Source organism: Microcaecilia unicolor, chromosome 3 (genome assembly GCF_901765095.1).
Source record: "Microcaecilia unicolor chromosome 3, aMicUni1.1, whole genome shotgun sequence".
Lineage (NCBI taxonomy): Eukaryota > Metazoa > Chordata > Amphibia > Gymnophiona > Siphonopidae > Microcaecilia > Microcaecilia unicolor.
This window is the reverse complement of record NC_044033.1, coordinates 280184890-281255616: the sequence shown is the minus strand read 5'-3', so window position 1 is coordinate 281255616 and position 1070727 is coordinate 280184890. Positions and strand designations below refer to the sequence as shown.

At 45.5% G+C, this 1070727-nt stretch overlaps 1 protein-coding gene across 1 annotated transcript; it reads right to left on the bottom strand.

The window, feature by feature from the left end:
- Positions 1-133279: 133279 nt before the first annotated feature.
- On the bottom strand, positions 133280-1053245 carry TARBP1 (TAR (HIV-1) RNA binding protein 1). Its single transcript, XM_030198123.1, has 30 exons — positions 1051948-1053245; positions 1034285-1034382; positions 1003634-1003703; positions 925960-926108; positions 890279-890331; positions 846286-846383; positions 794243-794378; positions 771699-771795; positions 742823-742912; positions 707875-708016; positions 678830-678923; positions 653925-654100; positions 628924-629018; positions 624571-624732; positions 608440-608633; positions 595947-596208; positions 564556-564744; positions 522308-522507; positions 470841-470912; positions 457696-457816; positions 456411-456521; positions 441244-441393; positions 400704-400790; positions 378987-379183; positions 366922-367003; positions 312892-313063; positions 262470-262661; positions 217974-218098; positions 148599-148735; positions 133280-133629 (listed from the first exon to the last, which is right to left on the bottom strand). Exons 1-30 carry the CDS (start codon positions 1052897-1052899, stop codon positions 133464-133466), a joined length of 4869 nt encoding a protein of 1622 aa, XP_030053983.1. The 5' UTR covers positions 1052900-1053245; the 3' UTR covers positions 133280-133463.
- Between the last annotated feature and the right edge of the window lie 17482 nt (positions 1053246-1070727).

The window sequence follows — 1070727 nt, the reverse complement described above, 5'->3', positions numbered from 1 at the left end:
CCTTATTTGGAATTTAAACAGCTGGAATTGTGCTCATTAAAAAAAAGGTATTGAAGATTAAATGTTATCAATATGTACTGTATTGCCTTAAGAAAAAGAAAAAAGAATCCCTTATGATCACATGACTCTAAAGCGTACTGTATTGCCTTGCAAATACAGGCTAGTCTTCAATTTTCCAAGAACTAAGTAAAGCAAATACCATTCTTATTTGTATTATTTTCAAGGGGAAGAAGTAGGTTTGGAAGGCACTTTGAAAGTGAGTACAACATTGCTCCAGAGCTGAGAATGCATTAAAAAAATAGCACTATGATAGGTAGAAAGATGCCTGAAAGCACTTCTGCCTCTGAATTGTTCCCAACTAAATGTTTAAGAGCATGCATGAAGAAACAGTGCCTTCCGCAGTGTATATTTTTTTCCATGTAAGACACAGCTAGGTACCTAGGTAGTCCTAAACTCTGTGAGATCACTTTTTAAAAGCATAGGCAGTCAGCAGTGCATGCCAATTACCTAAATGCATCCAACTAAAAACACCAGCCCAAGAAATAACTAACTTTTGTCTAAGTAAGTAAATAGCCATATATTTCACTGGAAGAGGGATAAGGGACATACTAAGGCTGGGCAAAAAGTTATCTGCCTAAGCAGAGATATTCAGCCCCTAGAAAGATAACTTATCCACTTAACTTTATTTATAGATATTTTTTTAGCAATGCCACTTAAAATCTGCATAAAGTTAAATAGTTAAGATATCCATGCTGCAAAATATTGACATACATAACTTCTAGTCAGCAAAATTCCTGAGCTGCTTATGGAGCTAAGGGCCCCTTTTACCAAGCTGTGGCAAAAGGGGTCTGCGCTGGCATTGGTGTGTGTTTTTGATGTGCACCGAGGCCCCCTTTTACCGCAGCAGGTAAAAGGATAGGTCTTTCGTTTCTGCAGGAAATGGCCGTGCAGCAAGTAAAGCACTTGCCGTACAGCCATTTCGGGGGGGGGGGGGGGGGGGGGTGGTAACCCAGTGGTAACTGGGCAGCGAGTAGCATCGCCACACTGGCGCTATTAAAATAAATAGCCTGGTGGTACTTCCTTTTTAGTGAGCGGTAAGCCTGCGTTGGGTTTACCACCACTTTGTAAAAGGGGCCCTAAGTATCTAGAGAGATTCCTGTGGCATTTGTTTCTCATCCTGCAAAAAAAATAAAGATTAATAAATAAAAAGTAAATTACTGTTAAATGGAAATCTTATCTATTTAACTTTATTTAGATTTTCAGCAGTGCAATCCTTTTATATGGCATTGCCTAAAATCCATGGATAAAGTTAAATGGGCAAGATATCTGTTTACATTCATATCTGGTATGTGTGTGGAAATGGATACATTATCTGCCTAGGGGCTGAAAATCACAGCTTAGATGGATAAGTTTATACCCAACCCCAGAAAATCTGTAACCTCTCCTACTTAAGAGAGATAACATTTGGCCATATAGGGCCAGATTCTATACATGGCGCTTGAAAAATCTGTGCAGTGAAAAAATACATCTAGGTATACTCTCTAAAGTACGCCTAATTTTATAGAATGTGCTTAAATTTCCACGCGGTATACAGAATAGGCCGAGTGCCTCTCCACACGACCAAACATTTTACTTGGCATAAATACCAGCGTGTACATTTAGGCGCAGAGGGCCATATTCTATAACAATGCGTGTAAATTTTGGAATGCCCACAAAATGCCCATTTCTCCACCCATAATCAGGCCCCTTTTTGGTTGCGCGCATTAGAATTTAGGTGCTCTGAATTACAGAATACACTTAGAGGGGCATAATCGAACAGAAACGCCTATCTCCATGGGCGTTTATCTCCGAGAACGGGTCCGTGAAGGGTCGGACCGAACCGTATTTTGGGAAAAAATAGACGTCCATGTTTTATTCGACAATTTGTGAGCTGGGCGTTTTTGGTTTTCAGCGATAATGGAAAATGAAAGCGCCCAGCTTAAAAACGAATAAATCCAAGGCATTTGTTCGTGGGAGGGGCCAGGATTCGTAGTGCACTGGTCCCCCTCACATGCCAGGACACCAACCGGGCACCCTAGGGGGCACTTTTACAAAAACAAAAAAAATGGTAAAAGAGCTCCCAGGTGCTTAGCACCCTTCCCTTGTGTGTTGAGCCCCCCAAATCCCCCTCAAAACTCACTGCCCACAAGTCTACACCATTACTATAGCCCTAAGGGGTGAAGGGGGGCACCTACATGTGGGTACAGTGGGTTTGGGGGGGGTTGGACGACTAATAAGCATTAAGCAGCACAATTGTAACAGGTAGGGGGGATGGGCCTGGGTCCACCTGCCTAAAGTCCACTGCACCCCCTAACAACTGCTCCAGGGACCTGGGTATGACATTTGAGGGTGAAAATAAAAAGTTGTGAAACATCATTTTTTGTGGTGGGAGGGGGTTAGTGACCACTGGGGGAGTCAGAGGAGGTCATCCCCGATTCCCTCCAGTGGTCATCTGGTCATTTAGGGCACTTTTTGGGGCCTTATTCGTGAAAAAACAGGGTCCAGGAAAAGTGTCCTAAATTCTAGCTAAAAACGCATACTTTTTTCCCATTATCGGTGAAATGCGCCCATCTTTGTTCGGCAGATAACCACGCCCCAGTTCCGCCTTCGCCACACCTCTGACACGCCCCCATCAACTTTGTCCGCATCCGCGACGGAGTGCAGTTGAAAACGTCCAAAAATCGGCTTTCGATTATACCGCTTTATTCATTTTTGTGAGATAAACGTCCATCTCCCGATTTAGGTCGGAACTAGGGCGTTTTTCTCGTTCGATTATAAGCAGGTTAGTGAGTTGTGCGTGTAAATTCTAATTATTGCCAATTAGTGCCCATTATTGCTTGTTAAGTTCTGTTATCAATGCTGATTAGCTTAAGCCAATTAAGTTATACGCATTGTTATAGAATACGCTTGGATTTCGACACGGAACACTAGGCACAATATATAGAATCTGAGGGTTAAAGAGTAGTTCTATTAGGTGGCACCCAGTTCTAGACACCAACATGTATAAATGTACATCGATTACATAGGGGGCAATTCTATAATTTGGTGCCAAAATATAGGCATTAAAATAGGGTGCGCTTAGTACAAAATCTGTAAAGGCGCAAATTACTGGTGCTCTGACGCACATAAGTGTTACCATTCTATAAACTGAGCACATACTTAGTGCCGAATAGTACACAACAAGCTATAGAATGAGGGGGATAGTATGTACTGTTGTCCACCCTCTGTATTCATCATCTCACCATCTCTTTTTTCCTCTTCCTTTTTCTCAGCTCTCAACCTTCAACATTTCCTTCCTTCCCTTCATTTATTTATTTGCGGTTCATTTGTATCCCACATTTTCCCACACATGAAGGCACAATGTGGCGTACAAAAAATTAGGAAAATTTACAGTTTAGAAAACAGTGTAAAGCTAACAAAGAATAAACAAGGGGAGCAGTTGCTAACAGTAGAAAACTAAGCAGGGTGGGGGTCACATTGTCGCTGTCGTCATACCTCTCCTACTCTTCTCCATACTCTCTTGCTCCTTCTCCTGTTCTCCACTGGGGACATTAATCCCAATCCTGGTCCTCCACATCAGCTCTCATCCTATTTGTGTAGGTCACACCGTGTTATCTGCAATCTAATTTCTGTTCTTCTCCTCCCCCCTTCTTCCCTGCCTTTGTCTTGCGCTCTGTGGAATGCCCGCTCTGTCTGTAACAAACTTTCCTACATCCATGACCTCTTTATCTCTCGTACTCTCCATCTGCTTGCCCTAACTGAAACTTGGCTTTACCCTGAAGACTCTGCTTCAGTCGCAGCCCTATGCCATGGAGGTTATCTTTTCTCCCATACTCCTCACCCGATTGGCTGCGGAGGTGGTGTCGGGCTACTACTTTCACCCTCTTGTAGATTTCAACCTCTTCTTCCACCTCAGTCTCACTGTTTTTCTTCCTTCCAAGTCCACTCCATCCGTCTATTTGCTCCTCTGCCTCTCCAAGTAGCAGTCATTTATCAACCCCCTGATAAGTCCCTTTCTTCCTTTCTCACTGACGTTGATGCCTGGCTTTCCTTCTTTCTTGAACCTTCATCTCCTTCCCTCATTCTTGGGGATTTTAACATTCATGCTAATGATCCCTCTGACTCTTATGCTTCTCAGTTTCTTGCTTTAACATCCTCTTTCAATCTTCAACTGTGCTCCACTGCCCCCACTCACCAGAATGGCCACTGACTTGATCTTATCCTCTTCTCAAACTGCTCACTCTCCAGTTTCTGTGCCTCAACTCTTCCCCTCTCTGACCATCATCTGATAACTTTCACACTTAAATACCCTCCTCCCAAGTCCCGTCCAATCTTAATCAATACATTTAGGAATCTTCAGGCTATTGATCCTTCTACTCTGTCCTCCAATGTTTCAAATCTCTTCTCTACCACTATGTTATCCAAGTCTGTCAATGAGGCTGTCTCTTCCTATAATACTATTCTCTCCTCTGCTCTGGATACTCTCGCTCCTCCGTTCTGTAAAACTTACCAAACCCCAGCCTTGGCTGACCTCTAGAATCCGCTACCTACGTTCCTGTGCCCGCTCTGCCAAACACTTTTGGCTGAAATCCCGTGCCCATGCTGACTTCATACATTTCAAATTCTTGCTGACCTCCTTCCAGTCTGCTCTTTTACTTACCAAACAGGACTATTACATCCAGTTGACAAATTCTCTTGGCTCAAACCCTCAATGTCTCTTTGCCACAGTGAACTCTCTCTTCAAAGTGCCTTCACCTCCAACCTCCCCTTCACTTTCCCCCCAGACTCTGGCTGAGTTCTTTCATGATAAGGTTCACAAGATTAAACTTGAATTCTCAACCAGGTCAGCTCCACCTCTCCTTCCCTTAGTCCAGTCTCTGAACCCTCCAACCCCTGCCTCCTTTTCTTCCTTTTCTGAAATCACTGAAGAGGAAACTACACATCTTCTTTCCTCCTCGAAACTAACTACCTGTTCCTCTGATCCTATTCCCACCCATCTACTTAACACTATCTCTCCTACTGTCATCCCTTTTATCTGTCATATCCTCTATCTTTCACTGTCCACTACGACTGTTTCTGATGCCTTCAAACATGCCCTAGTCACACCACTCCTTAAAAAACCTTCATTGGACCCTACCTGTCCTTCCAACTATCGCCCCATCTCCCTCCTCCCTTTTCTATCCAAGATATTTGAACGTGTGCTGTTCACCGCCTTTGCCTTGACTTTCTTTCATCTCAAGCTATTCTTGATCCACTTCAATCTGGCTTTTGCCCCCTTCATTCAACTGAAACAGCGCTTCCTAAAGTCTCCAATGATCTGTTCCTGGCCAGATCCAAAGGTCTCTATTCTATCCACATCCTTCTCAATCTATCTGCTGCATTTGACACTGTTGTTCACAGCCTACTCCTTGATACGCTGTCCTCACTTGGATTTCAGGGCTCTGTTCTTTCCTGGTTTTCTTCTTATCTCTCCCAGTGTACCTTTAGTGTATGCTCTAGTGGATCCTCCTCTACTTCTATCCCACTGTCAGTTGGTGTACCTCAGGGATCTGTCCTAGGACCACGTCTTTTCTCCATCTATACTTCTTCCCTTGGTACTCTGATCTCATCCCATGGTTTTCAGTATCATCTTTACACTGATGACTCCCACATCTACCTCTCCACACCAGAAATCTCAGCCGAAATCCAGGCCAAAGTATCAGCCTTGCCTGTCTGACGTTCCTGCCTGGATGTCTCAGTGCCATCTGAAACTAAACATGACCAAGACTGAGCTTCTTATCTTTCCCCCTAAACCAACCTCTCCTCCTCCCCCATTCTCTATTTCTGTGGATAACACTCTCATCCTTCCTGTCTCATCAGCTCGTAACCTTGGGGTCATCTTTGACTCCTCCCTCTCCTTCTCTGCACATATTCAGCAGACTGCTAAAACCTGTTGTTTCTTTCTCTATAATATCACCAAAATCCGCCCTTTCCTTTCTGAGCACACTACCAGAACCCTCATCCACACTCTTATCACCTCTCACTTAGACTATTGCAACTTGCTTCTCACAGGTCTCCCACTTAGCCATCTCTCTCCTCTTCAATCTGTTCAAAATTTTGCTGCACGACTAATATTCCGCCAGTGTCATTATGCTCATATTAGCCCTCTCCTCAAGTCACTTCATTGGCTTCCTATCCGTTTCCACATACAGTTCAAACTCCTCTTATTGACCAATAAGTGCATTCACTCTGCAGCTCCTCAGTACCTCTCCACTCTCATCTCTCCCTACATTCCTCCCCGGGAACTCCATTCACTGGGTAAATCTCTCTTATCTGCACCCTTCTCCTCCACTGCTAATTCCAGACTTCGTTCCTCTTATCTTGCTGCACCATATGCCTGGAATAGACTTCCTGAGCCGGTACGTCTCTGGCCGTCTTCAAATCTAAGCTAAAAGCCCACCTTTTTGATGCTGCTTTTAACTCCTAACCCTTATTCACTTGTTCAGAACCCTTATTTTATCATCCTCACTTTAATATTCCCTTATCTCTTGTTTGTCCTGTTTGTCTGTCCTAATTAGATTGTAAGCTCTGTCGAGCAGGGACTGTCTCTTCATGTTCAAGTGTACAGTGCTGTGTACGTCTAGTAGCGCTTTAGAAATGATAAGTAGTAGTAGTAGTAGTACTTTCACTGTGGCAAAAAAGTGAGATCAGATCAGATGTAGGATTAAAAAAAACCCAAACTTTATTATTGACATGCAAACCAACAAAGCCCAACACTGGCTATGTTTCGTCCCACTGAGGGCTGCATCAGGGGCTAAGTGGTGTTCACAGTGCACTTCAGCACCTTGGTGCAACAAGAAAATCCTGAAGATGGCAGCCTTGGTCTAAGAATCCAGCTGGCTTGTTGGACTAAGGCTGCCATCTTCAGGGTTTTATTTTTGCACCAAGGTGGTGAAGTGCACTGTGATCAGCGCTTGAGTGAACACTGCTGGATTCTTGGACTAAGGATGCCCTCTTCAGGATTTTATTGTTGCAACAAGTTGGTGAAGAGCACGGTGAACACCACTTAACCCCTGATGAAGCCCTCAGTGGGGCAAAACACGGCCAGTTTCCAGCTTTCTTGGTTTGCATGTCAATAATAAAGTTTTTTTCATTCTACAGATGATCTTATTTTTTTGCCATGGAGTTTGCGGATCGATTGCCCTGTTGCTTTCTTGTACTTTCACTGTGGGCATGCACATGAGCCAAGTTTGGGTGGAGTGTGTGCAGTGTTAATAATTGTGTGGATTATAAAATGGTATAATTTATGTGCATTCTTGCTAAATGTCTGCACAGTCTTTTACACCAGCTATAAGGCTGGTATAAGTGATCGCACCTTAAGTGAAGGTGCATTTTCGGCCTCTTATGCTACAATTTTATAAAGAAAAGAAGGTGCCTACTTTTCTTTATAAAATATTGTTGAAATAGGTGCCCGGACACAAAATTACCCTCTCAAGGGGTAATTACATCAATAAGGCACTAAAATTTACACAACAAATACACACATACATGTCCAAAATACCAGCATACATATATGAACACATATATGTGTAAATCCAAAGAATCCAGGTATGTCCTATTCTGTAAGGGCTCCTTTTACTAAGGTGTGCTAACAGATTTAGGGCCCTGTTTACTAAATGTTATGGGCATGTTAGCGTTTTTAACGCGCGTTAACCGTGTACACGCCTACAATATCCCTATAGGTGCCTACACACATTAAAAATGCTAACGCCTTAGTAAACAGGGCCCTAAGTGCGCTTTTGAATTAGCATGTTTTAAGTGCCATGTAGCCCATTTTATTCCTATGGGCTTCTTAGCATTTAGCATGCTAATTGCTAGCGTGTGCTAAATCCATTAGCACACCTTAGTAAAAGGAGCCCTAAACATGCACATATCTTCAATAGTGCATATTTTACAGGTGGGTCCTCACATGGGTATAGTCAGTGCAGGAATTACTCACGTGTAATTCCTGAATCTAGGTGCAAGGACTTACATGTGTATATACCCAGTTATGCTTAATATTCTATAAAGGAATGTAGGTGCCAACTTTCCTTTATAGAACAGGCTTCTAGGCACCACTTTATAGAATTGAATTCTCAAGCTTTTTACACCTCCTATTTTTTGGAACATAAAATTTTACTGGAAATAAATGAAGCTGCAGGAAAATAGTTTAGCACTAGTGGCATAAATACAGTAGGAAATGGATTAATAAAATTATCTGTTGATTTTACATCTCATTATTTTGCAGTTTTGAGCTAAGGATGTATAAAGTATTTGCAAAAAAAATCTGCAACACTTTTTATGGAATTTATAAACTGCAGGATACAGTATTTACTGCCCAATTAAGGTCAGTTGTTATTTCTATCTGTGATAGATCTCATGCTGTGTAAAATGGAGGAAAAAAGATATAGTTTACTATTTTAAAAGTTTACTTTGCTACAAATAAAAAACACTATTACTTTGGAATTTTCTCATTCAGTTCAGTGGTAAATATTTCACCCATGCTTATCATTTTAGATGTAACAAAGTGTGGGCAGAATACACTACTTAAGCTTTTTAACAAATCAGTATTCTTGACGTCCTTTAATTGTTCAGCAACATGAATTAATAAAATGTTAACTGATGCCTGAGTCAACAGCCTCATCTTGTTTCATACAGATTTTGATAACATTTTATCTTTCAAGTAGAGATCTTAAATGTATTTAGCCCTCTGTGATGTGTAACATAGTAAATGATGGCAGATAAAGACTTGGTACATCTAGTCAGCCCATTAAGGTTGCGAGAGTTGTACCTGTTGCCAGGGGCATAGCCAGACCTTGACGGGAGGGGGGCAGTCCAAAGTGGAGGGGGGGGCACATTCTGGCCTGCCTCCCCGTCGCCACCCCCCTGCTATCACATGATGGTATCTTGGCTGGCGGGGATCCCCAACCCCCGCCAGCTGAAGTGTTTGTCTCGTGCTGGTCTCGCATTGACTGCCCTGTTCTCAGCCATGCATGCATCGTTTTCATGAAACTGAGCATTCGCAAAGTGTTTTACTAAAACAAGCTTGCACAGTGCGACTGAGAAAAGCAGGGTAGGCAATTCTGCAAGACCAGCGTGAAACAAATGCTTCAGCTGGTGGGGGTTGGGGACCTCCACCAGCCAAACCAGGGGCCCCTGAGCCAATTTGGTTGGGCCTAGGTTCCTGTGGCCCCCTGTAGCCATGCCACTGCCTATCACTCCATGCCTTTATTAAGGGTTGTCCCTGTCACTCTGTGCCGGTTACACTCCTCTATGCCTTGTTTAAAGTGTGAAGGTCATTTAAAGTTGTTCTTTGATTCCAATCTCTTTCTGTTTACTATGTTACTATACAGGGATCCTCTGTGTTTATCCAACAAGTTTTTGTATTCTGTCACTGTTTTTGTCTGCATCACCTCCAGCAGGAGAGTATTCCAGGCATCCACATCCTCTCTGAGAAAACTCTATTCATGGCTTCTAGTTCCACCACTTTCCCATCTCTGGAAAATATTTTTTTGTATATTAGTGCCTTTCAAGTAGTTAAACATAAGTATCTTATCTCCCCTGCCCCTCCTTTCTTCTAGAGTATGCATATACAGGTCTTCAAGTCTCTTCTCATACGTCTTTTGCTGCAAACTCCATAACATTTTTGTCACCTTCCTCCGAACAGCTTCAAGTGGTTGAAATACCAGTCAGTTAACACATGACAACTATATCAACAATGAGCTGGGAATTAGTGTTACATTATCAGGGTGCTTATATAGCTCTGTGTTAAGGGGAACCAGCTGAGCCCGTCATGACACAGAGAGGTGTAATCATGTTTTACCTAGTTCACTCAATTGGGAAATTAAAGCTCTGTCCCTGCAAGCACTTTTACAATCAAGACTGCCTCAGCTTTATCCCCTTTGACATGGAGGTTGTACATGTTTCACATTATGTTGTTTAAAAAAATACAATTTAAAATGCATTAAAATAGGAGTTTGTTTTATTGATCTACCCAACACTCCCTACACTTTAGTGTTAAAGAACAATGATAGAAATATTCAAAAAGTGGGCACTAGAGAACACATCTAAAATGGATGCCTGAATTCTGAGTTCCTCCAACTCTAAGGATATTAGACTTCAATCTGCCCTACCCACAGCACTGGCAATCTGAACTTCCTAGGTGTCTACTACAAAGCTAAGATGGATTCTATTACAAAAAATATTTTAAATTATGATTACAGTTTATTAATTAGAGATGTTAATTTGCATTTGGATAATGCTTTGGACCCAAAATCTTGATTTTTGAGGGTTCCTAGAGTCACTAGGATTTAAATGGCCCATAATACAAAAATCCCATGAAAAAGTTGACCACCTAGCTATATTACCATTTTCCAGTCAATTATCTCAGAATCTACTGTTTCAACTAAATTTGTGTCAACAGGTTCTTTGGTCAGATCATTATTTATTTGAATCTGTGATTAAATGGAAGGATAGGTGAAAGAGAAACTGAGCTCTAAAGGTTTACAGTATTCTAGGGGAAATGTAGACGCCATTTAGTTTTGGAATAAGGTTGATAACCTACTGGTTTCAGATACAATCCAGACAAAAGGGATAAAACACGATTGGAATCAGTTAGTAGGATTAAACTGAATGAAATTACTCCTTCAACAAAGAAAGTTAAAATTTGTAAAAATCTGAAAAATGGTTGAACAAAGAGTTGCTGTTGTTAAAACGAAAATTGGGAGAGATCATGTGACGCCATGCAGGAGAGAGGACGCGGGTAGTTGACTCTCCTGCTGCCCTCCTTCCCAAACCTTGCAATTTTGCCAGCTTTTGATCCCCCCTACCTTGATCTCCCGATTTCCTGTCCCCTGAGGTCTTAGCAAAGCAGCGGTGACTTTGTTTGGGCTGATGTCAGCGAGACCGTTCGTAAGGACCGGGAGCAGAATTGTTTTGATACCAAGATGGCGGCTCCCGCGAGACTGACAGACTCCTCTGAGGTGGCTGCTGAAGTTGTGGTGTTGATGGAGACATTGTTGTATAAATGCTTGCAGCTACTAGAAGATAAGCTTAGCAAGGTCCAGTCCAGCAAACAGTGGAGGATTTGGGGGCACAAATTCTTAAACCAACAGCAGCTTACCGGGGAGCTGGAGCCCCAAGTCCAGCTGGCGGAGGAATCGCTCTCACAGACACGGAAGGCCCTCGAGGTCTGCCGGGAGCACCTGGAAGATTTGGAAAATCACTCCAGGAGGAGCAATTTGTGCTTAGTTGGGCTCCCAGAGTCTATTTTGGAACCTGAACTCCTTGGATTTTTGGAGGCCTGGTTTATGAGAGAGCTCAACTTATCTGACCACTTGGGTCCTTTACGTATTGAGAGAGCCCACAGGTTGGAAACCCGACAGCCTTCTGATGTGTGCCCCAGAGTGATTATACTGAAAGTCCTGAACTATGCACATAAAGTGGCCATCTTGCTTGCTATTCGTGGTGAGAAAACGCTTTCTTATGAGAACAGAAAGATCCTTTGTTTTCAGGATTACTCTGTTGGGGTTGCTGCTAGAAGTCGTGCATTTTCATCTGTGTGTTCCCAGCTGTTCGAGAGGATAATCCCCTTCACCCTGCTGTATCCAGCCCAACTAAAAATCACGCATCGGGGCACGCACACTTTATGGATACATCAGATGCGGCACAGATATTTCTGGGATCTCTGAGTGCACCATTAATACTGCCAGGGAAGCATCTGTCTGACGGAGTAAGGACCTTTGGACTTTGTGCTGCCAGCTGGAGAGACAAGGATTTTTAGTAGTACTGGAAGTCTTTTTGTCCTGTGTGACACTAGACGGGTCCTCCGTGGACAAAGATATGTCTGCAATATGTTTTGTGTGTGTGTGAGTGACTTTTGAATGCTTGCTTTAGATGGAGTCCGTATGGGTTTGAATGTCTGTTGCAAATACATGTTGGTTTGGGTCCACTCTGATATCTTTGATCTGAACAATATGGCATGATATTTTTGCTGCTCCAGATAAGCTGGCAGCCCCTGTTGGTCTCATGCATGGTGGGGCATTTGTAGGGCCGTTTGAAGGTCTTGGTGTGTATGGGGCTGTGCATAGGCGGTCGGTGGCCCAACTGTTTGGGGAGGCTAAAGGGGGCGGGGTTAGGGGTGGGGCCAGGGGTGGAGCTTAAATCCATAATTGTCTGATAACACACAGAAAAAAATAAATAAATAAAAATAAAAGTCACAATTAATACCTTTTATTAAATTTAGATATTAGCTATGTATCATATGTCAAAGAATAAAGTGGTTGCTCAAAGCATATACTAACCACAATCGCTCAACTGCAAAACACTATGCACAACTTTGTGCAAAAACACACTCAGAACCTTACTGTACCACAGTGCTTTTTTTGTAGAAAAAAAGGTGCCGGTACTCATTGTGGGCGGGGTCACCACACATGGCACTGCCCATATTATAGCCACACCCACATTAGTCACACCCCTTATACCAGCCATGGCGCATATAAACAGACATCATTGAAAATATTATACTAGTATAGGAGAAAAAATAATGTGATTTTTTTTCATTATAAATAATTTCTGTAAGCTGTTACAGCTCCAGTATACCCAGTGCAAAATAAGACAAATTCCAAACACTAAAATGAAAATAAAATGATTTTTTTCTACCTTTGTTGTCTGGTGACTTTGTTTTTCTATCCATGTTGGTCCCAGTCTCTGATTCTGCTGCTATCTGTTCTCTTAACTCCATTTCCAGGGCTTCCTTTCCATTTATTTCTTTACATTCTTCCTTTCTTCTTCTTTTGTTGCCCTGCATCCATAAGTAAAAGCTGGGTCCTCCTCCATGGAATTGACTGGAGGAGGTATAACATGGATCCAGCTTTTGCCTATTTTCTCCATCCATGTGCAGTTTTTCTCCTCTTCCCTTTCCCTCATCTCCATCCATGTGCATCTTCTTTTTTCTTTCCTCCCCTCCATTCATGTCCAGCACTTCTCCTCTCTCCTCCCCTCCATCCATGTCCAGCATTTCTCATCTCTCTTCCCTCCTCTGTATCCATATAAAGCAATAATTCTCTCTCCCTTCTCCTCCATCCAAGTCAGCATTTCTCCTCTCTCCTAGCCAACTCCTCCATCCATCCATGTCCAGCTCTCCTCTCCATCCATTTCTAGCATTTCTCCTCTCTCCCCTCTCATCCATGTCCAGCAATTCTCTCTTCCCTGTCCTCCCCTCCCTGTCCAGCGATTCTCCTCTCTCCTCTTCATGTCCAGCAATTCTCTCTTCCCTGTCCTCCCCTCCCCATCCAGCGATTCTCCTCTCTCCCCTCCATGTCCAGCAATTCTCTCTTCCCTGCCCTCCCCTCCATGTCCAGCAATTCTCTCTCCCTTGCCCTTCCCTCCCATCCCATGTCCAGCAATTCTCTCTCCCCTGCCCTTCCCTCCCATCCCATGTCCAGCAATTCTCTCTCTCTTGCCCTTCCCTCCCATCCCATGTCCAGCAATTCTCTCTCCCCTGCCCTTCCCTCCCATCCCATGTCCAGCAATTCTCTCTCCCCTGCCCTTCCCATGTCCAGCAATTCTCTCTCCCTTGCCCTTCCCTCCCATCCCATGTCCAGCAATTCTCTCTCCCCTGCCCTTCCCTCCCATTATTTCCAGCGATTCTCCGCCTCTCCCCTGCCCTCCCATCGACGTGCAGCGATTTTTCCATCCCTCCCCTGCCCTCACCTCTCCCATATCCAGCGATTCTTCATCCCCCAGCGTCCTCCTTCACTGCCTGCCAGCCAGCGTTGGACGCAGAAGCGAACGGTGCAGGCAGCGATTGGCTGGCAGCGTCGTAGCTTCCCTCTGCAAGTCCCGCCTACAACTTCCTGTTTACACATAGGCGGGACTTGCAGAGGGAAGCTACGACGCTGCCAGCCAATCGCTGCCTGCACCGTTCGCTTCTGACTCCGACGCTGGCTGGCAGGTGAAGGAGGACGCTGGGGGACGAAGAATCGCTGGATATGGGAGAGGTGAGGGCAGGGGAGGGACGGAAAAATCGCTGCACGTCGATGGGAGGGCAGGAGAGAGGCGGAGAATCGCTGGAAATAATGGAAGGGGAGGAGGAGAAAAAGGTGCCGGTACGCCGTACCGTTGCGTACCGGCACAAAAAAAGCACTGCTGTACCATAAATATTACACTGGGCAGAACCTAATACACCAATATACCACCCACACGGAAAATGCAGACCGTCAACAATATGAAACAAGGGATCATAATATCACAATTCTCATGTAGCGCCACAAAACACCCTAATTCATGTTTAATGTGAGATAAAATACCATAAATAAGTAAATAAATTTAAACTTTTAATGTTGAGCACCTGATTCTCAAAGTGGACATATTCCAAACACTGCCCTCCCCTCCATCCACCCATGTCCAGCAACCCTCCTCTCCCCCCTGCCCTCCCCTCCATCCACCTATGTCCAGCAACCTTCCTCTCCCTTCCCCTCCATCCACCCATGTCCAGCAACCCTCCTCTCCCCCCTGCCCTCCCTTCCCCTCCATCCACCTATGTCCAGCAACCTTCCTCTCCCTTCCCCTCCATCCACCCATGTCCAGCAACCCTCCTCTCTCCCCTGCCATCCCCTCTATCCACCCATTCCAGCAACCCTCCTCTCTCCCCTGCCATCCCCTCTATCCACCCATTCCAGCAACCCTCCTCTCTCCCCTGCCCTCCCCTCCATCCACCTATGTCCAGCAACCTTCCTCTCCCTTCCCCTCCATCCACCCATGTCCAGCAACCCTCCTCTCTCCCCTGCCATCCCCTCTATCCACCCATTCCAGCAACCCTCCTCTCTCCCCTGCCATCCCCTCTATCCACCCATGTCCAGCAACCTTCCTCTCCCTTCCCCTCCATCCACCCATGTCCAGCAACCCTCCTCTCTCCCCTGCCATTCCCTCTATCCACCCATTCCAGCAACCCTCCTCTCTCCCCTGCCATCCCCTCCCCTCCATCCACCTATGTCCAGCAACCTTCCTCTCCCTTCCCCTCCATCCACCCATGTCCAGCAACCCTCCTCTCTCCCCTGCCATCCCCTCTATCCACCCATTCCAGCAACCCTCCTCTCTCCCCTGCCATCCCCTCTATCCACCCATGTCCAGCAACCCTCCTCTCCCCCCTGCCCTCCCCTCCATCCACCTATGTCCAGCAACCTTCCTCTCCCTTCCCCTCCATCCACCCATGTCCAGCAACCCTCCTCTCTCCCCTGCCATCCCCTCCATCCACCCATGTCCAGCAACCCTCCTCTCTCCCCTGCCATCCCCTCTATCCACCCATTCCAGCAACCCTCCTCTCCCCCCTGCCCTCCCCTCCATCCACCTATGTCCAGCAACCTTCCTCTCCCTTCCCCTCCATCCACCCATGTCCAGCAACCCTCCTCTCTCCCCTGCCATCCCCTCCATCCACCCATGTCCAGCAACCCTCCTCTCTCCCCTGCCATCCCCTCCATCCACCCATGTCCAGCAACCCTCCTCTCTCCCCTGCCATCCCCTCTATCCACCCATTCCAGCAACCCTCCTCTCCCCTGCCCTCCATGCATATCCAGCGCCAGCGCCAGCGCGATTCTCCTCTCCCCTTCCCATCCCCTCGTTTACTATCTGCCCCGCGCCATCTCTAATTTACCTGCGTCCCAGCGTCGGCCCGCCGCATCATTTCAAAGCCCGCCCTGCTGCTGCCTGTCTCTATTTTTCCCTCCGTTCGCGATGTGATTTGTTCGGCAGAGTCCCGCCTTCTGACATCATTTCCTCGAGGGCGGGACTCTGCCAAACGAACCCATCGCGAAGGGAGGGAAGAATAGAGACAGGCAGCAGGGCGGGCTTTGAAATAACGCGGCGGGCCGACGCTGGGACGCAGGTAAATTAAAGATGGCACGGGGCAATTAGTAAACAAGGGGAGGGAACAGGGAGACTCACGGCGCCGCCTAACTCTTTCCTGCAGTGCAAGCCTCCCCAAGCCTCTTATACCGGGCGCCTATGGGGCTGTGGTTGAGAGGATTTGTTATGTAGGTAAGCACTTATAGGACTGTGGCTCTGGGTTATGGATATGCGTGTATGCAATATCGGACAATATGGTGCTGTGCGAATGTTTGTGTGTAGGGGTTGTTATGTATGTGTGAACTATGTGTGTATGTATTGGATAACTGACGATGTGGTGGGATCTACAATTCGTCAGAGTTTATGGGGTTGAAGGAGGGCTGGTGTTTGATGTGAGGGCCCTGTAGATTGGGCCTGGCTCTAAAAGGGAACAGGAGTATTAAGGGGGCAGGGGGGGTGTTTATTTTTTGTGGGTGGATTTCTTTCTCTGATGTTGAAATAGATTCTTTTTTGCTAAATGTTCTGCTGTGCCTTTTCCATGCCCTAGGAACTGGGGAGACTGGAGGCTGGGACGGTCTCCCTTACTGAGAGGTTCTTTGGTCTTGTTCTGGTTGGTCCAGTTACTGGCTATTTTTTAACTGAAGGTTATTACTTGGAATGCTGGATGAATTAATTCTCTGGTAAAGTACACAAAACTTTTACAACATTTACAGAGAGTCCAGGCAGATGTAGTCTTTCTATAGGAAATGTATCTTAATGCAGAAGAACATGCTAAGTTACAGAGATGGTGGGTGGGGTCTGTGTCTTGGAGGCTGCCCAAGGGAAGAAGGGGGTGTGGTGATTTTATTTCGAAAGGGGACAGTGGGACACATTAAAGTGTTGTGACTGAACCCGAGGTGGGGGGGTCAGTTTGTTGTGTGTCAGGTCTCTATTGCACATCAGATAGCTTATTTTATGGTCAATATATGCTCCCAACCATTGATAGAACCTTTTGTAAAACAGTAACAACCATGTTGTTGTCCTTACAACCACTCCTGCTTATAGTGGGGGGAGATTTCAATATGGTGTGGGACCAGATGTTGGATAAGTTTTCCCCGGGGGGGGGGGGGGTGTCAGGAGAGAAGTAGAGACTCTATAGGCCTTCCCAACATTTGTCAGGTGTTAGATATGGTGGATGTTTGGCGGGTGTTACACCCCTCAGATAGGGATTACACCCATATGTCCTGGGCACACTCTACACAATCGAGGATAGATTATTTGTTGATTTCCAAGACTCTTCTCTGCAGTTATTTCTGCAGAGATTGGGCCATATGCTATTTCTGATCATGCCTGGGTTTGGATGGACTGGAAATCAGTGGGTAATTTGTCCAGGTACCGCTCTTGGACCTTTCCAACGGCATTGTATATGGATTATAAAATGTTAATATGTGTCCCAGCGTGAGACCCATCCACTAGAATAGTGGTAGGCCAAGTTACATATCTTAAACAGCTGAAAAGCACTGACTAGGCCTGATAATCAGCTGATGGCCTTATAGCAGAGAGCCTGCAAGAGCAGGACTGCTTGGTGAGTCTTATTGAAACCTGGTACAACTTTCAAATTGAGTGTAACACTTAAGATGTAGAAATTAATGACAAAAATGGTACAAAGTTTGGTTCATAAGATGGAGTCTGTCTTTATAAGATGGCTCCCAGAGTCACAAGATACAAAGAAACATATTTCTGAATATTAGGAAAGAGGTTTTGTAAGTGTGGAAATTGACATTATGAAGAAATCTTAGAAAGGAGGGGCAGGTGGGCACCTGACCTGCGGTTAAGTATGATTCATAGATGAAGAAAGATTAGAAAAAAAGTCCCTCTCCAATTGAGTTGTATGGACTGTAAATGCTATATAAGAGGTGTGCATCAGAGCTATAGTCGGAGTCCCTCCCCAACTTGACTCGGACAACGGCGAAGCTCTGGCCGGTTGAACCAAGAATCTGACTGATGTATGTACCAACTTGAAGTCCTGATTGGGTGAGAATAAAAGACTATTTCTTTTACTAAACTTTTCCAGTCTCAGTTTCAATCTCTTCTTTCTCTTTAAACTGTTTCACAGACACACAAGTAAAATTCTCTCTCACTCATATAGATTTCATGTGGCAACATAAATGGCCAAAGATTCACCTAGATCCAAGAAGGCAGAAAGCTGTGGTCATGGGAATTAAATTTGAACTGCGCCTTCTGTCACCCCCCCTACACCTCCATGACCGGAGGTACTCCTTAGAACCCCGATTCATAACACCATGGACGGGAGTTTCACGGAGGTTTAGGGAGGGGTGGATCAACAAGATCCTCGAAAAACAAAATTTAGAGAGGCACTGCTGTCCTGGTGGCAGGATTACAAACTACATAACAGGCAATATGAACAGGAGGCTCCAAAAGCAGTTTTGAGGAGCTGCATTATTAGTTATGCGAGTCATTGTAAAAGGGCCAGAGATCGTGAGATTTTGCATTTAGAATGCTCTTTGTGTTGGTTGTGTAGACAATTTGGTCGCACTCATGACCCGGTTGATCGCCAACGCTTGTGGAAGTGCAGACAGCCCTGAATGAACTTTTTCACCAACGGGCGGAGAAATCTTTGAATTATTATAAATTTGGCTAAGTTACTGTCTTGTAGTTGGGGCACCCACAGGTTATTGACACTTAAAGATGAGACTGGCTGGCAGGTCACAAGGGACTCATCTATTAGTAAAATCTTTGCTGCTTACTACACATGTGTATATTCCAGCCATGTGGATGAGGGTCTTCCAGCTCATCTATCTCTCTTGGGTTTGTTCCTTCCTACCTTGCGGCCATCAGAGCTGTCCCGCCTGAATGAACCCTTTCAGGACACAGAAGTGCAGGAGTCTATTCAGCATAGCCCCTTGATGAAAGCCCTTGGGTCAGATGGGTTTTGGACCAAATTTTATAAATTACTGGGGGAGGAAGTGGTGAAACCATAAGTACTTAAGTATTACCATACTGGGAAAGTCCATCGAGCCCAGCATCCTGTTTCCAACAGTGGCCAATCCAGGTCACAGATACCCGGCAAGATCCCAAAAATGTACAAAACATTTTATACTGCTTATCCCAGAAATAGTGGATTTTCCTCAGTCCATTTAATAACGGTCTATGGACTTTTCCTTTAGGAAACCGTCCAAACCTTTTTTAAACTCCGCTAAGCTAACCGCCTTTACCACATTCTCTGGCAACGAATTCCAGAGTTTAATTACACGTTGAGTGAAGAAAAATTTTCTCAGATTCGTTTTAAATTTACTACACTGTAGCTTCATCGCATGTCCCCTAGTCCTAGTATTTTTGGAAAGCGTGAACAGACTCTTCCCATCTACCTGTTCAACTCCACTCTTATTTTATAGACCTCTATCATATCTCCCCTCAGTCGCCTTTTCTCCCCTTACCAATATGTTATGGTTGATGCAGAAGCATCTCCCCCTCGCTTAATAGGGCAAAATTATAGTGCTTTCTAAACTGGGGAGAGATTTGTTATTACCTGAATCATACCAACCTATTTCACTGCTCAATTTTGACACTAAATTGCAAGCCAAAATCATGGTGAATGGGTTGGCCAAGGTGTTCCTGTTACATGAGTCAAGTTGGTTTTGTTTGTTCAAAGACATTCTATCAATAAATTCCTTTCATTGGGACAGAGAGCATGGGATCAGAGTGCATCTTTGTTAATCAGTTTCGATGCCGAAAAAGCATTTGACAAGGTCAGATGGAACTTTTTGTATACCGGTTTGGAGGCATATGGTTTCCAGGGTCGCTTTGTCTCAGCGATACAGTTTCTGTACTCTGATCCAAGAGCATATGTTTCAATTAATGACTGCCCCTTGGATTGTTTTCCTATTTTACGTGGTATCCATCAGGGCTGTCCGTTATCTCCCCTTCTTTTTATGTTGACTATGGACCCTTTATTGAGAGATCGCCATGACCATCTGGACATCTGCAGCGTTCAGATTGGTGCTGTTTGTTTTAAAGTGGCGGCTTTCGCTGATGATATATTGGTCCACCTTACCCAGACTAAGGAATTTCTGGTGGCTTTATTAGAACTTTTCTGGGACTATGGTGATTACGCTGGTTTTAGTTTAAATCTACATAAATCTGAAGCATTGGTGTCGTCGGAGCAGGTTCACAACGTATCGGGGTCCCAGTTTCCCCTGAGATGGGCTGATGGTTCATTTAAATATCTGGGCATTCAACTTCCCATTGACCTATCTACTTTATATTTGCTTAACATCTCGAGGGTGTTGGAGGCGAAACATTCACATTTGAAGAGCTGGAGGGATTTACACCATTGTCTCTGTTGGGCAGAGTTCACCTAATTCTATGATAATGTTCCCCCTATGGCTTTATCTTCTACAGACTCTTCCCCTCAGTCTGAAATGTAAAGACAGATCATCTGTATCTGCTTATAAATCGCTTTTCTTGGGCGAGTAGGAAGGTGAGGATATGGCTAGTGCATTTGTTGGGCAACTGGTCTAGGGGTGGTGTTGGTCTTCTGGATTTCATATGGTATAACAGGGCTTGCCTTCTGTGCCGTTTGAGAGATTGGATATGCTTGGAGTGAAGGCTCACCTTGATGGAATGGGAATAAGATTTTTTGTCTTTACTTGCTCCACGCTCCATCAGCTAGACTCTCAGTGTGGCTGCGGCACAATGTTCACCTTAAACCTTTGAGATGTGTGGAATGTACTTATTAGACTGCTGGGGGGGGGGGGGAAGCCAAGGGTCACAGACTAACTTCCGCTTAGAGGGAATGGAGATTTTGCACCTGGCGTGGATAATTAAATTTTTCTGGATTGGGAATGTCAGGGGATAGTTTGGTTAGAACATGTTTAATGGCAGAGGGTGGGATTCTATTTGAGGATTTTCAGCAGCAGATGGAGGACCATTGGGGTTACAGGTTTGCACATTGTCAATTTAAACATTATGTTGCTTCATTGGTGGGAGGAACTCTGCAGAAGGGTTTGGGAGCCAAATTGTGGGATTTTTTTTCACAGTATCACAGCTAAAGGCGTTTCCATTTCCAGCTTATATAAGGCACTTCAATGGGTGCTACCAAAGTTATCTTTTAGAGACTTGAAAGATAAGTGGGCAAAAGATTTGGGACATGCTTTAGCTGACTGGGATATACAAACTGCCGTTAGTGGGATTCCTAGGATTATTTCCGGTGCATGACTTCAGGACTGTTACTTTCAAACAATTCACAGGGCATACTTTTCACAGCTCTAGCTATCAAAGATGGGGAGAGGGCATTCACCATTGTGTCTTAAATGTGGGAATGCAATTGGTGCTTTATTACATGCTTTTTGGAGTTGTAGGATGATTCAAGCTTTTTGGACCCCTGTATTGCGCTTTTTGGAATTTATTTTTGGTTTTTCTATTCAAGGCTCAGTGGGATTGCTGGTATTGGATCAGCTGGGTATTTTCCAAGGAATCTCAAAGAAACACACTTTTGTTGTTCCGTAAATTTACCTCGGTAGCTTGGAAATGTATATTGCAATCTTGGGTTTCTCCTCTACCCCTGATCTGCTGGCATTGGCGAAATCAAGTCCATCTGCTTGGGAGGCAAAGGGATTTTTCAAGAGGAAGACTCACTTTCTCAAAGTGTGGAAGGCTTATTTTGATATATTGTTGCCTAGGAGACAGGGTCTTTTTTTTTTTTTAGTCTTTTGTAACACCGTTAATTCCAGCTCGGAGTGTTGTGTTGTGGAGTAATGGGGGGGGGGGGGGGGGGTTATTTTTAGTGTAGGTTCTTTAGTCTCTGTCCACCATAAGAAACCAGGCAGTTGGTGCCACCGGTTGTTCAAGTGAGGGGGGTGTTTCTTAATTAAATTGTATTTGTCCTTTAGATTGTAAGCTCCTTGAGCAGGGACTGTCCTTCTATGTTAAATTGTACAGCGCTGCGTAACCCTAGTAGCGCTTTAGAAATGTCAAGTAGTAGTATTTGTAACTTTATGGAGTGGGCTAGTTTGTTATTTTACAAGTTCAACTCTGCTCATCTAGTGAGGCGGGGTGGATGTTTGGCAGAGGTAGGGGAGGGGGAGTGGGGGGACGACTGTTAAAAGTTGATGATGCTCTTTATCAGCTGTTGTTCTTGTGGGATACTTTTTCTTGGCCTTATGGAGATGTTTATAATGTTGGCAATGTTTTTTTTTTCTGTCATCAATAAAAATGTTGAAACATAAAACGAAAACTGGAAAGGAAATCAAGGAAATCTTCAACAGAGGAAAATAAAAACAATTGTAGAAATGCAATTAAAATCTATAAACGTAAAAAGCTTGTAGTAAGAAAGATAATTATTCTAAGTTAATAGGGACCAATAAACTGGATCCTAAGAGAATTTTCAGTCTAGTGCAGTGGTTCCCAAACCTGGTCCTGGAGGCACCCCAGCCAGTCAGGTTTTCAGTATATCCACAATGAATATTCATGAGAGAAATTTGAATGCACTGCCTCCACTGCATGCTAATCTATCTCATGAATATTCATTGTGGGTATCCTGAAAACCTGACTGGCTGGGGTGCCTCCAGGACCAGGTTTGGGAACCATTGGTGTAGTAAACTCCATAACCAACATAGATGATTTAATTTCAATGAATAGGTCCATTGCTCCTAGCACTTTGGATTTAACATCCTATTTTTGAAACAAGATTGAATGGATTAGGAAATAACTTTAAATAATAGCTCTTGCAAAATTTGAGGAATAGTGAATACAGAGATTCCAGTGTATAGAATATGGGAAAACTCTGATGCAATTACAGTGGAAGCTGTTGGAGAGCTGTTGGGAAAATATACAAAATCACCTTGTATTTTGGACAATTGCCTCATTATCAAAGTAGCCTTCCTTATATACAGTCACTGACTGGTTAAGTAGACAATTGGGACTTGGTAATTTCCCTATATTAAGTGGTGATATAGTTTTAACACCCGTTCTTAAGAACAGTACGGGAGATGTCCAGGAAGTAACTAATTACAAGCCAGTGGCTTCTATTCTGCTCCTTACTAAGATCATGGAGAGCTGGATCACCAAATAATTGGAAACTTATATAGTCAGATTTGAGATTTTACATTCTTCACGATCAGGATTCTGTAAATGGTTTAATAGGCAAACAGTGGTGGGTTCTTGATTGCTCATTGGAAACATCTGTTAAGTCAGGCCAAATGTTCTGTAATTATTCAATTTGATTTGTCAAGTGCTTTTGATCTTGTGGACCAGGAGATTCTGTTGCAAACTCTGAATGGATTTGGAGTTCATGGCAAGGCAAGAGTTGGTTTCAGGGTTTTTATATCTGGAAGATCATATAGAGTGAAAATGCAGGGCACTTTATCTTTTATTTATTTGTTACATTTGTATCCCACATTTTCCCACCTATTTGCAGGCTCAATGTGGCTTACATAATACTGTACAGGCATTCACCATCTCCAGTAGAGAAACCAGTACAAATAGTTATAGTGGTCGAAGAAGGTTCACGTGTTATAGACACGTTGGGGATTTGTAGAGAGGAAGAGTTATGCAATGTCTGTTTCAGGCTTTGGTTTCGTTATGTTGCAAGGTTTAGGCATCTAGGCAGTGGTGTGCTGGAGCCGGCTCACACCGGCTCGCAAGAGCCGGTTGTTAAATTTATTGGCATCTTGTGAGCCGGTTGTTGCGAGCCGGCTTGCCTCTCCTCCCCCCACCCCGCGAGCTGCAGGCTTCCCCGCTCCACAGGTCATCCATCATCTCCTGTCTGCCCTCAGCTCCCCGATAGCCCTCGTTTCCTTCCTGCCGCCACCCTGCCTTTAAATATTGTATTTTTCCTCAAGTCGCAGCACCGGCATTGAAAGCAGCAGGCTTGGCTCCAGCCTTCCCTCGCATGGTTCCGCCCTCATGGAAACAGGAAATACATCAGAAGAGGGCGGAACCATGCGAGGGAAGGCTGGAGCCGAGCCAAGTCTGCTGCTTTCAATGCTGGCACTGCGACTCAAGGAAAAATACAATATTTAAAGGCAGGGCGGCGGCAGGAAGGAAACTAGGGCTATCTGGAAGCTTAGGGCAGACAGGAGATGATGGACGACCGGGGGAGCGGAAATCGAGGGGGCTGGAAGAAGGCAGGAAATGTCTGTGTTGAGTAGGGGAGGGGCTAGAAGGGAGATGGTTGACATGGGCTGCTGGGGGGGAGAGGCTGGAAGGAGATGGTTAACATGTGTGGATGGAGGGGAGGGCAGGGGGAGAAGACGGTTGCTGGATATGGGTGGATGGAGGGGATGGCAGGGAGGAGATGAGGGTTGCTGGACATGGGTAGATGGAGGAGAGGGCAGGGGAGAGGAGAGTTGCTGGACATGGGTGAATGGAGGGGAGGGCAGGGGGGAAGAGGAGGGTTGTTGACATGGGTGGATGGAAGGGAGGGCAGGGGAAAGAGGAGGGTTGCTGGACATGGGTGGGTGGATGGAGGGGAGGGCAGGGGGGGAGAGGAGGGTTGCTGGACATGGGGGGATGGAGGGGAGGGCAGGGGAGAGGAGGGTTGCTGGACATGGATGGAGGAGAGGGAAGGGAGGGAGAAGAAATGCTGGACATGGATGGAGGGGAGGGAAGAGTGAGGAAGGAGATGAGATGAGGGAAAAGGAAGAGAGGAGAAAAACTGCACATGGATGAAGAAAATAGGCAGAAGCTGGATCCACTTTACAGTCAAGTCAAGAAATGAAGAAGAAAGGCGGAAAGTAAAGAAATAAATGGAAAGGAAGCCCTGGAAACGGAGTTAAGAGGACAGATAGCAGCATGATCAGAAAAACAAAGTCACCAGACAACAAAGGTAGAAAAAAAATCATTTTATTTTCATTATAGTGTTTGGAATATGTCCACTTTAAGAATCAGGTGCTCAACATTAAAAGTTTATATTTATTTACTTATTTATGGCATTTTATCTCACTTTAAACATGAATTAGATTGGAACCTGGGATCATTTAAAATTTTTTTTTTCCTGGAGTAATGCGTTGGCCCCCCCCCCCCCCAGGCTCACTCCCCGTCTATAACCAGCTCTGCAATTTGGGGGGGGCGCAGAGATGGATGGGGGGTGCAGAGGTGAACAAGGGGGGCACAGAGGTGGACCGGGGAGAGAGCCTGTTGTTAAACCTTTACCAGCACACCACTGCATCTAGGTTGGGTCAACGGGGTATACCTTTTTGAACAGGTTAGTTTTTAGTGATTTCTGGAAGTTTAGGTGGTAGTACGTTGTTTTCACGGCTTTTGGTATGCGTTCCACAGTTGTGTGCTGATGTAGGAGAAGCTGGATGCATATGTTAGTTTGTATTTGAGTCCTTTGCAGCTTGGGTAGTGGAGATTTAGGTATCTTCGTGCTGATCTTATTGTGTTTCTTGTTGGTAGGTCTATGAGGTCTGTCATGTAGCCCGGGGCTTCACTGTAGATGATTTTATGGATCAGGGTGCATATTTTGAAAGCAATACATTCTTTTATTGATAGCCAGTGTAGTTTTTCTCGTAGGGGTTTGATGCTTTCGAATCACATTTTCCCAAATATTAGCCTGGCTGCTGTGTTTTGAGCGGTTTGAAGTTTCTTTGAGTTGTTCTTTGCATCCCACATATAGTCCATTGCAGTAGTCTGCATGGCTTAGTACCATTGTTTGTATCAAATTGCGGAATGTTTCCCTCAGGAAGAATGGTCTCACATGTTTAAGTTTCCACATTGAGTGGAACATTTTCTTTGTTGCAGAGTTAACTTGGCCCTCAAGTGTGAGGTTGCGGTCGATAGTAACACCAAGTATTTTCAGGCTGTTTGAGATAGGGAGAGTGTGGTCTGGGGTGCTTATGTTTGTGGGTTTGTACGTATTGTGTTGGGATGAGAGGATGAGACAGTGAGGCATATTTTCAAAGCACTTAGCCTCCCAAAGTTCCATAGAAACCTATGGAACTTAGCCTCCCAAAGTGCTTTGAAAATATGCCTCAGTGTGTTTTATCTGTATTGAGTTTTAGTTGAAATGCATTCTGATGCCCAGAAGTCTTGTTGTGGTGTCCCTCAAGGCTCAAGAAAAGTGGAGGAACAAGCAAACCAATACAGTTGCCACACCAAGAGGGGCACTTACGATATGACGTTTAAGTCTGACTTTGGACATTTTGCTCAAAACGTCCAGAATCTGAATAGCAAATATAACCATTTTTGAAACAGCAGAACGTCTATCTTTTTTTTTTTTTTTTTTTAATGACAACTTGCTGGATGTTATTGTGCTCAGTTCATTTATCTTTTTGGTCCATTAAAAATAAAAAAAAAACATCTAAGTGAAAAGCACACAGCATCAACATAGTGGGATATAGGAGGAGCCAGCATTCTTAATAGACTGGCCACACAGACATCCCAGTAGGGCAGTGAGGCATCCTGGGGTGCACAGCAGGTACACATCTCACCCACCAAAAGCCTAATGTACCCAACGGTACACCACTACAATAGCCCTTATGCCTGCAGGTATCACCTATATGTGAGTACAGGAGGTTTTTGCTAGGTTTTGGAGAGCTTACACTTTCCACCACAAGTGTAACAGTTAGAGTGGATTATGAGCCTGGGTTCCCTTCTCCATAGTGCACTGCACCACCACTAGGACCTGCTTGCTGCTGTAGAAAAGGATGCCGCCACTTTTGTAGAGAAGGCCAGACAAATTTCATATTTAATATAAAAAGTTTATTCTTGGTTCAGAATTGACTGCATAGCTCAATGGGCTATTGCAGGAAGCATTTCTTGATAAGCAATATACAAGCCAGAATGAATGATTAAACAAAGCAATGTAAAGCAAAGAAATCAGAATGCTATATACAGAGAGAGAAATCAGAGTGCTTAAAGCAAATCAAAAATGCTATATACAGACAAAGAAAAATTCAAAATGCTTACTTATTTCTTTGTTCCACTCTCCTTATAATCTTCTCCTGATATCACGTGCTTGCAGGCTGTACCATACCATAAATCCTACAGCAGAACATATGCTGCATCTGGTTCCCATTATCCCACAGACTTTCTGGAGCCTGCCTTTGGCTAATGTGTTACTGCCACATTCTTTTCTCATGTCCCAGGAGGTTTAGTTTAGTGTTGAAACAGCTTGTTCTGCATGATCTTTGAAGCTTTCCACTTCTATTCTTTTATGCTTTTATTCAACATTTTTATGCTTTTATTCAACATCCTCCCTTTGAGGACTGATATTCCAGGCCTCAACACATCTGTTTCAGCTCCAGTCTGTTTCCTTACCTCCCTTCTAAATCTCCTCCCCCTTGTTATTTATGATATGCTGTGCCTGCAAGCTCTGCCTTCTCATCATCTTTATACATCTTTCAATATTTCTGCTGACATATTAAAGTTCTATTCATTCTTGATTTCAGTTACCATTATCATTTTAAAAGCATCCTGGCACATCTTTGCAAACATGCTAATACATGTTGCATTAAACAGATTCAATTGTACTAGGGTACAAAATTTATATCTCTTGAGGTATATAATTTATAGGACAGTGAGCTTCATCACAGGGGAATACACTGTCATTCATTCTTACTTTTCATTAGCTGATGTGGCATTAAAAATTACACAAATTAAAAGCATAACATTCATTGAATCAGTTGTTACAACATTCTGCGTGTAAGTGCACTTTATCGGGGGAACGTGTTCAGTTGTCATACTATTAATCAGACACCAAAATGATGTCTGTGGGTACTTGTCCATAAGCAAGGCTTGCTTATAAATAGTCTCATTTGTCCAATGAAGGTTTCCACCATCCCTTACACAAGTATTATTGGGATAACAGACATGATTTTATCATTGTAGTCCCATATATCATAGGCCGCTGTAACAAGTCTATATGTGTTCATTGTCCATTAACAAACAACAACATCCCAATACCATCATGTTTAGGGACATGATGTTTGTTTATTCTTTGTCCATTTCAATATTATTAGTTCGTCGAATATCTGATAAATGTATCCAAGAAGTATGACCTTCCAGACGGGCAGAGGTCTGAGTAAGGGCCGTGATAGCAAAAGGCCCTACATACACAGGATCCTTCCATGTTTTATGTGTAAAGTTCTTTCGTAGTACTAAATCACCTACTTTAAAAGCACAAACATCATTAGTAGTCCCTGCCTGTGATGCTACATTTGCTCGGATCATATCACTTGTCAGGTTCAACATCGGTTGTAGCTTTTGCCAGTACTGAGTTGTATTATCAGTACTTGCTGTCTGCATCGGGAAGAAATGACGTCCTGTCTGAATTTGGAATGGGGTCAATTTAGTACGCCCATTAGGTTGGGCCCGTATTGTCATTAATGCTAATGGCAATACATCAAGCCATGTATATAATTTTCCCACCATTTCTTTATTGAGAGATTTTAGTAAGACTCTCAATTTTGTTTTTAAAATGCCATTGTAGCGCTCCACCAAACCATTGGAGGTGGGGCGATACACTGATACTTTCCTGTGTGTTAAACCCATAATCATTTCCATTTCTTTCAAAACACTGTTATTAAAATGTGTCCCGTTATCAGAAATTATTCTAGACGGACACCCATGGCTTGGCATAATATGAGTTATCAGGCATTGTACCACCTCATGTGCTGTCTCCCTTTTACATGGAAATGCTTCTATCCACCTTGAGAAAGCATCCACCCAAACTAACAAATATCTTTTTCCCTGCACTGGAACAATCATATCGGTAAAATCAATATACCATTCTTTTGCTGGGCCTTCTGGTATTGGAAGTGTCCCAGGTGATATTTTAGGACCTCGTTTAGGTATGTTAATATTGCATACCATGCAATTTTGCACAACCTGTTGAATCAGGTTATCAATTTTTAAAGTCCAAAATCTTTGCTCAAATTGTTGCCTCATTGCCTCCCCACTCCAATGCATGGCTGCATGCCACCCAGTCAATACCTTAATCGCCTGGCTCATTGGCATACAAGGTAATCCTTCTTCCTCATTAAACCATTCACTTCCCAATTTCATACATCCTCTCTTCAACCATTTTTCACTTTCCTGTCCCTCTGGCTGCCACATTTCAATCTTATCTACATTCGTAAGTGGCCCTTCCTGTGTCTGTCTAGTATTATACAAAATCTTTTCACTTTGCTTAACCACCTCCGTTGCTGCTGCATCAGCCATTGCATTACCTAGTGCTTCAAAGGTTGGCCTTTCAGTGTGGGCCGGGGTGCACACAACTGCAGTTTTTCTACCTTCACGTTCCCTGTTTGCCAAAATTTCAAACAGCAATTTCCAATATGTGTAATGTTGTAAATTTTTACCTGCACTGGTTATCATCCCCCTACGCTGCCATTTTAATATATGATACTGTAGTGAACTTGCAACGTAACCACTATCAGTATATATAGTGACATTTTGAGTCATATCAGTGTGTTGTAAGGCCGTAATAACGGCTAAAAGTTCAGCATGCTGTGCAGTCTGGTCAGGAGGGGTTTTATATTGTACTTGCATTATCTTTCTTAGATTCTCATCTACCTGCACGCAGGCAAAGCCTGCAACAGTCCTTTCACAAGCTCCATCTGTAAACCATATTAACCCATCAGATAAGGGTTCAAAAGTAAGACAATGAAATGTAGGGATTTCTATAGTATCGATCTCACCCTCTTGATTGACAGGAAAAAGCAGATCTACCTTATTTCTCTGTTCTTTAGTTAATGGTATTATTCTTATATCTTGTCCTAAAAGTACTGCTTGATATTTTCCAAATCTAGTGGCTGTCAATGCCGTCTGGCTAGGGCTCAACAGCGTTTTAATCGTGTGGTTAGTATGTATTACAATAGGAACAAAAGGCATTTGTGCTCTCCATTTGCCTACTGCAGCCACTATAGCTGTCAGTAACTTTGGTATTTCTTTCATTCCTTTTTCCACATGATTAAAAGAGCCTGACAAAAAAGCTACTGGTGCATTTACTTCATTATTTTGATTAATCATAGCTGCCCAACTTTGAGAAATACTGATACCTGATGCTGCACATAAAGCTTTAAAATCCCCAATAGTCAATTGAGTCCCTGCAGTTGCCTGTTCTATCCCATCTAACCACATACGAGCTCCTTTCACTATACTGGGAATTTTTGCAACTAAAGTTGTAACATCTACGGGGGTGTATGGTTTGTAATGGCGTACTCGATTGCCAGCTGCGTCTAAGCGCGTCATAACTGGCATGTGTAAAGCACTACTATCTAAAGCACTGCAAATCTCCTGTTTACCTTCCTCTTCCACCTCTTCTTCAGCCTGTTTCATTTTGTAAAACCAATCGTCCCAGTACTCCAGCCCTGCTTTAATAAAGTCCAGGCTTCCCGCCTTGGGGCAATATTTATTTATTACTTTTGTCAAATTCTGTACATCCTCATGTGAGGTAGGTCCTCCCTTATCACAGGGGAAAAGGAGGTTTTTTAACTTCCAACAGGTTTTTAGTAACTCCCCACCATTCTGCCCCATATTTAGTTTTATCCAATCTCACAAGTTCTGCAGCTACATAGGTTTCCTTAAAAATTGCCTTTGACGGTCTGGGTGTCAATTTGGGCGGTGTTTCCCTGATTTTAGACGTGGGTGTCTGAGGATCCACTCTAAGGGAAGGTTCAGGGGGTGACTCGGTACATAGCCGAAGCCGTCCCTCAATTTCAAATTGAGTTGCCAGGTCATATTGTTCTGATGTAATTAAAGTTTTCAAATCAGGGTAAGTGCCTGATTCTGCACTAGATTTTCCTTTTTCTTTCTGTCTCACCCGTTTTTCCTCCTTTTTCTGTTCCCTAGTCCCCACATCACTGTCCTCATTATCCCCTCCCTTTTCACTTTCTGAATCACTGGGGGGGTCATCAAGAGCCGAATACCCAGCGCATGGCACAGAGCACTTTGACTTTAATTCCTTCATTTTATCAGTCGCCCTTATGGGGCACAACGTGTCCCTGCTAGATTCATATGACGGGGGATTATTTCTTTCTGCCTCTTTTTGTATCCTATCTACATCAGCATGAAAAAGATCTGCTGCTAAAGAAAATAAATTCCAAATTGTAAGATGCTTCTCTAAGCTTTTCTTCTTCTTTTTTATTTTGTTGTAAGTATTCCAGGAGAGATAATAATTTTGGACGATCAAATGATCCATACTGAGACCAGTTTGCATCATATTTGATCCATTTCTCATGTATTTTTTCAATCTGTTTTTTTTCTAACGGGAATAATTCTATGACATGCTGCAAAGGGGTGCATTTTTTTTGAACTATCTAAATCTAAATACAAAGAAAATACAGGGGGCTGGTCTTTCTTATCTGCCCCTTTTCCTTCCATTTTATTCTGACTATTACAATTTCTCCTATAGAGCCACAACCTACAAAAATATACTAATGCACTTAAACAAAGAAAATATACAAAAAAGAAAACTACAAAGCTAAACAAATATACCACTAATAAGTCCACAATGTAAGCTTACTCACGCGTCTTCTTATTTCTCTTTAGCAAGCTCAGGAGTCGTCACCTGTATGTCCACGTCAGTAGGTTGATCACGTCCACTTACGTGGTGCACAGAAATCAGGTTTAAACAACGCTTGCTTTGCTTTCAATCCTGTAAAAAACTTCATTAACAACACACACTTAATTTGTCATTCGTCTCGCCTTCTCTTTTCCGTGTGCGGCATAAATCTGCTCCTGGCTGGCTCGCCACTTTTGTAGAAAAGGATGCCGCCACTTTTGTAGAGAAGGCCAGACAAATTTCATATTTAATATAAAAAGTTTATTCTTGGTTCAGAATTGACTGCATAGCTCAATGGGCTATTGCAGGAAGCATTTCTTGATAAGCAATATACAAGCCAGAATGAATGATTAAACAAAGCAATGTAAAGCAAAGAAATCAGAATGCTATATACAGAGAGAGAAATCAGAGTGCTTAAAGCAAATCAAAAATGCTATATACAGACAAAGAAAAATTCAAAATGCTTACTTATTTCTTTGTTCCACTCTCCTTATAATCTTCTCCTGATATCACGTGCTTGCAGGCTGTACCATACCATAAATCCTACAGCAGAACATATGCTGCATCTGGTTCCCATTATCCCACAGACTTTCTGGAGCCTGCCTTTGGCTAATGTGTTACTGCCACATTCTTTTCTCATGTCCCAGGAGGTTTAGTTTAGTGTTGAAACAGCTTGTTCTGCATGATCTTTGAAGCTTTCCACTTCTATTCTTTTATGCTTTTATTCAACATTTTTATGCTTTTATTCAACACTGCCATAATAGGACTGGCTATAACATCTGAGGCTGTTGTAGAGGCTATTACGTACTGTTTCTTTTACATCTTTGGGGGGGAGTGGGGGAGAGTGTCAGTGATCACTGGGGGAGTAAAGGGGTATCATTCCTCTATTCCTCTAGTGGTCATTTAGGGCACTTTATGGCTTAGTCATTATTAAAACAGGTGCAGCTCAAAACAACTTAGTTTTACTCCTGGACGTTTTCATTTAAACGTCCAGGTCTTAGGAACGCCCAAATTCTGTCCTTGGCACACCCCTGGCACATCCCCTTGAGATTTGGATGCACTGCAGATGAACTGCATAGAAAAATATTTGGAAATTGGGTTTTGAAAATACCAATTTGGACGTTTTGGTGAAAAAAAATCCAAATGCTACTTTATGCTTCTTTTTAGATATTTTTTTCTTTCAAAATGAGCCCCCTAGAATAGAAAAAAATAGGGTTGTGAATTGGTCTTCCAACAAGAACACTCGAATATAGATAATGTCACAAAAAAATTATTGAAACAACAGCTGAGACCTGACATGGGACTGTTTCAGCATGATTGCTTGTTTCAGGGGTCTAAAAGACAAGAAATGTTGATAAAAAAAAGAAAGACCATAATACAATCACATTTGCAACATTTATATACTTAATATTATGCATGAACACTTAAAATAAAACAATATAATATAGGACAAGACTACAAATATAAGAATGGAATGAAAGAAAAGCATTGCTTTAATCATTTCTCCTTTTAAAGAATGCATAACAGCTACAATCAGTTTATATCATTTGCAAGGTTCTTGCATCATCTTATGGTTTATTTGTGTTTTGCCATAAGATACCAGGTCGGAATGCAGGATTACCTTTGTACTGCTCTTAATGGTTTCTGTTTATAGCTTGTATAAGTATTCTCTTTTATCTCATTCTCTCTCCTGTTCTATGTTTTCCGCAAAGCAGTACTACGGTATGCAAGAAAGATTTTTACTTGATGTACACTCAAGACAGTGGTGTGCTGGTAAATGTTTAACAACAGGCTCTCTCCCCGGTCCCCCTCTGTGCCCCCCGTCCCCCTCTGCACCCCCCCCCCCAAATTGCAGAGCTGGCTATAGCTGGGGGGGGGGGGGGGGTGGCAATGCATTACTCCAGGAAAACAAAATTAAATGATCCCAGGTTCCAATCTAATTCATGATTAATGTGCGATAAATGCCATAAATAAGTAAATAAATAAATATAAACTTTTAATGTTGAGCACCTGATTCTCAAAGTGAACATATTCCAAACACTATAATGAAAATAAAATGATTTTTTTCTACCTTTGTTGTCTGGTGACTGTTTTCCTGATCATGCTGGCCCAGTATCTGATTCTGCTGCTATCTGTCCTCTTAACTCAGTTCCAGGGCTTCCTTTCCATTTCTTTCCTTTCCTCCTTTCTTCTTCATTTCTGGTCCTCAGCTTCTGCCTATTTTCTTCATCCATGTGCAGTTTTTCTCCTCTCTTCCTTTTCCCTCATCTCATCTCCTTCCTCACTCTTCCCTCCCCTCCACCCATGTCCAGCAACCCTTCTCTCCCCCTGCCCTCCATCCACCCATGTCCAGCGACCCTTCTCTCCCCCTGCCCTGCATGCACCCATACACAGTGACCCTCCTCTCCCCTGCCCTGCATGCATCCGTACTCAGCGACCCTTCTCTCCCCTCAATCCACCCCTCCCGAGTTGTTAGCAACCATGGTGCGATATATAGAATCCAGGAGCATTTGTGGTGGAATCTCACAGCAACCTATAACAAGTGATTACCACATTCTGCTGGCAATCTCTCTCCTTATGTGCTCAAACAAATTGTTAGTTTTCCATGCTGCTGCATTACTCTAACTAGAAACTTTCAGACTGTCTGAGGCAATTACTTCTTAGCCTCTTTTCTGTTTAACAGTTGCCAGGTCGTGTTCTCATAATTATAAAGCAGCTAATGGATTTTTGCACTTCAGATGTATGATTTTATGCTATTTTTCACTGAAGCATATCTTCCAAATCCTTGATCAGTCTTTCTTGTCCTTTCATTATGTTCCCTCTCTCCTGATACATAAACCTAATACAGATTTTTGTCTCATCTGAAAATTACAATATTTTTACCTCAAATCCCTCTGCGGTCTCACTAAGGAAAAAAAGAAGGAAGTTCCAGACAAACAATGCCTTGTCCTTCTAATTCTTCGGGGCAGCAGGCAGTCTTGTCTGCCCGCTGCCAGCGCTGACTCTCCCATCGGTTCGCGCTTCAAAATGGCCGCCGAGACTTACAAGGGCGGCATCCAAGACTTCAGCAGAAGTCTCACGAGGCCACCTCTGGAAGTCTCGGCGGCCATTTTTACAGTGCAAACCGGCATCGGGGGAGAGTTAGCACTGGAAGCGGGCAGGCAAGACTGCCTGCCCCGAAGAATTCAAAGGACAGGTCAGTGAGGGATGGATCCAGAGGGAGGGAGGAGAGCCGGCTCGCGGGTTTTAACAACCGGCTCGCAAGCCGGAAGAAATGTTAACAACCGGCTCCAGCACACCACTGACTCAAGAACACTAACGTGTATTAAGAGTTTTCTTAAATATCTTTTTTAACACAATAGACTTTCTAATATAATACATTTCTTAGTACAGTATTTACAATACCATCTTGTATGAGTTAGGTATAATTGTAGTGTCTTTTCAAATTATATACCAGCAGGTCAGTACATATTTTTAGATTTTTATTATTTGTTTTTTGTGTAGTCCATTTAATTTTTATATATTGCCCTTTTTAATATTTTCTCAGCTGTATGACTAATTTTTATATATTGCACGTCTTGCCGTGCCTGAGTAAGTAGAACCAACGTTTCAGCGATCATGCTGTGGCTTTCTTCAGGGAATGATATGAGGTCTGCAGTTGGTCTTTATATATAGTAGGTTCCCAAACCTGATTGGCTGAGGTTTGAGGTGGGTAGTTTCCTCAGGAAGGAAGGAAGTTGAGACAGGAAAATCCGTTGGTCACACATTTGAATTTTGATGGGAAAGTCCATTGGTCACAAATTTGAATTTTGGCGCCAGAATTTAAAATTGTGACCAATGAACTTTCCCTCCAAAATTCAAATTTGTGAACCAATGAATATTCCCATCAGAATTCAAATTTGGGATCAACGGACTTTTCCATCTCAATCTCCTTCCTTTCTGAGGCAACTACCCACCTCAAACCCCAGCCATTCAGGTTTTGGAATTGACTATTTATAAAGGCCAACTGCAGACCTCACAGCTTACCCTGAAGAAAGCCATAGTATGGTAGCTGAAATGTTGGTTCTGCTTACTCAGATGTAGCAAGACCCAGATGACTGCAACAATCATAACGCCAGCTGCGGAAGCCTAAGAGAACATTTTGAACTTTCTAATATGGTAGAACTCTCATAAAGTGATATGGATGTGAATAGAGACTGTTTAGTTAATGCAGGATGAGCAGGTGATCGTGGGCTTGATATTCAGCCAGTGGCGGGCAGCGTGTTTGCTGTCTGCCATCAGCGTTAAACCCAGATATCCAATGCCAGGCCATATCCGGCGACCGGCATTGAATATCTGGGTTTATTTTGGCCTCTAGAAAGTTAACCTTATACTCAGCACTAACCAGTTAACTTTTTAGCAGTCAAAGATAGGCCCTGCTATTTAAGCAGTCTATTTTGACTGCGCAACGTAGCCAGTTAGGCACTGAATAGCAACCAGGATATTCAGCAGGAGATAACCGGTTATTTCCCATTGAATATCCATGGTTAGATGCTTAAGCCCTATTTAACCATCCAGAAGCTGGTTAGTTTTGAATATTGGGAAGCATGTGTTTTGAATGTTCTGTAGAAAGTGTGGCATGGGTCTATGTTGTTTCTGTTGGGATACATTTGATGGCTATAGGTGTACATGCTTGTGATGTGTGGTATCCGGGTTGGGGAGGGGAGAAGAAAGTTTGGAGGGGGATGGGTATGAGTTGTTCTAGTTGTAATGTTAATGGCAGGGGGAGGGATTTTGGGTACTCCAAGAGCATGCTTTTTCAGGAATGGGAAGGGTTCAAGGTTTGTTGGCAGCTTGCTGCTGCCCTTTCTGTTTCGTTATTGAGCATTGTGAGAAGCTTAGTGGCTATTTTCATGACAAGTGTATATGTATCCACCGCTGTGATCACACTAATACTTGTCATCCAGGGACTTGCTCTACCTCAGCTTGTCCATTCCTGCGGTAAGCCCTCCCTGAGCTCTAGTGATCCTGCTGCCATTACTGCTGACATCTGTTTAAATTTGAACTGAGTGGGCAGTGATTGGATAACATCAGACCACCACTGGGGCATCACGCCTCAGGCATCGTGCTGAAGGAGCATGTTGAAGGGCACGTCATTGGCGTGGTCTCAGGTACTGTTAACCTTACATAATGTTTATAATCTAGCTAACTGTCTGTCTATACTGCTTCTAATTCTTTGGTTCTTTAGCTACCAGACTGTCTCTTTAAAAGACAATTACAACATACCATTAATTATACCTTACAAGCAACAGTTAAAAGTTAATGCTTTAAAGACAAAAAATGTAAATCATCAATTTAATAGTATTGACTACCTTCTTTTTTTTTTTTTTCACATTTGTACCCCGCGCTTTTCCCACTCATGGCAGGCTCTATGCGGTGGGCAATGGAGGGTTAAGTGACTTGCCCAGAGTCACAAGGAGCTGCCTGTGCCGGGAATCGAACTCAGTTCCCCAGGACCAAAGTCCACCACCCTAACCACTAGGCCACTCCTCCACTCCACTCCACTCATGCATACCAATCCTCTCAACACGGACTTAAAGATCCACATCCTAAAAGTCATCTAATTAAAATAGAATGTTGTAGTCTGCAACAAGCCAACTCATTTATTCCAATACCTATAGGTTATGTAAATTCTAGATCCATTGTGAACAAACCTGAACTCATAAGGGGATGGATCGAAGATGAACAATTTGGTGTAGTCATAATTACCGAAACTTGGTTACATTCAGATAATGATCCTGCCATTAAAGTCATGTGTCCACCAGGTTATAAGATCCTCAATATCTGTAGACCCAAAAAGAGAGGTGGCGGCTTATCAATAATATACATATCGTTCCTCAACATAGAGTTACTCTCTAGTAACACCTCCTCAAATCTTGAAATACTTGCTTGCAATGTTACTGACACCCAAAAAACAACAAGGCGAACGATCTGCAAAATCCAATATGGGAAAGAAAGCCAGCAGATCAATATCAATATCCTGTAGTCTCTAGCATACACAAATGGACACACCATTATTGAAGCTTCAATAATGGTGTGTCCATTTGTGTATGCCAGAGACTACAGGATTCCCGTTTGAGCTGGTTTTTTCTTGACTTTTATGCACCATATTTGCCCCTTTACAAAGATTTCAAATTAGCCCCTGACGCAGCCCTAGGTGGGCGAAACACGGCCTGTGTTGGGCGATTTGTTCATATACGGTATCTTCAATAAAATGTTACTGCCACTACTTTATCAGAACAACTTTGTATTTGCCTATTGTATCGTCCACCTGGAAATTCACATCTGGCACCGGATGACCTCTTTGACTTTATTTAAAATATCTGTGTCAATCACCCTAATATCATTCTAGTAGGAGATATTAACCTACACATAGCTAACCTAGCTAACCCCAACACAAAGGACTTTTTGAATTTCTTTTCTTGGAATTTCTTACACCCACACACCCGTCTCTTATTCGAAAGGTCACCTTCTTGATCTTTTTGCTTATAGATTTACCAACTCATCCATATCAGAAGCAAACCTGTCACGTTCTGTCAGCTTAAAATCCCGTTTCAACTCTGTGAAGGGTCGTGTTTTACCTTCCTCGGAAACCAGCTGATAGATGTAATGTACTCCATTTCTCCTCCAGCGGGAAAAGGCCGCCGAGGAGCCTCTGGAAAGTCTGGGTTATGAAGCAGTGGCAAAAAAGGGGTTGCCCTCCAATCAAAGTGATGTCTCTTGCAAAGCCACTTCCAGGCTGCTCTGGCTGTCATGACTGAAGGGTGTGTTCCTAATCCCTTTCCCAACTGTTGTCCTGGTGCGTGTAAGCCCCAACCCAGGTGTGCAGTGGAAGCCAAACCCATCTCCAGGGAGGTAAGCGAAAAATCCTGATGGCCCGTTAACCAGTCCCGAATGTGCCGCATGGCACACGCTATCGTGAGATATCTCACACTGAGAAGACCCATCCCCCCGTGTGATTTAAGTTTCTGTAATATGTGTATTGGGAGCCTGGGCCTTCTCCCACCCCAGAGAAACCACTGTGTGAGACCGTTAAGGGCCTGTTCCTCCCTCTGTCTCAGGTAGAAGGGCAACATCTGAAAGGTGTATAACCACTTTGGGACAATCATCATATTGAATAGGCCTACCCTGCCCGAGAGAGAGAGGGGGCATTTGACCCACAACTGTAACCATTTTCTGGTGACCGACAAGAGCGGACTAACATTTACCTCATAGAGCGTGTTCATATCAACCGGTATAGTGACTCCTAAGTATTTTATTCGACGTTGAGCCCACAACAGCGGAAATGGACTCCTCCAGGCTAGCCTCACTTCTGCACTCAGCGGTAAAGCCTGTGATTTTGTTCGATTGAGTTTGTACCCAGAGAGTCTCCCGTATTTGTCTATAACCGTGAGCAGGGCCGGCAAAGAAGCCTGTGGGTCGCTCATCAACATTAATACATCATCAGCGTATGCGAGCACTTTTATTTCTTTCCCCAATACCTGGATGCCTTTTATACCGCCGTGCTTTCGAATTTCAACCAGTAGGGGCTCCAATGTTAACAAAAAGAGCAACGGGGACAAGGGGCAACCCTGCCTTGTACCCCTTTCGATGTCAAAGCTCTCAGTAAGAACCCCGTTCACTCTTATCCTAGCCTGTGGGTCCGCATACAGAGTTTCTACTACCTGAAGGAACCACCCCGTCACTCCTATATCCTTCAGGACTGCGAACAGGAATGACCACTCAACCTGGTCAAAAGCTCGTTCCGCGTCCAGACTAACAAGCAACCGTTGAGCTTCTGGATGTGCATTCGAGAGCATGGCTAAGAGTAACTTCCTCACATTGAGCACCGACTGGCGTCCCCGAACGAAGCCCGCTTGGTCCTCATGTACCAATTGTGTCATCAGGGGCGCCAATCTATCTGCCAATACGCGAGACAACAGTTTGATCTCTACGTTGATGAGCGATATCGGTCTATAGGAGCTAGGTTCTAATGGATCTCTATCTTTTTTAGGGATTAGACTAATGGATGCCGTGTTTTCATGCAATGGAAAATGGCCCATCTCAACCACTGTTAAAGGGCCTAATATCTGTGGTTTCAGCAATTTGTAAAACTCTCCCGACATCCCATCGGGTCCTGGGGCCGAGTGTAATTTCAATGCTCCTATACCTTTTTGTATTTCTTTTGCTGTAATCGGATGGTTAAGGGAGTCTGAGTAGGCCGCTAATGTGTTGCCCAGACCCCGCTCCTTCAGGTAATCCTGAAGGTGTATGCCTAAATCCACTGCATCGTGACTCCCCCCCCATATAGAGCCGTGAAATGCCTTTGAAAGGTCTTGGCGATCTCCTCTAAATTATTTGTCACTCCCCCCTGTGGCCTCTTCAGAGCTGCAATAAAATGTGGCTTACGAGTCCCCTTCACCAACCTAGCCATCATTCCACCCATTCTGTCTCCAAACTTATGGAGCTGATACTTTCTAAATAACAGAGACTTCATGGTCCTCTCATGCAGCAGGCTATTCAATGCTGCTTTGGTAATTTCATTTTTTATGCACGTCCACTTGATACGCCAGAAAAATTCTGGCATGCGGCGCTAACTAGGTGATAAACGGCATTGTATGTGCATAGACCATTACCGCCTGGTTAATGTGTGAGACTTTACCGCTAGGTCAATGGGTGGCAATAAGATCTCAGGCCCAAAATGGATGCGTGCTAATTTTTATTTTGCCACACATCCTTTTTCGGCCAAAAAAGGAGGCCTTTTTTGCAGGTGCACTGAAAAATGGATCTGCGCACGACCAATACATGCATCTACACCAGCGCAGGCCATTTTTTGGAGCACCTTAGTAAAATGACCCCTTAATCTCATTGCTTCTCAGGCAGCCTTCCTCATCCCTCATTATGCACCCACACAGGTCTCTATATCTGGTACCAGCTGGTGTTCCCTGTGGGCTTGGTATTTACTGGCCTTAATTCTTCACTGTTTGTGTTAATAACATGTTTTTCAATATTCATAATGCTTTTTTTGCACACTAAATTTCTCATCATGCACTAGTACTATCTGTATCATATGAAAAAATAGTGAGTTACCTCCCTGAATGCAAATAGTTTCACTAAATATTAAGGGGCTAAATAACCCCGTTAAGAGGAGAAAACTTTTGATATATCTAAAATGTTTAAATACAGGTATAGCAGTTATCCAGGAAACTAATTTGTTATCGCAAGTTAACTACAGATTAAAAGACCACCTATAGCTTTCTCAGCTTTTTCCCAAAAAAGAAATGGAGTGTCTGTTTTAATTCACAAATCACTACAGTGCAGTTTACTCAAATAAGTCTCTGGTAACTATGGAAGGTGGGTTGGAGTTTCCCCTCCTTATAGATACTAATCTTGTAAACATATTTAACATCTATGCACCAAACACAGATAACCCTCAGTTTTTTTCAGGATGTAACTGCTGGGATCTTATCCTTGGGACCAGCTCCCATAATTTTAGGAGGCAATTTCAATCAAGTATTAAATCCTATGTTAGACAGGAAATCTAACTCCCCATATCAACAAACTAAAGCAGCCTCTAACACTCACTCTCTCATTGGCTTGCTAGGTCTTACAGATCCCTGGTGCTTACTTCATCCAACTCAGTGTGACTTCACTTTTTTTTAGCACCACATATAAACTACTCTAGAATAGACTATTTCTTAATCTCTAAAAAGTTAATGCCTCAGTTAACCCACATAGAAATATATAGCCAAATGATACTTGACTATTCTGCAATTTTCATTTCCTTTTCTAACATGGCCACTCCTACTACAAGAGGCCTTGGAGATTTAATGCGGCCCTATTCCAAGAGGAAAATTATGTTGACTATATCAAATCCGTAAGTCAGGAATATTTTACAAATAACCGAATGTCAGATTACCCCACTCATATTTGGTGGGATGCATACAACAAGGCCACAGTCAGGGGATCTGAAATTAATTACTCAGCAGGTATCCCTAAACAACAGTGAAAAGAGCTCCAAGTGGCACTGTTTCTGGACACGGAAAAAGTGCTCAACAGAATCAAGTGGGATAACCTATACCAGTGATGGCAAACCTTTCAGAGACCGAGTGCCCATACAGCAACCCAAAATCTAATTATTTATCGCAAAGTGCCAACAGGGCAATTTAACCTCCCTCCCAGTTCCAGGATCCTCCCCTCCCTCCCACTTCCAGGCTCCCTCCCTCCAAATTTTAAAAGTCATCTACGGGGTTAGGGCGGCAGCAGCGGTAAAAAGCATGCAGGCTCGGCTCGGTGCTTAGTTCAGTTTTCAGTTTTCCCTTCTCTCTCTCAGCTCTGGCCCCGCCCTCATTTCCTGTTTCCGCAAGGGCGGGACCAGAGCTGAGAGAGAAGGGAAAACTGAACTAAGCACCGAGCCGAGCCTGCATGCTGCTGCCCTAACCCCAACGAGGTAAAATAGATGACTTTTAAAATTCGGAGGGAGGGGGCCTGGAACTCGAATGGAGGAGGGAACGAACTTCCAGTGGGTCTCTCCTCCGCTCCGACTCAACTTTGAGCTGCTAGCGCGATCACGCCAGCAGTTCATAGCGGCAGTACGACTCTGGCTGAGGCAACGGCGCGCGTGCCAACAGAGAGGGCTCTGCGTGCCCTCTCTGGCACGCATGCCATAGGTTCGCCATCACTGACCTATACTGTACCCTTAGGTGGTGTGGAGGGGCATAATCGAACAGGGATGACCATTTCTAAGGGCATCCATCTTTAAGGACGTTCCGGCGAAGGGGCGGGGAAACCCGTATTATCGAAACAAGATGGACGTCCATCTTTCATTTCGATAATACAGTCGTGGACATCCGAATCTCAACATTTAGGTCAACCTTAGAGATGGTCGATCTAAATGCTGAGATGGTCGTCCCTGGTTTTCGGCCATAATGGAAACCGAGGATGCCCATCTCAAGAACGACCAAATCCAAGCCCTTTGGTCGTGGGAGGAGCCAGCATTCATAGTGCACTGGTCCTCACATGCGAGGACACCAACTGGGCACCCTAGGGGGCTCTGCAGTGGACTTCACAAATTGCTCCCAGGTGCATAGCTCCCTTATCTTGGGTGCTGAGCCCCCCAAACCCCCCCTAAAACCCACACCCCACAACTGTACACCACTACCATAGCCCTTAGGGATGAAGGGGGCCACCTACATGTGGGTACAGTGGGTTTCGGGTGGGTTTTGGAGGGCTCACATTTACCACCACAAGTGTAACAGGTGGGGGGTGGGGTGGGCCTGGGTCCGCCTGCCTGAGGTGCACTGCACCCATTAAAAACTGCTCCAAGGACCTGCATACTGCTGTGATGGAGCTGGGTATAATATTTGAGGCTGGCATAGAGGCTGGAAAAATGTTTTTTAATTTTATTTTTAGGGTGGGAGGGGGGTGGTGACCACTGGGGGAATAAGGGGAGGTCATCCCCGATTCCCTCCAGTGGTCATCTGGTCAGTTCGGGCACTTTTTCAAGGCTTGGTCGTGAAAAAAAGGGACCAAGTAAAGTCGACCAAATGCTTGTGAGGGACGCCTTTCTTTTTTACATTATTGGCCGAGGACGCCCATCTCTTAACCCCGCCCCCGTCCTACCTTCAGTACACTGCTGACATGCCCCCGTGAACTTTGGTCATCCCCACGACGGAAAGCAGTTGAGGATGCAAAAAAATCGGCTTTCGATTATGCCGATTTGGGCGACCTTGGGAGAAGGACGCCCATCTCCCGATTTGTGTTGGAAGATGGGCGTCCTTCCCTTTCAAAAATAAGCTAGATGGATTTAGTGATTCATTTATTCATATGATTCAGCTGTTTTATGACCACCCAATCCTCTCTATCATTTTCAATGGTACTAATTCTAAACAATTCCCAATGAATTGTGGTACCAAGACTGCCTGTTATCTCCGTTACTATTTAACTTAGCACTCGAGCCTCTGGCCCTTGCAAATACAACCCATCCATACAACGTATTCAAATAAACAAATAAACAATAACACATTCAAACTATCGATATACATGGATGACATCCTCCTGTATACCAAAGTAAACTCACTCCCCTCTATTCTTCAGTGTATTGAACCATTTTCTCATTTATTAGGGTATAAAATTAACTGGTCCAAGTCTACTATCATGCCTCAATCTTGCTACACTATGAAACACCATACTGATCAGTTTCCTTTTAAAAAGGAACATGAAAAGATTAAATATGTAGGTGTATGGTATGGTAGATCCCCAGAACAGACTATGCAATTTAATACTAACTACATTATTAAATTAGTTAATAACAAAAATCAAAAAATGGTCACCCCTATGTCTTAATTGATGGGGGAGAACGGAAGCTATACAAATGGTTCTTGCTCCAAAAATAAATTATATACTTCTTTTTTCTGAGGAAATTTTATAAAAAGTTTGACAGCCTTCTGGGTAAATTTAATTTGAAAATCTAAGACCCCTCATATAGCTTTGACCAAATTAAAACTTCCAAAAAATAAGGTGGTATAAATTTTCCTGATTTTAGGTCAAATCACTTGGAATTTCAGGCTTCATGGGCAATTAAATGGTTTGATATATCAAATTCACAAGCCCAACCTAGAGGCTCATTTTTGAGAAAAGACTGGCTGATCCTGCTCCTTTACACCTACTATCTCCTATAAATAAGCTCTCCTACCCATCTGATTCTTTTATAGTCAAATCAACAACAAAACTCCCAAAAGAATTACTAACAAATCTAGATTTTCAAGAAGAAAAACCTATAGATATATCTTTATGTCTTAATACCTTGATTCACAAAAAGACTCCTCTTAACTCAGTATATATGGAAGAAAGCTGGAATATGGTCTGTCTCTCAGTTGCTGAATAGTGGAAAATTTCTCCCCTTTGATTTACTCTCCCAACAATATAACTTACCTTCCTCTGAACACTCCAAGTGGTTATATTTAACAGATTATATTACACATTTGGTAAATATCTCTTTTAAGCCATCTACATTTGATTATTACATATGGTGTCACATTGTCAGCATCCTCAAAGACAGCCTCAAAAATGTACAAATCCATACAGATTTCGGACACTAGAACTTGTAAATCCCTGGAATCAGATTGGGGAAAAGAACTGGGATACGCTAACGATGCTATTGATTGGCAAATCTTATGGTCAAAATCAATATGTCCAACAATATCTGATGGTATTAGTCTTCCTATTTCCTTATCCATAAAGCAAACTGGACTCTTTGCAAAACTGGGAAAACTATCCTCAGAATCTGCTTCATCCAAATGCTGGTCCTATTATCAATTCCCCAGTGATTTATCACCTATGTTATTCTACTGCTCCAATGTTCATTTATTTTGGGACACAACCTGGAACAAAATCCTGAAAATCATTCCTATAGAAAACCCCATCAACATTGTTGTCCTTAGATCTTCATGTCCCGACATCATCATTCCTGATAAGTTGGACATGCTATTCAATATTTATGAGTGGAAGAGTAGCCTAGTGGTTAGGGTGGTGGACTTTGGTTCTGGGGAACTGAGGAACTGAGTTCAATTCCCAATTCAGGCACAGGCAGCTCCTTGTGACTCTGGACAAGTCACTTAACCCTCCATTGCCCCATGTAAGCTGCATTGAGCCTGCCATGAGTGGGAAAGCGCAGGGTACAAATGTAACAAAAAAAAAATCATGCTTGCTTTAGCCTCACATTTGATAGTTCTTCACTGGAAACACAATACTAAATTAAATATCTTTGAATGGTGGTCACACCTATGTGCAATTTGAAAATACAAAGCTGCTAATGCTATTTGCATTTGAAATGTATTTCACTCTCAGAAGTCTGGTCACTACTAGATAGTTATTGCAATAAGTTGTATGTCAATGATAATTAACTTATTATCTAATCAGCATTATAATAGATTTACTACTTCATATGGTTCCTTTTTATATTGCTTACATTTTATAAATGTATCTATTTATTCAAAGTTCTGTATACTTTTACATAACTGGAAATCAATAAAAATATCTTTAAAAAATATAGTTCTTATTTGCACACTAGCAAATAAGCTTTTAGTTCTGTATAACACTTTTTCACTTCTGTATTATATATGGAATTGTGGAATTTTAAGCTGCCTAGGCTATTGGCAGCATATAATTTTTAAAATAAATTTTCAGTCAGCAAAGCTGGTCATTTATAATAAGGCAACTTCCACATATCTGGGGCGTAGCTATGGGTGGGCCTGGGTGGGCCCAGGCCCACCCAATCTCGGCTCAGGCCCATCCAGACAGCCGGCAGCTCTCCAGTCCTCCTCCTCCCGAGTCCTGATACGGAAGTTGTAGGCAGGTCCGTCATTGTAGCAGTTGCGCTGCAGCCTGCACGTCATAGTTCAGTGCCTTCCTCGCTCCCCGTCCGGTTCTGTGCTGCTTTGCCTTGCTCTTTGTTCCCTGCCCCCAGTGCGTGCGCATCACAGCGCCGCAGTTGAGCTGAACGGGAAATGTTCTGTGCCGGCTCAGGCTGCCGTCAGTGTCACTGTTGCCCGCCCCCCCCCCCCCCCCCCCCCCGGCCTATTCAGCACTCCCCTGCAGCCCCACACCATGGAGTGGAGCACACAGCACAGCGAGTGCTGAGCTCTCTGCACCACCTGCCCACCACTGGAGCCCAGCTGCAAAGGTAAAGAAAGAGTAAAAAAAAAACAAAAAACTTTTAAGGTGTACTGAAGTCAGTGTAATGTTGGCTGGTGGTGCTGGTGAGCTTTTGGGTGGGGGTGGAATCCAGGAAAATAATGTGGAAGGGCAGGAAGAAAAAAATGGAGAATAGAGGAGGAATATGGAAAGGCAGGCAGAAAGAAGAGACAAGTAGAAAAAGGAAAGAAGCAGGAGAAGTGAGCAGAGAGAAGGAAAAAGAAGAGAAAGTATTAAAGTAGCCACTCTCAAGGAAAGAGAGAGAGAGAGAGAGAGAGAGAACTAAAACAGAAAAGAAGACACTAGAAAGATAAAAGCAATACTAGAGAATGAGGAACAAAAGACCCAGAGCCAGAAACCAAGCCAGGGACAACAAAGAACTTAAACTATTTTATATCTGGTAGCTATGAAGCCCAATTTTACACAGGGCAGTAAGCTGGAAAAGAATAGTCACTGTGATCAGCATTTCTTTATAAACTGGTCATGATGGGTAAACAAAACTGCACGCCCAAGAAGAGCCAAGCAAGAAACCAAGCTCCAAAATGTTTTGGGGGCTTTTTAGGTAGTTTTTAACACAGAATAATTCCTCCCTCTATCACACCTTCATACCAAAGGGTGACTCAGAGGAGGTGTAAATGCAGACAGGGAAATATTTTGAACTATATGGTTAGTTCCATTGCAAAATAGGAAACACGTGTAGTTTTAACTTTTGCCCAAACCATGCCTAGAGCATGCTTCTTCAAATCTGTTCAGGAAGGGCTGATGGCAGTCTACAGGGATGGGGGGGGGGGGGGGGGGGAGGGAAAAGCCGATGTTGGGCTACGGTTGGGGGGGGGGGGGGGTTAGGGAAAGGAAAAGCTGATGACGGGCTATAGGGATGGATAGGAGGGGGTTTAGGGAAGGGCTGATGTCAGGTTAGAGGACAATTTCTAATTTTTGGTCCTTTATTCTGTAATTGATGAGGGTTGGTCTGTGTTCTTCATTTGACTGAGTATGCTGGTATGTGGTTTGTGTGGGGATCTATGAGTGACTTGTCTGACTTTTCCAATGGGATGCATAGTGCTGTTGTGTATATTCACTGCTGCCTTTGTAAAGGTATTGTTATTGGAACTGGTGTTAAAGTTTGCAAAGTTTGAAGTATATATTGCTGTAATTATATTGCAGAAGCCTTCATGTGCGTTGAGATGTTTGCCATTATAGTAGACTTAATGTAGCTATATTTAAAAATATTTATTTTTCCATTAAGTATGTATATGGTTTATATTGATGCAGGGCAGCTGTTGGGCAGATTACTTAGAAATTCATCGTCAAGTGTATTCTAAGGCATTATTTTGTAGTATCCCAAGAAACACTACTCATACCTATATACACAGTGCCCACACATATTAGCCCTGGGCCCACCCAAAATGTCAGGTCTGGCTTCGCCACTGCTGTGAAAACATACATTCCACGTAAAAAAGTAAAGTTGCATACCTACAGGACATAAGAACATAAGAATAGCCATAATGGGTCAGACCAATGATCCATCTAGCCCAGTATCCTGTTTCCAACAGTGGCCAAGCCAGGTCACAAGTACCCAGCAGAAACCCAGATAGTAGCAACATTCAATACACAAGAAGGTATCCCCAAAAGCACCCATCAAGGTGGGAGAATGAAAACTCTACGAATGTGAGGAGAGGGCAAAGGAGTAGTGTACGCAACAGGACACTTCTGCACTCATTGAAGAATGACGATGCAGTCAAGGTGTACATTAAAAGGTGATCTTTATGGGGGTCACGTGATGCGCTAGGGGGCTCAGGACGTGTTTTCTGTGCTCTCTGAGGCTCCTCCGTTAATCTTCACCAACTAACTGATTAAAACTTGGAATTTCGGTCTTAAATTGACAGCGAATCAACAAGAACTCCTAATGGATAAATTTGTGGAACCGCAAATTAAAAGCCTACCCGCGAGAGGCGCGAAGAAGGAAAAAGAAAAAACCAAAGCGCTGAGCGGCGACGAAGAACATGCCAAGTGCGATAATGCTACCTTTAGCCCGAAGCAATTAAAGCAACTTACGGAGGCGGTGGGGCTAGCACTGGCTCCAAAATTCGAACAGCTGGCATCCCAAATCGCTACGTTGACGGCCTCACAGGCGGATACCACGGGCCGCACAGGAGAACTCGAGCGACGTGTCTCGGAGCTGGAGGACACGTGTATATCTAATGCGGCGCAGGTGAAGAAACAAAATGGCACGATCGAGCAACTACTAGCGAAAATTGATGATCTAGAGAATAGATCGCGCCGAGCAAACCTACGAATTGTAGGGCTCCCAGAATCGATTGGAGACAGATTCCTAGCCACGGAGTTAGAGCAGTGGCTGAAGAGAGAGTTCGCGCTCTCGGACAGCATGGGGCCCATTATGCCTCGAACGGGCTCATCGTGTGGGGCGCCTTCAAGATGGCCGCCAGGTCCCACGAGTAGTCCTTGTTAAAATTCATAACTACCTACACAAGGAGGAAATCTTGCGTGGATATCGGCAGAAGAGGGAATCAACTAAATATGAGGGAAGGCTGATCCGCATATTTCAAGATTACTCCGCGGCATTGCAGGAACGAAGGAAACTATTTAACCCTATATGCCAGAAGCTACATGGACAGAAAATTAAATTTATGCTTCTTTATCCCGCGGTGTTGAAAGTCAAGCAAGGCAATGGGTGGAAAGCATTTAACAATGCGGAAGAAGCGCACAACTTTGTCCAACACCTAGACACTGCACCAGATAGTGGCCTGGAGGCCGCGACTGAGACCTGAAAGCCAACTCATGTGCGCAACTGGAGTAAAGTGAAGGTATTGGTAGAGGGCGAGAACTGAGACTTTATAAAGACTGAGACATTGTGATTGTTGGTGTGGAGGGACGGGGGGGCCTCTAGCATGGAAGTGACCTTTATTCAACTGCTAGACAGGAGAATATGGTTCTTGGATGGGTAAAAGAGAAGGGGGGGAAGGGAGGAAAGAGGGAGGGGGAGGGGAACGAGGGAGGGAGGGAGGGAGGGGTGGGATTCTCGTCAGGAAGTACACAAAGGATAATAGAAGGGCAAGCTGTAGTCAACATTTATAGCTATTGGAGTACAACATTCCCCGGGGGGAGGGGCTGGGCCTCCTGGGGTTTCCTTACAGTGAAGCGTCAACAAACTTCACAGATTAACTTAACCCCATAGGGTCCCAGTGAGGCTGATGTCTTGGAATGTATCTGGGATTTCTTCCCCGATTAAACGGACCAAGATATTAGCCCAGTTGAAGCGTCACAAGGTCTCAATTGCATGTCTCCAAGAGACGAAGTTGAGTGATAAAGAACATGAGAAGCTAAAACAGCAATGGGTGGGAGAGTGCTTTTACTCATCATCTGGGGTAAAAAGAAGTGGTGTAGCGATTTTGATTAGGAGGGGAGTCTTGTGCCAGCCCAAACTGATATATAAAGATCGGGAGGGTAGAGTGGTCCTGATCCGCCTGACAATGTTTGGACAGCAGTTGTATTTGTGTGCGGTGTATGGACCAAATGTATATTCACCCCTGTTTTTTCAATCTTTGATTTCCCTGGGCCTGCGATACTCTGATGCACCCTGGGTGTGGGCGGGAGATTTCAATCAGGTATTGGACCCAGAGGTGGATAGCTCCAGGGGAACCTTGCGACGTGAGAGAAGGGGAGAGAGGGGGCTGTCGGCTCTGTGCCAGTCCCTAAATTTAGTAGATCCATGGAGATTGTTTCATCCATCCACAATAGACTTCACTCACCAGTCTAGGGTTCACCAATCGTGGTCTAGGCTGGACTATATTCTGGTGCAACGCTCCTTGTTCTCTCAAATTACTCAGGCTGAGATAGGCCCTATGGAAATCACCGACCATTCCTTGATCTGGGCAGAAATACAGTTTAATGCTCCCGGGGAACAAACATACTATTGGAGATACCCCGCCTATTTACATAAAGACAAAAAATTTAATGAATATATAAGGACTCAGTGGGAACAATACATCCTAAACAATCAAGACTCCTGTGATTCCCCAATAATTCTGTGGGAAGCCTCGAAAGCAGTTTTGCGGGGGGCCATCATTGCATACATGAGTGCTAGAGTAAAGAGACTAGCTGCGGGAATAATTAGACTAGAACGCACCCTACGGTCAGTAAAAGCACAATATTTGCAGAACCCCTCTTCGGAAGCGAGTGATTTACTGTCCTCCACTAGAGTTGCTCTGAATTCCTTAATACACGAGCAAACTCAAAGGAGACTAACAGTAAGGGGATTTAATTACCGTAGATATGGGAATAAACCCGGAAAACTGTTAGCACAAATGGCGAGAGTACGTAGTCAGAGAAAATTGGTCGCATCAATATTGACTTCCCAGGGGGACAGGATCCATTCTACAGAGGGGATTGCTCAGGTGTTCCATGACTATTTTTCTAGATTATACTCAGGTGAGGGAGAATTCACAGATATGGCGATGGAAGACTATCTGGTAGATGCGGGATTTCCCCGCCTTTCCCCCCTAGCCCAGAGAGTCCTCACGGGACAGTTGCGAGCACAGGAGGTCCAGAAAGTGCTGAAGTCTCTCCCCTTGGGCTCTGCCCCGGGTCCAGATGGGTTTTCAGCTGAATACTACAAAACTCTGCCCCCCCCAGTTTATAAGCACTTTTATTGACTATTTAGAAGAAGTGATAGAACGGGGAGAGCTACCATTGGGGAGCAATGAAGCTTTAATTACCTTAATCCCAAAGCCAGGCAAACCGAGTGATAGAGTGGAATCATACAGACCTATCTCTCTTATTAATGTGGACCTTAAAATCTTGGCCCGGGTCTTAGCAGATCGGTTAGCCCCCTGTATGAACACACTGATTGGGGAACACCAAGTGGGATTTATGAGGGATAGAAACTCAGTGCTCAATGTACGTAAAGTTCTTTTGACAATTGCGCATTGCCATGCCAAAGATATTGACCTGCTGCTAGTCAGCTTGGATGCCGAGAAGGCGTTCGACAAAGTGAGGTGGGAATATTTGTTCCAAGTACTATCATACGTGGGAATAGGAGGCTGGTTTCTAGAAGCAATTAAAGTATTGTATAGGGAGCCTGTAGCCAGACTTCTAATTAATGAAACAAGGTCCCCTCCACTGCGGATCAAAGCTGGTACCAGACAAGGATGCCCCCTCTCCCCTTTATTATTTTTATTATATGTAGAGCCATTGCTACGTACTTTAGAGAGAGACCCGGATATATGTGGGGTGTCTCTACCGGGTCAACGGGTAAAGGTCCTATCTTTTGCGGACGATATCCTATTGACTTTGACCCATCCCCAGCGGTCTCTCCCCAGGGTCCTGGCCGCCATCGACGAGTTTGGATTGTATTCAGGTCTTAGTTTGAATCTGCAGAAATCCACAGCACTCCCATCTAAAACAGAGATTCAGTTGAATTGGGAGGGCCCTTTCCCCTTGCAGTGGGCACAAGAGGAGGTGACTTACTTGGGGGTAAGGATTCCTATGGATTTGCACTCATTATACTCACGAAATATGGTACACCTGAAGAGGCGGGTGGCCCGGACCCTTCAAGGCTGGCAGGACCTTCCAGTCTCATTGATGGGTAGAGTAGCACTCTATAACATGGTCCTATTCCCTGTGTGGCTGTATGCTTTCCAAACCCTGCCTATGTTTCTGACCACTGGGGATGAAAAATGGTTGAAGGTAAAGTTAAACGGGCGCGCATGACCATAAACAGAGCCGTCCTCCCAAGAGTTAAGGGGGGACTGGGATTGTTGGATCTTCGCTTGTTCTCTGTGGCAAGTAACATGCGCCACTTATCGGACTGGTTTAGATCCACTGACCACTTCTCCCTCGTAGCGGCGGAGACTAGCTGGTTGGGTTCCCTACATTTTTCAAATTGGTTACATCAGGGGCAGAGACCACCCTCGAGTTTGGGAATGGCGGGCCCTGTGCTTTGTCCGTTACGCCAGGCTTGGAGGTGGTTATGTAAGTTTTTTAGTCTTAACAAATCGACCTCTCCTTTGATATCATTACGGGGTAACCCGGAGTTCCCAGTGGGAGACACCTCTAGAACATTCCGTGAATGGGAGGCCAAGGGAATTTCCTTTCTGCATCAGGTGGTAACAGATAAGGGCGAGATTAAAACGCTTCCTGAAATTAGCAGAGAGTTTCATTTACACAGGAAAGATACATTTGCATTTCTACAACTCCAACACTATGTACACTCTTTGCCCAAGAAAGATTTATCCAGGGAAGTATATGAATGTTTTAATTTAATGTTTGGACTTGACGCACGTCTACGGATCCCCTTGAAGTACTTTCATGCGCACTTGAGAGACCATCTGCACTCTTCGGACTTCGACCGGGTGGCACAGCAGTGGACAGTGGAATTGTCTACGCAAATAACCCCGGAGATCATTAAGACTATCTTGGCTGGAACTTATAAATTGACTGAAAATGTAAGCTGGTGGGAAATTCAGTACAAGTTTATTTTTCGCTTACACATCTCTCCCAGGAGAGCATTCCGGGCCACTTTGTGTGAATCAGATCGCTGTCGCAAATGTGGGAAGGAAAATGCCCATTTGAGTCATATGTTCTGGTCTTGCCCTGTTATTCAACAATTCTGGATAGCCCTGGCGTCACACATCTCGTCTGTGTGGCAGGTGAGATGGCGGCATACTCCCACTCAATTATTTGGAGACTATAATATACAAGGACAATCTAAGCCAGGCTTACGTGCCTTCCTACATAGATCTTTATTGATGGGGAAAAAAACAATCTTACAGCACTGGATGACAGCGGACACCCCCACTATAGCCCAATGGCGTTCATTCATGATTTATATGTGCTCATTCGAACGCAGTGGGATTGCAGACTTGGCAGGGACTAAGGGAGACCTCTTTTGTACAGCCTGGGCACCCTTTTGGGACACTTTGACTTCAGTAGCCCGCAGCAGAATCTTAAATTCCTGAAGGTGGGGAGGGGGGAGGATGGGAGGGGGGGGGAGGGGAGAAAATGTTGAAATCTTGGTACTTGTATATGAAAAGACGGGCCATTCTCGTACTTATTTTTCTTTTTCCACGATTTGTGTCCTGTTGTTGAACTTTATGTTAATAAAGATGAGTTAAAAAAAAAAAAGGTGATCTTTATTCTGTAAGTGAAAGACTCGACATGGCACCATGTTTGGTGAAGTGTCTGCCTCATAAATCTGGGATAAAATGAATATATATCTAAAAATGTATCTAATCCATCCCTTTTGGTAATACAAACATATATAGTATAAAAACATTAGTCTTTCCCATTCGCTAAGGCCATTTTTAGTGCAGCCAGAAAATTACTGATTTTCTCTTTTCTGAATTTATAGTCATGCTTAATCTTACCATTAGCATACAGCCATTAACAAAAATTAATGTGTGAGCACTTACTGACACCTATTTTGTAGGCGGTAAGGACTCGTGTGTTAATCCTACGCTAACCAGTTAGCATGTGGTAATGTAGCTGTTGCCCTTGGAGAACAATCGTTACAGTTTATGTAGATATTTTTTTGTTGAGCCCTGTCTTATAGCAGTTTGAGGATACATTCATTTCTTTAATAGATGATTGAACAAGTAAAAATTGTTTAAAATTAAATAAGGGGAAAAAAACGGATACATTGATTCGATGATTATGCACGTGTCCCAAAGAATACGTTTGTTAGCCTCTGGTGAGACTTTAAATATTGAGACTAGCTCAGAAGTAGAACTAGAGGACATGAATTGAGGTTGAAGGCGGGCAGGCTCAGGACTAATGTCAGGAAGTATTTTTTCACGGAGAGGGTGGTGGATATGTGGAATGCCCTTCCGCAGGAGGTGGTGGAGATGAAAACGTTAATGGAATTCAAACATCACAAAGTAATCCGGTTTAGAGGGAATGGTTCCACAGAATCTTAGCGGAGATTGGGTGGCAACACCGGTAATTGGGGAAACAAAACGGAAGTTGGGCAGACTTCTACGGTCTACGTCCCGATCATGACTGAATAGATAGGGATGGGCTGGAGTGTAAACTTTGAGGCTTCGACGTTAGCTTCAGAACTTAGTACAAGAACAGTACTAGGCAGACTTCTATGGTCTGTGCCCTGAGAATGGCAAGGACAAATCAAACTCTGGTATACATATAAAGTAACACATACCATGTAAAATGAGTTTATTTTGTTGGGCAGACTGGATGGACTGTTCAGGTCTTTATCTGCCGTCATTTACTATGTTACTATGTTAAAAGTAATAAACACATAGAAACATGGATGGACTAATGGTGTGTTTAAAATATAAAAAAAACATGCAAAGATATGTACACAAATCTGTGAATATAAATGAATATGAATAAAAATACTGATCAATAAAATAAATACATGCAATTTGCTTCATTTCTTTGAAGGTGTGAATAAACAGAGCCTGTTGATGTAGTGTATCTAGATTTTCAGAAAGCTTTTGATAAAATTCCTCATGAGAAAATTTAAGAGTCATGGGATAGGAGGCAAGGTTCTGGTGTGGATTAGGAATTGGCTATTGTACAGAAAACAGAGGGTAGGGTTAAATTGTCATTTCTCTCAATGGAGGAGAGTGGAATCGCAGGGATCTATACTGGGAATGATACTATTTAACATATTTATAAATGCTATGGAAATTGGAATGACGAGTGAGGTGATCAAATTTGCAGAGGACACAAAACTATTCAAGGTTGTTGAAACACATGCAGACTGTAAAATATTGCAGGAAGACCTTAGGAAATTGTTAGACTGGGCATCCAAATGGCATATGAAATTTCATGTGGACAAATGTAAGGTGATGCACATTGGAAAGAATAATCCGAATCATAATTACCTGATGCTAGGGTCCACCTTGGAGGTCAGCAATCAAGAAAAATATCTGAGTGTCGTTGTAGATAATGTGCTCAGTGTGTGGCATCAGCCAAAAAAAGCAAACAGTATGCTAAGGATTATTAGGAAACAGATGATGAATAAGACTGAAAACACTATAATGCCTTTGTATCACTCCATGGTGCATTCACACCTTGAGTATTGCATTCAGTTCTGGTCGCCGTATCTCAAAAAAGATATAGCAGAATTAGAAAAGCTTCAAAGAAGAGCAACTAAAATGATAAAGGTGATGGAACTCCTCTCGTATAAGGAAAGGCTAAAGAGGTTAGGGCTCTTCAGCTTGGAAAAGAGATGGATGAAGGGAGATATGATTGAGATCTACAAAATCCTGAGTAGTGTAGAACAAGTAGAAGTAAATCAATTTTTTACTCGTTCCAAAAGTACAAAGACTAGGGGACACTTGAGGAAGTTACATGGAAATACTTTTAAAACAAATAGGAAGAAATATTTTTTCACTCAATGAATAGTTAAGCTCTGGAACTCTTTGCTGGAGGATGTGGTAACAGCGGTTAGCGTATCTGGGTTTAAAAAAGGTATGGACAAATTCCTGGAGTAAAAGTCCATAGTCTGCTATTGAGAGAGACAAGGGAAGTAACTGGTTGCCCTGGGATTTGTAGTATGGAATGTTGCCACGATTTGGGTTTCTGCCAGGTACTGGTGGCTTGTCCATTGTTTGGAAAACAGGATACTGGGCTAGATGGACCTTTGGTCTGACCCAGTATGGTTACTCTTATGTTCTTATTTGTGTGTGCACACTAGTAAGAAAGCATTACATATGATGGTATTACTACCAACCTTGGAGCCCTTTTACTAAGACACGTAGGGGCCTATGTGCACACGTCAAATTAGAACTGCCGCCCGGCTACCGCGTGCCCCGGGTGGTAATTCTAATTTTGACGCATGTCCAAAATGCGCAGCAGAAATAATTTCTATTTTCTACTGCGTGGCGCTAACCGTGTGGTAATCGGCAGTGTACACGTGCTGACGATTACCATCCAGTTAACGCATGAGACTTTACCACTAAGTCATAAGTATTGCCACACTGGGACAGACCAAAGGTCCATCAAGCCCAGCACCCTGGTTCCAACAGTGGCCAATCCAGGTCACAAATACCTGGCAAGATCCCAAAAAAGCTCAATACATTTTATGCTACTTATACCAGAAATAAGCAGTGGATTTTCCCCAAGTCAATTTAATAATGCATTGTATGCCTGGAATAGACTTCTCCCTACACTCCTCCCCGGGAACTCTGTTCACTGGGTAAATCTTTCTTATCTGCACCCTTCTCCTCCACCGCTAACTCCAGACTCCGTTCCTTTTATCTTGCTGCACCATATGCCTGGAATAGACTACCTGAGCTGGTACGTCAAACTCCATCTCTGGCCGTCTTCAAATCTAAGCTAAAAGCCCACCTTTTTGATGCTGCTTTTAACTCATAACCCTTATTCACTTGTGCAGAACCCTTATTTTATCATCCTCACTTTAATATTCCCTTATCTCTTGTTTGTCCTGTTTGTCTGTCCTAATTAGATTGTAAGCTCTGTCGAGCAGGGACTGTCTCTTCATGTTCAAGTGTACAGCGCTGCGTACGTCTAGTAGTGCTATAGAAATGACAAGTAGTAGTAGTAGTAGTAGTAATGATCTATGGACTTTTCCTTTAGGAAGTGGTCCAGACCCCTTTTAAACCCTGCTAAACTAACCGCCTTTACCACATTCTCTGGCAACGAATTCCAGAGTTTAATTGCACATTGAGTGAAGAAACATTTTCTCCAATTAGTATTAAATGTGCTACTTTGTAGCTTCATCGCATGCCCCCTAGTCCTAGTAATTTTGGAAAGAGTAAACAGACGATTCATGTCTACCTGTTCCACTCCACTCATTATTTTATAGACCTCTATCATATCTCCCCTCAGCCGTCTCTTCTCCAAGCTGAAGAGCCCTAGATGCTTTAGCCTTTCCTCATAGGGAAGTCGTCCCATTCCCTCTATCATTTTCGTCGCCCTTCTCTGTACCTTTTCTAATTCCACTATATCTTTTTTGAGATGTGGTGAACACAATATTCGAGGCACGGTCGCACCATGGAGTGATACAAAGGCATTATAATAATGTCCTCACTTTTGTTTTCCATTCCTTTCCTAATAATACCTAATATTCTATTTGCTTTCTTAGCCGCCACCGCACACTAAGCAGAGGATTTCAATGTATCATCAACAACGACGCCGAGATCCCTTTCTTGTCGGTGACTCCTAACGTGGAACCTTGAATTACGTAGCTGCAGTTTGGGTTCCTCTTCCCCACGTGTATCACTTTGCATTTGCTCACAATGGGTGGCGTTAAGGTCTCGGGCCCAAAATGGACACACTGATTTTTATTTTGCCGCACATCCATTTTCAGCCAAAAAAAAGGCCTTTTTTGCAGGCACGCTTACAAATGGAACTGTGCGTGCCCAATACATGCGCCTACACCAGCATAGGCCATTTTTCAGCGTGCCTTAGTAAAAGGGCCCCTCAGTAACTTATCACTAACAATATGTAGACCAATATAGAGTATGCTGACAATGCAGTAGTCTGTAAGAGAGCAAGATATCATGAATAAGCATGGATAAAAAGAGAGCAGTGCTCAGATAATGTAAACCCCCCCCCCCCGTTATATGAGGTTACTAAAAGGATAGAGCCCTGGTAGGTCACCTGGGGGGGGGGGGGGTATTTTGGAGGTCCCTGAGGAAGGAGTAAGCCCAGCCCAAGGGGTCGGGTTAGGCAATAACATGCAGCAAGATGGTGCAGAAAGATGATGAGTGACGTGTTGGGGGGGAGTTAGAGGGAGATAACAGTGTTATCATGTGCTTGCACATGGTCTTTTTGGCGGGCCAAGATTCCCCTACCAGGAGACCTGTGAAGAGGAAAGGGGAGTCCCTGTTTAAGAACTGGCAATCCAGGGCTGGAGGGAGAGAGAAGTCAAAGTCCACACAGACAGAGACTGTCAGTGAGCTCTGAAGAGTAGATCGAGGGGGTCTTTTCTAGGAGATGGAGATGAGGATCTTGGAACCCGGGACTCGCATGAAAAAGGAGTCTAGCCTGTTCTGGGTTGATTGCCATTTTAAAGGGATGGACAAGGAGAGGCGCTGTATAGAATGTACATATTTTGGATTTACAGTCCTGTAAATATTTCACCAAAAAACAAGTCAAGCTTGTGTTGGACTGTTTATCAATTTCTTTGGTTTGAACAACCTGAACTGCTGGTTGCAGAGGTTAATAAAAATTCCACTTATTTTTCATATAAACTATTGGACTGTGGAGTGATGTAATCCTGGGAAGTGCTTTTGGAACCAATGGCTCTCAGGGGCCGTTCTAACTAATTGCCAGCTTGAATCCCACAGGGGGTTTGAACCCAAGACTGAGTTCCTGGGAGGAGAAGAGGGTCTCTGAACCCACTAACCACATGGAGGCACCGCAGATCAACTGTGAAATCAAAAATGGTGGTGCTGAATATATGGTTAAACAAAAAAGTGAAAACAAACTGAGGCTCTAAAACTCAAGATAAACAAAGTAAGAAGAGTCCAGTAATAGAAAACCATATGGTGCAGAAATCCTTATTTTTCAAAAAGTGAAAAGACCTCAAAACACCCAAATGCTTACTATGATTTTGGCGTCTTTTGCTGGGGTTGTGGTATTGATCATGGGTCTAAAAAAACTCATAACATTTTATTTATTATTTTACTTTTTAATTTGTTAGTCCTTTGTCAAAATATCTATTTACTTTTTTAATCTTGACAAAAAGGTCATACTATTTTGACCATACATTAACGACTGTATTATTGTCTTGCACAATAATCTTAAAGACAATTATAAAACAAGAAAGGCTGAGCACTTAACTGACACCCGACGGCGGCTAGACCCGGTTTCACTCAACACCTTCTTCAGGGGTGGTGCATCGACATTTAGAACAACAAAGGATAGTGTCATTCCTTAAATGATCACCTAAAAAACATGTATCATTTGTCAATAATTTAAAGGGAAGCAAAGAAATTGACTATTCTTGGGGGTTCTAAACATGGCTGCTTCCAGTATGGACGCTTAGAGCGCTGTCTCCTGCCAGCTATCTGAGTTATCGTTATAACAGCTGAGCAATTCTATTCTGGCGTCGAGGCACCATGTCATCTAAATCCACTAGGATGAGGGCTCTGCTTTGCACTCAGCATCTAAAAGAAACAAAATTGACCTCTCTGTGCCTGAGAAGGCCCTGCAGTCACCATTGCCTGGCGAAAAAGCGGATCTCCTCGCAGATGATATCAAAACATTGCACGTTTTAATGAAACAAATCTCGATGCCACCTGTGAGATCAAATCAGAATTAGCATCAATCGTTACTCAGTTAGTCCAATTTAATGCCAGAATTGAATTTTTGGAGGATCGTATGTCTACTCATGACACACTTCATCAGGAAATGGATTGCAAAATAAATAAAATTGATCTTATATAACAGGAGCTGGAAATTCTGTCTAATCAAATGAGGAGAAATAATATATGTATACTAGGATTGCCCGACCAAACGGAGGATAAAGACATTGTTCAGTTTCTACATTTATTTCTTTCTTTTTTTTATATTCATATTTATTGCAATCCAAACTTAGTCAATTTACAATCAAGATGAAACAATGCAACACAAAAGAAAGACAGTGTCTGGCTTGCATGCTTTTAAAGTTTTATCCCAGCTTATCTCCCCCTCCCCTATCCTCCCCCCTCCCAACCCCTCCCTTACCTTCCCCCCCTACCTATTCCTTATCAACCAGAATCCTATCTATGTTAACAATTCAATATCTTGCTTCGTGCTACCGGAGTGAGAGTGTCCCAAAAGGGAGACCAAATATTACAGAACTGTTCGCCTCTTTTAGAGGCCAAGTCCGGGATTCTTGTCTTCTCAAGCGCACAGGCTTGAATCATAGCTGATCTCCAGTGGGATATGGTCGGGTGGTCCGCCGCCAACCATAATTGCAAAATGACTCACTTTGCCATCACCATTGTACGCTTCAAAAAACTTTTAAATCGAAGCTGATCAAGATGGCGGCGCTAACGGTCGTGTGAACGCTGAGCTCCTGAGTCTAAAGAAAGTTGCGGTGCCAACAGAAGCTCTTACTCCGTCTCTTTTCAATTGAGATGGGGAAGAGAAAGGGGAAAACTCAGGTTCCTACCTCCAAGGCCTTGATGTCAACCCCAGTCTCGCGGCAGGCACCTCTTGAGAGCTTCGGAATCAGCACTCTGGGTGCTCGGATTCCTACTTCGACAGGCTCGACCCCGCAGGGGCCTGAGCGCAGCGCTGAGGGAGCGACGTTGAGTCATCCTGATTTCACCCCTCCTCCACAGCCCGGAAGTAAGCTGGCGCTGGCGATTCCGCAGCAGCTCGAGTGCGTGTCTCCTGGGGATGGAGGATCTTTCAGCGCTAATATCCTGGTGAACGGAGCAACTATGCAGGGTCAGTTTCAGGCCGCTGCACCTATTCCCCGAGGACTACCTCCTGGAGAGAGTGGAGATTTGACAAGACCAATCCGGGTGACAATGGAAGTACTATGGGACGCAATCCTGCAGGTGAACAAAACGTTACTACAGATGAATGTTTCTATGACTGGCGAAATTAAGGAATTAAAACAGACTTCCCAAAATTTGTCTATAGAAGTTCAGGAACATAAGCAAAAACTTGGGGGTATTGAGGAAGAAGTTAAACAATTGAAGGACTTAACAGTGTCTATGATAAAAGATAAAGAAATTCAAGAGAGAAAGATAGAATACTTGGAGAATAACGGAAGGAGGAATAATCTCAGGTTTTTGAGGTTTCCTAAATCTCCCTTGATTTCAGCTACTGATATTCTTAAGAAATACTTTAATGAGATATTGGGGATACCTATGGAGGCTTGTCCTCCTATTACGAGGACTCAATATATTTCAGGAACTGAAAAAGGGGAAAATCAACCACAGAATCCTCCTGATTTAAATCTTACTGAGTTTCTGGAAACCTCTCTGGAGATAGTCACAGAGAGAACTACGCTGATTGTCTCCTTCGCTCTTGAACTGGATAGAAATAACATTTTAAGACTTTACTTTCGTCATTTAAATGATATATTTTTGGGGGGGAAAATTCAAATTTTTCCAGATTTGGCAAGAAGCACTCAAAAAAGGAGGAAGGAATTTCTATCCTACAAAACTAGAGTGACTAATTTGGGTGCAACTTTCCTATTAAAATTTCCATGTAAATGCTTCATAACGTATGAAGCTAATAATTATATATTCTTTTCCCCTTTAAAATTATTACAATTCATATCATCTAAGGAAACAGTTAGATCACCTGTAGCCTTGCCTCCCTAATTTAAGTGCTGTTAAAGTTGGCTGTAGATATTCGAGCTGCCCCTTCCGTTAATTATTAATTTTTTCTTTGTTGATATTTCCTAGTATCTTGATCCTATTATTGGGGACAAATGTAAATCAGTGTGTTATACTTTAACCATTTGGTTGTAAGTATTGGTTTTTCTTTTCTGCCTTAAAGTCATTCTGTTATTTCTAAGTCTATGTATATGGATGTACACTTTATTATTAATAATAAAAAAAAACAAAACAAAACTTTTAAATCCTGTTGGAGCCGGGCTTTGTATTCCAAATAAATCAAACAGCTGCCTCGGAGAAGATTTCCACGTCGTGCTCCAGAGCTGAGACACATGGCTGTTTAATTCAGTCCAAAACATTTTGACTCTGGGACAGCTCCAGTACATGTGTCCCAGATGTGCATTGGCCCCTCCGCACTTTGGGCAAGAGTCTGACTTCCGGAGCGTTGCTCTATACGCTCTGTTAGGTGAAATGTGTAAGCGAAGCAAAAACTTATATTGTAGTTCCCACCAGGCCGCATTGTCTGTGATTGTATACAGCGTTTTAAGGCATGCTCCTATATGTTCTGGCTGGAGGTGCAGCTGTAGTTCCTGGGTTACCACTCGATGATCCAGAGGCTCAAGTGCCTCTCTCAAATGGCGATGGAAATAGCTCAACGGCACTCTTAATTGCGCATCTAATTCCAATAGTTCATTGAGTCTTTCCAAAGAGTCAGCAGTCAGGGAAGCTGAGGGCAATGAACTTACATAATGTTTCAACTGTACATATGCAAACCAGTCATTCCCACTCAGTCCATACTCCTCTTTCAAAACTTCAAATGGTTTCAAATTCCCTTGTTCAGTAACCACATGGAACAAATATTTGATTCCCGCCACGGCCCACCTCCGGAAGTTGAGCAATGAACTCCCCACCGGGAATGCTAGATTTCCCTGGAGCGGCAAAAGCACCGAAACAGAGGAGTCCAGCAATTTTAATCGACCAAGCCGCTTCCAGGTAGTATGTAATGGGCCCAATATGCATTTGAGTGGCCCCAGTTGTGTCATGTCTATTGAGGGCGCATGTAGCCAATATGAAAAGTGAATTCAATATGAAAAGTGAATTTCCCCCAAAAGCTTGGTTTCTGCAGTGGTGCAAGAAAAGTAGTGGGTATTACGAAACCAATCTGATAAATGTCTCATACTGCTAGCCATGGAAAAAAGTCTGAGGTCCAATAGCCCCAGCCCCCCCTTCGCTCGGGGCATCATCACTTTGGAGAGTGGTAAGTGGGCCCTCTTCCCCTGCCATATGAAGTGACTCAATTTTTTCCGCAGCCACCCTCCCTCCTTAGGTCGTAATAAAAGGGGGAGCATCTGCAACACATAGGTCCATTTGGGAAACAAAACCATATTATAAAGAGCTATGCGGCCCAACATAGTAATTGGGAGCGCCTACCATCTCTGCAGCAGTTTCATGGTCTGCTGTTTTAACGGTACAATATTTTGTGTATACATCTCTGACAGGTTTATGGGGATATAAACCCCCAAATACTTAATCTGAGATTGCTCCCACTGAAAGGGGAACTGGCCTGCCCACCCCGCCCGGATCTCAGCTTGTAGTGGAAGAGCAACAGATTTTTGAAAGTTGAGGGAAAAGCCTGTGAGAAAACTGAATTCATCTAAAATCGCCAATAAGTGCTGCACCGATTTCTCAGGTCGTGTCAAAGTCAAGAGGATATCGTCCGCAAATGCTAGTACTTTAACCTCCTGTGTCGGCATGGTGATCCCCGCAACATCTGGGTCTTTCATAAGTGTGCGGAGCAAAGGCTCTAGGTACAGCAAAAACAACAGCGGGGAGAGTGGGCAACCCTGTCTTGTCCCTCTCTGCAACCGGAATGTTGCAGATACAGTTCTGTTCATCACTATGTGTGCCGAGGGGCTGGCATACAAGGCCGCAATCGCTTCCATAAACCAGCCCTCCAGCCCTATCCATTGTAGCACTTTAAAAAGGTAGTTCCACTGCACTTTATCAAACGCTTTTTCAGCATCCAAACTCAACAATAATAGCTGCATCTTAGTGTTGTGACCGTGTGCTATGGATAAAAGGACTTTGCGCACATTGACCGTCGCCTGGCGCCCTCGGACAAAACCCACTTGGTGTTCACCAATTAAGGACGGCAAATGCTGCGCCAATCTCTCAGCCAATACTCTTGCTAAAAGCTTAATATCAACATTGAGCAATGAGATTGGCCTGTAAGATTCTACTTGGTCCTGAGGCTTGCCAGGCTTCGGGATGAGGGTGATTAAAGCCTCGTTCTCCCCCGGGGAAAAGAAACCACGGTCTATCACTGCCTCACAGTACGACACAAGGGGCCCCACCACTTCCGAGCCCAATATTTTATAATACTCGCCCGAAAACCCATCCGGGCCAGGGGCCGACCGAAGCGGAAGAGATTTTATGGCTTTTTGAAGCTCCTGTGCTCTTATAGGTAATGACAGCTGTTCTTTTACTCTTTGTTCCAAGCGCGGCATACCCGCATCTTCTAAGTAATCATCTATAAAAGGTAACTGGGGTTCTCCGCTCTGGGAATAAATTCCCTGGAAATAGTCTTTAAAAACCTTTGCTATCTCTGCTGACTGCGAGATGCAGGTTCCAGCATCTGGAGTAATATGAGAAATGTAATTCCGCAAGGTTTTTGCTCTTGCTACCTGTGCCAGCAATCTTCCCGCCTTATTGCCAAATCTCTGAAAGTTTAGCTGCCTAGCAAACAATAGTCCCTTATATTTTTCATGGATCATAGAATTTAACGCCGCCAGGGCAGTTGCTACTCTTTCCTGGTGTTCTCTAGATGGATTAACTATATGTTGCCTCTTTGCAGTCTTATAAGCTAACTCTAATCGCATAATGCCTGCTGCTAGTCGTTTGGCTCGTGCACTCATGAATGCGATAACCTCACCGCGGAGTACCGGCTTGGAGGCTTCCCAAAACAAGGTTGATGATGTGCAAGAGGACTCATTAGTCTCTACATAAAACTGCCATCGAGTTCTAATGTGCTCTATGAATTGTCGGTCTTGATATAAGTGCGAAGGGAATTGCCAGGAACTCGCCACGGGCTCTCCCGTGCCAAAGGTCAACTCTATCCCAATCAGAGAATGGTCGGAAATCTCCGTGGGACCAATGAATACCTTGCGCGTCCTAAAAAACCAAAAGCTTGCCAATAATATGTAATCAATGCGGGACCATGATTGATGGACCCTGGATTGGTGAGTATAATCCCGCGTCGCAGGGTGCAACAATCTCCAAGGGTCAATCAACCATAGGCAGTTACACATAGCTGGCAGGCCTCTCCCTCCCCCAACCGCTGCTACCGCTCGGGGTGAAGATCTATCCAATGCAGGGTCCATTAAGTACATAAGTACATAAGTAATGCCATACTGGGAAAAGACCAAGGGTCCATCGAGCCCAGCATCCTGTCCACGACAGCGGCCAATCCAGGCCAAGGGCACCTGGCAAGCTTCCCAAACGTACAAACATTCTATACATGTTATTCCTGGAATTTTGGAGTTTTCCAAGTCCGTTTAGTAGCGGTTTATGGACTTGTCCTTTAGGAAACCGTCCAACCCCTTTTTAAACTCTGCTAAGCTAACCGCCTTCACCACTTTCTCCGGCAACGAATTCCAGAGTTTAATTACACGTTGGGTGAAGAAAACCTTTCTCCAATTTGTTTTAAATTTACTACACTGTAGTTTCATCGCATGCCCCCCCTAGTCCTAGTATTTTTGGAAAGCGTGAACAGACGCTTCACATCCACCTGTTCCACTCCACTCATTATTTTATATACCTCTATCATGTCTCCCCTCAGCCGTCTCTTCTCCAAGCTGTATAGCCCTAGCCTCCTTAGTCTTTCTTCATAGGGAAGTCATCCCATCCCCGCTATCATTTTAGTCGCCCTTCGCTGCACCTTTTCCAATTCTACTATATCTTTCTTGAGATGCGGCGACCAGAATTGAACACAATACTCAAGGTGCGGTCGCACCATGGAGCGATACAACGGCATTATAATATCCTCACACCTGTTTTCCATACCTTTCCTAATAATACCCAACATTCTATTCGCTTTCTTAGCCGCAGCAGCACACTGAGCAGAAGGTTTCAGTGTGTTATCGACGACGACACCCAGATCCCTTTCTTGGTCCGTAACTCCTAACGTGGAACCTTGCATAACGTAGCTATAATTCAGGTTCTTTTTTCCCACATGCATCACCTTGCACTTGCTCACATTAAACATCATCTGCCATTTAGCCGCCCAGTCTCCCAGTCTCGTAAGGTCTTGATTAAAATCCCCAGCCCACACCCACGGGGCGTCTGTGTGTTGCAAGCCCAATGCCACCAATTGTGGAAAAAAGGAGGGAGAGAATGTATTGGGCCCATATACTGTGCATAGGTAAAATTTTGTTCCCTGGTAATTTACATGAAGCAACACCACTCGCCCATCAGAGTCCTTATACACAAGTTTGGTCTGGCAGGACACTCCCTTTTTTTATGAGGACAGCCACCCCATTCCTGCGTTTCCCGGAAGAAGAATAATGACATTCCCCCACCCACCTTTGGCACAATTTCGCATGCTCACTATCCGAGAGCTTCGTCTCTTGAAGACAAGCGATGGTAGCTCCATGCGCCCACAACTGTGACAAGATCTTATAGCGCCTGATTGGCGACGTTATCCCCGCCACATTCCAAGATAATATTTTAAGAGTTGATTTCCCAATCCTCTTTTGTTGCCACAAGTTCCCATATCCACTTCATTCGTTCATTATGTAGCTCCGGGGGCCCAGCCTCTCCCCGAAGCATCCTCACCCATACGTTGTTCCTCTGAGCCTCCCTTTTTGCACTTTTCAATCTCCCATAAATTCTTCTCCCACTTCCATACTTCCCTTCACTATTACCTCCCACTTGACCCTCCCCCCCCCCCCAACCTCCCTCCCTCCCCCTTTTCTCCCCCTTTAACCACTCAGTCTCCCAACACAGCTTCTGCTGCATGGAGAGTACAGGTCACAAGTGATAAGGGGCCCCCACCCTCCACGCCTACTCATTCTTGCCCCATACATACATGGTCAATCAAGCCGTACTTACATTCAACAGTGTGCATTCCGCCCTCCACAGAAAATGTCACATAGCCTTAACAAAGCTCAACTTCTAATTGTTGGCGTGTTATCATCACTCCTCAGTCCGGTTGCCCAGGGCTTGATACTGGAGTATCCTGCAACATCTTTTTTGCTTCTTCAGGAGATTGGAATGTTTTCCATCCACCCTCCATTAAGACCTTCAACTGTGCCGGATAAAGTAGCATGAATCTCTGGTTTTTCTCAACCAAGTTTCGACACAATGGTCCATAAGCCTTCCTGCGCGCTTGTAGGGCAACAGAGTAATCCTGAAAGATTTTAACTCCCACTCCATCAAATGTTAGAGTGTCCCATTTCTCCCTCGCTCCTCTCAGTATTTCTTCCTTGTGGAGAAAGTTGTGGACCTTTATGATCACAGCTCGAGGCCTGTTGCCAGTGACCCTGCGTCCCAATCTATGCGCTCTTTCCAAGGACAAGGGTCCAGTGCTATCAGATAAAGCGAACTCCTGCTTTAGCCAGCGCTCCAATTGTGCAGGCAGTTGCCGGTCCTGCACCGACTCTGGGATGCTGATCAGGCGCAGATTGGACCGCCTTGATCTGTTCTCCAAGTCATCCAGGTGCTGCGCTTGTTGCTTTAGCTGGTTTTGGAGCTCCGTGAGTAAGCCCTCTCTGCCCTGGGCCGTGTCTTCCAATTCGGACACCTGTACCTCCAGCTCCCCCGTGCGACGCGTTGTCTCTCCCAACAGCATTTCGACTCCCTTGAGTCGTTCAGAGATTTTGGTAAGTTGCGGCTCAAGTGCAGACTTGACCGCTTCTGTGATTTGTTGTAGCTGCATCGGGTGGAACTGCGGAGGTGGGTCCGTCGCCGCGCTCGATGCCATCTTGGAATCTCCCGAGCCTCGCTGTTTGTCTGCTCCTTTTTTCGCCGTTTTTGCTGGGGTTGCTCTTGTTTCTCAGGTCACAAATGTATCCATAGGCTACTCCTGGTTAGCACACCGATTTTGGGGCGGTTTCGCTGCTGCAATTAGCCGTTAGCGGCGCAAATGCAGAGGAGGAACCCTGGAGAGATTAAATCTGCGACTTCCTCCCTCAGCTCATCACGTGACCCTCCTCTACATTTATTTCTTATTAATATCGTTGCTCTCTCAACCGACACAAATTTTGAAATAGAATGGGCTTACCACGTCGCGTTCAGGCCCGGTCCTGGGAAAAATTATCCAAGACCAATAGTCGCCTCATTTCGCAGGCATGATCAGCTGTTGCTTTTAATGAAAGTTTCCCGGTCTAAATCTCCTCTGATGTATGCTGGAGCGAAGATATTCTTGGTGCTTGATTTTTCAAACCAACAGCTAAAAAAATGTCAGCAATTTCTAACATGCGCCCCAGGCTTAAAGCTATTGGTGCTCAGTACGGTCTCCTATATCCTGCAATTATGAGAGTAACTTTTCAGAATAACACCAAGCACAACAGCAACCCTGCTGAGCTGCAAAAGGTTCTGGATGAGAGTGTCATGAGATAATGTAGTTTGCATCAGGTGTTGCCACTGTATTTTCATTCCTTTTGTGTTTCCTTTAAATTTAGGAATGTCATTATACAGGCTTGTTCTGTATTAATGGTATCTGTTATCGTTCTCATTTTCTTGTTAAGACTTAAGGGAAAATTTCCTTTGGCAAATGTTTTTCAGTATATCATTTGCAAAGGCTTTTTGATGGTTCTTCATAACTTATTTTGCTGTTATGTGTGCCAATATATTGTTTTTCTTGGCTGGCTCAGACTCTACTCTGGTTGCATGTACCCCACTGTGCAAAGAGTCTGTTTATTTTATTTCTCCTTTTTTCTCTTTTTTTTTTTTAAGATTAGTTCCCTTTTTTTTTTTTTTTTTTACTCATTTTGAGGATCTCAAGCTCTTTTTGCAGTCTTCTCTTCATGCAATTATACACTGGCCCATCCAATTAAATACAGAAATTTGCAATATCAATGCTGAAGATACGAGTCTTATCCCTTAATGCTAAAGGGATCTCTAATCCCATCAAGCGAAAGAAACTTCTCTACTTGAAAAAGAAAAACTCTGATGTTTGTTTTCTGCAAGAAACTCATTTAGTTGCACAAGAGGGTTCAAAACTTTTAAGTAAATGGTTTGACTAATGTTTCATTAGTCCAGCAAAAGGCTGGAAAATGGTGTAATCACACTTATAAGGAAATCCCTACCCTTGCAATTAACTTCTCATGTCACTGACAGTGATGGTAGGTGGTCTCGGCTCGACAAACCCATAATATTAATTAATGTTTATGCTCCTAATACTGATGACCCTAATTTTTTCTACAAAATTAATACAACTGGAACAAATGCTCTTGCTTGTCATACCATAATTGGCGGTGACTTTAATTTTCCTATTGATCCTTATATGGACAGATCTTCAAACTGTAGACCTGCTAAACTCAAGTTATAAGCTCGCTCAACACTCTTATGAAATCCAATGGATGGTCTGATTTATGGAGACTAGTTTACCAACTTTCAGAAAATACTCCTTTTTCTATGCTCCACACCACACTTATTCAAGAATTGATTATCTTCTGGGTACCAAAGACTTGGTTCCTATGCTAATTGCTGCTCAGTTACATGAAATATCTATTTCTGACCATGCAGCAGTATCCTACGATTTCAATTGGTCTCGTGCGAAAACAAAATCTACTTTCTGGAGACTTAACACTTCAATGCTCTCAGACTCAGCATTTCTGCAGCACATCTCTCAGAAATCATCTGAATTTTTTTGCTAACAACAAGGGCTCTGTATCTTTGTATATAACATTATGGGAAGCCTTCAAGACTTGGCTGAGAGGTGAAATAATTAGTTATGCAGCTCATCTTCGTAAAACCAATCTTGAAGAGGAAATTCGTCATCTTGAAATGTCTTTATACACATCTTCATCTAGAGCTTTATTTCAAAAGCTCAGGCACCTCAAAATGCAGTATAACTCCATTTTATCATGTATTACCAATGTCATTATATTTAGGCAAAACGCTATATACTATACAGAATCAAATAAGGCTGGCAAATTACTTGCATTTTTCCTTAAAGGCAAGAAAACTAAGCAACGTATAACTTCAATTCTGTCACCCACAGGAGTTTCCCAGACCTACTACTACTACTACTTATCACTTCTATAGTGCTACAAGGCATACGCAGCGCTGTACACCATACACAAAAAAGACAGCCCCTGCTCAAAGAGCTCACAATCAAAATAGGATAGGCAAACAGACAGAACAACAAGAGGTAAGGGAATTAAAGAGGTGGGGATAAAAGGGTACAGGGCAAGTGAGTAGTGGTTAGGAGTCAAAAGCAGCGCCAAAGAGGTGGGCCTTTAGCCTGGATTTGAAAACAACCAAAGATGGGGCTAGACGTACAGGCTCAGGAAGTCTATTCCAGGTGTGAGGTGCAGTGAGATAAAAGGAATGGAGTCTGGAGTTAGCAGTAGAGGAGAAGGGGACAGACAACAGAGATTTATCCACAGAACGGAGTACCCGAGGGGGGGCGTAGGGAGAGACAAGAGTGGAGAGGTACCGGGAAGCAGTAGAGCGAATGCACTTATAGGTCAGTAAGAGAAGTTTGAATTGAATGCAGAAATGGATAGGGAGCCAGTGAAGTGACTCGAGGAGAGGGCTAATGTGAGCATAGCGACTCTGGCGGAAAATGAGTCACGCAGCAGAGTTTTGGACTGATTGAAGAGGAGAGAAATGGCTAAGTGTGAGGCCGGTGAGAAGCAGGTTGCAATAATCTAGGCGAGAGGTGATAAGAGTGTGGATAAGGGTTCTGATAAAGTGCTCAGAGAGGAAGGGACGGATTTTGCTGATGTTATAGAGAAAGAAATGACAGGTTTTGGCAATCTGCTGAATGTGAGCAGAGAAGGAGAGAGAGGAGTCAAAGATGACCCCAAGGCTACGAGCTGATGAGACAGGGAGAATGAGAGTGCCATCCACAGAAATAGAGAAAGGGGGAAGAGGTGCTTCTCATTCCCCCCCCCCCCCCCAAAACCCACCTCCCCGCTCCCCCCGTTTTCTATTTCTGTTGATGGCTCTCTCATTCTCCCTGTTTCCTCAGCTCGAAACCTTGGGGTCATCTTTGACTCTTCTCTCTCCTTCTCTGCTCATATCCAGCAGATTGCCAAGACCTGTCGTTTCTTTCTTTACAACATCCGTAAAATCCGCCCCTTTCTTTCCGAGCACTCTACCAAAACCCTCATCCACACCCTTGTCACCTCTCTAGACTACTGCAATCTGCTTCTTGCTGGCCTCCCACTTAGTCACCTCTCCCCTCTCCAGTCGGTTCAAAACTCTGCTGCCCATCTCGTCTTCCGCCAGGGTCGCTTTACTCATACTACCCCTCTCCTCAAGACCCTTCGCTGGCTCCCTATCTGTTTTCGCATCCTGTTCAAACTTCTTCTACTAACCTATAAATGTACTCACTCTGCTGCTCCCCAGTATCTCTCCACACTCGTCCTTCCCTACACCCCTTCCCGTGCACTCCGCTCCATGGATAAATCCTTCTTATCTGTTCCCTTCTCCACTACTGCCAACTCCAGACTTTGCGCCTTCTGTCTCGCTGCACCCTACACCTGGAATAAACTTCCTGAGCCCCTACGTCTTGCCCCATCCTTGGCCACCTTTAAATCTAGACTGAAAGCCCACCTCTTTAACATTGCTTTTGACTCGTAACCACTCGCCTCCACCTACCCTCCTCTCTTCCTTCCCATTCACATTAATTGATTTGATTTGCTTACTTTATTTTTTTTTTTTTGTCTATTAGATTGTAAGCTCTTTGAGCAGGGATTGTCTTTCTTCTGTGTTTGTGCAGCGCTGCGTACGCCTTGTAGCGCTATAGAAATGCTAAATAGTAGTAGTAGGAGAGGTGGGTTTAGGGGGAAAGATGAGAAGCTCGGTTTTGGCCATGTTAAGTTTCAGATGACGTTGAGACATCCAGGCAGCAATATCAGATAGGCAGGCTGATACATTGGTCTGGATGCTGGTTGAGATTTCGGGGGTAGAGAGGTAGACCTGGGAGTCATCAGCATAGAGATGGTATTGAAAGCCATGGGAAGATATCAGAGAGCCAAGGGAAGAAGTGTAGATGGAGAACAGGAGATTGGTAGTGGGATAGAAGTGGAAGAGGATCCACCAGAGTGTACACTAAAGGTGCGAAGCGAGAGGTAGGAGGAGAACCAGGAAAGAACAGAGCCCTGGAATCCAAGTAAAGACAACGTATCAAGGAGTAAGCTGTGATCAACAGTGTCAAAAGCGGCGGATAGATCAAGAAGGATGAGGACAGACTAGAGACCTTTGGATTTGGCCAGTAACAGGTCGTTGGAATTATTATTATTATTTATTGCATTTGTATCCCACATTTTCCTACCTATTTGCGGGCTCAGTGTGGCTTACAATACATTGTGAATGATGGAAGTACAATTTGTTACAATACGATTATGGGTTACATTGTGATGAGTTAAGGGAAGACAAAGTCAAGTCAGAATATCATTTGGGGGATAAAACAATGGAATGTAACAATGGGGAAATGATAGGACGATAGAACAATAGCAAGAGAACATTAGGGTGTAACAATTTTATCTGAGGCTGGAGTTTTAAGTGTGGTGAAAGTATGGGGAAGAGAATTCAGAAGAGAGTGTATTGATGCATTTCTATTAGTGTATATGGACTTCATGTGTTTTGATCCTTGCAATAAACTTTCTCAAAGAGATGAGTCTTCAATAGTTTGCAGAAGTCGGTTAATTCGTAGATCGTTTTCAGGTTGCGTGGTAGTGTATTCCAGAATTGCGTGCTCATATAAGAGAAGGTTGATGCATACAGTACTTTGTATTTTATGCCTTTGCACTTAGGGAAGTGGAGATTGAGGAAAGTTCGGGATGATCTTTTAGCGTTTCTGGGTGGCAGGTCTATTAAGTCAGACATGTATGCAGGGGCTTCGCCGTGAATGATTTTGTGAACTAAGGTGCATACTTTAAAGGTGATACGTTCCTTGAGTGGGAGCCAGTGTAGTTTCTCACGTAAGGGTTTTGCACTTTCGTATTTTGGTTTTCTGAAGATGAGTCTGGCTGCTGTATTCTGGGCTGTTTGAAGTTTCCTCAATATTTGCTCTTTGCAGCCTGCATATAGTGAGTTGCAGTAGTCCAGATGACTGAGTACGAGTGATTGCACTAGGCTGCGGAAGACAGATCTCGGAAAGAATGGTTTTATTCATTTCAGTTTCCACATGGAGTAGAACATCTTTCTGGTTGTGTTGTTCGCGTGAGTCTCAAGTGTTAGGTGGCGGTCAATAGTGACTCCAAGGATTTTTAAAGTTTCCAAGATTGGCAGATTTAGTTTAGGTGTGTTAATAGTGGTAAATTTATTCGTGTTGTATTGGGAGGTAAGTATGAGGCATTGAGTTTTTTCTGCATTCAGTTTCAATCTGAATGCATCTGCCCAGATGTTCATGATGTGTAGACTTTGGTTGATTTCGTTTGAGATTTCCTTAATGTCTTGTTTGAAAGGAATATACATTGTTACATCATCGGCATATATGTATGGGTTAAGGTTATGGTTTGATAGAAGTTTTGCCAAGGGGATCATCATTAGGTTGAAAATAGTTGGCGAGAGGGGGGATCCCTGTGGTACTCCACACTCAGGTGTCCATGCAGCAGACGTAGTTGAATTTGATGTGACCTGGTATGAGCGTAAGGTTAAGAACCCCTTGAACCAGTTTAGGACATTGCCTCCGATGCCAAAATATTCAAGTATGTGTATTAGGATTCCATGGTCAACCATATCAAAGGCACTTGACATGTCAAATTGTAAGAGGAGTATATTGGTGCCGGTTGCAATCATTTGTTTAAATTTGGTCATTAGGGTAATTAATACTGTTTCTGTGCTGTGATTTGACCGGAATCCTGACTGGGCATCATGCAGTATTGAGAACTTGTTGAGATAGTTTGTGAGTTGTGTGGTTACCATCCCTTCAGTTATTTTGGTTATTAGTGGTATAGATACTACTGGTCTATAGTTAGTTATTTCGCTTGCGTGTTTCTTTGTGTCTTTGGGTATTGGGGTGAGTAATATTTTTCCTTTTTCCTTTGGGAAAAGTCTGTTTTGTAGCATGAAGTTCACGTGGTTCATTAGGTCTATTATGAATTGTTGAGGAGCTGATTTCATGAGGTTGTTTGGGCAGATATCTAGTTTGCATTGGGATTTGGTGAATCTTTTAAGTGTCTTGGAGATGAGGTCCTCTGACAGTAATTCGAATTCGGTCCAGATCCTGTCTGCTGGATATATTCCGTCTTCTGGGTCTAGACAGTTTAGGAGTGTGGAGTATTCAATAGGGCTGGTGGGTATTTTAAGTCGTAATTGTATAATTTTCTCCTTGAAGTATTTCGCGAGGTCATCGACCCCTGGTGTATCTTTGCTGTTGTTTGTAACTGATGTGGTGTCTAGTAGTTTATTTACGAGGTTGAAGAGTTTGTGCGTGTCTTTATAGTTTGGTCCAATCATTTTTTTGTAGTGTAGTCTTTTAGTCTGTTTTATGGTATATTTGTATTTCCTCCGAAGTGATTTCCAGGCATTCAGTGTGTGTTCATCTTTCTTTTTGTTCCATGCGCGTTCTAGTTTTCTGACTTGTGTTTTGAGTTCTTTCAGCTCTTCGGTGAACCATGGATTTGATTTTTTCCTATGTGATGTTCTGGTTTGGATTGGGGCAATTGTGTCTAATGTTGTCATACATATGTCATCCCATTCTCGGAGGAATTGAATGGTGTCTGTGTTTATTGACCATTTGTTTTGGTAGACCTGTTGCCAGAATGTTGTGGGGTCTATTTTTCCTCTCGTGGTGTAAGTTGTTCGTTGCTGTTTGTTGACTGTGTTTCTGTGTGTTTTTCGCCAGTGGAGGGAGACGTGTGCTTTGTGGTGGTCTGTCCATGGTGCGGGTGTCCATCTTGTATCTGTAAGTAGGAGAGTTGAGTCTGGGTCGAATTTGTGTGTAATGATGTCTAGTGTGTGTCCTTTTACGTGTATTGGTTGAGTATTAGGTGCGTGTAAGTCCCAGAGTTTTAAGAATTCTTTGCATTCTTGTGTGCCTGTTGAGGCGTCATCTTCGAGGTGTAGGCTGATGTCTCCTATTATGAGGATGTTTGAGGCAGAGACACATGTGTTCGAGATGAAGTCCATGAGTTGCGTTTGGGAGTCTTTCCATTTTCCTGGTGGTCTGTAGAATAGAATTGCATTGAGGTGTCCTTGTAGGTTCGGATGAGTGATTCTTGTCGAGGCGATTTCGAGTTGCACTTTTGTAAGTGCAGTTTCAGTTAAATGAAGACGGCGAAAGCCAGATTGGAGTGGGTCAAGAATAGCTTGAGATTAAAGAAAGTCAAGACAGCGGCGGTGAATGGCACGTTCAAGTATCTTGGAGAGGAAGGGGAGGAGGGAGATGGATCGATAATTGGAAGGACAGGTAGGGTCAAGTGAAGGCTTCTTAAGGAGTGCTGTGACCACAGCATGTTTGAAGGTATCAGGAACAGTCGCAGTGGAAAGTTAAAGATTGAGGATATGACAGATAAAAGGGGTGAGAGTAGGAAAGATGGTGTTAAGAAGGTGGGTAGGAATGGGATCAGTGGAACAGGTAGTTTGTTTTGAGGAGGAGAGAAGATGTGTTGTTTCCTCATCAGTGATTTTAGGAAAGGAGGAAAAGGACGGAGGGGTAGGGGAGTTAGGGGAACGGACAAGGGGAGGGAGAGGTGGGGTGGCTTGGTTGAAAATTTGAGGTTTATTTCCTCAAATATTCTCTTGAAATTCTCAAAGCTTTTGAATCATCTTATTCAACATTGTATTCCTCAGAATGTGTGGTTCTTGCTCTCAAATATTCTCTTGAAATTCTCAAAGCTTTTGAATCATCTTATTCAACATTGTATTCCTCAGAATGTGTGGTTCTTGCCTCTGAAATCTCTAATTTCCTCTCTTCGCTGAGTCTTCCTCATCTCTCTGAGCAACAAATAAGTCAACTTAGTCAACCCATCACTCAAGATGAGATAATATCTGTAGTTAAAGTATTGTCTTCATCTAAAGCACCAGGTTCTGATGGGCTGCCAGTGGAATTCTACAATTCATTCTTGGTTTCTATCTCATCGTGCTTGCTATCCTACTATCAAGAGCTACTGGCTTTGTCATCAACAGATCATTTTTTAGACGCTAGCATTGTAGTGTTTCCAAAGCCTAACAGAGACTGTACCCTTGTACAGAACTACAGACCTATATGTCTGCTAAATGCAGACTATAAGATCTATGCGAAGATTTTAAGCTGTAGAATGGAGGTTATTCTTCAATCACTCATACATAGAGATTAAGCTGGTTTTGTAAAACATAGGTATGGTGCTGATAACACCAGATTACTGTGTCATCTCATTCACTCCGCTCGGTCTATGAATTTCCCTGTTTTATCTGTTTCCTTGGATGCTGAAAAAGCCTTTGACCGGAGAGTGGAAGTATCTGTTTGGTGTGCTTGAGCATATTGGGTTTCCTGAATCCTTTCTGAGCATGATACACCTTTTATACTCCCTAACGACTGCACGAATAGTAGCCAATGGTGCGATTTCTGCCCCATTTGAATTGCATAGAGGTACCAGACAAGGCTGCCCTATTTCTCCCTTACTGTTTAACTTAGCGCTTGAGCCCCTTTTGGTAGCTATTCGAAATTCTGATGATATTGCTGGTGTATCTGTGGGTAGGGAGGAGTTCAAGCTCTCTGTGTATGCTGATGATATAATGTTATATCTTACCAACCCAAAGGCGTCTTTGAATGCACTTATTCAGTTAATTTCTCATTTTTCAAAACTGTCCGGTTATAAAATTAACTGGGACAAAACTGAGCTAATGCCTTTAAAGGATGCCTGTACCTCTTTCACAATACCCTGCTATTCCCTTAAATGGGTAGTCTCCTCTATCAAGTACTTGGGAATTCTTTTTGATAGAGATATTCACACTACCATTAAAATTAACTCTGATAGAATTTTTGCCAAGGTGGAAAATTCCCTTTCGTCCTGGTCCCCACTCAACTTAACTTGGTGGGGTAGACTTGGTTCTATTAAAATGATGGTAGTTCCCAAAATTACATATGCTTTAAGTATGATTCCTCTCCTATTTCCTGCTGCTTTTTACAGAAAGATGGAAAAGTTACTCTGTTTTTTTATGGAATTCAAAATCACCCAGAATTTCCTTAGAAAAGCTGAAACTATCTAAATTGCAGGGTGGAGTAAGATTCCCTGATCTCCTATCCTATCATAAAACGTACTACCCATAGATTATTGTCCTCTCTTGATAAGCTTTTTATGTACGCCCATATGGAACAACCCCAAGTTTCCAATTGGGAGAAAGCAAGTCTCCTGATCTCATTGGCAACGCTTAGGTATATGGGATCTTAGCCATTTTGTTGATCTGAATAGTCATACCTGGAAACCATTTTCAGTTATGAAGGCTGAATTTTCCTTATTAGATACTCAGTTCTATCAATGGCTACAACTTAGTTCCATGCTGAAAAAGGGCAAATTGATAAGATGCATCATTCCCCTGAGCTTATTGATTTAGTTAAAAGTCTTCAGTCTGCAAGACATGTTGCATCACATGTTTATACTTTCTTTTTAAGTAAATCACCCATTACATGTATGGCTTTGCATAGGTGCTGGGAAGAGGATATACAGCAATCTATTTCAGATAAAAGTTGGGAGCAGATATGGAGATCGCTGTTTAAATGTTCCAAGTCTGCTGCCATAACACAGTCCCTCTATTTCTTTACACATAGATCCTTATGGATGCCCCTCAGGTTGCATACTATTAACCCTGGCATTTCCAACTTATGCTGGTCCTGTCATGCCCAACAAGGAACTATCAAACATCTCATCTTTGAGTGTGTGTGTATTAAAGCATTCTGGAATGACATATGGTTCACTCTGTCAGAAGTGTTTCATTTTACTGGTCCCATATTGTAGAAATATGTATTGCTTACAGACCAATGTTTTAGATCTAAGTTAAAATCTAATGAATGCATGCTTGTTAATACCACGCTTACTTTAGCCTTGAAGGTAGTTTTTACGTACTGGAAAACTTTAAACCAAGCCATGCATCAAGATTGGTGGAATCTAGTATTTCAAACTTATAAATATGAAACATTCCTTGCTAAAAAAAAATCACCTCGTTTTATCTTGTATAAGGAGAAGTGGTCTTTGTTGCTGACTTACTTTAAAGATGCATGTTGAGAGGTGTTTTTTTCCTTCTCCCCCCTTCTTTTACGTTTTTTAAAGTATGTACATTATTACACTGGTTTGTATTATGTTGATCTTCTGTAATTAAATCAATAAAAATACTAAGACTTAAAAAAACTATTCTTATGTATTTGAATCATGTAGAACATGTTATTCTTAACAAATTGTCTATAATGTTTTTAGAAAAATATTGGTTTTACTCACATTTTATTCTGCTGGCAGTTTGCTTGACAAAATGTCAGAGACTGAACATGAAAAAAAGCTCACCATTTAAATCATATGAATAGCCAATCATCACATGACACTCTTAAATTTCAAAATCATTGGCTGTTGTTTTGTGCACAATGTAAAAACAATTATTAAATAATTATAGAAAACAGGCTATTACTTATAGCTATCAACAATGTTTATTATTATATATAGCATCAAGCATTAGATTTAAAAAGTCAGTCATTCTAATCATGTAAACACTTTAGATCTTAACCAATTACTGAACAGCATTAGTTGAGTTGTGCAGTTACTAACAATCAATTATGTCATAAAAGATACATCATGAATTGAACCATCCTTGATTCACTAATTGAAAAATGTGTGCCACTCAATGTTACTGTTTAGACCTATAGGTTCTATGGTATTTAAATGATGTATCCATCTTTGTTCACGCTGCAGGAGCAATTTGGCTCGATCACCTCCTCTGACATTAGGTTTAACCAAATCAATGATAAAACATTTAAGTTGTTCCAACCTGTGGTTAAATTCTACAAGAATTCCATACACTTAATAAAGTGATCGTACGTGCCAAGCGATCACTTTATTAAGTGTATGGAATTCTTTTTATTTCATAAGGAGAAAGGTTTGTTACTGATTACGGCATTTATTTTGTATCAGAACTCATTTGACCCCTGATGCAGGCGCTGTGTGATGAAACAACCTATTGGAAGATTGATTATTAAAGGAACCGTGTCCCATTTTTGAAGGCAGTTGGTGCTTTTTGTTCTATCTTGGCATTAGCAGTATTAGCCAATACTCCCCCTAAAGATTTCAGTATACATACCTTATCAACACCTGTTGTGATTGCAACCAGAAGAGCTCTTCAATGCTTACCCAAATCAGCTAATACTAAGGAAGATGAAGTTATATAGAATAATAAAACAATTATAGTTCTAAAAAAAAAAAAAAAACGATTAATTGGGTCATTTGGCAAAACTGCAGTATTTGGTAAATTAGTCATCAAATAACTAGTGGGAAATTTAAGACATTTGCCAAACTCCAAACTGATTATAACCTTCCAGGAAAACAGGATACTGGGCTATCTCAATTTTTACAATGGCTACAGCTACAACATGCCTTCAAAACTAGATCATTAAGCTTTGTTAATACAGTTTGTACACAATGCCTAGATAATTGTTCATGGTCAGTATGCTATTTCCCACTGGGTCACTATTTTTAACTTTCCAGGAGTCATGCACTCATTCTTCTCTCAGTACTCAACATGTTTGGGAGAAGTATGTGAACCCCATATCAGATTCACAATGGTCTGCATTTTGATTGCATGGTCCTAGAGCTTCCTCCTTAACTCAACCAATGTATTTCTTATATCATAGAATAATGTGAACCCCTAGAAAATGTAAATTATCTGGTTCTAATAAGTCAGATTTATGGTGGTCATGTAATAATCATGTGGGCACTTTAATTCATCTCATCTCTGAATGCCCCTAACCTACACATTTTCTGGTCTGACATATGACCCAAGAGTCAGGACATTCTTCATTTTCAAACACGTCGTCTCCCAAAACGTATCCTATGGAAATCCTTAGCCATTTCCTCTAATCTTTCTGAAGATGCTAAATCACTACTGGATTTATTCCTTACTGCGGCACTAAAACTGATCTTATTCCATTGGAAAGATAACTCTGATCTCAATGTATACACGTGGTGGAACTGGACTTTATTATTTAAAAAATATGAGCACTCCATAGCCTGTCATTCCTCAGGTTTATCATCTCAAGTATGCAAATGGAAACTGTTAGATGAATATTTAGCACTTACACCCACATTGTTTTGATTAGTAATGAATATGCTTGTACTTGCCTGGAAACATCTTTGCTACGTAGTTTTGTCTTCATGTTCTTTTGTATTTTTTTTTTTTTTTTTTGGTATAAGTTAAAGCAGTGTGACACGCTTTTTTCAAGTGTGATTGCTTGTAGTCACTTTTCTGCATACATCCTGGTTAAATCAAAGTGTAGCTTCTGTTTTTTTTCACTAGCAAAGCACCATCGCACTGTGTTCTGAATACTTAACCCCCTTTTTTCCGTTTAGACTTGTCATATTTGTCCACTCACAGACTTACTCCATCTAACAAAGCGTTTCTCTTCACCGGTGTTTGAGCATCACTTCTTTTTTGTTTTTAGCACACTTTCCTTCTGTTTTCCATATGGATGTGCTTTTTTGACTCGATGCATTAACTGTTTTACACTCTCCATTTATGACATGGTTTAAATATGTAGTATACATGTTCTGTTTGCCTCCTGCATTTTTCCATTTATAGTTAGAATCACATTCTAGCTTCACTTCCTCTTTTTAGAAATTTACTGTTCTTCTTGTAAATATATTTTTTATTTCACAGTTGTAGGTTGTTCAGTATACTCTGTGCACCATTTACATTGAACATCCTTCAGCCATTGCATGGCTATTAGCACACCACATGTGTATATATTCTGTATAGAAAAAGAATGGAAAACTACAGGAGGCTTGTAAAAAGCTGAGACCTTGCAAAGGAATGTGCACATGATCAGTGGAATACTGAGCAGTGCAGAAACAGGAGAAAAACAAACCTTGCCTTAAGAACAGATAATGTCTGGGGTCTGCTGATTTGTGGTTAGAGCAAAGGGCAAGGGAAAGATAAGGGAAAATAGTTGAATGAATAGCTTAAGTTAGAGACATGCTGTGTATATAAGAAAGATAGAAAACACTGTTAGCAAGCAACTTCATCTCTGTATAACTTGCTTCCTATGTAAAGTTATTACATAGCTCTGTCATGGTATTGACAGTTGAATAAAAGAAAGATTGTTTCTATACTATTGGGAGTCTTGTACATAATTATTCACAATATAGAAATAGAAGGGAATTTAACAATTGGCGACCTGCGCGGCAGGACAGCCGAACGGACAGTAGAGTTACTGGTCCGCAGGACTGCGGAGTGGACAACAATCTGGACGTGATCTTTTGATACTGGCCAGCTCAGAAGTAGCGTTTAGAGTCCACGGCTGACAGTCCTATATACGAAAACGCGAGATTGGTAAGTTTTACTTTTGTTGAAAATCTGCTTTCTAATTTGTTCTTCTTTTTATATTTATTCTGTTTCTTGTTTATATTTTTTCTATTTTTTCTTCTACCTTTCTGTTTTTTCTATCATCAGAATACAATGGCGGATGATAATGAAAATATTAATACTTTAGAGATATCTGATGTTCAATATACCTCGTAAATGTGTACACCTTTGCAACATGTATATGAAGCTTTTCCGTTTGATAAAAAGCAGCTTTTGCAGATACATGCTAAATGGATTAAATATGCACAAAAGGACTCTTTTCTGGGCTGGCCCCAGAATGGGTCCTTCGAGAGGCATTGTTTGTTCCAATTGCTAAAATATATTAGAGATCATAAGAAAGGTAAATCGCTTGTTAAACATTTACATTATTGGAACCTGTTTTCAGTCACAGCTGATATGTGGCACTATGATAAGAAAGAATGTACAGAAAAAGCTATAAAACAACAACAAGACCAGGAAAGGGCACGAGTGGTGGTGGAACCGGTAACTCCAATAGCTCCGCCACCTTATGACTCAGTAACAAAAAGAGCGAAGTTGTTAGTTCATTATATCCCTTACAATCATTAAAAGAATTAGAAGCAGCAGCAGAAGAGGAAGGTGATGAAGTAGCTGTAGGATATAAGGGGTGGAAGACAGGAGTAAAAAAGTCAGAATCTAAACCAAGTAAAGATAAGGGAGAACTACCAGAATCTGAAGTGCCCGTAACATTGAAACCTGACAAAGCGGTCTTTACAGGGACAGGCATTGAAATGCATGGCACTTTCACGATGGAAGGAAAAGTTAAAATCATAAATAAAAACAATGAGACAAAAACATCTGATAAATCAGATGAGGATACTGAGGATGAGTCAGCACAGGCAGGAACATCTGGTAGCACTAAACAAACTAAAGGAGGGAAAAGTAAGAGTAAGACACGTCTTACATCTGATAAAGGTATGTTTTTAGATGGTCTGTTTAGTATGATGACAACAAAAAGGATTGAGGGATATGGATACTCATTTTGGAACAAGCTGGTTGAGACTTTTAAGGAACAGAAGGTTGAATTACCCTGTAACATAAAGGGACCAGGAAGTATGAAAGATTTGAAAGAACTAGAATACGCCATAAAAAATGAGGGAAAAGAGTGGGACATGTTGAACGAATTATTAGCAGGAGTACGAACTTGGATTGAAGCTATACAACAGCAATTAGATGAAGGGACAGAAACATGTCATGCGACTTATCCGATCTTTACCAGGACTGACGCAGTAGGGCACGCCACCCGTGTTTATAAACCATATAGCCCGATAGATGTTAGTACAATGACTAATAAGCTCCCTAATATACAGAAGGGTGCACGTATTTGGTTGGATCAAATAGATACACTTACGGCAGGAACACAACTAGCAGTAGGTGATTTTAAAGCATTCTGTACAGCAGCAGGAGTAAGCCTGGCACAATTGGCACTACAGAGTCAAAATCCAGCATTACTTATGCATACGCAAGATGGGGTTATGTTTTCAGGACAGGCACGTAGGGAATTAAGTGCAGCATTACAGGTTATGTTTCCAACTGAAGTAGATTTCTCCGCAATAACAACATCTAAATGGGATGGTAAGAGTGATTTCACAGGACATTTGACCAAATGTATGCAGATATATAAGGCACAGACAGGGGAAGATGCGGACGTGGCTCCGGCATCCGCTATATTTTTGCATTTGTTTTTTGCTACTTTACCTATGAATATGAGAAAAAACCTTGACAATGTAGTAGCATTAGCTACAAAACCATGGCCAGAAATACGAGCTACTTTAATTCATTTTAGTAATATTCATATGAAAGTGCTCGAGACAACAGTAAAAGATCATCATAAGTTGTCAGAAAAATTAATGACAATGCAAATAAAGGAGATTGAGGATAAAAAAGAAAAAGCATTTGCGAAAGCACAAAAGGCAGTTTATTATATGACTCCTCAATACCCCAACATGCCGCAACAGATGCCGTATCAGCCATACCAATCACAATATCAGCAGGGATACATGCCTAGAGGCAGAGGAATGAATAGGGGACGAGGAAGAGGACGAGGTTTAAGTCAGCCCTCACCAAATAGGCGTGCAAATGTACAATGCTGGGCTTGTCAAAACATGGGACACTACTCAAACGAGTGTCCTATGAGAGTAGGGCAAATGATGCCTATATATAATCCAGGACCCCAAAATCAAGGGCTAGTCCCTCAGATGCATACGATAGGACAAGTAGTGGGACCTGTGGGGGGTAACAATAACCCATCAGTACCAGTAGCCCAGAACCAACAGGTACAAATACCAGCACAACCACAAATACAACAACAATTCCCGGTGTGGGACAATGAACAAGATGAAACAGATAATTGTTACTGACTAACTGCAGGGGGGAATGACGATTTTTCTTTCTCCTTAAATAATGATGAACCCTTTTTAATATTGAATGTAGGTCCTGAAAAGATACCAGTTTCCTTTTTGATTGACACAAGGGCAACAAAATCGGTGCTCTCAAAGAAAGTAAAAGGGATAATAATGAGTAAAGAAGTAAATACCCTGATAGGATTTGAAGGAAAGAGACAGGATAAAAAGGTTACAATGCCTACAGAAGTAACATTGAATATTCAAAATGACCAGTGTAGGAATGTTAGTCGTTCAGCGACAGTTCAATTTGTGCTATCTGAAAATTGCCCAGTAAATTTATGTGGTAGGGATTTGCTTACACAATTAGGCCTCGCGCTCAAATTCCCAATTGAAAAACAGAGTTTGTTGATTTCGCTGGTACAAGGAGGAAACAGATGATGAAGAACAAATGTTAAAAGAATTGCCAGAAGAAATATGGAGTACAGATGCTGATCCCTATGGAAAAGCAAAAATGACTCCACATGTTATTAAATTATTGAAGGAGGGAGAAGGACCAAAGTTAGATCCATATCCAATTAGGCCAGCACTTTTAGAAAAAACAATGCAACACATTAATAAATTGTTACAATATGGTATAATTGAGCCATCTGTTTCTCCATATAATACTCCACTATTTCCTGTGCCCAAGCCTAACTGAGATGTAAGAATAGTCCATGATTTACGTGGACTAAATGAATTAGTTAAAGCCCAGTATTCCATATGTCCAAATCCACTGACCTTACTTCAAAGTCAGCCTATTCATAATTTTAATTCTGTAATTGATCTATCTAATGCTTTTTTCACTATTCCCCTCGCTGAAGAGTCAAGAGATTTAACATCATTCATAGTTGAGAATAAACCATATAGATGGACACGAATGCCACAAGGGTATACGGAAAGCCCATCTGTATTTTTTAAGCAAATAATGAAAGATCTGATTGATTTTCGAAACTATTTACCTGACAATATTTCTCTTTTTGTTTATGTTGATGATATTTTACTATCAGCACCGACTAAAGAGGAGTGTCTGCACTGGACTGAGAAATTGTTTCAACAGTTGCTTCAGGCAGGATACAAATGTAATAAAAGCAAATGTGTTATTGCACGGACACAAGTAACATTTTTGGGGCAGACAGTGTCAGGAGCCTCCAAGATAGTGACAAGGGAGGTGTTACAAGAAATCCTAAAATCCCCATTACCACAGACATTAACACAACTTAGAGGATTGTTGGGATCCTTCAATTATTGCAGACAGTGGATTCCAAATTACTCACAGATTATAGCACCATTATATCGACACTTGAGAGTACCAGCCGGTACTGCTTTAAAAGCTGCTATACGATTGACAGAATCTGACATCAGTATTATTAAAATAATAGTACATCACTTATCACAGTATAATCCTCTAAGTACGGTAGACCCACACAAGAAGGTTCACATTTGGGTCAAAGATATGGGAACCTCATGGGCAGCAATGGTGAACCAAGAACCAGAATTGATAAAACCTGTTTCTTACCTTTCAGGCACTTTCAGTGCTGTGGAAAAGGGTCTACCTGAAATACCAAGACAGTTAGTAGCATTGGTAGCAGCAATAGAAAAATGGAGGGCTGTGATGCCATATAGTCCCATTATTTTACATACCAATCATACCATACATCATATGTTGTCACAAAGTAAGGTAGCTCTTACTAGTACACGATTTGGAAAATACCAGGCAGTTTTGATAGGTCAAGATATAGACACTAGACCTATGACTAAAAAGCAGACTAAACAGATGGATTTGGTATTTCAGATGGAAATAGAAGTAGAGAAACAGATAGAAAAGTTAATTGATATACCGTCTTTACAACTACTTACATTCTTTCCACTATCAAAACAAGAGGGAGATCATTGGTTTACCGATGCCGCTCAGATGGGTACTAGAACATCATTTGCAGCATTGAAGACTATTCTGTATGCGACAGATGTAAAAATTGAGGAAAAGTTTCAATATCAAGCGTCTGAAGGCACCTCTGCCCAGGAAGCAGAGCTACTAGGAGTATATACGGCTCTAAAAGAAACAGAAAAGACAAGGTCTTGCACTATTTACACGGATAGCGCATATGTAGTGAGCTCATTGCAATACCATTTATTAAAATGGAAGAGAAGGGGATTTTTAACGGCAAATGGAAAACCCCTACAGCATAGTAGAACATGGCAACTAGTTTTACAAATACTAAGTGAGCGAGAAGGTCAGGGCACAAGAACTGCAATAGTGTGGGTTGCTGCACACACAGGCCAAGATACCTTAGAAGCTAAAGGAAATGATTTAGCAGACAAAGCAGCAAAAGAAGTGTTGCAGACTAAAATAATGGTACATACGCGATCCCATACAGGGGACATTGGTGAGACACCATTCCCACCAGATCCCACACAAGGAAGGGTAGCACCTACTGAACAAGAAAAATTCAAATGGCAAAATCTAGATTGTAAGATGGATGTGGAAAAAACAAAATGGATACACCCTAGTGGAAAAATTTGTATTTCCACTTCAGAACTGATAAATAATTTTTATAATTGGCATATAACATTGCATTTACCAGCGTCTGACATGAGCAAAGCTATGGAAGTTTCTTTTTGGCATCCAAATATATTTGCTTATGCCACACGAATTGTACTAAATTGTATGGTTTGTTCTAAAAATAGAGTACATCGAGGACCAGTGATTTCTCCCGGATCCATTCCAATTCCTTCAGGACCAGGAGTAGAACGGCATTTGGACTTCACAGATATGGTAATACCGGTAAAAGGTATCTGTTAGTATGGGTGGATGCCTTTACAAAATGGGTGGAAGCCTTTCCTTGTTCAAAGGAAACGGCACAGGTAGTAATTGATTCATTTTTACATCATATTCTACCAGCACATGGTTGTCCAAAGAAATTAGTTTCAGATAATGGAAGTCATTTTGTTAATGCTTTGGTAAAAGATATGACTCAACTTTGTGGTATACTGCATAGACAAGTGGCAGTATATAGGCCTACTTCAAATGGCCTAGTGGAACGCTACAATGGTCTGATCAAAACAAAACTTAGAGTTCTTTTGAAGGCTCTAAATAAAAATAATGAAAAACAATACACCTGGTTAGATGTATTGCCAATTGCGCTGTTACAATTAAGAAGTCATCCAAGTTCAAAATTGCAAATTTCACCTTTTCAGTTACATACAGGACGCGATCCCAGAGGGATACCTGTATCAAATATAGATCAATCAACTGAAGGTGTGACAAGTTACTGGAATCAAATTAATCCAATAATAAATTTGACCAGAGACATGGCAATAAGAGATTCAAAACGACTGCCTAACATGACTTTTTGTTCTCATTTCTCAATAGGTCAGAAAGTCTTGAGGAAAAACTTCACACACAAGACTTGGAAAGATCCAATCTACGTCGGACCATTTGAAATAAAAGAACTCACCCATACTGCTGCACGATTAAGTGGTCATACTACCTGGGTGCATTTATCCGATATAAGACGTGACAACGATACTGGTACTGAGTGATTGAAATGGCACTCATCTGGAGTATCGTTGTGGTACATTTTATGGTTAATGATGTTTGGACCTACACACCAGCCACATCACTGACACGGGTTACAACCAATGAGGTAGTGGGAAGTTGAACAATAAAAACCCCACCGTACAACTAGATAACAAGATAAACCACCCGTGGAAAAGCATGTCTAAGAGGGAGTACCATTAGAGAACAGTGTTTAATAATAAGTAAAGAAGATACTTATTGTACATTTACTATGTTCCGCTCAGGATTTGAAAGTTTTTCAGAAATAGCCCCACAAACAATTTGTTTAATAATAAGAAATAAGGAGACTATTGAAAGTAATGAGTTCCTGAAAAGGCGAAATGAGAGCTTAATAAATGACTGTTTTTTAATGTGAGCAAATGGACATGGCAAAATCAAAGTTATCGGCTGTATCCAGAACAATATCAAGAAATGGAAGTACAATATAACTTCACAATACTACAGGTACTTCCATTGAATGTGAATATTAGTAAGCTGTATGATATATTACAAAATGCAACTAGCATCGTGAAAGCAGCAGCTGTTCTTAATGAAAAGGAGCTGATTATTATAAGTGAAATGGTAGAAAGTAAACTAGCTCACCACTGGTGGGATCCACTGACTGGACATTCACCTTCAGCTAATAAATTTCTGAATTGGATAGCACATCCATTGTTAGTAGTGTTATTAGTTAGTATAGCACTAGTAATATGGAATTGTTTTCTAACTTGTAGAATATGGAAAAGGAAAGAAGTAAAAATTAATAATGTGCACAACATGACAAACGTAATGTACAGTAGAGTACAACAAAGGGAAGTGTAGAAAAGGAAAGGTAATATGCTTAAAACTTCTAACCACAAATGCAGTAAAGGAAGGACGAGGAAGGATAAAAACACTTGAAAGAAAATGTTCTTTAGCTATGACGGCCTAGGGAAATAGAGTGAAGAGACATACCACATCTAAACCTAGCTCAAACACGCTAATAGAACTATAGTGTTGTGAACACTGTAAAACAGTGTTCAAGGGAGGTTTGTATAGAAAAAGAATGGAAAACTACAGGAGGCTTGTAAAAAGCTGAGACCTTGCAAAGGAATGTGCACATGATCAGTGGAATACTGAGCAGTGCAGAAACAGGAGAAAAACAAACCTTGCCTTAAGAACAGATAATGTCTGGGGTCTGCTGATTTGTGGTTAGAGCAAAGGGCAAGGGAAAGATAAGGGAAAATAGTTGAATGAATAGCTTAAGTTAGAGACATGCTGTGTATATAAGAAAGATAGAAAACACTGTTAGCAAGCAACTTCATCTCTGTATAACTTGCTTCCTATGTAAAGTTATTACATAGCTCTGTCATGGTATTGACAGTTGAATAAAAGAAAGATTGTTACTATACTATTGGGAGTCTTGTACATAATTATTCACAATATAGAAATAGAAGGGAATTTAACAATTCACCACCATTTTTTATTTCTTCTATATATTATCTGAGCACTGCCATCTATATGCTTTTTATCCATGGTTGTTCATTATATCTTTGCTCCTTTAAAGACTACTGCATTCTCAGCATACCCTATATTGGTCTACATATTGTTAGTGATAAGTCACCAAGGTTGGTAGTAATATCATCATATGTTATGCTTTCTTACTAGCATGCACATATGGTGCTTATTAATTCATGTATAAAATGCATATATTAATTTTATTCATCAGTATTTTTATTCATATTCATTTATATTCAGTGATTTGTGTACATACCTTGTATGTTTTTTATTATAATTTTTCTATTTACCATTGTTTTTTACTTTATTTTTATACCTATTGTTTTTAATTAGAAGGCTGCTCTATCCCTTCCCAATTAGCATGAACCAGCCATTCTCAACTGGGAGGGGTAACAGAAACCAATGCTAAGTAAACAGGATATGAAAAAGTATATTATTTATTTGATTACCAATTACAAATACGTTTCTCATGAGAGAATTATACAGTAACATAACTGGATGTTATTCTGGCTGCATCTCCGAAATATTCTTCTGAGAGGACAGTTTATATACTTTGTTTCAAACAATAATTCCTTTTCTGCAAGACTGGCTTTCTCAGAGCTTATCTGATTTCCAAGGTCTGGCAAGTTTTACTGTTTACACTAGTATCCTTTCCCAGACCTGTTTGTAGGGGTATCATAAATTCCTGAGATCATAAATTCCAGAGTCATGCAAGCTCTGTCAATTTGATAAATTCCAGAGTTGTACAGACTTTATCAATCTCTAACCTTTTAATCCATTCCATAACACATAACGTGCTCATAATTTCTTCATCTCCCCTCTTGAAGATCTTATAAAGAGCTTCACTTATATTAAGTTTGTGACCTTGGTGTTACAGAAAACATAAATCACATCCTAGTCCTGCACCTAGGACGTGTCTCACCTTTATTTTGTTAATTTAGTCTACATATTCTGTGTTAGTGCTCCAGCCGCAGGCTGGCTTGGGTTATAGGCCATTCAGATTCCCTGTTCAAAAATACCATCCTGGAGGCCCAGGCCAAACATATTCCGCGAATTAGAAAAGAAAGATGGAAATCCAAAAGACAGCCGGCGTGGTTGAAAAGTGAGGTAAAGGAAGCTATTAGGGCTAAAAGAAATGCCTTCAGAAAATGGAAGAAGGAACCGTCTGAAAATAACAAGAAGCAGCATAAGGAGTGTCAAAGCAAATGCAAGGCGCAGATAAAGAAGGCCAAGAGGGATTACAAAAAAAGATAGCATTAGAGGCAAAAAAACAAAGCAAAATTTTTTTCGGTATATTAAATGCAGGACGCCGGCAAAAGAATCGGTTGGGCCGCTGGATGACCGAGGGGTAAAAGGGGCGATCAAGGAAGATAAAGACATAGCAGAGAGATTGAATGAATTCTTTGCTTCGGTCTTCACTGAGGAAGATTTGGGTGGGATACCAGTGTCAGAAATGGTATTTCAAGCGGATGAGTCAGAGAAACTTACTGACTTCACGGTAAACCTGGACGACGTAATGGGGCAGTTCAGCAAACTGAAGAGTAGCAAATCTCCTGGACTGGATGGTATTCATCCTAGAGTACTGACAGAACTGAAAAATGAGCTTGCGGAGCTACTGTTAGTGATATGCAATTTATCCTTAAAATCAAGCGTGGTACCGGAAGATTGGAGGGTGGCCAATGTAACGCCGATTTTTAAAAAAAGTTTCCAGGGGAGATCCGGGAAATTATAGACCGGTGAGTCTGACATCGGTGCCGGGGAAAATGGTAGAGGCTATTATCAAAAACAAAATTACAGAGCGCATCTGAGGACATGGATTACTGAGACCAAGAGGGGCATAATCGAACATCGCCGGCGATCTATTTTGACGGCGGCGCAACAGCTGGCCAGAACCGTATTATCAAAAAAGATGGCCGGCCATCTTTTTTTATAATACGGTTTAGCCCGGCCAAATGCCAGAGTTCACCGGGTTTCAGATCGCCGGTTTTGTTTTTCAGCGATAATGGAAAAAAATGCCGGCCATCTCAAAATCGTCGAAATCCAAGGCATTTGGTCATGGGAGGAGCCAGCATTTGTAATGCAGTGGTTCCCCTGGCATGCCAGAACACCAACCGGGCAACCTAGGGGGCACTTCTAAACATTTTTTAAAAATACACAAATAGCTCCCAGGTGCATAGCTCCCTTACCTTGGGTGCTGAGCCCCCCAAATCTCCCCCCCCCCCAAATCCACTCCCCACAACTCTACACCATTACCATAGCCCTTATGGGTGAAGGGGGGTACCTACATGTGGGTACAGTGGGTTTTGGGGGGATTTGGAGGGCTTAACATTTACCACCACAAGTGTAACAGGTAGGGGGGGATGGACGTGGGTCTGCCTGCCTGAGGTGCACTGCACCCATTAAAAACTGCTCCAGGGACTTGCATACTGCTGTCAGGGAAATGGGTATGACATTTGAGGCTGGCATACAGGCTGGTAAAAAAAGGTTTTGATTTGTATTTTTTTAGTGTGGGAGGGGGTTGGTGTCCATTGGGGGAATACGGGGAGGTCATCCCCCATTCCCTCCGGTGGTCATCTGGTCAGTTGGGGCACCTTTTTGAGGCTTGGTCGTGAAAATAAAAGGACCAGTAAACCTGGCGAAATACTGATGAACGCCGCTTTTTCCCATTATCCGCGAAAGCCGGCCATCTGGTAGCCACGCCCATGTCCCGCCTTCGCTACGCCACCAACACGCCCCCTTGAACTTTCGCTGGCGAGGTGACGGGAAAGCGGCGATGCTATCAAAAAAGCCGCTTTCGATTATACCGCTTTTGCCGCTTTTGAGAGATCGGTGGCCATCTCCCGATTTATGTCGGGAAATGGCCGGCAATCACTTTCGAAAATAAGCCTGCAAGTCAGCACGGCTTTTGTGTGGGGAAATCTTGCCTGACCAATTTACCTCAATTCTTTCAAGGAGTAAACAAACATGTGGACAAAGGGGAGCCGGTTGATATCATGCATCTGGATTTTCAAAAGGCGTTTGACAAGGTACCTCATGAAAGGCTACAGAGGAAATTGGAGGGTCATGGGATAGGAGGAAATGTCATATTGTGGATTAAAAACTGGTTGAAGGATAGGAAACAGAGAGTGGGGTTAAATGGGCAGTATTTACAATGGAGAAGGGTAGTTAGTGGGGTTCCTCAGAGGTCTGTGCTAGGACCGCTGCTTTTTAATATATTTATAAATGATTTAGAGATGGGAGTAACTAGCGAGGTAATTAAATTTGCTGATGACACAAAGTTATTCAAAGTTGTTAACTCGCGACAGGATTGTGAAAAATTACAGAAGGACCTTACCAAGACTGGGAAACTGGGCGGCTAAATGGCAGATGACGTTTAATGTGAGCAAGTGCAAGGTGATGCATGTGGGGAAAAAAGAACCCGAATTATAGGCAAGGCTCCACGTTAGGAGTTACGGACCAAGAAAGGGATCTGGGTGTCGTCGTCGATAATACACTGAAACCTTCTGCTCAGTGTGCTGCTGCAGTTTGGAAAGCGAATAGAATGTTGAGTATTATTAGGAAAGGTATGGAAAACAGGTGGGAGGATGTCATAATGCCATTGTATCGCTCCATGGTGCGACCGCACCTTGAGTATTGTGTTCAATTCTGGTTGCCGCATCTCAAGAAAGATGTGGAGGGGCATAATCGAACGGAAACGCCTATCTCCATGGGCGTTTATCTCCGAGAATGGGTCCATGAAGGGGTGGGCCGAACCGTATTTTTGATAAAAAATGGACGTTTTTGAGCTGGGCGTTTGTTTTTTAGCGATAATGGAAACTAAAAACACCCAGCTCAAAAACGTCCTAATCCAAGCCATTTGGTCGTGGGAGGGGCCACGATTCGTAGTACACTGGCCCCCCTGATATGCCAGGACACCAACTGGGCACCCTAGATGTCAGTGCGGTGGACTTCAGAAAAAGCTCCCACATGCATAGCTCCCTTACCATGGGTGCTGAGCTCCCAACCCCCTTCCCCCAAAACCCACTACCCACAAATGTACAACACTACCATAGCTTTAGGGGTGAAGGGGGCACCTACATGTGGGTACAGTGGGTTTTGGAGGCCTCACATTTACCAGCACAAGTGTTACAGGTTGGGGGGGGGATGGGCCTGGGGCCACCTGGCTGAAGTGCACTGCGGTACCCACTAAAAGTACTCCAGGGACCTGCATACACACAGGCCTCTAGGACTTGTTGCTGCTGTATAACATTGGCACACCAAGACTAATCTCTCCGAAAACGTCCTTTATTGGAATAATCGCGTTTACTCACAGTTAACTGCAGATCAGAGGTTGTGCCCCACTGGCAACGAGTCTCCCTGGTACTGAGATTAGCAGTAGGTCAGAGCTGGCAGAATGCTGTACAGTGCCCTCTTTCAGCCACATTCAAGGTAAGAACTAAGTTGTCTAACGTGGCTAACACAGGAAAGGGAACTAAAACTGGCTTACAAAAATGGTCACTACCGCATGGACTACAACAGGAAAGACAACAGGGCACACTCTGACCCAGTAGGCAGGGGGAAGAGCACCATGGGAGAAGAGCCTACCAACCACCAACATCGTGAGACTGTAACACAAGCTAATGAACTCATGGAGCCCAATACCCTACACCCACCACAATGCAATGCTGATGTGACCCTGTAGTGCACCCGAGAGCCACATCTGACCCAGGGAAAGGCTGTGACAGGATCGAACACATTCTGCTGTCATGGAGGTGGGTACGGCATTTGAGGCTGGCATACAGGCTGGAAAAAAAGTTTTAAAAGTGGGGGTTTTTTGGTGGGAGGGGGGTTAGTGAACACTGGGGGAGTCCGGGGAGGTCATCCCCGATTCCCTCCAGTGGTCATCTGGTCAGTTGGGTCACTTTTTTGGGACTTGTTCGTAAAAAAAAAAAGGGTCCAAAAAAAGTGACCCAAAATCGCGTTAAAAACGCCTTTTTTTTCGATTATCAGCTAAAGACGCTCATCTCTCCTCGGCTGATAACCATGCCCCAGTTCCGCCTCCACCACACCTCCGACACTCCCCCGTCAACTTTATTTGTTTCCGCGACGGAGTGCAGTTGGAAACGCCCAAAATCGGCTTTCGATTATACCGATTTGGGCGCCTTTGCGAGATAAACTTCTATCTCCCGATTTAGGTCGCACTATAGGCGTTTTTCTCTTTCGAAAATAAGCAGGATAGTAGAATTGGAAAAGGTGCAGCGAAGGGCAACTAAAATGATAGCGGGGATGACTTGAAGAAAGACTAAGGAGGCTAGGGCTTTTCAGCTTGGAGAAGAGATGGCTGAGGGGAGACGTGATAGAGGTATTTAAAATAATGAGTGGAGTGGAACAGGTGGATGAGAAGCGTCTGTTCACGCTTTCCAAAAATACTAGGGCTAGGGGGCATGCGATGAAACTACAGTGTAGTAAATTTAAAACAAATCGGAGAAAATCTTTCTTCACCCAACGCATAATTAAACTCTGGAATTCGTTGCCGGAGAACGTGGTGAAGGCAGTTAGCTTAGCAGAGTTTAAAAAGGAGTTAGTTTCCTAAAGAACAAGTCCATAAACTACTACTAAATGGACCTGGGAAAAATCCACAATTCCAGGAATAACATGTATAGAATGTTTGTACGTTTGGGAAGCTCGCCAGGTGCCCTTGGCCTGGATTGGCCGCTGTCGTGGACAGGATGCTGGGCTTGATGGACCCTTGGTCTTTTCCCATTGAGGCATTACTGTTGTACTTAGCAGGAGGAAAATCCGGTTCCTGTCTTTATCCGTCATGGCATATGACCTGATGAGCACTAAAGGGCGATTTTAGTTTCCTGCATAAGTGTCTAAATCTTAGTCACATTATTATGGTTAGGGAGTAGGTATGAGTCACAATTCATGCCAACTGTATAGTATTGGGTTTTATATATTATATATATATATATATATATATATATATATATATATATATATATAACAAGACAAGGTGGTTATAGTGGAAGATTTGGGTGGGATACCGGTGTCGGAAATGGTATTTCAAGCGGACGAGTCGGAGAAACTTACTGACTTCACGGTAAACCTGGAGGACGTAATGGGGCAGTTCGGCAAACTGAAGAGTAGCAAATCTCCTGGACCGGATGGTATTCATCCTAGAGTACTGATAGAACTGAAAAATGAGCTTGCGGAGCTACTGCTAGTGATATGCAACTTATCCTTAAAATCGAGCGTGGTACCGGAAGATTGGAGGGTGGCCAATGTAATGCCCATTTTTAAAAAAGGCTCCAGGGGAGATCCGGGAAATTATAGACCGGTGAGTCTGACGTCAGTGCCGGGGAAAATGGTAGAGGCTATTATTAAAAACAAAATTACAGAGCACATCCGAGGACATGGATTACTGAGACCGAGTCAGCACGGCTTTTGTGTGGGGAAATCTTGCCTGACCAATTTACTTCAATTCTTTGAAAGAGTAAACTAACATGTGGACAAAGGGGAGCCGGTTGATATTGTGTATCTGGATTTTCAAAAGGCGTTTGACAAGGTACGTCATGAAAGGCTACAGAGGAAATTGGAGGGTCATGGGATAGGAGGAAATGTCCTATTGTGGATTAAAAACTGGTTGAAGGATAGGAAACAGAGAGTGGGGTTAAATGGGCAGTATTCACAATGGAGAAGGGTAGTTAGTGGGGTTCCTCAGGGGTCTGTGCTAGGACCGCTGCTTTTTAATATATTTATAAATGATTTAGAGATGGGAGTAACTAGCGAGGTAATTAAATTTGCTGATGACACAAAGTTATTCAAAGTCGTTAACTCGCGACAGGATTGTGAAAAATTACAAGAGGACCTTACGAGACTGGGAGACTGGGCGGCTAAATGGCAGATGACGTTTAATGTGAGCAAGTGCAAGGTGATGCATGTGGGGAAAAAAGAACCCGAATTATAGCTACGTCATGCAAGGTTCCACGTTAGGAGTTACGGACCAAGAAAGAGATCTGGGTGTCGTCGTCGATAACACACTGAAACCTTCTGCTCAGTGTGCTGCTGCGGCTAGGAAAGTGAATAGAATGTTGGGTATTATTAGGAAAGGTATGGAAAACAGGTGTGAGGATGTTATAATGCTGTTGTATCGCTCCAAGAAAGATATAGTAGAATTGGAAAAGGTGCAGCGAAGGGCGACTAAAATGATAGCGGGGATGGGACGACTTCCCTATGAAGAAAGACTAAGGAGGCTAAGGCTATTCAGCTTAGAGAAGAGACAGCTGAGGGGAGACATGATAGAGGTATACAAAATAATGAGTGGAGTGGAACAGGTGGATGTGAAGCGTCTGTTCATGCTTTCCAAAAATACTAGGACTAGGGGGCATGCGATTAAACTACAGTGTAGTAAATTTAAAACAAATCTGAGAAAATGTTTCTTCACCCAACGTGTAATTAAACTCTGGAATTCATTGCCGGAAAATGTGGTGAAGGCGGTTAGCTTAGCAGAGTTTAAAAAGGGGTTGGACGGTTTCCTAAAGGACAAGTCCATAAACCGCTACTAAACGGACTTGGAAAAATCCAAAATCCCAGGAATAACATGTATAGAATGTTTGTACGTTTGGGAAGCTTGCCAGGTGCCCTTGGCCTGGATTGGCCGCTGTCATGGACAAGATGCTGGGCTCGATGGACCCTTGGTCTTTTCCAAGTATGGCATTACTTATGTACTTATATGTACTTATATATACATTGCCCTTTTTTATCCTTCCCCGGGCCTTATGTTACTTACAATGCCTTCCCATCTGAATAATCCTAGAGAAGGACAATGGTGCAGAGTAAAAGAAATCACAAGAAATGTAAACATTATCTTCAGCATTTTAAATCTCTGAATCAATATGTAGTAGAACATATTCATGGACCATAGGTTCTTTCTTACTTAAAGCAGTTTCAATTAATTGTTGCACTAAACTCCTAATACAAGGTATTACACAACAACCAAGAAGTACAAATCCTATATAATAATTTGCACCTCCGTCTGGCTGCCTGGGTTCGTAACACAGTTCCCATTGGTCTGCCCTGGGGATGACGTCACAGGGTGGACCAATGGGAAGTGAGAGGAAAGGGAACCCAGCAGCAGCCACTGGAGGTGAGTAAACAAACGCCCCCCCCCCCCCCCCGAGTTCCATGAACCCCTACCTCCCTCCCTCCTTCCACTCCCGTCCGTCGGAGTTCCACTGGCCCACTCCAGTCTGACGGCCCCACTCCCATCCGAGTTCTACGCCCCCCCCCCTCTCCTATTTCCGCCGCCCAGTGCCTCTCTCCCTCTGTCTCTGCCTTAACTTTCGCTTCTGTTTCAGCTGTTCCTCTGGTCCCGCCCTTCCGCAAACAAGAAATGAGGGTGGGACCAGAGGAACAGCTGAAAGAGAAGCGAAAGCTAAGGCAGTCTGAAGCGGCGTCCGTGCGTTCTGGATTTCACTGTTGCCGGCGGAGCAGGAGGTAAAACGTTTTAAACAACAGCTGCCACTTACAAAGGGCTGGGGCACCCGCACTCGGAGGCTACAGAGACAGAGGGAGGGAGGTGCTGGGCGGCAGAAATCTGAGAAAGGGGGTGTGGAAATCTGAGGGGGGGACGTGGAACTTGGATGGGTTTGGGGCCATCGGACTGGAGTGGGGAGGGGGTCCTGAGAAAACAGAGAGGGGGAGGAGGGGGCCCTGAGATGAGAAGGTCCTGAGACGAGAGGGAGGAGGGGGTTCTGAGACGAGAGAGGGAGAGGGGGTCCTGAGATGAGAGAGGGTAGAGGGGGTCTTGAGACAAGAGAGAGGGTGGAGGGGGTCCTGAGAGGGGAGGGGGAGGGAGGAGGAGGGGGAGGAGGGGGGAGAAGGAGGGGAGGGTGAATGAGGGGCGAGTCCTGGAACTTGGAGGAGATGGAGGGATGTCTGGAACTGGGAGGAGAGGGAGGGAGGCAGGTAGGGGGCCATGGAACTCGGAGGGAGGGAGGCATGTAGGGGCCATGGAACTCAGAGGGGAAGGGGCCTGGATATCGGAGGACAGAGGGAGGTAGGTAGGGAGAGGGCTCTGGAACCTTGCTAGCTGAGATGAGAGGGGGGAGGGGGGTCCTGAGACGAGAGAGGGAAGAGGAGGAGGGGGAGGAGGGGGAAGGGGCGGGTCTTGGAACTTGGAGGAGAGGGAGGGGTATCTGGAACTGGGAGGAGAGGGAGGGAGGCAGGTAGGGGGCATGGAACTCGGAGGGGAGGGGGCCTGGACATCAGAGGACAGAGGGAGGGAGGTAAGGAGGGGGCCCTGGAACCTTGCTAGCGCCCGTTTGCTTTCTGTTGGAAACAGGCCTCTTTTACTAGTACAGCAATAACTATTAACACTGGTTAAACTAGATACTATAAAAGTTTTCCATTTCCCAAAAATATTATCCATCCACCCAGTCCAGGTGGTGTCTATACCAGAATTCTCAGCAAGCTCATCAGCTAAGGTAGTAAGTCCTTGCAAGGCCTTAGTTATAGTTCCATCAGGTGCAGTATTATTAGGAATAAATGTACAACATTGACTTTGTAGCGCTCTAGAAATGTTAAATAGTAGTAGTAGTAGTAGTTATAACATAATACAAACTCCACCTTCTTTCGCCAATATCATATCAAGGACCATGCAGTTCTTCCAAGCCATCCGGCTTGTGGCATCTAGTTGGGCAGCGATACTTTTAACTGCATCTCTGGTGTAATTAATAAAATGCTGTTGGTTATAATAAATGTACTTAATCCAATCAACATTTTTGTTAATAGCGGACCACCAAAACAAAGAGGATTCAAAACCAGCAGCAATTTGGTTGCGGGCCTTGAATTCATCTAGCACCCCCCTTGGTACACCTATAGAGTCAATATAAATTCTATCATCAAAGGAACCAGGGATTTCTCACTTTTTTCTAGAAAGAACGGGATTATCAATTGATTGAGTTACTATGGTAAGTGGAATTACTAATTGGACTAGACCATATTTGCCCTGCCAATTGGTGGGGAGCATCGAATATAAAGTTTTGGTTCCACAATACCACCATATGTCTGCCCGAGGACAGGAAAAGTCAGAAAAGTCAAGGTCATTGGTAGAGGTTAAGTTAGAATTACATAGTGAAAGGTTACCAACTAAGTAAGGATTCAAAACTTTTTCTCGGGTTAGACAGGTCTCAAAAATTGTTCTAGGGACTGGTGGTCTAAATACCGGGGGTGTTTTTGCTCCCTTAGGTAAATCAGGGAACAGTAGGCTGAGGGAAAGGCAGTGTGATTCAATAGGTTTACTGGAACCCTGAAGCAATTTTAACATGCACACGGATCCATTGTAATTATTTACAAAATTTAAGGCAAAAGGGACTGCCTGAGGCTCAGGGCGTGAAGCAGAACAAACATAACAATCAGATATGTTTAAACTCCGGATGGTATACCAAATCCAGTCTAGCCACACATTAGCTTCACCAAAACCAGTCTCAAGAATAAAAGTTTCCCTAAGGCTGGTTACGTTGAGGAGCTTAATAGGAATCTTTGCTTCTGAAATTTGAGGTAGTAAGGGATTAAATGAACCAGCATTGGATATATTTGAGGGTAAGTGACCATCACACAAAAGCGACCAACAGGATCCGTGTTGGTGGCTTCTATTCCAATACCAAAGGTGCGGTTAATCCCTTCATATGCCCCTTTAAAGGTAATAAGTACGGGGTTACATTGCCCCTCTTCACAATTTGTACAGTCTACAGATTGTTGGACAAGGGTTATATTATGATGTAAGGGATTATTCCAAGCCAGTTGGTGTTTTTCTGTGGGAAAGTTGGGTCCAGTTAGCCCAATTAAAACAAGGGGATGCATGATAAACATGATATTGACAATACCATCGTTGCCAATCTGAAGATCCACAATTGGCTATGTTACAAATATCCAATTGTAATGTGACTATCTCATCAGTTAAATTTAACTTTATTGTGGTCCTGATATCTTCCCAGAGCGTAATACCTATCCACGTCTTAGGAATCTAAGTTATGATTGCCAAAAAAGTCCTGGGGATTAAAGACGTGTGCTGATAGAAGTAAGACTAAGAATAATGGAAAGCCAATAAATGGTATACATATTAATGGTTATACTAAACAAAAATAATACAGTTTCTTTCTAATAACAGTAATATTCTGGCTAATAGGAAAGCGAAGGTTAATAATAAGCCAAATAATACAATGTGAAACCTATCAAAAATAATACAATGTATTTCTAACAGTATTAATACCAACATGAGCACAGCTATGCTCACAAACAGTAGTCCACAAATAGTAAACTTAAGAGTCTGTGGCTCTAGGCACTGTTGTTTTAGGGTTGGGGGCTGCATAAGGCAAAGATGTCTGTGCAGGAGGCTGGTTGTCAGCTGAGTCAGAACTGTGGAACACTCGAATGTCTTTCAAATGGACCCAAAAAGGTCCAACATAAACAGGGTCTTTCCAAGTTTTGTGGGTGTAGTGTTTGCGGTGTACTAGATCTCCTATTTTCAAGGCCTTGGGATTTGCTATACCATCCCCCCTTCTGTCTGACAGTTTCTATGAAATGGAAGACAGAGATGTTATTACAGATTGGAGCAGTTCCCAGTACACAGAGTAAGGGTCAGGCAAATGATGGTTAGGATTACCAGCAACAAGACGGATTCTGCGTCCGGTACACAGTTGAAAAGGTGACAAATTTTAATGCCTGAGAAGGAGTAGCACGCAAAGTAAGCAGTGCTAAGGGCAAGGCATCTAGCCAATTTTTAATGCCATTTGCCATGAGCTGCTGTAATTTTGTTTTTAACAAGCCATTGTATCGTTCAACCAGGCCATTGCTGGCAGGCTTGTAAATGCTCACCATCCAGTGAGTAATTTGTAATTTAGCTGTTAATGTATGAATCAATTCATTAACAAAATGTGAGCCAGTATCAGTTGTAATTTTGCAAGGTATGCCAAATCTGGGAATGATATCAATGCACAACACCTGTGCCATCACCTCAGTTTCTCGGGTACAGGGAATTGCCTCAACCCATTTAGAAAAAGCATCAACACAAACCAATAAAAATCTTTTACCTTTCACTGGGATTATCATATCTGTAAAATCACAATACCAGTGCAATCCTGGGCCTTGTACAGTGGGTAACTTACCAGGTAGAATCATGTTTCCATACTTGGGGGTATTAAAAAAGCATTTATAACACTGGCAAACAATAGTATGACAAATTGACAACATTTGTGGTGCCCAAACTTTGGAAGAAAGGTTATCATACATAATGGCAGCGCTCAAATGTAAGGGATAGTGCAATGTGTGCAGTAATAAAGATAAGTTGTGCTGCGCTACACAAATTTGCCCTTCTTCTTTCCTCCTCTAAATCTACTACCTGTTCCTCTGATCCGAACCCCACTTACCTACTTACCACTATCTCTCCTACTATCATCCCCGTCATCTGCCACATCCTTAATCTTTCACTTTCCACTGCAACTTTTCCTACAGCCTTCAAACATGCTATTGTCACTCCACTCCTTAAAAAACCCCTCACTTGACCCTACATGTCCCTTCAACTGTTGCCCCATCTCCCTTTCCTCTCCAAATAACTTGAGCGTGTCGTTCACCGCCGTTGTCTTGACTTTCTCTCTTCTCAACCTATTCTTGACCCACTTCAATCTGGTTTTCACCCTTTTCAATCTATTGAAACTGCATTTACCAAAGTCTCTAATGATCTGCTTCTGGCTAAATCCAGAGGTCTCTATTCCATCCTCATCCTTCTTGACCTATCTGCTGCTTTCGACACTGTTGACCACACTTTACTCCTTGATACGTTATCCTCGCTTGGATTCCAGGGCCCTGTTCTTTCCTGGTTCTCTTCTTACCTCTCACTCCGTACTTTCAGCGTTCACTATGGTGGATCCTCTTCAACTTCCCTCCCACTTTCTGTAGGTGTGCCTCAAGGCTCTGTCCTTGGACCACTCCTTTTCTCCATCTATACCTCTTCTCTTGGTGCCCTGATCTCTTCCCATGGCTTTCACTACCACCTTTATGCTGATGACTCTCAGATCTACATCTCCACCCCTGAAATCTCAACTTTAATCCAGGACAAAATCTCTGCCTGCTTGTCTGAAATTGCTGCCTGGATGTCTCAACGCCATCTTAAATTAAACGTCTAAAACCAAACTTCTCATTTTTCCCCCTAAACCCTCCTCCCCTATTCCCCCATTCTCTATCTCCATCAATGACTCTCATATCCTCCCTGTCTCCTCGGCTCATAACCTTGGAGTCATCTTCAATTCCTCTCTCTCCTTCTCTGCCCATATTCAACAAATCGCCAAAACCTGTCGCTTCTTTATCTACAACATTAGCAGAATTCGCCCCTTCCTTTCTGAACATGCCACCAGAGCCCTTATCCACACCTTTGTTACTTCTCGCTTAGACTATTGCAATTTACTTCTCACTGGTCTTCCGCTCAGCCATCTCTCTCCTCTCCAATCTGTCCAGAATTCTGCAGCACGACTTAGTTTCCGCCAGAATCGTTATGCCCACACTAGCCCACTCCTCAAGTCACTTCACTGGCTCCCTGTCCGCTTCCGTATTCAGTTCAAACTCCTCTTACTGACCTTTAAATGCATCCACTCTATGACCCCTCACTACCTCTCATCTCTCCCTACATTCCTCCCTGTGAACTCTGTTCTCTGAATAAATCTCTCTTATTGTCCCCCTTCTCCTCCACCGCTAACTCCAGACTTCATTCCTTTTGTCTTGCGGCACCTTATGCCTGGAACCGACTTCATGAGCCCATACGTCTAGCTCCATCTCTACCTGTTTTTAAACCTATGCTGAAAACCCACCTTTTCACTACTGCCTTTGGCTCTTAACCCTACTCATTTGCCCTCCCTCTCTCCTGTTCCTCTTTACCAGTAATTCCCTTGCCCGTAAATGTTTTGTCTGTCTGTTTTTACCTAGATTGTTAGCTCTTTGAGCAGGGACTGTCTCTGTGTGTCTCATGTTCAGCGCTGCGTACGCCTGGTAGTGCTATACAAATGTTATTAGTAGTAGCAGTAGTAGTAGAGTGCATCCACAAGTGTCTCGTATGCAAGGACGGTGAGCCCTTAGGTCCCGTAAGGCCCCAAGGGACCTTAAGGAACAGCCGTGCAACCCCAAGTCTTCACCCGCGGCGACCGCCGTTCACCAAGGGTTGAGCCCCCAGCTGCAGGTGGTCAACGGGACTTCAGGAACCGCGGGGTGCCGAGCTGACCCGGACAGGGACCAGGAGAGCAGCGGGCAGATGGAGAAAGAGAACATCCGATAACAGGCAAAGTTCAGGGCAGGCAGCAGACAACGAAGTCAAGATCCGGCAAGAGGTCGAGGCAGGCAGCGAGCAGGGAAAACCAGGAACAGTCCAAAGGTCAAGAACCAGCGGAACAAGGAACGCAGAGAAACACAGGAACCACAGGAAACAGGCCTCGGGAACAGAACCTGAAGCAAAGTTCTGACTCTGTCTCATCCTTAAGTATACACAGCATCAGCCGCCCCGCCCCCGCAGGTATAGCCAACCAACCCGGGCCTGGCTATTGACAGAGCCCTTCAGATTGGCTCTGTTTGCCCAATCCAGCACCTCAGAGGAGCTCCAACCCCCCGCGCCCGGGGGAGACGAGAACGCCGGCCAACGTGCCTGGGCACCACCTCCCCCTCCAGCGCGAACACTTCCTCCCCCGCCGGCGACCGAGAGGCCGGCGGCCGCAATCGCCGGCCTCAGGCCCCGGCACTGGACCGAGCGGCCATCACCACGGCGGGCCTCAGCTCCCCGCCGTGGCCCCTCGTCGCGGAGGACGCCGGTTCCCGCCCCCCGCGGCGGAGGCGCCGGAGGGAGCAGCGGACGCGACAACAAGCTTTTGGAATTCAGTGCACACCCAGCTTGCTTCCAGGCTCTCAATTCAGCTTGAGTTGCGGAAGCCTGGAGAGCTTCATAGAGCTCAGACCTGTCCAAAATATGGGGTTTGGGAGTGTCAACAGACATAATCACTTCTTCAGTACTAGTAGGGGACGTGATTTCCCCGTCCCCTACTATTCATGTACAGCGTGTGGGGGACATGGTGTGGGCCATTATCAAATTCAGAACAAAATGGATAATTCCAGCAATCTGGATCACCATGTGGATCGGTATGTAAAGGTGAATTGGGTTTAGATTTTTGGTCTTCAATTTGCTTTATTTGCAGGGACATTGAGTGAGTCTGCAACTTCTGCATTTCCTTATGTTGTTTTTTGGTATTTGTCAAAAAGGTTCTACAATGGTGTAAAATGTGTTCTTTCATTTCTGGGAAATTCCTACAGTATTATCAAGTCCCTCCTTGATCTTAGAAGGTAAAGTTTCCTTAAACAAATGGTAAATACTGGGAGACTATTTGGAGTATGAAAACCCTCTTCTGTCTCTTCTCTGTATAGCTGTTGTAATTTAAGCATGCATTTTTCAATAGGTTCCGAGCATTGGGAAGTAAGGACAGAGAAGTCCTTATGGGTGGGAAAGCTAGTACGTATGGCATTAAACAGGGATCTCTTAATAAGAGAAAATTCAGAGCCATCGTAAGTATCTTCAGTAGCCGCATTACCGTAACTGGAATGTTTTTACGTTTGGGGAGCGTGCCAGGTGCCCTTGACCTGGATTGGCCACTGTCGGTGACAGGATGCTGGGCTAGATGGACCTTTGGTCTTTCCCAGTATGGCACTACTTATGTACTTATGGCAGCTGTAAAAAGATCAAGAACGTTAGCTTGGGGTATGCGTGCTAACAACGCCTTTAATATCGCCTACTGCGAGTGTTTTTCCCATAGTTAGCTCTTCAAATCTATGTATCCATTTATTTCCCCCATCAAACAAATCAGGTAATTGCTGAGCTAAACTACTAAGGTCACCATCAGAGTATGGAATGTACTCTGTATATGGGACACCTCCAGAAGATTTATTAAACAGAGGTAAAACTTTAGTTGGTGGAGCAGAGGGTTTTATACAAGGAAATTTGTTCTCATATTTTTCCCAAATAGTAAGACCCTCAGTCATATAAGTTTGAACCCTCGGACCCCAGCTGGGATCTGGGTGAGAACAAATTAGGTCTCGAGCAACCTTAAGTTTGTCAGTTTGTACTGAACCCTCACGAGGATATCTATCTGATTGTGGCCAAAGAGATTCAGACCAAACTGCAAGGTTGTCAGCTCAGGGCTGAACAAAATACCAAGAATTTTCTTGTTGGGCTACATATTCATTTGGTGTGGTAGGGGCAGAAGCGCAAAACATGGCAGAGGAAGCTGGGTGGTTCGGACAGAACTACCACCTATGATATCCTTGTTTTTAAGCTCATTACAGAGGCGTGAGGTTTCGCCTTGCACGATCTGATTATCTGTGATAGCATCATGTTTAAAACAGCATGACCTAGTTTGGCTATGGGGCTCGGCTATGGGGCTCTCATCTGCCTCCCTGGACGGAGGACAGGCATTATTTGGAGTTTGAGACATTTTAAGATTGTGCTCTATATCAGCTAGTGTTCTCTCCATACGTTCAAGGTCCTCCAAAAAAATATCAGTAGGGCCGTGTAATGAGGAAGGTTTTAATTAATCTCCTACTGAACCTGCCGCTTTAAAACTGGCTTTAGTAACAGAATCATCTGGTACTGGGGTGAGATCGACGATTCCTTTAATTTGGACTGTGGCAGGTGTAGAGTCACGAAATATAGTATGAGATGAGATGGGATCCCTGAACCTTATAAGTTCATGCGGGGAACCATCGCCATTTAAAATATCAGTATCAGGCATGTTAAGGTCAGTTTTTAGTTCAGCTAATGTATTAGACATACACTCGAGGTTTTGGTGAGAATATTCTTAGGGGTTAAGCATTGAGAATCATGAATTTGGGGAACCTCTAGGTCTTGTGAAGAATAAGGGGCAGTGCTATCCTGGGTAGGCCACTAGGTGGCGCTGTTCCCATAGAAATGGGGGGGAAATGCCCAGGATGAGTCACTAGAGGCAGCCAGTAGGGGAATGTCCAGGTGGAGGTTGCAAGGACCAAGGAGAGTCCTGGGCTGGAAACAGGTGTAGGTGGTTATGGGCTGGGTCTTGCCTGGAATTAGGGGGAAGAGCCTAAAGGGGAGGAGAAGCTAATTAACCACCTTATACCTGCCTGAGTGGTGAAAGAGAAGGGGGAAGCTGGAGACCTGGCAGCTGGCGGAAGATGATCCCCTTGAAGGTACTGGCTGAACTCTGTGGACTTTGGAAGTTCTCTGCTGCAAAGTTGAAGAAGAAATGTTTGAGTTAAAGAAGAAATAAGCCATGAAGATGATGTTAAATGGCAACTAATAAAACCTTTGGTTATAAGAAGCCTGGTGTTGGTGAACATTTGTGAAGGAAGCTAAGCAGGGTCAGCCCTGGCCAGGTCCTGGAAGGGTGACCAGTTCACAGTCTGCAGCATTAGCTGAGAGTGGTGTAATATTGACTGTGCCTTTAATTTGGACAGTAGTGGGACAGGGTAAAAACTCTGCAGAAGGTTGTAAATCTTGAGTCAAATCAGAATTTTTCAATTCCTGTGGTACATCAGGATATAATTTTTTATAACCTATAGCCATGCCACAAGGTAATAATTTAGCAGCTCCTGTGGTTTCTAAACCTGTGGGTGCACCGTAAGGTGGGGGTTCCACAGAGGCTGTGGGTGGAGGCAGAAATTTGGTAGAGTCAGGCAGGGATTTAAACTCTGTGTATCCCCAACTAGAATCCATTTATGTATAGCTTGTAAATATTTAGTGTGATTTTTACCCTTTTTGTAAGTGTCATTATATTTAATTAGTGTGCGCAAAATATTTGGGTCAAAAGATCCTTGTGGGGGCCAACAAAGATCAGTCTGTTTCTTACTCAACTTATCCAAGAAGACAGGAGGAGCCTCCACGGAAAGTCAAAGCAAAACAGCAAAAGTAGAGGCTGACAAATGCGCAAACTTATGCCATTTATTACAAAATTTAGTAAGATTCTTTTTCTCTAAGGGAAAGTACTTAACAACTACATCCAAAGGTGTAAGCATTCTTATATAAACAAGTTTCTTTATATTATTAAAAGAAAGTTAATACTTACCACTGTGCATGCAAACCTGCACTGGCAATGCACCTCAGGAGCTTAGCCGAGATTGGGTGGCAGAGCCAGTGGTGGGAGGCGGGGATAGTGCTGGGCAGACTTATACGGTCTGTGCCAGAGCTGGTGGTGGAAGGCGGGGCTGGTGGTTGGGAGGCGGGGATAGTGCTGGGCAGACTTATATGGTCTGTGCTGGGGCTGGTGGTTGGGAGGTGGAATAATACTGGGCAGACTTATACAGTCTGTGCCAGAGCTGGTGGTGGGAGGCAGGGCTGGTGATTGGGAGGCGGGGATAGTGCTGGGCAGACTTATACGGTCTGTGCCCTGATGAGGACAGGTACAAATCAAGGTAGGGTATACACAAAAAGTAGCACATATGAGTTTATCTTTTTGGGCAGACTCGATGGACTGTGCAGGTCTTTTTCTGCCGTCATCTACTACGTATGTTACTATGTTACTTTGATGTCCCCGAGATCCTGCGACTGAATCTGGCAATGATCACCAATTGGAAGATTTTCTTATCCAGAAATCCCGCAGCTGAATTCGTATAAACTTCTTTCTAAACTAAACATGTGTCAGAGAATCCTGCAGCTTGAATCTAGACACAATCTCCTGCTTGTGGAGTCCTGCTGTCTGGCGTTCTGGGCAACTCGACTCCGCCTTTTTACAGTCGGAGGGCACCAAATGTTTTTAATTAGAAGGCTGCTCTATCCCTTCCCAATTAGCATGAACCAGCCATTCTCATCTGGGAGGGGTAACAGAAACCAATGCTAAGTAAACAAGATATGAGAAAGTATATTCTTTATTTGCCTACCAAATACAAATACGTTTCTCATGAAGAGAATTATACAGTAACATAACTGGATGTTATTCTGGCTGCATCTCTGAAATATTCCTTCTCTGCAAGACTATCTTATCTCAGAGCTTATCTGATTTCGGTCTGGCAACATTTTTGTACTGTTTACACTAGTCTCCTTTCCCAGGCCTTTTTGTAGGGGTATCATAAATTCCAGAGATCATAAATCCCAGAGTCATGCAAGCTCTGTCAATTTGATAAATTTTATTAATCTCTAACCTTTTAACCCATTCCATAATGCATAACTTGTGGTAATACTTTCTTCACTATATATGTTTGTATTACAAAATGAGATGGATAAGATATGTTTTTAGATGGTATTTATAAGTCATGTATATTTGTTTTATCTTAAGACTCCTGAGGCAGGCATCTCTCTGAAACATGGTGCTGTGTCGAGTCTTTCACTTAAAGAATAAAAGCCACCTTTTTATGTACATCTTGATTGCACTGTCGTTCTTCATTGAGTGCAGAAGTGGCCTGTTGCATACTATACCACAAGAGGGTGGACCAGGGTGAGGCTATCCTGTCAGGGGTCGAGAAAAATTTGCTATCAGGTTAAATGCCTTAGAAAAGAAATATGCCTCAATTATTGACTTGAATTTTACAAAAGAAAGTTCCAATTGTATTATAAACACTAGGGGAGGTGGAAGTAATTGTGAGGCTCATTTTCAAAGCACACAGACTTACAAAGCTACATACTACTACTTAGCATTTCTATAGCGCTACTAGGGTTACACAGCGCTGTACAAGTTAAAACATGGGGAAGGACAGTCCCTGCTCAAGAGAGCTTACAGTCTAAAGGTAACAAACTGTGTAGTCAGTGTATCGTGAATGGGGAAGGTGGTTAGGCGCCAAAAGCAAGGGAGAAGAGATGGGTTTTGAGTAAGGACTTAAAGATGGGTAGGGAGGGCGCATGGCGTATGGGCTCGGGGAGTCTGTTCCAGGCATAAGGTGATGCGAGGCAGAAGGGACGGAGTCTGGAGTTAGTGGTGGTGGAGAAGGGTACAGATAGGAGTGATTTGTCCTGAGAGCGGAGGTTACGGGTGGGGACATAGGGGGAGAGGAGGGTAGAGAGGTAATGGGGGGCTGCAGATTGAGTGCATTTGAAGGTCATTAGGAGAAGCTTGAACTGAATACGGTAGTGAATCGGGAGCCAGTGAAGCGAGGAGAGGGGTGATATGAGAGTATCGGTTCACGCAGTAGATAAGACGTGCAGCGGAATTTTGGACAGATTGAAGGGGGGATAGGTGGCTAAGCGGGAGACCAGCAAGGAGAAGGTTGCAATATTCAAGACGAGAGGTAACGAGTGATTGGACGAGGGTTCGGGTGGTCTGTTCAGAGAGGAATGGGCGGATTTTGCTAATATTATAGAGGAAGAAGCGACAGGTCTTAGCTGTCTGCTGGATATGGGCAGAGAAGGAGAGGGAGGAGTCGAAAATGACTCAGAGATTGCGGGCTGACGAGACGGGGAGGATGAGGGCGTTGTCAACAGAGACAGAAAGTGGGGGAAGAGGAGAGGAGGGTTTGGGTGGGAAGACAAGGAGCTCAGTCTTTGCCATGTTCAGTTTCAGGTGACGGTTGGACATCCAGGCGGCGATATCTGAGAGGCAGGCAGAGACTTTGGCCTGGGTTTCGACTGTGATGTCGGGAGTGGAGAGGTAGAGCTGGGTGTCATCGGCATAGAGATGGTACTGGAAACCATGTGATGAGATCAGTGAGCCCAGGGAAGAGGTGTATATTGAGAAAAGAAGCGGTCCAAGGACAGATCCTTGGGGAACTCCAACAGAGAGCGGGACGGGGGTGGAAGAAGAGCCATTAGAAAATACTCTGAAGGTGCGTTGGGAAAGATACGAGGAGAACCAGGAGAGGACGGGGCCCTGGAATCCAAATGAGGACAGTGTGTCAAGAAGTAAATTATGATTGACGGTGTCGAAGGCGGCAGATAAGTCGAGGAGGATAAGGATGGAGTAGTGACCTTTGGATTTGGCAAGGAACAGGTCATTGCAGACTTTGGAGAGAGCTGTTTCTGTTGAGTGTAGTGGGCGAAAGCCAGATTGAAGCGGATCAAGGATGGCCTGAGAGGAGAGGAAATCAAGGCAGCGGCTGTGGACAGCTCGTTCAAGTAATTTGGAGAGGAAGGGTAGAAGGGAGATGGGGCGGTAATTGGAGGGACAGGTGGGGTCAAGTGATGGTTTTTTAAGAAGTGGAGTGACTACAGCGTGCTTGAAGGTGTCAGGGACAGTAGCAGTGGAGAGAGAGAGGTTGAGGATGAGACAGATTGAGGGGTTAACTGTAGGAGAGATGTTGGTAAGCAGATTGGTGGGAATGGGGTCAGAGGAACAGGTGGTGCACTTAGAGGAAGAAAGAAGGCGAGCAGTTTCCTCTCCGGTGATCTCAGGGAAGGAGGAAAAGGAGGACAGGTTAAGTTGGTTGAGGGAGTGGGTTAAGAAGTCACAGGGAGGAGAAGGCTTGGAGGTGAATTCAAGGTTTATCTTCTGCACTTTATCGCGGAAGTAGTCAGCTAATGTTTGAGGAGAGAGTGAGGGGGGGGGGGGTGGGAGCGGAGGGCACTTTAAGTAGAGAGTTGAGGGTTGCGAAGAGGCGACGAGGGTTGGAGCCAAGAGAATTGGTTAATTGAGAATAATATTCCTGTTTGGCAAGGAATAGGGAGGACTGGAAGGAGGATAGCATGAATTTGTAATGGGTGAATTCTGACAGGGTGCGAGATTTCCTCCAGAGTCGTTCAGCAGATCGGGTGCAGGAGCGAAGGTAACGGATGCATGGGGTTAACCAGGGCTGATGATTAATGCGCTTAGTGGGGCGAGAGACAGATGGTGCTAGGGTATCCAGAGCAGTGGAGAGAATTTCATTGTAGGTAGAGACAGCCGTGTCGACAGATTCAGAAGACGAGATGGACGGGAAGAGATTGGAGATGTGAGAGGATAGGGTAGGGGGGTCGACAGCTTGGAGATTCCTGAAGGTAGTGGTTATAGTTGGGCGAGGTTGAGGGGGAGGGTGATGAAGTGTGAGGGTGATTAGGTGATGATCTGAGATAGGAAGGACTGAGGTGCAGAAATTAGAAGGCGAGCAGGAAGAGAAGAGAACGAGGTCGAGACAATGGCCATCACGGTGAGTAGGGGCGGTAGAGGATAGTCGGAGGTTAAAGGAGGATATCAGAGTGAGGAATTTAGAAGCGTAGGAGTTGGATGGGTTGTCAACATGAATGTTAAAATCACCAAGAATGAGGGATGGAGATGTGGGATCAAGAAAGACGGTGAGCCAGGTGTCGAAGTCAGTAAGGAATGAAGAGAGGGGCTTATCAGGGGGGCGGTAGATGACGGCAACTCTGAGTGGTAATGGGTGGAATAGTCGGATGGGGTGAGCTTTAAAGGACGAGAAGCAGTGAGACTGCGGCAGGAGGTGGGGTTGGAGACTACAGGAGGGCGAGAGAAGTAGCCCGACGCCTCCGCCGCGGCCATCTGGGCGGGGAGTGTGGGAGAAGAGATAACCTCCATGACAAAGGGCAGCGACTGAGGCAGAGTTGTCAGGGGAGAGCCAGGTTTCGGTTAGGGCGAGTAGTTGAAGGGAGCGAGAGATGAAGAGATCGTGGATGAAGGGCAGTTTGTTGCAGACTGAGTGGGCATTCCACAAGGCACATGAGAAGGGGAGGGAAGAGGGGGGGAGGAGGGGAATAGAGACGAGATTGGAGGCGTCACGGAATCGTTTGTGTGGATAGGAGGAGGACAGGTCAGGGGGGCCTGGATTAGGATTAATGTCTCCCGCGGATAGCAGGAGGAGGAGCAGGAGAGTGCGGAGGAGGGTGGGGGAGGTCGGGCGACGAAGGCGACGAAGACGTGGTGCACTTAGGAGGAATGGTTACTATGTAACTTTCTAAGTCTGTGTGCTTTGAAACTGAGTTCTCCCAAACTGAGGAGGTATGGTAGGGCATGTTAAAATCATTATGGAATAGACTTTGTAAAGAATACTTTCATCAGGTGGATGATATTGCTATGTTATTTTTGGAAAACTCAGATTGCATGAGCTTTCTAGGTGAGTGAATGACATTACTTAAAAGGATTCTTTTACACAGTTGGTTCTACTGTTGTGTCTCTCCTGATCTGAAATTATGCAAGGGAAACTAATTGGCAACATTGTAGATTTCTTCTGTAGGAACAGCATTTAAATAAACTACAAAGATACATGGCTTTGATTTGCTGTACTTTGACTTTGTCTGGGATAGACAAGCCAGCCTGACGATAACGAAAATAATGCAGTTCACTAGACAGATAGTTCTTTTGGCAACATCAAAACCTAGGATGTTTGGGAGGTAGGAAATAAAATTTTTTAAAAACCTTCTGTCTAAGATAAAAAGAAAGCTCTTTTGAAATCCAGAGTGTGCAGTGCCTTCATAAGAACACAAGCATTGCCATATTGGGAAAGACCGAAGTCCATCAAGCCCAGTATCCTGTTTCCAACAGTGGCCAATCCAGGTCATAAGAACCTGGCAAGATCTCAAAAAAAGTAAAACAGATTTTATGCTGCTTATCCTAGAAATAAGTAGTGAATTTTCCCAAGTCCATCTTAATATTGGCTTATGTACTTTTCTTTTAGGAAATTATCCAAACCTTCTTTAAACCCTGCTAACCTGTTTTTTTTCCAGGGTGGCATGTGGTATGGAATAAAAAATGTAGTCAATATATGGATTAGTTAAGATGACAAGTTAATACCACTTTTACTACTCCTAATTCTTAAAATTTCTAAAGTGCTACCAAGTGTATGTGGCATTGTACAGAAACATATCCCACATTTAATAGGTCTACCTCTTGTTTGGTTGTTGCTGCTCAATGGTTGGCAGTAGTGTAGCTCCAGTGTGCTCTGTCAATAGGAGGGTCCAGCAGGACTCTTACTACACAAAGTCAAGGCGACAAACCTAATATAGCAATAGCTTATCCAGAGACCACAATGGTGATGTCAATCTTTGTCCAAAGCAATGATAATCAAGAACAAATCTTAAGGTAGGAAAATGGTCATGGCACCTGGTTCAAATCCTACTGCTGCTCCTTGTGATCTTGGGCAAGTCATTTACCTCTTCACTGCCTCAGGTACAAAATTAGATTGTGAACCCTCCAGGGACAGAGAAATACCTAGTGTACCTGCATGTAACTCACCTTGAGCTACTAAAGTGTGAGCAAAATCCAAATAAATAAATATTGAAAGAACCAAATCCAGTTCAGGACTCTCTACCTGGCTTACAACTGCAGGGGAGTTTGTAATATAGCAACTAGCAGTAATAAGAGTATGGATAGTATCCAATGTCTTGAGTCTTTTGAAAAACAATACCTTTGGGTAATTTCAAAGCACAGTTCCCTTTAAGTGATGTTTCATAAAAAGTCCTGCACCATAAGTTGTGATCAAAGGCCAAAGCACAATCAGTTCTGCATAACCAGACTTCACAGGGTAAAAAGTCAAGTCCTGGCCCTGAATGGGCTACACCACCTCCCGCAGGCCTTATATTATTTTCTTTTCCTGTTGTGTCTTTCACGTGAAGGGGCATTTTCGATATGACGTTCAAATGGTGAAATAAACATTTATCAGAAAATGTCTAAAAACCAAGTCCATAGTAGAAACGTTTTCCAATATTCAAAAATACAGAAAAAAATGTTTAGAAAGAGGATGTACTGCAAATGTCATAGACCTTTGGAGATACACATTTCCACCAATTAAAAATACACTATGCAAAACGTGCAATGATGGTGGTGGTTCCCGTGTCCAGAAAAAGTCCACAGCAATGGCAGAATGTTCCCTTCATGTGCAAAATGTGCACATGGAGCGTTCCTCAGTATGCACAGCATGTCTCTGTGCAGGGAGCCAAATTTCAGTGTGCCACAGATTGACAGAGAGTTCCTGGTCCTCCTGTGCCTCAGGAACAGGAGAGAAATTTTGAAGCACCACCACCACCTGCCCCTTCACGACACTTCCATGAGGGCATGGAGATCCATCAGAAGCACCCTGGCAAGGTGAGTGTGACCCATTACTCTGCAGGATAATAGCACCACTTATGTGCAAGCACCATACATAGGCAGGGTCACATACAGCGAGGTACCTTTGATGTTGCAGTACATGTTATTGATTTTTTTCATAATAAAGAATAATAAAATATCGCTGAAATCAGAATGCACAGAATATCCAGTGACAAGCAATTATGGGGTTCCCTCTACTACCCATTTAATGGTATCCTGCTTTATGCTTACATACTAATGGGAACATTGGCAGCAGTACATTGAGCCACCCAAAGGCACACCTGCTTTACCCTGCTGCCCATCCCCATCTCCAAGCAACAGGGCACATGCTCCACAGAAAGGCCAACATGCCATCCTCTGTCCTCATGGCCACCTCAGCTCACACAGCACCATAGGAGCTGACTCTGTGGGTGCTTGAGCATCCCCAATATTGAGAAAATTCCATGTATGTGTCTAGGGAGGGGTTATTTCCACTGGGCTCAGCACCCCGAATAATTTTGAAAAGTTGGCTCATATGCATAGCACTTGCACCTGTGTAATGCATACCCACCCCTTCAGCCCCCCCACCCCTCCAATGTGGCTGTTGTCATCTGTCACAGGCTATGTGAGGAGCAAGGTGGGGAGCAAGCACAGATCTGGTACCTATAAACTATAAAGAGGCCTGTCATAGCATCAGTTATCCCTCAAATCCACACTATTTGGATATACCATTGTTAGTTTCAAAGTTCAGTATGCTACTCTGTGAGACATCCCTCAAGGCCCAAGCTAGGGACCCCTGAAATCTCTATATTATAGTGGGCCCCCAACCCCCCTTATAGATACAATTTGCATGTATGAATGCAATGTGTAGCGCATAAAAATAGTTCCAGTTCTTCTGGAATGGCCGCAGAAGGGTTAAGAGCACCAGGAAAACATCATCACTTCTGTTCTCCAGTAGGATGTAAATGAAATTCAGATGTTGAGGCAACAGTCATCAAGAAGTCAACCCAGAATTTAACGGTGGGGAAAAACCCTGCAAATTATCTGGGGCAAAAATCAGAGCAGCACAACTCCCTTTTTCTCTTCTGGATTGCCTGTAAAATTCACTACCTACATTTCTTCAGCTTGTACCTTGTCTTTTTTTTTTTACATTATTTTGGAATACGGGCAGTGTGTCTTGTATGTTTGACAAAGAGAAGGATTGCAATCATTTCTGTGTAGTCAGGGAGACCTTCGCTTACCAACCTTTTATCTGCACAACCTGATAACACTGAAGCCTACAGTATAGAATAATATAAAGGGCTCTTTCCAATAACTTTTTGGACTGAAGAGGATGAAAGACATTGAAGAACAGCTATGACAGCTCCTGACCTCCCGCAAAAATTTCCACATTAAAGGTAGAGATTGCATTTTGTCAAGGATATAGTTTGGTCATTTCATTTGGGGGGCAAAGGGTGTGGCTTGGCTTATTAGTATATTCATTTGTATACATACATATTCATTATGGTTCTTCAAGAAACACACATCCCAGACTAAAACACTGAATATAAAGCCAGTATATCAAAGCAATGAAGTTTTTTGTTTTGTTTTTTTTTAACTGAAATGAGCCAGCACCAAGGGAAATTTCTCTCATGCCCTTCACATTCATACATATTAGCAAGGGGAAAGTGCACTTTCCATAGGCCCGACACAGCACCATCTCTGTTCGCTTTCTCCAAATCCCAGCTTTCTCTTTCCTTATCAGCAACTCTCCATATCATGCCACATAGATAGAAAAGAATACCCCCCCCCCCCCCCAAACACAAATATACCTGCTACTGGGAAACTGGAACAATCTGGATGGTTACACATTCCTATACAGACACTACATGCTAGCAGAATCCTTCACCTAAGTCGCACATGCAGAACATGGACAGACCTCTCACATGATACAAAATATGGAAAGAGGGAGAGTAGTGGAAGGATCTTCCAACATAGCATATTATCATGCATGTAATTGCCAATAAAGCCTCTTGAACAATTGCCTATGTGTTAGTGTCCTATATTGGAAGACCCTTCCACTACTCTCCCTCTTTTCCCTTCTAGACTATTCATAGTGGTCATTTGTTCCCCCCACCTCAGTGGTTTTTATCACTATACAAAACAGGGAACCACAGGAAAAATGAAATAGAGATCGCCCTCAAGCAAGCCAGATTCTGTAAGCAGTGTAATTACTGGTAAAAGAGAAACAGAAATGTATTTTCTCTTGCACTCTGCAAAATACAAAAATAGAAAAGCTGTACATTTCACAAAGCAGGCACATCTCAGTCCTTAAAAAGTATTAAATAAAAATATTTCTTTTCTACCTTTGTTGTCCGAGCACTTTATTTTTCTAATTGGGCTGGTCCCAGTCCCTTTTCCACTTTGCATGTGTCAGTCTTCTCTAACTTTTCCATGTTGGCGTTTCCATTTCTTCTCTCTCCTCTTGGCTTCTTCCTTTCCTTCTCTACATCTGTCTGGCAGTGACCTTTCATGTCATGTCCCCTTTCTCTCACCTTAATCTCTGTTTCACTTCTCATCTACCTACTAATTTTTACCATTGCTCCCTCTGTCTCTTATTTATTTATTTATTTGTAGAATTTGTATCCCACATTTTCCCTATTTGCAGGCTCAATGTGGCTTACATTATTCCGTAATGGCGATCACCAATTCCGAAATGAGAAATACATAGTTATAATGCAGGTGACAGAATGGATTAGGCAATCAAGTAAAGAGAATTCATTTTTGTAATCAGAAATAAAAGGTATTGGATTAAAGTTCAAACATGATAAGTGAGCTTAAACAGTCAGGGATAGAGAGTTCTGTTTTGTGTAGTTTTTTTTTTTTGTTTTTGTTACACTTGTACCCCACGCTTTCCCACTCATGGCAGGCTCAATATGGCTTACATGGGGCAATGGAGGGTTAAGTGACTTGCCCAGAGTCACAAGGAGCTGCCTGTGCCTGAAGTGGGAATTGAACTCAGTTCTTCAGTTCCCCAGGACCAAAGTCCACCACCCTAACCACTAGGCCACTCCTCCACTCTGGTGTGAATATTGTTCTCTGGTGTTTAGGATGGATCTTTGTAGTAAGCCCTTATTAAATAGGTTGGTTTTTAGTAATTTTTGGAAATTTGTTTTATCATGTGTTGTTTTTGCGGATTTTGGTGGTGCATTGCATAGTTGTGTGCTTATGTAGGAGAAACTGGATGCATATGTTAGTTTATATTTTAGTCCTTTGCAGCTGGGGTAATGGAGGTAATAGAGATTCAGGAATGTGCGCGATGATCTAGTGGAATTCCTGGTTGGTAAGTCTATGAGGCTTGACACGTACACATGAGCTTCACCGTGTATGATTTTATGAACCAAAGTGCAGAATTGCTTGGAAGATACGCCAAGTCGCAATGCAAATTGAGTGGAGGAGTGGCCTAGTGGTTAGGGTGGTGGACTTTGGTCCTGGGGAACTGAGTTCGATTCCCACTTCAGGCACAGGCAGCTCCTTGTGACCTGGGCAAGTCACTTAACCCTCCATTGCCCCAGGTACAAATAAGTACCTGTATACAATATGTAAGCCGCATTGAGCCTGCCATGAGTGGGAAAGCGCGGGGTACAAATGTAACAACAACAAAAAAAAGATCTGCCCCGCAACAACTCAAAACAGACCTCACGAGGCACCTGAACTACATGCTGCAAAATGGTCTCTTCCCAAAGGATAAAGGAACTATCCTACTCACTCCTTTACCTAAAGACGCAAAGAAAAGTACAAATAACTTAACCAACTATCGCCCAGTAGCATCTATCCCGCTGATAACCAAACTTATGGAAGGCGTGGTGACGAAACAACTCACCAACTACCTAAATAAATTCTCAATTCTTCATGAGTCTCAATCAGGATTTCGGTCGAACCACAGCACTGAAACAGTACTAGTGACTTTAATGAATAAATTTAAACAAACAATTGCAACCAGCAACAACGTACTTCTCTTACAATTTGACATGTCCAGCGCCTTCGACATGGTCAACAATGGAATACTACTTCATATCCTTGAATACTTTGGAGTTGGAGGTAACGTTCTTAACTGGTTTAGAGGATTCCTAACAGGATCATACCAAGTAACAGCCAATGCGGCTATATCTGCCCCATGGACACCTGAATGTGGAGTGCCCCAAGGATCCCCCCCTCACCAACCCTCTTCAACCTGATGATACCCTTAGCCAAGCTACTAGCCAATCAAAACCTCAATCCATACATATATGCAGACGATGTCACGATCTACATCCCGTTCAAACATGATCTAAAGGAAATCACCAATGATATCAACCAAAGCTTCCAAATCATGCACTCCTGGGCAGATGCATTTCAGCTAAAACTTAACGCAGAAAAAACACAATGTCTTATACTCACCTCACAACATAATACAAGTAAATTCACCACCATAAATATACCAAACTTTTCCCTCCCCGTCTCAAACATGCTGAAAATTCTTGGAGTTACTATTGATCGAAATCTCAAACTCAAAAGCCACGTGACGATTACAACTAAGAAGATGTTCTACTCCATGTGGAAACTCAAAAGAGTAAAACCTTTCTTCCCAAGAACCATTTTTCGCAACCTGGTACAGTCAATGGTACTAAGTCACCTGGACTATTGCAACGCACTTTACATGGGCTGTAAAGAACAGGATATCAAAAAACTTCAAACAGCCCAGAATACCGCAGCCAGACTCATATTTGGAAAAACAAAATATGAAAGTGCAAAACCCCTAAGAGAGAAACTGCACTGGCTCCCACTTAAAGAATGTATCGCGTTCAAGATCTACACGACTGTTCATAAAATTATTTACGGTGATGCCCCGACCTACATGCTAGACCTTGTGGACCTGCCTCCCAGAAATGCTATAAGATCTGCCCGCACATTTCTTAATCTACACTTCCTTAGCTGTAAAGGATTAAAATACAAACTAACACATGCATCCAGCTTTTCCTACATGAGCACGCAGCTGTGGAATGCACTACCAACCAACCAACTTAAAAACAATTAACGAAATAACTAACTTTTGCAAATCTCTGAAAACCTCTCTCTTCAACAAGGCCTACCACGAGAATCCGTAGCTTAATTATAACACTTCACTACTCTTCCCTCACTCTGAATGTCTTCTTTCTATTACGGTCTGCTTAACTCTTTTTTTGTCATCCTTGATCTATTTGTAACACCAATTGTATCTTTCACCCTGTAATGGCGATGCCATAACAGATCTTTGTAAGCCACATTGAGCCTGCAAATAGGTGGGATAATGTGGGATACAAGTGCAATAAATAAAAATAATAAATTTGTTCTTTGCATTCAGGATAGATTGCATTGCAATAGTCTAGTTGGCTTAGTACCATTGATTGTACTAGTCTGCGGAATGTTTTCCTTGGGAAGAAAGGTTTTATTCTTTTGAGTTTCCACATTGAGTGAAACATTTTCTTTTTTGTGTTTTTCGCAAGGCTTTCTAGTGTAAGATGTCGGTCGATTGTGACTCCTAGAATTTTTCTTACTTATCCAGTCTCCTAAACCCCTATCCTTCCCCATCTTTCACCCACTTCCTTAGCCCCCATTCCCATCCTCTTAGCCCTCATCTACCCTCCACTGAATTTCATCACCCTATCAGTCCCCAGCTCCATCCCTGTCTCTTTCATTCCCTTGCTTCCAAGGCCATTCTTATATCTCTTACCCTATACCCCATGCCCTTCCTTACTCTCCTTCCCTTGCAAGGTCCAGTGTAGCTCCCCCTCCCTCCAAGGTATGGGCTCACTCCCGCTCCCTGCCTCCAAGGTACAGGCTTGCTCGCTCGCTCCTCCGCCCTCACTTCCTCCCTCTCTCCAAGGTACGGGCTCACTCCCCCTCCTTCCCTCAAGGTACGGGCTCACTCCCCCTTCCTTCCCTCCAAAATCCGGTGTCACTTTCCCTCCCTCTCCCCTCCACAAAGTCTAGTGTTACTTTCCCTCCCTATCCCTCCACCCCCTCACAAGGTCCAGTGTTGCATTCCCTCCCTATCCCTCTGCCCCCTCACAAGGTCTGGTGTTGCTTTCCCTCCCTCCCTCCCCACGAGGTCCTGTGTCACTTTCCCTCTCTCCCCTCCCAAGTGCTATTTCGCTCTCCCAATCTTCCTTCCTCCCCCCCACAGGGTCGGTGTCACTCTCCCTCCCTCTTCCACAAGGTTCGGTGTCACCTGCCCTTCCTCCTTCCCTCCAAGTCCGGTGTCGCTTGATCTCCCCCCCCCCCCCCCCCGCCGGGTCCTGTGTAATACTCTCCTTCCCCCCTGCAAGCTCCGGTGTCACTCTTCCACTTCTCCATTCAGCTACCCATTCAACCTACCCATTTTTTGGGATGCCGGCAGTGTTAGCAATGTAAGCACACTGCCTTTGCGCAGCCCAGAAACCTTCTTCCTGCAGCGTGCGACCTGCCTATGAGGAAACAGGAAGTCGCAATAGAAAGAAGGCTTCTGGGCCGCGCAAAGGCAGCATGCTAACATTGGTAACGCTGCCAGCAGCCCGGAAGATGAAAAGGCTGAAGCAGGAGAGGAGCAGAGAGGAGGATTGACACCAGAGCCTACAGGAAGGAGTTGGAAGAAGAGAGATGCCACCATGTAAGCTGTTTGGGGGGGCAGTGCCCCCCTCGCCCCCAAGCTACGCCCATGCATTTTGTGCGTCACTTGGAATGCACATTTGAATGCCAAACAGCTCATTTAAATATATTAGCATAGGATGCCCTTTGCTGCCCTGCATGGTAAAAAGCCTGCCGAGCCCCTTTATGCATCTCCCACTGAATAATGTGCTTGCTAAACTGGCTGAGACTGGTCAAAAAAGCAAATTGCTCGTCCGGTAGGATCTGTACATCGGGCCCTCAGACAGATTCCTGGACCATCTCTTCACCAACTGAGAGGGCCAGCTTGTCCCCAGGACCATGCAGGGGTTGACTCAGCTCGGAAAGGGCTCCAATTCCAGATGTCCTATAGCTATGAGCTCAGCCAGTGTCCCTTCGGGGATTAAGGGAAGGGTTTGAAGGTGAAATGAGAAAAGGAGATTATCCTGTAATGTAGCTACAGTTACCTGGACATGAGAATATAAAGTACATAAGTAATGCCATACTGGGAAAAGACCAAGTAGGTCCAGAAACAGCATTGTGGGTCACAATATGGAGCAGACTGCCCACCTACATCACCACTGCACTCTGTAGCCATCTGTTCCCTGAGGGTTAACAATCTGGCCATTACCCTACACCAATACTGTCACCAGATTATCTGGTCTGAGGGAAAGCTGGGGTTGATGGGTCTGCATGGTCCGTGACATAAGAATTGGTGGAAACATGACATACTGGTCCACCAGTCCAGCTCTATGCTGGAGGCTAAAGGCTAAAACCAAGTTCCCAATACAGGTGTCCCTTGTCAAGAATCCTAGGTATACATTTGTACTCACCCCCACAGACATCAGAATTCCAGCATCCTTTAATCTTATCCCTGTCCACCTCAGGGCCTACTGAACATGAGGGGCATGTCAGGGATAAGGTTAAAAGATGCTGGAGTTCTGATGATTGTGGGTGTGAGTTAGGTTTTTATGAAATAAAAATACATAAATGAAATGGTCACCTTAGGACCCGCAGGTAGCCCAGCACATTGAGGTTCTTCTTTGGAAATATCTGTCCTTCATTGATTGAGAGGGGATCTTTCCCGAGACTGTCTGGGAGGAGTTGAAGGTTACTATGCAGGGTCATTTAATTGTGAAAGCTGCACAGAAAAAAAGCAGTGAAGGGTGGAGTAGGCAGCTTATTAACACTTTGGATATCCAGCATAAACTGGGACCTCACGAGCAGGGTCTTTTGACTAGGCTAGGGGAAGCTAGGTGGCAGCTTAGGGCTTTGGAGATGGATGATTTGAACTACTGCCTCCAGCTTGTTCAATGTTATTTTGAATTTAATAAGGTGAGTAGGCTCCTTGCCCACCACCTGCAAGTGTGGCATACTATGAATAATGTTCTCTGTGTAAAGGGTAGAGTTGGGATGGAAATCAGGGGAGACTAGCAGATACAGGCTCATTTTGTCAAGTTTTTCCAGGAGTTATATGCCCCCAATGTGGAAGCTGCCAATGATGAAATTGATCACTGTCTTACTGATGTACATTAGGAGAGCATTCATGTCTAGATGGCTTCACAGTGACATTTTATAAACACTACCAGCAGTTCATAGTGGAGTCCCTCTTACCCTTGTTTAATTCTTTGGGTGAGGATACTCAGCTTCTCTACTTTATGCACTTAGGAGGAGTGACCCTGATTCCAAAGGAGAGTAAGGACCCGGATGCAGTGTAGTTCCTATTGGCTTATCTCGCTCTTATGAGTGGATACTAAAATATTGATAAGGGTCTTGGTGGATAGGCTGGTGGGCATTGTCCCCCGGCTTGTGTATCCTGATCAGTCAGGCTTTGTTAGTGGGAGACAGACAGGTGACAATATTAGGAGAGTGCTTAATGTGATGGATAGGGCTCAGAGTCCAGTCAGGCCTTGTTGTTGCTTTCCATTGATGCGGAAAAGGCTTTTGACCAGGTCTCTTGCCCATTCCTGTTCCTTGTTTTGCGGAAGGTGGGGGTCTGGGATCTCGATTCTATAACCATCCCTTGGCCTACTTGAAGGCTAATGAGGGTTATTCTGAGCCTTTTGAGCTCCCGCGGGGGACTTGGCAGGGTTTCCCCCTCTTGCCACTCCTTTTTGCCTTGGTCACTGAGCCTTTGTCATTGAGCTTATTCAGGGGATTTGGGCGAATGGTAAGCAGCATAATATAAACTTATTCACTGATGATGTATTGCTCATGCTGATGAACCCTGGTATTTCCCTTCAGGGTAACATGGGAGAGCTGAAGGCATATGAGGTGGCCTTGGGATTTTGAGTGAATAAGGGGAAATCTGAAATCCATAATCTTAACTTGCCCTTGGAACAGGTAGCTTTATTGCAAAACCAGTTCCTCTTCTGATGAGTATTTTGGTCTCTTCGGTATTCGATAATACAGTCGGGGCTGGCCAAATCTCAACATTTGGGCCGCCCTTAGAGATGGCCACCATTGGTTTTCACTGATAATGGAAACTAATGGCGGCCATCTCAAAACCGGCCAAGTCCAAGCCATTTGGTCGTGGGAGGAGCCAGCATTTATAGTGCAGTGGTCCCCCTCATATACCAGGACACCCTAGGGGGCACTGCAGTGGACTTCACAAATTGATCCCAGGTGCATAGCTCCCTTACCTTGTGTGCTGAGTCCCCCAAAACCCACTACCCACAATTGTACAACACTACCATAGCCCTTAAAGGGTAAAGGGGAGCACCTATATGTGGGTACAGTGGATTTCGGGTAGGTTTTGGAGGGCTCCCATTGACCACCACAAGTGTAACGGGGGTGGGGGGGGGGGGGTGGGCCTGTGTCCACCTGCCTGAAGTGCACTGCAGTACCCACTAAAAACTGCTCCAGGGACCTGCATAGTTTTGTGATGGAGCTGGGTATGACATTTGAGGCTGGTATAGAGGCTGGCACAAAAATGTTTATATATATATATATATATATATATATATATATATATATGTTTTTTTTTTTTTTTTTTTTTTGGGTGGGAGGGGGTTGGTGACCACTGGGGGAGTAAGGGGAGGTGATCCCCGATTCCCTCTGGTGGTCATCTGGTCAGTTCGGGCACCCTTTCAAGGCTTGGTCATGAACGAAAAAAGACCAAGTAAAGTCGGCCAAATGCTCGTCAGAGCCAGCCTTCTTTTTTCCATTATCGGCCGAGGCCGGCTATTTCTTAACCATGCCCCTGTCCCGCCTTCGGTACACTGCCGACACGCCCTCTTGAACTTTGGCCAGCCCTGTGACGGAAAGCAGTTGAAGCTGGCCAAAATCGGCTTTCGATTATGCCGATTTGGCCGCCATTAGGAGAAGGCCGGCCATCTCCCAATTTGTATCGGAAGATGACCACCCCTTCTCCTTCGAAATAAGCAGGATAGTAACATGGTAGATGACGGCAGAAAAAGATCTGCATGGTCCATCCAGTCTGCCCAACAAGATAAACTCATATGTGCTACTTTTTGTGTATACCTTACCTTGATTTGTATCTGCCATTTTCAGGGCATAGACCGTAGAAATCTGCCCAGCAGTAGCCCCGCCTCCCACCACCGGCTCTGCCACCCAATCTCGGCTAAGCTCCTGAGGATTCATTCCTTCTGAACAGGATTCCTTTATGTTTATCCCATGCATGTTTGAATTCCGTTACCGTTTTCATCTCCATGACCTCCCGCAGGAGGGCATTCCAAGTATCCACCACTCTCTCTGTGAAAAAATACTTCCTGACATTTTTCTTGAGTCTGCCCCCCTTCAATCTCATTTCATGTCCTCTAGTTCTACCGCCTTCCCATCTCCAGAAAAGGTTCATTTGTGGATTAATACCTTTCAAATATTTGAACGTCTGTATCATATCATCCCTGTTTCTCCTTTCCTCCAGGGTATACATGTTCAGGTCAGCAAGTCTCTCCTCATACGTCTTGTAACGCAAATCCCACACCATTCTCATAGCTTTTCTTTGCACCGCTTCAATTCTCTCTGGAGCCATATGGGAACCCTAGCTACAGTGTTACACAAATCCTGGCCTGACTCCAGACAAGCCTCAAGAAACTGGATTCTCACAAGATTCAAGATAAAGCTTGGCACATCTTAGCCAGGTTTCTGATAGCTTACACGTGTGTAGTGATTAAGATATAGGCTGTAGGGCTGGTTCTCTCTCTCTCCCCCCTGGGCCTCTCTGGCTTGACTGTGCTCAGGAGTTTTATTCTACCTGCCTGAACCATACCTTCCCTGCACTAACCCAGACAGTCACACCCATAGGAGTCAGCTCTGTGGGTGCTTGAGCACCCCCAATATTGAGAACATTTCTTGTATATGTCCAGGAAGGGGTTATTTCCACTGGGCTTAGCACCCCCAATAATTTTGAAAAGTTGGTTCCCATGGTCACACCCTCATACCCTTCCTGCTTTGTACTGCAGAACCTGGCTTTTTAAAATGACCCTGTTGTCAAAGGGAACTGGCAACTTCCTATACACAGCAAATTTGGACACAGAAGGGATAGAAATCATCAAAAATAGAAAAACCCAATCTGTAACGTCAAAGAATATAAATATTTACATTTGCACTGAATGCCCTAAAGTAAAGAGCAGATAGTGGGCCCCTTTTGTGCTCTTACTATGTAAGTCTGGAAGGGGGTGCGGGAGAGCTTTATTGAAGGATCATGTTTATTCCTGGTACACGCCTCTGTAATTTAATACTGAATTCTCCCTGTTTCGTAGGTGGGAGGAGAGGGGTTTGGTGTGCCTTGGTCAATATTTTGATTTTGTGAGGGGGAGGTGCGGGCGTTTTTAGCATGTTAGCTAGGGATATCTTCCTGTATTTACAGGCTAAGCATTATTTGAGCAATGCCCATGTACTTGGGGATCTGAGATGGGGCCAGAGTCCCTTTGAGAAGTTGTTGGGGCCTGTGGTTCAGAAGAGGGCCACCTCAAATTTATTACTGTTTGAATTGCAGAGGGCCAAGGAAACTTAAGCATATGACCTATTGGGAGGCTAGGAGTGGAGGCGTAGCCTAGTGATTAGTGCAGTGGACTTTGATCCTGGTAAACCGGGTTCAATTCCCACTGCAGCTCCTTGTGACTGTGGGCAAGTCACTTAACCCTCCATTGCCCCAGGTACAAAATAAGTACCTGTAAACCACTTTGAATGTAGTTGCAAAATACCACAGAAAGGCAGTATATCAAGTCCCATTTCCCTTTCCTTGATTTGGGGAAAGAGTTGAGCCTAGTGGAGCGGGAGGAAATTTGGCAGTGTATTCATACTTTGGGATTATCCACCTTAGTTGAAAACAGTGGCGTAGCCAGACTGCCAATTTTGGATGGGCCTGAACCTAAAGTGGGTGGGCACAAAATTTTCTCTCTATCCCCCTTCCCCAGGGGTAAAGTGCTGCTTTTCAGTGCATCAGGTTTCAGAAAATTTATTTAAAAGCCTAACACCCTTTTCAATGAGCTTTCAGAGGCCAAAACCTCCTGCCTCAGGTCAGCATAACGCTGTTATGGTATCCTCTCCTGACCTAAGGAAGGAAGTATTGGTCTCTGAAACTTTATTAACACAGGTACCATATTACTTTATCCTAAATTAAAATAAAATTATTTTCTTTACCTTTGTTGTATGGCCATTTACTTTTTCTCATTGTGTTGCTCCCAGTCTCTAGATTCTGCTTTCCTTCGTCTTTCTCGTGCCAGGGTTTCCTGTCCATTCACCACCTATGGCTTGTCATCTTTTCCTCACCCTTGTTCTCCACATGCCCCTTCCTCTTATTCTCCAGTCTTAACCTACTCTGTCCTCTCCCTCTTTCCATCCAGCAGCTCCCCTCTTTCTTTTGCATCCAGCGTCTCCTTTTTCTCCCTACCCTTCCATCCAGTGTCTTCCCTCTTTCTCTCCTCATCCTTCCACCCATCTACCCTCTCTCCTGTCCTTCCATCTAGTGTCTCTATCTCTCTACCCTTTTCTGTTCAGTCTCCCCTCTCTCTCTCTCTCCACATCCTTCCAGTCTCTCCCCTTTCTCTCTGCATCCTTCCATCTATCTCCCCTCTTTCTCTCCCTATCCTCCCTTCTTCCTCTCCCTCCCATGTCCCAGCGGCTCTCTCCCTTCCCTCCAGTCCCTTCTTCCTCTCCCTCCCATATCCAGTAGCTCTCTCCCTTCCCTCCAGTCCCTTCTTCCTCTCCCTCCCATATCCAATAGCTCTCTCCCTTCCCTCCAGTCCCTTCTTCCTCTCCCTCCCATGTCCCAGCGGCTCTCTCCCTTCCCTCCAGTCCCTTCTTCCTCTCCCTCCCATGTCCAGTAGCTCTCCCCCTTCCCTCCAGTCCCTTCAGCCCCTTCCTCCTCTCCCTCCCATGTCCCAGCAACTCTCTCCCTTCCCTCCAGTCCCTTCTTCCTCTCCCTCCCATATCCAGTAGCTCTCTCCCTTCCCTCCAGTCCCTTCTTCCTCTCCCTCCCATGTCCCAGCGGCTCTCTCCCTTCCCTCCAGTCCCTTCTTCCTCTCCCTCCCATGTCCCAGCAGCTCAGCCATTTTCCTTCCAGGCCCGCCCATCCGCATCTATCCCTTTTGTCCCACGGAGGCAGCGCTTCCTTCCTGCCCTGTCTTCTCCCCAAGCTCCGCTGGATCGGTCCGCTGCAAGTGGAATCCTCCTTCGCCAGTCGCGCTGCGCTGCTGCCATGCACACGCAGCTTCACTCCTCCCCCTGCCGCGTTCATCCGGCCCTAAACAGGAAGTGCATCACAGAGGGCCAGATAGACGCGGCAGGGGGAGAAGCGTAGCTGCGTGTGCATGGCAGCATAGCGCGACCGGCAAAGGAGGATTCCACTTGCAGCGGACCTTCGGGAGAAGACAGGGCAGGAAGGAAGCGCTGCCTCCGTGGGACAAAAGGGATAGAGACAGCAATGCGGATGGGCGGGCCTGGAGGGAAAATGGGTGGGCCTGGGCCCGTCCAGGCCCACCCGTGGCTACGCCCCTGTAACACAGGTACCATATTACTTTATCCTAAATTAAAAATAAAATTATTTTCTTTACCTTTGTTGTATGACCATTTACTTTTTCTCATTGTGTTGCTCCCAGTCTCTAGATTCTGCTTTCCTTCGTTTCCGCTTGTCATTTTTCTCTCCTTTTTCTTTGCTTTCTTCAGTATTTTTCTGCCTCTCTGTCCAGATTTAATTCATTCTTAATTTCCTTCATCTACTTATGGCTTTTCATTTTTTCTCACTCTTGTTCTTCCCATGCCCCTTCCTCTTATTCTCCAGTCTTTCACTACTCCCCTTTTCCATCCAGCAGCTCTCCTCTTTCTCTCCCCATCCTTCCAGTAGTCTCCCCTCTTTCTTTCTGCATCCTTCCATCCAGTGTCACCTCTTTCTCCCTACCCTTCCATCCAGCGTCTTCCCTCTTTCTCTCCGCATCCTTCCACCCATCTACCCTCTCTCCTGATCCTTCCATCTAGTGTCTCTCTATCTCTCTACCCTTTTCTGTTCAGTGTCCCTTCTCTCTCCACATCCTTCCAGTCTCTCCCCTTTCTCTCTGCATCCTTTCATCCATCTCCCCATCCTTCCATCCAGTGTCTCTCCCATCCTTCCATCTGTTTTCCCTCTTTCTCCGCCATCCTTCCATTTTCCCTCTTTCTCTCCCCATCCTTCCATCTGTTTTCCCTCTTTCTCTCCCTATCCTTCCATCTGTTTTCCCTCTTTCTCTGCCATCCTTCCATCTGTTTTCCCTCTTTCTCTGCCATCCTTCCATCTGTTTTCCCTCGTTCTCTCCCCATCCTTCCATCTGTTTTTCCTCGTTCTCTCCCCATCCTTCCATCTGTTTTCCCTCGTTCTCCCCATCCTTCCATCCGTTTTCCCTCGTTCTCCCCATCCTTCCATCTATTTTCCCTCTCCTGATTCAGGCCCGCCAGCGCCAGCCCCCATTGCCGGCCACTGCTGCTTTTCCTGTTGAGCAGAAGGGCCGGCGCTACAAAAAGAAGAAGCGCTCAGCAGAGCCAGCAGCCAATGCCTCAAGGCTGCCTGCGGTGCCGTGCTTTTTAAAAAAAAACATTTTTTGTCGTTAGCACTCAGCTCAGTCAGCTGAGCGCTTCTTTTTGTAGCACCGGCCCTGCTGCTCAACAGGAAGAGCAGCAGTGGCCGGCAATGGGAGCTGGGGCTGGTGCGGGCCTGGAGGAAAAGTGGGTGGGCAGTGTTTGTGTACTTGGGTGGGTGGGTGGGCCAGAGCTGGGGAGTGAAAATGGTTATGTCACTGATACCTCAGTAGGAGTACTGTGTTCAATTTTGGAGAGAGCAGGTGCAATCCAGAAAATGGCTATCAAATTGCTGCTAGGTCTGCACCTAAAGCCTTGTTAAATGAGATTCAAGTACCTAAATATTCAAACACAGCAAAACAGGAAGTGTTTAAATATCTCAAAAGAACAAATAATATATAAAAAGCAATACATAAGTTAAAGTATACCTAAGTATATGGACAAACAGGTCTAATAGAAAGACCTGTTTGGCCACTGTATAGGTGACCGCAGGAGCACTCAGCTCCGATGACCCACAGCGGGCCAGTCCGAAACCGGCCACGGATCGGCCCTATTTCGAAGGAGATTGCAGTGTGTGAAACCGCAGAGCTGAATCCGGTTTGCAATTGCCTGGTTCCCCGGTCGGGACCACTGGGGAGAACCCGGTGAGACTGCAACGGGACCACGTTGCATCTCGGCCCTGACCCCAGCATCGGCCCGACCGCACCTACCTCCAACGCCGTCAGCCACCCATCGGAGGCAGCCACCCCCCCCCCCGGCACCGCGCACCAACAGCGCCTTCCTCCCGACTAGCTGCTCGCCCGTTGTCCCGTCTCCGGTGCTGCCGACCAGGCGATCACAGAGGTGGAACCCAGCTCGGGGAGAGAGAGTGGAGCAAGGAACAGAGTGAGGCGAGAGTGTGACGGAGAGAGGGGACGGGGAAGACGGGCGAGCGGAGGATTGCAGTGGACGGAGAGCGAGTGGGACTGACCTGCAACTGACGGTGCTGCCTGCATGTCGCGCGGAGGACGGTGAGACCTGAGGCTGTCCGTGGCCGATCGAGCAGGGACCGGTGGACGGAGGCGATTGGCCCGTAGCTGAGGAAGACTGGAGCTGGCTAGGAGGCGGCAGATAGCGGACCGCCGAGGTGACGCCGGTGGTTGCCGGATGACCTCTTGTTGCCAGCCAACCCCCACTGCGTCTAGCCGAGCCATCAGAGCCACTGAAAAGGCAACGCACCCATCCAGTGGAAACAAGCATTCCTCAGAGTAACCCTGCCCTGAGTAGCGTGCAGACTAATGACGGCAGATCGAAGGAGTGAAACAGAGACCAACCAACAGGTCACAGTGGAATGACGGCTACGCAGGAGAGTGGAAACAGAGACTAACTAACAAACCCATAGTGGACTCCCGAACTTAAGGTGAGTAACTCACTTACCCCAAACTGACAACAAAATGAACACAATCAACATACTACTGGCAATCTATTCCCTCTCACTGATCCACCTAGCGTCATCCATCCTACTCACAGACCATTACCTCATACCTACACTACAAAATCACCAAAAGCTGATTAACCACTCCACTCTCCACCAAACTGACACTCAACACAACAAAGGAAGATCATTCACACACAGAAAACGACAACAAAACGGAAGAAATGACCATAACAAACAAACACAACCCAAGGAAAGACAATTAGAAAAAATCAACTTAAATCCACACCAACTAAACCTATACCAAAACATCCAGGTGGGCTACATCAACGCAAGATCTGTAATCAACAAAACAACAACAATTTCAGACTGGATTACCTCAGAAAACCTCAATCATCTTTATCACAGAAACATGGACCCCATAATTCTTGAACTTTGCTCTCCGGGCTACAAAATCGCTCATCGGACCAGACTGGAAAAGAGAGGTGGAGGCATACAATAATCTACTGAGAGCAATTCAACATCGAAACCATCACAGACTCCATCACACCCCATCTAGAAATTGCCTCATACAGAATCCATAGTAATTCCCTAACCGATCAGCTGAACTGTGTCCTGTTTTATAGACCACCCGGCAACTGGAACGAAACCCAGCCGATTTTCACAGACTTCATATCAAACAACTGTGTACCCAACTCCAATATACTAATACTACTTTACTTAGAGGACCCCAACTCCACCAATGTACGGGAATGTAAAGAATTCCTACAATCATGGGATCTCAAGTGGCCTCACATGCAACCGACCCATATCAAGGGTCATACACTAGACCTCCTATCACACAAATTGTCCACAGACCAAAACCTACGAATATCAGACATCAAATGGACAGCAACACCTTGGACCGACCATTACAAATTAAACCTAACTTTAAACTGGTGAAAGAAGGGTTCAATCCGCAAACCAGAACCTACAACCTATATTACAAGAGGACAAATAAATCCACAAGCATTCTGGCAACAAATCTACGACAACGATTGGACAATAACAACTGACTCCAAACTCTATCTTAACTGCTGGGAAGACAGATGTAGTAACGTACTAAACGAAATAGCACCCTTAAAAACAAGATCATCAAAAAGGCAGAACACAATACCATGGTTCAATGACGAACTAAAAAAACTCAAAACACAATCCAGGAAACTTGAACGATCATGGAGAAAAATAAAAGACGAACAGACACGTAACGCATGGAAAAACATACATAGAAAATACAAATATGCAATAAAACAAACAAAAAGATCCTATTACAAAACCAAACTAGGACCGGATTATAAAGATATGAAAGAAACTATTCCAACTCATAAATAAGCTACTGGACACCACCCCTGCCACCACAACCAATACAGACATCCCACCCGCAGACAAACTTGCTAATTACTTCAGTGAAAAAAATAATAAAATTACACATCACAATACCAACATCGAAAACTTCTTCAATGAATTAGACTCAACCTCCGACGGATACCCAGCTGACCGTATTTGGACAACATTTAACCTCATCAACACTGAATCAATTAGACAATCAACTCACAGATTCGCCAAGACCCACTGCAAAGTGGACACATGTCCCAGCTACTTACTAACATCCGCCCCCGATCGCTTCATACTAGAACTCACATCCTACCTAAACTTCATGCCACATCAAGGTTTCTTCCCTGAAGAATATGGCAATATTCTACTCACCCCAATACCAAAAGACAAACGATCTCACCAATTACCGCCCAGTTGCATCTATCCCACTAGTAGTAAAAATGATGGATAGTCTGGTGACCAAACAGCTCACAGAATACCTGGACAAATTTTCAATACTACATAATTCACAATCAGGATTCCGCTCAGTGGAGGAGTGGCCTAGTGGTTAGGGTGGTGGACTTTGGTCCTGAGGAACTGAGTTCAATTCCCACTTCAGGCACAGGCAGCTCCTTGTGACTCTGGGCAAGTCACTTAACCCTCCATTGCCCCATGTAAGCTGCATTGAGCCTGCCATGAGTGGGAAAGCGCGGGGTACAAATGTAACAAAAAAAATAGTACTTAAATGGTACTAGTTACCCTCCTGGCCAAATTCAAGCAGGAGATAGCCATTGGTAAAAGTATTCTCCTCCAGTTCGACATGTCGAGTGCATTCGACATGGTACCACAACATACTTCTAAGACTACTTAACTACTTTGGGATTGAAGGAAATGTACTTAATTGGATTAAAGGTTTTCTAACTACCAGAACTTATCAAGTAAAATCAAACTCAAACATATCATCACTGTGGAAAGTAGAGTGGAGTACCTCAAGGATCACCACTATCACCAATACTCTTCAACATGATGATTATTCCATTGGCACAGTCCCTATCCAATCAAGGACTTAACCCGTTCATTTACGCAGATGATGATACTATCTACATTCCCTTCAGACATGACATGAAAGAAATAGCCAACAAAATTAACGACGGCCTGAACATCATGGACTCCTGGGCAAACTCATTCCAACTGAAGCTGAACACTGAAAAAACACACTGCCTCATCCTTACCTCTCAACATAATAAATACAAACCCACAACATTAACTACCCCAGGCCATACCCTCCTTATTTCAGACAGTTTGAAAATACTCGGTGTCACACTCGATCACAACCTAACTCTCGAGAGCCAAGTAAACTCTGTAATAATGAAAATGTTCCACGCAATGTGGAAGCTCAAACGATTAAAACCCTTCTTCCCAAGGGAAACCTTTCGTTACTTAATACAATCAATGGTCCTAAGTCATGCAGATTACTGCAATGGAATCTACGTGGGATGCATGGAACAACAAAAAAAAAATCCAGACCGCCCAAATTACAGCAGCCAGATTAATATTCAGCAAAACACGCTTCGACAGTGCCAAACCTCTCCGAGAAAAATTGCATTGGCTCCCAATCAAAGAACGGATCATCTTCAAAATTTGCACTCTGGTCCACAAAATCATATACGGTGTAGTTCCAGGATACATGATAGACCTCATAGATCTACCAACAAGAAACAGAGTCAGTTCTGCTAGATCATACCTAAACCTACATTACCCAAATTGCAAAGGCTTGAAATACAAAACAACTTACGCATCCGGCTTCTCCTATATAAGTGCACAACTATGGAATCCATGACCACCTTAACTTCAGTAAATCACTAAAGACCATTTTATTCAAAAAGGCTTACCCCACTGACCCAACTTAAGTGCCTGAATCCAGCAACACAACAAAACCAAATCCTGTAACGAACACTATATAACTCTTCTTTTCAATGACTCTCCTACTGTATCTGTAACACATAAACAAACCTCTTTGATAATAACATAATGTTGTATATATTTTCCATTGAAGGCAACTAACGCCTCACGGTATTATGTAAGCCACATTGAGCCTGCAAATAGGTGGAAAAATGTGGGGCACAAATGCAATAAATAAATAAATAATGATTTCCCATATTAAAATCTCAGTTCAAGTTACCATTGCTGATGTTATCCTCCATGTAGCAATATCTCTAGTCAAATTTAGTCACAAGAAAATATTTCTCAAAATTGAGATAATTCAGGTATTTATAGTTAAGAAAGCACTACTCAGAATTATTACACAACTGAAAACTTGCACTAAAAAAACCCCTTTATTAAAAATTGGTGATAGCTGCATTTTAAAAATGTTGGTAAATAGGGTATGGTGAACACAAACTTTTTTTAGGTCCATTATTAAAAAATATTCTTTAAAAATGAATTGTCCAGCACCATAATGTGCAAGCCAGCTGCAGATTAAAGATGTACACAAGCTGCAATTATTTTAGTCCTTTGTTTTTCATGATTTGTTGCCTTGTGTATTCCCAGATCAGCAGAGCTCCGCTTACATGAACATTGAGGGATCGAATTATACCTTGCTGAGGAATTTCAACACAAACATCCAGATGATGAATCAGTTTAGCTGGGATTCCTTCACGCTCATTTCTAAGAGGAAAAAACAGGTTTAAGGATTGTTAGCTTTAATGAAAAGAGGTAGGAATGGTTGAGTGGAGGAGTAGCCTAATGATTAGTGCCGCAGGCTTTGATCCTGGCAACCTGGGTTTGATTCCCACTGCAGCTCCTTGTGCCCTTGGACAAGTCACTTAACCCTCCATTGCCCCAGGATTGTGAGCCCTCTAGGGACAGAGGAAGTATCTGCATATAATATGTACAGTGCTGCATACATCTAGTAGCACTATAGAAATGATTAGTAGTAGTAACTGATGCTGAGAAAGAACAAGCTTGCCAAATATATGGTTATAAAAAAATCATAGATAATTTTATAAGGCACAACCAGTAGAAGCTAAATTTTCTTTCTAGGTCTGTGAAGATCCCAGAATTCTTGCACACTTGGCAACACTGCTCCCACTTGGGCAGCTTGCAGCTTTTTACTTCAAACTAAGAGATCTATTAACGTTAATGTGAGTTAATGTATATTAATTCATGTTCATTCTAGCATCAGTTCTCAAAGATATTCAGATGAAAAATTAGAACAACAGACAATGATTCCAACTTTGTGATGATTATATAGTTAATACATTGGGCCATGAAACAAGGCCAACCCACAATTCTTGTGCCAGTCAGCAACACTAAAGGGGAGACAGTGCAGCTGGCTTGAGACCTTGAGCACAGAAAGTTTGGAGGGGGCAGAATATGGCAACCCTTAAGTGTATGTCATGTGCTGAAAGCCCTGCACTAGCCATGCTGAGTCTCCTTGAGTGCCAAAGAACTAGGCGGAGAGTGGCAGCAACAGCAACAATGAGTTGGTAGGGGTAGGCCTGGCAGGTAGGTCCCAGGTTGGACACCTGGGAGGTAGAAGGCAAGGATGAGGAAATCAAATGATTAAGCAGCCAAGTCCAACTGAAATCTATATTTTTAGAGCCTACAGTGAAAAAAAAGACACGGGGGGGGGGGGGGGGGGAGGAGACAGCTAGGGAGGGATAGCAGGAAAGAATCGGAAGGGGAGATGTTAGACATAGAGCAGGGGAAAGGTAAAAAGGGGAAATGCTGGATGTGGGGCATGAGGTGGGGAGATGTAGAGAGAGGGGGTGCTAATGACGGGGTACGAAAGGACAGCAATAAGTGGAGGAATGGGAGGTTGGGTGAGAAAGATGGAACTCCTGGAGACTGAATGGTGAGAAGATGAAATGAATGGATAGAGAAGCAGAAAAAAAATAGAAGGCAGAAAATAATGGAACAAAGCAGGAACAACCAGTTCCACACAAAATAATAGATGTAGAAAATAAGTAGTGAAAAGAACCAAAGAGACTTGGTTCTCATTATTTATTTATTTGGATTTTGCTCACACCTTTTTTAGTAGTAGCTCAAGGTGAGTTACATTGAAATACACTGGATGTTTCCCTGTCCCTGTTACTTGAAGCAATGGACAGTTAAGTGACTTGCCCAAGATCTCAAGCAGCAGGAGTGGGATTTGAAACAGGCACCCCTGAATAGTAAGACTGGTGCTCTAACCACTAGGCTACTCCTCCACTCCACAATAGAAGTCTTTATTCTATATTTATAAACAAAATAATTCAGGGACCCAACACAGATCATGTTTTGGCAACAATGCTTGCATCAGGAATCCAGAAATCTAAAACATTATAAACATAAATACAGTATTGTATAGTAACTAAGTAAATGCAATTATCATCTCATCTTAGATGTTGTTCAGAGAATACAGCCTATGAGAAGAGTGGATTTGTTGAACTTGTTACTGGTCTCCAGTCAAACTGAGTGATGAGTTGGTCTCTTTGAAGCAGATGAAGCTGGTTGCAGTTCTTGGTGAGCAGACATATGTCTCTACCACAACAGACTGCTGATCAACCCATGGAAAATTTTACTTTGGGGTGACTGTCCACTGGATTCATAGTCTTTAGAGAGGAAGTCTGCTTGTCTGGTCTTAAAACTGAAAGGTTCCCACACAATTAACATTCTAGCATCAGTTCTTGAAGATATTCAGATAGTGTACCATCAGATGAAAAATTAGAATAAGACAATGATTCTAACTTTGTGAAAGCTTTCTTTGTAAGTGGACAGCATGACGATGATAACCAAGATGAAGATGCAGTTGATGATTATACAGATAATGATGATAAAGTATTGTTCGCTATATGGAAGTCAAGTGCTTTAGACAGAGATTCTCTTAATCAACATCTGCAGACCATGCCAGAAGACATCAGTAATTTTTCAGCCTGGTCTGATTTGAAGGAATGTTTTATCAGACTGAATCCTCCACCTCCTGGCAGTGCAGTTGTTCAACACCTTTTTAGTTGTGCTAGATTAATGAGTCACATGCAAATTTAGGGTCCTGTTTACTAAGCCGTGTTGTAGGCACGCCTTTTAGTGCACGCTAACGCTAGAGACACCCATAGGAATGTAATGGGTGTCTCTATCATTAGCACATGTTAAGTTTTATCGCGCGCTAAAACGTTAGCGAGCCTACAGCGCGGCCTAGTAAACAGGGCCCTTAGTTTTATTACAAGCAAAGTGGATTGAATTATATAGAGCAGTAAAAAAAGTATTATATTAGAAAGTAACTTTTTTTTTACTTTCACTTAGGTAGAAATTTTAATGTGTTTTTCACTGTATTTTTTACTTAAGTATTAAAATATACATTAATTTTACTATTTGTCTATTATGGTTGCTATTCTTCATATTTTTACAGTCTTGATCAAAGTACTAGATCAATAGTACTTTGAACAGCAACCAAAAATAAAAAAGCTATACAGACAACATATGAAAAATCATATATGAAACAACCAACCGTATTTTTTGGAGTTTGAAAAATTGTTAGCAAATAAAACAAACAAGATATGAAACCTCTAATAGAGACATGCAGTCTAATGAATAAAAAAATAACATAAATATAGCATTGCTAATGAAAACATATATAATAACCCATCATCAGTAAACAATAAATAATTGAATAAAAGTGAATGACAAGTTGTAATAATGTTGTACATATTAAAACTGCATGTCTCAATCAGAGGTTTCATGTCATCTGTATTTTATTTGCTAAAATTTTTTTATTCAGACAGTATAGTTTTTAGACCCTCAGGTGTCCTGCAGTAAGATTCCAATCTGCGCATGCAAACTGTGCGCTAAAATTTTTTTCTTTTTTCATAGATGGGGCTTCTGAGGGCTGAGTGTGTGCTTCTGCACTATTCAGCTCATCTACATTATAGTGTGCACTGATTAGCATAAGGTTAATGCATGAGCCCTTACTGACTACAAAATAGGTGTTAGAAAGTGCTCATATGCTACTTTTATTTAACGGCCACACGCTAATAGTAACATTAGCGCAAGGCCATTAATTCAAATAATGGAAAATCAACCATTTTACTGCTGTAGTAAAATGGCCTTGACGTGTGGGAAAGATCTGCTAAGACCACTTTTTACTGCAGCTTAAATTCTTTTAATCACTGTGCACTCAACTGGAGAAAAATAGATAAGAAATATGGAAAAAATAAAATAAAATCCCAACTAATCTTCAAAAATCATGGCAGAGCTCATGGAGAATTAATGAAAGAATGATATTGTTAACCTTTTGTAAATCCAAACACCTTTTCAAATGTAACCAATTTCTGTTCTTCATTTTTTTACAATGTGCAGTTACAATCTCCATAAGTTTGCTTTAGAAGTGTTAGCCATTTTTTGTTCATTGAGAATGCACTTACAGTGGTTTGTCAAAGTCTATAACTGGCTGCTTACAATGTTTCTGTAATGTTGCTCATTTATCCACTGCTGGAAAGTATGAAGTCCAGGATAATTGGTCTCCTAAGCCCAAAGAAGACGACCTTCCTATCTGTTCTGGGATAGAGCATTTAGGAAGAATTCCTCCAGGAAGGTTAGTTAATACACCTATGCCCAACTGGGTGTCAGGTCACTCTTTTCCTATGCTCTTACAATCAGGGTGAGGAAGAAAAAGACATGTCTACTAAAATTCAAATCAGTCCCTCAAAGCTTCCTTTAAGTCAACAACTCCCCCCCCCCCCCACACATTTCATAGTCTCTTTGTAAATAATTGGTACTTCATTAAGCAGAGTAATTCAATTAGAAAGGAAGGTTTATGCAAATAAGGCCCATTCTTCATCATATGCAAATTATAACAATCTCTCTCTCTCTCTCAACAGTCCAAAAACCTCCTTAGCTTAAAAAAATCCTCAAAATACGACAACAAAAAAGTATCTGCCCAACCTCTTATAATAACTGTTTATTTCCACTTCAGTAACTTCTTCTTAGAAAGCAGCTTCTCTTTGTTTCCCAAAGGGTTGATATCTTTAAAAGTACCCCCCCCCCCCCGCCAAAACAAACCATTCATGGTTTCCTATAGTCCATTTGTCAACAACAACAACAACAACAACAACAACAACAAAAACAAAACAAAACCCACCAACACCTTTTTTCTGCCTAGGTAGTATGTGTTAAGGAAAAAAAAGGAAGGCTACCACCAACTTTGCTTTCACAGCCTGTTGCCTCCCCAATTGGCCTTCCTACAAAAAATGTCAGCAAATAATGAGAAACTTCTGGAGGCTGCCTCCTTCCTTCTTTCAACCTGGGTAAAGGAACCTTAAAAGCTCTACTATGCTGCTAGAGAAACACTTGAATGAGGGGCAGTACTCAGTTACTACTGGGTTGTGCGGATGGGTTGTGTGTTTGTATGTATGTTTGCTTGAGAGGCTCTAGAGTAGGGGATAATGTGTTGCTATTATTGGGATGTGGAGATGGAGTGTATGTGGGTATGTCTGTGTGCTTGGGGAGATGGCTTTACAAAGGGTGGATTTACTTGGGGCTTGGTTGGTTTGTGACTGGGTGTAGTTTTGGTGGGATTTATCTGGGATGTAGTTAAGTTGTTTCTCATGGGTTTCTTATCTATTGGACACTGTGGGGTTGGAAATAGGGAAGGCGTTGAAGAGTGATCTGTTTCAACTCGGAACTTTCTTTTGGGGAACAGGGGATGGTTTTGAGAAGATGGGCATAGGGGGTGGTACGGGTGTGGGTTTTGAGACAGATGGGGATTAAGGGCTATAGTTGTCAAGACAGAGACTGTTATCATGTATTACACATTACTGGGCTATTCGTTTTCTGGCCCTATGGGGGTGGAGGTCGAAGGCTGGTGTCCTGTGGTGGTTGTTGGTGAGCCCTTAGGTTCCCGGAGGCCTGGTAAGACCTCCGAGGACCGCCGCGCACCCCGAATCTTCACCCACGGCGACCGCCGTTCACCGAGGGTTGAGCCCTCAGCTGCAGGCGGTCAGCAGGACTGCTGGAACCGCGGGGTGACGGTCGGCTTGGCTGGTAGTCAGCAACTCAGTCTCTAGAGGGCAGCTAGCAAGGACGGCTAGCGCAGGAAAGGACACAGTCTCTGCAAGGGGCTAGCAGGGAGGGCTAGCTGGAAGAGGAACGCAGTCTCTGGAGGTGGCTAGCAAGGGCGGCTAGCTTGAAGAGGACGCGGACTCCGAAGGTGGCTAGCAAGGGCGGCTAGCTTGAAGAGGACACAGACTTCGAAGGTGGCTAGCAAGGACGGCTAGCTGAAAAAGACACGGACTCCGAAGGTGGCTGGCAAGGACGGCTAGCTGAAGAAGACACGGACTCCGAAGGTGGCTGGCAAGGACGGCTAGCTGAAGAAGACACAGTCTCCGAAGGTGGCTAGCAAGGACGGCTAGCTGAAGAAGACACAGTCTCCGAAGGTGGCTAGCAAGGATGGCTAGCTGAAGAAGACACAGTCTCCGAAGGTGGCTAGCAAGGACGGCTAGCTGAAGAAGACACAGTCTCTGAAGGTGGCTAGCAAGGACGGCTAGCTGAAGAGGACACAGTCTCCGATCCACTGTGTGGGCTTCTGACGAACGAAACGGAAGCACTGGACTCCTTCCGTTTCGTGGTTTAAATCCCCCGCCCGTCCTTCCCCTTCCAGCAGCTGGAGCCAATCCCCCTGGCCCAGGCAGGCAAAGGAGGCCTGGATTGGCCAGCCTGCCCGGCGGGCGGGGTCTCCTTGTCGATGCGCCAATCCGGCGCGAGTAGGCGGGGCTGGCTCGCTGGTCCGCTCCAGCAAGGAGGACGACGACGCCGGCGCCGCCATCTTGGCCGGCGTATCTCCTTCTCCGAGGCCGGCGCTTGCTCCAGCGGATCGCCGGCCTCGGAGCAGCCCGCGGCAGCGCCGGCCCCGTCGGCAGCTCGTCCTCGCCGCCCCGGATCCCGCGGCCTCCGTTGGTCCTCGCCCCCTACTGCGGGCCGCCAGGTAAGAGCCCGGGACGGGACAGTATCCTCCCCGGATGCCCCCTTTTCCCTGGGCCCGGGTTTGGAAGGATACCGGGCGTGGAAGGCTTTGACCAATTCTGGAGCATGTACATTCGCAGCGGGTTCCCAGGAGTTGTCTTCGGGGCCAAAATTTTTCCAGGACAATAAGTAATATAGCTTTCCTCGCTGTCTTTTTGCATCCAGGACCTCATCCACTTCAAACTCTGGATCGGGATCTGCGTCTAGATCTTCGGTTTCCTGCCGTTGAGGATGCCATCGAGACCCTCGAAAACTCTTCAATAAGGAAATATGGAAAGCGTTATGCACCCGCAGAGTACTCGGTAGCCGCAATCGATATGTCACAGCTCCAATTCGGGATTGGATTGCAAAGGGTCCAATGTACCGAGGTCCCAATCTACGGGAGGGCACCCGAAGTCGGAGGTATTTCGTGCTTAACCATACCTTCTGCCCTGGTTGCAAGACGGGAGCGGTTTTCCGATGCCGATCTGCAAAGGTCTTGCATTTGGTGGCTGCCTTCTGCAGTTGTTCTCGGGCCGTTTCCCAGACTCTTTGCAGATCTGCCAGAGTTTCATTAACCCTGGGGGTCGGAGATCCAGACGGGAAAGGTGCTGGAAGTCGAGGATGTCGTCCATACACCAAGAAGAATGGAGAGTCTCCCGAGGCTGAGTGGACACTGTGATTATATGCAAACTCGGCCCAAGGGAGTAGGGAGACACAGTTATCTTGGCGTTTGTTGACGAATGCTCGTAGGAACCCTTTTAACGTTTGGTTTGTCCTCTCGACCATGCCATTGGTTTGGGGATGGTATGCTGATGAGAAATGGGTCTTCACCCCCAATGCAGTACACAAGGCCCTCCAGAAACGCGAAGTGAATTGGGGGCCTCGGTCACTAATAATCTGAAGAGGCAGCCCATGAAGTCGAAAAATGTGTTGAATGAAGAGTTGGGCTAATGCGACCGCCGAAGGAAGTCCTGGCAAGGGAACGAAATGGGCCATTCGGGAAAAACGGTCAATTACAACCCAAATCACCGTATGTCCCCGGGAACTGGGGAGGTCGGTGATAAAATCCATGGAAAGCTCCGTCCAGGGCCCCGTCGGTACGGGCAGTGGTTGTAGCTTCCCCATGGGGGTCCCGATCACCGGTTTGGTCCGGGCGCACACAGGGCAGGTGGTGACAAATTGAAGAATGTCCCGCCTCATCTGAGGCCATTGATACTGCCTGGTAATGAGACGCAGAGTCTTCTGATACCCAAAATGTCCCGCCCATCTGGACGAATGCCCCCATTGCATTACCTTCGCTCGTTCAGCGGCCGGCACTAGTTCTCTAGTAGGAGCCACCTCCCCCACGGCTGCGCTGAGGCATGCCGGATCCAACATGGCATGGGTCTCCTTAGTCTCCTCTGGAACCTCAAATGTTCTGGAGAGGGAGTCCGCAGGGGTATTTTGAGCAGCCGCCCGAAAAACTAATTGAAAATGAAATCTGGCACAAAACAATGACCACCGGGCTTGTCGGGGATTGAGCCGTTGAGCCTCTTGTAGATACAGTAGATTCTTGTGGTCAGTGATTACTGTGAATCGATGTTCCGCTCCCTCCAGCAGATGTCTCCATTCCTGCAGGGCTAATTTCAAAGCTAAGAGCTCTCTGTCCCCTACTGTGTAATTACATTCCGCCGGGGAGAATCTACGAGAGAAGAAAGAGCACGGCTGGCGTCGGCCCTTAGAATTCACCTGCGAGAGGACCGCCCCGGCTCCCAACGCAGACGCATCCACTTCCACTATAAAGGGTTTGTCTGGATCCGGGGCTAGTAAAATGGACGCTGAGTTGAATGCCTCCTTTACCTGGCGAAAAGCCACCTGCGCCTCGAGCGGCCAGTCCCGGACCTTCGCGTTCTTTCTAGTGAGCGCTGTCAACGGCGCCGTCAGTTGTGAATACTGGGGAATAAACTGACGATAGTAGTTCGCGAATCCTAAAAAACGTTGCAGTGCTTTCAATCCCAGTGGTTGTGGCCATTCTCGAATTGCCCGGAGTTTGTCCGGTTCCATCTGTAGCCCCCCGGGTAACAGAATGTGTCCCAAAAATGGTAACGACTTCTGATGAAAAGCGCACTTGCGGAGTTTAGCAAACAGGCGGTATTGTCGTAACCGCTGCAGCACTGCGCGAACATGACCCACATGTTCCGCGGGGTTTTGGGAAAACACCAAGATGTCGTCCAGATACACAATTACCGTGGAGTTCAGCAAATCCTCGAGCACATAATTAATAAGTCGCTGAAACACCGCAGGGGCATTACATAGGCCAAATGGCATCACCCGATACTCGAAATGTCCCTCGTGGGTGTTAAAGGCCGTCTTCCATTCGTCCCCTCGCCGGATCCGCACTAAGTTGTAGGCCCCCCGTAAGTCCAACTTGGTAAACATCTGGGCTCCTTGCAGCCTGTCAAAGAGTTCGGGAATGAGCGGTAGAGGAAAGCGATCCTTTACCGTGATGGCATTTAACCCCCGATAATCGATACAGGGCCTCAAGGAGCCATCCTTCTTAGTAACAAAAAAGAACCCGGCCCCGGCCGGGGACGTAGAGGGCCGGATGAAGCCTCTTTGCAGATTCTCCCGGATATACTCCTGCATAGCCTTGGACTCCCCTCGGGACAGGGTATACAGTCGGCCCCGCGGTGGCATGGTATCTGCCATCAAGTTAATGGCGCAGTCAAACGACCGATGAGGCGGTAGAACTTCCGCCTCCACTGGACAAAACACATCTGCAAAGTCCCTATAGTCCATGGGCAGGGAGCCCAACTCCATCCGCGCCCCCCCGGGCATACTAGTAAATGCGGGGCAGCTGTCGGTCCGGCCCTTACAACAGTTCTCCCGACAGGAACTACCCCAAGCTTGGATACCTCCCTTGGTCCAGTCAATAACAGGGCTATGACTCCGTAGCCAGGGCAATCCCAGAACTACTGGATGAATGGTCCGGGATAGTACTAGGAATTGGATTTCCTCCCGGTGATCCTCCCCCACCTGCAAGGTCAAAAAGGAGGTGATCTCCGTGACCGGCTGCGGTAATGTAGTTCCCTGGATGGAGGTGATTTGCAGCGCCGGACGCCGCGGGAGCGTGGGCCAGCCCATCTGTTGTAGCAGTTCATACCCGATGAAGTTGCCCCCCGATCCAGAGTCCACCAGGGCCCGGGTCTGGATAGCGGTCTCGTGCCACCGTAGAATTACTGGCAGTGTGATCAAGGAATCTGGTAGGGGAGCGGCATGCCCCAAGACCCCTCCCCTCAAGGTGCCTTGGGGGAGACGTTTCCCGCCCGGGAGGGGCAGGCTCGAATAAAATGTCCGGCCTCACCACAATAGAGGCACAGTCCGTCCCACAAGCGTTTTTTCCTGTCGGACGAGGCCAGTCGTTGACGGCCCATCACCATCGGCTCCTCCCCATTCTCCTTGGAGTCCCGGTTCCCACGGCGAGGAGATGGCCCCTTAGTAGTCCGGGACGTTCCCCGTGCCCACTTCTGCCGTTCCACCCGGGCTCTTGCTCGCTCCTGGAACCGGGTATCTACGCGGATACAGAGCGAAATCAGAGCGTCCAGTTGGCCTGGGACCTCTCGCCCGGCCAACTCGTCCTTGATTCGTTCTTGTAAGCCTTCCGTAAAGATAGCCATTAAGGACTCCGGGTTCCAACGGAGCTCCGTGGCTAAAGTCCGGAAACGAAAGGCATAATCGGCCACCGTTCCCTCACCCTGATGAATTCGCAGCAGTTCCGATGCCACGGAAGATGGTCTCCCAGGAAGGTCGAACACCATACGGAACTGGCGCTGAAATTCACTAAAGTCATCCAAGATGGGGTCCTGTTGCTCGTTAAGTGGGGCCACCCAGGCCAGGGCCTTCCCTTCACAAAGGCCCATGATATATCCCACTTTACTTTGATCCGAAGCAAAGGTCTCCGGTTGCATCCGGAAGGCCAAGTTGCACTGATTGAGGAACCCCCGGCAACCTCCGAGGGCCCCATTATATCGTGCCGGCTCAGGGAACCGAGGTCCCGTGCGGAACCCTCCCGAACGGGGAGCCGCTGCGGCCCCCTGGACCGCAGCGGCCTGGTTCTGTACCTGAAGCGTAGAAAGTTGAGAGCATACGTTTTGGAGCGCCCCGACAGGGCGTTCAGCTGCTCCTGCTGCTGCTGAAGTACCTTAGCCAGGTCCCGTAGATCGGGCTGCGTAGGCGAGCTCATGGCTTCCGTTTCCTGTCCTGTGGTGGTTGTTGATGAGCCCTTAGGTTCCCGGAGGCCTGGTAAGACCTCCGAGGACCGCCGCGCACCCCGAATCTTCACCCGCGGCGACCGCCGTTCACCGAGGGTTGAGCCCTCAGCTGCAGGCGGTCAGCAGGACTGCTGGAACCGCGGGGTGACGGTCGGCTTGGCTGGTAGTCAGCAACTCAGTCTCTAGAGGGCAGCTAGCAAGGACGGCTAGCGCAGGAAAGGACACAGTCTCTGCAAGGGGCTAGCAGGGAGGGCTAGCTGGAAGAGGAACGCAGTCTCTGGAGGTGGCTAGCAAGGGCGGCTAGCTTGAAGAGGACGCGGACTCCGAAGGTGGCTAGCAAGGGCGGCTAGCTTGAAGAGGACACAGACTTCGAAGGTGGCTAGCAAGGACGGCTAGCTGAAGAAGACACGGACTCCGAAGGTGGCTGGCAAGGACGGCTAGCTGAAGAAGACACAGTCTCTGAAGGTGGCTAGCAAGGATGGCTAGCTGAAGAAGACACAGTCTCCGAAGGTAGCTAGCAAGGACGGCTAGCTGAAGAAGACACAGTCTCCGAAGGTGGCTAGCAAGGACAGCTAGCTGAAGAAGACACAGTCTCCGAAGGTGGCTAGCAAGGACGGCTAGCTGAAGAAGACACAGTCTCCGAAGGTGGCTAGCAAGGACGGCTAGCTGAAGAAGACACAGTCTCTGAAGGTGGCTAGCAAGGATGGCTAGCTGAAGAGGACACAGTCTCTGAAGGTGGCTAGCAAGGACGGCTAGCTGAAGAGGACACAGTCTCCGATCCACTGTGTGGGCTTCTGACGAACGAAACGGAAGCACTGGACTCCTTCCGTTTCGTGGTTTAAATCCCCCGCCCGTCCTTCCCCTTCCAGCAGCTGGAGCCAATCCCCCTGGCCCAGGCAGGCAAAGGAGGCCTGGATTGGCCAGCCTGCCCGGCGGGCGGGGTCTCCTTGTCGATGCGCCAATCCGGCGCGAGTAGGCGGGGCTGGCTCGCTGGTCCGCTCCAGCGAGGAGGACGACGACGCCGGCGCCGCCATCTTGGCCGGCGTATCTCCTTCTCCGAGGCCGGCGCTTGCTCCAGCGGATCGCCGGCCTCGGAGCGGCCCGCGGCAGCGCCGGCCCCGTCGGCGGCTCGTCCTCGCAGCCCCGGATCCCGCGGCCTCCGTTGGTCCTCGCCCCCTACTGCGGGCCGCCAGGTAAGAGCCCGGGACGGGACAGCTGGGAAGGCCTCCCCCCCTTTTCATTAAGAAGAATATTGTGGGATATAAACGGTAAGATTTTTTTGTTATGGTTAAAATTATTACTTGGAATGCAGGGAGTATCCACTCCCCCATCAAGCGCTCTAAGGTCCTGCAAAAAAGTGGCTTTAAGTGGACATTGCTCTCTTGCAGAAGACACACCTTAATAACCTGGAGCACTCCAACTTGATGAGATGGTGGGTAGGAGACTGTGTAGCCACCCCAGCAGTAGTAAAGAAAGTTAGGGTGGCCATATTATTTCAAAAAGGACTAGCTACTCAGATACATAATGTAATCAAAGATACAGAGGGCCGATTTATTTTTTGCAAAACTAAAATAGCTCGACAAAATATGTTGGTGGGTAGTATTTATGCCCCTAACTAGTGAGACATTTCATTGTATAAACATATGTTGGCAATTCTATCTGGTGAAAGTTATGTTCCCTTACTCCCTGGGGGGAGGGAAGGCAACTTTAATACGGTTAGGGATCCGGAGCTGGATAAGCCCCATCCCTCGGCCTACTTAAAAACTTGGGCTACATGAGAGCTGCCAAACTTCTCCAGGCTGCTTGATCTCCTAGATGTGTGGTGCGTGCTGCACCCTTTAGACAAAGACTACATACACTTATCCCATACACACACAACGCAGTCTCAAATAGATTATCTCCTGGTTTCACGTTCTTTGCTGTCAGATATTGTTGATGCTCAAATAGGCCCATACGTAATCTCTGACCATGCAGCTGTCTGGTTGGATTGGCAGCCCGTTGGGGCAATGCACTTTTCTAGAGCTTGGACTTTTCCGTGCCATTTATATTGAAATGTGCAATTTCAAGAAAAATTACTAGCGTGTTGGAATGAGTACCAGCACTTTAACCAAGCTTCTGCCTCTAATGCAGTTCTTTACTGGAGGTGGCTAAGGCAGTCTTGTGAGGAAGCATCATAAGTTATTCTAGTCACCTTAAAAAAGCCAAAGATCGAGAGCTACTTAGGCTGGAAAGCCGTTTAATCGGCTTGTGCAAGAGTCTTGTGACCCGCACAGCATGGCCACTCAGCAGGAATTGTTATCAGTGCAAATAGCATTAACACATTAATCCATGAATGTGCAGTCAAATCACAGACTTTTTACAAATATCAGTTGTATAAGTATGGAAATAAGAATGGCAAATTGTTGGCCAAAATGATAGCTAGAAAACAGGCAACCAGCTCGGTTACTACTCTTAAAGACACTTCTGTGAATTTGGCGCATACTGACGCAGCAATTCGTGATATTTTAAAAACTTATTATCAAACTCTATATATTGCCCCCGAGTTTGACTGGCTCCCTGGTCATCTTTAGATGGATAGTTTAGATCTACCTCGCCTGTCTACTACGGATCATGACTTTTTAAATGCACCAATTCATTCAGATGAAGTACATTGGGCGATTAGTTGTAGTCCATTGGGCAAAGTGCTGGGCCCCGATGGCTTTAGGGCCGAGTTTTATAAAATTCTGGGTGATTCCATCGTTACCCCTTTGACTAATATGTTTAACGACTGGGTGGAGGCGGAATCTCTGCTGGACCATCTGAACTTAGCACAAATTATTGTTCTACCTAAACTGAACCGGGATCTTTCCCTCCCGGCATCTTATAGACCAATTTCGCTGTTGGATTACGAGGTAAAATTGTTTGCCAAAATCTTGGTCAACCGACTGGGGCGGGTACTGCCTTCTCTTATTCATGAATCTCAGGTAGGGTTTTTGTACAAGGCCGCTCGAAGGCTAAGAATCTCAGACGCATTCTGGTATTATCAAAAAAGGTGACCACTTGTGTTCAGCCGTCCTTATTAATAAGCTTTGACGATGTGAAAGCTTTTGACCGGGTTCGCTGGGATTTTTTGTTTGCCGAGTTAGAGGCTTATGGATTTGCAGGCTGGTTTGTGTCAGCGGTTAAGCCACTTTACCATTCTCCTCGGGCCTGACTGATGGTTAACGGACAGGTCTTTGAGGATTTTTGATTGGGCTACGGACTCTGCAAGGATGCCCCTTGTTGCCTCTTCTCTTTGTTTTAACGCTAGATCCTCTTCTTTGTGATATCCATTCTAATCCCGAAATTCACAGAGTTGCCATAGGAGAGAAGGTTTTCAAAGTGGCGGCCTTTGCAGATGATTTGATGGTTCTGTTAACGGAGCCCCGTGGGTCCTTCAGTTTCTTTTGGAGACTTTTGTTGAATTCAGAGACTTTGCGGGGTTCTGTTTGAATCTAGATAAGTCAGAAGCACTGGAATCTACTCCAGACTTCTCTGGCTGGACAGCTTTCCTTTACAGTGTGCGGATAGCTTTTTTTAAATACTTAGGCATTCTCCTAACACCGAATGTAGCTGAACTATATTCTCTCAGTGTGAATTGGATGATGGGGACAACAGAGTGGCAGTTGGAGAGTTGGTACCTTTGCCTTTAGTAGGGCGGATTGATCTTATTAGGATGGTGATCTTGCCTAGATGGCTATACATGCTTCAAGCATTACCATTATGTTTACTACAGAAAGACTTCTGGAAGCGCTATCAAATGGTTCAATGCTTCTGTTGGGTGAAAAAGAAGCCAAAATTCAGTTACCAATACCTGTTGGGGAATTGGACTCATGGAGGGATAGGTTTGCCTAATTTGAAGTTATATAATACTGCCTGTTTGTTACGACATGTCTGGGATTGGCTTTCTTCCCCAAAGCAGTTTTACTCCTTTGGAGATTGAGACGGCATACTTTGCCCCTTACAACTTGCTCTCTCTTTTGCAGGTTGATTGGTCTGTAATCCCTAGGAATTTGAGAAAGAGTGTGCTCTTAAGCCCTTTGAGAGAGGTGCAGCGTATATTACTGAAGGGATTAGGAGGCGACCCGCAGGATACTGATCTGCTCTCCCTGCAAGGCAATCCCACTTTTCAACCTGGTTTGGATTAACCTTTAGTACTGATGTAAGACGAATAAGTTACTGATAAGAAACTGAAGTCTTTTCCTCCTCATTTTCTTATGATTATACCGATATAGATAAAAGCAGTAAGGTGAAAAGTTTCAGTCGGAGTACTATATATTTAGCCTGCAAATTTGGTTGTAATTGATAATTGTGGCAAGCTAGTCTCCTACAAAGATTTGAAATTGTTAAATTATAAAATTATTCCAAATATTTATGATTCTAACTTACCCCAATAACAACAATGATTTCACTGGGAAACTATATTCTGTTAGGTTGGAACTTTTGGCTGTTTGTTCCACTCCTATAACAGTGTATCCTTCTGTTTTCTTCTGATGCAAGAAGTTCAAAAGCTGAGGTGGTTTCACCTGCATATTCAAGAGAAACATATTTTATGAATTTATTTCAATTCTTGCATTTAAGACCTTCCAATATTATAAACACTAAGTTGGACATTTGGCAAGTCATTATATTGACCTATGTGACACATACTAACATTGTTCTATATCTTTCCCTGTAGGTCAGTGGCTCTCAACCCAGGCCTCAGAGCACACCTAGCCAGCCATGTTTTCAGGATATTCTCAATGAATATGCATGAGAGAGATATGCACGCACTGTTTCCTGTGTATGCAAATCTATCTCATGCATATTCATTGTCAACATCCTGAAAAGCCAGCTGGCTGGGTGTGCCACAAAGACTGGGTTGAGCAATACTGCTGTAGTTCAACAAGCAAACCATGTAAGGGAATTGCATTGCCAGTCACATCCTCCTTAAAAGTGGCTGTACATATTCATGAAGTATCACACAGGTCGGTTTTCAAAGGGACTTATGTATTAAGTAGCTGCTGTTAAAAATATAAGTTCCTTATCCATAGATTTTTAGTGACCTTATATAAGCAAAATCCCACTAAATGCCACTGCATTATCTGGTTAGTACTGGGGTGGAGAAAAGGTATTCCACTTTACTAACAGCAGCTATATTCAGCCATTATCCATATAACTAAGCAGTTTAATTAAGAACAGCCATACTAGGTCAGACCAATGGTCCATTTAGCCCAGTATCCTGTTCCAACAGTGGCCAAGCCAGGTCACAAGTACCTGGCAAAAACCCAAATAGTGGCAACATTCCATGCTACCAATCCCAGGGCAAGTCAATAGCAGACTATGGCCTTTTCCTCCAGGAACTTGCCCAAAACTTTTTTAAACCCAGATACACTAACGGCTGATATGACATCCTTTATGGCTGTTATTACATCCTCTATGGCTGCACAAATATATCTGATTCACCTGGAAAAGATATATAACAATAATATCTGAACTGTAAAAACACTGATAAACACCGAAAATTAAGTTACTTACCTATAGCAAGCATTCTCCGAGGACAGCAGGCATATATTCTCACATGTGGATAATGTCATCCACGGAGTCCAGAGCAGACACTGCAAAATGCACTGTCACTTGAAATCTTTCAGGCAGTGCCCTCACATGCGTGGTTGCCTTCCCACCCAACGCTTGAGCGCAGGACCAGCAGAGCAGTACTGAAACTAAGAAGACAACTCCTAAGGGAAGGCAAAAAGGATATAAGAATATATGCCTGCTACAGGTAAGTAACTTGGCTTTCTTCAAGGACAAGCAGGCATAATATTCTTACATGTGTGACTCGCTAGCTACCAGGCGCATAATATAAATCGGTTTCTGCAACTAAGGAGATAGTGAACCTGGTGGAAAAAAAAGGGCCAGAGGGCAGAGTTGACCTTTAATTAATAAAAAGATTCTGTAGGACTGCTATACCACCTAAAATGCTGCACCAGAGAGTAGTGAGCAGTGAAGGTATGGACAGAATACCTTGTAGCTGCTGTTTTGCAAATGTCTTCAATGGAGGCAGAGATGAAATAGGTTACTGAGGTTGCCATGGCTCTTACATTGTGAGCGGTGACTCGACCACGAAGGGTAAGTCCAGCCTGAGTATACGTGTAGGTGATGTGGAGGGGCACAATCGAACGGCGCCGCCCATCACGTGCCCGGCTCAAGCTGGAACTGGAACTCTCTCATCTCTCTCTGCCCGTCCCGCGTGGTCCGCCCTTGAAGAAGGAAGTTGTCGCAGGGGTGGGCCGCATCATCAGTGGCAGACCAGGACTGTCTGTCACTCAGGAGGACCGAGCAGGACGGATCTACTGCTCTGCTGCAGTCTGCGGCGCTCACGCAAGCGTCGCGACCATCACGCCACGCGGCCTGGGGGGGTCAGAGGTGTGGACTCACTCAGGAGGACAGGTATGGTTCAGAGCGGCGACTGGGCGAGCAGGGCAAGGGAGCGCTGCAGCAAGTCTCTGGCTGGCAGGCAGCCAGCTCACGCGCAGCAGAACAGTCTGGCTGGGTCTGGGATGTGGGTGGTTGGCAGCGGACTGTGAGCGCCGGTGCAGGATGGAGCGGAGGAGGCAGAGTTGAGGTGCGCCGCGCGGGGCCCCCTTAAGCGCAAGGCCCTATGTGGCCGCCTCGGTCTAAGACCGGCCTTGGATAGATCTAGGCAGTGTACAATTTAAAAAACAATAACAGGAACTACAATATGTTGATAGGAAAGTATCACATTCATTTGTCCAAACTAGGCTAAGGGGAATGGGAGCAAGAGGGAGGGGGACAGGAAACAGTTTGAGCAAAATACAAGAAGAGAACTGAACCTACAGCGGCGAACATCCTATGAGGTATTAAAGGCATGATGGAATAGCCAAGTTTTTATGGCTGCCTTAAATTTTTTAAAATGAGGATTCTGCTCTAATATTGTGTGGGAATTCCAATGGAAAGGCGCAGTGAAATAAAATGCACAATGCCTGGTAGTTTCAAGAATGTCTTGTTTCAGGTTGGGAAGGAACAGACAAAAATCATTTAGGGACCTAAGTAAATGTATGGGAGGTAAGGGATGGTAAGATTAGATAAGTATTGTGGCAAACCTATTTGGAACGCTTTGAATTTAAGGTTTAGTACCTTGTGGAAGATTCTTTGGCTGATGGGAAGCCAGTGGTATTTTTCGAATAAAGGGGAAACATGATCTGAATTCCTAGTATAGCAAAGTAGCCTGATAGCAGAATTGTGGAGTCGCTTGAGTACATAACATGGAGATCCAGGGTAAATAACATTGCAATAAAATATTCTAGAAATTAGTACGGACAAGATGAGTGAAAGAAATGTATTGTAATCAAAGTATTTCCTAACTGAACGCAGCTGCCTAAGGATGAATTACAAACATTAGATATCTGGGGTGTAAATGTCAGAAGAGAATCTAGAATAACACGTAATAGCCCTTGGTGGAGGAAGAAAGGCCCTGCTTTATCGCGGACTGACTGGAGGTGCTTGCTGATTCTCAGGAGGTAGTCTTGATTAATCAGTCGTCCAGGTAGTGGAAGACATGTATGCCCCACTGGTAGTGTTGCCGCTACTACTATTAGAGACTTTATGAAGACTCGAGGATCCAAAGCCAAGCCAAATGGTAAGACCTTGTATTGATAGTGTAGACTTTCACAGCAAAAAGCAGAGAAACTTTCTGTGTGCCAGAAGAATTGGTACGTGTGTATATGCCTCATTGAAATATTGTGGGCAAAGCCAATTGTTGTTGTATCATGGAAAATAGTGACCTCAAGGATACCATGCAAAATTTTTCTTTGAGTAGAAACTTGTTTGTTTCGAAGAACAAGAATTGAACATACTCCCCGCCCCCCATCTTTTCTGGTATGACAAAATATCTGTAATAGGAACCTTAGACTCCTGTCCAGTGGAGGAACTGGTTCTATTGCATTCTGGCTTCTCTTCCTGGAGCAGCAGAAGCAGGAGATCTTACACTATGAGTTTGTTTTAAAGCAGATTCCACAACTAGGGAATGATGGGGTAATTGTGTTTTCTCAAATACAGTGATTTTTTTCTATCTAATGGAGTCTCCCCGTTTTTAAGTACAGTGTTCTTCATTTATGATTTAAAACTTTTAAGTTCTGAACAAGATTCTCTGTTTCCAATCTGATATGGCTTGTGTCATCTCTTGGACAAAGCCAGCAAAAGATATACTTTATGGAGGAAATCTATGTCTCTCATGTGGCGGAAATGGATCAGATGAAATTCCACAGGACTCCTCAGCTGAGAGGTCCTGTTGGCCTTGATCTGTTTCGTTTCCCAGGAGAGGTTCAAAGTACTGTTCATGTGAAGTAATGGAAGAAAGTGACAACTAGAGTATCAGCTCTGTGTCTAGTTGTGTCGAGGCAGATGAGTCTGCACAGTTGGAGAAACTTTTTCTGCTGAACCGTAAGTTAACCCACCACTGTCCTTAGGTTCCACCTACTAGAGTAGTCGTTGGAGCCCGCTTCAGCCTATCCCAATTCATCTACATAAGTACATAAGTAATGCCATACTGGGAAAAGACCAAAGGCCCATCAAGCCCAGCATCCTGTCCCCGACAGTGGCCAATCCAGGTCAAGGGCACCTGGCAGCTTCCCAATCGGACAAACATTCTATACATGTTATTCCCGAAATTGTGGATTTTTCCAAGTCTATTTAGTAGCGGTCTATGGACTTGTCCTTCAGGAAACTGTCCAAACCCTTTTTAAACTCTGCCAAGCCAACCACCTTCACCACGTTCTCCGGCAACGAATTCCACAGCTTAATTACGCATTGGGTGAAGAAAAATGTTCTCCTATTTGTTTTAAATGTACTACACTGTAGTTTCATCGCATGCCCCCTAGTCCTACTATTTTTGGAAAGCGTGAACAGACGCTTCACATCCACCTGCTCCACTCATTATTTTATATACCTCCATCATGTCTCCCCTCAGCCGTCTCTTCTCCGAGCTGAAAAGCCCTAGCCTTCTTAGTCTTTCTTCATAGGGAAGTCGTCCCATCCCCGCTATCAATTTCGTCGCCCTTCGCTGCACCTTTTCCAATTCCACTATATCTTTCTTGAGATGCGGTGACCAGAATTGGAACCATGGAATGGCATTATAACATCCTCACACACCTGTTTTCTATACCTTTCCTAATAATACCCAACATTCTATTCGCTTTCCTAGCGGCAGCAGCACACTGAGCAGAAGGTTTCAGTGTATTATCAATGACGACACCCAGATTCCTTTCTTGGTCCATAACTCCTAACGTGGAACCTTGCATGACGTAGCTATAATTCGGGTTCTTTTTTCCCACATGCATCACCTTACACTTGCTCACATTAAACGTCATCTGCCATTTAGCCGCCCAGTCTCCCAGTCTCGTAAGGTCCTTCTGTAATTTTTCACAATCCTCTCGCGAATTAACGACTTTGAATAACTTCATGTCATCAGCAAATTTAATTACCTCGCTAGTTACTCCCATCTCTCAATCATCTCTATATATAAAAGGTACCACCAACGTTCTAAATGAAGCCTCCAGCCGGAAGTGTGAAGGGGGAAAGATATCTGGTTTCCCCATGAGTGTCTGCCCCGCCCTCGCTCTCTCTGTAACACAAACAGTGAAGGAAAACACAGCAAAGCACGAAATCAAATCGCAGAGGGGGGAGGGGAGAGAGGGCAGAAGCCCTCACTATCTCTGTAACACAAACACAGCAGGAAACTTAACACTGAAGGACTGGACTCCGAGGGGGGAGGGGACAGAGAGCAGAGGGGAAGGGAGAGAGGGCAGAGGGCAGGGACACACACACTCCCACATGCACACAGAAGAAAACCTTGCTAGCCCCCGTTTCATTTGCATCAGAAACGGGGCTTTTTTACTAGTTTATAAATGTATTAAAGAGCAGCGGTCCTAGCACTGACACCCGAGGAACCCCACTAACTACTCTTCTCCATTGTGAATACTGCCCATTTAACCCCACTCTGTTTCCTATCCTTCAACCAGTTTTTAATCCACAATAGGACATTAACTCCTATCCCATGACCCTCCAATTTCCTCTGTAGCCTTTCATGAGGCACCTTGTCAAATGCCTTTTGAAAATCCAGATACACAATATCAACCGGCTCCCCTTTGTCTACATGTTTGTTTAATCCTTCAAAGAATTGAAGTAAATTGGTCAGGCAAGATTTCCCCACACTAAAGCTGTGCTGACTTGGTCTCAGTAATCCGTGTCCTCAGATGTGCTCTGTAATTTTTTTTTAATAGCCTCTACCATTTTCCCCGGCACCGATGTCAGACTCACTGGTCTATAATTTCCCAGATCTCCCCTGGAACCTTTTAAAAAAATTGGCGTCACATTGGCCACCCTCCAATTTTCTGGTACCACGCTCGCTTTTAAGGATAAATTGCATATCACTAACAGTATCTCCGCAAGTTCATTTTTCAGTTCTATCAGTACTCTAGGATGAATACCATCCAGTTCAGGTGATTTGCTACTCTTCAGTTTGCCGAACTGCCCCATTACACCCTCCAGGTTTACCGTGAATTCAGTAAGTTTCTCCGACTCGTCCGCTTGAAATACCCTTGCCGACACCGGTATCCCACCCAAATCTTCCTCGGTGAAGACCGAAGCAAAGAATTCATTCAATCTCTCTGCTACGTCTTTGTCTTCCTTGATCGCCCCTTTTACCCCTCGGTCATCCAGTGGCCCAACCGATTCTTTTGCTGGCTTCCTGCTTTTAATATACCGAAAAAAAATTGTTACTATGTTTTTTTGCCTCTACTGCTATCTTTTTTTCATAATCCCTCTTGGCCTTCTTTATCTGCTCCTTGCATTTGCTTTGACACTCCTTATGTTGCTTCTTGTTATTTTCAGACGGTTCCTTCTTCCATTTTCCGAAGGCGTTTCTTTTAGCCCTAATAGCTTCCTTCACCTCATTTTTTAAGCACGCCGGCTGTCTTTTGGACTTCCGTCTTTCTTTTCTAATTCGCGGAATATGTTTGGCCTGGGCCTCCAGGATGGTATTTTTGAATAGCATCCATGCCTGTTGTACAGTTTTTACCCTCTCAGTTGCCCCTCTAAGTTTGTTCTTAACCGTTCTTCTCATTTTATCATAGTCTCCTTTTTTAAAGTTAAATGCCAACGTATTTGACTTCCTATGTATAGTTACTTCAAGGTTGATATCAAAACTGATCATATTATGATCACTGTTTTCAAACAGCCCCAGTACCATAACGTTCCCCACCAGATCATGTGCTCTACTAAGGACCAAGTCTAGAATTTTTCCTTCTCTCGTCAGCTCCTGCACCAGCTGCTCCATAAAGCTGTCCTTGATTTCATCAAGGAATTGTACCCCTCTAGCGTGTCCCGATGTCACATTTGCCCAGTCTATATTTGGGTAATTGAAGTCACCCATTATTATTGCATTGCCCATTTTGTTTGCGTCTCTGATTCCTTTTATCATTTCTGCATCCTCCTCATCATGGTGAGGCGGACGGTAGTACACTCCTATCACAGTCCTTTTCCCTTTTCTACACGGAATTGGAACCCACAATGATTCAAAGGTGTGATTTGTGTCCTGCTGAATTTGTATTCTATCTGAGTCAAGGCTCTCATTAATATACAGTGGGGGAAATAAGTATTTGATCCCTTGCTGATTTTGTAAGTTTGCCCACTGACAAAGACATGAGCAGCCCATAATTGAAGGGCAGGTTATTGGTAACAGTGAGAGATAGCACATCACAAATTAAATCCGGAAAATCACATTGTGGAAAGTATATGAATTTATTTGCATTCTGCAGAGGGAAATAAGTATTTGATCCCCCACCAACCAGTAAGAGATCTGGCCCCTACAGACCAGGTAGATGCTCCAAATCAACTCGTTACCTGCATGACAGACAGCTGTCGGCAATGGTCACCTGTATGAAAGACACCTGTCCACAGACTCAGTGAATCAGTCAGACTCTAACCTCTACAAAATGGCCAAGAGCAAGGAGCTGTCTAAGGATGTCAGGGACAAGATCATACACCTGCACAAGGCTGGAATGGGCTACAAAACCATCAGTAAGACGCTGGGCGAGAAGGAGACAACTGTTGGTGCCATAGTAAGAAAATGGAAGAAGTACAAAATGACTGTCAATCGACAAAGATCTGGGGCTCCACGCAAAATCTCACCTCGTGGGGTATCCTTGATCATGAGGAAGGTTAGAAATCAGCCTACAACTACAAGGGGGGAACTTGTCAATGATCTCAAGGCAGCTGGGACCACTGTCACCACGAAAACCATTGGTAACACATTACGACATAACGGATTGCAATCCTGCAGTGCCCGCAAGGTCCCCCTGCTCCGGAAGGCACATGTGACGGCCCGTCTGAAGTTTGCCAGTGAACACCTGGATGATGCCGAGAGTGATTGGGAGAAGGTGCTGTGGTCAGATGAGACAAAAATTGAGCTCTTTGGCATGAACTCAACTCGCCGTGTTTGGAGGAAGAGAAATGCTGCCTATGACCCAAAGAACACCGTCCCCACTGTCAAGCATGGAGGTGGAAATGTTATGTTTTGGGGGTGTTTCTCTGCTAAGGGCACAGGACTACTTCACCGCATCAATGGGAGAATGGATGGGGCCATGTACCGTACAATTCTGAGTGACAACCTCCTTCCCTCCGCCAGGGCCTTAAAAATGGGTCGTGGCTGGGTCTTCCAGCATGACAATGACCCAAAACATACAGCCAAGGCAACAAAGGAGTGGCTCAGGAAGAAGCACATTAGGGTCATGGAGTGGCCTAGCCAGTCACCAGACCTTAATCCCATTGAAAACTTATGGAGGGAGCTGAAGATGCGAGTTGCCAAGCGACAGCCCAGAACTCTTAATGATTTAGAGATGATCTGCAAAGAGGAGTGGACCAAAATTCCTCCTGACATGTGTGCAAACCTCATCATCAACTACAGAAGACGTCTGACCGCTGTGCTTGCCAACAAGGGTTTTGCCACCAAGTATTAGGTCTTGTTTGCCAGAGGGATTAAATACTTATTTCCCTCTGCAGAATGCAAATAAATTCATATACTTTCCACAATGTGATTTTCCGGATTTAATTTGTGATGTGCTATCTCTCACTGTTACCAATAACCTACCCTTCAATTATGGGCTGCTCATGTCTTTGTCAGTGGGCAAACTTACAAAATCAGCAAGGGATCAAATACTTATTTCCCCCACTGTACAATGTGACCCCTCCACCAGTCCGGTCCACCCTATCACTACGATATACTTTGTACCCCAGTATAACAGTGTCCCACTGGTTATCCTCCTTCCACCAGGTCTCAGTAATGCCTATTATATCCAATTTTTCATTTAGTGCACTATATTCCAACTCTCCCATTTTATTTCTTAGACTCTTAGCATTTGCATATAGACATTTCAGAGTATGTTTGTTGTTCCTATTTGCATGATGCTTAGTGCTTGACACTATTGATTTCCCATCTTTTGTCTGATCTTTAGTTATATATAAAGGCACCTGGCCTACTACTACTACTACTACTACTTAACATTTCTAGAGCGCTACTAGGGTTACGCAGCGCTGTACAATTTAACAAAGAGAGACAGTCCCTGCTCAAAGAGCTTACAATCTAATAGACAAGTGAACGGTCGGTCCGATCGGGGCAGTCAAATTGGGGCAGTCTGGATTCACTGAACGGTAAGGGTTAGGTGCCGAACGCAGCATTGAAGAGGTGGGCTTTAAGCAAAGACTTGAAGATGGGCAGGGAGGGGGCTTGGCGTAAGGGTTCAGGAAGGTTGTTCCAAGCATAGGGTGAGGCGAGGCAGAATGAGCGGAGCCTGGAGTTGGCGGTGGTGGAGAAGGGTACTGAGAGGAGGGATTTATCCTGTGAACGGAGGTTACGGGCAGGAACGTAAGGGGAGATGAGGGTAGAGAGGTAGTGAGGGGCAGCAGACTGAGTGCATTTGTAGGTAAGAAGGAGAAGCTTGAATTGAATGCGGTATCTGATCGGAAGCCAGTGAAGTGACCTGAGGAGAGGGGTGATATGAGTATATCGGTTCTGGCGGAATATGAGACGTGCAGCAGAGTTCTGAACAGACTGAAGGGGGGATAGATGGCTAAGTGGGAGGCCGGTGAGGAGTAAGTTGCAGTAGTCCAGGCGAGAGGTAATGAGAGCGTGGACGAGAGTTCGGGTGGTGTGTTCAGAGAGGAAAGGGCGAATTTTGCTGATGTTAAAGAGGAAGAAGCGACAGGTCTTGGCTATCTGCTGGATATGCGCAGAGAAGGAAAGAGAGGAGTCAAAGATGACTCCGAGGTTGCGGGCAGATGAGACGGGGAGGATGAGGGTGTTATCAACTGAGATAGAAAGTGGAGGAAGAGGAGAAGTGGGTTTTGGTGGAAAGACGATAAGCTCGGTCTTGGACATGTTCAGTTTCAGGTGGCGGTTGGACATCCAGGCAGCAATGTCGGATAAGCAGGCCGATACCTTTGCCTGGGTCTCCGCGGTGATGTCTGGTGTGGAGAGATACAGTTGGGTGTCATCAGCATAGAGATGATACTGGAAACCATGAGATGAGATCAGGGAGCCCAGGGAAGAGGTGTAGATTGAGAAGAGAAGGGGTCCAAGGACCGATCCCTGGGGAACACCAACAGATAAGGGGATGGGGGTGGAGGAAGATCCATGAGAGTGAACTTTGAAGGTGCGGTGGGAGAGACAGGAGGAGAACCAGGAGAGGACAGAGCCCTGGAACCCAAATGAGGACAGTGTGGCAAGAAGTAAGTCATGATTGACAGTGTCAAAAGCAGCGGATAGATCCAGGAGGATGAGGATGGAGTAGTGGCCTCTGGATTTGGCAAGGAACAGGTCATTACAGACTTTAGAAAGTGCTGTTTCTGTCGAGTGAAGAGGGCGAAAACCGGATTGAAGCGGATCAAGGATGGCATGAGAGGAGAGAAAATCAAGGCAGCGGCTGTGGACTGCGCGCTCAAGTGTCTTGGAGAGGAAGGGTAGGAGGGAGATGGGGCGGTAGTTGGAGGGACAGGTAGGGTCTAGTGATGGTTTTTTGAGGAGTGGCGTGACTACAGCATGCTTGAAGGTGTCGGGGACAGTTGCAGTGGAGAGAGAGAGGTTGAGGATATGACAGATGGAGGGGGTGATAGTAGGAGAGATGGTGTTAAGTAAGTTGGTGGGGATGGGATCAGAGGAACAAGTGGTGCATTTTGAGGAGGAAAGAAGGCGGGCGGTTTCCTCCTCGGAGATATCAGGAAAGGAGGAGAAAGAGGTCTGGGTTGGTTGGTTGAGGGAGAGGGTTGAAGGGTGAAGAGGAGGAGGTGGCTTGGTAGTGAACTCAAGGTTGATCTTTTGCACCTTGTCGCGGAAGTAGTCAGCCAGTGATTGAGGAGAGAGTGACGGGGGGGTGGGAGCGGAGGGCACTTTGAGGAGGGAGTTAAGGGTGGCGAAGAGACGACGAGGGTTAGAGCTGAGAGAATTAGTCAATTGGGTGTAATAGTCCTGTTTGGCAAGGAATAGTGAGGACTGGAAGGAGGATAGCATGAATTTGTAGTGAAGGAAATCTGAATGGGTGCGAGATTTCCTCCAGAGGCGTTCAGCAGATCGGGCGCAGGAGCGAAGGTAACGGATGCAAGGGGTCAGCCAGGGCTGGGGATTAGTACGCCTTGTGGGACGGGAGGTGGATGGTGCAAGGGTGTCCAGAGCAGAGGAGAGAGTGGCATTGTAAGCGGAGACAGCCTCGTCAACAGACTCGGAGGACATGATGGAGGGGAGGAGATTAGAAATACTAGATGATAAGGTGGGAGGGTCAATAATCTGGAGATTCCTGGAAGTAGTGGTTAATGTTGGGCGGGGCTGAGGGGGAGGGTGAAGAAGTGTGAAGGTGATCAGGTGATGATCAGAGACAGGAAGAGCTGAGGTGTGGAAATTGGAGGGTGAGCCGGAAGAGGAGAGGACGAGGTCAAGGCAATGGCCATCACGGTGAGTAGGGGTGGTGGAACAAAGCTGGAGGTTGAAGGATGATGTTAGAGTGAGGAACTGAGAAGCGTGAGAGTTGGACAGGTCATCAACGTGTATGTTGAAGTCTCCGAGAATGAGGGATGGAGATGAGGGTTCAAGAAAAACAGAAAGCCAGGCATCGAAGTCGGTGAGGAAGGAAGGGAGGGATTTATCAGGGGGGCGGTAAATGACTGCCACTCTGAGTGGCAACGGGTAGAATAGACGGATGGAGTGGACTTCAAAGGATGAGAAGCAGTGAGACTGTGGTAGGAGGAGGGGTTGGAAGCTACAGGAGGGCGAGAGTAGTAACCCGACGCCTCCTCCACGGCCAACTAGGCGGGGAGTATGGGAGAAGAGATAGCCTCCATGGCATAGAGCCGCAACTGAGGCAGAGTCGTCAGGGGAGAGCCAGGTTTCAGTTAGGGCAAGCAGGTGAAGGGAATGAGAGATGAAGAGATCGTGGGTGAAGGGAAGTTTGTTGCAGACCGAGTGGGCATTCCACAGTGCACATGAGAAGGGGAGGGAAGAGGGGGGGAGGAGGGGAATAGATATGAGATTGGAGACATCCCGGAAACGTTTGCATGGATAGGACGAAGACAGGTGTGGGGGACCTGGATTGGGATTGATGTCTCCTGCGGATAGCAGGAGGAGGAGCAAGAGAGTGCGGAGGAGGGTGGGGGAGGTAGGGCGACGAAGGCGACGAAGACGGGATGCGCTTAGGAGGAATGGGGATGGGTTAATGGCAGGAAGGAAGTGTTGAAGGTTGAGAGCTAGGAAGGAGGAGGGGGACAGGAGAGATGGTGAGGTGGTGAGGGACGGGGGTGAGTAGGGTATTGCAGTAGTGAGCAAGATGGGAGAGGACATGGGTGGGCAGTGAGTTCCAGTGGTAGACAGCGGTAGGGGGAGGGGAAAAAGATTAGGAAGGGACAGGGCAAGGAAGAGAATGTGTAAAGGGGCCATAAGTAGTAACTGAGGTGTTATGGGTATATATGTAGTGACTGAGGTGTTAAGCGATAGATAGAACGGCAGAGCTGGATTAGAGGCTTAAAACTGGAATGGTAGGCAGCAGGCAGGTAGGCACTGCCCAGTAAGAACAAGTCACACCCACTATGTTTGAAAAATGTGGGAGGAAAGGAGGTGAAGAGCCTGAACACAGAGACAGAGCAGTTATCTGCAGGCAGATTAGGTTGCTTGGGAGGGTATATAAGAACTATCACCCTACCACAGTCTCTTGTGCAACCTCACTATCCGGAAACCCTACATTCCCTGTTTGTGAGGTATCCTTGCAAGATACCTTATCCCAAACCATGCGCTGTTGTGCGACTGTCGGCCTTTCCCCCATATCTAGTTTAAAAGCTGCTCTATCTCTTTTTTGAATGCTGACGCCAGCAGCCTGGTCCCACTCTGGTTAAGATGGAGCCCATTGTTTCGGAATAGGCTCCCCCTTCCCCAGAATGTTGCCCAGCTCCCAACAAATCTAAAACCCTCCTCCCTGCACCATCATCTCATCCACGCATTGAGACTCTGGAGCTCTGCCTGCCTTTGGGCCCTGCGCGTGGAACGGGTAGTATTTCAGAAAATGCCACCCTAGAGGATCTGGATTTGAGCTTTCTTCCTAAAAGCCTAAATTTGGCTTCCAGAACCTCTCTCCCACATTTTTCTACGTCATTGGTACCCACATGTACCAAGACAGCCGGCTCCTCCCCAGCACTATCTAAAATCCTATCTAGGTGCCGCGTGAGGTCCACCACTTTCGCACCAGGCAGGCAAGTCACCAGGCGATCCTCCCGTCCACCAGCCACCCAGCTATATACATTTGCAGGACACAGACCATAAAAATTTACCCAGCACCGTCCTCACGTTTGGGCTACTGAAGTTGCTGTTGAAGCCCTCTCCAGTCCATCCTAAACCGGATTGCCATACATGGGACACAGACCGTACAAGTCTGACTGACAGCAGCCTTAGTTTGTCACAGCTGGAGTCGCCATGTAAGTGCCACTTGACACATCCACACACATGTAGCCATTTAATTTTTGTCTTTTTTTATACCATCCATTTTCTAATTAGAGATTCTCTGTATTCATCCCACTCATTTTTGAATTCCGTCACCATTTGTGTTTACCATCTCCCTTGGGACAGCATCCAGGCATTGACCACCATCTCCAAGAAAAAGAATTAACTGACATTACTGCTAAGTCTACCACCTCACAATCTCAGTTCATGTCTTCTTGTTTTATTGTTTCCCCTTATCTGGAAAAGATTTGTTTCTATATTAATACCTTTCAAGTATTGAAATGTCTGTATCATATCTTCCCTGTCCATTAGACGACTATTCTAACTTTTGCAGATCTTTTTTCATGTTTTCCACTCCCTTTGATGTGTTCACTGTTACAAATCTTGGTATCATCCACAAAAAGGCAAACCTTACTTTTTAACCATTTACAATGTCACTCACACAAATATATTGAATAGATTCGGCCTCAGCCCTGATTCTTGAGGCACCTTTCCTTCCTCCGAGTGAATTCCATTAACCCGTAAACCAGTTTCTAATCCAGTTCATCACTTTGGGTCCTAACTTCACCCTGTCAAGTTTATTCAAGACCCTCCTATGAGGAACCATATCAAAGGTTTTGTTGAGATCCAAGTAGATTACATCTAACACATGTCCTCGATCCAATTCTCTAGTCTCCCAGCCAAATAATTCAATCAGATTTGTTTGGCTCTATTTACCTTTGGTAAAACCATGCTGCCTAGGATCTTGTAAACCCATTAGATTCCAGGAAATTCACTGTCTTTCACCTCAGCAATGTTTCTGTTACTTTTTCAATAACCGAAGTGAGGCTTACTGGCCTGGAGTTTCCTGCTTCTTCTTTGTCAACACTTTTGTGAAGAGGGACCACATCCACTCTTCTTCAAACCCACGTAACCTCTTCCTTCTCCATGGATTTATTAAGCAAACCTTTAAGAGGACCCACCTTGAAAGCAGTTTTGTCTATTGAAAGCATGTAAACTGGTTGTTGTTAAAGCTCTGCAAGACATAAGTAATTTGAACATATTCATAAGATTTTCTATCTTTTTAGATCATGGTGGACAAAAACAGCACAAGTTCCTGAGGAAGCCACAAGATGGGTGAAGCGGTGGCCCCGTTGAACAATAAGATAAGTGCTGTACTATCAATATAAGTGGTTTGAGCGCTTATCACCGTTAAAGTTACCAAAGACTTTTAAAATTTTCACTAAATAATTTTGTTTGATGCACGATAAATGGCACAGAAACATATTATAAAAAAGAGGAGTTTTGAGCCCAATGATAGAAATAGAATATCGGCTTATTCATTAGCCGGTTGTAACCAAGGATAGTCCATCCGATTGGTTTCTGAGGTCTCTTTCTCCTTTAAATAAATAACTCATTGCCTTGCAATAAGCTTGGTATTAACTAGTGTACTTATTGTTAGTATTAAATTACCAAAATTTTACACTAGTATCACTGAATTTTTGACAATTTTTATGGATCCCATCTGGTCCCATGGCTTTGTCCACCTTCAATTTTTCAAATTATTCATAAACATTTTCTTCTGTGAACAGCGTAATATCCATTCCATTCTTTTTTTTTTTTTTATTATTTATAATTTCAAACAATAATATATAAGATATCCTTGTGTAGGTAATACAGGGAAAAGAAATAAATCATATAACATCTGATAGATGATAACTAAAAAGATAAGTTATCCCTTTCTTAGACCACCACTTTAAGAAAAGGAGGGTCAAATATAATTGAGGAGATATTTAAATCATTCATATATAAGGAAAATTAGGCATGGGGCAGCCACGGTTACATTAAACTTTTATATTTAAACCCTTTTCTTGGAAAGTCATTTTGCTAATTTCTTTAGTTCAACAAAACTAGTCAATTGTTCCGGTTCGAAAAAGGTATACTTATTATCCTGATATTTTATAAGGCATTTACAAGGATAAGCTAGTAAAAAACTAGCTCCCAATTTTTTAACTTCCTCTCTCAATAGCAAAAACTTTCGTCTCTTTTCTTGAGTAGATTTTATGACATCCGGAAAAATCCATATTCGAGCACCATAGAATAATTTTTGAGAATTCTTAAAGAATAATTTCATGATAGAGTTAACATCGGGTTCAAAAATGAATGACACCAATAGGGTGGCACGAGATCGAATCTCAGTCAATGAATTTTCAAGAAATGCAGTCAAGTCCTGTAACCCTAAAGGTTGTAAATCCTGTTGAGCATTTGTTCTTCTTTGTTCCTCCTTTTTCCGTGGAATTGGGAGGTAATAAATTTTATTTATCGGAGGAATACAGTCAGAAGAGTAACCGAGGACTTCACTTAGGTATTTTTTAAATAGTTCCATTGGGCCCAACTCTGTCATGATTGGAAAATTTAAGATCCTTAAATTGAGACGTCTGTTAAAATTTTCAATTTGATCTAACTTATTATGTATATTAAGTTTATCCTTAATCAAACTTTCTGTTGTATTCTTTAATGTGGTAATTTCCTGTTGAAACAAGGTCTTTTGGTTATCAGAGTCTATTTTAAATTTTTCAAAAGATTCATATAAAGCATCTACCTTAGTCACTAAAGAGGCTGTGTCCAAGGCAGCTTTCAAAGTTGTTTTTTGTAGACTCTGCAGCGTTGCCCAAATGCCTTCCAAGGTAACCTCCACGCGGGCTCCTGGCTCCAGTAAAATTTCACCTGCTTTTCCGGGGGTGGCTCCGACCGCAAAACCTTGCCCGACGCCAACTTCGGACGCCTCCAAAGGTTCCGCCTCCCGACGGAGTTCAGCAGGGCATGGAGGCAGGTTTAGTTCGGGCGAGGAGAGCGTTGTATCTGGCCCCAGGGAAGCCGCCGCTCCTCCGACGTCCTCCACAGCAGGGCTCCTCGCCCCATTACTCCGTGGTGTGTTCGTCGTAAACCCGTTAAGGGTCCGCTGGACCATAGGGGAGGCTCTCGGTGCAGTCGGTAAGCCCCTGACCAACCCCTTCCTTTTTGTATGAGGCATAGCTGGGTTTTTGAAGATAATTCAGAAGTATAGGAACCTAGGTCTGCAGAGCCTCAGCGAGCGTCAACGAGCTGCATCCGCCCATCCATTCCATTCTAATACGTACCTTTGCCAGCTGATCATGGTCCTTCTCCAGGCTTTTCTTCCATGAACACAGAAGTATTTGTTTAGCACGTTCACTTTTTCCTCATCACTCTCCACATATTGGTACACAGCATTTCAGTGTCACATCTCCATTTTTTGCCTTCCTCTTTTAATTAATATATCTGAAAAAGTTCTTGTTTCTCTTCCTCACATTTCTAGCTATTTGTTCTTTTGCTTGTGCTTTTGATAGATGTATATCTCTATTGGCTTCTTTCAGTTTCATCCGGTATTCTTTTCTGTGTTCCTCTTCTTGAGTTTTTCTGTTGCCTTTATTTTCTTAGCCGCTTGTTTGGAGAACCCTATCGGTTTCCTTTTTCTCTTGCTTTTATTTTCTCTCCTCACATAAAAGTCAATAGCCATTTTTATAGCTCTGTTCAGCCTGGACCAACATCTTTCCAGTTCTCATATGTCCTCCCATCCCATCAGCTCTTTCTTCAGGTCCCTCATTTTACTAAGTCAGCGTGTTTGAAACCCAGGACTTTGAGTGGCTGCCCTCCACTTTAGCTGTTATATAAAACCAATCTGTTTGATGATCACTACTGCCCAGGTGGGCACCCACTCAGACATTAGACACACTTTCTCAATTTGTGAGTACCAGATCCACTGTTGCTTCTTCTCTTGTGGGTTCTGTCACCATCTGTCTGAGCAGAGCACTTTGAAAAGCATCCGAGATCTATTTCTTTCGATACCGCAGATGGAACTTTCCAATCAGCATCCAGCAGGGTGAAATCTCCCAACAATACCTCCCCCTTTGTTTCCCAACTTTTGGATACCTACAACCAGATTGTTATCAAGCAGCTCTGATTGTGTCGGAGGTCTGTAAGACAATACCCGTGTGGATAGAGGCTCCATCTTCCTTTATTTTATTTTAAATTTTCAACAAATACAATATACAACCATCCATTTGTTAAAGAAAAATGGATAGAAACAAAATTAAGATACTAAGGGGCTCATTTTCAAAGCACTTAGACTTACAAAGTTACATATGTTATTGTGGAACTTTGTAAGTCTAAGTGTTTTGAAAATATGCCTCTAAGACTCCCTGAAGAATATAATTAAGCCCAAATTCTACAAGGAGAAACAAAATATAAGAGAGTCTTCACTAGGTAAAAATAAGGAAAAACAAAGATATTACTCCTTCTTAAACTCCAAATAGACCACATATACTGGAGGAGTGGAAAAGAAAACATAAGGAGTATCCACTCTAAGTTAGAACAAAAAGTAAAGGCTTAACATGAACTAATATACCCCAACAACATATTAATTGTCCAACTTAAACCTGAATCTTCCGTCCTGGGGCTTGCTTCTCACCCAGAAAGGACTGCAGCTGTTCTGGACTAAAAAAAAAAAAAAGACATATCTAGTCCCATCATATTTAACTAGGTACTTGCATGGATAAGACAACAGAAATGATGCCCCAGTATCGTCAGTCTGTTGTCTAATAGCAAGGAATGTGTTTCTTCTATCTTGAGTTGACTTGGTGACATCCAGATCTTAGTGAGAAGTCCAGATCTTCTGACCATAAAACAAGACCTTCACATTCCGAAAATAAAGTCAAATCATATGATTAAGGTCTGTTCAAATACAAAGGATTTACCAAAGTGGCTCCTTCTGCAACATCTGATATTGATTCCTCAACACTGCTGACAGATGATTCAAGTCCAACCCGCCTTCTTTAGATAGTACACCCTTCTGGATCATTTTTCCCTAGAACCTTAGAAGCACTAGGAATGAAATAAATTTTATTCCAAGGAGGTATAGCTTCAGAAAAAAAATGTCAAACTTCATAAGTACTGCCACACTAGTACGGACCAAAGATCCATCAAGCCCAGTATCCTGTTTCCAACAGTGGTCAATCCAGGTCACAAATACCTGGCAAAATCCCAAAAAAGTACAAAACATTTTATGCTGCTTATCCCAGAAATAAGCAGTGGATTTCCCACAAGTCAATTTAATAATGGTCTATGGAGAAGTAGCCTAGTGGTTAGTGCAATGGTCTTTGATCCTGGGGAACTGAGTTCGATTCCCACTGCAGCTCCTTGTGACCCTGGGCAAGTCACTTAACCCTCCATTGCCCCTGGTACAAAATAAGTACCTGAATATATGTAAACCGCTTTGAATGTAGTTGCAAAAACCTCAGAAAGGCGATGTGTCAAGCCCATTTCCCTTCCCTTTAGAAAGCCATCCAAACCTTTTTTAAACCCCACTAACCGCCTTTACCACATTCTATGGCAATGAATTCCAGAGTTTAATTACACGCTGAGTGAAGAAAATGTTTCTCCGATTTGTTTTAAATTTACTACTTACCCCCTTACTGCATGCCCCCTAGTCCTAATATTTTTGGAAAGTGTAAACAAACGATTCACGTCTACCCGTTCCACTCCACTCATTATTTTATAGACCTCTATCATATCTCCCCTCAGCCGTCTTTTCTCCATGCTGAAGAGACCTAGCTGCTTAAGCCTTTCCTCATAGGAAAGTTGTCCCATATCCTTTATCATTTTCGCCGCCCTTCTCTGTACCTTTTCTAATTCCACGACATGTTTTTTGAGATGCGGCGACCAGAATTGAACACAATATTCGAGATGCAGTCGCACCATGGACCGATACAAAGGCATTATAATGTCCTCATTTTTGTTTTCCATTCCTTTCCTAATAATACCTAACATTCTATTTGCATTCTTAGCCGCCACAGCACACTGAGTAGAGGGTTTCAATGTATCATCAACGATGATGCCTAGATCCCTTTCTAGGTCTGTGACTCCTAACGTGGAACCTTGCATTATGTAGATATAATTTGGGTTCCTCTTTCCCACATGCATGACTTTGCACTTGCTCACATTAAATGTCATCTGCCATTTAGATGCCCAGTCTCCTAGTCTCGTAAGGTCCTCTTGTAATTTTTCACAATCCTATTGCGATTTAACAACTTTGAATAACTGTGTTGTCAGCAAATTTAATTACCTCACTAGTTACTCCCATGTCTAGATCATTTATAAATATGTTAAAAAGCAGTGGTCCCAGCACAGACCCCTGGTGAACCCCACTACCTACCCTTCTCTAATGAGAATACTGATCATTTAACCCTACTCTCTGTTTTCTTTTAACCAGTTTTTAATCCACAATAGGACAGTATCTCCTATCCCATGACTCTCCAATTTCCACTGGAGTCTTTCATGAGGTACTTTGTCAAACGACTTTTGAAAATCCATGTTGCCTTTGTCCCATTAATCCATGCTTTTGAATATGCTCTGTAATTTTGTTCTTTATAACAGTCTCTACCATTTTGCCTGGCACCGACGTCAGGCTCACCGGTCTATAATTTCCTGAATCTCCTCTGGAATCTTTTTTTAAAAATCAGCGTTACATTGGCCACCCTCCAATCTTCTGGTACCATGCTCGATTTTAAAGAAATTCCATATTGCTAACAGTAGTTCCGCAAGTTCATTTTTCAATTCTATTAGTACTCTGGGTTGAATACTATCCGGTCCAGAAGATTTGCTACTCTTCAATTTGTCAAAGTGCCCATTACATTCTCCAGGTTTATAGAGATTTCTTTCAGTTTCGCCGACTCGTCAGCTTTTAAAACCATTTCTGGCACCAGTATCTCTCCCAAATCTTCCTTGGTGAAGACTGAAGCAAAGCATTAATTTAATCTCTCCGCTATGGCTTTGTCTTCCCTGATTGGCCCTTTTACCCCTTGGTCATCTAGTATGTCCAACTGATTCTTTTGCAGGCTTCTTGCTTTTAATATATCAAAAAAAAAGTTTTGCTATGTGTTTTTGCCTCCAACGCAATCTTTTTTTCCAAGTCCCACTTTGCCTTCCTTATCAGCGCTTTGCATTTGACTTGACATTCCTTATGCTGTTTCTTATTATTTTCAGTCGGTTCCTTCTTCCATTTTCTGAAGGATTTTCTTTTAGCTCTAAATAGCTTCCTTCACCTCACTTTTTAACCATGCTGGCTGTCCTTTGGTCTTCCTCCCTCCTTTTTTAATATACATAATATATTTGGCCTAGGCTTCCAGGATGGTATTTCTGAACAGCATCCAAGCCGGATGTAAATTTTTGGCCCTCGCAGCTGCTTCTCTAAGTTTTTTTTTCAACATTCTTCCCACTTTGTCATAGTCTCCTTTTTGGCAGTTAAACGCTAACGTATTGCATTTCCTGTGTATAGCTAATATTGCATTTCCTGTGTATAGCTAATATCAAATCTGATCATATTATGATCACTGTTATCAAGCGGCCCCATCACCATTACCTCCTGCCCAGATCATGCGCTCCATTAAGGACTAGGTCTAGAATTTTTCCGTCTCTTGTCGGCTCCTATACCAGCTGCTCCATAAAGCAGTCCTTGATTTTGTCAAGGAATTTTAACTCCCTAGTATGCCTCAGGGAGCCTTCCAGAAGGTTTAGGAAAATTCAGAGGGTGAAGATTTAGTCTCTTATTATAATTTTCAAATTGTTCTATGTGGGCACTTCCGTGTTCAAGAGGTTCTGCAAGTTGGCATGGCCCGGGTTAGCGTCCCGGACGGCTTGTTCCATATTCTGTTGTAAGAGACGGCGTTCTTCAGAGGTCAGAATGTGGGCGCTCAACTGCCTGAGGTCACCCCATGTGGGATTATAACTGTATATGATGCCTTCCACCAGCTCTATCAGCTGTTCGGGTTTCTGGTCATACGAAGGCCCATGCAGTTTCCAGTTATACAGGTCGGCGCTGGAGAAGGGAACGTGGCTGTAGACGGTCGACTGGATGGGCTGGGCTCCTGCCGCCGGGTTAGGAGTATAGGTCGTGGACTGCCGGACCGGGTATAGGTCGGTCACTTCCGCTCTCCAGTTGGAGGGGAGGGTGCTTATCGGACTCGATTGGGGGAATCGAGTAATTCTCTTTACTACCCTTTGGCTCTTCCTGGAGGTTGCCGGACCTGCACCTGTTATCTCGGGTGTGTTTGGCCGGGAAGTGTCTTCAGCGTCCGATTCGGACTCCGAGGCCTCGGCGTTATCCTGGCCCTCTGCCAAGTCCGCGAGGTCGGGATATATGGGGGTGTAGGGAGGGGGCGCAACATCATCTTCATAGGCCTCCGTCGTAGCAAGTATTGGGGCCTTCGGAGGTATCTTTTCGGCCGAGCCCTGAACTTTCCCTCGGGTTCCCTTTAGGGGTTTCGTTCTGGGATGTGTACTGGTAGCACGGGGCGTGGCCTTGGTCTTAGGGATGGTAGCGCGGGGCGTGGTTTCTGGGGCTTCAATGCTGGGGGCGGTCGGCCTTATGGGGGCGGTCCCTGCGGCCTTCTGGACGGCAACGGTTGCCGGGCTTTGGAGAGCGAAGGCAGGGGCTTTCAGGGCTTTGAGTTTAGTTTTTCGCCCTTTCCTCTGGTTTACCACCATGAGGGCGGCCTTTTCCACCTTACGTTGGGCCCAATCCGGCGGGTCCCGGACTACATCTAGCCACGCTTCTATATACGGAATGTCCCCGGGACAGCCTGGGTTGCCCTCAACTATAACAATATTCATGACCGCCGCCACCTTCTCATACTCAAATGACCCTTCCGGGGGCCATTCAGCAATCCCTAGTCCGGGCCACATAAATTGACATCGCTGTATCATCCCGGCCCTACTACATTTATCTTGGTCGAACACTTCGCTAAAGTGTTCCGTCATTAAGTCTAACGGTGTGGATCCACCCCCGCCCATCCTAACCTGAGTGCCAAAGGATAGGAGACAGACAAAGGGGGAAAAGGATGGTGGAGGAGTAAGGGGTCTCGTTCCACCGGACACAAAAGGGTCAACACTCGGCCTGACCGGGACGTGGTCGCCCAGCCCGGAAATGCAAGCCCACACAAACAACTTTCATACGCCACAAGAAACCCTCCCGTTCGGTTTCTTCGCCCAAGAGCCTAGTGAGTTTCGGGACCTAGTCCGTATTAGTCACTGGCTAAGAGGGTGATCAAGCCTCTTCTTCGGTCCTTTACTGGGCCGGTCACTACGTTGAGTATACTCGCCTGTCCGCCGGGGTCGCAGGCCGCGCCGTCGGTGCGCTTCTCTCCGGAGTCAGAAAAGGTGCCTTGCCGGAACCACACAGCCCCACTTTCAGTCGGCCGGAATCGATCGGCCCTCCGCCGGGAGATGGACGCTGAAATCAGCGGTGGCCACTCACCACCTTCTCGGGAGGGGGGTCGAGGACCCAATCCGGCTGCAGTGGGGAGGGGAAAGAATATAATCCGATTTCCCTTTTGTACTCCTGGCTGGCTCGCCACTGAAACAGACTGAAACAGGCTAACTAAATCAGGAGACGAAAGGCAAAATTGGTTCCAAAACAATGCAGCTTTTATTGCTAGCAATGAACAGCACTGAGTTTTCTCTCAGGATACTGTGTGTCAGAAATCTTCCGACACTTACATTTATACTTCCCTGCTGGGCCTGCGCATTAGGCCCCCTATACATCACATTTGACATGCGCAGTATACATTTGTAGTTCTCACATTACACATTTGTAGTTCACAGTACCTACACACGTCATAATACTGAAATGATACTGGCTAGGGAAACGAAACTTAACATTCCACTCTACACACACACATAATACAATGCTCCTTTCTGGCTGAGGAGATAAGGTTCGTTAGGCACAGAGATGCAGGGTGGGGGGTTGGCAACACCCTCCAAGGCCATCTATTCACATAGTAACTACGGGCAGGCTGGTTTCTGTGTGCAAGCCTTGCTGACTAAAATTACAAGCTGTGTATCTAAAGCATCTGCATTCTGTCTCCCTCAGATAGGCATTAAGGCAGCAGGAGCTGGTTAAGGCACAGTACAAGAGAACTTAAATGCCCAATACATTCAAGTATGGAGTATGCCCCAAAAGGGCAGAAACAGAGGTAGTATGTACAAGGTAAAAGTCCATCAGTAGTATGCACAGAGCTTGAGGTTGTCTTGTTGGTATCCAGTGTCAGTGGTCCACTCCTACAGAACAATTTATCTTTAGCTACTATTGATTTAGTCCTGAAATGCTTTAACTTCTTTCCTTAACTGGTAGAACTGATTCGCACAATCCACCTTAATACTGTCCACAGCAGATACCAGCTCTTGAATTCTGAGGTACAGTTTTCATCTCAGTAGTGGACTCAGCCAAGGTGATGTTCAAAGACTAAAGACCTCTTCAAATGTGCTCCAGGGTCACTCCTGTGGAGGGGCACCAGTATTCCCCTGGTCCTTGCCAGCCCCCTCGTTAACAGGGCTCAGTATCGTGCCTTCTGCTTCCTGAGCTTCCACAGACTGAGCTTCCACAGGATCAGACGACCCTCAGGGGGAGGAATGCTGGCTTCGGCCTAACCCCTGGTAAGCCTTTCCTCAGCTGAGAGGTGTCCAGCTCTACCACCGGCTGCCTTTCAGGTGTTGTGGAGGACTTGCAGCTCATCTGCATATCCTTTACAGCCTTCTCCTGGGTGACTCCCACGTCCACTCCGATCCACTCAGGGCCTCGGGGCATTTTTCTCTTTACATTTATTTTTCTCCCAGTTACTACTGATGGGTCCAGTAAACTTTTTCTTCTTGGTCCTGTCCCTACCTAATCTGTTTCTCCATCTGAAACCACTGTACACTGCAGGAACACATTGTCCACCCTCTGTATTCATCACCTCACCATCTCTTTTTCCCTCTTCCTTTTTCTCAGCTCTCAACCTTCAACATTCCCTTCCTTCCATTCATCCATCTCCTTTCTATCTGAGTACATCTCGCCTTCGTCGCTGTTGTCATACGTCTCCTACTCTTCTCCGTATTCTCTTGCTCCTTCTCCTGCTCTCCATTGTGGACATTAATCCCAATCCTGGTCCTCCACATCAGCTCTCATCCTATTTGTGCAGGTCACAAAGTGGAGTGGAGGAGTGGCCTAGTGGTTAGGGTGGTGGACTTTGGTCCTGGGGAACTGAGTTCAATTCCCACTTCAGGCACAGGCGGCTCCCTTGTGACTCTGAGCAAGTCACTTAACCCTCCATTGCCCCATGTAAGCCGCATTGAGCCTGCCATGAGTGGGAAAGCACGGGGTACAAATGTAACAAAAAAAAATATCTCCAATCTAATTTCTGTTCCTCTCCTCCCCCCTTCTTCCCTGCCTTTCTCGTGCGCTGTGTGGAATGCCCGCTCTGTCTGTAACAAACTTTCCTACATCCATGACCTCTTTATCTCTCGTACTCTCCATCTGCATGCCCTAACTGAAACTTGGCTTTACCCTGAAGACTCTGCTTCAGTTCATGGAGGTTATCTTTTCTCCCATACTCCTTGCCCAGTTGGCCGCGGAAGTGGTGTCGGGCTACTACTTCCACCCTCTTGTAGATTTCAGCCTCTTCTTCCACCTCAGTCTCACTGTTCTTCTTCCTTCCAAGTCCACTCCATCCGTCTATTTGCTCCTCTGCCTCTCCGAGTAGCAGTCATTTAAGTCCCTTTCTTCCTTTTTCACTGACTTTGATGCCTGGCTTTCCTTCTTTCTTGAAACCTTCATCTCCTTCCCTCATTCTTGGGGATTTTAACATTCATGCTAATGATCCCTATAACTCTTATGCTTCTCAGTTTCTTGCTTTAACATCCTCTTTCAATCTTCAACTGTGCTCCACTGCCCCCACTCACCAGAATGGCCACTGTCTTGATCTTATCCTCTTCTCAAACTGCTCACTCTCCAGTTTCTGTGCCTCAACTCTTCCCCTCTCTGACCATCATCTGATAACTTTCACACTTAAACACACTCCTCCCCAGTCCCGTCCAATCTTAACCAATACATTTAGGAATCTTCAGGCTATTGACCCTTCTACTCTGTCCTCCAGTATTTCAAATCTGTCAATGAGGCTGTCTCTTCTTATAATACTATTCTCTCCTCTGCTCTGGATACTCTCGCTCCTCCCATTCCCCGTTCTGTAAAATGTATCAAACCCCAGCCTTGGCTGACCTCTAGAATCTGCTACCTACGTTCTTGTGCCCGCTCTGCCGAACGCCTTTGGCTGAAATCCCGTGCCCATGCTGACTTCATACATTTCAAATTCTTGCTGACCTCCTTCCAGTCTGCTCTTTTACTTGCCAAACAGGACTATTACATCCAGTTGACAAATTCTCTTGGCTCAAACCCTCGACGTCTCTTTGCCACACTGAACTCTCTCCTCAAAATGCCTTCACCTCCAACCCCTCCTTCACTTCCCCCCCCCAGACTCTGGTTGAGTTCTTTCATGAGATAAGGTTCACAAGATTAAACTTGAATTCTCAACCAGGTCACCTCCACCTCTCCTTCCCTTAGTCCATTCTCTCAACCCTCCAACGCATGCCTCCTTTTCTTCCTTTTCTGAAATCACTGAAGAGGAAACTACACATCTTATTTCCTCCTCGAAACTAACTACCTGCTCCTCTGATCCTATTCCCACCCATCTACTTAACACTATCTGTCCTACTGTCATCCCTTTTATCTGTCATATCCTCAATCTTTCACTGTCTACTGCGACTGTTCCTGATGCCTTCAAAAATGCCATAGTCACACCACTCCTTTAAAAAACCTTCATTGGACCCTACCTGTCCTTCCAACTATCACCCCATCTCCCTCATCCCTTTCCTATCCAAGATACTTGAACGTGCTGTTCACTGCCATTGCCTTGACTTTCTTTCATCCTCAAGCTATTCTTTTGATCCACTTCAATCTGGCTTTCGCCCCCTTCATTCAACTGAAACAGTGCTTGCTAAATTAGTCTCCAATGATCTGTTTCTGGCCACATCCAAAGGTCTCTATTCTATCCTCATCTTTCTTGATGTATCTGTTGCTTTTGACACTGTTGATCACAGCCTACTCCTTGATAAGCTGTCCTCACTTGGATTTCATGGCTCTGTTCTTTCCTGGTTTTCTTCTTATCTCTCCCAGCGTACCTTTAGTGTATACTCTAGTGGATCCTCCTCTACTTCTATCCCACTGTCAGTTGGTGTACCTCAGGGATCTGTCCTGGGACCTCTTCTTTTCTCCATCTATACTTCTTCCCTTGGTACTCTGATCTTATCCCATGGTTTTCAGTATCGTCTTTACGCTGATGACTTCCAGATCTACCTCTCCACACCAGAAATCTCTGCCGAAATCTAGGCCAGCCTGTCTGTCTGACGTTGCTGCCTGGATGTCTCAGCACCATCTGAAACTAAACATGACCAAGACTGAGTTTATCTTTCCTCCTAAACCAACCTCTTCTCCTCCCCCATTCTCTATTTCTGTGGATAACACTCTCCTCCTTCCTGTCTCATCAGCTCGTAACCTTGGGGTCATCTTCGACTCCTCCCTCTCCTTCTCTGCACATATTCAGCAGACTGCTAAAACCTGTCATTTCTTTCTCTATAATATCACCAAAATTTGCCCTTTCCTTTCTGAGCACACTACCAGAACCCTCATCCACACTCTTATCACCTCTCGCTTAGACTATTGCAACTTGCTTCTCACAGGTCTCCCACGTAGCCATCTCTCTCCTCTTCAATCTGTTCAAAATTCTGCTGCACGACTAATATTCCGCCAGTGTCGTTATGCTCATATTAGCCCTCTCCTCAAGTCACTTCACTGGCGCCCTATCCGTTTTCACATACAGTTCAAACTCCTCTTATTGACCTATAAGTGCATTCACTCTGCAGCTCCTCAGTACCTCTCCACTCTCATCTCTCCCTACATTCTTCCCCGGGAACTCCATTCACTGGGTAAATCTCTCTTATCTGCACCCTTCTCCTCCACTGCTGACTCCGGACTCTGTTCCTTTTATCTAGCTGCACCATATGCCTGGAATAGACTTCCTGAGCCGGTACGTCAAGTTTCATCTCTGGCCGTCTTCAAATCTAAGCTAAAAGCCCACCTTTTTGATGCTGCTTTTAACTCCTAACCCTTATTTTATCATCCTCACTTTAATACTCCTTTATCTCTTGTTTGTCCTGTTTGTCTGTACTAATTAGATTGTAAGCTCTGTCGAGCAGGGACTATCTCTTCATGTGCAAGTGTACAGCGCTGCGTACGTCTAGTAGAGCTTTAGAAATGATAAGTAGTAGTAGACTAGCAAGTGAAGCCTCCAGACATGGAGGAGGGTTGGGCATCTGGAGGAGATAATGAAACTTCCAACCTCATCCATCTTTTCTTTTCAAGGCGATCCGTATCACTTCTTCCTTTCCCCTGGCCCCCTTCATTTAAGTTGCATTGATATTGTTTCTCACATATAGAGCAACTCTTTCACCTTTTCAACCATCTCTGTTCTTCCTAAATAGCCTATAGCCCAGTATGTTTGTGTTTCATTCATAGGAGTCATTGAACCATATCTCCATGATAGTAACAATATCTAAATCTGCCTCTAACATCAGGGCTTGCAGATCATGAACTTTGTAGTTTAGACTGTGAGCGTTTGTGGTCATTACTTTCCAGCTACATTTCAGTGGCAGTCTAATCTGTATAGTTTTTTGTTAGACTCACCTTCTACTGTGTTGCTAAGAAGTGAATTGCTAAGATTCTTGTTTGCATTACTTTCCTTACTACTGTCACATCTTGTCTTTTTCTGGGGGTGACTACATGACTTGACCTGCTTCCATATGCCACCCCCAACTTCTAAGTTAAATGCCTAGAAACATATTGTCTGAATTTCTCACCAAGAATTCTTTTTCCTGCCACAGTGAAGTGCAGCCCATTGTCACAATATAGTCTTTTGTTTTTCCATGTATTGCCCCATCTTCCTATGTACTTAAAACCTTAATGGTCACACCAGGTTTTGAGCTACCTATTGAAGGTGTCGGTATTTTGTAAACATTCCTCCCCCTTTCCATTAGAAAAAGCTACAGTTTGTACCAAAGGTTTTAAGGCCTCCCTCAGCTCCCTGAAAGCTCTCTGCAATACAAGTGTGGTACTATTGGCTAGGTCATTTGTTCCCAGGTGGAAAACATCATCAGTGTTAGAATCTTTAGTCTCTTCTCTGATTATATTCAGTATTTGCCTGGTAGTCCTGGTAGCTGAGGATCCTGGAAGGCATTTCACTTTGTTGGGTCCCTTCAACTGTGTTCTAAAGTTAATACTTTTGATAATGGAATCCCCTAGCAGCAGCCATTTTCTGGTTTGAGCTTCTTTATCAGTGCTTCAGGGGAGTCTTTTTATCTTGAGCTACCTTCATTGGTTCTGGTTCCACCTCAGTTATTTTTTTTCTTGAGCATCACAATGCTTTAATGCAGTGAAATAATTATGTAGGGTCAACAACTGTGAGGGTGGATGCTTCTGTGCCACACGTCATAATCTGCCTGAGCCTACTGTGCCCCATTTATTCCTGGGTTGTTTAATTCTTTGAGGCACTGTTTGTAAATTAGCATGATTCTATCTAGTGATGGAAGCTACTTTAATTACATCCAATTTCTGCTTAAGTTTGCTGACCTTCTCTTTTGCTGAAGACAGATGAGGTAAAACCTAAGCTTCCACATGGTGTGCCTTGGAACTAAAGCACCATAATTATTACACTGAATAAAAGTAATCTTGATTGGTTGGAATGGATATGAACAGGCATACTATGATAGGTTTAATAATCTGCAAGATTATCTGTATGTGAGTGAGGAATACTGTTAATGATTTTTGGGCTGTCTATATATGAGTAGCAGGTGGGGCTATAAGTCTCTCTGTGATTCAGCCAAGTGCTATCTAGGAGGGGCAAGCAATGAAACAATTTGAAACAAAATCAGGGGAAAGCAATGAAACAATTTGAAACAAAATCAAGTTCTGAAATAATCTATCTTTTCTCCCTTAAAATCAAATATTCTCAATAAATATTGCAGTTTCTTTAATGATTAATCTCTAACTGCAAATTAAACCAGTTGTAAGACTAAAGCAACATTTTTACCTAGGACTGGCAGTGGAAAATAAACCTTGCATAACTTGTATGCAGTTCAGTAGCCCAAGTTAGGAAACTTCAGTAAGAGACAGTTTGAAATACCTACTCTGTCTACTATCAGAGCTAGGCAGAGAAGGTGAGAAAGGTGGCTTTTTATTTTTGGTATAGGTTAGAAGACAGAGCAGTATACCATTATATAGATACAGTGAGCACATTTTAACTAAGCAATTCAAGTCTAAAGAATAGATAGATAGCTAAACCTATAGCCAGACTGTTGAGATATTAGGAACAAAAATCAGAAAGCACTTAGAAGTATTGTGGTTCAGGTCCTTGAAGGAAAGCACATGCACAAGCACCACTAACCTTCTGCACAAAGAACTGGAAGGGCAGGCAAATCAGAAGACTACTAGAACATAGGCATTTTCCCCTGTGAGTCCTGGATTAGTCTAGTAGGAATCTAGAAAAGGAAATTTATCAGGTAAGACCAAATTTCACTTTCCTTTTCATTCTGTCAGACCAGTCCAGATTTACGGGATGTACAAAAGTTTTATCCCTCAGGGTAGGAGGAAGACAAGGCCTCTCAATACCCCCCCCCCCCCCCCAAAAGGCACTATTGCCTCTCACCTGAATATCAACCTTGTAGTGCTTTAAGAATCAGATATCCACAAGACTGATTGAGTATCCTCCCCGAAGTCACCTAAACTCTGGTAGAATGGGCTTACAACCCCACTGGGATTTTACTCTAGCTGAGAATATAAACTGCTTCAATTGCTGGTATAATCAAACAGGCAAGCAAAGACTTTGTGGCCACTTGAACTTTACGAGGCCTCTGCGATAAAACAAAGTATCTGTCTGACTTCTGAAAGAAATTTGTTGGACATCCAGCTTATGAAGAATAGGTGAAACCCAATTTTGCTCTCTCTGTAAACACCAGGAGCAGATCCTTCCTAAGGGATCAATAGAAATCAAACAAAATAAAACATGGAAAAGAAAATAAGATGATACCTTTTTTATTGGACATAACTTAATACATTTCTTGATTAGCTTTCGAAGGTTGCCCTTCTTCTACCACACTCCTCTACTTCCTAAGGGAGAAACCACCTTTCGAAGGAAGAAAGAATGTTAAATTCAAACAGACAGCTGAAAAAAGACAAGATAAGGATCTTCAAAGAAGGGGCCTGCTGCTTGAAAATCCTTCTGGACGAGCATATAGTAACCAAAAAGACCATCTTCAGGGACAGGTCATTCAGTGTGGCATGCTTCAAAGCCTCAAAGTTAAAAAAAAAGTTTCTGAGAGGAGGAATACAGTAATTATACCAAAATCAGTACACGTTTCACATGTCAATGGAAAACCAATGATGATTTGAAGTTAAAAGGATGCTGATGCACTCAGCAAGGGTGCTATTGCATGTGGGATCTGTTTGAGGAATTGCGGGATGGAGGTGAATATGTATGAGTGTATGTGAGAGGATGGAGGGGTCCTTTGGCTAACTGTAAGAGGGAGATGGTATGAATTTAAGTGCCAAATAAATGGGAGGGAGGTAATGTGTTGGGGTAGTGAATATGCACAGGTGTTTGGATATGTGTTGGAGTACATGGGATGCGGTTCCTATTCTCTTCCATCCTCCCCCTTCCTTTCATCAAAACCACAACCCTAATCCCCTCCTGTAGCATCACTTCCTTCGTTCCATTGTCTCCCCCTCTCCCAGAGCCCCTTACTCCCTTCCATTTCCTTCTAGCTTTCCCGCTCCCTCCACACTTTTCCACTATCACACACTTTTAATCTGGCCATGCTGCCTTCTCTCTGGGTGGCAGTATGAGGACTCTGCCACCCTTAGACCTAGTTTGCATCAGGCCACACCCAAGGAGTTGCCCTTTCTTGGCTAGCTCCTATTTATATGGCTGGTGCAGGCCACCTCCTCTTCTGCTGCTAAAGGCAGTTGGTCCCTGCTGTCTAGGGTTACCATACGTCCGGTTTTACCTGGACATGTCCTCTGTTCGAAGACAAGGCTGGGTAACTGGGCGGGTTTTGCTAGCCTGCCTTTTTGTCCGGAGTTGAGGATAAACGGGCAGGCTGGTATCCTAGCCTCCCCTCCTTCCTTTACCTTAGTGTGGTGCCCTGGTGGTCTAGTGACATCTGCAGAAGTCTTGCAATGTCACTGCTTGAACTCTCGGCAGCCATTCTGAATCGGCGCCGGGAGAAAAACAGTCTGCAGACTCGCTGGGCAGGAAAGAGGGGGCTCTTTCCTGCCCCAAAGAGGTTGCAAGACCACCAGAGCACCACACTAAGGTAAAGGAGGGGAGGGGTAGTGAATGGAGTCATGTGGGTGGAGGAAGGTTGGAAAATTGTGGAAGGGATCTACGGGGGGGGGGGGGAGGGGGAGAATTTGGCTTTCTTTGGGGGGGGGGGGCAAAGTGACAGGGGGCAGGGTGGGATGTGATAGGGGGCATGGCAGGGTGTGGCAGAGTTGTGACAAGGGTGAAGGGTATGTGTCCTCTTTTTTCTTAGGGCAAATGTGGTAACCCTACAGTTGTCACATGGTTGACTGTTATGCCTCAGCTCTTGTCTTCTTCCGATGTAAGTTGGGACCTGTCAGTACACATCAAACCACTGCTGCAATATTTTCTGAATGTTACTGAAAAGGTAGTGAAATGAAAGCGATTTTGAAAGCTATTTACATAGCTAAATATTGATTTACACATGTAAACTGCCTGCCTGACAACTATCCTCCCTCAAAACAGCAGAAAGTTCACGTGGAGGAGCATAATCGAATGGGGTGCCCAAATTTTCCTGAGGGTGTCCTCGCAGGACATCCCCACAAAGGGGTAGGGAAACCTGTATTATCGAAACAAGACAAGATGGGTGGCCATCTTTCGTTTCAATAATATGGTCGGGGACACCCAAATCTCAACATTTAGGTCAACCTTAGAGATGGCTGTCCCCGGTTTTCGGCGATAATGGAAACCGAGGATGCCCATCTCAGAAATGACCAAATCCAAGCCATTTGATCATAGGAGGAGCCAGCATTCGTAGTGCACTTGTCCCCCTCACATGCCAGGACACCAACCGGGCACCCTAGGGGGAACTGCAGTGCACTTCATAAATTGCTCCCAGGTGCATAGCTCCCTTACCTTGTGTGCTGAGCCCCCCAAAACCCTCTCCCCACAACTGTACAACACTACCATAGCCCTAAGGGGTGAAGTGGGGGGGCACCTACATGTGGGTATAGTGGGTTTGTGGTTGGTTTTGAAGGCAGGGCTCACATTTACCACAAGTGTAACAGGTAGGGTGGGATGGGCATGGGTCCGCCTGCCTAAGGTGCACTGCAGTACTCACTAAAACTGCTCCAGGGACCTGCATACTGCTGTCATGGAGCTGGGTATGACATTTGAGGCTGGCAAAATATATTTTTAAAGTTTTTTTTTGATGGTGGGAGGGGGTTAGTGACCACTGGGGGGAGTAAGGGGAGGTCATCCCCGATTCCCTCCGGTGGTCACCTGGTCAGTTCGGGCACCTTTTTGAGGCTTGGTCGTAAGAAAAAATGGACCAAGTAAAGTCGGCCAAGTGTTTGTCAGGGATGCCCTTCTTTTTTTCCATTATCGGCTGAGAATGCTCATGTGTTAAGCACGCCCCAGTCCCGCCTTCGCTACGCTTCCGACATGCCCCCGTGAATTTGGTCGTCCCCGCGATGGAAAGCAGTTGGGGAAGCCCAAAATCGGCTTTCGATTATGCCGATTTGGACGATCCTTAGAGAAGGACGCTCATCTTCCGATTTGTGTTGAAAGATGGGCGTCCTTCTCTTTCGAAAATAAGCCTGATAGAGTTTCATAAGATTTCTACTTTTACCTGCAATTAGAGGAAGTCATTGGGGGACAAGTTAAACTGGGAAAGGAAAATAATTCAGGCAAATCAGTTTTAAATGTGTGTATTTTCCATCAAAAACATCTTTGCAAAAAAGGCAGGTCCAAATGTACACTGGCACTTTGTACTGGTGTCAGATTTCTAAGTGAAAATAAGCATATCTTTTTGGTTTTGAAAATTTGAGCAAAATCCATGAATAAAACATACCCATGAATTTTCCCTCAATATGAACAGATGGAAAGCTGCTCCCTTTGAGAGTAATTTTATAACAGGCTGCATAGCTATTTTATAATGGCAATATAGGTGCATAAGTGGAACTATTAAATTACTCCCACCCCAGAATAACCCTGTAGTAAAGCTGCTTACCTGTAATAGATGTTCTCTGTAGACAGCAGGTTTAATCAGACACACAAGTGGGTGACATCATCTGATGGTGCTGAGACGGAACAGCACTTCCACAGCTCAGAACTAATGTAAAGTTCTAAACATATGCAATCCTTCCTAAACAAAGCAGTCCCTTCAGTTATCGCCAGGGCTTTTTTTGAGGGAGGTACTGAGTACCGGCACCTTTTCCATTGTCTGCTAAAATTGACTCATGGTCACGTTTTAATGAAAGAGCTCAGGATCTACACGCCAATTTTGCCTTGTCTGACTGGTTGCATGGGACCTGGCTATTGTAGGGTGGGTCCCTCAGTGATCACCCCACCCCAGAAAGGTGACCTGGCATTTGAGTACCGTCACCTCTTTCACTAGAAAAAATGCACTGGTTATCTCAAAGCTTAGAATCAACACTAAGTTGGGACTGTATGCCTGCTTAACCTGCTGTCCATAGAGAACACTTATTCCAGGGAAGCAACTTTGGTTTCTCTGTTAAGCAGGACTGAATCAGCCACACAAGCAGTTGGATCTTAAGTCCAGTGTTTCTTCAACATCTGCAAGCACTGTCCAGGGCCGGTCTTAGCAAGTGCGGGGCCCTATGCAGACCAATTTGGTGGGGCCCCATCCTAGCCCCACCCCACCATAGCCCCGCCCCACCCTAGCTCCACCCCATTGATAAAATTATTCCATTTTTAGAACATTTTTTTATTTATGAAATTTCAAATAAAGCCAAATGAAGCTAAACTTGTACAAAAAACTGATTGAAATAATAAGCACAATGCTATCATGAAACCTCCCCTCCCCAGAAATTATTCAGTTCAAGTCCACTACAATTAGTAGTTCCAATTCTCATAACAAAGGAGAATAAAGGAAAAATATTAAGAAAAGATTCAGTACTTTCAAATTCCCCTATTACTCTGTAACCCATATATGCAATAAAATAAAAATGAAATGAAAAGATATACAATAAAATTAAGTGATATGTAAAATATAATGTACAATATAAAAACATATAGACCACCAAGGTATTAAAATTGTTTTAAAATATATACCACAACTCTCTGACTCAAGAAGACTCCGACTCTGTCATCCATAATTGTCTGACAACTTACAGAAAAAAAATAAGTAAAAAAAAAAAAAGTCACAATTAATACCTTATACACCAATATACCAGCCATACGGAAAATGCAGATTATCAACAATATGAAGCTAGCAAGGGATCATAATATCACAATTCTCATGTAGAGCCACAAAACACCCTTTTAGAGATAGCGTGTCATGATTTAGGCTCTACACCCTTTCCGATGTTTGGTGCCACCTTAGTAAGGCCAACACACAATCTCTCCACTGCAAAACACTATACACAAACGTGTGCAAAAACACACTCATAACCTTAACAAACCATAAACAGCACTAATTCCAAGGACAGGACGAGCTACAACCTTATGCGTGGCGTGGAAAGGCAACTGTAATTACACCGGGCTCTAAAACACCAGTGCACAACCTAGTGAAAAAAAACAAACAAAAAGGGCTGCAAACTATACGCTAGCAGAATACTGCACCTTCCTTGATCACACCTGAAAAACACATGAATGCAAAATACTGAACTGGAAAGTTACCTCAAGAAGTCAGACTCAGTATGTAGCAATACTACAAAAATTAAAACTTACATGAAAAATATCACAGATGCACATTTCCAAAAACTAACATATTCCAATTAATAAATCCTGAATAAAATAGTTTTTTCTACCTTTGTTGTCTGGTGACTTTGTTTTTCTGATCATGCTGGCTCAGTATCCGATTGTGCTGCTATCTGTCCTCTTAACTCCGTTTCCAGGGCTCCCTTTCCATTTATTTCTTTACTTTCCGCCTTTCTTCTTCATTTCTTGCCCTACATCCGTAAGTAAAAGCTGGGTCCTCCGCAGACTTGACTGTCCAGTGGATCCAGCTTCTGCCTATTTTCTATATCCATGTGCACTTTATCTCCTCTCTTCCTTTTCCCTCACCTCATCTCCTTCCTCACTCTTCCCTCGCCTCCATCCATGTCCAGCATTTCTTCTCTCTCCTCCATCCACCCATGTCCAGCGACCCTCCTGTCCCCCCTGCCATCCATGTCCAGCAACCCTCCCTGTCCCCTATGCTCTCCACTGCCATCCACCCATGTCCAGCGACCCTCCTGTCCCCCCTGCCATCCATGTCCAGCAACCCCCCCTGTCCCCTATGCTCTCCCCTGCCATCCACCCATGTCCAGCGACCCTCCTGTGCCCCCTGCACTCCCCTGCCATCCACCTATGTCCAGAAACCCCCTCCCCTGCCATCCACCCATGTCCAGCGACCCTCCTGTCCCCCCTGCCATCCATGTCCAGCAACCCCCCTGTCCCCTATGCCCTCCCCTGCCATCCACCCATGTCCAGTGACCCTCCTGTGCCCCCTGCCCTCCCCTGCCATCCCCCTATGTCCAGAAGCCCTCCTCCCCTCCATCCACCCCATGTCCAGCGACCCTCCTGCCCCCCTTGCCAACTGCCATCCACCTATGTCCAGTAACCCCCCATCCCCCCTGCCCTCCACCCACGTCCCGCGACGCGAGTCTCCTCGTTCCCCTGCTGCTCTCCCTCCCTCCAGCCACCTGAGACATCTCCCGTCTGACCCCCCCCCCCGGCCAAACGACCCTCTTCTTTCGCCCGCACCTCACCTGACCCGACCCAGCATTAAAAAAAAAAAAAACCTTCAAGCGGCGGTGCCGGTGCCTCGCGTCTGAGGGCAGAAAACTCGCTTCCTCGTTGGCCGGCCTTCCCTCAAGTCCCGCCCATGCGGAAGTTACATCAGAGGGCGGGACTTGAGGGAAGGCCGGCCAACGACGAAGCGAGTTTTCTGCCCTCAGACGCGAGGCACTGGCACCGCCGCTTGAAGGTTTTTTTTAAAAATGCTGGGTCGGGTCAGGTGAGGTGCGGGCGAAAGAAGAGGGTCGTTTGGCGGGTCAGACGGGAGATGTCTCAGGTGGCTGGAGGGAGGGGGAGCAGGAGGATACTCGCGTCGCGGGACATGGGTGGAGGGCAGACGAGCGTGGTCGGCGAGGCAGAGGCGAGGCACGTCGCGCGGGGCCCCCTTAGGCGCGGGGCCCTATGCGGCCGCCTCGGTCGCCTCTGCCTAAGACCGGCCCTGGCACTGTCAAATGGCTGAGAAGCAACCTGCCAATACATTTTAGTGAAAGTTGAACAGTTCATATTGAGATTGTTTAGCACTACTTAAAGCACTGTCCCTGACTGAAGACTGGTCCAGGCAGCAAGGTGAAGTAAATATATGAAACGAAGACCAGGTAGCTGCTTTATAGATGTTCTCAAGTGAAGCAGGCGTCAAGAGAGCTACCATGGAAGCAGAGACTCTGATTTGATTAGCTTTAACGCTTGTTAGAGAAATAATAGTTTGATTTCACAGTGTTGAATACATGAAGAAGACCACACATGAATTTGGAGACAATTAACTACCAGCACAAAATAGGCAGATGAAGCACGAAGGTGTACTCTGCCAGAGGATATCTTTACTTTACTTTGACAGGTGCTTAAATTCCATTCACACCTCAAGAGGTTCAGAGTGGATTACAGAGTAAAGAGATCAACAATATTGCATTGGGATGTTGTTACATAGTTGATTACTATGTTGATAGCTGTACATAGTTGATTAAAGGAAAATCCTGCCAAACGAATCTTATTGACATTTTTGACTGGGTGACCAAAGAACTGGATGAGGGATGTAATCTACTTGGACTTCAGCAAAGCCTTTGATACGGTCCCCCACAGAAGACCGAAAGTGGTGAACTGGATAAGATACTGGTTGAAAGACAGGTGGCAGAGGGTGGTGGTAAATGGAATCCGCTCGGAGGAAAGGAAGGTGAGCAGTGGAGTTCCTCAGGGGTTGGTGCTGGGGCCTATTCTGTTTAATATATTTGTGGGAGATATTGCTGAAGGGTTGGAAGGAAAGGTGTGCCTTTCTGCGCATGACACGAAAATAGCCAATAGAGTGGATACCCTGGAGGGAGTAGAAACGATGAGAAGGGATCTCTGAACGTTAGAAGAATGGTCGCAGGTCTGGCAGTTAAAATTTAATACTATATTAACTCTGGGGTAACAAATAGTCCTGGTTTCAATTATATATTTTCATATATTCCTATCGGAAACCATTGTTTGTACGTTATCTTATTTTTTATTCTTTTTTTAATATGCTATAGTGTAAATAACTCAAAAACTATTGTTGCTAAATGTTTAAAGTGCTCAGTAAAAGAAATATCACTCTGGCTGGTGAACTCATAATTAATATGTGATGATCAACATCATTGCTTTTGACTTGCAACCACTCGCCTCCACCTACCCTCCACAAATTAATTGATTTGCTTGCTTTATTTTTGTCTATTAGATTGTAAGCTCTTTGAGCAGGGACTGTCTTTCTTCTATGTTTGTGCAGCGCTGCGTACGCTTTGTAGCGCTATAAAAATGCTAAATAGTAGTAATAGTAGTAGTATGTTACTATATTACATAGCAGATTGACAGGCAGATAAGACAGTAGCATTTCACTGGAGTGTCAGTTACATATGGGCTCATTTTCAAAGCACTTAGACTTGTTCTATAGGTTACTATCAGGCTTATTTTCGAAAGTGATCGCCGGCCATTTTCCGACTTAAATCGGGAGATGGCCGGCGATCTCTCAAAAGCGGCGAAATCGGTATAATCGAAAGCGGCTTTTTTGACAGCATCGCTGCTTTCCCGTCGCTGCGCCGGCGAAAGTTCAAGGGGGCGTGTCAGTGGCGTAGCGAAGGTGGGACATGGGCGTGGCTACCAGATGGCCGGCTTTCGCGGATAAAGGAAAAAAAAAAAAGCGGCATTAATCAGTATTTCGCCGGGTTTACTTGGTCCTTTTATTTTCATGACCAAGCCTCAAAAAGTTGTCCCAACTCACCAGATGACCACCGGAGGGAATGGGGGATGACCTCCCCGTAGTCCCCCAGTGGTCACCAACCCCCTTCCCACACTAAAAACATAAAAATAAAAACCTTTTTTTACCAGCCTCTATGCCAGCCTCAAATGTCATACTCAGCTCCCTGACAGTAGTATGCAAGTCCCTGGAGCAGTTTTTAATGGGTGCAGTGCACTTCAGGCAGGCAGACCCAGGTCCATCTCCCCTACCTGTTACACTTGTGGTGCTAAGTGTCGAGCCCTCCAAACCCCCACCAAACCCACTGTACCCACATGTAGGTGCCCCCCCCTTCACCCATAAGGGCTATGGTAATGGTGTAGAGTTGTGGGGAGTGGGTTTGGGGGGCTCAGCACCCAAGGTAAGGGAGCTATGCACCTGGGAGCTATTTGTGTATTTTTTAAACATTTTTAGAAGTGCCCCCTAGGGTGCCCGGTTGGTGTCCTGGCATGTGAGGGGGACCAGTGCACTACAAATGCTGGCTCTTCCCATGACCAAATGCCTTGGATTGCGCTGGGTTTGAGATGGCCGGCATTTTTTTCCATTATCGCTGAAAAACAATACCGGCGATCTGAAACCCGGCGAACTCTGGCATTTGGCCGGGCTAAACCGTATTATCAAAAAAAAAAAAAGATGGCCAGCCATCCTTTTCGATAATACGGTTCCGGACAGCTGTTGCGCCGGCACCAAAATAGATCGCCGGCAACGTTCGATTATGCCCCTCTATGTAACTTTGTAAGTCTAAGTGCTTTGAAAATAAGCATCATAGTAGAGCCGAGGGACGTTATCTTGTGGGGAATGCGTTAACAATTGTTCTAGTACAAAAGGCACAGGGAACAGATTTTTAAGGTTGCGTGTAGACTGGTCGTGTCTGAAGAACAGTTATAGAGAAAGGAACTTCAGTTTGGCGTTAAACATATTTAAAATGGCATGTGGGGAAAACAGTTTTACAGAGATTTCAGCAGTACATATTTCTTGAATAAAATGGACTTTGAGGCTTTACAGAATTGGGTGTAGCAGTTGATGTTGAGTATAGGTGTTGGTAGGGAGTTCTAGAATTTGGCAGCTTGGTAAAATAATAGGCTAGAGAAAAGTCTCTTGAAGCAAAATTCCTTGTAGTTTAAGAGAGTTTCTTGTTCCATAGTTTGTTTGAGTGCAGAGTTGAAATAGAGAAAACATGTATTGGGGGGCATAACCTTGAAAGATTTTGAAGACAAAACAGAGTTTGAAGTCAATTCTGGCCTCTACAGGCAGCCAGTGTAACTGGGCATATAGATGAGAGACCCCATCAAATTTGTTCAGTCCGAAGATAAATCTTATGCCTTTGTTTTGCATTGTCTGTAGCTTATGTATCACGTTTTTAGGGTAGCTTAAGTAGATTATATTGCAGTAGTCTAGCTTGGTTAGAATAAAGCCTGAAGTGTTATTGTGTGAAGTATTTCCAAATTTGTCTGAGGTTGTGCATTTGGAAGAAGCAAGTCTTGATTTTTCTATTCATCTGTGTTTCCCAGGATATGTTTTGGTCTATTACAATGCCTAGGATTTTTAGCGAGGGTTCTAGTTTGTAGGGTAGGTCATTCACTACAAAAGAGCTGTTTTATTCTGTAGTTGTGTTGTGGCTGAGAGGAATTTAGGTTTTTTTTCCACGGTTTAGTTTTAAGTGTTTTTTGGCCATCCAAACGGTAATTAGAGTGATGCAATCCTCTATGCGTTGTTTTACTGAGTGAATGTCATCATTGGTTGGAATTAGTATTGTGATGTCATCTGTGTATATGTATACTTGGAAACCTGCTGCTTCAAGGGCATATCTCAAGGAGGCCATAAGAACGTTGAATTGGATGGGAGAGAGTGGCGAGCCCTGATGGACTCCAATACCTGCAGACCATCTTTCAGAGTATGTTCCATTCATTCTAACCAGATAAGATCTGTTTGTGAGGAAGCTTCAGAATTAATTTAGTACATAACCTGTTATGCCAGTATTGTTTAGGATTGCTAGAGTAATTTGTGGTCTTCCACATCGAAAGTGCTTCAAAGGTTGAACTGTATGATGAATGCTTTCTTCCCCTTGACCTGAAGAGTAATTATGACATGTATCAGAACACATAAGGTGGTCTTGGTGCTAAAAATGGCTCAGAATTCCGATTGTGAACTGTGTAGTATTTCAAATCTCTCCAGATAGTCAGTTAGTTGTATGGTGACTATGCCTTCCGTTAGCTTTATTAGGAATGGTATAGATGCTAAAGGTTGATAATTGTTCATATTGACCCAGGATTCTTGTTTGCTTGTCAACATGGAGGTAAGGATAATATTTCCTAGTAATGGTGGGAAGGAACCGCTGGACAGGGAGTTGGTCAGCCAGTAATAGATTATAAATTTGAATTTTGGAGCGGTACACAGCTCATGAGGGCTTGTTGGACAATGTCTAGTCAGGAGTGGGATTTTGAGAATTTCCCAATTAATCGATCTAATTCAGACCAATTCATAGCGTGGAAGTTATCCCACGTCATGTCAGCATGTATTGAGGTATCGGAATGTTTGGTTGTTGTATGTTCCTTGTGGATGTTGTTGCTAAATTGTGCTTTAATTCTGGTGATTGTCTCTCTGAAATAGAAGGCTAGTTGTTCTGCTGCTGGGGCGGATTCATGAGTTAGGATAGTGATTCCATCAATGTTTGTTAAATTATTGAAAAGAGACATTTGGAGGGGCATAATTGAAAGGGACGCCCAAGTTTTCCTGGGGATGTCCTCACAAGACGGCCCCATGAAGGGACAGGGAAACCTGTATTATCGAAACAAGATGGGCGTCCATCTTTCGTTTCGATAATATGGTCAGGGATGCCCAAATCCTGAAATTTAGGTCGACCATAGAGATGGTCGTCCTTAGACTTGGTCATTTCTGACTTTGAGATAATGGAAACCGAGGACACTCATCTCAGAAACGACCAATTCCAAGCCATTTGGTTGTGGGAGGAGCCAGCATTTGTAGTGCACTGGTCTCCCTGACATGCCAGGACATCAACCTGGCACTCTAGGGGGCACTGCAATGGACTTCACAAATTGCTCCCAAGTGCATAGCTCCCTTACCTTGTGTGCTGAGCCCCCTCAACCCCCCCCCCCCAAAAAAAAAAAAAACCCACTACCCACAACTGTACATACTACCTTAGCCCTAAGGGGTGAAGGGGGTCATCTAGATGTGGGTACAGTGGGTTTCTGGTGGGTTTTGAAGGGCTCACATTTACCACCACAAGTGTAACAGGTTGGGGGAGGGGTGGGCCTGGGTCTGCCTGCCTGAAGTGCACTGCACCCACTAAAACTGCTCCAGGGACCTGCATACTGCTGTCAGGGACATAAGTATGACATTTGAGGCTGGCATAGAGGCTGGCACAAAATATTTTTAAAGTTGTTTTTTACGGGTGGGAGGGAGTTAGTGACCATTGGGGAGTAAGGGGAGGTCATCCCCGATTCCCTCCGGTGGTCATCTGGTGAGTTCGGGCACCTTTTTGAGGCTTGGTCGTAAGAAAAAATGGATCAAGTAAAGTCGGCCAAGTGCTCGTCAGGGATACCCTTCTTTTTCCCATTATGGGTTGAGGACGCCCATGTGTTAGGCACGCCCAAGTTCAGCTTTCGTTACGCCTCCGACATGCCCCCGGGAACTTTGATGGTCCCTGCGACAGAAATCAGTTGGGGACGCCCAAAATCGGCTTTCGATTATGCCGATTTGGGCGACCCTGGCAGGACGCCCATCTCCTGATTTGTGTCGAAAGATGGGTGCCCTTCTCGTTCGAAAATAAGCCTGTTGGTGTTGGTAATGTCGTTAATCAGTATGGAGTAATAACGTTTTAGGCATCAGCTAATTTGATTTTCTATCTGGATGTTGCTTTTCTCCAGTTTAATCTGTTTATCTCAATTTTGTCTTTCTTCCAGATTTTCTCTAGGCACCTACATGTTTTCTTTAGTAGCCGTAGATCCGAGTTGAACCATTTGCTCTTACTAATCTTATCTAAAACCCCAATTGATAATTGATAGAGGTGGTAGGGGTATTTAAGTGTATTTGGTGTCCATGAAAAGAACACTAGATGAAAAAAAATCTTCCATTTAAAGGCATATAATCTTGTGGAAGGTCCCTGCCGAGAGAATGTCTTGAATTGGAGATCGCAATCCCAAGGAAGCAACTAGGCACTGCTCAACTCCAATGCCATCAAAACCAGTGATTTGAGATTGGGATGCAAAAGTACACACTGATTTTGTATTATTAAAGATGGAAATACCTGCATTCTCAATGGAAGCTGAACACCTCGAAAAGGACAGAAATCATTTTTATTGAGGCCAGCATGGCACTATGAAAATCACTGTGCCTGGTTTTGTAAGAAATTTCTGTAGTTTTAGATATTAGAGGTATCGGATATGCATTGAGAAGGGACCAAATCCAGTCTATAGTAAGTGCATCCTGCACAAGTTGACTTAGAAATGTTAGTCTTGAGCAGCAGCGAGGTAGCTTGGTGTTTTTATTGCTAGCAAACAAATATATATATGTGGAGTTCCTCAGCTGCTAGAAGATAGATTACTATTATTGAGCTCTCCTGGCAAAGAGCCAAGGGCCACCTTATGGAAGGCAGCCTGCAGTTGTGAGCTGGAGTACAGAGATGATGTCAGTATGGTAAACAGTGTACTCATCTCTAACAATGTTGATGTACCACATCCTCGATCTCAAATATCTCACCCACAAAAGCCATTCACTCCACACACCCCTACTATTCCAGATGCCTCCTCATGCTCCTGCCTTATACATCCATCCACATACCACTCCTGCCCCTGATAATCACCCCTGACCACACCTTGCCCTAAAAATTCCTCAAACTTCACATCACAACAAAATATGAAAATGCCAAGCCCCTACGAGAAAAACTACACTGGCTCCCACTCAAAGAACGCATCAGGTTCAAAATATGCTCCCTAGTTCACAAAATCATTCACGGAGATGCCCCAGCCTACATGTCAGACCTGATAGACTTACCACCCAGGAATGCAAAAAAAATCATCCCACACATTCCTTAACCTTCACTTCCCCAACTGTAAAGGTCTAAAATACAAACTAACGCATGCGTCAACCTTTTCATACCTGAGCACACAATTCTGGAACGCGCTGCCACGCAACTTAAAAACGATTAATGAACTAATTAACTTCCGCAAACTACTGAAGACCCATCTCTTTAACAAGGTATACCACAAAGATCAACAAATGTGAACTCCTCCACATACATCCAGAATTGTATCATAATATCTGCTTGTTATACTACTATCATGTTTTTTCTTATAATGTTTACCCAAGATCCTTTTGTAATACTAAATGTCTATTTTCTTATATATTTCCACTATTCATGATGTATTGTAAGCCACATTGAGCCTGCAACAAATGCAATAAATAAATTAAATAAATCCATACCCACAGTCCTGGCCCCCTCCTAGACTAGAGCACTGGGAAAGACCTCTCCCAGCCTTCAGTGCTCACAACTCAAAATCCAATAAAAAAATAATGATGAAACCACTGGATCCTAAAAATTGTAATCCTCTTCTCACTGGAGTAATCTTGGGAGATTGAGACACATGGGGGTGCACTTGGAATAGTTCTTAAATGGCTGCATTGTGTGGCTGTGTTGAGTGACACTTAGATGGTGACTCCGACTATGATGAACTAGGGCAGATGCTGGGCAGACTTGTACAGTCTGTGTCCTGTATATGGTAATCTGGTTTAGGATGGGCTGGAAAAGGCTTCGACAGCAACTTCAATGGCTAGAACATGAGGGAAGTGCTGGGCAGACTTTTACAGTCTGTGTTCCGCAAATGTCAAGATAAAATAGGCTGGGGTGCTCTTCCGGCAGCAACTCCAGTAGTTGGAACGTAAGGACAGGGCTGGGCAGACTTCTATAATCAACGTCCCAGAAATGTCAAAGAAAAATCATGATCAAGTATTTTACATCACATTCATTGTTCATTTAATAATGTACTAACTGACAATAAGTGTGACAGTTAGGCAGACTGGATGGACCACTCGGGTCTTTTTCTGCTGTCACTTACTATGTTACTATTAGGCTCATTTTCAAAAGAGAAAAACGTCCAAAAAGTGACATAAGTCTGCATTTGGATGTTTATCTCACAAAAACGTCCAAATCAGTATTTTCGAAACCTCTTTTTAGACGTTTTTCTCTGAAGTCTGTCAGAAGGACGTCTAAATCTCAAGAGGGTGTGCCAGGGGCATGTTCAAGGCGAGACTTGGGCGTTCCTAAGACTTAGACGTGTTTCAGCCATAATGGAACAAAACAAAAACATCCAAAACTAAAACTTAGACGTTTTGAGCTACACCTGTTTTTATAACGAATAGCTGCAGTGGGAATTGAACCCACTTCCCCTGGATCAAAGTCTGCTGCACTAACCACTAGGTTATTCCTCTACTCCACACAAGAGATGCCCCAGATGACCACTGGAGGGAATCGGGGATCACCTCGTCTCACACAAGAGATGCCCCAGATGACCACTGGAGGGAATCGGGGATCACCTCACCTTACTCCCACAGTGGTCACTATCCCACTCCCAAAAATAAGATTAAAAATATTACTTGCCAGCCTCAGATGTTATACTCAGGTCCATTAGAATAGGAGTAGTCTAGTAGTGGTGCAGTACACTGCAGACAGGTGAACTCAGGCTTCTACCTCCCCCTACTTGTTACATTTGTGGAGGAAACTGTGAGCCCTCCAAAACCCACCAGAAACCCACTGTACCCACATATTGGTGCTCCCTTCACCTGTAGGGGATAGCTATGGTAGTGGTGCATAGTTGGGGGGTAGTGGGTTTTGGGGGGCTCAGCAGACAAGGTAAGGGAGCAATGGTGAGATGTGTACCTGGGAGCATTTTATGAAGTCCACTGCATTGCCCCATGGATGCCCTATGGCTTTCCTGGGAAGTCACTTTTCCACTAATCTACCTGATGCCAAGCTTTCTATTTTTTTTTATAACATCTGAGCCTTGTGTCTATTGTTTATCATTAGATTTGAGCTTTGAATTCAGATCTATAGATGAAAAGGAGGTCTCGTTACATATATCTAAATACCAGAGTGCTATTTTTCCATACTTCATAGAAAGAATGTACATTCCCTAATTATCTGTCCCAATGCAACTGAAGCTTTTACCTCCTCAGTGCATGTAAATGGTTTCATCCCTGTGTGGATTCTGTGATGCCATGAGAGGCTTTCTTTCCAATCAAAGCTTTTACCACACTCAGGACATGTAAATGGTTTTAACTCCTGTGTGTATTCTCTGGTGCATTGTGAGGTTTACCTTCTGACCAAACCTTTTACCAGACTCTATACATGCAAATGGTTTCTCTCCCGTGTGGACTTTCTGATGCACTTTGAGATTTACATTACAACCAAAGCTTCTTCCACACTTAGAACATGTGAATGGTTTCATTTTATTGTGGATTTTCTTGTGTATTTTGTACGTTTTCCATTTGGATGTATTTGTTTGAAAATGGACCAAAAAATAAAACATCCAAATCACAAAACATTTTTCCAAACAGCATTTTCAAAAAGAAAGGATAGACTTTTTTTTTTTTTTTTTGTAGAAAATGACCTTTCCTGTTCTGATTTTGAACATTTTACAAAAAACATCCAAATTCAGACTTATGTCATATTCAGAAATGCCCCTTGTGCCTTTGACTTGCCCAAAGTCACAAGGAGCAGCAGTGGGGATTGAACCCATGTTGCCAGGGTCAAAGCTTGAAAATTATTTTTTATACAGATCAAGGTCAGGTAAAGTAGCACATATGAGTTTATCTTGTTGGGCAGACTGGATGGACCGTACAGGTCTTTTTCAGCCGTCACCTACTATGTTACTATGTATGTTACTAACCATTAAACCACTCCCTCCTCTGTTTTGGATGTTTTGCATTTGGACGTTTTTTGTTTGAAAATGGACCAAAATAAAAAGGACGTCCAAATCACAAGATGTCCCTAGCATTTTCGAACACAAAAGATAGACGTCTGCCTTTTTCGTTTTTGTAAAACGTCCAAATTCTGATTTAGACGTTCTTTCGAAAATGCCCCTCTATGACTCCTGAAATATCTTTTCAGTAGCTTTTTGCAAAGTCACTGAACGGTCTTTGTAGAATGGAATTAGACTGTTCAGGTAGCAGTAATACAATTTAAAGAGGAGCACTCATTCATCACTGTAACCCGGATTGGAGTAGAGATTACTGGGTTTTATTATAAAAACTGTACATATAGGATCCCTTGTGTAGAGGCGCTTCAACAAGGTAATAGAGTTAGGCATTGGCAACAGCGAGGAATAGAACATCTGTGCTTGTTCTATGCTACAGGAGTCACTGCATTCAGCTGCTGGCAGCACAGATGCATGGACTGTATCAACATAAATATCACAGTACCATAAATGCACAGGAGGCAAGTCTTTTTCAACTGCAAGCAAGCTTTGGAACGAGGGGTATAGGATGAAGGAAAAAGGGGACAGACTCAACAGTATAATAATGGGTGATTTCGATTACCTCAATATTTACTGGATAAATGTTACATTAAGAAGCGCCAGAGAGATAACATTTCAAGTTTGAGCAACTATTTATTTATTTAGTTATCTAGAATAAAGCCACAATACTCTATCCTCTGCCTTAGACACTCTTGCACCTTTGATGACCCGCCCTGTAAGGCGTACAAAACCCCAACCTTGGCTGACTTCTAATATCCGCTACCTACGTTCCTGTACCCACTCCGCCGAACGCCTATGGCGGAAATCTCGGGCCCTTGCTGATTTCTTACACTTTAAGTTCATGCTGACCTCCTTCCAATCTGCTCTTTTACGTGCCAAACAGGATTATTATATCCAACTGACCAACTCTCTTGGCTCTAATCCTCGACTTCTCTTCACCACATTGAACTCTCTCCTCAAGGTGCCCCCTCCCCCAACTCTCCCTTCATTATCTCCTCAGACCCTTGCTGAATTCTTTCACAACAAGGTTCAAAAGATAAACCTTGCTTTCTCTACCTCACCAGCTCTCCCTCCACTAGTCCGTTCCCCTCTCTCTCCTTCCCCTCATTCCCTTTCCTCCTTTCCTGAAGTTACTATTGAGGAAACTACACTTCTCCTTTCTTCCTCAAAATGTACCACCTGTTCCTCTGATCCCATTCCCACCCACCTTCTTAATGCCATCTCTCCTACTCTTTTTCCTTTTATCTGTCACATTCTCAACCTCTCACTTTCCACTGCGACTGTCCCTGCTGCCTTTAAACATGCTGTGGTCACACCTCTCCTTAAGAAGCCTTCACTTGACCCTACTTGTCCCTCTAATTACCGACCCATCTCCCTCCTTCCTTTTCTCTCCAAATTACTTGAGCGTGCTGTTCACCGCCGCTGCCTTGATTTTCTCTCCTCACATGCTATTCTTGACCCATTACAATCTGGTTTTCGCCCTCTCCACTCAACCGAAACTGCGCTTACTAAAGTCTCCAATGACCTATTACTGGCTAAATCCAGAGGTCAATATTCCATCCTCATTCTTCTTGATCTTTCCGCTGCTTTTGACACTGTCGATCACAGCATACTTCTCGATACCCTGTCCTCACTTGGTTTCCAGGGCTCTGTCCTTTCCTGGTTTCTCTTCCTACCTCTCCCTCCACACCTTTAGTGTTCACTCTGGTGGATCCTCTTCTACTTCTATCCCTCTGCCTGTCGGCGTACCTCAGGGTTCTGTTCTTGGTCCCCTCCTCTTTTCTATCTACACTTCTTCCCTTGGTTCATTAATCTCATCCCATGGCTTTTCCTACCATCTCTATGCTGATGACTCCCAAAGCTACCTTTCTACCCCTGATATCTCACCTTGCATCCAAACCAAAGTTTCAGCGTGCTTGTCTGACATTGCTGCCTGGATGTCTCAACGCCACCTGAAATTAAATATGACCAAAACCGAGCTTCTCATTTTCCCCCCCAAACCCACCTCCCCGCTCCCCCCATTTTCTATTTCTGTTGCTGGCTCTCTCATTTTCCCTGTCTCCTCAGCTCGAAACCTTGGGGTCATCTTTGACTCTTCTCTCTCCTTCTCTGCTCATATCCAGCAGACCGCCAAGACCTGTCGCTTCTTTCTTTACAACATCCGTAAAATCCGCCCCTTTCTTTCCGAGCACTCTACCAAAACCCTCATCCACACCCTTGTCACCTCTCGTTTAGACTACTGCAATCTGCTTCTTGCTGGCCTCCCACTTAGTCACCTCTCCCCTCTCCAGTCGGTTCAAAACTCTGCTGCCCGTCTCATCTTCCACCAGGGTCGCTTTACTCATACTACCCCTCTCCTCAAGACCCTTCACTGGCTCCCTATCCGTTTTCGCATCCTGTTCAAACTTCTTCTACTAACCTATAAATGTATTCACTCTGCTGCTCCCCAGTATCTCTGCACACTCGTCCTTCCCTACACCCCTTCCCGTGCACTCCGCTCCATGGATAAATCCTTCTTATCTGTTCCCTTCTCCACTACTGCCAACTCCAGACTTCGCGCCTTCTGTCTCGCTGCACCCTACGCCTGAAATAAACTTCCTGAGCCCCTATGTCTTGCCCCATCCTTGGCCACCTTTAAATCTAGACTGAAAGCCCACCTCTTTAACATTGCTTTTGACTCGTAACCACTTGTAACCACTCGCCTCCACCTACCCTCCTCTCTTCCTTCCTGTTCACATTAATTGATTTGATTTGCTTACTTTATTTATTTTTTGTCTATTAGATTGTAAGCTCTTTGAGCAGGGACTGTCTTTCTTCTATGTTTGTGCAGCGCTGCGTATGCCTTGTAGCGCTATAGAAATGCTAAATAGTAGTAGTAGTAGTATTTATTTATTTAGTTATCTAGAATAAAGCCACAAAGAAAATCTACTGAAGCTGCATTTAATTTTCGAAAGGGCGACTATAATAAATTAGGAAAATGGTTAAAAAAGAAGCTAGAAGAATTGGCTGCAAAGATCAGGACACTAAATCAGCAGGGATGTGGTTCAAAAATGCTATCTTGGAAGTCCAGACCAAATGCATTCTACATATTTACAAAGTTGGAAAAAAGAGAAAACGGCAGCCAGCATGGTTTAACGCTGCTTTTGACTCCTAACCACTACTCACTTGCCCTGTACCCTTTTATCCCCACCTCTTTAATTCCCTTACCTCTTAGTTGTTCTGTCTGTTTGCCTGTCCTATTTAGATTGTGAGCTCTTTTCATGTATGGTGTACAGCGCTGCGTATGCCTTGTAGCGCTATAGAAGTGATAAGTAGTAGTAGTAGTAAGTGAAAGAGGCTATTATAGCCAAAAGAATGTCCTTCAAATAATGGAAAAAGAACCCAAATGAAGAAAATAAGAAGCAACATAAGCACTGGCAAGTCAGATGCAAAGCATTGATAAAGAAGGCTAAAAGAGAATTTGAAAAGAAACTTGCCACAGAGGCTAAAACTTATAGTAACAACTTTTTCAGGTACATCAGAAGCAGAAAGTCTGCAAGGGAATCCCTGGGACCGTTAGATCACAAAGGAGCAAAACAGGAACTCAGGGAGGACAAGGCCAAAGCGGAAAAACTGAAAGAATTCTTTGCTTCGGTCTTTATGGAAGAAGATGTAAGAGATCTACCATCTACCTGAAAAAGAAATGGTTTTCAAGAGTGATGATGCGGAGGAACTGCCACACTGGAGAAATAAAAATAGAAATGCAGATCATTTTCTACTCAACAAGAGGAGAGGATTTAGACCCCCCCCCCCCCCAAATTAACATCTCCCTTGCTGTGGCTGGTGAGGCTCCTCAAGCCTCACCAGCTGAAGACCACCTCCTTCCCCTCCTCAGGTCCTGTGACCAGAACTCTCCAAGCTCTGTAGCTAGCAGCAGTATTTTAGATAGGCTGCTGCTGCCCACCCAACACTTGCTCGTCGTTCACACATTCATGAAATCTGAACATGCGTGGTGGTGGTGGTGGTGGGGCAGTGGTAATTTGGGGATACTGCCACCAACTGCAAGCTTGGAGATTTCTAGCTGCCAGACTGGAGGAGATGGTTTCAGTTGGCAGGGGTTGGGGGATCCCCGTCACCACAAGCATTTATATTTTGCATTTGGGTGGGAAGAAAATTTGGTGCCCACCCATTTTGGGCTCAAGCCCCCTCCCTTCCCCCCACCAAATCAGCCATCTGACTATGCCATAGGATATAATACAGAAACCATCTGTGTTGCACATATCCGAAAGCTAACATATTCCAGTTAATAAATTCAAAACAAAACACTTTCTACCTCTGTTGTCTGGACATTTTGTTTTTCCATCATCTTGGTCCCAGTTTCTCTTTTTCTGCTTTCTTGTCTGTCTTATGCTAATTCTCTTTCCAGTGTCTGCTGTCCATTTTTATTTTCTCCTCTCTTCTCTCTCGTTCCATTCCCTCACTGCACCTGTCTCTAACATATCAATTTTTCCCTTTCAGCTATTTCCTCCCTTTTTTTTTTTTTTTACCTTTTCTGCCTCTGTCCACTCAAATTTCACTCTCTCTCACACTGTTCTTCTTTTCAATTTTCAGCTACCTATCAATTTTCCATCTCCTCTCAGTCCCTAGCTCTCCCCTTTCCCATCTCAATTCTTTCCCATACTCCTATTTCTTTCCATCTACACCCCATTATCACATTTCTACCTCTGTACTCACTATTCTCCTCTCACTCATCTTTATTGCCACTCCATTTTCACTTCTCCCATAGGGTCGTTTTATGACTTTTTACCATTAAAACCCAGACAGCTTGACATCCTCTTCGAGTCTGCTTCACTTTCTTGTCTTATTGCTCATGTTTGCATGAGGTATTTTTTATTTTATTTATTTATTGCATTTGTTGCAGGCTCAATGTGGCTTACAACCACCAGCCCCGCCTCCCACCACCGGCCCTGCCACCCAATCTCGACTAAGCTCTTGATACCGCTTTTCTACAGTTTTTGCAACCACATCCAAAGCAGTTTATCTGGGGCAACGGAGGGTTAAGTGACTTTACCCAGAGTCACAAGGAGCTGCAGCGGGAATCGATCCCGGTTCCCCAGGACCGAAGTCCGTTGCACTAACCACTAGGCTACACCTCCACTCCAAGTCTGATCCGTTCTTTTTTTTTTTTTTTTTTTTTTCCAATTCTTTTTTTATTGGTATAGATTTATCTTACATTACGCAAAGCTAGATAATAAAACAACATTACACATCATGTCTGGTTTACTTGTCTAACATCTGAAACTATCCCTATACCTTCCCGTCCCACCCTCCCCCTCCCCCCTCCCCCCCTCCCGTATCATGGTGGTGCTGCTTGCTGTTCCTTAAATTGTTCATAGGACTGCCATAATTTGCCAAAGGGTCCCATTCTTCCTCTTCTGATAGCTGTCAGTTTAGCCATTTGATACAGAAAGTCTACTCTCTGCAACACTTTTTGCATATCCGGCGTTTGTTGTTTTTTCCAATTTCTTGCTATAGCAATTTTTGCCGCGACCAGATATTGTGTCGCCAGTCTATGCTGCACCCCCGTCGTTGAGCTCGGCTTGATATGGAGCAAACAATTTTCGGGCTTGCATGGGTAGGGTTGCTGGATCACTTTAGAAATTATTGTGATAATTGCCTTCCAATAATCCAGTATTCTGGGGCATTCCCACCAGATGTGCATAAATGTTCCCTTCTCTCCACAGTTTCGCCAACAGTCTGCTGATACCTCTGGATATATACGATGCAATCTCTCTGGCGTATAATACCACCAGTAATATATCTTATATCCATTCTCGATTGCACTCTGAGCCAAAGATGGTTTAAAGAGATACCTATATCCTCTCTTCCAACAGTCTTTAGTTATTGTGGTTTGCAATGCTGTTTCCCATCTATTCACATACATTGTTTGGGGGTCAGTATAACTTAACAGAGCTAGATATAGACGCGATATGCTCCCTCTACCCCCGCCCTTCTCTAATGCATTTTCTAGAGATGTTTTCCCCAGTTCCAACTCTTCTCGTGCCTTGCTAAGGATATAATTACGGATACAACAGTAATATACTTGATCTCTGGCTTGCAGCCCGTATTCCTCCTGCAATATTGGAAAATCTACCACTTTGTCCTCATCCCATAATTGACCTAAATTGTAGAGCCCTGCGCGTGCCCATTGTTTGTAGCTAATTTCTGACCCTCCAAGCGGAAACCCAGGAGCCCTACCTATTCCTGTCTTGTGAAAGTACTTTCTTTCAGGAAACCATTTCCTCCTAATTTGATGCCATGTGGTTAAAATGTGCCTAATTCCTATGGGCGCCCTTCTACCTAAACTCCCAAGCTCCTTGTCCAAAGACCATAGAATGTCTCCTATTTCTCTCATTCCCAACCATGCTCTCTCCCAATGCAGCCATTTCTTGGTAACCGCCGGGTGCCAATCGGCTAGAATTCTTAGTTGGGCAGCCTGATAGTATAATAGGAAATTGGGCACTCCCATCCCTCCTCTCTCTTTTGGTTGGTACATAATATTGCGTTTCACCCTCGGTGGTCTCTTTCGCCATATAAAAGCGAACATTTTCCTGTTTAAATGCTTAAAAAAGCTTCGAGGGATAGGGATGGGTAGTGCCATAAAAAGATATAGTATCTTTGGTAGAATAATCATTTTTATCGCATTAATGCGCCCCGTCCAGGATATATTTAAACCTTCCCATCTATCCAGTTCACCAAATAGTTCTTTCACTTTTTGAGGATAATTGGCCTCATATAATTCCTCCAACTTAGGAGTAACCTGTATCCCGAGATACCTTATAGACTTAGTGGCCCATATAAAGGGGAGATCAGCTTTGAGTCGTACTACCTCCTGATTCGGGACTGTGAGATTTAGAATCTCTGTTTTATTAATATTTACCTTGAAGCCCGATTGCGCCCCATATTGTTTCATTATCTCTATGGCCTGTTTTATGGAAGTTTCTGGGCTTGTCAGCGTCAAAAGGATGTCGTCTGCAAATAACATCAGTTTATGTTCCCTTTTCCCACGCACTATCCCCTTAACTCCTTCCTTCCTTCTGATAGTGCATGCTAATGGCTCCATTGTTAGTGCGAACAGCAATGGTGACACTGCACATCCTTGTCTAGTACCTCTCTTAAGATGTATTGGCTCAGAATAAGACCCATTTACTTTCAGGATCGCCAGGGGAGCCTGATATAAGAGCTGCAGCCATTTTAGATACCTCCCCCCCACTCCGATCTTCTCAAGTGTCGCAAAAAGAAAAGGCCATTCTACTCGGTCGAACGCCTTTTCAGCGTCAACCGAGAGAACCACTGCCGGTACCTGTTCATCCCCGACCTGCTGAATGAGATGTTGTAGGCACCTAGTATTGTCAAATGCCTGGCGCCCTGTAATAAATCCCACTTGATCCTCATGTACCAGTCTGGGCATCATCACCTGTAGTCTGCTGGCTAATATTTTTGTAAATATTTTATAATCTACATTTAGTAGGGAGATAGGTCTATATGACCCACATTCTTGCGGGTCCTTCCCCGGTTTAAGCAGAAGGGTGATTGCCGCCAGCCGCCACGTATAGGGCAACTCTTGTGCCTGATCATATGCCAAAAACAGTCTCCGCAAAAGTGGGGCCAGCAGCGATGCATATAGCTTATAAAATCTTGCGGGATACCCATCAGGCCCTGGAGCCTTGGCATGTGGCAAATTCTTAATTGCTTCCTTTATCTCGTCTATTCCTATTGGCTCCGACAAGCGCTCTCTTTCTCCCTGTGTCAATTGTGGTAGCTCTACCCCCTGTAGATATGTAGTTATCTCCCCAGCTGTAGCGTCCACCTCTGATTTATAGAGACTTGTGTAAAAATTATGGAATGTCTCTTGTATATCCCCTGTTTCCGTGACTGCCTGGCCTTGTTGTGTTTTGATACTATGAATATGGTTTCGTGTCATCTGCTTTTTCAGCTTGTTTGCTAACAATCTACTTGCTTTATCCCCCAGCTCATATTGCTCCTGTTGAACTTGTTGCAATTGACTCGCCATTTCTGCCAACTGCAGTTCATTAAGCTGCATTTTATATTTATGAAGTTCATTCTGGAGATTTATACCTTCAGGGTTCGCCTTATGTTGCTGTTCTAGCTGTGCTATCCCCTTTCTAAGTTCTCTCTCTTTGGCTGCTTTTTGTTTATTTAAGTGGGCCCTGAGGGAGATCAGCTGCCCTCTCAATACCACCTTTAGCCCCTCCCATAGGCTCTCTGGGCGGACTTCTGCCACATCATTAAACTCAATGTAGTCTTTTATGTATTGTTCTACCTTTCCCACATTCTCCGGGTCATGAAGTAGAGCTTCGTCCAACCTCCAATACTTTCTGCCTCCCTCTGCATGTCCACTCTCAATAGTCAACCGGACTGGAGCATGGTCAGACCATATGCGAATGCCTATTGTTATTTTTTGAGCAGTTCTGGCCACCAGCCCATCCCCAAGCCAGAGATCAATCCGTGAGTATGAATTATGCGGTGCTGAATAGTATGTGTAGTCTTTTTCTTGCATGTGTGACACCCTCCATAAATCTATTAGACCCCATCTATGCATAAAACTAGAGATCTTTTCTCTATCTTTTCTAGCATATCCCACCTGCCCTTTTGAATTATCCATTATCGGGTTCAGGGTCAGGTTGAAATCCCCACCCATTAATAATTGGCCTTGCATGTTTTCTTGTATCACTGCTTCAAGTTCTTCTATAAATTTACCTTGCCCTTCATTGGGTGCATACACTGTCATAAATGTATATTGAGTATTATACAGTGAGGCTATCACCATAAGATATCTGCCTCCCTTATCTTCTATTGTTTTAATAATGCGCCATGGCAGTTTATCTGAGAAGGCCACCAACACTCCTCCCTTTTTATGATGCTGCCTGTTCGCAGCGTGGTACATTACTGGATATCTTTTGTGGGCTAACATTTTCTCATGACATTTTTTTACATGCGTTTCTTGCAACATAATTATATCACCGTTCATTTTTAACAGTTCTGTATATATGCGCTTACGCTTAATGGGTGAGTTGAGGCCCTTAACATTCCAGGTCACACATTGAAACATGTTATACATTTCTTTACCCTATAAGCTAGCCTAGTCAGCAACCACCAGATACTCCCCTCTTGACCCCCCCCCCTTCCCTCCCCCCCTTCCCCCCCTTTCACACAAAAGACATGTCCCATTCTCCTTTGGGTACATGCCTCTAGCTGAGAGGAGTGACGTCATCTCCCGTCTCACAGCTCGCTCTAGAGACTTCTCCTTCCCCTCCTATTGATATAGTTCTTTGCCAACCTGTTCCAGTGATCGATCATCCAGTCAGTCTGTTGTCCATATCATTTTCCCGTTCGTGAATGCACTTGCTTGCCCGATATTTGTCGTCGGAGGCGTCCTCGGCCTTGTGATACCCTTTGCCATTTAGGTTTTGGAGGGCAGACTACCGCTCCTTGCCCATCTTGTGGAGGATCCTCTGTAGTCTCCCTTCGTTTCAGATACTCCTGCGCTTCTTCAATTGACGCCACTCTCCTTTGCTTTCCCTCTTGAAAAAAGGTTAAGGCAAATGGGTACTGCCATTTATATGATATTCCTTCGTCTCTCAACTGTGCAGTCAACGGGCGGAGTTCTCCCCTTCGTTTAAGGGTCAATGCTGATATGTCCTGGTATAATTCAATCGGGTAGCTCTCCCAAGTTATAGGGGCCGCCCCTCTTGCCTTCTTCATCACTGCTTCTTTCACTGTGAATTTTGTAAAACATGCCACTATATCTTTCGGCTGGTTTTGTTTTCGCACACCCAGTGCCCTATGGGCGCGTTCAATGCTTATTGTTGTTTTATCATAGCATTCAGATTCAGTAGATAATAATTGCGCTGCAATGGATCTCACCACCTCTTCACAATTGTTAAATTCAGGCACCTCAGGTATCCCCCGGATTCTTATATTGGAGCGTCTGCTCCTATTCTCTAGGTCCTCAACTTTGTCTATGAGGTATCTGGCTTCATTTTTCCTCTCTTCCAATTGTTGCTCCATAGCTTTTAACGCTTCTCCCTGCTCCTCTTGCTCGTTTTCTACCTCCAGGACTCGATTTCCCAGCTCAGTGATTTCCCCTCGCAGCTCCGCGCTCAGCTGGGCAAAGTCCCTTCGCACTTCTTTGAGATCCGTTTTGATCTCTTGAAACCATGAGCAGAGCTTCGCCCATATTTCTGGTTCTACCTCCATTCTTTCATTTGAAGGTTCATCGCGTGCTCGCTCTGTGTTTTCCTGTTCTTCCCTCGTGCTGCGGGCGCCATTTTGTTCCGTTCTCCCTTTCTGTTGCTGATATGAGAACACTGCTAGGTCCGGGAGTTTTGCCTTCGCTTGCGACATCCTTTGATTTCGTTCTTCTTCACCAGTCAGTCGCTATGCTTTTCAGCCGATTTGCGGGGTAAGGATCGCTACTTAAATGCTTCTTTTAGTGCTGTTCTGCGGGAGCTTCGTTCTCACTGCTCCATTCAGTAGCGTGACGTCACTTCCTCCCCCAAGTCTGATCCGTTCTGAACAGGATTCCTTTGTTTATCCCACGCATGTTTGAATTCCATTACCGTTTTCATTTCCACCACCTCCCGTGGGAGGGCATCCACTACTCTCTCCGTGAAAAAATACTTCCTGACATTTTTCATTAGTCTGCCCCCCTTCAATCTCATTTCATGTCCTCTCGTTCTACCGCCTTCGCATCTCCGGAAAAGGTTCGTTTGCAGATTAATACCTTTCAAATATTTGAACGTATCATATCACCCGTTTCTCCTTTCCTCCAGAGTATACATGTTTAGGTCAGCAAGTCTCTCTTCATACGTCTTGTAACGCAAATCCCATACCATTCTCGTAGCTTTTCTTTGCATCGCTTCAATTCTTTTTACATCCTTAGCAAGATAAGGCCTCCAAAACTGAACACAATACTCCAGGTGGGGCCTCACCAACGACTTATACAGGGGCATCAACACCCCCTTTCTTCTGCTGGTCACACCTCTCTCTATACAGCCTAACAACCTTCTAGCTACGGCCACCGCCTTGTCACACTGTTTTGTCGCCATCAAATCCTCAGATACTATCACCCCAAGATCCCTCTCCCTGTCCGTACCTATCAGAATCTCACCGCCTAACACATACGTCTCCCGTGGATTTCTATTCCCTAAGTGCATCACTTTGCATTTCCTCACGTTGAATTTTAATTGCCAAACCTTAGATGATTCTTCTAGCTTCCTCAGATCCTTTTTCATGTTTTCCACTCCCTCCCAGGTGTCCACTCTGTTACAAATCTTAGTGTCATCCGCAAATAGGCAAACTTTACCTTCTAACCCTTCGGCAATGTCACTCACAAATATATTGAACAGAATCGGCCCCAGCACCAATCCTTGAGGCACTCCACTACTCACCTTTCCCTCCTCCGAGTGAATTCAGTTAACCACCACCCTCTGGCGTCTGTCCGTCAACCAGTTCCTAATCCAGTTCACCACTTTGGGTCCTATCTTCAGCCCATCCAGTTTATTTAAGAACCTCTTGTGGGGAACCGTGTCAAAAGCTTTGCTGAAATCTAAGTAGATTACGTCTATAGCTCATCCCTGATTCAATTCTCCTGTCACCCAATCAAAGAATTCAATGAGATTCGTTTGGCACGATTTCCCTTTGGTAAAACCATATTGTCTCTGATCTTGCAACTTATTTGCTTCCAGGAAATTCACTATCCTTTCCTTCAGCATCGCTTCCATTACTTTTCCAATAATCGAAGTGAGGCTTACCGGCCTGTAGTTTCCAGGTTCTTCCCTATCACCACTTTTGTGAAGAGGGACCACCTCCGCCGTTCTCCAATCCCTCGGAACCTCTCCCGTCTGCAAGGATATATTAAATCTTTAAGAAGACCCGCCAGAACCTCTCTGAGCTCCCTCAATATCCTGGGGTGGATCCCATCCGGTCCCATGGCTTTGTGCACCTTTAGCTTTTCAAGCTGTTCATACACACTCTCTTCCGTGAACGGTGCTCTATCCACTTCAATCTCATTTGTACTTTTTGCATTCCATCGCTGTCCTTCTCCAGGATTTTCTTCAGTGAAAACAGAACAAAAGTATCAGGAGTGGAGGAGTGGCCTAGTGGTTAGGGTGGTGGACTTTGGTCCTGGGGAACTGATTTCGATTCCCGGCACAAGCAGCTCCTTGTGACTCTGGGCAAAGCACTTAACCCTCCATTGTCTGCCGCATTGAGCCTGCCATGAGTGGGAAAAAGTGCGGGGTACAAATGTAACAAAAATAAAATAAAAAATAAAATTTAGCAAATTTGCTTTTTCTTCATCATTATCCGCATAGCGGTTCGCAGTATCTTTTAGTCTCACAATTCCCTTTTTAGTCCCAGAAGCTTAGCCGGTGGTGGGAGGCAGGGCTGGTGGTTGGGAGGTGCGGATAGTGCTGGGCAGACTTATACCATCTATGCCAGAGCCGGTGGTGGGAGGCGGGACTGGTGGTTGGGAGGAGGGGATAGTGCTGGGCAGACTTATACGGTCTGTGCCATTGCCGGTGGTGGGAGGCAGGGATAGTGCTGGGCAGACTTATACGGTCTGTGCCATGAAGAAGACAGGTATGACATCTCATTACCTCCCCCGGTAACCGAGATTCCACCTTCCCAGCTGCAGCTAGGATCAAGAGTCTTTTTCTGCAGTCATCTACTATGTTACTATGCCGAGATTAGGTGACAGAGCCGGTGGGGGGAGGCGGGGCTAGTGCTGGGCAAGACTTCTACGGTCTGTGCCCTGAAAATGGCAGATACAAATCAAGGTAAGGTATACACAAAAAGTAGCACATATGAGTTTATCTTGTTGGGCAGACTGGATGGACCGTGCAGGTCTTTTTCTGCTGTCATCTACTATATTACTATGTCTAAGCCCAACGTTGGACATTTTGCTCAAAACGTCCAAAGTGCAAGTGGGGAATATAGCCATTTTCAAAACAGAAAAACATTTATCTTTTTTATTTTTTTTCTAAAATGGCTATTTGCTAGATGTTTTTGTGCTCTGTGCATTTATATTTTTGGCCCATTAAAAACAAACTAACAAAAAAAAAACATGTCCAAGTGAAAAACACCCAAAATCAAGCTATTGGGATGTAGGAGAAGCCCGCATTCTTAGTAGACTGGCCACACAGACATCCCAGAAGAACAATGGGGAAACCCTATGGGGAACTGCAGTGGACGTCAAATAAATGCTCCCATCTCACCATTGCTTCTTTGTCTGCTGAGCCCCTCCCCAACCCCACTACCCTGAACTGTACACCACTACAGAAGCCCCTATGGGTGAAGGGGGCATCTACATGTGCGTACAGTGGCTTTCTGGTGAGTTTTGGAGGGCTCAGGTAGGGGGAGGTACGGGCCTGGGTCCATCTGTTTACAGAGCACTGCACCCACCACTAGACTACTCCAGGGACCTGCATGCTACTCTAATGGACCCGAGTATTACCATCCTCTATGCCAGTCTCAGATGTAAGTAATGTTTTTAATTACATTTTTTGGGGGTGGGAGGGGGTTAGTGACCACTGGGTGAGTAAGGGGAGGTCATCCCTGATTCCCTCCAGTGGTCATCTGGTCATTTAGGGCACCTTTTTGTGCGCCTTATTCATTATAAAAACAGGTCGAGCTCAAAATGTCTTAATTTTTTTTCTGCCGTCATCTACTATGTTACTATGTTTAGTTCTGGACGGTTTTGTTTTGTTCCATTATGGCTGAAAAACAACCATGTTAGGAATACCCAGATCTTGCCCCCTTGTGATTTCCATGTAATTCTGACGGACTTCATAGAAAAACATCTAAAACTTGTTTTTGAAAATATCAATTTGGATGTTTTTGTGAGAAAAATGTCCAAATGCAGATTTATGCCAGTTTCTGGACGTTTCTCTCTTTGGAAAATGAGCCCCATAACAGAAAAACGCAATAGATGATGGCAGATAAAGACCTGCACGTTCCATCTAGTCTGCCCACTAAGATAAACTCATAGCATATATGGAACTCCTTTTGCTTCTTCTTTTAATTGTTTTTATATCTGTAAACTGCTTTGACTTGTCTGTAAAGTAAGCGGTATAGTCAATTAATAAACAATTGATCTGTTCTTCCATTTTTAAGAACAGTCTGTAGAAGTCTGCCCGGCACTGGACATACTCCCCAGTGTATTAGTCATTGACAGTATTTACAAGCTCTTGAAAAAACTACTCCTCTGGGTTGATTCAAATATTCTTAGTTGCTGCCTAACTTCAAGCTTTATTGTATCTAATTAAATAACAGCTTGAGAAGCCAATAGTAACTCTTATTACCAGTGCTTGCTTTTTTTTTTAAGGAAAAAAGGTACCAATGCTCATTATGGATAACCTTAGGTGCAGGGTCACTATCTGACTCCGCCCCTGCAGTAGCCACACCCACATGCCTGTTTATATGTACCATGGCTAGTAAAAGGGATCATTGAAAATATTACACCAGTATAGTAGTAGTAGTAGTAGTAGAAGAAGAAAAATAACTTGTCATTTTTTCCATTATAAATAATTTCTGTGCTGCTACAGTTCCAGTATACCCAAAACAATACAAACCAAATAAGCATACAGATTAGGAATAAGGAGAACAGTCTTGCCAAATTTGAAACACAATATGTTATCAAAATTTCAGAACCTAACAAACAGATCCCTATTCAGATACTTGGCCTTGCAGTTACACAGGCAGAACATAGAGAGCCCCTCTTCAAATTCTTCAAAACTTAACACACTGCGTGCAGCACAATACCAGAAAACAGAAACAAATACATGGCCATACATTGCAAAATAAGAGAGCAGATGTAAATTCTAAAATTGGACATATTCCAAACACTAAAATGAAAATAAAATGTTTTTTTCTACCTTTGTTGACTGGTGACTTTGTTTTTCTGCTCATGTTGGTCCCAGTCTCTAATTCTGATGCTGTCTATCTGTTCTTCCTGGCCATTTATTTCTTTACTTTCCTCCTTTCTTCTTCATTTATTGCCCTACATCCATAAGTTAAAGCTGGGTCCTCCACAGATTTGACTGGAAGAAGTATAGAGTGGATCCAGCTTTTGCCTATTTTCTCCACCCATGTGCAGTTCTTCTTCTCCCTTCCCTTTCCCTCATCTCCATCCATGTGCATCTTCTTTTCTCTTCCCTACTCTCCATCTATGTCCAGAATTTCTCCTCTCTCCCATCCCTTGCATCCGTCCAGCATTTTCCCTTCCCCTCCATCCATATGCATCTCCATCCTCTCTCTTCCCTCCCCTCCATCCATGTCTAGCGATTCTCCTGTCTTCCCCTCCATCCATGTCCAGCAATTTTCCTCTCTCACCTGCATCTATGTCCAGGTGAAGATGTGATTCCATGTGCCCCAATGAATGGAGAGTTTAATTTTACTTTATTTATAACACCAGGCTTCCCAAGGCAGATTACAACAACAGTCATAGGAGCCAACTTTTCAAAATTATTGGGGGTGCTAAGCCCAATGGAAATGACTCCTCCCTGAACAGAAACAAGGAATTTTTCTCAATATTGGGGGTGCTCAAGCACCCACAGAGTCGGCTCCAAAGACAACAGTTAAGATAAACCCCTAAAGAAACAGGATATCCTCACTGAAATTTGGCCATCTGTATTGTATAGTAGAAAAATAAGCACAAAATATAGAGTTTATAACTGCTTTTTCTCTACCAGGTACCATAATGGTAAAATTATGTATAATCATACCTGATAATTTTCTTTCCATTAATCATAGCTGATCAATCCATAGACTGGTGGGTTGTGTCCATCTACCAGCAGGTGGAGATAGAGAGCAAACTTTTGCCTCCCTATATGTGGTCATGTGCTGCCGGAAACTCCTCAGTATGTCGATATCAAAGCTCCATCCGCAGGACTCAGCACTTAGAGAATTACACCCACGAAGGGACACTCTGCCCAGCTCACCACCGCCGAAACGGGGGAGGGGAATTAACCCAGCTCATCCCCACACAAGTGGGGGAGGGGAATCCGTCCAGCTCATCCCCGCGGAGCGGGGGAGGGACACCACACCCGCCGATGCGGGGGGATCTGGCTTATCCTGCAACCGCAACCGCGGGAGGAGCTGACTGACCCTAACACCGCCGAAGCGGGAGGGGTACAAAGCTGCCCTACAGCCGCACGAAGCGGGAGGGAGTGCCGGCAGAATTTATGTCTCAATCCAGCCCCGTAAAACGGAGGGGAGAGGAATGCAGCAGCTCACTGTAACACAAACTCGTCTCAACTCTTGAAGAATCCAAGTGAAAGAAGAACTTGAACACGAAGTCCTCCTGAAGTAACTGAAGGCTAAACTTGAACCTAAAATTCAACCAGAATATAAACAGTACAGATATCTGGGAGGGGCTATGGATTGATCAGCTATGATTAATGGAAAGAAAATTATCAGGTATGATTATACATAATTTTACCTTCCATATCATCAAGCTGATCAATCCATAGACTGGTGGGATGTACCGAAGCAGTACTCACCCAGGGCGGGACATAGAAATCCCTGACCTCAACACTGAAGCTCCAAACCGGGCCTCCGCCCGTGCAGCCACAGTCAAACGGTAATGCTTGGAGAATGTATGAGCCGAAGCCCACGTTGCCGCCTTGCATATCTCTTCCAAGGAGACGGATCCGGCCTCTGCCATCGAGGCCGCCTGAGCTCTCGTGGAGTGATCCTTCAGCTGGATAGGCGGCACCTTCCCCGCGGCCACATAAGCCGCTGCAATGGCTTCCTTGACCCATCTTGCCACTGTAGGCTTAGCAGCCTGCAGACCCTTACGAGGACCTGCAAACAGGACAAACAGATGATCCGATTTCCGGAAATCATTGGTCACTGCCAAGTATCTGATGATGACTCGTCTCACATCCAGATATTCAAGAGCGGAGTACTCCTCTGGGTAGTCCTCCCTACGAAAGGAAGGGAGACAGAGCTGCTGATTCACATAGAAGCGAGAACCAATCTTGGGCAGGAAGGCAGGCACTGTGCGAATAGTCACTCCTGCCTCAGTGAACTGCAGAAAAGGCTCTCGACATGAGAGCGCCTGGAGCTCGGAAACTCTTCTGGCTGAAGTGATAGCCACCAAAAAGACTGTTTTCAACGTCAGGTCTTTCAGAGATGCCCTCGACAAGGGTTCCAAAGGCGGCTTCTGCAATGCTCTTAGCACCAGGTTGAGATTCCACGCAGGCACCACTGAGTGCAGAGGAGGGCGCAGGTGATTAACTCCCTTGAGAAAGCGCACCACATCTGGCTGCGAAGCCAGGGAAGCACCCTTCAGGCGGCCCCTGAAGCAAGCCAGAGCCGCTACCTGGACTTTAAGGAAACTGAGCGACAGGCCTTTCTCCAGACCTTCTTGCAGGAACGCCAACACTGAAGAAATTGGAGCAGTGAAGGGAGAAAGTGAGCCTGCTTCACACCATGCTGCAAAGATACGCCAAACCCTGGCGTAAGCAGTAGAAGTAGAGCGCTTCCTCGCTCTCAGCATAGTGGCGATGACCTTGTCTGAGAAGCCCTTCTTCCTCAGACGCTGCCGCTCAATAGCCAGGCCGTAAGACCAAAGGGAGAGGGATCCTCCATCACCACGGGACCCTGATGTAACAGGCCCTGCTCCACTGACAGCCGCAGAGGATCGTCGACTGAGAGCCTGAACAAGTCCGCATACCAGGGACGTCTGGGCCAATCCGGACCCACCAGGATTACCCTGCCGGGATGCTTTGCCACCCGGTCTAGCACCCTGCCCAACATGGGCCAGGGCGGGAACACATAGAGGAGCTCTTGTGTCGGCCACTGTTGGAGAAGAGCATCTACTCCCAGGGATCGAGGGTCCCGTCCTCTGCTGAAAAAGCGCGGCACTTGGCCATTGGCCGATGACGCCATCAGATCTAGGCTCGGCTGGCCCCAGCGCTTCGTGATGTCCAAGAACGCCTGAGCAGATAGTTGCCACTCTCCGGGCTCCAAGGTATGGCGACTGAGAAAGTCCGCCTTGACATTCATGACTCCGGCAATGTGGGCCGCTGAAAGCTGCTCCAGGCTCGCTTCCGCCCACTGGCAAAGACTCATAGCCTCCTTGGCTAGAGGGGCGCTCTTGGTACCTCCCTGGCGGTTGATATAGGCCACAGCCGTGGCATTGTCCGACAGGACCCGTACAGGCTTCAACACCAGTACCGGGATGAACTCCAATAACACCAACCGAATGGCTCTGAGTTCCAGGAGGTTGATAGACCACTTGCCTCTGCAGGAGACTAGAGCCCCTGCGCTGTCCTTCCCAAGCAGTGGGCTCCCCAGCCCATCAAAGAGGCGTCTGTCGTGACGACAATCCACTCCGGGGTCACCAGAGGCAATCCTGCAGACACCTTGTCTGTCTGCGTCCACCAGCTCAGCGCCTTGCGCACTGCTGGGTCCACGGGAAGGCGCACAGCATAATCCTCCGACATCGGAGTCCAGCGCAGCAGCAGAGATAGCTGTAGTGGTCTCATATGAGCCCTGGCCCAGGGCACTACTTCCATCGTGGCCGTCATAGAGCCCAACAGCTGCACGTAGTCCCAAGCCCGAATAGGAGAGGCTACTAGGAACTAGTCCACCTGAGCCTGAAGCTTGACAATCCGATTGTCTGGCAGGAACACTCTGCCCACTTGGGTGTCGAATCGAACTCCCAGATACACCAGGGACTGAGTCGGGCGCAGCTGGCTCTTCTTCCAGTTGATGATCCATCCCAGGGAGCTCAAAAGAGCAACTACCCGGTCCATAGCTTTGCCGCACTCTGCATAAGAGGGGGCTCGGATCAACCAGTCGTCCAGATAAGGATGGACTTGTACTCCTTCCTTTAGCAGGAAGGCCGCTATGACCCCCATTACTTTGGAAAAGGTCCGCGGAGCAGTAGCCAACCCGAAAGGGAGGGCTCTGAACTGGAAGTGTCGTCTCAGGACTGTAAAACGCAGAAAGCGTTGGAGAGGAGGCCAGATGGGAATATGCAGGTACGCTTCCTTGATGTCCAAGGAAGCCAAGAACTCTCCTGCCTTCACTGCCGCTATAACAGAGCGGAGAGTCTCCATGCGAAAGTGCCTCACTTTCCAGGCCCGATTGACCCCTTTGAGGTCGAGGATAGGCCGGACAGAACCTCCTTTCTTTGGAACCACAAAGTAAATGGAGTAACGTCCCTTGCCAATCTGATTTTTTGGCACCGGAACGACCGCACCCAGGCGGATCAGGTTGTCCAAGGTCTGCTGCACTACCACAGCTTGACCGGAGACTTGCAGGGAGAGAGTACAAACCCGTCTCTTAAGGGTTGGCAGAACTCTAGCTTGTAGCCGTCTCTGATGACTTCCAGCACCCACGCGTCTGAAGTTATAGTGGTCCACTCGCCCAGAAACGAGGACAGCCGTCCTCCAATCTGCACTGGGGCGTGGACCAAGGCCCCGTCATTGGGTACGAGACCCTGGGGGAGGACCGGAGGGAGCACCTCCGGGACGGCGGTCTCTGCGAAAGGAATGCTGCTTGGGGGAGAAATTCCTCTTGAAGGAAGAGGGGGCAGAGGAACCCGACTTGCCCGGGCGGTACCGATGGGCTTCCTGCAACCGTCCTCTGGAGGTATCGGGACGAGTACTAACCCGAGCCCTGACCTCTGGTAATTTCTTGCCCTTAGACGTGCCGAGATCGGTCATGATTTTGTCCAGCTCGACCCCAAAGAGCAGCTTGCCTTTAAAAGGCAATCTAGCCAGGCGGGATTTAGAGGCGTGGTCAGCAGACCAATGTTTCAGCCAAAGCCACCGCCGCGCAGAGACTGTCTGAGCCATGCCTTTAGCTGAGGCTCTCCAGACATCATACAGCAAGTCTGCCAAATAGGCTAAGCCCGATTCCAGGGCCGGCCAATCAGCCCTCAAGGAATGATCCGAGGGGGAAGCCCGCTGCACCATAGTCCGCCACGCCCTGGCCACATAGGAGCCGCAAACTGAGGCCTGCAAACTTAAAGCAGCTGCCTCAAAGGACGACCTTAAGGCCGCCTCCAATCTTCTGTCTTGGGCGTCCTTTAGGGCCGTGCCACCTTCCACCGGCAACGCCGTTTTCTTAGTCACCGCAGTGATTAAAGAATCCACGGTAGGCCACAGATAGGCCTCACGTTCACTCACAGCCAAAGGATAGAGGCGGGACATAGCCCTAGCCACTTTAAGGCTCGTTTCCGGGACATCCCATTGAGCCGCAATTAAGGTGTGCATGGCATCATGCACGTGGAAGGTTCTAGGCGGGCGCTTCGTCCCCAGCATAATGGCAGAGCCAACAGGGGCTGAGGGAGAGACGTCCTCCGGAGAGGAAATCTTCAAAGTGTCCATGGCCTGTAACAACAGGTTGGGCAAATCCTCTGGGCTAAAAAGCCGCGCTGCAGAGGGGTCATCCGCTCCATCCGAGCGGGGATCTATCTCCTCCAAGGAATCCGCAAAGGATCGTTGGGAGACCTCAGACACGCTGCCCTCATCTACATCGGAGGAGACAAAAGTCCTCCAAGGCCTGGAAATCAACCCGAGGGCGTTTACCTCTGGGAACCTCAACCTCTTTATCAGAAGAGGGAGCAGGGGCAGCGTTTTGCATGAGGAAAGCCTGATGCAGCAGCAAAACAAACTCGGGGGAGAAACCCCCCAGACTGTGCACTTCCGCAGCCTGGGCAACAGCCCTAGACGCACTCTCAACCGGCGCTCGCAATAGCGGGGGAGAGACATGCTGCGCATCCAAAATGGCGTCCGGCGCGAAACTCCGTGAAGGAGCCGCGCGGGAAGAACGGCGCTTAACTTTAGCCGCTTTTGTGCCGTCGCCCAAATTAAGAGCGTTCATGGCATTAATGTCTCCAACCTCAAGGGCGGCCCCGAAGAAGCCGTCCGAGCCGCGTGGCCGGCCAAGATGGCGGAGGCGAGGAGCGGGGGATGGGCGTTTATGGCGGGAAAAAACCGCCACGCCGGAGGAACGACCAGGACATTCATCGGTCACTAAACTATCACCCATCAAGGGCGAATCAGGTTGTAAAACCCCCGCATCCCCTCTAGAAGCGCTCCAGCGATCCGGGGAGCGACCCTTTGCGCCCTCGCCCTCCGACGCCATTGCCACGAGGAGAAGAATCGGGGAACCCCCTGCCCGCTATAAAAAGGTAAAATTACCTGCTTGCCGCTCCGAGCTGTAACGAACTGGTGTCCCAGTGAGTAGCTGCAATGAACGTTTAAAGAAACGTCGAATTAAACGCCTTTAAAGACGTTTAAAAAATTTTTTTTTTTTTTTTTTTTTTTTTAAACGGAGCCAGCGGGAGGGGGGAGAAAAGGAGGGACCTGGCACCACCAGGTTTGCACTTGCTCAAAAGAGCCCTCAACCCCAGGCCTCAACAAAACCTAAGGATTAGGCTTGGAGGCCTAGCCAGAGCTGCTGCTGTGTGTGACCACCACCTGCTGAGATAGAGAACATACTGAGGAGTTTCCGGCAGCACATGACCACATATAGGGAGGCAAAAGTTTGCTCTCTATCTCCACCTGCTGGTAGATGGACACAACCCACCAGTCTATGGATTGATCAGCTTGATGATATGGAAAAACTGATTTAGTGATATTCAATTGTTATTTCATGATATTTATATCTACATATGGGAAGCTATTAAATAAATTAAAAAGCTGTCCAATAAAAAAAAAAAAACTTTTCTCCTCCATCTTTGACGGCACTGCCTATCTAACTGGAACAGCTTCAAACTTTTTACGGATGGACCAGAAATAGGCAGTCCCTTGTTTCTAATAATCTTTTTGCTATTGTTTTCAATACCGTTTGCTATTGTTTTGGGTGAACCAGTGTGATAGGTTCACCCCGTCTCCCATTTTTTTCTAACCTCCACTCCAGCATGTCTCTCTCTTGCACCCCCACCCCACGTGCCTGGGTCAGGTAAACATTTCCCCCTCCACATGTTTCTCTCCTGTGCCCCCCCCCCCCCTTGCCGGCGTCAAGTAAACATTTCCCCATGCATCCCCCCCATGTACCTTTCAAAGCGATTTTCCCTTTCTGAGCACTAACAGCAACTGCGTTCCACATTCGGCTGCCTGCTCTGCATCGGCCCAGGAATCCTTCTTTCTCTCTGCCGCACCCTGTCCCCTTTGCTGCAACTTCCTGTTTCCGCACGGGCATGGCAGAGAGAAAGAAGGACTCTAGGTCTGATGCAGGACAGGCAGCTGAAAGTGAAACGCTGCTTCTGTTAGTGCTCTGAAGGGGAAACTCATGTTGGAACAGATATTGGGGGAGGGCGGGGGAAGAGAAACTCAGGGCAGCTACCGTTGGTGGTAGTGGCAGAGGCAGCAATGAGACAGAGAGAGAGAGAGAGAGCAGCTCAAAGTCAGGACAGTTGCAGGTGAAAAAAGGTGACGGTACGCCGAACCAGATCGTACCGGAACAAAAAACGCCCTGCTTATTACTCAACAGTAATTTGTTTTCACTCACCTCGATAACCGGAAGCCATTGCTCTGCTGAAACACTGAGATACTGAAACTGCTTATCATTTACATAAGCAAGGTTGCCCATAACAAGAGTTGATGCACCAAATATTTCACATGTACGGCACAAACCTGTAAACCGACAAAATTCAAGTCAGACTTTTAGATTCAAAGTACTGTAAATCTCACAGACTGGGGCAGTAACAATGTTTAGCTGCAATAAAAGCATTCTAGATGCAGTAACTACTTATGCTATAAACAAGGGGGTCAATATTTAAACTCCACAGTTAGTGTTTTTTTTTTTAAACTTGCAAATAGAATTTAAAAATTCTAAGTAAACGGTGGCAACTGCCACTGATGTCTGGATAGCCATGATAGTCAGTCATTGTATAGTTAAGCTTTTAATTTAATACTTATATAGAAAAAAAAATCCCACTCAAGACTACCAGTAAATAAATACCAAAATATACAAACAACCGGAGTACTAAAATTACAAAGCTGTGGATACACAAAGGATGTGTTAACGTCTAATATTTAGAAGTTAACACTTCCTTTATGTATCCACTTATTAATCCATTTGATTATATTAATTGTTCTATGTTGCTGCATAGGAGTAAAACGACTGCAGTATTTAAAAGACAATATATAATGCAAGACATTTTTTAACTGAGAGGGGAAACTTCTCAGAGATGTAACTCACCCATGCAAGGATATCCACTATGAAAGTGGATTACCACCCTAGAGGGTGGAAAAGCTTCTCTATTATTGAAAATCCCTGCTAATTTTAATTTTTTTAAGCACACCCTGTGCCTCTTAAAAACTTTTCCTCAATGTGTTTTCCATCCAAAAGGGCAACAACTTAGGACAAAAAATTTGCAGCAATGTAAATCAATAGCAGTGCCTGTAAGGCTCAAAATATAAGTTCTATAACTCCCTATAGTAGCTTCAAGAAAGATTAAGCTATAAAGCCACTGTCTACTTAGTTACATAATAACATGATTACTCTGCCTGCATTATAACAGGATTATATTGTCTGCAAAATATCATAATAATATGCTCCCCACATGCATATATGAACTGCACACATTACCTACTAAAATCCTCACACAAATCTGTTATCTTTCATACATAATTCTATAGTCTTGGTGCACATTACACATTGTCCATTACTGCACAACTAAAGCACATTGCTCAGGCTAAAGCCTTAAAAAAGTAAAGGTGCAGCACTTAACATGGCTGCCGAGTGGGAAAACACCCACCCTGCAGCCATTGTATCATGTCTCCTGACACTGTGGGGTTTTGATTCACTCTGTTTCAAGGGCTGGATTCTGTCTGCCACAATCTGAAAAAATATATTTGACAAATGCACCTGCTAATGTGTAAAGGGTGCTACAACTATGCCCACCTATATAATCATTCCAACAGGCAGGAAATGACGACGCTGACATACGTACAAGAGCGTCAACATACGTACAAGAGCGTCAAGCAGTCAAAAATCAAACAGAATACAACTTTTAAAAGGAATAACTGGAAACTCTAACGCTTGTGCTCCTACTATATCAAATATAAACTAGCATAATATATAATTATAAATACATTAAGATAAAATAAAATATATAATTATGTGAAACAAACGTGCTCAGATCTTGCAATTGCAACCACTGTGATCGTTGGTTAAACTGATGGGAACCATCACTGCACATTCAATGTTCCAATATTGGCAAGCCTAGACACCACACCAGGCATCAGACTTAAAAAGCATAATGTGAAAACGTAATGCCAAGAAATGCAGAGTGATGCACTTGGGATGCAGAAATCCAAAGGAGATGTACCAGATAAGAGATTGATAAGCACAGCTCAGGAGAGAAACCTTGGGGTGATGGTGTATGAGGATCTCAAAGTGACAAAACAATGCAACAAGGCGGTGGCCATGGCCAGAAGGATGATAGGCTGTAAAGTGCATAATCAGGAGACGAAAGGAGGTACTGATGCCCCTGTATAAGTCGTTGTTGAGGCCTCACTTGGAGTATTGTGTTCAGTTCTGGAGGCATGGAACCAAACAAGCTTAGCAGTGATTAGATGGTAACAACAGTAATTGTGAAGCAAAGCCAGTACTGGGCAGACTTCTACAGTTTGTGCCATGATTATGGCTGGATAGATTCAGCTTCAGTAGCTGGAGAACAAGACCAGTGCTGGGCAGACTTCTATGGTCTATACCCTGATCGTGGCTGGTAGGCCAGTGCCAGTCTGCGCCCTGATTGTGGCTAGATAGATTTGGATGGGCTGGAGTGGGGCTTCGATGACAACTGCAGAAGTTGGATAACAAGGCTAGTGCCAAGCAGACTTCTACTGTTTGTGCCCTGAAAATGGCATGAACAAATCAAACTCAAGTATACATATGTAGTATCACATCATACCTTATGCTAAGAGTTTATCTTTATGCTAAGAGTTTATCTTGCTGGGCAGACTGGATGGACCGTACAGGTCTTTATTTGCCATCATCTACTATACTATGATGTTACTATGTAATAATTTTCAGCAGCACTATCCATATATCCAAAGAAAATTCACTGATGGGAGTTTATAGGAAGCAGTTCTCTAAATTGGCATCTCATTTTAGGCTTCACAAAGGGGCACAGTCAACACCAATTCTGTAACAGCTTAAGGATGCACCTAAGCCATTATAGAATACTACTGCAAAGCAGCATTGGCACACCAAAAGTTAGGCATGCCTACATATGACAGGTCAATGGCCAGTGTGCCATGCAATGCATGCAACTGATAGTATTCTATACGTTTTGAGCTGCTTGGTAAGAAGTCCATAATACACCCAATGTTCTGCCCACGTGTACACCCGACAACTGCATCCTATGTGATCTAGGCACACTAATTACAGAATAGAGCCTAGAACTTATACAAGTAGCTGCCAGTTGTTGCGCTAATCACACATACACACTACTATGCTATAAAGAAGGAATACTACTGGTACCCAAATTTAGGCACCAGCTTACAGAATTGCCTTTCACATGTTTAGCAGCCACTGCTAAACATATAAACCCCTTTAATAAAAGCAAGAGAAAAAGGAAACCGCTATGGTTCTCCAAGCAAGTGGCTGAGAAAATAAAGGCTAAAGAGTTCGCATTCCAGAAATACAAAAAAACTCAAGACGAGGAACACGGGGAGGAATACCGGAGGAAACTGAAAGAAGCCAAGAGAGAGGTACGTCTGGCGAAAGCGCAAGCGGAAGAACAAATGGCTAGAAATGTAAGGAGGGGTGACAAAAATTTCTTCAGGTATATTAGTGAAAGGAGAATGACTAAAAAGGGAATTGTGAGACTAAAAGATACTGCAAACCGCTATGTAGATAATGATGAAGAAAAGGCAAATTTGCTAAATAGATACTTTTGTTCTGTTTTTACTGAAGAAAATCCGGGAGAAGGACCACGATGGACTGGCAAAAGTTCATTTGAGAATGGAGTGGATATAGCACCGTTCACGAAAGAGAGTGTGTATCAACAACTAGAAAAACTAAAGGTGGACAAAGCCATGGGACCGGATGGGATCCACCCCAGGATATTGAGGGAGCTCAGAGAGGTTCTGGCGGGTCCTCTTAAAGATTAGTGAAAAAATCTTTTTTTTATCTGAGGCGGCTTCGGTCAGTTAGAAATTCAGTAAGTAAGGACTCTCTCAAAACACTGACATCTGCATATATTACTTCACGTTTAGACTACTGTAACATTGTATATGCTGGGATTACTCAAGCAAACTTAAAGTGATTACAAAGAATTCAAAATACAGCAGCACGTATGATCTGCAGGGCCCAGAGGGATGATAGAGTAACACCTTTATTGCATCGGCTGTACTGGCTCCCGGTCGAAGCAAGAGTAAAGTTTAAGGCTCTTGTTCTGACCCACAAAGCCTTTTACACATTAAATCCTAGCTACTTGTCGAATTTAACAATTCCCTACACCGCTATGCGAACTCTTAGATCCCTAACAGATAACAGGTTAGTTATTCCCCCTCTTGCTAAGGCTAGATGGGAATCTACACGGAGATCGGCTTTTTTCTATTTGTCACCCTCCCTTTGGAATAGCCTTCCAAAGGAGATCAGATTAGAGAAATCTTATCTCCATTACCGAAAACTTTTGAAAACCTTTCTCTTTATAAGCTACGTAGAACAGAACTTAGCATAATGAGATAAGGTCAAAAAGAAAAGAAAAAAGGGGTAGCTTAACTGTATATTAGATTTTTAATTTGTACTGATTTTATTATGTAGTTTATTCTGGTTGCTGTGCTTTCCTGTCATGAATGGAATTCCTATGTTTGTTTATTTGTATACACTAATTGTTTTTATACATATGTAAACCGTTCTGTTTTGCAGCTGCAATAAGACATGGTATATAAATTAACATAAATAAATAAAAAAATCCTTAGAAATGGGAGAGGTTCCGAGGGATTGGAGAATGGCGGAGGTGGTCCCTCTTCACAAAAGTGGTGATAGGGAAGAACCTGGAAACTACAGGCCGGTAAGCCTCACTTCGATTATTGGAAAAGTAATGGAAGCGATGCTGAAGGAAAGGATAGTGAATTTCCTGGAAGAAAATGAGTTGCAAGATCCGAGACAACATGGTTTTACCAAAGGGAAATCGTGCCAAACAAATCTCATTGAATTCTTTGATTGGGTGACCGGAGAATTGAACCGTGGACGTGCTATAGACGTAATCTACTTAGATTTCAGCAAGGCTTTTGACACGGTTCCCTACAGGAGGCTCTTAAATAAACTGGATGGGCTGAAGATAGGACCCAAAGTGGTGAACTGGATTAGGAACTGGTTGACGGACAGGCGCCAGAGGGTGGTGGTGAATGGAGTTCGCTCGGAGGAGGGAAAGGTGAGTAGTGGAGTGCCTCAGGGATCGGTGCTGGGGCCGATTCTGTTCAATATATTTGTGAGTGACATTGCCGAAGGGTTAGAAGGTAATGTTTGCCTATTTGCGGATGATACTAAGATTTGTAACACAGTGGACACCCCGGAAGGAGTGGAAAACATGAAAAAGGATCTGAAAAAGCTAGAAGAATGGTCTAAGGTTTGGCAATTAAAATTCAATGCGAAGAAATGCAAAGTGATGCACTTAGGGAGTAGAAATCCAAGAGAGGCGTATGTGTTAGGCGGTGAGAGTCTGCTAGGTACGGATGGGGAGAGGGATCTTGGGGTGATAGTATCTGAGGATCTGAAGGCGATGAAACAGTGTGACAAGGCGGTGGCCGTAGCTAGAAAGTTACTAGGCTGTATAGAGAGAGGTGTGACCAGCAGAAGAAAAGAGGTGTTGATGCCCCTGTACAAGTCGTTGGTGAGGCCCCACCTGAAGTATTGTGTTCAGTTTTGGAGGCCTTATCTTGCTAAGGATGTAAAAAGAATTGAAGCGATGCAAAGAAAAGCTACGAGGATGGTATGGGATTTGCGTTACAAGACGTATGAGGAGAGACTTGCGGACCTGAACATGTATACCCTGGAGGAAAGGAGGAACAGGGGTGATACGATACAGACGTTCAAATATTTGAAAGGTATTAATCCGCAAACGAACCTTTTCCGGAGATGGGAAGGCGGTAGAACGAGAGGGCATGAAATGAGATTGAAGGGGGGCAGACTCAAGAAGAATGTCAGGAAGTATTTTTTCACGGAGAGGGTGGTGGATGCTTGGAATGCACTCCCACGGGAGGTGGTGGAGATGAAAACGGTAACGGAATTCAAACATGCGTGGGATAAACATAAAGGAATCCTGTGCAGAAGAAAAGGATCCTCAGGAGCTTAGCCTAGAATGGGTGGCAGAGCTGGTGGTTGGGAGGCGGGGCTAGTGTGGGCAGACATATACGGTCTGTGCCGGGGCTGGTGGTTGGGCGGCGGGGATAGTGCTGGGCAGACTTATACGGTCTGTGCCAGAGCCGGTGGTGGGTGGCAGGGATAGTGCTGGGCAGACTTATACGGTCTGTGCCAGAGCTGGTGGTTGGGAGGCGGGGATAGTGCTGGGCAGACTTATACGGTCTGTGCCAGAGCCGGTGGTGGGTGGCAGGGATAGTGCTGGGCAGACTTATACGGTCTGTGCCAGAGCTGGTGGTTGGGAGGCGGGGATAGGGCTGGCCAGACTTATACGGTCTGTGCACTGAAGAGGACAGTACAAATAAAAAAAGTAGCACATATGAATTTATCTTCTTGGGCAGACTGGATGGACCGTGCAGGTCTTTTTCTTCCGTCATCTACTATGTTACTATGTTACTTTGAATATCGGGCCAAAGGCTTCTGGCTTTCCATAAAAATGGCGAACAGGCTGATAGCATCTTATAGACTAACCAATTTGAGGCATGAACTTTCTTGGATGGACTCTTGCCCTTCAAAGCTCAATACAATGGTTAGCCTATAAGGAGGCACCATTCTCTTTGTCATTTTTTTAGTGCTCCTGACTAGCATGACTATCCCCTCTGGTGACTTTCTGTGATATAAAAACAAAATTACAAAGAGACTATTAATATGCTGAAATTTGCATACGCTGCATGGTATAAGTATAGCGAAGATACTTACCTGTAGCGGGTATTCTGCGAGGACAGCAGGCCACTAATTCTCACATGTGGATGATGTCATCCATGGTGCAGAAACGCTGCCTAGCGTATTATAGTTTTAAAAGCTCGAGGCAGGGAGGTCACGTGACGTGATGCACGAGAGCGGTCGATGAAATATCTGCTCCGTGCTCTTTCTAGCATTTCCCACTGCTAAATCCCAAGAAATAAGCGAAAAATAAGGCGTTTCGGTCAGTGAGCTTACCCTGATTGTAATTTGGCTGGAATGGGGATCCGGACCGGCGATGGCGCGCAGCGGAGAGACAAGGAAAAAAAAAGCAAAGTCGGAGAAGACAAGATGGCGGCCTCGGCCAGCCCGTTAGGAACAGCAGTAAGCTGTGACAACCGCGCTTGAAGCAGTTTTAGATAAAAAAACTGCAGGGGCTAGACTCCAAGCTGGAGGGATTAAGGAATAATATGGCGCAGCTAAGCCAAGATATGGCAAGCTTTCAGCAACGTACTGGAGCCCTGGAAGACTAAGTTTCTACAATGGAACAGAGATATGCTAAAATGCTAAAAATGGTGGAAACACAGGCAGAAAAAAATTGAAGACCTGGAAAACAGGTCTAGGCGCAATAACTTGCGCTTGGTTGGACTCCCCGAGGAACTTGCAGATAGAGAACTTCGTGCCTTTCTGGAAACGTGGCTAGCAAAGGAACTTAAATTGCAGGTATGGGGCCCCTGAAAATTGAGCGGGCCCATCGAGTGGGACCGTTGAGACAAAATTCCAGCAGGCTTGCCGGCTGCTCAATTTTATACATAAAACTGCAATTATGCAGGCTATACGAGGAGGAGCGGGGCTGAATTACAACAATCAAAACATCCTCTGCTTTCAGGACTATTCGATAGCAGTGGCTACGCAAAGGAAGACCTTTTCACCAGTTTGTTCACAATTAGTGAAGAATAAAATCAAATTTGCATTATTATACCCAGCAAAACTGAAGATTTTCTATCAGTCCACCACAAAGATCTGCGAATCAGTATCAGAAGCTCAACAATATGTAAGGCAAATATTAAACACTGGAGATGAATGACTGATTGTTAAGATTTGGTTATAGACTGATAAAGAGGAGCAAATATCCGCAGTTTTTCTTGTCTTGTTTGGAACACAGTTATTGTTGAAAATCAAAGAATTTTAGAAGAGGGACATTTAAGGATCCGAAGGCTATGTTGCTTTGGGTGAGAGGTCCTGGTCACCTACATTTGTTTAACGGCCACTGATCTTACATAGCACTTATTGGACCGTGCAGTTTGGGTAACGTAGTTCCAACAATTCACCAATTTGTAAAGCAAACACTGAGCCTTTGAAATGAATGTTTAACTGTTAAATGCAAATGTGGATTGATGTGGAAGGGCACAAACATACAGTTTCTTGGTTCTGGATTACAACTGCTGTTAAAAATAAAAGCTTTTAATGGAAGGGAGTTTAATGATCTCAAGTAAGGCTGACTCAGCTAAGATGGCCTGGTCGCCTAGTTTTGCCTGAAACTCAATGATCTTACTACGGACCCGGTTGGTAGCTGAAGCCTGGATGGACTCCACGGTCAGGACCTGCCATCTGGAGATAAGGACCCCCCCCCCTTCTTCTTCCGAGAGGTGAGGGTGTGGGGTCTGATCTCTGAATTGGGACAAGTATTGCAATAGTGGGGCCACAACGGGCAAGCAAAAATGTGAGGGTGTGAAACTTTACTATGTAGATTGATAACGCTATTTGAAAAAAAGGACTTTATTAGTGATAAGAGGTTGACTCCACACAGATAAGAAATTTTGACTTTAAAATCACAGGTGACTGAATATACTGCAATCTACCCTCAGTGGGATCTGAAGGTCAATAATGAAACGCCAGCTGTATTTGATGTTAAAATGTGGGAATGTTTAAAAGATTTGTTTAATATGTATGGTAGATATAAGTGGGAATGTAAGAGTATGTAAGGGCTATGACCCGGACGGGGGAACATAACAAAGGAGGGCTAAGAGGAAGTTATAAGGAGTTATGGCTGGGAACATGATAATATAAGGGAATGTGAGGAGGGGCGTAACCATGACTAGTCCATAGGGACGAGTAATAAGGGGTTAAAAGGGTGAGGTAGGGGAGGGGAATTAGGGGGTTGGGGAAGGGGGAGAGGGAGGCAAGGGAGGGAATGGGTTAATGGGGGGATTAGATAGGTAGATCATCAGACTCCACGGATATAGGTTAGGAGGGAGGGGAGGAAAGGGGAATCTTCCGCTTGTGTTGATGCTGAAATTTTATCAGGTGCTACAAGGCAAGAGGGGGAGGCCATGGGCTGGGGTGGCGTCTCCAAGAAGATAAGGAATTTCTTTTTGCGGCTGATGAATTTGGAATTGGCGTCCCAAGGTCAGATTGGAGTGAATGGTCCACCAGTGAAGGGAATTGCAAAATTCGGTGGAAAGATGGATGACATCCTCTCGATCCGACCCATGCGTGATGATGTCCAGCCTGCTTGTCCTTGGAGAATACGGGTTTCCCCGCCCCTTCGCCAGGACATCCTGCGAGGACGTCCTCAGGAAAACTTGGTCACCCCGTTCAATTATGCCCCTCCATGGGTTTTGAAAGGCAACTGAAGAGACTTGTGGTTCGAATGTTAAGTAATGGTCTATAATTACTCCAAGTATTTTTAGTGTATTTTCCAGTGGGCAGGTGGTTTGATCAATTGTGAAGCAGTTATTTAGGGTATGATGAAAAAGGTTCGTTATTACTAAGAACTTGGTTTTATCATGGTTGAATTTTTTAGTCTAGAATCAGATGCCCAAGATTCCATAAAATTAAGCCCTGACTTAATTCTATTGGCAATTTCATTAATCTTTGTGTCAAATGGGATATATAAAGTAATGTTAACTGCATATATAAAAGTGTTAAATCTAGCTGATTCTAATTTAGAGCCTTAGTGGTTACATCATAATATTAAAAAGGATAGGAGAAAGTGGGAAGCCTTGTGGTATGCCACAATCTGGCGACCAAGAGGATAGACAACTGGAAATTTTTACCCTATAAGATCTTGCTTTGAGGAATCCGCTGAACCATTGCAATACTGCACCCCGATTTTCAAAATGGTCCAATATATTTAGTAAAATATCATGATCTACTACATTGAAGGCACAAGACATACCAAATTATAAAATTAAAATCCTACTTCCCATGCTAATTACCTTCTTGAAATTTTATATTAGGGTAGTAAGCACTGTTTCAGAGAAGTAGCTAGGTCTGAAACCGGATTGAGAATTATGGAGGAGAGATAGTTCATAAGTTGGGATGCTACTATGCCCTCCATCACTTTTGTCAAAAGGGGGATGGATGAAGGCCAAAGGTCTGTAGTTTGTAATGTCACTTCTAGATAGTTGTAGTTCTTTGGAATGGGAGTTAAAAAGTATAGAGCTTTTTCCTTATGGAAGAAGCCATTTGATAGCATATATGATACATTGGCTTTGAGGAGATCAATAAAAATTTGTGAGGCACTTTTTAATATATGACTGGGACAAACATCCACGATGCATTGAGAGGTAGAGTATTTTGAGAGGAAAGATTTGACTTTAAGAGCTAGGTAACTGGAAGGATGTCCACATTCTATTTGCTGTGATTCCCCCATTTGGGCAAGTTGTTTCTTTGAGATTTTCTGTGGGATTGCCATTATTTGACAGAATACTATTTCTGATTTTTAAGATTTGTTTGTTCAAGGTGAATAGCTAAATCATCGTTTGAAGGGGTGGCTTCATTTGTTAAAGAGATTTCTTTGTTGTTTAAAAGGTTATTGATCAGATAAAGCGAAGTTTCTTACCTGAAGCAGGTATTCTCCGAGGACAGCAGGCTGGATATTCTCACGTGTGGGTGATGTCATGTCGGCCCCCGGAGGATTTTAGCAAAAAATCATAGACGTCTCTTCTGGAGCGTTCTACCGCGTGAGGCGCCCGCACTGCGCATGCGCGTACACGATTTCCCGCCCTTCGCGTGGTCACGCTCCTCAGTTGAATCCAATAGATGAAAAGAAAGACAACTCCAAAGGGGAGGAGGGAGGGTTTGTGAGAATATCTAGCCTGCTGTCCTGGAGAATACCTGCTTCAGGTAAGAAACTTTGCTTTCTCCGAGGACAAGCAGGCTGATATTCTCACGTGTGGGGTATCCCTAGCCCCCAGGCTCACTCAAAACAACAAACATTGGTCAATCGGACCTCGCAATGGCGAGGGCATAGCAAAAATTGACCTGAAACATCTAAGAGTGCAGCCTGGAACAGAATAAAAATGGGCCTAGGAGGGTTGGAGTTGGATTCTAAACCCCAAACAGATTCTGCAGCACCGACTGCCCAAACCGACTGTTGCGCCGGCTATCCTGCTGAAGGCAGTAGTGAGATGTGAATGTGTGGACTGATGACCACGTCGCAGCCTTGCAGATCTCTTCAATAGTGGCTGACCTTAGATGAGCCACTGACGCAGCCATGGCTCTCACATTATGAGCCGTGACATGGCCCTCCAAAGTCAGCCCAGCTTGGGCATAAGTGAAGGAAATGCAATCTGCTAGCCAATTAGATATGGTGCGTTTCCCGACAGCAACTCCCCTCTTGTTGGGATTAAAAGAAATAAACAACTGGGTGGACTGTATGTGGGGGCTTGTCTGCTCCACGTAAAAGGCCAATGCTCTTTTGCAGTCCAAAGTGTGCAGCTTGCTTTCGCCAGGACTTGTATGAGGGCGGGGAAAAAATGTTGGCAAGATAATTGACTGGTTCAGATGGAACTCGGACACCACCTTTGGCAAGAACTTAGGGTGCGTGCGGAGGACTACTCTGTTATGATGAAATTTAAGATAAGAAGCATGAACCACTAGAGCCTGAAGCTCACTGACCCTACGAGCTGAAGTAACAGCCACCAAGAAAATGACCTTCCAGGTCAAGTACTTCAGATGGCAGGAATTCAGTGGCTCGAAAGGGGGTTTCATCAGCTGGGTGAGAACGACATTGAGATCCCATGACACAGGAGAAGGTTTGACAGGGGGCTTTGACAAAAGCAAACCTCTCATGAAGCGAACAACTAAAGGCTGTCCAGAGATAGGCTGACCTTCTACACGTTGATGGTAAGCACTAATCGCACTAAGGTGAACTCTTCCGGAGTTGGTCTTGAGACCAGACTGTGATAAATGTAGAAGGTATTCAAGCAAGGTCTGTGTAGGACATGAAAAGGGGTCTAGGGCCCTGCTGTCACACCAGACGGCAAACATCTTCCATTTAAAAGAGTAACATCTTTTAGTGGAATCTTTCTTGGAAGCAAGCAAAACTCGGGAGACACCCTCAGAAAGACCCAAGGAGGTAAATTCTAAGCTCTCAACATCCAGGCCGTGAGAGCCAGAGACTGGAGGTTGGGATGTAGAAGCGCCCCCTCGTTCTGAGTGTTGGAAAACACTCCAATCTCCACGGTTCTTCGGAGGACAACTCCAGAAGAAGAGGGAACCAAATCTGACGCGGCCAGAAGGGAGCGATCAGAATCATGGTTCCACGATCTTGCATGAGTTTCAGCAAAGTCTTCCCCACGAGAGGTATGGGAGGATACGCATACAGAAGGCCTGTCCCCCAATGAAAGAGGAAGGCATCTGACGCTAGCCTGCCGTGGGCCTGAAGTCTGGAACGGAACTGAGGGACCTTGTGATTGATTTGAGTGGCAAAAAGATCCACCGAGGGGGTTGCCCCACTCCGGTACCCCCTTGCTTGTTTGTGTAGTACATCGCAACCTGATTGTCTGTTTGTATCAGAATAATTTGGTTGGATAGCCGATCTCTGAAAGCCTTTAGAGCGTTCCAGATCGCTCGCAACTCCAGGAAGTTGATCTGAAGACGCTTTTCCTGAAGAGACCAAGCTCCTTGAGTATGAAGCCCATCTACATGCACTCCCCACCCTAGGAGGGATGCATCCGTCGTCAGCACTTTTTGTGTCCAAGGAATTTGGAATGGGCGCCCCAACACCAGATTGGATCGAATTGTCCACCACTGAAGGGAATTCCGAAAGTCAGTGGACAGCTGATCACATTCTCTAGATCCCCTGTAGCTTGATACCACTGGGAAACTAGGGTCCACTAACCTGATCTCATGTGAAGACGTGCCATGGGAGTTACATGAACTGTGGAAGCCATGTGCCCCAGAAGTCTCAACATCTGCCGAGCTGTGATCTGTTTAGACGCTTAAACCTTGGAGACCAGAGACAGAAGGTTGTCTGCTCTTGGCTCGGGAAGATAGGCACAAGCTGTCTTCGTGAACAACAGAGCCCCAATGAATTCCAATTTTTGAACCGGGTGGAGATGGGACTTTGGGTAATTGATGACAAACCCTAGTAGCTCCAGCACTTGAATAGTCATCCGCATGGACTGTAAAGCTCCTTCCTGGGAGGTGCTCTTCATCAGCCAATCGTTGAGATAAGGGAACACATGCACTCCCAGTCTGGGTAGAGACGCTGCAACAACTGCCAGGCACTTGGTAAATACCCTGGGCGCAGACGCCAAGCCAAAAGGCAGCACACAGTACTGAAAATGCTGCGTTCCCAGCCGAAACCGCAGATACTTCTTGTGAGCTGGAAGTATCGAGATGTCAGTATAAGCATCCTGAACTTTTCTCAAACCAGATATTTGTTCAGGCCCCTTAGGTCTAGGATGGGACGCATCCCCCCTGTTTTCTTTTCCACAAGAAAGTACCTGGAATAGAATCCCAGTCCTTCTTGCCCTGGTGGAATGGGCTCGACCACATTGGCGCTGAGAAGGGCGAAGAGTTCCTCTGCAAGTACTTGCCTGTGTTGAGAGCTGAAGGACTGAGCTCTCGGTGGGCAATTTGGAGGTTTGGATTCCAAATTGAGGGTGTATCCTAACTGGACTATTTGAAGAACCTACCGGTCGGAGGTTATCAGAGGCCACCTTTGGTGAAAATATTTTAACCTCCCCCCAACTGGCAGATCGCCCGGTACAGACACGTTTACAGTGGCTATGCTGAACTGGAGCCAGTCAGAAACCCGTCCCTGGTTTTTGCTGGGGAGCTGCAGGGGCCTGTTTCGGCACACGCTGTTGACGAGAACAAGCGTACTGTGGCAGAGCCTGAACCGGCTGTCGACAAGCAGGAGTGTACTTACGGCCTCTAGAGGCGTAGGGTGCACTTCTCTTCCCTTAAAAAAAACTTCCTAGATGAGGAAGCTGATGCAGAAGGCGCCTGGCAGGAGAGAGAGTCCATAGCGTTGTCACGCTGATAGAGATGATCAATCAACTCTTCGACCTTCTCACCGAAAAGATGATCCCCCCGCCAAGGGATATCCGCAATCTTCTGCTGAGTTCGTTCCTCCAGGTTAGAGGCACGCAGCCATGAGAGTCTGCGCATCACTATACCCATAGCAGAAAATCTGGATGTCACGTCGCAAGTATCATAAATGCCCCTGGACAGGAATTTGCGACACGCCTTCTTCTGCCTGACCACTTGACAAAAAGGCTCGGCCTGCTCCAGTGGGAGTGCATCAACCAAACTCTCAAGCTGCCTCACTGAGTTCCACAAATGAATGCTTGTGAAGAGCTGGTACGATTGAATTTTGGATGCGAGCATGCCAGCCTGATACGCCTTCCTCCCAAAAGAATCCAAGGTTCTATGTTCTCGCCCCGGGGGCGTCGAGGCAAAGTTCCTAGAACTCTTAGCTCTTCTGAGATAGGAATCTACCACCGCAGAATCATGGGGCAACTGAGGCCGGAGAAAACTGGGTTCCCCGTGGATCCGATACTGGGATTCAGCCTTCTTGGGGATAGTTGGACATGAAACAGGCTTCTCTCAGTTCCTCATCAGCACTTCCCTGAGTGTACCATGAAAAGGAGATGTGGTAGAAGACTTAGGTGGAGATGGATAATCCAGGACCTCGAGCATCTTGGCCCTGGGCTCATCCACAGTCTCCACAGGGAAGGGAATGGCCTCAGACATTTCCCGCACAAAAGATGAAAAAGACAAACTCTCCGAAGGGGAGAGCTGTCTCTGAGGTGAGGGGGTCGAATCAGATGGAAGACCTAGAGAATCCTCAGCAGAGAAAACTCCATGATCCCCATCTTCATCAGATGAGCCATCATCGGATGGGGCTAACAACTCAGAAAGAGCAGCCTGAATCCGAGCCCGTCTCGACATGGAGGTGCGGTGACCTCGATGATGGTGTAGAGAAGTTGACTCCCCAGGAGACTCCGGTGAAGCTTCCTCCACTGAAGGCAATGGAGAGTCGACACGGGAGGCTACCGACCCCGATATCGGAAGCGGTACCGGAGAAGGGGACCTCCCCACCGGCGAAAGGCACAATGCTGCAGGAGCCTCCGGCACCGTCGGTACCGGTACCTCCGGTGCCGGGAGCAGATGGTGCAGCACCGCTTCCATAAAATCAGGAAAAATAGCCTTGATGCACTCATCTACAGAAGCTGTCGGGGAAGGCTGCGGTGTCGGTGCGGGCTTCAGAGGCAGAATCTGCAGAGGCTGGGGAGCCGGTACTGGGCTGCCAGACAACCTGCGCGTCGATACCTCCATGACAGAGGGAGAGCGATCCTCTCGGCATCGACGCTTCTTGGGTGCCGAATGCCTCGACGACCCAGAGCTCGCGGTACCGTGTCGAGATGAAGAATGATGATGGTGCTTCTTGGCCTTCACCCGACGCCCATCATCGAGACTCCTCGGTACTGGTGAGGAAGACGTGGAATCCACTCGCTTCCTCGGGGCCGGGTCTGATAGAGGTCGGTCCCGGGGGGCCTACAAAGCAGGTGGCGCCGAGGCAGGTGGAGACCCGCTTGATGCATCACTGCTCCCGGCGTGCATCGGTCTTTTGGCAGCATGAACCCGGTCTCCCGATGCCAACGCTGCCCTCAATGTCGACGCCGAGGTACCGGACTCAAAAAGCTTTTCTCTTTGGGCCTCTCTAGAGAGCTGAGTGCGCTTTTTCATTTTGAGGCACAACTTACAGCTTTCCTGAAGATGGTCGGGCCCAAGGCACTGAAGGCACCAGGAGTGCGGATCAGTGCCAGAGATGGTCCGGTTGCAGCGGGTGCATGGCTTGAAGCCGCTGGGCATCTTTGATGACATCGCGGGAAAAATCACCTCCGCAAAATCAAAGGACGTGATTGTGTCAGAAAAAAAGATACAAAAAAAGGGAAAAATACCCGATCGAGCGACCTAAGAACGGTCGCAACGAAAAGAGAAAGGAAACGTAGAAAACGAAAAAACTAAGAAATAAAGAATCTCAAAGAAGAAAAAAGAACTTCCACTCCAGAGGCCTAGAGAACGCGAAGCACTGATTACAGAACTCCGTGTCTCCTCAGACGCGGAAAAGAAAGAACTGAGGAGCGTAACCGCATGATGGGTGGGAAATCGTGTACGCGCATACGCAGTGCGGGCGCCTCACTCGGTAGAACGCTCCAGAAGAGACTTCTACGATTTTTTGCTAAAATCCTCTGGGGGCCGACGTGACGTCACCCACACGTGAGAATATCAGCCTGCTTGTCCTCGGGGAATTTTTGGTGTTTCAGGTGGCACCTCCTAAATAGTTATTGAAGGACTTTGTTTTAGTTTCTCTTATTTTCTTTTTGTCAAAAAACCATCACTTGACCCCACCTGTCCCTCCAACTACCGCCCCATCTCTCTCCTACCCTTCCTCTCCAAATTACTTGAACGTGCTGTCCACAGCCGCTGCCTTGATTTCCTCTCCTCTCAGGCCGTCCTCGATCCGCTTCAATCCGGCTTTCGCTCACTACACTCGACAGAAACAGCACTCTCTAAAGTCTGCAATGACCTGTTCCTTGCCAAATCCAAAGGTCACTACTCCATCCTCATCCTCCTCGACCTATCTGCCGCCTTTGACACCGTCAATCATCATTTACTTCTTGACACACTGTCCTCATTCGGGTTCCAGGGCTCCGTCCTCTCCTGGTTCTCTTCGTATCTTTCCCAACGCACCTTCAGAGTATTTTCTAATGGCTCTTCTTCCACCCCCGTCCCACTCTCTGTTGGGGTTCCTCAAGGATCTGTCCTTGGACCGCTTCTTTTCTCGATATACACCTCTTCCCTGGGCTCGCTGATCTCATCACATGGTTTCCAGTACCATCTCTATGCTGATGACACCCAGCTTTACCTCTCCACTCCCGACATCACAGTCGAAACCCAGGCCAAAGTTTCGGCCTGCCTCTCAGACATCGCTGCCTGGATGTCCAACCGGCATCTGAAACTGAACATGGCAAAGACTGAGCTCCTTGTCTTTCCACCCAAACCCTCTTCTCCTCTTCCCTCACTTTCCGTCTCTGTTGACAACGCCCTCATCCTCCCCGTCTCTTCAGCTCGCAATCTCGGAGTCATTTTCGACTCCTCCCTCTCCTTCTCTGCCCATATCCAGCAGACAGCTAAGACCTGTCGCTTCTTCCTCTTTAATATTAGCAAAATTCGCCCATTCCTCTCTGAACAGACCACCCGAACCCTCGTCCACTCGCTCGTTACCTCTCGTCTTGACTATTGCAACCTTCTCCTCGCTGGCCTCCCACTTAACCACCTATCCCCCCTTTAATCTGTCCAAAATTCCGCCGCACGTCTTATCTACCGCGTGAAACGATACTCTATCACCCCTCTCCTCAAGTCGCTTCACTGGCTCCCGATCCGCTACCGTACACAGTTCAAGCTTCTCCTATTGACCTTCAAGTGCACTCAATCTGCAGCCCCCCATTACCTCTCTACCCTCCTCTCCCCGTATGTTCCCACCCGTAACCTCCGCTCTCAGAACAAATCACTCCTAACTGTACCCTTCTCCACCACCGCTAACTCCAGACTCCGCCCCTTCTGCCTCGCATCACCTTGTGCCTGGAACAGACTTCCCGAGCCCATACGCCATGCGCCCTCCCTGCCCATTTTCAAGTCCTTACTCAAAGCCCATCTCTTCTCCCTTGCTTTTGGCGCCTAACCACCTTCCCCATTCATGATACCTACACTGACTACATAGTTTTTTACCTTTAGATTGTAAGCTCTCTTGAGCAGGGACCGTCCCTCCCCATGTTTAAACTTGTACAGCGCTGCGTAACCCTGGCAGCGCTATAGAAATGCTAAGTAGTAGTAATAGCTGTTTTCCATAATAGTTTTTCATCATTTGAGTTTTTTTGCAAATTTCTTTCTAGTCTCCTGCATTTTCTTTTCACAGATAATGTATTTCATTGAACCAAGGTGAAATTTTTTGCTTAAATCTGGTCTTAGTTCTTGTGGGAGCTATTCTGTCTAGGATGGATTTGTTAGGGAATTTAATACATATATTAGCAATGAATTCAAAGAAATCATTGTCGGAGTTTCCTGGAGGATGAAGAAAAGAGCAATATATAAGGGGTCAGAGAGATTTTCATCCTCTAATTTACAAGCCAAGATCTCAATATTTGTTGAATTTAGGCTAGAAATTAGTTCTGTCTTAAAAAAAAGACAAATCAAAATGGCTATTCCCCTTCCTGTTTTTTAAATTCTTGTTTGGTGGAGGATTTTAAAGCCTGGTGGGCACAGATCTATTATTGATGGGTCTTCTTTGGAATTAAGCCACGTTTTTGTTATAAACACTAATCCGAGGTTTTTTTCCTGTATCCAATCTCTTATAAGATCTGTTTTATTCACTACTACTAATCATTTCTAAAGCGCTACTAGACATACACAGTGCTGTACACTTGAACATGAAGAGACAGTCCCTGCTCGACAGAGCTTACAATCTAATTAGGACAGACAAACAGGACAAACAAGAGATAAGTAACATAGTAGATGACGGCAGAAAAAGACCTGCATGGTCCATCCAGTCTGCCCAACAAGATAACTCATATTTGCTGCTTTTTGTGTATACCCTACTTTGATTTGTACCTGTGCTCTTCAGGGCACAGACCGGCTCTGGCACGGACTGTATAAGTCTGCCCAGAACTATCCTCACCTCCCAACCACCAGCCCTGCCTCCCAACCACCGGCTCTGGCACAGACCGAACAAGTCTGTCCAGCACTATCCCTGCCTCCCAACCACCAGTCCCACTTCCCACCACCGGCTCTGGCACAGACCGTATAAGTCTGCCCGGCACTATCCCCGCCTCCCAACCACCAGCCTCGCCTCCCAATCTTGACTAAGCTCCTGAGGATCCATTCCTTCGGCACAGGATTCCTTTATGCTTATCCCACGCATGTTTGAATTCCGTTACCGTTTTCATTTCCACCACCTCCCGCGAGAGGGCATTCCAAGCATCCACTACTCTCTCTGTGAAAAAATACTTCCTGACATTTTTCTTGAGTCTGCCCCCCTTCAATCTCATTTCATGTCCTCTCGTTCTACCATCTTCCCATCTCCGGAAAAGGTTCGTTTGCGGATTAATACCTTTCAAATATTTGAACGTCTGTATCATATCACCCCTGTTTCTCCTTTCCTCCAGAGTATACATGTTTAGTTCAGCAAGTCCCTCCTCATACGTCTTGTAACGCAAATCCCATACCATTCTCGTAGCTTTTCTTTGCACCGCTTCAATTCTTTTAACATCCTTAACAAGATACGGCCTCCAAAACTGAACACAATACTCCAGGTGGGGCCTCACCAATGACTTTTACAGGGGCATCAACACCCCCTTTCTTATGCTGGTCACACCTCTCTCTATACAGCCTAACAACCTTCTAGCTACGGCCACCGCCTTGTCACACTGTTTCATCGCCTTCAGATCCTCAGATACTATCACCCCAAGATCCCTCTCCCCGTCCGTACCTATCAGATTCTGATGGTGGGTGCTGGGTGGGAGGGAAGCCTAATGGTGGGCCCTGGGTGGGAGGCCTGCTGCTGCTGCGTGGGTGGGTGGGAGGCCTGCTGCTGCGTGCTGGGTGGGAGGGAAGCCTGATGATGGGTGCTGGATGGGTGGGTGGGAGGGAGGCCTGCTGCTGCTGCGTGCTGGGTGGGAGGGAGGCCTGATGGTGGGTGGGAGGGAGGCCTGCTGCTGCGTGCTGGGTGGGAGGGAGGCCTGCTGCTGCTGCGTGCTGGGTGGTAGGGAGGCCTGATGGTGGAATATGTCGAATTGGAGAATTTACATCTGCTGTCTTATTTTGCACTGGGCATACTAGAGCTGTAACAGCTTATAGAAATGATTTATAATGGAAGAAAGTCATGTTATTTTTTTCTCCTACACTAGTATAATATTTTCAATGATGTCTGTTTATATGCGCCATGGCTGGTGTAAGGGGTGTGGCTATCATAGGGGTGGAGTCATATGTGGTGACCCCGCCCATAATGAGTACCGGCATTTGCGATAAATAATTCGGTTTTGGGTTGCTGTTTGGGCACTCGGTCTCTAAAAGGTTCGCCATCACTGCCTTAGACCATTCTTCTAGCTTCCTCAGATCCTTTTTCATGTTTTCCACTCCCTCCCGGGTGTCCACTCTGTTAGAGATCTTAGTATCATCCACAAATAGGCAAACTTTACCTTCTAACCCTTCGGCAATGTCACTCACAAATATATTGAACAGAATCGGTCCCAGCACCGATCCCTGAGGCACTCCACTTCTCACCTTTCCCTCCTCCGAGCGAATTCCATTCACCACCACCCTCTGGCGTCTGTCCGTCAACCAGTTCCTAATCCAGTTCACCACTTCAGGTCCTATCTTCAGCCCCTCCAGTTTATTTAAGAGCCTCCTGTGGGGAACCATGTCAAAAGCTTTGCTGAAATCTAAGTAGATTACGTCCATAGCTCGTCCCTGATTCAATTCTCCTGTCACCCAATCAAAGAACTCAATGAGATTCGTTTGGCACAATTTCCCTTTGGTAAAACCATGTTGTCTCGGATCTTGCAACTTATTGGCTTCCAGGAAATTCACTATCCTTTCCTTCAGCATCGCTTCCATTACTTTTCCAATAACCGAAGTGAGGCTTACCGGCCTGTAGTTTCCAGCTTCTTCCCTATCACCACTTTTGTGAAGAGGGACCCACCTCTGCCGTTCTCCAATCCCTCGGAACCTTTCCCGTCTGCAAGGATATATTAAACAAATCTTTAAGAGGACCCGCCAAAACCTCTCTGAGCTCCCTCAGAATTCTGGGGTGGATCCCGTCCGGTCCCATGGCTTTGTCCACCTTTAGCTTTTCAAGTTGTTGATACACACTTTCTTCCATGAATGGTGCTCTATCCACTTCATTCTCAATTGTACTATTTCCAGTCCATCGCGGTCCTTCTCCAGGATTTTCCTCTGTGAAAACAGAACAAACGTATCTATTTAGCAAATTTGCTTTTTCTTCATCATTTTCCACATAGCGGTTCGCAGTATCTTTTAGTCTCACAATTCCCTTTTTAGTCATTCTCCTTTCACTAATATACCTGAAGAAATTTTTGTCACCCCTCCTTACATTTCTAGCCATTTGTTCTTCCGCTTGCGCTTTTGCCAGTCGTATCTCTCTCTTGGCTTCTTTCATTTTCATCTGGTATTCCTCCATGTGTTCCTTTTCTTGAGTTTTTCTGTATTTCTGGAACGCCAACTCTTTAGCCTTTATTTTCTCAACCACTTGCTTGGAGAACCATATCGGTTTCCTTTTTTTCTTGCTTTTATTTACTTTCCTTACATAAAGGTTCGTGGCCCTATTTATAGCTTCTTTCAGCCTGGACCACTGTCCTTCCACTTTCCGTACTTCCTCCCAGCCCATCATCTCCTTCCTCAGGTAAGGTAAGGGTTCTGAACACGTGAATAAGGGTTAGGAAGCAGCATCAAAAAGGAGGCCTTTTAGCTTAGAATTGAAGATGGCCAGAGATAGAGCTTGAAGTACCGGCTCAGGAAGTCTATTCCAGGCATATGGTGCAGCAAGATAAAAGGAACAGAGTCTGGAGTTAGCAGTGGAGGAGAAGGGTGCAGATAAGAGAGATTTACCCAGTGAAACGGAGTTCCCGGGGAGGAATGTAGGGAGAGATAAGAGTGGAGAGGTACTGAGGAGCTGCAGAGTGAATGCACTTATAGGTCAATAAGAGGAGTTTGAACTGTATGCGAAAACGGATAGGAAGCCAGTGAAGTGACTTGAGGAGAGGGCTAATATGAGCCTAACGACACTGGCGGAATATTAGTCGTGCAGCAGAATTTTGAACAGATTGAAAAGGAGAGAGATGGCTAAGTGGGAGACCTGTGAGAGGCAAGTTGCAATAGTCTAAGCGAGAGGTGATAAGAGTGTGGATGAGGGTTCTGGTAGTGTGCTCAGAAAGGAAAGGGCGAATTTTGGTGATATTATAGAGAAAAAAACAACAGGTTTTAGCAGTCTGCTGAATATGTGCAGAGAAGGAGAGGAAGGAGTCGAAGATGACCCCAAGGTTATGAGCTGATGAGACAGGAAGGATGAGAGTGTTATCCACAAAAAGAGAATGGGGGATAAGGAGAGGTTGGTTTAGGTGGAAAGATAAGAAGCTCAATCTTGGTCATGTTTAGTTTCAGATGGCGCTGAGACATCCAGGCAGCAATGTCAGACAGGTAGGCTGGCCTGGATTTTGGCCGAGACTTCTGGTGTGGAGAGGTAGATCTGGGAGTCATCAAGCGTAAAGATGATACTGAAAACCATGGGATGAGATCAGAGTACTAAGGGAAGAAGTATAGATGGAGAAAAGAAGAGGTCCCAGGACAGATCCCTGAGGTACACCAACTGACAGTGGGATAGAAGTAGAGGGGGATCCAGTAGAGTATACACTAAAGGTACACTGGGAGAGATAAGAAGAAAACCAGGAAAGAACAGAGCCATGAAAACCAAGTGAGGACAGCGTATCAAGGAGTAGGCTGTGATCAACAGTGTCAAAAGCAGCGGATAGATAGAGAAGGATGAGGATAGACCTTTGGATCTGGCCAGGAACAGATCATTGGAGAATTTAGCAAGTGCTGTTTCAGTTGAATGAAGGGGCGAAAGCCAGATTGAAGTGGATCAAGAATAGCTTGAGATGAAAGAAAGTCAAGGCAACGGCGGTGAACAGCACGTTCAAGTATCTTGGATAGGAAAGGGAGGAGGAAGATGGGGCGATAGTTGGAAGGACAGGTAGGGTCCAATGAAGGTTTTTTAAGGAGTGGTGTGACTACGGCATATTTGAAGGCATCAGGAACAGTTGCAGTGGACAGTGAAAGATTGAGGATATGACAGATAAAAGGGATGACAGTAGGACAGATAGTGTTAAGTGGATGGGTGGGAATAGGATCAGAGGAACAGGTAGTTAGTTTCGAGGAAGAAAGAAGATATGTAGTTTCCTCTTCAGTGATTTCAGAAAAGGAGGCAGGGGATGGAGGGTTGAGAGAATGGACTAAGGCAGTGATGGCGAACCTTTCAGAGACCGAGTGCCCAAACAGCAACCCAAAATCCAATTATTTATCGCAAAGTGCCGGTACTCATTATGGGCGGGGTTACCACATATGACTCCACCCCTATGATAACCACATCCCCTACACCAGCCATGGCGCATATAAACAGACATCACTGATAATATTGTACTAGTATAGGAGGAAAAAATAACATGATTTTTTTTCATTATAAATCATTTCTGTAAGCTGTTACAGCTCCAGTATACCCAGTGCAAAATAAGCCAGCAGATGTAAATTCTCAAATTGGACATATTCTAAACACTAAAATGAAAATAAAATGATTTTTTCCTACCTTTGTTGTCTGGTGATTTTGTTTTTCTATCCATATTGGTCCAGTCTCTGATTCTGCTGCTATCTGTTCTCTTAACTCCGTTTCCAGGTCTTCCTTTCCATTTATTTCTTTACTTTCCTCCTTTCTTCTTCATTTCTTGCCCTCCATCCATGTCCAGCAACCCTCCTCTCCCCTCCAGCCACCCTCCTCTCCCCTCCAGCCACCCATGTCCAGCCACCCTCCTCTTCCCTTCAGCCACCCATCTCCAGCCACCCTCCTCTCCCCCCTGCCCTCCCTCCCAGCACCAGGCTGCCCTCCCTCCCAGCACCCAGCCTCCCTCCCACCCACCACCCAACATCAGGCCTCCCACCCACCCAGCCGAAGCACCCAGTAGCAGGCCTCCCTCCCACCCAGCACCAGGCCTGCCACCTTCCCTCCCAGCACCAGGCCGCCCTCCCTCCCAGCACCCAGCAGGCAGGCAGCCTCCCTCCCTCCCTCCCAGCACCAGGCAGGCACCATCCATCCCTCCCTCCCAGCACCAGGCAGGCACCCTCCCTCCCTCCCACCCACCCAGCACCCAACATCAGGCCTCCCACCCACCCAGCAGAAGCACCCAGTAGCAGGCCTCCCTCCCTCCCAGCACCACCCAGCACCAGGCCTGCCGCCCTCCCTCCCAGCACCAGGCCGCCCTCCCTCCCAGCACCCAGCAGGCAGGCAGCCTCCCTCCCTCCCTCCCAGCACCAGGCAGGCACCATCCATCCCTCCCTCCCAGCACCAGGCAGGCACCCTCCCTCCCTCCCACCCACCCAGCACCCAACATCAGGCCTCCCACCCACCCAGCAGAAGCACCCAGTAGCAGGCCTCCCTCCCTCCCAGCACCACCCAGCACCAGGCCTGCCGCCCTCCCTCCCAGCACCAGGCCGCCCTCCCTCCCAGCACCCAGCAGGCAGCCTCCCTCCCACCACCAGCGCTCCCTCCCACCCAGCACCCAACATCAGGCCACCCAGCACCAGGCCTGCCGGCCTCTCTCCCAGCACCAGGCCTGCCTCCCTCCCACCCAGCACCCAACATCAGGCCTCCCTCCCACCCAGCACCAGGCCTGCCGCCCTCCCTCCCAGCACCAGGCAGGCAGCCTCCCTCCCACCACCAACCCTCCCTCCCACCCAGCACCCAACATCAGGCCATCCAGCACCAGGCCTGCCGGCCTCCCACCCAGCACCCAACATCAGGCCTCCCTCCCACCCAGCACCAGGCCTGCCGGCCTCCCTCCCAGCACCCAACATCAGGCCTCCCTCCCACCCAGCACCAGGCCTGCCGCCCTCCCTCCCAGCACCAGGCAGGCAGCCTCCCTCCCACCCAGCACCCAACATCAGGCCACCCAGCACCAGGCCTGCCGGCCTCCCTCCCAGCACCCAGCACCAGGCCTGCCGCCCTCTCACACAGCACCCAACATCAGGCCGCCCTCCCTCCAAGCACCCAGCACCAGGCAGGCAGCCTCCCTCCCACCCAGCACCCAACATCAGGCCACCCAGCACCAGGCCTGCCGGCCTCCCTCCCAGCACCAGGCCTGCCGCCCTCCCACCTAGCACCCAACATCAGGCCGCCCTCCCACCCAGCAGCACCAAGCCTCCCTCCCAGCACCAGGCCTGCCTCCCGCCCTCCCTCCAACCCAACAAGTATCAGGCCGCCCGCCCGTCCTCCCTCCCTCCCAGCACCAGGAACCCCCCTCCTCCTGTGAAATTTTAAAAGCCTGCCGTTCCTCGGGGTTAAAGCAGCGTGCAGTGCCGGCAGCGAAGAATCACGTGTTCTTCGCTCGGCGCGCCTTCGGCCTTCCCTTCGGTTTCTCAAGCTCTGATCCCGCCTATGAGGGGGCGGGACCAGAGCTTGAGAAACCGAAGGGAAGGCCGAACACGCGCTTCTTCGCTGCCGGCGCTGCACGCTGCTTTAACCCCGAGGAACGGCAGGCTTTTAAAATTTCACAGGAGGAGGGGGGTTCCTGGTGCTGGGAGGGAGGGAGGACGGGCGGGCGGCCTGATACTTGTTGGGTTGGAGGGAGGGCGGGAGGCGGCGAACTATTCGGAGGTAGGGAGCGTGTGCGGACCAGCGACAGGCGCGCGTGCCAAGGGAGAGGGCTCTGCGTGCCCTCTCTGGCACGCGTGCCATAGGTTCGCCACCACTGGACTAAGGGAAGGAGAGGTGGAGGTGACCTGGTTGAGAATTCAAGTTTAATCTTGTGAACCTTATCATGAAAGAACTCAGCAAGAGTCTGGGGAAAAAGTGAAGAGGGGCATGGAGGTAAAGGCACTTTGAGGAGAGAGTTCAGTGTGGCAAAGAGACTTCGAGGGTTTGAACCAAGAGAATTTGTCAACTTATTTATTTATTGCATTTGTATCCCACATTTTCCCACCTTTTTGCGAGTTCAGTGTGGCTTACAATATGAGATGAATGATTGAAATACAGTTTGTTACAAATTGGTTATGGATTACATTGTGCAGAGTTATGCGAGACAATCGAAGTGTCGTTAAGGAATGTAACAATGGAACACAGACACTGAAACGTTGGAAGGAGACAATGGGAGCTTAAAGGGCGATAATAAGGCATAAAGACATATGGTATGCATATTTCTGTGAGTAAAGGTATGAGTGATGTGAGATTACGGGGGGTGAGAGTTCAGAAGTGGATGTATGATGCATTAATGAACAGTGAGTGTGGACTTATGTGTTTTGGCTCTTTCCGTAGATTTTTTCAAAAAGATGGGTCTTCAATAATCTGCGGAAGGAAGCTTGCTCATGGATCGTTCTTAAGTTGCGTGGCAGTGTATTCCAAAACTGCGTGCTCATGTGAGAAAAGGTTGACGCGTGTAGCGTCTTGTATTTCAGGCCCTTGCAATTGGGGAAGTGGAGGTTGAGGAAGGTTTGGGATGATCTTTTGGCGTTTCTGGGTGGTAAGTCTATTAACTCAGACATGTAGGCTGGGGCTTCGCCATGAATGATTTTGTGGACTAATGTGCATACTTTAAAAGTGACGCGTTCTTTGAGTGGAAGCCAGTGCAGTTTCTCTCGTAGTGGTTTTGCACTTTCATATTTTGGCTTTCCAAAGATGAGTCTGGCTGCCGTATTTTGGGCCGTTTGGAGTTTCCTCAGTGTTTGCGCTTTGCAACCTGCGTATAGTGAGTTGCAGTAATCCAGATGGCTGAGTACGAGGGATTGCACTAGGCTGCGAAAGACGGATCTTGGGAAGAATGGTCTTATCCTTTTCAGTTTCCACATGCAGTAAAACATCTTTTTAGTTGTGTTGTTTGCGTGATTTTCGAGCGTTAGATGGCGGTCGATAGTGACTCCAAGGATTTTTAGCGTTTCTGAGATTTGAAGGTTAAGGTTTGGTGTGTTTATAGCGGTAAATTACTTTGTGTTGTATTGGGAGGTGAGTATCAGGCATTGAGTTTTTTCTGCATTTAATTTCAAACGAAATGCATCTGCCCGTGTGTTCATGATGTGTAGGCTTTGATTGATTTCGTTGAAGATTTCGTTAATGTCTTGTTTGAAAGGGATGTATATTGTCACATCATCAGTGTATATATATATATGGGTTGAGGTTATGGTTTGATAGGAGTTTTGCCAGAGGGATCATCATTAGGTTGAAAATGGTTGGTGAGAGAGGTGATCCTTGTGGTACTCCACATTCAGGTGTCCATGCCTTAGACGTGGTCGAATTTGATGTGACTTGGTACGAACGTTGGGTTAGGAACCCCTTGAACCAATTCAGGACATTTCCTCCAATGCCAAAGTATTCGAGTATGTGTAATAGGATTCCGTGGTCAACCATATCGAAGGCACTTGACATGTCAAATTGTAGGAGGAGTATGTTGTTGCCAGTCGCAATTATTAGTTTAAATTTAGTCATAAGGGTGACTAATACTGTTTCTGTGCTATGATTCAACCGGAATCCTGATTGGGGATCATGCAGTATTGAGTGTTTGTTTAGATAGTTTGTGAGTTGTTTAGTTACCATTCCTTCGGCTATTTTGGTTATTAGTGGTATGGATGCTACTGGCCTGTAGTTGGTTAATTCACTCGTGCTTTTCTATGTATCTTTAGGAATTGAGGTGAGTAAGATTTTTCCTTTTTCTTTTGGGAAAAGTCCGTTTTGTAGCATGAAGTTCACATGGTTCGTTAGGTCTATTATGAATTGTTGAGGAGCAGATTTCATGAGGTTATTTGGGCATGTGTCTAGTTTGCAGTGGGATTTGGCATATCTTTTGAGAGTTTCGGAGATGAGGTCTTCTGATAGTATTTCGAATTCGGTCCATGTTCTGTCTGCTGGGTGTGTTCCTTCTTCTGGATCTAGACAATCTAAAAGTGTGGCATACTCAATAGGGCTAATGGGTATTTTGAGTCATAGTTGTATAATTTTCTCCTTGAAGTATTTCGCAAGGTTATCCACATCTGGTATATTTTTGCCGTTGTTTGTAACTGGTGTGGTGTCTAACAGTTTGTTCACAAGGTTGAAGAGTTTATGTGTGTCTTTGTAGTTTGGTCCTATTATTGTTTTGTTTTGTAATGTAGTCTTTTGGTCTGTTTTATGGTGTAATTGTATTTTCTCCGAAGTAATTTCCAGGCGTTTAGTGTTTGTTCGTCTCTCTTTTTGTTCCATTCTCGTTCTAGTTTCCTGACTTGTGTTTTAAGTTTTTTCAGCTCTTCGGTGAACCATGGATTTGCTTTTTTCCTGTGTGATGTTCTGGTTTGGATTGGGGCGATTTTGTCTAATGTTGTTGTACATAGATCGTCCCATTCTTGGAGGAATTGGATGGTGTCAGCGTTTGTTGACCATTCGTTCTGGTAGATCTGTTGCCAGAATATTGTGGAGTCTATTTTTCCTCTCGTTGTGTATGTTGTTCGCTCCTGTTTATTGATTGTGTTTATGTGTGTTTTTCGCCAGCAGAGAGAGACATTTGCTTTATGATGGTCCGACCATAATAAAGCAAATAACCTTTCTGAGAAGTTCTGAGAGAAGAGAACATTTCTCTGGTAAGTGAACGCTACTTTGCTTTGTGCTTTGGGAACTTAAAGATTGGGGTTTAAAGGAGGAATTGTAGGTTAGTGTTAGGCAAAATTAAAAAGCAAATTTCAACAGCTAACAGAAAACAGCTAATCTCCATAGTCTTTTCCACTTAGTTTTAAAAGCTTTGTACCACAGCATTAACAGATAGAATCTAACAGCCACTGCAGGATCTAATTTAGTATTCCCCCCCCCACCCTCCCCAACCCCCACCCCCACCCACCCCTAGGACAACTCCTCATTTATAGTCAGTTATTGTAATTAGGGTAACAAGCAAGGAGTGCTCTTATAGAGTTTTAAATACATTTCATCACCATCTAAGAAGGAAATACTAAATAAATCATACAATATACTATATAAAGTAAAAGACACTTTTATATTAGGCTAATATCCTTAATACTGTAGCAAGTTTTAAATTATTGAAAAACTCAAAAACACTAAGATGGAGTCAGCAGTCCAGCAGCGAGAGGGGTGCTATCCAGTCTTTTGCATTGAGTGTCACATGTATGATTATCTCCCAGTTGGTGAGATGTCATATGTTTGCGCCCGATGCAAAGAGCTCCTAGCTCTTAGAGAACGTGTCCGTTCTCTTGAGGCTAGAGTAGCAGACTTGGTGGAGCTGAGGGAGACAGAGAGGTACATAGAGGAGACCTACAGGGATGTTGTAGAGAAGTCCCACCTCCAGTCTAGTAGCCCTTGTGCTACCTTGGAGGAGGGAGGTCTCCTAGAAGGAGAGCATCACCCTGGTGAAGTAGGAAGTACTCCTGTAGCCAGGACCTGCCCACCAGGGAATGTACTATCCTCTTGCACTAAGGATATGTCTCCAAGTGCTGCCCGGGAGGGAAAGGTTAGGACAGCTGTTGTAGTTGGTGATTCGATCATTAGGCATATAGATAGCTGGGTGGCTGGTGGACGTGAGGATCGCCTGGTGACTTGCCTGCCTGGTGCGAAGGTGGCGGACCTCACGCGTCACCTAGATAGAATTTTAGATAGTGCTGGGGAGGAGTCCGCTGTCTTGGTACATGTGGGTAACAATGACATAGGAAAATGTGGGAGAGAGGTTCTGGAAGCCAAATTTAGGCTCTTAGGTAGAAAGCTCAAACCCAGATCCTCTAGGGTAGCATTTTCTGAAATGCTACCTGTTCCACGTGCAGGGCCCAAGAGACAGGCAGAGCTCCAGAGTCTCAATGCGTGGATGAGACAATGGTGCAGGGAGGAGGGTTTTAGATTTGTTAGGAACTGGGCAACATTCTGGGGAAGGGGGAGCCTATTCCGAAAGGATGGGCTCCACCTTAACCAGGGTGGGATCAGGCTGCTGGCGTCAGCATTTAAAAAGGAGATAGAGCAGCTTTTAAACTAGAAATGGGGGGAAGGCCGACAGTCGCTCAAAAGCGCATGGTTCGCAAAGATACCTCACAAACAGGGAAGATAGGGTTTCTGGATAGTGAGGTTGCACAACAGACCGTGGTAGACCAGGTGCCCTTAAATACAACTAAAGATCAGACAAAAGATGTCAAATCAATAGTGTCAGGTACTAAGCATCATGCAAATAAGAACAACAAACATACTCTGAAATGTCTATATGCAAATGCTAGGAGTCTAAGAAATAAGATGGGAGAGTTGGAATATATTGCACTAAACGAAAAATTGGATATAATAGGCATTACTGAGACCTGGTGGAAGGAGGATAACCAGTGGGACACTGTCATACCGGGGTACAAAGTATATCGTAGTGATAGGGTGGACCAGACTGGTGGAGGGGTAGCATTGTATATTAACGAGAGCCTTGACTCAGATAGATTACAGATTCAGCAGGACACAAATCACACCTTTGAATCATTGTGGGTTGAAATTCCATGTATAAAAGGGAAAAAAACGGTGATAGGAGTGTACTACCGTCCGTCTCGCCAGGATGAGCAGGTAGACACAGAAATGATAAAAGAAATCAGAGATGCGAACAAAATGGGCAATGTGATAATAATGGGTGACTTCAATTATCCAAATATAGACTGGGTAAATGTAACATCGGGACACGCTACAGAGATACAATTCCTTGATGAAATCAAGGACAGCTTTATGGAGCAACTGGTGCAGGAGCCGACGAGAGAAGGAAAAATTCTAGACTTGGTCCTTAGTGGAGCGCATGATCTGGTGAGGGACGTTATGGTACTGGGGCCGCTTGATAACAGTGACCATAATATGATCAGTTTTGATATCGACCTTGAAGTAACTGTACACAGAAATTCAAATACGTTAGCGTTTAACTTTAAAAAAGGAGACTATGATAAAATGAGAAGAACGGTAAAAAAAAAACTTAGGGGGGCAACTGAGAGAGTAAAAACTGTACAAAAGGCGTGGACGCTGTTCTAAAATACCATCCTGGAGGCCCAGGCCATACATATTCCGCGAATTAGAAAAGAAAGACGGAAGTCCGAAAGACAGCCGGCCTGGTTGAAAAGTGAGGTGAAGGAAGCTATTAGGGCTAAAAGAAACGCCTTCAGAAAATGGAAGAAGGAACCGTCTGAAAATAACAAGCAGCAGCATAAGGAGTGTCAAAGCAAATGCAAGGCGCAGATAAAGAAGGCCAAGAGGGATTACGAAAGAAAGAAAGCATTAGAGGCAAAAAACATAGTAAAAACTTTTTTCGGTATATTAAAAGCAGGAAGCCGGCAAAAGAATCGGTTGGGCCGCTGGATGACCGAGGGGTAAAAGGGGCGATCAAGGAAGACAAAGACGTAGCGGAGAGACTGAATGAATTCTTTGCTTCGGTCTTCACCGAGGAAGATTTGGGTGGGATACCGGTGTCAGAAATGGTATTTGAAGCGGACGAGTCGGAGAAACTTACTGACACGGTAAACCTGGAGGACGTAATGGGGCAGTTCGGCAAACTGAAGAGTAGCAAATCTCCTGGACCGGATGGTATTCATCCTAGAGTACTGATAGAACTGAAAAATGAGCTTGCGGAGCTACTGCTAGTGATATGCAATTTATCCTTAAAATCGAGTGTGGTACCGGAAGATTGGAGGGTGGCCAATGTAACACCCATTTTTAAAAAAGGCTCCAGGGGAGATCCGGGAAATTACAGATCAGTGAGTCTGACGTCGGTGCCGGGGAAAATGGTAGAGGCTATTATTAAAAACAAAATTACAGAGCACATCCGAGGACATGGATTACTGAGACCGAGTCAGCACGGCTTTTGTGTGGGGAAATCTTGCCTGACCAATTTACTTCAATTCTTTGAAGAAGTAAACAAACATGTGGACAAAGGGGAGCCGGTTGATATTGTGTATCTGGATTTTCAAAAGGCGTTTGACAAGGTACCTCATGAAAGGCTACAGAGGAAATTGGAGGGTCATGGGATAGGAGGAAACGTCCTATTGTGGATTAAAAACTGGTTGAAGGATAGGAAACAGAGAGTGGGGTTAAATGGGCAGTATTCACAATGGAGAAGGGTAGTTAGTGGGGTTCCTCAGGGGTCTGTGCTAGGACCGCTGCTTTTTAATATATTTATAAATGATTTAGAGATGGAAGTAACTAGCGAGGTAATTAAATTTGCTGATGACACAAAGTTATTCAAAGTCGTTAACTAGCGACAGGATTGTGAAAAATTACAAGAGGACCTTACGAGACTGGGAGACTGGGCGGCTATGACGTTTAATGTGAGCAAGTGCAAGGTGATGCATGTGGGAAAAAAGAACCCAAATTATAGCTACGTCATGCAAGGTTCCACGTTAGGAGTTACGGACCAAGAAAGGGATCTGGGTGTCGTCGTCGATAACACGCTGAAACCTTCTGCTCAGTGTGCTGCTGTGGCTAGGAAAGCGAATAGAATGTTGGGTATTATTAGGAAAGGTATGGAAAACAGGTGTGAGGATGTTATAATGCCGTTGTATCGCTCCATGGTGCAACCGCACCTTGAGTATTGTGTTCAATTCTGGTCGCTGCATCTCAAGAAAGATATAGTAGAATTGGAAAAGGTGCAGCAAAGGGCGACTAAAATGATAGCGGGGATGGGACGACTTCCCTATGAAGAAAGACTAAGGAGGCTAGGGCTATTCAGCTTGGAGAAGAGACGGCTGAGGGGAGACATGATAGAGGTATATAAAATAATGAGTGGAGTGGAACAGGTGGATGTGAAGCGTCTGTTCACGCTTTCCAAAAATACTAGGACTAGGGGGCATGCGATGAAACTACAGTGTAGTAAATTTAAAACAAATCGGAGAAAATTTTTCTTCACCCAATGTGTAATTAAACTCTGGAATTCATTGCCGGAAAATGTGGTGAAGGCGGTTAGCTTAGCAGAGTTTAAAAAGGGGTTGGACGGTTTCCTAAAGGACAAGTCCATAAACCGCTACTAAACGGACTTGGAAAAATCCAAAATCCCAAGAATAACATGTATAGAATGTTTGTACGTTTGGGAAGCTTGCCAGGTGCCCTTGGCCTGGATTGGCCGCTGTGGTGGACAAGATGCTGGGCTCGATGGACCCTTGGTCTTTTCCCAGTATGGCATTACTTATGTACTTATGTGTCCATCTTGTGTCAGTGAGTATAATAGTTGAGTCCGGTTCGAATTTGTTTGTTATGATATCAAGTGTGTGTCCTTTTTTGTGTGTTGGTTGCGTGTTGGGTACTTGCAGATCCCAGAGTTTTAGGAAGTCTTTGCATTCTCGTGTGCTTGGTGAGGTGTCATCTTCTAGGTGTAGGTTGATGTCTCCTAGTATAAGGATGTTTGAGGCAGATATGCAGGAGTTCGAGATGAAATCCATGAGTTGTGCTTGGGAGTCTTGCCATTTTCCTGGTGGCCTGTAGAATAGGATTGTGTTAAGGTGTCCTATTAGGTTTGGATGATTAATTCTTGTCGATGCAATTTCAAGTTGTGGCGAGGTAGATTCACCCGTGATTGTGATGGTGAATTCGTGTTTGTAGATAATGGCTATTCCGCCTCCTCTTTTTTGTCCATTTCTTGTCCAGTGGGTGATTTTGTATTCTGGTGGGCATGTTTCTAAGATGGCGGGGTCTGTGGGGCTATGGAACCAGGTTTCTGTGATAAATAGAAGGTCTAAATTATCTGTGGTAATCCAGTCTAGTGTGTCTACTGAATTGCATACTGCTGATCTTGCATTGATGTATACTAGTTGGATTGAGTGGTATGGTTCCGTGGGGGGATGTAATAGTCCTGTTTGGCAAGTAAAAGAGCAGACAGGAAGGAGGTCAGCAAGAATTTGAAATGTATGAAGTCAGCATGGGCACGGGATTTCAGCCAAAGGCGTTCGGTAGAGCGGGCACAGGAACGTAGGTAGCAGATTGTAGAGGTCAGCCAAGGCTGGGGTTTGGTACGTTTTACAGAACGGGGAACGGGAGGAGTGAGAGTATCCAGAGCAGAGGCGAGAATAGTATTATAGGAAAAGAGCGCCTCATTGACAGACTTGGATAACATAATGGTAGAGAAGAGATTTGAAATACTGGAGGACACAGTAGAAGGGTCAATAGCCTGAAGATTCCTAAATGTATTGGCTAAGATTGGACGGGACTGGGGAGGAGTGTGTTTAAGTGTGAAAGTTATCAGATGATGGTCAGAGAGGGGAAGAGTTGAGGCACAGAAACTGGAGAGTGAGCAGTTTGAGAAGAGGATAAGATCAAGTCAGTGGCCATTCTGGTGAGTGGGGGCAGTGGAGCACAGTTGAAGATTGAAAGAGGATGTTAAAGCAAGAAACTGAGAAGCATAAGAGTCAGAGGGATCATTAGCATGAATGTTAAAATCCCCAAGAATGAGGGAAGGAGATGAAGGTTTCAAGAAAGAAGGAAAGCCAGGCATCAAAGTCAGTGAAAAAGGAAGAAAGGGACTTATCAGGGGGTCGATAAATGACTGCTACTTGGAGAGGCAGAGGAGCAAATAGACGAATGGAGTGGACTTGGAAGGAAGAAAAACAGTGAGACTGAGGTGGAAGAAGAGGTTGAAATCTACAAGAGGGTGGAAGTAGTAGCCCGACACCACTTCTGCGGCCAACCGGGCAAGGAGTATGGGAGAAAAGATAATCTCCATGGCATAGGGCCACGACAGATCTAGCATTTTCACAACCCACCGGAATGGGCAAGAAGGATGTTCTGAATGTTCTATATTTATAAGATGACATTGTGGTAAGGAATATGACTGACTGGATTTGTAACACATTAGTATCCTATATAATAATTCTCACCTGGAACATTCTGAAGCTCACTCTGTGGGAGGGAAACACTGAAGGCTAGGCTGCCAGCAACACTCACTCATGCACCACACTCACTGTCACTCAGGACCCGCCCTCAGCCACGCCCCTTCCGGATATCATTCGCAACCCCAACGTTCTAAATGAAGCCTCAAAAGCCCCTCTAATCTGGAACAGTGAGGCGCCAGAGATATCCTGTTTGCCCATGCCTGCAAATCGGAAGTCTGAACTCTGAAGCGCCATATGCCCCGCCCTCGTGTCACAACGACGAGGGCAGACCACACTGCAGGAGAGAAATGCGATCTGCAAATCAGAAGTCTGAACTCTGAAGCGCCATATGCCCCGCCCCCGCTTCACAACGTCATGACGACGAAGGCGGACCACACTGCAGGAGACAAATGCGATCTGCGGCGCCCCACACTGCACAAAAGTAACGCGCCATCTCCACGGAAACACCATCACGGAGCTCGCAGGTGCCTCGAGGGGGGTTGGGGGGCATCTGCCTCCATGATGGCCGGGGGGGGGGGGGGGGTTGGGGGACAACTGCCACGCTGATGGCCGGTCGCGAGGCTCCAAACGCTATCTCCCCGTGCCTGCAGGGTGCTTCGGGGACAGCTGGCTCGCTGACCATGCCTCTACAGGCTACAAACCCCATCTCCCCCTGCCCCAAAACCTTGCTAGCGCCCGTTTCATCTCTCCCAGAAATAGGCCTTTCTTACTAGTGTTATAATGTTATTCTGTTTTAAATTTAACAAGTTTGTTTAGGATGTAATCTGCTAATTTATACTGTTCTCCACCTTGAGCAGAATACAAATGTCCAAATTAAATTAAATTTAATCTATTGTGTAATTTAAGTTGGTTTATATGTTCAGATTGGTTATTAACTTTGAAACTGGAATACTGATTAGCTTTATAGTTGTTATGCCATGTTTTTTCTCTATGTGAAATGATTACAAGGATGTTGTTATGTGTTTCAAGGGCTCCCGTTTGCGGGCTCAATAACCAGACATAATAATAAGAAGTAAAGCAAGAATGTGATATGTGATGCAAATGACATGGCAACTTCAAAATAAATCAAAAGGAACTGATAGAATATGACTTACTTATTGGGTACAAGAATGTAGGGCCAGCTTCTTCTAAGAAATCGCACCTCAGTGAAGCTCGAAGTGATGCATGAAGGGACGAACAAAGGGATGCCCCTTTGGTGCAACACCTGAGGCGTGATGCCTCAGAAGCAGGCTGCCTATTGTTGGATACTGCTTGCTGTCATTACAAACTGTCTGCCTGGCTTGAAATAGTGGTGTGAATGATGGTAGATGATGACTGAGGAAAGCTTTCCCTAAGAGTAGGCTGTAATGAAAGTTATAGCTCAGCAGTTCTAATAAGAGTGTAGGCTACTGTAAAAGCAGGAGATCAGAAGTTCTAATGGAAGTGCAGTCATACAGTGACAGTGAGAGTGGGAGCTTAGCTGTCCTGATGGAAGCAGAGGCTCAAAAGAAGGCTGCCTATTGTGGATGCTGCTTGCTGTCGTCACAAACCGTTTGCCTGGTTTGAAATAATGGTATGTATGATGGTAGATGATGACTGAGGAAAGCCTTACCCAAGAGCAGTCTACAATGAAAGTTGGAGTTCAGAAGTTCTATTAAGAGTGTAGGCTACTGTAAAAACAGGAGCTCAGCAGTTGTAATAGAAGTGTAGGCTACTGTAAAAGTGGGAGCTTTTTCATAATACACGGCAACCTGGTTGTCTGTTTGAAGTAGGATAATGTGGTTTAACAGCTGATCTCAGAAAGCCTTTAGAGGCTGATGTGCAATGAAATCTTCTGGGTGAACCGTCTACGTGGGCTCCCCACCCCAGAGTGCATGCATCTGTGGTCAACACTTTCTGGGGCAGATGAATTTGGAATAGTAGTCCCAGGATCAAATTGGATTGAATTGTCCACCAAAATAGGGAATGAACCAACTGGGAGATGATATGGATGACATTTGCTAGGTTCCCCTTGGCCTAGGTCCACTGGGAGCCCTGAAAATGGAGGTGTGCCATGGAAGTGACATCAACAGTGGAGGCCATGTGGCCTAACAGCCTCAACATCTGCCAAGCTGTGACCTGCTGGATGCTCCGGTTTTGGGTGGCGATGGCAATGAGAACATCTGCCCGCACCTACGGCAGATAGGCCTGAGCTTGCACCATGTCTATGGCCTATAGAAAGGCGGAGAGTTTCTCTGCAAGTATCTGCTTGTGGAGAGAACTGAGATAATATGCTCTCTGTGGGCAATTTGAAGGATACTTTCACCAATGGAATATGCAACTGTGATGGACAATTTGGAGAATCCACCGGTCAGAAGTTATATGGGGCCACCTTGCCTGGAAAAAATTCAGCCTCCCCCTACCGTCAGGCCGTTTGGATGGCTACTAGGGTGGCAGCTATGCTCTCCTGGAGCCAGTCAAAAGTTCGTCACTAGCTTTGACTAGAGAGCTAGCTTGGTCTTCTGGGTGGGCTGCTGGCCAGGGTGAGAGTGCTGAGGCTTGGCCTGTTGGGAAGGATGGGAAGAAGGAATAAACCTATACCTTTGAGGGTAGTAGATATGCTTTCTAAGCCCAGTCCTAAAACTATGAGAGGAGGTGGACACAGGAGGCTGCCAAGAGAGGGCCTTAATAGTGTCAGAATGCTTCCTAATGAGGTCTGCAACCTCCTCCACGTTGTCCCCCAAAAGATTATCCCCTCAGCATTGAATATCCACCAATCTCTTCTGAATCCCCAGCTCTGAGTCAGAGACATGCAGCCATGAGAGTCTATAAATCCCCATACCCAAAGCAGAGAGCTTGGATGCAACATCAAAGTGTCAAAAATGCCCTTGCCAAGTGTCCTGCATTCCCTCTGTTTTGTAGCTTGCTGACAAAGTTCTGTGGCCTGCTTCATTCATTCATTTCAGCATTTATATACCGCTTAGACCTAAGCAGTTTACTGTTTCATTTTACAGGTACTAGTGGCTCACAATCTAAGTAGTACATTACCTGGGGCAATGAAGGGTTACATGACTTGCCCAGGAATCAAACCCAGCTCCCCAGGTCTGCAACCCGCTGCATTAACCATTAGGTCACTCCTCTACTCCAGTGGGAGCATGTCCGCAAAGTCTACTATACTGCTCACAATGGACTTCAAGTGAAGGCTTGAATAGAGCTGGTAGTTCTGGATAGGGGAAATGAGCATCGAGGCCTGAAACGCTTTTCTCCATCTGTGTATCTCTGAGGCCAATGTGGAGGGGTACCATGACTGCCTCCCTAGGCAGAGACACATCTTGCAAGACAGCATCTCTGCCCTAGGCTTATCTTTGGTCTCCAACTTAAATGAGATGGCGGCTGCCATCTCCTTGACAAAGTCAGTGAATGAGAGAGCCTCAACTGGAGACTTCTTCTCTTCTGTGGAGGGATCTGAAGATATGCTACAGTACCTCTCCTCTGAGAAGTAGTCTGGCTCCCTTTCAGACTCCCACGACTGGTAGGAATCAGACTCAAGGTACTCCCGCTTGAGAGAAATGAGTCCTTGCCTGCCTCGGTTTAAAGATGGAGCACCAAGGCCTCTAAGTGTGCCAAGAGATGGATCCACCACCTGATCCCAGAGAAGCTTCCTCCTCCAACGTTGAGCAGGTCACCTAATGGGTCGGCCTTGATTCCGATGCTCATTGAGGCAAAGACGTTAGTGGCTAATCCAAAAGCAAAGCCTGGCCCTCCAAGAAAGGTTGAAACTATGCTGTTGCAAGCAACCTCGATGCCGAGGCACTGCAAGGCCACCAGCTCCTCCTTGAGCATGGCCTACAACCAGTTGTCGAAAATAGGCACTGGCAAAGGCAGGGCTGATGTAGAAGCATCCTGAAGTGATCGTTTGTAAGCCCCTGGGACAGAGGTGGCTGTGTGAGGATCACCCTACCACCTCTGGGTAAACAGAGTCCCATAAAGTCAGGAGTATCCCAAAAAACTGGACTGGATTGCACATGGAGGTGAACTAAGTTAGCTTTATTGGAAGCAAAAGAAACACAAGGCAAAAGGCAAACAAATGGCTCAGCAATAACGTAAGAGAAGAGATGACAATAAGCAGCCCAGCTGCACATTCTAACACTAGCTAAAGCAAAGCAAAACATTAAGTATACAATATTGGTAAACAGTAAGTCAGCCTAGCTGTACAAGGAAAGGAAACACAAGGGCACAAGAGAGCCTTGGTGGGCAACGGAAAGCAGTAGCAGCTAGAAGCGGTGAGACTGCTGGCAGGCAGATAAAGGTTCATTTTGTCAGGACTCTCATGTAAGCCGTGGAACCTCAGCGGCAAGCTTTCTAAGAAGCTGGAAATCAGCAGCAGTAGGGCAAAGGAAAAACAGTCTCTTGTAGACCCGCACCACGGATTTGAGTGGTCCACTCCGCATGCTGAAGGCAAAGAAGAAAACAAACAGTCAAAGAGGCGCCCGAGCCGAGTGCTCTCAGGGCAACCAGATTTAAGCAAAGCAATGCCTGAGTCAATGCTCCCAGAGCAAACAAGGTTTAGCAAACAGTGCCCGAGCCAATGCTCCCAGGGCAAACAAGGTTTAGCAAACAATGCCCGAGCCAATGCTCTCAGGGCAAACAAGGTTTAGCAAACAATTCCCGAGTCAATGCTCCCAGGGCAAAAGGGTTTAAGCAAAGCAAAGCCCGAGCCAATGCTCCCATGGCAAACGAGTTTAAATAAAGCAATGCCCAAGCCGATGCTCCCAGGGCAGGCAGGCCAGTAATAGTCTCTGAAACACCCGAGCCGAATGCTCCCAGGGCAAACAGGTCAATAACAGTCTCTGAGGTGCCCGAGCTGAAGGCTCCCAGGGCAAAAGACACACAGACACAGCCCAGAGGGATCCCTCCACGCTACTAGCACACACAGTCCAAAACTCAGCACACAGCCTACTCACTGCAGCCAGCGACCAGGGATACACTGTGGACGACTGGAGACTCAGCTGAAGGGCAAATAGCTCTCAGGACTTCAAGGCTTGGAAGCAGGCTTCACTGGAACACAGCAAGAAGGAGAAAGCTGCAGCAATGCTTCAGGCCACGACCTGACAATGAAACAGCAGATGGAACTAGCAGAGCCTCAAGGCAGGTCTGTGCTCAATCAAGGATTATTGCCAGAACACTGAGTGAACACAGAGGCCAGCTTAAGAAGGCCTCAGCATTGATGACATCACCAGCTTAGCTTCCACCACCCCAGAGTGACCCCACAGGTCACTGGCAAGAACTGTAGGTAAGTCTAATGGGTCTAGATGGAGCAAGGCACGGATGTCGACGACTGTGACACCTGAGAATCTGTCAGTGCTGAATCAAAAGCCAAAGCCTGGCTGCATGGCAGCTGCAGCATTGGCACCTCCACAAAAGAGGTGGAGCACTCATCTCGATGCTGACACTGAAGCCCCAGAGATCCTGGTACGTGCTTCGAGGGAGACCGATGCTTGCTCTTTTTAGGTTTGAACCACTGTCAAGTATCAGAGTTCTGCGGTACTGATGAGGACAATGTCAAATCCTCATGCCTCCTTATAAGTACATAAGTACATAAGTAATGCCATACTGGGAAAAGACCAAGGGTCCATCGAGCCCAGCATCCTGTCCACGACAGCGGCCAATCCAGGCCAAGGGCACCTGGCAAGCTTCCCAATCGTACAAACATTCTATACATGTTATTCCTGGAATTTTGGAGTTTTCCAAGTCCGTTTAGTAGCGGATTATGGACTTGTCCTTTAGGAAACCGTCCAACCCCTTTTTAAACTCTGCTAAGCTAACCGCCTTCACCACTTTCTCCGGCAACGAATTCCAGAGTTTAATTACACGTTGGGTGAAGAAACATTTTCTCCGATTTGTTTTAAATTTACTACACTGTAGTTTCATCGCATGCCCCCTAGTCCTAGTATTTTTGGAAAGCGTGAACAGACGCTTCACATCCACCTGTTCCACTCCACTCATTATTTTATATACCTCTATCATGTCTCCCCTCAGCCGTCTCTTCTCCAAGCTGTATAGCCCTAGCCTCCTTAGTCTTTCTTCATAGGGAAGTCGTCCCATCCCCGCTATCATTTTAGTCGCCCTTCGCTGCACCTTTTCCAATTCTACTATATCTTTCTTGAGATGCAGAGACCAGAATTGAACACAATACTCAAGGTGCGGTCGCACCATGGAGCGATACAACGGCATTATAACATCCTCACACCTGTTTTCCATACCTTTCCTGATAATACCCAACATTCTATTCGCTTTCTTAGCCGCAGCAGCACACTGAGCAGAAGGTTTCAGTGTGTTATCGACGACGACACCCAGATCCCTTTCTTGGTCCGTAACTCCTAACGTGGAACCTTGCATGATGTAGCTATAATTCGGGTTCTTTTTTCCCACATGCATCACCTTGCACTTGCTCACATTAAACATCATCTGCCATTTAGCCGCCCAGTCTCCCAGTCTTGTAAGGTCCTCTTGTAATTTTTCACAATCCTGTCGCGATTTAACGACTTTGAATAACTTTGTGTCATCAGCAAATTTAATTACCTAGCTAGTTACTCCCATCTCTAAATCATTTATAAATATATTAAAAAGCAGCGGTCCTAGCACGGACCCCTGAGGAACCCCACTAACTACCCTTCTCCATTGTGAATACTGCCCATTTAACCCCACTCTCTGTTTCCTATCCTTCAACCAGTTTTTAATCCACAATAGGACATTTCCTCCTATCCCATGACCCTCCAATTTCCTCTGTAGCCTTTCATGAGGTACCTTGTCAAACGCCTTTTGAAAATACAGATACACAGTATCAACCGACTCCCCTTTGTCCACATGTTTGTTCACTCCTTCAAAGAATTGAAGTAAATTGGTCAGGCAAGATTTCCCCACACAAAAGCCATGCTGACTTGGTCTCAGTAATCCATGTCCTCGGATGTGCTCTGTAATTTTGTTTTTGATAATAGCCTCTACCATTTTCCCCGGCACCGATGTCAGACTCACCGGTCTATAATTTCCCAGATCTCCCCTGGAGCCTTTTTTAAAAATGGGCGTTACATTGGCCACCCTCCAATCTTCCGGTACCACGCTCGATTTTAAGGATAAGTTGCATATCACTAGCAGTAGCTCCGCAAGCTCGTTTTTCAATTCTATCAGTACTCTAGGATGAATACCATCCGGTCCAGGAGATTTGCTACTCTTCAGTTTGCCTAACTGCCCCATTACGTCCTCCAGGTTTACTGTGAAGTCAGTAAGTTTCTCCGACTTGTCCGCTTGAAATACCATTTCCGACACCGGTATCCCACCCAAATCTTCCTCGGTGAAGACCGAAGCAAAGAATTCATTCAGTCTCTCCGCTACGTCTTTGTCTTCCTTGATCGCCCCTTTTACCCCTCGGTCATCCAGCGGCCCAACCGATTCTTTTGCCGGCTTCCTGCTTTTAATATACCGAAAAAAATTTTTACTATGTTTTTTTGCCTCTAATGCTATCTTTTTTTCATACTCCCTCCCTTAGTGTTGGGTTCAATGTAGATCGGTTCCAGGGAACTATCACAGCGCCCGATGTCGGCAAGGGGAGACCTCCTCGATGCTGGTGCGTTTCTAGTGTCAGAAGCAGCCCCTGCAGCCATCTGGGCCGACACTTCTGATGCTGATGTCGAGGGACCGGACATAGCGCCAAACATTTTTTCCACTGGACTTCTCTAGCTCTCTGTGTCCTCTTTTACAAGTGCAGGCAGAGGACATAGAAGGAGCATTGTGGTCTGGCCTGAAACACTAGAGACACCAGTTCTGAAGATCAATCCCAGAGATGACCATATTATACTGGCTATAGGGCATGAAGCTACTAGGAACATTCTGGGAAATGAAGGGGAAAACATTCGACACTAAATCAAACACCTCAATGGTGAGGGGGAAAAAGGCCACTCACCCCTTAAAAGGTTGATGTAACCTGGCCAGAGTTCAGGCCTAAGACAGCCTCTGGAGCCAAAAAAAAAGAAAGGAAAGTTAAACCTGGACAAAAAGCACCAGGGACACTAGAGGGGCTAAAAAAGAAAAAATAATGAGGAAAAGAAGCAAAACACCCACAGAGAAGGCATCAGAAAATAAAAGCAAAAGTTTTACATGCTGAGGAGAGACCACAAACACGGCCTCTTGGCTTCACGGAAAACCTGAAGACTACTGGTCACACACTCACACATTGGGTAAGAAGGCACCGTGCATGCACGGCAGGATTTATTTATTGCATTTGTATCCCAAATTATCCCACCTATTTGCAGGCTCAATGTGGCTTACATAGTTTTGTTATGACATTGTCATTCCAGAATATCAAATACAGTTAGTAGTGTGCAGAGATTAAGTACAGAAGAAAGAGGAAGTGATTAGACGGGTGATTGTAGAAGTGGATTTTCGTAGCTGGTTGCGTTGGGAAATTGGATCGGTGAAGCTATTGGTTCTCGTTGTAGGCCTTGTTGAAGAAGTATGTCTTCAGAGATTTGCGAAAGTTATTTGCTTCGACAATTGATTTCAGGTCTGTGGGTAGAGCATTCCATATCTGCGTGCTCGTGTAAGAGAAGGTGGTGGCATGCATCAGCTTGTATTTTAGTCCTTTACAGCTGGGGAAGTGCAAATTGAGAAATTTGCGGGATGTTCTTATAGCGTTTCTGGGAGGTAGGCCCACTAGGTTCAGCATGTAGATCCGGGCGTCAGCATGAATGATTTTGTGTACCATCGTACATATCTTGAACGCAATGCGTTCTTTAAGTGGGAGCCAGTGCAGTTTCTCTCTTAGGGGTTTTGCACTTTCATATTTAGTTTTTCTAGATATGAGTCTGGCGGCAGTATTCTGGGCTGTTTGGAATTTTTTGATAGTTTGTTCTTTGCAGCCTGCATATAGTGGGTTGCAGTAATCCAGATGGCTTATTATCATTGACTGTACCAGGGTGTGGAAGATGTATCTCTGGAAGTATGGTTTCACTCTTTTGAGTTTCCACATGGTGTGGAACATCTTTTTCGTCATGTTCTTCATGCTGCCAAAGGCCCAAAGAGCTAATACACTGGGCAGTGTCTGCACTGTTCTCCTTCAGATGAGGTCACCCAGTTGTAAGAATATTATAGCCTGATTGTCCTCGGAGAAAGTATGGAACCTGCAGATTTCCCCCTCCCCCATCAATCACCAGGGACTAGAAGGGCAATCATCCAATATCACCTTGTATTTGTTTCTTTACTGGACTTGGAGAATGCCATTACGGTACAATGTAAGCCACATTAAGCCTGCAAATAGGTGGGAAAATGTGGGATACAAATGTAACAAATAAATAAATAAATACTATCCACTGAGGACCCTACGAGAGAGAAGAAAACCAATACAACACCACTCTCAACAATCCCACAGCTGCCAAGTTTTGTGTAACAGAAGCAGGAAAGTCAAAACATTTGCTGAAATAGCCAATAAAATTATTACGCCTCTCTCCAGATCAACGCAACACCATAAATCATTCAGGACTACCATCTCTGTACAATGTCTTCTCCTAAAGCCTCAGTGATAGAGAACAAGAACATTCTGCTCAGCTAAACTGCTTCCATACCATCGTCTTAATGATCTTCCCCAAAAATGTAGCAGCAAAATAGAATGGTAATTACCCAAAACCTCCTTATCATCACTTAGATACTTCAATAAAGGGTGAATAAAAGCCTACTTAAGAGGATCAGGAAATACCCTCTGCTGCAATGAAACATTTACAATCACCTCAAGCCTGAAATGAAAACTCTTCCCACCTCTTTTAAGCAATCACTCTGGACAAGGATGATCTACACAAAATCAAACTGGCTCCAGCTTCTTTAAGCACTCACACCTGACAAAGATCACCTACACCTATGCAAACACCACACCACTCTCACCACTACAAACTCCAAACCTAGTGAGATTGATCAAGAAACAAAGTAATTCAAGAAAAAAATAAAATACCACCTCCCCCCTACTGATTTTTTTAATATGTCTCTAAAAGGCACTGTTTAAGCTAGATGGCTTACCTCCTAAATTAGTGGCTTTCTCAACCAATGAAGCCACTACAATCAAACTGCTTTTCGATTTGCCAAGTTTTGCAGAACGGACCTGATATACTAGTTCTAGATTCATATCAGGCACACTATTCTTCCATGGTATGATCTTTTTTTGAATATCTGTCCAGTCAGACTGGATATCTGTTTCATTTGTAGTAGAGCCTATAAAAAAATGTAACAAAATAAAGAGTCATATCAGAATGATAAATTATCACAAAAAACATTAAACATATACCAACCTAATATTCAAAAGGAATTATACATTTACTCTGTCATTCTATACCATGTTGCCTAATATTAGGCGCCAACTGTGCACACATGTTATAGAATAATGCTGAGGCTATACAGTTTTCTATAATATAGGCACGAAACTCACTTATTGCATAAATGCAAGGGGGCTTACACATGGGTGGGGCTTGGGTAGGCTCCACATATGCGTGTGTAACTTACTGAATAATGTAAGAATGTTAAGATGACACATTTAGGTGCACATATTTACATCTGCTACTGTAATGAGTGAGTGTGCCTAAATTTTGGCACATAGAATACTAGCACATGCTGGAATTTATTATGGAATCTGGGTGCCCAGATTTAGTGCTTAGCATACTGCATCTTGGTGCATAACTTTTGGCACCTTTTATAGAACTGCAACCTTAGTATCCACCGCTGAACACCCTATAAGTAAATCATCAGGGCACTATACAGATAATGCCATTAAAAAGTCTTACAGACCATCACAGCACAATTCAGATAGTGCCAGGACAGAGCAGCAGTGGAGTGTGGATGTCCCGCCCATTATTCATACAGCTGGTGATATTCAGCTATCATCTTTATAGCTAAGTGGTTTAATGTAGGAAAGGCAAAGAGCTGGCCAAAATTAAACCGTTTAGCTATAAAGATAGCAGCTAAGTAATGCTACTAGACGTATAGATCAGCAGTCATACAAATATTCAGCACCACTTATACGCACAGCAGTGCTGAATATACTTAAATGGTATGACTGGCATTTAAAAAACAATGACTAACTGTGGGGGGCAGTTGAGGATGTCCAAAATGTTTGAAAGATGGACGTCCATGTCTTTGTTATGCCTCTGCTGACACACACATACCTTCCCCCCCAAGGGCCTGCATACTGCCACCCCCCCCTCAGGGATGGCCAAATTTCAAGGGAGTGGAGGAGTGGCAGAGTGACCTAGTGGTTAGAGCACTGGTCTTGCAATCCAGAGGTGGCCGGGTTCAAATCCCACTGCTGCTACTTGTGATCCAAAATCCAAATAAATAAATAAAAAGGGTGTCGGAAGCATAGCAAAGGCATGGACGTCCTTCTCACAGGAACATCCACATTTTGGACGTCCTCAACTGATGTCGCAGGGAAGGACGTCCTCAACTGCCGTCGCAGGGATGGAGTCATAGCAAAGAATATACTCTAAAAAAAAAAAAAAAAAGACAAAAGGTTTTTTTTCGGGGTGGGATCTGTGCCAAAAGAACGCCAGCTAGACCTGGCGTTATTCTGCGGCGCTGTTTTTCGGCATAGCGGCATTCAACACCACTGTTCATGAGGCGCTAGTTTTCGAACATCCAGGAGGAACGTGAAATAACCTTATTTACATGAGATTGACTACATTTAAATGTCATGTGCGCAAGTGCCTGGCGCGCTTGAAGTTTAGGGTAGTAACCATGTTGATCACCCCACATTGTTAAAAGCGTGTGCAAAAATGGCGCTAATGGGCTTGCGCGCTTGCGTTGACTTTTGATCATCGGCCTGCTAGAGCAACAACAAAGTTTCTAGGGAACCTAGGCAACAACACGAGCTAGCACAAGTGCATAAGGAATTTCAGAGGCCAGTAGAGAAGAGCTTTTCAATTAGACTTACTGAAACAAAGATGTTATGAACATGGGAATAAGTCAAGTAGAATTCTGGAGAAAAAGCAGGTGCAAACACAAATTTAAAAAATAAAAGATGAGACAGGGAACTTTGTGAGGAAGATGATCAAACAAAAGGATACTTATAGAGATTCTATCAAGATCTCTAGACTGTCATATCACAGGTAGAGATAAAGGCAAGGGGAAGAGCTGCAAAAGCTATTGCCAGACAGTGCTGAGGCACTGGACAGAAATATAACAATGCAAGTAGTATGGGCAATCATAAGTACATAAGTACATAAGTAGTGCCATACTGGGAAAGACCAAAGGTCCATCTAGCCCAGCATCCTGTCACCGACAGTGGCCAATCCAGGTCAAGGGCACCTGGCACGCTCCCCAAACGTAAAAACATTCCAGACAAGTTATACCTAAAAATGCGGAATTTTTCCAAGTCCATTTAATAGCGGTCTATGGACTTGTCCTTTAGGAATCTATCTAACCCCTTTTTAAACTCCGTCAAGCTAACCGCCCGTACCACGTTCTCCGGAAACGAATTCCAGAGTCTAATTACACGTTGGGTGAAGAAAAATTTTCTCAGATTCGTTTTAAATTTACCACACTGTAGCTTCAACTCATGCCCTCTAGTCCTAGTATTTTTGGATAGCGTGAACAGTCGCTTCACATCCACCCGATCCATTCCACTCATTATTTTATACACTTCTGTCATATCTCCCCTCAGCCGTCTCTTCTCCAAGCTGAAAAGCCCTAGCCTTCTCAGCCTCTCTTCATAGGAAAGTCGTCCCATCCCCACTATCATTTTCGTCGCCCTTCGCTGTACCTTTTCCAATTCTACTATATCTTTTTTGAGATACGGAGACCAGTACTGAACACAATACTCCAGGTGCGGTCGCACCATGGAGCGATACAACGGCATTATAACATCCGCACACCTGGACTCCATACCCTTCCTAATAACACCCAACATTCTATTCGCTTTCCTAGCCGCAGCAGCACACTGAGCAGAAGGTTTCAGCGTATCATCGACGACGACACCCAGATCCCTTTCTTGATCCGTAACTCCTAACGCGGAACCTTGCAAGACGTAGCTATAATTCGGATTCCTCTTACCCACATGCATCACTTTGCACTTGTCAACATTGAACTTCATCTGCCACTTGCACGCCCATTCTCCCAGTCTCGCAAGGTCCTCCTGTAATCGTTCACATTCCTCCTGCGACTTGACGACCCTGAATAATTTTGTGTCATCGGCGAATTTAATTACCTCACTAGTTATTCCCATCTCTAGGTCATTTATAAATACATTAAAAAGCAACGGACCCAGCACAGACCCCTGCGGGACCCCACTAACTCCTCCACTGAGAATACTGGCCACGCAATCCTACTCTCTGCTTCCTATCTTTCAACCAGTTCTTAATCCATAATAATACCCTACCTCCGATTCCATGACTCTGCAATTTCTTCAGGAGTCTTTCGTGCGGCACTTTGTCAAACGCCTTCTGAAAATCCAGATATACAATATCAACCGGCTCCCCATTGTCCACATGTTTGCTTACCCCCTCAAAAAAATGCATTAGATTGGTGAGGCAAGACTTCCTTTCACTAAATCCGTGCTGACTTTGTCTCATCAGTCCATGTTTTTGTATATGCTCTGCAATTTTATTCTTAATAATAGCCTCCACCATCTTGCCCGGCACCGACGTCAGACTCACCGGTCTATAATTTCCCGGATCTCCTCTGGAACCCTTCTTAAAAATCGGAGTAACATTGGCTACCCTCCAGTCTTCCGGTACTACACTCGATTTTAGGGACAGATTGCATATTTCTAACAGTAGCTCCGCAAGTTCATTTTTTAGTTCTATTAATACTCTGGGATGAATACCATCAGGTCCCGGTGATTTACTACTCTTCAGCTTGCTGAACTGACCCATTACATCCTCCAAGGTTACAGAGAATTTGTTTAGTTTCTCCGACTCCCCCGCTTCAAATATTCTTTCCGGCACCGGTGTCCCCCCCAAATCCTCCTCGGTGAAGACCGAAGCAAAGAATTCATTTAATTTCTCCGCTATGGCTTTGTCCTCCTTGATCGCCCCTTTAACACCATTTTCGTCCAGCGGCCCAACCGACTCTTTGGCCAGTTTCCTGCTTTTAATGTATCTAAAAAAATTTTTACTATGTATTTTTGCTTCCAACGCTAATTTCTTCTCAAAGTCCTTTTTTGCCCTCCTTATCTCCACTTTGCATTTGGCTTGGCATTCCTTATGATCTATCCTGTTACTTTCAGTTGGTTCTCTTCTCCACTTTCTGAAGGATTGTTTTTTGGCTCTAATGATTTCCTTTATCTTACTGTTTAGCCACGCCGGCTGACGTTTAGTCTTTTTTCCCTTTTTTCTAATACGTGGAATATATTTGTCCTGAACCTCCAGGATGGTGTTTTTAAACAGCATCCACGCCTGATGCAAGTTTTTTACTCTGCGAGCTGCTCCTTTCAGTCTTTTTTTCACCATTTTTCTCATTTTGTCGTAATCACCTTTTCTATAGTTAAACGCTAGCGTACTTGATTTCCTAGTTTCACTTCCTTCAATGCCAATATCAAAACCGATCATATTATGATCACTGTTATCAAGCGGCCCTCGTATCGTTACCCCCTGCACTAGATCATGAGCACCACTAAGGACTAAGTCTAGTATTTTTCCTTCTCTTGTCGGCTCCTGAACTAGCTGTTCCATGAAGCTGTCCTTGATTTCATCAAGAAATCTTATGTCCCTTGCGTGTACAGATGTTACATTAACCCAGTCTATATGCGGGTAATTGAAATCCCCCATTATTATTGTGTTGCCCAGTTTGTTTGCGTCCCTGATTTCCTTTAACATTTCCGCATCCGTCTGTTCGTCCTGGCCAGGCGGACGGTAGTACACTCCTATCACTATCCTTTTCCCCTTTGCACATGGAATTTCAATCCACAGTGATTCCAAGGAGTGTTTTGTTTCCTGCAGAATTTTCAATCTATTTGATTCAAGGCTCTCGTTAATATACAATGCTACCCCTCCACCAATCCGATTCACCCTATCACTACGATATAATTTGTACCCCGGTATGACAGTGTCCCACTGGTTATCCTCCTTCCACCAGGTCTCAAAGATTTGAAAAAATGGTAAGGCACTAGGTTAGTGGTAAAATAAAATTTGGCAGTAATACCATCTATACCTAGAGTGCAGTGGTTCCCAAACCTGGTCCTGGAGCATCACAGCCAGTCAGATTTTTGGATACCCACAATAAATATTCATGAGACAGATTTGGAAGCAGTAGAGGCAGACTATCTAGAAAATCTTGAAGAATGGTCCAGAATTTAGCAGCTAAGACTTAATGCTAAAAAATGCAGGGTCATGCATTTGGACCACAAACCCTGAGAGAGCGGTACAATTTAAGAGGTGAAGAACTTTTGTGGACGAAAGAGGAGCGGGACTTGGGTGTGATCATATGTGATGATCTTAAGGTGGCCAAACAGGTAGAAAGGGTGTTGGTAAAAGCTAGTAAGATGCTTAGATGCCGAGGGAGAAGAATGGCTAGCAGAAAAAAGGATGTGATAATGCCTCTGTATAAGACTCTGGTGAGACCTCATTTAGAATACTGTGTACAATTCTGGAGAATGCACCTTCAAAACGATATAAACAGGATGGAGTTGGTCCAAAGGATGGCTACTAACATGGTCAGTGGTCTTCGCCATAGAGTGTATCAGGACAGACTTAAAGATCTCAATAGGTATACTCTGGAAGAAAGCAGAAGAGAGGAGATATAATAGAGTACCATCTGTTGCTTCAACTGTGTTGTGCTGTTCTAGGTGCTTCTGCATACCAGAGCATTGAAGACCCAGTGCCCTTCCCATCTGCCTGGTTGAACTATTGCTGGCCCCGCCCTGTGTGTGACGTCACTCACAGGTGGTGGGTAAAAAGACCAGAGCAGCGCCAGAGAAGTAATGCGCCGGAAAAGCGACAGTCACCTCTGTTGTGTCAACGGAGGAGCGCGACTGAGTAACAGATCCTGCTCCTTAAAGTGCTCCTTTGAGTGAGCCTTTGGGAAAACTTTGCAGTGGGGGAGATTGAGATTGTTTTGGGTCAGGGAAGGTATGGGAGTATAAAGCGAATGATACATACCTGTAGCAGGTGTTCTCCGAGGACAGCAGGCTGATTGTTCTCACGACTGGGTTGACGTCCACGGCAGCCCCCACCAACCGGAACAAAAACTTTGCGGGCTGTCCCGCACGCAGGGCACGCCCACCGCGCATGCGCGGCCGTCTTCCCGCCCGTGCGCGACCGTTCCCGCTCAGTTGAATGACAAGCAAGGAATGAGTAAAAACGCAACTCCAAAGGGGAGGAGGGAGGGTAGGTGAGAACAATCAGCCTGCTGTACTCGGAGAACACCTGCTACAGGTATGTATCATTCGCTTTCTCCGAGGACAATAAGGCTGCTTGTTCTCATGACTGGGGTATCCCTAGCTCTCAGGCTCACTCAAAACAAGAACCCAGGTCAATTGAACCTCGCAACGGCGAGGGTATAACAGAAATTGACCTACGAAGAACAACTAACTGAGAGTGCAGCCTGACCAGAATAAATTCGGGTCCTGGAGGGTGGAGTTGGATTCAAACTCCAAACAGATTCTGCAGCACCGACTGCCCGAACCGACTGTCGCGTCGGGTATCCTGCTGTAGGCAGTAATGAGATGTGAATGTGTGGACAGATGACCAAGTCGCAGCTTTGCAAATCTCTTCAATAGTGGCTGACTTCAAGTGGGCCACCGACGCTGCCATGGCTCTAACACTATGAGCCGTGACATGACCCTCAAGAGTCAGCCCAGCTTGGGCGTAAGTGAAGGAAATGCAATCTGCTAGCCAATTGGAGATGGTGCGTTTCCCGACAGCGACCCCTTTCCTATTGGGGTCGAAAGAAATAAACAATTGGGCGGACTGTCTGTGGGGCTGTGTCCGCTCCAGATAGAAGGCCAAAGCTCGCTTGCAGTCCAATGTGTGCAACTGACGTTCAGCAGGGCGGGTATGCGGTCTGGGAAAGAATGTTGGCAAGACAATTGACTGGTTAAGATGGAACTCCGACACCACCTTTGGCAGAAACTTGGGGTGAGTGCGGAGTACTACCCTATTATGATGAAATTTTGTATAAGGAGCATGAGCTACCAGGGCTTGAAGCTCACTGACTCTACGAGCTGAAGTAACTGCCACCAAAAAAATGACCTTCCAGGTCAAGTACTTCAGATGGCAGGAATTCAGTGGCTCAAAAGGAGGTTTCATCCGCTGGGTGAGGACGACGTTGAGATCCCATGACACTGCAGGAGGCTTGACAGGGGGCCTTGACAAAAGCAAGCCTCTCATAAATCGGACGACTAAAGGCTCTCCAGAGATGGCTTTACCCTCTACACGATGATGATAAGCACTAATCGCACTAAGGTGATTCCTTACTGAGTTGGTCTTGAGACCAGACTCTGATAAGTGCAGAAGGTATTCAAGCAGGTTCTGTGCAGGACAAGAACGAGGTTCTAGGGCCTTGCTCTCACACCAGACGACAAACCTCCTCCACTTGAAAAAGTAACTCTTTTTAGTGGAATCCTTTCTAGAGGCAAGCAAGACACGGGAGACACCCTCAGACAGACCCAATGAAGCAAAATCTACGCCCTCAACATCCAGGCCGTGAGAGCCAGAGACTGAAGGTTGGGGTGCAGAAGCGCTCCGTTGTTCTGCGAAATGAGAGTCGGAAAACACGCCAATCTCCACGGTTCTTCGGAGGACGACTCCAGAAGTAGAGGGAACCAGATCTGACGGGGCCAAAAGGGCGCTATCAGAATCATGGTGCCGTGGTCTTGCTTGAGCTTCAGTAAGGTCTTCCCCACCAAAGGTATGGGAGGATAAGCATACAGGAGGCCGGTCCCCCAATGGAGGAGAAAGGCATCTGACGCTAGTCTGCCGCGTGCCTGTAGTCTGGAACAGAACAGAGGAAGCTTGTGGTTGGTCTGAGAGGCGAAAAGGTCCACCGAGGGAGTGCCCCACTCTCGGAAGATCTTGCGTACCACTCTGGAATGGAGCGACCACTCGTGCGCTTGCATGACTCTGCTCAGTCTGTCGGCCAGACTGTTGTTTACGCCTGCCAGGTATGTGGCTTGGAGAAGCATGCCAAACTGGCAAGCCCAACGCCACATCCCGACGGCTTCCTGACACAGGGGGCGAGATCCGGTGCCCCCCTGCTTGTTGATGTAATACATTGCAACCTGATTGTCTGTCTGAATTTGGATGATTTGGTAGGACAGCCGATCTCTGAAGGCCTTCAGCGCGTTCCAGACCGCTCGGAGCTCCAGGAGGTTGATCTGGAGATCCTGTTCCTGGAGGGACCACAATCCCTGAGTGTGGAGCCCATCGACATGAGCCCCCCACCCCAGGCGAGATGCATCCGTCCTCAGCACTTTCGTGGGCTGTGGAATTTGGAATGGGCGTCCCAGGGTCAAATTGGTCTGAATGGTCCACCAGTGCAGTGAATTGCGGCAACTGATGGAGAGGCGGATGACATCTTCTAGATTCCCGGTGGCTTGACACCACTGGGAAGCTAGGGTCCATTGAGCAGGTCTCATGTGAAGGCGAGCCATGGGAGTCACATGAACTGTGGAGGCCATGTGACCCAGGAGTCTCAACATGTGCCGAGCCGTGACCTGCTGAGACACTCTGGTCTGGGAAGCAAGGGACAGAAGGTTCTGCGCCCTTGCTTCGGGAAGAAAGGCCTGAGCCGTCTGAGAATTCAGCAGCGCTCCTATGAATTCCAGAGATTGGACTGGCTGAAGATGGGACTTCGGGTAATTTAGCACAAACCCCAGCAGCTCCAGAAGGTGGATAGTGCACTGCATGGACCGAAGGGCTCCTGCCTCTGAGGTGTTCTTGACCAGCCAATCGTCGAGGTACGGGAACACGTGCACTCCCAGCTTGCGCAAGTACGCCGCCACCACCACGAGGCACTTTGTGAACACTCGTGGCACAGAGGCGAGCCCAAAGGGCAGAACACAGTATTGAAAGTGCCTTGTTCCCAAACGGAATCTGAGATACTGTCTGTGAGCTGGCAGTATCGGGATGTGAGTGTATGCGTCCTTTAAATCCAGGGAACATAGCCAATCGTCTTTCTGAATCATTGGTAGAAGGGTGCCCAAGGAAAGCATCCTGAACTTCTCTTTGACCAGGTATTTGTTCAGGCCTCTCAGGTCTAGGATGGGGCGCATCCCCCCTGTTTTCTTTTCCACAAGGAAGTACCTGGAATAGAATCCCTGTCCTTCCTGCCCGGGTGGCACGGGCTCGACCGCATTGGCGCTGAGAAGGGCAGAGAGTTCCTCTGCAAGTACCTGCTTGTGATGGGAGCTGAAGGATTGGGCTCCCGGAGGACAATTTGGTGGAGTGGAGGCCAAATTCAGGGCGTATCCGCACCGCACCATTTGGAGAACCCACTGGTCGGAGGTTATTAGAGGCCACCTTTGGTGAAAAACTTTCAACCTCCCCCCGACTGGCAGATCGTCCGGTACGGACACTTTGATGGCGGCTATGTTCCCATGGATCCAGTCAAAAACCCGTCCCCGGTTTTTGCTGTGGAGGCGCAGGGGGCTGCTTAGGCGCACGCTGTTGACGGGAACAAGCACGCTGGGACTGTCCCTGTGCCTGATGAGGCCTTCGGGCCGGCTGGGTGTATCTACGCTTGCTGTAGGCGTAGGGCGCAGCCTGCCGGGCCCGGGAAAAACGTCCACCTGCAGAGGTGGATGCTGAAGGCGCCCGGTGGGAGAGCTTGTCGAGCGCGGTTTCCCGCTGGTGTAGTTGGTCCACCAACTGCTCGACCTTCTCGCCAAAAATATTATCCCCCCAGCAAGGGAGATCAGCCAGCTGCTGCTGGGTGCGGTTGTCCAGGTCAGAGGCATGCAGCCATGAGAGTCTGCGCATCACTATACCTTGGGCCGCAGCTCGAGAGGCCACATCACAGGTGTCATAGATACCCCTGGACAGGAACTTTCTGCATGCCTTCAGCTGCCTGACCACCTCCTGAATCGGCCTGGACTGCTCCGGGGGGAGCTTGTGGACCAGGTCCGCCAGTTGCTTCACATTATTCCGCATACAGTGGGGGAAATAAGTATTTGATCCCTTGCTGATTTTGTAAGTTTGCCCACTGACAAAGACATGAGCAGCCCATAATTGAAGGGTAGGTTATTGGTAACAGTGAGAGATAGCACATCACAAATTAAATCCGGAAAATCACATTGTGGAAAGTATATGAATTTATTTGCATTCTGCAGAGGGAAATAAGTATTTGATCCCCCACCAACCAGTAAGAGATCTGGCCCCTACAGACCAGGTAGATGCTCCAAATCAACTCGTTACCTGCATGACAGACAGCTGTCGGCAATGGTCACCTGTTTGAAAGACACCTGTCCACAGACTCAGTGAATCAGTCAGACTCTAACCTCTACAAAATGGCCAAGAGCAAGGAGCTGTCTAAGGATGTCAGGGACAAGATCATACACCTGCACAAGGCTGGAATGGGCTACAAAACCATCAGTAAGACGCTGGGCGAGAAGGAGACAGCTATTGGTGCCATAGTAAGAAAATGGAAGAAGTACAAAATGACTGTCAATCGACAAAGATCTGGGGCTCCACGCAAAATCTCACCTCGTGGGGTATCCTTGATCATGAGGAAGGTTAGAAATCAGCCTACAACTACAAGGGGGGAACTTGTCAATGATCTCAAGGCAGCTGGGACCACTGTCACCACGAAAACCATTGGTAACACATTACGACATAACGGATTGCAATCCTGCAGTGCCCGCAAGGTCCCCCTGCTCCGGAAGGCACATGTGACGGCCCGTCTGAAGTTTGCCAGTGAACACCTGGATGATGCCGAGAGTGATTGGGAGAAGGTGCTGTGGTCAGATGAGACAAAAATTGAGCTCTTTGGCATGAACTCAACTCGCCGTGTTTGGAGGAAGAGAAATGCTGCCTATGACCCAAAGAACACCGTCCCCACTGTCAAGCATGGAGGTGGAAATGTTATGTTTTGGGGGTGTTTCTCTGCTAAGGGCACAGGACTACTTCACCGCATCAATGGGAGAATGGATGGGGCCATGTACCGTACAATTCTGAGTGACAACCTCCTTCCCTCCGCCAGGGCCTTAAAAATGGGTCGTGGCTGGGTCTTCCAGCACGACAATGACCCAAAACATACAGCCAAGGCAACAAAGGAGTGGCTCAGGAAGAAGCACATTAGGGTCATGGAGTGGCCTAGCCAGTCACCAGACCTTAATCCCATTGAAAACTTATGGAGGGAGCTGAAGCTGCGAGTTGCCAAGCGACAGCCCAGAACTCTTAATGATTTAGAGATGATCTGCAAAGAGGAGTGGACCAAAATTTCTCCTGACATGTGTGCAAACCTCATCATCAACTACAGAAGACGTCTGACCGCTGTGCTTGCCAACAAGGGTTTTGCCACCAAGTATTAGGTCTTGTTTGCCAGAGGGATTAAATACTTATTTCCCTCTGCAGAATGCAAATAAATTCATATACTTTCCACAATGTGATTTTCCGGATTTAATTTGTGATGTGCTATCTCTCACTGTTACCAATAACCTACCCTTCAATTATGGGCTGCTCATGTCTTTGTCAGTGGGCAAACTTACAAAATCAGCAAGGGATCAAATACTTATTTCCCCCACTGTATGTATGCTCGTGTAGAGCTGGTAGGATTGGATGCGGGTCACGAGCATTGAAGATTGGTAGGCCTTCCTCCCAAATGAGTCCAGAGTGCGAGACTCCCGCCCCGGGGGCGCCGAAGCGGTATCCCTCGAACTCCGTGCTCTCTTGAGAGCAGAGTCCACGACCGCCGAGTCATGAGGCAATTGAGGCTGCATTAACTCTGGGTCTCAGTGGATCCTGTATTGGGACTCCGCTTTCTTGGGGATGGTGGGATTAGATAAAGGTCTCAACCAGTTCCGAAGCAGTGTCTCTTTGAGGACATTGTGCAACGGTACCGTGGAGGACTCTCTAGGTGGTGATGGATAGTCGAGGACCTCGAGCATCTCGGCCCTCGGCTCATCCACAGAGACCACGGGAAAGGGAATGCAGATAGACATATCCCTAACAAAGGAGGCAAAGGAGAGGCTCTCAGGTGGCGAGAGCTTCCTCTCCGGTGAAGGAGTGGGGTCGGAGGGAAGGCCCACAGACTCCTCTGAGGAGAAATATCTGGGGTCCTCCTCCTCCCCTGAGGCCTCTTCCTCGGTGTCGGACGTGAGCTCCTGTAGCTCAGACCTCAACCGGGCCCGGCTCGACTTCAAGGCACCGAGTCCTCGGTGGTGGCGTCGAGCGGTGGACTCCCGCGCCGGCGGGGATGAAGCTCCATCCATCGACGTTGACTCCACCTGCGTGGCGGTCGAGACCGGCGCCGCAAGCGGCGTCGGCATCGAAGGCCTCGGCACCGGGCTAGAGCACGCCGGCACCTCCATCAACGGCGCCGGGGGCGCAAGCACCCCCAGCGCCGGCACAGTCTGGCGCATCAGCCCTTCCAGGATCCCCGAAAGGATGGCTCGGAGGCACTCGTCAAGGCCCGCTGTCGGGAAAGGCAAGGGGGCCGGTGGAGGTGCCAGTGCCAGAATCTGCTCGGGTCCAGGAGACGGCACCGGTGCCCGTGCCCTGACGTAGCGATACCTCTACCACCGAGGGGGAACGCTCCTCCCGGCGCTGCCGCTTCCTCGGCGTCGAGTCATCTCTGGAGCCGGAGCTGGTAGCCACCTGTGCCGTGGGCGACCGATGACAGTGCTTTTTAGCTTTCTTCCGGTGCCCGTCATCGGCGCTCGGCGGTTCTGAAGAGGAGGAGGTAGATCCCCCCCGGCCTCTAGGGATCGGGTCCAACAGGGTTCGGTCCCGATGGCCCTGGGTAGAGGGAGTGACCGGGGCCGATTGCCCGCGCGGCCGCTCACCCCTGCCATCTCCGGAAGACCGGCGGGCCAACGGAACTTGTGCTCCTGGGGTCGGTGCCGATTTCGTCGACATCGGTACCGGTACCGAAGATCCGGCCGTCGACACCGATGCCGTCGAAGTCGACGTCGAGGGGCCGGCGCAAGTTCCAAAAAGACGGTCCCGAAGAACTTGCCTCGCCACCTGTGTCCGTTTCCGTAAACCGAGACACAAGGTGCACGCCTTGGTATTATGCTCCGGCCCGAGGCACTGGAGGCACCAAGCGTGAGTATCGGTCTGCGAGATCTGCCGGCCGCACCGACCACACTTCTTAAATCCACTCGGGACCTTCGAGGACATCGACGGAAAAATCGCGTCGGCGAAGTCAAAGTCGTCAATGGTGGTGGTAAAAAGCACACCTCAAAAAAGAAAACGACTGCGTGGCCAGAAGGCCACAACGAGGCGCCCCACGCTAAACGACGAGGGGAGACAAAGTTTTCTTTTCTTTTTTTTTTTGAAAAAAAGAAAACGGAACAAAAGAAAACAAACGAAGAAGAAAAAAAACTCGCGGCTAAGACGTGATCCGGTTTCCGGGGCTGACAGAGAGAGACGAACGCGGCTCTCTCCAGCGCAGAAAAGAAAAGACTGAGCGGGAACGGTCGCGCACGGGCGGGAAGACAGCTGCGCATGCGCGGTGGGCGTGCCCTGCGTGCGGGACCGCCCGCGAAGTTTTATTCCGGTTGGTGGGGGCTGCCGTGGACGTCAACCCAGTCGTGAGAACAAGCAGCCTGCTTGTCCTCGGAGAACTAATGTTACAGTTTGTAAATGTGATAGTCCAGGTGTAACTCACGATCTCTTGACAGTGCCTACTGTGAGATTAGATGATATGACTAATTCTTTGTTAAAGATTGCTTGTATAAATACACAGTCCATTAGACAAAAAACAAGTTTTAACATATGATTTACTGAATGTGGACAGTTTGATATGCTATGTGCAACTGAGTCTTGGTTGCAGTGGTTAGACAATGCTGTCTGGTGGGATATAAGTGGGAGTGGGCTTGTACAGACAGGAAGAGAGGAGGGGGAGTTGTTATTTATTTGGAGAGAATGTTTGAATTTTAGATTGGTTTTTGAAGTGAGTGATGTATGTGAACGTGTAATCATAAAGAATGTTTTCTGTCTAGTGTATTGCCCACCACGGATTATGACCTTACATTGTTCTTTTTTGATGCAAATTTTGTCAGATCTTGATATTGACTTCTCAAAATGATATTTGTTGGATGATTTTAATCTCCCTTTTGGGCCTAGGATGAGGAGTTTCGCGAATGTGACCACACAGTGTTCCATTTGTTAAATGCAGTTTCAATGCAACAGGTACTTACTGAGGCTACATATTCGGCAGAACACGCTCTTGATTTGGTTTTCCTGTCTCCGGTATTATTGGCTAGTTTGTTCAGTACTCCTAGAACTGATGCTGTTAGCTGGTTAGATCATTCGCTTATATCCTTTGATCTTTTAGATAGAAGCAGGGCTTTTTTTGAGGGGGTACTTGGGGGTTCTGAGTACCGGCACCTTTCTCATTGTCTGTTAAAATTGACCCATGAAACCCAAGTTTTAATGATAGAGCTCAGGCTCTACACACCAATTCTGTCTTGTCATAAATTCTGTGACTGGTTGCAGGGGGCCTGGATATTATAGGGTGGGTCCACAGTGATCACCCCACTCCTGAAGGGTGGCCTAGCATTTGAGTACCGGCACCTTTTTTGCTAGAAAAAACTCACTGGATAGAAGAGATAAGGTTTGTGGGAGCTATCGGAAGAAATCATAACTACAATCACGTTTTGAAACAACTGACTTATGGGAAGCTGAGCTCCTAGTTTGCAGTTTGATAATATGAACTCTGTGGATGAGATAGTAGATTTATGGGGGAGTTCAATGGATAAAGCTCTGGATTTTGAGGCTCCAAAAAAGGAAAATAATGGTTAAGAAGGATTATTGTCCATGTTCCTGGAGTACTTCTGCAGTTGTCAAAGTACGATGTGAACTGCGATAGGCAGAGAGAAAATGGTGTAAAACTAGAGATGCTGATGTATCCAGAGCGTTTGATTCTGTAAACTTGGATTTACTACTTGATACTTTACGGAAATTAGTAATGGATTGGCAGGTTATTAGTTGGTTTGTTTCATATTTGAAAGGGAGGTCAATGATTGTTCGAAGTGAAGTACAGATCTCAGATGTGGCTGAGGTTGATTGTGGAGTACCATAGGGGTCAGCTTTGTCAGCCATATTGTTTAATATCTTTTTGGCCTCACTAGGTAATGTGTTTCAATATTTGGGTGTTGCATATCAATTTTATGCGGATGATGTCATAAGTACATAAGTACTGCCACGCTGGGAAAAGACCAAAGGTCCATCAAGCCCAGCACTCTGTCTCCGACAGCGGCCAATCCAGGCCCCAAGAACCTGGCAAAAACCCAAAATTTAATAACTATCAATGGACTTTTCCTTCAGGAATCTGTCCAGACCCCCTTTAAACTCAGCAAGGCCAGCTGCCGTCACTACCTTCTCCGGCAATGAGTTCCAGAGTCTAACCACACGCTGAGTAAAGAAAATCTTTCTCCAATTTGTTTTAAACCTACCACATTCTAATTTCATCTTGTGTCCCCTAGTTCTTTTATTGTTAGAAAGCGTAAACAAACGCTTCACATCTGTCCGCTCTACCCCACTCATCATTTTGTAGACCTCTATCATATCACCCCTCAGCCGCCTTTTCTCCAGGCTAAAGAGTCCTAGCCGTCTTAACCTCTCCTCATAAGGTAGTCGTCCCATCCCTTTTATCATTTTCGTCGCCCTTCTCTGCACCTTCTCCAATTCCTTTATATCTTTTTTGAGATGAGGCGACCAGAACTGAACACAATACTCCAGGTGCAGTCGCACCATGGAGCAATATAACAGCATTATAACATTCTCATACTTGTTTTCCATCCCTTTTCTAATAATACTCAACATTCTGTTCGCCTTCTTAGCCGCCGCAGCACATTGAGCGGAAGATTTCAAAATTCTATCCACGATGACTCCCAGATCCCTTTCTCGGTCCGTAACTCCTAAAGCGGAAACTTGCATGACATAGCTATAATTCGGGTTCCTCCTTCCCACGTGCATCACTTTGCACTTGTCAACGTTGAACTTCATCTGCCATTTGGACGCCCAATCCCCCAGTCTCACGAGGTCCTCTTGTAATCTTTCACACTCCTCCCGCGACGAGACGACCCTGGATAACTTTTTGTCATCTGCGAATTTAATTACCTCACTAGTTACTCCCATCTCAAGGTCATTTATAAATATATTAAAAAGCAGCGGTCCCAGCACAGAACCCTGAGGGACCCCACTAACTACCCTTCTCCATCGAGAATACTAACCATTCAACCCTACTCTCTGCTTCCTGTCTTTTAACCAGCTCTTAATCCATAATAATACACTACCTCCGATCCCATGACTCTCCAGTTTCCTTTGGAGTCTTTCATGAAGCACTTTGTCAAACGCCTTCTGAAAATCTAGATATACAATATCCACCGGCTCCCCTTTGTCCACATGCTTGTTCACCCCCTCGAAAAAATGCAGTAGATTTGTGAGGCAAGACTTCCCTTCACTAAATCCGTGCTGACTTTGTCTCAGCAGCCCATGCTTTTGTACGTGCGCCGTAATTTTATTCTTAATAATAGCCTCCACCATTTTTCCCAGCACCGACGTCAGACTCACCGGTCTATAATTTCCCGGATCTCCTCTGGAACCCTTTTAAAAAATCGGCGTTACATTGGCCACCCTCCAATCTTCCGGTACCTGATTTTAGGGTTAAATTGCATATTACTAACAGCAGCTCCACTAGTTCATTTTTCAGCTCTATTAATACTCTGGGATGAATACCATCCGGACCCGGCGATTTACTACTTTTTAGTTTGCAGAACTGCCCCATTACATCCTCCAAGTTTACAGAGAAATCATTTAGTCTTTCCGACTCGTCCGCTTCAAATACCTTTTCCGGCACCGGTATCCCTCCCAAATCCTCCTCGGTGAAGACCGAAGCAAAGAATTCATTTAATTTCTCCGCTACAGCTTTGTCTTCCCTGATCACCCCTTTAACACCACTGTCGTCCAGCGGCCCTACCGATTCTTTAGCCGGCTTTCTGCTTTTAATATACCTAAAAACCTTTTTGCTATGTGTTTTCGCGTTCATCGCTAACTTTTTTTCAAAGTCCTCCTTAGCCCTCCTTATCTCCTTTTTGCATTTGGCTTGACATTCTTTATGCTTTTTCTTATTGTCTTCCGTCGGTTCCCTTCTCCATTTTCTGAAGGATTGTTTTTTGGCTCTAATAGCTTCCTTTACCTTACCGTTTAGTCTTTTTTCCTCTTTTTCTAATACGCGGAATATATTTGTCCTGTACTTCTAGGATGGTGTTTTTGAACAGCATCTATGCCTGATTCAAGTTTTTTTTACCCTTTCAGCCGCTCCCCTCAGTCTTTTTTTCACCGTTCTCCTCATTTTATCGTAGTCTCCTTTTTTAAAGTTAAACGCTAGTGTATTTGATTTCCTGAGTTCACTTACTTCGTAGCCAATATCAAAACCGATCATATTATGATCACTGTTATCAAGCGGCCCTCGCACCGTTACCCCCCCAAACCAGATCATGAACCCCACTAATGATTAAGTCTAGTATTTTCCGTTCTCTCGTCGGCTCCTGAACCAGCTGTTCCATGAAGCCGTCCTTGATTTCATCAAGAAATTTCACCTCCCTTGCGTGTACCGATGTTTCATTCACCCAGTCTATATCCGGATAATTGAAGTCACCCATTAATATTACATTGCCCTTTTTATTCGCTTCCCTAATTTCCCTTGCCATTGCCGCGTCCGTCTGCTAGTCTTGGCCAGGTGGACGGTAGTACACTCCTATCACCATCCCTTTTCATGTGGAATTTTAATCCACAAGGATTCTAGTCGGGGTTTTGTCTCCTGCAATATTTGTAGCCTATCTGAGTCAAGGTTCTCATTTACATACAGCGCTACCCCTCCTCCAATCTTATCCACCCTATCGCTGCGTTATAATTTGTAGCCCTGTATGACTGTGTCCCATTGGTTATCTTCCTTCCACCAGGTCTCAGAGATGCCTATGATATCCAGTTTTTCATTGTACGCAATGTACTCCAGCTCTCCCATCTTATGCCTCAGGCTCCTGGCATTTGCGTATAGACATTTCAATGTATGCTTGTTGTTCTGATTATTATTATGTTTAATATGTGGCATTATTAATATGTTGTCTTCTGTCTGGTCATTATTAATTTTATTTAAGTCTATCTGATCCTCTATGATTTCTTTGTCGTCCTTACTCACAAGTAACCCTTTTTTCCCTATCTGGGTGATATCCTCAAAAGATATCTTCTTCCGAACCATGCGCTTTTGAGCGACTGTCGGCCTTCCCCCCCTTTCTAGTTTAAAAGCTGCTCTATTTCCTTTTCTTCCCAATACTATCTAGAGCAGTAGGATTTAATAGTCAATTAAGTGATTATATGGAGACAGTGAAGGAATGGATGTTTACACATGGATTGGTTTTGAATGTACCAAAAACAGAAGTTATGATTGTGGGTAGGAAGGACTTGTTTGACTAGCTGACTACTGTTTGCTTGAGAGATATGTGTGTACCATTATGGAAGGAAATGAAATTGTTAGGGATAACCCTTGATAGTAAATTGACAATGAGAGCACAGGTCGCAATGAGAGCACAGGTGGCATTTAAACATTTGCACATGTATCGATTGAACCCTATGATCTCTGTTTACAAATTTCATTGTGTTGTTCAAAGTTTGGTCTTTGTGCGTTTGGACTAATGCGAGTATTATTGCATTGCAAGTGGTTCAAAATGCAGCAGTAAGAACTATTTTTTAAAATAGAAAACAGAGAGTAGGGTTAAATGGTCAGATAGTGAGGTGCCCCAGGGTCTGTGCTGGAGCTGTTGATTTTTAACTTATTTATAAATGATCTAGAGATGGAAGTAACAAGTGAGGTAATTAAATTTGCTGATGACACAAAGTTATTCGAAGTTGTTAAATTGTAAGAGGATTGTGAAAAATTACAACAGGACCTTCCTTACAAGACTGGGCATCTAAATGGCACATGACATTTAATGTGAGCAAGTGCAAAGTGATGCATGTGGGAAAGAGGAACCCGAATTATAGCTAAGTAATGCAAGGTTCTGCATTAGAAGTTGCCAACCAGGAAAGGAATCTAGGCGTCATCGTGATACGTTGAAACCCTCAGCTCAGTGTGCGGCGGATAAGAAAGCAAATAGAATGTTATGTATTATTAGGAAAGGAATGGAAAACAAAAATGAGGACATTATAATGCCTTTGTATCACTCCATTGTGCGACTGCACCTCGAATATTGTGTTCAATTCTGGTCATTGCATCTCAAAAAGATATAATGGAATTAGAAATGGTACAGAGAAGGGTGATGAAAATGATAAAGGGTATGGGACGACTTCCCTATGAGGAAAGGCTAAAGCGGCTAGGGCTCTTCAGATTGGAGAAAAGATGGCTGAGGGGAGATATGATAGAGGTCTACAAAATAATGAATGGAGTGGAACGGGTAAACATGAATCACTTATTTACTCTTTCCAAAAATACTAGGGGGAACGCAATGAAGCTACAAAGTAGTAAATTTAAAACAAATCGGAGAAAATATTTCTTCACTCAATGTGTAATTAAATTCTGGAATTTGTTGCCAGAGAATGTAGTAAAAGCAGTAGCTTAGCGGGGGTTTAAAAAAAGGTTTGGATGGCTTCCTAAAGAAAAAGTCCATAGACCATTATTAAAATGGACTTGGGGAAAATCCACTGCTTATTTCTAGAATACCAAAAAAGTAAACAAAAAATGGCTGTGCTATGTCAGATAATAACTTTGTAAAAATACACAAACAAGAATAGACAAAGCACCTTTATTGCAACAGGTACATGTTGATTATTTGAAGGTGTCTCATACCGTCACAGAGACATAATAATGTCAAATTGCTTTTAAGCTCGCAAGCTTGTGACTTAGTATAATCATAGACCACCTCCTACCAACCAATAGTGCACATTAACTGCGTCCAGTGGAAACCTACATATCTAAGTGTCCATCTGTTTACTCAACTAAATATATTTTTTATAAAACATTTTTTATGCGCACTACTGCCAAAAAGTCAAATACTGTTGCAATCAATATACTGATAATGCAAAAATCAACTTAACTTGATAGCTCTGGATATTGCTCGCCGTCTTCTTAGGTCAGAGCTTATCACGTGGGGGTAGGAGCCTATCACATTTCCAGGATCCAATACGTCCCACATGCGTACAATCTCCGGTATCACTGTAAGCCCGACAGGACCCTGTTTCGCGGTCAACTGCTTTCTCAAGGGCATGTAATTCTATAACACGGAGAACACAACTTTACCATCAAAAACATCACGATTTCAGCCTACCTTATATCTAAAGGCGTTAACTGGGCTCACTTCAACAGCGACTGATACCGATGTACAACCAGTCAAAATGGCGCTGGCGTTTTAGTTTTAAAGTCTAACAACCCCGTCTATTAAGGCATACGTCACAATCAGCTGATCAATTAAAAGAAACAGTTCCATTGAAGATGTGAATTCAATCCATGAGGCTCTATTGTGTTTAAACGGTAGATCCATTGAGTTTCTTTTTGCAGCAACAATCTGTTGATGTTGCCGCCACGAGTATTTGGAATAATATGGTCTATCACCATACATCTTAATGATTCAATGGCATGTTGTTTTGAGATGCAATGTTGTACAAGTGGAGCTCCAACGCAATTGGTAGATATTCTCGATCTATGCTCCACCATTCTGGCATTTAATGACCCGTTAGATTTGCCAATATATACCTTGTTACAGGGACATCTGATGTAATATATAATATGTGTAGTACGGCAAGTAGTTTGATGTCGAAGTTGAACAGTCTGACCATTATGGCAAAAATTAGACGTCTCGATGGAAAGCGGACAAGTTTTACATCCACTTTTATTGCATTTTTTGTGGCTGCCGTAGCAAGAGTCACCAGTGGCTGTAATGGAAGAAATATCAGCTGGACTTAAGATTTCACTGAGATTACGTGCACGAGAGTAGGCCATTCTTAATCGATAATTTTCAAACAGAGGATGAGCTCGTATGATGTCCCAATGCTGTTTGATGATTTGAGATGCTGCTTCCCCTCCTTGTATGTATCTCATGATGAAAGTCATAACTAGATCTTCTTGTGGTACTAACGGAGTATTTTGTAATAATAAATCTCAATTAGAATATTTGGCTCTGGTGTATGCTTGTTTGAGAACAGCCTTAGGGTAGCCACGATGTAATAATGTGGAGCCAAATGTATGGGCTTGCTGGCGAAAATCAATTTCATCAGAACATATCCGCTTAAAGCGTAAAAATTGGGAAAAAGGCAAACTTCTACGAAGAGTTTTTGGATGACAACTGCCAAATTCTAAGATCGTGTTCCGGTCCGTAGCCTTGGTATATACTCTTGTGTGAAAAGTATGGTCTTTTAAAATGATTTCAACATCCAAAAAATGAAGCTTACTATCTGAAAAAGTAATAGTAAACTGTATTTTTGCATTATCAGTATATTGATTGCAACAGTATTTGACTTTTTGGCAGTAGTGCGCATTAAAAAATGTTTTATAAAAAATATATTTAGTTGAGTAAACAGATGGACACTTAGATATGTAGGTTTCCACGGGATGCAGTTAATGTGCACTATTGGTTGGTAGGAGGTGGTCTATGATTATACTAAGTCACAAGCTTGCGAGCTTAAAAGCAATTTGACATTATTATGTCTCTGTGACGGTATGAGACACCTTCAAATAATCAACATGTACCTGTTGCAATAAAGGTGCTTTGTCTATTCTTATTTCTAGAATAAGCAGCATAAAATGTATTGTACTGTTTTGGGATCTTGCTAGGTACTTGTGACCTGGATTGGCCACTGTTGGAAACAGTATGCTGGGCTTGATGGACCTTTGGTTTGTTCCAGTATGGCAATACTTATGTACTTATGTTTATGGGTGTGGCAAAGTTTTCTCATGTAATGCCAATGATTAAAAAAAAAATTATATTGGCTGCCTGTTCCTCAAAGGATTCAGTTCAAAGTACAGTAACCAGGGTCCTCTAGGTGCAGCCAAGGATAGAATAATCTCCTCCAGCCACAGGCTCCCAGTACAGTCAAGAAATAAATGTCCACCAGCAACTTCAATCTTAAGGACTTTATTCCATGCAGGTTTCTAGTAGACCTGATACACAGTTCCAACAGCAGCATTCACCTTCATCTTAAGCACATGGAAGCCACATGAAAGTGTGTGGCAAATAGTCCCCTTTAAGCAGTAGGCTATCAGCACAAACAAGGATTCAATACAGGCTCATAGTCAGCTTCAGTCTGGGCTCTTTATTCAGGGCACAGTAACAGTAGTTCAATTCCAACTAAAAGCAGTTCATTCAGTTCATCATCACAGTTAAACCACAAAGCAGCAGTTTCTATCCTCTACTCTCTTTACCTTCATAATGAGTTCCATTCTTTAGAGTCTTCTTATACCCAAGGGATTCCACCCTGCATCTGCTTCACTGGTAGATTCAATACTTTAGGGACCTCTCTTACCCAAGGGTTTTCAGCCTGAACAACTTTAGGAACTTCTCTTACCCAAGGACTTTCAGCCTGCACAACTTTAGGGACTTCTCTTACCCAAGGACTTTCAGCCTGCACAAGTTTAGGGACTTCTCTTACCCAAGGATTTTCAGCCTGCATCTCCTTCACTCCACCCTCTTCTCTCCCTCTGCTTCTCTCTACTCTGGGACTCCTTCCCACCTGCCTAATCAATCCCTGGCTTCTGCTTTCACAACCAATCACTCTCCTTCCATTAGCTTCCCCCACACCCATACCAGCTGAGTTAAGCATTGGACTAATGATGAGCTCCTGCACACAGGGTTTCCTATCTCTCTTTCCCCCTAGTGGCAACCAATCTACACGTCCTGCCAGCTTACACCCATGTCTTCCCCTATTGAAGCTAGGAGTCTAGTCCGGGTTCTTCATCTTACCCCATGGCACCTTGCCTGCAATGCCTTCTGGGACTTGTATTTCAGAATGAAACTGCCTTAACCCAACTATCCTTGATGTGACTATCACAGTACTGAAAGTTATACATCAGGTACTGTTTTGCTGCTGCTCTATTATATCTGAAACCTAAGTTGCTATGAGACTTTCAACTGACATATTACTTCATCTTCGGTATGCAGAAACACGAGCTACAGCTTTTGTTCCTGCAGGGATAACACTGTGGAATGAACTGACAGGTCAGCTTCAGAACTGTAGTAATGTTGAAGATAACATTTTTTGTTTTGGATTTTTTTTAATTATGAAGATTGAACGGTTATTATGGTTTGATTTGTTTTAGTCTTTGTGATATGAATATTGTGTATGTTTCTTGTAAATCACCTAGTTGTAGGTGGTATAGAAATTTTTAAAATAAATTAATACCTCTGTGGTATAAATGCACAGAGGCAAGTCTCTTTCAATTAAAAGGCATCTCTGGAATGAGGGATCATAGGATGAAGGTGAAAGGAGATAGCCTCAGGAGTAACCTGTGGAAATCCTTCTTCACGGAAAAGGTTGGAATTTGTGGAATGGCTTCACAGTAGAGGTGATGGAAATGAAAACTGAATCTGAATTCAAGAAAGCCTTGGACAAGTACATGGGATCTTTAAAGGAGAGAAAAGGATAACAGATTACATGGATAGGCAAACTGGATAGGCCATATGGTCTTTTATCTGCCTTAATTTTTCATGGTTTGTAATATTTTTCTATGTAAATGTAGAAAGTGTTCAAGCAGTTTTTGTGTGGGACAGGAAAAGAGGTCTAGGGTTGTTCCATCACTCTAGACACCAAATCTCTTCCATTTAAAACTATGAGGTCATCTATTTATTTATAGCATTTATACCCCGCTCTTTCCCGCTCAATAGCAGGTTCAGTGCGGCTTACAAGGTATGGTATAAAGTGGCATATTTTCAAAGTACTTAGCCTTCCAAAGTTCCATAGCTTTCTGTGGAACTTTGGAAGGCTAAGTACATTGAAAATATGCGTCAAAGTATCACAGAGATAATACAAAGTATGGTACAGAGTGTCACAAAGATATCCCAGTTATAGAGTATAGGACAGTAGGACGAGACGTGGGGGAGAGGATTGGAGTATGGGTGGTGCCAGTGGTGTGGATTAGGCTCGAGATTTAAGTTGGGTTGTTGGGGTAGGCTTGTTTGAAGAGGTAAGTTTTCAGCAGCTTTCGGAAGGGTAGATGTTCATTGGTTGTTCGGATGTGTCGAGGCATTGCATTCCAGAGTTTGCTGCCTATAACAGAGAAGTTGGATGTGTAGTAGGTTTTGTATTTGAGGCCTTTGCAATTGGGAAGATGAAGATTGAGATATGTTCGAGAAGATTTGGACCCGTTCCTGGCTGGTAGGTCGATCAAGTTGGCCATGTAGCTTGGAGATTCGCCATGGAGGATCTTGTGGATCATTGTGTGGGCTTTGAAGTTTATGCGTTCCTTGATAGGGAGCCAGTGAAGTTTTTCACGTAGTGGTGTTGCACTTTCAAATCGTGATTTGCCAAAAATGAGTTTGGCTGCTGTGTTTTGGGCGGTTTGGAGTTTTTTCATGATTTGGGCTTTGCAGCCGATGTAGATGTTGTTACAGTAGTCGGCATGGCTTAGTACAGTGGATTGTACTAGATTGCGGAAGGTTTTCTGTGGGAGGAATGGTTTTACTCTTTTCAGTACCCACATCATGTTGAACATCTTCTCCGTCGTGGCTTTTGCATGAGTTTCCAAAGTTAGGTGGTTGTCTAATGTTACTCCTAAGATTTTTTGATTGTCAGATATTGGGATTGTAATGTCGGGGGTGGTTAGGGTGGTTGGGAGCTGAGTAGCGTGTTGTGATGAAAGGATTAGGCATTGAGTTTTTTCTTTGTTCATTTTCATCTTGAAAGCATTGGCCCAGGATGTTAGGATGTTCATGGCAGTGATTATTTTCTCCTAGATTTCTGTAAGGTTGGATGGGAAAGGGATGAATATTGTGAAGTCATCAGCGTAGATGAAGGGGTTAAGGCCGGATTTGGATAGGGATTTGGCCAGAGGAATCATCATAAGGTTGAAGAGGATCAGGGATAGAGGTGAGCCTTGGGGGACTCCGCATTTTGATGACCACGAAGGCGATATTAATGATGTTGATTTGACCTGATATGATCTGGTGGTGATAAAACTTTTTATCCATTTAATGATGTTTCTGCCGATCCCTAGTTTGTCCAGTAATTTTGTGAGAATATTATGGTCTACCATGTCAAATGCACTGGATAAGTCGAACTGCAGAAGAAGTATTTTGTTGGCAATTGAAATTTCCTGTTTGAACCTGGATATCAGGGTGAGCAATACTGTTTCTGTGCTGAGTGCAAGTCTAAAACCCGATTGTGATTCATGTAATATGGAGAACTTTTGAGTGAATTCGTTAAGTTGGGAGGTCACTCTGTTTTCCATCAGTTTGATTAGAAGAGGAGTGGCCTAGTGGTTAGGGTGGTGGACTTTGGTCCTGGGGAACTGAGGAACTGAGTTCGATTCCCACTTCAGGCACAGGCAGCTCCTTGTGACTCTGGGCAAGTCACTTAACCCTCCATTGCCCCATGTAAGCCGCATTGAGCCTGCCATGAGTGGGAAAGCGCGGGGTACAAATGTAACAAAAATTAATAAAAATAAAAAATGGAGGCCACAGGTCGATAGTTAGTGATGTCAATCGCTGGTTTCTTGGGGTTTTTCGGTATTGGTGTAAGTAGAATACTACCGTGTTCGGTGGGGAAGGAGCCTTGTTGAAGTAGGAAATTTAAGTGGGTGGTGAGTTCTGTAATGAATCGTTCCGGGGCATTTTTCATAAGATAATTGGGGCATGGGTCCAGGTGGCAGTGAGACTTGGAGAGTTTGGATAGTGCTGAGGAGATTTCCTTAGTGCTGAGGGGGGTGAAATTTGTCCAGTAGCGATCTGCTGGGATCTCTTCAGAGTCGGGGTCCAGTTCATCGAGGAAAGTGTCAATATTGGAAGCATCATGGGGAATTGTGTTGCACAGATTGGTGATTTTGTCATTGAAGTATCTGGCCAGCTGGTCGGCAGATGGACAATTAGAGGGTGAAGGTGTTACTGGGTTCGTGTTAAGAAGATTCTTTATGATTTTGTATTGTTTTTTTATGCTGTGATTTGTTTTGTGTAGTATGTTCTTTTGGCACGTTTAGTTTCATTCTTGTATTTCTTTTGTGTTTGTTTCCACGTATTCAGGATGAGAACATCTTTTCATTTGCTCCAAGTTTTTTCTAGTTTTCTGGTTCCTTTCTTTAGTTTTTTTAGTTCTTCATTGAACCATGGAGAGGGTTTTTTCTTTGTGTGTAGGGTTTTGGAGTGTAGCGGAGCAATTTCATCTAGAATGAGTTTGCATCTATGTTCCCTATCTGCAAGGAAGTGGTTTATGTTTGGGTCTATCATCCAATTGTTGTCGTAGATGAGTTGCCAGAAGGTATCTTTTTCGATTCGTCCTCTGGTTTTAATTGTTGTGGGTTCTGGTGGTTTGGGTTGGTCTTTTTTCCGCCATTGTACAGATAGGGTTGCTTTGTGGTGGTCGAACCAGGGCGAGGCGACCCAGTGGATGTCTGATAGGAGGAAGTTTTGATCTGTAGACTGTTTGAGTGTGATGATATCAAGTGAGTGGCCTTTGTTATGGGTTGGTACTATTGGAGGGAGGTTGAAATCACATAGTTGGAGGACGTCTATACAATCCCGGGTGTGGGTAGAGTTGGAGTCTTCTAAATGGAGGTTGAGGTCCCCTAGTAGTAGTATGTTGGAGTTGTTGACCCATGCATTTGATATGAAGCCCATGAATGTGGTTTGGCTATGGTTCCAGTTATTGGAGGGTCTTTAAAGCAGTATGCAGGTTAAGTGTTCGCATAGTATGGGGCTATATAGTTTTATAGAGGCAATTTCGAGTTGATTTGAGATGGACTCTAAGGTGGGTTCTGCGGAGAAGCCAGTGAAACCTAAAAAATATAGTTAGGCAAATTCAAATAAGGGATGGTTACCCTCTCAACATTCAAGCTCTGAAGGTCAGGGACTTGTGCTTGCATGATAAGTGGTAGGGAATTCCCCCGTTTTATTGCTCTTCTTATGAAAAGGTCAAGAGAAGAGAAAATCTCCCAGCCAATACGGGGCAAAGAACCATGGGTTTCAGGACTGCTCTTGCTATCTGAGGACACACATACAGAAGATCTTTCTTCCAATCTAGAAAGGCATCTGAGAGTAGTTTGCCATGCATCCCTATCCCGGAACAAAACAGAAGTTACAAACTCTTCAAAATTCTGCAATTCGATTGTTGGGTCATGTGAAAAAGTGTGAACACGTAACTCCTTTATACCGTGTGCATCACTGGTCACCTGTCTACTATAGGATTCATTTCAAACTTTTGGTTTTAACACAAAATATATTATGGTAAGACTCTGCCTATTTTAGCTGAATTAGTCTGTGGATTGAGCCTTCATGGGCTTTGCATTCAGGTTGAGACCATTTGTTCACAGTACCTGAAGTAAAAGATTTCAGATTGGAAAGGGTGCATTCTTCTATGTGGCCCCTTTAATGTGGAATGATCCTCCTAATTCTCTTCGGGATACTGTGTCTTCCCTTGTTTTAAGTGACCCCTTATGAGTTATTTGTTTTTACAAGCTTTTTGATATCGTTTTAGAGGTGTCAGTTAGGTTAGCAGTCCGTGTGTTAGTTCTCTGTTTCTCTTTTTTTGTTTGGTTTCAAAATAAGCTGATTGGTCTGATGTGTGTGCTATCCTATTTTAAATGGTGTTTCTTTATTTTTTTAAATATATTTTATATATTGTAAACCGTTGTGATCACATTGGTGGATAAGCAGTATATTTAATAAACTGTTAGCACTTTCTTGTTACAAGGAGCGATAGAAAAATCTATCAAGGGAGTGTTCCACTGTTGAAATATCATCTGAGTCACTCCCAAGGACAACTTGTGTGGTTGCAGCCTTTCTGCAAGGGAGCTATCCTTGCCTGCGAGGTAAGTGGCCCTGATGGTCATCTCGTGAGAAATGGCCTAGTTCCACATCTTGACCGTTTCCCAGTACAGGAGGTACAATCCAGTTTCTACTGTCTTAGAAACTTTAAATAACTAAACCACTCATCAACGCTAAGATTCAAACAGCAGTCCAGCAGTGAAATCCGTGTCTTTAGTACCAAGTGCCAAATGGAGTCACGTGTGTGCAACTGGTGCAATGAGCTCCTAGCTCTCCGGGAATGAGTCCAATCTCTGAAGGCTAAAGTACAGAATTGGAAGAGCTGAGGCAGATAGAGAGGCATATAGAGGAGATCTTCAATGATATACATGTACTAGAGAAGTCCGACTCCCTGTTTGGCAACCTCTGCCATAGTGGAAAAAGGTCACCTGAGAGTATCACCTTGGTATGGTAGGAAGCCAATATTTTCCCGCACTAAGGATGTGAACATTTTTTAACAGTGTGCTCAGACATAACCAGTGGAGTTCAACAAAACAACATGAAATTCTCTCTTTCATCTTTAATGTTGTTTTGTTGAACTCCACTGGTTATCCATAGAGGCGAGGATTTTGTATAAATTTTCTCATCTATTATGTAAGATTTTATGGGGTGAATGACCAGTTTATATCATAGATATTTAGAATTTATAACTATTAATAAAGATCTTGTCATAATTGATGTTTTGTTCTTCCATCAATTAGAGGAGTAAAAAGATTCAAATTACATGATAGCTTACTTGCAGTACAGACTCCTAGAGCCCAGAATTCTTTTCTTTTTCATATTAACTTTCAGAATGATTTACCTAATTTTAAGAAGAACTTTAAAACTATGTTTTTCAAGGAATTTATGATGAGGTAACTTTTAAAATCTTTTTGCTAATTCCCAAGAAATTGTCTTAGTCTCTGTTACTTGATTGTAAACCGCTCTGAACCTGGTAGGTAGTGGCAGTATAGAAATTTGTTGTAATTATATAAAAATATGTTATAGTGTATGCAAATAAAATATAAATTATATAAAATCTACTATAATAACATACAGACAGAATATAATGGCAATACTAAAAATGTTTCAGTTTTTCAGGGCAGAGGCTTGAGGAGTGGCAGAGATATTCTTGTTAGGGCCTTCAAAGGATATGTCTTCATCCCTAAAAGCCGTAAGTTCACAGAATTTCAATTTACGTAAACCATCATGTTTATAGATCACCTTAAATTTATCACCGTTCCACAGGACTGGGAGTCTGAACATGTCTGAGCACACTGTTAAAAAATGTTCACATCCTGGCCTGGGGTGTATAAGGGGGTGGAGCAGTTTTGTAACTCCTGCGCTCAATGTCAGAAGGTGTCCGAACATAGCCCGGAGAGAGCACCCTTGTGTCCCTTCCTCGTATAGGGTCCCCTATAGCACGTTTAGCTATGGACATGATTGGCCCCATACTAAAGTCTAAAAGGGGTTTCTCCTATATCTTGGTGGTAGTGGATATGGCCACTCGGTACCCCTGGGCGGTGCCCCTTCGGAACACCTCAGCCAAAGTGATTGCCTCTCACCTGATCTGTAGTATCTTCTGTGAGGTGGGGTTTCCGAAGGAGGTGTTGACAGACAGGGGAACAAACTTTCTCTCTCGTACACTGGCACAGGTATGGGAGGCCATTGGGATTTGTCAGCGCCGCACGGCGGCTTTGACCACTCTCCAATCTTTGGGTACTATGGATGATTTTAATGACAGATTACATATTACTAACAGTAGATCATCAGTTTCATTCTTGAGTTCTTTGAGTACCCTTGGATGTATTCCCATCCAGTCCATTTGATTTACTACTCTTTAATTTGTCAATTTGGCTCGTACATCTTCCAGGTTCACTGAGATTTCTTTCAGTTCCTCTGTATCCTCACCTTTAAAAAACCATTTCCGGTACAGGCAGATCTCTTACATCTTCTTCCGTAAAGACAACCAAAGAATTCATTCAATTTCTCCATTACGGCCTTTTCCTCCCTGAACTCCCCTTTTGCTCCTTTTTGATCTAACAGTCCCACAGATTTCCTCACTGGCTTGCTGCTTCTGATGTACCTGAAAAAGTTGTTACTTTGATTTTTAGACTCTGTGGTGAGTTTCTGTTCATATTCTCTTTTAGCCTTCTTTATTAATGCTTTGCATCTGACTTGCAAGTGCTTATGTTGCTTCTTATTTTCTTATTTGGATCCTTTTTCCATTCTATCTCAGACCGCCTAAAAATTCTCTAAGTTACAATTGACCACAATCTCACACTGGAGAGCCAAGTGAAAGCCACAACAAAGAAAATGTCCCACTTAATGTGGAAGCTCAAACGAGTAAAACCTTTTTTCCCCGAGGGAAATATTTCGCAACCTGGTACAAACCATGGTAATAAGTCATCTGGACTACTGCAATGGAATCTACGCGGGATGCAAAGAACAAATCCTAAAGAAACTCCAAATTTCGCAAAACACAGCAGCCAGGCTTATATATGGAAAAACGAGATTCGAAAGCACCACACCCCTAAGAAGAATAACTGCCAAAGAACGCATTACATTCAAAGTCTGCATCATGGTTCATAAAATCATCTACGGAGATGCCCCGGGATACATGACAGATCTCACTGACCTATCAACCAGAAACGCATCAAGATCAACACGAACATACCTAAATCTCCACCATCCAAGCTGCAAAGGAGTCAAATACAAATCAACCTACTCATCCAGCTTTTCCTATATAAGCACACAACTATGGAATGCACTACCAAGCACAGTGAAAACAACAAACAACCACCTAAAATTCCGGAAATTACTGAAAACTTACCTGTTCAGAAAGCCATGCCTTAACCCTGCACCACAATGAAACCAAAGCTCGTACTGAACATAACTTAACTCTTCCTCCTTATGATTCCCTAATGTGTCTGTAACACATGAACCGTCTTCTACTACAACATCACTCTGTATTTGTTCATACCGATATTGGCGATTGCCTGTAAAATACTATGTAAGCCACATTGAGCCTGCAAATAGATGGGAAAATGTGGGATACAAATGTAACAAATAATAAATCCACAGACCAATGGTCTTGTTGAGCGCTTTAACAAGACTCTGAAAATGATGTTAAAGCATGGTTTGGGGGCTCACCTTGAGGAGTGGGACTTACTTCCCTTTGCCCTGTATGTTTATCGGGAAAGTATGCAGGCCTCCTTGGGTGTGTCCCCATTTGAGTTAATGTATGGGCGAGCACCCCGGAGGGTGCTGGATATACTAAGGGAGCAGTGGGTATCACCGGAGGAGCAGGATACAGGGTTTCCGGAGTACCTGCAGGATTTAAGAAGGCGTTTATATATGTTAAGGGAGTGCGCCCAACAGCAAATGGAAAGAAAGCAAAATGCACAGGTCTATTAGGATAAGAGAAGTACAAGAAGAGATTTCTTAGTAGGGGATAGAGTGCTGATATTGGTGCCAGACTCGCCTCATAAGTTCACTAGTCGCTGGAGAGGGCCAGCTACGATAGAAAGGAAGCTGGGACCCGTGACCTATGCAGTGCGAGGGGAGCGGGGAAAGGTGCAGACGCATCATGTTAATGTCCTGAAGCCATGGTTAGAAAGAAGGTGTTTGTGGGGACAGGAAGTCAAGGAGCTGGAGGAGGATTTGGGTCCGTAGATCACAGAGATATTCCAGACCAGGAAGCCTCAGATCGCAGATTCTCTGGGCGATCAGCAGAAAGAGGAGATGCAGGACCTTTTGGCTAGCTTTTGGGATGTATTGACCCCATGCCCAGGGAAAACTCACCTAGTTAGGCATGATATACTGTCAGAGCCCGGTAAGGTGGTGAAACAAAGACCGTACCGGCTCTTGCCTCCCAAGCGTCAGGAGGTTATTCGGCAGATTAAGGAGATGCTAGAATTCGGGGTTATTGAGGAGTTGTTTAGCCCTTGGTCGAGTCTGGTGGTGTTAGTTCCTAAGGTGGATGGGACCTGGCGTTTCTGCATTGACTTTCGTCAGGTCAATGCTCTATCAATCTCTGATGCTTATCCCATGCCGCGGATTGATGAGCTGCTGGACCTGTTGGGAACTGCTAGGTCCTGCGCCCACATCAAGAATACACAGCAGCTGGATGATGTGGTGATTCATAGAGAGGATTGGCCCACCCATATACAGAGGGTGCATGCGGTACTTCAGGCCTTTAGGCAGGCCGGATTGAATTGAATCCCCAGAAATGTTATTTTGGTCAGCAAAAAGTGAAATACCTAGGGTACATGGTAGGTAACGGTCAGATAACCCCTCTTTTAGATAAGGTTGAAGTTATCCGGGAGTTCGTGTGTCCCGTCAATAAGAAAGGGTTGAGACGATTCTTGGGAATTGTTAGATACTATTGTAGATTTATTCCCCACTTTGCCTCTTTGGCCACCCCTTTGACGGACCGGATGAAAAACACTGCCCTGAATACCATTCGATGGTATGCAGAGGGTAAAGTGGCTTTTGATAAGTTGAGTCTATCTTTATGCCAGGAACCACTGTTGAGGGCTGTAGATTTTGCTAAACCGTTTGTGTTGTAGACAGACGCCTCAGGGGTGGGCTTGGGGGCAGAGTTATCTCAGGTACATGAGGGACAGGAACACCCCCTTATGTACCTGAGTAAGAAACTGCTACCCCATGAAAGGCATTATTCCACGATCGAACGGGAGTTTCTGGCCATTAAGTGGGTCATCCAGATGTGCCATTTTTATCTGGATGGACGGTCTTTCACTCTGGTTAACTGATCATGCTCCCCTCAAATGGTTGGGCCACATGAAGAATAATAATGCCCATCTCACAAGATGGTACCTAGCCCTACCGTTTTCAGGTGGAACACAGAGCAGGGAGATTGCTGGGGAATGCGGATATCCTGTCCCGGATTGTTAGTGAGACAGAGGAAGACACTAGCAATCACTTTAGCACGGGGGTGTGTAAGGGGTTACTGAGAAGACAGTCTCAGGGAAAGCGAGAGCAGCCCCGGGGAGGGAGTATAAGACATGTACAGATCCCTTATAGACGGGGAATGCGCCCTCTGGTGGTCAAGAGACCAATTAGAGTAAGGGATGAGCCTAAAAACCACGATTCCCACAATGCACCTGACCCAACACAAGATTCACAGGAATTGGAGGGGGAGTAGCAGGATTGGGAGATGGTCTCTGATCAGGGTGATGAAGAGCAGCTGAGGGAGCCCTGGGAGGAGGTAGAAGAGATGGAATGGGATAAAAAGGAGGAGAATTAAGAGGAGAGAATGGAGGTGGCGGCATGTGCACAGACTGCTGGTGCTAAGGTGAAGAGCTTCCTGGCTAAGGTATTGCCTCAACTGTCTGGAAAGGGGAGGACAGGATTGATACAGCTGGGAAGAAACCTGTGGCAGCAAGTGCTTAAGAAGGCTAAGGGTATGAGAAGTTAAATATTGTGTGTTGCAAGGAGCTGCTGTGGAACTTGATACCTAGCCACTAACTGAGAGTAAAAGAGAGAGGGGTAAAGGTCATTGAACAATACTCAGCGAATTAACAGGAAATGTCTGTCTGGCATTGGGAACATGAACTTGTCAGACTGCAAATTGAGATCATTATACTGTGTTGCTGAATTCACTACAATTGAACGGCTGTGAATAAAAGTGAATCCCTTTATTATAAGACTGCTGGAGTTTTGGTCTGTTTATTGGTGGTCATTGTTGACCGGTAAACTAAAAGAAGCAGTCCTTTGAGGAGGCGGTGGTAGAAGCATGAGGAATTGAAATCAACTGGTGCTGCAAGGGAGAAAGATCAGCAGTGAAGCATGTCTGCTAAGCAGGGTCAACCTAGGCCAAAGAGCGGAAGGGGGACCTGCTGACAAATCGTTATCAATTTCAACGGTCTATATATAATCAGTGCAACACCTACACTCAAAAGCCTTGCAAACAGAAGCAACAATATGCCAGCAGGTATCAGAGAGATAGAAAAGCACAGAAACAACCCATGTCACAGGCAACAAAGAAGCTGCCCAATTTTTGACACACATTCAACCCATCTAATACTGGTGGGAGGATGGATTCAACACTTTTACAGCACCTGGTCTCAGATTACAACAGACACTTGGGTTCTAAAGATAGTGCACCCAGGCTACACCTTACATTTCCTCAAACTTCCACCAAACAGACCACCACATCCCCATTATATATCAAATCTTCAATTTCCTCTTCTAGAGGAAATCAACAGACTTCTTATGACCTAGGCAATAGAGAGTGTCCCTCCACATCAACGAAACAGGGGATTTTATTCCAGATACTTATCAACAAGAAAGCAGAAGGATTTCGGGCAATGCTAGACCTCAGATTTGGGTGGCCAAAGAGGCAAAGTGGGGAATAAATCTACAATAGTGTGTTGTTGTGTTGTGGGGAGAGTGCTGCCTGAATGCTCCCGAAACTCAAGCCGCCTTTCGGAGCGTTTTTCCTTTTTTTCACCCTTGATATGGGGATAGGAAAGGGGAAAACCGGGGCTAAAGCCGCCCCTAGCCCTGGTGATTCTTTAACGCTCCGTCAGCCCACTTTGGAAGTTTTCGGTCTTCAGACGCTAGGAGTCCAGATCCCTACCTTGGTTGGATTCCCAGAACATCCGGGCGATCTTAGCGCGGAGGTGGTGTCGTTGAGCCCACCCTATCAGACAGTCCCGCCGAGACCAGGCGGAGAATCGGGACCGATGGGAGAACCTCAGTCGGTGTCTTCTGAGACTAGTGGCGGCCCTGTTGGTTACTCGACGCCAGATGGTTTCACATCAGAAGGGAGGGCGGGAGGTGTCAATTCCTCGCCTTCCCCCATCCTGGCGGCTCCACCTGTGGGAATCGGCGTGAGACCAAGACCGGCAGTCGTTACCCTTGACGCCCTTTGGGATGCAATCCAGGTTTTGAATTCGTCTCTGCTTCAAATTTCGACTTAATTTAATACTGAAGTAAAAGATCAGCAGACTATGGAATCGAGAGTCAAAATGCAGGAGGATAAGAGTGAGTCAAATTTACTTGAGATTAAGAAATTGCAAACTATTGTTGGTAATATAGTGACTGAAAGAGACAATGCACAAAGGAAAATCGAATACTTTGATAATCAACTTAGGCGTAATAACCTAAGATTTTTAAATTTTCCTAAGACTCCTTTGATATCTCCGAAGGAAATGCTAAATAAATATTTTTCCGACATATTGGGAATCCCAAAAGAAGCTTTGCCTCCAATTGCAAAAGCTTACTATATTACGGGAGTTAAAACATCTTCAGTGGGGCCTCCAGAATTGAATTTAACACAATTTCTCGAAACATCCTTAGAAGCTATTACAGAACGCACGACTCTCCTTGTGTCTTTTGCCTTCGAAACCGACAGAAATAATGTATTCAGACTATACTTCAGATTTACTTCTGTTCAATTTTTCAGATCAATGATACAAGTGTTTCCTGATATCAGTAAATCTACTCAGAGAAGGAGGAGAGAATTTCTGGGACTAAGGCCTCGGATTCTCGCATTAGGTGGTACTTTCAAACTGAAATTTGCATGTAGATGTCTTATTTCCTTAAACATGGCTCATTATGTATTTTTTGACCCAGATAAATTGAGGCAATTTATTATTGCTAAAGAAAGCGGAGGTGAAGCAACCTTGAAAGCACCAGAAGGGAGCTAAAACCGCTGGCAGGAACCTGGGCATTACCCTCCCATTGTATCTTATTTAAAGTTTTTCTCTTAAATTTTCCTCATTTAATTGCTTTGTGTCTTGATCATTTATGTGGACTAAGTAACAATGCTATTTCCATGCAATCCTTTATTATTTAAACATAGTAACATAGTAGATGACAGCAGAAAAAGACCTGCACGGTCCATCCACTCTGCCCAACAAAATAAACTCACATGTGCCATTTTTTGTGTATACCTTACCTTGATTTGTACCTGTCTTTTTCAGGGCACAGACCGTAGAAGTCTGCCCAGCACTATCCCCGCCTCCCAACCACCTGCCCCACCTCCCATCAACGGCTCTGGCACAGATTGTATAAGTCTGCCCAGCACTATCCCCGCCTCCCAACCACCAGCCCCGCACTATCACTGCCCAGCACTATCCTCGCCCCCCCAACCACCCGCCCCCCCGCCTCCCACCACCGGCTCTGGCACAGACTGTATAAGTTTGCCCAGCACTATCCCCGCCTCCCAACCACCAGCTCCGCCTCCCACCACCGGCTCTGGCACAGACCGTATAAGTCTGCCCAGCACTGTCCGCACCTCCCAACCACCAGCCAAGCTTCTGGGGATCCCTTCCTTCTAAGCAGGATTCCTTTATGTTTATCCCATGCATGTTTGAATTCCGTTACCATTTTCCTCTCCACCACCTCCCGCGGGAGGGCATTCCAAGCATCAACCACTCTCTCCGTGAAAAAATACTTCCTGACATTTTTCTTGAGTCTGCCCCCCTTCAATCTCATTTCATGTCCTCTCGTTCTACCGCCTTCCCCTCTCCGGAAATGGTTCGTTTGCGGATTAATACCATTCAAATATCTGAACGTCTGTATCATATCACCCCTGTTTCTCCTTTCCTCCACAGTATACATGTTCAGGTCATCAAGTCTCTCCTCATACGTCTTGCAACGCAAATCCCATACCATTCTCGTAGCTTTTCTTTGCACTGCTTCCATTTTTTAAACATCCTTTGGAAGATACGGCCTCCAAAACTGAACACAATACTCCAGGTGGGGCCTCACCAACGTCTTATACAGGGGTATTAAAACCTCTTTTCTTCTGCTGGTCACACCTCTCTCTATACAGCCTAGCAACCTTCTTGCTACGGCCACCGCCTTGTCACACTGTTTTGTTGCCTTTAGGTCTTCAGATACTATCACCCCAAGATCCCTCTCCCCGTCCGTACCTATCAGACTCTCACCGCCTAACACATACGTCTCCTGTGGATTTCTACTCCCTAAGTGCATCACTTTGCATTTCTTCGCATTGAATTTTAATTGCCAAACCTTAGACCATTCTTCTAGCTTCCGCAGATCTTTTTTTATGTTTTCCACTCCCTCCGGGGTATCCACTCTGTTGCAAATCTTGGTGACATTGCAAAAGGCAAACTTTACCTTGTAAGCCTTCGGCAATGTCACTCACAAATATATTGAATAGAATCGGCCCCAGCACCGATCCCTGAGGCACTCCACTACTCACCTTTCCCTCCTCTGAGCAAACGCCATTCACCACCACCCTCTGGCATCTGCCCGTCAACCAGTTCCTAATCCAGTTCACCACTTCGGGTCCTATCTTCAGCCCATCCAGTTTATTTAAGAGCCTCCTGTGGGGAACCGTGTCAAAAGCTTTGCTGAAATCTAAGTAGATTACGTCCATAGCACGTCCTTGATTTAATTCTCCGGTTACCCAGTCAAAGAATTCAATGAGATTCGTTTGGTACAATTTCCCTTTGGTAAAACCATGTTGTCTCGGATCTTGCAACTTACTTGCTTCCAGGAAATTCACTATCCTTTCCTTCAGCATGGCTTCCATTACTTTTCCAATAATTGAAGTGAGGCTTACCGGCCTGTAGTTTCCAGCTTCTTCCCTATCACCACTTTTGTGAAGAGGGACCACCTCCGCTGTTCTCCAATCCCACGGAACCTCTCCCGTCTCCAAGGATTTATTAAACAAATCTTTAAGAGGACCCACCAGAACCTCTCTGAGCTCCGTCAATATCCTGGGGTGGATCCCATCCGGTCCCACTGCTTTGTCCACTTTTAGATTTTTAAGTTGTTCATACACACTCTCTATCCACTCCATTCTCACATGTACTTTTGCCAGTCAATTGTGGTCCTGCCCCAGGATTTTCTTCTGTGAAAACAGAACAAAAGTATCTATTTAGCAAATTTGCTTTTTCTTCATCATTATCTATATAGTGGTTCTCAGCATCTTTCAGTCTCACAATTCTCTTTTTAGTCTTCCTCCTTTCACTAATATACCTGGAGAAATTTTTGTCACCCCTCCTTACATTTCTAGCCGCATTGAGCCTGCCATGAGTGGGAAAGCGCGGGATACAAATGTAACAAAAATAAAAAATAGCCATTTGTTCTTCTGCTTTCGCCAGACGTATCTCTCTCTTGGCTTCTTTCAGTTTCATCCGGTATTCCTCCCTATGTTCCTCTTCTTGATTCTTTCTGTATTTCAGGAACGCCAACTCTTTAGCCTTTATTTTCTCAGCCACTTGTTTGGAGAACCATATCGGTTTCCTTTTTCTCTTGCTTTTATTTACTCTCTTTACATAAAGGTTTGTGGCCCTATTTATAGCTTCTTTCAGCTCGGACCACTGTCCTTCCACTTCTCGTTCATCCTCCCATCAGCTCCTTCCTCAGGTATTCCCCCATTTTACTAAAGTCAGCATGTTTGAAATCCAAGATGTTGATTTTTGAGTGGCTGCCCTCCACTTCAGCCGTCATATCAAACCAAACCGTTTGATGGTCACTGCCGCCCAGGTGGGCACCCACTCGGACATTTGACACACTATCCCCATTTGTGAGCACCAGATCCAGCGTCGCTCCCTCCCTCGTGGGTTCCGTCACCATTTGTCTGAGCAGAGCACTTTGAAAAGCATCCACGATCTCTCTACTTCTTTCCGATTCCGCAGACGGAACTTTCCAATCTACATCCTGCAGATTGAAATCTCCCAGCAACAGCACCACTCTCTTCTTTCCCAACTTATGGATATCTGTGACCAGATCTTTATCTAGATCCTCCAATTGTGTCAGAGGTCTGTAGACTACACCCACTTGTATAGAGGTTTTATCATCTCTTTTTAAGGTGATCTATATCGCTTCTTCCTTTCCCCAGGTCCCTGACATTTCAGTTGCCTCAATGTCATTTCTCACATACAGAGCTACTCCTCCACCTTTTCAACCCTCTCTATCCTTCCTAAATAGATTATAGCCCGGTATGTTTGCATCCCATTCATGGGAACCATTTAGCCACGTCTCCGTGATTGCAACAATGTCTAAGTCTGCCTCCAACATCAGGGCTTGAAGGTCATGAATTTTATTGCTTATAGACTGCGAGCATTTGTGGTCATCGCTTTCCATCAACATTTTCTGGTATGTGTTTCAACATTTGTGATTTGGGGTTGTTTTTTGTCTTTGGGTACCTTCTTATCGTTTAGTTTCACCTCCATTGCTTGTTCTTCCACCTCAGTTCTATTTTGAGGAACATCACAGTGCTGTAATGGAGCAAAAGAATTCTGTAGGGGCAAATGTCACGTTTTCAAAGCTGGAAACTGGTTTGTGAGCCCTTGGGCCACTGCCGAGGAGCGGCAGTGGCAGGCAAAACCACCCCCACACCGGAGACAAGGCAGAGCTTAATGAACAGTTAGGCTTCACCTGCATCTGGTCACTTTTCACCAAGGGTTGAGCCCTTGGCTTCAGGTGGCCGGCAGGACTTGTAGGACAGGGCAGGAACAGGATCCCAACTACACTGAACAGGGACTGAGGGTCAGAGGGGAAAGGAACATACAGGGACAGCAGGGCAAGGAAAGGGTAAAATAAAGGACAGACTGAAAGCTGTAAACAGCCACTAAAACAGGGAGCACAACACTGAAAAACAAAAGACAGATTGAAAGCTGCCAGGCAGCCACTAAACAAGAAACACAGAGAACCTAGAGCCAGACACAGTAAATACAAACAAGAGTCAAGACTAGGACAGTACAAGCTAAGCGACACATAAACTAAACAGAATCAGGCAAGGAACTAGAACAGGAATCAAACTAGGCTGAAGTGCAACAAGCACCAACATACCAGGGCCTTAGACGATGCAAAGGCAAGCAGAAGTGTTCCAAGATGGCTAATAAGCCCAGAAGCAGTTGAGACTCACCTGCTGCAATCACCAGGCAGCTATGGGTGCTGTGCAGGCTCAAACAACACAAGCAAACCTGGCAGCCTGGAAGATCCGGACCGGACTAAGCTAAAATCTGGAACGGGTGATGGTCCATAGCAGCCACCCGTTCTGGCCACCAGAGGGCGAGGAAAGCACAGACGTAACACCAAAGAAGTTTTATTTTGTTGTATTTCCTTATTTTCCAACATTTATTTTATGTGAATGTATATTTTGAAATCTATAAATAAAGAATTAAAAAAAAAACCTGTGGGTTCAATCCCTCCACCCTCTGGCAGCACTTATTCCTATTCCACATCTCCTTTCTGACCAACATCCTAGTGGGAGCACCATTTCACCCACCTCAACCATCAATAGTGCTAACGACAGATGCATTCAAACAGGGCTGGGCAGCTCATCTCTCCACTTTGTTGACACAGGGACTGTGGTCGCAAGTGGAGCGCAGTTTCAGTATAAATCTGCTTGAACTCAGAGAGATTCGCCTAGCACTCTCTGTTTTTCAGGGTTATCACCGAAACCATTCGATTCAGGTACGGACGGACAATCAGGTGGCCATGTTTAATGTCAACAACCAAGGAGGTATGGAGTCACTTCCCCTCTGCAAAGAAGCAGTCAGGAAACGGATACAAGTTCTTGTCCTAAATTCAGCTATCACAGTGGTATATAAACTGGGCAAGCTCAATAAACTGGCGGATTCTCTCAGCAGACAACTACAGCCTCACGAGTGTTCTCTCAAGCCCATAATTACACACCTACTCTTTGCAAAATGGAGTGTGCAGGACAAAGGCCTCTTCGAGTCCCCACAAAGCAACAAATATCAGAAATACTGCTCCAGGTTGCAAAGTCAGACCAGGCTCGCAGAGGATACTTTTCATATCCCATAGTCCAAAGCTCTTCCGTATGCATTCCCTCCAATACCGCTCACTGCCAAGACAATTCAAAGGGCAATTCAAGAAAAGGTATATATTATTCTTATCACACCATACTGACCAATACAGCCGTGATTCCCAGTATTATCCACCCTAGCTCTTACACCGTCAACATTTCTCCTACAGATACCATACCTTCGGACACAAAATCAGGGAAGATTAGTGCATCCAAATTTGGCATCTCTCAATCTGGCGGCAAGGCTCCTCCAGCCAATCCCTTAAAATCTGATATTTTTTTCTCCTCAAGTGCTAGAGGTCATACTGGCTGCAAGAAAAGACTCTACCAGATGGTCGTATGCCTCAAAATGGTATCGTTTTACTCAGTGACATTCATTGTATAGTGTAAATCCTATTTCATCAGACACGTCTTCAGTTTTAGACTATTTACTACATTTGTCTAATTCAGGTTTGTCTTATGCTTCTGTTAAAGGTACGGTAATTCAGCTGCTTTGGCAGCTTTTTATGACTCGTTTGACAATGTGACTTATCATGACACCCTGTTTTAAAATGTTTTCTCAGAGGATTACTACATCTCAGACCTCCTATCCAACTGCCTGCAATAGAGTGGGATCTCAATGTTGTTCTCAATATGTTGACTCAAAATCCATTTGAACCTACGTGTTCAGCACATCTAAAATATGTAGCATTGAAAACAGTCTTCCTGGTTACGATAACTTCAGCTAGAAGAATCAGAGAGATTCATGCACTGGTACACTACCCTCCATATAATCAAATCATCTCTGATAAAAGTCATTCTCAGAACTCACCCTAGATTTTTACTGAAGATGGTATCGTTTTACTGAAGATGGCATCGCCATTTCATCTTAACCAAACTTGTGACGAACAGGGAATTTATGTCTGTAACTTATGTGAATGTAGGACATATTTGTTCTCTACTGCATTTTTCTTGTTTGGTCAGCAGATGGCGACTGCCTTTTTTTAAGTAAAGCTGTTACAGAAGCGACAGTTTTTTCCGGCCTCAGCTGTGAGTTAATCCTCAGTCTCAGTATGGGAGCATAGAGGTAAACATCTCATAGTAACATAGTACATGACGGCAGAAAAAGACCTGCACGGTTCATCCAGTCTGCCCAACAAGATAACTCATATGTGCTAATTTTGTGTATACCCTACTTTGATTTGTACCTGTGTTCTTCAGGGCACAGACCGTATAAGTCTGCCCAGCACTATCCCCGCCTCCCAACCACCAGCCCCGCCTCCCAACCACCGGCTCTGGTACAGACCGTATAAGTCTGCCCAGCACTATCCCCGCATCCCAACCACCAGCCCCGCCTCCCACCACCGGCTCTGGCACAGACCGTATAAGTCTGCCCAGCACTATCCCTGCCTCCCAACCACCAGTCCCGCTTCCCACCACCGGCTCTGGCACAGACCGTATAAGTCTGCCCAGCACTATCCCCGCCTCCCAACCACCAGCCCCGCCTCCCAATCTTGACTAAACTCCTGAGGATCCATTCGTTCTGCACAGGATTCCTTTATGCTTATCCCACGCATGTTTGAATTCCGTTACCGTTTTCATTTCCACCACCTCCCGCGGGAGAGCATTCCAAGCATCCACTACTCTGTCCTGGTTCAAGGCTTGTGAGCAGTTAATTTTCTGAAGCTTCCCAGGCGCTACCCAGGTAGTGACAGTTTTTTTATTTTATTTTACCAATTCTTTTTTTTAATATATGTCTTGAAACACTGAATTTCTTTGCATCAGATTTTACCCAAACTTGGGAAAACAAAATCCAAAAACCAGATGGACTATTGCTTATATATCTGTATACATATATATTCTGCAAAAAAACTGAATTATATTACTGTAGATTTCTTACTCTATTCTATTAATAGCCAGTCCTCATCAAATTACAGTTAAGACTGCATCTGAAAATATTATGCCCCGGAAGAGAAACTGGTCTTTATTTCTATATTAAAGGCATGTGACTGTGGCTAAATATATCCCAGAAACTGTAACCAACTGCAGCTTTGCAGGCACAGCAATTACATTCATCAAGTTGTTTGATCCAGAGTAGCTTATCTTAGACAAATGTCTTGTTCACGTGCCACTGGACATTATTGTTTTATTTAAAGTGCTATACTTCAAATGTTTTTTTTTTTCTGATGGATGTGAATAGGGCAGGCCAGGACAGTTTTAATATTGATCCTTATTCATTTAGCTGTTACTTTTCCATCTGTTTTATATGGTCTACTGTTCTAATTCTGTGACAATAAACCTTGTTAGTTTATTGGCTCTGTTGTCCTGAAATGACTAAGAATTCTGGTGCTTTGTGTGTTAGGTCTTTGGGTGCTACCTAGGAACTGTGGGAATCACCGGGGAATAACTTCATAATGGGAAACTCACCCAGAGGAAAATGGGACGCAGACAGTGGAATGGAGGGGGCTAGTATAGAGCACAAGCGGCAGGTGCATGCGGACCTGAGCAGTGCTGAGAGCAGACCCTCCAGGTGTCTGCAGGGTTAACGCCAGGTAACATAGTAACATAGTAGATAACGGCAGAAAAAGACCTGCACGGTCCATCGTCTGCCCAACAAGATAACTCATATTTGCTGCTTTTTGTGTATACCCTACTTTGATTTGTACCTGTGCTCTTCAGGGCACAGACCGTATAAGTCTGCCCCGCACTATCCCCGCCTCCCAACCACCAGCCCCACCTCCCAATCACCGGCTCTGGTACAGACCGTATAAGTCTGCCCAGCACTATCCTCACCTCCCCACCACAAGTCTGTCCAGCACTATCCCCGCCTCCCAACCACCAGTCCCGCTTCCCACCACCGGCTCTGGTACAGACCGTATAAGTCTGCCAAGCCCTATCCCCGCCTCCCAACCACCAGCCCCGCCTCCCGATTACTACTACTACTACTATTTAGCATTTCTATAGCGCTACAAGGCATACGCAGCGCTGTACAAACATAGAAGAAAGACAGTCCCTGCTCAAAGAGCTTACAATCTAATAGACAAAAAATAAATAAAGTAAGCAAATCAAATCAATTAATGTGAACGGGAAGGAAGAGAGGAGGGTAGGTGGAGGCGAGTGGTTACGAGTCAAAAGCAATGTTAAAGAGGTGGGTTTTCAGTCTAGATTTAAAGGTGGCCAAGGATGGGGCAAGACGTAGGGGCTCAGGAAGTTTATTCCAGGCGTAGGGTGCAGCGAGACAGAAGGCGCGAAGTCTGGAGTTGGCAGTAGTGGAGAAGGGAACAGATAAGAAGGATTTATCCATGGAGCGGAGTGCACGGGAAGGGGTGTAGGGAAGGACGAGTGTGGAGAGATACTGGGGAGCAGCAGAGTGAATACATTTATAGGTTAGTAGAAGAAGTTTGAACAGGATGCGAAAACGGATAGGGAGCCAGTGAAGGGTCTTGAGGAGAGGGGTAGTATGAGTAAAGCGACCCTGGCGGAAGATGAGACGGGCAGCAGAGTTTTGAACCGACTGGAGAGTGGAGAGGTGACTAAGTGGGAGGCCAGCAAGAAGCAGATTGCAGTAGTCTAAACGAGAGGTGACAAGGGTGTGGATGAGGGTTTTGGTAGAGTGCTCGGAAAGAAAGGGGCGGATTTTACGGATGTTGTAAAGAAAGAAACGACAGGTCTTGGCGGTCTGCTGGATATGAGCAGAGAAGGAGAGAGAAGATTCAAAGATGACCCCAAGGTTTCGAGCTGAGGAGACAGGGAGAATGAGAGAGCCATCAACAGAAATAGAAAACGGGGGGAGCGGGGAGGTGGGTTTGGGGGGGAAAATGAGAAGCTCGGTTTTGGTCATATTTAATTTCAGGTGGCGTTGAGACATCCAGGCAGCAATGTCAGACAAGCACGCTGAAACTTTGGTTTGGATGCAAGGTGAGATATCAGGGGTAGAAAGGTAGATTTGGGAGTCATCAGCATAGAGGTGGTAGGAAAAGCCATGGGATGAGATTAATGAACCAAGGGAAGAAGTGTAGATAGAAAAGAGGAGGGGACCAAGAACAGAACCCTGAGGTACGCCGACAGGCAGAGGGATAGAAGTAGAAGAGGATCCACCAGAGTGAACACTAAAGGTGCGGAGGGAGAGGTAGGAAGAGAACCAGGAAAGGACAGAGCCCTGGAATCCAAGTGAGGACAGGGTATCGAGAAGTATGCTGTGATCGACAGTGTCAAAAGCAGCGGAAAGATCAAGAAGAATGAGGATGGAATATTGACCTCTGGATTTAGCCAGTAATAGGTCATTGGAGACTTTAGTAAGCGCAGTTTCGGTTGAGTGGAGAGGGCGAAAACCAGATTGTAATGGGTCAAGAATAGCATGTGAGGAGAGAAAATCAAGGCAGCGGCGGTGAACAGCACGCTCAAGTAATTTGGAAAGAAAAGGAAGGAGGGAGATGGGTCGGTAATTAGAGGGACAAGTAGGGTCAAGTGAAGGCTTCTTAAGGAGAGGTGTGACCACAGCATGTTTAAAGGCAGCAGGGACAGTCTCAGTGGAAAGTGAGAGGTTGAGAATGTGACAGATAAAAGGAATAAGAGTAGGAGAGATGGCATTAAGAAGGTGGGTGGGAATGGGATCAGAGGAACAGGTGGTACATTTTGAGGAAGAAAGGAGAAGTGTAGTTTCCTCAATAGTAACTTCAGGAAAGGAGGAAAGGGAATGAGGGGAAGGAGAGAGAGGGGAACGGACTAGTGGAGGGAGAGCTGGTGAGGTAGAGAAAGCAAGGTTTATCTTTTGAACCTTGTTGTGAAAGAATTCAGCAAGGGTCTGAGGAGATAATGAAGGTGGAGTTGGGGAGGGGGCACCTTGAGGAGAGAGTTCAATGTGGTGAAGAGAAGTCGAGGATTAGAGCCAAGAGAGTTGGTCAGTTGGATATAATAATCCTGTTTGGCACGTAAAAGAGCAGATTGGAAGGAGGTCAGCATGAACTTAAAGTGTAAGAAATCAGCAAGGGCCCGAGATTTCCGCCAGAGGATCCATTCCTTCGGCACAGGATTCCTTTATGCTTATCCCACGCATGTTTGAATTCCATTACCGTAGGTGCGAGGCATTTCATGACAAAACTATTACATTGTCAATTTTTTTATCTACCTCCTCATCTCTCAGCCTGTCAGCAATGACTACATACTTTGGACTATAGAAGTGCTTTAATAATCTATTTACAATGTACAGACGCGAGGCACAGGCCTTTTCAATTGTTTATTTCCTACTATCATGGGAAACTGGTTTTGAAGAGAACTTTATCTCTTTGGATAACAGTATGTATACAACATCGTTATCAGCTTTCTGGTTGTTAGACCAGTGATCCTATTCCTCTTGTCACTGCTCACCGATTAAGGGCAATGGCTGCTACGCAGGCCCACATCAGCCATACTCCATTGCTGGACATTTGTGGTGCAGTGACTTGGTCATCTGTACACACCTTCACTCGACATTACTGCATAGATGATGCTTCAGTGAAGGATGCTGCTTTTGGACAATCTGTCCTATCTACTGCAAGCTGAATCAACAACTCCTCCTCCTCCACTCCAGGTACCAGTCTTTCGTCTATATTAAGATTTTAATATTTATTGCAGAACAGACTGCTACTGTGCTAATCAGCTTGGGAGTCTTAATTGTGTGGCTAAAAGAGGCTTTTGTCCATGGAGAACGGGAAGTTTCTTACCTGTAACATTAGTTCTCTGTGGACAGAAGCTTTTTTAGCCATACAAGCCCACCCTAAATTGTCAATAGCTGATTTACGAACTGAGCGTTGGACAGTTGTTACTATATTATAATGTCTGTACAGTGGTGGGAAGTAAAGAACATGCATGGAAGGTTCTTCAAGAACTTTCTAAGCTTTGAAAGGCCGGGTCAGAGATATAGCTGTGGCATCACTTCAATTGTGTGGCTTAAAGAGCTTCTGTCCACAGACAACTAACATTACAGGTAAGAAACTTCCTTTCTTACTGCAATCTGGCTGCCGGCAACCCTTTGAACGGGCACAGAGACAAGGCTTCTACGTTAGCTGGTAGCGATTCTTTCATGCTGCCAGCAACCCTTTGAACGGGAGCAGCTGCAGAGGGAAAGGCAGATGCAGAAGCCTAGCTTGGAGTGGAGGAGTGGCCTAGTGGTTAGGGTGGTGGACTTTGGTCCTGGGGAACTGAGTTCGATTCCCCCTTCAGGCACAGGCAGCTCCTTGTGACTCTGGGCAAGTCACCTAACCCTCCATTGCCCCATGTAAGCCGCATTGAGCCTGCCATGGGTGGGAAAGCGCGGGGTACAAATGTAACAAAACTAAAAAAAATCTGGCCTTGGCAAGGGTGCACTACTGCTGGGTAGGCCTGAGCCCAAACTGGGCTCCAAGTGCCATAGAGCAGACAGGGGAAACATTTTCACCATGCTGTTAAGATGAGCTGTCTCAGCAGTACAAAGGACAAACAAGCAACGTCAATCTGAGGTCTTTCAGACTTGCACACAGGGAAAACACTGACACCATGCCATTAAGTTGAGCTGTCTCAGCAGCACACAGGACAAACAATCTCAAAATACTGTTTATTTGAGCTCTCTCTGAGTATGTCACATTCCTCACCTGTTCGGCGCTCCCCCCGACATGGGCGCCTCAGAAAGAGAGGAGGATCAGGCTTAGGAAAGGTTGGTTCGGTTTCCTAAGTCCGGCAGCCGTCATCTAGCTTGGAGCAAGACCACAGCCATCTTGGTTAACTCAGAGGATCAGCCATGTTTCGGTTTTCCTAGTCCAGCAGCCGTCATCCGACTTGGGAGCAAAGCCAGCAGCCATCTTGGCTAGCTCAGGAGGAGGGGGCAGCCATCTTGTAGTAACGAGAACAGGAAGGAACTCCATATTTGGTCTTGGGAGGATCTCCTATGGGGGCAGCCATGTTGGATACAGCTGAGTATGGTTGGCTCTGATTGCTTCTCTATTTAAAGCCCTGCCTTCAGTCCTTCTGTGCTTTGGCTACTACTCTGTTCCAGGGAATTTGCAGTGCATGTGGATCTGTTGTCTGTATTTCTGGTTCTGGACTTTACTGCTTGTTCCTGACTATCCGTGTTTGCTGCCAGCCCTACTGCCTGATCATCTCTGCTTGCTCCTGCCTCTTTCTTCAGGCCAGTCCGCCAACCCCTGTGGTTCCTGAAGTCCCGTTGGCCGCCTGCAGCTGGGGGCTCAACTCCCGGTGAACAGTGGTCGCCGCGGGTGAAGTTAGGGGTTGTCCGGCTGTCATAAGGTATAAGCACTGCCACGCTGGGAGAAGACCAAAGGTCCATCAAGCCCAGCACTCTGTCTCCGACAGCGGCCAATCCAGGCCCCAAGAACCTGGCAAAAACCCTCCTTTGGAGGCCAGTGGTTCATCTGCCTCCAGCAGGACCCAAGGGCTCACAGTATTCGAAACAAGACAGAGTATCACACCAGCAAAACATTTCTCATCATGTTGTGAAGCTATACTGCCTCAGTGCAACCTGGACAAACATTCTCACAGTGCCACTGATTTGCGCTCCCTCGGAGTAGAACCAGGCAAAATATCCTCACAGTGTCGTTGATATAAGCTACTTCAGAGCAGCACATTGGACAAACATGCTCAAAGTGTTGTTAAATTGAGCTATTTGAGAATAGCACCCAGGCAAAACATGCTCACAATACCTACATTCTTATAGTGCTATACACATGAGTCCCATGAGATTAGCACACAGGCAAATCATTCTCACAGTGCCGAGATGAACTCCCTCAGAGTAGCAAATAGGGAACCCTTTTGAAAGAGCTGTTGATTGGAGCTCCCTCAGAGGCACACACATTCTTAAAGTGCTATCAATCTTAGTTCACTCAAACTATTATAGAGGCAAAACATTCTCACATATCTGACCATTTAATCTTAGACTAGCAGAAATCTTCTTCCATGCAGAATTTTCAGACAAGCTTCCTTCTCAGGTATAAAAAACAAAGCAAAAACAACAACAAAAGCAAACTATGTTTGCATTACCATTGCAGGAGAGAGGGAACCAGTGACAGAGGCAGGAACGAGGTGGGGGCAGGGAGATACATTAACTCCTTTGAGAATTTTTCATCTAGAATTCTTGAAGACAAAAGTCTTTCAGTCTCTAAAGACTGGTTGCTCTACTGGGTACCAATTCTCCAACTTGTCTGCCTCTCCAAACCATTCAGGAGCTGCAAGGTCTGTCCACTACTATCCACTGGAAAAAGAGAAATATAGAGCATTCTGAGGTTGCACAGGGGCGAATCACACAGAACTACTTTGTTTCTCTGTCTCTGGTTTAGTATGGACGCTAAGGATAGGCTATTGAATATTTTTTCCTACTGAAACACATACATTTGTGCAGCGTATGAAATGTCAAAGGCGCAAGGCCAGAGTAGTGAATCCAAGGCAAGAAAGGAGAGGAATGAGGAAGTAGTGCTATCCTATGTTTATCCAATGAACACCAATTTTTTTCACTTTAGGGCTGTTCTATCAGGTTTCAAACCTAAATTCAAAAACCTTAGGTTATAATATAATCAAATGGTTTCACAGCAAGAAAAGCATGGAAAGGATTGGTCCAATTACACAGTTTTAGTGCTCTATGCTGCAACACAGGATACCCACGTTTGATTTCCAGATGGACAAGCCACAGATGGACATGTTGCAGAGGCAACGTTCATAGCATCTACGGAAAGAGGAAGACTTATCTACTGTGAAGGATAACACATGCAAGCTGGCCATAGACCACACTTGTTATCATAGTGGTGGTTCGTGTCTCTTGATTGTGGATCTTCATTGCAATGTCCAGGCTGGAAGTACAAATGGGGAAAAAGCCTGAAAATGAACACTCATTGCACTTTGGTATGTTATGGAGCTATCTGATCTGGAAAGGCCCAGAAATGAAAAGGAGGAAAGTTGCCAGTTGCCAGAGAATTAAAAAATAAATACCTGTATATAACAAAAGAAGGGTATGAGAAGTTACATGGTTAGATTCCATATACACTCCTGAATCTAATGTCACTCTCCTCTATACAAGCAACAACTCAGAATAGGAAAAACTTATTAAGCATATAATTCATACTGTCAAACTGATATTTTTAAGATAACATATTCTGAGATTCCCCCAATTTTTTAATTCCTGTATACTACCAAATCAGACCAACAAAGTAAACTGAAGTCCTTTTACCAAGCTGCGGGAAAAATGGCCCTGCGCTAGCAGTGGGGGCAGTTTTTACCATACGCCACAGCTGTTTTTTGCGCAGCTCGTAAAAGCCCCCCACCTCCACCCCAAAAAAGGTGGCAATCTGCTGAGATAACTCTTACCACATAGCCATGTGGCAGGGAGCCTTTACCACCACCCACTTAGGTGGTGGTAAAGGCTCCCGAACTAACCCGGTGGTAACCAGGCGGCATGCAGCGATGCCTGATTACTATCACTGGGCAATTTTCTTTTTGCCCCAGAAATGGCGCATGCTCGGCGGCTGCATTGGCCTGATGGTATTCCCAGAAGAGCGAGCGGTAAGCCCGTGTTGGGCTTACCGCTGCTGGGCCCCTCAATTAACAAAGTACAAACTAAAATATTAAAAAAACAAATTCACCAACATTATTACCAATATCTTGTTGAGACCAGTCACTTGGTTTTAGATCCCGAAGTTCAGCTCTGGAATTAAACAACTGAAATGCTGAACCTAAAGGGATGTCTGAGAATCTGGTAAATTTGCAAGGAGAAATCCATTCCTCTTCCACTACTTCTGAAAGACTAGGGAGCGTGTAAAATATTGTCTGCAAAATATAAAATTAATATTATGAAAATTATAATAATATAAAAATACTGAGTGCAAGTTGGGTGATAAAGACTAATGCACCGAAAATAACAAAATATTATATAGTATGTAGCACCCATATAGCGTTTCAAGGATTTCAAGCCGCTGTGTCAGGGAACCAATGCTTAACGCTGCTCAAATCTCATTTTACTTCACGATTTAGAAGAGAAAATTAGTGAAATAAAATGAGATTTGAGCAGTGGAAGCACTGATCCCCTGATACAGCAGTTTGAAAGCCGTGAAACACTGGCAGCATCGGAAAAGAAAAGAAGTGGATGATTACTCTGAGAAGTTCCCCCTGAAGTGTGCATGTTTTGCTTTAAGAAATTGCAATTTAAATTTTTTGTATATATAGATTTTCATGACATGTCTTCAATATTGAAATTTGAGGCTTTTATAATATGCATAAGGAAGTGCAGGAGTTCATGTGTATTTGCCAGCACACACAGTGGGAGGAGTCATTTTACAACTATACACATGGAAAAAATGAGCAGCAGGAACCTGGCAACTTCCACATATAAATAGCACCGCTTCCATATGCAGCCATCCCAACTTACAAATCTATACCTGTTTCCAACAGTGGCCAATCCAGATCACAAATTCCTGGCAAGATCCCCCCAAAAATACAAAACATTTTATACTGCTTATCCCAGAAACAGTGGATTTTCCCCTAGTCCATTTAATAACGGTCTATGGACTTTTCCTTTAGGAAGCCATCCAAACCTTTTTTAAACTCTGCTAAGCTAACCGCCTTTACCAAATTCTCTGGCAACGAATTCCAGAGTTGAATTACACGTTGAGTGAAGAGAGATTTTCTTCGATTCATTTTAAATTTACTACATTGTAGCTTCATCGCACGCCCCCCAGTCCTAGTATTTTTGGAAAGTGTAAACAGATGCTTCACATTTACCCGTTCAACTCCACTCATTATTTTACAGACCTCTATCATATCTCCCCTCAGCCGCCTTTTCTCCAAGCTGAAGAGCCCTAGCCGCTTTAGCCTTTCCTCATAGGGAAGTCATCCCATCCCCCTTATCATTTTCGTCGCCCTTCTCTGCACCTTTTCTAATTCCACTACATCTTTTTTGAGATGCGGCGACCAGAACTGAACAAAATATTCGAGGTGTGGTCGCACAATGGAGCAATACAAAAGCATTATAACATCCTCATTTTTGCTTTCCATTCCTTTCCTAATAATACCTAACATTCTATTTGCTTTCTTCCACAGCAGCACACTGAGCAGAAGGTTTCAACGTATCATCAATGACGACGCCTAGATCACTTTCTTGGTCCGTGACTCCTAACGTGGTACCTTGCATGATGTAGCTATAATTTGGGTTCCTCTTTCCCACATGCATCACTGATAAAAGAGAGTGTAACTGCCAGTAACAGAGGTGGGAGCTGAGGGGAATGGAATGAGTGGAAGCAGAAGAAAGCAAGTGGAAAACATTTGATCAGAGTGTGAGGACAGAGAAAATAAAGGAGCAGAGAGTACAAGGGAGAAAGTATGGGACTCTCCACAGACACACACCACTCTCATATGCTTACCATTCACATACATAGAGGTCAATCCTATAAAGTGCGCCAAAAGTTAAGTGCTAAAATGCTGGGTGCTAAGTGTAAATTCTATAACAAGATCTGGGTGCCCAAATTCCATTCTAGATTGTCAGCATTTAGGCATAACTACTTATGTTATGTCTATGGCAGGCATAAATGTGCCTGCCATAGAAATAACATCTTTCCTTGGTACTCTGATCTCATCCCATGGTTTTCAGTATCATCTTTACACTGATGACTCCCAGATCTACCTCTCCACACCAGAAATCTCAGCCAAAATCCAGGCCAAAGTATCAGCCTGCCTGTCTGACATTGCTGCCTGGATGTCTCAGCGCCATCTGAAACTAAACATGACCAAGACTGAGCTTCTCATCTTTCCCCCTAAACCAACCTCTCCTCTTACCCCATTCTCTATTTCTGTGGATAACACTCTCATCCTTCCTGTCTCATCAGCTCGTAACCTTGGGGTCATCTTCAACTCCTCCCTCTCCTTCTCTGCACATGTTCAGCAGACTGCTAAAACCTGTAGTTTGTTTCTCTATAATATCAGCAAAATTTGCCCTTTCTATTCTGAGCACACTACCAGAACCCTCATCCACACTCTTATCACCTCTCGCTTGGACTATTGCAACTTGCTTCTCACAGGTCTCCCACTTAGCCATCTCTTCAATCTGTTCAAAATGCTGCTGAATTACTAATATTTCACCAGTGTCATTATGCTCATATTAGCCCTGATCTCAAGTCACTTCACTGGCTCCATATCCGTTTCCGCATACAATTCAAACTCCTCTTATTGACCTATAAGTGCATTCACTCTGCAGCTCCTCAGTACCTCTTCTCTCCCTACATTCCTCCCCGGGAACTCCATTCACTGGGTAAATCTCTCTTATCTGCACCCTTCTCCTCCACTGCTAACTCCAGACTCCATTCCTTTTATCTTGCTGCACCATATGCCTGAAATACACTTCCTGAGCCGGTACGTCAAGCTCCATCTCTGGACATCTTCAAATCTAAGCTAAAAGCCCACCTTTTTGATGCTGCTTTTAACTCCTAACCCTTATTCACTTGTTCAGAACCCTCACTTTAATATTCCCTTATCTCTTGTTTGTCCTGTTTGTCCTAATTAGATTGTAAGCTCTGTTGAGCAGGGACTGTCTCTTCATGTTCAAGTGTACAGTGCTGCGTACGTCTAGTAGTGCTTTAGAAATGATAAGCAGTAGTAGGTACATTAGAGAATGACATGGGGACAGGATGGGAATAGGGCGGGGAAAGGGACAGATCCTGAGGGAACAGAGCCTATGAGATGGGGACAAACTTTGTACCCATGTCATTCTCTACTTTGAAGCCTGTTAATGAACTGGACCGTTATTTATGTTTGAGTGATGCAGACGATATTTTGATTTTTTTGGAAAAACAAGCAAATTTGCTGGCTACAATTGGCAAATTTCCATGGTGGATCCTGTACATTCCTTCTACCAGTACATCTTCTGAGAAGACATCTTCTATTGCAGGAAGGACTGTGGAAGACAGGAGAACTAGACTGAATCCTGAGACTGTCGATGACTTACTCATCCACAGATTAAAAATCATAACATATTTCTCCCCCACTGTAGCCCTGCAGATTTCAACAGGGTGGATTAGGATTCCTTGGGGTAGTAGAAGTCAGCTGTTGTTGGGGTTGGAAGGGTAGAGGGTGGTGGGGTTATTATAGTTGCTGTTATTATTGTTTTCTATTTTTGATTTATAAACAACAGTTGCACAGCATATTGTTCATTTTTATACTTTAATAAAAAGATTTAAATATAAAATATTGTTTGATGCTTCTGCAGATGAGGACAGAGCCCATGGGGATGGGGTGGGGACGGAGACAGAACCCATAGGGACAAACTTTGTTCCCATGTCATTCTCTAGTGCACTTTTAAATAACACTATTCTACAACATGTACCCATAATTGTGGGAGATGCTCATGCCCTGCCCATGTGAACTCCCGCCTTACATTTGCACTAAGATTACAGAATACTGCTCACGAGAATCTGTAACACTCATGCTCATGCTAGTATTCTATAATCTAAGCATGGAAATGCTGCATACATTTAGGTGCTCATGATACATCTCCAACCATTCAGACACACATAGCTATTCACACAAACAAATACACACACATTCAATGTACGCCCTCCACTCATTCACAGCCTCTCCCAACACACACATTCATCCCCCAATACACAGACACACACCTCCTCCCCCTCAGACACCACCCCTCAGTGAAGCCCTACCAGTCACTAAGGTCCAGGTGGAGATATGTTCAGAGATTGGGTGTCGTATCAAAAAAAAATGACTACTCCATTCCCACAGCAATGTTATTACTACTATGGAAATCAAATCCTTGCACATCAGAGATTAATTCATTTCCAGAGTAACAGTTATAATACTAAGGAAAATCCAAATTAAAGAAATGAGAATTTATTTTATGTTTAAATCATATTTTATTATTAAACATTCTGTGAGAATACAGTTAACATTTGTCTCCAAGTACAACCATTTTCCACAATTTCCATATGCTAATATGTGAGTATTTTTTGTTTTTCTTCCCCCCCCTCCCCGTACCTATATCTAGTACATTTATATTCTAGTGATCAACTTGGCAGGTAGTATCATATCATAGGTATCCTATCTTCCCTCCTCAAACTCCACCCTCCCCCTTCCCCCATTTCCACAGTACTCCCTTCCTCTTACAGTGTCCTTCCTATTGGTATCCAAAACATTGCCGTCAGGGGTTCAATATATGACTTCGTGCTGCCGGTGTCATTGTATTCCAGAACGGACTCCATCGTTGTTGGAATTTAACGCCCATCTCTGAGTCAAGGTCTTTTGTAGCTATACGTTCCATACGTAACATGTGTATCATACGTGTCCGCCATTGTTGTAACGTAGGGGAGTGGTATGACATCCATTCTAATAATATTGTTTGCTTACCAACAAGTATTGCTCTCAATGCGAAAGCAGTGTAACCTCGCTTAGGTTTCGTCCCCCATTTTGGTTGTCCAAAGAGCAAATTAACTGCATAATGCCATTTTTGTCCCCACATGTTGGTCACCGTTGTTACAATCTGCTTCCAGAATTTCTGCATATGCCAAAACATATGGCCCACCGTTGCACCAGGGGTCCCACATTTTGGGCATTCACCCCAAGATGACAATCTCATATGGAATGCTTGCCTCGGTGGGATGTGCAAGCGAAGGGCCATCTTGTACTGCAACTCCCAGTGCGTGGTAAAATCTGTAGTTCTTCTAATCTGCAATATGTGAGCATTTGTGCAGTTATTGTAATTTGTAAGTCCAGAGTCCAGGAGCGTGCCAATTTATGGTAGTCCAGCTCCAGAGCTGTGTCCCGTATATGTCTATGATGATATGTCATAGGCACTTTCTGCTGTGACTCCATAGAGTATGCTGAAGAGAGTTCTTCCTGTACGTCCTCTGTTAGTGAAGTCCATGGTAGAGATGATACATAGAGGCATATTTTCAAAGCACTTTGGGAGGCTAAGTTCCATAGGTTTCTATGGAACTTTGGGAGGCTAAGTGCTTTGAAAATGAGCCCGATAGTGTCGCAACTGTCCATAGAAGAAATTGTCACTGGTAGGTAAGTCATATGTCCTCTGTAGTTCACAAAATGGTCTAATGCAGCCCTCTCTAGTCACCACTTGAAGAAGGTACACTATTCCTTTATTTTTCCATCTACAAAATACAGAGTACATCTGTCCAGGTGTAAATGAGCAGTTATCACATATAGATAAATATGGTGTCACCTTTGAGGAAAACTGGTGTAAGCGACACACCCACTCCCAAACTGCTTTTGCAGTTATCAAAATCCCGGAGTGCTTCAATGAATATTGCATGGGTGCCCCTGTACTACGTAAATAATTACTAAAATGTATCCCAGGTATTAGGCCCAACTCCAGGGATGTGTTAGTATAGTCACTTGTATACCTAAACCAATCGTTTATGTCTCATTCCGCTAGCTATACTCAGAAAGCGTATGCTCAATAGCCCCAGCCCCCCGTATTCCACTGGTATATACAAGGTATTAATTGGTAATCTTGCTTTTTTCCCATTCCAGAGGAATTGTTGTAAATGGTGGTGTAGTATTCGTTCATCCCCCTTTTTCAAGTACAGGGGTAACGTTTGGAATATGTATGTCCATCTCGGGGCAATGACCATATTAAATAGTGCAATCCTACCCAATAGGGACACGGGGAGTGCACCCCAGGCCCTTAAGGTCTGTTTAGTGTCAGTGAGCAATTTATGTATGTTTAGGTCATATAGTTGTGAAAGGTCTACCGTTATGCGTACTCCTAGATATTTGATAGAATTCGTCTCCCAAGCAAGTGGGAATTTGTCTGTCCATCCTTCATGTGGGCCCTTTACTATTTCAAGGGCCACTGTTCTAGTTAAATTCAGTTTGAACCCTGAAATTCGGCCAAAATGCTCTATTTCCTTTAATAATCAGTCCATGAATCTAGGGGGATCTGTCAATGTCAGCAATAGATCGTCTGCAAAAGCTAATACTTTAATTGTCTGACCGGCCATCTGCACTCCAGATATAGCTTCCTGCTTCATTAATGTGCGCAAGAGTGGTTCTAATGATATCACAAAGAGGGCAGGCGAGAGAGGGAAAGCCTGTCTGGTCCCCCTCAGTATGCTAAATTCAGCCTCTCTTATACCATTAACCAGGACACTCGCTCCTGGTCTACAATAAAGAGCTTGAACTGCTTGCATAAACCAACCCCCAATCTCCATCGCCTTCATAGTCTGAAAAAGATATTTCCATCCCACCCTGTCGAAAGCCTTTTCAGCGTCTGCACTTACTACTACTGAGGGAATCCCTTGTCCCTGACATGACGCCATGGCCAACAACAGCCGGCGGACATTGTGTGTTGCCTGCCTATTTTTAACAAATCCTACCTCTTCAGGGCATATCAGTCTGGGTAAGCATTTAGCCATCCGCTCTGCCAACATTCCCGCCAGAATCTTGGTATCAACATTTATTAGGGAGATTGGGCGGAAGTCTTCTGCTTTGTTTAATGATTTCCCCGGCTTAGGGATTAGCGTGATTAGAGCTGTATTGGCATGTTGTGGGAATGCTCCCGTAGCTATCACCTCTTCGTAATAGTCCAACAATGTCATTTGCGCCTCTAGAGGTAGGGTCTTATAAAATTCCCCAGTGTATCCGTTAGGACCTGGGGCGGATCGATATTTTAATTTTTTGATTGCCTGTTGGAGTTCTTTTATTGTTAGGGGGGCATTGAGTATAGCCTGGTCTTCCTGTGTTATTGACGGGAGACCTGCCCGCTTTAAGTATTCCTGTATCTGTTGTTCACTAGCTGGTGTCTCAGCTGAATATAATTGAGCAAAATATTTGGTAAAAATATTTCCAATGCCTTTTTGTGTAACTATCAATTTACCATGTTTATCCCTCAGTGCCGCCACTGCCCGGGACCCCCCCCCCCCCCCCCCCCCAGTTTTTTATTACTTTAATCAGCAATCGCCCCGTTTTATTCCCATATCTATGAAGCTTATATTTATAGTGTATGGAGGATCTCATTTCATTTTCATGGAGTAGGGTATTAAGGGTAACCTGTATAGTCTTCCAGTGCTCTAGTGTATTTTGGGTAGGCTTATGGATGTGGGCATGTTTGGCTCTTAACAACTGTTTTTCCAATCGTAGTATAGTCGCTGCTCTGCGCTTCTTCCTCATATTACAATAGGCTATAATGTCCTCTCTAAGTACCGCTTTTGAAGCGGGCCAAAACAAGACCGGGTCCGCTTGCGCGTGTTCTTTATTATAAAACGCATAATCTCCCCATTTAATCAATAGAGGTTCTTGGAATTGGGGATCCTTGTCTAGGTATGCTGGGTACCTCCATCCTGCCCCTCCTACATGATCACCTGGGATTTCTAAGTCCAGCCACACTGGGGTATGGTCAGAAATCTCTTCTGGTCCTATATTAGCTCCCCTTACTTGATGGAACATAGCTCGATCTAGGAAGATATAGTCCAGCCTTGATAACGTGCCGTGGGCCCTAGATCTGTGTGTAAAGTCGTGCTCTCCTGGGTGTAACGTCCTCCATACATCTACTAGGTTTAAAGTTTTGATGAACGTTTGCAGTTCTCCTGCTCGTTGCCCTGAGTAATGTGCTGACTGTGGGTTAGTGGTATCAACTTCCAGGTGTAAAACTAAATTGAAGTCCCCCAGAACCAAAGTCCTACTCATTTGATGTTGGAGACACCTACTCCCTAGTGTCCGATAAAACTCCTTGTCATGTTCATTGGGCCCATACACTCCAACCATGAGGAATTCAAAGCCCTGTACCCATACTCGTAATGTTATGGATCGCCCCTGTTTCCCTTTCTCCACCACTGACACCTTACATGCTAATCCCTTGCGGATAAGGACTGCTATTCCTCCCTTTCGACCTTGGGCAGCTACTGCATAACATTCTCCAACCCAGGCTCTTTGTAGTTTAGCGTGTTCTTCATCATTCAATCGTGTTTCTTGAATACAGGCAATATCTGCCCGGTGTCTTTTAAGGGCTGTTAGTATTTTGCTTCTTTTTGCTGGGGAGGTTATGCCCCCCACATTCCAGGTTATAACTCTGAGTGGCATAGTTGCGTTTTTAAGTTTAAATCCCTCTTTTTATCAACCCTGGAGTCCATTATTAAGGAATGTCCTATAAATGTCCCTGTATGTATACCCCTGCGGTTTCTTTGAACAACATTTCTGTTCAAAGAGTCTGATTCTGAATCCCAATATTTTTTATCTGGAGTAGGTCCTACCCTCCCCGTATCCCCGCTCCCCCCAAAACCAACACATACCCTTTTTTCAGCCGTCTGGTCATACCAGGGGGGTGAATTGTGACTCCAATGAACGTCTGAGGTCCCGAATTCCCCAAGGTTTTTAACATTATACAATAACTTTCCACAGAAAATATTCAGTATTTCCATTTAACAGCTTGCGTTATCAGTTTATAAACAATTCTAAGTTCTTACTTCAGGCTGCCTCCAGGATTTTATTGTCCATTAGGTATTTCTGGGCCTCCGCCACCATGGGAAATGACTGCCATTTTTCTTGTGCATATACTTTTAATTGTGCTGGGTATTGTAAGCGAAATTGGATATTCTTCTGTACCAGAACTGAGCAAAGAGAATGGAATTGTTTTCTTTTTTCTTGTACTGTAGTGGAGTAATGCTGAAATATTAAAACATTCCTGTTGTTATGTTTTAAAGAGCCCCGTTTAAGCTTGAAGCCTTGTAGCTCTGTCTTCCATTCTTCTGCCCATGCGGTGCGCCCTTTCGATAACAACTGGGCCCATCGTGTCTGTGAGCGCTAACTCTTTGGACAACCAAGATTCTAGCCACGTTTCGAGGTTGCGTTCTGGAAGGGCTTCATCCAACCCAACAATGCGTATATTGTTCTTACGCGCTCTATTTTCGTAGTCATCCAAGAGGCTGCGCTGGTCCACCAACTGCTGTCTTAGATTTAGAATGTCCGGATCGAAACCCCGGGTGTCGTCCTCTGCCGCCGAGACCCTGGTTTCCAGGTCTCCGAGCCTGATACCGAAGCCATCCAGCGTCGTTTTGTAAGCCTCTAGTTTGTTGTTTAAGGCTATCCATTTAGGCTCCCAGGCCCTCTCGATCGCTTGCGTTAGCTGTATTGAGTCTCTGTGAATGTAGGCCCTGGTGGCGCGATCTCTTCCGACACCTTGGTGTCGCCACTTCCCGCTTTATTTTTGTCTTTTTTCAGCGACTTTTGCGCCATACTTGCAGGCAAGGATGTGAGATATTTGTCCATATAGTAGAATCACGTTTTTTATATTTTTGTCCGTGGAAAGTAAGTTTTAAGGGGATTCGCGTCAGAGCCTCAGTATCGAGCTGCTTCTCAGCTCATGACGTCACCGGAAGTCCGAGAATTTATTTTATTCCCAGAGTATTTAGAATATCCCAATCCTCAAACATGAGGGAATGCTCAATTCCCTGAAAAGAAAACCAACCCAACCTCACAAGAGACTGCTCCACTCTCTAGAAAAGCATATCAAAACAGAAAATGTGAGACAATTCTCAATTCAAGAAGCAAAAGAAATAATACAAACTAAAATCTAAGACTCAAACATTAAAGGTTGCTCTAGTATAACAACACTTGAGTAAAGTGCTCCACAGCAACATGAGTAATAATCAAGCAAAACTGAACAACGTGAGAGACCACTAGAGTTACAGGAATAATACTAAAGTAAATCTAAACCTCCCATGTGGGAGATTGGTCCAAGTGGCAGAATACTACTACAGTAAATCCAAACCTCCCATGCAAGACTGCTCCAGAGTAACAGGAATAATATTACAGCAAAACCAAATCTTCCACATGAGAGACTGCTCCAGAATAACAAGAAGAATACAACACAAAGGCTAGACAAACAAGGTGTCCTACATGCTTTCAACAAAGGAAGTAATTCATATTCTGGTGCCAACTCATGTATAATTTTAAATACTGCATGTCACCTTAAATAATTCACAAGCGTAAACAGGCAGTCAATGAAGCTGAATCAACAGGAAGTAACCCTATCAAATTTTTTCGGTTTTAACTCTTTTTATTAAGTTTTGAAAATATAAACATTATAATTAGAGATAAATAATATTCCTCAACAATAGAAATGTATCAATATCAAAATTAAAGTCTCTCAAATACTAAAATTTCAAACATAATCACTAGCTAGAATCAGTTATTGCATATGTAGCATATGTAAAAGGGATGTACATACGTTTGATTCATAGTCTCTGAGATATCTGTAGCGAATATATTCCCTTCCCACCTCTCCCAAAATCCCACTCTCTTACTTTATTCTTCATAAGTACAAAATAGATGTTACAATCATAAAAATTTGACAGTTGCTGTTTCTAAACGGGGAGAGGGACCTTGGGGTAATAGTATCTGAGGATTTGAAGGTGACGAAACAGTGTGACAAGGCGGTGGCTGTATCTAGAAGGTTGTTGGGCTGTATAGAGAGAGGTGTGACCAGCAGAAGAAAGGGGGTGTTGATGCCTCTGTATAAGTCGTTGGTGAGGCCCCATCTAGAGTATTGTGTTCAGTTTTGGAGGCCGTATCTTGCTAAGGATGTAAAAAGAATCGAAGTGGTGCAAAGAAAAGCTACGAGAATGGTATGGGATTTGCATAACAAGACATATGAGGAGAGACTTGCTGACCTGAACATGTATACCCTGGAGGAAAGGAGAAACAGGGGTGATATGATACAGACGTTCAAATATTTGAAAGGTATTAATCCGCAAACGAACCTTTTCCGGAGATACGAAGGCGGTAGAACGAGAGGACATGAAATGAGATTGAAGGGGGGCAGACTCAAGAAAAATGTCAGGAAGTATTTCTTCACGGAGAGAGTGGTGGATGCTTGGAATGCCCTCCCGCGGGAGGTGGTGGAGAGGAAAACGGTAACGGAATTCAAACATGCGTGGGATAAACATAAAGGAATCCTGTTCAAAAGGAAAGGATCCTCAGGAGCTTAACCGAGATTGGATAGCAGAGCCGGTAGTGGGAGGCGGGGCTGGAGGTTGGGAGGCGGGGATAGTGCGGGGCAGACTTATACGGTCTGTGCCAGAGCCAGTGGTGGGAGGCGGGACTGGAGGTTGGGAGGCAGGGATAGCGCTGGGCAGACTTATAGGTCTGTGCCAGAGCCGGTGGTGGGAGGCGGGGATAGTGCTGGGCAGACTTATACGGTCTATGCCAGAGCCGGTGGTTGGGAGGCGGGGCTAGTGCTGGGCAGACTTATACGGTCTGTGCCCTGAAGAGCACAGGTACAAATCAAAGTAGGGTATACACAAAAGTAGCACACATGAGTTGTCTTGTTGGGTAGACTGGATGGACCGTGCAGGTCTTTTTCTGCCGTCATCTACTATGTTAGGTCAGATGATCTAACTTTCATTTCTCCAGGTATTTTACATACAGACTGAAATTTTTCTGCTTTCATTTTCATTCGATAAGTGAGTTTTAACATTAATACATTCCAGAGCACTTGTACAACCATTCTTCAAAAAAAGGTGGTGAATTACTTTCCTATATTTTGACCACAGCACATCTTGCTGCCACTAGACAATGACAAAAAAAACATCAAGGTGTGTTCTTGAATTAAACCATAATCTTCCTCACCTAATACAAATATATATTCATATTAAAGTGAAAAAAGGGTATTAGTAATGGATAAAATACATTTCTGTATTTCTTTACAACATAGTTGGATTTTGGGAATTCTACCACATGCGATCAAAGTCTCCCAACAGATCACATTTTCGCCATCAAAGTGATGAAACATTATGATTCCATTTATGAATCAAGGTAGAAAAATAATATGTTCTCAGTAAGATCTTAGGGGTCCTTTTAATAAACTGTGTGAAAAAGTGGCCTGTGGAAGTATGGGTGTGTGGAATTGCCATGCACCAAGGCCACTTTTTACAGTAGCCAGAATTTCTATTAACTTAAATGGAAGTCATAAATGGCCGTGTGCTAATTAAAATATTGGCACGTGGCCTTTTACTGCCTGAGCCCTTACCACTACCCATTTAGGAGGTGGCAAAGGCTCAGGTGCTAACCCAGTGGTACTCAGATAATGTGCGGCGAAGCCCGATTAACACAGGGCACACCTACTCATTGTCCATCACACTAGAAAATAGAAAAATGGAGTGACTTGAGGAAAGGGCTAATATGAGAATAGTGACACTGGTGGAATATAAGTTGTGCAGCAGAATTTTGAACGGATTGAAGAGGAGAGAGATGGCTAAGTGGGAGACCTGTGAGAAGCAAATTGCAACAGTCTAAGCGAGAGGTGATAAGATTGTGGATAAGGGTTCTGGTAGTGTGCTCAGAAAGGAAAGGGCAAATTTTGGTGTTATTATAGAGAAAGAAACGACAGGTTTTAGCAGTGTGTTGAATATGTGCAGAGAAGGAGAGAGAGGTCGAAGATGACCTCAAGGTTACGAGCTAATGAGACAGAGAGGATGAGAGTGTTATTCACAGAGACAGAGAATGGGGGAAGAGGGGAAAAGATAAGAAGCTCATTCTTGGTAATGTTTAGTTTCAGATGGCAGTGAGACATCCAGGCAGCAATGTCAGACAGGCAGGCTGATACTTTGGTCGGGATTCTTGCTGAGATTTCTGGTGTGGAGAGGTAGATATGGGAGTCATCAGCGTAAAGGTGATACTGAAAACCACGGGATGAGATCAGAGTACCAAGGGAAGAAATATAGGTGGAGAAAAGAAGAGGTCTCAGAACAGATCCCTGAGGTATACCAACTGATAGTGGGAGAGAAGTGGAGGAGGATGCACCAGAGTATACACTAATAGTACATTGGGAGAGATAAGAAGCAAACCAGGAAAGAACAGAGCCCTGAAATCCAAGTAGTAGATGTTTTTCAACAGTGCCAAAAGCAGCAGATAGATTGAGAAGGATGAGGATAAATGAGACCGTTGGATCTGGCCAGGAACAGGTCACTGGAGACTTTACCAAGCGTTGTTTCAGTTGAATGAAGAGGGCGAAAGCCAGATTGAAGTGGATTAAGTATAGCTTCAGATGAAAGAAAGTCAAGACAATGGTGGTGAACAGCACGCTCAAGTATCTTGGATAGGAAAGGGAGGAGGAAGATGGGGCAATAGTTGGAAGGACAGGTAGGGTCTAATGAAGGTTTTTTTAAAGGAGTGGTGTAACTACGGCATGTTTGAAGGCATTAGGAACAGTCGCAGTGGAAAGTGAAAGATTAAGGATATGACAAATAAAGGGGATGGCATTAGGAGAGATCGCTCTGATGGGTAGGAATAGGATCAGAGGAACGTGTAGTTGGTTTTGAGGAGGAAAGAAAATGTGCAGTTTCCTCTTCAGTGATTTCAGAAAAGGAGGTAGGGGTTGAAGGAGGGTTGAGAGAATGGACTAAGGGAAGGAGAGGTAGAGGTGATTTGGTTGAGAATTCAAGTTTAATCTTGTGAACCTTATCATGGAAGTACTCAGAGTCTGGGGAGAAAGTGAAGGGGGAGTTGGAGGTGAAGGCACTGAGGAGAGAGTTCAGTGTGGCAAAGAGTATGACTGAAGGTGTCTACGACTTTCAAGTATCTTCCTTTTTTTTTTTTTTTTAAGTGGATTCTTTCCAATCTGAAGATTGTTTCTGTGTATGTGAGCGTGGTTGTGCTTGGGCAAACCAGAGATTTCTTCTACAAGATCTTGGATAATCTTCCAGCTCTGTAATTCGATAATGTGTATGGTTCCTTTCAAAGATTAGGCTGAAAGGGAAGCCCCCAATAATACATGATACCTTTTATTTTGGAGTAGCTGAGTAAGGAGTCGGAAGTTTTTTCTTCTTCTAGAGTGTAAGCAGATAAATTAGGAAGAATCTGTTGTGAATGGTTCTGGTATTCCACAGATTTCTTTGTTCTAATAGCTTGGAGTAGCAATTGTTTATATTCATGATAGTGGAAGCAAGCAATTATAGTTCTAGAAGCTTCCTGTCAATTCTGTCACTTTCCCAGACTGTGATGTGCTCTATCAATGCAGACTCCTGATTTGATATTAGAGACACAAGATACAAAAATGTCCTCTGTACAATATGTATGACATCTTCAGATCCTTTTTGTGGTTTAGAGAGACCAAAGATTTTTATTTTGCATTGCCTTTGTTGGTTTTCTAAGTCATCCTGCTTTTATTTCAACTCTTTGGTTAGTTCTTCTAGCTTATGAATTTTTCATTAGAATATGGCTGTAGCATCTATCTGTTCTCCTACATGTATTTCATTTTGGGTAACTCTGCCTTCCAGTGCACTAAGGTCCTTTCTGATTTCCCCTATGCCTTTGAAAGGCAGTATTATAAAGTAACTGAGGGGGGGGGGGGGGGGGTCTTTTACAAAGGTGCGGTAGCATTTTTAGCGTGCGCTGAACGCTAGAGTCGCCCATAGGAATATATGGCCATCTCTAGTATTTAGCGCATGCTTGCTTTTAGTGTGCGCTAAAAATGCTAGTTGTAAAAGCAACTAGTTACTGTACTTAATTAAAAGTTTTGTTACTTTTACTTATAAAGAAGTACAGGAAAAATCTGTTACTTTTACCGAAGTAATAATTTTACCTAATTACTTCTGATGCTTGCAATCAAAAGTAAAAAATGAAAGTGGCAGAGAGACCTAAATGATGATTCCTCAGTAAGCCAAATGAAACATCAAAACCTGGAACAGGATTTTGTTATTGCAAACCTCATCACACAAACAGTGGATCATCTCATCTTAAATTTTGGTGTTCAGGGAATGCAGCCTATGAGAACTGTAGAGTTGCCTGTGCTTCTTGAACTGGTTACAAGTCTCCAGCCAAACAGAACAGTAATGAATCTGGTCACTTTGAAGTGGAGATGAAGCTGATGCTGGTTGCAATTTTTCATGAACAGACACAGGGGCGTACCTAGGGTCTCTGGTGCCCCCCTGCAGACTATCAGTTGGTGCCCCCCACCTGTGTGGCACAAGATGGCAAGGCTTACAAGCCTTTCTTGCGAAATACTTGATCGCAAATAATTTTTTATGATTTTTAACCGTGAAAATGATTGCTCACCACTTGCCACACTGACAGGAATTGTCAGCAATATTCTTAGAAAACAAATTGCTATACATTGCAAAATAAGATAGCAGATGTAAATTCTCAAAGTGGACATATTCCAAACACTAAAATGAAAATAAAATGATTTTTTTCTACCTTTGTTGTCTGGTGACTTTGTTTTTCTATCCATATTGGTCAGAGTATCTGATTCTGCTGCTCTCTATCTGTTCTCTTAACTCCATTTCCAGGGCTTCCTTTCCATTTATTTCTTTACTTTCCTCCTTTCTTCTTCATTTCTTGCCCTACATCCATAAGTAAAAGCTGTGTCCTCCTCTGTGGAATTGACTGGAGGAGGTATAACGTGGATACAACTTTTGCCTATTTTCTCCATCCATGTGCATCTTCTTCTTTTTTCTTTCCTCACCTCCATCCATGTCCAGCACTTCTCCTCTCTCATCCCCTCCATCCATGTTCAGCATTTCTCCTCTCTCGTCCCTCCCCTGTATCCATATAAAGCAATAATTCTCTCTCCCCTCTCCTCCATCCAAGACCAGCATTTCTCCTCTCTCCCCGCCAACTCACTGAAACCTTCTGCTCAGTGTGCTGCTGCGGCTAAGAAAGCGAATAGAATGTTGGGTATTATCAGGAAAGGTATGGAAAACAGGTGTGAGGACGTTATAATGCCGTTGTATCGCTCCATGGTGCGACCGCACCTTGAGTATTGTGTTCAATTCTGGTCGCCGCATCTCAAGAAAGATATAGTAGAATTGGAAAAGGTGCAGCGAAGGGCGACTAAAATGATAGCGGGGATGGGACGACTTCCCTATGAAGAAAGACTAAGGAGGCTAGGGCTATACAGCTTGGAGAAGAGACGGCTGAGGGGAGACATGATAGAGGTATATAAAATAATGAGTGGAGTGGAACAGGTGGATGTGAAGCGTCTGTTCACGCTTTCCAAAAATACTAGGACTAGGGGGCATGCGATGAAACTACAGTGTAGTAAATTTAAAACAAATCGGAGAAAATTTTTCTTCACCCAACGTGTAATTAAACTCTGGAATTCGTTGCCGGAGAAAGTGGTGAAGGCAGTTAGCTTAGCAGAGTTTAAAAAGGGGTTGGACGGTTTCCTAAAGGACAAGTCCATAAACCGCTACTAAACGGACTTGGAAAACTCCAAAATTCCAGGAATAACATGTATAGAATGTTTGTACGTTTGGGAAGCTTGCCAGGTGCCCTTGGCCTGGATTGGCCGCTGTCGTGGACAGGATGCTGGGCTCGATGGACCCTTGGTCTTTTCCCAGTATGGCATTACTTATGTACTTATGTACTTATATAACTCCTCCATCCATCCATGTCCAGAGAATCTCTCTCCCCTGCCCTCCCCTCTCATCCATGTCCAGCGATTCTCCTCTCTCCCCTGCCCTTCATGTCCAGTGAATCTCTCTTCGCTGACCTCCCCTCTCATCCATGTCCAGCAATTCTCTCTTCCCTGCCCTCCTCTCCCCTCCATGTCCAGCATGGAGAGGAGACGGGAGGGCAGGGGAGGGAGGCGACATGCTGGACATGGAGGGGAGGGTAGGGGAGGGGAGAGAGAATTGCTGGACATGGAGGGGAGGGCAAGGGAGGGAAGAGAGAATTGCTGGACATGGAGGGGAGGGCAGGGGAGAGAGGAGAATCGCGACTTCGGGTAAAAGATTTTGGAGCGCGAGAGCAGGAACAGAAGGGAGCAGGCAAGTGAGCCGGACCTCAGGAAAAAGGTGCTGGTAACTGTACCGGCGCGTACCGGCACAAAAAAAGCACTGTATGTATCCCTCATTGATAAGTATCTGACTCTAAAGTTTAGCAATTTCATTAAAGCAAAATGTATTTTCACATATCACAAACTCTTCCTATCCAAGCAGAATGTTTTATATTTATTTATTGCATTTGTATCCCACATTTTCCTACCTCTTTGCAGGCTCAATGTGGCTTACAATACATCATGAATGGTGGAGATATATAAGAAATAAACATTTAGTAATTACACACAAAAAAAAGCAATCAGAATTTCACATACCAGCTCTTCAACACAGCTAAACTTCCTCTTTGAACCTACTGTTTGAACCATCAGTCAATGAAATGGCTTTTAGCTGTAGATATCGCAGGTTACCTGATAATTATGCACACATCATTGCGGTCATGCCCTCCTCTCAGTGTACTTGCTCAGAAAAAAAAATTTGAACCACTTACAGATTTTAACAAACAATTATACTATTTCTTTTTTATTTCTCCCCAGTCTCACTTGCACACCTCCCTCCAAACCTGTTCTCTTTCATTTGAATGTTGTTCAAGCTCACCCTGAATGAGGAATTCTGTAGGGCTATTTCCCTGTGAGCCTCACTCTGCTGATCTCAGCCTGTGTATACAACTATGTCAAGATGGAGTCTGTGAACTAAGACCCTGCACTTCAGTGACCAAGCAGATTCAACTTTCTGTTTGTGGCAGAGCTCTGCTTGTGATAAATAACTGGCAGGTCTGGAAATTCAAGGATATGCAGTGGGCTACCTGACCCTTGCACCTCCCTGATGAGCTACAGGGGGTAAGGCCATGGTGCCAGCGAGTCTGATGAGAGACAGGAATGCATATCACAATGTAACTTTTTTTTTTTTTGATCTTCCAGTTGTTACATTGTGGTATGCATTCCTGTCTCTCATCAGACTCGCTGGCACCATGGCCTTACCCCCTGTAGCTCATCAGGGAGGTGCAAGGGTCAGGTAGCCCACTGCATATCCTTGAATTTCCAGACCTGCCAGTTATTTATCACAAGCAGAGCTCTGCCACAAACAGAGAGTTGAATCTGCTTGGTCACTGAAGTGTAGGGTCTTAGTTCACAGACTCCATCTTGACATAGTTGTATATACAGGCTGAGATCAGCAGAGTGAGGCTCACAGGGAAATAGCCTTTTGGTTTTTCTTGCTCAGGGAAGGAGCTGGACAAGATCCTGATTGGTTGCTGTCTGGTCACCTGGGAATCAGGGGCCAGAGAGCGAAAAAACCAGATAGAGAAGGACAAGAGGACAGACAGAAGAAGAAAGAAAAGAAGAAAGGGAGAATTTGTCTGGTTCTACTGGAAGAAGGGTAGCTGAAAAGAAGACCAGTGAGACCTGAAGTGGTCCACAACCTTGTGAACTGACCATCTGAAGAAAGTACCTGTTGGTTCAGCTCTACCGGCCAGAGAGACTGTAATCCTGCATGCTGCAGAGAGCCTGTGTTGTTTCCTAAGACGGGGACTCGCTGTAGAAAACAGCTGGAGTCTAAAGGGAAAAACCTGTGTCCACTTCATCTGAGAGACCACCTAGAGTCGGCTCGGTGAGGATTACAGAAATTTATTTCCTATAGTCGGGGATTAGCTAGTGGGTTCTTACCTCAGCAAAGGCAGGTTAGTCAGAACTTTGTGATCAGGAAGATGTGCTGCTAACTGTATTACTTCATGACCTAGTCAGTATTACTAATCAGGATTGTGTAACAACCTAGTAACCAGTGATATCAGTGTTTTAGTTAGGCAATAGATTCTACAGTTGCTTATCAGTATAAGGGAGTACAATTGTACAGCTGAGCTGTAGTGTAGGGTGTATTATTCTATTTTCTTACCTATATAATAAATTAATATATTTCACAGCAGTGACTTTACTTTTATTCCAGTTCTCTCTAACAGAAGAAAAGTTCTGGTGTAGGCCCAGAACAGCCAGGTTCCTTTATAATATATAACCCCTGGACAGAGCTAGGAAGTTGGTTTAGCCAGACTCCTGTAAACGGAACCTGGGAATTACTCATTGGGTAGCTTTGCCCAGAAGAGTTATTCATCCTATAAATGCTTATATAAGTGGGGGCTCGTCCGGGATCTCAGAGAGTTGAGAAAAGAATCCGACTATTTTCTGTATAGAGAACTGCTACAGGAATGTCTCTGTGTGTATCTCTGCTTTTCTGTGATCTCTAGTGCTGTTGAAGTCTGTATCCATTCACTAATTTGTTTCCTTGCTGTCTGTGTCTCTGACATTGTTTCAGAGACTGCAGGGGGGGGAGGAACTTAAAGGAGTCAGGTTTCTGTGAAGCTGCTATTCAAGATTTACAGCTCACTTATAAGCAAAGGCAAGAGTTTTATTGCTGGTTTTGTTTACATTAGCTGTCTCTGCAGGCAGCTCAGCTAGGATGATGTCACTCACAAGGCTAGAGTTGGATGTCTTTGAAATTCTGATGGAGGCTGCTCAAAGCAAGTCTCAGAGGCATGGCACAGTTCAATCATGGATTGCCTTGTTTAAAAAAGAATCTGCCGATAGCCAAGCGACATATACCACAATTTTGAACAATATTGTACAGGGCAAGGCTAAGCTCGCTCTAACGGATCTAGCAGAGTTAGTTTGCACTCTTCTAGCTATTAAAGACAATGCTGTGCCTCGCTTCAGGTAGCCTTGCAGAGGTCGTGCGAATCACTGACTGTTCTAACCACAGAAAAAGCTGATTTACAGTGTAAGTGGGAAAACAGACAGGCTCAGGCGACCGCTGTAAGAGAAGGTTCGAGGAGCAGCACCCAAGGTCAGGCAATGTGTATTGATTGCCCTGTACTTAGAGATAAAATTGCCGCTCTAGAGGATCTGATAGTCCAGTGTGAAAAACATGTCCGCTCCCTGCAGTGTGAGTTAAAGATGAAAGAGGCCACTCTAAGTTTGAAAACTCAGCAGCTGGCTGACACTGAAGAAACTCTCGATCTAAGGTGTCAAGTTGCTCGATTACAGTCTTTCCAGCACACAGTGAGAGATAGATCTGAGGGTTCTCTGTCTGCTCTACGACGAGAGTTACAGTAAGAGCAGGAGAGATGCAGCTTTGCCCAAGAGGCATGAAGAGGCATGGCACAGCGCCAAGGAAGAGCTGAATGTTCTACCTGGAGATAATCCTGAATAACTCGCCTACGGCGACGGACGCTCCAGACGATGCTACAGACCTGCCTCAAGAGACCGCTACTCCCACTTCCAGTCCAGATCCACCACATCCTCGCTGGTTGACTGACCTTCAACAGAAGGATGATGCCTACACCATCCCAGTCCAGATAGCTGACACTCCACAGTTTCAGTCCACTTTGCTGTTGCTTAGTGACGTCTCCTTCATCAGTGACACCTTGTTCTATCGGCTGCGCAAGTCTGTGCAACTTCCCTTCAGTAAGTGCTCCACCACTTCTGTCCAGGTACCTGGACAAGGTGCCAAGTCGCTGGTGGGAATTTGCAGCCTTCCTTTGACTGTGGGACAGAAGACTTTCACCCACCACTTCTCTATTGTGAAAGGCCTACAACAGCCCTTATGTCTGGGCTCCGATTGCCTGGTACGACTGGGAGTTTATGTGGACTTGGTGAACCTGGTCCTGTGGAGCCGACTGGATGGCGGTCCAGTGGAATTTGAAGTAACACCTGTTAGCTTGAAGTCGGGACAGACCATACCCCAGGTCTGCGAAGTAGTCTGCGATGCAGACGTGACCATTCCGGCAAGAGTGAGGGATTTTTCCATCAAGCTCCGTCTTGCACAAGGACAGCGTCTATTGGACAAAGTGGTGTTCTTCAACCCTCATTCCCATTTTCGTGACCTAGGGTTGTCCACCGGTGTTCTGCCATGTTTGGAAGTGACTGGGGCTCCTTTTCACTTGTTAGTCATCAATCTGCAATCAGATGAAGTTGTTGTGTCTAAAGATGACCCTTTTGGATTTCTGGTGGGAGAGTCTTTTCCTGATGTTGAGGTAAGTTTGCCTATTATTGGCAGGCTGCCTCCCTCTTGGAACACCTGCCAGGGGGGGACAACAACGAAAGGTCTGTTTACATCTCCCAGAGGCCTAATATCTCTGGAGTTCGTCTGGCCATATGATGCAACGGGTTCACAAGTGCAGTTGGAAGATGACTTCTTGATTTTGTCCAGGAGGATGTGTCAACCCCAGAGGGCTAGAGTGGTGAACGCCATTGGAACTTCATCTCTTCAGGAAGAAATTCCACCCAATCAGCCTCTCTCAGAATTTGATGCTATGGTGAAAGATCAAGTGGAACAGGCTGATGCTTGTACTACGGAAACAGAGAAGATGCAGTTGATGGAGCTGCTGTACAAAAACAAGGAACTGTTTGCTGTAGACTCGTATGATTGTGGGCTTACCGACCTGCATGTCACCAGAGTGCCTACGGAACCAAATAGTAAGCCTGTCTTTGTACGCCAGTATAAGATTCCATTGGCTTCCTACGAATCCGTACAAGAGATTCTCAACACTTTGGAGGCCAGGGGCATCATCAGGCAATGCAACAGCACCTACAACTCCCCTCTGTGGCCCATCTTGAAGAAGAACAACAGCTGGAGAATTGCCTTGGACTACCGGCAGCTGAATAAGCGGGTACCTTTGTCCAGGTGGCCTATGGCTCCGCAGGACCAGAATCTGGCTACCATCAAGGGGGCTAAGTATTTCACCAGCTTGGACCTGGCATCAGGATTTTGGACCGTACCTGTACATCCACAGGATCAGTAAAAGCTGGCTTTCACCTTTGGAAAAAAACAGTATACGTGGAACAGAACTCCCTTTGGGTTTCTCAATTCACCTGCTGAATTCAACAACTTTTTACACAAAGCACTCCCAGATGCTGAAGCTCGAGGGACTGTGGTCTATGTGGATGACATCCTGATCAAAAGCCCTACCTTTCAAGATCACTTGGCAGAGATTGAACATGTTTTCACACAGTTGACAAATGCTGGAGCTAAACTGACCCTGGCCAAAGGACAATGGTGCAGAAAAGCACTGAATTACCTAGGGTATGAAATTTCCGCTGATGGTCTGAGGCCAGCGAGTGCAGGCCTTACAACAACTGAAACAACCTACCACTCTCACTAAACTCCGTTCCTTCCTGGGAATATGCAACTACTCCCGACAGTTCATAGATGAGTATGCGGAGATCACCCGACCCTTGGTCAAGCTATTACTACTACTACTACTTAACATTTCTATAGCGCTGCTAGGGTTACGCAGCGCTGTACAATTTAACATAAAAGGACAGGCCCTGCTCAAAGAGCTTACAATCTAAAGGACAAGTGAGTAGACGATACGATGGGGGCAGTCAATTTGGGGCAGTCCAGATATCCTGAAGGTAAGAGTTAGGTGCCGAAGGCAGCATTGAAGAGGTGGGTTTTAAGCAGAGACTTGAAGATGGGCAGGGAGGGGGCTTGACGTAGGGGCTCAGGAAGGTTGTTCCAGGCATAGGGTGAGGCGAGGCAGAATGGGCGGAGCCCGGAGTTCGCAGTGGTGGAGAAGGGTACTGAGAGGAGGGATTTGTCCTGTGAACGGAGGTTTCGGGTGGGAACATAAGGGGAGATGAGGGTAGTGAGGGGCAGCAGATTGAGTACATTTGTAGGTAAGAAGGAGGAGCTTCAACTGAATGCGGTAACGGATTGGAAGCCAGTGAAGTGACCTGAGAAGAGGGGTGATATGAGTATATCGGTTCTGGCGGAATATAAGACGTGCAGCAGAGTTCTGAACAGATTGAAGGGGGGATAGATGGCTAAGTGGGAGTCCGGTGAGGAGTAAGTTGCAGTAGTCAAGTCGGGAGGTAATGAGAGCGTGGACGAGAGTTCGGGTGATGTGTTCCGAGAGGAAAGGGAGAATTTTGCTGATGTTGAAGAGGAAGAAGCGACAGGTCTTGGCTATCTGCTGGATGTGTGCCGAGAAGGAGAGGGAGGAGTCGAAGATGACTCCGAGGTTGCGGGCAGATGAGACGGGGAGGATGAGGGTGTTATCCACTGAGATAGAAAGTGGAGGAAGAGGAGAAGTGGGTTTTGGTGGAAAGACGATGAGCTCAGTCTTGGACATGTTCAGTTTCAGGTGGCGGTTGGACATCCATGTAGCAATGTCGGTTAAGCAGGCCGATAACTTTGCCTGGGTCTCCGCAGTGATGTCTGGTGTGGAGAGATACAGCTGGGTGTCGTCTGCATAGAGATGGTACTGGAAGCCATGAGATGAGATGAGGGAACCCAGGGAAGAGGTGTAGATTGAGAAGAGAAGGGGTCCAAGGACAGATCCCTGGGGAACACCAACAGATAGCGGGATGGGGGTGGAGGAGGATCCATGGGAGTGAACTCTGAAGGTGCGGTGGGAGAGATAGGAGGAGAACCAGGAGAGGACAGAGCCCTGGAACCCGAATGAGGACAGTGTGGCAAGGAGTAGATCATGATTGACAGTGTCAAAAGCGGCGGATGGATCGAGGAGGATGAGGATGGAGTAGTGGCCTCTGGATTTGGCAAGGAACAGGTCATTACAGACTTTAGAGAGTGCTGTTTCTGTCGAGTGTAGAGGGCGAAAACCGGATTGAAGTGGATCAAGGATGGCATGCGAGAAGAGAAAATCTAGGCAGCGGCTGTGAACGGCACGCTACTACTACTACTACTATTTAGCATTTCTATAGCGCTACAAAGCATTTTGGAGAGGAAGGGTAGAAGGGAAATGGGGCGGTAGTTGGAGGGACAGGTAGGGTCAAGTGATGGTTTTTTGAGGAGAGGTGTGACTACGGCGTGCTTGAAGGTGTCAGGGACAGTTGCGGTGGAGAGAGAGAGGTTGAGGATATGACAGATGGACGGGGTGACAGTATGAGAGATGGTGTTAAGTAAGTTGGTGGGGATGGGATCAGAGGAACAGGTGGTACTTTTCGAGCAGGAAAGAAGGCGAGCGGTTTCCTCCTTGGTGATGTCTGGAAAGGAGGAGAAGGAGGCCTGGCTTGGTTGGTCGAGGGTTAAAGGGTGAAAAGGAGGAGATGGTTTGGTAGTGAACTCAAGGTTGATCTTTTGCACCTTGTTGCAAAAGTAATCGGCCAGTGATTGAGGGGAGAGTGAGGGGGGGGGGTAGGAGCGGATGGCACTTTAAGGAGGGAGTTTAGGGTGGCGAAGAGACGACGGGGGTTGGAGCTGAGAGAATTGGTCAGTTGGGTGTAATAGTCCTGTTTGGCAAGGAATAGGGAAGAGTGGAGGGAGGATAGCATGAATTTGTAGTGAAGGAAATCTGAATGGGTGCGAGATTTCCTCCAGAGGCGTTCGGCAGATCAGGTGCAGGAACGAAGGTAGCGGATGCAAGGGGTCAGCCAAGGCTGGGGTTTAGTACGCTTTGTGGGATGGGAGGTGGATGGAGCGAAGGTGTCCAGAGCAGAGGAGAGAGTGGTATTGTATGCTGAGACAGCCTTGTCGATAGACTCGGAGGACAAGATGGAGGGGAGGAGATTGGAGATACAAGAGGATAAGGTGGGAGGGTCAATAGCCTGGAGATTCCTATTGAAGAAAGATGCACCATGGGCTTGGGGTCCTGAGCAGAAATCTGCTATGCAGGAGCTGAAAGATCAGCTCAGCCACTTTCCATGCCTCGCGTACCCTGAGGGAGGTCGCGAGTTCTACGTGGACCTGAGATACTCCAATCACTCCATGAGCGCTGTCTTATATCAGAAGTATGATTCTGATAAACGGGTTGTGGCTTATGCCAGCAAAGGCCTATCTGATGTGGAAAAGAAGTATTCAGACTGTGAGAAAGCATTGTGGACCACTGTATGGGCCCTGCAACATTTCCGGAGTTACATCCAAGGGGAGAAGCTAATCGTGGAAACTTGTCACCAAATAGTCGGTTTCCTGGGGAGCGACCGAATCAAATCTGGTCGGGTGTCCAACAGCCGGATAGTGTCCTGGACATTGGCTCTTCAAGGATGGCCTCTAGAGGTAAGGTATGCTCAAAAACATCGTAATGTAGTAGCCCAAGGTATGGCTGACCTGCATGATTGTGCAGGACATGATTCCCTTGCAGGCATGCCCGAAACAGATGTTCCCCCGCAGGAGAAAGAACCGCATCTGCATCATTCGTATGATGAGAAGATCTGTGATACTATGCCGAAAGTCTATGTGGATGGTTGTGCCTTCCGCCGCGACACAGACCATGAGTTGGTTGCAGGTGTGGGCGTGGTATGGGATCCAACCATTCCTGAGGAGACTCTGAAGCACAGCTTGGGTTCACAGACAAATCAGTATGCAGAGATTGTGGCAGCTTTGGTGGCAGTACAGTCTGCTGTACAGAGAGGAATTAGGGAACTAGTCATATGCACTGATTCGGATTATGTGAGACAGAACTTCGTCTCTCATCTACCCAATTGGAAGCAGAACAACATGCTAAATTCTAAAGGGAAACCGATACATCATGGAAATTTGATTCTGGCTTTGGATCAACTGGTACGGGACCATGACATGACCATCTATTGGAAGAAAGTCAAAGGACATGCCAAAGTTGATAGTCCGGATAAGATATGGAATGATTTGGCAGATCTACTTGCGAAGGAAGGTGCGCTCACAGGAGACCTATGGCGGCCCTCAGAACCTGATACCGTGGCAGTTCAGGCTGTCACCCGACGGCAAACAAAGCAGCTCTGTGAGACTCCAGTATTCCAGTGGAACAGTGAAGTCCCATCATTTGATCTTGTCACGGCTCAAAAGGCAGATCCAGTAGTTGGAAGATTTCATGAGTACCTCCAGAATCCGCAAGAACACCCATTGACGGAAGAGGAGTGTCACAATGAAGAACTAAGGATACTCTATACATCCAGAGAGAAGTTCGAGATCCGCCAGGACCTGCTTATTCGGACAAGTAAGCATGGCATTGAACAATGGGTTGTGCCCCTGGCATATCGTGGCATCATGTTGCAACATGCTCATGATGAACCCTGCGCAGGACATCGAGGTGAAGGCATCACCTATGAGACCTTGAAGCAGGTGGCTTATTGGCCCCACATGCGTCAAGATGTACAGCTGCATACTCGAGGTTGTCTGACCTGTTGTCGTTTCCAGCCATCTTCTCCATCTCATCGAGCACCGCTCAGGAAGAAGGGTATTGCTATGCCCTGGTCAGATATCCAGATTGATTGGATTGGACCTGTGGTTCGATCCACCAGAGGCAATAAGTACATGCTGACCGTCACCTGCCTGTTCACCAAGTGGGTGGAATGCCTGCCTGCACCCAATTGCACCGCCGAAACCACGGCCACCTTGCTACTGAATCATGTGTTCAGTCAGTGGGGTTTTCCTATGCGAGTGGATTCAGATCAAGGATCTCAGTTTACCGCAGAAGTGATCCAACACATGTGGAAGATGCTAGGCGTAAAGAGTAAATTGCACATTGCCTACCAACCTCAGTCCTCAGGACAAGTGGAAAGAGCTAATCGTACCATCGTCACCATTCTGAAAAAGTATGTATCCTCTTCAGGTAAGGATTGGGACATGAAGTTACCATTAGTCCTCATGGCCATTCGTGCCACACCCCACCGTTCTACAGGGGTGTCACCTTTTGAGGTGATGACGGGGAGGGAAATGATGTTACCAATTCATTTGCTTTACAGGACTAATGATGTGAACTTGTCCAGTGCTACTTCCTCTCATGAATATGTCACCCATTTACGTCAACATTTACAAAGTGCCTTTGCCTTTGCCCAAAAGAACTTGGAAAGTAGTGCTAGAGGTAGAAAAGCCTACTATGATCAAGGGACTACCTCCAAAGAGTACCAGATTGGCGACAAGGTATTCTATTTCAATTTTACAAGCAATAAGGTTAAAGAAAAGAAATTTTTGCCCAGTTGGCATGGTCCTTTCCCTATAGTGGAAAAAGCTTCACCTGTGGCTTACCAAATTCGCCTCAAAAAAAATTCTCAAGGTGAAGATAACCTTAAATGGGTCCACATCGATCAGTTGAGACCATGTCATCCTAGTCATTTGGTTCCAGATACCAGCATTGTTGAGATGACCCAAACTAACCATGAAGCAGAATAGCTGCGTGTGCTTTTGTTTTTCAGTTACAAAAGAAAATCAATCGGGAAGATGCGGTGCAGTTGTCAACCGGATTGATCCCGTCTCCGTTCCTGATGTCATTCCTCAAGATGTTCCTGACGCCCTGCTTCCTAATCCATTGTGGTTTCCAACATTCCTTCCTCTTGTTCCTCATGATTTTCCTCGTTTAGTCATGACTGTTGGATGTTTTTGTTTTTTTTTATCTTTTCAAGAATCATTCTTTTGTTCTTGTGTCGGGGGGGGGGGGGGGGGGATCTGTGTGGTTTTACTTTATTTCAACCGATCAAGAGATCTGAAAGTGAAGTTTGGGATGTGTTTTGTTTATTTGTGGACATTTCATTGACTTTAATTTTGAACTATGTTCAATGCTTATCATCATCATCATCATCATCATCACCATGACGTGGACCATCTTGTTCCTGTTGGAGGTCTTCTGGATGTGAGAAGTTGTCCATGTGCACCTCATCACCCCTCGAGGTCCACCATGAGATTGAGAGACTATGTGTAACTCTGTTGAGTGATTCTCCATCATATATCAGTTTCCGTCCATTATCAGAATATGTACTCACCGTGCGTTTTATAGGATTATGATTTGATATTGATTTACTTCATGTGTTAAGACATGACTGCTAACACCCTATAAGTTGTTCTAGCGTTAGTAATTGCTGTATTAGCCTTTTTGTAACTTAGTTGAACAATGTGTTATGATTTTAGGAAGTTTTCGCTTCTGGTAACATGAATAGAGGGTTAGTGTGGAATTACTGACATTTATTGTCCCTGTGTCCTTAGTCTTGACCATGAGTCCTGATTTAACCCGTCTGGTTGTATTGCTAGTTAGGTTGGAGACGGCTTTTATTCCCTTGCAGTAAATGCCATCTCCAAGGTGGGGGAATCTGTAGGGCTATTTCCCTGTGAGCCTCACTCTGCTGATCTCAGCCTGTGTATACAACTATGTCAAGATGGAGTCTGTGAACTAAGACCCTGCACTTCAATGACCAAGCAGATTCAACTCTCTGTTTGTGGCAGAGCTCTGCTTGTGATAAATAACTGGCAGGTCTGGAAATTCAAGGATATGCAGTGGGCTACCTGACCCTTGCACCTCCCTGATGAGCTACAGGGGGTAAGGCCATGGTGCCAGCGAGTCTGATGAAAGACAGGAATGCATACCACAATGTAACAACTGGAAGATCAAAAAAAAAAAAAAAAGGTTTTTCTTGCTCAGGGAAGGAGCTGGACAAGATCCTGATTGGTTGCTGTCTGGTCACCTGGGAATCAGGGGCCAGAGAGCGAAAAAACCAGATAGAGGACAAGAGGCCAGACAGAAGAAGAAAGAAAAGAAGAAAGGGCGAATTTTTCTGGTTCTACTGGAAGAAGGGTAGCTGAAAAGAAGACCAGTGAGACCTGAAGTGGTCCACAACCTTGTGAACTGACCCATCTGAAGAAAGTACCTGTTGGTTCAGCTCTACCGGCCAGAGAGACTGTAATCCTGCATGCTGCAGAGAGCCTGTGTTGTTTCCTAAGACGGGGACTCGCTGTGGAAAACAGCTGGAGTCTAAAAGGAAAAACCTGTGTCCACTTCATCTGAGAGACCACCTAGAGTCGGCTCGGTGAGGATTACAGAGATTTATTTCCTATAGTCGGGGATTAGCTAGTGGGTTCTTACCTCAGCAAAGGCGGGTTAGTCAGAACTTTGTGATCAGGAAGATGTGCTGCTAACTGTATTACTTCATGACCTAGTCAGTATTACTAATCAGGATTGTGTAATAACCTAGTAACCAGTGATATCAGTGTTTTAGTTAGACAATACATTCTACAGTTGCTTATCAGCATAAGGGAGCTACAATTGTACAGCTGAGCTGTAGTGTAGGGTGTATTATTCTATTTTCTTACCTATATAATAAATTAATATATTTCACAGCAGTGACTTTACTTTTATTCCAGTTCTCTCTAACAGAAGAAAAGTTCTGGTGTAGGCCCAGAACAGCCAGGTTCCTTTATAATATATAACCCCTGGACAGAGCTAGGAAGTTGGTTTAGCCAGACTCCTGTAAACGGAACCTGGGAATTACTCATTGGGTAGCTTTGCCCAGAAGAGTTATTCATCCTATAAATGCTTACAGTTCTTCCCACACCAAAGACATATATAGCACTGGTTGTACTCTTTGAAGCAATTTTAGCAGAGCGTGTCTGCCTCAGTTAGCACTGCTGGGCTGCCTTCACTTCCTGACACGGAGAGGGAAGGGCAGGGGAGAGAGGAGAATCACAACTTCAGGTAAAAGATTTTGCAAGTGAGCAGACCTGGGTGGCGCCCTCCAGAGGTCGGCGCCCCCCTGCGGTGCTTACCCCGCTTACCATGTTGGCACGGCCCTGAACAGACATGTCTATCACAAAAGACAGGTACCAAAAACTTAAACTGTGAGCCCTCTAGGGACAGAGAAAGTACGTGTACAGTGCTGCATATGTCTGGTAGAACTATAGAAATGAGTAGTAGTAGTTGTAACAGACTGCTGGATACCCATGGAAAATTTTACATTGGCATGACTGTCCACTGGATTGATATTCTGGCCCTAAGACTGAAGAGTTTCAATACATTTGACATTCTTGCATCAGTTCTTGAAGATATTCAAACAGAGTTTGCAATTAGACGAAAAACAGTGAGGACAACAGACCATGATTTCAAATTTGTGAAAGCCTCTGTAATTGGACTGCATAACAATGATAACAAAGATGAAAATGCAAGTGATGACTTAGCACTACTACTGATGCAGCTAATGACAACAATAATGATAAAGCATTCTTTGCTATAAGGAAATCAAGTGTTTCAGTCAGAGATTCCTTTGATCAGACTGAAGACTCAGTTAAAAGGCATCAATATTGGAGCCTGGTCTGATTTGAGGGAATTTTTTTGTTATCAGACTAAGGGGCTCATTTTCAAAAGAGAAAAACGTCCAAAAAGTGGCATAAATCTTTGAACGTTTTTCTCACAAAAACGCCCAAATTGGTATTTTTGAAACCAGTTTTTAGATATTTTTCTATGAAGTCCATCAGAAGTGCATTCAAAATCACAAGGGGGCATGTTAAGGGCAGGATCTGGACCTAACACTTGGACATTTTTCTGCCATAATGGAACAAAACAAAAACATCCAGGGCTATAAGTTGGATGTTTTGGTCTAGACCTGTTTTATCAACAAATAAGCCACAAAAAAAATGCCCTAAATGACCAGATGATCACTGGAGGGAATCAGGGATGACCTCCCCTTACTCCACCAGTGGTCACTAACCCTCTCCCACCCCTTAAAAATGTGATTAAAAACTAGTCCCATGGCTTTGTCCACCTTTAATTTTTCAAGTTGTTCATAAACATTTTGTTTTGTGAATGGTGCTGTATCCACTCCGTTCTCATATGTACCTTTGCCAGTAAATCATGGTCCATCTTCCAGGGTTTCTTTCAGTGAACAGAAGTATTTGTTTAGCATGGTTGATTTTTCCTCATCATTATTCACATACAGGTTCACAGCATCTTTCAGTCTCACAATTCCGTTTTTAGTCTTCCTCCTTTCACTAATATACCTTAAAAAATTCTTGTTGACTCTCTTTACATTTCTAGCCATTTATTGATACACTTTGCATTCTCCAGACGTATATCTCTCTTGGATTCTCTCAGTTTCATACGATATTCTTCTCTGTGTTCCTCTTCTTGAGTTTTCCTGTATTTCATGAATGCCAACTCTTTAGCCTTTATTTTCTCAGCCACTTGCTTGGAGAACCACATCGGTTTCCTTTTTCTCTTGCTTTTATTTACTCTCCTTACATAAAGGTTAGTAGCCATATTTATAGCTCCTTTCAGCCTAGACCACTGCCTTTCTACTTCTTGTATATCCTCCCAGCCCATCAGCTCTTTCTTCGGATATTCCCCCATTTTACTTAAGTCAGCATGTTTGAAATCCAGGAAATCCAAGTTTTGAGTGGCTGCCCTCTATTTTAGATGTTATAGCAAACCAAACTTTTTAATAATCACTGCTGCCCAGGTGAGCACCCACTCAGAAATTAGACATACTTTCCCTATTTGTGAGCACCAGATCCAGCATTGCCTTCTCCCTTGTGGGTTTTGCCATTATTTGTCTGAGCACAGCACTTTGAAAAGCATCCACGATCTCTCTACTTCTTTCTGATTCCGCAGAGGGCACTTTCCAATCCGCATCTGGCAGGTTGAATTCTCCTAGCAACAGCACCTCTCTTTCCCAACTTTTGGATATCGGTAACCAGATCTTTACCTAGTTCCTCCGATTGAGTCGGAGGTCTGTAGACAACACCCATGTGAACAGAGGTTCAATCATTTCTTTTCAAGGTGATCCATATCACTTCTTCCTTTCCCCAAGCCCCTGGCATTTCGGTCACTATGATATCGTTTCTCACATACAGAGCTACTCCTCCACCTTTATGACCATCTCTATTCTTCCTAAATAGATTGTGGCCTGTTAAGTTTGTATCCCATTCATGGGAATCATTGAACCATGTCTCTGTGATAGCAACAATGTCTAAGAGCTAGATGCACTAAACAATCGTTAGAGCCCTTCCCATACCAATTCCCTTAGCGAATCGGTAAGGAACGGGCATGCATCAAGTAATAGGAATGCAAATGAGCTGCTTGTTGTAGCTCACTTGCATTCTCTATTTCATCGTTAAACAATTGGCCGGTCGAGCATGCGCAGAGCAGCCAAGCGTTATGCTGGCTGCTCTATGCATGCCAAGGATGTCCTTTATGGACGTCTTTCACTATATATATAAAAAAAAAAAGACGAGCTGTTCCTATGGATGTCCTTCACTATATATAACAAAGAGCTGTGCCTATGGACATCCTTTATGGACGTCCTTCGCCCCCCCCCCCCCCCCCGCATTGAAATGACAGCTCCCCCGGCCTCCCCGCCATCCTCCACCCCCCCCCCCGAGGTCGTCGCCGCCGCCGCTCCCCCCTCCACCCGCCCCCCTCCGTCTGCCACTGGGCCGGGCCCTCACAGCGCCTCTCACCTCCGCGTGAAGGCGCTGCAGTGGTTAACAGCTGATCGCTTCCTTTCGGACTTCCCCCCTTTCCTCCCTGGCCCTCGGTGCTCAACAAAATTTCTAAAACCAAACTGAGAAGGATGTAAACAATTTTAAGAATTTAAGTAACTACATATTGATTTGCAATGAGTGGCTCAACAAGTCTGGTAAAAGAAGGGATAATTGCTAAAGTTAGCTGCACTGGACAAATCAAAGCTATCAGAGATGGGGGGGGGGGGGGGGTCGCAACAATTTCACTGAGGTGGCGGTAAGGGCTCCCGCGCTAACCTGGTGGTAACTAGGTAGCGCGCAGCGCTGCCCAATTAACCACAGGTCGTTTTCCTTAGCGTGGGGAATGATGCATGCTGGGGATGGAACTACCAGCAGTATCCACGTTGGGCCAGCAGTATCTCCAGATTAGCGTACTGTAAGTCCTCGTTGGGCTTACCGCTGCTTTCTAAAAGGGCCCCTGAGTACTCTAATTGACATCAGGAAAAACTTTGAACACAGAAAGCAATAAGCAATATCTATTTTTAACTCTTGTTATTTAAACACCATGGTCAGTGTGTTGGATTCAAATGCAATCTGCACTTTTTAAATCTACACTCAGATATTCAATGCTATTATTGTTGCTAAATATCTGGATATAGAGCAACCGCTAATTATCTGGGCACTGCTGTATTAACTTACTGAGGGGCCCTTTTACTAAACTGCGTTAGGCACTAATGCACCAACAAAATGACCTAACACAGGACATCCTAAATTATAATGCAATAGTTTTGGGACATGTGCGCAGTAACCGAGCAGTAAATTGTTTTTAGGAGGTGAGTCAAGGACAGAGAGCGGGAGTTCCTGTGATAACCAGTTAGTGCATCTAAATTACTGCAAGCTAACTGGTTAGTAGTGCATGGATAATGCAGGAGCCCTTACCGCCTACAAAATAGGTGCCGTTAAGTGTTCCTGTGGTAATTGTTTTAAAGAACCCTTTTGGATACCAGCAGTAACCATCACTTATGGCTCTGTTTTGGCTCCGTCCCCAGATCACCTTGGCACTAATCAGATAGTGTAGAGGCAGATTTTTAGCTGCAATTATCTGGATAATGATGCTGAAAATCCAAGTATGACCCTAGTGAGCAGCACTTAGCTGGGTAGCAGTTGCTTCATACCCAGATAAGTGTCATCGAATTTGGGGGTCCTAAAATATTTAGTATCAAGATTTTACCCGTCAGAAAGAAATTAATGAGACAGCAGCAGCTTGGATACCAATGACGTCCTGGGAAGTTTAAAAAACAAAAAACAATTTCAGCAGGGCTATCAACTGATATTATTTCTAATCCCCCCCCCCCCCCCCCCCCCCGCAATACCTCATCAGTTAACACGTTTACATGTATCTGCATGATTACTTTCTTTCATGCCAGTACTGGTCTCTATCACGGTTCAAATGTGCAATGATCATAGTACCAAAGAACACAATATGGATTAACACCAGGCAGTGTGTCTTATCTAGACATGTATTTACTCCTTTTTTTTGTATTATGATGTCTTTACTGCCTTTTTGAAGAAATTCAGTCAAGACAGTGCTATATTCTAGGCAGATGCATACTCTGCCTAGAATATAGCACTGTCTTGACTGAATTTCTTCAAAAAGGCAGTAAAGACATCATAATACAAAAAAAAGGAGTAAATACATGTCTGCACAATTGTTATCAGAATCTGGAATGGAAGTGATACTAGAGTACTTCAGCCTGGACTCTAAACATCTTGTGCAACTGTCATACTCAGGAAGGTCAACCAACATAGATGTGGAATCAGGCCCCAATTGTCCTCCAACAAGTGAAAAGCAAACAAGGTTTCTACTCCCAGCATAGATTAAGGGTGGGGGCTGTCCTTAATAGTTTAAGGCTGAAGGGTCCCTCCTCTTTGATCCTAGCCTACTCAGAGTGAGTTATCCAACTTTAACCCAACTGTTCCAAAACTTAATAAACGTCATTATAAACTTTAAATAGTTCCATTTAATCCACAGTTCCTTTTCTTTAGGCTTACAAAGTTCTTAAATCCTGGAAACTGTCTCACACCAACAGTGATGCAATTATATGCAAATGAGTTCTTAGAAATGGCTCAGTTCCCTTTCTGCCTGCAAACTCCAGTAAGTTATATGCAAACAAAGGCCAGGGGAGTAATCAGTGTGCTCAGCTCCCCAAACTCCTAGGCTGGGAGATAAAAAAGAAACAAAACATTAAAAAAAAACAATCAGTTAAAGTTCAGATCCTTGGCTTCTTGAAAAGACAAATTAAATTCAGTTTCCTTACCCATAAACATAACTGCAATGTCTTTAAGATAAAAGCTTCAATTTTTTTTATGCTAATGCTCAAAACAGAGACTTCAGTCCCTTTCCCTTTTAACCATCCAAAGCACTTGCTGACCATCTGAAGTCTCAGAATTAAAGGTTGCTAGGATTCTCTTATTAACAGCTCTCATACCCAAAAATTCACTTAACTTAGACTCACTCCATTTGATCCTCTCTGGGCAAGTCTTGGCTCTCCTCTCTATCCATTAGGGGTTCAGATTCCTGGGGACTAAAGTCACATCTCCTCTGCTCACCCTCTCGTAGGTTTAAAGCTGTAGTTTATATTTATTTATTTATTTATTTATTTGTTACATTTGTATCCCACATTTTCCCACCTATTTGCAGGCTCAACGTGGCTTACATAGTACCGTACAGGCGATCGCCAATATCAGTATGAGCAAATACAGAGTGATGCTGTAGTACAAGACGGTTCATGTGTTACAGACACATTAGGGAATCGTAAGGGGGAAGAGTTAAGTTATGTCCAGTATGAGCTTTGGTTTCATCAGGGCCGTGCCAAGGGTCTCTGGTGCCCCCCTGCTTCTTCATTAGATGTTTCTCCATTGCTACCTGTCTTTCCTTTAGACTGAAAACTACAGGCCCAGCCAGACCTGACAAAAGGGTCTACCATACCCTTTAATGTCAAGCATATACTAGAAAACTGTAAATTAGCTTACACAGGAAAGCAGTTTAAAAAAATAAACACAATTCCTGCTGTTTCTTAACACTGCTCTCCAGAGAAAGCACTGCCTTTATAAAGAGGCTTTTCAGTGGGACTTAGCCTATTAAAAACTATTAGCATAATTAGGAATGGTCAGCCCTTGTAACTGCAGAGACCTAAGCTTTGATTATGCATGTTCCTGTCTTTGTTACAGTGGGGGGGGGGGGGGGGGGGGTCTCTTCATCTCATTTACACAGTCTGACCTCCCTGGCTCACTGGGAGCCCAGTCTCTTGGAGACTGCTATACATTGCAAAATAAGATAGCAGATGTAAATTCTCAAAGTGGACATATTCCAAACACTAAAATGAAAATAAAACGATTTTTTTCTACCTTTGTTGGCTGGTGACTTTCTTTTTCTGATCATGCTGGCCCAGTATCTGATTCTGTTGCTGGTATCTGTCCTCTTAACTCTGTTTCCAGGGCTTCCTATCCACTGTATGTATCCCTCATTGATAAGTCTCTGATTCTAAAGTTTAGCAATTTTATTAAAGCAAAATGTATTTTCAAATATCACAAACTCTCCCTATCCAAGAATGTTTTATATAAAAACAAACACACAAAGAAAGCAATCAGATTTTTACTTACCAGCTATTCTACACTATACGTCAGCTAAACTTCCTCTTTGAACCTCAGCCAATTAAATGGATTTTAGCTGTAGCTATGATAATTATGTACACATCATTGCAGTCATGCCCTCCTCTCAGTGTACTTGCTCAAAAAACAAAAACTTTGAACCACTTACAGATAACAATTACACTATTTATTTTTTATTTCTCCACAGTCTCACTTGCACACCTGCCTCCAAACCTGTTCTCTTTAATTTGAATGTTGTTCCAGCTCACCCTGAATGAAAGTTGTTCACACACCAAAGCCATAAATAGCTGCTGGTTGTACTCTTTGAAGCAGCTTTAGCAGAGCAGCTGTCTGTCTCAGCACTGCTGGGCTACCTTCACTTCCTGATGCGGGAAGGGCAGGGGAGAGAGGAGAATCACAACTTCAGGTAAAAGATGGGCAGGGGAGAGAGGAGAATCACAACTTTAGGTAAAAGATTTTGCAAGTGAGTGGCGCCCTCTAGAGGTCGGCGCCCCCCTATGTTGCTTACCTCGCTTACCGTGTCGGCACGGCCCTGGGTTTCGTTGTGTTGCAGGGTTAAGGCATTTAAGTTGGATCGTTAGGGTATGCCTTTTTGAACAGGTAAGTTTTCAGTAATTTCAAGAATTTTAGGTGGTTGTTTGTTGTTTTCACGGTGCTTGGTAGTGCATTCCATAGTTGTATGCTTATATAGGAAAAGCTGGATGAGTAGGTTGATTTGTATTTACATAGTAACATAGTAAATGACGGCAGAAAAAGACCTGCATGGTCCATCCAGTCTGCCCAACAAGATAAACTCATATGTGCTACTTTTTGTGTATACCTTACCTTGATTTGTACCTGTCCTTTTCAGGGCACAGACCGTGTAAGTCTGCCCAGCACTATCCCCGCCTTCCAACAACCAGCCCAGCTTCCCACCACCGGCTCTGGCACAGACCGTATAAGTCTGCCCAGCACTATCCCCGCCTCCCGCCACCGGCTCTGCCACCCAATCTCGGCTAAGCTCCTTAGGATTCATTCCTTCTGAACAGGATTCCTTTATGTTTATCCCACGCGTGTTTGAATTCTGTTACCGTTTTCATTTCCACCACCTCCCGCGGGAGGGCATTCCAAGCATCCACCACTCTCTCTGTGAAAAAATACTTCCTGACATTTTTCTTGAGTCTGCCCCCCTTCAATCTCATTTCATGTCCTCTCGTTCTACCGCCTTCGCACCTCTGGAAAAGGTTCGTTTGCGGATTAATACTTTTCAAATATTTGAACGTCTGTATCATATCACCCCTGTTTCTCCTTTCTTCCAGAGTATACATGTTCAGGTCATCAAGTCTCTCCTCATACGTCTTGTAACGCAAATCCATTCTCGTAGCTTTTCTTTGCACCGCTTCAATTCTTTTTACATCCTTCGCAAGGTACAACCTCCAAAACTGAACACAATACTCCAGGTGGGGCCTCACCAACGACTTATACAGGGGCATCAACACCTCCTTTCTTCTGCTGGTCACACCTCTCTCTATACAGCCTAACAACCTTCTAGCTACGGCCACCGCCTTGTCACACTGTTTCATCGCCTTCAGATCCTCAGATACTATCACCCCAAGATCCCTCTCCCCGTCCGTACCTATCAGATTCTCCCCGCCTAACACATACGTCTGAGGATTTCTATTCCCTAAGTGCATCACTTTGCATTGAATTTTAATTGCCAAACCTTAGACCATTCTTCTAGCTTCCTCTAGCTTCCCTAAGTGCATCACTTTGCATTTCTTCGCATTGAATTTTAATTGCCAAACCTTAGACCATTCTTCCTCAGATCTTTTTTCATGTTTTCCACTCCCTCCCAGATGTCCACTCTGTTACAGATCTTAGTATCATCCGCAAATAGGCAAACTTTACCTTCTAACCCTTTGGCAATGTCACTCACAAATATATTGAACAGAATCGGTCCCAGCACCAATCCTTGAGGCACATCACTACTCACCTTTCCCTCCTCCGAGCGAATTCCATTCACCACCACCCTCTGGCTTCTGTCCGTCAACCAGTTCCTAATCCAGTTCACCACTTCGGGTCCTATCTTCAGCCCATCCAGTTTATTTGACTCCTTTGTAGCTTGGGTGGTGGAGATTTAGGTATGATCGTGTTGATCTTGATGCGTTTCTGGTTGGTAGGTCAATGAGATCTGTCATGTATCCCAGGGCATCTCCGTAGATGAATTTATGAACCATGGTGCAGACTTTGAATGTAATGCCTTCTTTGATTGGCAGCCAGTGCAGTTATTCTTGTAGGGGTGTGGCGCTTTCGAAGCTCGTTTTTCCATATATAAGCCTGGATGCTGCGTTTTGCGCAGTTTGGAGTTTCTTTAGGATTTGTTCTTTGCATCCCGCGTAGATTCCATTGCAGTAGTCTAGATGACTTAGTACCATGGTTTGTACCAGGTTGCGAAATATTTCCCTCAGGAAAAAAGGTTTTACTCGTTTGTGCTTCCACACTGAGTGGAACATTTTCTTTGTTGAGGGTTTCACTTTGCTCTCCAGTGTGAGATTGCGGTCAATTGTAACTCAGAGAATTTTTAGGCTGTCTGAGATAGAATGGAAAAAGGATCCAAATAAGAAAATAAGAAGCAACATAAGCACTTGCAAGTCAGATGCAAAGCATTAATAAAGAAGGCTAAAAAAGAATATGAACAGAAACTCACCACAGAGGCTAAAAATCACAGTACCAACTTTTTCAGGTACATCAGAAGCAAAAGGCCAGTGAGGAAATCTGTGGGACTGTTAGATCACAAAGGAGCAAAAGGGGAGTTCAGGGAGGAAAAGGCCGTAATGGAGAAATTGAATGAATTCTTTGGTTGTCTTTACAGAAGAAGATGTAAGAGATCTGCCTGTACCGGAAATGGTTTTTAAAGGTGAGGATGCAAAGGAACTGAAAGAAATGTCAGTGAACCTGGAAGATGTACAAGCCAAATTGACAAATTAAAGAGTAGTAAATCAAATGGACATCCAAGGGTACTCAAAGAACTCAAGAATGAAATTGATGATCTACTGTTAGTAATATGTAACCTGTCATTAAAAACGTCCATACTACCCAAAGATTGGAGAGTGGTCAATGTGAAACCGATTTTTAAAAAGGGTTCTAGGGGTGATGCAGGAAATTATAGACTGGTAAGCCTCACGTCAATGCTGGGCAAAATAGTGGAAACTATTATGAAGAATAAAATTACAGAACACATAGACAAACATGGTTTAATGGGACAGAGTTGTAATACATGGGATTGAGGGTCAGCTGGGGATGGAATGAGTGGAATGTTTTGGCTGTAATTATGTGTTGATATTCTCTATTATGGGAAACAGGCTAGTTGTTTAAGCGATGCCAGCACGTATGGGAAAGGCACCTTCAGCCTGTGCAGGTCTGGGGGAGTTATGAGCTAGCTCATCTTCACATGCACAGTTGTTTGTTTCACACTATAAAAGAGGGGGGAGCACAGGACTTTCTTTAGAAGCTTGCCTGAACATAGGGACGCCTTGTTCAGTGAAGGGTATTTCCCTGCAATCTCTGAGGAGAGCCAGTGCTTCCCTGGTGGTCTTCCCAGATGCTGACTGAATTGCGGGTGCTGTAAGTATCTTGGTGTATGTGTTCACATATGTATCACCAATAAAAGCGATATACCGCATATTGTGTCTGGTGGCTTTTGTGTTGTCATAAGCACAGCGCCCCCTAGTGTTACAGTTTGGCGTAGTCGGCAAGATATCGCATTGTTGTTACGGTGATTACATTTGTGAATATATACTTGTTTTATTGTTTTGTGAATATGTTGAAGAAAGGGAAGAAGAGCAAATCTCATCAGGAGGCTGTGCAGGCACAGCTTCCACAGCTGTTTGCAATTCCTGGATGGGATAAATACCCATATCAGGCATTGGCAACAGAATGGGCGACAGATACGGGGTTGAGTGAGAATTGGGAGGTATGTTTAGGAGAGGGAACATGTGAGGATGTGTTGAAATGTTTACAAAATGCCCCTGTGGTTAAAGGAAAAGAGTTAAGAACGGTGGGTCGGAGAGGGTGGATTTTGTTGTCGGCATATTGCCTGATGCACCAGCAGAATCTGTTATTACAACAGAAGCTGTTGGAATCACAGGCTGAGATTCTGACATTGAAAAGCGACTTGGTAATGTCACAGTGTCAGGGCAAATTGATGATGGATAAGTGTACGGGGTACCAGCAAATTGCTGAGCAGGCGGCAGTGCGAGTAGCGCAGTATAAGTATCGGAAAAGGAGAGGGCGTGTGAGTAAGGTAAAGGTTGCAAAGGTGATGGCTACTGCCACACAGAATCCTAACGGATGGGATCCTGAAACGTGGGATGGGGATATCTGGTCTTCCACACCCGAGAGTGAGTCAGGGGGTGAGGAAAGTGCTGCTCCGGAAATGAAGCCAATAATTCGGTGACGAGCACAGTTGGGTGGGGCAGCACCAGTGCGCATGGATTTAGCAGAAGACTATACGCAACAAGAAATTCTCAATATCATGCAGCAATTCCAGCAGCGTCCAAATGAATCCCTTATTGCTTGGTGTGTAAGGCTGCATGATACTGGGGCAATGGGGATACGGATGGACAATGAGGACTGTTTGAAATTTATACCTTTATCTCGAGATGCTATAATTCAAAGTGCATTTCAGGAACATAGTTTAGCAATGCCTGATGGGAATGGGTCAGAGGCTACTACTCTGATTGAGTTAGTGGGAACAGGGTGCCGTAAAAAGTACCCTTTAGAATCAGATTGGCCTGGGGATGACAAGCCTTGGTATACACTTTGAAAGATTGTATCCAGCAATTAAAGGAAGAGGCAATGAAAGTGTGTATTGTCACAGGACAGATGGATACACTTACCCAAGTGCCTATGTCAGCGGCAATTAGAAACAAAGTAATTAAAGGGTCTCCTCCAATGTATAAACAAGTTATTTTGACTCTGTTGATGAATGAAACAGATAACCCGTTGGAGGGCATTATGGATAAAATCGAGCAATTAGGAGATTTGGGGGATTGGAGTCTGAAGCTGACAGATAGGAAAAATAATGAGGGGCAGAGAATTGGGGAAGGGCCGAAGGGGCAAGGTTCAGAGGCACAGCGAGTATCTCGTAAGGATATGTTTGCCGCTCTACTACAAGCAGGGGTGGCTCGGGAGAAAATAGATGGAATTCCCACTGGAGAGTTATGGCAGCAATATAAAAAATTAGGATTGGATAAGAGAGGGATGAAACCGGTTCGGAAAACCCGGACAGTGGGAAAAGAAAAACTTCCTTCAGCCCCACCTGTGGAGGGTCCGGACTATTCAGATTTGTATCATGAGGTCCGTACTCTCCTGCAGAGAATGACACTTCCATCTACTACTACTCTGCCCCAATCTAAAGCAGAAATCAATCCGTTTAGAGAGGATTGACTAGTACGGAGATGCAATGTAAAAATTGATCCGCGTCCCTATATTGATGTTGTAATACAATGGAGTCCGGGAAATTTTCAACAAGTACGAGCTTTGATAGATACCGGAGCAGAAGCAACGATTATAGCTGGTAACCCTTCTAAGTTTAAAGGACCAAAGTGTAATATTGTAGGACTCGGGGGGAAGAGTATTCCTGCAGTGGAAACACAATTGGCTATGCAAATTGGGGATTTACAGCTCCAAAAGTATGCTGTAATGATTACGCCAGTGCCAGAATATATAATTGGTATGGATATTCTGAGAGGTTTAAAACTTACTATTGAAGGGGGAAGTTGGCAATTTGGAACGTCTCCCGCAGTTCCCCGGCGTTTGAAGTATATTTCCACTTATAATATTCACGCAGTATTAGTGGGAAAAATTGTTGATGAGCCTCTCACCATACCAGCCGCCACTCAATTAGTTGCACAAAAGCAATATCGGATTCCTGGTGGTATTGCAGAAATTACGCGAATACAGGAATTACAAGAGGTAGGGGTCATTGTCCCAGTTACTACCAAATGGAATAATCCAGTATGGCCAGTGAAGAAATCTGATGGATCCTGGCGGATGACAGTAGATTACCGTCAATTGAATAAGGTTACACCCCCGTTGCATGCTGCAGTCCCCGACATTGTGACTTTAATTGAGAACATACAAAATAGAAAAGGAAAATGGTATGCAGTGATAGATTTAGCAAATGCCTTATTTACAATAGCCTTAAAAAAGGAATTTTGGGAGCAATTTGCATTTACGTGGCAGGGAAGTTAGTACACTTTTACACGGTTGCCACAGGGATGGTTGCATAGTCCTACAATTTGTCATAGGGTGGTAGCGCAACATCTAGATGCACTATCGCCACCAGGTCTAGAGTTAACCCACTATATTGATGACATACTAATCCAAGGGGATACAGAGGAGTTAGTGGCCTCTGGGCTAGAACAACTAGTACAGCACATGAAGAATAAGGGTTGGGAAATTAACCCAGCAAAAATCCAGGGACCCGCCCAGACAGTGAAGTTTCTGGGAATTAATTGGAATAAGGGACACCAGGAAATTACTGAGAAAGCACTAAACAAAATAGCAGAATTTCCGGTACCGGTTACCAAACAGCAAACACAGAAATTTATTGGGTTGTTTGGATTTTGGCGTAAACATATCCCACACTTGGGGCAGGTGTTACAGCCATTATACAGAGTAACACGAAAGAAATGTGTATTTCAGTGGGGTGCTACAGAGCAACAGGCTTTTGACCAAGCCAAGTTAGTAGTACAACAAAGTGTCAGTCTGTGGCCAATACGTGCCAATGATCCAATTGAATTACAAGTATCAGTGCATGCAGAGTATGCCAATTGGAGCATGTGGCAGAAACAAGATAGGAAACGTTGTCCGTTAAGATTTTGGACACGTAGATTACCCGATGCAGCTCAACGATATATACCCTTTGAGAAACAATTGTTGGCTTGTGGAAAGTGAACAACTAACTTTGGGGCATGAAGTAATTTTAAGACCAGAAATTCCAATTTTAACTTGGATTAATAGTGAACCACATACCCATAAAATTGGCCATGCACAGGAGGCAACTATTATAAAGTGGAAGTGGTACATCCAAAATAGGCAGACTAAAAGTGGTCTCAATGGGGTCTCGCAATTACATGAACAAATTGCTCAGATTCCCGTAGGTGAGGGGGAGGAAGTATTAGTGTCTGGGGGTGGTAGTGGTAGTGCCACCCATCGGGTTCCTAATTGGGGAGTACCTTACGACCAATTAACTATTGACCAACGTCAGTATGCCTGGTTTACTGATGGTACAGCCAAGTATACTGATGGTAAGAAGGCATGGAAAAGTGTGGCCTACAATCCTCATACACAACAGATATTGCAGAGCACGGGCCCAGATAGGAGTAGTCATTATGCTGAATTATATGCAGTCTATCTGGTACTTAAACAAAATGCGCCAGAGGCATACATATATACTGATTCATGGGCTCTGGCAAATGGATTAACAACCTGGTTACCTACATGGAAACAGAATGATTGGTATATTCATACTAAACTGGTTTGGGGATCACAGTTATGGCAAGAAATTAGTGAATTTTTGCAATCTACTTCTGCCTATGTCTATCATGTTGATGCACATGTTTCCCCTACAACCTCTGATCATATTTTTAATCAGACAGCAGATTCCTTAGCTACTATTCACACGAATGTCATCACTGGAACAGATGATTCTACTATTCATCGGGGTGAAGAAGAGACCGGTATTGCAAGCTGGGCACATCAAAAATGTGGACATCTCGGAGAGCAAGCCACCTATCACTGGGCGCGGCAGCGTGGGTTAGCATTCTCTCTTTCTACCATTAAAAATGTTATTGCTCACTGTCCTGTTTGTCAACATTTGACTAAACGCCCTATACCATACCCAGTCAAAGGTACACTTGCTCGAGGTAAGTTACCTGGCCAAATTTGGCAACTAGATTATATTGGCCCTTTACCAATTTCGCAGGGATGTCAATATGTCTGTGTTGCTGTGGATACTTATTCCGGATTTTTGCTAGTCCACCCTTGTCGTAGAGCTACAGCTCAGCAGACTATTGTTCTTTTGGAATCCATATGTAGACATTATGGCGTTCCACTGCAAATTCAAAGTGATAATGGCTCTCATTTCAAAAATCATCCTGTTACTGCCTTTTGCGCCCAATTTAACACTGAATGGGTTTTCCAAATTCCCTATTATCCACAAGCTGCTGGTCTTGTGGAACGTATGAACGGTCTGTTGAAAACACAGATCCGGAAATTAACTCCTACTCACACTCTTGCGCAATGGCGCAAATATTTGTACCCAGCAGTTACTATCCTCAATAATCGTCCAATAGGGGAGAGTGAAACACCATTGATGCGCATGTTGACTCCCCATCTTCAAGTCTTGCCCAGTACACATGTCACCCTGGGAGTTAAGCTCTTACATCCGAAAGCTGTTATACCGCTCCGTCATACGGTTGACGCTGCTGGTTTTGATCTTGTAGCCCTCTTTGACACTCTTTGTGCGTCCCGAGTGGTGACAAAATTTCCAGCCGGGTTTGCTTTATCTCTCCCAGCTGGCCATTATGCTCAAATTGCAGCCCGTTCCAGTTGGGCTCTTCATGGCTTACTTCCTGTGGGAGGTGTCATTGACAGAGATTATCAGGGGAAGGTCATAGTCCTTCTGATGAATCACACGGAGGATGTAATGGTGCAGGCTGGGGATAGGATAGCACAATTGTTGATAATTCCTGTCAATTCCTCCTCTTTTACTCAAATTTCTGATTTTGTGGGAGTCACTGAGCGAGGTACACAGGGGTTTGGGTCTACTGGGAGGGGTGTGGGTGGTCGGGTATGGCATCAGGACCCTGCACACCCAGGTCCTCCTCAACCTGCTGAAATTATAGCCCGAGGGGAGGACAATACTGTTACAGTAGTTCAGCCAGGACAACAGAGTTGGACGAATGTTCCTGCTGATCATTGTTATTTAAGGGAATAGGATTTATATGTGTTTCTCCATTTCTTTTTGTTTCAGGGAATACTGTTTCTCTGTTTGGGTTGGGAACTCGATGCCCGTACTCCCGGCGAGCGGGTGCTGGGAGTGACCTCGCGTGTCCACTATTGGTGGAGCAATAAAAATAACTCGACCTCACAGCAAGATAATTATACATGTCATACTGCATGTCCAGTATTGAACATAACTGCTTCCCAAGCTGTGTTTCATAAAACTGAACAGCGCTTTGTAGTTGTTTCATCCAGTTTTGTGAATGTGACTATTCATAATGCTACGTCCTGGGTTATGTGCATCCAGCCTATGGGATTCCGGGACCAGATATGGAGACTATGGAATCGGACACGCAAAATGCAGTTCCTCCAAACTTGTAACAGCTCTATAGTAAATATTACTTTGAATCGAACTGCTGAATGGATTTTCACTAATGCTACACCAATTGCAAACTGTTTTGCACCCTGGATGGACTTCTTGCATGTGTTGCCTGCTGTTAGTAATATGACTAATCCTGCTCCACTGTCACGCATTCCCACTACATGCAAAAACATGTCTATGCAGTATAGAAAGACTGTATTAACTTACAATGTTACATTTCCACACTTGCCTCGCTGTACTAGGGTACGGCGAGCATGGTATGATACTATTTTGGGGGGGTGCGGGAACTGGACTGGGAATTCTGAATACTGTAGATTCAGATACTCTGTTTAGTAAACTACACTATCTAGGTAAGGACTTGCATACTGAACTGAATATTTTAGCCAATTGGTTACCTGCCATTCCAGCAACAGGATAATTAATGGTGCCTGCGATAGCAGACATTAATCATTTATTAGCCCAAACTTTTAAGTTTGAAAATTATACTGACACTACTTTGACAAAAGCATTGAATTATACTTGGTGTTCATTACAGACGTTGTACGCTTTGCATCAGCGGGACAGAGTCCAGATGGCTCTACAATTGGGGATGCATACCAGTTGCAGACCCTTTTCGCTGGATATATTCCGGTTGATGAGTGGTTGTTCCCACATTCAGAGAGTACAGTCTGTACTGATCGATTCTGTACAGGGGTTTTATCTTCATATAAGATTTTCCATAAACGACCTACGGTGGTCCATAATACTATGTATACTTCTGTCTCCTCATAAGCAGAGAATATCAAGGGGTGGAATGTAATTTTTTTTTTTTTTATTTATGTTAATTTATATACCGTATCTTATTGCATCTGCAAAACAGAGTGGTCAATGTGAAACTGATTTTTAAAAAGGGTTCTAGGGGTGATGCAGGAAATTATAGACTGGTAAGCCTCACGTCAATGCTGGGCAAAATAGTGGAAACTATTATGAAGAATAAAATTACAGAACACATAGACAAACATGGTTTAATGGGACAGAGTTGTAATACATGGGATTGAGGGTCAGCTGGGGATGGAATGAGTGGAATGTTTTGGCTGTAATTATGTGTTGATATTCTCTATTATGGGAAACAGGCTAGTTGTTTAAGGGATGCCAGCACGTATGGGAAAGGCACCTTCAGCCTGTGCAGGTCTGGGGGAGTTATTCTCTGTTATGGGAAACAGGCTGGTTGTTTAAGGGATGCCAGCTTGTGCAAGTCTGGGAAAGGCACCTTCAGCCTATGCAGGTCTGGGGGAGTTATGAGCTAGCTCATCTTCATATGCACAGTTGTTTGTTTCACACTATAAAAGAGGGGGGAGCACGGGACTTTCTTTAGAAGCTTGCCTGAACATAGGGACGCCTTGTTCAGTGAAGGGTATTTCCCTGCAATCTCTGAGGAGAGCCAGTGCTTCCCTGGTGGTCTTCCCAGATGCTGACTGAATTGCGGGTGCTGTAAGTATCTTGGTGTATGTGTTCACATATGTATCACCAATAAAAGCGATATACCGCATATTGTGTCTGGTGGCTTTTGTGTTGTCATAAGCACAGCGCCCCCTAGTGTTACAAGAGTCGGTAAGGGTTTAGTCAAGGGAAATCTTGCCTTACCAATTTGCTTAATTTCTTTGAAGGTGTGAATAAACACATGGATAATGGTGAGCCGGTTGACGTAGTGTATTAGATTTTCAGAAAGCTTTTGATAAAGTTACACATGAGAGACTCCTGAGAAAATTAAATTGTCATGGGATAGGAGGCAAGGTTCTGGTGTGGATTAGGAATTGATTATTGGACAGAAAACAGAGGGTAGGGATAAATGGTCATTTCTCTCAATTGAGGTGGGTGAACAGTGGAGTGCCGCAGGGATCAGAACTGGAACCAGTACCATTTAACATATCTCTATAAATAAATCCCACCTTGAACGTTCTGAAGCTCACTCCATCTGTGGCAGTGAAGCACTGAACTCCTCCTGTGCTCCTGGTAGGCTAGGCTATTAGGCGTACTCACTCACCCTCAGTCATAGACCCACCCTCAGTCACGCCCCATGTCCCCCCCTCAGCCATGCCCAACTGCACATAAAAAGCACCCTCAAGTTCTGCACATAAAAAGCACCCTCAAGTTCTGAAGCTGACTCTGTGGCTTCAAAAGTTTGTATGTTCGAAGCTCTGTAACCACTTTTAAGCACATTATATCTCTGCCGCGCCCTATCAGAGAAGAAGGGAGGAGCGTCACAGCGCATGATGCACCTATCAGAGGGAAGTCAAACAGAAGATCTCTGCACCGCCCTGACCTATCAAAAGGGAACTGAAACAGAAAAAGGGAGGAGTGTCACACTGAATGAGGGACCTATCAGAGGGTAGTCAAATAGAAGAAGGGAGGAGCGTCAGAGGCGAAGGGGTCACTCGGGAGGAGCGTCACTCATTTTCTACGGCTGCACCGTTGCGAGGCAACGGAATGCAACGACGCATCATGGACCTATCACCAAACTCTAACAGAAGGGAGGTGCGTTACAGGCGAAGGGGTCACTCATTTCCTGGGTCTCCACCGTTGTGAGGCAACGGAATGCAACGATGCATGATGGACCTATCACAGGCAACTGTAACACAACAAGGGAGGAGCGTTACAGGCGAAAGGGGTCACTCCTTTTGTGGGTACAACGACACCAATAACGCTGGAAAGACAACATTGCTTTATTTCTGTTTCTTTCCACAAAGGTATGATGGACTTATTTGTACCTTTTTTTCTCTTCTCACTATCTATTACGGTGTACTGGGCTTCCATCATATCTGTTGCTATGTGTTCTAAGTTTGGAAAAGTTTGCCAAAATGAAAAAACATTTATGATAACACTTCCATTTCAAACATTTATGCCAGAAACTCATCACCTTTCTAGCGCCCGTTTCATTTGTTTCGGAAACGGGCCTTATTTACTAGTTTATAAATGATATGCATATGGGAACAACAAGTGAGGAGATCAAATTTGCAGATGACACAAAACTATTCAAGGTTGTTAAAACACATGCGGACTGTGAAATATTGCAGGAAGACCCTAGGAAACTGGAAGACTGGGCATCCAAATGGCAGATGAAATTCAATGTGGACAAATGCAAGGTGATGCACATTGGAAAGAACAATCCGAATCACAGTTACCTGATGTTGGGTTCACCTTGGGGGTCAGCACTCAAGAAAAAGAGTTAGGTGTCATTCTAGATAATACGCTGAAATGTTCTGCTCAGTGTGCGGTGGCAGTGACAAAACAGGATGCCAGGAATAACTATGAAAGTGATGGTGAAAAAGACCGGAAATACCAGTGGCGTAGCCAGACCTGACATTGTGGGTGGGCCCAGAGCTAATATGGGTGGGCACTATGTATATATAGGTGTGAGTAGTTTTTTGGGAGATCCTAAATAATTTTTAATAAACAGTCTGCTCAACAGCTGTCCTACAGCAACATAAACCACATACATATTTGGAACCTATGTTGCAAACCTTAAAACCACCATCTGTCTCCGTTCTTTCTCTGCCATCCAGTGTCTGCCCTCTCTGTTGTCCCCTCCATCCAATATCTGCCCTCTCTCCCTGCCCCTTCCATGCACATCTGCCCTCTACCTCTGCTCCTTCCATCCACCATCTGCCCCTGTCTGTCCTCCCTCTCTCCCCCTTCCATTCACTGTCTGCCCTTTCTATCCCTTCCATCCACTGTCTGCCCCTACTCTCTGCCCCTTCAATCCACCATTTGCCCTCCCTCTCCCATGGGTCTGCCCTCCCTCTCACTCCCCCTTCCATCCAGGATCTGTTCCCTCTCTCTGCCCCTTTTTTTCAGCCCCCAATTCCAGCCCCCTTATCCCACCTGCCCCTAGTTCTAGCCCAAGCCCACATCTCCCACCTGCCCCCCCTTTCAGCCTCCAGTTTCCAGCTCCACTATCCCACCAGTCCCCAGTTTCAGCCCCAGCCCTTTTCTCCCACCAGTCCTGAGATTCAGCTCCCAGCCACTTCTCCCTGTCCCCTTTTCAGCCCCCAGTCTCCACAGTTTCAACCCCTGCCCCTTTTCAGCCCCCAATTCCAGTGCTAGCTCCCTTATCCCGCCTACCCTCCTTTTCAGCCCCCAGTTCCAGCCCCCTTCATCCACATGCCTTGCATTAGGGCCCCCCTTTCAGCCCCAGACCCATTCTCCCACCTGCCCCAGGCATGCCGCATTTTCCCACCAGCCCCAGGTATGGCCCCTATTTTCCCTACTGGCCCCTTCTCAGATCCCAGTTCCAGCCCCCTTCTCCCATCTGAGACCCGCTCCCCACCCCAGTCCTCTTCTCCCATCTGAGACCCCCCTTCCCTTCTCCCACCTGACCCCCCTCCCCTCCCCTCATCTGAGACCCCCTCCCCACCCCTTCTTCCATCTGAGACCCCCTCCCCACCCCTCCTCCCATCTGAGACACCCCACCCCAGTCCCCTTCGCCCATCTGAGACTCCCACCCCCGACCCGACTACCAGCTCCGTCGACAGCCCTCTTAGTTCTCCTGCCACACCACCCTGCCTTTAAAAAAAAAAATCTCTGAAGCCGTTTCGCAGGCAGCGCTTTGCGTCTGCCCTGCATGCATTGCAAAAGAAGGAAATCGCCTCGTTCCCTGTTCCCACACTCCAGGTTCACCAGATGTCCCCTATAATACATATGCGTTCATTAAAGAAAAATGTGGAACCCTCTCCCAGACAATAACAGTGTTTGTGATATCATGCAGTAGAATTGCACAAATTTCATCCAAGGCTTACTAGCCTTGGCTGTTACAAGATACAACAAAAGCATTATGGAATTTTCCTCCAATCTTTAACAAATCCAGTGCATTTTCCAGAGAAAAAGGTGCCGGTACTCAAATGAAAGGCCAGAGGTTGGGTGATCACTGAGGGACCCACCCCACAATAGCCAGGCCCCCTGCAACCAGTCACAGAATCTATGACAAGGCAGAATTGGTGTGTAGAGCCTGAGCTCTTTCATTAAAATTTGGGGACCATGGGTCAATTTTAGCAGACAATGGAAAAGGTGCCGGCACTCAGTACCCCCAAGTACCCCCTCAAAAAAAAAAAAGCCCTGAATAAATCTGACCCTTTCTGCCTGGACTCAGGGTCCTGGTTCAGTCTGAACAATCCAGCTTAAGATGAAATATTACAGAATATGGTTTCAAACCTCCAGGACCAGAACTGGCCTGCTCATGCTGGTGCCCAGTTAAGACACGGTGTCTCAACTCCTAAAGAGACAGGGCTTGAGAACTTGGTAGCAACTCTCTTTGGGGCTCAAAGGGGTTTTCCCCATTTCATATGAGGAGAAGGGGAGGGAGAAACAGTCTATAAAAGCACCCAGCCGGCTCAGGTTTCCAGCAGATACTTTTCCATGTTTTATTTTGTTTGATTTCTATTGATAACCTTAAGAGTGGACTAACACGGCTACCACACTCCTCTACAGCAGATACTAAAATCTATCCAGTGGTCCAGTCCAGTATCTCCAGTAATAGAGCGAAAGTAGCCAGCATCCAGCCATTCCCAGACACAGGAAGCATGCCAGACCCAAAATTCAATTCACCTCTTCCAAGTGTTTCTAATGATATACAGCTACCATTGCCCCCCAGCTCCAAAAATGCAACAGAACAAAATGCACAAAGAACTGATAAACTGACAAATAATTTTACAAGAGTATAAGTAACAATGTTAAATAAAATATTGTGCATTAAATATTTACACGCATACAAAACACACAGATAACCGAAGCTAAGCCCTGTTTTACAGAGATGCATCCAAATAACAAAACCCAGAAAACCACATGAATCAATGGCTGCCCCTTTCCCCTTTTAATTGTCCTGTTGGTTATTTTGAAACCTCCATGTTAAAAACCTGTTTATCCAGGCTGGTTTCCACTCCACCCCAATCCTTCCTTCCCTCTATTTCTCAACCCCCCCCCCCCCCTTTGACACAAAGCCATGGATTGCCCTACCCACCTTCTCATCCCACCCCAGCCCAGCCGGATGCTGCCTCTGCAGGAAAGCCCCGGGCTTTGCAGGCCCCTTTTGTGTGGACAAGAACAACATAAAATAAAAATCCTAATTAAAAAAAAAAAACAAAACAACACACATACACATCATTCAACTACCTACCCATGCGACAAGGCACAGCCACCTCCTGCAAAAGCCAAACAGAACAAAACTATCTCATCCCTTCCCTTCCCAGGCTCATGTATTTTCTGGCCACACTTAACAGGAGCAAAAATAATAAATCAAGAGATCAAAGAAAGCCCCAGTTCATTGAATCAGCCATGGTGCTCACCAGCTGCTTCTCAGGAAAGTTGAAGCCAGTCCCCATCCAGCCGTGATGCAAACCTCCTCCAACCCCTCTGCTCAGGATAAGGAAAAGAGCAGCCCCCTTCGGGCCTTCCTGAACTGTGTCCCGCCGGGGCGGGACACAGGGAGGGAAGGCCCAAAGACGACGAGGTGATTTCCGCTTCGCGTCTGCCCTGCATGCATTGCAAAAGAAGGAAATCACCTCGTCGTCTTCGGGCCTTCCCTCACTGTGTCCCGCCGACACAGTGAGGCAAGGCCCGAAGACGACGATGCGATTTCCTTCTTTTGCAATGCAGTGCACGCAGGGCAGACGCGAAGCGCTGCCTGCGAAACGGCTTCAAGTTCACAGATTTTTTTTTTTTAAATGTCAGATTTTTCGAGCACTGACTGGGTGGGCCTGGGCACCCCGAGTACTGCGCCCAGCTCTGCCTGACTCATCCCAAAAATACAGTGGAATTAGAAAAGGTTTAAAGAAGAGCAACCGAAATGATAAAGTGGATGGAATTCCTCTCGTATGAGGAAAGGCTAAAGAGGTTACAGTTCTTCAGCTTGGAAAAGAGAAGGACGAGGGGAGCTATGACTGAGGTCTACAAAATCCTGCTAGGAAAACTCCTCCCTCAGGTTCAAGGTAGGCTGAGCCAAAAAGGGGGTTAATTTAGGTACAGACAGCAGGGTTGAACGTGGTCCTGCCTCTAACTTTGGTCTGGGTTTACATAGGGGTATCTGGATTTTCCTTCCTCCTTGCAAATATTTGAGAACAGTTCCTCTCAGCTTCCTGACACCTTTCCTTATCACAAAACTCATGTCTCTTATGTTTTTTTCTATGAATCCTCTTTCCTATATATTTATGGAGTTCCTCCCCCCTTCTGTTTTTTTTCTACGTACTGTCTCTTTTCTCACTCTAGTTTATATATTACTACTACTACTACTTAACATTTAATTATGTAAACCACCCTCAAGGCCTTGCCATAGGGTCGTACATCAAACCAATAATGAAACTTCAGCAAAAGATGCCAAATATGAAAAGGTGGCTGGTGTAGAAAGGAAAGGACAGAATGTACAGTCAGTGAACTATGCAGTTCAATACTGCATGAACTCAAAGTTTTAAGATTATCATGAAGTTTCAGGTCAACTGGTTTGCCTTTTCATTACAGCACTGAAAAAAACTGAAAGCACATATCAAAAATATTATTGACAGTAAATTAATCATGTGTTTTTTAGTCTTTTCTTAGTGCTCAGCAGATCCTTCAGACCAATTGCTCGTCAATACAGTCCTACTTGAGAGAAGCATGACCATGTAGATACAGTCACTAGAAGAACAGTCTGCTTAGCCTTTCTAGTTTTTAATGAAGTTGTTTACTTTCACCATATATAATATTTATATAAAATTTAAAAAAAAACGTATTTGAATGTCTTTGGGAGGCAACATTTTAGAGCACATTTTTCTTTGGCATATAATTATTAGATAGCCTGTTTTCTGCTGCACTGTTATGCTGATTCTATGAAGCTATGAATATATTTATATTGCTGCTCCTTGTGATCTTGGGCAAGTCACTTAACCCTCCATTACCTCAGGTACAAACTTAGATTGTGAGCCCTCCTGGGACAGAGAAATATCCAGAGTACCTGAATGTAACTCACCTTGAGCTACTACTGAAAAAGGTGCGAGCAAAATCTAAATAAATAAATAAATAATAAATTTATATCCCGCTTTATACAAAGCGGGTTACAAAATACATACATAAAAACATAATAAACCATCAAAACCATCAAACTAATATCATCCACTAAAAAAAATTAACACTGAAGAGTAGTACAAATTCCCACATTTCAATTAATCACATTTCTAAAAACATATTCATAAAACGATATGTCTTTAGTAATTTTGTAAATTCATAAACAGAAGTACAACATCTAAGATGTCCAGGGAGACAATGCCATAAAAAAGGGGCAGCAACGATTACATGTCTCCATATAATGGTTTGTAGTAGCATTAGGAGCACAAAGCTGTTAAGTTGAAGCAGACCTCAACGAACGTGAAGAAGCATAATGTCTCAACATTTCTGCAAACACTTTTTCTTCTGCTTATATATTTAACTAGCAACATTTACTTGACTGATACTTTTCTTCATTTGAGTTTATAAATAAGTCTTATTCTGGGGACTCTTTTTTTTGTATACTGATGCCCTAAATTCCAATAGAACATGAATTTTTACAACAGTTTCCTCTAAATAGGTCTTTAAAAACTTGAGATTTACAAATTTGCTCCTGCTATATTATCTGATTATTAAATGTTGGGTCTGAGGTAAGTCGTTTAGAAAAGGAATATAATGAGGGATAGAAAATGCCTCAATATAGTAGTTTAAAATTATTTTCATCTTGCCTCAAGACTGAAGTCCTCCAATGGATGAAATGTTGAAAAGAAGAAATGGTCCTGGATTCGCTGCCAATTCTTCTTTGCATTTCTGAAGATTTAAAAAATAATATATAACCCCATGACAAACTCTATAGCGCAGGTTACTAACCTGTAGCAGGTATTCTCCGAGGACAGCAGGCTGATTGTTCTCACGATTGGGTGACGTCCACAGCAGCCCCAGTATTGGAAGATCTTCCTAGCAACAGAAGTTTGCTAACTCTCGCGTGTCCCATGCGCATCGCGCATGCGCGACCGTCTTCCCGCCCGCAGCGCGAGCGTGCTCCTCAGTCCAGTAAAAAGCAAAGACAAGGGAAGACAACTCCAAAGGGGAGGTGGGCAGGTTTGTGAGAACAATCAGCCTGCTGTCCTTGGAGAATACCTGCTACAGGTTAGTAACCTCGCTTTCTCCGAGGACAAGCAGGCTGCTTGTTCTCACGATTGGGGTATCCCTAGCCCCTAGGCTCACTCAAAACAACAAACATTGGTCAATTGGGCGAGGACATAACTGAGATTGACCTAAATAACAATAACTAACTGAGAATGCAGCCTGGAACAGAACAAAACTGGGCCTAGGGGGGGTGGAGTTGGATTCTAAACCCCAAAGAGCTTCTGCAGCACCGACTGCCCGAACCGACTGTTGCGTCGGGTATCCTGCTGAAGGCAGTAATGAGATGTGAATGTGTGGACAGATGACCACGTCGCAGCCTTGCAAATCTCTTCCATAGTGGCTGACTTCAAGTGGGCCACTGATGCTTCCATGGCTCAAACACTATGAGCCATGACATCGCCCTCAAGAGTCAGCCTAGCTTGGGCATAAGTGAAAGAAATGCAATCTGCTAGCCAATTTGAGATGGTGCCGTTCCGAACTGCAGAAAAAGAGAGACTGAGGAGCACGCTCGTATTGCGGGCGGTAAGACGGTTGCGCATGTGCGAGGGACATGCGAGAATTAGCAAACTTCTGTTGCTAGGAAGATCTTCCGATCCTGAGGCTGCCGTGGACGTCACCCAATCGTGAGAACAAGCAGTCTGCTTGCCCTCTGAGAAAAAGAGATAACACGAGATCCATTAAGTTTGAAGCTCAATACTGAATACCTGTTATACAACCAATTGTTAGAACTTAACTTGCCACAAACAGTAAGAATGACCAACTCAAGTTTTTCTAGGAAAACAAAAATGGGCTCAATATTCAGTGGCCCTATTATTTACACATTATATTTAAAAAATTACATCAAAATATTCCAGACTTGCCTAAGTGACCCCATAGCTAGCTGAGGTTTCAGGATAGCCACAATGAATATGCATGAGATACATTTGAATACTATGAAGATCCAGTTTATATCTTAAGCAAATTATCTCAAAAAACTCAACAAGGTGTTGAGTCACTATTATAGTTTTGGGAAATTTCATAATAGCTATAGATTATCCAAGTAACAAAAATTGATATATGGATCACACTGAAAAAAAACAAAAAACCAAACCACAGTCTCATCGTGGAATAAGAAAAATGTGCAATTTTAAAACCAGAAATATTGTACAATGTGATTCCATTTTCAAAAGATAAATGACAGCATCACAACTAAATAAATGGTCAAAAATTATTGGTCCAATATTCAAAGCTATTTATCCAAAAAGCAGCATCTGCTACCCAGATAAGTAGCACTGACCAGAGCCATACCCAGATTTTCAGTGGCAATATCTGGATAACACTACTGAAAATCCCCCAAAATGCCCCAGCACTATCCAGAGTGGTCCAGGAATGGAGCCCGGGCAGAGCCAGAAATTACCCAGGACCAGCAACATTCAGCACTGGTATCCCCATAGATACCCAGGCAACTTAGGACAGCAAAAGTCTGGCTTGTTTGCCACTGGTGCCAAATATGGCTAGTATCTGGATAATGCTACACCTGGATATTTAGCGCCAATTGGCTGGTGCTGAATATTTGAGAATAATTTTAAACAATGGAGCTGGCATTTAACAGGAATATTGATAGAGGAGTAAATATCAACCCCTTATATTCTTTGTTTTGATCATTAATGTCAATATTTGAAACTGATCTTACAAACCAAATAAATTCTATTGTAATACAATGCTTTGAAAAATTTGGAAAGTGAATCTCTTTCAAATGTAGATTCATGGTATTCACCTTGATATTTCAGATTATATTACTGTATATAGAGGAACACCGAAACCATTTTTTCTGTTTTGGCTGAAACTGAATCTGTTACTGAATTTCATTGCTCAGTTTCAGTTGAAATCATAACCCACACCATCCGCCCCTAATCAGCTCTGCACCCCTCCCTTCTCCCCAAATAGGAGCAGCCCCCCATCATCACACACAGTCACTCCCCCCCCGAGGTCTATCTTACAAGTGCTGCTGATCCAGCAGTGCAGTTGGAGCAGGAGCAATCTCCATTCGCTCCTGCCCCTGTCAGCTCCGTTGTCAAAATAGCTAACGTGAGAGTGTTGCCAGAGGTCGGCAGCACCCATTTTGAGACTGGAGCAGGCATGGGATATGCAACCGCTCCTACCCATGCTGGCTCTAAATTCAAAATGGCTGTCACGACCTCTGGCAGCTGCCTCAAGAGACTGCCGCTTGAAGCCACCACAGCCATTTTGACCAAGGAGTCTTCAAGGGCAGAAATGAGTTGGGATCATTCCTACCCCAACTGCACCACTGGACCACCAATGCTTCTAGGGTAGGCTCTGGGTGGGAGGTCCGTGTGGTGGGAGGGGTTGGGAAGGTGGGCTGTGTTTGTTCGGGGGGGGGGGGGGGGGGGGGGGGGAGAGTCTGGGAGCTGCATCAATTTCAGGGACACCACACAGTTTTGGTTTCAGCTGAAAACACATTTGCATTTTCAGCCCAAACCAATAAGACAGAATTCAGATTCTGGGTCAGTTTTGACACCAAAATTTGGTCAACCTCTAACTGCAAATTATGTATACTTTTCTAAGAGGCTCTATTACTAAAGTGTGGCAAACATTTATAGTTGCAACAAGGTAACTGCCAAAATTACTGTTCTGTAATGGCAAAGCCTCTGCAATTAATTAATATACTTGCTGTGTACAATAGAAACATAGAAACATGACGGCAGATAAAGGCCATATGACCCATCCAGTCTGCCCATCCTCTGTAACCCCTAATTCTTCCCTGTTCCTAAAGTGATCCCACATGCTTATCTCATGCCTTTTAAAATTCTGGAACAGTCCTCAACTCCACCACCTTCACCGGGAGGCCATTCCACGCCTCTACCACCCTTTTTGTGAAATAAGGTAAAATTATGTATAATCATACCTGATAATTTTCTTTCCATTAATCATAGCTGATCAATCCATAGACTGGTGGGTTGTGTCCATCTACCAGCAGGTGGAGATAGAGAGCAAACTTTTGCCTCCCTATATGTGGTCATGTGCTGCCGGAAACTCCTCAGTATGTCGATATCAAAGCTCCATCCGCAGGACTCAGCACTTAGAGAATTACACCCACGAAGGGACACTCTGCCCAGCTCACCACCGCCGAAACGGGGGAGGGGAATTAACCCAGCTCATCCCCACACAAGTGGGGGAGGGGAATCCGTCCAGCTCATCCCCGCGGAGCGGGGGAGGGACACCACACCCGCCGATGCGGGGGGATCTGGCTTATCCTGCAACCGCAACCGCGGGAGGAGCTGACTGACCCTAACACCGCCGAAGCGGGAGGGGTACAAAGCTGCCCTACAGCCGCACGAAGCGGGAGGGAGTGCCGGCAGAATTTTAAGTCTCAATCCAGCCCCGTAAAACGGAGGGGAGAGGAATGCAGCAGCTCACTGTAACACAAACTCGTCTTAACTCTTGAAGAATCCAAGTGAAAAACCTTGAACACGAAGTCTTTCTGAAGTAACTGAAGACTAAACTTGAACCTGAAATGCAACCAGAATAAAAACAGTACAGATATCTGGGAGGGGCTATGGATTGATCAGCTATGATTAATGGAAAGAAAATTATCAGGTATGATTATACATAATTTTACCTTCCATATCATCAAGCTGATCAATCCATAGACTGGTGGGATGTACCGAAGCAGTACTCACCCAGGGCGGGACATTGAAATCCCTGACCTCAACACTGAAGCTCCAAACCGGGCCTCCGCCCGTGCAGCCACAGTCAAACGGTAATGCTTGGAGAATGTATGAGCCGAAGCCCAAGTTGCCGCCTTGCATATCTCTTCCAAGGAGACGGATCCGGCCTCTGCCATCGAGGCCGCCTGAGCTCTCGTGGAGTGAGCCTTCAGCTGGATAGGCGGCACCTTCCCCGCGGCCACATAAGCCGCTGCAATGGCTTCCTTGACCCATCTTGCCACTGTAGGCTTAGCAGCCTGCAGACCCTTACGAGGACCTGCAAACAGGACAAACAGATGATCTGATTTCCGGAAATCATTAGTCACTTCCAAGTATCTGATGATGACTCGTCTCACATCCAGATATTTAAGAGCAGAGTACTCCTCTGGGTAGTCCTCCCTACGAAAGGAAGGGAGACAGAGCTGCTGATTCACATGGAAGCGAGAAACAATCTTGGGCAGGAAGGAAGGCAATGTGCGAATAGTCACTCCTGCCTCAGTGAACTGCAGAAAAGGCTCTCGACATGAGAGCGCCTGGAGCTCGGAAACTCTTCTGGCTGAAGTGATAGCCACCAAAAAGACTGCTTTCAACGTCAGGTCTTTCAGAGATGCCCTCGACAAGGGTTCAAAAGGCGGCTTCTGCAATGCTCTTAGTACCAGGTTGAGATTCCACGCAGGCACCACTGAGTGCAGAGGAGGGTGCAGGTGATTAACTCCCTTGAGAAAGCGCACCACATCTGGCTGCGAAGCCAGGGAAGCACCCTTCAGGCGGCCCCTGAAGCAAGCCAGAGCCGCTACCTGGACTTTAAGGGAACTGAGCGACAGGCCTTTCTCCAGACCTTCTTGCAGGAACGCCAACACTGAAGAAATTGGAGCAGTGAAGGGAGAAAGTAAGCCTGCTTCACACCACGCTGCAAAGATACGCCAAACCCTGGCGTAAGCAGTAGAAGTAGAGCGCTTCCTCGCTCTCAGCATAGTGGCGATGACCTTGTCTGAGAAGCCCTTCTTCCTCAGACGCTGCCGCTCAATAGCCAGGCCGTAAGACCAAAGGGGGAGGGATCCTCCATCACCACGGGACCCTGATGTAACAGGCCCTGCTCCACTGGCAGCCGCAGAGGATCGTCGACTGAGAGCCTGATCAAGTCCGCATACCAGGGACGCCTGGGCCAATCCGGACCCACCAGGATTACCCTGCCGGGATGCTTTGCCACCCGGTCTAGCATCCTGCCCAACATGGGCCAGGGCGGGAACACATAGAGAAGCTCTTGTGTCGGCCACTGTTGGAGAAGAGCATCTACTTCCAGGGATCGAGGGTCCCGTCCTCTGCTGAAAAAGCGCGGCACTTGGCAATTGGCCGATGACGCCATCAGATCTAGGCTCGGCTGGCCCCAGCGCTTCGTGATGTCCAAGAACGCCTGAGCAGATAGCTGCCACTCTCCGGGCTCCAAGGTATGGCGACTGAGAAAGTCCGCCTTGACATTCATGACTCCGGCAATGTGGGCCGCTGAAAGCTGCTCCAGGTTCGCTTCCGCCCACTGGCAAAGATTCATAGCCTCCTTGGCTAGAGGGGCGCTCTTGGTACCTCCCTGGCGGTTGACATAGGCCACAGCCGTGGCATTGTCCGACAGGACCCGTACAGGCTTCAACACCAGTACCGGGATGAACTCCAAAAGCGCCAACCGAATGGCTCTGAGTTCCAGGAGGTTGATAGACCACTTTGCCTCTGCAGGAGACCAGAGCCCCTGCGCTGTCCTTCCCAAGCAGTGGGCTCCCCAGCCCGACAACGAGGCGTCCGTCGTGACGACAATCCACTCTGGGGTCACCAGAGGCATTCCCGCAGACAACTTGTCTGTCTGCATCCACCAGCTCAGCGCCTTGCGCACTGCTGGATCCAAGGGAAGGCGCACAGCATAATCCTCCGACATCGGAGTCCAGCGCTGCAGCAAAGAGTGTTGAAGTGGTCTCATATGAGCCCTGGCCCAGGGCACAACTTCCATCGTGGCCGTCATAGAGCCCAACAGCTGCACATAGTCCCAAGCCCGAAGGGGAGAGGCTACTAGGAACTGGTCCACCTGAGCCTGAAGTTTGACAATCCGATTGTCTGGCAGGAACACTCTGCCCACTTGGGTGTCGAATCGAACTCCCAGGTACTCCAGGGACTGAGTCGGGCGCAGCTGGCTTTTCTCCCAGTTGATGATCCATCCCAGGGAGCTCAAAAGAGCAACTACCCGGTCCACAGCTTTGCCACACTCTGCATAAGAGGGGGCTCGGATCAACCAGTCGTCCAGATAAGGATGGACTTGTACCCCTTCCTTTCGTAGGAAGGCCGCGATGACCACCATTACTTTGGAAAAGGTCCGCGGAGCAGTAGCCAACCCGAAAGGGAGGGCTCTGAACTGGAAGTGTCGTCCCAGGACTACAAAACGCAGAAAGCGTTGATGAGGAGGCCAGATGGGAATATGCAGGTACGCTTCCTTGATGTCCAAGGATGCCAGGAACTCTCCTGCCTTCACTGCCGCTATAACAGAGCGGAGAGTCTCCATGCGAAAGTGCCGCACTTTCAAGGCCCGATTGACCCCTTTGAGATCGAGGATAGGCCGGACAGAACCTCCTTTCTTTGGTACCACAAAGTAAATGGAGTAACGTCCCTTGCCAAGCTGACTTTCTGGCACCGGAACGACCGCGCCCAGGCGGATCAGATTGTCCAAGGTCTGCTGCACTGCCACAGCTTTGACCGGAGACTTGCAGGGAGAGAGTACAAACCCGTCTTTTAAGGGTCGGCAGAACTCTAGTTTGTAGCCGTCTCTGATGACTTCCAGCACCCACGCGTCTGAAGTTATTGTGGTCCACTCGCCCAGAAACGAGGACAGCCGTCCTCCAATCTGCACTGGGGCGTGGACCAAGACCCCGTCATTGGGTACGAGACCCTGGGGGAGGACCGGAGGGAGCACCTCCGGGACGGCGGTCTCTGCGAAAGGAATGCTGCTTGGGGGAGAAATTCCTCTTGAAGGAAGAGGGGGCAGAGGAACCCGACTTGCCCGGGCGGTACCGACGGGCTTCCTGCAACCGTCCTCTGGAGGTACCGGGACGAGTACTAGCCCGAGCCCTGACCTCTGGTAATTTCTTGCCCTTAGACGTGCCGAGATCGGTCACGATTTTGTCCAGCTCGACCCCAAAGAGCAGCTTGCCTTTAAAAGGCAACCTAGCCAGGCGGGATTTAGAGGCGTGGTCAGCAGACCAATGTTTCAGCCAAAGCCACCGCCGCGCAGAGATTGTCTGAGCCATGCCTTTCGCTGAGGCCCTCAAGACATCATACAGCAAGTCTGCCAAATAGGCTAAGCCCGATTCCAGGGCCGGCCAATCAGCCCTCAAGGAATGATCCGAGGGGGAAGCCCGCTGCACCATAGTCAGGCACGCCCTGGCCACATAGGAGCCGCAAACTGAGGCCTGCAAACTTAAAGCAGCCGCCTCAAAGGACGACCTTAAGGCCGCCTCCAATCTTCTGTCTTGGGCGTCCTTTAGGGCCGTGCCACCTTCCACCGGCAACGCCGTTTTCTTAGTCACCGCAGTGATTAAAGAATCCACGGTAGGCCACAGATAGGCCTCACGTTCACTCACAGCCAAAGGATAGAGGCGGGACATAGCCCTAGCCACTTTAAGGCTCGCTTCCGGGACATCCCATTGAGCCGAAATTAAGGTGTGCATGGCATCATGCACGTGGAAGGTTCTAGGCGGGCGCTTCGTCCCCAGCATAATGGCAGAGCCAACAGGGGCTGAGGGAGAGACGTCCTCCGGAGAGGAAATCTTCAAAGTGTCCATGGCCTGTAACAACAGGTTGGGCAAATCCTCTGGGCTAAAAAGCCGCGCTGCAGAGGGGTCATCCGCTCCATCCGAGCGGGGATCCGTCTCTTCCAAGGAATCCGCAAAGGACCGTTGGGAGACCTCAGACACGCTGCCCTCATCTACATCGGAGGAGACAAATTCCTCCAAGGCCTGGGAATCAACCCGAGGACGTTTACCTCTGGGAACCTCAACCTCTTTACCAGACGAGGGAGCAGGGGCAGCGTTGTGCATGAGGAAGGCCTGATGCAGCAGCAAAACAAACTCGGGGGAGAAACCCCCCAGACTGTGCACTTCCGCAGCCTGGGCAACAGCCCTAGACGCACCCTCAACCGGCGCTCGCAATAGCGGGGGAGAGACATGCTGCGCATCCAAAATGGCGTCCGGCGCGAAACTCCGCGAAGGAGCCGCGCGGGAAGAACGGCTCTTAACTTTAGCCGCTTCTGTGCCGTCGCCCAAATTAGGGGCGTTCATGGCATTAATGTCTCCAACCTCAAGGGCGGCCCAAGAAGAAGCCGTCCGAGCCGCGTGGCCGGCCAAGAAGGCGGAGGCGAGGAGCGGGGGATGGGCGTTTATGGCGGGAAAAACCGCCACGCCGGAGGAAGGACCGGGACATTCATCGGTCACGAAACTGTCACCCAACAAGGGCGAATCAGGCTTTAAGACCCCCGCATCCCCTCTAGAAGCGCTCAAGCGACCCGGGGAGCGACCCTTTGCGCCCTCGCCCTCCGACGCCATATGCCACGAGGAGAAGAATCGGGGAACCCCCTGCCCGCTATAAAAAGGTAAAAATTACCTGCTGTCCGCTCCGAGTTGTAACGACCTGGTGTCCCAGTGAGTAGCTGCAATAGACGCTTAAATAAACGTCGAAATAAACGCCTTTAACGACGTTCAAATTTTTTTTTTTTTTTTTTTTTTTAACGGAGCCAGCGGGAGGGGGGAGAAAAGGAGGGACCTGGCACCACCAGGTTTGCACTTGCTCAAAAGAGCCCTCAACCCCAGGCACTCAACAAAACCTAAAAATTAGGCTTGGAGGCCTAGCCAGAGCTGCTGCTGTGTGTGACCACCACCTGCTGAGATAGAGAACATACTGAGGAGTTTCCGGCAGCACATGACCACATATAGGGAGGCAAAAGTTTGCTCTCTATCTCCACCTGCTGGTAGATGGACACAACCCACCAGTCTATGGATTGATCAGCTTGATGATATGGAATACTTCTTTAGGTTACTCCTAAGCCTATTTCCTCTTATCTTTGTCTTATACCCCCTCATTCCAGAGCTCTCCATTTGAAAAAGGCTCTCTTCCTGTACATAAATGCCCTTTTACTGCAGCAATATTTACAGTAATTACTAACTTGTGTAGTAAATATAAATTTGCACTACTGCAGATGGGAATATTGATTGCATGTTTCTGACCACAACACAAAGATAGCAGGCTCTAAATCAGATCCACTATTTTTGAACGAGTCCAACAGTGGAATAAAATAACCCTCTCCACTCCAACACCCATGACTGCATCCCAACATCCTGGCAGCCCCAACATCCCGAGCCTCCAAAGTCTCCCATCTCCTCTGGTATCAAATAACCTTTCCCTCTACCCCCACTTCCACCTAGCAACTACTGGGGGTTTCTGGTGACTAGTGGCTGGGCAGGAATGATCTCCAGTTGTTCCTGTCCTTCATCTGCTGACTTCAAATTCACACCTCTCATCTCTAGTGGTAGGCTCCTGGTATTCCAGCTAAAGGACAGGCTGCTAAAAAGGGTGATTTCATGCCAGAGATATGGATTGTTGTGGTGATGGAAGGTTTGGAGAGAAGGGTTAGTGATCCGAGGGGAACTGGGATAGGGGAGATGGGGGTATACATTCAGGGCTTCCAGATCAGGCATCAGCTCCATTAAGAGGCTCACTAAGAACATCAGGCTGCATGACCTCTTCAACCTTCTCTCTAAAAAGGTTATCCCCCCAGCAAGGGGCAACCACCAACCTCTACTAAACAGAATGTTCCAGGTCAGAAACATGCAAACATGAGCGTCTTCGCATTGCTATACCTTGGGCAGAGATCCTGAATGCCAAGTGAAAAGTGTCGTAAATGCCCCTGGTCAAGAACTTGTGACACGCCTTCTGCTGCTTGACCAACTGGTGAAAATACTAGGCCAGCTCTGGAGGGAGCACATCGACCAAGTCCGACTGCTTCCTCACCGAATTCGCTTGTAATGAGCTGGTATGACTAGATACGGGAGATGAGCATAGAAGCCTGATACATCTTCCTCTCAAAAGAATCCAGGGTCCTAGCTTTTCTGCCTGGGGGAGCTGAGGCACAGTCCCTAGGACTGCTGGCTCTTTTGAGAGCGGATTCCACCACCATGGAATCATGAGGTAACTGGGACCTTACAAATCCAGGTTCACCGTGGATCTGATACTGGGTGTCAATCTTCTGGGGGACCACAGGGACAGAGGGGACGCCCAGTTCCGTATGAGGACTGCCTTGAGTACCCTGTAGAGAGGAGCCATCACAGCCTCCTTAGGAGGGGAGATATAATCCAGGACATTAGCCATTTTCTCACAAAATATGTAAAAGAGAGGTTCTCAGGTGGAGACAGTCTCCTCTCAGGTGGACGGAAGGGCTCAGAAGCGATCCCATAGGACTCACTGGAGGAAAAGTACCTGGGTTCCTCTTCGGATTCTGATGAGCATTCCTCCTTGGTGTCGGATAAAACCTCACTAAGGGATGTCCGAGACCGAGCTTGCCTCGAGAGCGGCATCGAGAGACTGGTTCCCATCTTGACTCCGGTGAAGGTTCCTCCACCGATGTCGAGAGGGTACTGGCCTGGGTGGTAGTCGACACCAGGGCTGCAAGCAGTGCCAGCATCAGAGGCCGCAGACTGAGGGCCAGGTGGGGCTGCAGTGGAAGGTATGGCAGGTGCAAGCACCCCCAATACCAATGCACATCGCTGCATGAGACTATCCAAAAATCTCAGGGAGTAAGGTGCAGAAATGCTCATTGAGGGCCGACATCGGGACAGACTGTGGTGTTGGCTGAGGCACAGGTTGCAGAATCGCTGTGGCCGATGTGGGAGCAGGATCTCAGCTGCTTGGAGACATGCACATCGGCACTTCCTGGATGGAGGGAGAGCTGTCCTCCCAGCGCCGACGCTTCCCAGGTGCCGAGTCCCTCAGCACCCCGGAACTCACGGACCATAGATTGAGAGAGACCAGTGACAATGCTTCTTGGCCTATGCTTGATGCACGTCACCCATGCTCCTTGGTGCCGATGAGCACGACGTTGAATCCTCCCGTCGTCTCGGGGTTGGGTCCGACGATGGATGGTCCCAGGGGGACTGCGTAGCAAGACGCCGAAGCACTCAACCGAATAAGAAATTGTTCTAAACTGGGCATGTGAGGGGACATCACAAAAAGCAGCTACTTCTCACACAGAAAAAGCGAAATTGAGGGAGTTGCATTCACGCTTGCACAGTAGAGTGCGACTTAAACTCTTCAAAGCTCTATGGCATATTTGCTGGACTGGGCGACGCAGATCGGCATCTACTCACTTGTGAGAATAAGCAAGACTGCTTGTCCTCGGAGAAATAAAAAATAGTTTTGCATGCATCAATCTGAAACTTTCCACTGAATGCTTGAGCGTGTCCCACGGTAAGCCATTTTTAATCATTACAAGCATGCACTAGCACTTACTAAAGCTTAGTAAATGAACCTCTAAGACTCCTACAATAGATTTAACAAATTACGAACTTCGCTTCGGAGCTGGAACAGTGCAAATCTTTCACATACGCTTTGTAGATGAAAGATTCAACCTGAAATTATTATAGAACAAAACATTACTATTCAAAATGTTTTGCTAGACCAGTTACGGTAAGGGAAAGACCCATAACATTTTGCTTCTAGCAAATCTGATGAAAAGCATCAGTAAAATAACTAGTTTTCCCCTAAATCTATAAAGGTCTGTTGCTAAAGATTAGCACACTGGCCACAGAAATAAAATGGGTCCTGTGACAGATAACATGGGCTAATCTTTCAGAAAACACCCATTTATTTATTTAAATTGATATGACTTATGCAAAGAAAGATATTTTACTAACCCAGTATTTTGCACATTTTCAACTTGCTGAAGGCTAGATTCAATAACAGCAGCCAGCGCTTCAAACTCTTCTGCTCCAAACCTTTTGCATATAGTCCAGAGTTTCTTGAGAGCAATTAATGCATAAAGACGAACACTGAAATTGTGGTTAAAACACCACTGTAGAACTACCACCAGGGCTTTCTTCAGAAGCTGGACCTAAGGAAAACAAACAAATGTATATTTAGAACTATTTTCTAAAAGCAAATGTTTGGCATTCTTCAGAATGTTTAAGCACATTTTTTTGTGAAAATCAGATGGCATTTACACATATAGCTATATAGAAATAATTTTATAGTTATTAAAACATGTAGATGAAAAATATGTATATAAAATGGCTCATAAAATTACAGTAGGAGTAAAAGTATGCACGATGGTATGAACATGCATACTTTTACTGTACGCACTGCTAGGGGTGCAAACAGATTTGGGTAGTATGTGTGCTGTTTACAAAACACACTAATCAATGCACTTACGTAATATGGTGCAGGATTTACACAGTATTTTATAAAGAAATATAGGCACCTATTTGTATTTATGAGATAGGTACACAAGAAGTATAGTTGGCCACAAGAAGAGGTGGAGGAAGCAAATTTATTAAGGGCCGGACATGGCCCATGTTTTTGGCATAATGGCCTGGGTCAGATGTCTGTATAAAACATATATAAACATAAAACATATATAAACAAATAAAAATGTTTCAAAACATTAACCCCAGAATGAAGGGGTCTTTTTACTAAGCTGAGGGAAAAAGTGGCCGGCAGTAGTTTTTGCTTGTGGGTTTCCCGCGCACTCTGGCCACTTTTTATTGCGGCTCTAAAATGGCCATGCGCCAATTTCTAAAAATAGCTTGCAGCCTTAATTGCCTGAGCCCTTACCACCTCCTCTTTAGTAGGTGATAAAGGCATACACGTTACTCGTGCCTGTGCTGCCAGATTCCTGCCAGGAACACCCATCCCCCGCACTAGGAAATAAAAATTATTTTCTAGTGTAGAAAACGGTGCATGCTGAACTCAGAAATACCTACTGCTGCTTTGTAAAATGGCCCCTCTATAATCTTGTGCGCAGTATTTTAAGCTTAGCATGCAAAACTGTGCATGCAGGATGTAGAAAGTTGTAAATTAACTACAGTTAAGTGCAACAAATTAGCTGCTAACTGGCACTAATAACCAATTATTGGTAATAATTGAAGTTAATTGGCATTAATGTGCAAATTCTATAAAGTATAACTGAAGGAAACAATCTAATGAAAAATATAAAATTAGAAAAAAAAATGATCAGACTGATGTAAAATAACATGACCAATGAAGATTATCTGCAGCATAGCATAAAGTGCAAAGCTACCATGACTTAAATACCAGTCAGTAACAGAAGACAGAAGTTTGTATTCACTTTTTGTAGCTCCTAAATTTATTGGTATTCAAGTTTTATAGCACCGATTCATCACTGGCATGTTTGATATTCTATTAGAGCTTAAAAGGAGCATTTTTGATATAACGTCTAAACCCAATTTTGGACCTTTTGGGAAAAACGTCCAGAAATCCAGTAGTGAGCATGGCCATGTTCAAACCAGAAAAACACCCAACCTTTTATTTCGGAAATGGCCATTTACTAGATGTTTATGTGCTTAATGCATCTATCTTTTAGGACCATTTTTTGAAAACAAAAACCCCAAAACAAAACAAATCAAGAAAAAATGCAGAAAAACAAGCTATTGTGATGTATGGTGGACCAACATTCTTACTAGACTGGCCACACAAACATCCCAGCAGAGCAGTGGAACATTCTAGGGAGCACGGCAGTGGACGTCACATAAAAGGTCCCAGGTACGCATCTCAACATTATCCCCTTATATTGTATGGGGAGCCCTCCAAAACACACCAAAAATTTACTGTACACCACTACAATAGCCCTTATGCCTGCAGGTATTACCTATCTGTGGGTTTTTGGTGGATTCTGGAGGGCTCACAAATTCCACCACAAGTGTACCAGTTAGAGAGGGATATGGGCCTTGGTTCCCACAGTGCACTGCACTAGGCTATTCTAGGGACCTGCTTGCTCCTCTAATGTCACTGGCCATAACATTTGAAGTTGTCATACAGGAAGGTATATACTGTTTCTTTCACATTTTTGGGGTGGTGGGAGGGGGTCAGTAACCACTGGGGGAGTTATGGGGGTCATGCCTTAATCCATCCAGTGGTCATCTGCTCATTTAAGATACCTTTTTGTGACGACTGAAACAGGTCTAGACCAAAATGTCTAATTTTTAGCTCTCCAAACAATATTAAAGTGCTAGAGTCCAAATCGCCTCTATCATAGGCAAAATATACTTTTTTATGTTATGCAGACCTCAGTAGTGCATCTCAAGCCTCAAATATTCTGCCATGAGAATTAAGCACTCAGCTCGTCATCAGCTTTCTTATAAACTGTATTGTTTTTTTTACTTTGGAACTGATACATTGTGGTTAAGTATTGAATATCTTTTTTTAAAATGGTAATAATAAACAGCTTTGTCGGCTCAGGGGCAGCAGTCTAACATGCTGCATGTTTCAAGGACATACCTCATACAGAAATAAAGAAGACAGTACGTCTCTCTAAACCTGGATAAAAAAGCGTTATACTTCTGTTATTATTTGCAATTGTACTTTATGATGATATGGAATTTCCTACTTTAATCTTTAACTAAGAAATCCCCTATCATTTAGCAAGTGCTCCTCATCTTGCTGACCAGCATTGTTGAACAAACATGGCGTTGGTGTTTTTTGTGAACCTTTTAAATCATCAGCTAATTGAATCCACCAATCACAGATCCATGCACAGACACTATTACAATAAAGATACCCATTCAATCTCAGCATTCAAGCCTGTAGGATTAACTGTTATCAAAAATATATCCAATGCTGTTCTTTATAGTTCAGTTTACCTTCATAATTACCACCCTCCCAACCTTTGTTAACTTGTTCTAATATCCGTCATTTAATATCTTTAACTGTATGATGTATCTCCACCCAATGTGTAACCAATGAGGCTTCCATATTCATAGTAGTGATCCTTGATTTGTGTTCATTTAATCACAGACGCACCAATCTGCTGCTACGTCTTACACAAACCAGCTGGCATGGACATTGACACCGTCCATATGTAGAATGCCAACCTACACAGCTTGAACTTATCCTGCTTATTTTCGAACGACAAGGCCGACCATCTTCCGACACAAATCAGGAGATGGCCGGCCATCTCCTGAACCCGGCCAAATCAGTATAATCGAAAGCCGATTTTGGCTGACTTCAACTGCATTCCATCGCAGGGCCAGCCAAAGTGAAAGGGGGCGTTTCGGAAGGGTACGGAAGGCGGGATGGGGGCGTGGTTAAAAGATAGCCGGCTTCGGCCGATAATGAAAAAAAGGCCGGCTCTGACGAGCACTTGGCCGGCTTCACTTGGTCCATTTATTTTTAGGACAAAGTCTCAAAAAAGTGCCCCAACTGACCAGATGACCACCGGAGGGAATAGGGGATAACCTCCCCTTACTCCCTCAGTGATCACCAACCCCCTCCCACCCAAAAAAAAAAAAAATTTAAAACATTTTTTGCCAGCCTCTATGCCAGACTGAAATGTCATACCCAGCTCCATGACAGCAGTATGCAGGTCCCTGGAGCAGTTTTTACTGGGTGCCGTGCACTTCAGGCAGGCGGACCCAGGCCCATACTCCCCCTACCAGTTACACTTGTGGTGATAATTGTGAGCCCTCCAAAACCCACCACAAACCCACTGTACCAACATGTAGGTGCCCCCTTTACCCTTTAAGGGCTATGGTAGTGGTGTACAGTTGTGGGGAGTGGGTTTTTGGGGGCTCAGCATCCAAGGTAAGGGAGCTATGCACCTGGGAACAATTTTTGAAGTCCACTGCAGTGCCCCCTAGGGTGCCTGGTTGGTGTCCTGGTATGTGAGGGGGACCTGTGCACTATAAATGCTGGCTCCTCCAACGACCAAAGGGCTTGCATTTGGCCGGGTTTGAGATGACAGGCCCCCGGTTTCCATTATGGCCAAAAACCGAAGCCGGCCATCTCTAAATCCGGCGATCTCAACATTTGCCCTAAATGTTGAGATTTGGCCGGCCCCGACTGTATTATCGAAACAAAAGATAGCCACCCGTCTTTTTCAATAATACGGTTGGTGCCGCCCCTTTACGGAGCCGGCTCCGAAGATGGCCGGCGCCATTCGATTATGCCCCTCTATATGATCCTCATACTTCTGTCTAGAAAATATTTCTCCTATCGTGCATCCACACTTATAGATATAATTGAAAATTTTATCAGACAGGCATACAGTCGTAGCCCATACATTTTCTGTGGAAAGGAACTGAAGAAAAATTGGTTCAATTTGGTATTTGGATTAATTCATTGGATACCTGCCTTCAGTTTACATTAAAATACAGTAAGAATCAGATTGAATTTTTAGATGTTATGGTTTGTAAAAATCAGAGAGGAATAAGCAATACATTATATTGCGAGCCAGTAGAGAGGAACAGCTTTTTGCAGTTTGCAAGCTATCATCCATATCATCTGAAGAAACGTTTACCCATAAGTCAATTTTTACGCCTTTGGCAAATCTGTACCTCCTTGGAAGATTTTAAAAATCAAGCCTGATAATTAACTAAACATTTTCACAACAGAGGTTACCACGAAAGGCTGTAACAGAAGCATATTTATGAGCTCGCTCTGCAAATAGAGATCTGCTCCCGATGAATAAATCTCACACTCCGGACGTAGACATATCAATGTGTGTATTACCTTACTCTACAGCAGCACAATCAATTGTACATATATTGCGAACGCAACTGTACCCGTCGGATAAAATTTCAAATTATATCTTATAAAGCGAATGCTACATACCTGTAGAAGGTATTCTCCGAGGACAGCAGGCTGATTGTTCTCACTGATGGGTGACGTCCACGGCAGCCCCTCCAATCGGAATCTTCACTAGCAAAGTCCTTTGCTAGCCCTCGCGCGCCCGCGTGCACCGCGCATGCGCGGCCGTCTTCCCGCCCGAAACCGGCTCGAGCCGGCCAGTCTCATATGTAGCAAAACAAAGACCAGGGAAGACACAACTCCAAAGGGGAGGCGGGCGGGTTTTGTGAGAACAATCAGCCTGCTGTCCTCGGAGAATACCTTCTACAGGTATGTAGCATTCGCTTTCTCCGAGGACAAGCAGGCTGCTTGTTCTCACTGATGGGGTATCCCTAGCCCCCAGGCTCACTCAAAACAACAACCATGGTCAATTGGGCCTCGCAACGGCGAGGACATAACTGAGATTGACCTAAAAAATTTACCAACTAACTGAGAGTGCAGCCTGGAACAGAACAAACAGGGCCCTCGGGGGGTGGAGTTGGATCCTAAAGCCCAAACAGGTTCTTAAGAACTGACTGCCCGAACCGACTGTCGCGTCGGGTATCCTGCTGCAGGCAGTAATGAGATGTGAATGTGTGGACAGATGACCAAGTCGCAGCTTTGCAAATTTCTTCAATAGAGGCTGACTTCAAGTGGGCTACCGACGCTGCCATGGCTCTAACATTATGAGCCGTGACATGACCCTCAAGAGCCAGCCCAGCCTGGGCGTAAGTGAAGGAAATGCAATCTGCTAGCCAATTGGATATGGTGCGTTTCCCTACAGCCACTCCCCTCCTGTTGGGATCAAAAGAAACAAACAATTGGGCGGACTGTCTGTTGGGCTGTGTCCGCTCCAGATAGAAGGCCAATGCTCTCTTGCAGTCCAATGTGTGCAGCTGACGTTCAGCAGGGCAGGAATGAGGACGGGGAAAGAATGTTGGCAAGACAATTGACTGGTTCAGATGGAACTCCGACACGACCTTTGGCAAGAACTTAGGGTGAGTGCGGAGGACTACTCTGTTATGATGAAATTTGGTGTAAGGGGCCTGGGCTACCAGGGCCTGAAGCTCACTGACTCTACGAGCTGAAGTAACTGCCACCAAGAAAATGACCTTCCAGGTCAAGAATTTCAGATGGCAGGAGTTCAGTGGCTCAAAAGGAGGTTTCATCAGCTGGGTGAGAACGACATTGAGATCCCATGACACTGTAGGAGGCTTGACAGGGGGCTTTGACAAAAGCAAACCTCTCATGAAGCGAACAACTAAAGGCTGTCCTGAGATCGGCTTACCTTCCACACGGTAATGGTATGCACTGATTGCACTAAGGTGAACCCTTACAGAGTTGGTCTTGAGACCAGACTCAGACAAGTGCAGAAGGTATTCAAGCAGGGTCTGTGTAGGACAAGAGCGAGGATCTAGGGCCTTGCTGTCACACCAGAAGGCAAACCTCCTCCATAGGAAGAAGTAACTCCTCTTAGTGGAATCTTTCCTGGAAGCAAGCAAGATGCGGGAGACACCCTCTGACAGACCCAAAGAGGCAAAGTCTACGCTCTCAACATCCAGGCCGTGAGAGCCAGGGACCGGAGGCTGGGATGCAGAAGAGCCCCTTCGTCCTGCGTGATGAGGGTCGGAAAACACTCCAATCTCCAGGGTTCTTCGGAGGATAACTCCAGAAGAAGAGGGAACCACATCTGACGCGGCCAAAAGGGAGCAATCAGAATCATGGTGCCTCGGTCTTGCTTGAGTTTCAACAAAGTCTTCCCCACCAGAGGAATGGGAGGATAAGCATACAGCAGGCCCTCCCCCCAATCCAGGAGGAAGGCATCCGATGCCAGTCTGCCGGGGGCCTGAAGTCTGGAACAGAACTGAGGGACTTTGTGGTTTGCTCGAGATGCGAAGAGATCCACCAAGGGGGTGCCCCACGCTTGGAAGATCTGGCGCACCATTCGGGAGTTGAGCGACCACTCGTGAGGTTGCATGATCCTGCTCAGTCTGTCGGCCAGACTGTTGTTTACGCCTGCCAGATATGTGGCTTGGAGCACCATGCCGTGACGGCGAGCCCAGAGCCACATGCTGACGGCTTCCTGACACAGGGGGCGAGATCCGGTGCCCCCCTGCTTGTTGATGTAATACATGGCAACCTGGTTGTCTGTCTGAATTTGGATAATTTGGTGGGACAGCCGATCTCTGAAAGCCTTCAGAGCGTTCCAGATCGCTCGCAACTCCAGGAGATTGATCTGCAGACCGCGTTCCTGGAGGGACCAGCTTCCTTGGGTGTGAAGCCCATCGACATGAGCTCCCCATCCCAGGAGAGACGCATCCGTGGTCAGCACTTTTTGTGGCTGAGGAATTTGGAAAGGACGTCCCAGAGTCAAATTGGACCAAATCGTCCACCAAAACAGGGATTCGAGAAAACTCGTGGACAGGTGGATCACGTCTTCTAGATCCCCAGCAGCCTGAAACCACTGAGAAGCTAGGGTCCATTGAGCAGATCTCATGTGAAGGCGGGCCATGGGAGTCACATGAACTGTGGAGGCCATGTGGCCCAGCAATCTCAACATCTGCCGAGCTGTGATCTGCTGGGACGCTCGCACCCGCGAGACGAGGGACAACAAGTTGTTGGCTCTCGCCTCTGGGAGATAGGCGCGAGCCGTCCGAGAATCCAGCAGAGCTCCTATGAATTCGAGTCTCTGCACTGGGAGAAGGTGGGACTTTGGATAATTTATCACAAACCCCAGTAGCTCCAGGAGGCGAATAGTCAACTGCATGGACTGCAGGGCTCCTGCCTCGGACGTGTTCTTCACCAGCCAATCGTTGAGATATAGGAACACGTGCACCCCCAGCCTGCGAAGTGCTGCTGCTACTACAGCCAAGCACTTTGTGAACACCCTGGGCGCAGAGGCGAGCCCAAAGGGTAGCACACAGTACTGGAAGTGACGTGTGCCCAGCTGAAATCGCAGATACTGTCTGTGAGCTGGCAGTATCGGGATGTGTGTGTAGGCATCCTTCAAGTCCAGAGAGCATAGCCAATCGTTTTCCTGAATCATGGGAAGGAGGGTGCCCAGGGAAAGCATCCTGAACTTTTCTTTTACGAGATATTTGTTCAGGGCCCTTAGGTCTAGGATGGGACGCATCCCCCCTGTTTTCTTTTCCACAAGGAAGTACCTGGAATAGAATCCCAGCCCTTCTTGCCCGGATGGCACGGGCTCGACCGCATTGGCGCTGAGAAGGGCGGAGAGTTCCTCTGCAAGTACCTACTTGTGCTGGAAGCTGTAAGACTGAGCTCCCGGTGGACAATTTGGAGGTTTTGAGGCCAAATTGAGGGTGTATCCTTGCCGGACTATTTGCAGAACCCACTGGTCGGAGGTTATGAGAGGCCACCTTTGGTGAAAAGCTTTCAACCTCCCCCCGACCGGCAGGTCGCCCGGCACTGACACTTGGATGTCGGCTATGCTCTGCTGGAGCCAGTCAAAAGCTCGCCCCTTGCTTTTGCTGGGGAGCCGCGGGGCCTTGCTGAGGCGCACGCTGCTGACGAGAGCGAGCGCGCTGGGGCTTAGCCTGGGCCGCAGGCTGTCGAGAAGGAGGATTGTACCTATGCTTGCCAGAAGAGTAGGGAACAGTCCTCCTTCCCCCCAAAAATCTTCTACCTGTAGAGGTAGATGCTGAAGGCTGCCGGCGGGAGAACTTGTCGAATGCGGTATCCCGCTGGTGGAGATGCTCTACCACCTGCTCGACCTTCTCTCCAAAAATATTGTCCGCACGGCAAGGCGAGTCCGCAATCCGCTGCTGGAGTCTATTCTCCAGGTCGGAGGCACGCAGCCATGAGAGCCTGCGCATCACCACACCTTGAGCAGCGGCCCTGGACGCAACATCAAAGGTGTCATACACCCCTCTGGCCAGGAATTTTCTGCACGCCTTCAGCTGCCTGACCACCTCCTGAAAAGGCTTGGCTTGCTCAGGGGGGAGCGCATCAACCAAGCCCGCCAACTGCCGCACATTGTTCCGCATGTGTATGCTCGTGTAGAGCTGGTAAGACTGGATTTTGGCCACGAGCATAGAGGAATGGTAGGCCTTCCTCCCAAAGGAGTCTAAGGTTCTAGAGTCTTTGCCCGGGGGCGCCGAAGCATGCTCTCTAGAACTCTTAGCCTTCTTTAGGGCCAGATCCACAACTCCAGAGTCGTGAGGCAACTGAGTGCGCATCAGCTCTGGGTCCCCATGGATCCGGTACTGGGACTCGATCTTCTTGGGGATGTGGGGATTACTTAGTGGCTTGGTCCAGTTCGCAAGCAATGTCTTTTTCAGGACATGGTGCAAGGGAACAGTGGACGCTTCCTTAGGTGGAGAAGGATAGTCCAGGAGCTCAAACATTTCAGCCCTGGGCTCGTCCTCCACAACCACCGGGAAGGGGATGGCCGTAGACATCTCCCGGACAAAGGAAGCGAAAGACAGACTCTCAGGAGGAGAAAGCTGTCTTTCAGGGGAGGGAGTAGGATCAGAAGGAAGACCCTCAGACTCCTCGCCAGAGAAGTATCTGGGGTCTTCCTCTTCCTCCCACGAGGCCTCACCTTCGGTGTCAGACACAAGTTCACGAACCTGTGTCTGCAACCTCGCCCGGCTCGACTCAGTGGAGCCACGTCCACGATGGGGGCGTCGAGAGGTAGACTCCCTCACCCGCATCGGCGAAGCTCCCTCCGCCGACGTAGTCGGGGAGCCCTCCTGGGAGGTGGCCGCAGTCGGCACCGCACGCGGTACCGACGTCGGGGACCTCACCCCGGGCGATGGGCCAGCCGGCGCCACGCTCGACGGTACCGGAGGCGCAAGCATCCCCGGTACCGGAGGGGTAGGGCGCAACAGCTCTCCCAGAATCTCTGGGAGAACGGCCCGGAGGCTCTCGTTCAGAGCGGCTGCAGAGAAAGGCATGGAGGCCGATGCAGGCGTCGACGTCAGAACCTGTTCCGGGCGTGGAGGCTGTTCCGGGCTGTCCAGAGTGGAGCGCATCGACACCTCCTGCACAGAGGGTGAGCGGTCCTCTCGGTGCCGATGCCTGCTGGGTGCCGACTCCCTCGGCGACCCAGAGCTCTCGGTGCCGACGCGGGGAGGAGACCGGTGTCGATGCTTCTTCGACTTCTTCCGAAGCATGTCACCGGAGCTCCCCGGCACCGACGAGGAGGACGTAGAATCCAGCCGTCGCTTCCTCGGGGCCGAGGTCGAAGGAGGTCGATCTCGGGGGGGCTGTACCGCAGGAGCCCTCAGGGTAGGGGGAGACCCACCCGAAGGCTCACCGCCACCAGCAGGGGAATGGACAGCCCTCACCTGCACTCCTGACGATGCACCACCGTCCGACGACATCAGCAGACGAGGTCCCGGTACCACCGATGTCGATGCAGCTATCCGATGTCTCGGCGCCGATGCAGAGGGCCGATGCCTCGATGCACTCGATGCACTGGCGGCCGAGGATGAAGGTCTGGACGCTGACGACGTCGATGCACTCGATGACCCTGGTGCCGATGCCGACGAAAAGCCCGAGAACAAAACGTTCCACTGGGCCAATCTCGCTACCTGAGTCCGCCTTTGTAACAGGGAACACAGACTACAGTTCTGAGGACGGTGCTCGGCCCCCAGACACTGAAGACACGACGAGTGCCTATCAGTGAGCGAGATTACCCGGGCGCACTGGGTGCACTTCTTGAAGCCGCTGGAAGGCTTCGATGTCATGGGCGGAAAAATCACGCCGGCGAAATCAAAATCCGAAATGACGAATGGTGAGCACCAAAACTTTAAGGGAGAAAAATCTTGACCGAGGCCGAAAAGAGGCCTACCCCGACGACGAAAGAAAACTTACCGGGGCAAAATCTGAAAAATACGGGAAGGGGCAAACGAAACCCGAGGGCTTCCGGAGCACTTCCCAAACAGTTTGAGGATTTTCCGAAGAAAAAACACGTCGAAAAAAACGGACGCGCGAGGTCGACTTTCCGGGGCTCGACACGGCGAAAACACGACCGTACCAAGTGCGGACGAAAGAAGACTGGCCGGCTCGAGCCGGTTTCGGGCGGGAAGACGGCCGCGCATGCGTGGTGCGCGCGGGCGCGCGAGGGCTAGCAAAGGACTTTGCTAGTGAAGATTCCGATTGGAGGGGCTGCCGTGGACATCACCCATCAGTGAGAACAAGCAGCCTGCTTGTCCTCGGAGAAGCATGGACGCACAATAGGAGAAATATGATCTAGACAGAAGTATAAGGATCATATAAATTCAAACCATGTAGGTTAGCATTCTACATGTGGACGGTGTCAAAGCTGCGAATTGGCATTAACAGGTCCAATATGGACAGGTCAACAGACAGGAAGAAGTATACAATCTTGCCATAATACAGACTGCAATAGTGCAAATGTAGTATATTTAATACAATATTCATGCCAGCTGGCATATATATGTAGGACATAGCAGCAGACCAGTGCGTCTGCGATTAAATGAACACAAATCAAAGATCACTGCTATGAATATGGAAGTCCCATTGGTTACACACTGGGTGGAGAAACATCATACAGTTAAAGATATTAAATGATGGCTATTAGAGCAAGTTAACGAAGGGTGGAAGGATGGTACTTATGAAGGTAGACTCAACTATAAAGAACAGCATTGGATACTTTTGTTGATAACAGTTAATCCTACAGGCTTGAATGCCGAGATTGAATGAGTATCTTTATTGTAATAGTGTCTGAGCAAGGATTTGGTGATTGGTGGATTCAATCAGCTGATGATTTAAAAGATTCACAAAAAACGCTAGCACCATGTTTGTTTAACAACTCTGGTTGGCAAGTTGAGGTGCACTGACTAGATAGTAGGGGATTTCTTAGTTAAAGATTAAAGAAGAGAATTCCATATCATCTTAAAGTGCAATTATAAATAATAGCAGAAGCATAAAGTTTTTATTCAGGTTATAGAGAGACTTACTGTCTTCTTTACTTCTGTAGGGGGTATGTCCTTGAAATAGCTTTATGTGAAACATGCAGCATGTCAGACTGCTGCCCCTGAGCCAACAAAGCAAAGGGGTCTTTTACTAAAGCTAAGCTTGAGTTAACTGCAGCATGGCCTATTTTATTCCTATGGGCCCTGCTGCAGACAACTCAAGCTAAGTTTTAGTAAAAGACCCCCTAATTATATTATTACCATTAAAAAAATATATATTCAATACTTACCACAATATATCAGTTGTAAAGGTAAAAGAACAGCACAGTTTAAAAGAAGACTGAAATTGAGTGCTTAATTCTCATGGCAGAATATTTGAGGCTTGAGTTTCACTGCTGAGGTCTGCATAACATAAAATATATATTTTGCCTATGATAGAGGCAATTTGGACTCTAGCACTTTAATATCGTTTATATGTGTTCTATACAGATCCCTGACATAAACATTACGCCAAGACACAGGCTGTGGCAGGTCCTCAATAAAATTTGCTTTCTCCACTCATTCTTCTGGACAACTATGTTTTTTTTTTCTGTACTGCTGGTGCTGTGTTGTTTGATCCCTCTTATTTGGCATTTATAAAATAGGCATATTCCAGCCCCCTTAACCTACAACTCTTATACAACTACCTCAGTGGGGGTAATTCTATAAAATAGGCCTAACATTTACACATTGATTATGTGCATGTTTAGAATAAAAGCATATACATGCATTTGTGTACATGTGCATACAAATGCCAAAAATCTATCTAAGCAATACTCTGTAAATATATCTGAAAAGAATCACAGAGCTTAGGTAATACAGAATCCAGAAGACAAAAATAGTATTATTACAGTTATAAAAGTCTGTAGGAAATAAATTCTTTATTAAAATACCTGATGTGGCCACTTTTTACTCTTAAGCTTCATCAGGGGTAAAGGATGCATGCGCAGTGGAGCGCGGCTCGCGTTTCACAAAGCTCTATTTTTTTACTTGGGTATAAATGCCGGACTGGACGTTACCCATTTGTGGGAATAAGAAGCCTGCTGTCCTCGGAGAATCTTCGCTTTATTGCATCCTTTATTAAGTCACAATGATCAATATATAAAAGCAGCCCACATAGAAAATAAAAGGAAAGTTAAATGCGGGCAAAAAAGACTAAGAAAATAAGAGTACTTTTTTTTTTTTTTTTAAACAAACCGAAAGAGAAGAAGAAAAATAAAGGCTGAAGGCACTCTAAAAAAAGCTCTAACCCAGACAAGTGGAAACCAAACAAATGTAGCTTCTCTTCACGCAGAAAAATCAAAACTGAGGGAACTGCGTTCTTGTGACGAGCAGGAAGGCACTCACGCATGGCTCGTGCTTCACAAAGCTCTGTTTTTTTCACTTGAGCATAAATGCCGGACTGGATGACGCAGATTGGCTTCTACCCACATGTGAGAATATGAGAGCCTGCTCTTCGGAGAAAAGTGGATATCAACTTGATCACATAATGTAGAGGTGCAGTAGTGTGCTACACAGCTCTAAGGTTTATTTGTTATGATCTTTTACCTCTGATGCAATCTAAGCGTGAAATCTGGTCACATCAGATAGTTTAATAAAGAATTTACTTCCTAAAGACTTTCTAACTGTACTAATGTGTGTGTATCTTACATAGCATGTATTTTACAGGTAGGCATACACATAAGCAGAATCTGGGCTGAGCATGTGCAAGACACACATAACTTAAAGAATATTATAAGTCACATGTATATCTCCAGCATTTAAGTGTGAGCATTTGCACCAGTTCTCTGGCTGGTGTTTTAAATTATAGGTATGTATATCACCTGCTATAGTAGTATTCTAGGTGCCATGAAAGCAGCTATATAAGGGGTCACAGTTATAGAATTACCCCCACATGTAGAGCAAAGAGAGCATGGCTAGAGTACTCTGAAGATGGCCCCTATACATGTGAAGGGCAATTCTATAAGCTGGAGTCTAAGGTTAGGCACCAAATATGCAGGTAGCTTATAGAATTCTGGCACACAGATGCGTCATTGGTACCAACTGGCAATTGCATGCATAAGTACTAGGCTCTTTTCTATAAAGTTCATGCTAAATTAGCTTAGTGAATAACTGTAAGGAAGGCATATACATGGGCAGAGCATGGGTGAAGCATAGGCATGTTGCCACGCAACATATGTAACATAAAACACTATCAGTTGCACCCGCTGTATGGCACACTTCTAAGGCATATCAACTTATAATAACCATTAACCTGCTTTAAGTGGATATGCTGACGTTTTGGTGCACCAAGCCTTTATGCAAAATTCTACAATTGCTTAGTTGTGCTTAAGTGTCAATGTAGAATTAGAACTAAGAGCACACCACTGTAGCACCTAAATTGAGGCACCAGGTAATAGAATTGTCCCCACAGCCTACATATTTAGTTCAGAAGTGGAAAAACCAGGTTTAAACCTGGGGTCACCAAGCCACATGTAAAACTTATAAGAATTCTAAGTGTAGCTTATATGTAGAAACCCCGACATTTGGCACTTCTACAGGTACGCACAACTATAAGTTATATTTTATATTCAGTGGCACTAGCTATATGAATATTGCTACTGAATATTTAACATAAACATGTATACTCTGCTTATCCCAAATAGTTCTAGACGGAGAACAATAAGATTGTAATACATCATTACATTAGTGTATCATAACATCACATTACCCTATAACACTAAACAATAAAATAATTAACACAATACCAAAGATTACAAAATGATTATCCAAAAACGAATATAACCCAGCTCACACTCGATACAATCAAATAAAATAAAATAAAAAACAATACTGACATTAAGTTGAAAGTATTGTTCTGGATGCTCAAAAAATGAAACTCTCTCCAAACATTTCTGATATAATCAAGTTTTTACTAACCTTCTAAATCTCAAATAATCAGAAGTGTTTCTAATATCCAAAGGCAAAGAGTTCCACAACTCTAAACATTTCTCTTGCATAGATCTATAACTACTTCTTTTCAAACAAAATAATTTTTTTTTGTTGGAAGCACCAATTTAATTTCTTGACTAGATCTTAAATTCTTAGTAGAACAATATAATGTGCATGTATTTAGGACTATGCCAGAACAATTTGAAATGTCTAGATTATTCTTTCAATGAACTGCTCAATAATGGGCTGATTATATTGAAACATTGCTGACCTGAAAAAATTAAATCTTTAAAGTCTCTGATAAGAACTTATCAGTAAGGAAAAATTAGTTCTTACCTTTAGTCCCCAGAGATTAATCCAGAGATACTTGTGGGTTATGCCCTTCTACCAGCAGATGGAGATAGAGAACAAAGTGCTCTGCTATACAGATCCTGTGGAGTAGCCTTCTCCTTCAGTATTCACAATAACAAAGCAGAAAAGCAAACAAACCGAAAAAGGAAAGATCCTCCAACCAACTGAAAGAACCAAATAAACTCCAATGTCTGGGTTCACTCGGCGTAACTGAAACGCAAGTAGAACTATTCTTTCACAAAAAACAAGATTGTGAGCCCTCTAGGGACAGAGAAAGCACCTGCTTATAATGTACAATCGTACTCTGCCTTGAACTTGATGGTTAAGTGGATTATAAATGCCAGAAATAAATTATTCTCTTCTTTTATTTATTTGTTGTTCAATTGCACCTTAGCATCTGCAAAGAAGCAAAATCCAGTGGGCCACGTACACATAAGACACCAGATAGACAGCATAGATAGGGAGGGCCTCTGGATTGCTCTCTTGGGACTAAAGGAAAGAAAATGTTCAGATAAGAGCTCATTTTTCCTTCCATTATATTCCAATCCATAGACTTGTGGGATGTAAAAAAACAAGTCCTCAAGTAGGGTGGGAAACAGTAATTCTTGCTGTCAGAACTGAAGCACCAAAGGCTTCATTGCGTCTGACCAGACCATCCAGATACACTGCTTGAGAAAGGTGTGCTTCGAAGACCATGTCGCAGACCTGCAGATCTCATCAATGGTAATAGCTTGCACCTGAGAGAAAACAGTGGAGATTTCACAGCCAAAATGTAAGTCAAGGAAATGGCCTCCTTGAGCCACCAAGCAATGGTCGCCTTAAGACACTTGTTCACCTTTGGTATGACTCGCAAAAAGGACAAAAAGGTGGTCTGAGCGCTTGAAATCATGAGTGACTTCCAGATATTTATCAAAATTCTGCGGACATCCAAACTGCAAAGAAAGCAGTATTCCATTGGATAGTCCTCCCTGCTGCAAGCGGGAAGCGAAATTGTTTGATTCAGATGGAAAGTCGCCACCACCTTGGGCAAGAAGGAAGGAAACATCCTAATGGAGACACTCACTTCCGAAAACTGGATCGTGGAACACTACAGGGCCTGCAACTCAAACACTCCTACCAGAAGTCATGGCCACCAGGAACACCCTCTTGAGCGTGAGATCCTTCACAGTGATCAGGGTCCAGAGACTCGAAAGGGGACCTCTGCAAGTCCCAGAGGACTAGGTTGAGATTCCAGGCAGGATAAAGCACCCGCCTGGGTGGATGCAATGGTTAACCCCGCACAGAAAATACACCACATCTGGATGCGCCGCCAGGGAAGATCCCATAACATGGCTCCGGAAACACACCAGAGCCATCACCTGGACCTTGAGAGTGCTCAAAGATAGACCTTTCCTCAGTCTGTCCTGCATGAAGGCAAGAATGTGTGAAAGACAGGCCTGTAGACCCGAGGAGGAACACCAAAATTCAAAGGTTCTCCAAATCCTAGCATAGCCCACCGAGGTGAAACTCTTCCTGGCCTGAAAAGTAGAAATGACTTCCTCTCGATAACCTCTCTTCTTCAATCACAACCTTTCAACAGCCATGCCATAAGACCGAAGGGAAAGGGATCCTCTATTTGGATGGGGCCCTGCACCAGGAGGCCCACTAGGAAGGAAGGCAGGTGGGGCTGTCGATCTGCAGGTGGATCACGTTCACATACCGTGGCCTCCAAGGCCAATACAGCACTACCAGAATTACTGGGCCTCTATGACGAGAGATCCATTTGAGGACTCTGCTAACTATCAGTCACGGAGGAAACACAGAGGAGTGAATCTGACGGCCAAGGCCTTGTACACAAATTCTCTTCTTCTGCTAAAAAAATACATGTGGCTTTGGTGTTGCACCTCATGGCCATCAGATCCGAGATAGGAAGCCCCCATTTGTCCGAAATCACCAGGAACACCGCTTCAAGGAGTTCCCACATCCCCAGATCCAAGAGATTCTGGCAGAGAAAATCGGCTTGCACATTCTGTGCACCCACTATATGTTACACTGAGAGCAAAGACAGATGGGATTCTGCACACTGATAGAAGAGTCGCGCTTCTTGTGCTAGACGGTTGACATAAGCCACTGCTGTTGCATTGTCAGAACTTCCCTGCCCTCCAACAGGGAAGAATGATGCCAAGGCCATCCTGATGGCTCTCAGTTCCAAACGATTCAACCACAATGTCTCCACCTGAGAAAAGAGTCCCTGGGTCATTTGATCCAGACAGTACGCTCCCCATCCCAACCAACTGGTGTCTGTTGTCACTGGCATCCAGTCCAGGGTCGCTAGAGAGACCATTCTCCCCAGGTAGGCTGAACTACCTGGGGAGAATGGTACAGACGTTCAAATATTTGAAAGGTATTAATCCGCAAACGAACCTTTTCTGGAGATGGGAAGGTGGTAGAATGAAAGGACATGAAATGAGATTGAAGGGGGGGCAGACTCAAGAAAAATGTTAGGAAGTATTTTTTCATGGAGAGAGTAGTGGATGCTTGGAATGCCCTCCCGCGGGAGGTGGTGGAAATGAAAACGGTAACGGAATTCAAACATGCGTGGGATAAGCATAAAGGAATCCTGTGCCGAAGGAATGGATCCTCAGGAGCTTAGTCAAGATCGGGAGGCGGGGCTGGTGGTTGGGAGGCGGGGATAGGGCTGGGCAGACTTATACGGTCTGTGCCAGAGCCGGTGGTGGGAAGCGGGACTGGTGGTTGGGAGGCGGGAATAGTGCTGGACAGACTTGTACGGTCTGTGCCAGAGCCGGTGGTTGGGAGGCAGGGCTGGTGGTTGGGAGGTGAGGATAGTGCTGGGCAGACTCATACGGTCTGTGCCTGTGCCAGAGCCGGTGGTTGGGAGGTGGGGCTGGTGGTTGGGAGGCGGGGATAGTGCTGGGCAGACTTATACGGTCTGTGCCCTGAAGAGCACAGGTACAAATCAAAGTAGGGTATACACAAAAAGCTGCAAATATGAGTTATCTTGTTGGGCAGACTGTATGGACCGTGCAGGTCTTTTTCTGCCGTCATCTACTATGTTACTATGTAACTTGGCCTGGGCAGACCACTGCAGCTGGTGCAGATAGTTGTTGACCATCAGGACCAGTGACTGAGCAGGGATGCCTGAAGCAGCCACATGTGAAAACTCGTCCATGGAAGCACCTCCAAGGTGCACATGGAAGCAAGGACCAGCATGTAATCCTATGAGTGGTGGGGGGAGGCAAGGATCTGAAGCAGCTCGGATACTGTGATAGCATCTGCTGTCACCGAACTTCCGGGAGAGGGTGCCAGGTGGCTCTTGGAAAGGTTGACCACCCAACCGAGTACTGAAGCAGAGACACCACTCAGGACATAGCCTGCTCACTTTCCTCCATGGATGCCCGAATCAGCCAGTCGTACAGATAGGGGTTGACCTGAACGCTCTCGTGACACAAAAAGGCTGCAATTACCACACTGAAGGTCTGTGGAGCCATCGCCAGGCCAAAGTGCATGGCTCGAAATTGGAAATGCTCCCGAGTATGCAAAAGCGAAGAAAGCACTGATGTGGAGGCAAAATCAGAATGTGGAAGTACACCTCCTTGAAGTCTAGGGAAGTCAGAAACTCCCTGGGCCACACAGGCACGATGACAGAACACAAGGACTCCATCTTGAAATGTCAGAATTTGAGTGCCCTGTTGACATGCTTGAGGTTCAGCACTGGATGGTAAGACCCACCTTTTTGGGAATAACAAAATAGATGAAATAGTGCCCTAGGCCCCTCTTTTTGGGTGGCACTGGCAGTACTGCCCCCAAATAGAGGTAGTTCTGCAACATTTCTCGGACCTCCTCCCTCTTGGCGAGAGCCTTGCACATAGAGCCTAAGAAAAAAATCTGCAAGTGGACAAGTAAAGTAATTTCTAACCCTCTTGGAGCACCTCTAAGACCTATTAGTCAGACGTGGTCCTGGCCCATTTCTCCAGAAGGAAAAATGTCCTCCAATGATGACACCTGACGAGTGGGCCTGCAACCCATTATTGGGAAACACAGGTGGCTGTAGCTGTCCTGGATGTGGAGGGAGCAGGGCACCTGTCCCCACAAAATGGTTGCTGTTTCTGCTGAAAGCAAGGCCTCTGATAGGAAGACCTTCCAGGACAGTAACGCTCTGCATCCCAAAACTGAGCCTGAGAGGAATGGACGGGACCCTTAGACCTATCCTCAGGGAGATGCTGACCCTTTAGAGTCTCACAGATCCTTTAATATCTTTTCCAAATCAGCCCCAAACGGCAGTTTCCCTCGAAATGGAAGATGAGCAAGTCTGGATTCAGAGGCAATATCCGCCACCCAATGGTGAAGCCAAAGACAGAGTCAGCGCCTTGCTATTACTACCAAGGACATCTCCTTGGCCGAGGCCAAGAGCAGAACATATAATAAAACTGCTAAATAGGCCAAGCCTGCCTCCAGGGATGGCAAGGACTGAATGAGCTCCTCAGCTGTTGCTGCCTTTTGAACCCATAACACACAAGCATGGGATGCATATGAGCCACATACACTAGCCTGTAACACAAAGCCGCCACCTCGGAGAAGACTCCATCTTGAGATCCTGAATGTCCTTGAGAGTAGTGCCACTCTCCACAGGCAGAGTAGTGCTCTTGGTCAAAGTTGTGACCAAAGAGTCCACCTTAGGCAAACATAGGGGCTCCAACTCCTACACAGGGAGAGGGTAAAGCCGAGCCATTGCTCTAGCCACCCGCAACCCAGCATCAGGGAAGTCCCACTGCGCAGAGATAAGCACTTTCATCACCTCTTGAATATGAAAGGTCCTGGGGGGCTTCTTAGTGCCAGACATCGTGGGGTGGGCAGCAGCCTCTCCGTGACAGGCTCTGCAGAAGAGACATTCAACACCTTCATTGCCTATGATATGAGCAAAGGCAACTCCTCCTTCCACAAGAGTCTAGCAGCCACAGGATCATCACCCTCCTCTGGAGGGAGCTTGCCCTTCTTAAGGTCAGAAAGCGAAAGGCCAGAGGCCCCCGACATGTAGACATCAGAATCGATCAGACAAATGAGAAACCTTCTAGAGGTCCACCCAAGAGTCCAAATGTGGCCTTTTAATCTGCTGGGCAGCCAAACCCCCAGAGGGGGCAGAGGGCGGCTAGGAGGAAGGGAGCCTTTTCATGAGAAAGAGAAAATGGAGTGTGCAAAAAGATTTGTCCCCAAAATCCTTCTGCCTGCCCACCCAGCCCTTGCAAGGCAATTCAAGGGCAAGAGACCACCAGCAGAGAAGAGCCGTGCATGACATTCCCTGAACCACTGCAAACTGGTGCTTCAAATATGGCCACTACTGACGTGCGGTCTGTGTGAAAAACCATAGAGCCCACCAAAACAGTGACCCGCAGCCCTGCCAAACCCAGCCCTTCCAAAGATGCAGCTTTGCTTGTCGGGGAATCACCGCTAATGGAGGCGCTATAACAGAGGTCACAAATACCAGATAATGTTTCTGAGCACCCGCACTGGAAGCAGCAGCTCACCATTTCTGCCAGGCTGACACAGCAACAAGAAAAGAGAGAAAAGGCAGAGATTTACATGCGCGTCTCTCACCAAAGGCAGAGGTGCAGAACACCAAGAGGCCAATAATGGGTGTTAAAAATAATGTGCACTGGTTCTGCCAAGCACAGGCCACTGTCAATGCCCTTCCAGCTTTCTCTTTCTGACTGTAAATCCTAACGGTTCTTAAAGAGGTAGGAGGTATCTTTCTTTCTTTTTTTAAAGAAAAACAGCCAGACTCAATAGGAGGAGGAAGCAGAGGGGGCATCCAGAGGGACCTGGCCCCATCAGATGTACCCCAGCGGCACAGGTGAATGCCCCACAATACCCCCAGCACAACAGAGCCTGCAGGACAGGCCAGGAGCAAGTACAACACAGAGAACTGAACAGGATCCTTATGGCAAAGCGCTTTGTTCTCTATATCTCCACCTGCTGGTAGATGGCCATAACCCACAAGTCTCTGGATTGATCTCTGGGACGTAATGGAATTTTAATTAACTTTATTTAAATTAAAACAAGCCAAGAATTACTTAGGGATCCTTTTACTAAACAGCATTAAAAAAGGGCTTGCACTATCCCCAGCATGGGATATAGCCTATTCTATTTTATCAATAATGGCCATGCACTAATTTTCCCATTAGCAAGTGAGCACTTTCTGACACCTATTTTGTAGGCGGTAAGGGCTCATGCACTAATCGGTTAGTGCACGCCAATGCTGCAATGTAGTGTGCTAACTGATTAGCACAGAACACACTACTCTCCATCCCCAAATCTGTTACTAGTCCTAAAAAAACATGGGCAGTGCACAAATATGCAAAACCTACTGCAATTTAGCCAGCAGTAAGCACACGTTAAGGCTTACCACAGCTAAGTAAAAGGGTCCTGTAGTGTTTTAATTTTATAAAATAAACGTAATATTTTGATGGTAAAATATCCACACAGTGTGCTTTATTATCTCAATTGTACAGACAGTAAATACAAAAAAACGCCATCCCTACTTAACTGCCTGGAATAATTATCTTTACATACCTGGTCACGAGTATTCTCAAGAATTGTGTTAAAGTGTGTCAACACAGATAAAAATGTGCAAATACTTGTTTTCAGCTTTTCTTCACCCTGGAGAAAAATAATAGAAACAATTTAGTTAAAAAAAAATACCAGCACTTCTTATATTTAAGGTCATGTTGGGTTGGGGGAAATATTCATACAGCCTTCACAGCTGCAAAGACAAGGAATACTTTCTTTGAGTTCAAATAGAATTTCTTCTCTTATTTGATTTTAAAGTTATATGATAATTATGGCATTTGGGAACCATCTTGATGCAATTATGGAAGAGAATAAGAGATTTTGCTGATGCTTTTCTTAAAAAAAAAAGTTGAAAAATGTTTTAAGAGACTAAAATAGGATTATTAACTCAATGCATTTTTAAAAAAAACAAAACATGATGTCATCTCAAAGTGATATCAAACTGTGATGGAGTTGTGGCTGAAGATTCACCTGGCTGATGTTTGAGTGATAAAAATATTTTTTAAAAATGTGTGTCATCTGAGGAATGATGATTTCCCCCTGAATCATTGATTCAGTTTTGGATCAAAATTGACTATTCATTTGATAGTCCAGTATGGTAAGCTTCTTTTCAAATCCTTTGCCTGCCTTATCAATGCTTTGCATCTAGTACATAAGTAATGCCATACTGGGAAAAGACCAAGGGTCCATCGAGCCCAGCATCCTGTCCACGACAGCGGCCAATCCAGGCCAAGGGCACCTGGCAAGCTTCCCAAACGTACACACATTCTATACATGTTATTCCTGGAATTGTGGATTTTTCCCCAAGTCCATTTAGTAGCGGTTTATGGACTTGTCCTTTAGGAAACCATCCAACCCCTTTTTAAACTCTGCTAAGCTAACCGCCTTCACCACTTTCTCCGGCAATGAATTTCAGAGTTTAATTATACGTTGGGTGAAGAAGAATTTTCTCCGATTTGTTTTAAATTTACTACACTGTAGTTTCATCGCATGTCCCCTAGTCCTAGTATTTTTGGAAAGCGTGAACAGACGCTTCACATCCACCTGTTCCACTCCACTCATTATTTTATAACTAAGTTAAGAACCTAAGAAATTATAGCTATGCGATGCAAAGTTCCACATTAGGAGTCACTGACCAGGAAAGGGATCTAGGTGTCGTCGTTGATATGTTGAAACCTTGTGCTCAGTGTGCGGTGGCAGCTAAGAAAGCAAATCAAATGTTAGGTATTATTAGTAAAGGAATGGAAAACAAAAATGAGGATGTTATAATGCCTTTGTATCGCTCCATAGTGAAACCGCACCTCGAATATTGCGTTCAATTCTGGTCATCTTAAAAAAGATATAGTGGAATTAGAAAAGGTACAGACAAGGGTGACAAAAATGATAAAGGGGATGGGATGACTTCCCTCTGAGGAAAGGCTAAACCGGCTAGGGCTCTTCAGCTTGGAGAAAAGACGGCTGAGGAGAGATATGATAGAGGTCTGTAAAATAATGAGTGGAACAGGGCAGAGTGGAACAGTGCAGAGCTGAATAGAGAGCAGCGTGGCAAGGGCACTGAATCCCAGAGAAGTCCACCCAGCGCATCCCTCCGTGTGTGTGCTTGCCTGTCCAGAGAGGAGAAAGCCGGCTTTGTGACTGCCTGTCCTGTAAAGCAGAGGCCTATCCGGAAAGGGAAGAAGCCCCACAAAGAGCGAGACAGAGAGGGATCCCCCCCCCCCCCCCCCCCCCGCACTGATTGCCCAGACTACAAAGGTACTTTTTTAGAGTGTCTGCCAGCATGAGTGTCTGCCTCGGGAGGATCCAGCTGGTTCGAGTGTCCACACCTAAGCGAGCCTGCCCTGTGGAAGGAGCTGCCCAGTCTAAGCCTCGAGCCCTGTGAGTGCCTGCAGTTAAGGGCTTGCCTCTAGGAGGTTTAGTTTAGCAGTCCATCAGTTTGAGTAGAGGGTGTATAACAAAATAATAAAAAAAGGGGTCATGTATTGGGAGGGCTAGATAGGAATTTCCCTTATCTTTTTATTTGAATTTAGTTAGCCCACAAGGTCCCTTGCCAAAGAAAATACTGATTGAGGTTAGCACACACAAGGAGCACAGGGAGTCAGGATTTTCATTTTTTTAGTTCTTTGAGTCAGAGAAGTAGGTATCCTGGAGTTCCTGAGCCGGTGAGCTGACCTCGCCAACCGAGGAGACGTGGATGTGGAGAAGACCAAGATTCTACCTCCAACCACTGACATAGTTACGGAGCTGCGGAGTCCCTGTGCCCTGCACAGCGCACCTGAACACCAGACTGTGAGTAAACTGTCTAAAATACTCCAAAATACTGAGACCTCACGACTGACAAAGCCTGGGAGGCTTGACAGTGGATACCAAGGTAAAACTAAATGTTTACTGAGGGAGTTGGGGCCACTCTTAATGGGACAAGCACACCTCCAGGGGAGCCCCCGGTGCTGCATCTAACAAGCCAGGAAAGCTAAGCTACCAAAGGAAGCAAGCATATTTGTGCAAGTAAATCTGACCAGTCAATCATAACCAAACTAATTAACCAGCATGGAATAGTTGAGCATGCAACCTTAATTGAATCAAACTGACGGTAACTGATCTGCACACAATTGAGCTTCAACTAATGAACAGCAATATCTGAGACCTCAGAAGCATATATATTAAGAGAGATACTTGAAGAAAGGAAAAGATCTCATGGACTCTTCCCTAAGGAGAAAGGAAATATTCTACTCACCCCCATACCCAAAGACGCAAAGAAAAGTGCTAATGAACTAACTAATAACAGACCAGTAGCATCTATTCCCTTAATAACCAAACTAACGGAAGGGCTGGTGACCAAACAACTCACTAACTATTTAGACAAAATTTCACGACTCCCAATCAAGATTTCGAACCAACCACAGTACTGAAACAGTACTAGTTACTCTCATGACTAAGTTCAAACAAATGATTGCAACTGGCAAGAACGTACTACTTCTACAATTTGACATGTCTAGCGCCTTCGACATGGTTGATCATAGAATATTGCTACATATCCTCGAGTACTTCGGAATCGGAGGAAACATTCTCAATTGGTTCAAGGGGTTCCTAACCACATGATCATACCAAGTGACATCTAATTCGACTACATCAGCCACATGGATACCTGAATGTGGAGTCCCACAGGGATCCCCCCTCTCACCGACCTTATTCAACTTAATGAATGGCCAAACTACTGTCAAACCAAAACCTCAACACATACATATACGCAGGTGACGTAACGATCTACATCCCATTTAAACAAGATTTAAAGGAAATTTCCAACGACATCAACCAAAGTCTACATATCATGCATTCATGGGCAGATGCATTTCTGCTGAACCTCAATGCAGAAAATACCCAATGCCTAATACTCACCTCTGAATATAACACGAACAAATTCACCACCATTACATAAGTAATGTCATACTGGGAAAAGACCAAGGGTCCATCGAACCCAGCATCTTGTCCACGACAGCGGCCAATCCAGGCCAAGGGCACCTGGCAAGTTTCCCAAACGTACAAACATTCTATACATGTTATTCCTGGAATTTTGGATTTTTCCAAGTCCGTTTAGTAGCGGTTTATGGACTTGTCCTTTAGGAAACCGTCCAACCCCTTTTTAAACTCTGCTAAGCTAACCGCCTTCACCACATTTTCCGGCAATGAATTCCAGAGTTTAATTACACGTTGGGTGAAGAAACATTTTCTCCGATTTGTTTTAAATTTACTACACTGTAGTTTCATTGCATGCCCCCTAGTCCTAGTATTTTTGGAAAGCGTGAACAGACGCTTCACATCCACCTGTTCCACTCCACTCATTATTTTATATACCTCTATCATGTCTCCCCTCAGCCGTCTCTTCTCCAAGCTGAATAGCCCTAGCCTCCTTAGTCTTTCTTCAAAGGGAAGTCGTCCCATCCCCGCTATCATTTTAGTCGCCCTTCGCTGCACCTTTTCCAATTCTACTATATCTTTCTTGAGATGCGGCGACCAGAATTGAACACAAATACTCAAGGTGCGGTCGCACCATGGAGCGATACAACGGCATTATAACATCCTCACACCTGTTTTCCATACCTTTCCTAATAATACCCAACATTCTATTCGCTTTCCTAACCGCAGCAGCACACTGAGCAGAAGGTTTCAGTGTGTTATCGACGACGACACCCAGATCCCTTTCTTGGTCCGTAACTCCTAACGTGGAACCTTGCATGACGTAGCTATAATTCGGGTTCTTTTTTCCCACATGCATCACCTTGCACTTGCTCACATTAAACGTCATCTGCCATTTAGCTGCCCAGTCTCCCAGTCTCGTAAGGTCCTCTTGTAATTTTTCACAATCCTGTCGCGAGTTAACGACTTTGAATAACTTTGTGTCATCAGCAAATTTAATTACATCGCTAGTTACTCCCATCTCTAAATCATTTATAAATATATTAAAAAGCAGCGGTCCTAGCACAGACCCCTGAGGAACCCCACTAACTGCCCTTCTCCATTGTGAATACTGCCCATTTAACCCCACTCTCTGTTTCCTATCCTTCAACCAGTTTTTAATCCACAATAGGACATTTCCTCCTATCCCATGACCCTCCAATTTCCTCTGTAGCCTTTCATGAGGTACCTTGTCAAACGCCTTTTGAAAATCCAGATACACAATATCAACCGGCTCCCCTTTGTCCACGTTTGTTTACTCCTTCAAAGAATTGAAGTAAATTGGTCAGGCAAGATTTCCCCACACAAAAGCCGTGCTGACTCGGTCTCAGTAATCCATGTCCTCGGATGTGCTCTGTAATTTTGTTTTTAATAATAGCCTCTACCATTTTCCCCGGCACCGACGTCAGACTCACTGGTCTATAATTTCCCGGATCTCCCCTGGAGCCTTTTTTAAAAATGGGCGTTACATTGGCCACCCTCCAATCTTCCGGTACCACGCTCGATTTTAAGGATAAGTTGCATATCACTAGCAGTAGCTCCGCAAGCTCATTTTTCAGTTCTATCAGTACTCTAGGATGAATACCATCCGGTCCAGGAGATTTGCTACTCTTCAGTTTGCCGAACTGCCCCATTACGTCCTCCAGGTTTACCGTGAAGTCAGTAAGTTTCTCCATCTCGTCCGCTTGAAATACCATTTCCGACACCGGTATCCCACCCAAATCTTCCTCGGTGAAGACCGAAGCAAAGAATTAATTCAGTCTCTCCGCTACGTCTTTGTCTTCCTTGATCGCCCCTTTTACCCCTCGGTCATCCAGCGGCCCAACTGATTCTTTTGCCAGCTTCCTGCTTTTAATATACCGAAAAAATTTTTTACTATGTTTTTTTTGCCTCTAGTACTATCTTTTTTTCGTAATCCCTCTTGGCCTTCTTTATCTGCGCCTTGCATTTGCTTTGACACTCCTTATGCTGCTTCTTGTTATTTTCAGACGGTTCCTTCTTCCATTTTCTGAAGGCGTTTCTTTTAGCCCTAATAGCTTCCTTCACCTCACTTTTCAACCAGGCCGGCTGTCTTTTGGAGTTCCGTCTTTCTTTTCTAATTCGCGGAATATGTATGGCCTGGGCCTCCAGGATGGTATTTTTGAACAGCGTCCATGCCTGTTGTACAGTTTTTACTCTCTGAATCTTCTGAATCTTCCAATTTCGGACACTCTAATAATTCTCGGAGTCACCATTGATCGACATCTTACACTTGAGAATCACGCGAAAAACACAACCAAGAAGATGTTCCACTCAATGTGGAAACTAAAAAGAATAAGACCTTTCTTCCCAAGGACTGTCTTCCGAGGCCTGGTACAATCAATAGTACTTAGTCATTTAGACTACTGCAACACACTCTATGCTGGATGCAAAGAACAAATAATCAAGAAACTTCAGACAGCCCAGAACCCGGCAGCTAGACTCATATTCGGTAAAACAAAATGTGAGAGTGCTAAACCCCTACGAGAAAAACTGCATTGGCTCCCTCTTAAGGAACGCATCACATTCAAAATATGTACCCTGGTTCACAAAATCATTCATGTAGATGCTCCAGCCTACATGTCAGACCTGATAAGACTTACCGCCTAGGAATGCTAAGAAATCATCCCGCACATTCCTCAACCTTCATTTCCCCAAATGCAAAGGACTAAAATACAAACTAATGCACGCATTAACCTTTTCCTACTTGAGCACACAATTCTGGAACGAGCTGCCGCGCAACTTAAAATCCATCTACGAACTAACTAACTTCGGCAAACTATTGAAGACCCATCTCTTTAATAAGGCATACCACAAAGACCAACAAATATGAACTCCTCCACATATACCCAGAATTGTCTTTACTATTTGCTTATTATATTAATATCATGCTTTTCACTATCATGTTACCCAAGAGCCTTCTGTAATACTAAATGTTCAATTCTCATGTATCTCTACCTATTCATGATGTATTGCAAGCCACATTGAGCCTGCAAAGAGGTGGGAAAATGTGGGATACAAATGCAACAAATAAATAAATAAATAAATAAATGGTAGTTTAAAACCAATCTCATGCACCAGCATTCCTTGCTGACCACATTCCAAAGACCTATTACATCAAGCACCTTCCCACTGTCTTAATAATACCTTCCCCTGACCAAAAGTCACCCTCCCCTCTGGGTCGACCTGTTAGCAATCAAATACAGCCACTAAACTCAGCTGGCGAAACTTATCACTGTATTAACATAGGCAAGCAATGAACACCGTGACATTTTAAGCAAGCATAAGAAAGACTAAGAACTGAACGTAGCATATAGTGACTGCTACAAAACTGATCAGCAACCTGGAAGCAGTATATCTGAGCGATAAGAATCCCCAACCGAGCTCCCTGTTGGAATGCATGACACCCCTCTGCTAATCACCTAAATCACTCTAAACTTAGAATCTTCAAACTGTTGGCTTACAGCTATATCTGTCACATCTCCCTGCTAACTACCTTGAAAGCACTCCGAACGCTCCCCCCTCCCCTCTGTCTCCAGCCAAAGCAAGAAATAGGAGCCTGAAAATTCAATGGGCAAGAAGAGAGGAAGCAACTAGCTGATAGGAGTCAAATTAAAATAGAACCCTGTCTCAGAGATATTCCCCCCCCCCCCCCCACCATCTCCTCTGCTCACTAACCTCACTGGACCCGGCAGCACTGCTGATCTCAACAGCTCAAAGGCAAGCTGAAAAATACAAAAAACACACAAGACCAAAACACCAGATTCCAGACCTAAGAACAAAGTCCTATCACGCATCCTATCGAACATGGCCACTAGCAGCCCATAGAGAATTGAAACCAAAATGAATACCGTCAAACTACTCCTAGCAATCTACTCATTATCACTGATCCACCTAACACTAACCACCCCACTTGCAGAAAGTAACATCATACCCATACTACATAACCATCAAAGACTGATCAGATACGCCACACCTCATCAAACTGACAACAACCTAAACAAAGGAAGAACATCAACAAGTGGACAACCACAACAGAAGGGCAAGAAAGGTCCTAGCAAACTCACACTAACAAAGAAACAACTAACAAAAATCCACACAACACCAAACATAGAAGACCCATACCAAAAACTTCAAGTGGATTACATCAATGCTAGATCTGTAGTAAACAAAACAACAATATTAACAGACTGGATCATGTCAGAAAACCTTGATCTACTTTTCATTAGTAAAGCCTGGGTCCATGATCAAAAGGACCCTATAATCCTAGACCTTTGCCCTCCAGGATACAAAATCACACACTGGACCAGAAAGGAAAAGAGAGGCGGAGGCACAGCACTAATCTATCGATCCCACTTTACCACCGAAACCACTGCCGAGTCCATAACATCCCAACTTGAAATTGCCTCAATCAGAATCCACAACAAAATCTTGCGTGATCATTTGAACAGTGTCTTGTTTTATAGACCACCAGGTAATTGGAATGAAGGCCAGACAAACTTCCTGGACTTCATTTCAAACACTTGTGTAACCAACTAGTATTAGGTGACATTAACCTTCACCTAGAAGACTCAAACTCTATCAATGCACAGGAATGCAAGGAATTCTTCCAATTATGGGATCTCAAATGGCCACATATGCAAGCAACCCATGTCAAAGGGCACACACTTGACCTCATCTCACACAAACTGTCAACAGACCAGAACCTAATAATAACAGATATTAAATGGACAGAAACACCATGGACCGATCACTACAAACTAAACTTGGCGGAAGAAGGGTTCATACCGTATACAAGAACACACAACCTACAGCACAAGAGATCAAGTAGACTCAAAAACATTCTGGCAACAGATATACAATAACAAATGGACAACACAAACGGACTCCATATACTACCTCATAGAATGGGATAAAAGATGCAGAAGCAAACTAGATGAAATAGCACCCTTTCAAACAAGTACCTCACATAGGCATAACTCGATACCATGGCTCAACGATGAACTGAAAAAGTTAAAAACACAATCCAGGAAACTCAAACGAGCATGGAAAAAAACAAAAGATGAATACACACTCAACACATGGAAGCAAACACAAAGAAAATACAAATACGCAATAAGACAGACCAAAAGGTCGTACTATAAAACTAAAATAGGAACAGATTACAAAGACATAAAGAAACTATACCAACTCGTGAACAAACTACTAGACACCATCTTGGTCACTACAACCAATACAGACATCCCACCTGAAGACAAACTTGCTAAATACTTCAATGAAAAAAATCGCAAACCTACACAACACGCTACCTCAGGACAATACCGATATCGAAAACTTCCTCAATGGTCTGGACCCAACCCTTGGAGAATACCCAACTCACCGAACCTGGACAATCTTCGCTCTCCTCACCACCGAAACAGTTACCCAGGCGATTACTAGGTTCTCCAACACTCACTGTAAAGTGGATACCTGTCCCAGCTACTTAATAAAATCCGCCCCTGACCGATTCATAACCGACCTCACATCCTACCTAAACTACATGCTTCAGCAAGGCCTCTTCTCGAAGGAGAATGCCAACATCCTACTCACCCCAACACCAAAAGATACCAAGGAAAAAACAAACAAAATCACTAACTACCACCCAGTAGCATCTATCCCACTGGTAGTCAACCACTGGTAGTCAAACTGATGGAAAGCATGGTAACCAAACAACTTACAGATTATATAAACAAATTCTCAATATTACATGAATCACAATCAGGATTTTGTCCACGCCACAGCACTAAAACAGTACTAATTACTCTCCTAGCCCAATTCAAGCAGGAAATAGCAACAGGTAAAAGCATACTCCAATTCGACATGTCCAGTGCATTCGATATGGTAAACCATAATATACTACTAAGACTACTAGATTACTTCAGGATTGGTGGAAATATACTTAGTTGGATCAAGGGTTTCCTAACCACTAAAACATATCAAGTGAAATCAAATTCAAACATATCATCACTGTGGAGTACCTCAAGGATCACCACTATCACCGATGCTCTTCAACCTAATGATGACCCCACTAGCCAAGTCCTTATCCAACCAAGGCTTCAACCCTTTCATCTATGCAGACGATGTCACAATATACATTCCTTACAAACATGATCTGACAGAAATCACCAACAAAATCAAGCTCAGCTTGAACATCATGGACTCATGGGCAAATACATTTCAATTAAAACTCAATACAGAGAAAACACACTGTCTCATCCTCTCATCCCAATACAGTGCGGACAACCCCACAAGTATAAACACCCCAGATTATACCCTCCCTATATTAGACAGCCTGAAAATCCTCGGCGTTACAATGGACCGTAACCTCACACTAGAGAGCCAAGAGAAATCCACAACAAAGAAAATGTTCCATTCAATGTGGAAACTCAAACGTGTGAAATCATTCTTCCCGAGGGAAACATTTTGCAACTTGATACAAACAATGGTACTAAGCCATGTAGACTATTACAATGGAATCTATGCGGGATGCAAAGAACAAACCCTAAAGAAACTTCAGACCGCCAAAAACACGCAGCCAGGCTCGTATTTGGAAAAATGTGATTTGAAAGCGCAAAATCCCTCTGTGAAAAACTGCACTGGCTCCCAATCAAAGAATGTATTGCTTTCAAAATCTGCACCCGGGTTCATAAAATTATCTTCGACGAAGCCCCGGGATACGACAGACCTCATAGACCTACCAACCAGAAACACATCCGAATCAACACGAACATATCTAAATCTCCACTACCCAAGCTGCAAAGGACTTATATATAAATCAACATATGCATCCAGTTTTTCCTACATAAGCACAGAACTATGGAACGCATTACCAAAAGCCGTAAAAACAACGTATGACTACCTAAGCTTCCGGAAATCGCTAAAAACTAACCTGTTTAAAAAGGCATACCCTACCGATCCAACCTAAATGACTGAACTCTGCAACACAACGAAACCAAAGCACATAATGGACATAACATAACTCTTCCGCTCTACGATTCCCGATTGTGTCTGTTCCACATGAACCTTATTTTACCACAGCATCACCTGTATTTGTTCATACCGGAGTCGGTGAACACCTCTCCGGCACTATGTAAGCCACACTGAGCCTGCAAATAGGTGAGAAAATGTGGGACACAAATGTAACAAATAAATAAAATAGTAACATAGTAAATGGCGGCAGATAATGACCTGTACGGTCCATCCAGTCTGCCCAACAAGATAAACTCATTTACATGTTATGTGATATTTTATATGTGCACTCGAGTTTGATTTGTCCTTGCCTTTCTCAGGGCACAGACCATAGAATTCTGCCCAGCACTGTTCTTGTACTAAGGTCTGAAGCTAACGTCGAAGCCCCTTAAAATTTACACTCCAGCTCGTCCCTATCTATTCAGTCATGATCAGGGCATAGACTGTAGAAGTCTGCCCAGTTCCCATTTTGTTACCCAATTATCGGCGTCGCCACCCAATCTCTGCTAAGATTCTGCGGAACCATTCCTTCTAAACAGAATTTCTTTGTGTTTATCCCATGCATGTTTGAATTCCATTAACCGTTTTCATCTCCACCACCTCCCGCGAGAAGGCATTCCACATATCCACCACCTTTTCCATGAAAAAATACTTCCTGACATTAGTCCTGAATCTGTTCCCCTTCAGGACTAATGTCAGGAACTATTTTTTCATGGAAAGGGTGAATCGCTTGTTTATTCTTTCCAAAAATACTAGGACTAGGGGGCATGGAATGAAGCTACAAAGTAGTGAATTTAAAACAAATTGGCACTGTTGAAAACAGGATGCTGGGCTTGACAGACATTCAGTCTGTCCCAGGATGGCAATACTTATGTACTTATGTAAAAGCCATGCTGATTCTGACCAAAGTTCATGGAGTCCAGCATTCTGACTCAGACAGTGGCCAGTCTGGGTCACATGTACTCAACAGACTCCAAAAAGCAGATCCAATTCCAGGGATGAGAAATGTCTTGCCTAAGTTTATATGGCTAATAATTTTTTATGGACTTTTCCTCTATGAACTTGTCCAAATCTCTTTCACTATGTTAGTTATCTCTAGCAACAAATTCCACAGCTTAATTATATGTTGTAAGAAGAATATACTTTCTACGATGTGTTTTTAATCCACAGGTCATTAGTTTCTTGGAATGTCCTCTTATTTGTGTGCTGTTTGACAAATTAAACAACTTAAAATTAAAATTGACAAACTAAACAACTGTTACTTATTAACCTGTGCCACTCCACTAGTGATTTTATACATTTCTGCCATATCCCCCTCTCAGTCATCTTTTCTTCAAAGAGCATTAACCTGTTTAGACTTTGTTTTGAATGGACGGGATCCCCTTTATCATTTTTGTAACCTTTCTCTGAACATTTTCTAGCTCCAATACAATCTATTTGAGATGGGGGCGACCAGAATGGGACATAATGATAATCTCGGTTTTGTTCTCCTTCTCTTTTTGAATAATCTCTAATATTTTATTTGCTATTTTAGCAGCTGAGTCACACCGGGGTGAAAATATGTCATCCACAATGACTTCCAGATCTTTTTCTTAGGTGGTGACTCCTAATTCAGAACTCAGCATTTTGTACCTGTAGTTGCTATTATTTTTCTCTATGTGCATCACTTTGCACTTGGCCACATTAAATTTAATCCAACATTTAGAAGCACAGTCTCCTAGTTTCACAAGATCTTTCTGCAAATCCTTGCAATCCTCTGCCATTTTAACAACACTGAATAATTCTGTGCCTACAAATCTAATTACCTCATTATTCACTCGTACCTCCAGATCATTTATGAATAAATTGCTTAGGTCCCAGTATTTGTGGGTAGCTGACTAATTAGTCTGACTGTTTCCTTTCAGCTAGTTTACAATTCACAGAAGGGAACTGCCTCCTATCCCATGACTCTAACTTCCTGAGGACTCAAGATTTTTTCAAATGCCTTCTAAAAATACAAACACATTATGGTGGAAATTCACTAAGTGGGCACCACATGATAGGTGTCTTGCAGACCTGTGCCGAGTACTGATTCTATAACGGGATGCCTAATATTTACAAGCCATCAGTTACGCCTGCCATTGATATGGCTTAACTGATGCCCATGTCCCACTCATGTTCTGCCCAAGCGTATACCTCCCTTGTACTTGTGCAACATAGCACTTAGGGTCACCCTTATAGAATGGTGCTTACTTGCCTAAGTGCTACCATTTGGGGCACATACATGTGCAAAAGGATGCCTAAACACACCACTATCCACTTTTTAATGAGACTAGGGGTAATCCACAAGCAATCAGTTGAATCTTATAGCAAACAAATCTACCTCCAGTGTCTCCCAGTGAGAAATATGTAGTTTACCACTCACTAACACAGAAACCATTTATAAAGGCCAAACTCTGTTGAATTATTACCTTCTCCTATCCCGGTAAGCAAGTGGTTTCGGAGGATGAATGCATGAGCTACTGCTCCTTTCTAAATCCTGATACCTCTAAACACATGGGAACAGAACTTGTTCTGCTTATTTGCTGAAGTAGAGCACGAGAACGTGCCTTAAAATAAGATGACAATCGCCAGAAAGTGAACTAAGCAATCTGCGCTGCTGCTTTTCAACAGCATACCACCAACACCATGTAGCCCCCAAGACCAGTAAACAGGAAACACCGTGGCCCAACAGAAACCAACAACAGATCAAGGTGGATCTTGTGCTAATCTGGAGGGACTAAAGAAAAGTAAATTAGCAGGTATTGCCTAAATTTCTCCTTCCACAGCATCCCTTCAGATCGGCACAGATGGGAATTACCACAGCAGTGACCATCAAGGGCAGGTCCCGTTTCTAAGTCCCAAGCACCAAAAGCCACATACTGATGAGCCTGAATATCTACTTGATAATGACAAAGGAATGCAAAGAAGACCATACAGCTACCTTAAAAATCTCCAAAGGCGGAACTTGCAAACCATTAGCCCATGTTGCCACCAGGCCCTTCATGGGGTGAGCCTTAACAAAGGCCTGTGCAGGCTTTCTTATGAGCAAATTCTTAATTTATCTTGCTAGTGTGGCTTTAGAAGCCGCTTCTCCCTTCAACCGTCAATGAAGCACTGTGAGGGAGTGGGTGGTACATGGCTGAGTTTCCATAGGATCACTCCCTCACCAAGGCTGAAGTTGAACCACCTTATGGCAGGTGGCGCTAAACCTGCTGAGTCAGAGGGGTGGGGCTCAGGCAGGAAAGGGGTTAAATGCACTAGAGCAGAACAGTTCAGAGAGGCCCCAAGTGATGAGTTTTCCAGGAAGAGGCCTCGAGTGAAGAGGTCTCCAAGGGAGATCCTCGTCTGAATCCCATGAGTGTTCCTCCTCGGTGTTGGGCAGTATCTCCTTATGGAACTGCCGAGACAGAACCTGCCTCAATGCTGAAGAACCATGACCTCAAAAAGTCGGCTCCCGCCTCAGCTTCAGTGAAGCTTCCATCACCAACGTTGAGGGAGTGCTAACTTGGGTGGCAGACGACATCGGGGCTGCAAGCAGGCCGGCGTTGGAGACTGCACTGCAGGCTAAGGGCCAGATGGAGCCGCAACAGGAGAGGATAGGTGCAAGCGCCCCCGATACTGATGCACAATGCTACATAAGGCCATCCAGCAGCTCTGGGAGCAAGGCCTGGATGCGCTCATCGAGGGCCAATACCAGGAAAAGGTGGGGTACAGGTTGAGGTGCAGGTTGCAGAACCACTGGGGTGAACGTGGGAGCAGGATCTCGGCTGCTTGGAGACAGGCGTATCAGCACCTCCTGTAAGGAGGAGAAGCGATCCTTCTGGCGCCAACGCTTCTCGGGTGCTGAATTCGTTGACGCCCCGGCTCGGCACCATACATCGAGGGTGACCGATACCGATACTTCTTGGCCTTCGCCCAAAGCGTGTCACCAAGGCTCCTCAGCACCATTGAGGACATGGAATCCTCATGTTGCCTCGGGGTCGGGTCCAACGATGGACGGTCCCAGGGGGCCTACACAGCAGGAGGCCTTGAGACAGGTGGAGACCCACTTAATGCTTCACTGCTCCCAGTGTCTAAGGGTCTAGAAGCAGCCATGCTTACCGAAGCTCCCGATGCTGGTGCGATGCTCGACACTGATGCCAACTTTGAGGAACCGGACTTGGCTCCAAAAATCCTCTCTTGAGTCTCTCAGGAACTTGGGTTCTCTTCTTCATGCGAAGACAGAGAATACAGCTAGCAGGGCTATGGTCAGGCCCGAGACACTGCAGACACCAAGAATGGGTACAGCAATTGTACACCGGGTACAGCAATTGAAGCCACTGGGAATCTTCATGGACATGGATGGAAAAACTTTGTTGGCTAAATTAAACAACTCGATGGTGCCTGAAAAAGGGACAAGGCATGGAGAAAAACAAAGGGAGAGACCCGACCGAAGTCAGGGCCTAAAATCGGCCCGATGACAATCGAAAAAATAATAAAACTTAAAACCAGCCAAAACGATTATAAAAAGAAATTAAAGGAAGGGTAGAAAAGGGTTCCAATACAAGGAGTCAAAGAGAAGATGAGAAAAACAGCCAGAAGGCACAAAATAGCTCTCAAAAAAAACAGGCGAGTGAGGACAAGAAACAGCACCTTCTCCTCACGTGGAAAAAAAGAGAACTGAAAAGACTGCATTTGCACAACAGGCTGGAAGGCACTTGCGCATGTGCGGTGGAGCGCGACTTGTGCTCCACAAAGCTCTCTTTTTAGCTTTGGCAAAATGTCAGATACGCTTGTGCTCTACAAAGCTCTCTTTTTAGCTTTGGCAAAATGTCAGATACGGGCAAAGTGGATCGGCGTCACCCCACTTGTGAGAAGATAGAAGCCTGCTTGTCCTCGGAGAATGGTATGTGTAGGGGGCTCATTAGTATGAAACAGGAAAATACTGAACTCTCTACACAGTGCACACAACTAACCAGGGATAACCTAGAAGAAGAACATTTACCTATCGATGCAACATACTCAAATAGTGCAGGCGACCACTTCCTTTTTATCTGTTAATAAACAACTGGAACAGGCTAAGACAGAATTGAAACACTTAGAGGCAGATGCACTAAAGCTAAATGAGCCTTTAATGACCCTCCAACGAGGAAAATTTGATCCGTTGCATGCATCAAAGGGCTTTTACCGAGGAAGCCAGCAGCTAACGAAAACGGAATGGAGATGAGCAATTAGTGTGAAAACCCCATTGAAACGACATGCACTAACCTTTTCCGATTGCCTTTACGCAGGAAAAAGGCAGGAAATCTAACGAGAGGTCTGGACCTCTCGTTAGGACAGCTCTGTGCCAGGAAAAATCATTAAGTGAAAAAATAAACAAACTTTGAGCCAATCCCAGCGCATTAGCAGAGCTAAAAGCGCTGTGATTGGTCCAAAGGACGTCAGAAAACACATCAAATAAAAAAAATAAAAAAAGGATCGGGAGGGGGCAAGGGCGCTCATCAGGAGCGTCCTGTATGGACGGCCTTGCCCCCCCCCCTCCGCTGCTCCCCACTTTCCGCCGCTCCCCCCCCCCCCCCCCCGAAAAAGCAAAATGCTAGCTGCTCCGGTCCCCCTCCCTTCCTGTTCCTGTGTTCTGCAGAGCTAACTCCGCCTCCCGTCATTCTTCTGCCCCGTGCCCCGCCCCCGCTGCCCCCCCTGAGGTCGACTACGCCGCTCCCCCCCTCCACCGAGACCCCCCTCCCTATTAACGACCCGAGCAGCGCCTCTCACCTCTTTCAGAAGCGCTGCACGGGCAGGAAGATCTATTGTGTTGGTTGTAGTCTCCATGACGTCTCTTCTTCCCTGGCCCAGGCCCCGCCTCCTTCTGACGTAGGCGGGGCCTGGGCCAGGGAAGAAGAGACGTCATGGAGACTCTACAACCAACACAATAGATCTTCCTGCCCGTGCAGCGCTTCTGAAAGAGGTGAGAGGCGCTGCTCGGGTCGTTAATAGGGAGGGGGGCCTCGGTGGAGGGGGGGAGCGGCGTAGTCGACCTCAGGGGGGGCAGCGGGGGCGGGGCACGGGGCAGAAGAATGACGGGAGGCGGAGTTAGCTCTGCAGAACACAGGAACAGGAAGGGAGGGGGACTGGGGCAGCTAGCATTTTGCTTTTTCGGGGGGGGGGGGGGGAGCGGGGGAAAGTGGGGAGCAGCGGGGGGGGGGGGGGGGGGGGCAAGGCCGTCCATACAGGACGCTCCTGATGAGCGCCCTTGCCCCCTCCCGATCCTTTGTTTTTGGATTTTGCTTTGGCTGCTCTGCGCATGATTTAGGGGCCGATTACCGATGTGTATTGTGATTCTTTGATACATTGTACGTTTGAATACCGATCTGAGCATGTGTGACTTTTTTTTTTGGTGCATTCTTCGTTTTTTAAAAATCGTTAGGGACTTTAACGATTTTGATTTTTTTACGTTTGGTTGCTGTATCTGCCTCTTAAAGAGTATACTGGCCTCACAGAGACAGATTAACTCTGTGCCCTGGTCAGCACATAATATTTCTCCTTCAGCCCCTCCTGCCTATGATACACCCTATCTCTTTATCTTTATTTAAAAACTAAATATATTGCTCAACTTTCCAGATCAGAGCGGTAACAAAGCTTAAACCAAATAAAATTAGAAAATAACTATCAATTAATAGAAAAGACCTAAACCACATTCAATCAAGCTCTCTCATTCAAACTTAAAGTCAATATAGGGAGACAAAACTTCCTATTCTCTGGGTTAAAGATCAAAAGCCAACCTAATCAAGACAACAATAGGGTCATCTTTGGTGGGACTGATCCAGCATGGGCTGTGTTTTGGCGTGGCGTGCGCCTGCCTTGGGGGTCAAGGTCAATGTTTTTTGTGGTGAACAAATGTCTCAAATTGTCCCTTGGTAAATAGATTGGATGTCATGAGGGTGCGTGCATGTTCTGGCTGCGATGCTCTTAGTGTGTGTGGGATGATACTCTATACTTTACTAACTAGTATGAACCCTAATGCAATACCACTTTGTATTGTATTGTAAGCCACACTGAGCCTGCAAAAAGGTGGGAAAATGTGGGATACAAATGCAACAAATAAATAAATAAATTTCTCATCCTGAAAATGGTGATCGCCATTACGGCAAAATGTAAACCACACTGAGCCTGCAAATAGGTGGGAAAATGTGGGCTACAAATGCAATAAATAAATCAATAAATATCATTTAATAAAACCCTATTTATAAATGGCAGATCCTAATAAATTTACTTTTAGGCACAATAATCCAAAACAAAGGCGCTTACCAAAGGGAAACCTTTTCCTATGTAGCCACCCATTCCACAGGCTACAGAGCGAAAGCCTATGTCATGCATCCAATTCATTGAGAAATAAAAGAACACAGAAATGTTAGTAGCAGGGCAGAAAAAAAAGGAAAAATGCTGTGGATCATGAAGAGGATAATCAGATAGACACAGAGGAGGGAAGACTGTCTTCCACAGCCAGGACCAAGCAATAACCAGAGGCAAAAGGATGTTACTGAAGACCCAGAAATCGAGCCTAGTGCAGGACTCAAAGCACCAGTAAAAGTGGTGCTGCAGGACTCATTAAAAGACAGTGACATTGAAAGGACAGTAGAGAAAGCTGGCCCTGTGCCTTTTAATGTAAATTAATGATGCAAATGGGCCACTGATATTCTGATTCACTAGGGTCTAGGAAAGTATAAGAGGAAAAAATTCAGATTTTGACAAGCTTATGCATCTAGCACCTCCTGTTGTTTTCAGAGGACCCTATAGCAACCCTTTTGAGACATTAATGCTCAGGATTGGGTCTGTGTGGAAGATCCAGCCATCACAAGTGGCATGCTGAGGGATCACCCCAATTCACAAAAAAACAGACAAAAGAACCAGAGGACAGGCACCCTGGAGAGGGCATGGCAGAGAGTGATCCTGATTCCCAGTGTTCAAACACCAAACTGTCCCAAACCTTCCTTGCCCAGTCTGACTCCACTCTTTCACCAGAGGACTCACCTCAAGAGCCCCAGGATGATGGGAAGGATATAGTCTTGGAATATGGATTAAGGTTTGTGGTACCTTTGACACACTTGTGGACGCCCCAATGTTAACAGCAGCATAGAGGGTCAAGATAAATTAGCTTTGATTGACACAGGGGCTGGAATTAATTTTACAAATAGAGCTTCTCCCACTGTAGACCAGAAAAATGTGGAAATTTAAAATAGCAAGGTATTGACACAGCTTCAAACTTTGTGGCTATCCCAGTTAAATGGGGTATCTCTGTGCAAAGTGAACAGTACAATGAAATTTTGGAAACCCCCGCCCCCACTATAATGGAAGCTATTTGCATTTGAAGGCAGCCTGTATGCCAGGTTCCAGTGACTGCTGTAACTGCTGCTTTTAAAAGCAAACCCTTTGCTAGTGCTTTATTGCAGTAACCAGACAGGAAAAACATTGGATTGATCCTGCTAGTTATTTGTTTAGCCCCCCCCCCCCCCCCCCCAATGCAGCCCTTGTAAGGTAAAACATGGTCATCTTGGGTGATTAAAGGAAATTACTTGCTGTTTACTTTTTTACTTTTTCATGGTCTGCTCTTTGTTCTGGATCTTGCAGATCATTTGCCCGTTTGTTTTTTGGGGCCTACTATAATGAGGACAGAAAAAGAAATAATTGGAATTGATGTTCTCAACCTGTTAAAACTGGTAGTGGATATGGCTAATCTTACATTGCAGACCAAAACTGGTAGTGAATATGGCTAATCTTACATTGCAGACCAAGATACAGAAGAGCAAACCTTCCCAGCCCAAAGACACAAACAAACACAGAGAAGGGGACTAAACCAATGACTGGAATTCAGAGATGAGTTTAATTGAAAGTGTCAAGTGCCATAAGATGTGCTAATTTGCATACATCCTTTTGAGACTCCTGATGCAGGCCCAGTGGCCAAAACATGACCCATGTTGGGTCTTGGATATAAATAACCATCTTGTCATTGATTTAGTCCCCTAATCTTACATTGTGGCAGTGTATAGGAATTCTAAAGCTTCTGAAACCTTAGCACACGAAGTCATTCTCATGCAGTTGGCAAAGTCAGTGCACAAAAACAGATGAGCAGTATGATCTGAGTGTAATTCCCTCCGAGACTGCTGATATTTCAGTCTGGGCACAAGACGAGGTAGACTGTGGAACAATGAACACAATTCCTGTTAGAAGGGAAAGATCCTCCACCACAGATACAATACCTCAACAGGCAATAGAGCCAGTAAATAACATTGTAAAGATACTGGAGGAAAGGGTCTGATTAGACCTCTAGCTTCAACATGCTACTCATTAACCTAGCCGATAGTCAAATCAAGCTCCTTCAAACTCATTTTAGACTTCCGTGCCCTAAATGAAGTGTACTCTGAACCCCCCCCTCCCCCCAACTCACCTGGCTTCTTCCACGACATCTTTGGGGCTTTAGTGACCACCCTCGGTGCCTTGGGGCACTCTTCAGTCCAGCACCCGGCCCATTCTGATGCGCCAGTAAAGCCGGCTTTCCTAGGCACACATGTGTGCTGAAGAGGCATTTTAAAGGGCCAGCAACCAGAGACAAAGACCAGTGCCTCTGGATGACATCACTCGGATGGAGCTATTTTAGGCAGACAGCCGTCTTTTCCTTGCCTTTGCAACGGATTGCCTTGAACTTCAGTTCCTGGTCCTGCCTCACCTTCCGATCCTGACCTGATCCTGTCTCCAGGCCTATGAGTTCCTGCCAACCAGGCTCTGGTTCTCTAGGCCTACCCCCAAGGGCTCTTTTCAGAGCTATCCAGGCCCTAGTTCACCAGGCCTGCTCCCAAGGGCTCTTTTCAGAACCACCCTGGTCCTGATTTGCCAGGAGTGATTCGCATGCTGGGAGATATTGCAGGCAGCTCTGATCCCACTCCCCGCAGTCTGATTCTTGGTGATGTCAGTGTAAGTAGACAGGATATCTCCCTATTTGACGGTATTTGCTGGCCTGATGGGATTAGTTTACAAGGTTAGCCAGACAGGCTATCTTTGAGAACTGGGCCTTCAAAGGCATACACACTTCCTTGGTAATCAGGAGACAGCAGATCAAACAAACCAAATTAGGACATAGGAAGGTACTGGAAAGAGAGAATTCAGTTATATAAACACATACAGCATTAGGGAGCAGAAACACACCCCACCTTCAAACACACATACATACTCAGACAGCCCTGCCACCCCTCCACTCAACCCTCCACTCAACAAAATTTTCATCTAAACACACACGGAGTTAAAGTTAAAGGGAGAGGCAGACACTTTTTTTTTAATTTTAATTTTTTTTTTACATTTGTACCCCGCGCTATCCCACTCATGGCAGGCTCAATGCGGCTTACATGGGGCAATGAAGGGTTAAGTGACTTGCCCAGAGTCACAAGGAGCTGCCTGTGCCGGGAATCGAACTCAGTTCCTCAGTTCCCCAGGACCAAAGTCCACCACCCTAACCACTAGGCCACTCCTCCACTTAAAAACACAGAAGCAGATCTGTAGCCAATTTCTGTTCTTAGTGCTGTGCATCTGTAATAGGTCTATTTCTATATAAAATACCCTTTTCCAAGCCACACCTGTGTGTTGTCTTACTGTTCTATAACACCACTGCTTCTGAGAAGTGGACCTGGGACCACAAGAAAAGATAACCAAGTATAAGACTAGAAACGAAGTTGACATTGTTCAAAGATACTATCAGATCCACCCCCGAGAGGTTGAAGGCACAGCATCCCAAGGTCCACTCCCCTTGATCTCGCATATTTCTGTGAGAAAATTGATTTGAACATTTTCCAGGCTCGCTATACAAGCCATGGAGAGATCCTCCAGATGTTACTCCACCCAGGTCAAGAGTAGAGCTGCCTCTACTGCCAAAAAGCGACGCTTGGTACCTCCCTGTCAGTTCTCATAGGCCACTGTCATGGCATTGCCAGAGAGAACTCGAACAGCTTTCCCGCGAAGCAGATACAGGAATGACAAGAATGCCAGATGAATTGCCTTCATCTCCAGCCAATTACATTGACCCTCAACTCCTCCAGTGTCCAAGCAAACTTGAGCTAGTCGGTCCTGAAAGTAGCCTCCCAATCCATGAGACTGGCATCCACAGTCAAGGACTCTCCACTGGGGAGGCTCCAAGCTCCTGCCCCTGGACGGGTTGCAAGACTGAAACTAACACCCTAGGCTATGCCTTGCAGTGACCACAAGCAGAATCCTTATCTCCAAGGACTGAGACTGTGAGATCACCTCAAAAGAAGAGCTGCCTGTAGCAGTCTCATGTGAGCTATGGCCCGCTGTATCACTCCCAAGCTCGATGCCATTTAGCCCAGCACTTGCAGGAAGTCCTTGCCCCGAGGGCAGTGGAACTGAAGTAAGGTTTGAACCTGGGCCTGGAGCTTCTGAATTCTGGCTTGAGGAATAAATACTCTGCCTAACTTCGTGTCAAACCAGACCCCAAAATAATCTAAAACATGCAACGGATGAAGCAGACTCTTTGCTAGGTTGACTACTCAATCCAACAACTTCAGTAACTGACCTCACTGCTCTCCTGAAACAATTTTGCCCAAATCCAATCATCCAGATACGGGTGAACCAAGATTCTTTCCCTCTAGAGAGCTGCCACCACCACCATTACCATCACCTTGAAAATGGCCAGACCAAAAAGGAGAACACAAAACTGATAATATTTCCTCCAAACTGTGAAATGAAGGAATCTTTGATGCTCACGCTGGATCAGAATATGGAAGTAACATTTCTGAGAGATCCAAGGAGATGAGGAATTCCTCCGACTTCCTCTGCCACAGTGACTGACTGCAGGGTTTCCATGTGAAAAAAAAAGGCACCTTGAGGGCGATATTCACTCCCTTCAAATCTAAGATGGGCCTTAAGAAGTCCTTCTTCATTGGGGCCACAAAGTAAACTGATTAGCTTCTGGTGCCCAACTCTTCATGGGGAACAGGAACTACCCCTCCTATCCAGAGCCTCCATGATGGACTTCACTTTCCGCAAAGGCATCCTACAGGGGCCGTGTGAACTCGATGGTGTACCCATTGAGAACTACCTCCAGCACCCACTAATACTCAGTAATCTGGGTCTACTTTCAATAAAGCTCTCTCAACTTTGCTTCAACAGCCACCAGAGTTTGGACCCTGACACCTTCATTAGGAGCTATGCCCCAGCAAATGGGTAGAAAGGACCAAGTCCCCACCCCCATTTTGGCTACCATGAAAGGAGTGAATTCTCTGGAAAAACTTACTGTGCTGAAATCCACAGACTCTACCAGGCCTACACCATCCAAACGCCCTAAAACAAATTCTAATAGAAGAACCTCTGCATACTGCCCTATGCCTGTCCTCCAGCAGCCTGGGCACTTTTGCTTCACCTAAACTCTTGAACAGTTTGTTCAACTCTTCTCTGAATAATAAGGACCCCTTAAAGAGAAACTTCACAAGCTTTGATTTACAGGCCATATCCACCGACCAACCATGCAACCAGAAGGACCTCTTGGCCACCATACTGACAGCCATGGACTTTGCTGATGCAAAGATCATACAGGGCATCACACAACAGGGAGGACCCCATTTCTATCTTTGCCACTTCTTGGTCCACCAAGGCCATATAATCTGTAGATCTATCTGCTCAGACCAGTGGACGCAGGCTCTTGCCATGAGACCCTTGCAACACAGTCACATCAAAGTTCTGTTTCATCAGTCTTCCAATCTACAGTCTTGCCCGAACTGTATTCCTCTTGGAGTCTGCCGAGACCACAGCCCCCACTACTGGGGGACATAAAAACTTTCTATGCTGCTCTGGGATAGGGTACAAGTGGACCATAGATCTCACCACATTGAACGGGACATCAGAGGAATTCCACTGGACCTGGATAATATCTCTGATGTCCTGATGCATCGTAAAGAAATGCAAGGCCTTCATGATCCCCTTGAGCAACAAGTCCACAGTATGTGGAGTGGAATTAGGATCCACCTCAAACTTCAACACAGTAAATACCTGTGTGACGATCTCTTGCAACGCCTCCCTATGTAAGACCCTCACCACAGAAGAATCTGAGGGATCCAAGTCCTCCACCCACTAATTCTCTTCCCTCACCCCATGGCTATTTAGCAGTTCCTTGTCCTCTTCTGCAAAATCAGGCCCCAAAGAGGGGAACCTGTCTCCACAAGGACTCTCTTCTCCCACTCCAGTCTAGGCCGCTTGGGGGGGGGGGGGCGAAGGAGGAGGGGTCCCTGTGGCTCCCCAAGAGTCTGCTCAGTCTGACCACCTTTTGGGATCATTAAAAATACCTAATATATTGCTAGGATAAATTGTGGATAAAATTCCAGAGGCTGAAAGCACTTGGCCCCCTCCCATCTGACTTGGCAGGTGAGCCATTAGCTTCGTCAATCAAGAAGTAGGGCAGCGATAGCACTTCCAAAAACCACAAGGAGGATGCAGAAAATGGTAGCACATAAAGTTTATTGGTGATCAAACAATACAGGACTTGACATAGCGGCCATTAGCTTCAGTGGAGGAGGCTGCTCAGAATGTGGTGCTGAAACTCCAGTCCCTGCCAAAGACACAACCGCTGATGCCTCCTGCACACCAGAAGCGGCTTTCACCATGGCCCCATGGAATTCCAGCTCTTTAGAGCAACCTGAATTTGCTGCTGAATCAGTCTCGTGCCCCCAAGTGGGCAACTTTTTTTTCACCGTAGTGGAAGCAAACCCCACCAGCTCTGAAGGCACAAGACAGAGAACAATAGCCGAGACACACACCAAAATTGCCCCAAAGGGACATGGGGTAAGGGAGGAGGGAACCGGGCACCCGGTTGTAAGACCCCTGCAGGCCTCAGTCTCTGTCCAGCTTGATCATACCAACCAGCAAGCTCTGAAAAGGCAAAAGTAAAAATCAGACCAGAAGAACACTTAGCTAATGCTTTTCGTTGTTGTTGTGAAAACATCCCCCCCCCCCCATCTCCAAGGGCCTAGAGTCCAATATCTGACTGAGACTGCACAAGGTAAGCACCACCTTCTGGAAACTGAAAACAGCACAGAATGGTTTCAGAAGTCTGTTGTTCTCAGTCTCCACCCACCGGTCAGAGTGCATAACACATCTGAGCCAGTAATTTGACTCACATGGAGGTGTAAGCAGAGATCTCTCAACCACGTTCAAGCGTTGAAGACAACGGAAATAACTTGGTGGCATACTAAGGACTTTTATCCGGTTACAAATATTTGGTTCGGATTAAGACTCAAATTACAAGCGATGTTAAGAGAATACGAGATAACTGGATTGCTCAGCATACAGGTCAGTCCAGTTCACATAGTAGAGTGTATTACACCCTACACAGAGAAGATTATTTTTGTGCACATGTTGGAAGAACTTATAAATTGAGTCTTATAATATTATATATATTGTCCATAAGCCACCATTGAGTGATATTGTACTTAACATTTATATATGGTATCAACTGTTTACTTATGATTTAGCCTTCAACGGTGTGAATGTGGAATGAGTGTGAGCTGAACAGAAGTTTTAAATAGATATTTGTATGTCTATATGTGTTAAGATATATTGGCACAATAAATGGTGCGAAGTAATTTATAACTTCTTTTGAAAAAAACTTTATTCTGGAGTCCTTGAGTGCATTCAATTAAATTTTAACTGCCAGACCCTCGACCATTCTTCTAACGTTCGGAGATCCCTTCTCATTGTTTCTACTCCCTCCAGGGTATCCACTCTACTGGCTATTTTTGTGTCATCTGCAAAAAGGCACACCTTTCCTTCCAACCCTTCATCAATATCTCCCACAAATATATTAAACAAAATAGGTCCCAGCACCGACCCCTGAGGAACTGCACTGCTCAGCTTCCTTTCCTCCGAGCGGATTCCATTTACCACCACTCTCGGCCACCTGTCGGTCAACCAATTTCTTAACCAGTTCACCACTTTCGGTCCTAAGTTCAACTCTTTCAGCTTATTCACGAGTCTTCTGTGGGGACCGTATCAAAGGCTTTGCTGAAGTCCAACTAGATTACATCTAGCGCACGTCCCTCATCAAGTTCTTTGGTCACCCAGTCAAAAAAGTCAATAATATGCGTTTGGCAGGCTTTTCCTTTGGTAAAGCCATGTTGCTTTGGGTCCTGTAACCCGTCGGTTTCTAGAAAGTTAACTATCATTTCTTTCAGCAGCGACTCCATTATTTTTCCTACCACCAACGTGAGACTTACCGGTCTGTAGTTTCCCACTTCTTCTCTGTCTCCACTTTTGTGGAGAGGGACCACATCCGCTCATCTCCAATCTCGCGGAACCTCTCCCATCTCTAAAGATCTACTAAATAAATCTTTAAGAGGTCCCGCCAGGACCTCTCTGAGCTCCTTCAGTATCCTGGGATGTATCCCATCCGGCCCCATAGCTTTTTTCACCTTCAGATTCTCCAGCTGTTTATAAACTCTTTCTTCCATAAACGGCGCAGTATCCACTCCATTCCCAGACGTTCCCTCGGCAGCCAAACGCGGTCCTTCTCCAGGATTTTCCTCCGTGAACCCCGAAGAGAAATAATTGTTTAGCACATTCGCTTTATCTTCATCACTCTCAACATAGCCATTCTCATTATCTTTCAGTCTCGCAATTCCATTCCTATCTCTTCTCCTTTCTCCAATATATCTGAAAAAAGTCTTGTCACCTCTCTTTACATCTTTAGCCATTTTTTCTTCCGCTTGCGCTTTCGCTAGCCGTATTTCCCTCTTCACTTATTTCAGTTTAATCCGATAATCTTTTCCGTGATCCTCTCGTTGAGTTCTTTTGTATTTCTTGAACAAAGCCTCTTTTGCTCTTACTTTTTCAGCTACTTGTTTGGAGAACCATATAGGCTTCTTCCTTCTCTTGTTTTTGTCTGCTTTCCTCAGAAAAAGTTCAGTTGCCATATTTATAGCAGCCTTTAGCTTGGACTACTGTTTTTCCACTTCTCCTATGCCTTGCCACGCTAACAGCTCCTTCTTCAGGTATTCCCCCATAAAACATAAAATTAAACCTTATTCTTTAAAATAATTATACAAAAAAGTGTGTATGGAATCCAGAAATGATGTACACATGGCCATTACATCAAAACATAGACATAAACTTGTTAGCAAGACTGGACAGATGTGTTGTCATAAGAAATCTGCCAGGCAGACTTAAAGAAAATCGCCATTAAAAGATGGTAGGATATAATGGAAAAATACAATTGAAATTATTTATTTATTGCATTTATACCCCGCTCTTTCTCGCTCGATAGCAGGTTCAGTGCGGCTTACAATGTATGGGTACAAAGTGTTATAAAGATAACATATTGTAAGGGTACAAGTATCATAGAGGTAATACAATGTATGGGTAAAAAGTATCACAAAGATAATACAATTGTATAGAGAAGGACAAGATGAAGAGAGGTAGGGGGAGGGTTGAGGCATGTTTAATGTTAGGGTGTGGATTTTGATCGTGAATTAGGTTGGGTCGTTTGGATAGGCTTGTTTGAAGAGGTATGTTTTCAGCAGCTTTCTGAACCGAAGATGTTCATTAGTTGTTCGGATGAATCTTGGTATGGCGTTCCAAAGTTGGCTGCCTATAACGGAGAAGTTGGATGCATAGTAGGTTTTGTATTTGAGACCTTTGCAATTAGGGAGGTGAAGATTGAGATAAGTTTGAGAGGATTTGTACCTGTTCCTGGCTGGAAGGTCGATTAGATTGGTCATGTAACTTGGAGATTCTCCATGGAGGATCTTGTGGATCAATGTGTGGGCTTTGAAGTTTATTCGTTCCTTGATGGGGAGCCAGTGGAGTTTTTCACGAATTGGTGTTGCACTTTCGAACCGTGATTTTCCAAAGATAAGTCTGGCTGCCGTGTTTTGGGCAGTTTGGAGGTTTTTTTAGGATTTGGGCTTTGCAGCCAATGAAGATACTGTTGCAGTTGTCCGCGTGGGTGAGTACTGTGGATTGTACCAGATTGCAGAACATTTTTAGGGGGAGGAATGGTTTTACTCTTTTCAATACCCACATCATGTTGAACATCTTCTTCATCATGGTTTTTGTGTGAGTTTCTAGAGTTAGATGGTTGTCCAACGTTACTCCTAGAATTTTCAAGTTGTCGGATATTGGAATTGTGACGTTGGGGGTGGCTAGGGTGGTTGGAAGTAGAGTGGAGTGTCTTGAGGAGAGAATTAAGCATTGAGTTTTTTCTTTGTTCAGTTTCATTTTAAGGCATTGGCCCAGGAGGCTAAGATATTCGTGCCAGTTATTACTTTTTCAGAGATTTTAGCAAGGGTGGATTGAAAAGGGATGAATATGGTAACGTCATCGGCATAAATGAAGGGGTTTAGGTCAGCTTTGGATAGTGACTTGGCCAGAGGAATCATCATAAGGTTAAGGAGGATCGGGGATAGAGGCGATCCTTGGGGGACTCCACATTGTGAGGACCACGCAGGGGATATCGATGAGGTCAATTTGACTTGGTAGGTTCTTGTAGTGATGAAACTTTTTATCCAATTAATGATGTTTCCGCCCATCCCTAGTTTGTCCAGTAGTTTTGTAAGAATATCGTGATCTACCATGTCAAATGCGCTGAATAGGTCGAACTGGAGAAGAAGTATGTTTTTGCCAAATGAAATTTCTTGCTTGAACTTGGATATTAAGGTGAGTAGTACTGTTTCCGTGCTGTGTGCAGGTTGGAAACCAGATTGTGACTCATGAAGTATGGAGAATTTTTGTATGAATTCGTTGAGTTGGGAGGTCACTCGATTTTCCATTAGTTTGGTTAGGAGAGGGATGGAGGCCACAGGTCGATAGTTAGTGATACCTTCCGCTGGTTTCTTGGGGTTTTTTGGTAATGGTGTGAGTAGAATATTGCCATGTTCGGAGGGGAAGAAGCCTTGTTGTAGTAGGAAGTTTAGGTAGGTGGTGAGGTCCGTAATGAATCGAGCTGGGGCATTTTTCATTAGATAGTTGGGGCAGAGGTCCAGGTGGCAGTGCGATTTGGGGAGTGTGGATGGTGTTGTGGAGATTTCATTGGTGGTAAGGGGGGGTGAAGTTTGTCCAGGAGCGGTCAAGCCAGGATCTCTTCTGAGTTGGGGTCCAGTTCGTCGAGGAAGGTATCAATGTTTGCGTTGTCATGTGGAATTGTGTTGCATAGATTAATGATTTTGTCATTGAAATATTTGGCCAGTTGGTCTGCAGATGAGCAGTTTGAGGGTGAAGTGGTTGCTGGATTGGTGTTCAGAAGGTTCTTTATGATTTGGTATTGTTTTTTTATGTCTGTTCCGGTTGCTGTGATTTGTTTTGTGTAGTATGTTCTTTTGGCTCGTTTAATGTTATTTTTGTATTTCTTTTTCGTTTGTTTCCACGCATTTAGGGTAAGCTCATCTTTTGATTTGCTCCAAGTTTGTTCAAGTTTCCTGGTTTGTTTTTTAGCACTTTTAGTTCCTCGTTGAACCATGGTGAGGGTTTTTTTCTTTGTGCGTAAAGTTTTATAGTCTAGCGGGGCAATTTCATCCAGAATAAGTTTGCAACTGATGTCCCATTTTGTGAGAAAGTGGTTTGAGTTTGGATCAGTTGACCAGTCATTATCATAAATTTGTTACCAGAAGGTTTCCTTGTCAATTCGTCCTCTGGTTTGGACTGTTATGGGGTCCAGTGGTTTGAAGTGGTCTTTTTTCCGCCATTGAATGGAGAGGGTTGCTTTGTAATGGTCTGACCAGGGGAAAACTTCCTAGCTGATGTCTGATGAGAGGAAGTTTTGGTCTGTGGAGTATGTGTGTGTGATGATGTCGAGTGAGTGTCCCTTAATCTGTGTTGGTACTGTTGGAGGAAGGTTGAAATCACATAGTTGGAGGAAGTCTGTACATTCCCGGGTGTGTGCAGAATTGAAGTCTTCTAAATGGAGGTTTAGGTCTCCTATTAGTAGTATGTTGGAGTTGTTAACGCATGTATTTGATATAAAGTCCATGAATGTGGTTTGGTTGTCGTTCCAGTTGTTGGGAGGTCTATAAAACAGTATGCAGGTTAGGTGTTCGTAAAGTGTGGGGCTGTATAGTTTTATAGAGGCGATTTCAAGTTGAGATGAAATGGACTGTGAGATGGGTTCTGCGGAGAAGTTGGATCTATAGATGAGTAAAATCCCTCCTCCTCTTTTGTCTTTTCTAGGCCAGTGTGATATTTTGTGGCCCGGAGGACAGAGATAGTTTATGATGGGGTCTTCTGAGTTATGGATCCAGGTTTCTGTGATGAAGAGTAAGTCAAGGTTTTCCGAAGTGATCCAGTCTGTAATGATTTTATTTACCACTGATCTGGCATTGGTATATCCTATTCGGACGGATAGATGCGGATCAACGGTTTGGGGAGATGGGTGGATTTTGACAAGCTGTCTTATTATAGGTGTTTTGGGATTGTGTGGGACTGTTTTTTTGTGGATAGTATCCTGGGTGATGGTGGGTTTCGTTGGTTATTGTTGGTATGAGAGGGAGTGGAAGGTATGTGAGTGCTTAAGTTGTGTTGGAGGATTGGTGTCATGTGTTCAGTTGATGGGGTTTTGAGAATAGCGTGAGTTGTAGTAAGTAGGTAGATAGATGGTGATGATTAATTCCAATAGGATCATGCTGGTGGGATATTTTTGGTTAGATAGTGGGTGCATGTGGGGTGATAGTGCAGCATATCAGCATAGCAAGCATATATACAATTGAATGATGGTATTATTGATGTAGGATATCTAAGTCTCACATTTTGGTACTGCTATAGTATGATATCAAGGCAGTATCAGCAGATAATATCAGTAAGATAGTAACAATAAGATTCGGCACAGCAATTGAAAAATGATATTATAAATATAAGATATCTAGTTATTAACTGATATCTACTACTACTACTATTTAACATTTCTAAAGCACTACTAGGGTTACGCAGCGCTGTACAATTCAACATAGGACAGTCCCTGCTCAAAGAGCTTACAATCTAAAGGATAAATGTACAGTTAGTCAAGTAGGGGTCATCAAATTGGGGAAGTCTAGATTTCCTGAAAGGTATAGAGGTTAGGTGCCGAAAGCAACATTGAAGAGGTGGGCTTTGAGTAAGGATTTGAAGATGGGTAGGGAGGGGGCTTGGCGTAAGGGCTCAGGAAGTTTATTCCAAGCATAGGGTGAGGCGAGGCAGAATGGGCGGAGCCTGGAGTTGGTGGTGGTGGAGAAGGGTACTGAGAGGAGGGATTTGTCCTGTGAGCGGAGGTTTTGGGCGGGAACGTAAGGGGAGATGAGGGTAGAGAGGTAATGAGGGGCTGCAGACTGAGTGCATTTGTAGGTAAGAAGAAGCTTGAACTGAATGCGGTATCTGATCGGAAGCCAGTGAAGTGACCTAAGGAGAGGGGTGATATGAGTATATTGGTTCAGGCGGAATATAAGACGTGCAGCAGAGTTCTGAACGGATTGAAGGGGGGATAGGTGGTTAAGTGGGAGGCCAGTGAGGAGTAGGTTGGAGTAGTCAAGGCGAGAGGTAATGAGAGCATGGATGAGAGTTCGGGTGGTGTGCTCAGAGAGGAAGGGGCGAATTTTGCTGATGTTAAAGAGGAAGAAGCGACAGGTCTTGGCTGTCTGCTGGATATGCAGAGAAGGAGAGGGAGCAGTCGAAGATGACTCCGAGGTTGCGGGCAGATGAGACGGGGCGGATGAGTGTGTTATCAACTGAGATCGAGAGCGGAGGAAGAGGAGAAGTGGGTTTTGGTGGGAAGACGATAAGCTCTGTCTTGGCCATGTTCAGTTTCAGGTGGCGGTTGGACATCCATGCAGCAATGTCGGATAAGCAGGCCGATACCTTGGCCTGGGTCTCTGCGGTGATGTCTGGCGTGGAGCGATAAAGCTGGGTGTCGTCAGCGTAAAGATGATACTGGAAACCATGGGATGAGATCAGTGAACCCAGGGAAGAGGTGTAAATTGAAAAAAGAAGGGGTCCAAGGACAGATCCCTGGGGAACTCCAACAGAGAGCAGGATGGGGGTCGAGGAGGATCCATAAGAGTGTACTCTGAAGGTACGGTGGGAGAGATAGGAGGTGAACCAGGAGAGGACAGAGCCCTGGAACCCAAATGAGGACAGTGTGTCAAGAAGTAAGTCATGATTGACAGTGTCAAAAGCGGCGGATAGATCGAGGAGGATGAGGATGGAGTATTGGCCTCTGGATTTGGCAAGAAACAGGTCATTGCAGACTTTACAGAGTGCTGTTTCTGTTGAGTGTAGAGGGCGAAAACCGGATTGAAGCGGATCGAGGATGGCCTGAGAGGAGAGAAAATCAAGGCAGCGGCTGTGAATGGCGCGCTCAAGTATTTTGGAGAGGAAGGGTAGGAGGGAGATGGGGCGGTAGTTGGAGGGACAGGTAGGGTCAAGTGATGGTTTCTTGAGGAGAGGTGTGACTACGGCATGCTTGAAGGTGTCAGGGACAGTCGCAGTGGAGAGAGAGAGGTTGAGGATATGACAGATGGAGGGGGTGATAGTATGAGAGATGGTGTTAAGTAAGTTGGTGGGAATGGGATCAGAGGAACAGGTGGTGGATTTCGAGGAGGAAAGAAGGTGGGTGGTTTCCTCCTCGGTGATATCAGGGAAGGAGGAGAAAGAGGCCAGGGTTGGTTGGTTGAGGGAGAGGGGTGAAGGGGAGGAGGTGGCTTGGTAGTGAACTCAAGGTTGATCTTTTGCACCTTGTCGTGGAAGTAGTCAGCCAGTGATTGAGGAGAGAGTGAGGGGGGGGGGGGAGCAGAGGGCACCTTGAGGAGGGAGTTAAGGGTGGCGAAGAGACGACGAGGGTTGGAGCTGAGAGAGTTGGTCAATTGGGTGTAGTAGTCCTGTTTGGCAAGGAATAGGGAGGACTGGAAGGAGGATAGCATGAATTTGTAATGAAGGAAATCTGAATAGGTGCGAGATTTCCTCCAGAGGCGTTCAGTAGATCTAGTAAGGTAATAGAAGCAAAAGTTAACATAAGGGTCCCACTTCACCGTAACAACAGCTGCGGTCAGTTAGCATGTAGCAGAAATCAGTAATGCGGTATGTGAAGGGGAGGATAAGGGTTTTGCACAGATGGAAGTGGAGGAGGGAGAAGGAAGGAGGCTCAAGAGCCGAGGGAGACAGAGCAGAGCAGAGCAGAGCAGAGAGAGAGAGAGAGAAGAAAAAAGGTAGTGCCCCCTAGAAAATGGAGGTGGGAGAAGGACTACATTTCCCAGCATCCCAGGGGAAAACCCTGGTATAGGGATTATTGGCCCCAGCATTCCCCGGGAGAAGGCTCTGACAAGGCAAGGGAGGGGCACCTGGAACATAATCAAGTAAGAGAGGAACAGCAGGCCAGGGTAGAGGAGAATGAGCCCATGGACTGGCAGGCTGCTGGAGAGAAGGAGCATGAGGTAGGCTCTGAGGAACCCATGGACCTTTCTGCCTGGGCTCCAGTGTTGCCAGGTGGGCGGTTTTACCGCCCAATTGGGCGGTTTTCCGCGACCCGCCGCGGGAAATTTTTGCCCGCGGCGGGTTGCGGTTTTTTGGGCTGTTTTTGGCCTTCAGGGCGGTTTTTTCGGCCGCGGGGGGGCGGGGTTAGTGACGTTTTTGGGTGGGGTTAATGACGTTTTGGGCGGGGTTAGTGACGTGGGAGGCGGGGCCGATGACGGGGAGGCGGGGCCGATGACGGGGAGGCGGGGCCGGTGACATGGGAGGCGGGGCCGGTGACGGCGGGGTTGATGACGGCGGGGGCGGGGGTGATGACGCGGGGGTGGGGGTGTCAGGGGCGGGGTTTGTGTTTGGGCGGGTTTTGGGCTGTTTTTTGGGCTCGATTGGGCTGGGAAAAAATTTTCCACCTGGCAACCTTGCTGGGCTCATGCCTTGAAAGCTAAACTGAAAAACCAGGTGAACTCTTGGTGTCAGAGCTGGGCTGAAAGGGGAAAGGTCATGCGGGAGGAGGGTCAGTGAAGTAATAGAGTGACCCAGAAAGGGGGGGGATCTTTTCCTCTTTCCCAAAGGAGTTCAGGCTGTGTTTTTGTGAAGAGACTGTGTGTCTGAATTGAATGCTAAGGCATTGAGCCCTGTGGATTTTGAGCTGTTGAGAAAACAAACCTTCTTTTTGTGTGGGGGAGGGGAAAGTAGCTACAGTTTTTTTTTCTTTTGTGGGCTGAGGCCCAAGGAACTTTGAGGTTTTTGAACTGTGGCAGAAACCCAAGCATGGGGCCCAGCTACCTGGGTTCCTTTTGGTTGTGAAGTTGGACTACAGGGGAATCTATCTTTGGGGACTGTTAAATTGGCTCCAACTGTTTTTTTTCTTGAAGCAGCAGAGAGCTGCACGGTTTTTTTTTCTGCTGTACCTGGGCCCTGGGAGAAAAGCAGGAGCAACTGTTTGAAGGGCTGCAGGATTCCTTTTTGCAAGTTACTGAACTGTGAATCCATGACAATAAAGGAGCTTGGTGACTTTTACCTTTTTGAAGTTTATTTTCTTTGAGCCCTGCCCTGTGGACTGCAGTGGGCCGGGAGGCTGAGTGGCCAGGGTGGAGGGAAGATCACGAAGACCCTCGGGCGGAGGGGCGGATCTTTCACAGGTAATACAGTTCAGGGTAATGCAATAGATACAGGCTGCAGTTTAGGGTTTAAAGACAGCTAGCAAATTCAATATACTGCTATATGATTAAGAGAAAGCAATTAGGGTAACAGACAGTATTGTAAGTTAATTGTTACTTGGGTGCAGGTCCTTCCCTCTGGGGATTCACTGGTATAGGGTCCATGACATTGCCATGTTGGTTCGCTCCCTACACTTTGCTGGTGTTGCTCAGTGGGAAGTCCCTTAGGTTTTTTCTGCTGTCGGTGAACTATCGTTTGTGGGAAGATTGGGACAGCTGTAGTCCTCTTCGGTTTCCCGGGCGTCTTAAACGCTGTCTGCTGTCCGTTTTCTCTCACTTGTGGTGCGCAGTAGTGCCGTCTGGCTACGAGGTCCTTCGGGTCCTGTCGTGAGTCAGTCGGTCTTCATTGTATCGCCTATTTGGGACTCCGGGCCCGGACTTGTGGTCTGCTCAGTTTTTTCGTCAGTCGGTTCCTCCTGCGATGATCGATCTCCACTGCACCGCTGGTACGGGCCCAGACCTGTGCTCCGTTCGGATCGTCCACCGATCAAGTTTCCCGAGGGCTGCTCGGATCTCCGACGGTGTGGTTCTCCGCCGTCCCTGCCTCCGATCGGGTCCTGTCCCTCTCGTGTGAAGCGCGTCCCTCAGAAGCCGCAGATTGTGGTCACAGCTCACCCTGCTCTCACCTCGCTTCCGTCCTTGCTATCTGTTTTGTTGCTCCTCAGGATCCACTCCGGGGAGGTTCTCGAGTGGAGGGATGTCTGGGTCGTTTGGGTGGTAGCCTCAGGTGAGTGCCACGGGTCGAAGCGTCTACCACACGGATCTTTGGGGAGTTCCACGGTTTGACTCGGGGCGTCTGCGAGTCCGTCTCTGGTCCGATCCGGACCGTTGCCTATCACTCGGTCAGACATGTGGCCTGATGCGTGGTCAGGATCCCTTAGGCCTCGTGGCCAGGTCTGGTCACAATGGCGCTGTGTCCAGGTATCAGTGATGTCGTTGTGGAGGCCGTCCGAAGACTTGAAATATGGCTATGGCTCACCCTGTTATCTCCGTATCTTTGGATTTACGGCTTGTTGTCCAAGTTGCAGTTTGGAGGTTCGGACCAGCCCGGGAGCACTTTGGCTTGGGAGCTCTGTGCTAGGGCTCAAAATTAGTGATGAGCAAAGGCACAGAGACTTAAAATGCATAATGATGCAACCTATCATGCTAAAATTCAATACATAGATACAATCATATGGAACCATTGGAAAAAAAATATTGAAAAATATTTCTAAAGGGACTAAATGGTCATACATATTTGTAAAAAAAACATTTAAACTGTGAAAAAAAAACCTTGAACAGGGTTTTACATACCAACTAAACATTCTTTTATGTGGTTGAAGAAAGTTTTAAAAATACATTTCTTATTGTGGCATTCATTGCTTCATTGTGGCATTATTGTGGCATTCTTGCTTCATTATCCAGCTATTTCAGATTGTGAATTCTGTCGAGAGACAGCCACATGTTTTGACCTTGTTTAGTTGGTATGTAAAACGCTATTTAAGGGGTTTCTTTTTAAACACTTCAAGTTTTTACAAATATATCTGAATGTTTTTCAATATTTTTTTCAGTGGTTCTACATGGTTGCATCCATGTGTTGAATTTTAGCATGGTAGGTTGCAACATTATGCATTTTAAGTCTTTGTGCCTTTGCACTTCACTGATTTTGAGCACGAACTACAATTTCAATTGTATTTTCCCATCATATCCTACCATCTTTTTAAGGGGATTTTCCTTAAGTCTGCTTGGCACATTTCTTATGACACACACCTGTCCAGCCTTGCTAACAAGTTTATGTTTGTGGTGTTTATTTTGATGTAATGGTCGTATGTGCACACCATTTACACTTTTTTTGTGTAATTATTTTAAAGAATAAGGTTTAATTTTATGTGTTCTTCTGTTTTCTAGTTGAATACCCCTAGAAGCAGCTCTAGTTGGGTGAAATGTGGACCATGTTGGGTTTTATTTATGTATTAATGAAGGCTCCTTTTACATCTTTTTGGACTCCTTATCCACTCATTTTTTTGTCTACCTACAGCTATCTCTTTCTCTCACCCAGGCCTTCCCATTTTGCTTCTCTAATTCCCCAGTCTTTCACCAAATCTTCCTTCTCTCCCCCCAGCCATACAGCATCTCCTGTCTGTGGGTCTTCTCGCTTTCCTGCCATCCATGCAGCATCTGTTCTCTGTCTCTTTCCCCTCTCTCCAGTCATGAGGCATTGCCTCCCTCTTCCCTATCATGTATCATTCCCCCCCCCCCCCCCCCCCCCACCAGGCATGCAGCATCTCCTCTTTCCTCTTCCATCCAGAGTTTCTTGTTTCTCTGTCTGCCTGCCACATGGCATCTCCTTTCTCTCTTTCTTTGCCCCCTTCCTCAACAATGCAGCATCTCCCCTCTCTCTCTCTCCCTCCTCCTCCAAGCCATCCAGGATCTTCTCTGCCTATCTCTTTTGCCTCCATCAAACATTGCCCCTCTAGTTCTCTGCCATGCAACATTGCCTCACTTTTTCTCCCATTCAATTTTGCCCCCTATATCTTTCAGCCATCGCTTCCCTCTTTTTTCCCCATATCACCCTTCCAGCTCTCATCCCTCAGCATCCACCACTGCCCCATCTCTCTTTCCATCTCCACCATCCAGCATTGCCTGTCTATCCTCCCAATAGTCTTCTCTCTTTCTTCCCACCCCCCACCATGCAGCAATAACACATCTCAAATCCTCTTACTCTATTTCCTTTTCTCCCTAACCCCCCTCCCTACCGCTTCACTCACTTGTTCATACACTGACACCCCCTTCAGGCTGCTGTCTGTTCGAGGCCATGGAGGCAACAACAAATAGGAATCAGCACCTTCCCTTCCCTGATGCTGTCTCCCCAACTCGGTGAGCACAAATTAAATGAATCCATGTGTAGGGCCAGGGCCCCTTGCGTGCTGCTGCCGGTCTCCCTACTCCTCCTCCCTATCTGTTGTTGCCACTTTGGACCCGGGCAGGGAGGAGAAATTAGTGGTTGGGGCTAGGGAGGCTCTTATATTAGTCATTCCATGATATCTTTATACTTCCTGACACATACGTTCCACTCACCTTGCTTAGACAGAACACGATCTCCGTAATGTCTATCTCAACCAAATCAACTTTATTAAACACCTGACATCTGAAAACCTTAAGAGAACTTAAAATGCCCCAAGATCCAGAAAATTGATTTTGCAGAATCTTTCCTGGCCCTTAATTCTGTATCCCCTTCTTTGTGAGCTCCCAGCCCAAGAAAGAAGTATCTACACTTCAAACTGATGCTAGGGAATTTGGAATTTACTCCTCGGGTCATATTTGTACAGGTAAAGCACCAATAAAGAGAAACTATGAATTGACTTGTAACACAAATGCACTCATTTAGTCTCTATGCAGCTTGATTACACTCAAACTTTAGAGTTCACTTGACTCATATCACATGAAAATGTGCCAACTGGATGACATGAACGACTGATACTATATGACCCAGTATCCTCAAAATGACCCAAATTGATGTCAGCCAATTCTGTGTGACAGTGGTGTGCTGGTAAAATTTTAACAACAGGCTCTCTCCCCGGTCCACCTCGGCGCCCCCCGTCCACCACTGCACCCCCCCCCCAATCCACCTCTGTGCCCCCCCATCCACCTCTGCGCCCCCCCCCCCAAAAAAAATTTGCAGAGCTACCTATAGCCGGGGGGGGGGGGGGGGGGGGGCAATGCATTACTCTCTCCAGGAAAAAAAAAATTAAATGATCCCAGGTTCCAATCTAATTCATGTTTAATATGGGATAAAATGCCATAAATAAGTAAATAAATATAAACTTTTAATGTTCAGCACCTGATTCTCAAAGTGGACATATTCCAAACACTATAATGAAAATAAAATTATTTTTTTCTACCTTTGTTGTCTGGTGACTTTGTTTCTCTGATCATGCTGGCCCAGTATCTGATTCTGCTGCTCTCTATCTGTTCCCTTGACTCCGTTTCCAGCGCTCCCTTTCCATTTATTTCTTTTCTTTCCTCCTTTCTTCTTCATTTCTGGTCCTCCGCACACTTGACTGTACAGTGGATCCAGCTTCTGCCTATTTTCTCCATCCATGTGCAGTTTCTCTCTTCACTTCCTTTTCCCTCATCTAATCTCCTTCCTCTATCTTCCCTCCATGTCCAGCATTTCTTCTCTCTCCCTTCCCTCCATCCATGTCCTGAAACTCTCCTCTCTCCCCTGTCCTCCTCTATCCATCCATACCCAGCAATTCTCTTCTCTCCCCTGCCCCCCTACCCATCCATGCCCAGCAATTGTCTTCTCTCCTCTGCCCCCCTCTACCCATCCATGCCCAGCGATTCTCCTCCCTCCCCTGCCCTTCCCTCCCGCTCCCATCCATGTCCAGCGATTCTCCTCCCTCCCCTGCCCTTCCCTCCCGCTTCCATCCATGTCCAGCGATTCTCCTCCCTCCCCTTCCCTCCCGCTCCCATCCATGTCCAGCGATTCTCCTCCCTCCCCTGCCCTTCCCTCCTGCTCCCATCCATGTCCAGCAATTCTCCTCCCTCCCCTGCCCCCATCCATGTCCAGCGATTCTCCTCCCTCCTCTGCCCTTCCCTCCCACTCCCATCTCGTCCAGCGATTTTCCTCCCTCCCCTGCCCTTCCCTCCTGCTCCCATCCGTCCAGCAATTCTCCTCCCTCCCCTGCCCCCATCCATGTCCAGCGATTCTCCTCTCTCCCCTGCCCTTCCCTCCTGCTACCATCCATGTCCAGCAATTCTCCTCCCTCCCCTGCCCCCATCCATGTCCAGCAATTCTCCTCCCTCCTCTGCCCTTCCCTCCCGCTCCCATCTCAAGTCCAGCGATTTTCCTCCCTCCCCTGCCCTTCCCTCCTGCTCCCATCCATGTCCAGCAATTCTCCTCCCTCCCCTGCCCCCATCCATGTCCAGCGATTCTCCTCCCTCCCCTTCCCTCCTGCTCCCATCCATGTCCAGCAATTCTCCTCCCTCCCCTGCCCCCATCCATGTCCAGCGATTCTCCTCCCTCCCCTGCCCCCATCCATGTCCAGATTCTCCTTCCTCCCTCCCCTGCCCTTCCCTCCTGCTCCCATCCATGTCCAGCAATTCTCCTCCCTCCCCTGCCCCATCCATGTCCAGCGATTCTCCTCCCTCCCCTGCCCTTTCCTCCCACTCCCATCTCAAGTCCAGCGATTTTCCTCTCTCCCCTGCCCTCCCGCTCCCAAACATGCCCAGCGATTGCCCTTCGCCCCCACCGTCCCCTCCCGCTCCCATCCATCTTTTTTAAATACCTCCTCGCCATTGAAGCGCTGCGTTAAAGTCCTGCTGCCCGTCTCTAGCTTTCCCTCCGTTTGCTGCAGTTCGCGTGAACTTCGTGCCCTTAGTCCCGCCTTTTGATGTATGACGTCATACGTCAGAAGGCGGGACTAAGGGCACAAAGTTCACGCGAAGAACTACAGCAAACGGAAAGCTTGGGCAGCAGCAGCAGGGCTTTAATGCGGCGCTTCAACGGCGAGGAGGTATTTAAAAAAGATGGATGGGAGCGGGAGGGGACGGTGGGGGCGAAGCGCAATCGCTGGGCATGTTTGGGAGCGGGAGGGGAGGTAAGCATGGCGCCCTCCTGCCATGCTTACCTCCTGCAATGGAGCCGGCTCGCCCCGAACAACAACCGGCTCGCAAGAGCTGTCAAAATTTAACAAGCGGCTCTTGCGAGCCGGCTCCAGCACACCACTGGTCCTAACCATCCATTCATCCCGGTAGGAAATACAAGAATCCTCTGCTGTGTACATATATTGTAATGATCACTAAAGGGTCAATATTCAGCTGGCTGCGGTGAGCATTTTTTAGGCACCGTCACCATTATTCTCAGATATCTAATGCTGGGCCATGTTTGGGCACCAGTATTCAATATCCAATGGCGGTCAAAGCTGATATCCACTCATGGCCAGATGACCATGATTTAACCTCCTGCCCACTTCAATCATTTTGACTATTGGGCCCTGTGACATCAAAACTTAAAACCACATATCTCTACATAAATGAAACAGGTGTTTACACACACACATATTAAACCTTACTAAATATAACTATATAGTTTGAAGAAAAATGTTGCTTGTTTTAGGTCACATTGAAACCTATACAAATGTAGATGGACAAGGAATCTAGGGTATGCTTCAACCATCAGAACGACCAAGATTCACTAGTTTTCTTATATTCTGGTACAGCAAAACAGCTAAATTAATTTGGGATTGAATATTTAAAATGCTAAAATTCTTAATACTGATAAGAACACCATTATCTGGTTATTAATATCACATAAAGTTACAAACAGTACTGATTATTTACAATAGTTCAAATCTGTTAAAGAAAGCTTAAATAGAAAATTCTAATATACTTACATAGCAAAAACAATCCCAGAATTTATTAAGAAACTGAGGATATCTGTGTAAGATTAATATAATAATCCATTCTATTGAATATTTCACAGAAGCTTGATTGTTGCTAAGTCCAGCCTGAAAAATCTTGTCAAGGATTTCACTCAAAATATTCTGTGTGAAATAAAAGGTAACAACAATGTTAAAAATTCCATTGTGCAAATCACTTGGTATCAGTATATAATGAAGGATTTTATAATCTTCAAACCCAATTTTGTATAGAAAGATCAGATGTAAAAGGGGGCATCCAAGTACTTTCAAAGGTTGCTAGGTAGTAATGACAACATAAAAATAGCCATACTAGGTCAGACTAATGGTCCATCTAGCCTAGTATCTTGCTTCTAACAGTAGCCAATCCAGTTCAAGAGTAGCTGGAAGAAACCCAATTAGTAGCAACATTCCATGCTACCAATCCTGGTGCAAGCAGTAGCTTCCCCAACATCCATCTCAATAACAGACTATGGACTTTTCCTTTTGAAACTTGTCCAAACCTTTTTTTAAACCTAGATACAATAACTGCTGTTACAACACCCTCCCGGCAGTGAGTTCCAGAGCTTGACTATTCTCTGAGTGAAAAAAAATATTTCCTCCTATTTGTTTTAAAAGTATTTCTATGTAATTTCATTACATGCTCCCTGGTCTTTGTATTTTTTTTCGAAAGAGTGAAAAATTGATTCACTTTTACCTGTTTTACACCACTCAGGATATTATAAACCTCACCCAAATGTCCCCCCTCAGAAGTCTCTTTTCCAAGCTGAAGAGCCCTAACCTGTTTAGCCTTTACTCATATGGGAGAGGTTCCACCCCCTTGTTCATTTTGGTCGCTCTTCTTTGAACATTTCTAATTCTGCTATATCTTTTTAGGATTATGGTGACCAGAATTGAATAATATACTAAATTTTGGGGTTAATCCAATTTTAGTAAAGTACATATATTAATGCTAACTCTCAAGTACTCACTACTTTAAACATTAATATCTTTACCATCAACCTTGTTTTTATTCAACATCAATGGATATTAACCATCTTCCCATATACCATAAATATCACATAAAGCAGCCCCAGTATTCCTTACCTACTAGCCCCCATCTACTCACAATCACCTAAGGCATTCACATCCCATTCATTCCATCACCTATAATCCACTGCTACATGTATCATCCACATTACAAAACGTAATATAAAGTCTCAATATTACGACAAAATGAAATAAGCCACTCATTTGTCCAAGTTCAACTCCTTTCGTTATTGTTTATAATCAGTTCAAATGGTAGTTATAGGCGAATTGCTGTCAGAGAGGAAAGAGGCATCACGATGGATTTGGTGACAGCAATTCGCCTATAACCACCGTTTGTAATGAGGATGATACTTGTAGCAGTGGATTATAGGTGATGGAATGAATGGGATGTGAATGCCTTAGGTGATTGTGAGTAGATGGGGGCTAGTAGGTAAGGAATACTGGGGCTGCTTTATGTGATATTTATGGTATATGGGAAGATGGTTAATATCCATTGATGTTGAATAAATACAAGGTTGATGGTAAAGATATTAATGTTTAAAGTAGTGAGGACCAGAATTGAATGCAATACTCAAGGAGAGGTTGCACCATGGTGCGATACAGAGGCATTATAATATTTTTGGTCTTCTTCTGCATTTCTTTCCTAATAATTCATACCATTTGGATGCCCAGTCTTCCAGTTTCCTAAGGTCTTGCTGCAATTTTTCATAGTCTGCATGTGTTTTTACATCTTTGAATAGTTTTATGTCATCTGCAAATTTAATAACCTCACTGGTTGTACCAATCATTTATAAATATGTTAAACCGCATCATTCCCAGTACAGATTCATGCGGCACTCCACTATTCACCCTCTTCTATTGAGAAAAATGGCCATTTAACAATACCTTCTATTTTCTGTACAGTACAGAAAGGGGTGTTATCCAGTCTTTTACACCGAGTGTCACATGTATGATTATCTCCTGTTTGGTGAGAGGTTATATGTGTGTGCTCGATGCAAAGAACTCCTAGCTGTCAGAGAACGAGTCCATGCTCTTGAGGCTAGAATAGCAGACATGGAGGGGCTGAGGGAGACAGATTGGTAAACAGTGGAGGCCTACAGGGATGTTGTAGAGAAGTCCCACCTCCAGTATGGCAGCCCCTATGCTGCCTTAGAGGGAGGTCTACTAAAAGAAGAGCATCAAGTTGGAGAAGTTGGAAGAAATTCTGTAGCTAGGACAAGCCCACAAGGGGATGCAATATCCTCTTGCACCGAGGATATGTCTCCAGGAGCTTCTGTCCCGGAGGGAAGGGTTAGGATGGATGTTGTAGCTGGTGATTTATTATACATGTAGATAGCTGGGTGGCTGGTGGACGTCATCACCTAGACACTTGCCTACCTGGTGCGAAGGTGGCGGACCTAATGCATTACCTAGATAGGATTTTAGATAGTGCTGGGGAGCAGCCAGCTTTCTCGGTAAATGTGGGTACCAATGACATAGGAAAATGTGGTAGGAAGGTTCTGGAAGCCTAATTTAGGCTCCTAGATAGAAAGACGAAAAACAGATCCTCCAGGATAGCATTTTCGGAAATGCTTCTCATTCCACGGGCATGATCCAAGAAGCTCCACAGTTTCAATGCATGGTTGAGACGATGGTGAAGGGAAGAGGGAAACAGAAATATAACCAGGCTGCTGGCGTTAACTTTTAAAAAAGTGATAAAGCAGATTTAAAATGGGGGAGGGGGAAGCCAATAGTCGCCCAGGAGCGCATAGTTCGGTGTAGAGTATCTTTGAAGGATACTATTTAAACAGGATCTTTAGGGAATACCAATGAGAGGTTTCAAAAATGGGGAAAGAAAGCCAGGAGTGTTTAATGGGCAAGCAGATACAAATTATCCCCATGAACTTCAAAACAGTCTGTAGATGCAAGGAAACAATACAGTTCGAAGTGTCTATACAAAAATGCTAGAAACCTAAAAAATAAGATGGGAGAGTTGGAGTATATAGCACTAAATGAAGAATTAGATATATTAGGTATCTCAGATACTTGGTGGAAGGAGGACAATCAAAGGGTCGCTGTGTTATCTGGGTACAAATTATATCGCAATGACAGAGTGGACCAAATTGGAGAGGAGGGTTGTACTATGTGTTAAAGAGATAATTGATTCAGAGAAAATAAAATATTCTACATGAAACAGTAGTGTGGGATCCTTGTGGATAGAAATTCCAAGTGTGAAGGGAGCAGTCCACTGGGTCAGAACAGACAGATGAAGAAATATTTACAGAAATTAGAAAAGTTGGCAAATTGGACAACATTATAATAATGGGTGAGTTCTTCTTTTTCTATTATTTTATTTACATGTTTTTACAATCTTTACACGATAAACATGCAATGGAAATACATTGAAAAGATTGAATACAACTTAATAAAGTGTCAAGGTAATATTTATGTCAATTTTTTCATTTTTTTAGACCACAATAATGTGAGGGGGGTGATTAATAGACTAGGAGATCTAAATAAGAATATTCTAGAACAATAGTAAATAGCCTGGCCTGTATTTCCCATTAAATTCTCTAAATAATCAGTTGACCTTCTCTTACTCCTTTGGTTTAATGGATAGCTTTGTCATTTCTAAGAATGTTTTAAGATGAACCGGTTCAAAAGAGACATATTTATTACCCATATATTTTACTAGACACTTGCAAGAATATGCTAGAAGATATGTTGCGCCCAAGGCCCTTGTCTCTTCTCTAAGAGCCAAGAATTGTTTCCTTCTATCTTGTGTTATTTTAGTAACATCTGGAAAAATCCAAATTCTTTGACCACAAAATGTTTTTAAAGAATTTTTGAAGTATATCTTCATCACAGAATTCAAGTCTTGTTCAAATATGAATGAAACTATTAGAGTTCATTGTGCCACTTCAGAAACTGATTCTTCTAGTAATGCTGAAATATCCTGAATTCCTTGTGTATTTTGTTGGTTTAAAGGCAAGTTCCTTGAGAATATTGATTCTACACCATTAGGCCTAGCTTCAGACTGTAAAGGTATCGACAAGTAATAAGTCTTATGAAGTGGAGGTATAGCTGAAGCTGGATATAGTAATATTTCCTGTAGGTATTTTTTTTTTTTAAAGATCCACTGAACTCATTCCAAGTACTAAAGGAAAATTCAATATTCTCAGTTCAAACGTCTGTTAAAGTTCTATCTTCTTATGTATCATAGATTTATCAGTTATCAAAACCTCAGTAGTAGCTTTTAAATGCTGCATTTGTTCCGTTTGCATTAATGATTCCTGATTAGTCTTTTCTAGTGAAATTGTTAAAGAATCGACTTTACTTACAAGTTGAGAAGTGTCTTGAGCAGTTTTAAAGACCACCTTGTTTAAATCCTGTAAAGCTTTCCAAACTGCCTCCAGAGTAATCTCTGTGGAAGAGAAAATCTCCAAGTTCGTTTCCCCCGCGGTCTGGGTGGATGTGATGCCGTTCGAGGTTCGGCCAATTTCAACTCCCGATTCAGCCTGGGCCTCCACTCTCCGCCCAAGAAGTGCTGGACATGGAGGAGGATTATTTTCCGGAGATGATAACGATGTTTCTGATCCCAAGGGAGTCATCACTTCTCCTTCGGCTCTCAGCTTGGGTCCATTGAATCCGGTAAGTGGGGTTCCGATTGCATATCGATCTATTGTCTGCTGAATCGGGGATGAAGTTCTGGCCAATGGCGTTTGGCCCTTCACTGTCCCCTTTCTCTTAGTGTGAGGCATATTGAGAGGAAAACATTTGAAGCAAACACCAGCAAAGCAAGCGTGTTCAGGCTGCCATCTTGACATGCCCCCCCTTGTGACATCATCCATAATGGGTGATTTCAATTATCTCAATATTGACTGGATAAATTAAATCAGGAAGAACAAGGGAGGTAAAATTATTTGATGTAATAAATGACTGCTTCTTGGAGCAACTGGTCCAAGAAATGAGAAGAAGCTATTTTAGATCTAGCCCTTAATGGAATGCAGACCTTGGAACAAGAGGTAACAGTGTTGGATCCTCTGGGGAACAGAGATCATAACATGTTCAAATTTGAGTTGATATCTGGAGTGAAATCCACTCCAGCGCTTCCAGCATTTAAGAAAAGGTGACTACAAAAAATGAGGAAAATGGTTAAAAAGAAGATAAAAAGGTTGGCCGCAAAGTTTAGGACTTTAAAACAGGCATGAACATTGTTTAAAAATACCATCATTGAAGCCTAAACAAGATGAGTTCCACATATTAACAAAAGTGGAAAGAAGAACAGAGCTCCCAGCTCTCAGAGAACGGGTCTGTTCTCTTGAGGTTAAAGTAAGTAGACTTGGTGGAGCTGAGGAAGACAGAGAGGTACACAGAGGAGACCTACAGGAATGTTGTAGAGAAGTCCCACCTCCAGTATGGTAGCCCATGTGCTACCCTGGAGGAAGGAGTTCTCCTAGAAGGAGCATCATCCAAGTGAAGTACGAAGTACTCCTGTAGTCAGGACTTGCCCACCACCAGGGGATGTAATATCCTCTCGCACCGAGGATATGTCTTCAAGTTCTGCACAGGAGGGAAGGGTTAGGACAGCTGTTGTAGTTGGTGATTTGATTAATAGACACATAGATAGCTGGGTGGCTGGTGGATGTGAGGATCACCTGGTGACTTGCCTGCCTGGTGTGAAGGTGGCGGACTTCACGCATCACCTAGATAGGATTTTAGATAGTGCTGGGTAGGAGCCGGCTGTCTTGTACATGTGGGTACCAATGACATAGGAAAATGTGGGAGAGAGGTTCTGGAAGCCAAATTTAGGCTCTTAGGTAGAAAGCTCAAATCCAGAACCTCTAGGGTAGCATTTTCTGAAGTGCTACCCATTCCGTGCGCAGGGCCTAAGAGACAGGCAGAGCTCCAGAGTCTCAATGCGTGGATGAGACGATGGTGCAGGGAGAAGGGTTTTAGATTTGTTAGGAACTGGGCAACTTTCTGGGAAGGGGGAACCTATTCCGAAAGGATGGGCTCCACCTTAACCTGAGTGGGACCAGGCTGCTGGCATCTGCATTTAAAAAGGAGATAGAGCAGCTTTTAAACTAGAAACTGGGGGAAGGCTGACAGTTGCTCAAAAGCGAATGGTCCGGGATAAGGTATCTTTGAAAGATATTTTTTGTTACATTTGTACCCTGCGCTGTCCCACTCATGGCAGGCTCAATGTGGCTTACATGGGGCAATGGAGGGTTAAGTGACTTGCCCAGAGTCACAAGGAGCTGCCTGTGCCTGAAGTGGGAATCAAACTCAGTTCCTCAGTTCCCCAGGACCAAAGTCCACCACCCTAACCACTAGGCCACTCCTCCAAATGGAAATGGATAGGGAGCCAGTGAAGTGACTTAAGGAGAGGGCTAATGTGAACATAGCGACTTTGGCGGAAAATGAGTCACGCAGCAGAGTTTTGGACTGATTGAAGAGGAGATAGATGGCTAAGTGGGAGGCCGGTGAGAAGCAGGTTGCTATAATCTAGGCGAGAGGTGATAAGAGTGTGGATAAGGGTTCTGGTAGAGTGCTCAGAGAGGAAGGGACGGATTTTGCTAATGTTATAGAAAAAGAAACAACAGGTTTTGGCAATCTGCTGAATGTTAGCAGAGAAGGAGAGAGAGGAGTCGAAGATGACCCCAAGGTTACGAGCTCATGAGACAGGGAGAATGAGAGTGCCATCCACAGAAATAGAGAAAGGGGGAAGAGGAGAAGTGGGTTTAGGGGGAAAGATGAGAAGCTCGGTTTTGGCCATGTTAAGTTTCAGATGATGTTGAGACATCCAGGCAGCGATATCAGATAGGCAGGCTGAAACATTGGTCTGTATGCTGGTTGAGATTTCAGGGGTAGAGAGGTAGATCTGGCAGTCGTCAGCATAGAGATGGTATTGAAAGCCATGGGATGATATCAGAGAGCCAAGGGAAGAAGTGTAGATGGAGAACAGGAGAGGACCGAGAAGTGGAAGAGGATCCACCAGAGTGTACACTAAAGGTGTGAAGCAAGAGGTAGGAGGAGAACCAGGAAAGAACAGAGCCCTGGAATCCAAGTGAAGACAGCGTATCAAGGAGTAGGCTGTGATCAACAGTGTCAAAAGCGGCGGATAGATCGAGAAGGATGAGGATAGAATAGAGACCTTTGGATTTGGCCAGTAACAGATCGTTGGAAACTTTTGTAAGTGCAGTTTCAGTTGAATGAAGAGGGCGAAAGCCAGATTGGAGTGGATCAAGAACAGCTTGAGATGAAAGAAAGTCAAGACAGCGGCGGTGAACGGCGCATTCAAGTATCTTGGCGAGGAAGGGGAGGAGGGAGATGGTCAATAGTTGAAAGGACAGGTAGGGTCATGTGAAGGCTTCTTCAGGAGTGGTGTGACCACAGCATGTTTGAAGGCATCAGGATGGGCGCAGTGGAAAGTGAAAGATTGAGGATATGACAGATAAAAGGGGTGAGAGTAGGAGAGAGGGTGTTAAGAAGGTGGGTAGGAATGGGATCAGAGGAACAGGTAGTGCGTTTTGAGGAGGAGAGAAGATGTGTTTCTTCATCAGTGACTTCGGGAAAGGAGGAAAAGGACGGAGGGGTTGGGGAGACAGGGGAACGGACAAGGGGAGGGAGAGGTGGGGGTGGCTTGGTAGAGAATTCGAGGTTAGGTATCCCAATAATTAGGTTGCAAAAGAGACTGTAGTAGATTAGGTGTCCTTAAATAAAAATCAGACAAAAGATTGCAAATTAATACTGTCAAATACTGAGCATGATGATGTAAATAAGAACAAACATAATTTGAAATGTCTATATGCGAATGTCAGAAGCCTAAGAAATAAGATGGGAGAGTTAGAATATACAGTGGGGAAAATAAGTATTTGATCCCTTGCTGATTTTGTAAGTTTGCCCACTGACAAAGACATGAGCAGCCCATAATTGAAGGGTAGGTTATTGGTAACAGTGAGAGATAGCACATCACAAATTAAATCCGGAAAATCACATTGTGGAAAGTATATGAATTTATTTGCATTCTGCAGAGGGAAATAAGTATTTAATCCCTCTGGCAAACAAGACCTAATACTTGGTGGCAAAACCCTTGTTGGCAAGCACAGCGGTCAGACGTCTTCTGTAGTTGATGATGAGGTTTGCACACATGTCAGGAGAAATTTTGGTCCACTCCTCTTTGCAGATCATCTCTAAATCATTAAGAGTTCTGGGCTGTCGCTTGGCAACTCGCAGCTTCAGCTCCCTCCATAAGTTTTCAATGGGATTAAGGTCTGGTGACTGGCTAGGCCACTCCATGACCCTAATGTGCTTCTTCCTGAGCCACTCCTTTGTTGCCTTGGCTGTATGTTTTGGGTCATTGTCGTGCTGGAAGACCCAGCCACGACCCATTTTTAAGGCCCTGGCGGAGGGAAGGAGGTTGTCACTCAGAATTGTACGGTACATGGCCCCATCCATTCTCCCATTGATGCGGTGAAGTAGTCCTGTGCCCTTAGCAGAGAAACACCCCCAAAACATAACATTTCCACCTCCATGCTTGACAGTGGGGACGGTGTTCTTTGGGTCATAGGCAGCATTTCTCTTCCTCCAAACACGGCGAGTTGAGTTCATGCCAAAGAGCTCAATTTTTGTCTCATCTGACCACAGCACCTTCTCCCAATCACTCTCGGCATCATCCAGGTGTTCACTGGCAAACTTCAGACGGGCCGTCACATGTGCCTTCCGGAGCAGGGGGACCTTGCGGGCACTGCAGGATTGCAATCCGTTATGTCGTAATGTGTTACCAATGGTTTTCGTGGTGACAGTGGTCCCAGCTGCCTTGAGATCATTGACAAGTTCCCCCCTTGTAGTTGTAGGCTGATTTCTAACCTTCCTCATGATCAAGGATACCCCACGAGGTGAGATTTTGCGTGGAGCCCCAGATCTTTGTCGATTGACAGTCATTTTGTACTTCTTCCATTTTCTTACTATGGCACCAACAGTTGTCTCCTTCTCGCCCAGCGTCTTACTGATGGTTTTGTAGCCCATTCCAGCCTTGTGCAGGTGTATGATCTTGTCCCTGACATCCTTAGACAGCTCCTTGCTCTTGGCCATTTTGTAGAGGTTAGAGTCTGACTGATTCACTGAGTCTGTGGACAGGTGTCTTTCATACAGGTGACCATTGCCGACAGCTGTCTGTCATGCAGGTAACGAGTTGATTTGGAGCATCTACCTGGTCTGTAGGGGCCAGATCTCTTACTGGTTGGTGGGGGATCAAATACTTATTTCCCTCTGCAGAATGCAAATAAATTCATATACTTTCCACAATGTGATTTTCCGGATTTAATTTGTGATGTGCTATCTCTCACTGTTACCAATAACCTACCCTTCAATTATGGGCTGCTCATGTCTTTGTCAGTGGGCAAACTTACAAAATCAGCAAGGGATCAAATACTTATTTCCCCCACTGTATTGCACTAAATGAAAAATTAGAAATAATAGGCATCTCTGCGACCTGGTGGAATGAGGATAACCAGTGGGACACTATCATACCGGGGTACAAATTATATCGTAGTGATAGGGTGGATCGAACTGGAGGAGGGGTAGCACTGTATGTTAAGGAGGGCCTAGATTGAAAATTCTGCAGAAAACAAAACACATCTTGGAATCCCTAAGGATTGAAATTCCATGATTAAAGGGGAAAGGGATAGTGATAGGAGTGTACTACCATCCGCCTGGCCAGGATGAACAGACGGATGTAGAAATGTTAAAGGAAAATAGGGACGTTAAACTAGGCAACACAATAATAATGGGTGATTTCAATTACCCTGTTATTGACTGGGTAAATGTAATATCAGGACATGCTAGGGAGGTAAAATTTCTTGACGAAAACAAGGACTGCTTTATAGAGCAGCTGGTACAAGAATCGACAAGAGGAGGAAAATTTCTAGACCTAGTCCTTAGTGGAGTGCATAATCTGGTGCGGAAGGTAATGGTGCTGGGGCCGCTTGATAACAGTGATCATAATATGATCAGATTTGATATTAGCTTTGGAGTAAGTATACACAGGAAATCCAATACGTTAGCGTTTAACTTTCAAAAAGGAGACTATGATAAAATGAGAATAACTGTGAAAAAAACAACTTAGAGGAGCGGTTGCGAGGGTCAAAAATTTACATCAAGCATGGATGCTGTTCAAAAATAGAATCCTGGAAGCCCAGGCCAAATATATTCCACGTATTAAAAAAGGAGGAAGGAAGACCAAACGACAGAGGAATGGTTACAAAGTAAGGTGAAGGAAGCTAGTAGAGCTAAAAGAAAATCCTTCAGAAATTCCTTCAGTTGAGACGATGATGAAGGGAAGAGGGATTTAGATTTGTTAGGAACTGGACAACATTATAGGAAAGGGGGAGCCTGTTCGATAGGATGGGCTCCACCTTAACAGAAATGTAACCAGGCTGCTGGCGTTAACTTTTAAAAAAGTGATAATGCAGATTTAAAATGGGGGAGGGGGGAAGCCAATAGTCGCCCAGGAGCGCATAGTTCGACTGAAAATAATAAGAAAGAGCATATGGAATGTCAAGTCAAATGCAAAGTGCTGATAAGGAAGGCTAAGAGGGACTTGGAAAAAAAGATTGCGTTGGAGGCAAACACACATAGAATTTTTTTTTTTTTTTTTAAGGTATATCAAAAGCAGGAAGCTGGCAAAAGAATTGGTTGGACCACTGGATGACTGAGGGGCAAAAGGGGCTGTTAGGGAAGATAAAGCCATAGCAGAGAGATTAAATGAATTCTTTGCTTCGGACTTCACCGAGGAAGATTAAGGAGAGATACCGGTGCCAGAAATGGTATTCGAAGCTGACGAGTTGAAGAAAATTAATGAATTCTCTGTAAACCTGGAGGATATAATGGGGCAGTTCTACAAACTAAAGAGTAGCAAATCTCCTGGACCGGATGGTATTCATCCCAGAGTACTGATAGAATTGAAAAATGAACTTGCGGAGCTAATGTTAGTAATATGTAATTTATCCTTATAATCGAGCGTGGTACCGGAAGATTGGAGGGTAGCCAAAGAAACGCCGATTTTTTTGAAAAGGTTCCAGAGGAGATCCGGGAAATTACAGACCGGTGAGTCTGATGTCGGTGTCTGGCAAAATGGTAGAGACTATTATAAAGAACAAAATTACAGAGCAAATTCAAAAGCATGGATTAATCGACAAAGAGGCGTATTTTCAAAGCACTTAGACTTACAAAATTCCACAGTAACCTGTAGAACTTTGTAAGTATAAGTGGCTTGAAAGTGAGCCCTAAAGTCAACATGGATTTAGTGAAGGGAAATCTTGCCTCACCAATCTACTCCACACTTCTTTGAAGGGGTGAACAAACATGTGGATAACGGTAAACCGGTTGATATTCTCTATCTGGATTTTCAGAAGGCGTTTGACAAAGTACTTCATGATAGACTCCAGAGGAAATTGGTTAAAAACTTTTCCAATCTGACGAAGATGGGCAACCTTCGAAAGCTAATCAAGAAATGTATTAAGTTATCTCCAATAAAAAAGGTATCATCTTATTTTCTTTTCCATGTTTTATTTTGTTTGATTTCTATTGATTAACATATTTATAAATGACCATCAGATGGGAGTAACTAGTGAGGTAATTAAATTTGCTGATGACACAAAGTTATTCAAAGTCGTTAAATCGCGGAAGGATTGTGAAAAATTTCAAGAGGACCTTACGAGACTGGGCGTCTAAATGGCAGATGATGTTTAATGTGAGCAAGTGCAAAGTGATGCATGTGGGAAAGAGAAACCCGAATTATAGCTAAGTCAGGCAAGGTTCCACATTAGGAGTCACAGACCAAGAAAGAGATCTAGGTGTCGTCGTTGATGATACGTTGAAACCTTCTGCTCAGTGTGCTGCAACAGCTAAGAAAGCAAATAGAATGTTAGGTATTATTAGGCAAGGAATGGAAAACAAAAATGAGGATGTTATAATGCCTTTGTATGGCTCCATGGTGTGACCGCACCTCAAATATTGTGTTCAATTCTGGTCGTCGCATCTCAAAAAAGATGTGGAGGGGCATAATCGAACGGTGCCGCCCATCTACGTGGCCGGCTCCATGAAGGGGCGGCGTCAACCGTATTATCGAAAAAGATGGGCGGCCATCTTTTGTTTCGATAATACAGTCGGGGCCGGCCAAATCTCAACATTTAGGTCAAATGTTGAGATTGCCGGATTCAGAGATCATCGGATTTAGAGATGGCCGGCTTCGGTTTTCAGCCATAATGGACACCGGGCCCGACCATCTCTAACCCAGCCACATGCAAGCCCTTTGGTCATAGGAGGAGCCAACATTTGTAGTGCAGTGGTCCCCCTCACATGCCAGAACACCAACTGGGCACCCTAGGGGGCACGGCAGTGGACTTCAAAAATTGCTCCCGGGTGCATAGCTCCCTTACCTTGGGCGCTGAGCCCCCCCCAAACCTACTCCCCACAACTCTACACCACTACCATAGCCCTTAGGGATGAAGGGGGCACCTAGATGTGGGTACAGTGGGTTTTGGGGGGGTTTGGAGGGCTCAACATTTACCACCACAAGTGTAACAGGTAGGGGGGGATGGGCTTGGGTCCACCTGCCTGAAGTGCACTGCACCCAGTAAAAACTGCTCCAGGGACCTGCATACTGCTCTCATGGAGCTGGGTATGACATTTCAGGCTGGCATAGAGGCTGGCTAAATATATATTTTTTTGGGTGGGAGGGGGTTGGTGACCACTGGGGAAGTAAGGGGAGGTCATCCCCTATTCCCTCTGGTGGTCATCTGGTCAGTTGGGGCACTTTTTTGAGACTTGGTCCTAAAAATAAATGGACCAAGTGAAGTCGACCAAGTGCTCGTCAGAGCCGACTTCTTTCCATTTAACCACATCCCCATCCCGCCTTCCATACCCTTCCGAAATGCCCCCTTTAACTTTGGCCGGCCTGCGACAGAATGCAGTTGAAGCTGGCCAAAATAGGCTTTCGATTATACCGATTTGGCCGGGTTCAGGAGATGGCCAGCTATCTCTCGATTTGTGTCGGAAGATGGCCGGCGATCTCCTTCGAAAATAAGCAGGATAGTGGAATTAGAAAAAGATACAGAGAAGGGCGACGAAAATGATAAAGGGGATGGGACGACTTCCCTATGAGGAAAAGCTAAAACGGCTAGGGCTCTTCAGCTTGGAGGAAAGGCGGCTGAGGAGAGATATGATAGAGGTCTATAAATAATGAGTGGAGTTGAATGGGTAGAAGTTTAGTGTCTGTTTATGCTTTGCAAAAATACTAGGACTAGGGGGCATGTGATGAAGCTACAATGTAGTAAATTTAAAACGAATGTGAGAAACGTTTTCTTCACTGAACGTGTAATTAAACTCTGGAATTTGTTGCTAGAGAATGTGGTAAAGGTGGTTAGCTTAGCGGAGTTTAAAAAAGGTTTGGACGGCTTCCTAAAGGAAAAGTCCATAGACCATTATTAAATGGACTTGGGTAAAATCCATTATTTCTGGGATAAGCAGTATAGAATGTTTTGTACTTTTTTGGGATCTTGCCAGGTATTTGTGACCTGGATTGGCCACTGCTGGGCTTGATGGACCTTTGGTCTTTCCCAGTATGGCAATATGTACTTTTAAAACCACAATCCTTCTGGTATTTCCTCAAGGGAACTTCTGTAGTTATGTACAGAATCTTTTAAGCAGGACTATTTATACTTTGTACAAACTCCTATCCATATAATAGTCCCAATGGCTGTGCTCCTCTCTCTTTTACAGGTTCAGACCCTCCTGGCCTGACCTCTCTCCAAGGTGATCTTTGCATTGGCTCACCCTGGTCATGGGATGGGCACTTCCTGGCTCCTATCCCAGCTCCCAGGCTAGGTCTCTCCTCTGCCCACCCGTTGCTCTCCATTTCACTGTTGCCACCCTGCTGTGCCACAACTCCTCCCCTACAGCCAGTGGCCTTACCTCTCCCAATTGGGATTCCCCCCAATCTTCCAGGCCAGTGGCAGGGGACCATCAGTCAACCAACCCCCCCTCCCCCCCCAAAAAAAAGGGCAAACACTCCTCCCCCTCCCAACCCCCATTCCCAGGGCACCATCTCTCTGCATTTTATCTCAAAATCACTCCCCTTGGGCTGGCCCCCTCACCCAGAGACCCCTCTGTCACTTCCCCCCCACCCCATGACCCCCAACAGGGACCCACTCTCCCAGTAATCCCAATCCAACAGGGGACCACAGTACAAAAAATATATATTTTCTATTTTTAGAGAATGAACTATGTCAGAGAGGAAATGCACTTCTGTTTCTTTCCTTGGTGTTCCATTGATCACAGAGTCTGGTTTCTTCATTTTTCCATTACATTTTTGTGTGCATGTTTGCAGTCTTGCTGTGTTTTATCCATGTAATCAAGGTGAAGCATTCTTAACATGTAAGCTCTGTGTAGGAATCTGTAGCAATCTAGCTTGTACTCATTCCCAAATGGAGGTGAACTCACTTTCTAGAAGACTTGCAGTGCTGACTTTTCACAGGTAGGGTTGGTGCAGTTTGAAGACTTGGTAATGGTATGGCAAGCATTTGAGGGTGTATATGCAGGGTTTTGTGTTACTCACATAGGGGGTCTTTTACAAATGTGTGGTAGCATTTTTAGCAAGCGCTAATTATTAGTGCATGCTAAACGCTAGAGACACCCATAAGAATATATAGGCGTCTCTACAGTTTAGCGCACGCCTATTTTTAGCACGCCTTTGTAAAAGGCCCACTTAATGTCTCGAAGCAGCAAGTCTGCACTGCTTTTGCTGATATGACTCCAGAATTTCAATTGCATTTTATTTATATGCTGAACTGATATATTCTACGCATGCTCTACGTTGCTGCAGGAGTTTTATTGCTTCGTTTGAGAATATCCCAGGTGAAAACATAATTATAATCTATATGATTTACGTAAACAAGGTACATAAGAATGATTCAGTGTAAACGTAAAGTGAGAAATTAGGTGGTGGAGTTGGGGTGGAGCTTGCAAAATTAGGCATAACGTGTATAACATACAAAATAAGCAGGATATTATAAAATTACACTCATTGTGTATAATTCTATATATAAAAAAAGAGAAAAACAGTACTGTACCTCATCTAGTTTTGGAAAGAGCACCAATAGCGTCTGCCACAGCCTGTTTTTGATTCTATGCTGCAACGAATTCACATAGTAGCGAATTTTAGATTTGGACACTAGTTCATCCTGGAAAAACATAAAATTAAGAAAACATTTATGAACACGTATATAATTTGAGAGTATTACATTTTAGAACTGAAATAAGCAAAGGTTGACTATACAAATAGGCTGAATTTTGTAGAACATATTTTATGCAGTAGTTGCATTGGTCCTGGAGAAAACTGGAATCGCTGCAGGCTGTTAAATAAATGATGGCATCAACAAAAAAAGATGCTGCCAGTACAAAATATTTTATGGCAAAATTTTTCTGAGGCAGTCACTGATATACACACGTATAATTTAAAGAATCACAGAATATAATTTAACATATCACAGAATTATTGTAGAACAGGTTGCGCTTATCTTTGAATCTGGTGTTTTTCTATTAAATCTTTCTCTATTGTACTGAATTTTCCATCATCCTTTCATAAACCAAACCACTTCCAATTCTTTTCTTTAGCCTTGCAGTCCACTGTCTCTGGAGTCCAGTCTCCCACTCATTAAAAACTTTGGGGCCCTCTTACTAAGCTGCAGTAAGCACTAACATGCACTTACCGCAGGATAAAATCCACTACCTTGGGGTGCTGGGGGCATGTTTGGGGGCAGAGAGTAGGCATAACCAGAACTAATCAGTGCAGCTGCATTGCTGCATGCTAACCGATTAGCGTGTGGTTAGCGGGGAAGCTCTTACCACCTAGTAAATGTGTATCGATAAGGGCTCCAACGTCAATAGTCACATGTTAATTGGGAAATTAGTGCATGGCCATTAATTAAAGAAATGCAAAACATGGCCATTTTACAGATGTGCTAAAAGTGGTCTCAGTGCGTGGGAAAGCACCGCATGCCACTTTTTAACGCAGCTTGGTAAAAGGGACTGCTGAAGTCCTAGAAGACTAGTTTACAAACATTTCGTAACAAAAAAAATGGTGTAGTTATGTTTATTTATTTATTTATTTATTTAACCATCTTTAGGAAGAGATTCATCCAAGGCAGTATACAACACATTGGTAAAACCTACAGAAATGTCTATAGCAAAAGTTCAGATAGATTTTTCCCATGAAGATCAAGGAAACCTATGCCTTTTATTCTAATTCAAAACAGGATAACATTTTCCAGCATGAAAAATGCATAAAATAAACATATCTCAATGTCTCAAGTGGAGTAAAATATTTCAGAAATATGTAAAATAATGGAACCTTACTTTGTCAAGCAGCTTGGTGAGAAGATCTTTGATGAACATTTTGTGTGACATGTTTGATCCATCCAATAAGCAAAGGAATTTAATAGCACAAATTCTCACATAATGGTCATCCCGGTTTGTGCTATATTTTAAAAATGTTATAAGAAAAAATAAACAAAACTGAAACTTAACATGGTTAGATTACTTTGCAATACTTTTACAAAGGATATGTTGCTTATAAAATTAAATTTGATTTTGAATGTTGCAGAAAAATATAAAACCATTCCATAAGAACATAAAACAAGTCACGGTGAGACCAACTGTGCATCAAAATGACTGCTGAAATTTAAAGTGGACACTTGCAAAATCATAAGAATATAAGAACACAAGCTATGCTTTCAGACCAAGGTCAATCAAGGCAGCATCAATAGTAGCCAGTTAAGGCCACAAATACCCAGCAAGATCCAAAATTAGATCAATTTTTTTAATAGAACCCAAGTCAACATAATTTCTTATGGACTTTTGAACCCCACTATTAATTGCCTTGACCATTCTCTCTGGCAACAGATTCTGGGGAGAAGTTATCAATGTGAGACCAACTGTGCATCAAAATGACTGCTGAAATTTAAAGTGGACACTTGCAAAATCATAAGAATATAAGAACACAAGCTATGCTTTCAGACCAAGGTCAATCAAGGCAGCATCAATAGTAGCCAGTTAAGGCCACAAATACCCAGCAAGATCCAAAATTAGATCAATTTTTTTAATAGAACCCAAGTCAACATAATTTCTTATGGACTTTTGAACCCCACTATTAATTGCCTTGACCATTCTCTCTGGCAACAGATTCTGGGGAGAAGTTATCAATGTGGGCAATTTTTTTAATAGAACCCAAGTCAACATAATTTCTTATGGACTTTTGAACCCCACTATTAATTGCCTTGACCATTCTCTCTGGCAACAGATTCTGGGGAGAAGTTATCAATGTGGGCAACTGTTAAATCTGGTTATTTTACCACAGGTTCTCATTGCATAAACAGGGCCCTCTACTAAAATAACCTTAACTGTGGTAAAATAACCCAATGTTTAACAGTAGCCTATGAGAATAACTTCCCCCCTCTCAGTAGCTTAATTATGCACTACATGAAAATACTTTCTCTAGTTTATTTTCAATCTGCTAGCTATTAGTTTCATGGTACATTCTCTTGTATTAATGTTTGAAAGTTTAAACAACTATCCCTATTTAATTGTCAAAGACCCCCAGATTTGGTCAGCTTTCATTTATTTAGGCCATGGTTGTAAAGAGCCCAACCTTTTGATCCTTCTCTATTGGTTAAGTAATGCCCTGGGTGGAGCTTAATTATTTGCATTTTAAAAAGGCCCTTAAAACATGACTTTTAATTCACGGCTTACGAAGATACTCTTGATTGCAGCCTGTGGCACGCATCATAAGAACATAAGAGTAGCCCTACTGGGCCAGACCAATGGTCCATCTAGCCCAGTATACTGTTTTCCAAACAGTGGCCAAGCCAGGTCACAAGTACCTGGCAGAAACCCAAATCGTGGCAACATTCCATACTACAAATCCCATGGCAAGCAGTTGCTTCCCATGTCTGTCTCAATTTCAGACTACGGAATTTTCCTCCAGGAATTTGTTCAAGCCTTTTTTAAATGCAGACTAACTGCTGTTACCATATCCTCCGGCAAAGAGTTCCAGAGCTTAACTATTCGTTGAGTGAAAAAATATTTCCTCCTATTTGTTTTAAAAGTATTTCCATGTAACTTCCTCAAGTATCCCCTAGTCTTTGTACTTTTGGAATGAGTAAAAGATTGATTTACTTCTACTTGTTCTATACCACTCAGGATTTTCTAGACCTCAATCATATCTCCCCTCATCCATCTCTTTTCCAAGCTGAAGAAACCTTACCTCTTTAGCCTTTCCTCATACGAAAGGAGTTACATACCCTTTATCATTTTGGTCGCTCTTCTTTGAACCTTTTCTAATTCCGCTATACCTTTTTTTGAGATACGGCGACCAGAACTGAATGCAATACTCAAGGTGTGGATGCACCGTGGAGCGATACAAAGCCATTATAGTATTTTCAGTCTTATTCACTATCCCTTTCCTAATAATTCTTAGTATCCTCACTGGATGCCAACCCACCATTTCTGGTGGCTTCTCCTGCTGTGCAGCTCTTGAAGCATAAGTCACCTCTTTGAGCCCCATTAGAGAAGGAGCTGCATTGAGGTAGAAGCTGGTTGAAGAATCCAACGCTGGGCCTGAGATTTTCTTGGAGGCCTCCACAGGGGTTACCTTGGAGCAAATCTGGTGATGTCTACAATATCTGAACACCACGGCAGAGGTAAAAATGTTGTCTTTAAAAATCTCTGCATTGACTTCTGTTGTGGACAGTGTGAAAAAGGACTGTGCTTCTCAGTTTCATCAGCTCAAAGAAGATATAAAAGTTCATCAGGATTTTAAATCTACCACAGCTAAAGATAAATTGTTCCTCCATAGGAAGACAGAGCAACTGGAAAATTATAATAGGAGATTGAACCTCCATCTTTTAAAATTTCCCAAGCCTTCTGGCATTCCTCCTGGAGATTTATTCATGAAATATTTGAATGAAGTTTTATATTTCCCCTTGGAAGCTATCCCACCTTGAAATCAGATTTACTTTGTTCCTAATTCCTCTAAAATTTCAGACAGTAATGAGCCAGAGGGAACATTGCCCAAAGAAGGGTGTTTGGATCTGAATAACATCAGCAGTGCTGGAGGAGTCACTTACTAATGTTACAGAAAGAGTCACCTTGGTGATATCCTTTGTTTTTGAACAAGATCTTAATTACGTAATGAAACTTTTTGTAATGCTAAGACATTGTTTCATAGTCAGAAGATCTGGGTTTATCTGGACGTTACTAAATCCAGTCAGGAAAGAAGAAAAATCAGTCAAGAAATAAAAAAATATTGGGGCATCTTTTCTAGTCTTATCCATGTAAATGTGTAGTCAAGTATGGGGGAACTAGATATGGTTTTTTTCAGTCCAGAACAACTATGGTCCTTCCTAGATATGAAGTAAACGTCAGGATTAAAGGTTCAAGTGCAAGTTGGGGTGAATCAGACTCATGTTGTGTGGCTTCTTTAATATATTCTTCTAGCGGACTCTCCTACATGATTTCTTCATCCACCCACCCCAGCCACTGGTCTTTAGTGGTCTAAGAAGGATTAATGCTTTTCCTTTCCTTAATTTTTCCATTTTATACTCCCTATTTTCATTAGTTCCTCCTAGTTTTTGCTTCTTATATTGCTTTGTGATATTGTTTAGGGAGCATTTTCATTAGTGTTTTGTTTATTCAGTGTTACAGGTACAAGTGGATACTTGTAAATGTTTGAAAATTAAAAATAAAACAAAAAATCAAAATTAAGAGGTAAAAAGTATAATTGACACCCTCTTCTCTAGTATTGTTCAGCTAGAAATGCACCATAAGAAAGCTTCAGGCTCAAAAAGAATATAACAATAATTAAAAGTGGTGAGAAAAGTTCTTTCAGATCTGGAAACTTATGTGATTAATTATAATATGACTAAGGTCCAACAACTATATGTTGAAGAGGGCAATTAAGATCAGCAAATTGATGGCCCATAAATTTAAAAATCCTGCAAACTACAAACCATGGGGGTCAATATCCAAACAGCAGTTGTATGTTTTGCACCATGATAAATGTATAATTCCCCTCCCCATATCCAGGGGCCTCATACATATAGAGCTATATGTAAAATCCACTATAAATATATAGGAGGTAATTCTATAATAGGAAGCCACAATTTAAGCACTATCCCATTAATTGTATGTCACTAAAAATTGTGCATGCAATTTAATTGAATAACGAGCCAATCTGCACAAATTGAGATTTTAAGAATTTATTTTTGCTAATTGGATTTAATTAAAATTGACGTATGGGTCCAAAAAAGGGAGCACGGCTATTGGAGGGTCATGGATGGATCGTGGGCATTCCTTTAATTTACGCACGTTGTTATAAAGGGCATCGTTGCCTAATTTAGGCACGGGGATTTCCACCAAGGTTTCGTTGGTATAAACATAGTTGTGCTTCCTGGCGCTAAACGCTATTCTATAAATGGTGCCTAACTTTAGCCTAAGCGGTGCCATTTATAGAATTAAAAAGTCTGAGGAGCTGATGTCAAGAAGCATGTCTGTAACTGCAGGTACCTCACTTTCCTTAGGTGAAGTGAATGGCCATTATTGGTGCACTTGTTAACTGTCAGCAGGTGTTGTGTTTTGATTTTCTTTACCACAGTCAAGAGTGGTATGGATTTTTAGCTGTACCTGAGGTATTCTTTTCCCCTTTTCAAGCTTGAGCCTTTATTATTTTAACTGTGTCAGAAGCAGAACGTTTCTGGGCAGTGAGAGCAGTGCAGCAGTTCTATTCTAGCTGTTTCAGGGCTCCTGTTCTTCTCAGGCCTGAATGACACTTTTGTGGTGACAAGACAGCTTCTCATGGCAGCGTTTAAGCACCAGCAGTTTTCTTCTGATTCTGCTCTTCCGTGTTTGGGCCTCTGTGGCTGTGTTTTTGATAGCCCAGCACATTAACGAGGCTCCGTCAGGAAAACCTAAATGCTGTCCACACTGTGCCAGTTGCCATTGCAGAACTTCTGTCACTGTAATTCCTGTCATAGAGAGCCTTCCTAATTATCTTCGCAGGTTAGTCTAGCATCGGAGAGAAATCTTATACAGAGGGAAGCTCCTTGAAGCGTTTAGTAGCATTGTCATCTGCCACTCAGAGTCAGAGCTGGGACAGAGGAGAAAAGTGCAGAAGAGCCTGCCATCTTCTCTTCTGAGGTTACAGAACCTTCTCTACCCACTGCTGTTCTTGCTATAGTTTCTCAAGGCCCTTCTGCTTTCCAGCTTCAGCCTACTCAAGACCTTTTGCAAGGGGAAGGAAACAGTTTTCCTTCACAGTCTCATTTTGGGGGCTTTTCCTCTAAATTCATCCTGCTTCTACATAGGGCTTTTTATACTTCGTCAATCACAAACTTCTGTTACAGTATTTGGGGTTCTGGATTGACAGTCAGTGTTAGAAGCCTGAGAGATCTCAAGCAAAGAGATCTTGTTTGGCAAGCAATGGGACCTGGGAAGTATTTTCAGAGATTTCACCTGGGGAAATAACTCAACAAAGCAGCCTTCACATTTTACCTGCTAGAGCAAGGGTTGTCCAAACTCGGTCCTCAAGGGCCACAATCAAGTTGAGTTTTCAGGATTGCCCCAATAAATATACATGAGTTCTATTTGCATGCACTGCCTCCATTGTATGGAAATCCTGAATACCTGACCTGGCAAGGGCTGAGGTTGGACATCCCTGAGAAGGATGAGTAGTAGAAAGCCATTTTGGCCGGCTCCAACTGCTTTCCATCGCAGAGCCGGCCAAAGTTAAAGGGGGTGTGTTGGCAGGGTACGGAAGGCGGGATGGAGGCGTGGTTACGAGATGGCCAGCTTCAGCCGATAATGGAAAAAAGAAGGCCAGCTCTGACGAGCATTTGGCCAGCTTCATTTGGCCCATTTATTTCTAGCACCAAGCCTCACAAAAGTGCCCCAATTGACCAGATGACCACCGGAGGGAATCAGGGATCACCTCCCCTTACTCCCCCAGTGGTCACCAACCCCCTCCCACCCAAAAAAAAAAAAAACCTTTTTTGCCAGTCTCAAATGTCATACCCAGCTCCCTGACAGCAGTATGCAGGTTTTTTGTGGGTGCAGTGCACTTCAGGCAGGTGGACCCAGGCCCACCCCCCCCTACCTGTTACACTTGTGGTGGTAAATGGGAGCCCTCCAACCCCCCACCCCCAAACCCACTGTATCGACATGTAGGTGCCCCCCTTCATCCCTAAGGTCTATGGTAGTGGTGTAGAGATGTAGGGAGTGGGATTTGGGGGGCTCAGCACCCAAGGTAAGGGTGCCCAGTTGGTGTCCTGGCATGTCAGGGGGACCAGTGCACTACAAATGCCGGCTCCTCCCATGACCAAATGCCTTGGATTTGGCCAGGTTTGAGATCGCCGGCATTAGTTTCCGTTATCGCCAGAAACCAATGCCAGCCATTTCTAAAGCCAGCCCAAATGCTGAGATTTGGCCGGCTCCGACCGTATTATCAAAACAAAAGATGGCCAGCCATCTTGTTTCGATAATACGGTTGGGACGCCACTTTACGGGGCCGCCCATATAGATGGCCGGCCCCGTTCGATTATACCCCTTTATGTATGCTAGTTGAAGGAGGCAGTAATGTTAGCATATACTCTTACAAGTTTTCATGTTCATTCAACTAGAGGCTATGGTGACATTCTGGGCAGAATCATGCACAGTTTCCCCCATTATTTACAGTGTGGCCACTTAGTCCTTTTGGTGCTGTAGTCCTTGAAAAGAAAAGACAAACGATCGCACAGGATGCAAAAACAAGGGCTGGGAATGACCAAGATTTGCAAGCTCTTAGGAACACATTCCATATTTCAGCCTCTCAACATCTTGACCCTATAATCATCTAGGTGAATATGCCTAAAAGAACAAATGTCAACAAAAGGTTTGTTTGCCAAACACAATAAGCATTGAGGACAATGGATTCTCAAGGAGGACATCAATGCAACAGGAAAATCATTATTTAAAGATTTGTAAATGAGTGTCAAAATCTTAACTGTATATGGTGAAATTAGGTCTTACCTGCTAATTTTCTTTCCTCTAGACCCTCCAGACCGGTCAAGACGCGTGGGTTATGTCCTCCTACCAGCAGAGGGAGACTGAGAAACACTGAGCTTTTGAATACTGTATATATAACCTGTGCAGTACATCCACTAGTCAGTATAACACTAACAAAGCAGAGAAACCATAACACTAACTATAATGAGCAACCCTGTACGTGGTCACTGCCAACTGGACACTTTCTTTATTTCTCTTACTGTGTCCCTTTTTCGTGTGTGCTTCCACAGGTGGACTACCAAACACTGTCACACCTGTCCAGACTCAAACCAACCAAAAACTGGTAAACCAGAGTCTGAATCCATAGACACAACAATTAACAGCTGCCAAGAAAGAACAACAGACCAAACATACCTCCTGGCCTAAAATACAGACAGACAGGGCGGGCCTTGACCGGTCTGGAGGGTCTAGAGGAAAGAAAATTAGCAGGTAAGACCTAATTTCACCTTCCTCCACGACCCTCCAGACCGGTCAAGACGCGTGGGACGTACCAAAGCAGTAAATATCCTACGGGCGGGATCCACGAAGGCCAGAGGTCAACACTGCAGCCCCAAAGCCTGCCTCTTCCTTGGCATGCACATCAATCCTATAATGCTTAACAAAGGAATGCAAAGAAGACCAAACCGCTGCTCGACAAATATCTAACGGAGGAATCATGCTACATTCCGCCCAAGAGGCTGCCATTCCCCTGGTAGAATGGGCCGAAAACTCCTTAGGAGCCAAGCGACCTTTTAGCAAATAAGCCGAAACAATCGCCTCCTTTAACCACCTTGCTATCGTTGCCTTGGAAGCTGCCGCGCCCTTTTTTGCACCACCATGCAGAACGAACAAACGATCAGAAACTCTATACTCCCGAGTTCTGGAAATATAACAGCGCAAGACTCTCCGCACATCTAGCTTTGCCAGACGACGCTGCTCCGTATCCCCCGCCAAATTACCCAAAACTGGCAAGGAAATGACTTGATTAACATGAAACTCTGAGACCACCTTGGGCAAAAAGGACGGTACTGGCCGCAACGAAACCTTTTCCTTGGAAAAAATCAAAAAGGGTTCTCTACAAGACAAAGCATGAAGCTCCGACACCCTCCGAGCCGAAGTAATGGCCACCAAGAAAACCGTCTTTAAGGAAAGATCCTTGTCCGAAACAGCAACCAAGGGCTCAAACGGCGGCCTAACCAAAGCATCCAGAACGAGATTCAAATCCCACGGAGGCACCATCCGCCGCCGAGGCGGTCGCAGCAACTTAACACCCTTCAAAAAAACGAACCACATCAGGACTAGAAGCTAAAGACTTCCCCTGAACCTTCCCCCGAAAACAGGACAAAGCTGCCACTTGTACTTTTAAAGAGGACAAGGCCAGACCCCTGTCCATACCATCCTGTAAGAACTCCAATACTTCCGTCACAGACGCACAAAAAGGAAGAACCTGTCTACCTGCGCAACAATGCTCAAAAACTCTCCAAACCCGGATGTAAGCCAACGAAGTAGATTGCCTACGAGAGCTCAACATTGTGGCGATAACTCTGGACGAAAAACCCTTCTTCTTTAACCTGTGCCTCTCAACAGCCAGGCCGTAAGCGAGAACCGATCCGGATCTGGCATAACTATTGGTCCCTGACACAACACCACTGAATCTGACAACGGAAGAGGGTCTGCTACCGCCAGCCGTATCAGGTCTCCGAACCATGGCCGACGCGGCCAATTCGGGGCTATCAAAATCACCCGTCCGGGGTGCCGAGCTATGCGTTGAACTACACGTCCGACTAACGGCCATGGAGGAAAAACATACAGCAACTCCTTAGGCCAGGGCACCAGCAGAGCGTCGATCCCTTCTGCTCGAGGGTCCCTCCAACGACTGAAAAACCTCGGCACTTGAGCATTGTGGGCCGTTGCCATCAGGTCCACCTCGGGAAGACCCCAGACCGACACAATGCGCTCGAACACCGACCGATGCAGAGACCACTCTCCGGGGTCTAGAGTATGCCTGCTCAGGTAATCTGCGTCCACATTGTCCACTCCGGCCACATGTGCCGCGGAGAGCGCTAGCAGGTGACTCTCCGCCCATTGGCACAACAGCGCCGCCTCCTCCGCGACCGCCTGACTCTTTGTGCCCCCCTGACGGTTGACATAAGCCACGGTGGTGGCGTTGTCGCAGAACACCCTAACTGCTTTCCGGCACAGGAGACTCTGAAAAGCCTGCAGCGCGAACCGAATGGCCCGAGTTTCCAAACGATTGATGGACCACTGAGCCTCTAACTGAGTCCACCGACCTTGAGCCACTTGCCCGAGACAATGAGCTCCTCAGCCTTGTAGACTGGCATCTGTGACGAGGACCACCCACTGCGGGGCCTCCAACGGCATTCCCTTTTCCAGATTGTCTGCGTCTAGCCACCACCGGAGACTGAGGCGTGGGATTACCGCCAGCTGAAGCCGAATGTCCAACTCCTGACTCAGTGGTGACCAACGACTGAGAAGAGCTGACTGCAACTGCCGCATGTGTGCCCGGGCCCACGGAACTACCTCTATGGTGGCCGCCATCAACCCCAGGACTTGCAGATACTCCCGGGCCGTCGGTGCTGAGTCCGCCAGAAACCGACGAATCTGACCCTGCAACTTGCGAATCCGGGGACCCGGCAAGAATACTCGACCCTTCTTGGTATCGAAAAGCACCCCCAGATATTCCAGCGACTGCGACGGCACCAGATGACTCTTGCCGAAGTTCACTACCCAGCCCAGAGACTGAAGAAACTGAACCACTCGAGCAGTAGCCAACTCGCTCTCCGACCTGGACTTGGCCTGAATCAGCCAATCGTCCAGGTACGGGTGCACCAGAACACCCTGCCTCCGCAAAGCCGCCGCCACTACTACCATAACTTTGGAAAACGTTCGGGGAGCCGTTGCTAGTCCGAAAGGTAGAGCACAGAACTGAAAGTGGTTCCCTAATACCGAAAAGCGAAGAAATCGCTGATGAGCAACACGAATAGGAATGTGGAGATAAGCTTCCGTCAAATCCAAAGACGTTAGAAACTCTCCGTCCTGAACCGCGACAATGACCGACCGCAACGTTTCCATGCGAAACGAGGGAACCTTGAGAGCTGCATTGACCCTCTTTAGATCTAAGAAAGGCCGAAAGGCATCCTCCTTCTTTGGGACCACAAAATTGATCAAATAGCAGCCTGTGCCGCGCTGAGCGAGGGGAACCGGTACCACCGCCCCCAGCCTGATCAAACGAGCCAACGTGTCCCGCACAGCTGCCCGCTTGATCCTCGAATGACAAGGGGACTCTAAGAACCTTTCGGGAGGCGAACTGTCGAACTCCAGGGCATAGCCGTCTCGCACCACCTCGAGAACCCACTGATCTGAAGTGATTTGGGCCCAGTTCTGGTAAAAAAAAAGACTCAGACGAGCCCCTACCCGAACCAGAGCCTGAGCCCACACACCTTCATTGTGCATTACGCCTCAAGACCTGACCTCCCGTGGAAAAGTCACGCCCTCCGCGACGACTCCCACGAAAGGACTGGGTGCGCTGGAAGAACCGACCTCTAGGAGCCCCACTAGACCTCCCTGGCCTATACCGACGAGCCTCCTTAAACCGACCTCGGGAGGAAGTGCCCCTGGAAGCCGCCTTGGGACGAAAATCCGGAAGCCGAGGGGCCTTGGCATCACTGAGACCTTTCACCAACTTATCCAATTCCTCACCAAAAAGCATGGACCCCTTGAAGGGAAGAGAACACAGCTTAGCCTTAGAGGCCGCGTCCGCGACCCAACCGCGTAACCAAAGGGCCCTACGCGCTCCCACTACCATAGCTATATTCTTTGCCGAAGCCCGCAATAAATCATAAAGAGAGTCCGACAAAAAGGACGATCCCATCTCCAGCTTGGCTAACTCCTGGACCCCTGAGGAGCCAACATCCACCGAATCATCCAGAAGCTTCTCGGCCCAGCGAAAACACGCCCGAGCTACCAGGCCCCCACACACCGAGGCCTGCAAGGCGAGAGCTGACAGATCAAAACTACGTTGAGAAATGATTCCAGCCTCCTATCCTGGGGGTCACGGAGAGCGGTACCTCCGTCTACCGGGATCGCCGTGGCTTTAGTAACTGCTGTCACCACGGCATCCACAGTGGGAGCCTTAAAGGAATCCCTATCTTCCTGCGGAAGAGGATAAAGCCTCACCATGGCTTTCGCTACCTTACATGGCGCATCCGGAACATTCCACTCCTGAAAAACCATATCCCGGAGATCCTTGTTCATAGGGAAGGACCGGGCTTTCCTCTGGATACCTTTAACTAAGGGATCCACCTGTCTAGCCTCCCCCAAGGCTACCTCTGGCTGATCAAACTTAAGGGTGGCCGACACCTGATCTATAAGCTCAGCCAGCTCATCCCTGTGAAAAATACGAACCACCGAGGGATCCTCACCAGGAATTAGACACTCCGCATCCTGCGAGCCTTCAAACCCCTCTGGGTCCCCCAATTCACTAAGCGCTCTGTCAGAACCACCCGGAGAAAAAAACTCCCCGTCCTCTGACCAATCCACCCGTGGTCTTTTTGCCAATGAGGTACTAGCCCCCTCCTCCAATTGGGGGGGTCCCGTCCTCCATGCCTGATAGAGAGTCCACACAAACTCAGGGGGGAAACCAACCCCTCCAGGAGCCTCAGACGGGCCTTTTGCGACCAAAATGGGGGAAGCGGGCCCAAAAACAGCTGATTCCGCAGTGCGCGCCGCTGACAAAATGGCGGCCGTTCCCGCCAAAACCGGAACCGCCGACGATGCCCCGAGCGGCGTCCCCACTGCCCCAGCAACTCCCGAAACTGCCGGGACCTCCGCAGTTAACTCGGGGGGAGCCGCTGCCACCGGCACCTGCTTCGGTTCGCCACAAAGACGGCACTGCGCTCCCGGGGATTCCACACCGCGGCGCGCGCGACACCGGAGCAGTTTACCCACCATCCAAACACGAGGGCAAAATAAAAAACCAATGCCGCGTGAGCCGGACCCAAAATGCTTTCACTCACACAACACACTCGCGCTGCTCTCACGCTCTAACAACGAACTGAAACTCTGTTCGTTCGGAGCAGGAGAAAATTCACTGTTGCCCTTAAAGAGACAGGAACATCAAATTGGCAGCTGAGAATTGTGAGGCACTAAAGGCTACAGTACCAGGAAAGCAGCCGAGGCACAACGCTGCCAAATTCTCAAACAGAGAGCAGCACAGGGGGAGGGACCCAAAATAGGTGTGACACCCCAGGGGGAAAACACTGGGCCCCACCGGACCCAGGGCCCCGAAGCACTTATTATTCTGCTTTTTTTTTTTTTTTTTCCAAACACACGTACAGGGTATGCCAGAAACAGAAAATGGTCAAGAAACCCACCAGTCCCCGTGACCTAGTATCCAAACTACCTCACCAGACTATTGAAGACTGCACAGGCTGTCCTTCTACCTCTGCTGAGACTGAGAAAATACTGGCTAGTGGATGTACTGCACAGGTTATATATACAGTATTCAAAAGCTCAGTGTTTCTCAGTCTCCCTCTGCTGGTAGGAGGACATAACCCACGCGTCTTGACCGGTCTGAAGGGTCGTGGAGGAAGCCATTTTACTGGTAACCAATGTAGTTTTTCTAAAACTGAAATAATATGTTCAAAATTTAATTATTGGTCAAAATTCTAGCCATAGAATTCTGTGCCAATTGTAATACTTTTAACCTATTAGCAGGCAAACCTAACAACAGAAAAGTGCAATAATCAAAACAAGGGCATAATCAATGCATATATAATTATCCTATAATTTTCTTCTGATAAGTCATTTTAATCTTCTTAGATCTCAGTTTCCATCTGATGGCTGACGGGCACAACCCAGGCATTGTGGACTGGTTTGGTTGGAATCAAAGAGAGAAAATTAACACATAAAAGCAAAAATATTTCCTTTCATTCTTCAAAATAAATTTAAGAATGGCTATTTATGTTTATTCAATACATAAACTACCTCCCATATACTTCAAATATACCAAAGACCTCAGCAGGGCCACTTATTGCTTCAAAGGGCTGAGAATTGCTGGCACCATTTAATCAGGGGGTGCTCCTTGAAACAGCTCCAGGGCGAAGCACAGTCTATGTTGGATTAAGTAATCAACTTTATTACGGTTGAAGTGTTAAAGTGTGAAAAAAGAAAGTTTGAAAAAACTGAACAAAAAAGGTACAAAATTCTTTTATCTAAGACCGATGAGGAGGTGGGTGCATAATACTTACTGTTTTAAAAGTCTATGTTCAGTAAGTGGTACCGCTGAGGTCTATGGTATATTTGAAGTATATGGGAGGTAGTTTATATATTGGGTTAACAAGAACCTCCTGAAAGATTGCTGCAATTGTTTTTTGGTACTATCTATGGTTATGCACATATTTTCTTACCTTTTTGTTGCAATATTAGCAGCACAGTCATCTCCAAGATTTTCAATAAAGGCACACACATCTTGAATTAGCCTTTGAATATGAAAAAGATTCTAGTTATCAAAGAGTTGCATAGATATAGAGAGAATCTGAAAAGGGCTGTTGCAGGTAATAAAGTATGCACACTCTTCTACAGTAACATATGTTCTTTCACTCATATTCAGTGGTGGTTTTCCCCAGGGTAGAGTTAGGGCAAGAATTGCTACAATATGTGTTGTTTTGCATTTTCTAAACTATATGCATTGTTTCAGTCTGAAATATACCTGTAGAAAAAACTAATTTCTGGAAGTACTTTTCCTTAAGAAATGTTCAAAGTGAAAATATGTGCAAACTCGTTTTAAAACTGGTGCAATGCCACATTTGAAATACACATGCTGACTCTACTGCAATGCAGATAATTAAAATGTTGCCTTCTATCAAGCTGATGTTCTAAGCTGTGCTAGACTTACTGCAGATAATTACTTCCCTTTTATTGATGTTTTCTGCAATAAAATTATTTCCCAAACAGGAAGGGTTTTTGAGCTCAAAATATACAAGCTGAACAGGAAGTAATGAGCTAATTTTAATACTTCATATATTAACAGATACTAAAAATCTGTATATAGAATTAATTCTAATGCAGCAGGAAAACTGCACTAAAATTTAGCATTATTTTAACATTCCGATTACCACTGATAAGGTAAAATTAGGTCTTACCTGATAATTTTCTTTCCTTTAGTCGCAGGAGATGAATCCAGGAACCCGTGGGTTGTATCCGCCTACCAGCAGGTGGAGATAGAGAACACTGAAGAGACAGCAGTGACCCTGGACACCCAGTTCCCTATCACCTCAATATATCTCTATCTCCAGCAGGTTGCATCCCCAAAGCAGAGGATAAGTATAAAATATTGTAACAAGAACACTCCTCACAACTATGCGGCAACAGCCAAACACATAACTTGAACTTGTCAGAAAAATAACAATAATACCAGTAACTCTTTTTCTTTCTTCTCCTTTATGATATCTTAATCTCAGAAACCAGATCTCCCATCTGAAGAAAAAAATGTGCGGCTCAAACAAAACAGGGTAGGGATCCTGGAGTCATCTGCTACGACTAAAGGAAAGAAAATTATCAGGTAAGACCTAATTTTACCTTCCTTAGCCTCAGCAGCAGATGAATCCAGGAACTGGTGGGATGTAACAAAGCAATCCCCTAATTAGGGTGGGAAGCTGCCGCCCCCAAGCACCGTCGCCCCAAAAAGTGCATCCTCCCACGCTGCCACGTCAAATCTGTAGTGCATAACAAAAGAATGGCGAGAAGCCCAAGTAGCACCCAACAAATGTCATCCAGAGAAAGGACCCCCGTTTCAGCCCAAGAAGTAGCCTGAGCGCAAGCCGTCCGTAGGAATCTGAACGTTCAGAAGGTAAGCCGAAAGAATGGCTTCTTTAAGCAGGAAAACCCCATCTAGGGCCTGACAAAAAGATGATCCGAACACCAAAAGTCATTCGTCACCTGCAGATAACGGAGGACACGACGAACATCCAATATTCTTAGAAGAGAAAAGTTCTGCGGAAAGTCTGACCTCTGGAAGGCAGGCAGGCAGAAAAAATGGCTGATTCAAATGAAAGGCCAACACGACTTTAGGCAAAAACAACGGAACAGTCCTCAAACACCAGAATCTGAACATTGCAGAAAAGGTTCCCTACAGGACAGTGCCTGCAGTTCAGAAATTCGACATGCTGAGGTAATGGCCACCAAAAACACTGTCTTTAGAGTGATATCTTTATCCAAGGCCAAACACAAGGGTTCAAACGGCGGACCCTGCAATGCACTGAGCACAAGATTCAACTTCCAGGAAGAACACGGACGTCGTATCGGAGGCCTAAGGTGAAGAGCTCCTTTCAAAAACCGATTAACATCAGAGTGAGCCACCAGAGGAGAGCTGGACACTCGACCACGGAAACAGGCAAGAGCTGCGACTTGAACCCGAAGGGAATTATAAGCCAAACCCTTCTGCAAACCTTCCTGTAAAAATGCCAAAATCTGAGAAATAGAAGCCGTAAGGGCAGACCAACCTCGCTCTGCACTCCAAGCGTCAAACGTGAGCTTGGTGGAACTCTTCCGGGGTCAAAGTAAAGTAGCAATGACTGAGTCAGCATAACCCTTCTTCCTCAATCTTGCCCCCTCAAGAGCCAAGCCGTAAGACCAAACCGGGAGGGATTCTGCATCTGAACCGGACCTTGATGGAGAAGTCCGGAAAGAACTGGCAGCTGAAACGGAGGCTCCAACAGAAGACGAACTAAGTCCGCATACCACGGACGACGTGGCCAATCTGGGGCTACCAAAACCACCAGACTGCGATGAAATCTGATCAGACGTAGAAGATGCCCGATTAAAAGGCCACGGCGGGAAGACGTGCTTCCGGCCAGGGCTGTAACAGAGTGTCTAGACCTGCAGAGTTGACCTCCTTTCTTCTGCTGAAGAACTTGGGAACTTTGGCATTGGATTTGGTTGCCATCAGATCCATTACCACTTTTGGCAGCTCAAAAGAAATGCTTCCGTCACCAAGTCCCATTCTGCTGCATCCAGTAGATGATGGCTGAGAAAACCCACTTGAACACTGTCTTGACCTGCAATGTGAGCCGCTGACAGAGAGAGACTCCGCCCAAAGCAACAGGGCGGAGGCCTCCGTGAACAGAGCCCTGCTCTGAGTGCCTCCCTGTCGGATGATGTAAGCTACCACCGACGAGTTGTCCGAGAGAATTCGAACTGCCTGACCCTCCAGAAGATCCTGAAAGGACTGAAGAGCTAGCGACACAGCTTTTAACTCCAGTCTATTGATGGGCCACTTCTCTTCCTTCACTGACCAACTACCCTGTGCCACCTGGTGGAGACAATGTGCTCCTCAACCCGAGAGGCTGGCATCTGTCACTACCTGAAGCCACTGCAGGGATGCTAAAGGCATTCCCTTCTGCAGATTGGGAGCACGCAACCACCAAGTCACGCTGTCCCTCGCTAAAGGAAGCCAAGGTAGACGATATTGGTAATTGTGAGAGAATGGAGACCATCGCAGTAACAGGGCACGCTGAAGGGGTTGCATGTGAGCCCTTGCCCATGGAACCACCTCTAGGGTGGATGTCACTGACCTGAGAACTTGAACATAATCCCAAGCCCGAGGGGAGGGAGTCCGAAGAAGACAGTGAATCTGAGAACAAAGTTTGAGTCTCCTGGCTTTTGGTAAGAAGACACGTCCCTGGGCTGTGTCGAAAACTACTCCCAGATACTACAAGGACTGGGAGGGAACCAAGTGACTCTTGGGCCGATTGATTACCCAACCTAGGGACTGAAGGACCTGCACAACTCGAGAGGTGGCCGACAGACTCTCTTGCTCTGAGTCTGCCTGGATCAACCAATCGTCCAGATAAGGGTGGACCTTGATCCCCTCTTTTCAAAGAAAAGCTGCCTTGACTACTATAACCTTGGAAAAGGTTCAAGGAGCCGTAGCCAGGCCAAAGGGTAGCGCGTGAAACTAAAAAGGACGGCCTAGCACAGCAAACCGAAGAAACTTCTGATGAGGAGGCCAAATGGAGATATTCAAGTACACCTCTTTCAAATGTAGAGCCTTGAGGAACTCTCCCGGCTGGAAAGACGCAATCACCGACCGAACGGTCTCCATGCGGAAATGCCGGACTCGGAGACACTCATTCACATGCTTGAGGTCGAGAATAGGCCTGAAGGAGCCTCCTTTTTGAGGAACCACAAAGTAGATGGAATAACGACTGGTGCGTAACTCGGACTGAGGCACTGGAACCACCACTCCAAGGTCTAGCAATGCCTGCAATGTAGTTTGTACTGCCGCTCTTCTGGCACATCGAGATTCCAAAAAGAAACCTGTGACGGGCAAGACAAATTCTAATCTGTAGCCGTCTCCGATAAGATCCAAGACCCACTGGTCTGTAGTAGCCTTGGTCCACTTGTCGTAAAAAAGGGTCAGCCAACCTTATAGTAAGAACCGAAGAGAGGACCTGCGCCCCATCATTAAGATGGTCGCCCTTGGGCCTGAGGCCTGGAAGACTCAGTAGACAATCGTTTGTCATTCCGAAAGGAAGTCCACTGCTGAAATCTGGAGCACTGAAATGCCGAACTACAACCAGGACGATAGCGGCAGGAGTCACGGAACCGAGGTTTAGAAGAGGCCAACCTCACATTAGACGTGGGCTTATCCTCCGGTAGCTTCTGGGACTTCGAATCTCCCAAGTCTTTCACAATTTTTTCAAGATTTTCACTGAAAAGAAGCTTCCCCCTAAAAGGAAGTCTGGTAAGCCAGTGGCGGAGCCACAGTTGACGTTGAACCGAAACCGCTAAAGCCATCTGTTTAGCAGACGCCCTGACCAGGTCATACAGAGTGTCCGCCAAATAAGCAAGAGCCGACTCCAAATTAGGACCAGTAGACGGGGGAGAACCAGTATATGGAACCTGTTCTAACCCCTTCTAGAACCAAGAAAGGCATGGCCTGGCAGCTTAAGAGCTGCAAGTAGAGGCCTGTAAGGCTAAGGCCGCCACCTCAAAGGAACGTTTAAGGGAAGCTTCCAGACGTCTCTCTTGAACGTCTTAAAGCGCAACCCCACCTTCCACAGGAAGAGTGGTCTTTTTGGTGACAGCAGTAACTAAAGCATCCTCTTTAGGTAAAGAAAAGGAATCTAAAGTAGAAGCAGACACCAGATAAAGAAGGGCCATAGCCCTAGCCATTTTGAATCCGCTCTCAGGATCAGACCACTGAGTGGAAATCAGCTCTTGAATGGAATCATGTATAGGAAAAGCCTTAGAAGGTCTCCGAGTGCTTGCCATTTTTAAATTAACTGAGGTTGACGCCTGAACCTCTGGATTTGAAATATTCATGGCTTCCAAGGCTGCGAGATCAAAACTGGCAACTCATTACGATGAAAAATCCTTACAGCCGTAGGATCATCCTCAGCAGGGAGAAATCAGACTCCTCCAAGTCCTCCAGTCTAGAAGGACGGCCAGACTCACCCGAGACCACCAAAATGGAAGGAGGAGGGGGATGGGGTCCCAAGGACCCTTCCTCAGGTAAAGAAGTTAACCTCCTACGCTTAGCCCCCGGATCCTCAAGCAGCAAGAGAGAACCCAAATCGCCCTGAGGCAGAGAAGCCTCTCTGTCATCTAGCAAAGGCTCTAGAGGAGGAGGAGGAGGGGGGAACCCCAGAGAGCCTTTTTTAATTAAATAAGCCTGATGCATTAAAAGAATAAACTCTGGAGAAAAATCAGAGACCAAAGGAGCAGCAGGAGAAATTTTAGACAGCAAAATGCTCCTGAGGTGCCAGGAACCGAGGCAGCTGAACCGGAGAGGCGGGAAGCATCCACAGTAGAAAATAGTGCTGGCTTCAAAACTGCCTCCGACGCGGGAAAACTGATGCGCGGGTAGAATCCCCCCCCCCCCCCCCCCGTCTCCCCAGTCCCTTCCGAGTCAGTGACGAACCTCAGCGCACCTAGCTACACAAACACCTGCTGCGGAACGGCGAGAGCAGCGCTTAACACCTTCCGCCATTACGCGGTCCGCCCCCCCACCCCCCGGAGCCTAACTAGCTCCCTATAGCCTGGCAGCTGATGAGAAAATCTGAAGAGCCCGTTTGCCTTACATAAGTACCGCCATACTGGGAAAAGACCAAGGGTCCGTCAAGCCCAGCATCCTGTCTCCGACAGCAGCCAATCCAGGCCCCAAGAATCCGGCAACCCCCCCCCCCCCCCCCAACACACAAAAAAATGTAATAATGTTCAATGGATTTCTTTTTTGTTTCTTTTGTTTAGCCAGCTTTAAGCTGCAGAGCTGTGAGGAGGTTTATTTTTTTTTGCAGCACAGGGAGCTAAGAGAGAGCAGATGAGATGGGGAGGACAGGGACCTGTTAAACAAGTATGTCCCTAAGGTGGGCACCGCTCAGCCACAAGCCCCCAAGCTCAACTGGCAGACCAGCCCAGGAACCTCCTCAACAGGAACTGGGAGAAATCCGTACACAACCTGCTGGAGATACAGATATACTGAGGTGATAGGGAGCTGGGCGTCCAGGGTCACTGCTATCTCTTCAGTGTTCTCTATCTCCACCTGCTGGTAGGCGGATACAACCCACCAGTTCCTGGATTCATCTGCTGCTGAAGCTAAAGAAGATAAAGTTTTAACTTCCAGTTCATGTTACTTAATCTCTGCAAACTGTTCTGCACAATTCCAGCAGCCATACTTGATATAAACTGATCTTTACCTAAAATGTAAAATCTTTCTGCTTGACCAGTAAAAAAAAATTCATGAAAAGATGAAATGCACAATAGCAGTGTAAAGGGCCCTGAGCAGACGGGTAGAGGAAGGGGAAACAAACCCTGCAAAAAAACCAAAACATTCCAGACGTAATAGTAATAGAAATGCAAGATAATACAGATGCACATTTTCCAAAACTGACATATGTTTAAATCTGTTTATTAATGCAGAGTATAAAACATATGGACATAATTGTCAACACATAATCTTACTAATACAACAGTCAACTATCAATCTGTCCACATTTATCAATCATTTCACCGTTTCTTTTAAGCAGTCCCATCCCCCCCTCCCTCTTCCACTTTATCATATTCAATAATTCCATTAATGGTATCCAGAAACAATAAACGGTCTAAGCTTGACCAAAAACAAGATATACATCAATAACATCATTTTGAAACAAGTTAGACTAAAAATTGTACAATTAAAGTTCCTTCTTCTCATGTAACTATCCCTCCCTCCCCCCCACCCCATTCCCTCCTACGAGCTGTTCAGATATTCAGAATATAGCTGCGGCCTCTGGAAGGCATGGTCAGCCAAAAAGGTTCCCAATGTGTGCGGAATTTTTTACCCATCACTGAATCTAGTGAGTGGACTCCGCATCTTTCTAGCTTCATCTGGCGTATTAGTTGTGTTCTCCAATACGCCAGTGATGGTTTCAAATCAGACAGCCAGAACTTTAATATGGTAGAGATCCCATAAAATATCGCCAGACACACAAAGCGCTTGAACCCCGGAGGCGGTGATCCTGAAAGTTTGTAATTATTGAACAGTAGGAGGGGATCCCGAACCACCGTGCACCCCCATATCTGCTGCAGTGTCTGGGTGATCTCCTCCCAGAACTCCATTATTAATGGGCACAACCAAAACATGTGGCCTAACCCCGCCTCCCCTTCACCACATCTAGGACAGGTCCCATCGCAGGCCTCCATCACCCGTGCAGCCCTCTTTGGTGGTATATGTGTTCTGAGTAAAAATCTATATAATCTCTCACATTGTGCGACCGACATTTGCAACCTGTATAATTTTTTAATAAACTCTTTGCATATGTCGATCGTGATTGTAGCTTCCAAATCTTTTGACCAATCTCGAGCAAGGCGCCCATAATCTATTTCAGATGTAGAGTCTTTGAGCTGCTGGTGATGAAATCTGAGAGGCACCGATAACTGTGCACCCAATGTGTATGTCTCTGTTAGAGTGTCGATTACATCCTCTGTGAGGTCCGTCCATACCAAGGATGCTACATAATGTTTCAGTTGTAAGTATTCGAAATAGTGTCTCCCCTGTATGCCGAATTCCTCTACCAATGTTGGGAGGGGTTTTATTTTCCCTTCTTCATCAACTACATGTGACAGATAGAGGATACCCTTCGCTGCCCATTGTCTGAAGATGCTATTACCCTGTCCCGGTGGGAAGTCCGGATTATTATTGATGGGTAGTAAAGGAGTAGTTTTAGCCGTGAAATGATGTTTCCTACACACCCAACGCCATGTGTTTCTGAGTGATTGTAGTAAGGGGTGCTTTTGAAATGCCAATACGGGTAACCGGTTACCCGAATGTAACAAATAGCTAAAGTGTGTCCGGGGAAAAATGGAAATCTCAATCTCAGTAACGGAAAACTCCTGTGTACCCCAATACCAATCATTAATATGACGCATCGCGCTGGCAATTGATAAATTCCTTATGCTCAAAAGTCCCATCTCCCCTTGTTCTCGTGGCGTTGTAATCACTGTCATCGGCAGCCTGGGACGTCTCCCCCTCCATAAAAACCTCTGAATCCATCTATCTAAGGCTTTCTCATCTTTCCCTTTCAAATACAAGGGCAGCTGCTGGAAAAGGTACAACCATCTCGGTGCAATTATCATATTAAAGAGGGCAATGCGCCCCCACAGTGATAACGGTAGGGTCTGCCACAGGGATAATCTATGTTTCGTATCCTCCAACAGTGGGCCCACATTGATTCGGTACAGAGAAGTCACATCCCTCGGGATCATTATACCTAGATATTTCAGCGCCTTATCTGCCCACTTTAGTGGAAAGATTCCCCGCCATCTCTCCCGCACAACCTCATCCACTGCTAAGGCGCCCGATTTCTGTAAGTTTAAAGCAAATCCCGATAGTTTACCATATTCCTCCACAACTTCTAGGGCACATCGTAGTGAGGATCGGGGGTCACGCAAAAACCATAAAAATATCGTCCGCATACGCTAATGTTTTGACCTCTTCTCCTCCCATCTGCACCCCTTTGATCTCCCCAGCCCCATTCAAAAGCCTTATCAGGGGCTCTAATGAGAGATCAAAGAGGAACGGGGACAGGGGACACCCCTGCCTCGTTCCTCGTTGGACTGGGAACCACTCCGATCGGTTTCCATTTGCAATGATCTGCGCACCCAGTCCTGTATAAAGCACCCGAATAATCTGTGTGGCTTCCTCTGGCAACCCCACCCACTCCAACAACCGTAGTAGATATCCCCAGTTGACATGGTCAAAGGCCTTGGAGGCATCTAAACTTACAAGCATTAGGGGTTCATTGTTAGTTGTGCATTGGGCCATGGCAAGCAGAATTCTGCGAACATGTAAGACCGAATGTCGTTTGGGTACGAATCCCACCTGTGCCGCGCCCACCAAGACTGGGATGTGTTCTGCCAATCTGTTAGCCAACATTTTGGCCAATAGTTTAATATCTACATTGATGAGAGATATAGGGCGATAGGAATCAGGGTCCACCGCCTCTTTCCCTGGCTTTAGTAGCAACGTAATTAGGGCCGTGTTTTCATGTTTTGGAAATTCCCCTGTCTCTGTCACTTCTCGATAATAATCTAACAGCGTCGGGAGCAAGGGCAACTGTAATGCTTTATAAAACTCCCCGGAGAAACCGTCAATCCCAGGTGCCGAGTTATGCCTTAGGCCACTAATAGCCTTCTGGAGCTCTCTCGGTTGTAAGGGTTGAGCCAATTGTTCTCGAGCCTCTGGTGTTAATTTTGGCATCCCTGCCCTAGTTAAAAGTGCCTCTACTGCTTGTTGTGAAGGGGCGCCTGCTGAACCGTACAGGTCCCGGAAATGTGCCTGTATAATTTGTAAAATGTCAGTGGTTTTGTTTTTTACTTCTCCCATTTCATTCTTCATAGCCATGATAGTACGATTTCCGGCCCGTGGACGAACAAGTGTCGCCAATACCCTCCCTTGTCTGTTACCATATTTATGTAATCTATATTTTTGATATAATAGGCCTCTTTGTGTCTGTTCATGTATTAACGAATTTAAGGTTGCCTGGAGGGCCTCATAATTATCTCTATTAATCTGGTTCGGGAAGCTCAAATATGTGCGCCTGGCCCCTCCCAACCGATCCGACAGGTTGACTATACTAGCTGCTACCTTCCGCCGCCTTGCTATTACGTAGGCGATAATTTCTCCCCTCATCACAGCCTTGGCCGTGCACCAAAACAAACTCGGGTCTGAGGTATGTTGCTGGTTATGGGTGGAGAATTCCTCCCACTTTTGGTGCAAGAACTTCTTGAAATCTGGGTCTTTAAATAAATAATTTGGGAATCTCCACGTTCTCGCTGCCTGACTTCCTTTTTGATCTGCTAGCTGAAACCACACTGGGGAGTGGTCCGAGATCACCTCCTGCTCTATCCCAGCTGCCGTTACACTGGAAAAAAGCGACCCTGAAATAAACAAATAATCTAAACGGGCCCAGGTCCCGTGTGCCCTAGATCCATGGGTGTAGTCCTTTACCTCAGGGAACAGAGACCTCCAGACATCCACCACCCCAAGGTCTGTGGCAAACGCTGGAAGAATCCCCCGCCCCCGGTCTTCCCCCGCCCCTTCCCTCCGGCAACCTGTACAGTCTATGTTTGGGTTCATCAGTGTGTTCATATCCCCGACAATTATTAACCTCTTATCTCTATATGGTAACAAAATTCGCAGGAGCTCTGAAAAGAATTCTGGGGTGGAGGGGGTGGGTGCATACACCGACAGTAAAAACATTTCGGACCCTTATAAGTTTAGCTTGACTAAGAGATATCGCCCATTATCATCCCTTAGCATAACCTCTGATGCACAGCCCAGATGTTTACGGTATAAAATCGCCACTCCCCCCTTTCTCTTGCCAGATGACACAAAATCCACCTGTCCCACCCAGTCTCTCTGTAATTTCTGATGTTCTTCATCAGAGAGTCTGGTCTCCTGTATACAGGCTATATCAGCTCCCAACCTCTTCAAGTGTGTGAGGATCTTCCTACGCTTTATCGGGGATGAAACACCGCCCACATTCCATGTGATTATTTTATAGCTAGGAGAGCCAGCGTCCCCAGCAATCTATCAATAATGTCATTCCTGCTAATTTACAGGTGCCAGAGTCCCAGCCCTTCCCCGGCACCCAACAATACTTTCCAATTATTATCATACCTATTACAGTTCCACAGCCTTTTCTCCCGCATTCATTATTAGAACAGCCCATTAACCCTCCCTTCATTCCTCCCTCCCCCCTCCCTTTACTTTGTAGCAACCCAACCCGCCCTAAACGATTCCCTTCCCCTCCCTTGAACTCCCCATCATGACTACTACGTAGTGACGCCAGTTGTCGTCACTTAGGTCACACCTCTGCGGGGGTCCCCGCTCCCCTTTAATCTTATTACTTATTATAACATTACAACTCAATTATAACCGTTCTCTAACTTCCACTATTCAATTCAGCTCTACGAGTTATTTAGAGCCATGAGACTCAGTAAGCAAATGAAACCAGTAATCAGGCAGTCTCATACCCCAATCCTGTTTCATGTAGCCACTCCTTGTTGGCCCAGCTCTCTGTTTATGTAGTCCATGGCCAATTTCTCAGACGTAAATACGTTCCACTTCCCGTCTTTCTGTATTTTGAGGATCGCTGGGTATGTCAAGGCAAAACGGATTTTCTTCTCTGCTAGGGTAGAACATGCAGGGTGAAACCGTCTTCTCTTCTCTTGTAATCCTACAGAATAATCAGGGAAGATTAAAATCCGCCTTCCATCGTATTGTAAAGTGTCTCTTTTTGCTTTAAATCCTTGCATGATCTTTTCTTTGTGAATGAAATTATGTATTTTAATGATGACCACGCGAGGTTTCTGGTTCTCTGCTTGAAATCTCCCCAGTCTGTGAGCTCTCTCGATGCAAAAACCTCCGCTGCTGTCCGAAAGGGCGAATTCTTGTTGTAACCATTTTTCTAGCAGGGGGCCCAGGCTCTTCTCGGCAATCGACTCAGGGATACCAACCAGTTTCAGGTTTGAGCGGCGTGCTCTGTTTTCAAGGTCCTCCATTTTCTCGGCCTGAGTCTTAAGCTGTTGTTCTATTGCCGCCATTCTCGGCTGACTAGCATTGCACGTGTCTTCCAGCGTAGATACCCTCTGTTCTACCTCGTGTGTCCGCTTAGATAATTCCGCTATGTTTGCATCCATCTTCCCCAATTGGTTCGCCAGCGATTGAAATCTCGGTTCTAAGGCCGCCACTACCGCCGTGGTCAATTGTGTTAGCTGCCGTTCCGAGAATTCCTCTCGTTCTTCCCGCCCGCTATCCGCCATCTTGGGTTGCGCGGGAGAGGTTGGTGGCTTCCCTTTCTCCACCTTTACGCTTCTTTTAGATGTTCCGGCCGGCATGGGGAGCAAAAAGTGTTCCATGCACACTCCGACAGCCTTGGTCTTACTTTAGGTTCTGATTGTTCCGTTGGTCTCGGTTATTTACGAGGGATGTGGGGAGCGGGGACCCGGAGCTCAGCCGTTATGCTGTTACCGCTCCCAGCGCATCACGTGACCCTCCCAAAACTGACATATTAAAATTCTTTTAAATATTTCTACCTTTGTTGTCCGAGTATTGCTTTTGCCCCAGTGTCTTTTTTTTTCCTTTTCTCTGTTTTTCCTTCTCTTTCCAGTGTCTCCTGTCCTTCTGGCATTTTTTCTATGTCTACCATCAATCTTGCCTTTGTGTCCTTTATGAATCTTGTCCAGCATCTCCACTCTGTGTCCCTGTCCCTATTCTCACATGTTCAACATCTGCCCTCTCAATGTACTTATCTTTCCCCATGTTCAGCATCTCTCCTGTGTAACCCCCGTTCCTCCCTATGTCCAGCTACTTCCCTCTTCTCCCTTGGCTTCCACTAGGGATAGAGAAAAAACTTACATACAAATAAATGTAAATCTCTATGGTTGAATCACAGAAAGGCAGTATATCAAATCTATGACCCTTCCTCCTGCACTCCCACCCTAGGGGGGTTGGCATCATTCCCTCTTACAGTCTACCCCATGATCCAGTCTCTTTTCCCTCCAATTCCCTTCCAGGTCCAGCATCTCTCCTCCTCTCTTCCCCCCTTTGGGTCTGGGTTTGCTTTCTCTTTTCTCTTTATTTCCTCCAAATCCAGCACATCTCCTCCTTTCTCATCCCCCCCACCCCCAATGGGTCCAGACTCTCTCTCTGGGACCCTCCCCTGGTGGTCCTCCAAACTCACAGTGGCTGGCTGGCACAGGCTGTGATGGAAACAGGCTGCCTCTGGCCAGATCTGCCACAATCTTTCCCCTGCCACATCCTACTCACAGGAAGTTACATCAGAAAAGGCAGGTTGTAGCAGAGGAAAGGCCCTGGTGAGGTTGGCCAGAGGCAACTTGTTTCCATCGCTGCCTCTGCCAACCACCCGGTCACAGGTTTGGAGGGACACCAGGAGAGGGTGCCAGAGAGAGAGAGATACCTAGCCATTGCCTCCTGCAAGTTTAAAGAGAGACGCAAGACTCAAGAGAGGGAAGACAGGGGGGGGGGGGGAGGAGAGAGAGAGAGAGGGGTGAGAGAGAAATGCTGGATCGAGGGCACCTCGGTTGGAGAGCATGCAGCTCCTACCATTGGGTGGCCATGGGCTTTTTGCACAGCTCACTCAATGGTAGCTATGCCCCTGATGCATTAGCTCAAACCATTCTTCTTTTTGAAAACTGCAATATCTGACTTAGTCTCCATCTGGTACTTGCTACAGAATACAATTCCAATAGCTACATATAGCAAATGAAACTCTCTCAAATGTTTTTTTACTACGTTTTTTAATTTGGGAGGAGAAAAAGATGCTCGGCATTCTCATATAACACTTTCAATGTGAATGCCTCGCTGCACAGAGCTCACTATTTGAAAATCAATTTTTCAGATGCAAGCTTCTTCATGAGTCAAAAAACCTCTCCATAAATCTTTTTTCTGAATATTTTATACAGGTTTTATGTAATACTTTGGGCATCCCCTTCGATTATGCCCCTCCATGCGCTGTAAAATATCTCTCAGATTCGGACTGCGCGATAGACGATCTTTAACTGGTGATCGTGGAAAGTTGGATGTGTCTGCATGATTTTCCAATGCCGTTTCAGAACGCAAACTACCTCGCTGATCCTTTGAGTATACCTCAGAACACAGGTCTGTAGATCAGGATCTATGTCTTTTTTGCTTTTGTCCTGTAGCAGTTGACTCCTGTGGTTGTATTTAGCCCTGGTATAGGCAGTGTTTACAATTTCTTCTGGATATCCTTGAGAGTTGAATTTCTGCCGTAATGTTTTAGCCTGATTCTTGAAGGGAGAGATATGGCTACATATCCTGCGAAATCTCAACAGTTGGGAAAAAGGCAAACTATCTTTGGTCACTTTTCGATGATTCCTATTATAAAGCTAAAGTGTATTCCGATCCGTAGGCTTGATATACACCTCTGTACTAATGATTGTTGATCTTGTGTGATTAATACATCAAAAATTTGATTTGAAAGATTGTTGCATGGTTAAGCTTATATTCACATCCCTTTTATTTAACCAGTCAACATATAGCTGTAATTGGTCTAGATTGCTTTTTCATAACTTAAAAATGTATTGATGCCATTTGAATATGTAATGTGACCATGGGTTAATTTTCAACCAACAGTTTTCAAAATGTACCATATATAGGCAAGCTGTTGACGGGGCACATGTCGCCCCCGTGGCCACCCCTTTTTTTTGTTGATAAAATTGGTCTTTGAACAAGAAAATTTTGTTTTGTTAAAGCTATTGTTGCTAATTTCATCAAAAAGGAAGTTGGAATCTGATGAGGACGGGGTCTAGTATCCAGGCAAACTTCCAAAATCGATAGACAGTCATTCTGGGGGAGAGATGTATACAGAGCCGTAACGTCTAGGGTAACCATTAAAAATGGTTGTTCACTCAATGTGGCTGTTTCCAAAATGTTCAAAAAAATGTGTGCTCTCTTTTAAGTATTTATTTGTTACATTTGTATCCCACATTTTCCCACCTATTTGTAGGCTCAATGAGGGGAATACCGGAGGGCGTTTGCAGACTCTGGTGAGAACATGGAGAACTCTCTTGAACTATTGGCTGGAGGAACAAATCTACGTATTGAGAAATGAGTTCTAGGATCGAGTCAGTAGAGGCTACAACTGTGAATTTTAGAGACAGTGTAGAATAAGGGCACCAACGGGTGCTCTTTATTCAAAAATGCAAATTTATTTATTATTTGTTGCATTTGTATCCCACATTTTCCCACCTATTTGCAGGCTCAATGTGGCTTACATCGTACCGGAGGGGCGCTTTCAGTCTCCGGTGTTTACAAATACAGAAAGATGTTGATGAGATAAAGTTCATGTGGGACAGCCACATAAGGTCGTTGAACAGTGGGAGAGTTGTGTTTTGTGCATTTTGAATTCTAGTGTTATTGTGTTGCAGAGATCAGGCATTTGTTGGGTTGGTAGGGTATGCCTTTTTAAAAAGATAAGTTTTTAGTGTTCTCCAGAAGTGTAGGAGGTCGTACGAGGTTTTCATGGCTTTTGGTAATGCGTTCCACAATTGGGTGCTAATGTAAGAAAAGTTGGATGCGTATGTTGATTTGTATATGAGTCCTTTGCAGCTTGGGTAGTGCAGGTTTAGGTACGTTCATGATGATTTGGATGTGTTTCTTGTAGGTAGGTCGATCAAGTCTGTCATGTATCCCAGGGCTTCACCGTAGATAATCTTGTGAACCACTGTGCAGATCTTGAAAGCATTGCGTTCTTTAATTGGGAGCCAATGTAGTTTTTTGCGGAGGGGTTTTGCGCTATCGTATCAGGTTTTTCCGAAGATAAGACTGGCTGCCGAATTCTGAGCGGTCTGGAGTCTGTTTAAGGTTTGTTCTTTACATCCCGCATAGATTCCATTGCAGTAGTCTAAATGGCTTAGTACCATTGATTGTATCAGATTGTGAAATGTTTCCCTTGGGAAGTATTGTTTCACGCATTTGAGTTTCCACATTGCGTGAAACATTTTCTTCATTGTGGATGCCACTTGGTTCTCTAGTGTTAGGTAGTGGTCTATTGTGACGCCAAGGATTTTCAGGCTGTCAGATAGGGAGGGTGTGGTCTGGAGTGTTGATAATTGTGGGGTTGTCCACGCTGTGTTGAGATGAGACAACGAGACAGTTTGTTTTTTCTTTGTTGAGTTTCAGTAAGGGCTCCTTACAAATTCTTGCTCTGTAAGGAACCCTTCTTCCAGTCCTTCTTGACAGACCTGATCTACAGACCTGTGTTCTGAGGTACACTCAAGGGATCAGCGAGGTAGTTTGCGTTCTGAAACGGCATTGGAAACTCATGCAGACATATCCAACTACCCTCAACTGTACACCACTACAATAGCCCTTATAGGTGAAGGGGGCATCTATATATGGGTACAGTAGAATTTTGGTGACTTTGGGAGAGGTCACAGTTTCTATCACAAGTGGACAGGTATAGGGATATAGTGGATTCACCGACCACAACAGGTACCTGCGTACTGCTCTAATGGACCTGACTTTAAGATCTGAGGCTGTCATAGAGGCTGATAAGTCACATTTTTATTCGCATTTTTGGGGGGTGGGAGAGGGGGGTCATTTACCACTTGGGGGTTATTACAGGTCACCCCTGATTCATCTAACATACATAGTAACATAGTAGATGGCGGCAGAAAAAGACCTGCACAGTCCATCTAGTCTGCCCAACAAGATAAACTCATATGTGCTACTTCTTATGTATACCTTACCTTGTTTTGTATCTGCCATTTTCAGGACACAGATCGTAGAAGTCTTGCCCAGAACTAGCCCCATTTTCAGGACACAGACCGTAGAAGTCTTGCCCAGAACTAGCCCCACCACCCAAACACCAGCCCCGCCTCCCAATCTCGGCTAAGCTTCTGAGGATCCATTCCTTCTGCACAGGATTCTTTTATGTTTATCCCACGCATGCTTGAATTCCGCTACCGTTTTCATCTCCACCACCTCCCGTGGGAGGGCATTCCAAGAGTGGTAGATACCTTGGAATGCCCTCCCGCGGGAGGTGGTGGAGATGAAAACGGTAGCGGAATTCAAGCATGCATGGGATAAACATAAAAGAATCCTGTGCAGAAGGAATGGATCATCAGAAGCTTAGCCGAGATTGGGAGGTCTGGTCATTTAGGGCACCTTTTTGTGCCTTATTCAGTCTGAAAACAGGTCTAGACCAAAACGTCTTAGCTTTAGTCCTGGACTATTTTGTTTTGTTCCATTATGGCTGAAAAACGTCCAAGTCTTAGGAACATCCAGATCCTGCACTTAACATGCTCCTGACACACCCCCTTGAAATTTGGACGCACTGCAGAAGAACAGCATAGAAAAACGTCTGAAAAATAGTTTTTGAAAATACTGATTAGGACGTTTTTGTAAGGAAAAACATCCAGATGCTGCTTTATGCCACTTTTTAGATGTTTTTCTTTTTCAAATATAAGCTCCTCTGTCTCTCTAGCAAGGCCAGCTGAGGAACTGTTTCTATGTAGCAGAAGAGAGGGTCCAAAGTTATAAAAATCGAGACAACAATAGGGTCATCAAGGCTGGAGCAATGGTAACAGTCTTTGGTGGGACTGAGCCAGCATGGGCTGTGTTTCGGTGCGGCGTGCACCTGCCTCGGGGGTCAAGGTCTATGCACACGCCCTCAGGTCTATGCCTCGGGGGTCAGCCTCTATGCACACGCCCTCATGACATCCAATCTATTTACCAAGGGACAACTTGAGATACCTGTTCAAATGTTCACATTGGTTCTTTGTGGTGAACAGGTATCTCAAGTTGTCCCTTGGTAAATAGATTGGATGTCATGAGGGCGTGTGCATGTTGTGGCTTCGATGCTCTTAGTGCGTGTGGGATGATACTCTATACTTTACTAACTATAAACCCTAATGCAATACCACTTTGTATTTCTCATCCTGGAAATGGTGATCACCATTACAGCATAATGTAAGCCACATTGAGCCTGCAAATAGGTGGGAAAATGTGGGATACAAATGCAATAAATAAATAAACTTTACACGATCACCAGTTAAGGATAGCCTATACGCGCAGTCAGAATCTGAGAGATATTTTACAACACAAAGTACCTAGACCAGATGACACATCGCCTCACGGTCATAAGGGATGTGGAAAATGTATGTGTTGTCCAACAATGATCATTACTGATTCCTTTATCAATCCATCTGACAATAGAAAATATCAATTGAAGTTTGATATGGATTGCAGCAGTATGCATGTTGTTTGTTTTAATATGTGCGTGCAAGAAGCTATACGTGGGAAAAACCACTCGAGCATTAAAACAGCGGTTAAGTGACCACAAGCACAACATAAAACATCAGCGTATTGAAGCTCCTCTTGTCGTTCATAGTATGGAAGCAATTACAAATGCCTAGTGATAGATCACATTCTTAGATCCATATGGGGAGGAGACAGGGACCGTAGATTGATTGAAGTTGAACAGCATTAGATTCATAGATTGAATACCTTAACTCCCAATGGGCTCAATAATAGGATTGAGTGGAAAGCCTTCCTGTAGGCTGCAGGATAGCTTTCCCGAGAAGAGTCAGTCAGCTGTTTAATAAATTAGTAGTCTGCCCCTTTAAATCACCTGCCTTGCTATGATTGGTAGGAAGTCAGGGCATCTGTTTAAATACTGGTCGCCATCTTGTTCGCAGTAGTCCTCGCAAAAATTGAAGCGGACACGGTGAAAGGTATGTGAAAATATTTGCTGTAGTGCTATCACAGACTTTCAGGTCTCTCTCTAGCATTCATTATGATTATCCTGTTGTGCTTAGTGGCTGCGGATTAAGCTCCTAATGAAGCACTGGCGAAACAGGGGCTCTCTGTAGAACGTACCCAGTAGCTCAAGCCACAAACGAGATAAGTGCCTTTTGCTCCTCTTAATAGAGAAATTGACAAGAGATATTGCAAAAATATTACAAAAAACCTGTATAAAATATTCAGAAAAAAGATTTATGTAGAGTTTTTTTGACTCATGAAGAAGCTCGCCAGAAGTTCGCATCTGAAAAATTGATTTTCAAATAGTGAACACTGAAAGTGTTATATGAGAATGCCGAGCATCTGAAGTCTTTTTTTCCTCCCAAATTAAAAAAACATAGTTTTTTGTAGATATTGGAATATCTGTCTTGGGCAGTACTAGAAGCACTAGTTCTTACATAAGTACATAAGTATTGCCATACTGGAAAAGACCAAAGGTCCATCAAGTACAGCATCCTGTTTCCAACAGTGGCCAATCCAGATCACAAATACCTGGCAAGATCCCAAAAAGTACAAAATATTTTATACTGCTTATCCCAGAAATTGTGGATTTTCCCCATTTAATAACGGTCTATGGACTTTTCCTTCAGGAAGCCGTCCAAACCTTTTTAAAACTCCTCTAAGCTAACAGCCTTTACCACATTCTCTGGCAACGAATTCCAGAGTTTAATTGCATGTTGAGTGCAGAAAAAGTTTCTCCGATTCGTTTTAAATTTACTACATTGTAGCTTCATCGCATGCCCCCTAGTCCTAGTATTTTTGGAAAGCGTGAACAAACGCTTCACATCTACCCGTTCAACTCCACTCATTATTTTATAGACCTCTATCATATCTCCCCTCAGCCGCCTTTTCTCCAAGCTGAAGAGCCCTAGCCACTTTAGCCTTTCCTCATAGGGAAGCTGTCCCATCCCCTTTATCATTTTTGTTGCCCTTCTCTGCACCTTTTCTAATTCCACTACATCTTTTTTGAGATACGGCAACCAGAATTGAACACAATATTCGTAGGTGCGGTCGCACCATGGAGAGATACAAAGGCATTATAACATCCTCATTTTTGTTTTCCATTCCTTTCCTAATAATATCTAACATTCTATTTGCTTTCTTAGCCGCAGCAGCACACTGAGCAGACGGTTTCCACGTATCATCAACAACGACACCTAGATCCCTTTCTTGGTCCATGACTCCTAACGTGGAACCTTACATGACGTAGCTATAATTCTCCTTGTTCCATCAACTTCATTGGCTCTAAATACTAACAGGGGTGAAATTTAAACTTTTGTCACTTGATTTTTAGATTTTGAAATTAAGAGCACAGAATTGGATGTGATGAAGCGAGAACAATATTCTAGTCAAAAATGTTTGCTTTGGATTTCTGCTCTGCGGGGTGATCTACAGAACTTTCAACTGCTGTTAATCTTCTGTAGAATGGTTTATCTTTAGAGGTGCATCAAGAAATGAATTATGTTGTGTTCAGAATAAAAGATAATGGCTTTTGGATTCCAGTTCAATAGTTTGACATTCCCTAATTATGTGTCTATTTTTGATAGATCATAGTATGCTTCTGAAGTGTAATAAGGAATGCTGATGTCTATGGAGTTTGGGGGCTTAATCTTTTATTTATTTATTGTATTTGTACCCAACATTTTCCCACCTTTTTGCAGGCTCAATGTGGCTTACAGAGTGCAGATATGATAACGTCGTTACATGATTTAAAAGCAGTTGATCGTAAGCAGAGGTGAAAGAGGATTTAGATGGAAGGTGTTAGGTAGGTCGTGTGAGAGGTATTTTTGGTGTGTTTGGGTGGTTTAAGGAATGATTTGTTTCATTGAGGGTGACTTTTGTAAGCTTTGTTGAAGAGATGTGTTTTCAAAGGTTTGCGAAAGCTGGTTAGATTGGTCATGGTTTTCAGGGCCATGGTAGTGCGAGTTCCAAGACTGTGTGCTTTTGTACGCATAAGCCTGTTTGTATTTCATTCCTTTACAGCTGGGGAAGTTCAGATTGAGGAATTTGCGGGCCGATCTTTTGGCATTTCTGGGCGTAAGTCCACTAGGTTTAACATATAGAGTGGGGCATCTGCGTGAATGATTTTGTGTACAGTCGTGCAGATCTTGAATTCAATTTGTTCCTTGAGCGGGAGCCAGTGCAGTTTCTCTCTTAGGGGTTTCGCACTTTCGTATTTAGGTGTTCCAAAAATGAGTCTGGCTGCGGTGTTCTGGGCTGTTTGGAATTTTTTGATGGTCTGTACTAGGGTGCGGAAGATATTTCTTGGGAAAAAAGGTTTTATTCTTTTGAGTTTCCACATCGATTGGAACATTTTTTTCGTTGTATTCTTCGCGTGGGTGTCGAGGGTGAGGTTTCGATCAATGGTGACTCCAAGAATTTTCAGATTTTCTGAGATAGGAAGTGTGCAGTAGGCGGTGGTTATTGTAGGGTAGTTGTTTGTGTTGTATTGGGAGGTGAGGACTAGACAATGAGTTTTTTCTGCATTGAGTTTTAACTTGAATGAGTCCGCCCAAGAGTGCATGATCTGGAAAGCTCTGGTTGATCTCGTTGGTTATTTCGTTTAAGTCACTTTTGAACGGGATATGGATTGTAACGTCATCGGCATATATGTAGGGGTTAAGGTTTTGATTGGCTAGGAGCTTGGCTAATGGTGTCATCATTAGGTTGAAGATAGTTGGTGAGAGGGGGGATCCTTGAGGAACTCTGCATTCCGGTATCCATGGTGGCGATCTGTCCGTATTCGTTATTACTTGGTAGGATCTGGTGGTGAGGAATCCTTCAAACCATTTGAGAACTGGGCCTCCGATTCCGAAGTACTCTAGTAGATGTAGCAAAATTTCATGATCCACCATGTCGAAGGCACTGGACATGTCGAATTGTAGTATGAGTATGTTCTTGCCGGTTGCGATCGTTTTTTTGAATGAGTTCATTGCCGACACTAGTACAGTTTCAGTGCTATGATTTGATCGAAATCCTGATTGAGACTCATGTAAAATTGAGTGTTTGGTCAGGTATTCCGTGAGTTGTTTTGTCACAATGCCTTCCATCAATTTTGTTGTGAGTGGGATAGAAGCGACTGGTCGGTAGTTGGTTAAGTCCATTGTGCTTTTCTTGGCATCTTTTGGTAGCGGAGTAAGTAGGATGTTTCCATTTTCCTTGGGGAAGAGACCATTTATGAGTCTATAGTTTACTTGGATCGTGAGGTCTTGCATGAATTGTTTGGGTGCTGATCTTATTAGGCTGGTAGGGCAGATGTCAAGTTTGCATTGAGATTTAGCATATTTTCTGAGCCAGTGTGTGAGTTCATTTAGTGAAATCAGGTCAAAATTGGTCCATGATCGATCAGCTGGGTATTCCCCAGGATTTGGGTCTAAGCATTCAAGGATGCTTGTGTACTCAATAGTGTTGCTTGGTATCATGCGTCGCAGCTTTGTGATTTTTTCTTTGAAATAGCTTGCTAGGTTGGTTGCTGATGGGGTGTCTGTGCTGTTCGAGGTGACCCATGTGGTGTTTAGGAGGTTATTTACAAGTGAAAAGAGTTTGTGCGTGTCCTTGTAGTTTGGTCCTATTATCGTTTTGTAATGCGTTCTTTTGGTATGTCTGATTTTATATTTGTATTTTCTTTGTACCTGTTTCCACTCTTTGTGTGTTCATCTTTTTTTTTGCTCCATGCCCTTTCTAGTCTTCTGACCTGTGTTTTTAGTTCTTTCAGTTCTTCGTTAAACCATGGGATTGAGTTGTTCCTATATGAGGTTCTGGTTTGGAGCGGTGCTATTTTGTCTAACACTGTTTTGCATCTGTTGTCCCATTCTTGTAGAAATTGGGGTGATTCTGTAGTTGTAGTCCATTCCTCGGTATATATTTGTTGCCAGAATATTAGAGGGTCTATTTTGCCTCTTGTAGTGTAGGTTTTCTTTTCTTGTTTTTTTTCTCTTTTGTTTTCCAAAGGAGGGAGGTGATTGCCTTGTAATGATCTGACCATGGTGTGACTGTCCATTTTGTATCCCTGAATATGAGGTTCGCTTCTGATGAAAATTTATGAGTTATGATATCTAGTGTGTGTCCTTTTTTGTGGGTGGGTTGCATGTTAGGCCAGTGGATCTCCCATAGTTGGAGGAATTCCTTGCATTCGTGTACATTGTTTGAGTTGATGTCTTCAAGATGGAGGTTTATGTCTCCTGCTATGAGGACATTCTGGGAGGACAGACAGGTATTTGATATGAAGTCTGTGAAGTGTATCTGTGCGTCTTGCCAGTTAGCCGGAGGTCTGTAGAATAGGATTATGTTTAGTTGATCATGCAAGTTAGGGTGGGTGATTCTGACTGTGGCTATTTCGAGTTGGGGGAGGATCGATACAGCTGTTGTAGTAACTGTGAATTGGGATTTATAAATTATAGCTATACCTCCGCCTCTTTTTCCTTCTCTTGTCCAATGAGTGATTTTGTATCCTGGTGGACACAGCTCTAGGATTATTGGGTCTTTGGAGTCATGGATCCAAGTTTCATTGATGAGAAGGAAGTCAAGGTGATCTGCCGTAATCCAGTCGGTTATTGTTGTAGTTTTTTTGATTATTGATCTGGCGTTAGTGTATCCTATTTGTATTAATTGTTGTTGCTTCCTTGGATTCGGATTTGTGGTGATTTTTATCAATTGTCTGTTTTCTTGATTTTATTAAATGAAATGTTTTTATTTATGTAATAGTATTGTTTTGTTGTTAATTATCTAACAATGTTGATCTAGACACCACTTTGGGCATTTTGATGAAGATCACAAAGACAGTAGAAAGATCTTATTTAAGGAAGTACCACAACAGTATAATGTACAGCCCCTTAGAATTTTTTAAATAACTTTATTATTTTCAATTTTAATAAACTGTTCAACTGTTGTTTGTATTAATCACAATCCATCCAATCACTACTTCAAACGTCTTACCTCCCCCCTCCATTCCTGACTCCCCCTCCTCTCTTATTATCTTCATTTCAATTGAACCAATCATTCTTTTTTCAAATTTTTCCTTAACTATTGTGAAAAACTGATCTGAGTTTTTCATTAACACAACTATCCTTAATCTCCTCCTCCCTTATTCTATGCTTGGAGAATTCACTTGTTTTTATCTATATGCTATTTTACAGCATGCTGTAGAATGACAGGCTGATATGTCTTGATTTTTATAGGGGATGGGGGGAATGGACCTATCCTTCAGTACTGCAGCAGGTAAAGCTTTGATACTAAGTTGGTATCACTCCTGAACATAGTTTGAATTTTCTTTTGGATCTGTTCCATAATCTTTTGATACGTGGGCACTCCCACCAAATAAAAAGAAATATACCCTCACCCACCTACAACTGCCTCCAACTCCTCAAGGTGGACGAGAACATTCTCTGTAAACTCACTGGTCATAAGTACCATAATAGCTTCAGATGTTCTCTTTGATTCTAAAAGAGTCTGATGTTCAATTAGCCTAGTTTATAATCTTTTCCTACTGGTTCTCAGATAAAATTTCTCTTAAGTCCATCTCCCAATCAAACATGTATTTACATTTTTCAAAGCTATGCTGGATTACCTCCCCATAAAAAGCAGAGATCAGACCCTTTTCCAGTTTCTTCTGCACCTAAAGCTTTTCAAGGAAACAGCCGGGCACATGATCCACAAGATCCAAAACAGAAGTATGAAAGGAGCAGATCACATAGGAAAAGGTCCTTTGAGAAATACTTTAGTTATGTAAGGTCTATAAAAAAGCCAGACACTGGCCGTGTTTCGCCCATGCAAGGGCTGCATCAGGGGCTAAAGTAACTGACAACAAATAATACAAAACATATTATTTAACACTGATAAATAATAATAAATAATCATTAATATAAATAATAAGAACATAAATACCATAACACATCAAGCCAAATAAATGAATATAAAATCGATAAATGAATACACGCTAAATAAATAAATATCCTATGAACAAATGAAAACAAACAAAAAAAAAAAAAAACCAAGGACATATACCCAAGCAGTGTTTATAAGCCACTTCACCTCCTTGGAGAAAAGCTACAAAAAAGGAGAAGAAAACACCATATAAAATACACTATGAATTCTCAATCACAAGAGCCAAGAGGTTGCAGACTCACATAGCAATACAGCAGAGTTATAGCGCAAAAAGAAGAAAAAAGCTCTTACCAGTCTGTGCTAGAAGATGGCAGCCTCACAGGGTGTTTCAGTAATGCAACTAGCAGCATAATTGTATGACCAAAGAAGAAGGTCCCTTAAGATGATCCATGTCATAGGTCTTATGACTTCAGTCATAATGATACAAATTCACACCATGTAAAAAGCCATACCAAATAAAAGCAAATAAAAACAAAATCACTAAGGGGCCCTTTTAGTAAGAAGCGTAGGCACCTACGTGCAATGTGCGTCAAATTAGAACTACTGCCTGACTACCCCATGCCCCAGGCGGTAATTATAATTTCTGCGCATGGCAGAAAATAATTTCTATTTTCTACCACATGGTGCTAACCAGGCAGTAATCGGCAGAGTACACGCACCGGCGATTACCGCCTGGTTAATGCGTGAGACCTTACCGCTAAGTCAATGGGTGGTGGTAAGGTCTCAGGCCCAAAATAGACGAGTACTATTTTTATTTTGCCGCAAGTCCATTTTTGGCAAAAAAGAGGCCTTTTTTGCACACTGAAAAATGGACCTGCGCATGTCCAATACACGCGTCTACACCACCACAGGCCATTTTTTCAGCGCACCTTAGTAAAAGGGCCCCTAAGATTACTAAAAAATGCATAATAATCAATAAATGAATCTTTTAAAAATGGAAATGAAAATGAAGCTCAATATTCTATATGCATTCCAGTGACATCATTGGTAGAACTGAAAGTGAGGCTTGGTATTTTACATGCATTCCACTGACATCATTAGTGGAAATGCTCCTTTCATACCACCTAAAGCTTTTCAATCAATACACAATAAACCTTCCCGGATTGCCAGATAAATGTCCACCAACCCCAACCACCTAAAAATAATCTCCATCCCTTAAACTATATAGGGAAGAAGCTGGAAACTACAGGCCAGTAAGCCTCACTTCAATTATTGGAAAAGTAATGGAAGCCATGCTGAAGGAAAGGATAGTGAATTTCCTGGAAGCAAATAAGTTGCAAGATCCGAGACAACATGGTTTTACCAAAGGGAAATTGTGCCAAACGAATCTCATTGAATTCTTTGACTGGGTGAACGGAGAATTAAATCAAGGACGTGCTATGGACGTAATCTACTTAGATTTCAGCAAAGCTTTTGACACGGTTCCCCACAGGAGGCTCTTGAATAAACTAGACAGGCTGAAGATAGGACCCGAAGTGGTAAACTGGATTAGGAACTGGTTGACGGGGAGATGCCAGAGGGTGGTGGTGAATGGAGTTCGCTCGGAGGGAAAGGTGAGTAGTGGAGTGCCTCAGGGATCAGTGCTGGGGCCGATTCTATTCAATATATTTGTGAGTGACATTGCCGAAAGCTTACAAGGTAAAGTTTGCCTTTTTGCGGATGACACCAAGATTTGCAACAGAGTGGACACCCCGGAGGGAGTGGAAAGCATGAAAAAAGATCTGCGGAAGCTAGAAGAATGGTCTAAGGTTTGGCAATTAAAATTCAATGCGAAGAAATGCAAAGTGATGCACTTAGGGAGTACAAATCCACGGGAGACGTATGTGTTAGGCGGCGAGAGTCTGATAGGTACGTATGGGGAGAGGGATCTTGGGGTGATAGTATCTGAAGATCTAAAGGCAACGAAACAGTGTGACAAGGCGGTGCCCGTAGCAAGATGGTTGCTAGGCTGTATAGAGAGAGGTGTGACCAGCAGAAAAGAGGTTTTAATACCCCTGTATAAGACGTTGGTGAGGCCCCACTTGGAGTATTGTGTTCAGTTTTGGAGGCCGTATCTTGCGAAGGTTGTTAAAAAAATGGAAGCAGTGCAAAGAAAAGCTACGAGAATGGTATGGGATTTGCGTTGCAAGATGTATGAGGAGAGACTTGTTGACCTGAACATGTATACCCTGGAGGAAAGGAGAAACAGGGGTGATATGATACAGACGTTCAGATATTTGAAAGGTATTAATCCGCAAACGAACCTTTTCCGGAGAGGGGAAGGCGATAGAACGAGAGGACATGAAATGAGATTGAAGGGGGGGCAGACTCAAGAAAAATGTCAGGAAGTATTTTTTCACGGAGAGAGTGGTGGATGCTTGGAATGCCCTCCCGCGGGAGGTGGTGGAGAGGAAAACGATAACGGAATTCAAACATGCGTGGGATAAACATAAAGGAATCCTGCTCAGAAGGAAGGGATCCCCAGAAGTTTAGCCGGTGGTGGGAGGCAGGCCTGGTGGTTGGGAGGCGGGGATAGTGCTGGGCAGACTTATACGGTCTGTGTCAGAGCCAGTGGTGGGAGGCGGGTGGTTGGGGGGTGGGGATAGTGCTGGGCAGTGATAGTGTGGGGCTGGTGGTTGGGAGGCGGGGATAGTGCTGGGCAGACTTATACGGTCTGTGCCAGAGCCGGTGGTGGGAGGCGGGGCAGGTGGTTGGGGGGCGGGGATAGTGCTGGGCAGACTTCTACGGTCTGTGCCCTGAAAAAGACAGGTACAAATCAAGGTAAGGTATACACAAAAAATGGCACATGTGAATTTATCTTGTTGCGCAGACTGGATGGACCGTGCAGGTCTTTTTCTGCCGTCATCTACTATGTTACTATGTTTTAGGTCTTCAAACTTTTTGTATCTAATCTTCTACAAATTGACTGAATGGACACAGTCCACATTTTTCCTAAGTCTATATACTCTCCCCTCCCCCTTTCTGTGGCTGAACTAAAGTCCTTACAATACTGGAGTGATATTACAAATAACATGTAATCTTTCCCCAAATGTTTCTCCTTTACTCTCCTCCATACATTCATAATATATCTTGTAAAAGGGGTTTCAAATTGTCCAATATGCCCCCCCAACAATTTGAACCACAGAACTAATCGTAATGGTACCTCCCCAACATAACATTGCTGAATCTGGACAAAAGGTTTACTACTATTTTCCCCACGCCAACCCCATGAACTTGTGTAGTATGCTTTTATGTTGGGTACTCCAAGTCCTCCTGTCTCCTTACTACTATCCATAATTTTCTTAGTTACCCTTGAGAGATGACATTTTTATATACACCTCAAGATGATCTTCTCATCTTCTTCCGAACTAAATCAGAAACCTGGATAGGCAATGCTTGACGTAAGTACATCAAATGCAGAAGGGTGTTCATTTTAAAGGCTGCTTCCCTTTCTCGTTGAAGAAAACGTACCTTTTCCTCCATTTAAGTACTCAAGAGATCTGTTTAAAAAGGAGTACGTAGCTTGCCTTTAAAAGCTTAGTAGGGTCACTCGTAATGTTTACAAAGAGTGGAGGAATAGCCTAATGGTTAGTACAGTGACCTGAAAACCTAGGGAATTGGATTCAATTCCCACTGCAGCTCCCTGTGTCCCTGGGCAAGTCACTTAACCCTCCCATTGCCCCAGGTACAAAACAAAACAACAACAAAAAAGACTAAGCCCACTAGGGATAGAAAAAGTACCTGTACATAACAATATGTACATCACTTTGACTGTACCACAGAAACACGGTATATCAAATTCCATCCCCAATTACTCTAAATAGTTCTGTACCCACTGGAATTGAAAATCTGCTTTCAGCCTACATAGCTCCTCCTGAGGAAGGTTTATATTTAAAGCTTCATTTTAATTTAATATTAATATTGAACCTTGAGACCTTCCTAGATTCTCCTAATTCCCTAAACATCAGGAGAGTTATATGGGGTTTCATTGATGAAAGCAGCATATTGTCTGAAAAGCTGAAATTTTGTGGCCTACCCCTCTCACTTTCATTCTCCCTATGTCTGCACTGTTGAAAATTCACTGTACCATTAGCTCCATTATTAGTACAAATAGCAGTGGTGACAATAGCATCCATATCACACCCCTACTTAATTTACAGTGATCCACATAAGAATAGCCATATATGGTCAGACCAATGGTGCATCTAGCCCAGTATCCTGCTTTCAACAGTGGCCAAGCCAGGTCACAAGTGCCTGGCAGAAACCCAAATAGTAGCAACATTCCATGTTACCGGTCCTGGGCAATGTAAAGCAGACTATGTACGTTTCCTCCAAGAAATTGTCTAAACCTTTTTAAACTCAGATACACTAACTACTATTACCACATCCTCTGACAACAAGTTCCAGAGCTTAACTATTGTGAACCCTTACGCCAAGCCCCCTCCCTGCCCGTCTTCAAGTCTTTGCTTAAAACCCACCTCTTCAATGCTGCGTTCGGCTCCTAACCCCTACCGTTCAGTGAATCCAGACTGCCCCAATTTGACTGCCCCTATCGGACCGACCGTTCACTTGTCTATTAGATTGTAAGCTCTTTGAGCAGGGACTGTTTCTCTTTGTTAAATTGTACAGCGCTGCGTAACCCTAGTAGCGCTCTAGAAATGTTAAGTAGTAGTAGTAGTAGCAGCATGCTATAGTACTGGGACGAAGAAAGAGGGGTGGCTGTTCCTTTAATAGTCAGCATCCTTCCTCATTCCGACCTGCTAAGGGAGCAGTTCGCCCTCTGGTGGCCAAACCAGGGGTGAAATCTCTAGTTCAGGGGAAAAACTACACTCCTCACAAGCCATTGCAGGGTCAATTGGACTTGCAGGAGGGGGAGGGGGAAGTGAATGATTGGGAGATGAGTTCTGAGCCAGGGAATGAGGAACAGTTGAGGGAAATTAGGGAGGAAGAGATGGAATGCACTAAAGAGGAAGTGGGGGAGGAAGATGGGGTAGAGTGTATGGAGGTGGCTGGTTTGGCTCAGACTCATGGGGAAAAGGTAACAGCATTTGTGGCCTCTGTATTGCCAAGACTGTGGATGTTGGTGGAGGCTTAAGTGAGCCACTAGAGAGGAGGTTGGTGGAAACAACTAACCCAGAAACTGTCTGCTGATAAAAGATAGTGCTGTGGGTTAGGTTGTGTTGGTAAGCAGAGTCAGCAACTGTCATGTGGAAAATAGGATTGAACTGTGCTGGAACTAAGGACTGTTATAATAAGCTGAATTTATACATGCTGGAGGAGGGACTGAACTATGTTGGAAATGATGAATGCTAATGATAAGCTGAACTATCCATGCTGGAGGAATTGATTTAAGTCAAAACTAATACTGTGTTTGAAGAACTTGAACAATAAAGCCTAGGATTTTTCTAAGAACTTTGAGTGTGTGAAAGTATCTGGAAGAGGGTAAAGAAAGAAACTAGGGGCTATACCGACTCTGATCAACGGAGGGAGAGACCGGGTGCGAAGAAGCCAGTCTTAACCGTGAGGTGTACAGGAGAGCCCAGCACACGAGAGTCAGACGAAGTTAAGCAGGGACAGCCTCGGTCACACCTGGAAGGATGACCCGGTTACACTATTCATGGAGTAAAAAAAATATTTTTTCTCCTATTTGTTTTTAAAGTATTTCCATGTAACTTCATTGAGTGTTCCCTAGTCTTTGTAAATTCTGAAAGAGTAAAAAATCTCACTGTTACCCGTTTTACACAACTCATTACATTGTAGACCTAAATCATATCCCTCCTCGGCCATCTCTTTTTCAAACTGAACAGCCCTAATCCCTTTAGCTTTTCCTCATATGAGAGGAGTTCCATTCCCTTTACCATTCTGGTCTCTGTTTTCTGAACCTTTCCTAATTTCGCTATATATTTTTGGGTATTTTTTAGATATGGCGACCAGAATTGAATGCAATACTCAAAATTTGGGCCAACTCTCACTTCAAGGTTCCATATGTAAACCTCCAATGCACTCAATGCTTTTTCTATATCAATAGTCATGACTAACAGAGACTAGATCCCATCCTTCCAGGATACCTAGACCAAATTAAGCTCTCGTTCAACAGTGTCTTCCATTTGCTGTCCCAATACAAATTCTTGAGCTACTACTGAAAAAATCCAGTATTCTGTTTCTAAGATAATGGGCAAGTAATTAGCTTGGCTTATTGCCATATTCAAATAACTTTTATTGTACCTTCTTGAATATAAAGGCAAACTCCTCCAAAAGTAAACCTCACCCACTCTAATTTAGATCCCATCTTCTGGTGATCTTCCTATAAATTCGCTATTTTCTTTATTGTCTCTCACCTGCCTGTTTTTCCCTTCTAAGGCCTCATTGGACACACTCCTTTTGCCTAGAACTTTGAGACTGTGTGGAAAAAAATTTTAAAATAAATATAGATAGCTTTCAACCCTTCCCACAAGGTATCCAGGCCCACCTCTTGTATGATTAAACTATAGTTACTCCTATATATATTTTTCAATAACTAAACACTTGCTTATTGTTTAGTAGGTTTTCATTCAGACTTCAAAACTTTGTGCCTCTTCCCTGGGAGCCTAATCCAAATTCTCCTCATGGTCAGATCAAGTAATATTATCAATATGGGCATCTATGACTAGCTGCATTTAATTCCTGTTTACCAACAATAAATCAATAATATAATGCGGATGAGAATAAAGAGTATCCTTTCAGCTGCTAATGTCCAGCCCTCTACATGTCAATCAACTGACATTTTATTTTAATTATTTTTTCTAGTTCCCTCCAAACTGCCCTGTAGTATCTTATTCTGGCTGTTGATCCTTTTCTTGGTTTAGCATCACATGTGTACTTTTTCAGACAAGACTTTATCAACCTCCTTCCAATACTGAATCTATAAACCTACCATTGTTATCTCCTCTTTCTTAACTTTCCATCACAACAGTAATACTCTCCGTTCTTTACTCCTCATTACTACTTAACCTGAATATGGAAATAATTCCGTACTGCTATGGCCACCTTGCCTCTATTGGAACTCCAGAATATTTGTCGATCTTGTAATAATTTCTCTGTGGACAACTTGAGATGTTTTCTGTATAAAGGTCACTGTTAAAATTTAGCCTTTAGATTTTAAACTGTTAACAGCCTTTTGTAGGAAGAGTTTAAACCCTTCACATTGAGAGCTCCAAATTTCACAGAAGGAACCATGATCTAGTTTCCAAGATTGTCTGCTTCAGCCCAAGAAGCCCAATACTCCCTGCTATGTTATTTTCTTCCTTCCCCCTCCTACTTCTCCTTCTCTATGTCCCTGTCTCAACTACGTAACCATTCCACTTATCCTTCCCCAGGGCTGCCGAGAGACAAAGCTGGGCCCGGGACAAAAACATCTTCAGGGCCCCCCCAGCTGCCCCACCACCACTACTGTTTTCCCGTGGCCACTGCCGCTTTTCTTTCCTCCCTTCCTCCTCCCCGCAGGTCTCACCTATAGATGACAGAGATTTACAGTCAGAGGCTGCCTCCGAGGCCTTCCTTCTGCCTTGTCCCGCCCTCTCTACTGCAACTTCCTGTTCTGATGTGGCAGAAGGAAGGCTCTGCCAGCTGCAGAATTCTGTACATGAGACCTGCGGGGAAGAAGAGATTTTTTACTGCAGGCACAAAACTCTTTACCGTTCCCGCGGGGCAGTAAACATTTTTGTTCCTGTATCTGTGGCGATTGTCGGTGCCATCCGAAGGCTTGGCGCTGGGCCCTCCTTCGAGGCTGGGCTTGGAGAAGTTGCCCCCACTCTCAGGGGCCCTGTCCTTCCCGCTTTCCTTCACCCTCCTGCTGTCTCCCCTCCTCTCAAAATCTTTGTCTACCCCTTCCCTTTATCCTGGCAGATGTCTAACCCTGCTAGCCTTTATCCAGAAGTAACTCAGTAGGCCACTTTTTTTTATTTTTAACACCATGCTCCATTCTCAATCCATTCTTCACTTTCCCCTTCACCTACCTCAAATCAACATTCTGGCCCCATTCATTCAGAACTTACGTAAGTCACTGCTGATTAAATAGGCAGCTAAGTTAGTAAGTTCACTGAGCCCTATTCTATAAAGGCATGGGTAACTGATTTGGCACATGTGCTAGAGGCATGCCACTGGGTAGAAGTACCAATCAATGCAAAGACCTTACAAAATCCTGTAAATTTTGCATACCTTCGCCACACTAATATGCCAACATTTACACCATGTCTAAGGCAGGCACAACTAATGACATTACATTTTTGGCGCATCAATGGTAGTTTGCGCTAGTATTCTATAATGGAATCTTGGCACCAAGGTCCTATTATAGAAGTGGTGTTCATTGTGCACCAACAGGGCATCAGAATTGGCATGCAACTTTATAGAATTACCCCTTAGAAATACTACCTTCAATATTCGCTTAAAGTCTCCTCTATGCTATTTTGAAGCCTCAGCATGTCCAATCTTAATGTCCTCTCTAGACGACTCCTCAGTCTACCTCTTGTGTTTGTCGTGTAATTGTTCTTTTTCCTGGACTGGTGGAAAAATGCTTTAATCTTCTTCTATCTGACATTTATTGCCATTTAGTTGATGCAACTGGTCCTTCTGTCTCTTAAACATTCACTAGGCCTCTTCAGGAAGATTCACTGTTTTGACCTCTGATAAGAGCTTTCTCACTCTCCTCATCACTCCCTGGACTGTAAATTTAAGTGCAAAGAGAAACATCCAATTGTATCTAAATCATTCTTTCCTCTGCTGTTCTCTTTGCGGTTCTTGCACTTTTGTGAAGTAATTGGGGACAGGTCTTGATAAATTTCCACTCAACATTTCCACCATTCAGTGACCCTCTATTCTTTGTCCGCATATAGACAGACCACAAAAAGGTCAATTCTCTAACAGTGTGCCCACAGTTGCACACCACTTGAGCACATAAGTGTACAGAATTACTGGCACTTTTGCAGGTAAGTGTACATTTATGCACGTTAGTGACAGAGAAAACCTAAACACTTTTCTGTAAGGGCAAGTGTACGTGCAAATGCAAGGGGGGCTTCACATGGGTGAAGCATGAGTGGGTAAACAGTCTTTAAGGAACAGTGTAGCCAAGAAAACACTTCCAAAAAACAAGGGAGACGAAGAATATCAAACCCAATATTTATTCATAGAAAGACTCAATACGGCGCCTTGTTTCAGCAAAAGTTCCTGCCTCAGCAGTCTAAAAACAAATAAAAAACTTATATGAATGTTTACAAAAAAAGGCTGACATTAAAAACGATAAATAAATAGAATATCAAAACACTGCAATACAAATAGTGGAGTAGAGGAGTGGCCTAGTGGTTAGAGCACCAGTCTTGACACCCAGAGGTGCCCATTCAAATCCCACTGCTACTCCTTGTGATCTTGGGCAAGTCACTTAACCCTCCATTGCTTCAGGTACAAACTTAGATTGTGAGTCCTCCAGAGAAAGAGACATATCCAGTGTATCTGAATGTAACTCACCTTGAGCTACTACTGAAAGGGGGTGAGCAAAATCCAAATAAAAATAAAAAATAGGAGATTAATTTAGATTATCTCAGGAAACAAGTAAAGATATATACATACATATAGAAAAAAGCAATAAAATACTTGAAGCATGATAATTTAATACTAAAAACATTTAAAAGATAACCAGGAGAAGGTACCTAATAAAACAGACATGAGATACAAATAAAGTGTTATTCATTGTAAATGCTAATATATAATAAAATATATATATGACAAAAAGTTACTTAAAACTGTAACCAGAGATAATAACAGAGATTGAGGCTAAAAAGAGGTAGCAAAAAAAACCAAAACACATTGACCTTACTGTGCATATGAAGCATGAGTGGGACCTGGGCAGGGTTGCCACTTACACATGCAACTTACAGAATATAGTAAGTTACGCATAACCTTGCAGAACTGGGCACACGCAGTTAACCCAGGTCTATGGCTAGTGTAACTGCAGACACCTAAATGTAAGGTGTACCAATACATAAATACACTAGTATTCTTTAACAGAATCTGGACACCCGAATGCTGTTACAGAATAGGCTTTCACCCTGTGGCATGGGGGTGCCCACTTATATAATTACCCCTTATGTGTCTGGGCCTGTCGTCTCTTCTCAGGCGCCGACTCCCATGTGCATAGTGTATTTTCACCTCTGGCCTATCTCTTTCTCTTTTGGCCAGTTCTTAACATTACAAACTGAAACTGAAGGAGGAAAAGCCTCGGAGCACACCAGTGTGAAAAACAGTAAAATGGCAGGCAGATATTTCTTAATTTTGACCAGGGAGGGGGATGGAGGGACATAGACCTATCCTTCAGTATGACTTATCTCTGTATATTATTATTATAGCTGATCTTTGGTTCAGGATCTAAAATGAGAAAAAAATCTTAAAGGCCCATGACTTTAACCTGAACTGCAGTGTGATTGATCTGTTGTGACATTCTGAGGCAGCAGAATGAGGAACGGGTGTGAGTGGAAAAACAGAATAACATCGTTTAGCAACATTGTGGTCACAGATGTTTTTGGAAAAACAGAGCAAGATGGCTTCTCAGGAAGATGACTTGGTCTTCCAGTAAAAGCTAGTCTATTATTGACTTTTCCAGTAAATAGTGTAACCAGGTACCTCTAGGTGCAGCCAAGGATAGAACAATCTCCTCCAGCCATAGGCTCCCGGTACGGACTTTATTCCATGCAGGTTTCTAGTAGACCTGATACACAGTTCCAACAGCAGCATTCACCTTCAATCTTAAGCACATGTAAGCTACCTGAAAGGGTATGGCACATAGTACCCTTTAAGCAGCAGGCTATCACTATCAGCACATATCAGGATTCAATACAGGCTCACAGTCAGCTCCAGTCTGGGCTCTTTATCCAGTGCACAGTAACAGTAGTTCAATTCCAAATAGAAGCAGTTCATTCAGTTCATCATTACATTTAAATCACAAAGCAGCAGTTTCTACCTTCTACTCTTTACCTTCAGGAGGGGTTCCATACTTTAGGGATTTCTCATACCCCAAGGGATTCCCTTTTACATCGGCTTCACTGGTAGATTCAATACTTTAGGGACCTCTATTACCCAAGGGTTTTCAGCCTGCAAATACTTTTGGGACTTTCTCACACCCAAGGGATTTCACCTTGCATCTGCTTCACTCTACCCTCTTCTCTCCTTCTGCTTCTCTCTTCCCTGGGACTCCATCCTACCTGCCTAATCAATCCCTGGCTTCTGCTACCACAACCAATCATTCCATTAGCTTCCCCCACACCCATACCAGCTGAGTTAAGCATTAGACTAATGATGAGCTCCTGCACACAGGGTTTCCTAACTCTCTTTCCCCCTAGTGGCAGCCAATCTACACGTCCTGCCAGCTTACACTCATTGCAGCTAGGAGTCCAGTCCAGGTTCCTTCTCTCACCCCCTGGCTCCTTGCCTGCAATGCCTTCTGGGACCTGTATTTCAAACTGACACTGCCTTAACCCAACTATCCTGGATATGACTCTATCACAATAGTAATCAACTCATTACCATAACCAATCAGTGTTAACTATTACATAAGCATATATCCAATGAATGGGATTATTGTCAGAATGACCTGTTATGTTATTGAGCATATATAAGTGATTGTACTTCCTGCTTCAATGGAGAGAGACAGCCACAGCCGGTACCTTTGAACCAGCCGAGCTGCTCTCTCCTATGAGAAACCAATCAATTGTATCTGGAAAATAATCAAATTGCTTTCTCACAAGTACCCAGAGAACACCTATGTGTAGCTGTAGTACAATATTCCCATAACTAACTGGAGTCTCAGATATAGAGGTAATTTCATGTAGCAATATTCTGTACTCTCAGTGAGATATCATTGATCTGTTAATTGTACAAATACTTGATGAGGTATCTAATAAAGAGTAAACTGATGCAGCCTTGGGTGATTTATTTCTTCCTACGTATTAGTGGGTGGACCACTATATTGGGAGGGAAAAATACACCAAAAAAATTATACATCTCTAACATAAATTATGGCTGGTGTGTGATATTCTTTAAGAACAGATATCTTCACAAATATCAATAGGGGCCTCAGTGGCAGAACTTAACAGCTCAAACTCATACCACTAAGCTGAAACCACCAAAATCTTCATCAGTCCCTTTACTGAATTCACTTTATATCAACTTTCTAATAAATTCATTTAACTAGTGACCTCATGAATGTTTTTTATACATATTTTTATTGAAAAGTTTTCATATTATATAAAAACTAGTAAAAAAGGCCCGTTTCTGTGAGCAATGAAACGGGCGCTAGCAAGATTTACCTACAGCAGCGTTGGGAGGGCGCAGGACGGCAGCGTGGGGGGAGGGTGCAGGCGGGTAGTTTTCTTTTGGCGGGCGGCAGCTTCGGGGTCCCGGCGGATCAGGTGTTCGGACGGCACTCCTCCCCCTGCGTAGCTCGGTGTTTGTCGCTGTGCGTGGGAGGGGGTGGAGGCCCTGAGTAGTCCGCTGTTTCTCGCAGTGCGTCGGGGGGGAGGGGTAGTGTCAAAGGGCGGTGGAACTGGCGATTGGCTGAGTGTCATAGCCCCACCCTCCACGTCTTCACGTTGTGAAGCGAGGGCGGGGCATACACTCATGGGATCTTGCAACTACAAATTTGCTTTTAGAATGTTGGGGTTGTGAATTATGTGTGGATGGGGCGTGGCTGAGGGCGGGTCTATGAGTGAGAGTGAGTGGTGCTGACAGCCTAGAAGACTACAGGGCTTCAGTGTTTCCCTGCCACACAGTGAGGTTCTGAACGTTGGAGGTGAGAATTATTTATACAGTATAGATAAAAACAACAGAAGATACAAGTTAACACTGACTTCAGTTAGCAAGCAAAACAAATAAGTTATTGATATATAATCACATTACCATGGACAAACAATTACACAGGATAAGGGCAAAGTAATATACCTGCGTATTAAGACAAAAGGAATTCAAACGAGCCCATATTTTGGAAACTATGTGAGTGGTAAGCTGTTTATAGGCCAGGAGAGTTTCGTATTTCCTAAAGACATTATATATATATATATATATATATATATATATATATATAGCTCCACCATTCATTAAAGCATAGTTTAGAGTTATTTTTCCAATTACAGATTATAAGATGAGTAGCAACAGCTAACATCGTATTACATCATTTCTGATAAGTTTAAAGGTGATGCTTTGATTTACAGGAAGGTGAAAAATTAAAAGCAAACGAGACCATATCAGATTCCAATATGCTTTCACATTTTTACAATAAAAAATCATATCAGATAAAGTACCATTATTATCATGACATGACCAACAGATTGACGATGAGGGCTTCTTGGTAATTTTTGCCAGACGTGTAGGAGTCCAGTATGCTTGATGCATGATGAAAAATGATGATTGGGAACTAGCTGCAGATTTTGTAGGGCGTATCGTTTTAGTCCAGAAAGTGGTCCAGTCAAATTCTGAAGTGGGAAGATTAAGCTCCTTTTCCCAAGAAAGTTCAATTGTAGTTGCAGAGTTAATATAGGCATCTTGGAGTTTTTTTTATATATTGAAGAGGCTTTCTTGTGTCCCATGGAGATACTTTGACAAAGAGAAACAAATTCAGAGGTGATTGTTGATAGGGAGTTTGAGGCTTGTATTGAAGAAATATAATTAGAAATATGTTTCCACGAAGTTGAGTCTGTTTTGGAGATGTTATATAATAAAGTCAAAGCATTAGCTGATAATAAATTACCAGATAAATATAAGTGAGACAAAGACCATATACCTTTTTTCTTCTAATCAAATTCATGATGGGCTATTAATTGAGAATCAAACCTAGAGTTATACCAAATTGGAAAATCCTGTAAAGTATCAATTTTGAATTTGAGATCAGTCTTAAATTCTTGGATAGAAGAAGCAGAGGACTTTAACAGTCTGAAAGATTTTGCATAAGGATATGAATCAATGTGTGGGAGAAGATATAAAGGACAGGGATGCACTAGAGCAGCTTCAAATGAGTACCATCTAGGAGATTACTCTTCTGTCAGTTTTGAACCAAGTCAGCGATTATGCGAGCCAAAAGGCCATATGATATTTCTTAAAATCGGGGATATTAAGGCCTCCTTTTTCTTTAGTCATTTTAAGTATTTTGAGGGCTATACGAGGAGGTTTTTGTTTCCATATAAATTTATCAGGGAATCTATTTTCTTATATAAAACGTTTGGGAGAGGAAGGGGAGTCATACTAAAGATATAATTTAATTTAGGAGCCTGTACCATCTTGATAGCTCCAGTTCTTCCCCACCATGTGAGAAATAGAGGGAACCATGAATTTAGGATTAAAGAAGTTAAAGAAATTATGTGGTCTTTAATAAGGCTCACGGTTTTATCAATTGTATTGGAATACCATAAACCAAGGTATTTAATTTTAATAGGTTCCCATGAAAATGGTAAATGTGATAAGTGATGTTTGATTACTGAGGAAGTTAAAGGAATTATCGCTGACTTATTAATTTTATAACCAGACAATGGTGAGAAAGAATTGATTACTTGTAGTAGATTAGGAAGAGAGTTTGGTGTAGTATATATTAATATGTCATCACCATATATGGAAAGTTTGTATATGTCTCTCCCAAGGGAAATTCCAACAATTTTAGGGTTATCTCATCATCAACAGGACACTTTTTGGATGCTTCTATTGTAGTAATTCCGAAGCCTAATAGAGACTGTACCCTTGTACAGAATTATAGGCCTATTTCTTTGTTAAATGCTGATTACAAAATCTATGCAAAAATATTAAGCTGTAGAATGGAGAATATTCTCCCGTTGCTCATACACAGAGATCAAGCTGGTTTTGTTAAACACAGATATGGTGCTGATAATACTAGATTATTGAGTCATCTTATCCACTCCGCTCGCTCTCTGGACCATCCTGTTTTATCTGTCTCTCTGGATGCTGAAAAAGCCTTTGATCGGGTGGAGTGGACATACTTATTTGGTGTGCTTGCACATTTTGGGTTCCCTGATTCCTTTCTGCATATGGTACACGCCTGATATATTCTCGGCCTTCTGCATAAGTATTAGTGAATGGTGAGTTCTCTGCCCCCTTTGAACTGCATAGGGGTACGAGACAGGGCTGCCTCGTCTCTCCAATGTTGTTTAATTTAGCTCTTGAGCCTTTGTTGGTGGCTATCCGGAAATCACACGATATCACTAGTGTGGTGCTGGGACCAGAGGAATTTAAACTGTTAGCATATGCTGATGATATACTATTGTATCTTACCAATCCTGTGGTGTCACTGAATGCCCTCATTCAACTGATTTGTCATTTCTCCACTCTATCTGGCTACAAAATTAATTGGGACAAAACTGAGTTGATGCCTTTAAATGATGCTTATACCCCTTTTATAATCCCGGGTTATCCCCTTAAGTGGGTGGTCTCCTCCCTCAAGTATTTGGGTGTACCTTTTGATAGAGATCTTCAGACTACTGTCCAGCTTAACGCCACTAGAATTACTGCCATAGTTACACATTCACTTTTATCTTGGTCTCCACTTAATCTTACTTGGTGGGGTCGGCTCGACTCTATTAAAATGATGGTGGACCCCAAGACCACATATGTTCTTAGTATGATTCCTGTCCTGTTTCCCACTGCTTTTTATAGACGGATGGAAGGGCTACTTCTTTTGGAATTTCTAGTCACTCCGCATTTCCCTGGGTAAACTTAAATTATCTAAATTGCAGGGTGGTGTAAAATTTCCTGATCTTTTATCTTATCATAAAGCGTTTATTATCCGTCAGGGTCTAGAATGGATTGTTCCCTCTACCGCAGAACCTCCGCCCAGATGGTTGCTGCTGGAGCAGACTTTACTTAGCCCTTTACTTCCTGCTTCTTTAGTAGGTATGCAACTTCCAAAGCGTATTGCCTCCAATCTCATCATCAATACCACTCACAAGTTATTGACCTCGTTTAACAAGCTCTTACCCATCCCCTGGTCATCTACTTTCAGCATGCCCGTCTGGAATAACCCTAAGTTCACAATTGGTAAAAAGCAGGTTTCCTGGTCTCACTGGCAACGAATTGGTATATGGCAACTTGGTCATTTTGTTGATTTAAATACTCATACCTGGAAGTCGTTTTCAGCAATGCAGGCTGACTTCCCCGTATTGAACTCCCATGTCTATCAGTGGTTACAACTTAGCTCCTTGTTGAAAAAAAGCGACTTACAACTTACCATGTTGCTTCATTCCCCTGACCTTGTTGATGTAGCCACACGTCTTCAGTCAACAAGACATGTTGCATCGCAAGTTTATACTTTCTTTTTAAGTAAATCTTCCATTACATGTCTGGGCTTGCGTAGATGTTGGGAACAAGATATTCAGCAGCCCATTTCTGATAGCAGTTGGACGCAGACCTGGTGCTCAGTGTTTCAGTGTTCCAGGTCTGCGGCCATCATGCAGTCCCTTTATTTTTTTATGTACCGGTCCTTATGGACGCCCTTCAGGTCGCATACCATTAATCCGTCCATTCCCAGTTTATGTTGGTCTTGTCATGCTCAATGGGGTACTATCAGACACCTTGTTTTTGACTGTGTATGCCTTCAATCATTTTGGACTGATGTCTGGTTCACTTTAACAGATATATTTCATTTCCATGGTCCTATGCTGTATAAATATGTGTTGCTCAGAGACCAATGTTTTCGCTCTTCCTTACGCCATAATGAATGCTTACTTGTTAATACTTTGCTCACTTTAGCCTTGAAAGTAATTTTTGGACACTGGAAGACCCTGGATCAAGTCACATTTCAAGAATGGTGGAATTTGGTATTTCAGACTTATAAATATGATGCCTTTCTGGCTAAAAAGTCATGTCGCTATATCACTTATAAGGAGAAGTGGTCTTTGTTATTGTCCTACTTTAGAGATGCTCGATGAGAAGTGTTTTTCTTTTCTTCCTCTCCACTCTCTCTCTCTTCTGTCCTTTACATGATTTTTGCAATTTGTATGCTGTTGTACTGTTACACTGAATTGTCTCCTGTTATTCTATTTTTAAATTTAATAAATATACTACGACCCAGGAAAAAAAATACAGAGATATTTTTTCCATTTTATGGGGTTATTTAAACCCTGTGCATTAAGGGAAAAATTTTTCATTATGGCTATAATAGATTCTAACAGTAAGACAATGATCACAGTGTGCAAGATGAGTAAATGCAACTTTAGAAATTCATAGAAAACACATGGTAATGTGAGTTATATTAAGCACAGAAGCCAATAGAGTAAACATGAGAACAAATCGCAACAGCGCAAGCTTAATCAGCAGGAAAACCCGCTGAAATAAAATGAAACTTGGGTACTGGAGGTCAAGGCACGTGAAACCAAATCTCCCATGTGAAAAGTATTCAGTGAGTTTACTATTATAAATGAGTAAATGTAAAATATTTATGGCATTAAAAGCCAGGATACCAAAGCGAACAAGAGAAAAACATTCATATGTAATAATGTCACTTTTTAAATGAGTCCAAATAGATACCCAGTTGTTCCGGTTCACCGAAGGTACGAGTTTGATTATACACAGTGATCTGCATTCTGGCTGGATAGAAGAGGCCAAATTGAGCGCAGAGACCTTTCATGCGGTCTCTGAAGCAAAGAAAGGCCTTCCTTTTCTGTACTGTGGATTTATTGAGATCCGGGTATATGGAGATCTTCATTCCTTCAAAATGAGAGGAGCTTTCAGTTTAGCTTTTTGAAGTATGGATAAAGCTACTAGGTAGCATAGAAGTTTAACAACCATAGGTATTGGGAATTCTTGATTCACTGGTCTGAAAGTAGAAGTTCTATGCATTCGTTCAATTTCGATTTTTTGGTCTGGATTAAGATAGAGTAATTTCGGCAGGAATGATGCCAGAAATTCACAAGGATTTAAACCCTCTGATTCTTCAGACAGTCCAATTATGCGGTCATTATTTCTTCTGGACCCGTTGCCCAAATCCTCCAGATCTTTTTTCAGTGCATCAATTTCTTTTGTTTTTTTTGGCAGGTTTAACAGTATGTTTTCATGAAGTTTCAAAGCCGCCGCACGAGCGTCCATTGTGGCGAGATGAGATTTAATCTCTTATATTTCTTCTTTGATATCTTACAGTGAATTTTGAGTTTCTTGTATGAGGCCTTTTGTAGATAGGAGTTCTCCCATAAAAGCCTGCAGCGATATTTCTGAATCATTGTCTAACGTCATTTTGATGGGCGAGCGAGGGTCCTGCTTTTATCGCTTAGAAGCTGGGGGAGGAATGGAGCTTGGATCGATTTTACAGTGTTGTCCTGCCATGGATGTCAGTTATTTGTAAAAATCCAACAGAAGAGGGTGAAAAAAAAGAATCTTAAGCGGTAGTAAACTCAGGATTCTAGCTCATAAAAGAGAGAGCCAAGGAGTTAGGCTGCAACAAAATTGTAGAATGTCTACCGTTTATTAAGTGAAATCCATCCTGCTGACTTTATTAACAAAATAAAGATATAGACATTCTGTACATACTGTTACCACAGGATACCATACCATTTGTAGTCAATGCCAAAAGTGTGAAAGGGCTCCCACTAGTCCCCAATGGACCAACCCACAGGGACAGACTGTAAGGTAACAGTGCGAACGATTACATCATACAGTAGTAACAATGTCATATACTTGATTGAATGTTCTTGTAAAATGGTGTATGTTGGTCCAAGTAGTCGACCAGTATACATTAGACTTAATGAACACAAATCCAGGATAACCACTGACAGACTGCAATTGCCATTGGTACCACACTGGATTGAGAAACAACATACTGTTAATGACATTAAATGGACAGTGTTGGATCACATAATAGAAGGGTGGGAGATAGGGAATTATGAAACACTATTAAATTACAAACAACAACACTGGATTTTTCTTCTAAATTTGGTAACTCCCGGGGGGGGTGGGGGGTGGGGGTGGGGGGTGGAGAATGACCTTAACGCTGAAATTGAGTGGATGACTTTAAGAATATAACAACAGCCATACTGGGTCAGACCAATGGTCCATGTAGCCCAGCGACTAAGAAAGCAATCCAAGTCACATGTACCTAGTAGAAACCCAAATAGCAGCAACATTCCATGCTTATTTTATTTTAATCTCTTTTATTAATTTTTACATTTATATTATGACATAAATGTTAGGAATATAAGAAAATACTTACAGGAAACTGATACAAAATTATTCTGGAAATTTTTCCCCTTAATTTAGACCACAATATATGATCCAAGTACTAGGAAAAAGAAAAATCTTACAATACAAGAAATTTTTTTTTACCATTGGAGCAGTTGGGAGCTGACTAAAACTCGCAGCGTAGTTAACTAGTTGATACTTCCAAGGGAACCTTTGCCCTTTCTTTAGAGTAATAAGGTCTAGCAATGTTGGGGAATTAAAGAAAACATAATTAATCATTTCAAGAGACACAAGACACCTACAAGGAAATTTTAACTCAAACAGACCACCTAAGTTGAGAACTCTTGGTTTATATTCCAAGAATTCTCTCCTTCTGTTTTGTGTATCCCTTGCTAGGTCAGGAAAAATTCAAAATTTTGGACCCCAAAAACAGCTCATTAATATGACAAAAATAAGAACGCAAAATACTGTTTCTGTCCGGCTCTAAGGCAAAAGTCACTAAGAGAGTAGTTCTTTCCGTTACAACATCTAAGGAACTTTCCAGAAAATCAGTTAAATTCATATCCACCTGTGGTTGTTCATTTGAAGATCTAGAAGTCCCTGATATATATTGGGTCCTAACTATGGGCGGATAGCCCTCAGCTGGAATCCGCAATATTTCTCCAAAGTACTTCTTAAGCATATCTAATGCAGGTATTAAAGGTGATTTTGGAAAATTCAGAAATCTCAAATTATTTCTCCGTCCTTGGTTTTCCAGATATTCCATCTTACGAGTTTGAATATCTCTCTCTTTTATAAGAGTAGAGGCAACACTTTGCAATTGTGAAACTTCCCTTTCTAATTCCTCAGTTTTTTCCCTTGGTCATGAACATTGCCAGACAGATTCTGATTCAATTGCTTAAGTTCTGCAATCTCTCCCTTAAGGAAGCTAGATAGTGTAGAAAGAGTTAAGTTCAAACCTTGGATTGCATCCCAGATTGATTCCATCATCACCACAGCTGGTCTTATCGAACCTTCGTTCCTCCTGGATGCAGAGCCCTGAATGGGAGAAGAGGAAAGCTGAACCATCTGCATGTCCTCTGCTGATATTCTCCCCGGGACCAAAGGGCAGGCAGGACCTCCTCTCTCTGCAAACGAGAGCTGACCCGTTCTGGTATTGCTTCCAGGTTGCGGAGCAGCTGTGATTGAGGGAGGGCTCAAAGACACTCCCTCAACACTGTGGTCCGCATCAGAAGATGCAGAACCCGTCGAGGCGAGCGTCCGCTCCCCCAGCATCTTCAGCCCGAAATTTTCCGTTGTTCTTTGGCGCAAAGGGGGGGACTCCAGCCAGACTCGAGGAGGTGAGTGTCTTAGTTTCCTCTTTCTTTTCCCCTTCCTTAGACAGGGGAAAACTCTTAGTGTTAAACTCCTCCGGAGAAAAGTTCAAGAGCTGCAAGACGCGTTACCGCTCCAGGAGCCATCTTGGACCGTCCATTCCATGCTACCACACTCAGTTCAAGCAGTGGCTTCCCCCATGTCAGTCTCAATAGTGGACTATGGACTTTTCCTCCAGGAACTTGTCCAAATCTTTTTTAAACCAAGATACATTAACCGCCATTACCACATCCTCCGGCAGTGAGTTCTAGAGCTTAACTATTCTTTGCGTGAAAAAATATTTCCTCCTATATGTTTTTAAAGTGTTTCCATGTAATTTCATTGAGTGCTCCCTAATCTTTGAACTTTTTGAAGGAGTGGAAAATTAATTCACATTTACCTGTTCTACACTACTCAGGATTTTATAGTCCTCAGCTGTCTCTTTTCCAAGCTGAAGAGCCCTAATCTTTTTAGCCTTTCATCATATGGAAGGCGTTCCATCCCCTTTATCATTTTGGTCGCTCTTCTTTGAACCTTTTCTAATTCCACTATATTTTTTTGAGATAAGGCGACCACAATTGAACAAAATACACAAGGTGAGTTCTATTATTGGTGGATTGGATGATGTTTAATGTGAGCAAGTGCAAAGTGATGCATGTGGGAAAGAGGAACCTGAATTATAGCTACGTAATGCAAGGTTCCACATTAGGAGTCACCGACCAGGAAAGGGCTCTAGGCGTCATAGTAACACAGTAGATGACGGCAGAAAAAGACCTGCACGGTCCATCCAGTCTGCCCAACAAGATAACTCATATTTGCTGCTTTTTGTGTATACCCTACTTTGATTTGTACCTATGCACTTCAGGGCACAGACCATATAAGTCTGCCCCGCACTATCCCCGCCTCCCAACCACCAGCCCCACCTCCCAACCACCGGCTCTGGCACAGGCACAGACCGTATAAGTCTGCCCAGCACTATCCTCACCTCCCCAGCCCTGCCTCCCAACCCCGGCTCTGGCACAGACCGTACAAGTCTGTCCAGCACTATCCCCGCCTCCCAACCACCAGTCCCGCTTCCCACCACCGGCTCTGGCACAGACCGTATAAGTCTGCCCAGCCCTATCCCCGCCTCCCGATCTTGACTAAGCTCCTGAGGATCCATTCCTTCGGCACAGGATTCCTTTATGCTTATCCCATGCATGTTTGAATTCCGTTACCGTTTTCATTTCCACCACCTCCCGCGGGAGGGCATTCCAAGCATCCACTACTCTCTCATCATTGATGAAACGTTGAAACTCTGTGCTCAGTGTGCGGCAGCGGCTAAGAAAGCAAACAGAATGTTAGGTATTATTAGGAAAGGAATGGAAAACAAAAATGAGGATGTTATAATGCCTTTGTATCGCTCCATGGTGCGACCACACCTCGAATACTGTGTGCAATTCTGGTCATTGCATCTCAAAAAAGATATAGTGAAATTAGAAAAAGTACAGAGAAGGGTGACAAAAATGATAAAGAGGATGGGATGACTTCCCTATGAGGAAAGGCTGAAGTGGCTAGGGCTCTTCAGTTTTGAGAAAAGACGGCTGAGGAAGATATGACAGAGGTCTATAAAATAATGAGTGGAGTGAAACGGGTAGACATGAATCAATTGTTTATTCTTTCCAAAAATACTAAGACTCGGGGGCACACAATAAAGCCACCAAGTAGTAAAGTTACAGCAAATCGTAGAAAACATTTCTTTACAATTTGCGTTACAAAACGTATGAGGAGAGACTTGTGGACCTGAACATGTATACCCTGGAGGAAAGGAGAAACAGGGGTGATATGATACAGACGTTCAAATATTTGAAAGGTATCAATCCACAAATGAACCTTTTCCGGAGAAGGGAAGGTGGTAGAACTAGAGGACATGAAATGAGATCGAAGGGGGGCAGACTCAAGAAAAATGTCAGGAAGTATTTTTTCACGGAGAGAATGGTAGATACTTGGAATGCCCTCCCGCGGGAGGTGGTGGAGATGAAAACGGTAACGGAATTCAAACATGCATAGGGTAAACATAAAAGAATCCTGTTCAGAAGGAATGGATCCTCAGAAGCTTAACTGAGATTGGGTGGCAGAGCCGGTGGTGGGAGGCGGGACTAGTGCTGGGCAGACTTCTACGGTCTGTGCCTAAAAATGGCAGATACAAATCAAGGTAAGGTATACACAAAAAGTAGCACATATGAGTTTATCTTGTTGGGCAGACTGGATGGACCGTGCAGGTCTTTTTCTGTCGTCATCTACTATGTTACTATGTTAATGTAGAATTAAACTCTGGAATCTGTTGCCAGAGAATTTAGTAAAACCAGTTAGCTTAGCGGGGTTTTAAAAAGGTTTGTATAGCTTCCTCAAAGAAAAGTCCATAAGTCATTATTAAGATAGACGTGAGAAAATCCACTGGTTATTTCTAGGATAAGCAGCATAACATGTATTGTACTGTTTTTGGATCTTGTCAGGCACTTGTAACCTGGAATGGCCACTGCTGGAAACAGGATGCTGGGGCTTGATGGATCTTTGGTCTGTCCCAGTATTGCAATACTTATGTACTTATGTAGCTGTTTATTTAAACACTAGTAAAAGAGGTCCGTTTCTGTGTGAAATGAAACGGGTGCTAGCAAGGGCTCCCTCCCCCTCACCCTTCAACCCCCCTCAGATCACCATGGATTTTGAGTGGCATCAGGGGTAGTTCTAGAAGGGGTCCACTTGAGTTTTTTCCCTTATATGGTGCTTAGCCCCTCCCAGTACATCCCAGTTTACAACCCCACTCAGATCTACTTCACTAAAGTTAAGAGACAACTCGCAATGAAACCACTCTTTATTTAAGGGAGGAAAGGGACCTCATCTTACTGTGGCAACCAGAACACAAATTTCTTAGAAGCACACTTTTTCACTGTGTGCTTTTAAGAAATTTGTGTTCTGGTTGCCATAGTAGGATGAGATACCTTTCCTCCCTTAAATAAAGTACGTAGCAGTTTACACAGAAGTTAACCAAAATAAATAAAGTCTCTTGGTTCCTGAAGTAGAATCTTGAAAAGGACCTCAGCAAAAGTGTAAATCAGCTTAAAAATAAGCTAAAAATGCCATCATAGGTCCAGAAAAACTCCACATAGGCAAGTATAGTACAACGCTGATTATCAAAATGCCTAATTATCCAGACAACAGCGTACATACAAGTGGGCCAAAGTGGGAACAGGCCACCCAGTAGCAGCGCATCACCCCCGTCTCAATTTCAGCATATCACCCCCGTCACAATTTCTCCCAGACAGTTGAAAAATTAAAATTGCTCACCAGAAGGATACAGGACCGTCCGGAGGTGGATAAAAAGGCCACATGAGGTCACAGTTATCTGCATGCGTGTCAATATGAGGCACACGCTCAGCAGAGCTGTATCCTTCTGGTGAGTAATTTTAACTTTTTTATATGTGCAGTGGAGTGCATTTTTATTTTTTTCATATTTGTGACATTTCAACTTGTGATCCAATCAGGTATGAGGAATTCTGTTGAGTACATGCTAACTGGGTGCTGAGTTTTCAAAAAGTTTTTTTTTAGCACATTGAGCAGCCATCTTTTTTACCAGGGGTTGGAGTTGAATTGCAGCATGAGTGGTGCATGAGTCTACTTTTTTCAGTTTTATGTTTTGTATTTTAAGCTCCTCTGAGCAGGGACCGTCCTTCTTTGTTATTTTGTATAGCGCTGCGTAACCCTAGTAGCGCTCTAGAAATGTTAAGTAGTAGTATTCTACATCAGTGTTTCCCAAGTCCGGTCCTGGAGTACCCCCTGCTAGCCAGGTTTTCAGGATATCCACAATGAATATGCATGAAAGAAATGTGCATACAAAGGAGGCAGTGTATTCAAATTACGTTCATGCATATTCATTGTGGACATCCTGAAAACTTGACTGGCAAGGGGTACTCCAGGAATGGACCTGGGAAACACTGTTCTATATAGTATCTCCTGAGTCAAATGTAACTGTCGAATCAAGTGGCCCTTGTTGGGAGTGAATACTTCTTTGGAGAGTGCAATTCATAAAAGCTTGCATATGTGGAATCTAGAACTCTTCTTTGGTTTGGAGACTGAAGGCTTCTTAAATTTTGCTGCACACCACTGTTACTCTTTCAGTTAAGTACACCTTTCTCATTAATATACTGATTGCTTTGCACTTATTGAAATGTATTTTGTCTCAGAATACATTAATAGGAATACTTCCCTAGGTGGAGTTTTTCTGGACCTATGATGTCATTTTTTAGCTTATTTTTTTTTAGCTCATTTACATTATTGCCAACATCCTTTTCTCCACCTTCAATCATTTTTAGGTGTTTATGCTTTAGAGGAAGCTGTATCTCTGGAATTTTTATGCAGTAGATTATGCTTGTTTGGTTTCCTGTGTTTTCTACTTTTAAGACAATTTGTTAGTCTGATAGAGATGTCATACTGAAGTGTTTTCATCTAGTATACTCTGGGGCTTTTCCTCCAGTTTCAATAAGTTTTGAGTAGTATATTGTATATTTTGGATTTGAGTAACATTTGCTGCTTTTCTAATTTTGTCAGTTCCTAATACTGCCTTGAACGGCCTCTGGTCCCCTTATATGCAGTTACTGAAAAGCCCTGAGTCTGCACTGACTAAATTGATTTTCTAAATCCTCCAGTTTTCTCTCAGTTCTTCCTGTGCTTGTTGCAATTGTTTTGCATTTGCACCTTTCCCACCACATTGCTCAGGCTTTCCCTAAACGTCCTCCTGCTGGTGACCCAATTTGCTCACCTCCTTTTTCAACTCCTCCAATGCTTCCTTAATCTCATCATTTACACTGCATTCCCATTACAGTCCAGTCATCCACCACTGCATTTCTTTCTTTATAAATGTATGCTGCTCATTGGCTTTGTTTGCTCCTGTTTCTTCCTTTGAGTCTGAGGGGCTGCTGCACAAAAGATGCTTACCAAGTCTCAAACAGCGACCAAAGCACAAAGAGGATAGCATGCAAATGAGATGCACAGAAATTTAGTGGCCGATGTTAAATTTCCATGCATCTCATTTGAATGCCCTTTGCACATGGTTGCTGTTTGCAACTCAGTAAGCACCCACCACGTGCGCAGAAAAGTGCAGTCAACTGCTATTGTCAATAGATCACCATGGATTTTGAGTGGCACCAGGGGTCCACTTGAGTTTTTTTCCCTTATATGGTGCTTAGCCCCTCCCAGTACACCCCAGGATGCACCGGGCAGGGGATGGGTGATATCATTTTGAGAAGAACGGGCCCAGAGGCAGGAGTGAGTAGATGTTGATCCTGCTCTCCTGCCTGCAATCCTTTAAGGTATGTGAAGTGAAAGTAGGGGGTCACTAGACCACCACTGAGATTTTTTGAGCATGGGGGCTCAAGAGGGTGTCTACTGGACCACAGGGATTTTTTGATTCTGGGAGGAGGGGGGGCAGGGGTTGGGAGGGAGCCTGCTGGACTACCAGGGAGGTTTTTTTTTTTTTTTTTTAATTTGCATGAAGTCTTTATTGAACAACTGAACAAAAACAACATTGCTTCTAGTACAGGAAGGAGGGAGCCCTAACGCACAGCTTATAGATTAAAGAGGGGGTCCACTGGATCACCAGGGATACTGTACAAAACTTAACAGTTCCAGATCTGCCATTACGTTTTGCATGTTACAAGTAAGTGCTCCTTTTCTATACATCACACAGACTGCTCATTTTAATAATGATGAGCTTGTTGTAATACATTTGCATAGGGCTATCGGTAGCTGCTAAAGGAATGGTAAAAGAGACACAGAACCCCTTTGTGCATTAGACACTAAATAATGTTTGCCTTAATCTAAAGCAAACATTGGAAGCGTGGTAAGCTTTGTGCATTGGGCCCTGGGTTTGCCTCTGTCATTTTGCCTGCAAACTTCTTACCATACAATGACTTTTCATTTCCTCCCTCCATCAGCACTGTGGTATATTTAAAAGCTTCTAATGTTGCTTTTGTGAGCAAATGGGGCTCTCCTGCTTCTTATTACCAGCTGGCACTCATTTAGGGGGTGTTCAACATTTTTTTTTACTCTTATTTTATCAACCTCTTCAAAGCTCTGACTTTAGGCTGTCATTCATACCTGTGACATCATTTCCTCCCCATCCAGTTAGAATTTTTGCTAAAATGTTTGAGTGACATTGTGGAGAGTATGTGGATGCTGTTTTGTTGAATTCTTGAAGACTGCATATAGGATGTTATTGTTACTGTTGTTTTAAGATTTTTGGCAAAATGTTAATCAAATTTAAACTAAATGTTTGATTGGCTCAAAGAACAAGACTTACCAGAAACCGACATTTGTAAAATTAGTGAGGAACTGGAATTATTTGGAAAGCTAGGATGAGCACAGTGAGAACATGAGAGAACAGCATTTTACATAAAAAAATGATTATGTAAACCATGAAGTGGTAAAGGAAGGTGTTTGAGAAAAGGAATACCACTAAACTGTATTTTATGTTGTGTCGTACAACACAGAGATAGTAAGAAGCTTTAATAGAGGTACTGCTGATCAAATTATGCTAAGCTGATTAATGTGAGATACAAGGTGTTGAAAGAGTAATAAATTAAATTTAGAGAAATCTCTTACCTTTGATCCTTTCTAAAGACATTTCCAAAGACACATCCTTCACTAATAAGTTCAATGTAGTCTCTAGCATTTGACAAAGAACTCAAAGAAATTCTGTCGTCATTAGAAATTGGAGTTATCCAGGACTGGCAGCAATAACTCATTACCACATTAAAGACACCAGTTTTTGTTGCAGACATTTCAATCATTTGGCAAATAATCTGTATAATAAAGGAAACCCACAAAGGAAAAAAAAACAAAAAAAAAAGCATTTAATTCCCTTAAGATGATGGCACACTATAGATTAACCATATAAATTTTACCTTAGAACAAAAAGACTTTTTCTCCAATAAGAATAAAAGTTTTAGTATGACTGTGAGATTAATTAATTTATTTTATTTATTGCATTTGTATCCCATTTTCCCACCTATTTGCAGGCTCAATGTGGCTTACAGAGTCCTGTTCTGGCTTTGTCATTCCAGAATGTCAGATACAATTAGTGATGTGAAAATATTAAATAAGGGGAAGAAGGGAAGATTTAGGCGGATAGGTATAGAAAGTAGACTTTCATAACTGGGTGGGTTGGCGAGGTGATTTAGTAAGGTTCTGGGTTTTCTTTGTAGGCCTTGTTGAAGAGATGTGTCTTCAGAGATTTACGAAAGTTGGTTATTTCGTCAGTAGTTTTCACGTTAGTAGGTAATGCATTCCACAACTGCGTGCTCATGTAAGAGAAGGTAGTTGAATGCATCAGCCTGTATTTTAGTCCTTTACAGTTGAAGAAGTGTAGATTCAGAAATTTGTGGGATGATCTTTTGGCATTTAATCCATTATGGCTCATATTTGCTTATTCCAACATGTGTTTTGAGTCAGGGAAAATGATCTTCAGCAGAAGGGCCATATAGCTGGATTTCAAGAGGGACAGGCCAAATCAGTTCTACTTTAGCCAAGTGCATTCATGGAGCTGCAGAGTCCTGATTTTCCCGATATCTTCATGCATGTAATAAGAAAAACCAGGACTATTTCAGCTTGCCTCCCTCCCCCCCCCCCTTTTAAAATAATCTATGTAATTCCATTAAAAAGAGAGGTTAAATATAGTTAAATCATCTATACATAGCAACAGTATTACTAGCATGAAACTTGATGACCAGCATTTACTGATCTTTCTGTATGCATATAGCGGTAATTTAATTACATTTTCTGCAGTTAAAACCCTGTTTTTTTTGTACGTTAATGGACATTTATAAAATTAGACCAGGTTACACATATACACGTATATAAAAGTATGTACGGTGGCAAGAAGGCATATACTTTTACATGACTTGGATATAGGCATTTTCTAGAACTGAGCTTTGGGTGGAGTCCTGATTTATGAACAATTTTTATAAAATACCCGATATGCACGTTCTTTACACATTACTATTTGCACCTGCTCCTGAACAGATATGGGAGACTGGGCGTGCAAGTGGCAGATGAAGTTCAATGTTGACAAGTGCAAAGTGATGCATGTGGGTAAGAGGAACCCGAATTATAGCTGGGAGAATGGGCGTGCAAGTGGCAGATGAAGTTCAATGTTGACAAGTGCAAAGTGATGCATGTGGGTAAGAGGAACCCGAATTATAGCTACGTCTTGCAAGGTTCCGCGTTAGGAGTTACGGATCAAGAAAGGGATCTGGGTGTCGTCGTCGATGATACGCTGAAACCTTCTGCTCAGTGTGCTGCTGCGGCTAGGAAAGCGAATAGAATGTTGGGTGTTATTAGGAAGGGTATGGAGTCCAGGTGTGCGGATGTTATAATGCCGTTGTATCGCTCCATGGTGCGACCGCACCTGGAGTATTGTGTTCAGTACTGGTCTCCGTATCTCAAAAAAGATATAGTAGAATTGGAAAAGGTACAGCGAAGGGCGACGAAAATGATAGTGGGGATGGGACGACTTTCCTATGAAGAGAGGCTGAGAAGGCTAGGGCTTTTCAGCTTGGAGAAGAGACGGCTGAGGGGAGATATGATAGAAGTGTATAAAATAATGAGTGGAATGGATCGGGTGGATGTGAAGCGACTGTTCACGCTATCCAAAAATACTAAGACTAGAGGGCATGAGTTGAAGCTACAGTGTGGTAAATTTAAAACGAATCGGGGAAAATTTTCTTCACCCAACGTGTAATTAGACTCTGGAATTCGTTGCCGGAGAACGTGGTACGGGCGGTTAGCTTGACGGAGTTTAAAAAGGGGTTAGATAGATTCCTAAAGGACAAGTCCATAGACCGCTATTAAATGGACTTGGAAAAATTCCGCATTTTTAGGTATAACTTGTCTGGAATGTTTTTACGTTTGGGGAGCGTGCCAGGTGCCCTTGACCTGGATTGGCCACTGTTGGTGACAGGATGCTGGGCTAGATGGACCTTTGGTCTTTCCCAGTATGGCACTACTTATGTACTTATGTACTAACAGTACCACGGGCCTTTAAAAATGGAACACAGTTCTTTAATGAATGAGCCTTGACAAAAAGACCCGACACGGGCCGTGTTTCGGTGACTAGCACCTGCGTCAGGGGTCACAGTGATGACGTGGAAAACTTGGGGAATAACTCGAATACATTCCTCTACAATACATTATTCCTTACCCCACGTCTCATATAGTAAAAGCTACAAAGCACCAAGGCACTTTCACTATATTCGAGTTATTCCCCAAGTTTTCCATGTCATCACTGTGTCCCCTGACGCAGGTGCTAGTCACCGAAACACGGCCCGTGTCGGGTCTTTTTGTCAAGGCTCATTCATTAAAGAACTGTGTTCCATTTTTAAAGGCCCGTGGTGCTGTTTTTTTTTGTTTGGACTTTAGTTTGTACTTCGTTCCCTCTCTTTTGTTATATCCTGAACAGATATAAACATTTACAGCTGCAATCCAGCAATAGTATCTGTCTGATCACCTTTAGTAGTTTATACTACTACTACTACTATTTAGCATTTCTATAGCGCTACAAGGCATACGCAGCGCTGCACAAACATAGAAGAAAGACAGTCCCTGCTCAAAGAGCTTACAATCTAATAGACAAAAAATAAATAAAGTAAGCAAATCAAATCAATTAATGTGAACAGGAAGGAAGAGAGGAGGGTAGGTGGAGGCGAGTGGTTACAAGTGGTTACGAGTCAAAAGCAATGTTAAAGAGGTGGGCTTTCAGTCTAGATTTAAAGGTGGCCAAGGATGGGGCAAGACGTAGGGGCTCAGGAAGTTTATTCCAGGCGTAGGGTGCAGCGAGACAGAAGGCGCGAAGTCTGGAGTTGGCAGTAGTGGAGAAGGGAACAGATAAGAAGGATTTATCCATGGAGCGGAGTGCACGGGAAGGGGTGTAGGAAAGGACGAGTGTGGAGAGATACTGGGGAGCAGCAGAGTGAATACATTTATAGGTTAGTAGAAGAAGTTTGAACAGGATGCGAAAACGGATAGGGAGCCAGTGAAGGGTCTTGAGGAGAGGGGTAGTATGAGTAAAGCGACCCTGGCGGAAGATGAGACGGGCAGCAGAGTTTTGAACCGACTGGAGAGGGGAGAGGTGACTAAGTGGGAGGCCAGCAAGAAGCAGATTGCAGTAGTCTAAACGAGAGGTGACAAGGGTGTGGATGAGGGTTTTGGTAGAGTGCTCGGAAAGAAAGGGGCGGATTTTACGAATGTTGTAAAGAAAGAAACGACAGGTCTTGGCGGTCTGCTGGATATGAGCAGAGAAGGAGAGAGAAGAGTCAAAGATGACCCCAAGGTTTCGAGCTGAGGAGACAGGGAGAATGAGAGAGCCATCAACAGAAATAGAAAACGGGGGGAGCGGGGAAGTGGGTTTGGGGGGGAAAATGAGAAGCTCGGTTTTGGTCATATTTAATTTCAGGTGGCGTTGAGACATCCAGGCAGCAATGTCAGACAAGCACGCTGAAACTTTGGTTTGGATGCAAGGTGAGATATCAGGGGTAGAAAGGTAGATTTGGGAGTCATCAGCATAGAGATGGTAGGAAAAGCCATGGGATGAGATTAATGAACCAAGGGAAGAAGTGTAGATAGAAAAGAGGAGGGGACCAAGAACAGAACCCTGAGGTACGCCGACAGGCAGAGGGATAGAAGTAGAAGAGGATCCACCAGAGTGAACACTAAAGGTGCGGAGGGAGAGGTAGGAAGAGAACCAGGAAAGGACAGAGCCCTGGAATCCAAGTGAGGACAGGGTATCGAGAAGTATGCTGTGATCGACAGTGTCAAAAGCAGCGGAAAGATCAAGAAGAATAAGGATGGAATATTGACCTCTGGATTTAGCCAGTAATAGGTTATTGGAGACTTTAGTAAGCGCAGTTTCGGTTGAGTGGAGAGGGCGAAAACCAGATTGGAATGGGTCAAGAATAGCATGTGAGGAGAGAAAATCAAGGCAGCGGCGGTGAACAGCACGCTCAAGTAATTTGGAGAGAAAAGGAAGGAGGGAGATGGGTCGGTAATTAGAGGGACAAGTAGGGTCAAGTGAAGGCTTCTAAAGGAGAGGTGTGACCACAACATGTTTAAAGGCAGCAGGGACAGTCGCAGTGGAAAGTGAGAGGTTGAGAATGTGACAGATAAAAGGAATAAGAGTAGGAGAGATGGCATTAAGAAGGTGGGTGGGAATGGGATCAGAGGAACAGGTGGTACATTTTGAGGAAGAAAGGAGAAGTGTAGTTTCCTCAATAGTAACTTCAGGAAAGGAGGAAAGGGAATGAGGGGAAGGAGAGAGAGGGGAACGGACTATAAAGGCAAATAGATGCCTATCAGGCTTATTTTTGAAAGAGAAGGACGCCTATCTTTTGACACAAATTGGAAGATGGGCGTCCTTCTCCCAGGGTCGACCAAATTGGCATAATCAAAAAGGCGATTTTGGGAATCCCCAACTGCTTTCCGTCGCAGGGACAACCAAAGTTCCCAGGGGCGTGTCAGAGGCATAGCAAAGGCGGGATTGGGCGTGCCTAACACATGGGTGTCCTCGACCCATAATCGAAAAAAAGGGAGTCCCTGACGAGCACTTGGACAACTTTAATTGGTCCTTTTTTTGTTACGATCAAGCCATGAAAAGGTGCCCGAACTGACCAGATAACCAGCGGAGGGAATCGGGGACGACCTCCCTTTACTCCCCAGTGGTCACTAACCCCCTCTCACCCTCAAAAAACAACTTTAAAAATATTTTGTGCCAACCTCAAATGTCATACTCAGCTCCATCACAGCAGTATGCAGGTCCCTGGAGCAGTTTTAGTGGGTGCAGTGCTCTTTAGGCAGGCAGACCCAGGCCCATCCCCCCCCCCCCCCCACACACACCTGTTACACTTGTGGTGGTAAATATGAGCCCTCCAAAACCCACCAGAAACCCACTGTACCCATATGTAGGTGCCTCCCTTCACCTGTAAGGTCTATGGTAGTGGTGTACAGTTGTGGGTAGTGGGTTTTTGGGGGGCTCAGAACACAAGGTAAGGGAGCTATATGTAACTGGGAGCAATTTCTGAAGTCCACTGCAGAGCCCCCTAGGGTGCCCGGTTGGTGTCTTGGCATGTCAGGGGGACCAGTGCACTAGGAATGCTGGCTCCTCCCACAACCAAAGGGCTTGCATTTGGTTGTTCCTGAGATGGGTGTCCTTGGTTTCCATTATCGCCGAATTTCAGAGACGACCATCTCTAGGGACGACCTAAATGTCAAGATCTGGGTGTCCCCGACCGCATTATTGAAACGAAAGATCGACGCCCATCTTGTTTCGATAATACGGGTTTCCCCGCCCCTTAGCCGGGACGTCCTGCGAGGACGTCCTCAGGAAAACTTGGGCACCCATTTCGATTATGCCCCTTAACGTGTCCATAAAACATGCACAAAATAGGTGACCCCTTGCTTTTTCTGCCTAGGCAGCCTGTTACAAAGCTACCCCCATAGGGTGTAATTTTATGAAGGCTTTTCCACTTGTAAAGTCAGTTTTACACATTGGAAAGACACATGGAAATTTCACTCAGAGGTGCAGTGGAGTGCATATTCATATATGTATATGAAAAATATGAACACCCTTCTATGTAAACTGCATATAAGCGTTCCCAGGGGTTTAGTTTTTGTAGAGTGGAGGCAGAGCTGTGATGTACATGCTTATTTTATAAAATACGCTGGGACACACATAGAGTAGGTGCACACATTTATACTTTCTGAGCAGATGTAAATTTGTGTGTACATTTGCCTGCTTTAATTTACAACAAATAAATTCTGCCCCTTCCTTCTACTGCGTGTACACAGAAGACTACATATTTAAAATAATTAAAAAAGAATAGTACACTATTTTTTCTCAACACACAGAGCAAGCTGCAAATTCAACCAAACAGCTATTTGTATAGTAAACAGCCTACTGCAAACCCCACAACAGAATCAGCCTTCCCAATCACAACTAACCAGCAGTGAGTTTGCCACTTATTTTGCCAACAAAATTAAAGGTCTCCATCAGGACCTACACAGTCCCATCAAAGCTCCTACCAGCTAATGAAGAGAACACTCCCTCTTTCCCACTATGCACAGCCATCTAGGACTCATTCAACCAAGTCACAGAGGAAGGTCTTGAAAATATCCTGAAAGATCTACAGCCTACAGCTTGACCTCTTGATCTTTACCAATCAAAGATTGTACAACGAGCGAGCACAGCACAAAAATTGTTAACTCCTCTCTTATGGAAGGGCAGCTGCCAACAACATTAAAAAGAGTTGTGGTGTGCCCCCAACTGAAAAAGGGCTCACTGGATCAGGACAAGCTCGAAAACTACAACCAGTCTCTAACATTCCTAGCCTGCCAAAACTTATAGAACGGACAGCCTGCACTCAACTCAACATTGAAAGTAATTGGCTAGCCCCATGTCAATCTGGCTTCAGACACTTCTTGTTGATCTGCCCAGAAACCATGACAGGGAATCTGCCTCGATACTAGTGTTGCTGCATTTCTTGGCAGATTTTAACACCATGGATCATATGATAGAGGTCTGTAAAATAAAGAGTGGAGTGGAACGAGTAGATGTGAATCGTTTGATTACTCTTTCCAAAAATACTAGGACTAGGGGGGGGCAGGCTCTATATTCTTATGTGTGGGTCGTCGTCTGCGATGGCCCAAGACACCAAAACTTTTCTTTAGAAAAACCTAGAAGTTTGAAGAGTGCTCGTCCGCGCGGGCCTGAGCACACCGCGCATGTGCGAGCCACTTCCTGCCCGCAACGCGAGCGTGACTGAACTAGCAAAGAAGATAAAAGCAGACAACTCCAACAGGGAGGAGGGAGAGTTGTAAGAATATGGAGCCTGCTGTCCTTGGAGAATACCTGCTACAGGTATATATCTTCATTTTCTCCGAGGACAAGCAGGCTCCATATTCTTATGTGTGGGGTATCCCTAGCACCCAGGCTCACTCAAAACAACGAACATTGGTCAATTGGGCCTCGCAACGGCGAGGACATAACTGAGATTGACCTGAACACAAACACAACTAAGTGAGAGTGCAGCCTGGAACAGAACAGAAATGGGCCTAGGAGGGAGGAGTTGGATTTTAAACCCCAAACAGATTCTGTAACACCGACTGCCCAAACTGACTATCGCGTCGGGTATCCTGCTGCAGGCAGTGGTGACATGTGAATGTGTGGACTGATGACCACGTTGCAGCCTTGCAAATCTCTTCAATGGAGGCTGACTTTAAGCGAGCCACTGACGCAGCCATGGCTCTAACATTGTGAGCCATGACACGGCCCTCCAAAGTCAACCCAGCTTGGGCATAAGTGAAGGAAATGCAATCTGCTAGCCAATTGGAGATGGTGCGTTTTCTGATCCCATCCTGTTGGAATCAAAAGAAACAAACAACTGGGCGGACTGTCGATAGGGCTTTGTCCACTCTACGTAAAAGGCCAATGCTCTCTTACATTCCAAGGTGTGCAACTTGTCCTCACCAGGGCAGGTGTGTGGACGGGGAAAAAATGTTGGCAAGACAATTGACTGGTTCAGATGGAACTCCGACAACACCTTCGGCAAGAACTTAGGATGAGTGCGGAGAACTACTCTTATGATGGAATTTAATATATGGAGCATGGACTACTAGGGCTTGGAGCTCACTGACTCTACGAGCTGAAGTAACAGCCACCAAGAAAATGACCTTACAGGTCAAGTACTTCAGATGGCAGGAATTCAGTGGCTCAAAAGGAGCTTTCATCAGCTGAGTGAGAACGACGTTGAGATCCCATGACACTGGTGGAGGTTTGACAGGGGGCTTTGACAAAAGCAAACCTCTCATAAAGCAAACTACTAAAGGCTGTCCAGAGATAGGCTGACCTTCCACACGTTGATAAGCACTGATTGCACTAAGATGAACTCTGACTGAGTTAGTTTTAACACCTGGCTCTGATAAGTGTAGAAGGCATTCAAGCAGGGACCGAGTATGACAAGAAAAAGAATCGAGGGCCTTGATGTCACACCAGACGGCAAACCTCCTCCATTTAAAAGAATAACTCCTTTTTGTGGAATCTTTCCTGGAAGAAAGACTCAAGAGACACCCTCTGAAAGGCCTAAAGAGGCAGCTTCTAAGTTCTCAACATCCAGGCCGTGAAAGCCAGAGACTGGTGGTTGGGATGTAGAAGTGACCCCTTCTTCTGAGTGATGAGGGTCGGAAAACACTCCAATCTCCACGGTTCTTCGGAGGACAAGTCCAGAAGAAGAGGGAACCAGATCTGACAGGGCCAGAAAGGTCTTGCCTGAGTTTCAGTAGAGTCTTCCCTACTAAAGGTATGAGAGGATACGCATACAGAAGGCCTGTCCCCCAATGAAGGAGAAAAGCATCTGATGCGAGTCTGTCATGGGCCTGAAGCCTGGAACAGAACTGAGGGACTTTGTGTGTGGCAAAAAGATCCACCGAGGGGGTGCCCCATGCTCGAAAGATCTTGCGTACCACGTCCGAGTTGAGCGACCACTCGTGAGGTTGCATTATCCTGCTCAACCTGTTGGCCAGACTGTTGTTTACGCCTGCCAGATACGTGGCCTGGAGAAACATGCCATGCTGGCGTGCCCAAAGCCACATCCTGACGGCTTCCTGACACAGAGGGTGAGATCCGGTGTCCCCCTGCTTGTTGGTGTAATACATCGCAACCTGATTATCTGTTTGAATTAGGATAATTTGATTGGACAGCCGATCTCTGAAAGCCTTCAGAGAATTCCAGATCGCTCGTAATTCCAGGAGGTTGATCTGAAGACTTGTTTCCTGAAAAGACCAAACTCCTTGCATACGAAGCCCATCTACATGAGCTCCCCACCCCTGGAGGGCTGCATCTATCGTCAGCACTTTTTGTGGCTGAGGAATTTGGAATGGACGTCCCAAAGTCAAATTGGAGCAAATGGTCCACCACTATAGGGAACTGCAAAAATCGGTGGAAAGATGGATGACATCCTCCAGATCCCCTGTAGCCTGACACCACTGGGAAGCTAGGGTCCATTGAGCTGATCTCATATGTAGACGTGCCATGGAAGTCACATGAACTGTGGAGGCCATGTGGCCCAGAAGCCTCAACATCTGCCGAGCTGTGATCTGTTGAGAATTTCGAGCTGAGGACACTAAGGCCAGTAGACTGTCTGCCCTTGCCTGGGGGAGATAAGCTCGAGACGTGTGTGTGTTCAACAGAGCTCCTATAAATTCCAACTTCTGTACTGGAATTAGGTGGGTCCCAGCAGCTCGATAAGTTGAACAGTAAGCTGCATAGATCGTAGAACTCCTGCCTCCGAGGTGTTCTTCACCAGCCAATCGTCGAGATATGGTAACACACGCACTCCCAGTCTGCATAGCGATGCTGCGACAACTGCCAAGCACTTTGTGAAGACCCTGGGCGCAGATGCTAGACCAAAGGGTAGTACACAGTAATGAAAATGCTGAGTTCCAGATGAAATTGGAGGTACTTCCTGTGATTTGGGAGCACCGAGATGTGAGTGTAGGCATCCTTTAAGTCCAGAGAGCATAGCTAATCGTTTTCCTGAATCATGGGAAGAAGGGTGCCCAGGGAAAGCATCCTGAACTTTTCTCGGACTAGGAATTTGTTCAGGACCCTTAGGTCTAGGATGGGACGCATCCCCCCTGTTTTCTTTTGCACAAGGCAGTACATGGAATAGAATCTCAGCCCTTCTTCTCCTGGTGGAACGGGTCCCAACCTGATTGACTACACGTTTTGTCCTTTAGATTGTAAGCTCCTATGAGCAGGGACTGTCCTTCTTTGTTAAATTGTACAGCGCTGCGTAATCCTAGTAGCGCTTTAGAAATGTTTAGTAGTAGTATTGGCTTTTGGAAGGGCGGAGAGCTCCTCTGCAAGTACTTGCTTGTGCTGGGAGCTGAAGGATTGAACTCCCGGTGGGCAATTTGGAGGTTTTGATTCCAGATTGAGAGCGTATCCTAACCAGACTATTTGAAGAACTCACCTGTCGGAGGTTATAAGAGGCCACCTTTGGTGAAAAAATATCAACCTCCCCCCAATAGGCAAATCATTCGGCACAGACACTGTTACCTCGGCTATGCTGCTCCGGAGCCAGTCAAAAGCCCGTCCCTTGCTTTTGCTGTGGAGCCAGAGGAGCATTTGGCGCGCGCCGCTGACGAGAGCGAGCCTGCTGGGAGCGAGCTTGAACAGGCTGTTGAGAGGTTGGAGTGTACCTACGCCTATTATAAGAATAGGGAGCACTCCTCCTCCCTCCAAAAAACCTCCTAGAAGAGGAGGTAGTAGCAGAAGGCGTCCGGCGGGAGAGAGAATCCATAGCATCATAATGCTTCTTGATGGTATCGACCATATCCTCAACCTTCTCTCCAAAAAGGTTATCCCCCCAGCAAGGAACATCCGCCATTCGCTGCTGGGTCTTCTGATCCAGGTCCGAGACACGCAGCCATGAGAGTCTGCGCATCACGATACCCTGAGCAGCTACTTGGGATGCGGCATCAAAAGTGTCATAGGCCCCCATTGGCCAGGAATTTGCGACACGCCTTCTGCTGCCTGACCACCTGGTGAAAAGGTTCAGCAAGCTCCGGGGGAAGAGCTTCCACTAAACTGGACAGTTGCTTAACTGAGTTCCGTAAGTGAATGTTGGTGTACAGATGGTATGTTTGGATCTTGGCTGCAAGCATTCCAGCATGATACATATGCCTCCCAAAAGAATCCAAGGTCCTAGACTCTCTGCCCGGGGGAGCCGAGGCATAGTCTCTAGTACTCTTGACTCTTCTGAGAGCAGAGTCCACAACCATGGAATCGTGAGGAAGTTGGGCCTTCACCATCACAGGCTCTCCATGGACTCTGTACTGGGACTCGGACCTCTGGTTGACAACTGAATTAGAGAGAGCGCAAGACCAATTCCGCAACATCACTTCCCTGAGTGTACTGTGCAGGGGGGCCGTTGCAACCTCTGCAGGCGGAGAAGGATAATCCAGGACCTCGAACATCTCAGCCCTGGGCTCATCCACAGCCTCCATGGGAAATGGAATGTCCTTAGACATTTCCTGCACAAAAGATGAAAAAGTAAGACTCTCTGGTGGAGATTGTCTAACTTCAATAGGTGGAGTAGGATCAGAAGAAAGCCCCTGGGAGTCTACTTCCGAAAAATACCTGGGGTCTTCCTCCTCTCCCCACGAGTGCTCCTCTTCGGTATCGGAGAGAAGCTCTCGAAGAGCCACCTGAGCCTGTCTCGACTTCGAGGATCGACGTCCTCGTGGGGGATGTCGAGAAGTCAACCCCTGCCTGGACTCCGGTGAAGCTTCCTACACCGACGTCGAGGGAGAGTTAACCCGAGTGGTCACCAGCTCCGGTACAGAGGGCGGGGACCTCCTCACAGGAGATGGGCCAGACGCCGTCTCAGCAATAGGTACAGGAGGTGCAAGCACCCCCGGTACCGAAGCAGATGGACGGAGCAGCCCTTCCAGAATTTCTGGAAGAATGGCCCGGAGACGCTCATCGAGACCTGCCATCGAAAAGGCAGTGGGGCCAGTGCAGGAGTCTGTGCCAGAATCTGAGGGGGGTCGAGAGGTGGTACCAGGCTGCTGGCATACCAACGCATCGGCACCTCCTGAATGGAGGGTGAGCGGTTCTCCCCGTGCCGACGCTTCTCGGGTGCCGACTCCCTCGGCTCCCTGGAGCTCTCGGTACCGTGTCTGGTAGGAGAGCAATGGCGATGCTTCTTAGCCTTCGCTCGATGCCCATCATCGACACTCCTTGGTACTGATGAGGAGGACGTGGAATCCTCACGACTCCTCGGGTCCAGGTCCGACAACGATCGGTCCCGGGGGGCCCGCATAGCAGTAGGCCTCAAGACGGATGGAGACCCACTCGATGCCTCACTGCTCCCAGCTCTGTCTCTCGGCAGCCATTACCTGGACTCTCGATGTTGCTTCCCTTGACGCCGCCGACCTCGGTACCGATGTCGATGCCGACGTCAAAGGACCGGACCAATCCGGAAAATGCCGCTCGCGCTGAGCCTCTCGAGCTACCTGGGTCCTCTTTTTCATCAACTTGCACAGCTTACAAGCAGCCGGAAGATGATCGGGTCCAAGACACTGAAGGCACCCGTGGGGGTCGGTACTCGAAATGGTCCGGTTGCAGCGAGTACAGCGTTTGAAGCCGCTGGGAGTCCTCGATGACATAGGCGGAAAAATAGCATCCGCAAAATTAAACGGCTCGTTTGTGCCAAAGGAAAAAGCACAATAAAGAAAAAAGGGAAAAAAGGAAAAAAACACAGCCTGAGGGCAGCCGCAAACGGAAAAAGTAAGGAAACTGAAGTGGAAAGAAAAAAACTAGAAATAGAGGAAAAAATAAACTTTTTTTTTTTTTTAAATATTGTGAACGCGAGAAGAAGAAAAAGAAGAAAAGGGCGCATAAAACGCAAAAACACGGTCTCCTGAGCCAAACGAAGAACAGCAGCAGAAAACCAACTCTCCTCAAGTGCGGAAGAAAAGAAACTAGTTCAGTCACGCTCGCGTCGCGGGTGGCAAGCGGCTCGCGCATTTGCGGTGTGCTTGGGCCCGCACGGGCGAGCACTCTACAAACTTCTAGTTTTTTCTAAAGAAAAGTTCCAGTCTCCTGGGCCGTCGTGGACGATGACCCACATGTAAAAATATGGAGCCTGCTTGTTCTCGGAGAAAATATTTCTTCACTCAACGTGTAATTAAACTCTGGAATTCATTGCCAGAGAATGTGGTAAAGGCAGTTAGCTTAGCTGGGTTTAAAAAAAGGTCTGGATGGCTTCCTAAAGGAAAAGCCCATAGACCATTATTAAATTCACTTGGGGAAAATCCACTGCTTATTTCTGGGATAAGCAGCATAAAATATATTGAACTTTTTCAGGATTTTGCCAGTTATTTCTGACCTGGATTGGCCACTGTTGGAAACATGATGCTGGGCTTGATGGACCTTTGGTCTGTCCCAGTGTGGCAATACTTATGTACATAAACACATAAGCACCGCCTTACTGGGAAAAGACCAAGGGTCCATCAAGCCCAGCATCCTGTCTCCGACAGCGGCCAATCCAGGCTTCAAGAACCCGGCAAACCCCCCCCCCCCCCCCCCAAAAAAAAAAAAATTAATAATGTTCAATAGACTTTTCCTTCAGGAATCTGTCCAAACCTCCCTTAAACTCCGTTCCAGAGTCCAACTACACGCTGAGTTCTAAAATGGCTGCCGATCAGAGGACTCAAGAACCGTTAGCTCCTGAGACCATCATTATAATGGACCATTGTCTGGCTGTAAACTGCTTCATTAGATTCCGCGGAACGCCGATTTTCACCTGTTCCCCTCTCTCTATCATCTTGCTGTCATCCAACCTTTCTCACCAACAGCGTCTGGCAGAAGATCGGCGTGATTTTATCGAGGGTGTAGTGATAGGTGCCAGCGAGCACGATCCGGCCCTGGTCCACCCAGCAGGGTCCAAACCACTACAGGAACCTCGTCTGGGCACCGTCAGCGGGCATCTGTTTGTTACTTCAGGCCGCTTGCTTCGTCTGCACTATGGCTTTCCCCCCGACCCGACGTACTCTGTCTGTGTCTGCTGTCACTCTGCCCGCCGCTCAATCGCTGGCCGTTGAAAACTAGCAGCAGCGCCGTTGTGACCTCTTGAAAAGTGTGTCTCATGATGAGGGGTTTCGTCTCCTGCTGTCTTCCGCCTTTCACTTTTCCATCTGCTGTTTGTCGTTGGAGGTGCCGGAGATTGAGCGGATCGCTGTGCCGGTTGTCATGGGGGCTGGAGTGGACGATTGGAGGAGCAGATTTCAGCTTCATCACCACCATGCAGGGTCAGCATGGTCTGTCCAGATGATTCACCTCGCTTCCTGATATCGAAGGCAAACTTCTCTCAACTAGTCTCGACGGTACTGCAACAGCTCTCCATTATAGACTATCTTGCTGAAAGCTGTTAAACCACTCATAATCATCACAGCTTCAGGAATCTCTCTCAGACCAGCCTCTCTCGGATAGCCTACTCCTAGGATTCATCATATAACCAACAGTCCTTCCTAATAACATCTCCATGGACCATTTTAGACTCCCTTGCCCTTTCCCTCTTTTCTTCCTCCCTTGCTCCTCTATCCTATCTCATTTGATTGTAAATGTATAACAACTGATCTGGCGATAGCCTTATCATTACATTGTAAGCCACTTTGAGCCTGCATGCCTGTGGGAAAAAGTGGGATATAAATGTGCTAAATAAATAAAGAAAAACTTTCTCCTATTTGTTTTAAATCTACCATATTCTAGCTTCATCTTGTGTCCCCTGGTTCTATTATTGTTTGAAAGTGTAAACAAACGCTTCACATCTGTCCGTTCTACTCCGCTCATTATCTTGTAGACTTCTATCATATCACCCCTCAGCTGCCATTTCTCCAAGCTGAAGAGCCCTAACCGTCTTAGCCTTTCCTCATAGGGAAATCGTTCCATCCCTTTTATCATTTTCGTCGCCCTTCTCTGCACCTTCTCCAATTCCTTTATATCTTTTTTGAGATGCGGCGACCAGAATTGGACACAATATTCAAAGTGCGGTCGAATCATGGAGCAATACAATGGCATTATAACGTCCTCATGTTTGTTTTCCATCCCTTTCCTAATAATACTCAACATTCTGTGCGCTTTCTTAGCCACCGCAGCACACTGAGCAGAAGTTTTTAACGTCTTATCAACGATGACTCCCAGATCCCTTTCTAGGTCCGTGACTCCTAAGGTGGAACCTTGCATGACATAGCTGTAATTCGGGTTCCTCTTACCCACATGCGTCACTTTGCACTTGTCAACATTGAACTTCATCTGCCACTTGGGACGCCCAATCCCCCAGTCTCGCGAGGTCCTCCTGTAATCTTTCATACTCCTCCTGCGACTTGACGACCCTGAATAACTTTGTGTCATCTGCGAATTTAATTACCTCACTAGTTACTCCCATCTCTAGGTCATTTAAAAATATGTTAAAAAGCAGCGGTCCCAGCACAGACCCCTGAGGGACCCCACTAACTAACCTTCTCCATTGAGAATACTGACCATTTAATCCTACTCTCTACTTCCTATCCTTCAACCAGCTCTTAATCCATAGTAATACCCTACCATCCGATCCCATGACTCCCCAGTTTCCTCTGGAGTCTTTCATGAGGCACTTTGTGAAACGCCTTCTGAAAATCCAGATACACAATATCCACCGGCTCCCCATTGCCCACATGTTTGTTTGTTCACCCCCTCAAAAAAAGGAAGTAGATTGGTGATGCAAGACTTCCCTTCACTAAATCTGTACTGACTGTGTCTCATCAGCCCATGTTTTTGTATGTGCTTTGTAAATTTATTCTTAATAATAGCCTCTACCATTTTGCCCGGTACCGACGTCAGACTCACAGGTCTATAATTTCCCAGATCTCCTCTGGAACCTTTTTTAAAAATCGGCGTAACATTGGATACCCTCCAGTCTTCCGGTACCACACCTGATTTTAGGGATAGATTGCATATTACTAACAGTAGCTCTACAAGTTCATTTTTCAGTTCTATTAATACTCTGGGATGAATGGTCCTGGTGATTTACTACTTTTCAGTTTGCAGAACTGACCCATTACATCCTCCAAGTTTACAGAGAATTCATTTAGTTTCTCTGACTCGCCTGCTTCAAATACCCTTTCCGGCACCGGTGTCCCTCCCAAATCCTCCTCGGTGAAGACCGAAGCAAAGGATTCATTTAATTTCTCCGCTATGGCTTTGTTTCCGTGATCGCCCCTTTAACACCACTTTCGTCCAGCAGCCCAACCGATTCTTTAGCCGGCTTCCTGCTTTTAATTTATCTAAAGAATGTTTTACTATGTATTTTCGCTTCTAACGCTAACTTTTTTTCAAAGTCCTTTTTTGCTCTCCTTATCTCCGCTTTGCATTTGGCTTGGCATTCCTTATGTTTTATCTTATTATTTTCAGTTGGTTCCAGTGGTGTGCTGGAGCAGGCTCTCACAGGCTCTCGAGAGCCGTTTAAGTTTTGAAGAATTTTGGGAGCCGGTTCTCCATGGCTACTTTAACAAATGGATCCCAAAATGTGGGCTTGGGCCCCTCCTGAATTCTCTTTTACTTTGCTGGCGAGAGAGAGCCCCCTGTTAACAATTTACCAGCACACCCCTGGTTGGTTCTCTTCTCCATTTTCTTAAGGACTGTTTTTGGCTCTAATGGCTTCCTTTACCTTACTGTTTAGCCATGCTGGCTGACGTTTGGTCTTTTTTCTTCTTTTTCAAATACGCGGAATATATTTGTCCTGTACCTCTAGGATGGTGTTTTTGAACAGCATCCACGCCTGATGCAAGTTTTTTTACCTTGTGAGCTGCTCCTTTCAGTCTTTTTTTCACCGTTTTTCTCATTTTATCGTAATCTCCTTTTCTAAAGTTAAACACTAGTGTATTTGATTTCCTAAGTTCACTTACTTCAATGCCAATATCAAAACTGATCATATTATGATCACTGTTATCAAGCGGCCCTCGCACCGTTAGCCCCCACACCAGATCAGGAGCTCCACTAAGGACAAAGTCTAGTATTTTTCCTTCTCTTGTCGGCTCCTGAACCAGCTGTTCCATGAAGCTGTCCTTGATTTCATCAAGAAATTTTATCTCCCTAGCGTGTACCGATGTTACATTAACCCAGTCTATATCCAGATAATTGAAATCACCCATTATTATTACATTGCCCATTTTATTTGTTTCCCTAATTTCCTTTGACATTGTTGTGTCCGTCTGCTCGTCCTGGCCAGGCGGATGGTAGTGCACTCCTATCACCATTTTTTCCCCTTTTCACGTGGAATTTCAATCCTGATTTAGTGTCCTAAGTGGAGGAGTGGCCTTTGGTCCTGGGGAACTGAGGAACTGAGTTTGATTCCCACTTCAGGCACAGGCAGCTCCTTGTGACTCTGGGCAAGTCACTTAACTCTCCATTGTCCCATGTAAGCCGCTTTGAGCCTGCCATGAGTGGGAAAGCGCGGGGTACAAATGTAACAAAAAACAAAACAAAAAAAAATCCACAAAGATTCCAATAGGGGTTTTGTATCCTGCAATATTTGCAGCCTGAGTCAAGGTTCTCATTAATATACAGTGCTACTCCTCCTCCAATCCTATCTACCCTATCACTACGATACTTATAATATCATGCTTACAAGACTGGCAGAAACATATCAGTGGCACAGCATTTACTTGGTTCATATTCTATTTGTCAGATTGCTCTTTTCAGCAACAGCACATCATTACCTTGGGCACTGAACTTTCTCCCATTTTTTAAAAATATCTACCTCAAGCCTCTGGCTGAGCTGCTTCTGTCAATGGACACAAATTTCTACATCTATGCCGATGATGTGCAACTACTCATAACCACTGAACCAGATCTACCCACAGCTCTGAGTAAACTGTCTGCCTGCCTAACCGCAACTCAGGAATGGGCAAATAACAACAAACTCTGCCTGACCCCAAAGTAAAACCGAGATTCTTTGGATACCAAACACAAGTGGACAAATACCCCACTTCAAAATACCTTTTGGGAAGTATGAACTCTCCCTAAAATCACAGGTCAGGAATCCTGAGATACTGCTAGACTCATCACTCACTCTGATCCCACAAATAACCTTCAAAAATTGTCTCTATCATTTACAGCAGCTATGAAATCTCTCTCCATATATTGAAAAGACAAGTCTGACCACAGTGGCTCATGCCATGTTAACACCATGACTAGATTACTGTAATGTCCTGTACACTGGCTAAACCAAAACAAGTTTGTATCAACTCTTAACTAATTCAGAATGCTGCAGCATGATAGAGGACTGTAAAAGTGGCATGACCATGTCACACCCTTCCTGCAAAAGTTACACTGGTTACCAAAACCTTACAGGGCTACATTTAAAACTCTATGTTTCATTTTCAAGGTCCTCAGACAAAAATACTTAAAGAATAAGTTAGCCCTTTACACATCTTTGAGACCTCTAAGATCCTCTCAAGGATTATCTCTATCTGTACCCTCATCAAAAAAATTGTATGATGTGATACCCACCAGTGAGCCTTCTCAGGAGTAGCCCCCACACTTTGGAATTTACTCTCAGATGGTCCACATATAACTTGAGACTATGTCAGGAAGCAGGTGAAAGCCTGGCTCTTCTCCTAACCCTTTAATACATAGGGTGAATGACTATATACTCACTCTGGACTAGCTTGCTGCACTCACTGTAACTTAGATCAGTTCCTTATCTCTTACTTTACAAAGAACTGACCTTGAGTTTAGTTAACCATCTATTATCCCAACTGACTCTGTAACATGCATCTTGTTCTTATCATATCTGCACTCAGTCCCTCAGCCATGATGGTAAGCTGTATTGTAGAAAATCATTAGTATCATATCTATATTAGCTGAATGTTCTAATGCATGCTTATTAGGTGTATCATTAGTATTATGCTAACATTGTATTATATATCTGGTATCTGAATTCCAGTGCTGTTAAATGTGTATATTTTTGATACTGTTTCATGGTAGTTCTATTATTAGGTTTCAATTTACTGTTTTCAAATTAACCTCATTTATTGTATTTAAGTTTTATGTTAAACTGTACCTACTGTATACTGCCTTGGGTAAATCTCTTCATAAAGGCAGTAAATAAATCCCAATAAATAAATATATACAGAATATCTTCCTCAATCTTCTTGCAGCTGCCTTCCAACTAATGGTGAGTAAATATCACGTTTTCAAACAGCACCTAAAAAGTAAATAATTTGCCTCAAGGAGACAAGATGGCGACCAGAGAGGATGTGAGCGGCTGAGCTCCCGATTCCCAGTGAACGCATTTGTGAAAGCACTCCTCTTACCCCTAAATAATGGGGAAGAGGAAAGGGAAAATCGGGCGACAAACCTCCTCCAACCCTGAGGGGCCCGCTTACCAACAGTAGACGCTGGAGAATTGTGGTGTCCAGAGGCTAGAGCAATTGAAGCCCGCTCTGGTAGGTTCCTACGGTTTGCAGTTGGAACGCAGCTTACAGCGCCCCCACAACCCAGAAGCAGAGAGATGTCGGCGGAGTTGCAGCAGCAGATGCTACCAGAAGAGCTGAGCCTGCATGCTATAGGAGGAGGACCCGTCGTAACATCGACCCCAGTATTGACTTCGGGGGGAGCGTGGTGGTGAGTGACCCAGCTTCTCCTTTCAATTTGGGGGCTGCATTTCGGGGAGCTGGAGGACTTGAAAAACCAGCAGTAGTCACTTTGGACACTCTGTGGGAAGCTATTCAGGGATTGAACTCCACTTTAATTCAAGCAACAAATTCCTTTAAAGAATAAGTTTCTTCTTTAAAACAAACTCATGACTCCTTAACCGGTAGAATGCAAGTAAATGAAGAAATAATTGAGCAAATAAGTGGTGAAACTATGAATTTACAGAGCCAGACAGGCACGGTGATTAAAGACAGGGATATTCTGGTTAGGAAACTAGAATATCTTGACAACCAAGGAAGAAGGAACAACTTAAGACTTCTTAATTTTCCAAAAGCACCTTTGGTGCTTGCAGTTGATATGTTGAAAAAATATCTTGGAGAAGTTTTATTAGTCCCAATGGAGGGATTGCCTCCTATTGTTAGGGCTCAGTATATTACAGGAATTAAGTCTCGGTCCTTGGAACCTCAACCTGAACTTAGTATCACTGAATTCCTGGAAATTTCATTAGATGTTGTTACACAGCGTACTACTTTATTAGTAACATTTGCATTCGAATCAGATAGGAATAATATTTTCCGATTGTATTTTAGACATATGAGTGATAAATTTCTAGGGGACAGGATTCAAATATTTCCTGACTTAAATAAGACACACAGAAAAGAAGGAGAGAATTCATGGCTTTAAAACCTAGAATTCTCTCTTTAGGTGGTACTTATCTATTAAAATATCCTTGTAGGTGTCTTGTATCTATAAATAATGTTAATTACTTATTCCTTGACCCAAAGAAAATGTTGGAATATATCTTATCTAAGGAAATGGGTGCTTCGTCAACCTGAATTCTTGCACAGATACATGCTGTTAATGCCATTAGCGAGCAGACTTTTGTTCTCTTCTCTGAATTGATTATATTATTTCTTTTTATAATTTCCTATATCTTGTCTCCAACAAATGTGGTCAATGTTTCAAAAGCTTAAATACCTCCCTATGTGGGAAATATGTTTTTTCCGTGTAATGATTTTCTAATTTCTTGAATATGTAATTAAAAATACAATAAAAAAATAATAATTTGCCTCTGTTTTAAAATCAATAAGTAACATTCCATAAAATGGGAATGGAGCTGCTAAGAGTGCGATGTATCGAAGTCACCTGGTTAAAATCATGTGGCCATGGAATCGCCAGATTGCCATGATCATGTGAGCACAGTAACTGCCCAGGCACATATCTTATCAATTTATCGTCCAGATACTCGGGAATCATTCAATTTACTGCCTAAAAGGCTATGCACAATAGTTTTAGTTTAACCAAACTATTCAATAGCAGCCAATGAAGTATACACAGGAAGGAGCTGGCTTGGTATTGTGATCTACTATGTGTAACCATTTTAGCTCTATATTTTTTATTTATTTTAGTTTTAATATCTTTAATGAACCTTTACAACAGATAACCACAAACCTCAGGCAGCATGCAACAATTTAATCTATCAAGATAATGAATTGTCTCTACAAAAGAGTCAAATAATTTCCGTTTTAAAGTAGAATGCATGAATTTCCCTATAGTGGCACATTCACCCATCATGTATCACCCTTAGCCACTAAATTTTGAATCCTTGGTAATCATTAAGTGTACATTTCTGATATTGTTATGTTATTCCTTTTTCTAGGATTCAATTTGCCATCCCAAATTTCTCTCACTGATTGTATTCATGCTCATGTTTAATCATTTCACTGTTCTTTTGTTGTTAATTTCATGCTTGTGTTTAATCATTTCACTGTTCTTTTGTTATTAACAATTTTATGCCAATCTGTACCTCCTGTACACCATCTTGGGTGAATCTCTTCATAAAGGTGGTTAATAAATCCCAATAAATAATAATTATTTACTAATCACTCAACATTATGGCCAAATGACATTTCATTTCATTGATGGAACAAGTTTTGTCTTGGGTTTTCAGGAATTACTACTGGAAAAAATGTGAGCTAAATCTAAATAAATATACCTAGGTTCTTTGGGTGAGAAAACAATTTGTAATTAACCAAAACAGAGTCTCTGAACTTCATTAAATTGTATTGATATGGATTGAAACATACCAAATAGTAAATAGGAACATAATATCTAAAAACTAAACAAATCCACTATCAACAGTAGCATAAGAATGGAAATATCAATATAGCATCATACAAGTATCCTGCAATACATGTGGATTGATACACATATTAAAATGCTGGAAGAGAGGGTTAAATGGATAGTTACTTGAGAGGCTCAGGCAGTCTCATACACAGTATACCTAGTTGAAGAGAGGCTCCTTGAAGCCCACACATCTAGTAAAGTGCTCTAGCAATGTATAACACTATAACACTAAAAAGATAAATACGAACAACAACCATAATGACCATAACATCAAAGAACATAGAATGCACAGACAATTATAAACTATTAAGTGCACCAACATCAACAACGATACATATGTACCATTACTATGTTATATCAATGCGAGGTCTGCAGTTAACAAGCCAGCTATAATTGAAACCGAACTAGGTATACTATTTATAACAGAAACATGGCTATACCATCAAGACAACCCAGTACTGCTTGACTTATGCCCACTGGGATATAACACATCAATGGAACCAAAAAGAAAGGAGGTGGGGTTGCCTAAACATCCTTTTTCACAGTAGAAACCACCTCTACAATTGAAATTATGGCATGCAAAATTACAGACTCAACACTAACTGGTCAATTATGCTGCATACTTTTCTATTGCCCCCCCAGGAAGTTGGGCCAACGCCCAAGACAACTTCATGGACTTTGTATCAAACATCTGTACTAACTTCACAAATGTCCTTCTATTAGGTGATATAAATCTACATCTAGAAAAACAACAGAACACCAACACAAGGCTTGCAATAGACTTCGAGGCTTATTTTCAAAGCACTTAGCCTCCCAAAGTTCCATAGAAACCTATGGAACTTAGCCTCCCAAAGTGCTTTGAAAATATGCCTCTTCCTGAACCAATGGAACTTCAAAACAGAATCATCCACTTCATCTCATGCAAAAGGCCATCAACTGGATATACTAGCTCACAGGTTCTCAGCCAACAATAACCACATACTAGACAATCATAACTGGGCAAAGGTGCCATGGTCAGATCATAGCAAACCCACCTTCAAACTAAAGAGAAAGCTAAGAACAGGGAACCAAGGACACCATACACTGTCAAAACCAGAGGAAAAGTGGATAACCATTGCTTCTGGTCAACAGCACAGAACAATCAAACTAATACAATACCAACCAACACTCACTTCATGAGAAACTGGGATGAACTACGCAGAAATACACTGAATGAAATAGCACCAATCAAAATGAAAACAAAGAGGAAAAGACAACCACGACCCTGGTTTAACGAGGAACTACTAGAGATGAAAAAACTGTGAAGGAAACTGGAAAGAAAATGGTACAAAAACAAGACAGGCATGAACAAAAGTACAAGGAGGAAAGCTCTACAGAAGTACAAACATATCATAAAAAGAGCCAAAGCAGAAAACTACAGCTTATACGTGTGCAAAGGAGAGATAAACACGAAAAAAATATACATACTAATAAACAATGTAATAAACACACAAGCTCTTAACATCAAATGAACCACCACCAACAGCAGACAAGCTTGCACAATACTTTCAACAAATATAATAAAAATAAGGTCAAACCTAGCTGTACCACAAACATCCCTCACAGATTTCCTACATGAATGTGAAACCAACAACAACCATATCAAAGCAGAAAGATACCCACAACCAGCTCAGTCAAAACATTACTAACAAAATACACACATGCCAACTGTGAACTAGACAGCTGCCCAAACGAAATTATGAAAAATCCACCAGATTGGTTCATCAAACGCCTAACAGAACATATAGCATAAATGCAACGGTCATTTCCCTGCTGATAAGGGTGACATCATACTCATGTCAATCCCTAAAAACGCCACCAGTAAGATCGATATATTCACAAGTTATGGACCTGTGGCCTCAATAGCAATACTGAATAAAACGATGGAGGGACTAGTAGAACAACAACTAATGGAATACTTAACGCACTTCACAGTCCTTCACAGCTTTCAATCAGGCTTCAGACCATGCTATAAAACTGAAACAGTCTTAATCACCCTGATAACGGAATACAGAAGAATAATAAGCCAAGGCCAGTCAATACTACTACTACAATTTGATATGTCAAGCGCCTTCGACCTAGTAAATCACACAACACTAATGACCCTGCTCGACAACATAGGTATAAAAGGAACAGTAGCAGCCTAGTTTAATGGTTTTCTAAGAACTTGTTCCTATCGTCAACATGGCTAATCAATTTTCAGCCGCCTGGAGCTCTGAATGATAGCTCCAATCGGCAAGAAACTGAAAACAAAAATGGGATTTAACCCATTTATACATACCAACAATGTCACCATCTACATACCTTTCAACAACAGCATCACTGAGACATTGAATAAGGCCAAAAAAGGGATGGACCTCATGGAAAATTGGGCCACAATTTTCAGACTCAAACTAAACCAAGATGAAACCAAACTCCTGGTATTATCCAGCTCGCACAATCCCAACCTACTAAAACCTCACAACAGACCAACAAACATATCCAGTTGAGTCACAACTAAAAACACTAGGAATTGTTCTTGACAAACATCTGTCTCTTGAAAACCAGGTTTTGGCAGTTACATCAAAAAGCTTCAAAACACTATGGAAACTGAGAAGGATTAGAGATTATTTCCCCAGACAATCATTCCGTCTCATAGTACAGGCATTGATACTGTCCCAACTAGACTATAGTGTTGCAATGTATGTAGGGTGAAAAGAAAACTTACTAAAATCTCTATTGATATTCAAAAAGTCAAAGTATGATAGAGCAACCCCATTGATTATAATGCTACACTGGCTCCCAATCAAGGCCAGACTATTTTTCAAATCTAGCACAATCATTTTCAAAATACTATTTGGCATGGCACCAGATTACATGCTAGGCTTGATTATTACATTATCACCAAGAAATGCAAACCCAGTAATCAGGAGCTACTTACTACTTCACCTGCCCAACTGCAAAAACATAATTTACAAATCCTTCTACACAGCAGGATTTAGCTACCTGGGCTCTAAATGGTGGAACTCAATTCCCAAGAACACAAGAAGCATCACAAACTATCTCCAATTCAGAAAAAAACCTATCTTTTCAAGAAATCCTACAAGTAACCTATGCACACTAATATAATGAGGCAGTGGACAAAGAAATGATATTAAAAGTCTGCAACTAAAGTGAAGGAATGCCAGATGGTTCAGGTTAATTACTCAATGTCTAGCTTGCCGGGCTGGGTTAGAAAGGTCAGAGACAGGAATTTCTTTCACCCTTGTGAATGATGAATGCTAGCTCAACATCTGTATACTGTTAGGCATACTGTAGTTTTGTAAACAGGCATGAGCCAGACATATGACATATTGTAGTTTAAGAATAGGCTGAAATACTGTTTAGAGAGAGGCAATAGATTAGAATTTAGAAGTTCTTGATATTTAGAATATGTTTTATAAGGATGCTTATTTTAGAATATGTTTTATTCTGTAATTTCTATGTAGAATATTTGTTCAATTCTTTGTCTGACTTTCTAAGCAAAGACTGCAGTGAAGAGGCCAACATGTGTTTTGAGTTTTCTGTGGTCTTAGCTAGTTCTGTGAAGGAAGCTGATAGGTGAAAGAGGTCAGGACTAGTCAGCTCTCTTCTCCTTGATTAATTATAGGTAAAATGTAGAAATGGTCTTGAAAGTAATAACCTGATATGTATGCTATTAAGTAAGATTGGCCCTTGACCCCTTTAATGAATGCCAGAGTTTAGTTAGCAGTTAGTACTAGGAATATGAGAAATCAATCATAATAACATGTAAGAGACTGGAGCCCAAATGTCTGGTGTAAGGGGCCCCAGGTCACAGGTCAGTTTAGGATGTCTGGAACCTATGTAACTGATATTTGTATAGAACTGATTGGTTGAGGCAAGGTAATCAATCTATTCCTTAACCAATTGGAGAGTAAGGGGGCTAGGCTAGGCTAGATAGAACTGTATTTAAGTGGGAGAAGAAGCAGTTTACGTCAGAAGGAGCTCAGAAGAAAGAGAAGGACAGAAGGAACAGACAGAAGAAGGAGAAGACAGCATAAGAAGAGAAGCAGCTGAGACAGAAGCCACAAAGACACAGAGAGCTGAGAGAAAGACAAAGAGAGCTGAGAAAGAGAAGAAGAGACTTAATGCTGATGTTCTACTTTGTTTGCTGGCAAATAAAGAAGATTTCTCTCTCATTCTGGTGTGCTGTCTGACTCCTGAAGTATCATAAATTCATGCATCCATTCCTGCAACAATTCTTGGTGGCAGCGGTGGGATACTGAATCCTGCATTAATCCCAGCACCCAACTGACTGGAGAACATTCGCCGGGTATGTATTCTGTATTCTGTATTATAATTCTAGCTAGAAAGTTGTAAACCAGCCCCTCAAAAATTGAGGGAAGGAGAGCCTGATCAACTCTCAGCGAAGGCCCTAGTACCTTCTAGTCTAGTGGAGATTAGAAGCGAAACCGCTTAAGCTTATCTGTATCTGAGAAATTTGAAATTGTTGGGTGGGATTTTCTGTATGGAATGTGTGATGCGTGAATGATTAACTGAGTGCGGACTTCTTATAGCTGCGTTTCCAATTAACGCGAGTTCAATTGGCCAGCGACGGAAGGAAGCGATTGCTGTCTGTCTACCTAGTGTCTCGAGAGTGCGGACCCCTTACTGCACTTTCAAAAATTCCCTCCCACTTTGTGTGTTGTAACTGTAAGCATTATGGGTGGGACATCATCTAGACAAATTGCTACCCCCCTAGATTGTATGCTTAAGAATTTTAAAAAAGGATTTTTAATTAATGACTATGGACAGACTTTAAGCTCAAGTACTCTAAGAACCTTGTGTGAAGTTGAGTGGCCATCTATGGGAGTGGGGTGGCCCCCTAGTGGCAGCTTAGATATTGAAGTAATCCGGAAGGTCTACAGCATAGTTGTAGGAGAACCAGAATATTCTGAACAACTCCCTTATATAGATTCCTGGGATAGCCTTGTGACTGACCCTCCCTCTTGGTTGAAAACTTATATGGGATCCCCAGTAAAATTCATGTTAGGCCGTGCTCAAAGAAAGATTAGAAAATCTAAATTAGAAGAGGGAAAGAGCCCCAGGAAGCCTACCACACAATCGGTGGCTTCCGCCCCTACCCTGCCTGAGAAACCCATACTCTCTGATGACCCCTCAGATCTTGAGCCACCACCTTATGGCCCATTGTTGGGGTTTCGTGCCGCCCCTAGAGATCCACGCCGCCCAGCCCAAGCTTCTCCAGTACAGGCTTCTCCGGATAGTTCCTCCCCCACTGTGCGAACCCCACCACATCCTAGGTTGGACTTTTCAGCTAGTCTCTACCCTCCTCTGCCACATCCTTCCCTGTTAACCTCCGAAGACCCGCTTTGGGCTCCACTCCCTGACTCCTCAACTCCTGACAGCCCAGCCTCTCCTTCTAATACCCCTCCCCACTCATCAGGGGCCCGGCATCCCTTTCAATGGACTGAATCACCTGTGACCACCTCTCAGTCTATGAGTACCCCTCCCCATCCCTCAGGGTTTCAACCTACCTCCCCTGAATGGGTTAGACCTGCTGCAATCACCTTTGAGCATGATAGGAGGGTAGCTCCTAGCTCTACCTCAGATTCCATTCCCACCTCCTCGAGAGTTCTGCCACTCCGACAGGTAACTACCACTCGACCGGATCCTAATAATCAGGGTCAGGTTATACAGGCACAGGCCTATCAGTATGTACCCTTCACAACCACCGATCTCCTGAATTGGAAGACGCATTACCCCTCTTATACTGAAAAGCCTCAGGCAGTGGTGGACCTAGTGGCTAGCATTATGGCCACCCATAACCCAACCTGGACTGATTGTCAACAACTTCTCCTGACCCTCTTCACAACTGAGGAGAGGCGGAAGATTTTGCAAAATGCTGAGGCCATAACGCGAGCGCGTGCCCCCGAGGGGACACAGAACCTAGAGGAATGGGTTAGAGCTCGGTTTCCTCGCGCAGCTCCAGTTTGGGATCCAAATAATGAGCAGCATTATGAACTGTTGTCTGGCTATTGCCGGGACTTGCTGGAAGGTATGAGGAAAGGCATAAAGAGGCCCATTAATCTGGCAAAGGTTTCTGAAATTCTCCAAGGGGCAACTGAATCCCCTGGGGCCTTTTTAGAGCGACTAATTGAAGCATACAGAACATACACCCCATTTGACCCTGAAGCACTAGAAAACCAGAGAATGGTGAATAGTGCATTGGTGGCCCAGAGTATGCCAGATATCCGGAAGAAGTTGCAGCGTCAGGAGGGATTCGCAGGGATGAATACCACCCAGCTAATTGAGATCGCAACCAAGGTTTTCATTAATAGAGATCAGGAGGTGCGTCGAGAGGCTGACCGGAAGATGCAGAAGAAGGCCGACCTTTTAGCGGCAGCCATTACTAATTCCACCCTTAATCGAGGTCGACCTCTAGCTAATGGGAAGCCAAAGTGGGACCCCGGACCACCAGCCAGGCCCCGAGATTCCTTCAATCAATCCCAGCCAAGGGGGGAGAATCCCAGACCAAGATTGGAGAGGGATCAGTGTGCCTACTGTAAGGAAAGAGGGCACTGGAAAGATGAATGCCCCCAGAGGCGCCAGGGACTGAGAAGGGGACCAGGAGATCGAGGAAGCCGAGGCCGAGTTCGAGAGGGAAGATATGAGCCTCCTGAATCTGACATCATCGGGATAGCCGAGATGGCAGAATGGGACGAATAGGACAGACCGGGTTCCTACAAACTGGGCTCCCAGGAACCTATGGTCAAATTAACTATAGGGAGCCGCTCAATTCCATTCATGATTGATACAGGAGCTGAACATTCTGTTGTGACGGAGCGATTAGCGCCTGTGTCTGGAAAAACTGTCCGAGTGGTGGGAGCCACGGGGGTGCAGAACCGGAGGCCCTTCCTGACAACCCGTAGATGCCAATTAGGCTCACACACAGTCACTCATGAATTCCTGTATATGCCAGACTGTCCAATCCCTTTGTTAGGTCGAGACCTGCTGTCCAAGCTTAGGGCCCAAATTTCCTTTGACTCTGATGGCCAGACTTCAGTCTCCTTTCGGCCCCCGACATCCAGCCCTAAGGGTATATTGAGTTTCTGCTGCCCCCTTGAAGAAGAATGGCGGCTGCATCAGTCGCAGGGCCAAGTTGACCTACCCCTGGCAGATAGCTTTCAAGTCAGAGGGGTATGGGCAGAAGATAATCCCCCAGGGTTGGCCCGAAATATTCCTCCTGTCCATGTAGACTTACTTCCAAGTGCCCGGCCAATCCATCTTCGCCAATACCCAATTCCCAGAAAGGCTCTGGAAGGGATCCAAGCACACCTGAATCGTCTGTTATCCCATGGAATTATTCGTCCTTGTCAGTCTCCATGGAATACGCCACTGTTGCCAGTTCAGAAGCCAGGGACTGAGGACTACCGGCCAGTCCAAGACTTACGGGTGGTTAACAAATCCACTATTTCATTACACCCTGTAGTGCCTAATCCATGTCCTGCTAGGATTGATACCTTCTGGAGCTACCCATTTCACGACACTAGATCTAAAAGATGCCTTCTTTTGTATTCGGGTGGCCCCCGCCAGTCAATTGCTTTTTGCCTTTCAATGGGAAAACCCAGTAACAGGAAGGAAGCTTCAGTATACATGGACCCGCCTGCCACAGGGGTTCAAGAACTCCCCCACCATTTTTGGGACAGCCCTAGGGCAAGACCTTAAGACTTTTAAATCTGAGCCTTCCAGGCGAGTTTTACTCCAGTATGTAGATGACCTCCTGATTGCAGCAGTGACCCAGGAAGAGTGTTTTGAGGCTACCAGAGAATTGCTGGAGCTACTCTTGGATGCAGGCTATAAGGTCTCACGCTCAAAGGCCCAACTTTGTCAGTCAGAAGTGAAGTATCTGGGCTTTTGTATTTCCCAGGGAAGTCGGAGACTGGATGTCAGTAGGAAGCAAGCAGTTGCTGCAATTCCTCAACCCAAGTCCAGAAGAGAAGTTAGGGAATTTCTGGGAGCAGCCGGATTCTGCAGAATTTGGATTCCAAATTTTGCATTGATGGCGAAACCCCTTTACCAAGCCACAAAGGGGGGTGAAAAGGAACCGTTTGAATGGGGACCTACAGCTCAACAATCCTTCATTGCCATAAAGAAAGCCCTACTCCAAGCCCCTGCGTTAGGCCTTCCTGATGTGGAGAAACCTTTCTCACTGTATGTCCATGAGCGACAGGGGGTTGCTCTGGGAGTGCTGACCCAGATGATGGGATCCTGGCAGAGGCCTGTTGCATACCTGTCTAAACAGCTGGATGGAGTGGCTAAAGGATGGCCAGCCTGCATGAGGGCCATTGCAGCAACAGCCTTACTGGTCCAGGAAGCTGATAAGCTGACCTTGGGGCAAGAACTGGTTGTTAAAGTCCCCCACGTAGTTCTTACCCTCATGGAGTATAAGGGCAACCACTGGTTTACAAATAACCGCATGGTTAAGTACCAAGCTAGCTTGTGTGAGAATCCACGGATACACCTGGAAACAGTGGCTACATTCAATCCCGCCACTCTTTTGCCAGCATCTGAGGGACCTCCGGATCATGACTGTATCCAAACCATGGATGAAGTGTACTCCAGTCGACCAGATCTTAAAGATGTTCCGTGGAGGGACCCAGATGTAATTTATTTCACAGATGGAAGCAGTTATGTGGAGAACTCCAAGCGATTGGCAGGCTATGCTGTGGTGACAGAAGACAAGGTGATAGAAGCAAGAGCCCTGCCCCAAGGAACTTCAGCCCAGAAAGCAGAACTTGTGGCCCTCATACGAGCTCTGGAGCTAGCAGCAGGACTGGTAACCAACATTTATACTGATTCCAAGTATGCCTTCACAACTCTACATGCTCATGGAGCTTTGTATAAGGAAAAGGGACTCATAAATGCCGCAGGCCAACCTGTTAAGTATGGACCTGAAATACTTCAGCTGCTAGAGGCTGTGTGGGCCCCTAAGAAGGTAGCTGTTATTCACTGCAGGGGACACCAAAGGGTAGATACTCCAGTGGCCCGAGGGAACCGCCATGCTGATCGGGTGGCCAAGGAAGCTGCTCGAGGACCCCCAGCAAGTACTGTGACTCCCCTGTTCCAAATTCGACTGCAAGAATGGACGCCTATGTACACCCAAATGGAAGAGAAATGGGCTCAAGAGGAAGGTGCAGTAAGGAGACCTGATGGCTGGTTACATCTCCCTGATACCAGAGTTCTGGTGCCACGCCACCTAGCTTGGCCTGTAGTGTCTCAAGCTCATGACCTATCGCACTTAGGGAAAACAGCACTAGCCCGCCTACTCAATCGAGTAGTGGTGCTGGAAGGATTGGATAGTCTGGTTGCCACTGCCTCTGCCCGATGTACTCTCTGTGCCCAGAATAATGCTCGTCAGGGACCCCGTATTCCACCAGGAGTTCAGTCTAGGGGACTAACACCCTTTGAGTCTCTAGTTATAGACTTCACAGAAATGCCCAGGAGCGGTAGGCTCCGATACCTCTTGGTCATGGTCTGTACCTTTTCTGGGTGGGTGGAAGCATATCCTACAGTTACTGAGAAAGCCACAGAAGTAGCTCGAACCCTCCTTAGGGATGTCATCCCCAGGTATGGACTGCCCCTTGCCATAGGTTCAGATAATGGGCCCGCCTTTGTTGAAGCTACACTTCAGGCCCTGTCCCGCGCATTGCGCATTACCTGGAAATTGCATTGTGCCTATCGTCCCCAGAGTTCAGGGCAGGTTGAGCGGGCAAACAGAACCTTGAAAAATAGCCTAGCAAAGATTTGTCAGGAAACCCAACTGAAATGGCCACAGGCACTGCCACTAGCCCTCTTCCGCCTCCGATGCACCCCAACTAAAGGAACAGCCCTCTCTCCCTTTGAAATTGTGTATGGGAAGCCCCCAGCCATTTTGCAGGGAATTAAGGGAGACATAGGGATTTTAGGGTCTGCCCAGGTACAGGAGCAGGTAGCCCTCTTGGGCAAGATAATTTCTGAGCTTCAGTCTTATGTGAGAGAAATAAACCCTGTCCCCTTCCAGGCTCAGGTACATTCCTTCCTGCCAGGGGATAGAGTTTGGGTGAAAGACTGGAGGCTCCAGCCTTTGGGGCCCCGATGGAAAGGACCTTTTACTGTTTTGCTTTCTACCCCTGCAGCTGTGAAGGTCGCAGGGATTACTCCATGGGTCCATTGGTCTCGAATTAAGTCTGCTGACCAGACTGAGCCCAGCACGGATCAGACGGAGCCTAGACAGTGGAGAGCAGAAAGAGATCCAGCGGAGCCATTGAAGTTGCGCTTGACCCGAACCAAAGAATCTACTAGCTGAAAAGAAGGGTCAACTGCATACTGCAGGAGCTGCTGAACTTCGGCTTCACACTGAGACTCTTTCTGTCCAGATTCTGGCTTTCTTGGAATTTGAAAGCTTGATCCTTGTCAGTTGAGGGTCTATCCCAACTGGTATAAGAACTCAAAGACTGAGAACATTATATGAGAGTAATCTGTGATTAGCACAGACTGTTGAAATATTATTGCTTAATTAGTTTGCTGTATTTGTTTTAGATTAGGAAGAAAGAAAATGTTAGTAGTTTGGATGCTTTTGTTGTTTTCTACTCCTTGCCTCCTTGTTCCTAAAACCCCAACTCGCTCCAACCTTTGGTTACACTCTGTCCAGGAACTAATTAGCCAGGCAAAGATTACTTCCCCTTGTATTGTGTGTTCCCGATTTTCTCCTTATACTACAGATGTCCCAGCTGTTCCTGTCCCTGTGCAGCTCCCAGCTCTTATACCTCCCTACTTTTCGAGTTCAGGCCCTTGGAGCCAGGATTATACTTGGTGGTCCTTTTATAATGCTACTTCCCCCTCTGACTCTTCTCTAAGGCCAGTTTTTACGTCTCCCTATCCAGCTTCTGGAGTGTTTTGTTTAACAAGAGACATCTCAACTGTTCTTCCCATTCCCTGTAACTATACTAATGTTCTCCCAGAGAAGGAGGAACCTGTGTGGGTAGTTTCTCCAGGTACTCCTATGTGCCCTACTACCATACCTGCAGATTATGACCAGGGTGATTATCTGGCTCCTAACTATACTACTGAGAAGACTATAGTGTCCCATCCTATTTTCTACTTTCATAAGTCCCCGGGGTATGAAGGGGTTGCATCATATGAGCGGTCTGTCACAATTGGGGATTGGCACCTATGGTGTACAAAGTCTCCATTTCTTCTTCGTTCCCCCTGGGATAGGGGCTCGCATTATGGGCATCCTAATCTCCATCCTGTGCCTACATTTATTGGGAACTTTCGTCGCCCTCTCCTTGGTCATTACTGGCTCTGTGATAATGTCCTCCACATGATTCTTCCCCCCACATATGATTTTTGTGTATTGGTAACCTTGAATTATTTTCCTAAAGTTATTCCTCTTCTCAAACCACCATCCCCGCACCGCTCTAAGCGAGAGGCCTTGTCCTTACCCTCCTCCGTTGCCACAGAGGATGAGGCGATTGAATTAGCCCTCCAGTATATTAATTCTACTTATCCTCTGACTAAAAAGAGACTTGTAGCCCTTTCTGCCACGGCCTGGATTCCAATTGGGGGCCCGGTAGCGGGTATTACTGAACTAGGTATGGCTACCCGGAGACTTCAATCCCTACTTCATGTTCTAGTTCATGAGCTGAACGTGGTAGTCAATGCATTGCAGGATCAAATTAATGAATTAAGTATAGTTTCTCGGTATAACCGTATGGGTCTTGACTATCTCTTTGCAGCCCAAGGTGGTCTCTGCACAGTGCTAAATTCTTCAGAGTGCTGTACCATTGTCATAAATAGGACGCATGTAGTTAGGCATGCTATGGATAAAGTCCTACAGTTGGCCAGCCTTAATGTGGAGGATTACCGAGGAGGATTAGACCTTACCTCCTGGTGGTGGTCATTGACCTCCTGGATACGTCCCTTGTTCATTTCCCTAATAGTCTTAGTTTTAGCAGGGTTGTTGTTTTGTTTCCTGGCCTCATGTGCTTCGGCAGTATGCCGTCGAACCTTAACAAGTAGGGTAATGGTGGTTCATAAGTCTATTCCTAGTTAGGACCACTATAATCTCCAGAGTTTGAGTTGTGAGACTTATCTCTGCATAAGCTGATTTTAGTCTCAAAGGGGGGAATGAGGCAGTGGACAAAGAAATGATATTAAAAGTCTGCAACTAAAGTGAAGGAATGCCAGATGGTTCAGGTTAATTACTCAATGTCTAGCTTGCCGGGCTGGGTTAGAAAGGTCAGAGACAGGAATTTCTTTCACCCTTGTGAATGATGAATGCTAGCTCAACATCTGTATACTGTTAGGCATACTGTAGTTTTGTAAACAGGCATGAGCCAGACATATGACATATTGTAGTTTAAGAATAGGCTGAAATACTGTTTAGAGAGAGGCAATAGATTAGAATTTAGAAGTTCTTGATATTTAGAATATGTTTTATAAGGATGCTTATTTTAGAATATGTTTTATTCTGTAATTTCTATGTAGAATATTTGTTCAATTCTTTGTCTGACTTTCTAAGCAAAGACTGCAGTGAAGAGGCCAACATGTGTTTTGAGTTTTCTGTGGTCTTAGCTAGTTCTGTGAAGGAAGCTGATAGGTGAAAGAGGTCAGGACTAGTCAGCTCTCTTCTCCTTGATTAATTATAGGTAAAATGTAGAAATGGTCTTGAAAGTAATAACCTGATATGTATGCTATTAAGTAAGATTGGCCCTTGACCCCTTTAATGAATGCCAGAGTTTAGTTAGCAGTTAGTACTAGGAATATGAGAAATCAATCATAATAACATGTAAGAGACTGGAGCCCAAATGTCTGGTGTAAGGGGCCCCAGGTCACAGGTCAGTTTAGGATGTCTGGAACCTATGTAACTGATATTTGTATAGAACTGATTGGTTGAGGCAAGGTAATCAATCTATTCCTTAACCAATTGGAGAGTAAGGGGGCTAGGCTAGGCTAGATAGAACTGTATTTAAGTGGGAGAAGAAGCAGTTTACGTCAGAAGGAGCTCAGAAGAAAGAGAAGGACAGAAGGAACAGACAGAAGAAGGAGAAGACAGCATAAGAAGAGAAGCAGCTGAGACAGAAGCCACAAAGACACAGAGAGCTGAGAGAAAGACAAAGAGAGCTGAGAAAGAGAAGAAGAGACTTAATGCTGATGTTCTACTTTGTTTGCTGGCAAATAAAGAAGATTTCTCTCTCATTCTGGTGTGCTGTCTGACTCCTGAAGTATCATAAATTCATGCATCCATTCCTGCAACAATAACACAATCATCCTGTAACAACACTGTACCACACAATACTGTAAACATAAAAGCATCAATGTAATCTCAAATAACTGTTAAATGTAAGCCACATTGAACCAAAACTCATTTTTGGATAATTGTGGGATAACAAGCATGAATAAATAAATAAATATAACACAGGGGTTTTAGGCAGGTAAATGCATTACCTCCTTCATTTAAATCTACAAAGTACTGTTGTTGACATAAATACCTCATACAAAAGAAACAAGGCAGAGGGGCTTGAGAATGAGACCAGACAGATTCATTTATATTTGGGTTTGCTGTGTGAGAACAGGCTATTACTGTGGAGATAGAGCAGCCTCTGAAGCCTGTAAAATTGCTGGACTGTCTTAGACAAACACTTGGAGTTGTATTAATGTTAAATTTGTATCACTTTGAGCAGGAACAACAGAGGTAAATGGCACTGATGGGTTAAGCAAGTTGCATTACTAACAGCAGGGTCACACTGGGTCGTTTTTCTTACAGCTGGCTAAGCAGGCATTGAAGAGCAGTGCTTCTTTTTTTCCTATTTATCAGCACAGTGTTTGCTCACACTGCTATCCTGTGGTTGTGCTGTGAAAAAGTCAAGCAGGATCAGAGGAGGTGGAAGGGGTGCAGCGACGGTCTCAATTCTTTGGGCTTTGTGTTCCAGAGCCACCGCCCTTGCTAAGGGAAAGAGTGTGGTTGCTAAGGGACAGTAATATTTGTTTTAAATTGTCCTCCAATCTCCTATGCTTAGGGTTGAGGGGAGCACTGAGGGACTGGAGAGGAAGCAGTCAGAAAAGGGGAAAAAAAAACCCAAATAAACCTGATGAGTTGTGAGGAGAGCTACTTGACATGGCTGCAGACAAAAAGGATTGAAGGGGCACCAAGGCATTTCTCTCTTCTGCACACCCACGATGACCTCTTCCCAAGGTTATGACTGGGGTTCAGAGATTATTGGGGGAATAAAAATGTGGATGTTACTCAAATTAAAGGGTTTTCAGGCCCTGAAGTGGGAAGCCATTATTAGAGGTGGATGATTATTAGAGAGAATATGGTATATAGACTGTTTATACATGCTAGAGGCTATTAAGAATTATAAGTCGGCCATTTATGCTGGTAAAAAACGTTATTTTGCTACCCTGATAGAAAATTCTTTTTCAAATTCAAGGAAACTGTGAAATAATGTTAGGAATCTACTTTCTGGTTAGGATTGTTACCTTCAGCAGGCAGTTTGGCCTCTTACTTTTCTGATATCATAATTAAAACCAGAAAGTCAACACCACCAAATTTAAGAGCAATTATAGATCTTATTAATACAACGAACACTTGTAATTCATCTATCCTTATAGATAGACTTTGATCCTCATTTCATGTCACTGACGTGGTTCAAATTAAACACTTGGTTAGGAAAATTATTTTCCTCTTCTTGCTTGTTAGACAGTTACATAGTAAATGACAGCAGATAAAGACCTGTATAGTCCATACAGCCTGCCCAACAAAATAAACTCATTATATATGGTATGCGATACTTTATATGTTTGGCCAAGTTTGATTTGTCCTTTCCATTTTAAGGGTACAGACCGTAGAAGTCTGCCCAGCATAATTCTTGTACTAAAATTTCAGAAATTTATGTTGAATTCCCTTAGAATTTACACTCCAGCCCATGCATATCTCTTCAGTCACGATCAGGGCACACACCGTAGAAGTCTGCTTTGGAGTAAAACACACAGAAAATCCAATATTTTAGCATTTAACTTTCAAAAAGGAGACTATGATAGAATGAGAACAACAGTGAAAAAAAATATCACAGAAGCAGCTGCGAAGGTCAAAAATTACATCAGGCGTGGATGCTGTTCAAAAATACCATCCTGGAAGCCCAGGCCAAATATATTCCATGTATTAAAAAAGGAGGAAGGAAGACCAAACGACAGCTGGCATGGTTAAAAAAATGAGGTGAAGGAAGCTATTAGAGCTAAATAAACATTCTTCAGAAAATGGAAGAAGGATCCAACTGAAAATAATATGAAACAGCATAAGGAATGGTAACCCTAGTAGCGCTCTAGAAATGTTAAGTAGTAGTAGTAGTAAATCAAATACAAAGCACTGATATGGAAGGCAAAGACAGTCTTTGAAAGGAAGATGGCTTTGGAGGCAAAAACACATAGTAAAAACGCTGTAGGTATATTAGAAGCAAGAAGCCGTCAAAAGAATCATCTGGACCGCTAGATGACCGAGGGGTAAAAGGGACGCTCAGGGATGAGAAAGCCATAGCGGAGAGATTAAATGAATTCTTTGCTTCAGTCTTCATCGAGGAAGATTTGGGAGAGATACCGGTACCAGAAATGGTATTAAAAGCTGACGAGTCAGAGAAACTGAATCAAATCTCTGTAAACCTGGAAGATGTAATGGGCCAATTTGACAAATTGCAGAGTAGCAAAGTGCCTGTACTAGATGGTATTCATCCCAGAGTACTGACAGAATTGAAAAATTAACTTTCAGAACTATTGTTAATAATATGTAATTTATCTTTAAAATCAAGCATGGTACCAGAAGATTGGAGGGTGGCCAATGTAACTGAGGTGATCTGGGAAATTAGAGAACTGTGAGCCTGACGTCAGTGCTGGGCAAAATGGTAGAGATTATTATAAAGAACAAAATAACAGAGCATATTCAAAAGCATGGATTAATGAGTTAAAGCCAACATGGATTTAGTGAGGGGAAATCTTGCCTCAGCAATCAATTACATTTCTTTGAAGGGGTGAACAAACATGTGGATAAAGGTGAGCCAGTCGATATTATGTATCTGGATTTTCAAAAGGTGTTTGACAAAGTACCTCATGAAAGTCTTCAGAGGAAACTGGCGAGTCATGGGATAGCAGGTAGTGTTCTATTGAGGATTAAAATGGTCAGTATTCTCAATGGAGAAGGGTAAATAGTGGGGTTCCGCAGGGGTCTGCGCTGGGATTGCTGTTTTTTAACATATTTATAGATGATCTAGAGATTGGAGTAACTAGTGAGGTAATTAAATTTGCCAAAGAGACAAAGTTATTCAAAGTTGTTGAATCGCAAGAAGACTGAAAAATGGAACTTGGTTAGGGTGGTGGATTTTGGTCCTGGGGAACTGGGGAACTGAGTTCGATTCCCACTTCAGGCACAGGCAGCTCCTTGGGACTCTGGGCAAGTCACTTAACCCTCCATTGCCCCAGGTACAAATAAGTACCTGTTTATAATATGTAAGCCGCATTGAGCCTGCCATGAGTGGGAAAGCGCGGGGTACAAATGTAACAAAAAAAAATTACGAGATTGGGAGACTGGGCATCCAAATGGCAGATGACATTTAATTGAAAATCAACACATGAAGAGTCCAGTGTAAGTGCTTAATCAAATAGTCAACACGATGTATTTAAAATTTTCAATCTTTCCTTTATTTTCAAATATTCTCTTTTTTTGTATATAATAAAAAGCTGTTGAGCACTTGACTATGGCTCGATGGTGGCCAAACCTGTTTCACTTTACATGCTTCATCAGGAGCAGTGCATCAACTTTCATATAATATCAATCAAGATGGTATCACATATTTTTGTGATCACCTACAATACACATCAATGACATCTGTGAAAAATCACACATTGACTGGTGTTCAATCCTTATCTGTCTACATATCTTCATTGCAGCTCAAGAATTCTTCATTTTGAGAAACGAAGAAGCCAATTTGTATACGTTAAGCTGTTGGTATGTAAATTTATGACGCTGTTTACAAATAATTCTGGTGTTTGTCTGAGATTGCTCAGTATATACATTTATGCATGAGGTTATATATGTACACATATATGCATTTTTAATTGTCATCTAATTCTATTTTATATACAGACCTTGTGTGGTAAGGGTGTTTTTATATGTTGCATTTAATACAAATGTGTGTTTATATACGCATATATTGTAACAAGGCCACAGATATCCCTCTGGAAATGGTGGTAGGCTCCAGTCTTCTTCCAACAGTCAACCCACAAAGTCTCTCAAAACAGCACAGCTTTTAGTACAGAACTGTTTATTCCTCTTTCTCTCCAGAAATGTCCATTTCCTGAATGTCCCAGGTTCAAACTCAGTCCCAAACAGGCAACAGTCCCATCCACTGCCAAAAGAAAAAGTCAAAACCCCGAACTTCCTTTCTTTTCAAACCCTCCCCCCCCCCCCCCCCCCCCCCCACAAAAAAAAAGTCCATGCCTCCTGGCTTTCAGTTTTAAAGCCTCTCCTATTAAGTGGTTGCAGGCTGGCAGTTCACTTCCCTCTACACAGCAACTTGACTCCTGTGACCACCAGCCTCCTTCAATCCCCTGCAACCTTGCATTAGTGTATAATTACAGTCCATCTGTTCCTCCACACCTGATGTGCTGGAACCCCCGGGACTCTCCTTCCTCCAAGCACTCCATTAACTCTGCTTCTCTGGCAGTTTGTTGGTTTGATCTCTCTCCTTTCTCCCAAGTGGGAGGAATCTTGTACTGATTTTTAACCCAAGGAAATTGAGCTTTTTCATCACTGCTCCCCTTCTGGCCCTTGTCTGCCATAGCAGCTGCTCTTTCCAGTCTTTATTTCCCTCCCTTCCATGTGGAGTCCCTAATAGGTTTTTGATCCTATCACCCTGATTCCTTCTCTCAGGGTCTTGTGGGGGATGTAGTCTTGACCCATACCTTATCCTAATCTGCCTAGACTCCCCCAGCCTCCTTACAATATATACATAAATGTGTGAGAATGTGTGTGTGTGTGTGTGTGTGTGTGTGTGTATATATATATTCCATCACGTATTACTACATAACAATGCATGTTTATGTAATTCATTAGATTATACGTTCTATGCAACATATTATACTGTTTTATCCCCTTTTTACTATGGTTGACTTGCTTTTTTATTATGAATGATTTGTATCTTTTAAAGATTTTCTGAATTCTGTATTTATCATTTTATCTATATATGTCATGTTTCATAACCTATATATATGGTAAAATTTAGATGAAAAGTTTTTCATTTTTATGTTTTTATGTTCTTAAACTAATTGATTTTATGTTTTAGACCCCTGATGAAGGCTTTGTAGCCGAAACACTGACTGTGTAGGGTCCCAATAAACTTTATTTTGGTGTTCTTACTACAGTGTCTTCAGGACTGGTCTTTCCTTGGATTTGGCGTTCTTCAACCCTTGTGTGTTTTGATAGTCTTGTTTCGTTTGTGGAACCCCTTCTTTCTTCTTGTTCAATCCTTACTTACAGAATCATTGGTTTAACTTAGCTCTTAACCGCTTTAGTAAACACATTGGCTAGTTTTTAATCTTTAGTTACAAAATCATTAGTTTAACTTAGCTATTAACCACTTCCATGAATGTAAGAGTGGACAAGCAGTATTGATTCATTATATTTACAAGACAATTTACAATATGATGTTTTTAACAATGTCATAATGCCAATTTTATTTATTTTATTTGTTACATTTATACCCCACATTTTCCCACCTATTTGCAGGTTCAATGTGGCTTACAAAGTATTGTAAGGCGATTGCCATTATGGATGATAACAAGTACAAGGTTGTGTTATGGTCACAGGTAGAAGTGTTTCAGGCGTCATGGGGTCAAGGATAATAAATTGTCCAGTACAATCATAGATTATCTTGTGTTGCTGGGTGTGGGGATGGGATAAGCTTTTTTGAAGAGGTGGGTTTTCAATGATTTCCTGAAGTTTAGGTGGTCATGTATTGTTTTCAATGCATACGGGAGTCCTTATATGAATACAAGGCTAAATATTCTAAGCAAAGTGACAGGTATTTTGATAACAATCATAAGCTTACACCCATAAATACTACTCAGATTAAGAAACAAACTTTAACCATTTTCCATCCTTCTCAGAAGTTTGTTTTAAGAAAAGTTTGGATAGATCACTTTGTTATCAGGCAGCACAACTTTGGCATACTTTACCTAAAGCTCTGACAAGCTTTTTTTTTTTTTTTTTAGAAAGTTTCTATTATGATTTTTCTTATTTTATTTTATATATTTTGCACTGAATTTGGGATTTAGCAGAATACAAAAGCCACATTACATAATTTTGGATCCTTTTTACTAAGATACGCTAGCGTTTTTAGCCGCTAGAGACACTCATATTTTCCTATGGTGTCTTTAGCGTTTAGCGCATGCTGTTTAGCACACACTAAAAATGCTAGCACACCCTTAGCGCTGCTTAATAAACAGGGCCCTTTATGCATTAAACTCAGAGCTATGAGCAACGTTAATAAAGTCATGTGTTAGTTAGAAGGAAGGGTTAGAGATGAGTGAGGCACTGACAAAAAAAAAGTTATACAAAAAGTGGCAAATCTGAGCCAAAACAGCAAGACTAACTTACGTGTAAAAGCAGCAATGTGACTGCTGATATGTGACCATCTCTGGGAAAAAGGTGACTAAAGCAGCAAATCCAAAATGCTGAGAACGGCTGATTTTACAAATCACAAGTCCATAAGCAGTCTATGAAAGTTACATGTTTGAATTTTAGGGTTGTTTTTTTTAATTTAACATTTTTTCTCATAAATGGATATTTTGTTTTTCACATAAAAAGGATGGGGTTTGGACTATTGTATTACAAATTGTTTACCTTAACAGAATTCATTAAAATCTTATGTTTTGTTTCTGGAGATTGAAGTCACCTTTTCCCAGAGATGGTCACATATAGTCAATTAAACAGCTGATGCCACTGAATAGTTAAGCACTGCCATCAGTGCTTAATTTTATCCAGTGACTGCTTAAAATTAGGACCAAAGTTCTTCCCCTACTCAAAAAGACTAGGAGCAGCACCTTCATAAATGAAGCCCAAGGAGGGAAAAAGAAAAGTTAGAACAGTTATTCATTAACATTTTTCTATTCAGATTCATTAAAAAAAAATTTTATCTGACACATTGGCTCTCGTATTACAGGAAATGAATAGTTCACCAAGTATGAAACACATAAAATCTGTAAGATATACATCTCAAGAGATAATAACTTTGTAAATATAAAGCCTTCATTCTTGAGTACATCACATTAACTCAGAAGATACTACCTTTAAAAGTTTAAAATTCTAACTAAACGTTTTAGATATTATTGTAACATCATAACTCACCTCTTGGAGCTTTGAATATGTCTGACCATTCCTATTAGCAGCAACTGCAAGAACATCACCATCAAAAACAAACTGAACGAAAGCTTTCAAATTGGGCCAAAATATCATCTGTGTATTGCTTAAGGAAGACATAATTTTCCAAGCGAAGTTGATAGCTTGAATACATAAAGATTCAGCTGAGTCTAGAAGCTGAGAAAATCACAATAGAAAAATTAGAGTTACACAAACGTTTTAGTGTTGTTTTAGTGTAGAAATCATGCTACAACACTTAAAAGGGGTTCAGTCCTTTGTGTATAGTCTCTAGAGAACACTGCAGCCAAATGAGAGCTAATCTCTTAAGGGCAAAAGTAGTTTTAGGCTGAAATTCAATTCCGTGTACACCAGTGGCCAGCAAATGAATAACTGCCCTATCCATGTGTTTTCAAAAAATATACAGATAATATTGGGTTGGATAGGGGAGGAGTTAGGGTAGGCCAAACATTTATTCGGATAGAGGTGATATTCAGTAGCTATTTGGATACTGTTCATTTAGCTTAGGCCTGCTAAAGAGCCAAACTTTTGACGAGTTAAGACTTTTGTTCCTAAAGTACTCAATACTAGCTGGAGAGCAGGTAATATTGATTGCTAAGAGAGGAATGTTATATTTTTGAATTAAATACAATCTGACCGATATTCAAAATGATTAAAACGGGCCGGAGAGGCTCAGGCCCACTGAAATCATTTGTCTATGGCTAACTACCAATATTCAGCAGCACTTAACCAGTTAGCACCAATGAATATTTGTGGTCAGCACATACACCGAAACAAGCTAACCTATGAAGTTCAGTGCCAACATTCAGCCCTAAATAATAATAATAATGATAACCACTTAAATTGAGCCACATAAATAGCAGCCCTATCTTAAAGCAGTTCAGTTTATGCAGTCGAAGGTTGAATATTGCACTTAACCACATAAGTTTAGCGGCCAACCTAAAACCAGATGTTCAATGCCAGTGCCTGGGCATGGCCTGGAACTAATGTCTGGGAACACAGATGACGGTGGACATAAAATGTTGATCGTCGCTGGCTAAGTATCGATCGGAATGAGTCCAGCAGGTCTGAACCTAAAATTAGAGCTTACACTTTTTCTTTTTTTAAATAATCAGCTCATTGTCCCTCTCCCATTTTTAAAGCATCATATAGAATTTTTTTCTGTCTCTCTTCTTCCCATTTCTTCTCCCCTCTTTCTTGTTATATCATGGATAGTGAGCCCTTGGGCTGTCATATGGGCCCTACTCAGAACAGCAGGGAAGTTCCAGGCGATGACTCACGAGTCACCAGAAGGATAAGCAATGCGGGACTGCGGACTGGATACAGGAGCAGGGCCTTGCAGAAGTAGAGAGGAAGGGCAGACGTTAGGTAGAAGTGTGGCTGGAGATTGGCAGAAGAGTGGCTGGAGCTTGGCAGATGCAGAGCTTACAGTGGCTTTGTGAAGGCGGGGAATGCCACCACTGGTGGGCTAAAGTAGCGTCCCAGAGTGATATCAACTGGGGCGCCGGGTGGAGACCAGATGCACATTGGCTACTGTCCTGCTAGTGATCTGGATATTGTATATCTGGATTTTCAAAAGGCATTTGATAAAGTACCTCATGAAAGACTCCAGAGGAAATTGGAGAGTCCTGGGATAGGAGATAGTGTTCTACCCTTTAATGGACTCATCATGGGTTTCATAGAAGCCTCCGAAACCAACTATAGTGTAAAAAACTCCTAAAAGGAAAAAACACTGTAGCCAAAAAAACGGAGGAGTCTATTTAATATAGAAAAAAAATCTCTTATCCATAACTATATGTTTAAAAAAAACTGGAAAAATCTAACAATAACTCAAGAATGGGTGCACCACATGTGCCATTTAATGTCAGCAAGTGCAAAGTGATGCATGTGGGAAAGAGGAACCCGAACTATAGCTAAGTGATGTAAGGTTCCACATTAGAACTTGCTAACCAGGAAAGGGATCTAGTGTCATCGTTGGCGATACAATAAATCCCTCTGCTCAGTGTGCAGCGGCAGCTAAGAAAGCAAACAGAATGTTAGGTATTATTAGGAAAGGAATAGAAAACAAAAATGAAGATGTTATAATGTCTTTGTATCGCTCCATGGTTCAACCGCACCTCGAATATTGTGTGCAATTCTGGTCATCACATCTCAAAAAAGATATAGTGGAATTAGAAAAGGTACAGTGATCAGCAGCAAGTAGATCAGGCTCCCTCTCCTGCCACGAGAGGTAGATCTGGGGTGGCTGTGACATTCCCCTTTTCCCATGCATCCCTTCTTTTCCTCCCTCCTCTTACCTCCATTCCCTCACTTCCTTTCACCTCTTTTTATTTTTTTCATCTTTATTTTTGTTTGTATTTTTCTGTAATGCTGACATTAACACCCAATTCTACATACAGCTCTTAAAATTGTGCACATAATTTAATTGCTTAAGGAGCAAATTAGCACCGATAACTGGGCACTATCAATTACTGGTGCTAACTGGCAATAGTTGGATTTTACATGTGCATCTTTATAGTTGCTATTCTATAAAGACATGTATATAAACATTTCCGCACAGACCCAAAAAGGAAGCATAGCCATGGGCAGGTCAGGGGTGGTTCAAGGATTTGCCTGCAGTGTTATACAATTTGGGAGATCCACGCCTAATTTAGGTGCAGGCACTTACACTATGGTTCAGTTGGTGTAAGTGCTGATGTCCAAAATTGGCATGAACCCCAGCGCTAGGCACTATTCTATAAACAGCACCCAATTTGGAGCACCAATTATAGAACAGCACTTAAGGATGCATTTTTTTGGCGCCCAATTTTGGGTGCTATTTTCAGAACTGAATCCTAAATAAAAGAAATATATATTTATATTGCTCTCACATATAAACTGTTTTCATACTTGTTGCACCTCACAATACCTCCTACTATGGAACAGTATTCTCTGCCTCTAACACTGGGAACTTTACCTATGCTGTACAGGCTGACCAAAAACACCAAAACTGAACCTATCGCCGAAATTTGCCACTTGGTTCACCTGGAAACAAAGCAGTGGCCTCGTCACAAGACCTCCCCCCCTCCCCCGAAAGAAAACCCAAGTCCACTTTAATAATCAGCTATGGACTTTTCCTTTAGGAAGCTATCCAAACCTTTTTAAAACCCCGCTAAGATAAATGCTTTTACCACATTCTCTGGCAACAAATTCTAGACTTTAATTACACGTTGAGTGAAGACAAATTTTCTCTCATTCATTTTAATTTTACTACTTTATACCTTCATTATATGCCCCTAATCCTAGTATTTTTGGAAAGAGTAAACAATCAATTCACGTCTACCCGTTCAACTCCACTCATTTTATAGACTTCTGTCATATGTCCCCTCAGCAGTCTTTTCACCAAGCTGAAGAGCCCAAGCTGCTTTAGCTTTTCCTCATAGGGAAGTCATCCCATCCCTTTTATCATTTTCATCACCATTCTCTGTACCTTTTCTAATTCCACTAAATCTTTTTTAAGATGCGGTGAACAGAATTGAACACAATATTCGATGTGTGGTCGCAACATGGACTGATACAAAGGCATTATAACATCCTCATTTTTATTTTTCATTCCTTTCCTAATAATACCTAACATTCTATTTGCTTTCTTAGTCGCCACAGCATGCTGAGCAGAGGGTTTCAACGTATCATCAACAACAACGCCTAGATCCTTTTCCGGTCATTGACTCCTAATGTGGAACCTTGCGTTACGTAGCTATAATTTGGGTTCCTCTTTCCCATCTGCCATTTAGATGCCCAGTCTCCCAGTCTCGTAAGGTCCTGTTGTAATTTTTCACAATCCTCTTGCGATTTAACAACTTTGAATAATTTTGTGTCATCAGCAAATTTAATTACCTCACTAGTTACTCCTAGATCATTTATAAATATATTAAAAAGCAGCGGTCCTAGCACAGACCCCTAGGACCGCACTATCTACCCTTCTCCAATGAGAATACTGACCATTTAACCCTACTCTCTGTTTTCTATCTTTTAACCAGTTTTTAATCCACAATAGAACACTACCTCCTATCCCATGACTCTCCAATTTCCTCTGGAGTCTTTCATGAGGTACTTTGTCAAACGCCTTCTGAAAATCCAGATACACAATATCAACCGGCTCACCTTTATCCACATGTTTGGTCACCCCTTCAAAAAATGTAATAGATTGGTGAGGCAAGATATCCCTTCACTCAATCCATGTTGGCTTTTTCTTATTAATCCATGCTTTTGAATATGTTCTGAATAAGAATGAATAACTAAAGGAATCATGAAAAATAACTAGATCCAGAGTGAGGCCGAAGAAATAGGTAGGAAAAGAAACCTTCAGAGTGAGGCCAATGTCTTGGAGGAAAGACAAACACTGAGGTTCTGGGTGATGATGGGAGGTCCATGTGAATATTGAAGTTAGTGATCAAATGCGAAAACTGATGCTGGCATCAGTGAGCAAGAAGAGGAGAGCATCCCATATGTTACAGGCAAGAGAAGGGGGACAGTATAAGACCAGGATGAAGAGAGGAGGGGAGAGTAACATAAAAACATAGGAGTAGCCAAACTGGGTCAGACCAATGGTACATCTAGCTCAATATTCTGTTTTCCAAACAGGAACCAAGCCAGGTCATAAGTACCTGGCAGAAACCCAAATTGTGGCAACATTCCATACTACAAATCCCAGGGCAAGCAGTTGATTCCCATATCTGTCTCAATACCAGACTACGGACATTTCCTCCAGGAATTTGTCCAAACCTCTTTTTAAACCCAGATACACTAACCACTGTTACCAAATTCACCAGCAAAGATTTCCAGAGCTTAAGTATTCATTGAGTGAAAAAATATTTCCTCCTATTTGTTTTAAAAGTATTTCCATGTAACTTCCTTGAGTGTCCCCTAGTCTTTGTACTTTTGGAACAAGTAAAAAATCCATTTACTTCTACTTGTTCTATACCACTCAGGATTTTGTAGACCTCAATCATATCTTCCCTCATCCATCCCTTTTTCAAGCTGAACAGCCCTAAACCTCTTTAGCCATTCCCGTACGAGAGGAGTTCCACACCCTTTATCATTTTGGACACTCTTCTTTGAACCTTTTCTAATCCACTATATTTTTTTTGAGATACAGTGACCAGAACTGAACGCAATACTCAAGGTGTGGACACACCATGGAGCGATCAAAAGGCATTATAATATTCACCATCCCTTTCCATAATTCCTAGCATCCTGTTTGCTTTTTTGGCCAATGTCGCATACTGAGCAGAAGATTTCAGCGTATTACCTAAGACACTCAGATCTTTTTCTCGAGTGCTGACCCCCAAGGTGGACCCTAGGATCAGGTAACTATGATTTGGATTACTCTTTCCAATGTGCATCACCTTGCATTTGTCCACATTAAATTTCATCTGCCATTTGGATGCCCAGTCTTCCAATTTTCTAAGGTCTTCCTGCAATATTTCACAGTCCACACATGTTTTAACAACCTTGAATAGTTTTTTAACATCTGCAAATCTGATCACCTCACTCGTCGTTCCAATTTCCATATCATTTATAAATATGTTAAATAGCACCGGTCCGGAGGGGGGGAGGGGAGGTTGGGAGTAGTAGTGGGGAGAGGGGAGGGATTTGGGGGGAGATTGGACGGGGGGGGGGGGGGAGTTAAAACTAAAACATGTAAGTTTGGCATTGCCTCTATAACAGAAATGTGGATGTTCAAGCTCTGTAATAAGTTTTCTTGGTTTTAGTACCTTTGTATGTCTAATGTTATGCCAATAAACAGATTTTTAAAAAAATAGCACCGGTCCCACAACTGATCCCTTCAGCACTCCACTGTTCACCCTCCTCCATTGAGAGACATGACCGTTTAACCCTACCCTCTGTTTTATGTCCAACAACGAATTCCTAATCCACACTAGAACATTGACTTCTATCCCATGACTCTTTAATTTTATCAGGAGTCTCTCATAAGGAACTTTATCAAAAGCTTTCTGAAAATCTAGATAAACTATATCAACCAACTCACTTTTATCCACATGTTTATTCATGCCTTAAAAGAAATGAAGCAAATTGGTGATGCAAGACTTCCCTTGGGAACCCATGATGACTCTGTTTCATTAAACCATGTTTGTCTACATGTTAGGTAATTTTATTCTTTATAATAGTTTCCACTATTTTGCCCAGCACTGATGTCAGGATTATCGGTCTATAGTTTCCCTGATCACCCCTAGAACCCTTTTTAAAAATCAGAGTCATATTGGTCACTCTCCAATCTTCAGGTACTACGGACGATTTTAACGACAGGTTACATATGGAAGTTTTTGTTAGTGCTGTCCTATCATATTTTAAAGATGTAAACCGTTCTGATTTGCTCTGCAAAATGTGACGGTATAGTAAATAAATACACGATATTAATAACAGCAGATCAGCAATTTTGTGCTTCAGTTCTTTGAGTACTCTTGGAAGTATTCCATCCAGTCCAGGTGATTTACTACTCTTTAATTTGTCAGTTTGGCTCAATACATCTTCCAGGTTCAGTGAGATTTAATTCAGTTCCTCAGCATCATTAACCTTGAAAACTATTTCCTGTACAGACAGATCCCTTACATCTTCTTCTGAAAAGACAGATGCAAATAATTCATCCAGTTTCTCCACTATGGCTTTGTCCTAAGCAACCTTTTTGGTCCTTCGTGATCTAACGGTTCCACGGATTCCCTCACAGGTTTTCTGCTTCTGATGTACCTGAAAAAGTTGTTACTGTGAGTTTTAGCCTCTGCAGCAAGTTTCTCTTCATATTCTCTTGTAGCCTTCTTTATTAATACTTTGCATCTGACTTGCCAGTGCTTATGTTGATTCTTATTTTTTTCATTTGGGTCCTTTTGCCATTCTTTGAAGGACAATCTTTTGAATATAATGGCCTCTTTTACTTCACCTTTTAACCATGATGGCTGGGGTTTTCTCTTCTTTCCACCTTTGAAAATACATGGAATGCATCTGGACTGGGCTTCCAAGATGGTATTTTTGAATAACGACCACATCTGATTTAGTGTCCTAACCTTTGCAGCCGATCCTTTTAGTTTCTTTTTAACCATTTTCCTCATTTTATTATAGTTGCCCTTTCAAAATTTAAACACAGCTACAATAGATTTACTTTGCAGGTTCATCCCAGATAGTAGCTCAAACTTGATCATGTTATGATCACTGTTTCCCAGGGGATCCTCACCGCCACCTCTTGTACTATGCCCTGAACGCCACCAAGGACAAGATCCAAAATGGCTCCTCCCTTGTTGATTCCTGGACCAGCTGCTCCAAGAAGCAGTCATTTATTACATCTAGAAAATTTGTCTCCCTGGCACTCCCTGACGTAACATTATTATTATAGAGTTACCGAATTTGCCAGCTTTCCTAATCTCTGTAAACATTTCTTTACCCGTCTGTTTGTTCTGTCCGGGCAGTCCTACAAGAATACTCCTTCCCTTCACACATGGAATTTGTATCCATAATGATTCCACACTGTAATCTGTGTATCCAAAATGATTCCGTTCTGCTATCTGTATCATGTAGAATGTTTTATTTTATTTGACTCAATTCCCTCTTTAACATATAGCACAAACCCCCCTCCAATTTGATCCTATCATTACAATTTGTACCCTGTTAACACAGTGTCCCATTGATTGTCCTCTTTCCACCAAGTCTCTGAGATGCCTATTATATCTACCTCATCATTTAGTGTTCTATATTCTAACTCTGCCATCTTATTTTTTCGGCTTCAAGCATTTGTATACAGGCATTTCAATTTGTGTTTTTTCCTTTGACCTACAAGCTGCTTAGATGTTGAAGGGGATAATGTGCATCCTTTATCCTACTCTCTCATTAAGCACATCTGGCTTACTTTCAGCATTGTTAAAATATCTACTGGGATTCCCTAAATGTCCTGTTTCAATAGTATCCTTCAAGGCATAGGAGCCGACTCTGTGGGTGCTTGAGCACCCCCAATATTGAAAAAATTCCTTGTATGTGTTCAAGGAAGGGTTATTTCCACTGGGCTTAGCACCCCCAATAATTTTGAAAAGTTGGCTCCTATGCTTCAAGGATACTCCACACACCGAACCATGTTCCTGGGTGACTGTAGGCTTCCCCCCATTCTAGTTTAAAAGCTGCTCGATCTCCTTTAGCACCAGCAGCCTGGTTCAATCCTGGTTAAGGTGGAGCCCATCCTTTCGGAACAGTCTCCCCCTTTCCCAGAATGTCGCCCAGTTCCTAACAAAGCTAAATCCCTCATCCCTGCACCATCGTCTCAACCACTTTGGAGCTCTGCCTGTCTTTTGGGTCCTGCATCTCTGAAAATGCTACCCTGGAGGATCTGGACTTCAGCTTTCTACCTAAGAGCCTAAATTTGGCTTCCAGAACCTCCCTTATTATCGAAAGTGATCGCCGGCCATCGGGAGATGGCCAGCGATCTCTCAAAAGTGGCGAAATCGGTATAATCAAAAGCTGCTTTTTTGACACCATCGCCGCTTTCCCGTCACCGAGCCGGCGAAAGTTCAAGGCGGCGTGTCAGCGGCATAGCGAAGGCAGGGCATGGGCATGGCTACCAGACTGCCAGCTTTAGTGCATAATGGAAAAAAAAAGCGGCGTTAATCTATTTCGCCGGTTTTACTTGGTCCTTTTATTTTCACGGCCAAGCCTCAAAAAGGTGCCCCACCTCACCAGATGACCACCGGAGGGAATGGGGGATGACCTCCCCGTACTCCCCCAGTGGTCACCAACCCCCTCCCACACTAAAAAAATAAAAATCTTTTTTGCCAGCCTGTATGCCAGCCTCAAATGTCATACCCAGCTCCCTGAAAGCAGTATGCAGGTCCCTAGAACAGTTTTTGTTGGTTGCAGTGGACTTCAGGCAGTCAGACTCAGGCCCATCCCCCCCTACCTGTTACACTTGTGGTGGTAAGTGTTGAGCCCTCCAACCCCCCCCCTCAAAACCCACTGTACCCATATGTAGGTGCCCCCCTTCACCCATAAGGGCTATGGTAATGGTGTAGAGTTGTGAGAAGTGGGTTTTGGGGGGATTGGGGGGGCTCAGCACCCAAGGTAAGGGGGCTATGCACCTGGGAGCTATTTGTATATATTTTTTTAATTTTTAGAAGTGCCCCCTAGGGTGCCCAGTTGGTGTCCTGGCATGTCAGGGGGACCAGTGCACTACAATTGCTGGCTCCTCCCACGAGCAAATGCCTTGGATTTAGCCGGAGTTGAGATGGCCGCTTTTAGTTTCCATTATCGCTGAAAAACAAAACTGGCCATCTCAAACCCGGCGAACTCTGGCATTTCGCCGGGCCAAACCGTATTATCGAAAGAAAAGATGGCCGGCCATCTTTTTCGATAATACGGTTTGGTCAGCTGTTTGCGGTGCCGCCAAAATAGACGCCGTTCAATTATTCCCCTCTATATGATATTAGATTAACAATCCCTATAAAGTCTATATGCCATCCAATTCAACTTTATTTGGGCTGTGTCGGCATTGCTGCGCAGATTACTACACAGGGGGTAAATGTCAAAATTGCCCAAGGAAATTTTAACAACATGCTACCCAGGTACAACCAGGTTTCAGCGGAGTAAATTTTACCTATTCAAAAATTTTGCTCCCCTTATCTAGATATATTTGAGCAGGTAAAACTGCTACATATGCAAGTTTAACCAGATACAGAAAGGGCCAGTTGAGGTGGGCTTTTTAAAATTAGCTAGGTAGTGTAATATTTGATGCTACTTGGACACAGCCATCTGCATGAATACCTTTCTTAAATCTACTTGCACAACATTTATGCAAGTAGTGGGAATTCTGTAAAAACATTTTGAAAATTCTGTGAAAGTATTTTAAAATTCTTCATACTTCAATCCTATTTTGTAATAGGACACTTATGTGAGAAGTCCAAAAATTCACCATTTGAAGCATATGACAACGTAGGCACCTTAAACATAAGGAGAAGTTAGGCCTCACCCTCGAATTTGTTTTCCTTAGCGTCCCTCTAAACCGGCCCAGAAAGGATTGATGGTTAATGCACTCCTACCAGCAGGTGGAGACTGAGAAATCCTGATTCATGAGTGAGCCTATAACTGTACAGTGCAGTCCCTCAGAGAATTAGTAACACATGCCAAAGCACAAAAAAAACCAGACACATTCAACCCTAATTTCCTTTATGCTCACCTCACTGTGCACAAACAGCAGGAGTTCCAACACGCTATGGACACACGTAAACCTCAGAACAAAACTCCCTGAATGTCAGGGACTGAGAAACGAATAAGAATCATTGTGTGTGTGTGTATGTATGTATATATATATATATATATATATATATATAGTGATAAACACAGTGGTTGTCCTACCCTGAGGAGGCCGCTAGGGGGCGCTCTCCTACAAGAAATAGGGAAAATGCCCTGGTATGGTCCCTAGGGGGAGTTCCAATTGGGACATCAGGGTAATGACCTGAAGGGGCCAGCAGAGGGAGCTCCAGCTAAGGCCTGAGCATGGAGACCAGGGAGTATCTGCAGCAGAGGTTCCCTGTTAAGAGTAGGGCTCCCAGAAGGTTCTGGACTCTTCCAGAACTGTGAAGAGGGGCCCAGAAGGGGTGTGGTGGGCTATTAGAAGCCCTATATAAACAGTACCTCCGGTGGAGCAGGGGAGGGGAAGAGAGGGGAACCTGAGGAGCCTGCTGGAGGAGAAGTACCTGGAAGAGGAGAGAGCGAGAAGGAGACGCTAAAAGTGAAGGTACTTACCAGGCCAAGTGGTGGATGGACTTGTGAACCAGGCCATGTTGTTGATGGACTTGTGACTTATTTAAAATGAACTAACAGCCATGGGGTGGAGGATAGGACCGTAAGGTTAATGAGAGTGAAGAAGGTCCTATCCAGGCGTGGGGGTTGTTTTACACTGAGTGCCCCTATCTCTCAAAGTAAAGGGACTCAGTGTACTTGCAAGTGAATGATAACAGGAAAAACGTTGTTCCCCACAAGACTGAATCCAGGTACCAATAAATTGAATTTGCATATGTTGACTGCCTAATTTGCATATTTGTGAATTCTGGAGAAGCTGTGTGAGAGTCCCAGGGAAAGTACCGTGGGTCACTGGCCGTGAACCAGAGGAGTGACTGAGGCACACGGGACATACCGGGCAAGGATTTCCAGCAGGAGGAAAGTATGGCAAAGCAGTCACCCTGAATAAGGGAGGAGCCCAGGATATTGAGGTTGGTGCTTGCAAGTCACTAGGAGAAGCCCAGCTGGAGTCCTGCTCTAAAGCCAGGGACCAGTGGAGAGCGGGTGAGCCAGGACAGGAGCCACTAGAGGGCCTCAGCACACACGAGCACCCCTGGGGGTTTACAATATTTATTTATTTTATTTTTGTTACATTTGTACCCCGCGCTTTCCCACTCATGGCACGCTCAATGCGGCTTACATGGGGCAATGGAGGGTTAAGTGACTTGCCCAGAGTCACAAGGAGCTGCCTGTGCCTGAAGTGGGAATCGAACTCAGTTCCCCAGGACCAAAGTCCACCACCCTAACCACTAGGCCACTCCTCCTATATATAGATAGATAGATACTCTTTTTTTTTTTTTTTTTAACCAAAAATACAACAACCAGATGAAAATCCTCGCAACCTATTCCCTAAACTATCCTATACCTAACACCAACAACAAATGCTAGGCAGGATCTGGGTCACTTTGGAGGGATTGAAGGAAAGCAAATTAGCAGGTAACACTAAAATTTCTCCTTCTTTAGCATCCCTCTAAAATGGCCTAGAAAGGACTGAAGGGAATTACTAAACCAGTGAAAACTATGGCTGGGACCCTACAGTGGGGGAAATAAGTATTTGATCCCTTGCTGATTTTGTAAGTGTGCCCACTGACAAAGACATGAGCAGCCCATAATTGAAGGGTAGGTTATTGGTAACAGTGAGAGATAGCACATCACAAATTAAATCCGGAAAATCACATTGTGGAAAGTATATGAATTTATTTGCATTCTGCAGAGGGAAATAAGTATTTGATCCCTCTGGCAAACAAGACCTAATACTTGGTGGCAAAACCCTTGTTGGCAAGCACAGCGGTCAGACGTCTTCTGTAGTTGATGATGAGGTTTGCACACATGTCAGGAGGAATTTTGGTCCACTCCTCTTTGCAGATCATCTCTAAATCATTAAGAGTTCTGGGCTGTCGCTTGGCAACTCGCAGCTTCAGCTCCCTCCATAAGTTTTCAATGGGATTAAGGTCTGGTGACTGGCTAGGCCACTCCATGACCCTAATGTGCTTCTTCCTGAGCCACTCCTTTGTTGCCTTGGCTGTATGTTTTGGGTCATTGTCGTGCTGGAAGACCCAGCCACGACCCATTTTTAAGGCCCTGGCGGAGGGAAGGAGGTTGTCACTCAGAATTGTACGGTACATGGCCCCATCCATTCTCCCATTGATGCGGTGAAGTAGTCCTGTGCCCTTAGCAGAGAAACACCCCCAAAACATAACATTTCCACCTCCATGCTTGACAGTGGGGACGGTGTTCTTTGGGTCATAGGCAGCATTTCTCTTCCTCCAAACACGGCGAGTTGAGTTCATGCCAAAGAGCTCAATTTTTGTCTCATCTGACCACAGCACCTTCTCCCAATCACTCTCGGCATCATCCAGGTGTTCACTGGCAAACTTCAGACGGGCCGTCACATGTGCCTTCCGGAGCAGGGGGACCTTGCGGGCACTGCAGGATTGCAATCCGTTATGTCGTAATGTGTTACCAATGGTTTTCGTGGTGACAGTGGTCCCAGCTGCCTTGAGATCATTGACAAGTTCCCCCCTTGTAGTTGTAGGCTGATTTCTAACCTTCCTCATGATCAAGGATACCCCACGAGGTGAGATTTTGCGTGGAGCCCCAGATCTTTGTCGATTGACAGTCATTTTGTACTTCTTCCATTTTCTTACTATGGCACCAACAGTTGTCTCCTTCTCGCCCAGCGTCTTACTGATGGTTTTGTAGCCCATTCCAGCCTTGTGCAGGTGTATGATCTTGTCCCTGACATCCTTAGACAGCTCCTTGCTCTTGGCCATTTTGTAGAGGTTAGAGTCTGACTGATTCACTGAGTCTGTGGACAGGTGTCTTTCATACAGGTGACCATTGCCGACAGCTGTCTGTCATGCAGGTAACGAGTTGATTTGGAGCATCTACCTGGTCTGTAGGGGCCAGATCTCTTACTGGTTGGTGGGGGATCAAATACTTATTTCCCTCTGCAGAATGCAAATAAATTCATATACTTTCCACAATGTGATTTTCCGGATTTAATTTGTGATGTGCTATCTCTCACTGTTACCAATAACCTACCCTTCAATTATGGGCTGCTCATGTCTTTGTCAGTGGGCACACTTACAAAATCAGCAAGGGATCAAATACTTATTTCCCCCACTGTACGAAGCCCTGCAGACAACACCTGAGCTCCAAAAGCTGCATCCTGACAAGCATGGAAAACTAACTTATAACCCTTGGAGAAAGAATGTAAGAATGCCCAGGCCACTGCCTTGCAAATTTCCAAAGGCAGAACTAACGAATTCTCAGCCATGATGCCACTTGACCTCTAGTGGACTGCACCTTCAGGGCCTCGGAGACCAGCTTGTCATTGAGAAGATATGCAGAAGCAATGGCATCTTTAATCCAACAAGCTACAGAAGCTTTGGAAGCTGCAACCTCTTTATGAGGTCCTCCCAAGAGGACAAAGAGTCTATCAGACTAATGAAACTTCTCCACCCTGCACAGATACTCCTTCAGAACTCTCCAAACATCCAGCTTCCACAAGTGTCGCTACTCCTCTGAGCCCTTATGGATTTTCTACTGACATTATACTTGGTAAGCTATCTCACATGTTTTTGGTTTTTCCACAAGGGATCCGCTATGAATCAACAAGCTCAACTACAGTCGTTGCCCCTGCCTATACCAGTTTTAAGGGGAAATCCCTCTCTCTCTCTTAGAATTATCGATATCGACCTTCTCCTCTGATTTTCCCTTTGAAACCTGCTACTGTCTATAAGAATTTTTATGTTCCTTTACATACTACAGTGGGTCTGTTGAATTGTAGATCTCTTCATTCTAAAACATGTTGTATCCAAGATCAAATTGTAAACACTAATTGCTCTTGAAACTTGGATAAAAGATTGGGAAGAGCCCCATCTTTTTAATTTGCTTCCTCTTAATTATGATGTTTTCTCAGTACCAAGATCTGGTAAACCTAGAGGTGGCCTTGCTATTATTTAAGCTAATATTCTGACTGTTTTTCAGGTTGTTTTTTCTTTTTCTTATCCAGAACATATGGTTATTAAACTTGATTCAGTCCACCCAGTACACATTTTACTATTTTATTGTCCTCCATCTTTATCTGTTGAAAGATAGGATTTATGTTTACAGGCTATTGCTGAAGATACTGTTCTTTATCAGAATCTACTAATTTTAGGTGATTTCAGCATTCATATGATCACAGAAACTCTTACTCTAGGCATTTTCAGGATTTCCTGTCTGATCATAGTCTCCAGTGGTGGGTCTCTTTTCCTACCCATCAAGCTGGTCATACTTCGGACCTTATTCTTAATACAGTTAGTTTGTTTATTTTCCCGTCTGCTATCACTGCATTTCCTCTATCATGGACAGACCATGATTTAATTACATTCTCTGTACCAATATTTGTAAATCCTCTGCCCAAGCCCTTATCTCATGGTTATTGGGCTAGGAATCTTTCAAATATTGATACCACAGCTTTGTCCCCTTCTCTTTTTTTCAGTTCCCTCTGATTTTCTTACAAAATCTCTGAACAGACCAACCTCTGGCATTCTACTCTTTCTAAGGCCATTGATTCCATTGCCCCAAAATTTTATGTTTATTCTAAATTCTCCCCAAAAAAGCCTTGGAACCATGCTGATTTCCATTTATTAAAAAGGCAACATCGTAGAGCAGAAAGAATTTGGAAGAAGACAAGATCTTTGGTTAATCTCAAAGTCTGTGAGCAACTACACAAAGAATATAATTATCAGTTGAAAAAAAGCTAAACAGACCTATGTTCTTAAAAGACTTTTAAAAATCCACTTACCATAGTAAAGATCTTTATTACTCCGACTATCTCCCCTGGCCGCATGCCTTTGGCCGAGTGTATCTCGGATTTCTTTTCAAATAAAATTCAGGATCTTTTCAAAAATAATTCATCATTGACCCCTATAAATACGCTTGTTAATCATGATCACATCCCATGATATACCATATCATGCTGGTATATCTGTTTAGTCCAATTTTTAGTTATAAACCACGGTGTCATTAATCAAAATCATGACCAATATAAAATTTTATTTTAAACAATGTGATCCTCTACCATCTTCCTGGTTTAAGTTAGTCCATCTAAGTCTTCTTCAGACATTTCTTACCATCATTAATCATAGTTTGGAAAGTGGGATTTTCCCCGGAAACTCGCATTAGTTCACCCAGTTTTGAAAAAAACTAATTTGGATCCTTCGATACCAGGACATTACTGTCCTATATCTAATCTTTTTTTTACGTCAAAGTCTTTGAAAAAATTGTTTTCTCTCAACTTACTCAGTTTTCAGAAAGGGTATTAGCGTTACATTCCAGCCAATCAAGGTTCCACTCTCATTTTAGTTCTAAGACTGCTATGGCAGTTCTCTTGAATGAACTATACTTTCATTTGGACTCTCATAAAATAATTCTAGCAGGTTTCATTAGATCTATCAGTTGCATTTGATCTTGTGGATCAATCATTGCTTCTCTCTCATCTTGCAGATCTTGGGATCACAGGTACAGTTATTTCATAGTTCACTTCATTCATCTCGTTCATTTTAGATTATAACACAGGATACTGTATCTAAGAAACGTAAACTTTCATGTGGCGTCCCTCAAGGCTCAATTCTTTCACCTCTGTGACAACCTTTCAGATCACTGAGAAAAATCTTTGCCACTGACCTGCTCTCATTCTGCTCAGTCTAAAACACCTAACATCCTAAAATGGCCTCTTGCCAACAAAGCCCCTCCCCCCAATGATCTGGGACAGTCCTCTGGCAACAGAGGAAATTTTGTTTCCCCAAGACTCCACACCAACTTATCATAGTAACATAGTAGATGACGGCAGAAAAAGACCTGCACGGTCCATCCAGTCTGCCCAACAAGATAACTCATATTTGCTGCTTTTTGTGTATACCCTACTTTGATTTGTACCTATGCTCTTCAGGGCACAGACCGTATAAGTCTGCCCCGCACTATCCCCACCTCCCAACCACCAGCCCCACCTCCCAACCACCGGCTCTGGCACAGGCACAGACCGTATAAGTCTGCCCAGCACTGTCCTCACCTCCCCAGCCCTGCCTCCCAACCCCGGCTCTGGCACAGACCGTACAAGTCTGCCCAGCACTATCCCCGCCTCCCAACCACCAGTCCCGCTTCCCACCACCGGCTCTGGCACAGACCGTATAAGTCTGCCCAGCCCTATCCCCGCCTCCCAACCTCCAGCCCCGCCTCCCGATCTTGACTAAGCTCCTGAGGATCCATTCCTTCGGCACAGGATTCCTTTATGCTTATCCCACGCATGTTTGAATTCCATTACTGTTTTCATTTCCACCATCTCCCGCGGGAGGGCAATTCCAAGCATCCACTACTCTCTCCTTGAAAAAATATTTCCTGACATTTTTCTTGAGTCTGCCCCCCTTCAATCTCATTTCATGTCCTCTCGTTCTACCACTTTCCCATCTCCGGAAAAGATTCGTTTGCGGATTAATACCTTTCAAATATTTGAACGTCTGTATCATATCACCCCTGTTTCTCCTTTCCTCCAGAGTATACATGTTTAGTTCAGCAAGTCTCTCCTCATACGTCTTGTAACGCAAATCCCATACCATTCTCGTAGCTTTTCTTTGCACCGCTTCAATTCTTTTTACATCCTTAACAAGATACGGCCTCCAAAACTGAACACAATACTCCAGGTGGGGTCTCACCAACGACTTATACAGGGGCATCAACACCCCCTTTCTTCTGCTGGTCACACCTCTCTTTATACAGCCTAACAACCTTCTAGCTATGGCCACCGCCTTGTCACACTGTTTCGTCGCCTTCAAATCCTCAGATACTATCACCCCAAGATCCCTCTCTCCGCCCGTACCTATCAGACTCTCCCCACCTAACACATACGTCTCCCGTGGATTTCTACTTCCTAAGTGCATCACTTTGCATTTCTTCGCATCGAATTTTAATTGCCAAACCTTAGACCATTCTTCTAGCTTCCGTATGTCCTTTTTCATGTTTTCCACTCCCTCCGGGGTGTCCACTCTGTTACAGATCTTAGTATCATCCGCAAATAGGCAAACTTTACCTTCTAACCCTTCGGCAATGTCACTCACAAATATATTGAACAGAATCGGCCCCAGCACCGATCCTTGAGGCACTCCACTACTTACCTTTCGCTCCTCCGAGCGAATTCCATTCACCACCACCCTCTGGCGTCTGTCCGTCAACCAGTTCCTAATCCAGTTCACCACTTCGGGTCCTATCTTCAGCCCCTCCAGTTTATTTAAGAGCCTCCTGTGGGGAACCGTGTCAAAAGCTTTGCTGAAATCTAAGTAGATTACGTCCATAGCTCGTCCCTGATTCAGTTCTCCTGTCACCCAATCAAAGAACTCAATGAGGTTCGTTTGGCACGATTTCCCTTTGGTAAATCCATGCTGTCTCGGATCTTGCAACTTACTGGCTTCCAGGAAATTCACTATCCTTTCCTTCAGCATCGCTTCCAATACTTTTCCAATAACTGAAGTGAGGCTTACCGGCCTGTAGTTTGCAGCTTCTTCCCTATCACCACTTTTGTGAAGTGGGACCACATCCGCCGATCTCCAATCCCTCGGAACCTCTCCCGTCTCCAAGGATTTATTAAACAAATCTTTAAGAGGACCCGCCAGAACCTCTCTGAGCTCCCTCAATATCCTAGGGTGGATCCCATCCGGCCCCATGGCTTTGTCCACCTTTAGCTTTTCAAGTTGTTCATACACACTCTCTTCCGTGAACGGTGCTCTATCCACTTCAATCTCATTTGTACTTTTTGCAGTCCATCGTGGTCCTTCTCCAGGATTTTCTTCTGTGAAAACAGAACAGAAGTATCTATTTAGCAAATTTGCTTTTTCTTCATCATTATCCACATAGCGGTTCGCAGTATCTTTTAGTCTCACAATTCCCTTTTTAGTCATTTTCCTTTCACTAATATACCTGAAGAAAATTTTGCCACCCCTCCTCACATTTCTAGCCATTTGTTCTTCCGTTTGCGCTTTTGCCAGTCGTATCTCTGTTGGCTTCTTTCAGTTTCATCCGGTATTCCTCCTCGTGTCCCTTTTCATGAGTTTTTTTGTATTTCTGGAACGCCAACTCTTTAGCCTTTATTTTCTCAGCCACTTGCTTGGAGAACCATATCGGTTTCCTTTTTCTCTTGCTTTTATTTACTTTCTTTACATAAAGGTTCGTGGCCCTATTTATAGCTTCTTTCAGTCTGGACCACTGTCCTTCCACTTCTTGTATTTCCTCCCATCCCATCAGCTCCTTCCTCAGGTATTCCCCCATTTTACTAAAGTCAGCATGTTTGAAATCCAGGACTTTGAGTTTTGAGTGGCCACCCTCCTCTTCAGCCGTCATATCAAACCAAACCGTTTGATGGTCACTGTTGCCCAGGTGGGCACCCACTCGGACATTTGACACATTATCCCCATTTGTGAGTACCAGATCTAGTGTCGCTCCCTCCCTCGTGGGTTCTGACACCATTTGTGTGAGCAAAGCACTTTGAAAAGCATCCACGATCTCTCTGCTTCTTTCCGATTTCGCAGACGGAACCGTCCAATCTACGTCCGGCAGATTGAAATCTCCCAACAACAGCACCTCTCTTTTCTTCCCCAACTTTTGAATATCAGCGATCAGATCTTTATCTAGGTCCTCCAAATGTGTCGGAGGTCTGTAGACAACACCCACATGGACAGAGGTTTTATCCTTTCTTTTTAAGGTGATCCATATCGCTTCTTCCTTTCCCCAGTTCCCTGTCATTTCAGTCGCTGTGATATCATTTCTCACATACAGAGCTACTCCTCCACCTTTACGCCCCTCTCTATCCTTCCTAAAAAGATTATATCCTGGTATGTTTACATCCCATTCATGGGAACCATTGAGCCATGTCTCTGTGATTGCAACTATGTCCAAGTCTGCCTCCAAGATTAGGGCATGAGGTCCTGAACTTTATTGCTTAGACTGTGAGCATTTGTGGTCATCACTTTCCATCTACATTTCCAAGTATGTGTTTTGGTTTTAGTGATTTGGGGGTGTCTTTTCTCTTTGGGTACCTTCATATCTTTTTGTTCCACCTTCTTTGCTTTTTCTTTCTCTTCCGCCTCAGTTTTATTTTCAGGAGCATCACAGTGCTGTAGTGGAGCAAAGGAATTCTGTAGGGGCAAGACTTGTGAGGGCGGATGCTTCTGTGTCACATAACGAAGCCTGCCTGAGCCTACTGTGAACCATCTATTCTTAGGTGGTATTATCCTTTGAGGCAGTGGTGAGAATTTGGTATGATTATGTGCAGTATGATTTTGTGCAGTCCTAGAAGTTGCTTTAAGTGCATTCAATTCCTGCTTTACTTTGCTGAGCTCCTGTTTTAAACTAGCAAGCTAAAGACAGATAGGACAAGCTTTAAGTCTCCAGAAGCTTGGTCTTGAAACTAAAGCACCACAATTATTACAGAGAATAAAAGTCATCTTGATTTGTTGAAAAGGGTATGAACAGGTGTACTATGATCTGGGTTGTAATTAGGGTGGGGTTAATTTATGATCTGTAGTATATTTGGTAAAGCTATATAGGAAGTGTCAGTCTTGGGGTGGGTGGGCTTAAGCTTAAGACCTATGGAATGTGTTTGCTGTAACCTATCTCTAGAACAGCAATGAAATGCCCAGAGCCACAAGTGTAAGGTGGGGAGAATCAGAAAATTATCTTATCTGAGAAGATCCGTCCAGCTTCTGTTCTGTGTAGAGACAAAAACCACGTGGAGAGAAACAGCTCTACCTTTGCTATGCAATTACCTTACAACAAAAGCAGATGGGGGAGGGGAGGAGTTTCACACAGAACGGAAGCAGAGGGGAGAAAGAAAAAAAAAATACAAGAGAAACTACTACCGATTTTAAATCACTTGTTAAATCCAGTTCCTAGATTATCAACTATCAAATACATATAGCCAATAAGCAGTTTTAAAATCAGTTACATAGAGTACAGATATCAATTAGAAATAGCCACTAAGCAGTTAGTTAGGAAACACAGATTATGAGATCACAAGTTTAGCTCTTCACCAAATAACAGAGCACTTAAATGAAAATTTGTTCAGCTTGGATTTAGGGGCAGCATCAGCTGACTAGTCATGAAGCCACAGAGCCCTTCTGGCTGCCATCCCTAAGGCCATCAATTTCATTGATGGTCTCAGAAAATCAAAGAATCTGCTAAAAAGGCCAAGCCCATCTCTAGCTTGGCAGCCTCTCTGTTCACTGCCAAGAATTCATTGGAAGTTCTATCCAACACCTTTTCAGACCAACAATAATATGCCCTAACCACGAGGCTTGGACCACTAGGATAGAAACATCAAAACTGTGCTTCAGGAGAAACTCAATTCTATGATCCTGAAAGTCCTTGAGTGCCATACTACCATCCACTGGTATTTTACTCTTTTTTTCTTACTGCTGAAACCACTGTATCAACCACTGGAGGCTTCAGCACTTCTCTACCCTGACAAGTCTAATCGTGGACCCTTCCAATTTAAAGGGGCATCGGGCGCATTCCACTGAATATGAATAATGTCCCTTTTAAACTGATGCATTGGAAAGGCTTTATCCACCTTTCTGATACCCTTAACTAGAGGGTCTACCTTACGAGGTTCAGGGGCACTAGTAGACTCCTCTATATTCAGTGTAGAAGAGACTAAAGAGATCAGATCCTGCAACTCCTCTCAATGGAACATTCTGACCACCAAAGAATTCTCCCCTAGAAGTAAATCCTCAATCCAGGAGTCCTCTGGCAATGGCTCCCCTCCAGTTCTCCCTCCATTTCCAAAGCCTTCTCCTCACCTAGAGATTCTGTGTCCATCAGGTATACAGAAGGGTCCATATCCTCATCTTCTTTCTCCCAAAATAGTCTCTGCCCCTTGAGAAGGGAATGATCCTCCCCTTCAAGCACAAATTGGTGCTGCAGCAGCATGCCCTTTAGTTTTTCTAAGGCAAAAAGCCTTTCACATGGCAAGGATAAACTCCAGGGGAAAATTCACTCCGGGAAGTTCTTCCTGAATGGCAGCCACCTCAGGCACCAACGAAGGCCTCACCAGTTCCAGTCGAGGAGGCTGCTCCAAAGAGAGAGAGAAATTCAAAAAGGCAGAAGTTCCTGCTGAAATCAGAAATACTGCTGAAGACAAAGTTTCAGAGTCAGTCACATCACTAGCAGTAGGAGCCGAGCCTTCAACAGGAGAGACTGCCGGCATAGAAAAAGAAGGGGCCTCCGCTACACCTAGAACACTCTAAAACTTACAGAGCCTCAACGTGGGAACACCGAGACACTGACATCCGCAACAGTTTTTCAGTCTCTCAAAGCTCCTGGTAAAGGGTCACAGACTTTGTGTGGTACAAGCAAAGCTGTTTACATATTCTATGCAGGTGGCACTACAGGAAGGCAACGGCGCACACAAACAGCTCTAAGACCAGCCAGCCCCTCCCTCAAACAATTAACGGGGGAAGGAAAAGATCAGAAAAAACTGCAAAGAGTCAGCCCACTATGCAATAGCTGACAGGCAAAAGCTTTATAAAATTGTTTCCTGCTTTTCTTTCATTAAAAAAATAATATACAAAGACCACAGTGAATATCCCCTCGTGGCACTCAAGGCTCCCTCCTTCAGAGAGGCCGAGGCACAAAAATGACCTGTATCTCACAAATCCCCAAAGGGATGGAGGAGGATAGGGTTAGAAGAGTGAGAGACTCGGCCACCTGAGTGTTGCACTCCTGGGGCAATAGAGACCCCCACAGGACACAGCATCCTGTCAGACAGCTGTGTGGGAAACTGTTGGGGGGCTTGGACCCTAAAAGGGACCTGTAAGATTTATCTTTATCTTCCCCCCATAATTATTCTCCGTTGTAATTATTCTATTTGCTGTTTTCAGCCCTGGCTTGCAGGCTGCAATTGTGAAATAATATAAAATATGTACAGGTTTCCACACTTACCTTATCAGATAGTCCAGTCATGTTTACGCATCAAAGTGTGACCACTTGGGCAGTCATGGGAGGAGAAACTGGGAAGTGTGACATTTTGTAACAGGGTGCAGGTGGTATTGGGAGTAGTTTGGAGACTGTTACAGAAGTTTCGCTTAAGACAAGAGAGGGACAACGGGATTGTGAAAGGAAGTTGTGCATTCATGTACTTCTGCTGATATGGTTTATGTAAGAGGTCGTGACCTAAGACATGACATTATACAAGCAGTTTACTGGCTCTATTATATGTTGTCAAGAAATAACAAAACAAGAATATATTCATTCAAGTGAAGTTCTTTTTTATGAGATTATTCTTCTTAGGCCTATACTTCACATGATATTACTTTATAATATTGATTCCCTATGAAAAAGAATATAATCTTTCTAGAAGCTGGAAAGATCTTTTTTTCAGTTTGTTAGTCATAAGAGGTCAGAAGGGGGTGAAGATTGCATGACTGTGTGACTCAGGGGGTGTAACTACTATTAGGGTTATGAACTGATAATTGATAGGATAAAAGTCAGATATGTGGGATTGGGAAAGTAGATGATTGGTTGGTGGGTAGTTCTGATGATAATTAGTTTCTTGATTATTGTACAACACTTGCCAAAACAATGTATAAAAATCTATGTAAGTTGGGCTTCCTTGCCAAGGAAGTCTACCTAAATTTCTTTTCTGTATTGCTGTTTCAGCCTCTGCTTAAGCCTGCTTTTACCTGTTTCCTGAATAAACTTTTCTTTTTTATTTCACTTCCGAGTATGTAAGTATTATTAGTGTAAGAAACAAATCCAACAGTGTGGATTTCTAGCAGTAATCAGTTGGGGTTTGACTAAAGTGGGTGCAGACAACAGCTGCAAGACACTAAGAACATAAAAGAAAAAATTTTTTTATTTAAATGGAGAAGGAACTAGAAAGAAATAGACCCTCCAAATGACACTTCACCTCCTACAGACTGAGATATACTGGCTCTATGAAGGACTGCACAGCACAGGATTTCACAGTCTCCACCTGCATAAGCCATCAGTCCTTTCTGGGCCGGTTAGGAGGGATGCTAAGGAAATGCCCAAGCTCAGCCCCAGAGGCATGCAAATACTAACACATACACATTTACAGTTCCTCCAAAGATGGTGTAAATGTGTGCACAGCATGTATTCACATATTTATTTTATAAAATACATACATACATACAAACAGACTGCTCAATGCCCCATCTCCCCATGCCCAAGCAAAATGATACCATGGCAAAATGAGGAGGAGGGAGAAAAGAAAGAGAGCAGCTGAACATTGGGCTTTAACCTCCTCCTTCGATGCTTGGAGACAAGTCAGCTGTCTTGAACCACACGTCTGTAGTGTCCTGCATGATTCAAATCAGCAGTCTGGCAGAGGAGCAGCATGTGTCCCAATGTGTAGCCACTCTCCTCCTCTTCCTGTATGATTAGCAGAGGTGGTGAGAAGGGACCCATTTGAGACATTCCTGGTCTCTCTGTAGAATGCAGCATAGGAGGGAAATTCTGTACAAATTCTGCACTGCACAGTTGTGCAGAATTTCCCCTAGCAGTATAAATTCACCTGAGTAGGTTCTTCAAAGCGACCCCTAAATTGATTTGCCACCCCCATATGAGAAACAATGTCTTGCTTGTCCTTGGAGAATGTAAACAGTATATTTGAATACAAAACTGTTGTAACATGACAGAGGGGATTCAACAAGCCAAATTCTATGACAACTTTAAAATTGCAGACAAGAGAAGATATGTACTTGAGAAGCAGATACTCTCGGAGGACAGCAGGCCTTATATTCTCATAATTGGGTAAAGTGATCCCGCGTTGCCCAGTCCAGAGCTTTTACCAATCTTCAAAAGAGTTTTAGTGGACCGCAAGACACGCTCCACTGTGCATGCTGTGATAATGCGGTTAATGCAGTTAAATACTACAGCATAAAAGTTTTTTTTTTAAAAAGGAAACAATTCCAAGAGGAAGTGGGAGGGTTTGTGACAATATAAGGCCTGCAAACCTCAGAGAATACCTGCTACAGGTAAGTATCTTCAATGTCTCCAAGCACAAGCAGACCACAATTCTCACAATTCAGGTATCCCTAGCATCTAGGTTCACCGAAAACAAACAAACCTTGGTCAACTGGGCCTCGCAACGGAGAGGAAAGTACTCGGATTAACCTGAAACTATATACGAACTGAGTGAGAGTGCAGCCTGGAACAGAATAAAACGGGCCTAGAGGGGTGGAGTTGGATTCTAGACCCCAAACAGATTCTGCAGAACTGTCTGCCCGAACGACTGTCGCATCAAGTATCGTGCTCAAAGCAGTAATGAGATGTGAATGTGTGGACTGAAGACCAAGTTGCAGCATTGCAAATTTCTTCAATGGAGGCTGACAGCAAATGGGCTACTGATGCAGACATGGCTCTGAAATTGTGAGCCTTGACATGACCCTCCAGCGTCAGCCCAGCCTGGGGTAAGAGAAAGAAACGCAATCTGCCAGCCAATTAGAGATTGTGCATTTCCCAATGGCAACCCCCATCCTGTTGGGCTCAAAAGAAACAAAAAGTTGGGCAGACTATCTGTGGGACCTAGTCTGCTAAATGTAGTAGGCCAATGCTCACTTGCAGTTCAAAGTGTGCAAGATGCTCTCGCCAGGATGGGCATCAGGTTGGGGAAAGAATGTTGGCAAGACAATCGACTGGGTCAGATGGAACTCAGGGTACTTGCTAAGGACTATTCTATTGTGATGAAATTTAGTGTAAGGTGCATCCACTACTAAGGCCTGAAGTTCACTGACCCTACAAGCTGAAGTAACAGCCACCAAGAAAATGACCTTCCAAGGTCTTCAGGTCCCATGACATAGCAAGAGGTTTGACAGGAGGCTTTGACAAAGGCAAACCTCTCATGAAGGCAACAACTAGAAGAGGCTGTCCAAAGATGGGTTTACCCACTACACATTGATAATAAACACTAATTTCACTGAGGTGAACCCATACGGAGTTGGTCTCAAGACCAGACTTGGAAAGATGTAGAAGGTATTCAAGTAGGGTCTGTGTAGGCAAGAAAGGGGTCTTGCCTACACACCAGACCGCTTCCATTTAAAAGAGTAACATCTCTTAATGGAATCTTTCTTGGAAGACAGCAAGACCCAGGAGACCCCATTGAAAGACCCAAGGAAGTTCTAGGCTCTCAACATCCAGGCTGTGAGGGCCCGAGATTAAAGGATGGGATGCAGAAGAGATCCCTTCGTTCTGTGTGATGAAGGACGGAAAACACTCCAATCCCCACAGTTCTTCAGAGGATAACTCCAGAAGAAGAGAGAAACAGATCTGCCAATGTCGGTAAGGCACAGTCAGAATCATGGTCCCGCAGTCTTGCTCAAGTTTCAGCAGTCTACTCCACAAGAGGAATGGGAGGATGCATATAGACGGCCCATCCCCCAAAGGAGGAAGGCATTTGATGCTAGTCTTTTGTGGGCCAGAAGCCTGAAACAGGGACTTTGTGATTCATGTCAGTGGCAAAGAGTTTCACCAAGGGGGTGCCCCACACTTGGAAGAACTCCCGGGCAACGCCCATGTTCAGAGACCACTCATGCAGTTGCATAACCCTGCTCAGTTTGCCATACTGTTGTTTTTGCCCACCAGAAAAGGGATCGAAGGAACATGCCATGTCTGCAAGCCCTTCACCACATCCAGACATCCTCCTGATACAGAGGGTGTGATCTGGTGTCCCGGTGCCTGTTGGTGTAATATACTGCAACTTGATTGTCTGTTTGAATGAGTACTATTTGGTAAGACAGCCGATCACTGAAAGCCTTTAGGGTGTTCCAGGTTGCCCAAAGCTCCTGGAGATTAGTTTACTGGGTGGACCAAATACCTTGAGTGTGAAGCCCATCTACATGAGCTCCTCAACCCCAGGAGAGATGCATCTGTCGTCAGCACCTTCTGCGGCTGAGGAATTTGAAATGGGAAGTCCAGAGTCAAATTGGATTGAATGGTCCACCACAACAGGGAGCAAACAAGCTCCGGGGACACTTGGATGACATCTACCAGACCTCCAGTGGCTTGGCACTAGAGAAAGACACGGGAATCCGTAACCACAGGGATGGGGACAGGGATAAAGCCCGTGAGGACGGGGACAAACTTTGTCCCCATGTCATTCTCTACTTTGAAGCCTGTTAATGAACTGGACTATTATTTATGTTTGATTGATGCAGATTTTTATTTTTGGGAAATACAAGCAAACATGCTGGCTACAGCTAGCAAAATTTGCATGGGGGATCCTTTACATCCTGCTACCAGCACATCTTTTAAGACATCTTCTATTGCAGGAGGGACTGTGGAAGGCAGGAGAGCTAGACTGAATCCTGAGATTGTTGATCTGAGATTGTTGATGACTTCTTATTCATCCACAGATTTAAAAAATCATAACAGTGCTTCATAGGGCATATTTCTCCTCTCTAGGGCATACAGAACAGGTTGTATTTTGTACCCTGGGCAATTTAACAGGGTGGAGATCCCTTGGGGTGGTAGCCATTGTTGGGGTTGGAAGAGTAGAGGGTGGTGGTGGTGGCAGGGTTATTATAGCTGCTAGTTGTTATTATTGTTTTCTATTTGTAATTTATACACAACAGTTGCACAGCATATTGTTCCTTTTTATACTTTAATAAAAATATTTAAATATAAAATCATTGTGTTCGAGGCTTCTGCATATGAGAACAGAGCCCAAGGGATTGGGAACAGAACCTGCAGAGATGGGGCGGGGACGGAGATAGGGCCTGCGAGGACGGGACGAGGATGGAGATAGGGCCTGCGAGGACGGGACGAGGATGGAGATGGGGCCTGCGGGGACGGGACGAGGATGGAGATAGGGCCTGTGGGGATGGGACGAGGATGGAGATGGGGCCTGCGGGGACGGGACGAGGATGGAGACGGGGCCTGTGGGGACGGAGACAGGGTGGGGACAAATTTTGTCTCCGTGTCTACTTGGCACCATTGAGAGGCCAGGGTCAACTGAGCTGCAATGAATTCCAATTGCTGGGCAGGGTGAAGACAGGACTTGGGGTAGTTTAAAACGAACCCTAGTAGCTCGAGCACCCGAATAGTCCTCTGCATGGAGCCCCGAGCACCATCCTCCGACGTGCTCTTCATCAGCCAATCGTCGAGATAAGAGAATGCTGTAACTACCACTAAACATTTGGTAAATATCCTGGGAGCTGAAGCAAGGCCAAAGGGCAGCATAAAATACCAGAAGTGATGTATTCCCAGCTGAAATCATAGATACTTCCAGTGGGCTAGAAGTATCGGGATGTGTGTATACACATCCTTTACGTCCACAGAGCATAGCCAATCAATTTCCCGAATCGTGGGAAGAAGGGTGCCCCGGGTAACCATTCTGCACTTTTCTTTGATCAGGAATTTGTTCAGGGCCCTTAGGTCTTCTTCTGCACAAGGAAGTACGTGGAATAGAATCCCCATCCCTCTTCCCCTGGTGGAAAGGACTCGATCGCATGGGCCTTCAGATAGACTAAAAGTTCCTCTGCAAGTACCTTCTTGTGCTGAGAGTTGAAGTAATGAGCTCTCAGTGTGCAATTTGGAGGTCTCCGATGCCAATTTAGGGCATATCCAACAAAAACTAATTGGAGAACTCACTGGTCATAGGGTATAAGGGGACACCTTTCGTGGAAAAACTTCAGCCTCTCCTTGACCGTCAAGTCATCCGGGATGGACACTTTTGACAGCGGCTATGCTCTGCCGGAGCCAGTGAAAAGCTTGTCCCTTGCTTTGACTGGGGAGCAGCAGGGGCCTTAGGTGCACGCTGTTGATAGGAACAATTGCACTGGGGATGAGCCTGAGTAGGCTAGCGAGAGGAAGTGGCATACCTACATCTCCAAAAGTAGTAGGCATCCCTTTTTGAGTTGCCAAAAGATCTCCTACATAAGAAGGCTGATGCAAAAGGCGTCCGGTGGGAGAGAGAAGAGATGCTATCTGTATGTTTTTTGATTTGGTCAGCGACCACCTCAACCTTCTCTCCAAAAAGGTTATCCCCCTGGCATTAGGCATCCATCAATCTCTGCTGAACCACCGGTTCTAAGTCAGAAACATGCAGCTATGAGAGTCTGCGAACTGCTATACTTAGGGCAGAGATCCTGGATGCCTCATCAAAAGTTTTGAATGCGCACCTGGCCAAGAACTTTCGACACGCCTTCTGCTGCTTGGCCAACTTGCACAGCGCCTCATCCTGCTCCAGTGTGAGAGAGTCAGCTAAGTCAAGCATCTTGCACACTGAGTCCCACAAGAAGACGCTTGTGATGAACTGGTATGACTGAATATGTGACACGAGCTTAGAGGCCTGGAACATCTTCCTCCCAAAAGAGTCCAAGGTCCTACCTTCTCTGCCTGAGAGCGCCAAAGCACAGTCTCTAGAACTCCTGGCTCTTTTGAGGGAGGATTCAACCACCATGGAATGATGAAGAAACTGGGGCTTATCAAAACCAGGTACGCTGTTAATCCATTACATAGTATTTATATTCTTGGGCAGTATCGGGATAGAGGGGACTCCCAATTCTGGACAAGAATCATCCTTTCTAGGTGTAGACTCATAGTCCAGGACATCGAGCATCTTGGCCCTGGGCTCATATTCCACTTCTAAAGGAAATGGAATGGCAGCAGCCATTTCCTTCACAAAAGAGGGTAAAGAAAGGCTCTCAGGGGGAGGCTTTTTCCTTTCTAGTGGAGGGGAGGGTTCAGAGAGGATGCCATAGGACTCATCCTCCGAAAAGTACAATGGATCCTCCTCTGACTCACATGAGTGCTGATCGTTATCAGTCAAAACTTCCTCATGGGAGGACTGAGACAGCACCTGCCTTGACCAAGAGGAACCATGTCCTCAAGAAGGGCGTCAAGGAGTCAGCTCCCGCCTAGACTCAGGTGAAGCTTCCTCCACCAACGTTGAGGGGGTACTGGCTTGGATGGCTGGAGCCACACGCAACACCAGCATCAGAGGCCACACCACAGGCTGAGGGCCAAATGGGGCTACAACAGGAGGAAGGGTAGGTGTAAGCACCCCAATGGCACACTGTTGCAACAAGCATCCAGCAGCTAAGGAAGCAAGGCCCAGATGTACTCATCAACAACTGACACTGGGAAAGGCTGGGGTGCCATAAGTACATAAGTAGTGCCATACTGGGAAAGACCAAAGGTCCATCTAGCCCAGCATCCTGTCACCGACAGTGGCCAATCCAGGTCAAGGGCACCTGGCACGCTCCCCAAACGTAAAAACATTCCAGACAAGTTATACCTAAAAATGCGGAATTTTTCCAAGTCCATTTAATAGCGGTCTATGGACTTGTCCTTTAGGAATCTATCTAACCCCTTTTTAAACTCCGTCAAGCTAACCGCCCGTACCACGTTCTCCGGAAACGAATTCCAGAGTCTAATTACACGTTGGGTGAAGAAAAATTTTCTCAGATTCGTTTTAAATTTACCACACTGTAGCTTCAACTCATGCCCTAGTATTTTTGGATAGCGTGAACAGTCGCTTCACATCCACCCGATCCATTCCACTCATTATTTTATACACTTCTATCATATCTCCCCTCAGCCGTCTCTTCTCCAAGCTGAAAAGCCCTAGCCTTCTCAGCCTCTCTTCATAGGAAAGTCGTCCCATCCCCACTATCATTTTCGTCGCCCTTCGCTGTACCTTTTCCAATTCTACTATATCTTTTTTGAGATACGGAGACCAGTACTGAACACAATACTCCAGGTGCGGTCGCACCATGGAGCGATACAACGGCATTATAACATCCGCACACCTGGACTCCATACCCTTCCTAATAACACCCAACATTCTATTCGCTTTCCTAGCCGCAGCAGCACACTGAGCAGAAGGTTTCAGCGTATCATCGACGACGACACCCAGATCCCTTTCTTGATCCGTAACTCCTAACGCGGAACCTTGCAAGACGTAGCTATAATTCGGGTTCCTCTTACCCACATGCATCACTTTGCACTTGTCAACATTGAACTTCATCTGCCACTTGCACGCCCATTCTCCCAGTCTCGCAAGGTCCTCCTGTAATCGTTCACATTCCTCCTGCGACTTGACGACCCTGAATAATTTTGTGTCATCGGCGAATTTAATTACCTCACTAGTTATTCCCATCTCTAGGTCATTTATAAATACATTAAAAAGCAACGGACCCAGCACAGACCCCTGCGGGACCCCACTAACTACCCTCCTCCACTGAGAATACTGGCCACGCAATCCTACTCTCTGCTTCCTATCTTTCAACCAGTTCTTAATCCATAATAATACCCTACCTCCGATTCCATGACTCTGCAATTTCTTCAGGAGTCTTTCGTGCGGCACTTTGTCAAACGCCTTCTGAAAATCCAGATATACAATATCAACCGGCTCCCCATTGTCCACATGTTTGCTTACCCCCTCAAAAAAATGCATTAGATTGGTGAGGCAAGACTTCCCTTCACTAAATCCGTGCTGACTTTGTCTCATCAGTCCATGTTTTTGTATATGCTCTGCAATTTTATTCTTAATAATAGCCTCCACCATCTTGCCCGGCACCGACGTCAGACTCACCGGTCTATAATTTCCCGGATCTCCTCTGGAACCCTTCTTAAAAATCGGAGTAACATTGGCTACCCTCCAGGCACACTAGAAGCTCATCAGACCGAGCATTGTGAAGAGCAGGAAAAAAAAGTCATCCACCCTTCACCATGGTAGAAAAAGAACTGTGTTATCTGCATTCTCACAGCGGGCAGGAAGGCACTCATGCATGCGCAGTGAAGCATGTCTTGCGCTGCACAAAAGCTCTTTTGAAGCTTGTTAGAAGTTCCGGAACGCGCAACATGGGATCTCGTTAACCAATTGTGAGAATTATGGCCTGCTTGTAACGCAGAAAACTAGGATTTGTGATCATAATGTGGATTAGTGAAAGCTGTTCACTTATAGTCTTCTTTTTACTACAGAGTACCAGGTAATAGGAAATTTAGAGAGATCTTTTTTGTAGAAAAATTCACTATATTCGTATGCTTACCTTAGGAACAAGTATTTTCATGCAACAAAACACAGGTAAAACCTGGTCAGACGGAAGAATAGTAAGAACTTCCAGCGCTGACTGTAATGTACCAACTGGCTTTTGAACAACATGCAAAAATATCTCGTGATCCTTGTCTTCCTTTGCTGGTACAATATTGTGATACTTGCGCAAAATAAAAGATATGCAAACCCACTGGTCATGAATATAACGTGCAACTATTTTACCCCATCCACGTGATAATGTTGAATCTTCTAACAAACTGCAGAAAGAAAGAATAAAAATTCAGGACAATTGTATAAATGAAATACTCCTAAATCAATCATTTATCAGGAAAAACAAAAAAGCAAATAATGGACAAACGGCTTTTTCCAAAATTTATATAAAATGTCAATTAATGCTATCTCTAGAGTGCAATTCCCAAATGTGTTCTTTGCATCTTGCCCATCCTCAATGCATTTCCTAACATCACACACAATTTTACCCATGCTGTTTGAAGGTGTTCCTGTGAGCAGAATTAGGCTGGGGGGAAGCAACATGCGCATTTTTGGATTTTCCAAAACTACACATGCTTTGTTCTCATTGGAAAATGAACCTTCAGAAAAAGCACATGAATATCTTTGAGGGTACTTTTTCCAGGATTAGCAATCAAAGCAAAACTGGCCATGTAATTTTGCTTTATTGGTGTAAACTCCATGAGAAAAAATTACCTGAAGTTTAAATCAGGGGTTCTCAACCCAGTCCTTGGGCCATACCTAGCCAATCAGGTTTTCAGGATACCCACAATGAATATGCATTAGAAAGACCTGCATAGAATGGAGGTAGTGCATGCAAACCAATCTCATGCATATTCATTGTGGATATCCTGCGAACCTTACTGGCTTTGTATGTCCCAAGGACGGGGTTCAAAACCCCTGGTTTGTATCAATGTGGGCGGCTGGTTTACTGGCCCATATTTTTGCACCGGTAACTATAATCCCTGGTAGGCTTTCCATCTTAAATCTGAAAGGAATAGCTTATAAAAGAGGTTCTGATACATATATATATATATTTTTTTTAACCAGTGGACACCCCAGGACCAAAGTGCTTCTCTCCATTACAAAGACTACTTTCAACACTCTTTTGGTCTCAGAAGTGATCAGGCTGTTTCCCTCTGGGGATTCTTAGCTATCCACTTTAACCACTTCTCATCGAGAACCACCCAATCTCCCCTCTCTTTTCACCACTACATAAATCACTCTTCCACTTTCTCAGCTTCTTAGCATTTTATTTCATCTGTCATCCCATCTCTTCCTGCTTGTTATGATAGTTAAAGCTAGCCCAACTTGCCAGCTGAAAAGAAGCGCTGCTCAAAGACAGACAGAACAATAATGAGAAGTGGCAGCCTCTCCAACTACACTGTTTGGAGAGACACAGACTCGAAGAGACGTGGTTCCCTCTTTGCACTTTATTAAAGTTTTGATATACTGCCCATCGTTTCCATATGAGTGATTTACATTTAAACAAAGGATAAAAATGAGAAAACCTAAAATGTTACAAAACATAGAAGTAGGAAGAAGAATCACTACAGATAACAGGAACTAGTTCTGCCAACAACCTTCTAGATGACATTATTGCATTACAAGTGCTCTTATATTCCACAAATGTCATAAAGTTCTATGCACATTCCACAGAAAGCCAAGTAATCGTTGGTAAAAACATCATTACAAATGAGAAAGTCAATTAACATACAGTCAATGCATGTTTCTTAAAACAGAAATGACATCACCGCCTTCTGAAATCCCAAAGAGTTTTTTTTTTTAGCATCCTAAATTGTATGGGCAATGAATTCCAAACAACAGGATATGAAAAACCCAATGAAAAGACTTTTAAAACATAATCTTTTAGATCTGGAAAATGTGACACCATAGCATTCTGATGTGTGCCAATTCTATCCCGAATTGGCATACATACCTAACATATATGATGGAGCTCTCCCATAAATTAGTTTGAAAACCACTGTACACAATTTAAAATGGATTCGGGCTTCAATGGGCAACCAGTGAAGATCTATGAACAATGATGTGATTCTATCATACCTATGAGCAGAGTATAATCAAACTATATTTTGAAATCTTTGTAATTTAAGTAGGCACTTATGATAGCCCAAGAATAAAATATTACAGTAATCTAGCGGGACAGCAACAAACTCTGCACTACTAACCGAAAGACAGATGGGTAAAGATAACTCCATAATTTCCTTAATTTCAAAATTTGAAATTGACGATACCCAGCCTAAGCATGTCATCATTCCAAATACTATCAGATGATTCTATTAAAAAAATAAAAAAAAAACAAGTTGGTTTTATCTCTGTTTATTTTCAGAAAACATCCCAGGCTCATCTGCCATTCTGGTCGGATTCCCTAGTAGTCTGTAAGACAGGAAGTAAAACCGTAATATTATCTGCATAGATACACGTTTTATAGCCAAATTGATTATGTTTTTTACCTAAAGAGCTCATTAGTATATGGTACAAATCCAGAGACAGTAGTTATCCCTGGGAGACTCCACACTGCCCATTCCAAGCGCTTGACAGGGATCCATGAAACTTCACTCTATAAGGTCTCTGAATCAGGAATTCTCTAAACCAGTGTAAAACATTGCCCATGATTCCAATCTCATTTAGTATTCACAAGAGGTTATAGTCCACTAAATCAAAAGGACTGGATAAATCGAATTGCATAAAAATAGCTTTTTGGCCTTTACCCAATAAGAACCCTTTGTTATCAGGGTACAAATTATATCGCAATAATAGAGTGTATCAAATTGGGGGGGGGGGGGGGGGTGAACTATATATGTTAAAGAGGGAATTGAGTCAAACAAAACAAACATTCTATATGAAACAGATACCAGCACTGAATCCTTGGGATTAGAAATTCTATATGTGAAGGGGAGGAGTGCATGGTAGGGTTGTACTACCGTCTACCAGGACAGAACCAACAGATGAAGAAATGTTTACAGAAATAAGGAAAGCTGGCAAATTGGGCAACATTATAATAATGGGTTACTTCAATTACCCCCAAAATGACTGGGCAAATGTTACATGAGGGAGCGCTAGGGAGGTAAAATTCCTAGATGTAATAAATGACTAAGACAACATGAGAAAAATGTTAAAAAGAAGCTAGAAGGACCAGCTGCAAAGATCAGGACTTTAAATCAGGCATGGGCATTTTTTTTTAATACCATCGTGGAAGCCCAAACCATTTGCTTTCCACGTGTTAACAAAGGTGGAAAGAAGAGCAAACAGCAACTAGCTTTGTTAAAAGGTGAGGTGAAAGAGGATATCAGAGCCAAAAGAACACCATTTAAAGAATGGAAAAGGGATCTGAATGAAGAAACTAAGAAGCAACGTGAGCACTGGCAAGCTAGATGCAAAGCACTGATAAAGAAGGTTACAAGACAGTATAATGAACAACCTGCCACAGAGACAAAAAGTCATAGTATCACCTTTTTCAGGTAGATCAGAAGAAGAAAGCATGTGAGGGAATCCGCAGGGATCTGTATGGGGACTGGTGCTATTTAACATATTTATAAATGATCTGAAAATCAGAATGATGAGTGAAGTGATTAGATCATGAAGGAGCAAAAGGGGCACTCAGGGAGGATGACTATAGCAGAGAGATTGAATGAATTCTTTGCGTTGGTCTTTACGGAAGATGATGTAAGAGATCTACCTATACCAGTAATAGCTTTTAAGGGTGACAAAACGGAGGAACTGAAAAATCTCTGTGAACCTGGAAGACATATTTAGTCAAATCTACAAGTTAGAGTGATAAATAACCTGGACCAGATGGTATACACTCCAAGGTACTGAAGAATTCAAACATGAAATTGCTGATCTGCTGTTAGTGATCTGTAACCTGTCCTTAAAATCGTCCATAGTACCTGAAGATTGTAGGGTGGCCAATTTAATGCGAATTTTTAATAAAGGTTCCAGAAATGGTCCGGGAAATTACAGACTGGTAAGCCTGACTTCAGTGCCGGGCAAAACAGCAGAAACTAATATAAAGAATAAAATTACGGAACAGATAGACAAACATGGTTTAATGGGACAGAGTCCGCATGGGTTTAGCCAAGCAAACTCTTGCCTCATCAATTTGCTTCATTTCTTTGAAGGCGTGAATAAAGGTGAGCCGGTTGATCTAGTATATCTACATTTTCAGAAAGCTTTTAACAAAATTCCTCATGAGACTTTTGAGAAAATCAAAAAGTCATGGGATAGGAGGCAATGCCCTCCTGTAGATTAGGAATTGGTTATTGGACAAAAAACAGCAGGTAGGGTGAAATGACCTTTCTACTCAATGGAGGAGGGCGAATAATGGAGAACTGCAGGGATTTGTACTGGGACTGGTGCTATTTAACGTATTTATAAATGATCTGGAAATCAGAACTATGAGCGAGGCGATTAAATCTGCAGATGAAACAAAACTATTCAAAGCTGTCAAAACACATGCAGATTGTGAAAAATTACAGGAACACGTTAGAAAACTAGAAGACTGGGTATCCAAATGGCAGATACAATTTAATATGGACAAATACAAAGTGACACACATTGGGAAGAATAATCTGAATCATTGCTACCTGATGCTAGTGTCTACCTTAGGAGTTAACACTCAAGAAAAATATCTAGGTGTCATTGTAGACAATATGCTAAAATGCTCTGCCCAGTGTATGGCAGTGGCCAAAAAAGCAAATAAGATGCTAACAAATTATTAGGAAAGAGATGCAAAGTAAGACCAGGATTTTATATTGAATTGTAAACCATTTAGACCTGCTTGGCAAACATAGAGTATATATGAAAACCAATAAATGATAATGCCTTTGTATCATTCCATGGTGTAACCTCACCTTGAGTATTGCATTGAAGTCTGGTCACCATATCTCAAAACAAGATATAGCAGAATTAGAAAAGGTTCAAAGAGCAACCAAAATGAAAAAGGGGACAGAACTCCTCCCATATGAGGAAAGGTTAAAGAGGTTAGGGCTCTTCAGCTTGGAAAAGAGACGGCTGAGGGGGTAAATGATTGAGTGGTATAGAACGGGTAAATGTGAATTGATTTTTCACTCTTTCAAAAAGTACAAAGACTAGGGGATACTCAATAATAATACATGGAAATACATTTTTACTCAACAATAAGTTAAACTCTGGAACTCGTTGCTGGAGGATGTGGTGACAGCTGTTAGCATATCTGGGTTTAAAAAAACGTTTGGAGAAGTTCTTGGAGGAAAAGTCCAAAGCCTGTTATTGAGATGGACATGGGGGAAGTCACTGTTTGTTCCGGGAAAGGTAGCATAGAATGTTGCTACTAATTGGGTTTCTGTCAGGTACTTTGACCTGGATTGGCCACTGTCAGAAGCAGGATACTGGGCTAGATAGACCATTGGTCTGAACCAGTATGACTATTCTTATGACCTACTTTTAGCTATTGGAGAGCCCGGAACTGTTTCTGTACTATAATATTTATGAAATCCTGATTGTGAATTATACAAAATATCACACTTGTCCAAATAATTTGCCAACTGACTGGCAACCAAACCTTTCATCATCTTTGTAAATAAGGGGATGGAGGCCACCGGTCTATAGTTTATAGTGTGCTTTGGGAGTTTTTAAAATAAATAGGTGTTAAAACTATATCTGCCCCATTGGTAAAGTTCCCTGGGAAAATTGTAAATTTAGCTTCTCTTATCAAATATGGAGGATAGATATCCAGAGTAAAATATGATTAACCATATTGTTAAGCAATCTACAAAATTCTTTATACTGATGTCTTTATTTGGATTTTGCTCACACCTTTTTTAGTAGTAGCTCAAGGTGACTAACATTCGGGTACACTAGGTATTTCCCTGTACCTGGAGGGCTCACAATCTAATTTTGTACCTGAGACAATGGAGGGTACAAGATCACAAAAGAGCAGTGGAGGGCTCTGGACTGTGAACCCCTGGATATCAAAGCATTGTGCTCTACAACCTATTTATAGGGATATCAATCTGTTTAGCAGTACCAATGTTATAATAGTCTCCCTTATTTTGTTTTGTGATTTGCTTACAAATATCCTCTATCTTTCTCTTGAAATAGGAAGCCAGGAAGGTGCTCTGAGCGCCGAAACACGGCCCGTATTGGGTCATTTTTCATTAAAGTTACCATGTTATTTCAACGTTGAAGACCCTTTTGTGCTTTGTTTGTGTTGCCTACAGGTAGATCTCTGACATCTTCTTCCATAAAGACAGAAGCAAAGAATTAATTCAATCTCTCTGCTATGGCCTTGTCCTCCCTGAGTGCGCCTTTTGCTCCTTCATGATCTAACAGTCCCATGGATTCCCTAATAGGCTTTCTGCTTCTGATGTACCTGAAAAAGTTATTACTGTGAGTTGTCTCTGCGGCAAGGTTTTCTTCATTTTCTCTTTCAGTCTTCTTTGAATCTAGCTTGCCAGTACTTATGTTGCTTCATTTCTTCTTCATTCAGATCCTTTTCCATTCTTTGAAGGATGTTCTTTTGGCTCTAATAGCCTCTTTCACGTCATGTTTTAACCATGCTAGCTATCATTTGCTCTTCTTTTCACCTTTGTTAATACGAGGAATACATTTGGTCTGGGCTTCCACAATGGCTTTTAAAACAATGTCCATGCCTCATTTAAAGTCCTAACCTTTGCAGCCGATCCTTTAAGCTTCTTTTTAACCATTTTCCTCATTTTATCATAGTTACCCTTTTGAAAATTAAATGCTGCTACAGCAGGTGTCCCTTGTGGCATCATTACTCCAGATAGTAGCTCAAAAATCATGTTATGATACTGTTTCCAGCAGATCTAACACCATTACCTCTCATGCTATGCCCTGCATTCCACTAAGGACGAAATCTAAAATGGCCTCTTGTCAGTTCTGGACCAGTTGCTCCAAAAAGCAGTCATTTGTTACAGTGTTCCCAAGTCCAGTACTGAAGTACCGTGCTTGCCAGTCAGGTTTTTAGGATATTTATAATGAGTATGTATGAACTTGATTTGCACACACTGCCTCCATTATATGCAAACCTCTTTCATGCATATTCATTGTGGATATCCTGAAAATCTAATTGGCAAGGGGTACTCCAGGACTGGACTTGGAAAACGCTGATTTATTACATCTAGGAATTTTATTTCCCTGGTGCTTACTGATGTTTCTCACTGTCTGCCAACAATTAGAACGTGTATTTTAGTCCCCATTGCGATTTAGAAGAGTGGTCACATGACTGCTGATGTTTCTCACTGTCTGCTAGCAATTAGAAAGTGCATTTTAGTCCCCACTGCGACTTAGAAGAGCGGTCATGTGACAGCTGATGTAAACAGACTTCCTCCTTCTGTATTATATTAACACTGATGCTATTTTATTTTTAAGTTTGCTTGCTTTATCTGTTGTGTGGTATGCTTGTGTCTTTGCAGGTTTCGTACTGCCAGCAATTAGAAAGTACATTTTAGATCCCATTGCAATTTAGAAGCAGTCATGTGACCTCTGATGTAAGCAGATTTTCTCCTTCCATATTATATTAAAGCTGACACTAGCAGCATCTGCAATATAGCAGTGCGTGCCCGCAAAAAGCAGGTCATACTCATTGGTAATGCTCCTTGGGGTGAGCTCCTGAGGCGAGATAATGGAACTGGAAAATAAGAAGGTAGGCTTGACTTGTAAGTTTCAGTTTTACATTAGGGGAATAGAAATATTGGGGCAGGCTTTACTCTGGTGGTTTAGGAAAGTAGGGAGGCTTGGGGGGGAGGGGGTAATAGAGGAGGTTATATGCGGCCAGGATGGTTGGTGGATTATAATCAGGTGCAGAGCTTACACAAACGATATTCTTATAGACAGGTTAATATGGCTCTCCTGAACTGTCGCTCATTGAGAGGGAAGTCAGCTATGTTAGCAGATTTGGTGCTAGACGGGAAATTGCAACTTTGTTTCCTTGCAGAAAATTGGTTGGCGGAAGGGCAGGAGCGTTGTTTGACATCTTTTCTGATGGAAGAATATGTAGCGATAGTTTGTTTACAATCTTTTGGGAGGGGAGGGGTGTTCAAAAATGTTTGTTCAGACTTAGTTTATAAGGGAGTTTTAATATTACATTTGTATTCTCTGGTGATATTTTATGTGGCTTTGTTTTACTGTCTCCTATTGTTGGCGTTAGGGGAGTAGGATAAGATTTATCAGGATACTGCAAATTTGGTGGTGCAAGATTTTAATTTTCATGTAGATGATGCAGCAGATCGTAAGGCAGGACAGTTTATTGCATTTAAATGAGCAGATTACTTACTCATAATGCGGGGCATGTTTTAGACTTAGTGTTCTGGGGTAAAGATTCAGGGTTTGAATTTGGGTCACCGGAGGCTTAATCTTGGATGGATCATTTTTCAGTCCCACTTGATTTGTTATTTTTGATTGGAGTATGTCAGCAGGGAGTGAACAAAGAGGTTATGACTAGGGATTTTTCAGCTGTGGATGTAGAGGTGTTAACACCCTCAATTGATGCTTTCCCGGATAGGTTTTTTGAAGGTTCAGTTCAGGATCAGGTTGCAGTGTGTGAAGAGAGATTGTTGTAAGTGGTAGAGAAAATGGTGCCATGGCGAAAGGTTGGTAAATCGGGGCATAAAAAGAATCCCTGGTATCATGATGTAGTGTTTGTGTTAAAAATACAATTAAGAAAATTAGAGTGGAGGTGGAGAAAAGAACCTGATTGGTATTGTTAAAGCAGCTGCAGTATTACTCGATGCAAGTGAAATTGGCTAAGGGGGAATATTTTAAGAGGCTGGTGAAATCTGCTCCTATTCCAGCACAGATGATTTATTAGGTGTTGCACCGAATGAAGTTCAAGTGCAGGATCCTTGCCTAGACCCTTCAGTAGAATTGCTGGAGAGTTATTTTATACAAAGGTGGAACTGTTGAGAGAAGAAGGGGTAGGAGTCAAGGATCAAGGGTAGGAAGAGGGGTTGGAGCATTTGGAGGTTGTTGAGGGACTAGCTGATGTTGGGGAGGAAAAGGGTAGGGTGAAGAGCTTTTGAGTTGCCTACTTGGGATGACTTTAGGCAGTGTTTAAATGGATTAAAATGTGGTTCTGGGTTAGATCGGATTCCTCTATTTTGGATTTTAAAAAACACAGTTTGGGTTTACGCAGTTAAGGTACAGTATGATAGTGGCTAGTTTAGAAAAGAGATTAGTACCCTAGAGTGTAAGAAGGCAATGGTGAAGCAATGTTTGAAAGATGTTGGAAAGGACAGTAGTGATGTTACCAACTACAGACCCATTTCAAACTTATGTATTTTTACAAAGATCACAGAAAAACTGGTGTTGGGTCAACTGATGGATTATGAGAATAACTACTACTACTTATCATAGTCGAGGCTCTTTGCCCATACCAATCGGGTTTTCAGGAAGAGATTGGGACTGAGACCTTTTTGGTGTTGGTAGTCTCCGATGTCCGTAGACATTTGGATGCAGGAAAGGTCTCCTTAGCAGTATCTTTGGATATGGTTTGTTGTTGGATCATTTGATGTCTTTGGGATTGACGGGAAGGGTAACATAGTACCATAGTAAATGATGGCAAATAAAGACCTGTACAGTCCATCCAGTCTGCCCAACAAGATAAACTCATTTTACATGGTATGTGATACTTTATATGTATACCTGAGTTTGATTTGTCCTCGCCTTTCTCAGGGTACAGACCGTAGAAGTCTGCCCAGTACTGTTCTTGTACTAAGTTCTGAAGATAACATCGAAGCCCTTTAAAATTTACACTCCAGTCCATCCCTATCTATTCAGTCACGATCAGGGCATAGACCGTAGAAGTCTGCCCAGCTCCCGTTTTGTTTCCAATTACCAGCGTCAACACCCAATCTCCGCTAAGATTCCATGGAACCATTCCTTCTAAACAGGATTCCTTTGTGTTTATCCCACGCATGTTTGAATTCCATTACCGTTTTCATCTCCACCACCTCCCGCGGGAGGGCATTCCACATATTCACCACCCTCTCCGTGAAAAAATACTTCCTGACATTAGTCCTGAGTCTGTCCACCTTCAACCTCAATTAATGTTCTCTAGTTCTACTGCCTTCCCATCTCCAGAAAAGGTTCGTTTGAGGATTAATACCTTTCAAATATTTGAACGTCTGTATCATATGCTTTGAGTCATTTTTGAAGTATCGTTCTTTTTATTGTTCAGGATGGGTTTAAATGGTCTTCTTTGTTTCATGCTACTAGTGGGGTATCCCAGAGGTCAGATCTATCCCTGGTTTTATTTCCTTTGTTTGTGGCACCTTTGGTACAGTTAATACAACAATTTGAGGTGGGAGTCTGTGTGTATGTAGATGACATCCTGCTAGTAGGTTACTGTTCCCCCAAACATTTATATTTAACTGTTATGAATGATTGTTTGAAGGCTGTTGATGGTTGGTTGAGGAATCATAAAATGATTTTGAATGTGGCTTAAACCAAGGCTTGCACGCTGACTGGCCATCTGACATGTCCAGGAGTATTGCCACCTTTCTTGGAAGATCAAGTGGTTTTGTCAGATTCTTTTCATTATTTGGGGGCGATTGTGGATGCAGAGTTGCATTTTGAGAAGATGATGTCCAGGGTAGTATGAGCAGGGTTTTGTGCTCTGAAGATGCTGTGTCAGATTCAATCATACTTTGATTTAGGAACTTAGCATGTTTTTTTACGCTCGTTAATAGTTTCTAAACTATATTATGGTAACGTGATGTATTTGGGTATTCCACGTTATTTAAGAGATTGTGAATGTTACAAATTGCTGGTATTCGACTGTTTTTTTGGGGGGCGGGGGGTAATTGGGAGCATGTGACCCCTTTGTTTATTCGTTACTATTGTTTGCCGATGGAGTTTCATCCCTTGTATAAGGTTTTGATTTTAGTGTACAAAGCTCTGCACATAAACAGATATAAAAGCCATGGTTTATAGCTATAAGCCAGCTAGGGAATTACGGTACGGGAATCTTTTGTTATTGTTCCTTCCTAGGTCATTTCAGGCATGTTTGACACCTACAAGAGAGGGTGCTTTTTTTTGGCGAGCTCCAGTATTGTAGAACCAATTACCACTGGAATTACGAAATAATAAAAAACTTATTTTTTCCAGCAGACCTTCAGAGTATTAGACTGATTATGGGTGGTGTGGGGGAACCTGCAAAGATACTGGGAGATAATGACAGAATAATTTTTAATCACTTTTTGAGTGATTGGATAGTGATGCATTCTTTCCTATCACTGAATGGCATTCTTTTCTAAAGTTTTTATTATTTTATATTGTAAACCACTCTGACATTTTTTTTTAAGAAGGATGGTATATCAAGTCTTTTAAATTATTATCCAGTCAATATTGGGGTAATTGAAATCACCCATTATACTGTTGCTAATTTGCCAGATTTCCTAATTTCTGTAAACATTTCTTCATCTGTCGGTTCATGCTGTCATGGTGGACAGATTCACCATTTCCCTTTATATTACTTGAGAGTAATAATCTCTTTTCTTAGATTTTATCACTTGCTTATACAATTTTATGGCTGTTCTCTATTCAATCCTGTGAGGTAGATGCGAAAAGGATATCAATTGGTCTTTATTAGAAAAACTGCTAAAAACAACCCGACATGGCTGTGTTTCAGCCCAAAAGGACCTGCCTCAGGGTCTGATGAATCTCTGATGTTGTAGTAAAATGCTTAACGGCTAGAGTCAGTGCCTCAAGTATTTTTTCACAATACTCATGGTATTGACTCTGGCCATTTGGACGACTTTTGTTTTTCAGTGCTCCTGCCCTATTGTGGACATTGCAAAGTTTTTATATCCAGGATTCCACAGCCCGGATTTGGTCCTGAATCTTGCCATTAAGCATTTTACTACAATAAAGACCACTTGATATCTTCGCATCTACCTCACTGTTTTGTTTGCTTCTCACGTTCACATGAGGTTTGCTCCTCCTTTGTGCTTCGTTTCGCTCTATTCAATCCTATCAGATTCCAATTTGGATTTCCTCCATCTCCAATCTAATTTTCTACAAAATTGTTTCTGATTTAGCAACTCCTCATTAAATCATGGAATTCCCCCTTCTACCTTTTCATATTCTCTCTATCTTTGGTGCTGAGGGGTCAATCTCTGTCAAGGCAGACTAATGTTGCCTGTCGAGGCCTTAATTTTTATGTGTGAGAAAATATTTTGCCAACTTAGCCCTAAAAGGAAAAACATGTTGCACAGTGATTCCCAAGTCTGTCCTGCAAATGCCAGCTAGTCTGGTTTTCAGGATATCCACAATGAACAGTGTATGCATAAGACAGATTTACACATAATGGAGACACTCCACACAAATCTTTCTCATACATCTTTACTGTGGATATCCTAACAACCCAACTGGCTGAGGATCCTCTAGGACAGGTTTAAGAACCAATGACCTACCAAGTACTTATTTCATAAATTTTAACAATTGTATATACGTACCTACTTTTTTCTTCAGTGTAACAGGGCTTCTTCAATGCCTGATTAAGAGGAACAAATGAAATCAATCTTATGAGCACCTTCAGAGCATCTAAAGGGTCAAGCTGCAATTCACGTTCTTGGGCTGTGATTTCACATACGGCGGATAATGAGGCCATGCTAACTACCCTCTGAATTTGTTCTCCAAGTTTTGGTTCCTAGAAATTAAACAGAAAAAATGCTTACATAATGTACTTAATCACAAAAGAAAATTGTACCAAATCAAATAATTTCTTAAGACAATTTTCAAAAGGTTTTCTGCAATTTAATGGGTGCCTTCTGAAAATTGTAATAACCAGAGGGACAGCTCTCAGACTATAGATTATGTTACCAGCAGAGAGTGCACTAGTTTGCCCCAAACACAGTAGATTTGGAAGATCTAGCCTGCCCCAGGGAAAGAATTCAGGTGCAATATTCCAGGAGAAAAGGCGGCGAGATATGACAGAGGTCTATAAAATAATGAGTGGACGGGTAGATGTGAAGCATCTGTTTACGCTTTCCAAAAATACTAGGACTAGGGGGCATGCGATGAAGCTACAATATAGTAAATGAATCGGAGAAAAGTTTTCTTCACTCAACGTGTAATTAAACTCCGGATTTCGTTGCCAGCGAATGTGGTAAAGGTGGTTAGCTTAGCAGAGTTTTAAAAAGGTTTGAACGGTTTCCTAAAGGAAAAGTCCATAGACCATTATTAAATGGACTAGGGGAAAATCCACTATTTCTGGGATAAGCAGTATAAAATGTTTTGTACTTTTTTGGGATCTTGCCAGGTATTTGTGACCTGGATTGGCCACTGTTGGAAACAGGATGCTGGGCTTGATGGACCTTTGGTCTTTCCCAGTATGGCAATACTTATGTACTTATGACTCATTGAAAGTATAACCAGTCAGTCTTATAGTAAGGGGAGTAGTTCAGGTGAGGCTCAGTTTCCCTGAGTGACTAAGCAATATGTGCTAGAGCCAAAGAGAGGCTGGAAGGGGGAAGAGCAGCTAAATGCACCTTGAGAAAAAGCCTTCAGCCAGGTAACAGATCTACAGCCTGGAAGCACTTCCCCCGAGCAGATAAAGGAAATCATGGAAGTTATGGAGGAACTAGTAAAAAAAGGCCTGTTTCTGACACAAATGAAACGGGCGCTAGCAAGTTTTTCCTCAGAGTGTGTATGTTTGAGAGAGTGTATGTGAGAGTGACTGTGTGTGAAAGAGAGAGTAAATGTGCGAATGTGTGTGCGTGTGTGAGAGAGAGAGTGAGTCTGGGTGCGAGTGTGTCGGTGAGAGAGAGAGTGTGTGTGTGAGAATGAGAATGTATGCAAGTGCGTATGTGAGACACAGTGTGAGAGAGAGAGAGTGTGTTTCACACAGATACGTGTGCGAGAGAGTGTGTGTGTGAAACAGACTCTCTGTGAGACTGAGTGTATGAGACCAAGAGTGTGTGTGAGTGACTGTGTGACACATAGAGAGTGAATGTGATACAGTGTAAAAGACAGTGTCAGTGTGTGAGAGTGAGAGAAAGACATTGACTGTGAGAGAGAGAGAGAGAGTGTGTGTGAGAGAGAGAGTGTGTGTGTGACAGAGATATCTCCCCCCTCTGGTGTCAGGCCCCACCTCCCTCCCTCTCTCTGGTGTCAGGCCCCCCCCCCTCTCTGGTGTCTGAGCGTTACTGTGCAGGACGCTGAGCTCTGGCTGTGCTTCAAGGAACTGGCCAATCCTATTTAATAGAATGCACCTCCAACATTCTGAAGCTGAGAAACCTTGTGTGGTTGGTCACTTCTGCTTGTGACGAACCCGGAAGTACGTGGTGTCAATTCAGGAGATGGATACAGAGAGCAGGAATGCCTCAGCCATGCAGTCAGCTTCAGAATGTTGGAGGTGCGTTTTATTATGTAGGATGGGAGTTCTGTCCTGAGGAACCAATAAAGGTTACCTCCTACTAAATTTAAACTTTCGTCTGTGACAGTCCAGGTTGGTTGCCAGGTAAGAAAGTTTAAATTCCTAGGAAGTCGTGACCTGGACATGTTTTGCTGACATGACCAAAATAAAACTGTTGGACACAGAGTAGTGTTTAAGGCCTTTGGACCTTGGGGCCAGTGAACTGAACCAGACAAAAGCAGCACTCCTTGCATGCACCGTGGACCTGCCTCAAACAGTGAGAACATGACCATGTGGAGGAGTAGCCTAGTGGTTAGTGAGGTAGACTCTGACCCTGAAGGACTAGATTTGATTCCCACTGCAGCTCCTTGTGACTCTGGGAAAGTCACTTAACCCTCCATTGCCCCAGACACAAATAAGTACCTGTATATACTATCAGGCTTATTTTCGAAAGAGAAGGACGCCCATCTTTCGACACAAATCGGGAGATGGGCGTCCTTCTCCCAGGGTAGCCCAAATCGACATAATCAAAAGCTGATTTTGGGCTTCCTCAACTGCTTTCTGTCACGGGGACGACCAAAGTTCACGGGGACGTGTCGGAAGCATAGCGAAGGCGGGACTGGGGCATGCTTAACACATGGGCGTCTTCGGCCGATAATGGAAAAAAGAAGAGCGTCCCTGACGAACACTTGGCCGACTTTACTTGGTCCTTTTTTTTTTTTTTTACGACCAAGAAACAAAAATGTGCCCTAAGTGACCAGATGACCACCGGAGGGAATCAGGGATGGCCTCCCCTTACTCCCCCCCAGTGGTCACTAACCCCCTTCCACCCTTAACAAAAAAGAAAATTTTAAATATTTTTTCCAGCCTCTATGCCAGCCTCAAATATCATACCCAGCTCCATGACAGCAGTATGCCGGTCCCTGGAGCAGTTTTAGTGGGTACTGCAGTGCACTTCAGGCAGGCAGACCCAGGCCCATCACCCCCCCCCCCCCCCCCCCCGTTAAACGTGGGGTGGTAAATGTGAGCCCTCCAAAACCCACCACAAACCCATTGTACCCACATCTAGGTGCCCCCCCCCCCTTCATCCCTAAGGGCTATGGTAGTGGTGTACTGTTGGGAGGCAGTACAAAAAGGACAGATTTAAAGGATAAAACACAAAGGAAAGGGACAGGTCTCTAAAGGAGGTGAGACGGTGGAAATGAGAGAGGTAAAATGGGAAAAGGGAGCTAGGATAGGGTAAGACATAAGAAAGGAACTGAGAGTGATAAGGGAATGAGTGAAATAGAAAGAACTGGAGCTGGTTGGGTAATAGGTTTGGATGGGAACAAGTCTCTGAATAAATGATGAAAGCAGTGACTTGTGTGATTCATAAACCTGGGAAGGAGCACTGGAATGTGGATTTTACAGAACAGTCTCCATGTTTGAATTATGATGTGAAAATTCTGGCTGAGGCCCTGGCCTGTAGATTAGGGAAGATTTCTCTCAAAGTTTGTAGACTGGGATCAGACAGGGTGTGTTAACCATAGGCCAGGAGGAGGACAGCATCAAACACACCTTAGACCCAATGCGATTATTGAATGAGAGAAAAGGAAAATGTGGTTAGAAAACTTTTCATGGGGTGAAATGCCTCTTTTCTGCTCAGTTTTGCTAGGTTAGGGTTTTAGCCCTAGCTTTCTGAAACAGATTTTATAGGCTAGAAAAGGTGTTACTAATTAACAATTGGATAGCAAGAAACAAGGTAAGACAGAAGTTTTATGTATTGGGTAAGAGTTGCTGCCTATGGATTTGGGGCAAGTATTGTGATTTGGGGCAGGTATCGTTGGTGAGGCCCCATTTGGAGTATTGTGTTCAGTTTTAGAGGCTGTATCTTGCTAAGGTTGCAACAAGAATTGAGGCGGTGCAAAGAAAAGCTACAAAAATGGTATGAGATTTGCGTTACAAGACATATAAGGAGAGACTTGCTGACCTGAACATGTATACCCTGGAAGAAAGGAGAAACAGGGGTGATATGATACAGACGTTCAAATATTTGAAAGGTATTAATCCACAAACAAATCTTTTCTGGAGATGGGAAGGTGGTAGAACTAGAGGACATGAAATGAGGTTGAAGGGGGGCAGACTCAAGAAAAATGTCTGGAAGTATTCTTTCACGGAGAGAGTGGTGGGTACTTGGAATGCCTTCCCGCGGGAGGTGGTGGAGATGAAAATGGTAACGGAATTCAAACATGCGTGGGATAAACAGAAACGAATCCTGTTCAGAAGGAATTGATCCTCAGAAGCTTAGCGGAGATTGGGTGGCAGCACCGGTGGTTGGGAGGTGGGGCAAGTACTGGGCAGACTTCTATGGTCTATGCCCTGAAAACGGCAAGGATAAATCAAGGTCAGGTATACATATAAAGTAGTACATATGAGTTTATCTTGTTGGGCAGACTGGATGGACCGTACAGGTCTTTATCTGCCGTCATCCACTATGAAGAGACAGGAGAAAATAGATGAGGCTGGGAAGGGGATGAATACAGAGGGTAGAAATAGGGGACTAGAAAGCAGGTTAAAAAAAACAGGAGGAGTAGGAGGCTGGCAAAAAGAAAGAGATGGGGAACAGGAAAAACAGGGATGGAAGAGTAGGAAAGGAAAAGCTGGTAAGCATCTGAAAGGTGAAAAAAGGGAGGAGACTCAAGACTGAAATGGGAGGAGGAGGAGGAATGGACTCTATCTAAAGGTAAGAAAAACGCAGATGAGAAAATGGAGAAAAAAGATGTAATGAAGTATCAATGTCAGAGTCATATGTAGGGGAGGAAGGGAAGAAGACAAAGTGAAGAAGAAAATGGAAATGAGATTCTTTAGGGGAAAACCAACAAAAGAAAGTAGTAGAGACCAGAACCAACCTAACTGGAAAAATAAAATGAACAAAGGTACAAAAAAAATATTTTCAGATTTTAGAGAATGAAATGTATCAATTAAGTCCAGAAACTGTGTAAAGCAATATCATTTAATCTACAGGACCAGCTTCCATCTGTTGTGGGGCCATTCTCACACTATGAATCCTAACATCTGTGTGGTACAGCCACAAGATTACCCCAGATGGGGACGCAAAAGCATAAGTTGGCTCAGGATGCCACAGCCCCTTGAGCTGGCCCTGATCAATACGAGCTATTATTCAGAGCAAGAAGAGTTGGCAGATGCTGCGAGAGGGTTAAGAACCATGCCCTATGGAAACTGAGCGACCCATAGACTTTCACAGCTCGATTGGTAAGATTTGATCAAGCTGGCTGATTTTAGTAGATACACATTTGAATTAGGGATATCCAGGCTGGGTACTGACTAAATTTAATGTTCTTTCTATTTCAGTATATCAATTTTAATTACCACTAATTATGCTAATTTGTTTCTTAATCAATTATTATTTTTTTTTATTTATTTTACAATATTACATCCATTTCAAAAATGTATTAGATACAGAGAATATATAAAGCACACTATAACATAATGAATATATTTGTTCTATTTCGACCACAATCAACACCACATTATGAGGCAAGAAACTAGGAAAATCAAAAAGAAAAAGAAGAAAAAAAACAGTTATTGAGTTTAATTTATTCTAATAAGAGGAAAGAACCCCCAGTTACTCGCTAGCCGATATAACAGCATTTTTAAAGTGGGATCTCAGGTATGAACATCAGTCTTACCATGTTCTTTTGATTCAATATATGTTTGCATTTTCCTGGGGTCAAGGAACATATAATTAACACCATCAATAGAGACTAAGCATCTGCATGGATATTTAAGAACAAAAGTCCCAGGTATTGCGAGGATTCGTGGTTTAAGCACCAAGAATTCTCGTCTCCGCTTTTGTGTCTCTTTATTAAGATCAGGAAAAATCTGGATCTTGGCTCCAAAAAAAAGTGCATTCATGTGTCGAAAAAACAATTTGAAGACATTATTTCTATCAAACTCAAAAGCAAATGTCACCAAGAGAGTTGTACGTTCGATAACCACCTCTAGTGAACTCTCGAGGAACTTGGTCAAATTCATATCAGGATGAGATTGAGAATCCAGGGGTTGAGACCGAATTCCAGATATATAGCAAGCCCCAGTGATGGGAGGAAAACCCTCCACTGGGATTCCTAGGATTTCTCCAAAATATTTTTTAAGCATGTCTTTAGCAGGAATTAACGGAGACTTAGGAAAGTTAAGGAATCTCAAATTATTTCTCCTCCCCCGATTATCCAGATACTGTAGCTTTTTAGCTAGAATATCTCTATCTTTTACCAAAGTTCCTGTCAGGTCTTGAATTTTCTTTAACTCTCCTCCCAAGGCGTCAGTTCTTACTTGATTTTCTTGTATCTTCCCACACAGCTGCTCTTGGGTTTGTTTTAAACTAACAATTTCTTCTTTTATGGACGTTGTTACCTTAGTTAGGCTGGTGTTCATCCCCTGTATGGCATCCCACGGCCGCTCCAGCGTTATCACAGCCGATTTTGTTCTCTCACCGCTTACCCCCGGAGGTGCCACCAGGACAGGAGTGAGTGCAGGGCTCCTTGCACCCAAATCTGTAACCGATGTATTCTCTGGGGTTGACGCTTCCACGGGGCCTCCTCCGGTTGCTAGCGCACTAAACTCTTCGGTTTGCGTTTGCTGCCCCTCCGATAGAGAGCAAACACTTCCGGGTCGCGGTGGAGCTGTGAAGAGAGGCGGACTAAGTGACGCCGCCTCGATGCTGTGGTCCGATAGGCCAGCTACGGACCCCATCGTCGCGGGTGCTGGTGTTCTATTCATCTGGACTCCGTACTTCTCCAACGTTTGTTGCCGGAGCGCCGGGCTTCCAGGGCAGGAGGAGGACTGAATCCCTGTTTTCCCCTTCCTTTTCCCCATGAATCTTCAAGGGGAAAAGTGCCACTTACTCAGGTAACGCTGTCGGGTTTCGGGAGTTCAGAATCTGCTTCCTCTCAAATCGCCATCTTGCCCCTTAATCAATTATAATAACTTTTTTCCATGAGAATGAACAGGTCTAATCATCTATTTGATAAGGTTTTGTGGACAATAAACAAGACATGCAGTGGAAGGATAAATGCCATAACAATTTAAATAAGGATGCAGTGGATAGTACATCCTGCTATACGCCTACTTTGTGTAAGGATATAAAGAGACGCCAAGGGTGGCTCATCTCAGAGAGTGAAATTTACTACCACAATGAGTGAGACTGAAGACCAATAACCAGCTCTGGCAAATGTAAATAAATAAATAAAAACTGATATATTCAAATTCATAATAGAAAATAAAATTCTTTCATCTATTTTTGGTATTTTTCTAATTATGTTGGTCTCAGTCTCTGGTTTCTGTTTTCCTCTGGTCTTCCCTAAACTCTCTTGCCAGAGTTTCCTTGTCCATTTGGCATTTCTTCTCATTCCATGTCCACAATCCAGCATCTCCCATGTCTCCCTGTCCCTATACTTCGTTGTGCATATTCCTCCCTTTCTGCCCCTATTCTTGCCCTGTTCAGCATCTCCCTTGTGTGTCCCTATCTCGCCCTCTCTGTCCAGCATCACCCTTGTGTCCCTATCCCCCCCAGTGTCCAGAATGGCTCTTTATGTCCCTATCCATCCACTTAATCAGCATCACCCCTCTGTGTCCTTGACCTCCCTCCCCCATATCTTGCATCGCACCTTTGTTTCCTATCCCTATCCTTTCCCATGTCCAGTTTATTCCTTGACCACCACCCCACCCAGAGCTTACATCCCCCCAGTTCTCTTCTTTCCTTCCTATCTCCACCTCCATGGCCAGCACCCCTTCCTCTTTCTTCTCACCTTCTTCCTGCCACCTATATCCCCCCCCCCCCCAATGTGGGTCCAGAACTTCTGCCTCTTCCTCCTCCCTCAACAGGTCCTGGAACTCTTCCCCCATCCCATGAATTTCTTCTAGTTTGTCTAATAACAATTGCTAAATATTCTAACACTAATTTGAACACAAGTATAGGTAATGCATATTCCTGTGTAATATCTCTACCCGTAGCAAAGGAAGTTCAAGATTATTATTCAATAATAACCTTGGCTCTAGGGGCCCTATACAATGTATATACTAGTTGAACAGAAAATTTTCCAAAATCAAACCAGTCTAAAATCTGAACTAAATAATGCCACATTCAATCAAAAGCTTTTTCAGCACTTACAACAACTGTTACCTGTGGTGTAAAGACCTAAAATATAATTAATTCACTCAAATTAATTCTCCCATGACTTTACTTAATTTTTTGGCTTACATATAATAAAGCGAAGTTACTTACTTGAAGCTGGCATTCTCCGAGGACAGCAGGCTGATTGTTCTCACGATTGGGTGACGTCCGACAGCAGCCTCAGATCAGAAGATCTTCCTAGCAACAAAGTTTGCTAGCCCTCGCGTGCACATGCGCGAATCGCGCATGCGAGACCGTCTTCCCGCCCGTAGCGCGAGCGTGCTCCTCAGTCCAGTAGAAAGCAAAAGACAAGGGAAGACAACTCCAAAGGGGAGGAGGGCGGGTTTGTGAGAACAATCAGCCTGCTGTCCTCGGAGAATACTTGCTACAGGTTAGTAACCTCGCTTTCTCCAAGGACAAGCAGGCTGCTTGTTCTCACGATTGGGGTATCCCTAGCACCCAGGCTCACTCAAAACAACAAACAGTGGTCAACTGGGCCTCGCAATGGCGAGGACATAACTGAGATTGACCTAAATAGAACCAACTAACTGAGAGTGCAGCCTGGAACAGAATAAAACTGGGCCTAAGGGGGTGGAGTTGGATTCTAAACCCCAAACAGATTCTGCAACACCGACTGCCCGAACCGACTGTCGCGTCGGGTATCCTGCTGTAGGCAGTAATGAGATGTGAATGTGTGGACAGATGACCACGTCGCAGCCTTGCAAATCTCTTCAATAGTGGCTGACTTCAAGTGGGCCACTGACGCTGCCATGGCTCGAACACTATGAGCCGTGACATGACCCTCAAGAGTCATCCCAGCTTGGGCGTAAGTGAAGGAAATGCAATCTGCTAGGCAATTTGAGATGGTGCTTTTCCCGACAGACACTCCCCTTCTGTTGGGATCAAAAGAAACAAACATTTGGGCGGACTGTCTGAATGGGCTTGTCCGCTCCAGATAGAAGGCCAATGCTCGCTTGCAGTCCAATGTGGGCAACTGACGTTCAGCAGGGCGGGTATGAGGACGGGGAAAAAAATTTTGGCAAGACTGGTTCAGATGGAACTCAGACACCACCTTTGGCAAGAACTTAGGGTGAGTGCGGAGGACTACTCTGTTATGATGAAATTTAGTATAAGGAGCATGAGCTACCAAGGCTTGAAGCTCACTGACTCTATGAGCTGAAGTGACTGCCACCAAGAAAATGACCTTCCAAGTCAAGTACTTCAGATGGCAGGAATTCAGTGGCTCAAAAGGAGGTTTCATCAGCTGGGTGAGAATGACATTGAGATCCCATGACACAGTAGGAGGCTTGAAAGGGGGCTTTGACAAAAGCAAACCTCTCATGAAACGAACTAAAGTCTGTTCCGAGATAGGCTTACCCTCTACACGATAATGAACAGCACTAATTGCGCTAAGGTGAACTTACAGAGTTGGTCTTGAAACCAGACTCAGACAAGTGCAGAAGGTATTCAAGCAGGGTCTGTGTAGGACAAGAACGAGGATCTAGGGCCTTGCTGTCACACCAGACGGCAAACCTCTTCCATTTGAAAGAATAACACCTCTTCGTGGAATCTTTTCTGGAAGCAAGACTCGGGAGACACCCTCAGAAAGACCCAAGGAGGCAAAGTCTACGCTCTCAACATCCAGGCCGTGAAAGCCAGGGACTGGAGACTGGGATACAGAAGCGCCCCCTCGTTCTGAATGATGAGGGTTGGAAAACACTCCAATCTCCACGGTTCTTCGGAGGACAACTCCAGAAGAAGAGGGAACTAGATCTGACACTGCCAGAAGGGAGCGATCAGAAACATGGTTCCACGATCCTGCTTGAGTTTCAGCAAAGTTTTCCCTACCAAGGGTATGGGAGGATACGCGTACAGGAGGCCATTCCCCCAATGAAGGAGAAAGGCATCCGACGCTAGTCTGCCGTGGGCCTGAAGTCTGGAACAGAACTGAGGGCCCTTGTGGTTGACCTGAGTGGCAAAAAGATCTACCAAGGGGGTGCCCCACGCTTGAAAGATCTTGCGTACTACTCTCGAGTTGAGAAACCACTCGTGAGGTTGCATTATCCTGCTCAACCTGTCGGCCAGACTGTTGTTTATGCCTGCCAGATACGTGGCTTGGAGAAACATGCCGTGTTGGCGAGCCCAAAGCCAAATCCTGACGGCTTCCTGACATAGGGGGCGAGATCCGGTGCACCCCTGCTTGTTGATGTAGTACATAGCAACCTGTCTGTATGAATTTGAATAATTTCATGAGACAGCCGATCTCTGAGAGCCTTTAGCACGTTCCAGACTGCTCGCAACTCCAGGAGGTTGATCTGAAAACCTGTTTCCTGGAGGGACCAACTTCCTTGAGTGTGAAGCCCATCGACATGAGCTCCCCACCCCAGGAGAGACGCATCCGTCGTCAGCACTTTTTGCGGCTGAGGAATTTGAAAGGGACGTCCCAGGGTCAAACTGGAGCAAATTGTCCACCAATGTAGGGAGGTGACAAAATTCGTGGACAGTTGGATCACGTCCTCTAGATTCCCCGCAGTTTGAAACGACTGGAAAGCTAGGGTCCATTGAGCTGATCGCATGTGAAGACGGGCCATCGGAGTCACATGACCTGTGGAGGCCATGTGGCCAAGCAATCTCAACATCTACCTGTGATCTGCTAAGACGCTCGTACCCAGGAAACAAGGGACAAAAGATTGTCTGCCCTCGCCTCAGGAAGGTAGGCATGAGCAGTCTGGGAGTCTAGCAGAGCTCCTATAAATTCGAGTCGTTGTACTGGAAGAAGATGGGACTTTGGATAATTTATCACAAACCCTAGTGGCTGCAGAAGTTGAATAGTCATCTGCATGGACTGTAGAGAGCTCCTGCCTCCGAGGTGTTCTTTACCAGCCAATCGTCGAGATAAGGGAACACATGCACTCCCAGCCTGCGCAGAGACGCCGCCACAGCTGCCAGGCATTTTGTGAACACCCTGGGCGCAGAGGCGAGACCAAATGATAGCACACAGTACTGAAAATGCTGTGTTCCCAGACGGAATCGAAGATACTGTTTGTGAGCTGGCAGTATCGGGATGTGAGTATACAGTGGTGGAAATAAGTATTTGATCCCTTGCTGATTTTGTAAGTTTGCCCACTGACAAAGACATGAGCAGCCCATAATTGAAGGGTAGGTTATTGGTAACAGTGAGAGATAGCACATCACAAATTAAATCCGGAAAATCACATTGTGGAAAGTATATGAATTTATTTGCATTCTGCAGAGGGAAATAAGTATTTGATCCCCCAACAACCAGTAAGAGATCTGGCCCCTACAGACCAGGTAGATGCTCCAAATCAACTCGTTACCTGCATGACAGACAGCTGTCGGCAATGGTCACCTGTATGAAAGACACCTGTCCACAGACTCAGTGAATCAGTCAGACTCTAACCTCTACAAAATGGCCAAGAGCAAGGAGTTGTCTAAGGATGTCAGGGACAAGATCATACACCTGCACAAGGCTGGAATGGGCTACAAAACCATCAGTAAGACGCTGGGCGAGAAGGAGACAACTGTTGGTGCCATAGTAAGAAAATGGAAGAAGTACAAAATGACTGTCAATCGACAAAGATCTGGGGCTCCACGCAAAATCTCACCTCGTGGGGTATCCTTGATCATGAGGAAGGTTAGAAATCAGCCTACAACTACAAGGGGGGAACTTGTCAATGATCTCAAGGCAGCTGGGACCACTGTCACCACGAAAACCATTGGTAACACATTACGACATAACGGATTGCAATCCTGCAGTGCCCGCAAGGTCCCCCTGCTCCGGAAGGCACATGTGACGGCCCGTCTGAAGTTTGCCAGTGAACACCTGGATGATGCCGAGAGTGATTGGGAGAAGGTGCTGTGGTCAGATGAGACAAAAATTGAGCTCTTTGGCATGAACTCAACTCGCCGTGTTTGGAGGAAGAGAAATGCTGCCTATGACCCAAAGACCACCGTCCCCACTGTCAAGCATGGAGGTGGAAATGTTATGTTTTGGGGGTGTTTCTCTGCTAAGGGCACAGGACTACTTCACCGCATCAATGGGAGAATGGATGGGGCCATGTACCGTACAATTCTGAGTGACAACCTCCTTCCCTCCGCCAGGGCCTTAAAAATGGGTCGTGGCTGGGTCTTCCAGCACGACAATGACCCAAAACATACAGCCAAGGCAACAAAGGAGTGGCTCAGGAAGAAGCACATTAGGGTCATGGAGTGGCCTAGCCAGTCACCAGACCTTAATCCCATTGAAAACTTATGGAGGGAGCTGAAGCTGCGAGTTGCCAAGCGACAGCCCAGAACTCTTAATGATTTAGAGATGATCTGCAAAGAGGAGTGGACCAAAATTCCTCCTGACATGTGTGCAAACCTCATCATCAACTACAGAAGACGTCTGACCGCTGTGCTTGCCAACAAGGGTTTTGCCACCAAGTATTAGGTCTTGTTTGCCAGAGGGATTAAATACTTATTTCCCTCTGCAGAATGCAAATAAATTCATATACTTTCCACAATGTGATTTTCCGGATTTAATTTGTGATGTGCTATCTCTCACTGTTACCAATAACCTACCCTTCAATTATGGGCTGCTCATGTCTTTGTCAGTGGGCAAACTTACAAAATCAGCAAGGGATCAAATACTTATTTCCACCACTGTAAGCATCCTTTATGTCCAGAGAGTATAGCCAATCATTTTTCTGAATCATGGGTAGAAGGGTGCCCAGAGAAAGCATCCTGAACTTTTCTCGGACCAGATATTTGTTCAGGGCCCTTAGGTCTAGGATGGGACGCATCCCCCGTTTTCTTTTCCACAAGGAAGTACCTGGAATAGAATCCCAGCCCTTCCTGCCCCGGTGGCATGGGCTCGACCACATTGGCGCTGAGAAGGGCGGAAAGTTCCTCTGCAAGTACCTGCCCATGCTTGAAGCTGAAGGATTGAGCTCCCGGTGGACAATTTGGAGGTTTGGAGATCAAATTGAGGGAGTATTCTAGCCGTACTATTTGGAGAACCCACCGGTCGGAGGTTACAAGAGGCCACCTTTGGTGAAAAAACTCCAACCTCCCTCCTACCGGCAGATCGTCCAGCACGGACACTTTTATATTGGCTATGCTCACCTGGAGCCAGTCAAAAGCCCGTCCCTTGCTTTTGCTGGGGAGCTGCAGGGGCCTGTTGAGGCGCACGCTGTTGACGTGAACGAGTGCGCTGGGGCTTAGTCTGAGCAGGCTGGCGGGTAGGTTGATTGTACCTACGCTTATTATAAGTGTAGGGAGCATTCCTCCTCCCCCCATAAAAACGTCTACCTGATGAGGTAGATCCTGAAGGCGCCCGTGGGAGAGTTTGTCGAATGCGGTGTCCCGCTGGTGGAGCTGTTCTACCACCTGTTCGACCCGCTCACCAAAAATGTTATCCCCCCGGCAAGGAGCATCCGCAATCCGCTGCTGGACTCTATTCTCCAGGTCAGAGGCACGCAGCCATGAGAGTCTGCACATCAGTATACCTTGAGCAGCGGCCCTGGACGCAACATCAAAAGTGCCGTAAACACCCCTGGACAGGAATTTGTGACACGCCTTCAGCTGCCTGACCACCTCCTGAAAAGGCTTGGCCTGCTCCGACGGGAGCTTATAGACCAAGTCCGTCAGCTCCCTCACATTGTTCCGCAAGTGGATGCTCGTGTAGAGCTGGTACGACTGAATCTTGGACACGAGCATAGCAGAATGGTAGGTCTTCCTCCCAAAAGAGTCCAGAGTCCTAGACTCCCGCCCCAGGGGCGCCGAGGCGTAATCCCTAATACTCTTGACTTTCTTGAGAGCCAGATCCACAACTCCAGAGTCATGAGGCAACTGGGTCTTCATCAACTCTGGGTCCCCGTGGATCCGATACTGGGACTCGATCTTTTGGGGAGTAGTGGGATTACTTAAGGGTTTCGTCCAGTTCGCCATCAATGTCTGCTTCAGGACATTATGAAGGGGAACAGTGGATGACTCCTTAGGTGGTGAAGGATAGTCCAGGACCTCAAACATGTCAGCCCTGGGCTCATCCTCAGTAACCACTGGGAAGGGAATGGCCGTAGACATTTCCCGGAGAAATGACGAGAAAGACAGACTCTCAGGGGGAGAAAGTTTTCTCTCTGGCGAAGGAGTGGGATCAGAGGGAAGACCACAAGACTCCTCATCAGAGAACTATCTGGGGCCTTCCTATGCCTCCCACGAGGCCAAACCTTCGGTATCGGACCCCAGTTCTCGAACTTCGGTCCGAAGCCAAGCCCGTCTCGACGCCGAGGAACTAAGTCCTCTATGGCAATGTCGAGAAGACTCCCTCGCTGCCGGCGATGAAGCTTCCTCCAGCGACGTCGACCGGGAGTCAACTTGGGTGGCAGCGGACGCCGATGCCGCAAGCGCTACCAGCGTCGCAGTCCTCACCACGGGGGGGGGGGAGCCAACCGCCGAAATCTCTCGACGGTACCGACGGCGCAAGCACCGGCGGTACCTAAACAGATGGCCGCAGCAGTCCTTTCCAGAATCCCTGGAAGTATGGCTCAGAGGCACTCGTCTAGAGTGTCCATCGAGCAAGGCGACGAGGACAGAATCTGCCTGGGGCGCGGAGGCGGTACCGGGCTGTCCGGAGAAGAGTGCATCAACACCTCCTGAATAGAGGGTGAGCAGTCCTCTCGGCGTCGACGCTTTCCGGGTGCCGATTCCCTCGGTGCCCCAGAGCTCTCGGTTCCATGACGGGACGGGAAGGTGACCGAAGATGGTGCTTCTTCGCCTTCGCTCGAAGCACGTCAGCGGTACCTCCCGGTACAGACTAGGAGGACGAGGAATCCACACGTCTCCTCGGGGCCGGGTCCGAAGGAGGTCGGTCCCGGGGGGCCTGTACCCCAGGAGCCCTCGAGGCAGGTGGAGACCCACTCGATGGCTCACTGCTACCAGCGTGGGATCTCTGGACAGCCATCACCTGCGCTCCGGATGTCGATGCACCCTCCGATGCCGACATTGATACAGTCGATGACCTCGGTACCACTGGCTCCGTCGACGTCGAAGGACCGGACTGGGCTCCGAACAACAGGTTCCACTAAGCCGATCTCGCCGCCCGGGTCCTCTTTTTTAGCTGAAGACACAGTGTGCAGGTGTTGGGACGATGACCAGACCCCAAATACTGAAGACAAGAGACGTGCGTATCAGTGAGCGATATTGTCCAGTTGCACCATGTGCACTTCTTGAAACCGCTGGCAGGCTTAGAGGACAAGGGCGGAAAAATCACGCCGCCAAGCTCAAAATTCGCGATGGTGCCAAAAAGGAAGACACTAAAACAGGAAAAAACCCGCACGGGCGGCCAAAATGGCCGTTCACGACAAAGAAAGGAAACTTACAGGCAAAACTAAAGAAATAGAGGAAACCTTTTTTTTTAACACAGAAAACACGAGCGAACTCAAACAACATGCCGAAACTCGGCGAAAACGCAGCGAGGGCCTCTCTGGGACACAGAACCGCCGTAAAACAGCCGTCCTGAGCCGCAGAAAAAAAAAGACTGAGGAGCACGCTCGTGATACGGGCGGGAAGACGGTTCGCGCATGTGCATGCGAGGGCTAGCAAACTTTTTTGCTAGGAAGATCTTCCGATCTGGGGCTGCCATCGGACGTCACCCAATCGTGAGAACAAGCAGCCTGCTTGTCCTCGGAGAATGAATTCTACATTCCACTCAGTGGCCCATCACTGATACACAATGGCTAAAATTCTCCCTCCTGAGGTTCTATGAAGAACACTACTACTACTATTTATCATTTCTACTATTTTTATATCATTCACGGGCCCAGCCAGCCTGATCAACAAAAGCCTGTTTGTCTGAAACACATGAGTTTGAGTCAAAAGGCCAGCCAGATATTTCAAAAGAATTACACAGCTTTGTGAACACAAGTGATATTAATGGATCGTGAGATTTGTCTCAGGAGAGAATTGATTAGATTGATGAAGATAACCAAGAAAATAGCTGAATATGATGGGCACTGATCATTAGAGAGCCACAGTTTAAAGCATTTTAATAATTACCTTCTCATCACTGATCTTCTCAAGATTCTGAAGTGAAGCATTTACTAAAGAAAAGATGAATCTCTGGACAGATGGTCCTCTTTTCCAACCAATATGGGAACATACATTCACCATTTCTGACAGTACTGATAAGTATAAATTACAGCGATCCAAATCTGAAACCTGAAGTAGAGAAATTTCTCAATAACAATGGAATTACCACATTTGGAACAGACACATGAAAAATTCAACTCTATTTCTATATGAACTAAATGTACCCCCTTTTTTACTAGCAAAATAATTTTACCTAAATTTAAATTTTGTATTAAGTATTATTTGCTTACTAATTAATTTAATTAGTTAATTAATTAATTAAAACTACAGCCTAAACCATGAAATGGTTCTGGATTTGCTATGCCTTTCAACTAAGAAATCTCAGCCACAGAATTTTTAAAACCAGAAGTGAATTATCATAAAGCCTGTCTGTTTTATACTACATTAAGCTTTGGTATTCTGATATGGAAGAAAAAGTTTTTTTAAAGGAAATATTAAATAAATTCCAGAACAACAGAATAACCCTTTGTTTACAAAGACACGCTAGCAGCTGCTAGTGTGCTAATGCTGACATAACCCATTCACTTTGAATGGGCTGTGTTGGCATTGAAACACGGCTTTATAAACAGAAGGATATGTGTTTAGCACACATTAATTTCATTTATCAATTAAATAATCGTGTCTACATTTAACCATAGGCCAATGCATTGAGGATTTTTTAGAAGCATCTCCATTACACATACTGACTTGCATACATGTGTGATTTCAGAAAGCCACTATTTACATGTGGAGATCCCCACCACTACACCTACTACTACTAATCATTTCTATAGTGCTACTAGACATACTCAGAGATTTCAAGGGGGCCTGGTTTGGATGGCACAAAAATCTACACATTATATTCCCCATTTTAGAAAGAAAATACATGTTTCTAGGGGGGAAAAAACGTCCCCGATGTATTTAATACCATCTCAAAGGCAAGCATAGATTATTTTTATAAAAGCTCATTTCAGCCACAGCTTTGTACAAGGGATAAAGGGATTCTCATTAATCCTCCATTGTTTATTTCCACCTCCAAAATGAAGAAAAATAAGAATTGCAGCCTCAGTACTACAACTGATTGCACTGTTGTGTCTAGTTTTCTGGAATGGGTCAGCTACACATGGAAGTGGCCTAAAAGAGAGTCTTCTACATAATAGCTGCCGGGTTTGTGCCGCTTATAGTTTTCCGTGTGTATATTTGTAAACAGTTGCTCCCTCTATGTATGCTAGCAAATACATGACTCATGTGTGTCCTTAGAGGTATTTTACAAAGGGATTTGTGTTCTGCAGAGCCTTCGTTAAATACAATTGAAGTTGAGTACGTCCTGGCATGGATATCTAAATTCTGATACTAACATTTATGTAAAATGGGTGCTATATATGCTCTTGCATGTGTCCTAAATAACCTACCCTCATATGAAAAAATTTCTCCTTGCTTCTGATTTACATTCTTAGTTCCAAAGGATGGGAATAGTGTAGCCTGCAAGGCTCTCAGCATTAAGAGATGAGTCTGATCTATGGAAACAATTCAACAAAAAGAAGCACAATAGGGTCTTCAAGACTGGAGGAATGGTACAATCTTTAATAAGAATGAACCAACACGGGCCGTGTTTCGGTGCAACGTGTGCCTGCCTCAGGGGTCAAGGCCAATGTTCTTTAAGGTGAACAAATATCTGAAATTGTCCTTTGGTAAACAGATTGGATGTCGTGAGCCCCCTTTTCCCGAAAGCAGCTGACGCTCTTGTGAGTTGTACTCTAAACTCCATCATTCTGTTATGTTCCAATCCGCTCTTCTCTCTCTCAGCCACAGCGAAGGCAGCACTTGCTGCTCCAGTATCGGCCGCCGACATCAGAGCCATAGCTGTGTGCATCACATCATTTATTTATTTGTTGCATTTGTATCCCACATTTTCCCACCTATTTGCAGGCTCAATGTGGCTTACATTATGCCATAAAGGTGATCACCATTTGCAGGGTGAGAAATACAAAGTGGTATTGCATTAGGGCTCATATTTAGTAAAGTATAGAGTATCATCCCACACTTACTAAGAACATCGCAGCCACAACATGCACACGCCCTCATGACATCCAATCTATTTACCAAGGGATAATTTGAGATATTTGTTCACCATAAAGAACATTGACCTTGACCCCTGAGGCAGACGCATGTTGCGCCGAAACACAGCCCATGTTGGGTCTGTCTTATTAAAGATTGTTACCATTGCTCCAGCCTTGATGACCCTATTGTTGTCTTGATTTTTATAACTTTGGACCCCCTCTTGTTACATAGAAACAGTTCCTCAGCTGGCCTTGCTAGAGAGACAGAGGAGCTTATATTTGAAAAAGAAAAACATCTAATAAGTGGCATAAAGCAGCATCTGGATGTTTTTCCTCACAAAAACGTCCTAATCAGTATTTTCAAAAACTATTTTCAAGACGTTTTTCTATGCTGTTCTTCTGCAGTGCATCCAAATTTCAAGGGGGTGTGTCAGGGGCATGTTAAGTGCAGGATCTGGATGTTCCTGACTTGGACGTTTTTCAGCCATAATGGAACAAAACAAAATAGTCCAGGACTAAAGCTAAGACGTTTTGGTCTAGAACTGTTTTCAGACTGAATAAGGCACAAAAAGGTGCCCTAAATGACCAGATGAATCAGGGGTGACCTGTAATAACCCCCCAAGTGGTCAATGACCCCCCCCTCTCCCACCCCCCAAAAATGTGAATAAAAATATGACTTACCAGCCTCTATGACAGCCTCAGAAAGTCAGGTCCATTAGAGCAGTATGCAGGTACCTGTTGTGGTTGGTGAATCCACTATGGAGTGGAGGACTCAGATTCCTATATCCCTATACCTGTCCACTTGTGATAGAAACTGTGACCTCTCCCAAAGTCACCAAAATTCTACTGTACCCACATATAGGTGCACCCTTCACCTATAAAGGCTACTGTAGTGGTGTACAGTTGAGGATTGTGAGTTTTGGATATAGGTGCCCCCTTCACCTATAAGGGCTATTGTAGTGCTATACAGTTGGGGGGGGGGGGGGGGTAGTGGGTTTTGGAGGGCTCAGGGAACAAGATAAGGGACCAAAGCATTTGCCCTCTAGGTGCCCCATTGCTCTCCTGGGATGTCTGGAGGACCAGTCTATTAAAAATGCTGCCTCCTCCTACATTCCAATGCCATGAATCTCTATGTTTTGCACTTATTCAAAATGTTTTTTTTCCAGAAATGGACCAAAAAACAAAACGTCTACCTTGTTCGAAACAGTACTTTCAAATTAAAAAAAAAAAAAAAAAAAGATAGACATTTTTCCCCCCAAAATAACCTTCTTTCCTATTCGGATTTTGGACATTTTGTGCAAAATGTCCAAAATTGGAATTAGACGTCATATCAAAAAAGCCCCTCAGAGTCTCACGGATGCCTGTCACTCTACCTGGGCCACCACATATCATAATCTAAGGTAGAAAAAGCTACAGACTTAACTTCATTTAATATTACTTTTCTATTGGTAAAAATATTTCACACAGAGTTTAGGGTCAGATGATCTAAACAACTTCGTATTTTGAGCCTATGGAAAAAAAAATATTTGTACACAGAGCCCTTATTTTATGTAATGTGTAATGTAATTTATTCATTTGATTTACCATTCCTCTAAGCAGTTGTTTTATGTTTTACAGCTGCTAATTGCCAATTAAGAGCACAACATTTGTTTTTTATAATATGGCTGAACTACAGGCTACAAATAAAGATTTAATTTAATTAGCTACAAGAACCTGGCGTAAGTGATCACCATATGACGTCCAAATACAAATAAAATCTTGCACTACATACCTCCATTTAGTTATAGAAATTTAAACAGTAAAGTATAGAAGTCACAAATACAATATGCAGATTTTTATTACCAAGAACAATTTTCAGAAGCCATTAACTGGGTAAATTGGCTCTTAGAGATAAGCTAGATGCATGCTTTTAACAGAACAAAAACTGGGAAGTTTAGATGTATTGTTAAGTCAAAAGAGGGAAACAGTGCATGCACATCAGATTTTCAAATTTACACACATTGTTTTGAAAGGAAAAAGCAGGTGCAAAATTCTGAAGGTATATTTTCCATTGAGAACAAGATTAAAATTCCCAAGTAAAATTGCCCAAGAACCTTACATCTTGCGTGCCTGCAAGGCACTTTTGAAAACTGTCCCATTATTATTCCTTTGTATGGCACTACTAGAAGTACACAGACAGGTTATTTAAAGCACAGTGAATGTAACTGCAGTTTATGCTTACAGTACTTAGCTCACTAGTCAGCCTTCTGAGTATGAATTCCCAAACACTTGCAGCAGCAGACATAACAGAGTCCCAGAGAAAATTCAATACCGCATCTAGAAAAGAAAAAGCATACATGGTTCTTAAAAGTAAAATAAAGTCAGTTACATAAGCTGAAGAACAGCTATCTAGAAATATAAGCTGGGAGGGGGGGGGGGGGGGGGGCAAGAAAGTACAGAACTAGGGATTCTGATTAAGCTAGCTAAGACTCCTGACTTTTCAGTATTTACTTTGTTCCATAAATGTTTGTGTGATGGGTAAGTGGAAAGAAGGCCTCTGAACTTGCCTCCAGATGTCATTGCCTCCAGTAGTAGGTCCTATGGATAGGGTTGCTCTTTAGTGAGCTACCTGCAAAGGAGATCTGGGACAGCTCCTTGTGAATGAGTTTATAAAGCGTTCTTTAGCCCTTCCAAGATGGTGCCTAATGATCAGAGCAGCAGGCTAAGAACACTGGTCTACAAAAAAAAACTTTTTTTCTGTAACAAGAACAAAACATACATTTTCTGGAAGATAATTCTTCCGTGAATCCAGATCTCATTTCAGAATTTCTGTATCAGCCTCAGTTTTCATGTGATAATGGTTTTTGTAAATGCTTGTGTTGGCGTATGTAGCTATTATATGTATCTGGCAAAATGACACGCTTCTGCTACAAGAGTTCCAAAAAAAAACTGTGTCAGTTCACAAAGAAATCAAAGATATAAGCAACATAAGAGTAAAAGACCAGAAAAAATCATTACAAAAGACCATGTCACCTTCCTTGGAGAAATATTCAGAAAAAATAGCATGTCGGTCACGAAAAACACTCACTTTCATATCGCAAGAAAGAAGATTCCATCCTTTTAATCTCGAACCTAAAAGCTCAGCCTGTTGCTTCGACAAATTTAAATCACAAAAGATCGCTGAGATCCCCTTGTGTCAAAAAGTGGGGCACATTTGATTCACAGAGGTCCTGAAATGATGGGTCGGTATGCATATCCCCTTCTATGTCTTCTGCATGTTCGTCACTGTAGTCATCTTCACTCACTATCAAATTCTCAGGAGGCACTGGTACTGGCAATTCTTCACTGGGACATACAGGTCTTATAGCAGACGGTAAGTTAGGATATTGCCCAGTTTTCCTTGTTTTCGAGGTGATTCCTGCTATTTTTGTCAGACAGAAATAACAGTCTGTTGTGTGATCCGTTGGTTCCCTCCAAATCATAGGAACAGAAAAGGGCATGCGACGTCTTCCTTTTAACCAGCCTGTCAGGAGTGTAACACACATCAAACAGCAAATGTGTGGAGCCCATTTGCGGTCCTGTTCACCAACCTTACACCCGAAATATAGTTCGTAGCACTTTTTTACAAGAGGATTAAGTTTTCATTTTTGCGATTTCAGAGTAAACTCTCCACAGATATAAAAAAAAGAATTTGGGCTATTTGCACAGGTACGAGGCATTTCTTCTGAAATGACACAAAACACAAACCTTCACAAACGTAGAACTACAAGCAGTCACTTCCAACAGCAATTGTTGACTGAACTCTCAATGCTGAGATACAGGTGGCAACTGACGCAACAGAACGTGTTTGAACATGTTCGAGCATGACTGATGGGCAATGTTGCCAAACCTCCCTTATTTCCTGGTGCTGGCTTTCTAAACTAAGGGTTTTGTATTGTAATTCCTAGTATATTTCAATTGTTTTTCCAACAATTACAACTGCTGAATTAAATTAATCCACAGCAGCAGGGCCGCCGAGAAACTTGGCCGGGCCCGGGACAAGGCCGAATCGCCCCCGCCTCGCCCCCGAGGTCGCCGCTCCCCTCCCCCTTCCGAGGTCGCAGCTGCTGCTGCTGCTCCCCCTAGGGCGGGATACAGGGAGGGAAGGAGACCCGAAGGGAGGAGTTCCGCCTCACAGGGAGGTGAGAGGGAGAGTCGCACCGCGCAGTGATTTAAATACAGGGGGCCGGCCCGGTGGCAGACAGTCAGAGGGCGGGTGGGACTGGCACCGAGCCCCCCTTGAAGGCCCGAGCCCTGGGGATTTTGTCCCCCCACCCCCCCCCCCCTCTCGGCGGCCCTGCACAGCAGGGTACCAAAATGCAGCGTTTTCAAGGATTTTTATAAAAAGGGTAGCGTGTCACAAGAAAACTGAGCCCGATAGGCAAAAACTGATTTCATTTTCGAATTCAGCACCCATGACTTAGCTAAGAACACCATTCACATTCTTTGTAACAAAAATGCCGTTTACCAGTGGAATCAGAGAAATGTGGTTGAAATCCCACTGCAGCTCCTTGTCATCTTGGGCAAGTTACTTATCTTTCCATTGCCTCTGGTACAAACTTGGATTGTTAGGCCTTTGTGGATAAGAATAAACCTGCTTATCTGAATCTCACTTACCTTGGGCTACTAACTAACTAAAGAAGCAAAATTAAATCCAATCCCTTCCTAGTAAAGCCCTTGTCCGGTGCCATCTATACAGGCAGAGCAGACGTCATTTGGAGACACACGGTCATGTAGAGCAAAATGAAACAAATGGAAAATACTACCAGAACATTTATTAACTCTTCTAAGTTATATTCCAGTCAATAGTCAACCAACAGTAATATTTTTTAAATGCTGGCTCTTGCCAGCTGAATTAAACTCAGATATTCAGTGTCAGCCCCTATCTGGATATTGGCACTGAACATCTGGAACATTTTGCAGCATCTGGAACTTATCCAAGTACAGCACCCAGATAACTAATCAGGCAAGGTCAGGATGGGAAAATTAGGTTCTTACTGTGATAATTTTCTTTCCTTTAGTCATAGCAGATGCAGCCATTACAGATGGGTTGTGTCCATCAACCAGCAGAGGGAGATAGAGAGCACACTTTTTTCAGTGCCTCATACCAGCTTGCTCCACTGCCTCTCTTCAGTATTTGAAGCTTCCAAAGCAGTATGGCAAACCACAATGGGAATAACATGAGCTTTCCTCACAGCGAACGATGGCCCTACAACAAAGGGCATTAACTCAGAATGGAGGGAATAAAACATCCTCCTGGAGGGCATAAACTCATCCTCCTTTAATTGAACAAGAATCCTGAAGACTGTTTTCCGACTTTCTCCCAAGGACGGAATCTCCAGGAAACATGAACAGAACCTGAAATACATTTACAGCAGATAGCAATCAGAAAGGGAGGGATCATGGCTGCATCTGCTATAACTAAAGGAAAGAAAATTATCACGGTAAGAACCTAATTTTCCCTTCCTTGTCATCAAGCAGATGCAGCCATTACAGATGGGATGTATCAAAGCAATCCCTAGATAGGGTGGGAACAAGCCACACCACGCGCCAGAACTTGCGCTCCAAAATGTGCGTCCCTCCTGGCAGCCACATCCAGCCTGTAATGTCGGGCAAAAGAGAGCTTAGAAGCCCATGTTGCTGCACTACAACCCTCTTGAAGAGAGTGTGCTCCAGTTTCAGCCCAAGAAGAGGAAATTCCTCTAGTGGGATGCGCCTTAAAGGCATCAGGCGGAGGCCGGCCGGCAAGCAAATAAGCTTTAGACGCTGGAGACCCTCTGCGAGGACCTGATAGCAAAACAAACAGATGATCAGAGGTCCTGAAAGAGTTAGTAACTCGCAGATACTGCAGCAGAGTCCTGCGCACGTCCAATAGGTGCAATTGCCCAAAAGATTCTGGACACTCCTCCTTGACAAAGGAGGGCAATAAAATAGGTTGGTTTAGGTGAAATGCTGAAACCACCTTAGGCAAGAAGGAAGGCACGGTCCGAACCGTGACCCCAGACTCTGAAAATTGCAGAAAAGGGTCTCTAAAGGACAGCGCCTGGAGCTCTGACACCCGTCTCGCCGAAGTAATGGCCACTAAAAAGATGGCCTTCAGTGTCAAATCTGTCTCTGAAGCACGCCGAAGCGGTTCAAAGGGAGCACCCTGAAGGGCTTTCAGCACTAGCCCCAGGTTCCAAGCTGGACAAGGTGCATGCACGGGAGGACAGAGCCGAAGCACCCCTCTAAGAAACCGTGCCACATCTGGATGAGCAGCTAAAGACATGCCTTCAACCTTGCCACGCAGGGAGACCAACGCTGCCACTTGCACCTGCAGGGAATTATAGGCCAAGCCTTTTTGTACACCATCCTGCAAAAAGTCCAGAATCAGCGAGACAGGAGCCCGCAGGGGTGTGATCTCTTTGGAAGCACACCAGACTTCAAACTGGCGCCAAATCCTGGCATAAGCCAGGGAAGTGGAACGCTTGTGGGCTTGCAGGAGAGTGGTAATTACTTTATTGGAATAGCCTTTGTCTCTCAATTGCGCCCTCTCAATCGCCAGGCCATAAGACCAAATCGGCAGGCGTCCTCCATGGTCACCGGACCCTGTGACAACAGGTTGGGAACCAGAGGTAACTGAAGGGGATTCTCTACGAGCATCTGTCGGAGGTCCGCATACCAAGGCCTCCGGGGCGACGAGAACCACTTCTCCTGGATGCAGCCGAATCCGCAAGAGCACTCGCCCTATCAAGGGTCACGGAGGGAGCACATACAGTAGGCCCGGAGGCCAGGGTTGAGCCAAGGCATCCAACCACGCCGAGCGAGGATCTCTCCGTCTGCTAAAAGACCACGGGACTTTGGCATTGATGCTTGTCGCCATTAGATCCATCACGGGCTTGCCCCACTTGGCACATATCTGCAGGAATACTTCATCTGCAAGTTCCCACTCCGCTGGATCGATCTGATGCCTGCTTAGATAATCGGCTTGCACGTTGCTCTGACCTGCAATGTGAGCTGCCGACAGAAACTGTAGATGCAGGTCGGCCCAGTGGCAAATTTGTTCGGCCTGCGCGGCTAGAGCTCTGCACTGAGTGCCGCCTTGTCGATTTATGTAGGCCACTGCTGTCGTGTTGTCCGACATCACTCTGACAGCCAATCCTTCCAGGGTCACTTGAAAAGCCAGAAACGCCTGAAACACCGCTTTCAGCTCTAGGCGGTTGATGGACCACTCCGGTGTCCATAGACCCTGGGCATGCTTCCCCTTGCAATGTGCGCCCCAGCCTTTCAGGCTGGCATCTGTCACCACTAGGCACCAATCGGGGAGCGCCAGCGGCATTCCTCGCCGCAGCATGCTGTCTGAGAGCCATCACTCCATACTGAGTCGGGCAGCAGGGAGCCAAGAGAGTCTGCATTGATAATCCTGAGATACTGGAGAACATCTTTGGAGTAGAGCATACTGTAGAGGTCTCAGGTGCGCTCTCGCCCAGGGCACCAGTTCCATGGTGGCCGTCATCGATCCAAGCAGCTGGACAATGCCCTAAGCTCGCAGGCAGGGCATCCTCAGGAGCAGACGGACCTGATTCTGAAGCTTGCACCGCCTTTGCTCGGGTAGGTACATATACCCCAAGGCTGTGTCGAACCTGGCCCCCAAATATTCTAGAGACTGCAAGGGGGCCAGGTGACTTTTGGCCAAATTGACGACCCAGCCCAGAGATTGAAGTACTGAGACCACTCTGGCTGTTACATGCTGACTCTCTGTAGCACAGTTTGCTCGAATGAGCTAGTAGTCCAGGTACGGGTGAACCCGAATACCATCTCGCCTTAGAAAGGCAGCTACTACCACCATAACCTTCGAAAAGGTGCGGGGAGCTGTGGCGAGGCCAAAAGGCAAGGCCCGGAACTGGAAATGCTTTCCCATCACCGCAAACCTCAGAAACTTCTGGTGCGGGGGCCAAATTGGTATGTGCAAAGTAAGCTTCTTTCATGTCCAGAGAGGTGAGAAACTCTCCGGCTGTACCACCGCAATGACGGAGTGCAGGGTTTCCATGTGAAAATGCCGCACTCTCAGGGACTTGTTTAATTCTTTTAAGTCCAGAATAGGGCGAAAAGACCCTCCTTTTCGCGGCACCACAAAGTAGATGGAGTAGCGGCCGCAGCCGTGTTCGGCGGGAGGTACCGGGGACACGGCCCCTATCTGAATCAGACCTTGCAAAGTCTCCTCTACCGCCGCCCGTTTGGCGGCAGAACCGCATCGGGACTCCACAAACACGTCTCTCACAGGGACGTCGAATTCTATTCTGAAACCGTCTCTGATCAGGTCCAAGACCCACTGATCTGAGAAAATGTTGGCCCACTCCTCGGCAAAGAGGGAAAGACGTCCTCCGATGACAGGACTCGAGGAGAGGGCCGGTGCACCATCATTGAGAGGGTCGCCCCTGAACTCCAGGCCTCGAGCCAGTGAAATGTTTGTCCGAGTGAAAGGAGTTCCTCTGCTGAAAACGGGCACGAGAAGTGAACCCAGCAGAACGCCCCGGGCGTTACCTTCGAGCTTCTCGGAAGCGAGGTCTGTAAGAGAAGTGGACCGCGACACCCTTAGAGGAAGGCCGAGGCCTATCTTCAGGCAAGCGCTGGGGTTTAGCTTCACCCAGGCCCTTCACAACTTTCTCCAACTCCTCACCAAACAGGAGAAGGCCTTGAAAGGGCAACTTCACCAACCTTTGCTTAGAGGCCATGTCCGCCGCCCAATGCCGTAGCCAAAGAAGACGGCGAGCCACTACTGCTACTGCCATGTGTTTAGCCGAAGCTCTGACAATATCATAAAGGGCGTCAGCAAGAAAGGACAAGGCCGACTCCATCCGCGGAGCCACATCTGAAAAGGGCTCCGCTCCATTACCGGGCTGTTCCACTGCCTGTTGCAACTAAGCCAGGCAGGCTCTAGCAGAATAACAACTGCATGCAGACGCCCGAATAGTGAGACCTGCAATTTCAAATGACCGTTTAAGTGCTGATTCCAGTCTACGGTCTTGAATATCCTTCAGGGCAACACCTCCTTCAACAGGGAGGGTAGTTCTCTTTGACACTGCTGTGACTAGGGCATCCACTTTAGGCATAGCAAAGCAAGCCATATGCTCCTCACTCAGAGGGTATAATTGCCCCATAGCCCTGGAAACTTTCAAAGGTCCCTCGGGGTCAGCCCATTGAGCCGAAATAAGCTCTTGGATGGAGTCATGCAAAGGAAAGGCTCGAGCAGGCTTTTTGCTACTAGCCATCCTAGGATTCAGAGAGGAGGCTGTGCCACTGGCAGGTTCCTCAATAGAGAGAGCCTGCACGGCATCAGAAATAAGCGCTGGCAGCTCATCACAGTGGAAAATCCTCACCGCGGAGGGATCGTCCAGATCCTGAGTCACTTCTGCACCAGACTCTGGCTCCTCAGACCATGAAGGCCTGCCAGAGTCCTCCGAATCCTCGCAGCCCGACCACGGGGGGGGGGGGGGGGGGGGGGGGGGGGGGGGGGAAATGGAGGTGCAGCACTCTCTGAAGGAGAAAGAGCCCTTCTGCGCTTCATATTCTGCCAATTATCAGGGAATAACGCCTCAGAGGGCATACCCAGGCTAGAATCCACCGGGGGGGGGGCATTAGAAGAGGCCCCTGCAGGGCTTTGAGGGAGAGCTCTTTTAAGCATGTATGCTTTATGCATTAAGAAGACAAAATCAGGGGAGAAAAACTCACCCTGCGCACCCGGATCTCTGCCGTGGCTAGTAGCTCTCATATCAGCCTCACTCCGAGGCCTCCCCCAGGCTCAGGACTCTCCGTCTCAGCGGAGGTCACCCCATGTGGTAAATTCAAAATGGCGTGCGCTGCCAGCTCAGAGCGCGAAGAATCGTCGCTCGCCATGCTCGGGCCAGCTCTAACGTCTGTACAGCACGATTTACCGAGCCCCGCTGCTGATCTGCGCTTGCCACACTTGGAACAGCGCTTTACTGTCTCCACAGTAATCGCCGAAAATGGCGGTAAAATTCAAAATGGCGGTTCGCGCCAAATCCCCCCAATCGCGGGCCCACCCCGGAGGAGTCAGAAAACATTCTTACCTCACTGAACCAAGTATCACAGCTCCAGTCCCACAGAAAAAGGCAAGGAAAAACCTCTGTTCCTTTTTTTTTTTTTAACGCTGTGAGGAAAGCAGAGGTAAATAAAACTCCGGAGGCTCAGGTGAGTGGGAAAGACAGGGAAAGGGCGAACTTATGTGCCTGCAATCCACTGTTGGTGGGGAAGGACAGGGAAAGCTAAGCAATGTGTCCATATCCACGGAGGTATGGGTAAGGCAGGGAAAGGGCGAACCTATGTGCCTTTAAAGTGAAGCTGCTATAGCCTCCAACACCCCTGCTAACAACTGGCAAAAGCACAGGAGCAACCTCCAGGCAGATTTTAGATGGAGCTCGAAGAAGCTGCAGCCACTGTGCTAGGGGAGATAGAGAATACTGAAGAGAGGCAGTGGAGCAAGCTGGTATGAGGCACTGAAAAAAGTGTGCTCTCTATCTCCCTCTGCTGGTTGATGGACACAATCCATCTGTAATGGCTGCATCTGCTTGATGACAAGGAATGCATTTTATGTGGTCCAACACACCCATTTATTTATCTAGGCACTGGCACTTAATATCATCAGTCCCCAGATAACTTTTGGCTCTGATCTAGCACTAACTGGATAGTGCCACAGTGGTCTCCCTGGATATTCACCAGCACTATCTAAGTAAGTGACCCTGAAGGTCCAAGCATGGACAAATCAGCTGTTCTTCATTTATATTTTGGACACTGCCCACTCTGTGTAACATGTACTTTGTACGCTCACTAGGGAGAAATAAAAATCTGCAACAAAAATTTATAATGCTGCTCCTGTAGGAATGTAGATCTCATCGATATACAAAATGTCTCTCCTTAATTCCTTTCTTCAGTCATTAAATCTTGCTTCCATTTCTTAGCTATCAGCTCTGTGTCCCAACTGCAAACCAAGGGCGTAGCCAGACCTGACATTTTAGGGGGGCCCAGAGTTAACATGGGGGGCACTAGGCATATAGATGTGCTTGGTATACTCCTAAATAATGCTTCAGAGTGCACTTTCCAAGTAAACACTGTCCTCCATCAACATAAACCACATGTACACCTATGAAAACTCTGGAAACACTGATATTTTTAAAATAAAGTTGCATTATCAGCTTTGAAACTGGCAGCTGTAAAACCCCTGCTTAAAAATTCAAGTCTTGATCAATCACAAATTGACAACTACTGCCCAATTTCTTCATTACCTTTTTTTTGCAAAATTTAATGAACGTGCTGTGTTTCAACAACTAGATGACTTTGTACAGCAATATGAGATTTTAGATCAACACCAACTTGGGATTCGAAAAGACCATGATACCGAAACATTATTAATATCCATGTTAGTTCAGGAAAGGTTTTGATAATGGAACTAAGTTTTTGTTAGTTACCTTGGATATTTCTGCAGCTTTTGACATCACTGATCATTCTATTTTGTTGAATTGATTACAATCGATCGGATTATCTGATTGCGTGATATGCTGGTTTAAATATTTCATGAAAAACAGGAAGTTCTGTGTGTTCAAAGGTATAGAGAAATCTGAGTTTTTGACTTGCTCGACTGGAGTTCCGCAGGGCTCCTGTCTCTCCACAATGTTATTTCATCTCTTTCTTCTACCTTTATGCATATTATTAAGATGATTTAATGTGCAATAGAAGTTCTATGTTGATGACATACCATTTGCATTGCCTGTCTGTTGAAAACTCTTTTGAAGACACATTTGTTAAATTAAGATTTTAAATTAAAAACAGTGCAATGGATGGAGGGAAATCGTTTGAAAAGCGAAGTTACTTACCTGTAGCAGGTATTCTCTGAGGACAGCAGGCTGATTGTTCTCACGATTGGGTGACGTCCAACGGCAGCCCCAGATCGGAAGATCTTCCTAGCAACAAAGTTTGCTAGCCCCCGTGTGGACATGCACAAACCGCGCATGCGCGACCGTCTTCCCGCCCGTAGCACGAGCGTGCTCCTCAGTCCAGTAGAATGCAAAGACAAGGGAAGTCACAACTCCAAAGGGGAGAAGGGCGGATTTTTGAGAACAATCAGCCTGCTGTCCTCGGAGAATACCTGCTACAGGTAACGTCGCTTTCTCCGAGGATAAGCAGGCTGCTTGTTCTCACGATTGGGGTATCCCTAGCAACCAGGTTCACTCAAAACAATAAACAGTGGTCAATTGGGCCTCGCAACGGCGAGGACATAACTGAGATTGACCTAAATAGAACCAACTAACTGAGAGTGCAGCCTGGAACAGAATAAAACTGGGCCTAGTAGGGTGGAGTTGGATTCTAAACCCCAAACAGATTCTGCAGCACTGACTGCCCAAACCGACTGTCGCGTCGGGTATCCTGCTGTAGGCAGTAATGAGATGTGAATGTGTGGACAGATGACCACGTCGCAGCCTTGCAAATCTCTTCAATAGTGGCTGACTTCAAGTGGGCCACTGACGCTGCCATGGCTCGAACACTATAAGCCGTGACATGACCCTCAAGAGTCATCCCAGCTTGGGCGTAAGTGAAGGAAATGCAATCTGCTAGCCAATTGGAAATGGTGCGTTTCCCGACAGACACTCTACTTCTGTTGGGATCAAAAGAAACAAACATTTAGGCGGACTGTCTGAATGGGTTTGTCCGCTCCAGATAGAAGGCCAATGCTCGCTTGCAGTCCAATGTGTGCAACTGATGTTCAGCAGGGCGGGTATGAGGACGAGGAAAAAATGTTGGCAAGACAATTGACTGGTTCAGATGGAACTCCGACACCACCTTTGGCAGGAACTTAGGGTGAGTGCGGAGGACTACTCTGTTATGATGAAATTTAGTATAAGGAGCATGAGCTACCAAGGCTTGAAGCTCACTGACTCTACGAGCTGAAGTGACAGCCACCAAGAAAATGACCTTCCAGGTCAAGTACTTCAGATGGCAGGAATTCAGTGGCTCAAAAGGAGGTTTCATCAGCTGGGTGAGAATGACATTGAGATTCCATGACAGAGGAGGAGGCTTGAAAGGAGGCTTTGACAAAAGCAAACCTCTCATGAAGCGAACAACAAGGCTGTCCAGAGATAGGCTTACCCTCTGCACGATAATGAAAAGCACTATTTGCGCTAAGGTAAACCCTTACAGAGTTGGTCCTGAGACCAGACTCGGACAAGTGCAGAAGGTATTCAAGCAGGGTCTGTGTAGGATAAGAACGAGGATCTAGGGCCTTGCTATCACACCAGACAGCAAACCTCTTCCATTTGAAAGAGTAACACCTCTTCGTGGAATCTTTTCTGGAAGCAAGACTCGGGAGACACCCTCAGAAAGACCCAAGGAGGCAAAGTCTACGCTCTAATCATCCAGGCTGTGAGAGCCAGGGACTGGAGGTTGGGATGCAGAAGCGCCCCCTCGTTCTGAGTAATGAGGGTTGGAAAACACTCCAATCTCCACGGTTCTTCGGAGGACAACTCCAGAAGAAGAGGGAACCAGATCTGACACTGCCAGAAGAGAGCGATCAGAATCATGGTTCCACGATCCTGCTTGAGTTTCAGCAAAGTCTTCCCTACCAAGGGTATGGGAGGATACGCGTACAGTAGGCCATTCCCCCAATGAAGGAGAAAGGCATCCGACGCTAGTCTGCTGTGGGCCTGAAGTCTGGAACAGAACTGAGGGACCTTGTGGTTGACCTGAGTGGCAAAAAGATCTACCAAGGGGGTGCCCCACGCTTGAAAGATCTTGCGTACTACTCTCGAGTTGAGAAACCACTCGTGAGGTTGCATTATCCTGCTCAACCTGTCGGCCAGACTGTTGTTTATGCCTGCCAGATACGTGGCTTGGAGAAACATGCCATGCTGGCGAGCCCAAAGCCACGTCCTGATGGCTTCCTGACACAGGGGGCGAGATCCGGTTCCCCCCTGCTTGTTGATGTAGTACATAGCAACCTGATTGTCTGTCTGACTTTGAATAATTTGATGAGACAGCCGATCTCTGAAATCCTTTAGCGCGTTCCAGACCGCTTGCAATTCCAGGTGGTTGATCTGAAAACCTGTTTCCTGGAGGGACCAACTCCCTTGAGTGTGAAGCCCATCGACATGAGCTCCCCACCCCAGGAGAGACGCATCCGTCGTCAGCACTTTTTGCGGCTGAGGAATTTGAAAGGGACATCCCATGGTCAAATTGGAGCGAATTGTCCACCAATGTAGGGAGATGACAAAACTCGTGGACAGTTGGATCACGTCCTCTAGATTTCCCGCAGCTTGAAACCACTGGAAAGCTAGGGTCCATTGAGCTGATCGCATGTGAAGACGAGCCATGGGAGTCGCATGAACTGTGGAGGCCATGTGGCTGAGCAATCCCAACATCTGCCGAGCTGTGCTCTGCTGAGATGCTCATACCCAGGAAACAAGGGACAAAAGATTGTCTGTCCTCGTCTTGGGAAGGTAGGCACAAGCTGTCTGAGAGTCCAGCAGAGCTCCCTTGAATTCTAGTTTCTGTACTGGAAGAAGATGGGACTTTGGATAATTTATCACAAACTCTAGTAGCTGCAGGAGTTGAATAGTCATCTGCATGGACTGTAGAGCTCCTGCCTCCGAGGTGTTCTTTACCAGCCAATCGTCGAGATAAGGGAACACATGCACTCCCAGCCTGTGTAGAGACGCCACCACGACTACCAGGCATTTTGTGAACACCCTGGGCGCAGAGGCGAGACCGAATGGTAGCACACAGTACTGAAAATGCTGTGTTCCCAGATGGAATCAAAGATACTGTCTGTGAGCTGGCAGTATCGGGATGTGAGTATAAGCATCCTTTAAGTCCAGAGAGCATAGCCAATCGTTTTGCTGAATCATGGGAAGAAGGGTGCCCAGGGAAAGCATCCTGAACTTTTCTCGGACCAGATATTTGTTCAGCGCCCTTAGCATCCTCCCTGTTTTCTTTTCCACAAGGAAGTACCTGGAATAGAATCCCAGCCCTTTCTGCCCCGGTGGCACGGGCTCGACCGCATTGGCGCTGAGAAGGGCAGAGAGTTCCTCTGCAAGTACCTGCTTGTGCTGGAAGCTGAAGGATTGAGCTCCCGGTGGGCAATTTGGAGACCAAATTGAGGGAGTATCCTAGGCGGACTATTTGGAGAACACACCGGTCGGAGGTTACAAGAGGCCACCTTTGGTGAAAAAAACCTTTAACCTCCTTCCTACCAGCAGATCGTCCGGCATGGACACCTTTATATCGGCTATGCTCGCCTGGAGCCAGTCAAAAGCCTGTTCCTTGCTTTTGCTGGGGAGCTGCAGGGGCCTGTTGAGACGCATGCTGTTGACGTGAACGAGTGTGCTGGGGCTTAGCCTGAGCAGGCTGGCGTGCAGGTGGATTGTAGCTATGCTTATTATAAGCGTAGAGAGCATTCCTCCTCCCCCCATAAAAACGTCTACCTGATGAGGTAGATGCTGAAGGCGTCCGTGGGAGAGCTTGTCGAATGCGGTGTCCCGCTGGTGGAGCTGTTCTACCACCTGTTCAACCCGCTCACCAAAAATGTTAATCCACCCGGCAAGGAGCATCCACAATCCGCTGCTGGACTCTATTCTCCAGGTCAGAGGCATGCAGCCATGAGAGTCTGCGCATCACTATACCTTGAGCAGCGGCCCTGGACGCAACATCAAAAGTGTCGTAAACACCCCTGGACAGGAATTTGCGACACGTCTTCAGCTGCCTGACCACCTCCTGAAAATGGCTTGGCCTGCTCCGATGGGAGCTTATCGACCAAGTCCGTCAGCTCCCTCACATTGTTCTGCAAGTGGATGCTCGTGTAGAGCTGGTACGACTGAATCTTGGACACGAGCATAGCAGAATGGTAGGCCTTCCTCCCAAAAGAGTCAAGTCCTAGACTCCCGCCCCCGGGGGCGCCGAGGCGTAATCCCTAGTACTCTTGACTTTCTTGAGAGCCAGATCCCAGATCCACAACTCCAGAGTCATGAGGCAACTGGTTCTTCATTAACTCTGGGTCCCCGTGGATCCGATACTGGGACTCAATCTTTTTGGGAATAGTGGGATTACTTAAGGGTTTCGTCCAGTTCGCCAACAATGTCTGCTTCAGGACATTATGAAGGGGAACAGTGGACGACTCCTTAGATGGTGGAGGATAGTCCAGGACCTCGAACATCTCAGCCCTGGGCTCATCCTCAGTAACCACTGGGAAGGGAATGGCCGTAGACGTTTCTCGGACAAATGACGAGAAAGACAGACTCTCAGGGGGAGAAAGCTTTCTCTCTGGCAAAGGAGTGGGATCAGAGGGAAGACCACAAGACTCCTCATCAGAGAAATATCTGGGGTCTTCCTCTGCCTCCCACGAGGCCTCACCTTCGGTATCAGACAACAGTTCACAAACTTCGGTCTGAAGCCGAGCCCGTCTCGATGCCGAGGAACTAAGTCCTCTATGGTGATGGCGAAAAGAAGACTCCCTCGCCGCCGGCGACGAAGCTCCCTCCAGCGATGTCGAGTCAACTTGGGTAGCAGCGGACGCCGATGCCGCAAGCGGTACCAGCGTCGCAGTCCTCACCACGGGCGAGGAGCCAACCGCCGCATCTCTCGACGGTACCGACGACGCAAGCACTGGCAGTACCAGAGCAGAAGTTCGCAGCAGTCCTTCCAGAATCCCCGGAAGTATGGCTCAGAAGCTCTCTTCTAGATTGTCCATCGAGCAAGGCTGTGGGGCCGGTACCAGCGACGAGGACAGAATCTGTGTGGGGCACGGAGGCGGTACTGGGCTGTCCGGAGAAGAGCGCATCGACACCATGGAGGGTGAGCAGTCCTCCCAGCATCGACGCTTTCCGGGTACCAATTCCCTCGGCGCCCCGGAGCTCTCGGCACCGTGACAGGAAGGTGACCGATGACGGTGCTTCTTCGCCTTCGCTCAAAGCACGTCAGCGGTACCTCCCGGTACCGACGAGGACGTGGAATCCACACGTCTCCTCGGGGCCAGGTCCGAAGAGGGGCGGTCCCGGGGTGTCTGTACTGCAGGAGCCCTTGAGGCAGGTGGAGACCCACTCGATGGCTCACTGCTACCAGCGTGGGATCTCTGGACAGCCATCACCTGCGCTCCGGATGTCGATGCACCCCCCGATGCTGACATCGATACCGGCGATGACCTCGGTACCGCTGGCTCCGTCGACGTCGAAGGACCGGACTGGGCTCCGAACAACAAGTTCCACTGAGCCGATCTCGCCGCCTGGGTCCTCTTTTTCAGCTGAAGACACTGCTTGCAGGCGTTGTGACGATGACCAGCCCCCGAACACTGAAGACACGAGACGTGCCTATCAGTGAGCGAGATTGTCCGGCTGCACCGCATGCACTTCTTGAAGCTGCTTGCAAGCTTCAAGGACATGGGCAGAAAAATCGCGCCGGCGAGGTCAAAATTCGCGATTGTGCCGAAAACAGACACCAAAAAAAGGAAAAAACCCCGCACAGGCGGCCAAAATGGCCGCTCACAACAAAGAAAGGAAACTTACGGGGAAAACCTAAACAAATAAAGGAAACTTTAACAGAAGAACACGAGTGAACTTGTAAACATGCCGAAACTCAGCAAAAAAGACAAAGTAATGCGGTGAAAATGCAGCGGGGGCCTCTCTCTGGGACACAGAACCGCCATAAAACAGCCGTCCTGAGCCGCGGAAAAGAAGAGACTGAGGAGCATGCTCGCGCTACGGGCGAGAAGATGGTTGCGCATGCGCAGTTTGTGAATGCCCACGAGGGGGCTACCAAACTTTGTTGCTAGGAAGATCTTCCGATCTGGGGCTGCCGTCGGACGTCACCCAGTCGTGAGAACATGCAGCCTGCTTGTCCTTGGAGAACTGAACATTTCAAAAACATGAATTGTTTCCTCTCTGGCACAAAGAGTATGTTGTCCTAAGGTTTTTAACATGGACTCTTTTAACATGTCCTTTTTTGTTAAACTGTACAGCGCTGTGTAACCCTAGTAGCACTCTAGAAATGTTAAGTAGTAGTAGTAGACTCTGTCAATATCCCCATTGTCAATCAGACTAGAAACTTGTGGGTGCAACTTGACACTACACTATTTATGAAACATCAGGTTGGAAATATAATAGCAAAGGTATTTTATAAATTAAGGGTTGCACAGCATATTAGATCACTTGTCTCTGCCGAATACTTTCGTAAAATTGTGCAGTCTGTAGTTTGTCCACTATTAGATTACTGCAATAGCCTGTTAATGGGGATTACCAGTACTATGTTGAAGGTGTTACAAGTTGTTCAGAATACTATAGCCTGAGTGATTAAAGGGGTTCCCGGTATGATCATGTTACTCCAATCTTGAAATTTCTGCACTGGCTTCCTGTAAAATTTAGTACTGAATTTAAAATTTTACTGGTAGATTTTAAAATATTAAATGGTAATATCTCACCAACTCTTAGTGCCACTCTAAGATGCTATCAACCTGCTCGTTCTCCGAGATCATCTTAGAAACAGCTACTTGATGTGCCTTCATTTCATCAGGTTTATTTGGAAGAATGTAGGTCATCTATTTTTTTATATCAAACGTCCAAGATTATGGAATGTGCTGCCCATTAAAATTTGTTTAATACAGAATATGGATCAGTTTAAAAAGCTTTAAAAACTCAATTATTTTTTCAGACCTTTGGTTCCCTTGATGTATGATATTATTTTATAATAACTACACAAAGTCTCCAGTATTTTTTCTTCATCACAAAAACATTTTATTATATTGCAATGCCCGCTAACCTCACTAGCACTGCTACCTACTATTAAAACCTCACACATTCATTCCTCCGCGGAGGAGTGAATGTGTGAGGTTTTAATAGTAGGTAGCAGTGCTAGTGAGGTTAGCGGGCATTGCAATATAATAAAATGTTTTTGTGATAAAGAAAAAATACTGGAGACTTTGTGTAGTTGATATTAAAAGTGACTCTGGAATTAAAAGAGTTATCCCCTGATTAGTAATTTTGGTATTATTTTATAATACACAAATCTAAACTACTGTATGTTTTATTGTTAGAGTAATCCAATAATTTTTATAGTTTGTCAAGTAAAGAAATAATTTTATTGTTTTGTCCCTTTATACTTTGCATGTGGGCTTGTCCCGTCCCCCCCCCCCCCCCCCCCCCCCCCCACTGCTTAGACTCCTGCAGAAATAGCGGGTTATAAATAAAGTTTTATTATTATCCCATAACTTAAAATTTTGCCATTATAGTAGACTTGAGTCTGGTCAACCTCTCAAAACACATCACAGTATCCCGCAAAAAAAATTACTGCAGTGGCACAAATCCCTCAACTTTGCTTTACAGCAAATATAAAATGCCTTTTTAAGCTGTATTATTAAAATAAGTATTGTTGTCTCTTCCTCTGGTTCTACTGCTTTCTCTCCTTTCTGAAGCTGACATTAAACAGCTCAAGTTCATGGAGTTCTTGACAGTGTTTCTACTTAAATAATATACTTGGTTGTGGGATATGTGAATTCCTTAATGGATAGGGTGTGTGTATAAATGATGCAGGACCCAAAGCTCTGACGACCCACTGATTCTGTTGAAAGTGCAATAGTTAAGAGAGGCAGAGGCAGATTAGCATAATTGTCACCCCAGTTGAACCAACTTCCTGTTTGGGATGGATCAGAAGGCAGGCCCAGTGTAGGCCACAGGAAGCTTTCCATCTGGGAAGTTGTGAAGATGATGGCGAATAATAAAGAAAGAGTCATTAAACCCGCCAAAAAAGGCAGCGGGATTTTTGTTTTAAATAGAGTTGACTATGTACAAGACATTTACAGGCAGCCTATTGCATCTCATGTGAACAGTGTAATAGAGGGATAGGCAAATACCTTCAGGTTTAAAATAAATATGGATAAAACAAAGTTTATTTTGTTTGGGAATAAATTTACTATGGAAAATGAGGTCAGTTTATGTATTGACAATGTTAAGTTCCCATTAGAATCCTCCCTTAAAATCTTGGGAGTGGGTTTTGATAAATACCTTTCAACTGAACAGCAAGTACATGCGGTAGCTAATAAGATGGAAACTGCATCGTGTAAGATCTAGGGTGGTTGAACAATTAAGTATAAACTGTGTTGTTTCTGACTTTACTTGTTTTGGAATGCTTTGAGTCCTGCTGTTCTGTGCATCTGCTGTCTGGAATTTTGTAAGTTGGAAATGAGAAAATAAAAAATTAAGCTCTGGATGTACTCTGTAGAAGTTGTTTACTTTTGCAGTGTGTTTATGGATGCCTGCTCTGGTGTATGCATGTGATAATATTTGATTAACTGTGTATACTTATAGTTATGATTTCTGAACGTGAGGCATCATTAAAGGACAGACTTTTAAATGCCCAGTTGGATATATATGCTAATCTCAACTTTGTTAAATGTTTCACACATATCCATCTACTTGGTCCCATGACATAACTGAATTCTATTATTTTGTCTCACTGTATTTTCAAATGTAAGCCACATTGAACCCCAGTTTGCTTGGGATAATTTGTGATATAAATGTTTAAAAAAAAAAAAAATCCTTTACCTTCCACCTTTTAAGACACTGCCTATCCAGCTGGATGGTGATGGCACAAGGAAAGCAGGATTAGTCCAGTGAAGACTAACTCAAAATAACCTGTTCCTTAGCTGGACTCTAGTATAACCGTACTGAAAATGCGACCATACCATGCCTCTGTGGTTATGTTTCACTAATAAAGTTAAATGATTAACTGGCTGTATTGAAAGGATTATATAACCTTTAGATGAATGACTAGGAACAAAAACATATACTTATTTATTCAATATCACAATTCCTCATGTACAGCCACAAAACAACCTTTTAGGGTGGATAGAGTTCACAATGAGTTCCTTTTATTATCAACCAGATACAGATAATTTTTTTCAGTTTTGGCATAGTATAAGTCATCACAAGAACAAAATATAAGAAAACCAGTGGACTGCATTAGAGGCTTATAGCCCATTTAGTAATATTTAAACAAAAGAGATCTGCATGAAACAAAATATTTATTTTTATTTTGACTTATAAAACCACTTGTTCCTGAAACATGTTCAGAACAGAATAAGCCAATTTGTGTATCTAAAATGTAAACTTCTACACAACAGATGAAGATATGATTCCATGTGCCCCAATGAAAGGACAGTTTAATTCTGCTTCAATTTAATTTCAATATATTCCATCTATATAACACCAGGCTTGCCAAGGCAGATTTCAAAAACAGTTAAGATAAACCCATCAGGAAACAGGCTATCCTCACTGAAATTTGGCCATCTGTATTGTACAGAACAGTGTAGAAACATGAGTACACAAAATAGAGTTTATAACTGTTGTTTCTACCAGCTACACTACTTTGTAAGTTGTTTTAGTGATGTAAATTGAAATAAAAACTGAATATCTACATTTGGGAAGCTTTTAAATAAATTAAAAAGCTGTCAAGTAATAAAAAATAGAACCCTTTGTCCTCCACCTTTTCAGGCACTGCCTATCCAAGTGGAACAGCTTTAGACATTTTACAGAATGGACCACACACAGGCAGTCCTTTATTTTTAATAATTATTGGTTGTTTTGGGGTGAGAGAAAATGGTGGCCTACTGGCTTCAGCCTATATAATGGGCTAGAGAGGCTCATCCCGTCTTCTGTTTTCATCTAACCTCTGCGCTCTTCCCTGCACCCCCCCCAACGGCTCTTTCTTCCCTCCCCTTCCCACCCAGTTACTTTTTTTTTTTATCAATTTTCAGTAAAATCCTCTTTGAACCGGATGCAGCCGCGGCAACACTAGTAAAAAGCTGCCATTGGCCTGTACTGGGCTTTCCCTCTGACCTGTTCTGCCCCCTTCTGAAGCAACTTCCTGTTTGAGACAGATCAGAGGGAAGGCCCGGTGTAGGCCACAGGAAGCTTTTCAGGACCAAAGAGGATTTTACTGAAAAATACAAGGAAAAAAAAAAAAGTAACCGTGTGGGAAGGGGATGAAACAGAGTTGTTGAGTGAGGCAGAGAGAAACCGGACCATGTGTGGGTGGGCAGGGGCGGAGAGATACTGGCTGAGTGACATCATGGGCTCGGCGTTTGGCGTCCTTTAATGTCGAAGCCCTGGACCAGACAGAACCTCATCTGGTCCACAGGCAGAGGCAGCCCTGGTCAATGGATCGGCGCACCACAGCAGGCCCCCCTGAACTCTTCGGGCCCAAGGCACAGGCCTACTTGGCTTATCCTTTAATCCGGCCCTAAGCGGTGCCTAAATTTAGGCGCAATATATAGAATACGCTTAGTTGGTATCTCAGCGCCTAAAACTACTTGCCTCCATTTATACCAATGCAAATGTAGCATAAATCCCGGCGCGTAGATTTAGGGACTCTGAGCAATAATCTATAACTACACACGTAAATTTTGGAACACCCATAAAATGTCCACGTCCCCACTGTAGGATTTTTTACCTGAGATCTCACCTTTGCTGGTCTTGGCCTGCACAAGCCTGAACCATTCTGCTGAGCATTGCAAGATCCAAGGACATATTGTTTGTTGCAAACTAGCCCCGTTATCTTCTGGGAACTTTGGAGTTTGCATGCCATCTATAACAAAGGCTTCTTCATGATTATGAATCTGGCTGGACATTATGTCCTCGTCTGTGATTGGTTCACAGGTATCATCTGACGCTTGGATACCAAAGGTTTGGACAGAAGAAAGGGGCAGTCGGAGTTAGTTAGAGGCCACCAGGAAGGAGAAGTGGGAAGAGGCCCAGAAGAGAGACACCGGAAGATTTGTGGGTGTATAAGAAAGCTCTAAAGAGAGCAAGAGACTGATTTTCCTAACACCAGTGAACTGCGTGCCTTGTCACCAACTGGCGAGACCTGCTCAGCTACCACATCAGGCCTTATATAAGACTCTACCATTTGTATCCAGCATTCAACTCTGGGACCTTATTCCTGGACTGGGAGACTCGCTGAGACTTCAGCTCGAGTCAAGGAAATAAATCCGCTCCTCTACCATTGGGAGTCTGTGACAGACAGCAAGGTGAGATACCAGGATTTATTACCTATAGTCGGGGATAGTTAGTCCTTAGTTCTTGTCTGAAGACAGATAGGTTTACGTCAGGACTTTTGGTCTGTATACACAGACCAAAAGTCCTGACATAAACCTATCTGTCTTCAGACAAGAACTAAGGACTAACTATCCACGACTATATAGGTAATAAATCCTGATCACTGATCACTGTATTTTGTATAAGATGTGTAATAAGTTCTTAAAAGAATCATTAGGAATTCAGGATTGTTCTGGGTTGTGTAATCACTCCTTTCGTTAGTGCATTAGGATAATCAGATTGTAATATATATTTTGGTGATAATCTAATTTTATAGCAAGTTATTTTTGTATTTTGCTTGGCACTTTGCTTCAGAACTAATTATATATATTGTTTTCATTACCTAATAAAACTAATATATTTCATCTGTGGCATTGTTCATTTTCTCACACAGTTAAGCTTGTCATTTGTTCATTGCTAGCACGGTTAGCTTAGTAGTGGGCTTCAGAGGTACACCCCCTAGACATGAGTCCAGGATAACTGTTTTGCAGTGTTCTGAATCATATAAGTACCTCTGCAATTTACCTACAACACCCACAACCACGCCCCTTTTTGCCTACGCGCACTAGAAGTTAGGAACACTGCATTACAGAATGTGCTTATGCGCGTTGTTATAGAATGTGCTTGCATTTCAGCACGGATCTCTAGGCACTTTATATAGAATCCGGGGGGGTCTGTGAATAATCAATCTTTGCTCAACATAAATATCATTTATTAGTAGTTTCTATTTTCTGCCTTTCAACCAGTTTCTAAACCAAACTGCCTTAAGGCCCACTCCTAGGATGCTCTGATTTTTTAGTCTCCTATGTGGTAAATTGGCCAAAGATTAGTGGTAAATCTTAACCAAATTCAAACAAACAACTGCAGCTGGCTATAGTGTACTTCTCCTACAATTCGCCATGTCCAGCGCGTTTGACATGGTTAGCCTCAAAATACTACTGAACATCCTAGAATACTTTGGGATTGGATGAAGCGTACTCAGATGGATCAATGGCTTCCTTACCGCAAGAACATACCAAGTGATGATATCAAACTCGAATACATCATCACCATGGAAACCTGAATGCGGAGTACCTCAAGGATCACCGCTCTCACTAACCCTTTTTAACCTGATGATACCCCTAGCCAAATCACTATCCAACCAAGGCCTTAATTCTTACATCTACGCAGACGATGTCACGATCTACATCCTGTTCAAACATAGTAAATGACGGCAAAAAAAGACCTGCACGGTCCATCCACTCTGCCCAACAAGATATCTCATATGTGCTACGTTTTGTGTATACCTTACCCTGATTTGTATCTGTCTTTTTCAGGGCACAGACCGTAAAAGTCTGCCTAGCACTAGCCCCCGCCTCCCAACCACCAGCCCCTTGGATTTGTATCTGTCTTTTTCAGGGCACAGACGGTATAGGTCTGCCCAGCACTAGCCCCGCCACCCAACCACCAGCCCCTTGATATGTATCTGTCTTTTTCAGGGCACAGACCGTATAAGTCTGCCCAGCACTAACCCCGCCTCCCAACCACCAGCCCCGCCTCTGCCATCCAATCTCCGTTAAGGACCTGAGGATCCCTTCCTTCCGAACAGGGCTCCTCTATGTCTATCCCACGCATGTTTGAATTCCGTTACCGTTTTCATTTCCACCACCTCCCGCGGAAGGGCATTCCAAGCATCCACCACTCTCTCCGTGAAAAAATAATTCCTGACATTTTTCTTGAGTCTGCCTCCCTTCAATCTCATTTCATGTCCTCTAGTTCTACCACCTTCCCATCTCCGGAAAAGGTTCGTTTGCGAATTAATACCTTTCAAATATTTGAACGTCTGTATCATATCACCCCTGTTTCTCCTTTCCTCCACAGTATACATGTTCAGGTCAGCAAGTCTCTCCTCATACGTCTTGTAACGCAAATCCCATACCATTCTCGTAGCTTTTCTCTGCACCGCTTCAATTCTTTTTACATCCTTAGCAAGATACAGCCTCCAAAACTGAACACAATACTCCAGGTGGGGCCTCACCAACGACTTATACAGGGGCATTAAAACCTCTTTTCTTCTGATGGTCACACCTCTCTCTATACAGCTTAGCAACCTTATAGTTACGGCCACCGCCTTGTCACACTGTTTCGTCGCCTTCAGATCCTCAGATACTATCACCCCAAGATCCCTTTCCTCGTCCGTACTTATCAGACTCTCACCGCCTAACACATACGTCTCCCGTGGATTTCTACTCCCTAAGTGCATCACTTTGCATTTCTTCACATTCAATTTTAATTGCCAAACCTTAGACTATTCTGCTAGCTTCCTGAGATCCTTTTTCATGTTTTCCACTCCCTCCCGGGTGTCCACTCTGTTACAGATCTTAGTATCATCTGCAAATAGGCAAACTTTACCTTCTAACCCTTCGGCAATGTCACTCACAAATATATTGAACAGAATCAGCCCCAGCACCGATCCCTGAGGCACTCCACTACTCACATGATCTAACAGAAATCACAAATGAAATCAAGCACAGCCTCCAAACAATGAATTCATGGGCAGATGCATTCCAACTAAAGCTCAACGCAGAAAAACACAATGTCTCATCCTCTATACCTACCACTATAAACACCCCAGACTACACCCTTCCTGTTTCGGACAGCTTGAAAATTCTCGGAGTCACAATTGATCGGAATCTCACACTAGAAAGCCATGCAAAAAAATACAATCAAGAAAACGTTCCACTCAATGTGGAAAAATCAAAAGAGTAAAACCTTTCTTCCCAAGAGCAATATTCCGCAACCTTGTACAACCAATGGTGCTAAGCCACCTTGATTACTGCAATGCTATCTATGCCAGATGCAAAGACTAAATCATTAAGAAACTCCAAACTGCCCAAAACACAGCAGCCAGACTCATATTTGGAAAAACGAAATATGAAAGCACAAAACCTTTACGAGAAAAACTACACTGGCTACCACTAAAAGAAGGAATAGCGTTTAAAAGTTGCACCCTGGTCCATAAAATCATTCACGGAGAGGCCCCAGCCTATATGTCAGACCTTATAGACTTACCAGCCAGGAACACAAAAAGGACAGCATGCATATTTTTAAATCTCCACTACCCCAATTGCAAAGGAATTAAATATAAATCCAGCTTTTCCTACATAAGCACGCAACTATGGAACGCACTACCAAATGCCATAAAAACAATGCACGACCTAACAATTTTCTGAAAATTACTGAAAATATTAGACAACGAAACCTTTACCAAAACTAGACAAAACCAAACTCTTTACACTTGACTGCTTCATATACTTTGTTACAAATGAACGCAAACACACTACCACTTCATTTCTTTTGCCAAAATGAACTTTTATATTTGACTAACTTACTCTATACTTTATTAGATATGAACTTTAATACAACAACATCACTCTGTATTTCTCATCTCGGAAATGGCGATCGCCACAACAGCATAATGTAAGCCGCATTGAGCTTGCAAATAGGTGGGAAAATGTGGGATACAAATGCAACAAATAAATAAAATAAATAAATAAGATTTGTTGAAGTTCAAATACACCACATTCAGTGCATGTTGCTCACCTACTTCCTTAATCACCCAACCAAAGAAATGGATTAGGTTTATTTTACACAATCTCCCACTAGTAAAATAAAATTGCTTTGGAGATGGCAACCTGCTGTATTACTTTCTCTTTCATATCTACTGAACCCAGAGATGGTACATTAACAATTCTGAAGTACTATAAACTATTTTGCAATACTGCCTAAATGTAAAAGTGCTGAATATATTAAAGTTTATTATCTTACATTTCCAACATATTTATGACTGTAGAATTTCCAGACTATCAAAACTGTTCTATTCCTTCAAATCAGGAAAAACTGTGATTATATAACGGAATAAAGAATCTGGGTGCCTAGATTCACATACTAGTATGAAATACAAGTCACTTTATTTCTGTTTAACTTCTGTCTTGCTATAGTAGATCAACACTAGCTTGAAACTCTTTCATTTTAAACAGATGGCACTAGCAGCCCAGAAGTGAATGGAGGGCAAAGAAGAAAATATAAAAGTATCACCAACCATCCTGGACATTAGAAGATTTGATTGAAGCGGTCTGCAGTAACTTCAACAGCAGCTGTAAGATCTTATCAGTTTTCACCGTGGATAGATAAGCATTTGTACTGAGTTTGGATAAACCATCCAGCAGTGGGTGTAAAAAGCACTTCATTTCCAGATGTCCTACATTTTCTTTGTCACTGTGCATAAAAACACTAATTAAAATCAATGTGAACCTTTCTTTAAATTAATCACCTTATTTTCTAACTCCTGTTATTCTCTTACCTATCTATATGTTTCATCTTTGCTTATACTCCACATTGTCAATTAAAATGTTCTACTACATATTGTGTTGACACTGTAAGTAGTACACTAGGGCACCAGACTTTGTGTTATTTGAGTATTTTTACTGCTCTAATCGTCTATTGCTCATGCTTGATTTATTCTTATTGTACACTGCCTCAAATGAATTCCTTCAAAATAGCGGTAAATAAATCCTAATAAATAAATAAATGTACATTCACAAACTGTTGTGTTCAATTGTTTTCTTTTTCAAAAGACAAACACCAAACTTGTAGAGACGTTCCATTAATTCCACCAAAGAATCAATGCTTGTTCAGTAAATCTATCAGAATTTAGTAAAAAGCATGACGTTTGCCTAATATGCAGCATCTGGAGATCTTTTAGCAATTGTTTTAACAATAAATAGAAATCTCAATTGATATTCTGGAGTCCTTGGGTATTACCTATTCCCCACTAGGTGGCAGATCAATCAAACATAACATCTCATAAAATTCTAGAAGTAGCAGCACTATGTGATCTGATGTTCTCTCTCCCATGACACCTCAGACAAGTTACAAGTTTCACAGCACAAAAACTGAGCAAACTAAGAGGTTGTTCCAGAGTAGTATGGAGAACTAACAGAAAAGAAATGGACAGAGAAGTCAAAATGCTTACTCTTTAGTGTTTGCTTCAACAATGTGGTACACTTGAAACTTATTAAAGCAGTATCCTACTGGACAATAAACAGATCAACTTGAATCATCTACCAGTGTAACGCCACATAAGTCAAAATCTGTGTCACCAATTCTTAAGTGTTTCAAGAAGTTATGAATAGAATTCAAAGCTACCACTTTGCTTACCCAAACGAATGAGGATCTTATACATTGATGAAACCACCAAGAGAAAAAGGAAACTGATATGGTTCTCCAAGCAAGTGGCTGAGAAAATAAAGGCTAAAGAGTTAGCGTTCCAGAAATATAGAAAATCTCAAGAAGAGGAACACGGGGAGGAATTCCGGATGAAACTGAAAGAAGCCGAGAGAGAGGTACGTCTGGCGAAGGCGCAAGCGGAAGAACAAATGGCTAGAAATGTAAGGAGGGGCGACAAAAGTTTCTTCAGTTATATTAGTGAAAGAAGAAGGACTAAAAAGGGAATTGTGAGACTAAAAGATACAGCGAACCGCTATGTAGATAATGATGAAGAAAAAGCCAATTTGCTGATACTTCTGTTCGGTTTTCACAGAAGAAAATCCTGGAGAAGGACCGCGAGGGACTGGCAAAAGTACACCTGAGAACGGAATGGATATAGCACCGTTCATGGAAGAGAGTGTGTACCAACAACTTGGAAAGCTAAAGGTGGACAAAGCCATGGGACCGGACGGGATCCACCCCAGAATATTGAGGGAGCTCAAAGAGGTTCTGGCGGGTCCTCTTCAAGATTTGTTTAATAAATCCTTGGAGACGGGAGAGGTTCCGAGAGACTGGAGAACGGCGGAGGTGGTCCCTCTTCACAAAAGTGGTGATAGGGAAGAAGCTGGAAACTACAGGCCGGTAAGCCTCACTTCGGTTATTGGAAAAGTAATGGAAGCCATGCTGAAGGAAAGGATAGTGAATTTCCTAGAAGCCAATAAGTTGCAAGATCCGAGACAACATGGTTTTACTAGAGGGAAATCGTGCCAAACAAATCTCATTGAATTCTTTGATTGGGTAACTGGAGAATTGAATCATCGACGTGCTATAGACGTAACCTACTTAGATTTTAGCAAAGCTTTTGACACGGTTCCCCACAGGAGGCTCTTAAATAAACTAGATGGGCTGAAGATAGGTCCCAAAGTGGTGAACTGGATAAGGAACTGGTTGACGGACAGACGACAGAGGGTGGTGGTAAATGGAGTTCGCTCAGAGGAGGGAAAGTTGAGTAGTGGAGTGCCTCAGGGATCGGTGCTGGGGCCGATTCTGTTCAATATATTTGTGAGTGACATTGTCGAAGGGTTAGAAGGTAAAGTTTGCCTATTTGCGGATGATACTAAGATTTGCAACAGTGTGGACACCCGGGAGGGAGTGGAAAGCATGAAAAGGGATCTGAGGAAGCTAGAAGAATGGTCTAAGGTTTGGCAATTAAAATTCAATGCGAAGAAATGCAAAGTGATGCATTTAGGGAGTAGAAACCCACGAGAGACTTATGTGTTAGGCGGGGAGAGTCTGATAGGTACTGAGGGGGAGAGGGATCTTGGGGTGATAGTATCCGAGGATCTGAAGGCGACGAAACAGTGTGACAAGGCGGTGGCCGTAGCGAGAAGGTTGCTAGGCTGTATAGAGAGAGGTGTGATCAGCAGAAGAAAGGAAGTGTTGATGCCCCTGTACAAGTCGTTGGTGAGGCCCCACCTGGAGTATTGTGTTCAGTTTTGGAGGCCGTACCTTGAGAAGGATGTTAAAAAAATGGAAGCGGTGCAGAGAAAAGCTACGAGAATGGTATGGGATTTGCGTTCCAAGACGTATGAGCAGAGACTTGCTGACCTGAACATGTATACCCTGGAGGAAAGGAGAAACAGGGGTGATATGATACAGACGTTCAAATACTTGAAAGGTATTAATCCGCAAAAAAATCTTTTCCGGAGATGGGAAGGCGGTAGAACGAGAGGACATGAAATGAGATTGAAGGGGGGCAGACTCAAAAAAGATGTCAGGAAGTATTTTTTCATGGAGAGGGTGGTGGATGCTTGGAATGCCCTCCCGTGGGAGGTGGTGGAATTCAAACATGCGTGGGATATGCATACAGGAATCCTGTGCAGGAGTGGATCCTCAGAAGCTTAGCCGAAATTGGGTTGCGGAGCAGGTGGGGGAAGAGAGGTTGGTGGTTGGGAGGCGAGGATAGTGGAGGGCAGACTTATACGGTCTGTACCAGAGCCGGTGATGGGAGGCGGGACTGGTGGTTGGGAGGCGGGAAATACTGCTGGGCAGACTTGTACGGTCTGTGTCCTGAAAAAGGCAGGTACAAATCAAGGTAAGGTATACACATATGAGTTTATCTTGTTGGACCATGCAGGTCTTTTTCTGCCGTCATCTACTATGTTACTATGTATGTTGTCTACCTTCTTTTTCAAATGATACTACAGTATTTGTAATAGAATGTTGCATAGGTCACTCAAGGTCTTTAATCCCTCTAAGATATGGAAGGCCAGAAGCTGATAATTCAGAGGTCAGCAAATTACAGCCTGCCAGCCACTTCCAACCCACAGTGGCTTGATGGGTACTGGCTTGCAGTGAAAACAACATGCTGTATTCGAAAAAAAATATTTCTGTCTTTCCATAAGGATGAGCGTGCAAAGCTCCTATCTTGGACTTCTTAAGACAATGTCTAGAATAATGTGAGAACTGAAGTAAACCTTAGGGGAAAAAAAAGGTCAAAAAGGGAAACCAAAGTGTAACCTTTTAAACAACAACCAACCTACTTCTTACCAGCTTTCAGGAGCTAGCTGAAAGAAGCTATTTTAAGAGCAACAAACTTTTTTGTAAGAAAAGTAAATAAAATTAGAAAAAAGAAGAAACCGTTATTAACTAGTTTCCACAGAGTACAATCCTTTTTCCCATAGTTTTAAAATGAAACTTTCTTCCAGAGGTAGCAACATAACTATAATAGCCAAACGCATTAAAAAGGATAGTAGCAGAGCAGGGATCAAACTTTCTGTCTTAAAAAAAAAAAGTTATTTTCTGTTCTTTGGCTGGAGGAGAGGTAGCAGGCTACTGAACTGAATTAGGTGTTAATTAAGGAACTGTGAGGAAGATTGAATAGCTGCAAAGGTTAGTAGAGGCATATTTTCAAAGCACTTAGCCTTCCAAAGTTCCATAGGTTTCTATGGAACTTTGGAAGGCTAAGTGCTTTGAAAATGAGCCCCTAGGTGGAGGAGTGGCCTAGTGGTTAGGGTGGTGGACTCTGGTCCTGGGGAACTGAGGAACTGAGTTTGATTCCCGGCACAGGCAGCTCCTTGTGACTCTGGGCAAGTCACTAAACCCTCCATTGCCCGCCGCATTGAGCCTGCCATGAGTGGGAAAGCGCGGGATACAAATGTAACAAAAATAAATAAAAATAACCTGATTACTGTGTTAATTTCAAAGGGTCTGTTTGAAGCAATCCCCTTAGAATCTAAACTATAGAGAGAGGAAAGATCTCAGGTAACCTTCTTTTTGAGAAGTTCTGAGAGAAGAGGACATTTATCTGGGTAAGTGAACATTATTTTGCTGTATATTTTGGTGACTTATAGATTGGGGATAAAAGAGGAATTCTAGGTTTACTGAAAAAGATTCAATTTATAAAAGCAAACTTTATTAACTAGTCTCCATAGTATAAAACCCCTTAACCCACAGTTTTAAACTGGAACTTTCTGCTATAGCCTACAGCACAGGGCGTAGATCAGTCTTCACACCCACCTATCCTACCTAACTCCCACCCAGCACATCTCTTCATTTATAGTCTTAATTTATAGTCAGTTATTCTAATTAGGGTAATAAGAGGAGAGTTTTATTAGCATTTTAATTAGACAATTACTTTCTAAGAAGCAAACACTAAATAAAATCACACAATATACCATATAATCTTAAGGATCTTTATATTAATCTAATATTCCTAGTTCCTTAACAAGTTTAAATAAACAACTCAATAATGCTAAGATGAAGACAGCAGTCCTGCAGAGAAAAGGGTTTTATCAAATCTTCTGCATTGGTTATCACATATATGATTAGGTTCAAGTTGGCGAGAAGTTATATGTGTGTGTGCAAAGAGTTCCTAGGTCTCAGAGAACAAATCCATTCTCTTGAGGCTAGAATAGCACATTTGGATGAGCTGAGGCAAACAGAGAGGTACACAGGGGAGATCCATAGGGATGCCATAAGAGAAGACCCACCTCCAGTCTGGCAGCCCCTGTGCTGCCTTGGAGGAGGAAGGTCTCCTAAAAGGAGGGCATCAGCCTGGTGAAGTTGGAAGTAATCCTGTAGCCAGGACCAGTCCACCAAAGGATGCAAGGGAAGGGATAAGACAACTGTTGTAATTGGGGATTCGATCATTAGGCATGTAGATAGCTGGATGGCTGATGGACATGAGAATCGCCTGGTCTGGTGTGAAGGTGGCAGACCTCATGTATCACCTAGATAGAATTTTAGATAGTGCTGGGGAGGAGCCAGCTGTCTTGATACACATGGGTACCAATAACATAGGAAAATGTGGAAGGGAGGTTCTGGAAGCAAAATTTAGACTCTTAGGTAGAAAGCTCAAATCCAGGTCCTCCAGGGTAGCATTTTCAGAAATGCTTCCCATTCTACGCGCAGGATCCAAGAGGCAGGCAGAGCTCCAAAGTCTCAATGCATGGTTGAGACGATGGTGTAAGATGGTAAAATTATGTATCACACCTGATAATTTTCTTTCCATTAATCATAGCTGATCAATCCATAGACTGGTGGGTTGTGTCCATCTACCAGCAGGTGGAGATAGAGAGCAATCCTTTTGCCTCCCTATATGTGGTCATGTGCTGCAGGAAACTCCTCAGTATGTCGATATCAAAGCTCCATCCGCAGGACTCAGCACTTAGAGAATTACACCCACAAAGGGACACTCTGCCCAGCTCACCACCGCCGAAACGGGGGAGGGGAATTAACCCAGCTCATCCCCACACAAGTGGGGGAGGGGAATCCGTCCAGCTCATCCCCGCGGAGCGGGGGAGGGACACCACCCCGCCAATGCGGGGGGATCTGGCTTATCCTGCAACCGCAACCACGGGAGGAGCTGACTGACCCTAACACCGCCGAAGCGGGAGGGGTACAAAGCTGCCCTACAGCCGCACGAAGCGGGAGGGAGCGCCGGCAGAATTTAGGTCTCAATCCAGCCCCGAAAAACGGAGGGGAGAGGAATGCAGCAGCTCACTGTAACACAAAATCGTCTCAACTCCTGAAGAATCCAATTGAAAAAACTTGAACACGAAGTCCTCCTGAACAGGAACTGAAGACTAAACTTGAACCTGAAATGCAACCAGAATAAAAACAGTACAGATATCTGGGAGGGGCTATGGATTGATCAGCTATGATTAATGGAAACAAATTATCAGGTATGATACATAATTTTACCTTCCATATCATCATGCTGATCAATCCATAGACTGGTAGGATGTACCAAAGCAGTACTCACCCAGGGCGGGACATAGAAATCCCTGACCGCAACACTGAAGCTCCAAACCGGGCCTCCGCCCGAGCAGCCCAGTCAAGCGGTAATGCCTGGAGAAGGTATGAGCTGATGCCCAAGTTGCCGCCTTACAAATCTCTTCCAAGGAGACGGACCCGGCCTCTGCCATCGAGGCCGCCTGAGCTCTAGTGGAGTGAGCCTTCAGCCGGATAGGCGGCACCTTCCCCGCGGCCACATAAGCCGCTGCAATGGCTTCCTTGACCCATCTTGCCACTGTAGGCTTAGCAGCTTGCAGACCCTTACGAGGACCTGCAAACAGGACAAACAGATGATCCGACTTCCGGAAATCATTGGTCACTTCCAAGTATCTGATGATGACTCATCTCACATCTAGATATTTGAGAGCAGAGTACTCCTCTGGATAGTCCTCCCTACGAAAGATTGGGAGACAGAGCTGCTGATTCACATGGAAGCGAGAAACAATCTTGGGCAGGAAGGAAGGCACTGTGCGAATAGACACTCCTGCCTCAGTGAACTGCAGAAAGGGCTCTCGACAAGATAGCGCCTGGAGCTCGGAAACTCTTCTGGCTGAAGTGATAGCCACCAAAAAGACTGCTTTCAACGTCAGGTCTTTCAGAGATGCCCTCGACAAGGGTTCAAAAGGCGGCTTCTGCAAGGCTCTTAGCACCAGATTGAGATTCCACGCAGGTACCACTGAGTGCAGCGGAGGGCGCAGGTGATTAACTCCCTTGAGAAAGCGCACCATATCTGGCTCAGGCGGCCCCTGAAGCAAGCCAGAGCCGCTACCTGGACTTTAAGGGAACTGAGCGACAGGCCTTTCTCCAGACCTTCTTGCAGGAACGCCAACACTGAAGAAATTGGAGCAGAGAAGGGAGAAAGTGAGCCTGCCTCACACCACAATGTAAAGGTACGCCAAACCCTGGCGTAAGCAGTAGAAGTAGAGCGCTTCCTCGCTCTCAGCATAGTGGCGATGACCTTGTCTGAGAAGCCCTTCTTCCTCAGACGCTGCCGCTCAATAGCCAGGCCGTAAGACCAAAGGGGGAGGGATCCTCCATCACCACGGGACCCTGATGCAACAGGCCCTGCTCCGCTGTCAGCCGCAGAGGGCCGTCCACTGAGAGCCTGATCAAGTCCGCATACCAGGGACGTCTGGGCCAGTCTGGACCCACCAGGATTACCCGGCCCGGATGCTTTGCCACCCGGTCTAGCACCCTGCCCAACATGGGCCAGGGCGGGAAACACATAGAGAAGCTCCTGTGTCGGCCACTGTTGGAGAAGAGCATCTACTCCCAGAGATCAAGGGTCCCGTCCTCTGCTGAAAAAGCGCGGCACTTGGCAATTGGCCGATGACGCCATCAGATCTAGGCTCGGCTGGCCCCAGCGCTTCGTGATGTCCAAGAACGCCTGAGCCGATAACTGCCACTCTCCGGGATCCAAGGTATGGCGACTGAGAAAGTCCGCCTTGACATTCATGACTCCCGCAATGTGGGCCGCCGACAGCTGTTCCAGGTTCGCTTCTGCCCACTGGCATAGATTCATGGCCTCCTTGGCTAGAGGGGCGCTCTTGGTACCTCCCTGGCAATTGACATAGGCCACAGCCGTGGCATTGTCCGACAGGACCCGTACTGGCTTCAACGCCAGTACCAGGAGAAACTCCAAAAGCGCCAACCGAATGGCTCTGAGTTCCAGGAGGTTGATAGACCACTTTGCCTCTGCAGGAGACCAGAGCCCCTGCGCCGTCCTTCCCAAGCAGTGGGCTCCCCAGCCCATCAAAGAGGCGTCCGTTGTGATGACAACCCACTCCGGGGTCAAAAGAGGCATCCCTGCGGACAACTTGTCTGTCCTCAGCCACCAGCTCAGCGCCTTGCGCACCGCTAGGTCCAAGGGAAGGCGCACAGCGTAATCCTCCGACACTGGAGTCCAGTGCTGCAGCAGAGAGAGTTGTAGTGGTCTCATATGAGCCCTGGCCCAGGGCACTACTTCCATCGTGGCCGTCATAGAGCCCAACAGCTGCACATAGTCCCAAGCCCGAAGAGGAGAGGCTACTAGGAACTGGTCCACCTGAGCCTGAAGCTTGACAATCCGATTGTCTGGCAGGAACACTCTGCCCACTTGGGTGTCGAAACGAACTCCCAGATATTCCAGGGACTGAGTCGGGCGCAGCTGGTTTTTCTCCCAGTTGATGATCCACCCCAGGGAGCTCAAAAGAGCAATCACCCAGTCTATAGCTCTTCTGCACTCTGCATAAGAGGGGGCTCGGATCAACCAGTCGTCCAGATAAGGATGGACTTGTACTCCTTCCTTTCGTAGGAAGGCCGCGATGACCACCATTACTTTGGAGAAGGTCCGCGGAGCAGTAGCTAACCCGAACGGGAGGGCTCTGAACTGGAAGTGTCGGCCCAGTGGAGGAGTGGCCTAGTGGTTAGGGTGGTGGACTTTGGTCCTGGGGAACTGAGGAACTGAGTTCGATTCCCGACCCAGGCAGCTCCTTGTGACTCTGGGTAAGTCACTTAACCCTCCATTGCCCCATGTAAGCCGCAATGAGCCTGCCATGAGTGGGATAGCGCGGGGTACAAATGTAAAACAAACAAACAAAAAAAAAAACGCAGAAAGCGTTGATGAGGAGGCCAGATGGGAATATGCAAGTAAGCTTCCTTGATGTCCAAGGATGCCAGGAACTCCCCTGCCTTCACTGCCGCTATAACAGAGTGGAGAGTCTCCATTCGGAAGTGCCGAACTTTCAAGGCCCGATTGACCCCTTTGAGGTCGAGGATAGGCCGTACAGAACCTCCTTTCTTTGGTACCACAAAGTAAATGGAGTAATGTCCCTTGCCAAGCTGATCTTCTGGCACCGGAACGACCGCACCCAGGCGGATCAGATTGTCCAAAGTCTGCTGCACTGCCACAGCTTTGACCGGAGACTTGCAGGGAGAGTGCACAAACCCGTCTCTTAAGGGTCGGCAGAACTCTAGCTTGTAGCCGTCTCTGATGACTTCCAGCACCCAAGCATCTGAAGTTACCCTGGTCCAGTCGCCCAGAAACAAGGACAGGCGTCCTCCAATCTGCACTGGGCCATGGACCAGGGCCCCGTCATTGGGTACGAGACCCTGGGGGAGGACCGGAGGCCGCACCTCCGGGACGGCGGTCTCTGCGAAAGGAATGCTGCTTGGGGGAGAAGTTCCTCTTGAAAGAAGAGGGGGCAGAGGAGCCCGACTTGCCCGGGCGATACCGACTGGCTTCCTGAAACCGTCCTTTGGAGGAACCGGGCCGAGCACCACTGGCCCGAGCCCTGACCTCTGGTAACCTCTTGCCCTTAGACGTGCCGAGATCGGTCACAATTTTGTCCAGCTCGACCCCAAAGAGCAGCTTGCCTTTAAAAGGCAACTTAGCCAGGCGAGACTTAGAGGCGTGGTCCGCAGACCAATGCTTCAGCCAAAGCCAACGCCGCGCAGAGACTGTCTGAGCCATACCTTTAGCTGAGGCTCTCAAGACATCATACAGCAAGTCTGCCAAATAAGCCAAGCCCGATTCCAGGGCCGGCCAATCAGCCCTCAAGGAAGGATCCGAGTGGGAAGCCCGCTGCACAATCGTCAGGCACGCCCTGGCCACATAGGAGCCGCAAACTGAGGCCTGCAAACTTAAAGCAGCCGCCTCGAAGGACGACCTTAAGGCCGCCTCCAATCTTCTGTCTTGGGCGTCCTTTAGGGCCGTGCCACCTTCCACCGGCAACACCGTTTTCTTAGTCACCACAGTGATTAAAGAATCCATGGTAGGCCAAAGAAAGGCCTCCCATTCACCTTCAGGCAGAGGATAGAGGCGGGACATAGCCCTAGCCACTTTGAGGCTCGCTTCTGGGACATCCCATTGAGCCGAAATCAAGGTGCGCATGGCCTCATGCACGTGGAAGGTTCTAGGCGGGCGCTTCGTCCACAGCATAATGGCAGAGCCAACAGAGGCTGAGGGAGAGACGTCCTCCGGATAGGAAATCTTCAAAATGCTCATGGCCTGCACTAACAGGTTGGGCAAATCCTCTGAGCGAAAGATCCGCGCTGCAGAGGGGTCATCCGCTCCATCCGAGTGGGAATCCGTCTCCTCCAAGGAATCCCCAAAGGACCGTTGGGAGAACTCAGATACGCTGCCCTCATCTACATTAGAGGAGACAGAGTCCTCTAGGGCCTGGAAATCCACCCGAGGGCGTTTGCTTCCGGAGGCCTCAACCCCTTTATCAGACAGGGGGGCAGGGGCAGCGTTTTGCATAAGAAAAGCCTGATGCAGCAGCAAAATGAACTCAGGGGAGAATCCCCCCGAACTGTGCACTTCTGCAGCTTGGGCCACGGCCCTAGCCGCACCCTCAACCGGCGCTCGCAAGAGCAGGGGAGAAACGTGCTGCGCATCCAAAATGGCGTCCGGCGCAAAACTCCGAGAAGGAGCCGCGCGGGAAGAACGGCGCTTAACTTTGGCCGCTTTCTTACCGTCACCCAAATCAAGGGCGACCATAGTATTAACGTCTCTCAGCTCGAGGGCGGCCCAAGAAGAAGCTGTCCGAGCAGAGTGGCCGGCCAACATGGAGTGGGCGAGCAGCGGGGGATGGGCGCTTATGGCGGGAAAAACCACCGCACCGGAGGAAGAACCGGGACACTGACCGGACTCCATACTGATGCTCAACAAAGGCGATTCAGGCTTTGAAACCCCCGCATCCCCGCTAGACGCACACACGCGGTCCGGGGAGCGAATCTTCGCGCCCTCGCCCTCCGACGCCATAAGCCACGTGGAGACCAAATGGGGAACCCCCTGCCCGCTATAAAAAGGTAAAATTACCTGCTTCTCGCTCCGAGCTGTAACGAACTGGTGTCCCAGTGAGCAGCTGCAATAAACGTTGATATAAACGCCTTAAAGGACGTCCAAAATTTTTTTTTTTTTAAACGGAGCCAGCAGAAAGGGGGAGAAAAGGAGGGACCTGGCACCACCAGGTTTGCACTTGCTCAAGAAGAGCCCTCAACCCCAGGTACTCAACAAAACCTAAAGATTAGGCTTGGAGACCTAGCCAGAGCTGCTGCTGTGTGTGACCACCAACTGCTGAGATAGAGAACATACTGAGGAGTTTCCGGCAGCACATGACCACATATAGGGAGGCAAAAGAATTGCTCTCTATCTGCACCTGCTGGTAGATGGACACAACCCACCAGTCTATGGATTGATCAGCATGATGATATGGAATGAGGGATTTAGATTTGTTAGAAATACTCTGGGGGAAAAGGATGGCCTCCACCATAACCAGATGCTGGTGCTAAAATTTAAAAAGGATATACAGCAACTTTTAAAATAAAATTGGGGGAAAGCCAGAAGTCACCCAAGAGTACATGGTTTGGTGTGGAGTAGCCTTGAAGGATGTTACTGAAACAGGATCTTTAGGGAGTCACACTAGAGAGGTTTGTTCAAGGGGAGAACAGAGTAAAGGATGCACATTTTCCCTGTCAACTTCTAAGCAGCTTGTAGATGTAAGGAAAAAACACAGTTTGAAGTGTCTATATACAAATGCTAGAAGCCTAAAAAAATAAGAGACAGTTAGAATATATAGCACTAAATGAAGCAGAAAAAACAGGCATCTCAGAGACCTGGTGGTAGGAGGTCAATCAACGGGTAACTGCTCTCAGGGTACAAATTATATTGCAATGATAGAGTGGATGAAATTGGAGCAGGGGTTGAACTACATGTTAAAGAGGGAATTGAGTCAAACAAAATAAACATTCTACATGAAATAGATAGCAGCATGGAATCCTTATGAATAGAAATTCCATGTGTGAAAGGAATGCGTATACTGGTAGGGTTCTTCTACCATCTACCAGGACAGAAAGGACAGATGAAGAAATGTTTACAGAAATTAAGAACGCTGGTAAAATGCAAAACAGTATAATAATGGTTGATTTCAATTACCCTAATACTGACTGGATAAATGCTCCATCGGGGAGCGCTAAGGAGGTAAAATTCCTAGACATTATAAATGAATGCTTCTTGGAGCAACTGGCCAAAGAATCAACAAGAGGGACAGCTATATTAGATCTTAGTGGAATGCACAGCATAGTATTAGAGGTAACAGTGTTGGGTCTGCTGGGAAACAGTGATCATAAAATGATCAAATTTCAGCTAATATCTGGAGTGAAGTCACTAAGGAAATCTACTGTAGCACCATTTAATATTCAAAAGGCTGACTATGATAAAATAAGGGAAATGGTTAAAAAACAGATTCAAGGATCGGACACAAAGGTTAGGACTTTAAATCAGACATGGACATTGTTTTAAAATATCATTGAGGAAGCCCAAACAAGATGTATTCCTTGTATTAACAAAGGTGTAAAGAAGAGAAAGCGACAGACAGCATGGTTAAAAGGTGAAGTGGAAGAGGCTATTAGTGCCAAAAGAACGTCATTCAAAGAATGGAAAAGGATCTGAATGAAGAAAATAAAAAGCAATATAATAAGCACTGGCAAGCTAGATGCAAAGCATTGATAAAGAAGGCAAAAGAAATGAAGAAAAACTTGCCATAGAAACATTCCACAGTAACAACTTTTCAGGTACAACAGAAGCAGGGAGACTTTGAGGGAATCTGTGGGACCGTTAGATCATGAAGAAGCAAAAGGGGCACTGGTCTTTATGGAAGGCGATGTAAGAGATTTTTTTTTTTTTTTTACCATTTATTTTATTATTTTCATATATAAACAAATCAAAACATAGAACAATTCTAATACAACCATATTGCTAGGCACATTGCTTGGACTATTCCCCATTTCTAGTTCCACTCATTTGGCTTCACAAAACCCCTCCCACCCTTCCCCTCCCCCCTGCCCGCTTTATCTACTCATTAATGTCTGATATTTACTGTCCCGTATTGTCTCGGGAGGATAACCACTGTTCATAGAGCTTCCAAGTCTTTTGATGTTGTACTAGATGTCCATTCCGTAATGCTGTGAGTTTGGACATAAGGCAAATATAGTCTAATTTCTGCAGGACTTTCCGAAGGCCCGGCAGTGATGGTTGTTTCCAAGCCGCTGCTAATACCAGCTTGCCTGCCACAAACAGTTGTCCAGCAAACTGATGTATTGGGTTTGGAACTCCTTTAGGTTTAAAGTGTAGCAGACAGTAATCCATCTTCATTGGGTAGGATATCCCAGTGACCTCAGACAGAAATTTCAAAAGCATGGTCCAGTATGTCTGAGCGTGTGTGCAGGCCCACCAGATGTGGAACATGTCTCCTATACCATCGCACTGTCGCCAGCATGTAGCTGAACTTCCTCTAAACATCTTTGCAATGCGATGTGGGGTATAATACCAGCAATATAATATCTTGTGTCCATTCTCGATCATAGAGCTGGAAATCGAGACCTTAAGCAGAGATTTAAATGTTAATTTCCATTGTTGAAAGGTATATGTTTCCCTCAGGGCTTCATTCCATATAGCTAAATAATGTTCTACTGGGTTGGAGTATAAAAGCAACGCTTCATATAGTCTTGATATACTGCCCTTACCTCCCCCTCTCATCATACTCATTTCTATCTTAGTTTCTGATAGATTAAGCTCATCCCTTGCCCTTCGTTTTATAAAGTCCTGTACTTGATAATATTGGAAAGCCTGCAAGGAGGATAAACCATGTTCCTTGCAGAGCTCCTCAAACGCTATCGTCTTATTCTCCTCCCACATTTGGCCCAACGTACACAGACCCATATCTTCCCAGCTACAATAGGCTGTGGTATGCCTTCCTGGTGTAAAGTGCGGAGCGAATCTAAGGTACATGTGCCGAAAAAACTTGCGTCCTGGAAAAAACTGTTCTCGCACCCTACTCCAGGTGTGTAAGGGCCACTGCATCAGTGGCGGACATCCCTTGATGAGCTCATCCAACTCCTGTTTAGCCAGCCATGGAATAGCCTTAAGTGGATGGAATAGCCTTAAGTGGGAAGGGACCCACCCAGCCCTGCTCCATCTTTATACTTAACTTCTCTGTGTCTGTGAACCAAGCCACTATTGTTCTAAGATGTGCCGCCTGGTAATACAAGGTGATAGAGGGGACCCCCATCCCTCCCTGCTGTCTTGGTTGGTACATAACTTCTCTTCTAACTCTTTTTTTCCCAAATAAATGAGAAGATGTCCCTCTGGAGGCCTCGCAGGAAGCTGTCTGGGATGGAAATCGGTAACGCCATAAAAAGATATAATATCCTTGGGAGTACTACCATTTTTACTGCACTTATCCTCCCAACCCAGGACAACTGGAGACCCCCCCACCTTTGCAAATCTTGTAGCAACCGCTTCGCTATCTCGGGGAAATTAACCTGGAATAACTCCTTAATGTCTCTGGGAATATTAACCCCCAGATATCGGATGTATCGCGGTGCCCATCGGAACGGAGTTGCATGCTGTAGACGGGATTTTTGTTCAATGGGAATATTTATGTCAAGCGCTTCAGATTTGTCTAAATTAATCTTAAAACCCGAGACTTTCCCATATGCATCTAGCATCTCTAATATTTTCGGAAAGGAGGTCTCAGGGTCTTTCAGCATCAACAAGACATCATCTGCAAATAGAAGCGTCCGCGTTTCAATTCTACCTAATCGTGGCCCCTTTACTTCTGGATGTGTCCGAAGCCTAACCGCCAACGGCTCCATTACAATGGCAAAAAGCAGGGGGGATAGTGCACATCCCTGCCTTGTTCCTCTATATAAATTAAAGGGCTCTGTCAGTCCGCCATTTATTCTAATGGAGGCCTGAGGAGTTCTATAAATTAGACGAAGCCAGTGGAGGAAGCGCCCGGTGAATCCCATTTTATCTAGCACTCCAAACAGGAAGGACCAGCTCACTCTATCAAACGCCTTTTCGGTGTCTAGCAACAGAATGCATAGTGGAGACCGTGTGTCCTGTGCATGGTATACCAAATGTAGGGCTCTACGTATGTTATCGAATGTTTGCCTCCCATGCACAAAGCCTGCCTGATCTTCGTGGACTAGAAAGGGTAAATGTTTTTGCAGTCGTGTTGCCAAAATCTTTGTGAAGATCTTATAGTCTATCCCTAACAGTGAGATAGGTCTATAAGATCCACAGAGCTGTGGATCCTTCCCTGGCTTATGAATGACCGTAATATTGGCCAGATTCCAGGTTGGCGGGAGCCCCGAGCTGGCCTCCAAGGAATTAAACACTTGCAATAATAATGGGGCTAGGAGCTTCCCAAATATTTTATAGAATTTGTTAGTGAAGCCATCGGGGCCCGGAGCCTTTCCTGCTGGGAGCTCCTTAATAGTGTGAATAACCTCTTCCATTTCAATGGGGTGCGCTAGCATCTGAGTGGCACTAGACGCCAGCCTTGGGAGCTCTAGCCCCTCTAGGTAGTCTGTTATCTCTGTGTGATCTGTCTCCTCGCCTCTAGTGTATAACTTCTCATAAAAGTCTTTGAATGCTAGCTCTATATAATCAGAGTCTGTATGGGTGTCCCCTCCCACATCTCTTAGGCTCGCAATTATGTTGCGATTCGCTTGCTGTTTTAACCTATAAGCCAGAAGACGACTAGCCTTATTGCCAAATTCGTAGTGGGTCTGTTGAGCCTTCTGAAGACCCTCGGAGATATCCGCTAGCTCCAGATCACAAATTTGATTCCGCAGCCGGCGAATACCATCCAAGCACGTCTGCATGTGTTCCGACCCACCACTATGAAGCCTGGCTTCTTCCTGTTCTAGTTGTTTCCGGAGAGTCGCCTCCTTAGACATTCGCTGTTTCCTAGTATGTGCCTTCAGCGCTATGAGGTGAGCCCGCATGACTGCTTTAAATCCCTCCCAGACTATTATCGGTGAAACTGTCCCATTATCGTTGAATTGGATATATTCTTTAATATTGTTTTCAATGCTAACTAAATTAGCTGGATCCTGCAAAAGAGCATCATCTAGACGCCAGCTTTTCTGTCTGCCTCGCGTGTTGGGTAATGTCAACTGAAGCAGAACCGGGGAGTGGTCTGACCAGGTCCTAGGTAAGATCTGCTGTGTCCCCATCAACCCTGCTATCGCTGCTTCTCCTAGCCAGTAATCAATCCGGGAGGATGACTTGTGGACTGTAGAGTAGTAGGTATAGCTACGCTCTCTTGGGTGTACTTGTCGCCACAGATCTATTAGATGCCAATGATTAACAAATTCGTGCAATCGTGCTCTATCTCTTCGGCCATACTGTATGCTGCTCGAGGAATTGTCTAGATGGGCCTGCAGGGTAAGGTTAAAGTCCCCCCCCCCCACCAAGAGGGAGCCCTCTACATGTTTCTGGAGTAGTTGGTCTATCTCAGAGAAAAAGCCCTCTTGCTGTGTGTTCGGTCCATATACGTTTACTACAGTGAAGATCTGTCCTAGTAGTGAAAAAACCACCAGGAGATATCTTCCCCCCCTGTCTCTGATCACTTTAAGAATGTTCCAGGGCTTATCACCCACAAATGCCATCATTACCCCCTTACTCTTCGTGTTGTCACTACTGGATGCAAAATATATATGGGGATATTTCTTATGTGACATAAGTATTCATGTCTAGATAGTAAGTGGGTTTCCTGCACTAAAACCACATCTGCTCGCAAACGGAGCATTTCTCTAAACAGGAGTTGTCGCTTTCTCGGGATATTCAACCCTCTGGCATTAATCAGTAATAGGTTAATAGCTGCCATGTGATGTCATAATAGGTTGCTCTATTGCCTGCTGGTGCTGAGTTATTGTGTTTCTTTGCCTTTTTTCTATTGGTTTCCTCTGATTGATCCTCCCCTTAGCTTTCTGATAGGCCTCTTCCCTGTCCCTTTCCCTAGATTTCCCTCCCTTCCCCCTCCCTCCCCCCCTCATTTGAAAGCTGCCCCTGTATATCACTAAGGGCATCCTAGGAGGAAGTATAAGCTGTTCAGTCCATATTCCCGCGGATGCTCTTGTATCTTTAAGTAAAGCCCTGTTTCTTTTCAATTTTAACCTTTCTATAAAACTGAGTGACAACTGAACAACATAACAGGTGTTTGCATAGTATTAACAGAACAAAATACATCACCCAATCACTTCTTAAGGTCCATCATTTTTGTATCATTACCGCTGAGCGGACATATAGGTAGCTTCTATCTTTTTGCTGATCCAGCAATTGCTCACAAACCGAGGCCTCCCCGTGAGGTGCTTCTCATTCAGGTCACTTTGGTTGCCGATTGTTGGCGTTTTAGACGTCGCTGACCATTGCCTGCTCGTTGCCACTTAGGTGGTATCACCCGGGATGGACCTCGCTTTGCCGCTGCCGTCGGAGTCGATGTCTCCATCTCGACTTCCTCTGGGAGGACTTCCTTCGCCTCTACAAGTGTTCTTATTTGCTGCATTTTACCCTCTTTATAAAAAACTAATGCAAATGGGTGTCTCCATTTGTACCGGATCCCCAATTCTTGAAGTCGTCTAGTGACTGGTTTGAGTTCCGCTCTACGCTTCAACGTGGTGGCTGCCAGATCCTGATACACTTCAACTGCGTATGTATCCCATTTGAAATTTGGGGTCTGCCATGCCGCTTTTGCCACCTGCTCCTTCATCTTGAAGTCTCTAAAGCACACTATTATGTCCTTAGGCAGATTGGCTCGTGGAGAGCTAAATGCCCGATGGGCTCTCTCAATGAGGATCGAGGTTGGTTCTGTTGCGGTACCTCCAGCTGTTAGTAAATCACTCACCAGCCTTTGTATAGTATCCTCACAGTCTATATAAGCAGGGGATTCTGGTAGTCCACGAAACCGCAAATTACATCTGCGACTACGGTTCTCCAGATCCTCTAATTTATCGAGGACCTGTTGGTGGGCTAGCTGGCTTTCCGTGGTTTGCTGATCCAAGGCCTCGATTGCATCTGACTGGGCATCAAGCTGATTTTCTGCCTCCTCCAGGCGAGAGCCCAGCTCTCTGATTTCACCTTTGAGGTCTGCTCCCATAGTCACCAGCTCGTTGCGCATTGCTTTCAAGTCTGCCCGAATCTCCTGTAGCCATTTCTGCCACTCCAGGCCCACTTCTTCTTCGGGTCCCACCTGGTCTACATTGGTGTGCGTCTCCGATGGGGATGTTGATTCTGCGAGGTCCGCTGCCGCGATCGCCCGTTCCGGGCGGTTCTATGGTGCGACCGCCATTTTATTTTCTCCTCGTGCCAGCGATGTATATGCGAAGCGGGAGAAGTTCACTCTCTCCACCTCCGTCTGCATCGGGTATTTATTCCCGCTGTGTTGCGCTTTCCTCCGCTCGCGGTGTGTAATGATTTCGCCGCTTGAAACTGGCTTTTTAGCTTGTTAATCTCCGCGGGTTATACGGAGCTCAGCTAGCATGCAGCCATGCCGTGTCGTGACGTCACTTCCTCGGAGATGTAAGAGACTTACCTGTACCAGAAACAGCTTTCAAGGGTGAGAATGCGGAGGAACTGAAAGAAATCTCGGTGAACCTGGAAGACATACTGAGCCAAATCGACAAGTTAAAAGAGTGACAAATCACCTAGACCGGATGGGTACACACTTCAGGGTACTGAAAGAACTGAAACATTAAATTGTTGATCTGCTGTTAGTGATCCGTAACCTGTCTTTAAAATTATCCGTAGTACCTGAAGATTGGCCAATTTAACACCGATTTTTAAAAAGGGTTCCAGGTGACTTCAGTGCCACGCAAAAGAGTGGAAACTATTATAAAAAAATAAAATTATGGAACACATAGACAACCATGGTTTAATGGGACAGAGTCAGCATGGGTTCAGTCAATGGAAGTCTTGCCTCACCAATTTTCTTCATTTTTTTGAAGGCATGAATAAACATGTAGATAAAGGTGAGCCAGTTGATGTAGTGTGTCTAGATTGTCAGAACGTTTTTGACAAAGTACCTCGTGAGAGACACCTGAGAAAATTAAAAAGTCATGAGACAGGAGGCAAAGTTCTGTTGTGGATTAGGAATTGGTTATTGGACAGAAAACAGAGAGTAAGTTTAAATGGCCAATTTTCTCAATGGAGAAGGGTGAATAGTGGAGTGCCGCAGGGACTGGTCTATTTATAATATTTATAAATGATCGGAAAATTGGAACAACAAGTGAGGTGATTAAATTTGCAGATGACACAACTATTTAAAGCTGTCAAAACTCATGCAGACTGTGGAAAAAGGAAGAACTTAGGCAACTGGAAAACTGGGCATCCAAATGACAGATGAAATTTAACGTAGACAAATGCAAAGTGATGCATTATGGGAATAACCATCCAAATCATAGTTACCTGATGCTAGAGTCCACACCTTAGGAATCAGCACCCAAGAATAAGATCTAGGTTTTATTGTAGACAATATGCTTAAATCTTCTGCCCAGTGTGTGATGGCAGCCAAAAAAGCAAACAGGATCCTAGGAATTATTAAGAAAGGGATGATAAATGAGGCGAAGAATATTAAATGCCTTTGCATCGCTCCATGGTGTGGCCTCACCTTGAGGATCGCATTCAATGATGGTTGCCATATCTCAAAAAAGATATAGTGGTATTGGAAAAGGTTCAAAGAAGAGCATCCAAACTGTTAAAGGGGATGGAACTCCTCTCATATGAGGAAAGTTTAAAGAGATTAGGGCTGCTCAGCTTGGAAAAGAGATAGCCAAGGGGGGATATGATTGAGTTCTACAAAATCCCGAGTGGTGTAGAATGGGTAAAAGTGAACCCATTTTTCAGTCTTTCAGAAAGTTCTAAGACCAGGGGACACTCAATGAAATTACATGGATATGCTTTTAAAACAAACAGGAGGACCAGAGAGCTGGATTGAAGGAGAGCGTTAGATGTGGTATATTTAGATTTCAGCAAAGCTTTTGACACAGTTCCACATAAACTCTAATAAATAAACTGAATGCCCTTGATACAGGCCCTAAAGCAGTGGTGTGCTGGTAAATGTTTAACAACAGGCTCTCTCCCCGGTTCACCTCTGCGCCCCCCCCCAAATTGCAAAGCTGGCTATAGCCAGGGAGAGAGCCTGGGGGGGGGGGGGGGGGGCAATCTAATTCATGTTTAATGTGGGATAAAATGCCATAAATAAGTAAATAAAAATAAACTTTTAATGTTGAGCACCTGATTCTCAAAGTGGACATATTCCAAACACTATAATGAAAATAAAATGATTTTTCTACCTTTGTTGTCTGGTGACTTTGTTTTTCTGATCATGCCGGCCCAGTATCCGATTCTGCTGCTATCTGTCCTCTTAACTCCATTTCCAGGGCTTCCTTTCCATTTATTTCTTTACTTTCCGCCTTTCTTCTTCATTTCTTGCCCTACATCTGTAAGTAAAAGCTGGGTCCTCCGCAGACTTGACTGTCCAGTGGATCCAGCTTCTGCCTATTTTCTCCATCCATGTGCAGTTATTCTCCTCTCTTCCTTTTCCCTCTTCTCATCGCCTTCCTCACTCTTCCCTCCCCTCCATCCATGTCCAGCATTTCTTCTCTCTCCTTCCCTCTCCTCCATCCATGTCCAGCAACCCTCTTCTCCCCCCTGCCCTCCATGCACTCATGTCCAGCAGCAACCCTCCTCTCCCCTGCCCTCCATCCACCCACCCATATCCAGCAACCCTCCTCCCCCTGCCCTCCATCCACCCATGTCCAGCGACCCTCCTCTCCCCTGCCCTCCATCCACCCACCCATGTCCAGCAACCCTCCTCTCCCCCTGCCATACACCCATGTCCAGCAACCCTCCTCCCCCTACCCTCCATCTACCCATGTCCAGCGACCCTCCTCTCCCCTGCCCTCCATCCACCCACCCATATCCAGCAACCCTCCTCTCCCCCTGCCATCCCCAGACCCCTCCCCATCCACCCATGTCCAGCAACCCTCGTCTCCCCCCTGCCCTCCTCCCCTCCATCTGCCTTCTTCCAGCCCCCCTCCCCCGCGTCATCCATCATCCGTCTGCCCTCTGCTCCCCGATAGCCCTGGCTTCCTTCTTGCGCTGCCTTTAAAATTTTTATTTTCCCTCGAGGTGAGCCGGCGTTGAAGCGAAGGCAGCAGGCTCCGCCCTCTCGCAAACAGGAAATACGTCAGGCGAGGGCGGAGCAATGATGCGAAGGAAGGGAACGGAAGGCTGGAACCGAGCTGAGCCTGCTACCTTCGCTTCAACGCCGGTGCGCCTCGAGGGAAAATAAATTTTTAAAGGCAGGGCGGCGGTGCAAGAAGGAAATCAGGGCTATCGGGGAACAGAGCTGCAGAGGGCAGATGGATGATGGACAACCGGGGGAGCAGAGGCGAGCCGGCTCACACTGGCTAACAACCGGCTCACAAGATGCAAATAAATTTAACAACAGGCTCTTGTGAGCCAGTGCGAGCCGGCTCCAGCACACCACTGCCCTAAACTGGGTTAAGAAAAAGTTGAGTGGAAGGCAACAGAGTGTAGTGGTAAATGGAGCTCACGCTGAGAAAAAGGACGTTACCAGCAATGTGCCAAACACTTCAGTCTTTGGGGCCAGTTCTTTCAAAGTTTTTGTAAGTTATATTGCAGAAGGACTGTCTGGTAAGGTTTGCCTCTTTGTGAACGATACCAAAATCTGACATCGGGTAGACACCCCTGATGGTGTGGAAGACTATGAGGAGGGAGCTAGCAAAGCTTGAAGAATGATCCCCAGTTTGGCAGCTAAGATTTAACTCTAAAAATGTAGGGTTATGCATTTGGGCTGTAAAAACTCAAGGAAGAGCTACAGTTTACGTGGTGAAGAATTTTTGTACACGAAAGGGCAGGACTTGAGTGTGACTGTATGTTATTATCTTAAGGTAGCCAAACAGGTAGAAAAGGCATTTGGTGAAAGCTAGAAGGATGCTTGGGTGCACAGGGAGAGCAAAGGCTAGTAAGAAAAAGGAAGTGATAAAGCCTCTGTATGGGACTCTGATAAGACCTTATTTAAAATACGGAGCACATTTCTGGAGACCATACCTTCAGAAAAATATAAACAGGATGGATTCGGTCCAGAGGGCTAAAATGATCAGTGGGGACAGACTTAAATATCTCAATATGGGTACTTTGGAAGAAAGGCGGAAGAGGGAAGATATGATAGAGATGTTTAAATACCTCCATGGCATAAATGCACAGCTGAGTCTCTTTTGATTGAAAGAAAGCTCTGGAATGAGGGGCATGGTATAAAGGTGAAAGGGAACAGACTCAGGAGTAACCTGAAGAAATACTGCTTCATGGAAAGGATAGAGAATTCGTGGAACGGTCTTCCGGTGGAGGTGGTGGAAACAAAAACTGTATCTGAATGGGACAAGTATATGGATCTCTAAGGGAGCGGAAGGGATAGTAGACGGCATGCATGGGCAGACTGGATAGGCTACCTTCACTTTCTATTTTTCTATTAGTAACTAGGTGGGACCTGGAGCAAAATAGAACGTTAATGACACTAATGCTACAGCACATGTTTGTAACTCTAGCTCTTAATGGTTTAATATTTTACACTGAAGATACTATTAAGTGAATTGTTACAGGAAGGACACCCTAAATGTATATAATAGCAAGCACAACCAATATTACTTCATTAAGTCATGTAGTTATTAGAGGAAAAGACCTCAGATGCTCGACTTCTTATCGTGGATATTTCCACAGAACTACCTTGCTAACTTCTTCACCGTCGTAAAAACCTCCTGATAATCGATTTTTAAAGTTTTAAAAATATTTTTTATAATTCTTTATTAGCTTTTGCTATCTTGCATTTTAGACATCAATACTCCATAAGGACTGCAGAATAGAAGGACATCTATTATAATTTAAGTTGAAAAAGGGCACTTATCTTAAGTCATAGTGCCTCCATTTCACTATGAGCTTCTTTGGGAGACAAACCGACAATTTCAGGACTATCGGTGCATAGTCACTGATCAAGTACTCCAGTCCATTTGGGGAGACAACACAGATCGCAAACTATTACAGGTTGAACAACAATGGATATACAAATTACAGTCCACATTTCCTAGAGGGATTAACAATAAAGTTGAATGAAAAGCGTTTTTATAAATAAGAAATTATGTTTGAAATCGGATGAATGCCCCCTTAGGTGCAAGTAAGATGAATTAAGTTATCCACTAATAGGTGATTGAACAAAAGAAAGCAACCGTATAGGCTGCAAAATAATGAAAGAAGCAACCACTCAGTACATGGCTGGTGGAGTTGAGACAGTATCCTTTTAAATAAGTCAGGCATCATGTTTGAAACGGACTCATCAGCAGAAATCATTAGAAAGCATGTAATCACGTAAAAGCTGCCATAAACCCAGATAATTATCTTCTAAGATATAAATTACATAGCGCCAGGTTTTTCTACTACTACTACTTAATATTTCTAGAGCGCTACTAGGGTTACGCAGCGCTGTACAAATTAATGAATAAGGACGGTCCCTGCTCAGAAGAGCTTACAATCTAAAGGACGAAATGTCAAGTTGCGGTAGTTGAGATTTCCTGAGAAGAGGTGTAGTGATTAGGTGCCGAAGGCGACATTGAAGAGGTGGGCTCTGAGCAATGATTTGAAGATGGGTAGGGAGGGGGCCCGGCGTATGGGCTCAGGGAGTTTGTTCCAAGCATGGGGTGAGGCGAGGCAGAAAGGGCGAAGCCTAGAGTTGGCGGTGGTGGAGAAGGGTACTGAAAGGAGGGATTTGTCTTGAGAGCGGAGGTTACGGGTAGGGACGTAAGGGGAGATGAGGGTAGAGAGATAAGGAGGGGCTGCAGATGGAGTGCATTTGTAGGTGAGTAGGAGAAGCTTCCGATCAGATAAGCCAGTGAAGTGACTTGAGGAGAGGGGTGATATTTCTGGTGCATTGCTTTGTTGACAGGACATATGAATCGAAGAGTACATATTGAAGAGGCACATATATTCTCATTTTGTCTCCCGAAGAAGCTCATAGTGAAACGAAGGCACTCTGCCAAGAAGTCATTTTGAATTAAGATAAGTGTCCTTCTTTTTCAACTTAAATCAATACACATTTTAGACTAATCTTGATATAAGCTAGACACGTTTTGTCTGTCTCAGAAAATATATTTATGTAAAGTTTGACAATCATAAAAATTATGGGCCTGATATTCAAAATCATTTAACCAGGAACGAGAAGTACTTACCCATTAAATTGCAGTCAGCTAGCCATTTGCTGATATTCAGCGGCCTTTAACTAGGCAGTGCTGCTGATTATCAGCTCTGACTACCCCAACACAATCCTAGGAGTGCCACGGCAGTCCAGGGGCAGAGGCGGGACAGACGTGGAAGTTATGTAGGTACTAGTGACATTCAGTGCCAGTGCCTAGTTAGTTATGTGGGTATAATGATCCAGATATTCACTGCAGATGCCTGGATATGGCCCAGCCCTGAATATTTGGGTGTAATCTACCTGGCAGCAGTAAGCGATTAAAAAGAATGCTCACCACCACCAGCTGAATATTGACCTGTCTACACACATATATAATTATATATGCATTTGCAAACATACATACTTGTCTTTCTTCATCAGTTCCACATCTGAAGCCAAGAGAATCATTGTAGCAACAAGCTTTGCTTCATACCAGTCAGGCATGGGCGAATTGTCACCTGATCACATCCAAAACAATAAAAATATAACAAACAAATTAGTCATGTTAATCAAAGTACCACCTTGATTCTTCTTGGGTTTTTCTTTTTATTTTATCTCTAGAGCAAAAACATGGAATCTCTATACTTGGTGTCATTTCTACTTTCTTGGCAAGAGTTCTATATCAATTAAATTAAACAATCTCAATTTCTAAAAAATGCAGCTGTCAAGACTAAATAAACGTTAATTGGGTACATTTAAAACAAATCTAAGAAAATATATTTTTTTTACTCAAAACATTTAAGTTCTAGAATTCATTGCCAGAGGTGTGGTAAAAGCAGTTAAAATAGCTAAGTTTAAAGAAGGTTTGGACAAGTTTCTGGAGCAAAAGTCTATAAACCGTTATTAAGGTAGACGAGGAAGCCACTATAGATTCCCTGCAGATCAACATTCTCAATAGAGAAGGGTGAATAGTGGGGTTCCTCAAGGATTTGTGCTAGGATTGCTGCTTTTAAACACATTTATAAATGGACTGAAAACAGGAACAAGTGAGGTGATAAAATTTGCTGACGACACAAAGTTATTCAAAGTTTATATATCTCAAGAGGATTGTGAAAAATTGCAAGATCTTTAAGAGACTAAGTTTCCAAAAGGCAGATTCAATTTTAATGTGAGCATGTGCAAAGTGAAGTACATGGGGGAAAGCATCCTCAAATACAGCTACATGATGCAGGATTCCATATTAGGAATCACCACCTAGGAAAAAGGTCTAAGTATCATTGTTGATTATATGTTGAAATCCTCTGCTCAGTGTGCAGTGACAGCCAAGAAAGCAAACAGAATGCTAAGAATTATTAGGAAAGAAATGAAGAATAAAACAGAGAATATAATAATGCCTCTATAATTTTCCATGGTGCAACCACACTTTGACTACTGTGTGCAGTTCTGGTCAACACATATCAAGAAAAATATAGCTGAATTAGAAAAGGTAGATGGAAGGGTGTCCAAAATGACATATGGAAAGGCTAAAGATGTTAGGGTGACATGACAGAGATCTATAAATTGAGTGCAATGGAACAGTTAGACAGACATAAATCACTTGCTTACTCTAAGTACAAAGACTAGGGAGCATGCAAAGAAGTCAATAACTAGTACATTTAAAACAAATCAGAAAAAATATAATTAAGCTCTGAAATTTGCTACCAGAGAATGTGATAAAAGCCATTAATAAAACAGGGATTAAAAAATGTTGGGAACATTCTTGGAAGAAAAGTCCACAAACCATTATTAAGGTGAACTTGGGGAAAATCTACAGCTTATTCATGAATAAGCAGCACAGAATCTATTCCATTTTAGGATCCTGCCAGGTACTTGTGACCTGGATTGGCCACTGTTGGAAACAGGATACTGGGCTTTATTGACCTTTGATGTGTCCCAGTACATCATATAAGTACATAAGTACCGCCATACTGGGAAAGACCAAGGGTCCATCAAGCCCAGTATCCTGTCTCCGACAGCGGCCAATCCAGGCTTCAAGAACTCGGCAACCCCCCCCCACCCCCACACAAAATTAATAATGTTCAATGGACTTTTCCCTCAGGAATCTGTCCAAACCCCCTTTAAATTCTGTAAGGCCAGCTGCTGTCACTACATTCTCCGGCAACGAGTTTCAGAGTCTAACTACATGCTGAGTAAAGAAAAGCTTTCTCCTATTTGTTTTAAATCTATCATATTCTAGCTTCATCTTGTGTCCCCTGGCCGACTGCAATCTGAATCCACTCCTAGCAGAAATGCCTCAAGTGATTATCTATAGCAATTCCCTCAGAAGGGATGCCTGATTGTCACCGAGAGGGGAGTCCTTTACCATCGCATTTTGTGAGTAGTGAAAATCTTGTACAAGTACTTTGATGGTAGGGGGTTCCTAGTTCTTTGGAGAGGCTATATGAGGTCTAGACATTAAGAGATATTTGAGTCATAGTAGATGCAGAACAGATATTTGAGTCATAGAAGATATAAATAATGGAGATATAGTTAGATATAGTTTAGGGAATATTGGTGATATAGTTAGATATAGTTTAGGGAATATTGGTAATATGGTTAGATATAGTTTAGGGAATAATAGACATTTGAGTCATATAGTTAGATAAGATTTGCACAGCACGGACCCTCGTAGAGACTCAGTCTGGTAACTAACATACGCAGAGGTTACCCAGATACGCAGACTTGACTCAGTCTGGTTACCTAGATATGCAGAGTCAAGAAATAGAGAGGGTCGAGTCATTTTTTTGAATTCTGAGACGTTGGACGGATTTAAACGATCTCCCTGTGTACCTGTCGATAGTTGCCACGTTAGTTGTGGTAACGCTTCAGAGTTGGTGTTTTTTATTTTTCTTTTGGGGTTTCAATATTATACTAAGAATTCTATTTGAGATAACAGTGAAATAGGTGTATAGTAAAATAGGTGTTTTATAGGACTAGGTTTGTTAGTAGAGTTTGCCACAACCTATATATAAGTGTTTTACCATACTAAGGTTCCAGTACCCATTTCATTATGCCACCTCTTGAGGAAGTAATAAGTCACTTTCCAGGAAACCGCATGAATCTTATTAAATTTTGCAATACCTGGTATAAATGGAATAAAATATGGCCAGCTCTTTGTTGGCCTCGAAATGGTACTTTTAATGTAAAAATTCTCCAAAGATTAATTGACTTTCTTAGAACATACACACCGGATTCTACCTATGGTTTACATTATCAAATTATCAGAAGATGGATTTCCACTGTCACTGATGAATTGATTCCGGACACCGTTGATCTGACATCATTAAAGATCTCTGGTAAGATCTATCTGAAACAGCTGCCCACTGGTTGCCAAGAGTCTGACCCATCATACCCCACCAAGCCTAACCCATCACAATCTAGCTATTATCCTAGCTCCCATTGCCCCAACGGACGTCGTTCCAACATTCAGTGTTGGCAATGCAGCAAATTTGGCCACTATGCCTATGAATGCAGGCATAATTACCGGTCCGGTCATGATGCTCAGAACACAAGCCACAATACCAGACCTTCTTTCCCACCTGGCAACTTTAATTATAATGCTAGACCCCATAATCAACAGCCATATAAGGATGGTAACAGAACTTACTTCCCCAATTCCCAGGGCTTACAGAGACAAAGATTCTCTCCCACCCACAGTGCAAGCACCACTTAACCCCCAACCCCCTCCCCTTAAAACCAAGCTACATTGTTCCGTCTAGAGGGGGATCATGAATTCCTCAGAAACTCCCACCCCACAGCAGTACCCCCAGGCTCTCCCCAACCAGCCCTTCAAGGCCTCAGGCCCCTAAACAATTCCACCCTCACAAGAACATCCACATATCTAATGGCCCTCATAAGGAATGGATCTCTAAGCAGAGGTAACAGGCAAACAAACAGGAAGTCAATATAAGAAGGAGAAATCAAGTCCACCACAGGCAGACCAAGCTGAGAGGTACGCTCCACGGAGGGCACCATACTAGGTGCATCCAGTCGAAGGGATCATCCTTTACTAGAAGACTCTACTGAACTATGGTAATCTTCCTCAGCCAGTTCCTCATTGCGCGAAGGTGAAGCAAGTTGAGAAAAGCATCCACTCCATATACGATGCCTCCCGCATCTCTGGGGCAACCTGCGGTCTCCCGGCTCTGGCACTGAAGTATGACCCATGCCTCTTTGGGGACTCTGTGGCCAAGCCTTAGATGTAGCCTTGGGCTCTTTATTCATATCTGAATATCCCTGCTTCTTTCAGGGCAGTCAAAAATTTCCACCTGCTATTCACCGTCACCACCAACTTGGCAGGGTACCACAACCCCAATCGAGGGCCCTTATTTTGCATCTCCAACTTGTACTGAAAGTGTTCATTGCGCTTCCATAAAGTTTCCAAACTTAAGTCTGGGAAAATCTGAACCTCCGCTTGGTCTTAGGAACAAACTTTAAGGTATCTATCTCTCCGGAGCACTAATTCTGTCTGTTAACAGTGCAGGAACTTTACCACAAAGGCCCATGGGGGAAATAAAGATTCTGGTCTGGGCCGCAGCTCCCTATGAGCTCTTTTCAATTTCATACTTTGGCCACGTCGTAGTTTCAGGAAAACAGGCACAGCACAGGTTTTGAACATATATCACTGGATCTCTACATTCTCTACCATCTGTGATTCTAATGATACATAGGTTAGACCTTCTGCTCCTGTTTTCTTGGACTTCCATTTTGTCCAAAAGATAGTCCATTTCTCATTGCAACATGACTCTAGAGGATTTCTCTTCTGTCCAATCTACTTCCAGCGTAAGGACCCTGGACTCCAACAAGTCCAACTGCATGGTAAGGGCACTATCTTCCAATCTTGCCACCACCAAGTCCACAATTTCTGTCTTGACCTCATAATTTCCTTGAGAACCAGGTCCCATATGGCTTCTGGAGTCTTAGAGGGTGCTTCCTTGCTGAGAGAGGTGGAGGGGGCCGAAGATGGTGACTTAGCCGGACTATTAGGTCCCTTAACCAAATATCCAGTTTTTGCAGCATACAAGTCCTTTATGGAGACCAGGGTCTTTGGCTGAAGCTGTTCAGGCATAGTGCTGTGATTAAAGAATCACCAAGGGTTCCAGAAGATTCCTAGGAGGTGACATCCTCCAATCCATCTCAAAAGTCAGAGGCAAGAGCATGTTTCTGCTGCTCAAGAGAGAGTTCCACTCACCAGCCAGCCACAGAAGGAGGTAGAGTTCTTGGTTTCAGTGGTGCTACGGCACCTGGTAGCTGTAATCCCAGGACTAGGGACCTCCCAGAATGATAGGACAGGGCTGCTTCGCATCTTCTCGGCTGGGCCAAAAGCACGTGCAGCATTCCCCAAGAGATTCCAAACACCATGAAATCCCTCCTGGAGCTGGGAGCGTCAAGCTCAATAGTCATCCCGTTCACTACCACCTGCCGGAAATGCACTACACCGCTGCATGTTGCAGGAACTCTAGCAGAGTTCACCAGTCAGGATCTCTGTGGCCCAGTGGGCTGCTCACTCCTCAAAGTCCTGGGCTGCTCTTCTGCCCCATATGGCATCCGAGATATCCAGATGCACACTTCCACTGGATCATCATGATGGGAATTGGCCAGCACTCGGAAAAAGTTAGTATAGCATTGGGGGGGGGGGGGGGGGGGCAGCCGATGGCAAAAGTTGAGAAGAAGAGTGGAGCTGAAACAGCGTGCAGCCATCTTGACCGCGAGCTCCGCTGGAAGTCCTCTTTAATTTAAAAATGTTACTAAGACGTTCAAGCATGTTCTCACCAGGATGAGTATGAGGTTTTGGGTAAAATGTTGGAAGGACAATTGACTGATTAAGGTAAGAACATAAAAACAAGCTTTGCCACACTACACAGACCAAAGTTAAAAAAAGATTTTATGCTGCTTATCCTAGATATAAGTAGAGGATTTTCCTAAATCCATCATACATACTGTAAGAGGTTCAACAAATAAAAAAATATGTGACAAAACTATAATACAGTACTTGCTTACAGTTGTGAAATACTGTACAGTATTTATTTTCTTGAGAGTATTACTACAGTACTGTAAGTGGGTCAACAAATAAAAATACTTTGTCCAATGCAGGAACCAAATCCTGTATTTTGCTTCTTACATTTGTACCCCACACTTTCCCACTCATGGCAGGCTCAATGTGGTTTACACGGGGCAATGGAGGGTTAAGTGACTTGCCCAGAGTCACAAGGAGCTGCCTGTGTCTATTTCCTATAGGGATATGTATTCATTTTTTGCACTTTTGAAAAAAAAATGGTATAGCTACAGCCTAATCCATCTCTCCCATAAGTACACTTTACCAGTAATTGTGGTTTGCGATATCTATGGGGAATCATACCAGCGCGAATAGAGAATGGACTGTATTATTTATGTACTATATAAGTATAAGAAGGTCCTGTGGGAAAACCTAATGGGCAATTCTATAACTTGGCATATACACTTACACATCACTTATGCACATCAGAGGCATCAATATTGGCTTTTATGCATAAGTGCACTAGGTGCTAAAGCACATAACTGCAAGGGGACATATATGTGAGAAGAGCATGCGTGGGCTATGGACGTGTCTCCACTTAGGCACATAATAAACAGATTATTATAAGCTACACACCTTCCACTAAGCACTCAGGCAGACTTTACTTTATTTCTTATCAGTCGCAAGCATTCCCAGACTGAGTTCAGCACAACTCACATTGAGAGACCAAGTACATTATTACATTTTAGACTCAACAAATTTCAATAAGAAAAATAATGTTACATATTAGGGTAACGGTCGAAGTTGGGAGGTATTGGAGTGCTGTGCACATTATCCTTCATTCCCTAACATATTTTCTGAATAGATGAGTCTTCAACTGTTTACGGAAAATTCCGTACTCGGATATTGATCTTATTGTCACAGATATATCATTCCACCATTTTGAAGACAGATAGGATAAAGTTGTTCAGTGTACTATCTTAAATCTGACACTACTACTACTTATCACTTCTATAGCGCTACAAGGCATACGCAGCGCTGTACACCATACATGAAAAGCGCTCACAATCTAAATAAGACAGGTAAACAGACAGAACAACTAAGAGGTAAGGGAATTAAAGAGAAGGGGATAAAAGGACAGGGCAAGTGCGTAGTGTTTAGGAGTCAAAAAAAGTGTCAAAGAGGTGGGCTTTTAGTATGGACTTCAAAACAGCCAAAGACGGGGCTACACGTACAGACTCAGGAAGTCTATTCCAGGCGTGACGTGCAATGAGATAAAAGGAACGGAGTCTGAGGAGAAGGGGACAGACAAGAGAGATTTATCTACAGAACAGAGTACCCGAGGGGGGGCATAGGGAGAAACTGGAGAGCGGCACAGTGAATGCACTTATAGGTCAATAAGAGAAGTTTGAATTTATTTTTATTTTTGTTACATTTGTACCCCGCGCTGTCCCACTCATGGCAGGCTCAATGCGGCTTACATGGGGCAATGGAGGGTTAAGTGACTTGCCCAGAGTCTGCCTGTGCCTGAAGCAGGAATCAAACTCAGTTCCTTAGTTCTCCAGGACCAAAGTCCACCACCCTAACCACTAGGCCACTCCTCCAAATGGAAATGGATAGGGAGCCAGTGAAGTGACTTAAGGAGAGGGCTAATGTGAACATAGCGACTTTGGCAGAAAATGAGTCAAGCAGCAGAGTTTTGGACTGATTGAAGAGGAGATAGATGGCTAAGTGGGAGGCCTGTGAGAAGCAGGTTGCAATAATCTAGGCGAGAGGTGATAAGTGTGTTTTGGCCATGTTAACTTTCCAGGTGCTGGAACTGAACCAACCTCCTGCAAAGGAAAGGTTTAATTCTGACCTCTAAATCCCAAACTTCTCAACTGTCTGGCTTTAGGTGAGATACCTGATAATCTCTTTAATTTTAATGCTTATTGCTTAATAAATTTAATTAGCACTGTGAAACCTCTTTCTTTCTTTTTCTTTCTTTCTTTCTGTTCCTGCCAAGCTCTCATAGAGAGGAGAGGCATTTTACATTACTGAAACTGCTATAATTATTGGGAATATTTAGATTTATTTAAAAGGAAAGTTAGTTAATATCTAGGGCAGTTTTAAAAGTTAAATCAATTGAAAATTCTTTCAGACTGTACCATTTGGGTCCATTCAGCTAGAGAATTCCCTTGATAACAGCACTTAGCTGACACTTTGGGACTTATAATCCCACCCACCACAGGGTTTTCCACTCATTTATAGACAAACCAAACCTCATTAACTTTACTCCTCAATCATACACAGGCAGTCTTGCAGGCTGTTACTCCAACATAGTACACCTGTTCATACCCATTTCAACCAATCAGGATGACTTTTATTCTCTGCAATAATTGTGGTGCTTTAGTTTCAAGGCCAATCATCTGGAGACTTAAAGCTTGTCCTATCTGTCTTCAGCTATCTACTTTAAAACAAGAGCTCTGTAAAGTAATGCAAGAATTAGATGCAATTAAAGCAACTTATAGGACTGTGCAGAATCATAACTTCTCACCACTATCTCAAAGAAAAAAAACCACATAAGAACAGATGGTTCACAGTAGGCTCAGGCAGACTTCGTCATGTGACACAGAAGCATCCGCCCGCACAAGTGTTGCCACTACAAAATTCTTTTGCTCCACTACAGCACTGTGATGTTCCTGAAAATAAAACTGAAGCGGAAGAAAAAGAAAAAGCAAGGAAGGGGGAACAAAAAGATGAGAAGGTACCCAAAGAGAAAAGACACTCACAAATCACTAAAACCGAAACACATACTAGGAAATGTAGATGGAAAACAATGACCACAAATGCTCGCAGTCTAAGCAATAAAATTCATGACCTTCAAGCCCTGATTTTGGAGGCTGACTTGGACATAGTTGCAGTCACAGAGACATGGCTCAATGGTTCCCATGAATGGGATGTAAACATACCAGGCTATAATCTTTTTAGGAAGGATAGAGAGGGACGTAAAGGTGGAGGAGTAGCTCTGTATGTGAGAAATGATATTGCAGCGACTGAAATGACAGGGAACTGGGGAAAGGAAGAAGCGATATGGATCACCTTAAAAAGAGAGGATAGAACCTTGGTCCACGTGGGTGTTGTCTATAGACCCCCGACACAATTGGAGGAACTAGATAAAGATCTGATCGCTGATATTCAAAAGTTGGGGAAGAAAAGAGAGGTGCTGCTGTTTGGAGACTTTAATCTGCCGGATGTAGATTGGAAGGTTCTGTCTGCGAAATCGGAAAGAAGTAGAGAGATTGTGGATGCTTTCCAAAGTGCTCTGCTCAGACAAATTGTGACGGAACCCACAAGGGAGGGAGCCACGTTGGATCTGGTGCTCATGAATGGGGATAGTGTGTCAAATGTCCGAGTGGCTGCACACCTGGGAAGCAGTGACCATCAAACGGTTTGTTTTGATATAACAGCTCATGTGGATGGCGGCCACTCAAAACTCAGTCCTGGATTTCAAGCAAGCTGACTAACAAAATGGGGGAATACCTGAGGAAGGAGCTGATGGGGCTGGGAGGACATATGAGAAGTGGAAGGACAGTGGTCCAGGCTGAAAGAAGTAATAAACAGGGCCACAGACCTTTATGTAAGAAGAGTAAATAAAAAGCAAGAGAAAAAGGAAACCAATATGGTTCTCAAAGCAAGTGGCTGAGAAAATAAAGATTAAAGAGTTAGCGTTCCAGAAATATAGAAAATCTCAAGAGGAGGAACACGGGAGGAATACCGGATGAAACTGAAAGAAGCCAAGAGAGAGGTATGTCTGGCGAAGGCGCAAGCGGAAGAACAAATGGCTAGAAATGTAAGGAGGGGAGACAAAAACTTCTTCAGGTATATTAGTGAAAGGAGAAAGACTAAAAAGGGAATTGTGAGACTAAAAGATACAGCGAAACGCTATGTAGAAAATGATGAAGAAAAAGCCAATTTGCTAAATAGATACTTTTGTTCGGTTTTCACTGAAGAAAATCCTGGGGAAGGACCGAGAGGGACTGGCAAAAGTACACCTGAGAATGAAGTGGATAGAGCACCGTTCATGGAAGAGAGTGTGTATCAACAACTTGGAAAGCTAAAGGTGGACAAAGCCATGGGACCGGACGGGATCCACCCCAGAATTCTGAGGGAGCTCAGAGAGGTTCTGGCAGGTCCTCTTAAAGATTTGTTTAATAAATCCTTGGAGACGGGAGAGGTTCCGAGGGATTGGAGAACGGCGGAGGTGGTCCCTCTTCACAAAACTGGTGATAGGGAAGAAGCTGGAAACTACAGGCCGGTAAGCCTCACTTCGGTTATTGGAAAAGTAATGGAAGTGATGCTGAAGGAATGGATAGTGAATTTCCTGGAAGCCAATAAGTTACAAGATCCGAGACAACATGGTTTCACCAAAGGGAAATCGTGCCAAACGAATCTCATTGAATTCTTTGACTGGGTGACAGGAGAATCAAATCAAGGACGTGCTATGGACGTAATCTACTTAGATTTCAGCAAAGCTTTTGGCACGGTTCCCCACAGGAGGCTCTTAAATAAACTAGATGGGCTGAAGATAGGACCCGAAGTGGTAAACTGGATTAGGAACTGGTTGACAGGCAGACGCCAGAGGGTGGTGGTGAAAGAAGTTCGCTCGGAGGAGGGAAAGGTGAGTAGTGGAGTGCCTCAGGGATCGGTGCTGGGGCCGATTCTGTTCAATATATTTGTGAGTGACATTGCCGAAGGGTTACAAGGTAAAGTTTGCCTTTTTGCAGATGACACCAAGATGTGCAACAGAGTGGACACCCCGGAGGGAATGGAAAACATGAAAAAAGATCTGAAGAAGCTAGAAGAATGGTCTAACGTTTGGCAATTAAAATTCAATGCGAAGAAATGCAAAGTGATGCATTTAGGGAGTAGAAATCCAAGGGAGACGTATGTGTTAGGCGGGGAGAGTCTGATAGGCATGGACGGGGAGAGGGATCTTGGGGTGATAGTATCTGAGGACCTGAAGGCGACGAAACAGTGCAACAAGGCGGTGGCCGTAGCTAGAAGATTGCTAGGCTGTATAGAGAGAGGACTGACCAGCAGAAGTAAGGAGGTTTTAATGCCCCTGTATAAGAGGTTGGTGAGGCCCCACCTGGAGTATTGTGTTCAGTTTTGGAGGCCGTACCTTGCGAAGGATGTTAAAAAAATGAAAGCGGTGCAAAGAAAAGCTACGAGGATGGTATGGGATTTGCGTTCCAAGACGTATGAAGACAGACTTGCTGACCTGAACATGTATACCCTGGAGGAAAGGAGGAACAGGGGTGATATGATACAGACGTTCAAATATTTGAAAGGTATTAATCCGCAAACGAATCTTTTCCGGAGATGGGAAGGCGGTAGAACGAGAGGACATGAAATGAGATTGAAGGGGGGCAGACTCAGGAAACATGTCAGGAAGTATTTTTTCACAGAGAGGGTGGTGGACGCTTGGAATGCCCTCCCGCGGGAGGTGGTGGAGATGAAAACAGTAACGGAATTCAAACATGCATGGGATATGCATAAAGGAATCCTGTGCAGAAGGAATGGATCCTCAGAAGCTTAGCTGAAACTGGGTGACGGAGCAGGTGGGGGGAAGAGGGGTTGGTGGTTGGGAGGCTAGGATAGGGGAGGGCAGATTTATACGGTCTGTACCAGAGCCGGTGATGGGAGGCGGGACTGGTGGTTGGGAGGCGGGAAATACTGCTGGGCAGACTTATACGGTCTGTGCCCTGAAAAAGACAGGTACAAATTCAAGGTAAGGTACAAATTCAAGGTAAGGTATACACATATGAGTTTATCTTGGGCAGACTGGATGGACCATGCAGGTCTTTTTCTGCCATCATCTACTATGTTACTATATGGATAAGGGTTCTGGTAGAGTGCTCAGAGAGGAAGGGACGGATTTTGCTGATGTTATAGGAAAAGGAACAACAGGTTTTGGCAATCTGCTGAATGTTAGCAGAGAAGGAGAGAGAGGAGTCGAAGATGACCCCAAGGTTACGAGCTCATTAGACAGGGAAAATGAGAGTGCCATCCACAGAAATAGAGAAAGGGGGAAGAGGAGAGGTGGGTTTAGGGGGAAAGATGAGAAGCTCGGTTTTGGCCATGTTAAGTTTCAGATGATGTTGAGACATCCAGGCAGCAATATCAGATAGGCAGGCTGAAACATTGGTCTGGATGCTGGTTGAGATTTCAGGGGTAGAGAGGTAGATCTGGCAGTCGTCAGCGTAGAGATGGTATTGAAAGCCATGGGATGATATCAGAGAGACAAGGGAAGAAGTGTAGATGGAGAACAGGAGAGGACCGAGAACAGAACCCGAGGTACACCGATTGGTTGTGGGATAGAAGTGGAAGAGGATCCACCAGAGTGTACACTAAAGGTGTGAAGCGAGAGGTAGGAGGAGAACCAGGAAAGAACAGAGCCCTGGAATCCAAGTGAAGACAGCGTATCAAGGAGTAGGCTGTGATCAACAGTGTCAAAAGCGGCGGATAGATCGAGAAGGATGAGGATAGAATAGAGACCTTTGGATTTGGCCAGTAACAGATCGTTGGAAACTTTTGTAAGTGCAGTTTCAGTTGAATGAAGAGGGCGAAAGCCAGATTGGAGTGGGTCAAGAACAGCTTGAGATTAAAGAAAGTCAAGACAGCGGCGGTGAACGGTGCATTCAAGTATCTTGGTGAGGAAGGGGAGGAGGGAGATGGGTCAATAGTTGGAAGGACAGGTAGGGTCAAGTGAAGGCTTCTTCAGGAGTGGTGTGATCACAGCATGTTTGAAGGCATCAGGATGGGCGCAGTGGAAAGTGAAAGATTGAGGATATGACAGATAAAAGGGGTGAGAGTAGGAGAGAGGGTGTTAAGGTGGGTAGGAATGGGATCAGAGGAACAGGTAGTGCATTTTGAGGAGGAGAGAAGATGTGTTTCTTCATCAGTGACTTCAGGAAATGAGGAAAAGGACGGAGGGGTTGGGGAGATAGTGGAACAGACAAGGGGAGGGACAAGGGGAGGGGAGGTGGGGGTTGCTTGGTAGAGAATTTGAGGTTTATCTTCTGAACCTTGTCTTGGAAGAACTCAGCTAGGGTATGGGCCGATAGTGAGGGGGGAGTTGGAGATGGAGGCACCTTGAGGAGAGAGTTCAGTGTGGCGAAGAGAAGTCGAGGGTTTCAGCCGAGAGAATTAGTCAGCTAGATGTAGTAGTCCTGTTTGGCAATCAAAAGAGCAGATTGGAAGGAGGTCAACATGAACTTGAAGTGTGTGAAGTCAGCAAGGGCACAAGATTTCAATAAGGTGAACCCTTACGGAGATGGTCTTGAGAGCAGACTCTGACAACTGTAGAAGGTATTCAAGCAGGATCTGTCTAGGACAAGAGAGAGGATCTAAGGCCTTGCTGTCACATCAGACGGCAAACCTCCTCCATTTGAAAGAATAATACCTCTTTGTGGAATCTTTTCATGAAGCAAGCAAGACTCGGGACACACCCTCTGAAAGACCCAAGGAGGAAAATTCTAAGCTCTCAACATCCAGGCCGTGAGAGCCAGAGACTGGAGGTTGGGATGTAGAAGCGACCCCTCATTCTGAGTGATGAGGGTTGGAAAACACTCCAATCTCCACGGTTCTTTGGAGGACAACTCCAGAAGAAGAGGAAACCAAATCTGACGCAGCCAGTAGGGTGCAATCAGGATCATGGCTCCAAGGTCATGCTTGAGTTTTAGCAAAGCCTTCCCTACTAGAGGTATGGGAGAATACGCATACAAGGCCTGTTCCCCAATGTAGGAGAAAGGCATCTGATGATAGTCTGCCAAAGGCCTGAAGCCTGGAACAGAACTGAGGGACCTTGTGATTGATCTGAGTGGCAAAAAGATCCACCAAGGGGGTGTCCCACGCTCAGAAGATCTTGTGGGTGATGCCCATATTCAGCGACCACTCGTGAGGTTGCATTACCTTGCTCAGACTGTCGGCCAGACTGTTGTTTATGCCTGACAGTGTGCCCAAAGCCACATCTGGATGGCTTCCTGACACAGAAAGCGAGATCCGGTGACCCTGCTTATTGGTGTAGTACATCACAACCTGATTGACTGTTTGAATCAAAATAATCTGGTTGGACAGACGATCTCTGAAAGCCTTCAGAGCGTTCCAGATCGCTCGTAGCTCCAGGAGATTGATCTAAAAACCTGTTTCCTGGAAGGCCAGGCTCCTTGAGTGTGAAGCCCATCAACATGAGCTCCCCCACCCCAGGAGGGATGCATCAGTCGTCAGCACTTTTTGTGGCTGAGGAATTTGGAATGGACGTCCCATGGTCAAATTGGGCCGGATTGTCCACCACTGAAGAGAGTTGCAAAAGTCTGTGGACAGTACGATCACATCCTCCAGATTCCCTGCAGCTTGATACCACTGGGAAGCAAGGGTCCATTGAGCTGACCTCATATGTAGACGTGCCATGGGTGTTACATTAACTGTGGAGGCCATGTGCCCCAAGAGTCTCAACATCTGCTGAGCTGTGACCTGCAGAGACGCTCAAACTGTGGATATCAGGGAAAGGAGCTTGTCTGCCCGTGTCGCAGGGAGATAAGCACGAGCTGTTTTTGTGTCCAGTAGTGCTCCAATGAACTCCAATTTTTGAACAGGAGTGAGATGGGACTTGGTGTAATTTATCACGAACCCTAGAAGCTCTAGCACCTGAATAGTCATCCGCATGGCCTCCTGAGCACTGTCCTCTGAGGTGCTCTTCACCAGCCAATTGTCGAGATAAGGGAACACATGCACTCCCAGCCTGCATAGCGATACTACGACTAATGCTAGGCAATTAGTAAACACTCTGGGCGCAGACGCCAGGCCAAAGGGCAGTACACAGTACTGAAAATGCTGTGTTCCCAGCCAAAATCGAAGATACCGCCTGTGAGCTGGAAGCATCAAGATATGTGTGTGTAAGCATCGTTTAAGTCCAGAGAGAATGGTCAATCGTTTTCCTGAATCATGGGAAGAAGGGTACCCAGGAAATCCATCCTGAACTTTTCTCAGACTAGGAATTTGTTCAGGGCTCTTAAGTCTAGGATGGGACGTATCCCCCATGTTTTCTTTTGCACAACAAAGTACCTGGAATAGAATCCCAGTCCTTATTCCCCTGGTGGAACAGGTTAGACCGCATGGGCCTTTAGAAGGGCGGAGAGTTCCTCTGCAAGTACCTGCCTGTGCTGGGAGCTGAACGAATGAGCTCCCGATGGGCAATTTGGAGGTTTGGATTCCAGATTGAGTGTGTATCCTAACAAGACTATTTGAAGAACCCACCGGTCGGAGGTTACGCGAGGCCACCTTTGGTGAAAAAAACATTAACCTCCCTCCAACCAGCAAGTCGTTCGGCACAGACACGTTTACTGTGGCTATGCTTCGCTGGAGCCAGTCAAAAGCCCGTCCCTTGCTTTTGATGGGAGCAGCAGGGGCATTAGGCACACGCTGTTTAAGAGAACGAGCGCGCTGGGGCTGAGCCTGAATAGACTGTCGGGATGCTGGAGTGTATCTACACCTAGCAAGATAATATGGAGCATTCTGCATCCCCCCAAAAAACTTCCTGGTTGAGAAGGCTGTAGCAGAAGACATTGCAGCATTGTGCTTCTTGATCTGGTTGACCAGATCTTCCACCTTCTCTCCGAAAAGATTATCCACCCGGCAAGGTGCATCCACCCTACTCTTCTGGACCGAATGATCCAAGTCAGAGACATGCAGCCATGAGAGTCTGCGCATCGCTATACCCTGAGCAGAGATTCTGGATGCCACATCAAAAGTATCGTAAGCACCCCTGGCCAGGAATTTACGACACGCCTTTTGCTGCCTGACCACCTGGCGAAAATGCTCGGCCAGCTCTGGAGGGAGGGCATCGACCAAGCTAGACGGCTGCCTCACCGAGTTCCGCAAGTGAATGTTCGTGAAGAGCTATTAAGATTGAATATGGGCAGCAAGCATAGCAGCCTGATACGTCTTCCTCCCAAAAGAATCAAAGGTCCTAGCTTCTTTACCTGGGGGAGCTGAGGCATAGTCTCTAGTACTCTTGGCTCACTTGAGGGTGGAGAACACCACCACGGAATTGTGGGGTAACTGGGACCTCATCAACCCTGGTACACCATGGAGCCGATACTGGGAATCAGTTTTCTTAGGAATCACGGGAGCAGACAGAGGGAACAACCAGTTTCTAATAAGAAGTGCCTGAGTACCTTATGAAAGGAGCCGTCACTGCCTCCTTAGGTGGAGAGGTGTAGTCCAGGACCTACAGTATCTCAGCTCTGGGCTCATCCTCCACTTCCATAGGGAATGGAATGGCCTCGGCCATTTCCCGCACAAATGAGGAAAAGGAGAGAGGCTCTAAGGAGGAGACAGTCTCCTTTCAGGTGGAGGGGAAGGTTCAGAGGGAACTCCAAAAGACTCATTGGAGGAAAAGTATCTGGGATCTTCCTCTGACTCCCACGAGTGCTCCTCTTCAGTATTGGAAAGAACTTCCCTAAGTGAGCTCTGAGACTGAGTCTGCCTCAACGCTGAGGACCGAAATCCTCGATGATGGTGTTGAGCCGACGCCCGCATGGACTGCAGTGAACCTTCCTCCACTGACGTCGATAGGGAGTCAACCTGGGTGGCAGTCGACACTGGAGCTGCAAGCGGCACTGAGGTCGAGGACCGCACCACAGGTGAAGGGCCAGACTCCGCTGAAGCAGACGGCACCGAAGACGCAAGCAGCACCCCTGATGCCGAAGCAGACTAAAACAGCAGCAGTCCTTCCACAAGTGCTGGAAGCAGGGCCCGGATGTGCTCGTCGAGAGCAACAATCGAAGAAGGCTGGGGAGGGGGGGGGGGGGGGGGGGGAGGGTCGTTGAAGCAGCCGGTGGCAGAATCAGTTGAGGCTCAGGAGCAGGAACCAGACTGTTAAGAGGTCGACGCATCAGCACCTCCTGTATAGAGAAGTGGTCCTCTCGGTACCGATGCTTCTCAGGTGCCAAATCCTTCGACGCCGCAGAGCTCCCAGCACTATGTATCGAGGGAGAATGGTGACTGTGCTTCTAAGCCTTCGCTCGATACCTGTCACCGAGGCTCCTCCGTGCCGTCAAGGACATTAAATCCTCACGTCACCTCGGGGTTGGATCTGATGCTGGTGGGTCCCAGGGGACCTGCACTGCAGGAGGCCTCGAGACAGGTGGTGAACCACTGCTCCCAGCGTGACTTGACCTCTCAGCAGTCATACCTCTGGCTCCTGACGTCGATGCGTCCCTCGATCTCGATGCCGCCGACCTCGGTTCCAATGCCGATATCAAATGACCACACCGAGCCCCAAAAAGTTTCTCACGTTGGGCTTCTTGAACTAGTTAGGTCTGTTTCTTCATATGAAGACACAGAGCACAACGATCTGGGCTATGGTCGGGCCCAAGGCAATGGATACACCGAGAATGGATATCTGTACCCGAGATGGTCCGGTTGCATAGAGTACAACGTTTGAAGCCGCTGGGTGTCTTTGATAACATGAAAGGAAAAACAGCACCGGTGAAATCAAAGGACTCGATTCTGCCTAAGTAAAAAGGGTACAAAAAGGATAGAAACCCCACTGTGTGGCCTAAAGCCGATCATGTCGAAAAAGAAAGAAAACTTAAAACAAGGGACAAAAAAGAACTGAGAAAATAAGGGAAAATATTTTGTTCAAAAAAAAAGTGAAAAGAGAAAAACACAAGATGAATAGTCGCTCAAAAAAGAAGGCTCTTTCTCCCAAGCAAAAACGAGGAGCACAGGAAGAACCTGCTGCACCTCATCATGGAAAAAAAGAAACTGAGGTACGCACTCGCGCGGGAAGTCGGTCCACGCATGCGCGGTGCATGCATGCCAGAAGGCTCTGGCAAATTGTTTTTCTATTTGCTATTGCAAATGCCAGTTCCCGGGCCGACGTGAACGTCAACCCACTTGTTAGGATAATACAGCCTGCTTGTCCTCAGAGAATGTGATTAACAAAGGAGTTACTCTCTCATATTTAGATCAGTCTAGCATATAATATGTTGCAATAATTGATTTCTGCAAGAAAGATTGCACCAATAGTCAAAAATTGTCTTGACAGAATAGTAACATAGTAGATGACAGCAGAAAAAGACCTGCACGGTCCATCCAGTCTGCCCAACAAGATAAACTCATATGTGCTACTTTTTGTGTACATCTTACCTTAATTTGTATCTGTCATTTTCAGCGCACAGACCGTAGAAGTCTGCCCAGCACTAGCCCCACCTCCTACAACCGGTTCCACCACCCAATCTCGGCTAAGATTCTGAGGATCCATTCCTTCTGAACAGGATTCCTTTATGTTTATCCCACGCATGTTTGAATTCCGCTACCACTTTCATCTCCACCACCTCCCGCGGGAGGGCATTCCAAGCATCCACCACTCTCTCCATGAAAAAATACTTCCTGACATTTTTCTTGAATCTGGCTCCCTTCAATCTCATTTCATGTCCTCTAGTTCTACTGCCTTCCCATTTCCGGAAAAGGTTTATTTGCGGATTAATACCTTTCAAATATTTCAACATCTGTATCATATCACCCCTGTTTCTCCTTTCCTCCACAGTATACATGTTCAGGTCAGCAAGTCTCTCCTCATACGTCTTGTAACGCAAATCCCATACCATTCTCGTAGTTTTTCTTTGCACCGCTTCAATTCTTTTTACATCCTTAGCAAGATACGGCCTCCAAAACTGAACACAATACTCCAGGTGTGGCCTCACCCACGACTTGTACAGGGGCATCAACACCTCCTTTCTTCTGCTGGTCACACCTCTCTCTATACAGCCAAGCAACCTTCTAGCTACGGCCACCATCTTGTCACACTGTTTCGTCGCCTTCAGATCCTCAGAAACTATCACCCCAAGATCCCTCTCCCCGTCCGTACATATCAGACTCTCACCGCCTAACACATACGTCTCTCGTGGATTTCTACTCCCTAAGTGCATCACTTTGCATTTCTTCACATTGAATTTTAATTGCCAAACCTTAGACCATTCTTCTAGCTTCCTGAGATCCTTTTTCATGTTTTCCACTCCCTCCCGGGTGTCCACTCTGTTACAGATCTTAGTATCATCTGCAAATAGGCAAACTTTACCTTCTAACCCTTCGGCAATGTCACTCACAAATATATTGAACAGAATCGGCCCCAGCACCGATCCCTGAGGCACTCCACTACTCACCTTTCACTCATCCAAGCGAACTCCATTAACCACCACCCTCTGGCGTCTGTCCGTCAACCAGTTCCTAATCCAGTTCACCACTTCGGGTCCTATCTTCAGCCCATCCAGTTTATTTAAGAGTCTCCTGTCGGGAACCGTGTCAAAAGCTTTGCTGAAATCTAAGTAGATTACGTCTATAGCACGTCCATGATTCAATTCTCCGGTCACCCAATCAAAGAATTCAATGAGATTCGTTTGGCACGATTTACCTTTGGTAAAACCATGTTGTCTCGGCTCTTGTAACTTATTGGCTTCCAGGAAATTCACTATCCATTCCTTCAGCATCGCTTCCATTACTTTTCCAATAACCGAAGTGAGGCTTACCGGCCTGTAGTTTCCAGCTTCTTCCCTATCACCACTTTTGTGAAGAGGGACTACATCAGCTGTTCTCCAATCCCTCGGAACCTCTCCCGTCTCCAAGGATTTATTAAACAAATCTTTAAGAGGACCCGCCAGAACCTCTCTGAACTCCCTCAATATCCTGAGGTGGATCCCGTATGGTCACATGGCTTTGTCCACCTTTAGATTTTCAAGTTGTTCAAACACACTCTCTTCCATGAACAGTACTATATCCACTCCATTCTCAAATGTACTTTTGCCAGTCCATCGTGGTCCTTCTCCAGGATTTTCTTCAGTGAAAACAAAAGTATCTATTTAGCAAATTTGCTTTTTCCTCATCATTATCTACACAGCGGTTCGCAGGATCTTTTAGTCTCACAATTCCCTTTTTAGTCATTCTCCTTTCACTAATATACCTGAAGACATTTTTGTCACCCCTCCTTACATTTCTAGTCATTTGTTCTTCCGCTTTCGCCAGACGTATGTCTCTCTTGACTTCTTTCAGTTTCATCCGGTATTCATCCCCGTGTTCCTCTTCTTGTGTTTTCCTGTATTTCAGGAACACCAACTCTTTAGCCTTTATTTTCTCAGCCACTTGCTTGGAGAACCATATCGGTTTCCTTTTTCTCTTGCTTTTATTTACTCTCCTTACATAAAGGTTTGTGGCCCTATTTATAGCTTCTTTCAGTGGACCACTGTCCTTCCAATTCTCGTATTCTCCTGAGGGAGGTTTTTTTTTTTTTTTGAGTACACTGAAGGTTTTTTTTAACCATTTGTTGACATTGTTTATCAAAGGTTGGATATCTGTCAATCGTTATACCTAGTATTTTCAGGTTTTTTTCAATTTTCAGTAGTATTCCATTGAAGTGTATTGACACATCCATGCTAGGTGTTGTGATTAATAAAATCTTTGTTTTAACACAGTTCAGTTTAAGATACAGACATGATGTCCATTTGTCAACCAGCGTCAGACCATGGTTAACCAGTGCATTAACATCTTTGTCTTTATGAAAGGGAAAATACAGTGTTAAGTTGTCTGCATAAGAAGCAGCTAATTCCATTCCTATCCATACAGAAACCCAGGGTGGACATCAGGACATTGAATAAGACTGGTGATGGGGGGGGATCCCTGTGGCACCCCAGTGTGTGCTGTGCAGTCCTTAGACAGGGTTTCACCCCATTTTACACTGTAAGATCTGAGGGTGAGAAAACCTCTTATCCAGTCCAAAAATTCACCAATAATTCCTAGGGATTCCAATATTTCCAGGAGTATCTTATGGTCTACTATATCAAAGGCACTTGAGAGGCCAACTGCATCAGTGCTATTTGATGGCCAGTACTTACAATTCTCCTGAAGTCGTAAACCACGGTACCTAGTAGTGTCTCAGTAGTGTAGTTTTTATCTGCAATCAGGATACATGACAGACCTCATAGATCTACCAACCAGAAACAGAATCGGATCATCACGATCATACCTAAACCTACATTACCCAAATTGTAAAGGACTTAAATACAAAGCAATTTACGCATCCTGCTTCTCCTACATAAGCGCACAACTATGGAATGGACTCCCAAGCTGTGAAAACAATCCATAACCACCTAAACTTCAGGAAATTACTAAAAAAACAACCTCTTCAAAAGGCTTACCCCACCGATCCACCGTAAATCCCCACACCCAGCAACACAGCATAACCAATGATTGTACTGGACAATATATAATCTTCATTCCCTCGACCCTCGTGATGCCTGATACACACCTACCTCATTCGACCACAATATAGCCTTGTATTTGTTATCAACCGAACGCCATTACGGTACTATGTAAGCCACATTGAGCCTGCATAAAAGTGGGAAAATGCGGTGTACAAATGTAACAAATAAATAAATATATAAAAATAATAGATTGTAGTGTTCCAGAAAATGTGTTAATTGTTCTGTGACTATACTTTCTAAGATTTTCATAAGCAGATGTATTGAAGCAACTGGTCTATAGTTGGTGACATCTCCTTGGTCTCCTGATTTTTTGGGGATGGGGTAAGTATAATTTTGCCAAGTTGTCTTGGAAAAGAGCCTGTATTTAAGAATTCTTTTATCCATGTCATTCCTAGAACAAGATAATTTTCTGAGGGGGTTTTCAGTAAATAGACTAGACACGTATCTAATTGGTAATAGGACTTTTGAGTATTTTAGCATTAATTCTTGAATACGTCTGTCTCAATAGGTGAAATGTTTGACCAGTTTTCTATCTGCTGCACATTCTCTTTTCTTCCATTTTATGTCCTCTCCACTGGAGATAATTTCTTTGCAATCATTGAGATTTATTGCCTCCCCTTTTACTGTATTTTTGATTTGTCCTTAAAGTGTTGCGCTGAGCAGTTTGCAGTCGGTAGAGTGATTGTTGTTTCTATTAATTCTTCTAGACTCATTAGGTGTTCCATTATCTGATATAGATATTTTATATCTGGTCTACCTTTCCCTATTTTTTCAGAAAAGTACTCTTTGGCCTCTTTATTTTGAAATTTGTATACATTTACCATTCTTCTCCAGTCCTCTCTAGCTGTTTTACTCTGGGTTTTACACCATATTCTCTCCAGTTTCCTACAGGATTGTTTCAGTTAACCAAAGTTGCTTACTCCTTTTTGTGACCTTTTTCACTTTTTTTAGGTGCTATTTCGTTTAGTGTTGACTCAATAAAGCTGTTCCACTGGGTGATGATTATTTGCCTCTATCCTTATTAGGGTCTCAGAGTCTGTACTCCAGGCTACAAAGTCTAGTTGGTGGCCTAATTGATGTGTTCCTTGGGCTGGAATTATCTTTATGTTTCTATAAACATTTTAAAGTCATTGGTGTTTTTGTGATTCTCATCATCTAAATGAAGATTTATGTCACCTACAATTTATATTGCACCGGCTTTTAGGCTTTGAGATATTGAAAGCTTATAATTCTCCTTTGGCTTCTTTCTCTTTCCCTGGAGGGAAGTAGCATACAGTACATTGTAAGCTACCTAATCTCTCATCTTGCATGATAATATTTCTAAGCAGGATGAATGATAAATCTTATCTATCTGAACGTTAAAAAAAACTGTTATATATTATTGCAACCCTGCCTCTTTTGGATGTACAAAATGCATGTATATGATTTTATATCCTCCTGGTAAGAGATTGTAGGACTGGATCCTCTCTTGATTGTAATCATGTTTCTGTCAAAAACACCAATCCAGGCTGTTCGAGTTCTAACCAGTCCCTCACTACTATGGCTTTGTTGACCAAAGATCTTGCACTGAAGTAGTAAGCAGGAGCCTGACAAGACCTTGCCATTCAGTTGCTTCTCTATTTTTACATATTTCAGTACATTTTTCTATTTTTTCCTTCATGTCCCTTTTTAATATTGGTCCTCTTCTATCTTTATTTGATATCTTAGCCTTTATTGGGCTATTGTACTTCTCCATGTTGGGTGATGGGGAGCTTAGACTTCTAACATCGTCTCTTGCAATTCTGCCGTAATAATTTGGGAACCATTTCTCTAACCCGTTCTGCCCTCCCGTGGTTGTACTGGTTATGCTGGCTATTAACATATATCAACACAATCCATCCATTTTGGAGCATAGAGAGATTGGATTATATCAGGAAACTCTTGTATCCTAGTGAAACTTACTTTTCTTGGGATGCTGGCACCTTTAGGCATAGCAACTGTATACCCGCCACATCTGACATTAGTTCCAGGGTGGGCGGAGTTTGTTACCACACCTTCCCTCTGTATTTTGGAGTAGCTGGTTAATTTGGAAAAACTATCTGGATTAGCTAGTTTAGCTGGATAACCTGCTATCTTTGGGAGTGCTCGTGCAGATGGTTGACCTTCAGATCTCTCTTCTCCTTCTCCGTTTGGGCAGGATGTGGAGTCTCTGGGGCTCCATCTCGCTGCTGTATATACCCGCCATTGACCTGGCATAGTCATGGCTAAATGTAGGCGTGTTGGTTTGGGTTTATGCTGATATTCTAGAGTGGTATTTTAGTACACAGATGCAATTATAGAATAGGTGCGCAGTGGGGGGATTCAAGATGGCTGACTACAGCCATGTGGAAGCAACGCTCTCTGCGAGTTAGTCCTAGCTTTCGCTATGCCTAAGCGAAGGGGCAAATCGACCAGCACAGTGTCTTCTGGACGACAAGCCGTCCCATTGATCGGACCTATGGACTCATTCGTGCAGAACTTGCAAGAAAATGGGTCTGTGAGTCGCACATTTGCGCTGACTGGTGCAGTTGGAGGTCCAGAGTCGACGCCGGTGCTTGAGACAACATTGAGTCCAGACCAGAGGACCTCGCAGCCGCAGCATGCGAGCACACCTTTGATGGCTCCAGCTTGCTCCAGCCCGCCTGTTCAGCTTCTCCCTGCTTGCTCCAGCCCACCTGTTCAGCTTCTCCCTGTTGCTCCAGTCCTTCTGCTCCAGCCTGCTAACTAATTAACCTGCCTACTAGCCAACCACCTGTTCCTGCCCGCCTGCCTGCTAACCAATCATTCAGCCTGCCTGCTGGCCAATCAATCTGCCTGCCACTTGTCAGCCCTTCAACTTGCCTGCTTGTCTGCCCATCAACAACCTGCCACTTCTGTAGGGGTATTTCCCTGTGATCTAGCCTAAGCTGGTCTTGGCCTATACAAGCCTATGACATCTTGGTATAATAAGATGGCTGCTGCAACATCTCTGTGTCAGCAAGATCCAGCTTCAGCTTGTGGAAAATCACTGACAGGCTTGCTGAAGCCAAGGACGTTCTATGTTCCAACCATCCCCCTTCTATCTCTGAGACGCTGGGAAGGGAATCATACTCATGGCACCAGAAGTTACCATCTCCAAGGTCACAAAACAAAGAACTCTTCTTACCCATGCACTGTACTGTATGAAGAGAATTGGTCCAGGCTATCACCGAGAGAGGTCTGAAGACGCGGAGAGAGTGAGAGTTGTCGGAGACCCTCGGAGGGGTACCTGTGAAGGAACTGAGAAATCCAGCAAGGCTCGGGGTGAGCTAGAGACTGTATGATACCAACCTTGTGACCTGCATAACTGGTGCACATACCTGTGGCAGAGATATTGGCTCTGAGAACCAAAGGAGAGACTGGAACCTGTGTGTTTGCTGAAAAGACCTGCACTACAAAAGACACCGACAGCTAAGATAGCGTCTGGGGAGATTCTGCTCCGGTCTTATCTGAAGCCGTCATCAGGACAGCGTGGTAAGATCACAGTGATATATTTCCTGGTCTGGGGTTAGGCAGTGGTTTTATCTAAGTACGACTGGTTTATGTCAGCTCTTGGTCAGGTACAGCTGCTAATGTGTATTTTGCGTAAGATGTGATAAGTTTTCATAAGGATCATTAGGATATCATTTGTACTGTTCTAATCATTACTGTACGTAGTCTCAGGATAATCAGAGTGTAGTTAGACAATATATTTTGTTAGTGTGCCTATCAGTAAGAGATATTATATTGCATATAAGCTATTGCAGAGTGTCTATTTTTCTACCTGTAATAAATAATATACAATTATCATCTGTGTCGTGGCTTTGGCTTTTTTTTGGCGAAGAACAAAACACTGGCAGGGTGCCAGCACAAGGTTTCTTTATAATATTTCCCCTAGACTGAGCGGAAACCTTGTAATAAGTTTTATCAGGGAATAATTATTGCCCTAATTACTTATTTTCACCCTACACTTCCCAGCCCTTCACCCTCCTGACTGGCTACTCACCTTGAAACCTGCCTGCCTCCAAGTCCATCGTCCTGCCAGCCCATCACTCTCCTACACGGCTGCTCACCTCAACCTGCCTGTCTCCCAACCCAGCTACCTGCCCCCATAAACACCTCACTCACTACTTATGGCCCCCATTCACATTCTATTCCTCGCCCTATCCCTCCCTAATCTTTTCCCCCTCCCACCGCTGTATATCACACAAACTCACTACCCATCCTCCCCCGTCCTGCTCACTACTGCAATACCCTACCTACCCCTATCCCCCACCACCTCACCATCCCTAACTGTCCTCCTCCTCCTTCCTAGCTCTCAACCTCCAACACCTCCTTCCTGCCATGAACCCTTCCCCATTCCTCCTAAGCGCATCCCGTCTTCGTCGCCTTCATCGTCCTACCTCCCCCACCCTTCTCTGCTCTCTCTTGCTCCTTCTCCTGCTATCCGCGGGAGACATCAATCCCAACCCAGGTCAACCACACGTCCTCGTCTCATCTATGCAAACGTTCCCGCGATATCTCCAATCTCATCTCCATTCCCCTCCACCCCCTTCCTCCCTCCCCTTCTCGTGTGCCCTGTGGAATGCCCGCTCAATCTGCAACAAACTTACCTTCACCCATGATCTATTCATCTCCCATTCCCTTCAACTGCTCGCCCTAACCGAAACCTGGCTCACCCCGGCCACTCTGCCTCAGTCGCGGCCCTATGCCATGGAGGCTATCTTTTCTCCCATTCGCCCCACCCAGTAAGCCGCGGTGGCAGCATTGGCCTACTACTTTCGCCCTCCTGCAGTTTTCAACCCCTCCTCCTACCACAGTCTCACTGCTTCTCATCCTTTGAAGTCCATTCCATCCGTCTATTCTACCCGCTGCCACTCCGAGTTGCAGTCATTTACCGCCCCCCTGATAAGTCCCTCCCTTCCTTCTTTACCGACTTCGATGCCTGGCTCTCCGTTTTTCTTCAGCCCTCATCCCCATCCCTCATTCTTGGTGACTTCAACATACACACTGATAACCCATCCGACTCATACGCTTCTCAATTCCTCACTCTAACCTCCTCCACCCCTACTCACAAATCTGGTCACTGTCTTGATCTCGTCCTCTCTTCTACCTGCTCGCCCTCCAATTTCTGCGCCTCTGCTCTTCCCATTTCTGACCATCACCTGATCACATTCACACTTCATCACTCTCCCCCTCAGTCCCACCCAACACTAACCACTACCTCCATGAATCTCCAGGATGTTGACCCCCCCACCTTATCCTCTAGTATCTCTGATCTCCTCTCGTCCATCATGTCCTCCGAGTCTGTCGACAAGGCTGTTTCCACTTACAATGCCACTCTCTCCTCTGCCCTAGACACCCTTGCACCGTCCGTTTCCCGTCCCACAAGGCGCACTAATCCCCAGCCCTGGCTTAATCCTTGCACCCATTACCTTCGCTCCTGCACCCGATCGGCTGAACGCCTATGGAGGAAATCTCGCACCCATACTGATTTCAAATTCATGCTATCCTCCTTCCAGTCCTCCCTATTCCTCGCCAAACAGGACTATTACACCCAATTGACTAATTCCCTTAGCTCTAACCCTCGTCGTCTCTTCCCCACCCTCAACTCCCTCCTCAAAGTGCCCTCCGCTCCCACCCCCCCCCCCCCCCCTCCTCAATCACTAGCTGACTACTTCCGCGACAAGGTCCAGAAGATCAACCTCGAATTCACCACTAAACCTTCTACTCTTCATCCTATCACCCACTCCCTCAACCAACCAACCCAGGCCTCCTTCTCCTCTTTTCCTGATATCACTGAAGAGGAAACCGCCCATCTTCTCTCCTCCTCGAAATGTACCACCTGTTCCTCAGACCCCATCCCCACTAACTTACTTAACACCATCTCTCCTGTCACCCCCCCCCCCCCCCATCTGTCATATCCTCAGCCTCTCTCTCTCCACTGCAACTGTCCCTGACACCTTCAAGCATGCTGTAGTCGCACCTCTCCTCAAAAAACCTTCACTTGATCCTACCTGTCCCTCCAACTACCGCCCCATTTCCCTCCTACCCTTCCTCTCCAAAATACTTGAACGCGCCGTTCACAGCCGTTGCCTTGATTTTCTCGCCTCTCATGCCATCCTCGATCCGCTTCAATCTGGCTTTCGCCCACTACACTCGACAGAAACGGCATTATCCAAAGTCTGCAATGACCTGTTCCTCGCCAAATCCAAAGGTCATTACTCCATCCTCATTCTCCTTGACCTATCCGCTGCTTTTGACACTGTCAATCACAACTTACTTCTCGACACACTGTCCTCTTTTGGGTTCCAGGGCTCTGTCCTCTCCTGGTTCTCCTCTTATTTCTCCCATCATACCTTCAGAGTACACTCTCATGGTTCTTCCTCCACCCCTATCCCGCTCTCTGTTGGAGTCCCTCAGGGTTCTGTCCTTGGACCCCTTCTTTTCTCAATCTACACCTCTTCCCTGGGCTCCCTGATCTCGTCTCATGGCTTCCACTATCATCTTTATGCTGACGACACCCAGCTTTATCTCTCCACACCAGACATCACTGCGGAAACCCAGGCCAAAGTATCGGCCTGCTTATCCGACATTGCTGCCTGGATGTCCAACTGCCACCTGAAACTGAACATGGCCAAGACCGAACTTCTTGTCTTCCCACCCAAACCCACTTCTCCTCTACCTCCACTCTCTATCTGGTTGATAACACCCTCATCGTCCCCATCTCATCTGCCCGCAACCTCGGTGTCATCTTCGACTCCTCCCACTCCTTCTCTGTGCATACCCAGCAGATAGCCAAGACCTGTCGCTTCTTCCTCTATAACATTAGCAAAATTCACCCTTTCCTCTCTGAGCACACCACCCGAACTCTCATCCACTCTCTCATTACCTCTCACCTTGACTACTGCAACCTACTCCTCACTGGTCTCCCACTTAGCCACCTATCCCCCCCCTTCAGTCCGTTCAGAACTCTGCTGCACGTCTTATCTTCCGCCTGAACCGATACACTACTAAAGACTCACCTGTTTGAACAAATTTACGGAAAGAACCAAAACACATAGAGTCCATACTCACTGTTCATCAATGCAACATACATCCACTTCCGATCCCTCATCCCGCAATCCATTGTCCCACTGTCTCCTTCCTATGTTTCTATGTTGATGTCCCATTGTTATATTCCTAACGATATCCGAATGTCTCACACAACTCTGCACAATGTATTCCATAACCAAGTTGTAACAAATGTATTTCTATTATTCATATCTTATTGTAAGCCACACTGAGCCCGCAAAAAGGTGGGAAAATGTGGGATACAAATGCAATAAAATAAATAAATAAATATCACCCCTCTCCTCAAGTCACTTCATTGGCTTCCGATCAGGTACCGCATACAGTTCAAGCTTCTGCTACTAACCTACAAATGCACTCGATCTGCAGCCCCTCCTTACCTCTCAACCCTCATCTCCCCTTACGTTCCTACCCGTAACCTCCGCTCTCAAGACAAATCCCTCCTTTCAGTACCCTTCTCCACCACCGCCAACTCCAGGCTCCGCCCTTTCTGCCTCGCCTCACCCCATGCGTGGAACAAACTCCCCGAGCCCATACACCAGGCCCCCTCCCTGCCCATCTTCAAATCACTGCTTAAAGCCCACCTCTTCAATGTTGCCTTCGGCACCTAACCACTACACCTCTACTCAGGAAACCTAGACTGCCCCAACTTGACATTTCGTTATTTAGATTGTAAGCTCCTTTGAGCAGGGACCGTCCTTCTTTGTTAATTTGTACAGCGCTGCGTAACTTTTCTCAATCTCCACTTCCCTAAGTGCAAAGGCATAAAATACAAAGTACTGTAGGTTCGCTCTGCACATTTACAGGACAGAAATCACCACATACTCATTTAGGCTGGATAAAAAAATATTGGTGCATCAAGAGATTTCAACTGTTCGTCTGGCAAAACTTGCCAAACTGATTTGCAATTGTGCTTTGGATTCCCTCTTTCCTGTTGAAACCGCTGATTTTTCATCACTTAGGTGTGGCAGTTCCATAAGACAGATTATTTAATAACTATGCAACAGTATGATCAATTGGTCATTTTAATAGATTCAAATTTACCTTTTGAAATTGGTGCTTTCAGGTACGCTTTCACCAAATTCTGCACATAAATGCTCAATGAAGACCTGCCTTGATGTGTACTATGGTCACAAATTAAGGAATTTTTGAAGCAGGCATCATTCATGTGTAACCAGTCACAAAGCTGAAAAATAATACATGATTATTATTTATAACAATACATTTTCCTTTAGTACTGAAGACTAGCAGACTGATACTCAAATGGACATATATATTTAGAGGGTTCTTTTTTATGGGATTACCTAGTTTTAGGCCGTTACGAATGTATGTTAATACTGGTATTTTAGCCACTTAAAAAACCACCAATTACCATGAAATTATGTACGTAAGTTTCATGGTGTGTACTTTCACTGTAGGCATGCATGGGGTGGAGTTTGTTACTATAAAACTACTCAATTTAACTACATACTTGTGGAAAGTACATGCCAACAATTACACCAGACCTTGAACTGATATAAGTGCTTGTGCCTACATGAGCACATGTTCTTTCATGCCTACACTAGTATTTTATAAAATCAAGTAGGCACATATCTAACTTCATAAAATAGGTGTAAAATAGGCAGATGAAAAGCAAAGTTACTCTATGGATGACATCATCCAACAAAGCCCTGGTACAGACGCTACCCACTGTACTATATCTTTAAGAGGCCTTCGGCAGCATTCTATCACACATGCACAAGTGCCAACCTACCCAGCATGAGTGCGTAGGACCAGCAGTACAATGACATAGCTAAAGGAACACAACTGATCACCCCTCTCCTCAAGTCGCTTCACTGGCTCCCAATCCGCTACCGTATACAGTTCAAGCTTCTCCTATTGACCTTCAAGTACACTCAATCTGCAGCCCCCCACTACCTCTCTGCCCTCCTCTCCCCGTATGTTCCCACTCGTAACCTCCGCTCTCAGGACAAATCACTCCTATCTGTACCCTTCTCTACCACCGCTAACTCCAGACTCCGCCCCTTCTGCCTCGCATCACCTTATGCCTGGAACAGACTTCCCGAGCCCATACGCCATGCGCCCTCCCTGCCCATCTTCAAGTCCTTACTCAAAGCCCATCTCTTCTCCCTTGCCTTTGGCGCCTAACCACCTTCCCCATTCATGTTACCTTCACTGACTACTTAGTTTGTAACCTCTAGATTGTAAGCTATTTAGTTATAACCTTTAGATTGTAAGCTACCTACACTGACTACATAGTTTGTAACCTTTCGATTGTAAGCTCTCCTGAGCAGGGACTGTCCTTCCCCATGTGAAACTTGTACAGCGCTGCGTAACCCTGGCAGCGCTATAGAAATGCTAAGTAGTAGTAGTAGTAGTAGGGAGCAGGGAGGGTATGTAAGAATACATGCCCTGCTGTTCTAGGAGAAACCTGCTACAAGTGAGTAATTTTGCTTTCTCCAAGGATAAGGAGAACAATATTTCTCAAATATGAGCATCCCTAGCTATCAGGCCCACCAAAAACAAACAACAGATAATAGGGTCTTGCAATGGTAATGGCCAAGTAGACATCAATCAACCTGAACTCGAAAATAAACTTGTGTAGGAGCAGCCTGGAACCAGTGTTGTTTTTTTTGTGCCAGTACAACTCCCGAGTCCCCTTCTCATTGCTCCTGTTTCCTCACTTGAGAGTCTGGCTCTTCGATCAATCAGTCAAGACCCAGCTGGAACCAGAACACTCAGCCTTCGAGCCTATCTGCTCGTGGAGGTCCTGTTGGTACCACCCCTCTGACACATACGTGACATGTCAGAGAGGGTGGAACTAGCAGGATCTTCCCGAGCGCGTGGCATTGGCGCAAAGCCTCGTTAGTGCTTGTGCCAGGCCCTGTACTGGCTCATTCTGGGGGCCCAGACTCTCAAGCAGGCAGCGGGAGGAGGATGGGCAGGGGGGGGAGGGAGAATCGCTGGACATAGATAGCAGGGGAGGATAGGGGAATGAGAATTGCTGGGCATGGATGGGAAGGGATGTCAGGGGAGAGAGGAGAATCGCTGGACATGGATGGGAAGGGATGTCAGGGGAGAGAGGAGAAATGCTGGAAATGGATGGAGAGAAGAACAGGAGAGGAGAAATGCTGGAAATGGATGGAGAGAAGAACAGGAGAGGAGAAATGCTGGAAATGGATAGAGAAGAACAGGAGAGAGAGGATAATTGCTGGACATGGATGGATGGAGGGAAGGACACAGATGAAGAGGACAGCAAGGGAGAGAGGAGAATTGCTGAACATGGATGGATGGATGGGTGGATAGGGGAGAGAGAAGAAATGCTGGACTTGGATGAAGGAGAGGGGAGAGAGAATTATTGATGGATATGGATACAGGGGAGGGAAGACAGAGGAGAAATGCTGGACATGGATGGAGGGGAGGAGAGAAATGCTGGACATGGACACAAGGGATGTGAGAGAGGAGAAATACTAGTAATGGATGGAGGAGAGAAATGCTGGACATGGACACAAGGGATGTGAGAGAGAAGAAATGCTGGACATGGATGGAGGGAAGGAAATAGAAAAGAAGAACATGCACATGGATGGAAATGAGGGAAAGGGAAGAGAGGAGAAAAACTGCACATGGATGAAGAAAATAGGTAAAAGGGATCCACGTTATACCTCCTCCAGTCAATTCCACAAAAGACCCAGCTTTTACTTATGGATGTAGGGCAAGAAATGAAAAAGAAAGGAGAAAAGTAAAGAAATAAATGGAAAGGAAGCCCTGGAAACGGAGTTAAGAGAACAGATAGCAGCAGAATCAGAGACTGGGACCAACATGACCAAAAAAACAAAGTCACCAGACAACAAAGGTAGAAAAAATCATTTTATTTTCATTTTAGTGTTCAGAATATGTCTAATTTGAAAATTTACATCTACTGTCTTATTTTGCACTGGGTATACTGAAGCTGTAACAGCTTACAAAAATTATTTATAATGAAAAAAAAAATCACAAGTTATTTTTTTCTCCTGTACTGGTATAGTATTTCCAATGATGCCAGTTTATATGTGCCATGGCTGGTATAAGGGGTGTGGCTACCATAGGAGAGCCATAGATGGTGACACCGCCCATGATGAGTACCGGTACCTTTTTTCATAAAAAAAAGCACTGCCTGGAACAGAATAAAACAAAAGGCCTAGGAGCGACTCCAAAAAATAAGTGTGCTGCTCAAGGCAGTAAAGTGATTTGAATGTGTGGACTGATGACTATGTTGCAGCTTTGCAAATCTCAATGGAGGCTGATCTCAAGTCAGCTACGGACACAGCCATGGCTCTGACATTATGAAACGTGACACGACCCTCAAGTTAGCCCAGCCTAGGCATAAGTGAAGGAGATGCAGTCTGCTAACCAACTGGATAATGTGTGATTACCAATGGCTGCTCCAATCCTATTTGGGTCAAAAGAATCAAAAAGCTGGGTGGACTGTCAGTGGGCTTTAGTCCTTGAAATCCAAGGTGATCAGCATGTTCTCGCCAAGATGGGTATGAGGTTTTGGTAAAAATGGTGGCAGGACGGTTGACTGATTAAGGTAAGAACATAAAAACATAAGCTCTGCCAAACTAGGACAGACTGAAGGTAAAACAGATTTTATGCTGTTTATCCTAGAAATAAGTAATGGATTTTCCAAAGTCCATCTTAATAATGAGTTATGGACTTTTCTTTTAAGAAATTATTCAAAATTTTTATTAATCCTGCTAAGTTAACTGCAGTTACCACATTGTCTGGCAATGAATTCCAGAGTTTAATTACACCTTGATTGCACCAATTATTATAATTACCTTCCCAAACTATAACCTCCTTCACCAGAGCCAATTCTTCCAAAACCTTCCACGTACTTTCCCATGCTGATAACACCACCTTAAAAATCACACCGAAGTGATCTGTTCACAGTAAGACACCATGCACCAGTCCTTTATGACAGCCAGAAATAAAAACAGGGTCCAGTAAATGTCCCCCACTGTGAGTAGCCACTTCAACAATTTGGTTCAAGTTTGCTAAGCATAAAAAATTACCATGAAAAGCAGTCCTACAATAAGCCAGTTCATCAAAATGTGCATTAAAATCTCCTAAAACTATAAAATTATTTTTTTTATTTTATATTTATTGAAATTTAAAAACTACATTCCAAGGCTCAAACACTTAGAAAGAAATACAGAAATATCATATTAAGGTATAAGCTTAAACAGCTACTTTTAATCATGAATAATCATCTTGAATTCCGAAAAAACTAAAGACTCACCTTTTCAAGAAGGCATACCCCACAGATCTGACATAAATACTGAAAAATGTAATATGGCAATTTAATCAGGAAATGGACAGTACTCAACCCTGACACATGATCACTCCCTAGCATTTTGATTGAGATGAACCACCCCAACCTATTTACTGATATTTCTTTACTGTATTTGTTCACACCGGAGTCTGTAACCACATCTCCGGAACTATGTAAGCCACTTTGAGCCTACTCATAAGTGAGAAAAGGTGGGACACAAATGTAACAAATAAATAAATAAACTTGCGAAAAGAATATTTAAATAAAGTCCACGACAACATGAGAACAAGTGAAATTGAAAAGGAAATTAAGAACTATGTCACAATCCTAACTCGGAAATCTATGCAAAAAGACAGAAGCAAAGTAGCCCCCACCCAGCGAAAAGCGAATGCTACATACCTGTAGAAGGTATTCTCCGAGGACAGCAGGCTGATTGTTCTCACTGATGGGTGATGTCCAAGGCAGTCCCCTCCAATCGGAAACTTCACTAGCAAAGGCCTTTGCTAGTCCTCGCGCGCCCATGCGCGGCCGTCTTCCCGCCCGAACCGGCTCGTGTTCGTCAGTCTCATATGTAGCAAGACAAAGACAAGGGAAGACACAACTCCAAAGGGGAGGCGGGCGGGTTTGTGAGAACAATCAGCCTGCTGTCCTCGGAGAACACCTTCTACAGGTATGTAGCATTCGCTTTCTCCGAGGACAAGCAGGCTGCTTGTTCTCACTGATGGGGTATCCCTAGCCCCCAGGCTCACTCAAAACAACAAACATGGTCAATTGGGCCTCGCAACGGCGAGGACATAACTGAGATTGACCTAACAATTTATCCAACTAACTGAGAGTGTAGCCTCGAACAGAATAAACATGGGCCTAGGGGGGTGGAGTTGGATTCTAAACCCCAAACAGATTCTGAAGCACTGACTGCCCGAACCGACTGTCGCGTCGGGTATCCTGCTGCAGGCAGTAATGAGATGTGAATGTGTGGACAGATGACCACGTCGCAGCTTTGCAGATCTCTTCAATAGTGGCTGACTTCAAGTGGGCCACTGACGCAGCCATGGCTCTGACATTGTGATCCGTGACATGACCCTCAAGAGCCAGCCCAGCCTGGGCGTAAGTGAAGGAAATGCAATCTGCTAGCCAATTGGATATGGTGCGTTTCCCCACAGCCACTCCCCTCCTGTTGGGATCAAAAGAAACAAACAATTGGGCGGACTGTCTGTTGGGCTGTGTCCGCTCCAGATAGAAGGCCAATGCTCTTTTGCAGTCCAATGTGTGCAGCTGACGTTCAGCAGGGCAGGAATGAGGACAGGGAAAGAATGTTGGCAAGACAACTGACTGGTTCAGATGGAACTCCGACACAACCTTTGGCAAGAACTTAGGGTGAGTGCGGAGGACTACTCTGTTATGATGAAATTTCGTGTAAGGGGCCTGGGCTACCAGGGCCTGAAGCTCACTGACTCTACGAGCTGAAGAAACTGCCACTAAGAAAATGACCTTCCAGGTCAAGTACTTCAGATGGCAGGAGTTCAGTGGCTCAAAAGGAGGTTTCATCAGCTGGGTGAGAACGACATTGAGATCCCATGACACTGTAGGAGGTTTGACGGGGGGCTTTGACAAAAGCAAACCTCTCATGAAGCGAACAACTAAAGGCTGTCCTGAGATCGGCTTACCTTCCACACGGTAATGGTATGCACTGATTGCGCTAAGGTGATCCCTTACAGAGTTGGTCTTGAGACCAGACTCAGACAAGTGCAGAAGGTATTCAAGCAGGGTCTGTGTAGGACAAGAGCGAGGATCTAGGGCCTTGCTGTCACACCAGACGGCAAACCTCCTCCATAGAAAGAAGTAACTCCTCTTAGTGGAATCTTTCCTGGAAGCAAGCAAGATGCGGGAGACACCCTCCTACAGACCCAAAGAGGCAAAGTCTACGCTCTCAACATCCAGGCCGTGAGAGCCAGAGACTGGAGGTTGGGATGCAGAAGCGCCCTTTCGTCCTGTGTGATGAGGGTCGGAAAACACTCCAATCTCCACGGTTCTTCGGAGGACAACTCCAGAAGAAGAGGGAACCAGATCTGACGCGGCCAAAAGGGAGCGATCAGAATCATGGTGCCTCGGTCTTGCTTGAGTTTCAACAAAGTCTTCCCCACCAGAGGTATGGGAGGATAAGCATACAGCAGACCTTCCCCCCAGTCCAGGAGGAAGGCATCCGATGCCAGTCTGCCGGGGGCCTGAAGTCTGGAACAGAACTGAGGGACCTTGTGGTTGGCTCGAGATGCAAAGAGATCTACCAAGTGGGTGCCCCACACCTGGAAGATCTGGCGCACTACTCGGGAATTGAGCGACCACTCGTGAGGTTGCATAATCCTGCTCAACCTGTCGGCCAGACTGTTGTTTACGCCTGCCACATAAGTGGCTTGGAGCACCATGCCGTGACGGCGAGCCCAGAGCCACATGCTGACGGCTTCCTGACACAGGGGGCGAGATCCGGTGACCCCCTGCTTGTTGATGTAATACATGGCAACCTGGTTGTCTGTCTGAATTTGGATAATTTGGTGGGACAGCCGATCTCTGAAAGCCTTCAGAGCGTTCCAGACCGCTCGTAACTCCAGGAGATTAATCTGCAGATCGCGTTCCTGGAGGGACCAGCTTCCCTGGGTGTGAAGCCCATCGACATGAGCCCCCCACCCCAGGAGAGACGCATCCGTAGTCAGCACTTTTTGTGGCTGAGGAATTTGGAAAGGGCGTCCCAGAGTCAAATTGGACCAAATCGTCCACCAATACAGGGATTTGAGAAAACTCGTGGACAGGTGGATCACGTCTTCTAGACCCCAGCAGCCTGAAATCACTGGGAAGCTAGGGTCCATTGAGCAGATCGCATGTGAAGGCGGGCCATGGGAGTCACATGAACTGTGAAGGCAATGTGGCCCAACAATCTCAACATCTGCCGAGCTGTGATCTGCTGGGACGCTCGCACCCGCGAGACGAGGGACAACACGTTGGTGGCTCTCGCCTCTGGGAGATAGGCACGAGCCGTCCGAGAGTCCAGCAGAGCTCCTATGAATTCGAGTCTCTACACTGGGAGAAGATGGGACTTTGGATAATTTATCACAAACCCCAGTAGCTCCAGGAGGCGAATAGTCATCTGCATGGACTGCAGAGCTCCTGCCTCGGATGTGTTCTTTACCAGCCAATCGTCGAGATAGGGGAACACGTGCACTCCCAGCCTGCGAAGCGCCGCTGCTACTACAGCCAAGCACTTCGTGAACACTCCGGGCGCAGAGGCGAGCCCAAAGGGTAGCACACAGTACTGGAAGTGACGTGTGCCCAGCTGAAATCGCAGATACTGTCTGTGAGCTGGCAGTATTGGGATGTGCGTGTAGGCGTCCTTCACGTCCAGAGAGCATAGCCAGTCGTTTTCCTGAAACATGGGAAGAAGGGTGCCCAGGGAAAGCGTCCTGAACTTTTCCTTGACCAGATATTTGTTCAGGGCCCTTAGGTCTAGGATGGGACGCATCCCCCCTGTTTTCTTTTCCACAAGGAAGTACCTGGAATAGAATCCCAGCCCTTCTTGCCCGGATGGCACGGGCTCGACCGCATTGGCGCTGAGAAGGGCGGAGAGTTCCTCTGCAAGTAACTGCTTGTGCTGGAAGCTGTAAGACTGAGCTCCCAGTGGGCAATTTGGAGGTTTGGAGGCCAAATTGAGGGTGTATCCTTGCCGGACTATTTGGAGAACCCACTGGTCGGAGGTTATGATAGGCCACCTTTGGTGAAAAACTTTCAACCTCCCCCCGACCGGCAGATAGCCCGACACTGACACGTTGATGTCGGCTATGCTCTGCTGGAGCCAGTCAAAAGCTCGCCCTTGCTTTTGCTGGGGAGCCGAGGGGCCTTGCTGAGGCGCACGCTGCTGACGAGAGCGAGCGCGCTGGGGCTTAGCCTGGGCCGCAGGATGTCGAGAAGGAGGATTGTACCTATGCTTACCAGAAGAGTAGGGAACAGTCTTCCTTCCCCCATAAAAACGTCTACCTATGGAGGTAGAAGCTGAAGGCTGCCGGCGGGAGAACTTGTCGAAAGCGGTATCCCGCTGGTGGAGCTGCTCTACCACCTGTTCGACTTTCTCTCCAAAAATATTGTCCGCTTGGCAAGGCAAGTCCGCAATCCGCTGCTGGATCCTATTCTCCAGGTCGGAGGCACGCAGCCATGAGAGTCTGCGCATCACCACACCTTCAGCAGCGGCCCTGGACGCAACATCAAAGGTATCATATACCCCTCTGGCCAGGAATTTTCTGCACGACTTCAGCTGCCTGACCACCTCCTAAAATGGCTTGGCTTGCTCAGGAGGGAGCTTGTCCACCAAGCCCGCCAACTGCCGCACATTGTTCCGCATGTGTATGCTCGTGTAGAGCTGGTAAGACTGGATTTTGGCCACGAGCATAGAAGAATGGTAGGCCTTCCTCCCAAAGGAGTCTAAGGTTCTAGAGTCTTTGCCCGGGGGCGCCGAAGCATGCTCCCTAGAACTCTTAGCCTTCTTTAGAGCCAGATCCACAACACCAGAGTCGTGAGGCAACTGAGTGCGCATCAGCTCTGGGTCCCCATGGATCCGGTACTGGGACTCGATCTTCTTGGGAATGTTGGGATTACTTAGAGGCTTGGTCCAGTTCGCCAGCAACGTCTTTTTTAGGACATGATGCATGGGTACTGTGGACGCTTCCTTAGGTGGAGAAGGATAGTCCAGGAGCTCAAACATTTCAGCCCTGGGCTCGTCCTCCACAACCACCGGGAAGGGGATGGCCGTAGATAGGGTTACCATACGTCCGGATTTCCCCGGACATGTCCTCTTTTTGAGGGCATGTCCGGGGCGTCCGGCGGATTTTGCCCGCGCCCACGTTTGTCCGGATTTCTGGACAAACGTGGGCGCGGGTGCGAGCAGGCGCGTGCGTGCGGTGGGCGTGTGATCGGCGCCGTGGGTCTGGTGACCTGGTCTCCCGTCCCCTCCCCTTCCTTACCATGTTCCCTGGTGGTCTAGTGACGTCTTCGGGGCAGGAAAGAGCCCCCTCTTTCCTGCCCGGAGCGCTGCCTCCCCTGTCTATCATCTTTCTCGGTCTGGCTGGGGATTCAAAATGGCCGCCGAGAGTTGAACTCTCGCGAGGCCGCTTCAACTCTCGGTGGCCATTTTGAATCCCCAGCCATACCGAGGAGGATGCAGCAGGAAAGGGCAGGCAGCGCTCCGGGCAGGAAAGAGGGGGCTCTTTCCTGCCCCGAAGAGAAGACTCTACTAGACCACCAGTAAGTGAGGGGGGGGTATGTGATGGGGGGGAGGGGACTATGTGACGGGGGGGGGGGGAATAGGGGCGGAACCCGGACCTGAATGGGGCGTGGCGGGGGCGGGACATGAGGCGTGGCGGGGGCGGGGGCGGGGGCGTGACATGTGTCCTCTTTTTCAGAGGACACAAAATGGTAACCCTAGCCGTAGACATCTCCCGGACAAAGGCCGCAAAAGACAGACTCTCGGGAGGAGAAAGCTGCCTTTCAGGAGAGGGAGTGGGATCAGAAGGAAGGCCATCAGACTCCTCGTCAGAGAAATATCTGATGTCCTCCTCCTCCTCCCACGAGGCCTCAGCATCGGTATCAGACATAATTTCATGAACCTGTGTCTGAAGCCGTGCCTGGCTCGACTCCGTGGAAACACGGCCACGGTGTGAGCGTCGAGAGGTAGACTCCCTCGCCCGCACCGGCGAAGCTCCCTCCGCCGACGTCGTCGGGGAGCCCTCCTGGGAGGCGACCGCAGTCGGTACCACAAGTGGCACCGAAGTCGGAGACCTCACCCCGAGCAAGGGGCCAGCCGGCGCCTCACTCGACGGTACCGGTGGCGCAAGCACCCCCGGTACCGGAGGGGAAGGGCGCAACAGCTCTCCCAGGATCTCTGGAAGAACGGCCCGGAGACTCTCGTGCAGGGCGGCTGTGGAGAAAGACATATAAGCCGATGCAGGCGTCGAGGTCAGAGTCTGTTCCGGGCGTGGAGGCTGTTCCGGGCTGTCCAAGGTGGAGCGCATCGACACCTCCTGAACAGAGGGTGAGCGGTCCTCCCGGTGCCGATGCCTACTGGGTGCCGACTCCCTCGGCGACCCAGAGCTCTCGGTACCGATGCGGGAAGGAGACCGGTGTCGATGCTTCTTTGACTTTTTCAAACGAAGCATGTCACCGGAACTTCCCGGTACCGACGAGGACGTAGAATCCAGCCGTCGCTTCCTCGGGGCCGAGGCCGAAGAAGGTCGGTCTCGGGGGTCTATACCGCAGGAGCCCTCAGGGTAGGGGGAGACCCACCCGAAGGCTCACCGCCACCAGCAGGGGAATGGACAGCCCTCACCTGCACTCCGGTCAAAGCACCACCGTCCGACGACATCAGCACTAGTGGAGGTCCCGGTACCACCGACGCCGATGCAGCCTTCCGATGTCTCGGTACCGACGATGCAGAGGGTCGATGCCTCGATGCAGTCGATGCCGAGGTCGGAGGTCTTGACGCTGTCGACGTCGATGCACTCGATACCCTCGGTGCTGTTGCCGACGAAGAGCCCGAGAACAACACGTACCACTGGGCCAATTTCGCTACCTGAGTCCTTTTCTGTAAAAGGGCGCAAAGATTACAGGCCTGCGGGCGGTGCCCAGCCCCCAGACACTGAAGACACGACGTGTGCCCATCAGTGAGCGAGATTACCCGGGCGCACTGGGTGCACTTCTTGAAGCCGCTGGGAGACTTCGATGACATGGGCGGAAAAATCACGCCGGCGAAATCAAAACTCGTAATTGCGGTAAAGGCACCAAAAAGAGGGAGAGAAAAAAACTCGAACCGAGGCCTCAAAGAGGCCTACCCCGAAAACGAAAGAAAACCTAACGGGGCAAAAAACTGGAAATACGGGAAGGGGAAAAAGACCGAAAAGGTCTTTCTCCGAAATCCCTTTTTTTTTTTTTTTACTTAGCGAAAAGCCAAAAGACGCGCGAGGGTCAACTTAAGGGGAGCGAACGGCGCAAACACGACCATCCCGAGCGCGGACAAAAGAAGACTGACGAACACGAGCCGGTTCGGGCGGGAAGACGGCCGCGCTTGCGCGGTGCGCATCGGCGCACGAGGACTAGCAAAGGCCTTTGCTAGTGAAGTTTCCGATTGGAGGGGCTGCCGTGGACGTCACCCATCAGTGAGAACAAGCAGCCTGCTTGTCCTCGGAGAACATAAATTACTGCGCTTCATGGACATCAGCTCCAATTGGAGAACTAGCAATGGGTTTCTTGATACTCGGAAAGGCAGAGAGTTGCGACATTTCAAAAAAAGCATATTTTACTGAGTTCCATTTAATAATACATTTGCAACGGATACGTCAGAAAAAACAGCTCCTAACTGAAGAACCACTGGCTTAAGTAGGGGAAAATTCTTCTTATTTTTCTGAGTTTCTGTGGTTAAATCAAGAAAAATTCTAACTTGAAAACCCAGAAAGGGAATCTCTCTTTTCTTAAAGATTTTCAACGACCATGCCAGATCAGATGATAAAGCCAGTGAAACAATATCCAGCTTATTTTCGAAAGAGAAAGACGCCCATATTTCGACACAAAGCGGGAGATGGGCATCTTTCTCCCGTGGGCGCCAAATCAGTATAATCGAAAGCCGATTTTGGGCGTCTTCAACTGCAATCTGTCGCAGAAACGACCAAAGTTGACGGGGGCATGTCATAGGCGTGGTGAAGGTGGGACTGGGGCGTGGTTATCAGCCGAGGAGAGATGGGCGTCCTCGGCCGATAATCAAAAAAAGAAAGACGTTTTTAGCGCCAATTTGGGTCACTTTTTTTGGACCCTTTTTTTTTCACGAACAAATCCCAAAAAAGTGCCCTAAATGACCAGATGACCACCAGAGGGAATCGGGGATGACCACCCCTGACTCCTCCAGTGGTCACTAATCCCCTCCCACCCAAAAAAAACAACTTTAAAAACTTTTTTTTTTCCAGCCTGTATGCCAGCCTCAAATGTCATACCCAGCTCCATCACAGCAGTATGCAGGTCCCTGGAGCAGTTGTTAGTGGGTGCAGTGGACTTCAGCCAGGTGGACCCAGGCCCATCCCCCCTCTACCTTTTACACTTATGCTGGTAAATGGAAGCCCTCCAAACCGCCCCCAAAACCCACTGTACCCACATCTAGGTGCCCCCTTTCAGCCATAAGTGCTATGGTAATGGTATAGAGTTGTGGGCAGTGGGTTTTGAGGGGGATTTGGGGGGCTCAGCACCCAAGGGAAGGGAGCTATGGACTTGGGAGGTACTTTACTGTTTTTTTTTTACTGTTTACAAGCGCCCCCTAGGGTGCCTGGTTGGTGTCCTGGCATGTGAGGGGGACCAGTGCACTACGAATCCTGGCCCCTTCCACGGCCTAATGCCCTGGATTTGTTCGTTTTCGAGCTGGGCGCCTTCAGTTTCCATAATCGCTGAAAAACGAAACCGCCCAGCTCAGATCCGCACAAATTACTACTACTACTATTTAACATTTCTAAAGCGCTACCAGGGTTGCGCAGCGCTGTACAATTAACAAAGGACAGTCCCTGCTCAAAGGAGCTTACAATCTAAAGGACAAAAAGTGCAGTCAATCAAGATTGAGGCAGTCTAGATTTCCTGGATAGAGGTACAATGGTTAGGTGCCAAAAGTGACATTGAAGAGGTGGGCTTTGAGCAAGGATTTGAAGATGGGTAGGGAAGGGGCTTGGCGTATGGGCTCAGGGAGTTTATGCCAATCATAGGGTGAGGCGAGGCAAAAAGGGCGGAGTCTGGAGTTGGCGGTGGTGGAGAAGGGTACTGAGAGGAGGGATTTGTCCTGTGAGCAGAGGTTACGGGTAGAAGCTTAAGGGGAGATGAGGGTAGAGAGGTAGTGAGGGGCTGCAGATTGAGTGCATTTATAGGTTAGTAGGAGAAGCTTGAACTGTATGCGGTACCTGATCGGAAGCCAGTGAAGTGAGTTGAGGAGAGGGCAAATCCGATGCATTTGCCCGGTACAAACCGTATTATCGGAAAAAAAGATGGACGCCCATTTTTTTTTGAAAATACAGTTTGTCCCACCCCTTCACGTACCCGTTCTCGGAGATAGACGCCCATGGAGATGGGCGTTCGCGTTCGATTATGCCCCTCCACGTGTAGGTAAAGAGGGGCATTTTCAAACGGGGACACCCATCTCTAAGGGCGCCCATGTATGAGGACATCCCCGCGAAGCGGCAGGGCATCCCGTATTATCGAAACAAGATGGGAGTCCATCTTTTGTTTCGATAATACGGTCGGTGACGCCCAAATCTCAACATTTAGGTCGACCTTAGAGATGGTCGACCTCGGTTTTTGCCGATAATGGAAACCGAGGAAGCCCATCTCAAAAATGACCAAATACAAGCCATTTGGTCGTGGGAGAAGCCAGCATTCGTAGTGCACTGGTTCCCCTCACATGCCAGGACCCCACCCTAGGGGGCACTGCAGTGGACTTCACAAATTGCTCCCAGGTGCATAGCTCCCTTACCTTGGGTGCTGAGCCCCCCCCCCCCCCCAAACCCCACTCCCTACAACTGTACACCACAACCATAGCCCTAAGGGGTGAAGGGGGGCACCTACATGTGGGTACAGTGGGTTTCAGGTGGGTTTTGGAGGGCTCACATTTACCACCACAAGTGTAACAGGTGGGGGGGCCTGGGTCCACCTGCCTGAAGTGCAGTGCACCCACTAAAAACTGCTCCAGGGACCTGCAGACTGCTATGATGAAGCTGGGTATGACATTTGAGACTGGCATAGAGGCTGGAAAAACATGTTTTTTAATGTTTGGGGTTTTTTTTAGGTGGGAGGGGGGTGGTGACCACTGGGGAGTAAGGGGAGGTCATACCCGATTCCCTCCAGTGGTCATTTGGTCAGTTCGGGCACCTTTTCGAGGCTTGGTCGTGAAAAAAATTGGACCAAGTAAGGTCGGCCAAATGCTCGTCAGGGATGCCCTTCTTTTTTCCATTATTAGCCAAGGATGCCCATCTCTTAAGCACGCCCCCGTCCCGCCTTCGGTACACTGCCAACATGCCCCTGTGAACTTTGGTCGTCCCCGTGACGGAAAGCAATTGAGGGCGCCCAAAATCGGCTTTCGATTATGCTGATTTGGGCGACCCTGACAGAAGGATGCCCATCTCCCGATTTGTGTCGGAAGATGGGCGTCCTTATCTTTCGATTATGCCCCTGATTGTAACATAGTACATGATGGCAGTCTGCCCAACAAGATAAACTCATTGCTTCATATGTATACCTGGTCACTATTTGTCCAAATTCAGAATCTGAGGTCTCCAATAATTCTGAAACATTCAAGACATCAACATCAGTATCCGGGGTCAGGCCCACAACGGGACCCAGTTGCTCACAGTTCTTTTTAGCCAAAGGGAGGTAGTATATACGAGTTATTGGAAGCATAGATTCTTGAGGAACCAACAAAATTTCCTTTAAATAGCGCTGAAACATGTCCTTAGTCGATACCAACAGAAACTTCGGAAAATTTATCAAGTGCAAATTTGAGAACCTCACTGAATTTTCTAACAACTCCATTCTTCTATTCAGTGCCGAGTTTTCCTTTATTAAAGTAGCTGACAGTATTTGAGAGGGTTTTTTTTTTTTTTTTTTTTTTAACTGTTCACTACATTAGTGTGAGCTAGACCTTTCCGCAGAGATTCAATATTGATAGAATTAGTTTGAATGTTACCATTCATTAAAGCAAACTGTCCAGAAAGGGCAAACCTGCATTCCAAATTGTTGCCAGCATGAAGACTGAAGGTCTCTGAATCTGAATCAGTGATCCTGCTGTAGTCAAACCGCCTTCCATGGCAACTCATGCAGACCCAGAATCCACTGCAGGCCAGTTCCTCTCAACGCACCTTCCTGGATAGGCTGAACCAGAGGTGAACGAAGCACCTTTACGATGGCTTCCAGAGCAACCCCTCTCTCAGCAGAAACTGCCACTGGAACTCAGAGGAAGTCTGCAGGTATGTCCCAAATGCTCAGATGACCAGGCTACGGCAGAGGAGATCGCAATTTTGGGGTAAGAGAAATTTTTGAGCCAAAGACCAACACCAACCCTCCTGCTGCTGGTGTTAGGGCAGCTGGTATAACTCCTTCTCCTTGCGCTGGAGAGCACAGAGTTCCACGAACAGAGGAGAGCTGAAGAGAGGGTTCAGAGGAAAAAACCCTCACTTTGCCTTTCTTCTTCACCATAGTGGTAAGATCACAGAGAGCTCTGCTACTCTGCTGCCACAATCTTGACTCCTCCCCTTTCTCTAAAACTATAAAATTATTAAAATGCAGATTAATCTTTCCCTGCTATGCCTATGCATTCTATTGTATTATTCTGTTTTATACCTCAATAAAAAACCATGTTAATTTTTTTTTTTAATGCAGATGCACCAAAGAAATCACTTTCAACACCACCTGCAGAAGGAGCTTATTTTATATATATATGCAAAGAACTACTCTGTTACAGTGAAAACTTATGTAAGGTGGATCAGATACAAGGGCCTGAAGCTCACTAACTCTACAAGCTGAATTGACTGCCACCAAAAACAAAACTGTCCAGGTCAGGAATTTCAGATGACAGGTGGCTCAAAAAAAAAAAAGTTTTCATCGGCTCAGTAAAGATGACGTTGAGGTCCCATGAAACAGTTGGAGGTCTGATAAGGAACTCTGCTAATAGCAACTCTCCCATGAAGCAAACAACTAGAGGATGAACAGAGAGGGGCTTAACCCCTACGCCGTGATAAACTCTGATTGCACTGATGTGAACCCTTACAGAGCTTGTCTTCAAACCAGACTAAAAGAGGTGTAGGAGGTATTCAAGCAGATTTTGTGTAGGTCAAGATTGAGGATGTAGGGCCTTGCCCTCACACTAGACAGCAAAACTCCTCCAATTAAAAGTATAGCACATCTTGGTGGAATCTGTCCTGGAAGCCAGTAGAATCCTGGAGACACCCTCAGGCAGTTGCAAAGAAGCAAATTCTACATTATCAACATCCAGGCCATGAGGGCCAGGAACTGAAGGCTGAGATGCAGAAGAGACCCCTCTTTCTGTGTGATGAGGGCTGGAAAGCAGTCCAGCCTCCTCAGTTCTTCAGACAACTCCTCCAGAAGAGGGCACCAGATCCGCCTCAGACAGTATGATGCAATGAGGATCATGGTCCCACGACCCTGTTGCCTTCCCTACCGGATGATATGCACACAGAAGCTCCTCCACCCAGTCAAGGAGGAAGGCATCCAATACTAGTCTGCTATATGACCCAAGTTGGAAGCACTGCTGAGGGACTTTACTGATGAGATGAGTGGCAAAAAGATCCACTGATAGAGTGCCCTATTCTTGGAAGATCTTCCAGGCAATGCCCATGCTGAGTGACCACTTATGCAGCTGCAACATCCTGCTCAGCTGGTCTGCCAGACAGTTCTTTCCCTGTCACGTTATGTGGCCTGGAGCACCATGCCGTGACTGGTGGCCCACTGCCACATCCCGACTACTTCCTAACACAAGGGGTAGAATCCTGTACCCCTCTGCTTGGTGACATAGTACATCACAACCTGATGTTTGAATTAGTATAATTTGGATCAAGAGCCAATCTCTGAAAGCCTTTAGAGCGTTCCACATTGACCTCAGCTCTAGAAGGTTGATTTGCCGCTTGGTTTCTAGAACAGACGAAGTCCCCTGGGTGTGAAGCCGGTCTACATGGGCTCCCCAGTCCAGAGTGGATGCAGCCATGGTCAACACCTTCTAGTGTGGAGAGGTATTTGGAAAGGAAGACCCAGAATCAAACTGAACCGAAACATCCACCAGAGAAGCGATTGAGACAACTCTGGGGAAACCATGGTAACATTCACAAAGTTCCCTGTGGCCTGACACCACTTACAAGCAAGAGTCCACTGGACATCCCACAAATAGAGGCATACCAGGGGAGTGAAATGCATGTGGAGGCCATATGGCCTAACAATCTCAACATCTGCCAAGCTGTGACCTACTGGCCACTCAGAACCTCCAAGGTGATGGCAATGAGGACTCCTATGTACTCCAATCAATGGACCAGGATCAGATGCGACTTGGGGTAGTTAATGAACCCTAGTGACTTCAACACCCAAATAACCTGGCTGCATGTACTTTTGAGCACCCTCCGTCGATGTGCAACAGCCAATGGTCCAGGTACAGAAACACGTGAACCCCGAGTCTGCATAGCAATGCTTTGACTACTGCAAGGCATTTTGTGAAAACTCTGGGAGCAGAAGAGAAGCCAAATGGCAAGATGCAATACTGATAATGGTGTCTACTTATGCAAAATCTGAGATACCTCATGTGGATTGATGTATCTGAATATGGGTGTAAGCATCCTTCAAATCCAGAGATCATAGCCAATAATTTTCCTGAATTATGGGGAAGACGGGTGCCCAGGGAAATCATCCTGAACTTTTCTTTGACCAGATATCTGTTCAGATCTCTAAGATGAGAAGTTCAGAGAGAAAGGACATTTCTCTGGTAACAAAGAACAAATAATCAAGAAACTTCAGACAGCCCAGAACACTGCAGCTAGACTCATATTTGGCAAACCAAAATTTGAAAGTGCAAAGCCCTTACGAGAAAAATTACATTGGCTCCCACTTAAGGAACGCATCACGTTCAAAATATGTTCACTAGTTCACAAAATTATCCATGGAGACGCACCAGCTTACATGTCTGACCTAATAGACCTACCACCTAAGAATGCCAAAAGATCGCGCACATTCCTTGATCTGCACTTCCCCAGTTGCAAAGGAATGAAATACAAATTAATGCATGCATCAAACTTCACCTACCTGAGCACACAGTTATGGAACGCACTGCCGTGCAGCTTGAAATCGATCCACGAAAGAACGAACTTCCGCATATTACTGAAGACCCATCTCTTTGATAGAGCATATCAACCCATGTGAATATGCACAACTCGCCTATCTAACTTCAGAACTGTTTCTTAACATCTGCTTGTATACTATTACTTTGCTTTTATCATCATGCTACCAAGATCATGCAATACTAAATGTTTATTTTATTAACATTCTTCCACTACTCATGATGTATTGTAAGCCACTTTGAGCCTGCAAAGAGGTGGGATAAGGTGGGATACAAATGCAACAAATAAATAAATAAACAGAACATTATTTTGCTCTGTCCTTTAGGAACATAAAGATTGGGGTTTAAAGGAGGAATTGTAGGTTACTGATAGACAGAAAAAAACAAAAATGTAAAAAGAGAAAAGAAAAAGCAAACTTTATCAAACAGTCTCCATACCCTTTCCCCCCTAGTTTTAAAAATTGAACTTTGTAACACAGCATTAACAAATAGCCTCTAGCAGGCACACCAGCACCAAGTTCAGTCTTAGGGAAATTAAAAAAAAAAAAAAAAAAAATTGAGAGAGCGAAGCAAGCATTATTAGCTAGTTGCCGTGGAGGGGCATAATCGAAAGGGGTGCCCAAGTTTTCCTGAGGACATCCTCGCAGGACGTCCCCTTGAAGGGGTGGGGAAGGTAAAATTATGTATCATACCTGATAATTTTCTTTCCATTAATCATAGCTGATCAATCCATAGACTGGTGGGTTGTGTCCATCTACCAGTAGGTGGAGATAGAGAGCAATCCTTTTGCCTCCCTATATGTGGTCATGTGCTGCCGGAAACTCCTCAGTATGTCGATATCCAAGTTCCATCCGCAGGACTCAGCACTTAGAGAATTACACCCACAAAGGAACACTCTGCCCAGCTCACCACCGCCGAAACGGGGGAGGGGAATTAACCCAGCTCATCCCCACACAAGAGGGGGAGGGGAATCCGTCCAGCTCATCCCCGCGGAGCGGGGGAGGGACACCACCCAGCCGATGCGGGAAGATCTGGCTTATCCTGCAACCGCAACCGCGGGAAGAGCTGACTGACCCTAACACCGCCAAAGCGGGAGGGGTACAAAGCTGCCCTACAGCTGCACAAAGCGGGAGGGAGCGCCAGCAGAATTTATGTCTCAATCCAGCCCCGTAAAACGGAGGGGAGAGGAATGCAGCAGCTCACTGTAACACAAACTCGTCTCAACTCTTGAAGAATCCAATTGAAAAAACTTGAACACGAAGTCCTCCTGAACAGGAACTGAAGACTAAACTTGAACCTGAAAAGCAACCAGAATATAACCAGTACAGATATCTGGGAGGGGCTATGGATTGATCAGCTATGATTAATGGAAAGAAAATTATCAGGTATGATACATAATTTTACCTTCCATATCATCATGCTGATCAATCCATAGACTGGTGGGATGTACCGAAGCAGTACTCACCCAGGGCGGGACACTGAAATCCCTGACCGCAACACTGAAGCTCCAAACCGGGCCTCCGCCCGAGCAGCCACAGTCAAGCGGTAATGCCTGGAGAAGGTATGGGCTGATACCCAAGTTGCCGCCTTACATATCTCTTCCAAGGAGGCGGACCCGGCCTCTGCCATCGAGGCCGCCTGAGCTCTAGTGGAGTGAGCCTTCAGCTGGATAGGCGGCACCTTCCCCGCGGCCACATAAGCTGCTGCAATGGCTTCCTTGACCCATCTTGCCACTGTAGGCTTAGCAGCCTGCAGACCCTTACGAGGATCTGCAAACAGGACAAACAGATGATCCGATTTCCGGAAATCATTGGCCACTTCCAAGTATCTGATGATGACTCGTCTCACATCCAGATATTTGAGAGCAGAATATTCCTCTGGGTAGTCCTCCCTACGAAAGGAAGGGAGACAGAGCTGCTGATTCACATGGAAGCGAGAAACAATCTTGGGCAGGAAGGAAGGCACTGTGCGAATAGTCACTCCTGCCTCAGTGAACTGCAGAAAAGGCTCTCGACATGAGAGTGCCTGGAGCTCGGAAACTCTTCTGGCTGAAATGATAGCCACCAAAAAGACTGCTTTCAACGTCAGGTCTTTCAGAGATGCCCTCGACAAGGGTTCAAAAGGCGGCTTCTGCAATGCTCTTAGCACCAGGTTGAGATTCCACGCAGGCACCACTGAGTGCAGAGGAGGGCGCAGGTGATTAACTCCCTTCAGAAAACGTACCACATCTGGCTGCGAAGCCAGGGAAGCACCCTTCAGGCGGCCCCTGAAGCAAGCCAGAGCCGCTACCTGGACTTTAAGGGAACTGAGCGACAGGCCTTTCTCCAGACCTTCTTGCAGGAACGCCAGCACTGAAGAAATTAGAGCAGTGAAGGGAGAAAGTGAGCCTGCTTCACACCATGCTGCAAAGGTACGCCAAACCCTGGCGTAAGCAGTAGAAGTAGAGCGCTTCCTCGCTCTCAGCATAGTGGCAATGACCTTGTCTGAGAAGCCCTTCTTCCTCAGACGCTGCCGCTCAATAGCCAGGCCGTAAGACCAAAGGGGGAGGGATTCTCCATCACCACGGGACCCTGATGCAACAGGCCCTGCTCCACTGGCAGCCGCAGAGGGTCGTCCACTGAGAGCCTGATCAAGTCCGCATACCAGGGACATCTGGGCCAGTCCGGACCCACCAGGATTATTCGGCCCGGATGCTTTGCCACTCGGTCTAGTACCCTGCCCAACATGGGCCAGGGTGGGAACACATAGAGAAGCTCCTGTGTCGGCCACTGTTGGAGAAGAGCATCCACTCCCAGAGATCGAGGGTCCCGTCCTCTGCTGAAAAAGCGCGGCACTTGGCAATTGGCCGACGCCATCAGATCTAGGCTCGGCTGGCCCCAGCGCTTCGTGATGTCCAAGAACGCCTGAGCCGATAACTGCCACTCTCCGGGATACAAGGTATGGCGACTGAGAAAGTCCGCCTTGACATTCATGACTCCCGCAATGTGGGCCGCTGACAGCTGTTCCAGGTTCGCTTCCGCCCACTGGCATAGATTCATGGCTTCCTTGGCTAGAGGGGGTCTCTTGGCGGTTGACATAGGCCACAGCCATGGCATTGTCCGACAGGACCCATACTGGCTTCAACGCCAGTACCGGGAGGAACTCCAAAAGCGCCAACCGAATGGCTCTGAGTTCCAGGAGGTTGATAGACCACTTTGCCTCTGCAGGAGACCAGAGCCCCTGTGCTGTCCTTCCCAAGCAGTGGGCTCCCCAGCCCGTCAAAGAGGCGTCCGTCGTGACGACAATCCACTCCGGGGTCACAAGAGGCATCCCGCAGACAACTTGTCTGTCTTCAGCCACCAGCTCAGCGCCTTGCGCACTGCTGGGTCCAAGGGAAGGCGCACAGCATCATCCTCCGACACCGGAGTCCAGCGCTGCAGCAGAGAGTGTTGTAGTGGTCTCATATGAGCCCTGGCCCAGGGCACTACTTCCATCGTGGCCGTCATAGAGCCCAACAGCTGCACATAGTCCCAAGCCCGAAGCGGAGAGGCTACTAGGAACTGGTCCACCTGAGCCTGAAGTTTGACGATCCGATTGTCCGGCAGGAACACTCTGCCCACTTGGGTGTCGAATCGAACTCCCAGATACTCCAGGGACTGAGTCGGGCGCAGCTGGCTTTTCTCCCAGTTGATGATCCACCCCAGGGAGCTCAAAAGAGCAACCACCCGGTTCACAGCTTTGCCGCACTCTGCATAAGAGGGGGCTCGGATCAACCAGTCGTCCAGATAAGGATGGACTTGTACTCCTTCCTTTCGCAGGAAGGCCGCGATGACCACCATTACTTTGGAGAAGGTCCGCGGAGCAGTAGCCAACCCGAAAGGGAGGGCTCTGAACTGGAAGTGTCGGCCCAGGACTGCAAAAGCGTTGATGAGGAGGCCAGATGGGAATATGCAAGTACGCTTCCTTGATGTCCAAGGATGCCAGGAACTCCCCTGCCTTCACTGCCGCTATAACAGAGCGGAGAGTCTCCATTCGGAAGTGCCGAACTTTCAAGGCTCGATTGACCCCTTTGAGGTCGAGGATAGGCCGTACAGAACCTCCTTTCTTTGGTACCACAAAGTAAATGGAGTAACGTCCCTTGCCAAGCTGATTTTCTGGCACCGGAACGACCGCACCCAGGCGGATCAGATTGTCCAAGGTCTGCTGCACTGCCACAGCTTTGACCGGAGACTTGCAGGGAGAGAGTACAAACCCGTCTCTTAAGGGTCGGCAGAACTCTAGCTTGTAGCCGTCTCTGATGACTTCCAGCACCCAAGCGTCTGAAGTTACTTTGGTCCACTCGCCCAGAAACGAGGACAGGCGTCCTCCAATCTGCACTGGGCCATGGACCAGGACCCCGTCATTGGGTACGAGACCCTGGGGGAGGACCGGAGGGCGTACCTCCGGGACGGCGGTCTCTACGAAAGGAATGCTGCTTGGGGGAGAAGTTCCTCTTGAAGGAAGAGGGGGCAGAGGAGCCCGACTTGCCCGGGCGGTACCGACGGTCTTCCTGAAACCGTCCTCTGGAGATACCGGGGTGAGCACTGGCCCGAGCCCTGACCTCTGGTAACCTCTTGCCCTTAGACGTGCCGAGATCGGTCACAATTTTGTCCAGCTCGACCCCAAAGAGCAGCTTGCCTTTAAAAGGCAACTTAGCCAGGCGGGACTTAGAGGCGTGGTCAGCAGACCAATGTTTCAGCCAAAGCCACCGCCGCGCAGAGACTGTCTGAGCCATACCTTTAGCCGAGGCTCTCAAGACATCATACAGTAAGTCTGCCAAATAAGCCAAGCCCGATTCCAGGGCCGGCCAATCAGCCCTCAAGGAAGGATCCGAGGGGGAAGCCCGCTGCACAATCGTCAGGCACGCCCTGGCCACATAGGAGCCGCAAACTGAGGCCTGCAAACTTAAGGCAGCTGCCTCAAAGGACGACCTTAAGGCCGCCTCCAATCTTCTGTCTTGGGCATCCATTACGGCCGTGCCACCTTCCACCGGCAACGCCGTTTTCTTAGTCACCGCAGTGATTAAAGGAATCCACGGTAGGCCAAAGAAAGGCCTCCCGTTCACTTTCAGGCAGAGGATAGAGGCGGGACATAGCCCTAGCCACTTTGAGGCTCGCTTCCGGGACATCCCATTGAGCCGAAATTAAGGTGTGCATGGCATCATGCACGTGGAAGGTTCTAGGCGGGCGCTTCGTCCCCAGCATAATGGCGGAGCCAACAGGGGCTGAGGGAGAGACGTCCTCTGGAGAGGAAATCTTCAAAATGCTCATGGCCTGCATTAACAGGTTGGGCAAATCCTCTGAGCGAAAGATTTGCGCTGCAGAGGGGTCATCCACTCCATCCGAGCGGGAATCCGTCTCCTCCAAGGAATCCCCAAAGGACCGTTGGGAGAACTCAGATACGCTGCCCTCATCTACATCAGAGGAAACCGAGTCCTCTAAGGCCTGGGCATCCACCCGAGGGCATTTACTTCCGGGGGCCTCAACCCCTTTATCGGACAAGGGAGCAGGGGCAGCGTTTTGCATAAGGAAGGCCTGATGCAGCAGCAAAATATACTCGGGGGAGAAACCCCCCAGACTGTGCACTTCAGCAGCCTGGGCCACAGCCCTAGACGCACCCTCAACCGGCGCTCGCAAGAGCGGGGGAGAAACATGCTGCGCATCCAAGATGGCGTCTGGCGCGACACTCCGCGAAGGAGCCGCGCGGGAAGAACAGCGCTTAACTTTAGCCGCTTTTTTGCCGTCGCCCAAATCAAGGGCGGCCATGGCATTAACGTCTCCCAGCTCAAGGGCAGCCCAGGAAGAAGCCGTCCGAGCAGAGTGGCCAGCCAAGATGGCGGAGGCGAGCAGCGGGGTATGGGCGTTTATGGCGGGAAAAACCGCCACGCCGGAGGAAGACCCTGGACACTGACCGGCCTCCGAACTGACATCCAACAAGGGCGAATCAGACTTTAAGACCCCCGCATCCCCGCTAGAAGCGCACACGCGGTCCGGGGAGCGATTCTTCGCGCCCTCGCCCTCCGACGCCATAGGCCACGTGGAGATCGATCGGGAACCCCCTGCCCGCTATAAAAAGGTAAAAATTACCTGCTTCTCGCTCCGAGCTGTAACGACCTGGTGTCCCAGTGAGTAGCTGCAATAAACGCTTAAATAAACGTCGAAATAAACGCCCTTAAGGACGTTCAAAAATTTTTTTTTTCTTTTTTTAACGGAGCCAGCGGGAGGGGGGAGAAAAGGAGGGACCTGGCGCCACCAGGTTTGCACTTGCTCAAGAAGAGCCCTCAACCCCAGGTACTCAACAAAACCTAAAAATTAGGCTTGGAGACCTAGCCAGAGCTGCTGCTGTGTGTGACCACCACCTGCTGAGATAGAGAACATACTGAGGAGTTTCCGGCAGCACAAGACCAGATATAGGGAGGCAAAAGGATTGCTCTCTATCTCCACCTGCTGGTAGATGGACACAACCCACCAGTCTATGGATTGATCAGCATGATGATATGGAAACCCATATTATTGAAACAAGATGCCCCGAACAGTCGACACCGAGCCAACATGTCGGACCTCTCCAAGTCTCGATGGGCTGGGCTGAGGCTGGCACAAGCCCCCTGTAAGCCTCTATAGACTGCAAATGCAGTAGCCCTAAAAACTCCTCCTTGAGCATAGCTCAGATCTCCTCACGAAGAGTAGGCCTTGGTACTGGCTGAGACAGCGGTGTGGACACACCTTGAGTTACAGCCTGTGCAAGCATAGAAGATCTCAAAGACCTCAAATGATCTTGGTGAGAAACGAGCTGGAGAGGAGCGGTCATAGATGTTTCCCATGCATCAAGGACATCAATGCACGAGAGGTATGGGCCAAGCGCCTGGAGGGAGAATTATGAGGACGCTTCTTAGGTTTTTACACTCTGCGGTTCTTCGATGAATGCAGCACCAACAACGAGGATGTGGAGACTTTACGGGTACACAGTATCAAGTCTGATGTCGGACCTTCTTGATGTTACACCGGTGCACCCAATGTCAATACAGGTTCCACATTGAGTACCGAATCCCCTGCCATGCTCAATGTGGATGCCAAACAAAAAGGTTTCTCACACTGGACTCTGTGGCCTTTAAGGATCCTCGCTTGCATGCATAGATATGCAACAATGTATGTCCCGGTGCTCAAGACCCAAGCACTGAACATATAAGTTATGGGGGTATTTGCCTGAAATAGTCCTACTGTACTGAGAACACTTCGTAAAGATACTCGGCACCCTCGTTGATATGGAGAGCAAAAACGGCCGCAAAAACTACCAAAAATCACAGTTAAGCCCATACTAATTGGAATTTATAAAGGCTATGCTAAGCATGATTCTAGTCAAATGGACACCTGATCTTTAAGATACTTTGCTATACTCATCTACCTCCTCTTATAACGGCAGGGATGCAATGGCTTTTTCACATTGTGCTGTGTGGGATGTGGATCTCCATGGCACCAACAATTCTCATCACTGCCCCTATCCATCTTCAGGTGGGTGGGGTAGGACTTCCCCTTCACCCTAACTGCCTTCTACTTCCAGCTCTTTCTGCATTCTATCATTATCCCTTTACATACATTTGGATATGCATGCACAAATAAACCTATGGATACAGACACACACTCTCTCCAAGAGGCGCTAATGCTCAAGCAAAATGTGTTTAAAAATACATAGAAAAAGCCTTAAAAGTAATTTAACAGAGCTGAACCTTCATATTATTTAGAATAAGCTTTGATTTAGTTCACATCCCATAGATCATTTTTCAAAATTTTGTTTAATTGAACAACAAAATTTTTTTACCCGTGGAGGATATTTTCTAAAGAATCTCTCTTCCATTGTTTTTAGATAGGTCAATAAAGTGAATAAGCACTCCTTCAACTTTGTTATAAAGATGCTATCTCTGCACTATAGATATTTACATTGCTATATTATTCACACAATCTCATTTGGAAACACAACAAAGTCTGCATTTTCAACAAGTTAAAAAAACACCAGCACAAGCAAATGTAAAAATAAAAATTATCTTTAAACTCATCTTGTATTATTTTATGTCTGCTTGTATGATTTGTTGCATACGATTAGTTCAGCATACCGACAATGAATATGCATGAAAGAGATTTGCGTATAAGGTAAAATTATGTATCATACCTGATAATTTTCTTTCCATTAATCATAGCTGATCAATCCATAGACTGGTGGGTTGTGTCCATCTACCAGTAGGTGGAGATAGAGAGCAATCCTTTTGCCTCCCTATATGTGGTCATGTGCTGCCGGAAACTCCTCAGTATGTCGATATCCAAGCTCCATCCGCAGGACTCAGCACTTAGAGAATTACACCCACAAAGGGACACTCTGCCCAGCTCACCACCGCCGAAACGGGGGAGGGGAATTAACCCAGCTCATCCCCACACAAGTGGGGGAGGGGAATCCGTCCAGCTCATCCCCGCGGAGCAGGGGAGGGACACCACACCCGCCGATGCGGGGGGATCTGGCTTATCCTGCAACCGCAACCGCGGGAGGAGCTGACTGACCCTAACACCGCCGAAGCGGGAGGGGTACAAAGCTGCCCTACTGCCGCACGAAGCGGGAGGGAGCGCCGGCAGAATTTAAGTCTCAATCCAGCCCCGTAAAACGGAGGGGAGAGGAATGCAGCAGCTCACTGTAACACAAATTCGTCTCAACTCTTGAAGAATCCATTGAAAAACTTGAACACGAAGTCCTCCTGAACAGGAACTGAAGACTAAACTTGAACCTGAAATGCAACCAGAATATAACCAATACAGATATCTGGGAGGGACTATGGATTGATCAGCTATGATTAATGGAAAGAAAATTATCAGGTATGATACATAATTTTACCTTCCATATCATCATGCTGATCAATCCATAGACTGGTGGGATGTACCGAAGCAGTACTCACCCAGGGCGGGACATAGAAATCCCTGACCGCAACACTGAAGCTCCAAACCGGGCCTCCGCCCGAGCAGCCACAGTCAAGCGGTAATGCCTGGAGAAGGTATGGGCCCATCTTGACCCATCTTGCCACTGTAGGCTTAGCAGCCTGCAGACCCTTACGAGGACCTGCAAACAGGACAAACAGATGATCCGATTTCCGGAAATCATTGGTCACTTCCAAGTATCTGATGATGACACGTCTCACATCCAGATATTTGAGAGCAGAGTATTCCTCTGGGTAGTCCTCCCTACAAAAGGAAGGGAGACAGAGCTGCTGATTCACATGGAAGCGAGAAACAATCTTGGGCAGGAAGGAAGGCACTGTGCGAATAGTCACTCCTGCCTCAGTGAACTGCAGAAAAGGCTCTCGACATGAGAGTGCCTGGAGCTCGGAAACTCTTCTGGCTGAAGTGATAGCCACCAAAAAGACTGCTTTCAACGTCAGGTCTTTCAGAGATGCCCTCGACAAGGGTTCAAAAGGCGGCTTCTGCAATGCTCTTAGCACCAGGTTGAGATTCCACGCAGGCACCACTGAGTGCAGAGGAGGGCGCAGGTGATTAACTCCCTTGAGAAAGCGCACCACATCTGGCTGCGAAGCCAGGGAAACACCCTTCAGGCGGCCCCTGAAGCAAGCCAGAGCCGCTACCTGGACTTTAAGGGAACTGAGCGACAGGCCTTTCTCCAGACCTTCTTGCAGGAACGCCAACACTGAAGAAATTGGAGCAGTGAAGGGAGAAAGTGAGCCTGCTTCACACCACGCTGCAAAGATACGCCAAACCCTGGCGTAAGCAGTAGAAGTAGAGCGCTTCCTCGCTCTCAGCATAGTGGCGATGACCTTGTCTGAGAAGCCCTTCTTTCTCAGACGCTGCCGCTCAATAGCCAGGCCGTAAGACCAAAGGGGGAAGGATCCTCCATCACCACGGGACCCTGATGTAACAGGCCCTGCTCCACTGGCAGCCGCAGAGGATCGTCGACTGAGAGCCTGATCAAGTCCGCATACCAGGGACGTCTGGGCCAGTCCGGACCCACCAGGATTATTCGGCCCGGATGCTTTGCCACCCGGTCTAGCACCCTGCCCAACATGGGCCAGGGCGGGAACACATAGAGAAGCTCTTGTGTCGGCCACTGTTGGAGAAGAGCATCTACTCCCAGGGATCGAGGGTCCTCTGCTGAAAAAGCGTGGCACTTGGCAATTGGCCGATGACGCCATCAGATCTAGGCTCGGCTGGCCCCAGCGCTTCGTGATGTCCAAGAACGCCTGAGCAGATAGCTGCCACTCTCCGGGCTCCAAGGTATGGCGACTGAGAAAGTCCGCCTTGACATTCATGACTCCGGCAATGTGGGCCGCTGACAGCTGTTCCAGGTTCGCTTCCGCCCACTGGCATAGAATCATGGCTTCCTTGGCTAGAGGGGCGCTCTTGGTACCTCCCTGGCGGTTGACATAGGCCACAGCCGAAACATTGTCCGACAGGACCCGTACTGGCTTCAACGCCAGTACCGGGATGAACTCCAAAAGGGCCAATCGAATGGCTCTGAGTTCCAGGAGGTTGATAGACCACTTTGCCTCTGCAGGAGACCAGAGCCCCTGCGCTGTCCTTCCCAAGCAGTGGGCTCCCCAGCCCGTCAAAGAGGCGTCCGTCGTGACGACAATCCACTCCGGGGTCACAAGAGGCATCCCGCAGACAACTTGTCTGTCTTCAGCCACCAGCTCAGCGCCTTGCGCACTGCTGGGTCCAAGGGAAGGCGCACAGCATAATCCTCCGACACCGGAGTCCAGCGCTGCAGCAGAGAGTGTTGTAGTGGTCTCATATGAGCCCTGGCCCAGGGCACTACTTCCATCGTGGCCGTCATAGAGCCCAACAGCTGCACATAGTCCCAAGCCCGAAGCGGAGAGGCTACTAGGAACTGGTCCACCTGAGCCTGAAGTTTGACGATCCGATTGTCCGGCAGGAACACTCTGCCCACTTGGGTGTCGAATCGAACTCCCAGATACTCCAGGGACTGAGTCGGGCGCAGCTGGCTCTTCTCCCAGTTGATGATCCACCCCAGGGAGCTCAAAAGAGCAACCACCCGGTCCACAGCTTTGCCGCACTCTGCATAAGAGGGGGCTCGGATCAACCAGTCGTCCAGATAAGGATGGACTTGTACTCCTTCCTTTCGCAGGAAGGCCGCGATGACCACCATTACTTTGGAGAAGGTCCGCGGAGCAGTAGCCAACCCGAAAGGGAGGGCTCTGAACTGGAAGTGTCGTCCCAGGACTGCAAAACGCAGAAAGCGTTGATGAGGAGGCCAGATGGGAATATGCAGGTATGCTTTCTTGATGTCCAAGGAAGCCAAGAACTCTCCTGCCTTCACTGCCGCTATAACAGAGCGGAGAGTCTCCATGCGAAAGTGCCGCACTTTCAAGGCCCGATTGACCCCTTTGAGGTCCAGGATAGACCGTACAGAACCTCCTTTCTTTGGTACCACAAAGTAAATGGAGTAACGTCCCTTGCCAGACTGATTTTCTGACACCGGAACGACCGCACCCAGGCGGGTCAGGTTGTCCAAGGTCTGCTGCACTGCCACAGCTTTGACCGGAGACTTGCAGGGAGAGAGTACAAACCCATCTCTTAAGGGTCGGCAGAACTCTAACTTGTAGCCGTCTCTGATGACTTCCAGCACCCAAGCGTCTGAAGTTACTTTGGTCCACTCGCCCAGAAACGAGGACAGGCGTCCTCCAATCTGCACTGGGCCATGGACCAGGACCCCGTCATTGGGTACGAGACCCTGGGGGAGGACCGGAGGGCGTACCTCCGGGACGGCGGTCTCTGCGAAAGGAATGCTGCTTGGGGGAGAAGTTCCTTTTGAAGGAAGAGGGGGCAGAGGAACCCGACTTGCCGGGGCGGTACCGACGGGCTTCTTGAAACCGTCCTCTAGAGATACCGGGGCGAGCACTGGCCCGAGCCCTGACCTCTGGTAACCTCTTGCCCTTAGACGTGCCGAGATCGGTCACGATTTTGTACAGCTCGACCCCAAAGAGCAGCTTGCCTTTAAAAAGCAACTTAGCCAGCCTTGACTTAGAGGCGTGGTCCGCAGACCAATGTTTCAGCCAAAGCCAGCGCCGCGCAGAGACTGTCTGAGCCATGCCTTTAGCCGAGGCTCTCAAGACATCATACAGTAAGTCTGCCAAATAAGCCAAGCCCGATTCCAGGGCCGGCCAGTCAGCCCTCAAGGAAGGATCCAAGGGAGAAGCCCGCTGCACCATCGTCAGGCACGCCCTGGCCACATAGGAGCCGCAAACTGAGGCCTGCAAACTTAAGGCAGCCGCCTCGAAGGACGACCTTAAAGCCGCTTCCAATCTTCTGTCTTGGGCGTCCTTTAGGGCCGTGCCACCTTCCACCGGCAACGCCGTTTTCTTAGTCACCGCAGTGATTAAAGAATCCACGGTAGGCCAAATAAAGGCCTCACGCTCACTTTCAGGCAAAGGATAGAGGCGGGACATAGCCCTAGCCACTTTGAGGCTCGCTTCCGGGACATCCCATTGAGCCGAAATTAAGGTGTGCATGGCATCATGCATGTGGTAGGTTCTAGGCGGGCGCTTCGTCCCCAGCATAATGGCGGAGCCAACAGGGGCTGAGGGAGAGACGTCCTCTGGAGAGGAAATCTTCAAAATGCTCATGGCCTGCATTAACAGGTTGGGCAAATCCTCTGAGCGAAAGATCCGTGCTGCAGAGAGGTCATCCGCTCCATCCGAGCGGGAATCCGTCTCCTCCAAGGAATCCCCAAAGGACCGTTGGGAGAACTCAGATACGCTGCCCTCATCTACATCAGAGGAAACAGCGTCCTCTAAGGCCTGGGCATCCACCCGAGGGCGTTTACTTCCGGGGGCCTCAACCCCTTTATCGGACAAGGGAGAAGGGGCAGCGTTCTGCATAAGGAAGGCCTGATGCAGCAGCAAAATAAACTCGGGGGAGAAACCCCCCAAACTGTGCAATTCAGCAGCCTGGGCCACAGCCCTAGACGCACCCTCAACCGGCGCTCGAAAGAGCGGGGAAGAACCATGCTGCGCATCCAAGATGGCGTCCGGCGCGACACTCCGCGAAGGAGCCGCGCAGGAAGAACGGCGCTTAACTTTAGCCGCTTTTTTGCCGTCTCCCAGCTCAAGGGCGGCCCAAGAAGAAGCCGTCCGAGCAGAGTGGTCGGCCAAGATGGTGGAGGCGAGCAGCGGGGGATGGGCGTTTATGGCGGGAAAAACCGCCGCGCCGGAGGAAGACCCGGGACACTGACCGGCCTCCAAACTGACACCCAACAAGGGCGAATCAGACTTTAAAACCCCCGCATCCCCGCTAAAAGCGCACACGCGGTCCGGGGAGCGATTCTTCGCGCCCTCGCCCTCCGACGCCATAGGCCACGTGGAGATCAATCGGGGAACCCCCTGCCCGCTATAAAAAGGTAAAAATTACCTGCTTCTCGCTCCGAGCTGTAACGACCTGTTGTCCCAGTGAGTAGCTGCAATAAACGTTTAAATAAACGTCGAAATAAACGCCCTTAAGGACGTTCAAAATTTTTTTTTTTTTTTTTTTTTTAACGGAGCCAGCGGGAGGGGGGAGAAAAGGAGGGACCTGGCGCCACCAGGTTTGCACTTGCTCAAGAAGAGCCCTCAACCCCAGGCACTCAACAAAACCTAAAAATTAGGCTTGGAGGCCTAGCCAGAGCTGCTGCTGTGTGTGACCACCACCTGCTGAGATAGAGAACATACTGAGGAGTTTCCAGCAGCACATGACCACATATAGGGAGGCAAAAGGATTGCTCTCTATCTCCACCTGCTGGTAGATGGACACAACCCACCAGTCTATGGATTGATCAGCATGATGATATGGAATGGAGGCAATGTATGCAAATCAAGTTCATGCATATTCATTGTGGATATCCTGAAAATCTGACTGGCAAGGGGTACTCCAGGACTGAACTTGGGAAACACTGGTCTAGGGGTCCCCTTTTACTAAGCCACATTAAAAAGTGTCCGGCGCTGTTGTCAGCACATGGGTTTTCCGCGCGCTGCAGCCATTTTTAGCACCGCGGTAAAATGGCCGAACTTCCATATTTTTCTTTAATGGTCACAAGCTAATTTCCCAATTAGCACATGTCCATTAACGTGGGAGGTCTTACCAACACTTATTTTGTAGGCGTTAAGGGTTCCTGTGTTAACCTCGCGGTAATCAGGCAGTGTGTGGCAATGTGCCTGCACTGCCCTATTACAGAAGGGAACACCTACTTCTCCACCCACAAGCATGCCTCCCATGCAGAAAAATTAAAAATATTTTTCAGCACAGGATTAGCATGCGCTGATGGGCACACTACCGCGGGCAGTGCTTTTTGCTGTGTGGTAGGCATATGTTAGTGCTAGAAAAAGGACCTCTAGGTTTACTAAGGTTGCAAGTACAGTGGTGGAAATAAGTATTTGATCCCTTGCTGATTTTGTAAGTTTGCCCACTGACAAAGACATGAGCAGCCCATAATTGAAGGGTAGGTTATTGGTAACAGTGAGAGATAGCACATCACAAATTAAATCCGGAAAATCACATTGTGGAAAGTATATGAATTTATTTGCATTCTGCAGAGGGAAATAAGTATTTGATCCCCCACCAACCAGTAAGAGATCTGGCCCCTACAGACCAGGTAGATGCTCCAAATCAACTCGTTACCTGCATGACAGACAGCTGTCGGCAATGGTCACCTGTATGAAAGACACCTGTCCACAGACTCAGTGAATCAGTCAGACTCTAACCTCTACAAAATGGCCAAGAGCAAGGAGCTGTCTAAGGATGTCAGGGACAAGATCATACACCTGCACAAGGCTGGAATGGGCTACAAAACCATCAGTAAGACGCTGGGCGAGAAGGAGACAACTGTTGGTGCCATAGTAAGAAAATGGAAGAAGTACAAAATGACTGTCAATCGACAAAGATCTGGGGCTCCACGCAAAATCTCACCTCGTGGGGTATCCTTGATCATGAGGAAGGTTAGAAATCAGCCTACAACTACAAGGGGGGAACTTGTCAATGATCTCAAGGCAGCTGGGACCACTGTCACCACGAAAACCATTGGTAACACATTACGACATAACGGATTGCAATCCTGCAGTGCCCGCAAGGTCCCCCTGCTCCGGAAGGCACATGTGACGGCCCGTCTGAAGTTTGCCAGTGAACACCTGGATGATGCCGAGAGTGATTGGGAGAAGGTGCTGTGGTCAGATGAGACAAAAATTGAGCTCTTTGGCATGAACTCAACTCGCCGTGTTTGGAGGAAGAGAAATGCTGCCTATGACCCAAAGAACACCGTCCCCACTGTCAAGCATGGAGGTGGAAATGTTATGTTTTGGGGGTGTTTCTCTGCTAAGGGCACAGGACTACTTCACCGCATCAATGGGAGAATGGATGGGGCCATGTACCGTACAATTCTGAGTGACAACCTCCTTCCCTCCGCCAGGGCCTTAAAAATGGGTCGTGGCTGGGTCTTCCAGCACGACAATGACCCAAAACATACAGCCAAGGCAACAAAGGAGTGGCTCAGGAAGAAGCACATTAGGGTCATGGAGTGGCCTAGCCAGTCACCAGACCTTAATCCCATTGAAAACTTATGGAGGGAGCTGAAGCTGCGAGTTGCCAAGCGACAGCCCAGAACTCTTAATGATTTAGAGATGATCTGCAAAGAGGAGTGGACCAAAATTCCTCCTGACATGTGTGCAAACCTCATCATCAACTACAGAAGACGTCTGACCGCTGTGCTTGCCAACAAGGGTTTTGCCACCAAGTATTAGGTCTTGTTTGCCAGAGGGATTAAATACTTATTTCCCGCTGCAGAATGCAAATAAATTCATATACTTTCCACAATGTGATTTTCCGGATTTAATTTGTGATGTGCTATCTCTCACTGTTACCAATAACCTACCCTTTTTGGCGCTGAAACACGGCCCGTGTCGGGTCTTTGGCTAATAAAATACTCCTGTTGTCCCACCCTTGAAGGCCCAGTGTTGCTTTTTTTCCTTGTGTTTCTCTTACTGTATACTGTATTACCCTCTCTGCCTGTACTATACTCTGCTCATGTCTTTGTCAGTGGGCAAACTTACAAAATCAGCAAGGGATCAAATACTTATTTCCACCACTGTATACCCTTGGAGGAAAGAAGAAACAGGGGTGATATGATACAGATGCTCAAATATTTGAAAGGTATTAATCCGCAAATGAACCTTTTCCAGAGATGGGAAGGCGGTAGAACCAGAGGACATGAATTGAGGTTGAAGGGGGGAAGACTCAGGAAATGTCAGGAAGTATTTTTCCACAGAAAGGGTGGTAGATACATGGAATGCCCTGCTGCAGGAGGTGGTGATGAAAACGGTAATGGAATTCAAACATGCGTAGGATAAACACAAAGGAATCCTGTTTAGAAGGAATGGCTCTACGGAATCTTAGCGGAGATTGGGTGGTGACACCTGTACTTGGAGAGTAAAACCAATGCTGGGCAGACTTCTACAGTCTGCGCCCTGATCGTGGCTGAATAAATATGGATGTGCTGGAGTGTAAATTTTAAGAGGCTTCAATGTTAGCTTCAGAACTTTTAGTACAGGAACAGTGCTGGGCAGACTTTTATGGTCTGTGCCCCGAGAAAGGCAGGGACAAATCAAACTCAGGTATACATATAAAGTATCACATACCATGTAAAATGAGTTTATCTTGTTGGGCAGACTGGGTGGACCGTTCAGGTCTTTATCTGCCGTCATTTACTATGTTACTATATGCTACTATGTTAATTCTCACCTGTTTCCATAATATAGTTCCTCTACATAAAGATTCCTCTGATCTAAGAGCCATTAGAAAGTTAGAGATGTCTGTAAAGGTCAGTGTCTCCTGAAATAAGGAGAAATAATTCAGTATTAGAACAGATACATAAACACAGTGGCACTGAATATATGGATAATGCATGTAACTCACTCAGATTTCCAGATACTGTTCATAGACGTTTTAGCACACACAGATAAAGATACTGTACATTCAATAGCTGCTGATAAATATATTCTAGCTGATATTCAAAACAATGGCCAGAGATGGCCATTGACCAGTTAAGAACATAAGAATAACCATACTGGATCAGACCACTGGTCCACCTAGCTCAGTATCCTGTTTCCAACAGTGGCCAATCCAGGTCACAAGTAACTGTATGGGGCTACCCGCTAATTTTCAATGGCACTTAACCGGTTATTGCTGCTGAAAAGGAGAAATTAGATCTTACCTGCTAATTTGCTTTCCTTTAGTCCCTCCGGACCGGACCAGGATTGGACTGATGGGTTGTGCTCGCCTACCAGCAGGTGGAGACTGAGAAAAAACTCTGACTCTAGAGAGCCAATAGGAGCCCTGGCCATGTGACCTTAGCCTCAGTATTTGAATAACAAAGCAGGAAAGAAAGAAAGACCTTCTGTGCTGTATGGAATCCTAGCAGCCACAAAGCACTCGGCAATGCCAAGTATCAGAGCTCACCAGCAACTCTCACCAGAGAAGTGGTATGGCCCGATATGTATTACAGCTCACCAGCAACTCTCACTAGAGAAGTGGTATGGCTCACTTGTACTATAGCTCACCAGCAACTCTCACTAGAGAAGTGGTATGGCTCACTTGTACTATAGCTCACCAGCAACTCTCCCCAGAGAAGTGGTATGGCTCACGCATAATATAGCTCACCCGCAACTCTCACCAGAGAAGTGGTATGGCTCACTTGTCTTATAGCTCACCAGCAACTCTCACCAGAGAAGTGGTATGGCCCACTTAAGATTTTATATATATTCCATCAACTGAGCTTACCAGCAACTCTCACCAGAAAAGTGGTAAATCATATTTAAGGTTTTATAGATATTCCAGCAACTGAGCTCAGCCACAACTCTCACCAGAGAAGTGGTATGGCGTATTTAAGGTTTTATAGATAGATTCCAGCAATTGAGCTCACCAGCAACCACCAGAGAAGTGGTATAGACCACGTAAAGTTCTGTATATATAGTATTGTTCCACGAATCGTAAAGGAATGAATACACTTCCTACTGAATACACTTCCTACTTAATAAAAGAAGCTAAAGAGTAGAGAGAACATGGGAGGGGCCTGGTCCGGTCCGGAGGGACTAAAGGAAAGCAAATTAGCAGGTAAGATCTAATTTCTCCTTCCTTAGCGTCCCTCCGGACCGGACCAGGATTGGACTGATGGGAAGTACCAAAGCAGTAATCTGAAGGGAGGGACCCTATGAAAACTGCAGAGAAATGTTCATGCTGCATAGGCCACCTGGCGACAACTAACATGTAGTGTGTCCCAATGAGCAAAATAAAATGAAACTAGGACTAAGTTGCCAACTTACCAATGTGCACTGAGAGCACCAAAAATTGCCGTAGTAAGAATAGAGCCCGCTTCTGAAGTTGTGGAATATGTTGTAATACGCTGTGGAACTGCCCTCTCAGCGAGAAGAGAAATAGACATTCTCATTTCCTTGATCCTTCGCGATATAGCGGGTTAGAAACAATGAAAAACTTTTACGCCTACTGGCTAGAAGGACAAAACCAATAAGAAAAAAACGATTGGGAAAGGTGAAAACTTTAAACTACAGCAGACCGAAAAGAAGTTACCAACCGTAGAAGTATTCCACACATAGATCTACTTGCTGCAATGGCTACTGGGAAACACTGCTTGAAGAGGAAAACTTTATAGAAAAAGTTATGGCTACTAGAAAACAGAACTTTAAGAGTCTGTTCACCTAGTTCACCTAGCTGGTGGACGAAGCGGGAGGTACAGGTGCAGGACTCCTTTAAGAAACCGCTTTGACAGTGGATGCTGCATAAGCGTGCGGTTGTCAACAGTATCATGCATCACTGATAGAGCTGCCAAATGAACTCTAATGGATGAGTAAGACAGACAAGATTTCGCAAGATGCAGAAGATATTCCAAAACATGCAAAATGGATACTGTTTGTGGAATGAAGTGGCGAGAGGAGTACCACAGAGTGAACCGTCGCCACTTTGATTCATAGGACTTTAATGTAGATTTCTGTCTGGAAGCAATTAAAACTTGAAGTACTTCCTGCGAAAATATCAAAGATGTTGCAGACCCAGTAACCACGCCATAAGTTTGAGTGACTGGGGGTCCGGATGTAGAAGGGTGCCTTGGTTCTGCGTAAACACCTAGTGAGATGATGGAAGAAACGCATAAAGAAGGCTGAAAAACCCCTGCTGGACGTTGGCATCTGTCCCTGTCTCCGTCAAGACTGTTGCTGAACGGAAGAAGCAAGAAATGTTCGTGAGCCTGAAGGCAAAAAGAGATAGCCCTGAAGTGTCGCAGTGAGGAAGTAAGGCTGAAAAAATGAGAGTCCATTCACCTAAATGCAGGGTGACACAACTAAGAAAAAATGAGTACAAACTCAAGAGTATACTCTTAACTCCTCCTTGGCGGATGACATAACCCATTGCCATGGCAAGGACCAACATAGCTCTCTCCGCCTTGTTTGTCAGTAGGGAAAACAAAATTCACCCGAAGGTAAAACGAATTGCTGAGGTCCCCCAGAAAAAAAATATATACAAACAAGCTTCTGCCAAAAAGTGTACTGCATGAAGCATCCCAATGACAGAACTAAGGTTCTTGAGATAACTAGATGACACTTAAATAGTGCGATTGATGACCCTGAGATTCGCAATAGGATGAAGGAAAATTCCTTCTTGGGCATTAGAAAGTAAAATTGCATTCTGCAGAATAGAGCGAGGAAATGGCCGAAGGCCCAAGGTCACCAAGAAAAATATAAACTGGGATGTTTGCAGAGGAGACAAAAGACTGTGCGCCAACCTGACTAAACAAAGAGAAAATCAGAGATATCTGATGAGAGATCAAATGAGAGATCAAATGAGAGGCCTGGCTACAATCACCACCCAACCTAGAGACTGTAAGAAATGCAACACCCGGTGCGTGACCTGAGAACTCTGCTGATAAGACTTTCTCCAATTAGGCAGTCGTCTAGGTAAGAATGAAATGACCCTAAGAGCGCAATGAACATCCTCTTAGATCTATAAAAGAACGGAAGAGAGAGTACTGCTGAAAATGACCGGTTAATGCATAAGCAAAAAACTAGCCATTCTCTGGATCCTGAGGAGAAGAGGAAGGGTGACCAAGGACACCAGTTAAATAGGGCTACAAACTCCAACCCTATCTCTATGGCGTTCCATAGTTGGGTAAGTTCTGAATATAGAAAGTTCTGAATATAGGAGTCCACCAGCTATGGTAGTACGCTCCGGACAGAAAAAAATTGTCCCAGTATGAACGTCTGATTCACCGGCCTGTAATTTCTTGGATCTCCCTAATCCACATACCACTAATCCACGTACCACGGTCATGCGTCCTCCCTCACTGAGATGTAGATTGTAAGCTCCTTTGAGCAGGGAACGTCCTTCTTTGTTAATTTGTACAGCGCTGCGTAACCCTAGTAGCGCTCTAGAAATGTTAAGTAGTAGTAGTAGTACCAGACTCACACCCAATAGATATGAATGTTGAGCTTGTTTCAGGTTAAAACACCGAACCTAGGCCCAGGGTCCCCGGTGTTCCTAGTGGTGAACAGCCATGGCAAATATTGTATGCGTTAGTTTGCAGAATTACTGCAAAGCCTTGCTTTTGGAGCAGAGATTTCTGTTCGATACTCTCGTGAGAGGTTTTTTTTTTTTTTTTTCTTTTCTTTAATGCTGTTCTGGCTGTAGAAAGGTGGACATTTGAGCTTCCCCAGAATGGCAAAACTTATGTACCTATGCCCATTAGATATGAATGCTGGACTTGATGGACTTTAGGCCTTACCCAGCATAACCATACTTATGTACCTATGGTATAAATACACAGAAAGTGAGTGAATCCCCTTCCAATTGAAAGAACACTCTGGAGTGAAGGCGCATAGAATGAAAATGAAAAAGGACAAACTTGGAAATTACCTGTAACGAAAAAAGTGAAGTTGTGCCACAGCCACTTGGTGAAGGCAGTGTAGACAAGACTGTATCTGAATTCAAGAAAGCTTGATATAACATCAGGTCTCTAAGGAAGAGGAAGAGATAGCAGATGGTATGTATAGGCATACTGGACCAAACCAGGATGTTTATAATCTGCCAATGCTGAACTGATAGAGTAGAGACAAACACGAGTAGATGGTTTGAGGACCGTCCACTATCTTTAAGTGAAAGGATGACTTTATTCTCTAAGTGACCATATGTCCTGTAAAAACCAGAAGAAAGCTAAAATGAAAAATGAGAGGCTTCAAGGCAGTTGGAAAAGAAGGGAAGACATGAATAAAGCATGCCTGCTAAGGCAGCTGAGTGATTGGGAGCTTGGTAGACAGGACTGTCCCTCAGAGAATATGAAAGAGCTGATATATCCCCATGGCATCTGAACAATATACTGTATGCCTCTAGAGAAGGCTTCTTAAAGTCGGAAAAAGAAAACACTGTATAACACTACAGCCATTGAGAGTGTCTGTTAAGTTCTTAAAACACTATATAACATCATAGGCATGGAGTAAAATGCTTGAAAGGAACTAATATATTATGGTCAGAATTGCAAAGTACCAATCAATTGACTCTTAGACAATGTAGTCCTATTCACCAGGGAATGAGAAAGACAGAAATTTACTCTACGCCTATAGAGAAAGTTTCTAAAGTTCTTAAAACACTGTATAATACTACAGCTATTGAGGAAAATGCTTGAAATGAATTATGATATTATGATAAGATGTAGATTTTCCACCAGGCAATGAAAAATGACTGAGCACCAGAAAAAACTAGTGTTAACAGCCCCGTGACACATAGAAATTTAAAAGAAGAAAAGCTTGTTATATATTCATATATGAAAGGAGCCCCCTTTCAACCAAATATTGCCTGCTGATGTGAAGAGCATTTTAGAATACGCCGTTCAGCACATACAAAAGTGTACACATCTTGGAGCCGAACTGCTCTATGAACTGCAGCCTTACCTTCAGCAGAGAGATCCCCGACTGATAAGATGGAGGGAGAAACAAAATGGCCGCCGTTCGCTCCACTGGCCCTGTGGCGATCGTCGACAGTGCGCCAGACACCTCCGAACAAGCGGAGCCCAGTGGAACGGCGAAGAAACAACAGCCGGCGAAAAAGGCCCCGAAAAAACTGGAGGCAGCACCGGACCCGAAGAAACCTTGAAGGGAGAGCAAAATTTACACGTTCCGGCTGCGTGAACTGCGCGACGCTGACCGACAGCAGCTGTTTGAACTTTTAAGCCATATCGGAAAAAACAGGTGGCCGCGCTTACGCGGTTCGCACATTTCTTTTTTTTTTTTTCATTTGTTTAAACTGCCGCCGCCAAAACGCAAGAAAATGGAGGAAATTAAATCTGACGAGAAAAATCGCTGTTTAAAGTCACAGATACTGAATTATTTTCTTCTGTTTTTTTTTTTTTTTTTATAACCCCTCAATCATAATAAAACACTGGAGCTGCCTGCTCGTTAGAAGTCTGGGGAAAGAAAGGCTGCTTCTTTGAATTTCCTTTTATTTGATTTAATTCTTTTAAAGCAGCTACCTGTTAAAAGTGGCTGCCTCTCCCAAAGACGGTACACCTTTCCAGAGAAAGGGACGGCCCTTCCCTGCTAAGCCAGGGAGATGGGGAGGAAGGGGGGTGGACTCGAGACACCCAAGTTTAACACCCCCGAGGCTGTCAAAGAAAGAAGAGAAAGGAAACCCTGTCAAGCCTCTAAATAAGATTCCAGGCACAGAAGAATTATCACAAATATCTGTAATATCTAAAGAGAAAAGGAGAGAGACTAATGGGCTCACTTCCTACCTGCTGGGAGACTGAGAAAATACTGAGGCTAAGGTCACATGGCCAGGGCTCCTATTGGCTCTCTAGAGTCAGAGTTTTTTCTCAGTCTCCACCTGCTGGTAGGCGAGCACAACCCATCAGTCCAATCCTGGTCCGGTCCGGAGGGACGCTAAGGAATTGGTGGTTAGCGCCTAAGTTAAAACTTACTATTTTGGGGGCGTTCTGGGGTGGGGTCAGCAGTTGGGCCAGTTAAACACCAATATTCAACACTTAACTAGGCAGGGTAATTGCATAAATGGGACAGAATAAAACACAGTCCTATCTTTATGTGGTAACCCATGGCCAGTTAAGTTCTGAATATTGACTTAACCGGCTATGCATTAGCAGGCTTCGTGTAAACCGGATATTCAACGCCAAAGGCCGGACATGGCCGGCAATGAATATCTGGGAATGCCAGCAGCAGTCAGTAAAACGCTTACCGCCTCTGGCTGAATATTGATCCCATAAATTCTTTTGTATCAGCACAATAATGTTTAAGCAATCTATATGCCCTTTTATTCAGCTAGCATAGATCTGTGCCATATCAGCAGATTTATATGGAAGGCTGATTCCTAGAAGTACATAAGACCACCACTAGGGGTCATAGTGGCTGTTTTGTGAGCCTGAGCCAGACAGACAGGAGCAGAGGAGGCTTACTTCTGCCCTCATCCACGTTAATGTTACCATCAGCGATCACCCTTGGGTAAGACCCAGGAGTGATGGGAGAGCCAGAGGGGATCAGGGAAGGTTAAGGGGGGCAGAGTGAATGGATATATGTGGGTGGAGGTTTCAGTAAGAGAGGGGCCTATTCTTTACTGATCAGAGGGTGGATTAGGGGGCTAGGAGGGGTATGCCATGGGCAGTTGAAAATGGTAATTGAGCAGCGGGAGGTTTGGGGAGGTCAGGTTACTGGCTTAGAGGTGTGCTGGGGTTGGGAAATGGATGTCAGAAGGAGGATCAGATGGGGTTCATCATGAGGATATCAGATTTGAGGGAGGGGTGCAGGAGAACCACCATCACAGCAATTGCCTGTTGTATTATTTATTCTCGCTAGGATCGCACCATGTTACCTGAAATGCTAGATATCACAGGCTACCTGGCAATGCATGTAACGTATTACTGTTGCGCTCTTTAGATTATTGCAATATAATATATTTGGGTTGCTCTCAGGTGCTGTTGGGAAAGTTAAAGACTATTCAGTACTGCATTATGACTGATTTTTTTCCTTGAAACATTCTAATCATTTATTGGCTTATTATTCCAAAGTTCACTGGCTTTCAGTGACTGCAACGGTCTTATTTAAACTTTCATGTTTAACGTATAAAGTCTACTATGGTTTAGCTCCTTTTTATTTGTTAAATGTTTTACCTTGCTAAAAACAATTCGGGTTTCTTTCATTGTGGGTATCCTGAAAACCTGACTGGCTGGGTTGCCTCCAGGACCAGGATTGGAAACCACTGGTTTAACCTTTTTACCTTTCCATTTATGAAGGGTAAAATATGAAAGAGGTGTATAGATTCCTTGCTTTCTTACCAGGCTGCTAAAATAGGCAAGGAAATGTCTTCTTTGATAGTTCAGGCATGAAGCTACGTGTATTTTAGACGTCTGCTTAAAACATACTTCTTTCAGAATTATGGAAAGAAATGAATGTATTAATTGATGATAATGCTATACTGTAATTCCTGGTTTGTCCAGTCTCTGTTTGTAATCCGCATATAACTGTGAGGTATTGCAGGCTGTACAAACAAAACGTTAATGTTATGTTATATGCAGGGCAGATGCTGGCACACCCCTTGCATTTATTGGGCAGGCTTGGCAATTGCCACATTAATTTTTGTCTTTAACATAACTATGTGCAAATCCATACCACACCTTAGTCTTCCATTTAGGAGAGAATTTTATAAAGGAGTGTATATGCTAGTATATGCACACTAAATGTTACTTATAAAATTACTCCTCATGTATAAGTATGTGTGTACTTATACATTACTGGATTGTACACATATCTGGGAGCAGATTTTGGATGCAGTGTAAACATAGAAAGATTTTGCATGCAGTCTTTATAAAATACATGTTTATGTGTACATTTAACCAGCTCCCAGTTAGTGCAACTATGCACTGGTGCATTTTAGCCGAAATACCTGAATATTTTTGTGACTATTTTATAAAGACAAGCAGTGTCCACTCAGCCTCCTGACTAATTTATACGGATTAACAGCCAAAAGTGTGTCCAGCACTTCCCTTGCAGTTTCCACACAGACATGTTGCCTAATGTGCTTTGCTTTCAAGTCTTAAGATCGTGGATCCACATAACGTGTTAACTGCACATTTAGGATTAGCTTCAGTAAATGGCACTCAAAATTCAGCACAGGAAAATACTGGTGCTAAGAGTGATTCAATAAAGGGCAAACTACCTTTTAAAGAATCGCATTTAGTGCCAATTCCAGCACCTAACTTTAGGCACCAGACTTACACCTGCAGAAACATGGTGTAAATGCTGGCGCCCAAGTTAGGCATGCTGTGGCTCTATTCTATAATTTCACATGCAACATTTCAGAACACCCTGACATGCCCCCCCCCCCCCCCTTTTGAGTTATGTGCTTGTAGATTTAGGAGCTAAGTCTTACAGAACAGCGCACAGCCAGGTGCGTGTGCAAAATGTAATGAATGTCAATTAACATCAATAATTGGTTGTTAGCACCCAATTACTCATGTTAATTGTTATCAATAGAAATCAAACAAAATAAAACATGGAAAAGAAAATAAGATGATACCTTTTTTATTGGACATAACTTAATACATTTCTTGATTAGCTTTCGAAGGTTGCCCTTCTTCGTCAGATCGGAAATAAGCAAATGTGCTAGCTGACAGTGTATATAAGTGATAACATTCAAGCATTACTATGATAGTCTGACAGGGTGGGAGGATGGGGGTGGGTCAGAGGTATGCATAGGGACATCAAAGCATATCATTGATATTCTAACAGGATGGGTGTGGGTAGGTGAGGGGAGGGTGATCAACAGAGACATACAGTTTTATGGTTTATAATGGGCTAGGAACCCCAGGTCCTTGTTAAGTCCTTTCTGTTGGGTGTTAAAATATTCAATCATTCTGACTTCAAAGGTCTTACGTTCTTGTATGGTTTTAAAGTTACCTTTCAGTATTCTCACTGTGAAATCACTGATACAGTGTCCTGGTTCTGTGAAGTGCTGTCCCACCGGGGTGGGGGCCCTACTGGCTGTATTGTTCATGTGATGTCTATGTCATGTTAATTGGAATGTTGCTCAATTACTTTGCACATGCATCATGGGTGCACACACAAATTTCAGCGTGCAGTTCTAAGCGCCATATATAATCCAGAGCTTTAAGCATGCTAGGCCTTAGTGTGGACCAAAACTTATGGTTAGTGATCACTAAAACCCATGTTTTATATACCTTAGAAAGCATGCCCCATAGTGTCCATAACATACATTTTCTTCAAGCACACGACTCCATCCTGTGAAACTGTTGATCTGCAAAGATGCAAAACCAACCAATGCTTCCATTTCTATTTATTCATATAGTACTACCAATCAATAAAATCAGAAGCAGGAAGCCTGCAAGGGAATCCGTGGGGCCGTTAGACCATGAAGGAGCAAAAGGGGTACTCAGGGAGGACAAGGCCATAGCAGAAAAACTGAATGAATTATTTCCTTCAGTTTTTATGGAAGAAGATGTAAGAGATCTACCTGTACCACAAATCATTTTCAAAGGTGATGCGAAGAAACTGGAAGAAATCTCAGTGACTTGCAACACATAATCAGCCAAATCGACAAACTAAAGAATAGTAAATCACCTGAACCAGATGGTGTTACGATTCTGTTATGTTTCTGCTTGAATCCTACCAGTCAGACAGGAGAATGCTTGAAACCGCTCCTGATTGGTCCGTCAAGGGCCGAGCTGATGTCAGTCTGTCTACATAAGCTTGCACCTCCCAGCAACCCCTGTTTTGGCGTTTACCATGGGCATAGACTGGGGGGGCGAGGGGGCATTGCCCCCCCCAAATGACGACGACTTAGTCTTCTTACCCGCAGCGGCGAACTGGCGGGCGGGGCACCAATCCAGTAGTAAAAGCAGCAAGCAAGCAGGCTTCACTCCGTCCTTTGCTTCCCTGCCCTCTCAGCGTCCTGCCCACCCGAAAGGAAATGACATCAGAGGCAGGCTCAACGCAGAGAGGGCAGGGAAGCGAAGGACGGAGTCGAGCCTGACTGGTTGCTGCTTTTACTACCGCCGTCCGCTGCTGCAACTTTGGTACTAGAGAGAAGTGGAAGTGAGCCAGCCTATCTAGTCCACTGTAAGGAAGGAAGCCATTTGGTAAATCTCTGTTTCCAATCCCCCGTGCAGCCGTCGCCGTTCGCTCAAAACACAGCAAGCAAACCTGTGAGTTGCTGCATCCACGCTGTCGTTCTTTATTGAGAGAGAGAGAGATGGGAGATGCTGCGAAGGGGGAGAGGAGGGAGGAGACGCTGGATAGAATGGGGAAGGAGATGGAAAGAAACAGGATGGGCAGGGGAGAGAGAGGAGAATTGCTGGACAGCAGGGATTTATGGAGGGGACAGGGGAGAGAGGAAATTTGCTGGATATGGGTGGATGGAGGAGAGGGCAGGGGAGAATGGAGAGTTGCTGGACGGATGGAGGGAGGGGAGAGAAGTCAGAGAGGAGATGCACATGGATGGAGGGGAGGGAAGAGAGGAGAAATGCTGGAAATGGATGGAATGGAGGGCAGGGAAGAGAGGAGAAATGTTGGACAAGGATGGAGGGAAGGAAAGACAAAGGAAGGAGATGCACATGGATGGAGGGGAAGGGAAGACAGAGGAAGTAGATGCACATGGATGGAGGGGAATGAGGAGAAATGCTGGATATGGATGGAGGGGAAACTGCTGAGTTTAAGGGATGGTTTGGAACACGTTGAGGGCAGATACTGAAACTCGAGGAAGAATAGGGACAGGGCTACAGATGGTAGGCAGGACGCATAAGGACACAGGAGGATGGTGGACATGATGAGAGAAAAAATATCAAATGGAAAGAAGACACTGCATAAAACAGAAGACAGTGGGCCCAAAGCGAATAGAAAAACTAAATGATCAGACAACAAAGGTAGAAAAAAGTATTTTATTCAGAATTTATTAATTGGAATATGTCAGCTTTTTGAAATGCGCATCTGTGATATTTTGCATGTAAGTTTCAATTTTTCTGGTATTGCTGTATGCTGAGTCTGACTTCTTGAGTTAACTTTCCAGTTCAGTATTTTGCTTCATATTTTTTGATTTCTAATTCCTTGTGTCATGTCTGTTGTGTCATGTGTTTTTCATGTGTGATCAAGGTGCAGCATTCTGCTAGCGTGTAGTATTGGCAGTCCTTTTTGTTTTGCTTTTTTTTTTCACGAGGTAGTGTATTGGTGTTTTAGAGCCTGGTGTAATTACAGTTCTGCCTTTTCACGCATAAGGTTGTAGCTCGTTCTGTCCTTGGAATTAGTGCTGTTATGGTATGAGTGTGTTTTTGCACAAGTTTGTGTATAGCGTTTTGCAGTACTGCAAAACATCAGAAAGGGTGTAGAGCCTAAATCATGACACACTACCTCTTGAAGGATCTACATATAGAGCCTATGCATTTCTAAGGTCAACACTGGCATGGTATGGGAAGGGGGGTGAGGAAATACTACTGGAGAGGAAGAGGGAGTGCTGGGTAAGGAGGAAAGAAGGAAGGAAGGGAGAAAGAGCTGGCTTGATATCTCATACATATTCATTATGGTTATTCCCCAAAAAAGCCAGCTCTTTTTCCCTTATATATGCAAATGAATATGCTAATATGCTCCGCCCCATCCTTTGCCCCCCCCCCTTGCTTGTGTGAGCTGTTAGCTCTGTGATTGTGTGAACCCCTTTGCTTTGTGTGAGCTGTTAGCTCTGTGCTTGTGTGAACCCCTTTGCTTTGTGTGAGCTGTTAGCTCTGTGGATTCCTTTGCTTTGTGTGAGCTGTTGCTCCGTGCATATGTGGAGGATTTCTCCTCTCTTGACTGCAGTTTCTGTTTGCTCTGTCTCTGTCCATGTGTGGCTAATTACCCTTCTCCCTTCACCTGGTAATCTCTGTGTAGCTCTGGTGCTGAGTGGTGAGTTACTTCTCGGTCTGTTCTAGGTTCTTGTTTTCTGTCTTCCTTCTGAGTTCTCTTGTGCTGTGTTCATTGCTGCCTGTCTGGTACTGTCCCTTGTTTCTCTCTGTGGGGGTTGTTTGTTTGTTTTTCTTTGTGCTTCTGATTACCGCTGCGGTGTGCCTCAGCTTTCTGTTTGTGTTCTGAACTGGGTTTAACCAGGGGCGTAGCCAGACTTCGGCGGGAAGGGGGTCCGTAGCCCGAGGTGAGGGGGCACATTTTAGCCCACCCCCGGCGCCGCAGACCCCCCCCCCCCCCCCCCCCCGCCAGCACTACCACCACCAACCTGCCGATGACCCCCTCGACCTCCCCCCCCCATCCGCCATCACCTACCTTTGCTGGCGGGGGACCCCAACCCCCGCCAGCCGGTCTTCTTCCTTCGTTTTGTTTCTGAGTCTGACGTTCTGCACGTCAGACTCACAGAAACAGAATGAAGCCTTGCGATCTCCAGGGCTTCATTCTGTTTCTCTGAGTCTGACGTCCTGCACATACAGACTCAGAAACAAAACGAAGAAGACTTCGGCTGGCGGAGGTTGGGGTCCCCCGCCAGCAAAGGTAGCAGACGGCGACGGCGGGAGGGGGGGGTTGAGAGGGTCGTTGGCAGGGGGGGGTCCAGGGCCAAATCTATGAGGGCCCAGGCCCCCGTGGCCCCATAGTAGCTACGCCCCTAGGTTTAACCCTTTGTCTGCCTCACCAATTTGCTTCATTTCTTTGAAGACATGAATAAACATGTGGATAAAGGTGAGCCGGTTCATATAGTTTATCTAGATTTTCAGAAAGCTTTTGACAAAGTTCCTCAAGAGAGACTCCTCAGAAAATTAAATAACCATGGGACAGGAGGCAATGTTCTGTTGTGGATTAGGAATTGGACAGAAAGCAGAGGGTAGGTTTAAATGGCCACTTCTCTCAGTGGAGGAGGGAGCCACGGGGATCAGTACTGGGACTAGTGCTATTTAACATGTATAAATGATCTTGAAATCGGAAAGACGAGTGAGGTGATTAAACTTGCAGATGACACAAAACTATTCAAGGTTGTTAAAACTAATGAAGGCTGTGAAAAATTGCAGGAAGACCTTAGAAAATTGGAAGACTGGGCATCCACATAGCAGATGAAATTTTATGTGGACAAATGCAAAGTGATGCACATAGAAGAATAATCCAAATCATAGTTACCTGATGCTAGGGTCCAACTTGTTGGCCAGCAACCATGAAAAAGATCTAGGTGTTGTTGTAGACAATATGCTTTCCATTAATTTTTTTTAAGAACAGAATTATACAAGTTCAGATACTTTGAAACTAACAGGAAAGGACTTTAAGATCTGAGTTTCACTATAAAATGAAACTGTCTAACTTTCTGATCACCCCTATCCATTTTCCCCTCCTCTCTCCCCTCCTTCTACCACCTCTCCCTTCAGACTATCACTGGAATACATTTATGACTCTCTTAAATATTCTATCATTCTCAAATTATCACTGACCTTAAAAAGCGGGTTTTAACCTCAGAAAGCTAATAATAAAAAAATATATAGTCCAATATAAAAGTATTACTTTATATTCCTTTTTTTGTTTTGCTTTTATTTGTTTTTAGGTAGAATTATTTGAATCAATAATATAAAAATAATATGGCAACATTACCTCAGAACAATTCTAAAAGAAAATAAAGTTACTTACCTGTAGCAGATGTTCTCCAAGGACGCAGGCATATATTCTCACATGTGGGAGATATCATCCACGGAGTCCAGGGTGGACACACTGCCATAGTGGACTGTCACTTTAAAACTTTGAAGTACTGCCCCCACCACACATGCATGGGTGCCTTCCCGTCCAACACTCGAGCACAGGACCAGCAGTATAATACTAAAGCTAAGAAGACAACTTCAAAGGGAGGCAGAAGGATATGAGATTATGTGCCTGCTGTCCTCAGAAAACACCTGCTACTTATAAATAACTTCGCTTTCTCCGCTGATAATCAGGCATGATATTTTCACATGTGAGACTCACTAGCTGCCAGGCTCAAACATATAATAATCTTGTGAAGGAGAAAGTGATTCTGGCAGAAAAAAGGGCTGGGGAGTGGAGTAGACATTCAAGCAGTAAATGGACTTCACAGGACTACTTGTCCAAACCGGTTATTCCACCTAGAATGCTGTTCTAGACAGTAATAAGCAGGAAAGGTGTGGATCGAAAACCATGTTGCGGCCTTGCAAATTTCATCAACAGAGGCAGAGTGGAAATGGGCTACTGAAGCCACCATGGCTCTTACATTGTGAGCAGTGACATGGGCATGAAGGTTCAGCCCAGCCTGAGCAAACATGCAGTAGATACAGTCAGTCAACCAGCCAAGCCGAGATAGTACGTTTTGTAATGGGAATCCCTAATCTGTTAGGGTCAAAGGATACAAAAAAACTGGGAGGACATCCCATGAGGTTTTGTTCACACCAGATAATATGCTAGAGCATGCTTGCAGTCTAGGGTGTGCAGTGCTGCATCTTCAGGATGACAGTGTGGCTTAGGGAAGAAGTGCAATGAACTGACTGAGGTAAAATTCTGATACCACTTTAGGGAGGAATTTTGGATGGGTTCGGACAACAACCCTGTTCTAGTAAAACTTGGTGTAAGGTGGGTCTGCCAAAAGGGCTTGAAGTTCGCTTACTCTCCTGGCAGAAGTGCTATTAAAAACAATACTTTATATGTGACAAACTTGAGGGAACAGGAATCGAGTGGTCTTGAATGGAGGTTTCATGAGAGCTGTGAGGATGACACTGAGTTCCCACACCACCGGAGCCGGTTTGATATGAAATAAACCTTCATAAATCTAACTATAAAGGGATTAATGAAAATTGGCTTATTATCAACCCTAGAGTGAAAACAGCTAATGGCATCATGTGTGCTCTGAGTTAGTTTTCAGATGATAATCAGAAATATAGAGGAGGTACTCCATAAGAGTAGGAAGAGAGCACCAAGCAGGGTTGAGTGTTCTGGTTGTACACCAGAGGGAAAATCTTCTCCACTTAAAATGGTAACATTTCTGTGTAGGTGGTTTCCTAAAGGATAAGAGTATTTTAGAGATCCTTTCTGGATGATTTAAGAAATTTAAGTCTATGACTTCAACAACCAAGCCCATCAGGGTCAGAGAGCAGGGACCTGGATGGAGGAGAGACTCCTTGTTCTGTATTATTAGGGTTAGAAAAGGATCTAGCCTCAATGGTTCCTTGGATGATAACTCTAGAACAGGGAACCAAATTTGACAATAGAGAGCAATTAGTATCATGGTCCCTTGGTCTTGACGTAGTTAGAGAAAAATTTTCCCTATGAGAGACAGTGGGCGAAAAGTGTATAGAAGATCCATTCCCCAGAGGAGCAAGAAGACATTTGGCGCTGCATGGTTGGGTGCATAGATTCTTGAACAAAAGCAGGGATGCTTGTTGTTCTGAGGAGAAACTAAGAGGTCTATCGTTAGGGTTCCCCACTGCAGGAATATTCAATGAGCTACAGATATGCTGAGGGACAATTCATGAGGCTCATGGACTCTTCCCAATTTGTCTGCTACAGCATTCTGTTTGCTGGCTAGGTAAACAGCTGTTATAGAGATGTGTTGAGAAGCAGCCCAAGTCCATATCTTGATTGCTTGTTGACATAGATGGTAAAAACTTGTTCCCCCTTGTTGATTCAGATAATACATCACAACATGCTTGTCTGTGTGAATGAGTATTATCTGATTGAGAAAGTTCTGAGGGAGTTCCAGCTCGCAATTCCAGGAGATTGATATGATGTCATTTCTACCATGGGGATCAAGAACCCTATGTGTGGAGATATCAAGGTGATCACCCCAATCTACCATGGAGACATGTGAGAAGAGACATCAAAGGACTGCCTTGCCAGATATTTATGACAATATAGAAATTTCCTGTGAAGTTTGAGGAATTCAGTCTTTTCAGGAGGAAGGAAGATTGCAAAGGAGAAAGTATTTTGTATTACAGATTTTAAGTAAATTGTGGAATAAAGTTGATAATGTAATATGCGACTGGTTAGCTCCGAGGTTTAAAAACTGTCAATGCTTCCCAGTCAAAAGAAGGGATCGGAGGCCTTAAAGGGCATAAAGAGAAAAATAATTTAATAAATTTAATAAAATGATAGAGAAAAATGTAAAATATGAGAAAAAATATCTTGAAAAAGGGAAGGCACAACAAAGGAAGTTTGATATGCTGAGGAGAGATTAGAAACTAGAAAGCTGCACGGCTTCCGTCCCCGTGGGGATGGAGGTAGTTCCTGTGGGGTTCCCACGGGGATGGAAGCAGTGCTGCGGGGTTCCCGCGGGGACGGAGGCTGTTCCTGCGGGGTTCCTGCGGGGACGGAACCAGTTCTGTGGGCTTCCCGTGGAAGTGTAAGCTGCACCTGCACCAGCCTCTCATCTACCGAATACCAATTTATTTGAGTGCTGTCTCCTCCTCCTCCTCTTCTTCCTTGCTTTAACAGCATAAATGTGGAAAGTCTTCCATTAAGGAGGCGGTAGAGTCACAAATGATGACGGAATTCAAAAAGGCGTGCTAACCTTAAATGGCTGCATGTGTGTGGATATGTCAAGTGACACTTAGATGGCGACGCTGGCTGTGATGAACTAGAGTTGATACCTGGCAGACTTGTATGGTCTGTGTCTCATACATGGCAATCTGGTGTAGGATGGGCTGGAAAGGGCTTAGACAGCAACTTCAGTGGCTGGAACATGAGGACAGTGCTGGACAGACTTTTATGGTCTGTGTCCCACAAATGAGAACATGAATAGGCTGGAGTGGGCTTCGATGGCAACTCCAGCAGTTGGAACATAAGGATGGGGCCAGATAGACTTCTGTGGTCTTTGTTCCAGAAACACGAAAGAAAGACCATAATCAAGTATATAATATCACACTCATTGATTTAATGATGAATTGATCATGAGTGTGACTATTGGGCAGAGTGGATGGACCGTTGAGGTCTATTTGCTGTCACTTACTATGTTACTATTAATCCTCTTTGCTCCCAGGCTGGTGCACAGACCTCAGCTCTGACACAGGCACGAGAATCAGATGTCACCTGACCTACTGGCGCGTGCATGTGGCGACCTCTCAGCACACACTGCCAGTGAATCAGAGACAAATCTTACATGTGCGCACCAGAGTGTTCCAAGTTCCAACTTCCGTTCCTTCCTTGCCTACAGTGCTGTGGCTCAAATCCAGAGAAAGACTGAGGGAGCTGACTGGAACTTTCTTTTATGTACTATTAAATTCTTACAGGGATGGGTGGGGATGGGTTAAATTCTTGTGGGGACGGGTGGGGACGGGTTGGGATGGTTTAAATTTTTGTGGGGATGGGTGGGGATGGGTAAGATTCCAGTGGGGATGGGTGGGGACGGGTAAGATTCCAGCGGGGACGGGCGGGGATGGGTAAGATTTCTGTCCCCGTGCAACTCTCTATTAGAAACCCAACCTATCTGCTCCGTGAAAAATGATACACTGCTTGTCCTGCGATGGAGTGTTGAGAGGGAAGGCATCGCACATGGGCGGTGGATGCTCTGCCCCGAAGTTTTAAACTGACAGTGTCTACACCGGGCTCCGTAGATGACAACACCCACATTTGAGAATATCATGCCTGCTTGTCCTCGGAGAAAAGAAAGATATTTTCAAGCTCAGTTAAAACTTGCATTAAAAAGCATAGGGGCCATCTCTATGGTTGCTAGTGGATGCTTAACACTCCCAATATTGAGCATGTTCCTGTGCAGAGAGAAGGAATTTGGATTGGCACCCTATATAAACCATTAGATACCAATCACTACCAGTAGGATTTCAAAAGATGGATTTTATAGTTTAACCACAGGATGCTATAGTTCCAAGGCAACAAGTATTGCCATCATGGGCAGCTTGACCATTGGACTAGATGAGGCACTGACTCAGGGCACCACATGGAATTGCTGTGCGGAAGGGAACATCTGGAAGAAGTTGTAAAGCAGTGAGCAAACTAAAAGAAGATACTGCAAGGGCAACAAACCTTTTTTTAAGGAAAGTAAATTAAAGTAAGAGGGAAAAGGAGGCCGCTTTAGTTCTCAAAGGTAGTAGCTGAAAGGGTATGGAAAAGGAGGATATATCTTTTATAAATTACAAGAGAACGCAGAAATAAGAAGGCGACAGTATCTGGAAAAGTAAGAGAAGCTGGTGGAGAAGTCAGGAATGCAAGAATGCAAATATAGTAGAAAAAATAGTCAATACAGTAAAATAGGGGAACAAGACTTTCTTTTTAGATATGTTAGTGATAGGAGGAAGTGCAAAAGTGGCATTGTGAAACTCATATGTGAAGGGGAGGAATATATAGAAGCTGATAAAGATAAGGCGGAGTTGCTTAACAAATATTTCTGTTCTGTGTTCACAGCTGATGGGCTGGGAGTAGGACCATAGAAAACAAACACAAATAGGAACACAGAAGTGGGTAGTCCCTGAACCATTTTCAGAAGACTGTGTTCTTGAGGAGATGCAAAATTAAAGGTGGGCAAAGAAATGGGACCGGATAGCATAAACCGAGGGTACTGAAGGAACTTAGGGAAGTTCTAGTGGCTCCACAGGCTGCCTTTTTCAATGCTTCTGTAGAGTCAGGAGTGGTCCTGAAGGACTGGAGAAAAGCAGAAGGTTGGGAACTACAGGCCGGTAAGTCTGACTTCTGTGGTAATCGCTTTTAAAACAGAGAATAGTAAAGGTTTTGGAAAGCAATGGATTACAGGACCCAAGGCAACATGGTTTTACTAAAGGCAGGTCTTGTCAGACAAATCTGATTAACTTCATTGACTGGGTGACCAGAGAACTGAAACTAGAGAGAGCGCTAGATGTGGTGTATTTAGATTTTCGCAAAGCCTTTGACACAGTTCCACAAATAAACCCTAAAGTGACTGACTGGGAAAGGAATTGGTTGAGTCGAAGGCAACAGAGGGTAGTGGTAAATGGAGCTCATTCTGAGGAAAAGGATGTTACCAGTGGAGTGCTGCAAGGATCAGTTCTTGGGAAAGTTTTTTAAAATATTTTCGTAAGCGATATTGCTGAAGGACTGTCTGGTAAGGTTTGTTGTTTTGCGGATACCAAAATCTGCAATAGGGTACACACCCCTGATGGTGTTGATAACATGAGAAAGAATTTGGCAAAGCTAGAGGAATGGTCTGGAATTTGGCAACTTAGATTTAATGCTAAAAAATGCAGGGTAATGTATTTGGGCTGCAAAAACCCGAGGGAACGGTACAGTTTAGGAGGTGAAGAACTTGTATGCACAAAAGAGGAGCAGGACTTGGTGTGATCATATGTGATGATCTTAAGGTAGCAAAACAGGTAGAAAAAGGAAAGGTGAAAGTTAGAAGGATGGTTGGGTGCACAGGAAAAGGAATGGCCAGTAGGAAAGAGGCAACAATGCTCCTGTTTAAGACTTTGGTGAGTCCTCATTTAGAATATTGTGTACAATTCTGGAGACCATACCCTCAAAAAGATATAAACAGAATGGGAGTCGGTCAAAAGAGTGGCTACTAAAATGGTCAGTGGTCTTCCTCATAAAGCCTATAGGGACAAAGATCTCAATATTTATTTATTGATTTGCTGCATTTGTACCCCACATTATCCCACCCATTTGCAGGCTCAATATGGCTTACATTGTATTGCAAAAGATATAATGGAGGAGTGGCCTAGTAGTTAGGGTGGTGGACTTTGGTCCTGGGGAACTGAGGAACCGAGTTGAATTTCCACTTCAGGCACAGGCAGCTCCTTGTGACTCTGGACAAGTCACTTAACCCTCCATTGCCCCATGTAAGCCGCATTGAGCCTGCCATGAGTGGGAAAGTGCGGGGTACAAATGTAACAAAAAAATAATAATAATTATGAACAGAGTAAGAGGTTTATTCTAATTTAACATATTACTATACAAGAATTGAGGAAGATATGTCTGTAGAATGATTTAACTCATACTAAGAAGCAGTAAAATATAATGATCAAAAATGATAATATGATTAATATAATCAATTCAGAGGGATCAGTAACTGGTTGGTTTAGATACAGAATAATTATGTCATTAAGGAGGATTCATACTGTAAGTTTCTTCGAACAAGTGCGTTTTTAATAATTTCCTGAAATCTGTCAAGTCCCGTGTTATTTTTATAGTATTCGGTAGTTTATTCCATGCTTTTGTGCAGAGGTATGTGATGGTAGATGTGTGTAATGATTTGTATTTGAGTCCTTTACAGTTAGGGTAGTGGAGGTTTAGGAAGGTACGTGATGAACTTTTGATGTTTCGTGCTGGTAAGTCAATTAGGTCTGACATGTATGAAGGAGCTTCTCCATGGATGATTTTATGGATTAATATGTATATTTTGGAAGAAAAAGCGAGAGAGGGGAGATATGATAGAGACATTTAAATATCTATGCGGCATAAATGCAAAGGAGGCATTTATCTTTCAAATGAAAGGACGCTCTGAAATGAGGGGGCATAGAGGTTGAAAGTGAAAGGGGGCAGACTCAGAAGTAACCTGACATAAGTACATAAGTACATAAGTAGTGCCATACTGGGAAAGACCAAAGGTCCATCTAGCCCAGCATCCTGTCACCGACAGTGGCCAATCCAGGTCAAGGGCACCTGGCACGCTCCCCAAACGTAAAAACATTCCAGACAAGTTATACCTAAAAATGCGGAATTTTTCCAAGTCCATTTAATAGCGGTCTATGGACTTGTCCTTTAGGAATCTATCTAACCCCTTTTTAAACTCCGTCAAGCTAACCGCGGATGGTGAATTCGTGGAATGGCCCCTTGATGGAAGTGGTAGAGACAAAAACAGTATCTGAATTCAAGAGAGCTTGAGACAAATGGGAAAATTAGGTTCTTACCTTGGTAATTTTCTTTCCTTTAGTCACAGCAGATGAATTCATTAACTGATGGGTTGTATCCGACCACCAGCAGGTGGAGATAGAGAACACTGAAGAACCACAGTGACCCTTGGACGGCTAGCCCCATCTGCCTTCAGTATTTGAAATTTCCAAAGCAGAGTGAATCATAAAGGTAGAATAACATAAACTTTCCTCACAGCGAACAAATGCCCCAGAACAGGAGCAATAACCACACAAAGGAGGGATGAACTCAACCTCCTGCAATAGAACAGCATATAGAAGCTCTGAGAGCTGGTCTTCAACTCCTCCTGAAGAGATACAATATCTACACGAAAGATCTGAACAAAAAACAAAGCCAGACAGGGAGGGATCATGGATTCATCTGCTGTGACTAAAGGAAAGAAAATTACCAAGGTAAGAACCTAATTTTCCTTTCCTTGTCATCAGCAGCAGATGAATCCATTAACTGATGGGAAGTACAAAAGCACTCCCTACTTAGGGTGGGAACAGGCCACTCCGCGAGCAAGCACTTGTGCTCCAAATTGCGCATCCTGCTTCGCTGCAACATCCAGCCTGTAATGCCGGACAAATGAGAGCTAAGAAGCCCAAGTAGCCACACTACAGATCTCTTGAAGAGAGAGTGCACCCGTTTCAGCCCACGAGGAGGAAATCGCTCTCGTGGTATGCGCCCTAAACGCTTCAAGCGGAGACCGTCCGGGAAGCAGATACGCAGAAAAAATGACTTCCTTGAGCCAACGGGCTATAGTGGCCTTAGACGACGGACACCCACGTCGAGGACCTGACAACAATACAAAAAGGTGATCAGAAGTCCTGAAGTCATTCGACATCTGTAGATACTGCAACAGAGCCCTGCGGATATCCAAAAGATGTAATTGTCCAAAGGAATACGTAAAATCTTCCTTAGAAAAGGAAGGAAGAAAAATGGGCTGGTTCAGGTGAAACGCTAAAACCACTTTAGGCAGGAAGGAAGGCACTGTACATACCGTTACTCCGGACTCCGAGAATTGTAGAAAAGGGTCCCGACAGGACAGCGCCTGAAGCTCAGATACACATCTAGACGATGTCATGGCTACCAAAAAGACTGTCTTGAGAGTCACATCCTTCTCCGAAGCTCGCTTAAGCAGTTCCAAAGGCGAACGCTGGAGAGCCTTCAACACCAGCCCCAGGTTCCAGGCCGGACAAGGTGACCGCATAGGAGGACGGAGCCGAAGCGCCCCTCTGAGAAATCGGGCAATGTCCGGATGAGCAGCAAGGGATAAGCCAGAGACTTTCCCTCGAAAGTATGCCAATGCTGCCACTTGAACTCGCAGGGAATTGTAAGCCAGACCTTTCAGTAAGCCATCCTGCAAAAAGTCCAGCACCGACGAGACAGTAGCCTGCGTGGGTGTGATCACCTTTGAAACACACCACGCCTCAAACTTGCGCCAGATCCGAGCATAAGCTGCGGAGGTAGACCGCTTGCGGGCCTGCAAGAGTGGAAATGACCTTGTTAGAGTAGCCCTTATCTCTCAATTGCGCCCTCTCAAGAGCCAGGATGTAAGACCAAATCAACAGGGATCCTCCATAGACACCAGACCTTGAACCAACAGGTTCGGCACCAGAGGCAAAGGAAATAGAGCCTCCGCCATCATCCGCGGAGATCCGCATACCACGGATGCCTTGGCCAGTCCGGAGCGATGAGAATCACCAATCCCCGGTGTAGTCGAATCCGCAGGAGGACTCGCCCTATCAAGGGCCAAGGAGGGAACACATACAGGAGGCCCGAGGGCCAGGGTTGAGCCAGTGCATCCAACCCCGCCGAGCGAGGATCTCTCCTGCTGAAAAAGCGAGGGACTTTGGCGTTTGCACTTGATGCCATTAGATCCATTCCGGGAGTCCCCCATTTGGCACAAATCTGAAGAAAAACTTCATCTGCCAGTTCCCATTCCGCCGGGTCGATTTGATGCCTGCTGAGAAAATCGGCTTGCACGTTGCTCTGACCTGCTATGTGAGCTGCTGACAGAAGCTGCAGGTGGAGCTCGGCCCAGTAGCAAATCTAAGCGGCCTCCGCGGCCAGGGCCCTGCACTGAGTGCCGCCCTGATGATTGATGTACGCCACCGCTGTCGTGTTGTCTGACAGAACCTGGACAGCAAGCCCATTCAGAGTCTTGTGGAAGGCCATAAAAGTCTGGAATATCGTTCTCAGTTCCAAGCGATTGATGGACCATCCCCGTTCTCAGTTCCAAGCGACTGATGGACCACCCCGCTTCCACAGGTGTTCAATGACCCTGACCATAGCTTCCCTGGCAATGCGCTCTCCAACCCAAAAGGCTGGCATCCATTATCACCAGGAACCAAGAAGGAAGCGCAAGCGGCATTCCTTGTCGCAGCATCCATACTGTGCCGGCCGCAAGGAGCCACGTTAGTCTGCGTTGATAATCATGGGAAATCGGAGACCATTGCTGGAGCAGGGCAATCTGCAGTGGCCTCATATGCACTCTTGCCCAGGGAACCACCTCCAAAGAGGCCGTCATCGACCCCCGCAGCTGGACAAAGTCCCAAGCTCAAGGGCAAGGCATCCGCAGGAGCAGACGGACCTGATTCTGAAGCTTGCACCACCTGTGGTGAGGGAGAAAGACAAACCCCAAGGCCGTGTCGAACCGGACCCCCAAATACTCGAGAGACTGAGAGGGGGTCAGATGACTTTTGGGTATACTGACCACCCAGCCTAGAGTCTGCAGGACTGTACCCACTCTGGCTGCGACAAGACGAATTTCATCTGCCGAATCCGCTCTGATGAGCCAGTCGTCGAGATAAGGGTGAACTCTGATACCCTCTCGCCTGAGATAGGCAGCTACCATCACCATTACCTTGGAAAAGGTACGGGGAGCTGTGGCTAGGCCGAAAGGCAAGGCCCAAAACGGGAAATGTTGTCCCAACACCGCAAACCAGAGAAACTGCTAGTGCGGGGACCAAATAGGAATGTGCAAATAAACTTCTTTTAGGTCCAGAGACGTGAGAAACTCTCCCGGCATTACCACTGCAATGACGGAGTGCAGGGTTTCCATGCGAAAATGACGCACTCTTAGAGCCTCGTTGACTCTCCTTAAGTCGAGGATCGGTCTGAAAGACCCGCCTTTTCAAGGCACCACAAAATAAATGGAGTAGTGGCCGAAGCCGCGTTCGGCGGAAGGCACCAGGATCACCGCTCCGAGATGCAGCAAGATTTGCAAGGTCTCCTCTACCGCCGCCCGTTTGACGGCAGTGCCGCATCAGGACTCCAAAAACACGTCTCTCACCGGGGCACCGAATTCCAATCGGTAACCTTCTCTAATCAGATCCAGGACCCACTGATCCGAAGTAATCTTGGTCCACTCCTCGAGAAAGAGGGAAAGACGTTCTCCTACTGCAGGAATTGAGGAGTGGACCGGCGTCCCATCATTGTGGAGGACGCCCCTGAACTCCTGGCCGTGACCCGGCCGCTGCGGAGTATTTGTCCGAGCGAAAAGAGTTCCTCTGCTGAAAACAGGCACGTTGAGAAAACCCAGCAGAGCGCCCCGGGCAGTACACCTGCGAGCTTAATGGAAGCGAGGTCTGGAAGAGGAGGAAAACACAGGACCCTTGGAAGAAGGCCTCAGCCTATCCTCAGATAACCGCTGGTTCTTAGAGTCCCCTAGGTCTTTAACAATCTTCTCCACATACTCTCCAAATAATAGGAGGCCCCAAAAGGGTAACCTCACCAGCCTGTGCTTAGAGGCCATATATGCCGCAGCCAAAGAAGGCAGCGGGCAGAAACCGCCACAGATATCTGCTTAGCCAAAGCTCTGACCAGATCATAAAGGGCGTCAGCCAAAAATGACAGGGCCGACTCCGTCCGCGGGGCAACCTCAGAGAGGGACCCCGCACTCTCCGCGGGCTGATCCACCGCCTGTTGTAACCAGGAAAGACAGGCCCGGGATGCATAGGAACTGCAAATAGACGCCCTTAAGGCAAGGCCCGATATTTCAAAGGACCGCTTCAGCGCGGATTCTAGCCGAGGGTCCTGCATGTCTTTCAAAGCGACCCCTCCCTCTACTGGGTGAGTGGTCTTTTTAATCACCGCCGTGACCAACGCATCCACTTTAGGCATCCCAAAAAGGGCAAGTGCTCCTCACTCAGAGGGTAAAGCTGACCCATAGCCCTGGCCATTTTCAAAGGCCCATCGGGGTCAGACCATTGAGCTGAAATAAGCTCCTAGATGGAGTCATGCACAGGAAAGGCCCGAGTAGGCTTCTTACTACTCACCATCCTAAGATTAACAGAGGAGGCATCACCCTCGGCAGGATCATCAATCGAGAGGGCCTGCAAGGCGTCAGCAATGAGAGGTGGCAGCTCGTCGCAGTGGAAAATCCGAACTGCACTGGGATCATCCAAATCCAGTGGCAAACAGGCACCCTCCTCTGGATCATCCGTCCATGAGGGCCTACCAGATCCCTCAGACTCTCCACAGCCTGACCACGGGGGGGGGGGGGGGGGGGGGGGGGGGGGGGGGAGGGAGAGAGGAGGGAGATGCACCACTTTCAGTCGGGGAATTTACCCGTCTATGTTTAGCATCTTTCCAACGCTCAGGGGAAGAAATAACCTCTGTAGCCATCCCTGGGCCATCAACACCCGGAGAGAATCCAGAATGCAACGAAGTGTCAGACACCTGCATCAGTAGCACAAACTCAAGGGAGAAAAACTCACCCTGACCCTTCGTCCCCGAATTAGGAGAAACGGAGGTTGGAGCTCCTCTAGCAGCCTTGACACGAGGCGTCCCCCTGCACTCAGACTCCTCCGCCACCGCGAGGGTCGAGCCATGCGGCGCTTCCAAAATGGTGCCCGCTGCCAGCTCCATCGAGCGGGAAGAATCATCACTCGCCATGCTCATACTAGCTCGAGCATCTAAGGAGCACAAACTGCAAAGCCCCGGTGCTGACCTGCGTTTACCACAGCAGGAGCAGCGCTTAACTCCATCAGCAGCCATCGCCCGACAGGAAGGAAATATAGCAATAAAATGGCGGCTTCGTGCCAAAACTTACCCCGTTCGGAACGCTGTCCGCGGGAACCTCCTCGGAGGAGCTGGGCACCACTCTCACCTCAGAAGACTGAGTCAATGAGCTCCGGTCACACTGCACTGTACCAGAATCTCTGGAGAAAGCCTCAGAATAGCAACGCTGTATAAGTGCGCACTTTTTTTTTTAACGCTGTGAGGAAAGTTGGAGGCAGGCAGCAACAGAGGGACTCCGGGAGGAGGGGAGAATGGGTAAGGCAGGGAAAGGGCGAACCTATATGCCTTTAAAGAGGGCACCACCAGCCACAATACCCCTGCTCAACTGGCAAAGCACAGGAGCCACCCCAGGCAGAAATCCAGGAGCTGATCAAGCTACATCCACACCTGCTGGAAGATAGAGAAGTACTGAAGGCAGATGGGGAAGCCGTCCAAGGGTCACTGTGGTTCTTCAGTGTTCTCTATCTCCACCTGCTAGTAGGCGGATACAACCCATCAGTTAATGGATTCATCTGCAGCTGATGACAAGGAAACATAGGATTTGAAAGGGAATGATAGGGAGAATAGATAGCATGGATGGGCAGACTGGATACGCCATATGGCCTTTATCTGCCTACATTTTTCTATGTAGGTATGAATTACGAATCTTAGTATTTAGCACATGTTAAGCTTTAGTAAAAGGGCCCCTTAATTCAGTTTTTCAAAATACTGAAAAGAGCTAAGATAAGTTATTTTGGCTACTCTTTCGACTGTTCAGAAAAATATGGTACCTCACTGAAAGAAATTATATCCCCATACTTTCACAGTCAAAACAGATACAAGTTGAAATTCATTACTTTGGAAATGAATGGTAGGCATAAGCAAACTGAGGGGGTCAATGCAGTAAACTGCAATGTGCTTTAACAAAGCAGTTTACTTGGGATTTTCCCAAATTAGTCTTATTCTCAACACAGAAAGAAAGCCTTCTAGTGCGGGAAAATATTGAGTAAAACCACTGCACAAAGGCACAGTGAGAATGCAAAACACATATAAAACGTTTGAAAAAATTGTTACTTTTCATTTAATGCTGGATCTTTATGGCAACTCAGGGCCTGTGTAAAGATGCAGCAAAGGCATCATCAGAAATGAAATGCACTACCTCACCTCAGATGACCCAAGGATCACATGTCCTAGGACCCTCCAATCTCCTGCCAACAATCACCTTACACCTCCAAATATTTTCCTAGTAGCGCACAGCAACTCTCTCCCCCCTCCCCATCAAAGATACACTGGAGGTCCAAGTGGCCTCCCAATACCTCCTTGACATCCCCAAAAGTACCCCTCTCACACACCTCTGAACTTAGGAGGCAGGAGTGACATTCACTAATTCCTGCCTCCATGCTGTCATGTGGGAAAATGGAAGCGCATCCCAGGACACACCATGTGGATTCAATCTAATAAGACAATTGCCTTAGCTGGCACACTGAACCTGTGTGGTCCATCCTGAGATATGTTTCACAGAGTGAGGCAAAACTCAATGACGGTGTGAAAGTAGGAGTGAGTGGGTACTGCTTCTGCCTTCCAACTTTAAAGGTGCATTTGGAGTTCCAGGGCAGGGAGCCATTTGAGCGCCCAGGGTAGGGAGAGGAGATAGGAGCTCACTGGCCACCAGGGAAATCTTTGGGATGGGGGTGAAGACCAGAAGCCACTAGGCTACTAGGGAAAACTTCAGGGAGGAGGGAAGGGAGGGGTCAGGGAGCAGGGGCCACTGGATCACCAGGGAACTTTTGTGGACTGGGTCAGGAGAGAGGTTCAATGATTCTGGTGTATCTTCCTTCTTGTCAGTGCATGAGCCAATCTCCATTCATGTTCCGACAAAGACACATTTTACTTCTGATGTGTCAAATGGCTGAATCTTACTGCAGCAGTGTTTGCTGTTTTTTTTTTTTTTTAACAGTCCATATTTAAACATAATGGTAATTTGCATGCTATGTCCTTACAGCACTGGGAAGCAAACGTCCACAGCCATAAGTTCTTAGGGACCCAAGCAGCATAAGAGGATCTCAGCTTTACTTTGTTATTTTCCCTAATCACCTCCGTCCTTTCTATCTGTGGGTCTCCAATGAGAAGGCATGACTTTCACATTGCTCTTCTGAAAATAAAATGATTTACGTTGACAACATATTATAGAACAAGCTTGTGAATGGCCACATAGACTTGCTTAGCAAATTTAAATTTCTATTTGGAATAAAGGACAGTTTTTACCAGTGTAAGTACTGCATTTCTGTATTCTGAAGAGCAGAAACCACAAGACACATGCTGAGTATTTGCTGATTCACTATCAAAATTAATCAAACTTGAGAAAACTGCAGCAAAAAGTAAATTTAGTAGAACTCTGAAAGAGATATACAGACTGGAAAGTTATTAATGTTATGGGATCCTGCTGGGTAGATCTGACCTGGATTGGCCACTGGTGGAAAACGACACTGGATTTGGACATCTTGGTCTGACCCAGTTTGGTATTTCTTATATTCCTACTGTATCTATTTATTTTACTTAATTTTAGCACTTGATATAACACAAGTGATCCCTGAGGTGACTATGCGGTTTACAATTTCAATAACAGGTAATTTGCACTATCCCTAATGGGCTCACAATCCAAGACTGTTCGAGCATTTTCTAATTAAGTTTGAGTCAAAATCATATTAAACATACCACACAAAAAAAAAAAAACTTACCACATCTGCCAAGTTCATTGCAGTTTGGAGAAGATAACACTGAGCTGCACCTCTCAAAAGAATCTGATGTGTGATCATTGTACATTGCATGACTTCTCTGCAAAACAAAAATAAAATCCTAATCAAGTAGCATTACTGAAAGTACCAGTAGCAGCAAAACTACTCTGATTACAGAATTCTCACTTACAATTAACATCTCCTTTCATGATACTGACCTAGAGATGGGAGTAACTAATGAGGTAATTAAATTTGCTGATGACACAAAGTTATTCAAAGTCGTTAAATCGCAGGAGGAATGTGAAAAATTGCTAGAGGACCTTACGAGACTGAGAGACTGGACGTCTAAATGGCAGGTAACGTTTAATCTGAGCAAGTGCAAAGTGATGCAGGTGGGAAAGAAGAGCCCGAATTATAGTTATGTCATGCAAGGTTCCACGTTAGGAGTCACGGATCAAGAAAGGGATCTAAGTGTCGTCGTCGATGATACGTTGAAACCTTCTGCTCAGTGTGCTGCTGCTGCAGCTAAGAAAGCAAATAAAATGTTAGGTATTATTAGGAAAGGAAAACAAAAATGAGGACGTTATAATGCCTTTGTATCGCACCATGGTGCGACCGCACCTCGAATACTGTGCGCAATTCTGGTCGCCGTATCTCAAAAAAGATATAGTGGAATTAGAAAAGGTGCAGAGAAGAGCGACGAAAATGATAAAGGGGATGGGACGACTTCCCTATGAGGAAAGGCTAAAGTGGCTAGGGCTCTTCAGCTTGGAGAAAAGGCGGCTGAGGGGAGCTATGATAGAGGTCTATAAAATAATGAGTGGAGTGGACGGGTAGATGTAAAGCGTCTGTTTACACTTTCCAAAGATACTAGGACTATGGGGCATACGATGAAGCTACAATGTAGTAAATTTAAAATGAAGCGGAGAAAATGTTTCTTTACTCAACGTGTAATTAAACTCTGGAATTCGTTGCCAGAGAATGTGGTAAAGGTAGTTAGCTTAGCGGAGTTAAAAAGGTTTGGACGGCTTCCTAAAGAAAAAGTCCATAGACCATTATTAAATGGACTTGGGGAGAATCCACTATTTCTGGGATTAGCAGTATAGAATGTTTTGTACTTTTTGGGATCTTGCCAGGTATTTGTGACCTGGATTGGCCACTGTTGGAAACAGGATGCTGGGCTTAATGGACCATTGGTCATTCCCAGTATGGCAATACTTATGTACTTATTTTAAAAACTTCTGCTTACTCATTCTCTACATTATGAATCTATATAAACTAAGGTACAGCAACACTTATATTTAGGAAAACCAGTTTGATGCTAGAATGGAACGGAGCATCACCTTCTCTGAGTTCACACTTTGATAATTAAATACAGCAAATCTAACTGGAATAGAATGTGCTGTGCAAGAATGTACACCTTTTAGGCTATAAATGAAGAAATTACATTCTTACCTGCTAAATTTCTTTCCTTGACTTTCACCAGATCAGTCCAGCACCAGCAGCTGGAAAAACAGAATCAATCACTGTGCAGCTTGCCCTACAGAGGCACTCTGTATGCATAGCTCCTCAGTATTCTGATAACCAAAGCAAAGGAAACTGAATTCCCCCTTCTGCACCAAATCTCTGACCAATGGAAAAAATCAGGTTTCTTTTTCTTTTTTTTAAATAGAGAGGTGTGGTAGCCGTGTTAGTCCACTCTTAAAGGTTATCAATAGAAATCAAACAAAATAAAACATGAAAAAGAAAATAAGATGATACCTTTTTTATTGGACATAACTTAATACATTTCTTGATTAGCTTTCGAAGGTTGCCCTTCTTCGTCAGATCGGAAATAAGCAAATGTGGTAGCAGATAGTATATATAAGAGAAACATCAAAGCATTACTTTGGCAATCTGACAGAGTGGGAGGGTGGGGGTATGCATGGGGACATCAAAACATTTCATTGATATTCTAACAGGATGGGTGTTGGTAGGTGAGAGGAGGGTAATAAACAGAGAAATAAACAGAGAAATACAGCTTTATGGTTTATAATGGGTTAGAAAACCCAGATCCTTATTAAGTCCTGTTTGTTGGGTGTCAAAATATTCAATCATTCTTTTTTCAAAGGTCTTACGTTCCTGTATTGTTTTAAAATTACCTTTCAGTATTCTTACTGTGAAATCACTGGTGCAGTGTTCTGGTCTTGTAAAGTGTTGCCCACAGGGGTGGGGGCTTGACTGGCACTGGCTATTTTCATGTGATGTCTGTGCAGATTAAATCTTGTCTTAAGCATCTGGCCTGTTTCTCCAATATAGCATCTTTCGTTACATTTTTTACACTGAATGATATATACCACATTGGAAAATGAGCATGTAAAATAGTCCTTTATGTTGAATATTTTTCCCTTGTGAATGACTGTGGAGTCTTGTGAAATGTTTTGGCATTGTTTGCAGCTGGATGTGTTACAGGGAAACGTGCCCTTTTCAATTTTTTGGACACCACAGTCTCAATCAGTGATGGCTGTATACAAACATCTATATACAAGAAACCCACAGACAGATGCAGCTACCTCCAACAACTCCAGCTTCCACCCTTCACATACAAAAAGATCCATTATTTACAGCCAAGCCACAAGATACCACCGTATCTGCTCGGACCCAGAGGATAGAGACAGACACCTTGAAACCCTGACTGCATCCTTCAAACAGAAAGGCTACAACCCCAAAATAATCTCCAAGAATATTGCCTCCTCCCTCAAAACACCCAGGGAAAATCTGCTACAGTACAAAGAAAAAAAAGCCACAGACAGAATTCTCCTTGTAGTGACATACAACCCAGAACTGGAGAAACTGAGGAAAATCATAAGAGACCTACAGCCCTTATTCCAGGAAGATGAATTACTGAAAGAGATATTCCCATCCCCACCAGTGCTGGCCTTCCGACAGCCACCAAACTTAAAACACAAGCTGATCAGAAGTAAACTCCCAACACAGACGGAAAAAGAAAAGGGCACGTTTCCTTGTAACACATCCAGCTGCAAACTATGCCAAAACATTTCACAAGACCCCACAGTCATTCACAAGGGAAAAATATTCAACATAAAGGACTATTTTACATGCTCATCTTCCAATGTGGTATATATCATTCAGTGTAAAAAATGTAACGAAGGATGCTATATTGGAGAAACAGGCCAGATGCTTAAGACAAGATTCAATCTGCACAGACATCACATGAAAATAGCCAGTGCCAGTCAAGCCCCCACCCCTGTGGGCCAACACTTTACAAGTCTCTTTTCGGATTGGACGGATTCCTGACCTGTTTTTGCTGCATAATTAAGTTCCCCTGATGATGCCAGTCTAGTGGCGAAACATGGCCTATGTTGGGAGCAGGGAATTTAGAAATTCACATCACATGAATTGAGAAGAAAAGGTGTTATTGGAGCCTCTGTTTTAGATCAGCGTCCATGAACTGAAAGATGACTGGGGCGCAGTTTTGAGAAGATACTCTGCGAATATTTACAGCTTTGCTCGCACCAGCACCCAAGCTAAGTGACTTTAAACATTTGATAGTTGTTTTCATCATGATATTTTTTATTATTAATATCTGGCTGGTGGTAGGACGTGCGATGATGTGAGAACTGTGTGCAAATGCTTCTCAAAACCTTGAGACACTTTAACACACCAAAAAAAACTGAGCACATTATTTAATTATTTTTATATTTTTTATTTGTCATTTTTTTTTTTTTTTTTTTTATTTAGTAGTAAGGTTTCTGGCTGAGTTGTTGAGCATAATTATTGAAACCGATCCTTCAAGGATACCCAGAGTTTGGATAGTACAACACTTTACAAGACCGAAACACTGCACCAGTGATTTCACAGTAAGAATACTGAAAGGTAATTTTAAACCAATACAGGAACATAAGACCTTTGAAATAAGAATGATTGAATATTTTAACACCCAACGAACAGGACTTAATAAGGATCTGGGTTTTCTAACCTATTTTATTCTCTGTTTATTACCCTCCTCTCACCTACCAACACCCATCCTGTTAGAATATCAATGAAATGCTTTGATGTCCCCATGCATACCCCCACCCTCCCACTCTGTCAGACTGTCAAAGTAATGCTTTGATGTTTCTCTTATATATACTATCTGCTACCACATTTGCTTATTTCCGATCTGACGAAGAAGGGCAACCTTCGAAAGCTAATCAAGAAATGTATTAAGTTATGTCCAATAAAAAAGGTATCATCTTATTTTCTTTTCCATGTTTTATTTTGTTTGATTTCTATTGATAACCTTTTTTTTGAAGAAAGAGGAAGACAATCTAAGCATGAACATAAAAAAAAAAAAGAATAAAACATGGAGGAAAGCTGAATTGGTCTGGTGAGACTCAAGCAATGAAAATTAGCAGGCAAGATGAAACTTTCTCCTTCCTTATCATCTTTACCAGACTAGTCTAGCACCTGTGGGATGTAGCAAAGTAGCATTCAGAAAGTATGGAATCTAGCCCTAAGACCTTTGGCTCCAAAAGAGGAAATCTATCCTTGCCACAAAATAACAACCTGCAGTCTTAACAGACATATGAAAAGAGGACATGCCCTACAAATATTATTTTGCAACACTGGTCACGAGGTCACCATGGCAAGCTACCTAACAAAATAAAATAAAAACATAAGCATTGTTATACAGGGACAACTGAAACTCCATCAAGCCCAGTATCCCATTTCCAACAGTGACCAATCCAGGTCACAAGTACCTGGAAAGATCCCAAAAAAGTAAAACAGATTTTATGCTGCTTATCCTAGAAATAAGCAGTGGATTTTCCCAAGTCCATCTTAATAACAGCTTATGGACTTTTCTTTTAGGAAATTATCCAAACCTTTTTAAAACCCTGTTAAGCTAACTGCTTTTACCACATTACCTGGCAACAAATTCCATAGTTTAATTACACTTTCAGTGAAGAAATATTTTCTCCAGTTTGTTTTAAACTTACTACTTAATAGCTTCATTGCATGCCCCTAGTCCTAGTATTTTCGGAAAGGAAAAACAAGTGATTCACATCCATTCCACTTAGTTTTTTATGCACCTCTATCATATCTCCCCAAAGTCCTAGCCACTTTTGCCTTTCCTCATAGGGAAGTAGACCCATCCCCTCTATCACTTTTGTCGCCCTTCTCTATACCTTTTCTAATTCTACTATATCTTTCTTGAGATGCGGTGTCCATAATTGCACACAGTATTTGAGCTGCTTTGCACCACCGAACGATACAAAGACTGGGTGGGGCCTGAGTCCTTAACTGTCCAACAACATGCAGAAAGATAGATCAGTAAAATAGTTGTAAATAATACGTATCTTAATATCTAAATGTAATAAAAGGTATCAAATGTCGAAGAATAAAATGACAAAAGAAAATTAAACATTACAAACTTCAGTAAATATATCTAGATCTCTTAGGCAACTAAATTACGGTAAAATTATGTATCATACCTGATAATTTTCTTTCCATTAATCATAGCTGATCAATCCATAGACTGGTGGGTTGTGTCCATCTACCAGCAGGTGGAGATAGAGAGCAAAGCTTTTGCCTCCCTATATGTGGTCATGTGCTGCCGGAAACTCCTCAGTATGTAGATATCCAAGCTCCATCCGCAGGACTCAGCACAGAGAATTACACCCACAAAGGGACACTCTGCCCAGCTCACCACCGCCGAAACGGGGGAGGGGAATTAACCCAGCTCATCCCCACACAAGTGGGGGAGGGGAATCCGTCCAGCTCATCCCCGCGGAGCGGGGGAGGGACACCACCCCGCCGATGCGGGGGGATCTGGCTTATCCTGCAACCGCAACCGCGGGAGGAGCTGACTGACCCTAACACCGCCGAAGCGGGAGGGAGCGCCGGCAGAATTTATGTCTCAATCCAGCCCCGTAAAACGGAGGGGAGAGGAATGCAGCAGCTCACTGTAACACAAACTCGTCTCAACTCTTGAAGAATCCAATTGAAAAAACTTGACCACGAAGTCCTCCTGAACAGGAACTGAAGACTAAACTTGAACCTGAAATGCAACCAGAATATAAACAGTACATATATCTGGGAGGGGCTATGGATTGATCAGCTATGATTAATGGAAAAAAAATTATCAGGTATGATACATAATTTTACCTTCCATATCATCATGCTGATCAATCCATAGACTGGTGGGATGTACCGAAGCAGTACTCACCCAGGGCGGGACATAGAAATCCCTGACCGCAACACTGAAGCTCCAAACCGGGCCTCCGCCCGAGCAGCCACAGACAAGCGGTAATGCCTGGAGAAGGTATGGGCCGAAGCCCAAGTTGCCGCCTTGCAAATCTCTTCCAAGGAGACGGACCCGGCCTCTGCCATCGAGGCCACCTGAGCTCTAGTGGAGTGAGCCTTCAGCTGGATAGGCGGCACCTTCCCCGCGGCCACATAAGCCGCTGCAATGGTTTCCTTGACCCATCTTGCCACTGTAGGCTTAGCAGCATGCAGACCCTTACGAGGACCTGCAAACAGGACAAACAGATGATCCGTTTCCGGAAATCATTGGTCACTTCCAAGTATCTGATGATGACTCGTCTCACATCCAGATATTTGAGAGCAGAGTATTCCTCTGGGTAGTCCTCCCTACGAAAGGAAGGGAGACAGAGCTGCTGATTCACATGGAAGCGAGAAACAATCTTGGGCAGGAAGGAAGGCACTGCGCGAATAGTCACTCCTGCCTCAGTGAACTGCAGAAAAGGCTCTCGACATGAGAGTGCCTGGAGCTCGGAAACTCTTCTGGCTGAAGTGATAGCCACCAAAAAGACTGCTTTCAACGTCAGGACTTTCAGAGATGCCCTCGACAAGGGTTCAAAAGGCGGCTTCTGCAAGGCTCTTAGCACCAGGTTGAGATTCCACGCAGGCACCACTGAGCGCAGAGGAGGGCGCAGGTGATTAACTCCCTTGAGAAAACGTACCACATCTGGCTGCGAAGCCAGGGAAGCACCCTTCAGGCGGCCCCTGAAGCAAGCCAGAGCCGCTACCTGGACTTTAAGGGAACTGAGCGACAGGCCTTTCTCCAGACCTTCTTGCAGGAACGCCAGCACTGAAGAAATTGGAGCAGTGAAGGGAGAAAGTGAGCCTGCTTCACACCACGCTGCAAAGGTACGCCAAACCCTGGCGTAAGCAGTAGAAGTAGAGCGCTTCCTCGCTCTCAGCATAGTGGTGATGACCTTGTCTGAGAAGCCCTTCTTCCTCAGACGCTGCCGCTCAATAGCCAGGCTGCAATAAACGTTTAAATAAACGTCGAAATAAACGCCCTTAAGGACGTCCAAAATTTTTTTTTTTTGTAACGGAGCCAGCGGGAGGGGGGAGAAAAGGAGGGACCTGGCGCCACCAGGTTTGCACTTGCTCAAGAAGAGCCCTCAACCCCAGGTACTCAACAAAACCTAAAGATTAGGCTTGGAGTCCTAGCCAGAGCTGCTGCTGTGTGTGACCACCACCTGCTGAGATAGAGAACATACTGGGGAGTTTCCGGCAGCACATGACCACATATAGGGAGGCAAAAGCTTTGCTCTCTATCTCCACCTGCTGGTAGATGGACACAACCCACCAGTCTATGGATTGATCAGCATGATGATATGGAAAATGGATTTTAAAAAGTATCAGTAGATGATGGCTACACCTCTAGACAGAGCAGGACAGAGAGGGTCCAAAGTACAGAACAAAGTCCAGTAGTGAAAAAAAGCACCAGGAGCCTTCAAAATCAGGACACAATTTCTTTAATCATATAAATTGAACAATTCTCCTTTGATGACCTGATACGGGCCGTGGTTCGTCGCACAGCGCCTACGTCAGGGGTCTGCATTTGACAAACAAAAATACAAACATAAGAATCACACATTAAAATAAAGAAATGCTCATTGTGAAACCTTAAGTGGATCCCTTCAAAAGTAGTAATGAAGTGAACATGCATATTAATTATAATGAAATACATAAAAAGTGAATAAATTAACAGGCTTATTTTCGAAAGAGAAGGACGCCCATATTTCGACACAAATTGCAAGATGAACGTCCTTCTCACAGGGTCGCCCAAATCAGCATAATCGAAAGCCGATTTTGGGCCTTCTCAACTGCTTTCTGTCGCAGGGACGACCAAAGATCACGGGGGCATGTCGGAGGCGTAGCGAAGGCGGGACTGGGGCATCCTCAACAGATAATGGAAAAAAGAACGGCGAGAAAAGGGAAGCTGAAGGCGTGCCGAGCTAGCACGCTTTTTACTGGTGCTGTCGCTGCCGACGTCGCCCTAACCCTGAGCAGGACAGGTATGAGTTTTAAATTTCGGAGGGAGGCGGGAACTGGACGGCGCGCGGTGCCGCGATTGCTTGGGTTTTTTTTTCTTTTTGTAGCACGAAGGATGAAGGGAAAGTGGCTGGGCGTGCGTGCCGGGGGGAGGGGGGGGGTGCTGGCGACCTGGTGCTCGGTCGGTGGGTGGGTGGGAGGGAGGCCGAGAGGCCTGGTGCTTGATGCTGAATGGCCTGGTGCTTGCTACTGGGTGGGAGGGAGGGGTGCCTACCTGATGCTGGGTGGAAGGGAGGGAGGGAGGCCTGGTGCTGGGTGGGATGCCTGATGCCTGGTGCTGGGTGGGGTGCCTGGTGCTGGGTGGGCGGGAGGGAGGGAGGCCTGATGCTGGGTGGGTGGGGTGCCTGGTGCTGGGTGGGTGGGAGGGAGGGAGGCCTGATGCCTGGTGCTGGGTGGGGTGCCTAGTGCTGGGTGGGAGGGAGGGACGCCTGATGCTGGGTGCTGCTGGGTGGGAGGGAGGCCTGATGCTGGATGCTGCTGCGTGCTGGGTGGGAGGGAGGGAGGCCTGGTGCTGGAGGGAGGCCTGCCTGGTGCTGGGAGGGAGGGCGGGCGGGAGGGCAGGGGGAAATGAGGGTGGCTGGACATGGGTGGCTGGAGGGGAGGGCAGGGGGGAGAGGAGGGAGGCTGGACATGGGTGGCTGGAGGGGAGAGGAGGGTTGCTGGACATGGATGGAGGGCAAGAAATGAAGAAGAAAGGAGGAAAGTAAAGAAATAAATGGAAAGGAAGCCCTGGAAACGGAGTTAAGAGAACAGAGAGCAGCAGAATCAGCAACTAGGACCAATATGGATAGAAAAACAAAATCACCAGACAACAAAGGTAGAAAAAATCATTTTATTTTCAATTTATTTTTTGGAATATGTCCAATTTGAGAATTTACATCTGCTGTCTTATGTTGCACTGGGTATAATGGAGCTGTAACAGCTTACAGAAATGATTTATAATGAAAGAAAATCAAGTTATTTTTTTCTCCTATACTAGTATAATATTTTCAATGATGTCTGTTTATATGCGCCATGGCTGGTGTAAGGGGTGTGGCTATCATAGGGGTGGAGTCATATGTGGTGACCCCGCCCATAATGAGTACCAGCACTTTGCGATAAATAATTAGATTTTGGGTTGCTGTTTGGGCACTCGGTCTCTGAAAGGTTCGCCATCACTGATATGATTCCTCCTAGAATGGGATGATAGATGCAGAACAATACTAGACAATATTGCCCCAATTCAAACCAGAACCTCACACAGAAAGAAATCAACTCCATGGTTCAATGAGGAACTGAAAAATCTCAAAACACAAGTCAGAAGGTTAGAACGAGCGTGGAATAAAAAGAAAGACGAACCCATACTTAACGCATGGAAACAACTTGAAAGAAAATATAAATATACCATAAGACAAACTAAAAGATTATATTACAAAACCGAAATTGGACCAAACTACAAAGATACACACAAACTCTTCCAGCTCGTGAACAAACTATTAGATATCACACCAGTCACAACCAACAACAAAGATACACCAGGAGCAGATAAACTTGCAAAATACTTCAATGAGAAAATAATACAACTACGACTTAAAATACCTGTCAGCACCATCGACTACACCGTACTCCTAGACTGCCTAGACCCAGACCCTGGTGTATACCCAGCAGACAGAACCTGGACCAACTTCGAGATATTATCGGAAGACCTCATCTCACAAACGTTCAAAAGATTCGCCAAATCTCACTGCAAATTAGACATATGCCCAAACAACCTCATGACATTTGCCCCTCAACAATTTATAACAGACTTAACGAACCACTTGAATTATATGTTACAAAATGGACTCTTCCCGAAGGAGAAAGGAAATATTCTACTCACCCCCATTCTCAAAGATGCAAAGAAAAGTGCGAATGAACTAACCAATTATAGACCAGTAGCATCCATTCCCTTAATAACCAAACTAACGGAAGGAATGGTGACCAAACAACTCACTATTTAGACAAATTCTCAATACTACACGACTCCCAGTCAGGATTCCGAACCAACCATAGCACTGAAACAGTACTAGTTACTCTCACGACTAAGTTCAAACAAATGATTGCAACTGGCAAGAACATACTACTTTTACAATTTGACATGTCTAGCGCCTTCGACATGGTTGATCACGGAATACTACTACATATCCTCAAGTACTTCGGAATAGGTGGCAACGTTCTCAATTGGTTCAAGGGGTTCCTAACCACACGATCATACCAAGTGACATCTAATTTTACTATATCAGCCACATCGATACCTGAATGTGGGGTCCCACAGGGATCCCCCCTCTCACCGACCTTATTCAACTTAATGATGATACCCTTGGCCAAATTACTATCAAACCAAAACCTCAACCCATACATATATGCAGACGATGTAACGATCTACATCCAATTTAAACAAGATTTAAAGGAAATTTCCAATGACATCAACCAAAGTTTACATATCATGCATTCATGGGCAGACGCATTTCAGCTGAAACTCAATGCAGAAAAACCCAATGCCTGATACTCACCTCTCAACATAACACGAACAAATTCACCACCATTAACACACCTACACTGAATCTTCCAATCTCGGACACTCTAAAAATTCTTGGAGTCACCATTGATCGACACCTAACACTTGAGAATCACGCGAAAAACACAACCAAGAAGATGTTCAACTCAATGTGGAAACTAAAAACAGTAAGACCTTTCTTCCCAAGGACTGTCTTCCGAGGCCTGGTACAATCAATGGTACTCAGTCATTTAGACTACTGCAACGCACTCTACGCTGGATGCAAAGAACAAATAATCAAGAAACTTCAGACAGCCCAGAACACGGCAGCTAGACTCATATTCGGTAAAACAAAATATGAGAGTGCTAAACCCCTACGAGAAAAACTGCATTGGCTCCCTCTTAAAGAACGCATCACGTTCAAAATATGTACCTTGGTCCACAAAATCATTCATGAAGATGCCCCAGCCTACATGTCAGGCCTGATAGACTTACCAATGAGGAATGCTAAGACATCGTCCTGCACATTCCTTAACCTTCATTTCCCCAACTGTAAAGGGCTAAAATACAAACTAACACACGCAACAACCTTTTCCTTCTTGAGCACACATTTCTGGAATGCACTACCGCGGAACTTAAAATCGATCCATGAACTAACCAACTTCCACAAACTATTGAAGACCCATCTCTTTAACAAGACACACCACAAAGACCAACAAATATGAACTCCTTCACACATACCCAGAATTACTATCTGCTTGTTATATTAATATCATGCTTTAACATTATCATGTTACCCAAGATCCTTCTATAATACTAAATGTTTATTTCTTACATATCTCCATTATTCATGATATATTGTAAGCCAAATTGAGCCTGCAAAAAGGTGGGAAAATGTGGGATACAAATGCAATAAATAAATAAATAAATATACACATATACACACACATACTGTGAGGAATATGAGGGTGAGAGGGAGAATGAAGGAATATGAGGCTCGAGCGGGAGGGAGACTGGGTAGAGAAAGGAAGGAGTCTTTTCCCCTGGGGAATATGGAGAATCAGCCCGATTAGGTCCCACGGTAGAAACAAGGACTTCAATTCCCAACAGCCCCCAGAGGAGGTCAGGAGAAGGGCAAGAGAAGGGAGATGAAAAAACCTGTCCCAGAGAGCCATGAAGAGGGAAGGAGTTCTGAACCTGCCCAAGCAAGGAAATCGAGAGCACCCTGAGCAATGGGTGTGGGGAGGAACCTATGGACTGGCAAGGGGAAAAAAGGAGGAGGAACTAGAGCAAGAGGAGCCGATGGAGACTGCTGCTCTGACTAAACTGGATGGAAAGGAGGTGAAACAGGAGAGGGCTGCTCGGGAGGAGAGCCTGGTAGAAGAAGGGAAAAGGTGGCTATCTCACAAGGGGAGCTGAGAGAACAGTTTTACCACAGAAGAGTCATGCTGGCCTGGTTGGGGAGGGACCCATGCTACTCTCCCTAGGTTGATTTCTTTTGAAAGGGAAAGAGGAGGAGTGGTGGTTTTGGGCATAACTGCTATATATGAACTGCTGGGAGTTTGAACCCTTTCTGAACTGCTGTGTTTGGGGAATTGTTTTGCATAACTGCTTACATGAACTGCTGGGGTGTTTGAACCCTTTTTTATCTACCGTGTTTGAAGAATTACTTTGCATACCTGCTATACATGAACTGCTGTGTTTGGAGAATTACTACCGTCCGCCTGGCCAGGACGAACAGACGGATGCGGAAATGTTAAAGGAAATCAGGGACGCAAACAAACTGGGCAACACAATAATAATGGGGGATTTCAATTACCCACATATAGACTGGGTTAATGTAACATCTGTACACGCAAGGGACATAGGATTTCTTGATGAAATCAAGGACAGCTTCATGGAACAGCTAGTTCAGGAGCCGACAAGAGAAGGAAAAATACTAGACTTAGTCCTTAGTGGTGCTCATGATCTAGTGCAGGGGGTAACGATACGAGGGCCGCTTGATAACAGTGATCATAATATGATCGGTTTTGATATTGGCATTGAAGGAAGTGAAACTAGGAAATCAAGTACGCTAGCGTTTAACTATAGAAAAGGTGATTACGACAAAATGAGAAAAATGGTGAAAAAAAGACTGAAAGGAGCAGCTCGCAGAGTAAAAAACTTGCATCAGGCGTGGATGTTGTTTAAAAACACCATCCTGGAGGTTCAGGACAAATATATTCCACGTATTAGAAAAAAGGGAAAAAAGACTAAACGTCAGCCGGCGTGGCTAAACAGTAAGATAAAGGAAATCATTAGAGCCAAAAAACAATCCTTCAGAAAGTGGAGAAGAGAACCAACTGAAAGTAACAGGATAGATCATAAGGAATGCCAAGCCAAATGCAAAGCGGAGATAAGGAGGGCAAAAAAGGACTTTGAGAAGAAATTAGCGTTGGAAGCAAAAATACATAGTAAAAATTTTTTTAGATACATTAAAAGCAGGAAACCGGCCAAAGAGTCGGTTGGGCCACTGGACGAAAATGGTGTTAAAGGGGCGATCAAGGAGGACAAAGCCGTAGCGGAGAAATTAAATGAATTCTTTGCTTCGGTCTTCACCGAGGAGGATTTGGGGGGGACACCGGTGCTGGAAAGAATATTTGAAGCGGGGGAGTCGGAGAAACTAAACAAATTCTCTGTAACCTTGGAGGATGTAATGGGTCAGTTCAGCAAGCTGAAGAGTAGTAAATCACCGGGACCTGATGGCATTCATCCCAGAGTATTAATAGAACTAAAAAATGAACTTGCGGAGCTACTGTTAGAAATATGCAATCTGTCCCTAAAATCGAGTGTAGTACCGGAAGACTGGAGGGTAGCCAATGTTACTCCGATTTTTAAGAAGGGTTCCAGAGGAGATCCGGGAAATTATAGACCAGTGAGTCTGACGTCGGTGCCGGGCAAGATGGTGGAGGCTATTATTAAGAATAAAATTGCAGAGCATATACAAAAACATGGACTGATGAGACAAAGTCAGCACGGATTTAGTGAAGGGAAGTCTTGCCTCACCAATCTAATGCATTTTTTTGAGGGGGTAAGCAAACATGTGGACAATGGGGAGCCGGTTGATATTGTATATCTGGATTTTCAGAAGGCGTTTGACAAAGTGCCGCACGAAAGACTCCTGAAGAAATTGCAGAGTCATGGAATCGGAGGTAGGGTATTATTATGGATTAAGAACTGGTTGAAAGATAGGAAGCAGAGAGTAGGATTGCGTGGCCAGTATTCTCAGTGGAGGAGTTAGTGGGGTCCCGCAGGGGTCTGTGCTGGGTCCGTTGCTTTTTAATGTATTTATAAATGACCTAGAGATGGGAATAACTAGTGAGGTAATTAAATTCGCCGATGACACAAAATTATTCAGGGTCGTCAAGTCGCAGGAGGAATGTGAACGATTACAGGAGGACCTTGCGAGACTGGGAGAATGGGCGTGCAAGTGGCAGATGAAGTTCAATGTTGACAAGTGCAAAGTGATGCATGTGGGTAAGAGGAACCCGAATTATAGCTACGTCTTGCAAGGTTCCGCGTTAGGAGTTACGGATCAAGAAAGGGATCTGGGTGTCGTCGTCGATGATACGCTGAAACCTTCTGCTCAGTGTGCTGCTGCGGCTAGGAAAGCGAATAGAATGTTGGGTGTTATTAGGAAGGGTATGGAGTCCAGGTGTGCGGATGTTATAATGCCGTTGTATCGCTCCATGGTGCGACCGCACCTGGAGTATTGTGTTCAGTACTGGTCTCCGTATCTCAAAAAAGATATAGTAGAATTGGAAAAGGTACAGCGAAGGGCGACGAAAGTGATAGTGGGGATGGGACGACTTTCCTATGAAGAGAGGCTGAGAAGGCTAGGGCTTTTCAGCTTGGAGAAGAGACGGCTGAGGGGAGATATGATAGAAGTGTATAAAATAATGAGTGGAATGGATCGGGTGGATGTGAAGCGACTGTTCACGCTATCCAAAAATACTAGGACTAGAGGGCATGAGTTGAAGCTACAGTGTGGTAAATTTAAAACGAATCGGAGAAAATTTTTCTTCACCCAACGTGTAATTAGACTCTGGAATTCGTTGCCGGAGAACGTGGTACGGGCGGTTAGCTTGACGGAGTTTAAAAAGGGGTTAGATTCCTAAAGGACAAGTCCATAGACCGCTATTAAATGGACTTAGAAAAATTCCGCATTTTTAGGTATAACTTGTCTGGAATGTTTTTACGTTTGGGGAGCGTGCCAGGTGCCCTTGACCTGGATTGGCCACTGTCGGTGACAGGATGCTGGGCTAGATGGACCTTTGGTCTTTCCCAGTATGGCACTACTTATGTACTTATGTACCTGCTATACATGAACTGCTGGGAGTCTGAGCCTTTTTTGAGCTACTTTGTTTGAAGAATTGCTTTGCATAACTGCTTTATATGAACTACTGAGATTTTGGAACCTTTGCGGTTTTTTGTTTTGAATATCAATAGAAATCAAACAATTTTGATTTTGATGTTTTGAATACTATGCTATTTAACTGCTATGCTTCTTGAGAAATGCTGTGGTGGGAACTACCTTTGGAGGAGCAGTTGACACAAAGGGATTACAATAAAGTAAAATGATCTGACCTTGTGGATTGCTGTGTGCTCTTTAGCAGTGGATTACAGCACCCAACTCAGCTAAAGAGCCGAGGGACTCAAGAGTCTCCCGGTGCAGGAGACTTTTCCAAAAATCTCCCAGTGGGGGAGACCTTACAAGATATATAATATATATATATATATATATATATAATATATATATATATATATATATATATATATATCAAACGGAGAGGAAGGGACAATGCCCACACCATTTAAATTCCTTTTAGAACTGCTGCTCATTTCTTACTTCAAAAGGATGCCAAAATTACCTCTTTCTCTAAGAATGGCATAATGTAAATAATACACATTGCTTTAAATCCTACTTTAGAGAAGCCTCCAAGTGTGTCACTTGCCGAAGTAAGCTAGTAAAGGTGATACGTACTGAATGAATCGCAGTTAAAACAAAAGCACTAAGCATTTACAAGCTTACTTCGGAAAGTGAGACACTAGGACGCTTCTCTAAAGTAGTATTTACACAAATTGAGGGCTCCTCAATATATGAAGAAAAAAAAAAAAAGGTTTGGTAACCACTGCCTAAGTTGTACACACAAAACCCAAACAGACCCTCAACAAATATGAAACAAGGGACCACACATCAGTAATAAAGGTATGAATGTAAGAAACCAAACTGAAAACCTCAGGAGGTCAGACTCTGCACACAACAATAATAAATAGAAACAGAAATGCAAGATACCAGAGTTGTGCATTTCCAAAAAGCTGACAGAACAAGTAACAAATTGAGAATAAAATACTTTTTTCTACTGTTGTTGTCTGAGCATTTTATTTTTCAATTCGCTTTAGTTCTGGTGTCTCTCCTGGTTTTCTCCCGTCTTAGCAAGGTCTCTTGTCCATTTATTTTGATTTTGCTCACACCCGTTTCAGTAGTAGCTCAAGGTGAGATACATTCAGGTACACTGGGGATTTGACTTTTCTTCACTCTCTCTACCATCTACCTTCTCTCTGCATCCCTATCTGTCCTATCCAGCATATCCACACTGTATCCCTGTCCCTATCTCTCCCTCCCTCCACATTCAGCATCTGCCCTCTCAGTGACCTTATCCTTCTCTATTTTCAGCATCTCCCCTCTGAATACTTATCTTGACCTGTCTTGTATTTCTATCCTGAATCCTTATCTATTCCCCTGTGATCAGCATCCCTCCCCCAACCCACCCCCACACCCCCGAGTCCAATATTACCTCTGTGTGTCTTTATTTCCTTTCTGTCTAGAATTGCTCTTCTGTGTACCTGTCCCTAAGCTCCCTCCATATCTCTTCTCAGTCTCCCTATCCCTCCTTTCCCTTTTCCCATCCTCCCACACCCCCTCACTCTGAGGCCATTATCTCTCCCCTTCTCTACTCTCTACCTCAAGCCCACTATATCTCACTCTTGGGTCCAGTGCCTTTCCTCTCCCCCCCCCCCCCCCCCTCCACTCTCTCTCCCTCCCTCCCTTCCGGGGTCCAGCATCCATCCCTTTTCCCTCTCCATTCAACTCCTGAGTCCAGCATCTCCTTTTGTCTGTTCCCTTCCCCCCAGGTCCAGTAGTGTAGCACCTCCTGAATCTCTCTATCCATTGGTCCACCACGTCGCTTCCTCCTCCATAACACAGGTCCAGTGTCTGCTCCCTTTCTCCCCCCTCCCAGTTTCAGCTTCTGTCCCCTTTCCTTCACCCTCCCCACAGAAACAGCATCCCTCCTCTTTCTCCTTCCACTCTACCGGTTCCAGTGTACGTGCCCTTTCCTCTACCCCTCCCAGTTCTAGTGCCCCTCCCTCTTCTCCACCTCCCTCCCCGCAGTCCCTCTCACTTGTTCCCCTCACGGCCAGTAGAGGCACTGCTTCAATTACATCAGCTTGACTCAGGGCTTCACCAAAGCAGACAGTTACATCAGTGAGCCAAGGACAAGTCATAGGGAAGACCCAAAGCTCCAAGGCAGGCTGATTTAATGGATGCTGACACAGTGGAAGTGCAACTACTAAGGGAGCAGTTGGAAGATCTAGAGAATAATAGGTCGCCCTGAAATAATTTGAGATTTAAAGGAATCCCAGACTTGGATATGTTCAGCAACTGTGAAGCAGTGATTCGAGAGCTGTGTGGGCACATATTGAAACCCGAGGATGGGGGTCAATTACCAGACCTCCACATCCAGAGAGCGCAAAGAGTGGCTGGCCCGCAGCGAGATTCCAACCCAAGGGACATTGTAGTATGTTTCGCTGATTTTCCCACGAAGGAGCAGATATTGTCTAAAGCGAGGCAGCAAAAAGAGATTCTTTGGAAGAACTGCAAGATTGGAGTGTTTCAATATCTGGCATGGACTACTTTACAAAAGCGTCAATCCTTTAGAGAAGTCACGATATTCATGAGGTCAAGGGGGATCTGCTACAGGTGGCTATTCCCCTTTGCGATGTGGCTAACGGTGGACGGGAAGTCGCGCAAAGTGAAGACCCTGGGTGATGCCTGGTCAACATTGTGATCTTTGGGGTGTAAAGGTGTTCCAGTACAGACGGAGTTACCGGAGACCACCAAGGAACCCAGAGCAGATTCAGAGTGGCAGACGGAGGTGGATCGTGGAAAGAAATCTGATAAGCAGGCTTCCTGAAGGAAAACAGACTTAAGTGGGCTGGGACAGACTGATTAATCTGCTGAGGACATTATGCAGATAAGCAACCATTTCATGGGGTGCTATGCATAGGGGGTCGAGTGGGGAGAGGGGAGGGCAGGCATGGCACCCTGGTGAGAGTGGGGAGCATGGGAACCTGTTGGAACATTGTGAGGGGTGAGCTGAGAGATTGGAGAGATTTTGGGTGTGAGAAATATAATTTGTGTGGGTCTGGGGGTGGAAGGGTGGAGGGATACTAGACAGGAAGGTAACAGATAAGTGAATGTAGCGGATGTGGGGAGTGTGGGGTGACAGGAGGGCAGGGGATGGACTGTTGTGAGGCCAAAGCCCGGGAGAGTGCGTTTATTCCTCGTGGGATGGCTGATCTACTGATAGAGAGATCGGCTAAAGGGAGGGGGAGGGTTTAGGAGGATGGGGGAGGGACTATGGATATGTTAAAGCAGGGGAGAGTGGGTTTGGGTGGGGGGGAAGCCTTCCTGGTGGGTACATGGAATGTGAACAGGCTCAATAATCAGGGAAAGCGCAGTAGAGTATTTAAGGAGCTGAGCAGGCTGAAGTGGGACGTAACGTTTTTACAAGAAACACATTTAAGACTAAGAGATATTCACATGCATGCATCGTAGGTCTTTTCGGGAAGTGGTGGTACATCAGGGAGAAGGACCAAAGAGGATGGGGGGAGTAGCCATATTGATAACACAAAATTGTGGGATTGTGATTAAAAAGGTGTGTTGAGATACTAGTGGGCGCTATGTGGCCCTTACAGGGTGGCTGCAGGGCAAGGAGCTGACCTTGATCAATATTTATGCACCGAATGTGGGGCAAAAGAAATTCTTTCAAACATTAAAAGGAGAGACTCTGGGATTTGTGGGAGAACAGGTAGTGGTAGGGGGGTATTTTAATCTTGCCCTGGATGCAAGGTTAGACCATTCGAAAGGAGGAGGGCAGCAGAGTGGTCCTGGGCGGAAGGCATTGTTGCAATTTATGAAGGGGTTGGAAGTGGTGAATTGTTGGAGGTTGCTACATGGGGTGCAGAGGAATTACACCTTTTACTCGCATGCAGCGCAGACCTATTCCCATATAGATGGGTTGTGGGTGCATTGCAATGGATGGCATATGGTGGAGGTGGCTGACATAGAGACGATTTGTGTTCCTGATCATGCACCAATGTGGATTAAACTAACTGGGCTGGGTCATTGCAGGCGACAAGGAGTCTGGAGATTTAATGAGTCACTGGTAGGCGATGAGAAAGTAAAGGAAGATATTAAGCTTAATATTCAAGAGTTCCATCACTTTAATGATAATGGGGAAGTAACTGACGGGGTGTTATGGGATGCGTTGAAGGTAGTGGTGAGGGGGGCCTTGATTAAGTGGGGATTGCACAAGAAAAGGGAAAATGGACAACACTCGCTAACTTTGCATATGAGGTTATTACGCTTAGAAAAATTGCACAAATGAAACCCTACACCACAGATATGGGAAGACCTTAAACAAGTGAGAGGGGAAATAGCACAATTGCAGATGGCAGACATTGATTTCATGAGACCTAAGCTAAAGCAGCAACATTTTGAGTTTGCCAATAAATCATGTGCAATGTTGGCCAATTATTTACGGGCAAAGACAGGGTCCCTTATCCAAAAGTTGAAAGATGGTGGGGGAAGTTGGCACTATGCTGATTCAGATATTGGAAAATGCTTTGTGCAATATTACCAAGATTTATATAGTGCCTCTGAGGGTGCATCGGCTGCAGATATAGCTCGTTATTTGGATCAGGTTCCATTACAACGATTGGATGAATCTGAAAGGGCTCAGCTTGGGGAACCTATTAGACTAGGGGAGATACAGTGGGTGACAAAAAGGCTTCCTAATGGTAAGGCCCCAGGATTAGATGGCTACTTAGTGAGGTTTTACAAGTGTTTTGTGGAGGAGCAATTGGTGCAAGTGGGTAATGGTGTTTTGGAGGGCAATGGGCTCCCAGTATCCATGTCTGAGGCTGAGGTAACAGTCCTGCCTAAACCTGGGAAAGACCCCACTGTTTGTGGTTCATATAGACCTATTTCACTTCTGAATGTGGATGCAAAGATAGTGGCTAAGATCCTGGCTAACAGATTGGCTAGGGTACTGCCAAAATTGATTCATATAGATCAATCTAGATTTATCCCAAAGAGGCAGGTAGGGGATTAACATAAGGCGCACTCTTCATTTAATATGGGAGGCACAAAGATCCCGGTCTAGCACAGCTATGTTAGAAATAGACGCAGAAAAGGCCTTTGATCGGGTCAGTTGGGGGTTTTTGCGAGCAGTGATGAATCGCATGGGCCTTGAAGATAATTTTGGTACCCAGCTGGCAGCCTTATATGCAGATCCGAAGGCATGCCTTAACATTAATGGGGGATATACATCTTTTTTCCAATTGGTAGGGGGCCTAGGCAGGGATGTCCCTTGTCGCCCCTTCTATTTACAATGTACATAGAGCCATTAGCAGAAATGATACGTCAACATCCAGATCTTCGGGGTATTAGGGTTGGGGGGATGGAACATCGGATTGAGCTGTTTGCAGATGATGTGCTACTTTATGTGGTGGATCCAGAGGCGACGCTACCTGCGGTGTTGGAGATACTTAGGGAATTTGAAAGACATGCTGGTTTAAAGGTTAATATGGATAAAAGTGAGCTATTGGGGATTTCTCTAACCCACATGGAAGAGAATAGATTGAAAGCACTGTTTGCTTTCAAATGGGCCCAGAATCACATTCGATATTTGGGGATTCAGATTCCCAGGGATCTGAAAAGGGTGTATAGTTTAAATTATGGGACGATTGTGCCCAGGGGAGATATTGTTTCCTATTTATTATTATTATTAGCATTTGTATAGCGCTACCAGACACACGCAGCGCTGAACACCTGATACAAAGAGAAGGGAGGAAGGGACAAGGGGAGGGCAATTGTGGCTAGGAGCCAAAAGCAGCAGATTCAACACTTTGAGGGGACACTGGGTTGGAGGGGGAAGAACCCTCAAGAGATGGAAAATCTGGAAAACCTGTGGCTTTTGTTGAGAGGGTGCTCCGACCAGTACCAGTGATTTATAAATTTCTTAGGGGATGTGATCTCAGGCCATTTAGTTTTCAAGGGGCTTGGGAAGAAGATCTAAAGTGCCGCTTTTCTGATCAGGAGTGGGAAGTTATTTGTGGGGAGGTTCAAAAAGCCTCGGTGTGTGTTCTGGTGCAAGAAAATGCATACAAAGTCTTCACCAGATGGTATTACACACCGGAGAGACTGCAGCGGATGTATCTGGGTACATCGGGCTTATGCTGGAGGTGTAAATCACAACTGGGCTCATTTATACATATATGATGGACCTGCCCCCGAGTGGTTCCCTTTTGGCAGGCTGTTATGAAACCGTTGGTAATTTTGATTGAGTCATTTTGGTGTGCAGTCCTTTGGTATGTCTATTGGGTTTACATAACGAGAGGGATTCTTGGGAGGAGAGCAAATGGTTGCGATGGGGGCTGGCAGCAGGTAAGTGCCTCATAGCACTGGAAGAAAGTAGACCCCCCCCCCCCCCCCCGACATTAGGTGATTGGAAGTGCAAATTGGGTCAGTTAATACAAATGGAGCGCCCTACCCTACCGCAGGGAGGGGTTTCTGCAACATAAGGGTGGGTGGGCTCGATTCCATCAGCTATTAACATGCATTTAGGATGGTGGAGAATTAGAGGATGCAGGTGGGCTTGGAGGGGCTGGGTAAAGGGAGGGTGAGGGGGTGAGAGAGCATGTCCCAAAGAACCAAGGGGCATTCTCATATTGTGAAGGGGCTGGAAGTGGTTGGAGGGCTGGGAGAGGGGATGGTGCATAATATTGGCGCTAAGTTTACTTGGGGTGTGGAAGTTGTTTGTAGGACTATTGTAAAAACACATACTGTAGAGGAGTTTATGAAGCTGATAAGCTTGTACAAGATGTCTTAGTCCAGTAATTGTTAGCCCCTGCGCGGGCTAGAGTGAGCAAGTTGTGCTCTTTCTGAAAGTTGACTGGTACAAAACTATTATAATAAAACAATTTAAAGTGAAAAAAAAATAATAAACATTTTTGTTTTTAAAAGATGACAAAAAAGAGCAGGCACAAGCAGAGGCTAAAACATCTCTTGAATATGGGAAAGCTTTGATTCTGTGTCCAGTCGGTAGAGCAGAAAAAAAACCAAACTGTGGTGCTGAGGAGACCACGAATTCTCAAAACTTTACACTTAGTTCTGAGCTCCAGGAGAGCTGTCCCATCTCAGCACTGTCAGATGACATCACCTGCTTGAGTATGTAACTTAATCTGGCTTGTCAACAGAAAAATTTAGAATGTTACTTAAAGCTTACATACCTTTATTTGTTCAAGCGTTTCATAACACGTTCTTAAAATTTTTTTGTGAAGTTAGGAAACTGGTTACCTTAGAGCCAAAAGCCCTTCTAATCCCCAGACTCTGCATGCTGGAATATGAGCCAGTGCTTTGCATATAAACAGAAGAGGAACAGCACACCAGTGTCTACTAGTTATCTTCTGGATAAACTGCAAAAGAAAACTACCTGAAAGAAAGGAGAAGAAACAAAAACATAATGAAAATGAAAGATAATGTACATCAGGGATGGTTAGCCAACAACAAAAATGCTGTCATCTCAATAACGTGCACAAATTCAGCAGAAAAAAAAGTGTAATTAGTGTGCTCCGATGACTGCAATGAACCACACAGTTGAATCATGTCTGCTTGAAGAATTCTATTAAAGTTTTTTTCAGAAAGCATTACAATATGCAGAGGAATCTCCCACATGCCATCAGACCAGATGGTCCTCGTTTACTGATAAAAATAATAAACTGGATAGAATAGTAAAAGCTCTTCCCAACATATCTGCAGGTGGGTTGCAAGGCTCACTACACTGCTGTCTGAAGTCATCAATTGGAGGTACACAATTTTAGGTTTTCCTTGATGACGTGTTACCATGTATCCACTTTATAAGCTCTTTCCATGTGTATATCAACATGATAGAGAAGTAGTTAAGGAAGAAAACTAAGTTCCATCAAATCACAGCAATACTCTCCAGGACTCCTAGCCAACCTGGCCCTCTGCATGATTAATCATCACTAAAGGTCACAGAAAAATAGTACAATTTCAACCCAATTTTGAAGTTTTTAAAATTGGTTTTCATCCTAAGGTACCATGACAAGGCATTCCACAGGATGAGGGCCAAGTAAACAAAATAAAATTAAAATTAAAAAATGCAGCTTGGTGTGTGCTATCTAATCTGGCGTTAACCAAAGGAGAGTCACCACTTGATTATGCACTTGTGAACTAAAATTCTTGGACAAATGTATTATTATTTATGCATTCTTGTATCCACTATTATCCAAAACCAGGTTTTGATTCGATGTGGCTTACAGTATACAATTAGGCTATTACAGTATTATGTTGCTGTCATGGGGGTGGAATTACGGTGGTCTTTTGTAGTTATAAAGTGGAATGTGACATTGTTATCCTATAGATTTAGTTGTAGAATATTTTCTGAAGAGGTTAGGTATTCAGCTCTTTTCTGAACTGAAGGTAGTTTGTTATGCTTCTTCTAGCCTAGGGTACTGAGTTCCACCATGTGGAGCCCATATAACTAAATCCTGCTGTGTAGATGGTTTTGTAAGTTAAGTTTCTGCAGTTGGGTAGATGAAGAAGTAACTAACTTCTGGTTTCAGGGTTTGGGATTAACAGATCAGGACAACAGTAGCATAGGCATCTATAAAACGCATGATGTGCCAGTATCAGAATTTAAACATGACGGAGATCATGTGATTAGCTGAGTGGAGCAGACGTGTAGTAGCTCCTCTCTAGAGCCCTGCCTTTCCCCCAGCACAAAAATATAGTTTTGCAGGTGGGTGAGAACCAAGAAAATAGCGAAAAGGGACTGTGCGCTTATATGGACCCTTTTGTTGTGAAATTAGAAGCGGTGACGCCGGCGAAAAGCGCAAAGAAAGAAGCGGACAAACCGCGGGGAACGGATCCCAAAATGGCGCTGAGTCCCGCGCCAAACCCGACACCCACATTTACTATGCAGCAGCTACTCCAGCTAACAGAAGCAGTGAAATCGGCACTAGATCCCCAGCTACAACATTTGTCTAGTCAGCTCAATACTTTAGAAACACTTTTGGAAGATACAAGGTGCACGGGCGAGCTAGAACGCAGAGTGTCGGTAATGGAAGATGGGGAGGTCGGAAAAAACAAGCAGCTGGAAGAACTACAAAAATTAGTGCAATCACAATCACAACAAATCGATGAACTGGAGAACTGTTTGAGGCGGGATAACCTGCGGATCGTAGGTATCCCAGGAACAGTTCCAGAACATATGCTGCAAACGGTGCTTGAAAAATGGCTGACCGAGGAAATGGCGCTCTCCGACAGCACAGAATCCTTATGCTTGGAACAGGCCCACAGAATAGGGCGCAAGCCGGCTCAAAATCAGAGGCCCAGAGTGATCATAACAAAAGTGCATAATTTTGTGCATAAGGTGGAAATCTTGAGAGGGGTCCGGATGAAGCATGACAAGCTGTTTTACAATGGGGACCCCATTAAAATATTCCAAGACTTTTCCTTGAGCTTACAAAAGAAGAGACGGGCATTCCAACCTATTTGCAAAACCCTGGTGGACGCCCAAAAGAAATTCGCACTGATCTACCCAGCGACGCTAAAAATCCATCGTCAAGAAAAATGGCATTTATTTAAAACGCCACAAGAAGCCAAAAACTTCCTTACGGAGTTAAACTCGGCATGAGCAACTGGAACAGTCTGTGTGGCTTCCAAAGAAGCGGAGGGTGACCAAAAAGACTTTAGATCCAAAAGGAAAGAGTGAGTGATTGTGATGTGTTGGAGTTGGTAAGGTGTTATATATTCTGTGAGTAAAGACAAATATGTAAATTAAGACACTGTGTATAAAGAGTGAAGCGGTGTATGGGTTGGACAGGTTAACATATAAGTGCTTGGGGGGAGGGGGGCTCGGTGTCGCATGATCTCTATTAGCCTGTTAGTAGGATGAGGTTTAGGTTGAAGGGACTAAAGAGGCGGGGGAATAGGATGGGGGGAAGGGGGGGTAAAGAGGAAAGGGGAGAGGGATGGGAGTTAGCGACAGCACGAGATAGATGGGGGGAACTCGAAAGACATCTGTGTAAACATCAGTGTAAATGTGGCAAGGGCAGAAGGAGTGCTGGAGGTGATCAGAACAATGATAATAAATGCTTTGCAAGGACAAATGAGATCTTGTGAGGCCCTCGGGTGAGGCTGGACACCCGAGAGGTGTTATTAGATGTGGATAAATATTAGAATTGTCATAATAAGTAAAGGATTAGAACTTTAAGGTTTGCCACGTGGAATGTGGGTGGGATAGCAACCCCGGTGAAACGAGCAAAAATCTTGGCAGCCCTGAAGAGACATAAGGTAGACACTGGATGCCTTCAAGAAACTGTGGATAAAAGACAGAGAATTTCTGGTGTTGGGATTTATACGGACCTAATACAAATGATGAAAAATGTTACTCCAAACTAATATACGTATGCCCTATAAAACTTTCCAGCCCATGGTTATGGGGGACTTTAATCTGGTCTCGGACCTTCAGTTAGACTGTTCAGAACCTAAAGAATTTCAGTCCTTCATTCATCAGAAATGGGAAGATTATGTGCAGTATAACAAAGGTCATATGGCACAGACAACATTATTCTGGTCAGCAGCAAAAGCTGTATTAAGAGGAGATGTGATAGCATATGTCCATGCTACAAACAAAAAACATTCAATAGCAATCTTGAGGTTAGAAGCCAGCCTTAAGAAAGCGAAAGCACATTATCTACGAAGCCCAAATGCCACAACAAAAGAGCAATTGCAGGCAATGCAAGTGGCACTTAATTCTTTGTTGCATGAGCGCATGTGCAGAGCATTAGCTTATCAAAAATTTAAAGTACAAAGATTTGGAAACAGGTTGGGATCGATGTTAATGAGACTGTTTAGGGTCTGGGGACCCCGAAAACCAATAATGACCCTTAGAGATGAGAAAGGAAAATTGTGTAATAAAAGTGAGGAAATAGCTTTAAAATATCTTGTAAAAATTTGAGCTATGTATACTGCTAACCAAAAGCCAGATCCCAGAGAAATTAAAAACTTCTTGACACAAGTGGGACTTCCCCAGTTAACAGAAACTGAAATCAAAGAGCTGGAAAGTCCGTTACAGGGGAAAGAGATTCAAGAAGTGATTAAGTCCCTGCCGTTGGGATCAGCGCCAGGCCCAGACGGGTACACAGGAGAATTTTATAAAATATTACCTGACTCCTTTATAGGACCTATTCACGATTATTACACTCAGGTCATAAAAGAAGGTAAATTCCCGCAGCATTGTAATATAGCGCTGATTTCCTTACTTCCTAAACCCGGGCGGCCAGAAGATCAGGCAGCATCATATAGGCCAATATCACTTATAAATGTTGATATCAAAATTCTAGCCAAAATATTGCCTAGACTAATTGGACAGGAGCAGGTCGGTTTTGTTAGATCTAGACAAGCAGTAGGGAATGTACGTCGATTATTTCTGGCAATGGCATCAAATCAGCAGATGGAGATACCAACTTGCCTATATAGTCTAGACGCAGAAAAAGCCTTTGATAAGGTGGGATGGAATTACCTGTTTACAACACTTGAGTATATGGGAATTCAAGGCTGGTTCTACCGAGCCATAGCAGCTCTATACAAAGACCCAGGGGCCTCTATATTGGTCAATGGAGTTAAAGCAAGCCCATTTGGGATCATGAGAGGCACAAGACAGAGGTGTCCCCTCTCACCTTTACTTTTTGTCTTGGCTATAGAGCCACTGCTGCAGGCTTTGAAGTCAGCACAGGAGATACCGGGAGTGAAGGTGGGAGGAGGGCTGGGTTAAAGCACTAGCATTTGCGGATGACCTGGCTGTGATCACATCTAGCCCCCGTGATGCTTTAGAGGTAATGTTAAAAATAATCAAGGAATATGGGGACATGTCAGGTTTTTCTCTTAACCTACAGAAGTCAAAGGGGTTGGTGGTATATGCAGGGACAAAATTAAGTATCTGGGTACATACCTTCCACAGGATTTGGCTACACTATATTTCAATAATGTGACACCATTACTTACCCAGACGTGTATGCAGTTGCGTATGTGGCATGACTACCCGCTATCAATAATGGGTAGGATAGCACTATATAATATGGTGATCGTGCCCAAGTGGCTATATATATTCCAGACCCTGCCACTGTTCCTCAGGTTGGAAGATGAACAGAAACTGAACAAGCAGTTGCAACGCTTTTTGTGGAGAGGGCGGAAGCCCGAATATCTTTAAAACGCTCCAGATACCGGTGGAATACAGGGGTCTGGGACTTTTGAGCACACGGTATCTCACAGTAGCATGTGGAATGAGACATATCACAGACTGGTTCCGAAACACATAGGAGTTCTCAGCTACTGAATTAGACACAACATGAACAACAGATACACATTTCAGCTGCCTATTTCATTCTGGAGGGGGCCGGATTCCGCCGATACTTCGGGAATCACACATATTGCCCACGGTGAAAGCGGTGTGGAGATGGGTTTGTCGTTTGCACCAATTTTCTCCACGGACTACCCCATACTTGGCAATTTGTGATAATCCAGCATTTCCTCCAGGAAAGATTTATAATGTATTTCGGCGATGGCAAAGTAAAGGATTAACATATATATCACAGATATTGACTGAAGAGGGACAAATCCAATCGTTTGAGCAGTTGAAGACCAGATTTTCCTGCTGACAGTCAGAATACATTCACTATATACAGCTGAAACATTACATAGCCACTCTGCCATGGCAAGAATTGACAGAAGATGTACAGGAGGAACTATCGGATGTGTTCTCTCTGCAATCACAAAATAAAGTCCCGCTAAGGATGCACCATAGACATATCAGAGATGTGATACCGGAGACAAACTATGAAAAACTATCGCAGACTTGGGGCCTGGACTTCGGAATTGAAATTTCAAGCCAAATAATTAAAGCACATGTTTTGTCGCTACGGGACTCTTGCAAAATGATAGCACACTGGGAACTGCAATATAAGTTTATTATGAGGTCATATATCTCACCAAGAAGGGCCTTTCACATGGGAGCATCTTCAGACGGGTCATGCCCAAAATGCAAAGCACAAGGGGTACTCTTGGGAAACATGTTTTGGCAATGCGCAAGAATAGTGCATTTCTGGAAGATCTTACTAAAACATATATGGACTATATGGCATGCCAAATAGCAGTATGACCCGTATTTGTTGTTTGGCAACCCGGGGTTAACGTCTCCTACACCAGCAGGATATAGAGGCTTTGCACTTCGGGAAGTCATTATAGCAAAGAAAGTAATACTCATGGAATGGATTACAAATAAACCACCAACAGGATATAGAGGCTTTGCGCTTCGGGCAGTCTTTATAGCAAACAAAGTAATACTCATGGAATGGATTACAAATAAACCACCAACACTTCAACAGTGGAGATGCCAGATGGTTTGTCTCATGAGATTTGAGAGAAGAGTGGTGGATCAGAATGCAAGTTTTAAAGAATTAGACTATTGTAAGATCTGGATTCCATTTTGGTTGACATTACCACCAGCGGCAAAAGCCCCCATGCTAAATATATAAGCATGTAAACATGTAAATAAGTGATTAATGCACAGATGGAGTAATGCTAAGTGTAGAGGGGGGGGGGGGAGAGGGGGAAGGGAGCGGGGGGGGGGGGGGGGGGGAGGAGAGGTTAACAGTTGGTAGGATTAAGTAAAAGGATGAGGTGGCAGTTTTCACTGTGTATCTGACTCTATCCAGATTAATGTACACATGGTTATTGTGAATGTATGATTGAGAGGTATTACCATCATCAATAAAAATGTATTTAAAATAAAATAAACATGACAGAGTTTGCCACTGGATGCCAGTGAATTTCCCTAAACAAGGGAGTAATGGAATTATACTTATGAGCATGAGTACATAAGTATTGCCATACTGGGACTGACCAAAGGTCCATCAAGCCCATCATCCTGTTTCCAACAGTGGCCAATCCAGGTCACAAATACCTGTCAAGATCCCAAAAAGTACAAAACATTTAATGCTGCTTATCCCAGATATAAGCAATGGATTTTCCCCAAGTCCATTTTAATAACGGTCTATGGACTTTCCCCTTAGGAAGCCATCCAAAACTTTTTAAAACCCTGCTAAGCTAACCACCTTTACCATAGTCTCTAGTAACAAATTCCAGAGTTTAATTACATGTTGAGTGAAGAAACATTTTCTCCAATTCATTTTAAATTTACTGCTTTGTAGCTTCACTGAATGCCCCCTAGTCCTAGTATTTTTGAAAAGAGTAAACAGACGCTTCACGTCTACCCTTTCCACTCCACTCACTATTTTATAGACCTCTATCATATCTCCCCTCAGCTGTCTTTTCTCCAAGATGAACAGCCCTAGCCGCTTTAGCCTTTCCTCATAGGGAAGTCGTCCCATCCCCTTTATCATTTTCGTCGCCCTTCTCTGCACCTTTTCTAATTCCACTATATCTTTTTTCAGATGCGGTGACCAGAACTGAACACAATATTCGAGGTGCGGTCACACCATGGAGCATTGTAAAGGCATTATAACATCTTCATTTTTGTTTTCCATTCCTTTCCTAATAATACCCAACATTCTATTTGCTTTCTAAGTTGCCGCAACACACTGAGCAGAAGGATTCAACGTATCATCGACGACGACACCTGGATCCCTTTCTTGGTCAGTGACTCCTAAGTGGAACCTTGCATTAAGTAGCTATAATTCAAGTTCCTCTTTCCCACATGCATCACTTTGCACTTGCTCATATTAAACGACATCTACCATTTAGATGCCCAGTCTCCCAGTCTCATAAAGTCCTCTTGTATTGTTTATTTATTTACTAGACCGTCACTTACTACAAAAAGTAAATCAAAACGGTTTACAATATAACAATAAAATCAATCTTAAAATACTATGAAAACACACTTTGAAATCCATTTCTGATAGAAAAGCACAGCAAAACCAGAAAGCCAATTAGTAGTATTCATACTTGCGATTTAACAACTTTGAATAACTTTGTGTCATCAACAAATTTAATTACCTCACTGGTTACTCCCATCTCTAGGTCATTTATAAATATGTTAAAAAGCAGCGGTCCCAGCACAGAGCCCTGGGGAACCCCACTAACTACCCTTCTCCATTGGGAATACTGACCATTTAACCCTACTCTCTGTTTTCTTTTAACCAGTTTTTAATCCACAATAGGACACTACCTCCTACCCATGGCTCTCCAATTTCCTCTGGAGTCTTTCATGAGGTACTTTGTCAAACGCCTTTTGAAAATCCAGATATACAATATCAACTGGCGCACCTTTTTTTTAATTTATTTATAATTTCACATTATACATCTTATCAAAGAGCATATAGAAATAAGAAATAATCAAATCATAATTCACATTGAGTCAAAAATCTTGGGAAAACATTAATAAAGTCATCGTCCACTATACAGGAAATCCTTAATGAGAACCAAGTTACAAATATATGTTTATCTATATAAAAATTAAACAACAAGGCATTACTGGCTCCGGTTACATTCTCAATCTATCTTACAGTGCCCATGTGGGATATCTAAACTTTCACAACTGCATTCTCAACTTCCTTAGAGATCAAAAAATCCTCAAGTTGTTTTGGATCAAAAAATTGGTAACTATGTTGTTGATATAGGAAATGACAAATACAAGGAAATTTAAGGGTGAATGTTGCACCCAGATTTAAAGTTCTCTGACGAAGTGCCAAAAAGGCATTACGTCTGTACTGGGTCTCTCTTGCGAGATCCGGAAAAATTCTGACTTTAGAACCAAATAACATTGAGTCCAAATGTCTAAAGAATAACTTCAATACCATTTCCCTATCTATCTCAAGTGCAAATGTTACCACTGCTGTTGTCCTTTGGGTAACTATCTCCAAATAAGATTCTAAAAAAGACGTCAAGTTCAATCCTCCCTCCTTAACTCCAGGGTCGATTTCCAGATTTAGGTGGTACAAAAGTCTAGAGATAAATCACCCTCGTTATAGGTGGAAGGGTCTCACTCGGCATCTCTAAAACTTCCTTCAGGTATTTTTTGAACATTTCAGTCGCAGAAATTATTGGCGATCTGGGGAAGTTGATAAGTCTTCTCTGTTGATTTTCAAGATGTTCCATCTTTCGTTTAACAAATATACTCTCCTTAATTGTGGCTTTGTTCAAGTTCTCCAGCTTTTGAATTTTACCCTGAAGCGCTTGAGTATCAGACAACTGTCGGGCATTAATCTGCTCCTGGGACAGTAGGGCATCTGATAGAATTTTTATTTCACCAGCGTTTTTTAACAAAACTGTTTGTAGTGAAGAGTGCAATGAAAAGGTTAGGTCCCACAGTGAATCCATAGTCACTATGGCAGGTTTTATAGTCTCAACTTTCATATCAGAAAGGGAGGCATTGGAGATCTGCTTTAACCCGGCACTCACAACTGAAGAAAAAGTTTGTAAAGTTTGTCCTACCAGGTCTCCTTCGCCATTGCGTGCGGATAGGCTCCCTTCTTCGGAGTTCCTCACCATTACCGGGATAGGTCCAACCGAGTCACAAACCGCTCGCTCACATCCTGGTTGGGGAGGTGCCGCACGGGCGTTGGGGCTGAGAGAAGCCCCGTCTACACTGCTGACCGAGTCAATGGAAGCCGGTCTGGTAGCAGAAGAAGAGGTAGCCCGGAGTCCCAGAGTTACTCCAAAGTTTTCGAGCGTCGGTTGCCTTGAGGGGGGGATATCGGTCGAGGTAATAGGAGCCTCCCTCACCTTTCCTCTCCGCTTCCCCATAATAGGGAATTCGGACTCCTCTCATGGTTCCTCAGACGAAAAGCTCTAAGTGCGTCTGGCGTAGAGTCTCACCACGGCGCCATCTTGGTTCTCAGCGCACCTTTAACCACGTTTGTTCAACCCCTCAAAGAAACGTAATAGATTATCTCATTAATCCATGCTTTTGAATATGCTCTGTAATTTTGTTCTTTATAATAGTCTCCACCATTCTGCACAGCACCAACATAAGGCTTACCCGGTCTATAATTTCCCAGATCTCCCCTGGAACCTTTTTTAAAAATAAGCGTTACATTGGCCACCCTCCAATCTTCCAGTACCACACTTGATTTTAAAGATAAATTACATATTACTAACAATAGTTCCGCAAGTTCATTTTTCAATTCTATCAGTACTCTGGGATGAATACCATCCAGTCCAGGAGATTTGCTACTCTTCAGTTTGTCAAATTGCCCCATTACATCCACCAGGTTTATAGAGATTTCATTCAGTTTCTCTGACTCGTCAGCTTTGAATACCATTTCTGGCACCAGTATCTCTCCCAAATCTTCCTCGGTGACGACCAAAGCAAAGAATTCATTTAATCTCTTCGCTATGGCTTTGTCCTGCCCGATTGTCCCTTTTACCCCTCGGTCATCTAGCAGTTCAAACGATTCTTTTGGAGGCTTCCTGCTTTTAATATACCTAAAAAACTTTTTACTATGTGTTTTTTCCCTCCAACTCAAGTACCCAGCTTGACAGCAGTATTCTGAGCCAATTGAAAATGTCTCAAAAGTGAAAGAGAAATTCCATTATATAAGGCATTGTGGTAATCAATACAACTAATCAGTAAAGACCACAGTGAAAGAGCAGATTAAGGTAAAATCTGATGACTTGGATTTTTCTCAGCACCAGAAATCATGCTTTTATTATTGTGGAAGCCTGACCCTCAAAGAAAAGCTGCAAATCAAAGTAGCAGCCAAGAAGGTTTAGAGATGGCACTAAGGGCATAACCTAGAAGCATAGGTAAAATGTTAGAAAATGATGCACAGTTTGTGACCCACAGTGCTTTGGATTTCATACAGTTCAATTTTAAGCAGTTTTAATTAATCCAAGATGCTATTGCTAGTAGGCAATTGAAAGGAGTAAGATCAGAAAGAATAGATCTGTGTAATCAGCTGGAGGTTGTCGTAGGCAAAATAATGGCTATTAACCCCTTGTGAAACAGACTGAACAGAATGGGGGTGCGCACTGAACCCTGAGTTACATCACAATATATCAGGTACTGGTCAAACATTGAGGCCCAGATGCTCAGAAGCAAATATGGGTACTAGAGGCCATTAGCGCGGGACTAGTGCCCACATTTGCTACTGCAAAATGTTCAGAGCCAGCGAGCGTGTGAAATAATGAGCTCACCATCTCTGAACACTAATAGCATGCAAATGCATGCTGAACAGGGCTATTAATATTCCTCCCAAATGCTCAGCGGGCAGCACGCCAAACAAGGGTGCTGCTCCTGCGGCAAACCCTATGCCAGGTCAGAGCTGGCGTTAGGGTTTGCCAGGGCAATAGGGAGGAATGGGGAGACCCTGTTCAGATTGCATTTGCATGTTTCCAGGCCCCCCTCCCCAAAGAATGCGAGGGCCTGGTGGACCCCAGGCTCCTGCCAGCCCCCCTGAAATAACATTTAAACATCCTGGTCCAGTGGGACTGTCCCTACACCCCCCCCCCCCTTTAAGCTTGGTGGCCCGGCCATGCACACCCTCCCATCCCAAAGACCATCCCTGGTGGTCTAGCTGTGTCCTGGGCCCTCCCCCCCTCCCTGTGGCCTACCTCAAGCTTGGAGGAGGAGGAACGGAATCCTGCTCCCTCCTCCTGCAGGTGTCTCCTCAAAATGGTGGCACTCTGCCCTGCCCGGTACATCCTGGGATGAACTGGGCAGGGCTTAACTACCATACAAACATTTGCATGCTTTTATCGTTCAGAGCCAGCAAGCTCATTATTCCATGCGCTCGCCGGTTCTGAACACCTTAAAGGGAGTCTCCTTTCCCTCTAGCCTGTCCTGCCTCCTTTGACATCACTTCTTATTTCTGCAGGGTGGGATGGGTAAGAAAAAGCTTTGGACCAAAATGCAGGCAGCATATGAGCAACATTGTTGCTGACAAGTATCAACAGAAGACTACTTTTAAGGCAGACCGCCACAGGGGTGGGCGATGTTGAAATACGAGTGGGGAAAGATGATGGATTGTGCCGAGAACAGGAGTTGGTAGTGGAAGATAGTACAAGAGATGTTTGGAGGAGACAAGAGATGCCACAATGTGATTAATGTTTTTAATCGCGATTGATTAATGCATTGGTCACAGAGTTACCTGTGATTAAAATGCAGCTCTAATATTTATTTCATATTACATAAAATTATTGCAATTTAATTTCAAGAGTGATCCAACAAGTCAAAAGCTACCCTTGAGTTCTACAGATACGATGAGAGTAATTTTGCGTTTATAAAAATAACTGTGTAGCTCACTTAAGAGTGCAACGAAGCTAATTTCACTGCCGTGAAATTCAGGAAACCAGATTCAGGAAAACCAGTGGTGATTCATTTTATAAGCAAAATTCCTTAGTTGTTGAGGTAATCATTAGAAATAAAACAAAATAAAACATGGAAAAGAAAATAAGATACCTTTTTTAGTGGACACTAATAAAAAAGGCCCGTTTCGGTGAGAAATGAAATGGGCGCTAGCAAGGTTTTCCTTTGAGTGTGTATGTTTGACAGAGTGTGTTTGACAGTGACTGTGTGAGAGAGAGAGAGTGAATGTGAGAGTGTATGTGTGTGTGAGACTGTGTGTGAGTGAGTGAGAGAGAGACTGTGACAGTGTGAGAAAGACAGAATGTCGATTGATTGTGTGTGTGTGCGTCACAGAGAGACACAGCATGGCTGTGTGAGAGAGAGTTTTGCTGTGTGTGTGAGATACTGACACAGTGTGTGCTGAGTAGAGTGTCCGTTGCAAGTGTTGTTTTCTTCGTCATCATCCTGAGTGCCTTTTTGTTTTGAACTCATCTCCATGTTTGTGACTGACACTCTGAACTGGTTAGTAAAAGATTAGCGGCATTGAATTCTGGCTATTGCACTTCTTTCCTTCAGAGCAGCTTCTTTCCTAGCTTCTGTTTTAATCTGTTGCTCACAGAGGGGGAGCGGCGGGGCCAGTCAGGGGTGGGGAAGGGCACTCGACATATTGGGCCAAAGCAAAGATTAAGGCAGCCTGAAGCTGCGTCGTCCCTCCCTGCTCCCCTTCACTCTTTTTAACAGCTAGCACTAATGAAGGGGAGAGGCTGCAGCACATAACCCCCTTCAGATAGGAGCAGGAAAGAGTGAATCTTCAGTAGGTGGAACGTGGAGAGCGCATTTTAAAAATGTAGCAGCACACCATTGCCTAGCAATAAAATGTATTCAATAAACTCCGTTTCCTGCAGCTGCAGCCAGCAATGCTGTTTCTTTGTGTGTGTGTGTGTGGGGGGGGGGGAGCAGGAAGGCTACGACCGAGAGGGGGTGTTGTGTGTGCGGTGACCTAAGGGGAAGTTAGAGAGACAGAGAGAGAGAGGTTTCAACCTGCCGCTCCGTTTCCCCTAATGCGTTCGTCTTCATGACCGTTTTTTTTGTTTGCGCGGTGTGAGTCAGTGCCATCGCAAGGTGTCTGCCTCTGCCAGTGCAGAGCCCTGCGATTACTTGTCATGCGGCCGAGATCCTTGCATGTTTGGAAGGGTGCGCGCGGCGGCTTTGCTGAGTGAAGTTCCTCTTTTTTTTTTCTTTACCCGTCTTTGACATCTTTTACGGATTGATGCGAGGGCGGGGTGGGTGAGCGATGCGATTGGGTGTCATTGCCCCGCCTTCGACGTCATCAGTGGTGACGCGAGGGCAGGGCAGACACTTATGTGATCTACACAACTTCAATTTTGTTCGGAAATTTCTGAGGCTTCATTAGAACGTTGGAGGTGCGTTTTATATAGAGAGATAACTTAATACATTTCTTGATTAGCTTTCAAAGGTTGCCCTTCTTCTTCAGATCGGAAATAAGCAAATGTGGTAGATGACAGTATATATAAGTGAAACATCAAAGCATTTCAGTGGCAGTCTAACAGGGTGGGGGTGAGTAGGAGATATTCATGGGAACAAAGGCCTAGGGTTTTCTAGCCCATTATAAACCACAAAGTTGTATTGCTCTGTTTGTCACCCTCCTCTCACCTATCCACCCCCATCCTGTTAGACTATCACTAAAAATGCTTTGATGTTCCCATGCATACCTCCTACACACCCAAACCACCCCCACCCTGTTAGACTGTCACTGAAATGCTTTGATGTTTCACTTATATATACTGTCATCTACCACATTTGCTTATTTCCAATCTGATGGACAACCTTCGAAAGTTAATCAAGAAATGTATTAAGATATGTCCAATAAAAAGGTATCATCTTATTTTCTTTTCCATGTTTTATTTCTATTGATTACCTTTAAAAGTGGGCTAACACGGCTACCACACCTCTCTACCTTAGTTGTTGAAAAACTGCTCTTTCTACTATTTTACTCAAAAAAGGAATATTGGAAACAAATCCTTAGTTGTCAGAAAGAGAAGCCTCTAAAGTTCCTTTCTTCAAAACAGGTTTAATAACTGTCTTCTTCCACATGAATGGCATTTCTTCATACTCCAAGCTACAGTTTATCATTTCTCACACAAAGGGACTAAGAGATTGGAGAAAATACTTTAATGATTAAAAGGAATAAGATTAATAGCTGATGTAGTTGGTCTGGAGGGAGTCAAGAACTTAACCAAAGCAAAAACAGAGAAAAAATTGAAAAACAACCAAAGGGAGAATAAGGTAAATGGGGGAGGGGGTGTGCAGGAAGCTGGCATCCTATAGTAAGGTTCACCGGATTCTGTCAAAGCTAATTTGCTTATCTTACAGGTGGCCACACTGACTACCAGTTGTATCACCCAATCACAATCGACGATCCGCTCAAGACCATGCCCACTCTCTGCCAAAACCTTGAACCTTCCCGCCCATTCTGATATTACCATGACATCATATCCCCACCCAAAACCCTACCCACTTTGGTGATGTCTCCAGAAGTGACTATGTAAATCCACCTACGCCAAGCCCCTTTTTCAAGAAGGCAGCAACTACAGGTCACCCCAAGGAGGTTTGATAACAGGTGACAGCATGCTATCACAAAGCTGAAGTCGGTCTCCACCCAAAGTGGTTTTAATTGTCCCCAATGCAGCAGCCGCTGCCATCTTGGTACACCCAAAACAATTAAATTGATAGGGTGACAAGCTTCACCTACTGGCTTCAGCCCATATAACAGGCCAGTTATGCTCATGCCATCTCCAGTTATCAAACCTCCTTGAGTTTCCCAAATCCAAGATGAAGGCACCCATAGGGTCACTTCCTATTTTACACTACTCACCATTTTGAATTAGTCACATGACAGGAAGTGACATCCATTGCCACTCACTACAGCCTCAGAGGAGCATGCGCAGATTGCACACACTACAGCAGTGAGCATGCACAATCGTGTTCCTTTTATTTTTCTCTGTCCTTAAACTGTTTCACCTCCCCCCCCCCCCCCCCCCCCCCACTCACTTTACTTCTTTATAACTCGGCCAGATTTGCAAGCCACTCACTGCCTTTTTAAAATAGATCTTCTGTTTTTACAATTGTGCCATCAGACCGAAGTTTTTGTTTTATAAATGCTGACTGATCAACATAGCTTTCTATTATGCATGGTGTGAATAAACTGTGGAAGTGCTGATTTTTTTTCTGTATGTGATTACGCACCTGTCTGTCTTATTAGCTTGCCCTAAAGAACATCTCTTTGTGCAAAGTCTGAATCTGTGTTTTGTCTCTGCTATGGTGCTTTTACAAAACACAGCAAACCCAGAACCGTAAACAATTTCTCAGCATCTTTATGATAAATTGCCAAAACGCTCCTCTTGTACACAGACATAGCGCAGTTTAAACTAGCTCTGACACAGCCCAGCAGATTCCCCTCCCCTCATACATCCTCCTGATGAAAAACAGTGGGCAGCAAAAACAGAGCCCTGCAGGACCACTCCCCTCCCAATCCCCTCTCACAGCTTAAGACTTCCCTTCTCCTCCCTCACACATCTTCCCGATGAAAAGGCAGTCTAGAATAAGGTGCAAAATAAAATGTGTCAGTTATACTTTATCAAATCCAGTTATGCTTTCTCTGAAGAAAATTTATTTTGCGAGTCTGCGTGAGGAACAGAGATATAACCCTGTCATGAGAAAAACAACATTTAAGTGTGACTGCTTAGAGTAATTTGAAATGTGAACCCTTGGAATGTCTCAACTTAAGCCTGGAATAAGGTGCAAGCCCTCATTCCGGACATGTCTAGGCATATTTCACCAATCAACCACCCCATCGTTTTGATTCAACCACAAAGGTTTTCAGTACAATACACATAGGTGCAGTTTCATTTTTTTTTTTTTTAACAAAGAAGGTTTGAGTAAAATATCTTACATCACAAGCAGGATTTTGGCTTTTGATGTAGTTTTCAATATGTTTGTATCTGATTCAGAATTTGGATTATGTTGCACAGCTGCAAAAATCAGCCCCACTCACACCACTCCATCTCCTCTTTCTGGCTACCTCATGAAAAAAAAAAAAAAAAACCTCAATCATTCATGGTGATAATGTCACAGATCCAAGATGGCAGAAAGTAGTGAAAATTCTAAAACACACAGAAGGGAAACAAAGCAATTAAAAAATAAAATCTGAGTGCAGTAGAACCTTATCAGATAAGGTGAAATTAGGTCTTACCTGCTAATTTTCTTTCCTCTAGACCGGTGATGGCGAACCTATGGCACGCATGCCAGAGAGGGCACGCAGAGCCCTCTCCATTGGCATGCGCGCCATCGCTGGTCCGCCCACTCTCCCTCCCTCCCAGCACCAGTTCGGCATCCCTCCCCCCCTCCCTCCAACCAAAGAAGCATCAGGCCACCCGCCTGCCCGCCCTCCCAGTACCAGGAACCCCCTCCTCCTTTGAAATTTAAAAAGCGTACCGTCCTACTCCTCGGGGTTAAGGCGGCGTGCGTCGGCAGCAAAACTCGTGTTCTTCGTGTGGCGCGCCTTTGGCCTTCCTTTCTGTCTCTCAAGCTCTGGTCCCACCTATGGAGCTTGAGAGACAGAAGGGAAGACCGAAGGCGCGCCGAGCGAAGAACACGCGCTTCACTGCCGACGCACGCTGCCTTAACCCCGAGGAGTAGGACAGTATGCTTTTTAAATTTCAAAAAAGGAGGGGGGTTCCTGGTGCTGGGAGGGAGGACGGGTGGGCGGCCTGATGCTTCTTTGGTTGGAGGGAGGATGGGAGGGAGGCCTGGTGCTGGGTGGGTGGGAGGCTTCGTGCTGTGTGGTGCTGGGTGGGAGGGAGGCCTGCTACTGGGTGCTGCTGGGTGCTGGGAGGGAGGGAGGGAGCCCTGATGTTGGGTGCTGGGAAGGCCTGATGCTGGGTACTGGGAGAGAGGGAGCCCTGATGTTGGGTGCTGGGAAGGCCTGATGCTGGGTGCTGGGAGGGTGGGAGCCCTGATGTTGGGTGCTGGGTGGGAGGGAGGGAGCCCTGATGTTGGGTGCTGGGAAGGCCTGATGCTGGGTGCTGGGAGGGAGGGAGCCCTGATGTTGGGTGCTGGGTGGGAAGGAGGGAGCCTTGATGTTGGGTGCTGGGAAGGCCTGATGCTGGGTGGGAGGGAGGGAGCCCTGATGTTGGGTGCTGGAAAGGCCTGATGCTGGGTGCTGGGTGGGTGGGAGGGAGCCCTGATGTTGGGTGCTGGGTGGGAGGGAGGGAGGCCTGATGCTGGGTGCTGGGAGGAAGCCCTGATGTTGGGTGCTGGGAAGGCCTGATGTTGGGTGCAGGGAAGGCCTGATGTTGGGTGCTGGGTGGGAGGGAGGGAGGCCTGATGTTGGGTGCTGGGAGGGAGGCCTGATGCTGGGTGCTAGGAGGGTGGGAGCCCTGATGTTGAGTGCTGGGTGGGAGGGAGGGAGCCCTGATGTTGAGTGCTGGGTGGGAGCCCTGATGTTGGGTGCTGGGAAGGCCTGATGCTGGGTGCTGGGAGGGAGGGCAGGGGGAGTGGAGAGTGGCTGGACATGGGTGCCTGGAGGGGAGGGTGGCTGGACATGGGTGGCTGGAGGGGAGAGGAGGGTGGCTGGACATTTGTGGCTGGAGGGGAGAGGAGGGTTGCTGGACATGGATGGAGGGCAAGAAATGAAGAAGAAAGGAGGAAAGTAAAGAAATAAATGGAAAGGAAGCCCTGGAAACGGAGTTAAGAGGACAGATAGCAGCAGAATCGGATACTGGGCCAGCATGATCAGAAAAACAAAGTCACCAGACAACAAAGGTAGAAAAAATCATTTTATTTTCATTTTATTGTTTGGAATATGTCCAATTTGAGAATTTACATCTGCTGTCTTATTTTGCACTGGGTATACTGGAGCTGTAACAGCTTACAGAAATGATTTATAATGAAAGAAAATCATGTTTATAATGAAAGAAAATCATGTTATTTTTTTCTTCTATACTAGTATAATATTTTCAATAATGTCTGTTTATATGCGCCATGGCTGGTGTAAGGGGTGTGGCTATCATAGGGGTGGAGACATATCTGGTGACCCTGCCCATAATGAATACCGGCACTTTGCGATAAATAATTCGATTTTGGGTTGCTGTTTGGGCATTCGGTCTCTGAAAGGTTCGCCATCATTGCTCTAGACCCTCCAGACCGGTCAAGACGCTTGGGTTATGCATTCCTACCAGCAGATGGAGACTGAGAAACACTGAGCTTTGAATACTGTACATATAACCTGTGCAGAACCCCAAAATCGAATTATTTATCGCAAAGTGCCAGTATATCAATAACAAAACAGAGAATAAAACCAAACCACTCGCAGAACCCTGTACGTAGTAACTCAAAACCAAGAATGTTTGTGCTTGCACAGGCTGGCCACAAAAACAATCAGCCTGCACCAGACTCGTACCAGAAACAGCACCTGGCAACTGAATCCTGATAAACCTAAGCAACAATTATCAACTGTAGCAAAAATAACTAGGCTCAAAAGAACACCTCCTGGCCTACCTATATACAGAGAAGGCTCTTGACCGGTCTGGAGGGTCTAGAGGAAAGAAAATTAGCAGGTAAGACCTAATTTCACCTTCCTCAGCGACCTTCCAGACCGGTCAAGAAGCTTGAGACATACCAAAGCAGTAAACGTCTATGGATGGGACCCCTGAAGGCCAGAGGTCAAAACTGCCGCACCAAAACTGGCTTCTTGCTTCGCATGAATGTCAAACCTATAATGCTTCACAAAGGAATGTAAGGAAGACCAAACTGCTGCCCAACAAATATCCAACGGAGGGATCATACTATTTTCCGCCCAGGAGGCCGCCACTCCCCTAGTGGAATGAGCCAAAAAAGCCAGATACGGCCCTTTACCGTATCGAAAAGGACTCCCAGGTACTCCAGAGACTGCGACGGACTGAGATGACTCTTGGCCAGATTGACCACCCAACCAAGGGACTTCAAGAAACTCACCACTCGAGCAGTAGCCGTCTCGCTCTCCACCTTTGACTTGGCTCAAATCAACCAATCGTCGAGGTAAGGGTGCACTAAAACGCCCTGCTTCAAAATATAATCCCTTTTTTTTTTACCTCACCAGACTAGAAAAAGACTGCACAGGCTGTACTTCTACCTCTGCTGGAGACTGAGAAAATACTGGCTAGTTGGGGTTCTGCACAGGGTATATGTACAGTATTCAAAGCTCAGTGGCTGCTGGTAGGAGTGCATAACCCAAGCACCTTGACCGGTCTGGAGGGTCGCTGAGGAAATAAATATTTTTAATATCAAAGATAAATAATTATTTAAGTGGAAAAAAGACTCAATGAATTACAAAAATGACCCAATGTAGTTAAAATTACATTGGATAATTACGAAAATTACCCAATGTAGTTTAAAAATCACTAACGTTGGTCAGAAAAATTCCACTCTCTATAGTGTACAAAAAGAGTCCCAAATAAATTTATATACACTTCAAAATTGAAACATACTACAGTAACTTAACTTTCCAGGTTCAAACAGAAAAAACATTATCCAAAGAGAATGCTCAAAACTTTAGCATGCCCAAAAAGGGCACTATTTCACCAAAGCTTCATCAATAGTTGCTGGTAAGCTGCTATTTGGGACTGTTTCTGTATACTATTAGACGAATTTTGAGTTTTTCAACCAATGACGGTGATATTTTGCAATGGTTTTAATTACATTGAGTAATTTCTGTAATTCACTGAGATCTTCTCCACTACTATTGTAGACAGATTGGGAGAGACTGTTCCGACAGGATAGGCTCCACCTTAACCAGAATGGAACCAGACAGCTGGCGCCAACTTTTAAAAAGCAGATAGAGCAGTTTTTAAACTAGAATGGGGGGAAGGGAAGCCAACAGTCCCCCAGGAGTGCATGGTCTGGTGTGGAGTATCCATAAAATATACTATTGAAACAAGCCATTTAGGAAATCCCACTAGAGAGGTTTCAACAATGCTGAAAATAAGCCAGGTGTGCTTAAGAGAGCAGGATAAAGGATGCACATTATCCACTTCGACTTCTAAGCAGTTTGTAGGTCAAAGGAAAAAACACAATTTGAAGTGCTTGTACACAAATGCTAGAAGCCTAAACTATAAGATAGGAGAGTTAGAATATATAGCACTAAACAATGAGGTAGATATAACAGGCATCTCAGAGACTTGGTGGAAAAAGGACAATCAATGAACACTGTCCTGCTTATTTTCGAAGGAGAAGGGCGGCCATCTTCCGACACAAATCAGGAGATGGCCGGCCTGCTCCTAATGGCGGACAAATCGGCAAAATCGAAAGCTGATTTTGGCCGGATTCAACTGCTTTCCGTCGCAGGGACGGCCAAAGTTCAAGAGGGTGTGTCGGCAGTGTACCAAAGGCAGGACGGGGTCGTGGTTAAGAGATGGCCAGCCTCGGCCGATAATGGAAAAAAGAAGGCCGGCTCCAACGAGCACTTGGCCGGCTTTACTTGGTCCACTTATTTTAGGACCAAGCCTCAAAAAAGTGCCCAAACTGACCAGATGACCACCGGACAGAATCAGGGATCACCTCCCCTTACTCCCCCCCAGTGGTCACCAACCCCCTCCCACCCAAAAAAAAAAAACAAAAAAACATTTTTGTGCCAGCCTCAAATGTCATACCCAGCTCCATCACAGCACTATGCAGGTCCCTGGATCAGTTTTTAGTGGGTACTGCAGTGCACTTCAGGCAGGCAGACCCAGGTCCATCCCCCCTTACCTGTTACACTTGTGGTGGTAAATTGGAGCCCTCCAAAACCCAACAGAAACCCACTGAACCCACATGTAGGTGCCCCCGTTACCCTTTAAGGGCTATGGTAGTGTTGTACAGTTGTGGGTAGTGGTTTTGGGGGGTTTGGGGGGGCTCAGCAACCAAGGTAAGGGAACTATGTACCTGGGATCAATTAATGAAGTCCACTGCAGTGCCCCCTAGGGTGCCCGGTTGGTGTGCTGGCATGTGAGAGGGACCAGTGCACTACAAATGCTGGCTCCTCCCACAACCAAAGGGCTTGGATTTGGCCGGGTTTGAGATGGCTAGCCTCGGATTCCATTATCGGCAAAAACCGAGGCCAGCCATCTCTGAGTCCGGCGATCTCAGTGGAGGAGTGGCCTAGAGGGTAGGGTGGTGGACTTTGATCCTGGGGAACTGAGGAACTGAGTTTGATTCCCACTTCAGGCACAGGGAGCTCCTTGTGACTCTGGGCAAGTCACTTAACCCTCCATTGTCCCATGTAAGCCGCATTGAGCCTGCCATGAGTGGGAAAGTGCGGGGTACAAATGTAACAAAAATAAAATAAACATTTAGGTGGACCTAAATGTTGAGATTTGGCCAGCCCTGACCGTATTATCGAAACGAAACATGGACGCCCATCTTTTTCGCTAATACGGTTGGCTCCGCCCCTTCCCGGGGCCGTCCTCGGAGATGGGTGCCCCAGTTTGGTTATGCCCTTCCACGTTAACAGAGTGCAAATTGTATCACAATGATAGAGAGGATCAAATTGGAGGATGGGTTGCGCTATATATTAAAGAGGGATTTGAGACAAATAAAATAAACATTCCACATGACACAAATAGTAGCGTGGAATCATTATGGATAGAAAATCCATATGTAAAGGGAAGGAGTATTCTTACATGACTGTACTACCGCCCGCCAGGTCAGAACAGACAGATGAAGAAATGTTTACAGAGATTAAGAAAGCTGACAAACTAGGCAATGCTATAAAGCGAATGCTAAATACCTGTAGAAGGTATTCTCTGAGGACAGCAGGCTGATTGTTCTCACTGATGGGTGACGTCCACGGCAGCCCCTCCAATCGGAAACTTGACTAGCAAAGGCCTTTGCTAGTCCTAGCGCGCCCATACGCGGCCGTCTTCCCGCCCGAACCAGCTCGTGTTCGTCAGTCCCATATGTAGCAAGACAAAGATAAGGGAAGACACAACTCCAAGGGCGGGTTTGTGAGAACAATCAGCCTGCTGTCCTCGGAGAATACCTTCTACAGGTATGTAGCATTCGCTTTCTCCGAGGACAAGCAGGCTGCTTGTTCTCACTGATGGGGTATCCCTAGCCCCCAGGCTCACTCAAAACAACAAACATGGTCAATTGGGCCTCGCAACGGCGAGGACATAACTGAGATTGACCTAACAATTTATCCAACTAACTGAGAGTGTAGCCTCGAACAGAATAAACATGGGCCTAGGGGGGTGGAGTTGGATTCTAAACCCCAAACAGATTCTGAAGCACTGACTGCCCGAACCGACTGTCGCGTCGGGTATCCTGCTGCAGGCAGTAATGAGATGTGAATGTGTGGACAGATGACCACGTCGCAGCTTTGCAAATCTCTTCAATAGTGGCTGACTTCAAGTGGGCTACCGACGCTGCCATGGCTCTAACATTATGAGCCGTGACATGACCCTCAAGAGCCAGCCCAGCCTGGGCGTAAGTGAAGGAAATGCAATCTGCTAGCCAATTGGATATGGTGCGTTTCCCCACAGCCACTCCCCTCCTGTTGGGATCAAAAGAAACAAACAATTGGGCGGACTGTCTGTTGGGCTGTGTCCGCTCCAGATAGAAGGCCAATGCTCTTTTGCAGTCCAATGTATGCAGCTGACGTTCAGCAGGGCAGGAATGAGGACGGGGAAAGAATGTTGGCAAGACAATTGACTGGTTCAGATGGAACTCCGACACAACCTTTGGCAAGAACTTAGGGTGAGTGCGGAGGACTACTCTGTTATGATGAAATTTGGTGTAAGGGGCCTGGGCTACCAGGGCCTGAAGCTCACTGACTCTACGAGCTGAAGTAACTGCCACCAAGAAAATGACCTTCCAGGTCAAGTACTTCAGATGGCAGGAGTTCAGTGGCTCAAAGGGAGGTTTCATCAGCTGGGTGAGAACGACATTGAGATCCCATGACACTGTAGGAGGTTTGACGGGGGGCTTTGACAAAAGCAAACCTCTCATAAAGCGAACAACTAAAGGCTGTCCCGAGATCGGCTTACCTTCCACACGGTAATGGTATGCACTGATTGCGCTAAGGTGAACCCTTACAGAGTTGATCTTGAGACCAGACTCAGACAAGTGCAGAAGGTATTCAAGCAGGGTCTGTGTAGGACAAGAGCGAGGATCTAGGGCCTTGCTGTCACACCAGAAGGCAAACCTCCTCCGTAGAAGGAAGTAACTCCTCTTAGTGGAATCTTTCCTGGAAGCAAGCAAGATGCGGGAGACACCTTCTGACAAACCCAAAGAGGCAAAGTGTACGCTCTCAACATCCAGGCCGTGAGAGCCGGAGACTGGAGGTTGGGATGCAGAAGCGCCCCTTCGTCCTGTGTGATGAGGGTCGGAAAACACTCCAATCTCCACGGTTCTTCGGAGGACAACTCCAGAAGAAGAGGGAACCAGATCTGACGCGGCCAAAAAGGAGCAATCAGAATCATGGTGCCTCGGTCTTGCTTGAGTTTCAACAAAGTCTTCCCCACCAGAGGTATGGGAGGATAAGCATACAGCAGACCTTCCCCCCAGTCCAGGAGGAAGGCATCCGATGCCAGTCTGCCGGGGGCCTGAAGTCTGGAACAGAACTGAGGGACCTTGTGGTTGGCTCGAGATGCAAAGAGATCTACCAAGAGGGTGCCCCACACCTGGAAGATCTGGCGCACTACTCGGGAATTGAGCGACCACTCGTGAGGTTGCATAATCCTGCTCAACCTGTCGGCCAGACTGTTGTTTACGCCTGCCAGATATGTGGCTTGGAGCACCATGCCGTGACGGCGAGCCCAGAGCCACATGCTGACGGCTTTCTGACACAGGGGGCGAGATCCGGTGCCCCCCTGCTTGATGTAATACATGGCAACCTGGTTGTCTGTCTGAATTTGGATAATTTTGTGGGACAGCCGATCTCTGAAAGCCTTCAGAGCGTTCCAGACCGCTCGTAACTCCAGGAGATTGATCTGCAGATCGCGTTCCTGGAGGGACCAGCTTCCCTGGGTGTGAAGCCCATCGACATGAGCCCCCCACCCCAGGAGAGACGCATCCGTAGTCAGCACTTTTTGTGGCTGAGGAATTTGGAAAGGGCGTCCCACAGTCAAATTGGACCAAATCGTCCACCAATACAGGGATTTGAGAAAACCCGTGGACAGGTGGATCACGTCTTCTAGATCCCCAGCAGCCTGAAACCACTGGGAAGCTAGGGTCCATTGAGCAGATCGCATGTGAAGGCGGGCCATGGGAGTCACATGAACTGTGGAGGCCATGTGGCCCAACAATCTCAACATCTGCCGAGCTGTGATCTGCTGGGATGCTCGCACCCGCGAGACGAGGGACAATAAGTTGTTGGCTCTCGCCTCTGGGAGATAGGCACGAGCCGTCCGAGAATCCAGCAGAGCTCCTATGAATTCGAGTCTCTGCACTGGGAGAAGATGAGACTTTGGATAATTTATCACAAACCCCAGTAGCTCCAGGAGGCGAATAGTCATCTGCATGGACTGCAGAGCTCCTGCCTCGGATGTGTTCTTTACCAGCCAATCGTCGAGATAGGGGAACACGTGCACTCCCAGCCTGCGAAGCGCCGCTGCTACTACAGCCAAGCACTTCGTGAACACTCTGGGCGCAGAGGCGAGCCCAAAGGGTAGCACACAGTACTGGAAGTGACGTGTGCCCAGCTGAAATCGCAGATACTGTCTGTGAGCTGACAGTATCGGGATGTGCGTGTAGGCGTCCTTCACGTCCAGAGAGCATAGCCAGTCGTTTTCCTGAATCATGGGAAGAAGGGTGCCCAGGGAAAGCATCCTAAACTTTTCCTTGACCAGATATTTGTTCAGGGCCCTTCGGTCTAGGATGGGACGCATCCCCTCTGTTTTCTTTTCCACAAGGAAGTACCTGGAATAGAATCCCAGCCCTTCTTGCCCGGATGGCACGGGCTCGACCGCATTGGCGCTGAGAAGGGCGGAGAGTTCCTCTGCAAGTACCTGCTTGTGCAGGAAGCTGTAAGACTGAGCTCCCGGTGGGCAATTTGGAGGCTTGGAGGCCAAATTGAGGGTGTATCCTTGCCGGACTATTTGAAGAACCCACTGATCGGAGGTTATGAGAGGCCACCTTTGGTGAAAATCTTTCAACCTCCCCCCAACCGGCAGATCGCCCAGCACTGACACGTTGATGTCGGCTATGCTCTTCTGGAGCCAGTCAAAAGCTCGCCCCTTGCTTTTGCTGGGGAGCCGAGAGGCCTTGCTGAGGCGCACGCTGCTGACGAGAGCGAGCGCGCTGGGGCTTAGCCTGGGCCGCAGGCTGTCGAGAAGGAGGATTGTACCTACGCTTACCAGAAGAGTAGGGAACAGTCTTCCTTCCCCCATAAAAACGTCTACCTGTGGAGGTAGAAGCTGAAGGCTGCCGGCGGGAGAACTTGTCGAAAGCGGTATCCCGCTGGTGGAGCTGCTCTACCACCTGTTCGACCTTCTCTCCAAAAATATTGTCCGCACGGCAAGGCGAGTCCGCAATCCGCTGCTGGATCCTATTCTCCAGGTCGGAGGCACGCAGCCATGAGAGTCTGCGCATCACCACACCTTGAGCAGCGGCCCTGGATGCAACATCAAAGGTATCATATACCCCTCTGGCCAGGAATTTTCTGCACGCCTTCAGCTGCCTGACCACCTCCAGAAATGGCTTGGCTTGCTCAGGAGGGAGCTTGTCCACCAAGCCCGCCAACTGCCGCACATTGTTCCGCATGTGTATGCTCGTGTAGAGCTGGTAAGACTGAATTTTGGACACGAGCATAGAGGAATGGTAGGCCTTCCTCCCAAAGGAGTCTAAGGTTCTAGAGTCTTTGCCCGGGGTGCCGAAGCATGCTCCCTAGAACTCTTAGCCTTCTTTAGGGCCAAATCCACAACTCCAGAGTCGTGAGGCAACTGAGTGCGCATCAGCTCTGGGTCCCCATGGATCCGGTACTGGGACTCGATCTTCTTGGGAATGTGGGGATTACTTAGAGGCTTGGTCCAGTTCGCCAGCAATGTCTTTTTTAGGACATGATGCATGGGTACTGTGGACGCTTCCTTAGGTGGAGAAGGATAGTCCAGGAGCTCAAACATTTCAGCCCTGGGCTCGTCCTCCACAACCACCGGGAAGGGGATGGCCGTAGACATCTCCCGGATAAAGGCCGCAAAAGACAGACTCTCGGGAGGAGAAAGCTGCCTTTCAGGGGAGGGAGTGGGATCAGAAGGAAGGCCATCAGACTCCTCGTCAGAGAAATATCTGATGTCCTCCTCCTCCTCCCACGAGGCCTCACCATCGGTATCAGACACAAGTTCATGAACCTGTGTCTGAAGCCGTGCCCGGCTCGACTCCGTGGAAACACGGCCACGGTGTGAGCGTCGAGAGGTAGACTCCCTCGCCCGCACCGGCGAAGCTCCCTCCGCCGACGTCGTCGGGGAGCCTTCCTGGGAGGCGACCGCAGTCGGTATCGCAAGCGGCACCGATGTCGGAGACCTCACCCCGGGCAAGGGGCCAGCCGGCGCCTCATTCAACGGTACCGGTGGCGCAAGCACCCCCGGTACCGGAGGGGAAGGGCGCAACAGCTCTCCCAGGATCTCTGGGAGAACGGCCCGGAGACTCTCATGCAGGGCGGCTGTGGAGAAAGACATGGAAGCCGATGCAGGTGTCGAAGTCAGAGTCTGTTCCGGGCGTGGAGGCTGTTCCGGGCTGTCCAAGGTGGAGCGCATCGACACCTCCTGAACAGAGGGTGAGCGGTCCTCCCGGTGCCGATGCCTACTCCCTCGGCGACCCAGAGCTCTCGGTACCTACGCGGGAAGGAGACCGGTGTCGATGCTTCTTTGACTTTTTCAAACGAGGAGGACGTAGAATCCAGCCGTCGCTTCCTCGGGGCCGAGGCCGAAGAAGGTCGGTCTCGGGGGGGCTGTACCGCAGGAGCCCTCAGGGTAGGGGGAGACCCACCCGAAGGCTCACCGCCACCAGCAAGGGAATGGACAGCCCTCACCTGCACTCCAGTCGAAGCACCACCGTCCGACGACATCAGCACTAGTGGAGGTCCCGGTACCACCGACGCCGACTTCCGATGTCTCGGCCCCGACGATGCAGAGGGTCGATGCCTCGATGCAATCGATACAGTCGCGGCCGAGGGCGGAGGTCTTGACGCTGTCGACGTCGATGCAGTCGATACTCCCGGTGCAGATGCCGACAAAGAGCCCAAGAACAACACGTTCCACTGGGCCAATCTCGCTACCTGAGTCCTTTTTTGTAAAAGGGTGCAAAGACTACAGGCCTGCGGGCGGTGCCCAGCCCCCAGACACTGAAGACACGACGCGTGCCTATCAGTGAGCGAGATTACCCGGGCGCACTGGGTGCACTTCTTGAAGCCGCTGGGAGACTTCGATGACATGGGCGGAAAAATCACGCCGGCGAAATCAAAATTCGTAATCGCGGTAAGGCACCAAAAAGAGGGGGAGAAAAAACTCGACCCGAGGCCTCAAAAGGTCCTACCCCGAAAACGAAAGAAAACTTAACAGGGCAAAAAACTGGAAATACGGGAAGGGGAAAAAGACCGAAAGGCCCTTCTCCGAAATCCCTTTATTTATTTTTTTTTCCGAAGCGAAAATCAAAAAGACGCGCGAGGGTCAACTTAAGGGGCGCGAACGGCGCAAACACGACCGTACCGAGCGCGGACAAAAGAAGACTGACGAACACGAGGCGGTTCGGGCGGGAAGATGGCCGCACATGCGCGGTGCGCATGGGCGCACGAGGACTAGCAAAGGCCTTTGCTAGTCAAGTTTCCGATTGGAGGGGCTGCCATGGACGTCACCCATCAGTGAGAACAAGCAGCCTGCTTGTCCTCGGAGAATAATGGATAATTTCATTTACCACGATATTGACTGGATAAATGTTACATTAGGGAGTGCCAGGGAGATAAAATTTCTAGATGTAATAAACAACTGCTTTTTGGAGCAGCTGTTCCAGGAACCGACAAGAAGGGGAGCCATTTTGGATCTCGTCCTTGGTGACGTGCAGGGCAATGTGCAAGAGGAGGTAGTGTTGGGTCCCCTGGGAAACAGTGGTCATAACACGATCGAGTTTCACCTACTATCTGGGATGAATCCGTAAAAGAAATCTACTGTAGCTGCATTTAATTTTCAAAAGGGTGACTATAATAAAATGAGGAAAATGGTATAAAAAACTAAAAGAATCAGATGCAAAGGTTAGGACACTAAATCAGGTGTGGACATTATTCAAAAATACCATCCTGGAAGCCCAGTCCAGATGCATTCCATGTATTTCCAAAGGTGGAAAGAAGAGAAAACGTCAGCCAACATGATTAGAAGGTGAAGTAAAAGAAGCCATTACAGCCAAAAGACTGTCCTCCAAAGAATGTGAAAAGGACAAAAATAAAGAAAATAGGAAGCAACATAAGCACTGGCAAGTCAGATGCAAAGCATTAATAAAGAAAGATAAAAGAGAGTATGAAAGGAAATTTGTTTCAGAGGCTAAAACTCACAGTAACAACATTTTCAGATACATCAGAAGCAGAAAGCCTGTGAGGGAATCTGTAGGCCCATGTTAATATGAAAGGCCTTACCTCACTGTCAAAGGAATTGGCTGAGAGCAGGTGTTGATACATCTTGGACTGGTTGGATGGATAAAGCATTTGGTAAATGGAAGACATTTATCATCTCTGCAGCCACCACCATAATCATAGTGGTTGCAATTTTTGTATTAGTAGGATGCTGCATAATCCCTTGTGCTAGAGGCTTAGTAGAACGCTTAATTGAAACTGTCATAACCAAGAAAGCAGCCACAGGACAATATGTCCTGTACGAAAATCTCCTTCCCAATACCACAGGAGACAACACATTGGACTATCTCCCTATGAGATGGACCAATCGCTATGCAAATGTTAGAGACACTGTAGAGATGTCTGCAACTGTATAATCGATTAAGAGCACATAGGGATGCAATATAATGATGTAAGGCTTTATAAAATGATGTGATCAATAATCAATATGACTATGTAATCAATGCAAACGTATATTTAGCATATAATCAGTATATAATCAAAGAATTCATGATTGTTAGTAATATATATACATACATATGTAAAAGCAAGATTTAACCTGCATATTAATAGGTTGAAAGATATTATCTTTGTAATCATAGTATGTTACTTAATCGCAGATAGGGGTAAGCCCCAAGAAGGGTTAAAATAACAGAAACAGTGTCTATGTTGTGACCTGAATTCCAAAATCTTGGCCATACCAGTTTTCAATTAGACTCTCTAATCCGACAGTTTTACAGGATACCTTCTGGAATGGATGGTACCATAGTGAGATAACCCTGGTGTCACCCTATGAGATAGGGTGAAGAGGGGAATGTTAATATGTGTCCCAGCTTGAGACCCATCCACTGGAATAGTGGTGGGCCGAGTTACATAGCTTAAACTGCTGAAAAACACTGACTAGGCCTGAAAATCAGATGATGGCCTTATAGCTGAGAGCCTGCAAGAGCAGGACTGCTTAGTGAGTCTTATTGAAACCTAGTACAACTTTCAAATTCAGTGTAAGAGTTAAGATGAAGGAATTAATGGCAGAAATGGTAAAAAGTTTGGTTCATAAGATGGAGTCTGTCCTTATAAGATGGCACCCAGATCACAAGATGATATGAAACTGATTTGTCCATATTAGGATATCTTCATATAAGGAGTTGTTGACAAAAAAGGAAATTACACAATAATTTGCAATAACTAAACGGAAAGGAGAGGTGGGCACCTGACCTGCGGTTGAGCATGAATCAGAAATAGGAAAAAAAAGTATCTCTCCATAGAGTTGTATTGGGGAGATTTGCTATATAAGGGTTGCAAATCTGGACAGGCGTCGGAATTATTCCCCAACGCCTGTCACCGTCAGCGAAGCTACGGTCGGTTGAACTGAGAATTTGACTGATATCTGTAACAGATTGAAGCTTCGTTCGGTAAGAATAAAGACTTATTCTATCTTTATCTATTTCAGTCTTTGAATCAATTCTTTGCATCTTACATCTATTTCCCTCAATGCACCTACACACTCACAATAGAAACTAACACCTGTTCTCAAACATATTATGCTTGACAATATGTGGCCAAAGATTCACATAGATCCTAGAAGACAGAAAGTCGAGGTCATGAGAATTAGATTTGAACTGCGCCTTCTGTCACCCCCTCTACACCTCCGTGCCCGAAGGAATTCCTTTGGTCCCCTGTTCACCTCACCGTGGAAAGGGGTTCCACGTAGGTCTAGAGAGGGGTGGATAAACCAACTCCTAAAAAAACACCCATTAGATTACGAAGGAGCAAATGGGGCACTCAGGGAGGACAAGGCCATAGCGGAGAAACTGAATGAATTCTTTGCTTCTGTCTTTACGGAAGATGATGTAAGAGACCTACCTGTACCGGAGATGGTTTTTAAGGGTGATGATGTGGAGGAACTGACAGAAATCTCGGTGAACCTGGAAGATGTACTGAGCCAAATTGACAAATTTAAAGAGTAGTAAATCACCTGGACCGGATGGCATACATCCAAGGGTACTCAAAATCTCAAACATGAAATTGCTGCTTTGAAGTTAGTAATATGCAACCTGTCATTAAAATCATCCATAGTACCTGAAGACTGTCCAATGTGACGCAGGTTTTTAAAAAGGGTTTTAGGTATGATCCGGGTAATTATAGACTGGCAACCCTGACATCAGTGCTGGGCAAAATAGTGGAAACTATTATAAAGAATAAAATTATAGAACACGTAGACAAACATGGTTTAATGGAACACAGTCAGCATGGGTTCAGCCGAAGAAAGCCTCGCCAATTTGCTTAACTTCTTAGAAGGCGTGAACAAATATGTGGCTAAAGTTCAGCCAGTTGATGTAACATACCAAGATTTTCAGAAAGCTTTTGATAACGTTCCTCATGAAAGACTCTGAGAAAATTAAAGTCATGGGATAGGAGGCAAGGTTCTTGTGTGATTTAGGAATTGGTTATTGGACAGAAAACAGAGAGTAGGCTTAATGTTCAATTCTCTCAAGGGAGGAGGGTGAACAGTGGAGTGCCGCAGGGATCTGTACTGGGACGGGTGCTATTTAACATATTTATAAATGATATCGAAATCAGAACGACGAGTGAGGTGATCAGATTTGCAGATGATATAAAACTATTCAAGGTTGTTTAATCACGTGCGGACTGTGAAATATTGCAGGAAGACCTTAAGAAACTGGAACACTGGACATCCAAATGGCAGATGAAATTTAATATGAGCAAATGCAAGGTGATGCACATTGGAAAGAATAATCCGAATCATAGTTACCTGATGACAGGGTCCCACCTTGTAGATCAGCACTCAAGAAAAAGAACTGGGTGTCGTCGTAGATAATACACTGAAATGTTCTGCTCAGTGCTTGGTGGTGGCCAAAATAGCAAACAGGATGCTAGGAATTACTAGGAAAGGGATGGTGAATAAAACCAAAAATACTATAATGCCTTTGTATCACTCCATGGTGCATCCGCACCTTGAGTATTGCATTGCGTTCTGGTTGCAGTATCTCAAAAAAGATATAGCAGAATTAGAAAAGATTCAAAGAAGAGCAACCAAAATGATAAATGGGATGGAACTCCTCCTGTATGAGGAAAGGCTAAAGAGGAGGTTAGGGTTCTTCAGCTTGGAAAACAGACGGACGAGAGGAGATATGATTGAGGTCTGCAAAATCCTGAGTGGCGTAGAACATGTAGAATTGAATTGATTTTTTTTTTTACTCGTTCCAAAAGTACAAAAACTAGGGGACACTCGAGGAAGTTACAAGAAAATACTTTTAAAACAAAAAGGAGGAAATATTTTTTTCACAGTTAAGCTCTGGAACTCTTTACTGGAGGTTGTGATAACAGTGGTTAGTGTATCTAGGTTTAAAAACTTGTTGGACAAATTCCTGGAGGAAACGTCTATAGTCTGCTATTGAGACAGACATGGGAAGCAACTGCTTGCCCTGGGATTTGTAGTATGGAGTGTTGCCACAATTTGTGTTTCTGCCAGCTACTTGTGACCTGGCTTTGCCACTGTTTGGAAAACAGGATACTAGGCTAGATGGACCATTGGTCTGACCCAGTATGGCTATTCTTATGTTCTTAAGAGAGTAGCGAAAACCAGAAGTGACACTATCCAGCTTATTTTCGAAAGAGAAAGACGCCCATACCAAATTGGGAGATGGGCGTCTTTCTCCCATGTGCGACCAAATCGGTATAATCGAAAGCCGATTTTGGTCGTCTTCAACTGCACTCCGTCGCAGGGACGAACAAAGTTGACGGGGCGTGTCGGAGGCATGGCGAAGGTGGGACTGGGGCATGGTTATCGGCCGAGGAGAGATGGGCGAGTGGAGGAATAGCCTAGTGGTTAGTGCAGTGGACTTTGATCCTGGGGAACTGAGTTCAATTCCCACTCCTTGCAACTTTGGGCAAGTCACTTAACCCTTCATTGCCCCTGGTACAAAATAAGTACCTGAATATATGTAAACCGCTTTGAATGTAGTTGCAAAAACCTCAGAAAGACGGTATATCAAGTCTAATTGCCCTTTCCCTTCACCCCCCCCCCCCCCTTTAGCTGATAATTGAAACAAGAAGGGCATTTTTAACGAGAATTTGGTCCGCTTTATTTGGACCCTTTTTTTTCAGGTCCAAGTCCCAACAAAGTGCCCCAACTGACCACCGGAGGGAATCGGGGATCACCTCCCGACTCCCCCAGTGGTCACTAACCCCCTCCCACCAAAAACAAAACACTTTAAAAACTTTTTTTTCCAGCTTCTATGCCAGCCTCAAATGCCGTATCCACCTTCATGACAGCAGAATGTGTTCTATCCTGTGAAAGTCTTTCCCTGGTTCTGATGTGGCTCTCGGGTGAGTGTGTCACCTTTTCTGTCATGCGCACTGCAGAGTCACATCAGCAATGCATTGTGGCGGGTGTAGGGTTTTGGCCTCCGTGATTCCACTAGCTTGTGTTAAATGCTCACGATGTTGGTAGTTGGTAGGCTCTACTCCCATGGTGCTTTTCCCCCTGCTTACTGGGTCAGAGTGTGCCCTGTTTTCTTTCCGGTAGTCCATGAGGTAGTGGCCATTTTTGTAACACAGTTTTAGATCCCACGTTACAGAACTTAGTTCTTCCCTTGAATGTTGCTGAAAGAGGGCATTGTACAGCATTCTGCCAGCTCGGACCTACTGCTAATCTCAGTACCAGGAAGAGTCTTTACCAGTGGGGCACAACCTCTGATCTGCAGTTAACTGTGAGTAAACGTGTTTATTCAAATAACTAGTACTACTATTTAGCATTTCTATAGCACTACAAGGCGTACGCAGCACTGCACAAACATAGAAGAAAGACAGTCCCTGCTCAAAGAGCTTACAATCTAATACACAAAAAATAAAGTAAGCAAATCAAATCAATTAATGTGTACAGGAAGGAGAGGAGGGTAGGTGGAGGCGAGTGGTTACAAGTGGTTATGAGTCAAAAGCAACGTTAAAGAGGTGGGCTTTCAGTCTAGATTTAAAGGTGGCCAAGGATGGGGCAAGACGTAGGGGCTCAGGAAGTTTATTCCAGGCGTAGGGTGCAGCAAGACAGAAGACGCGAAGTCTGGAGTTGGCAGTATTGGAAAAGGGAACAGATAAGAAGGATTTATCCACGGAGTGGAGTGCACGGGAAGGGGTGTAGGGAAGGACGAGTGTGGAGAGATACTGGGGAGCAGCAGAGTGAGTACATTTATAGGTTAGTAGAAGAAGTTTGAACAGGATTGTGTTTATTCAAATAAAGGACTTTTTCAAAGAGATTAGTCTTCAGGTGTCAACTGGTGTGCCAAGGTTATACAGCAGCAACAAGTCCTAGAGGCCTGCGTGTATGCAGGTCCATGGAGCACTTTTAGTGGGTACCGCAGTGCACTTCAGCCAGGCGGACCCAGGCCCATCCCCCCTACCTGTAACACTTGTGCTGGTAAATGAGAGGCCTCCGAAACCCACTGTACCCACATGTAGGTGGCCCCATTCACCCCTAAGAGCTATGGTAGTGTTGTACATTTGTGGGTAGTGGGTTTTGGGGGAGGGGGTTGGGGGCTCAGCACCCGTGGTAAGGGAGCTATGCATGTGGGAGCGTTTTCTGAAGTCCACCGCACTGACCTCTAGGGTGTCCTGGCATGTCAGGGGGGCGAGTGTACTACGAATCCTGGCCCCTCCCACGACCAAATGGCTTAGATTAGGACATTTCTGAGCTGGGCGTTTTTATTTTCCATTATCGCTAAAAAAAAACAAACGCCCAGCTCACAAACGACTAAATCCATGGCATTTTGGTCCGTACAAACCGTATTTTCGAAACGAAAGATGGACGCCCATTTTTTTTTTTTTTAAATACGGTCTGTCCCACCCCTTCACGTACCCGTTCTTGGACACAGACGCCCATGGAGATGGGCGTTCGTGTTCGATTATGCCCCTCCACAGGCGCAGCCATGTTGCAGAATAGCCTTGTTATTTTCAAAATTGGGCACTGCCTCTTTAGGGTTATCTCTATACACACAAAAAAAAATACAAGATCCTCTTTTTTTTAATGTCTGCATGCTAGTATTGGGGCATGCAGCCCCTATGAGGTTGTGTACAAGAAAATGCTAAGAGCAATTTACTTCGATAAAGGAGCTTTAGGAAATTTAGGTGTTCATTTTCAAAGCACACAGACTTACAAAGTTACCTAATAAGATACATAACTTTGTAAGTCTATGTGCTTTGAAATGGAGCCTCTAAGGCAGACTTGTCTAACCTTTTCCTATCAAGAGCCACACTTTATATTTTGTAATATTTGGAGGGCCAAAACATGTGTGTGTGTGTGCATGCATTGCTCCACTGATACTTTTCTTCAAACAATTAAAAAAATTCTCACACAGATTCCCAGCCATGGGAAGCTGCTGTGGCACAGTTTGTGTTCCTTATCAGTCCTTCCTCCCATACCTATCATTACCAACTTCTCTGCTATCCTTAGTGTTGTTATTCCCCCTGTTTTTAACATTATCTGTTATTTTTTTATTAGGATTTATTTACAGCCTTTTTGAAGGAATTCACTCAACAGCGGAGTGAGAATAATTTTGCCCATATCAGGAGGAAGAGAACCAGTTTTTAACAGCTCATTGAGATCATCAAACAACCAATTTACTGCTTCCAAAGGGATGGATTTGAGTAGGTGTTTTGGGCATTGATCCAGGGAGCAGAAGCATTTCAATAGCATTGATCTTACATCCTCAACTGTTAGTGGTTGAAAAGATTCCCAGTTTTGGTCAGTTTTGAGTCCTTTGGTTGTAGGATCTCTGGCGATTAAGACTGAGCTAGAAAGAAAAAAGTGAGGAAAATGGATGAGGATACCAAAAATTGTGTTTATTCGCATAAAAAATCAAAATTAAAAAAAATAACAATGGTTATATGAAGTATAAAACGGACCCGACACGGCCGTGTTTCGGCCCTAAGGCCTGCCTCAGGGGTCTTTGCAAACTGAATTGAATTGATGAGAACAGAATAAATGAATAACATTAATACAAATATGGCATAAACTTAAATATAATTAAAAAATTGAAAATGAAGCGACACTAAGTAAATATGAGACATCGATGAATAATATTAAAAATATAATAAAAAAATAATAAAAAAATTTTTAGTGAATGAAGACACAAATAGTACTTTAGACTGTATATCAATTTATGAAAATAAATGTTATATGTTTGAAAAATGAATTATTAAATAATCAAATGAATTATTAAATAATATGAACTATAAAACATCGTGGGTAAATATTTGGACAATGCATCAGTTTATAAAAATATATATTTGTCAATTTGTAAGAGTAGACAATGTATTTATAAAGAAGAATGATAATTAAAATTTGTATATGTATATAAGGAGAAAATGTATAATAAATATATATTTTTAATAAATATATATTTTATTTCAAATTTTATGTGTTTTTTATTGAAGTATCATATAAATGTGGTGAATTAATCATGCACTGAAATAATTTATAATAGACTGAATGAACTGTAAATTACCTCAGAAAATGTATATCAAGGTATGTACTCCAAGGCAAATATCTGAGCGGAAAATCTCTAAGATCTGTGTACTAGAAAGTAAGAGTAAATATAAAAGGATCAAATGCTTGTATAAATTAAAACATATGAGATGATACTATGAAAAAATATATATGATGATGACATTTATCAGAAAAGGGATGAAGAGATATGGATGTAAGACACAAAAAAGATAAATAAAAAGGCTAAAAAATAAATAAACATTAAGTAATGAATATTGTGAAATGCTATATTGAAAGGCAAAATGTATGTGAACAGAAAATGTTATGTATTGACATACTAAAAATATAATAAGCTAGTATATGGAGGTTGAACGCACTTACCTCCTCTCTTCTAGAAAAACATATATATAAAATGTGCTAAAAAGCACAAAAAGCGTATGATGCTGCAAAAAACAAAAAGAATTTACACTGCATAAGAAGAACAGAAAGTAATAATGAAACTAAATAATGTAAAACGACGTGATATTATGAGATGATTAAAAACTAAATCTAATGAGCTCTAGAATTTCTATTCTACCGATTATGAAAAGATTATATATAGAAAATATGTGTATTGGGGACACTAAGATTTCTATTATAAAATTTACTAAATTAATGTTGTCTAAATCGCATAGATCTATATACAAAACTATCTGGAGTCTATAACAAAAATAGTCTTCTATGAAAATCTTTTAATTGTGTTTATTTGCTGATTGCTGAGATATTAAAAAACTTATCTTTCTGAGTGTCTTTCTACAATTGTATATAGTATGAATACCAGAGAATGCTTACCTTCTCTACAGAGAGATATATGTAATTTGTAAACTATTGAAAAATAGTAGTTTAATTGGCGTAACTTATATAAGAACGGATAAAGAAAATGGCATTTTACAAAAAATGGGAGAAGGTATGTAAATTTCGATAAGAAGCACATACCTTCTCCCATTTTTTGTAAAATGCCATTTTCTTTATCCGTTCTTATATAAGTTACGCCAATTAAACTACTATTTTTCAATAGTTTACAAATTACATATATCTCTCTGTAGAGAAGGTAAGCATTCTCTGGTATTCATACTATATACAATTGTAGAAAGACACTCAGAAAGATAAGTTTTTTAATATCTCAGCAATCAGCAAATAAACACAATTAAAAGATTTTCATAGAAGACTATTTTTGTTACAGACTCCAGATAGTTTTGTATATAGATCTATGCGATTTAGACAACATTAATTTAGTAAATTTTATAATAGAAATCTTAGTGTCCCCAATACACATATTTTCTATATATAATCTTTTCATAATCGGTAGAATAGAAATTCTAGAGCTCATTAGATTTAGTTTTTAATCATCTCATAATATCACGTCGTTTTACATTATTTAGTTTCATTATTACTTTCTGTTCTTCTTATGCAGTGTAAATTCTTTTTGTTTTTTGCAGCATCATACGCTTTTTGTGCTTTTTAGCACATTTTATATATATGTTTTTCTAGAAGAGAGGAGGTAAGTGCGTTCAACCTCCATATACTAGCTTATTATATTTTTAGTATGTCAATACATAACATTTTCTGTTCACATACATTTTGCCTTTCAATATAGCATTTCACAATATTCATTACTTAATGTTTATTTATTTTTTAGCCTTTTTATTTATCTTTTTTGTGTCTTACATCCATATCTCTTCATCCCTTTTCTGATAAATGTCATCATCATATATATTTTTTCATAGTATCATCTCATATGTTTTAATTTATACAAGCATTTGATCCTTTTAATATTTACTCTTACTTTCTAGTACACAGATCTTAGAGATTTTCCGCTCAGATATTTGCCTTGGAGTACATACCTTGATATACATTTTCTGAGGTAATTTACAGTTCATTCAGTCTATTATAAATTATTTCAGTGCATGATTAATTCACCACATTTATATGATACTTCAATAAAAAACACATAAAATTTGAAATAAAATATATATTTATTAAAAATATATATTTATTATACATTTTCTCCTTATATACATATACAAATTTTAATTATCATTCTTCTTTATAAATACATTGTCTACTCTTACAAATTGACAAATATATATTTTTATAAACTGATGCATTGTCCAAATATTTACCCACGATGTTTTATAGTTCATATTATTTAATAATTCATTTGATTATTTAATAATTCATTTTTCAAACATATAACATTTATTTTCATAAATTGATATAGTCTAAAGTACTATTTATGTGTCTTCATTCACTAAAAATTTTTTTATTATTTTTTTATTATATTTTTTAAAAATTTTAAAAAACATTCTTAATGTATTACCTCCTAATACCGTATATACATTATCAATTTTTAATATTTTTAATATTATTCATCGATGTCTCATATTTACTTAGTGTCGCTTCATTTTCAATTTTTTAATTATATTTAAGTTTATGCCATATTTGTATTAATGTTATTCATTTATTCTGTTCTCATCAATTCAATTCAGGTTGCAAAGACCCCTGAGGCAGGCCTTAGGGCCGAAATACGGCCGTGTCGGGTCCGTTTTATACTTCATATAACCATTGTTATTTTTTTTAATTTTGATTTTTTTATGCGAATAAACACAATTTTTGGTATCCTCATCCATTTTCCTCACTTTTTTCTTTCTATCTCACGGTTTCGTGAGGGTTTTTTCCTCCTTTTTGTTTTTTGATTAAGACTGAGCTACAGGTTGGACTATTTTCCTCCGCTGGTGTAGCTTTAGATAGTTCGAACCTAATTTGGATGATCTTATTGGTGAAATGATCAGCTAGGTCTTGGGTAGTGGGACATGTTTTCTGTGAATGTTCATCAACATTATTGGAAGCAAGTTTTTTTTAACTAAGGAGAAAAGTTTTTTTCTTCTCAAGATCATCTTGACCTATTAGACTGCTACCTTCTTTTTGTAGAGTCTGAAGGCTGACTTCCATTTGGATTTATCAGTAGTATCTTTGTTCTTTCTCCATTGCTTTTCAAGGCGTCGACATTCCCTTTTTAGGATGGATAGTTCCTCTGTAAATCATGGTGAATTTCTGGACATTTTGACCTTTTTAGTGGTAAATGAAGCTATTTTGTCTAGTATGGTTTTCACCTTAGTATCCCAGCGGGATTTGATCGAACCATACATAGGAGATGAGGTACTGAGGAAATCTGTTAGCTCAGATCAGAACATAGTAACATATTAAATGACGGCAGAAAAAGACCTGCATGGTCCATCCAGTCTGCCCAACAAGATAAATTCATATGTGCTACTTTTTGTGTATACCCTACCTTGATTTGTACCTGTCCTCTTCAGGGCACAGACCGTATAAGTCTGCCCAGCACTATCCCCGCCTCCCGCCACCGGCTCTGCCACCCAATCTCAGCTAAGCTCCTTAGGATCCATTCCTTCTGAACAGGATTCCTTTATGTTTATCCCACGCGTGTTTGAATTCTGTTACCGTTTTCATTTCCACCACCTCCCGCGGGAAGGCATTCCAGAAAGAGACCTCGTTGATGTTACTTCTTATGGAAATGAGTTTGGAGGACTTGTGCCTGGTTAAGCTTGACATACAGATATCAATGGTGAAATCCAGTTGGAAGTGGTCAGACCATGGTATTGGCTTCCATTTGAATGAACTGATCAAGCTATTAGGATAGGAAATCATGAAATCTTAACTTATGAGCTTCTTCTTGAGTTGCATCCTTGAAGAATGTAGTTTGTAGTCCTTCAGGAATCATTTGAAGTTGTGGACATTGGTTTCCGCATAATTTTCCAAGTGGAAGCCTCCAAGGAAGATAATCCTAGATAATTGGGCAGAGGAAGTAATCTCTACAAGTCAAGTTTCTGCCTTGGACAAAGCCCCCGGAGGACATTAAATGAGTAGAGCAATTTGATTTGCCTCTTTTGAATCATCGCAGAATTTGCTCAGCACATATTCCAGTTCAGAGAAAATCTCAGAACTAACTAAAGACATGTGGAAAAAACTCTTAAACATAAGAAGACGTCTGCCACCTTTTTTACCCCATCTTGGAGAGTGAAGAATACCATAACCAGGTGGATAAATGAGAGGAAATATCGGACTATCAGTTTCTGTGAGCCATGTTCCTGAGATAAACAGAAAGCCCAGATCTGAAGATTCTAGCAGATCCCCGAGTAAGAAAGCCTTGTTCGCCACAGACCTGGTGTTGATATAAATGGTGGGGACAGGAGTGAGTCGAGACTTGTGTTCCAAAGGGGAGACTTGTTTGGGTAACTTCAAAAGGTAACAAGTGTTTTTAGACCATCAAACATTAGCCATATGGTTCTGGTCTGAAACCATAGTAGTGTTCTGATGGCATTGTCTAGCAGGTATCTGACATTACAGTTAGGGTGTTTCTTAGTACAGTGTTTTCTAGATGGATTGTTGATTACAGGGACAGGATTAGGCACTAAGTTATCTGGTAGGCTGCCACCTGACGTGCTCAAAAGGGCAAAGCAAATCCATGTGAGCCACTTCATGGTGATAGCTTTTGGAGCTAATTTAAGTCAGTTGGGTTTAGTGCTCTTTATCAGTCCTAAATGTGCACTGTTAAACACTTCTGAACAAAGTCCTCCCTGAGGGTAGACGCCACCGATGGTAAGGAGAGGCCAAGGTGTCTCAGGTGCTCATAAGGTGGGGGAGGTGTGGATGTGCCATTGTGGCAGACTCCAAAATGATGCTATTACTCGCTGTGATTATTAGGTAGGGTTCCTTTTTCAAGCTGCCATTCTTCCATAGTCAGTCGTGCACCAGTAAGAGAAAGTTTAAAGCATGTGAGAAGCAACAGTGTAGCTTTCATGTTATAGAATTGTCAATTTCCTTTGTTTGCTGTCTGAATTATGGTCACAAGTACAGAGCTAAGCAGGACAGGTATTTGTATGACAGAGGAGAGTAATTGATCTTAAGCACTCCTTGGGTTCCTCTTTCAAGCTGCAGTTCCTCCATAGTCAGTTGAACAGCTGTGAAAGGAGAGTTAAGGGCAGGTGGCAGGCCACAGTGTAGCTGTCATTGTTACAAATCCAGATAACTCTTTATTCAAGTTGCCAGCAATGGAGAGGGGAAGAGAACAGGAGCTGAACAGTTCAGGTAACTGAAAGACAAAGGGGAGCAATTGACCTTGGAATGCAGCTAAGAGCAATGATAACTAAGTATTGTTTTTAGATTCCGCAAAACTTGATAATTATCCTTCAATATCTTTATTTGGTTAAAAATGTTACTTCAATATACTGCTTAGCTCTTTTTCTAAATTCACTTAAAAAGTTTCAAGTCAGAAACATTACTTTTCCTGGTTAGGAGTTCACTGTGTGCACACTTGGGTTTGTGGATACCAATGCTTTCAGTGGGTCCTTCGCTAAAAAAAAAACTTTTAATAGCATTATGATATCAATTTTGCCACCCTGTACATGGACGGCAAACAAGTGTCAGGAAAACCTTTTGAACTTTGAACACGGACACTTTGTAAAAGAATACATTCAGCTGATACAAGTGACAGGTAAACACATGAAAGATAGCGCTTTAATGGTTGACCAAATAGATCTTAACAGAGGCTACACCTTGCTACCTTTAGACCTGTCACCCCATCAGAAATGCACAGATCACAACTCTGTGATCAAAAGTACTAATCTACGCACAGAAAACTGCTTTATGAATGCTTTACCCCGAACTGTAAACATGATCATCTATAAGGCGTTTGACAATGTGATAGAAATCAACCAGTGAAAGAAGGTCCTGTTTGACTATGGAGTTAATTTTCAATGCACTTCAACTTACAAAGTTCCAAGTAAGTCCAAGTGCTTTGAAAATGCACCTCTAAATGTAAATAATCTATCGCTTGTTGAAGGACCTGTATGTCACAGAATAATTTCTAGATATTTTACCCAGCGATTGGGAACTCGGTATGTGAGCATCACGGAGACCGTCGTCTTTAGTGGTAAACACCCACCCAAAACGACTTACCCAGTGAGCACTGGTCTGAGTTAGAATGGCATCATTGAGGTGTTTTGTTTTGTTTTTTTTTAATTCTTATGGACATCTCCCTGATAGCTTTTTGTTTCTTAGCAGTATTATGGATTTTTTACAGAAGCACTGTGAAACTATCATCTACCACAACAAGACAGTTACATCTTCTACCACCTGCAATTATCACTACTTGTTTTTCTTACATCAAGGCCATAGATCCCCTTTCTTGTCCCACACAGACCCTGCTTCAATACCTTCTACACGAGTCTGGTCTCAAGACCAACTCAGTAAGGGTTCACCTCAGTGCAATTAGTGCTTATCATCAACGTGTAGAAAGTAAGCCTATCTCTGGACAGCCTTTAGTTGTTCGCTTCATGAAAGGTTTGCGCTTGTAAAAGCCTCCAGTCAAACCTCCACCAGTGTCATCGGATCTCACCGTCGTTCTCACCCAGCTGATGAAAGCTCCTTTTGAGCCACTGAATTCCTGCCATCTGAAGTACTTGACCTGGAAGGTCATTTTCTTTGTGGCTGTTACTTCAGCTCGTAGGGTCAGTGAGCTTCAGGCCCTAGTAGTGGATGCACCTTATACTAAGTTTCATCACAACAGAGCAGTCCTCCACACGCACCCAAAGTTCCTACTGAAGGTGGAGTCAAGAGTTCCATCTGAACCAGTCGATTGTCTTGCCAACATTTTTTCCCTGTCCTCATGCCCACCCTGGCGAAAGCAGCTTGCACACCTCGGACTGCAAGAGAGCATTGGACTTTTATATGGAGGGGACGAAGCCCTTCAGACAGTCCACTCAGTTGTTTGTTGCTTTTGATCCCAACAGGAGGGGAGTCGCCATCAGTTAAAGCACCATCTCCAATTGGCTAGCAGATTGCATTTCCTTCGCTTATGCCCAAGCTGGGCTAACTCTGGAGGGCAACATCATGGCTCACAATGTCAGAGCCATGGCTGCGTCAGTGGCTCACTTAAATTCAGCCTCCATTGGAGAGATTTGCAAGGCTGCAACGTGGTCTTCAGTCCACACATTCACATCTCACTACTGCCTTCAGCAGGATACCCAACGCGACAGTTTGGGCAGTCGGTGTTGCAGAATCTGTTTGGGGTTCAGAATCCAACTCCACCCACCCCCAGCCCATTTTGTTCTGTTCCAGGCTGCACTCTCAGCTAGTCTGTAAATAGTTTCAGGTTAATTTACGTTACGCCCTCGCCGTTGAAAGGCCAAGTTGACCAATGTTTGTTGTTTTGAGTGAGCCTGGATGCTATGGATACCTCACTTGTGAAGATTATTCAGCCTACTTGTCCTTGGAGAAAGCAAAGATACATACCTGTAGCAGGTATTCTCCGAGGACAGCAGGCTGATAATCCTCACAAACCCACCCACTTCCCCTTGGAGTTGTTTCTTCTATCTCTCTTTTAGGAGCGCGGCCACACAGCGGGTGGGAAGGCACTCGGCGCATGTGCAGTCGGACGCACAGCGCACTCAGAAGTCTCTAGCAAACATTTTGCTAGTTCAAATGTTGGTTCCCAGGCCGGCGCGGATCACCGACCCACTTCTGAGGATTATCAGCCTGCTGTCCTTGGAGAATACCTGCTACAGGTTAAGTATGTTCGCTTTATCGCTGTTAGAGTCCTGCTATGATGCATGAGAAGGTGTAGACCAGGTGTATTGAGGTCCTCAGCATCTATATCTGCATGCTCCTACACTACCAAACAAATGTAAAAAAGAGAATGTTTTATTTTATTCTGCTTACAGAGATGATCCCAAAGAGGCAGTGCCTGTTTTGAAAATGACAAGGCTACACTTCCTGGTTGTCACTACTCACCACCATCTTGGATCTGTGACATCATAGGAAATTATGTCCATCACTGTGAATGATTAAGGGCCTATTTTTCATAGGTAACCAGAAAGAGGATGGGGGGGGGGGGGTTCTTTGACCTAGCAACAGGGACTGATTTTTGCTTCTCTGCAACATTTTAAATTATGAAACAAGATACATCCAAAGCCAAAAGCCTGCTTGAAAACAAGGGTATTTTACTCAAAATTTCTTTATTAAAAAAAAACTGCAACTACATGTATTGTATTCAAAACCTCTTCGTGTTTGTATTTTACTCAAACCTTCTTTGTTAAAAATCTGCACTCACATGTAGTTAAATAACCAGTTTGGGGGGGAGAGGGAAAGGAGTTGGTCAGCAGGATGTGCCTGGACATGTCGGGAATGAGGGCTTGCACCTTATTCCTGGCTTAAGCTGAGACATTTCAAGGGTTCACATTTCAAATCACTCTAACCAGTAACATTTAAATGTTATTTTTCTCATGACAGGGCTGTAGAGTCTCTCTTTCTCACAGAGACACAGAAAATAAAAAGTTCCTTCTAGAGAGACAGCATAACTAACATTTTATTTTGCACCTTATTCCAGGCTGCCAGCTCTTACATCAGGAAGATGTGTGAGCGAGGGGGGAAGAGAAGGGATCCTTCTAGGCAGGCGTGTCCTTATGATGAGGCCTTAAATCGTGAGAGCATCAGAAAGATGTGCAAGGGGAGGGGAATCTGCTGGGCTCTGTCAGAGCTAGTTTAAACCATGTTGTGTCTGTCTGTGTACAAGAGGAAGGCTTCGGCATTTTGTTATAAAGATGCTGAGATATTGACTGTTGTTCAGGGTCTGTGTGCTGTACAAACATAGCATTAGAGAGAAAACAAATTCAGACTTTGCACAAAGAGATGTTCCTCAGGGGCTGAAAAAGTGAGAGAAAGGTAATCACATTCAGAAAAAAACAATCTGTACTTGCACAGTTTATTCATACCATGTATGATAGACAGAGAGTTATGTTGATCAGTCAGCAGTTGTAAAACAAAAACATGTCTGATGGCACAATTGTAAAACTCTGTTTTTAAAAGGCAGCGAGTGGGTTTCAGATCTGGCAGAATCATAAAGCAGTAATGTCGTACCTGCGACTGAAAAAAAATAATTTTTTAAAAAACAGTTTACGGAAAAAAAAAAATCAAAGGAACACAAGTGTACGTTTACTATTTGTAATGTCTGTGCAAACTATATATAGTCATCTGAGGCTGTAGGGGACAGTGTCTGGTGATGGACATCATTTCCTCTCATGTGACTAATCCATGATGGTAGTGAGTAGTGTAAAACAAGAAGTGTCCTTATAGGCGCTGCCATCTTCGATCTGTGCAACCCACTGGTCACTGTCATCTTGAAAAAGGAGTGTGGTCCAGGAGGATTTATGACATCACTTCATGAGGTTATATCATCACTTACAGTGACGTCATCAAAACAGATGGGATGGGTAGAGGGTGGCCATGGCCTCAATTCTGACTGGCTGACACAGTAAGAAATGAGCACAGCCACCTGTTAAAAATATGCAAACTAGCTTTGACAGAAGTCGGTGAACCTGGCCTAGTGGTGTGGTGGACTTTGGTCCTGAGGAACTGAGTTCGATTCCCACTTCAGGCACAGGCAGCTCCTTGTGACTCTGGGCAAGTCACTTAACCCTCCATTGTCCCATTAAGCCGCATTGAGCCTGCCATGAGTGGGAAAGCGCAGGGTACAAATGTAACAAAAATTAAAATTAAATAAATAAATAACCTTACTACTACTCATGTATAATTCCGATTACAAGCAAATACAGTGAGTCATAGATATGGTTATCTGATATGATTTGTCTTCAAAAAAGAAACAGGAGACAAGATATAGTGGAAAAACAAATGTTTTTGATGAGAAAAGCCTCTTTTATAAACTTCTTTATTTTACCATGAAATGCATAGATACAAAAAACAACTTAAAAACACAACGAAAAGGGGCCTCAGGAAGGGAGCTGGACAATATGTTGCAAACAGGTGTTGTAGGATGCAGTCTAAATCTAAGATCCTGTGAGGCAAAAACAATAAGTACATAAGTATTGCCATACTGGGAAAGACCAAAGGTCCATCGAGCCCAGCATCCTGTTTCCAACAGTGGCCAATCCAGGTCACAAATACCTGGCAAGATCCCAAAAATGTACAAACTAGATCCTCACGTAGAAAGAATTCAATACCATGGTTCAATGAAGAGCTGAAAAACCTTAAAACCCAAGTCAGAAGGTTAGAACGCGCATGGAATAAAAAGAAAGACAAACCCACACTTAACGCCTGGAAACAACTCCAAAGAAAATACAAATATACCATTAGACAAACTAAAAGATTATATTACAAAACTATAATCGGACCAAGCTACAAGGACACACACAAACTTTTCCAACTCGTGAATAGCCTACTAAATACTACACCAGTCACAACCAATAGCAAAGACGCACCAGGAGCAGACAATCTTGCGAGATACTTCAACGTAAAAATCGTACAACTGCGACTTAAGATACCTGTCGATTATGCCGAACTCCTCGACTGTCTAGACCCAGACCCTGGCATCTACCCAGCAGATAGAACCTGGACCAATTTCGAGACACTATCAAAGGACATCATCTCCCAAACTCTCAAAAGATTTACCAAATCTCACCGGGAGAGATTCCAAGATGGCGGCTGAGTAAGACGTCGTGAAGATAGCTCCGCTGTTTGCCGCTCTACTCCTGTAACATTTTTGCCTAGTTTAGTTTGAAACCTTTAAAAAAATATGCCTAAAAGGAGAGGTAGGGCGAGAGCAAGCCCCGTTACTCCCTCCTTACCTAGAGCTGGAACGATGGAGCACTTCCTTCTACCGGGCACATCGTCGGGGACTGTTTCGCTGCTGGAGGGATTAGGGAGAGGTCTCCCGTTCCCCCAGCTTGAACACGAGATATCTTTTAGCCCCGAGACGAGGCTTCCTCCTCCTATGCCGGCTACGACGTCGAACTTGGACCAGAGACCCCTTGGTGCGCAAGTCGCGACGGGGTTTCCTGGCACGGGCCCTGAGTCGGCGCCTGAGAAGCCGAGGATTCCTTCTGTGGAGAACACAGAGGTGAAGAGAGGAGAGATTGTTCCTGTGGAAGAGCTTGGAGCAGTAGGAGGTCAATCAACTTTGCCTACAATTTCAACAATTGATTTATCAAGTAAGTCGTTTCTACCTGAAAAGCCCCAACAAATAACGTTGGATAATATATGGGAAGCGCTTGTAGGTTTAGAAGCCTCATTTACCCAACAATTTACTCAGTTAAATCAGAAATTCACGTTAGACAATGAAAAGATTTCTGAAATGGACATGATGTTAAAATCTGTGGGCAAGGAAGTTGAAACTAATTCCTCTGCAATTAAAAATTCTCAACAAATACAAATAAATTTAATAAAAGAGAATATGTATCTTCAAAATAGGATTGAAGTACTAGAGAACTACCAGCGTTCAAATGCCCTCAGATTGATAAATTTTCCAAAACAAATTGCTATTTCCCCATTGATAACCTTCAAGCAATATTTAACAGATGCTTTAAAAATTCCAGAAAAATCACATCCACCCATCTCAAAGATTTTCTATATAGAACCATTTCGCAAGAAAGATTCTTTACAAAGGGAGGAAGTTAAAACCCAATCATTGGATTTAAATTTGACTCAGATTATTGAAGGAGACAATATGGGTTTAACAACAGCAACACTTAAAGTGATTTTCATACTTCAACCGGATAGAGACTGGATTCTTAAACAATTTTTTCTAAATAAGAGACCTGATTTCCTAAATTGCAAGATAAGAATCTACCCGGATGTTTCTAGAAACACTCAGAAGAAAAGACAGGAATTTCTGAAGCTGAGACCAAAAGCAATACAACTTGGAGCCTTATTTTGGCTAAACTTTCCCTGCAAGTGCGTGATAAAACTTGATTCAATTAAATATGTATTTTTTTGAGGCTAATCAATTAAACTCTTTTCTTGAGACAAAGTTGAGAGACTTACACCCTCCATTATCAGGAACAATAATAACTTCAACTCCATAAAAATTGTATATTGCTCGGTAATCTTATATCAGCCTCCATTTGTTAAAATTTGAAGTTGTCTTCAAAATTGGAATATTTACCTGAAAATTGTGATATTCTCCCCTATATAGTGGACTATAGACGAGTAATGATCTTCTTGTTATAAAAATTAAGTTTTTTTTCTTTCTTTCTTTTAGATGTATCTTTAAGAATTTATCAAGATACTAAATCGTCTTTATCTGTAATCAAGATATTATGCTTGAATATATTTTGAAATGAATAAATAATAAAAAATAAAAAAAAAAGATTTAACAAATCTCATTGCAAACTAGACATATGCCCAAACAACCTTATGACATCTGCTCCTCAACATTCACCTCCGCAATAATAAAAAAAAACGTCTTTGTTGGCCGTGCTTCACTCAGCGCTGTGATTGGCTCAGAGACTTCCAGGTCTCTCAGCTGAGTGAAGCACGGCCAAAAAAGACGTTTTTATTATTGTGGAGGTGAATGACGGAGAAAACGGACGGCTTTTTTCGAAGGCCGGCCTCAACTGCACTTTGGTTTGATTATTGCGGAGGTGAATGGCGGCGAAAACAGATGGCTTTTTTCGATGGCCGGCTTCAACTGCATTTTTGTTTTTATTATTGCGGCGGGGGGGGGGGGGGGGGGGGGGGGGGGGGATGGAATGACTCTTATAGCAGTTTTTTATCAGTTTTCAATCCCGCACAGCCCCAACGAGAGGTACAGACCTCTCGTTAGAGTTTCCAGCGTTAAGGCAATCGGAAAAGCTTAGTGCATGTCATTACAATAGGGTTTCTACACAATTTGCTCATCAGCATTCCGTTTTCGTGAGCTGCTACCGCCATCGTAAAATGGCTTTTAGTGCATGCCAGGGTTTACTACTTGCTCATTAATGGCTCGTTATTGACTCGTTAGGTTTAGTGCATCTGGCCCTAGGTCTAGAATTTTTCCTTCTCTCGCTTCCTGTACCAGCTGCTCCATAAAGCTGTCCTTGATTTCATCAAGGAATTTTACCTCCCTAGCGTGTCCCGATGTTACATTTACCCAGACAATATCGGGGTAATTGAAATCACCATTATTTTGTTGCCCAGTTTGTTTGCGTCCCTAATTTCCTTTAACATTTCTGCATCCGTCTGTTCATCCTGGCCAGGCGGACGGTAGTACATGCCTATCATTATCCTTTTCCCCTTTACACATGGAATTTCAATCCACAGTGATTCCAAGAAGTGTTTTGTTTCCTGCAGAATTTTCAATCTATTTGATTCAAGGCTCTCGTTAATATACAATGCTACCCCCCTCCACCAATTCGATCCACTCTATCACTAAGATATAATTTGTACCCCGGTATGACAGTGTCCCACTGGTTAGCCTCCTTCCACAAGGTCTCAGAGATGCCTATTATATCTAATTTTTCATTTAGTGCAATATATTAACTCTCCCATCTTATTTCTTAGGCTCCTGGCATTCGCATATAGACATTTCAAACTGTGTTTGTTGCTCCTATTTACATCATGCTTAGTACTTGACAGTATTAATTTGCAATCTTTTGTCTGATTTTTATTTAGGGACACCTGATCTACTACACTCTCTTTTGCAACCTCACTATCAGGATACCCTAACTTCCCTGTTTTGGTGGTATCTTTGAAAGATACCTTATCCCGAACCATGCGCTTTTGAGCGACTGTTGCCTTCCCCCCGTTTCTAGTTTAAAAGCTGCTCTATCTCCTTTTTAAATGCCGAAGCCAGCAGCTTGGACCAACCCTGGTTAAGGTGGAGCCCATCCTTTCGGAATAGGCTTCCCCTTCCCCTTCCCCAGAATGTTGCCCAGTTCCTAACAAATCTAAAACCCTAATCCCTGCACCATCTTCTCATCCACACATTGAGACTCCGGAGCTCTGCCTGTCTATTGGGCCCTACGCGTGGAACAGGTAGCATTTCAGAAAATGCTACCCTAGAGGATCTGGATTTGAGCTTTCTACCTAAGAGCCTAAATTTGGCTTCCAGAACCTCTCTCCCACATTTTCCTATGTCATTGATACAGAACAGAACAGTTCCTATTCTCTGGAGTTTACATTCTAATCACGACAGATAGACAAGGTAAATAGCAAAATAATAAAAGGCTCTAAGTTAAAATAAAGGCCATGACAGGGAAGAAATAAACTTGGTGTGTGTAACAGATTCATTTACCTATAACAGAGATTTCTCCATACACAGCATACACTAGTGGATGACATCATAAGAAGGTGCCAAAGAAAACCCTTGCTCTCAGTTATTAGTGTGCATGTAGCTGCTTTCATGGTTCTCCAGTCATTTGCAAAGCTCGAAGGTCCATACCCCTGAAGGCAAATGGGACTGTGTCTGATTTATTCTGTCTACAGAGAATCTCTGTTACAGATAAGCAACTATGTTTTTCTCTGTGGACAAACAGGATGAAATCAGCTACGTTAGTGAGAAATTCCATAGGTGAGGATCAAATCATTTATTGGCAAGGACAATCTTGACAAAGCAGCCTGGAATTTGTTTCATAGAGTGCCCCGATGCAGCCTTTGTTTGTGAAAACATGGCCACAACAGGATTTTAAGAGAGTGTGCCCTCACTGTGTGAAGCAATAAATTGATCTGAAGATTTATGTGGTTTTTGTGCTTCTCGTGATCTATAGTATTTGCTGTTCTTCTGGAACTGTGCTGATTCGAGGTTTTCTTATTGTGAAATGTTCATTCTATATGTGGACAAACATTGAATTATGTTGTACTATTTTTTGTTTGCTCTGAGTGAAGATAGCAAATGTTATACTTCACTTTGAATCTTTGAGTTGGATGAGTAATTAAATTCATAAATAAATGCTTAAAAAAAAGACAGAGTTAATACTTTTATTGTGGCAGTGATGGTAGTGGGGGCAAACTAGGCTGTGTTCACACCCCAATCATTTGAAAAGCTGGCTCCTATGACTCCAGAGATTGCCCTCACTCCACCCATGACATGCCCCCAAGCACAAGGGCAGTCTGTAATAATTTTCAGCATTAGTATCTGAAAATCATTAACTGGCCCTGACCAGCAGCATTTGTCTAGGCAAGTACGGCCACCTGGATAAATGCTTCAGCCCATATATGTTCAGATTTTAATGCACCACCAAACATATCTGCTGATTTGAACAACATTATGTACAGTTCAAAGCAAGGCCAGAACCTGCAATGTATCTTATTACAATGAAGCAAAGTTTATCTCAAAAGGTATTGGAGATGATGATCAACTGACATTATTTTCTGTCTCTTATTACTGCCCCTTTAATAAAAAATAACTGTACAAGCTATGCTAACCCTGTGTATCCCAAGATTATATATCAAAAATTATTGAAATATCCTATATAATAAAACTCACCCTCAACGTTCTGAGGACACTGACGTCACTGTCAGTTCCTCCGGGCACTTCTTTCCGGTTCGAAGGGTTCGTGGTGGTGAAGCCACCGAAATCACTGTGTTGGGGCCAAGCCCTCGCGTCAAACGAGATGACGTCGAGGGCGGAGCTATGGCGTCAGTGGCTTCACAACCAACGACTCAGCACATTGAAGGTGGCGTTGGCGTGCGTTGACCAGGTCCGCAACAATGGCGGTCAGTGCCTTCACAACGCCGAAGGGGTGAGCGGGGGGGGGGGGGGGGGGGGGTTCGGGAGGAAAACCTTGCTAGCGCCCGTTTCATTTGTGCCAGAAACGGGCATGTTTTATTAGTTACAAATAAAGTTCACAAGCCCAGAAATGTAACATACTTCTTTCACTGGTTCATTAACTTCAACCAAGTAGAGAAAAACTCTACCCTTACTGGTTTTACAAGTACGTAAGAGACATTCATATCTAACTAGTAAAATAAAATCAATTGCACATTACTGAACTAAAGCTTATGTGTATTATTTCTTACTTCTAATATCAAAAACGTATTTAAAATACCTTTATCTGCTTCTGGGAGAGACAAGACAAAAGTAGTCAAAAATTTCTCTAACTTCTTTCCTAGAAGAGGACAGGTTCCAATCAATTGACCAGAGGACCTAGAGTATTAGAAGAACAAGCCACTAAAACAAATATTTCAATTTAAAAAACAGACAGACAATTGCTGCTAGGTGAATCAGACCAAGAATTACTCACTGATTGGATAACAAAACACAAAATTTGGTCTTACCTTGTAATTTCCATTTCTTGATTCCTGCAAGACAAGTTCAGACCAATGGATTATGTCCACATCTACCAGCAAATGGAAGCAAAAAAAGCTGAAATATTCTAGTGATATCACCGGTATAAGGAATGGTGCAGCCTACAACTTGTAATTATGTGAATGTCATAATCTTAAAGAACTAAAATATATATTAAACAATAATTCCTCTAAAGGGAACCCTCTGCAGAAAAAAAAAACTGAATTTCAGATAACTGCATGCAAGGCAGGTGACTGGAGAGATTCTCCAGAGTCTTCCAGGGTGGACCCTCGACGACTGGTCTATCCAGAATCAAGGAAAGCAAATTCAGGTACAACCAAATTTCACCTCTCTTTTTATCTTGCTAGACCAGTGCAGACTATCTGGATGCACAAAAGCTGTACCCACAGTGCAAGCAGAAAACAAAGCCCTCTCCAACACCACTCTGCCAAAAGGCACTATCACCCTTTGCCCAGACATCAATCATGTAAAGCCTGCCAAAGGAATGCAATGATAATCACACTGCCACCCTACACATATTCCTTCAGAGTCACTGTATGAACCTCTGAGGTCTTGTTGGACGAGCCAAAAATCCTTCTACACTGCTTTTATCACCACCTTAATCCAGTGCACCAACAAATACTTGGAAGCTGCTTCCCCTTTGCAGAGTCGATTAAACAGCGTTAATCATATTTTGTAATCACTAGTTAATGAATGAACATTCTGGGAACACTCAGTTTATGGAGCGCCTTCACTGAGCTTTTCTTGGAATCCTTCAAAAATGCTGGCAGAGAAACCACCTAGTTCACATGAAAGGTAGACACTACCTTAGGTAAGAGGGATGGCACCATACTAATGGAGACAGAGTCCATTAGAACTGACAAATATGGACTTCTACAAGAAAGGGCCTGCAACTCTGAGATTCTTCTGGATGAACAAACAGCCATCAGGGAAGCTGTTTCAATTAGAGGTCTTTCAGGAAGATTCACCATAGTAGCTCAACCAAGAACGTTCAACATTTAAGGGCCTACTCCAGCAACATGGCCTGCACAGGTGGCCAAAATATGCTGTGACTCAACTCAGCGTGGGGCCTCAGGACTAGAACCTGAAGATTTGATTGCTCAGTGTAGGCCCTATGTAAATGCCCGAGCCAAAGCAAGCCCTTTCCCAGACCCTCATCTCCTTCTCAGCCCCAAATACATCCTGATTCTGCACCCTCTCAGGCATGTGGGATTTTGGCAGTCCAACTTGGTTGCACTTCCCTCACAAACTGAATCAGCTGTGGCCAAAGAGAGGGAAATCTCAGAACTACTCCATTGGCTTGATTTTATTTATTTATAACTTTTGATATACCGCTAAAAAGCCTTCACATAGGCAGCTAAGCGGTTTACATAACAATGAAAAAAATAAAGAGGAGTACATAGAAGGGAAAGGAGAGCAAAGGCCTACACATGGAGAACTGAGTGGTTTGCCTAACAAAAAAAAAAAATTAAAAAAAAATGAGCGAAAGGTATCGAAAGGAGGGAAGGGAGGAGAGAGGAGTGGCAAGCAACAGAAAAGTGAATCTACAATCTGCAATCAGGTGGGGGCCAGGAGGAAAAGAGAGAAGAGGTGAATATTCAAAGTTTATTTGAAAGTGGGGAGGGAGGGTTGATTCCTGATATATAATGGCAAGTCATTCCAAAGTATGGGCCTGATATAACGAAAAGCTGAGTGACTGTTGACAGACGGAGCTGGATAGGGGGGAAAAAAACAGGAGATTGTTGTCAGCAAAGCACAGGCAGCGAAGGGAAGTATAAGGGATGAAGTGCCTGTTGAGGTAGGCAGAGGCCGCAGGAGACACTGAATTAAAGAACAGGAGAAGAATCTTAAAGATGATACAAGCAGAGACAGGCAGCCAGCGTTCAATGCGGAGAAGGTGGGGTGACATGATCAAAGCGGTGAGCATTGTGAAGTAATTTAATAGCTGTTCATTGTGATAACTGATGGCATTCAAGAGAGGAGAGGAGAAGTCTAGCATAGAGAGAACTTCAATAGTTGAGGTGAGAAATAACAAGTGCCAAGATAAGAGGGCGAAGAAGACCAGTAGGCAGAAATGGGTGAATGGAGCAAACCCTATGAAGTGCATAGATAGAGTAGTGGAGAACAGAGTCAATTTGGAGCTTGAACATAAGGCCAGAGTCAAAGATAACACACAAGATCTTAACAGAGTTGTAGGGAAATTATTGGGTTAATCATTTTTTACATATACAGCTTCTGACCTTGTGTTCTTACATATGCCTTTTGGCTAGCTTGTTAAAACCTCCTAATTCTAAAACTGTAACATGTTCATCCAAGCTTAAAAGATATGCTTCATGTACAGCTGCACGTAGATGAGAGTCTAAAAAAGGTATATAAGAAACTGGAGGGTATGGGGAGGGCAGACAACTTCATGAGGGTATGCTGGATTTGTTCCCTTGCAAGAAAATAAATTGCTTTAAGCCTGACTTGGTCTTGTGGTATTCGTGAGTATCATTGTTAAAAAATTTTTAACAGCTTGGTCCTTCAAGCCGGAAACCAATAACCTTTTTCCTTGTGTCAGGGTCGGAACGGTTGTGCACACAGATTTTGAAAAAATCCCTTAATCAAAGTCCCCCGGGGAGATCCTGTAAAAAGGGGCCAGTTCATCTGACACTTGGAAGGGTGACGGTTTTCTTTTTTTAAATGTCATGAACTACGGGACCAATTTAGGCAATGTTGTGTCTTGTTTTGTCTTTTAAATTAATAAATGAGATTTAGAGTGAAGTCCGGGGTCTGGGACCCACTCACATACCATAGTCTGTGTGAGAAGACTAGAGGAATAAATAACTCCGTGTGCACGTTAAAAGCGAGAGAGTTGGTAGGAATTTGGAATTCTTGAACCGACAGTTTAATAGCTATGGGAAATTTATGTTGTAAGACTGGTTGTTGCGCATGTCTGTGTTGCTGTTTTAAGAGATCTCCAGGGCAGGAGATCCTTTACGAGGACCCAAAGTTTATGCATAAAGTAATCCAGAAAATGTGTTGTATTTACATAAATGGAAAATGAAGTTTGGATTTGATGGTAAATTAACTGTTGAATCATATAAGAAATTACTACAAGATACAGAAAATTATGAAATCACTAATCCTAAGAAAGCAGGGGGAAATGGCTATAAAGAAGCCCAGGACTGGTTCCTAGCGTCTTGTAAAAGGGGAAAAAAAATTAACTGAAGAAAAGCAGCTGAAATCTGAGACACGTGGAGGGGCATAATCGAACGCCCATCTCCATGGGCATCTATGTCCGAAAACGGGTATGTGAAGAGGCGGGACAGACCATATTATCGAAAAAGATGGGCGTCCATCTTTCGTTTCGAAAATACGGTTTGGACGGACCAAATGCCATGGATTTGCTCCCTTCTGAGATGGGCTTTTTTTTTTTTTTTTTTTAAGCGATAATGGAAACTAAAAACGCCCAGCTCAGAAACATCCCAATCCAAGCCGTTTGGTCATGGGAGGGACAAATGTACAACACTACCATAGCTCTTAGGGGTGAAGGGGGCAACTACATGTGGGTACAGTGGGTTTTAGAGGCCTCCCATTTACCACCACAAGTGTTATAGGTGGGGGGGGGGGGGGGGGGGATGGGCCTGGGTCTGCCTGCCTGAAGTGCACTGCAGTACCCACTAAAGGTGCTCCAGGGACAGGACTTGTTGCTGGTGTATAACCTTGGCACAGCAGTTCACACCTGAAGACTAATCTCGCTGAAAACGTCCTTTATTTGAATAAGCACGTGTACTCACAGTTTGCAGATCAGAGGTTGTGCCCCACTGGCAACAAGTCTTGCTGGTACTGAGATGAGCAGTAGGTCCGAGCTGGCTGAATGGTGTACAATGCCCTCTTTCAGCAACATTCAAGGTAAGAACTAAGTGCTGTAACGTGGCTAACACATGAAAGGGATCTAAAACTGGCTTACACAAATGGCCACTACCTCATGGACTACCGGAAACAAAACAGGGCACACTCTGACCCAGTAAGCAGAGGGAAAAGCACCATGGGAGTAGAGCCTACCAACTACCAACATCGTGAGCATTTAACACAAGCTAGTGGAATCACGGAGCCCAATACCCTACACCCACTACAATGCATTGCTGATGTGACTCTGCAGTGCCCTTAACAGAAAAGGTGTCACACTCACCCAAGACCCACATCAGAACCAGGGAAAGGCTGTCAAAGGATAGAACACATTCTGCTGTCATGGCGGTGGTCATCTGGTCAGTTGGGGAACTTTTTTGGTACTTGGACCTGAAAAAAAAGGGTCCAAATAAAGCGGACCAAATTCTCGTCAAAAACGCCCTTCTTGTTTCGATTATCAGCTAAAGACGCCCATCTCTCCTCGGCCGATAACCACGCCCCAGTCCCACCTTCGCCACGCCTCTGGCACGCCCCCATGATCTTTGTTTGTCTCCGTGACGGACTGCAGTTGAGGACGCCAAAAATCGGGTTTCGATTATACCGATTTGGGCGCCCACGGGAAACTGACGCCCATCTCCCGATTTGGATTGAAATATGGGCGTCTTTCTTTTTCGAAAATAAGCTGGTTAATGTGTTAACACAGAAGGATGACCTGCTAGTAATTAAACCTGTCCAGGTTTCTTGAAGCTTTCTTTTGCAGTGTAAATAGGGATATATTTATTTTTCAATCATAAGCAGTCTGTATCCATGAGTACGGTATTGTGATTGTTACATTTTTTCTGAGCAAAAGAGAATTTTTTTTCCTGTTCTCACTATTTATATTTCGTGAAGCTGATGGGAAAAAAAACCCACAACAAAGCACTTTCTTTTGAGCAGGAGCTGTTCGCTTCTGGGCAGAGATAAGCAGACACAGCGTTCCTTTGCTATGTGTGGGTGTGAGAGAAGTGCACTTTGTGCTTTCTTTCAGGGACATATCAGCTGCCTGTATAGTTAGCCATGTTCTTTTGACTTTGATTGAGCACACTAACGGTTAGCATTATAAGAACTTTATGCAAGTCTTATGGGTTTAGCCGGCTATGCAAATTACAGCTGCTTTAGTTGCCCCTTATCTTTAAATTACACCAAATTTGTTTTTCTCCACTGCAGAGGAGGGATGTGATTTCCCAATATGTTCATAAGACTTGCAGACTATTTCTTGCCTAATCTATTTATCTACCTCATTAGGATTTGTAAAAGAAATGTTTGTCTAGTGAAATATCCAATGTGTTTATGTTCTGTACCCCAGGTAACTGAGACTTCAGAGAACTAACTCCCAGGAAGAGTGCATCTAGACGTACTTTTAGATTATGAAGTTCTTTAGTTTTTTTAAGTACTTTGCATGACAGTATTTTGTGCTGTTCCATAACCAAGGACAGTGCTTTTCTAGGCAACTGCGCCTAGTTTACCCTAATTTGTTTAAATTGCATTCTTTTTCACCATATAGGAGATAGGTTGTTCGATTTCCTATCTGGGACTGTTATGTCAGTGATAAACTCTCTCAATTTGTTTTATATTGATTGAATTTTAAAGCATTTTCCCCTAACTTAGGGAGAGTTACTTGTTTTCTTCCTTGATTCAGCAATAAGTGAGATGCTTCTAGGTAACATATATACAATTTAGATGTTAATTTTAAACAGCTAGAATGTTAAAATTTTCGCCCACTTTCTGTGTCCTTTATGAGCCTTGTTTTGTATAAATGGAGAAACGGTGCACCTCCCTGATTACTTGGTGCCCCAATTTCATTTGTTATGCAAAGTATTAATTAGTTTCCTTAGGACAAGTTTACAACCTTATTTTTTCCTAATTTCCACCGTTAACAATTGGATGATGTGATTTTTCTTTTTTTTTTTTTATTACTTTGCTTTTCCATAAATGAAATGTGCCTAACGATTTTAAGCAAAGCCTTACTTCTGGTTACCCAAAGAAGTGAAATCTACCATGATAAAGATTTAAATTTATGTTTTGAATTGGAGAGAGTCCCAATTGTGAAGAAGATGGATGAAAATTCCCATTCATTCTTGGGTAATTCTATGTGAAAGGTTACTGAGATGTTTGGACATTGTAAAAGTTATTTGCTGCCAATGTGCAAGTTGTGTGAATAATCACATGGCAGGAGTGCATGTTGATATACTAAGCAGCATGTCTAGAAAGTACACTGTAAGTTAGTTAGAAGGTCTGTGGAAGTGAATATATGTGGAAGTGTTTGAACAGGAATATGTATATGAATTATGATATATTCTTTTAGTTAAGGCCAGAATAGCAATTGAATTTATTCTGAATTAACTATAACTAGAACTAGATAAAGCATCACATCTGAGCATAGAATTGAGCTAATGGTATTTTGTTAAGGATTTGACCAGACATTAAGTGAATTGTTATCCTTTATGACCTAAGGTCTAGACAGAGGCCCTCATTGCCCTGCTTTGTTTATTTAATTTATTGGAGTCATTTTTTCAGGTTCGTAACACTGTCCTTTCACCTTAGTTGACACCTTCCACTACAAGTAGGACATCACATCATTTGATCCCTCATTGTGTGACTACTAGTCTTCGCTGCAATTGTGTTAGGACTGCTGTTTCACAACTCCAGAACCAAGCAGTCTCCTCTGTCCTCAGGACTGTCTATCACTGCAATGAACTTTTTTTTTTTTTTTTTTAAGTGACTCTTTCTTATTTTCTTCTTCTCCTACTTAGTATTTGGTTTTCTCTATATTGCTCTTCTTTTGTTCTGGTATCTTCATGTATTACCAATCACTTATTCAGCCCAAGCAGAAGAACTGGTAGCCCTGGCTGAGGCCTGTAGACTAGTGCAGAACAAGACAGTCAACATCTGCACAGATAGTCAGTATGCTTTTTCCACTGTCCATACCTTTACACAGCAATGGAAAAATAGAGGCATGGTCACCTCCACAGGAAAGGAAATAAATCACAAAAAATCTTATCCTTCAATTACTGGACGCTGTCTTACTTCCTAGACAGATAGCCATTTGTAAGTGTGCAGCCCATACTAGATGTACAGATCCCATTTCTTTAGGAAATGCCTTTGCAGACAAAACACCAAGAGAAGCTGCACTATCTGCTCCTTTACATGACATTCTTTTACAGATAGATACAGAAGCAACCTTCCTGGATCTGGCAATGCTACGCCAGATGCAGCAGGCATCCAAAGAAAAAGAAACACAATCTTGGATAGGTAAAGGAGCCACCCTTGTAGATGGCATTTACCTTTCTACCGAAAATAAATATATATTACCAAAAACTTTGTTTCATTATGCTGCAATAATGAGCCATGGGACAAGTCATATCTCAACAGGAGGGATGGTAACAATAGTAACAAAAATATTCACAGCATACGGGTTTTCACAATACTCTAAAATTTTCTGTTCACAATGTATGCTCTGTGCTAAACACAATTTACAGGGAAGACTTAAACCCCAAATGGGCACCTTCCCTCACCCAAAGTACCAATTTCAGTACTTATGTATGGATTTTATTGAATTGAATAAATGTGAAAACAAGAAATACTGCTTACTAATCATTGACATGTTTTCAAAGTGGGTAGAAACGTTTCCTGACAGTGGCTAAGGTCTTGATAAAAGAAGCCACACCATGGTATGGCATTCCAGAAAGAATTTATAGTGACAATGGTCCCCATTTTGTGAACTCCATCATTTCCTCTGTTAGGGAAACAATTGACCATTGACCTGAGGAGCCACTGTGCCTACCACCCCCAGTCGGCAGGACTGATGGAAAGACACAATGGAATCTTCAAAAGCAAACTGAAAAAGATAATGGCAGAAACCGGAAAGAGTTGGATATACTGCCTTCCCTTGGCCACCTTGTTTATGCATATAATACCGTAAGGCAAAACAGGATTGACTCCCTTTGAAATTCTGTTTGAAAGGCGGTATGTGATCCCTCAGTTTGCCTCACTGGAAAAGAGTCATGAGAAGGCCAAGGAATCACTGGCGACATATATGAAGAAAATGTTAACTAACAAAGAAGTTTCTCTAATGTCATTCCAGATCAGTTTGAAGGTTCTGGACATACTGAGCTTGGAAAGGTTCAAACAGGAGACTGGGTCCTTATTAAGGTCATTAAGAGAAAAAAACTGGGCTTCACCCCGCTGGGAAGGTCCATACCAAGTACTGCTGAGTACCCCACAGCTGTAAAAATAGCTGAACGAAGTACCTGGGTGCACCTATCACACTGTAAGAAGGTAGCAGAACCCGGAGCTGAAATTAGGCAACCAGAGTAGACCAACTTCTCACAAGGGTAAGCCCGGCTACAAAGGGGAGGTGCTTCAATAGGAATCCTCGTCTCAAACCCGGTGAAGAAAACAACAACCCAAGTGAGAACTTAGGGTCGAAATGGAGGTCTTAACATCTGATCCAGAAGACCCACATGAGCAATTGACTGAGACAACAGTTTGGAGCCCCCTCGGATGACTGGAAAAGAGGAGAGCAATCAAGACTTTGACCGACAGACAGATAACAATCAGGTTGGTCCTAGGAACAATCTGTGGCATCGCTCTTATCATCCTCCTGTTCCAGGTTATAGACAAAGTCAAAAGGATATCAAATCCTGGGGACCAGAAAAGAAATAATTCCCAGGACTACTCCAAACGGATGCAGGAGACATCCACTTGAGAAAAACACCAAGTTGCTGCAACCAGAGTACTATACAAAGGAACTGATCCCATGGAATGGGCACGTAGGGGGCTTCCTGAACCCCCAAAGAACATTACCTTTTATGAAGGCCAGACCAGCACAGTGGAAATAGATTTTTGTGAACTAACTCATTGCACAGGACGAGAGGCAGCTGTGAGAATCACATGGTCTGATAAGTATGTGTGCTTCCTTCCCACAAATACTCCCGGAACCCCCCAATGCACTATATGGGACCTAGCTATTTGGAGCATGAGCTCCACATCTTGGGGCTATCGCCTACTAAGAACACAAGATGATACCGATATCCAAAGCAGGTTTTCCATCATAAAGAAGGCAGTGTGAGTGTACTGATGAGACAAACTGAAATTAATTAATTACTTTTCAAACACCTTGGAAGGTAGATGAACGTTTAAACGCTGTAGGAGCGTACGTGTCTGGGACTGATCCCATTGGACATTTCTTTATCCAAATATTGGAGGGAAATATGTCTCAAGATGACTTCAGACTTCCCATGCCCAAAATAATCAGATTTGCAAATCTGACAATTGAAGAAAAACTGGGACTTGAAACAGGTTACCAGGAAAAAAAATGAATGGATGGCATGGGTAATTTATACTACTGGCAAAATAAAAAAAAGTCTGTGTGGCGTGTGCTAAAGACCTTCCTTGGGGACCATACCCTTCAGATTGAGTCTTGATGATCCTGAAGGATTGCAGTGCATGGTCCAGTTATATAACAGCAGTTATAGACCCAACGGAACCTGCCTTATGATGTCACACCTTTTTCCCCCCACTAAAGGAAGGATAAACCATCAGTAGTAACAACATACCCAGGTAACTATACCTGCTTTTCTATAAAAGGACGAAGAAAGCGACAAAATCTGAAGCCACTCCCAGACTCATACTACGATCATCGAGTCAACTTGACGAGAAGACAGAACCATAAATACCATCTCAACTGGTTCCAGAATCAAGACCAAGGAAGATCTGATGTCTGGTGGATGTGTGGGGATCATCTTCTTAGACCCCATCTCCCACAAATAAGGCATGGGGAGTGTGCATTAATTCAAGTTATCGTGCCTTTTTATATGTTACCCACAGGAACACTGGAACTACCACAATCAATTACACATAGAAAGAAGAGGGCAGTGACACCTGGCAGATCATTTGACCCACATGTGTATACAGATGACATTGGGGTACCTCGAGGGGTGCCCAATGAACTCAAGGCAAGGAACCATGTTACTGCTGGATTTGAGTCCTTCCTTTTCTGATGGGTAACAATAAGAATGTAGACTGGATCAACTATATCTATTATAATCAGCAGAGATTAGTCAACTGCACCCGAGACGTCGTAAGAGGAATCGCTGAGCAACTTGATGCCACTTCAATGATGGCATGGCAGAATCGACTAGCACTGGACATGCTACTGGCGGAAAAAGGCAGAGTCTGCCAGATGTTTGGAGAGTTTTGCTGCACGTATATCCCAAATAATAAAGCTCCCGATGGAAGTATCACCAAGGCGTTGGCTGGACTGACAGCCTTGTCAAGGGAACTGGCGGAAAATTCTGGCTTTAATGACCCATTCAACAAATGGATGGAAGATTGGTTTGGAAGTTGGAGTGGCCTGATTACTTCAGTATTGACCTCTGTTGCTATGGCTGCAGCCATATTGGTAACATGTAGATACTGCTACATTCCTTTTATTCGTGGTCTACTTCAAAAACTAATTGATGCAACCCTGACCAAGACTATGTACCAGCATGAAAAGCCTGATGATGAGGACAATAGCCGGGCTTCCTTTAAGGACTACATATTTCCCACTGATATATAACAGACTCGACTACATGAATCTCCAGGATGAAAGGAAGATGTCTTGGAAAGGAATTTATCCTGGAGACTTGAGCAAGTATATGTAGCAATGATAAACAGGAGGGAAATGTAGGAAAAGTATTTGGGTTAATCATTTTTTACATATACAGCTTTTGACCTTGTGTGTTACAAGAAGAACTGAATGTTCATAGATATGCTTTTTGGCTAGCTTGTTAAAACCTCCTAATTCTAAAACTGTAACATGTCCATCCAAGCTTAAAAGATGCTTCATGTATAGCTGCAAGTAGATGAGAGTCTAAAAAAGGTATATAACGGGAAGGTATGGGGAGGGCAGACAACTTCATGAGGGTATGCTTTAAGCCTGACTTGGTCTTGTGGTATTCGTGAGTATCATTGTTAAAATTCTTTTAACAAGAGTCACTGAAAGGGAGACGGATTCCATTAAGTGAGGGGGGGGGGGGGGCACATGATCAAGCAAGGGAAGAAAATATATTCACGTTTGGCTGTGTTAAGATAAGAACATAAGCATAAGCACATAAGCACTGCCATACTGGGAAAAGACCAAGGGTCCATCAAGCCCAGCATCCTATGTCCGACAGCGGTCAATCCAGTCTTCAAGAACCCAGCAACCCCCCCCCCCCCCCCCAAAAAAAAAAAAAATAATAATGTTCAATGGACTTTTCCCTCAGGAATCTATCCAAACCCCCTTTAAACTCTGTAAAGCCAGCTGCTGTCACTACATTCTCCGGCAACGAGTTCCAGAGTCTAACTACACGCTGAGTAAAGAAAACCTTTCTCCTGTTTGCTTTAAATTTACCATATTCTAGCTTCATCTTGTGTTTCCTGGTTCTATTGTTGTTTGACAGTGTAAACAAACGCTTCACATCTGTGCGCTCTACTCCGCTCATTATCTTATAGACTTCTATCATATCACCCCTCAGCCGCCTTTTCTCCCAGCTGAAGAGCCCTAACCTTCTCAGCCAGGTGGATACTTGGGACAGGCAATTGTTTAAGTAATATTACAGAATATTTAAGTATCGTCCACATAGCAGAAAGGGGTGCAAGAGTGATCCTGGATGATGATAATGAACAGGGGTGCCAGGAAAATATTAAATAGCATGGGGGACAGAATGGCGTCTCAGAGTTACCCCTGAACAAAGAGGAAAGAGGGGTGGAAGAGTGGCTAAAGGAGAATTGAGGTCTGATCAGAGAGACAGCTAGTAAACCATTCAAGGAAAGTGCCAGAAATACCTATTGAGCAAAGCTGTTGAAGAAGGAAGAGTATGGTCCACAAGATCGAAAACAGAGAAGAGATCAAGGGAAAAAGGATAAAATGTGTTGACTAAGTAAGGCAGAGATGTCATACAGTCCAAAAAGAAGTGTTTCTGTGCTGTGATGTGTATGGAAGACTGACTGGTACAGGTGTAGGACATTACTATGCTCAAAATGATCAACAAGCTGACAGTGGACAAGCTTCTCCAACACCATGGAGAAGAAAGGAAGGTTGGAGATGGGGCAAAAGCTTGCAAGAAGGGTCAAGGTGAGGCTTTTTTTAAAGGGGGGGAAACAAGAGCATGCTTCCTAGAAGCAAGGCACAGTGCCCTCAGAGAGAGATGAAAGGAGGGAGAGTAGGTGAAGCACATGTTGAAAAAGGTGCTTGGTTAGAAAAGCAGACCAAAGGTCAGATTTGGAGAAAGAGGGGTTGAGGAAGGACAGAGTCTGTGAAAGAGAGTGGGCAGAGGCCAGATTAAAGGATGATCAGGTCGAAGGGCAAAAGAGTGGATGGGAGAAGTCTGACAGAGGGGGAAGGGAGGAGGAGGGAATGGGGATTGTTGGTAGAAGGGAAGCCTAAAATGAGTCCATCTTGGATTGCCATGCACATGTAAGGGCATCAAAGGAAAGCAAAGAGGGATCATAGTGCGATGGTGGACAGAGGTACAATAGAATTAAAGAGCTTGCGGGCAACTGAGGGAAGATGAGATACATTTAGTGTAAAAGTTCAATTTAGCACAGCAAATAGCACGGCGGTATTCATAGTAGTGCGAGTGGAAAAAAATGAGGCTAGTAGCCGAGCGGGAGCAGCGCCACTTACGTTCCACCAAATAGAGATGGGAACACAGCAAAAGTAGAGAGGGTGTGTAACAGGAGAGTGATGAGACCGGGAGGAAGGGACCGAGGAGAGAGGAGCATGCTGATCCAGGATGCCAGCTGTCAAGCAGAGATACACAGCAGCCACGAAGAAGGAAATGCAGGACAGAGCTGTATCACTGAGGCAGCAGAAAGATGAAACAGAAGGAATTTTATAAGCAAGTGATTCAACCAGGGAACCGAACAAAACTGAAAGGAAGTGGGGGAAATAGTTAGTGGGCCAGTGGTAAATACAAAATCCAAGGTGTTGCTGGTGTTGTGATTAGGGAAGGATATGTGCTGTGTGAGACCAAGGGAACAAGTGAGGGAAAGAAAAGATATACTAAGATCAGGGGGGGGGGGGGGGGATGTTAACATCCCCAAGGAGGAGGGGATGATAAGAGTGGAGCATTCAAAGATGAATGCTGATAGCTCATCCATAGAAGCAGATGAGGGAAGGGGGGATGGTATAACACGGCCACAAAGTCATGAGCAAGCAGGAACAAAATGCGGAGTAAGAGAGCTTCAGAACTCGAGAAAGGCTTCATAATGCAAGAGGTAATCTGTAGAGCGGAGCAAAAGAAACAGGCGACTCCACCTCCCCTGCGGGATAGGCGGGGGTCGTGAACAGAGAGGTAGCCAGGCAGACAGAAGTCCACCTCTCTCCGATGACTAAAGAAAATGGGTAACTTGGCGTTCAGATGGGATGTCATCAGATCTGCCTCCGGTGTTCCCCAACTGTGGCAAATCTGGAGAAACATTGTCGCAGATAGCTCCCATTCTGCTGAATCCAGGAGATGACAACTGAGAAAATCAGCTCGTCATTGCAAGGGCCCGCGATGTGAGCCACGGACAGACAGAGCACATGGTCCTCTGCCAACTCCATGAGGCGACATGCCTCGGCGTCCAGGGCCTGACTCCAAGTTCTGCCCTGGCGATTGATGTAAACCACCACCATCGTGTTGTCCGAAAGCACACGAACTGCCTTGCCCATCAACAAGTCCTGAAAAGGCTCATAAGACATTCATCACTGTACACAGTTCCAGGCGGTTGATAAGCCACGCCGCTTCCCACACTGTCCACTGCCCCTGAGCCTGAAGATGAAGACAATGTGCTCCCCCAACCCGACAGGCTGGCATCCGTGACCACCACCACCCACTGTGGAGGACACCAAGGGAATTCTTTTCCGCAGGGAGGAACTGCGGAACTACCAGTTCATGCTCTGCTGAGCCTTGGGCAGCCAAGAAAGACCGCTGCTGATACTCCTGGAACACAGCATTACTTCCAAAGTGGCCGCCACAGAACCCAATACCTGAACATAATCCCAGGCTCAAGGACTCAGCAATACCAGCAGATTGCGAACCTGAGTCTGAAGCTTGACCTGCCTGTCCTCGGGCAAGAATACGACCGAGTCATGTAGAACTGGACACCCAGGTATTCCAAGATCTGGGATGGAATGAGGTGGCTCTTCTGAACATTGACCAGCCAGCCCAAAGATTCCAAGAGCGAGATGGCCAGGGAAGTGGCTGTGCGACTCTCTTCTGCCGAGTCCACTCAAAATCAGCAAGTCATCAAGATAGGAGTGCACTCTGATGCCCTCCTTCTGTAGAAATACCGCAACAACTACCATGACTTTGGAAAAGGTGCAAGGGGCCAAAGCCAGGCCAAAGGTCAATGCCCGAAACTGGAAATGACATCTCAGAGTGGCAAACAGGAGAAACCACTGATGAGGACAAATAGGGATGTGCAGATACGCCTCCTTGAGGTCTAGTGCAGTGAAAAACTCCTCAGGCTGCACCACGGATCACATTCTCCATTCAGAAATGCAGGACCATGACACACTGGTTCACCTTTCAGAGATCCAGAATAGGGCGGAAGAAGTCCCCGTTGCAAAGCACCACAAAATAAATCGAGTATCGCCCGGAACGAAATTTTGGATAGAGGCACAGGCACCACTGCCCCGATATCCAGGAGTGAGTGCAACATAGCCTTGACTGCCACCCGCTCGGACGCAGTGGCGTACCTGGACTCCAGGAACACCTTGCCAACTAGCAAGAATTTGATTCTGTAAACTTCTCTGATAATGTCTAAGACCCACTGGTCTGATGTGATAATGGTCCACTCCTTGTAGAAGAGTCATCCAACCACCAGCCCATCATCGGAAAGTGCGGTTGCCTGAACCCTGTTGCACTGCCACGCCCAAGGGTCGCTTATCACCTTGAAAGGAAGAGCACTGCTGAAACCGGGGGAACTGAAACGTCCCTGTAGCATGCCCTGGTAGGTAATGCTGAGCTTCACTGAAGCGAAGTCTTGCAGCCCCCACCTGCGAGGCCGGCCTGGGCTTATCCTCAAAGAGCCTCTGCAATTTAAGAGTCTCCCCAATCCTTAACAATCTTCTCCAAATCCTCCCAAAAAGCAGTTTGCTCCCTAATGGGAGCCATGTAAGTCTTTGCTTAGATGACAAATCAGCAGCCCAATGACGAATTCACAACAAACACCAAAAGGAGACCGCCAAGGCCATCTGTTTAGCCAAAGCCCGCACCAGATCATAAAGGTAGTCAGCCAAATAAGCCAACCCTGACTCCATGTGAGACAAGATGCCCCTGAAGGCAGGAGCAGCCCCGTGGTCTTGCTCCAGAACCTGCTGTAACCAACTAAGACATGCCCTGGTGGCGTAAGAACTACAGATAGAAGCCTAAAGGTACAGTGATGACACTTCAAAGGTGTGCTTAAACAAAGCCTCCAGGCGCCGATCTTGCACGTCCTTTTAAAGCCACTCCGTCCTCCACCGTCTTCTTACTAATCGGCGCTACTAAGGTGTCCACCTTAGGAAAAACCAACTTCTCCGTGTGATCCACTGCAACTGGATACAGATACGGCAGCCTTGGCCACCTTCAAATTCCCCTCAGGATCAGACCACTAGGCTGAAATAAGCTCCTGAATGACCTCACGCACAGGAAAGGTCCTAGATGGCCTCCTCATGCTCACCATTTTGGGATTGACCATAGCCGCAGCTTGTGTCTAAGGATCCTCAATGTTAAGTGTCTCAAAGATGTGACAAGTGAGCGAAGACAGTTCATCCTGATGAAAAAGGCACAATGCAACAGGATCAATTCCTCCTGGGAAACATCGCCGTCTTCCAGCTCAACCACCCAAGTGGGGCACAAAGACTCCCCAGAGCCAGAAACTACCGAAGGCGAGCCAAAAAGGGTTCCCAATGACTAGACCGATGGAGCACCGAGTCGCTTCCTCTTTAAGACCGGGTCCTCCGAAAAATGCTGTAGGACCACCTCCATATCTAGAGAGGAGGACCCCCTGAGGGGGTGCCACAGGAAAATGTTGATGGGGCAAAGCCGTCTTTATTAAGTAGGCCTGGTGAAGGAGGAAGACAAAATCCAGGGGAAAAAAACTCCCCAGAATCAGAAGCAGTGGAGGCACAAACGAAAGAAGGCCCCACAGCCAAAGAAATAACCCCCAGCGATGAACCGTGAAGTACTGAAGCAGGCCGTGACGCATCTGACTCCACTAACAGCTGTGAAGGGGACACCTGTTGGCAGGCACCAAAAAAATGGTGTGCATGCCCGACGCATCAGTGGAGAAATCTGACTGCTTGGGGACAAGGGAATTGCCAGCGCCTGATTGGGCATCCATACACCCAGCCACGCACAGCCCCATTGCCGAGCAATGCTTGCCATCATGTGGGCACCACTTGACGGTCTCTGCCACCATTACCATGCTTCCCCCCAAAGGAATAGTCAAACATTCACAGGAGGCATGCAGAACACTTCCTGTCCACAGCGGCACCTCCCTGGGAAGCCTGCCGCCAAACGGGCTCGGTAGGCTGAAGGCAGCAGTTTCGGAGACTCTTCAGCAGAGATTGCCTCTACAGCCTGCTGTCCCACCTGCAGATGAAGAACCTGTCTCTCATATTGCTTTTTCTTTTATTTTTTGAAATAGATGAAAACAGCAGAAGGTCTGTTATACTTTCCCCCTCCCCCCTCCCATCCTGTGAGGAAGGCTACAGTTCCAACAACAGCCCACACTCTGGGAGGATGGGGACCTCGAGTTGAGGCAGGGACCCAGGCCACCAGGTATGCCCCTAAAGGTGGTACAGAGACCAAACACCCCCAAAGCTCAACTGGCCAAAACGTCCAGGGGCAGGCCCAACAGACAAATCCAGGAGCTGCATGAGACGTCATGTACCACCCGCTGAAGTGAAGGAAAAGCTACTTTCTGGCATCACTGCCTTCAAGCTTTGTAATCTCTATCTCCACCTGCTGGTAGATGGTCGTAACCCACCAATTCCTGGATTCATCTGCTGCTGATGCTAAGGAAGTGAACTCTTACCAGTCAGTCCTTTTAACTATTTAATATTAGCTAATATTATCCACTAAAGAGACAGACAGAAGCAAGTCAGGCCTGTGGCAGATTTTAGTGCTTCTAGATTTACCTTTTCCCAGCTGGCTGTGTGTGTTTAGGAGAGGCACAGCTGCTATTAATAAACCCAGGCAGTTCACTACCTGTCGCTATATCTTAATATTTATATGGCTATCCATTTAAATTTCAGCCATTTAAAAGATAACTTTTTAAATATTAAAACTGTACCCTCCAATTCTGTCCAATGAAAGATGGGTGGGCCAGTGAGGTGCCATAGACAAGACTAGAAATTCAAAAATGTAGTACTACATCAACCATATCAAGTACATGGCCAAAGTTAAGAGTCAGGTATCATTTCTTCAGAAATGCTGTTCCTTCAGTTTACCTTGTTGGGCAGACTGGATGAACTGTAAAGGTCTTACTGTGTTATTATGTATCCCATAACCATGCACTGTGTAGAGTAAGAAAGGAAAAAAAAGCATGAGCCCAAGAGCAAATAGAAAAGAATGGGGAGACAGCAAGAGAGCCAGGAAGGGGGAATAACAATTACAGGAAAAACTCTGGGCTTTGGCATTGATAGAGGGAAGAAGAGAAGCCTAACAGAATATACATAGTGATCTAGAAGAGAAAGAAAGTTAAGGCATTCTTCAGTGTTTTCCGAGCTATATGAATGCCTGAAATTGCCACAGCCCTTGCCAGACCACTCCAGGTGAACAGGCTATGTCACTCTGCTACCAGATGGGACAGAGAAAAAAAGTTCAATACTTAATTCACTCAGAGATAATGTCTCCAAATGAGTTAGTTTAGTGCATACCATGACAGTAATGAACCCCCTTCCTAAGCCACGGTATATCAGAGTATGACTCTTTTGGGGCAGAATCTCTAGTGCTGCTTCATCTCCTCAGTATTCTTCTGCAGCAGACACATGGCCTACAGAAGTAGATAAGAGCAAGCCAGTCCCAGATAGCTACAGGCCCAGGCAACTTGTGGAGCGCAGACTGAGAATGCTAGGAAATGCTGAAAGCAACAACCCTTTGCAGCTGATTTGCCTCCCAACTTGGCAACAGACTCGGTTAGCTTTTGAGTTCCCAGTACTGGGTGGTCCCCTCAGTGGTTTTTCACACTATTCAATACAGTTTACAAAAAATGGATTGCAGAGTAGACACATCCCAGACTGCTTTCTGGTCTCTGATGGTGTGTGCCAGACTTGGAGTTGATCAAGGAGTCCTGAGGCAATCACAATCCTGGGAAAATCTGCATCTAACTTCAAATCATATAAACCACATAAATACCACAAAATAGCCTGATGCTAAACTATTTATACTTCACAAGTATTCCATAACGTGGGGGCAGCATATTTAAATGTAATTTCACATGTTTTATCAAGTCACAGATATGAAGGTGGCAGTAACTGTAGGAGGGCTAGCTGGGATGAGGGAAGGGTGTGAAAAGAGATGGAGGCAAAAGCAGATTAGAGATGTAACCTGGAGCTGAAGATTCTAGGCATTTGTGTACTGAAAAAAGTAGTTTAAATTGAATACATGCTGATACTGGTAATCGGTGCTCAGAAATTAGGAGAGGGGTGACATGGACAAATTTGTGCAATATCTATATATATAAAAGGCACCACTGAAGCCTCCAGCCGGAAGTGTGAAGCACCAGAGATATCCGGTTTCCCCATGAGTGAAGGAAAAAATCCCTCTCTTTGTAACAGTGAAGGACTCAGAGGGGGGAGGGGTGGAGAGAGATGCCCTCACTCTCTCTGTAACACAAACACAGAACAGCAGGAAACTTAACACTGAAGGACTGGACTCAGAGGGGGAGGGGGCAGGGACACACACACTCCCACATGCACACTCTGAAGAAAACCTTGCTAGCCCCCCCCCCCCCCCCCCCGTTTCATTTGCATCAGAAACGGGGCTTTTTTTACTAGTATGTAATAATTTTACTGCATTGGATTGAACAAATTGTAAACATTTCAAAGAGGGCAATGGAAGACCAGTGAAAAGCGAAGAGACTTACCTGTAGCAGGTATTCTCCGAGGACAGCAGGCTTCTTATTCTCACAGATGGTAGATGCCATTCCTGTGACACCCAGCCCAGCAAAATTGCCACAGTAAATTCTAGAGCTTTGAGGAACACAAGTCACGCTCCAGCACACATGCGCGAGTGCCTTCCCACCCACCCTTCAGTCTAATACAAAAGCAAAAACCAAATAAAAACATGGAATAGACAACTTCCAAGTGGAAGTGGGCTGGATTGTGAGAATAAGACTGATACCCTAAGAGAATGCCTACTACAGGTAAGTATCTTCACTTTCTCAAGCAGGCTTTATTATTCTCATAAATGGGGAATCCCCAGCATCCAGGCTCACCCAAAACAACAAACAGTGGTCAATTGGGCCTCGCAACGGCAAGGACTTAATGAAGATTAACCTGAAACTATATACAGACTAGATGAGAGTGCAGACTGGAACAGAATAAAACAGGCCTAGGAGGGTGGTGTTAGATTCTAGAACCACAAACAGATTCTCTTGCAGTCCAAGGTGTGAAAGCTGCTTTCGCCAGGGTGGGCATGAGGACAGGGAAAAATTGTTGGCAAGACAATCGACTGGTTCAGATGGAACTCCGACACCACCTTCGGCAGGAACTTAGGGTGCTTGCGGAGGACTACTCTGTTGTGATGAAACTTAGTATAAGGTGCATCCACTACTAAGGCCTGAAGTTCATTGACCCTACGAGCTGAAGTAACAGACACCAAGAAAACGACCTTCCAAGCCAAATACTTCAGATGGGAGGTATTCAGTGGCTCAAAAGGAGTTCTCATCACCTCCCCAACACCTGCCCACCCCTAGGACACTTTTCATTTATACTTATTGTAATTGGGATAACAAGGAAGGAGTGCTCTTACAGAGTTTCAAATACATTCCATTACCATCTAAGAAGGAAACACTAAATAAATCACACAATATACCATATAAACTAAAAGACATTTTTATATTAGGCTAATATCATTAATACTTTAGCAAGTTTTAAATTATTGAAAAACTCAAAAATACTAAGATAGAGTCAGCAGTCCAGCAGCAAGAGGGGTGCTATCCAGTCTTTTGCATTCAGTGTCACATGTATGATTATCTCCTAGGTGGTGAGCGGTTATATGTGTGTGCCTGATGCAAAGAGCTCCTAGCTCTCAGGGAACGGTTTCGTCTCTTGAGGCTAGAGTAGCAGACTTGGTGGAGCTGAAGGAAATAGAGAGGTACGTCGAGAAGACCTACAGGGATGTTCTAGAGAAGTCCCACCTCCAGTCCTGTAGCCCCTGTGATACCTTGGAGGAGAGAGGTCTCCTAGAAGGAGAGCATCACCCTGGTGAAGTAGCAAGTACTCCTGTAGCCAGGACCTGCCCACCAGGGGATGTACTATCCTCTCGCACCGAGGATACGTCTCCAAGTTCTGCCCAGGAGGGAAGGGTTAGGACAGTTATTGTAGTTGGTGATTCGATCATTAGGCATATAGATAGTTCAGTGGCTGGTGCATGTGAGGATCGCCTGGTGTTTTGCCTGCCTGGTGCGAAGGTGGCAGACCTCAAGTGCCACCTAGATAGGACTTTAGATAATGCTGGGGAGGAGACGGCTGTCTTGGTACATGTGGGTACCAATGACATAGGAAAATGCGGAAGAGATATTCTGGAAGCCAAATTTAGGCTCTTAGGTAGAAAGCTCAAATCCAGAACCTCTAGGGAAGCATTTTCTGAAATGCTACCCGTTCCATGCACAGGGTCCAAGAGACAATAGTGCAGGGAGGAGGATTTTAGATTTGTTAAGAACTGGCCAACATTCTGGGGAAAGGGGAGCCTATTCCGAAAGGATGGGCTCCACCTTAACCAGAGTGGGACCAGCTGCTGGCATCGGCACTTTAAAAAGGAGATAAAGCAGCTTTTAAACTAGAAATGGGGTGAAGGCCTACAGTCGCTCAAAAGCGCATGGGTTCGGGATAAGGTATCTTTCAAAGTTATCACTAAAACAGGGAAGATAGGGTATCCTGATAGTGAGGTTGAAAAAGAGACCGTAGTAGATCAGGTGTCCTTAAATAAAAAAAATTAGAAAAAAGATTGCAAATTAATAATGTCCAGTAATGAGCATGATGTAAATATGAACAACAAACATACTTTGAAATGTCTATATGCGAATGCCAGGAGCCTAAGAAATAAGATGGGAGAGTTAGAATATATTGCACTAAATGAAAAATTAGATAAAATAGGCATCTCAGAGACCTGGTGGAAGGAGGATAACCAGTGGGACACTGTCATACCAGGGTACAAATTATATTGTAGTGATAGGGTGGATCGAATTGGTGGAGGGGTAGATTTGTATGTTAATTTAAATTGAAAATTCTGCAGGAACAAAACACATCTTAGAATCCCTATCAATTAAAATTCCATGTGTAAAGGGGAAAAGGACAGTGATAGGAGTGTACTACCATCCGCCTGGCCAGGATGAAAAGACGGATGAAAAAATGTTAAAGGAAATTAGGGATGCAAACAAAATGGGAAACACAATAATAACGGGTGATTTCAATTACCCCGATACTGACTGGGTAAATGTAACATCAGGGCACGCTAGGGAGGTAAATTTCCTTGACAAAATCAAGGACAGCTTTATGGAGCAGCTGGTACAGGAGCCGACAAGATAAGGAAATATTCTACACGTAGTCCGTAGTGGAGCGCATGATCTGGTGCGGGAGGTAATGGTGCTGGGGCCGCTTGATTACAGTGATCATAATATGATCAAACTTGATATTAGGTTTGAAGTAAGTATACATAGGAAATCAAATACATTAGTGTTTAACTTTAAAAAAGGAGACTATGATAAAATGAGAAGAACGGTGGGGGGAGGGGGGGAAGAAGAGCAGCTACGAGGGTCAAAAATTTACATCAGGCATGGATGCTGTTCAAAAACACCGTCCTAGAAGCCCAGGCCAAATATATTCCACGTATTAAAAAAGAAGGACGGAAGACCAAACAACAGCCGGCGTGGTTAAAAAGTGAGGGGAAGGAAGCTAAAAGAAAATCCTTCAGAAAATGGAAGAAGGAACTGACTGAAAGTAACAAGAAACAGCATAAGGAATGTCAAGTCAAATGCAAAGCGCTGATAAGGAAGGCTAAGAGGGATTTCGAAAAAAAGATTGTGTTGGAGGCAAACACACATAGTAAAAGTGTATTAAAAGCAGGAAGCCGGCAAAAGAATCAGTTGGACCGCTAGATGACCGAGTAAAAGGGGCGATCGGGGAAGACAAAGCTGCAGCGGAGAGATTAAATAAAATTTGTGCTTCGGTCTTCACCGAGGAAGATTTTGGTGAGATACCAGTGCCAGAAATGGTATTCGAAGCTGACGAGTCGCAGAAACTGAATGAATGAGCCTGCCATGAGTGGGAAAGCGCGGGATACAAACGTAACAAAAAATAAAATAAATAATTCTCTATAAACCTGGAGGATGTAATGAGGCAGTTCTACAAACTGAAGAGTAGCAAATCTCCTGGACTGGATGGTATTCATCCCACAGTACTGATAGAACTGAAAAATGACCTTGCACTATTAAACAGCGTGGTACCAGAAGATTGGAGGGTGGCCAATGTAACGCCTTTTTTTAAAAAAGGTTCCAGGGGAGATCTGGGAAATTGTAGACCAGTGAGTGACGTTGGTGCCGGGCAAAATGGTACAGATTATTATAAAGAACAAAATTACAGAACATATTCATAAGCATGGATTAATGAGACAAAGCCAACATGGATTTAGTGAAGGGAAATCTTGCCTCACATATCTACTACATTTCTTTGAAGGGATGAACAAACATGTGTATACTACTACTTATCATTTCTAAAGCGCTACTAGACGTACGCAGCGCTGTACTTGAACATGAAGAGACAGTCACTGCTCGACAGAGCTTACAATCTAATTAGTATAAAGGTGAGCTGGTTGATATTGTGTATCTGGATTTTCAGAAGGCGTTTCACAAAGTACCTCATGAAAGACTCCAGATGAAATTGGAGAGTCATGGGATGTTATAATGCCTTTATACTGCTCCATGGTGTGACCGCACCTTGAATATTGTGTTCAATTCTGGTCACCGCATCTGAAAAAAGATATAGTGGAATTAGAAAAGGTGAAGAGAAGGGCGACAAAAATGATAAAGGGGATGGGACGACTTCCCTATGAGGAAGGGCTAAAGTGGCAAGGGCTCTTCAGCTTGGAGAAAAGACAGCTGAGGGGAGATATGATAGAGGTCTATAAAATAATGTGTGGAGTGGAAAGTCCAGTGAAGCTACAAAGTAGTAAATTTAAAACGAATCAGAGAAAATGTTTCTTCACTCAATGTGTAATTAAACTCTGGAATTCGTTGCCAGAGAATATGGTAAAGGCGGTTAGCTTAGCAGAGTTTTAAAAAGGTTTGGACAGCTTCCTGAAGGAAAAGTCCATAGACCATTATTAAATTGGACTTGGGGAAAACCCACTATTTCTGGGATAAGCAGCATAAAATGTTTAGTACTTTTTTGGTATCTTACCAGGTATTTGTGACCTGTATTGGCCACTGTTGGAAACAGGGTGCTGGGCTTCATGGACCTTTGGTCTGTCCCAGTACGGCAATACTTATGTATTTATGACGTTGAGATCCCATGACACTGATGGAGGTTTGACAGGAGCCATTGAGAAAAGTAAACCTCTCATGAAGCGAACTAAAGGATGTCCAGAGATACACTTACCTTCTACACGCTGATGATAAGCACTAGTTGCACTAAGGTGAACCCTTAATGAGTTGGTCTTGAGAACAGACTCTGATATGTATAGAAGGTATTCAAGCAGGGGGTGTGTAGGGCAAGATAGCAGAATCCAAGGCCTACCTCTCACACCAGACGGCAAACCTCCTCTATTTAAAAGAATAACACCTCTTCGTGGAATCTTTCCTGGAAGCCAGCAGGAACGAGAAACGCCCTCCGAAAGACTTAAGGAAGCGAATTCTAGGCTCACAACATCCAGGTCGTGAGAGCGCGTGACTGGAGGTTGGCATGTAGAAGCGACCTCTTGTTCTGTGTAATGAGAATCATAAAACACTCCAATCTCCACAGTTCTTCGGAGGACAATTCCAGAAGAAGAGGGAACCATATCTGTCGAGGCCAGTAGGGTGCGATCAGAATCATGGTTCCACGGTCTTGCCTGAGTTTCAACAAAGTCTTTCCGAACAAAGGTAACAGAGGATACGCATACAGACCAGCCCCCCAATTATTATTATTAGGATTTATTTAGCGCCTTTTTGAAGGAATTCACTCAAGGCAGTGTACAGTAAGAATAGATCAAACTGAGGCAGTAGGCAATTAGAGCAGTAAAAATATTCTAATAACAATAAAAAGTATGGCGTGGTATACTGCTTGCAATGACAACACACTATGTACTAGAACATTATAACTGATAGTGAGGGGTAGGGCAAAGTTATAACATATAGATGGGTAAGAAAGTAGGAAGAATTAGAAAGTAAGGTGATTGATTTGAATAAAGTTGCACGTGAGGTCAAAGAGATGGTTAAATATCTCAGCTACGGTAGGAGTGGGTAAACATGTCCCGCTGCTGTATGTGCAGCCCGAGTCAATCCTTGTGTGTGTGAGTGAGACTAACAAGTTAGTTACTTCTTCCATTAAAGGCTTGGTTGAAGAGCCAAGCTTTCACCTGCTTCCTGAAGTAGAGGTAGTCTTGTGTTAAGTGGAGCCTTTCAGGTAATGCATTCCAAAGTGTGGGGGCTACTCCATTGAAGGCTCACTTGTGGGTATCACATCGTGTAATTTCTTTTGGAGAGGGTGTAGTTAGTGAAAGTCCTTGGGAGGACCTTAGTGTCCTTGGCGGTGTGTGGAGGATCATCCTATTCTTCAGATAAGTACATAAGTACATAAGTAATGCCACACTGGGAAAAGACCAAGGGTCCATCGAGCCCAGCATCCTGTCCACGACAGCGGCCAATCCAGGCCAAGGGCACCTGGCGAGCCTCCCAAACGTACAAACATTCTATACATGTTATTCCTGGAATTGTGGATTTTTCCCAAGTCCATTTAGTAGTGGTTTATGGACTTGTCCTTTAGGAAACCATCTAACCCCTTTTTAAGCTCTGCTATGCTAACCGCCTTCACCACGTTCTCCGGCAACGAATTCCAGAGTTTAATTATGCGTTGGGTGAAGAAACATTTTCTCCGATTTGTTTTAAATTTACTACACTGTAGTTTCATCGCATGCCCCCTAGTCCTAGTATTTTTGGAAAGCATGAACAGACGCTTCACATCCACCTGTTCCACTCCACTCATTATTTTATATATTTCTATCATGTCTACCCTCAGCCGTCTCTTCTCCAAGCTGAAAAGCCCTAGCCTCCTTAGTCTTTCTTCATAGGGAAGTCGTCCCATCCCCGCTATCATTTTAGTCGCCCTTCGCTGCACCTTTTCCAATTCTACTATATGTTTCTTGAGATGCGGCGACCATAACTGAACACAATACTCAAGGTGCAGTCGCACCATGGAGCGATACAACAGCATTATAATATCCTCACACCTGGTTTCCATACCTTTCCTAATAATACCCAACATTCTATTCGCTTTCCTAGCCGCAGCAGCACACTGAGAAGGTTTCAGTGTATTATCGACGACGACACCCAGATCCCTTTCTTGGTCCGCAACTCCTAACGTGGAACCTTGCATGACGTAGCTATAATTCGGGTTCTTTTTTCCCACATGCATCACCTTGCACTTGCTCACATTAAACGTCATCTGCCATTTAGCCGCCCAGTCTCCCAGTCTCGTAAGGTCCTTCTGTAATTTTTCACAATCCTGTCACGAGTTAATGACTTTGAATAACTGTGTGTCATCAGCAAATTTAATTACCTCGCTAGTTACTCCCATCTCTAAATCATTTATAAATAAATATATTAAAAAGCAGAGATTCTAGCACAGACCCCTGAGGAACCCCACTAACTACCAACCCTTCTCCATTGTGAATACTGCCCATTTAACCCCACTCTCTGTTTCCTATCCTTCAACCAGTTTTTAATCCACAATAGGACATTTCCTCCTATCCCATGACCCTCCAATTTCCTCTGTAGCCTTTCATGAGGTACCTTGTCAAACACCTTTTGAAAATCCAGATACACAATATCCACCGGCTCCCCTTTGTCCACGTTTGGTTACTCCTTCAAAGAATTGAAGTAAATTGGTCAGGCAAGATTTCCCCACACAAAAGCCGTGCTGACTTGGTCTCAGTAATCCATGTCCTCAGATGTGCTTTGTAATTTTGTTTTTGATAATAGCCTCTACCATTTTCCCCGGCACCGACGTCAGACTCACCAGTCTATAATTTCCCGGATCTCCCCTGGAACCTTTTTTAAAAATCGGCGTTACATTGGCCACCCTCCAATCTTCCGGTACCACGCTCGATTTTAAGGATTAATTGCACATCACTAACAGTAGCTTTGCAAGCTCATTTTTCAGTTCTATCAGTACTCTAGGATGAATACCATCCGGTCCAGGAGATTTGCTACTCTTCAGTTTGCTGAACTGCCCCATTACGTCCTCCAGGTTTACCGTGAACTCAATAAGTTTCTCCGACTCGTCCGCTTGAAATACCATTTCCGACACCGGTATCCCACCCAAATCTTCCTCGGTGAAGACCGAAGCAAAGAATTCATTCAATCTCTCCGCTACATCTTTATCTTCCTTGATCGCCCCTTTTACCCCTCAGTAATCCAGCGGTCCAACCGATTCTTTTGTTGGCTTCCTGCTTTTAATATATCAAAAAACATTTTTGCTATGTTTTTTTTGCCTCTAATGCTATCTTTTTTTCATAATCCCTCTTGGCCTTCTTTATCTGCGCCTTGCATTTGCTTTGACACTCCCTATGCTGTTTCTTGTTATTTTCAGACGGTTCCTTCTTCCATTTTCTGAAGGCATTTCCCTTTAGCCCTAATAGCTTCCTTCACCTCACTTTTCAACCACGCCGGCTGTCTTTTGGACTTCCGTCTTTCTTTTCTAATTCGCGGAATATGTTTGGCCTCGGGGCCATTTCCTATCAGGGCCTTGAAGATCAGACATAGAGTTTTAAATTTAGCCCTGTATTGTATTGGTAGCCAATGAAGTTTTTGCAAAAATGGTGTGATGTGGTCACATCGCTTGCAACCTTCTATGAGTCTTGCTGCAGCATTCTGAATCAACTGGAACTGGTGCAGGCCCTTTATAGTCAGACCATTGTATTCTGCATTGCAGTAATCCAGTCTTGATGTTACCGTGGCATGCACAACTGGGATAAGATTTCTCTTCTCGATGTAAGGAGAGAGGCAGCGTAGCTGTCGCAAATAGTAGAAGCAGCTCTTGAAGGTTGCTTGGATTTGGGGAATCAGACTACATTCTGAATCTAACTGTATTTCAAGGTTCCTGACTTGTGATTTGAGGGGGAGTTCATACTTCCCAAAAGGGATTTTGATGTCAGGTATGTATCCACTTGTGTTAGGGACCCAGAGAAACTCGGTTTTACTAGGGTTCAGGAAAAGTTTGTTGTGTTTAGCCCATTCTTGAATTGATGTTAGACAAGTGATCAGTTTATTTATTTTATTTTTTTGTTACATTTGTACCCCATGCTTCCCCACTCATGGCAGGCTCAATGTGGTGGGCAATGGAGGGTTAAGTGACTTGCCCGGAGTCACAAGGAGCTGCCTGTGCCGGGAATCGAACTCAGTTCCCCAGGACCAAAGTCCACCACCCTAACCACTAGGCCACTCCTCCAAGGCTGTAGGTAAGTCAGGTTCAATGGGTATGAGTAGCTGCACATCATCCACATGTCGTGGGCCTGAAGCCTGTAACAGAACTGAGGGAACTTGTGATTGATTTGCGTGGCAAAAAGATCCAACGAGTGGGTGACCCACGCTTGGAAGATCTTGTTGGCTACGCCCACATTTAGAGATCACTCGTGTGGTTGCATTATCATACTCAGCCTGTCAGCCAGATCGTTGTTTACGCCCGCCAGATAAGTGGCTTGAAGAAACATGCCGTATTGGCAAGCCCAATGCCACACCTGGTCGGCTTCCAGACACAGGGGGCGAGATCTGGTGCCCCCCTGCTTGTTGGTGTAATACACTGTAACCTGACTATCTGTTTGAATTAGAATAATTTGATGGGACAGTCAATCTCTGAAAGCCTTTAGAGCGTTCCAGATCACTCGGAGCTCCAAGAGATTGATCTGAAGATTCGTTTCCTGGAGGGACCAAGCTCCACGCGTGTGAAGCCCAACTACATGAGCTCCCCAACCCAAGAAAGATGCATCCATCATCAGCACTTTTTGTAGCTGAGGAATTTGGAATGGAAGTGCCAATGTCAAACTGGACCGAATTGTCTACTATTGAAAAGAGCGAACAAGCTCCAGGGACACTTGGATGACATCTTCTAGACTTCCTGTGGCTTGATACCAATGAGAAGCCAAAGTCCATTGAGCAGATCTCATGTGTAGACGTGCTATGGGTGTAACATACACTGTGGTAGTCATGTGGCCCAATAATCTCAACATCTGCCGAGCTGTTACCTGCTGCAATGTCTGAACCTTGGATGCTAGGGAAAGAAGGTTGTCCAAAAGTGACTCCGGGATGTAGACCCGTACAGTTTTCTTATCGAGCACGGCTCCTATGCACTCCAATTGTTGAACTGGATGGAGATGGGACTTCGGGTAGTTGATAATGAACTCTAGTGATTCTAGTACCCAAATAGTCATCCACATGGACTCCAGAGCACCGTCCTCTGAGGTGGTCTTCACAAGCCAATCATCGAGATAAGGGAACACATGAACTCCCACTCTGTGTAGCGACACTATGACTACCGCTAGACACTTTGTGAAGACCCTGGGAGCTGACATGAGGCTAATGGCAACATACAGTACTGAAAGTGATGTGTTCCCAGCTGAAACCAAAGATACTTCCAGTGGGCTAGAAATATTGGGATGTGTGTATATGTATCCTTCAAATACAGAGAGCATGGGAAGAAGGGTGCTCAGGGAAACCATCCTGAACTTTTCTGGGACTAGAAATTTATTCAGGGCCCTTAGGCCTAGGATGGGACGCATCCCCCCCCCCCCCCCATTTTCTGCACAAGGAAGTACCTGGAATAGAATCCCTTCCCTTCTTCCCCTGGTGGAATGTGTTTGAATGCATGGGCCTTCAGAAGGGCAGAGAGTTCTGCTGCAAGTACCTGCTTGTGTTGAGAGCTGAAAGAATGTGCTCTCGGTGGACAATTTGGAGGTTTGGAAAGCAAACTGAGGGTGAATCTGAGCCAGACTATTTGAAGAACCCACCTGTCTGAGGTTATAAGATGCCACCTTTGGTGAAAAACATTAACCTCCCCCCAACTGGCAAGTCGTCCAGGATGGACGCTTTGACTGCGGCTATGCTCTGCTGGAGCCAGTCAAAAGCTCGTTCCTTGCTTTTGCTGGAAAGCAGCAGGGGGCTTTGGGTGCACGCTGTTGATGAGAACAAGCATGCTGGGGCTGAGCCTGAGTAGGCTGGTGAGCCACAGGAATGTACCTATGCCTAGAATAGGAAGCACTCCGCGACTTACCAAAATACCTCCTGGATGAGGAGGCAGTTGCAGAAGACGCTCAGTGGGAGAGAGAAGACATAGCATCAGTATGCCTCTTGATTTGGTCAGTGACTTCCTTGACCTTCTCTCCAAAAAGGTTAACTCTCCCCCCCTCCCCCCCCCCCCCCCGGCAAGGGGCATCCGCCAACCTCTTCTGAACAGAATGTTTCAGGTCAGAAACACACAGCCATGAGAGTCTGCGAATTGCTATATCTTGGGCAGAGAACCTAGATGCCATGTCAAAGGTGTTGTAAGTGCCCCTGGCCAAGAACTTGCGACACGCCTTCTGCTGCTTGACCAACTGGTGAAAAGGCTCAGCCTGCTCCAGAGGAACTGCGACCAAGTCTCACAGATGCCACACTGAGTTCCGCAAGTATGCGCTCGTGAAGAGTTAGTATGATTGCATACGGGCCATAAGCATAGAGGTCTGATACATCTTTCTCCCAAAAGAGTCCAAGGTTCTAGCTTCTCTGCCTCGGGGAGCCGCGGCATAGTCCCCTAGTACTCCAGGATCTTGAGCGCGGCAGCCACCACCATGGAATCGCGAAGTAACTGAGACCTTACCAAACCAGGTTCCTCGTGGATCCAATACTGGGTGTCAATCTTCTTGAGGACCACAGGGACAGAGGGGACGCCTGGTTCCTAACAAGGACTTCCTTGAGTACCTCGTGGACAGAAGCAGTCACTGCCTCCCTTAGGAGGGGACGGACGTGTAGTCCAGGACCTCGAGCATCTTGGCCCTGGGTTCATCCTCTACTTCTACTGGGAATGGAATGGCTTCAGCCATTTATTATTATTATTTGCATTTGTAAAGCGCTACCAGAAACACGCAGCGCTTAACACCTGAGAAAAAGAGACAGTCCCTGCTCAAAAGAGCTTATAATCTAAATAATACAGACAGACAAGACAGTTACGGGTGAGGGAAGTAATGGGTGAGAAGGAAGGAAGGGACAAGGGGAGGGCAATTGAGTAATGGCTAGGAGCTAAAGGCAGCAGTGAAAAGGTGGGTTTTCAGCATAGATTTGAAAACAGGTAGAGATGGAGCTAGACATATAGATTCAGGAAGTTTATTCCAGACATAAGGTGCCGCGAGAGAAAAGGAGCGAAGCCTGGAGTTAGCAGTGGAGGAGAAGGGGGACAACAAGAGAGATCTGTCCAGTGAACGGAGTTCACGGGGAGGAATGTAGGGAGAGATGAGAGTGGAGAGGTAATGGGGGGCTGCAGAATGGATGCATTTAAAGGTCAGTACAAGACGTTTAAACTGTATGTGGAATCGGACAGGGAGCCAGTGAAGTGACCTGAGGAGTGGGTTAGTGTGGGTAAAATGATTCTGGTGGAAAATAAGACGTGCCGCAGAATTTTGGACAGATTGGAGAGGAGAGAGATGGCTGAGTGGAAGACCAGTGAGAAGTAAATTGCAATAGTCCAAGCAAGAGGTGACAAGGGTGTGGACAAGGGTTCTGGTAGCGTATTCAGAAAGGAAGGGGCGAATTTTGCTAATGTTGTAGATAAAGAAACGACAGGTTTCCCACACAAAAGAAGTGAAAGAGAGGCTCTCAGGTGGAGGCATTCTCCTCTCAGGTGGTGGGGAGGGCTCAGAAGGAATCTCATAGGACTCAGAGGAAAAGAACCTGGGATCTTCTTCTGATGCCACGAGCGCTCCTCCTCAGTTTTGGATAGCAGTTCCCTAAGGGATGTCCGAGACTGGGCACGCCTCGGCGCCAAGGACCCACGTCCTCGAGAGCGGCATTGAGAACTGGCTCTAATCTTGACTCTGGTGAAGCTTCCTCCACCAACATCGAGAGGATGCAGGCTTGGATGGCTGTCAGGCATCGGAGACCACACCATAGGCTAAGGGCCAAGCGGGGCCGTGAGAAGTATGGTAGGCACAGGCACCCCCTATACAAACGCACACCTCTGCATCAGGCCATCCAGCACCTCAGGGAGCAAGGATCGAATGAGCTCATCGAGGGCCGCCATCGAGAAAGACTGTGAAGCCGGCTGAGGCGCAGGCTGCAGAATCGCTGGGGCCAGTGTAGTAGGATCTCGGCTGCTTGGAGACACTCACGTCAGCACCTCCTGGATAGAGGGGGAGAAGTCCTCCAAGCGTCAACGCTTATTGGGTGCCAAATCCTTCGGCGTCCCGGAGCTCCCAGCACCATGCATCGAGAGAGATCGGAGTCGGTGGTTCTTCGCCTTCGCCCGATGCACGTCACCCATACTCCTCAGTGCCAACAAGGACGACGTCGAATCCTCTCATCGCCTCAGAGTCGGGTTTGACAACAGGCAATCCCTAGGGGCCTGCATAGCAGGAGGCCTCGAGGGAGGTGGAGACCCACTCAATGCCTCACTGCTCCCACTGTCATGGGGCCTCGAAGCAGCCATCCCTACCTGGACTCCTGATGTCGGCACAAAGCTTGACGTCGATGCCAACATCAAGGGACCGGACTGTGCTCCAAAACTCTTGGTGCGTTGAGCCTCTCGGGAAACCCGAGTCCTCTTTTTTATACGAAGGCAGAGAACACAGTTGGTTCAACCCCAGGCACTGAAGACGCCAAGAATAGGTGTCCTTCCCCGAGATGGTCCAGTTGCACCGAGTATAATGCTTGAAGCCACTGGGAGTCTTCATGGACATGGAAGGAAAAACCGCAGCAGGAAAATTAAAAGACGGAATGGTGCCTGAAAAAGGGGAAAAATGCACAAAGAAAAACAGCCCAACCAGGCAGGCCTAAAAGTATCCCACATCGAAAAATAAAGGAAACTTAAACGCGGGCCAAAAGAAAACAAGAAATAACAGGAAAAAAAACATTTTTGCAAACAAGAAGAGAGTAAGAAGAGAAGGGAAAAAAAAAACCGCCAAAGGTGTTGCAAAAATCACAGAATGTTCTGACCAGGCATATGAGGAACCACTACAGAAAGCACCTGCTCCTCAAGCAGAAAAAGCAAAACTGAAGCGACATGTTTGCGCGGCGAGCAGGAAAGCACTCGTGCATGCGCACTGGAGCGTGGTTCGCGCTCCTCAAAGCTCTAGAATTTACTGTGGCAATTTTGCCGGGCCAGGTGACGTGGGAATGGCATCTACCATCTGTGAGAATAATCAAGCCTGCTTGTCCTCGGAGAAAGAGAGTTACAGTAATCCAAAGTAACGCCAGGATTAATATCCAGATACACTACATCAGTAAGAGGGATCTCAGAATGAATATGCTGAAGTGCAAAGAATTAAGACTGAAGAAACTTATCTAAATGTGCTTTGAAAGTCAATTTATCATCAAAGATCACACTTAACTTACTCAGAGTAGTTTAAGATGTGAATCTGTAATGAAAGAGCTGGTGAGATCACACAATAAGGATTGGGAAAATGAATTGTCTCGCAATTGGAAACACTAAGCAACTATCTTTTCTCAGATGGCCATGAAGAAACCTTCTCCAGACAGAGATTGAGCTGGAAAGTGTCAGAAGAATCGAACTTCAAAGTGTATGAGATTTGTATATGATCAGCGTAGTAGTAAGGGCTACAGCTGCAGGTCTGAGTAATTGTAATGAGAGGAGAAATAAAGATGTGAAAAAGAAGAGGCTGGCCATGCAAATGAAATTTCCACAGTAAAAACTATACCTTAAGACGCTGCTATAAATCAGTGAGACAGTGTTGAGATCGATATAATCCCCTGAAGAAGCCATAGAGGCATATTTTCAAAGCACTTTGGGAGGCTAAGTTCCATAGGTTTCTATGGAACTTTGGGAGGCTAAGTGCTTTGAAAATTAGCTTAATAGTGAACCAGTGGCCCCATTAGGTTTTCTTCCTTTTTTAAGTTAAGTACTATTCACTTTTTTTTTTTATTTCATTTGAATTACTGGCACTATTGTGATTATATAAGTACTAGTAAAAAAATGCCCGTTTCTGGAGCCAATGAAACGGGCGCTAGCAAGGCTTTCCTCTGCCCCCCCCCCCCCCCCCCACTGAACGCACCTTCTTTCTTAGTGACGGCATTGCGCCGCCGTGGCTGCCGTCGATGTGTGACTGTGACCCCCCCCCCCCCCCACCCAATGCACCTTCGTCGTCAGTGGGTGGCCCATTGCGCCGCTCTGGCCGCCGTCGATGTGAGTGAATTGCTCCGCCCTCAACATCATAACGTTTGACGCGAGGATGGGGCCCCGAGACTGTGATTTTCTTGGCTTCAGAGCTTCGAACTTATGAACCTTGGCTTCAGTGACGTCAGACAATAGAACGTTGAGGGTGAGTTTTATATATATAGATAACTATAAAAAGAGGTGGTTTTGAACCTATGATTACGAGATTCAACCTGTGCTGAAAGTGAATGCAACAAACAAAAAAAAACAAAAAGCAAGGTGTCTGAGGTCCCTTCCTCTTATAAAAAAAAAAAAATTTTGAGAAGCATCAGACTATTTGTGGTATCCATACCTTTCCTAATAATACCCAACATTCTATTCGCATTCTAGCCGCAGCAGCACACTGAGCAGAAGGTTTCAGTGCATTATCGACGACGACACCCAGATACCTTTCTTGGTTTGTAACTCCAAACGCAGAACCTTGCATGACCTAGCTATAATACGGGGTTTTTTTTCCCACATGCATCACAATGCACTTGCTCACATTAAACATCATCTGCCATTTAGCCACCCAGTCTCCCAGTCTCATAAGGTCCTTCTGTAATTTTTCACAATCCTGTCGCGAGTTAACGACTTTGAATAACTTTGTGTCATCAGCAAATTTAATTTCCTCACTAGTTACTCCCATCTCTAAATCATTTATAAATATATTAAAAAGCAGCGGTCCTAGCACAGACCCGAGGAACCCCACTAACTACCCTTCTCCACTGTGAATACTGCCCATTTAACCCCACTCTCTGTTTCCTATCCTTCAACCAGTTTTTAATCCACAATAGGACATTTCCTCCTATCCCATGACCCTCCAATTTCCTCTGTAGCCTTTCATGAGGTACCTTGTCAAACGCCTTTTGAAAATCCAGATACACAATATCCACCGGCTCCCCTTTGTCCACGTTTGGTTACTCCTTCAAAGAATTGAAGTAAATTGGTCAGGCAAGATTTCCCCACACAAAAGCCGTGCTGACTTGGTCTCAGTAATCCATGTCCTTGGATGTGCTCTGTAATTTTGTTTTTGATAATAGCCTCTACCATTTTCCCCAGCACTGACGTCAGACTCACCAGTCTATAATTTCCCAATCTCCCCTGGAACCTTTTTTAAAAATCGGCGTTACGTTGGCTACCCTCCAATCTTCCGGTACCACGCTCGATTTAAGGATAAATTGCATATCACAAACAGTTGCTCCGCAAGCTCATTTTTTAGTTCTATCAGTACTCTAGGATGAATACCATCCGGTCCAGGAGATTTGCTACTCTTCAGTTTGCTGAACTGCCCCATTACGTCCTCCAGGTTTACTGTGAAGTCAGTAAGTTTCTCCAACTCGTCCGCTTGAAATACTATTTCCGACACCGGTATCCCACCCAAATCTTCCTCGGTGAAGAAAGAATTCATTCCATCTCTCCGCTACGTCTTTATCTTCCTTGATCGCCCCTTTTACCCCTCGGTCATCCAGCGGCCCAACCGATTCTTTTGCTGGCTTCCTGCTTTTAATATACCGAAAAAACTTTTGCTATATTTTTTTGCCTCTAATGCTATCTTTTTTTCATAATCCCTCTTGGCCTTCTTTATCTGTGCCTTGCATTTGCTTTGATACTCCTTATGCTGCTTCTTGTTATTTTCAGATGGTTCTTTCTTCCATTTTCTGAAGGTGTTTCTTTTAGCCCTAATAGCTTCCTTCACCTCACTTTTCAACCACGCCGGCTGTCTTTTGGACTTCCGTCTTTCTTTTCTAATTCGCGGAATATGTTTGGCCTGGGCCTCCAGGATGGTATTTTTGAACAGCGTCCATGCTTGTTGTACAGTTTTTACCCATTCTTCTCATTTTATCATAGTCTCCTTTTTAAAGTTAAACGCTAACGTATTTGACTTCCTGTGTATAGTTACTTCAAGGTTGATATCAAAACTGATCACTGTTATCAAGCGGCCCCAGTACCATAACGTCCCTCACCAGATCATGCGCTCCGCTAAGGACCAAGTCTAGGATTTTTCCTTCTCTCGTCGGCTCCTGCACCAGCTGCTCCATAAAGCTGTCCTTGATTTCATCAAGGAATTGTACCTCTCTAGCGTGTCCCGATGTTACATTTACCCAGTCTATATTTGGATAATTGAAGTCACCCATTATTATCACATTGCCCATTTTGTTTGCATCTCTGATTTCTTTTATCATTTCTACGTCTACCTGCTCACCCTGGCGAGGCGGACGGTAGTACACTCCTATCACCGTCCTTTTCTCTTTTATACATGGAATTTCAACCCACAATGATTCAAAGGTGTGATTTGTGTCCTGCTGAATTTGTAATCTATCTGAGTCAAGGCTCTCGTTAATGTACAATGCTACCCCTCCACCAGTCCGGTCCACCCTATCACTACGATATACTTTGTACCCCGGTATGACAGTATCCCACTAGTTATTCTCCTTCCACCTGGTCTCAGTAATGCCTATTATATCCAATTTTTCATTTAGTGCAATATATTCCAACTCTCCCATCTTATTTCCTGTCTATATGCAAATGTCCTAGCATTAAAATTCAATGCAAAGAAATGCAAAGTGATGCTCTTAGGGAGTAGAAATCCACGGGAGACGTATGTGTTAGGCGGGGAGAGTCTGATAGGTACGGATGGGGAGAGGGATCTTGGGGTGATAGTATCTGAGGATTTGAAGGCGACAAAACAGTGTGACAAGGCGGTGGCCGTAGCTAGAAGGTTGTTAGGCTGTATAGAGAGAGGTGTGACCAGCAGAAGAAAGGGGGTGTTGATGCCCCTGTATAAGTCATTTGTGAGGCCCCACCTGGAGTATTGTGTTCAGTTTTGGAGGCCATATCTTGTTAAGGATGTAAAAAGAATTGAAGCGGTGCAAAGAAAAGCTACGAGAATGGTATGGGATTTGCGTTACAAGACGTATGAGGAGAGACTTGCGGACCTGAACATGTATACTCTGGAGGAAAGGAGAAACAGAGGTGATATGATACAGACGTTCAAATATTTGAAAGGTATTAATCTGCAAACGAACCTTTTCCGGAGAAGCGAAGGCAGTAGAACAAGAGGACATGAAATGAGATTGAAGGGGGGCAGACTCAAGAAAAATGTCAGGAATTATTATTTCACGGAGAGAGTAGTGGATGCTTGGAATGCCCTCCCGCGGGAGGTGGTGGAAACGAAAACGGTAACAGAATTCAAACATGCTTGGGATAAACATAAAGAAATCCTGTTCAGAAGGAATGGATCCTAAGGAACTTAGCCAAGATTGGGTGGCAGAACCGGTGGCGGGAGGTGGAGATGGTGCTGGGCAGACTTATACGGTCTGTGCCAGAGCCGGTGGTGGGAGGCGGGACTGGTGGTTAGGAGGCGGGGATAGTGCTGGGCAGACTTATACGGTCTGTGCCAGAACCGGTGGTGGGAGGCGGGGCTGGTGGTTGGGAGGCGGGGATAGTGCTGGGCAGACTTATACAGTCTGTGCCCTGAAAAGGACAAGTACAAATCAAGGTAAGGTATACACAAAAAGTAGCACATGTGAGTTTATCCTGTTGGGCAGACTGGATGGACCGTGCAGGTCTTTTTCTGCCGTCATCTACTATGTTACTATGTTACATTTGCATATAGACATTTCAGAGTATGTTTGTTGTTCCTATTTGCATGATGCTTAGTACTTGACACTAATGATTTGCCATCTTTTGTCTGATCTTTGGTTGTATTTAAGGGCACCTGGCCTACCAAGGTCTGTTGTGCAACCTCACTATCCAGAAACCCTATTTTCCCTATTTGTGAGGTATCCTTGCAAGATACCTTATCCAGAACCATGCGCTTTTGAGCAACTGTCGGCCTTCCCCCAATTTCTAGTTTAAAAGCTGATCTCCTTTTTAAATGCCGATGCCAGCAGCCTGGTCCCACCCTGGTTAAGGTGGAGCCCATCCTTTCGGAATAGGCTCCCCCTTCCCCAGAATGTTGCCCAGTTCCTAACACATCTAAAACCCTCCTCCCTGCATCATCGTCTCATCCACGCATTGAGACTCTGGAGCTCTGCCTGTCTCTTTGGCCCTGCGCGTGGAACAGGTAGCATTTACCCTAGAGGATCTGGATTTGAGCTTTCTACCTAAGAGCCTAAATTTGGCTTCCAGAACCTCTCTCCCACATTTTCCTACATGTACCAAGACAGCTGACTCCTCCCCAGCACTATCTAAAATCCTATCTAAGTGACGCGTGAGGTCCACCACCTTCGCACCAGGCAGGCAAGTCAGCAGGCGATCCTCACGTCCACCAGCTACCCAGCTATCTATATGCCTAATGATCGAATCACCAACTACAATGGCTGTCCTAATCTTTCCCTCCCGGGCAGCACTTGGAGACATATCCTACTACTACTACTATTTAGCATTTCTAAAGCGCTACAAGGCGTACGCAGCGCTGCACAAACATAGAAGAAAGACAGTCCCTGCTCAAAGAGCTTACAATCTAATAGACAAAAATAAAGTATTCTCAGTACGAGAGGATAGTACATCACCTGGTGGGCAGGTCCTGGCTACAGGAGTACTTCCTACTTCACCATCGACCGTTGGTGCCTAAAACTCCAGACTGGCCAAGGGACACAGTGGCATGCTTTCTCTGATTTCCAGGTAAGGAGAGGATTTTACAAGTGATGAGAAAATGGGCTATGTTATGTGGAATGGAGCAAAGGAGGAACTTTTTCCTGAAATGCCAGCAATTACACTTCGTAAGCGCAGAGAATTTCGGGATATCAACAGCTGCCTGACAGCTCATAAAACATCCAGTATCCCTAGTACTATCCTTCTGGATTATCCTTTAATTTGCAAAACCAGCAGCATAAAGTCACTATACCTAGAGAAGCACAGCAACTGTTGTGTGGGGCTAATTTGCTGAAGGACACAGAAGACAAACTGCACACTGCTAAAGCACGCCATGCTGAGCCCTATCTGTCCAACGGTGATTGTGAGATAAACAAAAAGGCCGCAGGTTGCAGCACAGCTGTGACCGGATCAACCTGATTGAGAAATTTCTAATTAAGAGAGTCATGCACCTCCCTTATATGATCTAGACATTGGCATCCTGCCGAATGCTTGAAGTTGCTGGATCTTTGTCATAGCCAATTTGATGGCAAGCTTAATGGAACTTGATAATACCCAAATTGCTTGTTGATTGTCAAGAATTCCGAGAAGGTATTGTTTAATTACTTTGTTATTGCATTAAAAAATTGTTCGTTCAACAGATATTGTATGTTATACCGGGAGGGGGTGGGATTAGGGGGGTTTTCTTCATCTATGGCTTGAAAAGACAGCGGCCATTTGATCATTATTAGGGAGGAGAGGGGGCTGGGGAGTAGCAAATCTTAAAACATTCTTATTTATAGATGCATATACCTAATTCAACTGCACTAGACAGAGGCAAAACTGAAACACTAGGCTAAATCCTATTGTGCTTCCTCTCCCCCCCCCTTTTTTTTTCCTATCAAGTTATGTACCCTCAAGGATGCTGTTGTCTATGTACTTTGTTCTTTTATTTATTTATTGTATCCCACATTTTCCCACCTCTTTGCAGGCTCAATGTGGCTTACAATACATCATGAATGGTGGAAATACATTAGAAAATAGACATTTTGTGTTACAGAAGGATCTTGGGCAACATGATAATGATAAAATATGATAGTAGTATAACAAGCAGATATTGTAGGGTGGTTCTGAGTGTATGTGGAGGAGTTGTGTATATTCACATTGGTTGATCCTTGTGGTATGCCTTGTTAAAGAGGTGAGTCTTCAGTAGTTTGCAAAAGTTCGTTAGTTCGTAGATCATTTTTAAGATGCGCGGCAATGCGTTCCATAACTGTGTGCTCAAGTAGGTAAAGTTTGATGCGTGCATTAGTTTGTATTTCAGACCTTTGCAAATAGGGAAGTGCAGGTTAAGGAATGTGCGGGATGATCTTTTGGCATTCCTGGGTGGTAGGTCTATCAGGTCTGACATGTAGGCTGGTGCATCTCCGTGAATGATTTTGTGAACTAGGGAGCATATTTTGAACGTGATGCGTTCTTTAAGTGGGAGCCAGTGTAGTTTTTCTCATAGGGGTTTAGCACTTTCATATTTTGTTTTACCGAATATGAGTCTAGCTGCAGTGTTCTGGGCTGTCTGAAGTTTCTTGATTATTTGCTCTTTACAGCCGGCGTACAGCGCATTGCAGTAGTCTAGATGACTGAGCACCATTGATTGTACCAGGTTACGGAAAACAGTTCTTGGGAAGAAAGGTCTTACTCTTTTTAGTTTCCACATTGAGTGGAACATCTTCTTGGTTGTGTTTTTCGCGTGACTCTCGAGTGTTAGGTGTCGGTCAATGGTAACTCTGAGAATTTTTAGGGTGTCCGATATTGGAAGGTTCAGATTTGGTGTGTTAATAGCGGTGAATTTGTTCTTGTTATGTTGAGAGGTATGTACTAGGCATTGGGTTTTTTTCTGCATTAAGTTTCAGCCGAAATGCATCCGCCCATGAGTGCATAATATGGAGAGTTTGGTTGATATCATTAGAAATTTCCTTTAGCTCTTGTTTAAATGGGATGTAGATTGTTACGTCATCTGCGTATATGTATGGGTTGAGGTTTTTGTTTGATAGTAGTTTGGCTAAGGGCTGCCCCTCCAATGGAAGAAGGCATCTGATGCTAGTCTGTTGCATGCCCTGAGCCTGGACATTACCAAGGAACCTTGTGATCATACATAGTAGTAAAGAGATCCACTGAGTGGGTGACTCACTCTCAGAAAATCTCACAGGCAACACCCATGCTCGGTGACTACTCATGCAGTTGCATGACCCTGCTTAGTCTGTCAGCCAGGCAGTTGGACTTGCCCATCAGGTATGTGGCCCTGAGAACTATCCCATTCTGGACAGCCTGTTGCCACATCCAGACGACCTCCTAACACAGAGGGTGCGATCCGGTAGCTCCCCGCTTGTTGGTGTAATACACTGCAACCTGATTGTCCATTTGAATTAGTACTATTTGGTTGAATAGTCAATATCTGAAAGCCTTTAGAGCATTCTAGATTGCCCGTAGCTCTAGAAGGTTGATATGAAGATCTGTCACTTGAGTGTGAAGCCTATCTAAGTGAGCTCCCACCCCAGCTGGGATGTATCCTTCGTCACCTGGGGCTCAGGAATTTGAAATTGAGGTCCCATGGTAAAATTGGATCAAACTGTACACCAGGAGGGACTGAATCAACTCCTGTGTCATCCGGATGCCATTTGATAGGTTCTCATAGGTTTGACACCTCTGAGAAGCTAGGGTCCACTGAGCAGTTCCCACCTGTAGATGTGTCAAGAGAGCGATGTGCACAGTGGAGGCCATGTGGACTAGCAACCTCAACATCTGCCGGACTGTGACCTGCTGCATGGCTCGAACAAGAGTGTTAAGTGTGATTAAAGTGTGCACTCGACACACAGAGGAATGCTCACGTCTGCTGTGTATCTAACAGGGCTCCAGTGAATTCCAATTGCTGAACTGGTTGCAGATAGGACTTGGGATATTTTAAAACAAGCCCCAGTAGCTCTAGCACACGAACAGTTCTATGCATAGACTCCTGAGCACCAAACCTCGACATACTCTTCAGCAGCCAATCTATGGACTCCCAGTCTGTGTGGCAATGCTGCGACTATCACTCGACATTTGGTGAATACCCTGGGAGCTGGCAGAGGCCAAAAAGCAACACATTGTACTGAAAGTGATGTGTTCCCAACTGAAATTGGATATGCGTAAAAGCATCCTTTAAGTCCAGACAGCATAGCCAATCTTGAGCCTGCATCATTGGGAGAAGGGTGCCCAGGGAAACCATCCTGAACTCTTCTTTGACCAGAAATTTGTTTAGGGCCCTTAGGTTAGGATGGGACGCAACCCACCTGTCTTCTCTGGCACAAGAAAGTACCTGGAATAAAATCCCTTCCCTTCTTTACCTGGTGGAACGGGCTCGACTGCGTGAGCCTTTAGAAGGGCAGAGTTCCTCTGTAAGTACCTCTCTGTGCTGAAAGTGGACATGATGCTCTCAGAAGGCAATTTTGTGGTATTTGACGCCAACATAAGACACAACCAAGACAGATTATTTCAAGAACCCACCGGTTGGAGGTTATAAGGGGCCACCTTTCCTGGAAAAAAATCTTCCCCCCACCCACCCACCAGCAGGTCGTCCAGAATGGTCACTTTTATGGAAGCTATGCTCTGTTGGAGCTAGTCAAAAACTCAACCCCATATTGGTTGACTTAGGAGCTGGCTGAGCCTTAGGCACATGCTGTTGACAAGAAAAAAACATGCTAGGGATGAGCTTGTTGAGGGCAGCAAGGAGTGTAACTACGCCTCTGTAACAGGGACCCCTCTTTGACTTGGTTTGAAAGCACCAGTCGACGGAAGTACCTGGAATAGAATCCCTTTCCCTTCTTTACCTGGTGGAATGGGCTTCACCACATGGGCCTATAGAAGGTTAGAGAGTTCCTCTGCAAGTACCTCTTTGTACTGAGAGTGGACATAAGATGCTCTGAGAAGGCAATTTCGTGGTACTTGACGCCAACGTAAGACGCAACCAAGAGGGATTATTTGAAGAACCCACCGGTCGGAGGTTACAAGGGGCCACCTTTCCTGGAAAAACAGTCCTCCCCTTCCTCCTCGCCCCCCCCACCGGCAAGTTGGCCGGAATGGTCACTTTTATAGGGGCTATGCTCTGCTGGAGCCAGTCAAAAGATCATCCCCCGTTTTGACAGAAGAGCCAGCTGGGCTTTAGGCACACACTGTTGACAAGAACATACTGGGGATGAGCTTGTTGAGGGCGGCAAGGACTGTATCTACGCCTCTGTGAGTAATAGGGGCCCTTCTTTGACTTGCCTGAAAACCTCCTGGATGAGGAAGGTGCAGAAGGCACCAGTCAAGAGAGAGTATCGATAGTATCAGTGTGCTTTTTGATGAGGTCCACAACCTCCTCCACCTTCTCTCTAAAAAGATTATCCCCATGGTACGTGGCATCCGTCAACCTCTGCTAAACCACCAAGTCCAACTCAGAGACATGCAGCCATGAGAGTCTGCATATCACTATACTGTGGGCAGAAATCTTAGATGCCACATGAAACGTATTGTAGGTGCCCCTGGCCAGGAATTTATGACACACCTTCTGCTGCTTGGCCAACTGGCGAAGAGATTTAGCCTGCTCTGGTGGGAGAGAATCCACCAAATCAGTTATACTGTGCACTAGGTTCTTAAGAAAAGGCTTGTGCAGAGCTGGTATGACTCTATACAGAGTATGAGCGTTGAGGTCTGATACATTTTCTGCCCAAAGTTCTCTGCCTGGGGGCGCCGAAGCAAAGTCTCAAACTTCTGGCTCGTTTGAGCGTGGATTGCACCACCAAGGAGTGATGAGGCACCTGCAGCATATCAAACCCAGGTAAACTCTGGATTCGATACATGGTGTCAATTTTCTTGGGGTGGCCAGGGACCAACATAGGGGACTCTCAGTTCTTCATCTATACATCTTGCACAATCTTGTGAAGCAGGACAGTCACAGCCTTTCTGGGAGGAGAGTCGTAGTCCCTGATCTTGAACATCTCAGCCCTGGGCTTATCCTCCATCTCTAAATGAATGGGGATGGCAACCACCATCTCCTTCACAAAAGCTGGGAAGGAATTACTCATGTGGAAATGTTCTCCTCTCCTCTGGTGGGGAGGGGTCCAACAGGATGCTGGACATTATTTATGACCTCTTCACCTTCAACGTAGGCTTCAGAGGCAATATTGTTAGGCACACATAAACCAGTCTACAATGGGTACAATTAACAAACTAATCTATATGTATCCTTTCAGTTTCAGCAGCATGTTTAAATACAGGTTAGCAAGCTTTATTATATAAAGGCCCATCCACAAGACATATTGATTTTGTTCATACACTATAACAATTTCTAATACCATACAAAACAACTATATATAAATACAATAATAATAATGTTTACCTGCTATAAAGAGAGCTTTCTGCAACTGCATCCATTAATGGTCCTATAACAAACTATGGAAAGAGACATTGTATAAATTAATTACATTATACACACACTATCTCACTGCATGTAAATTTCTCTCATGTATCTTCATTGTAGATACCTGGAAACATGACTACCTGTGGGTCCCCCAGACCCGGTTTGAGAAACGCTGATCTAAAAAGAAAAAACAACACAGTGCAGCTGTTGCTCAAACATCTGGCTTTCTAGGGCCTATGTGTAGCCTGCTTAATAGCCCCTGCATTTCTGCTACAGTTCCTAGTTATCACTGTAAAATGAAGATACATACATGTAGCAAGTATTATCCGAGGACAGCAGGCTCAATATTCTTACGCATGGGTCGTCCTCCACGACGGCCCCAGGAGACCGAAACTTTATTGAAAAACCTAGAAGTTTGAAGAATGCTCCGTCGTGCGGGCCCAAGTGCACCGCTCATGCGCAAGTGTCTTCCCGCCCACGACGCGAGTGTGACCTAACTAGTTAAATAAAAAGCAAAACAAGATAAGTGAAAAAAAACAATTCCAACGGAGAGGAGGGAGAGTTGTAAGAATATTGAGAGCCTGCTGTCCTCGGAGAATACCTGCTACAGGTATGTATCTTCATTTTCTCCGGGGACAAGCAGGCTCTATCTTCTTACGCATGGGGTATCCCTAGCCCCCAGGCTCACTCAAAACAATAAACATTGGTCAATAGGGCCTCGCAACGGCGAGGATGTAACTTAGATTGACCTAAAAAGAAGCACAGCTAAGTGAGAGTGTAGCCTGGAACAAAACAGAAATGGGCCTAGGAGGGTGGAGTTGGATTCTAAAACCCGAACAGATTCTGCAGCACCGACTGCCCGAACCGAATGTCGCGTCGGGTATCCTGCTGAAGGCCATAGTGAGATGTGAATGTGTAGACTGATGACCACGTTGCAGCCTTGCAAATCTCTTCAATGGAGGCTGACTTTAAGTGAGCCACTGATGCAGCCATGGCTCTGACATTCTGAACCGTGACATGACCCTCTAGAGTCAGCCCAGCTTGGGCATAAGTGAAGGAAATGCAATCTGCTAGCCAATTGGAGATGGTGCGTTTTCCGATGGCAACTCCCATCCTGTTTGGATTAAAAGAAACAAGCAGCTGGGCAGACTGTCGATAGGGCTTTGTCCGCTCCACGTAAAAGGCCAATGCTCTCTTACAGTCCAAGGTGTGCAACTTGTCCTCATCAGGGGGAGTATGAGGACGGGGGAAAAAATGTTGACAAGACAATTGACTGGTTCAGATGGAACTCCGACACCACCTTCGGCAAGAACTTAGGGTAAGTGCGGAGGACTACTCTGTTATGGTGAAATTTGATGCAAGGTGCATGCACTACTAGGGCTTGGAGCTCACTGACTCTATGAGCTGAAGTAACAGCCACCAAGAAAATGACCTTCCAGGTCAAGTACTTCAGATGGCAGGAATTCAGTGGCTCAAAAGGAGCTTTCATCAGCTGGGTGAGAACGATGTTGAGATCCCATGACACTGGTGGAGGTTTGGCAGGGGGCTTTGACAAAAACAAACCACTCATGAAGCGAACAACTAAAGGCTGTCCAGAGATAGGCTGACCTTCTACACACTGATGGTAAGCACTAATTGCACTAAGGTGAACCCATATGGAGTTGGTTTTGAGACCAGACTCTGATAAGTGTAGAAGGTATTCAAGCAGGGACCGTGTAGGACAAGAAAAGGGATCTAGGGCCTTGCTGTCACACCAGACGGCAAACCTCCTCCATTTAAAAGAATAACACTTTTTCGTGGAATCTTTCCTGGAAGCAAGCAAGACTCTGGAAACACCCTCTGAAAGGCCTAAGGAGGCAACTTCTAAGTTCTCAACATCCAGGCCGTGAGAGTAAGAGCCTGGAAGTTGGGATGTAGAAGCGACCCCTCGACTTGAGTGATGAGGGTCGGAAAACACTCCAATCTCCACGGTTCTTCGGAGGACAACTCCAGAAGAAGAGGAAACCAGATCTGACGGGGCCAGAAAGGCGCAATCAGAATCATGGTTCTGTGGTCTTGCCTGAGTTTCAGCATTTTCCTTAGTAGAGGTATTGGAGGATATGCATACAGAAGGCCTGTCCCCCAATGTAGGAGAAAAGCATCTGACGCTAGCCTGTCGTGGGCCTGAAGTCTGTAACAGAACTGAGGGACCTTGTGATTGATCTGAGTGGCAAAAAGATCCACCGAGGGGGTGCCCCACGCTCGGAAGATCTTGCGGAAAACATCCATGTTCAGTGACCACTCGTGAGGTTGCATTATGCTGCTCAATCTGTCGGCCAAACTGTTGTTTACGCCTGCCAGATCCGTGGCCTGGAGAACCCAAAGTCACAACTTGATGGCTTCCTAACACAGAGGGCGAGATCTGGTGCCCCCCTGCTTGTTGGTGTAATACATGGCAACCTGATTGTCTGTCTGAATAAGAATAATTTGATTGGACAGCCGATCTCTGAAAGCCTTGAGAGCGTTCCAGATCGCTCATAATTCCAGGAAGTTGATCTGAAGATGCTTCTCCTGAAAGGACCAAGCTCCTTGAGTGTGAAACCCATGTACATGAGCTTCCCACCCTAGGAGGGATGCATCCATGGTCAGCACTTTCTGTGGCTGAAGAATTTGGAATGGAAGTCCTAAGCTCAGATTGGATCGAATGATCCACCACTGAAGGGAACTGCAAAAGACGGTGGAGAGATGGATGACATCCTCTAGATCCCCTGTAGCCTGACACCACTGGGAAGCTAGGGTCCATTGAGCTGATCTCATATGTAGGCGTGCCATGGGAGTCACATGAACTGTGGAGGCCATGTGCCCTAAAAGTCTCAACATCTGCCGAGCTGTGATCTGTTGAGATGCCCGAGCCAAGGACACTAGGGCCAGAAGATTGTCTGCCCTTGCCTGGGGAAGATAAGCTCGAGACGTTCATGTGTCCAACAGAGCTCCAATGAACTCCAATAGGGATAATTTATTACAAACCCCAGTAGTTCCAGCAGTTGAATAGTCATCTGCATGGACCGTAGAGCCCCTGCCCTCCAAAGTGTTCTTCACCAGCCAATCGTAGAGATAAGGAACACATGCACTCCCAGTCTGCGCAGCGATGCTGCGACAACTGCCAAGCACTTTGTGAAGACCCTGGGCGCAGATGCTAGGCCAAAGGGCAGTACACAGTACTGAACGTGCTGAGTTCCCAGTGTTATGATTCTGCCGGTTTGGCTGAGGGGGAGGGGGGACGTCTCTTCTGATTGGCTGCCAGGGGTTGTGCTGATGTACTTTAGCCTGCAGCTGAGGAGTTTCTCTGCTTTTGCGTTACTTCTTGGTAGTAACAGGAAAGCCTGATAGGTTTCTCTCAGAACGTGCTCTAGGTTCTGACAGGGATCTGTGTTGATTTAGAGTATTCTTTTCCTTCCCTCTGGGTTAGCTGCTGCTGTGTGTGTGTGTGTACGTAGCTCTGTAATCAGGGTCAGCTGCTCGGTTGTTTAGTGGGGGCTGGGCATTGCTCAGCCTCCCGGGCTCTGGGCTGAGTGAGAGCGTTCTCCTTTGTTTGTTTGTTTTAAGGATTTCTCTTCCCAGTGTCCCGGCCTGCTGGCTCAGTGAGTTTAACCCTTTGTGTTCTGTGTGCCTCTGTCTACAGTGGGTTTGAGGCAAAGGCTTTCTGCCTTCCTTTTGTGTTTGGTTCCTCTGGCTTCTGCCTGGGGCGCCTACCCTGGTGGGGGGGGGGGGGGGGTTGCTGTGTTAGTTCCCCTGTCCTGCGCTAGTCCCCTGCGTGGGCGTGGCCCGCTCTGGTCCTTTGTTTCCCCCTCTGCCTTATTGCTGGTGTTCAGTGCGTTTCTGGCATCTTGTGGCCCTCTGGGTTCTTTCACCCCTCCCTGTGTGTGATTGGGTTCCAGTTCAGCCGTGAGGCTCGCACGAGTGGCTCCGTCTGCGTGGGTTCCGGTTCGGCCGCGAGGCCCGCCTGTATGCCTATTTCCTTTCTTCCTGAGGGACTGGGGGGAGGGGTAGCTTAGGGGGTATTGTGTAGCTGGGGTGTGCGGTGGTGGGTCGGTCTCCCCTTGGCCTGGGTCGGCGCCTGCTGGCCTCGGCCAGGGCTCACGACCAACCCAACGGATTACACCCAGCTGAAATCGAAGGCACGTCCTGTGAGTTGGGAGAACCGAGATGTGTGTATAGACTTCCTTTAAGTCCAGAGAGCATAGCCAATCATTTTCCTGAATCATGGGAAGAAGGGTGCCCAGGGAAACCATTCTGAATTTTTCTCGGACTATGAATTTGTTCAGGGCCCTTAGGTGTACGATGGGACGCATCCCCCCTGTTTTCTTTTGCACAAGGAAGTACCTGGAATAGAATCCCCCTGGCAAGGAACATCCGCCATTCGCTGCTGGGTCTTCTGATCCAGGTCAGAGACATGCAGCCATGAAAGTCTGCACATCACTATATCTTGAGCAGCTACTCGGGATGCTACATCAAAAGTGTCTTAAGACCCCCTGGCCAGGAATTTGCGACATGCCTTCTGCTGCCTGACCTCCTGGTGAAAAGGTTCAGCAAGCTCCGGAGGAAGTGCGTTAACTAAACTGCACAGTTGCCTCACCGAGTTCCGTAAGTAAATGCTCGTGTAAAGCTGGTATGTTTGTATCTTGGGGGCAAGCATTCCAGCCTGATACGTTCTCCTCCCAAAAGAATCCAAGGTCCTAGACTCTCTGCCTGGGGGCACCAAGGCATAGTCTCTAGTACTCTTGGCTCTTCTGAGAGCAGAGTCCACCACCATGGAATCGGGAGAAAGTTGGGCCTTCACCATTACAGGCTCTCCATGGACTCTGTACTGGGACTCGGACTTCTTGGGGACCACTGGATTAGAAAGAGGGCAAGACCAATTCCACATCATCACTTCCCTGAGTGTATTGTGCAGGGGGGGCCGTTGCAACCTCTGCAGGTGCAGATGGATAATCCAGGACCTCGAGCATCTCAGCCCTGGGCTCATCCACAGCCTCCATAGGGAATGGAATGTCCTTAGACATTTCCCGTACAAAGGATGATAAAGTAAGACTCTCAGGTGGAGACATCCTTACTTCAATCGGTGGAGTAGGATCAGAGGGAAGCCCACAGGAGTCTTCCTCCGAAAAATACCTGGGGTCTTCCTCCTCTCCCCATGAGCGCTCCTCTTCGGTATCGGACAGAAGCTCCATAAGAGCAGCCCGAATCCGAGCCTATCTCGACTTCAAGGATCGACGACCTCATGGGGGATGCTAAGAAGTCGACCCCTGCCTGGACTCTGGTGAAGCGTCCTCCATCGACGTTGAGGGGGAGTCAACTTGGATGGTAATCGGCTCCGGTACCGCAAGCGGCATCGAGGGTGGGGACCTCCTCACAGGTGATGGCCCCGATGTCGTCTTTGCAGTTGGTACGGAAGGCGCAAGCACCCCCGAAACCGAGGCAGAGTGACAAAGCAATCCTTTCAGAAGTTCTGGAAGAAGGGCCCGGATACGCTCATCGAGAGCTGCCATTGGAAAAGGCTGTGGGGCCGGTGCAGGAGTCGGTGCCAGAATCTGAGGGGGCTCAAGAGCCGGTACCGGCTGCCGGACGGCCGACGCATCAGCACCTCCTGAATAGAGGGTAAGAAGTCCTCCTGGTGCTGACGCTTCTCGGGTGCTGACTCGCTTGGCTCCCCGGAGCTCTCGGTATCGTGCATGGAAGGAGATCGATGATGGTGCTTCTTCGCCTTTGATCGACGCCCCTCGTCGACACTCCTCGGTACCGATGAGGAATCCTCACGCCTCCTCGGGGCCAGGTCTGACTCAGGTCGGTCCCAGGGGAGGTATGCATATCGGTAGGCCTAGAGATGGATGGAGACCCACTCGATGCCTCGCTGCTCCCAGCTCGAAGTGGCCTCTCAGCAGCCATTACCTTGACTCTCGGTGCTGCTTCCCTCGACGTTGACGCCGCCGACCTCGGTACCGATGTCGACACCGAAGGACCAGACTGATAGAAAAAAAAGCCTCTCACGCTGAGCCTGTCAAGCCACCTGGGTCCTTTTCTTCATTAACTTACACAGCTTACAGGCGGCTGGAAGATGATCGGGCCCAAGACACTGGAGGCACCACGCGTAGGGGTCGGTACTCGAGATGGTCTGGTTCCAGCGAGTACAGCGTTTGAAGCCGCTGGGAGTCTTCGATGACATGGGCGGGAAAATAGCATCCACGAAATTAAAAGGCTCGATTGTGCCAATTAAAAAGGCACAAAAAAGGGAAAAAAAATAAATAAATAACGCGGCCGCAACGAAAAAGAAAAGAAACTTGAAAAATGTGAGAAAATCCTTTAAAAAATAAGGGAAAATTTTTTTTTTTTAATTATATTAATTAAATGAAAACAAAAAGGAAGGCGCGATAAATACGAAAAAAGCGAATCTCCTGGAACAAGAGAGCAGCAATCTAGCACAACTCTCTCAAAGCGCGGAGAAAAAAGAACTAGTTGGGTCACGCTCGCGTCGCGGGCGAGAAGCCACTCGCGCATGCGCGGTGCACTCGGGCCTGTGCGACGGAGCATTCTTCAAACTTTTAGGTTTTTCTATAACGTTCCGGTCTCCTGGGGCCATCGTGGAAGACGACCCATGCGTAAGAAGATTGAGCCTGCTTGTCCTCAGAGAATTTGCTATCACCTAGCTGCTAGTTCAACTCTTTCACCACAGCATGAGAGCCTGAATTTTCACAAGGAATTTCAACACTCCAGATTACTGGGTAGATATTCAAAGCAATTTAAATGGCCAGGAGAGGCTCTTGACCACTTATTAAATCACCTGGTTGGGGCTAGGTGGGGGTATTCAGCAGCACTTAAGTGGACAGTGCTGCTGAATATTCTTGCTAACCAGTCGTCACCTAACTGGCAAGGTGAGGAGCGAGCTGGACGCAGAGTTTGGGCGGAGCAGTGACCTAGCCAGTTAGCAGCAATATTTAGTCTACTAACTGGCTAGGTAACCACAAAGTTAGGACCGGGGAAAAAAGAATGACCTAACTTTATGTGGTGAGGTTGTCTGAGTATCAGCCAGTGCCCAGTAAACCTCTGGGTAGTGGCTGTTAAGGTCCTGAGGCACTCCTCTTCCAATCCCCTCCCACTCCTAGAACTTTAGAACCCTCCCCCCTTTAAGATCCCTCCAAGAAAATCTAAACCAGTCCGTCCTCTCACCCCTACAAGTTGTGGCAGCCATTTTGAAGAGCAGGCTGCACCAGGCAGGAGTAGGCATCACTCCTGCCCAATTTCCACAGACCACCAGGGATCCACAAAGATAGGCCCAGAGGGGAGGGGCTATCTTAGATTTTCTTTGGCGGATGGGTGGGAGGAGGGATCAGTACCAAGCTAGAATTATTTGTCAAGGGCGATATTCAGCCAGGACTCACATGTGTGTGTTATGTGGATCCCGGCTGAACATATGCCACTAGATTGTGCTTCTATCACCTTTTCACATTTTGCAAATAAGGAATGTCTATGCTTATTCTATACCCTATTAAAGTTTGTCATTGTTGTTGTGGCCTCCACCCTCAGGATGATTTGTTTCATGCATCCACCACCCTCTGTGAAAAACAAAATTCCTGATGTTGCTCCAGCAATGCTGATTACCTGTAACAGATGTTTTCAGTGGACATCAGGATTGATAAGGCATACAAGTGGGTGATGACATTCAATGGCATAGGGATGGAACTTCTCTACCAGAGGTCAGACCTTTGTGAAAAGATCAGAGTAATGTGTAGCCCCTTCCATTGCACAGTGGTCTCATCAGCTCTTCAGTTGGTTTCAAAACTCAGTGCAAGCAACTTTTAGGGAGGATGGAGAGCTTGTGTAACTTATCAATCCCTCTGTCTACAGGACTGGCTTTAGGGAGCCAGAGGGGGCCCCAAACCTGCCTTAATCTGAAGGAGGCATATAGCCTGTTTCTGACCTGGACCCATTTTACCTTCTCTTCCTTAAACTTGTTCATCAAGCTTCTCTCACTGTTTGGCAGTACCGTATTGGCAGGAAAATCAAAAATCATTATTAATCAGCTATACCCATATATCTACCTTCTTTCCTTTCCTGCCTAGCTTTGATAGAGGATAGGCTTTTCTACCTGCTTCTGGTCCTGTAGCATTCTAACTTGTGGAAAGGTTCTGCCAGTCCTAGTTATTCTAGTGGAATTTGAAAGTTACATCAACTGAAAATTCATTGATCAGACTGTATCAGTTCTGGTCATATCTAGAGAACTTTTTTTGATACAGCACTTGGCTGACTCACTGGGACTTATAGTCCCACCCACCCCAGGGTTTTTCAGTCATATATAGACAAGCCAAAACTCATTAACTTTACTCCTCAGTCACACACAGGCAATCTTGCAGACTGTCAACCCCATCACAGTACAGCTGTTCATACCCATTTCAACCAATAAGGATGACTTTTATTCTCTGTAATAATTGTGGTGCTTTAGTTTCAAGGACAATCATATACAAAAACATGGACTGATGAGACAAAGTCAGCACGGATTTAGTGAAGGGAAGTCTTGCCTCACCAATCTAATGCATTTTTTTGAGGGGGTAAGCAAACATGTGGACAATGGGGAGCCGGTTGATATTGTATATCTGGATTTTCAGAAGGCGTTTGACAAAGTGCCGCACGAAAGACTCCTGAAGAAATTGCAGAGTCATGGAATCGGAGGTAGGGTATTATTATGGATTAAGAACTGGTTGAAAGATAGGAAGCAGAGAGTAGGATTGCGTGGCCAGTATTCTCAGTGGAGGAGGGTAGTTAGTGGGGTCCCGCAGGGGTCTGTGCTGGGTCCGTTGCTTTTTAATGTATTTATAAATGACCTAGAGATGGGAATAACTAGTGAGGTAATTAAATTCGCCGATGACACAAAATTATTCAGGGTCGTCAAGTCGCAGGAGGAATGTGAACGATTACAGGAGGACCTTGCGAGACTGGGAGAATGGGCGTGCAAGTGGCAGATGAAGTTCAATGTTGACAAGTGCAAAGTGATGCATGTGGGTAAGAGGAACCCGAATTATAGCTACGTCTTGCAAGGTTCCGCGTTAGGAGTTACGGATCAAGAAAGGGATCTGGGTGTCGTCGTCGATGATACGCTGAAACCTTCTGCTCAGTGTGCTGCTGCGGCTAGGAAAGCGAATAGAATGTTGGGTGTTATTAGGAAGGGTATGGAGTCCAGGTGTGCGGATGTTATAATGCCGTTGTATCGCTCCATGGTGCGACCGCACCTGGAGTATTGTGTTCAGTACTGGTCTCCGTATCTCAAAAAAGATATAGTAGAATTGGAAAAGGTACAGCGAAGGGCGACGAAAATGATAGTGGGGATGGGACGACTTTCCTATGAAGAGAGGCTGAGAAGGCTAGGGCTTTTCAGCTTGGAGAAGAGACGGCTGAGGGGAGATATGATAGAAGTGTATAAAATAATGAGTGGAATGGATCGGGTGGATGTGAAGCGACTGTTCACGCTATCCAAAAATACTAGGACTAGAGGGCATGAGTTGAAGCTACAGTGTGGTAAATTTAAAACGAATCGGAGAAAATTTTTCTTCACCCAACGTGTAATTAGACTCTGGAATTCGTTGCCAGAGAACGTGGTACGGGCGGTTAGCTTGACGGAGTTTAAAAAGGGGTTAGATAGATTCCTAAAGGACAAGTCCATAGACCGCTATTAAATGGACTTGGAAAAATTCCACAATTTTAGGTATAACTTGTCTGGAATGTTTTTACGTTTGGGGAGCGTGCCAGATGCCCTTGACCTGGATTGGCCACTGTCGGTGACAGGATGCTGGGCTAGATGGACCTTTGGTCTTTCCCAGTATGGCACTACTTATGTACTTATGTACATCTAGAGACTTAAGGCTTGCCTGTCTTCAGCTTGCTAGTTTAAAACAGAAGCTCAGTAAAGCAGGAATTGGATGCACTTAAAGCAGCTTCTAGGACTGCACAGAATCATACCAAATTCTCACCACTGCCTCAAAGGATAAAATAGATGGTTCACGGTAGGCTCAGGCAGACTTTGTTATGTGACACAGAAGCATCCGTCCTCACAAGTGTTGCCCCTACAGAATTCTTTTGCTCCATTACAGCACTGTGATGTTCATGAAAACAGAACTGAAGCGGAAGAAAAAGCAATGAAGGTGGAACAAAAAGATACGAAGGTACCCAAAGAGAAAAGACACCACCAAATCACTAATGTTCAAACTCATTCCAGGAAACTGTTGCTACTAGGGGATTCCATTATCAGAGGCATTAACTTTGAAACACAGTTCAAGGGGCCATGCAAAGTGAAATGCCTTCCAGGCTCTTCAGCTACCAGGAGAACCAAGCAAATCTCTATAATCAGAGAAGAAACTAAGGAGTCAAACACTGATGTTATCTACCTGGGAAAAAATGACTTGTCCAGTAATACCCCACTTGCCACGTAGAGAGCTTTTCAGGAGCTGGGAGAGGGGTTAAAACCTTTGATACAAACAATAGCTTTCTCTGAAGTACTACCTACCTTTGGAAAGGGAAAGAAAAGATTGCAAAGTACTGAGAATGCCAATAGCTGGCTCAAAGCCTGGTGTCACCAAGAAGGATTTAGGTACATAGGAGGATGGGGCAGTACATGGAAAAACAAAATACTATACTGTAACGATGGGCTGCATCTCACTGTGGCAGGAAAAAAAATCCTTGGGGAGAAATTCAGACAATATATTTCTAGGCATTTAAACTAGAAGGTGGGGGTGGCATATGGAGGCAGTTCACTTCAAGTGGTCACCCCTAGCTAAAGCTAAAGACAAGATGCGTCAGTAGAAAAGAAAGAAATGAAAACAACTATCTTAGCAAATCACTTCTTACCAACAAAGCAGGAAGTGAGACTAAACAAGAAACTAAACAGAAAATAAAATTTCCACGGAAATGTAGATGGAAAGTGATGGCCACAAATGCTCGCAGTCTAAGCAATAAAGTTCATGACCTTCAAGCCCTGATATTGGAGGCAGACTTAGACGTTGTTGCAATCACAGAGACATGGCTCAATGGTTCCCATGAATGGGATGCAAACATACCAGGCTATAATCTATTTAGGAAGGATAGAGAGAGTCGTAAAGGTGGAGGAGTAGATCTGTATGTGAGAAATGATATCGCAGCGACTGAAAAGATAAGGACCTGTGGAAAGGAAGAAGCAATATAGATCACTTAAAAAGAGATGATAGAACCTCTGTCCACGTGGGTGTTGTCTACAGACCTCCAACACAATTGGAGGATCTAGATAAAGATCTGATCGCAGATATTCAAAAGTTGGGAAAGAAGAGAGAGGTGCTGTTGCTGGGAGATTTCAATCTGCCGGATGTAGATTGGAAGGTTCCATCTGCGAAATCGGAAAGAAGTAGAGAGATCGCGGATGCTTTCCAAAGTGCTCTGCTCAGACAAATGGTGGCGGAACCCACGAGGGAGAGTGCGACGCTGGATCTGATGCTCACAAATGAGGATAGTGTGTCAAATGCCCAAGTGGGTGCCTGTAGGGGTATTTACCTGAGATCTCACCTTTGCTGATCTTGGCCTATACAAGCCTGAACCATTATTTTACAACAATATGGATTCTTCAGCCAATGACCTGAATACATCTGTAACCATCAGAAACCAGCTTGGTTACAAAGGAACATTACTGCTGAGCATTGCAAGATGATTTCATCCAAGGACATATTCTGTGTTGCAAACTGGCTGCTATCTCCTGGGAAGATTGTAGGAGAGAAACACAGGGCTCCAGAAGTATCTGAGCAGACAGGGAGTTTGCATGCCATTGAACAAAGGCTTGCTTCTTGACCATGAAGCTGGCTGGACATTATGTCATCGTATGTGATTGATCCACAGGTATCATCTGACCCTTGGATACCAAAAGGTTTGGACTGAAGAAAGGAGATGACCGAAGGATTAGCAGGTGAACAGAACGCTCGAAAGAGCCAGAGACTGATTTTCCTAACACCAGTGAACTGCGCGCCTTGTAACCAACTGACAAGGCCTGCTCAGCTACAACATCAGGCCTTATCTAAGACTGTACCATTTGCATCCAGAATTCAACTTTTGGCCCTTATTCCTGGACTGAGAGCGTCGCTGAGAATTCAGCTCGAGTCGAGAGGAGAAATCCACTTCGGAACCATTTGGAAGTCTGCCACAGACTGCAGGGTGAGATCAGGATTTATTCCTATGGCCAGGGGGATAATTAGTCCTGGTCTTTATTCTGTGGCAGATGGGTTATGTCATGACATGTGGTCTGTGAATTTAGCTGCTACAGTATTTTGCATAAGACATGTGGTGTAACTTCTGATGCTAATCATTAGAATTTCAGTACTGTAATTGGTTATGTAATCACTCATTTAGTTAGTTCATTAGGATAATCATATGTCATTACCTGTATTTTGGTTATAATATCTTTGCATAGCAAGTTCTTGTATTTCGCTTGGCATTTTGCTGCAGAACTATTTTTATACATATATTTTACATAATAAATAATATATATATTCCTTCTGAGGCATTGTTCCTTTTCCAGCACAGCTAGTTTGTCATTGGGATAAAGAGGTACGATTCCCTAGACACAAGTCCAGGATAGTGCTATTTAGTAGTGTTCTGTCAGCTAAGTACCTCTTGTAAAGAACATACTCTACATGCCCACCTGGGCAGCAGTGACCATTAAACAGTTTGGTTTGCTATGACAGCTGAAGTGGAAGGTGGTCACTCAAAATTCAAAGTCCTGGATTTCAAACATACTGACTTTAGTAAAATGGGGAAATACCTGAGGAAGGAGCTGATGGGCTGGGAGGACGAACGAGAAGTGGAAGGACAGTGGTCCAGGCTGAAAGAAGTTATAAATATGGCCACAAACCTTTATGTAAAGAGAATAAATAAAAGCAAGAGAAAAAGGAAACCGATATGGTTCTCCAAGCAAGTGGCTGAGAAAATAAAGGCTAAAGAGTTGGCGTTCCAGAAATACAGAAAAACTCAAGAAGAGGAACACGGATGAAACTGAAAGAAGCCAAGAGAGAGATACGTCTGGCGAAAGTGCAAGCGGAAGAACAAATGGCTAGAAATGTAAGGAGGGGTGACAAAAATTTCTTCAGGTATATTAGTAAAAGGAGGAAGACTAAAAAAGGAATTGTGAGACTGAAAGATGCTGTGAACTGCTATGTAGATAATGGTGAAGAAAAAGCAAATTTGCTAAATAGATACTTTTGTTCTATTTTCACTGAAGAAAATCCTGGAGAAGGACCAAAATTGACTGGCAAAACTACATATGAGAATGAAGTGAATATAGCACCGTTCACGGAAGAGTGTGTATGAACAACTTGAAAATCTAAAGGTGGACAAAGCCATGGGACCAGATGGGATCCACCCCAGGATATTGAGGGAGCTCAGAGAGGTTCTGGAGGGTCCTCTTAAAGATTTGTTTAATAAATCCTTGGAGACGGGAGAGGTTCCATGGGATTGGAGAACAGCGGATATGGTCACTCTTCACAAAAGTGGTGATAGGGAAGAAGCTGGAAACTACAGGCCGGTAAGCCTCACTTTGGTTGTTGGAAAAGTAATGGAAGCGATGCTGAAGGAAAGGATAGTGAATTTCCTGAAAGCCAATAAGTTGCAAGATCCGAGACAACATGGTTTTACCAAAGGTAAATCGTGCCAAATGAATATCATTGAATTCTTTGACTGGGTGACCGGAGAATTGAATCATGGACGTGCTATAGACATAATCTACTTAGATTTCAGCAAAGCTTTTGACACGGTTCCCCACAGGAGGAACGTGGTGAATTGGATTAGGAACTGATTGACTGACAGACGCCAGAGGGTGGTGGTTAATGGAATTCGCTCGGATGAGGGAAAGGTGAGTAGTGGAGTGCCTCAGGGATTGGAGCTGAGGCCGATTCTGTTCAATATATTTGTGAGTGACATTGCCGAAGAGTTAGAAGGTAAAGTTTGCCTTTTTGCGGATGATACTAAGATTTGTAACAGAGTGGACACCCAGGGAGTAGAAAACATGAAAAAGGATCTGCAGAAGCTAGAAAAATGGTCTAAGGTTTGGCAATTAAAATTCAATGCGAAGAAATGCAAACTGATGAACTTAGGGAATAGAAATCCACGGGAGACGTATGTGTTAGGCGGTGAGAGTCTCATATGTACAGACGGGGAGAGGGATCTTGGGGTGATAGTATCTGAGGATCTAAAGGTGACGAAACAGTGTGACAAGGCGGTGGCCGTAGCTAGAAGGTTGCTAGGCTGTATAGAGAAAGGTGTGACAAGCAGAAGAAAGGAGGTGTTGATGCCCCTGTATAAATCGTTGGTGAGGCCCCGCTTGGAGTATTGTGTTCAGTTTTGGAGGCCGTATCTTGCTAAGGATGTAAAACAAATTGAAGCAGTGCAAAGAAAAGCTACAAGAATAGTATGGAATTCGCGTTATAAGACTTGTTGACTTGAACATGTATACCCTGGAGAAAAGGAGAAACAGGGGTGATATGATACAGATGTCCAAATATTTGAAAGGTATTAATCCGCAAACAAACCTTTTCTGTCGATGGGAAGGCGGTAGAACTAGAGGACATGAAATGAGATTGAATGGGGGCAGACTCAAGAAAAATGTCAGGAAGTATTTTTTCACGGAGAGAGTGGTGGATACTTGGAATGCCCTCCCGCGGGAGGTGGTGGAGATGAAAACAGTAACGTGGGATAAACATAAAGGAATCCTGTTCAGAAGGAATGGATCCCTCAGAAGCTCAGCGGAGATTGGGTGGCAGAGCCGGTGGTGGGAGGCAGGCCTAGTGGTTGGGAGGCAGGGCTAGTGCTGGGCAGACTTCAACGGTCTGTGCCCTGAAATTGGCAGATACAAATCAAGGTCAGGTATACACATAAAGTAGCACATATGAGTTTATCTTGTTGGGCAGACTGGATGGACTGTACAGGTCTTTCTCTGTCATCTACTATGAATGTTTAATACCAGCCTAGCCTGTTTCTGCCCTGGGCCCTTGAATGTTTAATACCAGCCCTAACTGTCTACTAAAAGCACCTGTTACAGGCAAGCAGTGCTGCTTTTATGTTGCCAAGCAGGAACGAGTACGATGTACAAGGGGATGACTCCCAGTCTTGGGGCTGCTCAGTTTCATATTATGTTAATCTTTACAGCACAGTGTGTAGTCAGCTGCGAGAGTTGTTAACTTATAGGGACAAACTGGTCAATACCACTTGACCAAAGGCTCTGTGCATTGTTGAGGCCTGGTACGAACAATTTTAATTTATTTATAGAAAAATATTTATTTTATTTTTTTATTTAGATTTTGTTCACATCTTTTCAGTAGTAGCTCAAGGTGTGTTACATTCAGATACACTCAAGTATTTTCTCTGTCCCTAGAAGGCTCACAATCTAAGTTTTACCTGAGGCAATGGAGGGTTAAGTGACTTGCCCAAGATCACATTGAGTAAAAGTGGGATCTGAACTGGTCACCTCTGGATGTCAAGACCAGTGCTCTAACCACTAGGCCACTCCTCCACTCTAATATCTTTCTTGATAATTTTCTATTAGTCACAGCAGACGAATCCAGAGACTTGTGGGTTATGACCATCTACCAGTGGGTGGAAATACAGAGTACTAAACTGAACTCTGCCATATGGGACAGTATGCTCCTTGATCAGTCAGTATTTCTCATAACAAAGCAGAAGGAATAATAAGGCAAACATTTCTCCCTCCTCACAGAAATGAAACAAACCTGTCAACTAGCAGAATCAGGTTTCCACAGCAAGAAACCTAAGCAGAGAAACAGACTGAACTTATAGTGTCAACCTTGTAAAAGGGTGGGACTCTGGATTCGTCTGCTGTGACTAAAGGAAAGAAAATTATCAGGTAAAGCATAATTTTTCCTTATCAGCAGCAGATGAACCTAGCGACTTGTGTGATGTAGCAAAGCAGTCCATAAGTAGGACGACAACCAGAAAACACCCGCAAAAAGAACTGACATCCCAAAGGACGCTTTAGACCTAGGCAAAACCATCAACCGGACAAGGTCTGGAAAATGTGTGTCACAAGGATCACATAGCAGACCTTCACAGAAGAGAATGAAAAGGAGACACACTCGGAGGACCTTCGCCCAAGCAATAGGCATCTGACTCCAGCAAGCTATGGCTGCATTGCCCCGACTGGTGTCCACCAAGAGCAGGAAAGGAGACCACACCCAGACATCCATTGCCTGAACGTACCAGAGACTGCAATATAAAGAAATAGATGGAAACTCCACGGGTGATTTTCCTCCCAAAGAACAGAGGAAACAGCAGCTGATTAATGGATTTGGAAAGGTGGAAATCAGCAGAAGCAACAATGGTGGGACCTGCCGAGTGTCACCCTTGACTCCAAAGCACAGATAAGGGATCTGCACTAGAGCTGCACATTTAACGTGTTAATAACGAGATTAATGCATTTAATGTTTAACATGCATTACAAAATTTTAAAGCACATTAATAACAGGTCTCCTCTCTCACCCACAACCAACCATCAATGCTCCCTTTCATGGGATCACCTGGGCTGCAGAGACCAGCTGCTGGGTCCCAGATCCGGGTCAGTCCTGCTGCTGTGCTTTCAAGCCACCAGCAACCCGGAAGTAATAGCGGAGGTATGAGTCTGCACCACTTCGGGTCCAGGACAAGGCAGGAGAGAATCTAGGCAACAGAACTGGGGACCAAAAAGAGTGAAAGGATGCATTCTCTCTCTCCTTCTACCTGTCCCTCCCTAGCCCTCCAACTTTTTCTTCAGCGCTGCAGAACTGAAGGCATGCTGCTTGTTTCAGCAGAAATGAAGCCTCTCTCTGTAGTGTCCAACTTCCTCTGACAGAATTTCCTGTTTCTGGGCAAGACATTACAGAAAGAGACAAGAGAAGACGGTGCCCATGGAGAGGAAGGGGGGGGGGGGAGAGAGACAGGAGGCAGTGCCCATGGAGAGGAAGAGGGGGGGGGGGGGGGGGAGAGAGACAGGAGGCAGTGCCCATGGAGGGGGAAGGGGAGGGGAGAGAGAGAGCCAGGAGGAGACAGTGCCCTTGGAGGGGAAGGGGAGGGGAGAGAGAGAGCCAGGAGGAGACAGTGCCCATGGAGGGGAAGGGGAGGGGAGAGAGAGAGCCAGGAGGAGACAGTGCCCATGGAGGGGAAGGGGAGGGGAGAGAGAGAGCCAGGAGGAGACAGTGCCCATGGAGGGGAAGGGGAGGGGAGAGAGAGAGCCAGGAGGAGACAGTGCCCATGGAGGGGAAGGGGAGGGGAGAGAGAGAGCCAGGAGGAGACAGTGCCCATGGAGGGGAAGGGGAGGGGAGAGAGAGAGAGCCAGGAGGAGACAGTGCCCATGGAGGGGAAGGAAGAGAGCCAGGAGGAGACAGTGCCCATGGAGGGGAAGGAAGAGAGCCAGGAGGAGACAGTGCCCATGGAGAGGAAGGGGAAGGAAGAGGGCCAGGAGGAGACAGTGCCCATGGAGAGGAAGGGGAAGGAAGAGAGCCAGGAGGAGACAGTGCCCATGGAGAGGAAGGGGAAGGAAGAGAGCCAGGAGGAGACAGTGCCCATGGAGGGGAAGGGGAAGGAAGACAGCCAGGAGGAGACAGTGCCCATGGAGGGGAAAAGGAGGTGAGAGAGACAGGAGGAGACAATACCTATGTAGGGGAAGAGGAGGTGAGAGAGACAGGAGGAGACAGTGCCTATGTAGGGGAAGAGGAGGTGAGAGAGACAGGAGGAGACAGTGCCTATGGAGGGAAGAGGAGGTGAGAGAGACAGGAGGAGACAGTGCCTATGGAGGGGAAGAGGAGGTGAGAGAGACAGGAGGAGACAGTGCCTATGGAGGGGAAGAGGAGGTGAGAGAGACAGGAGGAGACAGTGCCTATGGAGGGGAAGAGGAGGTGAGAGAGACAGGAGGAGACAGTGCCTATGGAGGGGAAGAGGAGGTGAGAGAGACAGGAGGAGACAGTGCCTATGGAGGGGAAGAGGAGGTGAGAGAGACAGGAGGAGACAGTGCCTATGGAGGGGAAGAGGAGGTGAGAGAGACAGGAGGAGACAGTGCCTATGGAGAGGAAGAGGAGGTGAGAGAGACAGGAGGAGACAGTGCCTATGGAGGGGAAGAGGAGGTGAGAGAAACAAGGGGAGATTGTGCACAGGGAAGGAAAGGGTATGATACATACCTGTAGCAGTTGTTCTCCGAGGACAGCAGGCTGATTGTTCTCACGACTGGGTGACGTCCGCGGCAGCCCCCACCAACCGGAAAAAAGCTTCGCGGGACGGTCGGCACGCAGGGCACGCCCACCGCGCATGCGCGGCCGTCTTCCCGCCCGTGCGCGACCGCTCCCGCCAGTTGAATAACTAGCAAAAGATGAAACACACAACTCCAAAGGGGAGGAGGGAGGGTAGGTGAGAACAATCAGCCTGCTGTCCTCGGAGAACAACTGCTACAGGTATGTATCATACCCTTTCTCCGAGGACAAGCAGGCTGTTTGTTCTCACGACTGGGGTATCCCTAGCTCTCAGGCTCACTCAAAACAAGAACCCAGGTCAATTGAAGCTCGCAACGGCGAGGGTACAACAGAAATAACCTACGAAGAACAACTAACTGAGAGTGCAGCCTGACCAGAATAAATTCGGGTCCTGGAGGGTGGAGTTGGATTTACACCCCAAACAGATTCTGCAGCACCGACTGCCCGAACCGACTGTCGTGTCGGGTATCCTGCTGGAGGCAGTAATGTGATGTGAATGTGTGGACAGATGACCACGTCGCAGCCTTGCAAATCTCTTCAATAGTGGCTGACTTCAAGTGGGCCACTGACGCTGCCATGGCTCTAACACTATGAGCCGTGACATGACCCTCAAGAGCCAGCCCAGCCTGGGCGTAAGTGAAGGAAATGCAATCTGCTAGCCAATTGGAGATAGTGCGTTTCCCGACAGCGACCCCTAGCCTGTTAGGGTCGAAAGAAATAAACAATTGGGCGGACTGTCTGTGGGGCTGTGTCCGCTCCAAGTAGAAGGCCAATGCTCTCTTGCAGTCCAATGTGTGCAACTGACGTTCAGCAGGGCGGGTATGCGGCCTGGGGAAGAATGTTGGCAAGACAATTGACTGGTTAAGATGGAACTCCGACACCACCTTCGGCAGGAACTTTGGGTGAGTGCGGAGCACTACTCTGTTGTGATGAAATTTGGTATATGGAGCATGAGCTACTAGGGCTTGAAGCTCACTGACCCTACGAGCTGAAGTAACTGCCACCAAGAAAATGACCTTCCAGGTCAAGTACTTCAGAAGGCAGGTATTCAGTGGCTCAAAAGGAGGTTTCATCAGCTGGGTGAGGACGACGTTGAGATCCCACGACACAGTAGGAGGCTTGATAGGGGGCTTTGACAAAAGCAAACCTCTCATGAATCGAACTACTAAAGGCTCTCCAGAGATGGCTTTACCTTCCACACGATAATGGAAAGCACTAATCGCACTAAGGTGATTCCTTACTGAGTTGGTCTTGAGGCCAGACTCCGATAAGTGCAGAAGGTATTCAAGCAGGTTTTGTGCAGGACAAGAACGAGGTTCTAGGGCCTTGCTCTCACACCAAACGACAAACCTCCTCCACTTGAAAAAGTAACTCTTCTTAGTGGAATCCTTCCTAGAGGCAAGCAAGACCCGGGAGACACCCTCAGACAGACCCAACGCAGCGAAGTCTACGCCCTCAACATCCAGGCCGTGAGAGCCAGGGATTGAAGGTTGGGGTGCAGCAACGCTCCGTCGTTCTGCGAAATGAGAGTCGGAAAACACTCCAATCTCCACGGTTCTTCGGAGGACAACTCCAGAAGAAGAGGGAACCAGATCTGACGGGGCCAAAAGGGCGCTATCAGAATCATGGTGCCGCGGTCTTGCTTGAGCTTCAGTAAGGTCTTCCCCACCAAAGGTATGGGAGGATAAGCATACAGGAGGCCGGTCCCCCAATGAAGGAGAAAGGCATCTGACGCTAGCCTGCCGTGTGTCTGAAGTCTGGAACAGAACAGAGGCAGCTTGTGGTTGGTCTGAGAGGCGAAAAGATCCACCGAGGGGGTGCCCCACTCTCGGAAGATCTTGCGTACCACTCTGGAATGGAGCGACCACTCGTGCGGTTGCATGACTCTGCTCAGTCTGTCGGCCAGACTGTTGTTTACGCCTGCCAGGTATGTGGCTTGGAGAAGCATGCTGTGCTGGCATGCCCAGCGCCACATCCCGACGGCTTCCTGACACAGGGGGCGAGATCCGGTGCCCCCCTGCTTGTTGACGTAAAACATTGCAACCTGATTGTCTGTCCGAATTTGGATATTTTGGTAGGACAGCCGATCTCTGAAAGCCTTCAGTGCGTTCCAGATCGCTCGGAGCTCCAGGAGGTTGATCTGCAGATCCTTTTCCTGGAGGGACCACATACCCTGGGTGTGCAGCCCATCGACATGAGCTCCCCACCCCAGGCGAGAGGCATCCGTCGTCAGCACTTTCGTGGGCTGTGGAATTTGAAACGGACGTCCCAGTGTCAAATTGGTCCGAACGGTCCACCAGCGCAGTGAAGTGCGGCAGCTGGTGGAGAGGCGGATGACATCTTCTAGATTCCCGGTGGCTTGGAACCACTGGGAAGCTAGGGTCCATTGAGCAGATCTCATGTGAAGACGAGCCATGGGAGTCACATGAACTGTGGAGGCCATATGACCCAGAAGTCTCAACGTCTGCCGAGCTGTGATCTGCTGGGACGCTCTGGTCTGCGAAGCCAGGGCCAGGAGATTGGCGGCCCTCGCTTCGGGAAGATAGGCCTGAGCCGTCTGGTATTCAGCAGCGCTCCTATGAATTCTAGAGACTGGGACGGTTGGAGATGGGACTTTGGGTAATTTATCACAAACCCCAGCAGCTCCAGAAGTTGAATAGTGCACTGCATGGACCGGAGGGCTCCTGCCTCCGAGGTGTTCTTGACCAGCCAATCGTCGAGATATGGGAACACGTGCACTCCCAGCTTGCGTAGGTAGGCCGCTACCACCACGAGGCACTTGGTAAACACTCGTGGGGCAGAGGCGAGCCCAAATGGCAGCACACAATACTGAAAGTGCCGTGCGCCCAGGCGGAATCTGAGATACTGTCTGTGAGCTGGCAGTATCGGTATGTGAGTATATGCGTCCTTTAAATCCAGGGAACATAGCCAATCGTTTTTCTGAATCATTGGCAGAAGGGTGCCCAAGGAAAGCATCCTGAACTTTTCTTTGACCAGGAATTTGTTCAGGCCTCTCAGGTCTAGGATGGGACGCATCCCCCCTGTTTTCTTTTCCACAAGGAAGTACCTGGAATAGAATCCCTGCCCTTCCTGCCCGGGTGGTACGGGCTCGACCGCATTGGCGCTGAGAAGGGCGGAGAGTTCCTCTGCAAGTACCTGCTTGTGATGGGAGCTGAAAGACTGAGCTCCCGGAGGACAATTTGGAGGCAGGGAGGCCAAATTCAGGGCGTATCCGCACCGCACTATTTGGAGAACCCACTGGTCGGAGGTTATGAGAGGCCACCTTTGGTGAAAAAATTTTAACCTCCCTCCGACCGGCAGATCGTCCGGTACGGACACTTGTAGGGCGGCTATGTTCCCGTGGATCCAGTCAAAAGCCCGTCCCCGGCTTTTGCTGTGGAGGCGCAGGGGGCTGCTTAGGCGCACGCTGTTGACGAGAACGAGCGCGCTGGGGCTGTCCCTGTGCCTGACGAGGCCTTCGGGCCGGCTGGTTGTACCTACGCTTTGCAAAAGAATAGGGTGCAGCCTGCCGTGCCCGGGAAAAACGCCCACCAATGGGGGCGGATGCTGAAGGCACCCGGTGGGAGAGCTTGTCGAGAGCGGTTTCCCGCTGATGCAGTTGGTCCACCATCTGCTCGACCTTCTCACCGAAAATGTTATCCCCCCGGCAAGGGACGTCGGCCAGTCTCTGCTGGGTGCGGTTGTCCAGGTCAGAGGCGCGCAGCCATGAGAGCCTGCGCATCACTATACCTTGGGCCGCAGCACAAGATGCCACGTCACAGGTGTCAAAAATACCCCTGGACAGGAACTTTCTGCATGCCTTCAGCTGCCTGACCACCTCCTGAAGGCCTGGACTGCTCCGGCGGGAGCTTCTCGACCAGGTCCGCCAGCTGTTGCACATTGGTCCGCATGTGGATGCTCATACAGAGCAGGTATGACTGGATGCGGGTCACGAGCATGGAGGATTGGTAGGCCTTCCTCCCAAACGAGTCCAGAGTGCGAGACTCCCGCCCCGGGGGCGCCGAGGCGGTATCCCTCGAACTCCGTGCCCTCTTGAGAGCAGAATCCACGACCGCTGAGTCATGGGGCAATTGGGGCCGCATGAGCTCTGGGTCGGAGTGGATCCTGTACTGGGACTCTGCTTTCTTGGGAATGGTGGGGTTAGTTAACGGTCTCACCCAGTTCCGGAGCAGCGTCTCCTTCAGGACATTGTGCAGCGGCACCGTGGAGGACTCTCTAGGTGGTGATGGATAGTCGAGGACCTCGAGCATCTCGGCCCTCGGCTCTTCCACAGAGACCACGGGGAAGGGAATGGTGATCGACATATCCCGCACAAAGGAGGCAAAGGAGAGGCTCTCAGGAGGTGAGAGCTTCCTCTCCGGTGACGGCGTGGGGTCCGAGGGAAGGCCCGTAGACTCCTCTGAGGAGAAATATCTAGGGTCCTCCTCTTCCCCCCATGAGTCCTCATCCTCGGTATCGGACATTAGCTCATGTAGCTGAGTCCTGTACCGGGCCCGGCTCGACGTCGAGGCACCAAGGTCTCGGTGTCGTCGAGCGGTGGACTCCCGCGCCGGCGGGGACGGAGCTCCCTCCATCGACGTCGACGGGGACTCCACCTGCGTAGCAGTCGAGACCGGCACCGCAAGCGGCGGCGGTGTCGACAGCTCCGGCGCCGGGCTAGAGCTCACCGGCGCCACAGTCATCGGCGCCGAGGGCGCAAGCACCCCCGGCGCCGGCACAGCCTGGCGCATCAGCCCTTCCAGGATCCCCGGAAGGATGGCTCTGAGGCACTCGTCCAGGCCCGCTGCCGGGAAAGGCGGTGGGGCCGGTAAGGGTGTCGGTGCCGGAAGCTGCTGGGAGCCAGGAGACGGCACCGAGGTGCCGGAACCCCGACGCGTCGGTACCTCCACAACCGACGGGGACCTCTCCTCTCGACAATGACGCTTCGGCGTCGACTCCTCTTCAGGATGCACCGAGGGCGTCCGGTGACGACGCTTTTTGTCCTTCTTTCGATGCACGTCACCGGCGCCGGAGGGCATGGAGGAGGAGGAGGTCGATCCCCCTCGGTCTCGAGGCACCGGGTCAGACAGGGTTCGGTACCGTGGCTCACGAGCTGAGGGAGTGACCGGGGCCGACTGCCCACGCGGCCTCTCAACCCCACTCTCACCGGCGGACCGGCGGGCCGACGGGACCTGTTCTCCTGGGGTCGCTGCCATCGGTGCCGATGTCTCGGGCATCGATACCGGTACCGAAGAACCGGCCTTCGATACCGATGCCGTCGAGGTCGACGTCGAGGGGCCGGCGCAAGTTCCAAAAAGACGGTCCCGCAGAACTTGCCTCGCAACCTGAGTCCGTTTCCGGAGACCGAGACACAAAGCACACGACTTGAGATTGTGCTCCGGCCCGAGGCACTGGAGGCACCAAGCGTGGGTGTCGGTCTGCGAGATCGGCCGGCCGCAGCGACCACACTTTTTAAATCCACTCGGGACCTTCGAGGACATCGACGGAAAAATCGCGTCGGCGAAGTCAAAGTCGTCAATGGTGGCTAAAATCACACCACGAAAAAACAAACGACCGAGCGACCACTAGGCCGCAACGTAGCGTCCCCGCTGGAAGCGAGGGAAAAGGGGAGCGCGTGCTCCACACGCGCAGTCTTTTTTTTTTTTTTTTTGTAAAAAGAAAAGATAAAAGGAAATTAAATTAAATTAACGAAGCGTGATCCGCGTATACGCGATCGCAAGAATCCGGCGGCTGAAGTAGAGAGAGCGGCAAGGCACGACTCTCTCCAGGCGCGGAAAAAAAGGAACTGGCGGGAGCGGTCGCGCACAGGCGGGAAGACGGCCGCGCATGCGCGGTGGGCGTGCCCTGCGTGCCGACCGTCCCGCGAAGCTTTTTTCCGGTTGGTGGGGGCTGCCGCGGACGTCACCCAGTCGTGAGAACAAGCAGCCTGCTTGTCCTCGGAGAAAGAGAGAGTACGGAGGAGATGGTGCTCATGATTGGAGAGGAAGGGAAGAGAAGAGATGGAAACTGGACAGATTTGAAAAGGAGGAAGAAAATTGATGAAAGTAGAATGTGAAAGCTGGATATAGGGCAGGATGAGAAAGGTGAGAAAAAAAATAAAAAAAAGAAATAGTGAATAGACAGAAGACCCTGGAAGCAGAGTTCAGAGCAAAGAACTGTGCTGGAGGCACAGGGAAGCAGAACCAGAGACAGGGACCGAGATGACTGAAAAGAAAATCACCAAACAAAAAAGGTAAGATAAATGATATTTTTAGTTTAGTAATTTAAGTATGTCTGTTTGAGAATTTACATTTGCTATCCAGGAAGAAATGTGAGGGAGACATTTTATGTGATTAATCAAACCATTAAAATTTTTAATCGATGTACAGCTCTAATCTGCACAGAACACTGTCAGGATTTCAAGTTAGATATGGAACCAAGCAAACAATGCCGAGCTGGAGTCATGCTGACCATGCAGAGATGGAGCCAGTTCGAGTAAGGCATGCAGGAGAACTCCAACGTAAGATGGGGAGGATCCTATTGCAAGGCAGGGCTGAGGCCCAAGACAGGGAAGACTGCGTTCCAGACACAGAGCCATGCAGAATCCTACAGACAAATAAGCTGAAATATGATGCCACCTAATGACATTCCGCACAGAAAGGGCTCAGCTGTATACGACAGAACACCAGAGGCACACTTCCCAGCTAGAACAGTCTCTCCAACAAAGTGGGAAAGTCACAAATGAAAAGAACGAGAAAAGTCCAACAGTCAGATATGGAACAGCATGTTGAGAGACAGGTGCACTTCCACCTCCATGAATGGCGCAGTGCTCCTCATCCACATGATGTGCAGCTGCGCCCAGATTCAAAGACAGAGCTGTGCCCCAGAGCCATACAAAGATTAGTGCTCCATAATCAGAGATAGAACTAAGCTACACATCCAGAGACAGAGCTTTGGACAACTCCAAGGATGAAACTATGAGGCATAACCAGAGGAAGGAGGAGATCCACTTCCTACAATGAAACCCTGCCTCGTGCTCAGAGGTGGAGTTAGGCATACACACAGAGAAGGAGCCATGCCCCCAAACCCAGGAGGAAGTTGTGTCCCGCAGAAAGAGGCGGAGCCAACTGTACTGGACCAATACAGAAGAAGCAGAGGAGCATGCTTCACACCCCAAGACGGAGAAACACAGAAACAGAGAAAAACGTAGGCAGATAAAGATCATATTGGCCTATCCAGTCTGCCCATCCATGCCATCTACTCTCCCTATCACTACCTTAGAAATTCTATGTATTTGTTCCAAGCTCTCTTGAATTCAGATACGGCTTTCGTCTCCACCACTTCCACTGGGAGGCCATTCCATGAACACCACCTTTTCCATGGAGAAGTATTTCCTCAGGTTACTTCTGAGTTTATCCTCTTTCACCTTCATCCTATGCCCCCTCATTCCAGGGGGGCATAGTATGAAGAGACTTCCCTCCTGTGCATTTATGCCACATAGGTATTTAAATATCTCTATCATATCTCCCCTCTCCCGCCTTTCTTCTGTACCCCAAGATGAAGCCATGCTCCACACCCAGAGATGGCGCCCTTCTCTATGTGCAGAGAGAAAATTGTGCAAAAAATTCAGAGAAAGAGCTGTGCACTAACATGCAGAGAGAGACCTGTGCACTACATTCAGAGAAAGAGAGAGGGAGAGAGAAAGCCAGACATACAGAAATGATATGGACACATTCAGAGACGGAGATGCACTCTAAATCAGAGATGGAACGGTGGTTTTCATTCAGTGATGGAGCTACGTTCAACATGCAGAGACAGAATTGTGCTCACCAGACAAAAATGGATCCATGCCCAACCAGAACAGATGGGGCTGAGTTCAACAGTCACAGACAGAGCTGAGCTCACTATGCATAGATGGCTTAGCACATAAAGATGGAGCCATGCTCAACATGCAGCAATGGAGCCACGCTCAACAGGCAGAGATGGAACTGTGCCCCACAAAGGAGCTGTGGCCACAAGGCACAGATGATCATGTTCAGAGTCAGGACTAGGGCTAAGTTCCAGACACCAAAAAAAAGGAGGTGTTTGTTCCCCATTTTAAACATACAGCCGTACCAACCGACAGAATTGAACTGAGACATGGAACAGCGAAGCACGAGTGGAACACTCTCGATATGGTGATGTGGCCACCACTTGTAGTCAAAACCGTGCTCCACAGCCAAATACTAAGAAACAGCACGTGGAAAGGGGAAAACACGTGATGGAGCCATGCTCTACATGTACCAACAGAAGAAGCTAAACAGCCATGAAAGAGATGAATTCTGCTGATACCATAGAGCCATGAGCTAAGCAAGCAACCGTAGCCGTGCACTTCCTCGGTTTCCAACTTAAATGTGATTGCCGAAGCCATCTCCTTCACAAAACCAGTGAAAGAGAAACTATTAGGTGGTGATTTACTTCTTTTTCGACCTTTAAAATGCTCCTCCAAAAATGGTCATTCCTTTGAGTGTTTGACAACTGAATGTCAATATATTCATCTGGTTTTTCCTCCTTTGCTCTTTTTATCGGCTATCTTGAGCTTTTAATTGTAGACCACCTTGATGCCGTTTTGGAAATTGGCGGTATATCAAATAAAAGAAAATAAACATGTACGGCTCTCCTATAGTGAGGAGGAGTCTGAAGGAATACCATAAGACTCCTCCTCCTAAAGATAATGTGGATCCTCATCCGATTCCGATGAACAATCCAGTTCAGATTCCTCTAGGTACTCAGGATGGACTGAGTGAGTCTGTGCCTGCCTCAACTCAGTGATACTATTACCAGGCCCAAAATCCGGAGAGCACTGAGGTACAACCCTACCCTTTGACTGAGGAAACTTCCTCTCCTGATGTCGAGGGCAGTGCTGTATTGAAGACCACTCCACAGGCAGAGCCTGGGCCTCAGGACGGAGCCGAAGCTGAGCTGCAGCTGGTACAAGCATCCTTGACGCCTGAGCACAGAGCAGCTGGAACATCTGCACCAGCTCCTCCCTGAGCACTCAGTACCTTTCATCAAGAGGAGGCATCAGCAAACTCTGAGGAGCTGGGTCAAAGATTGCACACCAGCACCTCCACTAAAGAAGGGGAGCAATCCACCCAGTGCCAATGCTTCTAAAGGGACCGGCTTCGATGAGAGGCTTCGAAGATGACCAATACTCATGCTTCTCAGGCTTCCCTCAACACACGCCACTGCGGTCTCTCAATGGCAAAGAGGACGACTTCAAACAGTATGTATTCTTGGTGTCAGGTCCAATACTGACTAATCCTAGAGTCTGCCATCAGCATCAGATGTCAATGGAGGTGGACACCTCCTCGATGCCGATGCACTTCTAGTGGTAGAGGTCGATGCTTCCGGTTCTGTCAACTGACTGGCATTCGAAGAGCCAAAGAGAATCTCCTGCTGGACCTGACACGCTGTATCCTCAACTGCATTTTTAAACAGAGAGCGCAATAATCAGTCTGGTGGTTAGGACCAAGGCACACAATGTCAGTGATAAAGATCACCCAATTTCATTGGGCACACCTTCTGAAGCCACTGGAGATCTTCTTAGCCATCGAGAAAAGAATAGCGGACACATTAAACTCCTCAACTGTGAAGGTCAGAAAATGGGATTAGACCCAAACCGAGGCCAGTGCTCAGGCCTAAGCGGGCCTAAAGAGCCGTGAAAAAAAGAAAACTTGAAGGGCCAAAAAAAAACTAAGAAAATAATAAGGAAGTCAATTAAAAAGGGAATACTAAAGAAAACAAACCAAAAAAACACTAAACCCACATGAGAAGGTACTCGAAATTCGAAGGAAATAAATGTTTAAGGGAGACTACAAAGACGTGTCTCCCCATTTCTGCAAAAAGAGGAGACTGAGGTACCCATGTTAGAGTGTCGGGCGAGAAGGCAACTGAGCATGCACAGTGGGTTGCTGCCAAAACTTTCCTAAATCTATGCGTGCTAGGCAGCATCCATACCGGGCTGTCAAATGACATCACCCACACATGAGAATATATCGGGACTGGCTAGCAGACAAGGCATCTGTAAGAGTTCCTCTTTTTTGTTGGGCATAAATTTCAATACAGACTGGTGTGACAATGAAGCTTCCCTCCTCCGATTTGTTGAAAATGGACATCAGAGTAGCCGGTACTGATACAGATGCTCTTTGATGCCTCAGCTTTGACACCATGCCTCCAGGCCTTCATAGACTCAAGGATTATTTGAATCTCCCTTAGCATCAGTGTAAATGCAGTTGGTATCAATGAAGCAATCCTTGCTAGATGACAATTCAGAATCTCCTGAACCTTCGTGTTCAAATACTCACTGAGGACTGCCAATGCAAAAGATGCTTGGGATGTAGGAGGAGAGGCAGTGCCTTCCTGAGTCACTTGAAATGCATCAGTGAATGGACTTTGGGCTCTTGAAGACTGGTGCATGCCTCTAGATGTAAAGATAAGTGGTCATCTAAAGGAGGGATGGCTGTTGCCTCAATCTTCTTGATTCTGACACCAATGAGAACTAATGCCAATGTTTCCTTGGCCTTAGCTGGTATTTGGAAAAGGTATTTCTCAATTCTGGTGCGTCAGAATCCTTCGCATGATTTCAAAAGTTTGTCCCAAAGGCCTTTATCAATGCTCAATCTTTAAAGGGATTGGTTTCCTTAATAGAAATGCATCTGCAGCCTCCAGTACAACTGCTAAGGACCCTGAGGATCAAGCAACCAGTGACGACACACTAATCTTTATGCACAGCAGCCATCAAAACCCCTGTGTGTCACCTTTTGATAGGTGGCACAAGCTAGGGATATCATTTTCAGTTCCAATGAATGTCATGCACAATTTCTGGTTCAAGTCTTCTGTTTCTCACATATTGGTAGAAAAATAACCAATGTAAAAATCAGACGTGTCTTAGGTAAAACTTCCACTCAATACACTGATGGTGGTACAAGCTGTGGCTGTGCCAAAAATTAAGACAACTTTAAAAATGACCAAAAGCTCTAATTAAAGGGTGTATGAAAGGGGTGGGAATAAAATTTAAGGTGACTCAAAACAAAAAAATACCATTCTTTTTAAACACTAAACAGGACTGTGAAAATGCCATGGAGAAAAAAAAAAGTCTCATTATCTGGGTGAGCTCTGCAGAAACTGATGTGGCCCCTTAGACATGGGAAGCCTGCACAATGTGCTACTCTAGAAAGTTCTTAGACCTTCATCTCCTCTGACCCTGACTGCACTCTGTCAAATGATGTCTGCCATGTCTGAGAACATGGATATCCTGCTTGTCCTCAGAGAAAGACTTTATAATAGTTCTATCACAGGGTTATAAATCTTGATAAATAGCAAATGATACATACCTGTAGCAGGTGTTCTCCGAGGACAGCAGGCTGATTGTTCTCACGACTAAGTTGACGTCCACGGCAGCCCCTCGAAACCGGAAGGAAAAATCTCAAAGGAGGTCCCGCACGCAGGGCACGCCCACCGCACATGCGCGGCCGTCTTCCCGCCCGTGCGCGACCGCTCCCGCTCAGTTAAATAACAAGCAAAGAAAAGAGGAAAAAACGCAACTCCAAAGGGGAGGAGGGAGGGTAGGTGAGAACAATCAGCATGCTGTCCTCGGAGAACACCTGCTACAGGTATGTATCATTCGCTTTCTCCGAGAACAAGCAGGCTGCTTGTTCTCACGACTGGGGTATCCCTAGCTCCCAGGCTCACTCAAAACAACAAACAGGGTCAATTGGACCTCGCAACGGCGAGGACATAACAGAAATTGACCTACGAAGAACAACTAACTGAGAGTGCAGCCTGAACAGAATAAAACCGGGTCCAGGAGGGTGGAGTTGGATTCAAACCCCAAACAGATTCTGCAGCACTGACTGCCCGAACCGACTGTCGCGTCGGGTATCCTGCTGCAGGCAGTAATGAGATGTGAATGTGTGGACAGATGACCACATTGCAGACTTGCAAATCTCTTCAATAGTGGCTGACTTCAAGTGGGCCACTGACGCTGCCATGGCTTTAACACTATGATCCGTGACATGACCCTCCAGAGTCAGCCCAGCCTGGGCGTAAGTGAAGGAAATGAAATCTGCTAGCCAATTGGAGATGGTGCGTTTCCCGACAGCGACCCCCTTCCTATTGGGGTCGAAAGAAACAAACAATTGGGTGGACTGTCTGTGGGGCTATGTCCGCTCCAGGTCGAAGGCCAATGCTCTCTTGCAGTCCAATGTGTGCAACTGACGTTCAGCAGGGCAGGTATGAGGTCTGGGAAAGAATGTTGGCAAGACAACTGACTGGTTATGATGGAACTCCGACACCACCTTTGGCAGGAACTTAGGGTGAGTGCGGAGGACTACTCTTATGAGAAAATTTAGTATAAGGAGCATGAGCTACCAGGGCTGGAAGCTCACTGACTCTACGAGCTGAAGTAACTGTCACCAAGAAAATGACCTTCCAGGTCAAGTACTTCAGATGGCAGGAATTCAGTGGCTCAAAAGGAGGTTTCATCAGCTGGGTGAGGACGATGTTGAGATCCCATGACACTGCAGGAGGCCTGACAGGGGGCTTTGACAAAAGCAAGCCTCTCATGAATTGAACGACTAAAGGCTCTCCAGAGATGGCTTTTCCCTCTACATGATGATGGTAAGCACTAATTGCACTAAGGTGATTCCTTACTGAGTTGGTCTTGAGACCCGACTCTGATAAGTGTAGAAGGTATTCAAGCAGGGTCTGCGCAGGACAAGAACGAGGTTCTAGGGCCTTGTTCTCACACCAAACGACAAACCTCCTCTACTTAAAAAAGTAACTCTTCTTAGTGGAATCCTTCCTAGAGGCAAGCAAGATACGGGAGACTCCCTCAGAAGCAAAATCTACGCCCTCAACATCCAGGCCGTGAGAGCCAGAGACTGAAGGTTCGGGTGCAGAAGCGCTCCGTCGTTCTGCGAAATGAGGGTTGGAAAACACTCCAATCTCCACGGTTCTTTGGAGGACAACTCCAGAAGAAGAGGGAACCAGATATGACGGGGCCAAAAGGGTGCGATCAGAATCATGGTGCCCCTGCTTGAGCTTCAGTAAGGTCTTCCCCACCAGAGGTATGGGAGGATATGCATACAGGAGGCCGTTCCCCCAATGGAGGAGAAAAGCATCCGACGCTAGTCTGCCGTGTGCCTGAAGTCTGCAACAGAACTGAGGGAGCTTGTGATTGGTCTGGAAGGTGAAAAGGTCCACCGAGGGAGTGCCCCACTCTCGGAAGATCTTGCATACCACCCTGGAATGGAGCGACCACTCGTGCGGTTGCATGAGCCTGCTCAGCCTGTCGGCCAGACTGTTGTTTACGCCTGCCAGGTACGTGGCTTGAAGAAGCATGCTGTGCTGGCCTGCCCAGCGCCACATCCTGACAGCCTCCCTGTGCCCCCTGCTTGTTGGGCAAGATCCTGTGCCCCCCTGCTTGTTGATGTAAAACATTGCAACCTGATTGTCTGTCCGAATTTGGATAATTTGGGAGGACAGCCGATCCCTGAAGGCCTTCAGCTCGTTCCAGACCGCTCGGAACTCCAGGAGATTGATCTGAAGACCTGCTTCCTGGAGGGACCACACCCCTTGGGTGTGGAGCCCATCGACATGAGCTCCCCACCCCAGGAGAGATGCATCCGTCGTCAGCACTTTTTGCGGCTGAGGAATTTGGAATGGGCGTCCCAGGGTCAAATTGGTCCGAATCGTCCACCAGCGCAGCGAATTGCGACAACTGATGGGCAGGCGGATAGCATCTTCTAGATTCCCAGTGGCCTGGCACCACTGGGAAGCTAGGGTCCATTGAGCTGATCTCTTGTGAAGACGAGCCATGAGAGTCACATGGACTGTAGAGGCCATATGGCCCAGGAGTCTCAACATCTGCCGAGCTGTGATCTGCTGGGACGCTCTGGCCTGGGAGGCGAGGGACAGAAGGTTCTGAGCCCTCGCCTCGGGAAGATAGGCCTGAGCCGGCTGTGAATTCAGCAGAGCTCCTATGAATTCCAGAGACTGGACTGGCTGGAGATGGGACTTCGGGTAATTTATTACAAACCCCAGCAGCTCCAGTAGTTGAATAGTGCACTGCATGGACCGAAGAGCTCCCGCCTCTGAGGTGCTCTTCACCAGCCAATCATCGAGATACGGGAACACATGCACCCCCAGCTTGCGCAGGTACACCGCAACCACCACGAGACACTTCGTGAAAACCCGTGGTGCTGAGGCGAGCCCAAAGGGCAGCACACAATACTGGAAGTGACGTGTCCCTAGACGGAATCACAGATACTGTCTGTGAGCTGGCAGTATCGGGATGTAAGTATAAGCATCCTTTAAATCCAGGGAACATAGCCAATCGTCTTTCTGAATCATGGGGAGTAGGGTGCCTAAGGAAAGCATCCTGAACTTCTCTCGTACCAGATATTTGTTCAGGCCTCTCAGGTCTAGGATGGGGCGCATCCCCCCTGTCTTCTTTTCCACAAGGAAGTACCTGGAATAGAATCCCTGCCCCTCCTGCCCGGGTGGCACTGGCTCGACCGCACTGGCGCTGAGAAGGGCGGAGAGTTCCTCTGCAAGTACCTGCTTGTGGTGGGAGCTGAAGGATTGAGCTCCCAGTGGACAATTTGGTGGGGTGGAGACCAAATTCAGGGTGTATCCGCACCGCACTATTTGGAGAACCCACTGGTTGGAGGTTATGAGAGGCCACCTTTGGTGAAAAACTGTCAACCTCCCCCCGACCGGCAGGCCGTCCGGCACGGATACTTTCATGGCGGCTATGTTCCCATGGATCCAGTCAAAAGCCCGTCCCCTGTTTTTGCTGCGGAGCCGCAGGGGGCTGCTTAGGCGCACGCTGACGGGAACGAGCGCGCTGGGACTGTCCCTGTGCCTGAGGAGGCCTTCGGGCCGGCTGGGTGTACCTACGCTTGCTGTAAGCGTAAGGTGCAGCCTGCCTGGCCCGGGAAAAACGTCCACCTGTGGAGGTGGATGCTGAAGGCGCCCGGTGGGAGAGCTTGTCAAGAGCGGTTTCCCGCTGGTGTAGTTGGTCCACCAACTGCTCGATCTTCTCACCAAAAATGTTATAATCCCGGCAAGGGACATCTGTCAGCCGTTGTTGGGTGCGGTTGTCCAGGTCAGAGGCACGCAGCCATGAGAGTCTGCGCATCACTATACCCTGGGCTGCGGCTCTGGATGCCACATCACAGGTGTCAAATACCCCTGGACAGGAATTTTCTGCATGCCTTCAGCTGCCTGACCACCTCTTGAAAAGGCCTGGACTGCTCCGGGGGGAGCTTGTCAACCAGGTCCGCCAGTTGCCGCACATTGTTCCACATATGGATGCTCATGTAGAGCTGGTATGACTGGATTCTGGTCACGAGCATGGAAGAATGGTAGACCTTCTTCCCAAACGAGTCCAGAATGCGAGACTCCCGCCCTGGGGGCGTCGAGGCGGTATCCCTCGAACTCCTTGCCCGTTTGAGAGCACAGTCCACGACCGCTGAATGTGGCAGCTGAGGCCGCATCAACTCCGGGTCCGTGTAGACTCTAGATTGGGACTCCGCTTTCTTAGGGATGGTGGGATTAGATAAGAGCTTCAACCCATTCCGAAGCAGTGTCTCCTTGAGGATATTGTGCAACGGTACCATGGAAGACTCTCTAGATGGTGATGGATAGTCGAGGACTTCGAGCATCTCCGCCCTCGGCTCATCCACGGTGACCACTGGGAAGGGAATGCTAAAAGACATGTCCCGGACAAAAGAGGCGAAGGAGAGGCTCTCTGGAGGCGAGAGCTTCCTCTCCAGTGAAGGCGTGGGGTCAGAGGGAAGACCCGCAGACTCCTCTGAGGAGAAATATCTGGGGTCTTCCTCCTCCCCCCACGAGGCCTCCTCGATGGTACCGAGAGGTGGACTCCTGCGCCGGCGGGGACGAAGCTCCCTCCATCGACGGGGATTCCACCTGAGTGGCGATCGAGACCGGTGCCGCAAGCAGTACCAGTGTCGAAGACCGCATCACAGGGCCAGAGCCAGCCAGCGCTTCCATCAACAGCGCCGCGGTCGCAAGCACCCCCAGTGCCGGCAAGGCCTGGCGCATCAGCCCCTCCAGGATACCTGGGAGGATGGCTCGGAGGCACTCGTCTAGGCCCGCTGTCGGGAGAGGCTGGGGGGCCGGTGCGGGCGTCAGTGCCCGAAGTTGCCCGGGTCCAGGAGACGGTACCGGGGTACCCGACGACCTGCGCATCGACACATCTTCAATAGAGGGAGCGCTCCTCCCGGCGTTGGCGCTTCTTAGGGATCGAGTCTCTCGATGTCCCGGAGCTGCCAGTCCCATGCGCCGTGGGTGACCGATGACGGTGTTTCTTCGCAGCTTTCTTTCGATGCCCGTCATCGGCACTCCGCGGCATGGACGAGGAGGAAATGGAGTCTCCGCGCCCTCTGGTGGTTGGATCCAACAGGGTTCGGTCCCGATGGCCCTGAGCTGCGGGAGCGGCTGGGGCGGACTGCCCACTCGGTCGCTCACCGCCGCCGTTGCTGGCAGGTCGTCGGGCCAAGGGAACTTGTACTCCTGGGGTCGGTGCCATAGTCGGCGCCGAAGATGTTGACATCGGTACCGGTATCGAAGACCTGGCCGTCGACACCGATGCCGCCGACGTCGAAGGGCCGGCGCAAGTTCCAAAAAGATGGTCCCGAAGAACTTGCCTCGCCACCTGCGTCCGCTTTTTCAAGCCGAGACACAAGGTGCACGCCTTGGAATTATGCTCCGGACCGAGGCACTGGAGACACCACGCGTGAGGATCAGTCTGCGCGATCTGCCGGCCGCACCGACCACACTTCTTGAATCCGCTCGGGATCTTCAAGGACATAGACGGAAAAATCGCGTCGGCGAGGTCAAAACCGTCGATGGTGGCGGTAAAAAGTAACACCACAAAATAAAGAACTCGTACGCGCAGCCACGGGGCCGCGAAGAGGTGAAACAAAAGGAGAAAACTCTACGAAAAGAAAAGTTTTTTTTTTGTTTTTTTTAAAGAAAGGGGGCACGCGAACGCGTGTAAAATCAAAGAAATCAAAAGAAATCGCGGACTAGGCTGCAAAACGGTTTTCCGGGGCTGACACGGAGAGGGACTAAGATGCATATCTCTCCAGCGCAGAAATAGAAAAAACTGAGCGGGAACGGTCTCGCACGGGCGGGAAGACGGCCACGCACGGGACCTCCCGCGAGATTTTTCCTTCCGGTTTCGAGGGGCTGCCGTGGACGTCAACCGAGTAGTGAGAACAAGCAGCCTGCTTGTCCTCGGAGAAAATCATATTACAACAATCTCCCGCAGGATTTGCAAAGGATATGTTACCTAAGTCTACCAGAAACAAGTGCTCTTACCTCAGAAAATGCTTGTGGCCTTGGAAAAGATGTTGCTTCATAAAATTCCAGAAAATGGTGGACACCTTCCTTTACCAACGTTTTGTTTTCACTTTCAAACATTCTTTTATAAATGGAAATAAGCCAGGATGGATGAAACAACCAGCAATCTACAAAAAATTTTGATTTTATTTTATTATTTAAAAGACATTCACCCACTTGAAATCAGACTGTCTAAAATGAAAACCTAACTATAAAAATAAACAGAGAAAACAGCTGTGTTATTATATTACAATAATAAGACCTGATGCTCAACTTAATACTCCTGGCGAAATTCTGTGCAAAAAAAATTCAAAATTCTTCAAGTTTATTTGCAAAATTTAAACAATATGCTTGCTAATTGATATCCGGAATTTCAGTACAATCCAGTATTTTCATTAAATTATACTAGAAAAAAACAAGAACCTTCAATTTGTTCTTACTTAGTGATTTCCTTCTAGCAGAAAGTTATCAAATTATACAGTGAAAAATTTCTGTGTTTGAGGAGTTGGAGACAGCATTTATACAACTGAAGGCGAGTCTACACTATGAACCAAAAAAAAAAAAACCAGACCCGTGCTATGGTCCGCATAACTTCTACAAACTGGTCAAATATCATTCATGTTTGGCATAGACAAACTGTGTGATATGCTTAGTTGACTTGAGTTGAAAAATGGGGAGTGGAGGAATGGCCTAATGGTTAGTGTAGCAGGTTTCAGACCTGGGGAACTGGGTTCAATTCCCACTGCTGTCTGATGGTTGGCAGTGGGTTGAGATCCTACGGAACCAGGTTCAATTCCCTCCGCAGCTCCATGTGACTTTTGGCAAGTCACTTGACCCTCCACTGCCCCAGGTACAACAGTAATACAATGTACTGCTCAGGTTGTGAGCCCACTAGGGACAGATTCAGTACCTGTAAAATGAAACTATATGAATGAATGAAAGGGTGGAAACAAGCTGCATTGGTTTCCATTGCACAGAAAACAGCACTACTTAAACAAAAATAGAGTTGAGTGAAGATCAGATTTTGATTAAAATTTATCAATTTGGATTCAAGATGGCCGCGCCCTTGAGACGCTAGCAGTCTACACTCTAGCTCCCTGAAGGGAAAATCATTCAAACATGCCGAAAAGACAGGGCCGTCCTGCCTCCAAAGCCCTGCAACGGCAAGTTTTTACCTCTCAAGATATTCGAACGCTTCTTCAGGCAGCATCTACTCCAACTATTTCGGCGATTCAAATGTCGGAAGGCAGCCCGCTGAGTAGCGCCGGTGCGAGTGGAGGCCCGGAAGCTTCTCCTGGGCTTGAGCTGACGCTCAGCCCCGACTCGAGGGAACCGCCCCCGCAACCTGCAGGGTATAGCACACCAACCGAGGCGTCTCTGGACTTGCTTTCCCGAAGTGGTGTAAGTCTACAGGGCCGGGAGGAAATAGATCCGGTTGGATGTGAACTGAGGTCTCGGACACAAACACCTATTCTATCGAAGGTGGAAGAAGCTGCTAGCTTGATCTTGGAGAAAACTTCGGATAAAGAGGTACTACCCACACAATTTTCTTTTGAAATTAAAAAACCAGCGGAAGTAACGCTAGATTCACTGTGGACCTTGATAGTTGGCCTAGGAAAATCTCTTGTCCCGCAAGTAAATAAATTGAATCAGGACTTTTTGGCTCTTGACCAAAAAACTAAAATTCTGGATACTAAAGTTGAAAAATTAGAGCAAACGGATAAAGATATGATCTTGGAAGTTAAAAAACTTCAAACTCAACAAGAGACTATGGTTAAAGACTTGATTTTCTTGCGAAAAAAAACGGAATTACTGGAAAATTCAGTTAGAAGTAATAATCTTCGTTTATTAAATTTTCCAAGACAGCTGTCTAAATCTCCAAGGGAAATGTTAAAGAAGTATTTAATGGAAATACTTGAAGTAAAAGAAGAGATGATTCCACCTTTCTCTCGGATATACTACCTTCCAATATTAAATCAAGAAAACCAGAAACAAGATCTTAATATTTCAGCTATACTTTAGTCTTCCGAAAATGATCCTGTCATTCCAACAACATTGATAGTGACGGTAGCATTACCACCAGATAAGGCATGGTTAATGAAAATGTATTTTAGAAATAAGGACAAAGTGTTCTTAGGCCAAAAAAATTCAGATATTCCCTGATGTCTCTCGCGAGACACAAAAAAAGCGAAGACAATTTCTTTTGATGAAGCCAGCAGTGTTACAGCTGGGAGCTATTTTCTTTCTCAGATTTCCATGTAAATGTGTGGTAAAATACCAATCCCTTAAATATGTGTTTTTTGAACCAACTCTGCTAACAGCCTTTTTAGTGTCTAGACAAAATAAGGAAAATTGAAAATGTCATCTTCCCTTGGATATGGATAATTATGACACCGAACAGTGTAGCCTGTAAATTTCTCAAGTGAATGTTCCTAGAAAAGTATTCCTGTTAGAATAATTCCACTTTTCTTTTTCATTTTGAATCCCATATTGTGGACTTGAGTGGGGATTTCAATTTAAAATATTTTTTTCTTTTCCTTTTTCTGTTAATTAGTTCCTAAAATTGTATATGATATGAAATGTACCACTTTTCAAACAAGTTGAATACTTGATTCTATGTATAAAATTGTTATAAATAAAAAAATAAAAAAAAATTTATCAATTTAAGGGTCATAGCGTTAAGAGATTGATAAAGGAATTTCCAACCAAAGGTTGGAAGAAATCAACTTTGAACAACTTTTTAAAACTGTAATAGAAAAGACAATGGTTTGTAATTACCAGATTATTGTTTCAGATTTTTGTTATTGTGATCCACATAGAACTATGTAGGCTTTTGCAGAAAATAAAATTGATATGTAATGTAAAGCGAATGCTACATACCTGTAGAAGGTATTCTCCGAGGACAGCAGGCTGATTGTTCTCACTGATGGGTGACGTCCACGGCGGCCCCTCCAATCAGAACTTTACTAGCAAAGGCCTTTGCTAGTCCTCGCGCGCCCATGCGCGGCCGTCTTCCCGCCCGAACCGGCTCGTGTTCGTCAGTCACATATGTAGCAAGACAAAGACAAGGGAAGACACAACTCCTAAGGGGAGGCGGGCGGGTTTGTGAGAACAATCAGCCTGCTGTCCTCGGAGAATACCTTCTACAGGTATGTAGCATTCGTTTTCTCCGAGGACAAGCAGGCTGCTTGTTCTCACTGATGGGGTATCCCTAGCCCCCAGGCTCACTCAAAACAACAAACATGGTCAATTGGGCCTCGCAACGGCGAGGACATAACTGAGATTGACCTAACAATTTTTCCAACTAACTGAGAGTGTAGCCTGGAACAGAATAAACATGGGCCTAGGGGGATGGAGTTGGATTCTAAACCCCAAACAGATTCTGAAGTACTGACTGCCCGAACGGACTGTCGCGTCGGGTATCCTGCTGCAGGCAGTAATGAGATGTGAATGTGTGGACAGATGACCACGTCGCACCTTTGCAGATCTCTTCAATAGTGGCTGACTTCAAGTGGGCTACCGACGCTGCCATGGCTCTAACATTATGAGTCGTGACATGACCCTCAAGAGCCAGCCCAGCCTGGGCGTAAGTGAAGGAAATGCAATCTGCTAGCCAATTGGATATGGTGCGTTTCCCCACAGCCACTCCCCTCCTGTTGGGATCAAAAGAAACAAACAATTGGGCGGACTGTCTGTTGGGCTGTGTCCGCTCCAGATAGAAGGCCAATGCTCTTTTGCAGTCCAATGTGTGCAGCTGACGTTCAGCAGGGCAGGAATGAGGACGGGGAAAGAATGTTGGCAAGACAATTGACTGGTTCAGATGGAACTCCGACACAACCTTTGGCAAGAACTTAGGGTGAGTGCGGAGGACTACTCTGTTATGATGAAATTTGGTGTAAGGGGCCTGGGCTACCAAGGCCTGAAGCTCACTGACTCTATGAGCTGAAGTAACTGCCACCAAGAAAATGACCTTCCAGGTCAAGTACTTCAGATGGCAGGAATTCAGTGGCTCAAAAGGAGGTTTCATCAGCTGGGTGAGAACGACATTGAGATCCCATGACACTGTAGGAGGTTTGACGGGGGGCTTTGACAAAAGCAAACCTCTCATGAAGCGAACAACTAAAGGCTGTCCTGAGATCGGCTTACCTTCCACACGGTAATGGTATGCACTGATTGCGCTAAGGTGAACCCTTACAGAGTTGGTCTTGAGACCAGACTCAGACAAGTGCAGAAGGTATTCAAGCAGGGTCTGTGTAGGACAAGAGCGAGGATCTAGGGCCTTGCTGTCAAACCAGACGGCAAACCTCCTCCATAGAAAGAAGTAACTCCCTCTTAGTGGAGTCTTTCCTGGAAGCAATCAAGGAGACACCCTCTGACAGACCCAAAGAGACAAAGTCTACGCTCTCAACATCCAGGCCGTGAGAGCCAGAGACCGGAGGTTGGGATACAGAAGCGCCCCTTCGTCCTGTGTGATGAGGGTCGGAAAACACTCCAATCTCCACGGTTCTTCGGAGGACAACTCCAGAAGAAGAGGGAACCAGATCTGACGCGGCCAAAACGGAGCAATCAGAATCATGGTGCCTCGGTCTTGCTTGAGTTTCAACAAAGTCTTCCCCACCAGAGGTATGGGAGGGTAAGCATACAGCAGACCTTCCCCCCAGTCCAGGATGAAGGCATCCGATGCCAGTCTGCCGTGGGCATGAAGCCTGGAACAGAACTGAGGGACTTTGTGATTGGCTCGAGATACAAAGAGATGTACCAAGGGGGTGCCTCACACCTGGAAGATCTGTCCCACTACTCGGGAATTGAGCGACCACTCGTGCGGTTGCATAATCCTGCTCAGCCTGTCGGCCAGACTATTGTTTACGCCTGCCAGATATGTGGCTTTGAGCACCATGCCGTGACGGCGAGCCCAGAGCCACATGCTGACAGCTTCCTGACATAGGGGGCGAGATCCGGTGCCCCCCTGCTTGTTGATGTAATACATGGCAACCTGGTTGTCTGTCTGAATTTGGAAATTTGGTGGGACAGCCGATCTCTGAAAGCCTTCAGAGCGTTCTAGACCGCTCGTAACTCCAGAAGATTGATCTGCAGATTGCGTTCCTGGAGGGACCAGCTTCCCTGGGTGTGAAGCCCATCGACATGAGCTCCCCACCCCAGGAGAGACGCATCCGTAGTCAGCACTTTTTGTGGCTGAGGAATTTGGAAAGGGCGTCCCACAGTCAAATTGGACCAAATCGTCCACCAATACAGGGATTCGAGAAAACTCGTGGACAGGTGGATCACGTCTTCTAGATCCCCAGCAGCCTGAAACCACTGGGAAGCTAGGGTCCATTGAGCAGATCTCATGTGAAGGTGGGCCATGGGAGTCACATGAACTGTGGAGGCCATGTGGCCCAGCAATCTCAACATCTGCCGAGCTGTGATCTGCTCGGACGCTCGCACCCGGGAGACGAGGGAAAACAAGTTGTTGGCTCTCGTCTCTGGGAGATAGGCACGAGCCGTCTGAGAATCCAGCAGAGCTCCTATGAATTCGAGTCTTTGCACTGGGAGAAGGTGGGACTTTGGATAATTTATCACAAACCCCAGTAGCTCCAGGAGGCGAACAGACATCTGCATGGACTGTAGTGCTCCTGCCTCGGATGTGTTCTTCACCAGCCAATCGTCGAGATAGGGGAACACGTGTACTCCCAGCCTGCGAAGCGCCGCTGCTACTACAGCTAAGCACTTCGTGAACACTCTGGGCGCAGAGGCGAGCCCAAAGGGTAGCATACAGTACTGGAAGTGACGTGTGCCCAGCTGAAATCGCAGATACTGTCTGTGAGCTGGCAGTATCGGGATGTGTGTGTAGGCGTCCTTCAAGTCCAGAGAGCATAGCCAGTCGTTTTCCTGAATCATGGGGAGAAGGGTGCCCAGGGAAAGCATCCTGAACTTTTCCTTGACCAGATATTTGTTCAGGGCCCTTAGGTCTAGGATGGGACGCATCCCCCGTTTTCTTTTCCACAAGGAAGTACCTGGAATAGAATCCCAGCCCTTCTTGCCCGGATGGCACGGGCTCGACCGCATTGGCGCTGAGAAGGGCGGAGAGTTCCTCTGCAAGTACCTGCTTGTGCAGGAAGCTGTAAGACTGAGCTCCCGGTGGGCAATTTGGAGGCTTGGAGGCCAAATTGAGGGTGTATCCTTGGCCGGACTATTTGAAGAACCCACTGATCGGAGGTTATGAGAAGCCACCTTTGGTGAAAAACTTTCAACCTCCCCCCGACCGGCAGATAGCCCGGCACTGACACGTTGATGTCGGCTATACTCTGCTGGAGCCAGTCAAAAGCTCGCCCCTTGCTTTTGCTGGGGAGCCGAGGGGCCTTGCTGAGGCGCACGCTGCTGACGAGAGCGAGCGCGCTGGGGCTTAGCCTGGGCCGCAGGCTGTCGAGAAGGAGGATTGTACCTTCGCTTATCAGAAGAGTAGGGAACAGTCTTCCTTCCCCCATAAAAACGTCTACCTGTGGAGGTAGAAGCTGAAGGCTGCCGGCGGGAGAACTTGTCGAAAGCGGTATCCCGCTGGTGGAGCTGCTCTACCACCTGTTCGACCTTCTCTCCAAAAATATTGTCCGCACAACAAGGCGAGTCCGCAATCCGCTGCTGGATCCTATTCTCCAGGTCGGAGGCACGCAGCCATGAGAGTCTGCGCATCACCACACCTTGAGCAGCGGCCCTGGACGCAACATCAAAGGTATCATATACCCCTCTGGCCAGGAATTTTTTGCACGCCTTCAGCTGCCTGACCACCTCCTGAAATGGCTTGGCTTGCTCAGGAGGGAGCTTGTCCACCAAGCCCGCCAACTGCCGCACATTGTTCCGCATGTGTATGCTCGTGTAGAGCTAGTAAGACTGAATTTTGGCCACGAGCATAGAGGAATGGTAGGCCTTCCTCCCAAAGGAGTCTAAGGTTCTAGAGTCTTTGCCCGGGGGCGCCGAAGCATGCTCCCTAGAACTGTTAGCCTTCTTTAGGGCCAAAAGACAGACTCTCGGGAGGAGAAAGCTGCCTTTCAGGGGAGGGAGTGGGATCAGAAGGACGGCCATCAGACTCCTCGTCAGTGAAGTATCTGATGTCCTCCTCCTCCTCCCACGAGGCCTCAACATCGGTATCAGACACCAGTTCACGAACCTGTCTCTGAAGCCGTGCCCGGCTCGACTCCGTGGAAACACGGCCACGGTGTGAGCGTCGAGAGGTAGACTCCCTCGCCCGCACCGGCGAAGCTCCCTCCGCCAACGTCGTCGGGGAGCCTTCCTGGGAGGCGACCGCAGTCGGTGACGCTTCCGGAGACCTCACCCCGGGCAAGGGGCCAGCCGGCGCCTCACTCGACGGTACCGGTGGCGCAAGCACCCCCGGTACCGGAGGGGAAGGGCGCAACAGCTCTCCCAGGATCTCTGGGATAACGGCCCGGAGACTCTCGTGCAGGGCGGCTGTGGAGAAAGACATGGAAGCCGATGCAGGTGTCGAAGTCAGAGTCTGTTCCGGGCTGTCCAAGGTGGAGCGCATCGACACCTCCTGAACAGAGGGTGAGCGGTCCTCCCGGTGCCGATGCCTACTGGGTGCCGACTCCCTCGGCGACCCAGAGCTCTCGGTACCGACGCGGGAAGGAGACCGGTGTCGATGCTTCTTTGACTTTTTCAAACGAAGCATGTCAACGGAGCTTCCCGGTACCGACGAGGAGGACGTAGAATCCAGCCGTTGCTTCCTCGGGGCCGAGGACGAAGAAGGTTGGTCTCAGGGGGGGCTGTACCGCAGGAGCCCTCAGGGTAGGGGGAGACCCACCCGAAGGCTCACCGCCACCAGCAGGGGAATGGACAGCCCTCACCTGCACTCCAGTCGAAGCACCACCGTCCGACGACATCAGCACTAGTGGAGGTCCCGGTACCACCGACGCAGCCTTCCGATGTCTCGGCCCAGACGATGCAGAGGGTCAATGCCTCGATGCAATCGATACAGTCGCGGCCGAGGGCGGAGTTCTTGACGCTGTCGACGTCGACGCACTCGATACTCCCGGTGCAGTTGCCGACGAAGAGCACGAGAACAAAACGTTCCACTGGGCCAATCTCGCTACCTGAGTCCTTTTTTGTAAAAGGGCGCAAAGACTACAGGCCTGCGGGCAGTGCCCAGCCCCCAGACACTGAAGACACGACGCGTGCCTATCAGTGAGCGAGATTACCCGAGCGCACTGGGTGCACTTCTTGAAGCCGCTGGGAGACTTCGATGACATGGGCGGAAAAATCACGCCGGCGAAATCAAAACTCGTAATTGCGGTAATGCACCAAAAAGAGAGGGAGAAAAAACTCGACCCGAGGCCTCAAAAGGGCCTACCCCGAAAATGAAAGAAAACTTAACGGGGCAAAAAACTGGAAATACGGGAAGTGGAAAAAGACCGAAAGGCCCTTCTCCGAAATCCCTTTTTTTTTTTTTTTTTTTTATAAGTGAAAGTCAAAAAGACGCGTGAGGGTCAACTTAAGGGGCGCGAACGGCGCAAACACGACCGTACCGAGCGCGGACAAAAGAAGACTGACGAACACGAGCCGGTTCGGGCGGGAAGACGGGTGCGCATGGGCGCGCGAGGACTAGCAAAAGCCTTTGCTAGTAAAGTTCCGATTGGAGGGGCTGCCGTGGACGTCACCCATCAGTGAGAACAAGCAGCCTGCTTGTCCTCTGAGAATATCCTTATATCTCCATTGCCTTCCCACTAAAGGATTATCCCCAGGGGCTATAAGACAGGTTTGGAACTCCAGGGTCAGAGGAGATAACTGGACCAGATTCAGGAAGGAGGAGGATTGTAACACTCAATAGGTTCAGATAACAGGTAGTGAGTAGGGGAAAGACTAAAGGGGAGGTCAGTATCTTATGATAAGAACCAGGAAAATACAACAGAAAAGGGGGAAATAAACCCTTTTATCTGATAAGGTGTCAGAGACCCCATGCAGCAGAGAAATTAGGAAAGAGGCTGCTGTGATCCTTGGGAGAGGCGCAGTTGCAGGACAACTTAGTAACCTGACAGCTTGGACCTGAGAGGGTGCAGTGTGTCCAAGAATCTAGAGTGCACAGCTGTCCTCCAAACCAGGTGCTGAAAAGCTAAGCCAATCAAAGTCAGGCTGGGGTGGAGCTCTGGAAGCAATGCCTGACTTATACTTTTCCTTAGAAAAGGAAGGCAGCAGGAGGAATGGGTAGCTAACCTCCAGAACTACAAAATCCTGTTCTCTGAATGACAGAAGCAGGTCTCAAACTAAGATTCCAGGGGAGAAGGTCTTCAAAGGAAAAGAGTGCCATAAGAGATGAGGGAGGCATCTCTTGGGAGGCTTCAGAACTTAAGCCATAGAAACTAAGAACCAGCACTGAGCCCCTTTGAAATCTTGCCCTGTGTGGGGTGCTGGGAGTTTGCTGTGTTTAAGGGCGTGCCTTTCCTAGGTGTTAGGCTGGAACCACAGATGGAGAAAAGGAGGACTCGACCAGAACTGCATTTAATTTTGCTGTTAAGAAGCATATACTTCAGCTAAGGTTTTGTTTTGCTTTGAGAGTGGTGGGGGGGGGGGGGGGGTTTACTTTTGCCTCCAAACTCAGACTTCCTGATACTGTCACGTACTATGTTATATTACTATGAAGGTGTTGTGTGGAAAAACAATACAAAAGCATTTGTTTGGTTAACTGGAAAACCTAGACTGGCTCATTTTATTTCCATGGAGTGAACTCTGGAAAAGATTCCACTGGTGATTAAAAGGAACAGGCACCCCCGTGCAGGGCTCCACATTATCCCCATCACAAAACATCTTAGTCAGGTTCAACTGTTTGGAAAGCTGGTAGCAGGAAGCCAAGACCCATCCATACAAACGGCACAGAATACCCACGCTGTCAAAGAACTGGTCCTATGGTAAGCACTTACTGCCCCCAAGATCTAAAATATTTTGAAGTGCTATTCAGTATATAATTAAGTTTCTCTAGGCCAAAAATAACTGGCATTTGACCAGTTTTGTAAAAGTCATGCAGACCATAACAGGGGTCTACTTAAGGGCATAAGTACATAAATGTTGCCATACTGGGACAGACTGAAGGTCCATCAAGCCCAGTATCCTGTTTCCAACAGTGGCCAATCCAAGTCACAAGTACCTGACAAGATTCCAAAACATTACAATACATTTTATGCTGCTTATCCTAGAAATAAGCATTGGATTTTCCCAAGTCCATTTTAATAATGGCTTATGGACTTTTTTTTTTAGGAAGCTATCCAAACCTTTTATAAAACTCGCTAAGCTAACTGCTTTTACCACATTCTCTGGCAACAAATTCCAGAGTTTAATTACACGCTCAGTGAAAAAATATTTTCTCAGATTCATTTTAAATTTACTACTTTCTAGCTTCACTGCGTGCCCCCTAGTCCTAGTATTTCTGGAAAGAGTAAACAAGTGATTCACATCTACCCGTTCCACTCCACTCAGTATTTTATCTACCTTTATCATATCTCCCCTCAGCGGTCTTTTCTCCAAGCTGAAGAGCCCAGGCCGTTTCAGCCTTTCCTCAAAGGGAAGTCGTCCCATCCAATTTTATCATTTTCATCGCCCCTCTCTGTACCTTTTCTAATTCCACTATATCTTTTTTGAGATGAGGCGACCGCAACTGCACACAGTATTCAAGATGCGGTCACACCATGGAGCAATAGAAAGGCATTATAACATCCTCGTTATTATTTTCCATCCCTTTCCTAATAATACCTAACATTCTATTTGTTTTCTTTGCTGCTGCATATGTGTATGCCCGATGCAAAAAGCTAGAGACTTGGTGGAGCTGAGGGAGACAGAGCGGTACATAGAGGAGACCTACAGGGATGTTGTAGAGAAGTCCCACCTCCAGTCTGGTAGCCCATGTGCTACTTTGGAGGAGGGAGGTCTCCTAGAAGGAGAGCATCACCCTGGTGAAGTAGTAAGTACTCCTGTAGACAGGACCTGCCCACCAGGGGATGTACTATCCTTTCGCACCGAGGATATGTCTCCAAGTGCTGTCCGGGAAGGAAAGGTTAGGACAGCCGTTGTAGTTGGTGATTCGATCATTAGGCATATAGATAGCTGGGTGGCTGGTGGACGTGAGGATCGCCTGGTGACTTGCCTGCCTGGTGCGAAGGTGACGGACCTCACGCGGCAACTAGATAGAATTTTAGATAGTGCTGGGGAGGAGTCGGCTGTCTTGGTACATGTGGGTACCAATGACATAGGAAAATGTGGAAGAGAGGGCCTGGAAGCCAAATTTAGGCTCTTAGGTAGAAAGCTCAAATCCAGATCCTCTAGGGTAGCATTTTCTGAAATGCTACCTGTTCCACGCGCAGGGCCAAAGAGACAGGCAGAGCTCCAGAGTCTCAATGCGTGGATGAGATGATGGTGCAGGGAGGAGGGTTTTAGATTTGTTAGGAACTGGGCAACATTCTGGGGAAGGGGGAGCCTATTCCGAAAGGATGGGCCCCACCTTAACCAGGGTGGGACCAGGCTGCTGGCATCGGCATTTAAAAAGGAGATAGAGCAGCTTTTAAACTAGAAATGGGGGGAAGGCCGATAGTCGCTCAACAGCGCATGGTTCAGGATAAGGTATCTTGCAAGGATACTTCACAAACAGGGAAGACAGGGTTTCTGGATAGTGAGGTTGCACAACAGACCGTGGTAGGCCAGGTGCACTTAAATACAACTAAAGATCAGACAAAAGATGGAAAATCAATAGTGTCAAGTACTATGCATCATGCAAATAGGAACAACAAACATACTCTGAAATGTCTATATGCAAATGCTAGGAGTCTAAGAAATAAGATGGGAGAGTTGGAATATATTGCACTAAATGAAAAACTGGATATAATAGGCATTACTGAGACCTGGTGGAAGGAGGATAACCAGTGGGACACTGTCATACCGGGGTACAAAGTATATCGTAGTGATAGGGTGGACCGGACTGGTGGAGGGGTAGCATTGTACATTAAAGAGAGCCTTGACTCAGACAGATTACAAATTCAGCAGGACACAAATCACACCTTTGAATCATTGTGGGGTTTTTTTTTTTTTTTGTTACATTTGTACCCCGCACTTTCCCACTCATGGCAGGCTCAATGCGGCTTACATGGGTCAATGGAGGGTTAAGTGACTTGCCCAGAGTCACAAGGAGCTCCCTGTGCCTGAAGTGGGAATTGAACTCAGTTCCTCAGTTCTCCAGGACCAAAGTCCACCACCCTAACCACTAGGCCACTCCTCCACTCTGTTAAAATTCCATGTATAAAAGAGAAAAGGACGGTGATAGGAGTGTACTACCGTCCACCTCGCCAGGATGAGCAGGTAGACGCAGAAATGATAAAAGAAATCAGAGACGCAAACAAAATGGGCAATGTGATAATAATGGGTGACTTCAATTATTCACATACAGACTGGGTAAATGTAACATCGGGACACACTAGAGAGGTACAATTCCTTGATGAAATCAAGGACAGCTTTATGGAGCAGCTGGTGCAGGAGCCGACGAGAGAAGGAAAAATTCTAGACTTGGTCCTTAGAGGAGCGCATGATCTGGTGAGGGACGTTATATGGTACTGGGGCCGCTTGATAACAGTGATCATAATATGATCAGTTTTGATATCAACCTTGAAGTAACTATACACAGGAAGTCAAATACGTTAGTGTTTAACTTTAAAAAAGGAGACTGTGATAAAATGAGAACGGTAAAAAAAAAAAAAAACTTAGGGGGGGCAACTGAGATGGTAAAAACTGTACAACTGGCATGGACGCTGTTCAAAAATACCATCCTGGAGGCCCAGGTCAAATATATTCCGTGAATTAGAAAAGAAAGACGACAGCCAGCATGGTTAAAAAGTGAGGTGAAGGAAGCTATTAGGGCTAAAAGAAACGCCTTCAGAAAACGCCTTCATTTGAAAATAACAAGAAGCAGCATAAGGAGTGTCAAAGCAAATGCAAGGCGCAGATAAAGAAGGCCAAGAGGGATTACGACAAAAAGATACCATTAGAGGCAAAAAAATATAGCAAACACTTTTTTGGGTATATTAAAAGCAGTAAGCCGGCAAAAGAATCAGTTGGGCCGCTGGACGACCGAGGGGTAAAAGGGGTGATTAAGGAAGATAAAGACGTAGCGGAGAGATTGAATGAATTCTTTGCTTCAATCTTCACCAAGGAAGATTTGGGTGGGATACCGGTGTCGGAAATGGTATTTCAAGCGGACGAGTCGGAGAAACTTACTGACTTCACGGTAAACCTGGAGGACATAAAGGGGCAGTTCATCAAACTGAAGAGTAGCAAATCTCCTGGACCGGATGGTATTCATCTTAGAGTACTGACAGAACTAAAAAATGAGCTTGCGGAGCTACTGTTAGTGATATGCAATTTATCCTTAAAATCGAGCGTGGTACCGGAAGATTGGAGGGTGGCCAATGTAACGCCGATTTTTAAAAAAGGTTCTAGGGGAGATCCGGGAAATTATAGTCTGGAGAGAGGGGGCGTGTCAAGATAGCGGCCTGAACTCTGCTGCAAAGTATCCACAAACGCTGTTACCTGTTTCTCTCTGAAATAATGCCACGTACTAAAAGAAAGGATGACTAAAAGCCAGTTGCCGTTGGCAATAACATCCTCCCCGTTACAGCAGACTCTGGATTGCTTCATGTGGAGCTTACCACAAGAAACTGGTTTGGCGAGTCCGATGCAAAGCGTCGATGAAGGAGCATCGGCACTTCCTGGACTAAGCTCTTTGAGCAGGGACTTTCCTTCAATGTTAAATTGTACAGCGCTGCGTAACCCTAGTAGCGCTTTAGAAATGTTAAATAGTAGTAGTGGTAGACTAGAGGTTTCTCTCACGCCGCCGGAACTGAATCCTCCTCCCAGCCCGCTATGTCCAGAATTGAGGGGAGCCTGCCTGATGCGAAAGGCGCTGGCTGGAGGCCGGTTCTCGATCGGCAATTCACCCCTGGGAGATATGGGGGAAGACCTAAGGTCCGGGAGAACTCAGGGAGAGACAACTTTGACGGCTGTTTGGAAGGCTGTTCAAGACCTGACTGAGGCTGTGACTAAATCTACAAGCAAGATACCGTATTTTGCGGACTATAAGACGCACCGGACCATAAGACGCACCTAGGTTTTAGAGGAGGGAAATAGGAAAAAAATTTTTTTCCTTTTTCCCTCCTCTAAAACCTAGGTGCTCCGGTGCGTCTTGTCCGAATCCCTCCCTCCGAGTTCAGGATCGCCCTCCCCCCGGCCCTGTCACCACTTCTCCCTACTCACGTCACGCGATCTTCCCTGGTGGTTTAGTGACGTCGGGGCAGGAAAGAGCCCCCTCTTTCCTGCCCAACGCACTGCTCTCCGTCCTCCTGTATGCTGCCTGACGGTCTCGGCGAGATTCAAAATGGCCGCCGAGAATTGAAGTCTCGACAGCCATTTTGAATCTCGCCGAGACCGTCAGGCTGCATACAGGAGGACGGAGAGCAGCGCGCTGGGCAGGAAAGAGGGGGCTCTTTCCGGCCCTGACGTCACTAGACCACCAGGGAAGATCGCGTGAGTAGGGAGAAGTGGTGACAGGGGAGGGCAATCCCGAACTCGGAGGGAGGGCGGGCGGGCAGGCGATCCCGAACTCTGAGGGAGGGAGGGAAATCTCTACCTTCGGACTATAAGATGCACCCCCCATTTTCCTCCCAAATTTGGGGGGGAAAAAAGTGCGTCTTATAGTCCGAAAAATACGGTACATCTAATTGTGAGTAAAATTGAGACTACAGACACTACGTTGGAGAAAGTAAAAACGGATCTTGCTAACTAAGTCCAACAAACTAAAGTAGCATTAAATGATATCAAGACTTCAGTTGGAGTTTTGATACAGGATAAGCTTAAAATTCATCGCAAAATTGAACAAATGGAAAATTATAACACGATTAAATTTAAGACTCCTGAATTTTCCGATATCATCTTTAATAAATGCAAATGACCTATTTAAAATTTACCTTCAAGAAATCTTACAGATCCCATCTTCAAACTTACCTCCTTGTAATAAGGTTTATTATTTACCTCAAAAAAGGGATCTGGAGAAAACGTCGATCACAAATGGTCAAAGAGAAATTCAGGATCCGCAGAAATTGTCTGCTTTCTTGGAAGACTCTAATTTTGAGATAACTAGTCGAGTAAATTTGATTGTTCAATTTGTTTTTGAACAAGATTTGAATCATGTGTTGAAATTGTATTTTAAAAATTCTTCAAAACTATTTCATGCTCAGAAAATATGGATATATCCTGATGTTACAAAGTTAACACAGGAACAGAGAAAAAAATTCTTATCCTTACGAAATGATATAAAAGCTATCGGTGCTACATTTATGTTGGCCTATCCCTGCAAGTGTAGAATAACATATCAAGGGAATAGGTATATATATATTTTTTATCCTTCTCAGTTCCAGGTATTCTTGGACACTAAAAAGCTAAACAGCCGTTTTAAAGAAACAACAACAATCAGTTAAAAAGAATAGTATGTGGTTTGAGGTTAAGTCAATTATTCAAATATTGTGGTAAATATCTCCTTTTTATTTTCCTCATGCCCCCCAACTTCTCTTAAATTGAGGTCTAAGGAAGAGTATATCATTTTCAGAGCCGCACTGATTGTAAAGTTCGGTAATGTATAATTTGTTTCCTATCAAATTTTTCTCTCTGTATTTCTTAAACAAGTGTGATTAACTTGTATAATTAAAATATCAATAAATAAATTTGAAACATAGACTGGTGAGAGTCTGACGTCGGTGCCAGGGAAAATGGTAGAGGCTATTATCAAAAACAAAATTACAGAGCACATCCAAGGACACGGATTACTGAGACCAAGTCAGCACGGCTTTTGTGTGGGGAAATCTTGCCTGACCAATTTACTTCAATTCTTTGAAGGAGTAAACAAACATTTGGACAAAGGGGAGCCATGTGGACAAAGGGGAGCCGGTTGATATTGTGTATCTGGATTTTCAAAAGGTGTTTGACAAGGTACCTCATGAAAGGCTACAAAGGAAATTGGAGGGTCATGGGATAGGAGGAAAAGTCCTATTGTGGATTAAAAACTGGTTGAAGGATAGGAAACAGAGAGTGGGGTTAAATAGGCAGTATTCACAATGGAGAAGGGTAGTTAGTGGGGTTCCTCAGGGGTCTGTGCTAGGACCGCTGCTTTTTAATATATTTATAAATGATTTAGAGATGGGAGTAACTAGCGAGGTAATTAAATTTGCTGATGACACAAAGTTATTCAAAGTCGTTAACTCGTGACAGGATTGTGAAAAATTACAGAAGTACCTTACGAGACTGGGAGACTGGGCGGCTAAATGGCAGATGACATTTAATGCGAGCAAGTGCAAGGTGATGTATGTGGGGGAAAAAGAACCCGAATTATAGCTACATCATGCAAGGTTCCACGTTAGGAGATACGGACCAAGAAAGGGATCTGGGTGTCGTTCCTTCTGCTCAGTGTGCTGCTGCAGCTCGGAAAGCGAATAGAATGTTGGGTATTATTAGGAAAGGTATGGAAAACATGTGCAAGGATGTTATAATGCCGTTGTATCGCTCCATGGTGTGACTGCACCTTGATTATTGTGTTCAATTCTGGTTGCCGCATCTCAAGAAAGATAAACTAGAATTGGAAAAGGTGCAGCAAAGGGTGACGAAAATGATATCCGGGATGGGACGACTTCCCTATGAAGAAAGACTAAGGAGGCTAGGGCTTTTCAGCTTGGAGAAGAGACGGCTGAGGGGAGACATGATAGAGGTATATAAAATAATGAGTGGAGTGGAACAGGTGGCTGTGAAGCATCTGTTCACGCTTTCCAAAAATACTAGGACTAGGGGGCATGCGATGAAACTACAGTGTAGTAAATTTAAAACAAATCAGAGAAAATGTTTCTTTACCCAACGCATAATTAAACTCTGGAATTCGTTGCCGGAGAACGTGGTGAAGGTTACATTGGCAGAGTTTAAAATGGGATTAGATGGTTTCCTAAAGGACAAGTCCATAAACCACTACTAAATGACTTGGGGAAAATCCACAATTCCAGGAACAAGTATAGAATGTTTGTACGTTTGGGAAGCTTGCAGGGTGCCCTTGGCCTGGATTGGCCGCTGTCGTGAACAGGATGCTGGGCTCGATGGACCCTTGGTCTTTTCCCAGTGTGGCCTTACTTATGTACAGTGAACAGAAGGTTTCAAAGTATTGTCAAAGATGACTCCTAGATCCTTTTCCTGGTCATTAACTCCTAACACAAAACCTTGCATCACACAGCTATAGTCCAGGTTCCTCTCTCCCACATGCATCACTTTGCACTTGCTCACATTAATCACCATCTGTTGGATGCCCAGTCTCCCAGTCTTGTAAGGTTGTCTTGCAATTTTTCACAATCCTCTTGCAATTTAACAACTTTCAATAACTTTGTGTTGTCGGCAAATTTAATTACCTCACTAGTTATTCCCATATCTAGATCATTTATAAATATGTAAAAAAGAAGCGGTCCCAGAATAGACCCCTGTGGAACCCCACTATCTACCCTTATCCATTGAGAACACTGACCATTTAACCCTATTCTCTGTTTTCTATCCTTTAATCAGTTTTTAATCAACAATAGAACACTACCTCCTCTCTCATGACTTTCCAATTTCCTATGGAGTCTTTCATGAGGTATTTTGTCAAATTCCTTTTGAAAATCCAGATACACAATACTGACCAGCTCACCTTTATCTACATGTTTGTTCACCCCTTCAAAGAAATGTAGTAGATTGGTGAGGCAAGATTTCCCTTCACTAAATCCATGTTGGCTTTGTCTCATTAATCCATGCTTTTGAATATGCTCTGTAAGGTTTTTCTTTATAATAATCACTACCATTTTGCCCGGCACCAACATCAGGCTCACTGGTCTGTAATTTTCAGGATCACCTCTGGAACCCTTTTTTGAAAATCGGCATTACACTGGCCACCCTCCAATCTTCCTGATTTTAAAGACAAATTACATATTACTAACAATAGTTCTGCAAGTTCATTTTTTCAATTCTATCAATATTCTGGTTCACAGTATAGAATTTCAGTATAATCCAGTATTTTCATTTAAATTATAGTAGAGAAAACAAAGAGACTTCAAGTTTTTCCTAGTCATTTCCTTCTAGCAGAAAGTATCAAAATGTACGGTGAAAACCTTCTCTTTGTGTCTGCAGATTTGGAGATGGCATTTATACAACTAAAGCCAGTCTAGAGATAACTGTAATTCTCCCTTTCACTGAAAGCCAAAACACTTGGAGGTTTAAAACAATCGTATTTTGAATAACTTCAGGCAGAATCTTTTCCCTATACACTTTTAGCTCATATTTGGGAACCTAAGAAAAAGTAGGTATTATATGAAAGTATTCAGAATCCTCTGGCAGAACAAACACAATGAGGATCAAATAACCTACAAGCCTTCAGAAAATTCAAGCCTGGTTGTCCAAATAGCAAATATTTGTCAAGCTTTTCAGAGGCTTCCTGAATGACTTATTAAAAAGGGCTATGATGAGAAGCCTTTCAACAGGACATACGTTTTTAGCCTCCTCAAACTGAAAAAAACTCAGAGGTGCTTACTGAAGGAAGCACTAGATGTGAACTGAAATATATATGCAGTTCTTCCAGAAGGTTAAAATCTTTAACAGTACAAGGTTTCCTACTCTCAAAGCCCAGATTTAAACTGAGTGTTTACATTTTTTTGCTAGGAAAGTGATCTATACTTTTAATAAAAGAAACTTACTTGGATCATTCAGTTATTTCCTGAATAGTTTGGACAGATGATAAAGCAGGGGAAAAGTGACTTTTAGAGAAAAAACTCCAGCCTCTAGATAGAAAAAGAACTATGAAATAATGGGCAAAACTCATGTCTAAGAAATAACGGAACCAGAACAATACAAACACTCAAAATTACATAGAACCCAGAAAAACCAAAACCATCACTCAGAAGGGAAGGCTCTGGACTGATCCTTTGGGACGAAAGAAAATTATTTGGTAATTAACTAATTTTTCCTTCCCTTATGTCCCAAGCGTCAGTCCAGACAAATAGGATGTACAAAAGCAATCCTTAAGAGGGGAGGGACTGTGATATCCCTGCAGCGAGAACCATGTCCCCAAAGGAAGCATCTGCTTGAGCAGACACATCCAAACGGTAATGCTTAACAAAGGAATGAGAAGACGACTACATCGCAGACCGACATATCTCTGCCAAAGAAGATGCCAAAGGCCTGGCAGAATGAGCCTTGACATGCATGGGAGCAGATCTACCCCTTAGAATGCAAGCCGAAGAAATAGTCTCCTTAAACCATTGAGCCACTGTCATTTTGGAGGTCAGCAAACCTTTCTGGGGTCCTGCTTACATGCCTGAAATTGTTGGTAGTGATCAGAAGGGAAGCGTATTCTGCAGAATAGACCTCCCTGGAAGAAACACAGTCTGACATGAAAAGGAGATACAATCTTCGGCAAAAAGGATGGAACTGTCCATATGGAAACTCCAGAGTCAGAAAAGTGGAGAAAGGGATCCCTGCAACAGAGAGCTTAAAGCTCTGAAACTCTCTGTGCCGATGAGATGACAACTTGAAATACTGCCTTTAAAGTAAGATCTTTGATAGTTGCAGAATGAAGGTCCTTCAGAACCACTTGAAGACTCCAATGAGGACAAATATTGCAAAGAGGGGGCCACAGATGAGTGACTCCCTTGAGGAATCGCACTATATCAAGGTGAGCAGCCAATGAGGCATTCTGTATCTTGCCTCTATGACACGCCAACGCAGCCATTTGAACCATGAGCAAATTGAGAGCCAAGCCTTTTTTTTAATCCCTCCTGAAGGAAGGATAAAATTTGAGACAAAGAAGCACGAAACGGAGAAACACCATTCTGTACAGACCAGCTCTCAAATGTTCTCCACACTCTAGCATAAGAAGAAGTGGACTGCTTTCGGGCTTGCAGCAAAGTAATAATAATAAACAGTCACAGAAAACAGCCAGTCTCATGATATCCAAGACACTGAAGCCCCATAATCTTCCGAAAGCATAAGCGTTCTCAAAAAAACAGCAGTGGCTGCTTTTTTTTTTTAAGAGGCGAAAAAGAGAAGAGAAGACAGATAAAAAGGTAGAAAGTGACAACGGGGCGTAGGGACGGAACTAGACCACTAGGTTTACAACTGAGGCACAGGATAGTCTCAACCCCAAACTCAACTGAACCTGCAAGCAGAACAGGAGGACACACAACAGTCACTACAAAGCACAGGAGGTGCTATCCCGCCTGCTGGAGACAGAGAATGCTGGCTTGGTTGCTAAGCACAGGAGCTTATAAGGCACAACTCATTAGAGTTCTCCACCTGCTGGTGGATGGTCACAACCCATGTGTCTGGACTGATCCTTGGGACATAATGGAATGGCTGTTTCTGCAATTCACGTTTAGAAGTTGTTTAAGTAGTAGAGCTTAAGTTGGACTCAGAATAAGCTCACATGACCTGGGCAATGTTTGCATTTCTGCAGACATGTTTAGAGATGTTCTGGTCAAGCTGACATTCTCCTTGAGTAAGATCATGTCACCCCAGATTGGTAAATGGGGTTGAGGGCCTGGATGAATGAAAGGCTCTGAGAAAGGAGTAGTGAAATATGTAGCCAATGACAAAATGGCAAGATATTTGAATAACCTCATTATCCTGGACTTTCACTTCTACCTCAGCAAGTGCCCTAGGACATACAGAACATGGGTGGCGCTACTATTGGGGTCCAGTATATGGATATGTTATAAAAGACTTGACCCTGAAGCAATGGAATAGGTACATTAGGAGAGAAAGTCTTATTGACTGAATTCCCTGTATTCAGGACAAGCAGGCCTGCCTTTCATCTGTGTACCTGAGTTGTGTTTTATCTCAGAAAAAAAGGCTGTAGTGAGTTTTACTATTGATTGTTCTGTCAGCTAAGCAAACATGTTTGGAGCAGGGGCATAGCCACAGATGGGCCTGGGTGGCCCCATGTGGGTTCAGGCCCTCCCAGTGGTTCTGTACTCTTGCAAGTGCTGGTATAGGGAGAGCAGGCTGGGCTCCGGGGGCTCCTGTGGTCCTGCATCTCCCTCCATCCCTCCCTTCCACCCTTCACTCACAAATATTTCTATTATATCAAAGGGTTACCATGTATTTATTTATTTTTATTTGTTGCATTTGTATCCCACATTTTCCCACCTATTTGCAGGCTCAATGTGGCTTACAATGTATCGTTATGGCATTCGCCATTCCAGATTAGATAACAGTTGGTATTACATAGAGATCATGGATGACATAAAAAGATTAAGCAAACAGATATGAGAGGAAAACAGTTTCAAGTATAGATAAAGTGGAGAAGTGTTACATTTGCAATTATTGGTCATTGTGGTATGCCTTGTTGAAGAGGTAGGTCTTCAGAGATTTACGAAAGTTAGTTCGTGAATAGTTTTTAGGTTAAGTGGCAATGCATTCCATAGCTGCATGCTCAGGTAAGAAAAACTTGACGCATACGTTAGTCTGTATTTCAGACCTTTACAGCTGGGAAAGTGAAGATTCAGGAATGTGCGGGATGATCTTTTAGCGTTCCTGGGGGGCAGGTCTAACATGTAGGCTGGGGCATCTCCATTAATTATTTCATGAATGAGAGTGCATACCTTGAACGCAATACGTTCTTTCAGTGGAAGCCAGTGTAGCTTTTCTCTTAGGGGTTTTGCACTTTCATATTTTGTTTTTCCAAATATGAGTCTGGCTGCAGTGTTCTGGGCAGTTTGAAGTTTCTTGATGATTTGCTCTTTACAACCAGCGTAGAGTGCATTGCAGTAGTGTAGGTGACTCAGCACCATTGACTGTACCAGGTTGCGAAAGATGGTCCTTGGAAAGAAGGGTCTTACTCTTTTAAGTTTCCACATTGAGTGGAACATCTTCTTGGTTGTATTTTTCACATGACTTTCAAGTGTAAGATTTCGATCAACGGTGACTCCAAGAATATTCAGGGTGTCTGAAACGGGAAGGGACAGGTTTGGTGTGTTTATTGTGGTGAATTTGCTAGTGTTATGTTGTGAGGTGAGTATAAGACATTGTGTTTTTTCTGCGTTAAGTTTTAGCTGAAATGCATCCGCCCATGAGTGCATGATATGGAAGCTTTGGTTGATGTCGTTGGTGATTTCCTTTAAACGTTTGAACGGGATGTAGATAGTTACGTCATCTGCGTATATGGTATGGATTGAGATTTTGGTTGGATAATAACCTGGCCAAGGGTGTCATCATTAAGTTGAAGAGGGTTGGCGAGAGGGGAGATCCTTGAGGGACTCCACATTCAGGTATCCATGGGGCTGATGTAGACGAGTTAGATATCACTTGGTATGATCTTGTGGTAAGGAAGCCTTTAAACCAATTAAGAACGTTACCTCCAACTCCGAAGTATTCTAGGATGTATAATAATATTCCATGGTCGACCATGTCGAAAGCACTGGACATGTCGAATTGTAGGACAAGTATGTTGTTGCCTGTTGCTATAGCTTGTCTAAATTTAGTCAGGCGAGTAACTAGTATTGTTTCGGTGCTGTGGTTAGACCGAAAACCTGATTGGGAGTCGTGAACTATTGAGAATTTATTTAAGTAGTTGGTGAGTTGTTTGGTCATCATCCCTTCCGTTAGTTTGGTTATCAGAGGAATAGATGCTACTGGGCGGTAGTTGGTTAAGTCACTTGTGCTTTTCTTAGCATCTTTAGGTATAGGGGTGAGTAGAATATTTCCTTTATCCTTTGGGAAGAGTCCATTTTGTAGCATATAGTTCAAATGCTTCGTGAGGTCTGATATGAGTTGTTGAGGAGCAAACTTTATAAGGTTATTGGGGCATATGTCTAATTTGAAGTGTGACTTGGCAAACCTTTTGAGGGTTTGGAAGATGGTATCGTCCGATAATGTGTCGAAGTTGGTCCAGGTTCTGTCACCTGGGTGTTCACCAGGGGTTGGGTCTAGGCAGTCGAGGAGTTTTACGTAGTCAGTGGTATTGACAGGTTTCATGAGTCGTAACTTTACAATTTTCTGTTTGAAGTATTTCGCAAGACTGTCAGCTGCTGGTGTGTCCATGCTGTTAGACGTCACCGGTGTAGTATCTAGTAATTTGTTCACGAGTTGTAAAAGTTTATGTGTATCCTTGTAGTCTGGTCCGATTTTAGTTTTGTAGCATGATCTTTTATTTTGTTTAATGGTGTATTTGTATTTTCTTTGAAGTTGCTTCCAAGCATTGAGTGCATAGTCATCTTTCTTTTTATTCCATGTTCGTTCTAACCTTCTGACTTGTGTTTTTAGTTTTTTCAGTTCTTCGTTGAACCATGGTATTGAGTTCTTTCTATGTGAGTATCTGGTTTGGAATGGTGCTATGATGTCTTCTGCATCTATTGTCCCATTCTTGAAGAAATTGGTTTCAATCTGTCAGTGCAGTCCATTCATTATTGTAGAATTGTTCCCAAAATGTTGATGGATCTATTTTGCCTCTCGTGGTATAGATTGTTCGTTTTTGTTTGTGGTGTGAAACTTTCATTCGCCATTGAAGGGATAGGTTTGCTTTGTATTGGTCAGACCATGCTGCAGCTGTCCACTTTGTATCTGTTAGTACAAGATTTGAGTCAGGGGAGAATTTGTGTGTAATGATGTCTAGTGTGTGTCCTTTGATATGGGTTGGCTACATATTTGGCCAATGAAGGTCCCATAGTTGGAGGAAGTCTTTACATTCACGCGTGTTTAATGAGTTAAGATCTTATTTATTTATTTATTTATTGTATTCGTATCCCATATTTTCCCACCTATTTGCAGGCTCAATGTGGCTTACAGAGTCCTGTTATGACATTGTTATTCCAGGATAGTAGATACAATTAGTGAAGTACAGAGAATTAAGTCAGAGTAAAAAGAAGGGAGTTAGGTGGGTAAGTATAGAGGTAGACTTTCTTAACTGGTTGGGTTGGCGAGGTAATTTAGTGAGGCAATGGGTTTTCTTTGTAGGCCTTGTTGAAAAGATATGTCTTCAGAGATTTACAAAAGTTGGTTATTTCGGCGATAGTTTTCAAGTCAGTAGGTAATGCATTCCACAGCTGCGTGCTCATGTAGGAGAAGATGAGGCATGTAAAAGTTTGTATTTTAGTCCTATACAGCTGGGGAAGTGATTGAGAAATTTGCGGGATGATCTTTTGGTGTTTCTAGGAGGCAGATCCACGAGGTTTAGCATGTAAGTTGGGGCGTCTGCGTGGATGATTTTGTGTACAATCGTGCATATTTTGAACGTGATACATTCCTTAAGTGGAAGCCAGTGAAGTTTCTCTCTTAGTGGTTTTGCACTTTCATATTTAGTTTTGCCAAATATGAGTCTGGTGGCGGTATTCTGGGCTGTTTGGAGTTTTTTGAAAGTCTGTTCTTTGCAGCCAGCGTACAGTGCATTGCAGTAATCCAGGTGACTTATTACCAGGGTACGGAAGATGTATTGCGGGAAGAAAGGTTTTACTCTTTTGAGTCTCCACATGGAGTAGAACATCTTTTTCATCGTATTCTTCACGTGGGTATCGAGTGTGAGGTTTCGGTCAATGGTAACTCCCAGTATTTTCAGATTTTGTGAGACGGGAAGGGAACAATATGGTGTCGTTATAGTAGTGAAGTTGTGTTATGCTGTGAAGTGAGTACCAGACATTGTGTTTTTTCTGCATTAAGTTTTAGCTGGAATGCATCCGCCCAGGACTGCATGATTTGGAGACTTTGGTTGATCTCGTTGGTGATTTCTTTTAGCTCATGTTTAAATGGGATATAAATTGTGACATCGTCTGCATATATATAGGGGTTTAGGTTTTGATTGGCTAGTAGTTTGGCTAAAGGTATCATCATTAAGTTAAAGAGGGTTGGTGAGAGGGGGGATCCTTGGTGAACTCCACATTCAGGTGTCCATGGGGCTGATATGTCCGTGTTCGTTGTTACTTCAAGGTGCAGGTTGATATCCCCTACTATAAGAAGATTGGAGGTAGAAACACATGTGTTCGCTATAAAGTCCATAAAGTATGTTTGGCAATCCTGCCAGTTACCTGGTGGTCTGTAGAGTAGGACTACGTTAAGGTGTTCCTGCAGGGATAGATGATTGATTCAGAGGCAATTTCGAGTTGGGGAAGAATGGTTTCGGCTATGGTTGTGATGGTGAACTGGGATCTGTATATTATAGCTATTCCTCCTCCTCTTTTTCCATTCCTTGTCCAGTGCGTAATTCTGTACCTGGGGAGCACAGATCTAGAACGGTCCATCCAGTCTGCCCAACAAGATAAAATGAGTTTATCTTGTTGGGCAGACTGGATGGACCGTACAGGTCTTTATCTGCCATCATTTACTATGTTATGTTACTATGTTACCGCCAGCAGCGGCAGTGATTCTGGCATGCTGCCTGCGGCTAACCTGGAAACTCCCCACTGCTGCTGCATACCGCCCTGCCCACTTGACGCAACTTCCTCCTTTTTTGCCTGCAAATAACACTTTAGAGAGGGGAGGCTTCCGGGTTCGCCACAGGCAGGCAGTGTCTGAGAATCGCTGCTGCCAGCAGTAACCCTTTGACAGTCTTTGTGAAGGACCTTCTCCGCCAGCGGTAGCCCTTTGACAGAAATCTTTGTTGTAAAGGACATTTCTCTGCCAGTGAGAATTACTCCCCTGCCCCCATCTACCCACTGAGGGTAGATGGGGGCAGGGGAGTGATTCTAGCTGGCAGAGAAATGCATGGGGGTGGAGGGGAGAGAAGAAAAGGAAAGAGGTGCTGTACAGAAATCCATGGGGGCGGAGGGAAGGGATGGGATAGGAAGGAACAAGATGCTGCACATGGGAGAGGGAGGGTAAAATTATGTATCATACCTGATAATTTTCTTTCCATTAATCATAGCTGATCAATCCATAGACTGGTGGGTTGTGTCCATTTACCAGCAGGTGGAGATAGAGAGCAATCCTTTTGCCTCCCTATATGTGGTCATGTGCTGCCGGAAACTCCTCAGTATATCGATATCAAAGCTCCATCTGCAGGACTCAGCACTTAGAGAATTACACCCACAAAGGGACACTCTGCCCAGCTCACCACCGCCAAAACGGGGGAGGGGAATTAACCCAGCTCATCCCCACACAAGTTGGGGAGGGGAATCCGTCCAGCTCATCCCCGCGGAGCGGGGGAGGGACACCACCCCGCCGATGCGGGGGGATCTGGCTTATCCTGCAACCGCAAGAGGAGCTGACTGACCCTAACACCGCCGAAGCGGGAGGGGTACAAAGCTGCCCTACAGCCGCACGAAGCGGGAGGGAGCGCCGGCAGAATTTAGGTCTCAATCCAGCCCCGAAAAACGGAGGGGAGAGGAATGCAGCAGCTCACTGTAACACAAAATCGTCTCAACTCCTGAAGAATCCAATTGAAAAAACTTGAACACGAAGTCCTCCTGAACAGGAACTGAAGACTAAACTTGAACCTGAAATGCAACCAGAATAAAAACAGTACAGATATCTGGGAGGGGCTATGGATTGATCAGCTATGATTAATGGAAAGAAAATTATCAGGTATGATACATAATTTTACCTTCCATATCATCATGCTGATCAATCCATAGACTGGTGGGATGTACCGAAGCAGTACTCACCCAGGGCGGGGCATAGAAATCCCTGACCGCAACACTGAAGCTCCAAACCGGGCCTCCGCCCGCGCAGCCACAGTCAAGCGGTAATGCCTGGAGAAGGTATGAACCGATGCCCAAGTTGCTGCCTTGCAAATCTTTTCCAAGGAAACGGACCCGGCCTCTGCCATCGAGGCCGCCTAAGCTCTAGTGGAGTGAGCCTTCAGCCGGATAGGCGGCACCTTCCCCGCGGCCATATAAGCCGCTGCAATGGCTTCCTTGACCCATCTTGCCACTGTAGGCTTAGCAGCCTGCAGACCCTTACGAGGACCTGCAAACAGGACAAACAGATGATCCGACTTCCGGAAATCATTGGTCACTTCCAAGTATCTGATGATGACTCGTCTCACATCTAGATATTTGAGAGCAGAGTACTCCTCTGGGTAGTCCTCCCTACGAAAGGATGGGAGACAGAGCTGCTGATTCACATGGAAGCGAGAAACAATCTTGGGCAGGAAGGAAGGCACTGTGCGAATAGACACTCCTGCCTCAGTGAACTGCAGAAAGGGCTCTCGACATGATAGCGCCTGGAGCTCGGAAACTCTTCTGGCTGAAGTGATAGCCACCAAAAAGACTGCTTTCAATGTCAGGTCTTTCAGAGATGCCCTCGACAAGGGTTCAAAATGCGGCTTCTGCAAGGCTCTTAGCACTAGATTGAGATTCCACGCAGGTACCACTGAGTGCAGAGGAGGGCGCAGGTGATTAACTCCCTTGAGAAAGCGCACCACATCTGGCTGCGAAGCCAGGGAAGCACCCTTCAGGCGGCCCCTGAAGCAAGCCAGAGCCGCTACCTGGACTTTAAGGGAACTGAGCGACAGGCCTTTCTCCAGACCTTCTTGCAGGAACGCCAACACTGAAGAAATTGGAGCAGTGAAGGGAGAAAGGGAGCCTGCCTCACACCACGATGCAAAGGTACGCCAAACCCTGGCGTAAGCAGTAGAAGTAGAGCGCTTCCTCGCTCTCAGCATAGTGGCGATGACCTTGTCTGAGAAGCCTTTCTTCCTCAGACGCTGCCGCTCAATAGCCAGGCCGTAAGACCAAAGGGGGAGGGATCTTCCATCACCACGGGACCCTGATGCAACAGGCCCTGCTCCGCTGGCAGTCGCAGAGGTCCGTCCACTGAGAGCCTGATCAAGTCCGCATACCAGGGACGTCTGGGCCAGTCCGGACCCACCAGGATTACCCGGCCCGGATGCTTTGCCACCCGGTCTAGTACCCTGCCCAACATGGGCCAGGGCGGGAACACATAGAGAAGCTCCTGTGTCGGCCACTGTTGGAGAAGAGCATCTACTCCCAGAGATCGAGGGTCCCTTCCTCTGCTGAAAAAGCACGGCACTTGGCAATTGGCCGATGATGCCATCAGGTCTAGGCTCGGCTGGCCCCAGCGCTTCGTGATGTCCAAGAACGCCTGAGCCGATAGCTGCCACTCTCCGAGATCCAAGGTATGGCGAATGAGAAAGTCCGCCTTGACATTCATGACTCCAGCAATGTGGGCCGCCGACAGCTGTTCCAGGTTCGCTTCCGCCCACTGGCATAGATTCATGGCCTCCTGGGCTAGAAGGGCGCTCTTGGTACCTCCCTGGCGATTGACATAGGCCACAGCCGTGGCATTGTCCGACAGGACCCGTACTGGCTTCAACGCCAGTACCGGGAGAAACTCCAAAAGCGCCAACCGAATGGCTCTGAGTTCCAGGAGGTTGATAGACCACTTTGCCTCTGCAGGAGACCACAGCCCCTGCGCTGTCCTTCCCAAGCAATGGGCTCCCCAGCCCGTCAAAGAGGCGTCCGTCGTGACGACAACCCACTCCGGGGTCAAAAGAGGCATCCCTGCGGACAACTTGTCTGTCCTCAGCTACCAGCTCAGCGCCTTGCGCACCGCTAGGTCCAAGGGAAGGCGCACAGCGTAATCCTCCGACACTGGAGTCCAGCGCTGCAGCAGAGAGAGTTGTAGTGGTCTCATATGAGCCCTGGCCCAGGGCACTACTTCCATCGTGGCCGTCATAGAGCCCAACAGCTGCACATAGTCCCAAGCCCGAAGAGGAGAGGCTACTAGGAACTGGTCCACCTGAGCCTGAAGCTTGACAATTCGATTGTCCGGCAGCAACACTCTGCCCACTTGGGTGTCGAAACGAACTCCCAGATATTCCAGGGACTGAGTCGGGCGCAGCTGGCTTTTCTCCCAGTTCATGATCCACCCCAGGGAGCTCAGAAGAGCAATCACCTGGTCTACAGCTCTGCCGCACTCTGCATAAGAGGGGGCTCGGATCAACCAGTCGTCCAGATAAGGATGGACTTGTACTCCTTCCTTTCGTAGGAAGGCCGCGATGACCACCATTACTTTGGAGAAGGTCCGCGGAGCAGCAGCCAACCCGAACGGGAGGGCTCTGAACTGGAAGTGTCGGCCCAGGACTGCAAAACGCAGAAAGCGTTGATGAGGAGGCCAGATGGGAATATGCAGGTAAGCTTCCTTGATGTCCAAGGATGCCAGGAACTCCCCTGCCTTCACTGCCGCTATAACAGAGCGGAGAGTCTCCATTCGGAAGTGCCGAACTTTCAAAGCCCGATTGACCCCTTTGAGGTCGAGGATAGGCCGCACAGAACCTCCTTTCTTTGGTACCACAAAGTAAATGGAGTAACGTCCCTTGCCAAGCTGATCTTCTGGCACCGGAACGACCGCACCCAGGCGGATCAGATTGTCCAAAGTCTGCTGCACTGCCACAGCTTTGACCGGAGACTTGCAGGGAGAGTGTACAAACCCGTCTCTTAAGGGTCGGCAGAACTCTAGCTTGTAGCCGTCTCTGATGACTTCCAGCACCCAAGCGTCTGAAGTTACCCTGGTCCACTCGCCCAGAAACGAGGACAGGCGTCCTCCAATCTGCACTGGGCCATGGACCAGGGCCCCGTCATTGGGTACGAGACCCTGGGGGCGGACCGGAGGAAGCACCTCCGGGACGGCGGTCTCTGCGAAAGGAATGCTGCTTGGGGGAGAAGTTCCTCTTGAAGGAAGAGGGGGCAGAGGAGCCCGACTTGCCCGGGCGATACCGACGGGCTTCCTGAAACCGTCCTTTGGAGTTACCGGGGCAAGCACTGGCCCGAGCCCTGACCTCTGGTAACCTCTTGCCCTTAGACGTGCCGAGATAGGTCACAATTTTGTCCAGCTCGACCCCAAAAAGCAGCTTGCCTTTAAAAGGCAACTTAGCCAGGCGAGACTTAGAGGCATGGTCCGCAGACCAATGCTTCAGCCAAAGCCACCGCCGCGCAGAGACTGTCTGAGCCATACCTTTAGCTGAGGCTCTCAAGACATCATACAGCAAGTCTGCCAAATAAGCCAAGCCCGATTCCAGGGCCGGCCAATCAGCCCTCAAGGAAGGATCCGAGGGGGAAGCCCACTGCACAATCGTCAGGCACGCCCTGGCCACATAGGAGCCGCAAACTGAGGCCTGCAAACTTAAAGCAGCCGCTTTGAAGGACGACCTTAAGGCTGCCTCCAATCTTCTGTCTTGGGCGTCCTTTAGGGCCGTGCTACCTTCCACCGGCAACACCGTTTTCTTAGTCACCGCAGTGATTAAAGAATCCACGGTAGGCCAAAGAAAGGCCTCCCATTCACCTTCAGGCAGAGGATAGAGGCGGAACATAGCCCTAGCCAATTTGAGGCTCGCTTCTGGGACATCCCATTGAGCCGAAATCAAGGTGCGCGTGGCCTCATGCACGTGGAAGGTTCTAGGCGGGCGCTTCGTCCCCAGCATAATGGCGGAGCCAACAGAGGCTGAGGGAGAGACGTCCTCCGGAGAGGAAATCTTCAAAATGCTCATGGCCTGCACTAACAGGTTGGGCAAATCCTCTGAGCGAAAGATCCGCGCTGCAGAGGGGTCATCCGCTCCATCCGAGCGGGAATCCGTCTCCTCCAAGGAATCCCCAAAGGACCGTTGGGAGAACTCAGATACGCTGCCCTCAACTACATCAGAGGAGACAGAGTCCTCTAGGGCCTGGAAATCCACCCGAGGGCGTTTGCTTCCGGAGGCCTCAACCCCTTTATCAGACAGGGGGGCAGGGGCAGCGTTTTGCATAAGAAAAGCCTAATGCAGCAGCAAAATGAACTCAGGGGAGAATCCTCCCCAAACAGTGCACTTCTGCAGCTTCGGCCACGGCCCTAGCCGCACCCTCAACTGGCGCTCGCAAGAGCGGGGGAGAAATGTGCTGCGCATCCAAAATGGCGTCCGGCGTGAAACTCCGAGAAGGAGCCGCGTGGGAAGAACGGCGCTTAACTTTGGCCGCTTTCTTACCGTCGCCCGAATCAAGGGCGACCATAGTATTAACGTCTCCCAGCTCGAGGGAGGCCCAAGAAGCCGTCCGAGCAGAGTGGCCGGCCAACATGGAGTGGGCGAGCAGCGGGGGATGGGCGCTTATGGCGGGAAAAACCGCCGCACCGGAGGAAGAACCGGGACACTGACCGGACTCCAAACTGATGCTTAACAAAGGCGATTCAGGTTTTAAAATCCCCGCATCCCCGCTAGACGCACCCACGCGGTCCGGGGAGCGAATCCTCGCGCCCTCGCCCTCCGACGCCATAAGCCACGTGGAGACCGAACGGGGAACCCCCTGCCCGCTATAAAAAGGTAAAATTACCTGCTTCTCGCTCTGAGCTGTAACGAACTGGTGTCCCAGTGAGCAGCTGCAATAAACGTTGAAATTAACGTTGAAATAAACGCCCTTAAAGACGTCCAAAATTTTTTTTTTTTTTTTTTTTAACGGAGCCAGCGGGAGGGGCGAGAAAAGGAGGGACCTGGCACCACCAGGTTTGCACTTGCTCAAGAAGAGCCCTCAACCCCAGGTACTCAACAAAACCTAAAAATTAGGCTTGGAGACCTAGCCAGAGCTGCTGCTGTGTGTGACCACCACCTGCTGAGATAGAGAACATACTGAGGAGTTTCCTGCAGCACATGACCACATATAGGGAGGCAAAAGGATTGCTCTCTATCGCCACCTGCTGGTAGATGGACACAACCCACCAGTCTATGGATTGATCAGCATGATGATATGGAATAATTGTTGGATATAGAGGGAGGAAGAGATGCTGTATGGGGTTTGGGGTTAGAGACAGGGAGAATTTCTGGGGATGGGGTGGGAAGGAGAGATGATGCTGCATAAGTTTGGGAAGGGAAGATTGTTGAAGGTGGGATAGGAAGAGAGGGAGACATGTTGGACATAGAGGTGAAGGGGTTGAGGGCAGGGAGATGCACAGGGAGAGAGAGGAAGTGTTGGACATGGAGGTGGGAGTGAGGGAGGGAGATGAAGCATGGGGAGGGAGAGGAAGAAAGATGTTGGACCTGGGGCAAGAGAGAGAGAGAGAAAGAGAGAGATGTGGATAGTGGGAGAAAGGGAGGAGGGATGAGAGAATGGACACTGGGGTGGAGGAGAGAGATGCACAGGAGGGGGAAAGGAGACAGAGGAAGATATTGGATCCAGGGACAGAAAGGAGTGAGGGAAAGAACCTGGACAATTGAGGGGAAGAGAGAGAGAGGGAGAAATGCTGAAACATGGGGGAGGGGCAGAAGGGAAGAGAGAAGATGCTGAGTGGGAGCAGAAGGGACAGGGAGATGCCAGGCTACAAGGGTGGGGAGGGGAGAAAGAGGGAGCAGGTGCTGGACTACAAGAGTGGAGGGAGGAAGATGCTGGAAATTGTGAAACTATGTGGGAGAGGCCAAACTGGGGGGGGGGGGGGGGGGGGGGTTGCGGGTGGCAAGGAAATGATTGAGAGGAGCATAGTGATTACAGGGAGTGAAAATATGGTATGTGGAGTTGATTAAAAATGAACGGGAATGAAAGGCTGGGGTAGGAGAGATGGGTAATGGGAGAGCTAGTGGGTGAGAGGAGATGAAATTTGATAGGTAGCTGAAAAGTCAAAAGGAGAGGGATAAGAAAGAGGGTGAAATTTGAATGAGCAGAGAGGCAGTAAAGAAAGAGAGAGGAAAGAGCTAAAAAGGAAAGATCAATATGTCAAAGATAAGTGTAGTGAGGGAACAGAACAAGACAGGAGAGAGGAGAAGAGACATATGGACAGCAGCCACTTGAAGGAGAATTAGAAGAAGATAGGAAAGCAGAAAAGAAAATCTAGAACATGATGGAAAAATAAAATGTCCACACAACAGAAAAAAAAAAAAAACACTTTTATTTTGAATGAATTAAATGGAATATGTTAGCTTTGGGGAATGTGCATAGCAAATGTCTTTGTATTGTGTTCACTAGTAAAGGAAATGCATTTCCGTTTTTATTTCTCTAGTGTTGCAGTACATGCCAAGTTCAACTTCTTGGGGTTCCCAGTTCAATTTTTGTGATCCCTTAATTCTGTATTTGGTGAGGGTCTATCAGTATTATAGTAATGGCAGCTGGGAGATTGGAGGGGAGGCAGGGAAGAGAGGGGATCAGGAGGGCCCCCTCTTATTTTCTGACCTGGGCCCCAACATGTTTAACACACGCTCTGACCCTTGCTGTAGCTGGTGGGGATTTCCAAGAATCACCAACTGAGGACCTCCTCCACGGGTGGCCAAACTTCCCTTCTGTATGAGGTGCCGACATTGGTAGCTCAGGGACATTGCTGCTGCCTGCCAAACTTGGTAAAAGAGCATTTTGTCCACCTTCAGAAGAAGTCTTCAACTTTCAGAGCTTGGAGATCCTCATTAGCTATAGTATTTATATTATGAATTGTGAGATGCCGGGGGAAGGGTGAAGAGTGGGGGAGGGCAAGAGCAGTGAAAATGTTGTGCCCACCCATTTTGAACTCAGGCCCACCCAAAATTGGCTGTCTGGCCACACCACTGGTTTGGAGAATTTTTGCTCTGCTAGATAATCAGATGTGCTAGAAAGAAAACTGTCATTTTAAGTACTGCTCAAAGAACCATGTGTTCTATTGACCAGAAATGTCTTCTCTTACTCTCCAAAATTTAATGCCTGTATCTCTAATTTTGCCTTCTGATTTTTTCAGTTTGATGCCCACAAATAAAGCTTTTAATTATTTTCAGAGTGAGATTTTCTTTACTATCACCTCTAGGTTAAAAGAATAGATTTGGGAAAGGATTAAAACAATACTATGCACACATTTCCCGTAACAGCTTTACCTATATCTATCCTACATTTACATAAGAACATAAGAGTAGCCATACTGGGTCAGACCAATGGTCCATATAGCCCAGTATCCTGGTTTCCAAACAGTGGCCAAGCCAGATCACAAGTACCTGGCAGAAACCCAAATAGTGGCAACACTCCATACTTCCCATGTCTATGTCAATAGCAGACTGTGGACTTTTACTCCAGGAATCTGTCCAAACCTTTTTTAAACCCAGATACACTAACCGCTGTTACCACGTCCTCTGGCAAAGAGTTCCAGAGCTTAACTATTCATTGAGTGAAAAAATATTTCCTCCTAATTGTTTTAAAAGTATTTCCATGTAACTTCCTCTGTCAAGAATCAAAATTGTGGGGTGGTGTTTTTAATTGGAATATAGGTATTTTCTGTAACTTGACCTGTTTTGTTTTAGTTTTTTTTTTTTTTTTTTTTTTTTTTTTGGGGGGGGGGGGTTAAGGTAGCCAGAGTAGCTAGGCCTCTGGTTTGGCTAAATGGAAAGAACCAGGCTGGTTGTTTGCTCAAATTTAGAATAGGGACAAGTACACAGTTCTAAGAAATAAGACAAATATCAGACTGACCCTCCTTGATAAGAGAGAGAACGCCCATGGATGTATGCTCTTGATAGGCATCAAATATACTTTCAGGCAACATCTCATGGGTTGGTAAAAAAGTTTTTTTTTTTCCATAACATGCGCAGGGAACATTCCAGAATTTGCAAGCAAAATAGTATAAAAGGTCAGACTGACCGATGTAAAAGAACTCAGACTCGGGACTCAGACACACACTGACTCTCACACTCTGACACAGTGGAGAAAGACAGAGGAGGAGAAGGAGAGGATGGAGAGATGATCAGAGACACTGCACATAAGTGAACTGAAGTGGCTATAGAAGAGGGCGAGGGCAAGTGCAGCAAGGTAGCTGGAAGCTGGGAACCTGACCAAGTAAAGTGTGTCTAGCCTGGAGGAAAAAGTTTGCTGTCTTCTTAAAGAGTCCTGAAAGGTTACCCAGTGCTCAATAAAGGAGGTTTTAGACCCGGGAATACCCTGAGCAAGAGAGTTGTTCTGGAAACCCTGCCTAATTGAATAGCTACCTCACTAGCTCTCACCCCATAGCCTGTGTTGCTTCATGCCTGTCTCTCCACTGTGAACAAACAGATAGTAACATATACATAGTAGCATAGTAAATGATGGCAGATTGCGCTGCCGTATGCCTTGTAGCGCTATATAAATGATAAGTAGTAGTAGTAGTAGATAAAAGGCCTGAATGGTCCTTCCAGTCTGTCCAACAAGATAAACTCATTTTACATGGTATGTGATACTTTCTACCAGAGTTTGAATTGTCCTTGCCATTCTCAGGGCACAGACCATAGAAGTCTGCCCAGCACTGTTCTCGTATTGTTCTGAAGCTAACGTACAAAACCCTTAAAATTTACACTCCAGCCCATCCCTATCTATTCAGTCATGATCAGGGCGCAGACTGCAGAAATCTGCCCAGGACCAGTTTCACTTCCCAATTACCGGCGTCGCCACCCAATCTTCGCTAAGATTCCGTAGATCCATTTCTTCTAAACAGGATTCTTGTGTATTTATCCCACACACGTTTGAATTCCATTACCATTTTCATCTCCACCACCTCCAGCAGGAGGGCATTCCACATATCCACCACCCTCTCTGTGAAAAAATACTTCCTGACATTACTCCCTGCCCCCCTTCAACCTCAATTCATGTCCTCTAGTTCTAATGCCTTCCCGTCTACAAAAAAAACGTTTGCGGATTAACACCTTTCAAATATTTGAATGTCTGTATCATGTCACCCGTTTCTCCTTTCCTCCAAGGCATAAATGTTCAGGTCGGCAAGTCTCTGTTCGTACGGTTTGCAATGCAAATCCCATACCATTTTTGTAGCTTTTCCTTGCACCGCTTCCAGTCTTTTTACATCTTTAGCAAGATATGGCCTACAAAACTGAACACAATACTGCAAGAGGGGCCTCACCAACTACTTGTAACCTTTCTTCTGCTGGTTATACTCCTCTCTATGCAGCCTAGCATCCTTCTAGCCACGGCCGTCGCCTTGTCGCATTGTTTCTTCACCTTTACATCCTTAGACACCAACACCCCAAGGTCTCGCTCCTGAGTCGAGCTTACTAATCTCTCCCCTCCTATCCGGTATCTCTTTTTTGGGTTTCTACACCCCAAGTGCATCACTCTACACTTCTTGGCATTAAATTTTAACTATTTAAATAAAAGGGGATATATTGCTGAACACCGTAGCACTTCTATATAAATCACTTTTTTAATGTACTCCAGACAAATGATATAAATATCAAATGTTTATGTCAAAACATAAACCACCATACATCCATTCCCTTTTGCCAGAACAAAGCTCAATCCTGCTTACATGCTTTGCGTACCAATTTACTCACATACGTTGTAAAACTTCATCCATTCATGATAATATTTTAGGCCAAATTGTCCACACACATCATACGGATCTTCATAAATTACTAAATATCAGGTCCCCTGATATTTAAATACAGCTGTCCATAAATGAAACAGAAAGATGATATTTCCTCTTCTATATGCGCGCATTTGATCCTGATTGCGCTGAAGTCAAAATCTCCTTTTATATCCCAGTTCCACAATTTCATATTGCTGAGAAAAACGCTGTTCCAAACTTCAAATCCTCCATGAAGTGGTAGAAGTTTACTCCCAAAAAACAGTTGTAAACAATCTTCAATCCACAATGAAATGGCACAATTTGCTCCCTTTGTAGCAATGCTCCAGCAAGCAGAAGAGCTTCACTCAATCCATCTAAAATTAAACATGACCCCAAACGTTCCTCTGTTCCTCAATGCGTGACTGCATTTCGTGGTACTTCTTCAGGAGGAACTACTTCCCATATCTACTATAATAAAACTCACCCCTCAACATTCTGAAGACAACGTTCTGAAGTCACTCAGTCACTCACTGAAGGGTTCATGGATTCATGGTGGTGAAGCCAGAACACTGACCATGTCTCTCTGCCCCGCCCTCGCATGACGGACCAATCAGAAAAAACACCCTCAACATTCTGAAACACAAAGGACCATCACAACACCGTTCCAAAGCAACACTAGGCAACGTAAGACGGACCAATCAGAGGAAACTACGTGACAATAAGGGAGGAGCATTCCAGCAGAATGGCTCATTATCTGTGCAGCACGGAGAGCACAGAACCACCGCTGGAACGAGAGAAGAATATTCCTGCTGTGGGTATGTGCAAAAATAGACCAGGAGAGAGGGGGTTGGGGGATTTTTAAATGCCTAATGCCAGTACTGAAGAGTGCCAGAGGGCCTATAGCACAGACTATATTTGGGATCGCTTGACATGGAGTCAGAGGAGCCGGAAAACAACGTGCCCGTCACCATCTGGGACGTGGGCGAACAGGACAAGCTGCGGCCCAGCTGGAAGGATTACCCGCGACCCAGCCAGCAGCAAACAGCGACCAAGGAAGGGGGAGGAGTGAATCGCTGGAGACTGGCTGCCAAACTAACGAAACAACCGCACACCGACGCACCATCTCCATCATTAGAAAGGCATCCACTCTTTCTTCAACAGAAATGCAAACTAATAATACAAAACAAACAAAGAATACATGGTTTCTCAGGCGGCTGCAGGTAACTCCCCACCCCCTTCCTCTTCCCCTTTTGCCGAAGCGGCCAAGGACGTGCCCAACCATCCCCAGCCTCAGGCAAGCTGTCTCCCACCTCGGGGATTCCCTGAGCACCCGGAAAAAGACGGCGCTGATTCCTGCAGCGCATAAATGTTCCAGCATTCCCCTGCAGCCAGCCTGAAATGGACCAAACATACCGGATCACCCCCCCGACGGCCCGAGACCGTGCTCTTCTCCCTTCCGCCAACTTAAAACAACCATCCCCGTCCTCAGGCAAGCTGTCACCCACCTCCAGGATGCCCAGAACCCCAGCCCAATGGAAAAAGATGGCGCTGCTTCCAACAGCACATTTCTCTTCCAGCATTCCCCTACAGCAGCCCTGAAACGGCCAAAAAATACCGACAGACAAAGAACGTGCTCCTCAACCTTCCGCCCATCTAAAACAACACTACTGCCTCAGCACAACACAAAAAAAAAACATGGAAAAAAAACAACACTCAACAAAGGCTGACACCCCCTACAACCACATTTACATTTCACCAACAGAAAGACCCCCCTCCACAAACCTCCTTGACAGACAAAACCACACACACACAATACAACAGAAACACACCCTCAAAGCCACACACCAATCCAACCCACTTTGCCAGCACAGCACAGCACATCCCCCAACCCCCAAGCAAAGAACAAAACAAAACAAAACAAAAAAAGACACACATCAACAACCTGCACACACACCGCACCCTCATACACACAAAATAACTCTGGGACACATACACACACAAAAAAAAAAACCACATGCTAGCGCCCGTTTCATTGGTTTCGGAAACGGGCCTTTTTTACTAGTAATCTATAAAAACCAACAAAGCGTGTCATAACCACAACCACTCTCATTTAACAATCATTCAGTGATATCATCTTTTATCTTACATTTTCTTAATACTATTTACGGACACTTACCAGCGGGACTACCGTCCAGTCAGAGTCTCGGAATCCCACTCCTCAGGCTTCATGCCCGTACATTCTACTTCCGGGGTTAAATACCTGAACTCAAAACCAATCCACCCTACAGTTAAAGGGAAATACACTCTACCACCACTCTACCTCCAAGTTGAGTCCATTGGAGGTCACCATACTCCACAAAAAAATAAATCACTGCTCAATCAATAACACCTCGCTCACATCGCCGCCCCTACTTAGAATAACCTGAGACAGAATCACACATTTAAGACCCTCAATTGAGTGATTCTTAGCCATCTAATGAGAGACCAAAGGAGCCTCCTTTTTCTGATGTCTGAGATTACTTATATGCTCCGCCAATCTTTGTTTTAATTGGCGTTTCGTATAGCCTATGTAATACAGAGAGCTGAGGCAAGTACACAACTTGACCATTACTACACGTGGTCTTACTCTTTAAATAAAACTTCTTGGTAGTGCGCGGAATGAACAAACAACTGGTGGTCAAAGAGTCTTTACAATAAACGCACTTCCCACAAGGAGAATGCAAACTTAAAGAAAATTCAGGTATCGGTCTCTTAAGGATTTTTCCCAAATTAGCTTTGCGTCTATACGCAACCTTAGGGTGTTCAACGAACACTGGGTACACAGCAAGAACACGCCAGTACTTGTGAATAATGCGCCCTATCTTTGGTGCTCAATAGGAATAAGGAAGCACACATGCTAAGGCATTATTTATGATCTTCTGTTTAGGTAAAAACAACCAGGGTCTATGAGCGTATAATGCCTTTATATGCTTTTTTAAGCATCCCTATTGGGTACCCCCTTGTAAAAATCATTCCATCGTATACCATGATTGTGTTTTAAATTCTATGGTAGAAGAGCATAAACGCCGTACCAAGGGGGTGCCCCACACCTGGAAGATCTGGCGCACTACTCGGGAATTGAGCGACCACTCGTGAGGTTGCATAACCCTGCTCAACCTGTCGGCCAGACAGGGTATGATACATACCTGTAGCAGTTGTTCTCCGAGGACAGCAGGCTGATTGTTCTCACGACTGGGGTGACGTCCGCGGCAGCCCCCACCAACCGGAAAGAAGCTTCGCGGGACGGTCGGCACGCAGGGCACGCCCACCGCGCATGCGCGGCCGTCTTCCCGCCCGTGCGCGACCGCTCCCGCCAGTTGAATGACAAGCAATAAAATATGAAACACAACTCCAAAGGGGAGGAGGGAGGGTAGGTGAGAACAATCAGCCTGCTGTCCTCGGAGAACAACTGCTACAGGTATGTATCATACCCTTTCTCCGAGGACAAGCAGGCTGCTTGTTCTCACGACTGGGGTATCCCTAGCTCTCAGGCTCACTCAAAACAAGAACCCAGGTCAATTGAACCTCGCAACGGCGAGGGTACAACAGAAATTGACCTACGAAGAACAACTAACTGAGAGTGCAGCCTGACCAGAATAAATTCGGGTCCTGGAGGGTGGAGTTGGATTTACACCCCAAACAGATTCTGCAGCACCGACTGCCCGAACCGACTGTCGCGTCGGGTATCCTGCTGGAGGCAGTAATGAGATGTGAATGTGTGGACAGATGACCACGTCGCAGCCTTGCAGATCTCTTCAATAGTGGCTGACTTCAAGTGGGCCACCGACGCTGCCATGGCTCTGACACTATGAGCCGTGACATGACCCTCAAGAGCCAGCCCAGCCTGGGCGTAAGTGAAGGAAATGCAATCTGCTAGCCAATTAGAGATGGTGCGTTTCCCGACAGCGACCCCTAGCCTGTTAGGGTCGAAAGAAATAAACAATTGGGCGGACTGTCTGTTGGGCTGTGTCCGCTCCAAGTAGAAGGCCAATGCTCTCTTGCAGTCCAATGTGTGCAACTGACGTTCAGCAGGGCGGGTATGCGGCCTGGGGAAGAATGTTGGCAAGACAATTGACTGGTTAAGATGGAACTCCGACACCACCTTCGGCAGGAACTTTGGGTGGGTGCGGAGCACTACTCTGTTGTGATGAAATTTGGTATATGGAGCATGAGCTACTAGGGCTTGAAGCTCACTGACCCTACGAGCTGAAGTAACTGCCACCAAGAAAATGACCTTCCAGGTCAAGTACTTCAGATGGCAGGTATTCAGTGGCTCAAAAGGAGGTTTCATCAGCTGGGTGAGGACGACGTTGAGATCCCATGACACAGTAGGAGGCTTGATAGGGGGCTTTGACAAAAGCAAGCCTCTCATGAATCGAACTACTAAAGGCTCTCCAGAGATGGCTTTACCTTCCACACGATAATGGTAAGCACTAATCGCACTAAGGTGATTCCTTACTGAGTTGGTCTTGAGGCCAGACTCCGATAAGTGCAGAAGGTATTCAAGCAGGTTCCGTGCAGGACAAGAACGAGGTTCTAGGGCCTTGCTCTCACACCACACGACAAACCTCCTCCACTTGAAAAAGTAACTCTTTTTAGTGGAATCCTTCCTAGAGGCAAGCAAGACACGGGAGACACCCTCAGACAGACCCAACGCAGTGAAGTCTACGCCCTCAACATCCAGGCCGTGAGAGCCAGAGACTGAAGGTTGGGGTGCAGCAACGCTCCGTCGTTCTGCGAAATGAGAGTCGGAAAACACTCCAATCTCCACGGTTCTTCGGAGGACAACTCCAGAAGAAGAGGGAACCAGATCTGACGGGGCCAAAAGGGCGCGATCAGGATCATGGTGCCTCGGTCTTGCTTGAGCTTCAGTAAGGTCTTCCCCACCAAAGGTATGGGAGGATAAGCATACAGGAGGCCGGTCCCCCAATGGAGGAGAAAGGCATCCGACGCTAGCCTGCCGTGTGCCTGAAGTCTGGAACAGAACAGAGGCAGCTTGTGGTTGGTTTGAGAGGCGAAAAGGTCCACCGAGGGGGTGCCCCACGCTCGGAAGATCTTGCGTACCACTCTGGCATGTAGCGACCACTCGTGCGGTTGCATGACTCTGCTCAGTCTGTCGGCCAGACTGCTGTTTACGCCTGCCAGGTACGTGGCTTGGAGGAGCATGCCGAACCGACACGCCCAACGCCACATCCCGACGGCCTCCTGGCACAGGGGGCGAGATCCGGTGCCCCCCTGCTTGTTGACGTAATACATTGCAACCTGATTGTCTGTCCGAATTTGGATAATTTGGCAGGACAGCCGATCTCTGAAAGCCTTCAGTGCGTTCCAGATCGCTCGGAGCTCCAGGAGGTTGATCTGCAGATCCTTTTCCTGGAGGGACCACAGACCCTGGGTGTGAAGCCCATCGACATGGGCTCCCCACCCCAGGCGAGATGCATCCGTCGTCAGCACTTTCGTGGGCTGCGGAATTTGGAATGGACGTCCCAGGGTCAAATTGGTCCGGATGGTCCACCAGAGCAGTGAAGTGCGGCAACTGGTGGAGAGGCGGATGACATCTTCTAGATTCCCGGTGGCTTGGAACCACTGGGAAGCTAGGGTCCATTGAGCAGATCTCATGTGAAGACGAGCCATGGGAGTCACATGAACTGTGGAGGCCATAGGACCCAGAAGTCTCAACATCTGCCGAGCTGTGATCTGCTGAGACGCTCTGGTCAGCGAAGCCAGGGCCAAGAGATTGGTGGCCCTCGCTTCGGGAAGGTAGGCCTGAGCCGTCTGGGAATTCAGCAGCGCTCCTATGAATTCCAGAGACTGAGTTGGCTGGAGATGGGACTTTGGGTAATTTATCACAAACCCCAGCAGCTCCAGAAGTTGAATAGTGCACTGCATGGACCGGAGGGCTCCTGCCTCCGAGGTGTTCTTGACCAGCCAATCGTCGAGATATGGGAACACGTGCACTCCCAGCTTGCGTAGGTAGGCCGCTACCACCACGAGGCACTTGGTAAACACTCGTGGGGCAGAGGCGAGCCCAAAGGGCAGCACACAATACTGAAAGTGCCGTGCGCCCAGGCGGAATCTGAGATACTGTCTGTGAGCTGGCAGTATCGGTATGTGAGTATATGCGTCCTTTAAATCCAGGGAACATAGCCAATCGTTTTTCTGAATCATTGGCAGAAGGGTGCCCAAGGAAAGCATCCTGAACTTTTCTTTGACCAGGAATTTGTTCAGGCCTCTCAGGTCTAGGATGGGACGCATCCCCCCTGTTTTCTTTTCCACAAGGAAGTACCTGGAATAGAATCCCTGCCCTTCCTGCCCGGGTGGTACGGGCTCGACCGCATTGGCGCTGAGAAGGGCGGAGAGTTCCTCTGCAAGTACCTGCTTGTGATGGGAGCTGAAAGACTGAGCTCCCGGGGGACAATTTGGAGGCAGGGAGGCCAAATTCAGGGCGTATCCGCACCGCACTATTTGGAGAACCCACTGTTCGGAGGTTATGAGAGGCCACCTTTGGTGAAAAAATTTTAACCTCCCCCCGACCGGCAGATCGTCCGGTACGGACACTTGTAGGGCGGCTATGTTCCCATGGATCCAGTCAAAAGCCCGTCCCCGGCTTTTGCTGTGGAGGCGCAGGGGGCTGCTTAGGCGCACGCTGTTGACGAGAACGAGCGCGCTGGGGCTGTCCCTGTGCCTGACGAGGCCTTCGGGCCGGCTGGTTGTACCTACGCTTCGCAAAAGAATAGGGTGCAGCCTGCCGGGCCCGGGAAAAACGTCCACCTGTGGAGGTGGATGCTGAAGGCGTCCGGTGGGAGAGCTTGTCGAGAGCGGTTTCCCGCTGATGCAGTTGGTCCACCATCTGCTCGACCTTCTCACCGAAAATGTTATCCCCCCGGCAAGGGACGTCAGCCAGTCTCTGCTGGGTGCGGTTGTCCAGGTCAGAGGCACGCAGCCATGAGAGCCTGCGCATCACTATACCTTGGGCCGCAGCACGAGATGCCACGTCACAGGTGTCAAAAATACCCCTGGACAGGAACTTTCTGCACGCCTTCAGCTGCCTGACCACCTCCTGATAAGGCCTGGACTGCTCCGGCGGGAGCTTCTCGACCAGGTCCGCCAGCTGTTGCACATTGGTCCGCATGTGGATGCTCATATAGAGCAGGTATGACTGGATGCGGGTCACGAGCATGGAGGATTGGTAGGCCTTCCTCCCAAACGAGTCCAGAGTGCGAGACTCCCGCCCCGGGGGCGCCGAGGCGGTATCCCTCGAACTCCGTGCCCTCTTGAGAGCAGAATCCACGACCGCTGAGTCATGGGGCAATTGGGGCCGCATGAGCTCTGGGTCAGAGTGGATCCTGTACTGGGACTCTGCTTTCTTGGGAATGGTGGGGTTAGTTAGTGGTCGCACCCAGTTCCGGAGCAGCGTCTCCTTCAGGACATTGTGCAGCGGCACCGTGGAGGACTCTCTAGGTGGTGATGGATAGTCGAGGACCTCGAGCATCTCGGCCCTCGGCTCTTCCACAGAGACCACGGGGAAGGGAATGCTGATAGACATATCCCGCACAAAGGAGGCAAAGGAGAGACTCTCAGGAGGTGAGAGCTTCCTCTCCGGTGAAGGCGTGGGGTCCGAGGGAAGGCCCGTAGACTCCTCTGAGGAGAAATATCTAGGGTCCTCCTCTTCCCCCCACGAGTCCTCATCCTCGGTATCGGACATTAGCTCATGTAGCTGAGTCCTGTACCGGGCCCGGCTCGACGTCGAGGCACCGAGGTCTCGGTGTCGTCGAGCGGTGGACTCCCGCGCCGGCGGGGACGGAGCTCCCTCCATCGACGTCGACTCCACCTGCGTGGCGGTCGAGACCGGCACCGCAAGCGGCGGCGGTGTCGACAGCCCCGGCGCCGGGCTAGAGCTCGCCGGCGCCACAGTCATCGGCGCCGAGGGCGCAAGCACCCCCGGCGCCGGCACAGCCTGGCGCATCAGCCCTTCCAGGATCCCCGGAAGGATGGCTCTGAGGCACTCGTCCAGGCCCGCTGCCGGGAAAGGCGGTGGGGCCGGTAAGGGTGTCGGTGCCGGAAGCTGCTGGGGGCCAGGAGACGGCACCTCGGTGCCGGAACCCCGACGCGTCGGTACCTCTACAACCGACGGAGACCTCTCCTCACGACGATGACCTCTCCTCACGACAATGACGCTTCGGCGTCGCCTCCTCTCCGACATCGGGATGCACCGAAGGCGACCGGTGACGACGCTTCTTGACTTTCTTCCGATGCACGTCACCGGCGCCGGAGGGCATGGAGGAGGAGGAGGTCGATCCCCCTCGGTCTCGAGGTACCGGGTCAGACAGGGTTCGGTCCCGTGGCTCACGAGCTGAGGGAGTGACCGGGGCCGACTGCCCACGCGGCCTCTCACCCCCACTCTCACCGGAGGACCGGCGGGCCGACGGGACCTGTTCTCCTGGGGTCGCTGCCATCGGTGCCGATGTCTCGGGCATCGATACCGGTACCGAAGGGCCGGGCGTCGATACCGATGCCTTCGAGGTCGACGTCGAGGGGCCGGCGCAAGTTCCAAAAAGACGGTCCCGCAGAACTTGCCTCGCAACCTGAGTCCGTTTCCGGAGACCGAGACACAAAAAACACGACTTGAGATTGTGCTCCGGCCCGAGGCACTGGAGGCACCAAGCGTGGGCCGCAGCGACCACACTTTTTAAATCCACTCGGGACCTTCGAGGACATCGACGGAAAAATCGCGTCGGCGAAGTCAAATTCGTCAATGGTGGCTAAAATCACACCACGAAAAACAAACGACCGAGCGGCCACTAGGCCGCAATGTGGCGTCCCCGCTGGAAGCGAGGGAAAAAAGGGGAGCGCGTGTCCCACACGCGCAGGGTTTCTTTTTTTTTTTTTTTTTTTTTTTAAAAGGAAACCGGGCGGTTACGAAAACCGAAAAACAGTAGAAAAAAAGCACGAACGCGTAAACGCGATCGCAAAATCCGGCGGCTGAAGTAGAGAGAGCGGCAAGGCACGACTCTCTCCAGGCGTGGAAAAAAAGGAACTGGCGGGAGCGGTCGCGCACGGGTGAGAAGACGGCCGCGCATGCGCGGTGGGCGTGCCCTGCGTGCCGACCGTCCCGCGAAGCTTCTTTCCGGTTGGTGGGGGCTGCCGCGGACGTCACCCCAGTCGTGAGAACAAGCAGCCTGCTTGTCCTCGGAGAATGTTGTTTACGCCTGCCAGATATGTGGCTTGGAGCACCATGCCGTGACGGCGAGCCCAGAGCCACATGCTGACGGCTTCCTGACACAGGGGGCGAGATCCGGTGCCCCCCTGCTTGTTGATGTAATACATGGCAACCTGGTTGTCTGTCTGAATTTGGATAATTTGGTGGGACAGCCGATCTCTGAAAGCCTTCAGAGCGTTCCAGACCGCTCGTAACTCCAGGAGATTGATCTGCAGATCGCGTTCCTGGAGGGACCAGCTTCCCTGGGTGTGAAGCCCATCGACATGAGCTCCCCACCCCAGGAGAGACGCATCCGTAGTCAGCACTTTTTATGGCTGAGGAATTTGGAAAGGACGTCCCACAGTCAAATTGGACCAAATCGTCCACCAATACAGGGATTTGAGAAAACTCGTGGACAGGTGGATCACGTCTTCTAGATCCCCAGCAGCCTGAAACCACTGGGAAGCTAGGGTCCATTGAGCAGATCGCATGTGAAAGCGGGCCATGGGAGTCACATGAACTGTGGAGGCCATGTGGCCCAGCAATCTCAACATCTGCCGAGCTGTGATCTGCTCGGACGCTCGTACCCGGGAGACGAAGGACAACAAGTTGTTGGCTCTCGTCTCTGGGAGATAGGCACGAGCCGTCCGAGAATCCAGCAGAGCTCCTATGAATTCGAGTCTCTGTACTGTGAGAAGATGGGACTTTGGGTAATTTATCACAAACCCCAGTAGCTCCAGGAAGCGAATAGTCATCTGCATGGACTGTAGAGCTCCTGCCTCGGATGTGTTCTTCACCAGCCAATCGTCGAGATAGGGGAACACGTGTACTCCCAGTCTGCGAAGCGCCGCTGCTACTACAGCCAAGCACTTCGTGAACACTCTGGGCGCAGAGGCGAGCCCAAAGGGTAGCACACAGTACTGGAAGTGACGTGTGCCCAGCTGAAATCGCAGATACTGTCTGTGAGCTGGCAGTATCGGGATGTGCATGTAGGCGTCCTTCAAGTCCAGAGAGCATAGCCAATCGTTTTCCTGAATCATGGGGAGAAGGGTGCCCAGGGAAAGCATCCTGAACTTTTCCTTGACCAGATATTTGTTCAGGGCCCTTAGGTCTAGGATGGGACGCATCCCCCCTGTTTTCTTTTCCACAAGGAAGTACCTGGAATAGAATCCCAGCCCTTCTTGCCCGGATGGCACGGGCTCGACCGCATTGGCGCTGAGAAGGGCGGAGAGTTAATCTGCAAGTACCTGCTTGTGCTGGAAGCACCTAACCGCTCGAGAAATATAAAATACCCCAATCTATCCACCCTATCAGATTAACTGTTCACTCGTCCTCTAGATTGTTCACTTGTCTTTAGATTGTTCTCTTGTCTTTTAGATTGTAAGCTCTTTGAGCAGGGACTGTCCTTCTATGTTTGAATTGTACAGCGCTGTGTAACCCTAGTAGCGCTTTAGAAATGGTTGTTGTTGTTGTTTGGAGGCCAAATTGAGGGTGTATCCTTGCCGGACTATTTGGAGAACCCACTGGTCGGAGGTTATGAGAGGCCACCTTTGGTGAAAAACTTTCAACCTCCCCCCGACCGGCAGATCGCCCGGCACTGACACGTTGATGTCGGCTATGCTCTGCTGGAGCCAGTCAAAAGCTCGCCCCTTGCTTTTGCTGGGGAGCCAAGGGGCCTTGCTGAGGCGCACGCTGCTGACGAGAGCGAGCGCGCTGGGGCTTAGCCTGAGCCACAGGCTGTCGAGAAGGAGGATTGTACCTACGCTTATCAGAAGAGTAGGGAACAGTCTTCCTTCCCCCATAAAAACATCTACCTGTGGAGGTAGAAGCTGAAGGCTGCCGGCGGGAGAACTTGTCGAAAGCGGTATCCCGCTGGTGGAGCTGCTCTACCACCTGTTCGACCTTCTCTCCAAAAATATTGTCCGCACGACAAGGCGAGTCCGCAATCCGCTGCTGGATCCTATTCTCCAGGTCGGAGGCACGCAGCCATGAGAGTCTGCGCATCACCACACCTTGAGCAGCGGCCCTGGACGCAACATCAAAGGTATCATATACCCCTCTGGCCAGGAATTTTCTGCACACCTTCAGCTGCCTGACCACCTCCTGAAATGGCTTGGCTTGCTCAGGAGGGAACTTGTCCACCAAGCCCGCCAACTGCCACACATTGTTCCGCATGTGTATGCTCGTGTAGAGCTTGTAAGACTGGATTTTGGCCACGAGCATAGAGGAATGGTAGGCCTTCCTCCCAAAGGAGTCTAAGGTTCTAGAGTCTTTGCCCGGGGGCGCCGAAGCATGCTCCCTAGAACTCTTAGCCTTCTTTAGGGCCAGATCCACAACTCCAGAGTCATGAGGCAACTGAGTGCGCATCAGCTCTGGGTCCCCATGGATCCGGTACTGGGACTCGATCTTCTTGGGAATGTGGGGATTACTTAGAGGCTTGGTCCAGTTCGCCAGCAATGTCTTTTTTAGGACATGATGCATGGGTACTGTGGACGCTTCCTTAGGTGGAGAAGGATAGTCCAGGAGCTCAAACATTTCAGCCCTGGGCTCGTCCTCCACAACCACCGGGAAGGGGATGGCCGTAGACATCTCCCGGACAAAGGCCGCAAAAGACAGACTCTCGGGAGGAGAAAGCTGCTGGAAGGCCATCAGACTCCTCGCCAGAGAAATACCTGATGTCCCCCTCCTCCTCCCACGAGGCCTCACCATCGGTATCAGACACAAGTTCACAAACCTGTGTCTGAAGCCGTGCCCGGCTCGACTCCGTAGAAACACGGCCACGGTGTGAGCGTCGAAAGGTAGACTCCCTCGCCCGCACCGGAGAAGCTCCCTCCGCCGACGTCGTCGGGGAGCCTTCCTGGGAGGCGACAGCAGTCGGTACCGCAAGCGGCACCGATGTCGGAGACCTCACCCCGGACAAGGGGCCAGCCGGCGCCTCACTCGACGGTACCGGAGGCGCAAGCACCCCCGGTACCGGAGGGGTAGGGCGCAACAGCTCTCCCAGGATCTCTGGGAGAACGGCCCGGAGACTCTCGTGCAGGGCGGCTGTGGAGAAAGACATGGAAGCCGATGCAGGCTTCGAAGTCAGAGTCTGTTCCGGGCGTGGAGGCTGTTCCAGGCTGTCCAAGGTGGAGCGCATCGACACCTCCTGAACAGAGGGTGAGCGGTCCTCCCGGTGCCGATGCCTACTGGGTGCCGACTCTCTCGGCGACCCAGAGCTCTCGGTACCGATGCGGGAAGGAGACCGGTGTCGATGCTTCTTTGACTTTTTCAAATGAAGCATGTCACCGGAGCTTCCCGGTACCGACGGGGAGGACGTAGAATCCAGCCGTCGCTTCCTCGGGGCCGAGACCGAAGAAGGTAGGTCTCAGGGGGGCTGTACCGCAGGAGCCCTCAGGGTAGGGGGAGACCCACCCGAAGGCTCACTGCCACCAGCAGGGGAATGGACAGCCCTCACCTGCACTCCAGTCGAAGCACCACCGTCCGACGACATCAGCACTAGTGGAGGTCCCGGTACCGCCGACGCAGCCTTCCGATGTCTCGGTACCAACGATGCAGAGGGTCGATGCCTCGATGCAATCGATACAGTCGCCTCCGAGGTCGGAGGTCTTGACGCTGTCGACGTCGATGCACTCGATACCCCCGGTGCTGTTGCCGACGAAGAGCCCGAGAACAACACGTTCCACTGGGCCAATCTTGCTACCTGAGTCCTTTTTTGTAAAAGGGCGCAAAGACTACAGGCCTGCGGGCGGTGCCCAGCCCCCAGACACTGAAGACACGACGCGTGCCTATCAGTGAGCGAGATTACCCGGGCGCACTGAGTGCACTTCTTGAAGCCGCTGGGAGACTTCGATGACATGGGTGGAAAAATCCCTTTTTTTTTTTTTTTTTAACTAGCGAAAAGTCAAAAAGACGCGCAAGGGTGAACTTAAGGGAACGCGAACGGCGCAAACATGACCGTACCGAGCGCGGACAAAAGAAGACTGACGAACACGAGCCGGTTCGGGCGGGAAGACGGCCGCGCATGCGCGGTGCGCATGGGTGCGCGAGGACTAGCAAAGGCCTTTGCTAGTGAAGTTTCCGATTGGAGGGTCTGCCATGGACGTCACCCATCAGTGAGAACAAGCAGCCTGCTTGTCCTCGGAGAATAATTCTATTCTATTAGTGTCTTCTATACTGCCAGCTTTCCCGAAGGATTCATAGCAGTTTACAGAAAGGTAGACCTACTACTACTACTTCATAGTAGCAAATTATTATTAAAAATGTCTTCAACGTTTTTCTAAACAATTAGCATGAGAAGCTTATTTCCCGTGCGAGTATATCCCAAATTTTTGCTCCTTGATATGAAAATAAGTTCTCATAATTAGACTTGAAACATATGCCTAAAGGTAGGATAACCTAATTGCAAAGTGCAAAGAAAAGAAATACTATGTCCAGAAGATGATATTACTAGCAATTCTACCATATCCTCTGAGTTCAAACCATGAAGCAATTAAAAAACTAAACAAACTATTTTAAATCTCATGAGCTGATGTACCAGCAAACAATGAAGTTCTTTCATAAATGTTACTGAATCAAATCGTCATATATTGTAATCAAGCTGACTGTATATTTTGCAATAACTGCAACCATTTTCTCAATTTAACTGACACATTACAATATAACTGTCACGTCTTCAAAAGCAGGAACAGGGTTTGTGAGCCCTTGGGCCACCGCCGAGGAGCGGCAGTGGCAGGCAAAACCACCCCACACAGGGATAAGGCAGAACTCTGACAGGGCCAGCTAGACGTCACCTGCGCTTAACCACCGTTCCTCAGGAGTTGAGCCCTTGAGTGCAGGTGGCCGGCAGGACTTGCCGGAACTGGATACACACAGGGACTAGAACACACAGGGAGGCTAGGCAGAATACTAGACTAGGACACTCAGACAGACAAGGGACAGAACTGAAAGCTGCAAGCAGCCACTGAAACAGGGAACAAACACGGATAGATAAGAGACAGAACTGAAAGCTGCCAGGCAGCCACTGAACAGGAGACACAGACAACCTAGAACTAGACAAAGACATACAACCAAGAAACAAGACTGGGAAACAAGCAATACAGAACAAGAAGCTACACAAAGACTAAACTAGAATCAGGCAAGAGTTACAGACTATAAACTGGACTAGGCAGAAGTGCACCAGCACCCCAACATACCAGGGCCTTAGGCGATGCAAAGGCCAAGCAGAGAGTTTCCAAATGGCTAATAAGCCCAGCAGCAGCTGAGATTCAGCTGCAGCAATCACCCGGCAGCTACGGGTGCTGAGCAGGCTCAAACACGACAAGCAAGTCTGGCAGGCCAGAAGATCCGGACTGGACTCAAGTCTGGAACGGGAAACAGCACATAGACAATCCAATGCAGCCACCAGGTCTGGCCACCAGAGGGCAAGAGGAACACAAACCAAAACACAAGCAGAAAGCATACTGAAGCATACACAGGTGCAGCACAGTAGAGCAATTAGAGCCATGCTGGAAGCAGCCAGCACACACAGAGAGAACTAACTCAGAAAGGACAGACAGAAGCCAGCTCAGAAGCTGACCCCCAGAAATAAAGTAAGTCTGAGAGGGGTCACGACCACAGACGTGACAATAACGAGCTGTAGTAATCCAACTGTGGTAGAAGAATCGCCTGTAACAAAACCCTGAAAATATGTTGATGCAAACAGGATCTAATTGCTCGAAGTTGTATGAGCTTGAATAATTTTTTTTTACTTAAAGCATTAATTTGTTGGTCAAAGATCAAATCTGAATCTAGGATTACCTCCAATACTTTAGCGTGATCCTCTATTTTTAACTTTTCTCCTGTGTTTAACACTAACTCTTTACATGGAACGCTATAGCCCCCTTTTATCAAAAAGCACGGCAATGCCGACAGAGCCTGTTCAAAGTGAATAGGAGCTTAGTCAGCATTGCCACCCTGGCAGTCACTAGCACAGCTTGATAGGAGGAATGGCCTAGTGGTTAGAGCACTGCTCTTGACATCCAGAGGTGGCCGGTTCCAATCCCACTGCTCCTCCTTGTGATCTTGGGTAAGTCACTTAACTCTCCATTGCCTCAAGTACAAACTTAGACTGAGTGCCCTCCAGGGACAGGGAAATACCCAGTGTACCTAAATGTAACTCACCTTGAGCTACTACTAAAATGGTGTAAGCAAAATCAAAATAAAATAAATAAATAAAAGGGGGCCTATGATAATTACCAAACCATTTAATTTTTGTTTTTTGCTTCTTTAATTTTAAGAAGTGATCACACATCCATCTGTCTATATACAATTTCTTAAGAAGCTTAAGATATCTTCAAACTTTTCCAGAACAGGACACAGTTAAAAAAAAAAAAAAAAATCTTCATAAGAGAAGACTAATACCTGCTTCCAGAAAGAAAGTGCCAAGTGAACTTAGGTATATATTAAACAAAAGTGGGGAAAGCGACAGACTGATGTTAATTTGGTTTGCTGTTAATAAACAAACAGTTTAATTCTTTGGTTAACTCTACATAGAAAAGTACGGTTCTGGGATGTTACTGTGGTTATATGTGAAATCAGCTCTCTGTAATAAATAACTAAAAAGAAACAGACACAAGCTGAGTTTACACCAGTTCTGGGGAGAAATGTAAAATTCTACGACAGGTACCATGGCATCACAGAAAACCAGAATCTCTGGATATAATTTAGTAGGGCTGCACATTGATTAAAACTTTTAATCACAATTAATCACACTTTTCTCCCTTTTCTCAAGCCCCCCCCCCCCTCGTCCCATGAGTTCAGTACCTGTCTTCCCTTCCCTCCAGCCCTCCAATGGGTCCAGCACCTATCTCCTTCCCTACAGCCCCCCCCCCTCCTTTCCCTCCATCCCTCCCTGTCCCACAGATCCTGTATTCTCTCCCTTCCCTCCAGCCCCCCCTCCCACAGTCCAGCCGTTCCACCTTACATTATCAGGCTGCCAACCCGTGATTCACACACGCCTGCTTTGAAGCCCTCCCTCACATAACAGCAAGGAAGACATACAGATGGCCAGATCAGCAAGATGGAGGTAGGAGCAGAGGGAAAGGAGAGAGATGTCAGACCCACAGGAGGATGCTGGATCGTGGGTAGCCATGGTACACCATTCCAAGGTGGGCCTCGGGTGAAAAGTGGGGGTGGGCCTCGGGCGAAAAGTGGGGGTGTGCTACGACCCTGGGTCACTCACTGCAGTGGGAGGCAGCGGCTGCAGAACACGCTCCTCAATGGCAGGCACAGCAGCCTCCCCAATAGCAGTCTACTTGCTCTCTGTCAACCAGGCAAACAGCCAATCCCAAAGGCTCTTGTAGATGACGTTGCAGTTGGAACATCTGAGGCCTGAGTCACAGTAATTATGTGCTGTTGGGGAGGAGGGGAAGGAACAGTATGCCTGACACATGGTCAGGGGAACGTTGTAATTAACTAATCACAATTCTTTTTTTTAATCACGATTAGTGAATAACACATTCATCGCAGCATTAAACACAATTAACGTGCAGCCTTACAATTTAGCAAATATTTAAGTCTTGTAAACAACAAAGCAAGCACTTACCTTTTGCAAACAGACTAGAAAGCCAACATCTGAATTCTACTTCCATATGCTGATATTCAAAGATCTGGGCTGAGTGGAAAGTCTAAGGTTGGAGACTCCAGACTGTCTCCATCATCAGTATTTTATGAACTAAACTGTATGTTCTTAATTTCTGTTCTGTATCCGATTTGGAAGCACGCTGAATACATTTATTCATGCAGAGTATCACATTCTGTTTCACACAGGGGACCTTTTCACAAAGGTAAAATTAGTTCTTACCTGATAATTTTCTTTCCATTAGTCCCAACAGATCAATCCAGAGACTTCTGGGTTATGTCCCTCTAACAGCAGGTGAAGATAGAGAGAACTCCAGAGGTTTACTATATGTGGTCATGTGCAGTCACCTTAATTTCAGTATTGTCGATACCAAAGCAGTGGAAGACGAAAGAGGAAGTCCTCTCCTGCCTGCATAAAGCCCATGTAAGCTCCTCAACCGCTCCTGCGGGAGGGTAACAGAAGGTTTCCTTTATGTTTTGATTTGTTTTGCCCTTTTTTGATGGAATCTGATGAAACTGAGGCAACTAGAAGAAAACACTCAACCCAGAACAACAAACGGCGGGCCTCTGGATTGATCTGTTGGGACTAATGGAAAGAAAATTATCAGGTAAGAAAGCGAATAATACATACCTGTAGCAGGTGTTCTCCGAGGACAGCAGGCTGATTGTTCTCACGACTGGGTTGACCATCCACGGCAGCCCCCTCCAACTGGAAGAAAACTTTGCGGGAGGTCCCGCACACAGGGCACGCCCACCGCGCATGCGTGGCCATCTTCCCGCCCATGCGCAACCGTTCCCGCTCAGTTGAATGACAAGCAAAAGAATGAGGAAACACAACTCCAAAGGGGAGGAGGGAGGGTAGGTGAGAACAATCAGCCTGCTGTCCTCGGAGAACACCTGCTACAGGTATGTATCATTCGCTTTCTCCGAGGACAAGCAGGCTGCTTGTTCTCACGACTGGGGTATCCCTAGCTCTCAGGCTCACTCAAAACAAGAACCCAGGTCAATTGAACCTCGCAACGGCAAGGGCACAACAGAAATTGACCTACGAAGAACAACTAACTGAGCGTGCAGCCTGAACAGAATGAAATCGGGTCCTGGAGGGTGGAGTTGGATTCAAACCCCAAACAGATTCTGCAGCACTGACTGCCCGAACCGACTGTCGCGTCGGGTATCCTGCTGGAGGCAGTAATGAGATGTGAATGTGTGGACTGATGACCACGTCGCAGCCTTGCAAATCTCTTCAATAGTGGCTGACTTCAAGTGGGCCACTGACGCTGCCATGGCTCTAACACTATGAGCCGTGACATGACCCTCAAGAGTCAGCCCAGCCTGGGCGTAAGTGAAGGAAATGCAATCTGCTAGCCAATTGGAGATGGTGCGTTTCCCGACAGCGCCCCCCTTCCTATTGGGGTCGAAAGAAATAAACAATTGAGCGGACTGTCTGTGGGGCTGTGTCCGTTCCAGATAGAAGGCCAACGCTCGCTTGCAGTCTAATGTGTGCAACTGACGTTCAGCAGGGCGGGTATGCGGCCTGGGAAAGAATGTTGGCAAGACGACTGACTGGTTAAGATGGAACTCCGACACCACCTTTGGCAGGAACTTAGGGTGAGTGCGGAGTACTACTCTGTTATGTTGAAATTTAGTATAAGGAGCATGAGCTACCAGGGCTTGAAGCTCACTGACTCTACCAGCTGAAGTAACTGCCACCAAGAAAATGACCTTCCAGGTCAAGTACTTCAGATGCAGGAATTCAGTGGCTTAAAAGGAGGTTTCATCAGCTGGGTGAGGACGACGTTGAGATCCCATGACACTGCAGGAGGCTTGACAGGGGGCTTTGACAAAAGCAAGCCTCTCGAATCGAACGACTAAAGGCTCTCCAGAGATGGCTTTACTCTCTACACGATAATGGTAAGCACTAATTGCACTAAGGTGATTCCTTACTGAATTGGTCTTGAGACCCGACTCTGATAAGTGCAGAAGGTATTCAAGCAGGTTCTGTGCAGGACAAGAACGAGGTTCTAGGGCCTTGCTCTCACACCAAACGACAAACCTCCTCCACTTGAAAAAGTAACTCTTTTTAGTGGAATCCTTTCAAGCAGCAAGCAAGACACGGGAGACTCCCTCAGACAGACCCAATGAAGCAAAATCTACGCCCTCAACATCCAGGCCATGAGAGCCAGAGACTGAAGGTTGGGGTGCAGAAGCGCTCCTTCATTCTGCGAAATGAGAGTCGGAAAACACTCCAATCTCCACGGTTCTTCGGAGGACAACTGCAGAAGAAGAGGGAACCAGATCTGAAGGGGCCAAAAAGGCGCTATCAGAATCATGGTGCCATGGTCTTGCTTGAGCTTCAGTAAGGTCTTCCCCACCAAAGGTATGGGAGGTTAAGCATACAGGAGGCCGTTCCCCCAATGGAGGAGAAAGGCATCCAACGCCAGTCTGCCATGTGACTGTAGTCTGGAAAAGAACAGAGGCAGCTTGTGATTCGTCTGAGAGGCGAAAAGGTCTACCGACAGGGTGCCCCAGTCTCAGAAGATCTTGCGTACCACTCTGGAATGGAGCGACCACTCGTGCGGTTGCATGACTCTGCTCAGCCTGTCGGCCAGACTGTTGTTTACGCCTGCCAGGTATGTGGCCTGGAGAAGCATGCCAAACTGGCGTGCCCAACGCCACATCCTGACGGCTTCCTGACATAGAGGGCGAGATCCGGTGCCCCCCTGCTTGTTGATGTAATACATTGCAACCTGATTGTCTGTCCGAATTTGGATAATTTGGTAGGACAGCCGATCCCTGAAGGCCTTCAGTGCGTTCCAGACCGCTCAGAGCTCCAGGAGGTTGATCTGAAGATCTTGTTCCTGGTGGGACCACACCCCCTGGGTGTGGAGCCCATCGACATGAGCTCCCCACCCCAGGAGAGATGCATCCGTCGTCAGCACCTTTGTGGGCTGCGGAATTTGGAATGGACGTCCCAGGGTCAAATTGATCCGATTTGTCCACCATTGCAGCGAAGCGCGGCAACTGATGGACAGGCGGATGACATCTTCTAGATTCCCGGTGGATTGGCACCACTGGGAAGCTAGGGTCCATTGAGCAGATCTCATGTGAAGACAAGCCATGGGAGTCACATGGACCGTAGAGGCCATATGGCCCAGGAGTCTCAACATCTGCCGAGCTGTGATCCGCTGAGACGCTCTGGTCTGGTCTGGACTGGTCTGGGAAGCTTCCTTATATCCAATTTCACTAAATCATTTTCACCTGGGGGGCAAAACCTACTAAAAAACAGTGTGATTTCCTGCTTTAGTCATTTAAGTTGCTGAGACGCTCACAGAGGGTCCTGTGCTGGACTCATGATTTCTAAGGTAGGCTGCCTTAAAATTTAAAGGTTAAAGATTTCATTATTGAATTTGATTTAGATTGAATAAGTTTGTATAGGGGGGTTAAAAGAGATAGATAGGAATGAAAGTAGGGAAATGTTATAGATAAACTATGTACTGTTTTTGGTATAGGGAAATGTTCCTCCTGAAGAAGGAGTGTTCGAAATGCGGTCTCGCATCGAGGAACAAAAGAGAGAAGGTGTGAAGAGTTAGAAGGTGCTTAAAGTCTGGAAACAGTATGTAAATTCCAGGAAGCCCTTGACACACTGCACTGATTCACTCTGCTGAACTAACACTACTCCAAGAAGAGTGCTGGAGAGACTTTGTTGTGAACACTGTGCTCCTGCTTGATGTGATTTAGAAGATTTTTATGATTTATAAGGATTATAATTTGAACCTTTAAGGACAATATCTAAGACACAAGTGGAAGATTTGAAATTGAGGAAACAACAATTGGGGAGCATGTACACAGATTGTGGATATATAGAAATGTGCCCACACAAGGTTTATGTGAATGGGTGGTGAAGTGAAGGGTGTGACTGGGCAAGTTCCGGAACTTACACAGCATAAGTGGTTTTATGTGATATATGTATTGTAATAAAAGAAATTAAATATTTTAAAGGAAGAACGTTTTTTGTGATATAGATATCCCTGGACAGGATCTTTCTGCACGCCTTCAGCTGCCTGACCACCTCCTGAAATGGCCTGGACTGCTCCAGAGGGAGCTTGTCGACCAGGTCCGCCAGTTGCCACACATTATTCCGCATGTGGATACTCGTGTAGAGCTGGTATGATTGGATGCGGGTCATGAGGATGGAAGATTGGTAGGCCTTCCTCCCAAACGAGTCCAGAGTGCGAGACTCCCACCCAGGGGGCGCCGAGACGGTATCCCTCGAACTCTGTGCTCTCTTGAGAGCAGAGTCCACGACCGCCGAGTCATGAGGCAATTCAGGCCAACTCTGGGTCTGAGTGGATTCTGTGTTGGGACTCCGCTTTCTTGGGGATGGTGGGATTAGATAGTGGCTTCAACCAGTTCCGAAGCAGTGTCTCCTTAAGGACATTGTGCAGCAGTACCGTGGAAGACTCTCTAGGTGGCGATGGATAGTCGAGGACTTCGAGCATCTCCGCCCTCGGCTCATCCACAGTAACCACTGGGAAGGGAATGCTGATAGACATATCCCTGACAAAGGAGGCAAAGGAGAGGCTCTCAGGAGGCGAGAGCTTCCTCTCCGGTGAAGGAGTGGGGTCGGAGGGAAGGCCCACAGACTCCTCTGAGGAGAAATATCTGGGGTCCTCCTCCTCGGTGTCGGACATGAGCTCTCTCAGCTCAGACCTCAACCGGGCCCGTCTCGACTGCGAGGAACCACGTCCTCGATGATGGCGTCAAGCGGTGGACTCCCACGCCGGCGAGGACGAAGCTCCCTCCATCGACGTCGACGGGGACTCCACTTGAGTGGCGGTCGACACCGGTGCCGCAAGTGGCGTCAGCATCGGAGGCCTCATCATCGGGCCAGCGCCTCCATCAACGGCGCCGGGGGCGCAAGCCCTGGCGCATCAGCCCTTCCAGGATCCCGGGAAGGATGGCTCGGAGGAACTCGTCTAGGCCCGCTGTCGGGAAAGGCAGGGGGGCCGGTGTGAGTGTCGGTGCTGGAAGCTGCTCGGGTCCAGGAGACAGTACCGAGATATCCATGGACCGGCGCAGCGACACCTCTTCGACCGAGGGGGAATGCTCCTCCCGGCACTGCCGCTTCCTGGGTGTCGAGTCGTCCCTCGATGTCCCGGAGCCGCCAGTCCCGTGCGTCTTGGGCTACTGATGACGGTGCTTCCTGGCTTTCTTTCGATGCCCGTCATCGGCGCTCCGCAGAAGGGACGAGGAGGAGGTGGAGCCCCCCGGCCTCGAGGTATCGGATTCGACAGGGTTCGGTCCCGATGGCCCTGAGCAGCGGGAGTGGCCGGGGCAGACTGCTCGCGCGGCCGCTCACCCCCGCCAGCAGACCGGCGGGCCAAAGGTACCTGTGCTCCTGGGGTCGATGCCATAGTCGGCGCCGACGCCGTCGACATCGGTACCGGCACAGAAGATCCGGCCGTCGACACCGATGCCATCAAGGTCGACGTCGAAGGGCCGGCGCAAGCTCCAAAAAGACGGTCCCGTAGAACCTGCCTCGCCACCTGTGTCCGCTTCCTTAAGCCGAGACACAAGGTGCACGTCTTGGAATTATGATCTGCCAGCCGCAACGACCACACTTCTTGAATCCGCTCAGGACCTTCAAGGACATCGACGGAAAAATCACATCGGCGAAGTCAAAATCGTCTATGGTGGCGGTGAAAAGCACACCCGAAAAAGAAAAACGACCGAGCGGACACAAGGCCGCGACTAAGAACGACGAGGAAAACACTTTTTGTTTTGTTTTTTTTAAAGAAAAAATAACGCGAACGTCTACACTAATAAAGAAAAACCGCGGGCTAGGCCGCAATCCGGTTTCCAGGGCTGACTAAGACAGAGCCGTGAACACGTCTCTCTCCAGCGCAGAAAGGAAAAAACTGAGCGGGAAGACGGCCGCGCATGCGTGGTGGGCATGCCCTGTGGGCGGGACCTCCCGCGAAGTTTTCTTCCGGTCGGAGGGGGCTGCTGTGGATGTCAACCCAGTTGTGAGAACAAGCAGCCTGCTTGTCCTCGGAGAACTAATTTTACCTTCCAAAGCGTCCCACAGATCAATCCAGAGACTTGTGGGATGTACCAAAGAAGTCCTCAAGTGGGGCGGGGTACTACAACCTCAGCAGACTGGAGCAATGATCCACAGGCTGCGGTTACATGCGCTGCCACGTCAAATCTGGAATGCCTAGCATTACCACGCCAAGCCTGCAAAGCCTGGCAAGGGAAGGACAGCAGATCAAGTGGGCGATCTGCAAAATCCATCCACGGAAGGACAGAAACTGCACTTACCGAAGTCTCTAATGACCTGCTGTTGGCTAAATCCAGAGGTCTCTATTCTATCCTTATCCTTCTTGACCTATCTGCTGCTTTCGACACTGTTGACCACACCATACTCCTAGATAAGCTATCCTCGATTGGATTCCAGGGCCCTGTTCTTTCTTGGTTCTCCTCTTACCTCTCACTTCACACTTTCAGTGTTCACTCTAGTGGTTCCTCTTCAACTTCCATCCAGTTTTCAGTTGGTGTCCCCCAGGGTTCTGTCCTTGGACCCTTCCTTTTCTCCATCTATACCTCTTCTCTTGGTACCCTGATTTCATCCCATGGCTTTCAATACCATCTTTATGCAGATGACTCTCAGATCTACATCTCCACCGTAATCCAGGACAAAATTTCATCCCGCTTGTCCGACATTGCTACTTGGATGTCTCAATACCATCTGAAACTAAACATGACAAACAACTTCTCATTTTTCCCCCTAAACCCACCTCCCCTTTTCCCCCATTCTCTATCTCTGTCTCTCACATCCTCCCTGTCTCCTCGGCTCGTAACCTTGGAGTCATCTTTTTTTTTAATACTTTATTTATATCATTTTTACATTTACATATCAACATAAATGTAGTGGAAATTACCCCTTGGAGTAATCTTTGATTTCTCTCTCTTCTTCTCTACGCATATTCAACAGACTGCCAAAACCTGTCGTTTCTTTATCTACATTAGCAAAATTCGCCCCTTCCTTTCTGAATATGCTACCAGAACCCTTATCCAAACCCTTGTCACCTCTTGCTTGGATTATTGCAATTTACTTTTCACTGGTCTTACACTCAGCAATCTCTCTCCTCTCCAGTCTGTCCAAAATTCTGCGGCACGACTTATTTTCCGCCAAAATCGTTATACTCACACTAGCCCACTCCTCAAGTCACTTCACTGGCTCCCTATCCGCTTCCGCATACAGTTCAAACTTCTCTTACTGACCTTTAAATGCATCCATTCTGCAGCCCCCCATTAGCTCTCCACTCTCATCTCTCCCTACATTCCTCCCCGTGAACTCCGCTCACTGGACAAATCTCTGTCATCCCCCTTCTCCTCCACTGCTAACTCCAGACTTCGTTCCTTTTCCCTCGCGGCACCTTATGCCTGGAATAGACTTCCTGAGCCTGTACGTCTAGCTCCATCTCTACCTGTTTTCAAATCTATGCTGAAAACCCACCTTTTCACCACTGCTTTTGGCTCCTAGCCACTACACAATTGCCCTTCCCTTGTTCCTTCTCACCCAGTACTTCCCTCGCCCTTAATTATCTTGTCTGTCTATTTTTTAGATTGTAAGCTCAACTGAGCAGGGACTGTCTCTTTGTATCAGGTGTTCAGCGCTGCGTGCGTTTGGTAGCGCTATACAAATGCTAATAATAATAATAAAAGTGGCCGAACTGCAAAGGGCAGCCACGAAAGCCAGACGGGACACGGAAAACCATTACCCCATGTAAGCCGCATTGAACCTGCCATGAGTGGGAAAGCGTGGGGTACAAATGTAACAAAAAAAAAAAAAAAAAAAAGGAAGTCAACTGTGCTCTGGAAGAAAGCGCTACCACCCGCAACAGAGGCCAGTTGAAGAAATTGCCTCTCTCAGCCAACAGCCACTGCAGCACTTGAAGATAGATTCGCTTTCTTGAGACCAGCCAGACAACAACATGAGGGTATGCCAGGAGGCATTTCTGCTCAGCAGGTCAGGATTTTTTTTTGTTACATTTGTGCCCCGCGCTTTCCCACTCATGGTAGGCTCAATGTGGCTTACATATTGTATACAGGTACTTATTTGTACCTGGGGCAATGGAGGGTTACGTGACTTGCCCAGAGTCACAAGGAGCTGCCTGTGCCTGAAGTGGGAATCAAACTCAGTTCCTCAGTTCCCCAGGACCAAAGTCCACCACCCTAACCACTACCGCAGTGTGGGTGTTTCATAAGGAGTCGCCACCTTCCTATATACCTAAGGCTCTCCAGGTTCTGAATATGTCTGCTTCTGATCCTGCCACCACTACATCTGCTAATCTTAAAATGGTGAGCACTTCACACTTCTTCACCCTCCCCCTCAGCCCCGCCCAACATTAACCACTACTTCCAGGAATCTCCAGATTATTGACCCTCCCACCTTATCATCTAGTATTTCTAATCTCCTCCCCTCCATCATGTCCTCCGAGTCTGTTGACGAGGCTGTCTCCGCTTACAATGTCACTCTCTCCTCTGCTCTGGACACCCTTGCACCATCCACCTCCCGTCCCACAAGGCGTACTAATCCCCAGCCCTGGCTGACCCCTTGCATCCGTTACCTTCGCTCCTGCGCCCGATCTGCTGAACGCCTCTGGAGGAAATCTCGCACCCATTCAGATTTCCTTCACTACAAATTCATGCTATCCTCCTTCCAGTCCTCACTATTCCTTGCCAAACAGGACTATTACACCCAATTGACTAATTCTCTCAGCTCTAACCCTCGTCGTCTCTTCGCCACCCTTAACTCCCTCCTCAAAGTGCCCTCCGCTCCCACCCCCCCGTCACTCTCTCCTCAATCACTGGCTGACTACTTCCGCGACAAGGTGCAAAAGATCAACCTTGAGTTCACTACCAAGCCACCTCCTCCTCTTCACCCTTCAACCCTCTCCCTCAACCAACCAACCCAGACCTCTTTCTCCTCCTTTCCTGATATCTCCGAGGAGGAAACCGCCCGCCTTCTTTCCTCCTCAAAATGCACCACTTGTTCCTCTGATCCCATCCCCACCAACTTACTTAACACCATCTCTCCTACTATCACCCCCTCCATCTGTCATATCCTCAACCTCTCTCTCTCCACTGCAACTGTCCCCGACACCTTCAAGCATGCTGTAGTCACGCCACTCCTCAAAAAACCATCACTAGACCCTACCTGTCCCTCCAACTACCGCCCCATCTCCCTCCTACCCTTCCTCTCCAAGACACTTGAGCGCGCAGTCCACAGCCGCTGCCTTGATTTTCTCTCCTCTCATGCCATCCTTGATCCGCTTCAATCCGGTTTTCGCCCTCTTCACTCGACAGAAACAGCACTTTCTAAAGTCTGTAATGACCTGTTCCTTGCCAAATCCAGAGGCCACTACTCCATCCTCATCCTCCTGGATCTATCCGCTGCTTTTGACACTGTCAATCATGACTTACTTCTTGCCACACTGTCCTCATTTGGGTTCCAGGGCTCTGTCCTCTCCTGGTTCTCCTCCTATCTCTCCCACCGCACCTTCAAAGTTCACTCTCATGGATCTTCCTCCACCCCCATCCCCTTATCTGTTGGTGTTCCCCAGGGATCGGTCCTTGGACCCCTTCTCTTCTCAATCTACACCTCTTCCCTGGGCTCCCTGATCTCATCTCATGGTTTCCAGTATCATCTCTATGCTGATGACACCCAACTGTATCTCTCCACACCAGACATCACCGCGGAGACCCAGGCAAAGGTATCGGCCTGCTTATCCGACATTGCTGCCTGGATGTCCAACCGCCACCTGAAACTGAACATGTCCAAGACCGAGCTTATCGTCTTTCCACCAAAACCCACTTCTCCTCTTCCTCCACTTTCTATCTCAGTTGATAACACCCTCATCCTCCCCGTCTCATCTGCCCGCAACCTCGGAGTCATCTTTGACTCCTCTCTTTCCTTCTCTGCGCATATCCAGCAGATAGCCAAGACCTGTCGCTTCTTCCTCTTTAACATCAGCAAAATTCGCCCTTTCCTCTCTGAACACACCACCCGAACTCTCGTCCACGCTCTCATTACCTCTCGCCTGGACTACTGCAACTTACTCCTCACCGGCCTCCCACTTAGCCATCTATCCCCCCTTCAGTCTGTTCAGAACTCTGCTGCACGTCTCATATTCCGCCAGAACCGATATACTCATATCACCCCTCTCCTCAGGTCACTTCACTGGCTTCCGATCAGATACCGCATTCAATTCAAGCTTCTCCTTCTTACCTACAAATGCACTCAGTCTGCTGCCCCTCACTACCTCTCTACCCTCATCTCCCCTTACGTTCCCGCCCGTAACCTCCGTTCACAGGATAAATCCCTCCTCTCAGTACCCTTCTCCACCACCGCCAACTCCAGGCTCCGCTCATTCTGCCTCGCCTCACCCTATGCTTGGAACAACCTTCCTGAACCCTTACGCCAAGCCCCCTCCCTGCCCATCTTCAAGTCTTTGCTTAAAGCCCACCTCTTCAATGCTGCGTTCGGCACCTAACCCTTACCGTTCAGTGAATCCAGACTGCCCCAATTTGACTGCCCCGATCGGACCGACCGTTCACTTGTCTATTAGATTGTAAGCTCTTTGAGCAGGGACTGTCTCTCTTTGTTAAATTGTACAGCGCTGCGTAACCCTAGTAGCGCTCTAGAAATGTTAAGTAGTAGTAGTAGTAGTAGTAGAAGACCGCTACAGTCTTTAGCAGTGCATAAGGCTATGCAGTAAGTCACTTCTGCTCAGTGGGTCATCCCAGGCACTGCCCCACTATGCAGAGACGTAGCTAGGTGGGGTGCAAGGGGAGCAGCTGCTCCCCTAAAAGGATTTTGAATAAAATGGCACTTATGCCAAACAGCTCTTCAGCTTCACACTGATGCCTATTCTACAAAACGTCTGCTCCTCCTGACATCAAAACCGCTATGCCCACATCTAAAAATGGCGAGCCTTCTTATAGTACCTTCCAATGGTCCCGAGCAAAGCAAGAAGCAAAGAGTTGACCAACGGAACTCGCTGGTCACTTCCAAATAGTATAGGAGTATATGGTGAACATCCAAGAATCGGAAACAGAAAAAGGTGGAAAGGGATAGAAGACAGAAACCACCGTATGCAGAAAAGACAGTACTGTGCGCCTGTCACCAGTAGAAATGAGGATCTCAAACGGATGAAGTTGGGAGTTCCGAGAACCTGCTTGAACTGGAATGCTAAAGAAAACTAGGCTGCCCAGGACGATAGCCCTGGTGTCGTATAGATAAGGGCGAGCCTGACCCAACCAAAAAGAACTTGTAGACATGTCCTCAGGAAGACGCTGAGTCTATAAGTCACCCAGGTCTTCCACCAACTTCATGGAGTCCTCAAACAATAGTTGCCCTGAAAAGTGAGCTGAACCAGCCATCGTTAGAAGCTGCATTCACCACCCAGCAGTGCAACCACATCAAATGGCCGGCTTTGACTGCCAAAAACATGTTTATTTGGCACCCGAAACAAATCATAGAAGAAAACTGGCAAATAAGCCGGCCTCAACTCTACATCTGGCAAGTGAGGAGGCAGTTGACTGTCTGTCTTCTGAAAGGGATCCGAAATCTGTTGCCACCAGCTACGGCACAGCCTAGCAGCCTACAAGCTGCAAATAGCCACCTTCAGGGAGACAGAAATGAAATATCAGCAGAAAGCTGTGTTGAAATCACCCACTGAGACTAAGTTGGTTTGAAGGAAACCATAGAGATGGGGACCAAAACAGAGAAGGAACCCCTGAAGTGGTCTGATATGGACTCAGGCCCATGGGGAAATGTCCAAAAAAAGAGAACCTTGTGCCCATAACTTGAACCTATTCCCATATCCTGGACCTGGTAGAGAAAGTAAAACCTGACTTGGGTTGGCACCTGTTGCTGAGGAGCAAAAGAAAGAACTTCCCAAGCCTATAAGGAACAACACTCCCTGATAAGCAAAGATTTGTGAGGGAAACAGCTGACTCTTGGTGACACTGATTACCAATCCTAAGGACTGAAGACGAGTAGGTATCTTGGATGAAGACTGCAGAGTCTCTTAATAGGGAGAGCCACAAATCAGCCAGTCACGAGGTATGGATGAACCTGCAATCCATCCTCACGAAGGAAAGCTGCCACCATGACTTTGTAAAAATGTCCTCAGCAACATGGAAAGGCTGAATGACATGGTCATAAATCGTTAAGATCCCTCTACAGCAAGGAGCACTGGGAATATGAAAGTAAGTTTCCTTGAGGTCCATGGAGGCTAAAAACTCTCCCCAACACACAGAACTATTACACACTGCAAGGTTCCCATTGTGAAAAGCTGAACCGTAAACACCCTAGACTCTTATGATGTCCAAACTCAGATGGAAGGAAGCTCCCTGGTTGGAACTACAAAGCAAAGGGAACAACTTCCCATTCCCCAATTGTAACTGAGGACAGACTCGTCTGTGCCTAAAGGAAGAAACGTTGGCAAGGTGGCAAGAACTGCCAGACAGTGTTTGAGCTTGCACGTAGACTCCAAGAAAAATCTGTAGTGAAGACCAGGTTGTAACTGTGCAACAGAAAAACTAAGACACATCTGAGCTGAGGTAATCTTGGTCCACTCCTCCTGAAACCAGTACAGGAGTCCTGCCTGAGAAGTGAACTGAGACTCCATCATTGGAAGATGCAGCAGGCATAGGCTGTCCTGGAGTTGAAACAGAGCTCATTCTACCAGCACGCAGGTGGCTTGTCTTAGAGGAAGTGGAAACCCTGAAAGTGGTTTTCCTGGCCCCACAAAACCTATGACAAAACCTAGCGGATTAAAAATCATCCTTAAACTCATCCCCTGGCAATCTCCGAGACTTGGAAGTTACCCAACTGCCCTAGATCTTCTCCAGTCCCAAGATTACTTCCAAAAGGTAGGTCCTAACTTCTTGCAGATAGGGACAAGAATTGGCTGGTGTGACTGTGCACTATAACTGCTGCGCATTGGAGCTAACAAGTGCGGCTGACAATCAGAGACAGATGGCGTAGCAGAATATGGCTGTTGCACCATTGCACACTACAGATAGCAAGCTGCAATGGGTCGTGAAGCAGCACCCCTAGAGCTCTGTGCTTACTCTCAGCTGATTGCAACAACTATTAAGCTACCTCTACACTGAAGTAGCTCATGGACCACTCCTCATGAACTTTAGGTACCCCATACCATAAAAAGATGCCAAAAATACCATAGAAGCAATTAGAGGTACCAGGGTAGCTGAGGCTAGTATGCAAAGGTGTGGCCAGTATCAGTGTGCAAAGAGAGAGACAGAAAGGCAATCTTTAGTACTGTAGAGTTCTGATAACTGTTTCAGTCATGTAAGAACTACTTGGCCAGGGAAGCAATAAGAGAGAATGAAATAAAATATGCCCCACTGGAAACCTACTGAGCCAACATTTTTCTAATAGGATGGATAAAACCAGCCTTGAACCTGTAACCTTGAGGCTGAAAGGCCAGCCACCCTCCTGAATAAAACTAGCTTGATGCAAACAATGCACACAGAACAAATGCCACCAGGGCAGCACAGAGGGCGCAGAATTATTTATTTGTTATGTTTGTATCCCACATTTTCCCACCTATTTGTAGGCTCAATGTGGCTTACATAGTTCCGGAGAGGCGACTGCTGATTCCGGTGAGAACAAATACATAGTGATGTTGTGATAAGATAGAGTTCATGTGGCACAGCCACATTAGGGAATCGGAGAACGGGAGAATTGGGTTTTGCCCATTACGTACTATCATTATGTTGTGTTGCTGGGGTCAGTCATTTAAGTTGGATCGATGGGGTATGCCTTTTTGAACAGCTTAGTTTTTAGTGATTCCGGAACTTTAGGTGGTCGAATGTTGCTTTTAAGGCTTTTGGTAATGCGTTCCACAGTTGTGTGCTTATGTAGGAAAAGCTGGAAGCATAAGTTGTTTTGTATTTGAGTCCTTTGCAGCTTGGGTAATGGAGATTTAGATAAGATCGTGTTGATTCTGACGTGTTTCTAGTTGGTAAGTCGATCAGGTCTATCATGTATCCCGGGGCTTCACCATAGATAATTTTGTGAAACAGGGTACAGATTTTGAAGGCGATGCGTTCTTTGATTGGGAGCCAATGTAGTTTTTCACGAAGGGGTCTTGCGCTTTCAAATCGGGTTTTTCCAAATATCAGCCTAGCTGCCGTGTTTTGAGCGGTCTGGAGTATCTTTAGGATTTGTTTTTTGCTTCCTGCATAGATTCCATTGCAGTAGTCTACGTGGCTTAGTACCATTGATTGTATTAGGCTGCGTAATGTTTCCCTCGGGAAGAATTGTTTCAGCCGTTTGAGTTTTCACATTGAGTGGAACATTTTCTTTGTTGTGGATCCCACTTGGCTCTCAAGTGTTAGGTTGCGGTCAATTGTAACGCCAAGGATTTTCAAGCTGTCTGAAATAGGGAGGGTGTGTTCTGGTGTGTTGATACTTGTAGGGTTGTCGGCTTTGTGTTGGGATGAGAGGATGAGATAATGAGTTTTTTCTTTATTGAGTTTTAGTTGAAATGCGTTTGCCCAAGAGTCCATGATGTTCAAGCTGAGCTTGATTTCATTAGTGATTTCTGTTAGATTGGTATTGTACGGAATGTATATTATGACATCGTCTGCATATATGGAAGGATTAAGGCCTTGGTTGGATAGGGACTTGGCTAGTGGGGTCATCATAAGGTTGAAGAGTACTGGTGATAACGGTGATCCTTATGTTACTCCACAGTCTGCCTTCCACGGTGGTGATATGTTTGAGTTTGATTTTACTTGGTATGACCTTGTGGTTAATCCAGTTAATTATGTTTCCACCAATCCTGAACTTGTCTAATAGTCTTATTAATATATTATGGTTTACCATGTCGAATGCACTAGACATATTGAATTAGAGGAGGAGGATGCTTTTGCCTGTTGCTATTTCCTGCTTGAATTTGGCTAAGAGAGTGCTGAGAACTGTTTCAGTGCTGTGGAGGGGGCGGAAACCTGTGATTCGTGTAATATTGAGAATTTGTTTATGTAATCTGTAAGTTGTTTGGTTACCATGCTTTCCATCAGTTTGACTACCAGCAGGATAGATGCTACTGGACGGTAGTTAGTGATTTTGTTTGTTTTCGTCTTGGTATCTTTTGGTATCGGGGTGAGTAGGATGTTGCCTTTTTCCGTAAGGAAGTCCTTGCTGAAGCACGTAGTTTAGGTGGGATGTGAGGTCTGCTATGAAGCGGTTAGGGGCGGACAGACCAAGGAACACAAGGCGTACAGAAGCTAGCAGGAGCAAGGACTAGGGCAGCAACACACTAGGCAGAACGGGGATCTGGGAATACCCACAGGGTAAACCCTCTAGCTAGGTGGAGACAGGATACAGGAATAATCACCCAGGAAATACACTCTAGCTAGACAGAGACAGGATTCAGGATATACCCTCAGGATATACAAGCAGGGTAGGCACACAGGCTAGGCAAGGCAGGGTTCAGGGTAAAGAGAGCAAACCAGGAATAACAGGCCAAGGGTCTTGGGCAGGCAGCACAGCAACAGAGTAACCAGGAATATCAGGCCAAGGGTCTGAAGCCACAGCTGTTCCACACACTGACTGGGGAACCCACAAAGGCTGAGGCTTCGCATACAGACAGAGAACAAACCCGGACAAAGGCTTCACCCCAACCCAGGGTAAGCCAGGAACAGAGGCTTTACCCCAACACAGGGTAAGCCTGGAGCAGAGGCTTCACCCCAAACACAGGGTAAGCCAGGAAGGACCCGCAGTCCACAGGCACCCACTGGCAGGGAGGAACCCCCCACAGGAAGACAACAAACACAGAGTGAAGCTGGGCTAGAACCCAGAGAAAGGCTAAGCAGTTGTGCAGCAGACACTTACTAACCTGACCTAAGAGCATAACACATATGACAAGGCACTGACTGCAAGCACAGCACTTCCTTATGAAGGCTCTCACTGATGAGTCACCAGCAACAGGCCAGAAGCAGGAAGTACACTGACACACATAGGAAGTGAGCCCACAGGAAAGACAAGCAGGAGCCATCTTGGAAGCTGGCACAGAGCCGGTGGCAGCCATCTTAGATGCTGGCTCCCTAGAGAAACATAGCCCACACAGGTGAGGTCTAGTGAAGCAATCAGGTTCATGCTGGAAGCAGCCAGCACACCAGGACAGAGACAAAACTAACACAAACACAGACAGAAGCCAGCAGAGCTGCTGACCCCCAGAAAGAAGGTAAGGCTGAGGGTGGTCACGGCCACAGACGTGACACCGCCTGACTGTGCATTTGTATTTCCTTTGTGTTTGCTTCCATGTGTTAGTTGTATGCTCACTTTTTGTTTTTCTCCATGCTCGTTCAAGTTTCCTGGAGTGTGTTTTTAACTTTTTCATTTCATCGCTGAACCAAGGTATCGAGTTGTGTTTGCGAGAGGTTCTTGTTCGTAGGGGTGCTATTTCATCTAGTATATTTTTGCCATGGAAACCGAGAGAAACCTGAGAGGCCTGCACTAGCCTCAAAAGGTAAAATTATGTATAATCATACCTGATAATTTTCTTTCCATTAATCATAGCTGATCAATCCATAGACTGGTGGGTTGTGTCCATCTACCAGCAGGTGGAGATAGAGAGCAAACTTTTGCCTCCCTATATGTGGTCATGTGCTGCCGGAAACTCCTCAGTATGTCGATATCAAAGCTCCATCCGCAGGACTCAGCACTTAGAGAATTACACCCACGAAGGGACACTCTGCCCAGCTCACCACCGCCGAAACGGGGGAGGGGAATTAACCCAGCTCATCCCCATACAAGTGGGGGAGGGGAATCCGTCCAGCTCATCCCCGCGGAGCGGGGGAGGGACACCACACCCGCCGATGCGGGGGGACCTGGCTTATCCTGCAACCGCAACCGCGGGAGGAGCTGACTGACCCTAACACCGCCGAAGCGGGAGGGGTACAAAGCTGCCCTACATCCGCACGAAGCGGGAGGGAGTGCCGGCAGAATTTAAGTCTCAATCCAGCCCCGTAAAACGGAGGGGAGAGGAATGCAGCAGCTCACTGTAACACAAACTCGTCTCAACTCTTGAAGAATCCAAGTGAAGGAAGAACTTGAACACGAAGTCTTTCTGAAGTAACTGAAGACTAAACTTGAACCTGAAATGCAACCAGAATAAAAACAGTACAGATATCTGGGAGGGGCTATGGATTGATCAGCTATGATTAATGGAAAGAAAATTATCAGGTATGATTATACATAATTTTACCTTCCATATCATCAAGCTGATCAATCCATAGACTGGTGGGATGTACCGAAGCAGTACTCACCCAGGGCGGGACATAGAAATCCCTGACCTCAACACTGAAGCTCCAAACCGGGCCTCCGCCCGTACAGCCACAGTCAACCGGTAATGCTTGGAGAATGTATGAGCCGAAGCCCAAGTTGCCGCCTTGCATATCTCTTCCAAGGAGACGGATCCGGCCTCTGCCAACGAGGCCGCCTGAGCTCTTGTGGAGTGAGCCTTCAGCTGGATAGGCGGCACCTTCCCCGCGGCCACATAAGCCGCTGCAATGGCTTCCTTGACCCATCTTGCCACTGTAGGCTTAGCAGCCTGCAGACCCTTACGAGGACCTGCAAACAGGACAAACAGATGATCCGATTTCCGGAAATCATTGGTCACTTCCAAGTATCTGATGATGACTCGTCTCACATCCAGATATTTAAGAGCAGAGTACTCCTCTGGGTAGTCCTCCCTACGAAAGGAAGGGAGACAGAGCTGCTGATTCACATGGAAGCGAGAAACAATCTTGGGCAGAAAGGAAGGCACTGTGCGAATAGACACTCCTGCCTCAGTGAACTGCAGAAAAGGCTCTCGACATGAGAGCGCCTGGAGCTCGGAAACTCTTCTGGCTGAAGAGATAGCCACCAAAAAGACTGCTTTCAACGTCAGGTCTTTCAGAGATGCCCTCGACAAGGGTTCAATAGGCGGCTTCTGCAATGCTCTTAGCACCAGGTTGAGATTCCACGCAGGCACCACTGAGTGCAGAGGAGGGCGCAGGTGATTAACTCCCTTGAGAAAGCGCACCACATCTGGCTGTGAAGCCAGGGAAGCACCCTTCAGGCGGCCCCTGAAGCAAGCCAGAGCCGCTACCTGGACTTTAAGGGAACTGAGCGACAGGCCTTTCTCCAGACCTTCTTGCAGGAACGCCAACACTGAAGAAATTGGAGCAGTGAAGGGAGAAAGAGAGCCTGCTTCACACCACGCTGCAAAGATACGCCAAACCCTGGCGTAAGCAGTAGAAGTAGAGCGCTTCCTCGCTCTCAGCATAGTGGCGATGACCTTGTCTGAGAAGCCCTTCTTCCTCAGACGCTGCCGCTCAATAGCCAGGCCGTAAGACCAAAGGGGGAGGGATCCTTCATCACCACGGGACCCTGATGTAACAGGCCCTGTTCCACTGGCAGACGCAGAGGATCGTCCACTGAGAGCCTGCTCAAGTCCGCATACCAGGGACGCCTGGGCCAATCCGGACCCACCAGGATTACCCTGCCGGGATGCTTTGCCACCCGGTCTAGCACCCTGCCCAACATGGGCCAGGGCGGGAACACATAGAGGAGCTCTTGTGTCGGCCACTGTTGGAGAAGAGCAACTACTCCCAGGGATCGAGGGTCCCGTCCTCTGCTGAAGAAGCGCGGCACTTGGCAATTGGCCGATGACGCCATCAGATCTAGGCTCGGCTGGCCCCAGCACTTCGTGATGTCCAAGAACGCCTGAGCAGATAGCTGCCACTCTCCGGGCTCCAAGGTATGGCGACTGAGAAAGTCCGCCTTGACATTCATCACTCCGGCAATGTGGGCCGCTGAAAGCTGCTCCAGGTTCGCTTCCGCCCACTGGCAAAGATACATAGCCTCCTTGGCTAGAGGGGCGCTCTTGGTACCTCCCTGGCGGTTGACATAGGCCACAGCCGTGGCATTGTCCGACAGGACCCGTACAGGCTTCCACACCAGTACCGGGATGAACTCCAAAAGCGCCAACCGAATGGCTCTGAGTTCCAGGAGGTTGATAGACCACTTTGCCTCTGCAGGAGACCAGAGCCCCTGCGCTGTCCTTCCCAAGCAGTGGGCTCCCCAGCCCGACAAAGAGGCGTCCGTCGTGACGACAATCCACTCTGGGGTCACCAGAGGCATTCCCGCAGACAATTTGTCTGTCTGCATCCACCAGCTCAGCGCCTTGCGCACTGCTGGGTCCAAGGGAAGGCGCACAGCATAATCCTCCGACATCGGAGTCCAGCGCTGCAGCAAGGAGTGTTGAAGTGGTCTCATATGAGCCCTGGCCCAGGGCACTACTTCCATCGTGGCCGTCATAGAGCCCAACAGCTGCACATAGTCCCAAGCCCGAAGAGGAGAGGCTCCCAGGAACTGGTCCACCTGAGCCTGAAGTTTGACAATCCGATTGTCTGGCAGGAACACTCTGCCCACTTGGGTGTCGAATCGAACTCCCAGGTACTCCAGGGACTGAGTCGGGCGCAGCTGGCTCTTCTCCCAGTTGATGATCCATCCCAGGGAGCTCAAAAGAGCAACTACCCGGTCCACAGCTTTGCCGCACTCTGCATAAGAGGGGGCTCGGATCAACCAGTCGTCCAGATAAGGATGGACTTGTATCCCTTCCTTTCGGAGGAAGGCCGCGATGACCACCATTACTTTGGAAAGGGTCCGCGGAGCAGTAGCCAACCCGAATGGGAGGGCTCTGAACTGGAAGTGTCGTCCCAGGACTGCAAAACGCAGGAAGCGTTGATGAGGAGGCCAGATGGGAATATGCAGGTACGCTTCCTTGATGTCCAAGGAAGCCAAGAACTCTCCTGCCTTCACTGCCGCTATAACAGATCGGAGAGTCTCCATGCGAAAGTGCCGCACTTTCAAGGCCCGATTGACCCCTTTGAGGTCGAGGATAGGCCGGACAGAACCTCCTTTCTTTGGTACCACAAAGTAAATGGAGTAACGTCCCTTGCCAAGCTGACTTTCTGGCACAGGAACGACCGCGCCCAGGCGGATCAGATTGTCCAAGGTCTGCTGCACTGCCACAGCTTTGACCGGAGACTTGCAGGGAGAGAGTACAAACCCATCTTTTAAGGGTCGGCAGAACTCTAGCTTGTAGCCGTCTCTGATGACTTCCAGCACCCACGCGTCTGAAGTTATTGTGGTCCACTCGCCCAGAAACGAGGACAGCCGTCCTCCAATCTGCACTGGGGCGTGGACCAAGGCCCCGTCATTGGGTACGAGACCCTGGGGGAGGACCGGAGGAAGCACCTCCGGGACGGCGGTCTCTGCGAAAGGAATGCTGCTTGGGGGAGAAATTCCTCTTGAAGGAAGAGGGGGCAGAGGAACCCGACTTGCCCGGGCGATACCGACGGGCTTCCTGCAACCGTCCTCTGGAGGTACCAGGACGAGTACTAGCCCGAGCCCTGACCTCTGGTAATTTCTTGCCCTTAGACGTGCCGAGATCGGTCACGATTTTGTCCAGCTCGACCCCAAAGAGCAGCTTGCCTTTAAAAGGCAATCTAGCCAGGCGGGATTTAGAGGCGTGGTCAGCAGACCAATGTTTCAGCCAAAGCCACCGCCGCGCAGAGATTGTCTGAGCCATGCCTTTAGCTGAGGCCCTCAAGACATCATACAGCAAGTCTGCCAAATAGGCTAAGCCCGATTCCAGGGCCGGCCAATCAGCCCTCAAGGAATGATCCGAGGGGGAAGCCCGCTGCACCATAGTCAGGCACGCCCTGGCCACATAGGAGCCGCAAACTGAGGCCTGCAAACTTAAAGCAGCCGCCTCAAAGGACGACCTTAAGGCCGCCTCCAATCTTCTGTCTTGGGCGTCCTTTAGGGCCGTGCCACCTTCCACCGGCAACGCCGTTTTCTTAGTCACCGCAGTGATTAAGAATCCACGGTAGGCCACAGATAGGCCTCACGTTCACTCACAGCCAAAGGATAGAGGCGGGACATAGCCCTAGCCACTTTAAGGCTCGCTTCCGGGACATCCCATTGAGCCGAAATTAAGGTGTGCATGGCATCATGCACGTGGAAGGTTCTAGGCGGGCGCTTCGTCCCCAGCATAATGGCAGAGCCAACAGGGGCTGAGGGAGAGACGTCCTCCTGAGAGGAAATCTTCAAAGTGTCCATGGCCTGTAACAACAGGTTGGGCAAATCCTCTGGGCTAAAAAGCCGCGCTGCAGAGGGGTCATCCGCTCCATCCGAGCGGGGATCCGTCTCCTCCAAGGAATCCGCAAAGGACCGTTGGGAGACCTCAGACACGCTGCCCTCATCTACATCGGAGGAGACAAAGCCCTCCAAGGCCTGGGAATCAACCCGAGGGCGTTTACCTCTGGGAACCTCAACCTCTTTACCAGACGAGGGAGCAGGGGCAGCGTTTTGCATGAGGAAAGCCTGATGCAGCAGCAAAACAAACTCGGGGGAGAAACCCCCCAGACTGTGCACTTCCGCAGCCTGGGCAACAGCCCTAGACGCACCCTCAACCGGCGCTCGCAAGAGCGGGGGAGAGACATGCTGCGCATCCAAAATGGCGTCTGGCGCGACACTCCACGAAGGAGCCGCGCGGAAAGAACGGCGCTTAACTTTAGCCGCTTTTGTGCCGACGCCCAAATTAAGGGCGTTCATGGCATTAATGTCTCCAACCTCAAGGGCGGCCCACGAAGAAGCCGTCCGAGCCGCGTGGCCGGCCAAGATGGCGGAGGCGAGGAGCGGCGGATGGGCGTTTATGGCGGGAAAAACCGCCACGCCGGAGGAAGGACCGGGACATTCATCGGTCACGAAACTGTCACCCAACAAGGGCGAATCAGGCTGTAAGACCCCCGCATCCCCTCTAAAAGCGCTCAAGCGATCCGGGGAGCGACCCTTTGCGCCCTCGCCCTCCGATGCCATATGCCACGAGGAGTAGAATCGGGGAACCCCCTGCCCGCTATAAAAAGGTAAAAATTACCTGCTGTCCGCTCCGAGCTGTAACGAACTGGTGTCCCAGTGAGTAGCTGCAATGAACGTTTAAATAAACGTCGAAATAAACGCCTTTAAGGACGTTTAAATTTTTTTTTTTTTTTTTTAACGGAGCCAGCGGGAGGGGGGAGAAAAGGAGGGACCTGGCACCACCAGGTTTGCACTTGCTCAAAAGAGCCCTCAACCCCAGGCACTCAACAAAACCTAAAAATTAGGCTTGGAGGCCTAGCCAGAGCTGCTGCTGTGTGTGACCACCACCTGCTGAGATAGAGAACATACTGAGGAGTTTCCGGCAGCACATGACCACATATAGGGAGGCAAAAGTTTGCTCTCTATCTCCACCTGCTGGTAGATGGACACAACCCACCAGTCTATGGATTGATCAGCTTGATGATATGGAATGTAACATTTCTCACAGAAACATGGAGTCAATAGCCCTAAGCATGACTAACTAAACAAACTGTACTGCCATGCTCTGAGAAAGGGGAAGAGGGAAAGAGTGGAAAACTTAGAGTAGGATCCCTAATCCTGATCCCTTTCACCCTTCCATGAATGATGTACACACACCCTGAACCTCCTCAAGGAGGGTTCAGAAATATTCTTATTGTAAATCACCTAGTGAAGCACAGGCATCTCTACCAGAAGACTTTCAGATAGTCAGTACTTTCCAAGCTGCAGCTTAAGGCTCTCGCTGCCACAGAACAGATGCAGGGGACTAATGGGTCTCCGACCTCGCCCCTGGAAATCTGTGAGAGACCCGAGGACTCCCACAGGAGTCTGCAAACCTCCCCAGGCCTCCTTTCTTAGAAGCCCTTTAATAACAAATATGAAGAAACTGGGAGTGATCCACACCAGTTCCCCAGTCACATTTCTGAAAAGCCTACATATAAAACTGCCTGAATCGCAAGCAAATCATGCCCCTGGGGAGCGCTGGGGCTTCAGCATTGCCATGTGGAGTGGAAAGATGGCGCCATCAAATGCGAACGCACATCCAAGAAAACAACTGCCCTGCGCCCACCAAAATGAGCTGGGAGGGAAGGAGCACACCGCTCCACGGAGTTGGGCTGTACAGTGGATCTCCAGCACGGGAAACTGCAGCAGCCAAGTGGCTCCCACACTGAGAGCAGCTTTTGCTCTGCCCACTGGCACAGATAGGATAATGACTACTCACCCCTCAGGAATCGCTGTCGCATGCCAAGTCAGTCCTCACACCATTCAGCCAGTACTGCAAACCGGCATGAGCTTGCCATGCTGGAGAAATCTCAGACTGAGAAGATTTTTTTTGTTTGTTTGTTTGTTTGTTTGTTTGAAACGGTGTCAAAACGGCATTTTTTTTTTTTTCATTTAAGGCAGGAGAGGACGCCGGAGCAAAAGAAACCTCATACTCCTTTTAAAGTCAGGAGAGTGAGAACCACAAACCCCAGTCAGACAGAGAGGAGGTGTTGAAGGGGGAGGGAGGGACCTGACACCACCAGGTGTGCACCCAAGTCCCGGGACACCTCAGACCCCAGAAGCTCAACTAGACCCAGGGGACCAGGCCAGGAGTCAATCAATCCAGAGTTGCACAGATATGACCATCCACCTGCTAGAAAGAATACTGAAATTAGGGTGACTGCACATGACCACATATAGTAAACCTCTGGAGTTCTCTCTATCGCCACCTGCTGATAGAGGGACATAACCCATAAGTCTCTGGATTGATCTGTGGGATGCTATGGAAAGCGCATTAAGTACATAGAAGGCACTTCTATAAGGACGACGCCAAAAACGAATGTAAATGGCCTGCATAACGGCACACACACATGTAAATGCCAATATTCTTCTACATGCTAGTCTATAACATGGCACCTAAATGCAATGGCGGATAATTTGAAGGTGTGTATACACATGGCAGAGTCTGGGTGGAGTTTAAAGTTACACCTTACCAGCTCAAAGGCTGGTATACGTGGTCACGCCTAAAATATAGGTGCATATTTGACCTGTTATGCTAAATGGAAAGAAAAGTAAGTTCCAAATCGGTGCATTCTCAGCATCTAAAAATAGATATCCTTCTGTAGATTTACTCCCTTAATGTGCAAATTAGCACAATTGTTGAAGTGACTTGACACTTAGCACATGCTAATTCGTGTTTAAAGTGTATAGCTTGGAAAAGGGCATGAAACAGACACTGACCGTGCTTTGCAGTTAATGCACTGTAATCACTCATTAACTGTTACTGTACCAGATAACACAGAACGCTTGATGCCATCTCAACAGGTAGCATAAAGTATGTCCAAATTATCCGCAACGCAGTTTACATATGGTAAACCCCACATACTCTAATCACTTCAAGGGCAAAGCAGTGCAGGCAGCATAATAGCATAGTAACATAGTAGATGACGGCAGAGAAAGACCCGCACGGTCCATCCAGTCTGCCCAACAAGATGGACACAAATAGCCCTAAACAACTAACAAACAGCTGAAAAATAACTGTAGTTTACCTTTTTCTTTGCAAACCGCATGCTGAAACAAATTGCTCAACTTTGGAAAAACCGGCTTTATGACGTGTATCTGAAATTTGAAAAATAAGTCATTCAATTATTTTATAAAGTTAATTTACATGAACAATCCAATACAGCAAACCATGTGTATATCATAACAAATGTAAATGTAAGCCAAAAACATAGTAGATGATGGCAGATAAAGACATGTAAAGTCTGAATAACAAGATAAGCTCTTAGCATAATTTTGTTTGGTTCCATTCTTTTTCCATATAGAATGTAGGGGGCAATACCCTTGATTTAATTTTGGGGCCAGAGGGTGTGTGTCAGGAACTGAATTTGCAGTTCTGGATTTTAGAAAAGTTTCATATTAGGAGTCACCACCCAAACACAAGCATAAAACTGAAAACACCAATATAATGGCCATAATATTCTCTGTTCTCAACTTTCTGGCTATTTTGAGAAGCACTATTACATTCTAAGAATGTTATGACTTCACAACTTTTTTCCATTCCCTTACCTGGTGTATATATTTTATCATAATTAACTTTATAGTACTACTTAAACACTTATAAACTTTATTTTGTAACCCCATAATATTTATGTTTCAATCTTTTTTATTGTGGTAAACCATCAAAGCAACAACACAGTATATAATGTCTATTCTGACAAATACAGGCATACACTTTGCACATGTGTGTGTAAGTTCTCAGTTGCCCGTCTAACAGGTCTGGTTACGGCGTTTCAAGATGGCGGCACGCCGCAATCTCGGATGAGACCTCTAGACGACGGCAGTGAAATTAACCTATTTCTACATTACCAGTATGCCGCATACGAAGCGTAAAGGAGCGGTTAAGACCGGAGCCTCGGCGGTCAGGACCTCCTCCCCATCACAGCCATCAATCGAAAGGTTCACCTTGAGGACTCCAGAAATATCCACCGGGAGCCGCCCTGCTGTCTCTTTGCTGGGAGAGCTACGAGACTTGGGGCTCGATGTTACTCTTTCACCCCGGGAGCCCAACATACCGCCTGTGCCCGAAGGTTCTCCCTCTCCTATTGGGACGCCCGAAACGGAAGTCGTCGAAGGGGTTTCCCAAGCAAGAGGTCAGGAAGGGAGTACAACAGACGGAGGCTTGAAGCCAGCCCGTTATCAAGCTTACAGATTTTCTCTGGTTAAACCCCAGACGGTAACTTTAGAGAGCATATGGGATGCTCTCCAACAACTCGATACTAAACTTACTGACTCAACAGAAAGAATGGCAGCACTTGTGAGTACCGTGGACAATCTTTCTAAATCTATAGAAACAATTAAAATTGACTCTAAAACCCAAATGGTTCAGCTTAAAACTGAAGTGGAAAAGATTCAAGGAACTTCTACTATGCTAATAAAGGACAATGCTGTTATGCATAGGAAGCTTGAACAACTAGAAAATTATAATCGTACATTAAATTTGCGATTTTTAAATTTTCCACAAGCCACTGGGATCTCTCCTTTAGAAGCCTTTAAAAAATATCTGATAGAGGTCTTGAAATATTCCCCAGAACATATTCCTCCAATTAATAGAACTTACTATATTCCACAAAAGAAGAAAAGTGAACCAGGAATGGATATAGAGTCACAAAGGAAAACAAAATGGACAAAATCTGAACTTAATGGAACTTTTAGAGTCCTCATTAAATGAGGATTCTGAAAGAAATACTTTAATAGTGTCCTTTATATTTGAGCAAGATTTAGAAGCAGTCAAACGATTATTCTTCAGACACACACAGTCCCTTTTTTGTGGGGCGAAAATATGGTGTTGCCAAACAAACACAGGAAAGAAAAAGGGCATTTTTAGCTATTAGAAAGGAGGCCCTAGAAATAGGAGCCTCCTTTTATTTGAATTATCCTTGTAAATGTGTGATAAAATATTTAGGGCTTAAATACATCTTCTTCAATCCTGAACATTTGAAAGCATTTATAGATTTAAAAAAATTGTCAGTAACTTAGTAGCTGATATTGGGCTGATTTAAGTTGATGTCTGGATAGGCGTGTTAAGCTATATACATGTTTAAATTGTTTTATGTGGTTTTCTTTCTCCCGGAATATTGTTTAAACTGCCCCCCCTTCCATATTGTGGTCTAAAGAAGATTATATACAAAAATTTTGATTGTATTTATCTGCAATACTTATGCCTATCTGTATTTCTTTACAAGTGTTATCACTTGAGATGTAAGTCTTGAAAAGTAAATAAAAATTAATAAATAAATAAATAAATAAAAATAACAGGTCTGGTTACATCACCTTTTCTGTTTTATTCCCCCCCCCCCCCTTATCCCCCCTAGCCCCCCTTCCCCCTCATCCCCAACAATCCTTAACCACCCCGTGCTGTCTGCTGCCACATTTGCTTATTTCCAGTCTGGCGAAGAGGGGCAGCCTTCGGGGGCTAATCGGGAAGTGTATTGGGTTATGTCCAATAGAAAAGGTATCTTGTTTTCTTTTCCATGTTTTGTTTTGTTTGATTTCTATTGATAACCATAAAACTTACAATTTTGTTAATAGCATAACAATAGTAAATACTGGCTGTCAGAAAACACATAAATCGTTTTGAATATTGACCTACAGAAGGTGAAGTACAATTGTCCCCTTAGAATGGTCTAAGGTTTGGCAATTAAAATTCAATGCGAAGAAATGCAAAGTGATGCATTTAGGGAGTAGAAACCCACGAGAGACTTAGGTGTTAGGCGGTGAGAGTCTGATAGGTACTGAGGGGGAGAGGGATCTTGGGGTGATAGTATCCGAGGATCTGAAGGCGACGAAACAATGTGACAAGGCGGTGGCCGTAGCGAGAAGGTTGCTAGGCTGTATAGAGAGAGGTGTGATCAGCAGAAGAAAGGAAGTGTTGATGCCCCGGTACAAGTCGTTGGTGAGGCCCCACCTGGAGTATTGTGTTCAGTTTTGGAGGCCGTACCTTGCGAAGGATGTTAAAAAAATGGAAGCGGTGCAAAGAAAAGCTACGAGAATGGTATGGGATTTGCGTTCCAAGACGTATGAGCAGAGGCTTGCTGACCTGAACATGTATACCCTGGAGAAAAGGAGGAACAGGGGTGATATGATACAGACGTTCAAATACTTGAAAGGTATTAATCCGCAAAAAAATCTTTTCCGGAGATGGGAAGGCGGTAGAACGAGAGGACATGAAATGAGATTGAAAGGGGGCAGACTCAAAAAAGATGTCAGGAAGTATTTTTTCACGGAGAGAGTGGTGGATGCTTGGAAAGAAAAGGAGGAACAGGGGTGATATGATACAGACGTTCAAATACTTGAAAGGTATTAATCCGCAAAAAAAATCTTTTCCGGAGATGGGAAGGCGGTAGAACGAGAGGACATGAAATGAGATTGAAAGGGGGCAGACTCAAAAAAGATGTCAGGAAGTATTTTTTCACGGAGAGGGTGGTGGATGCTTGGAATGCCCTCCCGCGGGAGGTGGTGGAGATGAAAACGGTAACGGAATTCAAACATGCGTGGGATATGCATAAAGGAATCCTGTGCAGTAGGAATGGATCCTCAGAAGCTTAGCCGAAATTGGGTGGCGGAGCAGGTGGGGGAAGAGAGGTTGGTTGTTGGGAGGCGAGGATAGTGGAGGGCAGACTTATACGGTCTGTGCCAGAGCCGGTGATGGGAGGCGGGACTGGTGGTTGGGAGGCGGGAAATACTGCTGGGCAGACTTGTACGGTCTGTGCCCTGAAAAAGGCAGGTACAAATCAAGGTAAGGTATACACATATGAGTTTATCTTGTTGGGCAGACTGGATGGACCATGCAGGTCTTTTTCTGCCGTCATCTACTATGTTACTATCCCCGCCTCTACCCCTCCCTACTAAGACACATAACCTAAACATAAGTCTCTTCACGGATCGACACAACAAAAGTTGACCTCTAGAAATTTAGCAGGTGACTCCGGGCTGCTGGTGTGAGGGTCCGCCACAAAGGGGACCAACATTGTTGAAATTTCTTCCCCGCCACTGAGTCCAAATTAAAGTTCTCTTGATGCTCTAAGCGCATTAAAAATAACATTTTGACTCTCCACGACTGTTTGGTGGGTGGCTTTCTTGATATCCATTCTGCCAGGATCACTTGCTTGGCAGCAATAGTTGCTTTAGTCACAAATTCAGTATAGCCTTTGGGTTTGGGCGTACCCAGCCTAGCATGTCCAAACAACAGGGCAGCATCATATATCCAACTTGAGTTCCAAAATTTGCGATACATAAGTTATAATGTCTCTCCAAACTTTTTCCACTGCTCTACAGCTCTAGAACATGTGGCCCAGTGTTGCCCCATCTCCACCACATTTGGGGCACGAGCCCCAAGGGGACACTCCCATGTGGAAGGCTCTACGAGGGGCTATGTACAAACACATCACAAATTTATATTGCACTTCCCAGTGACTCGCTGCTTTGGTTAGGCGTCTGATAGATAGGATATGTGTTTTCACCTGTGTGGCCTGAATGTTAGTCGACAAGTTCTCTTTCCACTGCTCTGCCAGCCGAGAATAATCTATTTCCGCTGCTGTGTCCCAGATGTGTCTATGGTGATAGGTGAGTGGTACCTCCTGTTGCGCCTCCATTGAGAATGCTGTTGCCAGTTCTTCTTGCACGTCCTCTGCCAACCATTCCCATGATAATGAATCAACATAATGTTTGAGTTGTAAGTAGTAAAATTTGTCCTGTTCCACTAACCCAAACTCCCTCTGTAGATCTGGGAACGGCTTCATCTTGCCCTCTACAGTAAGCACTTGCAGGAGGTACTCCACCCCTTTTTGCTTCCACTTGTGGAACACTGCATATAGATTTCCAGGTGCAAAGTTCCTGTTTCCACACATGGACCTGAACGGCGTTGCTCTAGCTGAGAATTTGTGCAGACGGCAAATCCAAGCCCACGTCGCTTTAGCAGATGGCATTATCCCCGAATACTTACATAAGTACATAAGTAATGCCACACTGGGAAAAGACCAAGGGTCCATCGAGCCCAGCATCCTGTCCACGACAGCGGCCAATCCAGGCCAAGGGCACCTGGCAAGCTTCCCAAACGTACATTCTATACATGTTATTCCCGGAATTGTGGATTTTTCCCCAAGTCCATTTAGTAGCGGTTTATGGTCTTGTCCTTCAAGAAACCGTCTAACCCCTTTTTAAACTCTGCCAAGCTAACCGCCTTCACCACGTTCTGCGGCAACGAATTCCAGAGTTTAATTACGCGTTGGGTGAAGAAAACATTTATCCGATTTGTTTTAAATTTACTACACTGTAGTTTCATCACATGCCCCCTAGTCCTAGTATTTTTGGAAAGCGTGAACAGATGCTTCACATCCACCTGTTCCACTCCACTCATTATTTTATATACCTCTATCATGTCTCCCCTCAGCCGTCTCTTCTTCAAGCTGAAAAGCCCTAGCCTCCTTAGTCTTTCTTCATAGGGAAGTCGTCCCATCCCCGCTATCATTTTAGTCACCCTTCGCTGCACCTTTTCCAATTCCACTATATCTTTCTTGAGATGCGGCGACCAGAATTGAACACAATACTCAAGGTGTGGTCGCACCATGGAGCGATATAATAGCATTATAACATCCTCACACCTGTTTTCCATATCTTTCCTAATAATACCCAACATTCTATTCGCTTTCCTAGCCGCAGCAGCACACTGAGCAGAAAGTTTCAGTGTATTATCGACGACGACACCCAGATCCCTTTCTTGGTCCGTAACTCCTAATCTGGAACCTTGCATGACGTAGCTATAATTTGGGTTCTTTTTTCCCACATTTATCACCTTGCACTTGCTCACATTAAACGTTATCTGCCATTTAGCCGCTCAGTCTCCCAGTCTCGTAAGGTCCTTCTGTAATTTTTCACAATCCTGTCGCGAGTTAATGACTTTGAATAACTTTGTGTCATCAGCAAATTTAATTACCTCGCTAGTTACTCCCATCTCTAAATCATTTATAAATATATTAAAAAGCAGCAGTCCTAGCACAGATCCCTGAGGAACCATACTAACAACCCTTCTCCATTGTGAATACTGCCCCTTTAACCCCACTCTCTGTTTCCTATCCTTCAACCAGTTTTTAATCCACAATAGGACTTTTCCTCCTATCCCATGACCCTCCAATTTCCTCTGTAGCCTTTCATGAGGTACCTTGTCAAACACCTCTTGAAAATCCAGATACACAATATCAACTGGCTCCCCTTTGTCCACGTTTGTTTACTCCTTCAAAGAATTGAAGTAAATTGGTCAGGCAAGATTTCCCCACACAAAAGCCGTGCTGACTCGGTCTCAGTAATCCATGTCCTCGGATGTGCTCTGTAATTTTGTTTTTAATAATAGCCTCTACCATTTTCCCCAATTCTGGGATGGGACCTCCTCCCACGTGTAGGTAGTTTGAAAAGTGTATTCCGGGCACCATTTGTAACTCCAGAGTGGTATTGGAAAACTCCTCTGTGCCGCGGAACCAGTCATTTATATGACGCATCCAACAGGCCACTGTTAGGTGCTGTACGTTTAGTAGTCCGAGTCCTCCATATTCCACCAGGATGGTTAAAGTGGACAGTGGAAGACGTGCCTTTTTCCCGTGCCAAAGAAACTTTTGTATAAAGCGAATGCTACATACCTGTAGAAGGTATTCTCCGAGGACAGCAGGCTGATTGTTCTCACTGATGGGGTGACGTCCACGGCAGCCCCTCCAATTGAAAACTTCACTAGCAAAGGCCTTTGCTAGTCCTCGCGCGCCCATGCGCACCGCGCATGCGCGGCCGTCTTCCCGCCCGAACCGGCTCGTGTTCGTCAGTCCCATATGTAGCAAGACAAAGACAAGGGAAGACACAACTCCAAAGGGGAGGCGGGCGGGTTTGTGAGAACAATCAGCCTGCTGTCCTCGGAGAATACCTTCTACAGGTATGTAGCATTCGCTTTCTCCGAGGACAAGCAGGCTGCTTGTTCTCACTGATGGGGTATCCCTAGCCCCCAGGCTCACTCAAAACAACAAACATGGTCAATTGGGCCTCGCAACGGCGAGGACATAACTGAGATTGACCTAACAATTTATCCAACTAACTGAGTGTAGCCTGGAACAGAATAAACATGGGCCTAGGGGGGTGGAGTTGGATTCTAAAGCCCGAACAGATTCTGAAGCACTGACTGCCCGAACCGACTGTCGCGTCAGGTATCCTGCTGCAGGCAGTAATGAGATGTGAATGTGTGGACAGATGACCACGTCGCAGCTTTGCAAATCTCTTCAATAGTGGCTGACTTCAAGTGGGCTACCGACGCTGTCATGGCTCTAACATTATGAGCCGTGACATGACCCTCAAGAGCCAGCCCAGCCTGGGCGTAAGTGAAGGAAATGCAATCTGCTAGCCAATTGGATATGGTGCATTTCCCCATAGCCACTCCCCTCCTGTTGGGATCAAAAGAAACAAACAATTGGGCGGACTGTCTGTTGGGCTGTGTCCGCTCCAGATAGAAGGCCAATGCTCTTTTGCAGTCCAATGTGTGCAGCTGACGTTCAGCAGGGCAGGAATGAGGACGGGGAAAGAATGTTGGCAAGACAATTGACTGGTTCAGATGGAACTCCGACACGACCTTTGGCAAGAACTTAGGGTGAGTGCGGAGGACTACTCTGTTATGATGAAATTTGGTGTAAGGGGCCTGGGCTACCAGGGCCTGAAGCTCACTGACTCTATGAGCTGAAGTAACTGCCACCAAGAAAATGACCTTCCAGGTCAAGTACTTCAGATGGCAGGAGTTCAGTGGCTCAAAAGGAGGTTTCATCAGCTGGGTGAGAACGACATTGAGATCCCATGACACTGTAGGAGGTTTGACGGGGGGCTTTGACAAAAGCAAACCTCTCATGAAGCGAACAACTAAAGGCTGTCCCGAGATCGGCTTACCTTCTACACGGAAATGGTATGCATTGATTGCGCTAAGGTGAACCCTTACAGAGTTGGTCTTGAGACCAGACTCAGACAAGTGCAGAAGGTATTCAAGCAGGGTCTGTGTAGGACAAGAGCGAGGATCTACGGCCTTGCTGTCACACCAGACAGCAAACCTCCTCCATAGAAAGAAGTAACTCCTCCTAGTGGAATCTTTCCTGGAAGCAAGCAAGACGTGGGAGACACCCTCTGACAGACCCAAAGAGGCAAAGTCTACGCTCTCAACATCCAGGCCGTGAGAGCCAGAGGTTGGGATGCAGAAGCGCCCCTTCATCCTGTGTGATGAGAGTCGGAAAACACTCCAATCTCCACGGTTCTTCGGAGGACAATTCCAGAAGAAGAGGGAACCAGATCTGACGCGGCCAAAAGGGAGCAATCAGAATCATGGTGCCTCGGTCTTGCTTGAGCTTCAACTAAGTCTTCCCCACCAGAGGTATGGGAGGATAAGCATACAGCACCTTCCCCCCAGTCCAGGAGGAAGGCATCCGATGCCAATCTGCCGTTGGCCTGAAGCCTGGAACAGAACTGAGGGACCTTGTGGTTGGCTCGAGATGCAAAGAGATCTACCAAGGGGGTGCCCCACACCTGGAAGATCTGGCGCACTACTCGGGAGTTGAGCGACCACTCGTGAGGCTACATGATCCTGCTCAACCTGTCGGCCAGACTGTTGTTTACGCCTGCCAGATATGTGGCTTGGAGCACCATGCCGTGACGGCGAGCCCAGAGCCACATGCTGACAGCTTCCTGACACAGGGGGCGAGATCCGGTGCACCCCTGCTTGTTGATGTAATATATGGCAACCTGGTTGTCTGTCTGAATGTGGATAATTTGATGGGACAGCCGATCTCTGAAAGCCTTCAGAGCGTTCCAGACCGCTCGCAACTCCAGAAGATTGATCTGCAGGTCGCGTTCCTGGAGGGACCAGCTTCCCTGGGTGTGAAGCCCATCGACATGAGCTCCCCACCCCAGAAGAGACACATCCGTAGTCAGCACTTTTTGTGGCTGAGGAATTTGGAAAGGACGTCCCACAGTCAAATTGGACCAAATCGTCCACCAATACAGGGATTTGAGAAAACTCGTGGACAGGTGGATCACGTCTTCTAGATCCCCAGCAGCCTGAAACCACTGGGAAGCTAGGGTCCATTGAGCAGATCGCATGTGAAAGCGGGCCATGGGAGTTACATGAACTGTGGAGGCCATGTGGCCCAGCAATCTCAACATCTGCCGAGCTGTGATCTGCTGGGACACTCGCACCCGCGAGACGAGGGACAACAAGTTGTTGGCTCTCGTCTCTGGTAGATAGGCACGAGCCATCCGCGAATCCAGCAGAGCTCCTATGAATTCTACTCTCTGCACTGGGAGAAGGTGGGACTTTGGATAATTTATCACAAACCCCAGTAGCTCTAGGAGGCGAATAGTCATCTGCATGGACTGTAGAGCTCCTGCCTCGGATGTGTTCTTCACCAGCCAATCGTCGAGATATGGGAACACGTGTACCCCCAGCCTGCGAAGTGCCGCTGCTACTACAGCCAAGCACTTCGTGAACACTCTGGGCGCAGAGGCGAGCCCAAAGTGTAGCATACAATACTGGAAGTGACGTGTGCCCAGCTGAAATCGCAGATACTGTCTGTGAGCTGGCAGTATCGGGATGTGCGTGTAGGCGTCCTTCAAGTCCAGAGAGCATAGCCAATCGTTTTCCTGAATCATGGGGAGAAGGGTGCCCAGGGAAAGCATCCTGAACTTTTCCTTGACCAGATATTTGTTCAGGGCCCTTAGGTCTAGGATGGGACACATCCCCCCTGTTTTCTTTTCCACAAGGAAGTACCTGGAATAGAATCCCAGCCCTTCTTGCCCGGATGGCACGGGCTCGACCGCATTGGCGCTGAGAAGGGCGGAGAGTTCCTCTGCAAGTACCTGCTTGGACAATTTGGAGGTTTGGAGGCCAAATTGAGGGTGTATCCTTGCCGGACTATTTGAAGAACCCACTGATTCCGGTTATGAGAGGCCACCTTTGGTGAAAAACTTTCAACCTCCCTCCGACCGGCATATCGCCCGGCACTGACACTTGGATGTCGGCTATGCTCTGCTGGAGCCAGTCAAAAGCTCGTCCCTTGCTTTTGCTGGGGAGCCGAGGGGCCTTGCTGAGGCGCACGCTGCTGACGAGAGCGCTGGGGCTTAGCCTGGGCTGCAGGCTGTCGAGGAGGAGAATTGTACCTACGCTTATCAGAAGAGTAAGGAACAGTCTTCCTTCCTCCATAAAAATGTCTACCTGTAGAGGTAGAAGCTGAAGGCTGCCGGCGGGAGAACTTGTCGAAAGCGGTATCCCGCTGGTGGAGCTGCTCTACCACCTGTTCGACCTTCTCTCCAAAAATATTGTCTGCACGACAAGGCGAGTCCGCAATCCGCTGCTGGATCCTATTCTCCAGGTCGGAGGCACGCAGCCATGAGAGTCTGCGCATCACCACACCTTGAGCAGCGGCCCTGGACGCAACATCAAAGGTGTCATACACCCCTCTGGCCAGGAATTTTCTGCACGCCTTCAGCTGCCTGACCACCTCCTGAAATGGCTTGGCTTGCTCAGGGGGGAGCTTGTCCACCAAGCCCGCCAACTGCCGCACATTATTCCGCATGTGTATGCTCGTGTAGAGCTGGTAAGACTGAATTTTGGCCACGAGCATAGAAGAATGGTAGGCCTTCCTCCCAAAGGAGTCTAAGGTTCTAGAGTCCTTGCCCAGGGGCGCCGAAGCATGCTCCCTAGAACTCTTAGCCTTCTTTAGGGCCAAATCCACAACTCCAGAGTCGTGAGGCAACTGACAGCGCATCAGCTCTGGGTCCCCATGGATCCGGTACTGGGACTCGATCTTCTTGGGAATGTGGGGATTACTTAAAGGCTTGGTCCAGTTCGCTAGCAATGTATTTTTTAGGACATGATGCATGGGTACTGTGGACGCTTCCTTAGGTGGAGAAGGATAGTCCAGGAGCTCAAACATTTCAGCCCTGGGCTCGTCCTCCACAACCACCGGGAAGGGGATGGCCGTAGACATCTCCCGGACAAAGGCCGCAAAAGACAGACTCTCGGGAGGAGAAAGTTGCCTTTCAGGGGAGGGAGTGGGATCAGAAGGAAGGCCATCAGACTCCTCGTCAGAGAAATATCTGATGTCCTCCTCCTCCTCCCACGAGGCCTCACCATCGGTATCAGACACAAGTTCACGAACCTGTGTCTGAAGCCGTGCCCGGCTCGACTCCGTGGAACCACGGCCACGGTGGGAGCGTCGAGAGGTAGACTCCCTCGCCCGCACCGGCGAAACTCCCTCCGCCGACGTCGTCGGGGAGCGTTCCTGGGAGGCGACCGCAGTCGGTACCACAAGCGGCACCGATGTCGGAGACCTCACCCCGGGCAAGGGACCAGCCAGCGCCTCACTCGACGGTACCGGTGGCGCAAGCACCCCCGGTACCAGAGGGGAAGGGCGCAACAGCTCTCCCAGGATCTCTGGGAGAACGGCCCGGAGACTCTCGTGCAGGGCAGCTGTGGAGAAAGACATGGAAGCCGATGCAGGAGTCGAAGTCAGAGTCTGTTCCGGGCGTGGAGGCTGTTCCGGGCTGTCCAAGGTGGAGCGCATCGACACCTCCTGAACAGAGGGTGAGCGGTACCGACGCGGGAAGGAGACCGGTGTCGATGCTTCTTTGACTTTTTCAAACGAAGCATGTCACCGGAACTTCCCGGTACCGACGAGGACGTAGAATCCAGCCGTCGCTTCCTCGGGGCCGAGGACGAAGAAGGTCGGTCTCGGGGGGGCTGTACCGCAGGAGCCCTCAGGGTAGGGGGAGACCCACCCGAAGGCTCACCGCCACCAGCAGGGGAATGGACAGCCCTCACCTGCACTCCAGACGAAGCACCACCGTCCGACGACATCAGCACTGCCGTGGACGTCACCCCATCAGTGAGAACAAGCAGCCTGCTTGTCCTCGGAGAATTTTGGTTAGCTTCTTCTCGTCTTCCTTTTTCAGATATAATGGTATAGTTCGAAATACGTATAACCATTTGGGAATAATATACATATTATAAAGGGCGATCCTTCCTAAAAGCGCAATGGGCAGTGATCTCCACATGTTCAACTTCTCCTTTGTCTCTGCTAATAGTCTCCTGATGTTTTCTTTATATAAGGCTCCTAGATTTGCAGGCAATTGTATTCCTAAGTATGTGATTGGGTTCTGTGTCCATGTCAGGTTTTGGGGACCATTCCACTTGCCCACCCTCTCTGCGTTAACTGGGAGAATAAATGATTTATTATAATTCAATCTAAACCCCGAAAATTCTCCATATCTCTCAATCTCTCTCAGCACTACTTCTAAGGAGCTGTTAGAGTCTGTCAAGATCAGTAGTAAGTCGTCCGCATACGTGAACACCTTCAGGTGACGGTCTTCCACCTCAACTCCCTTTACCCTCTCGTTGTGTACCAGGTGTTTTAGCAATGGTTCCATTGCCAGTACAAACAACAGTGGCGAGAGCAGACAACCCTGCCTAGTGCCTCTGTGTATGGGAAACTCTCTCTTTCCATTTACTATCACACTGGCCATAGGTTTTGTATATAGAACTTTGATTGCTTTTGCGAACCACCCTGATATGCCCATTGCTGTCAGGACCTGAAATAAGAAGTCCCAACTCACTTGGTCGAAGGCCTTCTCGGCATCTAGGCTTACCACCCAAGCTGGCATCTCCTGTACTTTACTTGTCGCCATCACCAATAGCAATTTCCAAACGTTATGGACTGCTCTTCGTTTTTTAATGAATCCCACTTGTTCAGGACCTATGTCAGGTAAGCACAATGCTAGGCGGTCCGCTAAGATTTTTGCTAAGAGTTTTACTTCTACGTTTAGTAATGATATTGGCCTATAAGACCCTGGTCTCTCTGGCGACTTCCCCACTTTAGGAATTAGCGACACTAAAGCTGTGTTGGCATAGGCTGGGAAGCATGCGTCTTGAAGTACTTCTTCAAAATAACTCAATAGTGCACTAGTGCTTTGGGAGGTAGTGGTTTATAAAACTCTCCAGAAAGTCCATCTGGACCTGGGGCCGATCGGAGTTTTAGTGTCTTGATTGTCTTCTGCAGTTCCCCCATGTCAGGTTCTCAGGTTCAGAGCCCGCGGGGCCGGGCTCTGGAGCAAACGTGAGCCCTTGGGCTGCTGCCGAGGAGCGACAGCAGCAGGCAAAACCCACCAACCAACACTGGGTAAGCACACCGGCAGGGACTGCAGGCACTGCCCAGCGAACTGGACTGCAATCCCCCGGACTGGAGGACACAGGACTGGAACACACACCGGACCGGAACACACTGGACTAGAGCACACTGGACTGGTCCGCACAGCTTCACCTGCACTTAGCTACTAAGCCCCCCAGAAGTTGAGCTCCTGGGTTCGAGTAGCCGGCAGGACTTACTAGATACCGGATGACACAGGGACCAGGACTGGAAACAGAAGTGCTCCTAAACCTAAACTGATCTACGTGCTCCCAATCCCTAAACCAGCAGGAGTGTTCCTAACAGAAAACTGACAAAAGGACTTCCTAAGCCCTATACTAAACAGGAGCTCCTAAGCCCTGCTCAAGAAAGGGACTTCCTAAGCCCTAAACTAACAGAGCAGGGAACTAAACACAAAGCTAACACAGGTGCTACTAAGCACCAAGCTACAAGCAGAGCTCTACACTAATAAGCTAAACACAAAACTAACAAGCTACCTAAGCACTGCTCTAGCAAGCTAGATACAACTAACAAGGTGCTTCCCAAGCACTACTCTGGCAAGCAACCAGAAGAGCTCCTAGCACTAAAAGGGAAGACAGGGGAGCCACAAGGAAAAAGAAGGGAAGCTAACACATAAGCCAAAAGTGATTCTAAATCACCAAACACCAACAGCAAAGACTGCAATGCTCCCAATAGCACAAACACCAGAAGTACTTCTAACAGCAAACTCTGCAGTGTTCCTAACAACACCAAACCCTGAAGTACTTCTATCAGCAACAGAGCTTCCAAAGCCCTACACATAGCAATGCTTCCAAAACCAAGAGGGAAAAGCAGGGGAACCATAAGGGAAAAGCAGGAAAGCTAAACACACAGTCACCAGTGCACACTACACTAACACTAACCTGGACCTTAGCAAAAGCAAGCAGGGAAACTAGACACAAAGTCAGAAGTGCACACTGCACCACCCTACCTAAAGCAAACACCACCGTTGCAAAGGCCCTGAAGGAAACAACACCACTTCCTTATCAAGGCCCTCCCTGATGATGTCACACTCCCTAGACCTAGGCAAAAGCACACTGACCCAGAGAGGCCCAACCCACACCAATGCAACACTGTGAAGCACTTGAAGCCAGTACACTCAAAGAAAGGTAGAGCAACTCAGGCAACACACACACAGGTGCAGTATAGTGAAACAATTAGAGCCATGCTGCTGGAAGGTGCCAGCACAGAGAGACAGAGCCAGCTCAGAAAGGCCAGAGAAAAGAAACAGAAGCCAGCTAAGAAGCTGACCCCCAGGAAAGAGGTAAGTTTGAGAGTGGTTCAGACCCCAATCATAACACCCCATTGTCAACGGTGTATCTAAGCTTCCTAGTTGTTGATCTGTCAGTCTTGGGAGCTTAGCTTCGTGGAGATATTCCGCTAGTTCTACCCCTTGAGCTGTCTGCTGGCTCTTGTACAGTGTAGCAAAATACTCCACGAAATGGTGGCCAATTTGCTCATGATCTTTTATTAGGTTCCCTGCTTTGTCTTTTAAAGTAGTCACTGCCCTAGGGCCTCCCTGGGTTTGGATTATTCTAGCTAGTAATCGTCCCGTTTTATTCCCAAATTTATGTAGTCTATACTGATAGTACATCACCGATCTGCTTTCCTTCTCATGTAACAGGGAATTTAGTGCAATTTATAGTGATTTAAGGGTGTCTAGAGTGGTAGCTGATGGCCTTTGTGCGTGTGCCTTTTGAGCTCTTTTGAGTCTTCTTTCTAATAGCAGAATGCCCGCTATCCTGCATTTGTTACGTTTGCTACAATATGCAATGATGTCCCCCCTCAGGACCACTTCTGAAGCTGTCCAAACAGGGCAGGCTGTGTGTGTATATGCTGGGCGTTATTTCGCGCATAATCCTCCCATTTGGCCACGAGGTGTTTTGAGAACTTGGGATCTGCATACAAGTAGGCAGGGAATCTCCAACCTCTATTTCCTTCACGATCTATTTGTAGTTCTATGTCTACCCACACAAAGGCATGATCTGAGTGTTCCTCAGGGCCTATGTCCACCATCGCCACCTGTAGGAACACTGCCCGCTCTACCAGTATATAATCTAATCGAGATTGGGTACCGTGGGCTCTGGATCTATGTGTGTATTCACAATCCATGGGGTGGAGGGTTCTCCATACATCCATTAAGTTAAGGTCTCTGGTGTCACGTCCGTGGCCGTGACAACCCTCAGACTTACCCTGTTTCTGGGAGTCAGTGTCTGTGCTGGCTTCTGCTTGTCTCTGTGTCTGTCTTAGGTTCTCTCTGGCTCTGTGTGCTGATTGCCCTACTGAATCTCACCTGTGTGGGCTTTGCCTCTTCCAAGATGGCTGCCGCCTCCTCCTCTTTGCCAGTATCCAAGATGGCCCCCGCTGTTCCTGACTGCTCTGTGTGTCAAGCCTCTGTTTGGTTGCAAGGTGATTGCTGCAGCTGTGGCTCTGGTGTTGAAGGGCTTTATTAATCACTTGGAGACTACAGTCCTGGCCTTTGCATCTCATCTTAAGGTCCTGGGTGTATAGAGTGCGCTGTACACAGTTTCAGTGTTTGCTCTGTGTGAGTTTCTATGTTTGTTTAGACTAGCTAGCTTAGGCACTGTCTGGCTTGTAGCCTGTGTATAGCTTTGCTAGTGCTCTGTGTTTGTTTAGACTAGTTAGCTTAGGCACCGTCTGGCTTGTAGCCTGTGTATAGCTTTGCTAGTTCTCTGTGTTTGTTTCCAGTGCATGACTAGTTAGCTTAGGCACCGTCTGGCTTGTAGCCTGTGTATAGCTTTGCTAGTGCTCTGTGTTTGTTTCCAGTGCATGACTAGCTAGCTTAGGCACCGTCTGGCTTGTAGCCTGTGTATAGCTTTGATAGTGCTCTGTGTTTGTTTCCAGTGCATGACTAGTTAGCTTAGGCACCGTCTGGCTTGTAGCCTGTGCATAGCTCTGCTAGTTCTCTGTGTTTGTTCCTAGTGTTAGACTAGCCGCCCTTGCTAGCCACTATCCCAAGACTGTGTTTGTTCCTAGTGTTAGACTAGCCGCCCTTGCTAGCCACTATCCCAAGACTGTGTTTGTTCCTAGTGTTAGACTAGCTGCCCTTGCTAGCCACTATCCCAAGACTGTGTTTGTTCCTAGTGTAGACTAGCCAGCTTAGGCACCGTCTGGCTTGTAGCCTGTGCATAGCTCTGCTAGTTCTCTGTGTTTGTTCCTGGTGTAGACTAGCCAGCTTAGGCACCGTCTGGCTTGTAGCCTGTGCATAGCTCTGCTAGTTCTCTGTGTTTGTTCCTGGTGTAGACTAGCCAGCTTAGGCACCGTCTGGCTTGTAGCCTGTGCATAGCTCTGCTAGTTCTCTGTGTTGGTTCCTAGTGATAGACTAGCCAGCTTAGGCACCGTCTGGCTTGTAGCCTGTGTATAGCTTTGCTAGTTCTCTGGGTTTGTTCCTATTACTTGACTAGCCAGCTTAGGCACAGTGTGGCTTGTAGCCTGTGTAAAGCTTTGCTAGTGTTCTGCATTTGTTTCCAGTGCATGACTTGTTAGCTTGGGCACAGCTTAGTTGTTAGCTGGTGTATAGCCTTCCAAGTCTCCTGAGTTTGCTCTGTGTATGTTCCTGTGTATGACTGGTTTGCCTGGGTATAGCGTTCCTATTAGCCTGGGTACAGTTTACTAGTCATTGTGTTGAATCCTGCCGACTGCCAGAACCCGGACAGTCCCTGCTTGTCTGCCTTGCCTTCGCCTAGGTGCCAGGGGGCACTCCTGGATCTTCATTCCTGCTGTTCCTGTAAGTCCTACCGGCTGCCAGAACCTGAGGGCTCAACCCTCGGGGAAAGGCAGTCAAGTGTAGGTGAAGCCTAGGTCCAGGGTGTTCCAGTTCCGCGGGTTCCGCTCCAGTGTGTTCCAGCCCAGCGGGTTTCACTCCTGTATGTTCCAGTCCAGTGGGGCCACTCCAGTGTGTCCAGTCCAGCGGGCCCCACTCCAGTGCGCACCCGTCCGGTGCGTTCCAGTTCCGAGTGTTCCGGTGTAGAACTCCAGTCCGGGGTTCCGGTCCAGTGTTGTCTCATCTCCACCTGGAAGGTGATCTTGCCTGCCACTGCCGCTCCACGGTAGTGGCCTATGGACTCACAAACCCCGTGCTCCCGGGGAAGAAGCCTGAAAGGATGCCAAGGTCCCCGAGAGCGCGGCAAGCGCGAGACTCGCGACATCTGGTGAATAACGTCATTACCTTTGCCCTGTGTCCAGTGTAGTGTGGGGAGGTGCTATTTGAGCAATCTATTTGGGGGTTGTCCACTAAGTTGAAGTCTCCTACAACTATCAATTTTTCCCTTCCTTTTGTAATGCATTTACCTCTCAAAGTTCTAAGAAAGGCTGGGTCATAAACATTTGGTCCGTAAAGGGCTACCAGCCTTATTTCCAATCCATGCATCCGCACATTAAGAATAAGATATCTCCCGTCCTGTCCAGCGGTTAACTGCATCGCTTTGTACGCTAACCCCTTACGGAAAAGTATTGCTACGCCTCCCTTCTTCCCTAGTGCAGGTGCTGAGAAGACCTCCCCCACCCACATCCTCTTTAACTTACTGTGTTCCATGTCAGTTAAGTGTGTTTCCTCCAAGAACGCAAAGTCTGCTTTGTGCCTCCTCAGAGTAGTCAAAATTTTCGCCCTCTTAATTGGGGAGCATACCCCCCCTATATTCCATGTTATTATTCTAACTGGCATGTTGTTCCTTTGCACTAACTCATACCAAGTTCATGGTATCTCCTCTCCACCCCGCCCGGGACTCTTTTGTCATAGTGCGTGAAGATATGATCTTGCCTCCCCTACCACCCCCTCTACCCATCTATCCTTTCCCCCTAAACATAAACCCCGACTTCCATCCTCTAAACCTCGAAGATGAAATGTGGAGATCACCTTAGGACATGAGCCCATGCCCTTCCACTTACCCAATTCAATTATTCTTTCACTGCTTCTCTGGAGTCTCGATAACCGCTTCTTACTTCATGTGGCATCCATCAGGCCGGCTTCCCGCACTGCCGCTGTTGCTGTTGATACTGTCTTAGATGATTTCCATTGGTCTTTGATCAATATCCTCAAAACTGCTGGAAACTTTAAGGAAAATCTTATATTTTTCTGCACTAAGGCTGAGCACAGCGGATGAAATTGACGTCTTTGTTGTTGTACTTCTGCAGAGAAGTCTTGAAATATTAAAACTTTGTTCCCGTCATGTGCCAATGTTGCCCGTCGCAGCCGAAAGCCTTGTAAGATCTCAGTCTTATGGCGGTAATTAAATATTCTGGCTATCACCACTCTTGGTCGGGTCTTATCTTCCGACTTGCGTCCAACTCTGTGGGCCCGTTCTATTACAAGGGGGCCTATGGTGTCTGAGTGCGCTAGCTCCTTTGCAAGCCAGTTCTCGAGCCAGCATGTCAAGCTGCGTTCCGGAACCGCCTCAGTCAGTCCAACTATTTGGATGTTGTTCCTTCTGGAACGGTTTTCTAGCTCTTCCAGCTTCTCATGGCTCTCTTTCAGTTGTTGCGTAAGGGTTGCTATGTCGGGGCCATACCCGCGGCCATCATCTTCCAAGGCCGCAACGCGTGTCTCGAGATCTCCCACTCGCGTCCCTACGCCATCGAGCTGTGTAGTTAGGGTCTCCAGTTTCTGCTCCATCTCTGCCAATTCTGGATCCTAAGCTTTAACCGCAGCTGTGGTAAGTTGCGTGAGTTGCACTTCGGAGAATCCTCCAAGCTGTGTCGCGTCATCATCCGCCATGCTGTTTTTGTTGGGGCTGCTCATCTTTGCTTTCTCTACCTTCTCCTTCTTGGTAGATCGCTGTGCCATCGCCCCTGTTGTCTTCCTCAGGTATCTGTCCATATAATGAGCAGCTTCGCTAGTCAGAACAAGATCCAGAGACGCACAGTTTATTTAGTTATCGGGCATGGGTCTCGGAGCCCCAGCAACACGCTGCCGTTCAGCTCATGTTCCCACGTGACCTCCCGTAACCCCATAATATTTAAACAACACAGTCAGTGTTGAATATGCTGATATAAAGCAGTTCTGCCCCGGACTGCCCCACAACTACCTGGATAATGCCAAGGCGATCAAATATGATTTTCAACAGCATTATCCAGATAATACCACTGAAAATCTAGGCATGTATCCCGTGAGAAGTACCCATACAGATTAGAGGTGTGAATGGGAACATAATCTGGTTACCAACCACACCCATCCCCAGTCAACTGTAGTACATCCCCACCTTAACACATTGTATTACTACCATCACCTCACCATCCCCATTCAATTCTTTTCTGTCCCCTCACTATCTCCACAGTTTTCTCTCTCATCTCCTTACTAGTGAGGTAAAGCGACGATACTTACCTGTAGCAGGTATTCTCCGAGGACGGCAGGCTGATTATTCTCACATGTGGGTTTTCGTCCACGTCAGCCTGGGAATCGGCATTTTGCCATAGCAAAGAACAAAAAAAACTTTGCTAGTCTTCTGGCACACGTGGAGTGCACCTCAGTTAAATCAAAAAGCATAACAAATAGCTACAAAGGGAAGGTGGGAGGGATTGTGAGAATACCTGCTACAGGTAAGTATCTTCACTTTCTCCGAGGACAAAAAGGCTACTTATCACTAGCATACAGGCTCACTCAAAACAATAAACATTGGTCACCTGGGCCTCGCAACAGTGAGGACTTAACATAGGTTAACCTGAAATTATATACAGCTAGCCGAGAGTGCAGCCTGGAACAGAATAAAACTGGCCTAGGGGGGTAGAGTTGGATTCTAAACTCTAAACAGATTCTGCAGCACTGACTGCCCAAACCGTCCCTTGCTTTTGCTGGGGAGCAGGAGGGGCCTTAGGCGCACGCTGTTGATGAGAACGAGCATGCAGGGGTTGAGCCTGGCTAGGCTGTCAAGAAGCAGAAGTTTACCTATGCCTAGCATAGGCATAGGGAGCACTCCGCTTCCCACCAAAAAGCTTCCTAGTTGAGGAAGTTGTAGCAGAAGGTGCCCGGCGGGAGAGAACATCCATAGCATCATTATGCTACTTGATCGGGTCAACAACATCCTCTACTTTTTCTACAAAAAGATTATCCCTCCCCCCCCCCCCCCCCCCCCGGCAAGGTACATCCGCCATCTGCTGCTGGACTGAATGATCCAGGTCAGAGACATGCAGCTATGAGAGTCTGTGCATCACTATACCCTGAGCAGCGATTCTGGATGCCACATCAAAAGAGTCGTAAGCGCTCCGGCAAAGAATTTATGCATGCCTTATGCTGCCTGACCACCTGGCAAAAAGGCTTGGCCTGCTCTGGAGGGAGGGCATCAACCAAGGTAGGCAGCTGCCTCACCAAGTTCCGCAAGTGAACGCTCATGAAGGGCTTGTAAGATTGGATACGGGCAGCAAGCATAATGGCCTGATATGTCTTCCTTTCAAAAGAATCCAAGGTCCTAGCTTCTCTGCCTGGGGGCACTGAGGCATAGTTTCTAGTACTCTTGGCTCTCTTAAGGGCAGAGTCTACCATCATGGAATTGTGGGGCAACAGAGACCTCATCATCCGAGGTTCACAATAGTTCTGATAATGGGAATCAGCTTTCTTCAGGATCACAGGACCAGATAGAGGGAACGGCCAGTTTCGCATAAGAACTTCCTTGAGTACCTACTACTACTACTATTTAGCATTTCTATAGCGCTACAAGGCATACGCAGCGCAGTACCTTATGCAAAGGAGCCATCACAGCCTCCTTAGGTGGAGAGGGATAATCCAGGACCTCGAGCATCTCAGCTCTGGGCTCCTTCTTCACCTCCATAGGGAATGGCATAGCAGTAGCCATTTCCCAAACAAAAGATGTAAAAGAGATATTCTCGGGAGGCGACAGTCTCCTTTCAGGTGGACGGGAAGGTTCATAGGGAATCCCATACGACTCATCGGAAGAAACGTATCTGGGATCTTCCTCTGACTACCACGAATGCTCCTCTTCAGTATCAGAAAGTACCTCCCTAAGGGAACTCAGAAACTGAGCCTGCCTCGATGCCGAGGATCGACATCCTCAATGGCGATGTCGAGAGGCCGCCCCCATGGACTGCGGCAAAGCTTCCACCACCGACGTCGAAGGGGAGTCGACCTGGGTGGCAGCCGACACCGAGGGGACCTCACCGTAGGTGAAGGACCAGACGCAGCTGGAGCAGACGGCACAGAAAGCGACACCCCCAACACCGAAGTAGACTAGCACAATAGTCCTTCCAGAAGTTCTGGAAGCAGGGCCTGGAAGCGCTCGTCGGGAGCCGCCATCGGAGAAGGCTGCGTGGTCGGTGGAGCAGCCAGTGGCAGAATCTGCTGAAGTTCAGGTGCAGGTACCGGGCTCCTAAGAGGCCGACGCATCGCCACCTCCTATATGGAGCGAGCCTCTCGGTGCCGAGTCCTTCGACGCCCCGGAGCTCAATGCCCATCACCAAGGCTCCCCGGTGCCGATGAGGGTGACGTGGAATCCACACGTCTTCTCGGGGTCGGGTCTGACAACGGTCGGTCCCGGGAGGGGGGGGGGGGGGCGACCTGCATAGCAGGAGGCCTCGAGACAGGTGGAGACCCACTCGATGCCTCACAGCTCCCAGCGCGACTTGGTCTCTCAGCAGCCATTACCTCTGCTCCTGACGTCAATGCTTCCCTCAATGTCGAAGGCCCGTACCGAGCCCCAAAATGCTTCTCTCATTGCGCTTCTCAAGCTACTTGGGTCCACTTCTTCATACGAACAGAGCACAAGCAGCTAGGCTGTGGTCAGGCCCAAGGCACTGGATACACCAGGAATGGGTATCGGTACCTGAGATGGTCCAGTTGCACCGAGTACAACATTTGAAACTGCTGGGTGTCCTCGATGACATGGAAGGAAAAACTGCTCTGATAAAATCCAAAGACTTGATTGTGCCAATAAAAAGGGACACAAAAATAAGGAGAAAGCCGGTCACGTCGAAAAAAGAAAGGAAACTTAAAATTAGATTAAAAAAGACTGAGGATTTAAGAAAAAATGGGTCCTAAGCTGTTTTTTTTTTTTTTTTTTATAACAATTTTATACATAAATCAAGTATTCAACTTGTTTGAAAAGTGGTACATTTCGTATCATATACAATTTTAGGTTAATAATTAAAGAGAAAAAAATATATATTTTTTTATTAAATTGAAATCCCCACTCAAGTCCACAATATGGGATTCAAAATGAAAGAAAAGTGGAATTATTCTAACAACAATACATTTCTAGGAACATTCACTTGAGAAATTTACAGGTTACACTGTTCGGTGTCATAATTATCCATATCAAAGGGAAGATGACATTTTCAATTTTCCTTATTTTGTCTAGACACTAAAAAGGCTGTTAGCTGGGTTGGTTCAAAAAATACATATGTAAGGGATTGGTATTTTACCACACATTTACAAGGAAATCTAAGAAAGAAAATAGCTCCCAGCTGTAACACTGCTGGCTTCATCAAAAGAAATTGTCTTCGCCTTTTTTGTGTCTCGCGAGAGACATCAGGAAATATCTGAATTTTTTGGCCTAAGAACACTTTGTCCTTATTTCTGAAATACATTTTCATTAACCATGCCTTATCTGGTGGTAATGCTACCGTCACTATCAATGTTGTTGGAATGACAGGATCATTTTCTGAAGACTCAAGTATGGCTGAAATATTAAGATCTTGTTTCTGGTTTTCTTGATTTAGTATTGGGAGGTAATAAATCTGAGAGAAAGGTGGAATCATCTCTTCTTTTACTTCAAGTATTTCCATTAAATACTTCTTTAGCATTTCCCTTGGGGATTTAGACAATTGTCTTGGAAAATTTAATAAACGAAGATTGTTACTTCTAACTGAGTTTTCCAATGATTCCGGTTTTTTTCGCAGGAAAATCAAGTCTTTAACCATAGTCTCTTGTTGAGTTTGGAGTTTTTTAACTTCCAAGATCATATCGTTATCCGTTTGCTCTAATTTTTCAACTTTAGTATCCAAAATTTTAGTTTTTTGCTCAAGAGCCAAAAAATCCTGATTCAATTTATTTACTTGGGGAACAAGAGATTTTCCTAGGCCAACTATCAAAGTCCACAGCGAATCTAGCGTTACATCTGCTGGTTTTTAATTTCAAAAGAAAATTGTGTGGGTGGTACCTCTTTGTCCGAAGTTTTCTCCAGTATCGAGCTAGCAGCTTCTTCCACCTTCGATAGAATAGGTGTTTGTGTCCGAGACCTCAGTTCACATCCAACCGGATCTATTTCCTCCCGGCCCTGTAGACTTACACCACTTCGGGAAAGCGAGTCCAGAGACGCCTCGGTTGGTGTGCTATACCCCGCAGGTTGCGGGGGCGGTTCCCTCGAGTCGGGGCTGAGCGTTAGCTCAAGCCCAGGAGAAGCTTCCGGGCCTCCACTCGCACCGGCGCTACTCAGCGGGCTGCCTTCCGACATTTGAGTCGCCGAAATAGTTGGAATGGACGCTGCCTGAAGAAGCGTTCGGATATCTTGAGAAGTAAGAACTTGCCGTTGCGGGGCTTTGGAGGCAGGACGGCCCCGTCTTTTCGGCATGTTTGAATAATTTTTCCTTCAGGGAGCTATCGAGTGTAGCCTGCTAGTGTCTCAAGGGCGCGGCCATCTTGAATCTCCCTAAGCTGTTTTTTTTGTTTTTAAGAAAATAAACAAAAAAAAAACACACGAAAAATCGATCTTCAGAAAAACTCTTTCCCGGGCCAGAAAGAGGAGCATAGCAGGAACCTCCTGCACCTCATCACGGAAAAAAAAAGTAACAGGTACACGCTCGTGTGGCGGGCAGTCAGTCCGCGCATGCGCGGTGTGCGCTGCACACATGCCAGAAGACTCTAGCGAAGTTTTTTTGTTCTTTGCTATGGCAAAATGCCAATTCCCGGGCCAACGCAAATGTCGACCCACGTGTGAGAATAAGCAGCCTGCTTGTCATCGGAGAATTACATTTGCTGACAACACAAAGTTATTAAAAGTTGTTAAATCACAAGAAGATTGTGAAAAATTACAAGAAGACCTTACAAGACTGGGAGACTAGGCGTCCAAATGGCATTTAATGTGCGCGAGTGCAAAGTGATGCATGTAGGAAAGAGGAACCCAAACTATAGCTACGTAATGCAAATCTCCACATAATTTTTTTTATTTTTTTATTTTTGTTACATTTGTACCCCGCACTTTCCCACTCATGGCAGGCTCAATGCAGCTTACATGGGGCAATGGAGGGTTAAGTGACTTGCCCAGAGTCACAAGGAGCTGCCTGTGCCTGAAGTGGGAATCGAACTCAGTTCCTCAGTTCCCCAGGACCAAAGTCCACCACCCTAACCACTAGGCCACTCTCCAACTCCATAAAGAGTCACTGACCAGGAAAGGGATCTAGGCGTCATTGTTGACGGTACATTGAAACCCTCCACTCAGCGTGCAGCGGCAGCTAAAAAAGCAAATAGAATGTTAGGTATTATTAGGAAAGGAATGGAAAACAAAAATATTGTTATAATGCTTTTGTATCACTCCATGGTCCAACCGCACCTCGAATATTGTGAGAAGGTCTGGTCGCCAGATCTCAAAAAAGATATAGTGGAATTAGAAAAAGTTGAAAGGCAACAAAAATGATAAAGGGGATGGGATGACTTCTCTATAAGGAAAGGCTAAAGCGGCTAGGGCTCTTCAGCTTGGAGAAAAGATGGCTGAGGGGAGATTTCAATTACCCCGATATTGACTGGGTAAATGTAACATCAGGACACGCTAGGGAGGTAAAATTCCTTGATAAAATCAAGGACAGCTTTCTGGAGTAGCTAGTACAGGAGCCAACGAGAGAAGGAAAAATTCTAGACCTGGTCCTTAGGGAGCACATGATCTGGTGCGAGAGGTAATGGTGCTGGGGCCGCTTGATAACAGTGATCATAATATGATTGGATTTGATATTAGCTTTGAAGTATACAAAGGAAATCAAATACGTTGGAGTTTAACTTTAAAAAAGGAGACTATGATAAAATGAAAAGAACGGTGAAAAGAAAACTTAGAGGAGCGACTGCGAGGATCAAAAGTTTACAGCAGGCGTGGATGCTGTTCAAAAACACCATCCTAGAAGCCCAGGTCAAACATATTTCGCGTATTAAAAAAGGAGGACAAAAGGCCAAACGACAGCTGGCGTGGTTAAAAAGTGAGGTGAAGGAAGCTATTGGAGCTAAAAGAAAATCCTTCAGAAAATGGAAGAAGGAACCGACTGAAAATAATAAGAAACGGCATAAGGAATGTCAAGTCAAATGCAAAGCGCTGATAAGGAAGGCTAAGAGGGACTGCGAAAAAAAGACTGCGTTGGAGGCAAAAACACATAGTAAAATATTTTTTAGTTATATTAAAAGCAGGAAGCTGGCAAAAGAATCGGTTGGACCACTAGATGACCGAGGAGTAAAAGGGGTGATCAGGGAAGACAAAGCAATAGCAGAGAGATTAAATGAATTCTTTGCGTCGGTCTTCACTGAGGAAGATTTGAGAGTGATACCAGTGCCGGAAATGGTATTCGAAGCTGACAAGTCGGAGAAACTTAATGAATTCTCTTTAAACCTAGAGGATGTAATGGGGCAGTTCTACAAACTGATGAGTACCAGATGGTATTCATCCCAGAGTACTGATAGAACTGAAAGATGAGCTTGCGGAGCTATTGTTAGTAATATGTAATTTATCCTTAAAATCGAGCATGGTACCGGAAAATTGGAGGGTGGCCGATGTAACGCCAATTTTTAAAAAAGGTTCCAGAGGAGATCCGGGAAATTACAGACAAGTGACGTCGGTGCTGGGTAAAATGATAGAGACTATTATTAATAATAAAATTACAGAGCATATTCAAAAGCATGGATTAATGAGACAAAGTCAACTTGGATTTAGTGAAGGGAAATCTTGCCTCACCAATCTACTACATTTTTTGAAGGGGTGAACAAACATGTGGATAAAGGTGAGCCAGTTGATGTTGTGTATCTGGATTTCCAGAAGGCATTTGACAAAGTGGAGGAGTGGCCTAGTGGTTAGGGTGGTGGACTCTGGTCCTGAGGAACTGAGTTCGATTCCCACTTCAGGCACAGCTCCTTGTGACTCTGGGCAAGTCACTTAACCCTTCATTGCCCCAGGTACAAATAAGTACCTGTAAACGTAAGCCGCATTGAGCCTGCCATGAGTGGGAAAGCGTGGGGTACAAATGTAACTAAAAAAAATGAAAGGCTCCAGAGGAAATTGGAGAGTCATAGGATAAAAGGTAGTATTCTATTGTGGATTAAAAACTGGTTAAAAGATAGAAAACAGAGAGTAGGGTTAAATGGTCAGTATTCTCAATGGAGAAGGGTAGTTAGTGGGGTTCCCCAGGGGTCTGTGTTGGGACCGCTGCTTTTTAATATATTTATAAATGACCTAGAGTTGGGAGTAACTAGTGAGGTAATTAAATTTGCTGATGACAGTGGAGGAGTGGCCTAGTGGTTAGAGCACCGGTCTTGCAATCCAGAGGTGGCTGGTTCAAATCCCACTGCTGCTCCTTGTGATCTTGGGCAAGTCACTTAACCTTCCATTGCCTCCTCCATTGCCTCAGGTACAGACTTAGATTGTGAGCCCTCCTGGGACAGAGAAATATCCAGTGTACCTGAATGTAACTCACCTTGAGCTACTACTGAAAAAGGTGTGAGCAAACTCTAAATAAATAAATATTCAAAGTAGTTAAATCATGGGAGGATTGTGAAAAATTACAAGAGGACCTTACGAGACTGGGAGACTGGGCGAATTATAGCTACGTCATGCAAGGTTCCACGTTAGGAGTCACAGACCAAGAAAGGGATCTAGATATCGTCGTTGATGATACGTTGAAATCTTCTGCTCAGTGTGCTGCAGCGGCTAAGAAAGCAAATAGAATGTTAGGTATTATTAGGAAAGGAATGGAAAACAAAAATGAGGATGTTATAATGCTTTTGTATCGCTCCATGGTGTGACCGCACCTCGAATACTGTGTTCAATTCTGGTCGCCGCATCTCAAAAACGATATTGTGGAATTAGAAAAGGTGCAAGAAAAGGGCAACGAAAATGATAAAGGGAATGGGACGACTTCCCTATGAGGAAAGGCTAAAGCGGCTAGGGCTCTTCAGCTTGGAGAAAAGGTGACTGAGGGGAGATACGATAGAGGTCTATAAAATAATGACTGGCGTTGAACGGGTAGATGTGAAGCATCTGTTTACACTTTCCAAAAATACTAGGACTAGGGGGCATGTGATGAACCTACAATGTAGTAAATTTAAAATGAATCAGAGAAATTTTTTCTTCACTAAAGGTGTAATTAAATTCTGGAATTCGTTGCCAGAGAATGTGGTAAAGGCGGTTAACTTAGCGGAGTTTAAAAAAAGGTTTGGAAGGCTTCCTAAAGGAAATGTCCATAGACCATTATTAAATGGAATTGGGGAAAATCCACTATTTCTGTGATAAGCAATATAAAATGTTTTGTACTTTTTTGGGATCTTGCCAGGTATTTGTGACCTGGATTGTTATCAATAGAAATCAAACAAAATAAAACATGGAAAAGAAAATAAGATGATACCTTTTTTATTGGACATAACTTAATACATTTCTTGATTAGCTTTCGAAGGTTGCCCTTCTTCGTCAGATCGGAAATAAGCAAATGTGTTAGATAGTATATATAAGAGAAACATCAAAGCATTACTTTGACAGTCTGACAGAGTGGGAGGGTGGGGGTATGCATGGGGACATCAAAGCATTTCATTGATATTCTAACAGGATGGGTGTTGGTAGGTGACAGGAGGGTAATAAACAGAGAAATACAGCTTTATGGTTTGTAATGGGTTAGAAAACCCAGATCCTTGTTAAGTACTTATTAAGTCAAGAAATGTATTAAGTTATGTCCAATAAAAAAGGTATCATCTTATTTTCTTTTCCATGTTTTATTTTGTTTGATTTCTATTGATAACCTTTAAGAGTGGACTAACACGGCTACCACACCTCTGACCTGGATTGGCAACTGTTGGAAACAGGATGCTGGGCTTGATGGACCTTTGGTCTTTCCCAGTATGGCAATACTTATGTACTTATGAGTGGAACAGGTGAATCGCTTGTTTACTCTTTTCAAAAATATAAGGACAAGGAGGCACGGAATGAAGTGACTAAATAGTAAATGTAAAACAAATCGGAGAAAATATTTCTTAACTCAACATGCAATTAAACTGTGGAATACGTTACCAGAGAATGTGGTAAAAGTGGTTAGATTAGCAGGGTTTAAAAAAGTTTTGCCAATTTCCCAAAAGAAAAGTCCATGAGCCATTATTAGGATGGACTTGGGAAAATCCACTGTTTATTTCTAGAATAAGCAGCATAAAATCCATTTTACTGATTTGGGATCTTGCCAGGTACTTGTGATCTGGATAGGCCACTGCTGGAAACATGAGTTGCCTCAGTGGTCAGTGCTAAAACAATATGCAAATATTGGGGTGGGGTGGGTCAGGTGAGAAATCGGGAGAGCTAGGTAGGTAAGGCCCAGATGCAACAAGGTCCCCGTTAAGAATCCGTCTGTATTTCCAAATTGGTAGACATTACAGATTTGGAAATACAGAGGAATTCCCAAAGAGAATCACATGCAAATCAGCTGCTCATTGCTTTGCAACCCAATTCATTTGCATGTGATATGGGGGAAGCCAGCGTGGCTGCTCTTCGCATGCTACAGATAGCTCTCATACACACAGACAAGCTGCATTGCATTTTTCTTCTGTGTCTGCACTCCCCTGCCCGGGGGTGGGGGGGGGGGGTGTTGTAAAATGCTGACCCACAGAGGTGAAATCCTGGTTGGCATTGCCATTTTCATACGATGTCTATGTAGATTAAATCTCATCTTTAGCATTTGACTTGTTTCTCCAATATAGCATTCTTCTTCACACTTTTTCTTCTTTGAACGATATATACATTTGAAGATGTGCATTATGAAGGATCCCCTTATGCTGAATATATTTCCCATGTGAAAGACAGTGGGATCCTGTGAAATGTGTTGGCACGGTCTGCAGCTTGGTATATTGCAGGGACGTCTGCCATGCTCTTCTTCTGAGCTTCTTTTGGGAGCTCTCTTTTCACTAATTTGTGTTTTAAATTGAGTGGCTGTTGGAAGACCAGCACTGGGAATACCTCTTTCAGTAGTTCGTCCTCCTGGAATAGTGGTTGTAGATTTTTTATGACTCTTTTCAATTTTTCTAGCTCTGAATTGTATGTCACTACAAGGGGGATTTTCTCTGTGGCTTTTTTTCTTGTACTTCAATAGGTTTTCCCATGGCATTGTAAGGGAAGTGGCAATTTTCCTGGAGATTATTTGGGGGTTGCAACATTTTTGCTTGAAGGATTCAGCCAGGAGTTTGAGGTGTTTATCTTTCTCTTGTGTCAGAGACAATACAATGGTTATCTCATGGCTTGACTATGTATAATGGACTTTTTTGTATGTGAAAGGTGGAGTTGTAGAGGTAACTACATCTGTCTGTAGGTTTCCTGTATATAGATGTTTATATATAGCCATTGCTGATGGAAACTTGTTATCTAAAAAACTGAATTTTTCTGGGGGGGTAGTCAATTTTGAATTTGACTGTATGATGGCATGTATTGAAAGAACTGTGAAATTGTTTGAGAGTCTCCTCCCTCAGTACAAATCATAAAAACATCATCAATGTACTGGTAGTATTTTAGAAATTTAGTCTGACGTATTCAAAAATGTCTCTTCCACAATTTGCAGGCAGATATTGTCAAAGCAGAAATAGTGAGTTAGGATACATTTGATTAATTTTGTAACAGTTTTCGGTGAGTATTGGTGGTCCAGGGTGTATGTTTTTAGGAATTTATCACATGCAGCTGTGCCATATGCAGGGAAAATGTTGCTGTATAGTAATTCTACATCCATTCTGACCACAAGAGCACCTAGTGGTAACTGCTTGATGTTTTATTCAGAAAGACTGTGGTGTCCTGTATGAAGCTGTCTTGTGCACAAAAGTTTTAAAAATCCCCTCTATAAGTCCTGATATTTCCTCTGTAGATGTGCCAATACCAGATATGATTGGTCTGCAGGGTTTTCGGTTTATGGATTTGAAGTAGCATGTAGAATGTGTATATAAATAAAATACATACATACATGCATGCATGTATCAGAAACTCCATTTATTTGTCAGTCCTTTGTAAGTGCACATAAATTTGATCAATGGATTCCTCACATTTTATCTGTTTTTATGTACTAATAGCTTTATAAATTTATTCACATTTATTATTTACATATTAGGATTAATTTTTTCTTGGGATCTTGTGTGCCATCTGCACTTTTTTTTGCATCACTTTTGGTGCAGACCTAAAGAGCCTCTCTGCTGCTGACAAACACAAATTTTGACATTGGCTTCTATAAATGAAGTTCACTTACCTGATTTGCTTCCAGAGTTTCCATTATTAAAATATAGTTTTCCCAAAATTGCAATAGCTCATCATTCTTCTCAGCAGACCACCAAAACAAACTTGGTTCTAAGAAAATTGAAATAATTAAGTCTTCTCAGTTTTACAGGATTATATAGACAAATTCACCTTTAAGGGAATTACAGCAATTTCAGATTGTTATGCTGTGATGATGCACAATGTATTAAGAAAAAAAAAAATCTCACGTACTAATTTTGAAAGGTAGGTTGAAAAGTACAAAATATTCAGAATGAATCCTTTGTGGGCCCTAGGCACTTATACTATAAATACATTTTAAAATTCCCATAATTAGTCATCCTACGAGCTTTAACTCACGGAAAACCAGCAATTAAAAAAATAATTCTTACTATAGTTCGCAATAACCACCCAGTTCTATGTGGATTACAAAAATAGGAGAACAGCTCCTAAGGAATTACAAATATAATAAAACCACAGAACAGTTAGCATGAAAATTTTCCTAAACAAAAACGTTAAGAACTTTCTAAATTGGCCATAGTTGGTTACAGTTCTCAGCACAAACCCGGGCAGCCATTAAAGAGAAAGCAGTGGAAAAGACCCATTTCAAGCAAACATTCTCTGGACTTGGATATTGAAGCAGCAAAGGATTCCTACAGACCCTAAGCCTGTCAGGATTGAGGAAACCTATTAATTCCAACATATAAAATGGAGTATTACCACATAGCATATAAATCATTACACATAGTTTGAACTCTACCCAGGCCTCTATTGGTAACCAGTTTAAACATGCTAATAAAGGGGTAGCCCTCTCACTAACAAGCGCTGAAAAAGTGAAGCTACTTACCTGTAGCAGGTATTCTCCGAGGACAGCAGGTTATATATTCTCACAAGTGGGTGGCATCACCCGGTGAAGAGTATTAACAAGCTCTAAATGCCTTGTCCCCACCATGCATGCCCTCCCATCCGCCACTAGAGCACAGAATCAATAGTTCAATACTCTAGCTCAAAAGAGGAGAAAACGCCAAGGGGAAGTGGGAGGGTATGTGAGAATATATAGCCTAGTATCCTCGGAGAATACCTGCTACAAGTATTCACTTTCTCCAAGGACAAGCAGGCTAATATTCTCACACGTGGGGAATCCCTAGCTATCAGGCTCACTGGAACCAACAACAAACTGCACTTTGCAATGGTGAGCTCAGAACATAGATGAACCAGAAACCACATGCAAATTGTCAAAAGTGTAGCCTGGGACAGAATAAAAAAACAGGTCTAGGCGAGTAGAGTTGGATTCTAGAACCCAAACTAATTCTGCAGCACTCTCTGCCCAAACCGACTATCACATCAGGTATCGTGCTCAAGGCAGTAGTTGGAAGTAAATGTATGGACTGAAGACCACACTGCAACCTTGCAGATTTCTTCAAAGGAGGCCGAGGACAAGTGGGCTACTGACATCGCCATTGCCCTGACTTTTAAGAGCCGTGACGTGACCTGGGTGAGGACAACGTTGAGACCCGAGGACAGAGGTGGAGGTTTGAGAAGGGGCTTTGTTAACAACAGACCACGCATGAACCGAGACACTAAGGGTTGTGCAGAGAGATGCTTATTGTCAACACACTTCTGCTAAGCTCTGATTGCATCAAGATGAACCCTGAAGAGTTGGTCTTGAGACCTGACTCAGAGAGGTGAAGGAGGGATGGTGAAGGGCAAGAAACAGATTTTAGGGACCTACCCACACACCAGATGGCAAACCTCTTTTATTCAAAAGAATAACACCTGTTGGGAGAGTCTTTTCTGAAAGCTTGCAAAACTCTGAAAACACCTTCAGTAAGATGCAAGGAAGCAAACTGTAAGCTCTGAACATCCGGGCTGTGAGAGCCAAAGACTGGAGACCAGGATGTAGAAGGGACCCCTCATTCTACCATATGAGGGTTGGGAAACACTCAAGTCTCCACAGTTCTTCTGAGCACAATTCCAGAAGAAGGGGACCCAGATCTGCCTGGGCCAATAAGGGGCGACCAGGATCATGGTTCTGCAGTCTTGTACAGGAGAGTCCATCCCACAATGAAGAAAAAATGCATCTAATCTGTCGTGGGCCGGAAGCCTGGAGCAAAACTGGGAAACTCTGTGGTTGAAATGACTGGCGAAAAGATCGATAAAGGGTGTACCCCACTTCCAGAACATTTTGCGGGCAATAGATATGCTGAGAGACCACTCGTGGTGAGGTCGCAGAACCCTGCTCAACCCATCAGAAAGTGTTGAATTTGCCCTCTAAAGAAGCAGTGTTGAGATGATTCCCATGTCTGGATGCACAGTGCCACATTCGCAAAGGTTCCTGGCAAAGAGGGGAAGATCCCTCGCTCCCTTGTTTGTTGGTGTAGTACATGGCAACCTGGTTGTCCGTTTAAACAAGAACAACTTGGTTGGATAAACAATCCTTCAAAAGCTGCAGAGCATTCCAGATTGCCCATAGCTACAGGAGATTGATCTGAAGCAAGGATTCCTGGCTGACCAAGCCCCAAGCGTGACCTCCCATGTGAGATCCCCACCCTCTGTCATGAGCACCTGTTGAGACTGAAGTCATAAACGGGAGCTCCAGAATCAAAATGGATTGAATTGTCCACCAAAGCAGGGACTATACTAAATCAGGTGTCACATGGATGAGATCAGCCAGGTTCCCTGAGGCCCGAGACCATTGGGAAAGTAAGGTCCATTGAGTGGCTCACAGATGAAGATGCACCCTGGAAGTCACATGAACGGAAGAAGACATGTGAACCAAAAGGTGCAACATTTGCCGAGCAGCAACCTGCCAGCTGGCACAAATTCGTGCAGCAAGAGCTACTAGAACATGTGCCTTTGGTAGAGGAAGAAAAGTTTTCACTTGTTGCTTGTCCAATGAATGCTAACCATTGAACAGGAAGATGAAATATGGGGTAGGGCAAGACAAAGCTGAGAAGCTCCAGGAGTTGAACAGTCCACTACATGGTCTACTGAGCCCTGTCCCTCGACATGCTTTCCACAAGCAAAACAACCAGATAAAGGAAGACATGGATCCCCAGTATGTAGCGATGCAAGACACTTGATGAAAACCCTGGGAGCCGACGCCAGACCAAATGGTAATGCTGAGCCCCTAGAAGAAAGTGAAAAGGTTCTGGCCTCCCTACCCAGAGGAACTGAAGCAAAGGCTTCATAAGTCCTAGCCCGCTTATGCGCCAACTCCACTACTAGAGAATGGTGAGGTAGCCGTGGTTTGTCGAACCCTGGTGTACTTTGAAGGTGATACATTAAATCTACCTTCCGTGGGGGCGAGAGAAACTTACAGCAGAGGTTCCCAATTCGATACCAGAACATCCTACAGAATCTCATGAATCTGTGACAGCCTCTTGAGGAGGCATCTCGTAATCGAGGACTTCATATATTTTAGCTTTAGGTGCATCCTCCATCTCCAGATGAACTGGGATGGCAGCAGCCATGGTCCACACAAAAGGAGGGAAAGAAATGCTCTCTTGCAGAGTCTGTTGCTTTTCCATAGGCAGGGAGGAGTGAGAAGAAACATCCGAGAAGAATCAAGGATCCTCACCAGACTCCCATAAAGTCTCATCAGTGTCAGCAAAAACATCCTCATGGAAAGGCCAAAGCTGATGCCGGCAGCATCAAGGAGAATGCTGCACCCCGAATGTGGTGACTCCCTCACAACCGAAGTCGAGGAAGCGGCAGCAAATGCAGCAGTGGACACCTGGGCCGCAAGCGGTATTGGCATCTGAAGCCTCACCGCACACTGGGAGTCATGCAGGGCAGCAGGCACTCACGGCAGGCGCAAGTACCTTAGAAGCCGATGGCCATTGGCATAACATCTCCGCCAGGAGCAAGGTCCAGATGTGCTTGAGAGAAGCCACCGGGAAAAGCTGGGGAACTGGGTCGAGACAGGCTGCTTAACTGCCAGTTGGCTGCATACAGACCCTTGCATCGGCGTTGCTGAAACAGAAGGAAAGCTGACCTCTTGGCGCCAACATTTCCTGGGGACAGTGCAATCCTGTGGCAACCCTGCGCTCTCGACACCATGCATCGAGGGAGACTCGGTGCCGATGAGGACAACGTAGAATTGGCATGTGTCCTCAGGGACGGGTCCAAAGCTGATTGATGCTGGAGGTCATGCAAAGCAGGCTGCATTGAAATAGTTAAACACACACTCTATGCCAGGGCACCTCAAACATCTAAACCAGAGGAAGGTAAAATTATGTATAATCATACCTGATAATTTTCTTTCCATTAATCATAGCTGATCAATCCATAGACTGGTGGGTTGTGTCCATCTACCAGCAGGTGGAGATAGAGAGCAAACTTTTGCCTCCCTATATGTGGTCATGTGCTGCCGGAAACTCCTCAGTATGTCGATATCAAAGCTCCATCTGCAGGACTCAGCACTTAGAGAATTACACCCACAAAGGGACACTCTGCCCAGCTCACCACCGCCGAAACGGGGGAGGGGAATTAACCCAGCTCATCCCCACACAAGTGGGGGAGGGGAATTAACCCAGCTCATCCCCACACAAGTGGGGGAGGGGAATCCGTCCAGCTCATCCCCGTGGAGCGGGGGAGGGACACCACCCCGCCGATGCGGGGGGATCTGGCTTATCCTGCAACCGCAACCGCGGGAGGAGCTGACTGACCCTAGCACCGCCAAAGCGGGAGGGGTACAAAACTGCCCTACAACCGCACGAAGCGGGAGGGAGTGCCGGCAGAATTTATGTCTCAATCCAGCCCCGTAAAACGGAGGGGAGAGGAATGCAGCAGCTCACTGTAACACAAACTCGTCTCAACTCTTGAAGAATCCAAGTGAAAAAACTTGAACACGAAGTCCTCCTGAAGTAACTGAAGACTAAACTTGAACCTGAAATGCAACCAGAATAGAAACCATACAGATATCTGGGCGGGGCTATGGATTGATCAGCTATGATTAATGGAAAGAAAATTATCAGGTATGATTATACATAATTTTACCTTCCATATCATCAAGCTGATCAATCCATAGACTGGTGGGATGTACCGAAGCAGTACTCACCCAGGGCGGGACATAGAAATCCCTGAACTCAACACTGAAGCTCCACACCGGGCCTCCGCCCGTGCCGCCACAGTCAAGCGGTAATGCTTGGAGAATGTATGGGCCGATGCCCAAGTTGCCGCCTTGCATATCTCTTCCAAGGAGACGGACCCGGCCTCTGCCATCGAGGCCGCCTGAGCTCTAGTGGAGTGAGCCTTCAGCTGGATAGGCGGCACCTTCCCCGCGGCCACATAAGCCGCGGCAATGACTTCCTTGACCCATCTTGCCACTGGAGGCTTAGCAGCCTGCAGACCCTTACGAGGACCTGCCAACAGGACAAACAAATGATCCGATTTCCGGAAATCATTGGTCACTTCCAAGTATCTGATGACGACTCGTCTCACATCCAGATATTTAAGAGCAGAGTACTCCTCTGGGTAGTCCTCCCTACGAAAGGAAGGGCGACAGAGCTGCTGATTCACATGGAAGCGAGAAACAATCTTGGGCAGGAAGGAAGGCACTGTGCGAATAGTCACTCCTGCCTCAGTGAACTGCAGAAAAGACTCTCGACATGAGAGTGCCTGGAGCTCGGAAACTCTTCTGGCTGAAGTGATAGCCACCAAAAAGACTGCTTTCAACGTCAGGTCTTTCAGAGATGCCCTCAACAAGGGTTCAAAAGGCGGCTTCTGTAATGCTCTGAGCACCAGGTTAAAATTCCACGCAGGCACCATTGAGTGCAGAGGAGGGCGCAGGTGCTTACCTCCCTTGAGAAAACGCACCACATCTGGCTACGAAGCCAGTGAAGCACCCTTCAGGCGGCCCCTGAAGCAAGCCAGAGCCGCTACCTGGACTTTAAGGGAACTGAGCGACAGGCCTTTCTCCAGACCTTCTTGCAGGAATGCCAACACTGGAGAAATTGGAGCAGTGAATGAAGAAAATGAGCCTGCTTCGCCACGCTGCAAAGGTACGCCAAACCCTGGCGTAAGCAGTAAAAGTAGAGCGCTTCCTCGCTCTCAGCATAGTGGCGATGACCTTGTCTGAGAAGTCCTTCTTCCTCAGACGCTGCCGCTCAATAGCCAGGCCGTAAGCCCAAAGGGGGAGGGATCCTCCATCACCACGGGACCCTGATGTAACAGACCCTGCTCCACTGGCAGCCCCACCAGGATTATCCGGCCCGGATGCTTTGCCAATCGGTCTAGCACCCTGCCCAACATGGGCCAGGGCGGGAACACATAGAGAAGCTCTTGTGTTGGCCACTGTTAGAGGAGAGCATCTACTCCCAGAGATCGAGGGTCCCGTCCTCTGCTGAAAAAGCGCGGCACTTGGCAACTGGCCGATGACGCCAATAGATCTAGGCTCGGCTGGCCCCAGCGCTTCGTGATATCCAAGAACGCCTGAGCCGATAACTGCCACTCTCCGGGATCCAAGGTATGGCGACTGAGAAGTCCGCCTTGACATTCATGACTCCGGCAATGTGGGCTGCTGACAGCTGCTCTAGGCTCGCTACCGCCCACTGGCATAGATTCATGGCTGCCTTGGCTAGAGGGGCGCTCTTGGTACCTCCCTGGCGGTTGACATAGACCACAGCCGTGGCATTGTCCAACAGGACCCGTACTGGCTTCAACGCCAGTACCGGGATGAACTCCAAAAACGCCAACCGAATGGCTCTGAGTTCCAGGAGGTTGATAGACCACTTTGCCTCTGCAGGAGACCAGAGCCCCTGCGCAGTCCTTCCCAAGAAGTGGGCTCCCCAGCCCGACAAAGAGGCGTCCGTCGTGACGACAATCCACTCCGGGGTCACCAGAGGCATTCCTGCAGACAACTTGTCTGTCTGCGTCCACCAGCTCAGCGCCTTGCGCACTGCTGGGTCCAAGGGAAGGCGCACAGCATAATCCTCCGACATCGGAGTCCAGCGCTGCAGCAGAGATTGTCGAAGTGGTCTCATATGAGCCCTGGCCCAGGGCACTACATCCATCGTGGCCGACATAGAGCCCAACAGCTGCACATAGTCCCAAGTCCGAATAGGAGAGGCTACTAGGAACTAGTCCACCTGAGCCTGAGCTTGACAATCCAATTGTCTGGCAGGAACACTCTGCCCACTTGGGTGTCGAATCGAACTCCCAGATGCTCCAGGGACTGAGTCGGGCGCAGCTGGCTTTTCTCCCAGTTGATGATCCACCTCAGGGAGCTCAAAGAGCAACCACCCGGTTCACAGCTTTGCCGCACTCTGCATAAGAGGGGCTTGGATCAACCAGTCGTCCAGATAAGAATGGACTTGAACTCCTTCCTTCCACAGGAAGGCCGCGATGACCACCATTACTTTGGAGAAGGTCCGCGGAGCAGTAGCCAACCCGAACGGGAGGGCTCTGAACTGGAAGTGTCGGCCAGTACTGCAAAACGCAAAAAGCGTTGATGAGGAGGCCAGATGGGAATATGCAAGTACGCGTCCTTGAAGTCCAAGGATGCCAGGAACTCTCCTGCCTTCACTGCCGCTATAACAGAGCGGAGGGTCTCCATGCGAAAGTGCCGAACTTTCAAGGCCCAATGGACCCCTTGAGGTCGAGGATAGGCCGTACAGAACCTCCTTGCTTTGGAATCACAAAGAAAAAGGAGTAACGTCCCTTGCCAGGCTGATTCTCTGGCACCGGAACGACCGCCCCCAGGCGGAACAGATTGTCCAAGGTCTGCTGCACTGCCACAGCTTTGACCGGAGACTTGCAGGGAGAGAGTACAAACCCGTCTTTTAAGGGTCGGCAGAACTCTAGCTTGTAGCCGTCTCTGATGACTTCCAGCACTCAAGCGTCTGAAGTTATTGTGGTCCACTCGCCCATAAACGAGGACAGCCGTCCTCCAATCTGCACTGAGGCGTGGACCAAGGCCCCGTCATTGGGTACGAGACCCTGGGGGAGGACCGGAGGGAGCACCTCCGGGACGGCGGTCTCTGCGAAAGGAATGCTGCTTGGGGGAGAAGTTCCTCTTGAAGGAAGAGAGGGCAGAGGAGCCCGACCTGCCCGGGCGGTACCGACGGGCTTCCTGAGCCCGTCCTCTGGAGGTACCAGGGCGAGTACTAGCCCGAGCCCTGACCTCTGGTAACTTCTTGCCCTTAGACGTGCCGAGATCGGTCACGATTTTGTCCAACTCGACCCCAAAGAGCAGCTTGCCTTTAAAAGGCAATCTAGCCAGGCGGGATTTAGAGGCATGGTCAGCAGACCAATGTTTCAGCCAAAGCCACCGCCGCGCAGAGATTGTCTGAGCCATGCCTTTAGCTGAGGCTCTCAAGACATCATACAGCAAGTCTGCCAAATAGGCTAAGCCCGATTCCAGGGCCGGCCAAACAGCCCTCAAGGAATGATCCGAGGGGGAAGCCCGCTGCACCATAGTCAGGCACGCCCTGGCCACATAGGAGCCGCAAACTGAGGCCTGCAAACTTAAAGCAGCCGCCTCAAAGGACGACCTTAAGGCCGCCTCCAATCCTCTGTCTTGGGCATCCTTTAGGGCCGTGCCACCTTCCACTGGTAACGCCGTTTTCTTAGTCACCGCAGTGATTAAAGAATCCACGGTAGGCCACAGAAAGGCCTCACGTTCACCTTCAGGCAAAGGATAGCGGCGGGACATAGCCCTAGCCACTTTAAGGCTCGCTTCCGGGACATCCCATTGAGCCGAAATTAAGGAGTGCATGGCATCATGCATGTGGAAGGTTCTAGGCGGGCGCTTCGTCCCCAGCATAATGGCGGAGCCAACAGGGGCTGAGGGAGAGACGCCCTCCGGAGAGGAAATCTTCAAAATGCCCATGGCCTGCACTAACAGGTTGGGCAAATCCTCTGAGCTAAAGAGCCGCTGCAGAGGGGTCATCCGCTCCATCCGAGCGGGGATCCGTCTCCTCCAAGGAATCCGCAAAGGACCGTTGGGAGACCTCAGACACGCTGCCCTCATCTACATCGGAGGAGACAAAGTCCTCCAAGGCCTGGGATTCAACCCGAGGGTGTTTACCTCTGGGAACCTCAACCTCTTTACCAGACGAGGGAGCAGGGGCAGCGTTTTGCATGAGGAAAGCCTGATGCAGCAGCAAAACAAACTCGGGGGAGAAACCCCCCAGACTGTGCACTTCCGCAGCCTGGGCAACAGCCCTAGACGCACCCTCAACCGGCGCTCGCAAGAGCGGGGGAGAGACATGCTGCGCATCCAAAATGGCGTCCGGCGCGACACTCCGCGAAGGAGCCGCGCGGGAAGAACGGCGCTTAACTTTAGCCGCTTTGTGCCGTCGCCCAAATTAAGGGCGTTCATGGCATTAATGTCTCCAACCTCAAGGGCGGCCCACGAAGAAGCCGTCCGAGCCGCGTGGCCGGCCAAGATGGCGGAGGCGAGGAGCGGGGGATGGGCGTTTATGGCGGGAAAAACCGCCACGCCGGAGGAAGGACCGGGACATTCATCGGTCACAAAACTGTCACCCAACAAGGGCGAATCAGGCTGTAAGATCCCCGCATCCCCTCTAGAAGCGCTCAAGCGATCCGGGGAGCGACCCTTTGCGCCCTCGCCCTCCGACGCCATATGCCACGAGGAGAAGAATCGGGGAACCCCCTGCCCGCTATAAAAAGGTAAAAATTACCTGCTGTCCGCTCCGAGCTGTAACGAACTGGTGTCCCAGTGAGTAGCTGCAATGAACGTTTAAATAAACGTCGAAATAAACGCCTTTAAGGACGTTTAAAAAATTTTTTTTTTTTTTTTTTAAACGGAGCCAGCGGGAGGGGGGAGAAAAGGAGGGACCTGGCACCACCAGGTTTGCACTTGCTCAAAAGAGCCCTCAACCCCAGGCACTCAACAAAACCTAAAAATTAGGCTTGGAGGCCTAGCCAGAGCTGCTGCTGTGTGTGACCACCACCTGCTGAGATAGAGAACATACTGAGGAGTTTCCGGCAGCACATGACCACATATAGGGAGGCAAAAGTTTGCTCTCTATCTCCACCTGCTGGTAGATGGACACAACCCACCAGTCTATGGATTGATCAGCTTGATGATATGGAAGCAGCCATTTGGACACTCGATGCCTGTACAACACCCAACTGCGATTCCACCACTGAAACAGTCAATGCTGGAATCGATGGCACAGGTGCAAACTGCACTGCAAAATTTTGCCTGTGTGTGGCTCGGGCCAGTTGAGTTCTTGTCTTCATACGAAGACAAAGAACACTGGTAGAGGTGATCAGGCCCTAGACAATGCATACACAAAGAATGTGTATCATTGCCTGAAACAGTTCAGCTGTACTGGTCACAGCGCTGAAAACCGATGGCGGCTAAATCCAAAAATTCTATGGTGCCAAAATAAAGACTAATAATTCCCTAATAAGGGGACACTTTTACTAACAGCAGAGTTTTTCTCATAACCAATATCAATCGTTCTCCAGAGAATTGAATTTGTATATATCAAATATTCAACTTTATTTAACTACAATATAAATGCAATACATACCTTTTAATACAGACCCGTATTTCAATCTCTTCATCAGGAGGAACAAAATATCCTTCAACAAATAAAGGCACATATTGATCAATGCCTAGCATATTCTTATCAATATAATAACAATCCATTCACATAAAGAAACTTAAATCATGGGCTGCTTACCGAGGGGAACCAAATCCTGCCCCCTTCTCTTCTGGTACAACAACCAGATTACCCCCAACAACCTTTGCTAGAATTTTATAAGCAGGACCCACTTCCCCTAATTGGAATTCATTGAACACCAGCCAATTAAAATTACCACTCAATCTCTACATTTAAACCATTGGGAACCACTGTGCGCCACGAGAAAATTAACCTTTGTTCTTGCATCCTCAACGCTTCACTGACATCACCATCTCACCTCAGAGTCACATGAATTAATGATGTGAATTGAAACTCCTCTACGGAATGATTTGCTTCCTGCCAGTGGGCCACTAGTAGGGCTTCCAAATGCCCATTTTTTATGCAGCTTAAATGCTCAGCTATACGCTGTTTCAGCTTTCTGCTCGTTTGCCCTATGTAATATAATTAGCATGGGCATATTACGCAGTACACCACCCGCTGTGTCTCACATGTGGTGCTATGCTTAAAGAAAAATTTTTTCGTTGAAGCCGGAATGAGTACGTGATCAGCGGTCACTGAATAGGCACAACACACAATTGCCACAAGGGGAATGGGTCCCATTCAAATTATCACAATTACAGTTCAAAAGCTCCCCCATATTTACACTGCGCTTATAAAGCGACCCTTGGGCGTTCTTGTAATTCGGCGTGAACCGCTAATGCGTCCCAATGTTTATGAATTATTTTATCAATAGCTGTAGCCTGAATGAATGTGGTATAACACACACCGAGGGGCTGATGCTTGACACATTTTTGGGCAAAAAGAGCCAATCCCTTTGCGCATGCAGCGCCCATTTATATGCCCTTCTGATTACACCAACTGGGTAACCCGGCTCAATAAATCTATGTTGCATCAATTTAGCCTAATATTTATATTCATGCACTGTCGAGCACTGGTGCCTAAGCCGCGTGAACTGACCAACGGGAACCCCCCCGTCTTTATTTTGGCACCATAGAATTTTTGGATTTAGCCGCCATCGGTTTTCAGCGCTGGGTGATATCTAGAATAAAGCAAGATAGTGTTTCTGTTTCCTTTCTGTAAATAGTAGTAATAAACTTGTGATCTAACGTTTTCACAATCTTAACATCCAAAAACTGAATTTCAGAATTCTGTATACTAACAGTAAACCTGATATGGGGATCACACCAATTGATGTAGTCAATAAAGGCTTCAAGCATCTCTCTGGTACCCCTCCAAATGGAAATGATGTCATCAATGAAGCGTTTCCACATAATGATGTGGTCATTATACATAGAAGGATAAACATATTTATCTTCGAATATAGTCATGTATAAGCATGTGATTGATGGCGCGACAGTAGCCCCCATGGCTACCCATCTGATTTGGATATATTTAAAAAAAAAAACAAAAAAAAAACTTTTGCTGAAATTCAAAATAATTTTTACAAATAATATAGGTTAGCAATGTACGTAATAAGGCCACCTTATCCACTAGGATGGCTGCCTGTTGAAAATGGCAAGCTACATCCAAAGCCAAATCCTGCGGGACATTAAGAGTATAATGCCACCACATCCATAGTATTCAATAGAACATTGCGAGTCCCTACGGGCCCCTTCTCATCTAACAACTGAATGAAATGCATTGAGTTCCTCACATATGAATCCGCCCGGGTTACCCAAGCCCTTAGAATCAAATCAATATACTGAGACAGGGGCTCCAGAACTGAGCCCCTTGTAGATACTATGGGTTGCCCCGGGGATTAACTAGGGACTTATGAATTTTAGGGATGAAACATATGTATGGGCTCTTCGGATGCTGACAACACAAAAAGTAGCTTTCTGTGATAAAATCCCAGCTACTACCAATGCGCCCGCACAGTCAGCTATTTCCTTTTCCAACACATTTGTGGGATCATTATCAATGGCTCTGTAATATTCAGTTTGTTGCAGCTGGCCAATACCTTCTTGTACATATTTATTATGGTCCATCACCAAGATGGCACCACCTTTGTCAGCCCTTTGAACTATGATGGAAGTATTGTTCATTATTTCTTATAAGCTCTTCCGCTGGGCAAAAGACAAGTTATTTGTTTTATTAATGCTGCTGCACTCCACTGCTGTCACATCCCTCAGTACTAGCCTCTGAAATGCCACTATGGAAGCGTCCAGGATACCGGGGGGGGGGGGGGGGGGAGAAACTCATCAAGATTTTTTGCTGGTCTTAAATCAATCTTCCTGCTCCTGACCCCTTTGACCTCCAAAGAACACCCTTAACCGCCAGTGTCGTTATGCTCATATTAGCCCTCTCCTCAAGTCACTTCACTGGCTTCCTATCCGTTTCCGCATACAGTTCAAACCTCCCCGGGAACTCCGTTCACTGGGTAAATCTCGCTTATCTGCACCCTTCTCCTTCACTGCTAACTCCAGACTCCGTTCCTTTTATCTTGCTGCACCGTGTGCCTGGAATATACTTCCTGAGCCGGTACGTCAAGCTCCATCTCTGGCTGTCTTCAAATCTAAGTTAAAAGCCCACCTTTTTGATGCTGCTTTTAACTCCTAACCCTTATTCACTTGTTCAGAACCCTTAATTTATCATCCTCGCTTTAATATTCCTTTATATCTTATTTGTCCTGTTTGTCTGTCCTAATTATATTGTAAGCTCTGTCGAGCAGGGACTGTCTCTTCATGGTCAAGTGTACAGCGCTGTGTACGTCTAGTAGCCCTTTAGAAATGTTAAGTAGTAGTAGTAGTTAACTGCAAATCCCTAAAAAAATCTATATAGCCCCTGCCTCGTGGCAAAAGCATCATAGGAATCAATATACATAAATGGCGAGTGTCGTACTCACTCGCAAATGCGCAGTAGAGACCCTCTCTGCCCCGCCCCCGCGTCAAACGAGGGTGGAACAGAGAGGGTCTCTACTAAGCATTTGCGAGGGACACCGCCGTCACTAACGCTCCCCCCATCCGGAGTCGCCGCCGCCACCCACCCCCCGGTCGGGCCCTCGCTCCACTATTGAAACAGCGAGGGCACGCAGCACACAGCTCTGCTAAGCTGCCGTCGGCCTTCCTTCTTCTTCTCTGCCTGTGTCCTGCCCTCGACGACGTTACGTCACACGAGGGCGGGACACAGACAGAGCAGAAGGAAGGCCACGGCAGCTCAGCAGAGCTGTGTGCTGCGTGCCCTCGCTGTTTCAACAGCGGAGCGAGGGCCCGACCGGGTGGAAGGCGGAAGCTCCGGGGGGGGGAAGGACCCCCCATACTAGCCCGTTTTTACGGGCTGAACGGCTAGTAAACAATAAACCCCTATTTAACACTTCCTCTTGAATAGGGGTTAGTTCAACAGAGGAAATGTTAACGTTACTTACTTTCGATTTACTTTCTTGGGTCTGGCTCCCGTCCTGGACTCGTCCATTTTTTGTTCCACCACCACCTCCTCTGATTGATTGGATACTCGTAAAAAAGAACTAGGAAGCTCATATTCGGATAGACCTACCCCATGGATCCAACTTAAGTCCCTACATCCTGCAACACAGCAAATTAATGGACCATTTTGGACACTCTTACCCTTCCCTCCTTTTTCCATGTATACCCTGTTCTTTTGATTCTTCCTGATCACTACACTATAATGTATCTGTATATTCACCGGATTGGCAATTGCCTCTACGGTTTGATGTAAGCCACATTGAACCTGCAAATAGGTGGGGAAAATGTGGGGTACAAATGTGATAAATAAATAAGATTAGATAGTTTTAATAGATAATCGTAAAAGAGAACTAGGTAGCTCATGAGATAGTTTTAATGTGGATTTACTTCTATGATCATTTTGTTTAGCATTGGTGGCGCCACTATGTTTAACATCATCCTCACCTGAGGAATCACTACACGACATCTTAAAATTCACCCATCTAGAATTACCCTTCCCTTTCTTAAATTTCCGCTGCTTATCCATCCAACTATGCACGTATCCTTTTGTATAATCATACTCAACCCTTCTAAATTTGGTGATTTTAAGGGCTCTTTGTTCTTTCCTATACTTATCCATAAGTTGAACATGATCCTCAAATGTTTTTCATATTCATTATTCCCCTGTACACAGTTCATCATATCTTGTATAAAGGTATGTACTGCATTTATATTGTAGTTAAATAAAGTTGAATATTTGATATATAAAAATTCAATTCTCTGGAGAACGACTGATACAGGCCAAAATAAAGAAACAACACTACAAAGAAAAAGTGTGCACTAAACCCTTTTGATTCAGAGCCAATGCCAAGAAAACGTAGAGAAAAGGGAAAAAAATGTTTTTTTGTCATTTTTTTATAAAACACAAATCTCACGCAGAAAAATCAAGAGAGGTACAAATCACTCAAAAAGGCAAATTCACAGACACTGAGGATCGTGACAGAAATGCATGCACTCCTCATGGTGGATGGAAAAAAACTGTTGATCCCACACTCTAGTAGTGTACGGGAGGGAACTTGTGCATTCATGGTAGGGAAGCTGCATGAGCTCTTAAAGGCATTTAGAGCTTGTTAATGTTCCGCACCAGGCAACACAGGTCATGTCACCCACATGTGAGAAAATTAGCCTGCTTGTCCTCCAAGAATATTAGTCTAGCAGCATTATTTTGTACTGTCATTTTTTTAGACGAAATTTCAGACAGCCTAGACAAATGTCAAGCTGCCCTATTAAGCTTTGGACCCCCAATTCAAATGCCCGAGGCGTGAACATATTTCTAATTTTCCGCAATTTCTTCATAAGAAAGTTTCCCTTATTAATGCATTTATATCTAATTCTGGAGATGAAGAGCTAGACATTGTAACCCCCAATATTTTAATATTTGTTTCAAACTTAAAATTGGAATTATTTAATTTCAAGATGTTATCATTCCAAACTTCTGAAGTTCGTCCAATCATTAAGAATTTTTTTTCTTTATTCAGTTTTTAAACTAGTAGGGAAAACACTGACCTCTGCAAGAAGCAGTGAATGTGTCCCCTCGCCCTCAACTTCCAACTTTTCTTTCAAACAGCAACTGGTTCACCAGAGCAAAAAACTGCCCTTGGGAGCCACTGAATTAGCATATCTGAAAGGGCTCCTCCTATCTGGGTCCTAGGCACAACAAACCTAGATTCTCTATGCTTTTAATCCTGCCCTAAAAATATTGTTCTCTTCCACTGCACCTCGCTCTGTGCAGCACCAAAGATGGCTCAGTTCATGGATCAGCTATCAGAGAACAGAACTATCATGTTTTGGACATATTCTCCTTCTGTAACTTGCAGACCTCACACAGTGTATGGAACACATTCTTTGAATTCTTATGAATTAGATTTTTCAGCAGTGATATTATTATGCACTAAGGTTAGGCCACTACAAATACTGAGACTGATGGTCAATATTTTTTACACTTTTCAGCTTTTATACATTGAGGCGTATTTTCAAAGCACTTAGACTTACAAAAGTTACAAAGTAACCTATGGAATTTTGTAAGTCTAAGTGCTTTGAAAATGAGACCCATTGGCTGTATTTTGCCCTAAAAGTTCTAATGCTCCATTTTATTTCATAAAAGAGTTTTCTTTAGGCCTAATATTCAAATAATGCTGCCTAAATTAGGCTCCTAAATGAGCGTCCTATTTCCAGCAGAAAATTCTTAATTTAGAGCTTAAAAATTATGCTTATAAATTTAGTCCTGAACAAGAAAAAGCAATACTGGGCCTTCAGGTGAACCACCAAAATTAACCAACAGAGTTTGTTAAGGAACTGCACTGGCGTTTCTTTTACCTACAGCTTTTACTGAAAGACTACACTAACAATTGCCACGCATGGGGCAAAATACCCTGATTACCTGGTTTACTCCAATATATTGTGATCAAATCCATAAGAACGCTTTGACCCCTGAGGCAAGTGCCGAAACACGGCCCGTGTCGGGTCACTTCTCAATAAAAGAACTGCATTTCTCCAACCTGAAGGCCCAGTATTGCTTTTTCTTGTACCCTCTCTTCAGTCACCTTATAAATTTAGTCCTGCCATTCATTTGCTAGCTTTATGAGCCAAGTGCAATCAGTGCAAAGCTCCTAAATTCTTTGCCGGTCCTAAATCCAACCCTGTTGCCACGCACTTTTTATGCTGCTAAATTCAGCCTGTGGTGATGAGCGTTTTTTTTTTTTAGCTGCCACTGCCATTATTCCTAGATATTCAATGCCATGTCCAAAATAAATAAATAAATAAATAAAATCAATGATTTGCCTATCATTTTAGCATTTCCTCATAGTAGATAGACTGGTTCTCCCAACTATACTGAAAGCATCCATGTATACTGTAAAATACCAAACATAAAAACTAACTGTGGAAATGCTCTCCTGATCGAGTATCAAACAAAATAAAATTACACAGAACAAACACACTCCTGCAGGCACCAAACGGGAAAAAAAATACTTGTACAGAAACATTCAAGGGAATACAACAGAGGGTTAATCTACCATCTCTGCTCTAAACAGTGTATTTTCCTGGCCATGTGTGTGCTTTTACTATAACACTTCCTCAGAGTTGCCAAGTAACCCAGTTCCAGAAGGGAAAGTATTTGGGCTAGTCCTGGCTTTAAACTTACATCCAAAGCAGTGTGGGATTTGTAGTATCTAATTCAACCCACTGAAATCTGTGCTGCAAGTTCCATAATGTATCATGAGTAGAGAGGTGTGGTAGCCTTGTTAGTCCACTTTTAAAGGTAATCAATAGAAATAAAACAAAATAAAACATGGAAAAGAAAATAAGATGATACCTTTTTTATTGGACATAACTTAATACAAGAAATGTATTAAGTTATGTACAATAAAAAAGGTATCACCTTATTTTTTTTTCCATGTTTTATTTCTATTGATTACCATAATGTATAAGAATGAGACTGGCACAAATCCACCTCCTCGAACTGAGTAAGTGGGATTCTCTGCCTCTTAGCGTTAGTTACTACTGAAAAACGGGCTCCACATGCTCTACGAGCAGGACTTTTAAGTAGTAGTAGTAGACTTGCGTATGGGCCGTACCATGCAGACGCCGCTGCTCCTCCTCAGCCATTAGCATGCAATGAAGATTCGCCTCCAGGGCTCTGCTCAGTAGGTGTCGCGCCCTCTTACGAGACAAACAATCAGCAGATGTCAAACCCTCCTGCACTAGCTGCCAGAAGAAACCGTAACGCTGCGTATCCCTCGTGCTCAATGGCCATAGTACCCGCTCGGGCAAAACACTTAACAGTAAGAGACTCCGGTTCAGGTAACCACAGTCGCTCCCACTTTCCGCTTCCCCCCCTAGCAGTCCATCAGAAACTAGCTGCAGAGTGTCCCCATGCTGGCTTAAAACCAGCAAGAGCCGGACGGCCACGACCGCCTCTGCCTCCCGTGGTGCCTGCCGCAGCAACCTTAAGGCTGTCCGCGCAACCCGCTCCAGCACCGCTCGGGTCTTAGCCGTCTCCGCGGAGACGCAGAGCAGAGGCACTACCGCCCCAAGGGCTTCAAATGCCGCCTCCACGCGAGATCCTACCTCAATGTGCTCCAGCATTTCGACGAGCGCCGCCTCCATCTCTGCCGCGGCGGCGCCACCCACGCGCACGGCCAGTTCGATCTCGCAGAGTTCGGCGCAGTGACGCAACACCCCACAGGCAGCCCTGGCCGCCCGCCGCCCCTCCAACTCTTGCAACCCGGCCTCGCGCAATAGCGGTAAGCAGCGACCAAGCGCAAGCTCCCTCGCAGTTTTACGTAATAATGCCCAGCAATCGACACTTTGTTTTTCGGAGTCATTTGTGGCCGTGCCTCCAGCTTCTTGCCGAGAGAGTGCCTGCGGTGGCGCTTCGGAGAGCCGTCGCAGTAGTAAGTGGAGAGTTTCTAGCTTTTCAGCAACGGACAGCATGGGAGCACCTGAGTCCCATGTGCCCAGCTCCAACAACAGAGCGCAGGGATCCCGGCAGTACGCGAGAAGTGCGTCCGCGAGCACAGCTTCCATGATCAGTCTTCCAAGCGTGACCTAACCGTCTATCCCAGTAAGCAGTGCGCCTTAGGCCCCGCGCTTTCCCACCGGCGACCTACTCTCCTAGCTGCCGACAAAAAAAAAAAAACAAAACTTTAGAATTTCTGTATAATGTGTTGTGTTGATCTGTAAAATGTTTCGATCTATCGAGTTAAAAATAGGGATATGAACGGATTACGTCTAGCCGCAGTTTCTTAAAGGACTATTCAATCTTGCTGCTACTGTTCAAAAGCACGGAGAAACTCCTACGGAGCTTCTGCTGAACTTGGGGATGGCGACGGCGGGGAGGGGTGCGTGGCTGCGACGCGGTGATGACGTCATTTGTCCTACCTCTTCTTGTTTCGCGGTAAGAACTCGTGAATGTTGCTGAATAAATTGTACATTAAAAAAATATTGTGTGGGGTACTCTCTGAATGATATTGGTATCTTTGTTTCTGATTACCTATTCTACCTTGTGCTGATGTGTTCCAAACAGTTCTGAAGTAGTCTGTGGACTTCTGAACCTTACTGGCATATATAGGACCTGTTTAAATCAAAGGTACAGAGAATGGAGCATCCCAAAGAGTGAGATCTAGTGTCTGCCCAGCCACATAACAGGCTAGGCGTTCATCTAGGATGATAGAATTGGGAGAGATGGGTAGAAGGCAACATGGCTTGTGAGTGTGACAAGTTGTGAGAGGGACTGGTGAAGCCACATCCTACCTCTTTCTGGGCATTTCCATCCAAAATAACAAGGGGTGCTGTGTAAGCTCTGTAAACACAGACCCTGTTCAGACATTGTAGTCCAGGGGCAGATTTCCTGTTGGTGAGAGTCAGACACAGCATGTGTTTGTAGCCAGGCCAAGTGAGGTGGAGGAGATGCTGATGCTGGCCATGTAATAGGGAGAGGGGAAATGCTGAACTACAGGGGTGGGGTGCACAGCAGATAGTTCGCCTCAGTGCTTATTTTGGGTGGCTATGTCCCCATCATCTGACCAAATAAAATTGTGTAACCCACCGGAGGTTGCACAATACTTACATACCTATGGAAAGTCCAAGCAGGTCGTGTTCCTATGTGCAGATTTTGTAACACTTAATTTGGAGTTCTAACCCACAGTTTAGGAAACCCTGACTTAGGTTGTCAGATACGCTTGTGCCATTCCTGGTGAGATTGAAGGCCAGAAGTTTGAGGGGGGGGGGGGTTTCAGGTATGTCTGGGTTTTAAATCTGGAAATATTTGTGTCATATTCCCCTTGCAAATGAAAAAAAAGTGGCATAAAATATTTTATTTTAAAAATTTATAAACAGCACCTTCTCATTATTCTAGACGGCTGGCATAAAAACATACATAGTAAAATAAAATGAACTCGGGGAAGGGGGAGAGTCATGTGATGCTACCTAGCTGAGCGGACATCCGTCAGCCCTGCTGTATTCGAAGTATGCCAAAAATCATGTTTTAATTGGGTTATGACTCTTTCTCCCCCCCCCCCCCCCACAGCTAAAAGTTACTGTCTCACTGAGGGGATTTTCCAGGGCAGCAGGGGACCCAACTGCGGTTCCATTTGTGCAGGCGTGACACAGTATGCCAGTGAAGACGTCCTGGGCCGTGAAGAACTATATGCACACTACAGGCCCCAAGATGGCAGTGGCACAGCCTAGCTTGCCGATAGTTACCTTGCATGAAGAAGCTGTCCACAAACTTACAAAACAGCTAACAGTGATGAGCAATTCTCAAAGCTGTAGGCATCAGCTGACGATATTAAGGAGAACCTGGAGCAGCAGAGTTCTTGGCTGCAGCAGGCCAAGAGAAGATTATCCTGCCAGGAGGACCACGTGGATTCCACTGAAACGAGACTGGCGACGGTGGAGGCCCAGTGTAACCAACTCTTCCAAACAATGGACAACCAAGAAAACCAGAGGCCAGAGAAATAAAATCCAGGTCATTGGTTTGCTCGAAGGAGTAGAGGACAAGGAGGTATGGGATTTCATTAAAAAACTAGTAAAAAAAGGCCCGTTTCTGGCTGAAATGAAACGGGCGCTAGCAAGGTTTTGCGCAGAGTGTGTATGTTTGAGAGAGTGTCTGTGAGAGTGACTGTGTGAGAGTGAGAATGTGCAAGTGTGTGTGACAGAGAGTGGGTGCGAGTGCGTATGTGTGACAGTGAGTGTCCTTCCCTGTCCCCCCTGTCAGGTGTCAGGACTGGGGGGACTGTGGACAGTCATGAAGGCAGCCCCTACCAAAATAATGAAAGCAAGACCATTTGTATAATAATCACTGCATTCCAGAGAACAAAATGGAGCAAGTTCCCACATGCTATCTTTTGCTTTCTGTATTCAGTAGCTGACAGGCTTGCTAGACTTACCTAAGTGGCTGCAGCTGCAATATACTGAAAAGAAAGCAAGGAAACCTATGAGACGTAGATACGGCCATCCCCTTGGCCTCTGACGCTCCTCCGTTCTTCTATTTGACTTCCCTCTGATAGGTCTGTCATTCGGTGTGACGCTCCTCCCTTTTCCTGTTTCAGTTCCCTTTGATAGGTCAGAGCGGTACAGCTGTGACACTCCTCCCTTCTCTGATAGGTCAGGGCGGGGCAGAGATGTAGTGTGCTTAAAAATGGTTACAGAGCTTCGAACATACAAACTGTTGAAGCCTCAGAGTGTGCTTTAGAACGTTGAGGGTGCTTTTTACGTGCAGAGGGGGCGTGGCCTACGGCCCAGATGGGTGTGGCTGAGACTGAGGGTGAGTAGTCCAAATAGCCCAGCCTACCAGGAGGACAGGAGCAGGACAGATGGAGTGAGCTTCAGAACGTCTGAGGGGGGATTTTATTTATATAGATGGTTCCCTAATCATATGGGCTTCAATCTCTCAGCTGAGGAGATGATGGTGGACCATGTTCATCGTAGGCACTCTTAGAGATGGCGAGCAAAAGCCCCAGCCTCTTATGGTCCAGGTACTTATGCAGGCTTATTGTACAAAACGGCAAACGGAGTACAAGGGAGCAAAGATTCTCCTGTTTCAAGATTATTCAGCGAGAGTCTCAGAACAACGGAAGCAGATGGGGCAGCACTGCAGACATCTTTTCACCAAGGGGGTCTGTTTCCCTCTCCTATACCCTGTAAAGGTTTAGGTGACACCCGAGAATAAGACCCTGTTCTTTGCTGATCCTAATGACCTGAAAGCATTTATAGACCGGTTGCAGTAGGGCTGATACCTGTGTGCAAAACTATTGACTCTTTTCTGTTACTGCATTTTTTTTTTGCTACTGGAAGCATTCTCATTGATGACTGAGCAGATCTCGCCAGTATCTCCAGTGACTCCTGTCACTTGGTTGCTGGCTGCAGGAGGAGCAGCCTTGTGGGACTAATGTCCATCTGGACTTTTGTGTCCCAGGGGTTCAGCATGGTATCTGGAGGATGTTTCCAAGTGTGCACTGATCTTTCATACCAGTCGAGGTGAAGGGCACTTGGGCTTTTTTTCTTGGGAGACTCTGACGACAACGCAGGCTGGTTGCTGAGGCTTTCATCATGGGTGCCAATGTCAGGTGCTTGTATGCTCAAGTGAGGGCCCTTGTTCCTGTTGGAAAATTTACCCGGCTAATGGGATGGCGAAAGGCTCATGTTTGAGGTGGTGAGTGTGGGGGTTTTATGGATGATATTGCTGTTCTTTGAGGGGATTTGTTTGGGTAGGGGGTGAGGATTGGGACTCGCTTCAGGGGGTTGGGGAGGCTGGGCCTAACAGATATTCATAGGGGGAGCACCAGATCGTGCTGTCACCTGGTGTACTGCTGTCTTGTATTGGTGCCACTGCTTTTAATGCCTTATTTTTGCCCATATATAGCTTTATGACCTGGGGGGGGTCCAAATGGGAGGCCTTTCACACCATTGAAATGTAACAGATATGGACTCAGTGCTGTCATCAACCATATTGTGGTATTGGGTAGTGTGAAAGTACTCTCCCTGAATGTGGATGGGATCCATTCGCCTACCAGGAGGACTAGAATCCTCCAGGCATTAAAAAGGAAGCAAACTAACATAGCCATTTTACAAGAAATGCTAAAGCGAGATTGGGTGATATGTACCATTGTCACGTCTGTGGCCGTGACCACATAGTAACATAGTAGATGACGGCAGAAAAAGACCTGCACGGTACATCCAGTCTGCCCAACAAGATAACTCATATTTGCTGCTTTTTGTGTATACCCTACTTTGATTTGTACCTATGCTCTTCAGGGCACAGACCGTATAAGTCTGCCCCGCACTATCCCCGCCTCCCAACCACTGGCACAGGCACAGACCGTATAAGTCTGCCCAGCACTTTCCTCACCTCCCCAGCCCTGCCTCCCAACCCCGGCTCTGGCACAGACCGTACAAGTCTGTCCAGCACTATCCCCGCCTCCCAACCACCAGTCCCGCTTCCCACCACCGGCTCTGGCACAGACCGTATAAGTCTGCCCAGCCCTATCCCCGCCTCCCAACCACCAGGCCCGCCTCCCGATCTTGACTAAGCTCCTGAGGATCCATTCCTTCGGCACAGGATTCCTTAATGCTTATCCCACGCATGTTTGAATTCCATTACCGTTTTCATTTCCACCACTTCCCGCGGGAGGGCATTCCAAGCATCCACTACTCTCTCCATGGTTGCAGCCTTACCTTCTTTCTGGGGGTCAGCAGCTCTGCTGGCTTCTGTCTGTGTTTGTGTTTGTCTTGTCTCTAGTCTCTGTGCTGATTGCTTCACTAGACCTCACCTGTGTGGGCTATGCCTCTCTAGGGAGCCAGCATCTAAGATGGCTGCCACCAGCTCTGTGCCAGCTTCCAAGATGGCTCCTGCTTGTCTTTCCTGTGGGCTCACTTCCTATGTGTGTCAGTGTACTTCCTGCTTCTGGCCTGTTGCTGGTGACTCATCAGTGAGAGCCTTCATAAGGAAGTGCTGTGCTTGCAGTCAGTGCCTTTGCATAAGTGTTATGCTCTTAGGCCAGGTCAGGTTAGTAAGTGTCTGCTGCACTACTGCATAGCCTCTCTCTGGGTTCCAGCCCAGTTTCTTTCTGTGTCTCTGTTGTCCTTCCGTGGGGGGTCTTCCCTGCCACTGTCTGTCTGTGGACTGCGGGTCCTTCCTGGCTTACCCTGTGTTTGGGGTGAAGCCTCTGTTCCTGGCTTACCCTGTGTTTGGGGTGAAGCCTCTGCTCCAGGCTTACCCTGTGTTGGGGTGAAGCCTCTGTTCCTGGCTTACCCTGGGTTGGGGTGAAGCCTTTGTCCGGGTTTGTTCTCTGTCTGTATGCGAAGCCTCAGCCTTTGTGGGTTCCCCAGTCAGTGTGTGGAACGGCTGTGGCTTCAGACCCTTGGCCTGTTCTTCCTGGTTACTCTGTTTGCTGTGCTGCCTGCCCAAGACCTTTGGCCTGTTATTCCTGGCTTGCTCTCTTTACCCTGAACCCTGCCTTGCCTAGCCTGTGTGCCTACCCTGCTTGTATATCCTGAGGGTATATCCTGAATCCTGTATCTGTCTGGCTAGTGTGTTTTCCTGGGTGATTATTCCTGTATCCTGTCTCCACCTAGCTAGAGGGTTTACCCTGTGGGTATTCCCGGATCCCCGTTCTGCCTAGTGTGTTGCTGCCCTAGTCCTTGCTCCTGCTAGCTTCTGTACGCCTTGTGTTCCTTGGTCTGTCTTCTGGGTCTTGCTAGTGGCTGTGCAGCAGCACACTGTCTGAGTCTAGTTCCATGCCCTGTCGCCCTCGTGTATCCCAGACCCAGGGTGGGTCCTCTGGATCGTCAGTTCCTGCCTTATCCTGCAAGTCCTGCCAGCCGCCTGCACTTCGGAGCTCAACTCCGGAGGAACGGTGGCTAGGTGCAGGTGAAGCTGTTCCTGTCTCATCTGTTATAGTTGCCTGCCTTGTACTACTCCAGTCCAGAGTTCCAGTACTGCTCTTCTGTGTTTCTAGTCCCGAGGTGGTCTTGCCTGACAGTGGCCCAAGGGCTCACGAACTCCAGTCCTGCCTCGAGGACCTGACAGAATGCCAAGGCCTTCGAGAACGCAACAACCATGCAGCTTATAACAAATGACAATGGGGGTAGCCATCTTAATAAAGTAAAATTTAGCCTTTACATTACACAGATTATACCATGACTTCTATTGGCGATACGTGATGGTGTGTGTGTGGAGGGGGGGGGGGTTTCAGGGGGTTAAAATAGGTTTTTGTAGTGTTTATGCCCCCGACATCTACACATATAAATTTTTCACACTTTTGGCAGCTCGCCGGGCTATTTTTGATGACTACCGTCTCATAATCGGGGGTGATTTCAGTATTACAAGTAATGCAATGCTGGATCGCTAGCCACCTAAGGAACCAGTGAAGGACAACAAGGGGAAGAGGGTCAATCTGCTTATGCGGGATTTGATGTCATGGATGTTTGGCAATTGTTCCACATAGAGGAGCAGGATTACACCTTTTTTTTTTTTTTTCCACCCACATAACATAAGAGTAGCAATACTGGATCAGACCATTGGTCCATCTGAAATGTGGATGTCAGTAGTATAGGGACAACAGATTTATCGGATCACTCGCCAGTGGAAGTAGCTCTCAGGTGGGGGGGATGGATCCCTAAGGTTGCCACGGTAGTGTATCTCTTCCAGGTCTGGCTGGACTATCTGGCTGAAAATGATGTTGCAAAGATGGGGCCTAGAACATACTGGGAGGCAGCTAAGGGAGTCCTTCAGTGCAAATAATCACTTTTACAGCGTCATTGAATAAACATCAGGAGAAAGATATCTTGGAAATGGCAACTAGGCTTAAGGAAACAGTATATGTCTAATCCATCGGACAAAAATTGAGTGACCCAGTTTGAGATCAAAAACTCTATGTAACTGTTGTTAGACTAAAGGGCCTGTATAATATCAAACTGTACAAATACCATCTGCATTGTTGGGGGTAATAAGACCGGCAAGCTGCTAGTGGCCTTAGTGAGGCAACAATTTTCTAAAAGCTATATTGGTAAAATAAAAGATGGTGCAGGGACTATTTGCACAAAGAAATCTGATATACACAAAAGAATTTGTGCATTTGTATGAGTCCTTGTATGATAAGGGTTCCTTCTCTGGTTCTTGTGCTGAATTTTTAAGTCTTTAGACCTGCCGTCGCTTAGCAGGTTGCAGTTGGAGCAACTACGGTAAATGCCCCTCTGAGTGGAGGTGAAATACAAAGCGTTATTATGGACCTGAAACTAGCCAGGGTGGGATGGCCTGGGCACTGAATTTTCTGAAATCCTGCAAGAAATCCTAATAATGCCATTTGTACAGAGGTGTGAGTCAGTCAGGGAAACCCGGAATATGGGGGTCTTCATTAAACCACTTTTACATAACTGTCCTTCTGAAACCAGACAAGGATCCATTCTGGAGTTGGTTGGTTCTTACTGGCCCATCTGTCTGCTGAACCAGGATATTGGTATTGGCATCCAGGCTGGGCCAGTTCCTTCCTCAGCTCATACATCATGATCAAGTGGTCTTTGTCCCCGGCAGATTTGCTTTGGCTAATAATCTCAAAGTTAACTGGATCCTGTAGAAAGGTAGGCTGCTCTCTGGGGATGCGATTCTGGCCAGCTTGGATGCTGAGAAAGTGTTTGACGAAATGGTATGAGAATACCTGTGCTGGGTCCTGGAGAGATTTGGCATCAGTGGAGCATTCATTGATTGGATAAAAGTGCTTTATAGCAGTCTGACAGCACAGCTCATTATTAATGAAATAATCTTACTAACTCCATTCGCCTGGGTAGGGGGATGAGACACAGTTGCCTGCTCTCACCCCCTTGCCCTGGAGCCTCTAGCAGCAAAACTTCACCGGGATCCCAACTTGAAGGGTATCGGGGAGCAGTAAGGAGTACCACATAAACCTTTTTGCTGACATATGTTATTGCTCATAAACAATGCTTCCTTGTCATCAGCAGCAGGTGAATCCATTAACTGATGGGTTGTATCCGCCTACCAGCAGGTGGAGATAGAGAACATTGAAGAACCACAGTGACCCTTGGACGGCTAGCCCCAACTGCCTTCAGTATTTCTCTGTCTCCCAGCAGGTGTGGACGTAGCTTGATCAGCTCCTGGATTTCTGCCTGGGGTGGCTCCTGTGCTTTGCCAGTTGAGCAGGGGTGTTGTGGCTGGTGGTGCCCACTTTAAAGGCATATAGGTTTGCCCTTTCCCTGCCTTACCCATTCCCCCCTCCTCCCAGAGTCCCTCTGTTGCTGCCTGCCTCCAACTTTCCTCACAGCGTTAAAAAAAAAAAAGTGCGTGCTTGTACAGCGTTGCTATTTCTGAGGCTTTTTCCAGAGATTCTGGTTCTGTGCAGCTTGACTGGAGTTCGTTGACTCAGTCTTCTGAGGTGAGAGTGGTGCCCAGCTCCTTCGGGGAGGTCCCTCGGACGCCATTCCGAACGGGGTAAGTTTTGGCACGAAGCCGCCATTTTATTGCTATATTTCCGTCCAGTCGGGCGATGGCTGCTGAGGGAGTTAAGCGCTGCTCCCGTTGTGGTAAGCGCAGATAGCAGCGGGGCTATGCAAAACGTGCTCCTTAGACGCGCTAGTACGAGCATGCCAAGCGATGATTCTTCCCGCTCGATGGAGCTGGCAGCGGGCGCCATTTTGGAAGCGCCGCATGTCTCGACTCGTGGTTGTGGAAGAGTGTAGGGGGACGCCTCGTTTAGAGGCTGCCAGAGGAGCTCTTCCATCCATTTCTCCTAATTTCGGAGGCGGAGGGTCAGAGTGAGTTTTTCTCCCCTGAGTTTGTGCTTTTAATGCATAAAGCCTTCATGCTGAAAAGAGCTCTGCCGCAGGTGTCCGACACTTCGTTGCATTCTGGATCCCCTCCGGGTGTTGATGGCCCAGGGCTGGCTACAGAGGTTATTTCTTCCCCTGAGCGTTGGAAGGACGTTAAACGTAGATGGGTAAATTCCCCATCTGAAAGTGACGCACCCCCCCCCCCCCTCCCTGTGGTCAGGTTGTGGGGAGTCTGAGGGATCTGGCAGGCCCTCATGGACGGATGATCCAGATGAGGGTGCCTGTTTGCCACTGGATTCGGATGATCCCAGTGCGGTTTGGATTTTCCACTGTGACGAGCTGCCAGCTCTCATTACTGACGCCTTACAGGCCCTCTCGATTGATGATCCTGCCGAGGGCGATGCCTCCTCTGTTAATCTTAGGATGGCGAGTACTAAGAAGCCTACTCGGGCCTTTCCTGTGCATGACTCCATCCAAGAGCTTATTTCAGCTCAATGGTCCGATCCCGATGGCCAGGGCTATGGGTCAGCTTCACCCTCTGAGTGAGGAGCACTTGGCCCCTTTTGGGGATGCCTAAAGTGGATGCGTTGGTCACTGCGGTGACTAAAAGACCACTCTCCCAGTAGAGGGAGGGGTCACTTTGAAAGACATGCAGGACCGGTGGCTGGAATCCGCGCTGAAGCGGTCCTTTGAAATTGTGGGCCTTGCCTTAAGAGCGTCTATTTGCAGTTCCTATGCAGCCCGGGCATGTCTTTCCTGGTTACAACAGGCGGTGGAACAGCCCGCGGATGGTGCAGGGTACCTCTCTGAGGTTGCCCCGCGGATGTAGTTGGCCCTGTCATTTTTGGCTGACGCTCTTTATGGTCTGGTCAGAGCTTCTGCTAAACAGATGTCTGTGGCGGTTTCTGCCCACCACCTTCTTCGGCTACGGCATTGGGCGGCAGACATGGCCTCTAAGCAAAGGCTGGTGAGGTTACCCTTTTGGGGCCTCCTGTTATTTGGAGAGGATTTGAAGATTGTTAAAGACCTAGGGGACTCTAAGCCCCAGCGGATAGGCCGAGGCCTTCTTCCAAAGGTTCTCTGTTTCCCTCCTCCTCTAGACCTCACTTCCGTGAAGCTCGTAGGTATCACCCGGGGCGCTCTGCTGGGTTTTCTCAACGTGCCCGTTTTCAGCAGAGGAACTCCTTTCGCTCGAACAAACGCTCCGCAGCGGCCGGGTCTCGGCCTAGAGTTCAGGGGCATCCTCCACAATGATGGGACGCCGGCCCACTCCTCGATTCCTGCAGTAGGAGGACGGCTTTCCCTCTTTCTAGAGGAGTGGACCTCGGATCAGTGGGTCCTGGACCTGATCAGAGATGGTTACCGATTGGAATTCGGTGCCCCGGTGAGAGACATGTTTGTGGAGTCCTGATGCGGCACTGCCGTAAAACAGGCAGCGGTAAAGGAGACCTTGCAAGCCTTGCTGCACCTCGGAGCGGTGATCCCGGTGCCTCCGGCCGCTATTCCATTTATTTTGTCGTGCCTCGAAAAGGCGGGTCTTTCAGACCGATCCTCGACTTGCGAAGAGTCAACGAGGCCCTAAAAAGTACAACACTTTCGCATGGAAACCCTGCACTCCGTCATTGCGGTGGTACAGCCAGGAGAGTTTCTCACGTCTCTGGACCTAAAAGAAGCGTATTTGCACATTCCTATTTGGCCCCCGCATCAGCGGTTTCTCCGGGTTGGCGTGTTGGGACATTTACAGTTTCGGGCCTTGCCTTTCGGCCTAGCCACAGCTCCCCGTACCTTTTCCAAGGTAATGGTGGTCGTAGTTGCCTGTCTCAGGCGAGAGGGTATCAGAGTTCACCCTTATCTCGATGACTGGTTCATCAGAGCGGATTCAGCAGCCGAAAGTCGTCTTGCCACAGCCAAAGTGGTTACAGTCCTGCAGGCTCTAGGCTGGGTGGTCAATATACCCAAAAGTCACCTGACCCCCTCTCAGTCTCTCGAGTATTTGGAGGTCCGGTTCAACATGGCCTCGGGGTTTGTCTTTCTCCCCGACCAAAGGCGGTGCAAGCTTTAAAATCAGGTCCGTCTGCTCCTGCGGATGCCTCGCCCTCGAGCTTGGGACGTAGTCCAGCTGCTGGGGTCAATGACGGTGTCACAACAAGATGTGAGCCCCTGTGCCAAACAGCGTTCGGCGGCCAACCAATCCTGGTCTTAGTCCGTTCCGGACTCAGGATAGATACCAGGCTCCCCGACGGTCAATCCAGGCCAGATCACAGCGAGCAGAACTCAGTCTGGGTCCAGGCTGGAGAACCCAGGCGAGCGACAAGCAGAACTCAGTCCAGGCCCCAAGCAGAGGGTCAAAGGCAAGTGGCAAGCAAAACTCGGTCCAGGCAAAGGTTCAAAAGCAGGTGGCAAGCAAAACTCAGTCCAGGGCCCAAAGCAAAGGTTCCAAGGCAGGCGGCAAGCAAAAGGCAGAGTCCAGGTCCAAAGCAAAGGTTCAAAGATAGCGGGAAGCAAAAGGCAGAGTCCAGGTTCAAAGGCAGGCAGCAAGCAAAACACAGTCCAGGTCCCAAGCAAAGGTTCCATGGCAGGCGGCAAGCCAAAGGCAGAGTCTAGGTCCAAAGCAAAGGTTCAAAGGCAGGCGGCAAGCAAAAGGCAGAGTCCAGTTTCAAAGGCAGGCGGCAAGCAAAACACAGTCCAGGTCCCAAGCAAAGGTTCATGGCAGGCGGCAAGCAAAACACAGTCCAGGTCCCAAGCAAAGGTTCATGGCAGGCGGCAAGCCAAAGGCAGAGTCCAGGTCCAAAGCAAAGGTTCCAAGGCAGGCGGCAAGCGAAACACAGTCCAGGTCCAAAGCAAAGGTTCAAAGGCAGGCGGCAAGGAAAACACAGTCCAGGTCCAAAGCAAAGGTTCAAAGGCAGGCGGCAAGCAACACACAGTCCAGGTCCAAAGCAAAGGTTCAAAAGTAGTCCAAACAATGAGAGAAACAGGTACCCAGGAATCCACACGAGTAGAAGCCGAAGCAGAGAGTGCCACAAAGTGCTGCTCCTAAATAGCCCTCCCCATCAGGAGGGCAGGGAACAGCTGGTAGAAGGCGGAGCAACATCGTCGATGGCCAAGCTACTAGTACTACTACTATTTAGCATTTCTATAGCCCCGGATTGGCTGGCCAGTAGGGGGAGGCGGCGTCAGCTGCGAACGGCCAGTCTGGATGTCGAGAGGAGTGTCTTCCCTGTTCTTGGGCTCCGCGCCCAGCAAGGATCCCTTTCTTTGGGGACGCCGGCACTCCCAACATGGCCGGCGTTCCTCAGCCGCAACCGCAGCACAACGGAGTGCCGGAGCCACCCAAACGGCCGACAGCATGCCTCTGGAGCGCTGGTGATGCCCAGCGTCGGTCCGATTCTCCTGCCCTGTGCCCCCTCCAGCCTAGTAGCACTACTACTACTTAGCATTTCTATAGCGCTACAAGGCGTACACAGCGCTGCACAAACATAGAAGAAAGACAGTCCCTGCTCAAAGAGCTTACATTCTAATAGACAAAAAATAAAGTAATCAAATCAAGTGGAGGAGTGGCCTAGTGGTTAGGGTGGTGGACTTTGGTCCTGGGGAACTGAGGAACTGAGTTCGATTCCCGGCACAGGCAGCTCCTTGTGACTCTGGGCAAGTCACTTAACCCTCCATTGCCTGCCGCATTGAGCCTGCCATGAGTGGGAAAACGCGGGGTACAAATGTAACAAAAATACAAATTAATGTGTACAGGAAGGAGGAGAGGAGGGTAGGTGGAGGTGAGTGGTTGCAAGTGGTTACGAGTCAAAAGCAATGTTAAAGAGGAGGGCTTTCAGTCTAGATTTAAAGGTGGCCATGGATGGGGCAAGATGTAGGGGCTCAGGAAGTTTATTCCAGGCGTAGGGTGCAGCGAGACAGAGGCGCGAAGTCTGGCAGTAGTGCAGAAGGGAACAGATAAGAAGGATTTATCCATGGAGCGGAGTGCACGGGAAGGGGTGTAGGGAAGGACGAGTGTGGAGAGATACTGGGGAGCAGCAGAGTGAGTACATTTACAGGATGTGAAAACAAATAGGGAGCCAGTGAAGCGACTTGAGGAGAGGGGTAGTATGAGTAAAGCGACCCTGGCGGAAGATGAGACGGGCAGCAGAGTTTTGAACCGATTGGAGAGGGGAGAGGTGACTAAGTGGGAGACCAGCAAGAAGCAGATTGCAGTAGTCTAAATGAGAGGTGACAAGGGTGTGGATGAGGGTTTTGGTAGAGTGCTCGGAAAGAAAGGGGCGGATTTTACGGATGTTGTAAAGAAAGAAACAACAGGTCTTGGCGATCTGCTGGATATGAGCAGAGAAGGAGAGAGAAGAGTCAAAGATGACCCCAAGGTTTCGAGCTGAGGAGACAGGGAGAATGAGAGAGCCATCAACAGAAATAGAAAACGGGGGGAGTGGGGAGGTGGGTTTGGGGGGGAAAATGAGAAGCTCGGTTTTGGTCATGTTTAATTTCAGGTGGCGTTGAGACATCCAGACAGCAATGTCAGACAGGCACGCTGAAACTTTGGTTTGCATGCAAGGTGAGATATCGGGTAGAAAGGTAGATTTGGGAGTCATCAGCATAGAGATGGTAGGAAAAGCCATAGGATGAGATTAATGAACCAAGGGAAGAAGTGTAGATAGAAAAGAGGAGGGGACCAAGAACCAGAACCCTGAGGTACGCCGACAGGCAGAGGGATAGAAGTAGAAGAGGATCCACCAGAGTGAACACTGAAGGTGCGGAGGGAGAGGTAGGAAGAGACCCAGGAAAGGACAGCCCTGGAATCCAAGTGAGGACAGGGTATCGAGGAGTATGCTGTGATCGACAGTGTCAAAAGCAGTGGAAAGATCAAGAAGAATGAGGATGGAATAGAGACCTCTGGATTTAGCCAGTAATAGGTCATTGGAGACTTTAGTAAGCGCAGTTTTGGTTGAGTGGAGGGGGCGAAAACCAGATTGTAGTGGGTCAAGAATAGCATGTGAGGAGAGAAAATCAAGGCAGCGGTGGTGAACAGCACGCTCAAGTAATTTGGAGAGAAAAGGGAGGAGGGAGATGGGTCGGTAATTAGAGGGACAAGTAGGGTCGAGTGAAGGCTTCTTAAGGAGATGTGTGACCACAGCATGTTTAAAGGCAGTAGGGACAGTTGCAGTGAAAGTGAGAGGTTGAGAATGTGACAGATAAAAGGAATAAGAGCAGGTGAGATGGCATTAAGAATGTGGGTGGGAATGGGATCAGAGGAATAGGTGGTACATTTTGAGAAAGAAAGGAGAAGTGTAGTTTCCTCTATAGTAACTTCAGGAAAGGAGGAAAAGGAATGAGGGGAAGGAGAGAGAGGGGAACGGACTAGTGGAGGGAGAGGTGGCGAGGTATAGAATTCAAGGTTTATCTTTTGAACCTTGTGAAAGAATTCAGCAAGGGTCTGAAGAGATAATGAAGGAGTTGGGGGAGGGGGCACCTTGAGGAGAGAGTTCAATGTGGTGAAGAGAAGTCGAGGGTTAGAGCCAAGAGAGTTGGTCAGTTGGATATAATAATCCTGTTTGGCGCGTAATAGAGCAGATTGGAAGGTGGTCAGCATGAACTTAAAGTGTAAGAAATCAGCAAGGGCCCAAGATTTCCGCCAGAGGCGTTCGGCGGAGCAGGTACAGGAACGTAGGTAGCGGATATTAGAAGTCAGCCAAGGTTGGGGTTTTGTACGCCTTATAGGGCGGGTCATCAAAGGTGCAAGAGTGTCTAAGGCAGAGGATAGAGTATTGTTGTAAGAAGAAACAGCCTCGTTGACAGACGTGGATGGTGCCACAGTAGAGAAGAGGTTTGAAACATGGGAGGATAGAGATGAAGGGTCAATAGCGTGAAGATTCCTAGATAAATTAGATAAGATAGGACGGGACTGGGAGGAGGGAGGAGATTTAAGTGTGAAAGTTATAAGATGGTGATCAGAGAGGGGAAGATCAGAGGCAAGGAAACTAGAGGGTGAACAGTTGGAGGAGAAGATGAGATCAAGACAGTGACCATTTTGATGAGTGGGGGAGGTGGAGCATAGTTGGAGATTAAAGGAGGATGTTAAAGCGAGTAACTTGGAAATATGAGAGTTGGAAGGATCATTAGCAGGAATATTAAAGTCACCAAGGATGAGAGAGGAGGAGGAAGGATCATGGAAGAAGGCAAGCCAGGCATCAAAGTCACTGAGAAAGGATGAAAGGGACTTATCAGGGAGACGATAAATGACCACTATTCGAAGAGGCAGAGGAGAGAAAAGGCGGATAGCGTGGACTTCAAAGGAGGAAAAACAGTGAGATTGAGGTGGAAGAAGGGTTTGAAATCTGGAGGAGGGCGAGAGAAGTAGTCCAACACCGCCCCCGCGACCAAGAGGGCGAGGAGTATTTGAAAAAAAGATAACCGCCATGGCAGAGGACTGCGACTGAAGCAGAGTCATCAGGGCAGAGCCAGGTTTCTGTTATGGCGAGCAGATGGAGGCGACGCGAGATAAAGAGGTCCTGGATATAGGGGAGTTTGTTACAGATAGAGCGGGCATTCCATAGGGCGCAAGAGAAGGGCAGAGAAGAGGAGGCGAGTAGAGGAATAGAGATGAGGTTAGAGAGGTCGCGGTGAGATCTGTAGAGTTGGGATAATAGTTGGTGAGGAGGGCCAGGATTGGGATTGATGTCACCGGCTGAGAGTAAGAGAAGGAGTAAAAGAGAGCGGAGGAGAGTAGGAGAGGTGTGGCCACGAAGGCGAGAGGTATTTAGGTGGAATGGGGACGGCAAAATGGAGGGAAGAAAAAGACGGAGATTAAAAGCCAAGAGGGAGGAAGAGGGTAGGAGAGAAGGTGAGGTGATGAAGTTGATGGATGGGCAGTGAGTTCCTGTAGCGGAGAGAGGTAGGGGGTGAGGGAAAAGATTAGGAAGGGACAGGGCTAAGAAGAGAATGTGAATAGGGGCCATAAACAACTGAGGTTCTTTAGCAACTGGGAAGAAGATTAGATGTAAAGAGAAGGAGCGCAGCACCTAGAGCGGAGGCCCTGAGTGGATCGGAGTGGACCTGGGTGTCACCCCAGAGAAGGCTGTAAGGATATGCAGATGAGCTGCAAGTCCTCCATAGCACCTGAAAGGCAGCCGGTGGTAGAGCTGGGCACCTCTCAGCTGAGGAAAGGCTTACCAGGGGTTAGGCCGAAGCCAGCATTCCTCCCCCTGAGGGTCGCCTTGGAGGTGGTTCCATGGGCGAGAGCACATATGAGGCCTCTGCAGATTGCCCTGCTTCAACAATGGTCTCCGATTTCCCAGGAATATCAACGCAGACTAATGTGGCTCCCTGTGGCCCGGCTCAGTATGGAGTGGTGGCTCTCCGACAGGATACTGCGCCAAGGAATGCCGCTTGCGCTTCCTTCTTGGTGCCTGGTGATAACAGATGCCAGCCTTTTGGGCTGGGGAGCGCATTGCCAGGGAAGCTATGCTCAGGGTCAGTGGACAACCGTGGAAGCGGGGTGGTCCATCAATAGTTTGGAACTGAGAGCGATATTTCAGGCTCTTATGGTCTTCCAAAAGACTCTGAAGAGGCTTGCGGTCCGGTTCCTGTCAGACAATACAACAGCGGTGGCCTACATAAATCGTCAGGGCGGCACTCAGTGCAGGGCCCTGGCCGCGGAGGCCGCTCAGATTTGCCACTGGGCCGAGCTCCAGCTGCAGCTTCTGTCAGCAGCTCACATAGCAGGTCAGAGCAACGTGCAAGCCGATTTTCTCAGCAGGCACCAAATCGGCCCGGTGGAATGGGAACTGGCAGAAGAAGTTTTTCTTCAGATTTGTGCCAAATGGGGGACACCCGAAATGGATCTAATGGCGTCAAGTGCAAACACCAAAGTCCCTCGCTTTTTCAGCAGAAGGAGAGATCCTCGCTCGGCAGGGTTGGATGCACTGGCTCAACCCTGGCCTTCGGGCCTCCTGTATGTGTTCCCTCCTTGGCCCTTGATAGGGTGAGTCCTCCTGCGGATTCGACTACACCGGGGATTGGTGATTCTTATCGCTCCAGACTGGCCAAGGCGTTCGTGGTATGCGGATCTCCGTCGGATGATGGTGGAGACTCCATTTCATTTGCCTCTGGTGCCGAACCTGTTGGTTCAAGGTCCCTGCCGATTTGGTCTTACGGCCTGGCTCTTGAGAGGGCGCAATTGAGGGAAAAGGGCTACTCTAACAAGGTCATTTCCATTCTCTTGCAGGCCCGCAAGTGGTCCACCTCCGCAGCTTATGCTTGTATCTGGCGCAAGTTTGAGGTGTGGTGTGTTTCAAAGGTGATCACTCCCACGCGGGCTAATGTCTCGCCGGTGCTGGACTTTTTGCAGGATGGCTTACAGAAAGGCCTGGCTTACAATTCCTTGCGGGTTCAAGTGGCAGCATTGGCATGCTACCGAGGGAAAGTCTCTGGCTTGTCCCTTGCTGCTCATTCGTACATTGCCCGATTTCTCAGAGGGGTGCTGCAGCTCCGCCCTCCAGTGCGGTCGCCTTGTCCGGCCTGGAACTGGTGTTTAAGGCTCTCCAGCGTTCGCCTTTCGAGCCACTTATGCAAGCTTCGGAGAAGGATGTGATTCTCAAGACAGTCTTTTTGGTGGCCATGACATCGGCTAGACACGTGTCTGAGCTGCAGGCGCTGTCCTGTTGGGACTCTTTTCTACAATTCTCAGAGTCCGGAGTAACAGTACGTACGGTGCCTTCCTTTCTGCCTAAAGTGGTTTCAGCGTTTCACCTGAACCAGCCCATTTTTCTTCCTTCCTTTTTCTAGGGAAGATTTCCCGGACTCCTTTGGGCAATTACATCTTTTGGATGTCCGCAGGGCTCTGTTGCCTAGATGTCAAATGACTTCAGGACTTCTGATCACCTTTTTATATTGTTGACAGGTCCTTGACACGGGTGCCCGGCTTCTAAGGCCACTATAGCCCGTTGGCTGAAGGAAGTCATCTTTTCTGCTTTCAGGCCGGTCTCCGCCTGAAGCGTTTAAGGCACATTCCACGAGAGCGATTTCCTCCTTGTTGGCTGAAACGGGTGCACTCTCTCTTCAAGAGATCTGTA

Bases quoted from the DNA above. Each gene is read 5' to 3' on its own strand.
- TARBP1 (XM_030198123.1), bottom strand. From the start codon at position 1,052,899: ATGGAAGCTGTGCTCGCGGACGCACTTCTCGCGTACTGCCGGGATCCC. The intron at 367,004-378,986 runs GTTAGTAAAATA...TTAAATCTTCAG, and splicing joins GAAAATGTGCAAAATACTGG to AAATGCAAAGAAGAATTGGC. The intron at 218,099-262,469 runs GTAAGCCATCTA...GTCGGTTTACAG, and splicing joins GAAAGCCACTAATTTAGGAG to GTTTGTGCCGTACATGTGAA.